We start from the raw sequence: 1127500 nt of genomic DNA, 5'->3' as shown, positions 1-1127500 counted from the left end.
GATATCATCCGTGGGGTGTATGGTCGTACCTCATAATTATCGTACTGTTTCCTCGCAATACAGATTCCCTAAATGTAGCCAACAGCGTTTCGCGGAAACTACATCCTCTTTCTTCCAAGGATCCCCACTGAAACTGCCTGATGCTCTCTGGCGTCCGAACTAGGTGGCGCAGCGGTTAGCACACTGGACTCACATTCGGGAGGACGACGGTTCAAACCCGCGTCCGGCCATCCTGATTTAGGTTTTCCGTGATTTGCCTAAATCCCTCCAGGCAAATGCCGGGATGGTTCCTTTGAAAGGCCACGGCCGATTTCCTTCCCTGTTCTCCCCTAATCCGACGGGACCTATGACCTCTCTGGTCTCCTCCTCCAAATCAAGCAACTAACACCTGTGTCACACTCTGGTACGTTCTATATCAACTTCGTAAGAAACCCTACCGGAGCGTCCCCAAATTAGTCTCATGCACGCCGTTGCTCGTACGTGATAAGGACTCCAAACACTGCAACATTACTCTAGAATTGATCGCGCTGGTGTCTTGTATACGATCTCCTTTGCAGTCCATCGCTTGTTACCAGAACCCTCCCAAGAAATCGATTGACCCTTCTCTAATACTGACTTTTCGCGATCGTCCCGTTACACGTCGCATTTTATTACGATTACGTAATATTTCACCGATTTCACATGCTGCTAGACATTCGGTACTCATCTTGAAATGGAAAACTGCTAAGTTCTTTCCATTTATCGTGGCCAATACCTTGCATTTACCAAATGGAAATAGTGACTAAGTCCGTTTGGTTTCTGTGCAATGACTGTACTTGCCTGAGGATAGCACGGTTGCAGGGATCCCGTTTCAGTTTTACTTCCGGCTGTTACTCTTAGATCGTAATGACTCAATGCACACTCATCTACTATCTCGGAGCCTGTTACGGTAATGAAAATTCTTAGGTCATTTCTCCTATTACAGCTCTACACTGTGCCAGCGTGCCAAACCTGTCACCTGAAGATTGCGATTCCGTGAAGTTTCCAAAGTCACTGGTTTACATTCGCACGTACAGCAGCGTGGTTCCAAAAGGGACACTACTCTGTCAAAAAATCTGTCTAGAACTACTGACCGACCATTTGTGTAAATGTCAAAAACAACCGCTGGTGTCGACGCAGGTCGTGGTGGTAGCCCATATTTCGCATCGTCGGCAGTGGAGCAGTTGGAGGTGCATGAGAACAGGAGTGCCAACTTGAAGACCAGTGAGTGTAGTGGGTGATCGCCGATGTGACGACTGCGTGCTGGTCTGAGGTTGGAGGCTGGGAGTCAGCGATGCTGCAGCACTGGTTCCACTCGCTGCAGAAGGCGCACTCGGAGGACCTGGACGTGGTGAGCCCCGTGGAAGAGGAGGGCGCCACCCACCACCACCACCACCATCACCATCCACTCTTCAGACACAGGAGGAAGGTACACTTGTGCAGACTTGGCCTGGATTGAGCTTTTAGTTGCTCGCTTCTCCGCACAGCTTGCTGTAGACCCAGACCAGTTACGACTAAACGTGGCACAGTGGGTGGTCGTGTTTGGATCTGGAAGCTTTCGTGACTTTTCTTTTTGCACTGCAGTTGTAGAGGCGTTCAATGCCTTCTTCACAATAAACGCTGTGACACATAGTGTGAGTGGGGGGTGGGAGAGGGGGGCTTTCAGTGCTGAGTGCTGTCAGCTATTTGTCGTGTGCAGAAACTTTATGGTCCAACTTGTGCAGACACTAATGATACTAAACTGACACCAGACCGTATATTGGAACAGTTTCGATGAGCGCAGTAATGAAGGCGCCGCGAGAATGTAACTTCTCCCAGTAGGTGAGTGGGCTCGCTTAGAACATTCAGAAATTAAAAACAAAGCAGTCTTCGCCAGCCGGGACCATCCGACCGCCGTGTCATCCTCAGTGGAGGATGCGGATAGGAGGGGTGTGGGGTCAGCACACCGCTCTCCCGGTCGTTACGATGGTATTCTCGACCGAAGCCGCTACTATTCGGTCGAGTAGCTCCTCAATTGGCATCACGAGGCTGAGTGCAGCCCGAAAAATGGCAACAGCGCATGGCGGTCAGGATGGTCACCCATCCAAGTTCCGACCACGTCCGATAGCGCTTAACTTCGGTGATCTCACGGGAACCGGTGTATCCACTGCGTTGCCATGACATTTAGAAATAAAGTTTTATTTCTGCTAATGACGCTGGTAGCCTATAAGTTTCACTAGATCGGTTGCAATTACGGCGTGTTTCAAAAAGAACGATCTCATTTGAAAACTTAAAATTTATTGATAAAAACCAGCTACAAAGATGGGAATGCATTGTAAAATGCAAAATCTTAAAAGTTTCAGCCAAGCTATTACACATTGGTCATTAAAATTGTTACACTAAGAAGAAATGCAGATGATAAACGGGTATTCATTGCACAAATATATTAAACTAGAACTGACATGTGATTACATTTTCACGCAATTAGGGTGCATAGATGCTGAGAAATGAGTACGCAGAACAACCACCTCTGGCCGTAATAACGGCCTTGATACGCCTGGGCATTGAGTCAGAACTTGGGTGACATGTACAGGTACAGCTGCCCATTCAGCTTCAACACGATACCACAGTTCATTACGAGTAGTGACTGGCGTATTGTGACGAGCCAGTTGCTCGGCCACCATTGACCAGACGTTTTCAGTTGGTGCGAGATCTGGAGAATGTGCTGGCCAGGGCAGAAGTCGAACATTTTCTGTACCCAGAAAGGCCCGTACAGGACCTGCAACATCCGGTCGTGCATTATCCTGCTGAAATGTAGGGTTTCGCAGGGATCGAATGAAGGGTAGAGCCACGGGTCGTAACACATCTGAAATGTAACGTCCACTGGTCAAAGTGCGGTAAATGCGAACAAGAGGTGACCGAGACGTGTAACCAATGGCACCCCACACCATCACGCCCGGTGATACGCCAGTATGGCGACGACAAATACACACTTCCAATGTGCGTTCACCGCGATGTCGCCAAAAGCGGATGCGACCATCGTGATTGTGTAAAATGACGTTTTGCCATTCGTGCACCAAGGTTCGTTGTTGAGTACACCATCGCAGGTGCTTCTGTCTGTGATGCAGCGTCAAGGGAACCGCAGCCACGGTCTCAAAGCCGATAGTCCGTGCTGCTGCAAACGCCGTCCAACTTTTCGTGCAGATGGTTGTCGTCTTGTAAACGTCCCCATCTGTTCACTCAGGGATCGAGACGTGGCTGCACGATCCGTTACAGCCATGCGGATAAGATGCCTGTCATCTCGACTGCTAGTGATACGAGGCCTTTGGGATGCAGCACGGTGTTCCGTATTACCCTCCTGAACCCACCGATTCCATATTCTGCCAACAGTCATTGGATCTCGACCGACGCGACGAGCAATGTCGCGATACGATAAACCGCAATCGCGATAGGCTACAATCCGACCTTTATCAAAGTCGGAAACGTGATGGTACGCGTTTCTCCTCGTTACACGAGGCATCACAACAACGTTTCACCAGGCAACGCCGGTCAACTGCTGTTTGTGTACGAGAAATCGGTTGGAAACTTTCCTCATGTCAGCACGTTGTAGGTGTCGCCACCGGCGCCAACCTTGTGCGAATGCTCTGAAAAGCTAATCATTTGCATATCGCACCATCTTCTTCCTGTCGGTTAAATTTCGCGTCTGTAGCACGTCATCTTCGTGGTGTAGCAATTTTAACGGCCAGTAGTGTACAAATGCTACGTGTGTCTACCGGCACAAACGTCATCTACACGTTAGCTAAATTCGTCATAAACTTTACACAGTGTGTCAGCTTCTACAGAACGTACGGCGGCTGGTATTCTATTCTTCACTCTTCTGTGTCACGAGGTGAAGGGGAGATGAACGTACTTTGCTTCAATTATCTACTGAACTACTCCCGAACAGGCCATGTAAGCCAAACGGTACCGACCGGCCGCCGTGTCATACCTAGCCCAGAGGCGTCACTGCATGCTGATACGGAGGGTCACGTGGTCAGCACACCGCTCTCCCGGCCGTATGTCAGTTTACGGGACCCCAGCCGCTACTTCTCAGTCAAGTAGCTCCTCAGTTTGCCTCACGAGGGCTGAGAGCACCCCGCTTGCCAACAGCGCTCGGCAGACCGGGCGGTCACCCCTCCCAGTGCTAGCCCAGCCCGACAGCGCTTAACTCCGGTGATCTGACGGGAACATGTGTTACCACTGCGGCAAGGCCGTCGGCTCTTTCAAATATCACCACAAGAAAAAAAACCACACGGGGTAATGTCTGGCGACCTTTGGACGCCAAGAATGCAGGGAATAACATAACTAGAACTTCAACATTTTATATTTTGCAGTTTGATGCTTTTAGTATGCGTTTATCAATAAAAATTGAGTTTCGAAATAGGGTGATCATTTTTCAAAAACGCTGTATTCTTGCTAACTGGGATGGTCACAAAGTCATCGTAAGGTCTGCAATTAGATGCGTCAGTTTGCATGTGCGTGGCTTCGAGATGCACTATATGGAATAATCTTTACTCTTCGACAAGAAATCTGGCTCGAAACAAGCGTTATTGTTATCGGAAGTGGAAATTTTTATCGCAAAGAAAAGAAAAACCACCGTGTGCATAGTTGCGTATGAACTTGGACAACCTTCATTTGATCCTTTTGCTACAAAATGTCTCTTTCTCTGCAAAATATCATTAATAAGCGAGAAAAAGTGTTCAGCAGTAACTGCTGATATCTCTACCTTTATATCTGTGTGCTTCTTCAGAAGACACATGTTCTTTCCTCCCATCGTGGTAACTCTTCAGACCGTCAGATGGACGTAGGTGTCAGCCTGGTATTCACTTAGTGGGATGTGGAAAACCGCCTAAAATCCACATCAAGGCTTGTCGGCAAACCCCTCGTAAGGGTTGTGGTTATGACTGAGTAATTTATTTTCTATAGGACAACTGTTGTCGCCGGGTGATACCTTGCTTATAAAAAAAAAAGGCTCACAGTTGCCTGGCGAACAGAGAAGTTCCTGTTAATGGAAAACAATGATGGACTCTGTTGCAGCCACACGTTTCGTCAGCTTAAGTGATTTTTAGTTCTTTGTTGGGTGAACATTTTTCCTTTGGTCACAGGGTTGTTAGTCCGGCGCGACAACATTTTGAGGAGACACTTGAGTGGCACACGCTACGAGGAAGGCGTTGTCCATCCCAGACAGCTTTACCGTTGACCTTCCGAGAAAGTAGACTCAGGTAAGAAGCAATGACGCATCGCGAGAGAATTATCCAAATGGGACGGTCGTCGGTAGATGTGATGTACACGTACAGACAAACGTAAGATTACAATTTCGGAAAAAAAACTGGATGATTTATTGAAGAGAGGTACAGCTTCACAGATTATCTCAGTAACACGTTGGTACACCTCTGGTCATTAGGCAACCAGTTTTCGTGTTTGGTGTTGATTAACTGTTGTTGGGTGTCCTCCTGAGAGAGAGCTGGCCAACCGGCGCGTAAGACGGTCAAAATCCCGTGCCGGTCTGAGGGCTCTGCCCATAATGCTCCAAACCTTCTCAATTGGGGAAGATCCGGCGACCTTGGTGGCCGAGGTAGGATTGGGCGAGCACGAAGGTGTAGAAACTCTGGCCATTTGAGGGCAGGCATTATCCTGCTGAAATGTACACCCAGGATGGGTTGCCATGAAGGGCGACAAAACGTGGCGTAGAATGTAGTCAGGTGACCATTGTGCTGTAAGAGTGAAGCGGGTGACAACCAAAGACATCCTGCTATGAGAATAAACGGCACCCCAGACCAGCCCTCCCGGTTGTCGGGCAGTGCGGCTGGCGAAAGCCGTGTTGGTTTCCCACAGCTGGGGCATCTCCAGCCACGCCTTGGATGGTCACTGGGTCTTCCAAAGTGAGACTCATCACCGGAGACAACTCTATTCCATTCAGTGAGAATCCAGTGATGGTCTCAGGTCTCACTTCTGTTCACAGGAGGACCGCTTCGGTTGTCATCCCACGGCACCCTAGGAGGACAGGACTACGTCGACAACGTTCTGTTGGCCTTATTGACGAGCTGTCCTGCGCTTAAAATTCAGCAAGATAACGCCCGCCTGCAAACGGCGAGAGTTTGCCAGCAAGGTCGCCAGATGTCTCCCCCAGTTGAGAATGTTTGGAGAATTGTGGGCAGTGCCTAGTAACCAGTACGGGATTTTGACTATTTGACGCGCCAACTGGACAGAATTGGGCACCGTATCCTGAGGACGACATCCGATAACCCTGCCAATCAATGCCAAGCCGAAGAATTCGTTGCGTGAGGGCCACAAGTGCACCAACGCGTTACTGACTTGCTCCGTTCGTGAAGCTCTCCTCCCGAATAAAAAAAATAATTTTTTTTTTTCTGAAATTGTAGGAATTCGTTCGTACATGTACATTACATCTACCATGTCATTCGAATACTTTCCCGAGCACGGGGTCCCGTGTTCGATTCCCGGCGGGGTCAGGGATTTGCGCCTGCTTCGGGATGACTGGGTGTTGCTGTTGTCCTCAGCATTTCATCATCATTCATGAAAGTGGCGAGATTGGCATCATCATCATCATCATCATCATCATCATCATCATCATCATCATCATCATCATCATCGAATAGTTTCTTCGTTGTGCAATTTCTTTACAGTGTATGTCTATGAGGAAATTATGAATCATTTGCGAATGGAACAAAGATGATGATTGATGATGAATATTGATGATGATGGGTAATATAGACGATGATGATGATGGGTAATATAGACGATGATGATGATGGGTAATATAGACGATGATGATGATGGGTAATATAGACGATGATGATGATGGGTAATATAGACGATGATGATGATGGGTAATATAGACGATGATGATGATGGGTAATATAGACGATGATGATGATGGGTAATATAGACGATGATGATGATGGGTAATATAGACGATGATGATGATGGGTAATATAGACGATGATGATGATGATGGGTAATAGTTCCTGAAGATCTCTCCGCCAGACACCTTAAAATGTCTTTCGTCATACAGATTTCGGTGGTGATGAAACAATCCAGGTGACCTATGCATAATTCTGAAATTAACGACCATGAAAAAAGAAAACCATGTAAACGCTAGAAAGATAGCCGTACCCGAAAGTTGGCTGTAACGTTTTCTGCCGTAAATTACGCCTAAACTAACTTGGTACGTAGTAGAATAGAGGATTAGATGTTACTTCACGAAACACTGACTACTGCCATGCGTGCGTACAGCTTTCCGCAGTATATACAATATTCTACTTGTAAAAGTTATGTTGTTACCGATCGCTAGTTTCATTTGAGACTGAATAGTTGGCATTTTTGCTAGCCAGCAGTTTCTGACTTTCTGCTTGGTATTTACTGTTTGGTGCTTTATGCTTGTTTTTCTGCACGTAGTTACTCTAAGTTACTTGGATACATATATTAAATCACTGTGGTGTTACGTGCACACGCGAGATAAAGATTCTTGTTGGAAGAAAAAAAATACCCGCATGCAGCTCGAATGTCGTTCGTGATTGGTGTTCATACTCACCCGTTCCCTCAGGTATTTGTTTTCCAGTGGTGTTACTCCTACAATACTATGCTATACTATATTACAAAAGAAACTAGAAACAGAATGTATTTGGCGATCTAGCGTCTCGTGGTCGTCTTTTTGTTTCCTCAATTTTTTCGGCCATTTCCGTGACGCTCCAGTGGGTGGGTCAGACACAGCAGTGACCATTCAGCTGCAATTCTCCGTATACCTTCAGCAACCCCTAATTGTACTGTGTGGCGTGACTACCACAAACCTCTTGTAGACAAGTATCGCAGCAACGAATGAAACTACACCGCTTGCTGTACCTACGACTAAACCTATGGGATCATCTCATTTCATATCCCTACAGAGTGCTAAACACAAGTATTTTTATGAGTTGGCGGGTTCAAAATGTCACTCGTCGGTACTGTAGACCTACAGCGCTAAGTTTTCCGGCTTGGAGAGACGTCTATTCCCTTGGCGATCGAACTTTCTTGTGTGGTGAAATACTGTCAGATAGGAGTCGGTGGTGTGTACGACACTAATAAAAATGAGCCCACTACGGATAGATGATGTCTGTAGGTCCCTTGTGGTCCACTATTTGCTTACGCCGTGACGTCGTCGTACAAATTTGCGTGATTGTTACATCTACATAAATGTGATTACTCCGCTATTCACGAAGTGCTTGGCAGAGGGTTCAATGAACCACCTTCAAGCTGTCTCTCTACCTTTCCACTCTCTAACGGCACGCGGGAAAAAAGAGCACTTCAATTTTTCTCTTACTTTGCAGTGATGATCATTTCTCCCTACATAGCTGGGTGCCAACAGAGTGTTTTCGCAATCGCAGCAGGAAACTGATGATGGAAATTTCGTGAGATGATCGTGTCGCTACGAAAAACGCCTTTATTTTAATGATTGCCACTCCAATTCACGTATCATGTCTGTGGCACTATCTCCCCTACTTCGTGATAATACAAAACGAGCTGCCCTTCTTTGTACTTTTTCGGTGTCATCCTGATGCGGATCCCACACGGCACAGCAGTACTCCAGAACAGGGCGGACAAGCGTGGTGTAAGCAGTCTCTTTAGTAGACCTGTTGCACCTTGTAAGTGTTCTGCCAGTGAATCGCAGTCTTCACTTTGCTCTACCCACAACTCTATCTATGTGAACGTTCCAATTTAGGTTATGTGTAACTGCAATCAATAGGTACTTAGTTTAATTTACAGCCTTCAGATTTGTGCGACTTACGGCGTAATCGAAATTTAGCTGCTTTCTTTTAGTACTCATGTGAATAACTTCACACTTCTCCTTATTCAGGGGCAGCTGTCACTTTTTGCACCATGCAGATACCTTATCTAGATCATTTTGCAAGTCGTTTTGATCATCTGATGACTTTACAAGACAGTAAATGACAGCATTAGCTCTTTATAGTCATGAAGTAATTAGTACTGTCGACACGGGATGTCAAATTGATTCCATATTTTTAGTTTCCCAGAATGCTTTCGACACCGTTCCTCACAAGCGTCTTGTAACCAAACTGCGCGCCTACGGAGTATCGCCTCAGTTGTGCGACTGGATTCGTGATTTCCTGTCAGAAAGGTCACAGTTCGTTGTAATAGACTGGAAAGTCATCGAGTAAAGCAGAAGTAATATCCGGCGTTCCCCCAGGGAAGTGTTATACGCCGTCTATTGTTCCTGGTCCATATTAACTACCTAGGAGACATTCTGAGTAGCCGTCTTAGATTGCTTGCAGACGATGCTGTCATTTACGGTCTTTTAAGTCATCATGTGACCAAAACAAATTGCAAAATGACTTACATAAGATACCTTTACGGTGCGAAAAGGGTAATAAAAAAATGTGTGAATTTATTCACATAAGAACTAAAAGAAATCTGCTAATTTCGATTACGCGATAAGTCACACAAATCCGAAGGCTGTAAATTCAACTAAATACTTACGGATTGCAATTACAAATAACCTAAATTGGAACGATCACATAGATAATATTGTGGGTAGAGCAAACCAAAGACTGCGATTCATTGGCAGAACACTTGCAAGGTGCAACAGGTCTACTAAAGAGACTGCTTACACCTCGCTTGTCCGCCCTGTTCTGGTGTACTGCTGTGCCGTGTGGGATCCGCATCAGGTGGAACTGACGGATGACATCGAAAAAGTACAAAGAAGGGCACCTCGTTTTGTACTATCGCGAAATAGGGGAGAGAGTGTCACAGACATGATACGTGAATTGAAGTGGCAATCATTAAAACAAAGGCGTTTTTCGTTGCGACGGGATCTTCTCACGAAATTTATATCACCAGTTTTCTTATCCGATTGCGGAATCTCTGTTGGCATCCCTCTATGTAGGGAGAAATGATCATCACGATAAAATAAGAGAGATCAGGGCCCGCACAGGAAAATTTAAGTGCTCGTTTTTCCCGCGCGCCGTACGAGAGTGGAGCGATAGAGAGAGACAGCATGAATGTGGTTCACTGAACCCTCTGCCAGGGGCTTCGTTGTGAGTAGCAGAGCAATCACGTAGATGTAGAGAAGTCTCGACGGCCTTCGATCGAAGCACGAGAAGCGTTGAGTAAGTAATGTAACACTGTTTCTTTTTTGAAAGTAGGTTGCTTTTATTAAGGTTCAAAATGGCTCTGAGGACTATGGGACTTAACATCTCTGGCCATCAGTCCCCTAGGACTTAGAACTACTTAAACCTAACTAACCTAAGGACATCACACACCTCCATGCTCGAGGCAGGTTTCGAACCCGCGACCGTAGCGGTCGGGCGGTTCCAGACTGCAGCGCCTAGAACCACTCGGCCACTCCGGCCGGCTTTTGTTCGAGATTCCAGTGCCCCATATTATTCACCACTCTTTTGGGTACAAAAGTCTATTTTTCAGTGTCATCTGCGTTCAATGCGGAGGCCCTACGTGTTAATGCGAGGGCTTGTCTGCCCGCTACTGGCCGAGGTCCGGAGCCAACCTCTTGTGCGTCAGTAAGCTTCCCACCATCCACGTACCAGTTCGCGTGCGAGTGCATCCTCCATTGCCCAGCATCGTAACACGCAAGCAACTCCTTCATTGCCTTTTACGGTCTTCTTCTAGGCGGCGAGAAACATTGCGGGCAGACACCTCCGACTATTCCAACTGGCAGACGAGTCCAACATGGACGCGTAGTCGAGCAGCGAGCATTGTGGTCCGTCGGTCACCTCCAATGAGTAGATTAGATTAATACTAGTTCCGTGGATCATGAATACGGTATTTCGTAATGATGTGGAACGAGTCGAATTTTCCAATACATGACATAATTAGGTTAATTTAACAACATAATTAAGTTAATATAACAACTTTATTTTTTTGTGTGTTTTTGTTTTTCTTTATTTTTTATTTTTATTTTTTATTTTTTTCAATATTTTTGTTTTGTTTTTTTTCTTTTTTTGTATCTAAAAATTCCTCTATGGAGTAGAAGGAGTTGTCATTCAGAAATTCTTTTAATTTCTTCTTAAATACTTGTTGGTTATCTGTCAGACTTTTGATACTATTTGGTAAGTGACCAAAGCCTTTAGTGCCAGTATAATTCACCCCTTTCTGTGCCAAAGTTAGATTTAATCTTGAATAGTGAAGATCATCCTTTCTCCTAGTATTGTAGTTATGCACACTGCTATTACTTTTGAATTGGGTTTGGTTGTTAATAACAAATTTCATAAGAGAGTATATATACTGAGAAGCTACTGTGAATATCCCTAGATCCTTAAATAAATGTCTGCAGGATGATCTTGGGTGGACTCCAGCTATTATTCTGATTACACGCTTCTGTGCAATAAATACTTTATTCCTCAGTGATGAATTACCCCAAAATATGATGCCATATGAAAGCAATGAGTGAAAATAGGCGTAGTAAGCTAATTTACTAAGATGTTTATCACCAAAATTTGCAATAACTCAAACGTTTCAGCAGATCATCAATGTGTTTCTTCCTATTTAATCTCTCATCAATGGACACACCTAAAAATTTGGAATATTCTACCTTAGCTATATGCTTCTGATTAAGGTCTATATTTATTAATGGCGTCATATCATTCACTGTACAGAACTGTATGTACTGTGTCTTATCAAAATTCAGTGAGAGTCCGTTTACAAGGAACCACTTAGTAATTTTCTGGAAGACAGTTTTGACAATTTCATCAGTTAATTCTTGTTTGTCAGGTGTGATTACTATACTTGTATCATCAGCAAAGAGAACTAACTTTGCCTCTTCATGAATACAGAATGGCAAGTCATTAATATATAATAAGAACAACAAAGGACCCAAGACTGATCCTTGTGGAACCCCATTCTTGATAGTTCCCCAGTTTGAGGAATGTGCTGATCTTTGCATGTTATGAGAACTACTTACTTCAACTTTCTGCACTCTTCCAGTTAGGTACGAATTAAACCATTTGTGCACTGTCCCACTCCTGCCACAATACTTGAGCTTGTCTAGCAGAATTTCATGATTTACACAATCAAAAGCCTTTGAGAGATCACAAAAAATCCCAATGGGTGGTGTTCGGTTATTCAGATCATTCAAAATTTGACTGGTGAAAGCATATATGGCATTTTCTGTTGAAAAACCTTTCTGGAAACCAAACTGACATTTCATTTTTACAGATATGTGAAGCTACTCTTGAATACATTACTTTCTCAAAAATTTTGGATAAAGCTGTTAGAAGGGAGATTGGACGGTAACTGTTGACATCAGATCTATCCCCCTTTTTATGCAACGGTATAACAATAGCATATTTCAGTATCAGGGAAAATGCCCTGTTCCAGAGAGCTATTACACAGGTGGCTGAGAATCTTACTTATCTGTTGAGAACAAGCTTTTAGTATTTTGCTGGAAATGCCGTCAATTCCATGTGAGTTTTTGCTTTTAAGCAAGTTTATTATTTTCCTAATTTCAGAGGGAGAAGTGGGTGAGATTTCAATTGTATCAAATTGCATAGGTATGGCCTCTTCCATTAACAGCCTAGCATCTTCTAATGAACACCTGGATCCTACTATATCCACAACATTTAGAAAATGATTATTAAAAATATTTTCAACTTCTGACTTTTTGTTCGTAAGGCTTTCATTCAATTTGATGGTAATACTGTCTTTCTCTGCTCTTGGTTGACCTGTTTCTCTTTTAATAATATTCCAAATTGTTTTAATTTTATTATCAGAGTTGCTGATTTCAGACATGATACACATACTCCTGGATTTTTTAATAACTTTTCTTAATATAACACAGTAGTTTTTATAATGTTTGATAGTTTCTGGGTCACTACTCTTTCTTGCTGTCAGATACATTTCCCTTTTCCGGTTACAAGATATTTTTATACCCTTAGTAAGCCATGGTTTGTTATAAGGTTTCTTACAAGTATATTTAACTATTTTCTTGGGGAAGCAGTTTTCAAATGCATTTACAAAAATGTCATGAAATAAATTATATTTTAAATTGGCATCAGGTTCACGGTACACCTCATCCCAGTCTATCTGCTGTAGGCTTTCCCTGAAATTTGCAATTGTTAAATCATTGACTGAACGTACTACTTTGGAGGACTGTTTAGTATTGCTGAATGGAGCTATGTCATATATTGTAACTAGCTGTGCACCATGATCAGAAAGACCATTCTCAACAGGCTGAGCATTTATCTGGTTAAACTTATCTTGGTCTATAAAGAAGTTATCTATCAGTGCGCTGCTATTCTTTACCACCCGAGTGGGAAAATCAATAACGGGTGTCAAATTGAAAGTAATACTTCAAGGTCATTTTTCCTATTACCCTCTTTCAGAGAATCTACATTGAAGTCCCCACAAATAATAATTTGCTTCCCCTTGTCTGACAGATAGCACAACAAGGAGTCCAAATTTTTCAGAAATAGATGAAAATTTCCTGATGGGGACCTGTATACAGTTACAATTATAAATGTGCCTTTATTTAATTTAAGCTCACAGACACATGCTTCTATATGTTTCTCTACACACAACTTTTTTGTTTCTATACTTTTTGCACAATGATAACTTTTGACATATATGGCAACTCCTCCTTTCTCCATATTTTCTCTCATTACATGTGCAGAGAGCTTATATCCACTTACATTTACCTTATCCATATCAGTAACAATGTGATGCTCAGACAGGCATAGTATATCTATTTCATTCTCAGCTTCTAAATCTTCTAAACAAACCAGAAGCTCATCTACTTTATTCTTTAAACTCCCAATATTTTGATGAAATATACTTACATTATTTTTAATTATACTTTTATGAGAACCTTTCCTTATTCTAACATTCGCAGTACTCTCCTGTCTGAGTGTCTCATTGTGCTTAGGCCTAGTTCCTATACCAGTGGTCACATGGTGTTCAGAGAGGCAAATTATGTCAACTGGGTTGGATGACTTTAATTCATCAATCACGTTCCAACACTGCACGAGTCAGTTACGTACAGCCGGCCGGCAGGTTTGCGCGACTTTGTTGCGATTATGGACAGACGCCTCGCCCAGCGACTCGCCGTGCTTTTGTTCATCTGCGAGCGCCTCTGAATGTCTGCGATGCTGTCGTTTTCTGCCAACAGGAACTCGACGACAGCGTTCTGCTTGGAACGCAGCTCCGTAATAAACGCAACTTAGAATGCTAAACATTGAGCTCCCACCTGTGGACACTTCACTCGCGTTTCAGTGTCTTGTTTGGCTGCGCGGTGTGCGGTATCGACGAAGACGTACGGGTGGCTTACGACGATAGAGGAGACAGCCATGTGGTTAGATGTTGAACACCATAGGCGACACCATTTTAGAGTTTTTTTATATTTTGACGACTGTGTGGAGATGCACCTTCCAAGACACGGCTGCAACAAGGGAAGTAGGCAGGATGTTTTAATTTTATTATCAATTTATTGTGCCTGGTGTGCACGTTGCATTCTAGCGAGTTTTAACAGGTTGGTTTACTTTTTATTATTCTGATCATGGAAGCCTGACTTCCGAAACGAGTCAATCTTAGTGTTTTACACTATAAACAAGTGGTTGAGCCGATATATTTTTTAATATTGACATATCGCGGTGTTGCGCAACAAATTCCACATTTGTCGAACCGAAATTGAGAGGGGGAGAGGGAGAGAGGGAGAGGGAGAGAGGGAGAGGGAGAGAGAGGGGGAGAGAGGGGGAGAGAGGGAGAGAGAGGGAGAGAGAGAAAAACAAAAGCGTTGGATTACTAAACTGAGCGCAACCTCGTACTTGTAAATTCTCCGCCCACCCAAACACGTTTTCTCGGAGAGCATCGGAGTGTGGCAGGTAGCAGACTTCAGCTGAGAGGTAAGACCTATTCTGCCGCACAGATAATTCCCGCCTTACGCCGCGCCGTGTATCTCTTCAGCGCGGAGGCAGACTCGCTGCGTGCTGTCGCATTGTTCTGCTGGGAATGCCGTCGGCGGGCTATTGTTCTACCTGCTGGCGGGCGGATTACGCGGCCGCTGCAGTAAATCCCTCACCGCTCAAGTGTGGGCAGCCAAGTCCGATTGCCGCCGCTGCCTACGGGAGGGCGGGTGTTCGATGCCGGGCAGGGGCGAGCTGACTTACGTTATCCGCTCTCTGTGTCGAGATAAGAAAGTGGAAAACGCAGGTGGAATGTCGCGTAGGAGCGGCCGAACGTAAACCGTATTTCCTGACCGTGTTGTAGAAGTTGTACGCAGTACGTGCTGACAAAGACGATGTGACGCATTTGTGTGTGTGTGTGTGTGTGTGTGTGTGTGTGTGTGTGTACGTGCAATAAGTTTTCACTTAGTTCCGCCGGCCGCCGTGGCCCAGCAGTTTTAGGCGCTTCAGTCTGCAACCGCGCTACTGCTACAGTAACAAGTTCGAACTCTGCGTCGGGCTTGGATGTGTGTGATGTCCTTAGGTTAGTTAGGTTTAAGTAGTTCTAAGTTCTAGGGCACTGATTAGTTAGGTTTAAGTAGTTCTAAGTTCTAGGGCACTGATGACCTCAGATGTTAAGTCCCATAGTGCTCAGAGCCATTTGAACCATTTGATCAAAAACTTAGTATAAGTTTGAAAACTTAATAAACCACGCAATAATGTAGATAGGGAGGTAAAAATTCAAACACATGCTTGGAATGACATGGGGTTTTATTAGAACCAAAAAAAGTATTGCTAGACGCGTGAAAGATCTCTTGCGCGCGTCGTTATGTGATGATCGTGTGCTCAGCCGCCACTTTCGTCATGCTCGGCCTCCCAGGTCCCCAGGCCTCAGTCCGTGCGATTATTGGCTTTGGGGTTACCTGAAGTCGCAAGTGTATCGTGATCGACCGACATCTCTAGGGATGCTGAAAGACGACATCCGACGCCAATGCCTCACCATAACTCCGGACATGCTTTACAGTGCTGTTCACAACATTATTCCTCGACTACAGCTATTGTTGACGAATGATGGTGGACATATTCGACATTTCCTGTAAAGAACATCATCTTTGCTTTCTCTTACTTCGTGATGCTAATTATTGCTATTCTGATCAGATGAAGCGCCACCTGTAGGACATTTTTTGAACGTTTGTATTTTTTTGGTTCTAATAAAACCCCATGTCATTCCGAGCATGTGTGTCAATCTGTACCTCTCTATATACATTATTCTGTGATTTATTCAGTTTTCAAATTTATACTGACTTCTTGATCACCCGGTATGTATATATATGGTCCAAAAAATTATATTCACTGTTTAAAAGTCCATAACTGGAAAACTAATTGACGGAGTTGCCTCATCTTTGGTAGCGTAATAGTTTGTAGTTCCGGCAATCGCCGCACAAGCGTGCTGGCGCAAGGCTTACATTCAATGAAAGGAAGTCGCTTTTGAACTGGTATGTTAAGTACGAGAACATTAACGAGGTTCAACGGCAATGGCGAAATGAGTATGCAACAGTGCCACCGACACGTTTAACGATTCGTCTCATTCGAGACAAATTTGAAGCCAAAGGCTGTGTTACAGATGTACACAAACAACGATCTGGACGACCTGTAACAGTAACAAGTCCAGCGAACTCCCCTCATGTGTTACAACAATTCACTCGCTCACCGCAGAGGTCTGTGGGACAGTGTGCCCGTGAAACCGGAGTGAGTCGCTCAAGTGTTGGGCGAATTTTGAAGACAGCGAAGTGGAAGTGCTACATCCCACGGTTGCTACACGCAGTGAACGAGGACGACCCAGATCGTAGAATGGAGTACTGCGAGTGGTTTAATAACATGGTGCGCAACGATGAAGAGTTTGCAGAGATGATTGTGTGGTCTGGTGAGGCACAGTTCAAACTCAATGGCACAGTAGATCGCCACAACTGCATCTGCTGGGCCGCCGAAAATCCGAACGTCCGTGTAGACAAAGCCGTGAATTTGCTCGGAGTAAATGTGTGGTGTGGGTTGTCTTACCTGGGCTCGATTGGGCCATTCTTCTTTGACGGCACAGTTACCGGTGAGGTGTACCTTCAGAAGCTTCAGACATCCATTTCACCTGCCATCCGAGACTTGTATGGAGACGGATGAGTTTACTTTCAACAAGATTGTGCCCCAGCCCACTACCAAAATCGTGTTGTGGCGTATCTCGACGAAAATCCAGCAGTAAGATGGTTAGGCCGTAGAGGTGCTGTGGAGTATGCACCACGTTTCCCAGACCTAACTCCTCTGGACTTTAACCTGTGGGGGAACACAGTTTGTGCTGTGCTTTGATACAAAGCAAACAAAAATAGCAGAAAACTTTTTGCAGCTTCGAAAAACCTGTCTCGGTGAAAAAGAAGAAAAATTGTAATTACACAAGGCAAAACCTGCCCAAAAAGAAATCGTGTGTAAGGAAACGGATGCGAGACTGAGCTTTGTTCCCGAAATGAATACCTCTGCGCTGAGTTCGGCACCCAGATTGCCCCGCAGTCACCAACATACTTAACCGTTAATTCTTCCTTCTGCAATCGCTCTCTGCCAAAGATGAATTCCCCCTGACGAAATTCCTCGCTTTATTCAGAGTGTTATTTGGCAATGTTAACTGGAATACTCTCTTTCGAATTCTGAAGGTGGCAGGGGTAAAATGCAGGAAGTGAAAGGCTATTTACAATTTGTACAGAAACCAGATGGCAGTTGTAAGAGTCGAGGTGCATGAAAGGGAAGGAGTGGTTGGGAAGGGAATGAGACAGGGCTGTAGCCTCTCCCCGATGTTCCTCAATCTGTATATTAAGGAAGCAGTAAAGGAAACAAAAGAAAAACTCGGAGTACGAATTAAAATCTGTGGAGAAGAAATAAAAACTTTGAGGTTCGCCGATGACATTGTAATTCTGTCAGAGACAGCAAAGGACTTGGAAGAGCAGTTGTATGGAATGGACAGTGTCTTGAAAGGAGGATATAAGATTAACATCAACAAAAGCAAAACGAGGATAATGGAATGTAGTCGAATTAAGTTGGGTGATGCTGAGGAAGTAGATTAGGAAATGAGACACTTAAAGTAGTAAAGGAGTTTCGCTATTTGGGGAGTAAAATAACTGATGATGGTCGAAGTAGAAAGGATATAAAAAGTAGACAGGCAACGGCAAGGAAAGCGTTTCTGAGGAAGAGAAATTTAACATCGAGTATAGGTTTAAGTGTCACGAAGCCATTCGGAGTGTAGCCATGTATAGATGTGGAACATGGACGATAAACCGTTTGGACAGGAAAAGAATAGAAGCTTTCGGAATGTGGTGCTACACAAGAATGCTGAAGATTAGATGGGTAGATCACATAACTAATGAGGAGGTATTGAATAGAATTGGGGAGAAGAGGAGTATGTGGCACAAATTGACTAGAAGAAGGGATCGGTTGGTAGGACATGTTCTGAGACATCAAGAGATCACAAATTTAGCATTGGAGGGCAGCGTGGAGGGTAAAAATCTTAGAGGGAGGTCGAGCGATGAATACACTAAGCAGATTCAGAAGGATGTACGTTGCAGTAGGTACTGGGAGATGAAGAAGCTTGCACAGGATAGAGTAGCATGGAGAGCTGCATCAAACCAGTCCCTGGACTGAAGACCACAACAGCATCATTCACTAGTAATGAAGTACCCCGTGTTGGTACTGTTTTCGTTTCCTATCTACGCCAGGCCCACATTCCGCTGAATCACCATCGCTGGCCTCTGTGTTGTGTGGTAGATGGAGCGAGCCGATACGCCACAGACACAATGTCCGGTTAATTGAGTGGTGTCGGCTGGAGGGGAAGGGACACGGGCCTTAATCTGTTAATTACGGGCCGGGCGTCAATTGGAAGCCGTAATCGACTTTAATTGCCTCTCTGCGGGTGACTAATGGAGGAACCGGCAGACTGCCGCTCAAGTCTCGGACGTCACCCTGGATCATCACGAGAAAGAGGCACGTGCGTGGCGGGAATTTTAAAAGTGTCTCCAAGTCTGTTGGGAATACAGGCGGGCAGGTAAAGTGCAAAATGGGGAACTGGCAAAACGAAGATGAAGAGCAAAGAAGTTCTGGCGCTGATGCTTCCCAGAAAAAGGGGCATTGACTGAGACATCTGCTACAGCGTCCAAGATAAGAGGTCTGTTCAAAAAATTCCGAAAGTCTGACCACAAAGTTTTTCCTACACTTGCCTTTTACTTATTGTGCATGGCCTCCTTCGAAATACTCTCCTCCAAACAGTTCCCAGCTCCGTTTCCACTTCGGCAAGCAGCCTAGGTACTCCTCTTGTAGTAAGAACCGCCACCCATGATTTTGTTAATACATTTTTTTTTATTATCTCATCTGTGGTTGCGAATCTTCGTCCTTTTAAGAGGGGTAAGACGTCAAACGGGCCGACTTGGAGCAGGAGAGGCATCACAGAACATTTCAATTTCCAGTGTCTATACTTTTATAAATACATTCATAAAACTTTACTTACGAATGGCTGCATTTGTTGCTATAGGTACACTTTTCTTCATAAGATAGAGATTCTTCGATGAATTTTGCACAGCATACATACCATACTTACAGGTGTATGAAACTCTACAATTTATTTAATTTATGAAAAAACGTATGAGCTGTTATATTTTAAACTTCATGATTAGAGAAAAACACAAATTTTATAGTTATGTACCTCAATTTTTACCACTGTTTTTAATACATATGGAAAATTCTAGAGTTTCATACACCTTGTAAGTATGATTTGTATGCTGTGCAAAATTCATCGAAGGATCTCTCTTACTTATGAAGAAAAGTGTACCTATAGGAACAAATGCTGCCATTAATAAGTAAAAAAATAATGGAATTTCACATGTAAAAAAAATTATTTCCTTATTATTTTCGAAGTTTCACTGCTAAGAGTGTGAATTCTGAATCCTTCCTGGTCATGCTGACAAAGTTTTATGAATTTATTTGTAAAAGTATTGACAGTGGAAATTAAAATGTCCTGTGGTGACTCTCCTGCTCCAAGTCGGCCCGTTTGACGTCCTACCCCCCCCCCCCTCCAACTCCATGGCGTTTTCCAATTTTGGAAATAAAATAAACGTCTGCAGGGGCCAGGTTTGGAGAGCACGGAGGCTGAGGCAGCAGTCATTTCGTTTTTTTGTGCAATACTGACGCACCAACAGGGATGAGTGTGCGGGTGCGTTATCGTGTTGGAAAAGCCACGATTTGTCTCGCCACATTTCAGGCCGCTCCCTTCTCACATTTTCTCGCAGGCGTCGCAAAGCGTCCCGGTAGTACCACGATTAACAGTTTGTCCCTGTGACACAAATTCAGTCCAAGAAACAATTATCATGAGTTCGACATTTGACCTGACGAGCTGTTTTCCGTTTTGGAGAACCTTCCACCACCCGTTTGGGAAGATGTAACCTCCGTCTCGACATCATAACCGTGGACCCACGTCTCATCAGCAGCTATCATTCTCTTGAGGATCATCTCGTTCTCGTTTGCACAATCCAAACACTTTCCACAAATTGTGAGTAGGAAGGTCTCTCTGGTGTCGACTCACGAGCTGTGGGACGAACTCGGCGACAAGAAGACCCATTCTCAGGTGCTGTGTTAGGATTTCATGGCATGACCCAACTGATATGTCACGTTCTACTGCAGTCTCTCGGATGGTCAGTCTTCGATTGGCAGGCACAATTTCGTTGGCGTTCCTGACACAATGGTCATCTTTAAGTGCCGTGCGGCCATTTTTAAAAAGCACTCCGTCTTCAGGCCACGAGTGGCCTACCGGGACCATCCGACCGCCGTGTCATCCTCAGGCAGGATGCGGATAGGAGGGGCGTGGGGTTAGCACACCGCTCTCCCGGTCGGTATGACGGTTTTCTGTGGCGGGATTCGCTACTATTCGGTCGAGTAGCTCCTCAATTGGCATGACGAGGCTGAGTGCACCCCCAAAAATGGCGACAGCGCATGGCGGCCCGAATGGTCACCCATCCAAGTGCCGACCACGCCCGACGGCGCTTAACTCCGGTGGTCGCACGGGAATGTATCCACTGCGGCAAAGCCGTTGCCTCCATTTTTAAACCGTGTAAACAATTCGTAACGGCTTAAGCACTGATCACCATAGGCTTCCTGCATCATTTGGTGTGTCTCTGTAAAGGTTTTCTCGAGTTCCACGCAAAATTTAATGCTGGCGCGTTGCTCCTCTAACTCTGCCATGTCGAAATTCGCAAACTGTGCGACACAACGTTTTCTATTCAGTACAGCGCAGAACAATAACTAACAGACATACGACAACGAAACTTGCGGCAGTTGCTCATTAAACACAGGTGTGTGCAGAGACGCCAATCGCATTTCGCTCCAACGCACAATTGGCGCAAAATCGCGAATGTTCCGGAATGTTTTCGAAGAGACCTTCTATAGTTACGTTCGCCCTGTAAAACAGGATTAGAAACAGCTGTGCTGGGATGGACAGAAGTATGGAAACACGAAACGCACAGCATATTACCACTCTTAATAGGGCCTAGGAAGAGCATTCGCGTTCAAAGCAGGTTGCAGTCGTTCGTGAATGGATAAATACAGGTCCTGTATGCTTTTACGAGAGTGTTGCGTCACTCTTCGTGCAAAACAGTGGCAAGTTCAGGGGTCAATGGTGGAGTTGGATAGCAATCGCGCACCGTCTCTGCAAAGTAGACAAAAAAGCGTCAGTAGTAAGGAGATGTGGTGACTGTAGTGGCGCCAAAAGGAGATGCGACAAGTAACCAACGTGTTCACAAAAACCATCCCTGGACGGTGCGAGCTGTGTAAACAGGGGCCTTGTCGTCTTGGAAAACGGAGCATCACCACTGGGGAAGAGACACTGTGCCATGGCATGGACAAGGCCAGCCACAATACCCAGTAGTCCGTAGCACCAATACGACCTTGCGAAGTAACCGTGGCGTCCAATGAATACGACGACGTGGCTGTGCGAAGCGTCACCGAATCCCCGCCGTGTTCCACTCTCAGGACGTAAACTCGGCCAGAAGTGGTAAACGGTATGAAACAAGTCTCATGCGACCAAATGGCTTTCTTCCATTGCTTTTGCAGCCCAGGTTTGACGTCTTCGCCAGTAATTTTTCCTGTTACGGACATTTGCATAACCGAAGAGAGGTTTTAAAATTCCTGTTCGCCCTTCTGTTCCCTGTTCCAGGAACTGCCTCCGTGTTGCCTTGGTGCTGACAGGATTCGCGAGTGCCATATTCTGCTCTGTAGTGACTTTTCCAACTCTTCCCTTTAGTTTTCGTCATAATCCCCTTCGATCACCGTCGGTCGCGTTCACTCCGGTTGTGACTTAGTACATAATGTTTTTCCTCCTTTCCCATAAGCGGTACAAATCTTAGATACGAAGTCTGTCGAAAATCCCCGAGATTGGCGATCTTTTACAGAAGATCGAAATTTGGCGCGCGGCCTTCAATGTCAGATGCTTATAATAGCTTCTACAACGAAATTTTCCCCCCAAACCTGGCAGAAAATCCAAAGAGATTCTGGTCGTATGTGAAGTGTGTTAGCGGCAAGAAACAATCAATGCCTTCTCTGCGCGATAGCAATGTAGTTACTATCGAAGACAGTGCTGCCAAAGCGGATTTACTGCACACAGCCTTCCGAAATTCATTGACCAAAGACGACGAAGTGAATATTCCAGAATTCGAATCAAGAACAGCTGCCAGCATGAGTAACGTAGAAGTAAATATCCTCGGAGTAGTGGAGCAACTTAAAGCACTCAATAAAAGCAAGTCTTCTGGTCCAGACTCTCTACCAATTAGGTCCCTTTCGGGGTATGCTGATGCATTAGCTCCATACTTAACAATCATATACAACCTCTCGCTCGACGAAAGATCCGTACCCAAACACTGGAAAGTTGGACAGGTCACACCAATATTCAACAAAGGTAGTAGAGGTAATCCACTAAATTACAGGCCCATATCGTTAACGTCGATATGCAGCAGGTTTTTGGAACAATCATTGTGTTCGAACATCTTGAAGTACCTAGAAGAAAACGGCATATTGACACACAGTCATCATGGATTTAGGAAACATTGTTCCTGTGAAACACAACTAGATCTTTATTCATATGAAGTGTTGAGTGCTATTGACAATGGATTACAGATTGATTTCGTATTTCTGGTTTTCCTGAAGGCTTTTGACACTGTACCACACAAGCGGCTTGTAGTGAAATTGCGTGCTTATGCAAAATCGTCTCAGTTATGTGACTGGATTCGTGATTCCCTATCAGAGGTCACAGTTCGTAGTAATTGACGGAACGTTATCGAGTAAAACAGAAGTGACTTCTGGCGTTCCGCAAGGTAGTATTGTAGCCCCTATATACTGTTCCTTACCTATAAAAGATGTGGGAGACAATTCGAGCAGCCATCTTAGAGGTTGTTCGTACATGACGCTATCGTTTATCGACTAGTAAGGTCAAAAAATTGCAAAATTTACGAAATATATCTGTATGGTGCGAAAAGTGGCAGTTGAACCTGAATAACGAAAACTGTGTGGTCATCCACACGAGTGCTAAAAGAAATCCGTTAAACTTCCGTTACACGATAAATAAGTCTAATCTAAAAGCACTAAATTCAACTAAATACCTAGGAACTACAATTAGGAAAAACTTAAACTGGAGGAACAGACAGAAAATGATGTAGGGGTGGCTAACCAAAGACTGCGTTTTATTGGCAGGACATTTAGAAAATGTAACAAACCTACTAAGGAGACTGCCTACACTACGCTTGTCCGTCCTGTTTTAGAATACTGCTGCGCGGTGTGCGATGCTTAGCAGATACAGATAGGATTGACGGAGTACATCGAAAAAGTTCAAAGAAAGGCAGCACGTTTTGTACTATCGCGAAATGGGTGGGGGGAGGGGGGGCGTTGTGTCACTGAAATGATACAGGGTTGGGGATGGAAATCATTAAAACAAAGGCGTTTTTCGTTGTGGCGACATCTTATAACGCAGTCCCAATCACCAACTTTGTCTTCCGAATGCGAAAATATTTTGTTTTGATGTCGACCTACATAGGGAGACCTATCACCATGATAAAACAACGAAAATCAGAGCTCGCACGGAAAGATACAGGTGTTCGTTCCGTGCGCTATACGAGATTGGAATAATAGAGAATTCAATGAACATTCTGCCAGGTACTTAAATGTGATTTGCGAAGTATGGATGTAGAAGTAGACCCAACATTTGGGTTCAAATGGTTATGCAAACATCCAGCGAAAGAGAGGCAACAGTTTGGTCACGTTGGAATTCGCTTAGCTCAGACATGATTCACTCGCATCTAAACAGAAGGCTATTCTTGGGTAGCATCCGCAGTTACGTTCAAGGGTCTATTTTTCGCATTGTTTGGATACTGCTATCCAACCTCTGCAGCTATTTGATGCATAGCGATACATTTTTAAAAGTAACAACCAGTGTCAAAACAGTGAAAGGTTTTTCGTTTTGTGCCATACGCATCCGTTTCATTTTCATGTAAATGAACCATTTTCACTGGACTCCACTGATACATTTTTGTTTCATGTATAAATGACTTTGTTTCATTATGATCCAACGTATGTTACTATATTACAGTTTCTTTTGTCATTCTCTTAGTGTTAGGTGAGGAAGACCTTGTCAAAGCGCTAGTTTGGTGAGGTTAAGTGACTGTTCGGTTCTGCTTAAGTTTTCGCAAACGTAGTGTTCCATGTTCCTCGAGCTATCCTGGTCGGCTTGCCACAGCTTGATGTCAGATTTTCGATGTTTTCGAACATTTTTCAGCTGAACAGTTCGCTGTCATTCTATGTTGCTTGCGGATGTTTATTCTGTTGGCGGGCTCCCGGACAACAATGCGTAATGATGATTGCATTTCATTGTTGCTAACTGGAACGGTCTGCTTTCCCTCGTTCGCCTCTGATTGTTTTGTGCTCTCTATGTGCAGTTTGCTGTTGGTTTGTTACGTGTACCCATGTAGTGTTGTGTGCACTGGAGCCTTCTGTGGCGGAAAGGAAATCACTAATACACCCCCCCCCCCCCATTTTTGTTTCTGTGGTGAGGAGACAAGTTCGTTATTTAGTCTCTTTGTGTGCTATACGTTTGCTTGTTACTGTTTAGTGGCTAACCTGATAAAATGAATGGTTAAAAACAGGGTGATTCACGAAGACAAGCAAATATTATAATGTTATTCCACAAATAATACTAAAAAAAAAAGTTCATGTAGACATAGATCCGCAAATGTTTAGTTACGGAGTTACGGCTAATGAAACATATTGCTTGAAATTTAGCAACTTAACGAACATGAAGCCATCGAAAAACTGCACTAGGTTAAAGTAACGTACGATTTTCATTTATTTTGTTGTTATTGATCTGGCGAATCTAATAAAACACGTCCCATACATATATCGGTTGTAGTTTTCCATAAAATTCAGAGAACCAAAGATCATTATGCAAGTAAATTTGTTTCCTTTCCATTAAGAATGTAGAAACGTTTCACTCGTTGGTGGCAACCGATAGTGAGTTGTTTCAGCCGTTTCCTAACCTTGAAACGAGTTCGTTTTCTGTATTGTTCAATGAAGGTACATAATAAGTCAATACACGTTAGGCATTACTTCCTCGCATTATGAATGCAATAGACTAAATTAAGAACAACACTGTGAGACTGAAACGAGCAACAAAATCTGTTCATACACGTGCAGCTAAATGCATTGAACTCGGTGGGGACATTTAGTACATTTATTGTGAATGTATTGTGAAATTGTACATACACTGTACAACTTTCGTAACACTGAGCTCTGTTTTTTTTCCGGTTTAACATGAATTCACGTGTGCTGTGGTATTAATAAAAGCAGATTATCTGACACATTCATACAGTTTAATGTTCCTACCATAATTTTTCCAAAATTGAATTCTCTAAAACTCCTCTTCAAAACTTCGTGCAATTGTCTGGATTTTAAAAGACGAATTGGGCCAAGTAGTTAATAAATTAAAGAATCTAAGAAATTACTTCTTTGCTTCTCTGGATGCTCTGGAAAACTACTGGAGCTACACCTCTGGGACATGTTTATTAGATTCGCCAGATCAGTAACAACAAAATAAACGGAAATCGTGCCTTACTTTCACCTCGTAACGTTTTGCTATGGCTTCATATTAGCTAAGTTCCTAAATTTCAAGCAAGATCTTTCCTTAGCCGTAACACCGCAACTAAGCATTTGCGGACCTAGGTTTATATGAACTTTTTTCTTTAGTTTTACTTGTAGTATAACATATTAAAATATTTGCATGTCTTCTTGACTCACCCAGTATATGCATTTCTTCATTTATTGCTTTTCTGTTCACTGCAAAGCCTCTTTGATGTTAGTTTTTTTTGTGGTCTTACCATTTTTGTGCTCTATTTAATGTAACAATTTATATATCCTTTAGCGTGTTACATGGTTCATCCCCATGGTGAATTATATGCTGAACAAAGGCAGAATGCCAATTTTGTACATGGAACTTCTTAAGTGTTCTTGAATCCCCACAACACAAACAAAAGACGAACGAAAGAACATACAGCGGCTGACGGAGGCAGCATTTACAGCGAACAGTGACAACCAACACAGGAATGCGAAATGTGTTGGAAGACGCTGAAAATCTGGCACTGTGGTGTATGCAGGCCAACTAAGAACAATTCTGGACGAGATATATGGGATAACAAGATGAAAGAATTGTAAGTAGTAATGTGACCTCCCGAAAATATCGTGCAAAGAGATGTTCCTTACGTCACAACGAGAGAAAAACGAAAACTTGTAATATTATATCTGGAATCACTGTCGAACGTAATTAGACCTTTAGATATAAGACAGACATATATTGCGGGCACTGAATGTGTTTCATAACGTTTAGTTGAATGCACGAATGACATCTTCGAATGTATAAATGTAGCTAAGGAAGGAGGGAAAAGATGAAAAGTGTTCAAATGGGTCCAGGCACTATGGGACATAACATTTGAGGTCATCAGTCCCGTACACTTAGAACTACATAAACCTAACTAATCTAAGGACATCACACACATCCATGCCCGAGGCAGGATTCGAACCTGCGACCGTAGCAGCTGTGCGGTTCCGGACTGAAGCGCCTAGAATTGCTCGGCCACAGCGGCCGGCTGAGCGGGCTACTAGCGGTGCGCACATTGGTCCATTGATAGTGACTGGGCGAAATATCTCACGAAATAAGCATCAAACGAAAAAACTGCAAAGAACGAAACTCGTCTAGCTTCAAGGGGGAAAACAGATGACGCTATGGTTGACCCGCTAGATGACGCTGCCATAGATCAAACGGATATCAACTGCGTTTTTTTAAAAATAGGAACCCCCATTTTTATTACATATTCGTGTAGTACGTAAAGAAGTATTTTAGTTGGACCACTTTTTTCGGTTTGTGATAGATGGCGCTGTAATAGTCACAAACGTATAAGTACGTGGTATCACGTAACATTCTGCCAGTGCGGACGGTATTTGCTTCGTGATGCATTACCCGTGTTAAAATGGGCCGTTTACCAATTGCTGAAAAGGTCGATATCGTGTTGATGTATGGCTATTGTGATCAAAATGCCCAACGGGTGTGTGCTATGTATGCTGCTCGGTATCCTGGACGACGACATCCAAGTGTCCGGACCGTTCGCCGGATAGTTACGTTTTTTAAGGAAACGAAGTGTTCAGCCACATGTGAAACGCCATCCACGACCTGCAACAAATGATGATGCCCAAGTAGGTGTTTTAGCTGCTGTCGCGGCTAATCCGCACATCAGTAGCAGACAAATTGCGCGAGAAGCGGGCATCTCAAAAGCGTCGGTGTTGAGAATGCTACAACAACATCGATTGCACCCGTACCATATTCGTATGCAACAGGATTTGCATGGCGACGACTTTGAACGTCGTGTAGATTTCTGCCACTGGGCACAAGACATATGTTTTGCACACGTTCTGTTTAGCGATGAAGCGTCATCCAGCAACAGCGGTAACGTAAACTGGCATAATATGCACTATTGGGCAACGGAAAATCCACGACGGCTGAAACAAGTGGAACATCAGCGACCTTGGCGGGTTAATGTATGGTGCGGCATTATGGGAGGAAGGATATTTGGCCCCCATTTTATGGATGGCAATCTAAATGGTGCAATGTATGCTGATTTCCTACGTAATGTTGTACCGATGTTACTAAAAGATGTTTCACTGCATGACAGAATGGCGATGTACTTCCAACATAATGGATGTGCGGCACATAGTTCGCGTGCGGTTGAAGCGGTATTGAATAGCATATTTCGTGACAGGTGGATTTGTCGTCGAAGCACCATACCGTGGCCCGCACGTTCACCGGGTCTGACGTCCCCGGATTTCTTTGTGTGGGGAAAGTTGAAGGATATTTGCCATCGTGATCCACCGACAACGCCTGACAACATGCGTCAGCGCATTGTCAATGCATGTGCGAACATTACGGAAGGCGAACTACTCGCTGTTGAGAGGAATGTCGTTACACGTATTGCCAAATATATTGAGGTTGACGGACATCATTTTGAGCATTTATTGCATTAATGTGGTATTTACAGGTAATCACGCTGTAACAGCATACGTTCTCAGAAATAAGTTCGCAAAGGTACATGTATCAAATTGGCACAACCGAAATAAAATGTTCGAACTTACCTACGTTCTGTATTTTAATTTTAAAAAACCTACCTTTTACCAACTGATCGTCCAAAATTGTGAGCCATATGTTTGTGACTATTACAGCGCCATGTATCACAAAGCGAAAAACGTGGTCCAACTAAAACATTGATATTTCTTTACGTACTACACGAATATGTAATAAGAAATGGGTGTTTCTCTTTTAAAAAGACGCAGTTTATATCCGTTTGACCTATGGCAGCGCGATCTGGCGGTCCAACCATAGCGCCATCTGGTTTCCCCCTTCAAGCTAGACGAGTTTTGGTCTTTGTAGTTTTTTCATTTGACGCTTATTTCGTGAGATATCTGGCCCGGTCACGATCAAAGGACCAGTGTATGTGCCGTTTTTTAATCAGAATGATTTCCAAGAAACTCATTCCTGAAATGGGGCACTCTTACACAGTCCTATTGGATTAAGAATAATGTCGCACTGTCTGCTAGAAACATGACCATGGAAAAATATTTCGGGGCAGAGCAGGACACGAACCTACTTCCATCAGCACCGCAACCCCATCGCTCTACTGCAGACGACGTCTGCAGATCCTGACACTATCTTTCATCTTGCTATGTCCTGAAGATTTTCGTCGCTGGAGTGTCATTAACCCATATGTTGTAACAACTGAAGAGTAGCCTGTTTCTAATAAATGCGGCATCGGCGTGCTGTCGTAACACGGAACTCATAGTATGGACAGAATGAAATACGGCGGATCCAGTATGGTGTGCGGTTGCTGTCGAGTTGCTCTACCATGCCGTAGAACGTTAGCAAGTCACCAAACACAGTGAGATGCAATTGATCAAGATGCGGTAGTGTTTCGCGAGAGCGATGTACAGTAGTGGCTGAGACTTTTTGCTCGTCGCCGCCGCCTTCTCTCTGCGTCAGCTGCTCAGCGATTATCGGAGACACGGGGCAAGTGTCTTAACCTGCCGGCGCGGTCAGAGTTTGTGACAGCGAGTGTAGGGGGCTTTGTAAGACGTGGCGTGGGCAAAGTACGGCGTCGCGGTTCGCAGAGTTGCGTGACCCCAGGAGAGAGCGCACGCGTGTTTCTCCCCGCTGTGGAGAACGCGTCGCTGCGATAGTAGACGACCATAAACACTGTGTGGTCAAAAGTATGCGGACACCTGGCTGAAAAGGAAAGTTCGTGGCGCCCTCCACCGGTAATGCTGGAATTCAGTGTGGTGTTGGCCCACCCTTAGCCTCGATGACAGCTTCCACTCTCGCAGGCATACGTTCAATCAGGCGCTGGCAAGTTTTCTTGGGGAATGGCAGCCCCATTCTTCACGGAGTGCTGCACCGAGGAGAGGTATCGATGCCGGTCGGTGAGGCCTGGCACGAAGTCGGCGTTCCAAAATATCCCAAAAGTGTTCTTTTGGATTTAGGGAAAGAATGATTGTCGTTCATCCTCCGTATGAGCTCCAACTTCTGATTTTCTCGTCGTGGTCATGTGGGGAGAGGTATATTGCTGTCCGTTTGTGGAAGTAGGCCTAACGCTGTAATTTCAACAGTGAAGTCGCGTTGCCTTGCATGTCCATTGCAAACAGTTCGAAGCGCCGGAAAAACGATGATTACGTAGAGGCGTCTCCTGCCTTCCTATTTTATACATACGCATCTGTAGTCTGCATGGGTTGTCAGGGTGTGTGGCGGGGCCCACTTTTGTCATTCCCATCGCTTCCATAACTAATCAGGAGGTATTGAATAGATTTGGGGAGAAGAGGAGTTCGTGGCACAACTTGACTAGAAGAAGGGATCGGTTGGTAGTACATCTTCTGACACGTCAAGGTATCACAAATTTAGTATTCGAGGGCAGTGTGGAGGATAAAAATCGTAGAGGAAGACCAAGAGATGAATACACTAAGCAGATTCAGAAGGATGTAGGTTGCAGTACGTACTGGGAGATGAAGCAGCTTGCACAGGATAGAGTAGCATGGAGAGCTGCATCAAGCCAGTCTCTGGACTGAAGAGCACAGCAACAACAACATCGCTTCCCTGTTCCATTCGCGACTTCCCGTTTTTTGATTTGAAACTGAGCTTTCACATCTCTTACGCTACAACTTTGTAGGGTGAGCATAAAGTCCCCCCCCCCCCTGATTACAACGATTTGTGTCTGAGGAAGTGTGCTACATATACATACATTTACGTGGTTTTTACCGAATGGCAGCCTAGGTCACGGAAGTTTATGGATGCCCTTTCGCGTGCGATCTGGAAATCTGAGAAATCGCGTACCATGATACAGCAGAAACAAAAAAGTGAGTTTGTATTGTGGCTTAATACGCAACATAATTATTGGACCGTTTCTTCTGCTAAGCCTACAACCACGAGGACAATTCGACATGTTGCAACTTCAGGTTCCACCTCAGTTAAAGGAATACCAACCGTCCGTTGTCCTTCGGCAAGACACTGTACATTAGCTCAATTAAGTTATGAGAGAATGCAGGCTTCCTCGGCGAATCTCGATGATAAAATCTTCTCGGATTGACAGCCGAGTGAATGTGTTTTTCTCCAGCAACGTTTCAGCGAGTTTCTTACTTGCCACCTTCAGGCGCCTAAAGATCGCAAGTAAGAATCATGCTGAAACGTTGCTGGAGAAAAAACACATTCACTCGGCTGTCAATCCAAGAAGATTTTATCACCTCAATTAAGTTGTTGAAAAGGTACCGTTTATAAAATACCAGTATTACTACGTTTCGTGAAGAATAAACACAGTTTTTGTTTTCGAGTATGATTTTGTAAGAAGTTGTGCTGTTCTCCTTGACCAAACCTCTCTCTTGTACGAAAGTAATACGCCCCCCCCCCCTCAACCCTCTAGGTCAGACCATGCACACAGTCTTGAACGGCGCTTAGGAATTCTGGTGAGATTTCATACAGCTATATTTTAATGCAAGATCGACCATAACAGTAAATTATTATAGCGGGAAGTATTCTTTCATCTCCCTCGTGAAGTGTCGGAGTGCTGATCCCAGATCAGGCATCGGAGAAAGCGACCAGTTAAAACCGATAACGGTATTTTAGTTCTGAGGAGCCGGTGTTCTTTGCTATTTGTTTCGTGTCAGTGGTAACAACTGTTTTTTTTTTTTTTAATTTTCTTCTTATGTTGATGTGGTCTTCAGTCCAGAGACTGGTTTGATGCAGCTCTCCATGCTACTCTATCCTGTGCAAGCTTCTTAATCTCCCAGTACCTACTGCAACCTACATCCTTCTGAATCTGCTTAGTGTATTCATCTCTTGGTCTCCCTCTACTATTTTTACCCTCCACGCTGCCCACCAATACTAAATTTGTGATCCCTTGATGCCTCAGAATATGCCCTACCAACCGATCCCTTCTTCTAGTCAAGTTATGCCACAAATTTCTCTTCTCTCCTATTCAATACCTCATTAGTTATGTGATCTACCCATCTAATCTTCAGCATTCTTCTGTTGCACCACATATCGAAAGCTTCTATTCTCTTCTTGTCCAAACTAGTTATCGTCCATGTTTCACTTCGATACATGGCTACACTCCATACAAATACTTTCAGAAAGACTTCCTGATACATATATACTCGATGTTAACAAATTTCTCTCCTTCAGAAACGCTTTCCTTGTAATTGACGGTCTGGATTTTATATCCTGTCTACTTCGACCATCATCAGTTATTTTCCTCCCCAAATAGCAAACCTCATCTGCTCCTTTAAGTGTCTCATTTCCTAAACTAACTCCCTCAGCATCACCCGACCTAATTCGACTACATTCCATTATCCTCTTTTTACTCTTGCTCATGTTCATCTTATATCCTCATTTCAAGACACTGTCCATTCCGTTCAACTGCTCTCCCAGGTCCTATGCTGTCTCTGACAGTATTACAATGTCATCGGCAAACGTCAAACTTGTTCTCCATGGATTATAATTCCTACTCCAAATTTTTCTTTCGTTTCCTTTACTGCTTGCTCAACATACAGATGCCAGTGTGCAGCACTTAAAAACGGACAAGTCAACACGGAAAAATAAGAGTTCTTGAATTTCAGTTCTCACTCTTAAGCACTTACTATAGGTAATATCCAATCAGTGGTTTGAGCCCGAATTACAACATGGTTTTTCACAGAATTTCAGGAAAGTAGTAGAATACTGTTGTGAGCTTTTTGTAGCATTCAACCACTTACCACGTTTCGAGAAAAGCAGCGGGCTGTGTACGGACAAAGTTGTCTTTCATTTTTCTACTTAATTTCATACTTTGATTCTGTGTATCTTGAAACTGAGCCAGTCACAATTTTTCGATCTTCGTTCGATTTTTACGTTTATTACAGGAAATTATGGGAATAAAAAACCGAAAATAGGTTATTTCAGATATCAGTTTTAACAATTAACTTAAACTGGTGTGAAAGAAAAAGATAAGAGCGAAAATCGGCGGTAATCGCCATTCCTATCGTAGACTGTGGTAAATTGGTTTGCATTTCTCCGCCACCGTTGCCTCCTGTATTGCAGGCTGCAGTTCGCTGAGGCAGACAGTGAGAAGTTCCTTCCTTCCCATGCCCGCTAGCCTAGCTCGAACCGCCTCTCCGCACACCTTCTGGATGTCTGAAGAGCTTGCAGCGGCGCCTTACCGATAAGGCAGCCTCTGTCGTGAAGTGGCTGCCTCAAGCTGTGAAGGACGAGATATTCTGGCGATTAGCGGACAGCCTGGCGAAGCAGTGCAGTTCGGGCAGGTGTTGGATGCAGTCTCGGAAACGGCGACCTGCTGAAACAGGGCTCCATGAAAGTACCGTGTGCTGGTTAAAGTTGGGTGGGTAGCGTGGGTACTGAAGCAGGGAATGCCTTTGTTGTGCGTGTTGCAAATACTCGTGTGACGGCAAAGTGAAATAGAGTGCAGTTCGTTGGCTGGAGAGTGTTTGTCACTCCAGCGTTGGCAGCCCTGCCGTGCTTCCCCCGCATGACCTGCCGCCGGGGAATTCCCGCTTTTCGCCATGTTGGACCCCTACCTGTACGAGCTGAGGCAGTCCACCAGGGTCGTGGCGGAGGGACGCCTGCTCAAGGTACTGTAGAAGTCTGTGTGCACGCTTTGGGCTCTGGTGGTGGTGGTGTGGTGGTGGTGTAATTCATATCCGAATGTGGCGCTATGCTTCACTGTCTTGACTTTGGCGCGAAGCATTGCCACGAGAAAAGACACCATTGCTCTTGGGATACACCTGCCGTTCACCAGCAAGTTTTCGAGCACAATGGAAGTAGAAGCACGAATCTGCTAAATCAGAACTGCCGTGGATAAAGTAATCTTCTTGGACCTTCTAACAGCCCTACCACAACAAAAGTCAAAAATTGTGATTTGTAGTGTTGCTCACGCTGCAAAATATCGCATTTTCCGGCAACAGCAAAGTTATATTATGTGGCAGGTGTCATGAGAGCACAGTTAATAAAGTCGTTTCATGAAATAATGGATAAAGTAGGCACTATCATCTTTTTCGTGTTTCCCACGCTGGTCTCGTTGTGAACTCGTGGCTCAATCGTCGAAAATCTAGGTAGTGATGATTCCGAGCTCGGATGCAAAGAGGCCTAGATGTTATTCTGCGATATTCAAAAGTTTTATAGATGTGTTTCAGAAACCATTCTTGAAGATTAAACTTTTGCAAGTTAGGACAATGGTGATGTAAAAAAGTAATCAGCATTCCGAATTTAAGTTACACTTCTTTTTTGTTACTTTTGTTGCAACATCACGTAACTCATTCCAAAACATGACTTCACAGTATAAAACGTATTTGAAAACATCTTCCTCACTGTTAAAGTTCACATTTCATAAACTGGCTACAATTTGCATCTTTTTAACACGACGAGCAAAGCTTGACTCTCTAATAACCGCTTACGCGCCCAAAAATCAGTTACAGGTATGTCAAAGATCATAGTGACAAAAGAAAGAATACACACAAGAATAAAATCATTGCAGTGTATACATATCGATGTATCGAAGTACCTCTACATTAATGAAATAAAATCTGAATGTTGTTACAGAAATATGTGAACTAATTTACAGAAACCCAGTAGAATATTGCTGGTATCGAGAGGTTGAGGTGAGGTGCCGCAGTGGTTACGTAATTAAAGTACCGTTACAACCTCTGAGCTCGTTGCTGCATGTAGGCATATGGGTGCAGACCTTTGTCAGGAGGTTTCGAAAATTGTAATTGTTAAATTAGCGATAAGTAAAAGGAGCTCCTAGAATTCAGATACCTATTCACTTTTCAATTATTTTTGCGTTGGAAGCTGTCAAAAGTTATCTGGGAGAGCTATAGACTTCATAATGCTATTTAACATATATTTATTGGTTACAAAAATTAATACGTAATCAAACGTCACTCTGTGGCGATTTTCGAAAAGGTTGGCTAAACCAAAAGGCAAGCAAAAAAGTAAACATACACAAAGTATTCAGTGAGAGGAGACTTCGGAATTTTCGATGTATACTATTGAAGGGACCATCTGTGGGATGTTGCATTAGGCTATCTTTCCCTACCTAGTGTGTGTCGACTTTTTAAACGTGGCAGTTCATGACTGTATTACAGTGTGAAGCGACCTGTACAGCGCATTGTCGATTAGACACTCAGTTAAAGTGACGTTTCAGATACGTCTTTAAATTTATCTGATCTGCAAAGTTCAGTGGTTTGTAATATAAATGGGAATCGCTTAAAAGAGTCCTTTAAACATATAAAACATTTTTAGAAACTGTTGATTGAAGCGGGTTCACATGAGGAGAGAAGTGCGAAAAATATTTAAAAAAATATATTATTAAAATTGTGGAACACGAAAGGCATCAAATTGGGAAACTGGAAAAGATAACGTCTATATGGATTGCACGGGATTTAAAGATAAAATTGGCTTTTTTGTTTTACAGACGCATCAGAAAACGCCAAAATCCAGACAAAAAAACAAATAATGAAAGCAGGGAGGATGGGTTCACAAATTTCTTCTGCAGAGGCAGAATTTTTAAGAAACGTTAAAAGTTGACCACACTAATTACGCATAAATCGAAACAAAGTCCAAGTGGTCAGCTGATAGAAGCACGGGTGAGTGGATAAGCGTAAACAATGACGAGGATAGTCCAGAGATAAGAGCGGGTGAGATAAACATTGCATTCCGAAACACCAGAAAAATACATAAGGCGGCAGCTTCATTTTGGGACAAGAAAATTAAACGTCATAACACGGTAGTGACGCCAGAGGCTGTGTGTGGCGGAAAAACACTAAAACTAGTGCAGCCGAGGTTGTATGAACAAAATTGTGAAAGTAGAGAGAAGGCTGGGGCATACTTACCTGAAGGACAGCTGAGGCAGAATACAGTAGCCCACGACCTAATACAGGAATTTCTGAATATGTGGAGAACGTCATACATAACGAGCGCAAAAAAAGAAAAGGCGTACATCGGACGTGGGGCTACAGTGGATGATGACACACTGATGAAGCACATCTTCAATAACATTATGCAGCATTATGCAGGACAAGCAGCATGCTGTACAAAGACACTAAGACCTCAAATAGGCAAACATCCACGTAGTGGATACCATTAAGACGAACTTAACTTGGGAAAGAGATTCAGAAAGTGGTCTTCCAGGGATGAACAAGAAAGAAAAAGAAAAGGGTCCCTACAGCATGAAATAGGTCTGGAAGGAGAAATCGGAGCATACAAACCGAATGTGGACGAAAAGGTAGCCGGCCGCTGTGGCCTAGCGGTTCTAGGCGCTCCAGTCCGGAACCGCGCTGCTGCTGCTGCTACGGTCGCAGGTTCGAATCCTGCCTCGGGCATGGATGTGTGTCATGTCCTTAGCTTAGTTAGGTTTAAGTAGTTCTAAGTTCTAGGGGACTGATGACCATAGATGTTAAGTCCCATAGTGCTCAGAGCCATTTGAACCATTTTTTGTTAAGTCCCATACTGATTAGACCCATTTGAACCATTTTTCCGAAAAGGGAGAATGCACGCATTAAGAATTTGAAGTATTGATTTAATGTGACCTGTAAAACGGTTGTTCGTATAAATAAACAGTAACAATTATCAAAATGAAAACTAAATGCAGTGATACACTACTCCATGCTAGTCGTTTGTAGGTCTGCTCGATTTTGTACAGCCAACTTGTTTCAAAAGCGGCTGAGATATTCTTATTCGTGTTTCAGTTAACCCGCATTTAAAGAAAATATCGTTCTGTCAGAAATTACGTAAAATTTCTACAAGATGGACAGGAACGTAGAAAATTGAGAGGGAGAGCTGACAGCAACCACAGCACACATTCAGCCAATCGCAGAAGGCGTGGCAGCAACCGCCTGTGGTTGTGGAACCTCCACAACTACACACGTGTTTAAATTATTAAAGACATTTTTTCCGAAACTTCACATTCATTACACATTTACATTCACATACAGATAATATTTGTATATTCAACACTTCATATGCATGTCTTTATTCTTAATCGACATTTTCACCTGTTTGGCATACTTTTTATTAACTTTTCACTTGACATTTTAATATCATTGTCACGGCACCAGATTTCCTGTAGTTTCTCCGTGAGTTCTTTTTGGTAGTTAATGTAAATTTCCTGATGCCTCTCTTTCTAAATAGCCCATAAATTTTCAATTGGGTTCATATCAGAGCTGTTCCCTGGCCAGGGCAACATTTTCAGTTGGTTTTCTTCCAAATACTTGGAAACGTTTTTACCTTTGTGCCAAGGTGCCCCATAGTGCCTCAAAATGGCAACTTTGTTAGGATACCACTCATTTATTTGGGGGTCAAGTTCCTTTTCAAGGATATCTTTATACTGTTTTTGCCTCATTCTCCCTTCAGCAGTGTGTGATCTGCCAGGACCTCTCACGCACATCACACTCCGGACCGTAACGGAAGTCGGATGCTTCACACATTGCTGCACACACACACTCAGCTCTGAACTGTTCTCCAGGTCTGTGACGAACATACTGGCTGCTTTCTTCCGTCACAGTGAATACAGATTCATTACTGAAGCGTACCTGAAACATGTGTACAAAATTGCAAGTTAAGTTGGGAATAGTAGCATAGGAGACCTTAACAGTCCCAAAATTGAAATGTGCGTTTCTCCAGTATCAATGGAACACCACAATTTCAAGCCAAAACTCCTGACTTCAGAGATCAGACCCAGTTTACCGTACCATTGCACATACCTTAGCCCGGTCGTCACTTGTCCACTCCCGAAGTTGTTTAGCCCACTGAAATCTTTTGGTTTTCATGTCAGTTGTGATTTTCTGTTTTTTCCTTGGTCGGCATATCGTTAAACCACATTCAAACAGCCTCTTCCTCAGTCACTGTCGAAACTTCAACACCCAAACCTCTTAGCTGACGGCTCATGTCTGTACAAGTAAGTTAACGGTTCATTGTTGTCGTGTTTGTGAGTCTTCTCATCGCTCTACGACTGATTTTTCATTTACTTCCACGTTTTCCTTTGCTGTTTGACTTGTATTCACTATCTTTCTGCACTGAAATGTAGATTGTGCTGACAGTTTTCTGTGATATTCTCATTCTGTCAGCAATTTCTCGCTGTGTGTAACGATTTTCAGCCAGAAGTGCTACCACAGCCGAAACTTTACGAGATGAAACATCTTTTGTCTTAACCATAACCTCTATCTCTTTGAAAACTACACGATTTATTCCTGTAGCTGAAACCATGCAAGTTCACAAGCTACGTAATGCCCTGTTAATGTAGCAAGAAGTTGATAGAATAAATAACAAGTTGAAGTAGACCACAGAAACATAAAACATTACTGCAAACACAGTTTCAAAGCGTGTACACAGACGACTAACGCAAACACGATTTGAAGGTAAAGATGGTAAATGTTACCAACTGTGAAAAATTCTGTGATAAGTAAGTTGTTCGGAAGCGAAATTTCGTGGCATCAATGGAGCCAGTTAAACAAATCAATTATTACACTTTTCTCTCGTACTTTTACACGAGAAAACTGAAGTCTATCAAAAATAATCGCGTAGTCTAATAATTTCAACACGTCTGCACATTATGTGCCGCTTCGTGTTTACTGTTCCGCGACTTTCTGCAGCCGTCGATCGATCGTTCTGTGGTGCAGGATACTGAACAGTGTCACAAACAAGGTCGTCAGTCGTTCACTCCAACAGTCAGACTGCGCTCTATTGGCCAGGTGAGTATCGTGTGATGATGCTCGTGGTTTGCTTTCTTCCAGACAGAAATACTCAGTCAAATGTTTCTTATTCCAGTCTTTGATCACAATATGAATTCCTTAGACGATGACCGGTTTCAGTCCGTAATGAGCATCCTCAGATCTTTTCTCTTACAGTATTGCATCACTTTTTTGTATACATGACCATGTCGCAGATGGTGAAGAAATACTTACTCGCAGCCCACGTCTCTCAATTATCAATTGACCCAAATAATAGCAAAACATTTTAATGCAAACAAAACTGCTGTTGTGAAGATGGGCAAGGAAATGTTAGTGCAAGAAGAAGTTGGAGGTGATGGAGGATTGGTGAGGCAGGGGGGGGGGGGTCGAAATATAATCAGCGGATTACGTCACGATTTTAAGAACACAGGTCTTCTCTGAGTCACTCGCTTACCGTTGTTTACATTATTGTCCGATCTGATAAACGGCTCCTTGAATGCTCTGTAGGGAAGGAGCATACACCCCTAGAAGCCTGGCTAATCAGAAAACGGAATGAAAGGTTAATTACAAAGCTGGCGCTTTGTTTCTCGCAGTTAATCCGAACGGACGACCGCTAAGCTTTCGATTCCCGATAGCAGGATTAAGTTTCACGTTAAAACCAAATTATCTCGTGTTGGAGGTAAATCTCATAGAACTGCGATTCGGAGCAGGCGCACATAAGACTGTTCATAATTCCGGCCGATAATATGTTCACCCATCGTCATCAATAACAAAACTTTCCCGCTCATAAAGTACGGTAGCATCACCGCAAAATTCGTGTTAATAAAATTTTGGAGCGTCGTCGTCTTATAGACGTGTTTGCGTTGACAAAGCTAAAATGGAACACGGCACGTGTCTTCATCCATATCGCACTGGTACTACACACATCAAAACAAAGTTCTGCATTACTCCGCTTCCGAGAGTTCCGGAGCCTGTACATAAAATTGAAACAGGAATCAACAGGAACAGGAAAAGAAATGACAAGTAGTGGTACAGGGTACCCTCCGCCACATACCGCATGGCGGCTCGCGGAGTATCTGTGCAGATGCAGACGTAAAAGACTGGTTTGAAACAGTTCCTCTATATACCACTGCATGTTTACTCCAACACGTATCGATTGGTACCTTGTGGCGGCTGCTTCAAGTTGCTTTTGGCTCTTCATGTTGCCGGGATGAAGTGGTTTGTCGATGCATTAGCGCGGAGGAATCTAGCCGCGCCCAGTAAGAGGTTACCACTGTAGGGAGACGCCGGACGTGTATGTGGCCTGCGTAAATGAACCCCGAAATATTTTACTATCTCCCGAGGATAATCCGGTCCTCAAATAATTATTTCCCTCATTGCTCAGAAATTTCCGAGAGCAAACTTGAATGTTAGCAGTATTTAGTGCAGTCACAATTTTCTAAGAGCAACTCACTTGCACAGCGCAGATAAACCGTCGTTTACAAAACGTACCGTCAGTGGTCCATACAAAGTTAACTCGACTCAATTCAGCCTTCTACATCTACATCCACGTGATTACTCTGCTATTCGCAATAAAGTGCCTGGCAGAGGGTTCAGTGAACCACCTTCAAGCTGTCTCTCTACCGTTCCATTCTCGAACGGCGTGCGGGAAGAAAGGGCACTTAAATTCCTCTCAATTTCTCAGTGCGAGCCTTGATTTCTCTTATTTTATCGTGATCATTTCTCCCAATGTAGGTGGGTGGCAACAGAAAGTCTTTGCAATCGAACTGGCATTAAATGAAACAACAAGTTCACTGTTACCAGTCACGGTTTTATTTATTTCCACGACGCGTTTCGAAGGTTTAAACCTCCATCTTCAGGTGGATTTACATTAGTAAGTATTACATTTGTGTGTGTGTTGTGTTACGATTTTTGGAGGAACTTGTGGCACTGCCTAGTGGAGAAACGAGACGCTATTTCAGAATATGGTTTAGGATTACTTTTGACGAAAAATTAAACTGATATCTAATGGTAAACATTAAATAAGTAAACTACAGTACCTTCAGTGATCACAGGTTCCTTTTGCTGTCGTAACACATCACATGTATACTGCCACATTTGTAAACAAATATGGCGTCTGGAATCAGCTGGGTGCAAGGTTCGTATAGCAGAAGTGAAGACATAATCGCAGAGTGCAAAGAATATACATCATAACAATATTATTACAGAATAATGGCTTTAAGCATTTAGCGGTGTTTGTTTTGAGGTGTCAAATATATGTGTGTGTACTTCAGGTGGTAAACAAATCCAATTCTGACAAGTTAAAACAGCAAACATTCGTACTCGTTTATACAATCGGGTGAAATGTTAAAATGGCTTAAACTTCATACTTATTGATAACAATTAAGTGAAATGTTACAGACTATAATTACAATGATCATATTGGCTACAACAGTAAAACCATACTTACATTACACTCTTTGATGGGGTTAATAAACAGATGTGAAGTGAGGGGCTGGAGGTAGAGAGAGAGAGAGGTAGAGAGAGAGAGGTAGAGAGAGAGAGGTAGAGAGAGAGAGGTAGAGAGAGAGAGGTAGAGAGAGAGAGGTAGAGAGAGAGAGGTAGAGAGAGAGAGGTAGAGAGAGAGAGAGAGAGAGAGAGAGAAAGTGTGTGTGTGTGTGTGTGTGTGTGTGTGTGTGTGTGTGTGTGTGTGTATTTTTATGAGTGTAGGCAGTTGCTGAAAATGGAGATGATACTATTGTAAATATTGTCATTTTTGTCATTTAAGATAGATTCTGGTTGTTTCATTTGATGTTTGTATATTTGGAGTGTTTCAAGGATGTCTAGTTTTCTGCCTTTTGGTTGGATGTGTAAGATGCTAATACTTGTGTTGTTAACATGGTGTTTTGTTTCATGCAGGTGGGTAGCTATTGCTGATGCGATATTTTCTGTTTTTTAGTGCTGCCATGTGTTCCTTGAACCTAATCTCAAATGATCTGCCTGTCTGGCCTATGTAGAAGCAGTCACAGTCCAAACATTCAATTTTGTACACACCTGTGTGATGAAGTGGGTGTCGTGTGCCGATGTTGTGGGGTAACTTCTGTCCAATCTTGTTGTCTGTTGTAAAGGATATGCTTATGCCTTTCCGTTTGAAGACATTGGCAATCTGGTATGAAATGTTACCCAGAAAGGGGATTGTATGGAAGATGTTATTTTCTTTTTGTTTCTTGTGTTGTGATTCCTTTGCCATTATTGAGTGTTTTAGGGTTCGCATTTAAAATCGAACTGGCGATTGAAATTTCTCGAGAAGATCCCGTCGCAACAAAAATCGCCTTTGTTTTAATGATAGCCACTCCAAATCACGTGTAATGTCTGTGGCACTATCTCCCCTATTTCGCGATAGTACAAAACGAGCTGCCCTTCTTTGTACTTTTTCGATGCCATCCGCCAGTCCCACCTGATGCGGATCCCACACCGCGCAGCAGTACTCCAGAACAGGGCGGACAAGCGCGGTGTAAGCAGTCTCTTTAGTAGACCTGTTGCACCTTCTAAGTGTTCTGCCAAAGAATCAACAGCCTTTGGTTGGCTCTACCCACAATATTATCTACGTGATCGTTCCAATTTAGGGTACTTGTAATTGTAATCCCTAAGTATTTAGTTGAATTTACAGCCTTCAGATTTATGCGATTTGTCGCGTCGTAATGGAAATTTGGCGGCTTTCTTTTAGTTCAAATCGCTCTGAGCACTATGGGACTCAACATCTGTGCTCCGCAGGCACGCAGAACTACTTAAACTTTACTAACCTAAGGACATCACACACATCCATGCCCGAGGCAAGATTCGAACCTACAACCGTAGGAGCAGCGCGGTTCCGGACTGAAGCGCCTAGAACCGCTCGGCCACTCCGGCCGGCCTTTCTTTTAGTGCTCATGCGAGTAACTTCACACTATTCTTTATTCAGGGTCAGCTGCCACTTTTCGCACCACACAGACATGTCATCTAAATCATTTTGCAATTCGTTTTGGTCATCCGATGACTGTACAAGACGGTAAATGACAGCATCATCTGCAAGCAATCTAAGACGGCTACTCAGATTGTCTCCTATGTGGTTAATGTAGATCAGGAACAATAGAGGGCCTGTAACACTTCCTTGGGGAACGCCGGATATTACTTCTGTTTTACCCGATGGCTTTCCGTCTCTTACTACGAACTGTGACCTTTCTGACAGGAAATCACGAATCCAGTCGCACAACTGGGGCGATACTCCGTAGGCACACAGTTCGGTTAGAAGACGCTTGTGAGGAACGGTGTCGAAAGACTTCTGCAAATCTAAAAATACGGAATCAATTTGATATCCACGTTCAAAACACTACTACTACGACTTCTGTGTTTCTGATCTTGGCAATTCTTGATTGGAATTGAGGAATATTTATTTCGTCTTAGGTGGTGAAGGAGTTTCGGACAACCGTGTTTAATAACTCTGTTTTCATGGCACAGTCATCAGCGAGTTCAATTTGCAATCAAGTTAGATAGTACTACTATAGTTCGGCAGAGAGAACCTGCGAGAGTCTAACTGCAGGAGCACTTCCAACGCTTTCCAAGTGTCTTTGGACTAGCTTTTACCTTTCTCAGCAATGCACGTCTAACCTCGTCTACGCTTTTTCTATCGATGGCCCTGTAAGGTTTTCTTTACTTTTGGTAATAGAACAGAGTCGCATGGAAGTCACACGCTATGAACTGGTGGCGGTCTCTGTCAGTCAACAGACGAGGTCGGCCTGTACGCTTTTGTGCTGTACGTGTCCCTTCACGTGTCCACTTCACTATCACGTCGGAAACAGTGGACCTAGGGATGTTTAGGAGTGTGGAAATCTCGCCTACAGGCGTATGACACAAGTGACAGCCAATCAGCTGACCACTTTCGAAGTCCGTGAGTTTCGTGGAGCGCCCCATTCTGCTCCCTGACGATGTCTGATGACTACTGAGGTCGCTGATATGGAGTACCTGGCAGTAGGTGGCAGCGCAATGCACCTAATATGGAAAAACGTATGTTTTTTGGGGTGTCCGGATATTTTTGATCACATACTGTATACTCCACAATGCATGATTTGGAGCGTTGGTGTAAGGTACGCTGTTCCACTCACAAATGGAGGGATGGGAAAAAGGCTATCTACATTCCTCCTTACGTCACCTTATTAGGTTCCTCGTTCTTAAGCTAAACATCTCTTGGTGGCCGTAAAATTGTTCCGTGGAGTCAGCTTCAAATGGCGGTTCCATAAATTTTTTTTTTAGTATTGTTCCTCGAGCCGCGCGGGATTAGCCGAGCGGTCTTAGGCGCTGCAGTCATGGACTGTGCGGCTGATCCTTAGCAGTCAAGTCCCATAAGATTTCACACACATTTGAACATTTTTTTTTTCCTCGATAAAAATGTAATTTGCGTAGAGCCTTTCCCATTCCAGCTCTCGAAGCAGCTTTTTAGTAATTCCGTGTTCGAACAAGTCTAGCAGCCCGCCTCTGAATTCTTCGATGACTTCCCTGAATCCGACCTGATACGGACCCCACACACTCAAGAAGTACTCGAGAACAGGTCACACCAGCTTCCTATATGGGGTCTCCTTTACAGGTGAACCACTCTTTCCTAAAACGAAAGTCGACCATAGGCCTTCCCTCCCCAGCTTCGTTCCACCCCTATCGCTTTACGCCCAGATACTTAGTGGGATTGAGTCTGTCAAGCAGGTCACTAATAATATAGTAACCGAACATTAAAGGTTGAAGCTTCCTACTCACCAGCATTAACTTACGCTTTTCCACATTTACGGCTAGCTGTCATTCATCTCACCAACTAGAAATTTTGTCTGTCGTGGTTTGTCTTCCTACAGTCACTAAACTTACACACTTTACCGTGCACCACGGCATCATCAGGAAACAACCGCACTTTGATGCCCGCACTCTCCGCCAAATCATTTACGTATACAGAGAACAGCAGCGGTCCTATCACATTTCTGAGGATTCCCTCGTGTGTGATGGACACCAGCCGTCGAGGTCAACATACTGGGTTACACCATTTGAGAAGTATTCGAGCCACTCGCATCCCTGTGAACTTACTCTGCATGCTCATACCTTCGTTAATAGCCTGCGATGGGGCACCGTGCCACACAATATATATAAATGACAATATATATATAAATGACCTAGTAGACAGTGTCGGAAGTTCCATGCGGCATTTCGCGGATGATGCTGCAGTATACAGAGAACTTGCAGCATAAGAAAATTGCAGCGAAATGCAGGAAGATCTGCAGCGGATAGGCACTTGGTGCAGGGAGTGGCAACTGACCCTTAACATAGGCAAATGTAATGTACTGCGAATACATTGAAAGAAGGATCCTTCATTGTATGATTATATGATAGCGGAACAAACACTGGTAGCAGTTACTTCTGTAAAATATCTGGGAGTATGCGTGTGGAACGATTTGAAGTGGAATGATCATATAAAATTAATTGTTGGCAAGGCGGGTACCAGGTTGAGATTCATTGGGAGAGTCCTTAGAAAACGTAGTCCATCAACAAAGGAGGTGGCTTACAAAACACTCGTTCGACGTATACTTGAGTATTGCTCATCAGTGTGGGATCCGTACCAGGTCGGGTTGTCGGAGGAGGTAGAGAAGATCCAAAGAAGAGCGGCGCGTTTCGTCACAGGGTTATTTGGTAAGCGTGGTAGCGTTACGGAGATGTTTAGCAAACTCGAGTGGCTGATTCTGCAAGAGAGGCGCTCTGCATCGCGGTGTAGCTTGCTCGCCAGGTTTCGAGAGGGTGCGTTTCTGGATGAGGTATCGAATATATTGCTTCCCCCTACTTATACCTCCAGAGGAGATCACGAATGTAAAATTAGAGAGATTAGAGCGCGCACGGAGGCTTTTCGGCAATCGTTCTTCCCGCGAACCGTACGCGACTGGAAGAGGAAAGGAAGGTAATGACAGTGACACGTTAAGGGCCCTCCGCGACACACCGTTGGGTAGCTTGCGGAGTATAAATGTAGATGCAGATGTTCACTTTGCGGAAATCTAGAAACATGGAATCTGCCTGTTGCCATTCATCCGTGGTCCGAGATGTATCATGTGACGAAAGGGCAAGCTGAGTTTCGCACGAGCGGTGTTTTCTAAAACCGTGCTGATTCGTGCACATTACCTTTCCCATCTCAAGGGAATGTACTGTATACTAGCTCAAAGCATGCAAACGGCCTTGCCGAAGAGGTAACATTGGCTCCCGTCAGATCACTGAAGTTAACCGCCGTCGAGCTGGGCTAGCACGTGGATGGGTGACCGCCCGGTCTGCCGAGCGCTGTCGGCAAGGGGGCTGCACTCAGCCCTTGTGAGGCAAACTGAGGAGCTACTCGACTGAGGAGTAGCGGCTCCGGTCTCGGAAACTGACGTACGACCGGGAGAGCGGTATCCAGTGACGCGGGTGTTCTGAGGATGACACGGCGGCCGGTCGGTGCCCTTTCGGCCTTCATGGCCTATTCTGGAGCAGTTAGCTCCAAGCGTGTTCAAGACTCCTGCAGGAAATTTGTGTTACGGATCGTAGTCGGTAATTTTCCGGGTCCGTTCTGTCAGATGTAGCAAATATTCTGTGTCCTACTGCAGCATTTCCTTTACACGAAAATCCGGCGCCACGGATCGAAATACTTGATTCGATTTCTCAAAACTAACTGCGGGAGAGGGGTGCACAAAGAGCGGTGCGTGGGTAGGTGTGACTAGCCGTGTGTTACTGCCGGGAAACCGTGCGCGGCAAACGATACGCCATTTCGCTATGCTTGCAAATGCAGAACTAGCGTGGAGAAGTAGACGGACCCTGCGGGGCTGTTTCTGGGGCTCCTGGCCGAACCTTCGCCACACCGGGGCCAGGTGTGAGCTTACAACACGGGGCGCCATCTGCCTCGCAGATGCCGACCCACCGGATGTGACGTCACCGCACCTGTCGTGCGAGACCTCGCTGTTCTACGCAGGTCGCAGGCACGTACTATGTAGGTCGCCGACGGCCGCCTCTGGGTTTGAAACCAGCACCCGAGTCTTGTAAACGGATGCCGAAAGCGAGAGTTCCCGTCATAACGCACTGTGTCAGCTGGAGCCGAGAGTTAAGTTTCACCTCACTTGTAGCTGAGATAAAGCACTGATCTGCATCTACACCCACACGATTAATCTACAGTTCACAAAGAAGTGCCTGGACGAGGGTTCATCGACCCACCTTAACAATTCTGTTATTCCAATCCCGTATTGCGCATGGAAAGAATGAAGACCTGTATCTTTCCGTACGATTTCGCTTATTGTATCGTGGTGATCGTTTCTCCCTAGACAGGTCGGCGTCAAGAGAATATTTTCGCATTCGTAGGAGAAAGTTGGCGATTGGAATTTCGTAAGAAGATTGCTCTTGCGACAAAAAACGCCTTTGTTTTAATGATGTCCATTCCAAATCCTGTATCATTTCACTGACTTTCTCGCCGCCGGCCGGTGTGGCCGAGCGGTTCTAGGCGCTACAGTCTGGAACCGCGCGACCGCTACAGTCGCAGGTTCGAATCTTGCCTCGGGCATGGATGTGTGTGACGTCCTTAGGTTAGTTAGGTTTAAGTAATTCTAAGTTCTAGGGGACTGATGACCTCAGATGTTGAGTCCCATAGTGCACAGAGCCATTTTTTTTAACTTTCTCGCCGCTATTTAGCGATAATACAAGACGTGCTGCATTTCTTTGAACTTTTTCGATGTACTCCGTCAGTCCTATCTGGTAAGGATCCCACACCGCGCAGCAGTATTCTAGAAGAGGACGGTCAAGCGTAGTGTAGGCAGTCTCCTTAGTAGGTCTGTTACAGTTCCCAAGTGTCCTGCCAATAAAACGTAGTCTTTGGTTAGCCTTCGCCACAACATTTTTGATTTATTGCTTCCAATTTAACTTGTTAGTAATTGTAATTCCTAGGTATGTAGAATTTATGGCATTTATTTTTGACTGATTTATCGTGTAACCTAAGTTTAATGGATTCCTTTCAGAACTCGTGTGGATGACGTCACACTTTCCGTTACTTAGGGTCAATTGCCAGTTTTCGCACCATTCAGATATCTTTTCTAAATTATTTTGCGATTTGTTTCGATCTTCTGATGACTTTACTAGACGATAAACGACAGCGGCATCTGCAAACAACCGAAGACGGCTGCTCAGACTGTCTCCCAAATCGCTTATATGGATAAGGAATAGGAAAGGGCCTATAACACTACCTTGGGGAACGCCAGAAATCACTTCAGATTTACTCGATGACTTTCCGTCATTTACTACGCACTTGGACCTCTCTGACAGGAAATCACGAATCCAGTCGCACAACAGACGGTATTCCATAAGCACGCAATTTCACTACGAGCCGCTTGTGCTTTCCGGAAATCCAGAAATCAAGAAATTCGGAATTAATCTCAAATCCCTTGTCAACAGCAGTCAACACACTTCGGGAGAGTCCAAAGAACTAGTTGTATTTTACAAGGACGATGTTCTCTAAATCAGTGTTGACGGTGTGTCAGTAGAAAGTTTCCTTAGAGATAATTGATAATGTTCCGACAACATATGTTCCAAAATCCTGCTGGATGTCGACGTTGATCATATGGGCGTGTCATATAGTGGATTACTCGTATCTACCTGTTGTATCTTCCCTTCCGCGGGAGGTTCGAGTCCTCCCTCGGGCATGGGTATGTGCGTGTGTTGTTCTTAGCATAGGTTAGTTGAAGTTAGTTTAAGTAGTGTGTAAACCTAGGGGACCGATGACCTCTGCAGTTTGGTCCCTTAAGAACTCACACAGATTTGAACATTTTTTTTGTTGCATCTTGCAGGTGTTCTGCCATTAAATCGCAGTCTTTGGTTTGTTTTTCCCACGACATACACATAACATACAGGGCTATTACAAATGATTGAAGCGATTTCATAAATTCACTGTAGCTCCATTCATTGGCATATGGTCACGACACACTACAGATACGTAGAAAAACTCATAAAGTTTTGTTCGGCTGAAGCCGCACTTCAGGTTTCTGCCACCAGAGCGCTCCAGGGCGCAGTGAGGCAAAATGGCGACAGGAGCCGAGAAAGCGTATGTCGTGCTTGGAATGCACTCACATCAGTCAGTCATAACAGTGCAACGACACTTCAGGACCAAGTTCAACAATGATCCACCAACTGCTAACTCCATTCGGCGATGGTATGCGCAGTTTAAAGCTTCTGGATGCCTCTGTAAGGGGAAATCGACGGGTCGGCCTGCAGTGAGCGGAGAAACGGTTGAACGCGTGCGGGCAAGTTTCACGCGTAGCCCGCGGAAGTCGACGAATAAAGCAAGCAGGGAGCTAAACGTACCACAGCCGACGGTTTGGAAAATCTTACGGAAAAGGCTAAAGCAGAAGCCTTACCGTTTACAATTGCTACAAGGCCTGACACCCGATGACAAAGTCAAACGCTTCGAATTTTCGGCGCGGTTGCAACAGCTCACGGAAGAGGATGCGTTCAGTGCGAAACTTGTTTTCAGTGATGAAGCAACATTTTTTCTTAATGGTGAAGTGAACAGACACAATGTGCCAATCTGGGCGGTAGAGAATCCTCACGCATTCGTGCAGCAAATTCGCAGTTCACCAAAAGTTAACGTGTTTTGTGCAATCTCACGGTTTAAAGTTTAGGGTCCCTTTTTCTTCTGCGAAAAAAACGTTACAGGACACGTGTATCTGGACATGCTGGAAAATTGGCTCGTGCCACAACTGGAGACCGACAGCGCCGACTTCATCTTTCAACAGGATGGTGCTCCACCGCACTTCCATCGGGATGTTCGGCATTTCTTAAACAGGAGATTGGAAAACCGATGGATCGGTCGTGGTGGAGATCATGATCAGCAATTCATGTCATGGCCTCCACGCTCTCCCGACTTAACCCCGTGCGATTTCTTTCTGTGGGGTCATGTGAAAGATTCAGTGTTTAAACCTGCTCTACCAAGAAACGTGCCAGAACTGCGAGCTGGTATCGACGATGCTTTCGAACTCATTGATGGGGACATGCTGCGCCGAGTGTGGGAGGAACTTGATTATCGGCTTGATGTCTGCCGAATCACTAAAGGGGCACATATCGAACATTTGTGAATGCCTAAAGAAACGTTTTGAGTTTTTGTATGTGTGTGCAAAGCATTGTGAAAATATCTCAAATAATAAAGTTATTGTAGAGCTGTGAAATCGCTTCAATCATTTGTAATAACCCTGTATTTTCTTTATTTGTGTGTGAGGAATGTTTCCTGAAAGTTTGGCCGTATCTTTTTGTAACACCATATATATATATATATATATATATATATATATATATATATATATATATTCGTTTTAAGTTAATTTATTCGTAATTGTAATCCCTAAATATTGAGTTACATAGCCTTCCAAATCGTTTATGTACGGATTAGAAACAGCAATGGGCCCGTAATAGTTTCTTGGGGAATGGCAGATATGACTTGGGTATTACTTCTTGATTTTTCGTCAATTGCTACAAAGTATGTCCTTTCTGTTAGGAAACTTATAGTTTCTTTTTGAAAGTTACAATTGATGGCAAGTATCTACATTCATTCATGTTGGAGATTCAGTCGGCTGAAATGTGACGAATATTTTCGAAGCGCCCTGTGTTTTGTAAATGGGAAGAGCTTAGTCGTTTTTTGATGGTAGGGTTGTGGAGAGGACTCGGCCTGATGGCAAGGTTTCCGGCGTGCTCAGATAAAAACCACTCCACATGTGTGTGTCGAGGGGCGTCGGCAGATAAGATAGCCAAGTTGTTGGAGAGTGTGCGGACGTCCGAAAGTAGGTCGCCGGCGCTCTCAGGGGCCCCGAATAGTCAGTGCAGGGGACATTCCGAATCCATGGTGCGAAACTCTCAGTCATTAGTCGCGTACTGAAATGGCACACGCACTATCCGTGACAGACAAGTGTGGGAAAAGTAGCTCCTGAGGTTTCTCGGATTCGGTAACGGGTGAGGTGGTTGTCTCATAAATGACAGCAACTATTGGTATAATCCTGTTCAGGTCTTCCAAAAAGTCATAATATGGTAAATTATTTCTAATTTATAAAAACAATAAAAATTAATGTGGAGGATAACGTCCGAAATATTACATTAACTGAACGCAGATTTAGGAAAAAGAGTTGAAGTTCAAGGAGAAAAAACGAAAAGTATTAGAGTGTTGGTTGCGTTGTAGTTCTGCCAGAGAAGCACAGATTTTAGAATTTCCTAATATGAGGTTGGGATGAGTATCGACTAATGTAAAACACGGTTTACGATCTATGCTGAGGGAATTTGAATACGAAGTGAGATGCTAAAAGCACACAGGGTTTGCAGTTTGCGCAGCACAATAGCCACTGATGGCCAAAATAGAGTGGATAGAAAATGCTGACTGCCAGTAGCAAAGAACAGCGGTTGGAAGGAAGATGAATTTGTTAGTATCTAATATAAATGTAATTGTTGCTGTATTTCATGAAGGTATTTGCGCAGGGTGTAGCCTTCTAAGGAAGTCAAATGTAGACTATAAACAGTTCGTGGTCGTGCGGTAGCGTTCTCGCTTCCCACGCCCGGGTTCCCGGGTTCGATTCCCGGCGGGGTCAGGGATTTTCTCTGCCTCGTGATGGCTGGGTGTAGTGTGCTGTCCTTAGGTTAGTTAGGTTTAAGTAGTTCTAAGTTCTAGGGGACTAATGACCATAGATGTTAAGTCCCATAGTGCTCGGAGCCATTTGAACCATTTGAACAGAAATCTGTACCACAACTTGACGAAACGAAAGGATCGGTTGATAGGACGCATTGTGAGGCATCAAGGGACCACCAATTTAGTACTGGAGGGCAACGTGGAGGGTAAAAATCGTAGAGGGAGACCAAGAGATGAATACGCTAAACAGATTCAGAAGGATGTAGGCTGCAGTAGGTACTGGGAGATGAAGAAGCTTGCGCAGGATAGAGTAGCATGGAGAGCTGCATCGAACCAGTCTCAGGACTGAAGACAACAACAACAACAACAACGTGTGCGTCTGGTATTTTCAGTGGTTGCGCAACTCACGGACTTGGAACGCCGTTAGGTGACTGGCTGTCACTTGCGTCATACGTCTGTACACGATATTTCCACACTCCTAAAATCCCTAGGTCCACTGTTTCACATGTGATAGTAAAGTGGAAACGCGAAGGGACACGTACAGCACAAAAGCTGGAAGAAAATTAGTTCCTGTTTTGGCCGCTTGGTGCATTCTGGCGCTTGTACGCAATCTCGTTGTCTCCTCTGCTCATATTCCTCAACTTGTGTAAACGGTCGTAAATAATGAAATCGACACTATCCCTTTCTCACTCGTTTCACCTTCAGCGCGCACGTCCCGCTCTTAGTCCATTGCAAATCGAAACATTTCTGTTTACTTTCCTTCCATTCAAAAATGCTTCAAATGGCTCTGAGCACTATGGGACTTAACACCTATGGTCATCAGTCCTCTAGAACTACTTAAACCTAACTAACCTAAGGACATCACACAACACCCAGTCATCACGAGGCAGAGTTGCATTCACAGCGCCAGATTTTCACCTGGTGGCCAAAATTGGAACTTTTTTTTTTCATATTGTAAATCGGTTCGACGTTAACTCATTAGCATATCTACCACGTTTCGCTGCCATATGATGACTGCAACCCACACTCGATGTCCGTGAGCAGCTTGACTTTAAACTGTGATTGGAATCCCGTGAAAAAGACTAGAAATTAAAAATACGTTCACCAATTAACTGTACGAACATAATCATCGAAATTATTTCGATTAAGATTTAAAAACAGAAGAAAACTTGAACACCTGAGAAGATTCGCAACCACCTACATATCACATACATACGTAGGGCTCTGTACCAAATTGCCCCTCCGTTAACCATTATTCGAAAACAGGGACCAACCGAGGTGCAGGGCTATACAGGTTACCATACCTGCGACCTTAGCCTACATGGCCGTGTAGATGGCTTCAATAAAAAAAAAAAAAAAAAAAAAAAAAAAAAAATAAATAAAAAAAAAAATGCGATCCCAGCCCTGGCGACTTCTCCTTGCAAGATAGAGCGAGAGAATCCAGGCGTGCCAACACAACACGGCGCGGACACCTCGCAGCAACCTGCCGCAGCCACTGGGAGGGGCGCGCGGCGCCGTTGGCAGCCCTGCCCCGCCTCTGACCTCACCGCTGTTTAATGAACGGCCTGTCTGCCCACGCAGAACACCTGACCCGCACATTTTTCTGCACTAGGCGTGTTCTCTCTCTCTCTCTCTCTGATCCTCCGGCGTGATATGCCGCGCTGCTCTCACACACAGGGACTAATTACAGGCCTGCCAATCCCATCCGCCACCCAGCGACAGTTTCACTTTCAGTCTGCGCGCGCGCGCCGAGAAACACAGTGCTACAGGGTGTACCACAAGTTGATGCCAAGTGTAGCAGTAAACGCCCGCACTTGTTGCATAACGACCCGTGGTGCGGGAACTACTGCAACTACTAACGCCCACGAAATCCTAGAATGATCTCCGTCTTGATGAGGAAAATTGTTCAGGAAAGATACAACGTTAGTATCTGACGTTCGGTCAACGACGATGCCGTTACAGAGCACGAGACCGCATTAGACGAGGATGGGAAGCAGTGAGGTAAACCACCGAGAGGTTGAATCTCGAAGGCCGGAAAGCGATCTGCACCCGAATGCCGGGATGGTTCCTTCGGAAGTCCACTACCGCTTTCTTTCTCGATGCTTCCCTAATCCTCCTCTCCGGATAGCAACGGAGACACTATCGAAGACAGTGCTGCCAAAGCAGAATTAGTGACCACAGCCTTCCGAAATGGCTTCACAAAAGAAGTAGTAAACATTCCAGAATTCGAATCGAGAACAGCTCCCAGCATGAGTAACATATAAGTAAATATCCTCGGAGTAGTGAAGCAACTTAAATCACTTAATAAAAGCAAGTCTTCTGGTCCAGACTGTATACCAGTTAGCTTCCTTTCAGAGTATGCTGATGCATTAGCTCCATACTTGATAATCATATACAACCGTTCGCTCGACGAAAGACCCGTACCCAAAAATTGGAAAGTTGCACAGGTCACACCAATATTCAAGAAATGTAGTGGGAGTAATCCACTAAATTACAGGCCCATATCGTTAACGTCGATGTCCAGCAATATTCTAGGAGATGTATTGTGTTCAAACATTATGAATTACCTCGAAGAAAACGGTCTATTGACAAACAGACAACATGGGTTCAGAAAAAATCGCTCTTGTGAAACACAACTAGCTCTTTACTCGCACAAAGTGCTGACTGCTGTTGACAAGGGATTTCAGATCGATTCCGTATTCCTGGACTTCCGGAAGGCTTTTTTGACACTGTACCACACAAGCGGCTCGTAGTGAAATTGCGTTCTTATGGAATATCGTCTCAGTTATATGACTAGATATGTGATTTCCTGTCAGAGAGGTCACAGTTCGTAGTAATTAGCGGAAAGTCATCGAGTACGACATAAGTGATTTCTGGCGTTCCCCAGAGTAGTGTTACAGGCCGTCTGCTGTTCCTTGTCTATATAAACGGTCTGTGAGACAATCTGAGCAGCCGTCTTCGGTTGTTTGCAGAAGACGCTGTCGTTCATAGAATAATAAAGTCATCAGAAGATCAAAACAAATTGTAAAACGAATTCTAAGAGATATCTGAATGGTGCGAAAATTGGCAGTTTGACCCCAAATAACGAAAAGTGTGAGGTCATCCACAAGAGCGGTAAAACTAGTTCGTTAAACTTCGGTTACACGATAAATCAGTCAAATCTAAACGCCGTAAATGCAAGTAAATACCTCGGAATTGGAATCACGAACAACTTAAGTTGGATGGAACACACACAGAATGCTGTGGGGAAGGCTAACCGAAGACTGCCTACTCTCTGCTTGTCCGTCCTCCTCTAGAATACTGCTGCGCGGTGTGGGATCCTTACCAGGTAGGACTGACGTAGTACGTCGAAAAAGTTCAAAGAAGGGCAGCACGTTTTGTATTATCGCGAAATATGGGAGAGAGTGTCACAGAAATGATAAAGGATTTGGTATGGACATCATTGAAACAAAAGCTTTTTCGTTGTGCAGGAATCGTCTCATGAAATTCCAAGGAGTAACTTTCTCCTCCGATGGGAAAATATTTTATTGCCGATCTACGTAGGGACAAACGATCACCACGATAAAATAATGGAAATAAGAGGTGTTTTTTGCGCGCTGTAGGAGAATCAGATAATGGAGAATTCTGAAGGTGGTTCGATGAACCCTCTGCCAGACACTGAGACGCGATTTGCAGGGTATCCATTTAGATGTAGATGCTACAAGGTAGGGATCAGATTTTCTACTTCCTAGCAATGCGTGCATAAACCGCTCCACCCTTACAAACTGTGTCCATCATCTAGAAGGCAAGCATAATTCTAGGAAATGTTCAATGTGAGTTCTTACGTTCCGTATTTGCAGACATCATAATAACTTACAGCTTTTTCACTCCTTTACACACCTCTGAAGGCTTTCCACAAGTCGACATTTTGCATTTTACTCATCTCATATTTTTTTCTATTTGAGCTACCTCCCGCAATTCACCATACCATTCACGTGTTTTACAACTGAATTTCTTGTTCGCAGTCTCCTGGACGGTTCCTCTTCACAGATGAAACTGTCATCTCGCACCGTTTCTTCTTTTTTTTCCTGTTATATTTGTTTTGATCGATACTTTTGCACGTCAGCCCACAGGCTTCTTGACCTGTCTTGGAAGTTTTTCTTGGAAATTCCAGCATTACCTTGGAATTCGGTGATATTTCTTGGATTGACACTTTCTGTATATTTTCTGCCTACCACCCTCCATTGTATATTCAAATTATAGGACAACTCGTTTCAAAGTCTCCCCTCCTCTCTCTCTCTCTCTCTCTCTCTCTCTCTCTCTCTCTCTCTCTCTCCCCCTCTCCCCTCCTCTCTCTCTCTCTCTCTCCCCCTCCCCCTCTCCCCTCCTCTCTCTCTCTCTCTCTCTCTCTCTCTCTCTCTCTCTCTCTCTCTCTCTCTCTCCCCCTCTCCCCCCCTCTCTGTCTCTCTCTTTCTTTTCGCAGCGATACACCATAGTGGCTTGCCTGCAATCATCATACTCCTTGTCTCAAAGACGTCAGAAGTTGTGATCATAAATGTCAAATGGTAACTGCTTTTAATTACACTGTTTCGGCGACTTCACAGAATGTGCTCAAAAACTGTGACGAGGCTGGCCTGTAGAGGAGACGCTTAGACCCGTGCCCGGTGACGGCGCTGTACCCCCCTACTCAGGCTCACGGCTGAGGCGGCGCTATCAGGAGAACTCGTGCACCGCTCGCTGCTCGAGCACTCGCCGCCATAACCGACCCGGCCGGTCGGCGCCTGTTATCGCGTCCCGCCCCGCCTTCCCTAATGGCGTGCCTCCATCCACGCGCTGTAGCACTGCAACCCGGTTTAGAATTCGCGCCGGCTCTCAGCTGCCTCTGTAGGAGAGTTGTCGCGACACTGTACAACCTCCTCCTGCCGCTGTTGCTGCTAAACACAGACTGACAGCGATGCCGGTTGTGGCGTCATGGCGGACGGTGAAGGTTCACGGCAAAGTATTTTCTTTTGTTACTTGTTTGATTTTTATTTTAGTCGTCATTGCAGTGACAAGTTTCACGAACCTCTGCCAACCTCATAATCCCAGAGCAACATCCGTACCACTCGGTGTGTCCAAAAAGTGTTCATCTACTTGTGTATTTTAAAAAAGAAGCAACCCGCGGCTCGCGAAAGGAAGCGAATACAAAATCATGCGGAGGGCACCACGAACAACTATTTTTATTGGAAAGCAACGAACAAAATACGTTCATAGCGATAACAAGCTTAACAAAGTACGAAGTTTCATACTGTACGTAGCATTTTTCCCTTACAATAAGCTCTTTTTAAAGCAGTTGGCAAGACAGCAGTGGCAAGATGACATAATGTGGTGTGAGTTACCGCGTAAATTGTGGTCCTTCTCCGCGATTGGCTGCTGTCTTCGCAAGTTGGCAGTTTTGATGTCAAGCTGATCACATCTCCGGATGATTTGATAAGATCTAATGGTTCAAAAGAGCGTAATTTCTGCAGCGAAAGTATGCAGATCTCAACTAGCAAGCTTTCCTTGGTAACGAGCAACTTCGCCAGCTCTCCCCGAAGTTTCCCACAATTGGCGTGTTCTGCTTATAGTGCACGAATGGGGTAATTACTGTGGCCACTTATTTTTGTTTGAAACCAGACAGTTATTATTTGTACACACTGACCAAAAAACATAGTAGCACGAAGGACGAGTTATGTGGCATAAAAGAGAGCTGGGAGGAGCATTTGTGCATCTGGAAGACGACGTCTTTTTCAGTTTCGCGCCAGTCGCTTAAGAATGGCGGTATCGGGATGACAATGTTTTCTATAAATACTCCCTGTAACGGTCGTGAGCCTTAGTTCCCTTCGAGACTGGACGTGGTGAGTTGTAATTACTCAAGAATGCCATTACATCTACATCCATACTCCGCAAGCCACCTGACAGTGTGTGGCGGAGGGTACCTTGAGTACCTCTATCGGTTCTCCGTTCTATTCCAGTCTCGTATTGTTCGTGGGAATAAAGATTGTCGGTATGCCTCTGTGTGGGCTCTAATCTCTCCGATTTTATCCTCACGGTCTCTTCGCGAGATACACGTAGGAGGCAGCAATATACTGCTTGACTCCTTGGTTGAAGGTATGTTCTCGAAACTTCAACAAAAGCCCGTACCGAGCTACTGAGCGTCTATCCTGCAGAGTCTTCCACTGGAGTTTGTCATCTCCGTAACGCTTTCGCGATTACTAAATGATCCTGTAACGAAGCGCGCTGCTCTCCGTTCGATCTTCTCTATCTCTTCTATCGACCCTATCTCGTACGAATCCCACACTGCTGAGCAGTATTCAAGCAGTGGGCGAACAAGCGTACTGTAACCTACTTCCTTTTGTTTTCGGATTGCATTTCCTTGAGATTCTTCCAATGAATCTGTCTGGCATCTGCTTTACTGACGATGAACTTTATATGATCATTCCATTTTAAATCACTCCTAATGCCTACTCCCACATAATTTATGGAATTAGCTGCTTCCAGTTGCTGACCTGCTATATTGTAGCTAAATGATAAGGTATGTATCTTTTTATGTATTCGCAGCACATTACACTTGTCTACATTGAGATTTCATTGCCATTCCCTGCACCATGCGTCTATTCGCTGCAGATCCTCCTGCATTTCAGTACAATTTTTCGGTGTTACAACCTCTCGATATACTACAGGATCATCCGCAAAAATCCTCAGTGAACTTCCGATGCCATCCACAAGGTCGTTTATGTATATTGTGAATAGCAACGGTCCTACGACACTCCCCTGCGGCACACCTGAAATCACTCTTACTTCGGAAGGCTTCTCTCCATTGAGAATGACACGCTGCGTTCTGTTATTTAGGAACTCTTCAATCCAATCACACAATTGGTCTGATAGTCCCTATGCTCTTACTTCGTTGATTGAACGACTGTGGGGAACTGTATCGAACGCCTTGCGGAAGTCTAGAAACACGACACCTACCTGGGAACCCGTGTCTATGGCCCTCTGAGTCTCGTGGACGAATAGCGCGAGCTGGGTTTCACACGATCGTCGTTTTGGAAACCCATGCTGATCCCTACACAGTAGGACAGAGGCGCCATTATTAAGTCACTGACTTTAAATGAGGTCGTGTAATAGGGCTACCAGAAGCTGGATATTCGTACTGCGATACTGCAGAACGACCTGGTACGATTGTAGCCCCTGTGCACGATTGCTGAGGCAGCGGTGGTCAGGAGAATGTACGGTCGCAAGAAGACCGGGTTCTGGACGGTCACGTGGCAGTACTGAGAGTGAAGGCTTATGTCTTCGGCACATCTTCCGCGTGTGCAGCAAAAATCTGAGCAGCAATTGGCACCACTGTGGCACAACCAACTGTTACAAATCGGTGACTTCGAGGACAACTCCGGTCTAGGCGCCATGTAGCGTGCGTTCCACTGACCCCAAACCACCGCCGTTTGCGACTTTAGTGGTGTCAAGCGAGAGCCCATTGGAGGGCACTGTGGAGGTGTGATGACGTGTTTTCTGGTAAAAGCTGGTTCTGCCTCGGCGCCAGTGATTGGCCGTGTGTTGGTTGCAAGAAGCGCCGGTTGAGGTCCTGCAACCAACCTGTGGGCGAGCTAGATACACTGCACGTACATCTGAAGTTGTAGTCTGGGGTTCGAGTTCGTAGAACAGCAGCAGCACTCCAATGGTTGTCCCACGCACCCTGACTGCAAATTTGAACGTGACTCTGGTGACTGGACCTGTTGTGATGCCATTCATGAACAGCATTCCGGCGGGCGTTTTCCAACAGGATAACGCTCGCTCACATACCGCTGTTGGAACCCAACATGGTCTACAGTGTGTCCACATGTTGTCTTGGCCTGCTCGATCGTGTGAAACGCAGCTCGCGCTATTCGTCCGCGAGACTCAGAGGGCCATAGACACGGGTTCCCAGGTAGATGCCGTGTTTCTCGACTTCCGCAAGGTGTTTGATACAGTTCCCCACAGTTCAATGAACAAAGTAAGAGCATATGGACTATCAGACCAGTTGTGTGATTGGATTGAAGAGTTCCTAGATAACAGAACGCAGCGTGTCATTCTCAATGGAGGGAAGTCTTCCGAAGTAAGAGTGATTTCAGGTGTGCCGCAGGGGAGTGTCGTAGGACCGTTGCTATTCACAATACACGTAAATGACCTCGTGGATAACACCGGAAGTTCACTGAGGCTTTTTGCGGATGGTGCTGTGGTATATCTAGAGGTCGTAACAATAGAAAATTTTACTGAAATGCAGGAGGATCTGCAGCGAATTGACGCACGGTGCAGGGAATGGCAGCTGAATCTCAATGTAGACAAGTCTAATGTGCTGCGAATACATAAAAAGATAGATCCCTTATCATTTAGCTACAATATAGCAGGTCAGCAACTGGAAACAGTTAATTCCATAAATTATCTGGGAGTAGGCATTAGGAGTGATTTAAAATAGAATGATCATATAAAGTCGATCGTCGGTAAAGCAGATGCCAGACTGAGATTCATTGGAAGAATCCTGAGGAAATGCGTTCCGAAAACAAAGGAAGTAGGTTACAGTACGCTTGTTCGCCCACTGCTCGAATACTGCTCAGCAGTGTGGGATCCGTACTATATAGGGTTTATATAAGAGATAGAGAAGATCCAACGGAGAGCAGCGCGCTTCGTTACAGGATCATTTAGTAATCGCGAAAGCGTTACGGAGATGACAGAAACTCCAGTGGAAGACTCTGCAGGAGAGACGCTCAGTAGCTCGGTACGGGCTTTTGTCGAAGTTTCGAGAACATACCTTCACCGAAGAGTCAAGCAGTATATTGCTTCCTCCTACGTATATCTCGCGAAGAGACCATGAGGATAAAATCGGAGAGATTAGAGCCCACACAGAGGCATACCGACAATCCTTCTTTCCACGAACAATACGAGACTGGAATAGACGGGAGAACCGATAGAGGTACTCAACGTACCCTCCGCCACACACCGTCAGGTGGCTTGCGGAGTATGGTTGTAGGTCTGTCTCCAGTGGAGTATTGACTGAGCAAGTGCAACAAGCGTTGAATTCCGTCCCACAAACTGACACACGCCACCTGTACAGCACAATCCATTCACCTTTGCGGGCTTCGGTTCAACATTCTGACGGCTACACCGATTATGAATGTACCAACGTTTCGTATGTGCAATGGCTTATCTCGCGGTCATATGAACCTATGATCTTGAAATGTGAAAGACGCAAATATATTACCTAGACAAATGTATTCCCGAAATTTCATTACTCCGCATTAATTAATGCGAATTTTTCCCATCACTGTAAATGTAGGAGGTGTAAAAGTTTGCTTCCGCCGTTTGCCGATAGGTGGCGACAACGGTCAATAGCTGTCGAAAGAAACAGACCGCAAACGTCAGGCAGTTAGCATGGACCTCGGTCAACATAACCTCATTCAAACAGTGGTCGATTTGTCTTTGCATCATAAAGTTGTTCATGATTGAAAATATCAGTTTACCAGCCTAATTCTCGTCATTTGCGGGAGAAGTTGCTGTTTCAATGTGAAGAAAACAGCGTGTGAGCCTCATCGAATGCTCTCAAGTACGTGCGGTAATGGTGGTATTAGTCAAAGAATGTGTCGTGAGTGTTTTCAACGCTTCAAGAACGGTGATTTTTAACGTCGTACACCGGCACAGTGGTGGAAGAGATAATGTTTTCGAAGATACAGAATTGGAGACATTGCTGAGTGAAGACTCTCGTCAAACAAGAGAAGAATTGGCGCGATTAGTGGGAGTGACACAGCAAGCCAGTTCAAAACGTCTCGAGGCTATGGGCATGATTTAGAAAGAAGGAACTTGGGTCCCGCGAGTGCTCAAACCAAGAGAAGTTGAACGGCGTTTGTGTGTTTGTGAACAGTTTCTTCAGAGGCAAAAACGGAACAGATTTCTGCATCGCATTGTGACCGGGGACGATAACTGGGTTCATTACGATAACCCCAAACGCAAAAAAATCATGGGGATATACCGGCCACGTCGACGGCCAAACCGAATATTCACGGCTCCAAGATCATGGTCTGCATTTGGTGGGACCAGCTCGGCGTCGTGTACTGTGAGGTGTCAAAACCGAGTGAAACAATCACAGGTGCTCGTTATGGAACACAATCAATGCGTTTGAACGGAGCATTAAAAGACAAACGGCCGCAATACAGAGAGAGAGGCAGACAGGATAAAGTCATTTTTCAGCACGACAACGCTCGACGCCACGTTGCAGAAGAGGTCAGAACGTACTTGGAAACGTTAAAATGTGAAGTCCTACCCCGCCCGCCGTATTCTCCAGACATTGCTCCCTCTGACTATCACCTGTTCAGATCAATGGCGCATGGCCTGGCTAAACAACATATCCGATCTCTCAAAGAAGCCACAAATTGGATCAATTCGTGGTTCGCTCCAAAAGATGAAAAATTTTTTCGACGCGGGATCCGTACACTGCCCGAAAGATGGGAGAAAGTAGTGGCCGACGATGGAAAATACTTTGGATGATACGTGTGTAACCAATTTGTTTCATTAAAGCCTCAAATGTCGGGGGGAAAACGGCGGGAGCAAAGTTGCACACGTTGTACTTTACCGTAGTGTACCAGGTGTTCATCTTGCCTCCCGTTTCCAAGGTATTTGTAAGAAAAGTAATTCTGTACTTTCATTTAGCTGACCAGGAGGCGATTTGCTGTTCTGGGTGTAATATGACTATCACTTCATGTCTTTCATAAGCTAATGTTACGTTCATTCGTATATGTACTAGCTGATTAAATTGTGAATATTTGCTGGTGAGAAAATAGATTAGAAACAGTGAAAATACGCTGTGAGCTACCGGTCACTTTGCTGCGCCAACAACTAACCTTGTTCTCCGCTTTTTCTGTTGCAGGTGAGTTTGGCCACCCTACTCTGCTGTCACATCAGTAAGGTCTCCACTGTGTCGTAAGTACCACTCAACCAGTGCTCTGCTAAAAACCTCACTATCGCTGGTACAAACTCCAGCAGAACAATGCCTCCTGTCCTAATAGCGTTTGCATCTCACTCTCGACTACTGCTGTGTCCGTTGGAGACGAAATTTTTTAATGAATACACTCTCATCCAAAGTATACGGAGACACCTTTGTAAGCCGATCTGACCACTAGATGACAGGAAAAACACACCCAACGGTATAAAAAGAGGAGAGGAGTGTTGTGTTCTCGGTAGAGAGGCAGTAACAGAATGCTGAATTCGGAAGTAAACTGGCCATCGCATGGCCGCCTCTGTATGGGACGAGTTGAACACGCCAAGTGCCATAACCCGATTTCCCAGGGAATTCGCACAGTGGAAGAAGAGTCAAAACAAGCGACCACGTGTCTCCGCTTATCGGTAGATACCCGCCCATTCCTGAGAAAACTAAGGTCAGAGTTTTCGAGGAACTGAATATGCTCGAGACACAGTAAATGGTGCGACTGAAGCGGTGACACAGTTGACACCGCAGCGGCTTCACACTGGTGGCGACCGGTGTTCGAAACCCGGTATTGTATTCGAACATTATGAGCTGCCGTGAAGAAAACTGTCTATTGACACACAGTCAACACGGATTTAGACAACATCGTTCCTGTCAAACACAACTAGCTCTTTATTCACACGAAGTGTTGAGTGTATTGACAAGGGATTTCAAATTGATTGCGTATATCTGAACTTCCACAAAGCTTCTGACACTGTACCACACAAGCGGCTTGTAGTGACATTGCGTTCGTGTGGAATATAATCTGGATTCGTGATTTCCTGTCAGAGAGGTCACAGTTCGTAGTAATTGACGGAAAGTCATGCAGTAAAACAGAAGTGATTTCTGGCGCTGCTCCCCAAGGTAGTGTTATAGGCCCTTTGCTTTCCTTATCTCCACTACTCGCCATTAAAATTGCTACACCAAGCAGAAATGCAGTGATAAACGGGTATTAATTGGACAAATATTTTATACTACAACTGACATGTGATTACATTTTCACGCAATTTGGGTGCATAGATCCTGAGAAATCAGTACCCAGCACAACCACCTCTGGCCGTAATAACGGCCTCGATACGCCTGGGCATTGAGTCAAACAGAGCTCGGATGGCGTGTACAGGTACAGCTGACCATGCAGCTTCAACACGATACCACAGTTCATCGAGAGTACTGACTGGCGTATTGTGACGAGCCAGTTGCTCGGCCACCATTGACCAGACGTTTTCAATTGGTGAGAGATGTGGAGAATGTGCTGGCCAGGGCAGCAGTCGAACATTTTCTGTATCCAGAAAGGCCCGTACAGGACCTGCAGCATGCGGTCGTGCATTATCCTGCTGAAATGTAGGGTTTCGCAGGGATCGAATGAAGGGTAGAGCCACGGGTCGAAACACATCTGAAATGTAATGTCCGCTGCTCAAAGTGCCGCCAATGCGAACAAGAGGTGACCGAGACGTGTAACCAATGGCACCCCATACCATCACGCCGGGTGATACGCCAGTATGGCGATGGCGAATATACGCTTCCAATGTGCGTTCACCGCGATGTCGCCAAACACGGATGCGACCATCATGATGCTGTAAACAGAACCTGGATTCATCCGAAAAACTTACGTTTTGCCATTCGTGCACCCGGGTTCGTCGTCGAGTACACCATCGCAGGCGCTCCTGTCTGTGATGCAGCGTCAAGGGTAACCGCAGCCGTGGTCTCCGAGCTGGTAGTCCGTGCTGCTGCAAACGTCGTCTCACTGTTCGTGCAGTTGGTTGTTGCCTTGCAAACGCCCCCATCTGTTGACTCAGGGATCGAGACGTGGCTGCACGATCCGTTACATCCGTGCGGATAAGATGCCTGTCATCTCGACTCCTAGTGATACGAGGCCGTTGGGATCCGGCAAGGCGTTCCGTATTACCCTCCCGAACCCACCGATTCCATATTCTGCCAACAGCCGTTGGATCTCGACCGACGCGAGCAGCAATGTCGCGATACGATAAACCACAATCGCGATAGGCTACGATCCGACCTTTATCAAAGTCGGAAACGTGATGGAACGCATTTCTCCTCCTTACACGAGACATCACAACAACGTCTCACCAGGCAACGCCGGTCAACTGCTGTTTGTGTGTGAGAAATCGGTTGGAAACTTTCCTCGCGTCAGCACGTTGTAGGTGTCGCCACCGGCGCCAACCTTGTATGAATGCTCTGAAAAGCTAATCGTTTGCATATCACAGCATCTTCTTCCTGTCTGTTAAATTTCGCGTCTGTAGCACGTCATCTTCGTGGTGTAGCAATTTTAATGGCCAGTAGTGTATATAAACGAGTTGAGAAACAACCTGACAGTAGTCTTAGCTTGTTTGAAGACGACGCTGTCGTTTATCGACTAGTAAAGCCATCGGAAGGTCAAAACAAATTGCATAACGATTTAGAAAAGATATTTGTAACGTGCGAAAAAATTGACAATAAATAACGAGAAGTGTGACGTCATTCACATGAGTGCTAAAAGGAATCCGTTAAACTTCGGTTACACGATAACTCAATCACATGTAAAAGCCGTAAATTCAACTAAATACCAAGGAACTACAATTGCGAACAACTTAAATTGGAAAGAACACACAGAAAACGTTTTCGGGAAGGCTAACCAAAGACTGCATTTTATTGACAGGACACTTAGAAAACGTAACAGATCTACTAAGGAGACTGCCTACACTAGACTTGTCCGTCCTCTTTTAGAATACTGCTGCGCGGTGTGGGATCCTTACCAGGTAGGATTGACGGTCTATATCGAAAAAGTTCAAAGAAGGGCGGCACGTTTTGTATTATCGCGATATAGGGGAGAGTGTGTGACTGACAATATAGAGGATTTGTGGTGGACATCATTACAACTAAGGCGTTCTTCGTTGCGCATTAATCTTTTGACGGATTTCCAACCACCGACTTTCTCCTCCGAATGGTAAGATATTTGGTTGACGCCGACCTGCCTAGGGAGAAACGATCACCATAAAATAATGGAATTCAGAGCGTGAATAGAAAGGCACGGGTGTTCGTTCTCTCCGGGCGCTACACGGGATTGAAACAATAGATAATTGTGAAGGTGGTTGGATGAACCCTCTGCCAGATAATTGTGATTTGCAGAGTATCCATGTAGACGTAAATCACTTCTATTTGTCGTTTATCAACCCGTGTCTGTAGACAATTACTACACAAATGTTTTCCAGTGTACATTGAAATAACGTTGTCCTTAATCGTATACGAATTGTATGTCTGCTGAACGAATAACAAAAAGAAAAAAAACATGAATGAATGTGAAAATTTATTAGAAATTCCTCTAGTGTATTTGGATTCATCATCAACTGCAGGCGTCTGTTTTCGGAAAAGTGATTTCTGCGAGGTTTACCGCGAAATTATTGCCAGCGCATGAAATCTTCAGCTGCGGCAACCACGTGTCTTTAGCCGAGTGAAATTCGTAGGAATAAATGTCCTGCATTCGCCCGATGCTCGCTGCGTTCCGATTTTCTCTGTCTCGAATGTTTCCGTACGATCGGTATATTGCCAGGGGACTCAAAAAATTTTCCAGAGGAATGAACATCAGAAAAATAACATAATTGTTATAAAATGAAATAGGAGAATATCAGAATGTAAAGAGATTGCAACCACTGAAAATACCATACACAGACGTTGTTGTTGTCTTCAGTCCAGAGACTGGTGCCCGGATCTCGTGGTCGTGCGGTAGCGTTCTCGCTTCCCACGCCCGGGTTCCCGGGTTCGATTCCCGGCGGGGTCGGGGATTTTCTCTGCCTCGTGATGGCTGGGTGTTGTGTGATGTCCTTAGGTTAGTTTGGTTTAAGTAGTTCTAAGTTCTAGGGGACTGATGACCACAGCAGTTGAGTCCCATAGTGCTCAGAGCCATTTGAACCAGAGACTGGTTTGATGCAGCTCTCCATGCTACTCTATCCTGTGCAAGCTTCATCTCCCAGTACCTACTGCAACCTACATGCTTCTGAATCTGCTTAGTGTATTCATCTCTTGGTCTCTCTCTACGATTTTTACCCTCCACGCTGCCCTCCAATGCTTAATTTGTGATCCCTCGATGCCTCAGAACAAGTTCTACCAACCGGTCCCTTCTTCTAGTAAAGTTGTGCCATAAACTCTTCTCCCCAATCCTATTCAATACGTTCTCATTAGTTATGTGATCAAGCCATATAATCTTCAGCATTCTTCTGTAGCACCACATTTCGAAAGCTTCTATTCTCTTCTTGTCCAAACTGGTTATCGTCCCTGTTTCACTTCCATACATGGCTGCACTCCACACAAATACTTCCAGAAAAAACTTCCTGACACTTAAACCGATGTTAACACATTTATATTCTTCAGGAACGCTTTTATTGCTGTAGCCAGTCTACACTTTATGCCTTCTCTACTTCGACCACCATCAGTTACGTTGCACGCAAAGTAGGAAAAGTCATTTACTACTTCACATATGTCATTTCCTAATCTAACTCCCTCAGCATCTCCTGATGGAATTAGACTACATTCCACTATCCTCGTTTTGATTTTCTTGCCTTTCTGGACGCTGCAGTCTGGAACTGCCAGACCGCTACGGTAGCAGGTTCGAATCCTGCCTCGGGCACGGCTGTGTGTGATGTCCTTAGCTTAGCTACGTTTAAGTAGTTATAACTGTAGGGGACTGATGACTTCAGATGTTAAGTCCCATAGTGCTCAGTGCTTTTTTTTTATTCGCGGATTACTGTCACGCAGAGGACCCGGCATCGATTCCCGATACTGCCAGGGATATTTTTCCACGTTGGGAGGACTGGTACGATGTGCACTCCAGCTCGTGCGGCTAACAGGGGAGGTATTCGAGCGAATAAGTAGCGGTTCGTAGGTCAAGAGAGCCAACAAAGACCGGCACACCGCCGTACTGACGACATGACCTGCCGTTGATAGAGGATGACACGGCGGTCGGTCGGGCCCCTTTGGCACGTACAGAGCCAGAATGCGGAACTTGTCTTTATAGCCATTGAATTCACATCTGTAACGAATCCATCGTCAACATATCAACTGTAGTAAAGTTGCCCACCTCACTATTCAGATCCATCGCCTTTACCTGAAGTTAACACCCTTTCGCGGGGACAATTGTGCAAGATACCCTTGAAACAGAAACCAGATGGCAGTTATAAGAGTCGAGGTGCATGAAAGGGAAGCAGTGGTTGGGAAGGGAGTGAGACAGGGTTGTAGCCTCTCCCCGATGTTATTCAATCTGTATATTGAGCAAGCAGTAAAGGAAACAACAGAAAAATGTGGAGTAGGTATTAAAACTCATGGAGAAGAAGTAAAAACTTTGAGGTTCGCCGATGACATTGTAATTCTGTCAGAGACAGCAAAGGACTTGGAAGAGCAGTTGAACGGAATGGACAGGGTCTTGAAAGGAGGGTATAAGATGAACATCAACAAAAACAAAACGAGGATAATGGAATGTAGTCGAATTAAGTAGGGTGATGCTGAGGGTATTAAATTACGAAATGAGACACTTTAAAGTAGTAAAGGAGTTTCGCTATTTGGGGAGCAAAATAACTGATTATGGTCGAAGTAGAGAGGATATAAAATGTAGACTGGCAATGGCAAGGAAAGCGTTTCTGAAGAAGAGAGATTTGTTAACATCGAGTATAGATTTAGGTGTCAGGAAGTCGTTTCTGAAAGTATTTGTATGGAGTGTAGCCATGTATGGAAGTGAAACATGGACAATGACCAGTTTGGACAAGAAGAGAATAGAAGCTTTGGAAATGTGGTGCTACAGAAGAATGCTGAAGATTAGATGGGTAGATCACGTAACTAATGAGGAGGTATTGAATAGGATTGGGGAGAAGAGGAGTTTATGGCACAACTTGACTAAAAGAACGGATCGGTTGGTAGGACATGTTCTGAGGCATAAAGGGATCACCAATTTAGTACTGGAGGGCAGCGTGGAGGGTAAAAATCGTAGAGGGAGACCAAGAGATGAATACGCTAAGCAAATTCAGAAGGATGTAGGTTGCAGTAGGTACTGGGAGATGAAGCTTGCAGAGGATAGAGTAGCATGGAGAGCTGCATCAAACCAGTCTCAGGACTGAAGACCACAACAACAACAACCCTTGAAGACCGTACAGGGCGCGTATTTATGCTTCCCGAGACAACTGGAAGCTGCTTGGAATGGCAGCGGGTTTCGTGTACCGTATTAGGTATGGCAACGTGTTCTGTGTTTGGTATTGGCATACTTCTGCCCACCTCTCTGTATACGCTACGTGAATTTTTTTTCTGGCCCATGGAATGAACTAAACATACCGTGCCTGATTTTAGTATTACACAGAGTGCTTCAGTGCGTCAACTGTTCTCGCTTCTCCATGTCCGCAGTAGGGGGAAGCAGTTCATCGCACTGTCACCATGCCTTCGAGAAATAAACCAATTTCCATTGGTTTCTAGTTACACTAAATTATATTTAGAATATGTTGTAATTGATTGGCGACTCCATGGAGTGCTGTGTGCACAGCGACCACATATGTTAAATTAAAAGGAAGGTCAGCGTTGGCTGTAATATTGATGTTTTTCTTGATAGCAGAATCGATTGATCATCTCCAGTGCTGATATGTACAAATTAAACTCAGACACTGGTATCTAGTTATCAATAGCCAAAACGGAGAAGCGATCACAATAACTCCAGTGGAGTGATAGAAAAAAAGAAAATCGATTCTGCTATCAATAGACATCAACGCTGACCGTCCTTTAATTTAATTTGCCGTAATATTGTAATATAAGCATTCATTAACAATAAAGCGTCGTATTTTTTTCAGTACATCACTCGGGCTACATTAGGCAACGCGCTATACTTCCACGTTACGGTGGCGTTGCTTTCATAACTTTTTGTGTGTTCGATACTAAATTTTCTGAACAAGGGACATATTTCAATTATATTGTAACGTAAATACTTCACTTGCACAATCTTCTACAGTTTTGGTGAATCACACAATTTTTTTTTTTATGTGATGGAATTCAATTTTCCTGGAGACATAAGAGCGTGAAACTGGTTTGATTAGAATAGAAACTCAAGTACTGAATTGACATCTGTGCCACAGCCGCCTAACGTGAAGTTGATGTAAGGCACGGCATTGGACAAGCTTAGTCCGTGCAGATGTGCTGGCCGCGTTGTTACTGTGCTGTAGTAGCTTTGTAAGCAGGACATACGGGTTGAAATCCCAACCGCGGTACAAATTTTACTTCACTGCTTTAGCCTCTCTCCTTCTTGAATATTAATTTAAGTTCATTATTTTTTTTTTCTTTCGTCGTTCGAAGAGTTTACATTGACCAAACATTTAGTTAATGAAATCTAAGTTCGGGACAGAAGTTACTGAAACACTTGCTATCGCTTTCTCCCGTTCCATACATGAGTGGGGGCACTGGAGGAAGGATGTTTAAGCCGGCCGCGGTGGTCTAGCGGTTCTAGGCGCGCAGTCCGGAACCGCGCGACTGCTACGGTTGCAGGTTCGAATCCTGCCTCGGGCATGGATGTGTGTGATGTCCTTAGGTTAGTTAGGTTTAAGTAGTTCTAAGTTCTAGGGGACTGATGACCACAGTAGTTAAGTCCCATAGTGCTCAGAGCCATTTGAAGGATGTTTAAATGCCTGTGAGTGCGCTGGTATTATTTTAGCGAGCGGTACATCGGGCGTGGTTATGTATTTTGTAAATACGGTTTCTCAGAATACTTCCCGTCTGTCTTACAAGGTGGCTCCCAGATCGGTTTTTTAAACGTCCCTGTGACAATCTTCTGCGGGTGAAAGAGACCTATCACCATTCGTTCTGCCCTTCTCTGTATACGTTCAATATCCCGTGTTAGTCTTACGTCGTACCGATCCCGGCGATATCAACAATATTCTGAGCTGCGTCGCACGGGTGATTTGCACACTCTCCCCTTCGTAGAATGATTGGATTTCCGTTGTATAATACACTACTGGCCATTAAAATTGCTACACCACGAAGATGACGTGCTACAGATGCGAAATTTAACCGACAGGAAGAACATGCTGTGATATGCAAATGATTAGCTTTTCAGAGCATTCACACAAGGTTGGCGCCGGTGGCGACACCTGCAACGTGCTGACATGAGGAAAGTTTCCAACCGATTTCTCATACACAAACAGCAGTTGACCGGCGTTGCCTGGTGAGACGTTGTTGTGATGTCTCGTGTAAGGAGGAGAAATGCGTACCATCACGTTTCCGACTTTGATAAAGGTCGGATTGTAGCCTACCGCGATTGCGGTTTATCGTATCGCGACATTGCTGCTCGCGTTGGTCGAGATCCAATGACTGTTAGCAGAATATGGAATCGGTGGGTTCAGGAGGGTAATACGGAACGCCGTGCTGGATCCCAACGGCCTCGTATCACTAGCAGTCGAGATGACAGGCATCTTATCCGCATGGCTGTAACGGATCGTGCAGCCACGTCTCGGTCACTTCTTGTTCTCATTGACGTCGCTTTGAATAGTGGACGTTACATTTCAGATGTGTTACGACCCGTGGCTCTACCCTTCATTCTATCCCTGCGAAACCCTACATTTCAGCAGGATAATACACGACCGCATGTTGCAGGTCCTGTACGGGCCTTTCTCGATACAGAAAATACTGCCCTGGCCAGCACATTCTCCAGATGTCTGAGCAATTGAAAACGTCTGGTCAATGGTGGCCGAGCAACTGGCTCGTCACAATACGCCAGTCACTACTCTTGATGAACTGTGGTATCGTGTTGAAGCTGCACGGGCAGCTGTACCTGTGCACGCCATCCGAGCTCTGTTTGACTCAATGCCCAGGCGTATCGAGGCCGTTTACGGCCAGAGGTGGTTGTTCTGGTTACTGATTCCTCAGGATCTATGCAACCAAATTGTGTGAAAATGTAATCACATGTCAGTTGTAGTATAGTATATTTGTCCAATGAATACCCGTTTATCATCTGCATTTCTTCTTGGTGTAGCTATTTTAATGGCCAGTAGTGTACCTATAAAGCGAAGTCTGCTGCCTGTGTTACCCAAAGCTTTTGTGGTGGTTGCAGGTCATATCCCTAGAAATTGTGTAAGCTGACAGATTCTAGCTGTGCCTTGCTGGTATGGGTTAAGCATTGGTATTACGACCGTTAATTAGGCCTATCAGTGTTACGGATTTTACGAAGTGCACAGACTTAAAATTTTGGACACCTGAAGCAAGTGTTCGTCGCTGTTACCCACATGCGTGACTTCGGTGTTGAGCAGCGAAGCCGCCATCCGCACGCCGTCTCGGAAACCGACTAAGAGCGGCGGGCGACAAAAAACGGCCGTGTTTGTTTCTACGCAGCTGCGTACGGGCCTGCCACGCACACGTGTGTGCGTGTCGCGGCAAAGGGGACGCACGTACACACCGCGCACGCACTCACAGAGCCGCACCAAACACACAAGAGGCCTTCTTGTGTGTTGTGTGGAGCTGGAACGCAAGTGTGTGTGTGTGTGTGTGTGTGTGTGTGTGTGTGTGTGTGTGTAGGGGAGGGAGGTGGCTGGGCTATGCAAAGTGGACCAAGGCAATTGAGCCACAAAGAAAGAGCTCAAACCGGCTTGCTCGCATCTCAGTTCAGCTCACTGTTTATTCGGTACTACGAAAATACGTAGAGTGTAGAATAAAAAATTCTCTAAATGCGTCTTACAAAAAATTTCTGACAACATTTCTGGCGGAGAAACAGCATTCTGTCTAAAAGTGCTTTAAAAATGGATTACCAACAGTTTAGATTGCAATACAACATTTACTTCATTGCTTACCGTTTCGGTCAGTACGTGACCATCATCAGGCACGTAAACCGCGATGGCAGGCGGTAGCGGTGAACGGAGAAGGTGTCGTAATTGCACTAACGTCAACTGCGGAAGCTGGCGTTGCTGCTTGCGCAGTTAGAACACCTTCTCCGTTCATAGCTACCGCCTGCTATCGTGGTTTAAGTGTCTGAGGATGGTCACGTACTGACCGAAACTGTAACCAACGAAGTAGATGTTTCAATGCGATCGAAACTGTTCGTAATCCATTTTTAAAGTACATCTTACAGAAGCACCATGATTTAAAGGACACTTAATGTACCTAGAGGACATAAGCTCGCCAGAGAAAATTTTGGCCATCTACATAAAAGATGACAGCCGTCTCTGTGGAACGCTGTAGAGGGTGAGAGGGTGTGAGAGGGTGTGAGAGGGTGTAGCCGGTACCAGGCGGTTATCTGGACCTCCACCAGTGAATTAATTCAGGACAGTGAAGTGGGCTGTACAGTATCGGATCAAAAGTATCCAGACACTGTCAGGAGATGCGGACCCGCCAGTGTTCTCTGTACGGAAGGCGAAACAGCTGAGTGGCTCTGTCAGCTGAGCAACAAGAATCGTCGTAGCCACTTTCAATTCTCGTGACGGTGTCCAAGTCGATTATTGGTGATCAGACTGCGAAACTGAAAAGCAGAGCGTGGCTATAAAAAAATAGCATGACGTCAGGAAGGGTCGTTAACAGTGCAGTCACCACAATGACGGTGCGTAGGGAGTTGTAAAGAGTGGCGATAAGTGGTCGAAGACCGCCTCATAAGCCACACCCGGCTGTACGAAAAGCTAAGCGACACTCGAAATGATGTACAGTGTTTTTCAAAAAGGACTATACAACTTCAAAATTTCGTATAAATTTATTGCAAGAAGGTATAGGCCTGGGTTTATTGCTTATTTTCCAAGGAAACACATCAATGTTTACTTGTTTTGCAAATAAAACTGCCTTTACCTGCTGCTAGTTACTTTATTTATCCCATACGCGTTTCGCCTTCTCCTGTCCAAAGGCATCATCAGTGGGACCTATAATGATAAAGTTTTGTTATATTTTAGGTTATTAAACAGTTCACTTCGCGACTTTCTGGTAAAAAACGCAGATCAGGAAATCGTAAGTAATTACTTTTTTACAAAAAAAAAAAATCGCGAAGTGAACTGTTCGATAATCTAAATCTGTATCGTTATAGATGCCACTGATGATGCCTTAGAAGAGTAGAAGGCGAAACGCTTGTGGGTTAAATAAAGTAACTAGCACCAGGAAAAGGCAGTTTTATTTACAAAACAAGTATTTATATGCTTGCTGCGGAGGATGGTCACACAAACAAACTTGTTACATCAAGGTTTTTTAACTTAAATATGTTGTAGGTGGCTTCCCTTGGTTACCCTGCACACATCCCACCAGAAGTCAATTTCTTCCCAAACAGACTGTAGCATTGCAGTCGTAACTTGCTCAGTGGCGGCGTAAATTTTTGCTCAGAGTTCAGGTAGAGGACTCGGCACAGGAGGTACAAACACGATATCCGTCATGAATTGCCATAAAAAAAAAGAATGGTGTCAGGTCTGGGGAACGCGGGGGACATGCAATTCGTGCATTATGGCCAATCCATTGACCTGGAAAGCCGTCACAGAGAAAATTCCGGACGTCAGCCAGGTAGTGGGTTGGTGCACCGTCTTGCATGAAGTAAACATTTCGTTCTCGGTCATCCTTAACGATGTGTGTTGGCTCAAATGGCTCTAAGCACTATGGGACTCAACATCGGAGATCATCAGTCCCATAGACTTAGAAAATACTTAAACCTTACTAACCTAATGACATCACACACATCCATGCCCGAGGCAAGATTCGAACCTGCGACCGTAGCAGGCGCGCGGTTCCGGACTGAAGCGCCTAGAACCGCTCCGCCACCGCGGCCGGCAACGATCTGTGTTGTCAAAAATTGTTGTAACATACCCAGGTACACTATAGCCTTAACGTTTCTGTAAAGGAGAAAAAAGGGCCGTACACTTTATTCTTGCTCAATGCACAAAAAACGTTCGGTTTAGTGCTGTCACGAACATGTTGCAATGTTTGATGCGGATTTTCACTGCCCCCAATCCCACAGTTGTGTGTGTTAACCTTGCCATAAGTGAAAAGTCGACTCGTCAGAAAAGATGATTTTGTGCAAGAGATGTCCGTCCTCGTGTAATCGATTTAACATATCCGCACAGAAATTTTTGGGAGCAATTTTTATCAGCGTCTTTTATTGCTTGTGCGACCGTCAGTCTGTACGGTTTCAAATGCGAACGGTTTCTCAACCGAGTCGCATGTGGGATTTTCAGTTAGCGAGATGCACGCCGAGTCAGTTTCGTAGGGCTGTTGGCAGAACGTTGTCTCAGTCGCTCAACGACCTCGTCAGATGTGCTTGGACGATCTGATGACTTCCCGTGTTTTACCGAGCGCCGTGTTTCTACAAAAAAATTCAACTACTCGTAAACTGTAGGCCTATGAAATCGACTCTGTGTATGAAACGCGCGATGGGCAGTATTCGTTTGGGGTGACTCCTATTATAGAACGCAAAAACGAAATTAAAAGTATGTGTCGAAACAACAGAGAGAACGCTTCTGACGGCTCTCAAGAGACGTAGCATATCGAAAAAATCGCATACTGCAAATCCCACATACGAGTGTTTGGCGTGTGTTGAGAAACCGTTTGCATTTGAAACTGTACAGATTGACGGTCGCACAAGCAATGAAAGACATTGATAAAATTGCTCACAAGGATTTCTGTGCGGATATGTTACATCGATTACACGAGGGTGGACATTCCTTAAACGTACTCGGTACGGACGCTCAAGTGTTGTCGCCGACTTCCGTTCTTCAAACCGAAACACACAGCTAGCGCGCTCGGGTCCAGCCAAGGCAGCCATCTTCAACGCAACTGCCGCTAGCGCTCCTTACGGTCCGATTCGGCACTAGCGAACGACGCGAGAGAAAACTCTACGTATTTCCCAACAAATTGACACTACAATCACTTCTGTAGCTACTACAAATTAATTTGTATGAATTTTCAAATTGGTTAGTCCGTTCTGAAACACACTGTGTAGACGCCATTGACCGGTGGATGACTGGAAAGGAGTGATTTGCAGTGATTAATCAAGCTGTACCCTGCGGTGGCAATCCGATGGAGGGGCTTGGGTTTCGCGAACGGCTCGAGAGCGATAACTTTTACCGTGTGTAGTGGCAATAGGGTAGTGGCAATAGGGTAGTGGCAATAGGGTAGTGGCAATAGGGTAGTGGCAATAGGGTAGTGGCAATAGGGTAGTGGCAATAGGGTAGTGGCAATAGGGTAGTGGCAATAGGGTAGTGGCAATAGGGTAGTGGCAATAGGGTAGTGGCAATAGGGTAGTGGCAATAGGGTAGTGGCAATAGGGTAGTGGCAATAGGGTAGTGGCAATAGGGTAGTACAGACGAGGTGATGTTACGGTGTACCGGAGTTTTGCGAATAGTGAGAGATCGCGTTGTTGTTGTTGTTGTTGTTGTTGTTGTCTTCAGTCCTCAGACTGGTTTGATGCAGCTCTCCATGCTACTCTATCCTGTGCAAGCTTCTTCATCTCCCAGTACCTACTGCAGCCTACATCCTTCTGAATCTGCTTAGTGTATTCATCTCTTGGTCTCCCTCTACGATTTTTGCCCTCCACGATGCCCTGTGATCCCTTGATGCCTCAGAACATGTCCTACCAACCGATCCCTTCTTCTAGTCAAGTTGTGCCACAAACTCCTCCCCAATTCGATTCAATACCTCCTCATTAGTTATGTGATCTACCCATCTAATCTTCAGCATTCTTCTGTAGCACCGCATTTCGAAAGCTTTTATTCTCTTCTTGTCCAAACTATTTATCGTCCATTTTCACTTCCATACATGGCTACACTCCATACATATACTTTCAGAAACGACTTCCTGACACTTAAATCTATACTCGATGTTAACAAATTTCTCTTCTTCAGAGACGCTTTCCTTGCCATTGCCAGTCCACATTTTATATCCTCTCTACTTCGACCATCGTCAGTTATTTTGCTCCCCAAATAGCAAAACTCTTTTACTACTTTAAGTGTCTCATTTCCTAATTTAATTCCCTCAGCATTACCCGACATAGTTCCACTACATTCCATTATCCTCGTTTTGCTTTTGTCGATGTTCATCTTATACCCTCCTTTCAAGACACTGTCCATTCCGTTCAACTGCTCTTCCAAGTCCTTTGCTGTCTCTGACAGACTTACAATGTCTTCGGCGAACCTCAAAGTTTTTATTTCTTCTCCATGGATTTTAATACCTACTCCAAATTTTTCTTCTGTTTCCCTTACTGCTTGCTCAATATACAGATTGAATAATATCGGGGAGAGACTACAACCCTGTCTCACTCCCTTCCCAACCACTGCTTCCCTTTTGTGCCCTTTTATAACTGCCATCTGGTTTCTGTACAAATTGCAAATAGCCTTTCGCTCCCTGTATTTTACCCCTCCCACCTTCAGAATTTGAAAGAGAGTATTCCAGTCAACATTGTCAAAAGCTTTCTCTAAGTCTACAAATGCTAGGAACGTAGGTTTGCCTTTTCTTAATCTATTTTCTAAGATAAGTCGAAGGGTGAGTTTTGCCTCACGTGTTCCAACATTTCTTCGCAATCCAAACTGATCTTCCCAGAGGTCAGCTTCCACCAGTTTTTTCTATTTGTTTGTACAGAATTCGTGTTAGTATTTTGCAGCCGTGGCTTATTAAACTGATAGTTCGGTAATTTTGACTTCTGTCAACACCTGCTTTCTTTGTGATTGGAATTATTATATTCTTCTTAAAGAGATCGCGTTATGGCACTTAATAAAAGGCAAAGTACAGATCGAGATGTACCCATTTCACGGCACTTTGTATTGCGTACAATAGAGGAACTGTTAGGAGACGAGGAGTGTATCACCATAACAACTGTAGTCCGTCATAAAGCAACATAAGTGAGGCAACTGTTCGTAGACAACACATTCCTAAAATGGATTTACCTGAAACACGTTTGGGATGGATTACAGCGTCTCGCCCAAGACCACAGCGTCCAAACATTGCTACTTCGTCTAGTTTGCAGCCATAAAGGCACCTGACATTTTGATGTCCACTACATATACATACATACTCGGCAAGCCATCGTAAGGCGCGTGGCGGAGAGTACCCTGTACCTCTACTACTCATTTCCTGTGCTGTTCCACTCGCAAATAGAGCGAAGGGAAAACAGCTGTTTGGTTCGCCTCCATATAAGCTCTAAATTTCATCTCACATTCGCGGTACATACGCTAGCCTCAAATGTCGGTTCTCGAAAATAACGCCGCCTTCCTTGCAGGGATATCTACTTGAGTTCCCGAAGCATATCTGTAACACTTGCGTGTTGTTCGAACTTAGCACCAACAAATCTAGTGCACCCCGCCTCTGAACCGCTTCGATGCTTTGCACTAATCCGACCTGTGTTGCGCATCCCAAACACTGGGGCAGCATTCGAGAACGGGTTGCGCCAGTACCCTATATGCGGTGTTCCGTACAGGTTCCCAAAATCCTGCCAATAAATCCGACTGCACCATTTGCCATTTCTACCACAATCTCAACACGGTCGTTCCGTTTCGTATCGCTACGCCACTTTACGCCAAACCGAACTGTATGTGTCGAGCAGCACACTATTAATGCCGTAACCGAACATTACCGGTTTGTTTTTCCTACTCGTCCACATTAACTTGCCCGGATCCGGCGTACTTCTACGAGATAGTGTAGGTAAGACACTGACCGCGAAGCACGTCCAGTCACCCTGATGGACGCCGCCTACTGTAGTAGACGATACGTCACGTGGTGATGCGGGCACGAAACCAAAAAAATTGACCCCGCTCGTAGGAGTTTTGCTATTTAGGGAGTAAAATAACTGATGATGATCGAAGTAGAGAGGATATAAAATGTAGACTGGCAATGGCAAGGAAATCGTTTCTGGAGAAGAGAAATTTGTTAACGTAGAGTATAGATTTAAGTGTCAGGAAGTCGTTTCTGAAAGTATTTGTATGGAGTGTAGCCATGTATGGAAGTGAAACATGGACGATAACTAGTTTGGACAAGAAGAGAATAGAAGCTTTCGAAATGTGGTGCTACAGAAGAATGCTGAAGATAAGGTGGGTAGATCACGTAACTAATGAGGAGGTATTGAATAGGATTGGGGAGAAGAGAAGTTTGTGGCACAACTTGACTAGAAGAAGGGATCGGTTGGTAGGACATGTTTTGAGGCATCAAGGGATCACAAATTTAGCATTGGAGGGCAGCGTGGAGGGTAAAAATCGTAGAGGGAGACCAAGAGATGAATACACTAAGCAGATTCAGAAGGATGTAGGCTGCAGTAGGTACTGGGAGATGAAGCAGCTTGCACAGGATAGAGTAGCATGGAGAGCTGCATCAAACCAGTCTCAGGACTGATGACCACAACAACAACAAGGTATTTATTCGAAGTAGCACCGCTGCCAACGAGAGCAACGTGCAAGTAGATGACCTCGAAGTACGGAGCAACTTGATTCACTCAGTATAAGAAAGTCTTCCCGTCCACACTGTGTACCGCATTAGCTGTATGCATTAGCTCCATACTTGACAATCAAATACAATGGCTCGCTCGACGAAAGATCCGTACCCAAAGACTGGAATGTTGCACAGGTCACACCGGTATTCAAGAAAGGTAGTAGGAGTAATGCGCTAAATTACAGGCCCATTGTCGATATGCAGCAGTATTTTGACACACATGCTGTATTCGAACATCAGGAGTCATGTCGAGAAGAGCTGTCTATTGACACACAGCCAACACGGATTTCGAAAGCATCGTTCTTCTGAAACACAACTAGCTCTTTAGTTGCACGAAGTCTTTACTGCTATCGAGAAGGGATCTCAAATTCGATGTATTTCTGGAATTCCGGAAGGTTTTTGACGCTGTACCACACAAGGGGCTTGTAGTGTAATGGCTTGCTTATGTTACGGGGTGTTCAGAAAGTCTCTGCGCAGTGCCGTATGATTGTTCGCCTGCCTGGGTTATTTCCCTTCAAGTGGACTCTCCCGACATTCCTCTGTTTCGTTTATCTCAGCCAGCGGCAGTAGTATCGTTGGTGTGTGTCGTGACGTCTCGATGTGAACGTTCAAGTTTAGTTCCTTTGTTCGTTTTTGTCACTGTTAAAATGCCAACCACTGAAAAACGTGTGTTTTTAGTCCAACAAGTGTTAAAAGCTGGCGGTGAATACTCACTACCGCTTAGTCTTCGTGCTGTACCGTCACTGTTGATGATAGACACCGATAAAACGAATACCGCACTACACTAATTCGGAAGCACTGTATTGAATGGGCGCGTAAGAGAATGCTTTGAAAATAGTTTCATTTTGTAATGCGAAACGTGTGTGTTGACAGTAGGCTCGTATGAAAGACGGGATCGGCAGTATTTGTTTGCGGTGACTCCTGTTACACAACACAGAAACGAAATTCAAAATACCGGGTGATCAAAAAGTCAGTATAAATTTGAAAACTTAATAAACCACGGAATAATGAAGATAGAGAGGTAAAAATCGACACACATGCTTGGAATGACATGGGGTTTTATTAGAACCACCCCGTATTGCTAGACGCGTGAAAGATCTCTTGCGCGCGTCGTTTGGTGGTGACCGTGTGCTCAGCCGCCACTTTCGTCACGCTTGGCCTCCCAGGTCCCCAGACCTCAGTCCGTGCGATTATTGGCTTTGGGGTTACCTGAAGTCGCAAGTGTATCGTGATCGACCGACATCTCTAGGGCTGCTGAAAGACAACATCCGACGCCAATGCCTCACCATAACTCCGGACATGCTTTACAGTGCTGTTCGCAGCATTATTCTTAGACTATAGCAATTGCTGAGGAATGATGGTGGACACATTGAGCATTTCCTGTAAAGAACATCATCTTTGCTTCGTCTTACTCTGTTACGCTAATTATCGCTATTGTGATCAGATGAAGCGCCATCTGTCTGACATTTTTTGGACTTTTGTAGTTTTTTGGACTTTGGTAGTTTTTTGGTTCTAATAAAACCCCATGTTATTCCAAGCATGTGTCTCAATTTGTGCCTCTCTATCTACATTATTCCGTGATTTATTCAGTTTTCAAATATATACTGACTTTTTGATCACCCTGTATGTATCGAAACAACAGAGAAAACGCAACTTACGACCCACAGAAGAGACACGCTGTACAGGTTGTATCAAAAAGAATCATCAGATTTGGGACGTGTGTATTTCTGAAATCAATAAATATATACAATTCTGTTTTTTTTTATGAAGCGAATTCGTTTATCTTTTTCATACCTTTACATAGGTGTTTGACAACCCGTGCGTATGTCAATGCTGCAATAAAGTTGTTCCCAGACAGTGGCTGTTATGCGATATATCACTTCATTCAGTGTTGTTGGTAGCGCACAAAAACAGAGTCCTTTTCATAAACCCACACAAGAAATAGTCACATAGAGTCAGGTCCGGTGACCTTGAAGGTCAGTAACATAAGGTTGAATCATTTGGTCCAGTGCGACTGATCCACCGTTCAGTAATCCTTTGATCTAAAGATTCCCACAGTTTGAGATGCCAGTGTGGCGGTGTCCCGTCCTGTTAGTAAATTAAGTTGTTCGAACCAGTCTCCAACTTTGTAGGCAAAGAAAGTTAACAAGCATATCCAGATATGTGCTACCTGTAGCAGTGTTCTCGGCAAAGAAAAGTGGACCGTACACCTATTCCCGTGAACCTGCAAAAAAAAAAAAAAAAAAAAAAGAAAAAAAAAATTAATTAAACTTCGGAGGGTCCGTCTCATTTTGCACAACTTAATGCTGCTGTTCTCTACACCATATTCTCACATTATGACAGTTCGCCTTCGAATTTAAACGGAATGCTACCTCGTCACTATACACTAACAAGGGGAGGCAGCCAATTGTGAAATTCAGATTCGATTCGTTCTGCGCATAATAAAAGCTCATGGCCAGAGGTGTAATGTGGCAAAGCACCGAGATGCACTTCTCAGCCGTTGTCGAGAAAATCGACAGTTAAAAGAAACCGCTGCGCTGAAATACTCTCTACGATTAATAGTTTTCTACAGCGTCGTGGCGCAGCGATAAGCGCTCGGGTTCGTAATCCGAAGGTCGCCGGATCGAATCTCGCGCCATGCAACATTTTTTATTGTTAGTTTTTTGTAATTCAAATATATATATATATATATATATATATAACTCTTAATGAATTGCTTATGCATGTTGAAGGCGGATCGCTCTCCAATTGTACCGCCTCCATTTTTCCGTATTTTTTTAACAGGGTGTACCAAAGCTCTCACGTCCGCACTGATTTTCGACGATGTTATAAGTTGCGCTAGGGACCGCATCTACCTTCTTTCGAAGTTAGCAGGCAACTACGCTGTTATGCGGCGGCTCGTTTCGGCCCATTCAACATCTGTCCTTCAAGTGTAACGAGCGAGTAACGGAGTTTATATTTCATACCTGCCACAGCGAATTTGTGTTCGTGGGGTCTCTATTTTAATTCGAACGTTTGACTTACGCTATACGTATGCGTTTCGGAATATCGTTTCTACGTCTTCCGTTAACTATACGTGGTTAACATTATATATATATATATATATATATATATATATATATATATATATACATTTGAATTACAAAAAACAAATACTAAAAAGAAAAATTGTATGGTGCGAGATTCGATCCGGCGACCTTCGGATTACGAACCCGAGCGCCTACCGCTGCGCCACGACGCTGTAGAAAACTATTAATCGTAGAGAGTATTTCACCGCAACTGTTTCTTTTAACTGTCGATTTTCTCGACAACGGCTGAGAAGTGCATCTTGGTGCTTTGCCACATTACGCCTCTGGCCATGAGCTTTTATTATGCGCAGTATGAATCGAATCTGAATTTCACAATTGGCGGCCTCCCCTTGTAAGCGTGGAAGAAAACGGCCGTCCTCCATTTTGCCAAGAGCGAAATTACAGAATTCCACGAGTTGTTGTTTGCCACCATAACGATGAGCTTGCAGCAGCTGAATTTTGCGTGCTTTCACGTGTAAACGTCGATGCAATACACGCCAGACATACATCGGGGCCATGTTGAGCTTTTGAGCTGCACGGCGAACGCATTTCTGCAGACTCCTTGTGAAACTACAAATGGCGGATGCGTCCGACGTCTGTGTCAGACACTCGGGGACGGCCCGGCGATTTGCCTTTACACAAACAACCTGTTTCTCGGAATTGTTCATGCCATCGTCTAATCCTCTGTGCTGTAGGAGGATCCACACCATACCTGGTACGAAAGTCTCGCTGAGCAGGTATTACTGACGCGCACTGCGCAAAACGTAGAACACAAAACATTTTCTGTTGTCCATACACCATTTTTACTAGAACTGAAGTCGACGCGCACTGCTGCTACCTAGCGGGAACCATGCAAAACTCGAGTGTTTGCTCTTTCCAACAGTACGTTGCTCACGCACATTACATCAAATAACATAACAGTTACGAATATTTTTTATATCGGATGAGCTATATAGATGCACCCTATAAATATTATTTCTCAAGTCGGTATCCATTTTTCTCATCACACGCTAATCGAACAATCACGAATAAGGTATTGTTACAAAGCCTTTTTAACAGACTTCTGACATTGCGTACCGTTTCTGTGCTAAAACTTAGTGTTTATGCAAAATTTTAGCAGAAAAGAGATTTTTAACTATCATACGCAAAAGGCCATCATCCGTGCTCTGCTTCATACCTATATTTTAGGAACGTATCTTACTATCTTACTGATCACCGATAAGATACTGTATTTTCATATTATCTCATTACACGTACCATTTTAATTGTCTTCAAGTACTTGTTAACTGTATAATTTTTATACAACATTCTCATAGTCGATTCTCAGCGCCCGTGGTGCAAGTTGACTTCACTATATAAATATAGTTTCCGAAACGACAGACATACTCGGTCATTGCCGCAGTGAATACTGACTTGGCTGTTGCTGCTGCGACCTACCGCGCGCAGTCTAATTGAACTTTGTACAAAATTGTGTGAATCGAAACCTACGTACAAAGATGTAAATACACGATTCTAGAATGAAATTTTCACTCTACAGCGGAGCGTGCGCTGATATGAAACTTCCTGTCAGATTAAAACTGTGTGCCCGACCGAGACTCGAACTCGGGTCCTTTGCCTTTCGCGGGCTCTACCGAGAGCACTTGCCCGCGAAAGGCAAAGGACCCGAGTTCGAGTCTCTGTCCGGCGCACAGTTTTAATCTGACAGAAAGTTTCAAATACACAATTATTTTTTCTTGTCGTTGGGTTCATTTTTAAAGACGTTTTCTCTTAAAACTACTAAAGTGTGAATGTTATCCCCGGGTCTCGTGGTTGTTGAGTATTACTTACGTCTATGGGACCTTACGAGGCGAAATAAATTGAAGAGACATAAGAAGAGAGATACAAAGAAGAGCGGCGCGTTACGTTACCGTTCGCCATCGTATTGCTTGCTGTTGACGTATATCTCACCCATAAAGGTAAAGTTAGATCCAAATATTGAATTTAATTGATGAAAGGAGAAAATATAAAAATGCAGTAAATGAAGCAGGCAAAAAGGAATACAAACGTCTCAAAAATGAGATCGACAGGAAGTGCAAAATGGCTAAGCAGGGATGGCTAGAGGACAAACGTAAGGATGTAGAGGCTTGTCTCACTAGGGGTAAGATAGATACTGCCTACAGGAAAATTAAAGAGACCTTTGGAGAGAAGAGAACCACTTGTATGAATATCAAGAGCTCAGATGGCAACCCAGTTCTAAGCAAAGAAGGGAAGGCAGAAAGGTGGAAGGAGTATATAGAGGGTTTATACAAGGACGATGTGCTTGAGGACAATATTATGGAAATGGAAGAGGATGTAGATGAAGACGAAATGGGAGATAAGATACTGCGTGAAGAGTTTGACAGAGCACTGAAAGACCTGAGTCGAAACAAGGCCCCGGGAGTAGACAACATTCCATTAGAACTACTGATGGCCTTGGGAGAGCCAGTCATGACAAAACTCTACCATCTGGTGAGCAAGATGTATGAGACAGGCGAAATACCCTCAGACTTCAAGAAGAATATAATAATTCCAATCCCAAAGAAAGCATGTGTTGACAGATGTGAAAATTACGGAACTATCAGTTTAATAAGTCACAGCTGCAAAGTGCTAACACGAATTCTTTACAGACGAATGGAGAAACTGATAGAAGCAGACCTCGGGGAAGATCAGTTTGGATTCCGTAGAAATGTTGGAACACGTGAGGCAATACTAACCTTACGACTTATCTTAGAAGAAAGATTAAGAAAAGTCAAACCTACGTTTCTAGCATTTGTAGACTTAGAGAAAGCTTTTAACAATGTTGACTGGAATACTCTCTTTCAAATTCTAAAGGTGGCAGGTGTAAAATACAGGGAGCGAAACGCTATTTACAATTTGTACAGAAACCAGATGGCAATTATAATAGTCGAGGGACATGAAAGGGAAGCAGCGGTTGGGAAGGGAGTGAGACAGGTTTGTAGCCTCTCCCCGATGTTATTCAATCTGTATATTGAGCAAGCAGTAAAGGAAACAAAAGGAAAATTTCGGAGTAGGTATTAAAATCCATGGAGAAGAAATAAAAACTTTGAGGTTCGCCGATGACATTGTAATTCTGTCAGAGACAGCAAAGAACTTGGAAGAGCAGTTGAACGGAATGGACAGTGTCTTGAAAGGAGGATATAAGATGAACATCAACAAAAGCAAAACGAGGATAATGGAATGTAGTCAAATTAAATCGGGTGATGCTGAGGGAATTAAATTAGGAAATGAGACACTTAAAGTAGTAAAGGAGTTTTGCTATTTAGGGAGTAAAATAACTGATGATGGTCGAAGTAGAGGGGATATAAAATGTAGACTGGCAAAGGCAAGGAAATCGTTTCTGAAGAAGAGAAATTTGTTAACATCGAGTATAGATTTAAGTGTCAGGAAGTCGTTGCTGAAAGTATTTGTATGGAGTGTAGCCATGTATGGAAGTGAAACATGGACGATAAATAGTTTGGACAAGAAGAGAATAGAAGCTTTCGAAATGTGGTGCTACAGAAGAATGCTGAAGATAAGGTGGGTAGATCACGTAACTAATGAGGAGGTTTCAAATAACTTCCGGGAATTCAGCCAGGTAACACTTTCAGCGACCGCCGATATTTCGGCGGGAGAACACCCCGCCATTTTCAAGGCAAACTGCAACGGACAGGCGACGTACATGCAAATTTAATACCTCGGCTCTCGGATAGAAGCAGGAAAGATAACACACATACACACACTGAACACTAGTGCCACCAAAGATGGCCAAAGTCAGAGCTATCGATAGTGAGACTATGAATTCGCAGGTGAGGTAGCATTGAGTCTGTCCCTCTGTTTCTTGACAAGGGACAGAGCCGGATTCCAAACAGAGTTTAAACAGAAACCTCCATCCCTGTTAAGAAGGTTGCTCGCTAATTTAATCTCAACTGCCTCCCGAATCACACTGTCTAAAATTAGAGCACTTTTGAGTTCCGTTGTGGGCAAAGTGCGGGTGGCTGTAGAAGCAAGCCATTTGCCCCATTCCAGATTAACACAAACACAGAAACGAATACATGTCACCATAAAACGCACGGATGCGTGGTGAAATCTCGAGGAAGCTTTCAGCCATTACGTGGTGGTGGTGGTGTTACAAGTTGTCGTCGTTGTTGACGTCAGTGTTGTTGCTGAAGTCGTCGTCGTTGTTGTTCACATCGTCATCGTCTTCCTCGTCAGTCCTGAGACTGGTTTGATGCAGCTCTCCATGCTACTCTATCCTGTGCAAGCTTCTTCATCTCCCAGTACCTACTGCAACCTACATCCTTCTGAATCTGCTTAGTGTATTCATCCCTTGGTCTCCCTCTACGATTTTTACCCTCCACACTGCCCTCCAATACTAAATCGGTGATCCCTTGATACCTCAGAACATCTCCTACCAACCGATCCCTTCTTCTGGTTAAGTTGTGCCACAAACTCGTCCCCAATTCTATTTAATACCACCTCATTAGTTATGTGATCTACCCATCTAATCTTAGTCATTGTTCTGTAGCACGACATCCGAAAGCTTCTATTCTCTTCTTCTGCAATTTGTTTATCGTCCATGTTCCTCTCCCGCACGTGGCTACACACCATACAAATACTTCCAGAGAAGACTTCCTAACACGCAAATCTGTGTGCGACGTTAACAAATTCCTGTTCTTAACAAACGTTTTCCTTACGCGTGCCAGTCTGCGTTTTATATCCGCACTACCTCGGCCAAATAGGTAAATGCAACCACTACTTAGTGTCTTGTTTCGTTACCTAATTCCCTCAGCATCATGCGATTTAATTGGACTCCATTCTATTATCCTTCTCCTTTTCTTAATGTTCATCTTATAACCTCCTTTCAAGACACTTATAATTCCGTTCAGCTGCTCTTCAGAGTCCTTCGCTGTCTCTGTTCTTACTTTCCTGTCCTCGCAAGTATTCAGTAAGGCGACATGAGCTGCAGCCCCAGTGACACCGCTCGCCAACGAAGATACAGATCGAATTTTTACGGGACGGGTATTAAGATAGTGTCACCTCTAGATCTCCTTTCCCAGAGGTTCAAGGAGCACAGCACCGTCTCCTCTTCATATGGTGGACGGAAGAGCGACAAAAGACTTTTTTCTGTGTATTATGGAGTATTGCACAGTATCAATAATATCATCGTGTCGTGTGTGACGAGAGCTGATTAAAATCTTAGCTTTTATTTAATGCTTGATAGCTTTGTCCCGACGTTGAATCCAGTACTGCAAATCGCTTATCAATCTCTGACACGGTTATAAGCCACATCTTGATTCCATCGAGACGTTGATAGATTGTCTCCCAACGCGACAAGTATTTCTTGAAATACAGCATAAGCAAGTATTGTGTGTAGCCGCGTGATTGAGGAAGTCTGTCCGACATCATCTTTCCCCGAAGCCCCGCCAAATATTATCAGGTGACGTGACTTTACCCACCCTAAGCCTTTTGAGGGTTTCATAGTGCGTGGGTCATTCAGTAACTAAAGAGACAAATTGGTCTGGAGAAAAACGCGTTTATTTTTACAAAACAATGATTTTCCTACTTTTCAACATAATCGGCTTGGCCGGCCGCTGTGGCCGAGCGGTCCTAGGCGCTTCAGTCCGGAACCACGCGGCTGCTACGGTCGCAGGTTCGAATCCTGCCTCGGGCATGGATGTCTGTGATGTCTTTAGGTTAGTTAGGTTAAGTAGTTCCAAGTCTAGGGAACTGATGACCACAGATGTTATGTCCCACAGTGCTCAGAGCATTGTGAACCATAATCGCCGTGGACATTCATGCACTTTGCAAAAACAGACATAATGTCTGATACGATAGCCGCAATCAGTGATTTTACAATGTTATAATCCGTCTTGATTGCGAAATGTTTATTCATATGACCGGTTTTGGTGCATCTAGAATCATCTTCAGATGTGATATTTCGGTTACACGTGTAACCCGTCCAGATACAGCAACTTTCACATGCTGCGTCACATCCAGACGGGTTACTCCTGTAACCGAAATACGAGATCTGAAGATGATTCTAGATGAACCGAAACCGGTCATGTGAATAAACATTTTGCAGTCAAGGCGGATTATAAGTAACATTTAAGCACTTGTTCCAACGGGCTGCAATCTTTTATACTCCGGTTGAAAAGATCTCTTTATATTGATGTGTGAACCAACTTTCCACTAACTTTTTCACGTCCTCGTTGTCCTGGAACCTCTTCCCACGTAATGCCTCCTTCAGTGCACCAAACAACCGGAAATCACTGGGTGCTAAATCAGGACTGTAAGGGGGATGAGGCATTACTTGCCAGCCCATTTTGTCGATCGTTGCACGGGTTACTTGACCAATATGAGGACGTGCGGTGCGTTGTCTTGCTGGAGAATCACACCTCTCCTCTGAGATCCACGACGTCTCTCTCTCTCTCGTGGCTGGCTTCACGTTGTTTAAAAGCAAATCCGAGTAGTACTGGCTGTTCATTCCACGCTGCTCTTCGAGATAATCACAAGAAAACTGGACCTTTAGCATACCTAAACACCGTGAAAATGACTTTTCCTGCTGATGCTTGGGTTTTGAATTTTGCTTCCACAGGTGAGTTGGTGTGCTTCCTTCCACTCCGTGCTTTGTCTTCTTGATTCTGGCTCATAATAGTCAACCAAAGTTGCATCAAAAGTTACAGTTTTCTTGGGGAAGTGCTCACCTTCTCTTTCATAACGTTCCTTTAGATCTGTGCACGCTCTCAACCTTGTTTCCTCGTGTAGCCGCGTCAACTCCTCTGGAACCCATCTTGCACATGTTTTGCGGTACTTCAAATTGTTACAGATAATGTTACCAACCGCACCAGTAATAACTTGAACCCTATCAGCTATCATTTCCACACTAATACGGCGGTCGGCACGAATAATGTCATCAGTTCGACTTTAAAGTGACGGAGTTGAAACTGCAACTGCAACGGTATTCGTCAGTCAGTGAGTAGCGACCATTTTAGAACTGCTCAAGCCACTTTCAAAAATTGGCACGATTCATACGACCTTCACCATAAACTTTAGACATTCTACAGTATATATTCACTGGTTTCTCTTGCCTTCAGCAAGTAACAAACGAATAACAGAACGTTGTTCGACTAATGTGGACGTTTCATGCGGAATCGCCATCTTGAAATGTACTTTTGAGGTTATAAACAAAACAATGTTGACACATCAGCTGATCAGAGCTCATCCCAGTGACGCCAACTTTAAGCCATGAACGTACCACACTTGCCGTACTAACAGGTTTTTTCCCCAGACCAATTTGTCTCCTTAATTTTTGAATGGCCCTCTTATTTAACCTTTTTTCTAGCTGAATAGGACCCACCTGTTGACTGAATATTTCATGTTTCATATTTAAAGCGCACAAATGTAAATTTTGTCAGTACCACTTTTCATTATATCTATGTATTGTTCTTAAGCTGTATACAGTTTGCGAGTGTATTTATGTTTCTCCCATTTTCGCTACAGATCTGAAGATGGTCATTGAAGACCGAAACCGGTAATCCGCTAACAAAAAGTTCGTGACCATAGACGTAAATTAAAGGAAACTTTGTGAACTTCGTTGATCTTCGAAGATCTTACTGTTACACATCATTGGATTCGTCTCGATAGCCGCTATCAGAAAATAAGCACCAATCTATACCATTTAACGAGACCGCTACGGTCGCAGGTTCGAATCCTGCCTCGGGCATGGATGTTTGTGATGTCCTTAGGTTAGTTAGGTTTAACTAGTTCTAAGTTCTAGGGGACTAATGACCTCAGCAGTTGAGTCCCATAGTGCTCAGAGCCATTTGAACCATATACCATTTAAAGAAAAGTTGACATTCATATCTCTGACGCGACCCCACCTATCAACAAAAAACCCCCGTTGACCCATGGAACATTTATCCAACAAACTTTACAGCTGCTATAATAATTTCGGAGTTATTCTTGGTGGAAATAGTGACTCAACCTGTATACAATTCCTAATACAAGTGAAGTAATACAGTTTTATTCAGGTCGCTAGTCGTGAAACTTCTGTAGAACTGGCCCGCGACAAGTCGGACGCGGCACTTACGTCCTCTTCGCATAGAGGCCGCACTGTCGCGTTGTCGTCCTGGAAAGTGGTCGGTCAGCGTGCGACAGCCGTCTGTGCTCTCTCGTTCCCGACTTGCGCGCCGGCCTTGACTTTCAGCCTTGTTTAGTGGAGTTGCAAAGAAGACCACGCTTCGAAAATGAATGGTTAGTTGAAATGGCTCTGAGCACTAACATCTTAGGCCATCAGTCCCCTAGAACTTAGAACTACTTAAACCTAACTAACCTAAGGACATCACACCCACCCATGCCCGAGGCAGGATTCGAACCTGCGATCGTAGCGGTCGCGCGGTTCCACACTGAAGCGCCTAGAACCGCTCGGCCACAGCGGCCGGCAGTGGTTAGTTCGGCTGGTATCATTGGTCTACGGGCTATGAGAGCAAAATATCCAGATACTGCTTCTGTGAGGACAGCGGCTTTAATCTGCAAACGGGTAGGATTACAGACTTTCGGATGATTGACATCCCGTAGCAGTATTGTAATCGTAGAGCCAGTGGGGCATAAATACAACTTCCCTGGCTTTTGTTAAAAACCGATTGTGAGGACTGAAACATCTCATTCTTGTGTACACAAATTTTGTTTAATGTTGTATATGAGCTGCCGGCAGGTGTGGCCGTGCGGTTAAAGGCGCTTCAGTCTGGAACCGCGTGACCGCTACGGTCGCAGGTTCGAATCCTGCCTCGGGCATGGATGTGTGTGATGTCTTTAGGTTAGTTAGGTTTAATTAGTTCTAAGTTCTAGGCGACTGATGACCTCAGAAGTTGAGTCGCATAGTGCTCAGAGCCATTTGAACCATTTGTATATGAGCTGAGGGCTAAATATGGGTGAATCACTTCGTGAGATGGTTTAAATTCCGTGGTATTGTAGTTAAAATAGACTGCGAAGAAGAAAACCAAACGTCACGTTTTCAAAGCATTTTCCTTGCTCTCAAACGGTTTTAAAGGAAAATCCGCACGGTGTTACTTAAAAAAAATTACAGTCCATGTCCCTCTGAATATAGATCAGGTATAGTGCAAGCGCGCTCACTTTATTCCAGTTTCGAATGAAACAGTCAAGAAAATTTAAAAAAATAATTTCGACTATTTTTGCTAACAGTTACCTTTCTACCTATATACAATATATATCTTGAAAAATATCATGCTTATCCCACCATTTAGTAGAGTATTGTGTAAAAATTTCAAGTAATTCGGTCAAGAAGTTTCCGAAATTTGTGGTAACAACTTTAAACTACGACTAGTCCGTATACAGTGATCAGCCGAAACATTACAACCACTGCGCAGTGCGACGTTGGATGCCGCCTGGTGACTTTCGGGGCACATTCATGACTTACAAAAAGGATTTAAGCGCACTGGGGATCACCGTAGCAAAGGTATGGGCTGCAAATGGGGAAATATATTGAGATAAGGCCGGTATTACACTATCAAATTTCTTTGTCCAATTTCTCTGTCCAATTTCTCTGTCCAATTTCTCTGTCCAATTTCTCTGTCCAATTTCTCTGTCCAAGATATTTGATAATGTAATAGGGACTTTGTCAAATGTCGTCCAATATTTGATCAAATCTAGGGCCTCGCTGTATATTTGATCAAAGAAACCGCTTGTCTTCTGTTCACTGCAGTGTGACATGTTACCACATGGAGCGGTAGCATCGCTGCAGCGTTCTGTCGTCTGTAGTGTTTTTATAACCATTGCCGGTAAATACAATTGATGTGTGCCGACAACTACAAAATTAATACAGGTGTATGAAGCTGGTGAGGCGCTTTACAGCGTGAGGCACCCTGAATACAAAAATAGATTAAGAAGATTGGAGACGTGACCTAACCCCACCCTCTCCTGTAGCAAGGAATCGGAGTGTTACAGTGAGCCTGCCTTCTGCAGATGTAGCAGTTCTTTATTGTGCTTTGTGATATGAGGATACACTTCATTGAGCACATACAGAAATGTATGCTCATCCATTCTTAAGTAATTGATGTACGACTTGACGTCTTCCACTGTAAGCTCACGTAACAAGTTTTGTTGAATGCTTTTATCGTGTCGTCGCAAAACCCACGGCTTCACCCAGATTAGATTAGTTTTTCGTTCCATAGATCCGTGCTGAGGAGATCCTCGTGGATGTGGAACATGTCGATTTTTTAAAGCTGAAATAACAATACTAATAGTATGAATAAATACAATACATCATTTGTTTCTATTAAAAATTTCGCCAATGGAGTAGGAGTTGGCCGCTAGTAAGTCTTCCAGGCTGCTTTTAAACTGATCTTTATTTGTAACTACATTTTTTTTTTGTTTGCTGGCAAATTATTGAAGATGAGTGCTCCTGAGTAGTGGACCCCTTTTTTAACTAAAGTAAGTGCTTTTAAGTCCTTGTGCAGATCATTTTTGTTCCTGGTATTGTATGTATGAACTGAGCTGTTTGTTGGAAAAAGATGTGTGTTCTTTAGGACAAATTTCATTAATGAGTAAATATACTGAGAGGCAGTAGTTTGTATACCCAGTTCTTTGAAGAGGTTTCTACAGGACGTCCGTGAATTTACTCCACAAATAATACGTATTACACGCTTTTGGACTCTGAAAACGTTTGTTTGACTTGAAGAGTTACCCCAAAATATTATACCATATGACATTATGGAATGAAAGTAGGCAAAGTGTGCAAGCTTTTTCATTTTTATGTCGCCTATGCCTGCTAACACTCGAATTGCAAAAACAGATTTGTTAAGGCCTTTCTGCAGTTCTGTGGTGTGCTCCTCCCAACTGAATTTATTATCAAGTTGTAATCCCAGGAGTTTTAAGACTGTCAACCTCGTATGTATGGTTCCATTCCCCCCCCCACTTCTTTTCCGCATATCCACACAATGCAATTGGAGTACGTAGAACTGCTGCGGTTAATAACAAGTTGTTGTCAGCCATCTTGAACTTTGACGAAAAATTTGATGACAGTGTAATACCCCTTCTAGCGCTACGTCAAAGATCTTCGTCAAATATATTGGACGGAATATTGGATCGCATCTTTGATCAAATCTTTGAAAAAGAAATTTGATAGTGTAATATCGGTCTAAGCAACTCTAACAAAGGGCATGATTATTATTGCACAGAGTATCTCGAAAACTGCGAAGGTGGTCGAATGTTGACGTGCTACTGTCTACGAAAAAGAGACGGGAGGACAGCGGAGCTACCACTAGGGAGCTAAACGGTTGAACGTCCACGACTCTTCACAGAACGTGGGGTTCGAAGGCTTGTCTGCTCTCTAAAGTAGGATGGATGGTGATCGGTGGCTTCTCTGCCGGAAGAGGTGTTTCGAAGCACACCGTTCATCTTACACTGTCGAAAGTGGAGCTCTACAGCAGACCACCCCTACGTGTTCACGTGTTGACCCAACGACATGGTCAGTTAAGATTGCTGTGGGCCCGGGACCGTGGCGATTCGACGGTCGATCAATGGAGACGTGTCGGCTCTTGGGGTGAATCACAATTTTTGCCACACTAGGTCGCTGGCCGTCTCCACAAACGCCGTCATCGATGTGCGAACAGCGGCAAGAAACGTGCAGCGCGCTACGGACGCAGGCTGGCTGGAGCAGTATTAGTACGCTATGCGGAGACATTCTCCTGCGCTTGCATGAGACCTGTGGCAGTAACCGAAGACAGATGCGCACCACCACCCTTCCATTCACGCTCGAGTCTTCTCCGATGGGGATGTCATCTATCAGTCTGCCCGTGTCTCGGGACCAGAACACTGGTTGGAGGAGCATTCTAGGTCGATGTCTCGGCGACCAACTTCGCCTGAGGCGAATCCTATGGAACCCGTCTGGGTCCATATCGGGCACCATTACCGCGTACGCAAATCAGCGGCCCGTTATTTACTTAAGTTATACGACCTGAGCGTAGACATCTAATGCCACATACCGCTACAAACCTACCAACAAACTGTCGTATCCGTGGTAAACAGAATCAGTGATGTATTTCCTTCCCAAGACGGAGAAGCAAGCTGTTTATGGAGGCGGTCCTAATGTTTCGGCTCGTCACTGGGCAGTATTAATGATTACTGTAAACAATGGGTTTCTTTGTAAAATTGGAAATTTTCCCGGCGAATCAACTGGTCAAAAAGATTTCGGGTTTGCAGCCGGTCGTCGTAAACTTAATTGCACGATATTTCGGCTGGACAACTGCCAGCCATCTTCAGGTGAGCCGAACAAGGACTGACTGGTCTAATTGGTCAACAGTTTGAGTCAGACATTACTGCTTTCTTCCGACATACTCTTTCCTCAACTTATTTTATGTTTAACCAGGAATATTTTGAACAGTCTTCACGGTGTCGCCGTGAGCAGCCCTCTGTCTTCTCCCGTGGCTGACCTCTTTATGGAGGATTTTGAGGAGAGAGCACTCGAATCAGCGGTCTGTAAACCAACTGTTTTTTGCAGATACGTCGATGACACTTTCATAGTGTGACCCCACGGAGAAGAAAAGTTAATGGAGTTTTTTCATCATCTTAACTCCATCCGTGAGAATATTCGATTTACTATGGAACTAGAGAAAGATGGCTGCCCTCCATTCAAAATGGCTCTGAGCACTATGCGACTCAACTGCTGAGGTCATCAGTCGCCTAGAACTTAGAACTAATTAAACCTAACTAACCTAAGGACAGCACACAACACCCAGCCATCTTGAGGCAGAGAAAATCCCTGACCCCGCCGGGAATCGAACCCGGGAACTGCCCTCCATTCCTGGATGTTTTGGTTAAACGGAAGAGTGACGGCACTGTGGCACATTCTGTCTATCGTAAGCCCACTCACACTGATTTGTACTTGCAATCTTCAAGTTGCCATCACCCATCCCAGACCGTTGTTGTTGTTGTTGTTGTTGTTGTTGTTGTTGTTTTCAGTCATGAGACTGGTTTCATGCAGCTCTCCATGCTACTGCATCCTGTGCAAGCTTCATCATCTCCCAGTACCTACTTCAACCTACATCCTTCTGAATCTGCTTAGTGTATTCATCTCTTGGTCTCCCTCAACGATTTTTACCCTCCACGCTGCCCTCCAATACTAAATTGGTGATCCCTTGATGCCTCAGAACATGTCCTACCAACCGGTCCCTTCTTCTAGTCAAGTTGTGCCACAAACTCCTCTTCTCCCCAATTCTATACAATACCTCCTCATTAGTTATGTGATCTACCCATCTAATCTTCAGCATTCTTCTGTAGCACCACATTTCGAAAGCTTCTATTCTCTTCTTGTCTAAACTATTTATCGTCCATGTTTCACTTCCATACATGGCTGCACTCCATACAAATACTTTCAGAAACGACTTCCTAACACTTAAATCAATACTGGATGTTAACAAATTTCTCTTCTTCAGAAAGGCTTTCCTTGCCATTTCCAGTCTACATTTTATATCCTCTCTACTTCGACCATCATCAGTTATTTTACTCCCCAAATAGCAAAACTCGTTTACTACATTAAGTGTCTCATTTCCTAAACTAATTCCCTCAGCATCACCCGACTCAATTAGACTACATTCCATTATCTTCGTTTCGCTTTTGTTGATGTTCATCTTATACCCTCCTTTCAAGACACTGTCAATTCCGTTCAACTGCTCTTCCAAGTCCAATAGATAAGAATTGAATATTTATAAATTACACGGCTTGTGGGTAAACAGTCTCCTGACTACCCGAACCGAAAACAAAGTTGGCTTCCATCAGCCTCCAGCCCGGCCTTGGAGGTGTCGTTTTGAAGGTTGCTTGCCTTATTTGGACGGAGACAGCTGGAGTCTTGTGGTGCAGAAGGCGGCGCGCTCTGCCCCGTACAAGGCCGGGATGTGTCGGCAGGCCTCATTTCTCCGCCCGGCGCCCCGAATACCGGACACGCATTCCCGTCCCGCGTCGGCGCGATGCGTGCGACCCGCGTACTGCGTAAGGCCAGGAACGCACTCTCTAGCGGCGGCCGGCCCCCGATATGGCTCCAGCCGGCGCCGTCGCGGCCGCTGCCACTGCCGCTTCTGTTGCGTTTCGTCCGACTCTGCTCATCCTCAGTTCCATAGAAGATCGCTGCTCTTCCTCGTGCCACTAGGGTGCGCGTGGTACTGCCAGGGCTATCATTCAGTGCCAGCCGGAAGCGAATTTATTAACGATGAGTGTTACAATGGAGATGGCATCAGAAGAGAAAAACCTAACTGTATACCATTACAACAACCGCTGTCCATCGGTGCCACCAACATCACTGACCCTTGTTACCACATGACCGCCACCAGCACTAACAGTCGTCATATCTTGCCTTTAGTACTGTCGCCGTACCGCCGTCGTACTGTCGCCGTACCGCATTGTTACTATTAGCGTCGCATTGTTACTATTAGCGTCGCATTGTTACTATTAGCGTCGCATTGTTACTATTAGCGTCGCATTGTTACTATTAGCGTCGCATTGTTACTATTAGCGTCGCATTGTTACTATTAGCGTCGCATTGTTACTATTAGCGTCGCATTGTTACTATTAGCGTCGCATTGTTACTATTAGCGTCGCATTGTTACTATTAGCGTCGCATTGTTACTATAAGCGTCGCATTGTTACTATAAGCGTCGCATTGTTACTATAAGCGTCGCATTGTTACTATAAGCGTCGCATTGTTACTATAAGCGTCGCATTGTTACTATAAGCGTCGCATTGTTACTATAAGCGTCGCATTGTTACTATAAGCGTCGCATTGTTACTATAAGCGTCGCATTGTTACTATAAGCGTCGCATTGTTACTATTAGCGTCGCATTGTTACTATTAGCGTCGCATTGTTACTATTAGCGTCGCATTGTTACTATTAGCGTCGCATTGTTACTATTAGCGTCGCATTGTTACTATTAGCGTCGCATTGTTACTACTAGCGTCGCATTGTTACTATTAGCACACTATCATCTCATAGTTTTCACTATTACATCCTCAGTACCATCCATTAAACACCACTTCAGAATTTCTGTTCACTATAAGTTTCAGCTACAAGCAAGCGTCCAATTTGCTTCTACTTCTTCTCTAAATCCACCTAAACACGTCCCATGAGATTCTCATGTCGTTCTTTCCTTTTTTTGTGCAATACAGCAGTGAGTTTCCTTGTTGAATCTCCCATCCATTCTCCTGACCACATTTTCAGCCCATGTCCATTTCATGTTCACTATATCTACACATATCAAAAAAAGTTTTGGAACACCGCCGTTCGCAGAATTCCTGAAGATAGACGTTCACTGTGGATATTATATCACAGACCCAGCCCCTCTGACTATTCAGACATGCCACAAGACCCGCCCAAAGATGTAAACAACAACGCAGCGCCTATTAGGCAGAGGGAGTTCTACAGCCGATCAGTTCCAGTCATTCCACCAGGAAGGAGGTACACGGCTCGTGTTGTCTGTAGTTCAACCGTGCCTAGACGGTCAATACCGAGTTAGGTCGCTTCCGCATTGTTACTTTGTGCCAGGAAGGGCTCTCAACAAGGGAGGTGAACCAAAGCGATGTTGTTCAGAGATAGAAGAGATGTAGAGAGAGGCAGGAACTGTCGATAACATGCCTCCCTCAGGCCGCCCGAGGGCTACTACTGCAGTGGATGACCGCTACCTACGGATTATGGCTCGGAGGAACCCTGACAGCAACGCCAACAAGTTGAATAATGCTTTTCGTGCAGCCACAGGACGTCGTGTTACGACTCAAACTGTGCGCAACAGGCTGCACGATGCGCAACTTCACTCCCGACGTCCGTGGCGGGGGTCCATCTTTGCAACCACGACACCGTGCACCGCGGTACAGATGGGCCCAACAACATGCCGAATGGACCGCTCAAAATTGGCATCACGTTCTCTTCACCGACGAGTGTCGCGTATGCCTTCAACCAGACAATCGTCGGAGACGTGTTTGCAGGCAATCCGGTCAGGCTGAATGCCTTAGACACACTGTCCAGAGAGTGCAGCAAGGTGGAGGTTCCCTGCTGTTTTGTGGTGGCATTATGTGGGGCCGACGTACGCCGCTGGTGGTCACGGAAGGCGCCGTAACGGCTGTACGATACGTGAAGGCCATCCTCCGACCGACAGTGCAACCTTATCGGCAGCATATGGGCGAGGCATTCGTCTTCGTGGGAGACAATTCCCTACCCCATCGTGCACATCTTGTGAGTGACTTCCTTCAGGATAACGACATTGCTCGACTAGAGTGGCCAGCATGTTTCCCACACATGAAACCTGTCGAACATGCCTGGGATGGATTGAAAAGGGCTGTCTGTGGACGACGTGACGCACCAACTACTGTGAGGGATCTACGCCGAATCGCCATTGAGGACAATTTGGAGCAACAGTGCCTCGATGAACTTGTGGATAGTACGCCATGACGAATACAGGCATGCATCAGTCCAAGAGGACGTGCTACTGGGTATTAGAGGTACCGGTGTGTACAGCAATCTGGACCACCACCTCTGAAGGTCTCGCTGTATGGTGGTACAGCACGCAATGTGTGGTTTTCGTGAGCAATAAAAAGGGCGGAAATGATGTTTATGGTGATGTCCATTCCAATTTTCTGTACATGTTCTGGAACTTTCGGAACCGAGGTGATGCAAAACCTTTTTGGATGTGTGCAGAGTGACTTGTTTCAGCCCTCCACGTCCGTATGCGTCGCATATCAGTGTAGAAAGCCGTTGTTGTTGTTGTGGTCTTCAGTCCTGAGACTGGTTTGATACAGCTCTCCATGCTACTCTATCCTGTGCAAGCTTCATCATCTCCCAGTACCTACTGCAGCCTACATCCTTCTGAATCTGCTTACTGTATTCATCTCTTGGTCTCCCTCTACGATTTGTACCCTCCACGTCTGCCCTCCATCACTAAATTGGTGATTCTTTGATGCCTCAGAATATGTAATACCAACCGATCCCTCGTTCTTGTCCAGTTGTGCCACAAATTTCTCTTCTCCCCAATCCTATTCAGTACCTCCTCATTAGTTACGTGATCTACCCACCTTATATTCAGCATTCTTCTGTACCACCACATTTCGAAAGCTTCTATTCTCTTCTTGTCCAAACTGGTTATCGTCCATGTTTCAATTCCATACATGGCTACACTCCATACAAATACTTTCAGAAACGACTTCCTGACACTTAAATCTATACTCGATGTTAACTAATTTCTCTTCTTCAGAAACACTTTCCTTGCCATTTCCAGTCTACATTTTATATCCTTTCTACTTCGACCATCGTCAGTTATTTTGGTCCCCAAATAGCAAAACTCCTTTACTACTTAAAGTTTCTCATTTGCTTATCTAATTTCCTCAGCATCACCCGACTTAATTGGACTACATTCCATTATCCTCGTTTTGCTTTTGTTGATGTTCATCTTATATCTTCCTTTCAAGACCCTGTCCATTCCGTTCAACTGCTCTTCCAAGTCCTTTGCTGTCTCTGACAGAATTACAATGTCACCGGCGAACCTCAAAGTTTTTATTTCTTCTCCATGGATTTTAATACCTACTCCGAACTTTTCTTTTGTTTCCTTTACTGCTCGCTCAATATACAGATTGAATAGCATTGGGTAGAGGCTACAACCCTGTCTCACTCCCTTCCCAACCACTGCTTCGCTTTCATGCCCCCCGACTCTTACAACTGGCATCTGCTTTCTGTACAAATTGTAAATAGCGTTTCGCTCCCTGTATTTTGCCTCTGCCACCTTTAGAATTTGAAAGAGAGTATTCCAGTCAACATTGTCAAAAGCTTTCTCAAAGTCTACAAATGCTAGAAATGTAGGTTTGCCTTTCCTTAATCTAGCTTCTAAGGTGAGTCGTGGGGTTAGTATTGCCTCAGGTGTTCCAACATTCCTATGAAATCCATATTGATCTCCCCCGAGGTCGGCTTCTACCAGTTTTTCCATTCGTCTGTAAAGAATCCGTGTTAGTATTTTGCAGCTTTGACTTATTCAACTGATAGTTCGGTAATTTTCGCATCTGTCAACACCTGCTTTGTTCGGGACTGAAACTACTATATTCTTCTTGAAGTCTGAGGGTATTCCGCCCGTCTCATATATCTTGCTCACCAGATGGTAGAGTTTTGTCATGGCTGGCTCTCCCAAGGCCATCAGTAGTTCTAATGGAATGTTGTCTACTCCCGGGGCCTTGTTTCGACTCAGGTCTTTCAGTGCTCTGTCAAACTCTTCACGCAGTATCATATCTCCCATTTCATCTTCATCTACATCCTCTTCCATTTCCATAATATTGTCCTCAAGTACATCGCCCTTGTATAGACCCTCTATATACTGCTTCCACCTTTCTGCTTTCCCTTCTTTGCTTAGAACTGGGTTTCCATCTTTGCTCTTGATATTCATACAAGTGGTTCTCATTTCTCCAAAGGTCTCTTTAATTTTCCTGTAGGCAGTGTCTATCTTACCCCTAGTGAGATAAGCCTCTACATGCTTACATTTGTCCTCTAGCCATCCCTGCTTAGCCATTTTGCACTTCCTGTCGATATCATTTTTGAGACGTTTGTATTCCCTTTTTCCTACTTTATTTACTGCATTTTTATATTTTTTCGTTTCATCAATTAAATTCAATATTGCATCTGTTGCCGAAGGGTTTCTACTAGCCCTCGTCTTTTTACCTATTTGACCCTCTGCTGCCTTCATTACTTCATCCTTCAGAGCTGCCCATTCTTTTTCTACTGTAGTTCTTTCCCCCATTCTTGTCAATTGTTCCCTTATGCTCTCCCTGAAACTCTACAACCTCTGGTTTAGTCAGCTTATCCAGGTCCCATCTCCTTTAATTCCCACCTTTTTGCAGTTTCTTTAGTTTTAATCTACAGTTTATAACCAATAGATTGTGGTCAGAGTCCACATCTGCCGCTGGAAATGTCTTAAAATTTAAAACCTGGTTCCTAAATCTCTGTCTTATCATAAAAGGGAGGTTGTATACATGGAAGAAGCCTGGAGATACTGACAGGTTTCAGGTAGATTTTGTAATAAGACAGATCCGTCGCATATCAGTGTAGAAAGTCGGTGCTGTTGTATCTCGCTTCTTGTGCTAGTTCTCCTACGTAGGGGATAGACTTCGTTACATTTTACGCCTTACCGGCGGTCGCCAACCACAGCACCGTCGCGTCGTTTCGCCCGTTCCCCGGCAGGTGTCAACGCTGCGGGCTGTCCAGACCGGCGCCCGGCGCCAGTGACGTCACGACTGCTTGGCCGCCTCCGCAGTGGGCGTTTGCGAAACTGCGCTGGTGGGCGGCGGGCGGCTAATGGCTTCTGTCGGGCGCGCCATGCGTCTTCCAGCTGGCCGCAGGGCACATCCGAGACGGCGGGTCAGGGCTGCCAACGGCGGCGCGTAATAGCCACTCCCGTGTCCGGGCAGCTCTGTTTATCGCTTTCCAATTTAATCGCAGTAAATTTCGAATGCAAGCGCCGCCAGCTGCAGGCAAGAAGTGCGGCAGTCTGGTCACAGTACATCTGCAAGTACGCTGATGGAACACCGACCGTGTGGGACCTCCTTTCGCTTGGCGCAGTGCCGCAACTTGATGTGGCTCGGACCCACCAAGTGTTCGCAAGTCCCCTGCAGAAGTATGCTGCAAATACAACGGAAAACTGTACTGAAATGCAGGAGGATCTGCAGCGAATTGACGCATGGTGCAGGGAATGGCAATTGAATCTCAATATAGACAAGTGTAATGTGCTGCGAGTACACAGAAAGAAAGATCCCGTATCATTTAGCTACAATATAGCAGGTCAGCAACTGGAAGCACTTAATTCCATAAATTATTTGGGAGTAGGCTTTAGGACTGATTTAAAATGGAATGATCATATAAAGTTGATCGTCGGTAAAGCAGATGCCAGACTGAGATTCATTGGAAGAATCCTAAGGAAATGCAATCCGAAAACAAAGGAAGTAGGTTACATTACGCTTGTTCGCCCACTGCTCGAATACTGCTGACTGGTGTGGGATCCGTACCAGATAGGGTTGATAGAAGAGATGGAGAAGATCCAACGGAGAGCAGCGCGCTTCGTTACAGGATCATTCAGTAATCGCGAAAGCGTTGCAGAGATGACAGATAAACTCCAGTGGAAGACTCTGCAGGAGAGACGCTCAGTAGCTCGGTACGGGCTTTTGTTGAAGTTTCGAGAACATACCTTCACCGAGGAGTCAAGCAGTATATTGCTTCCTCCTACGTATATGTCGCGAGGATAAAATCAGGGAGATTAGAGCCCACACAGAGGCACACCGACAATCCTCCTTTCCACGAACAATACGGGACTGGAATTGAAGGGAGAACCGATAGAGGTACTCGAGGTACCCTCCGCCACACACCGTGAGGTGGCGTCCGGAGTGTGGATGTAGATGTATATCAAAAGTATCCGGACACACCCAAAAATTCATATTAGGTGCATCGTGCTGCCACCTACTGCCAGGTACTCCATATCAGCGACCTCAGTAGTCATTAGACATAGTGAGAGAGCAGAATGGGGCGCTCTGCGGAACTCACGGACTTCGAACGTGGTCAGCTGATTGGCTGTCACTTGTGTCATACTCCTGTACGCGAGATTTCCACACTCCTAAGCATCCCTAGGTCCACTGTTTCCGATGTGATAGTGAAGTGGAAACGTGAAGGGACACGTACGGCACAAAAGCGTACAGGCCGACCTCGTCTGTTAATGACAGACGCTGTCGACAGCTGAAGAGCTTCGTAATATGTAATATCTACTATGCAGACATCTATACAGACCGTCACACAGGAATTCCAGACTACATCAGCATCCACTGCAAGTACTATGACAGTTAGGAGGGAGGCGAGAAAACTTTGACTTCAAGGTCGAGCGGCTGCTCATAAGCCACACATCACGCCGGTAAATGGCAAACGACGCCTCGCTCGGTGTAAGGAGCGTAAACATTGGACGATTGAACAGTGGAAAAACTGTTGTGTGGAGTGACGAATCACGGTACACAATGTGGCGATCCGACGGCAGGGTGTGGGTGTGGCGAATGCCCGGTGAACGTCATCTGCCAGCGTGTGTAATGAAAACAGTAAAATTCGATGGCGGTGGTGTTATGGTGTGGTCGTGTTCTTGATCGAGGGGACTTGCACCCTTTCTTGTTTTGCGTGGCGCTATCACAGCATAAGCCTAACGTCGACTTCGTGCCAGGACTGACCGACCGACATCGATACCTCTCCTCAGTGCAGCACTCCGTGAAGAATGGGCTGCCATTGCCCCAAGAAACCTTCCAGCACCTGACTGAACGTATGCCTGCGAGAGTGGAAGCTGTCATCGAGGCTAAGGGTGGACTAACACCATGCTGAATTCCAGCATTAACAATTGGGGGACGCCACGAACTTGAAAGTCATTTTGATCCAGGTGTCGGGATAGTTTTGATAACATAGTGTATTTGAGCCATGCTGTTTCTACAGTTGTACATAACGGCGTAAGTGTTCCGGGGCAGGAATTTGTGCACGAACTAACCTCTCGATCTGATCCCGTAATTATTGCATGGAATTCGTTTCGTGCTTGAATTGTCCAGAATGCTCTTCATAGCTACTGTGAACAATTGTTGCCTGATGACATGACATCGTTGTTTACCTGCACGAAGTCCATCAGTGGCTGCAGTGGACGCCAGATAGCCAAACACAACCATTTGCAGTCGATGATCGGTGCACGTGGACCGGAGCACTCGGTCCATTCCATGTAAACACAGCCGACCCCATTACACATCCACCACCAGCTTGCACAGTGCTTCGTTCACAGCCTGGGTCCTGAGCATCGTAAGCTGATTAAGTCGCGGTTTACCTGTCGTCTGCAAGCGATGTCGTGCAGTCAGCAAAGACATTCTCGTCAGTCGTCCGCTGCCGTAGCGCCATCAACGCCGAATTTCGCCAGACTGCCCTAACGGACACGTTCTCGGAAGTCCGAAATTGATTTCTACGGCTATTTCACACAGTGTTTGCTTGTCTGTGTCAGCACTGACAACTCTACGCAAACGGTGCTGCTCTCGGTCGTTAAGCAAAGGCCATCAGCCATTAGGGGGACAGGGAGGGGGGGGGGGGGGGGTGTTGCACTATCAAACGGCTCAGAAATTCCCCTTCAGTATAGTCTCCGAAATTTTGATCCTGGAATTCAGGTATTTTTTCATTCATTCCGTACAGATGATTGGGTTTTAACTTGCCTGTCGCCGCCACTATTCAACGCCCGAAGGGCCTCGCACGCTATCGACAAACTCACACTGACAAGGGGAGGCCGCCAATTGTGAAATTCAGATTCGAGTCATACTGCGCATAATAAAAGCTCATGGCCAGAGGTGTAATGTGGCAAAGCACCAAGATGCACTTCTCAGCCGTTGTCGAGAAAATCGACAGTTAAAAGAAACCGTTGCGGTGAAATACTCTCTACGATTAATAATTTTTTTTGCAGCGTCGTGGCGGAGCCGTAAGCGCTCGGGTTCGTAATCCGAAGGTCGCCGGATCGAATCTCGCGCCATGCAATTTCTTTTTATTATTAGTTTTTGTAATTCAAATATATATAAACTATTAATGAATTGCTTATGCATGTTGGTGAAGGCGGATCGCTCTCCAATTGTACCGCCTCCATTTTTCCGTTTGTTTAACAGGGTATACCAAAGCTCTCCCGTCCGCCCTGATTTTCGACGATGTTATAAGTTGCGCTAGGGACCGCATCTACCTTTTTTCGAAGTTAGCAGGCAACTACGCTGTTATGCGGCGGCTCGTTTCGGCCCATTCAACATCTGTCCTTCAAGTGTAACGAGCGAGTAACGGAGTTTATATTTCATACCTGCCACAGCGAATTTGTGTTCGTGGGGTCTCTATTCTAATTCGAACGTTTGACTTACGCTATACGTATTCGTTTCGGAATATCGTTTCTACGTCTTCCGTTAACTATACGTGGTTAACATTATCAAGACAATTAATAACATTTGTGAAATAGAACTTTGTTTGCGGAAAACATAATGATGTTCGAAGTCGCCAGTTTTTCCACGACAAACGACTTTCAACAACTTATTATATGCATAATTGTTGCAACTGATTCCCGGGAATTATATATATATATATATATATATATATATATATATATATAAATTACAAAAAACAAATACTAAAAAATAGGTTGCATGGCGCGAGATTCGATCCGGCGACCATTCGGATTACGAACCCGAGCGCTTACCGCTGCGCCACGACGCTGTAAAAAAATTATTAATCGTAGAGAGTATTTCACTGCAACAGTTTCTTATAACTGTCGATTTTGTCGACAACGGCTGAGAAGTGCATCTTGGTGCTTTGCCAAATTACACCTGTGGCCATGAGCTTTTATTATGCGCAGTATGAGTCGAATCTGAATTTGACAGTTGGCGGCCTCCGCCTTGTGAGCCGCCTTGTGTAACGCACGCGACCCGGCGCAGTTGGCAATCCTGTTAGGCGGCCAGTGGCCACGCACTTGGGGGCTTCCCCGCTGCCCAGTGTCAGCTGCGCGCCGCAGCAGTGTAGAGAGTGTAGCGTGCGGAGTGTAGACGAGTGTAGAGCACCCGGCAGCTGTGGCCGTGTCCAGGAGACTAGCTCGGCCCTCGCCGTGGCGGTCGTGTTTCCCCAGCGTCAACGTCGTGAGTCCAGCATTCTCTCCATGTGTGTTACACGACCAGTGTGTCAACAGTGGCTTTGCAGTTACTGGACCAGTTCAAAATCCACTTTGGCCACTACGTGATGTGTCAAAGTACCACGAATTCTCAGAATTCTCGTTACATACGTCAGAGTCGCGCGATTATTTTTCGTTGTTGTGTTTGTAAACATGTCTGAGAAGTATATTTGTCGACCACAGTATTAAGGCATCTGTGAGTGAGGGCGGTTCGCTTGGATTCTCGTGAGCTTTGACAGTGGTATTTCATGACGACTGGCAGAGACACTTGACAGTACGTGCAAAAATGCCTTAGAACCATTCTGTGATGTGTTTTCCTTGGTCACCTTCGTGTGTGTCTCCAATAACAGCAACGGTCAGGAGTAATGATACAGTGGTCGGGTAGTGCTCTGCTTAGCCACATCGGATTCTCTTCAGCCATATCAGACATTAACTCAGTTTTCAGCTCGGAAGAAAAGTAGTTGTCGTCGTCGTCGTCTTCAAAATCGTTCAAATGGCTCTGAGCACTAAGCGACTTCACTTCTGAGGTCACCAGTCGCCTAGAACTAATTAAATCTAACTAACCTAAGGACATCACACACATCCATGCCCGAGGCAGGATTCGAACCTGCGACCGGAGCGGTCGCTCGGTTCCAGACTGTAGTGTCCCCAGCTCGTGGTCGTACGGTAGCGTTCTCGCTTCCCGCGCCCGGTTTCCCGGTTTCGATTCTCGGCGGGGTCAGGGATTTTCCCTGCCTCGTGATGACTCGGTGTTGTGTGATGTCCTTAGGTTAGTTAGGTTTAACTACTTCTAAGTTCTAGGGGACTGATGACCATGGATGTTAAGTCCCACAGTGCTCAGAGCCATTTGAACCATTTTGAACCAGACTGTAGCGCCTAGAACCGCACAGCCATTCCGGCCGGACCTTGTCGTCTTCAGTCCAGAGACTGGTTTGATGCAGCTCTCCATGCTACTTTATCCCGTGCAAGCTTTTTCATCTCCCAGTACCTACTGCAACCTACATCCTTCTGAATCTGCTTAGTGTATTCATCTCTTGGTCTCCCTCTACGATTTTTACCATCCATGCTTTCATCCAGTCTCCCACCAACCGATCCCTTCTTCTAGTCAAGTTGTGCCACAAATTCCTCTTCTCCCCAATTCTATTCAGTACCTCATCATTACTTACCTGATCTACCCATCCAATGATCAGCGTTCTTCTGTACATCACATTTCGAAAGCTTCTATTCTCTTCTTGTCCAAAGCATTTATCGTCCATGATTCACTTCCATGTGGGGCTACACTCCATACAAATACTTTCAGAAACGACTTCCTGACACTTAAATCTATACTCGATGTTAACAAATTTTTCTTCTTCAGAAACGCTTTCCTTGCCATTGCCAGTCTACACTTTGTATCCTCTCTACTTCGACAATCATCAGTTAGAAAAGGTAGGGTGAGCCACCATCGCCCAACCCAAACCGCTAAGGACACAAACTTGAAATTTGAAGAGGGTGTGGATCTTACGCTACAGGTTTCGTTTAAGAACGGATTGAAGCTCCCATCGTAATGGGGGTGAAGTATGAGATGAAAGGCTTTTTCAAAGTATGTCGCTGTAAAGGGAATTTTGGAGCTAGAAGTACAATAACTGGTATTTGCTTTCTCAGTCAGAGATAAGAAGTACGTGTTTTAGAATTTTTGGAAACTCCACCACTAAGGGGGTAAAATAGTTGGGGAAAGTTTGATTGAAAATAAATGCTTACTAAAGAAGTACTGAAAGATTTTTAAGTGTACATATGGCAGTTGATATTGGGTTTGTTGGTTAGAAATAAACATGTTTTTTTTAAATAGAGCTACTAAGGGAGTCAAATAAGAAACTAATTTTTTAACGACCTAGTTTGTTATATAAAAAATTTTTAGCGCTAAATCTATGAGAACTGTTATTTCACTTCTCGCTTAGAGATAAAGATGTATTGTAGTCGATGAAAGTTGGTATGGAAATATCTCAACAGAACGCGAAATGCATGAGTAACGAAAACTTCGAATTCAGGCTACCAGAATCGCTTCTTGGCCAGAAGTACGTTCGGGAAAAGATGGTGGTTTCTTGGCCCTAATTAGCGTGAAAAGCTTAGGTGCTGCAGTTTCTGAAAATAAAAATTCGATTAAATATAACAAAAAAATCTCTGCTGGTCGTGTTGTCTATGTGGACGCTAAGAGCTAGCTTTGTATAAAAGTGTATCAGAGAATTTTTGTTAACTTTTGCTGAAAGACCGGAATGGAAGTACGTCAGAGTTATAAAAATAATAAATATCGCTTTTGGTGAGTCTGCTACGACTAACAGTGTTTGCGACAAGTGTAACCTTTTGGAGGAGGCCGTGGAGACGTTGTATATGGCGAGCGCCTCAGGACGTCGCCAACAGATGCAATCGCGGATAAAGATAAAGGAATCTTGGTCTGTGATTGTGAGCCGGGAGACAATCGGCAAACTTGCTGATGATGTTGCCGTGTCAGTTGGTTCACGAGACGGTTTTGTTTCGGGTTCGTCGGTTGTGAAATTTGTGACAGCACTTTTTGTTCCAAAATTATTTGATTCCGAACAACTAAAGAGCAAGTTGCTCAAGAATCAAATGGCTCTGAGCACTATGGGACTTAACATCTGAGGTCATCAGTCCCCTAGAACTTAGAAATACTTAAACCTAACCAACCTAAGGACGTCACACACGTCCATGCCCGAGGCAGTATTCGAACGTGCGACCGTAGCGGTCGCGCGGTTCCAGACTGAAGCGCCTAAAACCGCTCGGCCACGCAGGCCGGCGCTCACGAATCGCTACATGAATTAAACAGTGTTCTAAACGGTGGTCCGGCCGCTGTGGCCGAGCGGTTCTAAGCGCTTCAGTCCGGAACCGCGCTGCTGCTGCGGTCGCACGTTCGAATCCTGCCTCGGGCATGGACGTGTGTGATGTCTTTAAGGTAGTTTAACTAGTTCCAAGTCTAGGGGGCTGAGGATCTCAGATGTTAAGTCCCATAGTGCTCAGAGTCATTTGAAGCATAAACGGTAATAACACATCGATTTGGGGATTTATTTATTTATCGTATCCAAGACATCACCATTTTACAAAAAAAATTATATTGCAATGCAAGAGAAGCAGTTATAATACAATAATACATGGTTATAAGGTAAATTAACTACAATAGTATAGAAAAGTATGTAACATATAATGATAAGCGCTAAGGATGCGAAACAGAGCGATTTTCATATCCCACGTGAAGCCCAATACACTGCAGCTTGAATAGCCTTGTCATTTGCTTCAAATAGGTCTTGAGTCGAACACGGGTTGTTTAGTTTCCCGCAGGTGTTGTGGGTCTTGCTGTTCTCCACACTCGCACGGCTCCTCTGCACTGATGTAGCCCCATTTTTCCAAGTTTGCTCTGCATCTCGGTACGCCTGTTCGTAGTGTATTCAGGGCTTTCCAGGTCGTATATGGGAGTTCAGAGCCAGCTGTGGGTTCTTCCCTGGGGCTATTCCCTGGTCTTCCTGGGTCCACATTGTACCACAGCTCTTCTCGTCGTGCTCTAGGCGATAAGAGAGTTGCCTCAGTTGTTCGTAGGAAACTCTTCCTTGATTCAAGTCGGCGAGGTTGAAGATTGTATCCGAACATTGGATGCCTGGGATCTGTCTCCTGTTTGTTTCTCGACTTCTGCGGCAGTCCTCCTTCTGATGTCGGGCGGGGCTATGCCCGTGAGGTGGTACAGCTGCTTTGTGGGAGTTGGGCGGAGGCATCCTGTCACGATGCGTCCAGTCTCATTCAATGCTATATTTACTTGTTCAGCGTGGGTGGAATTTTGCCTAACGGGTGCCGAGTACTCCGCAGTGGAGAAACATAAAGCTAAAGCTGACGTGCGGAAAACTGTAGATTGCGCTCCCCACCTGCTATTTGTTAGCTTGCGGATGATGATGATGTTCCTGGCACTCACTTTCGTCTTTGTGGCCAAACAGTGTTCCTTGTAGGTGAGAGCACGGTCAAGTTTAATCCCAAGATATTTTGGTGTGTCGCAGTGAGATAGATGTTGTCCCTTCCAGCTTATGTTGAGTTTCCTCCTTGCTTCCTTATTACGTAGGTGAAAAGCACAGACCTGGGTTTTTGCTGGGTTTGGCTTGAGGTGGTTATTATCATAATAGTCACCCAGCTTTTCAATCGCTGAAGTTAATTTACTTTCTACCTCTTCAAAGGTTTTTCCCTGGGTGGCAACGACTGTATCGTCTGCATATATGAAGGAGCGAGCGTCCACGCTGATCGGTTGGTCATTGGTATAAATATTACACAGCAATGGGGCGAGGACGCTACCTTGAGGTAGGCCGTTTTTCTGGGTCCGCCATCGGCTCTTCTTCGACTGCAGCGTGACAAAATACTGTCTATTCTGCAACGGGCACTGGATGAATTGCGCCAGTCGGTAGTCTTTTGTCGTGTTATATATTTTTGATATTAACTTACTGTGGTTTATGGTGTCGTAAGATGCTGTAAGGTCGACAAAGGCTGCACCTGTAATTTGTTTCCGCTCGTATCCATCTTCTATGTACTGTGTAAGGTTGAGGATTTGTCCGCAGCATGACCTTCCTGGGCGGAATCCTGCTTGCTCTTTAATTATATTCTTGTCTACATGTTCTGAGATGCGGTTAAGGATCATTCTTTCTAAGACTTTATAAAGCTGACAAAGCAGGGAGATAGGCCGAAAATTTTTAGGGTCTGTGGGGTTTTTTCCAGGTTTTGGTATAGCTACTATATTTGCCTTCCGCCAAGTCTTGGGGATTTTCATTTCAAGAACACATTTGTTCATCGCATCTAGTAACCATCGTCTGGTAACAGGTCCGAACATTTTTATTTGTTCTGGGCGTAGATCATCTAGGCCAGCGGCTTTATTAATTTTCATTATGGAAATGAAATCTTCTAATTCTTTCAGAGTAAAGGGGGTGCCCAGGTGGTCTTTTTCTTGAGTGCCTCTCTGTAGTTTCTTTCTTGGGTGCTTCTTGTTGGTTTTACCATTAAGTAGAAGTTGATTTGCTATTTGATTTGGTGTGACCGTATACAAATTTTGTGTATTAGATGAGGGGTCATTATTGATGTTTTTAAGAAGTTGCCAGGCCTTTCGGCTATTCTGTTTCATGTCTAGGTTTAGATTATACCATTTCATTGTTCTTGAGGCTGATATGGCCTGGAGTAGTTCTTCTCCCGCCATAGTTGTTTCCTCTGAAAAAGGGTTTTCCTCGAAGAGCTGTTGGTAATGTTCCAGAAGAAACTTTGAGTTTCCGTCAAGTCCAGGGATATAACTAGTTCTGCAGTCTCGGGGGATATTTCCTTGGGACACAGTTTTAACTAATTCAATGAAAGTGTCATATTTTTCCGGGCTAGCATCAAGGTTCTGCACCTCTTTGTCAAGTTCTTCAGAGAATTTGTCCCATAGGGCACGTTTAAAATTAAAACGTCTTTGGAAATGTTGGAAATGGGTGGTTGCTGGTTTAACAACTGCTTCAACCAGACATAATATAGCTCGGTGCTGTGTGTGTGTGGGAGGGGTTGTCCCACATCCTTCCTGGTTTGATGTGCTACGTTTTCGCTGACAAAGATGTTATCTGGATTGTATCCACGGTTCCACCTGCTGCTGTTGAAGGAATATGGAAGTTTGGGGTCGTGTATTAGTTTAAGGCCAGTTGAGTCTGCCCAGGTTTCTAGGTCGTCCCCACTTTTGTCTGTGTGCCTGTACCCCCAGGCTGATCCATGACAGTTGAAGTCGCCCATTACTATTTTCGTTGGTTGTGAGTTGAAGTTGGTTGGCTCACTGAATCTGAACTCCCTGCTCGGTGGCTTATATGTAGACGTCACAGTGCAGGACTGTAACTCTACAGTCAAGATTTCGATGTCTTCTTGAGATGTCAGTTGTGCAGATATAATACCTAAGCCCATTTTGGCGAAGATTGCGCTGCCATGTTGCTCGTGTGGTCTTTCAGTTACTAATGTCATTCCGTGAATCTTTGGTCTTCTATTTGTGGGGCCAATGTGGGTCTCTTGGATTAGTAAGAGATCACGGTTGTGAGTTTTACATGCTACAGCAAGTAGCACTTCTTTGTCATGAGAGAGCCCCTCAATGTTTAAGGACATTATATTTAGCGCTGGTTTTGAGAAAAGCCTATTCGTGGTGTCTTGGTGTTGAAAGGATTGGCCGTTACAGGCCTAACGTTGCCCAGGGTATGCCCGATCGCTGTCATGATCTTCGGGGAGGCTCCTTTCGTGTACCCCGATTTGGGGATGTAACGTAGGAATCAAATTTACACGTACTTAGATACGTAACAAGCCACCGTATGGTGCATGGAGGAGGGTACCTTGCACTATTGCCTGCCATTTCGTTTCCTTTTCCACTTGGAAATGGAACGGCACGAGCCCTAAGGATCAGCCGTTGGAGTAGACGCGTTCTGGATCGCTAGGACAGAAGAAAGCTAGAGAAGTTTCCTGAAATGTGAAAATAAGGAAGGTAGGGGAGAAGAGTCAGCTGCTACGAGCAGTTCAGTGGTAGCATATCGTTATGAGAATCGACAGAAACACCAGTGCAGGAACACGTGCTCCGATCACACACACAGAAAACGGACAGGAGGAAATGAGTGTTGGGAGGCGTTGAGCGGGTAACTGAGTACGTAAAGGGACACAATAATTATCGTAGGGAATTTTAGCGGTGTGGTAGGGAAGGAATTGAAAACTCAATTACGCGAGAATATGGACCCGGCAGTAGTTTGAAATTCTCACACACGTTCATTTAATAATTTTGGGCGTATTCACCATTTCGAGTTGGCGTTTTGCCGAATCTGGCATTGTTTTAACGAAGGTGTCCCAGAAGGCACTTCTCATTTCCATGACTAAATGTGCGCAATTGTGATTCGATATTTTCGATTCTCAATGATAATCCATTTTTGTGTGACCTTACTATAGTTGAATTCTTTTATCTTGGCGATTCGCGCATGCCCGCCCAGACGCGGGAGATTGCTGCGTTGCCAGTTGTACGCTCCAAGAGAAGCAGCGCCATAGTATAGCATAGTATAGTATAGTATAGTATGCTAACTTACGTTTAGGGGGGAGCGCGCAGTTTATGAAGTAAAGCCACCACGGCCCCATTAACCCTTTCGCTGCTACAGAGACGTGCTCCCCGCATTTTGTCGTCACTGCACTGCTCGCCTGTGCAGACACACGGTGTTCCGACTGCTTTGACACACTTATCATTCGATTTCACAAAAACTATTTGGCCCAAAAATTTGATTTTTACACATCTTCTTGACTGATACCTTCCCCCCCATAAATGACTTAATTTTGTTTCGATGTTCGACGCAGTTATTGTGCAGCATTAGATGTAGTAAACCATTGCACGAAATTTTGAAGAGTTTGCAGAGGTAAAAGTCCATAGCGTATACTTTCCATATGGTTGATTTTAGTTGCCCGTAGAAATTTCAAAAAATTACATTCAAACGAATAAAATTCATCAAGTAAGACACTGAAGATATTGTTTTTAAATAAAAAAAAACAACTAAGCATCAAGCAAGACTTGAACTCTGAACCTTTCGCTTAGCAGCGCAATACTTCACCCATTACGCTAACGCAACTCGTCATTCGATAGAGCTCCCGCAGGACTTTAAAATATCACGCAAATTACCGACAAACACAGTTGATATGAATTACTCTCGTTTCGTCGAAGTGCAATAGGAAATAAACAATTACTGCTGTTCTTTATTCCGAAAAAGCGGTTCGTGAGAATGATACAAACACGTTTCATTGCTATCGCCTGAATTAGGAGGCTTATTGCTTGTTTGGTTTAATTAATTAATAGAATATGAAGCAATTGGTATAAAGAATGCTTTTTCCAAACTTTCTATAAAAGAAAGTCTGCTATCAAGACATTGCTTCTGTTCAGTTACTTTATTTATGACTGAACGTTTCTAAAGCTGAAGACACTCGTCCGTGCTCTGCACTGCAGTCGAGCTCTGGCAACGTCGTTCTCTGTTCATTGGCTGACTGTTTTGTGACGTCAGATGCGCAGAACGAACCTAAACACGGCCGCCATCGTAAACGACGCGCAGTTTAGTGCCGGCTGTTATTGTGGGGACGTGAGAATCAGGTACTGTTGAAAGGTCTCTGTTGGATTCCTTTCATGTTTGATTTCTGAAATCTGTTGTCGTTTACGGCATAAATTCCTCTTCTAAATTTACTGTGGTGTTTCTGACTATCTGGGAGGAGACTGAGTAGTGGAACGTGTTACTTTTACACATAAACAAGAACGATCTGTCACACTACTACACTTTAAAACACAGTTTACATGTAATTCATGTCTCACAGTCTCATACGGAACCTACATCCGCTTTCTTTTGTATACTGTATATGATAAGATACTGCATCCCTCTTCCCTTCTGTGTGTGAGGATAAATGAGCAAATGTATTTCTAGTTGCATGCTTGATGGTAGCAGACAAGCCTGTCTGCTAGAGAACAGTAGGACCAACGTCGGAACAGGTATCTACGCTTTCTAAAAGCAGAGAGGTTTCTATCCTTAGTATGGTCCTGTCCGTCCCTTGTCATGTTGGTATAGGAAGCTGCATCTCTGGTCACTTCCGTTTTGTATACGGAAGCACCCCCAGGAAGGGACCCACGGCAGTCTGTCCGCGGCGAGTGTCTCAAGTGGTAAGATCTCCGGCTAAGCGCGTGTCTGCTAAGTCCGTAGGACAATGGATTTTTTAAGTTCAGCCTAACTGAAAATTTAATCACCTTTATTTCAGGTTTAGCTGTAAAATATCTAATGTTATCTTAAATTGCAACGCAGTGTGATTCGAGTGTACAGTTCAGAATATCTTCCAGTAGTTGCTTTGTCACTACTTTGTGAGTAAAGTGGAACCACGTGTTGATCAGTAACTCTAACTAAGATCATCAATCTTAAATGCGAATGTGCGTGAGATCATAACGTCTCGTCTTGACAATTTTTTTCAATACAGCAACTTTTCTTTATGTTGAACCCACGTGGGGTGTACTTTGCGAGACCAGTACCACGTGCTTATATAACTGTTTGACCCATCAGGTTAATAGTAAGACGATAGTAACCAGTTCGAGGTTTTTCTTTTGTAAATTGCTTTTCGATCTAATTTATTTTAATTACCAAAATTATTGTGGAGTTATACGCTTTGTGCAAACCAAGTTGACCACGTGAAGCATGTGGTGTAATCATCGAAGTAGCCCTCAGCTATTCTTTTTGGGAAGATTTCACAGAGAGTTAGTATGAATTTAGTATACCAGTGTGTGGTAATTTGATGACGGACAGGATTGTGCTACGAACGTAACTTCTTTGGGTGAAAATTGAATCGGTTGGTTGTGGTTAATTTCCTCTTGCATATGTTTCAACGTTCTTCATGTGTTATTTTATGAATGCAGTGTTGTATGCAGTCTTCCAATCTTGGCTCCATATTTGATGTGTTCCGTAAGATCACAATCTCACATTTTCACAATCCTAAATAAGGCACCAGCTTAGTTACGACTCAAGTTTAATATGCTGAAATTTCAATGATTAATGTTAAAATAAATTTCCAAGTATAAACTGATTTATTTCTTTTTATTTAAATTCTCTTTTGTATATCACCGGTTGTCGTATGACTATTAAAAGATTATAATTGTTAGTCTGGTTGGGAATCTGGTAAGCTAGACAGGATACCTGGTGAAACAGTTGCGCAGTAATGCAAGTTTAACTTCCCCAGACAGCTCACAGCTTTTAACCCGCTTTTATTGTCTATCAGTACCGCTTTCATAGCAAATTAAAGCAATAACGTTACACTGTGTGGTGGTGGTACGTGATGTAGAGTAAGGTTTTGTGTATAAATAGCTACCGTATGTTGTGGGCAGAGGCTGTAGCAGTAAGTTCCCTTGTCCACTGTGTGGTCTCCTGCGGTTGCAGGTGCTGGAAGCTTCGGCGGGTTACCGCGTCTGCTGGAAGCGCTCGTGGGCCAGGTTTGCAAATTAGGCTCCCCCCCCCCCCCCCCCCTCTTACTCTCCAGTGCGTAGAAACGGAACGCGCACATCTTGCGAGTCTGGACCCACCCGATGCAATCCTGCGTCACTCTGCAAACCGGAACATTATTCGTTGCAGCCGGGCTGCATCACATTTGAAACGCAAATTCCTTCTGGGACGTATTAATCGTGACTCCCTAGCTACACACACACACACACACACACACACACACACACACAAAAAATAACAAAGGTGACTAAATCACAGGACCGAGCGAGGTGGCGCAGTGGTTAGACACTGGACTCGCTTTCGGGAGGACGACGGTTCAATCCCGCGTCCGGCCGTCCTGATTTAGGTTCTCCGTGATTTCCCTAAATCGCTCCAGGCAAATGCCGGGATGGTTCCTCTGAAAGGGCACGGCCGACTTCCTTCCCTGATCCGATGAGGGCGATGACCACGCTGTCTGGTCTCCTTCCCCAACCCAACCATCAACCAACCAACCAACTAAATCACAGGGAATGATAAAAGGGGAATGGTGTGTCTCGGACCGCTTATCACGGTACGTTGTACCACTGCCGATCATTGTGCTAGGTGTATACGCGTTACAGTTCCTGAATGTCGGAGAACTTTTCCGAGTAATACGTGCCGTGTGGACTAGGAGGAGGGTCGTTCGCGAAGTAACGGGTCCAAAGGAATGGTTCTCCATGATGTGTGGAATGGGCGAGGGACGAATTCTAGGGAACGGTCTTTCGTAGTTTATTTCGGTCGCGGGTTTCTGCTCACAGTTCCCGGGACCGTAAGTGACAAGCGAATGAAAATAAGCAAAGTAGACTAATTTTCGTGTCGAACGACCAGTTACTTCAGGTACCGTTCGAACAGTAAAAATGTCAGCATTAAATCTTTGCAGAAGATCCTGAACGTAGGCTTTCCACGGCAGTTTACTATGTACCTGAACATCTAGGATTTTGAACTCTTCAGTTTCACCGATGACATGGCCATTCTGTGAAATTAAAACGTCAGGTTTTGTTGGATTGTGTGTTGGAAACTGCAGAAACTGAATGCTACTGTGATGTGGCGTTTGTTTATTTTCTACAAGCCATAAATTTAGGTGAAGAACTGCACTATTTGAAACAGAGCCAATGTTGCACACAACACATCCTTTACTACCAAGCTAGTGTCATCAGGAAACAGAAATATTTTAGAATCCCCCGTAATACTAGACAGCATATCATTTATATAAATAAGGAACAGGAGGTGGCCCCAACACACTGATTCCTGGGGCACCGAATTGCCGGCTGCTGTGGCCGAGCGGTTCTAGGCGCTTCAGTACAGAACCGCGCTGCTGCTATGGTCGCAGATTCAAATACTGCGTCGGGCATGGAAGTGTGTGATGTCCTTCAGTTGGTTAGGTTTAAGTAGTTGTAAGTTCTAGGGGACTGATGACCTCAGGTGTCAAGTCCCACAGTGCTCAGAGCCATTTTGGCACCAAATTTTCAGCACTCCTTTGATATGCATGTCCTCTTCAAATCCAGATTGGTCTCAGTTGAAAATAAATTCTTTATTGGGCGATGGATTAAATTTGTTTAGCTCATCTACAAACTGTCGGCCCGATTCCGCAATTTGCTGTGCATCGTCAAGTTGACACTTCGTTTGAAATTTCGTTATGTTACGTCTTCCGATTTTGTAGCACTGTTTGAGGTTAATGCGACCATCCACTGCTTGCCTTCAAATCGCTGTATGTCGTGCCGAATTTAATGTGGATAACGTAGTTAGTCACTAACGTGCACATCTTATAAATTGTATCGAGCATCCTTGAAATACGGAAACAGTAGCTTTTATAACAAGTGCGTCTTGTCGTCCCTTGAATATCTGTAGAATGTCTTAACGCGCTACATGGCCGAATTGCTACGAACTTATTGGAAATCTTTTTTACTACCTTGCCACGGATGTTCTTCCAGGTACGTAATTATAGTTATACTTACTGTCCGCTCCTTGAACAACGATTGTCCGATTGTCCTTTACCACGTTTCACTGGAGACATAGTTTGTGGCTCCCTGTCCGACAAGGATGATGAACTACATGGATCAACGCCTGTTTCAACAACACTTTGACTTGTTAAGCACATATTGTCATCATTGTACTTCTCATGTGCATTGTCCGACCATTAGAGTGTATACGTCACAACACAGTCCACTGATTGATCCTCCGGAAACGCTAATATTGCACCTGCCACTTTTTTCTCACTCTGCGCTATTCCTTGGGTTCCTCGCTTACGAAACTTCAACTTCGGCAACTGTTGTTGTAGATATGTTGCACTGTTTGCTTTATTTATAATCGCCGTTGCTTTCTATCAACACAGCTGTTGTGAGTTACTCGCCGAGTAAGCAGTTCAACTACGCCCCATAGCCTCATATTGTGCTCACAATTGGATACCTCCAATTCAGCCACCTGTCGTTATTAGCAACCAATACTGTGGTTGGATGGTAGACATTACGTGGGGCGTCGAATGCCGTAAGCAAAATTTTGGTCGTACGTAACATCTATGAACGCTACAAATAATTCAATACCTTCTCTTGCTGATAGTACGGGTAATGTAACTGATGAATATAAACAGAAGGCCAAACTTCTAAACCTAGCTTTCAAAAACTCGTTTACGATAGAGGACTGCAGCACCATTCCCCCTTTCAATTATCGAACAAAGGAAAGGATGGCTGACATAGTGTTTAGTGTATCAGGGATTGTAAAACAGTTAAGATCCTTAGACGCCAGGAAGGCATCTGGCCCAGACGGTATCCCCTTCAGATTTTATGTTGACTATCCTACAAACATAGCACCATTCTTACCCGTCATCTATCAGAGGTCATTGGAACGGTGGGGACTGGAAGGAGGCGAAAGTCATAGCAATTTATAAAAAGGGTGTAAAATCGGATGACCATAATTACCGGCCAATTTCACCGACATCGATTTGTTGTAGAATCATGGAACATATTTTGTGTTCAGACACGATGACCTTTCTAGACTCTGAGAAGCTCATCTGCAGAAACCAGCACGGTTTCAGGAAACAGCGGTCATGCGAGACACAGCTGGTCCTCTTCGTGCATGATATACAACAGGCTGTAGATACCGGCTCACAGGTTGATGCCATATTCCTCGACTTTCGAAAGGCGTTCGACTCAGTTCCGCACTGTCGCTTGCTACAAAAAGTGCGCGCTTACGGTCTATCCGATGACATAAGCGGTTGGATAGAAAGTTTTCTAACAGACAGAGAACAGTATGTCGTCCTGAACGGGGTGACTTCAACAGAAACAAGCGTAACTTCAGGTGTGCCTCAGGGCAGCGTAATAGGTCCTCTGCTTTTTACGATGTACATAAACGATCTGATTGGGGTATCGACAGCGGCATTAGACTGTTTGCCGATGATCCTGTAGTCTACAGGAAAGTAGTATACCACGAAAGTTGTGAACAAATCAATGAGGATTCGCAGATGATAAAAGCGTGGTGTGATGACTGGCAGCTATTTCTCAATATTAGTAAGTGTAACCTACTGCGTATAACAAGGCGAAAATCCCCATTAATGTAAGAGTACAAAATAAATGTCCAGTCTTTGGAAGCGGTAACATCACTCAAGTATCTGCGTCTGACTATTCGAAATGATCTCAAATGGAACGGGTAAGGCGACCTCTAGATTCCGGTTTATTGGTAGAATCCTGAAGCGATGCAGTCCTTCAACAAAGCAAGTAGCTTAAAATAGGTTAGTTCGTCCAGTCTTAGAGTATTGTTCGTCTGTTTGGGACCCTTACCAGTTGGGTCTGATTCAAGAGATTGAGAAGGTCCAAAGAAGGGCGGCAAGATTCGTGACTGGTACGTTTAGCCATCGCGAGAACGTTACAAATGTCACAGAAAGTTTGAAGTGGGACACACTTGCAGATAGACGGCGCGCTAAACGGAAGGGGCTGCTCACTAAATTCCGAGGATGTGTTGTTGTTGTTGTTGTTGTTGTTGTGGTCTTCAGTCCTGAGACTGGTTTGATGCAGCTCTCCATGCTACTCTATACTGTGCAAGCTTCATCATCTCCCAGTACCTACTGCAGCCCACATCCTCCTGAATCTGCTTAGTGTATTCATCTCTTGGTCTCCCTCTACGATTTTTACCCTCCAGTACTAAATTGGTGATCCCTTGATGCCTCTGAACATGACCTACCAACCGGTCCCTTCTTCTTGTCAAGGTGTGCCACAAATTTCTCTTCTCCCCAATCCTATACAATACCTCCTCATTAGTTATGTGATCTACCCATCTAATCTTCTGCTTTCTTCTGTAGCACCACATTTCGAAAGCTTCTATTCTCTTCTTGTCCAAACTAGTTATCGTCCATGTTTCACTTCCATACATGGCTACACTCCATACAAATACTTTCAGAAACGACTTCCTGACACTTAAATCTATACTCGATGTTAACAAATTTCTCTTCTTCTGAAACGCTTTCCTTGCCATTTCCAGTCCACATTTTATATCCTCTCTACTTCGACCATCATCAGTTATTTTACTCCCCAAATAGCAAAACTCGTTTACTACATTAAGTGTCTCATTTCCTAATCTAATTCCCTCAGCATCACGCGACTTAGACTGTATTCCATTATCCTCGTTTTGCTTTTGTTGATGTTCATCTTATACCCTCCTTTCAAGACACTGTCCATTCCGTTCTACTGCTCTTCCAAGTCCTTTGCTGTCTCTGGCAGAATTACAATGTCATCGGCGAACCTCAAAGTTTTTATTTCTTCTCCATGGACTTTAGTACCTACTCCGAACTCTTCTTTTGTTTTCTTTACTGCTTGATCAATATACAGATTGAGTAGCATCGGGGAGAGGCTACAACCCTGTCTCACTCCCTTCCCAACCACAGCTTCCCTTTCATGCCCCTCGATTCTTATAAGTGCCATCTGGTTTCTGTACAAACTGTAAATAGCTTTGCGCTCCCTGTATTTTACCCCTGCCACCTTCAGAATTTGGAAGAGAGTATTCCAGTCCGCATTGTCAAAAGCTTTCTCTAAGTCTACAAATGCTAGAAATGTAGGTTTGCCTTTCCTTAATCTTTCTTCTAAGATAAGTCGTAGGGTCAATATTCCCTCAAGGGTGCCAACATTTCTACGGAATCCAAACTGATCTTCCCCGAGGTCGGCTTCTACCAGTTTTTCTATTCGTCTGTAAATAATTCGCGTTAGTATTTTGCAGCTGTGACTTATTAAACTGATAGTTCGGTAATTTTCACATCTGTCAACACCTGCTTTCTTTGGGATTGGAATTATTATATTCTTCTTGAAGTCTGAGGGTATTCCGCCTGTCTCATACATCTTGCTCACCAGATGGTAGAGTTTTGTCATGAATGGCTCTCCCAAGGCTGTCAGTAGCTCTAATGGAATGTTGTCTACTCCTGGGGCCTTGTTTCGACTCAGGTCTTTCAGTTTTCTGTCAAACTCTTAACGCAGTATCATATCTCCCATTTCATCTTCATCTATCTCGTCTTCCATTTCCATAATATTGTCCTCAAGAACGTCGCCCCTGTATAATAGGCCCTCTATATACTCCTTCCACCTTTACGCTTTCCCTTCTGTGTTTAGAACTGGGTTTCCATCTGAACTCTTGATATTCATGCAAGTGGTTCTCTTTTCTCCAAAGGTCTCTTTAATTTTTTTGTAGGCAGTATCTATCTTACCCCTCGTGAGATAAGCCTCTACATGCTCCGAGGATGTAGAGCATATTACCACCAACTTTTAAATCGCGCAATGATCGCCATTCAGAGATAAGGGAAATTGGGAGTGGAACAGATGGGGAGGGGGGGGGGGGGAGATATATGACTTTGGCGCGAATTGTGCCCTCCGCCACGCACCGCTTGGTGGCTAGCGGAGTATATATGTAGATGTAGAATGGCCTTCCGCGACCTCGTACTACAGGGGTCCCTTGGGAGAGACAGGGGTAGCAGATACATTCACTCGGGGCAAGTTTGCAAGGGTGGCAAGCAGACGGGGTTCGCAAAACAAGTCTGACGGCATCTCTCGGACGGAGGGGAGACGTCTGCGCTAAAGGCTTCATCGCAAACGGTAGTTCTCTAAAAGTACATGACCACCGAATCTCAACCAGTGCTAGTATACTAATGGCGTGTTTGCAGATCTGTTCTTCAGCTGAATCGTATTACCTGTAACAGGTTTCTTAGCTTGCTCCTGAATGAACGCTTCCTCTATACATATTGGTGAGGGCCTGTGGATGAGAAACAGTTACTGCGTGTAAAAAAAGCATGGTAAGTGGTGTGGTTCATTCGTATTAGTTGGTGGTTCCACGATAAACCCAGAGCTCCAGCCCTGATTTGCCATTTCTCCCCGATGGCAACTTTGTCATGATGTGTGCATGTAGACATTGGTTACTGCATGGAGCGTAGCGACCGTTACTAGTAATATGTTCGGGGATTGTACCACAATATTGCTTTCCAAGAACGATTTGCACGAATCTGAGGATGATGTGGACAACTTAATACTCTGGTAAAGATGCTCAGTGTGTTCCTGAACGTAAGTGCTTTGCCAGTCAGGTAAACGTAAATATTTATTCAAGTAGCTGAACAATGTTTGTGTCGTGCATCGGCGTTCCCGTAACAGTGTGATGGTAGAAATGTCAACAGGAATACTTGTTTGGCGGTAATCATTGTTTATTGCCGTAGTAAGGCGACAAGAAAATTAATTTCATGTTGTGGTCAATCGTAGATTATTTTTTGAAGTAGTTGTACATTATTCCGTGGAGGTGTGTACCGTCTGTGCAACTGATTGAAGGCAGTTTCTTTACTGCCATACGCGTTTCGCTTGTTTTATTTGGGAAACATCATTACTGGCCTATAATACTTGTTCCTTCGCATACATATAATAAACGTATCATGTGGTAGATACGACTTTTGTAGCACAAATTTGGTAATGTGAAATTACCGTTCGGTGTCACTTGAGATTTCTAGCGCTGTTAACTCGTGTGTCCTGCTGGAGATGTATTCGTTAGTTTCCATACTCCAGCTGCCCGAATTCTGGCGTTCTTTCAGTCACATTTGTCACATCGCATACATCACTTCCCATTTTGTGATGAACATTTGTGTGTTTTCTGTTTGCAGTGTTGCCAGTTGTTGTTGCATGTTTATCTACCTTGTCTTTGTGGTGCGTTGTGGTTTGATATTGTTGATTTGTTTGTGTGTGTGTGTGTGTGTGTGTGTGTGTGTGTGTGTGTGTGTGTGTGTTTTGCTTTGTGTAAGAGTTTGTATTTTTTGTGGATATTTGTGTGTATTCTGCTGTGTTAAAAAAATGGTTCAAGTGGCTCTGAGCACTGTGGGACTTAACTACTGAGGTCATCAGTCCCCTAGAACTTAGAACTACTTCAACCTGACTAACCTAAGGACATCACACACATCCATACCCGAGGCAGGATTCGAACCTGCGACCGTAGCGGTCGCTCGGTTCCAGAGTGTAGCGCCTAGAACCGCTCGGCCACTCCGGCCGGCTATTTTGCTGTGTGTATTATACATTATTACTGCAAAAAATTGAGAGTCCTGATACCAAAAACTGAAAAGGTTCGGACATTCCAAAGCCGTACTTTTGTCAGGTTTGGTAGTAATTTTTCTTTAACTCGTTCAACGAGTAAACAGTGGTAAATGGAGACTTTACTCATCTAAAGCGCACTCCCTTAGTAAGCAACCAATGTTTAGTGTCCATCGGCTAAGGTTTAACAATAAAATTTCGGGAAGAATTTGCCATTTAAAGAAAAGGTACACAGTCACTCAATAAATATATGAAAACGATGATTCAACTGAATAATATTTATCACAGTGGATTTGCTTGGAATATGTTTTCTCATGAAATTTTATTGAAACTTCTGTGCCCAATTTGTCAAAATGTTGAACGTGTGACCCTAACCATTGTTTACAAACTAGGTCTCAAAATGCACTGAAATATTATTATGTTAATGTTTTCGATGGAAGATACATATTTGAAACAATTTTGTAACTGCAGTCATTGCTAAGGCATAATCCAATCTTATGGTAAGTGGAGCAGTGAATATCTAACAAACTAATCCCTTAGATATTGCTGATGTGTACTCACTTTATGCAATTGTATTGTTCGTCATGTTTTTCTGGTCTCCAGCGCGATGTCGTTCTATCGGCCTTGTTTGTTCGCGGAGTGTCCTTAGCAGTGAATGAAAGTAAGTGCTGCTCATCGTGGTCCATACAGAAGTGTGTGCAGGTTGTCTGCAAGGACAAGCTTGCTATGAGGTGAGGTGTCACGGCAATGATGAGGGCGTTTAGTTTAATAATGTAATTACTATTATAAATTTACGCATGTATTCCAAATTGAAGAAAGAATGTTTCGTTCTTTAGAGACTGCTTTTTTAGTATCTCCGTAAATGAATACCATTTTGGCCTAACTGTAGTTGACACAGAACAGAGTTCAGTATAGTTACGCAAAATAATGTTACGTTATTGTGAACTGGTGACCGGTCGTTTTGCTTTGAGATGGCTAAATCCTTGAGTTTGCCTGTTCTTACCGCTTTAGATCTCTGTACTGGTCCACAGCGCTGATTCATCCTTACCCCAGGTGAAGTTGACGTTAGATGTGAACACGATTTTGGCCCTGTACTGAGGGATGGGTACAGTGTGTCCGTTGTTCCGGTAGGTTGACAAATGGTCACTAGGCCAGAGTCCATCCTAAACTCTCTCTGCGGTCAGTAGAACCCGAAATACGACCAAATGAAAAACCACGTTTTCGCCCGCGCCTTTTTTGGTAGATACGCGCATTGGCACCGCATACCACCTTTACCTGCTTTGGAGCTAATGTTTTTCCAAATTTGCGTGGTGCTGGTTCCATAATTTTTTGAAGCACTCCGCTTTTGGCAGTTACTTTCCAGGCTCATTAAGAGCAAGGTTTCTGGAGACAATTTTAATTCCATAATCTATACTACTCGTACTATATAAAGATAAGCCGTAGTTTAAGGCTGTTACCAAAAATTTGGAAACGTTCGTGGTCGATTTACCTCAGTTTCTTACCGGGCGTTCTAACAAATGTTCAGCCCGACGCAAGCTACATTTTATGATTTACTACAAATTTCTACTTCTGTATGATATCGTAGTGAGCTTCGGACAGACTTAAGCTACATATTTTTTAATACGTATGTAGTACAGGGTGACTGCCTCCCTATTGCCACCAAGAATAACTCCGAAGGTATGACGGTAGCTGAACAGTCCGTGGAACAAAAGCTGCATGGGACAAGTCGTAATGTGACGTTGGCTTCTTGTTACTAGGTGGAGTCGCGTTACAAATATGGTCAACTTTTTTTTTTATGAGATGCTATAGTTTGATGCTTAATTTCTGATAGCGGCTATCGAGACGAATCCAGTGATGTGTAACAGTAAGATCTTCGAAGGCCAACGAAGCTCACAGGGGTGGCGTCGACGTCCATTTACAGAAGGTGTTCGAAGTGACGTCCGTTGGTACCAATGCAGTGCTGAAATCTTCCTATCATGGATTGAGTGGCATTCCTTATCACATCGAGACACATCGAAGCACATGCTCTGACAATTCTCTCTCGCATACCTTCAGTTGGAACGACTTTATAGACACTGTCTTTTACGAATCCCCACAAGAAAAAAAAAATCCAGAGTCGTGAAGTGCGGCGAGCGAGCTAGCCACGACACATCTCTTCCGCATCCAATCCAACGATCTGGGAATGGTCTCTGCAACTCATTTCTAGCCATCAGCGAAAAACGTGCCGGGCACCCATCGTGTTGATACCACATTCTGTTCCTTTTTCCTGAAGGTATTTCTTCCAATAACAGACCTAATGTTTCTTGCAGTAATGTGGTGTACTTGCTATCATTAAGATTTCCTTCGATGAAATAGGAGCCTATAATTCTGTCTCCCAGAATCCGACACCATACATTCACCGACCACTGTTTTTTGTGTGTAACTTGCCGCAGCCAACATGGATTTTCAGTTGTCCAGTAATGCATGTTATGCAAGTTAACATTCCCATGGTTCGTGGATGTGGGCGCAAGCGTTACGTGTGAAGTTTGAAGCAGAATAATGGTTCACTGATATGCTTTTGCCTGTTCGTTCCGAGGTGAAAAGGGACAAAAACTGTACAGAATTGTTTCCGAAGGGGGAGATGCAACAAGGAGGAGAATATTAGTCGCAATGGGGAAAGGTTGCAGGAACTCGACTTAACCATTCAGATAATTTTATTCATTTCTGGCCTTTCGACTTAGTCTCCTTTTTACGTTTCTCTTACTTAGTTTCCAATCCATTCGATCAGCAAAACAAAGTCAGAAGAGCTAATAGGATGGTTTAATGCTAATTTACTTACAAAATAGAAATCTTAGAGATAAAAATTCCACTTTTAGTACGTAAAACGAAAAATAGTGCGTGGTGCTCTACAAAGTTATCACGACTGGTGAAAAATTTGACCTGGTTGACTGTACACCATGATTTAAACTTATGTTTAGGATGCTCAAAATAATAAATTGTTCTTTGTTCCACACAGTGTAATGTACAAAAAAGAAAAGAAAATTTTGCAGTTTGTAAGTACCGAACGCACGACCTTTCATGCAGTAACCAGGAGACTATTACTACTGTTGCAACCTGGCCGCTAATATACATTGTATTAATACGAATACATTCGTTACTGCCTCTTACAGCCTACTTTTGATGGTAGCCCTTCTTTTACTCGAGCACATTGTAAAAATATTGGTTCTCTTTTACTTTCGTAATCATTCTCCTAGTGTCAGAACAATTTGCGGACACAATTTTATGAGATAGGTCTGACAGAAATATAAAGCGTGCGTGATCATATAGCCACGTTTATCAGTTCTATTTACTAAGGTTCCGCTCCTATAGATTTGAATCCAGTGCTTTATTTCGTGTAACGAAAGAGACATTGGGCGAATTTTCGTAGTACCGTGTAGCAGGAAGAAGAAGGAAGTCGATATAGAGGTTTAAATTAGTGACTGATTTTTTCCTTCCACTTGCGAACTAATATTGGTTCCCTTTTGTCCTCCTGAGTATTGAAAGGACCGATTTGAAGCTAATTACGAGAACAGGTTTCAAACTCGATACCGCAACAACTACTGCGAATACCTTTTTCGCTGTTAATGAAGGATAACAGGGAAAACTGCGTTTCCTGGTCGCCACAACAAATGCCTTTAGACTCATTTACACTGAATTTGTTGAGATTTTTTTTCTTGCTAAATATGTGGCACGTTCCGTGTGAAGCCACTGATCAGTTTTGGCAGTGCATTAGACGGTTGAGCGCACTTGTTTAATGTTGTTGTTGTTGTTGTTGTTGTTGTGGTCTTCAGTCCTGAGACTGGTTTGATGCAGCTCTCCATGCTACTCTATCCTGTGCAAGCATCTTCGTCTCCCAGTACCTACTGCAGCCTACATCCTTCTGAATCTGCTTAGTGTATTCATTTCTTGGTCTCCCTCTACGATTTTTACCCTCCGCGCTGCCCTCCAATGCTAAATTTGTGATCCCTTGATGCCTCAAAACATGTCCTACCAACCGGTCACTTCTTCTAGTCAAGTTGTGCCACAAACTTCTCCCCAATCCTATTCAGTACCTCCTCATTAGTTATGTGATCTACCCATCTAATCTTCAGCATTCTTCTGTAGCACCACATTTCTAAAGCTTCTATTCTCTTCTTGTCTAAACTGGTTATCATCCATGTTTCACTTCCATACATGGCTACACTCCATACAAATACTTTCAGAAACGACTTCTTGCCATTTAAATCTATACTCGATGTCAACAAATTTCTCTTCTTCAGAAACGCTTTCCTTCCCATTGCCAGTGTACATTTTGTATCCTCTCTACTTCGCCCTTCTTCAGTTATTTTGCTCCCAAATAGCAAAACTCCTTTACTAGTTTGTGTCTGATTTCCTAATCTAATTCCCTCATCATCACCTGACTTAATTCGACTGCATTCCATTATCCTCGTTTTGCTTTTGTTGATGTTCATCTTATATCCTCCTTTCAAGACACTGTCCATTACCTTCAACTGCTCTTCCAAGTCCTTTGCTGTCTCTGACAGAATTACAATGTCATCGGCGAACCTCAAAGTTCTTATTTCTTCTCCATGGATTTTAATACCTACTCCGTACTTTTCTTTCGTTTCCTTTCTCAATATAGAGATTGAATAGCATTGGGGAGAGGCTACAACCCTGTCTTACTCCCTTCCCAACCACTGCTTCGGTTTAATGCTGCTCGACTCTTACAACTGCCATCTGGTTTCTGAACAAATTGTAAATAGCCTTTCGCTCCCTGTATTTTACCCCTGCCACCTTTAAAATTTGAGAGAGTATTCCAGTCAATACTGTCAAAAGCTTTCTCCAAGTCTACAAATGCTAGAAACGTAGGTTTGCCTTTCCTTGATCTTTCTTCTAACATAAGTCGTAAGTCCAGTATTGCCTCACGTGTTCTAATATTTCTACAGAATCCAAACTGATCGTCCCGGCGGCCGCCTTCTAACAGTTTTTTCCATTCGTCTGTAAAGAATTCGTGAATTGTTTAATATACACGGCTAAATGTGTTGCCGAAGTCAGTGTATCACCAGCGTCGCAGTGGGCCAAAAATGGCGGCCACTGTTCAGTCGGCCGTACTTTGGCTGTACAGAGCTTCAGTTTAGGGGGACTCGCCTGTACGGATATATCCGCAGTCATGGTACCCGCGTATCTGTACTTCTGGTGAGCGTGAAGATGCGGGAGACACTCACAGCCAGCCACCGTATTTTGTACCTGTCTGTTGCGCGCGCACGCTCTTTTCTCCATACAATAAGTTCGGCTGCGGTGGTCCATGCAAATGCTCGCCGGTTGTGGACACGTACGCAGACGGGCGTATTTTTCTGCGTGCCCCGTTCCAAACGGCGGGGTCCAGCCGTTCCCTCGCACCGTATGCTAATGCGCGTTCTTTTGTCTGCTCACCGGTCCCCCGCCCCCCCCCCCCCCCAAATGTGCGTTATTTGTTGTCCAGATAGCAGTGGTGGGGGGAGTGGTTTTGCTTTGCTTCTGTACTGCGCTATGCGCACTGCTGCCGGTCGTAAAAAATGATTAGCGCCGCTGTGACGTCAGCAGCGGCTCCGCCATCTGCCGCTACTACAGATCGCTACATCTGCTGCATCCCGCGAGCTGCTGTTCCGAAAGCCACATTGCGGCATGTGGTGGAGGGTGCTTGCCATATCACCAGACACCGAGTTCCTTTCTGCAGCGTGGAGGTGGGGTTTGCGGGATGGCGGCGCTGAGGAGTGGCGATGTCAAAAACTCATACCGATATTGGGGATGTTACAAAGTATTGTTTGGTATTTGACCTCGGTTATATCATGTTATTTTCGGTTATATCATGTCATTTTCGGTTTCGGTTACATCACGTCATTTTCGGTTTCGGTTACATCACGTCATTTTCGGTTTCGGTTACATCGCGTCATTTTCGGTTTCGGTTACATCGCGTCATTTTCGGTTTCGGTTACATCGCGTCATTTTCGGTTTCGGTTACATCGCGTCATTTTCGGTTTCGGTTACATCGCGTCATTTTCGGTTTCGGTTACATCGCGTCATTTTCGGTTTCGGTTACATCGCGTCATTTTCGGTTTCGGTTACATCGCGTCATTTTCGGTTTCGGTTACATCGCGTCATTTTCGGTTTCGGTTACATCGCGTCATTTTCGGTTTCGGTTACATCGCGTCATTTTCGGTTTCGGTTACATCGCGTCATTTTCGGTTTCGGTTACATCGCGTCATTTTCGGTTTCGGTTACATCGCGTCATTTTCGGTTTCGGTTACATCGCGTCATTTTCGGTTTTATCACGTTATCTTTTACTAATAACCAGGTACAAAAAGATACGCCAATTAGCCATAACAGTAGTGCTAAAATTTTTTTTATATAAGCCTTTTTTTTATAAAAACGAGTAATTTTTATTCGTAGAACATCCATTGCTTTTAAATATTGCATTATAATAGAGAATGGGAATAGAGACTAGTGTTATTTTAATAACGACACCCACTATTAGAATCCAGCAAGAAACAGATGGACTAAGAAATTGTGCATTATTTCTGTGACGATGATGTGCCTCAAGTTTCCTTTAAGGGGCTCCGGAACGCCCTAACTTGCGATGTTACAATAACGCTTATAAATTACATCTTTCCTCTCAAAGTATTTGTGGTAGGAAGTTGAACTTTTTACAGATTATTTATTGGAATATGGGCTACAACTTAACACAGGGATTTTACAAAATTTTAGTTCAGTTATTAAAGATGATTTTTTTTCAATTGTAATGAAAATTCACATTTTTTGCAATTTTTTATTTATATATTCAAAAATATACAGTTTTTTGGAAAAAGGCTGTGTTAAATTATGCAGAAGGTACTGTGTAACATTTACTGAAAGTTTGAAACAAATATGTTTGGAAGATCCTTAGAAAACATGTAATTAGTATGAGAAAATAAAAGTTTTGCGAATCGAGCGACAAAGATTGGATTAACTTTTTAGTGCATTCCAGGTCCATAGGATGGATTATCTTCATCCTCTGCAAACTCCTCCTCCAGCTTCCTCTTGTTCCTCCTCCTGTTTACTCTTGCTTGTATTTCTAGACTCTTTACAGCCCTGTCTGCAGCCCGAAGGCGTTCCTTGTCTAAAGCAAGCATCGCTCGTTGTTGTGTTCGTAGATTTTGCTACCATTTTCTTCAGTTGCAGTTACTGCAACACTGTTCCAAAAGGTGGTCATGTATGAACACTTATCACATTTCAGTTGTATTTCACTAGCAAGTCCTACGTGCTTTATTATGGAGAGTTCCAGACCAACTTCACTACAATGAATACATCTTACACAGTTTGAAAAAATTCCTTTGAGAACCGACATATCAGATATTTCATTCACATCCGATTCGCCCATAAAACATTCATAGTTTTCACTCATTGAACCAAGCTTCTTCTGTGAAGTATTTTCTTTCCCACTTTGACTGCTATGGGCAGGTGTACTTGAGAGGTTAGGTTCACCCACTTGGTTATCGTCTTTATTCTTTACAGTAATAACACATACCTTTGGCTTTCCAACATTTCTCCTTTTCTTAAAAGCCTTCAGAGGATTTCTAATAACTTTACTTTTACTCATTATTATACTTCAACAAAACAGAGACTCAAGAAACATGAAACAATCGACAATCACACCAGCGATATATATTGAACCATCACAGGTTAGCCACAACACATACTTCATCTCACATCACTAAAATGTACCTGATGAACACGGACGTTAATAATAACACCATTTGACGGTAGTTTAACAGCGCCACAGTGGGTCACGCTCATGTAGAACACATTTCAAAAAAAAATTAAAAATAGTTGTATTTTTCGGAATTGAATAAATTATATATCTATTAAAAGGTATTAGTCTGCAGATTCAGAAAACGCAAAAAAGTAAAAATTCAACTTTTCATGATTTTGAGCCTTTCCGGAGCCCCTTAATTTACGTCTATGGTCACAAACGTTTTGTTAACAGATTACCGGTTTCGGTTTATAATGACCGTCATCAGATCTGTTTTGTAAAAGCAAAGCCCTAACGTACTAAAGCCTAGTGGCATCGTCAAATGTTATGTGTGTGTGTGTGTGTGTGTGTGTGTGTGTGTGTGTGTGTGTGTGTGTGTGTGTGTGTGTGTGTGTGTGTGTGTGTCTGTGTCTGACGATGATGGTGCTGATTTTGCATTTGACGATGCCACTATGGCTTTACTACATTAGGACTTTGTTTAATAAAAACAGATCTGATGATGGTCAATATAGACCGAAACCGGTGATCTGTTAACAAAAAGTTTGTGCCCATAGACGTAAATTGAAGGAAACCTATTGTATATATGGGTCACTTTTATTTGCGACAACGTCGCAGCTTGCGGCCTGGCTGGCCTGCTAGATGGTACGTGTTTACATGCGGTGTGCAACAGTTGCCGCACCTGGTCTGTGTGGAATTATTTCACAGTGTGTGGTATCAGCGAAGTTCAATGCTTTATTTGCGTTAAAACACTAAAAAACGAGAGCAGCGACGACGAAATTGCTACGTCATTTGAGGAGAAACCTTAAAACTAAAGAATTCATTCGTAGTTCAGGATAAAAATAGAAAGCAACCCATCTGCTGCTTGCGTCTACACATAATACGTCTCTATCTGCTTCTGGGCGCTTCAAAACCGACGTATCAACACGAAAAACACAGTTCATCCTTTAGCACTGACAATTCGTAATGTTCAAATACTGGTATGAATCTCAGTTACAACACGATTTTTGAGCAGAGTTTCGAAAAATTGTAATCAGGAAGCATGCTGACCATTTTTTGTTGTTGTAATATTCAACCATTCATCACCTTTAGAGAAAAGCAGCGTACGAAGACGGACGATGTTCTCTTTTATTTGCGTATTTAATATTTTGATTCTCTATGTCTTCAAGCTCAGGTAGTCCAAATTTTTCCACCTTTCTTCGGTTTCTGCGTTTATTGCACGAAATAACAGGAATAAAAAAAAAACTGGAAATCGGTTGCTTGTAGAAAGCGGTTACTTTTGAGTGGTTTTAAGTAAGGTTATCCAGTGTTGCCGAAGCGTCTTATATCCCGCAGTAACTTACGCTTTTTTTTCCCCTGTCTCTTGGTTATTTTCAATCTAGACAGGTTTTGTGTTGAACGTTTTGTATCTGAAGCCCAGTTTTCGAAGAGCACGCTAAACAGTTGTTTCATCCTGATCGGAACAATCTACCCGCTCCAGTCTACAGATTTTCCAACTCGGCTGCTACTGCTGGAAACACCTGCTCCACATAGAACTCGCACATTTTCTTCTTGTGACTCTCTGTATAAACTTGTCTAATACAAACCCCGGTCGACTGCCAGAACTGGTTTTTGGTAATACAAGACACTAATTTTCTCTATATTCTCTCGAAATTCGCTTCACTGTACTTTCACTAATACTGACACAGAGGTCCTCTTTATTGGCTGTGATACGGAAGTTGCGGCACCCTATTCTTTTTCAGCCATCGAGCAAGCACGTTCTGTGATCAGCCGTAGATGTTTCACAAATCCGTGAAAGACGCGTGGTTTCAGACAAGTACAAAGCAACTAATAACGTTACGAACACCGTCTCGCACAAATACACAACATCATTGTTTCCAATCCGACGGTAAGCCGCGAGGTAGACACTGCGAAAATGAACAGTGAAGTGGAAATACTGTTCAGAGGTCTGACAACATAGCACAGGCGAGCGAGCGGCGCGCAGAGACGCAAAAGCAAATAAATTAAAGGTGTGATATTAGCGCTTCATGTAGATTTACGTGCATAAAAGTCTAACAGCCGTGAAAGGCCACAACAGAGCTTGCGTTTACGCTTGTCGTCTACATCTAGGTGACTAGTCTGCTATTCACAATAAAGTGCCTGGCAGAGGGTTAAATGAACGGCGCGCGGGAAAAAACGAGCACTTTAATTTCCCAGTGCGAGCCCTGATTTCTCTTATTTTATCGTGATGATCATTTCTCCCTGTGTAGGTGTGTGTCAGCAGAATTTTTTCGCAATCGGAGGAGAAAACTGAGGATTGAAATTTCGTGAGAAGATTCCGCTGCAACGAAAAATTCCTTTGTTTCGATGACTGCCACTGCAATTCACGTATCATGTCTGTGGCACTATCTCCCCTATTTCGCGATAATACAAAACGAGCTGCCCTTCTTTGTACTTTTTTGCGATGCCATACGTCAGTCCCACCTGATGCGGATCCCACACAGCACAGCAGTACTCCAGAATAGGGCGGACAAGCGTGGTGTAAGCAGTCTCTTTAGTAGACCTGTTGCACCTTCAAAGTGATCTGCCAATGAATCGCAGTCTTTGGTTTCCTCTACCCACAACATTACCTATGTGATCGTTGCATTTTAGGTTATTTGTAATTGTAATCCCTAAGTATTTAGTTGAATTTACAGCCTTCAGATTTGTATGACTTTCCGCGTAATCGAAATTTAGCCGATTTCTTTTAGTAATCATGTGAATAACTTCACACTTGTCATAATCCAGGGTCAATTGCCACTTTTCGCACCATACAGATACCGTATCTAAATCATTTTGCAGTTTCGGTTTGGTCATCTGATGACTGTACAAGACGGTAAATGACAGCATCATCTGCAAGCAATCTAACAAGGGAACCTCCCCATCGCACCCCCCTCAGATTTAGTTATAAGTTGGTTCAGTGGTTAGGCTTTGAAAAACTGAACACAGATCAATCGAGAAAACAAGAAGTTGTGTGGAACCGTGAAAAAAATTAGTAAAATATACAAACTGAGTAGTCCATGCGCAAGATAGGCAACATCAACGCAAATGTGAACTCAGGAGCGCCGTGGTCCCGTGGTTAGCGTGAGTAGCTGCAGAACGAGAGGTCCTTGGTTCAAGTCCTTCCTCAACTGAAAATTTTACTTTCTTTATTTTCGCAAAGTTATGATCTGTCCGTTCGTTCATTGACGTCTCTGTGCACTGCAACAAGTTTAGTGTCTGTGTTTTGCGACCGCACCGCAAAACCGTGCGATTAGTAGACGAAAGGACGTGCCTCTCCAATGGGAACCGAAAACATTTGATCGCAAGGTCATAGGTCAACCGATTCCTCCACGGGAAAACACGTCTGATATATTTTTTACGACACTGGTAACGGCATGTGCGTCACATGACAGGAATATGTTGTCGACCCACCTAACTTGTACACTTGGCGAATGGGTAAAAAGATTCTTCTACCTTGCCCGATTTAGGTTTTCCGGTGGATGTGATAATCACTCCCAAAAAAGTGATGAAAACATAAGAGTTTGTCACATAAACTGAAAATAAAAAATTAAAGTTTTCACTTGAGGGAAGACTTGAACCAAGGACCTCTCGTTCCACAGCTGATCACGCTAACCACGGGACTAGTGCGCTCCTGGGATCATATTGTCCTTAATGTTGCCTATCTTGCACATGGACTACTCAGTTTGTATATTTTGCTTATTTTTTCATAGTTCCACACAACTTCTTCCTGTTTTCTCGATTGATCTGTGTTCAGTTTTTCAAGGCCTATCCACTGTGCCAACGTATAACTAAATCTAAGGGGTTGCGATGGGGAGGTTCCCTTGTAAGACGGCTACTCAGATGGTCTCCTATGTCGTTAATATAGATCAGGAACAATAGAGGGCCTATAAGACGTCCTTGGGAAACGCCGGATATTACTTCTGTTTTACTCGATGACTTTCCGTCTATTACTACGAACTGCGACCTTCCTGACAGGAAATCACGAATCCAGTCGCACAACTGAGGCGATACTCCGTAGGCACGCAGTTTGGTTACAAGACGCTTGTGAGGAACGGTGTCGAAAGCCTTCTGGAAATCTAAAAATATGGAATCAATTTGACATCCCCTGTCGATAGGACTTATTACTTCATGAGTGTAAAGAGCTAGTTGTGTTTCACAAGAATGATATATTCTGAATCCGTGCTGACAACGTGTGAAATCGTTTTCTTCGAGGTACTTGATAATGTTCGATTACAGTATATGTTCCAAAACCCTACTGCAAACAGACGTTAGTGATATGGGCCTCCTACTTCCCCTTTGGTTATTTCTGTGACCTGAGCAATTTTCCAGCCTTTAGGTACGTATCCTTCTGTTAGCGAGTGGTTGTATATATTTGCTAAACATGGAGCTATTGTATCCGCGTACTCTAAGAGGAACTTGGTTGGTATACAATCTGGACCGGAGGCCTTGTTTTTATTAAGTGATCTAAGCTGCTTTGCTACACCGAGGATATCTACTTCTATGTTTCTCATCTTGGCAGTTGTTTCGTGATTTGAATTCAGGAATATTTATTTCGTCTTCTTTGGTGAAAGAGCTCAATAGCTCTGCTTTAGTGGCACTGTCATCAGTGACTTCACCGTTGTTATCGCGCTGTGAAGGCACTGATTGCGTCTTGTCACTGGTGTGCTTTATGTATGACCAGAATCTCTTCGGGTTTTCTACCAGATTTCGATACAAAATATCGTTTTGAAATTAATGTGTATCACCACTAGTCGAAATGCAGCAGTCTACGCCCACCATTATTAGGACAAAACGACTAATTGGAAAGCAACGACAATTCGTCTGGAAGCTGTGTACGGTCGTATCTCTAAACTGTGCAAAGCGAAAATTTTCTCCTAATCGCGGTCTGACTTCCATGATTCCTCAAATTTGACATTTACAAAAAATGGTCGAAAAGCCAAGGTATGATACAACGTCGTTCGTCATGCGATGTGACAACAGTATGAACTCGTAAGTCAGGGGTTCATCAATAGGAAGAAGCGAAGCGGTCATTGGGTGGGGCTAGCTGGTGATCGGGGTGGACAATGTTTCTGGTATTTGTTCCTGTTCAAGGGAAATACATTCACTCTGAAAGTTAGCGAGATGATTGAAACTGTGTGGTTCCGAGATATCAGTGACATATGTACAATAATTGTTCGAGGTGATTACAGATGTATAAAATGCATGTTTCATCATCAGCTGTTTTCATTTTAAACCCAAATGTTGACCGGTTTTGGTCACAGACCACCTTCACGGGTTGTTTCCAAAGATACAAAAAAGAATTACATGTAGTATACAGGAAATATTAAAAATTCTTTTCCGAGGAAGTGAAAAATACACAATACTTATAGGATTAAAACAGTTTGTCACATCGCCATATCCGTCACTACTTACGTGTAGAGCATGTCATGAATTCCAGTATACAACACCGGACTTCTACGCCGAAGCGCCTGAGATACTGATACAGGCATGCGTGTTCAAATTCAGAGATATGTAAACAGGTAGAATACGGAGCCGCGGTCGGTAACGCCTATATAAGGCAACAAGTGTCTGGCGCAGTTGTTGGATCGGTTACTGCTGCTACAATGGCAGGCTATCAAGATTTAAGTGAATCTGAACGGGCTGTTATAGTCGGTGCACGAGCGATTCGGCCACGGCATCTCCGAGGTGGTGATGAAGTGTGGATTTTCCAGTACGACCATTTCACGAGTGTACGGTGAATATCAGGAATCTGGTAAAACATCTCTCCGGCCGGAAAAAGATCCTGCAAGAACGGGACCGACGACGACTGAAGAGAACCGTTCAACGTGACAGAAGTGCAACCGTTCCACATATTGGTGCAGATTTCAATGCTGGCACTTCGACAAGTGTGAGCGTGCGAACCGTTCCACGAAGCACATAGACTGGACTTTCCGAGCCGAAGGCCCACTCGTGTACCGTCGCTGAGTGCACGACACAAAGCTTTACCCTTCGCCTGGGCCCGTCAACACCGGCAATGGACTGTTGGTGACTGGAAACATGTTGTCTGGTCGGGCGAGTGCCGTTTCCAACTTTATCCAGCAGCTGGACGTGTACTGGTATGGAGACAACTTCGTGAATCCGTGGACCCTGCATGTCAGCAGGGGACTGTTCGAGCTGTAATGGCGTGGGGCGTGTGGAGTCGGAGTGATATGGGACCCCTGATACGTCTAGATACAACTTTGACAGGTGAGACGAACGTAAGCATCCTGTCTGACCACCTCCCTCCATTCGTGTCTATTGTACTTTCTGAAGGACCGGGGCAATTCCAGTGGGACAATGTGACACCCCCACACGTCCAGAATTGCTCCAGAGTGGCTCCAGAGACACTCTTCTGAATTTAAGCGTTTCCGCTGCCCACCAAACTCCCCACACATCTCGCGTGCCTTGCAACGTGCTGTTTACAAGAGATCTCCACCCCCTCGTACTCTTACGGATTTACGGACAGCCCAGCAGGATTCGTGGTGTCAGTTCCCTCCAGCACTACTCCAGACATCAGTCGAATCCAAGCCATGTCGTGTTGCGGCACTTCTGCGTGGTCTCGAGGGCCCTACACGATATTACGCGGGTGTTCCATTTTCTTCGGCTCTTCAGTGTACAAGCAAACATACTATTAACAAGTGCAGACAGAGCAGTGTTGAAGGGAACATCAGAGTTATAAGTATTACAATGGTACACAATTTTGAGAAGTAGGTCAAAGATGTTTAGAAAGTATTTCTGTCACATGTTATAAAAATATCTCGATGACAAGTTTCTTGCTAAATGCAGAGGACTGGACTAGATACTTCAGACCTCTGCGTTTAGCAATGTGTGATGTTGTGGCTTAAGATGTTTTAACCCTATAAGTATTCATATATTTTGCACTTGTTCAGAAAAGAATTTGTAACATTTCCCTTATGTTAGAGTTTTTTTGCGTATCTCTTTGAATAGAATGCGTGAAGATGGTCTGTGGCTGAAACCGGTATATATTTGAGCTTAAAATAAAAGCAGCTGATGCTGAAACATGCATTTTATTGGTTAGTTGACGGCTGTTGATAGTTACAAGTATGTTTGAAATAAAGTCCGATTACGTCATTTGACATGTCGTAACACTACGCCTGCGATGTCGGCAACACGTCATTCATCGCAGCGTCGAGGGTTGCCCGCTTGCCAGGCAACCACTTCGCGCCGGAAAGCAATTTCCTGGTGATCCTATAGGGCCTCAGCGGCCATAGCAGCGCAATCACAAGTCGCGGATAACATGAAGCTCTTGCTTCCGCGATCCGCGTAACGCAAATTAAACGCCAAGATATCCTGCCGCTAGGTATTCAGGCCGGCGCACGCCCCTGCATTGGCAGTTTCATCCGAGTAGGACTCCTACAGTTCGAACGCCGTGATGGACCTGTTTAAAATCGTTCTTGTACAACGCTGACTGTAGACTGTTCCAAAGGGAACTTGACACGGAAAAAGTGTAGAATCCGAAGTTCATTGTTTTCGAAGAGGACATCTGCTGGTGATGAAATTAGCCCGCCACACCAGCCCCCTGGTGGTGGGGTGTGAGGCAACGTTAAAATTTCAAATGGGAACCCCCATTTTTTATTGCAGAATCAGTCTACATAAAAAAACTACGTACATTCTGTCTTAAGCATTTGTTTTGATTCTTGGTACTTGGCGCTGTAATTAAAGAAAATCCATGTTCTCAATTTTGCGTGGAAAACGGTTATGGGTGAATAAAAAATACTTATTTACTTCGTAAATTTTGATTCGCTAAAACTAAGACTTTCCCTCTCTCGCCATAGGGTGGGGTTTGAGAGAGAGGAATTAAGAGCTTCACAAAAGTTGACCCAAATACTGTATTAATTTTTTCCGCAGATTCGGATAAGTTTTGTTTCTTGGTCACGAGGCCACACAACTTCTAATTATCAAACAAATCATCAGACTAGCTAAGTAACCAACCAAATATCCTACTTACTAACGACTGAACTCATTAACTAAATAACTAACTGACCGAAATCTTTGCGTCAACATTTCTGAAACTCTTAATTCTTCTCTCTCAAACCACACCCTATGGGGAGAGGAGAAGTAAATAAGTATTTTTTTATTTATCCATAACCATTTTCCACGCAGAAATGAGAACTTGGATTTTCTTCAATTACAGAGCAAAGTACCAAGAATTAAAACAAATGTTTAAGACAAAATATACGTAGTTTTTTATGTAGACTTTGATTCTGCAACAAAAATGGGGATTACCATTTGAAATTTTAAAGTTGCCTCACACCCCACCACCAGGGGGCTGGGGTGGCGGACTTATTTTAGCACCTGCAGATGTCCCCCTCGGAAATAATCAACTTTGAATTCTACCTATTTTTTCGTGTCAAGCATATTTTTCGAGTTATTCTGGTTTGTCAACTTAAAATTTACACCCTGTATATGAAACGTAATGTTACAACCAGCCTGCATCATAACGGGACATTTACCGGTATTTTATTCGTGATCCAGGCTTGTATGATCACAAAACGTGTAAACATAGGATTCAATTCTAATTTTCGAAAATGTGAGACAGTCTCCCTGATGACTGTGTTACACTTACTAATTCCGTCTGCTATCACAGACAGCAACTTGTCGAAACAGACCATGTCCGTCCTCGAGAAGTTCCGAAATTCTTGCGGATCTTCGAGCCTCAGTTCTTTCATAAGCAGTGAACATAATCCCCCCCGCCTTCGTTCCCTATTTCAACAATGGTTCCAATGGCTCTAAGCACTATGGGACTTAACATCTCAGGTCATCAGTCCCCTAGAACTTAGAACTACTTAAACCTGAGAACATCACACACATCCATGCCCGAGGCGGGATTCGAACATGCGACCGTAGCAGCAGCACAAAGCCTAGAACCGCTCGGCCACACCGGCCGGCCCCTCTTTTCAGCCACAGTCGAACTCATCTTCATCTGTCTTTTCGTTTCCCGGCGGGGTCAGGGATTTTCTCTGCCTCGTGATGACTGGGTGTTGTGTGACGTCCTTAGGTTATTTAGGTTTAAGTAGTTCTAAGTTCTACGGGACTGATGACCATAGCTGTTAAGTCCCATAGTGCTTAGAGCCATTTGAACCATTTTTTTCGTTTCCGTGGTCGTTCTGCCCTAATCGTAGGATTCACTGCCACTGCCAGGGCAGTAGCTCCAAAAACAAGCGGGTCCTCCATGTATAAAACGCCGTATAAATGTACTTGTAGGTATACATTTACCTGTGTAACCAAGTGTCGTAATATACCGGGTGATCAAGAAGTCAGTATAAATCTGAAAACTGGATAAAGCACGGAATAATGTAGATAGAGAGTTACAAATTGACACACATGCTTGGAATGACATGGGGTTTTATTAGAACAAAAAAAATACAAAAGTTCAAAAAACGTGCGACAGATGGCGCTTTATGTGATCAGAATAGCAATAATTAGCATAACAAAGTAAGACAATGCAAAGATGATGTTCTTTACAGGAAGTGCTCAATATGTCCACCATCATTCCTCAACAATAGCTGTAGTCGAGGAATAATGTTGTGAACAGCACTGTAAAGCATGTCCGGAGTTACGGTGAGCCATTGCCGTCGGATGTTGTCTTTCAGCATCCCTAGAGATGTCGGTCGATCACGATACACTTGCGACTTCAGGTAACCCCAAAGCCAATAATCGCACGGACTGAGGTCTGGGAACCTGGGAGGCCGAGCATGACGAAAAGTGGCGGCTGAGCACACGATCATCGCCAAACGACGCGCGCAAGAGATCTTTCACGCGTCTAGCAATACTTTTTTTTATTCTAATAAAACCCCATGTCATTCCAAGCATGTGTCAATTTTTACCTCTCTATGTACATTATTCTGTGGTTTATTAAGTTTTCAAATTTATACTGACATTTTGATCACCCGGTAAAAGTAAACGTGGAGTCTGTACTTCAGAACACTAGTAACCTGCATAAGAGAATAACAATTACTTAATAAATAATGATAAAAACAATTTCTTATGAAACAGAAACCTTGAGCTGACATAAATAATTTGAAACAATGACGTTCCGGTACGTCACATGGCCCCCCTTGTGTTTCGCGTGATAAAACGAACGACTTTACAAGATATCAAGAGGTTTTTTTCCCGTTCCGCGCCTTATTACCGTCTACTGCGCATGTGCGCCGGGTATATATCACCCGTTAAGCAGCCTGTAGTCACAGGTACGCACGCTTGGGGCGCTGGTGCATAGGTGTACGGTGGAACATCCGTGTTTGACACCTGTGCCGGCCACAGTAGAAGGTCGGCAGTTCCGCAACATCTGCCAAACCTGTTGGTGGTCGGCGGCCGCAACAGCTGGTTTATTGAGCCGTCCCGGACGCCGGTATTTCTCCGCGGAGTATTAGGCGTGCCGATTGCCAGCCTGTCGCGGCCCGAGGGACAAATCATCCTCTGAAATACGGCGGTCCAGAACCCAGCTGTAATTAGAGGCCGCCGTATATCAAAAGTGTCCGCGAGAGGGCGTGTCCGCCAGGCTTAATTCCACCTCGCTGGCTCCGTGAACGTAGATTGGCACGAGTGTGTGTGTGTGTGTGTGTGTGTGTGTGTGTGTGTGTGTGTGTGTGTGTGTGAGGGGGGGGGGGGGGGGGGGAGGCGAGGCGAGGCGAACGAGAGAGAAAGGGGGCGGGAGTAATTCTGCTGAAAGCAGAGACGCTGCAGGAAACAATGTCTGAGGAGCAGTCAGTTAGACATATGGCCGAAAATTTGTTCGAAGGACGAGATAAATGATATTCCACAGTTAAGGTTTTGTGAGGCGGCAGGATTTTCCACAGTACATGTAATATTCTGTATAGTTACATTAGATAATTGTTTACATGCGGAATCGGAGTATTTATCATGTCATTGGCTGATACTGGCTAGCAGTACGCAGGAGCACCTGCTGTAGTGTTCTTGGGAGTTAAGTAGAGCTGACTAGAATTGTAAAACTACTCCAGGCTACAGTAAAACATCATACGAGTAAGTAACCGTAGACTGCAGAAGTTTGCCTACTAGCCTTGGTCCGTTTTCTTACCTGCATTACATGTGTGTGTTAAGTGGGTTGTATACCTGTCAGGCACTACACTCATTTCTATCACTTTGGTTGTGTCTGGCATCAATGTGTTACTAAAATCCTCTTGAAGCTGAAAGTCGTGTTCTGTCTGGAAACCGAATGAACCATATACAAGGCGTCACATAACCTGCACAACATTTTTGTTAGCTACATAACTATCCTCCTGTCTCTTACTTAAAAAAATGTAGTATTATAGGAACATTGAAACTGTCAGTGTTCAGTTCAGCTTTTATGCGAAAAATATTTATTTGTGTCACGGAATAGAGTGATGGTGTGCTAGAAATAGCAAAGTATATTGGTCTGGAAAACGCTGTTTCCTCAAAAAAAAATGCAAAATAAAAAAATATCAAATTGCTTCAGTACTTTGTCGAGGTGATAGAAAACATGTTTATGTTATTCATAAACAACTTCTGCACTTACTAATAACAACAGGAAACTCTTGTTTCATTGCAATAGTTGTTCTATTACGTAAAAATTCACAAGAATAATTATATAGACTTTTTTACGTTTCCCCACGTAAATAGTACTCGCATTAACAGTAGTAGCTTCGGTTGCATCATAGTGCAGAAGTTTTGCGATCATCTAATTTCTGTTCAGTATAAAACGAAATTTATGTTTTGTAAGGATGTAAGAACACTCAGTGGAAGACGACTGAACGATGTACTGTTCTACTTAGGTGCAGAATAAATAAATAAATAATCAATAGGAGAAATCGTTGCTTCCCAGTTTCTCTCACACACATTAATTTTTCTCCTCCAATTCTACCAATAGTAGGGGTTGTCATGCCATTTAGGACATTATTTAGATGTTTTACGAGAATTACTGAACCATACTTTCGAACAGAACAACTCTAGAGATGAGTACTCACAGAAAGGGCCACATGGGACACGAGTTTGTTAGAAGTCGCTGTTGGCTAAAGGGGGGCTGGGAAGAGAGTTGCGTCTTCAGCACGGGTGGGTATTTACTGCCTAGAGAGAGAGAGAGAGAGATGGGGGGGGGGGTGGGGGAGAGATGGCCGTTTACAATGCTGGTCGTAGCAGTACTCTCAGATAGCGCGGACGGGAGGTTGCACTCTGCTGGAACGAAAAACACAACAGAGCAGCATTCCTGGAGAAAGAGCGTCGGTGGCAGAACAGGGCGAACAGGCATCCTTTTAGTGCGAGGGAATGCCTGGGGTCTCGAACGGTAGTCACCAGTTGACCTCAGAGAGCTCTTCTCGTAGTAAGTGCCGGGGCAGGCTTCCGGCTGAAAAGCAGACACACGTATTTCATTGGCGGAGCGTTAAGGATGCACTTGTAAAAAAATGTGAGCTTCAGGTGATGGTCTGCCCTCGTGTAGTGGAAGGTGGTGGTCTTGTAACGGCAACTGGGATTCGTCGTCTGTGCGCAAAAGTAGGTGCCGTGTGTGCAGCAGCGACCGTTCCATTGGGTGGAGAGGTTCGACCTACAGACTTCGCTGGCAAGAGCCACAGCGAAGAATTTTCAGAAGTGTTCCTTGTGAACCGAGGAGCGCGTGAACTCGTTCATCTGTGGGCGGAGAAGTTGTTCTCTTCACTGGAGAGGGGTCTCTTTAGCTGCCTGTGGAGTTGTGACGTTTCCGTGCTTTATTTCCTCGTTGATTGTACTCTGTGTCTACGTACTGCGGTGGTACACTGGCTGAAAAAATGTAGCCGACAGGAGCACATTTGCGTTTCACAATACTTTACTTCCACTGTTCACCCCCCCCCACCCCCACCCCCAACCCCCCCCCCCCCCCCCCCCCCCCCCCCCGGCGCCAGTAATGCACAGTTAATATGGCCAGTGGTGGACTATCAACTTACGATAAGTCTCATTAACAGCTTGCAACCGAACATCAAAATACTGCTAAAATAGTTTACTGTCGAATAACTACGAACAGTAAAAGCCAAACCACACAGTTCTTGCCGCATAATACGGCACGTATCGAATACACACTCACGTAGTTTTTAGCACACGGCCTATTACACTTACTTCACAGTTACACTACCGGCCATTAAAATAGCTACACCACTAACATGACGTGCTACAGACGCGAAATTTAACCGACGGAAAGAAGGTGCTGTGATACGCAAATGATAAGCTTTTCAGAGCATACACACAAGGTTGGCGCCGGTGGCGACACCTACAACGTGCTGACACGAGGAAAGTTTTCAACCGATTTCTCGTACACAAACATCAGTTGACCGGCGATGCCTGGTGAAACGTTGTTGTGATGCCTCGTCTAAGGAAGAGAAATACGTACCATCACGTTTCCGACTTTGATAAAGGTCGGATTGTAGCCTATCGCGATTGCGGTTTATCGTATCGCGATCGAGATCCAATGACTGTTAGCAGAATATGGAATCGGTGGGTTCAGGAGGGTAATACGGAACGCCGTGCTGGATCCCAACGGCCTCGTATCACTAGCAGTCGAGATGACAGCCGTCTTATCCGCACGGCTGTAACGGATCGTGCAGCCACGTCTCGATCCCTGAGTCAACAGATGGGGACGTTTGCAAGACAACAACCATCTGCACGAACAGTTCGACGACGTTTGCAGCAGCACGGACTATCAGCTCGGAGGCCGTGGCTGCGGTTACCCTTGACTCTGCATCACAGACAGGAGCGCCTGCGATGGTGTACTCGACGACGAACCTGGGTGCACGAATGGCAAAACGTTATTTTTTCGGATGAATCCAGGTTCTGTTTACAGCATCGTGATGGTCGCATCCGTGTTTGGCGACATTGCGGTGAACGCACATTGGAAGCGTGTATTCGTCATCGCCATACTGGCGTAACACCCGGCGTGATGGTATGGGATGCCATTGGTTACACGTCCCGGTCACCTCTCGTTCGCATTGACGGCACTCTGAACAGTGGACGTTACATTTCAGATGTGTTACGACCTGTGGCTCTACCCTTGATTCGATCCCTGCGAAACCCTACATTTCAGCAGGATAATGCACGACCGCATGTTGCAGGTCCTGTACGGGCCTTTCTCGATACAGAAAATGTTCGACTTCTGCCCTGGCCAGCACATTCTCCAGATCTCTCACCAATTGAAAACGTCTGGTCAATGGTGGCCGAGCAACTGGCTCGTCACAATACGCCAGTCACTACTCTCGATGAACTGTGGTATCGTGTTGAAGCTGCATGGGCAGCTGTACCTGTACACGGCATCCAAGCTCTGTTTGACTCAATGCCCAGGCGTATCGAGGCCGTTATTACGGCCAGAGGTGGTTGTTCTGGGTACTGATTTCTCAGGATCTGTGCACCCAAATTGCGTGTAAATGTAATCACATGTCAATTCTAGTATAATATATTTGTCCAACGAATGTCTGCATTTCTTCTTGGTGTAGCAATTTTAATGGCCAGTAGTGTAAGTGGATGCATTGTTGGTCATCTAACCAATATAGGTTCCTTGTGTGAAACTCGGCCGTCGACTTAGTGTCTCGAGCCCAAAAGTTGAGCCTTTATATATCGTCACAATAATAGGTACTGAAACTGTACATTGTTCGAAGTTAAAGTTACAGAAATTACAATTAAAACACAACTCGTTCAAGTAATTGAATACATAGAGAAATTCGTTCGTTTTAACAGTTTCTTCTTCAACACAATTATTTGTTTAAATGATGAAATTAACAGATATCGTTACGCAAACAACACTTTTGACAAAACTGGTAATTACTTTGGTATTAAATAAGGCCTGGCTTTGCTAACATGTTTTCGAATAGAGCCAAATAAATACTTAAAGAATGCTGGCGTTTCGTGTTCCAAATGTTTGTAGTTAGTAGAGAATTTACATTTGTTTGTAAGTCAACAATACAATTTAAGTTACAAAAAAATTACTGATTTCACCCTGTAATGAAAATGTTCACTAGGAATAGTGAAAATAAATCAGAGAATCGATCACATGCGTAAGACTAGGCGCAAGATGAGATCTGGTGTTATTTCTTTACAACTGAGGGAGAACATTTCTCTTTTATAAAAATGCAGATTATATTCACATATGATGATGGTAATTAGTCAGACATGGAAAATATGAATTGCATATGGGAAAACAACAGGGGAAGTAAAACTGTCCCAGCTTGCTTCTTCTCAGAGTCTGACGCGCATTGAAGTGCTTCGTCACGGGAGACTACCCGAACCGAATTTCTGTTCCTGGCTGTTGTGCGCACAGAAATAGCGGCTCGCCTTCTGTCTTGTACTGAGGTTACGCATCGTCCGCCGTGTAGGCAGATAACTCCGTGTCGGTGTAGTAACAGAGGCGCGGTCTAAAGAAAGTCCATCTCGAAATTCGATCTACAGTAGACACCTACATTTTGTACTTCTTGTTCATACATTTCTCTGCAATCTACATATTTTTGAGGATAAATAATTTATTATATGAGGTAATAATTCATTCTAGTAGCACCCTGATACGAATCATTGGTTTGACGTGCTAAACTGAAGGAAAACCACGAGCTGAGACTACGTGTTATGAAAGTCCCTGGGTGTTAATTTTCAATGGCAGGGTCATGTTGATGAGTCGTAGGCGTGAAAATTCCATTGCGGAGACAATACTCGACACGCGCGCCCGGGGAAATAGTGTGTTGCGGTCGTGTGTGTGTGTGTGTGTGTGTGTGTGTGTGTGCGTGTGTGTGTGTGTGAGAGTGTGTGTGTGTGTGTTTAGAGGGGGGGCAGGGGAGCCGTTAGGATGTAGCCAGTTTTTGCACAGACATGCCCCCTTCCAAAATATAACCTTTTCCTCCTGTACTTCTTTGTTCTGCGGTGCGTGTTTTTGCAAATATTTAGTAGTTCCAAGGTGAAGAAAACACCCTAAGTATACGCACGCGTGCAAAAGTAGTACATGTACATTAATACTTAGCGAATCACATTTAAGTCCCTGGCAGAGGATTTATGGAAGCACGAAGTACAGCGCGCGGAAAGAACGAACAGCAACATTTTCGAGCTCTGATTTCCCTTATTTTATCGCGGTGACGGTGTCGACGTCAACAAAATACTTTCGCATTCAGAGGAAAGATGGAAATGAGCGTTTGGCGTCGTTGGTCGGAGGGCCCCTTACGATGCAGGTCCGGCCGCCTCGGTGCAGGTGTTACACTCGACGCCACACTGGGCGACCTGCGCGCCGGATGGGGATGAAATGATGACGAAGACAGCACAACACCCTGAGCGGAGAAAATCCCCGACCCAGCCGGGAATCGAACCCAGACCCCTAAGGACGGCAGTCCGTCACATTGAGTCACATTGACTTTTTTTTTTTTTTTTTTGATTCTCGTTTTAGTCGCTTTTGTTCGTCGCATCTGCTCGGGGCGGACGTCGTAAGACATCCGTTTAGGTTCGTTGTTGATCGATTAACTCAGTGTTTTTTTTTTTTTTTTTTTTTTTTTTTTTATTACAGAGGGCAGCTAACCCTCTGACCGAACACGCTGAGCTACCGTGCCGGCGTCTGGAACCCAACTCTTTGAACATGGCAAACCCACCACCATTAAGCTATCGGGACAGACGCATTCGGAGGAAAAATTTGGTAACTGGAATTTCGTGAGAAGATTTCCTCGCAACGAAAAACGCCTATGTTTTAACGATGTCCAGCCGAAATCCTGTATCATTTCTGTCACACACTCCCCCCTTATTTCGCGATGATACAAAACGTGCTGCCCTTCTTTGAACTTTCGATGCACTCAGTCAGTCCTATCTGGTAAGGATCCCACACCGCGCAACAGCATTCTAAAAGAGGACGGACAAGCGTAGTGTAGGCAGTCTCCTTAGTAGATCTGTTACATTTTCTAAGTGTCCTGCCAGTAAAACGCAGTCTTTCGTTAGCCTTCCCCACAACATTTCCTGTAAGCTCCTTCCAATTCAAGTTGTTCGTAATTATAATTTCTAGGTATTTAGTTGACTTTACGGCCTGTAGATTACACTGATTTATCGTGTAACCGAATTTAACGGATTCGTTTTATTACGTGTATGACCTCACATTTTTCGTTATTTAGGGTCAATTGCGAAGTTTCGCAGCCTACAGATATCTCTTCTAAATCGATTTGCAACTTTCGATCTTCTGATGACTTGACAAGGCGATAAACGACAGCGCATCTGCAAACAACCTAAGACGGCTGCTCAGATTGTCTCCCAAATAGTTCATATAGATAAGGAACAGCAGAGGGGCTATAACACGACCTTAGGGAACACCATAAATCAATTTTGTTTTCCTCGAGGACTTCCCGTCACCTTTTTCATGCTATGTTACGGCCAAGTAACATAGCTCGACGAAACTTTCAGACCACGTAGAAAGAACTGCTACAGTACTGTACAGAACTTGACTCGGAGAAGTACATAATGGCACTAACAGGAACAGCGTCGTCCAACTGCAGGAATTACTCAGAAGTTACGCTGATTCATGACGGTCCCTTGGACGTCCGAAAAGGCAGCACACGTCTGTACGTAGTTTAGGAAGTAGGTCGTCTCGAGGAGAAAAGTTCCATTGGTCCACCAGCTCCATTGAGAAGTGCTGTATGGTTATTAGTTGTTGGCCGGCCGTTGTGGCCGAGCGGTTCTAGTCGCTTCAGTCCGGAACCGCGCGACCGCTACGGTCGCAGGTTCGAATCCTGCCTCGGGCATGGATGTGTGTGGTGCCCTTAGGTTGGTTAGGTTTAAGTAGTTCTAAGTTCTAGGGGACTGAGGGGACTGATTACCTCAGATGTTAAGTCCCATAGTGCTCAGAGCCATTTTTTTGTCGGTTGTCGGTTGTTGGCATGTGCACGTGCTCGAGTACTTATCGCCAACCCATGCTCGATGGGATTTAAGTCGCGCGAAAGGGCGGGCTGGTCCGTTCGCCGAACATCGTCTCGTTCCAAGAGCTGAGGTTGGCTTTTCGAAGCGGTCGCGCATTGCCGCCAGGGCTGAATCTGATCCAGAAAAGACGTGCATTGGGGCGTAGTACAGTACCACAACAACATCGTCCGGTGGGTTTGCCGAGTTCAAAGATTTGTATGTCACTACGCCGATGCAACTAATCCGTCGCCACACGGTAGCACCTGGACCACCAAAGTGACGGGCCCAATAAGATTCTCACCTGTCATGAGGGTACGCCAAGCATTGCCAAACAAAAGTAAAGGCGAGTATTTTAAATGTCAAAAAAACTATACATATGGAACTGTAAATACATTACTTTCGTGGCTTATTCAAGGTTCGGTTGTTTCTTCTTAATCTCGGTGCACAGTATTAGGGTACGACCTCCGCTGACTGGGTCGTACTGTCGCGGTTCAGGAAACAACGACCGTAGCCTGGAGAGGTGCAGCGTGGAACCTGATGCGTTGCTGTCAGATTCATCTGTAAAAGCTGTGTTCACTTCGGAATGAGTAAGATTTGTTGAACATTAAAAATCTAAGAATAGTCAGTCTGATATGTATTCTGTTTCGCAGCAGCAGTAGCAAATGTTGGTGAACGAGTTTCCTAACGTTTTTCCCAAGTTCCGTAGACAGTACACACATATTAACAGAGATTTTACTCCTCAATAATATATTCTCCCTCACTATTTACAGTAGTCTGCCAATGTTGCGCTAACGTTATGGTTCCGCGACTGTAGAAATCACATGGTTTTCAGGCGAAGAAATCTTAGAGATGCACTATGTCTTCAAAAGTATCCGGACACCCCCAAAACATGTTTTTCACATTAGGTGCACTGTGCTGCCACCTACTGCCAGGTACTCCATATCAGAGACCTCAGTAGTCATCAGACATCGTGAGAGAGCAGAATGGGGCGTCCAGCGGAACTCACGGACTTCGAACGTGGTCAGGTGATTGGGTGTCACTTGTGTCGTACGTCTGTAAGGGAGATATCCACACTTCTAAACATCCCCAGGTCCACTGTTTCCGATGTGATAGTGAAGGGGAAACGTGAAGGGACACGTACAGCACAAAAGCGTACAGGCCGACCTCGTCTGTTGACTGACAGAGACCGCCGACAGTTGAAGAGGGTCGTAATGTGTAGTAGGCAGACATCTATCCAGACCATCACGCAGGAATCCCAAACTGCATCAGGATCCACTGCAAGAACTGTGACAGTTTAGGCGGGAGGTGAGAAAACTTGGATTTCACGGTCGAGCGGCTGCTCATAAGCCACACATCACGCCGGTGAATGCCAAACGACGCCTCGCTCGGTGTAAGGAGCGTAAACATTGGACGATTGAACAATGGAAAAACTGTTGTGTGGAGTGACGAATCACGGTACACAATGTGGCGATCCGACGGCAGGGTGTGGGTCTGGGCCGGCCGAAGTGGCCGTACGGTTAAAGGCGCTGCAGTCTGGAACCGCAAGACCGCTACGGTCGCAGGTTCGAATCCTGCCTCGGGCATGGATGTTTGTGATGTCCTTAGGTTAGTTAGGTTTAACTAGTTCTAAGTTCTAGGGGACAAATGACCTCAGCAGTTGAGTCCCATAGTGCTCAGAGCCATTTTTTTTGTGGGTTTGGTGAATGCCCGGTGAACGTCATCTGCCAGCGTGTGTAATGGAAACAGTAAAATTCGATGGCGATGGTGCTATGGTGTGGTCGTGTTCTTGATCGAGGGGCGCTTGCCCTCCTTATTTTGCGTGGCACTGTCACAGCACAGGCCTACACTGATGTTTTAAGCACCTTCTGGCTTCCCGTTGTTGAAGAGCAATTCGGAGATGGCGACTGCATCTTTCAACACGATCGAGCACCTGTTCATAACGCACAACCTGTTTCGGAATGGTTACACGACAATAACATCCCTGTAATGGACTGACCAGCACAGAGTCCTGACCTGAATCCTACAGGACACCTTTGGGATGTTTTGGAACGCCGACTCCGTGCCAGGCCTCACCGACCGACATCGATACCTCTCCTCAGTGCAGCACTCCGTGAAGAATGGGCTGCCATTCCCCGAGAAACCTTCCAGCACCTGACTGAACGTATGCCTGCGAGAGTGGAAGCTGTCATCTAGGCTCAGGGTGGGCCAATATTACCGATGGAGGACCCCACGTACTTGTCATTCTCTGCCAGGTGTCCGGATACTTTTGATCGCGTAGTGTATCTGCGGAACGCACTTATGATCCGGATGGAAAGTTCCTTCAAGGCTGTTCGATAGAGAGCGGAAAAGGTGAAAATGTCAGGGCGCAGGATCACGTGAGTAAGGTGGGTGCCGAGTGATTTCGCAACGCAGTTCGTGTACAGTGTTCTGTCAGTCGAACAGAATTTGGGCGAGTTTTATCATGGCGTAGCAGCACTTCGCGCAGTCTTAAAACAAAACAAAAAAAATGCTCAAATGTGTGTGAAATCTTATGGGACTTAACTGCTAAGGTCATCAGTCCCTAAGCTTACACACTACTTAACCCAAATTATCCTAAAGACACACACACACACACACACACACACACACACACACACACACACACACACACACACACACACACACGCAAGATGCTGAACTGACACTGTTTGCTGATGATACAAGCATAATTATTAATCCAGTAGAAGAAAGTCCGACAGAAAATGATACAAACAAGGTCTTTGGAAAAGTCATTAATTGGTTTTCTCCGAATGGGCTTGCTCTGAACTTTGAAAAAACACAGTACATCCAATTTTTTGCTACAAGAAGTACATAATTCCTTCAATAAACATAACACATCAAAGGAAGTCAGTAGCCAGGGTAGAGCATACTACGTTTTTGGGTGTACATATACATGAGACGCGTAATTGGAAAAGTCATGTTTTGGATCACCTAAACCGACTAGGTTCAGCAACTTTTGCAATCAGAATAATTGCCAATTTTGAGGATGTAGAAATTAGTAAGCTAACATACTTTGCATACTTCCACTCTCTGATACACGGAATAATATTCTGGGGCAACTCAACACTTACCCTAAAGGTATTCACTGCTCAAAAGAAAGTAGTTAGAATAATGTGTGGGGTTAATAGTCGCATGTCTTGTAGGCATCTGTCTAAAAGGTTAGGAATTCTTACAACTGCTTCACAGTACATTTACTCAGTAATGAAATTTTTTCTCAACAACATGGACCAGCTTAAAATCAGCAGCGACATTCATGAAACTTCCTGGCAGATTAAAACTGTGTGCCAGGCCGAGACTCGAACTCGGGACCTTTGCCTTTCGCGGGCAAGTGCTCTACCACCTGAGCTACCGAAGCACGATTCACGCCCGGTCCTCACAGCTTTACTTCTGCTAGTACCTCGTCTCCTACCTTCCAAACTTTAGAGAAGCTCTCCTGCGAACCTTGCAGAGTAGAGCACTTGCCCGCGAAAGGCAAAGGTCCCGAGTTCGAGTCTCGGTCCGGCACACAGTTTTAATCTGTCAGGAAGTTTCATATCAGCGCACACTCCACTGCAGAGTGAAAATCTCATTCTAGCGACATTCATGATTACAATACCAGAAAAGAGAAAGACCTACGCTATCCTTTACTTAACCTATCTTTGGCACAGAAAGGGGTAAAATACGCTGCCATAAAACTTCTTGATAAATTACCAGATGAAATAAAATGACTGACAGACAGCAGTAATGGTTCCAAAAGCAAATTGAAATCATACCTGCTTGACAACTCCACCTATACCATAGATGAATTCTTGAATATGAGTAAATAAATCTGGAGATATAATATATGCATTTTTTGCCATTTAAGGGAATTGGACAGATAATAGAAATATTTAGGTACAAGGCTATAATGCAAAAAGAACTTGTTTCCTGTGCGCATTTCTTGTGTTTTTGACACATTCCACACCATAACGGTTTTTCCGTGGTATTGATCAATGGAACTCGTAGCTAACTATCTTTTAACCTTGTCCATTGCATACAAATGTCGCACGATGGTGGAATGATCAGTGTTCATCACATTTACTAGTTCTCGAGTACACTGATACGTATCAGTCTGTGACAATGCGTTTAAACGATCTCCATTAAATCCTGAAGGTCTTTCCGAACATGGAGAGCCACTAATGTCGAAACGATCCTTCTTAAAACTACAAAGACACTTTATTTCCGCGCACTGTCCGTTGGCATTATCCCCATACAAGGCGCAAATGTTCCGTACGCTGGTTCACGCCTCTACTGGAGGCCGATTTCTCCACTTGCCACTGCACTTGCTAGTGTCCACATCTCCACTGGCCAACTAAACATGACAAAATGACAATAAAATTATAAAGAACGTAGAAACCAGTCGCGGAAACATAATTTGTCTTGTTGCAAAACGATTTCGACTGATATTAGTCATCCATCGGTGCATTTTTCTAACAGGTACATGGCATGAAATCTGTTTGCAACAAGATATGTTTCCACGATTGGTTTCTACATTCATTGTAATTGTATATTCTACGGTCGCTGCCCAGAAAGGGAACCGTATGGAGCCCAACATTCAAATATGACAATATGTAGACTGAAATTGGGAACAGTGAACTACAAATAAGAATGACAATCGATAAATAAACCCATACCAACATGCAGAACAAAAACGCAACGAACGTAAGGGGAGGATTACTATCTTTGGCCCGAAAGAAGCACCTTCTGTGAGAATGTTTTCCTCGTGGTATGTTACAGATGTGAATGTCAAATTTGGTCCAAGTCTTTATTGATATTTCCTCTACAAACTGGAATTTTTTCGACCGGAAATGTCGAAGAGCAAAGGCGGAAGTGCCGTCGGATCGAAACAAAATTTCGATGTAGACCTCCACGCGCGGTGTGTCACAGGTCAGCCGGCTCGTCTGAAATCAAAAATGAGCTGACGTTAGCGAAGTATATAAGATCCTTTAGGAGTTGTACCTCGCTTCCGGTATTTGGACCATAGGAAACAAAATGGCGGTTTCTTTCATCGATTTTTCGAATTCGTCGGCCAAGTAAAAATATTTATAGTTGATGGATCGGAATAAAAGTGGTACACCTTCTAGTCAATTTAGTTAGCTTCGTCGGAAACAAAGAATCATGTCAATCGGTTCAGTAGATTTGAAGTTACCATACCGCGCGATGCAAAAAAACGTCATTTCGAGAAAAACCCGTTTGAAATTTTGACTACATATAAATGCAATATTGTGCAACGTACGTTCAGCCTGCTACTCCGGGTCCATAAACTAGTCCCCCCTATTCATCACAGAGGGCGTTCTGCTCGGTCTGGGCCATCCTGCGCTGCTCCAGAGCCGCTCGTACGGCCGGTGACAAAGCGGTTCTCGGCAGCCAGAATCCGGTGGTCGTCCGAATGCGTCGAAAACAGTCCCAGGGTGACGTCCATCGTTGTTACGGTCTTCAGAATTGCTCAAAACCCTTCGTTGAAGCTGCTCACTGCCAGGAAAGTCGCAATCTCCACAGCCTTCGCGCCAGAATGCAAATGCTTGGGGGGCCAACTTCCAAACCACACGCGTTCAGTCGTTTGAATTTCGTGTTTCTTCCCAGGCACCGGTACCGTAACTCGTCCTCCGAAAGGAAAACAAAAAGCGATGCGTGAAAAAGGCCGATTTCAGGCAGGTGCATTTTTTGTTCGATCGCGAATAACAAACATTTCCGTTCCGTATTCGGAAAAACCGTTTCAGGGGTGGATTACAAATGCAATTTAAAATAAAATCGATTTTTTTAACCAAAAGATAGTAAACTTCCCCTTAAGCGCTTCTCTAATAGTCTTTATCCAAAGGAAGTCGTGAAGCAAAGCCTGCTCTTAGCAAACTATGATGAGGATTTTGACGTAGTAGTGTCGGAAGTTCCATGCGGCTTTTCGCGGATGATGCTGTAGTATACAGAGAAGTTGCAGCATTAGAAAACTGCAGTGAAATGCAGGAACATCTAAACCGGATAGGCACTTGGTGCAGGGAGTGGCAACTGACCCTTAACATAGACAAATGTAATGTATTGCGAATACATAGAAAGAAGGATCCTTTATTGTATCATTATATGACGGCGGAACAAACACTGGTAGCAGTTATGGCTCTGAGCACTATGGGACTTAACATCTATGGTCAGCAGTCCCCTAGAACTTAGAACTACTTAAACCTAACTAACCTAAGGACATCACACAACACCCAGCCATCACGAGGCAGAGAAAATCCCTGACCCCGCCGGGAATCGAACCCGGGAACCCGGGCATGGGAAGCGGGAACGCTACCGCACGACCACGAGATGCGGGCGGTAGCAGTTACTCCTGTAAAATATCTGGGAGTATGCGTGCGGGACGATTTGAAGTGGAATGATCATATAAAATAAATTGTTGCTAAGGCGGGTGCCAGGTTGAGATTGATTGGGAGAGTCCTTAGAAAATGTAGTCCATCAACAAAGGAGGTGGCTTACAAAACACTCGTTTGACCTATACTCGAGTATTGCTCATCAGTGTGGGATCCGTACCAGATCAGGTTGACGGAGGAGATAGAGAAGATCCAAAGAAGAGCGGCGCGTTTCGTCACAGGGTTATTTGGTAAGCGTGACAGCGTTACGCACATGTTTAGCAAACTCGAGTGGCTGATTCTGCAAGAGAGGCGCTCTGCATCGCGGTGTAGCTTGCTGTCCAGGTTTCGAGAGGGTGCGTTTCTGGATGAGGTATCGAATATATTGCTTCCCACTACTTATACCTCCCGAGGAGATCACGAATGTAAAATTAGAGAGATTAGAGCGCGCACGGAGGCTTTCAGACAGTCGTTCTTCCCGCGAACCATACGTGAGTCGAACAGGAAAGGGAGGTAATGACACTGGCACGTAAAGTGCCCTCCGCCACACACCGTAGATGTAGATGAGGCAGAGTTGGCCCACCGTCTACCCCGTACTTGTGACTGCCTTGCGAGCAGACGCATTTAAATGCACAGTGGTGCACCTGCGAAGAGAGAGTGTTTAGCGACGGGCTGCAACTGGGAACCCTTTCGCCGACTTTGCGTGATACTACCTGCCACTGAGGCAAGTGTGGAGCAGATGAAGGCAGCAGGCGCCGTGCGGAGCACGCGAGGTCGGCCGTCTGGCCAGCCGGAATGCCAAGGACGTAGACGCCGCCTCTGTCTGAGCCGACGCGACCCGAGCCGGCGCCCGCGATGTCGTGCGGAGGGAAGCCGGGGAAGAGTTGTGCAGGCCGTGTGCGAGTTGCGTCTGGAAAAGTCGGGTGGACGGTCACAGGAAATGCGCGGATTCGACGGAGTCCACGGGACTGGGATATGCCCACTTGCAGACGACCGTACTACCGCGTACACGAGATATAAGGTGATACTGCGTCGGCGGAGCATTCATTTGTACTCGGCTGGTCCATTTGGGAAGGTTCGCGAGGTGATTGTGGCAGCACGACACGAATTAACAAGACTTTGAACGCGGAATGGTGGTTGGAGGTAGTCGCACGGGACATTCCATTTCGGAAATCGTTGGGGAATCCATATTCAGAGTTCCACAATGGCGAGACTGTGCCGAGAATATCAGATTTCAGGTTTTACCTCTCACCGCGGGCAACGCAGTGGTCGACGGCCTCCACTTAACGACCGAGAACAGCGGCGTTTGCGTAGAGTTGTCGGTGCTAACAGACAAGCAACACTGCCGGAAATCTGGCGTTAATGGTCTGTGGCAGCAGTCGACTGACGCGATTGCCTTTGTCAACAGCAGCGCCAAATCGCCTCTCCTGTTCTCCTCACCATATCGGTTGGACTCCAGACCAGTGGAAAACCGTGGCCTCATCAGACGAGTCCCCACTTCAGTTGATAAGAGATGACTGTAGGGTTCGAGTATAGCGCAGACCCCAGGAGGTTGTCAACAAGGCACTGTGCAAGCTTGTGGCTCGACAATGCTGTGGGCTCTGTGTGTGTATACAGAATGACCTTGATCCTCAGGTCCAACTGAACCGATCACTGACGGAAAATGGCTACGCTCGGCTACTCGGAGAAGAACATAATTATTCCACTCCCAAAGAAAGCAGGTGTTGACAGATGCGGAAATTACCGAACTTTCATTTTAATAAGTCACGGCTGCAAACTACTACCGCGGATTCTTTACAGACGAATGGAGAAACTGGTAGAAGCCGACTTCGGGGAACATCAGTTTGGATTCCGTAGAAATGTTGGAACACGTGAGGCAATGCTGACCCTACGACTTATCTTAGAAGCCAGATTAAGGAAAGCCAAACCTAAGTTTCTAGCATTTGTAGAGAAAGCTTTTGACAATGTTGACTGGAATACTCTCTTTCAAATTCTGAAGGTGGCAGGGGTAGAATACAGGGAGAGAGAAGCTATTTACAATTTGTACAGAAACCATATGGCAATTATAAGATTCGAGATACACGAAAGGGAAGCAGTGGTTGGGAAGGGAGTGAGACAGGGTTGTAGCCTCTCCCCGAAGTTATTCAATCAAAAGGAAAATTCGGAGTAGCAATTAAAATCCGTGGAGAAGAAATAAAAACTTTTGAGGTTCGCCGATGGCATTGTAATTCTGTCACAGACAGCAAAGGACGTGGAAGAGCAGTTGAACGGAATGGGCAGTGTCTTGACGGAGGATATAAGATGAATATCAACAAAAGCAAAACGAGGGTAATGGAATGGAATCGAATTAAATCGGGTGATGCTGCGGGAATTAGATTAGGAAATGAGAGGCTTAAACTAGTAAAGGAGTTTTTCTATTTGGGGAGTAGAGAGGATGTAAAATGTAGACTGTCAATGGCAAGGAAAGCGTTTCTGAATAAGAAAAGTTTGTTAATATCGAGTATTGATTGAAGTATCAGGAAGTCGTTTCCGAAAGTATTTGTCTGGAGTGTAGCCAGTATGGAAGTGAAACATGGACAAGAAGAGAATAGAGGCTTTCCAAATGTGGTGCTACAGAAGAATGCTGTAGATTAGATGGGTAGATCACATAACTAATGAGGAGGTATTGAACAGAATTGGAGAGAAGAGGAGTTTGTGGCACAACTTGACTAGAAGAAGGGATCGGTTGGTAGGACATGTTCTGAGGCATCAAGGGATCACCAATTTAGTATTGGAGGACAGCGTGGAGGATAAAAATCGTAGAGGGAGACCAAGAGGTGAATACACTAAGCAGATTCAGAGGGATGTAGGTTGCAGTAGGTACTGGGAGATAAAGAAGCTTGCACAGGATAGAGTAGCATGGAGAGCTGCAGCAAACCAGTCTCAGGACTGAAGACCACAACAACAACAAACTCGGGGATGATTGGCAGCGATCAACAATGGAATCCATAACGTGGAGGCTTCCGCGGCCGGCGTCTTCCTTAGTTAAAACTTCCGGCCTGAGAGGCCGTGCTCGATGTGTAAAACTTCTTGTTCCTGACGTTTCGTTGCCAACTGCGGGCAACATCTTCACAGCCAACTACTGGCTGCCAGGCTGTGGAGGTCCCGCATAGAGGGCAACACCATACGTGATTTGAGGCCCACGTGGTAAATCGATCTCTGACCTAATTTTTATCGATTGTAAGTAATCGATTGTCCCATCGTTGGTGCAAAGTCGACCGCCCTATCTGGTCTAACTTCAAGCCTTCCCCTTTTCTATTGAAATTGTGGTCTTTGTGAATCTCTACAGTTTCCCCGATACATACGTGCATAATAATGCGATGTCTTGTCCAGCACGCTCGGCTCACTAAATTTGATTCCACGATTACCGTCTATAAAAACATGTTCCGCTACACCTGGTCGGTAAGTCCTGGTCGACAGTTCGTTTTTGTGTTTGGGTAAGCGGGTATTGACACTTCTTTTCGTTGTTCCAATATAAATCTTCCCACAGCTACACGGAATTTTATACGCCCCCAGGAGTTGGTAAGCGGTGTCGTGCGCGTTTCTCCGATCCTAATCACCTCGGTGGGTCTAAAGATTGTTTCAACTTCAAACATGCCCAGAACTTCCGCAGTCCGGTCCGTAATCTTTTCCAGCTGACATTTGTTGTTGCTGAATGTTTTGGGGTGAAGCGCTCGATTTATCTCGTTCTCAGCGTATCCATTTTTGTTAAAGCCCGTTCGCAAATGATTTAGTTCCTCTTACAAATAAACTGGCTCACAAATCTTATTAGCCCCGTCCACCAATGCTTTGACACCTCTCTTCTGCCAGGATTGGTGGTTCGAACCCTTAGGAGCTAACGGTCGGTGTGTGTATCTTTTCTATAGACGTTATGACCGTCTGCTCGTTTAATTGCTGATACATCCAAAAATTTTGTTGCCCATTGCTTTCTTTGTGCATAGTGATTTGTATCTTCGGTTTAATACTGTTCAGGTGCACCAAGAAACCATACCATTCCTCTTCACCGTGATGCCATAGCACAAAACTGTCATCCACATACCGATACCACTATAAAGGGCTTTTACTGGCAGACTGCAACGCCTGCTGTTCAGAAAATAATTTGAATACATTAGCTATAGCTGGAGTGGCCGTGGACACTCCTTCAGTTCGTTCGTAAAACTCCTCATACTGTGGTGGACTGTCAATGTCGTAACAGAGCTACTGTATCAGTGGGAGACATATCAGCTATGTCTGAAAGAGCCCTCTGTGCGCTCCACACAAACGGGACCTGCACGGTCTGGATGCCTGCCGTTGACCCACCTCTGAAGATGTTGTCCGCAGTTGGCAACGAAACGTCAGGAAACAGTATTTTACGTATCGACCACGGCCTCTCAGGCCGGAAGTTTTAACTAATGAACAATGGATTTTTTTAAATGCCACTATTTCATGTCACGAGACAACAATTGTTCGGGATTAGTCTGAAAAACATTTCGGACAATCGAGAGCTCAGTTTACGCACTAAATTTTTCCGACTTAGCAAGTCGGGATTAGCATGGAAGGTCAAGTCCCCTATAATGTCACTCCTTAAACACAACAACTAGTGGTTCAATAATTTATTCAGGACCATATTTATAAAAGAGCTAGACAATGCCCAAGAACAAATAAGAGAACTACAAAAACAAGCAGCCAAAGTAGGACTACAAATATCCTATGAAAAAAACAAAGTTTATGACAAACATCTGTGATGCTCCTCAAAATATTGCAGTTGACAACAACACAATACACAAAACAGATTCCTTTAAATACCTAGGAGAGTGGATTACATACAATGCCAAAGGAAAGATAGCTATAGAAACTAGAGTGCACAAAATGGAAAGAGTGTTTCATATGACCAAAAACGTTTATAATAAAAAATCCTTGTCCTGGAACACGAAATTAAGGCACTACCAAACAGTGGCCAGACCTGAATCTCTCTATGCGGCAGAAACTCTTAAACTAACAAGAAATGGAGATCTTGAGAAACTAGAGAAGGTCGAAAGAAGAATTTTAGGGAAAATACTGGTAGCTAAAAGAAACGATAATGCTGAATACAGGTTAAGACCATACAGAGAGCTATATCTGAAAACGGAGAAACTAACTGGTGTAATGAGGAAGAGGAGACTACAGTTTTTTGGACATATATTCAGAATGCATAACAACAGACTAACCAAGCGGATATTCACAGTACTCAATAGCTACAAATCCAAGCCAGCATGGTTCATAGAGACTGAAAAGGACATTGAAAATGCTGGAGTTACAATAGACACAATAGAAAACAGAACACATTTCAGAAAGGCAGTTCAAAAGGCAGAATTTCAGGAGAGAAAGAAAATAACTAGACGAAAGTGGACTCAAGAAGAAAGGGAACAACACTCTAAAAGGATGAAGGAAATTTGGAAACTGAAGAAATCTAATAGAATGAAGATTGGCCAAAGTTGATTCATCGTACCCTCCAAATGGGTTATTCGAAAGAAAAAAAAAGAACTAACAAACAGTCAATACGTGGCCGTCTTAAAAACAATCTCCAAAAGGACCAGTAGCTTCCTTCACAAGCAAGCAGCATATTAGAATTATTTAATGAACAACAAATGTGAAGTAATTTAAAAAAGTGGCTCTGATAAAAATTTTTGAGCAATAACACAACCAGCACAATACGTTACGCTTAATATAATTCATTGACAAGCAAATTTAAACTTTTTAAATAAATGAGATGTTGAATGTTCATCAAATGGGCAGTGACGCCAAGCTTCCCTGGGCAGAAGGTGATTCAATTTGAAATGCCGGAAGCAGAACGTGGCGCCGCTCCCACACAGCCTGTCAGAAAACGGGAACACAAACAGACCGCAGAAAACAACAAGCAAAGGTCAATAAATATAAGTTGAGAGATAAATAAACAATATAAGTTAAAAAACCGGTAAGTGCTTGCAATAGAAACTACTTAAACGGAGACTTGTACACAAAATGCTATTCTGTAAAATATCAGACCTTTACACTCCCATAGTTCACCCAACAATATTTACACATATGATCAAGGCAGACAGTTTGTACAAAGATGAAATGGAAATAATTTCAAGATAATATCACGTTATTCAAATGCACAACTTCACAACAAAACTATGTTTGTGCACTTTAATTTCGTTGCATATGTGTCCAATGCCACTGCCGGATTGTATAAGCTTGGTATGCAGAAAATCAGAACTAGACTCTGAGCTAATATCTTCAATACCTTACAGTTACTACATCTTCTGGGGACGCTGATTTCCTTAAAGGAAGTAGTGGAGTATAGCCATGTATGGAAGTGAAATGTGGACGATAAATAGTTTAGACAACAAGAGAATAGAAGCTTTCGAAATGTGGTACTGCAGAATAATGCTGAAGATTAGATGGGTAGATGGCGTAACTAATGAGGAGGTACTGAACAGAATTGGGGAGAAGAGGAGTTTGTGGCACAACTTGACTAGATGAAGGGATCGGTTGGTAGGACACGTTCTGAGACATCAAGGGATCACCAATTTAGTATTGGAGGGCAGCGTGGAGGGTAAAATTCGTAGAGGGAGACCAAGAGATGAATACACTAAGCAGATTCAGAAGGACGTAGGTTGCAGCAGGTACTGGGAGATTTAACCGCTCAATGTCATTCAATACGATCACGACGACACCCCTCGATCGACGTTAGCACTCGTGCTGTCACTCGCCTTCATACATGGCAGTGGACGTTTGAAAATTCGTGACGCTACCTCAGTGGTCGTCAATTGATTTAAATGTTATTCCCGGCTGACTTGTAACTCAGTTACTGCCACGGGGGCGAGGAGAAAGAACACATCCTGGTGGTAGCAGCATTATGCGTATTCAGATGTTAGATTAATCTGAATGGTTTGCAGTGTTCCAGCGATTCTATTCTATGCTGATATACCGACAAAGGACGATTTTCGCAGATAAACATGCACGTACGTAATGGATGTTCAGTTTCTCCATATAGTTCGTCGCACTCACACACTATACATCCGCTGTAAGAACAATTTCATGCATTTACATTTTTGGTGTCCGACAATATTGGTTGGCTAAATACAGGGTGATTCAAAAAGAATACCACAACTTTAAAAATGTGTATTTAATGAAAGAAACATAATATAACCTTCTGTTATACATCATTACAAAGAGTATTTAAAAAGGTTTTTTTTTTTTTCACTCAAAAACAAGTTCAGAGATGTTCAATATGGCCCCCTCCAGACACTCGAGCAATATCAACCCGATACTCCAACTCGTTCCACACTCTCTGTAGCATATCAGGCGTAACAGTTTGGATAGCTGCTGTTATTTGTCGTTTCAAATCATCAATGGTGGCTGGGAGAGGTGGCCGAAACACCATATCCTTAACATACCCCCATAAGAAAAAATCGCAGGGGGTAAGATGAGGGCTTCTTGGAGGCCAGTGATGAAGTGCTCTGTCACGGGCTGCCTGGCGGCCGATCCATCGCCTCGGGTAGTTGACGTTCAGGTAGTTACGGACAGATAAGTGCCAGCTCTCTGCTAGCTCTGCGAGTCGATTTTCCTGGGCTGCGAACAAATGCTTGCTGGATGCGTGCTACATTTTCATCACTCGTTCTCGGCCGTCCAGAACTTTTCCCTTTGCACAAACACCCATTCTCTGCAAACTGTTTATACCAACGTTCAATACACCACCTATCAAGAGGTTTAACACCATACTTCGTTCGAAATGCACGCTGATTCACTTCTGCCGTACTCAATAACACAAATAGCTCTCTGTTGAGCGGTCGCCATCTTAGCATCAACTGACGCTGACGCCTAGTCAACAGCGCCTCAAGCGAACAAATGTACAACTAAATGAAACTTTATAGCTCCCTTAATTCGCCGACAGATAGTGCTTAGCTCTGCCTTTTGTCGTTGCAGAGTTTTAAATTCCTAAAGTTGTGGTATTCTTTTTGAATCACCCTGTATTATGACGATACGTTGCATACAACTTCCACAGATACTGTTTATCATGTAGTGAAGACTTCGTAATGAAGCCAAAATCGTGGATAAAATTGAAATGTAGTCTGTTGATTAACACTTTTCTTTCCACTAACTAAATATGAAACATGAATCGGGATTGGAGGTGATGATCCTATTCTTCTTTTCATTATTAGAATGGTCGATATCGTGTTCTGAATAACGCGTGTAATATAATGTCCAAATATCGACACGACCCAGGCTATCAATTCGGCACTTAAATGTCTATTCTTCGCTCTCGAAATGTTCGATGTGATTGTCTTTCGCACGCAGGGTTCAATTTAACGGTGTATGCACTGTTTTTAGTATTTTAGGTCCCTGTTAATTAATATCTGGTAGTTAATAAGCGAACTATTTTCATGCTGGCGCGTTGTTTGTATCAGTTACCCCCGCAACCGTCCAAGGATAAAATTCTCTTCATGTTCCGCGCACAACCGTTTCACAATGTCATAAAATGCAGAATTACGTAAACTATAGCTTTCCGTTGCGCACAACTTTCGTGGGTTCCACAACCATATTAGTTTCCCAAGAGTATTTTTTCCAGCTAACACAAAGTTCGAATTATGTTGTCGGAATCATTTTCACTTCCACCGACGATTAACGTCTCTGATCCCTTCGTCACACGTATTTTAAACGTGCTTGAAGAGTCTTTAAAGAATCTCCTCAACGAATTTCGCAGTCGCGTAGCACTTTTTCATCGACTAGCCCGATCGCAATAAGTGAAGGTAGAGAGCTCAATAATGTGTTACATGTTCTTGTATATGTATTAAAAAACAAAAGCGCCCCTATATCTTGCTGTCCCGCTTGGTCTTCCCTACTTTGCTTTTTATTACTTTTCATTATATTGCTTCCTAGTTATACTGTGCAGTTATTAAAGTTTCGTATTACTTTCCCCTTCTGAATTCTTCCCCGATTTTAATTAATATGATGCTAATTGACACGCCAGCCGGCAAGGTACCGTTACAGAGATGAAGCTTGGACAGGAAGAGTAGCATGGAGAGGTGCATCAAACCAGTCTCTGAAGACCACAACAGCAACAACAAAATTCTGCGAATAATTCTATGAAATACGTTCTATACCTTTGAAAGCAGTTAGATAGGCAAGCTTAATTGTGCCTCTAAGTTGTTACCGGCAGAACCACACAGCCATTACTACTTCAGGGTGTAACGTTTGCCGGGCCCCGTATCTTTCATTTGCCGCTGCGGTGTCTCTGGGAAACCCGGCAGTTTGTTGCCGGAAGTGCCCACTCCCCCCTGTCCCATATCGACCCACGGGAGTCCTGGTTCCCCCCCAGCGGTGACGTCAGCCAGTTGCGTCACGGGAAGCCGCCTCAGCGTTGCCTCTGCGCCCCCCCCCCTTCCGCCCACCTTTCTAGCCGCACTGTTACACCGTCTGTGCTCACCTCTCGTCGTCTGTGTCACGTAACGCGATCTCGGTCGATGTGCGCACTTGGCGAGCCCCCGGCGCGGTCGGCCAATGGGCAGCGAGGACGTAGCGGCGTCCACCAATAGCGAGTCGCGACATTCGAAGGACGCCGACGGCCGTGCTCTGCCGAACAGCGGCGGATACGGCCGGAGCATCGGGAGCGAAGCGATCACCATTAACGTATTAAGCATTTATGTGGTGTGATCAAAAGAGACACGAGAATTTTTTTTTTCTAATTTCGCGGGCTTTATTCATAAGATTTCCAAAACTTCTCCATCGGTACACATCTTCCTGATATGTGTTTACATTTTCAGCTGTTTCGAATGTTGTTGTTGTTGTTGTTGTTGTTGTTGTGGTCTTCAGTCCTGAGACTGGTTTGATGCAGCTCTCCATGCTACTCTATCCTGTGCAAGCTTCTTCATCTGCCAGTAACTACTGCAGCCTACATCCTTCTGAATCTGCTTAGTGTATTCATCTCTTGGTCTCCCTCTACGATTTTTACCCTCCACGCTGCCCTCCAGTACTAAATTGGTGATCCCTTGATGCCTCAGAACATGTCCTACCAACCGATCCCTTCTTCTAGTCAAGTTGTGCCACAAATTTCTCTTCTCTCCAATTCTATTCAATACCTTCTCATTAGTTACGTGATCTACCCATCTAATCTTCAGCATTCTTCTGTAGCACCACATTTCGAAAGCTTCTATTCTCTTCTTGTCCAAACTATTTATCGTCCATGTTTCACTTCCATACATGCCTACACTCCATATATACTTACAGAAACGTCTTCCTGACACTTAAATCTATACTCGATGTTAACAAATTTCTCTTCTTCAGAAACGATTTCCTTGCCATTGCCAGTCTACATTTTTTATATCCTCTCTACTTCGACCATCATCAGTTATTTTGCTCCCCAAATAGCAAAACTCCTTCACTACTTTAAGTGTCCCATTTCCTAATCTAATTCCCTCAGCGTCACCCGACTTAATTCTGCTGCATTCCATTATCCTCGTTTTGCTTTTGTTGATGTTCATCTTATATCCTCCTTTCAAGACACTGTCCATTCCGTTCAACAGCTTTTCCAAGTCCTTTGCTGTCTCTGACAGAATTACAATGTCATCGGCGAACCTCAGTTTTTATTTCTTCTCCATGGATTATAATACCTACTCCGAATTACCCTTTTGTTTTCTTCACTGCTTGCTCAATATACAGATTGAATAACATCGGGGATAGGCTACAACCCTGTCTCACTCCCTTCCCAACCACTGCTTCCCTTTCGTGTATCTCGACTCTTATAATTGCCATATGGTTACTGTAGAAATTGTAAATAGCCTTTTCCTCCCTGTATTTTACCCCTGCCACCTTCAGGATTTGAAAGAGAGTATTCTAGTCCACATTGTCAAAAGCTTTCTCTAAGTCTACAAATGCTAGAAACGTAGGTTTGCCTTTCCTTAATCTTTCTTCTAAGATAAGTCGTAGGGTCAGTATTGCCTCACGTGTTCCAATATTTCTACGGAATCCAAACTGATCTTCCCCGAGGTCGGCTTCTACCAGTTTTTCGATTCGTCTGTAAAGAATTCCTGTTAGTATTTTGCAGCTGTGACTTATTAAACTGATAGTTCGGTAATTTTCACATCTGTCAACACCTGCTTTCTTTGGGATTGGAATTATTATATTCTTCTTGAAGTCTGAGGGTATTTCGCCTGTCTCCTACATCTTGCTCACCAGATGGTAGAGTTTTGTCAGGACTGGCTCTCCCAAGGCCGTCAGTAGTTCTAATGGAATGTTGTCTACTCCCGGGGCCCTGTTTCGACGCAGGTCGTTCAGTGCTCTGTCAAACTCTTCATGCAGTATCGTATCTCCCATTTCATCTTCATCTTCATCCTCTTCCATTTCCATAATATTGTCCTCAAGAACATCGCCCCTGTATAGACCCTCTATATACTCCTTCCACCTTTCTGCTTTCCCTTCTTTGCTTAGAACTGGGTTGCCATCTGAGCTCTTGATATTCATACAAGTGGTTCTCTTTTCTCCAAAGGTGTCTTTAATTTTCCTGTAGGCGGTATGTATCTTACCCCTAGTGACATAAGCCTCTACATCCTTGCATTTGTCCTCTGGCCATCCCTGCTTAGCCATTTTGCATCTCCTGTGGATCTCATTTTTGAGACGTTTCTGTTACTTAGTTTATTGTTGTCAGTCGACAAGGTTATGCGTGTTCTAGAGTAATCGGCGAATTGTTACATTCGAAAAAGATGGGCCAAATAACTTGCACAGAATCACAGAACAGGAAGTGATCCACTCTATTCAAAAGCTCAAAAACAACAATGCAGCAGGCATGGACCAGATATCAGCAGAGATGTTAAAAGAGGGCGGAAGCAAAGCACACAAAGAAATTTATAACCTCATCACAATGCTCTGGAAAACTGAAACGCTGCCTGAAGATGGAAAACTGCAATAATTTGCCCCATACACTAGAAAGGAAACAGAATGGATTTGGGAAATTATAGAGGAATCAGTTTGCTGAACATAACATACAAAACTCTGACAATGACCATTGTGGAAAAACTTAAACCTTAGGCGGAAGACATTATTCGAGATTATCAGGCTGGATTTCGAACAAACCGCTCCACAATTGATAAGTTGTTTATTATACGACAGATCTTCGAGAAATACTGGGAATTTAACGAAAACATCCACTGTCTCTTCACTGACTTCGAGCGAGCGTACGACAGCATCCACAGAAGCAGCCTCTACCACACATTACGAGAATTCAGTATACCCAGTAAAATCATTAGGATGATACAACTGTGCACGGATGGCTCCCAGGCAGCAGTGAAGTTCAGAGGATCCATATCCCCCGCCTTTCCAATTAAAACAGGATTACGACAGGGAGACACTCTTTCATGTGTCCTCTTCAACCTTGCCTTAGAGAAAGTGGTTCGGGAGAGTAATTTACATCTGATTCGAACACAATGAAGTAAAACTGCTGGCCAATGCAGATGATATAGTGTTGCTGAGTGAAACTGAAGAAGAAGTGAAAAACGTGTACAGATCTGTCAGGCACAGTGCCAGCAAAATCGGGCTCTTGATTAACCAAGGGAAACCGAATATATGGAAATAGATCGAGTCATAAACCCAAATCCTTACTTTGAAATTGACCAACATTGTAAATTCAGAAAAGTTCTCCAGTTTAAATATATTGGGTCACGTTTCAACAGTAAAAGTATCATAGCAATGGATATAAATGAATGAAAAGCCTCAGGGTCAAGGGGCAGACCGGATGTGAGGGCATCATCTGGAGTGCCCCAGGGGAGTGTGGCAGGTCCGCTGTTGTTTTCTGTCCACATAAATGATCTTTTGGATAGGGTGCTTAGCAATGTGCGGCTGTTTGCTGATGATGCTGTGGTGTACGGGAAGGTGTCGTCGTTGAGTGACTGTAGGAGGATACGAGATGACTTGGACAGTATTTGTGATCGGTGTAAAGAATGGCAGCTAACTCTAAATATAGGTAAATGTAAATTAATGCAAATAAAGAGGAAAAAGAATGCCGTAAAGTTTGAATACTCCATTAGTAGTGTAGCGCTTGACACAGTCGCGTTGATTAAATATTTGGGCGTAACATTGCAGAGCGATATGAAGTGGGACGAGCATGTAATGGCAGTTGTGGGGAAGGCGGATAGTCGTCTTCGGTTCATTGGTAGAATTGTGGGAAGATGTGGTTCATCTGTAAAGGAGAACGCTTACAAAACACTAATACGACCTTAGAAAAGAGGACAAACAGCTTCAAAAAGGAGGGCAAAATAAGAAAAATGAGGACACATCGAACGGGTCAACTGCAGATGTGGATACCACCAGTCATGAAACTTCCTGGCAGATTAAAACTGTGTGCCCGACCGAGACTCGAACTCGGGACCTTTGCCTGGCACGGGCAAGCGCTCTACCAACTGAGCTACCGAAGCTCTGTGTTGCTTGGGTAGCTCAGTTGGTAGAGCACTTGCCCGTGCCAGGCAAAGGTCCCGAGTTCGAGTCTCGGTCGGGCACACAGTTTTAATCTGCCAGGAAGTTTCATGACTGGTGGTATCCACATCTGCAGTTGACCCGTTCGATGTGTCCTCATTTTTCTTATTTTGCCCTCCTTTTTGAAGCTGTTTGTCCTATTTTCGAAACAATTGCATCTGGTCACCCTAACTATACGAAACTGAACAGTTGTACTGAATAAAGTACCATGGTAAGTGGTCTTACATAACATTAAGAAAAGTTATTTTTAAGCTTTACTCACACACTTCTGCCAATTTGCTTAGTTGTAATGACCAGCTTCTCAGCAGGAGAAGTGTGGCACGTCGAAGATCCAGTATCCCTCCTCTGTCAGAGAAACTGGTGCTAGTTGCTCCAAAATGTGGAAATCTGACCACTCATTCTGAAGAATTCGTACATTTTGTGTTTGTGTTGGGAGTGCTGTCGAGATACACAGCTGAGGGATGTTGGGTGTCTGTAGCATTGCGCGGGTGCACCCGGTACTTGCTTCTTATTTTGTCGGCTTTAACTAATTATAAGCCACAATACCATCCTCTCAGTAGAGCTGATTACAGCAACTGAAACTTGAAACGTAAGTGTGATTTGCGCTGTCTTCTTGTTCGTCGTATCGCCTGAGTGTGAACCGCAGTGTCGATAAGGGTGAAATATTTGCGATACAGATGCAAATTGCTATACTTTTCACAGGCAGTATGATATTGTAAATAGACGAGAAATAAAATATCCTACGGCTGAGAGAATGCTCATTCTCCAGATTTTCCAGCTCTGTGTTCGTCACGATGTGAAATTTGCAGCGACAGCAGCGCTCCAAGCGGCAAGAAAGCTGTCCTCCTCATAACGTCCAATTGCTCGTAAGATTAATGTTATATTTCGTATTCGCCTTCTACATCATTTATGCTGTGATTTTCTTTTTTTTCATAATTTTAAACCTTATGCGTTTGTAAAATGTCGTGAGAGACGAATTATACTAAAGTAAAGGAAAGCAGTCACAACAATCACAAAAGAAATATAATATGCAACATATTTACGAAGAAATATTTTCGTTTTTCCATCTGCGTTCATGTTTTCGGCACAGAGCCCTGATTTGGGTTAGGTGTGTCCATTTTTAATTAGCGGGATGCGTTGTTTCTTCACTTGTTTTCTGCGATATGTCTGTGGCTGTCTGTTCGTATTATGGTAGGCGTTTTCCTTGTTACATAATAATTTTGCGAATAATCTGTTGACATTATCATTCTTATACTTCACAGTTTCCAACAGATTAATAGTACTATTTGGTATGTCCATCTCGTCCAGAAAAAGATGTAGTGTTGAAGATTCGAACGTTCAGCGTGTCTGATGTTTCTCGTCTTAGGCAGCGAGAGTTAAGGAAGTGCTTTCTTGTCTGTGTTCAGTCGTATTGCTTTTGATGTTCTGTTATTACTGCTGTAGAGCAAATCTCTCTTCAGCGACATTCGCGTTCGTAAACTGATTTGGTTGCATGTAAGCTAACAATATCTCACATTACAAGCATTCTGCAAAAGCTAGTGTTCTACTATTCAGACGTTTCGAGCTCCTGAAGAAAAACTTGAATGTTCCGAAAATGTCTGTCTGTTACACGAGAATCGTAAAATTACAACGAAAGAGTGTCCAGTTATTTGATGTACGATAGATGTGGTGCGTGTGTTGCAATGTATACATTGTGTTTACCGGCAATGCCTCCAAATTGCTAAATGTGTAAGGGAATTGGAGACACTCCCTAATCTTTTTCCTTCTTTCGTCTGTCCATCTGCAATCCCTCCTCTCTTCGAGTCTGTATATAGCCAATCCAAACGAAACATTGTTTGGGAACTTGAGTTGCTTAAATGAATGGATACCAATGGTATCATTGTTATACGGAGTAGGAGAGAATCATCTCCAACTGGTGGATTCGTGAAGGTAACAGCTTCAGCGATAGGATTTCGCATAGTTCAAACCTGCGAACGGGTGAGGTTAGAAAGTTTGGCACGGTTCAGATTCAATAACAGTAGTCTAATCGTAAGCTGGTAAACTGTACATGAAGCTTGTATGTTTTCTGTTAAAACCAACTAAGAGGAAGAAAACAAAACAGCGTATTGTTGTGTGTACAATTTTTGTTTAAGAGGAGGAAGAATATGTATGGGAGAAACAGTTTATCTAAATATCCTCCTACCTTAGTTAAAACTCTCTGTGAGAAAGAAGAAAAGTGTGCATATTTTAACAGCAATGAACAGAGAAAAATATGTAGCCTTTGTCCGTCCGAATATTTGTTATTCTATTAGAGCATCGTGTAAAAACTCGAAATAAATCGGTTAAGAACTATTCGAGACTTTCGGAAACAACGTTCAACAACAGTTATCATTATGTGTAATTACAGCGATTGAACTCACATTCAACGGAATTCGTTTTCAACAATGTTGTTTAATGGCCGCTTGGTACGTTAACCAGAAGATTAATTGCGTTGGCTCTTAGTTGACGATCAGTATTACACTTTAGTAACTGTGAATCTTTGTCTAGACTAGGGCAGTTCACCTGTAAACCAACGTAATGCATTCTGACCAAAGCTTGTAAGCTAATGAATTACGTTGATTCCAAAATGGTAACGGTAATTTTTCAGTAAAATAATCCGAAACCAATTTGCGGCTGAAATGTTTGACACAACAATAGTGAAGCAGTAGTCACAGTACATACCTTTTTCTTTTAAAAAAGGGTACATAAGCGGTTTCAACGAACTAAGTCGTCATTTTGAAATGTAAAACATCAGTTGGAGAATACATAATGGGAATTATGACCATACATCTGACAACAGTTACGAGAAATAATGAGACCATGCAACCTAGGCAATTGTGGCACAACCAAGTCACTAAAAGTTTTGCCCTTGCTTGCCCAACCGTTCATGTCATGTCCCAAAAATGTAGAATAGATAAAAACTATACAAGGTTGAAAATTGCCAAGAATTCTTGCAATGTGTGACAGCAAAAATATGGCTGTTGAAAGAAAAATTTTATGTGCTGTGACTATGCCTTCACTATCATAATGTCAAATAAACATTTAAGTTATATTATAGTCACACTGCTTAAGACAATTGCGCCGGAATATAGAATTTGTGGCTGGTTTTGCTGCAACGTCATCAGCAGTTTGTCTCACATGACATCAAAGGTCTTATGTCTTTATTTGATAAAGTTGCGTTTTACTGATGGTCTGGTTTTTCCGTTTGTTCGCAGGAGCTGGGATCGCAGCCATTGCCGACAATCAGTGTAACAGACGATGCGTCGCACGTGGACGGTGCTGCCGCCAGCGGCCACCGGCCGAGAGCGGGTGAGTACGTAGTCCCTCTGGCTGCCGCTAGGTGGCAGTCGAGGACAAATCCGTGCAGCTTCTTAAAACAGGTGCGGATCGGTCCAGTTCTGTCGGCGCTATCTCATCATACAGGTGCGGATTTTTTGCTGTCGTATCAAAATATCTTAATTCTTACAGTAAAGTAATATCGGCAACCATCCACTGTTATTATTGGTATTTTTTTAAAAAAGAAATAGCGCAGTTAACGGTTTGGAACCGACAGCACGATCGTCAGATGTTCACAGTTATAGTCGTAGCTTCGCTGAACACGAGGCGTTGACTGATTTTCGTAATACAGCAACGTAAAACGATGCCCAGCATTCAAATGTGGACAAAAGTATTAGCGAGGAAGGAAATTGTTGTAATGAAATCCAAAATTTGTGTGACTAACGACGGTTTTCATTAAGTAGTTAGTGAGAAAGCTATTGAAGCAACATTTTATTGCGACATTGTTTGTGAACTCTGAAAGGCACTAAATAACCGGAAAATCACCCCCTGACGTTCACGGTGGCAGAACTATTGTAGATGGTTTTGACTGATGGTACATCGAAAAGTATCAGTTTGGATTCCGTAGAAATGTTCCAACACGTGAGGCAATACTAACACTACGACTTATCGTAGAAGCCAGATTAAGGAAAGGCAAACCTAAGTTTCTAGCATTTGTGGACTTACAGAAAGCTTTTGACAATGTTGACTGGAATATTCTCTTTCAAATTCTGAAGATGGCAGGGGTGAAATACAGGGAGCGAAAGGCTATTTACAATTTGTACAGAAACCAGATGGCAGTTACAAGAGTCGAGGGGCATGAAAGGGAAGCAGTGGTTCGGAAGGGAGTGAGACAGGGTTGTAGCCTCTCCCCGATGTTATTCAATCTGTATATTGAGCAAGCAGTAAAGGACACAAAAGAAAAATTCGGAGTAGGAATAAAAATCCATGGAGAACAAATAAAAACTTTGAGGTTCGCCGATGACATTGTAATTCTGTCAGAGACACCAAGGGACTTCGAAGAGCAGTTGAACGGAATGGACAGTGTCTTGAAATGAGGATGTAAGATGAACATCAACAAAAGGAAAACGAGGATAATGGAATGCAGTCGAATTAAGTCAGGTGATGGTGTAGGAATTAGATTAGGAAATGAGACACTTCAAGTAGTAAAGGAGTTTTGCTATTTGGGAAGCAAAATAACTCTTCTGAAGAAGAGAAATTTGTTGACACAGAGTATAGATTTGTCAGGAAGTCGCTTGTGAAAGTATTTGTATGGAGTGTAGCCATGTATGGAAGTGAAACATAGACGATAAATAGATTGGACAAGAAGAGAATAGAAGCTTTAGAAATGTGGTGCTACAGAAGAATGGTGAAGATTAGATGGGTAGATCACATAACTAATGAGGAGGTATTGAATAGAATTGGGTAGTAGAGGAGTTTGTGGCGCAAGTTGACTAGATGAAGGGATCTGTTGGTAGGATATGTTCTGAGGCATCAAGGGATCACCAATTTAGTAATGGAGGGCAGCATGGAGGGTGGAAATCGGAGAGGGAGACCAAGAGATGAATACACTAAGCAGATTCAGAAGGATGCAGGATGCAGTGGGTACTGGGAGATGAAGAAGCTTGCACAGGATAGAGTAGCATGGAGAGCCGCATCAAACCAGTCCCAAGCCTGAAGACAACAACAAGAACTGGCTTCAGCTATCCGGGGTTAAAATTTCGTGACACAATTTTTCTCCACCCTGTATAGTTATCTGTAAATGATAGAAAATTTGTGTATGGCTTAAGTGCAGGTCAAATGTAACTGTCTGGCTCCAGAGTCGTTTTTCAAATCTCAGATATCTATGATGTATTGCTCAGATGGAAGTGACGAATGAAAATTTTTTACTGAGGCCGGAGTCGAACTCGGGTCTCCTGCATCGTTAGGCGGATGGCTGACCACTGCGACACTCTGAGATAGTGGCTTTGTACAGCTACATGGGTGACCCACGCACGTCTCACTCCTCAGTACAAATTCCCATTCACAGTCAGCCCACTTCATATTGCCCATAAATACGAACAGCATTGCGGAAGCTCACGCTCTGTGTCGGAATGTGGTTCAAATGGCTCTGAGCACTATGGGACTTAAGATCTGAGGTCATCAGTCCCCTAGAACTTAGAACTACCTAAACCTAGCTAACCTAAGGACATCACACACATCCATGCCCGAGGCAGGATTCGAACCTGCGACTGTAGCGGTCGCGCGGTTCCAGACTGTGGCACCTAGAACCGCTCGGCCAGCCCGGCCGCCCCGTGTTGGTATAGTACCTCAGCCCTGCCTGAAATCCACTAGTAAGGGGGCTGAAGCGTGAGTAGGAATTTGGGTTGAGGAGGAAGGCGTGCAAAGTGCGATGCCCCTGCCGTTAAACTCGACTGTGTACCGCCAGACTTCAGGTCGGAGGCATACGCCTGTAACGACTTCCAGTATTAATAGTAACGCTCAGCTGCCATGTCGTAATTTTAAATGATGATAATTTAATGGAGTATAACGCTTACTGACGGTGAATTGAAGCTCCAGTAGTCATTTTGAGATGACAGAACAATCGGAGTAACATACGCAATTTATCCATACAAATAAATTTCGCAAGTCAACACTCATGATAACACCAAATCGTAAAACTTGTAATACATCTACAGATACTCCGCAAGCCACCATAAGGTGCATGGCGAAGGGTACCCTGTACCACTACTTCTTATTTACCCTCCTATTCCACTCGCAAATAGAGCGAGGGAAAAACTATTGGGTATATGCCTCCTCATGAGCCCTAATTTATCGTAAATTATCTTCTTGGTCCTTAAGCGCGATGTACACTGTTGGCTATTAAAATTGCTACACCACAAAGTTGACATGTTACAGACGCAAAATTTAACCGACAGGAAGAAGATGCTGTGATATGCAAATGATTAGCTTTTCAGAGCATTCACACAAGGTTGGCGCCGGTGGCGAAACCTACAACGTACTGACATGAGGAAAGTTTCCAACCGGTTTCTCATACACAAACAGCAGTTGACCGGCGTTCCCTGGTGGAACGTTGTTGTGATGCCTCGTGTAAGGAGGAGAAATGCGTACCATCACGTTTCCGACTTTGATAAAGGTCGGATTGTAGCCTATAGCCATTGCGGTTTATCGTATCGCGACATTGCTGCTCGCGTTGGTCGAGATCCAATGACTGTTGCGGAATATGGAATCGGTGAGTTAAGGGGGGTAATACGGATCGCCGTGCTCGATCCCAACGGCCTCGTATCACTAGCAGTCGAGATGACAGGCATCTTATCCGCACGGCTGTAACGGATCGTGCAGCCACGTCTCGATCCCTGAGTCAACAGATGGGGACGTTAGCAAGACGACAACCATCTGCACGAACAGTTCGACGACGTTTGCAGCAGCACGGACTATGAGCTCGGAGACCGTGGCTGCGGTTACCCTTGACGCTGCATCACAGACAGGAGTGCCTGCGATGGTGTACTCGACGACGAACCTGAGTGCACGAATGGCAAAACGTCATGTTTTCGGATGAATCCAGGTTCTGTTTACAGCATCACGATGGTCGCATACGTGTTTGGCGACATCGCGGTGAACGCACATTGGAAGCGTGTATTCGTCGTCGCCATACTGGCGTATCACCCGGCGTGATGGTATGGGGTGCCATCGGTTACACGTCTCGGTCACACGTCTCGGCACTTTGAACAGTGGACGTTACATTTCAGATGTGTGACGACCCGTGGCTCTACCCTTCATTCGATCCCTGCGAAACCCTACATTTCAGCAGGATAATGCACGACCGCACGTTGGAGGTCCTGTACGGGCCTTTCTGGATACAGAAAATGGTCGACTGCTGCCCTGGCCAGCACATTCTCCAGATCTGTCAGCAACTGAAAACGTCTGGTCAATGGTGGCCGAGCAACTGGCTCGTCACAATACGCCAGTCACTACTCTCGATGAACTGTGGTATCGTGTTGAAGCTGCACGGGCAGCTGTACCTGTACACGCCATCCGAGCTCTGTTTGACTCAATACCCAGGCGTATCGAGGCCGTTATTACGGCCAGAGGTGGTTGTTCTGGGTACTGATTTCTCACGATATATGCACCCAAATTGCGCGAAAATGTAATCAGATGTCAGTTCTAGTGTAATATATTAGTCCAATGAATACCCGTTCATCATCTGCATTTCTTCTTGGTGTAGCAATTTTAATGGCCAGTAGTGTACATCTACACACATACTCTGCAAGCCACCGCAAGGTTCATGGCGGAGGCTACGGTGTACCACTACTTGTTATTTCCCCTCCTGTTCCACTCGCAAATAGGACTGTCTATATGCCTCCTCTTCGGCCCTAATTTCTCGTAACTTAGTTTGATGGTCCTTAAGCGTGGTGTATGTTGGTGCCAGCGGAAGGGTTCGACAGTCAGCTTTAAATGCCGTGTCTCTAAATTTTTTCAGTAGTGTTTCCCGCAAAGAACCTCACCTACCCTTCAGGGATTCCCATTCCAGTTGCCGAATCATCTCCGTAACAATTACGTGTTTTTTTCTTTTTCGAACCTGTTCTTGTTGTTGCTGTTGTTGTTGAGGTCTTCAGTCCTGAGACTGGTTTCGTGTAGCTCTCCATGCTACTGTATCCTGTGCAAGCTTCTTCATCTCCCAGTACCTGCTGCAACCTACAGCCTTCTGAATCTGTTTAGTGTATTCGTCTCTTGGTCTCCTTCTACGATTTTTACCCTCCACGCTGCCCTCCAATACTAAATTGGTGATCCCTTGATGCCTCAACATATGTCCTACCAACCGATCCCTTCTTCTAGTCAAGTTGTGGCACAAACTCCTCTTCTCCCCAATCCTATTAAATACTTCCTCATTACTTATGTGATCTACCCATCTAATCTTCAGCATTCTTCTGTAGCACCACATTTCGAAAGCTTCTATTCTCTTCTTGTCCAAACTATTTATCGTCCATATTTCACTTCCATACATGGTACACTCCATACAAATACTTCCTTGAGCATCACCTGATTTTATTCGACTACATTCTATTATCCTCATTACGCTTTTGTTGATATTCATTTTACACCGTCCTTTCAAGACATTGTCGATTCCGTTTAACTGCTCTCCCAGATTCTTTGCTGTCTCTGACAGAATGACAGGGTCGTCGGAAAATCTGGAAGTTTTTATTTCTCCTCCATGGATTTTAATACCTACTCCGAATTTTTCTTTTGTTTCGTTTACTGCTTGCTCAATATCCAGATTGAATTACATCTGGGAGAGGCTACAACCCTGTCTCACTCTCCCAACCGCTGCTTCCCTTTCATGCCCCTCAACTCTTACAACTGCCGTCTGCTTTCTGTACAAATTGTAAATAGCCTTTCGCTCCCTGTATTTTACCCCTGCCACTTTCACAATTTGAAAGAGAGTATTCCAGTCAACATTGTCAAAAGCTTTCTCTAAGTCTACAAATGCTAGAAACGTAGTTTTGCCTTTGCTTAATCTAGCTTCTACCGGTAACTGGCTTCTACCGGTAACTACCTTCTACCGGTAAGTAGCTTCTACCGGTAACAAATGTAGCAGCCTTCCTCTGAATTGCTTCGATGTCTTCAATATACAGAATAACATTGCAGATGACACTGAAAAATACTGTAATCTCAAAGTTTGAAATATGTGGTTTGTAATTTGCTGAAGGCACAAGGAAATCTGTAGTTTCACAGACAGCACTTTTCCATGAACTAAGTGAATTGAGTGCTTTGAGCGGCACAGCAAAGCTGGGTGAAAAAGCGATCAGTTACCCTTCGTTGTGTTGAAGACAATGCTCACAGCTGTGGCTATAAATTATTCGTCTTGAATACATTTTGTTTTGCAGTCTGTTACCAATTACGAAAATGCAATCACTTACCATTATACTTCCTGTCACTGCACTGATGTCACACGCTGTTTAACTGTTTGTTGGATTAACTGGGAAGTCGCTGTGCCAATTATGAATGGCATAAGTAGTGCCCCAGTACCAGTAGTGTTCCATATGCAGCAATGGTGTCTGCTTGTGATGATACCATTGAAGGAGTTAGATTTGCTTGTCAGAATTTCTTGTGTCGACTTGTTTTACGTTTCATGCTCCTTCCATGGACATCACTAACACTGTAAATTGGGTATACGTTAGTATATACTATGACACAGGGACAATATACATTCACTTTGTACGGAATGATAAGACGACGTTAATTCATATTTCAGAGCCAAGTAATTATTCAAGAATGTAAATAACACGAAAACGGAAGAAAACTTCACTGCACATTTTTACATTGAAGAGCATGTCTAATATCGTGTAGGGTCGTCGCGAGCACGCAGAAGTGCCGCAAGACGATGTGGCGTGGACTCGCCTAATTTCTCAAATAGTGCTGGACGGCACTGACAAGACAAATCTGTCAGGGCTGTACATAAATCATTGAGAGTACGAAGGGGTGGAGATCTCTTCTGAGCAGCACGTTGCAGGGCATCCCAGATATGCTCAATAATATTCATGTCTGGGGACTTCGGTGGCCAGCGGAAGTGTTTGAACTCAGGAGAGTGTTCCTCGAGCCACTTGGTAGCAATTCTGGACGTGTGGGGTGTCGCATTGTCCTGCTGGAATTGCCCAAGTCCGTCTGAATACACAGTGGACACGAAAGGGTGCAGGCGGTCAGACAGGATGCTTACGTTCGTGTCACCTGTCAGAGTCGTATCTAAGAGTATGAGGGGTCCCATATCACTCCAGCTCCACACACCCCACACCATTACAGAGCCTCCACTGGTTTGAACAGTCCCATGCTGAGATGCAGGGTCCATGGATTCGTAAGGTTGTCTCCATATCCGTACACCTACATCCGCGTACTACAAACAGAAACGACAGCCGTCCGGCGAGGCAACATGTTTCCAGTCATCACTCCTGACGGGCTCAGGCGAGGCATAAAGCTTTGTGTAGTGCAGTCATAAAAGACACACCAGTGGGCTTTCAGCTCCGAAAGCCCAAATCGACTATGTTTCGTTGAATCGTTCGCACGCTGACACTTATTGATGGCCCAGCATTGAAGTCTGCAGCAATTTCCGAAAGAGTTGAACACACATCAATTCTGTTGCAATCGATGACTTTTCGTCAATTATTACGAACTGCGGCCTACGCTGTTTTGAATATGCTTACTGTGTTCATCCCTTGGTCCTCTCCTACAATTTCTAATCCACACACACATTCATCCATTACAAGCTCATAGTTGTTCGACGCCTGGTCGTGTCTTCTATCGACTGATGACCGTTTTCTAAATCCCACCGAAGGAGGTGGTCAACACACTGGACTCGCATGCGGGAGGACAACGGTTCAAATCAGCGTCCGGCGATCCTCATTAAGGTTTTCCGTCATTTCCCCCAAATGGCTTCAGGCAAATGCCGGGATGGTTCCTATGAAAGAGCACAGCCGACTTCGTTTCACATCCTTCCCTATTCCATGCTCGGTCTCTGATGACCTCGTTGCCGACAGGGCGTTAGACACTAAACTCTCCTTTCCTTCCCCCCCCCCCCCCCCCCCTCCTTTCTTGTAGTCGACTTACGCCATAAATTTCTCCCCCCCCCCCTCTCCCCCAATTCTATTCAGTACCTGCTCGTTAATAACGTGATCTTCCCATCTAACCTTCGCCATTCTTCCATGGCGCAACATTTCAAAAACCCTCTCTTCTATTCTGTTCGCAGGAATAGCGAAATTTTGGGTTCACCCTGTGTTCGTAAATAAGCGGACGTTGGCAGACGACGTAGCTGTTTTGGGGGAGCCGGCGTCGTGATGCAAACTTGTTACACGAAATACGGGCGCATCTGCATGTGGAAGTGCACTTTGTGCAAATATTGGCAGCTTGTTATCAGACGGAGATAAAAGTGTCACGAGCGTAAATCGGGAAATGATAAGATAGCGTCTGACAAGACTGCCGCCTGTGTGTCACTCCAGCCATTTAAGGTTAAAACTAAGACACAAATCTGGCTCAGGCTCTTAAGTTTGCTTCTCATTTACAAAATTTTCACGTCAGTGGTCGAAAGGTAATTTCGTAAAGCGGCACTGCATAAAACGAATCTCCAATAAAAATCTGCAAAAAAAAAAACTTCTCTGAACAGTAGATGATTTCCGAGCGCTGTTACGTAAAAAGTATTTGCAGTCGTTCGTAGCTAGGTGCGTAGAGTACGAATCTGTGCGATTCTGGAGTCGCTACACTGAATCTCGCAAATAGCATGTTTACTTTACGAATGTTTAAACATCACCTTTATCAACAAATAGAAATGCAGATTATAAATACGGAATAATAATTTCTTAAGAAAAATGACATCTACTTTGATTCTTAATCACCGGTCTAACGCAAATAAAATAAGATTCGGTACAGAAGTGCGAAATCACTTACTGTCAAATGGAAATAAATATTACGTACTGAGTAACAGTGCCCAATCTGCAGAGGTAAAATAGTACTATGTACTGGGTGGTCAAATAGTCAGTATAAATTTGAAAACTTAATAAACCACGGAATAATGTAGATAGTGAGGTAAAAATCGACACACATGCTTGGAATGACATGGGGTTTCATTAGAACCACCTCATACTGCTAGACGCGTGAAAGATCTCTTGCGCGCGTCGTTTGGTGATGATCGTGTGCTCAGCCGCCACTTTCGTCATGCTCGGCCTCCCAGGTCCCCAGACCTCAGTCCGTGCGATTATTGGCTTTGGGGTTACCTAAAGTCGCAAGTGTATCGTGATCGACCGACATCTCTAGGGATGCTGAAAGACAACATCCGACGCCAATGCCTCACCGTAACTCCGGACATGCTTTACAGTCCTGTTCACAACATTATTCCTCGACTGCAGCTATTGTTGAGGAATGATGGCGGACATATTGAGCATTTCGTGTAAAGAACATCATCTTTGCTTTGTCTTACTTTGTTATGCTAATTATTGCTATCTGTCGGACATTTTTTGAACTTTTGTATTTTTTTGTTTTTAATGAAACCCCATGTCATTCCAAGCATCTCTGTCAATTTGTACCTCCCTATCTACATTATTCCGTGATTTATTCAGTTTTCAAATTTATACTGATTTTTTTTTGATCACCCGGTATATCGCTGAATGACTAAAACGCTCTGCCCATTCCAGCTGTAGGTTATCTACCTGACGGCTTAGCGTGGCAGCCAAAATTTGATTTTCTGTATTTTTTCATCTAAATATCAAAGAAGTTTCAAAATAATAAAATGCTTTCATCATGTACTTATTAAGAGGTATAACATTACTTTAAAGATTTAACACAATAACAATAATAGAGTCAGCACAGTGTTAAGCATCGTTTAAAAGTAGGATAAGGTAGTACAATTTCGACAATTTCGGACGAATGCTATTGTAACTGGAAACGTATTGAGGATAGAAATAATTTAAATTATGGCACATGTTCTTTGATGATGATTACAGAATATTTAACACAAATATCACGCCATTACAAATGTTGGTTTGAACACTGGAAAAGGTTGCAGAATTGAGTAAAACATTTTCGAAAATGTACCGCAATAGGTTGAATTCTGATATTTGGCATCTTCCAAATAAAAAAAAGTGTGTTACCAGAAATTACAAATTTGACAGCGAATCCGATCACACTTTGCCAATGATTCCGCACTATAATAATTCAAGAAAGAAGTTCCACAACTATTCTCGGTTTTTACTGGCGATTTGAAGCTTTTGATACGTCTTTCATCATTACGCGTAGACCTACATTTGTTTATTGTTCTTTTTGGTTGTATTTCTTTCTTCGTTCTTGTTAAAAAGATTTCTCTTGTTGCGGAGGTTTTCCAGCTTTTCATCTGAATTGAGTCGAATTGGTGTGTGTCTTTTTCCTTTTTCCGAGACTATACTTTTTTTCTGTAGAGTTGGCAAAGTGTCGTTGACAGCATCGTGCTGGGGAGTGGTAGTGGATGCTGGTGTTACGGATTTCCCGCGCTCTTCAGTTCCAGCTCTTAAAGATAATCGTTTCTCTGGTGGCTGCTGAAGGAACAGGAGCTTCGAACAACTTCTCTTTTACCTTTGGGACCAAACTGTTTTCGGGGGTCTGTTGTTAAGAGCAGTGCCAAGTTCGCCTATTTAATAAATACACTCTGGTTTATCAAACAAATCATATTCCTTCAAAATTGTTTCGAAATTCTGGTAATATTTACTTACTTTTGCTCTCTTTAAGCCTCCAGTTCTGGCTCTTGAAAGATCCTCGGGTTGTCTCAGGCTGACGTTAGGGTGTCTTTTAATAAATACTCTAAACCAATCACTTCCAACAGCCTTTCTTTCCAAGCTCCGTGGATGTCTCAAATTATTTTTCTCAGCCAACCGAAATGCAGCTCCTCTTAACTGAAGAGGCGACAGGTCCAATTCTCACTGTACTAGAAACAAAGCTCTCTTTAACAAACCGTCTTCCATTTCAGAATTGGGTACCGTTGGATGACAAATTCTGTTTCCTATAGTTGGTGATAATCCAACTTTTTTCCTCTTTAGTTTTTGGTGTTGCTGAGCGACAGTCACACAGGAACTTGTAAATGAACAAACCGCCATTTGACTGTACTGTTGTTTATTTAATTACGACCCAGGTTTCGGCCATTTACGCCATTTTCAACTGATTTAGTTCATGTCGTTTACATACACTTCAGGACATCAAGCTCAAAACTGGCCATAAATTAAGAAAAATATTGGCTTCCCACGAAATCCCAGCTGAGTAGTCATCATCTTGTAAAATTATCAGTAAATAACAGTGGGAGCACGGCACTGTTTTTATTGAATATGACGTTCTCCCACTGTTATTTGCTGATAATTTTACAAGATGATGACTACTCAGCTGGGATTTCTTGGGAAGCCAATATTTTTCTTAATTTATGGCCAGTTTTGAGCTTGATGTCCTGAAGTGTATGTAAACGACATGAACTAAATCAGTTGAAAATGGCGTAAATGGCCGAAACCTGGGTCGTAATTAAGTAAACAACAGTACAGTCAAATGGCGGTTTGTTCATTTACAAGTTCCTGTGTGACTGTCGCTCAGCAACACCAAAAACTAAAGAGGAAAAAAGTTGGATTATCACCAACTATAGAAAACAGAATTTGTCATCCAACGGTACCCAATTCTGAAATGGAAGATGGTTTGTTAAAGAGAGCTTTGTTTCTAGTAAACATTCGTTGCTCTACCCATTCTAGTTCGGATAGTCGCCGCTTCGGCGACTTGTGCGCCGATGGCGATGAAATGATGATGATTTGGACAACACGACACCCAGTCCCTGAGCGGAGAAAATCTCCGACCCAGCTGGGAATAGAACCCGGGCCCTTAGGATCTACACTATTGGCCATTAAAATTGCTACACCAAGAAGAAATGCAGATGATAAACGGGTATTCATTGCGCAAATATATTATAACTAGAACTGACATGTGATTATATTTTCACGCAATTTGGGTGCATAGATCCTCAGAAATCAGTACCCACAACAACCACCTCTGGGCGTAATAACGGCCTCGATACGCCTGGGCATTGAGTCAGACAGAGCTTGGATGGCGTGTACAGGTACAGCTGCCCGTGCAGCTTCAACACGATACCACAGTTCATTAAGAGTAGTGACTGGTGTATTGTGACGAGCCAGTTGCTCGACCATCATGGGCCAGACGTTTTCAATTGGTGAGTGATCTGGAGAATGTGCTGGCCAAGGCAGCAATCGAACATTTCCTGTATCCAGAAAGCCCCGTACAGGACCTGCAACATGCGGTAGTGCATTATCCTGCTGAAATATAGGGTTTTGCAGGGATCAAATGAAGGGTAGAGCCACGGGTCGTAACACATCTGAAATGTAACGTCCACTTTACAAAGAGCCGCCAGTGCGAACAAGAGGTGACCGAGAGGTGTAACCAATGGCACCCCATACCATCACGCCGGGTGATACGCCAGTATGGCGATGACGAATACACGCTTCCAATGTGCGTTCACCGCGATGTCGCCAAACACGGATTCGACCATCATGATGCTTTAAACAGAACCTGGATTCATCCGAAAAGACGACGTTTTGTCATACTTGCACCCAGGTTCGTCGTTGACTACACAATCGCAGGCGCTCCTGTCTGTGACGCAGCGTCAAGGGTAACCGCAGCCACGGTCTCAGAGCTGACAGTCCGTGCTGCTGCAAACGTCGTCGAACTGTTCGTGCAGATGGTTGTCGTCTTGCAAACGTCCCCATCTGTTGACTCAGGGATCGAGACGTGGCTGCACGATCCGTTACGGCCGTGCGGATAAGATGCCTGTCATCTCGACTGCTAGTGATACTAGGCCGTTGGGATCCAGCACGGCGTTCCGTATTACCCTCCTGAACACACCCATTCCATATTCTGCTAACAGTCATTGGATATCGACTGACGCGAGCAGCAATGTCGCGATACGATACACCGCAATCGCGATAGGCTACAATCCGACCTTTATCAAAGTCGGAAACATGGCGGTACGCATTTCTCCTCCTTACACGAGGCATCACAACAACGTTTCACCAGGCAACGCCGGTCAACTGCTGTTTGTGTATGAGGAATCGGTTGAAAAGTTGCCTCATGTCAGCACGTTCTAGGTGTCGCCACCGGCGCCAACCTTGTGTCAATGCTCTGAAAAGTTAATAACTTGCATATCACAGCGTCTTCTTCCCGTCGGTTAAGTTTCGCGCCTGTAGCACGTCATCTTCGTGGTGTTGCCATGTTAATGGCCAGTAGTGTACCTTGTGTAACGCTGACCACTCAGCTACCGGGGCGGACAGTTCTGGACTACGTTCCGGGACTATTAATTGTCGCTGGAAGCACACCGTCCATTTCCGGACACACGTTCATACGTCCCTTTTTTCCCTCCATTTGCAGTCACGAATACGTCCGTGCAGTCTGTCGATTTTAGTGATATTCACCCAGCATAGATAAGGAACAACACAGGACCTATAACGCTTCCTTGGCGAACGCCAGAGATCATATCTGCTGCACCCGATGAATTCTCGTCTGTTACTGCGAACTGCGGCCTAAAGTATTATGAATGCGCTTATTGTATTCTGTAATGTTGTTGCTTTAATTTGTTCTGCAAGCGGTGCTGCTATTCAAGACCATAAAAGTGGGTCAAAAGCTGTGAGCTGTCTGAGGAAGTTAACACCTTGCATTACTGCGCAGCTGTTTCACCAGGTATCCTGTCTAGCTTACCAAATTCCCAACCAGACTAACATTAATTATAATCTTTTAATAGTCACACGACAACCGGTGATACATATACACTCCTGGAAATTGAAATAAGAACACCGTGAATTCATTGTCCCAGGAAGGGGAAACTTTATTGACACATTCCTGGGGTCAGATACATCACATGATCACACTGACAGAACCACAGGCACATAGACACAGGCAACAGAGCATGCACAATGTCGGCACTAGTACAGTGTATATCCACCTTTCGCAGCAATGCAGGCTGCTATTCTCCCATGGAGACGATCGTAGAGATGCTGGATGTAGTCCTGTGGAACGGCTTGCCATGCCATTTCCACCTGGCGCCTCAGTTGGACCAGCGTTCGTGCTGGACGTGCAGACCGCGTGAGACGACGCTTCATCCAGTCCCAAACATGTTCAATGGGGGACAGATCCGGAGATCTTGCTGGCCAGGGTAGTTGACTTACACCTTCTAGAGCACGTTGGGTGGCACGGGATACATGCGGACGTGCATTGTCCTGTTGGAACAGCAAGTTCCCTTGCCGGTCTAGGAATGGTAGAACGATGGGTTCGATGACGGTTTGGATGCACCGTGCACTATTCAGTGTCCCCTCGACGATCACCAGTGGTGTACGGCCAGTGTAGGAGATCGCTCCCCACACCATGATGCCGGGTGTTGGCCCTGTGTGCCTCGGTCGTATGCAGTCCTGATTGTGGCGCTCACCTGCACGGCGCCAAACACGCATACGACCATCATTGGCACCAAGGCAGAAGCGACTCTCATCGCTGAAGACGACACGTCTCCATTCGTCCCTCCATTCACGCCTGTCGCGACACCACTGGAGGCGGGCTGCACGATGTTGGGGCGTGAGCGGAAGACGGCCTAACGGTGTGCGGGACCGTAGCCCAGCTTCATGGAGACGGTTGCGAATGGTCCTCGCCGATACCCCAGGAGCAACAGTGTCCCTAATTTGCTGGGAAGTGGCGGTGCGGTCCCCTACGGCACTGCGTAGGATCCTACGGTCTTGCCGTGCATCCGTGCGTCGCTGCGGTCCGGTCCCAGGTCGACGGGCACGTGCACCTTCCGCCGACCACTGGCGACAACATCGATGTACTGTGGAGACCTCACGCCCCACGTGTTGAGCAATTCGGCGGTACGTCCACCCGGCCTCCCGCATGCCCACTATACGCCCTCGCTCAAAGTCCGTCAACTGCACATACGGCTCACGTCCACGCTGTCGCGGCATGCTACCAGTGTTAAAGACTGCGATGGAGCTCCGTATGCCACGGCAAACTGGCTGACACTGACGGCGGCGGTGCACAAATGCTGCGCAGCTAGCGCCATTCGACGGCCAACACCGCGGTTCCTGGTGTGTCCGCTGTGCCGTGCGTGTGATCATTGCTTGTACAGCCCTCTCGTAGTGTGCGGACCAAGTATGGTGGGTCTGACACACCGGTGTCAATGTGTTCTTTTTTCCATTTCCAGGAGTATTTGAGAATTTAAACAAAAAGAAATAAATCAGTTTATATTTGGAAATTTATTTTAACATTAAACATTGAAATTTCAGCATATTAAACTTGATTCATAACTAAACTGGTGCCTTATTTAGGATTGTGAAAATGTGAGATTGTAATCTTACGGAACACATCAAATATGGAGCCAAGATTGGGAGACTGCATACAACACTGCATTCATAAAATAACACACGAAGAACGTTGAAAGATATGCAAGAGGAAATTAACCACAACCAACCGATTCAATTTTCACCCAAAGAAGCTACGTTCGTAGCGCAATCCTGTCCGTCATGTAATTACCACACACTGGTATACTAAATTCATACTAACTCTCTGTGAAATATTCCCGAAAAGAATAGCTGAGGGCTACTTTGATGATTACACCACATGCTTCACGTGGTCAACTTGGTTTACACACAGTGTAATTCCACAATAATTTTGGTAATTAAAATAAATTAGATCGAAAATCAATTTACAAAAGAAAAATCTCGAACTGGTTACTAACGTCTTACTATTAACCTGATGGGTCAAACAATTGTATAAGCACATGGTACTGGTCTCACAAAGTACACCCCACGTGGGTTGAACATAAAGAAAAGTTGCTATATTGAAAAATATTGTCAAGACCAGACGTTATAATCTCGCGCACATTCACATTTAAGATTGATGATCTTAGTTAGAGTTACTGATCAACGCGTGGTTCCACTTTACTCACAAAGTAGTGACAAAGCAATTATCGGAATATATTCTGAACTTCACACTCGAATTACACTGCGTTGCAATTTAAGATAACATTAGATATTTTACAGCTAAACCTGAAATAAAGGTGATTAAATTTTCAGTTAGGCTGAACTTTAGAAATCCATTGTCCTACGGACCTAGCATAGAAAGCGTAGCTACCTGTTCCGACGTTGGTCCTACTGTTCCCTAGCAGACCGGCTTGTCTGCTACCATCGAACATGCAACTAGAAATACATTTGCTCATTCATACTTTCACACAGAAGGGAAGGGGGATGACAGTATCTTATCATATGCACTATATAAAAGAAAGCGGATGTAGGTTCCGTATGAGACTGTGTGACATGTCTTACATATAAACTGTGTCTTGAAGTGTAGTAGTGTGTCAGATCGTTCTTGTTTATTTGTAAAAGTAACACGTTTCACTGCTCAGTCTCCTCCCAGATAGTCAGAAACACCACAGTAAATTTAGAAGAGGAATTTATGCCGTAAATGACAACAGATTTAAGAAATTAACATGAAAGGAATCCAACAGAGACCTTTCAATTCTTTCCTCGGTTTTGTTGTTCAGTTTTTGTTGTTCAGTTTTTGTTGTTCAGTTTTTGTTGTTCAGTTTTTGTTGTTCAGTTTTTGTTGTTCAGTTTTTGTTGTTCAGTTTTTGTTGTTCAGTTTTTGTTGTTCAGTTTTTGTTGTTCAGTTTTTGTTGTTCAGTTTTTGTTGTTCAATTTTTGTTGTTCAATTTTTGTCGTTCAATTTTTGTCGTTCAATTTTTGTCGTTCAATTTTTGTCGTTCAATTTTTTGTCGTTCAATTTTTTGTCGTTCAATTTTTTGTCGTTCAATTTTTTGTCGTTCAATTTTTTGTCGTTCAATTTTTTGTCGTTCAATTTTTGGTCGTTCAATTTTTGGTCGTTCAATTTTTGGTCGTTCAATTTTTGTTTGCCCTTCATTACTAAGCTCGCACTTCTTCGGCTTATTAATTTATTTACATCTCTAGTTCCGTAGAAACAAATTGAGGAGCAAATCTCCAATGTCATGGAACGTGTCAGTACATGAAATTACAACATAATACTAATAACAGATAAAGTAAAATACTTATGAATTGAAAAGAAGTCACATCATAAGGTTAAGTAAAGGCAATCAACAATATAACGTAAGAATCAACGAAGTCCTCAGGAGAAAGGAGGAGTGACCCATGAGCAAACTCTTAAGTTTCGATTACTGCTAAGATTTTTGAATTCTTGTGGTAGCTTACTGAAAATGGATACAGCAGTGTACTGCACACCTTTCTGCACAGGAGTTAAGGAAGCGCGATCCACATTTCAGGTTCGATTTCTGCCGAGTATTAACTGAGTCAAAGGCGCTGATATTGTTAACAAGAAACGACAGTAAACAATACACACACACACACACATATATATATATATATATAATTTTTTTTTTTTTTTTTTTTTTTTTTTTTTTTTTTTTTAGAGGCCAATGTCAGAATACCCAGACTAGTGAACAGGGTTCGACAAGAGGTTCGTGAACTCACACCACTTATTGCCCGAACCGCTCGTTTCTGAGCCAAAAATATCCTTTTAGAATGGGAAGAGTTACCCCAAAATATAACACCATATGACATAAGCCAATGAAAATAAGCAAAGTACACTAATTTTCGTGTTGAGCGATCACTTACTTCAGATACCGTTCGAGTAGTGGAAAAGGCAGCATTAAGGTTTTGAATAAGGTCCTGAACGCGGGCTTTCCACGACCGTTCACTATCCACGTGAACACTTAGAAATTTGAGCTGTGCGGTTCCGCTAATCATATGCCCGTTCTGTGAAATTAAAACGTCGGATTTTGTTGAATTGTGCGCTAGAGACTGTAAAAACTAAGTCTTACTGTGATTTAGCATTAGCTTATTTTCTAAAAGCCATGAACTTTCGTCAGAAACTGCACTATTTGAAGCCGACCCTTGCCAATGATGTTCTATCAACTGATACCGTGTTGTAGTCCACTTACGCCATAAACTTCCTGAATTTTCTCATTTTGAAAATACTGGAGGTCGATCTGTTTTAACTGCAAAAAGAAAAGAGAAAAATCAACAGCCAAGAAGGCGAGAAATAGTTCTTCGAGACAACCGGATTCAAGAGACGTCTTCGTCTTCAGGTCTTAAAATCTTTCCTGTAGTGAAACATGTTCATTTTACACTAAATCTCACGTACAAGATGTCAAGTGGATAAAAAACAGCCCATTATAGGTTTGTCATCGCAAAAATATTTAAAAAAAACAAACGATAAAGCACCTTTTGGAAAAGGCCGTGTGTGTATATACACATGCTCACAGATTCTTGTTCCATCACAAAACCACGCTGCGCAATAGTACATCTGTTTACATATGCTGCACATATTCCCTTTTTAAATAGTTTAGGAATGACAAACTTTTTATAATGGGCTGATTTTTATCGACTTGACGTCTTGTGCGTGACATTCGGTGTGAAATGAACATGTTTCACAACAAAAACGATTTTAATACATGAAGATGACAGCGAAGTCTGTTTAAACCTGTTACCTTAAATAAAGAACAATTTCAAGCGATCTTGACTGTTGAATGGTTTTTTTTTTTACCTTAGGTTTCTGTTTCCCCCTATTCTATTCAGTACCTCCTCAGTAGTTACGTCATCTACCCATCTAATCTTACCCATTCCTCTTTGGCACCGAATTTCAAAAGCGTCTCCTTTCTGTTCGCGTGTGAAATCGCAGCAATACCGAAATTTTGGGTGTGGAGTGATGCGAACTCGTTGTACGGAATACGGACGCATCTGCATGTGGAAGTGCACTCTGGCAGCAGACAGAGATAAACGTGTCACGAGCGTAAATCGGGAAATGATAAGATACCGTCTGACAAGGCGTCGCTCGAATCACTCACATTCTCACATCTGGGAGCCATTTGAGGTTGAAACCGGGACAAATGTCTCGCATAGGCTCTGCGATTTCTTTCATATCTGCACAATTTGAGCGTCACTGACAATTTTTCATACAGCACTGCCGCAGAAAAAAAAAAACACAAAAAATGTCTCTCTTGAAGGTTAGACGATCTCTAGGCATTGCTGAGTAAAAAGCGTTTGCAGTCGTCGGCAGCTGAGTGGAGTAGTCGAGATGCTACAGCGAATTTCGCTAACTGCGTATTTCTTTTTAAGATTACTTAAACACCGTATTTATTAACAAACACGAATTCACGTAATTAATAAGAAAATATGTACTTGTATTTTTAGTTATTGGTTGAACGAAGATCTGGTAGGCAAGGGCGAAATGCCATACTCTTACATGAAAAAAATGTATTGAATAACACAGTTCAGTGATCAGAGGTAAAACAGTGCTGTCTATATTACTAAACGGCTAAAGCGGTCTTAATCCAGCTGCCGATTGCCTTCCTAAAGACTTCCGCGGGCAACAAAAACTCCACATTCAGTATTTTCTCAGCTAATTATCGACAGAATTGAAGAATACAAAATGCTTTCATGATCTGTTAAGAGGTTCAACCTAAGGTTGAAAATTCAACCCAGTTAAAAGTACTGCAGTTAGAAACACTGTAGAACTCTTAGTACAACTAGGTTATGTTCATCGAGCGTTTGAGAATGGTAACACCTAGCGACTTCCAACAAATTTCGCATACGAAACTTGGCTTCACTGACACCACACACAAAATAACCGGAGGGGAAAATTTTTTATCGCTTACTACATTTTCACTGTCGTGCAGAAAAACTACAGCATCGTAGATGCCGTTTTACTTCATTGCTTCTTCACGGCGAAACCTCTCTGCAACACACATTGCAAACAACATCCACATGTAGTTTCATCAACTGCGACATAATCGCGTGTACAAACAGTGACCCAATACTGTAAAATGCTTTTTTATTCCAGTCTCTGATCAGAAATGAATTCTTTAGACGATGACCGGTTTCAGTCTCTAACGACATTCTTCAGATCCTTTTTACACCAAGTCTTCAGATCCTTTTTACACCATGTCTGAAGATTATCATTAAGACTGAAACCGGTCATCGTCTAAAGAATTCATTTGTGATCAGAGACTGGAATAAAAAAGCATCCACATATAGTGCTGAATGCCCCTGCAAAATTATATTACTGTACGGCAGACAGGTCAAGAGATACGGCGTCATTAAGGTAGAGATGTCTGAAAGACTAGCTGCTCTCGAAAAAGAACGTGTTTGGGCATAAAGTTTTTAGACGCTTAGCGTCAGATATTTAAGACATTACGTTACGTGTAAAGTAATCAATTTTGAAGTTGTTCCATACATGGCAGTTCGATTACTTAATCATTCTTAGGAGGGGAACGGGGTGGTCTCTGACATTTTCTGTGTGACGTTTCGCATTTTTTCACCAACTTTTAATTTACTGTGAATTCTGACGCTTATACGGGACAGATAATTACAAATAAAGTGTTGACAAGAATAAAACTTAAGTTTCGCTATTTATTAATTAACAATTGTAATCGTTAACTAGTCGTACGGGAGCACGCTTTACTGTGGCTCGGTCTGCTCAAATGGAAAACAAAGAGAAGAGAAAGCACACGTTTCTAGCAAATATGAGAGTTGGAGATACATCTTAATATCCTTCTCTCCCCTGTGTGTCCATATACCCCTGTCCCTTTCTTTGTCTACCTCAAAATCCTTTTTTGTGCATCTTCCCCCCACTCCTTCGCCCTCTCCATCATCTTCTCCCCTCTTTCTCTAGCTCCCCCTCCCCCCCCCTCTCTCTCTCTCACTCTTTTTTTTCATTCCCTCATGTTTATTTCTCAACATGGTCACCCTGGCGACAGACACATTCCTCCCAAAGAGAGAGACCGGTTTGTTGATACCGTCTCACAGGAACAATAGTTACCAACCTGGGGCTAATTTCCCCTGAGGGGGAAAAACTAAATTTTCTGAGGCGTAAAAACCAAACGATTCGCTTCTGTTTCAGTCAGGAAACTAAATTATTTTCAAAAGATCAATACTCACTATTTTGTAACACTCTAATGTCGATAATACGCAGAGTGATTCACAAACATATGCAAATGTTTTAATACGTTATTGTAGAAGTAAAACTAACGAAAAAGTTCATATAAACAAAGGTCCGCAAATATTTAATTACGGAGTTCCGGCTAATAAGGTATTTTGCCCGAAATTTAGCAACTTCCCCAACCATCCTGATTTAGGTTTCCCGTGATTTCCCCACATCGCTCTAGGCAAAAGCCAGGATGGTTCCTTTGAAAGGGCACGGCCGACTCCCTTCCCTGTCCTTCCATAATCCGAAGAGACCGATGACCTCGCAGTTCGGTCTCTTCCCCCAAACAAACAAACAAACAAACAAACAACCAAACAACCATTTATTTTGTTCTTATTGATCTGGCGAATCTAATAAAGCATGTGTCCTAACAGCCGGGCTGTGTGGCCTCGCGGTTCTAGGCGCTGCAGTCTGGAACCGCGCGACCGCTACGGTCCCAGGTTCGAATCCTGCCTCGGGCATGGATGTGTGTGCTGTCCTTAGGTTAGTTAGGTTTAATTAGTTCTGAGTTCTAGGGGACTGATGACCTCAGATGTCAAGTCCCATAGTGCTCAGAGCCATTTGAACCATTTTTCGTGCCGTAACATAACCGTACACGGTAGTGCTCTCACTTCAGCTTTAAACATGTGGTAAAGTGAGCAGTGGTGACAAAAATACCCCGACCGACAGGGACCGGAGGTGGGTGTCACGCCGCGTCAGTGGGAATCCCTTCGAAACCCAATAGGAATTGCTGCCGTCACAGAATGCAAGTCCAGCTCAAACTGTTTCCGAGCAGACAGTGAGAAGGGGAGTTCGACATTCGACATTTCTAGTACGGTAGCGGAAGGCCGTCGCTTACAGAGGTCACACGAAGCTGTACGCCTCCAGTGGACCGAACTGCACAGAGACTGGACACTGGCTGACTGGGGGTCACGTGACCCGAGGTGTCGGCCGCAGTTGTTCAGTCCCAAGTGTGTGGAGGCTGTTGTTTTGCATGGATGTGGTACTGTCATGTTCTGTGGCTGTTCTTCATACCGTGAGTTTATAACCTTGACCATACTATTGTAATTTAGTATGCTTTTACCTAAATAACAGAAAACCCGGCCTCTATGTTGCCACGTATAACCCTCTTACTAATTCAGTTTCGTTTGCAAGTAAAGTAAGCTATGGGAGTATAGGCCTGTTAATAGGAAAAGCTAATCAATAGTGTTACCCATCTTACGGGATTTGACCGTATGTTGTGTCTATTCGATAAGTAAATCAGACGATTCAATTCTGTCCCTAAGATCGAAAGAAACGCAGTATGAATAGTACTATATTCTAGCTAGGACAACTCAGTTACAAGTTCATTTAGTGGTTTTAAACATGTACTAATGGTCGCCAGCCTATGCCGACAATGAAACATTGTTGTTGTTGTTGTTGTTGTGGTCTTCAGTCCTGAGACTGGTTTGATGCAGCTCTCCATGCTACTCTATCCTGTGCAAGCCTCTTCATCTCCCAGTACCTACTGCAACCTACATCCTTCTGAATCTGCTTCGTGTATTCATCTCTTGGTCTCCCTCTACGATTTTTACCCTCCACGCTGCCCTCCAATACTAAATTGGTGATCCCTTGATGCCTCAGAACATGTCCTACCAACCGATCCCTTCTTATTGTCAAGTTGTGACACAAACTCCTCTTCTCCCCAATTCAACTCAATACCTCCTCATTAGTTATGTGATCTACCCATCTAATCTTCAGCATTCTTCTGTAGCACCACATTTCGAAAGCTTCTGTTCTCTTCTAGTCTAAACTGTTTATTGTCCATGTTTCACTTCAATACATCACTACACTCCATACAAATACTTTCAGAAACGACTTCCTGACTCTGAAATCTATACTAGATGTTAACAAATTTCTCTTCTTCAGAAACGCTTTCCTTGCCATTGCCAGTCTACATTTTATATCGTTTCTACTTCGACCATCATTAGTTATTTTGCTCCCCAAATAGCAAAACTCCTTTACTACTGTGTCTCGTTACGTAATATAATTCTCTCAGCATCACCCGAGTTAACTCGACTACATTCCATTATCCTCGTTTTGCTTTTGTTGATGTTCATCTTATACCCTCCTTTCAAGACACTCTCCATTCAGCTGCTCTTCCAAGTCCTTTGCTGACAGAATTACAATGTCATCGGCAAACCTCAAACTTTTTATTTCTTCTCCCGGGACTTTAATACCTACTCCGAATTTTTCTTTCGTTTCCTTTACTGCTTGCTCAATATACAAACTGAATAACATCGGGGAGAGGCTACGACCCTCTCTCACTCCCTTCCCAACCACTGCTTCCCTTTCATGTCCCTCGACTCTTATGCCATCTTGTTTCATTAAAAATTCTAAATAGCCTTTCGCAGAAGTCTACAATTGCTAGAAACGTTGGTTTGCCTTTCCTTAATCTGGCTTCTAAGATAAGTCGTAGGGTCAGTATTGCCTCACGTGTTCCGATATTACTCCGGAATCCAAACTGATCTTCCCCGAGGTCGGCTTCTACCAGTTTTTCCATTCGTCTCTTAAGAATTCGTATTAGTATTTTGCAGCTGTGACTTACTAAACTGATAGTTCGGTAATTTTCACATCTGTCAACACTTGCTTTCTTTGGGATTGGAATTATTATATTCTTCTTGAAGTCTGAGTACATTTCGCCTGTCTCATACATCTTGCTCACCAGATGGTAGAGTTTTGTCTTGACTGGCTCTCCCAAGGCCATCAGTAGTTCTAATGGAATGTTGTCTACTCCCGGGGCCTTGTTTCGACTCAGGTCTTTCAGTGCTCTGTCAAACTCTTCACGCAGTATCCTATCTCCCATTTCATCTTCATCTACATCCTCCTCCATTTCCATAATATTGTCCTCAAGTACATCGCCCTTGTATAGACCCTCTATATACTCCTTCCACCTTTCTGCTTTCCCTTCTTTGCTTAGAACTGGGTTTCCATCTGAGCTCTTGATGTTCATACATGTGGTTCTCTTATCTCCAAAGGTCTCTTTAATTTCCCTGTAGGCAGTATCTATCTTACCCCTAGTGAGATAAGCCACTACATCCTTACATTTGTCCTCTAGCCATCCCTGCTTAGCCATTTTGCACTTCCTGTCGATCTCATTTTTTAGACGTTTGTATTCCTTTTTGTCTGCTTCATTTACTGCATTTTTATATTTTCTCCTTTCATCAATTAAATTCAATATTTCTTCTGTTACCCAAGGATTTCTACTAGCCCTCGTCTTTTTACCTACTTGATCCTCTGCTGCCTTCACTACTTCATCCCTCAGAGCTAGCCATTCTTCTTCTACTGTATTTCTTTCCCCCATTCCTATCAATTGTTCCCTTATGCTCTCCCTGAAACTCTCAACCACCTCTGATTTAGTCAGTCTATCCAGGTCCCATCTCCTTAAAAATTTCTACCTTTTTACAGTTTCTTCAGTTTTAATCTACAGGTCATAACCAATAGATTGTGGTCAGAGTCCACATCTGCCCCTGGAAACGTCTTACAATTTAAAACCTCGTTCCTAAATCTCTGTCTTACCATTATATATAATCTATCTGATACCTTTTAGTATCTCCAGGGTTCTTCCATGTACACAACCTTCTATCATGATTATTAACCCAAGTGTTAGCTATGATTAAGTTGTGCTCTGAGCAAAATTCTACCAGGCGGCTTCCTCTTTCATTTCGTAGCCCCAATCCATATTCACCTACTACGTTTCCTTCTCTCCCTTTTCCTACACTCTAATTCCAGTCACCCATGACTATTAAATTTTCGTCTCCCTTCACTATCTGAATAATTTCTTTTATTTCATCATACATTTCTTCAATTTCTTCGTCATCTGCAGAGCTAGTTGGCATATAAACTTTTACTACTGTAGTAGGCATGGGCTTCGTGTCTGTCTTGGCCACAATAATGCGTTCACTATGCTGTTTGTAGTAGCTTACCCGCACTTCTAGTTTTTTATTCATTATTAAATCTACTCCTGCATTACTCCTATTTGATTTTGTATTTATAACCCTGTATTCACCTGACCAGAAGTCTTGTTCCTCCTGCCACTGAACTTCACTAATTTCCACTATATCTAACTTTAACCTATCCATTTCCCTTTTTAAATTTTCTAACCTACCTGCCCGATTAAGGGATCTGACATTCCACGCTCCGATCTGTAGAACGCCAGTTTTCTTTCTCCTGACGACGTCCTCTTGAGTAGTCCCCGCCCGGAGATCCGAATGGGGGACTATTTTACCTCCAGAATATTTTACCCAAGAGGACGCCATCATCATTTAACCGTACAGTAAAGCTGCATGCCCTCGGGAAAAATTACGGCCGTAGCTTCCCCTTGCTTTCAGCCGTTCGCAGTATCAGTACAGCAAGGCCGTTTTGGTTGATGTTACAAGGCCAGATCAATCATCCAGACTGTTACCCCTGCGACAACCGAAAAGGCTGCTGCCCCTCTTCGGGAACCACACGTTTGTCTGGCCTCTCAACAGATACCCCTCCGTTGTGGTTGCACCTACGGTACGGCCACCATTTGTATCGCTGAGACACGCAAGCCTCCCCACCAACGGAAACGTCCATGGTTCATAGGGGGGGGGGGGGGGAGAGGTTACTTTACGTAAAGAAAATACAGCACCAAAATGTTGAAATTTTAAAGCAAAAAATTATAAAATTCAGATAAACCATAAACAAATAGTGTTGTAAGTTGAGCACACTCACCCGTGTTACCGTCAACATGGGCCAGGATGTTTATTCCAACAGTTTCGTTGAGCAAGTGTTCGCATTCTTTCTATATCTTGAGGATATTCCGGTGATTAATTCGGCGAGGAAACGATGTAACTGCGCTAAGTATTCTCCGCCACTCACTTCGTGGCGATGTGCGCATTACAGACATAGACGAATGCCGTCCGTGTGGCACGTTATATGATGATGTAGCAGTAGGTGTGGCTACGTTTCAGACCCGGCGTGATGCGATACAGTTGTAGCTCCTTGTGGGCCGTCTGTTTTCGTTTCGAGAGTCGCCCATCTGCTCCGGCCGTGATTGCAGACGGCGCGTGTAGACAGTTCCGAGGCGAGAGAGAAGCGATGTGCAGGTAGTAGCGTAGTTCATTGCATACGCCGGAGCCGCCACGAGCGTGTGCTGTGTTTTGGCAGCAGAATGGTGTGGCGCAGACATCGAGCTGGTAAGACTACTGTCACACAGCCATGGTTCCGAATAACGAAACGTTTTATGCACGCGCGAGTTGGAGAAGAGGAAGGCCACGCCCCACTGCGGAGTCGTCGTCGTCGTCGTCGTCATTATTATTATTGTCAGTGGTCGCCGTTATTATTGTCAGTGGTCGCCGTTATTATTGTCAGTGGTCGCCGTTATTATTGTCAGTGGTCGCCGTTATTATTGTCAGTGGTCGCCGTTATTATTGTCAGTGGTCGTCGTCGCAGTTGTTGTTATTGTCGCAGTTGTTGTTATTGTCGCAGTTGTTGTTATTGTCGAAGTTGTTGTTATTGTCGAAGTTGTTGTTATTGTCGAAGTTGTTGTTATTGTCGAAGTTGTTGTTATTGTCGAAGTTGTTGTTATTGTCGAAGTTGTTGTTATTGTCGAAGTTGTTGTTATTGTCGAAGTTGTTGTTATTGTCGAAGTTGTTGTTATTGTCGAAGTTGTTGTTATTGTCGAAGTTGTTGTTATTGTCGAAGTTGTTGTTATTGTCGAAGTTGTTGTTATTGTCGAAGTTGTTGTTATTGTCGAAGTTGTTGTTATTGTCGAAGTTGTTGTTATTGTCGAAGTTGTTGTTATTGTCGTCGTCGTTGTTATTGTCGTCGTCGTTGTTATTGTCGTCGTCGTTGTTATTGTCGTCGTCGTTGTTATTGTCGTCGTCGTTGTTATTGTCGTCGTCGTTGTTATTGTCGTCGTCGTTGTTATTGTCGTCGTCGTCACTATTTTCGTCGTCGTCACTATTTTCGTCGTCGTCACTATTTTCGTCGTCGTCACTATTTTCGTCGTCGTCACTATTTTCGTCGTCGTCACTATTTTCGTCGTCGTCACTATTTTCGTCGTCGTCACTATTTTCGTCGTCGTCACTATTTTCGTCGTCGTCACTATTTTCGTCGTCGTCACTATTTTCGTCGTCGTCACTATTTTCGTCGTCGTCACTATTTTCGTCGTCGTCACTATTTTCGTCGTCGTCACTATTTTCGTCGTCGTCACTATTTTCGTCGTCGTCACTATTTTCGTCGTCGTCACTATTTTCGTCGTCGTCACTATTTTCGTCGTCGTCACTATTTTCGTCGTCGTCACTATTTTCGTCGTCGTCACTATTTTCGTCGTCGTCACTATTTTCGTCGTCGTCACTATTTTCGTCGTCGTCGTCGGCGGCGTCGTCGTCGTCGGCGGCGTCGTCGTCGTCGGCGGCGTCGTCGTCGTCGTCGGCGGCGTCGTCGTCGTCGGCGGCGTCGTCGTCGTCGGCGGCGTCGTCGTCGTCGGCGGCGTCGTCGTCGGCGGCGGCGGCGTCGTCGTCGTCGTCGTCACTATTTTCGTCGTCGGCGGCGGCGTCGTCACTATTTTCGTCGTCGGCGGCGGCGTCGTCGTCGTCGTCATAAGATGTTCTGCTTGTTGGCAGGTTCCTCATACAACGGCTGTCACAATCTGACCCTATTCCAGGCCAAGTACTTCGTTGAATATCACCTCCTCTTTTCACTTCATCTAACATTTTCCCTCTTTTCCTTACAGTTCTCTCCTGTCCTTCAACTGTAGTTCAGTAGTAGTTCTGAGAATTCATTTTCCTGCCAATCCACAGGCGTACAGAAAAGCACTACATACAAAGTAGTTCTCAAAGCTTTTTTTAACTTAAGAGAGCAATTTGCTGCATTACAAACGTTCCTTTTTCTGGAAAGCTCGCTTGGCCATTACAATACTGGATGTTACTTCCTTTTCTCTCATCCAGTTACCAGTTCGCATGCTCCCCAAATGTCTGTACTGCATACCCAGTTTCGGTCATGCACCCTCACTACCGTAAGTTTTCTTTCTATTGCTTTTCATTCTGCACTCCTGCACTCCCCCACAAGTCTCCGTAATGTTATCCGAAGAGACGCTGTTTTTTCGTCAAAGGACAGACAATACATGAGCAAATCTGGTACACTTGGTCTTCTGGTCTCAGTATTTCCTTCCCAACTTCCCGCATTTTCGATGTGCGGGATCTAAAATAAACAACGTATATCGACGCTGGTGCTGTTCAGAGACTATGTTCTGTGTGATGAATACTGCTGCAAAGATGTTGCCCGCACCACCTACGGATTTCTTTTTGCACGTAGGAGACACCGATAGACACTCCAGAAGAGGTGGTTTCCCATTTGGCTAATGCTGCGGCCATTGTTGTAGAAACAGCTGGTTGTTTTGAACGTCTTAGACCATCATGAGCACGCAGGCATCAATTGTGGATTATTGTAAACGGATGTCATCTTCAGCAGCGTCTTCAAAAGAATATTCAAGGCTGTTTGAACACCCATCTCTGAACGTCACTACCTCCAAAACCTTGCTGGACCACTAGGAGCAAGGCTGTGCATCTGTGACCTTTGTGTCACATACAAAAGCTTTTTTTGCTACATAGTGTTTTCACACCTTGTGTGTGGTAAACAGACTCGGCGAAAAACAGCAATACTGCCTTCCTCCTCTTCAGACTTGAGGCTGTCATAGAATTTTCCAGGTTCGACGTCGCTTTTGTCCTTGTCAATAACGCTTAAGGGGACATTGTATATGCTATGCGGCTAATGTTAAATTATGGAATTTTGAGACTTACTATCTTGGCAGCTTTTTAAGACACCAACTTAAAATATTCCGTAATTATTGACTGCACATTTCTAGATACACTGAAGCAGAATTACTACTAAAATTGTTATGTGGGGCATATTATCTTTATTTTTTTCAAACACACAATTTTTTGACAGAATTCTGTAAATAAATGAACATAATACAACTCACGATATTTTAATTATTTTAGTTCCATATGTGTTGAATCTCTCACTTGGCATGGTGTGAAAATTTCATGTCTCTACCATCGGTACTTTTTTCGAAAACGGGTCATTTATTGCAAAAAATGTAGTTCAGAGATATTGAGCTTTAAAACTTTTTGTGCAAATTCTTATACAGACTTAAATTTCTGAGTCTTTTATGCACTAGCATTGCCCTGGCCCATAGTCTGTGTTCTCTTCTGTGCCACAACAGCCCAGCCCTTGCCAATTCCATTTCTTCCTTGCTTCTTTTGTCATTTGCTGAGCAGGTAACTCTACTTCACGTACACGAAGCTCATCCAGTTCCCGCAGTCTTTTAGCTGTGTCTTGGCCAAATCTTACCCCCTAACTTCTCCAGAACCTTAAGTCTTTCATAGTTCCCACCATTAAAAGTTATTACAGCATCAGACACTGCTAACTTTGAGTCACAAGACCAAGTACATTTTTATGCACACGGCACCACACAACATTACATTGAAGGACTGATTCACATTCTGGGTCTTCCCATGTAAACGAAAAGCAGCTGAGGGTTTGCCAAATATCTGTAAGCAGGTTTGATTGCCTACATTACTGCCAAAGGAAGAGAGTGTTTATGTCTAAATTCATGCAGGGTGCCACGAAATACAGCTTGCATTCAGAAACATTATCGTGGTCTCCTTCACTGCTAGCACACGTGTTTTCCAGTACTTCAGAAGAAAATGCAGGTCTCACATATATTACTCGGTAATTTGCGTTTCTTGAAGTTACTTTTAAGCTTCGTCATTTTATTTACGTATAAAAAGCAAGAGAAGTTAGCTTACTACAAAAATAGCCGATAATCACACAAGTTTCAACGGAAACTAGTATCAGAAACGACTGATTTGTTTATTCGTAATGCCAACTTCTGAGACGTAGCAGTAGGCAGAAAACAACGCAATTCATAGCCTTCTAGACTGAGTAGTTTCCAAGATATGACTGCTCAACTGCGCCAGTATAGGTTTTTCCGCAAAATTTGATAGTCACGCGTCGACATTCAAAATATTATTTGAAGGTCTCGCAATTGTCTGATTTTAATGTATTATATCCCAAAAATGTTCAGGAAAGTCCGAAGTACGTTATGGAGTAGAAAACAGAAAATGTCAAATTTCAACGAATTTCACGTGCAATGTCCCGTTAATTAGTCTCGTGTCGTTCCGGTGCACCTTTTCCACTTTCACAATTTCCATCACCTTATCAACTTCCCTCAAGGCCTTTTTTTACATAGTTCTCCGTAACTAATTTGCAGTGTGGGGTATTGCGTCAACTGCAGCGGTATAGGTAGCACTTAACATCATTTTCACTTTTTATCTAATCTGCTGAAAATACCACTGCTAGTTGTTAACTGCCGACTCTATTACGACTCCAGATAATGCGCTTACCCTCCTTCACAACTTCCAGACCGTCTATGTCGACAACCGCATATGCCTACACTGCAAGTGACCATACACTGCGTGGCGGAGGGTACGTGTCACTGATACACACGGACTGATAGAAGGAAGTTAAGCCACCAATAGCTGGGGCCGGATATTAATGTAATTACGTACACGCACACATCATCGGAGAGTACGTAAAGGATTAGAATTGCAATCCTCTGTGAATGATGCGATGGTCACCAGTTTGCATTAGAGTTACCGCTGTGTCTTGTAGTGTGTGTAAGTGGCGTTAGCAGCATCAGATGTTATCACCGTGAAGGATGCCCATATGCCGCGTAATCGGGCGAAACGCGACATATTGTGAAAGTTAGCTCATTGCGGGTCTACATTTGGCCAAATAGTTCCGTATCCACATTTATTGGGGCTATCAGATGCCACAGTATGCGATATGTCGATATTTTAAATATGTCTTTATCGTGTCTCGATACAAGTCCGAAAAGAGTAAAGATATATCGACAGGAAACGTATCGACATACATGTGCCTAAAAATATCGACTTTACATTGTAAATGTACTGCAGGTTTTAAAGGTAGATATTAAAGTATCGATTTATGATTAGATACTCTGTACATCAACAAGCTAGCAGCCTACTTTGTCAAGCGATTTAAGTAAGTTTGCCATCTCATCTAACTGGGGTGATAATACATTTGGTTTTCCACAGGGTTCAATCGTGGGTCCCCTTCTCTTCTTGATATATGTGGACGACCTCCTTTCCTACCTGAAACAGGAAGTTCAACTGACGCTGTTTGTTGATGATACAAGCATCATTATTAATCCAGTAAAAGAAAGTCCAATTGAAAATGATACAAATAACGTCTTTGGAAGAGTCATTAATAGGTTGAAACGTCCCCTTAGAATATTTGTACAAGACTGTGCTTAAACTGACACACAATATTTTTAGCGCAACGCAATCTGACTTTCAAAAAATCCCTACAAAAGAATGGCCCTGACTAACATTAACCTATACCTTTCACAAATCACTTACCTCACAAAGATCTTCGTTACTGGAACTACCGCAATACAGCGAGCGCCACTACTGCCAGCTAAATAAAAGATTCAAATTACGGAAGGCACTAACTACTGATCGGCATAGTTAGCAAACGAAAGATTTTAATAGAGAACAAACAATGTATTTACCTTAATAGGAAAAATCACAATATACATAGCAGTTCATGACATCCAGTCTTACAAATTTCAAAACTCCACCATCTCTCCCCCTACATCCACCACTGCTGGCGGCTCACCTCCAACTGCGCAACGCTACGCGCTGTTCACATCCAGCTGCCGCTGCCCAACACTACAATGGCAGACAACAATGCAAACTTGCCACAGACTGCACACAGTACAGCCAGTGATTTTCATACAGAGCGCTATGTGGCGTTGCCAATAAGAAAACATAAACAGCCTACTTACAAGGTTTTCTTCAATTGTGCTTGCTCTAAACTTTGGAAAAACAGTCCATCCAATTTTCTGCTGCAAAACGTACAGTTCCTTCAATAAATATAGCACATGAATATTAGTCAGTAGACAGGATAGATCATACTAAGTTTTCGGGTGTACGCGTACATGAGAATCTTAGTTGGAAAATTCATATTTTGGATCTTCTAAAGTGACTAGGGTCAGCAACTTTTGCAATCAGAATAATTGCCAATTTTGAGGATATAGAAATTAATAAGCTAACAGACTTTGCATGCTTTCACTCTCTGGTGTCATACGGAGTAATATTTTGGGGTAAATCAACATTTAGACAAAAAGTATTCACTGCTCAAAAGAAAGTGATTAGAATAATGTGTGGGGTTCATAGTCGCACATCTTGTAGGCATCTTTTTAAATAGTGCATTTACTCAATAATGAAATTTGTTCTCAACAACATGGACCAGTTTAAAAACAACAGTGACATTCATGATTATAATACCAGAAAAAAGAAAGACTTACACTACCCTTTACTGAACCTATCTTTGGCACAGAAAGGGGTAAAATATGCTGCTATAAAAATTATCGACAAGTTGCCAGATGAAATAAAATGTCTGACAGACAGAAGTAATAGCTTCAAAAATAAATTGAAATTATATCTCCTTGACAACTCCTTCTATACTATAGACGAATTCTTGAATAGGAATAAATAAATCTATAAATATAGTATATGCATTTTGTGCCATTTAAGGGAATGGGGGAAATAATAGACATATGAATCCTTAACTCGGCGCGCATGCAATTTTCTCTCATATGTGCATTTCTTGTGCACATGACACATTCCCCACCATAACGGCTACCGTACCGTGCGATTGATCGATGAACATGCAACTAACCAACCCCCTTAGAGCAAGAATCGAAAGGAAAAGGATGTACGTTCATGCTTGGCGATAACCTCTTTGCTATCGACGGTAACTGGACGTAAGTGGTACAATAAAAGTTCCTGGCGGGTCCATTGTTCGGTTTTGTCCATATATGGGATTTGTCCGGAACACTTCATGTCGACTTCCCTGTCTTTTCATTCTGCAAACGCCAGCGGCCTACCTGATGTAAACAAAGGCAAAGGCGATGATTGGTCAGAAGCCGCACTACGCATACATTGGTATTGTTACGCTCTTCGAAGTAGGTCCTACTTACGTTATACGTACATTCTTACTGACTTGCGTTAAATGAAACTTCAAGAATTGAAATGTATTAATATCTGTGAACGTTTTTCTTAATCACGCTTTCGCTGTGCAGTTTATATTTAAAAAATCGTGTACAGTCACAGTTTCTGCATTGTTGTGCTCTGAGTGTCGTGCTGTTCCGTAGTGAAATACGCGTGTGGAACACAGTTAAAAAGGGCCGAGAAATGTGTTGTTCTTAATGTTCGTCATAAATTTACAGAAATAATCGCCTTTGAAATTTTCAAACGCACTGTATTACATCAAGTTGACATGTAATTACACGTAAACACTCTAGCGGAATCGATAACTTAGTAAATTGTTAATAAATTGCAGGTCGTTGTTTGCTGGTTCAAATCTCGGCATAGTCATTTTTATTTTCTCGATCAATTTGAAATACCTACCTCTCGTAATTACAAAATTAATGGTCGTTTTTTTATGATTAATGCGTGGCTTCTTGTTTCTAATTACACATCGCACGCGAATTTCCTATTCTCATTTCAAATAGAAATTCTTAATTATCGATATTTTATGAAAAACTGTTAGTAAAGGTTGCTTAAATTAAGGAAACCTGATGTTGCCTTCAGTGCAGAGACTGGTTTGATGCAGCTCTCCATGCTACTCTGTCCTTTGCAAGCTTCTTCATCTGCGAATAACTGCTGGAAACTACATCCTTCTGAATGTGCTTCATGTGTTTATCTCTTGGTCTCATAACATAACAATGTAATTTTTTTCAGGCAAAAATGAAAAACCGACTACTCTTTATTTGGGCTGTGTCCATTGTTTTATACCGCAGATGTAGATAAGTGTCATAGAAACATGAAAAACAATCATTTTCACAGCATCGAGCACACCGTACAAATGACGCGTTTTTACATTTACCACTGTACCATTACAATACGAACCCAACAGAACTGATTGGGAGACAAGTTACAGGGTTTGGTCCGAGAATTAAAACTCTGTTAAGCTGCCAGACATTACGGAACTAACGCACACAGTTTTTTCACTAGTCACTGTCGAACACTGGCGGAATACACAACGGCTCGTCATAAATCAACAGTACGGTAAAATCCCTTCAGTATGTTTTTGCATTACACAACTCGCTCAGAAAAATTACCCTGTGTTCAGGTTAGGAATTTTCGTCACTCTTGTTTGTGGAATGAGATTTTCACTCTGCAGCGGAGTGTGCGCTGATATGAAACTTCCTGGCAGATTAAAACTGTGTGCCGGACCGAGACTCAAACTCGGGACCTTTGCCTTTCGCGGGCAAACGCTCTAGCATCTGAGGAATTATAGCTGTGAGGACGGGTCGTGACTCGTGCTTGGGTAGCTCAGATGGTAGAGCACTTGCCCGCGAAAGGCAAAGGTCCCGAGTTCGAGTCATGGTCTCGCACACAGTTTTAATCTGCCAGGAAGTTTCACTCTTGTTTGTAGTTAGAATACGATGTAACGTGACAACGAGGTAATTTTCTGCTTTCAGTCTGGTTACCTGAGAAGCGCGCTGTAGTGCTGGAGTTTTGCCGAATATTATTTCATTCTCTTTAAAAATTAAATGATATTCGAAGCTATGTTGTTTCTCTGCCCGTCTCTTTTTGCTTCTGAACTGCAACTGCCCACACCATTGCAGGTTAGTTGGACCGCTGGTTGGCCAGTGCTGTCCCAGTTTAATGCGCCGGTAAATGTGTTGTCCTGCCCATTATCGCTCAGTCTGTAACACAGCTGAAGACGTACCGTTGTGATGGTACATGCCTGTACTGGTCACAGTTTGGCTTCCGCTGCACGTGAAACGAAATTCAATGAGAGACCAGCGAACGCGGCAGAACACGTGGCGTAATGTTTACATCAGGTTTATGGGTTCAAATGGCTCTGAGCACTACGGAACTTAACATCTGAGGTAATCAGTCCCCTACAACTTAGAACTACTTAAACCTAGCCGGCCGGAGTGGCCGAGCGGTTCTAGGCGCTACAGTCTGGAACCGCGCGACCGTTGCGGTCGCAGGTTCGAACCCTGCCTCGGGCATGGGTGTGTGTGATGTCCTTAGTTTAGTTAGGTTTAAGTAGTTCTTAGTTCTAGAAGACCGATGACCTCACAAGTTAAGTCCCATACTGCTCAGACCCATTTGAAACCATTTTAAACCTAACTAACCTAAGGACATCACACACACCCATGCCCGAGGCAGGATTCGAACCTGCGACCGTAGCGGTCGCGCGGCTCCAGACTGTAGCGCCTAGAACCGCTCGGCCACTCCGGCCGGCAGGTTTATTCCTATGATGGACAGAGTATAGCAGTTGTGGTGTCAAAACAGCGCGGTGAAGCTAAAACATTGTGGTCTGGCCCACTGCGAAGACCAGCCTTGTCATTCAGATCCTCGTTCGTCATTTTCAGCAGTTGTTTTTGAAGAATGTGGACGTGAAGAAATAGCTCGCTAGTTGCATTAAACAGCAACTGGTGTGCTGTTTCTTGACATTGGTTATCTTGTTGTTCTATTCACACCGCCACATACCAGTTCTAACAAACCTACCACAACAAAGGTCAAAAAATTAATTATGATTGTAGTGTTGCTCACGCTGCTAACTACTGCATTTTCGGGCAACAGCAAAGTTATATTATGTGGCAGGTGTCATTAGAGCACAGTTATTAAAGTCATTTCATGTAATAATGAATAAACTACGCACTCATCTTTTCGTGTTTCCCACGCTGGTCTCGTTGTAAAATCTTGGCTCAATCGTCGAAAATCTAGGTGGTGATGATCCCCAAGCTCGTTCACAAACCATTCTTGGAGATTACACTTTTGCAGAACAATGGTGATGTAAAGAAGTAATCAGCACTCCGAATTTAAGTTACACTTCATTTTTATTACTTTACTTGCAACGTCACTTCACAATATAAAACATTGAAAAATCTTCCTCACTGTTAAAGTTCGCATTTCTTAAACTGACTACAACTTGCGTCTTTTCAACATGACGACCAAGACTTCTCCCTAATAACCGCTTACGCGCCCAAAAATCAGAGTTACAAGTACGTCAAAGATCATAGTGACAAAAGAAAGAATACACACAAGAATAATATCATTGCAGTGTAAACATATCGATGTATCAAAGTACCTCTACATTAATGAAATCAAATCTGGATGTTGTCTCAGAAATATGTTAGCTACTTTACGGAAACACAGTAGAATATTACTGGTATCGAGAGGTTCAGGTGAGCGGCCGTAATGGTTACGTAATTCAAGTACCATTACACAGGGTAATCGGACTGCTTCCACTTCGTGCCACACATACTTGATCCACACCGGAAAAGACAGAGGCTGGACGTGATGAAAGCCCAAAAGGCAGTAAGACTCCTTCACGCAGTGAAAGTAATATTATGTTCGGCCGCGATTTCAAATGAAAAATTCAAATACGCTCCGAAAATTATGAAAAAGACACAATATTTTTTTAAAAAAATATTGTTACTCGATTTTGCCGTTCTTATACCGATGTATCGGACCGACAGATACCGATATTTTGTGGCAAGATGCCGATAATTTATCAACAGCCTTGCCTCAACTGTCATGGATGGGGGCGCCACCACGTATGTCTTCAGGGCACGGCTGGAAACTCTTTTGACAGCACAACAACGCGCCACGGACATCCAGAATTCTCCGGAGTCACATGTCGCGTGACTACCGCTTGCCATTTTTCATCACGACAACGCTCGTTCACACACGCGGCACGCGCCTCTGGGGACTGTCACTGTAATGCTATAATTACGGAAAACTATTTTTAGTTTCAGTTTTCTGGTTTCATTTTATTTCCACGTTTTTGTCAGTCAAGTTGTAGTCGCCTTGCACAACAATGAAGTTATTTTAATCGGTTTGCAAAACAAATGTGGCTTTTATTATTGTTTCCCGCAGATGCTGTCAACTGACAAGAAACGAAGTATTCATTCCACGCTATTGGCTAGTTTCAACTGTGCACAGAGTTCAAAGTGCACATTTTCATCTCCTGGCACGTATGCCATTATGCCGTAATAAAGAATCAGACACGAGACAATATAGTACTGGTACATTCCGAAAAGCGCACAGGAAAGCTTGATATCAGGTTAGGACCTACTCCATTGTGAATCTGGACATATGAATGTGTCCTTTAAGCCTAATTATCGTTTTCGTATGGTTTACGAAATTCTTACGCTCTTCGAGTATCCCCTGACTTCGTCTATAGTCATGTGAGATCTGCCTTAAGGCTATACGTGTACGGTCGTACCGGCTTCATACGTCATCGTAGCTGCTCACTCGAGTTTTCTAGCGCTCAATGGCAGCCGCCGAAACAAACCCAAGTCTAAGAAGTCGCGAGAAAATTCTGCGAATGCGTCTTCGAAAAGTGTTATTTTCAAAAGAATTTCCTTTCGCATAAGATGAACTATGTTATATGTGAAATATGCTATTAATTTCGTAACTCAGAGAGCGTTTGACTTTCATTTAAAACTTAAAACATTCAAGACCATCCACTTGAAATAATTACCAGCCCAGAACACGACACATTGTCATTATTTAAAATTTTACTCACACATTTGTGTGATGTATCTCAAGGTGTGAGACAAGCTAAAAAGACCAATGTTATCTGTGAAAGCTTAACTTTTCTTGTAGCTTATTAATCTTCGGTATTATACAGGGTGGTTCACGAAGATATTCAACTATTTTCATATGTTATTCCACAAGTAACACTAAAAAAAGTAGTTCATGTTAACATAAGTCAGCAAATGTTTAGTTATGAAGTTAGGCTAGTAAAAGATTTTGTCTGAAATTTAGCAACTTGGCTAATATGAAGCCATCGCGAAACTGTAAGAGGTTAAAGTAAAGCTCGTTTTCCATTTATTCTGTTGTTATTGATCTGGTGAATCTAACAAAACATGTCCCAGACGTGTATCCAGAGCATCCGGAGAAGCAAAGATTGTTATCCAAGTAAATTTGTTTACTTTCCATTAAGAATGTAGAAACGTTAATGCCATTGTTGGTAACCGTTAGTGAGTTGTTTAGTCGTTTCGCAACCTTGAAACGAGTTAATTTTCTGTAGTGTTCAGTGAGAAAACACAACAACAATGTATTTAAGTGAAACCACACAATAACGGTTTTATTTTGTGTGTTATTTATGAAATAGGAATGGGACATATTTTATTACTCGTATATTCACCGGACCAGTAACAAAAAAATAAATGGATAAATGGAAATCGTGCTTTACTTAAACCGCGTACGGTTTTGCGGTTCATGTTAGCCAAGTTGCTGAATTTCAGGCAAAATCTATTATTAGTCGTAGCTCTGTAACTAAACATTTGCGGACCTATGTTTATATTAACTTTTTTCTTTAGTTTTACTTGTAGAACAACGTATTAAAATATTTGCGTATCTTCGTGAGTCACCCTTTGCGTGAAAGCTTAGCTTTTCATGTAGCTAGATTGTGTAAATTTGTATGCATCTCAATGGCTGTGATGTCATATCTCACGATCTCTCGTGTTGATACAATTTTGCTGGTACGGTCAGTGGTATATGTGGATTCTGTCGGCCAACCATGTTGCGAATAGTGTTAGTAGTAAAGAAACGGCGAATTAAACCGTCGTAAGCGATGTTGAAGTTCATCTGTGTGAAGAACTTAAAATGTAGTAAGCGATGAACTTTTTTTTTCTTTTTTTTTTTTTCTTTCATCGTTTTGCTGGGGATACTAATAAGAAAATGTTTTCGAAAAGTTTGAAATTGTGTGTTGTAAAGTATCATGGCAGTCGCTGAATGGTCTCATTGCCCAATATTGGATGAATACAGTTTGGGTAAATTGCGCACCATGAATTACGCTGTCTCGAGCCATAGACAGTAACTATTAATACCTGTCTTAGTGTGTTAAAACTCCAACATAAGATTATACTCTTAATGAGTGGCTTATGAGAGCATTTCAAATTTTTGAAGTCGGTCAGTAATTACATCAAATACTACTGTAGCACCCGCTGTTTCGATCACGTATAGATCTGTTCTTGTTTTTGTTTTCCTTTAGTAAGATTTTTATGTTAGCAAATTGCAACACTTTATCTTTCCACGCAGATGAAAGACATACAAGCGTGGTCTTTTCAGAATGTACTTTCGACCAAAAAGTGATTCTTGTACCGGAAGTACGAGGTGCTTGTTAATCGTGCCTTTTGCGTTGACGTGGAGATATTTCCATAGCAGCTTACATCTGCTAACAAATATTTCGTCATACCGAACCATAAATTGAAATACCAGTTTTGATAGATTCAGCTTAAATTTTTTTTAATATAACTGACGATTGTCTTAAAAATTCTCACCCCGTGTTACACTGTCATAGATAGTATTTCCGTTGCTATCGCCCAGGCGTCGGCTGTGTCTGTCCGCGAGCATGCTTTATCTACCACCAGAATCTCTCTGGATTTTCTGCCAAGTTTCGAGATAAATTTTCTTTGTAGAAGCTATTGCGAGGGCTGCTCAAAAACTAAGGTGACTTTCCAAATCACGGGGGCAACGTACATTCGATCATCGATCCTTTTTTTTGTTATGTTGGTACAGATGTCCCGAACATACGTTCAGAGTTTAGAGTATACAGCCTACTTGGTTTGTTTCTAGCAGATGGAAAGATTAGACGTGCTTTAGTGTCCTCGGAGATTTTCGATTATTATAAAAAATGGAGCAGTGAATCTGCATCAAATTTTGTGTGTAAAATGGAGTCAGGTGCTTTAAAACACTTGAAATGTCGACAGTGGCATACGGTGAATCTGCCGTAAGTAAAAAAAAAAAAAAAAAAAAAAAAAAGTTCGCTAGTGGTACAAGCTCTTCCAAGATGGCCGAGAAGTTGCCAATGATGAACGTCACTTTGGACGCCCCAGCGCATCAACAACAGATGATAACATCGAAGGTGTGAAGAAAACTGTTTTGGAAAATCGTAGAATTACCGTAAGAGAAGTTGCTGAGGATATTGGCATATCTGTCGTCATGTAACTTTTTCTGACGTTTCCGGCACGAGGTGTGCGTCGGCGAAGTTTGCTCCAAAACTACTCAATTTTGATCAGAAGATCAGTCGCACAATCATCGCTCGAGAGGATCCTGAATGACGTCAGTGGTGATCCTGATTTGCTCAAAAGGGTCATAACTGGTGTCGAGACATGGGTTTACGGCTGTGACGTCGGAACCACAGCCTAATCGTCCCAATGGAAGCATCCTGGAGAGCCGAGACCGAAAAAAGAACGCAAAGTTCGATCAAATGTCAAAAGTTTTGCTGACTGTTTCGTTTCTTTCAATTACCGTTGCGTAGTTCACCAAGAATTTTTGCCTCGAGGTCGTACGGTCAATAAGGGGTATTACCATGACGTTGTGGCCCGTCTACTAGAAGCAATACGCAAAATACGTCCGCCATTGTGGAGAAACAGTTCATGGCTTTTCAATTACGATATTGCACCTGCCCATTCATCTTTGCTTGTGAGAGCTTTTTGGCCAAAAACAACCAGACAATCATGCCTCAGTCACCATATTCACCGGATTTGTCCCGCTGCGAGTTTTTCCTGTTCCCAGAACTGAAGAGACCTACTGAAGGACAAAGAATTTCAACGGTTGAGGAAATAAAAGCTGCAACGCTGGAAGCACTCAACGCTGTACCAGGAAGTGCTTCGAGGATTGGAAGAATCATTGACACAAGTGTATTGTGTCTGAGGGGCATTAGGAGGGGCATTTGAAAAATCACTGCAAAAATAAAAACTACGTATGTGTTTGGGGTAAAACTTTATTTTTGGATGTAGTCTTCTTCTAGACTTACACACTTCGTCCAACGCTGTTCTAATTTGTTGATCCCTTCCGAGTAACATGAATTTTCCAAGTCTGCGAAATAGCTATTAGTTGCTGCAATCACCTCCACGTTTGAATAAAATCTTTGTCCCGCCAGCCATTTCTTCAAACTGGGGAACAAATAGTAGACCGAGGGAGCCAAGTCTGGAGAATAGGGGGGGGGGGGGGGGAGATGTGAAACGAGTTGGAATCCTATTCCGCCGGCCGTTGTGGCCAAGCGGTTAAAGGCGTTACAGTCTGGAACCGCGTGACCGCTACGGTCGCAGGTTCGAATCCTGCCTCGGGCATGGATGTGTGTGATGTCCTTAGGTTAGTTAGGTTTAAGTAGTTCTAAGTTCTAGGGGACTGATGACCTTAGAAGTTAAGTCCCATAGTGCTCAGAGCCATTTGAACCATTTTTTGAATCCTATTCCCATTAATTTTGCGACCATAACTGTTGAGATGTGTGCTGGTGCATTGTCGTGACGGAAAATGACTTTTTTGCGGTCCGATAGTTGGCGTTTTTCTTGCAGCTCGGTTTTCAAAAGGTTCAATAACGCTGAGTAATATGCACCTGTAATAGTTTTACCCTTTTCCAGATAGTCGATGAGGACTATCCCTTGCGATTCCTAAAAGACAGTCGCCATAACGTTTCCGACTGAAGGAATGGTCTTCGCCTTTTTTGGTGCAGATTCTCTCTTGGTAAACCATTGTTTAGATTGTTCTATGGTCTCAGGAGTATAGTAATGTATCCATGTTTCATCCACAGTGACGAAACGACGCTTAAAGTCCTAAGGATTCTTCCTGAACAGCTGCAAACTATCCTTCGGCCACTTCACACGATTCCGTTTTTGGTCAAGCGTGAGCAATCGCGGAACCCATCTTGCGGATAGCTTTCTCGTGTCCAAATGTTTGTGCAGAATATTATGTGCCGGTTCATTCGAGATGGCCACAGCACTAGCAATCTCACGCACCGGAACTTTTCCGTCGTCTGTCACCACATCATGGATTTTATCAACGATTTCTGGAGTCGTTACCTCCACAGGGCGTCCAGAACGTTCAGCGTCACTAGTGCCCATATGGCCACTCCGAAAATATTGAAACCACTTCAAAACTGTACTAATGGAAGGTGGAGAGTGACCGTAATGTTTTGCAAGCTTCTCTTTAGTCTCCAGAGGCGTTTTGCCTTTCGTAAAGTAATGTTTAATCAGCACACGAAATTCTTTTTCGTCCATTTTTTCGACAATCACTCGACTTCCTTGATTCACACGAATGCCAAAGAAATAGGCCAATATGGCTGAAACTTGGTGTTCGTTTTCGACCATAGATACTAGTAGACTGGCCTTGCTGTGCAGAAGCTGTAGGGCTGGTGTGGCTCCAACATAAACCACGAGACTGTTGGCAAAGCGTGGCGGGATTTCAAATCAGCGGTCTGCCATCCTATGTTTGTATCGTATTTTCCCCACATTTCTCAGTTGACTGCCAAACGCTTCCAACAAAAATTACTTTTTTATTTGCGAAAAGTTATGCCAGAACTACATTTGACCTGGATTTGTTCACAGTACCATTTATAAAATCTAACAAATACATCGAACGCCCCTATGGTGGGCACCGGGACGAAATTACTATAAACTGTCAATTAAAGTGAAATGTCGTTAAAATTCTTTTAAACAGTAAGAGTGGGCTCGTGTCAAAACTCTAAACATTGGATTCGCCGCGTTTTGAGCTCTAGTCACTTAAAAAGGAAAATGGGATATGGGAATTATGTCAACTATAGGTGCCAAAATAGTCGACTTTAGGAGCAGGTGAATTTTAGAGTATCAATTTTAGTTGCACTTCAAAGGTTCAGTTCCCACTATCTTTCCAAAAGTTTAAACAATCAGTTTAAAACAATATATTTTAGATGAAATGTGAGACTTTGAAATTTCAGAAAATAATTTTGGAGCCTATATTTATTTAATAGTATTAGAAGGTAGAAAAAAATTCTCTTCATGTGTCGACTATAGGTGCTCTTACCTTATAATCTCACTTGTATATACAGACCCTTCAGGGCCTGTATCCAAAGCTGCCTTCGGTTTTCATCCTTAGGGAACCTATGAGTAGGAACGAGAAACAGTTATACTTACTTCTGTAACCGAATTATCACAGATACTTTCCAAAATATGAGTCTGACTTTACAGGCATCACTTTCAACACTTTAATTTACGTGATACTCTATTTCAAGTGTAAAAAACATATAAAAGTCACTTCAGGAGATGTCAATAAACGGATCTGCACTATCATAGAAACACTTACACGTGAAATGTAATGCCATTTCCCCCGACAAAACGCTGAGTACAGCCACAAGCGCAACACGAAACAACCATGTTTTGCCAACATTCACGTGACTTCAGCCCAGAGATGTTGGAGCCACGAAAATGACGTCAGGCGCAGTCTATCATATTTATGGTCGAAGCAGGCCCCCACAACCGCACGAGGGGTCGACTGTGAAGAGCGGACAAATTGAACAGCTGGGCGGCGGCCGTTAGAGTGGTAAACTGACGCGCGGAGTTCGAATGTCTATACATCGCTTTTGGTTATAAAATGCCTTCCCTCGAGTTAGGTCGCAAACATAATGCCTCATTTAAATACGTTACTACAATATACTTCCTAATTTATGGACAAACAGCAACTAGTCACTGTTTATGAATTTATCTTACGTACTACATTGAATCTGCCGTAGCTAAAAGTTACGTACTGGACCCCTAGCATTTTTCGTAGTTCATTTACGATAGGTGTACGCAAAATGCATCAAAATACTCGAAGATTTGCCCGCTATATTAATAGATATTTTCTGACTCTACCTTGCTTTAGATTTTATGACGAGAAGTGCGTTATATACGGCATAGTGCGTTGGCAACTCACGACCAAATTATCAAGTTTCAACCTAAACTAGACCATGAAAACACTACAGATCGGCCAACTTTCTTCAAAATGATCAGAACACACAAAATGGTGTTCTGTCCCTGGGAAAAGTTGCCTCCTGACAGCGTGTAACCATTTTTGTAACAGCTATGGTTTTGAGAAAGGAAACCTGCAAATAGATGCACAGAAATTATGCTAATATAGTGTTACAAAAACATTTATTAAGCAAGTGCACCGACATAAAAAACAACTTAAAATATCCACATACCTGAGAAATGTAATAGTCGTTCCTTTCTCGAATTTATTTGTACAATTAATCGCTGCACAACTCTTCACCATTGTACTTCTTTTGAGTGGAACGTACAGACAGTAGAATTACGAGTAACAAATACCGTATGTACGTCCCAACAAATGTACAACGTTGAATAAGGGTCTTCATAAACAACAGTACTACACAACACATCAGACTACAACCACTATAATGGCGTCCAGCCGAAGGTTCAAATTATCCCGCGACTGCAGCGCCATCAGTGAGTCTAGTTATTTTTTACAAGGTCTTTGGGTCGAAGGCTGAAACTTGGTGTGTGTTCTTTCCAAAGATGCTACTAACTGAACATGGCCCTTCGACCATAGATACTAATAGACTGGGCAAGCAGTGCAGCGGCTATACATCTGGCGTGGCTGCAACATAGAATCACGTGACTGTTGGCAGAACGTCGGCGGGAGTTCAAGGCAGCATTCTGATTTCACTTCCAATATTTCTCAGTGGATTTCCCGTTAACTTCACCACATTAAATGTAGCTTATGTAAACACAGCTAGAAGTGATAAATTATTGCGTAACAACTGTACAAATTTAGTTTTACAGCCATTACTTCCCAATGAACTTTGTCAACTGCTGAAACACTTTCGATGTTCGGCAATATATTCGCCGTGAATTTTTCAGTGTTACCAGTTATGAGATGCATTCTCTACTAACAATACGCGTTATGCACTGCATAAAATGTAAATATTGCGTGTGTGTGTTTTAGTGCCTTAGTTGTAGAAAGTGTTATAGACGTCATAAATCGGCATAAAAAACGAAACCTGTAACGTAAACACACGTGTTCACATCGAATGTAACGAACTCAATTGTGTCGTTCACCCACAAAACGTAAAGCAATTTCATTTGAAAGCTCCTTTTTGGTTTAAACAGTTTGTTTCGTAGATGTATCAAACAAGATAGAATTTATATCTACAAAATCAGTACCTACTTACACGAATACTTGTTCCACAGATCATGAATACGATACTTCGCAATGATGTGTCAGTTTAATGAAAGGTAGACCTATCATTACATGACAGTTCTTCCAATCACTTATTTATATCTAAAAAATCGTCTACTGAGTAGGAGCAGTCATTCATAGATTCTTTTAGTTTGATTTTAAATGCTGGTTGGCTATCTGTCAGGCTTTTAATGCTTTTTGGTAAATGACCAAAGATTTTTGTAGCAGCATATTATTTATCCCATACATTACAGCTTACTATCTGGAAACTAACATAGGCCACACAACTACCTTTTTGCAAATGGTATTCAGTATATGTTTCTGATATTCGTATGTATTGTAACTGGGAAGTACAAAATAAAACTAAACCCCGATGAGAAAGGAAACCCCTAACTTGTTTTTGCAAATTATTCTTTATTATTTAAAATAATTATAGCATAATTCACCCCTTTTTGTACCAAAGTCAGATTTAATCCAGGATAGTAAAAAATCACCCTTTCTTCTTGTGTAGTAGCAATGCACATTGCCATTGCTTTTGGAGAGTGGGAAGGGTTATTGGTAATAAATAGATGTATATATATATATATATCTCACACACACACACACACACACACACACACACACAAAATTTATATATATATATATATATATATATATATATATATATAAACAGGCACAGCCCAAATAGCAAACAATTAAGTTATTCTTTCTCCTGCAAAGTATGTTAAGAGTTCTATTCTTAACTGTCTATGGCAATCTGTTACTAGACTAGGAATATCACATCTTGAATGACAAAGGTATGAGCATAATATAATTCACATAATTTTTTCAAAAACATTTATTTTGCAACACAATACAGTATTTACAACAAACTCAGCACTGAACAAATTTCTATTTGTTTTTTAAAGTAGACTAACACTACACACGAACCATTTAGTGTCCCTTAAATAATATTGTTTTTGTAAGCAAGCTCCTTACAAAATCCTTTCTGAAAGGTGTCCGTTACAGTCTTCCCCAAATGGTGATTTCTGATCTTGAAATACTCAAATAAAATGGATTTTATAAGAGTTGTACGATGGTTTTCTGTGGGGTCAATGCTCATTATATGTTCATTGATAGATGTAAATACATTGCTGTCAATTTCTGCCATAGCAGATGACAAGAGCACAAGCATTACATTTTTTTTTGTCAGCATACCCTTTGCCTGCTGCAAACGATAGGCTTGTTCTGCTACTTTACAGATTTGAACAACATCCCTGGAAGGTGTTACTAAACCTCCCATATTCTTTCTCGTCAGGAGTTCATTTTCGCTTTCTAATAAGCCATATAAAGAATTTGCACATTCAGTACAATATATGGTTTTCTTTAACTTACGTACTATAAATCCTGCAATGTACACAACAACATTTGTCACATACTTTGACAGTTGTTTGAAACAAATAGATGGGATACTGTAACAGTGATCATGAGACACGTTTTCAACATCAGGAATTTCAGCTCGGAAATTTATGCATGAATTTCAGCTCGGAAATTTATACATGAAACAAATGGGTTTGTTTGTACTTTACCCAGTGCTGAAGATACATTCAGAATAGAACACTCTTCAGTGTCTAAACAAGTTCCAAACTCTGAACCCCTTACTTGCTGATGTATAAGTAACCTTTTGTAAGCAGCTTTGAACTGAGTGGCTGTAGGGTTATTGTTATCACCACCATACCTCCTGATTGAACTAAAAAATGTCTCGATGTGATCTTGTAACAACTTGTGTGTCAGTATGAATTTAAGTTGTGGATTAGGACTGCTTATCAGAGAATTGTATAACCTTTTGAGACTTTGAATTGACACAATAAAACCAAGGAAACCAGTCTTTCTGTTTGTAAACAAAACAGAGGGGCCATTTGCATCCAGTCTTAAATTCTTTATATATTCTTCAGCTTCATCCAGAAAAGACAAAATGTGGCTAGCAGTCTGCAATGATAGAGGTGCTTTATAACCTTTCGCTAACAGATTTCTACTGTTGAAGCAATCAAAAACATTGTTCATAATCCTTATGAACCTAACTGTTGGATCACAGTCTTTAAAATCGTCTAGCTGCAAATCTTTGCCCAGAAATTCAAGGGCATTAGCTACACTATTACTCAATGTCTGTGCAGCAATTCTGACATTCATCTTATGGCGATACCACTCAACATGCTTCATTCTTACTTTTGTAGCAAGATGAAGTGTCTCCACACATTGCAAATCATGTAACTTGAGTACATAATCCCATTTAATAGGATTTCTATCGCCATCAAAAATTGTGCCCTTACCAGCTAAGGTATTACGTACTAACTTTAGCATGTGACATGGGTCAAGGAAAATACATATTTCATCATTACACAATGGGTGCTTAAAGAAAGATTTTATGTTAGGTAAAGAAAAAGAAGCACCTAGCTTTTCTATCATTGCAGTATTTACATGTGTTCCATCAAAAGTTACTGATATCACCTCAACACCAGCATCAAAAGTAAACTTTAGAGCCTCATTCAATAGGTTAGATTTTTCTAGTGCAGTTAGTCCATTGACCAGAAAGTAACCAATTGGCAGTTTCCAAGAACTGTTAACAGCAGTTACCATAAATGTTAGTGCCGCATTTGCAACAGGAAGGTTATCATCATCAAGCTCTGCCCCATAATCTACATATCCAACAAATTTATTTTGACAAAATTCAATGTGTTTCCTTATTGCAATTTCGTCAAATGACATAGCACACAGCAATTTCTTGCCCTTGTTCATAAGCTCTTGACTCTTTATTCTGAGAGCAACTGCTGCTTCTTTGCTGAAACCTGGATTTCCATCAATCACACTATACCACCTTCTCAGTGTCCGTGGATGTGGCAGAGATGTACTGAAATTTCTCCTTACGTAACTGTAAGCCTTGCTGCTGTAGAAATTAAGAGTTAAAGCAAAGGTCCGAAGAGCTGCTGGGTACTTTTCTCTTGTTTGACCTCTGCTGACACGCTTTAACAACTCTGAGGTACCTGGCGGCAGCATCTGAAAGCAATATGATACTCTCAGTAAAGAACTGCAAGAGCTAGGCTACAAACTGTCATTCACTCAACATGTTCTGAATATCAATCACATCATGCAGAAGACTCTACATTGATAAGGAATGAGAAAACAACACATAATCAGCAGTTACAAACTAAATTTGTGCATAGAAGGAACAAAATATCATAACTGTTTCTACTATTTGTGCTCATGTATGGTAGATCTAACATAGTTAAGTTTCCAAGAGTGTCTCCACTTTAATAAAAGTTACTGCTTTCTCATTTATATTAAATTATGGTACTTTCTCCTACTTTATTTTATCCATTGTGGTTATTGAACACCACAACTGTTTTTGTAAATGACACTGTAGGAAATAATGCCACCAGTCACAAGTTTCGTTTAGTAGTGATTTGTATTGTACCATTAGTAGTTTTGAGTCTGAGCCCATTGTCAGATGCTAGCATTGATTTCTTGCAAGTTTTATGTATGTGTCCCAAAATATAACAAAGTTCTAAGAGAGGAAATGTAAAAGAGAGAATTTCATGAAGTAAGTGCAATGTGTACAGTCTATATACAATCTCTTCTATATACCTTTCAAGAAATATGTAATTTCAGAATTTTAGGACACACACATAAAACTGCAAGGAATTAGTGGTATTGCATGGCAATGGGTTCCAGGCCGAAACTAGCAATGTTACAATAACAATCACTTCTAAGAAACTTGTGGCTAGTTGCAGTACTTTCCACAGTGTAATTTTATCCTATTATTTACATGAACATGTTGATATTTTTCAAAACAATGCCTACGTTTTTGTAAATAGAGACTTTCTTACAATCAACTATGCCACTTGTCATGTAACAATAAGACAGATACAATACTAGAATCTACACCACCTGATACTTATAATAAGAATGGCAATTTAGTATGTCTTTAATTTCATATGTCAAGAAATTATAAGTACTACTTGAAGTACATAGTTCTATCTTACCTTCAGCAAATTACCCATGGATTCACTTATAAGATTATTCTTTTGAAGGTCACTTATTAATGATTCCAAATTTAAAATTTTCTTCCTCATTCTGTGGGCTGATCGCTGCAAATTACTTAATTTTCTGGCTTTCTTCTTCAGCTGCTTTTTTGCAACACTTGCCATTTTGCTAGCAATGCCAGGAACAGCCAAATCATCTTCCTTAAAATCTCCTATGTATCTAAAACATTTGCTTGTCCCAGCTTTTACTTCAGAAGCTTGTACAGCGGCTGCAAACAAAATACCAGTCCACTGAACGAAAATGTACATGAAAGAATTTCCCCTCAGTCTGAAGCATAATACGACAATGGCACTTTAAAAAAAGCTGTTACATTTTTACAGCCACTGCTTATCACTCTCCTTCTTACGTTAACATATTAACACAAAGTAGATATCTAGACTTACGAGAATTATGGGAAGTTTCTGCACATGAAATTTCGTCTAATGAATCTCTCTTAGTCGGAGGTTTACGAAGCTTGGCTCTCTTTGCTTGCAGATGCTCAGGGAAATCGAATTTTGTTGGCACGGCGTCACTGTGAAGCCAATTCCCACCAGTCTTTTCTTTGTCGAAACAGTTTTCTTCAAAGTGCTTGGAACAGGTGCGTGTGTGCGCAGTAGGCTTGAAATCTTTTCATTTCACTGCCTGTATCCACATCTGCCTGCGCCCTTCATCCTTTGGAAACCTATACGAAAGAGAAAAAGCAGCTTTGTAGCTTACCATTTCAAGAAATATATACGATTGCAATGTGCACCTGGAAACACACACAGCACTTCAAACCGCCAATTTACGTAACTGTGGCGTTCGGGGTAAGGATATGATACACACAATAGTTTATCAGTATTCAAGAAATGCCGCTAAATTAAACTAATAATACTTACACGTGAAATTTAATGTTACTTCCCTTCACAAAACGCTCGGTACAACCATAAGCACAACAGGATACCACCATTGTTTTGCCAATAGTCACGTGATATAGCAGTAGAGATGTTGGTGCCACGAAATTTACGTCATGACCAGTCTACCAATATCTATGGTCGAAGACATGGCCTCGATACGCGCCGGTGGTGCCATCTCTCGGGCTTTGCACGGACTTTCCAAACGCTCCTCGACCGCACGGGATTGGCCGAACGGTCTCAGACGCTGCAGTCATGGACTCTGCGGCTGGTCCCGGCGGAGGTTCGAGTCCTCCCTCGGGCATGGGTGTGAGTGTGTGTGTGTGTGTGTTTGTCCTTAGGATAATTTAGGTTAAGTAGTGTGCAAGCTTAGGGACTGGTGACCTTAGCAGTTCCATAAGATTTCACACACAATTTTTGAACAAACGCCCCTCGTACTTTGCTTGGGAGAACATGAATACTGATGAATAAATAAATATACTAAGATGGTATCTGTTCTTTCGGACATGTCCGAAAGAACAGGTAGCGTCTTAGCATATTAAGGCTGAGCGACCACTTGACCATCTTCTTCTTCTGTGCGAATGCACGAACATTGCGCGAACTCTCACGGGAATCGGCAACGCGCCGCGAGTAATGAGTATAATGGGCGGGGGCACTACGAATGTAGTGCGGGACAACACGTTGAGAATGTGGGTTTCGCGGGAGGCGTGCCAGAGATAAATCCCTGCAGTCGCGCTATCCTCTGTGTCCTCGGTGGCTCAGATGGATAGAGCGCCTGCCATGTAAGCAGGAGATCCCGGATGCGAGTCCCGGTCGGGGCACACATTTTCATCTGTCCCCGTTGACGTATGTCAACGCCTGTAAGCAGCTAAGCGTGTTCATTTCATTGTAATTTCAAATAAATAAGTATTCGTTCATAAAATATACAGGGTGTTACAAAAAGGTACGGGCAAACTTGCAGGAAACATTCCTCACACACAAATAAACAAAATATGTTAAGTGGACATGTGTCCGGAAACGCTTAATTTCCATGTTAGAGCTCATTTTGGTTTCGTCAGCCTACGCTCAATGGAGCACGTTATCATGATTTCGTACGCGATACTCTACCTGTGCTGCTAGAACATGTGCCTTTACAAGTACGACACAACATGTGGTTCGTGCACGATGGAGCTCCTGCACATTTCAGTCAAAGTGTTGGTACGCTTCTCGACAACAGATTCTGTGACCGACGGATTGGTAGAGGCGGACCAATTCCGTGGCCTCCACGCTCTCCTGACCTCAACCCTCTCGACTTTCATTTACGGGGGCATTTGAAAGCTCTGGTCTACGCAACCCCGGTACCAAATGTAGAGACTCTTCGTGCTCGTATTGTGGACGGCTGTGATACAATACGCCATTCTCCAGGGCTGCATCAGCGCATCAGCGATTCCGTGCGACGGAGGGTGGATGCGTGTATTCTCGCTAACGGAGGACATTTTGAACATTTCCTGTAACAAAGTGTTTGAAGTCACGCTGGTACGTTCTGTTGCTGTGTGTTTCGATTCCACGATTAATGTGATTTGAAGAGAAGTAAGAAAATGAGCTCTGACATGGAAAGTAAGCGTTTCCACGACACATGTCCACATAACATATTTTCTTTGTTTGTGTGTGAGGAATGTTTCCTGGACGTTTGGCCGTACCTTTTTGTAACACACAGTACAGCGAGCTCCCTCGTGGAAGAGACCCTGTGCACTGAGCGCGGTGTCCTGGTGTTGCAGGCACGTGGAGCATGGCGCAGTCTCGCCACCGGCCGGGCGCCATCTCCCCCGGTCCCCAACAGCAGCAGCAGCCGCGGCGGCGGTCCGGCGATGACGTGGTGTCGGCGCCGCCCCCGCAGCACAGCCCCCAGCCGGCGCCGCCCCCGCCCCCGCAGCCGCAGCCGTCGCCCTCCCGCCAGCGCCACTCCACGCTGCTGGACGCCTTCCGCCCCCGCAGCAAGTCCGACGCCGGCGGCCACAAGACGCCGCGCCGCCCCGGCGCCAACATAATCTCACACATGAAGAGCGCCGTGCAGGTGAGCAAGGCCACTAAAACTGCTACACCTAGAAGAAATGCACATGATAAACGGGTATTCACTGGACAAAAATACTACACTACATCTGACATCTGATTACATTTTCACGCAACTTCGGTGCATAGATCCTGAGAAATAAGTACCCAGAACAACCACCTCTGGCCGTAATAACGGCCTCGATACGCCTGGGCATTGAGTCATACAGAGCTCGGATGGCGTGTACAGGTACAGCTGCCCGTGCAGCTTCAACACGATACCACAGTCCATCGAGAGTAGTGACTGGCGTATTGTGACGAGCCAGTTGCTCGGCCACCATTGACCAGACGTTTTCAGTTGCTGAGAGATCTGGAGAATGTGCTGGCCAGGGCAGCAGTCGAACATTTTCTGTATCCAGAAAGGCCCGTACAGGACCTGCAACATGCGGTCGTGCATTATCCTGCTGAAAAGTAGGGTTTCGCAGGGATCGAATGAAGGGTAGAGCCACGGGTCGTAATACATCTGAAATATAACGTCCACTGTTCAAAGTGCCGTCAGTGCGAACAAGAGGTGACCGAGACGTGTAACCAATGGCACCCCATACCATCACGCCGTGTGATATGCCAGTATGGCGATGACGAATACACGCTTCCAATGTGCGTCCACCGCGATGTCGGCGTACACGGATGCGACCATCGTGATGCTGTTAACAGAACCTGGATTCATCCGAAAAAATGACGTTTTCCCATTCGTGCACCCAGGTTCCTCTTCGATTACACCACCACAGGCGCTCCTGTCTGTGGTGCAGCGTCAAGAGTAACTGTAGCAACGGTCTCCGAGCTGATAGTCCGTGCTGCTGCAAACGTCGTCGAACTGTTCGTGCAGATGGTTGTTGCCTTGCAAACGTCCCCATCTGTGGACTCACGGATCGAGACGTGGCTGCACGATCCGTTACAGCCGTGCGGATAAGATGCCTGTCATCTCGACTGCTAGTGATACGAGACCGTTGGGATCCAGCACGGCGTTCCGCATTTCCCTCCCGAACCCACCGATTCCATATTCTGCCAACAGTCGTTGGATCTCGACCGACGCGAGCAGCAATGTCGCGATACGATAAACCGCAATCGCGATAGCCTACAATCCGACCTTCAGCAAAGGCGGAAACGTGATGGTACGCATTTCTCCTCCTTACACGAGGCATCACAACAACGTTTCACCAGGCAACGCCGGTCAACTGCTGTTTGTGTATGAGAAATCGGTTGGAAACTTTCCTCATGTCAGCACGTTGTGGGTGTCGCGACCGGCGCCAACCTCGTGTGAATGCTCTGAAAACCTAATCATTTGGATATCACAGCATCTTCTTCCTGTCGGTTAAATTTCTCGTCTGTAGCACATTATCTTCGTGGTGTAGCAATTTTAATGGCCAGTAGTGTACCTCGGTAATGTCCGACTGCTGCCACGAATGTTTCTGGTGCTGCGGTGCTCCCCATCTACGTATGTACTAGAGATCAGAAATGAGCGCTCTTTGAACTCTCCAGCGAGTGCTCTTGCCGGTATCTCAGAACTGGCCGTCTCCATGTGTGTCCGCCACTACGCACCCGTCACTCGACTCTGATGTCTGGTACAAGTGGACTCTGCTCCCTCAACAAGGAAAGTGCGTACAAGAGTTGAAGAGCAGTATGCGACCATTTCGAAACAAATTTCCGCTGTTAAAGTGTGACAAATTTGTGGGACTCAACTAAACAAGCGAGTTCTATACCAAAATAACAGCTTGCTAGTGAAAGATGGGTTTATATACAGGGTGAGTCACCTAACGTTACCGCTGGATATATTCCGTAAACCACATCAAATACTGACGAACCGATTCCACAGACAGAACGTGAGGAGAGGGGCTAGTGTAATTGTTTAATACAAACCATTAAAAAATGCACGGAAGTATTTTTTAACACAAACCTAGGTTTTTTTAAGTGGAACCCCTTTAGTTTTGTTAGCACATCTGAACATATAAACAAATACGTAATCAGTGCCGTTTGTTGCATTGTAAAATGTTAATTACATCCGGAGATATTGTAACCTAAAGTTGACGCTTGAGTACCACTCTTCCGCTGTTCGATCGTGTGTATCGGAGAGCACTGCAACATACATCGCGTTTCTACAGAATGATCTGCCAACGTTGCTCAAGAATGTCCCACTGGAAACGCGTCGACGTATGTGGTATCAGCATGATGGTGCACCTGCACATTCCGCAATTAACACTAGGCTGACCCTTGACAGGATGTTCGACGGGCGTTTCATAGGACGTGGAGGACGCATAAATTGGCCAGCCCGTTCTCCTGATCTTGCACCTCTGGACTTCTTTCTGTGGGGTACGCTAAAGGAGAATGTGTACCGTGATCTGCCTACAACTCCAGAGGATATGAAACAACGTATTGTGGCAGCCTGCGGCGACATTACACCAGATGTACAGCGGCGTGTACGACATTCATTACGCCAGAGATTGCAGTTGTGTGCAGCAAATGATGGCCACCACATTGAACATCTATTGGCCTGACATGTCGGGACACACTCTATTCCACTCCGTAATTGGAAACGGAAACCACGTGTGTACGTGTACCTCACCCCTCATGGTAATGTACATGTGCGTCAGTGAAAAAGACCAACAAAAAGGTGTTAGCATGTGGACGTAATGTGCTGCTCCAGTCTCTTCTGTACCTAAGGTCCATCACCGTTCCCTTTGGATCCCTACGTAATCCGGTGCTCTCCGATACACACGATCCAACAGCGGAGGAGTGGTACTCAAGCGTCAACTTTACGTTACAATATCTCCGGATGTAATTAACATTTTACAATGCAACAAACGTCACTGATTACGTATTAGTTTATATGTTCAGATGTGCTAACGAAACTAACGGGGTTCCATTTAAAAAAGGTAGGTTTGTGTTAAAAAAGATACTTCCGTGCATTTTTGTATGGTTTGTATTAACCAATTACACTAGCCCCTCTCCTCACGTTCGGTCTGTGGAATCGATTCGTCAGTATTTGATGTGGTTTACGGAATATATCCAGCGGTAATGTTGGGTGATTCACCCTGTATACATTTATATAGATAAAAGTTTCACTTAAATCTGTTGAGAGCACGTACTACAATTATGTCGACACAAACACACATGCAAGGTATTGCAGACTCTGTAACGATAGTACAATAAACATAAGTGGAGGAGGAACTGCAACATGTTAGTGGTGATTAATTACTAAAATTAATTACAAAGTAGAACAATGTGCCACAGATGCAAGAAATACAGGAATAGCACCCTGTTCTGTCGCAGTGATGTAATAGTTACTTTCCCCGGAGCCTAGTTTTCATTTGATGCACGACATACATTTCCTCATAGTGGAGGTGGAATAAACGAGAAAACAACCATGTTGTTTGCACTGGACGAAATTGGTATCCTGTTCGTCTGAAGCGTGGACTGTAGCGCGAAACTTAGTCCACATATCACAGCTCGTGCTCTAGTGGAACACACCTGTACTTGTGTAGTTCGTCGTATTACATATTCCACAGTCTCACGAAATGCAGCTTGTCCAAAAGCACATCCGATCGCGACAGTAGCTCATTTCGCCTTCACAGTGTTACTTCAAACCAGCAGGGTCGTGTGCCTATCTTCTGTACTAACAATAAGTACACCTCAGGGAGAGAGAACGGGTCAGTCAGTCTGAAGTGACCGTTCTCAATCTGGTCCTACTTGAGGAAGTACAGTGGGATCGGACAATGCCCATTAGCACTGATGTAACAGCGGCGCCTTGATTTGTGAAGCGTGTGAACTGCAACTTCTGACCCCTACTCGATCTGTTTCTGGTCTCTACTATATTGATGAGACAAAATATTATCACCATCTGTAGCGCGTTGGCCCAATTTCGGGATGCAATACAGCATCGATTTTCCATGCGACTGGTTCAACTACAGCTTCGTAGGTATCCGGAGGTATCAGGCACCAAATGCCTGCGAACAAGTCGCTAGTTTGTGTTTACAGTGCTGGCTGATTATAGTGTTCCATGTATAACCCTTCAGTTTCAGATTAGGGGAAGTCAGCGGTGATGATATCGCCTTTTCACTGTCACGGTCCTCAAACCACTCTTCCAAAATTTTGGTGTTCCGACTTGGAAACAAATCCTTCTAGGAGATGCCACCACTAATGCCTAAAACATAAAGCATGTAGGGATGCAGGTGGTGTGCAATAACGGATCATATAGTCCATAGGTGTCACCCTGCCTTTGATTACTATTTGGATGCCTAGATGAATGTTGTTGTTGTAGTTGTTGTTGTGTTGCTTGAGGCTTTCCCGACGGACATGTTGTATATATGGTTCTCGGGCGAGACGTCGGATGTCATAGTGAAAACTCCACAATATTTCGTCAGCGGAACTGGCCGACATCTTCAGGTGCGACCAACACACTGCTAAGGCAGGACCAGGGCTCCCCATTTATGCCAGTTTTAGGCAGGAAGTGCGCATGCGTGGAGGCGCCAAATTCGATGGCCAATAGCGACGATATCAACTGATAGCTGGTAGGACAGTAACGCCACCTACAGGATGAAGAACCAAATACTTCGGCGCACGCGCGGAGGCTGCCGCCGCTGCTCTGCGCTGCCATCGGCAGCCCCAGTGACCTCTGTCGGAAGCCGCAAGCAGCACTGCGCGTCCACGTAGGCATCTTGATTATCCTCCCGTTGTCAACAGAATATTTATGTTGCTGGCGAATCGTCGTCCGTCTTGTGACCAAAAGTATTCCTCTCTGCTTGCGGCTTCCGACAGAGGTCGCTGGGGCTGCCGATGGCAGCGCAGAGCAGCGGCGGCAGCCTCCGCGCGTGCGCCGAAGTATTTGGTTCTTCATCCTGTAGGTGGCGTTCCTGTCCTTCCAGCTATCAGTTGATATCGTCGCTATTGGCCATCGAATTTGGCGCCTCCACGCATGCGCACTTCCTACCTAAAACTGGCATAAATGGGGAGCCCTGGTCCTGCCTCAGCAGTGTGTTCGTCGCACCTGAAGATGTCGGCCAGTTGCGCTGACGAAATATTTTGTTGTTGTTGTTGTTGTTGTTGTTGTTGTGGTTCTCCCACTTATGACAGCATAATACTGCCCCTACTGGCCTTGAATATGGTGCAGCAAGTGATTGCGTATGTGGAGATGACCATTGACCTTTTATAACAATGAATTTGATTTACTCGACACATTTCCATTCAAATTTGGAAATTTGTGGTAATATCTTATTGGTCCAAACTGCTAGGGTCATCGGTCCCTAAGCTTACACACTACTTGAACGAACTTACACTAAGGACCCATGCTCGAGGGAGGACTCGAACCTCTGACAGGGGGAGACATCCTTTGAACACCGGTCCAGTCTCGATGATCCCATGCCCATTGGAATCATAAATGATGATATCATTGGATCAGCCTGGCAACACACATGGTTTACCTGCTGACGAGATCCACTTTACGCGATTTGTGCCGAGTGGTGTGCTCCAAAACAGTTGTGCCAGGACCCGCACAGTAGTGTGTCATCAGATCTCCCACGGATCACCATCTGTCTTGCTTTACATAGTGGACAAGCCTCTGACGTCCACATTCTATGTGCGACTGCGGATGCCCACATCTTGTCGCCTAGTCTGCTCACGATGGTACCGTGTCAACAGGCAACCGGCTTTGCAATTTGCCATTTCAAAGATGGTCGTTCCTAGTCGCCACGCCAAAAGATCCTGCTCTTTGACAAAGTCACTTCTATCACTGACTTTCCCAGTTTGTGGCCAGTGTCATCTCTACAGTGATTCACTATTGGTCTCTGCTCTGCTTATATACTTCCTTTACTGTGTTGCTTGCCCACAGCACCATAAACAATATTTGGACTCACCTTGCACAGTGGCCACGACCTCGACTCGTCTTGTATTCACTTTCAGTGCGCCACTCTGATGGATGACTTAGCTGAAATATTGGAGTAATTTCCGTTTTTTGCCATTGTGGAGACATTACACCTCCAAGATCACCTCGTCGTCACTCTGGAAATGGCCGTGACAGTGGTTTCTTCATTTGAGGAAAGAGAACATCATTGAATCCATGTCAGGAGAACAGTGAGGGGGGGGGGGGGGGGGTAGCGGGCTTTAGGAAACGTTTCGTAGCCCAAACAAGCGCTGTGATATGCATCATGTGTAGAATCAGGTGTGCTGTCGTTGTGGAGTGGAATCAGGTGTGCTGTTGTTGTGGAGTGAAAACAGCCCCAAGGACAGATTCCTGCAATAACCTGCATCACAGCCTGGCGTAATCTCATCTGGAATTTTCTGTGGTCTGCTGCTTTGACGGTTTGCCCCTTCCAACCATAACCAATTACCAACAGACCATGCTTGTCCTAAAAAACACAGCATCACCTTCCCTGACACAGTGAGCTGTTGACATTCTTTGGCCGTGGAGAATCTATGTCTCCACCACTTGTCTTGCGCCAATGTCTCAGTGTGGTATTGACACACCCAGCACTGCGCTGTGGGTATTGAACGGTTAAAGAAGTCACACGAATTTTCTTGACACATCTGTAACATTTCTACTGCTGCCTCAGTTCGGCGAGCCTTTTGAATGTGTTTCGAGCAATTGAGGATCTGGCCGTGCGGTTCCAGGCACTGCAGTCCGGAACCGCGGGACTGCTACGGACGCAGCTTCGAATCCTGCCTCGGGCATGGATGTGTGTGATGTCCTTAGGTTAGTTACGTTTAAGTAGTTCTAATTTCTAGGGGACTGATGACCTCAGATGTTAAGTCCCATTGTGCTAAGAGCCATTTGAATTCAGGATCCACACGATTGGTGATGTTGTTTCTTGTTCAAAATATCGCTTAGAAAATGTTGAAATTGCATTGTGTGAAAAAAATTGAAGTCCTTGAAAATAATAAAAACCAAAATCGAAATAAAAAGGAGTATTTCTCATTCATACTGTATACAATGTATTATTATTTCTAGTTCCATAGCAGACTTTCGTCTGGAAAATCACAGTGACGATCTAAAGTTTGCATCCTTTCAAAATTAGCAGGGTAACTGATATAAGGCGATACATAATATTATAAAATGCTGCGCGTGAAGAGAGTTGTCTCTCGGTATTATACGACACACGGATGTTATGATGTTGCAGCACTCGCTGATGTCGCCAAGCTCGAGTGGGGGCAGCAGCAAGACCTCGGACTCGTCATCGACATCAAAGTCCGAGGGCAGCAGTGGTGGGGGCGGTGACCACGGGCACAGCGGCAGCCACGGACACAGCAGTAGCAGCGGCAGCGGCAGGCCGCGCGCCGGCTCCGACAGCAACACCAGCCGCGGGCCCGTCTCCAAGGTCGGTCAGAACCCCTGCTGCTCCACTACTCACCTGCTTGCTTCAAAAGCTGGGAAAACTGCATGACCAATTTAAAGTTCCAGCTAAATCCACGCTCATACTTCACCGTATCCAAAGCTGACTCAGTGTTAACCCTAGCAATACCAACAAGGGGTGCAGGGGGGGTACTTTATGTGCACGCTTTAAACTTTCTAGTCTTGCCATGCACTGTGAGTTCCAAAATATAAAAAAAAGGCATGTACTGATTTTAATGAATGTTTCTATCACATTCCATAATTGGTTTAATTTTTTTCATTGTTGTTGTTCCCCCTTAGTAGCAGATGCATTTTTCCCAACATAAGTCTTATTTAGTATAAAAGAGAATTAAAACTTATTTTCAGTTTCTGGTCACTCTTTAACAGTTGCATACCAATGCTCTATGTTGCACTGGCCAACGCCAATGGAAGAGCTCAGCGACTGATCACACTGTATTGAAATTTTCCCTGTTCAGGATACACTATATAACTTTAGTACGAGGGTCACTCCAAATGAAATGCACACTATTTTTTTTTAAATCCATCTTTTATTCTACATGTTTGAAAGTTCTACAGTGTGTAGATACATCCTTTAGGAACAATATGTTCATTTCTCCACATAATTTCCATCCCTCTCTACTGCCTTATGCCATCTTGGAACCAGCGCCTGTATACCTGCAAGGTAAAATTCTGGACCAACCTGTTGGCGCCACTGTTTGGCAGCGTGCACAAAGGAGTCGTCATCTTCAAATCTTGTTCCACGAAAAGAGTCTTTCAGTTTCCCAAACAGATGATAGTCACATGGAGCCAAGTCAGGACTGTAAGGCGGGTGTTTCAGTGTTACACATCTGAGTTTTGCGATCGCTTCCACGGTTTTTTGACTCGCATGTGGCCGTGCCTTGACGTACAACAGCAAAACATCCTGCTTTTGCCGATGTGGTCGAACACGACTCAGTCGAGCTCGGAGTTTCTTCAGTGTCGTCACACATGCATTAGAATTTATGGTTGCTCCACTCGGCACGATGTCCACAAGCAAGAGTCCTTCGGAATCGAAAAACACCGTAGCCATAACTTTTCTAGCAGAAGGTGTGGTTTTGAATTTTTCTTTCTTGGGTGAATTTGCAGGTTGCCATTCCAACAATTGCCTTTTCGTCTCTGGTGAAAAATGATGGAGCCACGTTTCGTCACCTGTCACAATTTTTCCAAGAAATTCATCTCCACCATTCTCGTACTGTTCCAAAAGTTCGCTGCATACCGTTTTTCTTGTTTCTTAGTGAGCAAATGTCAACATCCTGGGAACCCACCTGGCACAAACCTTTAACGCCAACACTTTCAGTATTCTGCAGACACTTCCAACGTAGCGAGACAATTCGTTCACTGTGACGCGTTTGTCAGCAGTCACCAATTCGTTAACTCCCTGCACACTGTCTGGAGTGTGTGCAGTACGAAGCCTGCCGCTGCGAGGACAATCCCCAATATTGCCGTGCACGCTTTCGTCACGTAACCTGCTCGCCCACCGACTAACTCTACTGCGATCGACAGCAGCATCTCCGTACACCTTTTCCAACCTCTTGTGGATGTTTCCCACTGTCTCGTTTTTACAGCACAGGAATTCTACGACAGCACGTTGCTTCTGACGAACGTCAAGTGTAGCAGCCATCTTGGAGACATGCTGTGACGGCACCACTCACGGGAAGAGGTTGAACTAAGTTTGAAAACAAGCGGGAAGGATGAATCTACACGCTGTAAAACTTACACACGTGCAGAATGAAAACTGTATTTTTACGAAAATAGTGTGCATTTCTTTCAGAGTGACCCTCGTATTATGATAGAAATATTACTAGTACAGATTTTACATTTCAGTAAACATTGCTAGCATCATCAGCAAACAGCCGTAGATTTCTGCCCACCCTGTCCGCAAAACAGTAACGTATACAGAGAACATCAGCGCTCCCGTCACATTTCCCTGGGGCATTCCTGACGGTACCTTAGTCTGTGATAAACACCCGTTGTCGAGGACAACATGCTGGGATCTGTTATTCGAGAAGTCTTTGAACCACTCGCATATCTGTGAACGCATTCCATATGCTCGTACCTTCGTTATCAGCTTGCAATGGGGCACTGTGCTAAATGCTTCTCGAAAATCTGTTGTTGTCGTGGTCTTCAGTCCTGAGACTGGTTTGATGCAGCTCTCCATGCTACTCTATCCTGTGCAAGCTGCTTCATCTCCCAGTACCTACTGCAGCCTACATCCTTCTGAATCTGCTTAGTGTATTCATCTCTTGGTCTCCCTCTACGATTTTTACCCTCCACGCTGCCCTCCAATGCTAAATTTGTGATCCCTTGATGCCTCAAAACATGTCCTACCAACCGATCCCTTCTTCTTGTCAAGTTGTGCCACAAACTCCTCTTCTCCCCAGATCTATTCAATACCTCCTCATTAGTTACGTGATCTACCCACCTAATCTTCAGCATTCATCTGTAGCACCACATTTCGAAAGCTTCTATTCTCTTCTTGTCCAAACTATTTATCGTCCATGTTTCACTTCCATACATGGCTACACTCAATTCAAATACTTTCAGAAATGACTTCTTGACGCTTAAAGGCCGGTTCCCACTAGGGCTGCCGCGCGTCAAAACGGCGCGTCAGCGGCGTGGTTGCCATGGAAATGGCGTCAGCGGCAAGGCGCGGCGGGCTCTGCATCGCGGTTTGACCATGTCGAACCGCTTCCGCTGCCGCGTGCCGCGCTCCAGGTGCGCGCCGCCAATCACAGAACTCGCTGAGCGTGACGTCAGGCACGGACTCCCGGGCCACACGAACTTTCGCCGAACCGCTGGCGCGGACGCGGCGGCAGCTATGAAATATTTATCATCCGATTCCAAGGAAACTATTCGGTAGAAAAATTTGATTCTTGGGCATGTTACAGCCTGATATCTTCTCTCGATAAAGGACCGAATTTCTTTTCGTTATTCGTCGTGGTTACTTGCTGTATCGCATTTACGTAAACCTTTACACGAAATTTTAATGAGTGTGCAGAGGTAAAAACGCATTGCGTGGACTTTGCGTACAGTTCATTTTAGGTAATACATTATTGCGTATGAAATTTAGTCAACATATCGAAATTGTTTTTAAAGCTGAGAGCAGATCGATAGCTATCACCGTTCTCGAGATATTGTCTGATATGTCGGCGGACGGGCTATGCCGTGACCGCGCGCGGGTTGCTCGGCGACGCGACCAGTACTTCGTCCTGCTCGTCGTAAACCATGTGGTTGTATCAACCGCAAATTTCGTAAACGGTTCAAGAAATCGAAATGTGTTTTTTTTTTTTGCAAACGATAACTTGTGAAAAGTCATGTACTTCGTCGCATGATAAATATCCTAAATCTGTTTATCTACCAAGATATGAAAGTAACTACAGTTTTTCAGAAGGGATAGATGAATTTTTTTATATGGCATTAATAGCATGTCGAATGAGAAGTTAAACCGAAACTAATTTGCTGGTATGTCATAAGATGTAATTTACTAAATATGTAGAGCTATTGATAATTTCCTTTCTTTTTTCTTTATCCATTTGATTATTTCCTTTCTTTTTTCTTTATCCAGTGTACTTTATTGATTCAAGACGCGTTTCGCCTTTTACTTTAAGGCATCTTCGGTGGAATCTAGAATGACTCAGTTTTGTTTTGATCTGTGATACTTGGAGATTATAAAACAGTTCACATCTTTTTTTACGTGAATGACTGATTACTTACAGTGAATTGAGTTTTTGGCGGACATATACGTTTCCCCTCACCTGCTCACATGCTGGAGGTTGAACTAAAACTTAGATTATGGAACATAAGCACATTTTCATGTTCGCTCTTTTTTCTTCTGTCACTAGCAGTAGACCTTTTACCGAAAACTCTGATTTAAAGTCGTAACTACAGTGTGTTCACCTCATGTCCCTTCCTGTCTGGTTTGTTTATGTACATGTTGCCAACCTGCAGAATTATATGCTGAAAACTAATGTTTGTTTATTTTTGTTCTCCTTATATCTGTATGTGTGTGTGGCTAGCCAGTGATAGTTATAGAAAGTTGAAAGTGAATCCAGTAGTTGTCAGACAGTGGTTGAAAGATTTGGTGTTCAGCTGATTTCAGTTTTGGTTTAAATGTTTTAAGGAGTGCATGGAAGAGTAAATTCACTGCTTACATTAATAGATAAAATAGTAGAATAGTATTTCAACAGATGATTATTATCAGAATACTATCACCCAACCCCTTTGTCCTCACTCTTTGACGCCCCACAATACGCCCTGTCAACTAACCCCTATTGTCGTCAAAGTTGTACCGTAATTTCCTCTTCCTCCTCTATTTAATTCCGTACCTCTTCTTTAGTCACACGATCCTCGTATCTAAAGTTCAGCATTCTTATGAATCACCACGTTTTGAAAGCGTCCATTGTCTTCTTGACAGAAGTGTTCATCGTCCACGTTTCACTTACATACAAGGCTGCACTCCACACAAATACCTTTGTAAAATAGTATCCAACCATTAGCATTTATATTCGGTGTGAACAAATTTTCTTTTTCAGAACGCTTTTCTTGCTATTGACAGTCTTCAGTCAGGTTTGCGTCTGCACCAGGAAATGCCTTACAATTTAAAATCTGGTTTCAAAAACTGTTCCAAATATATATTATTCTTTCGTGATTCTTAAGCAAGGTGCTGGCGATGATTACATTATGCTCTGTGGGAAATTCTATCAGGTGGCTTCCACTTTCATCCCCTCCAGCTAGCCTTTGTGTTCTTACTGTTTTCGTGTACCTGCTACCGTACCACATTTAAAATTTTGTCTCGCTTAACTATCTGAATAATCTCTCTTGTTGTACATTGTTTCACTGTGTTAGGAGATAGTGAACAATCGTGAACGGTAGTCATGAAATCTGTTTATGGTGAAATGACAAAACATGAATAATGGAGTATGTGAAAGAGCACATTGTACAGAAAATGAAAAATTGGTATGTCTTCACCCAACTTCGTCTTTCCTTCATGTAGGTGTAAGATATAGTTAATCAAACGCACCGCGCGTTTCACTGGGTCCTGCCCCGTACCTCAGTGGCTGTCCGTCATTGGCTACCGCTAACGTCTGCCGCTTCCAGATGGGAACGCCAATTCCGCGAGCCGCCGCGTCAACGCGGAAAACGCTTGCCGCTGCCGTTTCCGCACGCCGCGCTGCCGCGCTCTAGTGGGAACCGGCCTTAAACCTATACTCGATGTTAACAAATTTCTCTTCTTCAGAAACGCTTTCCTTGCCATTGCCAGTCTACATTTTATATCCTCTCTACTTCGACCATCATCAGTTATTTTACTCCCTAAATAGCAAAACTCCTTTACTGCTTTAAGTGTCTCATTTCCTAATCTAATCCCCTCAGCATCACCAGACTTAATTCGACTACACTCCATTATCCTCCTTTTGCTTTTGTTAAAAATCTAGAAATATGGAATCTGCCTGTTGCCCTTCCCCTCTCTGGCACCAGCGTTTTTCTTAATGTTTCGATGATGTGGCTTGGTTTGCAGCAAGTGTTTGTGGTGTTTTAATGACAGTGTGGCGTGGTGTGTGTTTCAGGTGATGGACATGTTCAGACATCGATCGCATTCAGCCGTCTCGGCCGAGGACAAGAGGAAAGCGGTAAGTGTCCCACTTATTCTAACGTACTGACCTTATAAGTGTGTGTGTGTGTGTGTGTGTGTGTGTGTGTGTGTGTGTGTGTGTGTGTGTTCTTTTTTATGTAAATTATGGCAAAACTGCAGGTAATTTTGACGTGTGTCGAACATAAAAATAGAATAGGAAACAATATTTCGAAATCATTAATGAACTAGTTTTAAAAGCACAGGAGGTGAACGTTTAGAGAAGTTATTTTCACAGTTCCTTCAGTGTGCTTTGTACAGAAAGCTTCCAAGCAGCTTCTGGAGAGGCTGTCATGAAATATCTTCAGTCTGGTTCAAATCTCTTTTTTTTTTTGTTATTCTCTGATAAGTGGTCTACAGTTTGCTCCGATGGGCCACGTTCACATTCGGGCCTGTGGGATGTCATCACGCATTTGTAAAGAGGTGCTTGTATTCTTGACGCTCCCCAGTATCTTCTTGGCAGTTGCATGGCTGCCAGGTATGTGTGTTTGTGTCAGTTAGCTAACTGGACATTCCCTGTTCAGAAGTCTCTTAGACTGGCGTAGAGTGTTTTGGCGGAAGTTGTTGAGATAGCAGACTGGCTTTCACAGAACTGGTTGTGCTGCATTGACGGATAAGAAAACTGTGCTGGAAAATATCGTGCGTGTGGCGTGTTCGTGCCAACAGGCTTGCCGCAGTGGTAACATCGGTTCCCGTCATATCACCGAAGTTAAGCGCTGTCGGGCTGGGATAGCACTTGGATGGGTGACCATCCGGTCTGGCGAGCTCTGTTGACGAGCGGGGTGCACTCAGCCCTTGTGAGGCGAGCTGAGGACCTACTCGACTCAGAAGTAGCGGCTCCGGTCTCGGAAACTGACATACGGCCCCTCCATATCTGCATCCGGTGATCTGAGGATGACACGGCGACCGGTCGGTACCGTTGTAACTTCATGACCTGCACGGGCGGAGTTCAGTTTTGTTACTGGCATGTTCTTATGTGTGAGTGGCTGCTAAAGAATGTTTGCACGATTGGAGAGAGTTGTTCAATTCACGAATATGCGAATTGTAGAATACACGGTGTTCCACATTTCGTAATAGTGGCCTGTAGGGGTAGATGGAGATTTGATAAGGAACGCATATGGCGTAGTCTGACTATAAAGTAAGTTTCAGCACCACGTCAGCCTCAAACGCCTGCTTCACAGTGCGTACACAGTGGAGACTTCAAAGTAGAGAGTGCAAGGGTTCGGTTCTGAGCCGGCTCTCTAGCTCACTTGGCAGTGGTGCAAATTTTGATTGATTGCTTTATCCTGTATTCATTATCATACATATAGTTGTGACTCTATGTCTTTGGAACTTATATGGTGTAGATTCTTTTATATAAGAAAAGATTCCGCAAATGCTGTCTCATTTAGGAAAACATTACAATGCCGATTGTTTTTGAGAAAGTTTTGCTGTGCGTTGTGTGAGAGACAGAGATGCCCATTGCCATGTGTCAGAATCCAACAGCGAGAGGCATATTCAGACCACAGTTCGTGACTTGATTCGTTCAGAACACCACAAGTGCCACATAAATAGGTAATCGGGGCAGGCGGATTATGTGCGTAATGAAAACTTTAAAATATGCATGAAAAATGCTTAAAAATGCATGAAAGGTGTCGGAACAAGCAAGAGCAAATAATAAAAAGGCATGGATAGTAACTGCGTGCGTTTTATCTCAAAGTCAAGCCTGTGCGTATCAATTACGAGGAAGAGCGCCGGCCACGTGAAAAATCTGTGCATTTAGAACGTTGATATCATTTTCTGAACACTTTCTTGTAGAGGTTAGGAATGGGGCCTTTCTGGGATACTTTCCTAAAGATTTGCAAAATGGGGTGGCATACCGTGTTTCAAGAATTGTTCCGTCTTTGCTATTGTCGGAAATAAGCGGATGCGATCCGAGTGAGTCGCAGCGAAACAATCGATATGTACAGGACCAACTTTGCGATATATCGCACGCAGAGGGGCACACTCGAACTCCGTAACATTTTATTTAGAAAACATACAATCATGAATTTCGTTGAACAGCATTAACTTTTAATTAATGCCAGTCCAGAGTCTCGACTTGAAGGCAATCTAACACCTTTCGAATGAGAACGCTGACTACTCTCCCACATCACTGCCTTTGCATGTTTCCGGTTCCTGAGGAAGAGACATTCAGATGAAACTTCTTTATTGAAATTCTTTTCTGCTTGTATTGCTGAATGAAATGGGTAGTTGAAACTTCTAAGTTATTTGATTCTGAAACAGCTGAGTAAATCTGAACGTACAGAGCCTACTTTACCTTTTCTTATCGTGTCAACGCTGACCCACAATATTCTAGCGCAACGCAATCTGACTGCTTAAAAAAAAAAAAAAACCTGATTTCAAATAATTAATTCAAAAGAATGGGTCTGACTACAAAGAAATCCTAACAGTAACCTATACATTTCATCAAGCACTTACCTCGCAAAAATCTTCATTATGCGAAATACTGCAATACAGCGAGCGTCAATACTGCTACCTACCTAAAGAAAAGATTCTAACTACTAAAGCCGCTAACTACTAAAGCCGCTAACTACTAAAGCCGCTAACTACTAAAGCCGCTAACTACTAAAGCCGCTAACTACTAAAGCCGCTAACTACTAAAGCCGCTAACTACTAAAGCCGCTAACTACTAAAGCCGCTAACTACTAAAGCCGCTAACTACTAAAGCCGCTAACTACTAAAGCCGCTAACTACTAAAGCCGCTAACTACTAAAGCCGCTAACTACTAAAGCCGCTAACTACTAAAGCCGCTAACTACTAAAGCCGCTAACTACTAAAGCCGCTAACTACTAAAGCCGCTAACTACTAAAGCCGCTAACTACTAAAGCCACTAACTACTAAAGCCACTAACTACTAAAGCCACTAACTACTAATAGGCACGTGGTTAGCAAAGGAAAGATTTTGTTGCAAACCAAATCATGTATAACAAGTTTGTTTGTGTGGCCATCCTCCGCAGCAAGCATATAAATACTTATTTTGGAAACCAGACTGCCGTTTCCTGCTGCTAGTTATTTTATTTATCCCATACGCGTTTCGCCTTCTCCTGTTCTAAGGCATCATCAGTGGCATCTATAATGATACAGTTTTGTTAGTTATAGATTATCAAACGGTTCACTTAGCGATTTTTTGTAAAAATGTAATTACTTACGATCTGCTGATCTGCGTTTCTTCCCATCTGGTCTGGAACATATACTTCGTTACGTTGGCTACAAATAGGTAAACATACCGAAGACGATGAAACACGTAATGGAGTCGCAATATTTACTCTGTGAAAAGATGTGTACGACGAAATGGTTGTATAGAGTGACAGAAGAACGATAGTCCATCACAAAAAAGAGTGATAAACGTGGTGAACAGTGTGTGGATGGCGAAAATACAAAGATGTGAATATAGAACAGTGACAAAAGTGGTAGTGCGAACTCCAGACCAGATGGGAGGAAACGCAGATCAGCAAACCGTAAGTAATTACATTTTTACAAAAAAATCACTAAGTGAACTGTTTGATAATCTATAACTAACAAAGCTGTTATCATTATACATCCCACTGATGATGCCTTAGAACAGGAGAAGGCGAAACGCGTCTGGGATAAATAAAACAACTAGCAGCAGGTAAAGGCAATTTAACCTGCAAAACACGCAAATAATGGGTTTTTTACCTTAATAATGTGACATCCAGTTAAGACACAAGTATAAATCGTCACTGACATCTAGTACAAAGGTATATAATCGTGAATAACATTCAGTCTCCAAGTGGAACATGTACTGATCGTTAGCCTTCACTAACACTACAGACGTCTACCCTCCATCAATGCTAACTTCCCACATCTCACATCCACCACTGCTGGCTGTTAACCTCCAACTGCCCAACAGTACGAGGTGCATTCAAGTTCTAAGGCCTCCGATTTTTTTTCTCCGGACTGGAAAGAGATAGAAACATGCGCATTGTTTTAAAATGAGGCCGCGGTCATTGTCAATACGTCCCAGAGATGGCAGCACCGTACGGCAGACGTAATTTTAACGCCAGCGGCGAGAATGGGAACTGTTTTAAATACTTAAAATGGCGACGTTTTCCTTACTCGAACAGCATGCAAGCATTCGTTTTCTGAATTTGCGTGGTTGGAAACCAATTGAAATTCGTTGACAGTTGAAGGAGACATATGGTGACGGAGTTACGGATGTGTCGAAAGTGCGTTCGTGTGACGACAAACCGAAACAACCTCGGGCTCGCACAAGCCGGTCTGACGACACGATCGAGAAAGTGAAGAGAACTGTTTTGGGGGATCGCCGAATGACTGTCGAACAGATCGCCTCCACAGTTGGCATTTCCGTGGGTTCTGTGCACACAATCCTGCACGAGGACCTGAAAATGCGAAAAGTGTCATCCAGGTGGGTGCCACGAATGCTGACGGACGACCACACGGCTGCCCGTGTGGCACGTTGCCGAGCAATGTTGACGCGCAACGACAACACGAATGGGACTTTCTTTTCGTCGGTTGTGACAATGGATGAGACGTGGATGCCATTTTTCATTCTGGAAACAAAGCGCCAGTCAGCTCAATGGAAGCACACACACATTCACCGCCACCAAAAAAATTTCGGGTAGCCGCCAGTGCTAAAAAAATGATGGTGTCCATGTTCTGGGACAGCGAGGGCGTAATCCTTACCCATTGCGTTCCAAAGGGCACTACGGTAACAGGTGCATCCTACGAAAATGTTTCGAAGAACAAATTCCTTCCTGGACTGCAACAAAAACGTCCGGGAAGGGCTGCGCGTGTGCTGTTTCACCGAGACAACGCACCCGCACATCGAGCTAACGTTACGCAACAGTTTCTTCGTGATAACAACTTTGAAGTGATTCCTCGTGCTCCCTACTCACCTGACCTGGCTCCTAGTGACTTTTGGCTTTTTCCAACAATGAAAGACACTCTCCGTGGCCGCACATTCACCAGCCGTGCTGCTATTGCCTCAGCGATTTTCCAGTGGTCAAAACAGACTCCTAAAGAAGCCTTCGCCGCTGCCACGGAATCATGGCGTCAGCGTTGTGAGAAATGTGTACGTCTGCAGGGCGATTACGTCGAGAAGTAACGCCAGTTTCATCGATTTCGGGTGAGTAGTTAATTAGAAGAAAAATCGGAGGCCTTAGAACTTGAATGCACCTCGTACTTCCTTGGCTGCTGGCGACCAACTTCCAACTGCCCAACACTAGTGGCGATTAACTTCCAACAACGAGTCCGCCTAGCCACAGAGTCTCTTACGAAGTGTAGTCAGATCCAGAGCAAAGCGCTACACAGCGCTGCCAACACAGAAGCAGCCCACTTACCCAGACGCCTTACTCAGTTTGTCGCCGGCACAGTTCGACCCGTCATACAGGCAAAGGGTGGTCACAGGCCGTATTGTTGCCAACTAATGTGTGTCCGGGTACTTTTTATCATGTAATGTAGTCTTAATAGTATGCATACGTGCGATAAGTAAAATTTTATTACTTCCTGTCGCCCCTGCGCTGCAGTTTTTATGTCGAGCTGTGTAGTACGGCCTCTACGAGATGTGGTAAAAAAGTAACGGAAATTTTTTTTTCTTAAACCATCTTTATTCGTTAATCAACATAGTCTGTCCACTTCAAGGTAATCCCCTCAGATATAATACACTTGAGCCAACGCTTTTTCCGATCTCAGAAGCACTTGTGGAACTCACGTTTCGCTATTGTATTCAGCCGCTTCAGTGATTCTGCTTTCGTCAGTGGTGGCGAAACGACGCCCTGTCATGGTTTTCGGCCTCGGGAACTGAAAGAAGTCACAGGGGGGCGTGTCCGGTGGTTGGGGCAACACGACTGTTTCGAGTTTTGCCAAAAAAAATCACGAAGAAGCATTGAGGTGTGCGTGGAAGTACTGTCATGATGAAATTTCCACGAGTGGTATTGCCACAGTTCTGGTAATTTCCTTCGGATTGCTTCACGCGAGCCGCGCGGGATTAGCCGAGCGGTCTTAGGCGCTACAGTCATGGACTGTGCGGCTGGTCCCGGCGGAGGTTCGAGTCCTCCCTCGGGCATGTGTGTGTGTGTGTGTGTGTGTGTGTGTGTGTGTGTGTGTGTGTCCTTAGGATAATTTCGGTTAAGTAGTGTGTAAACTTTGGGACTGATTACCTTAGCAGTTAAGTCCCGTAAGATTTCACACACATTTGAAATTTTTTTTTTTTTTTTTTTTTTTTTTTTTTTTTTTTTTTTTTTTTTTTTTTTTTGCTTCAAGCGAATGACACATGGCGTCTAGGTAGTATTCCTTACGACCATAAGGCAGGAACTCGTGATGCACAATCCCATTGTAATCTAAGTAAACAGTGAGAAGAACATTCACATGCGATCGAACTTGTCGATTTTTTTTTTTTTTTTTTTTTTCCGACCTTGGCTCTTCAGGCAGTTTCAGTTGGGAAGATTGGCCTCTGTTTCGACGTCATACCCGTATACCCATGTTTAGTAATGCCATTTTCCCATACTGAAATGTAAAGTAAAGAATCGGCTTTTTCAAGGTACCAATCCGTTTTACATTGGACTTCAAATTGCTGGTGGTGAACCTGAGAATAGCGATGTTCAAAGTGAAGTTAAATATGTTACATTCGTTGTAAGGAATAGAGTCTGTATGACTTTTTGTAAGAGGAAAGGTAATGTTACTTTCTGAATAAAGGTATTTGTTTACAGCTAATGTTTGCGTTGGAATTTTTTTATGCCAACTGGGACCATATCCGAAATTACCCGGACGATCTACGCCTCGCCTTCCTTGTTGCTAACAACCAGCAGAGGGTTGATGAAATTGCTATAACATTTTATGGCAACAAGATTAATTATTCTGCAGTTGTTATTGTGTTGGAAGAATGGTGGTATTATAAGCCTAATTTGGATGATTTAGTGCGTCAGTTCAGGGACGCCTATAGAGAATATGTATTTATGCCCAACGGTATAAGGTGTGCAAATAGGTATTTTGACTTTAGGCAAGGACGTTATAGACCATTGTGGTACAATTATTAGAACCTCAATGTAAGAACCTCACAAGTCATACCTCAGACGCACAGCCGAAGGCCATCCTAGAAACTGGACTCCTGATCAGGGTAGAAACAATAGTTCAACCCCTCATCAATGCATACACCTAGAAATTTTGAATATTCTACCTTAGCTACCCATTTCTGATAGAAGTCTAAATTGTATGCATAAAACCCGCGAAATTAGAAAAATACCCGTTACTTTTTGATCACACATCGTACACACCATTAATTATTAGACATGCAGTCTAGGCAGAGGGATCGCCGCTTGTCGGCATTCGCGAGCCAGAGATAAGCTTATCAGCGGTCGCGCGACCGTAGCGCCTCTAGCGGCGGCCGGCGCAGCCTCTGGTGCCGTCAGCTGTTCGCGGCGCCGTGTTTTGTCTGCGGGCGCAGTTGCAATCGGCGCGCGATCGCGGCTGGGTCTCCACTGTTAGCGGCGCGTCATCTGTTCTGACTGCCAGCTAACTTCAGCGCGCCTTGATCGTCTCTTGTCGGCGTTATTTTGTTTTCTTCCGTGCCGGGGTGTTTCTCCGTGGCAGCGCCGCGCCGATCTGGCCTGGGGAGTGTGTGTGTGTTTTTGTCTGCGATTTGCGTACTGCGCAGAAGCGCAGGACGGCGTGCGACGAGTGTTGCGTGTGTTTACGGCGTCAGCGCGCCGTATTGGTGTTTTCCAGTGTTTCTGAGGCCACAGGAGAGGAAGAAACGCTCTTCGTCGCAGCGTCGCGGGTGTCAACACAGAGTTCGTACAGCGAATGCGTTTTGCTGCCCTTCTCCCGGTGATTTCTGTGCCGCAGCCAGCGAGTGATTCTTCTAATGTGCCAGAATGCCGTCGTGCAAATAAGACGGCGGAAAGAAAGCGGATTATTTTTTTATACGTTCACAAAACACGTATCCAGCTGCGACGTCAAATTCACAATCTTCAGAATCAGTACGTCTTTCACGCCATATGAGTTGTCATAGTGGCAGTGTGTGTGTCGTGAATGTTTTGTACGCCATACGGGGCCAAAGACGTACCTATCCAGCTGATGATCAATGCATTGTACGTCCACAAACAGCACAACTGAGTATCCAATTTTGTCATATGATATCATGGAGACCGTGGCTGCTGTTTGAAGACAAATGTTGATGGTGTTAGGACAGCAACCAGCCACAAATTTACTTTCGGTTTCGAATCGTTGCGATTCATCCTCAGACGGTTTACACGCTTTTTTTATGACGTGTGGTGAGTTTTTTTTTACAGATTAATTGTCGTGATACGTCGGTTTGAAGTGTTTGTTTTCATAGCATTCGTCCAACAGATGTAAATGCATTCCCACTGCATTCTTATTGTTGCACACGTAAATTGTTCTCACTGAACACTTAAGGTTTGTCACTGAGAATATTTCCAACACGCAACACGTTTTGATACATACAAAGAGCTTACAAACATATGATACTCATACATACAAAGAGCTTACAAACGTACGATACTCATATGTTTGTAAGATCTTTGTATGTATCAAAACATATGTTGCGTGTTAGAAATCTTCTCAGTGACAAATCTTGAGTGTCCAGTGACAAATCTTAAGTGTTCAGTGAGAACAATTTACGTGTGCAACAATTTACGTGTGCAACAATAAGAATGCAGTGGGAATGCATTTACATCTGTTGGACGAATGCTATGAAAATAAACACTCCAAACCGACGTTACACGACAATCTGTAAAAAAACACACCACATGTCATAAAGAAAGCGTGTAAACCGTCTGAGGATGAATCCCAACGATTCGAAACCGGTAACGGTACCCTTTGAATAAAGGAACTGAAAGTAAATTTGTGGCTGGTTGCTGTCCTAACACCATCAACAACTGAGTATGCCTATGTGACAACAACAAATATAAAAAAGCCTGTAACATGTCAGTCAACATTCTGCTTACCAAGAACGCCGCAAGTTTAGCTGCAGGTCCATGAATATGGGGGAGATTTCTCCGGATAGGGGATAGAAACATAGTTGCATTCCACGGGGTTAAGGGCTGAGGGCCATTATCGCGCGTATTCCATTTAATACATAGTAAATAAGGTTGATTTCGTGAAAATAGCTTGTACTCCAAAATGAGTCACTAACAGATAACTGAAAGGCAGCTTGTTAGTTTCTTTTCATATATACAATCTCTAGAGTTTAAGGTAGCGATCAGTTTCAACTAGAAAATTGGCCATTTTCGGAACCTGCCCATCTTGCGCAACACATGGAAAACACTAGGACAGCGATAGTTGTAATTCGAACAATGCGTATTTGGTGTATTTGTGTGTGTGTGTGTGTGTGTGTGTGTGTGTGTGTGTGTGTGACATATGTCGTCAAAGACCTAGTTTCTGAAGATACCCAACGTGTAGTCGGAAACGTCACAACAGAATATGTGTTCTGTGAATGTGTGTAAGAAAAATTGAAATAAAACTCTGTATAATATGTAAGTCACCGTTGTCTATAGTCATTCATTTTGTTTTTTCACTGATGCTCGAAGCTGTGCTAAATGATCTGAAACATAAATTGGTTGAAGTTCTTCCGCGTCGTTTCATGTAAGGTCCAGTCTCGTCTGTGATGTGTGTACATGGTCTTCCATAAGTAGAAAAATGTTACAGAAATTGTTTACGTGGTTCGCTGAAAGATGCCAGGAGGAACGTGGGAATTTTTTATTTCTTTATTTAGGCGCACCCACAGAAAACATTTCCTACTGTGATAGATTTCAACCACATAACACAATTCTCCATCTGGGCGTCTTAGAGCAAACAAGGTGACCACTAACAGTTCATATTGTCGATATTTTCTTTGATATACCTCACGTCATACGGATTCAGAACATACAAAAAGTCACAACTGAAAATCTGTTGTTTGAATATCACCAAAAAAATAATACATCACCCTTCTCCCTATAAAAACATGTTTTTTCTAGGATTACATAAAATTGTGCTACGTAATTTTGACCAGTGAATACGGGGAAAATTTTGTTGAATGGGGACAAATCTTTAGTGAAGTTCCATATCGTTGAGTCATAGGTTGATTACTGAAGTCAGTCTATGTAAATGATCTTCCAATTGAAAACACAATATGTAGGATTAAGTTTACCAAAATGTTTTTTCAGCTGACAGAAATCGCACTCTTGTTAGCAATTCCGATTATTACAGCAACCATTTTTCCAGATTACCTTAGTGCCATGGCAGGGTACAACAATTCTATTACCTTAGACAAAATGGGAGAAATGGGCTTTTTTTGATTTTTGGAAGTGATTTTTCAGTTAATTGTAGGTGCATTTAGAGCTCGGTCTCTGTCAATAAAATGTTTAAATTGCGACGCCGTATGCATTTAAACGTGCAAAATTTACACACAACGCTCTAGGGGCAGTAGAAGTATTCTTAACACAGTCCATTCATTCTGTCATCTTTGACGGATTAACATTAAAAAAAAAAAAATCTGGACACACTAGACTTTTCCGTTGGATTAAAATTATGTGCATTTCAAAGCGCAAGTGAGTACTGTAAACAATGCCGAAAGACCTACGGCAACAGAGCAAATAGTGAATAACTACACATTCGAGGAAGTTAACAATAATGTAAAATGCTTACCGATTAATCTGCGATCCCAGCACCGTATAGTAATCGTTCTTCTTCGTCACCGGCTTCGTTTTGAGGTCGCAGCAGTGCTTTCCGACCTTCCTTCGGTTCTAATGAACTACGTCGATTCTGACGGCGCAATTGAAGCTTTGCGTGCCTGCTGCAATTCCGGACTCGTTCCTGACCATCGCAAGGGAAGAATTTCCTTCATTGAATAAGCCCGCTACTAAGTAAGATGCCAATTCAACGACTGTTAGTCGGGAGTGCAAGTGTTAAGGAGCTAATCGCCTAATAGTGGAAATAAAATTTTCGTTCGCATTTTGTGTGTGGCCGCCTAAACATCTCTCTAGTAATTCATCCCTTGATAAATCTTCATATATTGGAAGAATTTCCTTCCGTTCTATGCTCATAAAATCTAAACGAATGCGAATTTCGGCTTGAAATTTTGACAGATAATTCTTGGATAGTTACGCTAACGGTTTATGCAATAAAAAAGGTATTTTTTTGAACCTCCTAATGTGGTCTTCCCCCTTAAGTCTGGAAAACAATGGTTTCTCTAATACGACGTATTACAACTGGGTATGGGTAAACACCTTAGAACAACGGGACCCTGGGGATCCAAAGTGAAGGAAGATACGCACTTCAGGTCAAACACGCTACAGGCGTTCCACGTGGCCCGCGTTCATGTAAAGGCAGACTTCGGCCGTCCGCAGGTCGTGGTCTAGTGGCTAGCGCTGCAGCCTCTGGTTTACGGGGACCCGGGTTCGATTCCCGACCGGGTTGGGGAATTTCTCTGCCGGGGGACTGTGTGTTTGTGTTATCAATATCACCATCATCATTCGTGCCAGTGGGTAGACTGGACTGTGTAAAAAAAAAATTGACTGTGTTAAAATTGGGCCTTTGCACGAACGCTAATGACCACGCAGTTGAGCGCCCCCCACTAACCAAACACCATCACGCTGTGAACCGTACACATGGCTTTGGTTCACTATAAGGAACATTGTCCAAAAATATAACTTTGGACACAGTGTTGCAGCATTGGAACGGCAGCATTTGTGCATATCTCATATAGGAGAAATCACTGGTTTGAGGATCTACGTTTATTAGAACTATTTACTTGTTCTACTGTCGTGTACTAGCCGCTTCAACATCTACATCCATACTCCGCAAGCCACCTGACGGTGTGTGGCGGAGGGTACGTTGAGTACCTCTTAACAGTTCTCCCTTCTATTCCAGTCTCGTATTGTTCGTGGAAAGAAAGATTGTCGGTATGCCTCTGTGTGGGCTCTAATCTCTCTGATTTAATCCTCACGGTCTCTTCGCGAGATATACGTAGGAGGGAGCAATCTACTGCTTGCCTCCACGCTGAATGTATGTTCTCGAAACTTCGACAAAAGCCCGTACCGAGCTACTGAGCGTCTCTCCTGCAGAGTCTTCCACTGGAGTTTATCTGTCATCTCCGTAACGCTTTCGCGATTACTAAATGATCCTGTAACGAAGCGCGCTGCTCTCCGTTGGATCTTCTCTATCTCTTATATAAACCCTATATAGTACGGATCCCACACTGCTGAGCAGTATTCGAGCGGTGGGCGAACAAGCGTACTGTAAGCTACTTCCTTTGTTTTCGGATTGCATTTCCTTAGGATTCTTCCGATGAATCTCAGCCCGGCATCTGCTTTACCGACTATCAACTTTATATGGTCATTCCATTTTGAATCACTCCTAATGCCTTCTCCCAAATAATTTATGGAATTAAGTGCTTCCAGTTGCTGACCTGCTATATTTTAGCTAAATGATAAAGGATCTTTCTTTCTATGTATTCGCAGCAGATTACACTTGTTTACATTTAGATTCAGTTGCCATTCCCTGCACCATGCGTCAATTTGTTGCAGATCCTCCTGCATTTCAGTACAACTTTCCATTGTTACAACCTCTCGATATACCACAGCATCATCCTCAAAAAGCCTCAGTGAACTTCCGATGTCATCCACAAGGTCATTTATGTATATTGTGAATAGCAACGGTCCTACGACACTCCCCTGAAATCACTCTTACTTCGGTAGACCTCTCCATTGAGAATGACATGCCGCGTTCTGTTATCTAGGAACTCTTCAATCCAATCACACAATTGGTCTGATAGTCCGTACGCTCTTACTTTGTTCATTAAACGACTGTGGGGGACTGTAGCAGACGCCTTGCGGAAGTCAAGAAACACGGCATCTACCTGGGAACCCGTGTCTGTGGCCCTCTGAGTCTCGTGGACGAATAGCGCGAGCTGGGTTTCACACGACCGTCTTTTTCGAAACGCATGCTGATTCCTACAGAGTAGATTTCTTGTCTCCAGAAAAGTCATTATACTCGAACATAATACGTGTTCCAAAATTCTACACCTGATAGACGTTAGAGATATAGGTCTATAGTTCTGCACATCTGTTCGACGTCCCTTCTTGAAAACGGGGATGACCGTGTGCCCTTTTCCAATCCTTTGGAACGCTACGCTCTTCTAGAGACCTACGGTACACCGCTGCAAGGAGGGGGGCAAGTTCCTTCGCGTACTCTGTGTGAAATCGAACTGGTATCCCATCAGGTCCAGCGGCATTTCCTCTTTTGAGCGATTTTAATTGTTTCTCTATCCCTCTGTCGTCTATTTCGACATCTACCATTTTGTCATCTGTGCGACAATCTAGAGAGGGAACTACAGTGCAGTCTTCCTCTGTGAAACAGCTTTGGAAAAAGACATTTAGTATTTCGTCCTTCAGTCTGTCTTCCTCTGTTTCAGTACCTTTTTGGTCACAGACTGTCTGGACATTTTGTTTCGATCCACCTACCGCTTTGACATAAGACCAAAATTTCTTACGATTTTCGTGTTTATCTATAATAGCGAAAGACCTTTAGAGGCTCGCAAGTCGCTCCCTCGCGGCTAGGGAGCTGCAGGGGTGGTGGGGAGGGGTGTACAGTGAGAGAGCCAAAGGAACTGCGCAGGGCAGTAGGTTGCTACAAGCGGGGGCGGCTCACACAACAGGGACAGCGAGGTGAAGGCGCCAGCCACCTACCTCGTTCACCTCTCACCAGCCGGAAGTCGTAAAATACTCCGCAGGCCTCTGAGGTCGGTCGGTCGGTCACTGCAAATATCGTCGCGGCGCAGTAAGACCGGCACGGGTTGGTATCGGCGTGCGCTCCAGTATACAGAACTCAGAGGCTGCTAGAAGCGTGCTGTCGTGGACACACCTCGTTGATCTGTATCTCCCCCCATTGTCTGGACAACAAAGTTACCATCACTCAGTTTTCACTTGTGACTGTCCATGTACCACAGTCTTCCCTCAGGACTGTATCCCTGTCTACTCCTTTTGTTGTTGTTTGGATATCCTCCTTCACCTGCTCCTGCCAGACCCGCAGGCGAGATGGGGAGGGGGGGGGGGAAGGTGGGCCGCCCGTCCACCCCCCCCCCCCCACCCCCCCACAAAATTTTTATGCTTATACTAGATAAAAAACTTCAAGGTTCGCCGATGACATAGTAATTCTCTCACAGACAGCGAAGGACTTGGAAGAGCAGTTGAACGGAATGGACGGCGTGTTTAAACGGAGGATATAAGATGAACATCAACAAAAGCAAAGCGAGGATAGTGGAATGTAGTCGAAATAAATAGGGTGATGCTGAGGGAGTTAGATTAGCAAATGAGACACTTGCGGTAGTAAAGGAGTTTTCCTATTTTGAGAGTAAAATAACGGATGATGGTCGAAGTAGAGAGGATATAAAATGTAGACTGGCAATGGGAAGGAAAGCGTTTCTAAACAAGAGAAATTTGTTAACATCGAGTATAGATTTAAGTGTCAGGAAGTTTTTTCTGAAAGTATTTGGTATTTGTATGGAGTGTAGCCATGTATGGAAGTGAAACACATACGATAAATAGTTTGGACAAGAAGAGAACAGAAGCTTGCGAAATGTGGTGCTACAGAAGAATGCTGAAGATTAGATGGGTAGATAACATAACTAATGAGGAGGTATTGAATAGGATTGGGGAGAAGAGAAGTTTGTGGCACAACTTGACTAGAAGAAGGTATCTGTTGGTAGTACATGTTCTGAGGCATCAAGGGATCACCAATTTAGCATTGGAGGGCAGCGTGGAGGGTAAAAATCGTAGAGGGAGACCAATAGATGAATACACTAAGCAGATTCAGAAGGATGTAGGTTGCAGTAAGTACTGGGAGATGAAGAAGCTTGCACAGGATAGAGTAGCATGGAGAGCTGCATCAAACCAGTCTCAGGACTGAAGACTACAACAACAACAACAACAACAACAGCAACAACTAGATACAAGCCGGCCGCGGTGGTCTAGCTGCTCTGGCGCTGCAGTCCGGAACCGCAGGACTCCTACGGTCGCAGGTTCGAATCCTGCCTCAGGCATGGGTGTGTGTGATGTCCTGAGGTTAGTTAGGTTTAAGTAGTTCTAAGTTCTAGGGGACTTACGACCTAAGATGTTGAGTCCCATAGTGCTCAGAGCCATTTGAACCATTTTGAACTAGATACAATGGAAATTTTCTAGTACTGAAATGTTTTCTTAAAGGGGGACGCCCTTGGTCTGGCTGCATTTTTAGCATTATCTTCACCCTCATAGTGCAACTGATCTATAAATGAGAGATAGCTCAAAATTCTTACACAAAATTACTGTCATTGGTCAAAGCATTGCCCAAAAAATCATTCAGAAATTTTTCATATGTTGGTCCTGACAACAATGTTTATAATAGTATAAAAAATGGAACACTATTTCGCTGGGGCACCATTTTCTTTGGAACCACTGACTGCACAACTTGGCAAAGGTCAGAGTACAGACAACATTGACATAAGTGTTGTATGCCTCCAATTTCCTACCCTGATGCTTATCTGATAAAAAGGCAAGTAATTTATTTTAGTACAACAAAAATATTTAAAAATGTAGCTTAGATATCACCGACCATCATCATCATGTTGTAAATTTTTCAGGAAATAGTAGGCAAGGGAGGTCATTCTAAGTATCTGTACCAATTTGAGTGTCATTCAGGAGAAAAATGTACCTGAATGATAAATATTCGAGTTTTCGAAAAATCGCAAAAGAAAATTTTCAGAGTTATTAACTTACCAATAGCCGACCGGTGTTGCCGAGCGGTTGCAGGCGCTTCATTCCGGAACCGCGCGACCGCTACGGTCGCAGGTTCGAATCCTGCTTTGGGCATGGATGTGTCGGGTGTCCTTAGGTTAGTTAGGTTTAAGTAGTTCAAAGTTCTAGATGACTGATGACCTCAGATGTTAAGTCCCATAGTGCTCAGAACCAAGCCAAACCATGTTGCCCAAACAGCTCGTCTCATGTTTTCCGTATCTGCTACATTTTTTCTTATCGCTAGTCCATAATATTTTCAAAGAAACAATTTCACTTCCTGTTAGACGACCTGGACCACCTATGTGTTTTCCGTCTGACAGTTCTTCTCCACTGAGTCTTCACATAATTTTCTCAGCCGAGCTCCCATTCTCCTTTTTTTTTTTTTTTTTTTTTTTTTTTTTTTTTTTTTTTTTTTTTTTTTGCATGCCCAACACATTCAAGATTTTCTATCCGAGTGTCGACATATGGTCGGTCGTTAACAACAGTAGTGTGTCCTTCACAGTATCCATCCCCAAGGTAGCCTACATACCTTACACCATGACTGACATCAGATCTTTTAAACATGTTTAGAACTCCTTTCTTTTCCATGTTTCCAGTTGGGCCATTAAATTTCTTTCCACAAACATGGGTGCCAATAAATTTACTTGAACAACCCTGGCCGTGCTTTGAGAGACATACGTAATCTAGTATCTTAGCAGTTTCAATAAACGTGGCAGTTACAACCCACATTCAGAGAAGTATACTACTGGCCATTAAAATTGCTACACCAAGCAGAAATGCAGATGATAAACGGTTATTCATTGGACAAATATATTATACTAGAACTGACATGTGATTACATTTTCACACAATTTGGGTGCATAAATCCTGAGAAATCGGTACCCAGAACAACCACCTCTGGCGTAATAACGGCCTCGATACGCCTGGGCATTGTCAAACAGAACTCGGATGGCGTGTACAGGTACAGCTGCCCGTGGAGCTTCAACACGATACCACAGTTCATCGAGAGTAGTGACTGGCGTATTGTGACGAGCCAGTTGCTCGGCCACCATTGACCAGACGTTTTCAGTTGGTGAGAGATCAGGAGAATGTGCTGGCCAAGGCAGCAGTCGAACATTTTCTGTATCCAGAAAGGCCCGTACAGGACCTGCAACATGCGGTCGTGCATTATCCTGCTGAAATGTAGGGTTTCGCAGGGATCGAATGAAGGGTAGAACCACAGGTCGTAACACATCTGAAATGTAACGTCCGCTGCGAACAAGAGGTGACAGAGACGTGTAACCGATGGCACCTCATACCATCACGCCGGGTGACACGCCAGTATGGCGATGACGAACACACGCTTCCAATGTGCGTTCACCGCGATGTCGCCAAACACGGATGCGACCATCATGATGCTATTAACGGAACCTTTATTCATCCGAAAAAATAACGTTTTGCCATTCGTGCACCCAGGTTCGTCGTCGACTACACCATCGCAGGCGCTCCTGTCTGTGATGCAGCGTCAAGGGTAACCGCAGCCACGGTCTCCGAGCTCATAGTCCGTGCTGCTGCAAACGTCGTCGAACTGTTCGTGCAGATGGTTGTCGTCTTGCAAACGTCCCCATCTGTTGACTCGGGGATCGAGACGTGGCTGCACGATCCGTTACAGCCGTGCGGATAAGATGCCTGTCATCTCGACTGCTAGTCATACGAGGCCGTTGGGATACAGCACGGCGTTCCGTATTACCCTCCTGAACCCACCGATTCCATATTGTGCTAACAGTCATTGGATCTCGACCGACGCGAGCAGCAATGTCGCGATACGATAAACCGCAATCGCGATAGTCTACAATCCGACCTTTATCAAAGTCGGAAACGTGACGGTACGCATTTCTCCTCCTTACACGAGGCATCACAACAACGTTTCACCAGGCAACGCCGGTCAACTGCTGTTTGTGTATGAGAAATCGATTGTAAACTTTCCTCATGTCAGCGCATTGTAGGTGTCGCCCCGGCGCCATCCTTGTGTGCATGCTCTGGAAAGCTAATCATTTGCGTATCGCAGCATCTTCTTCCTGTCTGTTTAATTTGGCGTCTGTAGCGTGTCATCTTCGTGGTGTAGCAATTTTAATGGCCAATAGTTTATTACCTCCCTTCTGCCGAAATCCGTCAGATGCTGCTACACTGCCTGTATTCTCAGACAAGGCTACTATTCATTCCTCTGCTGCTCTTTTCATTGGATGTTCACTTACGCCGCATAAAGCATTATGTGTTAATTTATTGTATCTGTGAAACTTCACTGGAAGTGGAGGCAAATCCATCACTGCAGAAAATGTCTGGGTATCTGTCCTTCCCCTTCCAATACACCGCATTCCATAAGCGAGCTGAATATTTACACTGTAATGTCGACTATCGGTTACTGGCGACGTCACAGTATCACTGTGCAACTTACACGAGTTACAGGCAATGTACAACGAACTTGAAAGACCCTTCCTTGCTCAAATGTCCTCAGAAACGACGATACTACCTTCACAAGTGCGGTACTTACATTTCGCAGCACTCTTCAAAAGTGTTGACGGCATATTTAGGTTCACAATAACATTTCCGTCGTTATTGCTGCTCACAATACTACTAGGCTTGTTCTTACTGCATTCAAAAAGCGAAAGTCTACGTCTAGAAGCCCTGGCTGTAGACACTGTTTCTGCGGGAGACTTTTGAAGCAACTGATGTTTATTGTTCGGTTGTGTTTGGAACTGGTTGCCGTGAAACTTTCGTTTGGGGCTAAATTTCTTTACTGTCGGTATTTGTAGCACTGCGCACGCGCACGTTCAGACAGAAACAAAACAACACACAATAACTACAAAACCACATACGTATGCAATTTCGAAATCATATATTCTCAGAACTTTGTTTACATTCGAACCATAGCCTTACAGATATGCGTGTAGTTTGGTTCCAGCAGTCAGTGTCTTCTAGAATACATCTGTGTTAACGATTCATATCTAACACTGGAAAAAAGGGAAGAACAAAATAATGCATCGCGTATTCTGACGCACTTCAAACTGACAGATGGGCGTGGCCCCTGTGTAACATTACCCTCAGTCTCAATTGTAGAACGAAAGGAAAATTACAATGCCCATAAACTATACATTTTTGAAATCAGCATGAAATTCTCTCTTCTATTAACCAAGAAATATTTTTTTTTCAAACTTTTGGTCATTTTCACGAGCATGTCCCCTTAATGTTGTTCGTTCTTGGTTATGACTGAAAATCAAGTGAAAGGAGTTTCAGGTGTAAAGAAGTTGATGGAAAAGCAGCAGAGGAAAAGACGTGTAACTGTGTGAGGTTTCAGCTCGTGTAGAGCAGAGCAGGTGGTGAACAGTTTCATAACATCGCCAAATCTGTGTTTGCCTGAAGATCTCCGAGCAGTTTAAAGCAGTCCACCCAAGGACACGTTTCAGCCAGATAGCTTCCTTTGTCTCCAATCTCGGTGCCACATTCAGCTATAACAGGAGAAATTTATCTGAAACGTGTCTGTCTGTATCTGCGCTATTTCGGAACAAAACGCGGACTTGATTTAAGGTTAGTACCATTGTTCGGAAAGTTGCGTAAAGTAAGTAGATGCCTTTCGCGTAGGAAAAAAATGGCGAGTGATTTTGACTTTATTTTGTAACTTGCAACCTACGTCCTCAATTATTTGCTTGACGTATTCCAATCTCTGTCTTCCTCTACAATTTTTGCCCTCTACAGCTCCCTCTAGTACCATGGAAGTCATTCCCTCATGTCTTAGCAGATGTCCTATCATCCTGTCCCTTCTCCTTATCAGTGTTTTCCACATATTCCTTTCCTCTCCGATTCTGCGTAGAACCTCCTCATTCCTTACCTTATCAGTCCACCTAATTTTCAACATTCGTCTATAGCACCACATCTCAAATGCTTCGATTATCTTCTGTTCCGGTTTTCCCACAGTCCATGTTTCACTACCATACAATACTGAACTCCAGACGTACATCCTCAGAAATTTCTTCCTCAAATTAAGGCCGGTATTTGATATTAGTAGACTTCTCTCGGCCAGGAATGCCTTTTTTGCCATAGCGAGTCTGCTTTTGATGTCCTCCTTGCTCCGTCCGTCATTGGTTATTTTACTGCCTAGGTAGCAGAATTCCTTAACTTCATTGACTTTGTGACCATCAATCCAGATGTTAAGTTTCTCGCTGTTCTCATTTCTACTACTTCTCATTACCTTCGTCTTTCTCCGATTTACTCTCAAACCATACTGTGTAGTCATTAGACTGTTCATTCCGTTCAGCAGATCATTTAATTCTTCTTCACTTTCACTCAGGATAGCAATGTCATCAGCGAATCGTATCATTGATATCCTTTCACCTTGTATTTTAATTCCACTCCTGAACCTTTCTTTTATTTCCATCATTGTTTCCTCGATGTACAGACTGAAGAGTAGGGGCGAAAGGCTACAGCCTTGTCTTACACCCTTCTTAATACGAGCACTTCGTTCTTGATCGTCCACTCTTATTATTCCCTCTTGGTTGTTGTACATATTGTATATGACCCGTCTCTCCCTATAGCTTACCCCTACTTTTTTCAGAATCTCGAACAGCTTGCACCATTTTATAGTGTCGAACGCTTTTTCCAGGTTACTGTTAGTTTGGTTCAAATGGCTCTGAGCACTATGGGACTTAACTTCTAAGTCCCCCTAGAACATAGAACTACTTAAAACTAACTAACCTAAGGACATCACCCACATCCATGCCCGGGGCAGGATTCGAAGAACCTGCGACCGCAGCGCCTAGAACCGCTCGGCCACTTCGGCCGGGGTACTGTTAGTTTGCTCGAATTTTTACAACTTTTCTACTGCTTATTATGTGATCCAGATACTTCAGTACACTGCTCTAAATTAGATAAATGTATACCTAAGAGTTTCGGGGAAAATTCAGCTGTTGACACTTTTCTGGATAATTTAAGGCGAATGGAAACACCAAATCATTTCTTGTCCGCCTGTCTGAATCAATAAAAGGTTTAATCGAGTCGGTATTTATATTGTAATATAAGCAGTCACAGTAGGTACAATTAACTTTCCGATTCCCGGCAACCCCCCCCCCCCTTAAAAACAAAAAAAAGTCCTGTGTGCGGGTCTGTGTCCAGCCGTCTTATTCTTGGCCATCGTAACTATCTCCGCAGCAGTCACATGTCTGTGTGTGAAGCTGTTGCTTTCCTTTCCTTGCCTTGTCCATTCGTTTGACATGGCCAGAACATCTGACAAACTGGCCTTACCTACGTTTCTTTTCAACTATGTGTACACTCCAGATTTTTCCCATCTACACCTACATCAACGTAATTACTCTGCTGTTCATAGCGAAGTGCCTGGCAGAGGGTTCAATGAACCACCTTCAAGCTGCCTCTCTACCGTTCCGCTCTCGAACGGCGCGCGGGAAAAACGAGCACTTAAATTTTTCTCTGCGAGCCCTGATTTCTCTTATTTTATCGTAATGATCATTTCTCCCTACGCAGTGGGGTGCCAACAGAATGTTTTCGCAATCGGATGAGAAAACTGGTGATTCAAATTTCGAGAGAAGATACTGTCGCAACGAAAAACGCCTTTGTTTTAATGATAGCCACTCCAATTCACATGTCTGTGGCTCTATCTCCCCTACTTCGCGATAATACAAAACGAGCTGCCCTTCTTTGTACTTTTTCGATGTCATTCGTCAGTCCCACCCGATGCGGATACCACACCGCACAGCAGTACTCCAGAATAGGGCGGACAAGCATGGTGTAAGCAGTCTCTGTAGTAGGCCTGTTGCACCTTCCAAGTGTTCTGCCAGTGAATCGCGCAATCTTTGGTCTGCTCTACCCACAACAGTATCTATGTGATGGTTCCAATTCAAGATATTTGTACTTGTAATCCCTAAGTATGTAGCTGAATTTACAGCCTTCAGATTTGTGTCACTTACTGCGTAATCGAAATGTAGCGGATTCCTTTTTGTACTCATGTGAATAATTTCGCACTTATTTTTTGCATTTCTTAAAATGTCGTTCCGAATTTGCTGCTCCATAATTCGTAAGAACTTTATTTCCGCGCCTTGTAGTTTGTTACGGACATTTTTGATTGCAACAGTCCAGGTCACAAATTTTTATTATATTTTCGATGACCGGATTGACAGAGTCTAGTGAAATTCGTTATTATTATTAAGCCTTAATATTACACTGTTTTGTTACTGTCGGTGAAATGCTAGTGGGAACCCTCCGAAGGACGTAGACCTCTTTCACGAGACGGCACTTTTTCCCGCGGGGGGGGGGGGGGGGGGGGGGGGAGGGGGGGGGGAGGGGGGGGGGGGGAGTGAGTGAAGAGATAGGCTCGACACAGACTTTAATCACGTAGACCTGTAGTATGGGGAAATCGCCTGTAATGTCATTTTTGAAGTCGAAATGTATTTTAACAACTTTTTTTATTTTCGAAAATTACGTTGCAAATTTTTCAGTTTTTGTCGTTTTTCACTCTTAGTTCGCTTAATATCTTCCAGTTTTTCTTGTTGATAGCTTTCATTATGATGAAAGTCCGTGGCCTTACAAAACCCATCAAAGCTCTACATTCTTTGAGATTTAAACCTTCAAAAACTTATGGGTTAGGATCAACGAAATTGGAGTGGAACTGTTAGGAAACTCCTTTGCCATTTTCAAAGCGAATTCGATAAAACTTTTAGTTGACTTCATTGAGGAGCCTCTTGCAATCGTCTCAATGGAGTTATTTCCCGAAACAATTACGTGCTCAATTAGTTTAACATACACGTGTTGTAATTCGGGGTGTTCACGCTTAAGTCTGTAAGCAACATGTCCTTCAATCACCTCTAACAGCTCAACATTTTCCTTCAAATCTGGAACATTTTCCCCTTTTTTTATCCGGTTCAGTTCTCAAAAATTACTCCCACGTCGGAAACAAGTTGAACTTCGTTGTTATCGCATTCACTGTCCTGTAGATAGACAAGAAGTGAACACTCCAAGGAAGATGGTGGTGCTACAGTGGTATTTCGAATTTCTGCACTAGGCTTTCTCATTCTTGCGTATAGTTGATAGGATTGCGCGCGCATTCCGGCCCAAAAGTGAAAGACCTAATTCTTTCGGAGACAGTGTTAGGCAAAGGGTGATCACAGAATCTCTTCACTCCTCTTCGGAAAATTAGCTTTCCAGAATACCGTGATTGCATCTGCTGTGGTTACTACAAGTGCTTATGGTGCAGCAAAGTATTGATTTTTCACTTGAAAAAACTTAACTCTAACAAATCCCCCAGTACTCTGATAATTATTATTCTATTAACTCCGCAACTCAGCCGCCACTCAGTAATAAAACTTGACGCTGCTGCAAAAAATCTTATTTTTGGCTCGTAAACTCAATTACAGCACAGTACATAATGGCAGCCACCCGCTGGTTCGGTTCACTGTGACGTCATCGGCGCGGCTTGCTGCTGCGTACACATCACGTGGTCCCTATCGTGTAAGCAAGTACTGGCGGCTGTATCAGCCCAAGGTTGTATACAGGAGCGGAAGAAATGTTGAACAGTGTTTTCGTTATGCACGCCTGAAAGTACTATAGCAGTGACAAGTCTAACACGTGGCGAGGAAGTAATAAACGAGATGTAAACTTCAAAATTCTTAGGTGCCGATATTCATGAGAATTCAGATTGGGTCCAGCGCATTACAACTTAGTTAAGCCACATTTTCTCTTGGTAGTAGATTTAGCTTTTGTTGATGTACATCTTATACCCTCCTTTCAAGACACTGTCCATTCCGTTCAACTGCTCTTCCAAGTCCTTTGCTGTCTCTGACAGAATTACAATGTCATCGGCGAACCTCAAAGTTTTTATTTCTTCTCCATGGATTTTAATACCTACTCCGAACTTTTCTTTTGTTTCCTTTACTGCTTGCTCAATATACAGATTGAATAACATCGGGGAGAGGCTATAACCCTGTCTCACTCCCTTCCCAACCACTGCTTCCCTTTCATGCCCCTCGACTCTTGTAACTGCCATCTGGTTTCAGCACAAATTGTAAATAGCCTTTCGCTGCCTGTATGGCAAGGAAAGCGTTTCTGAAGAAGAGGAATGTGTTAACATCGAGGATAGATTTAAGTGTCAGGAACTCGTTTCTGAAGGTATTTGTATGGAGTGTAGCCATGTATGGAAGTGAAACGTGGACGATAAATACTTTAGACAAGAAGAGAATAGAAGCTTTCGAAATGTGGTGCTAGAGAAGAATGCTGACGATTAGATAGGTAGATCACATAACTAATGAGGAGATATTGAATAGAATTGGGGAGAAGAGAAGTTCGTGGCACAACTTGACTAGAAGAAGGGATCAGTTGGTAGGACATGTTCTTAGGCATCAAGGGATCACAAATTTAGCATTGGAGGGCAGCGCGGAGGGTAAAAATCGTAGAGGGAGACCAAGAGGTGAATACACCAAGCAGATTCAGAAGGATGTAGTTTGCAGTAGGTACTGGGAGATGAAGAAGCTTGCACAGGATAGAGTAGCATGGAGAGCTGCATCAAACCAGTCTCTGGACTGAAGACAACAACAACAACAACAGTAGATTTAGCATATTTTCATTCAGTAATGTCGTATGGAAAAATGTTCTGCGGTTAGTCATCTTTAAAAAAGAAAGTCTTCGTTGGTCAGAACTGTGCTGTAAGGATAATGTGTGGTGGTCAGCGAAGATCATCTTGTAGACATCTTCTTGACGAGTTGAGCATTCTGATTACTGCTTCACAGTTTACGTATTCCCTCGTGAAGTTTGTTGTAAATAATCCACTACAATTCAAAAGGAACAATGATGGGTGTAGTTACAGTACGAGACGGAAAAAAGACATTCACTGCTCCACATTAAGACTATCTTTAGCAGAAAAAGGGGGACACATGATGTCGCAACAAAAATTTCTGATAACTTAGCGAGTAATGTAAAACGTCTGACAAATAGAAAAGTTCAAAGTGAAAACAAGCTGAAAAAGTTTGTCTTTGACACCTCCATCTATTCCACAGAATAATTCCTATTATTGCAGTGTGTGGAAAAGTAGTTGGTAGGAATTGCTAACACACATCTGTACACGTTTAAAAATCCTTATGGATGTTAACCATGTAATCATATTTACCAGGCGCTGCAGTCATGGACTGTGCGGCTGGTCCCGGCGGAGGTTCGAGTCCTCCCTCGGGCATGGGTGTGTGTGTTTGTCCTTAGGATAATTTAGGTTAAGTAGTGTGTAAGCTTAGGGACTGACGACCTTAGCAGTTACGTCTCATAAGATTTCACACACATTTGAACATTTGAACATATTTACAACTTCGTCTGTGACGTGAATCTAAATTACGTGTTCCACTTCAATAGGACTTTTTTTGGTCGTCAGTCTACTGACTGGTTTGATGCGGCCCGCCACGAATTCCTTTCCTGTGCTAACCTCTTCATCTCAGAGTAGCACTTGCAACCTACGTCCTCAATTATTTGCTTGACGTATTCCAATCTCTGTCTTCCTCTACAGTTTTTGCCCTCTACAGCTCCCTGTAGTACCATGGAAGTCATTCCCTCATGTCTTAGCAATCATTCTGTCCCTTCTCCTTATCAGTGTTTTCCACATATTCCTTTCCTCTCCGATTCTGCGTAGAACCTCCTCATTCCTTACCTTATCAGTCCACCTAATTTTCAACATTCGTCTATAGCACCACATCTCAAATGCTTCGATTCTCTTCTGTTCCGGTTTTCCCACAGTTCATGTTTCACTACCATACAATGCTGTACTCCAGACGTACATCCTCAGAAATTTCTTCCTCAAATTAAGGCCGGTATTTGATATTAGTAGACTTCTCTTGGCCAGGAATGCCGTTTTAGCCATAGCGAGTCTGCTTTTGATGTCCTCCTTGCTCCGTCCGTCATTGGTTATTCTACTGCGTAGGTAGCAGAATTCCTTAACTTCATTGACTTCGTGACCATCAATCCTGATGATACGTTTCTCGCTGTTCTCATTTCTACTACTTCTCATTACCTTCGTCTTCCTCCGATTTACTCTCAAACCATGCTGCGTACTCATTAGACAGTTCATTCCGTTCAGCAGATCATTTAATTCTTCTTCACTTTCACTCAGGATAGCAATGTCATCAGCGAATCGTATCATTGATATCCTTTCACCTTGTATTTTAATTCCACTCCTGAACCTTTCTTTTATTTCCATCATTGCTTCCTCGATGTACAGATTGAAGAGTAGGGGCGAAAGGCTACAGCCTTGTCTTACACCCTTCTTAATACGAGCACTTCGTTCTTGATCGTCCACTCTTATTATTCCCTCTTGGTTGTTGTACATATTGTATATGACCCGTCTCTCCCTATAGCTTACCCCTACTTTTTTCAGAATCTCGAACAGCTTGCACCATTTTATATTGACGAACGCTTTTTCCAGGTCGACAAATCCTACGAAAGTGTCTTGATTTTTCTTTAGCCTTGCTTCCATTATTAGCCGTAACGTCAGAATTGCCTCTGTCGTCCCTTTACTTTTCCTAATGCCAAACTGATCGTCACCTAGCGCATTCTCAATTTTCTTTTCCATTCTTCTGTATATTATTCTTGTAAGCAGCTTCGATGCATGAACTGTTAACCTGATTGTGCGATAATTCTCGCACTTGTCAGCTCTCGCCGTCTTCGGAATTGTGCAAAATGATGCACGGATCAAGAAACGAACTAACGAAAGCTGTCGGCGCACGGACTGTGGTTTGTCAACGTGGTACCGAAAGGTCAGAAACGAAGCGACTTGCTGGTACGGTAACTTGGGTGTGCCTAAGCGTGTTGTACGCGATTGCAGCAGTCTCCAGAGGCAGTTGTCGGCTGTGTGTGGCTAGCAAATCGCACTGTTTTGATAACGAGATGGACGGGCGTGAAATTCCTAGGGTAGCTCCGCTACATCGCACATTTCCTCCCTCGTCCATATGGTGGTCATGTTGCTCTGTCCGTACCATACATCAACAGAAACATGAGTACCTATGAACAGCTTAAAATGCAAAAAGGGAAGTCAGGTTACTCTGCATTCAGAGACTGTTGCACGCAACGACCATTATTTTTATTTGTAAATAATAGATTTCAGCTATCAGTCGTCCTTTGGAATTTTTATTGGCAGATCTAGATTTCAGCTAGCAACTAGCCATTTTCAATGCCCTATCCATTTTTTGGTCAATGCATGGAATGCCTGTTGGTCTGGCTTTGTACACAGTTCATATTCCCTCCGTAAGCACGCAATTTCACTACAAGCCGCTTGTGTGGTACAGTGTGAAAAGCCTTCCAGAGATACAGAATCGATCTGAAATCCCTTGTCAGTAGCACTCAGCACTTCATGTGAATAAAGAGCTAGTTGTGTTTCACAGGAACGATGTTTTCTAAACCCATGTTGACTGTGTGTCAATAGACAGTTTCCTTCGAGGTAATTCATAACGTTCGAACACAAAACATGTTCCAAAATCCTGCTGCATATCGAAGTTAACGATACGGGCCTGTAATTTAGTGGATTACTCCTACTACCTTTCTTCAATATTGGCGTGACCTGCGCAATTTTCCAGTCTTCGGTTACGGATCTTTCGTCGAGCGAACGGTTGTATATGATTGTCAAGCATGGAGCTAAAGCATCAGCAACTCCGAAAGGAACCTAACTGGTATACAATCTGGACCAGAAGAGTTGCTTTTATTAAGCGATTTAAGTTGCTTCACCACTCTGAGGATATTTACTTCTACGTTGCTCATGTTGGCACCTGTTCTCGATTCGAATTCTGGAATATTTACTTCGTCTTCTTTTGTGAAGGCATTTCGGAAGGCTTCAGTAACTCTGCTTTGGCAGCACTGTCTTAGATAGTATCTCCATTGTTGTTGCGCACTTAGTCCTGTGTGGTACGGGGCCCCCCACAGCCTTGAGCAGTATTCTTGAAACGGTCCCACGAACAATTTGTAAGCCTTGGACTCATTGCACTCCGTCAGTATTCCACCAATAAACCGAATTCTGCCACCTACGACGTAACTCAACAGAATATAAAACTGACCAAATACTGCGCCCCAAAGCGACCGGTGTGCCTTTTGAAGGTGATTGGTTTTTAGCCGTGTCTGGTTTTGCGGCTACATATGCCGGATGCCCTGCAGTTGAGCCTCAGAACGTCGCAAACAAACAAACAAACAAACAACTTGTCGCGCGTATTAGTGTGTATGTGACATGTGAGGGGTATCAGTGACAGCTTGGGGCCTAGCAGATACGGACCACGGATAAGCGCTGGAGATAAACCGGTCTGATGATAAACAGCTCGCGGATCCCCTCTTGAGAGATGCGGTGTGGCTGCGGCGAGTGGTAAACACCAGCTGCCGCTATCTGCCGCTGTTACCTCACCCACAGTCCGTCTGCCCCGCTCTAGCGGACATTTAATGCTTATCAGATCAAATGTGCCGTGCTGTTTAGCAATCGAACGTTTCGCTGTCCAACGTCCCGCTTGGTTAAGATCCTTATTATGATGATGATAATTTTCAAGTTAGGTTCGTCTGTGTGCAACTTTGAAAACAAAACATTTCGAGCAATAAGTGGTGTAAGTTCTTGTCCACTGCTGTCCACTAGTCTGGGTATTTTCACATTGGCTTCCCAATATATTATTTACTGTTTTTTTCTTGTTAACAGTATTAGCTTATTCCCAAGAATAAGCAACTTTCAGCCAGTTAATACTCGGCAGAAATCAAACCTGCATTTGGATCGCCTTTCCTTGACTCGTGCACAAATGTGTGCAGTGTACTGACGCATCCATTTTCAGTAAGCTCTCACAAGATCTCTCTAATTCACGCGCTTTCAGATAGAAACCGAAGAATGTCCTCGTGCGTCACTGCTTCTATTCTGTTGAGGAGTTCCTTGAAAATTGAGCTGATTCTTATGTTATACAGGGTGTTGCAGAAAGGTACGGCCAAACTTTCAGGAAACATTCCTCACACACACAGAAAGAAAATATGTTATGTGGATATGTGTCCGGAAACGCTTACTTTCCATGCTACAGCTCTTTTTATTACGTCTCTTCAAATCACATTAATCATGGCATGGAAACACACAGCAACAGAACGTACCAGCGTGACTTCAAACACTTTGTTCCAGGAAATGTTCAAAATGTCCTCCGTTAGCGAGGATACGTGCATCCACCCTCCGTCGCACGGAATCCCTGATGCGCTGATGCAGCCCTGGACAATGGCGTATTGTATCACAGCCGTCCACAATACGAGCACGAAGAGTCTCTACATTTGGTACCGGGGTTGCGTAGACAAGAGCTTTCAAATGCCCCCATAAATGAAAGTCGAGAGGGTTGAGGTCAGGAGAGCGTGGAGGCCATGGAATTGGTCCGCCTCTACCAATCCATCGGTCACCGAATCTGTTGTTGAGAAGCGTACGAACACTTCGACTGAAATGTGCAGGAGCTCCATCGTGCACGAACCACATGTTGTGTCGTACTTGGAAAGGCACATGTTCTAGCAGCACTTGTAGAATATCCCGTATGAAATCATGAAAACGTGCTCCATTTAGCGTAGCTGGACGAAACTAAAATGAGCTCTAACATGGAAATTAAGCGTTTCCGGACACATGTCCACATAACATATTTTCTTTGTGTGTGAGGAATGTTTCCTGAAAGTTTGGCCGTACCCTTTTGTAACACCCTGTATTTATTGTGTTTACATAAACTTATGGTTTGGCATTTTTTGGGTTCATGTATATTCTATTTTTATCTGTTATTACTCTTAAGTTGTAATTTAGTGTACTGACACGTTCCATGTCGTTGGAGATTTGCTCCTCAATTTGCTCCTACGCAACTGGACGCGTAAGTAAGTAAATAAATAAATAGCAGTTGTGAATCTCTGTACTCATTGCCAGTCACCTACACCGACATAAGAGCTTACGTTAGCACCACTAACAAAAATGTTCCGTAATATTACGAGTTGACTTCAGAGACCGTATGTTCCTGATCGATGTATGTTTAGATGTTCTCTACCTCGCGTGTTAATTTGTACGAATAGTTCCGGAACACCCCCTGTATTTCTAGCGCTGATACAGGTAGCATCGGAATTAAAGACTGAAATGCAGATCGTGGATTGAGGCGGTAGGTGGCTTACCTTACAGGGCGTTTGTGAAGGCAGAGAACGAGGAAAAGCCGCCCTTGACCGGTGCGCGCGCCCTCAAACTCTGATAACGGAGCTCTTGAGAGCGCCTGTCACACAGTGTTAACTCGCGGAATGCGTTACTACCTTTGTGACGCAAATCCCGTCCAGTGCTACACACACACACACAGGGTATCTGCTCGTACAGCAGAGTGCGTCAGCCGCACTCAGCTGAGGCGATAACCCCGCGCAGGACAGGGGGTCAGCCGCCAGACAGTTGCCAAACAGCTGAGCCAGTCTGCTATCTCTGCCGTTCCGCTCGCAGCGCCCGCAGCCGTGATCCTCCACACGCACCGTGTGTTGCCGAGTCAACTTGAGGCGTATGGCGGAGGGTACGTCTGGTACAACTACGAATGTGACCACCTGTCAGAAGCTTGACGGAGCACATTCTGCAGTATCGGCCGCTCCGAGACGGGCAGGGAGGGAGTCGGTGAAGTTCCGGAAAGCTCCGACTGGGATGTGGACCTGAGCCCTGATGAGCGCGAAAATCCCGATCGTGGTGGTCCCACAGATTGTCTACTGGGTTTAAATGCTGGTAGTTCGGTGGCAAGGGGAGTACGGAAATGTCATCCTGGTGGTCTTCGAACCACGCACGAACAATGTGAGCTTAATGGTTCAGATGCCTCTGAGCACTATTGGACTCGACTGCTGAGGTCATCAGTGCCCTAGAACTTAGAACTACTTAAACCTAACCTAACCTAAGGACATCACACACATCCATGCCCGAGGCAGGATTCGAACCTGCGACCGTAGCGGTCACGCGGTTCCAGACTGAAGCGCCTAGAACCGCACGGCCACACCGGCCGGCCACTATGAGCTGTGTGAGATGTTGCATTGTCCTGCTGGTAGATGCCATCAAGCTGGGGAAGAACGAACTCCTTGTAGGGATGGACACAGTCCCCAAGTGTAGACGCCCATTTATGTTGATACATAGTGCTCTCAGGAATAACGAGATCACGCAGGGAATTGCACAAAAACATTCTCCAGGCTGTAACGCCCCTCCCTCGGTATGGACTCTTCCGACGATTGTTGCCGGGTATTTGCTTTCAGACGTTTTAGCGCCGTTCACTCGAACAGCGTTCGTCCAATGGAGCAAAAATCGTGTATCATCCGAGAAGGCCACCTGTCCTCATTCGACGGACATCCTGTTCCGGTGCTGACCTGTGAATTCCAGCTTTTGTCGCCGATGAACGGCAGACAGCACGGATGCGTGAAGCAGGCGCTTGCTGCAGAGGCCCATACACAGAAGCGTTTGTCGAGCGTTCGCTGAGCGTTTGTCGAGCGTTCGCTGAGCGTTTGTCGAGCGTTCGCTGAGCGTTTGTCGAGCGTTCGCTGAGCGTTTGTCGAGCGTTCGCTGAGCGTTTGTCGAGCGTTCGCTGAGCGTTTGTCGAGCGTTCGCTGAGCGTTTGTCGAGCGTTCGCTGAGCGTTTGTCGAGCGTTCGCTGAGCGTTTGTCGAGCGTTCGCTGAGCGTTTGTCGAGCGTTCGCTGAGCGTTTGTCGAGCGTTCGCCGAGCGTTTGTCGAGCGTTTGCCGATCGTTTTGTCGAGCGTTCGCCGATCGTTTTGTCGAGCGTTCGCCGAGCGTTTTGTCGAGCGTTCGCCGAGCGTTTTGTCGAGCGTTTGCTGACTGTGCACTGACTGTATCCCCCTCGATCCATGTGGGCAGTCAGCTGCTTGGTAGTTGCATATCTATTCGTCCGTACACATCCCCGCAGTCATCGTTCAGCCCTGTCATCTATGGCCCAAAGTGGACCAGTAGGCTCGGTAATGGTGTCGGATGGCAATGTTTCGCCATTCGTGCTGTACTTCAACGAAAGCAGCACACAAACAGTCGACACTTGTAGCTGCTTCGGAAATGGTTCCAACCTTGGCCCAAAACCCAATCATCATGTCCTCCTGGATGTCAGATACATCGCTCTGTTTCGGCATTATAACGTCTGCACTCTTTTCCCCGTCTCCCTCGACACGTTTTATACACCCTCCGCTGCTAGTGCTGCCATTGGCGTCTTCGAGTGGTTATTGCATACCGACGTTGCACATAGCCGGTGCTCATACTAATCCGACTGGCCCGTGTATAATACTAAGACTGGTGGTTTTAGCTGTTAAAATCAGTGCTCGACTAGAGGTGTGAAGAGGAGAAACTGTAAATGTCGGCTCCTCTGCGCATAGTGCGTGCTGTAAAGGCAGACACTGGGCTTCCTGCCGTCATTGGCGCGAATTAAATGTTGGTTTCAGTCCTCGCAACACAGCAGATATTGCGGTGTGCATCGTCTGTACCTACGTGTCTGTGGGATGACATGCAGAATGTCGGCAACTAAAGTTGGGTCGCGACCGGGACACGGCAGTTACCGTATAACCTGACTTTCCATAAGCTCTTGGCAGTAAAAGAGGGGTCCAAATTAACGAGCACTTGTCTCGGCTTACTTGTAGACATTCGACCGTTCCTGAAAAAAGAAAACAAAAAAAAAGCGCGCGAAGTTTTCGAGGTTTTGGTACCTTTTAGCGCGTGATATCCTGGAGGGAAATGGTAGCTCAGTGGTTAGCGTAATACCTTGTTGATTTTGTGCCCCGTATTCGAAACCCGATTAATACTTTCCGTTTAGTTTTTTTTCCATATATATAGCCATATCTGTAGAGAATTACCACACGAATGTTTTCCGATGTACATTGATACAACCGTTGACCTTACTCGTCCACTAATTGAAAAAACTGTACTCCCAGCCTTTTAACGATGCAATCTCATAAATGTGTAAGGAGAACGTATTACTACTATGCGAAATTATTTGCTTTATTATCTTCTCCCGTTTTCAATTTCATAACTTCTTTTCAGAGGAATTAAAAATAGAAGAGAAAATGATTTGAAATTGTTTTCGGTGCAGTTCGTGTAGTGTATCTTCGTTCATAATCAACTGCCGCGAAATTATTGCCAACGCGTGAAGTCTTCATCGGTGTTGACGACGTTTGTTCCCAGAGTCAGATTCCTAACGAAGCAACGTCCAGTGGCGAACCTGTTCCGAGCGCGATTCTCGAGCGTTTGGAATATCTGCGTTTCGAATGTTTGTACGATCGGTACCATCCAAGAGAATGCATCAGATCTTCCTGAAGAATAAACATGCGAATAAAAAGAAATAGTTAAGAAAAATGGTTCTGAGCACCATGGGACTGAACTTCTGAGGTCATTAGTCCCCTATAACTTAGAACTAGTTAAGCCTAACTAACCTAAGGACATCACACACATCCATGCCCGAGGCAGGATTCCAACCTGCGACCGTAGCGGTCTCGCGGTTCCAGACTGCAGCGCCTAGAACCGCACGGCCACTTCGGCCGGCCAAAAAGAATTAGTATGGGAACTGAAATGAGAATTCGGAAGGTGGCAGGTGTAAAATACGGGGAGCGAAAGGTTATTTATAATTTGTACAGAAACCTGATGGCAGCTCAGAGTCCAGGGGCATGAAAGGGAAGCAGTAGTTGAGAAGGGAGTGAGACAGCGTTGTACCCTCTCCCCGATGTTATTCAGTGTATATATTGAGCAATCAGTAAAGGAAACAAAAGAATAATTTGGAGTACGAATTAAAATCTATGAAGAAGAAATAAATAGTTTGAGGTTCGCCGATGACATTGTCATTCTATCAGAGACAGCAAAGGACTTGGAAGAGCAGTTGAACGGAATGGACAGTCTCTTGAAAGGAGGATATAAGATGAACATCAACAAAAGCAAAACGAGGATAATGGAATGTAGTCGAATTAAATCAGGTGATGCTGAGGGAATTAGATAAGGAAATGAGACACTTAAAGTAGCAAAGGAGTTTTGCTATTTGGGGAGCAAAATAACTGATGATGGCAGAAGTAGAGAGGATACAAAATAGAGACTGGCAATGGCAAGAATAGTGTTCCTGAGGAAGAGAAATTTGTTAACATGGAGTATAGATTTAAGTATCAGGAAGTCATTCGGAGTGTATCCATGTGTAGAAGTGAAATATGGACGATAAACAGTTTGGACAGGAAGAAAGGAGAAGCTTTCGAAATGTGGTGTTACAGAAAGATGTTGAAGATTAGATTGGGAGATGAATTAACTAATGAGGAGGTACTGAATAGAATAGGGGAGAAGAGGAATTTGTAACACAACCTGACTAGAAGCAGGGATCGGTTGGTTGGACACGTTTTGAGGAATCGAGGGATCACCATCTTAGTATTGGAGCGAAGCGTGGAGGGTGAAAATCGTAGAGGGAGACCAAGAGAATTATGCACTAAGCAGATTCAGAAGGATGTAGGCTGTAGTAGGTACTGGGAGATGAAGAAGCTTGCACAGGATAGAGTAGCATGGAGAGCTGCATCAAACCAGTCTAAGGACTGAAGACCACCACCACCACAACAACAACAACAACAAGAGAATGAAATATCACGATACGAGAATTTAAAAAGATGGTAAGCCCTCAATGACCACAGACGCATTATATAATAAATGTGTGACACTTGTTGTGAAATGGAGTTGTTTTACAATTAATATGACGCCCTCGTAATCCACAGTTTGATATGAAACATTTGTGTATTAACCTTTTACGGACATGGGTAGATTAATGAAAACAAAGTAAAAAATTGAAACAATAATATAAGCATTAAAAATAATATAAATGGAAAAAACAAAAATACAGCTAGTATCGGATTTGGAGCACGGGGTGCTAAATTAGCAAGCTGCGACACCAGCTACTGTGCCACTATTTTGGCTGAATTGTGCTGAAAACTTGCGCCACCGTTTCCTCAGAAATAGTGGAGTATCTACGGATAAACCGTGACAAGTGCTCGCTTATTTTGGCTGCTCTTCGACTGAAGGAACTTGCTGGGAATGACACTTAAGGTGTTCTCGCGTCTACACTGTCCTGTACGATCGGATGATGGGTCGGTCGCCACCGGAAAAACCTCCGTCGAGGTGTGCGTCATTAGCGGCAGCGCCCTCTTAGTTAGCAGCGGAAATCGACGCCTGGTCGTGACAACAGAAGCAGCGAGGTCGGTTGCTGCCGTTTGTACTCGGCCACGAATAGCCGTTCACCGTTCAGAGAGAGAGAGAGAGAGAGAGAGAGAGAGAGTCCCAGTCCCAAGGCCGGATGACGTACAAGTGGTAAGTGGTCTCTGCCGTTTCGTCTTTAGCAGGCACCACTTACGACATACTGACATACGCTCTTAGGCCAGACCACTGCGTTACACTTCATTTTTCGCTCCAGCCGTCAGTTCCGCCAGTGTAAACAAACATTGCGTCCGTAGCAAATGCACTCGAAACCTCCGGAGGCATCATAATTCCTTCCTTTCTCTATTTTTTTCTGATATTTAATTTTCGTTTCGTATACATACGATTCATACACGATTTCGTTACGTTCTTGGGTACTTTGTACAACTGATTATTAAAACTTTGTGTAAAATCATGGTAGTAAAGGAAGAGGCCAACAAATGTATATTACTTAATGGCTGTTTCTTTATTTTTTAAGGCCAGCGAAGTAAATGGCTGAAGTTGTAGGCACTATCACATGCAGGTTGACTATATAACGGCTTTCAGGGGTAACAAAAACTTGATTCTTCACTGTTTGATGTAAGTAGTGGCAGACTTAAAAATTTAAAATGTTGACTCAGTTTTCTCATTAGGACATCTAATCATTCGTAAAAGTTTCAACAGAGGAAGAATGTTACTAATCATAAACTCTGTATATGTCTTCACGTAGCGTAATTCACTGTGCGGAAATAGCGATAGTAATATCACCCAGTATTTGAGAATGTGAGCACTTATGCCTTCCGAGAAAGCTTACACACAATTTCAGACCTTCCCAAACCTTCTTCAGGCTGCTTGCTCCAAGTGAAATATTCAAGCCATTAACTTATTTTTAAAGGAACGAGACGTTTGAAAGTCGTCTTATACGTAGATTTACATTCGTTCAAGAATGGGGTGTTTACTATTGCAAAATGGAATCTGTTTTTTAGGGGTCCACGATCATTGTGTTACTGTTTGCATTACCTGAGCGAGGAGCTGGTGAGACTAATCGAAGCTTACTCTGTTACCATCATATATATCCCCCCTGCCACTCCCCCCCCCCCCCCCTCTCTCTCTCTCTCTCTCTCTCTCTCTCTCTCTCTCTCTCTCTCTCTCTCTTCTCTCTCTTTTTCTTTTCTTTTTTCCCTTCCTGCCTCTCCCTCTCTCTCTCCCTCTCTCTTTCTCTTTTCTCTCCCTCTCTCTTTCTGCACAGCACTAGTGAGAGCCAAGGCTAGCGGCACTCCACTACAGAGTGCAGTCAGCGTTTTCGCTCCGCTGCCGCCGTGTTCCGCCAATAATAGTTGGCGCGCGCCAGTGACCTGGCAGCGAAAACAACAACAGCAGCAGCGTGTAGTTGGTTGCGGCTGTACCACACCGCGGTCCCTGCGACCTTGGGCTGGGCCAGGCAGGCGGGCGTGCGTCGTGGGACTGCCATACGTCCATCCCTTCACTCAGAAGCACTGGACGGGGCCAGAGAGAGATACAGCTGCTCTGCACTGTGCGTCTTCACAGCACGCCACACTGCAGGTCTTACGAGGGGGAGAACACGCCAAGTGCGAGCACTCGATTTCTCACGAACTTCGACCTCCTTTTAGATGCTTGTCAGCGCGCGATATCCTCAGATGAAATGTCTGCACAGTGGTTAGCATCGCGGCTTCTTAATTTTGAACCACGTGTTCGAAATCCAGTTATTGGTTTTTTTTTTTTTTTTTTTTCTTTTCATACCTGCACATGTCCCTAGAAAGTTACTACGCGAATGTTTCTTATCCAATTAGGGGACGCAAGGACGTTACATTAACTGGTTGGTACATTTGGGGGAGAAGGGACCAAACACCGAGGTCATGGGCGCCATCGGATTAGGGAAGGATGTCGGCCGTGTCCTTTCACAGGAACCATCCCGGCATTCGCCCATATACGAACGTTCCGACGATTCAGTTTGCCAGATACATGAAACGTTGCCTCATCGGGCAAACAAACCTTTCTCGAAAAGTCTTTCTTTGTGTCAGCCTTGCCTAGCATATCTACTGCAAACTGTTGTCTCTGAGGTTTGCCCGTAGGCTTTAATGCCTGAAGCAGGCGCTCCTTGTAGGGATACAGCTGAACTTCTTATGCAAGCCACTGTGCGCTGTCGATTGTCTCACTTTCAACTGTGTGGCCGTCGTACGCACCGATTTTGTCAGACTCCTTGTAAACGCCTGTCGTACCTTGAGCACGATGGCATCTGTAACCGAAACGCGACACGCCGCCCCCCCTCCCCCCCTCCCCCCTTTCTTTTACGCACAAACCGAGCGAGGTGGCGCAGTGGGTAGCACACTGGACTCGCATTCGGGAGGACGACGGTTCAATCCCGTCTCCGGCCATCCTGATTTAGGTTTTCCGTGATTTCCCTAAATCGCTTCAGGCAAATGCCGGGATGGTTCCTTTGAAAGGGCACGGCCGATTTCCTTCCCCGTCCTTCCCTAACCCGAGCTTGTGCTCCGCCTCTAATGACCTCGTTGTCGACGGGACGTTAAACAACACTAACCTTTTACGCACAACACTACCTGTTTTCGTAAATGACGTACGCCGAGTAGTTGGTCGGGACGCTAGTTACCTTCCATACCGTGTTCGAAAGTTTCCCTAATCGTGAGTATCGGATATCTTCAGCATGAACCAGGTCACACAATTTATCAGGTATTACAGTTCAGTTTTGCCTGAAAACTGCGTCAGTCGGAAGGTACCCAAAAGAAACGCGAGTTGTCACAGGTTGAAAACGATTTGCCACTATCCATTACAGTTATAAAGTTACCAAAATCTCAGGTAGCGAATATACGCACTCTGTGGATTAGTGATTTAATATTCCAGAACGCCGGTTTGAAGTTATTTAAGGAAGTGCCGGTGGTCACTTGTATGTCAGCGCCATAATGAAACAAGCGTTCATGCACGGGCTTACGATGCAGGTGCTGGAGATGGAAGTCGCATGGAATTCATGGAATAGGGGAGGAAAAGGGCAGGAGTGGGAGGTAAGGAGGGAGAGGCGTAGAGAGGAGAGACTGCGCTGGTATCATCAGGGTCTGCATGGACTTTGGCGAGATTGCAGGATCGATAGCTGGCAGCTGTGTCAATGTCCGAGGGGGTGGGACATCAGCGGTACGGAAAGGGGAGGGGAGGGGAGGGGAGAGGGAAAAAGGGGGGAGGGGAGCAAGGCCGCAGTGCGTCACGCATACGCAGTGTGAGTCGCTGCTCTGTTATATCCGATGTTAGTTGACGTCTGTGTTGTGGTATTACTGGCCGATTGGTTGCGATGTTTTTAAGATATTCGACGTTGCGTAGGGGACATTTAGAGATGATTGTAAGTTAGATAAGGGAATGCTAAAAAAGTAGCGGAGAAGTTCTGACGTTTGTGAAGCAAATAATTTATGACAGCCGAGCTAGAGTGACTATAGGAAGAACAGAGCAATGTTCTTGTGGTCTTCAGTCCTGAGACTGGTTTGATGAAGCTCTCCATGCTACTGTATCCTGTGCAAGCTTCTTCATCTCCCAGTACCTACTGCAGCCTACATCCTTCTGAATCTGCCTAGTGTATTCATCTCTTGGTCTCCCTCTACGATTTTTACCCTCCACACTGCCCTCCAGTACTAAACTGGTGATCCCTTGATGCCTCAGAACATGTCCTACCAACCGATCCCTTCTTCCACCTAGTTGTGCCACAAATTCCTCTTCTCCCCAATTTATTCATTACCTCCTCATTAACTACGCAAGCTCTCTATGTATCTCTAATACAGAGCATTCTCCTGTAGCACCACTTTTCAAAAGCTTATATTCCCTTCTTGGTTCAACGTCTCTATCGTCAAACAATACTATTTAACGTTTAAATTTATATTAATTGCGTATTATTAACTGCCTGTTTTTCGGAAAGCGATTGCCAGTATGCATTTTATGTCCCCTCTACTTCGGGCATCATTAGTTACTTTGCTGCCCAAATGTCGAAACTTGTCTACTGCTTTCAGTTGCTGGCTTCTTAATCTAGTTCCATGAGCATGGTCTCATTTAATTCGAGTACACCACATAATTCTTCTGCCTTAGTTGATCTTCGTTTTATAACCTCTTCTCAAGATACTGTCCAGTCCATTCGCTGATTTTCCAGCGCCTTTGCTGTCTCTGAGAATTACAGTGCCTTCGGCAAACGTCAGAGCTTTAGTGTGTCTTCTCCAAATCTTGCTTTGGATTCCTTTACTGCTTCCCACACGTGCATACAGGTGGAATGACATCGCGTATAGTGGAGAGGTCTTTCTGTCTCTCTTTATCAACGCGTAACAGAAATGTGTTAGGAAGTGTTTCCTGATGGCGTTCGTCTGGAATGTAGCCATGTATGGGCGGTAAATAGTTTGGACAAGAAGAGAATAGAAACTTTCGAAATGTGGTGCTACAGAAGGATGCTGAAGATTAGATGGGTAGATCACATAACTAATGAGGAGGTATTGAATAGCATTGGGGAGAAGAGGAGTTTGTGGCACAACTTGGTCAGAAGAAGGGATCGGTTGGTAGGACATGTTCTGAGGCATAAAAGGATCACCAATTTAGGGTGAAGCGTAAAAATAGTAGAGGGAGACAAGAGATGAATACATTAAACAGATTCAGAAGGATGTAGGTTGCGGTAGATACTGGGAGATGAAGAGGCTTGCATGGAGAGCTGCATCAAACCAGTCTTCGAACTGAAGGCGGCCGCCACCACCACCACCACCACCACCACAACAACAACAACAACAACAACAAGATCATCATCGTCCAGGCTCCTCCACGTCAGTTTACGCTGTTAAGACATGCTGCTAGCTGTGGATAATGCGAGAACTTCGGAGTCCCTTCCGCGCTCTGTGCGACACTTACTCTGAAGTAAAGGTGTGCAAGAGACAGAAACGTTCTCCCTCTCCCAAGTCTGTGCGGCTCGGCAGTGATGAGAGAACGCGGCAGAGGACGAAAGGACAGAGGCGGCACGCCCCGTCCCGCACCGCCTCTGACGTTTCGGCCGCTTGGCGCATCGTCAGCTTGCAAATACCGCGACGCCGGCGCCTGCAGCGGCCAGCCGGCCAGCCGGCTGTTTGTCAGCTCGCAGCAACGAGCATAACAACCACATCCTGCGATAGCTGCGCGACCCGCCTTCCACTACCTCCCCCCCCCCCCCCCTCACCGCTCCTCCCCCCCCCCCCCCCCCTCTTTTAAATACCAGGCGCCGTCTATTTCCGCCGACCGCGGCGCCTCTCGCCAGCTGTTTACGCTGGCCATTGTAGCCGCCTGCTTGCGAGTCACTGCACAAACCGTTTGCGACCACAACTGAGGTTCAGCTTCGCTTCCCTTCTCTTCGGATACTACACACTGTGGACAAACAGAATTTCTGAGCTCCTCTTTTTTCAGCCCGGGCACGATTCGCTGCAGTCGGTTTTGAACAAGGGCGTGCTGGAAAGTACACTACTGGCCATTGAAATTGCTACACCTAGAAGAAATGCAGATGATAAACGGGTATTCATTGGACACACATTATACTAGAACCGACATGTGATTACATTCTCACTCAATTTGGGTGCATATATCCTGAGAAATCAGTACCCAGAACAACCACCTGTAGCCGTAATAACGGCCTCGATACGCCTGGGCATTGAGTCAGACAGAGCTCGGATGGCGTGTACAGGTACAGCTGCCCATGCAGCTTCAACACGATACCACAGTTCATCAAGAGTAGTCACAGGCGTATTGTGACGAGCCAGTTGCTCGGCCACCATTAACCAAACGTTTTCAGATGGTGAGAGATCTGGACAATGTGCTGGCCAGGGCAGCAGTCGAACATTTTCTGTATCCAGAAAGGCCCGTACAGGACCTGCATTATCCTGCTGAAATGTAGGGTTTTGCAGGGTTCGAATGAAGGGTAGAGGCACAGGTCGTAACACATCTGAAATGTAACGTCCACTGTTCAAAGTCCCGTCAGTGCGAACAAGAGGTGACCGAGACGTGTAACCAATGGCACCCCATACCATCACGCCGGGTGATACGCCAGTATGGCGATGACGAATACGCTTCCAATAAGCGTTCACCGCGATTTCGCCAATCACGGATGCGACCATCATGACACTGTAAACAGAACCTGGATTCATCCGAAAAAATGACGTTTTGCCATTCGTGCACTCAGGTTCGTCGTCGAGTACACCATCGCAGGCGCTCCTGTCTGTGATGCAGCGTCAAGAGTAACCGCAGCCACGGTCTCCGAGCTGATACTCCGTGCTGCTGCAGACGTCGTCGAACTGTTCGTGCAGATGGTTGTTGCCTTGCAAACGTCCCCATCTGTTGACTCGGGGATCGAGACGTGGCTGCACGATCCGTTACAGCCGTGCGTATAAGATGCCTGTCATCTCGACTGCTAGTGATACGAGGCCGTTGGGATCCAGCACGGAGTTCCGTATTACCCTCCTGAACTCATCGATTCCATATTCTGCTAACAGTCATTGGATCTGGACCGACGCGAGCAGCAATGTCGCGATACGATAAACCGCAATCGCGATAGGCTACAATCCGACCTTTATGAAAGTCGGAAACGTGATGGTACGCATTTCTCCTCCTTACACGAGGCATCACAACAACGTTTCACCAGGCAACGCCGGTCGACTGCTGTTTGTGTATGAGAAATCGGTTGGAAACTTTCCTCATGTCAGCACGTTGTAGGTGTCGCCACCGGCGCCAACCTTGTGTGAATGCTCTGAAAAGCTAATCATTTGCACATCACAGCATCATCTTCCTGTCGGTTAAATTTCGCGTCTGTAGCACGTCATCTTCGGGGTGTAGCAATTTTAATGGTCGGTACTGTAGTATTGTTTCTGAATATTTTGTTCTCAGTATCTGTTTAGCCATTGGATGTCGTGCATATCACTCGGTTGACTTTTTCCGTTCGCTGACGCAAGTTGCAACCTTCTGCCGCTAGACGGCTCCGGATGGTTGGTTGTAAGCGTGTCTGTGTGCGAAAAGCAGCGTGCTGCAGCCGAGTTCACAGCTGCAGAAAACACGCCTCCAGTCGAAATCTGTAGAAGAATGAAAGCTGTGTGCAGTAGTGATTGTATCGACGTAAGTAGTATGCTACGTCGGGCCGTTTGTGTTCGTAATGAAGGAAACGGTTGTGGATGAGTGCCAACAGGCTTGCCGCAGTGGTAACACCGGTTCTCTTCGGATCACAGAAGTTAAGCGCTTTCGGACTGGGATAGCACTTGGATGGGTGACCGCCCGGTCTGCCGAGCGCTGTTGGCAAGCGGGCTGCACTCAGCCCTTGTGAGGAAAACTGAGGAGCTACTCGGCTGAGAAGTAGCGGCTCCGGTCTCGTAAACTGACGTACGGCCGGGAGAGCGGTGTGTTCACCACGTGCCCCTCCATATCCGTATACCATGACGCCTGTGGGCTGAGGATGACGCGGCGGCCGATCGGTAACGTTGGCCCTTCCAAGTCCTGTTCGGACGGAGTTCAGTTCAGTGGATCAGCAGACAAAATCGTGCTGACAGTATCCTCTGTGCGTGTTCAGATCGTGGTTAATTTCGATTTCAGGGCTTAAGGCACCACCATAAACACTGCAAGGTACTGCGAGGCGCTCATGAAACTGAAAGGTCGAATTCGAGGAGTTCGTTCGCACATGGAACACTCACTCTTTCAGCATTACGGGGGCAGACCACACCCAAGAGCAGCAATCAGATACCTTGGGTTCACTGTCATCGGCCGTCCTCCGATATGTCCAGACTCCACTCAGGACAGATTTCCATGTGTTCACAAAAGCTCGGAGCTAGCGGCTACGTGAGCAGACACACACATCCTACTGTGGCCTCTCGTTGGGAGAGATATGTTCGTCGCCAGGGTGACTATGTTGAGAGAAACAAACACACAAACGTGAAGAATAAACATGTAGAATCTTAGTAAAGTTCGTTTTACTCTAAATGCTTTCCGAGTTTTCGCTCCAAAAAATTCGTAGCCATTACTTTCCAGCACGTCCAAATATTGCTACTGAATGTTCTTGTTGTGGTCTTCACTCCAGAGACTGGTTTGATGCAGCTCTCCATGCTACTCTATCCTGTGCAAGCTTCTTGATCTCCGAGTACTTACTGCAACCTACATCCTTCTGAATCTGCTTAGTGTATTCATCTCTTGGTCTCCCTCTACGATTTTTACCCTCCACGCTGCCGTCCTATGCTAAATTTGTGATCCCTTGATGCCTCAGAACATATCCTACCAACTGATCCATTCTTCTCCCCAATTCTGTTCAATACCTCCTCATTAGTTATGTGATCTACCCCTCTAATCTTCAGAATTCTTCTGTAGCACCACATTTCGAAAGCTTCTATTCTCTTCTTGTCCAAACTATTTATCGTCAATCTCTCACTTCCATACATGGCTACAGTCCATACAAATACCTTCAGAAAAGACTACCAGACACTTCAAGCTATATTCGATATCAACAAATCTCTCTTCTTCAGATACGCTTTCCTTGCTATTGCCAGTCTACATTTTTTATATCCTCTTTACTTCGACCATCATCAGTTCTTTTGCTCCCCAAATAGCAAAACTTCTTTAGTACTTTAACTGCCCCATTTCCTAATCTAATTCCTACACCATCACCTGACTTAATTCGACTGCATTCCATTATCCTCGTTTTGCTTTTGTTGATGTTCATCTTATATCCTCCTTTCAAGATACTGTCCATTCCGTTCAACTGCTCTGCCAGGTCCTTTGCCGTCTCTGACAGAATTACAATTTCATCAGCGTACCTCAAAGTTTTTATTTCTTCTCCATGAATTTTAATACCTATTCCGAATTTTTCTTTCGTTTCCTTCACTGGTTGCTCAATATACAGATTGAATGACATCGGGTAGAGGCTACAATTCTGTCTCACTCCATTCCCAACCACTGCTTCCCTTTCATGCCCCTCGACTCTCATAACTGCCATCTGGTTTCTGTACAGATTGTAAATAGCCTTTCGCTCCCTGTATTTTATCCCTGCCACCTTCAGAATTTGAAAGAGAGTATTCCGGGCAACATTGTCAAAAGCTTTCTCTAATTCTACAAATGCTAGAAACGTAGGTTTGCCTTTCCTTAATCTTTCTTCTAAGATAAGTCGTAGGGTCAGTATTGCCTCACGTTTGCAACATTTCTACGGAATCCAGACTGATCTTCCCCGAGGTCTGCTTCTACCAGTTTTTCCATTCTTCTGTAAAGAATTCGCGTTAGTATTTTGCAGCTGTGACTTATTAAACTGATAGTTCGGTAATTTTCACATCTGTCAACACCTGCTTTCTTTGGGATTGGAATTATTATATTCTTCTTGAAGTCTGTGGGTATTTCGCTTGTCTCATACATCTTGCTCACCAGATGGTAGAGTTTTGTCAGGACTCTCTCTCCCAAGGCCGTCAGTAGTTCTAATGGAATGTTGTCTACTCCCGGGGCCTTGTTTCGACTCAGGTCTTTCAGCGCTCTGTCAAACTCTTCACGCAGTATCATATCTCCCATTTCATCTTCGTCTACATCCTCTTCCATTTCCATAATATTGTCCTCAAGTACATCGCCCTTGTATAGACCCTCTATATACTCCTTCCACCTTTCTGCTTTCCCTTCTTTGCTTAGAACTGGGTTTCCATCTGAGCTCTTGATATTCATACAAGTGGTTCTCTTTTTCTCCAAACGTCTCTTTAATTTTCCTATAGGCAGTATCTATCTTACCCCTAGTGAGATAAGCCTCTACATCCTTAGATTTGTCCTCTAGCCATCCCTGCTTAGCCGTTTTGCACTTCCTGTCGATCTATTCTACTGAATAGCAAGATAAATTGCTTTTTACCATCTGTACATGTAGAAATTTTTGAGAAAGCTTTTGGTAAGTTGTCTAGTTCCGTGGTCAGCGCAGCTGACTGCCATGCGGAAGATGTGGTTTCGACTCCCGGTGGCAGCAGAGATTTTTTTCTTCAAAGGCCTGGTACGGGGCGCACTTAGACTCGCAGAGCCAACTGATGAGCTACTGGAGCGAGTGGTAGCTGGTCCAGTGCGAACAAAGTCGGCGACGAACGGGATGCATGTATTCTCAACAGTGACACCATGGGCGCAGGACGACGTGGTGGTCGGTCGCTCCCCATCGGCCCGTGGCGAACCACAACTTTATTATGTTTCTTAACTCTGACGGAATTGACTAGAATACTGTCTGCGAAATTCTGAACGTAGCAGGGGTAAAACACGAGGGAGCGAAAGGGTATTAAGAACTTGTACGGATACTAGACGGCAGTTGTAAGAGTCGAGGGGCATGGAAGGTAAGGACCGTATATTGACCAAGCAGTGGAACAAACAAAAGAAAAATTTGGAGTAGGAATTAAAGTTCAGAGAGAAGTAGTAAAGACTTTGATGTTTGCCGATGGCATTGTAGTTCTGTCAGAGAGAGCGAAGGACTTGGAAGAGTAGTTGAATGGAATGGATAGCGTCTTGAAAGGAGGATAAAAATGAAAATCAACAAAAGGAAAACGAGCACAATCTAATGTAGTCGAATGAAATCAGGTCATGGTGAGTTAATTAGATTAGATTAGGATGGGACACACTCAAAGTAGGAGATGAATTTTGCTGTTTGCGCAGGAAGATAACTCAAGATTGGCGAAGTAGGGAGGATATAAAAAGTAAGCTGTTAACGGGAACAAAGGCATTTCTGAAGAAGAGAGATTTGCTAACATCGAATGTGGATTTAAAGTGTTAGAAAGTCTTTTTCTGAAAGTATTTGTCAGGAGTGTAGCCATGTATGGAAGTGAAACATGGACGATAGACGGTGTAGACGAGAAGAGAATTGAAGCTTTCGAAATGTGGTGCTACAGAAGAATGCTAAAAATTAGATGGGTAGATCACGTAACTAAAGCGGAGGTAGTGAACAGAATTGGGGAGAACAGGAATTTGTGGGACAACTTGACTAGAAGAAGGGATCGGTTGATAGGACACGTTTTGAGGCATCAAGGTGTCACAAACTCGGTACTGGAGGGAAGCATGGAGGTTAAAAATCGTAGAGGGAGGCCAAGAGGTGAATAGACGAAGCAGATTCTGAAGGATGTAGTTGCAGTAGTTCTTGCGCAGGATAGAGTAGCGTGGAGAGCTGCATGAAACCAGTCTTGCGAACGAAAATCACAAGGCCATCACCATACAGGAATTCAGCTTTTAGTATTCGCGAATCTGAAAACCGGAAGAAGAGTTACGTACCTTGTCAACACGTGTTGTGGTTTTTGCGGCTTCTGCACTTCCTGTTTTCCTTTCACAATGTGTCACCTATAACCAAGAGCCTTACGCGCTATAAGCCCTCTCTGCGAGCGTCTTCTGTTTCCTTCTGTTGAATGCACCGTTTCTCCGTTCGGTGTTGTTAACTGCAGATTTCTCGCCCCGTATGTGGTCTTGCCACATAATTCTGCGTCTTCCTCTTCCTCGTTACTTCTCCTGTGCTGGAGAATTGTGTCCGAGGTGGTTTTTCCTGTTCGCCATTATTCTTGCAATGTGGCCTGCCCAATTCAGCCTTCTCTCCTCTTTAGCACTTCCGTGATATTACGGTGTTACTACTGTTCTCTTACTGCTTCATTTCTGCTTATACTCCGTTCCATGTTATTTTCATCACACATTGGTCAAACAATTTTCGTTACTATTCTTCTTTCGAATACTAACAGTTTTTATTCATATTTGTTTCGGAATATTAATACTTCACACTGTTCTGTTTCACTGATATAACAGACGATTGACACAAGCGGATTTTGAAATTAGTGCTAACTGATCTTTTCTTTACAATTTTGATGGAACACACAACTTCATCGTCCGCCTAGGCAACTTTAGTAATGTTCACCCCTGCAGTTGCATCCCTTGTGGATTAGTTTCAAGAAATTCCTCTATCGAGCCGGCCGCTGTGGCCGAGCGGTTCTAAGCGCTACAGTCTGGAACCGCGCTGCTGCTACGGTCGCAGGTTTGAATCCTGCCTCGGGCCTGAATGTGTGTGATATCGTTAGGTTAGTTACGTTTAAGTCGTAAGTCTAGGGGACTGATGACCTCACATGTTAAGTCCCATAGTGCTTAGAACCATTTGAACCAATCCTCTATCGATCTACTCCAATACCACGTTAAATACAACAGGTGAAATGGCGTTCCATTGTCTTAGTCCAGCGTAGACTTGAAATTTTTCAGTTTCTCCTACAGGTGTTTTTATACGACATAAAGTTTCGTCTGTAGATTTTTAACTTAGTATAGAAAACATTCTTACATCGGAAATTTACAACTGGGATAGAAAAGACAAAAAGAAATGTTAGCTCAAGGCGAAACTTGCGCAAAAAATGTTTGTAACCTATCGCGGATCCAAAACGAGCTTCAAACTCAGGATGAGAAGCTCAACAAGTGAGTCGTGTTGCACCTGAGCTACGGGCACGACGTTCTATTGTAGAGAATGACGTCAGTTTTGTCACATTTTTCCTCTAACGAGCTTAGTATTTGCCCTGTATCTGTCTGCTACCGGTTTCGAAACTCTACGGCTTCGTTATTTGTTGGACGTACTCCAATCTGTAGGTTTTCCTCCCTTCACCTCCCTCTAGTACAGTGTTCACGAACCATTCTGAGGCCATTATCCCTGAGGGCAATCAGGTATTAGTTAGTCGCGCCACCTCCAACCTGCAACGTCATGAAAATTAGGACGTTTAGATCAAAAAGAATTTTGTCTGAACACTTCTGTGTTTATAATGACAAAGGACAGTTTCTGTAGATGTGTTATTGTACCATGAACTAATGGTTCTGCTTATTCCTAGCAACCCTTTTTTATGGAATGATGAAACACTTTGCAGTGCACCACGAGTGCAAAGTCCAACTCCTCTCTGGAGAACGAAACTAACTATCCACATTGAGGATAGACGCGTGTTGCAAAATATGGTTCCTCTGCACCACCCCTCTCCCTACAGACTCTTGCTCCACCCACACTCTGCACCCCCGTTAGAGAGCGAACGAAATAAAATATGTGGGCTACACTCACTGTTTGTGTAAGTTACTTCATTGGTGGACTCCTTGCTTCTAAACTGGTAAAAATTGAAATACCTTAGGGTGCCAAAGCTTTATGTCTGACAATTACAGCTAATAATAATAGTAATAATAATAATATATCTAAAACTACTGGCAGCAACAAATCAACAACTCAACCAATTACTAAAGATAACAGAAGTATTCAGCAGTGATATAAATATGGCTTTTGGAACAGACAAATGTAAGAAAAATAGCACAGTCAAGGGAAAACACGCTAAACAAGAAGATCACATAATGGATAAACACAGCGACTGCATAGAAGCGATGGAAAAAACAGATGCCTATAAATATCTAGGATACAGACAAAAAATAGGAATAGATAATACAAATATTACAGAAGAACTAAAAGAAAAATATAGACAAAGACTAACAAAAATACTGAAAACAGAATTGACAGCAAGAAACAAGACAAAAGCTATAAATACTTATGCTATACCAATATTGACCTACTCATTTGGAGTAGTGAAATGGAGTAACACAGACCTAGAAGCACTCAATACACTAACACGATCACAATGCCACAAATATAGAATACATCACATACATTAAGCAACTGAAAGATTCACATTAAGCAGAAAGGAAGGAGGAAGGGGATTTATCGACATAAAAAACCTACGTTATGGACAGGTAGACAATTTAAGAAAATTCTTTCTAGAACGAGCAGAAACTAGCAAAATACACAAAGCAATCACTCATATAAGTACATCGGCTACACCACTGCAATTTCATAACCACTTTTACAACCCTTTAGATCACATAACATCAACAGACATGAAGAAAGTAAATTGGAAAATGAAAACACTACATGGCAAGCACCCGTATCATCTAACACAGCCACACATCGATCAAGACGCATCCAACACATGGCTAAGAAAAGGCAATATATACAGTGAGAAGGAAGGATTCATGATTGCAATGCAGGATCAAACACCAGATATTACAGCAAGCATATTATTAAAGATCCCAATACCAAAACAGATAAATGCAGACTTTGCAAACAACAAATAGAAACAGTAGATCACATCACAAGCGGATGTACAATACTAGCAAATACAGAATACCCCAGAAGACATGACAATGTAGCAAAAATAATACATCAACAGCTTGCCTTACAACATAAACTAATAAAACAACACGTTCCCACATACAAGTATGCACCACAAAATGTACTGGAGAATGATGAATACAAATTATACTGGAACAGACCCATTATAACAGATAAAACAACGCCACATAACAAACCTGACATACTCACCAATAAAAAGAAGAAATTAACACAACTAATCGAAATATCCATACCCAATACAACAAATATACGAAAGAAAACAGGAGAAAAAATTGAAAAATACATCCAACTGGCTGAGGAAGTCAAGGACATGTGGCATCAGGATAAAGTTGACATCATACCAATTATACTATCAACTACAGGAGTCACACCACACAATATCCACCAGTACATCAATGCAATACAGCTACATCCAAACTTATATATACAGCTACAGAAATCCGTAATTATTGATACATGTTCAATTACCCGAAAGTTCCTAAATGCAATGTAACACATACGATACAGTTAAAAGGAAGTGACGCTTGATCAAGGTCCGCGTCACTTTCCATTTTTGACCGGGCATAACGTCTGAGAAAAGAAAGAAATAATAATAACCCTACGAAGGGCCTGGAGTAGTATTTGTGCCATACCGACTTGACGTTTTAGTTTCTCAGTCAATTTCATTTTACCATCGTCCTAGAGCATCACGTCTCAAATGTTCCGATTTATTCTTTTATGAATTGCCGACTGTCCAACATACACTTGAACATAGTTCTGCGTTCAAGGCATACATTCTGAACACTTTCTGCCTGAAAATATGCCTGCTACTAAATGCCACATTTTTTCCGTGTGCTGTTAAAGAAAATAAACATATACTATATAAAGCCGAGTAGCTTTAGTACACAAGCAGCTGACTGTGGGAGGACTGTGTTTCAGATTCAAAAGTCGGACACGAAAGCCAGATACAGTTAACATAAGTTCCTGAGCCAGGACAGGAGTCGCTTGCGGGAGAACCGTAAGTGTCGATTCTGTGCAGGTGTGCAGGGAGACAGGCGTGGTTAAAGTGGAGTCGAATGCTGGCGAAACTCGTTGACCGCTGCAAGTGAGTCCTCGAGTACCATCGGCACTGTAGGAATTCGAGATTGTAATACCCATTGCTTGGAGTAAGACGTAGCACATCTCTTGCGATTTTGAGAGAGATACATATAGATAGATACATAGAGAGAGAGAGAGAGAGAGAGAGAGAGAGAGAGAGAGAGAGAGAGAGAGATACACTACTAGCCATTAAAATTGCTACACCAACAAGAAATGCAGATGACACACGGGTATTCATTGGACAAGTATATTATACTGGAACTGACACGTGATTACATTTTCACGCAATTTGGGTACATACATCCTGAGAAATCAGTACCCAGGACAACCACCTCTGGCCGTAATAACGGCCTCGATACGCCTGGGCATTGAGTCAAACAGAGCTCGGATGGCGTGTACAGGTACAGCTGCCCGTGCAGCTTCAACACGATACCACAGTTCATCAAGAGTAGTCACAGGCGTATTGTGACGAGCCAGTTGTTCGGCCACCATTGACGAGACGTTTTCAGTTGGTGAGAGATCTGGAGAATGTGCTGGCCAGGGCAGCAGTCGAACATTTTCTGTGTTCAGAAAGGCACGTACAGGACCTGCAACATACGGTCGTGCATTATCCTGCTGAAACGTAGGGTTTCGCAGGGATCGAATGAAGAGTTAGCCACGGGTTGTAACACATCTGAAATGTAACGTCCACTGTTCAAAGTGCCGTCAATGCGAACAAGAGGTGACCGAAACGTGTAACCGATGGCATCCCATACCATCACGCCGGGTGATACCCCAGAATGGCGATTTCGAATACACGCTTCCAATGTGCGCTCACCGCGATGTCGCCAAACAAGGATGCGACCATCACGAGGCTGTAGACAGAACCTGGATTCATCCGATAAAGTGACGTTTTGCCATTCGTGCACTCAGGTTCGTCGTCGAGTACACCATCGCAGGCGCTCCTGTCTGTGATGCAGCGTCAAGGGTAACCGCAGCCACGGTCTCCGAGCTGATAGTTCGTGCTGCTGCAAACGTCGTCGAACTGTTCGTGCAGATGGTGGTTGTTTCGCAAACGTCCCCATCAGTTGACTCAGGGATCGAGGCGTGGCTGCACGATCCGTTACAGCCATGTGTGTAAGATGCCTGTCATCTCGTCTGCTAGTGATACGAGGCCGTCGGGATCCAGCACGGCGTTCCGTATTACCCTCCTGAACCCACCGATTCCATATTCTGCTAACAGTCATCGGATCTCGACCAACGCGAGCAGCAATGTCGCGATACGATAAACCGCAATCGCGATAGGCTACAATTCGACCTTTATCAAAGTCGGAAACGTGATGGTACGCATTTCTGCTCCTTACACGAGTCATCACAACAACGTTTCACCAGGCAACGCCGGTCAACTGCTGTTTGTGTATGAGAAATCGGCTGGAAGTTTTTCCTCACGTCAGCACCTTGTAGGTGTCGCCACCGGCGCAAACCTTGTGTGAATGCTCTGAAAAGCTAATCATTTGCATATGACAGCATCTTCTTCCTGTCGGTTTAATTTCGCGTCTGTAGCACGTCATCTTGATGGTGTAGCAGTTTTAATGGCCAGTAGTGTAGATAGAGAGAGACATAGATACATAGAGATGCAGGCATCGACACGTGTATTCCAAAATCTATTTCCGTTGCATTGTAGAGGGCTTTTCTAGTTGATGACATCCTGGTTGGCCAAGAATCAGGAAATGCTGCTGCTTTTTGTAAATAAAACGATATATAGAGCTGAATAAATAGCTTTATTGATTGCATCGTTTCGGCTACTGCCGTCGTCAGATGTCTGCTGTTTAAAATTAGAGGGGCATAAAGAGTGAAAGATGTCTGTTATACATCATTATGCTACAATAAACGTGTGTTACGATTCCACTGTGTATGTTAGCAATTTAAACAATGTCGATAATTTTATAAGTACGAAGTGGAAAGGAAGCGAAATAGAGTGACAAGAAAATAAAATTTTAGCGAAAAATCAGACACGGTTAGGAACAGAAGAGTTGCATTCCATGAACACCTAAAAAGGCTAGAAGAAAACAGGATTTTAAAAAGTTATAACTCCAAAACATTGTGGATAAAGGAAGTTAAAGGAGACCAGGCGGAAATGTAAATAATGGAGGAAGAAATAGGAGAAAGATCCAGCGCAACAGTAAAAGGTTTCAAGGGCTTGCAGGAGACAACAAAGAAAAAGGCAGGTCCAGTATGAAGAAAGAACAGGAAAACATAGGGAAAGAATGGAAAATTGCTGGAAAGAAAGGAAGGAGAAAAGAAAGAGTACGTCAGTTATTTGATGGGGTCCTCAGTAGGACAAACCGATTTAAAAAAAAGTGAAGAGAATGTCCTCTACACTAACGCCACTTGTGTACGCTATCTGTTTCATGTTTTTACCGGTTGCTAGTTGAGGCCGCGACGAAGCGTAGGTTTTAATACTGACACTGAATCTTGTTGCGTAAGTTTGAAGGTTTTTGGTGAACGAACGTTTTAAAAATGTTTTGTAATTCTGTAATTTTTTAGCTCGATTTTATATGGCAGACACCTGTCAAATTAATTTTATCCATGGTGGATGCTGTCGAACTCCGTGACTGTTCCTGTATGAGGTGTAGAAAATTATCTGCTACCAGTCACAATAAAAGGTTATTTATTTTCACACCACCGGTTTCGGGCTTGCGTCCATCTTCAGGTGTTTATACATTCGTGTATATGTTTGTCCTTTTGGAGATCACTGTATAAATACAAAAAAAAAAATTATTTGCTGGTGACTATACAGATGAAAGTGGGACAATTGTAAGTGCTAAGGCAGTATTTGACGAAAATATACCTGTACTTACATAAAGGTGAAGCACCATTATTACAGTTATGCTGTGGTGATAATTTTGCCACTTAGTTACAAACTTACGGTCATTTTCACGTCCATATTTCAGTTTTACCAAGTATGCCTTCATATTACACTATTATAATGCGCACTCGTGAAATACACTATGTTTACATACAAACATGTGGTCAAAGAACTTAGATGTACCAGGTGTAAAGATGTTGCTCATACAGAAACTTGTAGGTTATTGTCAAAGATCTTAGCCACAGTAAGTGCAAGGGTGTTACATCAATATAAATTTAAAAAGCTATTATAGACTGCAACATGTGTACCGAGAAATGTCGCAGTCTATAATAGCTTTTTAAATTTATTTTTATCCAACACCCTTGCACTTACTGTGGCTAAGATCTTTGACAATAACCTGAAAGTTTCTGTATGAGCAACATCTTTACTTCTGCTACATCTAAGTTCTTAGACACCTGTCACTCTCTGTGTTCCTTTAATCTTAATGGCAGATACCTGCGTTGGCAGTAGCAGAAACAGCGCATGGAAGTTAACAACTTCATTTAGCCCTCTAAACAGTTTTATTCAGAAATATCGCGGAGGAAGTTTCTGCGACTTATCAGCGAGTGCTGCTATAGCCGCTGTTTCACAAATCGCACACACTGAATCCTTCGGCGACCCTAAGCGCTTGGCGGTACGACAGGTGTTTCCCTTACATTATTCCGCCCCAGCCGCCTCTGAGCAAACGCGGACGTGCGGTGCGTATCTCCAGCTCCAGCTCGCTCCAGCTGGTGTTGGCTCCTGGCTGTGTCCTTGGCACAGTTCGCACCTCGCGCCTGCGTTTTCCGCGTCGTCACTTCCCTCCCACGCAAGCGTCGGGCCCATTCAACACCAGATTACCCCCCCCCCCCCCCTTCCCTGCCTTCGGCCGCATATAGCCGACGTGTGGCAACCGTATTCCTCTGCACGTTTACAGTTACATCAATCTACGTACGCGTCCATACTCTGCTGACCACTGCGAAGTGCATGGCAGAGCTACGATACACAGCCTTCCGAAATCCCTCCTCCAAAGACGACGAAGTAAACATTCCAGAATTCGAATCAAGGACAGTTGCCAAGATTAGATTAGATTAGATTTACTTTCATTCCAATTGATCCGTAGTGAGGAGGTCCTCCAGGATGTGGAACATGTCAGATAAACAATACATGACAAATATTTACAACTGAAACAAGTAAGCTAATGTACCATTCAAATGGCTCTGAGCACTATGGGACTTAACGTCTGAGGTCATCAGCCCCCTAGAACTCAGAACTACCTAAACCTAACCTGAGGACATCACACACATCCATGCCCGAGGCAGGATTCGAACCTGCGACCGTAGCGGTCGTGCGGTTCCAGACTGAAGCGCCTAGAACCGCTCGGCCACACCGGCCGACAATGTACCATTCCACAGGTCCCAAGTGACATGGTCGTCATTTTTTAATGAACGCTATATGAAAGAATCATTTTACAAATACTAATACAATGAATTTAAAAAATAATTACTATTAAAAACAGTCTTGATCACGATTTATTTTACAAGGTGACCGGTTTCGACCACTACTGTGGTCATCTTCAGACCATTGAGTAGGAACCCCTTTCTGTTGGAGAATCACAACTGATTCTCCAACAGAAAGGGGTTCCTACTCAATGGTCTGAAGATGACCACAGTAGTGGTCGAAACCGGTCACCTTGTAAAATAAATCGTGATCAAGACTGTTTTTAATAGTAATTATTTACAAGACATTGATCACTGCTGTTCCCATAATGCATTCAAAAGGAATTTAAAAAAGTTTGTTTATAAGGTAATAAACGTGTAATAGACTACTAAATACGAATAACTTAGAGGCAGATATCCTGGGAGTAGAGAAGCAACTCACATCACTTAATAAAAGCAAGTCTTCCGGTACAGACTGTATTCCGATTACGTTCCATTCAGAATACGCCCGTGCAATAGCTTCGTACTTGGCAATAATAATGCAACCGCTCGCTACACGAAAGATCAGTGCCCGAAGACTCGAACAGGTCACACCAATATTCATGAAATGTAGTAGGAGTAATCCACTAAGTTACAGGCCCATATCGTTGACGTCTATACGCAGCGGGATTTTAGAACATATATTGTGTTCGAACATTATGAATTACCTCGAAGAAAACGGTCTATTGACACACAGTCAACACGGATTAGAAAACATCGTTCCTGTGAAACACAACTAGCTCTTTATTCACATGAAGTGTTGAGTGCTATTGACAAGGGATCTCAAATTGATTCCGTATGTCTTGAGTTTCGGAAGGCTTTTGACACTGTACCAGAAAAGCGGCTCATAGTGAAATTGCGTGCTTACGGAATATCGCCTCAATCATGTGACTAAAGTAACGATTTCCTGTCGCAGAGTTCACAGTTGGTAGTGATTGTCGGAAAGTCCTCGAGTAGAACAGAAGCGATTTCTGGCGTTCCCCGAGGCAGTGTTACAGGCCCTTTGCTGTTCCTTATCTATATAAAAGATTTGGGAGACAATCTGAGCAGCCGCCTTCGGTTGTTTGCAGATGACGCTGTCGTTTTTCGACTAATAAAGTCATCAGAAGATCAAAACAAACTGCAAAACGATGTAGAAAAAAATTTCTGAATGGTGCGAAAAGTGCCAGTTGACACGAAATAACGAAAAGTGTGAGGTCATCCACATTAGTGTTAAAAGGAACTCGTTAAAATTCGGTTACACGATAAATCAGTCAACTCTAAAGGCTGTGAATTCAACTAAATACCTAAGAATTATGAACAGCTTAAATTGGAACAAAGAAACAGAAATTGTTGTGCCGAAGGCTAATCAAAGACTGTTGTATTGGCAGGACACTTAGAAAATGTAACAGACCTACTAAGGAGACTGCCTACACTCTTCTAGAATACTGCTGCGCCGTGTGGGATCCTTACCTGATGGGACTGACGGAGTACATCGAAAAAGTTCAAAGAAGGGCACCACGTTTCGTATTATCGCGAAATATGTGACGTAGTGTCACTGAAATGAGACAGGACATCATTAAAAGAAAGGCGTTTTTCGTTGCGACGGAATCTCTAACCGAATTTGTTACCATCTTCCTCGTGCGAATGCGAAAATACTTTGTTGACGCCAACCTACATAGGAAGAAACGCTCACCATAAAAAAGGGGAAATCGCAGCTCGCACGGAAACTATATACAGGGCTATTACAAATGATTGAAGCGATTTCATAAATTCACTGTAGCTCCATTCGTTGACATATGGTCACGACACACTACAGATACGTAGAAAAACTCGTAAAGTTTTGTTCGGCTGAAGCCGCACTTCAGGTTTCTGCCGCCAGAGCGCTCGAGAGCGCAGTGAGACAAAATGGCGACAGGAGCCGAGAAAGCGTATGTCGTGCTTGAAATGCACTCACATCAGTCAGTCGTAACAGTGCAACGACACTTCAGGACGAAGTTCAACAAAGATCCACCAACTGCCAACTCCATTCGGCGATGGTATGCGCAGTTTAAAGCTTCTGGATGCCTCTGTAAGGGGAAATCAAGGGGTCGGCCTGCAGTGAGCGAAGAAACGGTTGAACGCGTGCGGGCAAGTTTCACGCGTAGCCCGCGGAAGTCGACGAATAAAGCAAGCAGGGAGCTAAACGTACCACAGCCGACGGTTTGGAAAACCTTACGGAAAAGGCTAAAGCGGAAGCCTTACCGTTTACAATTGCTACAAGCCCTGACACCCGATGACAAAGTCAAACGCTTTGAATTTTCGGCGCGGTTGCAACAGCTCACGGAAGAGGATGCGTTCAGTGCGAAACTTGTTTTCAGTGATGAAGCAATATTTTTTCTTAATGGTGGAGTGAACAGACACAATGTGCCAATCTGGGCGGTAGAGAATCCTCACGCATTCGTGCAGCAAATTCGCAGTTCACCAAAAGTTAACGTGTTTTGTGCAATCTCACGGTTTAAAGTTTACGGCCCCTTTTTCTTCTGCGAAAAAAAACGTTACAGGACACGTGTATCTGGACATGCTGGAAAATTGGCTCGTGCCACAACTGGAGACCGACAGCGCCGACTTCATCTTTCAACAGGATGGCGCTCGACCGCACTTCCATCACGATGTTCGGCATTTCTTAAACAGGAGATTGGAAGACCGATGGATCGGTCGTGGTGGAGATCATGATCAGCAATTCGTGTCATGGCCTCCACGCTCTCCCGACTTAACCCCGTGCGATTTCTTTCTGTGGGGTTATGTGAAAGATTCAGTGTTTAAACCTCCTCTACCAAGAAACGTGCCAGAACTGCGAGCTCGCATCAACGATGCTTTCGAACTCATTGATGGGGACTTGCTGCGCCGAGTGTGGGAGGAACTTGATTATCGGCTTGATGTCTGCCGAATTACTAAAGGGGCACATATCGAACATTTGTGAATGCTTAAAAAAACTTCTTGAGATTTTGTATGTGTGTGCAAAGCTTTGTGAAAATATCTCAAATAATAAAGTTAATGTAGAGCTGTGAAATCACTTCAATCATTTGTAATATAGAGAGAGAGAGAGAGAAGAAAGGGGGGGGGGTGAAAATATGAGGACGCAATATGAGGTGAGTAAGGTGGGTGCGGAACGACTTCCGAGCCCAGGTCCTGTATACTATTTTTTGTCAGTCTAGCAGGCTGCGGGCGGCCGTTATCGTGTTGGAGCGTCACTTCATGCAGTCTCCCGGGTCATTGTTGTCGGACTGCGTCTGCAAGATGTCTCAGTTGTTGACAGTAAATGTCAGCAGTGGTGGTTATACCTCGGGGAAGCAATTTGTAGTACAACACACCGTCACTGTTCCACCAGGTGCGAAACGTCATCCTTCGTGGATGCACGCAGGTCTTCGTACGGGGAGTTTGCGCTCAGTAATTCTTTTCTTTTCCTGATGCTAGCGTAAAGGCGCCACTTCTGGCAACCAGTGCTGATTCAGGATAGAATCGGTTGGTGTTGTTCCCGAGCCAATCGATGACGAGGAAGGACAGATCGACTGATTTATTTGATTTTGGCTTAGGCCGTGCGGTACCCGTACATCCGAACTCTGAATCTTCCCCACTGCCTGCAAATGTCGTACAATGGGGGAATAAGAACAGTTAACCACATTTGCCAGTTCCCGAGTACACTGACTTCGATAACTTTGCATTGATGCGTTGAAACGATCTTCATCAAACCCCAAAGGTGTTCCTGAATCTGGAGACTAACTAGAGGGTAAACGACCCTCTTTACAACTAGAAAACCAGTTCCTTGCGGTGCTCTGTGCACTGGCATTATCCCCACACATGGCACAAATTTTTCTGGCTGCCTCCGTTCCTCTCACCCCTCTACCGAAATCGAAGACATACGTCGGACATGTTCCGATTCCTCCTCTCAGCACTCCATTTTCTAGCGCCCACAGCTTCACTGATTATCTCCAGATGACAGTCGATAAATAAACCCGTGGCAACAGGAATACCAACATGTAAAACTAAAACGCTGCGAACTTAAAACAGCAACCTAATAGAAAGGCGTGTGAATGAATCGCAGACAGGCAGAGGAAAGTCTGAACAGTGCCAATTAAGACACGCAAGTCGGAAGTCCTACGTTCTAGAACCATCGACTTCAGGAAGGAAGCAGATGACCAGAAAGATATTTGAGTGAAATTCAGGGATAAAAAATTGGGCTAATAGTGGCCAAGCGTTTCATGATTTGAGTACGATATTTCGAGGAATTACTAAGGAGGAACGAATACATTTGGTAAACATTGTGTTTCGTTGTATTTTGCCGGACGCAAAAAGCAGGATCGATTGCTGATGAATTAATCAAGCGCTGACCAAAGGGCCAATTGAAACTGACAGCTCGAGGTACACATACTGTGCCCTTGGAAAAAAGAACCTGTTGACAAATGGAATACGAGCAGTAATGAATCTGTGGAAAACGTTCGAAGCTGTTTTCCTACGGTGTGGTGAACCGTTAACGCAACCGACTGGCGGGGATTTTGTTGCCTGGAGTAAATTTCCCGTCCGCTGCGAGGCCGTTGTTTGCGGAGGTAGCACGTGTGTGCGAGGCGACACAATACGACGAGTGTTCAAAAAGTGAGGTGAGTTCATATTTTTGTGAAAAGTGTTCATTCATCAATATTCATGTTGCCACCTTCACAGTAACCCCTCTCAGACGCAGTACACTTGTGCCAATACTTCTTCCAGTCCTCGAAGCGCTTCTCATAAGCACTTTCTGGTACAACCTTGAGTACTTCCAGTGATGCAGTTTTTATTTCCTCAATCGTTGGAAATTTTCGTCCTTTCGTATGTCTCTTCAGTTTTGGGAACAGGAAAAAGTGGCAGGGGGCAAATCCGGAGAATATGGTGCGTAAGGCATGATTGTCCTTCTTGGCCAAAAGATCTCTCACAAGCAACGATGAATGAGCGGCTGCACTGTCGTGATGCAAACGCCACGAATTGTTTTTCCACAATTCCGGACGTTTTTTGCGTATTGCTTCTCGCAAACGGCGCGTAACGTGAAGGTAATACTCCTTATTGACCGTACCACCCTGATACAAAAATTCATGATACACTACGCCACGGCAATTGACACAAAAAAAACTAAGGAGAACTTTTGACATTTGTGTGCAAGAAAGTCTCGAATCGAATCGCAAGTGTGCCCCCCATACTCCGCGACCTGAGCTCCGCTGGCCACCGAGCTGTCGATCTCGTGGGGGAACAGAGCGGAGCTGACTTTCGCAGGGTCTCCGTTTTCGGAATCCATCTTGATTTTTAGACAGATTTTCCTGCTCCAAGAACGCTCTGATTCTTGAGCATAAAATATGGGCCATAATTCTACAGCAGGTTGCCATCAACGATATAGGTCTGTAATTGTGTGCATCTGTCGTACAGTCCTTTGTAAGAGAAGGAATTATCTGCACTTGCTTCCAGTCGCCAGGTACCCGTCATTGTTCAAGCGATCTACGAGAAATTACTGCTACAAGGGGAGTAAGTCCTTTCGGATAATGTTTGTAGAATGTTATGGGTACCTCATCTGGTCCTGCGCCTTTCCGGTGCTAAGGAAATTATATATATACATTCATGGCTTTTTAAAAAATGTGGGGCATTACGTAGTGAACCACTCTTGTAGTAGAGAGAGAGAGAGAGAGAGAGAGAGAGAGAGAGAGAGAGAGAGAGCTAGACAGTAAGAGGAGACAGTAGTAGTAGTAGTAGTAGTAGTAGTAGTACAGAACGAAGGGGCCTGTGCCTTTGAGGCAGGAGACAGTGCCCGACAGAGAAAGAGATTACGACAATCAGTTGGGCTGAATGAATGTGTGTGGAAGGACAAATGAGTGTGGATGGGTATGAGCGGCTTAGAACGACGAACCAGAGAGTGTGAGCGAGTTAGGGGAGAGTCTGGGAGTGACAGGTGGGTTTAGTGTTACAAGGATGCGCGAATATGTTAGCCAAAAATGTTCGGGACAATTTGCAAGGGTTCTCAGAAAGGTTGAAACGTCCCCTTTCAACAATTATACATGACTGTGCTTAAACTGACACACAATTTTTTTTTTTTTTTTTAGCGCAACGCAATCTGACTTTCAGAAATCCCTACAAAAGAATGGCCCTTACTAACAATAACCTACGCCTTTCACAAATCACTTACCTCACAAAAATCTTCGTTACTGGAACTACTGCAATACAGCGAGCGCCACTACTGCCAGCTAAATAAAAGATTCAAACTACTGAAGGCACTAACTACTGATAGGCATAGTTAGCAATTGAAAGATTTTGACAGAGAACACACAATGTATTTACCTTAATATTGTTGAAAAATCATAATATACATAACAGATCATGACATCCAGTGTTAGAAATTTCCAAACTCCGCCATCTCTCCCCCCACATCCACCACTGCTGGCGGCTCACCTCCAACTGCACAACGCTACGCGCTGTTAACATCCAGCTGCCCAACCCTACAATGGCAGACAACAATGCAAACTAGCCACAGACTGCACACAGCACAGCCAGTGATTTTTATACAGAGGTGGCGTTACCGATAAAAAAAACCTAAACAGCCTACTTACAAGGTACAATGACGCAGCCGGTACTCGACTTTTCGGTCAGAGCCTTTTAAGTAAATGGGAACATATTCTGTCTTCCTCTGCTCCCATAAGGGCATTTTTGGGCTGGTGAGTAATTTCTCCAAATAGTGTGACCTGTGTGTGTGTGTGTGTGTGTGTGTGTGTGTGTGTGTGTGTGTGTGTGTGTAAGATCTGCGTGGTCGCTGTATTCGTTAGGAACACACACACACACACACACACACACACACACACACACACACACCTGCCACAGATAAACAACGCGCCGCAGCTGAGGACTCGCTACTGTGTGTGTGAAACACTCTGTGGGCGCAGCTGCGCGCACGACTCCGCTGTCTCCTCGCGGAAGGGCATCCGCAGCTGGCCAGATAGCGCCTCCACCGCTTCGGCCACAGTGCCCAGAGCAGAGGATGGCCGGCGCAGTTAGTACATCACGCAGGTTCCCTCTGACCCACCCGAGCACCACCAGAACAGCGCAGACTAGAAATAAATTAGCTGTCTGCCGTGTCGCTAACTGGCAGACAAAAGTACTGCGTGAATACTGGTGGAGCAGTGAACCACACTAGACAAACCCACTACCTCTAGTCTAGGTGGTCTGTAGCTCATGGTCTAGTGGCTAGCGTCGCTGCCTCAGGATCACAGGCTCCCGGGTTCGATTCCTGGCTAGGTTGCGGATTTTCTCTGCCTGGGGTCTGGCTGTTTGTGTTGTCCTCATCCTTTCATCATCATCATCATCATCATTATCGACAGTTGCTAGACTGGACTGTGTGTGGGAGAGTTGGACTCTATGGGAGGGAGAGTTGGACTGTGTGTGGGAGAGTTGCACTGTGTAAAAGGCGCTGATGACACAAACCAAAACATCATTCTGCACGTATGCCATATACAGCAGAAAACATTCATGGATCATTAGATCCTGTAGAGCATTCGGCCCTAATGAAGCAATATTGCGGCCCGGGAAGTGAGCACCCATCACACGATCGTTAAAAAAAAAGAAAAAAATCCATAATATTCCGTTTATTTGAAGTTAGGATAAATTGAATATCAATGTTAAAAAATATATCGGCTCAACCACTTGTTTATAGTGTAAAACACTAAGATTGACGCGTTTCGGAAGTCAAGCATCCATCTTCAGAATAATGAAAAGTAAAAGAACCTGTTAAAACTCACTAAAATGCAACATGCACCGGGCACAATAAAACTGATAATAAAATTAAAACATCGTGGCTGCAACAAGGGAAGTAGCCACGATGTTTTAATTTTATCATCAGTTTTATTGTGCCCGGTGCATGTTCCATTTTAGTGAGTTTTAACAGGTTCTTTTACTTTTCATTATTCTGAAGATGGATGCTTCACTTCCGAAACGCGTCAATCTTAGTGTTTTACACTATAAACAGGTGGTTGAGCCGATACATTTTTTAACATTGACATTCACAACCACGACCTCTGATCCAGTATAGATAAAATCAAATTGAATATTTTCAATTATAAACTCCTGACACTAGAGGCTGTTCTCTGGTCCCTCCCATTCTTGACTTTGCCACCCGTGCTATGCGTGAACACCCAGTGTCCCATCGTCCTCATGTTGTTGTTGTTGTTGTTGTTGTTGTTGTTCTTGTTGTTGTTGTTGTGGTCTTCAGTCCTGAGACTGATTTGATGCAGCTCTCCATGCTACTCTATCCTGTGCAAGATTCATCATCTCCCAGTACCTACTGCAGCCTACATCCTTCTGAATCTGCGTAGTGTATTGATCTCTTGGTCTCCCTCTACGATTTTTACCCTCCACGCTGCCCTCCAATACTAAATTTGTTGTCCCTTGATGCCTCAGAACAAGCCTACGAACCGATCCCTTCTTCTGGTCAAGTTGTGCCACAAACTTTTCTTCTCCCCAATCCTATTCAATACTTCCTCATTAGTTATATGATCTACCCATCTAATCTTCAGCATTCTTCTGTAGCACCACATTTCGAAAGCTTCTATTCTGTTCTTGTCCAAACTACTTATCGTCCATGTTTCACTTCCATACATGGCTACACTCCATGCAAATACTTTCAGAAATGGCTTCCTGACACTTAAATCTATACTCGATGTTAACAAATTTCTCTTCTTCAGAAACGCTTTCCTTGCCATTGCCAGTCTACATTTTATATCCTCTCTACTTCGACCATCATCAGTTATTTTGCTCCCCAAATAGCAAAACTCCTTTACTACTTTAAGTGTCTCATTTCCTAATCTAATTCCCTCAGCATCACCCGACTTAATTCGACTACATTCCATTATCCTCGTTTTGCTTTTGTTGATGTTCATCTTATATCCTCCTTTCAAGACGCTATCCATTCCATTCAACTGCTCTTCCAAGTCCTTTGCTGTCTCTGACAGAATTACAATGTCATCGGCGAACCTCAAAGTTTTTATTTCTTCTCCATGGATTTTAATACCTACTCCGAATATTTCTTTTCTTTCCTTTACTGCTTGCTCAATATAAAGATTGAATAACATCGGGGATAGGCTACAACCCTGTCTTACTCCCTTCCCAACAACTGGTTCACTTTTATGTCCCTCGACTCTTAAAACTGCCATCTGGTTTCTGTACAAATTCTCAATAGCCTTTTGCTCCCTGTATTTTACCCCTGCCACCTTTAGAATTTGAAAGAGAGTCAACATTGTCAAAAGCTTTCTCTAAGTCTACAAATGCTAGAAACGTAGGTTTGCCTTTCCTTAATCTTTCTTCTAAGATAAGTCGTAAGGTCAGTATTGCCTCACGTGTTCCAGTATTTCTACGGAATCCAAACTGATCTTTCCCGAGATCGGTTTCTACCAGTTTTTCCATTCGTCTGTAAAGAATTCGCGTTAGTATTTTGCAGCCGTGACTGATAGTTCGGTAATATTCACATCTGTCAACACCCGCTTTCTTCGGGATTGGTATTATTATATTCTTCTGGAAGTCTGAGGGTATTTCGCCTGTTTCATACATCTTGCTCCTCATATAACTGAGCAATCCGGCTATTTCAGTTGCAACTCCGACACTAGAGATTTAGAGGCGTATAATGAAATTTAATTCATGGAAGTACAAGGAAATTCAGTGTTACTTCCGTAAAGCTGTAGCAAAGAACCTCTTCACCGTACTTGTGATCACTACAACTCGGTAGAAGTTACAAGTCTTCATGTGGATTGCAGTTACCACCGCGATGATAGCTGGCTGACAGTGACGTAAATCTCTTATAAAGGTTTAATTTTATATCATATCTACTGTTACAAGTAAGAACCGCATTTGAATATTAACGGCTCTAAAATGCGCTTTCGCGAAATCTTTTACTTCGGTGTGCTGTTTCTACCGTATTAGGTGACCGGTTTGGAGAGATGAGCTGTAATTCAATTCAGTTCCATGGACTAGCCTCCTATGGTACTGAATGGTCGTCAGTTCCCATATTTCCTGACAAGTTCTGGTGCTCAGTATGCTGTTACCGTGTATTTTCAGAAGTGACTTGGTTCCGTGTAGGCCAAATGTTAAAAAGATTTTATAGCGGGAATAATGAAATCAAATTCTGGGTGATACCAAAGCGTGACACCTGTGGCAGAACGATTCCAACTTGATAGATTTGAGTGGTCGGTGGTCTCGAACGTAGAAAATTACTTACCAGTAGAATGTTCATAAACCAAATGAAACTGAAATTACACAAATAAATGCAGGACTTTTTTTTTTGTTTGCAGTCGAAGATGTTGGCCAGACACCGTATGAAACACGCAGCCATACTTCACAAATTTATACAAGAATTTGTAAATCGATTTCAGGAGCTCCAAAAGAAATAATGACAATTTTTTGATTTGCGTGATACCGTTCACAAACAGTATAGATCCGTTGCCAGAAGATTTTTCAGTTGGAATGTATAGCATTGCAGTCTTGACATATAACTAAAAGGAAGAATTGTATCGTGTATGCTTCTTGGGGTTTTGTGAATCATAACTGCCTATACACGAAAAGCCCTTGCAGGACAGTCTTGAACAGTATAACAAAAAACAATGTTTCTTTCTAGGCACGTGCGCTTGTAGGTTTCTCAAAAGTTATTTTCAAGAACAAGGGGAACAAGAAGTAAAATGAGAACCAAAATCTCAACAAACCCATTTCGATCGAACCAAAATTAAGGTCAAATATCACATTAATTGTATGATTTATAATTACTTTTGTGTTAACTGTATGTCCCATTACCCAACTTTTTTTCCCCTCAGTAGTTGTTGTTAGCATTAAGTATATTATGTACGGCCCAAAAATAATCTTAGTCTCACAGCGTGGCCTAGGTAAGCGGAAAGGTTGAACACCCCGCTCTAGAGATTCCGAATTGCGGCCATGTTAATCGCACCGTTTGACTCGCTGTTCAAAATGCTCGCGCGCGTTTCCTCTGGGGTTAACACAACCTTGCAGGTAGAACTCAACACGCCGTGCTTAACGGAACGAAACCGGCAGAGGTAAAGGAGTACTCCACGGAAGCGTGATAGCTCCTTACTGTTTACACTATGTAGGGGTCGTTCAAAAAGCGTCCCCGCAGTGCCGTATGATCGTTAGCCGCGCGTGCCGTATGCCACAGTGAGTATACCGAAATTTGGGTGAAACATGAAATACCAGAGGAATGGAAGGTAGCTGTGATATGCCCCATATATAAAAAGAAAGACAAATCCGTATGTGACAACTACAGGGGCATAGCGCTACTCAACACCTGTTATAAGATCTTCTCCAACTGCCTATTAGACCTATAGCAACAGACATAATTGGAGAATACCAAGGAGGTTTCCAGGCAGGGCGACCAACCACGGACCAGATTTTTGTCCTAAAACAGGTCTGTGAAAAGATGTACGAATACGGACGAGAGACACATCTCCTGTTTGTAGACTTCAAGAAGGCTTACGACAGTATACATAGACCTAGCCCGATTAGAACTATGACAGAGTTTGGTATACCAAAGAAGTTGGTCAAACTGGTAGAGGTATGCGTAAATGACACAAAACTTAAGGTTGAGGTAGGCAATCAAATGACAGAAAGCTTCCAAGTTATAACAGGATTACGCCAAGGAGATGGGCTATCACCTATCCTCTTCAACCTGGCACTCGAGAAGGTAATGCGGGATTTCAACAAAGAAAACATCGAGGGCATTCAAATTGGTAATGAACACATTACATATCTGGCCTATACAGACGCCATTGCACTATTGGCATGCACACAAGAAGATCTGAAGAGAAGTATCCAGACCTTGGAGTTATCGGCAGCTAGGATCGGTCTACAAATTAGCTCTGAAAAGAGAGTACATGACCATAGGAAGAAAGATCCAGAACTCTCAAGATTTAATTGTGAAGAACACCAGGTGTAAACATGTGAAAGAGTTCAATTACCTCGGATCATTTTTTACAGAAGTAACATCAACTGAAGCAGAGATAAAAGCACGACTGTAGGCGGGAAACAGATGCTACCACTCTCTAGACCCTATATTAAAATGTAGAAGTGTCTCGCAACAACTAAAGCTACGGTTGTATAAGACATTAACAATGCCAGTAGTACTTTACGGTTCTCAAACCTGGAGCACTCGAAAACAAGACCTTAAGCGACTGCTAACATTTGAAAGGAAAGTCCTCAGGAAAATATTTGGACCAGTCAGAGATCAGACTACTGGAGAATGGAGAAGACGCCATAAAACTGAATTAGAAGAGCTGTACAAGGAGCCTAACATCTTGGGAGTGATGAGAAGCAAAAGACTGCAACGGGCTGGACATGTTGTTAGAATGGAGGCAACTAGATGGCCCAAAATCACAGTGGACTGGATCGCGTCAGGCAGCAGACCAGTGGGAAGACGTAGAAAGAGGTGGATCGATGGAGTGAGAGAAGAGCTGTTGCAGCTGGGAGTCACGGAAAACTGGAGACAGATAGCAGGAGACAGAGGCGGATGGAGAGCTCTAACTGTGGAGGCGCGCGGTCCTCTGGCCCTGATCGCGTGATGATGATCATGATGATGATGATGATACTCGGTGAAATACAAGTTATTAATTTATTAAATATTCATTTTCACTTACAAATGTGCACATTAAATGTTGAAAGTGTGCCCGCTGATGTTGAATACACAATTCAGTTCGTCTAATCATGCTTCCAAACACAAGCTGTAACACTTATTCTGTAACGGAAGCAGTTAAAGTGGATAATTGCAGTATCGAATTCATCGATGGATTTTGGACGGTTTTTATAGACAGTTGCTTTCGCTGCACTCCAGAAGAAAAAGGTTACGTGGTGTTAGGTGAGGTGATCGTGGAGGCCAAAGTCCCTGTGAAGTTATGCGACCGGCAAAAACATCAGCGAGCAGCGACATTGAAACGCGAGCTGTGTGCGCGGTTGCGCCATCTTGTTGAAAATAACCGTTGAGTATTTCACTCAACACGAGTTCTCCTACGAGTGGGTACAGAATATCACTGCAGTATCGTTGTGCGTCTATTGTTTCGTTGAAAAATATGGGACCCACAATGCGACGTCTTAGAAATTGCAATCCAAACTCCTATTTTCACAGAATGAAGTAGTTCGTCATCAATACACAACGGATTTGTAGTACTGCACATACGAGAATTTTGCGAGTTCGTGTACCCGGATAAATGAAACCACACCTCGTCAGTGAAAAACTTTTCATTAAGAATATCCCTTCCATTTTGTTGAAGGAAACTTTTGAACCATTGACAATAATGCAGTCTCTTGCCATGATCAGTATTTCTTCAGTCCTTGCGCGACTGTCACTTTGTATGGGAAAAGTTCTAATTAATTTTGTTACAGCTGTGTGGGCCGTTCCGACACTAACATCGATTTCCTGCGCGAGTGTTCTTACTGACTTGTTCGGACTCGTGGACATTTTATCGGAAATATCGAGCAGTTTGTGCCCAGACAAAACGCTAGTACGACCACTTGTCCGTGCATCTGTCGCTGAACCCGTTCTTCGAAAATTGTTATTCAAATCTCGCACAGTATCGCGATGTGGGCGTGCTGTCTCCGGGAAAACTGAATTAAATGTCTGACGGACTGGAACTGCGTATTTACCGCAAGCTTTGAACGCTTGTTCGACTAAAAACACACGTTCTTCAATGCTTAGCATTTTAACAGCGACAAAAACGAAACAAACGAACAGTGGAACTAAACTTGAACGTTTACGTCGACACGTAACGACACACACCAAAGATACTACTGACGCTGGCTGAGATAAAAGAAACAGTGGAATGTCGGCAGAGTCCACTTCAATCAAGGGAAGTGACCCAGGCAGGCGGAAAATCCTACGGCACTGCGCGGAGACTTTTTGAATAACGCCCTGCAGAGAATTGATGATGAACGTAGCACTTGATCCTGAACGTGAATAAACGACACATACTGCTAATCCACCGCAAAAGAAATGCACTACTGTATAGCTACACTATTGATAACAAACCGCTATAAACATTATCTGCCGTAAAATATCCAGAGCGACCTTAAGTGGAAGACCATGTGAATTATTTATTAAGTCTTAAAACTTGTATTCCGTTTCGCACGTTCTGGTTCGTATAAATCTAGCGTGTAAAAGTGTGCCGAGTGCGTTGGGACTGATGCAGTTCTCCGATTCGGACAGATTTTCGAACTGTACATGTTCCGCTTTGGCGCGTTTTAATGTAGTTCGAAAAGATGATGCCAAACACATTGGTAGACAGGAAGGTAGTTGCTTACAAGGCGGTTGTTCGATTTTTGACTACTGGCCATATATCTGGGATCCCTGCCAGATAGCTCTGACAGAAGAACAGAGAAGATCCAACGAAGAACGCCGCCTCTCGCCGCGCGATCGTTCAGTTGGTGCGAGAGCTGTACGGAGATGGTAAACAAACTTCACTGGCAGACGTTACAAGAGAGCGGCTGGGCATCACGTAGAGATTAAGTATTGACATTTCGAGAGAGCACTTTCGGGAAAGAATCGGACAACACATTAGTTCCGCCAAAATGCGTCTAGCGAAATGACGACGACCAGAAAATTTGACAAATTACTCTCAATGCAGATGCTTGCCGACAATCATTCTTCCCACGTGTCAATCTAGAGTCGACCAGGGAACGGGCATCAGAAGTACCCTCTGACACGCACCTTCTGGTGAGTTTTGCGGAGTCTTGATGTAGCAGACTGCCACCGTTATCTTACAAGATGGCAGTCTCCGTCGTATTCTGCTCTTGAAGACGTGCTACAGTGAATGATTGAGTTAGTTACATGTTCCACAGACAATTTGAACGATTTCTTTTTATCATCGAAATTATAAGGAACGAGACACTGTATATGTATACATGATAAGTTTTTAACGTGAGTGAAACACTAAGACAGACATTACTTTCCGTCCTACTCGTGCAAATGCATATAAAAATAAAGTTTTTCTTTGGGCTACCTCTTTTTACAATCGTATTTAGCAACCAGGATCACGTTAACAGCTTTATTTCCTCTCGTTCCTTTGTTTTTGTTTCCTGTTTTTCCAGTATTGGCCCTCATTTTCTCCCCATGAAGTCTCTTCCTTTCCTCTGTCCATGTTGTTCCCGATTTTTTATTTCTTCTGCTTTGAAAGCCTTCCAAATTTAGTATTGTATTTTTAATACGGTTTCATTCTGCTATTGCTCATTCTTTGATGTTGTTTCTTTCTAGATCCCTCCTTACTTCTGTAATCCACGCTATTACCGATTTCTTCTTCCAGAAATATAGGAGTATTTCATTTGTTAGTCTAGTTCCATCCATTCGGTAGCGGTATACGAAAAAGTTTAATCTTCTTTTGGCTTTGGCTATTATTTTCTCTATATTTTTGTAGATCTCATTATTTCTTATTTTCCAACCATCTGCAGTTGTTATTGCACCCATTATTTTTCTAATAATCCTTCTTTCCAGTACCTCTAGTCTGTCGATCTTGTAGATCGATATAAACATTCTGGTCGTACTACTGGGGTGTAGTGTTTAGGTCTTCTTTTCTAGATACACCTTTCTTGTTGTAAATATTTTTGGTTAAACCATATGCTCTTTCCATTTTGTTAATTCTTCCATCTATTGCAGATTTTTCTAGTCCATTATGTTGTATAGTTCCTCGAAGATATTTGAATTTATTTACTCGCTCTCCTTTTATTTTTATTTTTTATTTATTTATTTATTTATTTTTAATTCGTCAATGAAATGTAAGTGCTGTCGTGGTTAGATCGAATATTATCTTTGCTATCGACAGTGAAAAATGAGTGAGCTTTGCAATGTAACTTTTTTTTCTCGGCAAATTTCGGTTGGAATAATGCAACAACTCTTTTTGGTGCCTCGTGGAATATTCACTCTTCATCTCCTGTAGTTCCCTGAAGTTCCGCTAGGCGGCGTCGCTGTACGCAGTCTTCAAAATGTCTGCAGCGAACTGTGACAGAAGCCGCAACAACAGACGAATGACGTACTAGCACATCTATTGAAACTATGAAACAGTGCACTGATAATTCCTAGCCACTACCCGACACATACATTCGCTTTGGTGAAGCCTGAAACAAAAGGACGACTGATTGCTGTGCTCCATCATTTTGAAACGACCTTCTGACATGTGTCTTCCAAGAAGACACACTAACCCAGCACTGTTGCCGACTTCCTGCATACAAAATTTCCCCCGCGGTGGACAGGAAGCGACGGGTTTAAGACACGGCCACAGCCTCTCCGGACCTAACACCGTAAAGACGGGCTTACGTGAAGCAACGGGCATACTGTGAACGTATGAACGATATTAATCACTTAAAACAGAGAATCACAGGCTGTCTTCTCTGTAACGTGTTGCTTCGTAGGGCGGGCAACCACAACCAAACTTGAGACCTTTTTTGTTTTCAAAGAAAATTCCGCACTGGCTGTATGAATGGTTTTTATTAAATCTGCGACCGGTTTCGCACCACTTATCGGTGCATCCTCAGGCAATATACGATATTTATAACATAGTAACCGGTCGCAGGTTTAATAACAATCATTCATACAACCAGTACGCAATTTTCTTTGAGGAAAAAAAAAGTCTATGTTGACCAGATACCCCTACACGTCTGTGGAAAAACTAGAATATCGTTTCGATGTGTCTAGGACAAGCAGTGGAAACCACATCGAAATGAGCTGAATAGATATGCTCAATGCGAGAGCTTCTATTTAATATTCGTCTTGTTTCATGTTTCTGTCTCATTTCCCGTTTCTCTCTTGTTTCCCCGTTTCTCTCTTGTTTCCCCGTTTCCCTCTTGTTTCCCCGTTTCCCTCTTGTTTCCCCGTTTCCCTCTTGTTTCCCCGTTTCCCTCTTGTTTCCCCGTTTCCCTCTTGTTTCCCCGTTTCCCTCTTGTTTCCCCGTTTCCCTCTTGTTTCCCCGTTTCCCTCTTGTTTCCCCGTTTCCCTCTTGTTTCCCCGTTTCCCTCTTGTTTCCCCGTTTCCCTCTTGTTTCCCCGTTTCTCTCTTGTTTCCCCGTTTCTCTCTTGTTTCCCCGTTTCTCTCTTGTTTCCCCGTTTCTCTCTTGTTTCCCCGTTTCTCTCTCGTTTCATTGCCTTTCTGTGACCGATTAAAACGACACCATGAGTTTAGGGAAGCAATACATCCTTACAGTATTTCTCTTTCCTTCTTACACGTTCTCGATCGGCTTGGAGCGAGCGTTAGTTGTCCGATGTCTACTTTAGATATAAACCCGAACAAAAGCCGGAGAGGCCGCAGTTGTGTCTACGAGGTCTTTCCAAAAAAATTCCTCAACATTCGTAATTTCGCGACAGCTGTGTGTTGGGGCGAAATGCCGTTGACGTCCCTGCAGACGCCTGTGGTTAATTTGTAACTACGGGAAGTTCCGCTGTTTTATGTATGTCATTTATTGTTCTGTGCTGTACTGCGTAGAACTTGGTGTCGTAAAGTTGCGAATTTCGAGATGGCACAGTTAGAGGAACACCGCGCCTGCATTAAATTTTGCGTGAAACTCGAGAAAACCTTTACAGACACACATCGTATGATGCAGGAAGCCTACGGTCATGAGTGCTTAAGCCGTACTCGGTGTTACGGAATGATTCACACGATTTAAAAATGGACGGACGGAAGTCAAAGACGACCTTCGTCCAGCACGCCCTTCGGTGTCTACCGACGCCGCTCGTGTCAGGAACTTCGACGAAATGTTTGCGTGCCAGTCGAAGATCGACTGTCGGAGACATTGCAGAAGAATGGAACATTTCAGTTGGATCACGTCACGAAGTCTTGACACAGCATCTCGGAATGCGTCTTGTTGCTGCCATGTTCGTCCCACGGCTCATGAGTCACAACCAGAAAGACGTGCGCCTCGCAAATCTGTGAAGAGCTTTTGGATCGCGGAAATGGGAACGGGAAGTTCCTGAAGAGAACCATTACTGGTGATGAGACGTGGGTCTACGGTTATGATGTTGAGAGCGAGGTTCGGTCTTCACAGTGGGTCGGGAAAGGCTCTGCGAGACGAAAAAACGCTCGTCAAATGTCAAAACCGTGCTCATAGTTTTTGTTTTTACTCTGAAGGATTAGTTCATCAAGAATTCATGGCACAGGGACAAACAGTTAATCGATGGTACTATTGAGACGTGTTGTGACGCATGCTAGAAAATGTGAGAAGGAAATGGCCTGAAACGGGACAAGACAATTCGTGGGTTTTCCATCACGATTAGATAAGACTAGTTTTTCGTTCCATAGATCCGTGCTGAGGAGATCCTCGTGGATGTGGAACATGTGAACTTTTTTCTTTAGCTGAAATAACAATACTAAAAGTATGAGTATATTCAATACATCATTTGTTTCTATTAAAAAATTCGTCAATGGAGTAGGAGGAGTTGGCCACTAGTAAGTCTTTCAGGCTGCTTTTAAACTAATCTTTATTTGTAACTAAATTTTGTATGTTTGCTGGCAAATTATTGAAGATGAGCGTTCCTGAGTAGTGGACCCCTTTTTGAACTAAAGTAAGTGCTTTTAAGTCCTTGTGCAGATCAATTTTTGTTCCTGGTATTGTATGTATGAACTGAGCTGTTTGTTGGAAAAAGATGTGTGTTCTTTAGGACAAATTTCATTAATGAGTAAATATACTGAGAGGCAGTAGTTTGTATACCCAGTTCTTTGAAGAGGCTTCTACAGGACGTCCGTGAATTTACTCCACAAATAATACGTATTACACGCTTTTGGACTCTGAAAACTTTTGTTTTACTTGAAGAGTTACCCAAAAATATTATACCATATGACATTATGGAGTGAAAGTGGGCAAAGTATGCAAGATTTTTCATTTTTACCTCGCCTATGTCTGCTAACACTCGAATTGCAAATACAGATTTGTTAAGGCGTATCTGCGGTTCTGTGGTGTGCTCCTCCCAACTCAATTTATTATCAAGTTGTAATCCCAGGAATTAAAGACTGTCAACCTCTTCTATCTGTTCTTCTTCGTACTTCATGCATATGCTGGGTAGAAACCTCTTACAGGTTCTGAATTGCTTATAGTGAGTCTTCTCGAAGATTAATGTCAGTGAGTTGGCTTTAAACTATTTATTAATATCGATGAAAATATCATTAGCCGATCTTTCTAGAACTACACTCGACATACTATTTATTGCAATACTCGTGTCATCTGCAAACAAAACAAACTCTGCTTCTGGCAGTGTAACTGATGAGAGATCATTAATGTACAGTAGGGAAAGCAATGGCCCTAAGATGGATGCCTGTGGGACACCACATGTAATTTCTTCCCATTCTGATGACTTGATTCACTAGTCCCTTGCACTGACACCGCACATTCACGCCTGTTCGTGCCTCAGTATTGCACAAGAAAACGAAATCACTGTGCTGCCTCACACTCCGTACTCTCCAGATCTGACCCATGCGAAAACGCCGAAAGGGCGAAGATTTGCGACGATAGACGAGACGAAAGGAAATTCGCAGATGCTGCTTTTTTTTTTTTTTTTCGCGCGATTCAGCAAGAGGCGTAACGAGACTGCTACCGGAAGTGAAAATGGCATTGGGAGTGGTGAATCGATTGTGCAGGAGAGTATGTCGAAGGAGACCACTCACAGTAAGTAAAAAGTAAGAATAGAAAAAATGTTGCGGAAAAAGTTTGGGAGTTCTTTCAAGAGACCTCGTATTTGAGCGTGTGAAGTCGGCCGTATGGCAGCCCTTGATACGACCGCAGGGTAGCTTCCACAGCGGCCAATCGACACCAGTTTGATCTTTGAAGGAGGCAACTAACATATCGTCGAGTGTGCTAATTGACTGCAGTAAACATTATTGTTATTGTTGTGGTCTTCAGTCCTGAGACTGATTTGATGCAGCTCTCCGTGCTACCCTATCCTGTGCAAGCTTCATCATCTCCTAGTACCTACTGCAACCTACATCCTTCCGAATCTGCTTAGTGTATTCATCTCTTGGTCTCCTCCTACGATTTTTACCCTCCACGCTGCCCTCCAATGCTAAATTGGTGATCCCTTGATACCTCAGAACGTGTGCTACCAACCGATCCCTTCTTCTTGTCAAGTTGTGCCATAAACTCCTCTTCTCCCCAATTCTATTCAATACTTCATCATTAGTTATGTGATCTACCCATCTAATCCTCAGCATTCTTCTGTAGCACCACATTTCGAAAACTTCTATTCTCTTCTTGTCCAAACTAGTTATCGTCCATGTTTCACTTCCATACATGGCTACACTCCATACAAATAATTTCAGAAACGACTTCCTGACAGTAAAATCTATACTCGATGTTAAGAAATTTCTCTTCTTCACAAACGATTACCTTGCCATTGCCAGTCTACATTTTATATCCTCCCTACTTCGACCATCATCAGTTATTTTCCTCCCCAGATACGAAAACTCCTTTACTACTTTCTCATTTCCTAATCTAATTCCCTCAGCATCACCCGACTTAATTCGACTACATTCCATTATCCTCGTTTTGCTTTTGTTGATCATATTATATGCTCCTTTCAAGACACTGTCCATTCCGTTCAACTGCTCTTCCAAGTCCTTTGCTGTCTGTGATAGAATTACAATGTCATCGGCAAACCTCAAAGTTTTTGTTTGTTCTCCATGGGTTTTAATACCTACTCCGAACTTTTCTTTTGTTTCCTTTACTGCTTGCTCAAAATACAGATTTAATAGCATTGGGGAGAGGCTACAACCCTGTCCCACTCACTTCCCAACCACTGCTTCCCTTTCATGTCCCTCGACTATTATAACTGCCATCTGGTTTCTATATAAATTGTAAATAGCCTATCGCTCCCTGTATTTAACCCCTGCCACCTTTAGAATTTGAAAGAGAGTATTCCAGTGCTCTGCGTTACTTTTCAGCGTAACAGCGTAACCGTTTGACAGGTATGTTCCGCCACACACGTCACTGAACGTAATCTCTGCGGCGAGACCTACGGTCTGGCGTTTTGCTGGGGTGTGGGCTGCGTGCCTTATCTGTAGCCCCGACAGCCCCCCAGGTGGCGTGTGGAGTCGCTCGTAATGGACGACGCCAGCGGAATACCAAAGAGGTGTCCGCGAATAGCTGCGCGGTCTTGATTGCGCCTGTGGTCAATGGGGCCCCAGGGGAAGGGGCGGCTGAGTATCGACTCTGGCTGGTCGAAACCGCGGGAGGTCGACGGCCGCCAACTTCCTGTGTGTGGACCGAGAAAGAAACACAGTGAGTGAGTGTGAGAGAGTGTGGGGGTGGGGGTGGGTGTGGGTGTGGGGGTGCGTAGTAGGGGGGAGTGTAGTAACGGAAAGGTGTGTGATAACAGTAACTTCAGGGTCAAGATTTCGTCACAGCCCAAAATCCTAACTTGGTGACTATAAGAGGTTTTCCACCCTTTGGCAATCAAAATAATAGAGGTAGTCCATTACCCTAAGCTCTGAAATTTTTAAAGTGATTTACCTGACAGCTTCGATGCGACCAGCCATGATTGCTTCTCCTGTGCCGACGTCTCAATCTCAAAGCAGCTACCGAGCGAGGTGGTCAACAAACTGGACTCGCATTCGGGAGGACGACGGTTCAAACCCGCCTCTGGCCATCCTGTTTTAGGTTTTCCGTGATATCGCTAAATCGCTCCAGGCAAATACCGGAATGGTTCCTATGAAAATGGCACGGAAGATTTCCTTCCCCGTCCTCGATACCACCCGAGCATTTGCTCCTTGTCTAATGACCTCGATGTCGACGGGACGCTAAACCCAGTCTTCCTTCCTCCAGAGCAGCTCTTGCACTGTACCTCCTGAATTGTCTGTCTGTGTTTCAATTGCCTAACGATTTCCGAAATGGGATGTCCTGTGCGTCTAGCTCCAACTACCATTCTGCGTTCGAAGTCTGTTACACAACTGGCCGTTAAAATGGCTACACCACGAAGATGACGTGCTACGGACGCGAAATTTACCAGGGAAAAGATGCCGTGATATCCGAGTGATTAGCTTTTCAGAGCATTCACACAAGGTTGGCGCCGGTGGCGACACCTACAACGTGCTGACATGAGGAAAGTTTCCAACCGGTTTCTCATACACAAACAGCAGTTGACCGGCGTTGCCTGGTGAAACGTCGTAGTCATTCCTGGTGTAACGAAGACAAATGCGTACCATCACATTTCCAACTTTGATAAAGATCGGATTGTAGGCTATCGCGATTGCGGTTTACCGTATCGCGACATTGCTGCTTGCGTTGGTCGAGATCCAATGAGTGTTAGTAGAATATGGAATCGGTGGGTTCAGGAGCGTAACACGGAACGCCGTGCTGGATCCCAATGGCCTCCTATCACTAGCAGTCGAGATGACAGGCATCTTATCCGCACGGCTGTAACGGATCGTGCAGCCGCGTCTCGATCCCTGAGTCAACAGATGGGGACGTTTGCAAGACAACAACCATCTGCACGAACAGTTGGACGACGTTTGCAGCAGCACGGACTATCAGCTCGGATACCACGGCTGCGGTTACCCTTGACGCTGCATCACAGACAGGAGCGCCTGCGATGGTGTAGTCGACGACGAACCTGGGTGCACGAATGGCAAAACGTCATGTTTTCGGATGAATCCAGGTTCTGTTTACAGTATCACGATGGTCGCATACGTGTTTGGCGACGTCGCGGTGAACGCACAATGGAAGCGTGTATTCGTCATCACCATACTGGCGTATCACCCGGCGTGATGGTATGGGGTGCCATTGGTTACACGTCTCTGTCACCTCTTGTTCGCATTGACGGCACTTTGAACAGTGGACGTTACATTTCAGATGTTACGACCCGTGGCTGTACCCTTGATTCGATCCCTGCGAAACCCTACATTTCAGCAGGATAATGCACGACCGCACGCTGCAGGTCCTGTACGGGCCTTTCTGGAAACAGAAAATGTTCGACTGCTGCCCTGGCCAGCACGTTCTCCAGATCTCTCACCAACTGAAAACGTTTGGTTAATGGTGGCCGAGCAACTGGCTCGTCACAATACGCCAGTCACTACTCTCGATGAACTGTGGTATCGTGTTGAAGCTGCACGGGCAGCTGTACCTGTACACGCCATCCGAGCTCTGTTTGACTCAATGCGCAGGCGTGTCGCGGCCGTTATTACGGCCAGAGGTGGTTGTTCTGGGTACTGATTTCTCAGGATCTATGCACCCAAGCTGCGTGAAAATGTAATGTCAGTTGTAGTATAATATACTTGTCCAATGAGTACCCGTTTATCATCTGCATTTCTTCTTGGTGTAGCAATTTTGATGGCCGGTGGCTTAGTTGCCGTCGTGCGGCCATAATGACGCTGGTTTCCTCGGAAACTAACACGAAAATCTTCTTTATCGTCGCCTTGTCCCACGTCACGTAGGGTCTGCGTTGCTGTTATGGATCCTTTTCCTCCATAGTACTCTATCCATTGCCTCTTCCTTCTTCCATCCTTTCTTCCTTAGGTCCCCGTACATCTTAAACCGTCGGCACACGGACCGTGCTGTCGGACGTCAAAGTTGATCGTGCCGAGTTCAACGTGCTGCTGAACGCTCAGGAACGATGCGACTTGTGCACACGGTACGTGGGCCCCAACGTGGTGTACGCGATCACAACGCACTCCAGCGGCAGTTGAGGGATGTTTCTGGTTCGTAAATAGCACTGTTTACTCAACGGGCGCGCGTAAAATTCCCACGTTAGCTCTATTAAAACCCACATTTCCTTCATCGTCCACGAAAAGGAAAGTACCATGTCCAATCAATAAGGACACAGGCTTACAAAAGTTCCATTAGAATGCGATACAAATTCGCAATACTTCTCCACATAAGATAAACATTATTTCGTCATTCGCACATTCTAGTAAAACCCCCAAGGTCATTCTTACTTGATCACTGTTCCTACCCAGTAGCAGAATCTTAGCAACATGTGGAATTACGAAGCGTAAAAGAAGAGGGAGCAAAATATCTTTATCTAAGTAGCGCAAGCTGTCCTGCACATTAAGCCAATCGAACAGTCACCCTTCAAAACAGGTGAAATTATATTTACGTAACATCAAATATTATAGCATACACTTAGGTTAAACTAATAATAAAGTACAAGAACCTAATAAAAACGCAAATGTTTGGGGAAAAAAACTCATTGTAGGACAGTGACGCTATTCATTACGCTAAAGCAACATCATACATTTCGTATGTGATCATAGTATCTTACCGCTTGCTAAAAACCTTATTCGTATGTATGTTACTAACTGAAACTTAATTATAACAAAATGTACCAAGAACTACGCGTTTTGGGTGGATCTTCAGTTTGTCGCTGCCTTCAAATTGCCTACTCTCATAATACGCAAGTTACAATAATCCTTCTGCCACGAATGTGATGTTTCTCATTATTTTATTGGAACGAATCACACAGTTAAGAACGGGTTTTGCACCGATTTTCAATTTTCTGGTGCTGGGAACGGCGTACGAGGTGCGGCTAGAAAAAAACCGGACTGATGCTGGAAAAAACATTTATTTACAATTATTTACAATTTCATGTTGTCTCCTTCAATGTACTCTCCTCCTCGGTCTCTACACCGCTCCATACGAATTTTCCACTGTTCATAGCAATGCTGCAGATCATTTTCGGTAAGTCCATACATTACTTCCGTCGCTTTTTCTTTTACTGCTTCAACAGTCTCAAATCTAGTTCCTTTCAAAGCTGACTTGACTTTAGGGAAAGGAAAAAAGTCACAGGCGGCCAAATCAGGTGAGTAGAGTGGATGATCTAAGATGGGAATGTTGTGTTTTGCCAAAAACGTCTTCACTGACAACGCACTGTGAGCTGGGGCATTGTCTTGATGAAGGATCCATGACTCTTTTCTCCACAAATCGTTCCGTTTTCTCCGTACTCGATCACATAGGGTAGCCAGGACGCTAATGTAGTAATGCTGATTCACTGTTTGTCCCTCTGGTACCCAATCAATGTGCACAATCCCTTTGATGTCAAAAAAAAACAATAATCATTGCCTTGAATTTCGATTTTGACATTCGTGCTATTTTTTGTCGTGGAGAACCAGGAGTTTTCCAATGCATCGATTGGCGTTTAGTTTCGGGATCGTAAGTAAAAACCCACAATTCATCGCAAGTAATAACATTTTGTAAGAAGGTGGGATCGCTTTCAATGTTTTCCAGGATGTCAGAACAAATCATTCTTCGGCGTTCCTTCTGTTCAATTGTGAGACACTTTGGAACCATTTTTGAACACACTTTGTTCGTGTTGAAACTTTCATGAAGAATCTGCCCAACACTTTCCTTGTCAACTCCTGTTAACTCAGACACTGCTCTGATTGTTAAACGGCGATCTTGTCGAACAAGTTTACCGATTTTTTCAATGTTTGCATCAGTTTTTGCTGACAATGGTCTGCCAGTGCGAGTGTCATCACTGGTGTCTTCGCGGCCATCTTTAAATCGTTTAAACCACTCAGACACTTGTGTTCGCGATAAACAATCATCGCCGTACACTTGTTGTAACATTACAAACGTTTCACTTGCAGATTTTCCTAGTTTGAAACAAAATTTGATGTTAACACGCTGTTCTTTCTGTACACTCAACATTTTCCGACGCACAGACAAAACGTCAACTACTTAAAACAGACGCCACGGGCAGACTGAGTGCAGGAGGCAGATGAAACTCGAGCAGTAGGCGGAGCGAGAGTCACGTGACAGGCCACGCGACTTTCAGCCTTATTGCATTCGTTTTATTGTTTCACCAGTACTAGTCCGGTTTTTTCCTAGCCACACCTCGTATATACATATGGGCTTTATATGAATGCCAGTACGGCGCCTTACAACTCTGTACTGAAGGGAGACGGCGTGCGTGTGACGTAGGTGGCGTTGTGCCATCTCATTGGTCAACGCTCAGACGCACGCTCAGAATATCTGACATGCCAGATTTTGCTCTGCGCGTTAGGAAAGACGCGCAAGCGTGCTGTTCCACGCTGTGTCGTCAGAAACTCGGCCCACTCAGCGCTCAACGTTCGCATGCACGGTCCGTGTGCCGACGGCTTTATCCTTCCACCTAATCTTCGGTCTTCGTCTCCTTCTCGCTCCTTCAATCTTCAACTTTGTTTCCGACATACTCTTCCCCTTTTTCTCCGTGAGTGTCCGTACCACCTTAGTCACACAGAATATGATTTTCCTGCGAAACTGGTACGGAAATAACAGCAACAATTTTGCGGCGCGTTTGTTGTGGGAAGTGCTTCCTCTCACGCTGGCTAAGCTGTCCTCCGTAGCGGCGCGTTACTGAAATGCTCCATCGGTCCTCGTCAGCGAATGGTCCAGCTCTGCCCTGTGCGTACGGCCGATATTGGGCCACACCCACGCACGTCGAGCAAGCCGGCGAGGCCCAGTGTGGCCCCGAGCTGGCGTGGTGCGTGGCGGAGAGTGGAAGAGAACGGGAAGCGAGAATCTGCATCGCCACTTGAGGCAATCACGCGCCGGCGGCCATCCCGGCGTATGCGTGAGCGGCGGCGGACGCGTGCGTGCGTGGGCGGCGCTGGCTGCGTGGACGCCAGAGGGGCGTGGCGCACTGCGTCACAGCCGCGGCGCGCCGTGCTGTGCTCCGGTCCTCCAAACTATTTCTGCTTCTCCTGCACCAATTTCTGCTTTCCACTTCTACTCTCTTCCAGAGTAGACTTCGATCATTCGCTACCCTGTGTGATCTTGTCTTGAGGTACCAGTAGACTTCACCAGTTCTGTCTTCACTATCTGATACACAGTTTGTGTTAGGACATATAGATGTTGTTGTTGTCGTCTTCAGTCCTGAGACTGGTTTGATGCAGCTCTCCGTGCTACTCCATCCTGTGCAAGCTTCTTCATCTCCCAGTACCTACTGCAACCTACATCCTTCCGTATCTGCTTAGTGTATACCCCCATTCGTCTCCCTCTACGATTTTTACCCTCGACGCTGCCCTCCAGTACTAAATTGGTGATCCCTTGATGCCTCACAAAGTGTCCAACCAGTCGATCCCTTCTAGTCAACTTGTGCCACAAACTTCTCTTCTCCCCAATCCTCTTCAGCACTTCATCATTAGTTATCTGATCTACCCATCTAATCTTCAGCATTCTTCTGTAGCACCACATTTCGAAATCTTCTATTCTCTTCTTGTCCAAACTATTTATCGTCCACGTTTCACATCCATACATGGCTACACTCTATACGAACACTTTCAGAAACGACTTCGTGACGCTTAAATCAATACTCGATGTTAACAAATTTCTCTTCTTCACAAACGCTTTCTTTGCCATTGCAAGTCTACATTTTATATCGTCTCTACTTCGACCATCATCAGTTATTTTGCTCCCCAAATAGCAAAAGTCCTTTACTACTTAAAGTGTCTCATTTCCTAATCTAATTCCCTCAGCATCACCCGATTTAATTTGACTACATTCCATTATCCTCGTTTTGCTTTTGTTGATGATCATCTTATATCCTCCTTTCAAGACACTGTCCATTCCGTTCAACTGCTCTTTCAAGTCCTTTGCTGTCCCTGACAGGATTACAATGTCATCGGCGAACCTCAAAGCTTTTATTTCTTCTGCATGGATTTTAATACCTACTCCGAAATTTTCTTTTGTTTCCTTTACTGCTTGCTCAATCTACAGATTGAATAACATCGGGGAGAGGCTACAACCCTGTCTCACTCCCTGCCCAACCACTGCTTCCCTTTCCTGACCCTCCACTCTTACAACTCCCTTCTGGTTTGTGTACAAATTGTAAATAGCCGCCGACCTCGGTGGCCGAGCGGTTCTAGGCGCTTCAGTCGGAAACCGCGTGACCGCTACGGTCGCAGGTTCGAATCCTGCCTCGGGCACGGATGTGTGTGATGTCCTTAGGTTAGGTTAGGTTTAAGTAGTTCTAAGCTCTAGAGGAATGATGGCCTCAGATGTCCCATAGTGCTCAGAGCCATTTGAACCATTTTTGTAAATAGCCTTTCGCTCCCTGTATTTTACCCCTTGCCACCTTTAGAATTTGAGAGAAAGTATTCCGGTCAACATCGTCGAAACCTTTTATCTAAATCTTGCAGACTTTGATAAGGGAAGGGAGTGAGACAGGGTTGTAGCCTCTCCCCGATTCAAAGGTACGTTTAGCTTTCCTTAATCTATCCTGTAAGGTAATTCGTAAGGCCAGTATTGCCTCAAGTGTTTCAATATTTGTACAGAATCCAAACTGATATTCCCCAACGTTCGTTTCTAACAGTTTTTCCATTCATCTGTAAATAATTCGCGTTAGTATTTTGAAACTGTGAGTTATTAAAATGATAGTTCGGTAATTTCCACACCTGGTTTCTTTTGGATTGGAATTATCGTATTGTTGTTGAAGTCTGAGGGTATTTCACGTGTGTCGTCCAAGGACGTATACAAAAGGTAGGGAAAGTGAAACAGGCGTGGAAAAATAGTTAATGCCCTTTAGGATAGGGTACCTAACTTACTCTAGACTCGCATTCGGGAGGATGACGGTTCAATCCCGTCTCCGGCCATCCTGATTTAGGTTTTCCGTGATTTTCCTATATCGCTTCAGGCAAATGCCGGGATGGTTCCCTTGAAAGGACACGGCCGATTTCCTTCCCCATCCTTCCCTAACCCGAGCTTGCGCTCCGTCTCTAATGACCTCGTTGTCGACGGGACGTTATACACTAATCTCCTCCTCCAGTTCCCCGCCCCCCTCCCCTCCCCAGCAATAGTTGATTATGTAAGGTGCGTTAGTAATTGGCAACCAATGCTGTACAATCGCAGTAAAGTCATGAGATGTTAAATTGAGTCTTTTATTAGAACATTACGCGTTTTGGGATTACACCCATCTTCAGGTATCACGAACTCGAACTCCTTCCTGACCAAGGAGTTTAAGTTTGTATACGCTCTGCTTCAAGACTACTTGTCGCAGTTATAGTCATATGTAATTCGACAGTTTGTTTTGAATTGTCAAGGCTGTACGCCTGGTTGGTTGAGTTGAAAAAAAAAATGGCTGTGACCACTATGGGACTTAACTGCTGAGGTTATCAGTCCCCTATACCTTAGAACTACTTAAACCTAACTAACCTAAGGACAGCACACACACATCCATGCCCGAGGCAGGATTCGAACCTGCGACTGTAGCGGTCGCGCGATTCCCGACTGAAGCGCCTAGAACCGCTCGGTCACCCTGACCGGCGAAGGAGTAACGTTTGTGATGTATGAAGATGGGTGTAATCCCGAAACGCGTAATGTTCTAATAAGAGTCAATTGAACATTCTAACAACCCTACCAAAACAAAGGTCAAAAATTAATTATGATTGTAATGTTGCTCACGCCGCTAAATATTGCATTTTCGGGCAACAGCAAAGTTATATTATGTGGCAGGTGTCACGAGAGCACAGTTAATAAAGTCATTTCTTGAAATAATGGATAAAGTAGGCACTCATCTTTTCGTGTTTCCCACGCTGGTCTCGTTGTGAACTCGTGGCTCAATCGTCGAAAATCTAGGTAGTGATGATTTCAAGCTCGGATGCAAAGAGGCCTAGGTGTTACTCTGCGATATTCAAAAGTTTTATAGATGTGTTCCATAAACCATTCTTGAAGATTAAACTTTTGCAAGTAAGCACAAGGGTGATGTAAAAAAGTAATCAGCACTCCGAATTTAAGTTATACTTCTTTTTTATTACTTTTCTTGCAACGTCACTTCACAATATAAAACATTGAAAATATCTTCCTCACTGTTAAAAGTTCACATTTCTTAAACTGACTACAATTGGCGTCTTTTCAACATGACGACCAAGACTTGACTCCCTAAAACCGCTTACGCACCCAAAAATCAGAGTTACAAGTATGTCAAAGATCATAGTGAGAAAAGAAAGAATACACACAAGAATAATATCATTGCAATATAAATATATCGATGTATCGAAGTACCTTTATGTTAATGAAATCAAATCTGAATGTTGTCACAGAAATATGTTAGCTATTTTACAGAAACACAGTAGAATATTGCTGGTATCGAGAGGTTGAGGTGAGGTGCCGTCATGGATATGTAATTCAAGTACCATTAAAATATCTCATGACTGTATTGCGATTGTACGGCATTGGTTGCCAATTGTTAACACGAACGTGATAGCAGGCCCCTGACGGGATTTTATGTCCTGTACATCGTAAGGTGGGGTGCCTATCTTAAGAGGCAGGTTTATTTCGCGGTCCCCGACAAACGCATAACTTGACATACACTGGCAGGTGTTCAATTCCCCCCTCCCCCCCCCCCCCCCCCCCCTGCGGGCTGGCAGCAGCTTACTACGCTGCTCTACAGCCTACAGATTTTTTTTTAAATAAAGGAAGAAGAAAGAAACAAGGAAAAACAGGCGATAAAATGGTGATTTAAAGTGTAAAATGGCGGAAAGTTAAAATAGAGAGCAAAAGGGGTTGGCAATGTAGATAAAATACACAGGAATCAGACAAGTAACATAGTAGACAAACAATTAAAAAAACATGGCGACAGTCTGGTTTCTGTTCGCAAGATATAAAAGGCACACCCAGCGACAGTATGATGGCCGTTCATAACCAGTCCCAAAAAACACAACACTCACTGTAAAACACTCACTGTAAAACACTCACTGTAAAACACTCACTGTAAAACACTCACTGTAAAACACTCACTGTAAAACACTCACTGTAAAACACTCACTGTAAAACACTCACTGTAAAACACTGCACAAAAGTGGCAGCACAAAGACGACGCTCCCGAGCCAAAGGCAGATGGGGGGGGGGGACCTGCAGGAGGGGGAAAAACAAGGAGGGAGGAAAGGAAAAAACGAAAAGGGGGGGAACCAAGGAGGGAGAGGACTAATAAAGGGAGAGAAGGGCAGACGCGAGAGGGAATGAGAGGAGGCAGAGGAGGGAAATGGAAAATGTCGTGGGGGAGAGAAGGGGGCACAGAGAGGGGAGGTGGGGAAGAAAGAGGATGGAACGGGGGAGAGGGATCCCGGTAAGAGGAAAGGAGGGGGAGTGAGGATCAGAGTTGATAGGAGGGGTAAATGGAGGGAGAGAGGGCATCATCCGGCAATTGATGGAAGCCACCTTGGGAAAGGAGATGCAACCTGCGGATGTGAGGTGTGCTAACCGCTTTCAAGAGGGACGCCTGTGCACGTCTTATCTGCCTTTGATGCGCCCCCTGTGTGTGGAGGTGGCAGCCAACTGTGGGAGAGAAGGTGTGTGGCAGTGTGTTTATCACTGCTGAGGGAGTGAATGTGACGTGGGGCTGGACAGTGTGGCACACGCATCTAGTCCTCGCCGAGCAAGCAGAGGAGATAAACGTGTTAATGACGGCGCTTCTGTGAGCTTGGCACGGGTGGAGAAATGGGTTTTGTGGTGAACATTTCACTCGGTACAGTAGTCTGCCTGGTTTTTTTTCCTGCTGGCTAGGCGTGACAGACCCGAATTTTCCGGTTTCGTAGTATTATTTCATGCTCGTGTTCAACGTTTGTTTCTGAAAAATTATATATGAAGTGCAAAATGGCTAAGCAGGGATTGGCTAGAGGACAAATGTAAGGATGTAGAGGCATATATCACTTAAGGTTGGTAGATACTGCCTACAGGAAGACTAAAGAGACCTTTGGAGAAACTGAGAGAAGAGAACCACTTGTATGAATATCAAGAGCTCAGATGGATACCAAGTTCTAAGCAAAGAAGGGAAAGCAGAAAGGTGGAAGGAGTATATAGAGGGTCTATACAAGGGTGATGTACTTGACGACATGGGAGACACGATACTGCCTGATGAGTTTGACAGAGCACTGAAAGACCGGAGTCGAAACAAGGCCTCGGTAGTAGACAACATTCCATTAGAACTACTGACGGCCTTGGGAGAGCCAGTCCTGACAAAACTCTACCATCTGGTGAGCAAGATGTATGAGACAGGTGAAATACCCTCAGACTTCAAGAAGAATATAGTAGTTTCAATCCCGAAGAAAGCAGGTGTTGACAGATGTGAAAATTACCGTACTATCAGTGTAATAGGGTTGGGTTGTTTGGGGGGAAGAGACCAAACTGCGAGGTCATCGGAAGGAAGGGGAAGGATGTCGGCCGTGCCCTTTCAGAGGAACGATCCTGGCATTTCCCTGGAGCGATTTAGGGAAATCACGGAAAACCTAAATCAGGATGGCCGGACGCGTCAGTTTAATAAGCCACAGCTGCAAAATACTAACACGAATTCTTTACAGACGAATGGAAACACTGGTAGAAGCCGACCTCGGGGAAGATCAGTTACAATTCCATATAAATGTTCGAACACGATAGGTAATACTGACCTTACGACTTACCTTAGAAGATAGATTAAGGAAAGGCAAACCTACGTTTCTAGCATTTGTAGGCTTGGAGAAAGCTTTTGACAATGTTGACTGGAATACTCTCTTTCAAATTCTGAAGGTGGCAGGGGTAAAATAGAGGGAGCGAAAGGCTATTTACAATTTGTACAGAAACCAGATGGCAGTTGTAAGAGTCGAGGGACATGAAAGGGAAGCAGTGGTTGGGAAGTGAGTGAGACAGGGTTGTAGCCTCTCCCGGATGTTATTCAATCTGTATATTGAGCAAGCAGTAAAGGAAACAAAAGAAAAATTCGGAGTAGGAATTAAAATCCGTAGAGAAGAAATAAAAACTTTGAGGTTCGCCGATGACATTGTAATTCTGTCAGAGACAGCAAAGAACTTGGAAGAGCAGTTGAACGAAATGGACAGTGTCTTGAAAGGAGGATATAAGATGAACATCAGCAAAAGCAAACCGAGGATAATGGAATGTAGTCGAATTAAGTCTGGTGATGCTGAGGGAATTGGATTATGAAATGAGACGCTTAAAGTAGTAAAGGAGTTTTCGTATCTGGGGAGGAAAATAACTGATGATGGTCGAAGGAGAGAGGATATAAAATGTAGACTGGCAATGGGAAGGAAAGCGTGTCTGAAGAAGAGAAATTTGTTAACATCGAGTATAGATTTAAGTGTCAGGAAGTTCTTGTGTGGAGTGTAGCTATGTATGGATGTGAAATATGGACGATAAATAGTTTGGACAAGAAGAGAATAGAAGCTTTCGAAATGTGATGCTACAGAAGAATGCTGAAGATTAGATGGGTAAATCACATAACTAATGAGGTATTGAATAGAATTGGGGGGAGGGGGAGTCTGTGGCACAACTTCACAAGAAGAAGGGATCGGTTGGTAGGACACATTCTGAGGCATCAAGGGATCACAAATTTAGTATTGGAGGGCAGCGTGGAGGGTAAAAATCGTAGATCGTGACCAAGAGATGAATACACTAAGCAGATTCAGAAGGATGTAGGCTGCAGTAGGTACTGGGAGATGAAGCAGCTTGAACAGGATAGAGTAGCATGGAGAGCTGCATCAAACCAGTCTCAGGACTGAAGACCACAACAACAACAACAAAAAATACAACAGCGTCAATCTGTAGAAACGGGACAGTTCTAGTATGGCTTTGCTATCCGTTTGTCTGTCAGACTGTTGGAAAAAAACTTTCTTCACAATCAGACACACACATCTAGATCCGCAACTCACCTAATGGTGTATGGCGGAAGGTACTTTCGTTACTACTATCTGATCCCTCCAACCCTGTTCCACTCGTGAATAGTGCGTGGCAAGAATGGTTGTTGGTAAGCCTCTGTATTGGGTCTAATTTCTCGAGTTTTCTCCACGTGATCAATACGCGGGATGTATGTGGGGAGGGGGAGGGGGGGGGGAAGTAATATGTTGTCCGACTCCTCCTGAAAAGTGCTGTCCCGAAATTTCAACAGTAAATCTCTCCGTGATGCACAACGCTTCTCTTGTAACGTCTGCCAGTGGAGTTTCTTTATCATCTCCGTAACGCCTCTCTCCCCACCTAAAAGATCCCGTGACGAAACGCGCCGCTCTTCGTTGGATCTTCTCTATCTTGATCAGTCCTACCTGACAGGGATCCCTGGCAGATGAACAGTAGTCAATAATCGGGCGAACGAGCGCCTTATAAGCCACTTCTTTTGTGGATGAGTTAAATTTCCTCAAGATCCTTCCTATGAATCTGAGTCAGGTGTCTGCTTTTCCCACTGTCTGTTTTATGTGGTCACTCCACTTAAGGTCGCTCTGGACAGTTACTCCTAGACACTTCACGGCAGAAACTGTTTTCAGCGGTTTGTCATCAATAGTGTAGCCACACAATAGCGGGTTTCTTTTCGTATGTATGCGCAATATGTTCCGTATATTTACGTTCAGGGCCAAATTCCAGAGCCTGCACCAGTCACCAGTTCTCTGCAGGTCGTTCTGCAAATTCTTACTGTCTTCTGGCGTTGATACTTTGGTATAGACAAGAGCATCATCTGCGAATAGCCTTAAGGAGCATCCGACGCTTTCTACTAGATCATATACCGGTGTATATATATATATATTGTAAACAGCAACAATCCTGTCACTCTTCTCTGTGGTATTCCGGGTATTGACATTTTGAAGAATCTGCCTCAGTTACGCAAATTTTCTGCTCTTTACCTGGTTTCGGCTAAATTATTCTAGCTTTCTTCAGAAGCATAAAATTACTATAAGATGCGAGAGTAAGGCACAGTCAACATTTAAATTGAAAACTATAGTACCACGGTGCTATAGGTTCTAATTTTAATGTTGACTGTGCCTTACTCTCGCATCTTACAGTAATTTTATGCTTCTGAAGAAGGCGTCATTAATTTAGCCGAAACAAGGTAAAGAGCAGAAAATTTGCGTAACTGAGGCAGATTCTTCAAAATATTAGTGTATCACAGTTGCTGACGGGTCTGCAATACGCTAAAAAATTTTAGACTCCGGATATTCCTTGTACATCTGTCGATTTTGTTGTGTTAAGAGCGATGTGCTGAGTTCTGTCTGCAAGAAAGTCTCGAATCGAATCGTTAAGTGTGGTCTGATCCCCCTTAAGCACATATTTTCGCTAAACGGCAGTACGGGTCGGTGACAAATGCCTTACTGAATGAAACCAAGGAACACCGTAATCAGACTCAGCGCCATTGTCAATGGATCTGTGGATCTCATCGAGGAACATTCCGAGCCGTGTCTCGCAGGATCTCTGTTTGCGAAATCCATGTTGATTTTTTTTTTTATAAAGGTCGTTTTTCTTCTTCAAAAAAAAAAAAAAAAAAAAAGTCATAACTCTGGAGCATAAAACATGTTCCATAATTCTACATCAGATTCACGTCAACGTTACAGGTCTAAAATTGTGTGGATCTGTCCTACGGCCCTTCTTAAAAGCAGGAATTACTTTCGCTTTTTTTTCAGTCCTTAGGTACCTTACGTTGCTCCAGCGATCTACGATAAATTTCTGCTGGAAGATGGGTAAGTTCTTTCGCGTAATCTTTTTAGAAATTTCCAGATATTTCGTGTGGTCGTGACGCCTTTCCGCTACTGAGCGCCTTTAGCTGCTTTTTCAATTCCGCGATCGGTTACGTCAATATCTGCATTTCGGCGTTAGTACGACAGTATCAGGTGTTCCTGTTCACATATTTATATATGATCTTCGTCGGCCTCTATGTAATAGTAGTAGAAGAGTTTATCTTACATTTACTCTACATTGAATGACGTCCATAAATCATATTGGAACGGAAGTTCTTCCTAGGAGTGTTCTTTCTTTTTTTTTTTAACGTAGGTTATGTCTTTACTTTGGACTGACGTGAGACATCACTAATTAACACGAATGTCAAGATTATTGTTTGGTGGAAAGTAAATACGCGACATATAAAAAAATGGTTCAAATGGCTCTGAACAGTATGGGACTAGACTTCTGAGGTCATCAGTCCCCTAGAACTTAGAACTACTTATACCTAACTAACCTAAGGACATCACACACATCCATGCCCGAGGCAGGATTCGAACGTGCGCGACATACAGATCATGGAAAACCCTAGTCGTACTTGCATTGCATCCTGAAAAGCATGCATCGTAGCAGTGTGACGTATATACAGCATTTGGTGACGTCAGAAAAACAGGAGTCGTTACCACACTACGGTTTATTAGCAGAAGTATACATTTGCATGGCGTATCAAACAAAATTTGTGACTGGGTTGACGAATTTTCGGGTACTGAGGACGGAGAGCCATCGGCTCGTGCAGGACTAACTTCGGGTGTTTTTATTTATTTATTTACTTTATTTATTTATTTATTGTTCCGTGGGACCAAATTACGGAGAAGTCTCCGTGGTCATGGAACGAGCCAATACATGAAATTGTAACACGATAGTAAAAACAGATAAAATGAAATATAAGAAACGTATTCATCCGACAATTCGTAAGTTGAAATAAAGAAAATCAACAATGTAACACTGGAAGTTGCTTGATTTTTCAGCTCTTCCAGGAGCTCCTCGACAGAATAGAAGGGGTGAGCCATGAGGAAACTCTCCAGTTTAGACTTGCAAGCGTTTGGGCTACTGCTAAGATTTTTGAGTTCTTGTGGTAGGGTATTGAAAATGGATGCAGCAGAATACTGGACTCCTTTCTGCACAAGAGTCAAGGAAGTGCATTACACATGCAGATTTTATTTCTGCCTAGTATTAAGTGAGTGAAAGCTGCTAGCTCTTGGGAATAGGCTAATATTGCTAACAACAAACGACATTAAAGAAAATATATACTGTGAGGGCAATGTCAGAATTCCCAGACTATTGAATAGGGGTCGACAAGAGGTTCTCGAACTTACACCACACATAGCTCGAACAGCTCGTTTTTGAACCAAAAATACCCTTTTTGAATCAGAAGAATTACCCCAAAAAATAATACCATCCGACATAAGTGTATGAAAATATGCGAAGTAGACTACTTTGCGTATTGAACTGTCACTTATTTCAGATACTGTTCTAATGGTAAATAAAGCAGCATTTAGTTTCTGAACAAGATCCTGACATGGGCTTTCCACAACAGCTTACTATCTATCCGAACGCCTAGGAACTTGAACTGTTCCGTCTCGCTTATGATATGCCCATTCTGTCTGATCAAAATATCGGTTCTTGTTGAATTATGAGTTAGAAACTGTAAAAACTCAGTCTTACTGTGATTTAGCATCAAATTATTTTCCACAAGCCACGAACTTATTTCATGAACTACATTATCTGATACTGTTTCAATATTACACACAAGATCCTCCACTACCAAGCTGGTGTAATCAGCAAACAGAAATATTTTTGAATCACCTGTAATACTAGAAGGCATATCATTTATATAAATAAGAAACAGCAGTGGCCCCAGCACCGACCCTTGGGGAACGCCCTACTTAACAGTGCCCCATTGGGACTGAACATCACTACCACTCTCAATATTGCGGAGAATTACCTTCTGCTTTCTGTTCTTAAAGTAAGAGGCGAACCAATTGTATTCTACTCCCCTTACTCCATAATGGTCCAACTTGTGCAGTAATATTTTGTGGTCAACACAGTCAAAAACTGCGTCGACGAACTGTTTCTAGGACCGTTGCTGTTCCTGTCGTATATTAATGCTCTTGCAGACGTTAGTAACCGTAACCTCGGACTGTTTCGCAGGTGACGCTATATGAGGGCGTACTGAAAAGGGCTCCGGCTGCTTCTGCGTGACAATGCCGGAACAAAACGACGCGTTTGGTTCACTGTCGTGACTCATCCTTGTCACAGACTCAACTTCGTCCACGACCATTTTCATCGGTTTCCAAAACTTAAAGAACCCTTTCGAAGACCTCAGTTTGACAAGTCGCGAAGGAGCGGCAAGCAGAGGTGAGGTTGTGGCACTGACAACAAAGGCCAACATTCTACGGCGACGTCATCAACAAACCGGTCGCTCGTTCGGAGAAATGTCTTCGTCGCCAGGGTGACGATATTGCAGAAATAAATATGTAGATATGAAGGACAAAGATGTAGGGTGATAATAAGTTTATTTCATTTAAATGGCTGTAAGGCTTTTCGTACAAAAAAAAAAAAAAATTGTAGGCATTACTCTACAGCTCGCTCTCATAACTTGGGAACGACAGAGTGAAATTTACATTGAGGCAAAGGCAGAAGAGTAAGAGAACAGGAGTAGTGCAGCGATGTGAAGGGAGAAAGGAAAAACGCGAGGTGAAAGACAAATGTAAGGATGTTTTAGAGAAGAAGAAAAAAACTGCAAAAGAGTGAGGGAGAATTGAACTTGTCGCTTGGTCTGTTGTTGTACGGAGGGAAAGCGGCGTCGGGAGGGGGGAGCAGAATAATTATTTGGAAAAAGAAAAAAGAGTAACCTTTAGTCGGATAAAAGAAATTATTAATTTCGTTTAAAGGCCCACCCAGTTCGTAGCAGCTGTCGGCACTACTCTTCCGGTATTTGGCGAGATGTGCTGGCCCTGTATCGAATCTGCCCAGCAACCAGGGTGTGGCTTTTAGGCGGTTTTCCACATCCCACTAGGTGAATACCGGGCTGGTACCAAAGTCCCGTCTGTTACGCAATTCGCAAACATTTAGTGAACGTTCAGCCACTTTGACGTGAACAGGCACACAACGAAGGCCTCCCGGCAACCCTCCAATGTTGCAAATACGAACAAAATAACATGGCGACCCTGTGAGAACACCGGATTGACACCAGCAAAAACATGACCCGTTACTATAGCAGAAGCGAAAACGTGTGCTCTAGTCTCGTAGAGGGTGGTGTATATCTCTTGTGTCCACACAAGACGTGCTTACCAATTAATGCAACTAATTATCCTCGGAAATATACATAGTAGAGTTTTGCAGTACTGCTGAGAAGGTACAACTCTCTGTACGTCTACAGGTGTTACTCTTTTCTTTCCCTACGAGGAAAGGATGAGGCGCTGTTCGAGATGATGCGTCTTCTTGGAGGGCTAAGTTTGGACTGCTGTCTCGGCAGTAAAGAAACCAGACAAGAGTTACTAACGTTAACATGCGGAGCTCGTGCTGTGACGCGGACTACTGCAGTCTCTCTCTCTCTCTCTCTCTCTCTCTCTCTCTCTCTCTCTCTCTCTCTCTCCCCCCCCCCCCTCTCTCCCCCCCCCTCCCTTCTCCTACTCCCGTTCTTCGTTCCCCCTGACCGTCAGAGTCAATATTTGCGACTACAGCTCCCACGCCGACAGCAAGTGTGTTTGGGTACTGCGGCAGCTTTGCGATATATCCACCGACGCGCCGGTGTGTGCCAAAAAAAAAAGGACAAACCGTGAAAACGCGCCGCGTCTACTTTTACATAAACTCCCCACAAACCAACTGAGATGTCAGGTGGAGGGTACTTTTTGTACAACTATCTGAGCCCCCTCCAACACAGTTCCACTCGCGAATAGCGCGTGGGAAGAATGTCTGTCGGTAGGCCCCTGTATTGGCGGCCCCGATTCCTCGACTTTTGGCGCCGTGGTCATTGCGCGAGATGTGTGTGGGAGGTGATAATACGTTGTCCGACCCTTCCCGGAACACACGGAGTATCAGCAGTAAATCTCTCCGTGATGCACGACGCCTGTCTTGTAACGCCTGCCAGTGGAGTTTGTTTATCATCTCCGTAACGCCCTCTCGCCAGCTAAAAGATCCCGTGACGAAACGCGCCGCTCTTCTTTGAATCTTCTCTATCTCCTCTGTCAATCCCACCTGATAGGGGTCCCAGATGAATGAAAAATACTCAAGAATCGGGCGAACAAGCGCCTTATAAGCCACTTCTTTCGTGGATCAGTTACATTTCCTTAAGATACTTGCGATGAATCAGAGTCTGGTGTCTGCTTTCTGCCACTGTCTGTTGTATATGGTCACTCCACTTAAGTTCGCTGTGGATAGTTACTCCTAGATATTTTAGGGCAGACGCTGTCCCCAGCCGTATGTCATCATTAGTGTAGCTGTACAGTAGTGGATTTCTTTCGCCATGTATGCGCAATATGTTACATTTATTAACGTTCAGGGTGAATTGCCACAGACTGCACCATTCACCACTTTTCTGCAGGTCGTTCCGCAAATTCTTACCATCTTGTGGCGTTGCAACTTCGATATAGACAACTGCATTGTCTGCGAATAGCCTTAAAGAGCATCCGACGCTTTCTGCTATACGATTTATATACAGGGTTATTACAATTGATTGAAGCGATTTCGCAGCTCTACAATAACTTTATTATTTGAGATATTTTCACAATGCTTTGCACACACATACAAAATCTCAAGAAGTTTTTTTAGGCATCCACAAATGTTCGATATGTGCCCCTTTAGTGATTCGGCAGACATCAAGCCGATAATCAAGTTCCCCCCACACTCGGCGCAGCATGTCCCCATCAATGAGTTCGAAAGCATCGTTGATGCGAGCTCGCAGTTCTGGCACGTTTCTTGGTCGAGGAGGTTTCAACACTGAATCTTTCACATAACCCCACAGAAAGAAATCGCACGGGGTTAAGTCGGGAGAGCGTGGAGGCCATGACACGAATTGCTGATCATGATCTCCACCACGACCGATCCATCGGTTTTCCAATCTCCTGTTTAAAAAATGCCGAACATCATGAGGGAAGTGCGGTGGAGCACCATCCTGTTGAAAGATGAAGTCGGCGCTGTCGGTCTCCAGTTCTGGCATGAGCCAATTTTCCAGTATGTCCAGATACACGTGTCCTGTAACGTTTTTTTTCGCAGAAGAAAAAGGGGCCGTAAACTTTAAACCGTGAGATTGCAGAAAACACGTTAACTTTTGGCGAATTGCGAATTTGCTGCACGAATGCGTGAGGATTCTGTACCGCCCAGATTCGCACATTGTGTCTGTTCACTTCACCATGAAGAAAAAATGTTGCTTCGTCACTGAAAACGAGTTTCGCACTGAACGCATCCTCTTCCATGAGCTGTTGCAACCGCGCCGAAAATTCAAAGCGTTTGACTTTGTCATCGGGTGTCAGGGCTTGTAGCAATTGTAAACGGTAACGCTCCTGCTTTAGCCTTTTCCGTAAGATTATCCAAACCGTCGGCTGTGGTACGCTTAGCTCCCTGCTCGCTTTATTCGTCGACTTCCGCAGGCTACGCGTGAAACTTGCCCGCACGCGTTCAACCGTTTCTTCGCTCACTGCAGGCCGACCCGTCGATTTCCCCTTACAGAGGCATCCAGAGTGGAGTTGGCAGTTGGTGGATCTTTGTTGAACTTCGTCCTGAAGTGTCGTTGCACTGTTATGACTGACTGATGTGAGTGCATTTCAAGCACGACATACGCTTTCTCGGCTCCTGTCGCCATTTTGTCTCACTGCGCTCTCGAGCGCTCTGGCGGCAGAAACCTGAAGTGCGTCTTCAGCCGAGCAAAACTTTGTGATTCGTGACCATATGTCAATGAATGGAGCTACAGTGAATTTATGAAATCGCTTCAATCATTTGTAATAGCCCTGTACATGTTGTAAGCAGTAGTGGTCCTACCACACTTCCCTGTGCTACTCCGGATATTACGTCTACATCTGTTGATTTTGTTCCGTTAAGAGCGACGTGTTGCGTTCTGCCTGTAAGAAAGTCTTGAATCCAGTCGAAGCTCTGCTCCGCTACTCCGTAAACGGTGTCAAATGCCTCGCTGAAATCAAGGAAGACGCCGTTAACCTGAGCGCCGTTGGCTATGGATCTGTGGGTGTCATGGACGAACACAGTGAGCTGAGTTTCGCAGAATCTCTGTTTGGGGAATCCATGTTGAATTTTATTGAGGAGATTTTCCTTCTAAACAAAAAAAACTCATAATTCTTGAGCATAAAACATGTTTGATAATTCTACAACAGATTGACGTCAACAATGTAGGTCTATAATTTTGTGGATCTTACGGTCTTTCTTAAAAACGGGAATGACCTGCGCTTTTTTTTCCCAGTCATTAGGTAGTATTCGTTGCTCAAGCGATCTGAGATAAATTACTGGTAGAAGGGGAGCAAGTTATTTCATACAATCTCTGTAGAATCTTACTTGTTCCAGATGCCTTTCCACTACGAAGCGATTGTAGTTGCTTTTCTGTCCCTCGAGCGGTTCTCTCAATATCTACACTACTGGCCGTTAAAATTGCTACACCAAGAAGAAATGCAGATAATAAACGGGTATTCATTGGACAAATATACTAGAACTGACATGTGATTACACTTTCACGCAATTTGGGTGCATAGATCCTGAGAAATCAGTACCCAGAACAACCACCTCTGGCCGTAATAACGGCCTCGATACGCCTAGGCATTGAGTCAAACAGAGCTCGGATGGCGTGTACAGGTACAGCTGCCCATGCAGCTTCAACACGATACCACAGTTCATCGAGAGTAGTGACTGGCGTATTGTGTCGAGCCAGTTGCTCGGCCACCATTGACCAGACGTTTTCAATTGGTGAGAGATCTGGAGAATGTGCTGGCCAGGGCAGCAGCCGAACATTTTCTGTATCCAGAAAGGCCCGTACAGGACCTGCAACATGCGTTCGTGCATTATCCTGCTGAAACGTAGGGTTTCGCAGGGATCGAATGGAGGGTAGAGCCACGGGTCGTAACACATCTGAAATGTACCGTCCACTGTTCAAAGTGCCGTCAATGCGAACAAGAGGTGACTGAGACGTGTAACCAATGGCACCCCATACCATCACGCCGGGTGATACGCCAGTATGGCGATGACGAATACACGCTTCCAATGTGCGTTCACCGCGATGTCGCGAAACACGGATGCGACCATCGTGATGCTGTAAACAGAACCTGGATTCACCCGAATAACTGACGTTTTGCCATTCGTGCCCTCAGGTTTGTCATTGAGTACACCATCGCAGGCGCTCCCGTCTGTGATGCAGCGTCAAGGGTAACCGCAGCCACGGTCTCCGAGCTGATAGTCCGTGCTGCTGCAAACGTCGTCGAACTGTTCGTGCAGATGGTTGTTGTCTTGCAAACGTCCCCATCAGCTGACTCAGGGATCGAGACGTGGCTGCACGATCCGTTACAGCCGTGCGGATAAGATGCCTGTCATCTCGACTGCTAGTGATACGAGGCCGTTGGGATCCAGCACGGCGTTCCGTATTACCCTCCTGAACCCACCGATTCCATATTCTGCTAACAGTCATTGGACCTCGACCGACGCGAGCAGCAATGTCGCGATACGATAAACCGCAATCGCGATAGGCTACAATCTGACCATTATCAAAGTGGGAAACGTGATGGTACGCATTTCTCCTCCTTACACGTAGCATCACAACAACGTTTCACCACGCAACGCCGGTAAAAGTCTGTTTGCATATGGGAAATCGGTTGGAAGCTTTCCTCACGGGAGCACGTTGTAGGTGTCGCCACCGGCGCCAACCTTGTGTGAATGCTCTGAAATGCTAATCATTTGCGTATCACAGCATCTTCTTCCTGTCGGTTAAATTTCGCGTCTGTAGCACGTCATCTTCGTGGTGTAGCAATTTTAATGGCCAGTAGTGTAGTTCTTCAATACGTCGACTACACTGTTTCAAGCGCGGAATTGTTAACCGGCATAATTTCATTCTTAGTTGTACGACCCCGCGGACACAACGGGACCCCTTACACCAAAACACCGATAAAGTACCACTGGTCTAGAACTTCGTCCTTCGAGTTCGTCTTCACCACATGTACACTGAAGAGCCGAAGAAACTGGTACAGGTATGCGTATTGAAATACAGAGAGATGTAAACAGGCAGAATACGGCGCTGCGGTCGGCAAAGCCTGTATAAGACAACAAGTTTCTGGCGCAGTTGATAGATCGATTTACTGCTGCTACAATGGCAGGTTATCCAGATTTTAGTGAGTTTGAGAGTGGTGTTACAGTCGGCGCACGAGGGATAGGACACAGCATCTCCGAGGTAGCGATGAAGTGGGGATTTTCCCGTACGACCATTTCACGAGTGTAACGTGAATATCAGGAATGCGGCAAAACATCAAATCCCGGACATCCCTGCGGCCAGAAAGAGATCCAGCAACAACGGGACCGCAGGCGACTGAAGAGAATGGTTCAGTGTGAGAGAAGTGCAACCCTTCTCGCATATTGCTGCAGATTTCAATGCTGGGCGAACAAGTGTCAGCGTGAGAACCATTGAACGGAATATCGTCGATGTGGGCTTCCGGAGCCGAAGGCGCACTCGTGTGTTCTTTATGACTGCACCACACAAACGTTTACGCCTCGCCTGGACCCATCAACGCCGACATTGGACTGTTGATGACTGGAAACATGTTGCCTGGTCGGCAACAAATTGTATCGTGCGGATGGTCGTTTACGGGGATGGAGACAACCTCACGAATCCATGGACCCTGCATGTCAGCAGGGGAGTGTTTAAGCTGGTGGCTGCTCTGTAATGGTGTGGGGTGTGTGCAGTTGGAGTGATACGGGAGCCCTGATACGTCTAGATACGACTCTGACAGGTGACACGTACATAAGCATCGTGTCTGATCACCTGCATCCTTTAGTGTCCCTACTGCGTTCCAACGTACTTGGTCAATTCCAGCAGAACAATGCGGCACCCGACACGTCAAGAACTGTTAAAGCGTTAGCTAAAGGAACCCTTTCTCCGGCTACCAAACTTCCCAGAGACGAACATTATTGAGCATATCTGGGATGCCTTGCAGCGCGCTGTTGAGAAGAGATCTCCACCCCCTCGCACTCTTACGGATTTACGGACAGCCCTGCAGGATTCATGGTGTCAGTTGCCTCCAGCACTGCTTCAGACATCAGTCATGTCCATACCACGTCGTGTTGCGGCACTCGTGTGTGCTCGCGAGGGCCCTACACGATTATTAGGCAGGTGTAACAGTTTCTTCGGCTCTTCGGTGTAGATTTATGTATAGTTTTTGTCTCTCTTACTGTACGGAAGGCAGACAGGTGGTTTGCACGTGCCGCTGTATCACTTGTTTTCGTCCGGCTTACGACGTGATAAGCCGACGCAAGCTGCTAGCGAGAACGAAAACAAAAGGATTAAACTGGCTCTCTCTCTCTCTCTCTCTCTCTCTCTCTCTCTCTCTCTCTCTCTCTCTCTCTCTCTGTCCATAACTGTTATTTCTTCTTTTGAGGAACGCAGCAAAAGTTACGGCTGTGCTATTTCCGAACTTCTCGTCTGTTCGAAATGGCAGTCGTCTGTCCTATCACCTCATGGCAATGGATGACAAATTGCTTTGTAGGCAGTAGTTACTATCCGGTGTTACAGCGAGCCAGGCGCCAAGAGATGGCATTTTCATCCTACACTTGTACAGTGCGTAATACTTGGCATAAAACACCTATGACGTCACGGTTCTTTGTGTCGACAGTGCAAAATGGTTCAAATGGCTCTGAGCACTATGGGACTTAACACCTGAGGTCATAAGTGCCCTAGAACTTAGAACTACTTAAACCTAACTAACCTAAGGACATCACACACATCCACAACCGAGGCAGGATTCGAACCTGCGACAGTAGCGGTCGCGCGGTTCCAGACACTGTGCCTGCGAACTGTTTTCTTGTTACACCCTCCCCATCCCACCTGGCGCATGTTCAGTGTCCAGTACAGCGGCCAGAAGGTCTTCCTCTTTCCCTACACGAGTCTCGCAAATTAAACTTCGCACACACGCCGCCGCCCCCCCCCCCCCCCTCCCTCCAATAGGCAGGCCATAGGAGTTAAATCCGTAGGACGTGTTGTGCTGTCTGCCCTACTGCATACCATCTCAAACAACTCTCGTGCTTCCCTCTTTCCGTCAGCAGACGTGGATGCGTTACACATCCGAATTGAAACAGTCGTAGAATGGGAAAAATGTACGTTTTTCGGAGATAAGTTCATATTCAAAGTATAATGTAGTGACTCCCGTAAAAGTTTGTAACGAGAATTTCCGAATACGTCGTAGACTCTCTACTGCGGACAAATGAATATTTCTGCCCGACCGGGACTCGAACCCGCGTGAGAACGCCAGGTGACTACACAGCACTGTACCCGCCGCTGCCTTTCGGCTCGGCCCCGTAGCGCCTGGTCCTCTGCCCGCCGGCGATCTGGATTCTGCTGCTGGCCTACATTCCGGGCGGCCGCTTCGTGTTTACCGCACTCGTTCGCTCGCTCGCCTCCCAACTGCAGATAAGGCGGTGCGAAAAAACAGGCGCAGGGGCGCGCGCACACACCACAGACCGAGGTGTTTACAGTTGAAAAATGTTAAAATGTTATATTAGAACAAATAAGCCCTCGGTCACAAATAATAAGTCAAAATTGACCAGGTTTCCACGCTACTATGAGCGTCGTCGTCAGAATTAGACTAACTGTTCTAAAACATATTAGGCACATAATACATTAATAAAATTAAAGTTTGTACTGAGAGGAAAAAGATGCGGTACTTGAAAGTCACGTATTAAAAAAGATCTAAGCCGGAAAGGCGACGTCATGAATAGTTGTAAGAAAGATGGCGAGCCGCTAAGGGCTGCTCGTACTTGAGTGAACAAGGGTTGCAACAACGCACCGGTACACGCAAATAACAGTGAATCACAATTGCAATCAGAGTATTGCACAAAATTATTGGAGACAGTCTCTATCGATTTTAGAGACTTTTGAGATGTCGCGCGCGTTCTGCCTAAGACTGTTGACAAATTGTCGACATATCGACGTTACGATGTATAGACGTTACGATGTAACGGAAACGTTACGATGTATCGGAACCGTTACGATACGTCGAAACGTTTTCGATATACCTACTTAGGGACGTATCGATATGTCGATATATAAATTATACACGAAACATGTCATACACACAAGAGTTAATTTTTACGCCGGTGTAATTATCGGTATATAGATACCAAAATAGCAATATCGAGTGCTGACATTTTGTATTTTATATTAAATTTTTTCACAACTTAAGGCAAATATTCAAACTGTTCTTTTGAAATTGTAGACGTACATGATGTTACTTTTACTGTGTGATGGAGTCTTACAACTTTTTGAGCTGTCATCACGTCAAGACTTTCTCTTTGACCGCGTGAAGCAAGTATAGGTGGCACAAACGTAGCAGTCCGATTTCAACCGGGGGGGCGGGGGGGGGGGGGGGGGGGGGGGCGGGGGGCGGGGTGGACGCGCGCGCGCGCGTGCGTGTGTGTGTGTGTGTGTGTGTGTGTGTGTGTGTGTGTAAGGAATAACAAGATTCCCGATGCGAAGAAATAGCACACCAGTTGCGTTAAAAAATTCTACACCAATTTTGATACTATTATTCCTACGTTGCTGGAGTTGGCAGAAATCTGAACACGCAAGTCTACACGAAGTGTTTCGGACAGATCCGATATGTGACGAAACAGAACGAGGGACCCATCTGACACCTTCTATTGTTCCACTTACATGGAGTTACAATTGTTACCAAAGAGGTTATCGCCAAGCGTGAACGTGGGGCATCGTTTCAGTTTCAACCCTTGCCCAAAGGGGGTTAGGTACGCCGCTAGCTTGTTGATATGCAGAACTTGTGATAATAAATCAGTTCATAAATATACAGCTCTGAAACCGACAGCATATTTTCAATGCGCAACCGATATTTATGTAGGCAAATGTGACGATACTTCCTTTCGATATATCGGTACTTTCCGTCGATATATCGGCTCATCGTTTCCGTGAATTGACACCACCTTCCCATGTACCGAAGGGTCCTTCCAATGTAACGACATAAGCTGTTGGTTTATCGATATTTGCTTCCGATAAGTCGACACCATCTTTGCCTGTACCGATAACTTCTACTCGTGAGTAGGTGCATTCTTCCGATGCATAGATACACACTTTCGATGTAGAGAAAATATTTCGTTATTTCCATACAACTTCATATATAACTGTGGAGTCCGCATATACACTCCTGGAAATTGAAATAAGAACACCGTGAATTCATTGTCCCAGGAAGGGGAAACTTTATTGACACATTCCTGGGGTCAGATACATCACATGATCACACTGACAGAACCACAGGCACATAGACACAGGCAACAGAGCATGCACAATGTCGGCACTATTACAGTGTATATCCACCTTTCGCAGCAATGCAGGCTGCTATTCTCCCATGGAGATGCTGGATGTAGTCCTGTGGAACGGCTTGCCATGCCATTTCCACCTGGCGCCTCAGTTGGACCAGCGTTCGTGCTGGACGTGCAGACCGCGTGAGACGACGCTTCATCCAGTCCCAAACATGCTCAATGGGGGACAGATCCGGAGATCTTGCTGGCCAAGGTAGTTGACTTACACCTTCTAGAGCACGTTGGGTGGCACGGGATACATGCGGACGTGCATTGTCCTGTTGGAACAGCAAGTTCCCTTGCCAGTCTAGGAATGGTAGAACGATGGGTTCGATGACGGTTTGGATGTACCGTGCACTATTCAGTGTCCCCTCGACGATCACCAGTGGTGTACGGCCAGTGTAGGAGATCGCTCCCCACACCATGATGCCGGGTGTTGGCCCTGTGTGCCTCGGTCGTATGCAGTCCTGATTGTGGCGCTCACCTGCACGGCGCCAAACACGCATACGACCATCATTGGCACCAAGCCAGAAGCGACTCTCATCGCTGAAGACGACACGTCTCCATTCGTCCCTCCATTCACGCCTGTCGCGACACCACTGGAGGCGGGCTGCACGATGTTGGGGCGTGAGCGGAAGACGGCCTAACGGTGTGCGGGACCGTAGCCCAGCTTCATGGAGACGGTTGCGAATGGTCCTCGCCGATACCCCAGGAGCAACAGTGTCCCTAATTTGCTGGGAAGTGGCGGTGCGGTCCCCTACGGCACTGCGTAGGATCCTACGGTCTTGGCGTGCATCCGTGCGTCGCTGCGGTCCGGTCCCAGGTCGACGGGCACGTGCACCTTCCGCCGACCACTGGCGACAACATCGATGTACTGTGGAGACCTCACGCCCCACGTGTTGAGCAATTCGGCGGTACGTCCACCCGGCCTCCCGCATGCCCACTATACGCCCTCGCTCAAAGTCCGTCAACTGCACATACGGCTCACGTCCACGCTGTCGCGGCATGCTACCAGTGTTAAAGACTGCGATGGAGCTCCGTATGCCACGGCAAACTGGCTGACACTGACGGCGGCGGTGCACAAATGCTGCGCAGCTAGCGCCATTCGACGGCCAACACCGCGGTTCCTGGTGTGTCCGCTGTGCCGTGCGTGTGATCATTGCTTGTACAGCCCTCTAGCAGTGTCCGGAGCAAGTATGGTGGGTCTGACACACCGGTGTCAATGTGTTCTTTTTTCCATTTCCAGGAGTGTATGTCGATACATTCTCCCGATACATCGAGTCACTCTACAGTTGTGCCAATACGGGCTACATTTTATCGACACGTTAGTTAGACATATAGACGCATCCTTCAGATTTATAGATACATTCTTGCGAATTATCGACACGTTCTTCCTATGTAATGGTACGTTCTTCCTATGTAATGGTACGTTCTTCCGGCGTACCGGCACGTTCTTGCGGCGGTTCGATGCATACTTCCGATGTGTTGATAGATTCTTCCTATATATAGTCACATACTTTATATACGTAGGTACATTCTTTCGCCACACCGCTGCCTTTTTTCAATACATCGATACTTCGCGTCGATATATCGAGAGCCGGTAATGGTATCTTCTTACATACTGATGTATCGGATTCCTCACTGCTGTAGATGGGGTGGGGTGGGGCGGGAGAGGTTGCCCGAAGCCTTAGAGAGAGGCAGGTGAGTCCGTGACGCGGCATTTGCCTTCCTGCTCCCACGTGGGAACTGCGTCGGCGACCCGCCCTTCGACTGTCGGCAGTCACTGTGTGAGCGGGGCTGCCCATACAACCCGCGATGTAAGAGTCACGCCGGCACCAGTGCGCCCGCTCTTCGCAGTAGAGCAGAGTTGTCTCTTCCCTGGAAGCGCGCGTCACCACAGCGTGGAAGTGAACGCCACATTCCAGCCGAGCCGGCGTGCAGTTTACTGGACTGTCGTCGTGTGCTGTCGCAATCTCGTGATCGCCGCGGCAGGGAACGATGTGGCGATCCTACGTCTGAAATTTCCCACCTCGCTTCGCGGTGGGGCACGGAAAGCTATTTGGGAACCGAAACCGGGGTGTTCTTGCACAAACTGGATTTTATGGCGGGCACGCGTTGTGGTAATATCACTGGAAGCAACGGGTGATGTCTGTTTACTGGTAACTTTACGTGGCGCAAGTAGCGCCGGCTGGTTAAACAGCGAGAAATGAGTTTGTTAATGTGAATGCTTTCTGAAGGCGGAATTCTCTTTGTTCGTGTGAATTACCTTAAAACAAAAACACTTCGACATTCAGATGTCTTATTAAATACTTTTAGTGTTTTAAGCGAACTTTTACTGCTTGTGTGTGTGTTCATCTACAACAGTCAGTTCTCCCTTCTGGACTTAATTTTACTCCAGTGCTTTTATTATTTTAATAAACACTCGCCAGGTTTCTTTACCACCTTTCTATTAATTTTTGGGTCTGTTGGTAAAATAAGAGTCATAAAATTAGACCGCGCGTTAATCTCACTTAACTAATAGTTGTTATGTAAAATTTTTGTATAAGCCAAAGTATAACTGGCATCTTGTTTCTGCTTTAGGATTGTTCTAACGTTACCTGCCCCACGTCATGTTTACAGGGCTTATGGTACCCGCTTGCGATTGTCAACACCGATTTGAATTTTAGAATATTTTAATTATTTGTCGTAAGGATTTAATTATAATATGTCACTTCGTAAAACTTACGGCTTCCAGCGATCGCTTAGCTTCTGAACATCAACGCAAATTGCCCTTCCTACGCTGCTTGCATTATCTCACTGCTATCCTTTGTGCACGTCTGCGAATCGTTAAAATGGCTCCGACCTGAGGTCATCAGTCCCCTAGAACTTAGAACTACTTAAACCTAACTGACCTAAGGACAACACACACACACACACACACACACACACACACACACACATCCATGCCCGAGGCAGGATTCGAACCTGCGACCGTAGCAGTAGTGCAATTCCGGACTGAAGCGCCTAGAACCGCTCGGCCACACCGGCCGGCGCACGTTTGCGATACTTGGGTGATACTTGCTGCCTAACATTTACTTCCGACAGTTTAGGTTCTAAACTTTGCGTTAGAAGAGTCGGACTGTTCATCGATCATCAACGACCTAACCAATAGACGTGTTATTGCTTCAGTTAGCTAGAAAGCATCACAAACGAAAACAATTAACCGCAAGATTCGCCACTTGACACCAACATTGTTTGCCATCTACGTCAAAACGACCTCTGCTTTAATGAAGGCAGACATCTATCGAGACCGTCACACAGGAGTTCCGGATCCACTGCAGGTAATATGTCAGTTAGGCGCGAGGTGAGAAAACTCGGATTTCACGGTCGAGCGGCTGCTCATAAGCCACACATCACGCCGGTAAATGCCAAACGACGCCTCGCTCGGTGTAAGGAGCGTAAACACTGGACGACTGCACAGTGGAAAAACGTTGTGTGGAGTGACGAATCACGGTACACAATGTGGCGACCCGATGGCGGGGTGTGGGTATGGCGAATGCCCGGTGAACGTCATCTGCCAGCGTGTGTAGTGCCAACAGTAACATTCGGAGGCGGTGGTGTTATGGTGTGGTCGTGTTTTTCATGGAGGGGGCTTGCACCCCGTCGTTTTGCGTGGCACTATCACAGAACAGGCCTACATTCATGTTTTAAGCACCTTCTCGCTTTCCACTGTTGAAGAGCAATTCAGGGGTGGCGACTGCATCTTTCAACACGATCGAGCACCTGTTCATAATGCACGGCCTGTGTCGGAGTGCTTACACGGCAATAACATCCCTGGAATGGACTGGCCTGCACAGAGTCCTGACCTGAATCCTACAGAACACCTTTGGAATGTTTTGGGACGCCGACTTCGTGCCAGGCCTCACCGACCGACATCGATACCTCTCCTCAGTGCAGCACACTGTGAAGAATAGGCTACCATTGCCCAAGAAACCTCCCAGCACCTGACTGAACGTATCCCTGCGAGACTGGAAGCTGTCATCAAGGCTAAGGGTGGGCGAGCACCGTATCGACTTCCAGCATTACCAACTTTGAAACCATTTTCAGCCATCTGTCCGGATACTTTTGATCACGTCGTGTATCTCATTATCTGTAGGAAACAGATAACGCCCCTGTCACGTTGTTGTTGTGGTCTTCAGTCCTGAGACTGGTTTGATGCAGCTGTCCATGCTACTCTATCCTGTGCAAGCTTCTTCATCCCCCAGTACCTACTGCAACCTACATCCTTCTGAATCTGCTTAGTGTATTCATCTCTTGGTCTCCCTCTACGATTTTTACCCTCCACGCTGCCCTCCAATGCTAAATCTGTGATCCCTTGATGCCTCAGAACGTGTCCTACCAACCGATCCCTTCTTCTAGTCAAGTTGTGCCACAAACTTCTCTTCTTCCCAATTCTATCCAATACCTCCTCATTAGTTACGTGATCTACCCATCTAATCTTCAGCATTCTTCTGTAGCACCACATTTCGAAAGCTTCCATTATCTTCTTGTCCAAACTATTTATCGTCCACGTTTCACTTCCATACATGGCTACACTCCATACAAATACTTTCAGAAACGACTTCCTGACACTTAAATCTATACTCGATGTTAACAAATTTCTCTTCTTCAGAAAGTCTACATTTTATATCCTCTCTACTTCGACCATCATCAGTTATTTTACTCCCTAAATAGCAAAACTCCTTTACTACTTTAAGTGTCTCAATTCCTAATCCAATTCCCTCAGCAACACCCGACTTAATTCGACTACATTCCATTATCCTCGTTTTGCTTTTGTTGATGTTCATCTTATACCCTCCTTTCAACACACTGTACATTCCGTTCAACTGCTCTTCCAAGTCCTTTGCTGTCTCTGACAGAATTACAATGTCACAGGCGAACCTCAAAGTTTTCATTTCTTCTCCATGGATTTTAATACCTACTCCGAACTTTTGTTTTGTTTCTGTTACTGCTTGCCGTCACAACTTGAATTTTCATTCGCCGAAACTTTCTTGCCTGTGTCCACTTGTTACCCTCTGTAGCTTCTATAGTGCCAGGTGCCAGTTAGTGTGTGGAGAGGATCAACAGGTGCGCCGGCCGTCAGCTGTGATCTTCTTCGCCTATCACGCTACCGCACTCACGGCTGACGTAGGTCACTAACTGCTCCTGGGTCTGCAGACGGCTTTTCCGGTGCCCGCGAGCAGAAAATTCCCTCGGCAGCCGATGCGGTAGGCGGCGCTGCGCACTTGACGCTCGCCTGCAAGTGGCACTAATTGAACGCGCCCGCCACAGTATCAGCCGTCTACGTCAGCGCCGTCGCTGCCAGAGGAGGCCTGTCGAGATTAAATCGGATAGCAGAGGGCAGAGGCGGGATCCGGCATTGCCGCTGGGTCTGGGGATCATTCCCATTCCATAGAGATCAGAGTACACTGTCGGAAAAAACAAATTCACATCGCTGACGAGGGGTTCAGTAACGTAGAGGAAAGTTGGCAGGCGTGTTCCTACGTCTGAAAGACGGTTGTGAGCATGCGGGGTTGATCTGCTATTCTGTTATTCTGAGCAACGGATTAATCTGAGATATACCCTTTACCCTGTGGCTCCTGCAAGATGCAATTTCCACCCCCGCACTTCAACAGAAGTGAGACAGACGCTCCTAACGTTCTAAAGAGAAATGCCTGAAAAACTTTCAGCAGTAAATATCTTCCGGAGTTGTCCGCTGTAAGGAAATGACACAAAAATTCACAAAGTTTCTTACGTAACTATTGGGATACTTGGGTACTGGAGTAGTGCTAGTTAGTGTAAGAAAAACATGAAACTAACGAAAATTGGTATTTATTTTGCAAAAATTCTGAGAAATCACAATGGCACTTTTAGTTATGAACTGAACAAGTTACATCCTGCTTCTTTTCGGGATGTGAAGTTCCCTCTCAAGGGTAGGATTCGCTAATGAAATTTCTGTACAAAGTTCAAGATTGTTATTCTCTTGGCAGAGTGGCTGAGAGCCGCGCCTACTCAACTCGAATAATTATCCTTTGGAATGTTGCCAGGTACGGTCGAGGCTGTCACGTGTGAAATGCAGTGAAGTGTACTGTTGTGGAGGAAATATGGGACTCGGAATAACTGTAGCGCACAACACCGTAAGCCGCGATGACTGCTGCCTGCGCCGCTCGCTGCTGACAAATGAGATAACTCTCCTCCTATCTGGATTTACCTTCGGCAATCAAACTCTCCCTACGCCTCAGTGAATGACGCTTAATCGCAAGGACTCAATACAGAGTGTCGCAGTCCGATTCGCTCTCGACAGAGGTGCTCTCCCAGTGAAGTACTGAGGAGAGACTTGTTCCTCGCTCCGAGAGCGACAACGGAACGGCGCGTCTCCACGCCGGACGTGAAGGGGTATATCCTTCGGTCTCTTCCACTACTCCTTCAGCTCGAGGCGTCAGGAATATCGTCTGCCAATCAGCACTGCTCTTCTAAAACAGGAGAATGACGTTTCGTTTAAGGTGACCAATCCAAAAATCTGGATCATCGGCGTTTGCCGTTTGCTGTCTCCCTGTGAAAATCTCTGAAACTGCGTGCTATATATAAAGAATGCATAGGCTGGCTGCTTCCGCACAATGTAGCGGAATTTTGCTTTTAAGCCGAACACGGGGTCGTTCCCCCTTTCACTCGGGCACACGCTGTCTGCTCCATGGGCGGTCAAGGTTGACTCGTCCTCTGAAGGGACCGGCCTCCCGGTGTGCGGTCTGCCTCTCCCGAACTAAAAGCTCCTGTGACCGTCGTGTCTGGAATGTATGGGGGTACGCCAGCCTCGAGTATTTGAACCACAGTGTGCACTTGTTAATTGTATATCGTTCAGATGAATTCATACAATATTGACTTTATCTTATCGAGTTTAGGTTCGAATGAAGCGTCTTGATGTGTGGAATATGATTGTGAGGGCGGAATATGTAAGCAATGAAGGTCAGTAGACCACGACGTCTTACAAAGTGTCTATTCCAATTTCGTGGCGGTCGCGTGGGACTGACGCTAGCAGCGAGTGTCCAAACCAGGTTTCCTTTAAATACACACCGTAACGCTCGTCGACTTCAGCTACCTTTGAGACTGGACATGGTGGGGTGAGGTGATGCTGGTCAAGAATGCTATCAGATGTACAGTTCGGACTTAGAAGTCGTTTAACAACTGAAAATGCTATATTCTCTTTTCTCTGTGAGGTACTGGATTGGTTAAACAAAAGGTGTCGAACGCTGGGCGTATGTTTTGATTTAACTGAAGAATTTGATTGTGTTAATTGCAAAATATTTCTCCAGGAGCTGGACCATTACGGAATACGGGGAATAGCTCACAATTGGTTCACTTCTTACTTCAGCAACAGACAGCAAAAGGTCATTATTCACAGTGTAGAGAATGGCTGTAATGTGGGATCTGAGCGGGGTACTGTCAAATGTGGACTGCCCCCAGGGATCAGTGTTGAGGCCACTCCTGTTCCTTATTTATATAAATGATGTGCCCTGTAGTATTATGGGCAATTCTAAAATGTTTCAGTTTGCTGATCACACTAGCTTGGTAGTGTAGCTTGTCGTGTGCAACATTGGCTCGGTTTCAAATAGTGCAGTACATGACCTCAGTTCATGGCTTGTAGAAAATAAACTAACGCTAAATCACATTAAGACTCAGTTTTTACAGTTTAGGATACAATTCAACAAAACCCGACGTTTTAATTTCACAGAACGGCCATATGACTAGTGAAACTGAACAGTTCAAATTTCTAGGTGTTCAGATAGATAGTAAGCTGTCGTCGGAAGCCCACGTTCAGGATCTTGTTCAAAGACTTAACGCTGCCATATTTACTATTCGAACGTATCAGAAGTGAGTTATCGTTGGACATGAAAATTGGGCCACTTTGCTTATTTTCATTTGCTTATGTCGTATGGTATTATATTTAGGGGTAGCTCTTCCCATTATAAAAGGATATTTTTGGCTAAAAAACGCGAGGTTCTGGCAATAAGTGGTGTAGCTCCACGAACATCTTGTCGACCCCTGTTCACGAGTCTGGGTATTTTGACATTGGCCTCTCTCTCTCTCTCTCTCTCTCTCTCTCTCTCTCTCTCTCTCTCTCTCTCTCTCTAATATATATATATATATATATATATATATATATAAAATCTTACTGTCATTTCTTGTTAAGAATATTAGCTTTTTCCCAGGAATAACCAGCTTGCACTCGTTTAACACTCGGCAAAAATCAAACCTGCATGTGGATCGGACTTCCTTATTGGTTGTGCAAAAAGGTGTGCAGTGTACTGCCGCATCCATTTTCAATAAGCTGCCGCTCGAATTCAAAAATCTTAGCATTAATCCACGCCCTTTGAAATCGAAACAACAGTTTCCTCATGGATCAGTCCTTCTATTCTGAGTTCCTTGAAAAATTAAGGTGGTTCTTATTGTATTGTTGATTGGGTTTTCTTAACCTTATGAACTGACTTTTATCGGGTTCATGAACATTTATTTTTAATTTATTACACTACTGGCCATTAAAGTTGCTACACTACGAAGAGGACGTGCTACAGACGGGAAGAAGATGCTGTGACATGCAAATGATCAGCTTTTCGGAGCATTCACACAAGGTTGGCGCCGGTGGCGACACCTACAACGTGCTGACACGAGGAAAGTTTCCAACTGATTTCTCGTACACAAACAGCAGTTGACCGGCGTTGCCTGGTGAAACGTTGTTGTGATGCCTCGTGTAAGGATGAGAAATGCGTACCATCACGTTTCCGACTTTGATAAAGGTCGGATTGTAGCCTATGGCGATTGCGGTTTATCGTATCGCGACATTGCTGCTCGCGTCGGTCGAGATCCGATGACTGTTAGCAGAATATGGAATCGGTGGGTTCAGGAGGGTAATACTGAACCCCGTGCTGAATCCCAACGGCCTCGTATCGCTAGCAGTCGAGATGACAGGCATCTTATCCGCACGGCTGTAACGGATGTGGATCTCACGCCCTATTAACAGCCATGTCACATCTTAAGTGGTGTGCAGGGTGCCACAATTAATCAGGCTGGGCTCCACTGCAGCTATCGTTTACGAAGAAGCGTCATTTCTTGTTCGTGTCATTGTGTATATGTTAAAGTTACGGTCTGTACTGTGCTGTGACAATTACCTGTCGAACATGTCAGTTACGTCCTTGAGTTTCGCCCACCGGTGTACACGGAGGTGTGCGCGAAGACTGAACTGCGTCGCATTTCGCGCGGAGTGCGGCAGATCGCAGAACGTAACAAATGACGTCTGTCACAACTCAAGTAACAATTGATGTCAATTGATGGGCCGTGTTAGCGATGAGTTGTGTGGTCCGGTCGGGAAGAGAAGCACGCGTGAGTCACTTGTGCGGACCGCCGATGGGAACTCAACGTGCACAGGAGGCAGCCGTGTTAACGCAGCGCGCAGTTCAGGTAAAATTACGCGCTGCCGAAACGGATTTTCCACTTTTATAGTTGTGCAATGCGTAACGATAGCTTTAGCTCCCCCCCCCCCCCCCCCACCCCCCTTCTCTGAGAACGCAAATGTGGAGTATTAGCCGTGTTTGACGGTGGTAAGTCGTGTGTCAAGAGTAGCGTGATACTACAGGGAGCCGGACAAAGCAAAAACTTAGGAGAACACAGAAACTGAAATATATCCGACAAATATTTGACGATGTAGGGTGAAAGTGATCCTCTGAGGTAAAAAGGTTGCAAAAGGAGAGGAATTCGTGCCTGTTGACGTCGTCGTCTTCAGTCCTGAGACTGGTTTGATGCAGCTCTCCATGCTACTCTATCCTGTGCAAGCTTCTTCATCTCCCAGTACCTACTGCAGCCTACGTCCTTCTGAATCTGGTTAGTGTATTCATCTCTTGGTCTCCCTCTACGATTTTTACCCTCCACGCTGCCCTCCAATACTAAATTGGTGATCCCTTGATGCCTCAGAACGTGTCCTACCAACCGATCCCTTCTTCTAGTCAAGTTGTGCCACAAACTCCTCTTCTCCCCAATTCTATTCAGTACCTCACCATCATTTATGTCATCTACCCGTCTAATCTTCAGCATTCTTCTGTAGCATTACATTTCGAAAGCTTCTATTCTCTTCTTGTCCAAACTATTTATCGTCCATGTTTCACTTCCATACATGGCTACACCCCATACTAATACTTTCACAAAAGACTTCCTGACTCTTAAATCTATACTCTATGTTAACAGATTACTCTTCTTCAGAAACGCTTTCCTTGCCATTGCCAGTCTACATTTTATATCTTCTCTACTTCGACCATCATCAGTTATTTTGCTCCCCAAGTAGCAAAACTCCTCCACTACTTTAAGCCTCTCATTTCCTAATCTAATTCCTCGGCATCACCCGACTTAATTTGACTACATTCCATTATCCTCGTTTTTCTTTCGTTGATGTTCATCTTATATCCTTCTTTCAAAACACTGTCCATTCCGTTCAACTGCTCTTCCAAGTCCTTTGCTGTCTCTGACAGAATCACAATGTCATCGGCGAACCTCAAAATTTTTATTTCTTCTCCATGGATTTTAATACCTACTCCGAACTTTTCTTTTGTTTCCTTTACTGCTTGCTCAATATACAGATTCAATAACGTCGGGGAGAGGCTACAACCCTGTCTCACTCCCTTCCCAACCACTGCTTCCCTTTCATACCCCTCGACTCTTAAAACTGCCATCTGGTTTCTGTACAAATTGTAAATAGCCTTTCGCTCCCTGTATTTTACCCCTGCGACCTTCAAAATTTGAAAGAGAGTATTCCAGTCAACATTGTCAAAAGCTTTCTCTAAGTCTAAAAATGCTGGAAACGTAGGTTTGACTTTTCTTAATCTTTCTTCTAAGATAAGTCGTAAGGTTAGTATTGCCTCACGTGTTCCAACATTTCTACGGAATCCAAACTGATCTTCCCCGAGGTCTGCTTCTATCAGTTTCTCCATTCGTCTGTAAAGAATTCGTGTTAGCATTTTGCAGCTGTGACTTATTAAACTGATAGTACGGTAATTTTCACATCTGTCAACACCTGCTTTCTTTGGGATTGGAATTATTATATTCTTCTTGAAGTCTGAGGGTATTTCGCCTGTCTCATACATCTTGCTCACCAGATGGTAGAGTTTTCTCAGGACTGGCTCTCCCAAGGCCGTCAGTAGTTCCAATGGAATGTTGTCTGCTCCTGGGTCCTTGTTTCGACTCAGGTCTTTCAGTGCTCTGTCGAACTCTTCACGCAGTACCGTATCCCCCATTTCATCTTCATCTACATTCTCTTCTATTTCCATAATATCGTCCTCAAGTACATCGCCCTTGTATAGACCCTCTATATACTCCTTGCACCTTTCTGCTTTCCCTTCTTTGCGTAGTACTGGTTTTCCATCTGAGCTCTTGATATTCATACAAGTGGCTCTCTTTTCTCCAAAGGTCTCTTTAATTTTCCCAATAGGCAGTATTCGTGCGTGGTGGCTTGAGATCAGAAGAGTGACGATAGAAAAATAGTAATACAAAGCTTGTAGCTTATCGCATAGTAGAGTCAAGGCAATTAGGTTCGAGAGTAGAAAGTCGGTCAGGCAAAACGGACATCTGGAACGTCGTGTGCGTGTTACCGGAAACATCCCAGTTTTCGTACGAAGCTGTGTAGGACAACTACGGAAAATTTCACACGTGAACATCTGTAGAGTGCAGGAAGCGGCGTCTTTGTATATTTTATTTCCAAATCCGAGACCACTACTACATGGTCGAGCGGTGAGTATAGCATTGTCATCCCCCCCCCCCTCCTACTCTTTTCCGTTCCATTCGCGAATGGCTCGTCGGAATAATGGTAGTCCGTACTGCTCCACACTAGCTGTAATATCTCTGATTTTGTCGTTGTCATTTCACAACGCTTATGTGGGAGGAAGTGATACATTGCCCGAGTCTTCTAGCTCGTACAATCTCGAACAGTAGACATCTCCGTATGATGCACGAGGCCTGTCTTACAGCATGTGCTACTGGAGTTTGTTTGTTTGTTTGTTTGTTTGTTTGTGTGTGTGTGTGTGTGTGTGTGTGTGTGTGTGTGTGTGTGTGTGTGTGTGTGTCTGTGTGTGTGTGTGTGTATCTGTATCTGTAACGCTTTCTCTCCGTCTCCCCCTCCCCCTCCCCAACTATACAATCCTGTGACGAAACGCACCACCCTTCGTTGGAAGTCCTTTTCCTCTTACGCAGGGTCTTGGGAAATTCTCGTTACAAGTTTCTGGGACCTGGAGAGTGGAGTGATGAATACGTATATTCCGAATAAGAACCCATGTCCGGAGACGTACGGCGGTTTCAGTTCAGATGTTTAACTCGCCCACTTCTGCTTCAGTGCTTTAGGTACTGAATTAGGCGTGACGCGGTACAATTATTAGGTAACAATTCGAAAGAAACTGTAGGCAAACGTCCTTTTATTACTTAAGATAGGTAGGACATCAAACGGGCCGACTTGGAGCAGGAGAGGCACCAAAGGACGTTTTAATTTCCACTGTCTATACTTTCACAAATAAATTCATAAGACTTCGTCAGCATGACTAGGAAGGGTTCGGGATTCACTCTCTTAGCAGTAGAAGCTCAAAAATATAACAAAATAAATTGCTTTACGTGTGAAATTTCATCATTCACTTACTATTGGCTGCATTTGTTGCTATAAGTTCACTTTCCTTCATAAGTAAGAAAGATTCTTCAATGAATTTTCCACAGCGTACAAACCATACTTACAGGTGGTGTAAACTGTTACTGGCCACAGTTGTACAACTGAAACAGCAACAGTATCAGCATTCGCTAAGAAAGAATTACTCGGAAGCAATCCTGGTGCATGTTCTGATGATGGAGAAAGGTGGCCGATGCTGGCTACGAGTATAAAATATGTAAGTCAAATGTGTTTTATTCCAGTCTTTGATCACAATATGAATTCTTCAGACGATGACCAGTTTCAATCCGTAATGAGCATCCTCATATTTTTTTTACACCGTGTCCCAAAGTGTCCATGTCCATGGTGTAAAAAAGATCTGAGGATGGTAATTACGGACTGAAGCCGGTCATCTAAAGAATTCATATTGTGATCAAAGACTGGAATAAAAAACATTTGACAGTATTCTATCACTGTTTGTATACGCGACCATGTTGCAGTTGGTGAAAATATGTAAGTAATTGCGTCAATGAAAGTATTAAATGAACATGTAAATGGAACGGACACATCAAATTGGTTGGTACACAAGTTTCGACTTAGCTCTTTGCGCTGCTCAGAAGATTTCTCCACAGACTCTTGAAATTCGCTGATTTTTTGCCGATGCTTCTCATTGCGTAAGAACATAGTTAATGTTGGTGGGGAGAGAAAAAATATGTCGCACAATACCAAGGCATGACAAATAATTCCGTGGTAAGAAGAGTGCTGTCTCTATCTATCTATCGATCTCGATCTTCCTGACTGTCAATCAATCTATCGATCTTCCGAGCTACAGGTCTTCCGATATATCGGTCGAGATAGCGATTATCCGGTATGTCGGTCACTGTATCGATATTCCGAAATACTGGCGACCTATCGATCTTCCGACATGTGGGTTGACCCATCGATCTTCCGATCTATCGGTTAATCTCTCAATCTTCCGAACTAACGGCCGATATTACGATCAGTCCATCGATCGGAATTTCGATCAATCTATCGATCGATATTACGATCGGAGTACCTATCAATCTATATATCCATCAATCAATCGGTCTATATTCCTATCTATTGACCGATGTATCTATCTATTGACCGATGTATCTATCTATTGACCGATGTATCTATCTATTGACCGATGTATCTATCTATTGACCGATGTATCTATCTATTGACCGATGTATCTATCTATTGACCGATGTATCTATCTATTGACCGATGTATCTATCTATTGACCGATGTATCTATCTATTGACCGATGTATCTATCTATTGACCGATGTATCTATCTATTGACCGATGTATCTATCTATCGACCGATGTATCTATCTATCGACCGATGTATCTATCTATCGACCGATGTATCTATCTATCGACCGATGTATCTATCTATCGACCGATGTATCTATCTATCGACCGATGTATCTATCTATCGACCGATGTATCTATCTATCGATCAATCTACACATCGATAAGCCGATCGGTATATATGTATACGTCAATGGGTCGATTGATAGGCGGATACGTCGATCTATGGATGGATCTATTTATCGTTCGATCTATCGATCTGTACCTACCTCCCTCCCACCCCCCACCCCTCTCTCTCAGCTGCTACTTTTTGACTCGCTCAGTCAGTAGTTCATCTATTTCGTCCAATTTATTCATTCATTCACTCACTACCTCATCAGTTCGTTATTGACTCACTACTGCATCACTTCATTTATTCATACGTCATTGGTTCATTTACTCTTCGATTTACTCTATTTTACTATTATTGCGCTGTGTAAATACGTGGAAATTTGTATGACAGTGTTCTCTGAATCTGCCAAGAGACGCGTTCTTGTCTGCGGCACAGATGGCTCCGCGGGATGTATTTCACTGCTTTGAGATTACATCTTACTTGCGACAGGGTGTCAGCCGACTGAATGATGGTTTCTTCCTGTTGCAGCCTGTCTCGACTGCTGCTCGACTTTCTCTACATCCGTATAGCAAACATGAACTGAGAACAGCCTCTTCATCATTGTGCGTCCACCATCACTTCTTCTGTCTCGCCACGCTCCAGTCCTGAAACGCTGCAGTGGGGAAAACTTGCAGAATACAACCTGCGTTTGCCCTCACAGCGTCTGAGCGTTGCCGTAGTGTGCTCATCCGTGACACACTATGTTGGTGGAGCAGAGGAAATGTCGGTTGTAACCTCTTAAGTCTGGTGGATTTTGTACCTGACGTTGTGAATAAAAGTGCCATAGTAAAGACAAGGACCTGTAGTATTGACGACCGAGGCATATCGCAGTGATACTCCATCGAACCTCGAGACTGAGTCCAGAGCTTGCTGGGCTCATGGTCTGTGTAATTGTGTCCACGAGTATGTCTTTTTCACCAGTCTTACCCTCCAGGGCTCCGTATAATGACACCAAGCTCAGTGAGTGAGTAACAGGTTTGGTTGCGTTCTCGTCTGATTAAGTTCCAGTATGAGCTGGGACCACATCTCGTGGTGGCTTTCCTTCCTGGATCCAGCGTGTACTGTTGTTGTTCGGTATTGCCTTAATCCGAGTTGGTGCTCAAGAATGTAAACATAGACTAGTATATTATTTAGCTGCAGTCGTGAAGACTCTTGTTCCTTAACATTGGGTGATCGCTTATTAAATTGGCCGAGGCAGACTTCAATAAAGCCACACCCCAAACAAGGGTGGCCTTGCATTGCAGTGACTGAACCTGTTTTTGTCTACGTAGTTGTCAACTACACTCTGTTATCGTGCCGAGCTTCCTTGAACTTTGCAGCTGGCCAAATGTTCTAGGAACGATTTGCCTGGCCGTCTGCACTATTTTTCCATACCGGCTGCGGCGTAACGGTTTGATCCTCCTGGAACCGTGAAGGATGTTTCGCAGGAGTCTTACGGCATTGTGGTCGCGTCCGTTATAAACACACCAGACTGGTAGACGAGTTACTGAGTTCGTCCCGTTTCGTAGTTGAGGCATGAATTTTCTGGGGTGGAGTGCAATCCACTGTTGGTGAACATTTATCATTCTGGTGCGCCCCTTTCTTACCATTCAAGTGGTTGGCGAGTGAGTTGAGGTCAAAGATTTGAGGAGCACCCGCAGTCAAATTGCGGTGGTGTGGCCCGTGTTAGAGGAGGAGTGTAGTGAGAGAAAGAGTGTGTGTGCTCCTAGAAGTATGGCGAGCTACTTCCGCTGGATCAAGGGCGTCGGCTCCAGAGGCAAGGACGACGCTGGAAGCCCCTTCCACAAGCCGCGCAGCCGCTCGCTGGACTCCAGGTCGCTGGAACTGTCGGGAGTGCGCATGCTGCTGCATAATGTAAGCCACACAGAGAGGAAATGTGTGTGTCATGAAAGAGTGAGTGAGTGGCAAATAGTGCAGGAATGGGTGAATGCAAAGGAGAAAGAATTAATGAAATATTTATTTACTTTTAGTGCCCACACCGTTCATCATGACACTGTTTAAGTGCGTACGTGGTAGGCTATGCATCATGAAGAAATAAGTTGCTTCATTTTCGAAGGAAAATTCTGTTTGCTGATCCTTAGCTGATAAGGTATTTCTTTTGCAATATAGCTTCCACAGCTCCACCCTTTGTTGTATTTGTTTCTTCATATTTCGTCTGTTGCCATTAGCTTCTTGGTCACAGCTCCATTTGCAAGTGGCCATTATTGCATACTGCAAAACTGTCGATGTGGAACCTCGCATCGTTGTTGACAGAAGGCAGTAACAGGTCGAGAAACGTGGAATGTAAATCAGGAAAATAGAAACTACAAATGGCAACTGTGCAATGTCAGTATTAAAAGAAAACTAAAAAAAAATCTTGCATAAATACGGATACAGCACATACTAGCCTATAACAGATTATGTCATTTCTCCTTACTGGCAAAAATTACGATTTTTTGAGGTTATTGCAGGAAAAGGTGATGAATAGTACAAATACTGGTACATCAATAGTTTTTGAAACGATATTGCTGAACAATGTTCTGCTTGTATGATGGCGTCTATAATGTAAGGATTAAACAATATGTAGGTATGGCAGTATCGCCTGGTTTTACTGAAACTTCTTTTGAGGATACACACTCAGTTAAGTGTGCAGGTATCAGCCTTGTAAGAAGTCCATAGTGGTTCTGTAATGAATGAGATTGACTGAATAAAAGAAAAGTGTGGATGAGATTGGAATGAATCAATAATTGAGTACGAGTGTGGATTAGATATTCAGTAATTCAATGAACGGGGCAAAGAATTAGGGGATGAGGAAGAGTATCGGTAGATACAATGGATGGGAGGGTGGGTGAGGTAATGAATAATGGAATAGTGAAATAGCCAATGAAGAAATGATTGGATGGATTAGGTGGGTGGGTGGATGAGGCAATGAATGAGTGAATGGGCAAAGGACTTGGTGGGTGGGCGAAGGACTTGGTGGGTGGGCGAAGGACTTGGTGGGTGGGCGAAGGACTTGGTGGGTGGGCGAAGGACTTGGTGGGTGGGCGAAGGACTTGGTGGGTGGGCGAAGGACTTGGTGGGTGGGCGAAGGACTTGGTGGGTGGGCGAAGGACTTGGTGAGTGGGCGAAGGACTTGGTGAGTGGGCGAAGGACTTGGTGAGTGGGCGAAGGACTTGGTGAGTGGGCGAAGGACTTGGTGAGTGGGCGAAGGACTTGGTGAGTGGGCGAAGGACTTGGTGAGTGGGCGAAGGACTTGGTGAGTGGGCGAAGGACTTGGTGAATGAATGGTTGGAATGATGAAATTGGTCATTTGAGTAATGGGACAGTGAATGAAGACTAGGTGGATGGACGATAGTGATTTCCAGTGAATTGATAAAGTTGTCAGACACAGATTAATTGAATTTTATTGTGAAAGAAAGTGAGAGGGGAAGCTAAAAGAGGTAGATATGAAGTAATTTACAGTCTGGAAGTGTGATTGAAGAGGTCCGTAGCCTATATTGCTGTTGTCTGAGTTGTAGTGCCCAGTGAAAAATATATATGTAAAGTCAAGGCAACTTTGTTACAACAACTCGTTCTTTTGTTGCAGAGGGCGGCCGCTCACCACCACCACCAGGTCGCCGCGCAGAGTGAGTACAACTACAAACTACAATTACAAACCCTGCTAGCCTTAGCCTCTAGTATTGACTGCCCCGTGGCGTCATTGACCGGGGTGCGACCCGTGCGTCTCTCCCCCACTGCTCTGTCCTGTGAGACACCTGTCGCTGCTAAGCGACCAGGGTGCGCGTCGTCGACGTGCTCGTCACTACTGCCGTACGGATTTTCCTAATTGAATGCGTTTTATATTCCTCACTGGTGTGATCCTTGCAGAACTCAAGATACTAGTGGGGTACTCTATTTTCACTGTCCTTGATCCACATGTTAACTATGATTAACAGATGCGCCATCATGGTTTTATTCGTCATTTTATAATATTCGCTGCTGCTGCTGCTGCTGCTGCTGCGAGGAACAAGTTTATCATTTATTTTTTACCTGCGGAAAGCGTTTCGGGGAACAGTTGTAATTATCGAATGCGTGTTCCGCGTACCGTAACATTTCAGGCATGCTGTACGAGATGTGTGAGGTACCACTTTATTCTGGTGCATTTATTGTAATGTTAAGAGGTGCAATTCTTTAATGGAGTATGTATCTTTGGCCGTAGATAATGGCGAATTTTTTTCCTAGTGGTTAGGAAATTGATGTGATCTACATCATTTGTGCGAATGTCTACTTTCGAGGCTGAGTTAGGTTTCCAGCCTGAAAGTTATTTATGTTAGTACATGATACATGTATAAACTTCTGCTTAAATAAAATTGTCACTGTTCCCTGTAAGTGTGTCACACTATCTCATTATTTCTGGACTTGTACTTTTCTGACCAAAGAAGTTCAGAATGGGTTTGAAAGTCGGTTGTTACAGGCGTTAAACCGTGGTAAAAAATACCTCATTTTTCTGACTGACAAGGGAAGTACCCGTGCAGGAACAGCTAAAACCGAAATATTTCAGATAAGTGGTGAGGCTACTTTAACACCCACCGAGGTCACGTATCACTAAAAAATGTTTTTTGCGTACAATCGATATTTAACAGTTATGGATGTAGAGACAGAAGTACAAGTCTTCTGTAGATACGATTCCGTGTAGAAGACAGCTATGTTGAACAGATTCGTAAGTAATAAACACGAAGTACTGCGAAATAAGGTCGATTAGAACAAAGAGGATACTTGTGATCGAATAGTGGAAGCTGAGTGGTATCGGTTACCTTCTACTCTATTAAAATTGATTACCGGTTTCGAAGTTCCAGCCATCGTCCGATGTGGTTTACTTTTATCTGCCTTTGTTGTTGTTTGCGAATTACACAGCGAATCTCGATGGTAAAATCTTGACGGGTTATCAGCCGAGCCAAGGCGTCGTCCTGCGACATTGTTTCGGCACATTTCCTATTTGTCTTCACCTGAAGATGACATGTACAGACTTGTTGAAACGTTGCCGCAGAACGACGCCTTGATTTGACTTCGTTGTTCTCAGCAGCTGCCGTCTCTTCTCCAGGTCGTTTTAACAGTTTGAAAACTGTTTGGCACAGAAAGAAAATTCCAATAACATAGCCCACACATTAAATAATGTTGTATATTCTTCTTCTCCTTATTCTCCTTCTCCTTCTCCGTATCCTCCTCCTCCGTATCCTCCTCCTCCTTGCCCTCCTCCTCCTTGCCCTCCTCCTCCTTGCCCTCCTCCTCCTTGCCCTCCTCCTCCTTGCCCTCCTCCTCCTCCTTGCCCTCCTCCTCCTTGCCCTCCTCCTCCTCCTTGCCCTCCTCCTCCTCCTTGCCCTCCTCCTCCTCCTTGCCCTCCTCCTCCTCCTTGCCCTCCTCCTCCTTGCCCTCCTCCTCCTTGCCCTCCTCCTCCTTGCCCTCCTCCTCCTTGCCCTCCTCCTCCTTGCCCTCCTCCTCCTTGCCCTCCTCCTCCTTGCCCTCCTCCTCCTTGCCCTCCTCCTCCTTCTTCTTCGTCTTCTTGTCGCCCACAGGCCCTGTAGACCATGCGCTGTACCGACGACCTCTTTCCATGTTCTCTCTCACTCTCTCTCTCTCTCTCTCTCACTCTCTCTCTCTCTCTCACTCTCTCTCTCTCACTCTCTCTCTCTCACTCTCTCTCTCTCTCTTTTTTTGTTCCTCAATTGGCACATTCTCCTGTTAGACTCTCCATCTGTCTGTTTCAACTCTTTGTCTCGCCGTACTTCACCTCTGTGCCCCTTACGACTTTCACCGTCTTTTCTCTCACAATGCCCTTGTCTTTGTCTCATTCTCTTTCTCTTCTATTTCCACTTTCACTTTCTTCTTCACGTACAGTCTGCTGTCTTTCTCTTCAGCTACCACTTCCACCTTTTCACACACGTGCTTGGAGTAGTTTGAATTTTGACCCCTATACTGACTTGCTTGTAGAGGATGGGGGAAAGTGGGCAAATTTTCTGACGTTAACGTTTGCCGGTTACAAATTGTGCCCCTTCGGAAGTCAGATATGGAAGTTGGAGGGATCTGGAGAGATTGAATAAGAGTCTCTGACCGTTCTTTCCACCAACCTGTCTTCTTCGAAAGTTGTGTCGCCAGCGCAGAATACAGCACTACGCTGCCAATTTGAACCTTTGATTCTGCTTTTTGCGGGAAGTCACTTGTCCAGGTTAGTCTCTCTATCTACAGAGAGCAAGGTCTGTAGTACTGACAAAGATAGTAGACGACACTTCGCATTAAGGTATCCTGTTTGTTTATTATTCAAATATTTACACTGTCTTTTACAACACTCGACATAGCTTTCTTAATTATACGTGTGGTAACTTTTCCCTCCAACTTCCGAAACATGATACACATGTCCGGCTCTCCGATGCGGACTAGACAAAGTGAGTATTACATATTGACAACTAAGATTACACCCGATACATAGCACAACATGTCCGACCCTAAAGAACACCCGAGACAGAGTGAGTATTACATTTTCATATCCAAGTAACTCACGATAGTGAGGTACATGGCCGGCCCTCCAGAACACCCGAGACAGAGTGACTATTACATATTCATATCCAAGTAACACACAATAGTGAGGTACATGCCCGGCCCTTCAGAACACCCGAGACAGAGTGAGTATTACATATTCATATCCAAGTAACACACGATAGTGAGGTACATGCCCGGCCCTTCAGTACACCCGAGACAGAGTGACTGTTACATATTCATATCTAAGTAACACACGATAGTGAGGTACATGCCCGGCCCTTCAGTACACCCGAGACAGAGTGACTATTACATATTCATATCCAAGTAACTCACGATAGTGAGGCACATGGCCGGCCCTTCAGAACACCCGAGACAGAGTGACTATTACATATTCATATCTAAGTAACACACGATAGTGAGGTACATGCCCGGCCCTTCAGTACACCCGAGACAGAGTGACTATTACATATTCATATCCAAGTAACTCACGATAGTGAGGCACATGGCCGGCCCTTCAGAACACCCGAGACAGAGTGACTATTACATATTCATATCCAAGTAACACACAATAGTGAGGTACATGCCCGGCCCTTCAGAACACCCGAGACAGAGTGAGTATTACATATTCATATCCAAGTAACACACAATAGTGAGGTACATGCCCGGCCCTTCAGAACACCCGAGACAGAGTGACTATTACATATTCATATCCAAGTAACACACGATAGTGAGGTACATGCCCGGCCCTTCAGTACACCCGAGACAGAGTGACTATTACATATTCATATCCAAGTAACTCACGATAGTGAGGCACATGGCCGGCCCTTCAGAACACCCGAGACAGAGTGACTATTACATATTCATATCCAAGTAACACACAATAGTGAGGTACATGCCCGGCCCTTCAGAACACCCGAGACAGAGTGAGTATTACATATTCATATCCAAGTAACACACAATAGTGAGGTACATGCCCGGCCCTTCAGAACACCCGAGACAGAGTGACTATTACATATTCATATCCAAGTAACACACGATACTGAGGTACGTGCCCGGCCTTTCAGAACACCCGAGACAGAGTGACTATTACATATTCAAATCCAAGTAACTCACGATAGTGAGGCACATGGCCGGCCCTTCAGAACACCCGAGACAGAGTGACTATTACATATTCATATCCAAGTAACACACGATAGTGAGGTACATGCCCGGCCCTTCAGAACACCCGAGACAGAGTGACTATTACATATTCATATCTAAGTAACACACGATACTGAGGTACATGCACGGCCCTTCAGAACACCCGAGACAGAGTGACTATTACATATTCATATCCAAGTAACACACGATACTGAGGTACGTGCCCGGCCCTTCAGAACACCCGAGACAGAGTGACTATTACATATTCATATCCAAGTAACACACGATAGTGAGGTACATGCCCGGCCCTTCAGAACGCCCGAGACAGAGTGACTATTACATATTCATATCCAAGTAACACACGATACTGAGGTACGTGCCCGGCCTTTCAGAACACCCGAGACAGAGTGACTATTACATATTCATATCCAAGTAACACACGATACTGAGGTACGTGCCCGGCCCTTCAGAACACCCGAGACAGAGTGACTATTACATATTCATATCCAAGTAACACACGATACTGAGGTACATGCCCGGCCCTTCAGAACACCCGAGACAGAGTGACTATTACATATTCATATCCGAGTAACACACGATAGTGAGGTACATGGCCGGCCCTTCAGAACACCCGAGACAGAGTGACTATTACATATTCATATCCAAGTAACACACGATAGTGAGGTACGTGCCCGGCCTTTCAGAACACCCGAGACAGAGTGACTATTACATATTCAAATCCAAGTAACACACGATAGTGAGGTCCGGCCCTTCAGAACACCCGAGACAGAGTGACTCGCGCAGCCGAAGTACTTGGCCGCCCAGGTGACCCGGAGGTGTCCCAAGCACTTGGATTGCAATACCGTTACCCTTACGTTTCTCAAAACTCGTGAAATTTAATAAACAAGAACGATAGAATCGTAGGGTAACCATGAGAGACTGCCATTCTAAAAACCGCGTTAAATAAAATGAGAACCTTATAAATAATGAATAAGAGAAGTTAAACATTTTGATAGCTAGCATCCTAACGTGCCGACCAATCAGAAGCAAGTCCAATAAATTTGGGGGACTCTCCATTTGGGCTGGTACATACTGTACCTTCTGTCACTTGTACCTCACTCAACGTTTGTACCATATGCTACCTGACGGCGAGCTTCTGGCAAAATAAAATACTGGCGACCAGAGCCAGGAATATAAAACGGTTTAGGGGTGGATCCTGCCACCCATCCCCTCCTCCAAGCTTATGTAAAGTCGCCACCTACCTCCCTGTTTCATCTGCAATATCTCCTCTCTCTGTTAGGAGCCCACTGCTATCGTCTTCATCCATACATCTTTCTCTCTCACTTGCCACTTCCTCTCTTTTACCATCAGTGCCTCCTCTCTTCCACTGTCGTTTTTGATGCGGGGGGAGGGGGGGGGGGGCGGGCGGGAGCAAATTTGGGGGAGGCAACCAAACAGCGAGGTCATTGCTCCCATCCGGTTAGGGAGGGATGGGAAAGGAAGTCGGCCGTTTCCTTTCGAAGGAACCATCCCGGCATTTTTCTGAAGCAATCTAGGGAAACCACAGTAAACGTAAACCTGGATGGCCATGTGGGTTTGAACGGTGATCCTCCCGAATGCGAGACGAATGTGCTAGACACTGCGCCACCTCGCTCAGTGCCAACATCACTGTCTCTCTGCTACTCTCTTTCAGCCCAGAAAAGCGCGAATACGTTTGCATGCCAAAATTTTTGTGAGGAGGGGTCGCCACTTTTCTGTCAGTCTATTAAAGAGGAGCCTATTCGCCTTTTTTTTGTGCACCAGCAGTGGCCTTTCTCACTTGGTTCCCAATGATGCTGTCAGACATCTCCTCGCCCTCGCTGTACTCTTTCCACATACTCGCTCTTTCCTCTACGCCTAACACTGAAAGTTATTTCGACTGTTTCGTATGCAGGATTAGTCTCTCCTACAACAATTCCTTTTTCCGATTTTGTCACAGCGGTGCTAAACTGTGACAAGGAATGTACGGAGGGAGAGAGAGAGAGAGAGAGAGAGAGAGAGAGGCCTTTTCTCTGAAGCACGTGGCAGGGCGTTACGTACGTGCTGTAAACACGTCAAGCGTGAAGTAGCGCCCGCCCTTGTTTACGGCTGGCAGTAAATTCATCTGCGCCCTGCGTAATCCCCAGGTTACGCGAAAATTTTTGCCAGGGAACGGGCCGCAAGGAACTGCTTACTGACGAATCAGTCCAACTGAAAGTGGGCTTCGTCGCTAAACCAAACTATGCGTCTGCGTACTAATTCCCATTGCTGTTTTTCTGGGGGAACGCCGTGGGATGCGTACCCCTACACTTTTCCGTGGACAAAGTAATTTTTTAACGATGTTGAGAACTTGGAAGAGTGCCAGATATTTATTTATCGGACGTAAATTTTTTATTTCATTTTTTGGTGTTGGTAATTGCAATACGAACGACAGCAGTGCAGTTATTGGTGGGGAAAAGCGATGTCATTGAGTGTTTCGAGCATTTCGAGCTGCGGCAAGCGTTCTCGACAACCGACTCGCTGGCAGCCGGTTCGACAAGCGTGTAGTGCCCTTGCATGCTAATAGTAGGCGATGGTAGTGCTAAACGGATGTGCGTACGCTCAGACGCCGAGCTACCGATAGGTGTCTCTACGGTCTCGCCACTACCATACTTCGCGATTCATTGCCATCTTTGTTTTGTTGTTCTTTATTAGTTTGTGTTTGCTGTTCCATTGTTGTCGGTTGTGCGAAGTTTTACAGTGTCTCCTGTCTTTCGTTGCAACGTAAGTCAAGTTAGAGGTGAGAGATGAGCGGGAAACTAACAAACTGTTTTACTTGTTCTCCTGCATCTAAAAAAAACAAAAACTGTCAATAATTCGTGTGTCAGTGAAAAGCCAGGAAGTTCAACATCAGTGGATGACGAAAGTGAAACTGTAAACCTGAGCACTGAATCTACATGTGAAAATGCAGTGAACAAACGCATGCATGGTAGAAAATTAAATGATCGGCCAGAATGTTGGACTTCGGAACAAGAAATCACATTTTGTGAGAAAAATGACTGGTTGATCGCTTCAAGCAAAAAACTTGGCTGCAGAATTTGCAAAGAAGTAGGAAGTTTAGGCGTAGAAAGAAATAAACAAGGCACAAACACTGCACACCCTTGGGCTAGAGTATCTCTGTAATCTTCAGGTGGTTCCAGAAAATAAGAAATGGTTTCTGTGCGTAAAGTCAACTGAAGAGTCAGATACCATTTTTTTTTTTTTTTTTTTTTTTTTTTTTTTTGACATGTTGATGACGTTGTGGCTAAAAGCAGACGGGTGGTATCCCATGCTTCAGTTAAAAGTAGTTTTCGCTGCATTATATCCAATGTCGGAGTACCCTCAAACGCTTTTTTAGAAAAGAGTTACTGCTAATTCCCATCATGCCCCGCGGCCAACCGCACCGTTCGAACGTCAGAAGCTACGACGATTTTATTTCATGTAGTTGGCTAATTGTCACCCCGTACGTAATTAAGTTCGTAACAGAGCCCTCAGCGGGCAAGACGTAATGGCACCTGGCCAGATTTCTTCTGTCCGTTTCTGCCATCAGAAGCTACCGTTGGATATAGGGCTTCTCTCGATCGGAATACAGAAAAGAGAATTTTCGTTTGTTTTATTACCACGTTTATAAAAAATTACTCAGTGGAATATGTGTAGGGTACCTCGCGCTAAACAATCGTGAACAGCTCCCCATTCCGCGACCACAGCCGAAAAAAATAGGCAGAGAACCCGCTGGAAATGATGCGTTCTGCGCAAGTCTCCTCTACTGCGCATGCGCGGATGCACGGCAGAACAGAACGGTTCCTACACTACTGCCCATTAAAACTGCTACACCAAGAAGAAATGCTGGTGATAAACGGGTATTCATTGGACAAATATATTATACTAGAGCTGACATGTGACTACCTTTTCAGGCAATTTGCGTGCACAGATCCTGAGAAATCAGTACCCAGAACGACCACCTCTGGCCGTAATAACGGCCTCGATACGCCTGGGCATTGAGTCACACAGAGCTTGGATGGCGTGTACAGGTACAGCTGCCCATGCAGCTTCAACACGATACCACAGTTCATCAAGAGTAGTGACTGGCGTATTGTGACGAGCCAGTTGCTCGGCCATCAATGACCAGACGTTTTCAATTGGTGAGAGATCTGGAGAATGTGCTGGCCAGGGCAGCAGTCGAACATTTTCTGTATCCAGAAAGGCCCTTACAGGACCTGCAACATGCGGTCGTGCATTATCCGGCTGAAATGTAGGGTTTCGCAGGGATCCAATGGAGGGTAGAGCCACGGGTCGTAACACAGCTGAAATGTAACGTCCACTGTTCAAAGTGCCGTCAATGCGAACAAGAGGTGACTGAGACGTGGAACCAATGGCACCCCATACCATCATGCCGGCTGATACGCCAGTATGGCGATGACGAATACACGCTTCCAATGTGCGTTCACCGCGATGTCGCCAAACAAGGATGCGACCATCGTGATGCTGTAAACAGAACCTGGATTCATCCGAAAAAATGACGTTTTGCCATTCGTGGCCTCAGGTCGAGTACACCATCGCAGGCGCTCCTGTCTGTGATGCAGCGTCAAGGGTAACCGCAGCCACGGTCGCCGAGCTGGTAGTCCGTGCTGCTGCAAACGTCGTCGAACTGTTCGTGCAGATGGTTGTTGTCTTGCAAACGTCCCCATCTGTCGACTCAGGGATCGAGACGTGGCTGCACGATCCGTTACAGCCGTGCGGATAAGATGCCTGTCCTCTCGACTGCTAGTGATACGAGGCCGTTGGGATCCAGCACGGCGTTCCGTATTACCCTCCTGAACCCACCGATTCCATATTCTGCTAACAGTCATTGGATCTCGACCAACGCGAGCAGCAATGTCGCGATACGATAAACCGCAGTCGCGATAGGCTACCATCCGACTTTTATCAAAGTCGGAAACGTGATGGTACGCATTTCTCCTCCTTACAGGAGGCATCACAACAGCGTTTTACCAGGCAACACCGGTCAACTGCTGTTTGTGTATGAGAAATCGGTTGGAAACTTTCCTCGTGTCAGCACGTCGTAGGTGTCGCCACCGGTGCCAACCTTGCGTGAATGCTCTGAAAAGCTAATCATTTGCATATCACAGCGTCTTCTTCCTGTCGGTTAAATCTCGCGTCTGTAGCACGTCATGTTCGTGATGTAGGAATTTTAATGGCCAGTAGTGTATTTCTCCCCGGCGGATAAACCGTGTGTGTCACCCGTTCTGCCGTGTACTACACCTCACTCGTACACTTCACCGTGCTGTCTGTGATGAAGTTTATTCTGCTACTCCGGAAGGAAAATTATCGCAGGTTTATCGAACGTCATAGATGCTTTGACAAACGTCAGTACTGAAAACCATAATTGCCAATAAAAATGGAAAAATCGTAGCAAGGTAACAGAACGATGGCCCATTGTAAAAAAAAAAAAAATTTGATTTATAGGAATGCAGGTCTTCAGGTCTTACATTGCTCGTACACTAGCCTCTGGCTTAGAGTGTTAAGAGTGCATAACCGGGATATCCCGGGTTTAAGGTGACCCTAGAAATACGCTGTACGTCATGAGGAACAGTGATGCTATATCCCCAGTTCTATATCCGAACATAGGTTGGCACCGATTATTTCTCTCATTCCCGTTCGATGCCGCGCTGGCCTTTCCGTTTCCTCACGCAAGCAAACCCGAAGATAAGCGGGTGCTCATACGTAAGGATGACGGTTGTCGCGAAAACAACCGCTTTTCGGCCATATCTTTTTTTTTTTTCCTTCTTCGACGTCAGTTTAACCTGAGTGTTAAAACCCCTCGAAATAGCCGGTTTCTGAAATAACCGATAGCCGGTTTTTTATTTCGATTTCTTCCAGTAATAAACGTAGAAGTCGAATCAAAAAAAAAAAAAAAAAAATAGATTGTGACTCACTCACTTTCAAGATACATAGAATCAAAATATTAAATTAGGTAGGAACATAAAGGAGAAGTTAACCCGTTCAGTGTTCGATGTTCTCGAAAAGTGATAAAGTGGTTTGCTACTGCAAAATAAAAATCACAATTCCCATCGAGTCTAATTTTTTTTTGAAACTCTGCTCGTAAATGATGCTGCACTCGGGAATCACACCATTATATGGGCGTTACCAATAGTCAGTGCTACAGGGTGAAAAGTATTTCGTGTTGATTTGAGCGTTTAGAAGGGCTACAAGGAGGTAAAGGCATATTGTGTAGACAAAGGCTGCAAATTAGCTGCTTTCTATTTTATAGTATAAACTATGCATGAATTGTTAATTAAGTTCTACGTTTTTTTCTATTGTTGTTGTGGTCTTCAGTTCTGAGACTGGTTTGATGCAGCTCTCCATGCTACTCTATCCTGTGCAAGCTTCTTCATCTCCCAGTACCTACTGCAACCTACATCCTTCTGAATCTGCTTAGTGTATCCATCTCTTGGTCTCCCTCTACGATTTTTACCCTCCACGCTGCCCTCCAATACTAAATTGGTGATCCCTTGATGCCTCTGAACATGACCTACCAACTGATCCCTTCTTCTAGTCAAGTTGTGCCACAAACTCCTCTTCTCCCTAATCCTATTCAACACCTCCTCATTAGTTATCTGATCTACCCATGTAATCTTCAGCATTCTTCTGTAGCACCACATTTCGAAAGCTTCTATTCTCTTCTTGTCTAAACCATTTATCGCCCACGTTACACTTCCATACATGGCTACACTCCATACAAATACTTTCAGAAACGACTTCCTGACTACATCAATACTCGATGTTAACAAATTTCTCTTCTTCAGAAACGCTTTCCTTGCCTCTGCGTCTACATTTTATATCTACTTCGACCATCATCAGCCATTTTGCTCCCCAAATAGCAAAACTCCTTTACTACTTTAAGTGTGTCATTTCCTAATCTAATTCCCTCAGCATCACCCGACTTAATTCGACTACATTCCATCATCCTCGTTTTTCTTTTGTTGACGTTCATCTCATATCCTCCTTTCAAGACACTGTCCATTCCGTTCAACTGCTCTTCAAAGTCCTTTGCTGTCTCTGACAGAATTACAATGTCATCGGCGAACCTCAAAGTTTTTATTTCTTCTCCATGGATTTTAATTCCTTCTCCGAATTTTTCTTTTGTTTCCTTTTTTCCTGTTTTTTTTTCTGTTACGTATGTCAAAACTTGGTTGTGGCCCCTCCAGTTTTTGATCTTTTAAGACAACTGGAGCATTCTAGCCCATTGACGACGCACTTCGTAAAATACTTTCAGACTTTGGATGGTGCCATTTTATAATACAACTAGTGTCCGACCATAGCAGGAAGAAACTGCTATATAGTCAACAAGTTGCATGTTTTGCACGCTGCATATCCGCGCGCACCATCTAATCGGCGCACCACGTAGCAACAGGTACAGTATTGTCTCAGCATTGCTGTACAAATCCCTGTGCAATATCTTTCTTCTTTGTTTGTGTTGCACTGATCGATTTTGCTTTTTTTTGATAATAACACAATATTTCAAGTCAGTGGAAATTTTAGCAATAAAAATTATTTCAAAAAGATTTATTAGAAGCCATGAATTTTGGCACCGCTGCTGTTACTAATTGATATTTCCATTTTTTTATACCCGGCTATTAGTAAAATCTGAAGCTCTGTTATAACCGAGACAAAATACCGACATCTACCCGTTATTCAGAACTGAAGTGATGATATCGGTTTTAACCGATCTGTTTGTCTCGCTCCACTCATAGGTTGCAATATTGCATGACTTAAATAACACGCTGTTTGGGAAATACGGACACGAATCATGTATAGCGGAGTGTAAAAAGTGGTAGAAGTAACCTCAGCGAACATCTGTTTGTCACCGAAATGAAAGTAGGGACGCACAGTTAACGTAAGAGTTGTCTTGGAAGACACGTCAAACAAAGGCAAACAATGTGTATAGCATTTGTGTGTTTAGACATAGCTTGTGACAGTACACTCTTCGAAATAAATACTACACGGAGTGAAAGCTTATTAAAAGTTACTTGTCGTATGAAAGGGGAAAATGTTTGACAAGGGAGTGAGATAGGGTTGTAGCGTATCCTTTACGTAATTTAGTGTGTACAATGAGCAAGCAGTGAAAGAACTCGAGAAGGAATTTTGAGAGAGAATTAAAGCTCAACAAGAAGAAACAAAAATTTTGAGATAGTATAAGACTTCAAAGAAGAGTTGACCTGGGTGGCTAGTGTCTTGAAAAGTTTCAAGATGAGTAAAAAAAATAAAACGGTGGTAAGTTGATGTAGTCTAAATAAATCGGACGACGTTAGGGGAATTAGAGAATGAAATCAAATTAGGAAATTAGTCGATTAGTTTTACTGTTTGTTGAGAAAATAACTGAGGGAGGCTGAACGTGTTCCGAGTATGAGGTTAGTTGTAACATTGTAGATGTACGCAGCTCTAAAACTGCGCAAGGTCATTAGCTGTCTAAGGTGCTAAATTGTGTGTACGACTACTGTCTCGTTCTGCATCATTTAGACAGCACTAGTACCGGTGGAGCTATTTAGGCCAGATAGATTTAGCTACGAAGACTACGCGATTGTCGTCATTACGACTCGTTGTCTAGAGCTGTTTCGTGGCCAGTGCGCTCTCGCGGCCATTGTGGGAACTACGGTGTGCCGCGGCCGCTGTGCAGTGCTGCCATCTGGCGGAGAGCCGTCTCACTAGGAGTCCCAGTAAGAGCCGCGCCGGTGCTGCGCTCTGCATTCGAAGCGGTAACAGTGCGAACTAGAAGAGCGGCCGGCAGATGCCGCGAAGTCCCAGTTTACTGTGTGTGTGTGTGTGTGTGTGTGTGTGTGTGTGTGACATAAAAATGTTAATTATCTTGCGCGAAAAAATACCGTGCGGAGGTAAATGGTGAGTCACTGACGTGTTTACTTTCAACATAAGTTACGTATTTCATTGTATTAACATCATTAATACAACCAATGAATGTAGTTTACTAGTATAGGTGTCCGGAAAATAGGGACGGTTTTGGTTTCCTGGTTGTTTGCGGGAAACTGTATCATAGTTGGTAGCTTCGCAAACGCAACCACTGTTGTTAAGTTACAGTCTGTTTTACAGCCAGTTTGGGGATTGTTTTGGGAGGTTGGCCCCGGGCTAAACTTTATCCGAACAATCCAAAACGCTTTGTATAAATCATATTTCCGGCATTTGACTGAGCAAAGACCTTTATTTTACGTTTGTTCGTGTTGCCATCTTCCGCAGCAGCTGTTTACATCCGTAATTACAGGGTATATGTCTTGAGTTGACTGCAATGTAATTAAAAAGAATTACAACAGACGCGTTTCGCTTTTATTTACAAAGCACCTGTGGTATTCTGCAAATTGGATACACGCGTTTTTACATTTATTTTGTTTATTCTTTTGGGTTAGAAACAGCGCCTTCTCTATGAAGTTGGTCTGCAAGCTGCTCACGGTGTTTCTTTCCATGGTCCGTATCTTCCTCTGTTGGCAGTTACTGGTGTCGATAGGCTTCATTTCACATCTGCAGTTTTTGTTATTTTGCGTTATTTCTTGCGCTTCACTATTTATAACTGAGTTTCTAAACTGTTTTTCATTCATCACTGCCACTGTGTTTATGGGTCGACAGAAGCGTCCGATCCCACGCGTCGGCTTTGACCCGTGACGTAAGGGTGTTGTCGTGTGTGACGTCATGACGGCAGGGAGTTTGGTTTGAGTGTGGCTGTCTCCAGTTCTGTTTTATCTTATTTTATTTACTTTTCTGATCTGTTCGTTCTATCTCGTGAGATTTTTTTTTTGTTTAAAAACACTTATTACTTACTTTAATTATCTGTTTCCTCGAATTTCTGTTTTAGTTTATTATATTTATCTTTCCGATCTGTTCGTTCTGTCCCGTGAGATTTTTTTTTTTAAATACAAAAAACACTAATCAGCTACTGAAGCATCTTTATCTTCTATGGGTTGCAGGGGTTACGACCCCTGGGGAGGTTGGTGGGTATTCATGCATGGCTGTCTTCACTTACCCGTTGTAGCTACGCAAGGCGTCTAAATTTGTTTATATTTAGTTTGCCACCCACCCAAAACACCTCATTTCCCGCGCTTGTCCCGTTAGTGTCATTAGGCTTCTTGTGGAAAGTGTGTTTCTTTTTTTTTTTTTTTTTTTTTTTTTTTTTTTTTTTTTTTTTTTTCATATTTGTGACGTCATGGGTCAAAGCAGACGGGCGGGATCGAACGCTTCCGTATTTCCGTGTTTATTCCTATTCGTTTGTTTTTGTTCACGTTTTGAGTGTTGCCAACCTATGAAACGAATATATATATATATATATATATATATTAGAGAGAGAGGGGGGATGGGTAGATATTGAAATGGTCTTGCATGTAGGTAGAGACGTGAGAGGGGTGGTTTTTTCCGGGGGGGGGGGGGGGGGACAAAAGGGATGGCCTGGACGGTGATTATGGCACAGATTTGGGGGGAAATGGTAGTGGTAAATAGAGCCTGCGGTTATATTTGTACTTTTAATGTTGTTGTAAGTGGGCAATCAGTCTGTGGTTTGCCAAGTTGATCTGATCATTTAAGAGTTTTTTCTTTTCCGTTATGGTTTTTTGGATGTCGTAGTTCTCTTGTAAGTTGAGGTGTGTTTTGTTGTTGTTTATCCTGATGATGTCCATGTCTGCATCTCTGGTTGTCATTTTATGTTGGTTTTGGCGTAATTGTTGTCCAAAAGTTGAATGATTCGCCTTGTATTTCCATCCTCTTACATCTTCCTTCTATCTGGTGTCAAATGTCCTCCTGGTTTCCCCTATGTATCTTCCATCACATGTACTGCATTTCAGTTGGTATATTCCTGATTTCTGAGACAGGTCAGTTTTTACTATTGTTTTTGGGAAGTATTTCTAAACTGAGTTGTTGGTTTATTTTTTGAAAGTATTGGATATTCTTTGTGTGTGTATTTGTGGTTGTGTGTCATTGTGTACCATCTTTTACCTTCTGTTTCCTTCACACTTCGTGTTGTTCCTATTCTTGTATTTTGTGTATTTGTTTGTGTGTGATTTTGTACTTGTGTTGGTGACAGTTGGGTGTTTGTTCTTTTCTGTTTCTTGATTTTCTTGCTCAGCTTTGTTACTGAGTTTTCTTTGTATCCATTGTCTGTGGCTGTTTAAATGCGAACATTTTAAGTTAGGCTTCAGCGTGACTTATTGACATAAAATGAAACAACAAGTGAATCCATCCGATAATGGAGGTTTAAGCCTTTGAAACGCGTCGTGGAAATAAATAAAACTGGTGACTGGTAACAGTAAACTTGTTGTTTCATTTAGTATTCGTGTCTATTTGTGTTATAGTCTTCATTTCTTTTTTGTAATTGTCTGTATCTAATACTACTGTGCTTAGTCTGTGGAGCATGTATCTAAGTGCTGCCTGGTTTTGAGAATTGGTGTGTTGTGATGTCATGTATAATTCTGTCTGTCGTTGATGGTTTTCGGTGTATGTCAAATATGGTTTGATTGTTCTGCATCTTTATGGTCATGATCAAGAAATTTAACTGCCTATTTTGCTCTTTCTCTATTGTAAAACGTATTTTATTATGAGCAGAATTTGTCTGTGTGTAACTGGTCAATTTTAGTAGTAGGTATATTCATCTGTAGATCTCTATTTACAAGGATATGGGACATGTCAAAGTATTTACAAATTTAGATCAATTTAAAATAAGCTAATTCGTATACACACATTTTTACAGACTTCCAGTTAGAGACAATCAGTAGATTTACTCCTGGCATATCTATCAGGTACAAGGTGTCATCCATATCATCCATATATCTAATGCAGTATAGGATGTTGTACCTATTTGGCACTATTTTGTTAAATATAATCTATTCTACGTGGTTCATAACTATGTTTGCGGTGGTTCCAGACACTGGAGATCCCATTCGTAATCCTTAACTTCGTAAATAGAATTCATTATTGAACTGAAAATAATTCTGTCCTGTTATTAGCTCTAGAAGTCTTGACTGTTTTATGTATTCAAGTGGAAGTGTGCTGTGTGTCTTAAAGTTTTGTTCTATAATGTTCACTGTTTCACTTATTGGTATATTGGAAAACATATTCTCTATATCAAATTATTGGAGGGTGGCTGTCTCAGGAACTTGTATGTGTGATGTTCCCTATAGTCCTGCCTTCTTGTAATTTATAGTTTTCTTATAAGATTTTCAACATGTATCTTGCGAGTGGGTAAGTGGAAGCGTTTGTATAATTCACAATAGATGTGAGAGGGATATCTTTCTTCTATAAATTTGGATGGCATTGGAAGGAAAGTGCACAGGGATTTGTGTGTATCAGCCGGCCGCTGTGGCCGAGCAGTTCTAGGCGCTTCAGTCTGGAACCGCGCGACCGCTACGGTCGCAGGTTCGAATCCTGCCTCGGTCGTGGATGTGTGTGATGTCCTTAGGTTAGTTAGGTTTAAGTAGTTCTAAGTTCTAGGGGACTGATGACCTCAGAAGTCAAGTCCCATAGTGCTCAGAGCCATTTTGTTTATATCAGTTTTCCTTTTTCAATGTTTTCTATTGTATGTTCGATGTCTTTTAGAGTGTTTCTGAGCTTCGTTTGGAATCTGTTTGTTGGATCCGATTTAATTTTATATTTTTTGTGATGAACTCTTGCGTTTTACTGATGTATTGCTTTCTATCCATGAGAACCACCGTGTTTCCTTTATCTGCCTTTGTGATGATGGTGTTGTGTTCCTGTAGTTTCTTTCTATGTTTTTTCATTGTTCTAGAACCTGTATTGTTTCGCTTTCTTCTGTTTTCTTCGATCTGTGTTATGTTTTTGAATTCATTACTGACTAGCTCTCTCGTCAGACCAATGTTTACCTCACTTGTTTAGTTTCTGTTTTGCTGTGTCGGAATGCTTTTCGATACAACTATGAGATTTTTCTATATATTTTTTGTCTATATGTGTGCTGACATCGTGTTTCAGACATTTTTCACGTAGTTTTATTTCTTCTGTATGCAAAATAGTGTCTGTGAGGTTGACCAGTCTTGGGTAGAATTGTTTTTCGCTGGACGGGTGCCATTTGTGGCTGTGTTGGGTGTTTGTTTAGCTTCTAAATTTGTGGTCTTCCTTTTGTGAGTTTTTTCATTTTTTTATGACATTTATTTTATATTACTGCCGTGATTTCGGTAGTAAGTAATTATCAACTGCTAAAACTTTGGGTATAATATCGGTTCGACCGGGTGTCCCAGCGTATAAATAAGTGCAAATTCACAAAAGCTTTTTTATCAGTTGCCCAATACTGTAAAATGTCTGATAGGGATCAAAGGAGGTCTTAAATCGAACCCAAAATAATTTTACCTAGACAACTGCTTCTATTTCATGGACGTATTTTTATTTAAAAGTTGGTATGCCAAAAAAACTTGTTTTTTAGTGGCATGAGAACTAGTAAAAAGTGTATTAATTATTGTCAACACTGATAGTGTATTTGAGAAGAAAAACGTCATTGCCAAGGTCGTTGATAATAACTTTAGTTCTCGACATCTGGTTTCGGCAATCAGTGTTACAAACTTCAGATATCGACAGACACGTTATTGCATGATGTCTTCAAACAGCAGTAGGAGTAGTCTTTCGTATGAACTGACAGTTACGTTGCAAAAAGTAGACAGATGCACCGGCATGCCAAAATTAAAATATCTGTATTCACAGTTAAGTCTTGCGGTTCCCTGGTTGCAGTGATGTGCTGTGTTGTTGTTGTTGTTGTTGTTGTGAGTGGGATAAGGCAGAAGTACGTCGTAAATAAGTGTGAATACGGCTGTTTTTAATTTTGACATTCCTCAGTGCATCAGTCTTTTGGTCTGTTAAAAAAAGTTTCCTCCCAGTTGTTGAGAAAGACCACTCTTGCCAGCATTTTAAGAAATATCCAATAACCTGTCTGTCGAGCTCCCAAGATGGTAGCAGTGCTTACCGAAACCGATTACCCAGAATATAGGTTATTACTAGCGATCTGTACAAAGAAGTTTATTTTGTACGATCCATTCACAGATCGCCCCCTTGCGGCTCAAAATGAGTAAACCAATCAGTCCATATCCCCCTTTCCTCTCTCTTTACTCAGTCCATCTCCCTCCTCTTCGTTTCTCCCTCCTCTTCGTTTCTCCCTCCTCTTCGTTTCTCCCTCCTCTTCGTTTCTCCCTCCTCTTCGTTTCTCCCTCCTCTTCGTTTCTCCCTCCTCTTCGTTTCTCCCTCTTCTTCGTTTCTCCCTCCTCTTCGTTTCTCACTCCCTCCTCTTCGTTTCTCACTCCCTCCTCTTCGTTTCTCACTCCCTCCTGTTCGTTTCTCACTCCCTCCTGTTCGTTTCTCACTCCCTCCTGTTCGTTTCTCACTCCCTCCTGTTCGTTTCTCACTCCCTCCTCTTCGTTTCTCACTCCCTCCTGTTCGTTTCTCACTCCCTCCTGTTCGTTTCTCACTCCCTCCTGTTCGTTTCTCACTCCCTCCTGTTCGTTTCTCACTCCCTCCTGTTCGTTTCTCACTCCCTCCTGTTCGTTTCTCACTCCCTCCTGTTCGTTTCTCACTCCCTCCTGTTCGTTTCTCACTCCCTCCTCTTCGTTTCTCACCCCATCTCCCTCCTCTTCGTTTCTCACCCCATCTCCCTCCTCTTCGTTTCTCACCCCATCTCCCTCCTCTTCGTTTCTCACCCCATCTCCCTCCTCTTCGTTTCTCACCCCATCTCCCTCCTCTTCGTTTCTCACCCCATCTCCCTCCTCTTCGTTTCTCACCCCATCTCCCTCCTCTTCGTTTCTCACCCCATCTCCCTCCTCTTCGTTTCTCACCCCATCTCCCTCCTCTTCGTTTCTCACCCCATCTCCCTCCTCTTCGTTTCTCACCCCATCTCCCTCCTCTTCGTTTCTCACCCCATCTCCCTCCTCTTCGTTTCTCACCCCATCTCCCTCCTCTTCGTTTCTCACCCCATCTCCCTCCTCTTCGTTTCTCACTCCACCTCCTTGCTCTTCGTTTCTCAGTCCACCTCCTTCCTATCCCTTACCTCTGTCCTCCTCCTCTTCCTCTTTCCTTTGTCTGTCCATCTGCTCCCGCCGCATCTGCCTATCTGCTCTCCTTTCTCCTCTCTACATCTCCCTGTCCCCTCTAAGCCCATCTCCACGTCCCCCTCTATCTCCTGCTCCCCCATCTATATCCTCCCCTCTCTTTGTTCACCTCTTCCTCCTCGCTCTCTCTGTCCAGCTACCACTACCACTACATCTGTGCATCTCCTCTAGCCCCCTATTCATGTTTATCTACTCCTTGCCCTGTAGACTAAAGCATTCCACACTGCTTCGATAAAAGAATGGCTGAACAGATGTATGGAACTTGTAACTAACTGGACTAATCAAATGGAAGTTAGTATTTCCACTTAACTCTAAGCGGTCTTGGTAATTCTTGTACATGCAGATGAGCAACCAGGCTCGCATTCGGGATGTTAGCAGTTGGAATCCACCGCGCAGATTAGAGTAGCTCTCGCACAGTTTCCACTGAATCGAGTAATAGAAATTCCAGGGTGGTCCCTTTGAGAACTGAACTGCCAGAATTCCACCCCACCCGTTGTTTTTGTTTCCGATGGCAGCTAGCGTTTCGTGTCTAATGTCGCCGGGACACTGGATCCTTCAAATCCTCGACTCCACGTTCAGCGAACGCCACCGTGTTGATAGCGGGCCTGTAAAGGGCGTGGGATTGCATTCCGCGCGGTACCTCTACGCGGCGCGGTGGCCCTCAAGTTAATTCCCGCCGCATTGTTCGACCCTCGGTGGAAACGTTCAGGCGCTCCTGGAATTCTGCGGTGCGTGGGCGTAGCCGTCTGCAGGAGGGCTCAACTGCGGCGGCCGGCAGGGTGGGACCCAGAGTGCTTCTCACGCCGCGGCGCGTCTCACCGCTCTCGTCGCAGTTCGACGAAAATTGTCGTCTCGCAAGGATGGCGTAACGCTCTTGAGTAAGCCCCACAAAGACATTTTGGTCCGTCTACGTACGACAGTTACTGTGTAATTTTTATGTCGGACAGAAATCGTCCGATGTAAACACTGAAGAATTTGTAATATCTCTATACGGTAGTCGTCATACGTGCATAGCTCGTGGTTTCGTGGTAGCGTTCTCGCTTCCCGAGCACGAGGTCCCGGGTTCGATTCCCGGCGGGGTGACGGATTTTTCACCTGCCCCAGGATGACTGGGTGTTGTTCTGTCCATCATCATCATCATCATCATCATCGTCATCATCATGATCATCATCGCCGACCGGTGTGGCCGAGCGGTTCTAGGCGCTTTAGTCTGGGACCACGCGACCGCTACGGTCGCAGGTTCGAATTCTGCCTCGGGCATGGATGTGTTTGATGTGCTTAGGTTAGTTAGGTTTAAGTAGTTCTAACAAGGGAACCTCCCCATCGCACCCCCCTCAGATTTAGTTATAAGTTGGCACAGTGGATAGGCCTTGACAAACTGAACAGAGATCAATCGAGAAAACAGGAAGAAGTTGTGTGGAACTATGAAAAAATAAGCAAAATATACAAACTGAATAGTCCATACGCCAGATAGGCAACATCAAGGATAGTGTGAGCTCAGGAGCGCCGTGCTCCAGTCGTTAGCGTGAGCAGCTGCGAAACGAGAGGTCCTTGGTTCAAGTCTTCCCTCGAGTGAAAAGTTTAGTTTTTTTTTATTTTCAGACAATTATCAATGTTGAGGCATTCACACAGAATCAACTTCGCTCTCCAAAATTCCGGGACATGTTCAAGTTTGCTTGGACATATGCAGGATTTGACGGTCTACACACGGAAAAATTTGAAAACGTTAAAATCATATGTTTTGACAGAGCACAGAGAAAACTGTACCACTGTGAAACTGTTGCATTCATTTGTTGCAGTTTATGTGACAAACTCTCATGTTTTCGTCACTTTTTTGGGAGGGATTAGCTCATCCACAAGAAAACCTAAATCGGGCAAGGTAGAAGAATCTTTTTACCCATTCGCCAAGTGTACAAGTTAGGTGGGTCGACAAGATATTCCTGTCATGTGACGCACATGCCGTCACGAGTGTTGTATAGAACAGGTGTGACAGCCGAGGATGGTCTTACAGAACGCTGCGAATCGTCGAGATCCGCCCAACCGCCTTCTGGATGACTTCACCCTCCGTGCCCGGCGACTGTCTGTACTTTTGTGGACAGCAGATCCTCCACACACTTTGCACAAGCGTCTGTGAATATTCCGCACACTTACTTTCTCTGCAGTGAGACATTTCAATGACGGCACGCTGCTTGTAACGTTCATCGCCTACCAGTGACCTCTGTACTACGTGGATGTTGAACTTCAGCTGGCTGACCGTGCCTGCCGTAGATGCTCATATCTCGTTTCTTGCCAAACTACAAAATGGCTGCTTAGATGCGTCACTAGAATGCGAAAAGGAAATACTTTTAGATTCCGCCCCACATGAGCCTATTACATCACATGTTGACGTGCAGTTCAAGACAAGAAATAAAAGTCTCCAATTCTTCGTCACGTACAGCCCGATGCAAATTTGTTTGCCAGACTACAACATGGCGGACGATGCAGAGCACACGAATCTGCAGACGCGCTGCAGTTCTGTACTCAAAGAGACCAGACCTCTACATCCAGGTTGTATAGGGATCATTGTCGCCTACGGACGCCGTTTTGTAACTGCTCTGCAGCTACGCTATCTGTCTGAAGTGACGGGAAGTAGGCGCGCTCGCTCGGAGACTTCAAATAATACGTACGTAGCGTTTCGCATTCCTAGCATTGTCGTCGGCCGTGGAAAAAAAAAAAAATGCGGTGCGTTACTTTCTGGACAACCCTCATACTGGAATTGTCATCTGCTACGTTGATGAAGCGTCGATCAACAACAGAATCCACAAGGCCATCCGGACTCCTCATTTTCTCTTCTTTAATGACGTTCTGTTCTATATACCGCCAGCGTTCGGCAGTGATATGCGAAAAAGCTGCGTGCGTTAGTTCCTTTACGTCTGGCAGCTTGGATGGTCTCATTATTATGTAAGTCTGCAGGCTTTCGTGGCCGTTGTCACTGAAGTTAAAATCTCCTGGGTTATTAGGCTGCGTCATGTTCGTTCTAAAATGGTCGACGGTTCGGCCCCTCTGCTGGGATCTTCCTCAGGATATTTTAGTGTTAACTACTGCTGGAACACTCAGTGTTTCTTCTAAACTGTTTGGCGTCTCGACCTCTCTGCTGGGATCTTCCTCAGGTCCTGAGGAACACTGAGTGTTCTAGCAGTAGTGGAGACCAGACGATCCTGAGGAAGATCCCAGCAGAGGGGTCGAAACGTCGACCATTTTAGAACGAACATGACGCGGCCTAATAGCCCAGGAGATTTTAACTTCGGTCTCATTATTCCTCGCAACAAATCGCTGCATTTGACTGCAGACTGGTGATGGGGAGCTCGCGAATGAGTCGTTCAAATGAACGCTTCACTCCTGTGAAGTGTGAACTAACCACTCAATTTCAATGAACTGGTACTTCAAACTCTTCACAGATAGCACACTCCACACTTTTTTCTAGTTCACTCACACTCTTCCCCTCTCCCTCATCCCATTACATCGGCGCTACGTCACTCATTCTCCCCTCTACTGCCTGTCGACGAATCGCGTGGCGTTTGTGGGAAACGATAGGTTTGCGATGGGTTGAGGATGTGAGGGGCGAGGGGAAGGCAGCGTCAGCTGCTTCCTGCAGTGCTGACATCATTACCCGTGACTATTTGTGCAGTTCAGTTAAACTTCGCGTCTACCGGTAGCCTACCGTTGGCAGCGCTTGCGGACAAATGAATATTACAGATACAAATGAATAGACTGGCTGTGTGAGCACGCACAGCCAACATGAAAATAAAAGGTTTGTTAATAACACTCAAGGAGGGATTTTACCTGAAATCGTGCTAATGACTACAGGTGACAGTTTACGTTTTGAATCTGGAGGGTTATTATTGTCAACAAAAATAAAATCTACAGGAAAACTTCTGAATAACTACTTAACTTAGGTATATAGACTTTGTGACAGTGTTAAACATACTCATTCTATTTTGGATTAAATTTTAAAAGGAACATAAAATTGGACTGCGTTTCGTTGGTAGCCCTATTTTTCAGTTCATGAATACAACAAATAATGTTTCATTTGGCAGATAAAGACTTTTTTGGGCGCTTCATGAGAAAATGTCGAGCAAGATTAAATGTAGTACCTTCTTTATATGTGACAGGCTTCTCTGTTTATCTTTCCTTTGTCCCCCTTTTTTTTCTTTATTGTCATTTTGAAACCTGTATACAGGCAGGCCTGCAGCAACATACTACGCCGCTCTTTGGCCGCAGAGAAACACAAAAGATAGAAATGAAGACAATTAGAGAAAAAAGATGGTGGACGTATAAACGGAGCCAAACACTTTTTAAAATACAAGGTGCCGTTCACGGGCGTAAAGTGCAAGATAAAATTGTTCAGACACGTGGACACAGACAGAAACGCCCTTTGTCCCCTTCGACCATGCTGTATTTTAGATAACTCAGACGCTGTAAGAGCGTAAAACGTTGCGTGCACGTTACTGCATAGTTCGGCCATCTGTTGGTAAAATTATGAAGTATTACGAAGCTTTATTGTACGAGCGAGGCGAGGCGAGCGTAGCCGCAGCTGAGCGGCGAACTGGGCAACTTCGCCAGGCTTCCGTACTTCACGAATGAACTACTTCATTTGAACGCTTCACGGCAAAGAGTGAAATGAATGAAGTAGTTCACGGGAATGAAAGAGTTCGACCCACCTCTACTGCAGACAAGATCTGTTGCGTTCATGTTGGGAGGTATGGTGGTGGCAACCGTAAAAATTTAGCGTTTGTACTCTGTGCTCGATGCTGCGAAAATGATTGTTTTTCACGTACCCACGACGGTTATGACTCTGCTACGTCAGACAACACATTTGTTGTATAAAACAATGGATCTAGTGCAAATAGAAAGTATGTCTCTTCATTTTCGCCCTAAAAATTTAATTTCTTATGTTTTCTTAATTTAAATAACCTTTATTAACAAGCTTTTATATAATATCGACAGTTAAGAATTGAAAACAGGAATTTTTGCAAGCAGCATGTAATTTGAGACAAGAAGACGGACATTTTTTTTTTAACCAAAATGATGATTAGAAATGTGCTAGCAGATATTTGACGAATTTTACTTTTAAAAGATGTAGGTTTTCCGAATTAAACGTAACATTGTAACAACCACTGCGAGATTTGAACCCACGATCATTCTGTTACTACTGCATTAGCATTCTCCAACGCTGCCGATTCATTCATCTACTCATCACATATTTCAAAGTTCTCGACTTTAATAAATACTCTTCCTGGGTAAAGATTAAACCTGAACTTCCCGTAAACTTACAACCTACTTCTCGTCACTTTTTAGCCGTGTTCCAGCGCAGGTTTCACGACGGTGCAGGAAACAGCGTCAGCCACTTTGACACCGCGTATTAACAGCACGACAATGAGAGCGCAACAATACAGAAACAGCGAATGTGCAAAATTTTTGAAGTAAACGCAGCGTAGCTAAAGCGTGATCAAGAAAAACCTTGATGGGTCTTCTTGTTACGTTTCACCCTCTTTGGTGTATGGTGGATCAATCATTTCTTTGTGCGTTGTTCTTTTCTTAGGGCCCAGTATTTCATCATTCTTTGTGATCTAGTTTTCCTCTCTTCTTCGGAGATGAAGGGTTTGGACTTTTGTGTAGATTTGTCTTGGAACCTTATATCTTCATTTTCAGTAATTAATTTAGCTGTTCGATCAATAAGTGAATATTCTGAAGTCTTTAATTCTACTAGGTCTTCCTCAGTATCTTTAAAAAAAGTTGGGTTTCGTTTTGCGGTTACGGAAAAAGTCAAAGATTTGTTTAGTTAATCTGTTGGAATTCTTTCTGAGAAGACGACCATAAAAATGTATCCTCCTTTTTCGCATAGTATCAGAAAGTTTTTCAATTTTCTTGTAGAGAGTTTAATTTTTAATGTATGTAATCTTGTTGTTGTTGTGGTCTTCAGTCCTGAGACTGGTTTGATGCAGCTCTCCATGCTACTCTATCCTGTGCAAGCTTCTTCATCTCCCAGTACCTACTGCAACCTACATCCTTCTGAATCTGCTACGATTTTTACCCTCCACGCTGCCCTCCAATGCTAAATTTGTGATCCCTTGATGCCTCAAAACATGTCCTACCAACCGATCCCTTCTTCTAGTCAAGTTGTGCCACAAACTTCTCTTCTCCCCAATCCTATTCAATACCTCCTCATTAGTTACGTGATCTACCCACCTTATCTTCACCATTCTTCTGTAGCACCACATTTCGAAAGCTTCTATTCTCTTCCTGTCCAAACTGGTTATCGTCCATGTTTCACTTCCATACATGGTACACTCCATAGAAATACTTTCAGAAACGACTTCCTGACACTTAAATCTATACTCGATGTTAACAAATTTCTCTTCTTCAGAAACGCTTTCCTTGCCATTGCCAGTCTACATTTTATATCCTCTCTACTACGACCATCATCAGTAATCTTATGGTCTTGAAATTTTGATTATATGATTTTTCTTAAACATTTTTCTTTCCTTCAGCTCAAATTCCTCCATTCGGCCTTTGAAATTCATGTTAAGTGTTTCTGCTGCATACAGTGCTTCTGGCTTAATCACTTTCTTGTAACGTGTAATTTTGGGCCCCCATGAAAGGGATTTTATGTTGTATGTATTTTTTGTTAGCTGAAAGGCCAGTTCAACTTTATTTTTTCTGGGTTCCATTGCTTTGCCTTCTCTAGCATTCCAACTCATCCGTTCTCCGAGATATTTCAATTCTTTCACTATTTCAATCTTTTGTTCTTTAACTTTGAGGTATTTACAGGAGTGCTTGATATTTGTCAATATCTTAGTTTTTTCAAAGGAGTTGCGAAGGCCTATTTTAGCTGCCTGTTTCTTTAGTTCAAGGATTTGCTCCCGTGCTTTTCTTTCTTCCATTGTTTCAGCAAACAGGACCATATCATCTGGCGAAGCAATGCAGTTTACTTCAAGGTTCTTCTTTTTGCAACCCAGTCTTATACCACTATTAATATTTGTGTTCCATTCTCTGACTACTTTCTCAAGCGCACAATTGAACAGCATCGGCGAGACACCTTCCCCTGTCGCACTACCGTTTTTATTTCAAAGGCTTCCGATAATTCGCCCATAAATTTAACTTTCTACAGTGTATTTGTGAGGGTCGCTTTTATAATATTAGTTGTTTTCTTATCCAAACCCATTTCTTCCAGGACTGATAACAGAGATTCTCTATCAGACGAATCATATGCTTTTTTTGAAATCAATGAAGGAGATTACGTATGTCTTTGCTCTTGATTTTTGGTATGCCATGATGTTTTTGAGATTTAGTATTTGTTCCGAACATGATCTACCCTTTCTAAAACCTCCCTGGTATTCCCCGATTAGCGGCTCCAATTGCGGCTCTGCTCTGTTCAAAAGGACTTCAGAAAGATGCAGCAGTCACATTCCTCTGTAATTTTTGGGATCTGTCTTCAGACCTTCCTTGTGGATAGGGTGGATGAGAGCTGTTCTCCATTCTGTGGGGATCTCTTCCTCTTTCCAGATTTTATCGAAAACACACTGAAGGGATGTAATTGCATTTTTGTCAGCCTTTTTCCATAATTCGGCCACTATTTGGTTTTCACCGGACGCTTTGTTGTTTTTAAGTTCTGAAATGACCTTCTGTAGTTCTTCAGTCGTCGGTGGTTCTGAATCCGGCTTCTCGCGGTTATTTGGGATGGATTCAAATTTTTCAAGGATGGGTTCACAATTAGAGAGTTTCTCAACGTAGCCTGCACGTATTTTGCAATTTTCCGCGTTATTGTGAGCGATGGTCCCGTTTGCATATCTAAATTGGAAGGTGGATGCTTTGTATCTTGATAACCTCTGTTTGAATGTTCTGTGAAAGCTTCTTGTGTTGTTTTTAGTAAATTCGTCAATTTGGAGGAGAGTTTTGTTTTCACGTGTCTACTTAATCCTTTGTATATTTTTATCTGCCAGTTTTCTAACTGTAATGAAATTCAACCTGCTTTCTTCTTGATGGGCCTTCATACATCAGAATATCTTAACGTTTCATTTAACGTAAGTCGGTAATAAATATATCTAATTCATAAGTAGGGCCTACTTCCAAGAGCGTTACACCACCAGTGTAAGTGTCTTACGGCTTCTGACCAATCGTAGCGTTTGTGTCTGTTGCAATCAGCTTTACGCTTATGACCAACAAAGCATACTACCAGCGATACGTGTCGACACATCCAGATCAACAGATCCTAGTAGCACTTATTTCAAAGTTCAACTCGTCCGACAGGTACGGTTAGGGTTGAGGGCTTGTACTTTGCAGCCACTGAGCAAGTTTCGAGTTAATGTGGGCGTTTTCGGCCAACGTCTCGCAGTCAAAATGAGAAGTCTCTCTTCCGGACTTTGGTAAAAACGTGGAAAGAAAATTTTTGCAGGCCGTGCTACTGGTTAAGTCAAGAGGGTGAGCTATCCCCAGATCCTGCTTCTCATAGCTACAGTAATCTGGGCTAGGTTGCTTCGGATCGTGGATTTCTCGAATCGTCAAGTAATTCTGAACAATTTTTAAATCTACAACTGCCAGAAACCTTAGCACCTTACACACTGACTTACACTGCTTTTTCACCTAGAATGAAATTTTCACTCTGCAGCGGAGTGTGCGCTGGTATGAAACTTCCTGGCAGATTAAAACTGTGTGCCGGACCGAGACTCGAACTCGGGACCTTTGCCTCTCGCGGGCAAGTGCTCTACCTCTGAGCTACCCAAGCACGACTCACGCCCCGTCGTCACAGCTTTACTTTTGCCAGTACCTCGTCTCCTACCTTCCAAACTTTACAGAAGCTCTCCTGCGAAGCAGTTTTAATCTGCCAGGAAGTTTCATATCAGCGCACACACCGCTGCAGAGTGAAAATCTCATTCCGGAAACATCCCCCAGGCTGTGGCTAAGCCATGTCTCCGCAATATCCTTTCTTTCAGGAGTGCTAGTTCTGCAAGGTTCGCAGGAGAGCTTCTGCAAAGTTTGGAAGGTAGGAGACGAGGTACTGGCAAAAGTAAAGCTGTGAGTACCGGGTGTGAGTCGTGGTTGGGTAGCTCAGTCGCTAGAGCACTTGCCCGCGAGAGGCAAAGGTTCCGAGTTCGAGTCTCGGTCCGCCACACAGTTTTAATCTGCCAGGAAGTTTCTTGCTTTTTCACCTATTCACCAACAATTACCGTACTGTAATTTTCTCTTAATGCTTACATAATGTTCTGCGTACTTCGGGAATAATGAGGCATATTTCACATTTTGCTATTCTGAATAAACAATTTAAGCTTGCGTAAGAATGACAAGTGCACATATAACGTTGATTTTCAAACAGTACACTTTTATTAAACATTTCATGAAATGAACTACTGATTCATCAAATGGTATAGGTACTTCCTTATCCAATATATAATAAACTATCAGCCTCGACTGCGGAAGTGAAACCAACCTTTACCTAGGTTTCAGCCCAAGTAATTAAGCCTTCTTTAGAAGATAAACGTGATTTTATAATATGTCTACGAGGGCATGGTCTAGAATTAAAATTAAAACATGCTCTCGTAGACATAAAATCAGGTTTATCTTCTGAAGAAGGCTCAATTACTTGGGTTGAAACATAGGTAAAGGTTGGTTTCATTTCCGCAATCGAGGCTGATAGTTTCTTATATATTAGATGATCACGCTTGCTGACTGGGCTGCAATGTTGAAAGTACTAAAATTTGCTTATCCGATGCTAAACGTCGCAAAGTTAGGAGCATGTCTTTCTGTTACGCTAATAGCTTTTCTTAATTTTGTGTCTTGCTTCGATATAAGTGGACCAATTTTCCAAGCAAGATTTTAGAAATCAGGTGCTTCTTTCCTTAAAAAAAAAAAAATTCGAAAACTGTGCTGTATTCTCAATACGGAGCTCCGATATTAATCGACTGTACGCACTTGAATCTTCATCTCAAAATCAACCCTCGAAACCACACACAACGTATTTTGTTCTTTTCTGAGATCTAACACACAGGCCGCGATTTTGCGTTGGGATGTTTTCAACGTGGCTAGTAGAATGAAAAAAATATACGACACAGGACACATTTGCGTGTATTATGCACTAACTGTCGGATGTAAACATATCCATACGGGTCATACATTTGTTATAAACTACAGCATTTCGAGAACTGCCAGTACATACCCATAACATAAATGTCTACTCATTTCTGTCAATATGTAAATAGTCGAAACGAATTTCTGTTCGGCGCTTCAGATATATTTCCGCAGAAAAAAGCTAGATGTAAAGGTATCTTCAGGATGTATGAGTTGCTATCTGACTACCATCTGCAGTCGCGCACTACATTTGCTAATCTATCCTCATTTTTGTACTCCGTGCCGAAAATGGAGCAATTACAAAAAAGGTGGACATGATACCGAAGCACTTGTCGAGAAGGGAATGAGATGGGTTTGTAGCCTAGCCGCCATGTTGACCAAATTTAGCAAGAAGTAAAGGAAACGGAGGCGGTATTTTCAAAGGGAATTAACGTTCAGGAAGACGAAATAAACATTTGGAATTTGGCGATTACATCTTAACTCCATCAAGCAGAGCTAACGACTCGGAAGATCCGTTGAACTGAGTGCACAGTGTCTCGAAAAGGAGTTATAAGGTTGACAACAACAAAAGTAAAATCTAATGTAGTAGAATTATGTATGGTGATGCTCTGAGATTTGTGTTAGAAACTAAAAGTAGCTAATAACTTCTGGTAAAGAGAAGATGGTCGAAGTGGAGGATATAAAAAAATCAGACTGGCTGTAGCACGAAAATCACTTTTGAAAAAAGGCATTTGATAACATCGGATATAAATTCAAGTGCTGGGAAGTCTTTTATGCAGGTAATTCTGTAGAATGTAGCCTTGTTCAAAGAAGAAGAGAGTAGAACCTAACGAAACCTGGTGCTACAAAAAAAAAAGAGGATTAGCCTGGGTAATTAGTGGGGGGGGGAGGGGGGAGAAACGAATTGGAGGAGAAAAAAAAAATTATAGCAAAGTTTGACTAGAAGAAGCGATCAGTTGGTAGAACACGTTCTGAGACAGCAAGGAATCACAAGTTTAGTACTTGAGGAAAGTGTGGGGGGTGAAAATCGTAGAGGGAGACAAGGAGATGTATACAGGTAGCAGATTCAGAAGGACGTAGGTTGCAATAGTTGTTCGGAGATGAAGAGGCTTGCACAGGATAAAGCAGAAAAGGGGATGTTCAGGTACTTAATCATTGTTATATTCAGTCAGATGTTGATAAGATTTAGAAACAGAGCAAAGATTGGCAACTTATTTTTAATGTTCACAAATCGGCGATTGCGCAGTTGAGAAAGCGCGGTAAAGTAGTATGCTAAGACTGCAGTATGAGTCGGTCATAATTGGGATGGGCCAACTGATACAAATGCCTCGGTGTAACGCTTTGTAGGGATATGGAACGACCAAATACGCACAATGTGGGTGGAGCAGGAGCCAGACTGCGGTTTATTGCCAGCTTACGAGGGAAGAGGACAGCTCGCAAAACACTCCTAGGACCCACCGTAGAATGTTGCTCCAGCATGTAGGACCTGTACGAAATAGGAGCAAGACGGGATATCGAACGTATACAGAGAAGGGCAGCACGAATCCACACAGGTCTGTTTGACTCGCGCCAACTATCCCGTGAAAGGCTGCTGACAAAGTTTCAAGAACCAGTATTACGTGGGAATCTAGGAATACACTAAAACTTCCTATACATTGCTCTCTGAAGGGGCGAGTGGGCAGGGTTATGTTAATTGTAGCGCGTTTGTGTTACCGTGCTGAGTACCGTCTGCCATGCACTTCCCACTGGTTTGCATAATACACTTTTCGATGTAGATGTAAATATTCGTGTGTTTTTTCCGCTAGCCGTAGTTCACATTGTGAACAATTTCATATCGTGTGTTTACATCCATTTCAGAGTTCGATATTAGATTTGTCTCACTGGCGCAGCTGTGTCTCGTTGAGCTGAAGGCCGATCGCAGTCGGGAATCTTGTGGCGTTTTTTTTTTTCTGACCACGTGACCATCTCGCGCAGTTACAATACTTGTACGTCTTCTGGCGAGCATTGTTCGGTGGGCCGCCATTGAGCCCTTTGTCTGGGGAGCCCTCGACCTTGGCTGGCCGGCTCCCTGCGGCGTCAGCAGGGGACGCCGTCTGCCTCTGACGTCACGCGTCGGGGAGCAGGGGAAACCAGAAGGCAGCACCACCGAGCAGACACAGGAAGATGCAGTTCCGTAAACGGTGCGCCTATTGTGCGGGCAACCTGCCCAACGACGGTGTCATTTAGCTTGCATACACGGTAGGGGCACCCAATTCCGAATTGTACGTGATTCAGACGGGGTTTACATTGGAGAGAATAAAAGCAAACACAATGGAAAGAGCATTCACAGACATTTCGCCAGCGATCGTTACCATTCGATCACATGTGGGAACAACCGATTAGAGAACAAACGCTGCGGTATTGGTTTTTTTTGCTAGTAGTGAACACACAGGATACAACACTATACTGGGTGACGAATTTAAAACTGTTCTCGGAACAACTACAAATCGGATTAAAAAAAAGTTATAATAAAAAATTTTCCGCCTCGAAGGGTGCCAACCAACGAGATTAAACTCGATGCATTGCCCGAGATACGTGGGGGCGGGACTTAGTTAAACTCGATATCTTATGTAGGATTCCCCATTTTTTACTGCAGACCAGATTCTCCCGGAGGAAATACATAACTTCTGTGTTTAAAAATTTTTTCGTTCCGTGTCATGGTGCTGTAATCCAAAAAATCGAAAGTGATTAAAAGCCGTTGAAAAATCTCAAGAAATATACGTCAGGGTCCGAGGAGATTACAAAGGCAGTTACTCTTAAATCTTTCATAACAAACCACTTTTTGTATAGCAAACAAACTTGTTTCTCCAGATTATAGTACACCACTTTCTCCATACTGTTCGTGTAGTTTCTTTCACAAATGTTACTGGAATGCAACACAGTTGCAGCAGTTCTTTAGTTTTCTTTCGAGCGAATTAAAAATTAGTTTTGGCATTATCCGAGAACTCTGAAAGAAATTGCAGTAATAACGTGGAGACCTCGTTTTTTTTAATGAAATCCTGTACATCATTAGTTATATTAGAAGAACCGCCTTCCTTATCTCCTGCGATCCTAATGTGATGTGTGTGTTTCTTGAGATACTACCATTCTGAAACAGTTTTTAACCCATTTTGTTTTTTCATTTACGGTATCACGTATCAGGCAACGAAACATTGTTAAATACAAGAGTTATGTATTTTTCCCGGATCCGCAATACAAACTTAGGGTACCAATTTAAGATTTCAGTTGGCCAAATCCCTCCTCCTGCAATGAGGAAGATGGGTTGAGTTAGATGTGACCGAATTTCACGCTTCGCGACGAAGGCCATCCTGAGGCATGAAGGAATCGTCAGGTTGTTAATGGAGGGCAGGGGGGTAAAGAGCGCAGAGGGAGACCAAGAGATTGACTACAGTGATCAGGCCCGAGCGGATGGAGGCTGCAGTAGTCGTCGAGCAGATGATCAAAACTATAGGCCTATATCTCTGACAGCGATCTGTTGTAGAATTTTAGAACATGTTTTTTGCTCGCCTATCATGTCATTTCTGGAAACCCAGAATCTACTCTGTAGAAATCAACATCGATTCCGGAAACAGCGATCTTGTAAGTGGAATGCAGACACTTGTGTTTTTGAGGGGTTTTCCTTCAGGTAGTTGCCATCATAATACTGCATTAAGACCTGTTGTGTATTTTGCTTCCACCTCCTCAAACGCTCTACGTTCTGCGGCAAGTGCTGTGTCACCTGTGTAAATGAAGCACCTTGCCGCAGGACTAACTGGTTGGTCATTAGTCTAAACATTATACAACACTGGGGCGAGTACACCTCCTTGCGGGATACCGTTTCTCTGTCGTCCATCAGCTCATCATGTTTCAAAAAGTAAGAAAAAAATGTCTATTTTGTAGCAGTCTTTCGTGGTTGCAAGGTCTGGTGAATCCAGATACCTGCTTTGTTGTGCCAATGGGAAGGCATGAATCCGTCATCTTCCAAGAGAACAACTCCTCGACACCTGTACTGCGGGACAGAGACAAGATGGCGGCGGCTCCACTACGCCCTGGGCAACATTCACGAGGCCCTCTGTGGGTCCAGTGGAATTAGTGCACGACACCATAGGGCCAACAAGTTTTGTACACTGGTTGAAGACAACGTACACGCCTTTGAGACGATCGGGTTTCCCAACGACGGTGACAATACGGTCCGCCACGTCACAAGGCAGGGAGTGTGAGATCGATGTGCTGGCCCACAAACTCAACAGATCTCAACCCAATCGAACAGTCTGGGATGTGATTGAACGTAGCGTAAGAGCTCATCATCCCCTCCCCGGAATGTACGGGAAATGGGTGACTTGAGAGTGGACGTATGGTGTCAGCGACATACCAACACCTCACTGGTTCCATGCCACGAAGCGTCGCCGCTGTTACCCTTGCCAAAGGTGGACATACTGCTTACTACGTTGATGTTCTGGCCGATCAATGCGTAACCAGTCCTCTTCCTGTGGAATGCGGGCTGTTGGTGAAACCCGAGTACAGATGCTTGCATTCCCTTGAGACAGCTGGCCATTTTGGCGTTATGGGGGACTTGCTGTAGGTCGTGCCCAGCTGCTGCTTCTAAAGAAAACCTGGACATCCCAGCCGACGTCGCTGCCTGAAGACGCGAGGCTGGACGTTAGTGGTGGGCAGGAAATCGCGTATCTGTTAGAAATCACAGTGACTGAGAAGTCACAGATATCACAGTAGCAACTTTACAGAATCTAACTGCGATTTCAGTCACAGTTAGCAGTCGCAAGTAGTATTTCACATTGAAAGACGTGAGCCATCTATTGGTCGAATTTAGCACTGCTTTCTGCGATTTCAGTGACAAGTCGCAACTAAGAGTCGCAAGTAGCAACTAGAAAGCGCGGTTAACAGTGCCATCTGTGGGTCAAAGTTCGTACTACGTCCATCTCTGCGATACGCTATGGAGTCTAACTGCGATTTCCGTGACAAGTCGCAACTAAGTCACAAGTAGCAACTAAAAAGCGCAGTTAGCACTGCCATCTGTTGAGCAAAGTTCATACTACGCTATTCGCTACCGAGTCAAACTGCGATTTCTGTGACAAATCGCAACTAAGAGTCGCAAGTAGCAACTAAAAAGCGCAGTTAACATACTTCTCCTAGTGTCATCTGTTGACCGACGTATGTACGTTATGAGAGCCTTGTGCCTCACGAGATCGGTGTGCTGTGTGTGCATGTGAAGGGCTTATTTCAATAGTGGTACAAGTCCATTTTTGTTAATTTTGAGATATAGAGTCGTAAAGTTAAATGAGCGCTGAAAAATCTGCAGTTGAGATACCAGAAATATTCACCATATGGCTTCTTGCTAGAGATGAGCCTTTATTTATGTTTGTTTGGATCACTAATTTCAGAAGCATTATAGACAGAAAAGTGTAGGTAATGGACTTGTACCACTATTGAAATAAGCCCTTCATATTATATGACGACATGCACATTCAGCATCAGTTATGGTTGGTCAAATACTGCTGTGACTCTGAATGTATTATATTAATAAGAAGCGACATTGCCTTTTTCTCCTGAAAATATCGAGTAACGTAACAAATGTGTTTGATTCTGCTTCCAATATGACAGTTTTGGTTAATACTCCACATGCCTACAGGACTTTGCAATGTTAACACAGCAGAACTCAGACATCTGTATAAGTGTAGAGAAATGAAAACAGTCATATGAATGCCTCACTTTTGTTCCGACACAGTTCAAGACTCGGGAGAAAAGTTTTACACCTGGTGTTCTACATGGCAACTTCACACACAAGAACTTTTTGCCGACACTACTACCACCTACATAAGTAAGCTTTTCCTGTGTCACTTTCAAGTAATGCACTTAAGCTATTCCTGATTTAACTGGAAGATCTGTACTTCCCACTTTCATATCAACAGCCTCAAAATGCATATTGTAGACTTCGGGATATGTTACAGGTCAGTGTCACACCAAGATTGTGGAGAAAGGGGGGGGGGGGGGGGCGGCATGTCACTCTCCAACAAGTGTTTACCAATAAATAAGTGGCGGAAAATTTACGGGTATAGGACGGCTTAACATGTGGAAAATGAGATTTTTATTATTCACTCAATGTATTTAACATTTATTATTCCTTTAAAATCGCACAACAACTTCAATAAAACACTTTAATCAGTCATACACTTATTTCATAATTATTTCACTTTTAAACTGCAAATCCTCTAAGAGCTGTCTTGAATCTTCACGAGTCTCTCTCAACAGCCTTGATGTGGATAGATATGTACAGCAACCAGTAATCAGTCAGAACTGCGTCTGCAAAAACACAAGGATTATTAAACCATTTTTGCTGTCACTAATTACTAGCAATATAATTGACAGAGTAGATTGCTAATATTTGCTATATCACATTTGCTAATATTTGCTATATCACATTCGCAAGAACGATCTCACTGAAGTAATTAAGTCCATCAAAACGCTTAGAAACTAACCTGTCGTCTGACGAAAACGGTCTAAAGACTGGCAATTTCTTCAGATCTGTTGACAATGATATTTTGAATTATCACTTTACTGAGTGACTGAAATGTAGTTCAGGTACCTATGAACATAACAATATGTTAGAATTCATTTTCTAAACACGAACTATTACGGTACTGTGCGGCTACTTACATATTAATTACACTATTAATATTTTCACAGTTGTTTCTTTAATACAAAATTAAAGCCAACGGAAGAATAAACGTAAAACATACTTACCAATGACAGGTTTGTTGAGATGCAATTTTCTGTGTGGACAGATGTAACTTTTTCATACGGTGGTACGTCGCAGCAATCGCAGGAGTCACAGAAATCGCAGAAGTCGCGGAAGTCGCGGAAGTCGCGGAAGTCGCGGAAGTCGCGGAAGTCGCGGAAGTCGCGGAAGTCGCGGAAGTCGCGGAAGTCGCGGAAGTCGCGGAAGTCGCGGAAGTCGCGGAAGTCGCGGAAGTCGCGGAAGTCGCGGAAGTCGCGGAAGTCGCGGAAGTCGCGGAAGTCGCGGAAGTAGCAGTGGCGGAGGGATACGCGACTTAGGTTCCTTAACTGCGACTCTTAACTGCGACAAATCACAGTTAAGAATAACAGATACTGAAAAGTAGCATTCACAGAAATCACTGATATCGGAAAATCGCAGTTTAGCCCATCACTACTGGACGTAGAACCGGGCGGTGAAGCGAACGGTACTGACGCGGCGGGGCTGGGGGAATATGGCCGCCGCAAGTTGGCAACACTGCCCGCCCGTGGAGGTAGAATAAGGGGAGACGGCGCTACAGACTTTGGCTGTGCGTTGTTTTGAAGCCAGTCGGCGCAGCCTGCCGCCATCTTGGATCCCCCCAAAACATTAGCTGACGAGTGTCTACAGTTGCTTCTTGTTCGTTATTTCTGTCGTGTGCACGCGATATTTGTTTTATACAGTCAATGTCACACTGTTTTAGTGTACAACACGGCATTAGGAACGCAACTCTAAACGTTTTTCTGGTCTTAAATGCGTATTCGATACACTAATACGACACGAAAGTATGACTCCTCTGGCCTTAGTACTGTAATTCCTTTCGTGTTTATACACTTCGAATAACCGAAAAGAGAAGTATGTGCTATGAAAAGCGTGCTTTCGTAATCAATTTCTATTCACTTTCATTGTGTCTATGTCGATAACTCATAAAGCCAGAACTCCAATGATTCATAGTTTAGAGGCACCGAATTGTATTCGTTGCATTTTCTACATCTACATCCGTACTCCGCAAGCCACCTGACGGTGTGTGGCGGAGGGTACATTCAGTACCTCTATCGGTTCTCCCTTCTATTCCAGTCTCGTATTGTTCGTGGAAAGAAAGATTGTCGGTATGCCTCTGTGTGGGCTCTAATCTCTCTGATTTTATCCTCACGGTCTCTTCGCGAGATATACGTAGGAGGGAGCAATATACTGCTCGACTCCTTGGCGAAGGTATGTTCCCGAAACTTCAACAAAAGCCCGTACCGAGCTACTGAGCGTCTCTCCTGCAGAGTCTTCCACTGGAGTTTGTCATCTCCGTAACATTTTCGCGATTACTAAATGATCCTGTAACGAAGCGCGCTGCTCTCCGTTGGATCTTCTCTCTCTCTTCTATCAACCCTATCTGGTACGGATCCCACACCGGTGAGCAGTATTCGAGCATTGGGCGAACAAGCGTACTGTAACCTACGTCCTTTGTTTTCGGATTACATTTCCTTAGGATTCTTTCAATGAATCTCGGTCTGGCATCTGCTTTACCGACTATCAACTTTATTTGATCATTCCATTTTAAATCACTCCTAATGCCTACTCCCAGACAATTTATGAAATTAACTGCTTCCGGTTGCTGACCTGCTATATTGTAGCTAAATGATATGGGATCTTTCTTTCTATGTATTCGCAGCACATCACACTTGTCTACATTCAGATTCAGTTGCCATTCCCTGCACCATGCGTCAATTCCCTGCAGATCCTCCTGCATTTCAGTACAATTTTCCATTGTTACAACCTCTCGATATACCACAGCATCATCCGCAAAAATCCTCAGTGAACTTCCGATGTCATCCACAAGGTCATTTATGTATATTGTGAATAGCAACGGTCCTAAGACACTCCCCTGCGGCACACCCGAAATCACTCTTACTTCGGAAGACTTCTCTCCATTGAGAATGACATGCTGCGTTCTGTTATCTAGGAACTCTTCAATCCAATCACACAATTGGTCTGATAGTCCATATGCTGTTACTTTGTTCATTAAACGACTGTGGGGAACTGTATCGAACGCCTTGCGGAAGTCAAGAAACACGGCATCTACCTGCGAACCCGTTTCTATGGCCCTCTGAGTCTCGTGGACGAATAGCGCGAGCTGGGTTTCACACGATCGTCTTTTTCTAAATGCATGCTGATTCCTGCAGAGTAGATTTCTAGTCTCCAGAAAAGTCATTATACTCGAACATAATACGTGTTCCAAAATCTACAAATGATCAAGTGAAATGCAAATTTTAAATGTTTAAGTTTGCAAGAAACGTACGACATTTCCTTTGCTGTCCCATAGATGTATGCAGGGATGATATAAACAAGCCAGCTGTCATGTCAACAAAGTGAAAGATTCGTTAAATTACGAAAAAAAAGAACTGAATTTAAGATAGTCAAGCCCATTGCAGTTTACACACCTGCTTTGTTTTTAAATTGTACCTACCAAGTGACATTCAGGGTAGCAAATAACAGCAGTTTACAGAGTAACACGGCAACACAGTGATTAATGTAATGATGTAAATAGCCTGGACTTAGATACAGAACTTTGCTTTAACAAATATGTAACCCTTTAAGTACTTAAAATTTAACCACTGTCACAGGTGTTCCACACAATTTACTGAAGATTTAATTAACTAGATCTAGTTACATCACTTTTATATTAAATTGTATCCTTTTTAACACATTAGTCCCCATTTCCAGGATATTTCTTGCCAGGACTTTTCAATTACTTGGCAATAACCAAACAATGAGAAGCAAGTGCACTGCTCACCTCCAGGGAGCTCTTCGCGTTGGATTGATAGGAAATCTAAAGTCAAATCACAGAAATAAAACCATACTGTAAAAGTTTACAGTGCATCAGAAGTTCTTGTTGTTGAGGTCTTCAGTCCTGAGACTGGTTTGATGTAGCTCTCCATGCTACTCTATCCTGTGCAAGCTTCTTCATCTCCCTGTACCTACTGCAACCTACATCCTTCTGAATCTGCTTAATGTATTCATCTCTTGCTCTCCCTCTACGATTTTTACCCTCCACGCTGCCCTCCAATTCTAAATTGGTGATCCCTTGATGCCTCAGAACATGTCCTGCCAACCGATCCCTTCTTCTTGTCAAGTTGTGCCACAAATTTCTCTTCTCCCCAATCCTATTCAATACTTCCTCATTAGTTATGTGATCTACCCACTAAATCTTCGGCATTCTTCTGTAGCACCACATTTCGAAAGCTTCTATTCTCTTCCTGTCCAAACTATTTATCGTTCACGTTTCACTTTCATACTTGGCTACACTCCGTACAAATACTTTCAGAAACGACTTCCTGACACTTAATTCAATACTCGATGCTAACAAATTTCTCTTCTTCTGAAACGCTTTCCTTGCCATTGCCAGTCTACATTTTATATCCTCTCTACTTCGACTCCCTAAATAGCAAAACTCCTTTACCACTTTAAGTGTCTCATTTCCTAATCTAATTCGCTCAGCATCACCCGACTTAATTAGACTACATTCCATTATCCTCGTTTTGCTTTTGTTGATGTTCATCTTATATCCTCCTTTCAAGACACTGTCCATTCCGTTTAAAGCCCTTTGCTGTCTCGGACAGAATTACAATGTCATCGGCAAACCTTGAAGTTGGATTTTAATAGCTACTCCAAACTTTTATTTTGTTTCCTTTACTGCTTGCTCAATATACAGATTGAATAGCATCGGGGAGAGGCTACAACCCTGTCTCACTCCCTTCCCAACCACTGCTTCCCTTTCATGTCCCTCGAGTCTTACAACTGCCATCTGGTTTCCGTACAAATTGTAAATATCCTTTCGCTCCCTGTATTTTACCCCTGCCACCTTCAGAATTTGAAAGAGAGTATTCGTCAACATTGTCAAAAGCTTTCTCTTAGTCAACAAATGCTAGAAACGTAGGTTTGCCTATCCTTAATCTTTCTTCTAAGATAAGACGTAGGGTCAGAATTGCCTCACGTGTTAGAATTTGAAGTATATATATAAGAAAATAGCGCTTAAATAAGTCGACTTACGAATTAAATGTGGTTTGTTTAGACTTCAGACTACAATCAGAACGATTAGTGCACCCATAAGTGACGCAAGCCGGCATTTTTTTTTTTTTTTTATTTTTTTTTTTTTTTTTTTATCAAAACACTTCACGACTACACGGAATCAAACCACCAGAAGCGAATGTTTTGGGGGTAGCTAACATGGCGGATCTTCACTTGCGTCGCCTTCAAGTTAATGACGTCATGACAACTTCTCTTATTTTTACCTCCATGTGCCCGCCTCACTTCATTGCCCGGTTCCATTCGCCCCCACCTCAGACTGTCAAACTCCAGGCCCAAGTTCATGCGCTCGACTATACGTCTCGCAGAGTTCCGACATTTCACCGCGTCGTAAAGTCTGCTAAAACTACAACTTTCCCGTCCCGCAGTAGTGGTAGTGAAGGTGCGTCTGTGTGTTGGGCTGAGGGCCGCAGGGAGGGGGGGGGGGGGGAGGGAGAGAGAAAAATATGTTTCTCTTCTTTTTCTTCTCAGCAGCAGCTTTCGTTCGACCGACCAACATTACTTCACTCTTACACTGCACTGCGCCCGAGTGAAAGATACACTCTGGAAATGGAAAAAAGAACACATTGACACCGGTGTGTCAGACCCACCATACTTGCTCCGGACACTGCGAGAGGGCTGTACAAGCAATGATCACACGCACGGCACAGCGGACACACCAGGAACCGCGGTGTTGGCCGTCGAATGGCGCTACCTGCGCAGCATTTGTGCACCGCCGCCGTCAGTGTCAGCCAGTTTGCCGTGGCATACGGAGCTCCATCGCAGTCTTTAACACTGGTAGCATGCCGCGACAGCGTGGACGTGAACCGTATGTGCAGTTGACGGACTTTGAGCGAGGGCGTATAGTGGGCATGCGGGAGGCCGGGTGGACGTACCGCCGAATTGCTCAACACGTGGGGCGTGAGGTCTCCACAGTACATCGATGTTGTCGCCAGTGGTCGGCGGAAGGTGCACGTGCCCGTCGACCTGGGACCGGACCGCAGCGACGCACGGATGCACGCCAAGACCGTAGGATCCTACGCAGTGCCGTAGGGAACCGCACCGCCACTTCCCAGCAAATTAGGGACACTGTTGCTCCTGGGGTATCGGCGAGGACCATTCGCAACCGTCTCCATGAAGCTGGGCTACGGTCCCGCACACCGTTAGGCCGTCTTCCGCTCACGCCCCAACATCGTGCAGCCCGCCTCCAGTGGTGTCGCGACAGGCGTGAATGGAGGGACGAATGGAGACGTGTCGTCTTCAGCGATGAGAGTCGCTTCTGCCTTGGTGCCAATGATGGTCGTATGCGTGTTTGGCGCCGTGCAGGTGAGCGCCACAATCAGGACTGCATACGACCGAGGCACACAGGGCCAACACCCGGCATCATGGTGTGGGGAGCGATCTCCTACACTGGCCGTACACCACTGGTGATCGTCGAGGGGACACTGAATAGTGCACGGTACATCCAAACCGTCATCGAACCCATCGTTCTACCAGTCCTAGACCGGCAAGGGAACTTGCTGTTCCAACAGGACAATGCACGTCCGCATGTATCCCGTGCCACCCAACGTGCTCTAGAAGGTGTAAGTCAACTGCCCTGGCCAGCAAGATCTCCGGATCTGTCCCCCATTGAGCATGTTTGGGACTGGATGAAGCGTCGTCTCACGCGGTCTGCACGTCCAGCACGAACGCTGGTCCAACTGAGGCGCCAGGTGGAAATGGCATGGCAAGCCGTTCCACAGGACTACATCCAGCATCTCTACGATCGTCTCCATGGGAGAATAGCAGGCTGCATTGCTGCGAAAGGTGGATATACACTGTACTAGTGCCGACATTGTGCATGCTCTGTTGCCTGTGTCTATGTGCCTGTGGTTCTGTCAGTGTGATCATGTGATGTATCTGACCCCAGGAATGTGTCAATAAAGTTTCCCCTTCCTGGGACAATGAATTCACGGTGTTCTTATTTCAATTTCCAGGAGTGTAATTACGACCCCATAGCAGGCCAGCTGGTGATGTCTGAAATGCACTGTGACAAAAGTCACACATACAGGTGGCGATAGTCTGGCGTACACAAGGTGTAAAAGTTCGGTGCATTAGCGAATCTGTCATTTTGTACTCAGGTGAAGCATGTGAGAAGTTTTCCGACGTGATAATGGCCGCACGGACTTTGAACGCGGAACTGCAGTTGGAGCTAGACGCAAGGGACAGTCGATGAGGGAAATCAGTATTTCGAGATTCACAGTGTGAAGAGTGTCCTAAGAATACGTGATTTCAGGCATCACCTTCTGACAACCCTACCGCAGTAAAGGTCAAAAATTAATTATGATTGTAGTGTTGCTCACGCTGCTAAATATCGCATTTTCGGGCAACAACAAAGTTATATTATGTGGCAGGTGTCACTGGAGCACAGTTAATAAAGTCATTTCTTGAAATAATGGATAAAGTAGGCACTATCATCTTTTTCGTGTTTCCCACGCTGGTCTCGTTGTGAACTCGTGGCTCAATCGTCGAAAATCTAGGTAGTGATGGTTCCGAGCTCGGATGCAAGGAGGCCTAGGTGTTACTCTGCGATATTCAAAAGTTTCATAAACCATTCTTGAAGATTTAACTTCCGCAAGTTAGCACAAGGGTGGTGTAAAAAGGCAATCAGCACTCCGAATTTAAGTTACACTTCTTTTTTATTACTTTTGTTGCAGTATCACGTAAGACACAAAACATCACATTATAAAACATACTTGAAAATATCTTCCTCGCTGCTAAAGTTCACATTTCATAAACTGACTACAATTCGCGTCTTTTCAACATGACGATCAAGACTTGACACTCCAATAACTGCTTACGCGCCCAAAAATTAGAGTTAAAAGTTCGACAAAGAGCATAGTGACAAAAGAAAGAATTCCCATAAGAATAATATCATTGCAATATAAACATATCGATACATCAAAGTACCTGTACATTAATGAAATCAAATCTGAATGTTGTCTCCGAAATATGTTAAATACTTTAGAGAAACACAGTAGAATATTGCTTGCATCGAGAGGTTGAGGTGAGCTGCCGTAATGGTTACGTAATTCAAGTACCATTACGACCTCTTACCACCGGCAACGCAGTAGCCTATGACCTTCACTTAACGACCGAGAGCAGCGGCGTTTGCCTAGACTTGTCGGTGCTAACAGACAAGCAACACTGCGTGAAATAACCGCAGAAATCAGTGTGGGACGTACGGCGGGCGTAACCATTAGGATTGTGCGGCGATGTTTGGCGTTAATAGTCTGTGGCAGCAGACGACCGACGCGATTGCCTTGGCTAGACGAGTGGAAAACCGCGGTCTGGTCAGGTAAGTCCCGATTTCAGTCGGTAGGGGCAGGTGGTAGTGTTGGAGTGTGGCGCAGACCCTAGGAAGCCGTGGGCCGTAGTTGTCAACGAGGCACTCTTCAAGCTGGTCGTGGCTCCATAATGGCGTCGGCTGTTTTTATGTGGCATGGAATTGTTCGTCTGGTCCAATTGGACCAGTCGTTGACTGTGTATGTCGGGCTACTTGGAAAACATATGTTCCCCTTCGTGAACTTCCTGTTCCCAAACAACGATATAATTTCAGTGCATGACAGTGCGCCATTTCATCTGGCCAGTTGTTGGTGACTGGTTCGAAAGACACTCTGGACAATGCGATTTGCCAACCCAGATCGCCCGACATGAACCCTGTAGACCATTTATGGGACATAAGCGAGAGGCCATTTCGTGCACAAAATCCTTCACTGGCAATACTTCCGCCATTACGGATGGCCATCGAGGCAGCACGGTTTAGTATTTCTGCAAGGGCCTTCCAAGGACTTGTTCTGTCCATGTCGTGCCGAGTAGCTGCACTGCCCCGGGCAAAACGAGGTCCTACACAGTATTTGGAGGTATCGCCTGTCGTTTGCCACCTCAGTGTGCACTGGTGTGCAAAACTTAAGGATCGCGTTATGGCTCGGCTCACTGCCAAGTGACATACCTCGATGAAACTTGGGCAAAACACGGAAACAAGTGCTTCAGTATAGTACAGAAGGTAAGTGAAAGAAATACGGAATGAGATAAACGGAAATGATTCTGCTGTTCAAAGAAAGTAATTGCATTACAGCCTTAGCCATTTAGAAAAGCGAGACAAGGTTCTGAATAACGTGTGCGCCCTGTAATGTGCTGCCAAGTTGGGTTGGGTTGGGTTGTTTGGGGGAAGAGACCAAACAGCGAGGTCAACGCTCTCATCGGATTAGGGAAGGATGGGGAAGGAAGTCGGCCGTGCTCTGTCAAAGGAACCATCCCTGCATTTGCATGGAGCGATTTAGGGGAATCACGGAAAACCTAAATCGTGATGGTCGGACGCGGCATTGAACCGTAGTCCTTCCGAATGCGAGTCCAGTGTGCTAAATGTCTTTTTCAAAAGCTGTTTCACAGAGGAACACTGCACTGTAGTTCCTTCTCTAGATTGTCGCACAGATGACACAATGGTAGAAATCGAAATAGACGACAGAGGGATAGAGAAACAATTAAAATCGCTTAAGAGGCTAGGCCGCTGGACCTGATGGGATACCAGTTCGATTTTACACAGATTACGCGAAGGAACTTAACCCCCCTTCTTGCAACGGTCTACCGTAGCTCTCTAGAAGGGCGTAGCGTTCCAAGGGATTGGAAAAGGGCACAGGTCATCCCCGTTTTCAAGAAGGGACGCCGAACAGATGTGCAGAACTATAGACCTATATCTCTAACGTCGATCAGTTGCAGAATTGTGGAACACGTATTATGTTCGAGTATAATGACTTTTCTGGAGACTAGAAATCTACTCTGTAGGAATCAGCACGGGTTTCGAAAAAGACGATCGTGTGAAACCCAGCTCGCGCTATTCGTCCACGAGACTCAGAGGTCCATAGACACGGGTTCACAGGTAGATGCAGTGTTTCTTGATTTCGACAAGGCGTTTGATACAGTTCCCTACAGTCGTTTAATATACAAAGTAAGAGCAAATGGACTATCAGACCAATTGTGTGATTCGATTGAAGAGTTCCTAGATGACAGAACGCAGCATGTCATTCTCAATGGAGAGAAGTCTTCCGAAGTAAGAGTGATTTCAGGGGAGTGTCGTAGGACCGTTGCTGTTCACAATATACATAAATGACCTTGTGGAAGACATCGGAAGTTCACTGAGGCTTTTTGCAGATGCTGCTGTGGTATATCGAGAGGTTGTAACAGTGGAAAATTGTACTGAAATGCTGGACGATCTGCAGCGAATTGACGCGTGGTCCAGGGAATGGCAATTGAATCTGAATGTAGAGAAGTGTAATGTGCTGCGAATACATAGAAAGAAATGTCCCTTATCATTTAGCTACAAAATAGCAGGTCAGCAACTGAAAGCAGTTAATTCCATAAATTATCTGGAAGTACGCATTAGGAGTGATTTAAAATGGAATGATCGTATAAAGTTGATCGTCGGTAAAGCAAATTTCAGACTGAGATTCATTGGAAGAATCCTAAGGAAATTCAGTCCGAAAACAAAGGAAGTAGGTTACAGTACGCTTGTTCGCCCACTGCTCGAATGCTGCTCAGCAGTTTGGGATCCGTACCAGATAGGGTTGATAGAAGAGACAGAGAAGATCCAACGGAGAGCAGCGCGCTTCGTTACAGGATCATTTAGTAATCGCGAAAGTATTACGGAGATGACAGATAAACTCCAGTGGAAGAATCTGCAGGAGAGACGCTCAGTAGCTTGGTACGGGCTTTTGTTGAAGTTTCGAGAACATACCTTCACCGAGGAGTCGAGCAGCATATTGCTCCCTCCTACGTATATATCGGGAAGAGACCATTAGGATAAAATCAGAGAGATTAAAGTGCACACAGAGGCGTACCGACAATCCTCCTTTCCACGAACAATACGAGACTGGAATAAAAGGGAGAACCGATAGAGGTACTCAAGGTACCCTCCGCCACACACCGTCATGTGGCTTCCGGAGTATGGATGTAGATATAGAACCACTGCGCCACCTTGCTCGGTCCCAAGTTGGTCATGAGTTTGGTAAGGAAGAGCGGTTCATAGTTGCTGGATGGTCGTTGGTGTATGAAGACGAGCTGCAATACACAGCCCCAGTGCATCCGGAATGTGCTCTGTGGGACTTAGTTGGCGTAGCAGGCAGGTCAGTCCATTCGTCCCACCCTCCTCTGGAGGGGGGGGGGGGAGGGAAGGAGGAAGTGTCTGCTCGTCAAGCAGCGCCTTATTCGACACAAACACCCCTGGACTGCGCAGACTTGGCGTCAGCTGGAAGTTTTTTTTCCACCACACTCGCTACGTATGCCCCAAGCACATCCCACGATCTTTCTAGACAGAGGAAGGGGCTTCCCCTTTGCTTTCCATACGAGTTGTGCATACAGCTGCAGGGCGAACGCACCGTGTGTGCAGCCAGCGAGGAAAACGAACCATGTCACACTGCTCTAGTTAGCGCCATACTGGCCCGACACCTACGACGGTAGTCTGGATTGGCGTCGGCTACTAGCACAACTCAGTCACCTGTCGTTCATATAGTAGATGATTCGAGACGCGGGCATCTTTCCACAAGATAACGCAAGACCGCAGGTTGCCCGAGCTGTCCTGTCCCACCTCGATGCTGTAGGCCTCAGATTGTTGTCCTGGTCAGCACGTCCTCCAAACATCCAAATAAGACATTTGGCCATGTGTTGCCGACAGAATGTAATCATTACCGCAGGCCTACCAGTACGATTGACGATGTCTGGCGTAGTGTCGAACCAATAGGGACTGACGTACTATAAAGGCTCCTTCGAGAGAAAAAAAAATTGTTTACTACCACCACTACTACTACTACTACTACTACTACTACTACTACTACTGATAGGCAGGGGTAAAATACAGGGAGCGAAAGGCTATTTACAATTTGTACAGAAAGCAGATGGCAGTTACAAGAGTCGAGGGGCATGAAAGGGAAGCAGTGGTCGGGAAGAGAGTGAGACAGGGTTGTAGCCTCTCCCCTATGTTATTCAATCTGTATATTGAGAAAGCAGTCAAGGAAACAAAAGAAAAATTCGGATTAGGAATTGAAATCCATGGAGAAGAAAAGCAAAGGACTTGGAAGAGCTGTTGAACGGAATGGACAGTGTCTTGGAAGGAGGGTAAGGTGAACATCAACAAAAGCAAAACGAGGATAATGGAATGTAGTCGAATTAAATCGGGTGATGCTGAGGGAATTAGATTAGGAAATGAGACACTTAAAGTAGTAAAGGAGTTTTGCTATTTGGGGAGCAAAATAACTGATGATGGTCGAAGTAGAGAAGATATAAAATGTAGACTGGCAATGGCAAGGAAAGCGTTTCTGAACAAGAGAAATTTGTTAACATCGAGTATAGATTTAAGTGTCAGGAAGTTGTTTCTGAAAGTATTTGTATGGAGTGTAGCCATGTGTGGAAGTGAAACATGGACGATAAATAGTTTGGACAAGATTAGAAAAGAAGCTTTCGAAATGTGCTGCCACAGTAGGATGCTGGAGATCAGATGGATAGATAACATAATTAATGAGGAAGTATTTAATAGAATTGGGGAGGAGTTTGTGCCACAACTTGAGTAGAAGAAGGGATCAGTTGGTAGGGCATGTTCTGAGGCATCAAGCGATCACGAATTTAGTATTGGAGGGCAGCGTGGAGGGTAAAAATCGTAGAGGGAGACCAAGAGATGAATACACTAAGCAGATTCAGAAGGATGTAGGTTGCAGTAGGTACTGGGAGTTGAAGAAGCTTGCACAGGATAGAGTAGCATGGAGAGCTGCATCAAACCAGTCTCAGGACTGAAGACCACAACAACTACTACTAGGCTAATTACTGTTTAGATCTACAGGACCTTTATACTGAAATGTGTGTGTGTGTGTGTGTGTGTGTGTGTGTGTGTGTGTGTGTGTGTGTGTGTGAGTAACTGTATGTTCACTGCTGTGGGTAAATACATACAGCGTAGACAGGGTGCTCTTGTAGAAATCTGCTCCAGATAACCGTGTTGAGCTGAAAGTGGTAACCAAAGTACGGAGAAATATGCTTCGGGGCGCTGTTGCATAGCATTCAGATTGCTTTCAGTTCTGAGAAATGTCCGGGTACTATTACGGATTTAAATGATCCATGAAGTGACTTCTTTTCCGAAGAAAACATGGAACTATGTCACTACAACTGTGAAGGTTCACGTCGGAACTCATCTCAAGCTCCTATTTATTATTAAATCAGAGTAGAAGCATACGCTGGGTGTAGAGTATGACGTAGCTTCTTGAAATGAACAATATTTTATTGTTCTATTAAGTGATTTCCTTCCATATACACATATATTTTACAATGTGAATCAAAAACTCGCAATGGCGTCGGTTTTTTACATCACAAGAATGGCTCTCTTGTTGTAAAAATTACTCTTAACAAGAGCAAAAGTTCTATACTCTAACAAGGAAACCTCCGCATCGCACCCCCCTCAGATTTAGTTATAAGTTGGCACAGTGGATAGGTCTTGAAAACCTGAACACAAATCAATTGAGAAAACAGGAAGAAGTTGCGTGGAACTATGAAAAAATAAGCAAAATATACAAACTGAGTAGTTCATGGGAAGATAGGCAACAACAGGGACACTGGGAACGCAGGAGCGCCGTGGTCTGGTGGTAACGTGAGCAGCTGCAGAACGAAAGGTCCTTGGTTCTAATCTTCCATCGAGTGAAAAGTTTAATTTTTTATTTTCAGTTTATGTGACAAACTCATATGTTCTCATCACTTTTTTTGGGAGTGATTATCACATCCACAAGAAAACCTAAATCGGGCAAGGTAGAAGAATCTTTTCACCCATTCGCCAAGTGTACAAGTTATGTGGGTCGACAACATATTCCTGTCATGTGACGCACATGCCGTCACCAGTGTCGTATAAAATATATCAGATGTGTTTTCCTGTGGAGGAATCGGTTGACCTATGACCTTGCGATCAAATGTTTTCGGTTCCCATTGGAGAGGCACGTCCTTTCGTCTACTAATCGCACGGTTTTGCGGTGCGGTCGCAAAACACAGACACTAAACTTATTACAGTGAACAGAGACGTCAATGAATGAGCGGACAGATCATAACTTTGCAAAAATAAAGAAAGTAAACTTTTCACTCGAGGGAAGACTTGAACCGAGGACCTCTCGTTCCGCAGCTACTCACGCTACCACGGGACTACGACGCTCCTGAGCTCATATTGTCCATGATGTTGCGTATGTGTCCCATGGACTACTCAGTTTGTATATTTTGCTTATTTTTTTCATAGCTCACACAACTTCTTCCTGTTTTCTCGATTGATCTGTGTTCAGTTTATCAAGGCCTATCCACTGTGCCAACTTATAACTAAATCTGAGAGGGGTGCGATGGGGAGGTTCCCTTGTAAGAATAATTATGTGAGCTGCGACAGCCACAGAGTAATAAGCAATATATGTCTCTCTCTCTCTCTCTCTCTCTCTCTCTCTCTCTCTCTCTCTCTCTCTCTCTGTCTCTCTCTCGCACTGTCACAGCAAGTTACGCTGCATGGTACATCGTAGTACGAATGTGTGTCCTTCAGTTCAGTTCGTCTTGGTGCCTAGCTGTTTCAGATGTTGTTGTTAGGAGAGGTGGCAGCTCTAACAAGTAGATCTCGCCAGCAGTGGTCTCGACTTTTAGAAGCCATGTAGTTTAAGGTCACAGCTATCACACATTGCAGCTATTCACCGTGGTGGACACTCATTCGCGGGTACTCGATGAAGAACTGAAAGAAGAAATCGGAACTTCGCGTCATGCTTTATAGTTTAAAGCAATGTCACACGGACTGCTTTTGCAACGTAATGGATAGGGTACAGTCCTCACATGAAAGGATTGTGTGTTCTAATCTCATTTGGTGCTTTCATTTTTCTTTATTTTCGGATCTTTATCGAAACAGCTTTGGTCCCTATTTTTATTCATTTAATTGGTTTAAATGCATTTTTTTATTTGTGTCCCTTTGTCACGTCATTTTAATTATCGTACGAACTTTTCCATTTGCTCCAATTTTTTCTTCCTGTCGCTGTTTTCCTTGTCTGTCATAATATTGAAAAATTTGAAAATGCCGATAGGTCGGTTAAAAAAATCAGACGAAATAATCTCTTTATATTGACTGTGCAGTGCTGTCAAATGTTTTTTTTTTTTTTTTTTTTTTTTGATAAAACGAAAGAAATTAAATCGAATACCTGAAAAATCAGTCACATGAAAAAAGATTGCATGCGGAAAGTTTTGTACCCCGCCTGGAAGGCGGCGCGTGGGTCTGCTTCTGAAAACTGAAAAGTTGGCCGAATGACGAAAGCGGGTAGGACCAGGAAAAGGTGGAAATCTCTCGGTACTGCAGTGTGAGTTATAGATGTTTACTACTGGCAAAAACAAGTTAGTAAATGGTTACATAACTTTGCAATGATGAGCGAAGCCTTAGTCCCGTCGTAAGTAGTACATAGTCTCAATCGCAAGCCAACACACTCTGCGGTTAGAGCGATGTTTCCAGGCCGTCTGGCCTTGATGAAAATGGGCTGATTCCGAAGCGGAGCAGTGCCAACTTATGAACGTGCACCTACGCTGTGGCATCGTTGCTGTCAATACCACAGAAAGGAAATAACAAGAAAAAATGAGAGCGAATGAAAAACGTAATACGGTGATTAAAATGAATTGACAGAGGAATAGAAATTAAAAAGCGAATTTAATCTAAGTATCTGAATAAAAATAATGATCAAAGTAATCTCGGTGACGGTTTGAAAGTAATAAATTCCAAAGCACCAGACGAGATTCGAACCCCCTATCCTTTTACATGTTGACTCAGCTATAGAGCATCACACGAAATTCCGATTTTTTTATGTCTATTACTTGCAGGCGAGGGCCCATCAGGGTGCGGAGTGCGACAAATGGGGTCTTAGCCAATATATGTGGTTCCGGAAAGTCAACTCCATCGCTCAGGACCTCTCCTCGTGTAAGTCAAATGCGTCATTCTGTACACCCCAAAATCGAGTAGTCTTCGTACTCCTTTGTATGGTGTTATTATGTCGTTATTTGCTGTTCTTCCGACTGTTGGGATTTCAGTGCCCGGCAGCGTGCAGTACGTGCTTTTTGCCTCTCATTTTCCTGCGGTTCGCGAGTTACGGACGTGTACGCGGCGCGGCTGCCGTGCGCTCTCGCCGGCGATTGGATAACGACTGCCGGGCCGCGCAGCGACGCACTTCCCGCTGCGCCACGCGAACCGCGCTCCCCGCGCCTGATTGGCGGCTCGCTGACAGATGACAGTCGGCGCGTGTGATTGGCCGCCTGGCCGCCGGCCAGCGCTGACTCACGCGGCGAGCGGATAAGCTGCAGCGGTTGCGTAACTCCGCGGAGAGGCTACGGGCGTCGCGGTATGTGTGGCTGTCTTAGCGGGGAGCGGTTTCCGACTCTGTGGCCACCCGTTCCTATCGCTTCAGGTGTTCTTTTCCACAATTGTCATTTTACGCGTGGATGTTGATCTACATTAATTTGATTTAGGATCACTGGTCATTTGTTCAGTACGTCTTTTCTCCCATTACCTATTTATTCTGTTGCTGCTCCTGGTTCTCTATGCTTCCGCGATCATAATTTGGATTAAAAACTGTAGCCGGCCGCGGTGGTCTCGCGGTTCTAGGCGCTTCAGTCCGGAACTGCGCGAGTGCTACGGTCGCAGGTTCTAATCCTGCCTCGGGCATGGATGTGTGTGATGTCCTTAGGTCAGTTAGGTTTAAGTGGTTCTAAGTTCTAGGGGACTGATGACCGCAGCTGTTAAGTCCCATAGTGCTCAGAGCCATTTAAAAACTGTACACAACACTGACCTTCCACTGCATTCCTATAGCCGAACAGAACCTGCACTGCTACGTGTGGATTGTTTTCGTTTATTCCAATTTGAAACGCCCGCTTAATCCACTGGGCACAACAGGTAATTAGGATTGTGGAAGGGGCGAAATAAGGTTGGGGTCAGTTTCACCTTCTAATTGTAATTTATTGCAATTTAATAACACATTTGCAACCAAAGCGACACATAGCCGAACCTTTACCAAATGCAACTCTTTCACGGCTGAAAGCCTCCAAGCAAGAACTCTTAAAAAAATCAACAAGATAAAAATCCAATTAAAATAGCAATAAAGTAATTTAAAAAATCTGTAGCACCTAGGTGGAAAACATCAAAACATAGTAGATAGAACATACATATCCAAGGTCCAATACCAATGGCTGAAGGCCACTATTAAGTTTCAGAGTTTTAAATACACTACTGGCCATTAAAATTGCTACTCCACAAACATGACGTGCTACAGACGCGAAATTTAACCGACAGGAAGAAGACGCTGTGATATGCAAATGATTAGCTTTTCAGAGCATTCGCACAAGGTTAGCGCCGGTGGCGACACGTACAACGTGCTGACATGAGGGAAGTTTCCAACCGATTTCTCATACACAAACAGCAGTTGACCGGCGTTGCCTGGTGAAACGTTGTGATGCCTCGTGTGAGGAGGAGAAATGCGTACCATCACGTTTCCGACTTTGATAAAGGTCGGATTGTAGCCGATCGCGATCGCGGTTTATCCTATCGCGACATTGCTGCTCGCGTCGGTCGAGATCCGATGACTGTTAGCAGAATATGGAATCGTTAGGTTCAGGAGGGTAATACGGAACGCCGTGCTGGATCCCAACGGCCTCGTATCACTAGCAGTCGGGATGACAGGCATCTTATCCGCACGGCTGTAACGGATCGTGCAGCCACGTCTCGATCCCTGAGTCGACAGATGGGGACGTTTGCAAGACAACAACCATCTGCACGAACAGTTCGACGACGTTTGCAGCAGCACGGACTATCAGCTCGGAGACCGTGGCTGCGGTTACCCTTGACGCTGCATCACAGACAGGAGCGCCTTCGATGCTGTACTCGACGACAAACCTGGGTGCACAAATAGTAAAACGTCATGTTTTCGGATGAATCCAGTTTCTGTTTACAGCATCATAATGGTCGCATCCGTAGTTGACGACATCGCGGTGAACGCACATTGGAAGCGTGTATTCGTCATCGCCATACTGGCGTATCACCCGTCGTGATGGTATGGGGTGCCATCGGTTACACGTCTCGGTCACCTCTTATTCGCACTGACGGCACTTTGAACTGTGGACGTTACATTTCAGATGTGTTAGGACCCGTGGCTCTACCCTTCGTTCGATCCCTGCGAAACCCTATATTTCAGCAGGATAATGCGCGACCGCATGTTGCAGATCCTGTACGGGTCTTTCTGGATACAGATGATGTTCGACTGCTGCCTTGGCCAGCACATTCTCCAGATCTCTCACCAACTGAAAACGTCTGGTCAATGGTGGCTGAGCAACTGGCTCGTCACAATACGCCAGTCACTACTCTTGGTGAACTGTGGTATCGTGTTGAAGCTGCATGGGCAGCTGTACCTGTACACGCCATCCAAGCTCTGTGTGACTCAATGCCCAGGCGTATCAAGGCCGTTATTACGGCCAGAGGTGGTTTTGTGTGTACTGATTTCTCAGCATCTATGCACCCAAATCGCGTGAAAATGTAATCACATGTCAGTTCTAGTATAATATATTTGCCCAGTGAATACCCGTTTGTCATCTGCATTTCTTCTTAGTGTAGCAATTTTAATGGCCAGCAGTGTACTTTGTTTTCTGGTACTTCAAAGTACAAGTACATTCCTCATTGAGGATGTGTCCTGTTGCTTCTGATGGCTTATCTTCAGGGCCCAGAGGTACGCATCAAACGTGTTCGGAGCTTAAGCGCTGTGTTAACCCGACGTATTGGCGGCCACACACGGAAGCGATGCAGTATTCGGGATGAGTAGCCTGCCCCTACCGCTTTACTTCTATGCAACCCGCAGTGTTACACCAGTCCCCCATAAACGAAGCGCGAGACTTCCACATCATCTCTCTCGCTGTGCACAACCAATTAGTCATGCAGAAAAAACGAACAGGTTTCTTACAGCAACTTAACGTGGTTAAATTTTGTACTGGCACACTCTCTCTCATTGGAGAACGTGGTTTCCGAGTTGTTCAAGGAAAATGTGGAAAAGTGACCTCCATACGCACCACCACCACCACCACCACTCACGCCTCATCAGGCCGGATTTCTAATGTGTTGTTCGCGGGACTCTCGCCTACCACTGTACACTAATTTCAGATTACAGCAACTACTTCCGATGTTCTACCTGTTTTGGTCTCTGTAGATTGGGCTATTCCGCCACCAGCGTACTCCACTGTTTCATTAAGATTATTACCTTAATCGTGCCCGTTAGAGTAATGAAAGAAATGCGACTTTTTTTAGGCCGCTGCGCTAAAACTATTTACGTTGACAACTCGATCCAAACTTAACCTTCACAAGCACAGTAGCGTCGTATCAACAGGGTCTGACGGGTGCAGCGATGTAGTTGTTGAGTTTACACTCTTTAAAAGCACAAAATTGTCAGGTAGAGTTTACACAAATGTCAGGTTTACTTACTGTAAATGCTCGACTAAGCCGATGGCATAATAAGGCCAGTCATTGAAGACCAAAAAAAAAGGTCGAATGTGGGGAAAAAAATTCGTGCAGTCGCAAATATGTGTACAGCGCTAACAGGGAGTGCTATCAACGTCGTCCTAGAAATCCTGGCTGGTTGGAGTTGCGTATGGACTGCGGAATTTCAAGGTCACTTTCGTACTTTTCCCTGAATAACTCTAAAACCTCAACCTCCAGCGCCTATGTATCGCAGTACAATTTGTTGTTGCTGCTGTTGCTGTTGTTGTTGTTGTTGTTGTTGTTGTCGTCTTCAGTCCGAAGACTGGTTTGATACAGCTCACTATGCTACCTCTTCATCTCCCAGTACCTACCGCAGCCTACATTCTTCTCAATCTGCTTACTGTATTCATCTCTTGGTCTCCCTCTACGATTTTTACCCTCCACGCTGCCCTCCAAGACTAAATTGGTGATCCCTTGATGCCTCAGAACATGTCCTACCAACCGATCCCTTCTTCTAGTCAAGTTGTGCCACAAACTCCCCTTCTCCCCAATCCTATTCAGTACCTCCTCATTAGTTACGTGATCTACCCACCTAATCTTCAGCATTCTTCTGTAGAACCACATTTGGAAAGCTTCTATTCTCTTCTTGTCCAAACTGGTTATCGTCCATGTTTCACTTCCATTGATGGCTAGCCTCCGTACAAATTCTATCAGAAAAGACTTTCTGACACTTAAATCTGTATTCGATGTTACCAAAGTTCTCTTCTTCAGAAACGCTTTCCTTGCCATTACCAGTCTACATTTCATATCCTCTCTACTTCGACCATCATCAGTTATTTTGCTCCCCAAATAGCAAAACTCCTACTTTAAGTGCCTCATTTCCTAATCTAATTCCCTCAGCATCTCCCGACTTCATCCGACTACATTACATTTGCTTCTGTTGATGTTCATCTTATATCCTCCTTTCAAGACACTGTCCATTCGGGTCAACTGCTCTTCCAAGTCGTTTGCTGTCTCTGACAGAATTACAGTGTTGTCGGCAAACCTCAAAGTTTTTATTTCTTCTCCATTGATTTTAATTCCTACTCCAAATTTTTCTTTTCTTTCCTTTACTGCTTGCTCAGTGTACAGATTGAATAACATCGGGGAGAGGCTACAACTCTGTCTCACTCCCTTCCGAACCACTGCTTCGCTTTCATGCCCCTCGACTCATATAACTGACGTCTGGTTTCTGTGCAAATTGTAAACAGCATATCGCTGTCTGCATATTACACCACCCACTTTCAGAATTTGAAAGAGAGTATTCCAGACAACATTGTCAAAAGCTTTTTCTGACCTCCATTATTTAAGCAGATTAAATTTCCTATAGTAATGTCCTGTTCATGATTTCTGTAGGACTAGTATATTGCGATAGCGACCGAAGGAACCTGAAAATCTGGCGCACTTTTGTGATAGTCGGAATTTGTTTTTTTTTTTTCCGCGTATATTCGCCGTTTTGGGTCAAGGATGCCCATTGTAGTGAATAAGGCGAGCTTCTCTTCTCCTTTCTCTCATCGAAAGCTCGCGGGATTTCAGCACAGCCACCTGGATGAAAGCCCGACCAGATTTCGTCAGTGACTAACGGAAAATTGGGTTGACATTGGTCCGGACGTTTCAGAGTGACCGACCGTTCTTTGTCTTTACTTTTGACCTTTTGATCCACACCTCTGTGTTGGCGTTGTGGTTCTCAGCTCTAAAGTGCTTCCTTGGAGATAGTAGGTAACACGTGCAGCAAGATTGGCTGAAATTGATCCAGTGGTTTATGAGGAGATGTGGAAAGCGTGCGCGCACACGCAGTGATTTTTATAAACATACACATTAAGCCCTTCGACTGTTTAGTTGTGACCACAGAAGCTGTTCACGTAAACAGGACGATGTAGAGACATATCACATTGTTCTCCTGAGCCCCTTTTCATCCGCTAGCAGTTAGCGTACAGTTCCATTTACAACAGCAACAGGTGCCCGTGTACGTGCGTCGTATAGAGTAAGACCTATCACTTGGCATTGTAGGCCTGTGTTTTGGCTGTCTGTATACAGCGGCGGGACCTGCCATGAGAGAAACACGTCTTGATGTTTACGCCGCAATAAGCGGGCTGCGGCTGTTTGGCCTTCCAACTTCAGCAGATTTCCCGTATACTGAAGTGAGACGCTTTAACGCCGACGTGAAAAAGTGTTAGAACGCTCTGCTCGTCTTGTCAACAGTTACTGAACGTCGTCGGAAAAGAGCTACACTGTTTCATTAAAAAAAAAAAAATCTCACCTGCCAAAGGAATGGCAAGCGTTACTCGTACATCAGAGTGACATGCTCCGATACGTTATTATCTGTAGGAAATCTCATGCCGATATCTCGAACTGTCCGCCAAATAAAACTGGTGCAAGTTCTAGGTAGTTCTCCCCATATATCCACATAAATCCAGGTATAATTTTATGTTTCTTTATTTGCTGTTACTCTGTCTGTTGCTTCATCGGTGTATTTTGGACGTAAAATTTCCCCGATAACATACTGCGTTCTCCCTTTCGTCTTTCTTCAGTGCCTGGCTGGGTATTCCTGATGACAGTTTCAGTGATATTTAAACTCAATTATTTGATGACACTTTTAGATTTTCGTTTTTGTGCATGTCATGCGTTCTTTTGTGGCTAATTTTTTTTCTAGGCTATTTCCATATCGTGGCAATAATTTTCGCAACTAGTCTGTACTAAACAAGTTAGTCTTTATTGAATAGTAGTAATCAAAAACCACTCGTGCCCTCTGATAGTGCGATTGAGTCTGTGACAGTTTTACCTCCACGTGTGGGAAAACCCTCCAGCAAATCGATACGCGGCCACACGAATGTACCTCACAATTGGCGCAGAATCCGCCGAACCGCGAAATAGTGTCGCTACGGCATTAACTGCTGCCGTGTCGCCGCGGCTAACTGTGTTCGAAGCAGTCGGCCGATATATTAGGCGAATCATTACAGACGCGATCAGCGCTCCTGTAGTCTCGTAGATCCAGCATTTCGGATCGGGGAACCATGCGCAGATTATTCATAGCACAACAGACTGGTTTTTACTACAGATTGGTCAATCGAATGCTTTTTTCGTTGATCCTTTCCTTTTTATTTCCTATTTTTTTCCCCTCTTCGTTCCTATTTTTTTCCCTCTTCGTTCCTATTTTTTTTCCCTCTTTGTTCCTATTTTTTCCCCTCTTTGTTCCTATTTTTTCCCCTCTTTGTTCCTATTTTTTCCCCTCTTTGTTCCTATTTTTTCCCCTCTTTGTTCCTATTTTTTCCCCTCTTTGTTCCTATTTTTCCCCTCTTTGTTCCTATTTTTCCCCCTCTTTGTTCCTATTTTTTCCCCTCTTTGTTCCTATTTTTTCCCCTCTTTGTTCCTATTTTTTCCCCTCTTTGTTCCTATTTTTTCCCCTCTTTGTTCCTATTTTTTCCCCTCTTTGTTCCTATTTTTTCCCCTCTTTGTTCCTATTTTTTCCCCTCTTTGTTCCTATTTTTTCCCCTCTTCGTTCCTATTTTTTCCTCTCTTCGTTCCTATTTTTTCCCCTCTTCGTTCCTATTTTTTCCCCTCTTCGTTCCTATTTTTTCCCCTCTTCGTTCCTATTTTTTCCCCTCTTCGTTCCTATTTTTTCCCCTCTTCGTTCCTATTTTTTCCCCTCTTCGTTCCTATTTTTTCCCCTCCTCGTTCCTATTTTTTCCCCTCTTCGTTCCTATTTTTTCCCCTCTTCGTTCCTATTTTTTCCCCTCTTCGTACCTATTTTTTCCCCTCTTCGTTCCTATTTTTTCCCCTCTTCGTTCCTATCTTTTCCCCTCTTCGTTCCTATCTTTTCCCCTCTTCGTTCCTGTCTTTTCCCCTCTTCGTTCCTGTCTTTTCCCCTCTTCGTTCCTGTCTTTTCCCCTCTTCGTTCCTGTCTTTTCCCCTCTTCGTTCCTGTCTTTTCCCCTCTTCGTTCCTGTCTTTTCCCCTCTTCGTTCCTGTCTTTTCCCCTCTTCGTTCCTGTCTTTTCCCCTCTTCGTTCCTGTCTTTTCCCCTCTTCGTTCCTGTCTTTTCCCCTCTTCGTTCCTGTCTTTTCCCCTCTTCGTTCCTGTCTTTTCCCCTCTTCGTTCCTGTCTTTTCCCCTCTTCGTTCCTGTCTTTTCCCCTCTTCGTTCCTGTCTTTTCCCCTCTTCGTTCCTGTCTTTTCCCCTCTTCGTTCCTGTCTTTTCCCCTCTTCGTTCCTGTCTTTTCCCCTCTTCGTTCCTGTCTTTTCCCCTCTTCGTTCCTGTCTTTTCCCCTCTTCGTTCCTGTCTTTTCCCCTCTTCGTTCCTGTCTTTTCCCCTCTTCGTTCCTGTCTTTTCCCCTCTTCGTTCCTGTCTTTTCCCGCTCTTCGTTCCTGTCTTTTCCCGCTCTTCGTTCCTGTCTTTTCCCGCTCTTCGTTCCTGTCTTTTCCCGCTCTTCGTTCCTGTCTTTTCCCGCTCTTCGTTCCTGTCTTTTCCCGCTCTTCGTTCCTGTCTTTTCCCGCTCTTCGTTCCTGTCTTTTCCCGCTCTTCGTTCCTGTCTTTTCCCGCTCTTCGTTCCTGTCTTTTCCCGCTCTTCGTTCCTGTCTTTTCCCGCTCTTCGTTCCTGTCTTTTCCCGCTCTTCGTTCCTGTCTTTTCCCGCTCTTCGTTCCTGTCTTTTCCCGCTCTTCGTTCCTGTCTTTTCCCGCTCTTCGTTCCTGTCTTTTCCCGCTCTTCGTTCCTGTCTTTTCCCGCTCTTCGTTCCTGTCTTTTCCCGCTCTTCGTTCCTGTCTTTTCCCGCTCTTCGTTCCTGTCTTTTCCCGCTCTTCGTTCCTGTCTTTTCCCGCTCTTCGTTCCTGTCTTTTCCCGCTCTTCGTTCCTGTCTTTTCCCGCTCTTCGTTCCTGTCTTTTCCCGCTCTTCGTTCCTGTCTTTTCCCGCTCTTCGTTCCTGTCTTTTCCCGCTCTTCGTTCCTGTCTTTTCCCGCTCTTCGTTCCTGTCTTTTCCCGCTCTTCGTTCCTGTCTTTTCCCGCTCTTCGTTCCTGTCTTTTCCCGCTCTTCGTTCCTGTCTTTTCCCGCTCTTCGTTCCTGTCTTTTCCCGCTCTTCGTTCCTGTCTTTTCCCGCTCTTCGTTCCTGTCTTTTCCCGCTCTTCGTTCCTGTCTTTTCCCCTCTTCGTTCCTGTTTTTTCCCCTCTTCGTTCCTGTTTTTTCCCCTCTTCGTTCCTGTTTTTTCCCCTCTTCGTTCCTGTTTTTTCCCCTCTTCGTTCCTGTTTTTTCCCCTCTTCGTTCCTGTTTTTTCCCCTCTTCGTTCCTGTTTTTTCCCCTCTTCGTTCCTGTTTTTTCCCCTCTTCGTTCCTGTTTTTTCCCCTCTTCGTTCCTGTTTTTTCCCCTCTTCGTTCCTGTTTTTTCCCCTCTTCGTTCCCGTTTTTTCCCCTCTTCGTTCCCGTTTTTTCCCCTCTTCGTTCCCGTTTTTTCCCCTCTTCGTTCCCGTTTTTTCCCCTCTTCGTTCCCGTTTTTTCCCCTCTTCGTTCCTGTTTTTTCCCCTCTTCGTTCCTGTTTTTTCCCCTCTTCGTTCCTGTTTTTTCCCCTCTTCGTTCCTGTTTTTTCCCCTCTTCGTTCCTGTTTTTCCCCCTCTTCGTTCCTGTTTTTCCCCCTCTTCGTTCCTGTTTTTCCCCCTCTTCGTTCCTGTTTTTCCCCCTCTTCGTTCCTGTTTTTTCCCCTCTTCGTTCCTGTTTTTTCCCCTCTTCGTTCCTGTTTTTTCCCCTCTTCGTTCCTGTTTTTTCCCCTCTTCGTTCCTGTTTTTTCCCCTCTTCGTTCCTGTTTTTTCCCCTCTTCGTTCCTGTTTTTTCCCCTCTTCGTTCCTGTTTTTTCCCCTCTTCGTTCCTGTTTTTTCCCCTCTTCGTTCCTGTTTTTTCCCCTCTTCGTTCCTGTTTTTTCCCCTCTTCGTTCCTGTTTTTTCCCCTCTTCTTTCTTATTTTTTCCTTCTTTCTTTTCCTTTCCTTTCCTTTTTTTTCCCCTTCTTCCTTTTCCTTTCCTTTCCTTTTTTTTCCCCTTCTTTCTTTTCCTTTCCTTTTTTTTTCCCCTTCTTTTTTTCCTTTCCTTTCCTTTTTTTTCCCCTTCTTTCTTTTCCTTTCCTTTCCTTTCCTTTTTTTCCCCTTCTTTCTTTTCCTTTCCTTTCCTTTTTTTTCCCCCTTCTTTCTTTTCCTTTCCTTTCCTCTTTTTTTCCCCTTCTTTCCTTACCTTTCCTTTCCTCTTTTTTTCCCCTTCTTTCCTTACCTTTCCTTTCCTCTTTTTTTCCCCTTCTTTCCTTACCTTTCCTTTTCTCTCTTTTTTCCCCTTCTTTCCTTTTTTTCCCCTTCTTTCCTTTTTTTCCCCTTCTTTCCTTTTTTTCCCTTTTTTTTCTGAAGCGAATGTAACTACTCTCTACGGTGTCAGTAATAAGAACCTTCTTCATTCGGTCTCCCGTACTGGTTGGATTCACTCACACAATACTTCAAATTCTTTGTTTATTCATGAGTCAGAGACAACGGTTGGCAAGTTTTATAGCAGAACACAATTTTGTTTTCTGTCCCAGACATGTTTCACTGTAGCTGCAGCATCATCAGTGTTTTTTATGGCTTCTTACCACATGATGTGGTTTTCCTGCTGTATTGCGTTTTTACGGTGTCTGTTTTTCTTGATAGTTTGTCATGTTTTCTTCTTTCATCATCTCCTTCGCTGTCAAATTCTGTGTATTGAATTGTCACTGTCTAGCAGCTGTCATTTAATAAAAATATGAGTAGGAGGCCGTCTTCAGCTAATGCGCCATCCGGTTTGATAAATGCTGCTGCATTGTTAATTTATGTTTCAATACATGGATCCATTATTCGTGTCAGTTTCCACCCCCTCACTGACAGTTGGATTTCGGTAAATACTGAGGTCACATGAGTAGAAAGGTTGTTGGTTATAGACTTCTTACTTGTTTACTTCCTTTTGAAGCATATGGTGCCACTTTTCGGAATTGATGTCGGAAGTGCTTTTACATAATAAATGTTTATCCCAACACCTTAGCGTTCTTTGGATGATTAACCAGGCCAACATTCGTGTCGCGCGTGCGTGTGCGTGTGTGGTTTAACGTTCGCATGAAGCCCATAGAGCCTCGTCGCTCTGTGTCCAGTGTGAAAAAAAAACCTTACTCACACGTGCCGAAACTTAGTCAGTGGTGACCAAAGATACAAAGAAGTAGTATAAAGGTATTATAAGATACGGATTTATACATTCAGAGAGAGTCATATGTGATTAGCCTATTTTAGGGACTATAGGCGCATCTAAATTTTTAAACATATTTTTAAATTAATATTTTTGCAATTTTTATTATTAGATTGCAAAACCAGGCTTCTTAGTTCATAAAACCGAAGTGACCTTTGAAATCCCTGAAAATCGTCATTTGAAACTACTACTTCCTCTTCCTGGTTGTCCTCTTCATATATAACTACTGCCCCTGGATCACGGGGTCCCAGATTCGATTCCCGGCCGGGTTGCGGATTTTCTGTGCCCGGGGACTGGGTGTTAGTGTTGTCCGCATCATTTAATCATCATTTGTGACAGCGGCTAGATTGGACTGTGAAAAAAAACTGGACTGCGTAAAAATTGGGACTTTGTACAGATGCAGATGACCGCATAGTTGAGCGCCCCACGAACACATCATGATCATCATCATGATCATCATCATGATCATCATCATGATCATCATCATGATCATCATCATGATCATCATCATGATCATCATCATGATCATCATCATGATCATCATCATGATCATCATCATGATCATCATCATGATCATCATCATCATGATCATGTATAATATGACCTCCACTGCCTTCTCACTCTAGACCACAACTGTTTTATCCACTGACTGTCTTTTAAAGCTCCGGGGACGGAGTATGTGTACCGCTAACTGTCTTAAGAGTAGTATTATTCGTGTGAAAGTGGGCGAAAGTTTTCTAACTGCCTGCGAATCGTGTAAGTCAGCCAGGACGTGGGTACGATCCCGGTATTCACCTAGTGGGATGCTGGAAACCGCCTAAAAAAAACCCACACGCAGGCTGCCCGGCACACCGATTTGTGTCGTTAATCCTCCGAGCTGGCCCACCTCCCCGTCCCGCGAGCGAAACCTTAACGTGCACGGCTGTCCCTGCAGGTAACAGTAACAACTACATCAAACCGCTTCTGAAAATTTTGGGAAATTATTACTCATTACACTGTTTTGATATTTTTCCGCAAGTGTAAAACAATACTCTATAGTTCCGTAACAATCAAAAACAGTTTTTAGTGATTTCTGAACGATGTCTGTTTTGATTGATTTATTCATTTGAGTGTGTCGAGAAGTGCAGTATGCAGCGAAAAGGGGCCGGCCATTGACCAGTTCCATTACAAACTGTTTGCGGTGAACATAGTCCCACTCCAGTGATCAGGTCTCGAATCTTTGTGAAAGCAGTTGGATTGTTCCAGGAGCCTAAGAGTGCGTGGTTTCTGTCCGCGACTAACAGTGGCACAAAAAGGCGACGCAACGGAAGCTGCGGGGTGCACAAGAAAGGAGCGTTTCACTGCTGCCACAAGTACCCTCCGCTACACACTGTAAATGGTTCAAATGGCTCTGAGCACTATGGGACTTAGTATCTGAGGTCGTCAGTCCCCTAGAACTGAGAACTACTTAAACCTAAGGACATCACACACATCGATGCCCAAGGCAAGATTCGAACCTGCGACCGTAGCAGTCGCGCGGTCCCGGACTGGAGCGCCTAGAACCGCTCGGGCACACCGGCCGGCCTACACACTGTAAAGTCGCTTGCAGAGCATAGGTTTGCATGCAGGCCGTAGCAAAAGAAAAGTAGTGAGCTAGTGACAAAGTTGCGTTTCCTGTGTGGTATTACCTTGCGTGACTTAGGAGCGGAAGAAGAGGAAGCCTGTAACGGGGGCGAGGTTAGGCGCATGCTATGGGCCTGTGGGCCTGGCGACGGCTGCGCGTCGTTACACTTGGCGAGATTGAGGAGGGAGGGACAGAGCTCGCAAAGTAGTCGGCGCTAATTAGGCAAAGTGGTAGTTAGGTGGGTAGGTAGCCGTCCTTACGTAATAAGGGCCGGAAGCCGACCCCAGCCTGAGTGAGCCGCGGGAGAAGTGGGCAGTCAGTTCACGTCAGTATGGTACTCGCTAATGCAGGCACTCAGTTCCCCACTAATCCACACTTTTCCTGTTAGGTAACTTTTATCAATCATTTCAAGCCAAGTGATGCATTTAGAGTCTTCTCAATTTGTACCGGAAGTACTCAAAAAAATTAGTTAGAAATGTACCCAAGTGCTGAGATAAAAATGGTGCCAATTTTCAGTGAGAGAGCGACACAGAGAGAGAGAGAGAGAGAGAGAGAGAGAGAGAGAGAGAGAGAGAGAGAGAGAGAGAGAGAGCGCAATGGTTACCAGCTGCTCAGGTGAAAATGCTACGAGCTGATTAGTTGCTAACTACCCACACGAAGAAAAATTTTGCATCACCCCGATTCCCAGAACTCCTGAACATAGACGTTGACTCTGAGCAGCGCCTATTAGACGGAGGGGGTCCGACAGCCTTTCAGTTCCAGTCATTCCACCAGGAAGGAGGTACACGGCAAGTGTTGTGTCTGTAGTTCAACCACGCCTAGACGGTCAATACCGCGGTTACTTTGTGCCAGGAAGGGCTCTCAACAAGCGAAGTGTCCAGGCGTCTCGGAATGAACCAAAGCGATGTTGTTCGGACACAGAGGAGACACAGAGAGACAGGAACTGTGGATGACATGCCTCGCTCAGGCCGCCCGAGGGCTACTACTGCAGTGGGTGACCGCTGACTACGGATTATGGCTCGGAGGAACCCTGACAGCAACGCCACCATGTTGAATAATGCTTGAAAGGTGGCTACACTGAGCCACTGCGCCAGAGATTGCGCCAAAGAGTATTATTAAGCCGCCTCCACAGTGCTTGTTAAGAACTCGTAGCGGTCAGTGCTTGGAGAGAGCTCGTAGTAGTCAGTGCCTGTCGAGGTCTCGTGGTAGTCTGTGCTGAGATGTTGTAGCAGAGAGTGTTTGTTAAGATGTGCTATTAGGCAGTGCTTGCTGAGATGTGATATTGGAGAGTTCTGGTTGAGATGTGATAGTAGAGAGACGGTGTGAGATGTAATGTAAGGCTTAGAGTGATTTTCATCAATATAAATGAGGTAACTAACTCCGTTTCTTTTTATTTCAGTGTCCTAAATAATGCGTCATTACAGGTTCAGTCAACAAAGCATCTGGCGTGTGTTCTTGTATTAGAGTGTAATTCTGCTTTCCTTACGCAATTATCGTATTTCTAATTTTCTTTATCACGTCAGTATAATTGGTATTTAAAAATTCTAGTCTTGTTGAAGAAGAACCGTGCCAGATGTGTACGTTGAGTCACACTCCCACACACAGAACAATTACATTTGTGCTTTGGTTTTGTAGGTTATAGTTGCTGCGGACTTAATTAATTAATTGTGTTTACGAAAATTTTCATTTCATTCTTTTTGTTGTTCTTTGCAGTCAGATAGCGTAATAATACTACTCAGGGCCTACCGTTTACGAGACTGGCGTAATCGGACTAACAGCTACTAAAAATATTTTCAATCATATTTAATTAAGCCCCCATGCATGCTTTTCGTGCAGCCACTGGACGTCGTGTTACGACTCAAACTGTGCCCAATAGGCTGCACGATGCGCAACTTCACCCCCGACGTCTATGGCGAGGTCCATCTTTGCAACCACGACACCGTGCAGCGCGGTACAGATGGGCCCAACAACATGCCGAATGGACCGCTCAGGATTGGCATCACGTTCTCTTCACCAGTGAGTGTCGCACATGCCTTCAACCAGACAATCGTCGGAGACGTGTTTGGAGGCAGCCCGGTCAGGCTGAACGCTGTCGAGTGCAGCAAGGCGGAGGTTCGGTGCTGTTTTGGGGTGGCATTATGTGGGGCCGACGTACGCCGCTGGTGGTCACGCAAGGCGCCGTAACGGCTGTACGATACGTGAAGGCCATCCTCCGACCGACAGTGCAACCGTATCGGCAGCGTATTGGCGAGGCATTCATGTTCATGGACGACAATTCGTGCCCCCATCGTGCACACCTTGTGAATGACGTCCTTCAACGTAACGACATCGCTCAGCTAGTCCGTGCTGCTGCAAACGTCGTCCAACTGTTCGTGCAGATGGTTGTCGTCTTGCAAACGTCCCCATCTGTTGACTCAGGGATCGGGACGTGGCTGCACGATCCGTTACAGCCGTGCGGATAAGATGTCTGTCATCTCGACTGCTAGTGATACGAGGCCGTTGGGATCCAGCACGGCGTTCCGTATTACCCTCCTGAACCCACCGATTCCATATTCTGCTAACAGTCATTGGATCTGGACCGACGCGAGCAGCAATGTCGCGATACGATAAACCGCAATCGCGATAGACTACAATCCGACCTTTATCAAAGTCGGAAACGTGATGGTACGCATTTCTCCTCCTTACACGAGGCATCACAACAACGTTTCACCAGGCAACGCCGGTCAACTGTTGTTTGTGTATGAGAAATCGGTTGGCAACTTTTCTCGTGTCAGCACGTTGTAGGTGTCGCCACCGGCGCGAACCTTGTGTGAATGCTCTGAAAAGCTAATCATTTGCATATCACAGCATCTTCTTCCATTAGGCTAAATTTCGCGTCTGTAGCACGTCATCTTCGTGATGTAGCAATTTTGATGGCAATGCATGCTTGACAACGTTGTCAAGGAGTTCCTGTGTCAGGGGCTTCCATTCCTGCTCCTCTGCAGTTGACTTGTGCAAGATGGTATTCCGTGCATGACGTATGCCAAACGCATTCCACACGTGTGCAGTGGGATTTAACCCATTGTGTCCCAGAATTAATTTTTTTTTTTTAGATTTGTGATAAAATTTTAAATCCACTACCCACATGGGTTAATAATCACATTACGAATGTTAATTTATGATGGTGCCCTTAAATTCATAATTTTTTTACGTGTGTTACTTGACATTGACACATTATGCGAAAGTTCCTCTCGCCGTTAAGTTATGCACACCAGTGTATTTGGGATTGCGATACCAGTTGCAAAAGGTTTGGAAGAAACATGGCAATTGGAACTATTTGGAAGAAAAATGTTTGTTAGTAGCAACTGTTCGAAACAAAGAAAGTTGATTGCAATAGTTCGAAAATTAGTAACATGATAAATGTAAGTGAAAGACAAAAATACGTTGCGGAATAAACAAAACTGTTTTGCTCCCTCGTTGTTGTTGTTGTTGTTGTTGTTGTTGTTGTTGTTGTTGTTGTTGTGGTCTTCAGTCCTGAGACTGGTTTGATGCAGCTCTCCATGCTACTCTATCCTGTGCAAGCTTTTTCATCTCCCAGTACCTACTGCAACCTACATCCTTCTGAATCTGCTTAGTGTATTCATCTCTTGGTCTCCCTCTACGATTTTTACCCTCCACGCTGCCCTCCAATACTAAATTGGTGATCCCTAGATGCCTCAGAACATGTCCTACCAACCGATCCCTTCTTCTGGTCAAGTTGTGCCACAAACTTCTCTTCTCCCCAATTCTATTCAATACTTCCTCATTAGTTATGTGATCTACCCATCTAATCTTCGCCCTCCTTGTTACAGGTAATAAAACCAGCAAACCCCATTCACTCCGAACGCCAGCGGTATGCAGTGGATTCTAATTCAGTTACATTTAATAATTTTTTTCATAATGTGGGGCCACAGTCATAATATATTTCTGTGAAGTCAGTACCGCCATTAGACTGTTGTTTATTTGTAGTGTTACAATTGCAGCCGGCCGTTGTGACCCAGCGGTTCAAGGCGCTTTATTCTGGAACCGCGCGACCGCTACGGTCGCAGGTTCGAATACTGCCTCGGGCATGGATGTGTGTGATGTCCTTAGGTTGGTTAGGTTTAGGTAGTTCTAAGTTCTAGGTCACTGATGGCCACAGATGCTAAGTCCGATAGTGCTCAGAGCCATTTGTTACATTTTTACGATCATGATTTCGGCTTAAAATGCCATTATCAAATGTTTCAATTTTATAAAGTGCCTAAGATGGCATACTGTCGTAGTTAAACAATGTATCTAATAGTGTATTTTAAATACGACAGTATGCCACCTTAGGCACTGTACAACATTAAAACACTTGATAATGGCATTTTAAGAGGAAATCATGATCGTATAAATGTAACACTGTAAATAGAAAAGTCTAATGGCGGTATTGACTTTAAAGAAGGTCATTTACATTTGATGTTCGTAATGGTAAACGCTTAGAAGATTACAACTCTGGGACCTTTCTCGACAGACTATACGTCTAAATGAATGTTGTGCGTCGTATGAACACTGTTGTCACGTTACGTTTCACGAAATGTAAGTGGAGCAACGTGATGTGGGTTATAGATAAGTATTGCTGTCTTAGAAGCAAGAATTAATGAAGAGTGATTCTGTAAAGAAGGAAGTAATAGTAGGAGCGTGGAATGGAATGATCTGATAGGTTTAGTTGTGGGTAAAGAAGGTAGTGGACTTCGGTTTATTGGTTGGACAGTATGCCAACGCAGTCTACAAAAGAGATTGTTTACAAAACTCTCCTAGCACCCATTTTACCATATTGCCGAAGTGTGTCGGACCCGTACGAGGCATGACTAACAATGGATAATGAACGTGTATAGAGAATGGCGGCAGAAATATTGACTGGTATGTTTGACGCGTGGGAGTGTCAGAGGAAAGAAGCTGCTGAACTGGCACGATCTTGAAGATGACTTGAGCCATCGGGAGAAGCCTAATGTTAAGTGGTGAGTCTAAGAATTTACACAACAGCACGCGTACAGCACCCATTGCAACAACGAAGGCAAGATGACAGTAATCACGCGAATGGAACAGGAACACACCCTGCAGTGGCAAGCACCCTCCGCCATGCACCTCATCACGGTTTTTCTAGAATATACGGGGTGGTCCATTGATAGTGACCGGGCCAAATATCTCACGAAATAAGCATCAAACGAAAAAACTACATGAACGAAACTCGTCTAGCTTCAAGGGGGAAACCAGATGGCGCTATGGTTGGCCCGCTAGATGGCGCTGCCATAGGTCAAACGGGTATCAACTGCGTTTTTTAAATAAGAGCCCCCATTTTTTATTACATATTCGTGTAGTACGTAAAGAAATATGAATTTTTTGGTTGGAGCACTTTTTTTTGCTTTGTGATAGATGGCGCTGTAATAGTCACACGTAACATACCGCCAGCGCGGACGGTATTTGCTTCCTGATACATTACCCGTGCTAAAATGGACGGTTTACCAGTTGCGGAAAAGGTCGATATCGTGTTGATGTACGGCTATTGTGATCAAAATGCCCAACGGGCGTGTGCTATGTATGCTGCCCGGTATCCTGGACGACATCATCCAAGTGTCCGGACCGTTCGCCGGATAGTTACGTTATTTAAGGAAACAGGGAGTGTTCAGCCACATGTGAAACGTCAACCACGACCTGCAACAAATGATGATGCCTAAGTAGGTGTTTTAGCTGCTGTCGCGGCTAATCCGCACATCAGTAGCAGACAAATTGCGCGAGAATCGGGAATCTCAGAAAGGTCGGTGTTGAGAATGCTACATCAACATCGATTGCACCCGTACCATATTTCTGTGCACCAGGAATTGCATGCCGACGACTTTGAACGTCGTGTACAGTTCTGCCACTGGGCACAAGAGAAATTACGGGATGATGACAGATTTTTTGCACGCGTTCTATTCAGCGACGAAGCGTCATTCACCAACACCGGTAACGTAAACCGGCATAATATGCACTATTGGGCAACGGAAAGTCCACGATGGCTGCGACAAGTGAAAGATAAACGACCTTGACGGGTTAATGCATGGTGCGGCATTATGGAAGGAAGGATAATTGGCCCCCATTTTATCCATAGCAGTCTAAATGGTGCATTGTATGATGATGTCCTACGTAATGTTCTAACGATGTTACTACGAGGTGTTTCACTGCATGACAGAATGGCGATGTACTTCCAACTTGGTGGATGTCCGGCACATAGCTCGCGTGCGGTTGAAGCGGTATTGAATAGCATACTTCATGACAGGTGGATTCGTCGTCGAAGCACCATACAGTGGCCCGCACGTTCACCGGATCTGACGTCCCCGGATTTCTTTCTGTGGGGAAAGTTGAAGGATATTTGCTATGGTGATCCACCGACAACGCCTGACAACATGCGACAGCGCACTGTCAATGCATGTGCGAACATTACGGAAGGCGAACTACTCGCTGTTGAGAGGAATGTCGTTACACGTATTGCCAAATGCATTGAGGTTGACGGACATCATTTTGAGCATTTATTGCATGAATGTGGTATTTACAGGTAATCACGCTGTTAAACAGCACGCGTTCTCAGAAATGGTAAGTTGACAAAGGTACATGTATCACTTTGGAACAGCCGAAATAAAATGTTCAAACGTACCTACGTTTTGTATTTTAATTTTAAAAAAACCTACCTGTTGCCAACTGTTCGTCTAAAATTGTCAGCCACGTGTTTGTGACTGTTACAGCGCCATCTATGACAAAGCGAAAAAAGTGGTCCAACTAAAACATTCATATTTATTTACGTACTGCACGAATATGTAATAAGAAATGGGTGATACTATTTTTTAAAAAACGCAGTTGATATCCGTTCGACCTATGGCAGCGCCATCTAGCGGGCCAACCATAGCGCCATCTGGTTTCCCCCTTCAAGCTAGACAAGTTTCGTCCTTTGTAGTGTTTTCGTTTGACGCTTATTTCGTGAGATATTTGGCCCGGTCACGATCAATGGACCACCCTGTATATGTGTACACACAAAAGCCGCATTCTTCGGTCATTGCTATGCGCCTGCTCCGTGCCGCCAGAGTCATTCATTGCCTGTTAACTCATTTTTTTGTGTGGCCGCATAGTTTCCCGCGTCTTTCAGCTGTTCCGAGCACCCGTGCGCCCCCCTTCCGCCTTCCCCTCACCTCCTGATGCCCCCCCACCACTCGGATTCCCCCCCACCACTGCTACAGATCAGTGCACGCGCCTCCCGTTGCAGCTTGCACGTTCAGTTGTTGCTTCTCCTCCGAGGCGGTTGTATGGGGCGGTGTTGTTGACTTAAAGAGTTTTATAACGCGCGCGCGAAGCGTGTGGACGCAAAACTTATTAACACGTGTGTTTCCAGTACGCGTGTGCCGTGTCGTGTTATTTGTGCCGCGGCAACGGAAGCCGCTAGCGACTTTCTCTTGTCACGCCTGCGGCGAATAACGGTAGTGCAGCTGTTCGCTTGTTTCCCTCAGAGTTTTCTGTTCGCTGCAGGAGCTAAGTGCAACGTCTTCGTGACTAAGCTCTGGGAGCAATTCGTTCGTCTCTGATCTGTTTCCGCAATGCTAGAAAGCTTGTTCTCTTTGCGGCGTGGTGAAAGCTAGCCTACGTTTTTTCGTGCCTTTCTGGTTCGGTATAAACATTTGTCGCGATAGGAAATCGAAATCTCTGCGTATATGGTCTTACGCCATCGTCGAAGTGTGTTTCATCTTCGTAAATTCTTTTTACCAGCCAAGATTTCGTGAGAGTGAGAATTCAGGTGCTGTGTTGTTCACCAAATCTTCTGCAGAAGTCCAAAGTGATGTTTTCATTTTTTTCCTGAGGATACGAATACTGGCGTTGGCAGAGTGGAGTATGTAATTTGGTGCCATTGAGAGTTCCATAACACCGATAAAAGGTAAGGTAGCAAGTTTTTGTTTTTTGCTCTCGCACGATCAGTGGGTTTCCAAAACTAACAGGCGTTTGATGCTTTTGCCTAAGTGACAACAGAGACAGCATCGAGATTGTGAATGTTTCGGGGTTGTTTGTTACACGAGGCAAAGCCGATATGATAGGCAAATAACCATTCGCATGTTACACATTTCTTGTTCCCTTTCAATTTACATCTTACATGCGCTGTCGAATCAGGAAATTTTTCTTCGTTTAATAACATTTCTCGCTGGAATAGTCATACTTTTGTACAAAACCGTGAAAAAGAGTGTGCATTACTTACATGTCACCATCATGTCATCATCTTTTGAGGTGAACGTCTGAATTGTCTTCCCTGGTACTCGACTGTTGTTGCCGCTACATTTCAGTATTTTCGTGTCCGTCTCAAAGGTGTCTAATTACATTTGAACAGTTGGTGAGATTTTCTACATCGTGCTAACCACCGTTCGTCTATTTTCTGCTTTACCGATAAGTGATTAGCAGTTCCTGTGGTGTATCTTAAGCCGGTTTTTGTTAATTATTCTATCTGACACCATGCTGTCGGTAGTGTTATGTGTATCTCCACATTCTACAGCTTCAATTGCACGTGAGCTGACCACAGAAACCTTGTATTTTTTGTGACATGATAAATAAAATATGCTGATAACAGTTAGCGGCAGCGATAGCGTAGAAAACAAGTATTTTAACGTGTCTAGAACAGTACGAAACAAAACTGTAGTATCAAGAACCATGATAAGAAGTAGCGTGTATACTAGACACAACTGTTGACCGATAGCGTCGTATAAGACGCAACAAATTATAAACAAAAACACGGGAAAGCGCATAAAATGCTGAAACATGTTTAGGTAAAGGACGAAATAAACGAAAATTGTCTTGCGTATGGAGAAGTTTGTCTGTCGACATCTTCTCAGAGAGGGAGGGAGGGAGGGAGGGAGGGAGAGAGAGACAGAATGTACATCAAAAATTGGGTTTTTTCAGCCACATCCTTCGACATAAAGAGATCATTGGTGGTACGATGGAAAGTAAAAACGCGACGTTGGCAAAGAAAGATCATGTCGGGTGTAATCTACGGTAATATTGAAAAGTATAACACCGTAATGTTTCACAAGAATACCGTTAGAGCTAAAATTGTCATTAACTTCCATGTTACAGATATATGTACTCCTTATACTAAGTGGCAGATTGCGCCAAGAACATATTTTTAAACAAATTTCAAGTGATACAATTTAACCATCGTACAGTTAATTTATTCATTTTCATCCTGGCTTCCGTAGTGTGCGTAAAAAACATTTTAAAATAATTAAATCCATTCGTTTAATATCAAAGGAAAAGTGAACTACCACTGATTTCGTCGATAAATAACGAGTCGCACAAATGATTTCGAGCTGGGTGTCCGATTCAAATCCACCCAGGATGGCTAGACCGCTCACACGTGTAGCCGCTTTCGTGGCCTGAGAGGGTACCTCCGCTTTCTTTAATGCTCTAATAAACTCTGTCCCAATGAGCGCTACAGGACCCCAACATGACTGAGATAAGGGGCGACCATCATTACACTATTACCACTTCCGCTGGCCGATCCGTGTCTGCAAAAGAAAGGGTGTTGTTGCATTTAACTTTAACATGACCTGGTTTTTAGGCGTTCCGTGTAGACTTTCACGGCCGGTATTCACTTCACTTTAAAAACTTCCGGGCTCTGGATTGTACCTAAAACTTTCCCCTAACGTTTCGTCTCCAGCTGCGGGCGACATTCTCGGAGGTAAATCGGCGAACTGGCTGCCGAAAGTTTTACATATCGGCTACAGCCCATCGGCGCAGAAGTTTTAAGTGACGTGGTTTTAGGGCGGTTTGCCGCACCCACTTTAGGCAAATGTTGGGCTGATCCGAAAATTCCGCCTCAGAAAATGCAGTACCCGCAGAACAAATTCCGCTTTGTCGTATAGATACGGCAGAAAAACGTTCGTGAGAGTCACACGTAGATGGCAAACGTAACTTCTCTACCTTAGGCTATGATGAAGACTGGCGCGCCGGCCGCTGTGGCCGAGCGGTTCTAGGCGCTCCAGTCAGGAACCGCGCGACCACTACGGTCGAAGGTTCGAATCCTGCCTCGGGCGTGGATGTGTGTGATGTCTTCAAGTTAGTTAGGTTTAAGTAGTTCTAGGGGACTGATGACCTCCGATGTTAAGTCCCATATTGCTCAGAGCCATTTTCAAGACTGGCGTCAGGAAGGTGATAGGGCCAGAAAAATAAATAGTAAAACAAAAATTTGCAAATTCCTGAAAAAGCAGATGTGATGAAACGCAGTCGGGACAAGAAGACAGAATCAGGCAGAAACATAACATGATAACTTGATGATGATTATGATGATGTTCGGGGAGAACAAGCGAAGTGTTTGCGTCCAGGTGGACTCTCAAATCTCACATAATCCGCGTGAAATCACTGAAAGGAAAGGGCAGTCTTTTTATATTGCAGAGATACTCTTACTGTAACAACAGACAGCAAAAGATAATTATTCACAGTGTTGAGTGTGGTCTGAGTGGGGTAGTCAAATGGGGGGGGGGGGGGGGGGGAGGGGGAGGAGATGCCCCAGGGATCAGTGTTGGGACCACGCCTGTTCCTCATTTATATAAATGATATGCCCCCTAGCATTACGGGTAGCTCTAAAATATGTCTGTTCGCTGACGGCACTAGGTTGGTGGCAAAGGATTTCGTGTGCAACTTTGGCTGTGTTTCAAATAGCGCAGTTCATGACAAAAGTTCGTGGTTTGTAGAAAGTAAACTAACGCTGAATCACAGTAACACTCAGTTTTTACAGTTTCTAACACACAGTTCAACAAAACCTGACGTTTTAATTTCACAGAATGGGCATACGATTAGTGCAACTGAACAGTTCAAATTTCTAGGTGTTCAGATACTAAACTGTCCTGAAAGCCCACGATCTTGTTCACAGACTTAATGCAGCCATTTTTACTATTCGAACGGTATCTGAAGTGAGTGATCGTTTGACACGAAAATCAGCCTACTTTGTTCAATTTGTTTCGCTTTTATCTTACGGTATTACATTTTGGGGCAACTCCTCCCATTCTAAAAGGATACGGGCAATAAGTGTAAGTTCGCGAACGTCTTGTCGACCCCTGTTCACTAGTCTGGGTATTCTGCTCTCTCAATATTCATATTCTTTACTGTCACTTATGTCATACGTCTGTACGCGAGATTTCCGCACTCCTAAACATCCCTAGGTCCACTGTTTCCGACGTGATAATGAAGTGGAAGCGTGAAAGGACACGTGCAGCACAAAACAGTACAGGCAGACCTCGTCTGTTGACTGACAGACCGCCGACAGTTGAAGAGGGTCGTAATGTGTGATAGGCAGACATCTATCCAGACCGCCACACAGGAATTCCAAACTGCATCAGGATCCACTGCAAGTACTACGACAGTTAGGTGGGAGATGAGAAAACTCGTATTTCATGGTCGAGCGGCTGCTCATAAGCCACACATCACGCCGGTAAATGCCAAACGACGCCTCGCTCGGTGTAAGGAGCGTAAACATTGGACGACTGAACAGTGGAAAAACGTTGTGTGGTGTGACCAATCACGGCACACAATGTGGCGATCCGATGGCAGGGTGTGGGTATGGAGAATGCCCGGTGAACGTCATCTGCCAGCGTGTGTAGTGCCAACAGTAAAATTCGGAGGCGGTGTTGTTACGGTGTAGTCGTGTTTTTCATGGAGGGGGCTTGCACCCCTTGTTGTTTTGCGTGGCACTACCACAGCACAGGCCTACATTGATGTTTTAAGCACCTTCTCGCTTCCCACTGTTGAAGAGCAATTCGGGGATATCGACTGTATCTTTCAACACGATCGAGCACCTGTTCATAATGCACGGCCTGTGGCGGAGTGGTTACACGACAATAACATCCCTGTAATGGACTGGCCTGCACAGAGTCCTGACCCGAATCCTATAGAACACCTTTGGGATATTTTGGAACGCCGACTTCGTGCCAGGCCTCACCGACCGACATCGATACCTCTCCTCCGTGCAGCACTCCGTGAAGAATGGGCTGCCGTTCCCCGAGAAACCTTCCAGCACCTGACTGAACGTATGCCTGCGAAGGTGGAAGCTGTCATCAAGGCTAAGGGTGAGCCAACACCACACTGAATTCCAGAATTTGATTCAAACCACCCTCTAGAAGAACAGCGTACGGCATTCACTATGCGATCTGAAGTGTCTTCCCCATTTATTAACAACTGCTCCAGCATCACTTTTGTATAATGTTTTTGACGCGAAAATCCTTTCTTCTTTCACTAACATCGTAACAACAGCTGTAAGCTCGCCTCGCAGGTAGCGCTTTCAACAATTTGCTAGGTTGATTATTGCTTCTGTTTTGTTTTTTATTGCATTGCGTATCAACTTCACAAGGCGTAATTATCGCCATTTCGTAATAACAACATGACGGGTTAGAGCTTCCCGCTGTACTGCGTGTTGTTGGTGCTTTTTGTTTTGTTTTTAACCAACTGTGCGGTGACTTTTGCCCCCTCCTCTGATCGGTGAAAGTGGGCTGAGTTCGGGTCACTCCGACGTATTTACGCTCGCTGTCAACCTCGTTGTACATAACAGTATTGTGCGCCGTGGTAATACGTAGCCATTAAACGTTCGTTTATCTTGTAAGCAAGCTGGCTGTCCTGGGAGAGAAGGCGCCGGTCGTGTTTCGTTCCAGCAGCCAGTGTGCTAAGAGCCGACGGCGAACTTTCCGCTGCCAGCCTCCTCTGCCAAGGCTACAGCTTGTAGAGTATGGTTAACAGTACAGCACCGCGGTGTTAAGAAACAACCTTAGAATTTGTGACAGGGTTGCTTCCACACTAGTTTGTATACAGTGTGAGGCGCGTAGGACGTAATGCTTCTTAATGTTGGCGTTGAAGCTTGAAGCCAAAGTATCCGAGAAAGTACTGCAGTTGAAAGGCAAGGGGTCCGGAATCGACTATCAACGTATGTACAGCGCGAAGTGGTTCTCTCATGCCAAGCTTCCTCGTCGTATTGAGCCTTTGGACAGTTCACGTGTATTCTCAAAAGCTGCCTACTGGAGATTACGTAAGCACATGGCAGATAAGTTTCCCTAAGCCCTTGCTTTTACGCTACAAGTTACAAAGAGTGATTTCTGTTCTTTTTGGACATGCTGCAGGAAACGATCCATTAGAGAATAAGGCGCGAGAAAAGTCATATGGACACAGGGCCGGAATTGCGCTCCAACGGTGGTACACCCACTTTTACATCTACATGATTACTCTGCAATTCACATTTAAGTGCTTGGCAGAGGGTTCATCGAACCACAATCGTACTGTCTCTCTACCATTCCACTCCCGAACAGCGCGCGGGAAAAACGAACGCCTAAACCTTTCTCATCGAGCTCTGATTTCTCTTATTTTATTTTGATGATCATTCCTACCTATGTAGGTTGGGCTCAACAAAATATTTTCGCATTCGGAAGAGAAAGTTGGTGACTGAAATTTAGTAAATAGATCTCGCCGCGACGAAAAACGTCTTTGCTGTAATGACTTCCACCCCAACTTGCGTATCATATCTGCCACACTCTCTCCCCTATTGCGTGATAATACAAAACGAGCTGCCCTTTTCTGCACCCTTTCGATGTCCTCCGTCAATCCCACCTGGTAAGGATCCCACACCGCGCAGCAATATTCTAACAGAGGACGAACGAGTGTAGTGTAAGCTGTCTCTTTAGTGGACTTGTTGCATCTTTCAAGTGTCCTGCCAATGAAACGCAACCTTTGGCTCGCCTTCCCCACAATATTTCCTATGTGGTCTTTCCAACTGAAGTTGTTCGTAATTTTAACACCCAGGTACTTAGTTGAATTGACAGCCTCGAGAATTGTACTATTTATCGAGTAATCGAATTCCAACGGATTTCTTTTGGAACTCGTGTGGATCACCTCACACTTTTCGTTATTTAGCGTCAACTGCCACTTGCCACACCATGCAGCAATCTTTTCTAAATCGCTTTGCAACTGATACTGGTCTTCGGATGACCTTACTAGACGGTAAATTACAGCATCATCTGCGAACAACCTAAGAGAACTGCTCAGATTGTCACCCAGGTCATTTATATAGATCAGGAACAGCAGAGGCCCCAGGACGCTTCCCTGGGGAACACCCGATATCACTTCAGTTTTACTCGATGATTTGCCGTCTATTACTACGAACTGCGACCTTCCTGACAGGAAATCACGAATCCAGTCGCACAACTGAGACGATACCCCATAGGCCCGCAGCTTGATTAGAAGTCGCTTGTGAGGAACGGTGTCATACTCTGCAAGCCCCGTTAGGGTGTGTGGCGGACAGCAGTTTCAGTTCCACCAACTGATCAAAAATGGTTCAAGAGGCTCTGAGCACTATGGGACTTAACATCTGAGGTCATCAGTGCCCTAACTAACCTAAGGACAGCACACACATCCATGCCCGAGGCAGGATTCGAACGTGCGACCGTAGCAGCAGCGCGGTTCCGGACTGAAGTGCCTAGAACCGCTCGGCCACAGCGGCCGGCACCAACTGACCCTTCCAACCTTGTTCCACTCGCGGATAGCGCGTGATGTGACGTTCCCTCTCCGCCTTTTGTTGTCGCCGTTGATGTTGAGCCGCCACTGCTCGGTCGGTGGAATGGAGACGCGACGCGCAGTTGATGGTTGTCCCCGTTCGGGTCTGTTTGTTATCAGTAGGTCCAACATGTTATCTCCACGAGTCGGTTCTCTGTTTAATTGTTCGAGGTAATTTTCGGATAGTGCACTCAGTATAATGTCACTCGATGCTCTGTCCCTACCACCCGTCCTAAACATCTGAGTGTCCCAGTCTATATCTGGTAAATTGAAATCTCCACCTAAGACTATAACATGCTGAGAAAATTTATGTGAAATGTATTCCAAATTTTCTCTCAGTTGTTCTGCCACTAATGCTGCTGAGTCGGGAGGTCGGTAAAAGGAGCCAATTATTAACCTAGTTCGGTTGTTTAGTGTAACCTCCACCCATAATAATTCACAGGAACTATCCACTTCTACTTCACTACAGGATAAACTACTACTAACAGCGATGAACACTCCACCACCGGTTGCATGCAATCTATCCTTTCTAAACACCGTCTGTACCTTTGTAAAAATTTCGGCAGAATTTATCTCTGGCTTAAGCCAGCTTTCTGTACCTATAACGATTTCAGCTTCGGTGCTTTGTATCAGCGCTTGAAGTTCCGGTACTTTACCAACGCAGCTTCGACAGTTGACAATTACAATACCGATTGCTGCTTGGTCCCCGCATGTCCTGACTTTGCCCCGCACCCGTTGAGGCTGTTGCCCTTTCTGTACTTGCCCAAGGCCATCTAACCTAAAAAACCGCCCAGCCCACGCCACACAACCCCTGCTACCCGTGTAGCCGCTTGTTGCCGTCCTTCCTTAATCCGATACGACCGATGACCTCGCTGTCTGGTCTCCTTCCCCAAACAACCCAACCCAACTTAGTTTATAATCATCACATCACACGCACACCGATGAGTCAGATCGATTGCAATTCTTTTCAATTCGGTGATCTTGACAATTACGACAAGTTTTACAACCGGCGTGTTTGTATTATCTTCGTGTGGTCGTATTAATGTTTCCTACTCCAGGCTAATCAGGTATTGCAGTCTTCGATACTATGCCCTTTCTTCGTTGTAACTGTTCACTTTGATGAAGGTTGAGTCCAACAATAATATCTCCAATCATTAAAGTTCATTAACTCGTCGTACACATCAGTTCAAGTTCTCACGTCAGAATAACGGAGAACAAAGTCCGCGAATCTCTGTCATACAATATTACTTTTTTTTTAATTAACAATCTCGTAGCGTTCCGTTTCTCGTACTATAACAAACGGTGCTCTCTCTCTCGACTTGATAACATACAACTAACTGACTTTTCCATGATCGAGCGTTGTAGACTCATTGAATTTCCTTTTCGCCGCGTTTACAACTCGCTTTCACAATAAATGTTATCTCTGACTGACATACTACTTTGGACTTATCTTTCGTCGTACTGATTTGCACTTACTACTAAGATGTTTGATAGCTAATTAAAAATAACCTTACTTTCTTTCTAGCTTTATATCATGACATACTCAATAGTTATTGAAACTGGTGTTCATCAAAACTTTAAGGTGTTATATTATTGGCAAAGTTGTCATACGTGTGACGGTAACACTGTTCCCTGCTTTAAATTATCATGACATTCTTATCGGGGTTTTGGGTTTCTTGGGGTGTTACAGTGGGAAGAATGACTGTCGGCAAGGGTCTGTATTGGCTATAATTTCTCGAATTTTCTCGTCGTCGTGAATGTATCTTGGGGGGGAAGTAATACGTTGTCAGACTTCTCCTGAAAAGTGCTGTCCCGAAATTTCAGTAGTACATCTCTTCGTGATGCACAACGCTTCTCTTGTAACTTCTGCCAGTGGAGTTTGCTCATCATCTTCGTTAACGCTCTCTCGCCAGCTAAACGATCCCGTGACGAAATGCACCGGTCTTCTTTGGATCTTCTCTATCTCCTCTATCAGTCCTGCCTGATAGGGATACCAGATAGACGAAAAATACTCGAGAGTCGGGCGAACAAGCGCCTTATAAGCTACTTCTTGCGTGGATGAGTTACATTATCCTCAAGATTCTTCTTGTGTACTCTTTTCCAGCTGTCTGTTTTGTGTGGTCGTTCCACTTAAGTTGGTTCTGGATAGTTATGCCTAGATATTTTACGGCAGACGCTGTCTCCAGCTGTTTGTCATCAATAGTGTATCTGTACAGTAGTGGATTTCTTTTGCCATGTATGCGCAATACGTTACGTATATTTACGTTCAGAGTCTGCACCATTCATCAATTCTCTGCTGGTCGTTCTACAAATTCTTACCATCTTCTGGCGTTGCTACTTTGCTATAGACAACTGCATCGTCTGTGAATAGCCTTAAAGAACGTCCGACGCTTTCTACTGCATCACTTATATACAGGGTGGTCCATTGATCGTGACCGGGCCAAATATCTCACAAAATAAGCGTCAAACGGAAAAAAACCACAAAGAAAGAAACTCGTCTAGCTACAAGGGAGAAACCAGATGGCGCTATGGTTGGCCCGCTAGATGGCGCTGCCATAGGTAAGACGGATATAAATTGCGTTTTTTTTTTTTTTATGGTAACCCCTTTTTTATTGCATACTCGTGTAGTACGTAAAGTATCACAAGCAGAGGGAATAGATTGCAGGCACACTAGCAAATATATCATTCTGGAATCTGGCTCAATTACTCCTCTGGCTTGTGCGTAAGAAGTGATGGACTGTTCCCTTTATTTAAATGTATTCATTAGTTACTGCAAAATATGCGACCAAAAACACACGTCAAAACTAGAACTTTGTTTCAAACGTTCGCCATTTTATTATTTTCTCAAATATTAGAAACCTGTGCTCGGCGCGCAATATCCTGTATATTAAGAAGATTGACACATACACAGGGTGATTCACGGAGATATGCAAATATTTTAATACGTTGTTCTACAGGTAAAACTAAGAAAAAAGTTCATATATACATAGGTCCGCAAATGTTTACTGACGGAGTTACGGCTAATAACAGATTTTGCCTGAAATTTAGCAACTTCGCTATTATTAAGCCGACGCAGAACTGTAAGAGACTAAAGTAAAGCACGATTTCGATTTATTTTGTTTTTACTGGTCTCGTGAATGTAATAAAACATGTCCCAGACATGTATCCGCAGTAGTTTTCAATAACATTCCGAGAAGCAAAGATTACATAAGTAAATTTGTTTACTTCCCTGTAAGAATGTAGAAACATTTAGGTCATTGTTGGCAACCGTTAGTGAGTTGTTTCAGTTGCTTCCTAACCTTGAAACGAATTACTGTATAGTTCAGTGAAAGAACATGGAATTTAAGAAACAAATTGGGCCAAGTAGTTAATCGATTAAAAATTATACGAAATTACGTCTTTGGTTCTCTGGATGTTCTGGAAAACTACTGCAGATACACGTCTGGGACGTGTTTTATTTGAGTCACCAGATCAATGACAACAAAATAAATGGAAGTCGTGCTTTACTTTGACCTCGTACAGTTTTGCGATGGCTTCATATTAGCGAAGCTGCTAAATTTCAGGCAACATATGTTATTAGCCGTAACTCCGTAACTAAACATTTGCGAACCTATATTAATATTAACTTTTTTCTCTAGTTTTACTTGTAGAATAGCCTTCGTCAATTACCGTATAATATCATATTCCGGAGAGCAGGACTTCAGTCCTGGATACACCTCATTTTGGACAGAACACCTGTAACTTGTCGGGTGAGCACTTAATGATGACTGACTTCATTTTTTAAAAAAAATTAGGAAGTTGACCAAGAACCAATGAATTACGTGCAAAATAAATTGCGTTGTTTGCTTCGTTAGTCTTCAGATTGTAAAAATCGCTTAGTTCACAGGCTGATTGAGGAGAATAGACCATTAAAACTACCATCGTAACGTTTTTCTATTTCTTATTAATCCAGTCTCTCAACTTTTTGCACTGACTCGTCTTTACGTATAGCAAAAATTTATTTTGCTACTAAAGATTTCAAACCAATTGCGCCACTTTAAATCGTCCATGGCTTTTGCTAGATTGACAGTTGTAATTGATGTGTGTCGATTTTTGTTAAGCTGTGTGCCCATTACCAAGCTTAAGCAGTTACTTAACGGTAGTTAAAAACTCATCTGTTACGTTGCTTCCCCGACTAAAGGCTCAAACCTGTCAGCGTGATGGCCACCAGGATCGCCGCTTCCCAGCTCGGTGTGTTATCCGCGATCGTAAATCAGTCCAGAGGGCGGAAAGACCACTCTTATCAGATAAAACTGGCGAGTAACCTTTAAAGGAATCTCCACGACGCTATCGGCCGTTGAGCAATAAGTTGGTCGCTTTGATATCGCATCGTCACCGTGGGCTGCTGATAACTTCGGTATTGCGTTAGCCACTGTATAGCGCGTGGCGGAGAGTAGATTCTCCGCTATTGCATTCGCGTATGGCGCAAGGGAATCTATTAGCAGCTCAACATCTGTAACCGGTAGTTAAAGGGCTCGCCATTTGCACACCGGTTGGGATCTTCACAGAGGGGACTGCGGTACAGCGACAGTAAAGGCACCGTCTAGGCAGTAGCAAGACATTTCCCCTGTTATTTACATTTTGATTTGCTTTTAGATCGAAAAACAGTTCGTTAAGAGTATGTTGATTTGTACTTACGGTGATCTTTCGACTGATTTTTCGTTTACATCGGGAAATGCCGCCTGCTAGCACACCGTTGTTTTTCTGCGTTAGACACTGACAATTTTGGTCTAATATTTAGTTCTTCAGCAACACTATCCATTTCTAATGTTTTTCACAGCGCACTTTAGTGCGCACCACTGTACTCTGTTTTTGTACTTGTGAGTATTTTTTTTTCCCGATGTCATCCGTCAGTCCCACGTGATGCGGATCCCACGCCGCACAGCAATATTCGAGAATAGGGCGGATAAGCGTGGTGTAATCAATCAATCTCTTTAGTAGACCTGTTCCTCCTTCGAAGTGTTCTGCCAGTGAATGGTAGTCTTTGGTTTGCTCTACCCACAATGTTATCTGTGTGATAGTTCCAATTTAGGTTATTTGTAATTGTAATCCCTAAGTATTTAGTTGAATTTACAGCCTTCAGATTAGTGTGTCTGATAGCGAAATCGAAATCTAGCTGATTTCTTTTAGTACTCATGTGAATAACTTCACACTTTTCTTTATTCAGGGTCAATTGCCACTTTTCGCACCATACAGATATCTTACCTAAATCATTTTACAATTCGTGTTGGTCATCTGATGACTTTACAAGAAAGGTAAATGAGGGCGTCATCTGCAAACAATCTAAGACGGCTGCTGAGATGTTCTCCTATGTCTTTGATATAGATCAGGAACAATAGAGGGCCTATAACACTTCCTTGGGGAACTCCGGATATTATTTCTGTTCTACTCGATGACTTTCCGTCTATTACTACGAACTGAGAGGAAATCACGAATCCAGTCGCACAGCTGAGGCGATACTCCGTAGGCACGCAGTTTGGTTAGAAGACGCTTGTGAGGAACGGTGTCGAAAGCCTTCTGGAAAGCTAAAAATATGGAATCAGTTCGACATCTCCGTCGATAACACTCATTACTTCATGAGTATAAAGAGCTAGTTGTGTTTCGCAAGAACGTTTTCTGAATCTGTTCTGACTGTGTGTCACCAGTTGTACAATCAGAGTTTGCCTATTCTGAGTGTAATTTATCGAGTATTATGAAAGTTCACCAAAATATCTCCTCGCGTTTTCAATGACAGTACGAGGTGCATTCTAGTTCTAAGGCCTCCGATTTTTTTTCTCCGGACTGGAAAGAGATAGAAACATGTGCATTGTTTTAAAATGAGGCCACGTTCATTGTCAATACGTCCCAGAGATGGCAGCACCGTACGGCAGATGGAATTTTACCGCCAGAGGCGAGAATGAGAACTGTTTTAAATACTTAAAATGGCGACGTTTTCCTTACTTGAACAGCGTGCAATCATTCGTTTTCTGAATTTGCGTGGTGTGAAACCAATTGAAATTCATCGGCAGTTGAAGGAGACATGTGGTGATGGAGTTACGGATGTGTCGAAAGTGCGTTCGTGGGTGCGACAGTTTAATGAAGGCAGAACATCGTGTGACAACAAACCGAAACAACCTCCGGCTCGCACAAGCCGGTCTGACGACACGATCGAGAAAGTGGAGAGAATTGTTTTGGGGGATCGCCGAATGACTGTCGAACAGATCGTCTCCAGAGTTGGCATTTCTGTGGGTTCTGTGCACACAATCCTGCACGACGACCTGAAAATGCGAAAAGTGTCATCCAGGTGGGTGCCACGAATGCTGACGGACGACCACACGGCTGCCCGTGTGGCACGTTGCCGAGCAATGTTGACGCGCAACGACAGCATGAATGAGACTTTCTTTTCGTCGGTTGTGACAATGGATGAGACGTGGATGCCATTTTTCAATCCAGAAACAAAGCGCCAGTCAGCTCAATGGAAGCACACAGATTCACCGCCACCAAAAAAATTTCGGGTAACCGCCAGTGCTGAAAAAATGGCGTCCACGTTCTGGGACAGTGAGGGCGTAATCCTTACCATTGCGTTCCAAAGGGCTCTACGGTAACAGGTGCATCCTACGAAAATGTTTTGAAGAACAAATTCCTTCCTGCACTGCACAAAAACGTCCGGGAAGGGCTGCGCGTGTGCTGTTTCACCGAGACAACGCACCCGCACATCGAGCTAACGTTACGCAACAGTTTCTTCGTGATAACAACTTTGAAGTGATTCCTCGTGCTCCCTACTCACCTGACCTGGCTCCTAGTGACTTTTGGCTTTTTCCAACGATGAAAGACACTCTCCGTGGCCGCACATTCACCAGCCGTGCTGCTATTGCCTCAGCGATTTTCCAGTGGTCAAAACAGACTCCTAAAGAAGCCTTCGCCGCTGCCATGGAATCGTGGCGTCAGCGTTGTGAAAAATGTGTACGTCTGCAGGGCGATTGCGTCGAGAAGTAACGCCAGTTTCATCGATTTCAGGTGAGTAGTTAATTAAAAAAAAAAAAAAAAAAAAATCTGAGGCCTTAGAGCTTGAATGCACCTCGTAACATATTGTACACAAGCGCTTCCGGAGGCTATTTTTAACTTTCGCGACACTTTCTATAATACACAAACAGTCAAATGTAACAACACGTTGCCATCACGGATACGAATGCTGTAGTGAGTTTTCACGAACTCATTTTCGGAGACCGGTTTGAAATTAGCTTGAGTGAGAGAAAATATCCGCTCAGTGTTACGAACATGTCGCTGGTGTGAAAGATAGGTACGAACTGCCTGGTAGTTCGTTCTCGACCGAGTAGTGAGCTGTGTTAAGTGTTTCACGCCTGTCATCTGAAATCCGCCTGTGATCAGAGGATTCATTTCGCCAATGATCTACGACGTCACCTCAGATCTGTACTTGACCTTTGAATGTCATTAGTTGGAATTACGGTTAGGAAGTGGACAGTGTGGGGAAGGTCTTCAATATTCTTGGGATGCTGTACGCATATTCGTAGAGCGGACGTACATAATTAAAGGTACGCCCTTCGCGCCAAACCCAGTACGCCGGCTATTGTGGCCGACAGGTTCTAGGCGCTTCAGTCTGGAACCGCGCGACCTCTACGGGCGCAGGTTCGAATCCTGCCTCGGGCGTAGACGTGTGTGATGTCCTTGGGTTAGTTAGATTTAAGTAGTTCTAAGTTCTAGGGGACTGATGACCTCAGATGTTGAGTTCCATAGTGCTCAGAGCCAAACGCAGTACATTAAGAACCGCTCTGTCTGTACGCACGTATTCCTGACTGTCTGTCGCTTTGTGGGATGGTTAGCTCTACAGATTTTTAGTGCACCCTAACTTGAAGGGTCTTCACAAGGGCGATGTACTTGAGGACAGTATTATGGAAATGGAAGAGGATGTAGATGAAGATGAAATGGGAGATAAGATACTGCGTGAAGAATTTGACAGAGTACTGAAAGACCTGAGTCGAAACAAGGGCCCGGGAGTAGACAACATTCCATTGCAACTACTGACAACCTTGGGAGAGCCAGTCCTGACAAAACTCTACCATCTGGTGAGCAAGATGTATGAGACAGGCGAAATACCCTCAGACTTCAAGAAGAATATAATAATATCAATCCCAAAGAAAGCAGGTGTTGACAGATGTGAAAATTACTGAATTATCAGTTTAAAATGTCACGGCTGCAAAATACTAATTCGAATTCTTTGCAGACAAATGGAAAAACTGGTAGAAGCGGACCTCGCAGAAGATCAGTTTGGATTCCGTAGAAATGTGGAACCCGTGAGGCAATACTGACCTTATGACTTATCTTAGAAGAAAGATTAAGGAAAGGCAAACCTACGTTTCTAGCATTTGTAGACTTAGAGAAAGGTTTTGACAATGTTGATTGGAATACTATTTCAAATTCTGAAGGTGGCAGGGGTAAAATAGAGGGAGCGAAAGGCTATTTACAATTTGTACAGAAAGCAGATGGCAGTTACGGGAATCTAGGGACATGAAAGGGAACCAGTGGTTGGGAAACGAGTGAGACAGGGTTGTAGCCTCTCCCCGATGTTATTCAATCTGTATATTGAGCAAGCAGTGAAGGAAACAAAAGAAAAATTCGGAGTAGCAATTAAATTCCATGGAAAAGAAATAAAAACTTTGAGGTTCGCCGATGACATTGTAATTCTGTAAGAGACAGCAAACGAGTTGAAAGAGCAGTTGCACAGAGTGGACACTGTCTTGAAAGGGGAATATAAGATGAACATCAACAAAAGCAAAACGAGGATAATGGAATGTACTCGAGTTAAGTCGGGTGATGCTGAGGGGATTAGATTAGGAAATGAGACACTTACAGTAGTAAAGGAGTTTTGCTATTTGGGGAGCAAAATAACTGATGATGGTCGAAGTAGAGAGGATATAAAATGTAGACTGGCAATGGCAAGGAAAGCATTTCGGAAGAAGAGAAATTTGTTAACATCCAGTATAGATTTAAGTGTCAGGAAGTCGTTTCTGAAAGTATTTGTATGGAGTGTAGCCATGTATGGAGGTCAAACATGGACGATAAATAGTTTGGACAAGAAGAGAATAGAAGCTTTCGAAATGTGGTGCTACAGAAGAATGCTGAAGATAAGATGGATAGATCACATAACTAATTATGAAGTATTGAATAGAATTGGGGAGGAGAGGAGTTTGTGGCACAACTTGACAAAAAGACGGGACCGGTTAGTAGCACATGTTCTGAGGCATCAAGGGATCATCAATGTAGTACTGGAGGGCAGCGTTGAGGGCAAAAATCGTAGAGGGAGACCAAGAGATGAATACTCTGAGCAGATTCAGAAGGATGTAGGCTGCAGTAGGTACTGGTAGATGAAGAAGTTTGCACAGGATAGAGTAGCATGGAGAGCTGCATCAAAGCAGTCTCAGGACTGAAGACAAAAACAACAACAACAACAACAACTTGAAGCAACGTGAGCCGCCATATACTGTGTGATAAAACATGCGCTGAAATGAGGAATAAACGCCAGTGTTTCGTAAAAGGAGGACTAATTACATTGAGGATCGTTGTAGCAGCTATTTTGCCCGCGCTACACGATGACAGCAACAGAAAAAGGCCTAACGTGGGATGTCATGACGAGTTCCTCTGCCGTATACCTCAGACTGGTTTTGTTTGCAGGGTAATTAGATGTAGATCTCTTGGATACCAACAAAAAAAATTACGTTATGTTTGGACTCTGTACATACAGGGTGTTTCAAAATGGACTTTACAAATTTGAAAATTCATACAAATTAATTCGTAGTACCTTCAGAGGTGACGGTAGCGTCAGTTTATAGGGAAATACATCAAGTTGTGTGTCGCGTAGTTCGCTAGTGCCGAATCGCACCGTAAGGAGCGCTAGCGGCAGTTGCGTTATAAGATGGCTGCCTTCACTGGACGCTAGCGTGCCAGCTGTGTGTTTTGGTTAGAAGAATCGAAGTCGGACACAACAGTTCAGCGTAATGTGCGTACAGAGAAAACTAAAGATCGGCCTAGTAGGCATAACTTTTACGAGTGGCACGAATGTTTTGTAGAAACAGGGCGCTCGGTGTAAGACGTGGGGAAATAATCAGGTCGTACGAGCATATCTGGCGACGTCGTTGAGCGAGTGAGACAGCGGTTTGTCAACAGCCCTGCGAAATCGACCCGGCGTGCATCTCGCGAAGTGCTACTACCACATACGACTGTTCGGCGTGTGTTGACAAAACCGTTCGCATATAAAAGAGATTGTCGATCGTACAAACACACTGATAAAATTCACTCTAAAGAGCTTGTGTGTGGATATGTGAAACCGATTACACGAGAATGGACATTTCTCGGACAGAATCATCTTTCCTGACGAGTCGACTTTTCACTCAAGTGGCAAGGTTAACACACACGACTGTGCGATGTGGGGCAGTGAAAAGCCACGTCAAACATTGCAACATATTCCTCATACTACACTCCTGGAAATTGAAATAAGAACACCGTGAATTCATTGTCCCAGGAAGGGGAAACTTTATTGACACATTCCTGGGGTCAGATACATCACATGATCACACTGACAGAACCACAGGCACATAGACACAGGCAACAGAGCATGCACAATGTCGGCACTAGTACAGTGTGTATCCACCTTTCGCAGCAATGCAGGCTGCTATTCTCCCATGGAGACGATCGTAGAGATGCTGGATGTAGTCCTGTGGAACGGCTTGCCATGCCATTTCCACCTGGCGCCTCAGTTGGACCAGCGTTCGTGCTGGACGTGCAGACCGCGTGGGACGACGCTTCATCCAGTCCCAAACATGCTCAATGGGGGACAGATCCGGAGATCTTGCTGGCCAGGGTAGTTGACTTACACCTTCTAGAGCACGTTGGGTGGCACGGGATACATGCGGACGTGCATTGTCCTGTTGGAACAGCAAGTTCCCTTGCCGGTCTAGGAATGGTAGAACGATGGGTTCGATGACGGTTTGGATGTACCGTGCACTATTCAGTGTCCCCTCGACGATCACCAGTGGTGTACGGCCAGTGTAGGAGATCGCTCCCCACACCATGATGCCGGGTGTTGGCCCTGTGTGCCTCGGTCGTATGCAGTCCTGATTGTGGCGCTCACCTGCACGGCGCCAAACACGCATACGACCATCATTGGCACCAAGGCAGAAGCGACTCTCATCGCTGAAGACGACACGTCTCCATTCGTCCCTCCATTCACGCCTGTCGCGACACCACTGGAGGCGGGCTGCACGATGTTGGGGCGTGAGCGGAAGACGGCCTAACGGTGTGCGGGACCGTAGCCCAGCTTCATGGAGACGGTTGCGAATGGTCCTCGCCGATACCCCAGGAGCAACAGTGTCCCTAATTTGCTGGGAAGTGGCGGTGCGGTCCCCTACGGCACTGCGTAGGATCCTACGGTCTTGGCGTGCATCCGTGCGTCGCTACAGTCCGGTCCCAGGTCGACGGGCACGTGCACCTTCCGCCGACCACTGGCGACAACATCGATGTACTGTGGAGACCTCACGCCCCACGTGTTGAGCAATTCGGCGGTACGTCCTCCCGGCCTCCCGCATGCCCACTATACGCCCTCGCTCAAAGTCCGTCAACTGCACACACGGTTCACGTCCACGCTGTCGCGGCATGCTACCAGTGTTAAAGACTGCGATGGAGCTCCGTATGCCACGGCAAACTGGCTGACACTGACGGCGGCGGTGCACAAATGCTGCGCAGCTAGCGCCATTCGACGGCCAACACCGCGGTTCCTGGTGTGTCCGCTGTCCCGTGCGTGTGATCATTGCTTGTAGAGCCCTCTCGCAGTGTCCGGAGCAAGTATGGTGTATATTGCGTAGGCGTCCGCGGCCACAGTCAGTCGATATAAAAGTTTCCTGGATGTGGTACCGAGCCATAGTGCATAAAATTACGGCTACTGGTAGACCGCTGCAACCGTGGCCGAAAAAGCGTTTATGTCGATGTTCGTGATAGCCCTAAACAGAACGTTTATTGTGCATTCAGCAAGAACGAAGTGTACGGCCCTTTTTTTCCGTAACAGAAACATCAACGGGGTAGTGTACCTGGATATGTTACAACAATTTTTGGTACCGCAGATCTACATCTACATACATACTCCGCAATCCACCATACGGTGCGTGGCGGAGGGTACCTCGTACCACAACTAGCATCTTCTCTCCCTCTTCCACTCCCAAACAGAACGAGGGAAAACTGACAGCCTATATGCCTCTGTACGAGCCCTAATCTCTCTTATCTTTGTGGTCTTTCCCTGAAATGTAAGTTCGCGGCAGTAAAATTGTACTGCAGTCAGCCTCAAATGCTGGTTCTCTAAATTTCCTCAGTAGCGATTCACGAAAAGAACGCCTCTTTTCCTCCAGAGACTTCCACCCGACTTCCACCGGACTTCAACCCGAGTTCCTGAAGCATTTCCGTAACACTCGCGTGATGATCAAACCTACCAGTAACAAATCTAGCAGCCCGCCTCTGAATTGCTTCTATGTCCTCCCTCAATCCGATCTGATAGGGATCCCTAACGCTGGAGCAGTAGTCGAGAATAGGTCGTATTAGTGTTTTATAAGCGGTCTCGTTTACAGATGAACCACATCTTCCCAAAATTCTACCAATGAACCGAAGACGACTATCTGCCTTCCCCACAACTGCCATTACATGATTGTCCCACTTCATATCGCTCTGCAGTGTTACGCCCAAATATGTAATCGACGTGACTGTGTCACGCGCTACATTACTAATGGAGTATACAAACATTATAAGATTCTTTTTCCTATCCATCTGCATTAATTTACATTTATCTATATTTATAGTTAGCTGCCATTCTTTACGCCAATCACAAATCCTGTCCAAGTCATCTCGTATCCTCCTACAGTCACTCAACGACGACACCTTCCCGTACACCACAGCATCATCAGCAAACAGCCGCACATTGCTATCCACCCTATCCGAAAGATCATTTATGTAGATAGAAAACAACAGCGGACCTACCAAACTTCCCTGGGGCACTCCAGGTGATGCCCTCACCTCCGATGAACACTCACCGTCGAGGACAACGTACTGGGTTCTGTTACTTAAGAAGTCTTCGAGCCACTCACATACTTGGGAACCAATCCCATATGCTCGTGCCTTAGTTAGAATTCTGCAGTGGGGCACCGAGTCAAACGCTTTCCGGAAGTCGAGGAATATGGCATGCGTCTGATAGGGCGAGTTGCGTTTCGCAGGAGCGATGCTTTGTAAAGCCGTGCTGATGCATGGACAGCAACTTCTCTGTCTCAAGGAAATTCATTATATTCGAACTGAGAATATCTTCTAGAATCCTGCAACGGACCGATGTTAAAGATATCGGTCTGTAATTTTGAGGATCCGTCCTTCTACCCTTATTATATATATATATATATATACAGGCGTCACCTGCGCTTTTTTCCAGTCGCTCGGGACTTTACGTCGGGCAAGAGATTCTCGATAACTGCAAGCTAAGTAAGGAGCCAATGCAGTAGAGTACTCTCCGTAAAACCGAATTGGAATCCCATCAGGACCTGGCGATTTTTTTTTTATTTTCAACCCATTCAACTGCTTCACAACCCCAAGGGTGTCTATCACTATGTCCTCCATACGGGAATCTGTACGAGGCTCAGACGGCGGTATGTTTGTACGATCCTCCTGTGTAAAAGATTTCTCAAGTGCTAAATATTAAAATTCCAGCTTTCGTTTTGCTGTCTTCCGTTGCCTGGCCAGGCTGATCAGTGAGTGACTGGATCGGCGAGAATGACCAACAACGTATTTGTTTACTTCGTGCAAGATGGTGCACCACCCGAAAATCTGGCTGACGTACGGGATTTTCTCAGTGACTGCTTTTCACGTCAATGCGTTGGCCGTGTTTCGTCAATTGCATGTCCCCCATGTTCTCCAGTCCTGACACCACCCGATTTTTTTTTTTTTTTTAAAATGGGGATTCATCATGCATATCGTGTTTGTACCTCCTGTGCTGGCATCTCTACCTGAACTTAGAGCAAGAATTTACGCCGTCACTGGCCAAGCTACACCTGCAATGCTACAGAGAGTTTGCGAAGAAATTGACTCCCGATGGGATGTGTGCAGGATAACCAAAGGAAGGCACATACAAGATCTATAGTTTAAGGTAAAAAAAAATACTTAATGTGTTTCTCTACGAAAAACACTAAACCCTCGCACAAACGAAAAAATGGCTGACATGGAAATCAGTGTCCAAGGAATAGAAAAGCAACTGGAATCACTCAACAGAGGAAAGTCCACTGGACCTGACGGGATACCAATTCGATTCTACACAGAGTACGCGAAAGAACTTGCCCCCCTTCTAACAGCCGTGTACCGCAAGTCTCTAGAGGAACGGAGGGTTCCAAATGATTGGAAAAGAGCACAGATAGTCCCAGTCTTCAAGAAGGGTCGTCGAGCAGTTGCGCAAAATTATAGGCCTATATCTCTGACGTCGATCTGTTGTAGAATTTTAGAACATGTTTTTTGCTCGCGTATCATGTCGTTTCTGGAAACCCAGAATCTATTCTGTAGGAATCGATTCCGGAAACAGCCATCGTGTGAGACCCAACTTGCTTTATTTGTTCGTGAGACCCAGAAAACATTAGATACGGGCTCCCAGGTAGATGCCATTTTCCTTGACTTCCGGAAGGCTTTCGATACAGTTCCACACTGTCGCCTGATAAACAAAGTAAGAGCTTACGGAATATCAGACCAGCTGTGTGGCTGGATTGAAGAGTTTTTAGCAAACAGAACACAGCATGTTGTTGTCAATGGAGAGACGTCTACAGACGTTAAAGTAATCTCTGGCGTGCCACAGGGGAGTGTTATGGGACCCTTGCTTTTCACAATATATATAAATGACCTAGTAGATGGTGTCGGAAGTTCCATGCGGCTTTTCGCGGATGATGCTGTAGTATACAGAGAAGTTGCAGCATTAGAAAATAGTAGCGAAATGCAGCGGATAGGCACTTGGTGCAGGGAATGGCAACTGACCCTTAACATAGACAAATGTAATGTATTGCGAATACATAGAAAGAAGGATCCTTTATTGTATGATTATATGATAGCGGAACAAACACTGGTAGCAGTTACTTCTGTAAAATATCTGGGAGTATGCGTGCGGAACGATTTGAAGTGGAATGATCATATAAAATTAATTGTTGGTAAGGCGGGTGCCAGGTTGAGATACATTGGGAGAGTCCTTCGAAAATGTAGTCCATCAACAGAGGAGGTGGCTTACAAAACACTCGTTCGACCTATACTTGAGTATTGCTCATCAGTGTGGGATCCGTACCAGATCGGTTTGACGGAGGAGGTAGAGAAGATCCAAAGAAGAGCGGCGCGTTTCGTCACGGGATTATTTGGTAAGCGTGACAGCGTTACGGAGATGTTTAGCAAACTCGAGTGGCAGACTCTGCAAGAGAGGCGCTCTGCATCGCGGTGTAGCTTGCTGTCCAGGTTTCGAGAGGGTGCGTTTCTGGATAAGGTATCGAATATGTTGCTTCCCCTACTTATTCCTCCCGAGTAGATCACGAATGTAAAATTAGAGAGATTAGAGCGCGCACGGAGGCTTTCAGACAGTCGTTCTTCCCGCGAACAATACGCGACTGGAACAGGAAAGGGAGGTAATTAGTGGCACGTAAAGTTTACTCCGCCACACACCGCTGGGTGGCTTGCGGAGTATAAATGTAGATGTAAATCCATGTGTATATCTTCTTTCAGTAAATCTATAACGACTTTCAAAGTTATATATCCCTTTCTGTAACACCCTGTACTTTACTTGCAGAACAAACATTGTACCGGAGCTGAATTGAATTCCCTTTTTCCCCCCAGTGGCTGTGCGGCTCCCACTTCTCGTGTTGCACGTGGCGTCATTGGTATAGCGGCCCTTATCTGCGTCGGCGCGTGCCCTTTGCCCTTGACAACGTCCCTCAGCAGGCGGAAATAACGCCTAGCCGTTTCCGGCTACAGTAATGGAGGGGTCCTGCTTATACCGCCGGTACTGCACGAAACTACGAGCCTTGGGTGGGTTCGATCCTGTTACTCCGACAAGGCGCTTTTAAGCCAGTCTGATACAGCCACACAATGGTTATTTTCACCCTGTGCTCCGCCATGATAACTTACGTTGTCTTTTCTTTCCTCCTCCCCCCCCCCCTCCCCCCTCCAAAAACATACGCACACGCGTGCACGCGCACGCACACGCTAGCACCAAATCGACGATTCCTTCAGGTGCCCGATTGTTCCCCTCAAACGATCCCTTAATTTGCTAAAGTTGTGCCGTAAATACCGTTTTTCCCCTACTCGATTCGATACCACCGCAGTTGAAAAGCTACTATTCCTTTCTTGCCCTCAATAGTTATTGTCCACATCTTACTTCAGTACAAATGGTTCAAATGGCTCTGAGCACTATGGGACTTAACTGGTGTGGTCATTAGTTCCCTAGAACTTAGAACTAATTAAACCTAACTAACCTGAGGACATCGCACATATCCATGCCCGAGGCAGGATTCGAACCTGCGACCGTAGCGGTCGCGCGGTTCCAGACTGAAGCGCCTAGAAGCGCTCGGCCACAGCGGCCGGCTGCAATTTCGGCCTTAGGCCATTATCAAGTGCTGATATTACGGCTTTAAGCCATGTCAACGTAATGTAAGCTGACAGATTTACATTGCGTTGACATGGCTTAAAGCCGTAGTATCAGCACTTGATCGTGGCACAAAGCCGAAATTGCAATAGTGTTCAATAGAAACTTATAACAGTCACTGGCGTAAAGATGATGTTCTAAAAAAAATTTTTGTCACTGTGAATCGCAGCTACAACAAGTGTTCTAATTTCAGCTCTTCGTTCTTTGTTCTTTTCTTTTCTTCCAGTATCTTTCACCTGTTAAAAATGCCCCTTCTTTCTGTCTTTAGGCAATTTTGTGCCAGCCTTTTCAGCTACGCTGCCGTGGAATCCTTCCATTTTCAATACTTCTTCCCGAAAGACTTCTCTGCTTTTCATATCTTCTGGTTTTATATTGTGTCTTTCGAAATCTTTTTTTTTTTAACTTCGTTGATGCATGTTGTGGACTTCTTACCACACACATATTTAAAAATCTTACTAGTTAACCTACTCTCTTGCTTTGGAAATATATCTTTAAAAAAATGTCGTCTTTTTCTCGTAACGTTTGCGAGTGGAACAGGAGGGAAGCAAATGATAAGTAACGCTACAATGTACCCTCCGCCACGCACTGTATCTTGAGGAGTATGTAAGTAGATGTACAAACCCTTTTTAAACCATCACTCGTTGAGACGACATCAACAAAATGATGAAAAACGTTGATCACTTACTATATTTTCGCTGTGTATGCACTAAGACGTGTCAGCCACAATCTTCTAATTTATTACCTCTTTACTACAAGTTCTACTCCCAACACATTTTTCAGAGAAATGCCATTGAATGTACCTGCAAAGTTATGTCACTGTATGACACACAGCTTAGGAGATCATTGTTGTTGTGGTCTTCAGTCCAGAGACTGGTTTGATGCAGCTCTCCATGCTACTCTATCCTGTGCAAGCTTCTTCATCTCCCAGTACCTACTGCAACCTACATCCTTCTGAATCTGCTTAGTGTATTCATCTCTTGGTCTCCCTCTACGATTTTTACCCTCCACGCTGCCCTCCAATGCTAAATTTGTGATCCCTTGATGCCTCAGAACATGTCCTACCAACCAATCCCTTCTTCTTGTCAAGTTGTGCCACAAACTCCTCCCCAATCCTATTCAATACCTCCTCATTAGTTACGTGATGTACCCACCTAATCTTCAGCATTCTTCTGTAGCGCCACATTTCAAAAGCTTCTATTCTCTTCTTGTCTAAACTATTTTTCGTCTATCTTCCACTTCCATACATGGCTACACTCCATACAAATTCTTTCAGAAACGACCTCGTGACACATCTATACTCGATGTTAACAAATTTTTCTTCTTCAGAAACGCTTTCCTTGCCATTGCCAGTCTACATTTTATATCCTCTCTACTTCGACCATCATCAGTTATTTTGCTCCCCAAATAGCAAAACTCATTTACTACTTTAAGCGTCTCATTTCCTGATCTAATCCCTCAGCGTCACAGGATTCAATTCGACTACATTGCATTATCGTCGGTTTCCTTTTGTTGATATTCATCGTGTATCCTCCTCTGAAGACACTGTCGACACCGTTAAACTACTCTTCCAACTCCTTTCCTCTGTCTCAGAGAATTACAATGTCATCAGCAAACCTCAAAGTTTCTATTTCTTCTCCATGGATTTTAGTTGCTGCTCAAAATGTTTCCTTCACTGCTTGCTCAATATACGGATTGAATAACATCGGGAATAGGCTACAACCCTGTCTCACTCGCTTCCCATCCACTGCTTCCCTTTCATGTCCCTCGACTCTTATAACTGCCATCTGGTTTCTGTACAAATTGTAAACAGCCTTCAGCTCCCTGTATTTTACCCCTGCAACCTTCAGGAGATATGACATCGTAAAGACTAAGATCCGTGAAAGACTAGTTTTTCCTTAAAACAGAGCACAGATTATGCAAACTGTATTCACGTAGTGTCTCACAATGTTGACAGTTAGTGACTGCAAGCACCTCCAAACACCCGGAGTGGCTGAGCCGTTCTAGGCGCTACAGTCTCGAACTGTGCGACCGCTACAGTCGCAGGTTCGAATCCTGCCTCGGGCATGGATGTGTGTGATGTCCTTAGGTTGGTTAGGTGTAACTAGTTCAAAGTACTAGGGGACTGATGACCACAGCAGTTAAGTCCCATAGTGCTCAGAGCCATTTGAACCAACTCCAAACACACTTTGCAACCTTTCTCTTAACTTCCTCTCGCTTACATGATGAAATATATTGATACATTTACTCGTTTCTTCAGTAATCAGATATTTCTCACTTTCTTGTCCACGTTAGGACGATTCTGTAAAGAATGGGGTGGGGGGTTACTCATCAATACTAAGTAGAGGGTTAGCACGACTCACGAGCCGTCGTCACAATTTCACTTCCGTCAGTATCTCGTCTCCTAGCTTCCAAACTTTACAGAAGCTCTCCTGCGAACCTAGCAGAACTAGCACTCCTGAAAGAAAGGATACTGCGGAGGCATGGCTTAGCCACAGCCTGGGGGATGTTTCTACAATGAGATTTTCACTTTGCAGCGGCGTGTGCGCTGATTTGAAACTTCCTCACAGACTAAAACTGTGTGCCGGACCGCGAAAAGCAGAGGTCCGGAGTTTGTGTCGGTCAGGCACGTAGTTTTAGTCTGCCAGGAAGTTTCAAATCAGCGCACACTCCGCTGCAGAGTGAAAATTTCATTCTAGAAGATTAGCAGTTTCTCACGCCGATCCCTCGAGTTAATGAAATGGCGGACGCTGTCTGTTAATCGCGTAAACTTTGTTCTGCGTATGGTCGTACCTTAACTGTCTGTGTGGCGTCTTATCTGAGCCGAAAGATTGGAGAGAGACCCAGCGTTTGCCTGAACGAAGTGGAGAGCCACCTAAAAGACACGCTCGGACCAACGCTCGATTATTTGTCGTGTGGATTGCATACGGTTCCGGCCTAACTTCCCCGTCTTGCTAACTAAGTCAGTGCCGGATAAGTCATACCAACAGGTTGCATCCGGTCGTGGATATTCACGTGTACATTTCTCTGAGCGTCGAACGACGCAAAATTGAAGCGTGAAGACGCCACAGTGGTGGTACAGCAATGATCATAACTGGAATCTTAGTATCTTCGATCACAAGCGTATTTCGTTTCCGCTTGGATAGGGGGCAGCCTGACTGCTTTAGGCGGGCTTCCCACTCGATTCTATACGCAGAGCGACCTGCATCCGTGGATCGCGTAGAACCATAAGGGAAGCAAGCGACTCCACAGGTTCACACTGGGACGACAGCTATTTAACACCGATATGTATCTCTTTAGCATCGCCCTGGGTGACAGGTACAGTGTTGGTTGCTCCACACAGCTGTATCGTACGGTACAAATTTCCGGCCGTCAGATGTGCCTCGAAAAACACTGTTTCATGTGGGTGCTGAAATGCTGCATCCGCCTATGTAATTACTTCCTCAGTGGAACATACATTTTTCACGTCGAAAATTAAAAAAAAAGAGGACTGTTTTCGCATTTTCACGTGTTCTCCGCTACGCAGTCTTTCTCTTTCCACTCTGATTTTTCTGCGTATTATACCCCGCCCGACATCACAGCATCATGATGAACTGCTGTTTCTTTCGTCATAGCCCACAGTGGTAGCAATACTTCCAAACAAACTGAAACACAGCGGATGTTTTGAACGGTGTTTGCCATGAAGAATGTTGTTGCTGTTCAGTTGATGCTTGATGCATATTGTGGCGTCTATTTCTGCGAACGAAATGCAGATAATACACGGCGACAGTATTTGACGGTGGAAGCGGAGCGATAACCTGTTTCCATTCTCGAGAAAATACGTGAGATTTATTGGAGATTAACAATGTGAACACCTGCTTCTTGTCGTGCGAGTTCCGATTTCTGTTATTTTACACTGAAGAGCCATAGAAACTATTATACCTGGCTAATACCGTGTGGGGCCGCCGAAGTGACTCAGAACTGCCGCAACACGACGCGGCACGGACTCGACTAATGTCTGAAGTAATGCTGGACGGAACGCACGCCATGACTCCCGCAGGGCTGTCCATAGAAATCGTTCAAATGGCTCTCAAGACTATGCGACTTAACATCTGAGGTTATCAGTCCCCTACCCTAACGAAGGACGTCACACACATCCATGCCCGAGGCAGGATTCGAACCTGTGACCGTAGAGGTTGCGCGGTTCCAGACGGTAGCGCCTAGAACCGCTCGGCCACCCCGGCCGGCCGCTGTCCATAGACCGGCAGAGAACGAAGGGGTGGAGATCTCTTCTGAACAGTACGTTGGAAGACACCCCAGTTATCCTCAATAATAATCAAAATATCCACGGGTGTACTGCCGGCCTACAGTGTCCAACGGGCACAATATTTCGGCGATCATACATGTCGCCATCATCAGGTGAACTGACGGACTGAGCTCCTGTGGACGTGCCGGCACGGAGATCCGTACGCTATGGCTGCTCAGAGGGAACTGGGTTCGGTCGCGGCGGCGGCCGTTTTAAATACCCTCCGCCCGCGGCGCGCTCCCTCCGCCGTCCGCGAAGCGCCACGGTCGCGCGGTGGAACAGATTACGACGGCGTCTGAGATGACGTCGGAGTGATGGCTCTGTCCGCCGTGGTCGTCACAACTATACGTTTGCTCGATTTACTCTCGATTAACCCAATCGCCGGTTCCCGAGCCTCGCTAAGATTATAGCCACAGTCACGGTTTATGAGGTCGTCATTGGTGCGAATTTCGATGGCCTCTCTAACAACGCTGTCCCAGTATCTCGACGTCTGTACCAGAATCCTCGTGCGTTCATATTCCATGGCGTGATTTTCCGACAAACAATGTTCAGCGACCGCCGACTTGCTCGGATACGTCAGTCGAGTGTGCCTCTGGTGTTCACGGCATCGATCCTCGACGGTACGCATCGTCTGACCGATATACGACTCGCCACATTGACACGGAATCTGGTACACGCCGGCCTTCCTCAAACCGAGGCCATCTTTGGCGCTCCCCACCAGCGCACGAGTTTTATTCGGAGGACAAAACACAGTTCCGACCCGGTGCTTCTTCAGAATGCGGGCGATTTTCCCCGAGAGTGCGCCTGTATACGGAATAAACGCAGTGCCTACCTCCTCCCTCGTGATTTCATCCATCTCCTCAGGTTGTGCTGTGTCGCAGGTGCCACCCTAGGCAGGTATCCAGGGGACAGTGACGTCATGGCAGAGGGCGCCACCGGCATAGGGGGGGACATTCCACGTCGGATGAAGCGATGCGAGTGGCGAGATAGGACGGTACGCGGCCGCTAGATAACCGCGCTGCCTCCTTATAGGCGGTGGGCGTGTCCGCACACCGCTAATCCCCGCCAGGATGCAAATGCGTGCATAATGTACGCGGCGCAGTGCTATTGTTCGCCGTGGGAGCCGCCGTGTGCTGCTGTTGCGGATTAATCGTCCATCTTTGCTGTTACAGCATTTTTACTGTCTAACAGGTGATCCCGAAAGCGATCTCCAAAAATGGCTCTGACCACTATAGAACTTAACGTCTGAGGTCGTCAGTCCCCTAGAACTTAGAACTAATTAAACCTAACTAACCTAAGGACATCACACACATCCATGCCCGAGGCAGGATTCGAACCTGCGACCGTAGCGGTCATGCAGTTCCAGACTGAAGCGCCTAGAACAGCACGGCCACTCCGGCCGGCAAAGCGTTCTCCAAATAAAGGCTCAGCTCTAACTATGCCGCCAAAATTTCGGAGCTTGTCCGTGCATGTTATCAAGCAGTTTTTATTATTATTTTTTTATTTGTCCTTACGAGTAGCAATTCGATATAGCCATGAATAACACATAGTTACAATGTACACGGAATTCAATAAAAGAATACTCCGTCTTCAGGTCACGAGTGGCCTACCGGGACCATCCGACCGCCGTGTCATCCTCAGAGGAGGATGCGGATAGGAGGGGCGTGGGGTCAACACACCGCTCTCCCGGTCGTTACGATGGTTTTCTTTGACCGAAGCCGCTACTATTCGGTCGAGTAGCTCCTCAATTGGCACCACGAGGCTGAGTACACCCCGAAAAATGACAACAGCGCATGGCGGCCCGGATGGTCACCCATCCAAGTGCCGACCACGCCCGACAGCGCTTAACTTAGGTGATCTCACGGGAAACCAGTGTATCCACTGCGGCAAGGGCATAAAAGAATACAGAAATGTCAACTTATCAATCAAGCATCACAAAAAAAGATTAACACGAATGAGTACTTTTTTGAGCGGTGTTAGAAAGCTTTTCTGATATTTCATGCGTATATGTTGTTGAGTCACCCTTTACGATGCACTACATCCTTGTGGGCTATTTAGGGTCCTCGTGTCTGATTGCTTCGTGGCAGTACATGATATATAGGTGCATTCGCACATCATTGTTTGTCATCATAACCAACTTCTTGTGGGCGTTTTTCATACTTTTTACATATGTTGCGATATGAGGTGGGTCTTACATACGGTCTTCTAAAGCGTCTCGGACGTTCATTTTACGTATATAACATAATGCATGCTCCTCAGTTGTGTACGACTTAGCGTTTTATACTTTCACACGACACACAGCTCATGTTCCTTTTGTTTACTTCTGTATGAGGTATTATCTCCTTTATACATTTATCACCTTCTACAGTCACTTTGTGTTTTAGTAGGTTATTTCAGGGTTCTGTACTTAACCTATGTTCGACTCACCAATAAAAATGACTACTTATATAAAGAAGTGTTCAATAAATTATATAATTCGGATTAGCATTTAAAATCTATTAAGAAGAAATAAAAACTTTGAGGTTTCCCAATGACATTGTAATTATGTCAGAGACAAATGGGACGGAGTACTGTGGGACTTCACATCTGAGGTCATCAGTCCCCTAGAACTCAGAAGTACTTAAACCTAACTAACCTAAGGACATCACACACATCCGTGCCCGAGGCAGGATTCGAACCTGCGAATGTGGCAGTCCCGCGGTTCCGGACTGAAGCGCCTAGAACCGCTCGGTCACAGCGGCCGGCTATGTCAGAGACAACAAAGGACCTGGAAGAGCAGTTGAACGGAATGGAGTGTGTCTTGAAAGGAGGATATAAGAACAACACCAACAAAGCCAAAACGACGATAATGAAATGTATTCGAATTAAATCAGGTGATACTGAGGGAATTAGATTAGGAAATGAGACACTTAAAGTAGTAAATGAGTTTTGCTACTTGGGGAGCAAAATAACTGATGATGGTCCAAGTAGAGAGGATATAAAATGTTGACCAGCTATGCCAAGGAAAGCTTCTATCAGTAAGAGAAATATGTTAACATCGAGTATAGATTTAAGTGTCAGGAAGTCGTTTCTGAAAGTATTTGTATGGAGTGTACCCATGTATGGAAGTGAAACCTGGACGATAAATAGTTTAGACAAGAAGAGAATAGAAGCTGTCGAAATGTGGTGCTACAGAAGAATGCTGAAGATTAGATGGGTAGATCAGATAAGTAATGAGGAAGTATTGAATAGGATTGGGGAGAAGAGAAGTTTGTGGCACAGCTTGACCAGAAGAAGGGATCGGTTGGTAGGACATGTTCTGAGGCATCAAGGGATCACAAATTTAGTATTGGAGGGCAGCGTGGAGGGTAAAAATTGTAGAGGGAGACCAAGAGATGAATACACTAAACATATTCAGAAGGATGTAGGTTGCAGTAGGTACTGGGAGATGAAGAAGCTTGCACAGGATAGAGTAGCATGGAGAGCTGCATCAAACCAGTCTCTGGACTGAAGACCACAACAACAACATAATTGTACAACGTATTGAGTCGAAATTGGTTACGGTATATTTTAGATATGACATTGGATGCCTCTGTTCCTTCTATCAAGTTTTTGCTGTAAATTCACGTGTAGTGTGGTGTCCTTTCTTCTTATTCTGTTTTTTTATTACTTGATTGATAAGTTGATAATGCTATCGTTAGTGTTTTACGCATACAGGCCCGAAGATGTGGTGCATTTGTAGATCTAGCCATTTTTTCAGTACTCTTAGCAGGTGTATCATCAATTCTTGGTGCAGTAAACTTTAGTGCAACAGCAATTAATATAAGATCAGGAAATACAACTTTAGACCAAAAACCGGCACGTTGAAGCGCCATAAGTGGTTGCATCAAAATAAATAGAATCGTAAGGACGGCTGTAGGCGTTTTATCTCGTTACAATTTGTCGTTATGGACAAATTTTTCACAAGTTTGGCCTCTATTGTGTAAAGGGAGCGTTTGAAGGTGTAGGCCGTGTTGGTAACGAAGTAATCGGCTCCCTGAGCATATTCAGCTGGCTTGTGTAGTGACAGACCTGCGTGTTACACAGCCCGGTACTGCTGTGGTGGGTCCAGAATAGGGGGCCGAAGCCTGCTTTTAATCTCTCCACCGACTCGCAACGAGCGTTCCGGTCTCTGCGCTGTCTGGCGTTACGTGATGGGCAGGGGGGAAGGGGGGGGGCAGTAGCAGTACAGCCTCTGGAAAAGTCCACACAGCGGCGTGCTGGCACAAGAAAAAAGTATACGGTAACTTAAACAGGCTGAGCTGCAAAGACATGACACACACGTTCCACTGATACAGATCCGACGACGACAATTTCTACGTTTTGGCTGCGGATCCGAAACGTTTGAACAAAACTCGTGTACCAGATAGTTGCAGTCAAAGTGCATCTACTGAGAGATGTATTAAAAAACTAGAAACACCGCCTCGATTGCGAAAAAAAGCACCTAGTATTAACCTAGGTTTCGGCGTAGATAACTACACCTTCTTCAGAACAATAAAACCCACAAGTGCCTAAGAAGACCTTTGTCAATGATTAAAAGAACACCATAGCTATACATTTATAAACAAAAAAAAGGAAAACACAAACAGTACGTATGTAGAAAGTCTATACGGTGTGAGGTGGAGATTATACCATTAAGTTAAGTAACCGTTTAGACTTTCTACATTCGTACTGTTTGTGTTTTCCTTTTTTTTGTTTATAAATGTATAGCTATGGTGTTCTTTTAATCATTGACAAAGGTCTTCTTAGGCACTTGTGGGTTTTATTGTTCTGAAGAAGGTGTAGTTATCTACGCCGAAACCTAGGTTAACACTAGGTGCTTTTTTCGCAATCGAGGCGGGTTTCTAGTTTTTTAATATATTAACCAACGAATGCTGACGCACTACGGTGTTGAAGGTTCTTACACTCAGAAATGTCCAGTGCGGGCCATAATTATCAAATGGTTCAAATGGCTCTGAGCACTATGGGACCTAACTTGTGAGGTCATCAGGCCCCTATAACTTAGAACTACTTAAATCTAACTAACCTAAGGACATCACACACATCCATGCCCGAGGCAGGGTTCGAACCTGCGACCGTAGCGGCCGCGCGGTTCCAGACTTTAGCGCCTAGAACCGCTCGGTCACCCCGGCCGGCCCGTAATTATCGTCCAGCAGCAAAACTTCCTAGATACGCTAATGTGTTAAACCGGAATCCATTTACGCTGAAAAGAAAAGAAAATACCTCCCGTTTTGGCACCAGGAGCAAATGTGGCGCTGTGAAAGCAAGAAACACGGAAGTAAACTCTTAACGTTTGACATCCACAACTGGTGCTAAAATTTGTGATCATGAGTAAATCCTTTTCACTTCACAGATCCTTTATTTCGATAAAATCGTACACACTATCTCCCAGTATCTTTAGCCAACTATTCATTCAGAGGCACTTTCCTAGCTCCAATGCTGATGGCGCTGTGTAACTCATGTATGGTTCCACATCTACACGGATACTCTGCAAATCACATTTAAGTGAGTGGCAGAGGCTTCGTCGAACCACACTCACAATTCTCAATTATTCCAATCTCGTGTAGCGCACGGAAAGAACGACCACCTATGTGTGCCAGCTCTGATTTCCCTTATTTTATCATCGTCATAACGGCCTTGATACGGCTGGGCATTGAGTCAGACAGAGCTTGGATGGCGTGTACAGGTACAGCTGCCCGTGCAGCTTCAACACGATACCACAGTTCATCAAGAGTAGTGACTGGCGTATTGTGACGAGCCAGTTGCTCGGCCACCATTGACCAGACGTTTTCAGTTGGTGAGAGATCTGGAGAGTGTGCTGGCCAGGGCAGCAGTCGAACATTCTCTGTATCCACAAAGGCCCATACAGGACCTGCAACATGCAGATCGAATGAAGGGTAGAGCCACGGGTCGTAACACATCTGGAATGTAACGTCCACTGTTCAAAGTGCCGTCAATGCGAACAAGAGGTGACCGAGATGTGTAACCAATGGCGCCCCCATACCATCACGCCGGGTGATACGCCAGTATGGCGATGACGAATACACGCTTCCAATGTGTGTTCACCGCGGTGTCGCCAAACACGGATGCAACCATCATGACACTGTAAACAGAACCCGGATTCATCGGAAAAAAATGACGGTTTGTCATTCGTGCACCCAGGTTCGTCGTCGAGTACACCATCGCAGGCGCTCCTGTCTGTGATGCAGCGTCAAGGGTAACCGCAGCCACGGTCTCAGAGCTGATAGTCCGTGCTGCTGCAAACGTCGTCGAACTGTTCGTGCAGATGGTTGTCGTCTTGGAAACGTCCCCATCTGTTTGACTCGGGGATCGAGACGTGGCTGCAAGATCCGTTACAGCCGTGCGGATAAGATGCCTGTCATCTCGACTGCTAGTGATACGAGGCCGTTGGGATCCAGCACGGCGTTCCGTATTACCCTACTGAACCCACCGATTCCATATTCTGCTAACAGTCATTGGATCTCGACCGAGGCGAGCAGCAATGTCGCGATACGATAAACCGCAATCGCGATAGGCTACAATCCGACATTCAGCAAAATCGGAAACGTGATGGTACGCATTTCTCCTGCTTACACGAGGCATCACAACAACGCCGGTCAACTGCTGTTTGTGTATGAGAAATCGGTTGGAAACTTTCCTCATGTCAGCACGTTATAGGTGTCCCCACCGGCGCCAGCCTTGTGTGAATGTTGTGAAAAGCTAATAATTTGCATATCACAGCATCTTCTTCCTGTCGGTTAAATTTCACGTCTGTAGCACGTCATCTTCGTGGTGCAGCAATTTTAATGGCCGGTAGTGTAGTCCTATAGTGGTCAGAGCCATTTGGACCTTTTTTTTTTTTGTGGCGGACGCAGAGTTCCCTGTGTCGGCACCGTTATGGCGGCTGGTGGATGTCCCAGACTCACGTGGAGTGGTGCGCCTCCAGTTTTCTGCGGGATTCGGTAGCGCCACATCCGGCAGGCGGCACACACACACACACACACACACACACACACACACACAGTAGCTGCCGGGCAGGCAGCCAACACCGCCGGCCGCAACTTCCCGTCTCTGTTGCGACACGGCGGCTCAGCCCGTGGCGCACTGCAGCCGACCGCCAACCCGTCACGCCGTCACAAACACACTTGGCTGGTGGACAGGCGATGGCATACCTTGGAGTACCGTGTAGGGCGTCCTTCTAGCCAGCGTAGTTAAGCGACTCGACTCGACTTGACATTCGGCTCAACACGTAGTTGAAAGTCCCCCGCAGAATTACTAACTCGTGCTGTCTCTACAGCCGTCCATAATTTCAAAGTGTGTCCGATGCTGCAACTGACCTCTCGGTGATGTCCCCATAAACGTTCGATCGGATTCGTGTCGGGCCAACTGGGTGGCCAAGTCATTCGCTGGAATGTTGATGGTGCTGCGACAGCAACCAGTCACTAATTTACTTTCCGTTCCTTTATTCAAAGGCTGTCGTTACCGGTTTCGTATCGATATAATTCATCTTCAGACTGTTTACACGCTTTCCTTATAACATATGGTGCGTTTTTTTTACTGATTAGTCGTCGTGAAATGGCGGTTTGGAATGTTTATTTTCATAACATTCGTCCAACAGATGCGAATGCATTCCCACTGCATTCTTATTGTTTCGCACGTAAATTTTTCTCACTGAACGCTTCAGATTTGTCACTGAAAAGATTTCGAGAGAGAGAGAGAGAGAGAGAGAGAGAGAGAGAGAGAGAGAACACTGCAGCTAATGTATCTCATCCGTAAAGTGGGTGGGAAATTTTCTGCCCCTCACTCTCGTGACTGGTTTGGTGCGCTCCTCTGCGCATTCCTCTCCAATGCCAACTCCTTCATCTCGGAATAGCGCCGCCACTCTACGTCCCCCGTTATTTGCTGCATGCATTACAATCTCCGTCTTCCCTTGCACTTCCTACAGCCTGCAGCTCGCTCTGCTACCGTGCACCTAACTCCCTCATGTCTTAGCGTATGTCCAGTCTTACTGTCCATTCTCACTTTCAATCTTTCCCACATATTCGTCTGCTCGCCGATCCTATAGAGAACCAACCACCTGATTTCGTATCGTATTCTACACACATCAAAAAAAAGTTTTGCATCACCTTGGTTGCGACAGTTCCCGACCCTTTACAGAAAACTGGAATAGAGATCAACGTAAACATAATTTCCGCCCGTTTTATTGCTCTTGAAAACCATACTTTGCATGTTGTACCACCATGCACAGCTGGAGGTCCAGATTGCTGTACACACGGGTACCTCTAATACCCAGTAGCACGTCCTCTTGCCCGTATTCGTCGTGGCATACTATCCACAAGTTCATCGAGGCACTGTTGCTCCAGATTGTCCCACTCCTCAACGGCGTAGATCCCTCAGAGTGGTTGGTGGGTCACGTCGTCCATAAACAGCCCTTTTCAGTCCATCCCAGGCATGTTCCATAAGGTTCATGTCTGTATAACACGCTGGCCGCTCTAGTCGAGCAATGTAGTTATCCTGAAGGGAGCCATTCACAAGATGCGCACGATGGGGGCGCGAATGGTCGTCCATGAAGACGAATGCCTCGCCAGTATGCTGCCGATGAGGTTGCACTATCGGTCGGAGGATGGCCTTCACGTATCGTACAGCCGTTACGGCGCCTTGCGTGACCACCAGCGGCGTACGTCGGCCCCACATAATGCCACCCCAAAACAGCAGGGAACCTCCACCTTGCTGCACTCGCTGGACAGTGTGTCTAAGGCGTTCAGCCTGACCGGGCTGCCTCCAAACACAACAATTGTCTGGTTGAAGGCATATGCGACACTCGTCGGTGAAGAGAACGTGATGCAGATCCTGAGCGGTCCATTCGGCATGTTGTTGGGCCCATCTGTACCACGCTGCACGGTGTCGTGGTTGCAAAGATGGAGCTAGCCGTGGACGTCGGGAGTGAAGTCGCGCATCGTGCAGCCTGTTGCGCACAGTTTGAGTCGTAACACGACGTCCAGTGGCTGCACGAAAAGCATCATTCAACATGGTGGCGTTGCTGTCAGGGTTCCTCCGAGCCGTAATCCGTAGGTAGCGGTCATCCACTGCAGTAGTAGCCCTTCGGTGGCCTGAGCGAGGCATGTCATCGACAGTTCCTGTCTCTCTGTATCTTCTCCATATCGGAACAACATCGCTTTGCTTCACTCCGAGACGCCTGGACACTTCCCTTGTTGAGAGCCCTTCCTGGCACAAAGTAACCGCGGTATTGACCGTCTAGGCACGGTTGAACTACAGACAACACGAGCCGTGTACCTCCTTCCTGGTGGAACGACTGGAACTGATCGGCTGTCGGACCCCCTCCGTCTAATAGGCGCTGCTCGTACATGGTTGTTTTCATCTTTGTACGGGTTTAGTAGCATCTCTGAACAGTCAAAGGGACTCCGTCTGTGATACACTATCTACAGTCAACGTCTGTCTTCAGGACTTCCGGGAATCGGGGTGATGTAAAACTCCTTTTGATGTTTGTATTATTCTTGTAGAAATCCAGTCCAAAATTTGAAGGACACTTCACTAGTGATACACGGCTACCAACGGGTATGGATTTTCGTCACTTTTGACGTGGCCGGCCGACGTGGCCGTGCGGTTCTAGGCGCTGCAGTCTGGAACCGCGCGACCGCTACAGTCGCAGGTTAGGATCCTGCTTCGGGCATGGATGCGTGTGATGTCCTTAGGTAAGTTAGGTTTAAGTAGTTCTAAGTTCCAGGGGACTGATGACCTCTGAAGTTACGTCCCATAGTGCTCAGAGCCATTTTGAACTTTCGACGTTGCTGCTAAAGCAATTTGAAAACACCATGTCGTTTCAGAGAGGCCTTACGTGCCATAACTATAGCAATTAAGGTGTCATCCTACAGCTAGAGTAGACACAACTGAAGTGTGGGTTGTAAACCATTTGTCGACATTGCTTGGACGCGCTGTCAACGATACAGAGTTGTAATTGCTGATGCACCATTACTACCCACACTGTGTTCTGCCAAGTGGGCATCTCGGGAGCAGTTTGCCGTAGAGTCACCGGTAAATATTCTCTCACTCGTTCGAACGCCGTCTGCTCAAATTCTACAGCGCGGGCAGTTGTTTGACGGGAACCTCTGCCAGGTGCTTCGTGCTCCAAGGGCCCAGTTTGAGACGGGTTCCTAAACACAGCGTTAAGTGTCTCCTAAGTAGAGCGACGCCTGGTGCGAAATGTCTGCCAGTACTTACGTTCGACTTCGTGGGCACTAACATTCTCCTTCATTGTGGGCTACATTCAGTTTCCAATAGTCACGCAAAGTGTGGTGGGGGCGGAGTGGGATATCTTTCACGGTAATCCTCGACATAAATCCACTGTAGTGCGTAATTTCTTGTCATTGTTTTATGACAGTTCTGCTAATAGAATTTCTCACATTGGGGGCCAGAACAGAACACGGTTCCAGAGCGTAACTAAGAAAGCTTGATAGTTTGAATAAATTGAAGTCACCAACTTTAGCTGCTTTTACCCAACCACTCTCGAGTCTCTTAAGAATCGAATTCCCATGTATAAAACAGTGAGAATAGGCTTAGGAAAGCTTTGTAAAAAGGTTCATTGTTCAAACTTGTCCAGTTCAAATGGCTCTGAGCACTATGGGACTTAACATCTGACGTCATCAGTCTCCTAGAACTTAGAACTACTTAAACCTAACTAACCTAAGGACGTCACACACATCCATGCCCGAGGCAAGATTCGAACCTGCGACCGTAGCGGTCGCGCGCTTTCAGACTGTAGCGCCTAGAACCGCTCGGCCACTCCGGCCGGCAGTCGTTCAGTGCTCTCATGAAACATCAAATGAGTGTATTCTTCGTAACCTGCACTGCGTTTTACTCAAAAGCTGCTCTTTCACTCACCTCAATGTTTGTCATAACATCTTAACTACGTGCCGCGCCCAGTGTTAAAATTTTCCGGGTACATTCGCTGGTATATATGGATACTGTCGTCAAAGTGTGCTGTAAATCGAGTTAACACTAAATTTAAAGACGTCACGCCTGATGCCGGCGGTTCACTGCATAATCAGCGTAAATGTAGTGCGTGATGACGTTTTTTTCTGTCATCTATTGTGGGATAGAAAGTTAGCTAGAAAAACCGCTGAAAAGGTTTTGCAAGTATGTTTCAATTTTGTAGAAAGTCGCTAAGTGCTCTCGAATACTGCACGAATATACTCTGGGTAATTTACACGCCTTGAGTAACGATGCATCAAGGCCTATGCACAGATTCTAACTGCAGTATCTTGCGAACTGCAGTATCTTGCGAACTGCAGTATCTTGCGAACTGCAGTATCTTGCGAACTGCAGTATCTTGCGAACTGCAGTATCTTGCGAACTGCAGTATCTTGCGAACTGCAGTATCTTGCGAACTGCAGTATCTTGCGAACTGCAGTATCTTGCGAACTGCAGTATCTTGCGAACTGCAGTATCTTGCGAACTGCAGTATCTTGCGAACTGCAGTATCTTGCGAACTGCAGTATCTTGCGAACTGCAGTATCTTGCGAACTGCAGTATCTTGCGAACTGCAGTATCTTGCGAACTGCAGTATCTTGCGAACTGCAGTATCTTGCGAACTGTGAGAAACCTGTAACGAAAGAAAGGTTATATCGCTTAATGAGTAGATTACAATAGCATTTTAAAGCTTCAGTTCGGCGACTAATTTTACAAAATACAGGAAATCAGTTTTTTGTCGCGACTGTACGCCGCTGGTGGTCACGGAAGTCGCCGAAATGGCTGTACGATATGTGAATGGCATTCTCCGACTGATTGTGCAACAGTATTGGCAGAATATTGGCGAGGCGTTCGTCTTCGTGGACGACAATTCGCGCCCTGACCATGCACATCTTGTGAATGACGTCCTTCAGGATAATGATATCCCTCGACTAAAGGTCAGCGTGCTGTCCAGATACAAAACCTATCGAACATGCCTGTGATAGATTGAAAAGGGCTGTTTATGGACGATGTGATCCATCAGCCAGTCTGAGGGATCTACGGCGAATCGCCAATGGAGAGTTCTATAGTATTTCAACCAATGTCTTCACATCCACGCGCTCCGCAAACATAACCAGTTGACTGCCAGTTTTTCGCTGAATCTTAGAAACGACACGATTCACAGGCGCTAACGTAGCGCGCCAGACTGCACTAGGTTCGTATCGGCACCCTGGAGCTTTCCCGCCTCCCATCTGACGCGGTTACGCATATTCATGAGGCGCCACACGCGTCCATACATTAGCGTATCGCGTGTAGACCACTCGGCAGAAAATGTCGCAGCAACTGTAAAGGGCTGATTTGTGACTCTGGTAATGCTGTTATTACTCTGAGTTCCGTGGCTGCGAATTCTGTGACACTCCCCCCCCCCTCCCCCCCTTCGTTACTCTTGCGATGTACGATAAATTTTACTGCTAGAAGAGCAGGAAGTTGTATCACCAGACCCTTGTGTGGAATCTTACAGGTGTCTCGCCTATTCCTGATGTCATTTCACCACTGTGTTGGCTTGTGCTCTCGCGAGCAACCTGGTCGGCAAAGATGAAGCTAACATCGACAGTAGACGCTGGATCAACTGCGCCTATCCCGACAGAGGCCAAAGACACCCTGACAACCAACACGCCGCCAATGCCCTCTCGCCACTCCAGTTTGGCGTCTGTGAGTTACTCACAGACCTGGCCGGTTCACGCCCCACGCTATGACAGTATATAGCGACTACAGCGGCACCAGCAGTGAGACCAAAGTGTGTAACAGCAAGATTATGCCGATGTTGTCTGCAAGAGGACCATTACTAAGGAGCTTGTACCTCAGAACATGGACTGTATACTCAAGTTAAGTAAATGTTCATGTAAATAAACGAGTGTGTCAACCCACGTGTGCATTTCCGTTGTAGGAAAGAAGATACCGCCCACTTGTAAGAACGTTCTCTCCCTTGGTTCTTTGTGGTACAAGAGTCTACAACTACTAAGCGAGTGTAGCTACTGTAGGTTAATTCTTACAAAGACGAAAACAGCAACCAGCCACTATTAATAGTGGCTGGTTGCTGTTTTCTTCTCTGTAAGAATTAACGACGATCTCACCGTGTCAGTTTTAGACAAAAAGGTGTAGTTGCTCTTCGGTTCCGTGGCATATTACCAAAATATGTCATTTCGGGGATCGTACGATGGGTGAAGGCATGGACCGTGTTAGGATATTGCGCGGCGAAACAATTTTTGGAAGTTCGATTTCAGTATTACGGCCTTTTCTCTGTCACCTTTCATTTCGGTACCAATGTGGTCACTCAGTGAATTAATAGACGATTCAGAACTGCTTATTTTACGCGAAATTAAAGGACTGTGCTTTCGACGTGCCATGAAAATCGCGTCCTTGCCGTCTCCACAGGTGGTCGTGACGTGGTCGTGACGTGGTCGTGCGTCACGGCACGCGGTGCGCCGGCCGCCGATAGCTCATTTCGGTCGCCTCCAGCGGCGGCTTCGCGGCGTATTTACTCTGGAAATAGCGTCGCCGCCAACTGGAGAGCAGAAACCGTGCGAAGTGCGTCTTAAAATATGGCCCGTCTGCATGGCGCTTAAAATACGGAAGGCGGAACCGCCGGGACTTACTGCGCACAGTGAATCTCGGTATGGGTACTCACCAACTTTACGCTCATTCCAAGCGATCTTCGGACGGTCTGAAGTGGCGCACACACACACTGAAAAGCCAAAGAAACTGGTGCACCTGCCAGATTTCGTGTAGGGCGCCCGCACGTGAAAGCGGTATGGACTCGAGTATTGTCTAAAGTAGTGCTGGAGGGAACTGACACCGTGAATCCTGCAGGGCTGTCCATAAATACGTAAGAGAGGGTGGAGATCTCTTCTGAACAGCTCGTTGCAAGCCATCCCAGATATGCTCAATAATGCTCATGTCTGGGGAGTTTGGTGGCCAGCGGAAGTGTTTGTACTTACGAGAGTGTTCCCGGAGCAACTTCTGACAACCCTACCACAACAAAGGTCAAAATTTAGTAATGATTGTGGTGTTGCTGACGCTGCTAAATACTGCATTTTCGGGCAACAACAAAGTTATTATGTGCCAGGTGTCATTAGAGCACAGTTAATAAAGTCATTTCGTGTAATAATGAAAAAACGAGGCACTCATATTTTCGTGTTTCCCACGATGGTCTCGTCGTAAAATCATGGATCAGTCGTCGAAAATCTAGGTGGTGGTGATTCCAAGCTCGGATGCAAAGAGATCTAGGTTTTATTCTGCGATATTCAAAAGTTTTGTAGATGCGCTTCACAAACCATTCTTGAAGATTACACTTTTGCAGGACAATGGTGATGTAAAAAAGTACTCAGCAGTCCGAATTTAAGGTACACTTCCTTTTTATTGCTTTTGTTGCAATGGCACGTAAGACACAAAACATCACTTCACAATACAAAACATACTTGAAAACATCTTCCTCACTGTTAAAGTTCGCATTTTATAAGCTGACTACAATATGCGTCTTTCCCACGTGACGTCCAAGACTTGACTTTCTCGAGGTCCGACTCTCTAACTACTAACTAATAACCCCTTACGCGTCCAAAAATTTAGAGTTAAAAGTACGTCAGAGACCGTAGTGACAAAAGAAAGAATACACATAAGAGTAATATCATTGCAATATAAACATATCGATGTATCAACGTACCTCTACATTAATGAAATCAAATCTGAATGTTGTCTCAGAAATATGTTAAGTAGTTAACAGAAACACAGTAGAATATTGCTGGTAATGAGAAGTTCAGGTGAGCTGCCGTAATGGTCACGTAATTCAAGTACCATTACAAAGTCTGTAGCAATTCTGGGCGTGTGGCGTGTCGCATTGTTCTGCTGGAATTGCCCAAGTCCGTCGGAATGCACGATGGACGCTAAAGGATGCGGGTGATCAGACAGGATGTTTACGTACGTGTCACCTGTCGTAGCTAGAGGTACCAGGTGTCCCATCTCACTCCAACTGCACACGCCCCACACCATTACAGATCCTCCACCAGCTTGAACAGTCCCCTGCTGACATGCAGGGTCCATGGATTCATGAGGCTTATCTCCATACCCGTCCACTCCATCCGTTCGATAGGATTTCAAACGAGACTCTACACCGACCAGCCAACATGTTGCCAGTCAACGGTCCAATACCGGTGTTGGCGGACCCAGGTGAGGCGTAAAGCCTTGCGCCATGTACCTTCAACTGTGAAAGCCCACATCGATGATGTTTCGTTCAATGGTTCGCACGCTGACACTTGCCGATGGCCCAACGCTGAATTCTGCAGCAATTTGCGGGAGGTTTGCACTTGTCATGTTGAACGATTCCCGTCGTCGGTTCCGCATCGTTGTCGGAGAGGAGACCTGATACTCACGGTACACTCTCGAAATCGTCATACTGGAAAATCCCCACTTCATCGCTACCTCGGAGATGTCGTGTCCCATCGGTCGTGCGCTGACTATACCACCACATTCAGATTCACTCAGATCTTGATAACCTGCCATTGCAGCAGCAGTGACCGATCTAACAGCTGCACCAGACACCTGTTGTCTTATGCAGGCTTTGCCGACCTCAGCTGCCTGTGTACCTACCTCTGTGTATTTGAATACGCATTCCTATATCAGTTTCTTTTGGGCTTCAGTGTATATATAAAAGTAGCTAATTGGCCAAAACTTCGCAACCTCTCCCCCTCCCCACCTTCCACCTTTCTCTGTGCCTGTCCATCTCTTCATCCTTCTCTTCCTCCCCCCTCCCCCCCCCCTCTCTCTCTCTCTCCTCCTCTCTCCTCCTCTTCTCTCTCTCTCTCTCTCTCTCTCTCTCTCTCTCTCTCTCTCTCTCTCTCTCTCTCTCTCTCTCTCTCCCTCCCTCCCTCCCTCCCTCCCCCCCCCTGTCCGTCCCCAGCCACTTCGCCCATTTCTGCACTTGTTGTCTCTGGTCTTGAGCATCTTAATTATTACTGCAAGGAAGACCTTGATTGGGAATTTAATTCTCTCAACATGAATGGGTAAATCGGTAGAGTCGTCGTTCAGGAAACACATCTGTACAGCAGCTGGAAGTCATGATACTAGTTTCAATGACAGTACATCGCAAGATTACAAAGTTTCGGTGAATTCAGGTTCTGTAGTAGCATTGTAATCATGAGCCAGTAAGCCATAATTACTACTTCCCTGTTTCCTCTAAAGCCCGCGGCAAAGACGGAAACAATACAGCAGGTTGTGCATATTGATATTTTTGCGGCGCAACGATTATTCCATAAATTTTCGGGCGTGCAGCCGCATACATTTCACTTTTTGTTTTACGTTTCGGCTGTAGACCGTCCAGCCATCTTCAGAGTAAGTGAGGTGACTGACGCTCCAGCACACGATCCGCTACGAATTTACTTAAAGAGAGGTAGCGTCTTCAGCGTGGACAAATCATGGAACCCGGCAATCCGTTGTAACAGACTTGGAAAGACGGTGCAGTTCGTAGTGATAAATCGATACCACCGTGTGGATCGACCCTGCAGCCATAGAACTGATGTCGCGGAGGTGTTGTGCCTCTTTGCCGCCGATCAACGTCTCTGGCGCATTGTGTACGCGTGGTAGCACGCGCAATGTGCGTGGTCCGCGTTTTTAAATGAACGGAGCAAGCGCCGAAGCGTCAAGTCACCTGGCTCACTCTGAAGATGGCTGGACCGTATACAACCGGAACATCAAGAAGTTGTAAAGTTCATGTGTCCGCACTCCCGTAATTTTGTGGAACAAAACAGCAAATTGTTGTGTATACAATTCCTGTTTAATATTGTATACTTACGAAGACCGAATATAATGGGAGATACAATTTGTCGAATTATTTAAACGCCCTACACACCTACCATTTTGTCGGCCGTCCGATAATTTGGGCATGTCTAAGGACTGTTGTTCGGTCTGTCCGTTGTTCGGTCTGTCCGTTGTTCGGTCTGTCCGTTGTTCGGTCTGTCCGTTGTTCGGTCTGTCCGTTGTTCGGTCTGTCCGTTGTTCGGTCTGTCCGTTGTTCGGTCTGTCCGTTGTTCGGTCTGTCCGTTGTTCGGTCTGTCCGTTGTTCGGTCTGTCCGTTGTTCGGTCTGTCCGTTGTTCGGTCTGTCCGTTGTTCGGTCTGTCCGTTGTTCGGTCTGTCCGTTGTTCGGTCTGTCCGTTGTTCGGTCTGTCCGTTGTTCGGTCTGTCCGTTGTTCGGTCTGTCCGTTGTTCGGTCTGTCCGTTGTTCGGTCTGTCCGTTGTTCGGTCTGTCCGTTGTTCGGTCTGTCCGTTGTTCGGTCTGTCCGTTGTTCGGTCTGTCCGTTGTTCGGTCTGTCCGTTGTTCGGTCTGTCCGTTGTTCGGTCTGTCCGTTGTTCGGTCTGTCCGTTGTTCGGTCTGTCCGTTGTTCGGTCTGTCCGTTGTTCGGTCTGTCCGTTGTTCGGTCTGTCCGTTGTTCGGTCTGTCCGTTGTTCGGTCTGTCCGGAGCATTTGACGCAACAAATTGTGCCGTGTTTGCGCTGCGCGAGTGAAGTTCGTCTGCAGTTCTGCGCCCGAAAATATACGCTGTTTAAAATGGTGAACATGGCAGATAATACGTGTCATGAGAGATTCTAGAGAGGGCTCTTCCATTTCTTTCATTACTGTAATTTATTACGACTATTTGTATCACAGACGTACGATATTAAAATGTAGTCGAATATCATTTAATGCGTTCGGTTTCCTTTGCCTTGATATATATTCTCGGGCAGGTATAAATCATGTTGCAGGCTTCAGATATAATTTTGAACGATAATGGTTTCATGAAGATTAGCAGCTACAAAGAGCATCCATTGTTAATCGGGTATTACACGACGATACGCTTTGAACGGTACTGGTGTAGCGTGACAGCCATCTAGCGGTAGGAAACAACGAAAATTAGCAGACACGTTATCGGCGCGTCAGAACAGAGAACAGTTCTAAACTGCTGTCAATCCGCGCATGCGCACTACGCAGCAGTAACTCGCGCATGCGCAGAAGGGGGTACCTCAGTGATCTCTGCTTGTTATTTGCTTATTGTTCGTTGGCTAGTGGCTAATTTCAAATTTTCGTGTTTGGTTGTTTTCCATAGCTTTTTTCAGCAAGTACGTTCTCATAAAAGCAGCAAAACACTTTTTTTTGTGCCGGTAGACTATTACAATAGCTGTTTCCGAAAACATTTTTCCTATTGATTGCTTCGCATTCCAGAAATGAAACGGCGCAAAGAGGCGATAAGCGTCTTGATTCAGGCATACAGCGCGGAAAGGTCTGTATGACGCACTGTACTGTAAGGAGGTACGTCGGCAATCGTTTTTTTTTTTTTCTGTGGAATATGCATACATCGCCACACGGTGATTTTCGATTTGTATGCTAATGCCCTAGCTACGAAAGTTCATGTTTGATTTGATTGCATGTCTCGTGTATTTCAGGATGCCAGAAAAGAGAAACTGGCAGTGATGGGCGGCGAAGTCCGTACAGTTTCGCCCAGTGCGACAGACGATCACTGAAGAACTGAGATCCCAAATTTTGGAAAATTAACACAAGTACACCTTTGAGTATTGGTCCTTTCAAGTGCTGCAAAGTGCAGTGCATACACCCACGACAACATTTTGCGCATGGAGGACCCACTTGTTTTTTTTTTTTTTTCTTCGAATAATTTCAGCCAAAAATAAGTCACACTCTGGTGTCCGCTGGAGGTCGTGAGTGTGTTTCTCCAATTGCGTGCACTGTAGCCATTCCGATTTTCATCTGAAATCAAAAAGGTTTTGATTTTACATTAATAACTTATTTTCTGACAATATGAACCTCAACGCAGGTGAAAATAATGAAAATTGAAAATTTTGCGGGCTTTGGAACAATTTACTTAGAGTTTCACAATTATTTTTTTTTTTTTTTTTTGCCTAATTATGCAGAGAAAAATTACCCTTAAAATCGTGCTATCATCTCACACTTTGGTTCATATAATTCGTAATTTTATAAAGTATCATACTATCAATTTTCATAATGATCGGTCCTATGCTTTTCGAGTTTGACTGCATGCAAATGGGGAAAAAAGTCGTTTCGATGTATACGCGTTTCTCGGAAAGTAGAATAATGTGAAATGCTTACCGATTAATCTGCGACTGTAGCACCGTATAGTAATGCTTCTTTCTCATCACGGGCTTCGTTTTTCGCTCGCAGCTGGGCTTTCCGACTTTCCTTCAATTCCAGTGGGCTACGGCTATTCTGCCCTGGCTCACGCCCGGGCTATCCATTTGTCCGGCCCAGTTGAACCTTTGCGTGCCTGCTACAGTTCCTGTCTCGTTCATCACAACCAATGGGATGAATTTCCTTCACTTCAGTAAGCCTGCTGCTGAATGCGATGGCAATTCAACGACTTCCAGTGCGGACTGCAGGTGTTTAGGAGCTAATCGCCTAATAGTGGAATTAAAATTTTCGTTCGCATATTGTGTGTGGCCACCTGTACATCTGTCCGGTAGTTCATCCCTTGATAAATATTCATATACTGGAAGAATTAAGAACTTCCTTTTGCACGTCGGGGAACAATGGAGTAGGGTGCAGTTTGTGTTCCATTCCAAGGGGCTGTTCGTTTCTGCCACTCTCAACAGCAGTATTCTCCCTTTGGACAACACCCGTGTCGAGGAATTTCATCCGTGGAAATTATAAGATAGTTAGATATAGATAGATATAGATATAGAGATAGATATAGATATAGAGATAGAGATAGATAGATAGACAGATAGATAGAGAGAGATAGATATAGATAGATAGAGACAGATAGATAGAGAGAGATAGATATAGATATAGAGATAGAGACAGATAGATAGAGAGAGAGATAGATATAGATATAGAGATAGATAGATAGAGACAAATAGATAGAGAGAGATAGATATAGATAGATATAGATAGATATAGATATAGAGATATAGAGATAGAGAGATAGAGATAGAGAAAAGAGATAGAGATAGAGAAAAGAGATAGAGGATAGAGAAAAGAGATAGAGGATAGAGAAAAGAGATAGAGGATAGAGAAAAGAGATAGAGGATAGAGAAAAGAGATAGAGGATAGAGAAAAGAGATAGAGGATAGAGAAAAGAGATAGAGGATAGAGAAAAGAGATAGAGGATAGAGAAAAGAGATAGAGGATAGAGAAAAGAGATAGAGGATAGAGAAAAGAGATAGAGGATAGAGAAAAGAGATAGAGGATAGAGAAAAGAGATAGAGGATAGAGAAAAGAGATAGAGGATAGAGAAAAGAGATAGAGGATAGAGAAAAGAGATAGAGGATAGAGAAAAGAGATAGAGGATAGAGAAAAGAGATAGAGGATAGAGAAAAGAGATAGAGGATAGAGAAAAGAGATAGAGGATAGAGAAAAGAGATAGAGGATAGAGAAAAGAGATAGAGGATAGAGAAAAGAGATAGAGGATAGAGAAAAGAGATAGAGGATAGAGAAAAGAGATAGAGGATAGAGAAAAGAGATAGAGGATAGAGAAAAGAGATAGAGGATAGAGAAAAGAGATAGAGGATAGAGAAAAGAGATAGAGGATAGAGAAAAGAGATAGAGGATAGAGAAAAGAGATAGAGGATAGAGAAAAGAGATAGAGGATAGAGAAAAGAGATAGAGGATAGAGAAAAGAGATAGAGGATAGAGAAAAGAGATAGAGGATAGAGAAAAGAGACGGAAGATGAGACAAGTGACCAGCTGACAGGGAGAATGAGCAGAAAAGGGAACAGTTTATCAACATCAGAAGGGAGACAAAGCGAATCCTAAGATCAGAGAAGAGAATATATCTAACCAGTTTGCAAGAACAAGTTTAGGAAGAGAGCCAAAACGAGAACTCAAGGCAATTCTTCCAATACATAAAAAAAAAAATCGGAAACGTGGATTTCAGAGCCCAACTTTTTTCATTAGAGATAAGAACGGCAACTTGATAAATGACAAGGAAAGAATTGTAGAAAGATGGAAATAATACTTCTCAGAACTGTTGAATAGCCCAGACCAAGATGAGATATTACCTGCAGACACTACGGAGGAAAGGAAAGATGAAGAAGGGTGGGAAGTTGGTGAAGAAGACGTGGAAATCGCAATCAAACGACTCGGAAAGAACAAAGCCCCAGGGGAGGACGGAATAACATCAGAATTAATCAAGGAGGGAGGTGAGAGCTTACACTTAGAGATATATAAACTGGTCCAGTTGACACGGGAGATGATGATGATAGTACGTCGCCATAATTGCGTATGTCATGTCTTGCTATGCTCATAAAATCGAAACGTATGCATAAACTTTTTGTAGCTGGGATTCACGCTCATCAAAATTTTTTTGGACATTGTCTTTACGCCAGTGCCGGCCGGGGTGGCCGAGCGGTTCTAGGCGCTACAGTCTGGAACCGCGCGACCGCAGGTTCGAATCCTGTCTCGTGCATGGATATGTGTGACGTCCTTTGGTTAGGTAGGTTTAACTAGTTCTAAGTTCTACGGGCCTGATGACCTCAGAAGTTAAGTCCCATAGTGCTCAGAGCCATTTGAACCTTTTTTTTTTTTTTTTTTTTTTTTTTACGTCAGTGACTGTTAAAAGTTTTTATAACACTACTGCAATTTCGGCCTTAGGCCATTATCGAGTCACGACTGTATTTAACAGTACTGACAACGACATACAAATGTTTCAACTTACATTGCGTTGAAATGGCTTAAAACCATAGTATCAGCACTTCATAATGGCCTAAGGCCGAATTTGCAATAGTCTAATTAAAAACTTACAACAGTGACTGTCATAAGGATGATGTCCTTCAATAAACGAATGCGAATTTCGTTTTGAAATTTTGATAGCGTATTCTTGGATAGTTACAGCTAGAAAAAAAGACTCCGATTTTCTGAACCTCCTAATTTGGTTTCCCCGTTAACAGCAACGAACAGCAATCCATGCAGTTTGTGACACGGAAATAAATGACCTAGTAGATGGTGGCGAATGATGCTGTAGTATGCAGAGAAGTTGCAGCATTAGAAAATTGGAAGCGAAATGCAGGAAGATGTGCAGCGGATAGGCACTTGGTGCAGGGAGTGGCAACTGACCTTTAACATAGAAAAATATTCGCAAATACATAGAAAGAAGGATCCTTTATTGTATGATTATACGATAGCGGAACAAACACTGGTAGCAGTTACTTCTGTAAAATATCTGGGAGTATGCTTGCGGAACGATTTGAAGTGGAATGATCATAGAAAATTAGTTGTTGGTAAGGCGGGTGCCAGGTTGAGATTCATTGGGAGAGTCCTTAGAACATGTAGTCCATCAACAAAGCAGGTGGCTTACAAAACACTCATTCGACCTATACTCGAGTATTGCTCATCAGTGTGGGATCCGTACCAGGTCGGGTTGACGGAGGAGGTAGAGAAGACCCAAAGAAGAGCGGCGCGTTTCGTCACGGGGTTATTTGGTAAGCGTGATAGCGTTACGGAGGTGTTTAGCAAACTCGAGTGGCAGACTCTGCAAGGGAGGCGCTTTGCATCGCGGTGTAGCTCGCTGTCCAGGTTTCGAGAGGGTGCGTTTCTGGATGAGGTATCGAATATATTGCTTCCCCCTACTTATACCTCCCGAGGAGATCACGAATGTAAAATTACAGAGATTAGAGCGCGCACGGAGGCTTTCAGACAATCGTTCTTCCCGCGAACCGTACGCGACTGGAACAGGAAAGGGAGGTAATGACAGTGGCACGTAAAGTGCCCTCCGCCACACACCGTTGGGTGGCTTGCGGAGCATAAATGTAGATGTAGAACAACTCGGAATGTTGCGTCTACCTCGAACAGTACGATGTGTACCGGTATGAAATGAGCGTTTTTTTTGTGAAAATGAAACACTAATTATGAATTGAAAAGTAAAAATATTTTATTCAAAGTACTAACCAAATCAATCAGACACGCAATTTTCGACTTCTTCGTAGGAATCGGAAGTGTTCCTCAGCCAATATGTGTCCCATTGATGAAAACAAATGGTAGTGGGAAGGGGCCAAGTCTGGTGAATACGGCGGGTGGGATAGCAGTTCCCAGCCGAGTGTTTTGATTGTATCCTGAACCAGTTTTGCTTTGTGTGCGGGTGCACTGTTGTGTAAAAAAATTACTTTGCCATGTCTTCTGGCCCAGTCTGGTCTTTTTTCGATCAATGCATAGTTCAAGTTGATAATTTGTTGTCTGTAGCGATTAGTATTGACAGTTTCGCGATGCACCACACCTTTTTGACCCCACCAAACACAGAGCATTGCCCCAGTTTAACCCACGATTTTTCCCGTTTAGGATTTCTAAAATAAATCCATTTTTCATCGCCAGTAACAATTCGATGCAAAATAGATTTTTTTTCATGTCTTTGAAACAAAATTTGACAAACGGTTTTTCCGTTTTCCATCTGTATTTCTTTCAATTCATGTGGCACCCATTTTCCACACTTTTGGATCTTTCCCATAGCTTTCAAATGGCCAGAAATTGTTTGTTGTGCAACATTTAGCGTTGCTACCATTTGCTTCTGACTCAAAGTATCATCTTCGTGCAATATTGCTTGCAATTCGGCGTCTTCGAACTTTTTTTGGTGGTCTTCCACGTTCTTCATTTCTTACATCAAAACCATTATTTCTGAACCGTTGAAACCATCCTTTGCACGTTGCTTCTGACAGAGCACGATCACCACATGCCTCGACAAGCATTCGAAGCGACTCTGCAGCACTTTTTTTTTTTCAAATGAAAATAAAAAAATAGCTCAGTTGGTTGAGCACTTGCCCGCGAAAGGCAAAGGTCCCGAGTTCGAGTCTCGGTGCGGCGCACAGTTTTAATCTGCCAGGAAGTTTCAAAGAATTAATGCTTTCCCCAAATCATCACTTTCTGATACAAAATTCGAGATTGTTAACACGATGAAAACATACGATGTTGTTTGTTCCATGACTTGATGTATACTAAATATCTTTGACAGATGTCATACGAACCAAACAAAAGAGGAATTAAGGCTCGTTCACAACAAATGTTCCCTATCGACCCATTTGTATCTTAACGCTCATTTCATACCGGTACACATGGTATTATCCCTCTCTTACGACCTGCAGGGTCAGTATCTTTACCGCCGGTCTCCAAACACCTGCTGGACCCGTACCTCGCCAGCAGCCAGTAAACACACACACACACGATAGGAAGTGCGACTGCCCGTCACGCCCTATGACGGCAGACCGCGCGACGGGACATGGATTTTGCATCAGCTGCGAGGCGACTTCCCACCTGGGCCGCGTTTGATGTCTGGTGATTTGCATACGGGGCGGCCGCGCGCGCGCGCGCGCGCGCACACACACACACACACACGCACACGCACACATCACAGCCAGTACACAGTAGAGCGCGTCAGAATCGCAGAGCCGCCCCCAGGCAAACCCTGTTGCTGCCTCGTCTGTCGGATAATGATGGCGCGGCTACGCGAGTTTTACGCGCAGGTTTTACGGGCGAAGCGAAACGCTCTTCGGCTGCTTTATTTGCTCGCGGCAACTGGAGCGCGGTCTACACGGAGGAAGAGAGCTCTTCCGCGTTAGCTCTCCCCGACTATGGTTTCGAGGAGGCTACAAATGATGAAGAGGCTGAAATTGATGAAATGTATGATGAGATAAAAGAAATTATTCAGGTAGTGAAGGGAGACGAAGATTTAATAGTCATGGGTGACTGGAATTCGAGAGTAGGAAAAGGGAGAGAAGGAAACATAGTAGGAGAATATGGATTGGGGCTAAGAAATGGTAGAATTTTGCACAGAGCATAACTTAATCATAGCTAACACTTGGTTCAAGAATCATAAAAAAGGCTGTATACATGGAAGAATCCTGGAGATACTAGAAGGTATCAGATGGATTATATAATCGTAAGACAGAGATTTAGGAACCAGGTTTTAAATTGTAGGACATTTCCAGGTCAGAAGTGGACTCTGACCACAATCTATTGGTTATGAACTGTAGATTAAAACTGAAGAAATTACAAAAAGGTGGGAATTTAAGGAGATGGGACCTGGATAAACTGACAGAACCAGTGGTTGTATAGAGTTTCAGGGAGAGCATAAGGGAACAATTGACAAGAATGGGGGAAAGAAATACAGTAGAAGAAGAATGGGTCGCTCTGAGGGATGAAGTAGTGAAGGCAGCAAAGGGATGAACTAGGTAAAAAGACGAGGGTTAATAGAAATCGTTGGGTAACAGAAGAAATATTGAATTTAAATGACGAAAGGAGAAAATATAAAAATGCAGTAAATGAAGCAGGCAAAAAAGAAATACAAACGTCTCAAAAATGAGATCGACAGGAAGTGCAAAATGGCTAGGCAGGCATGGCTAGAGGACAAATGTAAGGATGTAGAGGCTTATCTCACTACGGGCAAGATAGATACTGCCTACAAGAAAATCAAAGAGACCTTTGGAGAAAAGCGAACCACTTGTATAAATATCAAGAACTCAGGTGGCAACCCAGTTCTAAGCAAAGAAGGGAAGGCAGAAACGTGGAAGGAGTATATAGAGGGTCTATACAAGTCACAGTTGCAAAATACTAACACGAACTCCTTACAGACGAATGGAAATACTGGTAGAAGCCGACCTCGTGGAAGATCAGTTTGGATTCCGTAGAAATATGGGAACACGTGAGGCAATACTGACCCTACAACTTATCTTAGAAAATAGATTACGGAAAGGCAAACCTACTTATCTAGCACTTGTAGACGTAGAGAAAGCTTTTGACAATGTTAACTGGAATACTCTCTTTCAAATTGTAATGGTGGCAGGGGTAAAATACAGGGACCGAAAGGCTATTTACAATTTGTACAGAAACCAGATGGCAATCATACGAGTCGAGGGACATGAAAGGGAAGCAGTGGTTGGGAAGGGAGTGAGTCAAGGTTGTAGCCTCTCCCCGATGTTATTCAATCTGTATATTGAGCAAGCAGTAAAGGAAACAAAAGAAAAATTCGGAGTAGGTATTAAAATCCATGGAGGAGAAATAAAAACGTTGAGGTTCGCCGATGACATTGTAATTCTGTCAGAGACTGCAAAGGACTTGGAAGAGCAGTTGGACGGAATGGACAGTGTCTTGAGGATATAAGATGAACATCAACAAAAGCAAAACGAGGATAATGGAATGTAGTCGAATTAAGTCGGGTGATGCTGACGGAATTAGATTAGGAAATGAGACACTTAAAGTAGTAAAGGAGTTTTGCTATTTGGGGAGCTAAATAACTGATGATGGCCGAAGTGGAGAGGATATAAAATGTAGACTGGCAATAGCAAGGAAAGCGTTTCTGAAGAACAGAAATTTGTTAACATAGAGTATAGATTTAAGTGTCAGGAAGTAGTTTCTGAAAGTATTTGTATGGAAAGTAGGCATGTATGGAAGTGAAACGTGGACGATAAATAGTTTACACAAGAAGAGAATAGAAGCTTTCGAAATGTGGTGCTACAGAAAAATGTTGAAGCTTAGGTGGGTAGATCACATAACTAATGAGGAGGTATTGAATAGAATTGGGGAGAAGAGGAATTTGTGGCACAACTTGAGTAGAAGAAGGGATCGGTTGGTAGGACATGTTTTGAGGCATCAAGGGATCACAAATTTAGCATTGGAGGGCAGCGTGGAGTGTAAAAATCGTAGAGGGAGACCAAGAGACGAATACACTAAGCAGATTCAGAAGGATGTAGGTTGCAGTAGGTACTGGGAGATGAAGAAGCTGGCACAGGATAGGTTAGCATGGAGAGCTGAGTCAAACCAGTATCTGGACTGAAGACAACAACAACAACTTGAAACGACTGTGTCTTTCTAACTTTTCTACAACTTGCTACTTAAGTTTCTCCTTCATCAGACTACTTGTACGTGATTACTGTGCTATTCACAATAAAGTGCTGCCAGGGGGTTCAATGAACCACCTTCAAGCTGTCTCTCTACCGTTCCACTCTCGAACGGTGCGCGGGAGAAACGAGCGCTTAAATCTCTCTGTGCGAGCCCTGGTTTCTCTTACTTTATCGTGATGGGCTAGCATTGAAATCTGCAGGAATTTGCGGAAGTGGTGCACTTCTGTCACGTAGAACGACTCTCTCCATTCCTCGCCGGTCCCGTTCATGGAGGACCTTTTCCCGGCCGCAGCGATGTCGGATTCCTGATAATCGCGGTGCGATCGTCAAACGGTCGTACGGCAAAATTGCCGCTTCATCGCTAGCTCGGAAATGCTGTGTGCCATACCTCGTGTGCCGACTACAACACCACATTCAAGCTCACTTAAATCTCGATGTTCTGCCATCGCAGCAGCAGTAGCGGATGCAACAACTGCGCCAGACACCTGTTGTCTTATACAGGCTTTGCCGACCGCAGCGCCGTATTCAGCCTGTTTACGTCTCTCTGTGTTTGAATACGCATGCCTATGCCAGTTCTTTGGGGCTTGAGTTTATATGTGGGTTGCTGACACGTCAGACTTATTCGATTACGCACCACACGGATAAAAGAAAAATATTGTGTATCTAAAAGCACGTCAATAAAGAAAATTGTAAAACCGAATTTTCTATTTCCGTGGCATTTCAGCGCGCGCCGGACCCAGCTAGTAAGAGCAAAAAAAATTAAAAAAAGGCACGAGACACCAAAAAATACACATGCAGTGTCCATACAGATCTCGCCTAGCCCGATAAACATGTTGTGTTTGTCAGAGAAACGAGACACTCGACGGAGTTCTGGTTTGTCGGCCACAGCCGTAACTCTCGCGACAGGTAGTTTGGCCGCAGTGGATCACGATATGTGGGGAAAGGCTTCGGCTGTGTCGTAGGACCGCGGCAGATTTACGTCGCGACGTGCTCTGCGTGAGACAGACACGCTGGGTTTCGCCTGTGTCGTAAGCCCCGTCGACGATTGCGTAGCTCAGGTCGCCTACACGAAAGGTTGGCGCGAAGCAGAAATCGGTACGTGAATAGTCTTCACGGGTTTGCCGCCGGATGACGTAGTGCAAATCCCACAATGTTTCCTCGGAGCAACTGTCTGACATCTTCAGGTGTTCAACCTTGCCGGTGGCTAGACTTTATCCGCACGTAGACGCCCCTGTATACAAAAATGGTTCAAATGGCTCTGAGCACTATGGGACTCAACTGCTGAGGTCATCAGTCCCCTAGAACTTAGAACTACTTAAACCTAACTAACCTAAGGACATCACACACATCCATGCCCGAGGCAGGATTCGAACCTGCGACCGTAGCGGCCGTGCAGTTCCGGACTGTAGCGCCTTTAACCGCTCGGCCACTCCGGCCGGCCCCTGTATACAGAACACGCAAACGAGGAAATCGCGCATGCGCAGTGATTTGCAGATAGATAGCGCCATACTCAAACGCTCTCTTCCGAAAATCAGAGAGCGGCCCTTCTGCGCATGCGCTGTACGTTACGTTTACTAACAGTGCAACCAGACGTCACTCGCTAAGAAACAGTTGTTGCTGTTGTTGTTGTTGCTGTTGCAATGGTCAAGAAGTCCAGAGACTGGTTTGATGCAGCTCTCCATGCTACTCTATCCTGAATGAGGTTTTCACTCTGCAGCGGAGTGTGCGCTGATATGAAACTTGCTGGCAGATTAAAACTGTGTGCCGGACCGAGACTCGAACTCGGGACCTCTGCCTTTCGCGGGCAAGTGCTCTACAACTGAGCTACTCAAGGACACACAGTTTTAATCTGCCAGGAAGTTTATCATCAGCGCAGACTGCGCTGCAGAGTGAAAATCTCATTCTGGAAATATCGCCGAGGCTGTGGCTAAGCCATGTCTCTGCAATATCCTTTCTTTCAGGAGTATTAGTTCTGCAAGGTTCTCAGGAGAGATTCTGTAAAGTTTGAAAGTTAGGAGACGAGGAACTTGCAGAAGTAAAGCTGTGAGGACGGGGCGTCAGTCGTGCTTGGGTAGCTCAGTTGGTAGAGCACTTGCCCGCGACAGGCAAAGGTCCCGAGTTCGAGTCTCGGTCGGGCACACAGTTTTATTCTCCGAGGAAGTTTTACTCTATCCCGTCAAAACCTCTTCTTCACGAAGTACCTACTGCAACCTACATCCTTGTGAATCTGCTTAGTGTATTCATCTCTTGGTCTCCCCCTATGATTTTTACCCTCCACGCATCCCTCCAGTGCTAAACTGGCCATCCCTTGATGCCCCAGAATATGTCCTACCAACTGATGCCTTCGTTTAGTCAAATTCTGTCACAAATTCCTTTTCTCCCCAATTCTATTCAGTACCTCCTCACTACTTACGTGATCTGTCCATCTTATCTTCAGCATTCTTCTGTAGCACCACATTTCGAAAGCTTCTATTATCTTCTTGTGTAAACTCTTCGCCGTCGACGTTTCACATGGATACATGGCTACACTCCATACAAATACTTCCAGATAAAGACTTACTGATACTTAAATCTATACGACATATCTTAACAAATTTATCTTCTTCGGAAACACTTTCCTTGCCACAGCCTGTCCACATTTTATATCCTCTCTACTTCGACCATCATCAGTTATCTTGCTGCCCATACAGCAAAACTCATGTGCTACTTTCAGTGTCCCCTTTCGGAATCCAATTTCCTCAGCATCACCTGATTTAATTCTACTACATTGCATTATCCTCGTTTTGCTTCTGTTGATGTTCATCTTAATCCTCCTGTCCATTGCGTTCAACTGCTCTTCGAGGTCCCTTGCTGTCTCTGACAGGACTGTACTAGATGAACGTTATGACGGGTCTGTTACCGAAAAAAATCTTGAATTTCTCTTCGTGATTTAATAGCAGCCAATGCAGGGTTCCAGACACTGCTCGGTTGGAATCGGCATCCCTGTTGATCGATTATCGGCTGTGCGGATATGTATTGGTTCGTTAGTGACGCAGTCCCAGAAAGATGATGCCGGGGATAAAACTTCCGTCTTTCTATAAATCATACGTTGTTCTCTGTTCAGTGTTCAGCTATTGCCGACTTCTCCGGTTGGCGTAGATGGGTAAGATGTCGGAGTTCAGCGCAGCGTTCTCGTACTGTGCGACATGGCTGGCCTATATATTCCGCCCCTCATTGTCGAGGAATCTTACACACATAAACGTTTGCCCAGGCCAAGATCATGCTTCACCGAAGCCAACGGACTCCTCAGCTTTGCATATGGTCGAAAAAAACACACTTAGTTTCATATCTTTCGAGGACTCTTTCGACAGGGCACAAAAATACGGCAAGAAGCCAAAGCGCATGGAACGTCTCAGTACATGAAATTACAACACAAAAGTAATAACAGATAAAAATAAAATGTTTTGAACCCAAAAAAGTGAAGCCACGAGCTTAAGTAAAAGCAATGAACAATACAACAAGAATCAGCTTAATTTTTCAAGGAACTCCTCGACAGAATAGGAGTATTGACCCATGAGGAAAGTCTTTAGTTTAGATTTGAAAGCGCGTGGATTACTGCTAAGATTTTTGAATTCGGGTGGAAGCTTACTGAAAATGGATGCAGCAGTATACTGCACAAAAGTTAAGGAAGTGTGATCCAAATGCAGGTCGGATTTCCACTAAGTGAAAGCTGGTAATTGTCAGGAGTAGGCTGATATTAAGAAGAAACGACATTAAACAATATATGTATTGAGAGGGCAATGACAAAACACCCACACTAGCGAACACGGGTCGGCAAGAGGTTCACGAACTTAAACCACTTATTGCTCGAACCGCCCGTTTCTAAACCAAAAATATCCTTTTAGAATGCGAAGAGTTACCCCAAAACAGTACCATATGACATAAACGAATGGAAATAAGCAAAGTAGTGTCGAACGAGCACTGACTTCAGATATCGTTCGAATAGTGAAAATGAGAGTATTAAGTCTTTGCCAAGATCCTGAATGTGGGCTTTCCACGACAGTTCATTATTATCTGAACGCCTGGAAGTATGAACTGTTTAGTTTCACTAATTATATGCCCTTTCTGTGAAATTAAAACGTCAGGTTTTGTTGAATTGTGTGCTAGAAACTGTAAAAATGTGAGTCTTACTGTTATTTAGCGTTAGTTTATTTTCTATGAATCACGAACTTACGTCGTGACCTGTGCTTGCAGTGTTGCACACAATATCATTTACTGCCAAGCTACTGTCATCAGCAAACAGAAATATTTTAGAATTACCCCTAATACTAGAGAGCGTATCATTTATTTAAATAAGGAACAAGAGTGGTTTAAATAAGGAACAAGAGTGGCCCCAACACTGATCCCTGGGGAACCCCCCACTTGACTGTACCCCACTAACAAGGAGACGGCACGACCGTGACGTCGGGAATTTGTCCGCAATTTTGTGTGGTGAAAGAGGACCCCTAACACCTCACGTGGGTAAAATATTAGGACGCACTACCCGGAAAATCCCGGGAAAAATCGATCCAAAGTTTCTTAGGTACCTTATAAACGTAAAATGTTAGTCTACTGCTGGGTCGTCGTCTGGCCTAGGTGTTTAGGGCTCGGGACTATTACGCCAGAGGTCTCGGGTTCGATTCCTGCTAGTGCACTTTAGTTCCTTCTGTTTCATTTTCTTCGGTTATGTCAACAATTATTCAGAAAGTTCCCCAAACCTACATTATATTGAACAAAGTAGTTGCAGTATTGAATAAAAATTATTTTCTTTTTGTCCTAGAACAAAATTCATGGCGGTGGGTTTTCCATTTTTCGTTCTAAAGTATATGAGGACAAACATTGCCTTTTTAATCAGAATAACACAGTCGTTTGGGAAACATTCAATTTTTATACATATAATAATTAAAAACAAGAACTGCAGTGGTAATTTTCGTAAAAACAAACGAACCAATAATTTTTGCGACATCTTGCGCAACATATAAAAGCGGATTTTTTACAATCACAGGGCGTTTGCAATAAATCTGTACAAAAACATGCCCCATTAACATTTACGAAAATGTTTCGAGTTTCTGGCAATTTTGAGGCAAACCAGGCATATTGAATCATGTCTCGGAATATTGATGGTGAATTATAGAATGAATTTTTATAAAATGTTCCCGGGAATTAATTTAACGATTCTCCTGTAACAATGCGCTGCAATTTTGCGAGCAACAGAAGAAAAGAAAAAGTGCCGGAGAAGGAAACGAACCCGAGACCTCTGGCGTAAACGTGCGAAGCGAAAGCTAACCATGTAGGCCGGACGGCGGTTCGGCAATGGGCTAACATTGTATACTCATAAGGCACCTAAGAAACTTTGGATCGATTTTTCTCGGGATTTTCCGAGTGGTGTGTCCTAATGTTTTAACCAGGTGAGGTGTTAGGGGTCCTCTTTCACCACACAAAATTTCGGACAAATCCGTGTCAGACCGCACATCGCAGCCATTCTCAACACTAATAGTAATAACCTTTTGCTGTCTGTTGTTAAAGTAACAGATGAACCAATTGTGAGCTACTCCCTGTATTCCCTAATGGCCCAACTTCGGGAGCAATATTTTGTGATCAACACAATGGAGCACCTTAGTTAAATCGAAAAACATGTCTAGCGTTCGAAACCTTTTGTTTAACCCATCCAGTAACTCACAGAGCTTTAATTGCCCTCCCACAGTTTCCTGTACATCTTGAACAGTATAAAAATTGAACAACATCGGTTATCTCCGACTGATGTCTTACTGTCGTGCCTTTCGACTCTCATATTTGCAGTGTGGGTAGAGGGGTAGTTCGTTTCAGGAAGAACGAAGAAGAGCATTCGAAACGCGAATGCCCGAGTGGGACAGATGCCGGATTTTTTTGCAGCGACTCGGGTGGCCGCAGGATTGAGACGGGGATGAAACTTTGCTCGCCGGCGCACCACATAGCGGACGGAGGCGGGACGAGGCCGCGGTGTGCTCGCGGGCCCAGTCTGCATTACGACACCCTGACCCCGTGTGTCTCTCTCGGACAGCTCGGTGGACTGGAGCGGCTTACCCTTTGCACTTTGGGTGACATTTATGTGCGCGCCGGCAGCTCCGCGGTACCACACACGCGGCCCCGGCGACACGAGTTTTATTGCCCCACTTACGAACCGCAATGTCGTTTCGGCCTATCTCGCCATCGTCAGGCAGTAGCGGGCTGTGCTCTGCTGATTTAATGAGCGCGGGCATCTGACGTATGCTAATGAGGCGGCCGGCGGCCGGACGGCGTTCTGTGTTACCTGCTGCCCGCGCTCGCCAAAGCCAGCCGGCGACCTGCTGGTCAACCAGCGGCGGCGGCTCTGCCCAGGAGCAGCCACGGGACGTACCAGGTAGCCGCTGCCCGCATTACCGAGGTAGGGTGTAAATAGCGAGGCGGGCCACGCCGTAATACACTGAGGAGGAGGAGGTCATCAAATAGCGATACGCATACACAGCGTGGTCCGTTGATAGTGACTGGGGCAAATATCTCACGACATAAGCATCAAACGAAAGAACTACAAAGAACGAAACTCGTCTAGCTTGAAGGGGGAAACCAGATGGCGCTGCCATAGGTCGAACGGATACCAACTGTGTTCTTTTAAATAGGAACCACCATTTTTATTACATATTCGTGTAGTACGTAAACAAATATGAGTGTTTCAGTTGGACCCCTTTTTTCGCTTTGTGGTAGATGCCTCTGTAATAGTCATAAATATATGGCTCACAATTGTACACGAATAGTTGCTAACAGGTACTTTTTTGAATTAAAATACAGAACGTAGGTACGTTTGAACATTTTATTTCGGTTGTTCTAATGTCATACATGTACCTTTGCGAACTTACCGTTTCTGAGAACGCATTCTCTTACAGCGTGATTACCTGTAAATACCACATTAATGCAATAAATGCTCAAAATGATGTCCGCCAACCTCAATGTATTTGGCAATACGTGTAACGCCATTCCTCTCAACAGCGAGTAGTTCGCCTTCCATAATGTTCGGACATGCATTGACAATGCGCTGACGCATGTTGTCAGTCGTTGTCGGTGGATCACGATAGCAAATATCCTTCAACTTTCCCCACAGAAAGAAATCCGGGGACGTCAGATCCGGTGAACGTGCGGGCCACGGTATGGTGCTTCGACGACCAATCCACCTGACATGAAATATGCTATTCAATACCGCTTCAACCGCACGCGAGATATGTGCCGGACATCCATCGTGTTGGAAGTACATAGCCATTCTGTCATGCAGTGAAACTTCTTGTAATAACATCGGTAGCACATTACGTAGGAAATCAGCATACATTGCACTATTTAGATTGCCATCGATGAAATGGGGGCCAATTATCCTTCCTCCCGTAATGCCGCACCATACATTAACCCGCCAAGGTCGCTGGTGTTCCACTTGTCGCAGCCATCGTGGATTTCTCCGTTGTCCAATACTGCATATATTATGCCGGTTTACGTTACCGCTGTTGGTGAATGACGCTTCGTCGCTAAATAGAACGCGTGCAAAAAATCTGTCATCGTCCCGTAATTTCTCTTGTGCCCAGTGGCAGAACTGTACACGACGTTCAAAGTCGTCGCCATGCAATTCCTGGTGCACAGAAATACGGTACGGGTGCAATCGATGTTGATGTAGCATTCTCAACACCGACCTTTCTGAGATTCCCGATTCTCGCGCAATTTGTCTGCTACTGATGTGCGGATTAGCCGCGACAGCAGCTAAAACACCTACTTGGGCATCATCATTTGTTGCAGGCCGTGGTTTGACGTTTCACATGTGGCTGAACACTTCCTGTTTCCTTAAATAACGTAACTATCCAGCGAACGGTCCGGACACTTGGATAATGTCGTCCAGGATACCGAGCAGCATACACAGCACACACCCGTTGGGCATTTTGATCGCAATAGCCATACACCAACACAATATCGTCCTTTTCCGCAATTGGTAAACGGTCCATTTTAACACGGGTAATGTATCACGAAGCAAATACCGTCCGCACTGGCGGAATGTTACGTGATTCCACGTACTTTTACGTTTGTGACTATTATAGCGGCACCTATCACAAAGCGAAAGAAGTGATCCAGTTAAAATTTTCATATTTACTTACGTACTACACGAATATGTAATTAAAAAAATGGGGGTTGCTATTTTTAAACAAACGCAGTTGATATCCGTTTGACCTAAGTGCCATCTAGTGGGCCAACCATAGCGCCATCTGATTTCCTCCATCAAGCTAGACGAGTTTCGTTCGTTGTAGTTTTTTCGTTTGACGCTTATTTCGTGAGATGTTTGGCCCGGTCACGATCAATGGAAAACCCTGTATACAATTGGCAGAAATCACGTACATACGGGATAAAAGCGCGAATATCAGGCATTACGTCTCGCCTCACTCACTTCACTACCAAGAGCAGAGCCGTTTGCGGATAGTTGTCAGTGCTTACAGACAAGCAACACTGCGTTTAATAACGGCAGAAATCAATGTGGGTTGTCCGACACGATATTAGGAGGTACCCCGTGGATATGTAGAGGGTGACAGTTACTGAACCATATCAAATGCAATTGCCATAAATGATAATTAATTGAAACGCTCAGCTGCCGACAGGTGTTGTTGATATACCTCAATGGGAACAGCTGAAAATGTGTGCCCCGGCCGGAACTCGAAGCCAGGATCTCCTGCTTACATGGCAGACGCTCTATGCATCTGAGCCACTGAGGGCACAGATGAATAGCGCGACTACAGGGACTTATCCCTTGCACGCTTCCCGTGAGACGCACATTCCCAACCATCCATATACGTAATGTTTTTGATAGATATTTTGCCCATCCATCCACTCACTCATTACTCGCGCGCAATAAGGTGACGATTCCCGTATGAACTCGGGCAACCTGTGCACATTCGCACAGACGAAGGTCAATGGCCGGTTAGCGATTTAACTATATATGAAGATAGTAATTGTTCTCGAAAGAATAGATACCATTGATGACCGTGCAGCTTCTCTAGAATAACTGATAATTCAAACCCTGAGCTTAGGAACATTACGTACATAGATTCTGCACAGTTGGGAATGTGGGTCTTACGGGAGGCGTAATAACTAATGATGGCCGAAGTAGAGATGATCTAAAAATACAATGGCTATTCCAAGGAAAGCGTTTTCTGAAGAAGAGAGATTTAACATCGAGTATAGGTTTAAGTGTGAGGAAGTCGTTTCTGAAAGTATTCGTATGGAGTGTAGCCGTGTGTGTGAAAGTATTTATATGGAGTGTAGCCATGTGTCGAAGTGAAACGTGGGCGATAAGTAGTTTAGACAAGAAGAGAATAGAAGTGTTCGAAATGTGGTGCTACAGAAGAATGCTAAGGATTAGATGGGTGGATCACATAACAAATTAGGAGGTGTTGAATAGGATTGGGGAGAAGAGAAGGTTGTGGCACAACTTGACCAGAAGAAGGGACCGGTTGGTAGGACATGTTCTGAGGCATCAGGGGATCACCAATTTAGTATTGGAGGGCAGCGTGGAGGGTAAAAATCGTAGAGGGAGACCAAGAGATGAATACACTAAGCAGATTCAGAAGGATGTAGGTTGCAGTAGGTACGGGGAGATGAAGAAGCTTGCACAGGATAGAGTAGCATGGAGAGCTGCATCAAACCAGTCTCAGGACTGAAGACCACAACTCTACTTCATATTTTTTTTTATTTCAAGGTAACTCGTCTATTTTACACGTGTGCATCTCTTACATGCATGCACCGCGTTGGAGAATATTTTAAAATTGCGTTTTAAGATTAAATATTTTATCTGTCTTCAACTTTTCTACTTGCTACCATTGTACTTTGTCCATAGCTAGTAGATATGCCCTCAAAGAACGGTGACCAATATTTTATACGGCGAGCTTATATTACGTAGTACAGAATCGAGAAACAAAAAAAAAAAAAAAAAAAAAAAAACACTATATAGCTGTTCTGTAATGGCTCAAGTTAATATCATACTAAATAAATTCGTGCCGTCAATAATAAGGCGCCGTTTCCTGTTAGCGGGGCCGATGCCAGCGTGTTGAGATGCTGACAGGAGAAAAATAGCGACGCTCTAATTAGGTTTTTTTTTTGCCTCTGTCACCGTAATTAAGCGACGTGTCGCAGAAACCGGGCCGTATCCACTTGCCGTCGCCCCATAGCGAGGCATAGCAGTGATTCATAGTCGACTGTAACCACAGGTGAAATAACGCCTACCCTAGCAGCAGTGTTCTGCGTGTTTTATGTCGCTGTATTGCATGATACGTGATGGATAACCTGTTTCGGAACGCGTTTCGTATCTCATTAGATGTTTGCATATGGACTGTCACAGTGACAGATGGACGCAATTTTGTAGACGGATGGCGAGCAACGCCGCCTGACAGAATACGAGAGAAATATTTGTATCGTGCCTTGCTAAGCGGGCAGCGTGGCCTGTGAAATAACTTTAGAGTGCGTGGCAGAGGGTGGTACACACGATACCGTTGCTAAGTCACGCGATCGTGTTCGGTCATACTTATCGGCTTACTACGAGGTGCATTCAAGTTCTAAGGCCTCCGATTTTTTTTCTCTGGACTGGAAAGAGATAGAAACATGCGCATTGTTTTAAAATGGGGCCGAGTTCATCGTCAGTACGTCCCAGAGATGGCAGCACCGTACGGCCGATGGAATTTTACCGTCAGCGGCGAGAATGAGAACTGTTTTAAATACTTATAATGACGACGTTTTCCTTACTTGAACAGCGTGCAATCATTCGTTTTCTGAATTTGCGTGGTGTGAAACCAATTGAAATTCATCGACAGTTGAAGGAGACATGTGGTGATGGAGGTATGGATGTGTCGAAAGTGCGTTCGTGGGTGCGCCAGTTTAATGAAGGCAGAACATCGTGTGACAACAAACCGAAACAACCTCGGGCTCCCACAAGCCGGGCTGACGACACGATCGAGAAAGTGGAGAGAATTGTTTTGGGGGATCGCCGAATGACTGTAGAACAGATCGCCTCCAGAGTTGGCATTTCTGTGGGTTCTGTGCACACAATCCTGCACGACGACCTGAAAATGCGAAAAGTGTCATCCAGGTGGGTGCCACGAATGCTGACGGACGACCACACGGCTGCCCGTGTGGCACGTTGCCGAGCAATGTTAACGCGCAACGACAGCACCAATGGGACTTTCTTTTCGTCGGTTGTGACATTGGATGAGACGTGGATGCCATTTTTCAATCCAGAAACAAAGCGCCAGTCAGCTCAATGGAAGCACACAGATTCACCGCCACCAAAAAAATTTCGGGTAACCGCCAGTGCTGAAAAAATGATGGTGTCCATGTTCTGGGACAGCGAGGGCGTAATCCTTACCCATCGCGTTCCAAAGGGCACTACGGTAACAGGTGCATCCTAAGAAAATGTTTTGAAGAACAAATTCCTTCCTGCACTGCAACAAAAACGTCCGGGAAGGGCTGCGCGTGTGCTGTTTCACCGAGACAACGCACCCGCACATCGAGCTAACGTTACGCAACAGTTTCTTCGTGGTAACAACTCTGAAGTGATTCCTCGTGCTCCCTACTCACCTGACCTGACTCCTAGTGACTTTTGGCTTTTTCCAACAATGAAAGACACTCCCCGCGGCCGCACATTCACCAGCCGTGCCGCTATTGCCTCAGCGATTTTCCAGTGGTCAAAACAGACTCCTAAAGAAGCCTTCGCAGCTGCCATGGAATCATGGCGTCAGCGTTGTGAAAAATGTGTACGTCTGCAGGGCGATTACGTCGAGAAGTAACGCCAGTTTCATCGATTTCGGGTGAGTAGTTAATTAGAGAAAAAAATCGGAGGCCTTAGTACTTGAATGCACCTCGTATATCAAGAGCCTTCGTCTTTTGGTTTGCGTTCTCAGTCTTTCGCAGGTGTCCAAGAGGAAAGTAGGAGAGGGGAAAATAACCGGAATAGATCTGTGTGGGCGGATCGAGAGTCGTGCCAAGCTAGATCTCTGGGTAGAGCACTTGTCGCGAAATGGAAAGGTTCCTGGTTCGTGTTCCCGTGTGACTCACAGTTTAAATGTGCGAGTGAGTTTCTCTTGCGTCTCCCTTATCCCCTTCGCTTCCTCTGGTATATTTTTTAGCGAATTGTCATCACGAAACCGAAAGTGGAGATCATATTAGCACTCCTTGGCTTCACACCGTTCGAACCCGAGTTCTACATTTGCATCTACATACATACGAGGGCTGTTCAAATAGCGAGGTGACTTTTCAGATTTCGCAGGCAACGTACATTCGACTATCGGCCCTTTTATTTTTTACGTTGGTACAGATGTCCCGAACACATGTTCACAGTTTCAAGAGTACAGCACACTTCGTTTGTTTTGGCAGATATAAAAGCTAGACGTGTTTTACTGTGTTTGGCGATTTTCGATTATTACAAAAAATGGAGCAGACAAATTGCATCATGTTTTGTGTGAGAACTGGAATCTACTGATCTAAAACACTTGAAATGTTAACAGTGGCATACGGTGAGTCTGCTCTAAGTGAAAAAAAAAGAGTTTAAAAGTGATACAAGCTCTTCCAAGATGGCTGAGTGAACTCCAATGACGAACATCGATCTGGACACCCCAGCACGACAGGTGATAACGTCGAAGCCGTGAAGAAAATCGTTGTGGAAAATCGTCCTACTATTGTAAGAGACGTTGCTGAGGATGTTGGCATGTCGGTCGGCTCGTGTCATGCAATTTTTTTTTTCGGATGTTTCGGGCACGAGACGTGTGTCAGCGAAGTTTGTTGCAAAACTTCTGAATTTTGATCGGAAGAACCGTCGCACCAGCATCGCCCAAGAGCTCTTGAATGTCGTCAACGATGATGCTGATTTGCCCAAAAGGGTCATAACTGGTGGCGGAACATGAGTTCACAGTTATGACGTCGAAACCAGAGCCCAGTCGTCCCAATGGGAGCATCCCGGATAGCCGAGATCGAAAAAAGCACCCAAAGTTCTATCAAATGCCAAGTATTGCTCCCCCCCTTTTTTTGAAAAAAAAAAAATTACCGTGGGATACTGAATCATGAATTTTTGCCTCGAGGCCGTACGTTCAATAAGGGGTATTACCTTGACTTTATGCGCCGTTTGCGAGAAGCAATACGCAAAAAAAGTCCGGAATTGTCGAAAACCAATTCGTGGCTTTCCATCAGGACTATACACCTGGTCATTCATCGTTGCTTGTGAGAGATTTCTTGCCGAAAACAAAGTTACAATCGTGTCTCAGCCACCATATTCACCGGATTTGACCCCCTGTGACTTTTTCCTGTTCCCAAAACTGAGATCTATGAAAGGATGAAGATCTTCGACAACTAAAAAAATAAAAACTGGAAGTCTACATCTACATGGTTACTCAGCAATTCACACTTAAGTGCCTGGCTGAGGGTTCATCGAACCGTTTTCATACTACTTTTCTACCATTGCACTCTCGAATGGCACGTGGGAAAAAGGAACAGCAAAATCTTTCCGTTCGAGCTCTGATTTCTCATATTTTATTATGATGATCATTTCTCCCTACATAGGTGGGTGTCAACAAAATGTTTTCGCATTCGGAAGAGAAAGTTTGTGATTGGAATTTCGTAAACAGATCTCGCCGCAAAGAAAACCGCCTTCGTTTCAGTGACTGCCACCCCAACTTGCTTATCATATCAGTGACACTGTGACCCGTATTGCGCGATAACACGAAACGGGCTGCCCTTCTTTGCACTTTTTCGATGTCCTCCGTCAATCCTACCTGGTAAGGATACCACACCGCGCACCAGTATTCCAGCAGAGGAGGATCAAGTGTAATGTGGGCTGTCTCTTTAGTGGGTTTGTCGAATCTTCATGGTGTTTTGCCGACAAAGAGCAGTCTTTGTTTCGCCTTACCACAATATTATCCATGTGCTGTTCCCAATTAAAATTGCTCGTAACTATACATCTACATCCATACTCTGCAAGCCACCTGACGGTGTGTGGCGGAGGGTACATTGAGTACCTCTATCGGTTCTCCCTTCTATTCCAGTCTCGTATTGTTCGTGGAAAGGATTGTCGGTATGCCTCTGTGTGGGCTCTAATCTCTGATTTTATCCTCACGGTCTCTTCGCGAGATATACGTAGGAGGGATCAATATACTGCTTGATACCTCGGTGAAGGTATGTTCTCGAAACTTCAACAAAAGCCCGTACCGAGCTACTGAGCGTCTCTCCTGCAGAGTCTTCCACTGGAGTTTACCTATCATCTCCGTAACGCTTTCGCGATTACTAAATGATCCTGTAACGAAGCGCGCTGCTCTCCGTTGGATCTTCTCTGTCTCTTCTATCGATCCTATCTGGTACGGATCCCACACTGCTGAGCAGTATTCAAGCAGTGGGCGAACAAGCGTACTGTAACCGACTTCCTTTGTTTTCGGATTGCATTTCCTTAGGATTCTTCCAATGAATCTCGGTCTGGCATCTGCTTTACCGATGATCAACTTTATATGATCATTCCATTTTAAATCACTCCTAATGCCTACTCCCAGAAAATTTATGGAATTAACTGCTTCCAGTTTCTGACCTGCTATTTTGTAGGCTGTACCAAAAAGTACGTAGGAGAATTGCTTCGAGGGTTGGAAGAAGTGTTGGCCCAAGTGTATTGTATTTGAAGGGTGGTGTGGCGATTGCACACTCTAACCTTGTATACCAGTAACACAACCAGTTTGTAGTTGCAACACTTCTTTATTGATTACACATACACATGGATTCATCAGCAGTAATAATCAATCAACAGCATTTGCATATCAAGGCCCCATCCACAATTAGTATTTACAATATTAGCCGTCACACTTGTGACAACGGCCCCTTTACGTGCCGGTAAGAACAACCAAAATAATCTACTCTCTATGCAAGCTTAACGCAAAATGTCAATCTCATGAACATGTGATGGACGCGAGCAAACGGTAATCTATTTCGATTTCACAAACACACGATCCAGAGGGTGAACTTACACTCAGCTTTGGGCAGTAGGAAATCTTCTGCCTAAAGCAAGCCTCTCGTTGAGTAGAATAGGGAAATCGCGTGTTAACGGGGTCCGGACGGCCCTGAGTTCAAATGCTGAGATTTCCCTCACAGTGCAAGCTAGCGGGGCGAGGTTTGCTCGCGTCGACCACTACACAGGAAAACGGGAGCGACAGACACAGTATATACAGGGTGTTAAAGGGTACGGCCAAACTTTCAGGAAACATTTCTCACGCACAAATAAAGAAAAGATGTTACGTGGACATGTGTCCGGAAACGCTCAATTTCCATGTTAGAGCTCATTTTACTTTCGTCAGTATGTACTGTACTTCCTCGATTCACCGCCATGATTTCATACGGCATACTCTACCCGTGCTGGTAGAACATGTGCCTTTACAAGTACGACACAACATGTGGTTCGTGCACGATGGAGCTCCTGCACATTTCAGTCGAAGTGTTCGTACGCTTCTCGACAACAGATTCGGTGACCGACGGATTGGTAGAGGCGGACCAATTCCGTGGCCTCCACGCTCTCCTGACCTCAACCCTCTTGACTTTCATTTATGGGGGCATTTGAAAGCTCTCGTCTACGCAACCCCGGCACCAAATGTAGAGACTCTTCGTGCTCGTATTGTGGACGGCTGTGATACAATACGTCATTCTCCAGGGCTGCATCAGCGCATCAGGGATTCCATGCGACGGAGGGTGGATGCACGTATCCTCGCTAACGGAGGACATTTTGAACATTTCCTGTAACAAAGTGTTTGAAGTCACGCTGGTACGTTCTGTTGCTGTGTGTGTTTCCATTCCGTGATTGTGATTTGAAGAGAAGTAATAAAATGAGCTCTAACATGGAAAGTAAGCGTTTCCGGACACATGTCCACATAAAATATTTTCTTTGTGTGTGAGGAATGTTTCCTGAAAGTTTGGTCGTACCTTTTTGTTGGTTGGTTGGTTTTGGGGAAGGAGACCAGACAGCGTGGTCATCGGTGTCATCGGATTAGGGAAGGATGGGGAAGGAAGTCGGCCGTGCCCTTTCAGAGGAACCATCCCGGCATTTGCCTGGAGTGATTTAGGGAAACCACGGAAAACCTAAATCAGGATGGCCGGACGCGGTACCTTTTTGTAACACCCTATATATATATATATATATATATATATATAGTGTGAGAGAGAGAGAGCACAAATGAAGCAACGGCAGGGCGAGAAATTAGTGCGGGTTTCGAAGGAAACTTCTCAGTTTCGTCACTGATCAATTTTCCCCCGCGTGCCAAGAAAATTTCGGTGCTAAGGGCACGGTTGGCGCGTGTTACTGCAGAGCTGTGCGCCGGGACTGCAGTCGAGAAGAGCGGGAAAAAGTTGGCCGTCTTTGGGAAGTCGTGGCGCCGCCGTCAAGTTTTATAGGAGCTGCGAAACTAAGGCAGTCTGTTACGTTAGGGGGCTCTGCGTAGTGTGAGGGAAAGAGGTTACGTAAGACGCCGCCTCTCTGCGACGGCGCTGTCATCGCAGACTACAGCTGCCCCCTGGGAAATCAGCCCTCGGCGGCTTCGGCCACACACACACACACACACACACACACACACGCGTCAGGAAGTCGTAGAAGAATCAGTTAGCCTCCGCAGTCATTACGCTAATAGCTCTGAAGACCACTCTAGCCTTGGTAATGGCCTCAGTTTCGGCGGCAAGAGAGTGTAAAAGTTTGTGGACGCAGAAGTAATCCACTAAATTACAGGCGCGTGTCATTAACGTCGATATGCAGCAGGATTTTGGAAGATGTATAGTTTTCGAACATTGTGAATTACCTCCAAGAGAACCGTCTATTGAGAAACAGTCTACACGGATTTAGAAAACATAGTTCCTGTGCAACTCATCTAGCTCTTCACTCGCACGAAGTGTTGACTTCTATCGACAACGGGTTTCAGATTGATTCCGTAATTCTGGATTTCCGGAAGGCTTTTGACACCGTACCACACAAGTGGCTCGTAGTGAAATTGCGTTCTTGTGGAATATTGTGTCAGTTATGTGACTGGATTCGTGGTTTCCTGTCAGAGGGGTCACAGTTGGTAGTAAGTGACGGAAAGTGATTTGTGGTGTTCCCCAAGGTAGTGTTATAGGCTTTTTGCTGTTCCTTATCTATACAAACGGTTTGGGAGACAATCTGAGCAGCCGTCTTTGGTTGTTTTTGCAGATGACGCTGTCGTTCATCGACTAATAAAGTCATCATAAGATCAAAACAAATTTCAAGACGATTTAGAAAAGATATCTATTCGGTCCGAACATTGGCAGATTTACGCTAAATAACGAAAAGTGCGAGGTCATCCACACGAGTGGTAAAAGGTATCCGTTAGGCTTAGGTTGCACGGTACATCAGCCAAAATTAAATGCTGTAAATTCAACTAAATACCTAGGAATTACAATGAGCAACCACGTGAATCGGAAGGAAGACATAGAAAATGTTGTGGGGAAGTCTAACCAAATTGGCAGAACACTTAGAAGGTGCAAGAGGTCTACTAAAAAGATCGCTTACACTACGCTTGTGGAGTACTGCTGTGTCATATGACGTCATAAACACGGAGATGCGTGAAAGAGTAGTTTTTGTTTAACACAGAGCACAGATTATGCAAACTGTATTTATCTACTGTTTCATAGTGTGAACATTTAGTGACAGCAAGCAACTGCAAACAGAGTTTGTAACGTTTTCTAAAGTCCCGTTCCCTTTCGCGATTGACGATAGATATTTAACATATTTACCCGTTTGTTCAGTAATCAAACATTTCCCACTATTTTTGTCGACGATAATACGGTTCTGTGAAAATAGTAAGTAGAGGGTTAGCAGTTTCTGACGCTGATGCATTGAGTTCACCTAAGGGCGGGAAGCTGGCCGGAGTGACCGGGCGGTTCTAGGCGCTACAGTCTGGAACCGCGCTACCGGTACGGTCGCAGGTTCGAATCCTGTCTCGGGCATGGATGTGTGTGGTGTCCTTAGTTAGGTTTAAGTAGTTCTAAGCTCTATGGGACTGATGACCATAGATGTTAAGTCGCATAGTGCTCAGAGCCCTTTGAACCATTTAAACCGTCACTGCTGACATTTACTGTCAACAACCGAGAGGTCTCGCAGACGCAGTTCGAGAACACCCACCAGGAAGACTGCGTCAAGTCACTCTTCAACACGATAACAACCGACCGCCTTCTGCTAGACTGCCAAAAAACACTGTACATCAGTTGCATCGGGAAGCCATATCGCACCCACAGTACTGACCTGATGTTTGCGACCTCAGACTTTCATCTGCTCCGCGCTCTATCGACCAACCTTCAGAGATTTTCCTTTCCGGATGAAAATGACCTCCGAACATGGTGGACTTCTTCGCCTGATTGATTGCCTAGTAATTTCTACAGTCGCGGAATCGAAAGCCTACGCCACGGCATTGGCAGACTGTTATAAATACTCAATAAGCATATACAGGGTGTCCGAAAAGCCTTTTCCTGATTACATAAATTGATAACTCGGGCTAGAAAGATACAAATATGAAACTGGTGTCTAATTGTTCACAAACTATCAAAGTGTTTTTCCACACATCAGTAAACTTCCACATGAGCACCCTCGGTAGCACGTAGCACATCTGGGCGATATTCAATTTCCGTCCACACATTAGCCAACATCACTGGAGGGATCGATTCAGCGACTGTGGTTATCCGTTGGCGCAGGGTTTCGAGACCTGGTACACGTGTTGGGTAGACCTCGTCCTTCACATAACCCCATAAAAAGAATTCTAATGGGGTTACGTCAGGAGAGCGTGGAGGCAAAGCCGTTGGCCCCTCACGACCAATCCTTCGCCCAGGAAAGGTCGTATCGAGATAGGCACGGACGTCCAAACCCCAATGAGGCGGTGCACCGTCTTGCTGATAAGAGACATCGGGGTGATACTGAAGCAGCCGAGGAACAGCATACAGCTGCAACATGTCCAGATACACAGCAGATGTGACGGCAGCCTCAGCGAAGAAGAATGGCCCGGTAATTCGCTCGTGCAGTAGCGCGCACCCAAACATTCACCTCTGGACTGCCTCTGGTGCACTCCGTGACCTCGCCAGGGGGTTGTGAACCCCAAATGCCCACATTCTGGCGATTCACTACTCCACTGACAAAAAAAGGTCGCTTCGTCGGAGAAGGCAATTCGTCTGAGATAACAATCATCGTCCTCAATACGTGATAGCACTTCGACCGCAAAATCGTATCGACGTGTACTGTCATTGGGCAACAAGGCCTGAACCATTTGCACTTTGTGTGCGCGAAACAATAAACGTTTGTGTAAAATGTCACGGAGAGAGCTTTCTGGCATCTGTAATTCACGTGAGGCCCTGCGCACCGATTTCTTCGGACTTGGCAGAAAAGACTGCCTTACAGCTTCCACCCTGTCTGCTGAGGTTCTCGGGCAACCAGACCTCGGAAGGTCAGCAACCGATCCTGTGTTCTTGAACCTCTCATACCAGGCTTTAATGCTCTTGACATCGGGTGGATTCCTTCCAAATGTTGTCTGGAAGTGTCTCTGCACTGTGGTTGGTGATCGTGTCTCATGGTGCCACTGTGCCTTCTCCTGATTGGTTAACATGGCTTCTTGGGCACTGCACCTCATCCACTACTTACGTACTGCGAAGCTAAAAGAGGAAAAAAAACTTTGATAGTTGTAAACAATTCGGCACAAGTTTTATATTTGTATGTTACTTCTAGCCTGAGTTATGATTTTATGTATTCAGGGAAAGACCTTTCGGACACAGTGTATTATTGACAGTTAAAATGCCTGTCGTGTGTATCTGTGGTGTTTATTAAGCTTACGGAGAAACGTGTGTAGTTTGGCCATTGTAGGAGCGGATGCGGTGCGCCCTACAGACGGGCAGACTGGTTCATCCTTGGGAACTAGTTCACTGCTGATCGTTCTTTTTTGGGAACCGTTCATTTTAACTCGTTCACCGTTCATTTGCGCTTGGTACATGGTTCTTATGAAAAAGTGAAAACTAGCAGTGTAGGTGACTGAAGGATGGAGGGCACCGAGAGGGGGCACTTGCCTCACCCCTGGAGTAAACAGTTTTTATTCATTACAGAATTCTTACACACTTTCAGAAGTAATTTCTGTGATTCTGCAGAACCTCTCGTTCATCCAGCCGTAGCCTTGTGTGGCTGATCGCAGGAAAATAATACAGGGTGGCGCACGGAAAACCGGCCCCGGGTACAGACTGCTCGCCATTTACGGACGATGTGTTGCCCGTTACGAGCAGATACAACGGACAGACAAACGTGTAATAATTAGGCAGTGAAGAAGTAACAAGCTAATGCAAGCAACAATTGTGAAACAATCGATGACGATGTGTAGAGAGCTGGGGAAGAGAACATGAAAATCTCACGCGACGCGCGTGGGCTATATAGCACATGTAGTCTTGTAAACCTGTTGGTGGCTGTTTCCCAACTTAATAGACCACAAGTGTCTCGTATAAAATTCTTCGTTTCGACTTCCACTACGTAGCTATGCTACGTTGTAAACAATAATCGTTTACACCCTATATATACTTCACGTTGTCTCTGAGTTCGTAAGCGAAGTAGAGACTTTAGGGAAGCATAAAATAAAATGTGGTTTTCTCGTACTTACGTCACACGCTTAGTAAAAATTAGGTTCTTATGTTGCATTGTTAAAGTTAATGCAGCAATAATAATAATAATTAAGTTAGCAGTAATAAAGTTTTTCGTTTCAAAGCTGCTTCTGAACTAATGTTTTTGAGATAAGTAAATACGATTCTATGGCAATCTATGCCTTTTCAAATGGAGAGGCACCGCTTTTCCTACTGACCCAAATTGACCCACAACCCAATACTTTTTTTTTCCAAAGAAACCAAGCTAGCAGGTAATGCAAATTGGAAACAACCAAACTTAAAAAAAATTAGAGCCTTCCTAAATGTAATGATTTGTATATGAAAGATACACGAAAATCGTTTTATATGAATTTTCTTACAATAAAAATTAAGCGAATTATTGAAAGTTAGTTGCAAAATCAAGTCGATGAAACCAAAAAATATATGAATAACAAAAAAAAAAAAACTTGCCTTGTTATAAGTATGCCATCTGCTGTTCATCGATATAACGAAGTGAGCTGATATGCCCTTCTGTTACCTGAAAAGACGAACCTATTACAAACGACGTAATTTTTGTGTAATTTACGTAAGTATAAAATAGTTCTCGATTACCGGTCGGGGACGATAAATAGCCAGAACCAAGTGCAAGAACAGTTTGGAACACATGTAAAATGGGCGAGCGCAGTCAACGAAACGAGCAACTGGATACTGGACTGACTAGGGGCAGTCGGCAGTGGAACTGAGACAGGCGGTCGTGCGAAGAACGACGGGGGAGGCCGAGGCTGAGACGAGCACGCGACCGAGGCTCGAACGAGAACTGCCCAAGTGAACTATGAACCGATCGTTCCTTGGAATTGGTTCCTCGGTCCTTTCGTTCACCTTGGTGAACCGTTCCTTTGCACCCGTTCGTTCGCGAACTACCCATCTCTACTACTTACGTACTGCGAACCTAAAACAGAAAAAATAACTTTGATAGTTGCAAACAATTCGGCACAAGTTTTATATTCGTATGTTACTTCTAGCCTGAGTTATCAATTTATGTAATCAAGGGAAGACTTTTCGGACACCCTGTATTATTGATGCTTAAAGTGTCTGTCGTGTGTGTCTTTGGTGTTTATTAAGCTTACGGAGAAACGCTGCGGGGTTACGCTCGAAGAATTCGATAAACAGGAGGGCGACGTGTGCAGTTTGGCCGCTGTAGGAGCGGATACGGTGGGCCGTTGTTGAGGCGGTGGGTGCCACGCTAGAGCGCGGCGGTCGGCAACAGATGTGTCGGGAATCTCCAGTCGGCCCCTGCTGCTCTCGCTGCCAGCTTACGCCGCCCGCCAGGGGGAGCCAAACATCGTTAAAGACGTCATTAGTCGCTCGTAGGAGGCACCCCGGATTCTGGAGGGGAAGGCGCTCCAGCACAGCCGCTCCAGGAGCGGGCGGCGTGTGTCCGTCTGCACTGCGCGTGGATCCTGGGTTCGATTCTGGGCAAGGGCAGGCGGGTCACACGTCCATATTGCAGTCCCCCCATAACCATCTTTCACGTTCCACAGGGCCACGGATGCCAAACATTTTAACAGTAGTGTCAGTAAAGTGGATACAGTGTACTCCGTCTTCAGGCCACGAGCGGTCTACCGGGACCATCCGACCGCCGTATCATCCTCATAGGAGGATGCGGATAGGAGGGTCGTGTGGTCAGCACACCGCTCTCGTGGTCGTTGTGATGGTTTTCTTCGACCGGAGCCGCTACTGTTCGGTCGAGTAGCTCCTCAATTGGCATCACGAGGCTGAGTGCAGCCCGAAAAAGGCAACAGCGCATGGCGGACTGGATGGTCACCCATCCGAGTGCCAACCACGCCCGACAGCGCTTAACTTCGGTTATCTCACGGGAACCGGTGTAGCCACTGCGGCAAGGCCGTTGCCATAGATAGTGTTCTAATAATAACTGCAATAATTTAACTAAAGATAGGGACTCTACTTTTCGAAGTGTGTAACCTCTCCGGAGAAATTAAGAATGAACTATTTTAAATGTGAATGGACATCGTGCTAAACGCAACCTCCCAGCAAATTTTTACAAGACAATACAAATGTTAATGTGACTAGGCGCAAGTGTAACTTCCCAGCAAAAATAAAAAGAAAACTCAATGATAATGAAAACGTGCCAAAATGTTAAGTCCCCACAAAATTAACGTTAAGGTGAACCTGATAAATTTTATAAGGGCAGCTGCGCTGACCTTAGGCCCTGTGCAATAATTAATCTGATAAATTGATTCTAGGAGGAAAAGCGTAGGAAATATTGTTTCAATTGGAATGATTCTTTTCTTAAAAACGATTGCTTTGAAAACAAAATTATTATTGGGGCATTTCTTGAACAAATTAATTACAATTAACATACATTACATTATCAGATGTGCGCAATGCTGCTTCATTGCCTTATTTAACAATATACCTCGTCCCGAACCGTGACGACAGACCCATGTCGACGCCCGCGGACTCCTCACACACTACTCCGACTGAGTACAACTCGCAACTGAGGCATTGACGTCTGCATGGGTACTCTGCAAATCACATCCAAGTGCGTGGCAGAGGGTGCATAGAACCACCTCCACACTTCTCTGTTATTCCAATCTCGTATAGCGCGCGGAAAAAACGAACATTTGTATCTTTCCGTACGAGCTCTGATTTCCCTTATTTTATCGTGATGATCGTTCCTCCCTATGTAGGTCGGTGTCAACGAAATATTTTCGCATTCGGAGGAGGAAGTTGGTGATGGGAATTTCGTGAGAAGATTCCGCCGCAACGAAAAACGCCTTTCTTTTAATGATGTCCAGCCCAAATCCTATATCATTTCAGTGACACTCTCTCCCATATTTCGCGATAATACAAAACTTGCAGCCCTTCTTTGAAGTTTTTCGATGTACTCCGTCAGTCCTGTCTGGTAAGGATCCCACACCGCGCAACAGTATTCTAAAAGAGGACGAACAAGCGTAGTGTAGGCAGTCTCCTTAGTAAGTCTGTCACATTTTCTAAGTGTCCTGGCAATAAAACGCAGCCTTTGGTTAGCATTCCCCCACAACATTTTCTGCGTTTTCCTTCCAATTTAACTTGCTCGTAATTGTAATTCCCCGCTATTTAGTTGAATTTGCGGCCTTTATTTTTTACTGATTTACTGTGTAGCCGAAGTTTAACGGATTCTTTTAGCACTCATGTGGATGACCTCACACTTTCCGTTATTTAGGGTCAACTGCCAGTTTTCGCACCATACATACATCTTTTCTAAGTCGTTTTGCTGCTTCTTTCGATCTTCTGATGACTTCACTAGTCGATAAACGACAGCGCCATCTGCAAATAACCGAAGACGGCTGCTCAGATTGTCTCCAAGTCGTTTATATACACTCCTGGAAATTGAAATAAGAACACCGTGAATTCATTGTCCCAGGAAGGGGAAACTTTATTGACACATTCCTGGGGTCAGATACATCACATGATCACACTGACAGAACCACAGGCACATAGACACAGGCAACAGAGCATGCACAATGTCGGCACTAGTACAGTGTATATCCACTTTTCGCAGCAATGCAGGCTGCTATTCTCCCATGGAGACGATCGTAGAGATGCTGGATGTAGTCCTGTGGAACGGCTTGCCATGCCATTTCCACCTGGCGCCTCAGTTGGACCAGCGATAGTGCTGGACGTGCAGACCGCGTGAGACGACGCTTCATCCAGTCCCAAACATGCTCAATGGGGGACAGATCCGGAGATCTTGCTGGCCAGGGTAGTTGACTTACACCTTCTAGAGCACGTTGGGTGGCACGGGATACATGCGGACGTGCATTGTCCTGTTGGAACAGCAAGTTCCCTTGCCGGTCTAGGAATGGTAGAACGATGGGTTCGATGACGGTTTGGATGTACCGTGCACTATTCAGTGTCCCCTCGACGATCACCAGTGGTGTACGGCCAGTGTAGGAGATCGCTCCCCACACCATGATGCCGGGTGTTGGCCCTGTGTGCCTCGGTCGTATGCAGTCCTGATTGTGGCGCTCACCTGCACGGCGCCAAACACGCATACGACCATCATTGGCACCAAGGCAGAAGCGACTCTCATCGCTGAAGACGACACGTCTCCATTCGTCCCTCCATTCACGCCTGTCGCGACACCACTGGAGGCGGGCTGCACGATGTTGGGGCGTGAGCGGAAGACGGCCTAACGGTGTGCGGGACCGTAGCCCATCTTCATGGAGACGGTTGCGAATGGTCCTCGCCGATACCCCAGGAGCAACAGTGTCCCTAATTTGCTGGGAAGTGGCGGTGCGGTCCCCTACGGCACTGCGTAGGATCCTACGGTCTTGGCGTGCATCCGTGCGTCGCTGCGGTCCGGTCCCAGGTCGACGGGCACGTGCACCTTCCGCCGACCACTGGCGACAACATCGATGTACTGTGGAGACCTCACGCCCCACGTGTTGAGCAATTCGGCGGTACGTCCACCCGGCCTCCCGCATGCCCACTATACGCCCTCGCTCAAAGTCCGTCAACTGCACATACGGTTCACGTCCACGCTGTCGCGGCATGCTACCAGTGTTAAAGACTGCGATGGAGCTCCGTATGCCACGGCAAACTGGCTGACACTGACGGCGGCGGTGCACAAATGCTGCGCAGCTAGCGCCATTCGACGGCCAACACCGCGGTTCCTGGTGTGTCCGCTGTGCCGTGCGTGTGATCATTGCTTGTACAGCCCTCTCGCAGTGTCCGGAGCAAGTATGGTGGGTCTGACACACCGGTGTCAATGTGTTCTTTTTTCCATTTCCAGGAGTGTAGTTGCATTTACGGCGTTTATTTTTTACTGATTTACTGTGTAACCAAAGTTTAACGGATTCTCTTAGCACTCATGTGGATGACCTCACACTTTCCGTTATTTAGGGTCAACTGCCAGTTTTCGCACCATACATACATCTTTTCTAAGTCGTTTTGCTGCTTGTTTTGATCTTCTGATGACTTCACTAGTCGATAAACGACAGCGCCATCTGGAAACAACCGAAGACGGCTGCTCACATTGCCTCCAAGTCGTTTATATAGATACGGACCAGCAAAGGGCCTATAACACTACCTTCGGGACAGCCAGAAACCACTTCTGTTTTACTCGATGACTTTCCGTCAATTACTGCGAAATGTGACCCCTCTGACAGGAAATCACGAATTGACCCCCATAAGTGACGAGATATATTCCATAAGCAAGCAATTGCACTACAGGCGGCTTGTGTGGTACAGCATCAGAAGCCCTCTCGCAATCCAGATATACGGAATCAGTTTGAAACCCCTGAATTTCTATCTCTATTGCAATCATTACTTTCTTCATTACAAGTATTTTAATAATGCATCTACTATATCCAAAGCCGGCCGAAGTGGCCATGCGGTTCTAGGCGCTGCAGTCTGGACCGCGAGTCCGCTACGGTCGCAGGTTCGAATCCTGCCTCGGGCATGGATGTGTGTGATGTCCTTAGGTTAGTTATGTTTAAGTAGTTCTAAGTTCTAGGGGACTAATGACCTGAGAAGTTGAGTCCCATAGTGCTCAGAGCCATTTGAACCTTTTTTTTTTTTTTTTTTTTTTACTATATCCAAAGAATTTTTACACTGGCGACCTTCAGTGATAGCGAAGTCCAGTCCAGTAGACCTGTGCACACCTATCCAGCACGTAAAACGCTTCATCAGAGTGGGGGGGGGGGCATCCAAAACAGAAGCAAAATTAGTCTCCCGCAGAAGGTTCAGAGAATCCCTTGCAACAATAAATCCGGTACGGCACGGCAGTAAACGTTTATTCTTCTGCAAAGAGCTCCAGGTTAACGGTGGACCATGCCTTAGACTGGACTGAACACAAAACTGCAATCTCTTAACAAGTATCACTGCACAAACATAAAGTATTTTCTCTCAAGCTTGAAAAGAAACCTGTTCAGCCAGTAATACACCCCATTCCAGATGAAGGGGCGTGGACGTTCGTATGAGAGTTCACACGAACTGGAAGCGACGTTGAATGATTGGGTGCGCCACATTTGTGACGTACACTCTTTCCACTATATCACGCTAGCCAAAGAACAGTTGTCGTGGCTATGTGGCGATAACTGTATCGTATTCTCAATCATTTCACTTTCGTCTTATTGATTATCAAGTCTTAGGCAACTATCTGAAAGCACGGCAGAAATAACTCATTCTTGACAAAGCAAAACCCTGTCTCTGCCGCTACATAACACTGCCGTGTTCGCTAATTCGCTCTCTGTATCACGAACCCCACTTTTCGAAAAGTATTCCTCAAAATGTCAGAAATATTAAGTCTTTGAAAGTTCAAATGACAGCTTCTGTCACTACGTCACAATTCTCACCTCTTCCATGTACTTCTCTGCATCACTCTCTCTCTCTCTCTCTCTCTCTCTCTCTCTCTCTCTCTCTCTCTGTCTCTTTTCAATCCCCCCATCCTCCTCCTCCTCCTCCACTGTTTCCTCCCCCTTTGTCTACAGGATTCGCTGTCGATATTCCGTTCGTTCATTACAGCCATTTGAACTATCTATTTTCTCCTTTTTAGTTTTCGGATGTATCAAATCTTGAATTCCAAAATATGGCTACGGATGAGCTAATAATGTTAGGAATAAGAAATTTTCGGTTTAGGATGCTTGCGTACATGTTTCAGACATGCGAGATAGTGCTTCAACATTTCCATTCACTCTTAGTGTTTCCAGAACTTGCGCTCATAATGAGAAAATTTTAAATGGCTCTGAGCACTATGGGACTTAACATCTATGGTCATCAGTCCCCTAGAACTTAGAACTACTTAAACCTAGACCACGCCGGGAATCGAACCCGGGCGCGGGAAGCGAGAACGCTACCGCACGACCACGAGCTGCGGACAGAAAATTTTAAATAAGTTTCCAGGACGTTACTATTGTGTAAACGTTTGAATGTTGCTCTAATGAAAATAAACACAACTTTATCTGTACTTACATTCGTAAAGGTATACATCCATTTTTGTGCTGAAGTATTAGATTGAACTGGGAAATCAGTAGTTCCTTCGGCAAGCAATTATCATGACTGCGACAAGCTGTTAAAATTTGCAGGTTAGAAGAAAGTTGATGGAAACAAGGAATTGTTTGTGATTGCGTTCGGTTATCCCCATATCAACGAAAAGCGGAAAAAAATATTCTTTTCACTGTATTTTGCGATACGTTCAGAGTTCACGTGAGAAATTATTTGGTGCTAGGGGTAATGGCGAATTCTTGTCAGGACTCTAAAACACCACCTACGTCGAGGTTATCGTGTTGGGAAAGTCGGGCGCCAGTAGTCTTCCAACACGACAACGCTCGTCCACAAAACTCAACTGAAGATGCTCTGCGAAACCTGATGTTAGAAACGATCCCCACACAGTCCTTACTCCCCCCATGTTGCGCCTTGAGATTTTTATTTTTTCCTCTACTCAGGAGAGAGGTCAAGGATGAAAATTACATTGAAGACTGAAGCCCTGGGTTCGATAAATTTAGACTTCTTCAGTGACGGAATGAAAAAGAACGTCCTGTATTTTTGGAGGAAAGTGTTAGTGTTAACGGTGACTTCATGGAAAATTAAATATACAAAAGCATATCATAATCTGTGAAAAACCTATATGTTATCTCTGTGGAGTGCCTGTAAGATGATCTTCGTAACTGTTTTGTTTATATAAGATATTTTCGATGTGTAAAGTGTACAACAAGTTGTGTGTGATGTTAAGTGTGTGTGACTCTCTGCACAAATGGACCATTAGAAAACTGTAAGTACAAATTCTTCTAAATTTTAGGCACTAACTTCACAAAAAGAATTCATACCCAGCTAAAAAATCGCGTGTTTCTTCTGTACTACAGTAAAAGTCACCTAAATGAAGCAGAGTCACACACACACACACACACACACACACACACACACACTGACAACATCAGAAGAAATGGCTAAATACACACAAAAAGCGCACTTGAATATGGGAATTATTCCTCGAAACGCGTCGCATGAAAAGTAAAATAAAGAAAAATCGTGACTGGTAGCAGAAGATTTATTTATTTATAAACAAACCTCTAACAAATATATGTTTTAAGAACGGTGCTTTAGTGTACGTTTTTTTTTTACCTGATCTTTCTAATTGTTCCGGAAGCACGTGTGCACTACATTTCAGCGTAGCCTCGTATCCAGAGATCAGTCTTGAACAGGAGAGAGAGCTTTATTAACCCAGTTTTCGAAGTTTGAATACCGCAATACCGACGCATCGGTTCTTCTTAACCTGTTTGTGTGTGAAATGCTAATTAGCATTTCGGTTCGGACACTCCAGCGGCTGGAAACAGATGCCTACGGCCGGTGTGGGGTGCAGAGAACGCGGCGGAGATTGGATTTTCGCCGCGCCGGTCGTAACCGAACATCACCCCGGCCGCTGCCGTGGGTAGGCCGTAAGCTGCTAGCTGGTTACACCGCAGGAATTTCTCTCTCTCTCTCTCTCTCTCTCTCTCTCTGTCTCTCTGCCCCACTCTCACAACACAAGCCAGCAGGTAGCCTGTGGGAAGGAAGGAGAGGGAGACAGGGCCCTTTGTTCGGTCCCAGGTTCAGGGCCACGGCTGCAGCTGTTTATACGACACGTGGCCACAGAATGTCCGGCCACTCGTCCTTCCGCGTAGCTGCCACTTCGAGGCAAGTCGATTCGTACATTGCTGCCCGCCAGAAATACTACGCAATTTCCTTTCGCTTCCGTCTAACCTTCTCACGCAGCGGCTGTAGGCCAGGCCTCCTTGCAGCTACTAATGTGGACACACTGTACGCAGGTTCGCTTCTTCGACTAGGCGAGACTAAGCGGCAACATTTTAGGGACGGAAAAGGGCGGAAAAAATTAATTTCAAAACCAGCAGCGAAACAATCGAGTAAATGAGGAGAAAACAAAGAATAATTAAAGCAGATGATTGTTTTCGAAAGCATACGGAACAGCTACATAAGAAGTGTTAACTTAGTTTGACGAAAGTAAACACACTGCTTCGTACCTACCCCAGAAATTAGGCGGCCGCTTCTGGGTAGCAAATGGAAACGAACATGACCTTGACTGACCTCTGTCGAGCGCTTGTGGTGAAATTGCGTGGTTATGGAATGTCGTCCCAGTTATGTCACTGGATTTGTGACTCCCTGTGAGAGAGGTCATCGTTCGTAGTAACTGACGGAAAGTCATCGAGTAAAACAGAAGTGATTTCTGGCGTTCCCCAAGGTAGTGTTATAGGCCCTTCGCTGTTCCTTACCTACATCAACGATTTGGGAGAGAATCTGAGCAGCCGACTTAGATTGTTTGCAGATGACGCTGTCGTGTATCGACTAATAAAGTTATCAGAAGATGAAAACAAATTTCAAAACGATTTAGAAAAGATATCTATTTGGTCCGAACATTGGCAGATTTACCCTAAATAACGAAAACTGTGACGTCATCCACATGAGTGCTAGAAGAAATCCGTTAAACTGCAGTTACACGATAAATCAGTCAAAATTAAATGCTGTAAATTCAAAAAAAAATGGTTCAAATGGCTCTGAGCACTATGGGACTTTACTTCTGAGGTCATCAGTCCCCTAGAACTTAGAACTACTTAAACCTAAGTAACCTAAGGACATCACACACATCCATGCCCGAGGCAGGATTCGAACCTGCGACCGCAGCGGCCGCGCGGTACCAAACTGTAGCGCTTAGAACCGCTCGACCACTGCGGCCGGCTACCGTAAATTCAACTAGATACGTACGAATTACAATAACTTGCGACTTGATACCGCACATTCATCATTCGTTGTTTCTCCTTTTGGCTTTACGGAGCACAATTTCGTGAGAAGATTCCACCGCAACGTTGTTTTAGAGATGTCCAGCCCAAATCCTGTATCATTTCAGTGACACTCTCTCTCCCATATTTCGCGACAATACAAAACGTGCTGCCCTTCTTTGAACTTTTTCGATTTACTCCGTCAATCATACCTGGTAAGGATCCCACACCGCGCAGCAGTATTCTAGAAGAGGACGGACAAGCGTAGTGTAGGCAGTCTCCTTAGTAGGTCTGTCACATTTTCTAAGTGTCCTGCCAATAAAACGCACTTTTGGTTAGCCTTCCCCACAACATTTACTGTGTGTTCCTTCAATTTTAAATTGTTTGAAATTGTAATACCTAGGTATTTAGTTGAATTTACGGCCTTTAGATTTGACTGATCTATCCTGTAACCGAAGTTTAACGGATTCCTTTTAGCACTCATGTGGATGACCTCACACTTTTCATTATTTACGGCCAATTTCCCATTTTCGCACCATACACATATCCTTTCTAAATTGTTTTGCAATTTGTTTTGATCTTCTGATGACTCTACTAGTCTATAAACGACAGCGTAATCTGCAAACAACCTAAGACGCCTGCTCTGATTGTCTCGTAAATCGTTGATATAGGTAAGGAACAGCATAGGTCCTATAATACTACCCTGGGGAACGGCACAAATCACTTTCTTTATTTCAGGACTTTCCATTGGTTACTACGGACTGTGATCTCTCTGACAGGAAACCCAGTGACGTAACTGAGACGGTATTCAGCAAGCAATTTCACTAGAAGACGCTTGTCTGGTACAGTGTCAAAAGTCTTCTGGAAACCTAGAAATAGGGAATCAGTTTAAAATCCCTTGTCAACAGCACACTTCCTGTGGGTGAAGAGCTAGATACGTTTCACAAGAACGATGTTTTCTAAACCCATGTTGACTGTGTGTCAGTAAGCCATTCTCTTGGAGGTAATCTATAATGTTTTAAAACAGTTCACCAGTTCGGCATATTGAGCTCCGTTGCCTCTCAGGGTATTGTAACTCAGGGTATTGTAACTCAGGGTATTGTAACTCAGGGTATTGTAACTCAGGGTATTGTAACTCAGGGTATTGTAACTCAGGGTATTGTAACTCAGGGTATTGTAACTCAGGGTATGACGTGAGCGTTCTGTCTCATTTTATTTTTGGCGTCTGCTATTTAGCGACAATTTATTGGTGATTAAGACTGGTTCATTCCGTTGTCGTTTCTTCCATCTCAACATGAATTGATTTTGTTTCACCTGATGATACAGCGAAGGATGCTGTGAAACCGGTCGTACGTATAAATAAAAAGGATTTACAGCTAAAGAGGTCTTATCTTTCCAAAATGTTATATCACGCTTCTTCAAATGGCTCTAAGCACTATGGGACTCAACATCTGACGTCATCAATCCCCTAGACGTACAGCTACTTAAACCTAACTAACTTAAGGACATCACACACATCCTTGCCCGAGGCAGGATTCGAACCTGCCACCGTAGCAGCAGCGCGGTTCCGGACTGAAGCGCCTAGTACCGCTCGGCCACAGCGGCCGGCCTATGCCGCTTGTGGCTGCGCAGATTTCAAAATCTGTTGTATTATCATCAGTTGCAGTTTTTGTGGGCACAAAAATATCAGTTACAGTACAGAAAATACGCGGAGTACGATTTTAACTGTATTAAATGAAGAGATCTATAATGCATATTTATGCTCGTAATGAACTTCGTGTAGGACGCCCAATAAATGCTGTTACTGATTACAGTATCGAAGAAATTGTTCAAGTAATACATGGAGGAGGTCGACGGACGTCATACGAATTCATTCTGGCGACAATGGGCCTTGGTAGTTTTTATGGTTGCGTGCACCAGTCTATGAACATTGGACCCTGATGGGATCGCTTTCTTTTCCGTATGTCTCTGTCGACGGTCCCTCAGAGGTGTCAAAATTGTTGGTTCCTAAATAATTTAAGTTAAAAGAGGCGGCCATTTACGTCGCATACTTCGGTACTCGAAAACTCTCTCATCAAAATGTGTAGTGTGCTCCCCGTTAAACTAGATTTGCGAAATTCGGCAAGAAGCAACGTCTCACAGTGGAAGTAAAGTAAAACATCTGAAACTTGTTAAACTCTATTCCCATTATAAAAAATGCCATTTGAACATGCATTGCATTCATAATCAGTCAGATGCATAAGCATGAACAATAGTGCATGCAAACAAAAAATGGAAGTTGTAGTCATGTTTCAGTAATTTAACAAGTCTGTCTCTATAAGTAAACTGAAGTGTCGTGCTCGCGTCCTTTTGTATCTTCGGGCTAGTCTGAAGAACTGCCGTAGATATTTTGACATGGTCGCGCAATTCCAACGACCAATATCTTGCCGGTATCGGTATAGATAACATGCAAAAATCGCTGAGATCCTCGATTTCTGGGATGAACGATCTGTACATAATTTTGTACCAAAACCTCAGTGCGCTGAGTCCTACTAAAACCTGGCCATTTTTTTTTCTTAATTTTGAAATAGCTCGTATTATTAATGTAGCTTTAGAATGCAGATGAACGCTTAGTGCCAGCTGATCTGTTTATCGCAAAATTTCGAAAACGTTCCCGGGAAAAAAAAAAAATTACTTTCCATCACGCCAACACATCATCACCTAAAGCAAAACCAACAACTGAATACATTGATGCCCTAAAGGTGAGCACTATGGGACCCTCTTACAATACAGCCCCGACCGAGCAGCTCGCGATTTATTTTTTGCTTCGAAAAATTGAAGGTGAAATGCGCGCAGTCAGTTTCGGTCGCGGCAGTGGATGAACATTATGGGGAGCTGGTTCCTGAAGTGCCTCAGGAGTGGCGGGGTCATTGGTCCGACTGGTTTTAATCGAATGCAGAAAACGATTCGATGTTAGACGGGAATATTTTGGAAGACAGTTAAGTGCTTTAAGTTTTTAAAAAAAATACTGATTCCTGTTTGATTTTCTAAAAACATTCAAAGCATCGTATCCAAAGCTGAGACTGCGCCTTCGCGGCCAGGCACAACTCTATCGAGCTGTGGAAGTGTAATGGCTTCGTGGTAGTAGTGTTAGTCGAAAGAGTGTCGCCAGCGGGGATATTTCAGTATTTCGGGATTCTTGCGGTGTGAGGGGAGTTTCGCACAGTAGGGGTCTCCTTAAAATGTATCGGGGTCGAGCCTGGCAGTAGCCGGTCGGTGCTTTTGAACCTCCCACTGCCCGAGACGTCGCCTCATGTGCTGCCTCACGCTGCACGCACTCTTGCGGTTCGCGTGCCGCCCTCGAAGCAGAACTCTGCCATTGTTCCGTACCTATTGTAGTCTGCAGTCTGTCGGGACGTGACGTGACCACTTGGAAATCGATTGCGGGCCAGCCAGAAACTACGGTCAGCCGGTGTGTCCCCCACGGCATCGTTTTGGGGCCTCTTCTGTTCACGTTTGCGTGTGTGTGCGTGTGTGTGTGTGTGTGTGTGTGTGTGTGGTCGTGGTTTCACTGTCTTCTGCGTCTGCATACGATGTACGGGTGTCTGGCTGTTGTAGATACAAATGAAAGGAAAGAGTGGAGGACAATGAAACATGCAAGTAATCCTGATAAATAAAGGTTGTAACGTATTACTATGTTTACGACGTTTCTGATCGAGCCATATACGTTATCTCGCATTTCTAGCTGCTTTTCTCACACAAATAATGATAAAAATTCAGAAATTCAGGGTCGCCACCATCCCAAGCCCTTCCTAACTATTTAGAAAAAAACGGAGCTGGAAAATTATTAGTTTAATTACTTTGTAATTTAATTAAAAGTACGCAAATTTCCTTAAGTAGCCAGATAAATAGCACTCCATGTCGTGCATGAAGCAACTTGATTATTTCAGGAATGGAAATCAGAGTAAGGGGGTAAGATCGACACCAAAGAATTCATCTTTCACGTAAATTATTTATTGGAACTAAATATTTGGTTGCACATCCTAACTGCACATAACTGGTGCCTGACTCGAAATATTTAAGTAAGAATTACGTGAGAATGTAACAGAGCACAATTTAACTACAGCAAGGAGAAACACAAAAAAAAAACGGGGCTGGGAGACAATGATGCTGTCAGCTCCTTTCCATTCATACCATAAAAATATCTCAGAGCGATTCGCATTACGATTCTACACATTCACTATTCTGGACAGAGGTTTAACCAATGCACGAGGTTGTGCGATAATTATTGCTGCGGCCGAACTAGAGCACGTGGTGCATTCCGAATCAAACTGTTGTGCTGCTTTGTAGAAAGCGCACGGAAGAACAGATATTCTTGCAGAAATCACAGTTCGTTAAACAAGCAAAATAAAGCCTATTGTGGTGCCGTGGTGGACCAGAAGGGTCATTGAGTACCAGACACGTGCCACAAAATCATCGACAAACAAAGACAAAAGCAATTTCCACAAAATATAAGATTAAAAATCATTTAAAAAAATACCTCGCTTCACACGCTTCAGATAAGCTGAAGTTCTTAGGTACTTCACCAGTTAAACATGACGAAGTTCTAACTCAACCAGCTTCCTATCACCTGAAACCCCACTTAAGAGCTATGGTCCGTACGCATTCGGGAGGACGACGGTTCAATCCCGCGTCCGGCCATCCTGATTTAGGTTTTCCGCGATTTCCCTAAATCGCTGCAGGCAAATGCCGGGATGGTTCCTTTGAAAGGGCACAGCCGACTTCCTTCCCCGTCCTTCCCTAATCCGATGACACCGATGACCTCGCTGTCTGGTCTCCTTCCCCTTCCCCAACCCAACCAACCAACCAACCGTACTCACCTAAGTGTCCCTTTCTCTTTCGAGATTACCTAGCTCCTCGTACAGCGGAAGCTACCCTCAGTCACCAATCTCACACACAAAAACAGCCTTCGACACAGCCTTCAACTAAGATGGGTAAACCTGTCTGTTCTGGTATTGGAAATCTAAGTTGGTCATCCTGTGCTCTCCTTTGAACGAGAAGCAACATCGTCTGCTCCCAGCATACGATGACCAACTCAGGGATTCCCACAAAGCAAAACCGAAACCGCACATTGAAACACACGTATAATAATCAACATGCCGTATTTGAGTGCTCAGTCTTTCTGGAAGTGTTCATCAATTGAGCTAAAATCAGGTAGTAAAGTGACTAGGTTGTACCGAATTGGACAAGTGTCTTATGAAACGACTTCACAGAGACGTTTCAAGGTCTGATGGGCAAATGCAGTCATGCCCAGGGGTGTTGGCGAGGTGGGTGGGTGGGGGGGGGGGCTATAGCCCACCCCCTCGGGTAGTGTGTCATATCATACTGGATAAAACTTCAGAAAGCAGCGAATATATTACTTCAACGGATTCAATCATTTTTTTTATAACTATGTAGCAATATAGGTTGCAATGTATTACATTTCAAACACATTTTAACAAAAGAATAAGAGCAGCAAATAGCTTAATATCGAAACCAATAAATATCATTTAACTTAAAATGGGTGTCTCATTATTTGTTAACATACATTGGATGTATATTAATGATAGGAGAGCTGGTTCAAATGGCTCTGAGCACTAAGGGACTTCACATCTGAGGTCATCAGTCCCCTAGAACTTAGAACTACTTAAACCTAACTAGCCTAAGGACATCACACACACATCCATGCCCGAGGCAGGATTCGAACCTGCGACCGTAGCAGTCGCGCGGTTCCGGACTGAGCGCCTAGAACCGCTACATGTCTGTGGCACTATCTCCCCTACTTCGCGATAATACAGAACGAGCTGCCCTTCTTTGTACTTTTTCGATTCGTCAGTCCCACCTGATGCGGATCCCACACCGCACAGCAGAACTCCAGAACAGGGCGGACAAGCGCGGTGTAAGCAGTCTCTTTAGTACACCTGTTGCACCTTCTAAGTGTTCTGCCAATGAATCACGGTCTGTGGTTTGCTATGCCCACAATATTATCTACGTTATCGTTCCAATTTAGTTTATTTGTAATTGTAATCGCTAAGTATTTAGCTGATTTAAGAGCCCCTGATTTGTGTGACTTATTGCGTAATCGAAATTTAGCTGATTCCTTTTAGTAGTCATGTGAATAACTTCACACTTTTTCCTTATTCAGGGGCAACTGCCACTTTTCGCATCATACAGGTGTGTTATGTAAATCATTTTGCAAATCGTTTTGATCATCTGATGACTTTACAAGACGGTAAATGACAGCGTCGTCTGCAAATAATGTAAGACGGCTACTCCGATTGTCTCCTATGTCGTTAACATAGATCAGAAACAATAGGGGGGGGCTATAACACTTCCTTAGGGAACGCCGGATATTACTTCTGTTTTACGGAACCCTGGCGCAGACACGACAGAACAGAAGGCGCTTCAGTCCGGAACCGCGCGACTGCTACGGTCGCAGGTTCGAATCCTGCACGGATGTGTGTGATGTCCTTACGTTAGTTAGGTTTAAGTAGTTCTAAGTGACTGATGACCTCAGTTTACTCCCTTAGTGCTCAGAGCCATTTGAACCAAAAGCTGTAGAGCGTGCGCCTCGATTGTGTCAACGCAGTGCCTTGCCGACCGGCCTAAAGGTGGCAAAGATCAGCACATTCCTCAAACTGGGGAACTTGATCAAGAATGGAGTTCCACAAGGGTCGGTCTTGGGTCCTTTGTTGTTCTTCATGTATATTAATGACTTGCCATTCTATATTCATGAAGAGGCAAAGTTAGTTCTCTTTGCTGATGATACAAGTATAGTAATCACACCTGACAAACAAGAATTAACCGATGAAATTGTCAATACTGTCTTCCAGAAAATTACTAAGTAGTTCCTTGTAAACGGACTCTCACTGAATTTTGATAAGACACAGTACATACAATAAGTCGTATAGACCTTAATCAGAAGCATATAGCTAAGGTAGAATATTCCAAATTTTTAGGTGTGTCCATTGATGAGCGATTAAATTGGAAGAAACACATTGATGATCTGCTGAAACGTTTGAGTTCAGCTACTTATGCAATAAGGGTCATTGCAAATTTTGGTGATAAACATCTTAGTAAATTAGCTTACTACGCCTATTTTCACTCATTGCTTTCATATGGCATCATATTTTGGGGTAATTCATCACTGAGGAATAAAGTATTCATTGCACAAAAGCGTGTAATCAGAATAATAGCTGGAGTCCACCCAAGATCATCCTGCAGACAGTTATTTAAGGATCTAGGGATATTCACAGTAGCTTCTCAGTATATATACTCTCTTATGAAATTTGTTATTAACAACCAAACCCAATTCAAAAGTAATAGCAGTGTGCATAACTACAATACTAGGAGAAAGGATAATCATCACTATTCAAGATTAAATCTAAGTTTGGGACAGGAAGGGGTGAATTATACTGCCACTAAAGTCTTTGGTCACTTACCAAATAGTATCAAAAGTCTGACAGATAACCAACAAGTATTTAAGAAGAAATTAAAAGAATTTCTGAATGACAACTCCTTCTACTCCATAGAGGAATTTTTAGATACAAATTAAGAAAAAAAGAAAAAACCAAACAAAAATTATAAAAGAAAATTAAAAAAAAAAAAAAAATTAAGTTGTTATATTAACTTAATTAGGTTAATTTAACAACATACTTAAGTTAATTTAACAACATACTTATGTCATGTATTGGAAAATTTGACTCGTTCCACATCATTACGAAATATCGTATTCATGATCCATGGAACTAGTATTAATCTAATGTAATCTTCCGAGCAAACGAATGGAGTCGCCCAGCGCTTTGGACCAAAACTGATCACTGCCCATCGGCGACCGTTTTCGGCCCCCGAGCATCTGTGTTATGCGCACACGGGACCTGTTAATTATCTCAGCAGCTCGTGTCTGAACTTCATGGACTTCTGCAGTAACTTCCCACTCCAATTGACACTGCAGGAGGCGTTCTCTGCGTCCACAAATGGTGCGGGTGGAGGCTTCGTGATATTTTTTTTGTTCGACAACCCGCTTTTCTCTCTCTCTCTCTCTCTCTCTCTCTCTCTCTCTCTCTCTCTCTCCTGTTGGCCGGGGAGCCTGTCTAAATCCCTCTAGCGCGTGGCCAGGCGGCGGTTTTATCTGCCGGCTTCCCGTAATGCGGCTCTTATCAGGAGGATAATGTGGCCCAGTTTTACGACCCGCTATCTGCGAGATCCGAGTCTCGATGCGGGGACACCTTCAGACCGGCCCTACAGCCTGCACAGAGCGCACACACACACACACACACACACACATATGTTCGTCATGGTGTCCTGCAGATGCGGCGTCGCGGCCTACGGTACGTATAGCGGCTGTTCGCTTAGCACTGTTGGTAGTTTCAAAATTATCCGAAATCCCATACATCGATATTGAACATATAACTATCGGACCCGCATATATCGAAGAAAAGTGTCGATATAAATGTATCGTCGAACAAAACATCGACGTACCGGCCTATAAAAACGTCGGCGACAAATTAAAACTGTATATACGAAGACAGTAACTTGTTCTCGAAAGAACAGTCACTGTTGATGACCGTCCAGCTTTTCCCTGGAATAAATGATGACTAACTGAAAACCTCAGCTGCCGACACGTGTTGTTGATATACCTCGATGTGGAGAGCTGAAAATGTGTGCCCCGACCGGGACTCGAACCCAGGATCTCCTGCTTACATGGCGTGCGCGAGTAATGAGTGGGTGGGCAAATGTCTGTAAGGTACAATACATATGTAGAATTGTGGACAGTTGGGAATGTGAGTCTCACGGGAAGCGTGCAAGGGGTGAAAATCTGATTCTGCAAACATAACCCCTTCAGTCACACAGAATATTAATTGTGTTAACGTCCGTGACTCCCTTTGAAATTCGTGCTGGAAATGTTTTGGTCAGCAGTTGGTGAATTCCTTTCCAACACACGACGCACTGGGTTCTCTCTTGAGATGTAGTGACTTGTGGTAGTTACTTGCCACCTGAAACAAAACAAAAGGGAATCATTTAGAAAAATGAATTACTTTTGAATGCATTACGGGAACAGCAGTGATCAATGTCTTATAAATAATTACTATTAAAAACAGTCTTGATCACGATTTATTTAACAAGGTGACCGGTTTCGACCATTACTGTGGTCATCTTCAGACCATTGAGTAGGAACCTCTTTCTGTTGGAGAATCACTGCAACAGAAAGAGGTTCTTACTCAATGGTCTGAAGGTGACCACAGTAGTGGTCGAAACCGGTCACCTTGTTAAATAAATCGTGATCAAGACTGTTTGTAATAGTTATTATTTAGAAAAATATCCAGACGCAACTTTACGATTTCGTTCACATGATTCCGCATATAGCAAGTATATGTGCCACATATTCGTTTTCAGGGAAATCGAGGAACTTTCCCGTTTATGCGCTGTATAACACGAAACCAAGCTGACACTTTTTTCGTTGATCATGAAGTCTTCTGTTGTTGTTGTTGCTACTTTGTAACGTGCGGGAGCGAGTTGAATTCATGAATATCTAATGTTCTGGTTGTTAACTCGGTGGATTCGCTGGCGTTGCTGCGGAACTCCGCTGCTCTCTCTCTCACCGTGTGTGTGTGTGTGTGTGTGTGTGTGTGTGTGTGTGAGTGTGAGTGCGCGCGCGCGCCGCGAGATTACTCCGGCTGGTGCAATTCCAGCTCCAGCGTGGCCTTTCCATTGTGGCGGCCCATTCGGCCTCGCAGTTCGCTCTAATGAACCATTCTTCGCGGAAGGCAGACTTTGAGAGACACGGTCAACCCTTCCACAGTAACGCCATTCTTATTCCAGACTATATGCTACGGTTTGTTTAGCGCGCGTCTTGCGCCTTTTCAGTGTCGTTGATTTTCTAACCGTTGTTCGGGTGACATGGTTATTTTACACGCGGGGTCCAAGTTTGCACTGTCTATGCTCGGGATTTTCCTTCTCAATTCTTCGCTTACACGTGTTCGACGCAAATTGCAAAAGAAAGTTACACAGTTACACATTATTCTGGCACGCCGAGTCACTTCTATCGTTTTTATTTTTTAATTCTTTTTATTTATAATTTTTTTCTTTTTTTACTATGGGACTTAACATCTGAGGTCATCAATCCCCTGGAACTTAGAACTACTTAAACCTAACTAACCTAAGGACATCACACGCATCATTGCCCGAGGCAGGATTCGAACCTGCGACCGTAGCGGTCGCGCGGTTCCAGACGGAAGCGCCTAGAACCGCTCGGCCAAAACAGGCCGACCGTGATGGCTTATCACCCGGCGTGATTGTATGGGGTGCCATTGGTTAGACGTCTCGGTCACCTCTTGTTCGCATTGACGGCACTTTGAACAGTGGACGTTACATTTCAGATGTGTTACGACCCGTGGCTCTACTCTTAGTTCGATGCCTGCGAAACCCTACATTTCAGCAGGATAATGCACGACCGCATGTTGCAGGTCCTGTACGGGCCTTTCTGGATACAGAAAATGTTCGACTGCTGCCCTGGCCAGCACATTCTCCAGATCTCTCACCAATTGAAAACTTCTGGTCAATGGTGGCCGAGCAACTGGCTCGTCACAATACGCCAGTCACTACTCTCGATGAACTGTGGTATCGTGTTGAAGCTGCACGGGCAGCTGTACCTGTACACGCCATCCGAGCTCTGTTTGACTCAATGCCCAGGCGTATCGAGGCCGTTATTACGGCCAGAGATGGTAGTTCTGGGTACAGATTTCTCAGGATCTAGCCATCCAAATTGCGTGAAAATGTAATCACATGTCAGTTGTAGTTTAATATACTTGTCCAATGAATACCCGTGTATCATCTGCATTTCTTCTTGGTGTAGCAATTTTAATGGCCAGTAGTGTACCTAGTAATTACAATTACGAGCAACGTAAATTGGAGAGACCACATAGGTAATACTGTGGAGAAGACGAAACAAAGACTGCGCTCTGTTGGCAAAACACTTAGATGTGACAAACCCTCTAAAGAGACAGCCTACATTAGACTTGTCCGTCCGTGTCCTGGAATATTGCTGCGCAGTATGGGATCCTTACCAGGTAGGATTGACGGAGGACATCGAAAAAGCGCGAAGAAGGGCAGCTCGTTTCGTGTTATCGCGGAATAGGGGTGAGAGTGTCACTGATACGATACGCGAGTTGAGCTGGCAGTCACTGAAACAGTCAGTTTTCTTTGCGGCGAGATTTCAATCACCAACTTTCCCTTCCGAACGCGTAAATATTTTGTTGGCGCCCACTTACGTAGGGAGAAACGATCGTAATAATAAAATAAGAGAAATCAGAGCTCTAACGGAAAGATTTAGGTGTTCCTTTTTCCCACACGCCATTCGAGACTGCAATGGTAGGGAAGTAGTACGAAAATGGTTCTATGAACCCTCTGCCAGGCACTCAAGTCTCAATTGCAGAGTAACCATGGAGATGTAGAAGCAACAGTATTTTGTACCTTTCAGCGTTCGGAAATCTTTCAATATTCGAAGGCAATGTTTCGATATTTTTCTTACAAATGCGTCGCACTGCTTTAAGAAATTTCATGTCCGTGTAATGAGCTTCAAATTCTATAGGTCTGAAACAAACCGAGGGCGCCATTCCTAAAAGCCTTCTTGTAAGAGAGACTGTCTCGGATCCTGGAACAGAACGAGTTTAGCTCAGCGATCATCTGGTACATATTATTGTTGTTGTTGTTGTTGTTGTTGTCGTTGTGGTCTTCAGTCCAGAGACTGGTTTGATGCAGCCCTCCATGCTACTCTGTCCTGTGCAAGCTTCTTCATCTCCCAGTGCCTGCTGCAACCTACATCCTTCTGAATATGTTTAGTGTATTCATCTCTTGGTCTCCCACTGCGATTTTTACCCTCCACGCTGCCCTCCAATGCTAAATTGGTGATCCCTTGATGCCTCAGAACATGTACTACCAACCGATCCCTTCTTCTATTCAAGTTGTGCCGCAAACTCCTCTTTTCCCCAATTCTATTCAATACCTCCTCATTAGTTATGTGATCTACCCATCTAATCGTCAGCATTCTTCTATTCTCTTCTTGTCCAAACTATTTATCGTCCATGTTTCACTTCCATAGAAAGACACGAAGCCCACGCCTACTACAGTAGTACAAGTTTATATGCCAACTAGCTCTGCAGATGATAAAGAAATCGATGAAATGTATGATGATATAAAAGAAATTATTCAGGTAGTGAAGGGAGATGAAAATTTAGTAGTCGTGGGTGACCAGAATTCAACAGTAGGAAAAGGAAGAGAAGGAAACATAGTAGGTGAATATGGATTGGGGGCTAAGAAATGAAAGAGGAAGCCGCCTGGTAGAATTTTGCACAGAGCATAACTTAATCATAGCTAACACTTGGTTCAAGAATCATGAAAGAAGGCTGTATACATGGAAGAACCCTGGAGATATTAGAAAGTTTCAGATAGATTATATAATGGAAAGACAGAGATTTAGGAACCAGGTACATAAACAACATGTAAATTTAATGTGCGGGTGGATCGTTGCGCAAAGTTGTCCATTTTGACGCGCGTTAAGTATTTTAGGAGTGAGGGTGTGCGTTTCGAACGTGGAACGCATCTTCAGGGACTGTGGGATGCAGGTGGAGGCAGCAGCTGCTACGTACGCGCAGGGAACCTGGTTTCTCCGGCACGCGCGCCGCCCGCCGTGTGATTGTGAAAGCCGCAGGCATTTCTTGTCCCGCTCTGTCCTGTCCTGTCTTGTCTTGTCTTGTCTTGCCGCGGACGCCGGCTGACAAATGGATGCTGGCCCGTGACTCTGCGTTCCGCCTGTCCCCATTCTGTCAGCTGCCGCCTGCGTTCCACTCGCACCTGCGTGCGTAACGCGAACCGGTTGTAACAGTCCCAGGCCAGGTAATCCGCAGTAATGTCTATTTTCGCTGACTGCACGCATTCGGCATTCGGGCCCGCTGCGCCTTTCCGTCGCCGTAACAGATAGGTCCTCTCCATCAACCCGGCAAAAATTCCAGGCAGTAATGTTACAGGAGGGGAGGAAAAAAAACGGCACCGCAGCAATGCTTCCCTGAAACCTCTACCTTCACAACGGTCCAGTCCAACTGACTAAAACACTGTTGTTGTTGTTGTGGTCTTCAGTCCTGGTTTGATGCAGTTCTCCATGCTACTCTATCCTGTGCAAGCTTCCTCATCTCCCAGTACCTACTGCAACCTACATCCTTCTGAATCTGCTTAGTGTATTCCTCTCTTGATCTCCCTCTACGACTTTTTACCGTCCACGCTGCCCTCCAATAATAAATTGGTGATCCCTCGATGCCTCAGAACATGTCCTACCAACCGATCCCTTCTTCTAGTTACGTTGTGCCACTAATTTCTCTTCTCCCCAATTCTGTTCAATACCTCCTCATTAGTTATGTGATTTACCCATCTAATTCTCAGCATTCTTTTGTAACAGCACATTCCGAAAGCTTCTATTCTCTTTTCTATTCTATTCTATTCTATTCTAAACTATTTATCGTCCATGTTTCACTTCCATACATGGCTACACTCCATACAAATACTTTCAGAAACGACTTCCTGACACTTAAATCTATACTCGATATTAACAAATTTCTCTTGTTCAGAAACGCTTTCCTTGTCATTGCCAGTCTACATTTTATATCCTTTCTACTTCGACCATCATCAGTCATTTTGTTCCCCAAACAGCAAAACTCCTTTACTACTTTAAGTGTCTCATTTCCTAATCTAATTCCCTCAGCATCACCCGAATTAGTTAGACTACATTCCATTATCCTCGTTTTGCTTTTGTCGATGTTCATCTTATACCCTCCTTTCAAGACACTGTCCATTCCGTTCAACTGCTCTTCAACATCCTTTGCTGTCTCTGACAGAATTACAATGTCATCGGCGAACCTCAAACTTTTTATTTCTTCTCCATGGATTTTAATACCTACTCCGAATTTTTCTTTTGTTTCCTTTACTGCTTGCCCAATATACCGATTGAATAGCGTTGGGGAGAGGCTACAACCCTGTCTCACTCCCTTCCCAACCACTGCTTCACTTTCATGTCCCTCGACTCTTATAACTGCCATCTGGTTTCTGTACAAATTGTAAATACCCTTTCGCTCCCTGTATTTTACCCCTGCCACCTTTAGAATTTGAAAGAGAGTATTCCTGTCAACATTGTCAAACAAAAATACCTTAAACTAACACATGATCAACAGTTCACGTGAAATATCCAATCTGCTAACCATTCGAAAACAAACCCCACAGTACGCCAAAGCTGGCACTCGACCGAGCGTGTCGACCAGATGCGGTGACTACTATGCGTACGATCAACACTCTTATTCACGGTATCTTCACTTAAGCCAGTGTTGTCTAGATATTTACCCCTCCCAAGTTTCAAGAATTCCTCGAAATCCTTGAGCCTCATGAACCCTGCTTTAGCGTTCATAGCCGCGCGGGGTAGCCCCGCGGTCTGGGGCGCCTTGCCACGGTTCGCGCGGCTCCCCCCGTCGTAGTTCGAGTCCTCCCTCGGGAATGGGTCTGTGTGTTGTCCTTAGCGTAAGTTAGTTCAAGTTAAAGTTAGATTAGTGTGTAAAACTACGGACTGATGACCTCGGCAGTTTTATTCCCATAGCAACTTCCACAAATTTCCATATTTTAACTTCCATAACGGCCATGCCATCTTCTTCTTCTTCTTCTTCTTCTTCTTCTTCTTCTCCTTCTGTTACGGTCACTGTAGAACCACCGGTACTCTCTTTAAGGATTACATTTTCCTCTTCTCCAAAACTTCGTTCTTTCTCTTCATCTATCCCATTTGTTTACCGACGTCTTGAATATTCTCTCCTCTTGTCTGCTCCACTGTTGACACTGCACCCTTTTCCTTTGTCTTTCTCTGACGCCCATCTCCTGCATGTTCGTCATAGTACGTACTTCCTTTTCCAATTTCCTTGTGCTCTTGCATCTCCAGTTTTTCTTTCCTACCTTCTCGATCCCCAAATCATACACTGGACTCGCATTCGGGAGGACGACGGTTCAATCCCGTCTCCAGCCATCCTGATTTAGGTTTTCCGTGATTTCCCTAAATCGTTTCAGGCAAATGCCAGGATGGTTCCTTTCAAAGGGCACGGCCGATTTCCTTCCCCATCCTTCCCTAACCCGAGCTTGCGCTCCGTCTCTAATGGCCTCGTTGTCGACGGGACGTTAAACAACCCTAACCTAACCTAACCCTAACCCAATTCATATTTCCCCTCATATATTCTAGCAACACTGTCACTCGTCCTATCCACATCCACAAAAATTCTTGGATCTGCGCTCCTGCAAACTTTTACTAGTTGCTCTACATCCTTGATCACTAAGCACTTTGCTTCGAGTCCCTCACCCCAACTCCAATCACACCTATCATCAAGACCCTGATCCATTCTTTCCTCACCTACGCTAATATTACTTGGACCTCACCTCAGCCACAAGTAACCTGTAAGACGTTAAAAATGTTCCCGAGTCTCAACGCCAAGTTCAAACACCCTGTACTCTCCTCGTTCCTTCAGCACTGAGGCTTCAGAACCGCAGATCTGCGGCCCTATCAGCACATCCACTATCCTTACAGCTCCACACTCTCAGTATTCTCTTCCATGGTAATTTCGACTGCCTCCCTGTCACAGACCACAAAATCAACCCTGAGATGTGCTCATCTCGCCAACTGCAACTTACTGTACCTCTTGCATCCCAACAACTGTCCACCTCCTGCATAAATGCAGTGGTACTCGCGTCCCACGAACCGAATCGTGTCTCTCGACTCTTCCCACCATTCGTTTCACACACTGTTTCTTAACACTTTCTTTGCAATCCGATCTGCACCCAAATCGTTCAATTGGGGAAGGTTACCATGGGCTAATTGAAACATCATCCATACAGTTTCAGCACAGTACGCGTTACCATATCATAACACTCGTTGCAGTTTGGTACGAAGTGGTGATTTTCTTGCTGTGGTTGTTGTTGTTGTTGTTGTTGTCTGAAGACTGATTTGATGCAGTCCTCTGTCCAGACTACTCTATCCTTTGCAGGTCCCTCCATCTCTTACAAGTACTGCAGCCTACACCCACGTGAACCAGCATCTGTAGACAAGTCGTGATCTCTGTTTAAAATTCTTAACCATACGCTCCCCTCCATTACCAAATTGAAGATGTCTCCAGACATGTCGTGCGAACCAATCCCTTCTTTTTGTCAAAATTTGCCAAAATTTGGGTTTCTCTCCAATTCGATTCAGTGCCAACTCGTTAGGTAGTAGATCTACGCATCTAATCTTCAGCATTCTTCTGTGGCTACACACTTCACAAGCTTGCATTCTCTTCACGTGTGAACTGTTCATCGTCCACTTCTTACTTCTATACGAGCCCACACTTCAGACATACATCCTCAGAAAAGAGTTCCTAACATTTTAAATTTATATTCGAAGTTAACAAATTTTCAGAAATGCTTTTCTCGATACAGTCATTCTCCCATATATCCTGTCTGCTTCTGTCATCGTTTCCAAATAGCAAACCGCAAATACTAGTTTTTGTAGCTCATTTCCTAATCTAATGCCTTCAGTATCGCTTGACTTAATTCGACTCCATTACACTACCCTTGTTTCAGTTTTGGTGACGTACACATTATGATCCCTTTTTCAGGATACTATCCATTCCGTCCAACTCCTGTTCCAAGTCTTTTGCTGTTTCTGAACTAAAATTCCTTCAGCAAACATCAGAGTTTTTACTTCTTTTCCTTCAACTTCAATACTTTCTCCAAATTTTTCTGTCGTTTCCTTCACTGCTTGGTCAGTGTGGAGATTCGAACACGTAGGGGTTAAGCTACAACTCCTTCTCACATCTTTCTCAACTACTGCTTCTTTTTCATCTGGTGCTACTCTTGGATAGTGATACTTAAAATATGTAATTTGGCGTGTAGAAATTTTTGATACTGTAATGTTTCTCGAAGATTGAAGTGAAGTGGCCTTCAAACAATTTAGTTCGTTACAAGCTGTCACTTGATAGTGACGCGGCAGCCGAAATCGCGATCGTAAGTAACTAAATGCAGAGTGAGGCAGTCAAACGGGAAAATTGAGTAGTTGAATAATAAGCCAGTCACCAGATACTGCCGTTTGACTGCATGTAATAATAGTGGACGCCAAAAAGTTATTTCTAAAAGTTCATGTGAAGAGTTGTTGAGGTGGCCTTCCATTACGCGGCTAATGGGGGGGTACAGAGGTCGCAGTACGTATGTATGGATGTTATGTTCTGTACTGTACTGTACTGTACTGTACTGGTCATGGAGACGAAGCGTGTGTACAGGCAGTCAGTGTGTCCGTGTTAGAAGCGCGCACAGCGGCACGCGCCGATAAGGCAAACAATAGCGCAGGCGGGACAGACGTAAACAAGGCCGTCCCAGCTGATACGGTACTCCTAACTGTAAACTCGGGGACGGCCGTTCGTGGTAGCATGGATTGCGGCACATCTCCCGGTTTAATCTGTCCAGGCCGCACAAGTATAGTCCGCTCACCTGCACAAAAGCGCTCGCCACTCTATAGCTCCAAATTCTACCTCCTTTCTGCGTAATTGTTGTGGTGGACAGTTCAGTTACTTCGTATAAATCAGGGCAGATTGCTACGTGTGGTTCGAAATGCGCAACCTACAGCAATGATAATGTAACGGAGCAGTTTAACTCTCAAAATTGTTTTTGGCCCGACACGTATATTTTGAGCGCGAATAAATAATGTCTTGAGGGAGGGGGATAGGACGTCCAACGGGCCGACTTTGAGCAGGAGAGGCACCACAGGACATTTAAATTTCCACTGTCTATACTTTTACAAATACATTCATAAAACTCCGGTAGCATGACCAGGAAGGTTCCAGCATTCATAGCAGTGGAAGTTCAAAAACATAACAAAATAAGTTTTTTTACATGTGATATTTCATCATTTTTTTCGCTTACTGTTGGCTGCATTTGTCGCTATAGGTACACGTTTCTTCATAAGTACGAGAGATTCTTCGATGAATTTTGCACAGCAACAAACCATACTTACAGATGTATCTAACTCTAGAATGTATTTTATTTATGAAAAAAATGAATGAGCTGTTACATTTTAAACTTCATGTTTAGAAACAAAAGTAAAAATTTTATAGCTTATTATCGCTATTTTTACCACATTTTTTAATACATTTGGAAATTTCTACAGTTTCATGCACCTGCGAGTATGATTTCTATGCTGTGCAAAATTCATCGAATAATCTTTTACTTGTGAAGAAAAGTGTACCTATTGCAACAAATGCATCCAATAGTAAGTGAAGAAACGATGCAGTTGCACATGTAAGAAAAAAATAATTTATGTTTTTTAACTTGCACTGCTATGAGTGTGAATGCTGAATCCTTCCTGCTCACGCTGACACAGTATAGACAGTGGGAATTAAAATGTCCTGTGATGCCTCTCCTGTTCTAAGTCGGCTCGTTCGACGTCCTACCCCCTTCAGTATACGTAAAGTAACGTAATCCCAATACGCAAGCGAAAAACTAATTATTGGTAATGGAAATCTTAAACTCTCTTTCAACCAATGACAACGTGACGTAACCTGCAGCTAACCCAGCGATAATATAGAGCATGAAATGATTTCTTTTCTCAGCAAATTAATCCAGTGTTACACAGAAACGAAGATTGGTACAGACTCCTGCGTATTACTGAAATAATTGCAAAGAATTTCTTTAACTTTCTTTCTTTAAGAATCAAGTTAACTTTTAATCCTTTGAATTAACTGAAAATATTTTAAACCAGAGGTGAAACCTCACATAAGCCTTGCTGTGTTAAATCTCTGAAAAAGTATCGTAATCAAAAATAACTGGCGGACCTTCCATCCTAAAATACAACCAACTTTAATTTTGAAAACTGACTGCAAAAATTCATAAAAGCCGTTAGGATTATTTTCGTTTTGCGAGTGAAGCTAGCAAACACTGAAATATTCTTTAGTACACGTAATGGCGGATTCAGCGCCACCGAAACAGTTGAAGCCAGATGGACAATCGACAGCAATATTATTATCTTTAAATCTCACGTGGAGGGAGAAGTGTATTTGAAAGGAAACCATAGAGTAGAAATATCTCTGGAGTGAGCATTCAGAAGCGCAGAATTGATTTTGTGTTGTCAACGTACGTTGCCACAATGGTCACGTGATTTCGGGACGCCGTAGATTTGTCAGACATTTGTCCTATAAATTTCGAATGTTGTCATATCGGTAGTAAAGACAGATTCCCTTCGTAAGTGCTGTGGATTTAGTACAGACGTTTTGCAGGCAGCCGGCCGCGGTGGTCTAGCGGAACCGCGCGACTGCTACGGTCGCAGGTTCGAATCCTGCCTCGGGCATGGATGTGTGTGATGTCCTTGGTTAGGTTTAAGTAGTTCTAAGTTCTAGGCGACTGATGACCACAGATGTTAAGTCCCATAGTGCTCAGAGCCATTTGAACCTTTTTTTTTGCAGGCACCATAGCAGTTTACGCCTGAAATTTGAAATAAATTGGGCTCTTAGCTTTGAAGAGCAAAATGAAAGAGCATGACGTCGCAGAAGCTTCACGTCAGTATGTATTTAGAATGTCTTTCATGTCACATCTCGTCAAGTTGCTTAACACAGTACTGAACGGCGAAATTGGGGTTTTGAGTCATCATCCCTAATATGCATAAAATGTTACAGTATAGTATCATAACTGAGGAGCAAACAACGACAAGTCAATGGCCGAAGCAAACTTTATAACCTATGTTCTTGATCAATTATGTTTGGTAAATTACTGAGAAGTGAGACAACGTTTCAAAACATCGACCGTTATTTGCTAGGGGAAAAAGTACATTCAAACACATCAAAGAAAGCTTCAAACGAATTAATGAAGCCTGTTAAACTTACCCATTATGTTTTTTTCTTACGTAATTGATTAACGTCATGAACAACTGTATTTTACTCTTCCATTAATGCTGACTTTTTTGCTTAAAATGTCATGTGGTGGAATTTGTTTCGTCTACTTATGTTCTTATACATATACATTGTGGGCGTCAGCGCTGTTGCGTTATCGTAAAACCTAAATAACTTTTCGCCTTCAGATATACGACCTCGGTTGTGTAAGAAAGTGGAAAAAAATATCCCAGTCGTCATGGAACATCTCCAATTTGTCACTAGAACAAAGCGCTATTATAAAACAAAGATTATGAAGATGCAACAGTACAAAATCCACTATTATAAGGAGAATAGGCGTGGCGAAAATAGGTTAACTGAAGCTGTTAACAGACTGGTACCGTCAAAATTTTCTTCCCCAGAAACCTTGACGTACCGTGAAATGACGTGACGTTCCGTTGACGCCCTTTGCCAATGCCTCTATTCGAAAGGTATTGTAGAATGTTTTGGTGTTATGTGACGAGACGTGACGTCACCTGATGGCGGACGCGAATTGGCGCTAAACAATCGACGTCGTCCCTAGATCACGTGACAATTCCAGTTTAATGTTGACAACATGCGCAGGACGCAATGCTCACTCCAGAGATATTTCCACTCTATGAAGGAAACACAAGATACTTCCAGTTAACAATACATTGTAATTTCAAAGCTCATACAACCGTACAGATAGCGAGTTATACATGCTTCGGCCCACAGGCGAGGGAGAACAAACAGGAGAAAAACAAACAGGGGCAAGCAACGTGGCTTTTGTGTGTATACAGGGTGGTCCATTGGTAGTGACCGGGCCAAATATCCCACGAAATAAGCATCAAATGAAAAAAACTACAAAGAACGAAACTCGTCTTGCTTGAAGGGGGAAACCAGATGGCACTATGGTTGGCCCGCTAGATGGCGCTGTCATACATCAAACGGATATCAACTGCGTTTTTTTAAAAATAGGAACCCCCATTTTTTATTACATATTCGTGTAGTACGTAAAGAAATATGAATGTTTTAGTTAGACCACTTTTTTCGCTTTGTGATAGTCCGAGAAATAACAAGATTAATTAAGCTGCCCGACGTACTGGGAGGAACGCACGCAACTTCTTCACGTGTCAATGCAGAACTTTGGCGTGATATAGAACGGTTCTGTTGTTGACAGGCTCGATATAGACGTAGCAGATGACACTTCCAGTACTGAGTTGTATTTCTCGGATTCGGATAAGGAAGGAGCTAAAATAATACCGGCCGACTGGCTGTAATTAATACCTTCCGTGGCTTCAGTATTAAACAGCACGGTGAAATCCCTGCACTGTGCTTTTGCATTAAAAACAGTTCGCTCAGAAAAAATTATCCTGTGTTCAAGTTAGGAATGTTCATCACTTTTCTTTGTAATTAGAACAGTATGTCAGGTGAGAACTATAGCATTCCGTCTGATTACCTAAGAATGGCGAGGTAGTGTTGGAGTTTTGCCGAATATTATTTCACTGTCTTTAAAAATTGACATTCGAAGCTATGTTGTATCTTTGCCCGTCTCTTTGTACGTCTGAACTGCAACTGCTCATACCTTCGCAGGTTAGTTGGACCAGCTGGTTGAAAAGTGTTGTCGAAACAGAAATGCGCCGTTAAAGCTTTCAGTATGTTCCGCATTATCGTTCTGTCTTTGTGCATGTAATACAGCATCAAACGTATCCTTTTGATTGCACTTCATTGTACTGGTGACAGCTTGGCTTCCTGCACGTGAAACGAAATCCAATGAGATTCAAGCACACGCGGGACAATACATGGCGTTATGTTTACATCAGGTCTGTTCTTATGATGAACAGAGTATAGAGGGCGCTGCACGTGGTATAAGTGTAGCGGAAAACAGATTGGGAAAGTGGACCGTCGGGTCGAATTATTACTCTGACGAGGGGACCCTCCATATTGTAAATTACGGATTTTGATGCGCTTCAAATATGTTGTAGAGGCACTTACCCTGAGTTCCTAGCTATCCGGTTTTTTAGTGACGGGCCTTGGTTTTTGAGAAAATCGATTTAGAAGTTCATTGCGACCATTGTATATCTGTAACATTACATATATTTCCAGTAAGTCAGCATAGCGCACCGGTAAAGTTTCACGGCTATCGCTCTGGATGAACTGTGTTCGAATCCTGTTCGTGTAGTGATTTTTTTTTTTTGTTTGTGTTTTCAAAATCGACCAAATTTGTCAATTTTATTTCAAAGAATACCAACAAACATTGTAAGGTGTGCGAAATTATACAGATATATTCGGTTATTAATTTTTTCAAATATTCAATACGTTTGTGGTTCGCAGTTGGTGTTCCAAATTTTCGTACAATAGTCACTTCTTGTGTTACCTGAAATCGATGACCACCCATTATTGTCGCCTCTCCCACGAATACCGTTAGCCGTAATGGGAACCGCAGCTCCTAGGCCAATGGGGATGAGAGTTGCAGTCCTTTACGTTCGCATCTAACTACAGCGTCAGTTGCTTGCAAAGCGTCTCTAGTGCTGTGTGTTAGAGAAATTCCGTGCAATGGAAGAACCAATTGTTTCTGCAGTAGCGCAGCCAGAACAAGATCCACAAGTAGAGGAGTTGGGCGGAGAATCAAAAGGCGAAATCACAAATGCCATAAAATACGCCGAAAATACAGGGTGTTACAAAAAGATACGGCCAAACATACAGGAAACATTCCTCATACACACATAAAGAAAAGATGTTATGTGGAAATGTGTCCGGAAACGCTTAATTTCCGTGTTAGAGCTCATTTTAGTTTCGTCAGTATGTACTGTACTTCCTCGATTCATCGCCATGATTTCATACGGGATAGTCTACCTGTGCTGCTAGAACATGTGCCTTTACAAGTACGACACAACATGTGGTTCATGCGCGATGGAGCTCCTGCACATTTCAGTCCAAGTGTTCGTACGCTTCTCAACGACAGATTCGGTGACCGACGGATTGGTAGAGGCGGACCAATTCCGTGGCCTCCACGCTCTCCTGACCTCAAACCTCGACGTTCATCTATGGGGGCGTTTGAAAGCTCTCGTCTACGGAACCCCGGTACCAAATGTAGAGACTCTTCGTGCTCGTATTGTGGACGGCTGTGATACAATACGCCATTCTCCAGGGCTGCATCAGCGCATCAGGGATTCCGTGCGACGGAAGGTGGATGCACGTATCCTCGCTAACGGAGGACATTTTGAACATTTCCTGTAACAAAGTGTTTGAAGTCACGCTGGTACGTTCTGTTGCTGTGTGTTTCCATTCCACGATTAATGTGGTTTGAAGAGAAGTAATAAAATGAGCTCTAACATGGAAAGTAAGCGTTTCCGGACACATGTTCACGTAACATATTTTCTTTCTTTCTTTGTGTGTGAGGTATGTTTCCTGAAAGTTTGGCCGTACCTTTTTGTAACACCCTGTATACTAAGCTATTTGAATCTCGTAGCGGATACACCGCCTAGTGTGATCTCTGCCAATTCCGTTGCAATTGCCGATGGGATATATATCGCAATACAGGATCCCTTGGCCGAAAGACAGATGATGAATTGATAGATTTCAACGAAGAAGATGAATTGGGACAATATGCTGCGAACCACAAACGGTGTGAATATTTGAGAAAAATTAATAACTGAATATATGTTTATAATTGCGCACGCCTTACAGTGTTTGCTGATATTCTTTCAAATGAAATTGAAATATTCGGTCGATTTTGGAAAAAAAATGTACGCTATTAGGATTGGAACACGATACCTCCACAGCGCTGTGCTGCCTTACTGGAAATACACGTCATGTTACAGGTATACACAGCACGTAATGAACTTAAAAACCGATGTTCTCAAAAACCGAGGCCTGTCACTAAAGAACCCGATAGCCAGGTACTGAGGGTAAGTGCTTCTACAACATATTTCAACGTCATCAAAATCTGTGATTTACCGTATGGAGGGTCCCCTTGTGAGATGAAGAGTAATTCGTAGTGAGCTGCGTCGAACCACACAGACGAAAGACGACGCCAAAAAAAAAAAGGAGAATACAAAAATGTCGACGACTGGAAACTTGGGTGTGGGACCAGTGGCAGATGGAAGATCGACTATACCTGTCGTACGGTAGACGTTAGGTGGAGAGCGCAGTCTGCTCGAACGAACATGGCGGTCGGTCACAGATGTTTTTCAGCAGGAGCGCAGTTGCTTCGGGTGCGCCTGAATGTTGTTACGGGGTCGTCCGCACTTTTAATCGTAGCGCTAAATTGCAGCGGCGCGTCCCCTGCAGAGTGGCGTTCGCTCAGGTAAACCTCCTGCGGACGAATTTTAATTACGGGCCAGACGCAGTTAAAAAACTCGTTAATTACGCGAAATGGTGTAGCCGCCGGAGCAGCAGCCGCTGGTGCAGACGTGGGTGGCTTCTGGGAAAATGGCGTGCGGGCGGGCGGGCGGACGTCCAAAGGAAGCGGTGAGCGGAATAAATTAAACTGGCGTCTGCGGCGTACGTAATCTGCCAGACTCGTGAGTGCAGGCACTGTTTTGTGTGTTGCAGCGATGTACGCTTCCTCTCATTTATTCAGTTCTGTCGTCTTTCGAGTAGTTCTCGGCGTGCCGTCGATATCGAAACCATATCGAAATAAAATATGTAAAAGTAAAAGCGGTGAATGAAATTTTATGGACGCGTTCGGGGACGAACAACTTCGAAAAAGCCCACATAGAAGTAGTACACAGGAAGCTGTTAGGCAAAAGTTGGGCTGTATAGCCAGAGAATGAGGTTCCGCAAAAAAAAAAAAAAAAAAAAAATATATATATATATATATATATATATATATATATATAGGGAGCAAGTGGGCTGAAGACAGAAAGATTGCAAGCGGAGACGGAATGAGTGTCATACGGGAGATGAGATCACGAAAGCGAATCTAAAAGCACTGCGTCATGCGAAACAAGCCATACAGCACCACCACCACTACTACTACTACTACTACTACTACTACATTATTATTATTATTATTATTATTATTATTACTCTTTACTTTCTCAGACATTAAGTCTGGTTAAAAATGGAAAGTGACGCGGACCTTGATCAAGCGTCACTTCCTTTTAACTGTATGGTATGTGTTATATTGCATTTAGGAACTTTCGGGTAATTATTATTATTATTATTATTATTATTATTATTTTCGATTATTCCCATTTAGAGAGCGTTTGAACTTGAATTCCTTTATGATGATTGTTTATGTTTTTTCTGAGCCCAAATTTTCTTCATGTGTTCACTGTGTTGTTTCTTTCGCTCCGCTGTCCATTTGCATCCTGATCTCTTCTGTGTTGTGGTGTCAAACTTATGTTTTCTGATGATGTTCCTGAATTCAGTTCTATTTTCTGCATCGTTTACTGTTATGTGTGCTTGTCTGAGGTCCTCTTCAACTTCTTTTATCCATTTCGTTTTTCCCCTGCCTGAGTTGATGACTTTAAGAATTCGCTTTGAAATTCTGTTTTCATTCATCCTGTGGATATGTCCGTAGAACTGCATTCTTCTTTTCCTTATTGTATCCGTAATCTTGTCTGTGTATTTATATAATTCTGATGTTGGTCTCTTCTTCCAGATTCCTTGCTCTTGTATCGGGCCAAAAATTTTCCTGAGAATTTTCCTTTCTTGTTTCTCTATTTCTTTGATTTTAGTTTGCCCACCTATTTGTGTTGTTTCAGATGCATACAGTGCCTCCGGAAGTACGACAGTGTTGTAGTGCCTCAATTTTGCGTTAATGGATATGGACTTTTTGTTATAATAGTTCCACGTGAGTTTATATGCTTTCTGTAGTTTTTTTATTCTTTCCTCATTGGCCTTCAGGTTGATCCCTGATGGGTGGATGATTTCTCCCAGATACTTAAAATGTGGTACTTGTACGATTTTCCCATGGGTTGTCACAATAGACAATTTGTCTTGTGGCACTCTTTCTATGTACTGGGTTTTCTCATACGAGATTTGCAGGCCAGTTCTTTGTGCAATTTCGTGTAACTTCTCTATGGTCTTAGTGGCTTCTTTTCTATTATTTGTGAGGATTGCAAGGTCATATGCAAAAGCTAAACACTTGACATTGAATCTATTATCTTTTCTAATGCCAATTTGGATTCCTTTGACTTCTTTTTCCCATGTCCTGATAATTTTTTCAAGAATGATATTAAAGAGTAATGGTGAAAGTCCGTCACCCTGTCGCACTCCAGTTTGGATTTCAAATGGTTCCGAGGTATCCCCCATAAATTTAACCTTGGAGACTTTGTCAGTTAATGTTTGCCGAATGATTGCTCTTGTCTTTCTGTCAATGCTGAATTCTTCCGGCGCCTTGCAGAGCGCTACTCTATGTCTATTGAGTCGTAGGCCTTTTTAAAATCTACAAAAGTGACCACTGTGTTTCGGGTGTTTCTCATCTGGAGAATCATTTTCAGGTTCCAGATCTGCTCCATGCATGATCGTCCCTTGCGAAAACCAGCCTGGTATTCTCCTATTTGTGGGTCAGATTGTTCTTCTAATCTATTCGTGAGAACTTTTGATAGGATTTTATATGTGAACGGCACGAGTGAGATACCCGTGTAATTATTTGGATCAGTTTTGTCCCCTTTTTTGTGGAGTGGATGGATGAGTGCGCATTTCCATTCAGAAGGGATCTGTTCTCTTTCCCAAATGTTTAATATGATTTTGTGAATTTTTCCTGTTAATCTTTCATCATTTAGTTTCCATAGTTCTGCAATAATTCCATCTTCTCCTGGGGCTCTATTGTTTTTCAGTGTCTTGATAATTTCTACTATTTCATTGTTGGTTGGCGGTTTATCGTCAGGATTTGGTGTAGACGTCTCGTAGTGCATATCCTCTGTAGGTCTTTCGCAGTTGAGAAGTTTGTTGAAATAGTCTGCGAGGATTTGGCAGCTATTCTTCGTCTTAGTTTCTAGTGAACCATCCGGTTTCTTGAAGCAAACACTCGGTGGCTGGTATCCTGCAACATGTTCTTTAAACGTCTTATAAAAATTCCTGGTGTTGTTCTTCTTAAAATCTTGTTCTATCTCATCTAGTCGCCGTTTGTCATAATTTCTTTTTTTCCCTCCGAATAGTTTTCGATGTTTGTTTTCGGATCACTAGAAATTGTTGCCATTTTTCTGATGTTTTGTGACTATTGAAGTTTTTCCAGCCATTGGTCCTTTCTTCTATTGCTTGGTCTCACATTATATTCCACCACCTGTGTTTTGTCCTTCTCGGGGGTTGACCCAATTTCATCGTGGATTTGAGGACGTCCACAAGTTCTGTCCAGTTTGTGGTGTTTGTCTGACCAATTTCCTGTAAGATGTTTTCCTTTTTGAGTTTTGTGTATTCGGAGTCTGGTCTCAGCACTTTGTTTAGTTTTGGCTTTTTTCTATTGGGTTGTAATCTGGTCTTTATCTGCAGGAGATGGTCATTATTATTATTATTATTATTATTATTATTATTATTCCAGAATGAGATTTTCCACTCTGCAGCGGAGTCTGCGCTGATATGAAACTTCCTGGCAGATTAAAACTGTGTGCCGGACCGAGACTCGAACTTGCCCGCGAAAGGCAAAGGTCCCGAGTTCGAGTCTCGGCCCGTCACACAGTTTTAATCTGCCAGGAAGTTTCACTCTTCTCCTTCTTCTTCTTCTTCTTCTTCTTTATTATTATTATTTTATTATTTTTATTGTGACGAGCGGCCCGTTTTACGCATTAAGGGACGCTTCTAACCTTTCCTTCTTAAATACCTTTCGACAGACGAACATAAGGTGTTTTCGCTTCGGCGAAAAAATGACCCTATTCTCAGAGTCTTGCTGACGACCAAACTAGAATCAATTCGAGTTTTGTGTTTTTATTTTCTCTTTGCACGGAGCTAAGCAGTTTGCCGACGACACCAGATTAACAATTCTCGATGAGACGAATTCATTGAGTTAAAGTGTAACGCTAAGTCCAAGAGGCAGGTGTGGAATGGGACTGTTGATATTTTTTAAAATATTAGGAATCCGATACATCGATATTCAAAAAATGCCCGTACCGGCCATCGACATATCGGAAAACACGTATCGATGCATCGAAGAAAAAATATCGCCGTAGCGGCCTATGAAAACATAGTAAATATACCGACGCCGTTGGAGCTGTATATTTAAGTATTTATTTATTTATTATATATCCTGTACATCAGCAAGCTAGCAGCCTCTTATCCGCCACCGGCCGCTGGTGGCCGAGCGGTTCTGGCGCTACAGTCTGGAAACCGCGCGACCGCTACGGTCGCAGGTTCGAATCCTGCCTCGGGCATGGATGTGTGTGTTGTCCTTAGGTTAGTTAGGTTTAAGTAGTTCTAAGTTCTAGGGGACTTATGACCTCAGCAGTTGAGTCCCATAGTGCTCAGAGCCATTTGAACCATTTTTTTCTTATCCGCCTTAGAACGACAACTGAAAGGGAAACGGTGCACTCTCACGCTTGGCAAAAACCACTTTGCTAACAATGGTAAGTGCATGTAAGTGGCACAATAGAAGATGTCTGCTCGGTCCGTCGTTCGGTCTCAGTCACGTATCGGATTTGTCCGGAATACTCTATGACGAATTCCCCGTTTTTTCATTTCTGCCAGCTCCAGCGACCTGGCAGTTGTAGTGCCACCCAAAACTGCGTGGCGAAGCTAAACGTTGCAGTTTCTGTCGGTACCGCCGAGCGCCGATTACCTCGTTTCCCCCTCACATGTCATCGCAAAGACCAATCTTGTGATGTAGGGTTTTGTTCATCATTTTCAGCATCTGTTTTTAAAGAATAAGAAGAAATAGCACACCGGTTGCGTTAAAATATAATATAAAATAAAAATATTCGCACTCGATACTGCCATTACGATATCGACAAACAGGGGCAATAAATACCGCATGTCTATATATCGCTAGTTTTCGGAAGAAATATAGATACATCGATGTATAGATATTTTGTCGTCGGTGCTAATAACTCTACATGTGTCGTGTTGTGGTCTTCAGAGCGAAGACGCAGTTCTCCAAGCTACTCCATCCTGTGCAAGCCTCTTCATCTTCGAGGAACTGCTGCATCCTACATCCCTCTGACTCTGCTTAGTGTAGTCATCTCTTGGTCTCCTCCTACGATTTTTACTCCTCCTCCTCCTCCTCCCCCCCCCCCCCCCCCCCCCACATTTCCCTCCAGTACTAAACTGGGGATCTCTTGATGTTCCAGAACGTGTCCTATCAACCGATACGTTCTTTTTCGTCAGGTTAACTGAATGGACAGTGTCTTGAAAGGAGGATATAATATGAACATCAACAAAAGCAAAACGAGGATAATGGAATGTAGTCGAATTAAGTCGGGTGATGCTGAGGGAATTAGATTAGGAAATGAGACACTTAAAGTAGTAAAGGAGTTTTGCTATTTGGGGAGCAAAATAACTGATGATGGTCGAAGTAGAGAGGATATAAAATGTAGAATGGCAATGGCAAGGAAAGCGTTTCTGAAGAAGAGGAATTTGTTAACATCGAGTATAGATTTAAGTGTCAAGAAGTCGTTTCTGAAAGTGTTTGTATGGAGTGTAGCCATGTACGGAAGTGAAACGTGGACGATAAATAGTTTAGACAAGAAGAGAATAGAAGCTTTCAAAATGTGGTCCTACAGAAGAATGCTGAACATTAGATGGGTAGATCGCATTAACTAATGAGGAGGTATTGAATAGAATTGGGGAGGAGTTTGTGGCACAACTTGACGAGAAGAAGGGATCGGTTGGTAGGACATGTTCTGAGACATCAAGGGATCACAAATTTAGTATTGGAGGGCAGCGTGGAGGGTAAAAATCGCAGAGGGAGACCAAGAGATGAATACACTAAGCAGATTCAGAAGGATGTAGGTTGCAGTAGGTACTGGGAGATGAAGAAACTTGCACAGGATAGAGTAGCATGGAGAGCTGCATCAAACCAGTCTCAGGACTGAAGACAACAACAAGAAGTCACAAATTTCTCTTCTCCTTAACTGTATTCATTACCTCCTCATTAGTTACATGATGCACCCATCTAATCTTCAGCATCCTTCTGTAGCACCACATTTCAAAAGCTTCACATTGAAAAAACGAAACTGCAAACATCTGCAGATACAGCAAAGAGAATGCGTCGACGACTGTCAGGAGCGAGACCGGGTATATGAACTGCTGAAAACGAAATTCTTGTTGTGCTTCGAAGCCATTAGATACGCAACCTGTAACTGGTAATTGTGCGACCGTTTTAGCCCTTCAGTAATACAGATCGTAAAAGTGACACGTGTGCGGGCGAATTACCACACTCGCCTACGCAAGCGTTCACACACGCAACAAGAGAAGTTGTAACGATCTCGCTGTTATGATCCCCCGTGGTCCGTAATGCGATAGAAATACTCCGTGAGTTGCAGACACGTACAGGGCGATGTTGCCAGAGGCAGTGTGTGACGTCAGCTCTCGCCTCTCGTCCGGTGGGAAGCGGACCTGTGTAGGTGGCGTTGCAGGTAAGCCGCTTAGTGTGAATGCAGCGGCTACCTGTCCACTGGCAGACGGCGGCGGCGTGTACCAGTGGGCTGCTGTTTCGCCGGAAGGGCGCGGTAAAGCTACCGATCTGCCCGTAGATAGCAAGCACACAATAGCGCCCACGTGGCATGTTCTTCCGCAGACTGTAGAGTCGGGTGTGAGAACACAGTGGATCGTGGGTGCCAATGACTAGGCTCTCTCCCTCTCTCTCTCTCTCTCTCTCTCTCTCTCTCTCTCTCTCTCTCTCTGTCGATCGCTCTTTCTCCCCTTACCCATCCGTTTTTCTCCCAGTACCCTCCTTTTCCCCCTTGTCCTCCTGTGTCGTCTTCAGCACCTCCCTTTCTCTGTCTCCACCTCTTCTTTTTCTTTGCATCTACCTGCCTGTTTAATTCTTTCTCCATCCCTTTAACCCGCATTCTTTCTTCACCTACAACTCCTACTTTACAGCTCCTACTTTACAGCTCCTACTTTACAGCTCCTACTTTACAGCTCAGCTCCTACTTTACAGCTCCTACTTTACAGCTCCTACTTTACAGCTCCTACTTTACAGCTCCTACTTTACAGCTCCTACTTTACAGCTCCTACTTTACAGCTCCTACTTTACAGCTCCTACTTTACAGCTCCTACTTTACAGCTACTAATTTACAGCTCCTACTTTACAGCTCCTACTTTACAGCTCCTACTTTACAGCTCCTATTTTACAGCTCCTACTTTACAGCTCCTACTTTACAGCTCCTACTTTACAGCTCCTACTTTACAGCTCCTACTTTACAGCTCCTACTTTACAGCTCCTACTTTACAGCTCCTACTTTACAACTCCTACTTTACAACTCCTACTTTACAACTCCTACTTTACAACTCCTACTTTACAGCTCCTACTTTACAGCTCCTACTTTACAGCTCCTACTTTACAGCTCCTACTTTACAGCTCCTACTTTACAGCTCCTACTTTACAGCTCCTACTTTACAGCTCCTACTTTACAGCTCCTACTTTACAGCTCCTACTTTACAGCTCCTACTTTACAGCTCCTACTTTACGGCTCCTACTTTACGGCTCCTACTTTACGACTCCTACTTTACGACTCCTACTTTACGACTCCTACTTTACGACTCCTACTTTACGACTCCTACTTTACGACTCCTACTTTACGACTCCTACTTTACGACTCCTACTTTACGACTCCTACTTTACGACTCCTACTTTACGACTCCTACTTTACGACTCCTACTTTACGACTCCTACTTTACGACTCCTACTTTACGACTCCTACTTTACGACTCCTACTTTACGACTCCTACTTTACGACTCCTACTTTACGACTCCTACTTTACGACTCCTACTTTACGACTCCTACTTTACGACTCCTACTTTACGACTCCTACTTTACGACTCCTACTTTACGACTCCTACTTTACGACTCCTACTTTACGACTCCTACTTTACGACTCCTACTTTACGACTCCTACTTTACGACTCCTACTTTACGACTCCTACTTTACGACTCCTACTTTACAACTCCTACTTCCTTCCACTTTACAGTATCTGTGAGTTGTGACGGTCCTGTATCCCTACACGTTGTATCTCTCCCCTTCTGAACAGGTCTCAGAAGGCGCAACGGTACCTACCGACCGCCGTGTCGCCCTCAACGATAGGATGCGGCTGTGTAAGAGCACGTGGTCGGCACACCACTGTCTCGGCCGTTGTCAGCTTTCGCGACCGGAGCCGCTACTTTTCGATCAAGTAGCTCCTCAATTTGCATCACAAAGGCTGGATGCACCCTGCTTGCCAACAGCCCTCGGCAGCCTGGGACGTTCACCCATCTGAGTGCTAGCCAAGCGTGGCAGCGCTTAACTTTGGTAATGTGACGGGAAATGGTGTTACCTCTGTGATGAGGCCGTTGGCACACATGTTATGGTTTGCTGTTCTGTTTTGGCGTTTTCCAATCTTACTGTTCGATTTTAGTGCATATTGAGTATCGATAGTCGTGCAGTAACAGCTGGTTAAGTGGCATATAGCAGTAATTACCAACTGTCCACAATCTAGATATGTAATGTTCATAACAGATATTTGCACACCCACTCATTACTCGCGCCCAATAAAGTGACAAATCCCGAAGGCTTCAGGCAACCTGTGTACATTCGCACAGACGAAGGTCAATGGCCACGTAGCCTTTTTAACTATATATGAAGATAGTAACTGCCTAATATCTATTAGGAACATTACGTATGTAGATAGAGACCATTTGGGAATGTGGGTCTCAGGCGAAGTGTGCAAGGGATAAGTCCCTGCAGTCCCTGTGTCCTTGGTGGCTCAGATGGATAGAGCGTCTGCTGTGTAAGCGAGAGATCCCGGGTTCGAGTCCCGGTCAGGGCACACATTTTCAGCTGTCCCAGTCGAGGTATATCAGCCACACCTGTCGGCAGCTCAGGGTTTCAATTAATTATCAGTTATTCTAGAGAAGCTGCACGGTCATCGATGGTTTCTGTTCTTTCGAGAACAGTTACTACCTCCATATGCTGTTGTTAATTGTTATTGTTGACGCCTCGCGTATACGCTGGGCATAATATTTCATTAGATCCAGCTTGGCAGCGTTCTTCAGATGCAGACGCTTTTAGACGTGTGTGTTTCTATAGAATCGGTATAAAATTGCATGACAGTTGAGAATATTAAGTCTAATTGAACTGACGTGTTGGAAATGGGGCCGTGTCCACTTGTATTTCACATTATGTTCACAACAGCTAACTGATTGTTGCATATCTGTACGCACAGACACGTCATTCCCTGCTTTGCTGCATTTTGCTCATGCTTGTATTTTGGGTACACTATGAACAACATAGGTTGCTCATGACACACACCTTTAGTGCTATAATGGATGTGAGTATTAGGAACTTGAGTAAACAACCTTTCCACTGCAAACAGAGCGCTAGTTCCCACATCAGTATCATAAGTTTGAATGTACTGGAGATAATTCCTTTTTCCAGACCACATTCCATCGCCGAAGTATCTTGTAATGCTGTATATTGTCTCTGTGTGCGTCCAACTGCTACATGGGAACTGCACGACACCATGCGTAAACCTGTTGTGTGGAAAAAACAGCTTTTCGTCTCTCCTGACAAATTTAGTTTCTGCGACGTGGCTCCGTTTCCAACTCGCCGACTCAGTTGTTTACGCCACATTTGCATTTTTTTGACACTTTACTGTGAAGCAGCTACGTACGGGGGGATACGCGAAACAACCAGTACAACATTGCCCTGGGCGCAGCTTGTGTAGTACCCATTTCTACCGCTAGGTGTGTACAGAACCACGCATTTCCTGTGCAGTTTTTTACGATGTCAAGTTCAATTGATCAAAATGCAGCTCTGAAATTTTGTTTTCCACTCAGTAACAATGCTGCTGAAACTGTTTTATTGTTGAAAGCGGCTTACGGAGATAACGCGATGGGAAAATGGGGGGTGTACGAGGGGTTTGCTCAATTTAAAAATGGCGCCAAACCTCGTTCAGGACAGATACCTCAACTTGGCTCCATAGGCCGGCCGCTGTCGCCGAGCGGTTCTAGGCGCCACAGTCTGGAACCGCGCGACCACTACGGTCGCAGGTTCGAATCCTGCCTCGGGCATGGATGTGTGTCATGTCGTTACATTAGTTAGGTTTAAGTAGTTCTAAGTTCTAGGGGACTGATGACCCCAGAAGTTTAGTCCCATAGTGCTCAGAGCCATTTTTTTGACTCGTACTGTGATTTAGCGTTAGTTTATCTTCTACAAGCCATGAACGTATGCCATGAACTGCACTATTTGAAACCTAGCCAATGGTGTGTGTGTGTGTGTGTGCAACACAACCAAGCTAGTGTCCTCTCCAAACAGAAATATTTTAGAACCACCTGTAATGCTAGAGGACATATCATTTATATAAATAAGGAACAGGAGTGGCCCCAACGCTGATCCCTGAGGCACTCCTGATTTGACTGTACGCCACTCAGACCGCACATCACAGCCATTCTCAACACTGTGAATAATGACCTTTTGCTGTCTGTTGCTAAAGTAAGAGGCGAACCAGTTGTGAGTTAATCCCCGTATTCCGTAATGGTAGCCATTCCGCTGTAATAAATTTTGAAATACGGTGCGTGTAACACAGTAACTAATGTGAGGACTAGTCGTACATGTGAAGCTCTCTTACAGACGTAAGCCCGATTTTCTAAGGAATCGCCGGTGTGCCTGTTTAGATGGAATTTTGCTACTTTGACCACTGGAACTGCCGGCGTGGCTGGTCCCTGTTTACTGTGCGCCCTGTTCACGGCGACTTGGCAGACTACAGCAGAGCGCAGACGAGTTTCCAAAAACCGGCGTGACGCGTGCCGGCTGCAGCCAGCTGACGTCACACACACGGAGACACCAGTCACCCACATCGCGTCAGCCGTCCACCTACACCGCACCCGCCAAGAGTCGGTGTCTCAGTCGAGAGCTGCCTTGCCTGGTCTCAGTCCACACTCGCACACTTCAAACCACTGTGAAGTGCGTGAAATTTAAAAGGTGGGAACAGACTGCTACCACAAACACACATACAGACGATCGAAAGTCTGCGTAGACACTCTTCCACGCATTTTGCGACGCGTCTTGTAACTGAACTGCTGTCGGCAGACAGTTTCTGAGCCCTCGCTTAATGTATTTACTGGCACAATGAGACGACGAGCAACGCTTACGCAATATATTTACCCAGCGACGTGTCACAGTATGTCAACTTCGTCTGAGCACACTGTTGGCTGCCTTGTGTGCCTTGGCATTTTTCTTAGTGTTGCGTACGAGAACATTACTAACAGAATCAGTTATAGTCGGTGTTCCTTCATCGCCCAAGCGGCCCGTCAACAAGATCAGTTGCGATTCTGTAGAAATGTTGGAACACGCGAAGCAATACTGACCTGACGACTTATCTTCGAGAAGAAAGATTAAGAAAAGGCAAACCTGCGTTTCTAGCATTTGTACACTTGGAGAAATCTTTTGATAATGTTCACTGGTATACTCTTTCAAATTGTCAAGGTGGGAGATATGAAATATTGGGAGCCAAAGGCTATTTACAATTTGTACAGAAAACAGATGCCAGTTACAAGAGTCGAGGGACATGAAAGGGAAGCAGTGACTGGCGAGTGAGACAGGGTTGTAGCCTGAACCGTGATTTATTTTCGAAGAATATTCTTAAGATTTATTTTATTTACTAGCGATTCATCGAGAACATTAACACGTTTAATCGCGCTATGTAAGCATGGTAGTAGTTGCCAGGGAGTAACTGATGAAATCATAACCAAATCCCTTTTAACAAATTGGAATTTTATTCCCTTTAATAGTGCCTAAAAACATTCTTTTTTAAAGAAACAGATTTAAAATTATAATCAGAAACCATCCTCTAAATATCAGAGTACAATTTATTCAGAGGCAGAAAGAAATAAGTTTCGACTGTATGAGCTTTCGGGAAGAGAACCTTGCCGCTCCTTTTTTGACACGGCCGTAGTTACGACCGCTCACAACAGCCTCTGAAAGACTGTTGTGAGGTGACTGAACAGGCAACCTTTCCCCTTTCCCACCAGAGGGAGACACCAAAGCTGCGATTGCCACAGCGGCGCCACCGCCAGAAACGCAGGCCGACTACTTCACACTACGCGCTGCGGCGCGCTCTTCAAAACACCAAACTACCACGGCTCATATAGCCTGTCCCCGATGTTGTTCAATCTGTATATCGAGCAAGCAGTAAAAGAAATAAGAGAAATTCGGAGTGAGAATTAAAATCCATGGAGCAGAAATAAAAACTTGGAGGTTCGCTGGTGACATTATGTCAGAGACAGCAAAGGACTTGGAGGAGCAGTTGAACGGAATGGACAGTGTCTTGAAAGGCAGATATCAGATTAACGCCAGCAAAAGGAAAACGAGGAAAGGGGAATTTAGTGGAATTAAATGAGACGATGCTGAGAGATTACATTACGAAACGAGAAACTTTAGTAGATGAGATTTGCTATTTGGGGAGCAAAATAGCTCACGATCGTCGTGGTAGAGAGGATATAAAATGTAGACTGGTAATGGCAAGGAAAGCGTTTGCGTTTAAGAGAAATTTGTTAACATCGTGTATAGCTTTTTTTGAAACTATTTGCATGGAGTGTAGCCATGTATCGAAGTGAAACATCGACGATGAATAGTGTGGACAAGAAGAGAATAGAAGCTTTCGGAATGTGGCACTACAGAAGAATGCTGAAGATTAGATGGGTAGATCACGTAACTAATGAGGTACTGAATAGGATTGGGTAGAAGAGAAATTTGTGGCACAACCTGACTAAAACAGGCATAGGTTGATAGGGCGTAATCTGAGGCATCAAGGGATCACCAATTTACTATTCGAGGTCAGCGTGTAGGGTAAAAATCGTGTAGGGAGATAAAGAGATGAATACACTTAGCAGATTCAGGATGATGTAGGCTGCAATAGGTACTGGGAGATGAAGAAGCTTGCACAGGATAGAGTAGCATGGAGAGCTGCAACAAACCAGTCTCAGGACTCAAAACGGCGACGACGATGACGACGACGACAACAACAACATCATCATCTACGTCTACATCCATACTCCGCAAGCGATCTGACGGTGTGTGGCGGAGGGTACCTTGAGTACCTCTATCGGTTTTATCTTCTATTCCAGTCTCGTATTGTTCGTGGAAAGAAGGATTGTCGCTATGCCTGTGTGTGGGCTCTAATCTCTCTGATTTTATCCTCACGATCTCTTTGACAGATATATGTATTCAACAAAAGCCCGTACCGAGCTACTGAGCGTCTCTCCTGCAGAGTCTTCCACGGGAGTTTATTTATCATCTCCGCAACGCTTTCTCCATTACTAAATGATACTGTAACGAAGCGCGCTGCTCTCCGTTGGATCTTCTCTATCTCCTCTATCAATCCTATCTGGTACGGATCCCACACCCGTGAGCAGTATTCGAGCAGTGGGCGAACAAGCGTACTGTGACCTACTTCCTTTTGTTTTCGGATTGCATTTCCTTAGGATTCTTCCAACAACAACAACAACAACAACAACAGTTCCATGAAGTTGTGATAGTTGGCGGAATTATACGCAGCACTCGAAATGGCATCTGTATCGGAGGAGAGCGCTCTCACGTATCTATGAAGACCTGTCAGTGAACAAAAGCAGGCTGAGTCGTTGGGCGAGGCGTGTGTCTGCATCGCGACAAGTCCGCGCTCTCACAGCTGTGACTGCCGCAGTGCTGGAATGTCCGGACACTCTCATTCCAGGTGATGGACGGATCGCAATCAAACTTCCGCTTCTCCGTCACAACTGAAGGCCTCACACAAGTCTGCCCACCCGAGAGTAGATCACAAAACCTCACTGGACTGTCCCTCCTCGTCCACCTGTTCAGCTAAATGGAAGGTGTGTTCTGCGGGAATCAGTACGTGGATGGTGGGGAGATTATTGGTGCAGAAGGATGTTGGCTCTGATGTCGACGAGTAGGTGTGGTACCGTGTGGACATTCAGTGTCCTACCACTGTGGAGTAGTAATGTTGTCGCACTGAAGAGAGATCGTTTTGAAAAATAGGGTTATGTAGCTGAAAGAGTGGGGAGTAATATATTGCACCGGAATCTCGAATAAAACCGTTCTGCTTTCAGAAAACGGCGTTGCATTACTTAGTGAATGCCCATTGTAGAACCTGTGCTCGGAAACCACTCGAAATGGGCTGGCATTCAACACTACCCCATTATATGCACTATTGTAAGCTCCTTAGAAACGTTATCTGCAAGGCAAGAAGTATGAAACCGTATGGTCAGTTGTGAAGGAAGTTTCTGGTCAGCAGCACAAGGTCGACGATATTGTGTTCGTGGTAAAAATATTTCTGTTGCTGATAAGTGACGCATATGACTGAGCACTGCTGGTGGATTAAATAAAATTTTACTTTCTACTCGTAATCGTATAACTCTCTTAGCAACAAATGGTTTTCCGAGACGTCTGAAATACTCCTGTGTGATACAGACAAGGGATCGAGTGAATAACTAAATCACTGAAGAATCTCATGGATATGATGGGGTGCCTAGCAGAATATTAAAGTACTGTACTGCTCATGTTAGCCCCGTATTAACCATATTTCTAATTTTTGCTTTAGGAATGGACAGTTTCCTGAACGATTAAAGTACTCAGTAGTAAAGCCGATCTATAAAAAGGGAGAAAGGGATAATGTAGACAATTTTAGACCTATTTCTATGCCATCAGTGTTTGCTAGAGTTATTCAAAAGGCTGTGCACGTGAGGATAATTGATCATTTTAAATAGCATAATTTGGCATCAAATGTGCAGTTCGGCTTTAGAAGGCGTTTAACAGCTGAAGATGCTGTATTCTCTTTTCTCTGAGAGGTACTGGATGGATTAAACGAAAGGCTTCGAACGGTAGGCGTACTTTTTTTTATTTAAGTAAAGCGTTTGATTGTGTTGATCGCAAAATATTGGTCTAGAAATTGGACTATTCTGGACTACGAGTAGCAGCCCACAATTGGTTGACCTCTTACTTCAGCAACAGACAGCAAAAGGTCGTTATTGGCAGTGTTCAGAATGGCTGTGATGTGGGGTCCGAGTGGAGTACGCTCAAGTGGGGGTGCCCCAGGGATGAGTGTTGGGGCCACTCCTGTTCCTTATTTATATAAATGGTATGCCCTCTAGTATTACGGGTAACTCTAAAATATTGGCTTTGCTCATGACACTAGCTTGATAGTGAAGGATGTCGTGTGCAACATTGGCTGGCTTTCAAATAGTGCAGTTCATGAGATACGTTCATGGCTTGAACAAAAAAAAAAAAAAAAAAAAAAAAAAAAAAACACAAAAAAAAAGCTAAATCACAGTAAGAGTCAGTTTTACAGGTTCTAACACACAATTCAACAAAAGATGATGTTTTGATGTTTTGATTTCAGAGAGTGAACATGTCATTACTGAAACTAAACAGTTCAAATTTGTAGATTTTCAGATAGATAGTAAGCTATCGTTGAAAGCCCACGTTCAGGATCTTGTTGAAAAACTTAATGCTACCATTTTTGCTATTCGAACGGTATCCGAAGTGAGTCATCGTTCGCCACGAAAATTAGTCTTCTTCGCGTATTTTGATTCGCTTATGTCGTATGATATCATGTTTTGGGTGCTAAACGGTCAGTCAGTCTATTCTGGCAGCAACAGTCCACTTAGTTGAGCAGTTCCAGCCATGCGCAAAACATCAGGTCCTAAAGTTTGTGACGTGTTGTGGGAACTCCGGTCGACGCAGAGAGAGGACAACCGACGCTTTGATGTGTGCACACATTAAGGTACCACATATAAAAATATCTGCATTTACACCGACTGGATGCACTCTGCGTTGTGTGTGGCGCGCGCGAAGGGGTAGAGGGGTGACTCCCATCGACTATAATCTGGACTTTTTAAAATATTTATATGACTATTTTTGTAATTTTCACTTGTAATACCCAACAAGGAACGCTTTACGACGCTGCAAGGGCTTGGCTCTTCTCTGTAGGACTAGTAAAACTCTGCGATAACTTTCTCCCTCTCCCTCTCCCTCTCCCTCCCATTCCTCGCGTTCCCCCTTCCCCACCCTCGGAACGCGCTGACGTGCGCCGGCCGGTCAGTTGACGGAAACTAGATTTCAGCCCGCCCTCCTGTACTCTAACAGTTGACCGGTTCAGAGGGTCGAGCAGGGGTGGGCAGTAACGCGTCGACGCCAGAGCAGCCAAATTGGCAGGAAATTGAGTTCCAGCTTTTGACGCGGCGCTAACGTCGTCACACAGCGGAGGTTGGCGCTACTGCCCGTGCGGCCACTCTGCCGAGCCGCTATTGGCCGCGGACTTGGAGCGTTACAGGGCGGCCAACATATCAGCAGTTCTCCCTCTCTAATGGTGCTTCCCCGTCTAACCTGGTGGTACTCTACATCTACATTTATACTCCGCAAGCCACCCAACGGTGTGTGGCGGAGGGCACTTTACATGCCACTGTCATTACCTCCCTTTCCTGTTCCAGTCGCGTATGGTGTGCGGGATGAACGACTGTCTGAAAGCCTCCGTGCGCGCTCTAATCTCTCTAATTTTATATTCGTGATCTCCTCGGGAGGTATAAGTAGGGGGAAGCAATATATTCGATACCTCATCCAGAAACGCACCCTCTCGAAACCTGAACAGCAAGCTACACCGCGATGCAGAGCACCTCTCTTGCAGAGTCTGCCACTCGAGTTTGCTAAACATTTCCGTAACGCTATCACGCTTACCAAATAACCGTGTGACGAAACGCGCCGCTCTTCTTTGGATCTTCCCTATCTCCTCCGTCAACCCGATCTGGTACGGATCCCACACTGATGAGCAATACTCGAGTACAGGTCGAACGAGTGTTTCGTAAGCCACCTCCTTTGTTGATGGACTACATTTTCTAAGGACTCTCCCAATGAATCTCAACCTGGTACCCGCCTTACCAACAATTAATTTTATATGATCATTCCACTTCAGACCGTTCCGCACGCATACTCCCAGATATTTTACAGAAGTAACTGCTACCAGTGTTTGTTCCGCTATCATATAATCGTACAATAAAGGATCCTTCTTTCTATGTATTCGCAATACATCACATTTGTCTATGTTAAGGGTCAGTTGCCACTCCCTGCACCAAGTGCCTATCCGCTGCAGATCTTCCTGCATTTCGCTACAATTTTCTAATGCTGCAACTTCTCTGTATACTACAGCATCATCTGCGAAAAGCCGCATGGGACTTCCGACACCATCTACTAGGTCATTTATATATATTGTGAAAAGCAATGGTCCCATAACACTCCCCTGTGGCACGCCAGAGATTACTTTAACGTCTGTAGACGTCTCACCATTGATAACAACATGCTGTGTTCTGTTTGCTAAAAACTCTTGAATCCAGCCACACAGCTGGTCTGATATTCCGTAGGCTCTTACTTTATCAGGCGACAGTGCGGAACTGTATCGAACGCCTTCCGGAAGTCAAGAAAAATAGCATCTACCTGGGAGGCTGTATCTAATATTTTCTGGGTCTCATGAACAAATAAAGCGAGTTGTGTCTCACACGACCGCTGTTTCCGGAATCCATGTTGATTCCTACAGAGTAGATTCTAGGTTTCCAAAAACGACATGATACTCGAGCAAAAAGCATGTTCTAAAATTCTACAACAGATCGACGTCAGAGATATAGGTCTATAGTTTTGCGCATCTGCTCGACGACCCTTCTTGAAGACTGGGACTACCTGTGCTCTTTACCAATCATTTGGAACCTTCCGTTCCTCTAGAGACTTGCGGAACACTCTCCACATTGTCTCCCGATGCCTGGCGTCACTTCTCTCGAACACCATCTGCCGTCTCTCCCTATACATCCACACTGCTCACGTGAGCCCTACACTGTTTGGTGGGAAAGTAGAATGCGGTGATTTTAGTGTACTACTGTCGTGACCGTAACTTGTGTCCTTTTGCACGATTCATAACCACCTATGGCCATCGGAATTTCACAAATCGCTTAAAGAAAACGTGGGATGTCTCCCTAAAAAAGAAAAGACCTGTATCCTACCTATCCTCTTTAGATTTATTGGACAATCTCCTTTTCACTTCTAAGCCGACCAGATTTTCATCATCCTCTGACCTGAAATGCTACGATTCTTTTCTTCCCCGGCTATCTCACAGTCCATGATTCACTATAATACGATCCTCTGCTCCAAAAGAACATTCTCAGAAAATTCTTCCTTTAATTGAGCCTTGTGGTCGATATTTCAGACTTCTCTAGGCCTTGAATACCCTCTTTGCCTGTGCAATTCCACCTTGCTTCGTCAAATGTCTCATTTTGCTTCCAAGGTAGCGATGTTGCTTTTTTTTCATTTCTTGGTTCTCAATCCTGATGTTCTTCCCTTTTCTCATTTCTGCTACTCATTATTTTCGTCCTTCTTCCGTTTACTCCCAATTCTTATTCTGTACTCATTAGGCGGTTCATTGCATTCAACACATCGCGTAATTCTTCATCAACGTCAACGTACGATAACAATGTCACAAGTGAATGTTCTCTTCGAAATCCTTTCGTCAGCGCACTCTTAAATTACTACATTCGTGTGCTTGATTTAGTTTCAGATTTATTCTATGTTCGTTTTTCGTCCCTGTCGCACCCTTGACTCCCCATCCCAGCTGTGTTTTCGTGTTTTCATGTTCGTACCCTAAGCTACTTTTTACACTTCAACGCCCCCACCCCACCCCCTGCCTTGTGTTAAGCCCCTATCACACGATGCGCGTAAATCGTACACCTATGCACCAGCGCCCCAAGCGTACGTATCTGTAACTACAGGCTGCTTCACGTACATCTGCTACACCGTCAACGCGTGATATACCAGGAGCACATGCGCAGTAGACGATAACGAGGCGCAGAACGCAAATAGAACCGTCTCATCTCTTCTAAAGTCGTTTCGTTCTACCGCGCGAAACACAAGGGGGGCCGTGCGACATATTGGAACGTCATTCGTTCAGATTTATGTGAGCTCAAGGTTCCTATTTCGTGAGAAATTGTTTATCATTTTTATTGAGTACTTGCTATTCTCTTGTGTAGTTTACTACTGAATTACAGATTCGACAGTTAATTTTATATTACGACATTTGGTTACACAGATACATGTATATCTAAATTCACATTTTGCACATGGAGGACCCACTTGCTTTTGGAGATGTTGCCCTGGTTGTGACAGTAAATTTTCGGATTAGGGCAGAACGACGACGAAAACGAAAAGTCAGACTTGATTGAGTTCGACCCTGACTGAAAGGAAACCGGTTCTTCCATGATTTCAATATCAACTTACGTGATTGCCGCCATGGCTTTTAAGTCTAACTAATGCGGCAAGCGCAGCCATTTTAAGGTATGTTTGTATTCGTGCGCCATTAGCTTACTCTGCCACTTCATGGTTTATATAGGTTCTCTAACCAGAACTTATATATCATAATGTGCCGTGTGTTGCAGTTAATCTGATAACGTGCTAAGAGTGCGAGACGCGTAATTAATCAGTAAACGTTGCCCTTTTATTTTGAACAACTCTCTTTATTTCCGTCATTGCTTCGATATATAGATTAAACAGTAGAGTCTGAAGTCTGCATTCCTGCCTTACATTCTCTCCAAGCTGAGAACTTAGTTCTCGTCCTACATTGTTGTTGTTATGTCTTTGTTCTTGTAGATACTGTGTATTACCTTTCTTTCACTACACCTTATGTCTAAAGAGTGATTCAGGAACATATGCAAATATTTTAATATGTTATTCTATAAGTAAAGGCAACGGCCCTGGTGCAGTGGATACACCGGTTCCCGTGAGATCACCGAAGTTAAGCGCTGTCGGGCGTGGTCGGCACTTGGATGGGTGACCATCCGGGCCGCCATGCGCTGTTGACATTTTTCGGGGTGCACTCAGCCTCGTGGAGCCAATTGAGGTAGAAGAAAACCATCATAACGGCCGGGAGAGCGGTCTGCTGACCACACGCCGCTCCTATCAGCATCCTCAACTGAGGACGACACGGCGGTCGGATGGTCGCGGTAGGCCACTCGTGGCCTGAAGACGGAAGTGTTATTCTACACGTAAAACTGAAGAAAAAAAAAGTTCGTATAAACATAGGTCCGCAAATGTTTAGTTACTGCTAGTAAAAGATTTTTCCTGAAACTTACGAACTTCGTTAATATGAAGCCATCGCAAAACTGTACGAGGTTAACGTAAGGCATATTTCAATGTATTTTGTTGTTATTGGTCTGACGAATTTAATGAAACGTCCCAGACGTGTATCTGCAGTAGTTTTCCCGAACATCCAGAGAAGCAAAGACGTAATGTCGTAAAATTTTTAGTTCATTAACTGCTTGGCCCAATCTGTGTTTTAAATTCGAGACCATTGCACAAAGTTTTTAACAGAAGTTGTAGAGAAATTAATTTTGGAAAAATGATGGTAGTAACGTTAACTGAAATTGTATGAATGTGTCAGATAATCGGCTTTTATTGACGTCATAGCACGCGTGTATCAATGTTAAACCGGAAAAACAAAGCTCAGTGTTAAGGAAGTTGTACATTGTACATACAGTTTCACAATACATTCACAATAAATGTTCAAGAATGCCTCCACCGAGTTCAATGCATTTAGCTGCACGTGTATGAACAGATTTTGTTGCTCGCATAAGTTTCACAGGGTTGTTCTTGATTTCGTCTATTGCACTCATAATGCGAGCAAGTAATGCCTCACGTGTATTGACTTTGTCCTCATAAACTGTGTCTTTAATCCATTTCCGTACACAAAAATCCATTTGTTTTAAATCGCGCGATCTGGGTGGCCACAGACGTGTAGCACGACCGCCACTCCATTTCTGGGTGGGAATGTTCATTTAAATGTATAGTAACGGCTCTGGTGAAATGTGGAGGCGCGCCTTCATGTTGAAAAGAAATTTTTCAATCGGGTAGGCAGTTGAACATTTTCGAGCAACCAGGGCACTACTTCTTGCAGGAATTGTAAGTACGTCTCGCCAGTTAGACGTCCTGGAAAAATGAATGGTCCAATAAAGTATGTGTTGATTATACCACACCATACATTTATGCCAAATCGCTACTGGAAATTGTGTTGCACTGTTGCACGTTGGTTTGCTTCAGAGCGTAAGTGCTCGTTATGTAAATTGTTTGTACCATTTCGAGTAAACTGTGTCTCATCAGTAAATAAAACGTATTTGTGTAGCTGCCGATTACTGTTTAACCAGTTGCACAACTCCAAGCGAAGGCGGGATGTCTTGGATGTAAACGATGCACTTTTTGTTTATGTTAAGGATACAGATTATTGCACTTCAGTATACGCCATACCTTAGACTGTGAAGTGCCTAATCGTTGAGAGATACGTCGCGTACTGGTACCCGGGATACGTTGAATGCCATCCATAATACCCTAAATATCGTCTTCAGTATTGAGCGCTAGTACTGATTCTGAACGCTACGTAGAGGACCTGTCTCCCGTAACAATCGAAATACTCAAATGTTTCGTGCATTCGGAATCCTGACTTGGATGACTTACGCGGTGTTCGTTAACTGCACCCGTAGCATTACCGTCACATTGGCCATAAATAAGGCCGGTATTACACTATCAAATATCTTTGTCCAATATCTTTGTCAAAGGTATTTGATGGTGTAATAGGGAACTTTGTCAAATGTCCTCCAATATTTGATCAAATCTAGGGCCTCGCTGTAGATATGATCAAAGAAGTCGCTTGCCTTCTGTTCACTGCAGTGTGACATGTTACCACATGGAGCGCTAGCATCGCTCTGTCGTCTGTAGTGTTTTTATGAACATTGCTGGTGAATACAATTGGTGTGTGCCGACAACTACAAAATTAACAGAGATGTATGAAGCTGATGAGGCGCTTTACAACGCGAGGCACGCTGAATACAAAAATAGATTAAGATTATTGTAAACCTAACCTAACTCTCTCCTGTAGCAAGGAATCGGAGTGTTACAGTGAGCCTGCCTTCTGCAGATGTAGCAGTTCTTAAGTGAATATTGTGCTTTGTCAAATGAGGATACACTTCACTGAGCACATACAGAAATGTATGATCATCCATTCTTAAGTAATTGATGTACGACTTGACGTCCTCCACTATAAGGTCACGTAACAAGTTTTGTCGAATGCTTTTATTGTGTCATCGTAAAACCCACGGCTTCACCCAGGTATGTTCCCTTTTTTTTCCCCCGCTTCTCTTCCGCTAGTGCACACAGTGCAATTGTGGTACATGCAAATGCTGCGGTTAATTACAAGTTGTTGTTGTCAGCCATTCTGAACTTTGACGAAAAATATGATGACAGTGTAATACCCCTTGTAGCGCTCCGTCAAAGATTTTTATCAAATATATTTGACGGAATATTTGATCACATCTTTGACAAAGAAATTTGATAGTATAATGCCGGCCTAAACACAATATCGGCGTATTCCTCTCTCGTAGATTTGAAAGGCATCGCTATTTCATAAATAATTTACAAAGTACAACAGTTACTACGTGGTTTCACTTACATACACTGCTGTTATATTCTTTCACTGGACAATACAGAAAACTAACTCGTTTCAAGGTTACGAAACGCCTGAAACAAGTCACTAACGGTTGTCAACAATGACTTAAACGTTTCTACATTGTTAATGGAAAGTAAACAAATTTACTTCTATAATCATCTTTGCTTTTCTGGATGTTATGGAAAACTTCTACAGATACACGTCTGGGACACACGTTTTATCAGATTCACCAGACCAATAACAACAAAATAAATGGAAATCGAGCTCAACTTTAACCTCGTACAGTTTTGCTATGGCCTCCTATTAGCGAAGTTGCTAAATTTGAAGCAAAATCTTTTATTAGGCGTAACTCCGTAAGTAAACATTTGCGGACCTATGTTTATACGAACCTTTATTTTTCTTTAGTTTTACTTGTACAATAACATGTTGAAATATTGTGAATCAGCCTGGATTTTTCAAACATCTTGCGGTGTCCTTAGTGCTACTGTGTAAAATGCTCGTTTGAATTCGTCGGTTTACCCACACTTTTAAATGCGAGTGTGGCTGTTAGTGTTGGACGTGGACGTACGGGCAAACGGTATTTCGCTGCGGCAGAATTAAGTCGCACGGCGTGTGGGACTAGACTGTGGCTCATACGAGTAGTATATTTGTGCGTGTCCGGCCCGGAATAGAGCGACGACGCACGCTACGCAGTCCCACGCATGTCATCTTCGGTGTGTGTGTGTGTGTGTGTGTGTGTGTGTGTGTGTGTGTGTGTGTGTTTTGGCAGACATCATGCGTTCAGATGGATTTGAGCTTGTGTTCCACGTTATGCCGACGTTGCATCTAATGCTCGGTGATCAAAGAATTAAAATTCTTACAAAAATATACATTATCACCGGCCACGGTGTCATTTATACTGCTGCTACGGACGAGCTTAGCTTCCATGAAAGTTTTGACAGTATGCGTTCGGGGAGAAAGCTATTACGGTTCTCAGTTGGAGCGGAAGTCACAGCCGATAAGACCCCGAGTGTTGACAGCGATAGGTGATACGCAGCTACGGTCTGTATTCGCTTCACCCGTTCTCCGAAGAACGCCCTTTCCTTCCTGCTTTGTGCTCTGGCGCGCACACACACACACACACACACACACACACACACACACACACTCCAATTCTTGTAGCCAGTGTTAGCACAAACGCCTGAAGCAACTGCACTAATCTACTGTACTGTTTCTTAATTTTTGTTTTTAAGCTTTCGTGTCACATGCATTTTGTTGCGAGAATCTAACGTAATTCTGGAGACAGAAGCTGCAGCAAAAACAAACCGTTTCTGAAAAATAGCAATGTCGTAGCGTCGAAAGTAAATTTGTTAGGGGGTCGTTTATGAAGTTATTTGAAGCGTAGCCACGTACTGAAGTGAAGCGTAGACGATTAACGGGTCAGACAAAAACAGAATGGAAATTTCTGAAATCGGGTGCTGCAGAAGAATGCCGAAGCGTAGATGGATAGAGGTGTTCATTCTGAAGAGGTTGTTTTTGTTGTTGTTGTTGTCTTCAGTCCAGAGACTGGTTTGATGCAGCTCTCCATGTTATTCTATCCTGTGCAAGCTTCTTCATCTCCCAGTACCTACTGCAACCTACATCCTTCTGAATCTGCTTAGTGTATTCATCTCTTGGTCTCCCTCTACGATTTTTACCCTCCTCGCTGCCGCCTAATACCAAACTGGTGATCCCTTGATGCCTCAGAACATGCCCTACCAACCGGTCCCTTCTTCCAGTGAAGTTGTGCCACAAATTCTTCTCCCCAATACTGTTCAGTACGTTATGTAATCCACCCATCTAATCTTTTCTTCCGTAGCACAACATTTCGAAAGCCTCTGTTCTCTTCCTCTCTAAACTACTTATCGTCCATGTTTCGCTTCCGTACATGGCTACACCCCATACAAAAACTTTCAGAAAGCACTTCCTGACACTTTAATCTATACTCCATATTAACATATTTTTCTTCAGAAACGCTTTCCTTGCCGTTGCCAGTCTACATTTTATCCTGTCCACTTCGACCGTGATCATCTATTTTGCTCCCCAAATAAGAAGACTCATTTACTAATTTGTTTCATTCAAATGGCTCAAATGGCTCTGAGCACTATGGGAGTTAACATCTTAGGTCATCAGTCCCCTAGACTTAGAACTACTTAAACCTAACTAAGAGCCGGCCGGTGTAGCCGTGCGGTTCTAGGCACTTCAGTCTCTAACCGCGCGCCTTCTGAAGTCGCAGGTTCGAATCCTGCGTCGGGCACGGATGTGTGTGATGTCCTTAGGTTAGTTAGGTTTAAGTAGTTCTAAGTTCTAGGGGACTGAGGACCACAGATGTTAAGTCCCATACTGCTTAGAGCCATTTGAACCATTTTGAACTTATCTAAGTTAAAGACATCACGGACATCCATGCCCAAAGCAGGATTCGAATCTGCGACCGTAGCAGCAGCGCGGTTCCAGTCTGAAGCGCCTAGAACCGCTCGGTCAAAGCGGCCGGCTCAAGTGTTTCATTCCTTAATCTAATTCCCTCAGCATCACCCGATTTAATTAGACTACATTCCATTATCCTCGTTTTGCTTTTGTTGTTGTTCATCTTATAACGTGCTCTTCTAGGTCCTTTGCTGTCTCTGACACAATTACAGTGTCATCGGCGAACCTCGAAGTTTTTATTTCTTCTCCATGGTTTTGAATTGCTACTCCAAATTTTTCTGTTGTTCCTTTTACTGCTTGCGCAATATACAGGTTGAATAACATCGGGGATAGGCTACAATTCTCTCTCACTCGCTTCTCAACGACTACTTCGCTTTTCTGCCCCTCGAATCTTATAGCTACCATCTCATTTCTGTACAAATTGTAAATAACCTTTCGCTCATTGTATTTGACCCCTGCCATCTTCAGAATTTGAAAGAGCATTCCAGTGAACATTGTCACAAAGCCGTCTGTAAGTCTACAAATCTACTGATTGGAATTGGGCTGGAGGTGAGGACAAAAATGTGGCCCAACTTGACTAAAAAAGGGATCGGTGCATTGCATGCACTCAGATACGTCGTCAGTTTGGTAATAGAGGGGGCGGGAGGGGGGGGGCAGAGAGAGAGAGAGAGAGAGAGAGAGAGAGAGAGAGAGAGAGAGAGAGAGAGAAGGAAAGAAATTGGCGTAACTGACACCCAAACGAAAAGAATAAGAAACGTAAGTGGGAGAAGTAGTGAGCATTTGTTTCGGTGTTTGAAAAACTGAAATGGCGGTATACAAGTACGGTAAGCGTGGCTCTGGCCAAAACTCGGGGTGGTTGTACGTGCGACAGTCATTTCCTAGGCGTGATTAGTGGACGAAAGTGGCTGCTACTGCAGTCTTGCTCCCGTCTACATCGATGTCATGAAGGTCAAGGTCAAGAACATCCCCTGGCTTATTGTGTCACACCCTTGCTCTCCCTCATCGACATCCACGCCAACCCATGCGCCTCCCCTCCAATCCAGGATGATTGCTCTTGCCGTGTCGCACTCGTCGGGAGGTTCTAAGTTCGATCCGCAGCATGTTAAATTTTCTTTAATCCCGCAAATTTCGAAATTCGGCGTGCCAGTCCGTCTATGACATCGTCACGGGCGCCTGTTAGTGGTGGGAATAGCCATAGTCTCGTGTGACATCGTACGGGAAGGGCTACGCCGTAACTCTCGTGTGACACCATACGGGAAGGGCTACGCGTTAACTCTCGTGACACTGACGTAGACTGCTCGAGCACTGTGCCTGTACACCCCCTTTCGTCCGGTACTGCTTTGTGTTGGTAACAGTGCTCGAACTGTGACCGCAAAATTTTTCACACGGTATTGGTTAAAAACAGTCTTGGTTGCAATTTTAGTTTTTTTATTTTTCAACTAAGAGTTTCGCCTTATTTAGACATCTTCAGGTTGATCTTAATTTGGTGTTTCTAAGACCGATCCTTTAGACAGTGTAGCCTTTAACGAAGGCGATGTTGGCCTGATGTATTCGACGATGCCATTCGGCTACACTGTCTAAAGGATCGGTCTAAGAAATACCAAATTAAGATAATCCTGAAGATGCCTAAACAAGGCGAAACGCGTAGTTGAAAAATAAAAAAAACTAAAATTTCAACCAAGACTGTTTTTTCAACCAAGACTGTTTTTTCAACCAAGACTGTTTTTTCAACCAAGACTGTTTTTTCAACCAAGACTGTTTTTTCAACCAAGACTGTTTTTTCAACCAAGACTGTTTTTTCAACCAAGACTGTTTTTTCAACCAAGACTGTTTTTTCAACCAAGACTGTTTTTTCAACCAAGACTGTTTTTTCAACCAAGACTGTTTTTTCAACCAAGACTGTTTTTTCAACCAAGACTGTTTTTTCAACCAAGACTGTTAAGCACGGGTTTGCTTGTATGCACATGTGGATTGGAAGAATTTTCACACGGTCTCTGAATCTGCCGCGTCGGCGTCGATGCCACACGGCGGTAATTCTCCTCCGCTTGCTCTGCCTGCTCGTACACACTTCTGCGGAGTAGATTTTTCCGGCGACATAGTGCCGCGATTAAAAGCTCGTCCGCGGATATTAATCTCGGAGCGTGCAGGTGACATCCGTACAATTCAGCGGCTTAATTGAAAACCTCTGCGGCCGCGTCTGTTTTCAGCTACCTGTGAAGCAGCCGAGGATCATCAAAAGCGGCGCAAAACACCCTAGCGATTATTTTCTAATACATTTATTTCCGTGCCGTCCCACTGTTACTCGGTATATAAGATGGCCATTCAGCTGGACGGCCGAGATAAATTAATACTTTAAAAATTATCAGCTGTTGGCGTTGTGGTCTTCAGTCGGAAGACAGGTTTGATGTAGCTCTTCATGCTAATCTATTCTGTGGAAGCCCCGTCATCTCCGAATAACTACCGCAAACCTACATTCTCCTGCACCTGCCTGCCGTGTTTATCTATTAGTCTCCCTCTAAAGTTTCCATCCGCCACATCTCCGTCCTGTTAGTAAGTTCGTGATCCCTTGATCTTTCAGAATGAGTCTCATCAAGTCACAGCTGCAAAATACTAACGCGAATTCTTTACAGACGAATGGAAAAACTGGTAGAAGTGGACCTCGGGGAAGATCAGTTTGGATTCCGTAGAAATGTTGGAACACGTGAGGCAATACTAACCTTACGACTTATCTTAGAAGAAAGATTAAGGAAAGGCAAACCTACGTTTCTAGCATTTGTAGACTTTGAGAAAGCTTTTGACAACGTGAACTGGAATACTTTTTCAAATTCTGAAGGTGACAGGGGTAAAATACAGGGAGCAAAAGGCTATTTACAATTTGTACAGAAAAAAGATGGCAGTTATAAGAGTCGAGGGACATGAAAGGGAAGCAGTGGTCGGGAAAGGAGTGAGACAGGGTTGTAGCCTCTCCCCGATGTTATTCAATCTGTATATTGAGCAAGCGGTAAAGGAAACGAAAGAAAAATTCGGGGTAGATATTAAAATTCATGGAGAAGAAATAAAAACTTTGAGGTTCGCCGATGACATTGTAATTCTGTCAGAGGCAGCAAAGGACTCGGAAGAACAGTTGAACGGAATGGACAGGGTCTTGAAAGGAGGATATAAGATGAACATCAACAAAAGCAAAACGAGGATAATGGAATGTAGTCGAACTAAGTCGGGTGATGCTGAAGGAATTAGATTAGGAAATGAGACACTTGACGTAGTAAAGGAGTTTTGCTATTTGGGGAGGAAAATAACTGATGATGGTCGAAGTAGAGAGGATATAAAATGTAGACTGGCAATGGCAAGGAAAGCGTTTCTGAACAAGAGAAATCTGTTAACATCGAGTATTGATTTAAATGTCAGGAAGTCATTTCTGAAAGTATTTGTATGGAGTGTAGCCATCTATGGACGTGAAACATGGACAATAAATAGTTTGGAAAGGAAGGGAATAGAAGCTTACGAAATGTGGTGCTACAGAAGAATGCTGAAGATTAGATGGGTAGATCACATAACTAATGAGGAAGTATTGAATAGGATTGGGGAGAAGAGAAGTTTGTGGCACAACTTGACCAGAAGAAGGGATCGGTTGGTAGGACATGTTCTGAGGCATCAAGGGATCACGAATTTAGTATTGGAGGGCAGCGTGGAGGGTAAAAATCGTAGGGGGAGACCAAGAGATGAATACACTAAGCAGATTCAGAAGGATGTAGGCTGCAGTAGGTACTGGGAGATGAAGAAGCTTGCACAGGATAGAGTAGCATGGAGAGCTGCATCAAACCAGTCTCAGGACTGGCTTCTTCTATCACCTACTTATCGTCCGTATTTCCAATAGAGTGCTACATTCGAGACAAATGCTTTCAGAAAAGACTTTGTAACACACAAAATTTGTATTCGATGTTAGCCAATTCCTCTTCTATAAGTAATGCTTTCGTTCGTATCGGCAGTCTGAAATTTGTAATTTTTGTGCGTCGGCCTTCATAAGATATTTTGCTGTTCAAATTGCAAAACGATGTGAACAGTGTCTTGTTTATATTGCGTTGGAGCCTATACTCGGATTCTACATCTGTACCCCGCAAGCAAGCGAGTGGCGAGATTGTCTTCCGTTAAAACTACACACATTTGCATGACCTCGGTTCCGAGAGTTCCGGAACCTGTACAGAAAACTGGAATAGAGATCAGCATAAACATCATTGCCAGCCTTTTTATTGCTCATGAAAACCACACATTGCATGTTGTACCACCATACAGCGAGACCTTCAGAGGTGGTGGTCCAGATTGCTATACACACCGGTACCTCTAATACCCAGTAGCACGTCCTCTTGCATTGATGCATGCCTGTATTCGTCGTGGCATACTATCCACAAGTTCATAGAGGCACTGTTGGTCCAGATTGTCCCACTCTTCAAGGGCGTAGATCCCTTAGAGTGTTTGGCGGCTCACGTCGTCCATAAACAGCCCTTTTCAATCTATCCCAGGCATGTTCGATAGGGTTCCTGTCTGGAGAACATGCTGGCCACTCTAGTCGAGCGATGTCGTTATCCTGAAGGAAGTCATTCACAAGATGTGCACGATGGGGGTGCGAATTGCCGTCCACGAAGACGAATGCCTCGTCGCCAATACGCTGTCGATATGGTTCTATTGTCGGTCGGAGGATGGCATTCACGTATCGTACATCCGTTACGCCGCCTTCCGTGACCACCAGTGGCTTACGTCGGCCCCACATAATGCCACCCCAAAACAGCAGGGAACCTCCACCTTGCTGTACTCGCTGGACAGTGTGTCTAAGGCGTTCAGCCTGACCGGGCTGCCTCCAAACACGTCTCCGACGATTGTCTGCTTGAAGGCATGTGCGACACTCATCCGTGGAGAGAACGTGATGCCAATCCTGAGCGGTCCATTCCGCATGTTGTTGGGACCATCTGTACCGAGCTGCACGGTGTCGTGGTTGCAAAGATGGACCTCGCCGTGGGCGTCGGGAGTGAAGTTGCGCATCGTGCAGCCTATTGTGCACAGTTTGAGTCGTAACACGACGTCCTGTGGCTGCACGAAAAGCATTATTCAACATGGTGGCGTGCTGTCAGGGTTCCTCCGAGCCATAATCCGTAGGCAGCGGTCACCCACTGCAGTAGTAGCCCTCGGGCGGCCTGAGCGAGGCATGTCATCGACAGTTCCTGTCTCTCTGTATCTCCCCCATGTCCGAACAACATCGCTTTGCTTCACTCCGAGACACCTGGACACTTCCCTTGCTGAGAGCCCTTCCTGGCACAAAGTAACCGCGGTATTGACCGTCTAGGCACGGCTGAACTACAGACACAACACTTGCCGTGTACCTCCTTCCTGGTGGAATGACTGGAACTGATCGGCTGTCGGACCCCCTCCGTCTAATAGGCGCTACTCATGCGTGGTTGTTTACATGTGCGGGCGTGTTTACTGGCATCTCTGAACAGTCTAAGGGACTGTGTCCGTGAAACAGTACCCAAAGTCATGGTCTGCCTTCAGGAGCTGTTGGAACTGGGGTGATCAAAAAAGTTTTGCATGTCTCTGTTTTTGTATGCTTGCTCTTACATTAGGGGAATGATTCTAGGCGAGAACGTGCCTGAATGTTGCTTCATCAATGGTATTAATGGCATTATTCGATAATTTGCAATTAGCCTATGTTAAATTTCAATATAATAGGCGGTCATGATGTAGTGGCTCATTACCATACCACCGAATGTACCTGCAGAATTATGTCATTGTAAGACACATATTCCGGGAGAGTTATTCATGAGAGTTGGAACCTTTGACAAATCGGCAGTAGGGGTTTACTGGTGTTGGCTATTCTTCCCGAATCACTCAGTACGAGGTGCATTCAAGTTCTAAGGCCTCCGATTTTTTTTCTCCGGACTGCAAAGAGATAGAAACATGCGCATTGTTTTACAATGAGGCCGCGTTCATTGTCAATACGTCCCAGAGATGGCAGCACCGTACGGCAGATGGAATTTTACCGCCAGCGGCGAGAATGACAACTGTTTTAAATACTTAAAATGGCGACGTTTTCCTTACTTGAACAGCATGCAATCATTCGTTTTCTGAATTTGCGTGGTGTGAAACCAATTGAAATTCATCGACAGTTGAAGGAGACATGTGGTGACGGAGTTACACATGTGTCGAAAGTGCATTCGTGGATGCGACAGTTTAATGGAGGCAGAACATCGTGTGGCAACAAACCGAAACAACCTCGGGCTCGCACAAGCCGGACTGACGACACGATCGAGAAAGTGGAGAGAATTGTTTTGGGGGATCGCCGAATGACTGTCGAACAGATCGCCTCCAGAGTTGGCATTTCTGTGGGTTCTGTGCACGCAATCCTGCACGACGACCTGAAAATGCGCGAAAAGTGTCGTCCAGGTGGGTGCCACGAATGCTGACGGGCGACCACACGGCTGCCCGTGTGGCACGTTGCCGAGCAATGTTGACGCGCAACGACAGCACGAATGGGACTTTCTTTTCGTCGGTTGTGACAATGGATGAGACGTGGATGCCATTTTTCAATCCAGAAACAAACCGCCAGTCAGCTCAATGGAAGCACACAGATTCACCGCCACCAAAAAAAATTTCGGGTAACCGCCAGTGCTGAAAAAATGATGGTGTCCATGTTGTGGGACAGCGAGGGCGTAATCCTTACCCATTGCGTTCCAAAGGGCACTACGGTAACAGGTGCATCCTACGAAAATGTTTTGAAGAACAAATTCCTTCCTGCACTGCAACAAAAACGTCCGGGAAGGGCTGCGCGTGTGCTGTTTCAGCGAGACAACGCACCCGCACATCGAGCTAACGTTACGCAACAGTTTCTTCGTGATAACAACTTCGAAGTGATTCCTCGTGCTCCCTACTCACCTGACCTGGCTCCTAGTGGCTTTTGGCTTTTTCCAACAATGAAAGACACTCTCCGTGGCCGCACATTCACCAGCCGTGCTGCTATTCCCTCAGCGATTTTCCAGTGGTCAAAACAGACTCCTAAAGAAGCCTTCGCCGCTGCCACGGAATCATGGCGTCAGCGTTGTGAAAAATGTGTACGTCTGCAGGGCGATTACGTCGAGAAGTAACGCCAGTTTCATCGATTTCGGGTGAGTAGTTAATTAGGAAAAAAATCTGAGGCACTAGAACTCGAATGCACCTCGTATATTGGGATTTCGCGACCTGTTTTCGCGGGACGGTGCAGTACAAGGTGGAGGAGACAGGTAACTGCTGCTGGTTTTTTCATGGCGCACGTGTTCACGCTACGCCGTGTTTGTTTGAAAAGCCGCCCCCTGGCAGTTTGTCGTGAGTATTCAGTGTTTTGCTCTGCCCCCTCTTGCTCTCTCTCTTTTTGCTGTCAGTAATTCACCTGAGCGCGTCTTACTTCTCTGGATATTTTCCAGTACTAAGCTCTCTCTCTCTCTCTCTCTCTCTCTCTCTCTCTCTCCCCCTCTCCCCCTCTCCCCCCTCTCTCCCCCTCTCCCCCTCTCCCCCCTCTCTCCCCCTCTCTCCCCCTCTCCCCCCTCTCTCCCCCTCTCTCCCCCTCTCTCCCCCTCTCTCTCTCTCTCTCTCTCTCTCTCTCTCTCTCTCTCTCTCTCTCTCTCCCTCCCTCTCCCTCCCCCTCCCCCTCCGAGCTCTTTCTCCCTCCCAGCTACCCACTACTCACCCAGTCGTTCCCTTCTGCTGCTTCTGCTCATAATGCTAGCAGCTCTTCACAATTTTTTTCGGATTCCCGTCCGCACCAGCAGCAGTAGCGGGCCGAGCTTGGCGGTCAGTGCGAGACGAATGCCACACACATTACGTCGCCAAGGAAAACTCGGCAGAATAACATTCTTACATTTCATGATAAACTCACAAAGGGAGGCCGCCAATTGTGAAATTCAGATTCGATTCATACTGCGCATAATAAAAGCTCATGGCCAGTGGTGTAATGTGGCAAAGCACCAAGATGCACTTCTCAGCCATTGTCGAGAAAATCGACAGTTTAAAGAAACCGCTGCGATGAAATGCTCTCAACGATTAATTATTTTCAACAGCGTCGTGGCGCAGCGGTAAGCGCTCAGGTTCGTAATATATATATATATATATATATATATATATATATATATATATATATATATATGTATTTGAAGTACAAAACACTAATAATAAAAAAATTGCATATATATATATATATTTGAATTACAAAAAACAAATACTAAAAAAAAGGTTGCATGGCGCGAGATTCGATCCGGCGACCTTCGGATTACGAACCTGAGCGCTTACTGCTGCGCCACGACGCTGTATAAAAATTATTAATCGTAGAGAGTATTTCACCGCAACGGTTTCTTCTAACTGTCGATTTTCTCGACAACGGCTGAGAAGTGCATCTTGGTGCTTTGCCACATTACACCTCTCGCCATGAGCTTTTATTATGCGCAGTATGACTCGAATCTGAATTTCACAATTGGTGGCCTCCCCTTGTTAGTTTAATTTCTTTGACGACGTGGTTTCCCCTCTCGTCCCGGATTGGAATCTGGAAACAAAAAAAAGAGGGAATGCATATCACAATCAAAACAGTTCGATATTTGGCACTCATTCACTTCCTATATTTTCTTCCCGCACCAGTCCACAACTATGCAATATCGAGTGAAAATTGGATTCGTATTGTCACCGAATAATCTGTCATACAGTCCCGATTCCGGTACCATTGCGCAAGCGATGTTCGCACCCGACTCACCGTCCGCCATACTAGGGCTGTTGCTAAAATATCGATATATTGGTATCCCCAAAAATATCGATCCGTGACGGCAATATTTCTTTCCACGATATATCAATATCGAAATGGCAATACCGAGCACCGATAGTTTTATTTTATTATGCTTATTCACCTCCCCCCATGAACCATGGACCTTGCCGTTGGTGGGGATGCTTGCGTGCCTCAGCGATACAGATGGCCGTACCGTAGGTCCAACCACAACGGAGGGGTATCTGTTGAGAGGCCAGACAAACGTGTGGTTCCTGAAGAGGGGCAGCAGCCTTTTCAGTAGTTGCAGGGGCAACAGTCTGGATGATTGACTGATCTGGCCTTGTAACATTAACCAAAACGGCCTTGCTGTGCTGGTACTGCGAACAGCTGAAAGCAAGGGGAAACTACAGCCGTAATTTTTTCCCGAGGACATGCAGCTTTACTGTATGATTAAATGATGATGGCGTCCTCTTGGGTAAAATATTCCGGAGGTAAAATAGTCCCCCATTCGGATCTCCGGGCGGGGACTACTCAAGAGGACGTCGTTATCAGGAGAAAGAAAACTGGCGTTCTACGGATCGAGGCGTGGAATGTCAGATCCCTTAATCGGGCAGGTAGGTTAGAAAATTTGAAAAGGGAAATGGATAGGTTAAAGTTAGATACAGCGGGAATTAGTGAAGTTCGGTGGCAGGAGGAACAAGACTTTTGGTCGGGTGATTACAGGGTTATAAATACAAAATCAAATAGGGGTAATGCAGGAGTAGGTTTAATAATGAATAAAAAAAATAGGAGTGCGGGTAAGCTACTACAAACAGCATAGTGAACGCATTATTGTGGCCAAGATAGATACGAAGCCCACACCTACTACAGTAGTACAAGTTTATATGCCAACTAGCTCTGCAGACGACGAAGAAATTGAAGAAATGTATGATGAAATAAAAGAAATTATTCAGATAGTGAAGGGAGGCGAAAATTTAATAGTCATGGGTGACTGGAATTCGTCAGTAGGAAAAGGGAGAGAAGGAAACATAGTAGGTGAATATGGATTGGGGGGAAGAAACGAAAGAGGAAGCCGCCTTGTAGAATTTTGCACAGAGCATAACTTAATCACAGTTAACACTTGGTTCAAGAATCATAAAAGAAGGTTGTATACCTGGAAGAATCCTGGAGATACTAAAAGGTATCAGATAGATTATATAATGGTAAGACAGAGATTTAGGAATCAGGTTTTAAATTGTAAGACATTTCCAGGGGAAGATATGGATTCTGACCACAATCTCTTGGTTATGAACTGCAGATTGAAACTGAAGAAACTGCAAAAAGGTGGGAATTTAAGGAGATGGGACCTGGATAAACTGAAAGAACGAGAGGTTCTAGAGAGTTTCAGGGAGAACATAAGGGAACAATTGACAAGAATGGGGCAAAGAAATACAGTAGAAGAAGAATGGGTAGCTCTGAGGGATGAAGTAGTGAAAGCAGCAGATGATCAAGTAGGTAAAAAGACGAGGGGTAATAGAAATCCTTGGGTAACAGAAGAAATATCGAATTTAATTGATGAAAGGAGAAAGTATAAAAATGCAGTAAATGAACCAGGCAAAAAGAAATACAAACGTCTCGAAAATGAGATCGACAGGAAGTGCAAAATGGCTAAGCAGGGATGGCTAGAGGACAAATGTAAGGATGTAGAGGCTTGTCTCACTAGGGGTAAGATAGATACTGCCTACAGGAAAATTAAAGAGACCTTTGGAGAGAAGAGAACCACTTGTATGAATATCAAGAGCTCAGATGGCAACCCAGTTCTAAGCAAAGAAGGGAAGGCAGAAAGGTGGAAGGAGTATATAGAGGGTTTATACAAGGGCAATGTACTTGAGGACAATATTATGGAAATGGAAGAGGATGTAGATGAAGATGAAATGAGAGATACGATACTGCGTGAAGAGTTTGACAGAGCACTGAAAGACCTGAGTCGAAACAAGGCCCCGGGAGTAGACAACATTCCATTAGAACTACTGACGGCCTTGGGGGAGCCAGTCCTGACAAAACTCTACCATCTGGTGAGCAAGATGTATGAGACAGGCGAAATACCCTCAGACTTCAAGAAGAATATAATAATTCCAATCCCAAAGAAAGCAGGTGTTGACAGATGTGAAAATTACCGAACTATCAGTTCAATAAGTCACAGCTGCAAAATACTAACGCGAATTCTTTACAGACGAATGGAAAAACTGGTAGAAGTGGACCTCGGGGAAGATCAGTTTGGATTCCGTGGAAATGTTGGAACACGTGAGGCAGCACTAACCTTACGACTTATCTTAGAAGAAAGATTAAGAAAAGGCAAACCTACGGTTCTAGCATTTGTAGACTTAGAGAAAGCTTTTGACAATGTTGACTGGAATACTCTCTTTCAAATTCTAAAGGTGGCAGGGGTAAAATACAGGGAGCGAAAGGCTATTTACAATTTGTACAGAAACCAGATGGCAGTTATAAGAGTCGAGGGGCATGAAAGGGAAGCAGTGGTTGGGAAAGGAGTGAGACAGGGTTGTAGCCTCTCCCCGATGTTATTCAATCTGTATATTGAGCAAGCAGTAAAGGAAACAACAGAAAAATTCGGAGTAGGTATTAAAATTCATGGAGAAGAAGTAAAAACTTTGAGGTTCGCCGATGACATTGTAATTCTGTCAGAGACAGCAAAGGACTTGGAAGAGCAGTTGAACGGAATGGACAGTGTCTTGAAAGGAGGATATAAGATGATCATCAACAAAAGCAAAACGAGAATAATGGAATGTAGTCAAATTAAATCGGGTGATGCTGAGGGAATTAGATTAGGAAATGAGACACTTAAAGTAGTAAAGGAGTTTTGCTATTTGGGGAGCAAAATAACTAATGATGGTCGAAGTAGAAACGATATAAAATGTAGACTGGCAATGGCAAGGAAAGCGTTTCTGAAGAAGAGAAATTTGTTAACATCGAGTATAGATTTATGTGTCAGGACGTCATTTCTGAAAGTATTTGTATGGAGTGTAGCCATGTATGGAAGTGAAACATGGACGATAACTATTATGGACAAGAAGAGAATAGAAGCTTTCGAAATGTGGTGCTACAGAAGAATGCTGAAGGTGAGGTGGGTAGATCACATAACTAATGAGGAGGTATTGAATAGGATTGGGGAGAAGAGGAATTAGTGGCACAACTTGACTAGAGGAAGGGATCGGTTGGTAGGACATGTTTTGAGGCATCAAGGGATCACAAATTTAGCATTGGAGGGCAGCGTGGAGGGTAAAAATCGTAGAGGGAGAGCAAGAGATGAATACACTAAGCAGATTCAGAAGGATGTAGGTTGCAGCAGGTACTGGGAGATGAAGAACCTTGCACAGGATAGAGTAGCATGGAGAGCTGCATCAAACCAGTCTCAGGACTGAAGACCAGAACAACAACAACAACATGCTTATTCAGTCGAAGAAGTGCATTTCGAGGCGCGTAGCTGAACAAGTACTCATTGCTCTTAAGGAAGACATTTCAGAGCTCATATTTACTGGACATTTTTCTTCTTCTTTTTCATCAATATTATCACTTCTGAGAATTGCCTTAGCCACTATCTTAGCAATAACAGTACCAGGGTATGTACTCTACATTCAGATGTACCAGTGCGGTTTCCACTTAAAAATTTTAGACTCTGTCTTTTTCGGACAAGGGAGGTTTACCTCAAGTTGATACATTCGTTCTTCTCTGCCATGCCCGGTACTTCATAACAGCAAGACGGAACCGAGCAACATAATGTTTCGAGCAAGCGTTAAGCTTCTTGTCACGTATTACGACACCAGTAATCCCCAACCCCTTAGTCTTTAAAAGAGTCGAATTCCCATGTGTAAAAGAGCTTCAAACGCCTCATTACTCTGCGAATTGAGGTAATGTGTTGAATATTTGACTTCACTAATGTAAGCGAGAAAAAGGTTAGAAAAGAAGAATGAGATTTTTCACTCTGCGGCGGTGCGCACGCTGATATGTAACTCGAAAACTGTGTGCCGCACCGAGGCTCGAACTCGGGACCTTTGCCTTTGGCGGGCAAGGTCTCTACGAACTTTCCTTTTTTATTCAGAAGTAGTTACAACTACTTTATGAAATTCTTTATTATAGTGCTATAGGTGACGATCAGTTTGGCTTTAGGAAAAGTAAAGGGACGAGAGAGGCAATTCTGTCGTTACGGCTAATAACGGAAGCAAGGCTAAAGAAAAATCAAGACACGTTCAAAGGATTTGTCGACCTGGAAAAAGCGTTCGACAGTATAAAATGGTGCAAGCTGTTAGAGATTCTGAAAAAAGTAGGGGTAAGCTATAGGGAGAGACGGATCATGTACAATATGTACAACAACCAAGAGGGAATAATAAGAGTGGACGATCAAGAACGAAGTGCTCGTATTAAGAAGGGTGTAAGACAAGGCTGTTGCCTTTCGCCCCTACTCTTCAATCTGTAGATCGAGGAAGCAATGATGGAAATAAAAGAAAGGTTCAGGAGTGGAATTAAAATACAAGGTGAAAGGATATCAATGATACAATTCGCTGATGACATTGCTATCCTGAGTGAAAGTGAAGAAGATCTGCTGAACGGAATGAACAGTGTAATGAGTACACAGTATGGTTTGAGAGTAAATCGGAGAAAGACGAAGGTAATGAGAAGAAGTAGAAATGAGAACAGCGAGAAACTTAACATCAGGATTGATGGTCACGAAGCCAAGGAAGTTAAGGAATTCTGCTACCTAGGCAGTAAAATAACCAATGACGGACGGAGCAAGGAGGACATCAAAAGCTGACTCGCTATGGCAAAAATGGCATTTCTGGCCAAGAGAAGTCTACTAATATCAAATACCGGCCTTAATTTGAGGAAGAAATTTCTGAGGATGTACGTCTGGAGTACAGCATTGTATGGTAGTGAAACATGGACTGTGGGAAAACGGTAACAGAAGAGAATCGAAGCGTTCGAGATATGGTGCTGTAGACGAATGTTGAAAATTAGGTGGACTGATAAGGTAAGGAATGAGGAGGTTCTGCGCAGAATCGGAGAGGAAAGGAATATGTGGGAAACACTGATAAGGAGAAGGGACAGGATGATAGGACGTCTGCTAAGACATGAGGGAATGACTTCCATGGTACTAGAGGGAGCTGTAGACGGTAAAAACTGTAGAAGAAGACGGAGATTGGAATACGTCAAGCAGATAATTGAGGACGTAGGTTGCAAGTGCTACTCTGAGATGAAGAGGTTGGCACAGGAAAGGAATTCGTGGCGGGCCGCATCAAACCAGTCAGTAGACTGATGACAAAAACAAAAAAAAGTGCTATAGGCCTAAAGATGATCTATATTACGTGAATCTTTTGCGAAAACACAGCATGTCTTGGAAGTGGTGTTCGTCGTTTGGTCGTACGTGTTTCTCGTACATCAGATTGTCTCTCGTTTTTCTATGTTCAGAATGGCATAATCGAAAACCGGAGTTCAAGGGACGGTTCTTCTGAGGAAGTTGGCGTATGTATCATAGTAATTGTCGATACTCAGTAGCTTGTGGTGCTGGTCGGAGATGTACGACCAAAAATCTCCTTCGCTCCTTCCTTTACTGGACAGCAGGCAAAATACCGCGTGTACCTTCAACCAGTTGACGGCATTGTTCTTTGAGGTGGGGTATAGTTCTTGTTTCGGTTATAAAAGGCACGTTGGCGGTTTTGTCTGCATAGTTGTTAATTTTTTCCTGATCGACAGCCATATGTTGTTTGCAGTTCCACAGACAAATTGATGTTCATCTGTGTCAATCAGGTTGTAAGTGCCACACGAAGCGGAATCAGCCAGATGAATGGAATGTAGTCTGGAGTTCGTTGGAAATTTCCTATTCACATAATACCACTATGGCCGCACTTTTGTTGGTAAATGCCGGTGGTGTTTGCTCCTCCAGATGATGTGCCGAGACTGACCGACGTATTTTTGTTCTATGATGTTCTCGGTCTGAAAGTTCATTAAGTTTTGGTAGATTTTCTTGACTTTGATGACTTCTTTCTCGGGTGTTCCCAGCCTAATGCACCTATGTTCTACGAAGAAATGTTTTAGATAGTAAAGTTCATGTGGGATGCGGTGAACTTTAATTTAGGGGAGGGGGGGGCTAGCCGGCGCTATTTCATTTAAGACGAATGCGCCAACAGTATTGACTGAGCAACTTAGCTACCCAAGGACGAGTCACATCTCCTCACAGCTTTACTAAGGCAAAGGTCCCGAGTTCGGGTCTCGGTCCGGCACACAGTTTTAATCTGTCAGGAAGTTTCAAGGTTAGAAAAGGTTTGAAATTGCGTTCAGTATGTTTTGGGATTCGTCAAGTGCTGTCATTATCGAACGCAGGGTGAGTATAGTCTGGGTAATGTGTGCTCGGTTTCAAACAAAAGCTGTTTTCTCACGCTTCTCAGTGTTTATGGCGCCCCAGTCTAGTTTAGTCTAGCAGATGCGTTCATAGGCATATGCGGGTACTGTGTTGTGCAGTCTGTGTTGCCGATACAGTCAGTAGTAAAGAAGTAATATATTAAAATGTTTTCGGGTTCCCGGGTTCGATTCCCGAGGGGGTCGGGGATTTTCTCTGCCTCGTGATGGCTGGGTGTTGTGTGATGTCCTTAGGTTAGTTAGGTTTAAGTAGTTCTAAGTTCTACGGGTATCATGACCTCAGATGTTAACTCCCATAGTGCTCAGAGCCATTTGAACCATTAAAATGTTTTGCCGGATACTGAAAGCTTTACTGCATGAACGGGAAAAATGTAATAAGCGATAACATATTTTTAGTTCCATTGTTTTTTTTTTTTTAAAGGGGCCGTCAAGAAAATTTTTCGAAAATGTTTGAATGTATCTGTAAAGTTTGTGTGCGTACTGTCATTCGTAAATACTGGATAATTGTAGACCGGTAAAGTTGCGCGCCGTTGAGTTACACTGCCCCTAGACATTAGTGAGCAGATTATGACAGAATTTCAATTTTTTTTTTTTTTTTGATTCGATCAATAACTGTACGACATTTTGAAAATGAGATTTCTGCAGCCGCTAGAAGCCTGCAACAGAGAATATGCCTCGAGTGAGCCGTCCTGTGGCAAGAGCCAGTGTGTTCGAAACACGTGAGCTGCCGGCGGTAGCTGTCTGTCATGGGGGTGACGGAATTTTCACGGCGACAGAGTTATTGGGGCTCAGCTGCTGAAAATATCTACTGCGCTCATCTTCCTCCCTTCATACATCTCAAACCGCGCGCTAGTAGGGCTCTCGTCTCTCTCTCTCTCTCTCTCTCTCTCTCTCCCCCTCCCTCCCTCTCTCTCCCTCCCTCCCTCCCCCTCTCTCTCTCACTCATATCGATTTCCTCCCAAAACACCTCCTCTCCCGCTCATGAGCCTTGTTAATCGATACAGCCAACTGTAATTCAGTGGCACTATGCTAGTCATAAGACAATAAACCATAAATACAGCTTTCCTGTTCCCTAACGACGTCCCGTAGTATATCAGTCCGTCAGAATGTTCATTAGAGTAATGTGTAAACATTTGAAGTAAATCTGTCGACAACGTTTCGAGATTTTGGGTAGAGACTTTTCCACTTCATAGAGTATGCTTCAAAATGAATAGCCAGGTTTTAAGGCTTTGTAGCATTTATTACTTTCGCCGGCCGGAGTGGCCGTGCAGTTCTAGGCGCTACCGTCTGGAGCCGCGCGACCGCTACGGTCGCAGGTTCGAATCCTGCCTCGGGCATGGATGTGTGTGATGTCCTCAGGTTAGTTAGGTTTAAGTATGCGACTGATGATGACCTCAGATGTTAAGTCCCATAGTGCTCAGAGTCATTTGAACCATTTATTACTTTAAAATTAAAATTAGAGCTGTAAACAATAAATCGAAAAAAAGATCAACTTTAACAGTTTTTCTTAGAAGCGTTCAGTGTGAGCACCATTCGTCACACGACTGTCATAATCTTCAGACGAGATCTTCCCATAACCTGATTGGTGTCTCAGTAACTGCTGAAACAATAGCTTCAGTGCCGTTTCTGAACTCGGGTGGATCAGCTGTTAGTGGAGGCACAAAGCTAAGACTCGCTCGGCGGGTGCAGGCCATACGAAAGATGGTGTACATTCGATTAAGGGAGTATAATTACAACTGCACCATATCGCGGCGACCTGCCGATACCCCCAAGCCAGATGCCCGCATCACGTATGTCCACATTTCCATTTAGGCGAGATGTCGATTTCTTACAGCAGACGACCCGATGCAGCCAATCTTCATGCCGTGACATTCAGTTAAGCGAATGTGACTTCGTTGCCATTCGTTACGTCATATGCAAAAGGAAATTACATATATATTTTATGTATTTTTTATTTTTAAATTATCAGCATGATTCTTTCTCTCAGGGATATTGTCTTTTCTTATCACTTTTACTTACGTGCATAAGTAAATGTGAAACGGGTTGTTGAAGGGCCCAGGTTATTCATGTACCAACTTTAGATTCTGAACGTGATGACTAAAATATAGTTGCCGTTAACTGAATTGAATGTAATTTTGTTAATTTCTGTTTATTGACTGCAAAGCAAGGCTCGAGAGAGTTTCGATTGTTGCCGTGGAGCGGCCAAGATAAAACCTACTGAACTCGTGGAATCTGTGTAGTTTAAAAACATGAACTTGAACGTAAATTAATTATCTGTTGCAATTTAGAAAGGTTCTTCTAACGAAATCTCTCGCATTTACAGTTATTGTTAACACTTTGAAAAATAAATTAATACTTGGGCGTGTAATGGCCGACCAGAGGCTGCATCGGAAGATGAGCTACTCGCAGCGCAAATTACTGAAAAAAATGCTTATTAAAAGTAGTTAGCCACTGCTAGCATTTGAGGTGACAACTATTAGAAAGAAATTCATTTAATAATAATAATAATAATAATAATAATAAGTTTATTTTAGCAATAAATACGAATAACTTACATAAAATATGTGTAGCCGCTCAATGGCTGCCTTCCGTATAGCGAAACAAAACAGTGCGTCTACCACAAAATACATCCTTCCTCCTCGGCCGTAAAATCGCGTCTCTTTCGATCCTTTTTTTTTTTTCATAGACATTAAATAAAGCTGCTATCGCTGCATATCAGTTGTTCGAAGTACATCACCTATGTCTGTTATACTAATTATATTCATAAAATACGTTTACAGCCGATAGAAATGTCAATATTTATGTGAGGTATCGTCACACAAAGTTGGTACGTATCGACGTGTGTCGTGTGGCGAATGGAACTCACATTCAACACCCCTAAGAAAAGCTGTTTCGGTCGATCTTCCACTCGATCTATTGTTCACAATTCTTGGTTTCATGTAATAAATGCTACACAGCCGGATATTCATTTTGAAACACTCCATGTATTACGTACTTGTATGTATTGGTACAGGTATGCAAAGACGCGTGTATTAGAATGCGACGTTGTGTCAAAATTTCGAAGCAATCGCTGCGGAACTTTCAAAAGTTACAAGATATCGTACAAACGATCTTTTACATTTTTATTTCTGTAGACTGAGATAATTTAGGAAATTAAAAAGCTTTCGTAACCTGGTCATTAAGAGGTATAATCTTACAGGAAAGCAAACGTTTAACAGAGTAACTGAAGCGAAGCATTCAAATTGTAAACTGTGTGTGTGTGTGTGTGTGTGTGTGTGTGTGTGTGTGTGTGTGTGTGTGTGTGTACTGGCAGAAACACATCTTTACCTGCACTACACGGATCCAATTGATAGAAAGTAATGAAAACTGATTTATACCAGAGAATTGGGATCTTCAAAGCATCGTGATGGAGGAGAATATTACTGCTCACACCCCCCCCCCCCCCTTCCCAAGATACATTCATATGCACACACGCCTGTCTTGCTAATAAATGACAGCTTATGCCCTGGATTATTTGTTGTACATATTCCAATCTGTGTATCCCTCTGCCGTGTTTACTCTCCACATCTCCCTCTACGACCTCGGCAGTTTATACCCTGTGTCTGTTAACACGAGTCCTATCATCCTTTTCTTTATTCCTCCCAGATTTTCCACGTTTCTCTCCTTGCCAGTTCTACGGACAAGCTGCTGATTCCGTATTTCATCTATCCAATTTCAACATCCTCCTTTGGCACCACACCTCAAAACGTTTCGATTCTCTTCTTTACCGGTTCTAAAACAAGCTGTCATTTTATTCCGTCCACTTAAGTACTGCGCTGTCGCGCTAGAGTCGCATCTAATCCGAAAGATGACTTACGGTGTGTGGCGGTGGGTGTGTCTACAACTCGCACATCCTTCCTTAAATCCGCAACTCTGTAATTTAACGTTCGTGGTCTTACCTCGAGGTGTACGTAGGACAGACAATATGTTATCTGCTACGAACGTGTGCTGTCGGAACTTTAACCGTAAACCTCACCGTGGTATACAATGCCTCCCTTGCAACGTCTGCCAGGAGTTCCGTAGTCATCGTGACTCTTTCGTGCTTACTCAACGAACCTATAACGAGATGCATTACTCTCTCTCTCTCTCCCTCCCTCCCTCCCTCCCTCCCAACATGTATTTATACTTGAACGTCGCGCATCTTCTGCAGTCATCCAATCGCTGGTTGGGAAACGCGTTGTTTATAAATACCAACAAGACGCGGCAGCCGCCTGCAGTTGGCGGACGGGAAGTTCAGAGCAGTTCAAAGAATACTTGGCGCGCGTACAGACGGCGGTCCCTGGGCGGGTGGAAACCAAAATACGGCGACTCCGCACTTCTCGCTCAGCTGCGGTGCTCGCGATCTGGACGCCCCAGCTTGTCGGAGAAAAAAAAAGAAGTAATTCAAACAAAAAACAAACTGTTTAACATGACGCGTTTATAAAACGGCCTGTTGTTGTTCTTAATGGTATTTTGGTCTTCAGCCAGAAGTCTGGTTCGATGCAGCTCTCCATGCTACTCTATCCTGTGCAAGCTTCTTCATCTCCCAGTACCTACTGCAACCTACATCCTTCTGAATCTCTTGATCTAAGATTTTTACCTCGCACGCACTTCTCTCCAATACATCTACATCTACATACATACTCCGCAATCCACCATCCGGTGCGTGGCGGAGGGTACCTCGTACCACAACTATCATCATCTCTCCCTGTTCCACTCCCAAACAGAACGAGGGAAAAATGACTGCCTATATGCCTCTGTACGAGCCTTGATCTCTCTTTATCTTTGTGGTCTTTCTGCGAAATGTAAGTTGGCGGCGGTTAAATTGTACTGCAGTCAGCCTCAAATGCTGGTTCTCTAAATTTCCTCAGTAGCGATTCACGGAAAGAACGCCTCGTTTCCTCCAGAGACTCCCACCCGAGTTCCTGAAGCATTTCCGTAACACTCGCGTGACGATCGAACCTACCAGTAACAAATCTAGCAGCCCGCCTCTGAATTGCTTCTATGTCCTCCCTCAATCCGACCTGATAGGGATCCCAAACGCTCTAGCAATACTCCAGAATAGGTCGTATTAGTGTTTTGTAAGCGGTCTCCTTTACAGATGAACCACATCTTCCCAAAATTCTACCAATGAACCGAAGACGACTACCCGCCTTCCCCACAACTGCCATTACATGCTTGTCCCACTTGATATCGCTCTGCAATGTTACGCCCAAATATTTAATCGACGTGACTGTGTCAAGCGCTACACTACTAATGAAGTATTCAAACATTACGGGATTCTTTCTCCTATTCATCTGCATTAATTTACATTTATCTTATTTAGAGTTAGCTGCCGTTCTTTACACCAATCGCAAATCCTGCCCCAGTCATCTCGTATCCTCCTACAGTCACTCAACGACGACACCTTCCCGTACACCACAGCATCATCAGCAAACAGCCGCACATTGCTATCCACCCTATCCAAAAGATCGTTTATGTAGACAGAAAACAACAGCGGACCTACCACACTTCCCTGGGGCACTCCAGATGATACCCTCACCTCCGATGAACAGTCACCATCGAGGACAACGTACTGGGTTCTATTACTTAAGAAGTTAAAGTGATGATGCCTTGATGCCTCAGAAGGTCTCCTATCGACCCATCCCTTCCTGCAGTCAGATTGTGGTACAAATTTGTTTTCTCCCCTCGTTATTTACGCGATGTACCCATCACGTGTAGAGCACTCTTCTGGAGCACCACATTCCAGAATCTTCCATTGTCTTCTTCTCTAAACTGTCCATCGCCCATATTTTACTTCCATACATCGCTACATTCCTGACAAACGGGCTAGCAAGTGTAAAATATAAAATAATTCATACCCTAGCCCTGTACAAGGCAAACGGCCTTGCCGCAGTGGATACACCGGTTCCCGTGAGGTCACCGAAGTTAAGCGCTGTCGGGCGTGGTCGGCACTTGGATGGGTGACCATCCGGGCCGCTATGCGCTGTTGCCATTTTTCGAGGTGCACTCAGCCTCGTGATTCCAATTGAGGAGCTACTCGACCGAATAGTAGCGGCTTCGGTGAAGAATACCATCATAACGGCCGGGAGAGCGGTGTGCTGTTCACACGCCTCTCCTATCCGCATCCTCCAGTGAGGATGACACGGCGGTCGGATGGTCCCGGTAGGCCACTTGTGGCCTGAAGACGGAGTGCTTTAGCGCTCCACAGATTCCTAAACCCCACACTGCTAATCTGGAAAAATCTCTCCCTGTGAGTTTCTAATACCTATCGCAATCTCGTAAAATCGAAAGCGAGAAGCATATGGCGCACGGAGGATATAATAGGTGAGTCAATAGTCACCTAAGTCACTAACATTCCTGTTGCATTGCAAATTACGAGAAATGTTGTGCGACTTTTCTCAATGACAGCTATTAGTCATTCCTATTACTTAGACATACCGGTACTGGAAGAAAAATGATCGTATGGCATTTATTGGCCGGGATATCGCCTTCCGGTTTCGGCCGCCTTATTGCAGGTCTTTTTAGTTGACACAACTTCGACGACTGGCGTGTCTATGATGATGAAAATGATGGACACACAACGCCCAGGGAATCGAACCCGAGGCCCCTTGCATGGTAAGCGGGCTTAGTAGGCAGTATTGGTTAAAAACAGTCTTGGTTGCAATTTTATTTTATTTTTTTATTTTTCAACGACCCGTTTCGCCTTATTTAGGCATCTTCAGGTTATCTTAATTTGGTATTTCTTAGAAGAATCGCCGGTCGGGGTGGCCGTGCGGTTCTAGGCGCTACAGTCTGGAGCCAAGCGACCGCTACGGTTGCAGGTTTGAATCTTGCCTCGGGCATGGATGTGTGTGATGTCCTTAGGTTAGTTAGGTTTAATTAGTGCTAAGTTCTAGGCGACTGATGACCTCAGAAGTTAAGTCGCATAGTGCTCAGAGCCATTTGAACCATTTTTTTCTTAGAAGAATCCTTCAGTCAGTATAGCCAAAGGGCACCGTCGAATATATCAGGCCAACATCGCCTTCGTTAAACTCAGTAAAAACTTTTCTAGATGGACGCGAGTGACACCAAGATCTGCATAACGCGTTCCCGTTCACAGGAGCGAGTAACAGAATGATATGTGGGCTCAGGTAGTAAGCATAATGCGGTGTTGGCCTGATATATTTTACGATGCCTTTTGGCTACACTGACTCAAGGATTCTTCTAAGAAATACCAAATTAAAATAACCTAAAGATGCTTAAATAAGGCGAAACGCGTCGTCGAAAAATAAAAAAAAATAAAATGAAATTGCAACCAAGACTGTTTTTAACCAATCCTGTTAAGCACTCGTTTGCTGTATGCCACATATGGATTGGAAGAATTACTTAGTAGGCATGCTGCTATAGGGAACATCGAGGATTTAGGTCACTTTAGACGTAAAAAACACCTGTAATTAATTCCATGTCTCTGGCAGCTGCAGTTGTTCATCTCCAGCTAGGAAGTCGTCATATGGAACGTCGCAAACCTTTAGTATGGTCCAGTCGCTGCAAAGGGACGTCTTACATTGATTTATGGATGTAATACTCGCCACTTAGTTTTCAAATACGCAACGTACATACTCCACTTAATTGTAGGGTATGAACAATAATTAATTGCTCATCATCATAAACTAAAGGCTATGCCTTCTCGATTTATCTACGTCCCTCTCTGCATTGTCATCCTCTTCAATTCTTCATACGATTTTATCCCCACATCTTCTTTGATGTTATTAAAATACGTTGCTCTTGACCTGCCCCTTGGGTTTTTCCCCTAAAACTTTTCCTTCAAATACATTCTCTAGGACCTGGTTGTGTCTCATTATGTGCGCTGTCATTTTTGATTTTCTCCTCCCTATATAATTTAGCAGCTTTCTGTTCTCATTCACTTATCTGAAGACCTGTTCATTACTTTTTCTATCTACCCAGCTTGTTTGTGTCATTCTTCTCCATTGCCACATTTCCATTGCTTCCAGTCTCTTCCTCTGCCTTTGCCACAGTCCACACTTCACATCCGTATCTTAAGACACCCCAGACAAATGTTTGGGCAAACTTTTTCTTACTTTCTAGGCCTACTTTCTAGGCTTACATGATTCTGTGTTAGGAAATTCCTTTTATTTTGGAAAGCTTGCTTTGCCAAGGCTATTCTTCTCTTTATACCTGTGATACATTCATTGTCGTCTGTCATTGTGCTCCCCAAATAACAAAAGTTCTCAACCTGCTCTAGAACATCATCTTCTAGTTTAATATTAACTTTACCATTTTCGTTTGCCTTCCCTACTACCATAGATTTTGTTTTCTTCTTATTTACTTTCAGATTAAATTGTCTTAGGATTTTGGCAAACTTTAGCAACATAAACTCCATTTCCTGTAATTGCTTGCGTTTTATTATTACTTATGACTGTCCAACATGAACTGCTGGAAGACCATAACAAGTCACTGCGCAGTTCGAAAACACGACGGAGAAGTGGAGTTTCCTCTTCGTGGATGACTAAAAAATCACACGAGGATACAGCTCGAGGCTAAGGTCGGTCGACAGCAGTTGGTTTTCCTGTGCTGCAGTGCACTCGCGCACCGCTCCACGTACGCGGAATTCCCACGTCTTGCAGTCACGTCCTTGGGTGTCGGTGCAGCCACCGGCAAACGCTGACGTCACGCTCTGCGAGTTCTGTGACGTCACGTCTGCTGTTTCACGTAGAGGAGCGACATCGACACACAATAGCTCTCGCTATATTTCGGTAACGTGCCGCGTGAAGCAGAACCAACAGAGACCCAGAATGCTCCGTACGTCGTAGGCAGGAAGCTCGAGGCACGCAGAAATCTGTAGTGTCTGTTCAATAGAAGCCCGGACCGAGCGACGTAGCGCAGCGGTTAGTTCACAGAATTCGCATTCGGGAGGACAAAGGTTCAAACCCACGTGCCACCAGCCTGATTTAGATTTCCCGTTTTTCCCCCTAAATCGCTTCAGGAAAAAGGCGGCATGGTGCCTTTTGATAGGGCACGCCCACTCAGACATATAGAGAGAAAAAAAAAATGACAAACGTGTTCCTTCCCCCCCCCCTTTCCCTCCCCTTCCCCCCTTCCCTCCCCCTCTCTCTCTCTTCCTCACAACCACCATCTCGTGGACACCTCGCTAAACCAAGTGTGGTACCAGCTCTCCCTAAACTCAGGAACTTAGAAGTGATTGAATTAACAACCCATAAAATTAACAAAAACCCAAACAAAACTGAAAAGAGTGACAATCTCAATGTCCCTCTGACTTACACACTTAAAGAACTAGAACTAAAATAAAGTCACGGCAACATTGTAAATCAATCTGCAAACGAACAATATATAACGAAACGGACAATTGCAACAAAATTACATAACAGAAAATGGATGTCAGCAAAAGAAAAGAAAATGACTCGGTAACTAACAGAAACAGAAATTGAAAGGTACCTTCTAACTCATAATTGTGTCTTATTTTGAAAATAAAAGTTTATTACGTTACAAAAGAAAACAAAAACAGTCAGTCTCCATCCTTCCATAATCTGAGCTTTTGCTGCGTCTCTGACGATGTCGCTGTCGACGGAACGTCTAAGACTAATCTCCACCTCTTCCTCCTCCATATTCGGAGGGTTTTATGTTATACCGTACACAACACGAATATACGAGGCTCGTTCAATAAGCAATGCCCCACCTTTTTTCTTTAAGCTATTAGTATACATTGTTGCTGCTTCACATTTGATGTTCGTTCTGTGCGCCGGTGCAGTTTTGAACCGTTCCGGCAGATGGCAGAGCCGTAGTACAGCGTCAAAATGGCGTCTACGTACGACCATAGAGTAAATATCTCTGGAGTGAGCATTGCATTCTGCACATGTTGTCAACACATTAAACCAGGATTGTCACGTGTTTTCGGGACTTGGCTGTGCGTGTGTGCTTTCTGAAGCGTTTGAAGTTTATAATATGAAGAGTTTTTGTTGTGTTTCACCGTTTGTTGATAGTGTAATAGCGAGGGTGAATTACTGTTGTTGCTATGGATGCAAAGAAAAATATGTGAAAGGAGGGATAGTAACTTTTTCATGGGTACATACAAAGTAGCTCTAATTATAGTTATCATATTAGTAACAGACACTGTATATGTTTAAAAATTTCGAGACGCATTATGATTAAGGCTTGATTCTGTAGACCTATTTTTCTACGATTTTGTGACTATATAATGGATATTACGGTTCGTACAAAAGCTTACAAACAATCGCTTCCTCTCGTAAATTTGCTGGTGGAACAGGAAAAGGAATGGTTAGTTGTTTGAGCAAATACTATCCTCCATGCATTTATCAGTAACTTGTCGATTATGTATATAGATTACTAAGTCTACTATTTATTTAATAAACTGGGAGCAAGTACGTAAAATGCGTTAAATAAATACTTCAAAGTGTCACCAGTAAGAAAAATTGTACTTTAGGTCGCAAAAAGGAGAAAATGAATACGCAGAAATAGCAGAAAAACGACCAATTTGCAGGGATATAATCGCTAATGTGTTACAAATTCGGTGTTTTTTCGGACACTTGCAAAAGTACTAGCGTACTGTCGTTTTGCAAGACTATCACTGCAAAAATGTACGTCAGGTCCTGTAATACTATAAAAGTGCCGTGTCATACCGAAAACTACCAAAAATCGAGTGCATCAGAACTATGACACCTATCGCAAAGAAGCAGGATGTAATATGACTTGCCCTTAACAGTTACGTAGCTGGTTCATTCCCTGTATCAAATGGATAGTGTTAAAATGTCTGCGCAACATATATAAAATAATCCACGACACGTACGAAAAGAATCCGTCTGTATTAGGGATATGGTGACATTCTAAATATACAGGGCGCTATACGGACACACACACGACGTCCCGGGATCACGTGACCAGGCCGGCAATGTATGTTGACAACACAAAATCTGTTCTGCGCATGTGAATGCTCACTCTAGAGATACAGGGCTATTACAAATGATTGAAGCGATTTCATAAATTCACTGTAGCTCCATTCATTGACATATGGTCACGACACCCTACAGATGTGTAGAAAAACTCATCAAGTTTTGTTCGGCTGAAGGCGCTCTTCAGGTTTCTGCCGCCAGAGCGCTCGAGAGCGCAGTGAGACAAAATGGCGACTGGAGCCGAGAAAGCGTATGTCGTGCTTGAAATGCACTCACATCAGTCAGTCATAACAGTGCAACGACACTTCAGGACGAAGTTCAACAAAGATCCACCAACTGCTAACTCCATTCGGCTATGGTATGCGCAGTTTAAAGCTTCTGGATGCCTCTGTAAGGGGAAATCAACGGGTCGGCCTGCAGTGAGCGAAGAAACGGTTGAACGCGTGCGGTCAAGTTTCACGCGTAGCCCGCGGAAGTCGACGAATAAAGCAAGCAGGGAGCTAAACGTACCACAGCCGACGGTTTGGAAAATCTTACGGAAATGGCTAAAGCAGAAGCCTTACCGTTTACAATTGCTACAAGCCCTGACACCCGATGACAAAGTCGAACGCTTTGAATTTTCGGCGCGGTTGCAACAGCTCATGGAAGAGGATGCGTTCAGTGCGAAACTTGTTTTCAATGATGAAGCAACATCTTTTCTTAATGGTGAAGTGAACAGATACAAAGTGCGAATCTGGGCGGTAGAGAATCCTCACGCATTCGTGCAGCAAATTCGCAATTCACCAAAAGTTAACGTGTTTTGTGCAATCTCACAGTTTAAAGTTTACGGCCCCTTTTTCTTCTGCGAAAAAAACGTTACAGGACACGTGTATCTGGACATGCTGGAAAATTGGCTCATGCCAGAACTGGAGACCGACAGCGCCGACTTCATCTTTCAACAGGATGGTGCTCCACCGCACTTCCATCATGGTGTTCGGCATTTCTTAAACAAGAGATTGGAAAACCGATGGATCGGTCGTGGTGGAGATCACGATCAGCAATTCATGTCACCGCCTCCACGCTCTCGCGACTTAACCCCGTGCGATTTCTTTCTGTGGAGTTATGTGAAAGATTGCCAAGAAACGTGCCAGAACTGCGAGCTCGCATCAACGATGCTTTTCGAACTCATTGATGGGGACATGCTGCGCCGAGTGTGGGGGGAACTTGATTATCGGCTTGATGTCTGCCGAATCACTAAAGGGGCACATATCGAACATTTGTGAATGCCTAAAAAAACTTCTTGAGTTTTTGTATGTGTGTGCAAAGCATTGTGAAAATATCTCAAATAATAAAGCTATTGTAGAGCTGTGAAATCGCTTCAATCATTTGTAATAACCCTGTATTTATTCTGTGCTTACGACTCGCGTTACAGGTATCGTGCTGTTATTGAATTCTTGCGTGCATAAATAGAAACCTTTGTAAACATCCGTAAACGTCTGTGTGCAGTGTATGGCGATGCTGCAGTTGATAGGAGTACAATCGGGCGATGGGTGAAGAAAGTTCCGGCCGCAGGAAATGCAGAAACAGAGCTTCAACGATTAGCCACTGCTCTTGACGTGCTGAATCGTGCGGACGCCATTATTCGTGCCGACCGGCGCATCACAACTCGACAATTAGCTCTACAGTTGTCGGTCAGCACTGGAAGTGCGTCTGCAGTGATCGAGACTCTCGGGTATTCGAAGAGGTGCTCACGGCCGGTTCCACGAATGCTCACAGCGGACCACAGGATTCGAAGATAGGCCATTTCATCTGAATTGTTGCAGCGTTTTGAGGCCGACGGAGAGGCATTTCTGTCACGGATCGTTATGTGGGACGAAAGATGGGTGCACCACTTAGCGCCGGAAACAAAGAGGCAGTCTACGGAGTGGCATCATTGTCGTTCACCACAAGAGAAGAAATTCGAGACAACCCCCTCTGCCGGAAAAGTGACGGTGACAGAGTCTTCTGGGATTGTGATGGCGTCATTCTCGTGAATGTGATACCGAGGGCGTGTACCACCAATTCAGAGGGGTTCGCGGAGACTGTGAATAAATGCAAGTGCCGTTTCCGACCAGTTCGATTGGGCAGGAATCCAGCCGAAATCTTGCTCCAACACGATAATGCACGCCCACACATCAGTCTGAGAACCCGGGAACACATCGCCAAATTGGGTTGGACGTCACCGCCTCATCCACCCTACAGTCCAGACCTGGCATCCTCGGACTTCCATCTCTTTGGGCCGCTTGAAGATTCTCTACGGGGAACACACTTTGAAGGTGACGAGAGTGTCAGTCGTGGAGTGAAAACAAGGCTACGCCTACAGGACGAGAGCTTTTACCAGCAGGGAATACACGATCTTCTACAACGTTGACGTACGGCTATAGAACGTGATGGACACTACGTAGAAAAACGGGACGTGTTTATGTATATTGTCACCAAATTCTGACGATAAATACGAGGGTAATCCCAAAAGTAAGGTCTATTTTTTTATAAGTACGTAGACCTGTTTATTCCTACAATGGTTTACATCAGTTTACAGCTTCAACATTTACTTATTTGTCGACATAATCATCATTTCTGTCGATGCATTTTTGTAGACGCTGTGGCAGTTTCTGTATGCCCATGTCGTACTAGCTCTCCGCCATGCTGTTCAGACAGTTATGAACCTCTTATTTCACCTCGTCGTCGGAGCTGAATCGCTTTCCGGCCAAATATTCATTAACCTAGGGAACAGGTGATAGTCACTGGGCGCCAAGTCAGGACTATAGGGGGTTGGTGGGTGATTATGTTCCACTGAAACTGTTGCAGGAGAGCAACGGTCTGCCGAGCGATGTGTGGGCGAGCGTTGTCACGGAGAATGTGTAACTCCCTTGCTCAACATTCCTCTTCTCCGGTTCTGAATTGCCCGTTTGAGTTTTTTCAGAATCTCACAGTACCTGTCAGCGTTAATTCTGGTCCCAGCGGTTCAGCTCCGACGACGAGGTGAAAGAAGAGGTTCGTAATTTTCTGAACAACATGGCGGCGAGCTGGTGTGACATGGGCATACAAAAACTGCCACAGCGTCTACAAAAATGCATCGACAGAAATGATGATTATGTCGACAAATAGCTAAATGTTGATGCTGTAAACTGATGTAAACCATTGTAGAAATAAACAGATCTATGTACTTACAAAAAAATTAGGAGACCTTACTTTTGGGATTACCCTGGTATGTTCTGAGGAAAAAGTGGGCATTAATTTTCGAACGATCCTCGTATACCCTTTCCTACGCACCAGCACGTTCAGTGTTAGCAGAACGAAGCGTTATTGGCACAATCTGCTGTAATAAAACGACGGAGAGCGTGGTACCGCTGGTTGATTAAATTTCGTATTTATTTATTACCGCGTTATAACTCGCGTGTTACCAGGGTAAGCTCTTGTAACACAACGGCGCACTTCCAACTTCACTAATGAAATGAAGTGAAATGCAAACAGAAGAATGCTGATAATCGATTATTGCATAAAATTGCCCATTGTTGTAGCTGTTTATTTCAGATGTCGAAATTTCGCATTCGCATTCAAAGGGGAGGGGGGCTACTTTAAAGTGCGTCAGCCTAGTGCGGGGTGTTCAAAAAGTCCCCCCGCAGTGCCGTATGATTGACAGCCACGCGTGCCGTATGATTGTTCGCCTGCCTGGATTACTTGGCTTCGAGTGGGGAGACTTTCAACATTTAATGTGAAAATTTGTAAGTAAAAATAAATATTCAATAAATTAATAACTCATTTCACCGAGTTTCATTTCTGTATAGTCACTGCGGCATATGTCACGCGCGGCTAACAGTCATACGACACTGCGGAGAGACTTTTTGAACACCCCGTATTACGGATCTAAGAAATAACGGGAAACGGGAAGTAATTGTATTTTTTTTTTACTAGGTAAGGGAAACACGTTTATTACAAAATAAAGCCCAGAAACAGGCGTGATACGTTTCACAGTACTTCAGCTGACTTTACTGCGTAAAAATAGGAAAAGTAACTTTCTCTATATTGCCGCTCGGTGCGGTTTCGTGCGCAGTCTGAATACAGCGTAGAGAAGCGTGTCGTGCTGCCATCTGTCAGCGACACAAGGCAACGCTGCGTTAGTTGCGTGGCCCGCCGCCCGGGTGCAGCACTGAGGTAACTCTCGTTATACCAACACCACCTGGACTACAGGCCTGCGCGCACACTTGTGACGTCACAAACTGATGGCCGGGTCTGTATGTGGAACGCTGCTGTTACGCACTCAGCACCTGTACGAACTTTACGAGTTTTAGAGCTGAAACTGCACAAGGATTCTCGTGCTTTCCTCTTCTACATGGCTTTGTAATGAAAGTACGAAAATTTATATCCTTGGGTAAAGTAACTAAAAAAACTGCCCTATGTTATTTCAATATATAAAATTATTTGGACGATTTGCCATAAATATGCGTTTCTATGCTTGAATACAAACTGTAATTTTAAATTCTGTCTTTTACGTCAGGAGCTACGTTTTCTTGCAGTAAAAAAATCGGCAGTAGGCAACAACAAGCAGCAGTTTCCGGTTTTAAATAAAGCAGCTGAAGAAAAGTTGACTTTATGTCCCCCTGTTAACTGAGATATATTCGAAATTTTTTTTTTTTTATTTTCGTATTGATCTGCAGACTTCACACTCTCACTTATCGCTTTCTGAAGTTGTGCTGCTTCGAGACGCATCCGCTTTTCATCTGGCGATTCCCGGAAAGCCAATTGCGATGACAAGTAGAAAGGACAACCAGGAAATATCGATGGAACACACCCATCTTTCAGCCTCGGTCGTTCAAGATTTACAGTTAAAATCCGTCTGCTGTCCATACAATACTTTCCGGTTGGAAATGTTTGTGACAGATCTGTAACAGCACAACTCTAATTAATATAACTAGTCTGCGTGACAATAGTTGGAATTGGCAAAGGTGGTGCAATCGAAACAAATAACACGCTATATATTTTTCGTGCTTTACTTGAATGATGCGTAGGCACAAATTCTGGTCTGGGAATAGCTGCAATCCAATGATTTCTAAGCTTCACACATTTGAGAAATCGAAACAAGTGAACTTTCATGCCTTTTTGGGATGTATAGTTTCCTGGCAAAAGGGAACGCAGGACTTGTATCCCATACTTCGAAGAGCTGCAGGCGATTGCTCTATTACACGCCAACAGGACTGCCGACTAAAGATAAGATGGCCAACAGTTTGTGACGTCACGTGCCAATATGGCCGCTGTGCGTAGGCCTTGTATCTAGAAGGTTTTGGTTATACCCGCTAGTTACATTCCGCGGAATCTGCGCGCATACCGATCTGGCGTAAATCGAGAGTAATTTTACATGTAAAAGGTGGGGTTAGATTCTCACGTACTGGCGCATTATGTTGAAAACAGCACACGTTCGTAATATTTTTACCAAAAATAACCATTATCGTCTTTCTGACGTGCATTTTAATGCAGAATTAGTTCGTGTAAAATTTCTTTTCATTAAGTCCATCTAAAGCGCAAATAGCCTCTGGATCATCTACATTGGAATAATTTTATGCTGCTGTTGTCGGTTAAGTTTCCGTAACGGATTTCCTTGCATGCAAGCTTACATACAACCGAAGTAGAAGAACGGATAGGTTGGTAGGACACATTCTGTTGTATTGGAGGGAAGTGTGAGGGGGTGAAAATCGTAGATGGAGAGCAAGAGATGAATACGATAACCAGATACAGAGGGATGAAGGTTGCAGTAGTTACTTGGAGATAGAGTTGCACAGGATAAAGTAGCGTGGAGAGCTGCATCAAACCAGTCTCAGGACTGAAGACAACAGCAACATAAGGTGTTATTTCAGTGATCACAAAATGGATGCAGTGCACAATGAAACTGGCAGTTTGAATCTGTTCCTTCTGGCCTCCGTGTATCCACTGATTCACTTTCCACAGCGTCGTGGCGCAGCGGTAAGCGCTCGGGTTTGTATTCCGCAGATCGCCGGATCGAATCTCTCACCATGCAACTTTTTTTTAGTATTTGTTTTTTGTAATTATATATATATATATATATATATATATATATATATATATTTGAATTACAAAAAACTAATAATAAAAAAAATTGTAAGGTGCGAGATTCGATCCGACGACCTTCGGATTACGAACCCGAGCGCTTACCGCTGCGCCACGACGCTGTGGAAAATTACTAATCGTAGAGAGTATTTCGCCGCAACGGTTTCTTTTAACTGTCGATTTTCTCGACAGCGGCTGAGAAGTGCATCTTGGTGCTTTGCCACATTACACCTCTGGCCATGAGCTTTTATTATGCGCAGTATGAATCGAATCTGAATTTCACAATTGGCGGCCTCCCCTTGTAAGTGGTGGTGTTTCTTTGTTGTTTTATTTATTTATTTATTTTACAAAGGGCAGCTAACCTTCTGACCGAACGCGCTGAATTCGATTCTACACAGAGTACGCGAAAGAACTTGCCCCCCTTCTAACAACCGTGTACCCCAAGTCTCTAGAGGAACGGAAGGTTCCAAATGATTGGATAAGAGCACAGGTAGTCCCAGTCTTCAAGAAGGGTCGTCGAGCAGATGCGCAAAACTATAGACCTATATCTCTGACGTCGACCTGTTGTAGAATTTTAGAGCATGGTTTTTGCTCGCGCATCATGTCGTTTCTGGAAACCCAGAATCTACTCTGTAGGAATCAACACGGATTCCGGAAACAGCGATCGTGTGAGACCCAACTCGCTTTATTTGTTCATGAGACGCAGAAAATATTAGATACAGCCTCCCAGGTAGATGCTATTTTTCTTGACTTCCGGAAGGCGTTCGATACAGTTCCGCAATGTCGCCTGATAAACAAAGTAAGAGCCTACGGAATATCAGACAAGCTGTGTGGCTGGATTGAAGAGTTTTTAGCAAACAGAACACAGCATGTTGTTCTCAATGGAGAGACGTCTACAGACGTTAAAGTAACCTCTGGCGCGGCACAGGGGAGTGTTATGGGACCATTGATTTCCGCCATACTTATAAATGATAGTGTCCGAAGTTCCATGCGGCTTTTCGCGGGTGATGCTGTAGTATACAGAGAAGTTGCAGCATTAGAAAACTGTAGCGAAGTGCAGGAAGATCTGCAGCGGATAGGCACTTGGTGCAGGGAGTGGCAACTGACCCTTAACATAGACAAATGTAATGTATTGCGAATACATAGAAAGAAGGATCCTGTATTGTATGGTTATATGATAGCGGAACAAACACTGGTAGCAGTTACTTCTGTAAAATATCTGGGAGTATGCGTACGGAACGATTTGTAGCTTTGCTGTCCAGGTTTCGAGAGGGTGCTTTTCTGGATGAGGTATCGAATATATTGCTTCCCCCTACTTATACCTCCCGAGGAGATCACGAATGTAAAATTAGAGAGATTCGAGCGCGCACGGAGGCTTTCAGACAGTCGTTCTTCCCGCGAAGCATACGCGACTGGAACAGGAAAGGGAGGTAATGACAGTGAGACGTAAAGTGCCCTCCGCCACACACCGCTGGGTGGTCTGCGGAGTATAAATGTAGATGCAGAATTACCGTATCGGCTTCCCTAGATGACTGCCCTAATTATTACGAGGCTAATACATGGTCAGCTGTGATTACTGTAAGTGAAGGAATACCCTGACTTTAGCATAACAGAATGTGCGGAGAAATATTTCAAGTGCGTGTATATAGCCGCTACTGATATTTAAGTGAACAAGCTTTTTGGAAACAAGTTAATAGTGTTGAAACTTGGCACAGAGATTTGCCAACAATTGTATTAACGAATGTCCTGAAAGATGGTTAGTGGGATAGAACGATTCTCGGTAATGTTGTCTGTTTTTAGGCGTATTGTGCATTTCTTATGTTGCTGAACCGAAGGTCGTACTTGTTTGAACACAGTAACGATGAATTTCGTCTTGGTGTTGGTGAGGTGTGTCGGCCATGTTTGGAAACCCACTGATCGCGCGGAGTGCCTTGTGTAATTTTTTACCTAGCTGTGGCTCATTTGCTGTGTCTTGCTACGCAGGAGGTCGCAGGTTCGCGTCACGGGACCAACAGTTACTCCGTTTGAACTGCCTGTTGACGAGGAAGGAGCAGCAGCCGAGGTGAACAACAGCTGCGCGCGTTGGTCGCGGGTCTAGCAGACTTCCACTGGGCGACATAGCCTGCAGTGGCTCTCGATCACACGCCATTGGATTGGATTTGGAAGTTTTGTCGTCTGGTACTGTGGGAATGAGCATGCAGTGCCCCACCCCACGTCCATCCACACCAGATCTTGATCCAGTCAAGGTGTGAAGTGAATTACTGGATTGCAGGGCAAAGGGAAGGTACAGAATGAATTCTCAACCTGCTGGTTGACTTCCGCTGGTTGACAACTGTTCTACATCGACAGGTGGACGGTGCGTTTTGGCCCATGTTGGGTGATTCATCTAATCAAGTGGTCTGTTTCCCTGGTGCCCCACAAAGACTATAGGAATGTATTGGATCTCCACTGTGAATAATGTTGGGACGGCCTTCGCTCGTGCTGGTTGAGATGAAGTGAATCTGGACAGGAGTAACTGGAGTGACAGCCACTGTTGGGGCTTCAGAAGTGAATCACTTTAGATTACTAGTCGATACACGTTGCAGTGGTTGCGAACCATCTCCGCCTTGGTGGCTGTTGCGGTATTTTCTTCTGGACGAGCAACGTATTATTGTTATGATCGTGATGGTGGCCGGTGACAGCTCTCTTCAGAGGACGCTGCAGCTTCGGGTTGCAGTCAGGACTGTCCCTCAGTGGAGGTTGTTGGTTGTGCGATAATTGCCAGAATGTGTACTGCATGTAAGTAGAGCAAGGAGTTGTTAGTTTGCATGTGGGACAACAATGGATATGAGACGTACTGGTGACCGATCTGGTTGTGATGTCCAACATACGTCTATGAATTCATTGGCTCAAGTTCATATCTGTCTGTACTGTGTTGGGCTGTGTTGTTCTGAGCAAAATACCCAGTTAACAGCGTACTTCATCCATCCTGGTGGTCTACAGTAAGTGGACTCTAAAGCATTTTAAATCTTCTCAAAGCTTAAATTCAGTGGTGTCACTGTGTGTTTCATATGTGGTCTTTCCAACCTTCATCATTTACACGTGTTGACTGCCTATCCTTTGTGCGAGACAATCATCTAAACAGTGTCCCCCCTGCATTTGTGGATAGTGTTGTAAACGTGAGGCATTTATTCAAGCCCCAAGATATGGGCGTGTAAATTCCGAGACTTTGCGAGGGACTTGTCGATCCTTTGGTTGCAGTATTAATATAACTAGCAGGAACAGCACTGATTGGGCTACATTCCATTTTGGACTGGAGAATAGATCGCCTGTACTAGTTTGCCATCTGAGATCGTTGCCCTGTATGTGCCAGTCTGGTGAGTCAAGACTGGTCAGTACTGTGTTTGGATATAATGATTACTTGCGAATCCTGCACTGCAATTGTTGACTGGCGATCTGTTCGCGATCGAGATTGGTCTTTGAAATGTTGAACAGAACTCCCGGCATTGTTTAGCGATAGGCTGTTGGCGTTTCTGTGGTGGTATTGGCAACACGGGAAGTGTCGATGTGTGCGTGGGATGTCTTGTGTGTAATCCAGTTGTGATCGTGTTGATACAAGGTGATCTGAGAGGAATCCTCTCTGTGGAAAAGTAGTTCCTCAGCTGTGGTGGTGCAGAGGGAGAGACGCACAGTTTTGGGCATAAGAGTTTGCTGTGTTGTTTAGTGGTGAGCCTCTGCCCCTTCATAGTGGATGTTGCCAATCTTAAAGTGTTCGCCATCATATGCGAAGACTCACTATCGATATGTCGTAGATTGACCGCAGAGAGTAGCGTTACAGTGTATCAAAGTGTGTGTCCCCAGTGGAGAGGTAGTTCCCCCAACTGTGCTGTAGGACAGGTGGTGTGCTGTGCAGGTTGGGAAACAAGTTGGCACTCGACAGTTCGGGCTCTGGAGGTCTCGATGTGCTGCGATGGGCATCAAGACTGAGCTCCATCCCTTGCCTTAGAGCAGGCTGTGACTCCGCACTGATTCTCGAGATTTGGGTGGCAGTGCTCTGAGGGGGGATTCCCCTGTGGAAAGGTAGTTCCCCCATCTCTGTGTGTTTTGGGACATAGTGATCTGAAGGGAATTCCCCTGTGGGAAGGTAGTTCCCCCGTCTCTGTAAGTGGATAGGGAGTGTGTTTTGGGAGACAGTGGTCTGAGGGGGATTCCCCTGTGGGAAGGTAGTTCCCCATCGCTGCCAGTGGACTGGGTGCTGTAGAGGTGGTGACTGGAGACCCAGGCCCCCGTGCACGCTAGACGGCCTCGGCCATGAGCTCCGCCACGCCGTCGACGTCTGCGTCGAGCGGTCTGTCCCGCGAGGGCTCCGACTGCGGCCGACCGCCGCACCACCACCTGGGCGCGCTGCTGAGGCAGCTGGGGCGGCGCGTGGTGCGCCCCCGGAGCCGCAGCCGCAGCCGCGACCCGTCCGCCGAGCGGCGCCACTCGTCGCCCGCGCGCTCGCCGCTCCCCTGGCGGCGGGGGTTCCCCGAGCAGGGCGCCGGCCGCCGCAACTCGTCGCCCGCCCCCGCCCCCGAGCTGCGCGTCGAGCCGCCGCCCCCGGACCGCTGGTCGCGCTCCCCCTCCCCCTCCCCCTCCCCCTCCAGGTCCCGGAGGCTCCATCCGGGCGGAGACCTGTGCTCGCTGCTGACGCCCCCGCACCCGGCCTCCTGCCGGCGCAACTCGTCCCCGGCCAGGGCGCCCGAGCTGCGCGTCGAGCCGCCGCCCCCGCGCCGCTCCCCCTCCCCTGCCGCCCCCCACGCCAGGCCCCGTCGCGACTCTGGCGGGGCCTTCCTACAGGTGCCCACCAACTTCCGCGCGCGCTCGCGCTCCCTCGACGACGGCCAGAAGCGGATAGTGGTGCTGGACAACTGCCTGCCCGGCGAGGACATCGCTAAGACGTACAGCATCTACGACCAGATCCTCAAGGAAGGTACAGACGAAATGCTCCCCTCAACTCTACCCCTCCCGAAGCGTGGCTCGCACCTCGGCAGACCCGGCCGTGCTCCACTGCCGTACTGACCTGTCATTCTTGTTCTTTCCGCCAGGTGCGCTGTTGCGGCGCAGCTCGCTGGACCCGGTGGAGCGGCGCCGATTGTCGCTGGGCCCGTCTACGTCCTCGTCGTCGGAGCGTCCGCCCAGCTCCCAGCAGCCGCACCGCGCGGCCGACGCGCATCTCGACCCTCACCACGCGGCCATACTCTTCAGGGACTCCAGGGGTGTGAGTACTTTTCCCTGGTTTACTGTAATACACCCTACACTGGACCCACGCAAAGTACTCTAGAACTGGACTATACCAGTCCACACAAATGTACTCTAAACTGGACTCGACTGGAGTAGTCAAGCCGAGTGCGTTGTAGACTGGACTGGGCAATTCGAGCCGAGTGCGTTGTAGACTGGACTGGGCTATTCGAGCTGAGTGCATTGTACACTGGACTGGGCTGGGCTATTCGAGCTGAGTGTGTTGTGGACTGGACTGGGGTAGGCTATTCGAGCCGAGTGCGTCATAGAGTGGAGTGGGCTGGGCTATTTCAACCGAGTGCATCGTAGACTGGACTGGGCCATTCGAGCAGAGTGCGTTGTGGACTGGATTGGGCTATTCGAGCCAAGTGCGTTGTAGACTAGACTGGACTGGGCTGGGCTGGGCTATTCGAGCCGAGTGTATTGTAGACTGGGCTGGGCTGGGCTTGGCTATTCGAGCCGAGTGCGTCGTGCACTGGACGGGACTAGACTATTCAAGCCGAGTGCGTCGTGCACTGGACCGGACTAGACTATTCGAGCCGAGTGCGTCGTGCACTGGACCGGACTAGACTATTCGAGCCGAGTGCATCATGCACTGGACTGGACTACTCCAGCCAACTGTGCTGTAGACTGGACTGGACTACTCCAGCCAACTGTGCTGTAGACTGGACTGGACTAGACTACTCCAGCCAACTGTGCTGTAGACTGGACTAGACTACTTCAACCAATTGTGCTGTAGACTGGACCGGACCGTACCGGACTGGACTAGTCGAGCCAAGTGCGTTGTGGACTGGACTGGACTGGACTGGACTGGACTATCAATCAATGAAGCAACAAAGACTGCATTCATCATTATTTAAAAAGGTGACTGATTTAGTCTTTTACTCTGCCCATTTTCGTATCCAACGCACTGAAAAGACACAATACATAGGGAATTGACAAACTAACATAGGGTGCAAGAAAAAAGGAAAAATCAAAAAGAGTGGAAAGACCTTAGCATATACCTGTACAACTGCGACCGACGGTATATGCAACAGCTGCATGAAATTAAGGTCATTTGATGCCAATGATGATGATGATGATGATGATGCCGATGATGATGATGATGATGATGATGATGCCGATGATGATGATGATGATGATGCCGATGATGATGCCGATGATGCCGATGATGCCGCACAGTTCGGCGTGGGTTAAACTCGGTGGAAAACGCACGCGTATGCTACACGACATCTGTCTCAGCCAATGGACAATTACATACACGCGATGCGTTCAGATGAACGAATAAATTTATGAGAGAAAGTATGAAAGTATTTTTATAACAATGAACAAAAATACCTTACAAACAACGTGTGAGGTCATTGATGACAATTGTGTAAGCTAAAAAGATTCCAAACTAAAAGAGTCGATGTATTAGGCTGTATCGCAGTCAGTTCGTGGTACTTCCAGGTACACTTGTTTGTCGTACGGACGTCGTCGTATCAAGTTGACTGCTGGTAGCCAAAGATGTACCAGCAGGACACAGTGTGTTGCTATGACGACGGCGTGTGGTCGACGTTACGCCGCAGCAGAGATGTAGCATTAAGGCCCCGTGGACTCTATTTGCGGTAGTGTGTTGATAAGTTGTCATAGAAGCGTCCAGAAAGTCAGTCATTACAGTCATGATATATAGGGTGAGAAACAAACAGCGGTGGACACAATGCCTAAAATTGTAATATCATAATGAGTAATTATATGAGTGGAAGCACCGAAGGAAGACAGAAACCGGGCATCATTTGTAACGAAATGATTATTGCGATATTAACTGCTAGGCAAACTAAGTCTGACACAGACTGTACTAAACTATTGAAGTGCGCTAGAGATTGCACTAGGCTGGATTAGACCCGTCGAGCCTAGTGTATCTTCGGCTAGGCAGGTCCATCCTAGTCGACCCTGGACCAGGCTAGTCTACACTCCGCTGCACTAGACTAGTCTAGGAGAAGCTAGACTGGACTAGACTAGTGTAAGTTTTTTAAATGTACGAGACATCGCGTACAGGAGTCCTGCAACTGTAATACGATCAATTGACCACTACAATTTTTTAAGTAGCAAAGGTCCACTTACTAAAAAAAATATATATATATATATAGAGAGAGAGATTCGTTTCTCTCGTTTATTCTGGAAATGTTAGAAACAAAATTGATAGAAAGTATAAAATAAAGTGCCATCTGTACTACAGCTTTGCATACCGAGTCTTAGACTGGAATAGGTTAATTTACGCTAGGCTAGTCAATCCCAGACGGGAGTATACTACTCCAGATTACCCTGCAAAATCATAAATTTTACAAAAGTGTCCTCGGCCTCGCCCAAAAATAGTGACACAGTATAAATTTGTGTACCAAATTCGAAAGACTTACCGAATTGTCAGTGTAATAGTGACGTGTGCAAAACAGTGAAACGAATTACAATCATGCTCATAAGTTAAGGATGATTTTGATACATGGTGAAACAACGCTCTGGTGAGCGGTTCGTGGGCTTAAATCACCTCGGGGTATGACCATGCGGTGCATCCGACCTGCGGTCGTCGCACGGTGGCGCTGGCAGCAGTCCACATACGCAGAGGTGTGTTGGTGCATGTCAGAGTACGGTGCAGCGAGTAAGTGTGCAGACGTTTTCAGAAGTGCTGATAGTGATTGTGTGTTGAAAATGGCTCAAAAAAACACGTACTGATGACGTTACGTGGGGTAGAATACTAGGGCGACTGGAGGCGGGTCAAACACAGCAGGTCGTAGCACGGGCCCTCCGTGTGCCACAAAGTGTGATCTCAAGATTACGGCAACGATTCCAGCAGACAGGAAACGTGTCCAGGCGCTACAGTCTGGGACGTCCACAGAGTACAACACCACAGGAAGACCGATATCTCACCGTCAGTGCCCGCAGACGGCCACGGAGTACTGCAGGTAGCCTCGCTCGGTACCTTAGCGCAGCCACTGGAACAGTTGTCTCCAGACACACAGTCTACAGACGACAGAACAGACACGGTTTATTCGCCCGGAGACCTGCAAGGTGCATTCCACTGACCCCAGGTCACAGGAGAGCCCGTAAAGCCTGGTGTCAAGAACACAGTACATGGTCATTGGAACAGTGGTCCCAGGTTATGGTCACAGACTAGTCCAGGTATAGTCTGAACAGTGATTCTCGCCGGGTTTTCATCTGGCGTGAACGAAAAACGAGATACCAACCCCTTAATGTCCTTGAAAGGCACCTGTATGGAGGCTGTGGTTTGATGGTGTGGGGTGGGATTATGATTGGTGCACCTACACCCCTGCCTGTCTTCGACGGAGGAACTGTAACAGGTCAGGTGTATCGGGACGTCATTTTGCACCAGAATGTCCAGTTTTTCAGGGGTGCAGTGGGCCCCACCTTCCTCCTCATGGACGATAACGCACGGCCTCACCGAGCTGCCATCGTGGAGGAGAACCTTGAAACAGAAGGTATCAGGCGAATGGAGCGGCCTGCTGTTTTCCAGACCTAAACCCCATCGAGCACGTCTGGGATGCTCTCGGTCGACGTATCGCTGCACGTCTTCAAACTCCTAGGACACTTCAGCAGCTCCGACAGGCACTGGTGCGAGAATGGGAGGCTGTACCCCAGCAGCTGCTCGACCACCTGATCCAGAGTACGACAACCCGTTGTGCGGCCTGTGTACGTGTGCATATTGATCATACCCCATACTGATGTCGGGATGGATGAGCAGGAAACAGTGGCGTTTTGTAGCACGTGTGCTTCGGGACAGTTATCTCAACTTACCACCAATACCGTGGACTTACAGAACTGCGTCGTGTGTGTTCCCTATGTGCCTATGCTATTAGCGCCAGTTTTGTTGTAGTCCCACGTTGTGTGGCACCACATTCTGTAATTATCCTTTACTTATTAGCATGAGTGTATTTACAGAAGATTGGGGTGCATTGGTACAAGGAAATACAGAAACAAGTGATGCAATACTCACCCTACGATTTTGCATAGATTCGTAGAAGATAGATTTTACAGCGTTTGTAGAGTTAGAGAAAGATTTTGACGATGTTGACTGCAATATCGTTTTGGAACATCTGGGTGTAGCGGTTGTGATTTAAAATGCGTGCGCATAGTTAGGGCAAATCCCCAGGCTAAATGCCGAGGCACGTGCCCAAAAATTCATAAATGCCCGTGCATTTATGCATTTTAAAGATTAATTGGTAAGTGGCGCTTATAAAAAAAATTTTAACTCATGTTTTGTATTGCAAAAAGTGTTTTGTCGCACTAGTTCTGTTGTGGTTGGGTAACCAAGTTGAAAAAGCTGCTTGACAATTAGGAGAGAGTTTTTAAGGGAAATAAACTGGAGTGTAAACATAACTATACGTTTCTAATGAGGTCAGTTCTTGGAAAGTACATAATAAAAAAAAGAAAACAAAAATAAAGTTCAAAAGTAATCCTTCAAATAAAGTATATTTTATATGAAGTAGGTATCCTGTAGGTAGTACTTTCGCTTAGGCTCTACTACTGCAAAATTTAGAGTAAAAAAGTTGATCCATAATGATTTCAGCAAGGGATGAGTCACGTGCCGATTCCGATTCCACAAGTCCAAGAATTCACAGATGCTCTGGGAATAGAATAATATCGGAATGTGATTCCAGCGGCTTGACCATCAATTCTTTTAGTTTTTTTATGTTTGTGTTTTCATTTTATACAATTCTAGTAAACATTTTTGGAACAGTGAATAAATTTTTTTAAGATTTTTCGTTTTTAAAATGTGATTAAGACTGAATTTTAAAAACAAAACAAAAATCATTTTATCCTGACACTAGCGCAGTCAAATGAAAGTAGATACAGAAAGGAGCAGAATAGAAAACCATAGTCATTTTAATTGAGTCAACTGTGGGTTCTTGGTGAAACAGTGTAAATTAACTAAACAAACACTGTTTTTTGCCTTGTTTCACAATCTCGTTATTAATGTTACTGCACAACGTAGGTTTCGGGTTATAAGCCCATTTTCAAGTACATTACTAATCCCCAAAGTTGATGATGAACAGATAAACATGACAAGGCAAAGATAATCATTTCAACTTCTTAAGGTATCGATCCATAGCTTAATGTACAATTAAGTCGATGTACATTAAGCTAGGGATCGATACCTTAAGAAGTTGAACTGAGCGTCGGCGAAGTGCATCCGTATACAGTTGCGCAAAATACTCATTAATGCACTATTGTCAAGCTTACAGTTGACCTGTCTGTTGATACCTGCGATGAGTACGCCGTGTCGGTCAAACGACAGACTTCGAGAAGAAAACCCTATGCCTAACAACCTGACCGCTATGAAACAGTGAAAACAACCGATCATTCGACGTAAGCTTTGACGGCTGGTACTGTCAGCATTTAAAACTAAAGGGCTGTTAGGCCGTGCTCGACGTATGAAACTTTCTCCCAGCGTTTCCTCACCGCCTGCGGGAGACATCTTCAGAGGTAAAATGGCGAACTGCAGCCGGAACTCGAGGGAACAACGAATAAATGGGGGGTGTAGAGGGCAGTTCACGCAACGCTGGCTTTGAGATTACCGCTGCTATTGCCAACACTATCGACTGAAAGTAATAGATCGTCGTTCTTATCTTGCAATGTTGACATCCAAATCATAACTAACTTAACCCTAGGACGCCTAGGGGAGGGGGGGGGGGGGGGGGGGGGGGGGTTTCGTTGAACCCACATTTTTTTAATGTCCCCTGCTTTTGCCCAAGTAACTTTCATACTGCTACATATTCCCTTTGAGTTATTGTTTGTTGTCTATTTTATGAAACGTTAGTGTCAATATATTTTATAGAAAATTTCTGCTTTGAAAGAAAAAATAAACTTATTCTGGGTCCAACAAACCCCCCCTTAGGCTTCCATGCTGTAGAAACTTTCCTTAGTAGGATTTCGTATTTCTCATCTCCACAGCAATGCAAGTTAGTTTCTTGTTGGTTGGTATTCTTGTTATTCGCAACAATCGATTCACATTCAGAGGACGTGATTGTTGATGTCAGTCAGCTGCAAACTTGGAGTGAGTGAGTTAGTGCAGTTCCCAACACGCAGACTTCCGGTAACTTTGGTGTCCTACACAGCAGAAACGAAACCAAGTAAAAACTTACTGATGTTGTCAACAATGCACCAAGGTAAAGGTACTGTCGGAGGAGAGAAGACTAAAACAGAGATAAATGCATATTATAATTCCACTAAACGTGGAATTGATACCATTGATCAAATGGCGCGTATGTACACCTGCAAGAGGGGAACAAAGAGATGGCCTCTATCTGTATTTTACTCTCTCATCGACATTTGTGCTATCAATGCAACCACCATATTCATCCAGCAACATCAAAAATGGAATGAAAATAAACACAACAAATGGAAACTTTATCTTCTGCAAGTTGGGATGGAAGTAGTGAAATTGCAGGTAGAAGAAACAAGTGCCAGCGCAAGAGGGTTATCTAACCAAATTGTTCAATCAATGGAGACTATTCTACAAAAGAAAATCAAAGAAGTGACAACAGAAGCACATCAGCCTCCTGCAGGGAAAGGTCGGTGCCATGTTCGTGTAAGAAAAGCTAAAACAAAGAAGCAGAAGTACAACAATCTAAGTGAACCAAAACAGTATTGTGGACAGCGTCATAAACATGTGTGTAACACAAGTTCAGAAAAAATTGTGAAGCGTGTCTCTTGCCTTGAAGTTGAGGACTCAGAGTAGTCTATTGTATATGAACACACCTGTATTTTGTATTGTAATATGCCAATTTTTTATTCACTCAATCCAATATTTATAACAGTTAACAACATTTATAAACCGATGCCTTAGTTAAAATACATAAACCATTTTGAAAGTTGTAATTTCTCGTCAGTAAACTTATTTAATACCTGTGGGCTCGCCGAACACCCCCCCCCTCCCCCCCCCCCCCCCCCCCCACCCTTCTGCATATCCAAGTTAGAAAAAAAGGCTTGGGCGTCCTAGGGTTAACACCTTCCTCTTTTCTGTTAAAATTATTACGGTGTTTTAAGGAACCATTTGCACTCGTGCACAGACGATATTTAATTTACTGAACTTAGATTACATGTATCGATTTTTTAAGAAGAGAGAAAGCAAAACAAAGGAATTAACACCGCTCTCTTGTCACAACCAGAATGCATGAGCACTCTTATGCCATTCGTTGGCCTAGAACGACGTAATATTTTGTGTGGCTCCACAGTTAGCCATATTGATACTTATTTGCAGAAAAGAGGCGCAGAATTAGTAAGTCGCTCTCCTTTGTGAATTATCTGCAATTATTTACCTAGAATTTTACGTGAGTGTCATTCATATCGTATTGTATATGTTGAAATGAATACACGTTTTATTTAATCGTATGCTTTTCCCTGTTTTAGTAGTTTTAGTCACTCCATTGTCATGATTGAAGCTGAGGTCAAATATCAGACTTTGTCTACAAAGAAAAATGTATATAATGAGCCCTGGCTACATTCCGTACATCTTCGGACGTACGAAGCTCAATAAATTCACGGCGCAAATTGCATTTACTCTATTGTGTGACCTCAATGAACAATGCTACGTAAGATTTTATGAAACGTTAAGAAATTCAATTCCAATATTAAAGGCGAAACAAACTTTAATCTCTCATTACTTATCCAAACTATTATTATTATTATTATTACTATATTATTATTTTATTTTTATTTGTTGGTGTAAAATATCAATAGCATCTCCATACATACTGGTACGAGAATGGAATGTATTCGATAGGACGCTGTTCTCACCGATTTTCATTTCATGATCACCCTCTCGGTAAAGATGTTCCGCTACGGTCGATTTATCCGTACGTCCCAGGCGGCAGTTTCTATTGGGTTCAAGCAGACTGGTGTTAATGCTACTTTTTTGGTAACGATATGAACCAGTACACAACTACAAGGTGTTCCACATACACCCGATGTCGTATATCTCTTGCCCATCTTGAACATTCTTCTATCTCCCTGTAGGGTCTGAAAGTAGTTTCCACACCTTACCTGCTCAACTCTTTCCCAGTGCGATGTGTAATCCTAGTGATGAACGGAAGGAAAACATTCCCTCTGGGCTGCCGTCGTCCCTAATCTGTCCTGATTCTCTCCCTACGGCGAAGTACTCTATCTCCTTTTTCGAATAACCATTCTTCTTGAACGTCGACCGTAGATGTTCTAGATCATCTTTTAAGTGTTTAGGTTCACAAATTTTGTGAACTCTATCTACCAAGGTTTTAATCATCCCTCTTTTTTGTCTGAGGCGGAGTGAAAACAATTGCTTTCTAGAGAAATAGTTCCACAAATACTAAGAGCCAAATCAGTAAGTTTTTTTAGGACGTAAATTGACATTGCGTATGGATAAGAGAAGACAATAAAACCAACAACTAAATTCTCTCCTCACCAGTAACTTTAAAGTGTTCAGCAGATTCCATAATTTTAATCAAGCAAGAATAAAAAGTACCTTATGCCTCAGGTCTCCAATTAAATGCTGATGAATATGTTTTCGAATCGACACTCAGCTGTTGTTTCTTGATTTGGCCCTGCAATGTAAACTGTAAGGTTCTAGGCGCTTCAGTCCGGAACTGCGCGGTCGCAGGTTCGAATCCTGCCTCGGGCATGGATGTGTGTGATGTCCTTAGGTTAGTTAGGTTTAAGTAGTTCTAAGTTCTAGGGGACTGATGACCTCAGCAGTTAAGTCCCATAGTGCTCAGAGCCATTTTTGTTACCTGTAATCAGCCCTAAGGTTGTTTAGAACTTACTTCTGATTGGCTAGCGCGGACTACAACAACTTCATCTGTTGCGCCAAACTTTTCTTCTCAAAGAAGCCCTTGCAACCTACGTCATCAGTTACTTGCTGGATATATCTGACTCTTCCTTCTCAGTTTCTACCCTGTCAAAGTCCCTCTAGTTACGCGCAATTTATCCGTTGACGGCTTAGCGTGTGTCCTATCTTGCTATCCCTTCATCATGTCAGTGTTTTGAACTTGTTCCTTTCTTAGTCGGTTCTGCAGAGAACGTCCTCATTTCAGATCGTGCCAGACTATATCTAATTCTCAACATTCTTCTGCAGCACCAAATCTCTCAAACGCCCTGACACACTCTTTCTGTGTATATATATATATATATATATATATATATATAGGGTGAGTCACCTAACGTTACCGCTGGATATATTTAGTAAACCACATTAAATACTGACGAATCGATTCCACAGACCGAACGTGAGAAGAGGGGCTAGTGTAATTGTTTAATACAAACCATACAAAAATGAACGGAAGTATGTTTTTTAACACAAACCTACGTTTTTTTAAATGGAACCACGTTAGTTTTGTTAGCACGTCTGAACATATAAACAAATACGTAATCAGTGCCGTTGGTTGCATTGTAAAATGTTAATTACATCCGGAGATATTGTAACCTAAAGTTGACTCTTGAGTACCACTCCTCCGCTGTTCGATCGTGTGTGTCGGAGAGCGAATTATGTAGAGATCCAAAGGGAACGGTGATGGAGCTTAGGTACAGAAGAGACTGGTACAGCACATTACGTCCACATGCTAACACCTTTTTGTTGGTCTTTTTCACTGACGCACATGTACATTACCATGAGGTGTGAGGTACACGTACACACGTGGTTTCCGTTTTCAATTACGGAGTGGAATAGAGTGTGTGCCGACATGTCAGGCCAATAGATGTTCAATGTGGTGGCCATCATTTGCTGCACACAGTTGCAATCTCTGGCGTAATGAATGTCGTACACGCCGCAGTACATCTGGTGTAATGTCGCCGCACGCTGCCACAATACGTTGTTTCATATCCTCTGGGGTTGCAGGCACATCACGATACACATTCTCCTTTAACGTACCCCACAGAAAGAAGTCCAGAGGTGTAAGATCAGGAGAACGGGCTGGCCAGTTTATGCGTCCTCCACGTCCTATGAAACGCCCGTCGAACATCCTGTCAAGGGTCAGCCTAGTGTTAATTGCGGAATGTGCAGGTGCACCATCATGCTGATACCACATACGTCGACGCGTTTCCAGTGGGACATTTTCGAGCAACGTTGGCAGATAATTCTGTAATTGAAAACGGAAACCACGTGTGTAGGTGTACATCACCCCTCATGGTAATGTACATGTGCGTCAGTGAAAAAGACCAATAAAAAGGTGTTAGCATGTGGACGTAATGTGCTGTTCCAGTCTCTTCTGTACATAAGGTCCAGCACCGTTCCCTTTGGATCCCTACGTAATTCGGTGCTCTCCGATACACACGGTCGAACAGCGGAGGAGTGGTACTCAAGCGTCAACTTTAGGTTACAATATCTCCGGATGTAATTAACATTTTACAATGCCACAAACGGCACTGATTATGTATTTGTTTATATGTTCAGATGTGCTAACAAAACTAACGTGGTTCCATTTAAAAAAACGTAGGTTTGTGTTAAAAAACATACTTCCGTGCATTTTTGTATGGTTTGTATTAAACAATTACACTAGCCCCTCTCTTTACGTTCGGTCTGTGGAACCGGTTCGTGAGTATTTGATGTGGTTTACGAAATACATCCAGCGGTAACGTTATGTGACTCACCCTATATATATATATATATATATATATATATATATATATATATATATATAACACACAGACGTGCGTGTCCCTATCTCTGCCGTGTTAACGCTTGAAACCAAGACTAAGTCACGTGACTCGGGGCAGAAACCAGAGTTCATATCATTATGCGCTGTGTGAAGTGGAGCTGACAGTTTTCTCATTTGTAGCCGAAATCGAGCATTGATTTAGGCAATTCAACGAACTGTAGTTCTACTCTTACACATGTAGTAGCGCAGTTAACCTAATTTCTCCGAAATTACTGATGATGATGCAGTGGTTATCGTTTTTACATGTGGTCATGTTGAAACGTATTGGCAGTTCTTTTAGCAAGCGACAGAATGACTGTTCATTAGTGAATACCTTTTTTTCGTATTTTGAGTTCTTATAGTTCGCCACTTCCGGAGCACTGGCAAACAAAATAACCATTTCGAACGCCACATCAATTTCCTAACGATTCCACAAGAGTGTGAATGCTTTAGTAAGCTTTCGTAAGAAGAAAATTCGTTTGTGTGCATGTCACGTATTTACACAAAATAAGCGCGTATATTTTATGACTTCGCTTAGTCTAGTACAGATACCGAAACATCAAGATAGGAAGCATAATATATTACAAAACGTTGATAGACTCGTGTAGTGAGCTAGATATCAACGATGCGTCGTCTCAGAATCTTAGTCATTCATCAAATTTTACATCAAAGCACCAACATCCATCCTAACTTTCAACTTACGGGAATACCTCTCCAGATACAAAACAAGGTATCGCGGTATACTGTATGTGTGTTTGTGTGTCCACTTATCACGGGACATTTATATAGTTTTCTTTTTATAATTATATTTTTATGATTTTGGTTGGGGTGTCTTTAAATATTGTGGGCTAGCATGAGACTTATACCGCAATAACTTTCCTACGGACATCGGCTGCCCCGAAGTGTGTACGATATAATATTTTTTTAAACACAACGCGTGACTCACCGCCTGCTAATAAATAGTTCGCGAGACCGCTGCTCTTTAGAAAAGAAAATACGCGTATTATTACGTAAGCTCTAATTATTAATATGGGTCTCAGAGGCTACTGGTTATTTATGTACCAAATGTTACAAAGATTAACTGCGGAGCTTATTGGGTGTAATGATTTTCAATATTTCTTGTTCATTATTTGCAAGACAAAACTGGAGAGAATCTCGTGTGCCATAATGAAACATACTGAACTCATTCAGTGTCATGGATTTTAGTAAATGAAATTTATTACTACGATTTTTTAACTTTGAAATTAATGAAACATCAAAATTGAGAAGTCTCTCGCATTTACATTTAATATTATGATATGAAATTTTAATTAAATAATACAGTCAGCCTAATGGCCGACTAAATCCTGCTAGGGGAGGTGAGCTCCCTGCACTACGAAGTTCTGTAAAATTTTTGTTAATTACAATTAATGGTTGCGATCATGAGATGTGACAACTAAGTAAATAATACACACTTTCTAATAACAATTACATTTTACTAAATTACAACCAAACTTACAAGGGGAGGCCGCCAATTGTGAAATTCAGATTCGATTCATACTGCGCATAATAAAAGCTCATGGCCAGAGGTGTAATGTGGCAAAGCACCAAGGTGCACTTCTCAGCCGTTGTCGAGAAAATCGACAGTTAAAAGAAACCGTTGCGCTGAAATACTCTCTACGCTTCATAGTTTTCTACAGCGTCGTGGCGCAGCGGTAAGCGCTCGGGTTCGTAATCCGAAGGTCGCCGGATCGAATCTCGCGCCATGCAATTTTAATTATTGTTAGTTTTCTGTAATTCAAATATATATATATATATATATATATATATATATATATATATATATATATATATATATAAACAAACTATTAATGAATTACTTATGCATGTTGGTGAAGGCGGCTCGCTCTCCAATTGTACCGCCTCCATTTTTCCGTTTTTTTAACAGGGTGTACCAAAACTCTCCCGTCCGCACTGATTTTCGACGATGTTATAAGTTGCGCTAGGGACCGCGTCTACCTTCTTTCGAAGTTAGCAGGCAACTACGCTGTTATGCAGTGGCTCGTTTCGGCCCATTCAACATCTGTCCTTCAAGTGTAACGAGCGAGTAACGGAGTTTATATTTCATACCTGCCACAGCGAATTTGTGTTCGTGGGGTCAACAACTTATTATATGCATAATTGTTGCATATTTAGGTGAAACAATCTCAGAGACTGGTCTAGAAAAAATTGGAAATGAAATTCGTTGTCAAAAGATGGAGACAGCTTTTAGACTTACAAAAGACACCTACAACAAAAAATGTCTCTCGAGGTACTCTAAATTGAGACATTACAACACGGTCATAAAACCAGAGTGCCTTTATGGGGCTGAAACGCTAATTTTAAACAGAAAAAGGGACATTCAAGAAATCCAAAAAAGAGAAAGAAAAGTAATCAGAAAAATTCTAGGTCCAAAATATACTGAAGAAGGAACATACAGGCTAAGAGCAAATAGTGAAATTCAACAATACACCAGCATATATTCGGATATGAAAAAACGCAGATTAAAATTTTATGGGCATATTAAAAGAATGGATGCTACCAGACTAACTAAACAAGTAGTGGAATTCTACGAAAATCGAAGTAAAGCTAAATTTGAGACAATAAAATGGATTGCTGCTATAAAAGAGGACATGAAAGAGGCAGATATAAAACAAGATGAAATTCAAGACAGAAAATTATTTAGGCAAAAAATTCATGACTGGGTAGTTGGTCAAGCTGAAAAACCAAAGAAAACTGGAACCACATGGTCTGATGAAAGGAAAAGAGCTCATTCCGAGAGAATGAAAACAATTTGGGCAGAGAGAAAGTCTAAAAGAAAATAACTGAATGCCCCGTGATTGTACTTCGCGTGGTCCAGTAGGGCCCAAACGTGAATAATAATAATTGTTGCAACTGATTGCCAGGAAAAAAATGTGATTTTATATATATATATATATATATATATATATATATATATATATATATATATATATATATATATATCTGAATTACAAAAAACAAATACTAAAAAAAAAAAGTTGCATGGTGAGAGATTCGATCCGGCAACCTTCGGATTACAAACCCGAGCGCTTACCGCTGTGCCACGACGCTGTGGAACATTATTAATCGTTGAGAGTATTTCACCGCAACGGTTTCTTTTAACCGTCGATTTTCTCGACAACGGTTGAGAAGTGCATCTTCGTGCTTTGCCACATTATACATCTGGCCATGAGCTTTTATTATGCGCAGTATGAATCGAATCTGAATTTCACAATTGGCGGCCTCCCCTTGTTAGATTAAATACCATCCAGCGCTACAATCGCGGCCTACTTCTAGACGAAACAAAAAATGAGAGTCCATTCAATCAAAGCATTGTCCCTGATCTTCCTGGCCTATGTTACACAGAGATTGTACCAAAAAACTGGGTTTTGTTTATTACATCGATATTTGTGTTTTTAAAATAACTTATGTTCTTTACTATTTGTTATACATCGTGCAGAGGTACTTAGTCTTTAGATAATTTATGTTTCACACGTCTCATAGCAAAAACTTCTTTTCCCTTTCTCCAAATGTGCATTTATGTGACGTACCGTCACAAAGGCTAATCTGAGCTTATGTGCAAGTTATTCCTTTTGCATGTTGTAAATAGCACAACATTTGATCCGTAACAAGAATGTCAAATTGTGCACTACATATACGTAATGACATGGTCTGCTCCGTGCCCCGAGTCACGTGACATGCATGTTAGTTTCAGTAAAACTACGTCGTTTGCTGTGTCTGTTACCTAAGGTCTATTAGGCTGTTCAATCCGTTCAGGAGAGTATGTGATTCGTTATCACTTTTGCTACGGATATCAAAACCTTCATCGCGTTCTCTACGCGACATGCTCTACTAGGCACGCCCCTTGTTGTTAACTGCTATACCTTCGCCTTTCTCCCACGTCTGGAATGTAGACGGTAGAAGGTGCGATGTGATTCGATTCGTGCGTATCATGTGGCATTTATCTCAAACGTTCCATGGCGGTACCCGCTTGTAAACTGTTTATCCCTCTCGCCTTATCCGTTAATCCGGCGTTAAGACGCTGCTCGTAATGTCTCTTGGCTCCTACGCTAATAGACGTGCACGTAAACACGCAGCTCACGCGATCGTATTTTGTTACATCACGCCTGCCGTCGGACACGGAGTTCGCCTTTTCGCCGCGAGGTGGCACCGCAGTGGAGCGCCTGTGTGACACTCTGCCATCTAGCGGGGCTGCGACGAACTACCGATCGATCTGGCTTTTAACTGCTCCCGCTGTTGGCAGCGTCTCCCCTCCCCCGCCCCCCCCGCCCTGCACCAATAGTCATTAGCTTAGCCAGATATAAGGCAGGCGACGCTTTAACCGGCTTTCATTACGTGCGGGGGTGGAGCGAGGCATATTAAAAAACCATCCGACGCGACGCTCGTTAGCTTCAGACCTCGGCTAGTCTCTGGGGTCGGGGAGACGGCCTTTTTATAAAGGGACTACCGTGTTGCCCTAGCAGACTGTGGGACGTAATTACCTTTCACTGCCTCGCGAAATAGCGTGCTTCTGTCAACGCCGTAAAAATGCGTTGCACTGAGGAAATAGATACTTCTCGCAACTTGTTGCTTACTACCTTCTACTTCAGTAGTTGGCGGGTGTCCCTCGTCCAACATAGACGCGCTGTCGTCATGAGTATGACCAAAGTCCTTTCTAAACCTTCTGCTGGATATAATCCGCCCGGAAGACGTGCATCAGTCTCCAGCTCTACGCATCCATGTCGGACTAACCGAAGCCTTAGATACAGCTTCGCCTGCTTACTGCATAGGGCCTCTGCAGATCCGTCTAGTACCATGGAAGTTGTTCCCTGATGTATTAACAGATGTCCTCTCATCCTGCCCCTTGTCCTTCTGTGTGTTTCCCACATATCTCTTTCATCTCCGATTTTATGCAGAACCACCTCAATCCTTACTTTATCAGTCCACCTAATAGTAGAAATCCTTGGGTAACAGAAGAAATATTGAATTTAATTGATGAAAGGAGAAAATATAAAAACGCAGTAAATGAAGCAGGCAAAAGGGAATACAAACGTCTCAAAAATGAGATCGACAGGAAGTGCAAAATGGCTAAGCAGGGATGGCTAGAGGACAAATGTAAGGATGTAGATGCTTATCTCACTAGGGTAAGATAGATACTGCCTACAGGAAAATTAAAGAGACCTTTGGAGAGAAGAGAACCACTTGTATGAACATCAAGACCTCAGATGGAAACCCAGTTCTAAGCAAAGAAGGGAAGGCAGAAAGGTGGAAGGAGTATATAGAGGGTCTATACGAGGGCGATGTACGTGAGGACAATATTATGGAAATTGAAGAGGATGTAGACGAAGACGAAATGGGAGATACGATACTGCGTGAAGAGTTTGACAGAGCACTGAAAGACCTGAGTCGAAACAAGGCCCCGGGAGTGGACAACATTCCATTATAACTACTGATGATGGGCTTGGGAGAGCCAGTCCTGACAAAACTCTACCATCTGGTGAGCAAGATGTATGAGACAGGCAAAATACCCTCAGACTTCAAGAAGAGTATAATAATTCCAATCCCAAAGAAAGCAGGTGTTCACAGTTGTGAAAATTACCGAACTATCAGTTAAATAAGCCACGGCTGCAAAATACTAACGCGAATTCTTTACAGACGAATGGAAAAACTGGTAGAAGCGGACCTCGCGGAAGATCAGTTTGGATTCCGTAGAAATGTGGAACCCGTGAGGCAATACTGACCTTACGACTTATCTTAGAAGAAAGATTAAGGAAAGGCAAAACTACGTTTCTAGCATTTGTAGACTTAGAGAAAGCTTTTGACAATGTTGACTGGAATACTCTCTTTCAAATTCTGAAGGTGGCAGGGGTAAAATACAGGGAGCGAAAGGCTATTTACAATTTGTACAGAAACCAGATGGCAGTTATAAGAGTCGAGGGACATGAAAGGGAAGCAGTGGTTGGGAAGGGAGTGAGACAGGGTTGTAGCCTCTCCCCGATGTTATTCAATCTGTATATTGAGCAAGCAGTAAAGGAAACAAAAGAAAAATTCGGAGTAGGTTTTAAAATTCATGGAGAAGAAGTAAAAACTTTGAGGTTCGCCGATGACATTGTAATTCTGTCAGAGACAGCAAAGGACTTGGAAGAGCAGTTGAACGGAATGGACAGTGTCCTGAAAGGAGGATATAAGATGACCATCAACAAAAGCAAAACGAGGATAATGGAATGTAGTCTAATTAAGTCGGGTAATGCTGAGGGAATTAGATTAGGAAATGAGACACTTACAGTAGTAAAGGAGTTTTGCTATTTGGGGAGCAAAATAACTGATGATGGTCGAAGTAGGGAGGATATAAAATGTAGACTGGCAATTGCAAGGAAAGCATTTCTGATGAAAAATTTGTTACCATCGAGTACAGATTTAAGTATGCGGATGTCTTGGAAAAGTATCTGTATGGAGTGTAGCCGTGTATGGAAGTGAGAGATTGACGATAAATAGTTTGGACAAAAAGAGAATAGAAGCTTTCGAAATGTGGTGCTACAGAAGAATGCTGAAGATTAGATGGGTAGATCACATAAGTAATAGGGAGCTACTGAATAGAATTGGGGAGAAGACGAATTAGTGGCACAACTTGACAAGAAGAAGGGATCGGTTGGTAGGACATGTTCTGAGGCATCAAGGGATCACCGATTTAGCATTGGAGGGCAGCGTGGAGAGTAAAAATCGTAGAAGGAGACCAAGAGATGAATACACTAAGCAGATTCAGAAGGATGTAGGCTGCAGTAGGTACTGGGAGATGAAGAAGCTTGCACAGGATAGAGTAGCATAGAGAGCTGCGTCGAACCAGTCTCTCGACTGAAAACAACAACAATTACCCTTCTGCATCATAGTAAGCAATCAATACAAGATGAAATTGGTGAAAAGTAAACAGTCAGTTGTTCTAAGCAGGTGGTTGCACTTTTTGAATATAAATGCGAGTTTTTTCACTAAATTAATCTTTATTACCAAAGTAAGCAACAAATATAAAATGAAATTGGCATAATGTAAACGAATCGTTGTTTTAATGTGGTGGTTTCGCTTTGCAGTCACTGGAATATACAGTTTTGATGACGCATCATTTCGTGTGATACATGGAGGGCGATTCAGCTTCCCGTACCGGTGTCATTTTAGACAGCCCGCAGTGTTATACCTGGGCTTCAAAATCCGCTCGTGAAATTTTGAATATTGTCTCGCTTGCTATGCTCAAACTGTTAGCCCTACAGAAAAAATGGACAGCGACTTTTTTACAGGAAATGTAATGTAGTTAAATTTTGTACTGCGTTACGTTTTCGCTAGAGGCCATAGTTTTAAAGTTGGTCAAGAAAACTGTTTAAATTTGACGTTCAGAAACGCACCCTACTGCCACATGTAACTCCACCGTTCACGAGTTCTAGTGTGTTGTTCGTGGTACTTCCCCATACTGCTGTATAAAAAATTTCCACTACACGATCTATTCCCAATATTTCATCTTCTTTCGGCTCTGTAGATTGGCCAGTTACGCCACGAGCCTACTCGGCTATTTCGTTAACATTACTACCTTAACGTACCTTTAAGGTAATTAAGGAAAAACGACATCTTGAACTTCATGCTAATAGTAATTACGGTGACAATTCGATCTAAACTTAAGCCTTAGAGGAACAGTAGTTTTGTATTCAGAATGGTCGACAAATGCTGTTAAAATTTACGAAATTGTTAGGTGAAATTTACACAAACCTCAGGCTGAAAGTTTTTGTGGTCCACTGAGTTGATGGCGTAGTAAGGCCAGTCAAAGACCAAGGAAGGTCGAACGTGGGAAATTGTTCGTGCAGGCGTAAATGTTTGCAGAATGGTGGGACGGAATTCGCCGAACGACATGCTGGTAATCCTGACTGATGACAGATGCAGCTGCAGGGTGTGTTTGAAGGTCACTCTAGTTCGTGTTTCGTGAAAAACCCAGAGAACTACGATATCTAGCGAGAGCCAGTCCCGTTACAAAATTTAACCGCGTTAAATTTGCAACAAAAATGTTACGTTCATTTTTTGTGGGACTAATAGTTGCGCGTAGCGAGCGAGAGAGTATGAAAAATATTGCACGTGTTTTTGGAGGCCAGATATAACATCGCGGGTTGCGTAAAACGATACGGTAGGGGCAGCTGAAGCATCGTTCGTGAAACAAAATTCGCGTTTTTCCTGGACAGAAATCCACCTCTTGAAACTTGCAGGATCACCTAACACCTAAATCCAAGTATAGCCCTAAATAATAAGCAAAAATGGGCCTAAAAGTTATTAAATTTTTATCACAACTAAATACTGTCGCACTGGCTTCATTTCGATAATACTGTTACGAGCAGTAGTGCAGACTCAAATTGTCGTTACAGTAACTTAGATATGCAGGGTGATTCACGAAGCTATGCTAATATTTCGATATGTTATATTCTACAAGTAAAACTAAAGGCTCAAAAATGGCTCTGAGAACTATGAGACTTAACATTTTAGGTCATCAGTCCTCTAGAACTTAGAACTACTTAAACCTAACTAACCTAAGGACATCACACACATCCATGCCCGAGGCAGGATTCGAACCTGCGACCGTAGCAGTCGCCCGGTTCCGGACTGAAGCGCCTAGAACCTCTCGGCCACCACGGCCGGCAAAACTAAAGGAAAAATGTTCATTTAAACTTAGGTCTGCAAATGTTTAGCTACGGGGTTTGGGCTAATAAAAGATTTTTCCTGAAATTTAGCAAACTTCACTAATGTGAAGGCATCGTAAAACTGTACGAGGTTAAAGTAAAGCACGATTTCCAATTATTTTGTTTTTATTGGTCTGGTGATTCTAATAAAACATGTCCCAGACGAGTATCTGTAGTAGTTTTCCAGAACATCCGGATAATAAGTAATTTCGTAAATTTAATTTATTAACTACTTTATTAAATTCGAGACAATCGCAAAAAGTTTTAAGAGAAGTGGTAGAAAATTTAATTTTGGGGAAACTGTATGAGAATCCCACAATACATTCACAATAAATGTTGAAAAATGTGTCCACCGAGTTCAGTGCATTTAGCTGCACGTGCATGAACAGATTTTGTTGCTCGCATAAGTTTCACAGGGTTGTTCTTGATTTCGTCTATTGCATTCATAATGCGAGTGAGTAATTACGAGAGTATTCCTCTGTCGTAAGTTTGAAAGGCATCCCTATTTCATAAATAATCTACAAACTGCAACAATTACTAAGAGGTTTCTCTTAAATATATTGTTGTTATTATGTTCTTTCACTTGTTTCAAGGTTAGGAAACGACTGAAACAACTCACTAACGGTTGTCAACAATGACATTCTTAATGGGACGTTTCTACATTGTTAATGGAAAGTAAAGAAATTTACTTGTATAGTAATCTTTGCTGCTCTGGATATTCCGGAAAACTATTGCAGATACACGTTTGGAGCATGTTCATTAGATTCGTCAGACCAACAACAGCGAAATAAGTGGAAGCCGTGCTTTACTTTAACCTCGTACAGTTTTGCGGTGGCTTCATATTATTGCTAAATTTCAGGCAAAATCTTTTATTAGCCGTAAATCCATAACTAAAGATTTGCGGTCCTATGTTTATATGAAGTTTTTCTTTAGTTTTTCTTGTAGAATAACATAGTAAAATATTTGAGTATCTTCGTGAAACACCTTGAATGTAGTTTCACTGTCCATGATCTCCTCGGTATTGAAAAGGCATTTAAAAAGGCATGGCAGAATGAGCCTCAATCGCATAAGAAAATCTTCGCGCAGACAGTTGCTTTGAGCGGTGTTAAGTGACTATTAAAATGCATTGCATTCGTTTGAGTACGTGAGTGTATCACTAGTAAGAAGTCTGTACTGAAGGCACTGAAACTTTAAAAAATAAATTAAAATTGTGGTTACAGGCTGAAACAACTGGGGCTCAAAGCCTTTCAGGTACAAATTCGTCGTTCACCTTGTCTTCTACGGTTTGCGGCGCTGTTAAGTTTTTAATTTGGATCCAGTTCCACACATGTCGGACATTATTCCCTTTGTCGCAAATAAAAGTGCTACAGTTGTATTAAAAAGAATAACAGGTTTTTTTGTCCCATAATTAGGCAGGTATAAACGTTAAAGAAAGTTGGGTTTCTCTGTTCGGCCGGCCGTGGTGGTCTCGCGGTTCTAGGCGCTACAGTCTGCAACCGCACGACCGCTCCGGTCGCAGGTTCGAATCCTGCCTCGGGCATGGATGTGTGTGATGTCCTTAGGTTAGTTAGGTTTAAGTAGTTCTAAGTTCTAGGGGACTTATGACCTAAGATGTTAAGTCCCATAGTGCTCAGAGCCATTTGAACCATTTCTCTGTTCGCTGTATGTTTTCCTGGATCGATGCATCCATAAATTCTACCGTTCTCGGTATAGTTTGTTGACCTACTCTAGCTGACCCTGCGATACCTCCTTCTCCCGACGTGCGTGCTGTCACGTAGAGAACAGAAAGCTACGTGTAGGCGGTCACACACAGGCATTGGGGTGACCTCGGCAGTGCGTTATACGTGCTACGTGACGCTCTGGCGCACCACATTTTTCTGGAGAAGCGCAACTGGGAAGAAAAAGTTGCCGCGGGTGACGTCAGCGGAACAGCTGACGTCCTCGCCGGAGACTGTAGTTGCCGGAGTCTGTCTACATCTGCTTCGGCATCCGCATCTACTTATTACGCAAGACGAAAAACGCTGTATGAAGGATGGTAGTATCCGTCGCCGCTGGTCATTACCTTTTGCTGTATCACTTTTACATTGGGAAATGGGGGAGGGAGGGGGGGAATCCACTTCTGCCTGTAAATTAGTCATCTCTCTTCTTTTCTCCTTTCCCGAGATGTATCATCTTTCCGCACCAGTAAGTGTTGTGACGAGAGAAAACTACACTACTGGCCATTTAATTGCTACACCACGAAGATGTGCTACAGACGCGAAATTTAGCCGACAAGAGGAAGATGCTGTGATACGCAAAATGATTAGCTTTTCAGGGCATTCACACAAGGTTGGCGCCGGTTGCGACACCTACAACGTGCTGACATGAGGAAAGTTTCCAACCGATTCGTCATACACAAACAGCAGTTGACCGGCGTTGCCTGGTGAAACGTTGTTGTGATGCCTCGTGTAGGGAGCGGAAATGCGTACCATCACGTTTCCGACGTCGATAAAGGTCGGATTGTAGCCTATCGCGATTGCGGTTAATCGTATCGCGACATTGCTGCTCGCGTCGGTCGAGATCCAATGGCTGTTAGTAGAATATGGAATCGGTGGGTTCAGGAGGGTAATACGGAACGCCGTGCTGGATCCCAACGGCCTCGTATCACTAGCAGTCGAGATGACAGGCATCTTATCCGCACGGCTGTAACGGATCGTGCAGCCACGTCTCGGTCACCTCCTTGTTCTCATTGACGTCGCTTTGAATAGTGGACGTTACATTTCAGATGTGTTACGACCCGTGGCTATACCCTTCATTCTATCCCTGCGAAACCCTACATTTCAGCAGGATAATACACGACCGCATGTTGCAGGTCCTGTACGGGCCTTTCTCGATACAGAAAATACTGCCCTGGCCAGCACATTCTCCAGATCACTCACCAATTGAAAACGTCTGGTCAATGGTGGCCGAGCAACTGGCTCGTCACAATACGCCAGTCACTACTCTCGATGAACTGTGGTATCGTGTTGAAGCTCCACGGGCAGCTGTACCTGTACACGCCATCCAAGCTCTGTGTGACTCAATGCCCAGGCGTATCGAGGCCGTTATTACGGCCAGAGGTGGTTGTTCTGGGTACTGATTTCTCAGGATCTGTGCACCCAAATTGCGTGAACATGTAATCACATGTCAGTTCTAGTATAATACATTTGTCCAATGAATACCCGTTTATTATCTGCATTTCTTCTTGGTGTGGCAACTTTAATGACCAGTAGTGTACATTCGTTCGGGCATAACTATGGGTTCTTTGAGTGGTCTGGGAGGCGGTTCTTTTTTGTCTACAACAGATGAAATATTGATTCACTTTATTACGTGCGTGAATAAAAAGATTTAACTCGAGACTGTTCTTTGCTCCTGGGTAGCGTAGAGTATTTCACATGTGTTATCGACTATGAAAGAGTCACTTGATGCATACAGTCAGAACCTGTTGTCTCGAAGTACAAAATGCAACGTTTACTTCGGTGCAACATATGATAGACAATACCCATCTTCGGTTTTCGGTCAACTCCAGTCATGCAGTGGCTGTAAAAGAATTTGCGAGTATCTGCTACACCACGATTTGCTGCAAGTTCCTCAGTTGTTCACTCCGTAGCTAAGCGCTTTGGTATTCCAAGAGAAATTATGAGCTATTCACAGTGTAAATAACCTTTTTTGTATGGCAAGAGAGATTTTAAGTATACAGATTGACACGAGGTTTCATAATTACATGTTTACTGCACAACATTGTTACAGTACGGTAGCACAACCAAGTCAAAAAAACTGTCACGCTGATCGCTATTTCGCCACTGCCTTTTACGTTGTTTTAACAATCGGTGGTTACGTAATCCATTTTTGCAAACGGAAATCTTGCTGGTGTATACAAACGTCGCGGAATTACGTATTGATTCGTTCTTTTCACATTTCCGTATAAAGTTTTACGCTGCTTTTATCTTTTAATATATATATATATATACATCGCTGACGAACAGATTTTACGAATTATATATATATATATATAAAGTTGCTTGTATGATGAAGGTTATTAGTTGCAAAATGTTCGTAACCTGTACATCTGTTCACTGCATTAATACTAACGAAAAGATAGTTTCGCTTCAGGTGCTCTGGAATCCCAATATGAGAATTGCTCAAGCATCGATTAGTAAGAGGCGAATCAGACCAGAGATGTAATGGAATTAGTGATACTGTAATAAATTGAGCTTTAAAATGATGACCTTACATGAAGTAAGAAGGTTACAAAATTTATGTAAGCCGGTAAATGTGGCAGCCTGACACATGAGGTCAAGATGCGACGTCATAATTATTGTAACGATCATCTACATCTACATGGATACTCTGCAAATCACATTTAAGTGCCTGGCAGTGGGTTCATCGAACTACCTTCACAATTCTCTATTATTCCAATCTCGTATTGCGCGCGGAAAGAACGAACACCTATATCTTTCCGTACGAGCTCTGATTTCCCTTATTTTATCGTGGTGATCGTCCCTCCCAATGTAGCTCGGTGTGAACAAAATATTTTCGCATTCGGAGGAGAAAGTTGGTGATTGGAATTTCGTGAGAATATTCAAATGGCTCTGAGCACTATGGGACTTAACATCTGAGGTCATCAGTCCCCTAGAACTTAGAACTACCTAAACCTAACTAACCTAAGGACATCACACACATCCATGCCCGAGGCAGGATTCGAACTTGCGACCGTAGTAGTCGCGCGGTTCCAGACTGAACCGCCTAGAACCGCTCGGCCACACGGGCCGGCGAGAATATTCCGTCGCAACGAAAAACGCCTTTCTTTGAACGATTTCCAGCCCAAATCCTGCATCCTTTCTGTGACACTCTTTCCCATATTTCGCGATAATACAAAACGTGCTCCCTTTCTTTGAACTTTTTCGATGTACTCCGTCAGTCCTATGTGGTAAGGATCCCACACCGCGCAGCAGTATTCTAAAAGAGGACGGACAAGCGTAGTGTAGGCAGTCTCCTTAGTAGGTCAGTTAAATTTTCTAAGTGTCCCGCCAATAAAACGCAGTCTTAGGTTAGCCTTCTCCGCAACAATTTCTATGTCTTCCTTGCGTGTATTGGCACGATTCGTACTGCTCTAAAAGTTCATCTGTAGCTTTGACTACCGCTGCGCCCTTGCATGCACGACTCTGCATTGACCTCTGGTACGAGGACGGTGTTGTTCTGGGAGTGGAGGCGTGGTCTTCGGGAGTCCCTCCCACACATCGCTGTGGACTGCAACGAGGCCTCACCGATGTCTGTGGTATCGATTCGCATTGCCTGTAACCTCCCCCTCACTTATCGACCTTAATGACAGTGAAAAATTAAACCGCGTGTACGTAATGAAAATTAGGGAAAAGAAATCGTCACCGTAGTTAATCTGTCGGTAAAGAGGGAGGAAGGGTTACATCTAAATGAAAGGAAAAGTGCAAATCAAATAGGTGGAAATTAATTTTGAAAAAGGGTAAAGTTAATAAAGAAAGTAAATGTGCGGTCGTTATGTTAACAATTAACTGGCGTTAATTGGATATTTGAGATCTGGGGAAAATTACGGTCGCCAGTCCTATGGACGACGACGACTACTACTGCTACAATAACTGAAAAAGAAGGGTTATTGCACGTATAATTAGCACTAAAAGCGTGGCAACTGAAGGTTGACACGTGTTGTGTGAAAACTGAATGTTCGTCAGAAGTAATAAATTTCGCTACACTCTGACTTAATTTAGCAAAATAATTAATAAAACCGGAGAATTGAAAGTTAATTTAGTGACTGAATTTAATAGTGAACTTTGTTTTCTGAAGCACTACGAAATAAAATAAGGTTAGTCTTTGGCTACTTCAACAATCATCTCAAAAGCAACTTAAATCTACGCAATGTAGAAATAAGAGATTTAACTTTGAAATTGAATTAAATGATTTTGAACAATTAACAATAGTAAAATTTAGTACGTAGCAAGCTGAGCTGCAGTCACAGGTAAGCTAAAATACGGTAACAAAACTCGCACTCTTAATTTGTGCTTCTGTAACCTAATATATAGTTCTGTTTGGTTATTGTAGCCAGCTATGAATACTTTAACTTAACTTTGAAATTAAAGCAGTGAAATGGAATGATGTTACTTAAATGCTGGCGTATGAATTTCAACGACACTCGGGCATTGGGACAATGAGCAACAAATGTTCGTACTAAGTTGCTGTAATTTAAAGAGGCAAATGGAACAGTTTGAAAAGCTGAGGTCTGCGATACAGTTCTGGAACTTAACGTGCTTCCAGTCTTCCTTGTTGGTTGATTGAAGGTTTGAAGTCGTCGATCCGGGAGGTCGCGACAGTCACTTTTATTGTCGGCCGTCGCTGTTGCAGAAGCTGGATGCTGGCGCGCCTTCTTCTCGACACGGTCACCAGGCGAAACGGGCTCTCGATGTGCGCCAGCTAATGCTTCCCGTCCGCGACACCGTGCCAGGAACTATCGTAGCAAGTCGAGCGCAATTACATGCTGCCAAACCCCGAAAGCGCGGCAACTCGCGGGAGCGTCACACAACACACCTGCTCCACCGCCCTACTCCAACCGGACTCTGCTCTGCCCGCACTCCACGCGGCAGAGTTAACACTACCAAAGATCCTAAACACTTTGGTTCTCCACACGACCTATCGATGTAACCGTTCCATAGCATAGCTTTCCCTAGGCCAGACCGAGCGTAAAAATACAAATAGTATTTACAAAACAAACCAATTATACATCGACATAAATGCATAAATATATGTATACAAATTGTAAAACAATTACAGTATATAAAGACACAGAAATGTCTATCTTCAGGTATCAAAATAAGAAAAAAATCTATAGTACAATAGATTTCCATATGCATTTCCGGCGTTACATGCCGACTTACCACTTCCTCTTGACAGTACCACAGTAAGGATAGCAAATGGCCAACTCCGTGTACAGTATAGTAGGAAGTATATATTGGCAGGTGATTTGGAGGTGCACACTGTGCGACATTCACTATACGGGGCTACCACCTGTGCTCCAGAGAACAGTTCTAACTCAGCTGGGCTTCTGGTCCAACTGAGTTGGGGCGACAGTCAGTGATCCGTCATTCCGTGCTGCTTCGATGTGCTACGCCGGATTCAGTCAGACGTTTCGTCTGGCGAGACAGACTGGGCAACCCGTGAACCAGGCGCGTCCAGTGGCTGTCAGGTCTGGAGAGGGCAGCAGTCCAGTACCCTGTGTATCGAGGTGGACCGGGACGGCACAGGCAGTGTGTGGTCCTGTGTTGTCTTGTTGGAAGATGTCTTTCGGCATACCTCGAAAATGGGCACATTTCATACGCGTGCCCTGGTCTACAACCCTCTGTCACTGTCGTATGTCTAAAAGTTTTTCGGCGGTTTTGTGTTTCATATACTCTCAGCTCGTTATGTCCGCTTCTGTCATTGTTTAAATTTGTGACCCGTGTATATGACGACACTTCCCTCCCAGAACCTGGTACCAGTTGCAGGTTGGCAACAAGAATTTGATTTTCTATATTTGAGGTAGTTATCAACATAGTTTAAATTATCAACTTAGTTTAGAAATATAAAATGCTCAGAAAATCGTCCCGTCAAGAGTAAATACGTATGTTAAACCTTCAACACAATAAGAAAAGCATCACAGTTACAATCTGTGCTTTTGTGGCGGGGCAGCGTAACTGATTACCCTGACATCATTCATCCAGTACTTCGAGATCGGAAAACTTAGTGACTTGCAACAAAATTTACACACAATTCGTAACCTTTACGAAACTTTGTCAGTGACACACCCACTCGCGAAGTTTTCGTCGTTCGTGCAGTCGAATTTCAGCATCAGGGATGACGTTTTAACTTACTACTTCTTTCTTATGAACTCTGTTCGCAACAAAATTTGCACGCACTGTCCACGTACACCACTGAATGCCAGATTATGTCGTTTTTCGACACACAGTTGAGGAGTTATTACGTCCTAAACATTGAACTGATTGGAAACTAATCTGCATAGCGAAATTCTCCAGAGATACAGGTAAAATATGCGTGAAATCTCTTAAATGTATGTGATATATGCGTATGCGGATAAAGCTGCAAGTGAAAAGCTTCTCCAAAACCCCCGGGTCAATTTCAGCCGAACTTCGTGCACACATTACTAACTATATGGAAAGAAATACGGTTGCAGTAAAAAAGCAGCTACGTCCTATTTGGGTGGGGGTGGTAACGTGGAAAGGGAAGTGGGTAGGAAGAGATTGATAGACAGAGAGAAAAGAGGAAGAGGAAGACAATGAGGTGGAGGAAGAAGTAAAGGACTGAGACAAGTGTGTGACAATCACCCACGCACGCTTCTTGACCTACGTACGTGAGAATCTGCAGAAAGTATTTTCCAATAAATCGACTTTGCTTCCAGCAAATGTTGTGAGTGCATAGCAATTTTAGCACCGTAGTAAGTCAGCGCTGCTATGCACTTCACGTTGGTTCACGTGCACGGTTGTAGATGCAGAAATACGTACGGCGTAACTTTACCTGCTGTTCGGCTAAAACAGTCAGCCGAGGTTTCGGAAGCGGTCAGGCAGTCCCTAGCGACAACACAGGACAAAGGGCGTTCGTGTTGGCGGCGGTGTCGTCAGTGCTGCCAACGGCTCGCCAGTGTGCCACCTTATCTCTGTGCCGCTGTTGTTGTGGTGGCACCACTGGACAGAGAGCGTGCTTAGTCCGGCTGGGAGCGCAACGGCCAGTCTGTGTACCAGATACAGGGAGACGGGCGATAGAAAGCGCTAAAACACACACCTCAGCGTATTGAGAGTTGCTATATGTTGCGGAAAATTGAAAGGCAAGTAGATAAACACAGGGACAGAAAAGAACTGATACGGTAGTAATCGTTTCCAAGACGTACGTAAGGAACCACCTGTTAACTACATCTAGGCCGGCGGGAGTGACCGACCGGTTCTAGGCGCTTCAGTCTGGAACCGTGCGACCGCTACAGTCGCAGGTTCGAATCCTGCCTCAGGCCATGGGTGTGTGCGATGTCCTTAGGTTAGTTAGGTTTAAGTAGCTCTTAAGTTCTAGGGGACTGGTGACCTCAGATGTTAAGTCCCATAGTGCTCAGAGCCATTTGAACCAACAACTGGTGTTTTCGAAAGCACAACATCTAACACGATCAGACTAATCGGTACTAAATTGAGTTTTTAACGCTGTATCCGGCAAACCTCTTACCTCTGAACTCGCAGCGACAGTAAAGGTAAAATGGATCCACCGACACCGACGGTGGCTTCGTCCATGCTTATGTGGCGTGCGACGACGTAGATCAGCAGACTGGAAGAAAACTGAGCTGAGAGATCTATTAGGTCTACATTATTTTTTGGAATGCCTGTTATGGTGGCAGACTGCTCTCTAGCATAAAAGCTGCAATCTTGGCGATATGTCTATGACTGTTTCATGCTGACATCATCTTCAGCAGATTCTACGTCATCCGTTCCTGCACCATCATACAGTTACTGTTTTATTCCTATTTCAGTTCGAGTTCGCAACATCATCAGAGCCCTTCACGCAATTTGGGTCTACCAGTGTCATCCATAACGTCATTAATAACGCAAATGGTTCAAATGGCTCTGAGCACTACGGGACTTAACTTCTGAGGTCGTCAGTCCCCTAGAGCTTAGAACTACTTAAACCTAACCAACCTAAGGACATCGCACACACCCATGCCCGAGGCAGGATTCGAACCTGCGACCGTTCTCCGATAGTTCTTGACGGATTTCCTTCAGATTTCTACACGATACTCTAATAAACGTACAAACAGACTTATGCTATATATCTTTCAATACATATCCTACATAAAATTATATAACATACGAAGACAAAAGTAATTGGCAAAAATCTCGAAGAGCTCATAACGGAATTACTTCACATTTTTAGACTACACTCAAATAAACGTCTGGAAAGACGTAGGCGCGGGATTAGCCGAGCGGTCTGAGGCGCTGCATTCATGGACTGTGTAGCTGCTGATCCCGGCGGAGGTTCGAGTCCTCCCTCGCGCGTGGGTGTGTGCGTTTGTCCTTAAGATAGTTTAGGTTAAGTAGAGTGTAAGCTTAGGGACTGATGACCTTAGCAGTAAAGTCCCATAAGATTTCAATTTTTTTTGACAGACGTAGGATGTTACGAAAAGGTACGGCCAGACTTTCAGGAAACATTCCTCACACATAAAAATAGAAAATATGTTATGTGGACATGTGTCCGGAAACGTTTACTTTCCATGTTAGAGCTCATTTTATTACTTCTCTTCAAATCACATTAATCATGGAATGGAAACACACAGCAACAGAACGTACCAGCGTGACTTCAAACACTTTGTTACAGGAAATGTTCAAAATGTCCTCCGTTAGCGAGGATACGTGCATCCGCCCTCCGTCGCCTGGAATCCCTGATGCGCTGATGCAGCCCTGGAGAATGGCGTATTGTATCACAGCCGTCCACAATACGAGCACGAAGAGTCTCTACATTTGGTACCGGGGTTGCGTAGACAAGAGCTTGCAAATGCCCCCATAAATGAAAGTCGAGAGGGTTGAGGTCAGGAGAGCGTGGAGGCCACGGAATTGGTCCGCCTCTACCAATCCGTCGGTCACTGAATCTGTTGTTGAGAAGCGTACGAACACTTGGACTGAAATGTGCAGGAGCTCCATCGTGCACGAACCACATGTTGTGTCGTACTTGTAAAGGCACATGTTCTAGCAGCACAGGTAGAGTATCCCGTATGAAATCATGGCGGTGAATCGAGGAAGTACAGTGCATACTGACGAAACTAAAATGAGCTCTAACACGGAAATTAAGCGTTTCCGGACACGTGTCCACGTAACTTCTTTTCTTTATTTGTGTGTGAGGAATGTTTCCGGAAAGTTTGGCCGTACCTTTTTGTAACATTATATATATATATATATATATATATATGGACGTGGGGGAGATGCAGATAAGCATCATTTTTGTTTGCTGTCACTCACAAAATACTTTTCAAATAGATCTGGTCTGTAAGGAAGGTCCTGAACCTGAAGATATTGAATAGCATTCGTTGTGGAAACTTATATCTGCTGCTCAGACTTACATTTTTGGGTTCAGTTTAACTGAAAAATTCAAAACATTCGTGGTATACGCTTGAATAAATAATGGAAAACAAACTCTTTTTGTAAAGTTTTAGGTGACTTCATTTTAATATTTTCAAAAGTTGGGCGTAAGTTCGCTCTCCACCCCCCCCCCCCCCCCCTCCCACCTCCCCACCCCGCCGACTCCATCCCCGGTATTGCGATGGGATTACTTTCGGAAACCTAATTGAAAAAAATAAATATACGGACGTAGCGAATTACGGGGATAAACATGACGGGCTGCCGGGGATTCCCCAGCGGCGAGGCTTTGCGTTGCGGGTTGCCTGCCCCTCCGGCGCCCGCGCCTGCGCGGAGCCTCCGTTCCAGCTCCAGAGCGCGCGGGCCGCCGCTTCCAGTGCCTGGCCGACTCCAGCGGCGCTCGCAGCGCTGGAGGATTTTTGTGCCCGCCGTAACGCCGCTACGGTCGTGCTACCGCGCCGGTGAACCTGCTTTCTTCCCCACACTGGATCACTACGGCGCCGGGGTGTCGTGTGCAGAAGTGCGCACCTAGGAGCGCGCGTCTACGCGCTGTGCGTGTGACATTGCGTGCGGCGTTTGAAGGTCGCGCGGATGCGTCCGTCGGAACGCAGTAGGAGTGCGTTTGTGTCTGTGTTTGTGTGTGGCTGCAGCCGTGTTTGCAAACAGCTGATCGCCAACTCTTGTCTAATCTAGATTCGGGCCGACTGATCCTGGAAAGGCGGCGTCTTCACAGCTTTTTAAAAGCCGCCTTCTATAACCTAGAGGCGTCGTTGTCGAGTGAGTGGAAATGTCTTGTTATGAAATACTGCTTACGGGAAGGTTCGTTACCACAATCACCTGGAAGTCTCCTTGCTGGGTTGGGAGCACCGGTTCACTGTTTCTTCAGTGTGTCGAAATAAATTCGTGTTGTCGCAGTTCCGCCTATTGCACAGCTGAATGTGATCCCCGTTTCAGCGTTTAGTTTCTCATTCGGTAAAAACGGAATTCTCACATAATCACTTCTTTGCTTGACTGCCTATCCGTCTGTCACGAATCCCTTTTCTGAGGAACGGTAAGAGGTGCCAAGATGGTGAAATATTGAGGTCTAAGATCCGTATCAGTGTTACAAATTTAAGCCTCTAAAGTCAGCGTGGTCAGTAAATTCGGCCGGTTATGTGACACATTTCAGTACTCGCAAACTCAGTCATCATAACCTGTAGGTAACTGTCTACACAAGTAGAAACGAGTCCTATTCACACTTCTGCTTTTTTAATTAATTGGTATTATTATTATTATTATTATCATTATTATTATTATTATTATTATTATTGGCGAGATATGTATATCATGCTCAGAGAGTCCTATAATCATTTCTATAAAATATTGCACAATACTTTTGTCATGTTTTCTATTTTACGCGTAAAAGTGTTCGGTTTTTTGATCAGTGGTCATCAGAAATTGCAGTGAGTTCACAGATGGAGTGCTACAGGCTGACTTGAGTTTTCTTTAAAATTAAAATTTAAAACAGTCTTGATCGCATTTTTTATTAATTTTTTTATTGGAGTGAGTGACCGGTTTTGTCTCTTTCATAGCGTCATCTTCAGACTCCAGAGTCGAAATCGCTCACTCACTCCAACAAAAGAAAAAAAAGAGATCAAGACTGTTTTAAATTTTAATTTTCACAAATTTTAAGATCGCTGACTATGTTTTCAAAAATTTGGAGACTTCTTTTGGAATTATTTTTGTAAAATTTTCGTTACTGTAGTAGCGGTGTGTGTTGTAGACTTGGGTTTGTCCCATTGCACGTCCTAGATGCTTTTCCTTGTGGTTTGTGGTAACACCCAATTTTTCTCAAGTTTCTTCACTTCACTCTCGCCTGATATCGTAAGAAGTTTCACTTGGTAAAACAAATGAATCCAGGAAAAAACCTATGTTAGTGTCGCCGCTCGCTCGCTCTCTCTCTCTCTCTCTCTCTCTCTCTGTGTGTGTGTGTGTGTGTGTGTGTGTGTGTGTGTGTGTGTGTGTAGGCAGAGTGAGTTGCGTAAGACGTAATATCCCATTTTACTTCTTGGACGGTTGAGGTGATCGATACTTCGTTTCCGATTAAACGCAAAAGGGTCGCAATTTTATTGCGCGTTTAAGCGGACTTACTGGAGTGAGCACTTCTCATAGACAACAGTGTAGTTTTCAGTGGCATTTGAAATCCCTTTAAAATACCAGTGCCCTGACGTAGGGTTCGTTAACGTCGGCGTTAAAATTTCTGGCAAAAACATCGACGAAATGTGCTGAAATTGAAAGGCCACGCGGCCGGATTCGGCTGTAGCGGCGTAAATATCGCCAAGTCTTAATTTAGCGTCACTCTCTGTCATCGTACCGAGGCAGGAGACTGGCGTACGCCACTGATTCTGACGTGATAGGTATTTCGTCTCCGTCTTAATTTACACGGTGTCTTAATTTACACGATACGGGTACACGGTCAGCTACAGTTGCTGAAAATGGAACGATATGCTGATTCTAGCGTATCGGAAGTGGCTCAGGAAAACTATTGCAAATCTGTGTACGTATACACGAGTTCAGTTGAAAGACTCAGGGGGAAACAGGTAGACAGCGAGAAAGCTGCATACGGTGAGGCAGCCTGGTGCGGGTGTTTACGCAGCGGCGGCCGATTCTCTCCAGCGTTTCTTGCGAAAAGTTTCGGCGTCAGCATTAGCAAGTCCACCGCTACCCGACCTCTAATGCCTGGAAGGGCGACGTTTTAACGCTGCGCCCTTTTCCGGGATTTTTCGGTGCAGTGGGTCAATGTTGGAATGACACATTGCTGCAGTATCGTAAAAATGGAACTTTTCTCGTATAAGGGTATATTGTAGCTGTTCGTGTCTGGTAATTTAAAAATTTCGTCAAACTTGCGTAACTTTCTCCTGATGTTGATAGCATTCTCGAGAGATTCAGAGACATGCAACACATTTTTTTTTTCTTCTGAAAGCATCATCATCATCGTCTTCATTTAAGACTGATTATGCCTTTCAGCGTTCACTCTGGAGCATAGCCCCCTTATAAAATTCCTCCATGTTTCCCTATTCAGTGCTAACATTGGTGCCTCTTCTGATGTTACGCCTATTACTTCAAAATCATTCTTAACCGAATCCAGGTACCTTCTCCTCGGTCTGCCCCGACTCCTCCTACCCTCTACTGTTGAACCCGTGAGTCTCTCGGGTAACCTTGATTCTCTCATGTGTGTAACATGACCCCACCATCTAAGCCTGTTCGCCCTGACTGCTACATCTATAGAGTTCATTCCCAGTTTTTCTTTGATTTCCTCATTGTGGACACCCTGCTGCCATGGTTCCCATCTACTAGTACCTGCAGCCATCCTAGCTACTTTCATATCCGTAACCTCAACCTTGTTGATAAGGTAACCTGAACCCACCCAGCTTTCGCTCCCATACAACAAAGTTGGTCGAAAGATTGGACGGTGCACAGATAACTTAGTCTCTGTACTGACTTCCTTCTTGCAGAAGAGAGTAGATCGTAGCTGAGCGCTCACTGCATTAGCTTTACTACACCTCGCTTCCAGTTCTTTCACTATGCTGCCATCCTGTGAGAATATGCATCCTAAGTACTTGAAACCGTCCACCTGTTCCAACTTTGTTCCTCCTATTTGGCACTCAATCCGTTTATATTTCTTTCCCACTGACATTACTCTCGTTTTGGAGATGCTAATCTTGATACCATAGTCCTTACATTTCTGATCTAGCTCTGAAATATTACTTTGCAAACTTTCAATCGAATCTGACATCACAACTAAGTCATCCGCATATGCGAGACTGCTCATTTTGTGTTCACATATCTTAAACTCACCCAGCCAGTCTATTGTTTTCAACATATGATCCATAAATAATACGAACAACAGTGGAGACAGGTTGCAGCCTTGTCTTACCCCTGAAACTACTCTGAACCATGAACTCAATTTACCGTCAACTCTAACTGCTGCCTGACTATCCATCTAAAGACCTTTAACTGCTTGCAAAAGTTTGCCTCCTATTCCATAATCTCGTAGAACAGACAATAACTTCCTCCTAGAATCCCGGTCATATGCCTTTTCTAGATCTATGAAGCATAGATACAATTCCCTGTTCCACTCGTAACACTTCTCCATTATTTGCCGTAAGCTAAAGATCTGGTCCTGACAACCTCTAAGAGGCCTAAACCCACACTGATTTTCATCCAATTGGTCCTCAACTAATACTCGCACTTTCCTTTCGACAATACCTGAGAAGATTTTACCCACAACGCTGATTAAAGAGATACCCCTGTAGTTGTTACAATCTTTTCTGTTTCCATGTTTAAAGATTGGTGTGATTACTGCTTTTGTCCAGTCTGATGGAACCTGTCCCGACTCCCACGCCATTTCAATTGTCCTGTGTAGCGATTTAAGACCTGTCATTCCACTGTATTTGGCGAGTTCCGACTTAATTTCATCCACCCCAGCCGCTTTATTGCACTGCAATCTATTGACCATTTTCTCCACTTCCTCAAATGTGATCCTATTTCCATCATCATTCCTATCCCATTGTACGTCGAAATCTGAAAGATTACTGATCGTATTTTCACCTACATTGAGCAACTCTTCAAAATATTCCCTCCATCTGCCCCAGGGATCCACAGGATTCACCAGCAGTTTTCATGACCTGTCCAAAATACTTGTCATTTCCTTCTTACCTCCCTTTCGAAGACTGCTAATTACACTCCAGAATGGTTTTCCAGCAGCTTGACCCATAGTCTCCAACCTGTTTCCAAAGTCTTCCCAAGATTTCTTCTTGGATGCTGCAATTATCTGTTTGGCTTTGTTTCTTTCTTCAACATAACTTTCTCTGTCTACCTGAGTCCCAGTATGTAGCCATTTTTTATACGCCTTCTTTTTCCTTTTACAGGCTGCCTTGACTGTGTCATTCCACCAAGCTGTTTACTTCATCCTACTTTTACACACTACTGTTCCAAGACATTCTTTAGCCACTTCTAGTACTGTGTCCCTGTACCTTGTCCATTCCATTTCCAATGACTGTAATTGACTACATTCAACTAACTGGTACCTTTCTTCTGAGATCGCTGTTATGTACTTGTGCCTGATTTCCTTATCCTGAAGTTTCTCCACTCTTATCCTCCTACATATGGACCTGACCTCCTGCATTTTCGGCCTCACAATCCCAATTTCACTGCAGATTAAATAATGATCAGTGTCATCAAAGAATCCCCTGAATACACGTGTGTCCCTCACAGCCTTCCTGAATTCCTGATCTGTTATTATATAGTCAATGACAGATCTGGTTCCCCTGCCTTCCCAAGTATACCGGTGAATGTTCTTATGTTTAAAAAAGGAGTTTGTGATTACTAAGCCCATACTGGCACAGAAATCCAAGAGTTGTTTCCCGTTCCTGTTGGCCTCCATATCCTCTCCAAATTTACCCATAACCTTTTCATACCCTTCTGTTCGATTTCCAATCCTGGCGTTAAAATCACCCATGAGCAGAACACTGTCCTTGTTCTTTACTCTAACAACTACATCACTGAGTGCCTCATAAAAACTATCCATCTTATCTTGATCTGTCCCTTCACAATGCGAATATACTAACACAATCCTAATTTTCTTGCTAGACACTGTCAAATCTATCCAGATCAGTCGTTCGTTTACATACCTTACTGCAACTACGCTGGGTTCCATTTCTTTCCTGATGTAAAGCCGTACACCCCATTGTGCTATTGCTGCTTTGACTCCTGACAGGTAGACCTTGTATTCTCCCACTTCCTCTTCTTTCTCACCCCTTACCCGAATGTCACTAACAGCTAAAACATCCAGCCCCATCTTACTTGCACCCTCTGCCAGCTCTACCTTCTTCCCAGAGTAGCCCCCATTGATATTAATAGCTCCCCATCTCATTACCATTTGTTTGCCGAGTCGTATCTTAGGAGTCCCTGGTTTGTCAGTTAGAGGTGGGACTCCGTCACCTCCAAAGGTCCGAGGCATTTTGCTCTGATTGTTGCCAGCATCATATTTAAAGTACCAGGGAAGCAGGTTGCTAGCCTTACTTACCTCAAGTCCCATTGAGTTTTCCCCCTAACGGCTGAGGGACTAACCGGTGGATTTGGTAGTCTTTGCCGTACGAGCACAAAGGTGACCACGACTCAGAATATGTCCGAGATGCCCAGCCTTATTCCAAAGTAGCTGGTATCCCGACTGTCGGGACCACTTACTTGGCCACTCATACGTCGCCCGTGGTTCATGAACTGGGACATGTCTACAGGAACCCACACCCTGAACCACTTCTGAAAGCAAATTGGATTTATTGAGGATTCCGATAAACTATATATTCTCCACTGCTTTCGCCACAAAACGCTATTTTGCAACATAATGCCCGTTCAGTGCGACGATCTAACGCCACCTTACTGGCAGGACGTACGCTTCCGAGGTACCACTCTGGTGGTTGACGCCAGAGCCGATGTCTTGCTGCACCAATGTCGTCGTCGTCGTCGTCGTCGTCACCGTCATCCATGGACTGCTTCCCACAGAGTGCACCCTTCATTGGGCCAAACGGATGGAAGTCGGAAGGTGTGAGATGCGGACTGTAGGGTGGGTGAGGAAGAAGATGCGGTGGAGTTTCACTAGCTGGGCCTCGCGTGCACAGACGTGTGTGAGCGCTTGCGTTGTCACGGAGAAGAAGAAATTGGTTTGTATTTCCGTGGCGAGCAATGCGCAGAAGTCGTTTCTTCAGCTTCCAGAGCGGATCACAGTACACAGTCCACCGCTGCAGCGTGAAGGAGGACGTAGGACATCAGGCAGAATAACCCCTTCAGAGTCTGAGAAAACCGTCGCCATCATTTCACCGACTGTGGGTGCGGCTTTTAAGATTTTCTTTGGAGGAGAGGTCGTTTGGCTGCACTTCACGGGTTGTCGTTTTGTTACCGGTTCGAGGTCATTAACCCATCGTTCATCGCCTGACAAGGTTCGACAAAATATATATATATATGGTCGCGACCGACCACGTAACGCGCAAGGCACTCCGCAACAGATGGTGATTTGTTACTCTAGCAGTGCTTTAACAGTGCGCGACTGCTCCCAGCGGCGCAGGTGGATTCGCCGTGGCATACAAGAGAAACTGTGACCTGGGTCGTAGCAGACAGATCACGCGCTCGCACTTGGGAACCGCCAAATGCGTTTCTCTGACTCTTTGGCTGTAGCAGAATCTAATAATTAGTACGTTAGGATCCACGCAGAGGCTATAGAAATTCACGAGCACAAAAACAATTACGACAGAGTAGGAAGAGGATTGAAACTAGGAAAGTTGTGGGTCTCAAGTGGTAAATAAAACAAAAACAGCACCAACTCTTTTCCCACTACAAGCGCCATAGCACACGCCGACGCATGTCTACGTCTACATTTATACTCCGCAAGCCACCAAACGGTGTGTGGCGGAGGGCACTTTACGCGCCACTGTCATTACCTACCTTTCCTGTTCCAGTCGCCTACGGTTCGCGGGAAGAACGACTGTCTGAAAGCCTCCGTCCGCGCTCCAATCTCTCTAATTTTACATTCGCGATCTCCTCGGGAAGTATAAGTAGGGGGAAGCAATATATTCGATGCCTCATCCAGAAACGCACCCTCTCGAAACCTGGAGAGCAAGCTACACCACGATGCAGAGCGCCTCTCTTGCAGAGTCTGCCACTCGAGTTTGCTAAACATCTCCGTAACTCTATCACGCTTACCAAATAACCCTGTGACGAAACGCGCCGCTCTTCTTTGGATCTTCTCTATCTCTTCTGTCAACCCGACCTGGTACGGATCCCACACTGATGAGCAATACTCAAGTATAGCTCGAACTAGTGTTTTTGTAAGCCACCTCCTTTGTTGATGGACTACATTTTCTAACAAGGGAACCTCCCCATCGCACCCCCCTCAGATTTAGTTATAAGTTGGCACAGTGGATAGGCCTTGAAAAACTGGACACAGATCAATCGAGAAAACAGGAAGAAGTTGTGTGGAACTATGAAAAAAATTAATAAAATATACAAACTGAGTAGTCCATGCGCAACATATGGAACATCAAGGACATTCTAGCATAAGGAGCGCCGTGGTCCCGTGCTTACCGTTAGTAGCTGCGGCACGAGAGGTCCTTGGTTCAAGTCTTCCCCCGAGTGAAAAGTTTACTTTCTTTATTTTCGCAAAGTTATGATCTGTATAAGTACTGAATAGGATTGGGGAGAAGAGAAGTTTGTGGCACAACTAGACCAGAAGACGGGATCGGTTGGTAGGACATGTTCTGAGGCATCAAGGGATCACCAATTTAGTATTGGAGGGCCGAGTGGAGGGTAAAAATCGTAGAGGGAGACCAAGAGATGAATACACTAAGCAGATTCAGAAGGATGTAGTTTGCAGTAGGTACTGGGAGATGAAGAAACTTACACAGGATAGAGTAGCATGGGGAGCTGCATCAAACCAGTCTCAGGACTGAAGACCACAACAACAACATGATCTGTCCGTTCGTTCATTGACGTCTCTGTTCACTGTAATAAGTTTAGTGTCTGTGTTTTGCGACCGCACCGCAAAACCGTGCGATTAGTAGACGGAAGGACGTGCCTCTCCAATGGGAACCGAAAACATTTCCTCGCAAGGTCATAGGTCAACCGATTCCTCCACAGGAAAACACGTCTGATATATTCTATACGACACTGGTGACGGCATGTGCGTCACATGACACGAATATGTTGTCGACCCACCTAACTTGTACACTTAGCGAATGGGTAAAAAGATTCTTCTACCTTGCCCGATTTAGGTTTTCTTGTGGATGTGATAATCACTCGGAAAAAAGTGATGAAAACATAAGAGTTAGTCACATAAACTGAAAATAAAAAATTTAAACTTTTCACTCGAGGGAAGACTTGAAACTAGTATCTTTCGTTCCGTAGCTGCTCTCGCTAACCACGGGACCACGGCGCTCCTTGACTCCCATTGTCCTTGATGTTGCCTATCTTCGCATGGACTACCCAGTTTGTATATTTTACTAATTTTTTTCATAGTTCTACACAACTTCTTCATGTTTTCTCGATTGATCTGTGTTCAGTTTATCAAGGCCTATCCACTGTGCCAACTCATAACTAAATCTGAGGGGGGTGCGATGGGGAGGTTCCCTTGTAAGGACTCTCCCAACGAATCTCAACCTGGCACCCGCCTTACCAACAGTTAATTTTATATGATCATTCCACTTCAAATCGTTGCCTACGCATACTCCCAGATGTTTTACAGAAGTAACTGCTACCACTGTTTGTTCCGCTATCATATAATCGTACAATAAAGGATCCTTCTTTCAATGTATTCGCAGTACATTACATTTGCCTATGTTAAGGGTCAGTTGCCACTCCCTGCACCAAGTGCCTATCCGCTGCAGATCTTCCTGCATTTCGCTGCAATTTTCTAATCCTGCAACTTCTGTGTATACTACAGCATCATCCGCGAAAAGCCGCATGGAACTTCCGACACTATTTACTAGGTCATTTATATATATATATTGTGAAAAGCAGTGGTCCCATAACACTCCCATGTGGCACGCTATACGCTACTTTAACGTCTGTAGACGTCTCTGCGATCTTCGACACCGATCTGATCACGTCACGAACCGATGGCTGCGTCTATACGCGCAAACAGTTGGTCATGCTGAGCTCGTTTGAGGCTGCAACAGCTTTCTGAGGTGCGGAAATCCGCGACGGTTGCCAGAGAATTATGTCTTGGACCACGGCCAAATGTCCGTAATAGCAGTACCAGCGAAGCGTCTCCCTTTGCCGCAACTGAATAGCGGGTGTCTTTCCACGGGTAGCGATCAACAAGTTGCTTCCGAACGTTCTCCAGACGTGAGCAGAGTCTTGGCGATGTCAACAGGGTTTAGCGATTCTCTCTCTCTCTCTCTCTCTCTCTCTCTCTCTTTCCCCCCCCCCCCCCTCTCCCCCCCTCTCTCCCTCACCGTTCCTCTCTCTCCAGTCTCGGCGACGCGCAGTTCGCTCAGAGTCCCCGTATCGATTCCCGACGCTGGGCAAGTGAGGCGTATAAATTTGATGACCAGCGACGTGGAACCTTTATGTAACGCAAGCGAAAATAGCTCGGGCGGCGATATTACGGACATGCGATCGGTGACGTAGTCTCTGGTGAGCAGGTAGATTCAGACTACGAAGATTTCCGATACTGTACCACTCCCTCTACCCATAGCCAAAATACCAGGGTCATTCAATAAGCAATGCCCCACATTGAAACTTCCTGGCAGATTAAAACTGTGCGCCGGACCGAGACTCGAACTCAGGGCCTTTGCCTTTCGCGGGCAAGTGCTCTACCAACGGGGCGACGGGGCGTGAGTCGTGCTTCGGTAGCTCAGATGGTAGAGCACTTGCCCGCAAAAGGCAAAGGTACCGAGTTCGAGTCTCGGTCCGGCACAGTGTTTTAATCTGCCAGGAAGTTTCATATCAGCGCACAGTCCGCTGTAGAGTGAAAATTTCATTCTAATGCCCCACATTCTTTTCTCAAATCATATTTATAGTAAAGAGTCAGAATTGGTGACAACCTACATCAACACAACTGGTTCAAAAATATTCGAATGTGTGTGAAATCTTGTGGGACGTAACTGCTAAGGTCATCAGTCCCTAAGCTTACACACTACGTAACCTAAATTATCCTAAGGACACACACACACACACACACACACACACACACACACACACACACACACACATGCCCGAGGGAGGACTCGAACCTCCGCCGGGACAAGCCGCATAGTCCGTGACTGCAGCGCCTGAGACCGCTCGGCTAATCCCGCGCGGCAACATGACTGGTCCATGTCCTATTTTTCTACGTAGTCTCCATGCCGTTCTATGGCCGTTCGCCAACGTTCTGGAAGAGCGTGTATTCCCTGCTGGTAAAAGCTCTCGTCCTGTAGGCGTAGCCTTGTTTTCACTGCACGGCTGACTCCCTCGTCACCTTCAAAGTGTGTTCCCCGTAGAGAATCTTTAAGCCGCCCAAAGAGATGGAAGTCCTACGTTGCCAAAAGTCTCGACTGTAGAGGGGCTGACGCAATGATGTCCAACCTAATTTGCTGATGTGTTCTCGGGTTCTCAGGCGTGTGTGTGTGTGTGTGTGTGTGTGTGTGTGTGTGTGTGTGTGTGTGTGTGGTCGTGCATTATCGTGTTGGAGCGAGATTTCTGCTGGATTCTTGTCCGATCGATCACGTCGGAAACGGTTGTTGAGTTTATTCAGAGTCTTTACGTATGTCTCTCAATTGGTGTCTTACCCTCTTGGCATCACACGCACGAGAATGACGCCGTCACAATCCCATGAAGACTGTCACCGTGACTTTTCCGGCAGAGGGGTTGTCTCGAATTTATTCTTTTGTGGTGAATCACCGTGGACTGCCTTCCCGTCCCCCGTAACTATCCGTGACAGGAAGGCCTCTCCGTCGGTCTCAGAACGCCTCAACAATTCATATGAAACGGCCTTCTTTGAATTTTGTGGTCCGCTGTGACCATTCGTGGAATCTATCGTGAACACCTCTCTAAATATCCGAGACTCTCGATCATTGCAGACGCACTTCCAATGTTGACCGACAACTGTAGAGCCAATTGTCGAGTTGTGATGCGCCGGATAATGGCGTCCGCACGTCTGGAGCAGTGGCTGTGACAGGACGTCCCGAGAGTGGCTGATCGTGGAGCTGTTTTTCTGCATTTCCTGAGGCCGTAACTTTGTTTACCCGTCGCCCCACTCTACTCCTATCAACTGCGGCATGGCCATAGACTGCACACAGACGTTTATGGATGTTCACAACGGTTTCTTTTTCTGCACACAAGAATTCAATAACAGCACGCTGCTTGTAACGTTAATCGTATGTAGACGCCATTTTTGACGCTGTACTACGGCTCTGCCATCTGCCGGAACGGTTCGAAACTACACCGGCGCACAGAACGAGTATCAAATGTGAAGCACGAACAGGGACGTTTGTCTATTTATACTAACGACATTTTGAAAAAATGTGGGGGCGTTACTTACTGAACGACCCTCGTAGATCATACGGAGCGTCTTCACAGACGCTCCGCTGGCTGGATGAATCTTTTACTACTGGCGCACAGTAAGTTATGGCGAGCGGTGAAAGCCAGCTAGCTATTTTTGCTTGGGTAGCCGCAGCAGCAGTGCTGAAATATTTCTTGTTTTAAACGAACGACTTTTGAATAGAGAGTAAGTTTTACCGCCATGTTCCTTCTTAATGTAGTATTATTGTATAATTCCGACTGCGAGTGGCAGCGATAGCGCGCTACCGTAATTGATACGACAACGCTCTTTGCTGTGAAAAAAGAGCATCTAGCCTTTTGGTAATTGTTGCAGATAAGTAATGCAGATCGGGCATTGTTTATTTTTGGTCAGGTAAGTTTGCATATAGACGCAATTTGAAGTGCAGAGGAGATACAACTTTTAATCGCTATTACCAAGAACAAAAAATTTGATTTGTGAAAAGGAAGGTAAAAATCGTCCACGAAATTTTATTCGATGTTGGATCCTGGGGCTTCATAAAAACGATTAGTGTCTTCAGCCATCTGGTGCATAGTGACTTCTTGGCAAATTTACGATACTGCTACTAGCACGGTCAGAACGACGCGAAATATTTCGCCGTCAGCTTGTGTGCTTCTCAATTACGGTAGCGCATCTTCGCTGGTACTCACAGCCAGAATATTACAATAATACTGCACTACGTGCAGTGTGGCAGACTTGTAAGCCCCATTAAGTCGGTAGTTCGTCGATGTCGTCTTCGGACATCAGTCGTAGCATAGTGACCCCGTGATTAATCTGGAAGTATTTTGCAAAGTGCGGTAATGCTCCATTTCCTTAAAAGGTTAAAAACCGGGAGAGGCCGCCACAACAAACTTCTGGCGTAATGTGAGGGGCTAAGCTGAATCTTAATAGTTCATTAATTAGTTGCAATAAAAATAGAAAGCAGCTGCCGGTGCCTACATAATATGCCTTTCTCTGCTTGTAGACCTTGAAAACGGACACATTAACACGAAAAACTGAGTTCTTCAACCTCAGCTTTTAGCCTTTAGCACAGACTGTTATGTCCAAATGGTCGCATGATCCCCGATTACAGCACTATTTTTGAGAAGAGTTTAAAAAAAATTGCTTTTACTAGGAGAATACAGTTGGCATTATGTATAGTCGACCACATACAACTTTTCGAGAAAAGCAGCGTATCGTGAGCGTTCTACGTTTTCTTTTATTCGCATACTTCATTTAATGTTTTGATTCTATGTACGAGCGTCATACCAAAAGAAATGCACACCATTTTTTTTTTAAATCCATCTTTTATTCTACATGTTTGAAAGTTTTACAGCGTGCAGATACATCCTTTAGGAACAATATTTTCATGTCTCCACATAATTTCCATCCCTCTCAGCTGCCTTGCGCCATCTCGGAACGATCGCCTATATACACGAACGGTAAAATTCTGGACCAACCTGTTGGAGCCACTGTTTGGGAGTCGTCGTCTTCAAATCTTGTTCCACGAAGAGAGTCTTTCAGTTTCCCGAAGAGATGATAGTCACACGGAGCCAGGTCAGGACTGTAAGGCGGGTGTTTCAGTGTTGTCCATCCGAGTTTTGTGATCGCTTCCACGGTTTTTCGACTGGCATGTGGCCGTGCATTGTCATGCAATAGCAAACCATTCTACTTTTGCCGATGTGGTCGAACACGACTCAGTCGAGCTCGAAGTTTCTTCGGTGTCGTCACATATGCATCAGGATTTATGGTGGTTCCACTTGGCACGATGTCCACAAGCAAGAGTCCTTCGGAATCGAAAAACACCGTAGCCATAACTTTTCCAGCAGAAGGTGTGGTTCTGAATTTTTTTTTCCTTCGGTGAATTTGCGTCATGCCACTCCATTGATAGCCTCTTCGTCTCTGGTGACAAATGATGGAGCCATGTTTTATCACCTGTCACAATACTTCCAAGAATTTCATCTCCACCATTCTCGTACTGTTCCAATAGTGAGCCAGTGTCAACATCCTGGGAACCCACCTGGCACAAACATTTCTTAACGCCAACGCTTTCAGTATTCTGCAAACATTTCCTTCCCCTGTGCCAACGTAGCGTGACAGTTCGTTCACTGTGATGCGTTTGTCAGCAGTCACCAATTCGTTAACTCCCTGCACAATGTCTGCAGTACGAGGCCTGCCGCTGCGAGGACAATCCTCAATATTGCCGTGCCCGCTTTCGTCACGTAACCTGCTCGCCCACCGACTAACTGTACTGCGGTCGACGGCAGCATCTCCGTACACCTTTTTCAACCTCTTGTGGATGTTTCCCACTGTCTCGTTTTCACAGCACAGGAATTCTACGACAGCACGTTGCTTCTGACGAACGTCAAGTGTAGCAGTCATCTTGGAGACATGCTGTGACGGCGCCTCTCACGGGAAGAGGTTGAACTAAGTTTGAAAACAAGCGGGAAGGCTGTATCTACACGCTGTAAAACTTTCACACATGCAGAATGAAAAACTGTATTTTTACAGAGATAGTGTGCATTTCTTTTGGAGTTATCCTCGCATCTTGAGACTGAGGGACCCAAAATTTTTGGACGGTTGTTCGATTTCTACGTTTATTATAAGAAATAGAGTAAAAAAAAAAAATCGAAAAACGCAGTTTCAGAAACCGGTTATTTTGAGCGGTTTTAACGCCTGGTTAAACTGGTGTTAAAAGAACCGATATAACGGAAAACCGGTTGTTTCAGCGATAACCGCCGTCGCTATAGGTCAGTCGGCGGAGCACATGCGTCTGAGATGCACAGGTTCCAAGTTCGAGTCGCAGTGCCAGGACATAACTCTAAAATATGTTACGAAGTTTTGTGCGGTAGAGTGTTTACAACAGGCTGTAAACATATTAATTAATTCATAAAGTGCAGACAACCTTGTAGGTAGGGTGACCACAGCTATGAGTATTCACCTTGGGTATTAATAAATCGCTTGAGCTGTTATTTTGGTCCTTCACTACTGTACCACTGCCGGTTTTGTGGTGTTAAAGCCACATCTGCAGGTGACATACCGTTGAAACATTAGAGCGGAAAAGCTCGGAATCTTCTTTGTCCGTCAAATACAAAACAGCGCTAAAAGACGGTATGTCATGGATTCAAAACTGCAAAATATTTCATAAACTGTTCATACTAGCGATGATCGTTGTCGCCAAAACAACAGGTTTCCGGTTATGCAGGTTGTTTTCATCTTCAGTTTATTCTGTCCACTGAAACCGGTTTCTGAAATTGCCGGTTTCTGAAATTGCCGGTTTCTGAAATTGCCGGTTTCTGAAATTGCCGGTTTCTGAAATTGCCCGTTTCTGAAATTGCCCGTTTCTGAAATTGCCCGTTTCTGAAATTGCCCGTTTCTGAAATTGCCGGTTTCTGAAATTGCCCGTTTCTGAAATTGCCCGTTTCTGAAATTGCCCGTTTCTGAAATTGCCCGTTTCTGAAATTGCCCGTTTCTGAAAGTGCCCGTTTCTGAAAGTGCCCGTTTCTGAAAGTGCCCGTTTCTGAAGTTACCGGTTTTCGGTTTTTTATTCCTATTATTTTGTGTTATAAACATAGAAATCGAACAAAGATTGAAAAATGATACTGCCTTAGTTCGAAGATGCATAAAATCTAAATGTTAAATAGGCAAATAGAAGAGAACTTAGTCCATGCGCTGTTCGCTGCTTCTCTCAAAAAGTAATGAGGGCTCGAACACATTTAAAAAAAAAAATTGGCAAGTATTTTCCTGCTGAGGCCAATGTTGTCATGAAGGGTCACATCATGAGTAGTCAGTCAGTGCTAAAGTGTGAAAACATAGGTTGGATAACTCTTTTATCTTTCGTGTTAAGTTGCCCGTTTCCAAAGGCTACAAGTTGATAAAGGCGTATTATGTAGACGCAGGCAACAGGTTCACATGGCTCTGAGCACTATGGGACTTAACATCTGAGGTCATCAGTCGCCTAGAACTTAGAACTACTTAAACCTAACTAACCTAAGGACATCACACACATCCATGCCCGACGCAGGATTCGAACCTGCCACCGTAGCGGTCCAGGCAACAGGCAAAGTTCAGCTACTTTAGATTTTTATTGTAAACCGTGAATGAATTACTGTCTCAACAACGACAGAATAGATCTCTGTGAGAGTCTAGGACGCTGCACGTGGAAGTGATTCTTCTACAAGGCCACGCCACACCGCAAAGCTAATGTATTGTGTGAGCAGGGCTGTACTGATACGTATGGCAAGTATTTGTTGCTCCTTTCGACCTGTCGGTGTTGCTATTTTCACCCATCATACGAATAAACATTACTCGTCTAAAGAAATTATTTAAATTGCTAGCTAACATCCCAGAGATGTTCGGGCTCACATGCGGTTCCGCTTCGTCGAAATGTCTCGGCTGAAACTCGTCTAGGGCTTGAACCGCACGTGTCGCATTACACGCCCCAAATTAGACACTTGTCACCCTTTGGTAAATCGTCCGGCTGATGGCAAGTTTGCGTAATACGAAGTTAACATAACCTATAATAACAGCAATAGTAATATCGGGAACAAAATTAACGACCCGTAAATGATGTAGGCCACACAATGGCCATTTGGTTAGAGTAATGTTTATTCAGAAAGTAAACTATTAGTGAAAGTGGTCGTATTTAGAGTTATTGTTACATTCGAGCGCATATCCATTTGACACAGTTCGATCATTCATAATCTCATCGCGAGTTACCAGTCCGATGCTCCACCTCGTTAACTATGCGAGAAGTTAGACTTCATACCAGGCTCGCGGCTGCTCACCGCTGAGACTTAAGTCCCGCGATACCTCACATAGCGGAATTTTTCTGAGTCGTTTCACTTCCTAGCTGCCTAAAGGCCAACTGTCAGCTTTCACGTCTGCACCAGAACTGCCCTCTGCCCGTCCCCTGGCGCGTTTCCCGCGCGCCGAACATCTTCGCTCAACTGACTAGCGCAGTTCCCTTTCCCGTCCATTTCATTGGTCACAGCTTATTCTACATTATCTCACATTTTAACATATTTAAATAATCAAAGCTTGACCACTTTCACGTTGTAAATAAAATAACAATAATATCCATTACATAATAAACGTAAAATTCTTTTTCATGAAACCAATACAATTTGAATAAAGTCGGGTGATGCTGAGGGAATGACATTAGGAAATCAGACACTTAAAGTAGTAAAGGAGCTTTGCTATTTGGGGAGCAAAATAACTGATGATGGTCGAAGTAGAGAGGATATAAAATGTAGACTGGCAATGGCAAGGAAAGCGTTTCTGAAGAAGAGAAGTTTGTTAACACCGAGTGTAGATTTAAGTGTCAGGGAGTCGTTTCTGAAAGTATTTGTATGGAGTGTAGCCATGTATGGATGTGAAACATGGACGATAAATAGTTGGGACAAGAAGAGAATAGAAGCTTTCGAAATGTGGTGCTACAGAAGAATGCTGAAGATTAGATGGGTAGATCACATAACTAATGAGGAGGTATTGAATAGGATTGGGAAGAAGAGTAATTTGTGGCACAACTTGACAAGAAGAAGGGATCAGTTGGTAGGACATGTTCTGTACATCGAGGGATCACCAATTTAGTACTGGAGGGCAGCGTGGAGGGTAAAAATCGTAGAGGGAGACCAAGAGATGAATACACTAATCAGATTCAGAAGGATGTAGGCTGCAGTAGGTACTGGGAGATGATGACTGTATAGGATAGAGCAGCATGGAGAGCTGCATCCAACCAGTCTTGGGACTGAACACCACAAGTACTTTGAATGTCACGGCCTTGCACCAATCTACTTTGTGGTAAATAAATACAGAACCAAAGTAACTATCATGCACTAAACTTTACAATAAATATTCTATTACATAATGATTCAGTAAGGTGTCATGCTATCATCGTTCGCCGGCCGGAGTGACCGAGCGGTTCTAGGGGCTTCAGTCCGGAACCGCGCTGCTCCTACGGTCGCAGGTTCGATTCCTGTCTCGGGCATGGATGTGTGTGGTGTCCTTATGTTAGTTAGGTTCAAGTAGTTCTAAGTTCTAGGGGACTGATGTTAAGTCCCATAGTGCTCAGAGCCATTTGAACCATTTTTTGCTGTCATTGTTCAATGTGTTTTGTGTGGAGGAAATGATGATCTGATGCTTAACTGAAAATACTGATAATTTAAATTTACTGTATCTTTTAAACAAATAAAGTTACAGAGGTCATATTAAGAACGTTTCTCGTTTTAATAATGCGCTTCTATATGAAATGTCGATCGTTTAGATCATCCAAAGCGTTCAGATCTTAGCATTCAGGTCTTTGTTACAAAACTTGTTAATTTCACGTTTACAGTAAATACTAAACTGTTATAGACATGATCAATATTCAAGTTTTGCTGAGATCACCATGAAAATGTATGGAGGATGGCAGATTAAAATTACTGTGGCTTCATCCCCTGCACTACTACAGAATTAAATAGTTTTCATAAATCTTTCCCCTTATGTCGGATCTTAGGCCTGCCATATTTGACACTGCTACGTCTCCTCGGCCACAAAAGTCGTCTTCTGGGTTTCCCTATGACGTACGTTCTCGTCTGTCTCACTCGCACACCACAGCACTTACGCCTCAACAGACAACAGACGCCAGTGAGTTTCCCCATCTCGTGGTGAATCTGCGCCCTTCGTGGCATCCGATCCTGGACGACGGGGTTCGTTTCACAATTCCCGAAGGCTGACTCTTTCGACCACATACTTCAGTGAGAGTGAAATGCTCGATAAGTCACAAAATCCAAAAACCTTAGCATCACTGTTTTGATATACCGGTTCTTTGTACAATTAGTAGAATAAAACAAGAAACCTGTTATAGCCGAGACCAGAGAAATACCTAAAAATATGGGTTTTCAGAACTAAAATACCTGTATAGGTTGTAAGTGGTCGGTTGTTTCCATCCCTAATTGACGCGCTGAAAATTGATCTAGTGTATTTGCGTATAGAGTGAACATAACTTTCTCAGTAGCTTCTGCATTGGAGTGGGGAGTTGCTGCCCCCGATGATTAACCCTGGAGTACTATACCAGGTTCGAACCTTCCATACCTATACCTTCGTCGGTTCGACTACCATACGATACCATACCATACCATACCATACCTTGGCTTGGCTAGGAAAATTACTAAAAGCGACGCAGCGGCAAAATTATAAACCGCTCCGTCCACAACAGTTAGAGCGGGTACTGCAGGGAAATGTGTTCGTCGAATGGGTTACGAGGGGTTCTAGGTTTGAACACTGCAGGGAATCGGTTGTCGCGCGATAGTGAAGGTAATTGTTGATATTGATACTTACCGTATTTAATGTCGTTTCGTCCCGAGTGACGCGTCCACAGCTTTATCTCCAGTCTGAGGTGGTTCTGAGATTTTAATAGAAAACAAAAACGTTGCGGAATATTTGTGTATTATCTGAATTCAGCGTCTGCAAATATGTGGAGGTCTACTGAGGGTGATGAAGCTACTTTCGCTCGGATCTTACTACAAAGTCACATCAGGAAACTCCATAGCCGGCCGTTGTGACCGAGCGGTTCTAGGCGCTTCAGTCCGGAATCGCGCGATCGTTATGGTCGCAGGTTCGAATCCTGCCTCGGGCATGGATGTGTGTGATGTCCTGAGGTTAGTTAGGTTTAAGTAGTTCTAAGTTCAAGGGGACTGATGACCTCAGATGTTAAGTCCCATAGAGCCACTTGAACCATTTGAAACTCGATACGACCTCGAGACTTGACACGTCAACAGATGAACGGCGTCGGAGACGCCGTAGTGAACTTTCGTTTTCCTTGTACAACTTGGGTGTTGTGACGGTATGCCTTTTCGAGGCAACGGAACACTGAAAACTTGTCGCGGAAGCTCTCGGTACGATTTTACTGAAATATCGGTCTTAAAGATGTCAGATAACGTCAGTTCTACGAGTTGACGTTAAGAGGGAAGTCTGTCGGCTCGAACAGGAATTCGGTGTTCCAGTTGAATTGAGAAACTTCACGTACCACTGTGATTAATTGGTGGTGGTGAAACCGTTCGATTGTGGCACTCTCGGTTTGCACACTGTGTTGTCACCGCCAGACACCACGCTTGCTAGGTGGTAGCTTAAATCGGCCGCGGTCCATTTAGTACATGTCGGACCCGCGTGTCGCCACTGTGTGATCGCAGACCGAGCGCCACCACAAGGCAGGTCTCGAGATACGATAGAGCACTCGCCCCAGTTGTACGGACGACATTGCTAGCGACAATACGGACGAAGCCTTCCTCTCAATTGCCGAGAGTTAGTTAGAATAGCCTTCTGCTAAGTCCATGGCTACGACCTAGCAAGGCGCCAATTGTAACAGTGCATGTATCTTACGAGTCTCATTTGTATAGTCAAGAGAGATGTATCACAAGGAGTCATTAAAGTTAAGTATAAAGCAGCTACGTACTTTCCTTGCTACCATTCAATAGTTATCCTGTTCCAGAATTCACGCCCGTCTGCGTTAGATAGCGTGCCTATCGGCCCCCTCAAAATAACACTGTGTCGGCACTTCTGTCGACACATCACACAGTATTAAACTTCAAAAACGTATGGGAGGTTTCTCAATGAAATCAACGAAACACAATGCGGAATCACGGTAGACACATTAGGCGGAAGCGATATCTGCAGAGCCGCCAGAATCACATTCCTGAGCTGCAGAATAAAACGCCATTTGACTGACATTCTTGAATTCATGGCCGGGAGTAGCAGGCCAGGAATACTAAAGGCATAGGCCGATACACTGCAGCAGAAATATGATTATGTATAACGGAATGTCTCTTCATTATGAAAAATCTGTTTCCTAATTTACTGGCGAAGTGAGTGCTGAGTGTGTTTATAGACTCTTGTAATGCTTCTTGCATACGTTTTATATTGCCGGAAGAAATGTACGTCCAATCACTGTACGTATTTCGTTGTTTTTTGGCGGAATGATCGTGCATTCAGTGCATAAGAAGTTCTCGTTTCAGAGTTTTGCTTTGCTTCTTTATCTTTCCTGCTTCTCCTTCAATTTTCAACCTCGTTGCCCTTTTTCCTATTGTTAAGTTTCTTCGGTCTTTTTACGAAGTCAACCATTGGAGGAGGCACTGAAAACTTTGATGACACAGGGAATGACGATGACGTACCAGAACCTCCAGCAGCCGCGACCAATCGCTCCAGAAACAGCTGCCAGTTCATCTTGCGTCTCTGGAATTCTTTCCGTTGTAGGTGACTGAGAAACTTCGTCTTGGAGAAAGTTGCGGTGGGGGCAGTCATCTTCGAATGTCTCAGCTGCTGATAGACCGGATTTTGATCCGCGCGGTGTACCCATAGCGCGAAATTGTACGAAACTAGGCATTGGCATGTTCATAATAACAGACATTTCAGTAGAGCCAGGAATATGCTTAACCGGGCGTTGTAGCCTCTCCCCGATGTTATTCAAACTGTATATAGAGCAAGCGGTAAGGGAAAGAAAAATTCGGAGTAGATATTAAAATCCATGGAGAAGAAATAAAAACTTTGAGGTGCGCCGATGACAGTGTAAATCTGTCAGAGACAGCAAAGGACTTGGAAGAGCAGTTGGACAGTGTCATGAAAGGAGGGTATAAGATGAACATCAACAAAAATAAAACGAGGATAATGAAATGTAGTCGAAGTAAGTCGGGTGATGCTGAGGGAATGAGATTAGGAAATGAGACACTTGCAGTAGTAGAGGAGTTTTGCTATTTGGGGAGAAAAATAACTGATGATGGTCGAAGTAGAGAGGATATAAAATGTAGACTGGCAGTGGCAAGGAAAGTGTTTCTGAAGAAGTGAAATTTGTTAACATCGAGTATAGATTCAAGTGTCAGGAAGACCTTTCTGGAAGTATTTGTATGGACCGTAGCCATGTATGGAAGCGAAACATGGACGATAAATAGTTTGGACAAGAAGAGAATAGAAGCTTTTGAAATGTGGTGCTACAGAAGAATGCTGAAGATTAGATGGGTAGATCACATATCTAATGAGAAGGTATTGAATAGAATTGGGGAGGAGTTTGTAGCACAACTTGACAACAAGAAGGGATCGGTTGGTAGGGCATGTTCTGAGGCGTCAAGGGATCACCAATTTAGTATTGGAGGGCAGCGTGGAGGGTAAAAATCGTAGAGGGAGACCAAGAGATGAATACACTAAGCAGATTCAGAAGGATGTAGGTTGCAGTAGGTACTGGGAGATGAAGTAGCTTGCACAGGATAGAGTAGCATGGAGAGCTGCATCAAACCAGTCTCTGGACTGAAGACCACAACAAGAACAACATGAAAAAAGTGTTGCAGGAAAAGGAAGATGCATCCGTTTAATGGCGATTGCCTACAAGTCCGTGGCATGTCGGCTGCTAGTGGTTCGAGAAGCAGAGGAATGCTAGCAGAGGTCTGCAGGTACCGAAATTGACACGCATATCCTGTTTGACTCGACTTCTTCCTGCCATCAAATCAGCCACAAATGTACTCCTGTACCCGCAAAAAGAAAAAGAAAAAAATCTTGTTTGCTGCACTTGCTGCCACTGCAAATTTTAATCGCCACCTCCGTATTTCCTTGTTTTCGCTTCAGGTAATTTTCGAAATTGGCCTCCTTATCGTGATACGAACCAACATCAGTGGTATCAGGAGTATTGTTACTTGCAGTCGATCTTTGAAACGCCGATGTTGACTTCGAAGACAGGATGGCTTGTTCGCCATCATATCTCGCACCGCTTGTGATGCGTGCTTCGGAGCATAGAACACCAGTCCAACACTTGCGCAACTTGGGCAACCCGGAGTAAACAATACTCGGTTGGGCATCTGCCAGGCGCGCAGAGTACGGCGCAATCCGAGCTCACACTTAGGAATCGCATTCTTCGTACGTGTGATCGGCGCCATTAGCTTTGTACGAGAGCCGTTCAGTAAGTAACGCTATGTAGTTGTTTTTTTTTTTTGGGGGGGGGGGGGGGCAATTTCACTTGAAAAAATGCGAAATTTGTTGTTGGACATCGTGGAAAAAAATCCCCCTTCAGAGCCTAGTTTCGAGTGGCGGCGCTGTACGCACCCTTTAAAATGGCGTCTGTAACTCAGGACCGTTCAAAGCAGAGAGCTGCAATTGAGTTTGTTGTGGCGGAAAACCAGAGCACCGCAGGTATTCGCAGGCGCTTGCGGAATCTCTGCGGAGGCCTGTCGGTGAACAAAAGCATGACGAGTAGTTGTGCGAGGCGGTCATGACAGATGCCTCGCCCAACGGCTCGTCGTGCTTTTGTTCACCCACAGGCCTCCGCAAACATTCCGCAAGCGCCCGCGAATAACTGCGGTGCTCTGGTTTTCCGCCACAACAAACTCAATTGCAGCTCTCTGCTCGAGGTCGCGGAGACCTGTCCGATCTCCGGCAACTGTGGCACCTAAAATGTTGGAACGTGTGGACACCCTCATTCGAAGTGATCGACCACAAACACCCACCCACCTCCCTCCAGAATTGGACGCCTCTGTAGCGGAACCATACTCGCACACCATTTGGGCTATTCAAAGGTGTGTGTGTGTGTGTGTGTGTGTGTCTGTGTGTGTGTCTGTCCGCTGCTTTTTCTCGCCGCGTAACAGAAGAGCATAAAGGGCGACGGATGATCGTATTTCCGGAATATCTTGCGCGTCATTCGAGAACGTTCGTCCTTCATGATTTCTTTACTACTGTCGAGTCTGCCTGCCATAATGCCGCTTTGATCATATCTGCTCGGCCACTTTTTTGTACATATGCTGTCGCCTGTACTGACACACTTAAGGTACTGACGGGTTGAAAATGGGCGCGGGTGTCGGAAACTCTTCACCGACAATAAATAAAGAAGACACTTCTCAGTGCAACTTACGACGGAGCTACAACCACGTACTTCAATTTCGAACTTATGCTTCGGAAAGAGGAACAGTTACACGGTTTCGCAAAAATGGCAACTATCTTATTTTTAGTTGTTGTTGTTGTTTCCGTCTTCAGTCCAGAGACTGGTTTGATGCAGCTCTCCATGCTACTCTATCCCGTGAAAGCTTCTTCATCTCCCAGTACCTACTGCAGCCTACATCCTTCTGAATCTGCTTAGTGTATTCATCTCTTGGTCTCCCTATACCATTTTTACCCTCCGCCCTGCCCTCCAATACTAAATTTGTGATCCCTTGATGTCCCAGAACATGTCCTACCAACCGGTCCCTTCTTCTAGTAAAGTTGTGCCACAAATTTCTCTTCTCCCCAGTTCTGTTCAACACCTCCTCATTAGTTATGTGATCTACCCATCTAATCTTCAGCATTCTTTTGAAGCACTGCGTTTCAAAAGCTTCTATTCTCTTCCTGTCTGTGGATCATGTGGTGCCGGGTTCAATTCCGGCCGGGTTGGGGATTTTCTCTTCACGGGGAGTGATGTTTATGTTGTCATCATCATTATCATCATCATTATCATCATCATAATCGTCATCGTGACAGTGGCTAGATTGGATTGAGTAAAAATTGGGCTGTGTAAAAATTTGGGCCTTGTACGGGCGCTGACGGCTGCGCGGTTGAGCGCCCCACAAACCAATCACATCATCATCATCATCATGTTCTTCTTCTTCTTCTTCTTCTTCTTCTTCTTCTTCTTCTTTAAACTGAATATTGTCCATGTTTCACTTGCATACATGTGTACACAGACACAGACACACAGAGAGAGAGAGAGAGAGAGAGAGAGAGAGTGAGAGAGAGAGAGAAAGAGATGGTGCGGGGGGAGGGGGGGGGGGGCTTCCTGAAACTTAAATCTGTACTCGTTGTAAACAAATTTTTCTTCTTCAGAAACGCTGTCCTTGCCGTTGCCACTCTAAATTTTGTATCCTCCCTACTTTTAGTATCATCAGTTATTTTGCTTCTCATATGGCAAAATTCATCTATCACTTCAAGTGTCTCATATCCTAAACTGATTTTCTCAGCATGACCTGATTTAATTGGGGTACATCCGATTATGCTCGTTTTGCTTTGGTTATGTTCAACTTATATCCTCCTTTCAAGACACTGTCCATTCCGTTCGCCTGCTCTTCCAGGTCCTTTGCTGTCTCTGACAGAATTACAATGTCGTCAGCAGACCTGAAAGTTTTTATTTCTTTCCCATGAATTTTAATTCCCATTCCAGACTTTCTTTTGTTTCCTTTAGTGCTTGCTCAATATACAGATTGAACAACATCGGGGAGAGGCTACACGCCTGTCTCACTCCCTTCCCAACCACTGCTTCCCTTTCATATCCCTCGACTCTTATAACTGCCATCTCGTTTCTGTACAAATTGTAAATAGCCTTTGGCTCCCTGTATTTTACCCCTGCCACCTTTAGAATTTGAAAGAGAGTATTCCAGTCAACATTGTCAAAAGCTTTCTCTAAGTCTACAAATGCTAGAAACGTAGGTTTGCGTTTCCTTAATCTAGCTTCTAAGATAAGTCGTAGGGTCACTACTGCCTCACGTGTTCCAATATTTCTACGGAATCCAAACTGATGTTTCCAAAGGTCGGCTTCTACTAGTTTTTCCATTCGTCTGTAAAGAATTCGCGTTAGTATTTTGCAGCTGTGGCTTATTAAACTGATTGTTCGGTAATTTTCACATCTGTCAACACCTGCTTCTTTGGAATTGGAATTATTATATTCTTCTTGTAACCTTGGGTAACAGAAGAAATATTGAATTTAATTGATGAAAGGAGAAAATATAAAAATGCAGTAAATGAAGCAGGCAAAAAGGAATACAAACGTCTCAAAAATGAGATCGACAGGAAGTGCAAAATGGCTAAGCAGGGATGGCTAGAGGACAAATGTAAGGATGTAGAGGCTTATCTCACTAGGGGTAAGATAGATACTGCCTACAGGAAAATTAAAGAGACCTTTGGAGAAAAGAAAACCACTTGTATGAATATAAAGAGCTCAGATGGAAACCCAGTTCTAAGCAAAGAAGGGAAAGCAGAAAGGTGGAAGGAGTGTATAGAGGGTCTATACAAGGGCGATGTACTTGAGGACAATATTATGGAAATGGAAGAGGATGTAGATGAAGATGAAATGGAAGATACGATACTGCGTGAAGAGTTTGACAGAGCACTGAAAGACCTGAGTCGAAACAAGGCCCCGGGAGTAGACAACATTCCATTAGAACTACTGACGGCCTTGGGGGAGCCAGTCCTGACAAAACTCTACCATCTGGTGAGCAAGATGTATGCGACAGGCGAAATACCCTCAGACTTCAAGAAGAGTATAATAATTCCAATCCCAAAGAAAGCAGGTGTTGACAGATGTGAAAATTACCGAACTATCAGTTTAATAAGTCACAGCTGCAAAATACTATCGCGAATTGTTTACAGACGAATGGAAAAACTGATAGAAGCCGACCTCGGGGAAGATCAGTTTGGATTCCGTAGAAGTGTTAGAACACGTGAGGCAATACTGACCCTACGACTCACCTGAGAAGAAAGGTTAAGGAAAGGCAAACCTACGTTTCTAGCATTTGTAGAGTTAGAGAAAGCTTTTGACAATGTTGACTGGAATACTCTCTTTCAAATTCTAAAGGTGGCAGGGGTAAAATAGAGGGAGCCAAAGGCTATTTACGATTTGTACAGAAACGAGATGGCAGTTATAAGAGTCCATGGAGAAGAAATAAAAACTTTGAGGTTCGCCGATGACGTGTAATTGTCAGAGACAGCAAAGGACTTGGAAGAGCAGTTGAACGGAATGGACAGTGTCTTGAAAGGAGGATATAAGATGAACATCAACAAAAGCAAAACGAGGATAATGGAATGTAGTCGAATTACGTTGGGTGATGCTGAGGAATTAGATTAGGAAATGAGACACTTAGAGTAGTAAAGGAATTTTGCTATATGGGGAGCAAAATAACTGACGATGGTCGAAGTAGAGAGGATATAAAATGTAGACTGGCAATGGCAAGGAAAGCGTTTCTGAAGAAGAAAAATTTGTTAACATCGAGTATAGATTTAAATGTCAGGAAGTAGTTTCTGAAAGTATTTGTATGAAGTGTAGCCATGTATGGAAGTGAAACGTGGACGATAAATAGTTTGGACGAGAAGAGAATAGAAGCTTTCGAAATATGGTGCTATAGAAGAATGCTGTAGATTAGGTGGGTAGATCACATAACTAATGAGGAGGTATTGAATAGAATTGGGGAGAAGAGGAGTTTGTAGCACAACTTGACAAAAAGGAGGGATCGGTTGGTAGGACATGTTCTGAGGCGTCAAGGGATCACCAATTTAGCACTGGAGGGCAGTCGTATTCACGTATCTGAAGGTGTGGGTTCGAGTCCCTGTTGGGGAGCAATGTCGGTGCGTGTCCAGCTGCTAGGCAGAGGGCGGGCTGTCGCTGGTGTGCAGGTGTGTCCGAGGCGGCTCTGACGTCACGGGTGACGCGCGCCGTCGGCTCCGAGCAAGGTCGCCACACGCCCAGATGTTCTTCGCTCGTTGCGACACCCGATGCGAGGCACTGTCCGGGATTCTCTCTCTCTCTCTCTCTCTCTCTCTCTCTCTCTCTCTGTCTCTCTCTCTCTCTGTTAAAAGCATCGTGTGCTGTCTAACCGCATTGTCACACACCTGCCACAACCAAGTGGAAAGTTTTAGCCCCAACTCTGTCTGGATTTCCTCACGCTCGTTTACGTCTACAGCTATAGACTGCAAAACCACCGTGCAGTGCGTGGCAGCGCGTATTTTTCACTGTGCCACGTATTAGCGTCACTCGCCGTAGTACTAACGTACCGAGCGCGGACCAGCGGTCTGGTTTAGCACACTGGACTCGCATTCGGGAGGACGACGGTTGAAACCCGCGTCCGGCCATCCTGATTCAGTGACAAGTTTCCTTTAATTTACGTCTATGGTCACAATCTTTTCTGTTTGACAGATTACCGTGCATGTGATGTGGTTTATACGTATTTGACGATGCTGGTGCTGATTCCGCATTTCACTATGCCACTATGGCTGCAGTGCATTAGGACAGTTTTTATGAGACACATCTGATGATGGTCATTAAAGACCGAAACCGGTAATCTGTTAAACAGAAAAGATTGTGACAATAGACGTAAATTAAAGGAAACTTATTACATCTACGGGTCACTGTGTTTTTTCGCGACGATGTCGCAGCTTGCGATCCTGATTCAGGTTTCCCGTGATTTCCCTACACCGCTCCAGGCAAATACTGGGACAGGTCCTTCGAAATGGGACGGCCGCTTTCCTTCGGCATCCTACCCTAACAAAAGCCTGTCCTCCGTTCCTAATGACCTCGATGTCGACGGAACGTGAAACCCAGTTTTCCTTCCTTATTGAGCGCAGCAAGAACGACTGCTTAAAGCGTCTCTTTGAACACTGTAATCTGTCAAGGGTCTATACGCCCCGGGACAACCGGGAAATGCGGGAAAAACTCGGAAATTTTTAAGAATCCCTCGAGTTTTTTTATCGTTTTACTTTTTAGACTTCAATTTTTGTTAATTTTCGCTAGTACATCTACATGGATGCTCTGCAAATCACATTTAAGTGCCTGGCAGAGGGTTCATTGAACCACCTTCACAATTCTCTATTATTCCAATCTGGTATAGCGCGCGGAAAGAATGAACACCTGTATCTTTCCGTACCAGCTCTGATTTCCCTCATTTTATCGTGTTGATCGCTTCTCCCTGTGTTGGTCGGTGTCAACAAAATATTTTCGCAATCGAAGGAGAAAGTTGGGCTGGCCGGTGTGCCCGAGCGGTTCTACGCGCTACAGTCTGGAACCGCGCAACCGCTACGGTCGCAGGTTCGAATCCTGCCTCAGGCATGGATGTGTGTGATGTCCTTAGCTTAGTTAGTTTTAAGTAGTTCTAAGTCTAGGGGACTGATGACCTCAGATGTTGTCTTTTCTTTTTCTTTTCCTTTTTTCTCTTTTTCTTTCTTTTTGTTTTTTTTCTTTTTCTTTTTTTTTTTTTTAGAAACTTGGTGATGGCAATTTCGTGAGAAGATTCGGCGCAACGAAAAACGCATTTCATTTAATGATGTCCAGCCCAAATCCTGTATCATTTCTGTGACAGTCTCTCCCATATTTCGCGGTAATGCGAAACGTGGAGTCCTTCTTTGAACTTTTTCGATGTACCCGTCAGTGCTATCTGGTAAGGATCCCACACCGCGCAGCAGTAGTCTGAAAGAGGGCAGACAAGCGTAGTGTAGGCAGTCTCCTTAGTAGGTCTGTTACATTTTCTGAGCCTTCCCCACAACATTTTCTATGTGTTCCTTCCAATTTAAGTTGTTCGTAGTTGTAATACCTAGGTATTTAGTTCAATTTACGGCGTTTAGATTAGACTGATTTATCGTGCAACCGAAGTTTGAGTTACTTTTAGCTCTCTCGTGTGGATGACCTCACACTTTTCGTTATTTAGGGTCAACTGCCAATTTTTGCACCATTCAGATACTTTTTCCTAAATCGTTTTGCAGTTTGTTTTGATCGTGTGATGACTTTATTAGTCAATAGCGTCATCTGAAAACAAGCGAAGACGGCTACTCAGATTTTCTCCCAAATCGGTTATATAGATAAGGAACAGCAAACGGCCTATAATAATACCTTGGGGAACGCCAGAAATCACTTCTGTTTTACTCGATGGCTTTCCGTCAATTACTACGAACTGTGACCTCTCTGACAGGAAATCACGAATCCAGTCACATAACTGAGACTATATTCTACAAGCACGCAATTACACTACGAGCCGCTTGTGTGGTACAGTGTCAAAAGCCTTCCGGAAATCCAGAAATACGGAATCGATCTGATATCCTTTGTCAATAGCACTCCACACTTCATGCGAATAAACAGCTGGTTGTGTTTCACAGGAACGATGTTTCATAAACCCGTGCTGACTGTGTTCAATCGACAGTTTTCTTCGAGATAATTCATACTGTTGGAACACAATATATGTTTTAACGTCCTGCTGAATATCGACGTTAACGATATGGGCCTGTAATTTAGTGGATTGCTCCTACTATCGTTCTTGAAAATTGGTGAGACCTGTGCAACTTTTCAGTCTTTGGGTACGGATCTTTCGTCGAGCGAACAGTTGTATATGATTGTTAAGTATGCAGCTAATGCACCAGCATATTCCGGAAGGAACCTAATTGGTATACAGTCCGGAGCAGAAGACCTGATAATCGAGCAAACAATTTTACTTTAGCCCTGCTACTCCAGATAAATGCAGCAGCAATGAAAACATACGGGAGAAAGTAACACCAGGATATAATTTAAATTGCAAATAAAATGCGCAGTTTTCGGCAACGAAAGACAGTGCCCGCACAAGCGTGTCCCGACAGCAAAATGTATCGAAGACTACGCAGTACTTCGTAACAACGGACTGCTTTCTATGTGCGTGGCGTCGCAACTATCCACACTTCTAACAGGCAGCGGGAAAATACTGCGAATGCTGGACTGACATGCTTTACTTTCAAAGTAAATGTCCTTTCACGCGAAATGAATTACGCTACGCATAAGAATGTGCGACGAATTTCTTGAATCACGGATCGCTTGACGCTCATTCAAAACTTAACAGTTTCAGGACCAGCCACAGAGAAACGTTTCGGGCGCAGGAGCACAGCCGTTATCCCATTACTTGAACTTTTACCGGCACATCTATCTCTGTTATGTGACATGCCGAAAAAAGACGAAGTTTCAAGCTTGGTTTTTAATATTCATTTTAGTTCTTTAATAGATTAGAAAGTAGGCAATATCGACGGCAGAAAGTGTTATTACTCTTTTTATTAAAAAAAAAAAAAAAAAAAGATAAGTTGTCGAGCATTTTGACCTGTAATAGGCTATCGTTCGGGAAAGTCTAAATGTTCGACGGAGCATTTATTGAGGCAGGTATTCCACGAAATGTTCTGTGCACTGCACTGCACTGAAATCTATAACCGTGCTTGTCACCAATATTTACGTGCTGCAGTTTAAGCTATGCTCTAAGGATCCTACGTCACCACACAGTGGACTAACATCATGCGCGAAAGCTCAGCTTTGTATATATTTGTGTGTTCCCACTGCAACGAAGTTGCTGTGTCCTATGCTGGGGATATTTGCTGTCATTGGCTGGCGAGATCACGTGACGTGAACTATGACTGGCCGACAAAAAGGCATCGCGGCCTGGATTTCAGTGCTTCGGGGGAAGCTATCGTGCTGCCTTTGGTGGAATCCGCGTTTATAGCTTCGTAATACGGAAATACGCAGCGTATTTGTTGCCGCGCACCATAGATCGTTCCACAACGCTTCTTTTCCTGGCTTTTGTTTCCTAAAGTGCTGGGAAGTTGTATGTCGGTTGTATAATACCTTCAGCATTCAAAGGATTCATACATTATGTGATCAAAAGTATCCGGACACTCCCAAAAACACACGTTTTTCATAATAGGTGCATCGTGCTGCCACCTACTGCCAGGTACTCCATATCAGAGCGACCTCAGTAGTCATCAGACATCGTGAGAGAGCTGAATGGGGCGCTACGCGCAACTCATGGACTTCCAACGTGGTCAGCTGATTTGGTGTCGCTTGTGTCATACGTCCGTACGGGAGATTTCCACACTCCTAAACATCCCTAGGTCCACTGTTTCCGACGTGATAGTGAAGTGGACACGTGAAGGGACACATACAGCACAAAAGCGTACAGGCCGACCTCGTCTGTTGACTTGACGCAGACCGCCGACAGTAGAAGAGGGTCGTAATGTGTAACAGGCAGACATCGACCCGCACCGAGCGAGGTGGCGCAGTGGTTAGACACTGGACTCGCATTTGGGGGGACGACGGTTCAATCCCGCGTCCGGCCATCCTGATTTATGTTTTCCGCGATTTCCCTAAATCGTTCCAGGCAAATGCCGGCATGGTTCCTTTCACAGGGCACGGCCGACTTCCTTCCCTAATCCGATGAGACCGATGACCTCGCTGTCTGGTCTCCTTCCCCAAAACAACACCACATCTATCCAGACCGTCACACAGGAATTCCTAACTGCATCGGGATCCGCTGCAGGTACTATGACAGTTTGGCGGGAGGTGAGAGAACTTGGATTCCATGGTCGAGCGGCTCACCCGTTGAGGGTGAAGAGACTTTTCGATCGCGAAATGCGGATTCTCAGTCCCAACAAACGCGCCAATTTTGCTTGTTGACGAACCCATCCGAATGAAACTGGGCTGCTTCGCTAAAGCAAACCATACCATACTATACCATACAATACAATACCGTACCATGCCCTGCGACCTATCGTGCAGTTTGAGCATCCTAACTCAAAGTTCAGAAGTTAGGACGATTTTATTTCATGTTGCTGTTGTTGTTGTGGTGGTGGTGGTGGTCTTCAGTCCAGAGATTGGTTTGATGCAGCTCTCCATGCTACTCTATCCTGTGCAAGCTTCTTCATCTCCCAGTACCTACTGCAACCTACATCCTTCTGAACCTGCTTACTGTATTCATCTCTTGGTCTCCCTCTACGATTTTAACCCTCCACGCTGCCCTCCAATACTAAACTGGTGATCCCTTGATACCTCAGAACATGTCCTACCAACCGATCCCTTCTTCTAGTCTAGTTGTGCCACATCTTCTCTCCTATTCAGTACCTCCTCATTAGTTACGTGATCTACCCACCTAATCTTCAGCATTCTCCTGTAGCACCCCATTTCGATCACTTGTATTCTCTCCTTGTCTAAACTATTTATCGCCCATGTTTCACTTCCATACGCGGCTACTCTCCACACAAACACTTTCAGGAAAGACTTACTTCATATAGTTCCATAATTGTCACACTGTACCATTCAAATTGACAGTTCGCGGATTTTACTCCGCAACATTTACTTCGATAAACACACGAACATTGATATTAACGAGCACAATCAAAGAACACTTTGCACAAATTGCGTGCCATTACACAATAACCGAATACGTTGGCGACTCCCAGCTCTGCCTGAACGCTACTGCCTCCAAGCTCGGTCGCTCCACGGCAATTACAGTTCTAGTCTCTGTAGCCTGCACATAATGGATCCAGAGATAGGATGGAAAGTGTGTTCACACAGCGTCTGCAAAGCTGTCCCAGTCCATCATATACCACGTCTGCCTTGTCTCGGTTTATCATTCGCTGCTCCTTCGCGTTTAGAGTTCACAATCACACCACCGACAGACACGCTGGACATCTGTAGAAGGGCTGAAATGTCCCTGATGGATTTCTTACTCGAGTGACGTAAAGTGAGTACCCCACTGAGCTGCCCTGAGCACGCATTCGTTCAAATGGCTCTGAGCACTAGGGACTTAACTTCTGAGGTCATCAGTTCCCTAGAACTTAGAACTGCTTAAACCTAACCAACTGACACACAACGAACCTAAGGACATGACACACCCATGCCCGAGACAGGATTCGAACCTGCGACCGTAGCGGTCGCGCGGTTCCATACTGTAGCTCCTAGAACCGCTCGGCCACTCCGGCCGGCTGACCACGCATTCTGCTGTTACTGTGCCTCTGGTCACAACTCAATTCTCCCCCCCCCCCCAGTTCAATACTCCCCCGCCTTCTTATATATTGGTGGGTCACCCTGTCGCGGTCAGTTCCACATTACATACAGCTCCCAGTATAGTTTTGATCACATAGTGTGTCATTGGGACCGATGGACTGCTTGCGAAAGTGTAAAAGCTGCAAGTAATACCTTCACCTTTGACCTTACGTGTTATTTTACGCGTTTGCCACACATGTGACATCAAAGGTTGGTGTGTGTGTGTGTGTGTGTGTGTGTGTGTGTGTGTGAGAGAGAGAGAGAGAGAGAGAGAGAGAGAGAGAGAGAGAGAGAGAGAGAGAGAGAGAGAGAGAGAGACCGACCGCGTCCGCTGCGTATCATTGGATTCACTCGTTCTCTCACGCCTAATTTTGTTCGTCTTATATTTTACTCCCATGCTATTTCGTACACGGTGGATTTTCGTGAAACTTTTGGGAGTTATTCGTAGTTCGTTCAGAGGGCCCGTAACTGGCCATTTGGCTATCTCCCTGAAACCGCACTCCTTCTTTGCTGTTCGTATTACACTGTCTTCAAGCTCATATGTCACTGGTATTTCAGTGATTTAGTTTTGCGGGTATTTAAAGTGAATAGGTGCAAGCTAATTGTACGTGGCACATAAAGCTTCGCGCGTTCCTCGTAACGAAGATAACGTTTTGCAAACTGGAAGTTCGGACCCAGTCGATGAAGACCCTACAGAATTCATCTGCAGAGCGGATGTTAACAACGGATAAAAGGGTGGCCCAGACGTAGTTGCAGATTGCGTGTGTAACGACTCTGTAGCGGGCAACAACAAAAAAAAAATCCATGTAATTCTAGTCATAGATACGTCAATAAAGACGCGCCATTGATGATGAGAGTCTTGTGGAACGGCGAAGATGCACACGCTCATCACAGCCAGACAAATGAGCTGGCGGCGAACATCGTATTGATACACTGCACTAAATACACTACAGTGCCGTCAATAGTCTAACATCCACCTCTTCCGTTTGGGATTCAGTCTCCGAGGAAGCTGTAGAGATTAGACTGGTTAATACTTTAATAAACAGAGATATTGGTTTTAATTTGGGCAAAGGATGGAATCCGACTGGTGGGATAATTAAACCGCGGAGAAGTAGTCATGCTGTGATCGCCGCTAAACATACATCGATAAGAGAATCGAATGTCTGTACGCCTTCGCCATAGGCGGTGTGTAAGCGAATCTGTTTGCTGTGACTCGCAGGCGTTACCGCCGCGGTCGATTATATAATGCCGCGCTTAGCGCCCTGTCGCGCCGTGAAGAGCCTCTGTCAACCTAGAATCGTACCGGCGAATTAACTCTGTTAAATTCCACTCATAATCATCAGCATCAATTATCCGCTATAATAGCAGGTCCTTTGGTTTTTCATTTTCTGCGAACCGTTGCTTCCCTCTTAAGGCTGCTGCATGTTGTACCGTTCATCATCATCCAGTATCTGGAATCTCTTCCTTCCTCACTTCCTTTTCCATTCTACATAACCTTATAAAACTGTTTTTATCAGTCCGTCATTCTTTCTTAATATATGCGCAATCCAATTTCTTTTTCTTCTCTTTATTACATCTAGTGACTGTCTTTTTTTCTCTCACTCTTCTCAATACCTCTTCATTTTTTACTCTGTCCTTCCAACTTATTCTTTCCATCCTCCGCCATGTCCAGATCTGAAAAGCCTCCAGCCTTTCTCTGTCTTTCTTCCTCACAGTCCATGTTTCAGCGCGATACAGAACAACACCCCATACAAGACATTTTATGAGTCTCTTTCTGAGTTCTCTGTCCAGACCGCTGCAGAAGATTCTCCTTTTCTTACAAAACGCTTCTTCTGCCGTTGCTACCCTTCTTTTAATTTCTGCGGTGCACTTCCAGTCGGTGTCTATCCTGCTTCGAAGATACTGAAAATTTTGCACCTGTTCCAGTATTTCACCATTCAGCATAATTTTTGTTTCCTTATTTCCACTTAGTGCCAATTTTATTTGTGTTAATTTTCATTCCTTATTTTTTCCGTCAGTTGCAATGGAGTCCACCAAATCGTGTAATTCTTTTTCCCCTGTGGCTAGAAGGACCATGTCATCAGCAAATCTCAAACACCCCACTCTTCTTCCTCCAATTTCTACTCCTTTGTCATCTAATGAGCATTGGTCAATCATATATAGACAGCATCCTTGTTTTACTCCTTCTCCTAGTCTGATCCCCTTTGTACGTTCTCCTCTCACTCTAACTGAAACTTTTTGATTAAAATATGAGTTTATAAGTCATCTGGTTTTCCACTCCACTGTCTTTTCCCTCATTATAGTCACCAGCTTGTCCCAAACCACATTCTCAAATGCCTTTTCTAGATCGATGAAGCACACACATAGGTCCCTTCCTTTTCCAATAAACCTTTCTCCGAAGATTCGTAGGAGCCCTATTGCATCTCTGGTGCCCGTATTCCGTCTAAAGCCAAACTGCTCCTCGCCGAGATTCTCCTCCATTACTTTTTAAAGTCTTTTATTAATTATTCTTAACATAACTTTGGCTGCATGTGACATGAGGCTGATTGTCCTGTGCTCCCTGCATTTCTTGGTTCCTTGTTTTTTCGGTAATGGAATCATTACTGTTTTCAGAAAGTCGTCAGGCCATTCACCACTAACTTTCTCTGTAACAGAGCAGCTGATACCTGAAACACAGGCTGGTTTCCGAAAGCACCATACCACGATCGACCCCATACCAAGAATCCGCAACGGGCCAGCAGAGGGAGCAAACCCGACCCACCACGCCGCTACCGCCCCCCCCCTCCCCCCCCCCCCCCCCCGACGTAGGAGGAGCACTTGACAGAGTGTGGGACAAAGGGCCCTACCACAAACCACATGAGCTAGTAATACCGAGCCAACTGACCACACCCCTGTCAAACATACTTGATAACAGACCATCCAGGGTCCACGTCAACGGCACACACATCCGACATCCCCCACCCTACAAGGTGGAACGAAGGGCCAACGACACGGCCTATTGGTGTCACGCGCATGATATTAACGAAATTAACAGGAAGACAAACACATACATCAACAAACTGGAGCTGTGGCTGCGAAAATGGAGAACTAAACCAAATGCGCAGAAAACCCAGCTGATCATCTGCAACCATAAGCGCTTCTCACAGACAACAAATAGGGCACTACCGCAAACGAACATACGACTGTGGGGAGAAGCAATAATACCAAAAAATATACGGCCACCTATCTAGGAATAATCGTAGACAAAACAATGACATGGACGCCTCACATACAAAAAACGATAAATAAAGCAAACAACAGATGTAACCTAATTAAACTAATAAGAGACGGGGCAAGTAACGAGACTAATTCACACCTACAAAGCGTTTGTAAGACCAGCGGTAGAAAACGCCACCCCAGTCTGGGTAGCTAGCAAAAATTGGCACTAGAGAGAAAAATCCTAAGAATACCAGGACGGCTCGATAGACGAACAAGAAACTGTATATCAAAACACCAAAGTCATCCCCATAAAACGCAGATGGATCACACTGACAGCGAGAATTGGCAACAACAGCACAACGAACAAAACCCTAACAACAGATCTCTTGAACAACACGCCCACACGCCGGCGGGAGTTGCCGAGCGGTTCTAGGCGCTACAGTCTGGAACTGCGCGACCGCTACCGTCGCAGGTTCGAATCCTGCCTCGGGAATGGATGTGTGTGATGTCCTTAGGTTAGTTAGGTTTAAGTAGTTCTAAGTTCTAGGGGACTGATGACCATAGATGTTATGTCCCATAGTGCTCAGAGCCATTTGAACCTCCCTATGTAGGTTGGTGTCAACAAAAGATTATCGCAATCGGACGGGAAAGTTGGTGATTGGAATTTCGTGAGAAGATTCCGTCGCAACGAAAAAACGCCTGTCTTCTAATGATGTCCACCCCCAAATACTGTATCATTTCTGTGATACTAAAAAGCCGGCCGAAGTGGCCGTGCGGTTAAAGGCGCTGCAGTCTGGAACCGCAAGACCGCTACGGTCGCAGGTTCGAATCCTGCCTCGGGCATGGATGTTTGTGATGTCCTTAGGTTAGTTAGGTTTAACTAGTTCTAAGTTCTAGGGGACTAATGACCTCAGCAGTTGAGTCCCATAGTGCTCAGAGCCATTTGAACCATTTTTGATACTAAAAATGGTTGGTTCAAATGGCTCTGAGCAGTATGGGACTTAACATCTGTGGTCATCAGTCCCCTAGAACTCAGACCTACTTAAACCTGACTAACCTAAGGAGATCACACACATCGATGCCCGAGGCAGGATTCGAACCTGCGACCGTAGCGGTCACGCGGTTCCTGACTGAAGCGCCTAGAACCGCACGGCTACACCGGCCGGCCTCAGTCATACTCTTTCCCATATTTCGCGATAACACAAAACGCGCTGCTGTTCTTTGAACTTTTACGATGTACTCAGTCAGTCCTATATGGTAAGGATCCTACACCACGCAGCGGGATCCTAAAAGAGGACGGACAAGCGTAGTGTAGGCAGTCTCCTTAGTAGGTCGGTCAACATTTTCTAAGTGTCCTGCGAATAAACCGCGGTCTTTGTTTAGCCTTCCCCAACAACATTTTCTATGCGTTCCTTCCAATGTAAGTTGTTCGTAATTGTATTTCCTAGGTATTTAGTTCAATTTACGGCCTTTAGATGAGACTGATTTATCGTGTAGCCGAAGTTCAACTATTTCGTTTTAGCACTCATGTGGATGACCTCACACTTCTCCTTATTTAGGGTCAACTGCCACTTTTCGCACCATTCGTTAAAGTTTCAGGGGCCGCTGAGGTCCTGTAGACAGGTGTGAGCAGTAGTTGCGTGTCGTGCGTGGGAGGAGTGCGTCGGCGCGTGCTCACTAGCGGCAGACGCGTGGCGTGACGTCAGCGTGCGTGCCCAGCCAGCCCGAGACCCCAGCGGCCTCGCCTGACGGTTCGCTGAACAACAGGTGGCCCATAAGAGGGGCAATGGATGTCGTACTCTCTAGATCGCTGTCCGCTTCTACGGCTCTATTACGTATCTATAAGGTCGCTTCGACACAAAGCCGCTACCTGGCACAGCCGTGGCCACTTTTGTCGCTGTTGATGTCGGAGCCCCACGGCAAAAGTATTGATGGCGGCGAGTTTTCGCCAGTTCTGAGGGTGTTCCTGCAAAACCTGTACACTGCCCAACGCGGATACTCAAGTCCCGTAAGTGTCGTTCGTGAACCAACCTGACGATCACGGTGTACTCATATTTATACGAAGACAGTAACTTGTTCTCGAAAGAACAGTTACTGTTGATGACCGTGCAGCTTTTCCCTGGAATAAATGATGACTAGCTGACAACCTCAGCTGCCGACAGGTGTTGTTGATATACCTCGATGTGGACAGCTGAAAGTGTGTGCCCCGACCGGGACTCGAACCCGGGATCTCCTGCTTACATGGCAGACGCCCTATCCATCTGCGCCACCGAGGGCACAGAGGAATAGCGCGACTGCAGGGACTTATTCCTTGCACGCTTCCCGTGAGACTCATATTATCTGTGTCCTCGGTGGCGCAGATGGATAGAGCGTCTGCCATGTAAGCAGGAGATCCCGGGTTCGAGTCCCGGTCGGGGCACACATTTTCACCTGTCCACATCGAGTTATATCAACAACACCTGTCGGCAGCTGAGGTTGTCAGTTAGTCATCATGTACTCATATTTATTTTATTTATTTATTTATGTAACCTGATCATATTACTGCCATCAGGCCCTCTCTTACATCGGACCAGTGTTCCACACATGCGGCATTTCACAGATCAGAGTTACATCATGACAATAGGTTAAATAAGAAAATTAGATTACTCTAGTGACTATATGAATAAAGAGAAATGACTAAAAGACTTAATAAAGTTAATGCTGGCAGTATTTTACAACAGGTGCTATACATACAAATTATGATAAAAGCAATAATAATAATAATAATAACAGTAAAAAAAAATCAAATAATAATGATAAACATGAGAAAAATTGGCAACAGTAATGAAGATTCGTGCAGATGTACACTAATATCTTGGTGTGTAAAGTAGATGTTTACTATTATAGAGTGTTTCGGGGAAGGGAGATTTAAGGAGATGTAAAGAGGGAGGTAATGAGGTGAAGTGCATTCATGTACAGAGGAAGGCATTACTGTTGCTTAAGTAGTTACGTCATTGACTGTTTCTTGAAGCCGGACATGTTTTTGAGTTTTCTAACATACCGAGGTTAATGGAATGTAGTCGAATTAAGTCGGGTGATGCTGACGGAATTAGATTAGGAAATGAGACACTTAAAGTAGTAAAGGAGTTTTGCTATTTGGGGAGCAAAATAACTGATTATGGTCGAAGTAGAGAGGATATAAAAAATGTAGACTGGCAATGGCAAGGAAAGAGTTTCTAAAGAAGAGAAATTTGTTTACATCGAGTATGTAGATTGAAGAGTCAGCAAGTCCTTTCTGAAAGTGTTTGTGTGGAGTGTAGCCCTGTATGGAAGTGAAACATGGACGATAAATAGTTTGGACAAGAAGAGAATAGAAGCTTTCGAAATGTGGTGCTACAGAAGAATGCTGAAGATTAGATGGGTAGATCACATAACTAATGAGGCGGTATTGAATAGCATTGGGGAGAAGAGAAGTTTGTGGCACAACTTGACCAGAAGATTGGATCGGTTGGTAGGACATGTTCTGAGGCATCAAGGGATCACCCATTTAGCATTGGAGGGCAGCGTGGAGGGTAAAAATCGTAGAGGGAGACCAAGAGATGAATACACTAAGCAGATTCAGAAGGATGTAGGTTGCAGTAGGTACTGGGAGATGAAGAAGCTTGCACAGGATAGGGTAGCATGGAGAGCTGCATCAAACCAGTCTCAGGACTGAAGACAACAACAACATAACGAGGGAGGTTATTCCAGAGTCGGGTTCCCGCTACTGTAAAGGACTTGGAGAAGGTGGCTGAGCGATGCAGTGGATCGGAGACGATTTTATTATGATGGGGACGTGTGTTTGTGTCATGTTGTTCCGGCATAAGCGTTAGGGACGAGGAGAGATATGAGGGACAGTGTACATTTATAAGGTAATAGATGAGACAGAGTGTACGGAAATCTCTGCGTTTGTCTGCACGCAGCCAGGACAATTTTGCATATGCTGGTGAAATGAGATCAAAAAGTCGAACGTCGCAGATATATAAGACACAGGCATTCGTGACCAGTTCCAGACGTCGCCAATTTTTCTGAGAGAGGCCTTGTAGAATAATATCGCTGTAGTCAATCATTGGGAGTATAAGCATTTGTACTAATTTCTTTTTCAGATCGAAAGGGAAGAGTTTTTTTTATATTTTTGTAGGACATGAAGGGATGCTGATGCTTTTTTGCACACTGCAGTTACGTGCTCTGTCCAATTTACATTTTCATCTATTATTACTCCCAAACTCTTTGGTGAGGGAGAGAAATTAATATTTGTTCCATTTAGGATAAGAGATGGTACGGATTCCCGATGTTTTGGGCTAATTAGGTTAGAGTGACCAACAAGTACCGCTTGGGTTATAGATGGGTTTAGTTTTAGTCCTGTATACAATATACAAAGACCAACCGATCAGAAGGATAGTGAAATCATCCAGGCTGAGGTGGGCGGGACATGTGGCTCGCATGAATGACACAGCAGGACCGAAAAGAATATTACGAGAAAAGCCAGGAGGGCAGAGGGGACGTGGTCGACCCAAGAGCCAGATGGGAAGATGGAGTAATCCCACCTGGCTCGAAGATCTTAGGAAGATGGGCTATAGAAACTTACTGGCAAAGGACCGACAGAGATGGAAGGAAATTGTAGAAGAGGCCAAGACTCATCATGAGCTGTAGACCCAAGAAAGAAGAAGAAGAAGAAGAAGAACAAAGCTATGTTCATACATCAGCTGATTATGGCTCATCCAAGTGATGCCAACTTAAAGCCGTGAAAGTACCAAACTTGCCCTACTAACAGTTTTTTTTTCCCCCAGACCAATTTGTGTCTTTAATTATTGGCTGGCGCTGGTATTTCTCTGTAGCCTGCGAGCTTTGAGGCAGAGCCTGCTATGTCGCGTGGTGGGCGTAACCTCCTGGGATTCCTGCCTCGTTCTCAGCTGCCGTCCTTAGAACGGGCAGACGCCACAAGGCAGCCATGCGGGCTGCGTCCGCACAGGAAGGAATTCCTGTGAAGTGGAGCCCAGCTGAGCTGGGGCGCGGGGGCGGCGGCTGATTGGACGCGCGACCACAAGGCCACGCCCCCCCCTGGCCCGGTATCGACCTGCCCCTCCCCCCCCCCCGCTCCCCTCCCCCCTGCCCCACTTGTCGACAACAGCTGAGCAGCCAGATAGCTGGTGGGTGGGTGGAAGGCTGATCGCACAGCCGCCAGCGGGCGATATCGACCCGCCGTAGACGCCGCGCGCGCCGATAATTTCTGGCGCCGCCGCCGCGGCTTTGTCCTTTTGTCCGACGCACGCAGGGCCTCGCACTCACGCACTACTTGCTCCGTGCCTTTCCTTAGAGAAAAAAAAATATTTCACTCTCTCCGTTCGCTGCGAGGTCTGCCAATATTGTGCTTCCTAATGTAATGCGACAGAAGATCAAATTAGGGCACCGTCTGGATGGATACTCTGCGTATCACATTTAAGTGCCTGACAGAGGGTTCATCGAACCACCTGCTCACCAAAATGATTCAAATGGTTCTGAGCACTATGGGAATTACCATCTGCGGTCATCAGTACCCTAAAACTTAGAACTACTCAAACCTAACCAAGCTAGGGACATCACACACATCCATGCCCGAGGCAGGATTCGAACCTGCGACCGTAGCGGTCGCGCGGTTCCAGACTGAAGCGCCTAGAACCGCGCGGCCAAACTTCACAGTAATTCTCCATAATTTGAATCTCGTATAGCGCGCGGAAATAGCGAACACCTATATCTTTCCGTACGAGCTGTCATTTCTCTATTTTATCACGGTGATCCTTTCTCCCTATGTAGGTCGGCGTCGATAAAATACAGGGTGTTACAAAAAGGTACGGCCAAACTTTCAGGAAACATTCCTCCTACACAACGAAAGAAAATATGTTATGGGGACATGTGTCCGGAAACGCTTAATTTCCATGCTAGAGCTCATTTTATTACTTCTCTTCAAATCACATAAATCATGGAATGGAAACACACAGTAACAGAACATTTGCACTGAATGAGGATTGACACATTGTCGGACGAACCATTCGCAGAAGTGTACCCGTGGAGGCCAGTCAGCTGCCGATAGTGCCTGCACACGCTGTACACGGTACGGAAACAACTGGTTCTCCCGTAGCACTCTCCGTACAGTGACGTGGTCAACGTTACCTTGTACAGCAGCAACTTCTCTGACGCTGACATTAGGGTTATCGTCAACTGCACGAAGAATTGCCTCGTCCGTTGCAGGTGTCCTCGTCGTTCTAGGTCTTCCCCAGTCGCGAGTCACGGGCTGGAATGTTCCGTGCTCCCTAAGACGCCGATCAATTGCTTCGAACGTCTTCCTGTCGGGACACCTTCGTTCAGGAAATCTGTCTCGATACAAACGTACCGCGCCACGGCTATTGCCCCGTGCTCATCCGTACATCAAATGGGCATCTGCCAACTCCGCATTTGTAAACATTGCGCTGAGTGCAAAACCACGTTCGTGATGAAGACTAACCTGTTGATGCTACGTACTGATGTGCTCGATGCTAGTACTGTAGAGCAATGAGTCGCATGTCAACACAGGCACCGAAGTCAGCATTACCTTCCTTCAACTGGGCCAACTGGCGGTGAATCGAGGAAGTACAGTACATACTGACGAAACTAAAATGAGCTCTAACATGGAAATTAAGGGTTTCCGGACACATGTCCACATAACATCTTTTCTTTATTTGTGTGTGAGGAATGTTTTCTGAAACTTTGGCCGTACCTTTGTGTAACACCCTGTATTTTTCCATTCGCAGGTGAAAGTTGGTGTTTGGAATTTCGTGTGAAGATTACACTGCAACGAAAGACGCATTTACTTTAATGATGTCCACCCCCTGCATCATTTCAGTGACACTCTTCCCCTATTTCGCGTTAATACAAAACGTGGTGTCCATCTTTGAACTTTCTCGACGTCGTCCGTCAATCCCGTATGGTAAGGATCCCACACCGCCCAGCAGTATTCTAAAACGTTACGGACAAGCGTAATGTACGCTGTCTCTTGAGTAGATCTGTCACATTTCCTATGTGTCCTGCCAAAATAACGCCGTCTTCGGCTTGATGTCCCCACAACATTTCCTATTAACTTGTTCGTAATTGTATTTAGTTTAATTTACGGCTTTTACACTCGACTGCTAGCCCATGTTTTCGAATTTCGTCGTCATCTAATGTGTACCATTTAATGACACGGCAGGTCTCTCCTCGCACCTACCAGTAGGTGACACTATCTCAATGCAGCACTCTAACTGCTGCCGTCCACATAAAATAGTTTCACTAACAGTCCACGGTTTCCCTTCTCGACAGCCATACTGTTCACTCACGTTATGGCTTGTCAGTTGACAGAGTGAGTGATTGGGCTGAGCCATTTCTAGCCTACTTTTGATGTCAAATTGATATCGGAGTATTTCTACAAATTAAGTAGTTGATCAATTAGTTACCCACAGCCCCTGATGAAAGTTTGAGTTCCTTTTAGCACTCATGTGGATGACCTCACACTTATCGCTATTTAGGGTCAGTTGCCAATTTTCGCACCATAGGGATATCTTTTCTAAATCGTTTTGTAATTTGTTTTGATCTTCTGATGATGACTTCCCTAGTGGCTAAACTACAGCGTGGTCTGCAAACAACCTAACCCGGCTAGCACAGAATGGATTCTTCGTCGGTCTCAATACGCTCGAACAATTCAGATGAAATGGCCATCTTCGAATCCTGTGGTCCGCTGTGAGGATTCGTGGAACCCACCGTGAGCACCTCTTGGAATACCCGAGAGTCTCAACCGCTGCAGACGCACTTCCAGCGCTGACTAGAGTTGCGGCGATTCGTGAGTGAGTCGTTCATTTGAACGACTCTAAATAAAGAATCGTAGGAATCGAATCGTGATACGGAAGAATCGTCGTTCAAAAGAGTCGTAAGAACGATTGCGTGTTTCCGAGTCGTGACGATTCCAAGTTCCAACGATTCGTCGATTCTTAGTACGCTATGCTTCGAAGGCAACTTCCGAATCGTGCCGAGTCGTGCCGGATGATTACGACCGCCAGATGGCAGTCAAGTGGAGGATGCGTGTGAACAAAGAAAGCTCGGAACGAACAAACGAAGTTCGTGGGCCGTAATATCACTCGTGAAAACCAAGCTGACATTTGGCGGCGGCTGACGGGAACTCGCGTAAAGGCATTTCCCATTTACTAACCCTACATAGTGCACATGCGCGGATTCGTATCATCCTACGTTTTTCTGTGCCCTTCCCAACAGCACCTTATATTTCACAATAAAGCAACTTCAGCCCTCACACACTGCAAACTTAGCTTAACTTTTATTTCGTCGAAATACAAAGCATAGGAATTTTGCTTTTAATTTGTCTGAGAACTTGCTTCTGCCACTACTATTTATGTGGAGAACACGACATACTTCTAAAGTGTAGGATACAATCGCATACAGCGACATTACTTCACTGCTGATTTGCTAATTCTTTTAGTTCCACCACTGCCGCCACGAAATGGCTGTCGCACTAGACCAGTATTACAGAGCCTATATAGAGAGGATGTAGGCTCTCTCTAACCAATACCTTTCTTGGCAGTGTAATACCAACAAAAGCTTTTTAATTAATTAATAATTTCAAGTTCGAGTTTTCGAATGTTATCGTGTTCAGATTTATATTAAATTTTAGTGAAGTAATGTCGCTGTATACGATTGAGTCCTACTGTTTAGAAGTATGTCGTCTTCTCACGTAAATAGTAGTGACAGCGTCAAGTTCTCAGACAAATTAAAAGCAAAATACCTGTGCTTTGTATTTAGAAGAAATGTGCTGTGTGGGAGGGCTGTCAGCTGCGTTATGAATTACAAGGGTGATGTGGACTTGGAAAGACATCTTAGCACAGAAAAGCTTAGGATGATGTGAGCCAAACCACCTCTGCCTCACTGCTAGATTTTGTTACTATAAAACAGACGTCTGTAGATATATACGCTCAAGCCACGCAACCAAACTGGCACAGCACGTAATTTTTCACCGCCTTTCGCACAAATCGACTCCTCTTTCCTGGCATACTGAAATAAAACAATAGATGCAATCAAATCAAACGTGACCTTTCAACAATTAAGGCATTACACGTATAAATCGAGAATCACACTTGTAACGTCATATGCGCCTCATAAATAAACTATTTCTGGCAGTTCGATTCTAACTCCATTGACAATGTGCTGCCATCTGTGAGTACGATGTAGAACTTTTTGCATTCCGTCAGAATCGTGCCATCGCAGACTAGAATGAATCGTGAACGAATCGTAGGAATTGATTCGCAATGTGAGATTGAATCGTAGGAATCGAATCGGGAAAAAAGAATCGTGTTGCCCAACTCTAGTGCTGACGGACGACGACTGCAGAGCCAGTTGTCGAGCTGTGATGCGCCGGTCGGCACGAACAATGGCGTCCGCACGACTCAGCACCTCTGGAGCAGTGGCTGTGACAGGGCGTCCAGAGCGTGGCTGGTTTCTGCATTTCCTGCGGCCGAAACTTTCTTTACGCGTCGCCCCACTCTACTCCTATCAACTGCGGCATGGCCATACACTGCACACAGACGTTTACGGATGTTCACCGCGGTTTCTGTTTCTGCACTCAAGAGTTCAATAACAGCACGCTGCTTATAACGTGGGTCGTATGTAGGCGCCATTTTGACACTGTAGTACGGCTCTGCCATCTGCCGGTACGGTTCGAAACTTCACCGGCGCACAGAACGCATATCAGATGTGGAGCACAACTGTCTGTTAATAGCATTAAAAGAAAAAAGAAAAAAGCGAGACGTTACTTATTGAATGTCCCTCGTAGTTTCTCGTGTTCCTTGACTGGGAAGAAGCCTTCGACAAGGTGTGGCACGACAACTTAATCTGGAAGATATACTACATCAAACAACTATCCCAGACGTCTACGCCAAGCTACTTGACAGCTACTTGAACGAGAGGCGTTTCGTGGTCGAAGTGGATGGCAAACGTTCCTCTCGTCGCCAGCTGAAAGCGGGCATCCCCCCAAGGGTCTGTCCTCTCACCAACTCTATTCAACATCTACGTCAACGACATTCCCTTGGAGGCAGGAGTCCACATCGCCCAATTCGCCGACGACACGGCGTTCTACACCAGTGAACATCGGCAGCACGTATCCATCGGCAGACTACAAAGACAGCTCAATAGCGTGGAAAACTGGTGTAGAGCAAACAAACTTCATCTAAACGCCGCTAAAACAACCGCCATCTACTTCACCCGAACGCGACCAGTCCTGCAAAACCATCTGCGGCTCAGCGCCCAGGTACTACCCTGGAGGGATGAAGTCAAGTACCTTGGCGTGACGCTGGACAGAAAACTGTTGTACCACCATCGCATCAAAGAAAAGAAAACAAAAGCCCTGAACCTAGCCAGGGCCCTTTACCCTCTCTTCAAGAGCAAGAACTTGAAAGCAGAAACAAAACGGACACTATACAAGACAACGGTGCTGCCCACGATGACATATGGCTGCTCATCATGGGCAGTGGCTTGCCCAACAAGGAAATACGAACTACAGAACAAGGTGCTCAGGTGGATCCTAGGAGCACCCTACTGGACTAGACTATCCCAATTATATGAACAGCTGGAGATGGATACACTTGATCAAACGATTAGGAAACAAAGTACAAAAATTTTCCAAAAGATAGACAACATCAGAAACACCTGCAGACACCTGACAGACGTAGGCACCCAAAGACCAAAAACCTGGCACGATCCATCACAGAGGACCCCACAGATTAAAGTCAGGAAATACTCCCCAACTCCCAGTCAGAAGCAAAATACAACCACACCAACCACCTTAAACCAGACCAAGTAGATCGTATTGCGAGAGACAATCTAGCGGCAAGCAGACGCCGAACCACCATGGACAAAGAAGAAAGCGGCAACCCAGCCGCAACAAACACCAAGGACCAAGAGGAGAGGAAAGGAGAAACAAACACCAAGCCTTCTTGCACGGCGCAGTACACCACCAAGGGCGGCGGATTGGTGAACTTTTAAGTTCAAAAATCACAATCCTGACCCCCAAAGTGAATAAATGGTGCCCCAACAGCACTACCTAAACACAACTACACCAATACACGGAAAATCGGCGAAGCCGATAAGCCTGTTCAACAAGACTGTGACACTGAAAAAATAACAAAAAAAACCGTTTCTGGGTAGCTCACTCGGTAAGAACATTTGTCGCGAAAAGCGAGAGAGTACAGCTTGGTATCTTGGACCGACACCGTCTTTTAATCAGGCAGGAGGATTCGGAACAGAGCGGGAGTTCATTCTACTAATGGTCTTCGTTTATTTACGTCTGGAGCACTCCCGGAATTGCTTCATTCGGCGTTATACGCGTATGCTGTGCTCTACCTAGCCCTGCCTACGTCAGCGCGTTTGCGATGCACTTGGATAGTTTGCTACATTACACGCATTAATTGGTGTATTACGTTACACCGCCACATGGAGAGAGAGAGAGAGAGAGAGAGAGAGAGAGAGAGAGAGAGAGAGAGAGAGAGAAGTTTGATGGGAGGGGGAGGCAGAAGCGCAACTGCTGGGGTCCAATTCGATGGGTCGATAGTGGCCGCAACAAGTAGGTCGGTGGAGGAGCGACGGTAAGTGTTGCCGGGTCGGGCCGTCCATTTGTGCGGCGGTGATCCCCGCGGCTTATGGCGGCTCACGACTCATCCCGCCATCCCTCGGCCCCGCCAAAGCCTTTCTCGTTCTTTCTGCGAAGAACCCCAGCCGCACCGACACCTTCCCCGTATTTCCAGTTATTCGTTTGGTGCCAAATATTGTCGCCCACCCGACACTGTGACGGTAGAAACTGCAAAGATTTCGTTCTTACGCGAATGCGGCTAGTGATCGACTAAAGACTTTAAAGATAGTCCAGAGTATATTACCATCATCGTCGTCAGTGTCGTCGTAGTCAGTATCAGTATCATAGTTTTCGTACTCCGTATCATCATCATCATCATCATCATCATCATCATCATCATCATCGCCGTCGTAGTAGTACCATTATGATCGTCGCCGCGGTATCGGCCCTCCATTTGACCCCTGCCACCTTCAGAATTCGAGAGAGAGTATTCCAGTCAACATTGTCAAAAGCTTTCTCCAAGTCTACAGATGCTAGAAACGTAGGTTTGCCTTTCCTTAATCTATTTTCTAACAGGGCAACCTCTCCATCGCACCCCCCCTCAGATTTATATATAACTTGGCACAGTGGATAGGCCTTGAAAAACTGAGCACACATCAATCGAGAAAACAGGAAGAAGTTGTGTGGAACTACGAAAAAAATAGGCAAAATAGACAAACTGAGTAGTCCAGGGGTAACATATGCAACATTAATGACAATGTGAGCACAGGAATGCCGTGGTCCCATGGTTAGCGTGAGCAGCTGCGGAACAAGAGGTCCTTGGTTCAAGTCCTTCTTCGAGTGAAAATTTTACTTTCTTTGTTTTCGCAAAGCTATGATCTGTCCGTTTGTTCATTGACGTCTCTGTTCACTGTAACAAGTTTAGTGTCTGTGTTTTGCGACCGCAAAGCAAAACCGTGCGATTAGTAGACGAAAGGACGTGCCTATCCAATGAGAACCAAAAACATTTGATCACGAGGTCATAGGTCAACCGATTGCTCCACAGGAAAACACGTCTGATATATTCTATACGACACTGGTGACGGCATGTGCGTCACATGACAGGAAAATGTTGTCGACCCACCTAACCTGTACACTTGCCGAATGGGTAAAAAGATTCTTCTAGCTTGCCCGATTTGGGTTTCCTTGTGGACGTGATAATCACTCCCAAAAAAGTGATGAAAACCTAAGAGTTTGTCACATAAACTGCAAAAAATGAATGTAACAGTTTCACAGTCGCACAGTTTTCCCTGTGCTCTGTCAAAACATATGTTTTTAACGTTTTTTCCGTGTGTAGACCGTCAAATCCTGCATATGTCCAAGCACATCTGAACATGTCCTGGAATTTTGGAGAGCGAAGTTGATTATGTGTGAGTGCCTGAACTTTGATAATTGTCTGAAAATAAAAAATTAAACTTTTCACTCGAGGGGAGACTCGAACCAAGGACCTCTCGTACCGCAGCTGCCCATGCTGACCACAGGACCACGGCGCTCCTGAGCTCACATTATCCTTGATGTTGCCTATCTTCTGCATGGACTACTCAGTTTGTATATTTTGCTTATTTTTTTCATAGTTCCACACAACTTCCTCCTGTTTTCTCGATTGATCTGTGTTCAGTTTTTCAAGGCTTATCCACTGTGTCAACTTATAACTAAATCTGAGGGGGGTGCGATGGGGAGGTTCCCTTGTAAGATAAGTCGTAGGGGCAATATTGCCTCACGTGTTCCAACATTTCTACAGAATCCAAACCGATCTTCCCGAGGTCCGCTTCTACCAGTTTTTCCATTCGTCTGTAAACAATTCGTGTTAGTACTTTGGTCAGAATTATGAACTTTCAAACCGGGCCACTTTTTTTTGCCATCAGTCTCCTGGCAGATTTGATGCGGCCCGCCACGAATTCCAATCTCGTGACAACCTCTTCATCTCAGAGTAGCACTTGCAACCTATGTCTTCAGTTATCTGCTGGGTGTATTCCAATCTCTGTCTTCCTCTACAGTTGGTGCCCTGTACAACTTTCTTCTACTACCGTGGGAGTCATCGCCTAATGTCTTAACAGATGTCCTATCATCCTGTCCCTTCTCCTTGCCAGTATTTTCTACCTATTCCTATCCTTTCCGGTTCTGTGCAGAACCTCTGCAACCCTTATGTCTTCACCTAATTTTCAACATTCATATTCTGTGTATTATTCAGTGTGAGGTGCAGTGTAACCGGTATGACGCCTTTACAGCTGCGCCTGTCATCAGCTCTTCTTGCGTGGGTGTGTGGAAAGCGTATGAGTGACTGGAAAACTGGCTTCAAAAATCTTCAGCTAGCGGCGAGCAAAAGTTGGCGACGGCTCACTACAGGGACATCTGTTTCGGTGACAGTGATTGGGTTGTCGGCGGGGGCGTTTTTTATTGGCCGCGCCGCGACGTTTCGGTGCGCTAGCGCTGCGCCATCCTCAGGCTAAAGTCGTGCCGACTTCGCGAGGCGCGCCGATGCCCCAGAGCGCGGACGCGATGCTGCTTCGGCGACTGTGGGAGGCGACGGCCGCTGCGTCCGCCTCCAGCGCTGGAACGACACCGACGCCGGCTGGAGGCTCCAGGAGCGGCGCGCCCTCCAGCTGGTACTGGAAGATACTGCCGCCCGCCGTCAAGCGCGGCCGCTTCACTCGCAAGAACCTGGTAATGGCTCACATCCCGCCGTCCCTCTCTCCCCCCGCAACAGTCACGGATCCATTCCTCAAAAGTCTCTCCCCAATTCAGAAGGGACCGCACCGCGCCTACTCTTTGTGACAGGGTTTGTCCAGATTTATGGTACGCGCAGGGCTGGACGTGAAATGAAAATAACAAAAGTGCGGTCCCCAGATGGCCAAGTGCTTGGAAAACATCTTTATCTACGATAATGATGGAATTACTATGAAATGAACACCCTTAGCTGCTTACAGGCGTTGACATATGTCAATGGGGACAGATGAAAATGTGTGCCCCGACCGGGACTCGAACCTGGGATCTCCTGCTTACATGGCAGACGCTCTATGATGGAAGCTGAGGAAATGAATTAAAACTTGTGCCACAGCCGGGACTCGAACGGGGGTCTCCTTGCTGACTAGGCAGGAATGGTAACCGTTACAGCACTGTAGCTAACGTCGCTGCATGCAAGTCCAATGTTTGTCTTAAAGGAGGGCATTGGACTCGTGTAGTCCTTCCAGCAATGTTAGCCATAGTGCTGCTGTGGTGTAATGGACAGCATTCGTGCCTACTAAGAAAGGGGACCCCGGTTCGAGTCCCGGCCTTGGCACAGTTTTTAATTCATTTCCACAGCTTCTATCATCATCGTAGATAAAGACGAGACTGAAATGTGTCGAGGAAAATTTAGAAAACAGTAGCATTTTTCCCTCAGTTCAGGCAAGGCATGACATATTTGTGTTAAAGTAGTTTCCAGGAGGTGCTTGGCGCAGTGGGAATGGCACAGAACCGTAATCTTAGGGCCATGGGGGGTCGAGTCACTATTCTCCTATTTTGAATTTCTATGTTAGTGCAAATAAACCGAAATATGGGTCAGTATATTGAGTTTAACATTGTCTACCTTGGCCAGGTTATAAATATGAAGGGAGACTAAGGCCAGAAATCTGTCGACGCATCAAGCTTGGCTGGCAAGCATTTGGGAAGAATTCAATATTCAGATCAAAAATGCCAGTAAATCTGAAGAAAGCAGTATTTGATCACTGCATTATTCATGTGATGACGTACGGCTGCGAGACGTGGACACTGAACTCATTTACAAAAGGGAAACTTAGGACAGCACAGAGAGCCGTGGAGAGATCAATGCTGGGCTATACAAGAAAGGACAGGAAAGGGGCAGATGACATCCGGACTGTGACGAAGGTTAACGACATCTTAGAGACGGTAGGTTCCTCGAAATGGCAGTGGGCTCGCCACGTCACGAGAAGAAAAGACGACAGATGGACGAAGCTGGTACTGGAGTGGAGAGCACCGGAGGCCTAGAGGAAGACCACCAGACAGGTGGGACAAAGACATCGAGGAGACCGCTGGAAACACCTGGCAGAGGACTGCCCAAGACCGTCCATCTTGGAGGAGACTGCTGAAAGCCTACCTGAATCCACGACTCGAAGAGGCCACATCATTTAATGACTGAATTGGATGATGGTGATATTGAGTACATTAATATTTTCATATACACCCTCAGACATCAAAAAGAATATAATTATTCTAATTTCAGAAAAAGCCAGTGTTGACAGATGTGAAAATTACCGAACTATCAGTTCAATAAGTCACGGTCGCAAATTACTAATACGAATTCTTTACAGACGAATGGAAAAACTGGTAGAAGCCGACCTCGGCGAAGACAGTGTGTATTCTGTAGAAATGTTGGAACACGTGAGGCAATACGGACTCTACGACAGAAGATAGGTTAAGCAAAGGCAAACCAACATTTCCATCGTTCGTAGAATCGCAGAAAGCTTTTGACAATCTTGACTGCAGTACTCTTTCAGATTCTGAAGGTGGCAGGGCGAAAATACAGGGAGCGAAATGCTATTATAATTTGTACAGAAACCAGACAGCAGTTACAAGAGGTGAGGGACATGAAAGGGAAGGAGTGGTTGGGAAGAGGGTGTGACAGGGTTGTAGCCTCTCGCCGATGTAATTCAATCTGTATATTGAGCAAGCAGTGAAGGAAACAAAAGAAAAATTCGGAGTAGGAATTAAAATCCAAGGAGAAGAAATAAAAACTTTGGCGTTCGCCGATGAAATTGTAATTCTGTCAGAGACAGCAAAGGACTTGGAAGAGCAGTGGACGGAATGGACAGTGTTTTGAAAGGAGGATATAAGATGAACATCAGCAAACGCGAAACGAGGATAATGGAATGTAGTCGAATTAAGTCGGGTGATGCTGAGGGAATTAGATTAGGAAATGAGACACTTAAAGTAGTAAAGGAGTTTTGCTATTTGGGGAGCAAAATAACTGATGATGGTAGAAGTAGAGGAGATATAAAAAAAGTAGACTGGCAATGGCAAGGAAAGAGTTTCTAAAGAAGAGAAATTTGTTTACATCGAGTATGTAGATTGAAGAGTCAGCAAGTCCTTTCTGAAAGTGTTTGTGTGGAGTGTAGCCATGTATGGAAGTGAAACATGGACGATAAATGGTTTAAACAGGAAGGGAATAGAAACTTTCGAAATGTGATGCTACAGAAGAATGCTGAAGAGTAGATGCGTAGATCATATAACTAATGTGGGCCGAAACCGGTTGGCGATAAATAATAAAAAATGTGAGGACGTGATCGAGATTGTTTTTATTCATTTTTAAATGTTTTCTATGTGTTCCCTTTTCTTATGACTTATGAAAATATTAATAAATACAGTATATTTAATATTATTACGGTTTTTTTCCGGCGTAAGGCCGGTAATACTCCATCATATTTCTTTGACAAAGAAATATGATCAAATATTTGTCAAATGTCTTTGAGAATGAGATTTGATATGGCGCTAAAGAAGGGTATTACACTGTTGTCATATTTTAATATGATCAAATATTCGTCAAATTTCTTTGAGATGGCGCTAAAAAAAGGATATTACCCTGTAGTCATATTTTTCGTCGCATTTCTTGATGCCGGATGACAGCTTGTTTTAATGCGCTGCATTTGCTAATACCACAATTGCATTGTGTGTGTATTTGGGAGAAAAGTGGCGAAAAAAAAGGAAACATACTTTGATGAAGGCCTAGGTATTGCGTCGAGATGATAAAAGCATTTAGGCCGGCCGGAGTGGCCGAGCGGTTAAAGGCGCTACAGTCTGGAACCGCACGACCGCTACGGTCGCAGGTTCGAATCCTGCCTCGGGCATGGATGTGTGTGATGTCGTTAGGTTTAAGTAGTTCTAAGTTCTAGGGGACTTATGACCACAGCAGTTGAGTTCCATAGTGCTCAGAGCCATTTTTAAAAGCATTTAGCAGAATTTGTTAAGAGAGCTGCAAGTGGAGGAACTCAAGTCTTAGTACATAAATTACTTACGAATGGATGAGAGTGTATTTCACTATTTGCTCAGTAAAGCGGCTGCTTATATTACAAAACAGAATACTATCTTGAGAAATGCTGTATGTGCAGAAGACAGGCAAACTGCGACACTGGGATTTCTTGATACAGGAAATAGTTACTCCAGTTTAGAATACAGCACTCGAATATCGCATCACACATTAACCAAAATACAGTAATTCCAGAAATGTGTAAAGCGATTTATGAAGCACTGAAGGGGGAATACGTGAAAGTAAATAAATGTTTAGTACGCTATATGGGCAGTAAGAACTATTTTTATTTTGGAATAATTTAATTAATGGAATTAGTGTTCCAACAAATACAACATTAATAAAAAGTAAGAAACAGATGAAACGCTTTTCAACTTGTGGCATCCAGAGTTCAAAATTACGGTCACCCGTACAGGTGGCGGTGAGTAACAATTAAAAATGAGCAAACTGTCGAACGCCGCTAACAAGTTTCAAATTAGCACCACGAAAAACTGAAGTTCGGAAATTAATTTTTTTATTGTGACTTTCCATTGTATTGGATCGTACGGAGGGAGCCGTCTCATGATTTGCAATTAGTTTTTAATCAATTAGTTTTTAATCAATAACCGATTTCCAGACCACGAGACCTACCTTCATACACATAGAAAATTTTTCCAAAAATACCTATCAGCATTACTCGTACGCTGTTCAGGATGATGCTGTCACGTTAGAAACTCCCAGGGACCATGGAAAAGGCTTAAGCCTCTGGACAGGGACCGCCAGTCCGGTGTGGGGGATGAACTCCCGTAGCAAACGCGGGGGAGGAGGGTTCGTCAAGGCCGACACAACTCCCCTACTTCATTCCGTTATTTACCATCGTATGTTCACTTCGGGCTTTCACCTTGATCTCTCTCTGCCTCAGCCGACGCAGAAAAAGGTCACAGTAGCAGTCCATTGTTTTCTTCTGTAGATATTTATGTTTCCGTTATTTAAGGACAAGAAAGGGACTCACCATCTCGATGTTCAGCCCGTTTCAACCTCCCCTGAAATCGATTCATTCCGAATGAATCGATATTTTTTTCTCTCGTCAGATTAGCAGTTAACTGCCTATGGATCAGTATTACGTGTGGCCTAGGAAAGTTTCCCTCGTCTCGCACCTTCCGGCCTGCCCGGTCATCCAGTTTTGGTTTCCAGGCTTTGTGCTTTGCCTGTAATAACCCCGTGGCCAATGGGAACTATGAAAACCCAGTATTCTTTTCCTCTAACTTGTACGGAAGGAGATTGCAAACTGTGGTAAAACCGTAGAGCATTGGTCTTCAAACTGCTGCCCGAATTAGATACTCGTGTCCCCCCCCCCCCCCCCCCCACTTCTCAGGTGTATTTTCTACAGTAATATGCTTCTAGCAGCAAACAGCAGAACGAAGAAACGTGTGTATTTTTCTTGTTCAGTAACGAATGGCTCTGAGCACTATGGGACTTAACATCTGTGGTCATGAGTCCCCTAGAACTTAGAACTACTTAAACCTAACTAACCTAAGGACATCACACACATCCATGCCCGAGGCAGGATTCGAACCTGGGACCGTAGCAGTCGCGCGGCTCCGGACTGAGCGCCTAGAACCGCGAGACCACCGCGGCCGGCTGTTCAGTAACGAAGAAGCGGGCTTACACAGACGGTAACACTTGATGGTGTGCTTAAATTCAATCGACGCTGGTTTATTTGCCCATCATCTTATCTCAGGGGACACCTACTTAGGCATCATCATTTGTTGCAGGTCGTGGTTGACGTTTCACACGTGGCTGAACACTTCCTGTTTCCTTAAATAACGTAACTATCCGGCGAACGGTCCGGACACTTGGACGATGTCGTCCAGGATACCGAGCAGCATACATAGCACACGCCCGTTGGGAATTTTGATCACAATAGCCTTACATCAACACGATATCGACCTTTCCTGCAATTGGTAAACGGTCCATTTTAACACGGGTAATGTATGACGAAGTAAATACCGTCCGGACTGGCGGAATGTTACGTGATACCACGTACTTACACGTTTGTGACTATTACAGCGCCATCTATCACAAAGCGAGAAAAGTGGTCCAACTAAAACATTCATTCTATTACATATTCGTGTAGTACGTAAAGAAGTATGAATGTTTTAGTTGGACCACTTTTTTCGCTTTGTGATGGATGGCGCTGTAATAGTTGCAAACATATGGCTCACAATTTTAGACCAACAGTTGGTAACGGGTAGGTTTTTTAAATTAAAATACAGAACGTAGGTACGTTTGGACATTTCGGTTGTTCCAATGTGATACATGTACGTTTGTGAACCTATTATTTCTGAGAACGCATGCTGTTACAGCGTGATTACCTGTAAATACCACATTAACGCAATAAATGCTCAAAATGATGTCCGCCAACCTCAATGCATTTGGCAATACGTGTAACCACATTCCTCTCAACAGCGAGTAGTTCGCCTTCCGTAATGTTCGCACCTGCATTGACAGTGCGCTGACGCATGTTGTCAGGTGTTGTCGGTGGATCACGATAGCAAATATCCTTCAAGTTTCCACCTGTCACGAAATATGCTATTCAGTACAGCTTCAACCGCACGCGAGCTATGTGCCGAACATCCATCATGTTGGAAGTACATCGCCATTCTGCCATGCAGTGAAACATCTTGTAGTAACATCGGTAGAACGTTATGTACGAAATCAGCATACATTGCACCATTTAGATTGCCATCGATAAAATGAGGGCCAATTATCCTTCCTCCCATATTGCCGCACCATTCATTAACCCGTCAAGGTCGCTGGTGTTCCACTTACATCAATAACCGTGATTTGGCGAAAATTGAAATTCTCTTTTTGTGGCTACTATACCCCCCCTCCCCCCAACCACCGCCTTTGTCACCGACCACTAACTCACAACCACTTTCTTAGTAGCACAAACCAGGAGCATTTGAAATCGTGGGTTGGCATCAGTAACTAAAAAAAGAAAAAAGCAATTGCACAACGTGAGTTTGCTGGTTTCGTGGAAATGGATACAAATGTGCGTCGTGTAAGTAAACATGGTTGTTTAAAGAAAGTGGACTGTGGTCCAGAGACAGTCTTGACTGGAGTACATGTGGACCTTGCCATCAAGATCAGCTGGCAAAGACGTTGCCCATACCGGTTACGGACATCCGGCAGTTTGCCGTATTGTAAAAACCAATACACTGTCAAAGATTTAAATATTCCATATGCACAGATTTTCTGATAGCATAAAAAAAATCGACGACACAAATACAATGTGGCTGACAGGAAATTCTGTTACAAAGTAAATTTTTTTTTTAAATTTTCGTTTTTTTTTTTTCAAACCTAATGTTTTTGCTGTGGTACCTGGGTGCCAGTTCAAATATCAACATAGCCCAGTGACCATTAATTTATTCTTCTCCATCTTTTTTTCCAGTTGCCGGTTGCCGATCCGTTCCTGGAGAAGGTCAACATCCAGGATCTTGGTAAGTAAAAACGCATCGCTTCATTATTGTGTGTGTGTGTGTGTGTGTGTGTGTGTGTGTGTGTTTGGGGGGGGGGGGGGTGCATGCGTGAGCAATAGATTGACATGATTCAAATATTTCATTAAATCTTTATATGCTGAATAAGTTTTTAAAGCTCGGCACACCGTATTTTGGCTGGAAACGTAGGCTCGGCCGTTGTAATGTGGAACAAGGTGTTCGAAATATGTTTGACAAACTCCCATGATGTGTATTATTGAAATAGTCCCGATAATCTTTTACTGTAACAAGCAGTTGATTTGGCGTATGGCGTAGTACGTCACTTGATGTTATTAGTATACAATATAAATATTAAGTATGCATATATAAAAACGTACAGGTCATACCAGAAAGAAGAAAATACAAGAAAATACATGTTGTTGTTGTTGTTGTCTTCAGTCCTGTGACTGGTTTGATGCAGCTCTCCATGCTACTCTATCCTGTGCAAGCTTCTTCATCTCCCAGTACCTACTGCAGCCTACATCCTTCTGAATCTGCTTAGTGTATTCATCTCTCGGTCTCCCTCTACGATTTTTACCCTCCACGCTGCCCTCCAGTACTAAATTGGTGATCCCTTGATGCCTCAGAACATGTCCTACCAACCGATCTCTTCTTCTTGTCAACTTGTGCCACAAACTCCTCTTCTCCCAAATTCTATTCAATACCGCCTCATTAGTTATGTGATCTACCCATCTAATCTTCAGCATTCTTATGTAGCACCACATTTCGAAACCTTCTACCCTCTTCGTGTCTAAACTATTTACCGTCCGTTTCACTTCCATACTTTGCTACACTCCATACAAATACTTTCAGAAACGACCTCCGGACACTTAAATCTATACTCGATGATAACAAATTTCTCTTCTTCAGAAACGCTTTCCTTGCCATTGCTAGCCTACATTTTATATCCTCTCTACTTCGACCATCATCAGTTATTTTGCTCCCCAAATAGCAAAACTCCTTTACTACTTTAAGTGCCTCATTTCCTAATCTAATTCCCTCAGCATCACCCGACTTAATTCGACTGCATTCCATTATCCTCGTTTTGATTTTGTTGTTTTTCATCTTATACCCTCCTTTCAAGATACTCTACATTCCGTTCAACTGCTCTTCCAAGTCCCTTGCTGTCTCTGACAGAATTACAATGTCATCGCGAACCTCAAAAGTTTTTATTTCTTCTCCATGGATTTTAATACAGAAAATATATAAATACGTAAAACCACGAAGTATATGGGAACACAGCTACAGCCCAATGTCTCTGCTGCTGATGAGTTCCGTTGTATTTTCGGTAGCAAACAGGAACTCAGCTTGGCAATGCTGAACTACACACTATACGGTTAGTCCGGTGGCGCTTGATAGACGCTTGCTATTCCCCATCTTACAACGCGCCAGCATATCTGCCACAGTTTGTTCTTCGATTTTGTGTAGACCACATGTTGCGAGGTTTGCCGAAACCAAACGGCGTGGTGAATTAACTGAGTACGAATCACAAGTTGAAGCAAGAAAAGTACTACTACTACTACTACTACTACTACTAAAGTTTGTTTCCGCCCTTGCCACAGGTTAGTAAGGAATGTGACTTCCCACGACTGGTGACCAATTAAATCCTGTAAGGGGTCTAAACTAGTTATCATGTGTGACTATTTGCAACTTCATCAGTTCCAATAAATATTTTTAAAAAATATGCAGTTGTCGCGTGTCTCATCCCAGTATATCGTCAATTATCAGTTTATTTGAGCAAGCAGTAAAGGGAACAAAAGAAAAGTTCGGAGTAGGCATTAAAATCCATGGAGAAGAAATAAAAACATTAAGGTTCGCCGATGACATTGTAATTCTGTCAGATGCAGCAAAGGACTTGGAAGAGCAGTTGAACGGAATGCAGAGTGTCTTGAAAGAGGGATATAAGATGATCAACAAAAGCAAAACGAGGATAATGGAATGTAGTCGAATTAAGTCGGGTGATGCTGAGGGAATTAGATTAGGAAATGAGACACTTAAAGTAGTAAAGGAGTTTTGCTATTTAGGGGGTCGAAGTAGAGAGGATATAAAATGTAGACTGGCAATGGCAAGGAAAGCGTTTCTGAAGAAGAGAAATTTGTTGACATCGAGAATAGATTTAAGTGTCAGGAAGTCGTTTCTGAAAGTATTTGTATGGAGTGTAGCCATGTATGGAAGTGAAACGTGGACGATAAATAGTTTGTACAAGAAGAGAATAGAAGCTTTCGAAATGTGGTGCTACAGAAGAATGCTGAAGATAAGGTGGGTAGATCACATAACTAATGAGGAGGTATTGAATAGAATTGGGGAGAAGAGAAGTTTGTGGCACAACTTGACTAGAAGAAGGGATCGGTTGGTAGGACATGTTCTGAGGCATCAAGGGATCACAAATTTAGTACTGGAGGGCAGCGTGGAGGGTAAAAGTCGTTGAGGGAGACCAAGAGATGAATACACTAAGCAGATTCAGAAGGATGTAGGTTGCAGTAGGTACTGGGAGATGAAGAAGCTTGCACAGGATAGGGTAACATGGAGAGCTGCATCAAACCAGTCTCAGGACTGAAGACCAAAACAACAACAATAACATCAAGTTATTGCGACTTGTAACTCTCATTGATGTGTACAAGCTACTTCGCAGCTGCCGGATGGTGTGGCGGAGCGGTTCTAGGCGCTTCAGTCCGAAACCGCACGACCGCTACGGTCGCAGGTTCGAATCCAGCCTCGGGCGTGGATGTGTGTGATGTCCTTAGGTTAGTTAGGTTTAAGTAGCTCTAAGTTCTAGGGGACTGACGACCTCAGATGATAAGCCCCATTGTGCTCAGAGCCATTTTTTTGAACCGGTTTTGGCTGTTAAAACATTATTTATTGCGATTGCAGTTTCGACACGTGTTCGTTTTCGAGCATTGTGGCATGTTTTGATTTTATCCATACTCGATGAGAGGTCGTGGTTGTGAATATCAATGTTAAAAAATATATCGGCGCAACCACTTGTTTATAGTGTAAAACACTAAGATTGACGCGTTTCGGAAGTCAAGCTTCCATCATCAGAATAATAAAAAGTAAAAGAACCTGTTAAGACTCGCTAAAATGGAACATGCACCAAGCATACCATCATTTCATGAGGTCCTTGGAACATGTATGCGTTATCCGTTTGTATAGACACCTCTGTGACTTCCTTGTTTACTTGCGCGTGAGCTCACTCGCGTTTCAGTGTCGTGATTGGCTACGTGGTCTGTGGTATCAACGAAGACGCACGGGCGGTTTACGACGATAGAGGAGAGAGCCATGTGGTTAAAGGTTAAACACCATAGGCGACACCATTTTAGAGTTCTTTATATTTTGACGACTGTGTGGAGATGCACCTTGGAATACACGGCTGCAACAAGGGAAGTAGCGACAATGTTTTAATTTTATTATCAATTTTATTGTGCTTGGTGCATGTTCCATTTTAGTGAGTTTTAACAGGTTCTTTTACTTTTTGTTAATCTGATGATGGGAGCTTGACTTCCGACACGCATCAATCTTAGTGTTTTACACTATAAACAAGTGGTTGAGCCGATATATTTTTTTAACATTGTGGCGTGCTGTAATCCACAGGAGACGCAGTGTAAGAGCAGTTGCATCAGGTGTAGTGAATTTATCTGCTGTCCCGTGTACTAAATACACTAATGGCCAGAATAAAACGAAATAGCTTGAGCAAATATAGGACGTTCATATTCACGAGGACATGTACATTAGTACGTTCTGCAGAGATGATTAGCATTTGTCACCTCGGTTCAGCATGTGTCCTGTTGCCTAGTAGGCGCAGGATCCGCCATTAGCTCCGATAACTTGCTCCATGCGTGATGGTATCGACGCATATAGGGTCGTTTCTGAGCGTGCGGCAACCGTGGCGGAAAACACGTGTGGCGTGTTTCGAGGTGAGAAATACGTCACGTGTGACAGCTGATTAAGGGGGTGGGGGGGAGAGAGGGTGTATGAGAAAATAGACGAATACACACACTGAAGCGCCAAAGAAGCTGGTATAGACATGCTTATTCAAACGCAGAGATACGTAAACAGGCTGAATACGGCTCTGCGGCCGGAAACGCCTATACAAGACAACAAGTGACTGGCGCAGTTGTTAGATCAGTTACTGCTGCTACAGTGGCGGGTTACCAACATTCAACTGAGTTTGAACTTCGTATTATAGTCGACGCAGGAGCAATGCGACACTGCAGCTCCGAGGTAGCGATGAAGTGCGGATTTTCCCGTGCGACCATTCCACGAATGTACCGTGAATATCAGGAATCCGGCAAAACTTCAAATCTCTTCGATTCCTGGTCTTCACGGTACACTCGTGAAGTGAAATGGTCGCACGGGGAAATCCCCACTTCATCGCCACCTCGGAGATGCAGTGTCGCATTGCTCCTGCGCCGACTGTAATACGAAGTTCAAACTCAGTTGAATCTTGATCACCTGCCGTTGTAGCAGCCAGTAACCGATCTAACAACTGCTCCCAGACGCTTGTTGTCTTATACAGGCGTTGCCGACCGCAGCTCCGTATGCTGCCTGGATTTTTTTATAATTTCAATAACAACAATAATCGTTACACAAATTAACCCACCACCTTAGTCATTAGTGGGTCCTAATGTTAATATAATATTGTGTGTTATCAGCAGCTATTACAGTTACTACAATGTTTTTTTTATTAATTTGTAAGCTACACACAGTGTGACACAGTACATGTTAATAGGCATATTAAGATTGTTAATCTATACACGACTACCTAGTTGTTAGTTTTTCTACCTACTTGTTAATTCGTAACTTACTGCAGCGTTACAGATGTGTCAGTATAGATATAAACCTACTACAAGGCCTTCCTCGTCGAGTTAATTCCGATGAGCGTGACCCTGACCCTGACACAGGCCAAGACTACTAGTCGCTGCAGGTTCCTAATTTAGTATCTACTTCTACTAACCTGCGTCAAATCCGGTGCTGTCATAAATCGTGAAGTCGGTGTACCCCAGTCCCCCTAGCCCTGCTCGTGGCGGATTCCAAGTTACGAGTCGACCTGTCCAAGCTCAGGCCGTACAGGATTAGGGTACTAGGACACATTCTGTAGTCGGTTCTAATCGCGAAAGTCCCTAAAAAAATCAAATGGCTCTGAGCACTATGGGACTTCACATCTGAGGTCATCAGTCCCCTAGAACTTAACAAGGGAACCTCCCCATCGCACCCCCCTCAGATTTAGTTATAAGTTGACACAGTGGATAAGCCTTGAAAAACTGAACACAGATCAATCGAGAAAACATGAAGAAGTTGTGTGGAACTATGAAAAAAACAAGCAAAATATACAAACTGAGTAGTCCATGCGAAAGCTAAGCAACATCAAGAATGTTCTGGGCTTAGTAGCGCCGTGGTCCCGCGGTTAGCGTGAGCAGATGCGGAACGAAAGGTCCTTGGTTCAAGTCTTCCCTTCAGCGAAAAGTTTTATTTTTTATTTTGAGACAATTATCAAAGTTCAGGTACTCACACATAATCAACTTCGCTGTCCAAAATTCCAGGACATGTTCAGATTTGCTTGGACATGTGCAGGATTTGACAGTCTACACACGGAAAAATTTGAAAACGTTAAACGTTTTGACAGAGCACAGGGAAAACTGTGCGACTGTGAAACTGTTGCATTCATTTTCTGCAGTTTATGTGACACACACTTATGTTTTCATCACTTTTTTGGGAGGGATTATCACATCCACAAGAAAACCTAAATCGGGCAAGTTAGAAGAATCTTTTTACCCATTCGCCAAGTGTACAAGTTAGGTGGGTCGACAACATATTCCTGTCATGTGACGCACATGCAGTCACCAGTGTCGTATAGAATCTATCAGACGTGTTTTCCTATGGAGGAATCGGTTCACCTATGACCTTCCGATCAAATGTTTTCGCTTCCCATTGGAGAGGCACGTCCTTTCGTCTACTAATCGCACGGTTTTGCGGTGCGGTCGCAAAACACAGACACTAAACTTATTACATTGAACAGAGACGTCAATGAACGAACGGACAGATCATAACTTTGCGAAAATAAAGAAATTAAACTTTTCACTCGAGGGAAGACTTGAACCAAGGACCTCTCGTTCCGCAACTGCCTACGCTAACCATGGCACCACGTTCCCTATCTTCCGCATGGACTACTCAGTTTGTATATTTTGCTTATATTTTTTCACAGTTCCACACAGCCTCTTCTTGTTTTCTCGGTTGATCTGTGTACAGTTTTTCAAGGCCTATCCACTGTGCCAACTTATAAGTATGCGATGGGGAGGTTCCCTTGTTAGAACTACTGAAACCTAACTAACCTAAGGACATCACACACATCCATGCCCGAGGCAGGATTCGAACCTGCAACCGTGGCGGTAGCGCGGCTCCAGTCTGAAGCGCCTAGAACCGCTCGGACACACCGGCCTGCAAAGTCCCTCAGATATGCAGTCAGAACTTTTCGTGATGCCTCATTTGCCAAGTTGTTGAGAGTTTCGAAAGTCTCCTCGTGTCTTAGTAGATCGTATGTGTTACTGTTTGGAAGTTGTTGTGTAAGTGTAACTGCTACATCATCGAAAAGGGGGCACTTATAAACCACATGGTCGGGAGTACCCTCCGAAGCGCCAAACCCAAACCGACATACGTATGTCGGGTAGGGCCCATGACCAGTGAGACAATGAATTAGACCCCGGGTTGGTTCGAAATACCTCGTGCCTAACCTTTCTGTAACATTTGGCAAGAATCAGGAGGTATTTCTGCCAGATTGCTCAATTTACCAATATCCCTGCCATAAGTCCTCAAGCCTTCTTCGTATTTCTGCTTTGTCCCTAGCCAAAACTCCCAGTATGTTCCCTATTTTCATGTCGTTCCCTTTCTTAGACCAGTACCATGCTGCTTGTTCCCGTATTTTAATATCTAGAGGACAGAGCCCCATTATCACTAATAGGGCACTTCCTGGAGGTGTTCTGTAAGCCCCTTCGGATCTTGACAGCATCTTCCTCAGTACTCTTCTCTCTGTCATGGCAGGCACCACCGTTGTGAGGCTGTGTGACACGACTCCCGATCCGTAGCCCACTGTTGAAGTTAGTATGCTGTTATGGTATAATTTTATTAGGTGGGGTCAGTGTGCGATTTGCAGGGGGGGATGGGGGGATTTCCCCCCCCCCCCCCCCCCCCCCCCCTCTGCATCAGACCATCCCCTCCTCTGCTTTTAGTTTATGCATCCCAACCTGGGATGTTTATTTCCCAAGCACTGGAGTAAAACTTTACATATAATTTAAATTTGTGGAGCCGAACACTGAAAGTTTACTAGTAATAGTGTTAATAGTTTGCTTATTAATTTTGAAAAAAGTGTTACGTAGTAGTTAAGCATTTCAAAACATTTAGAACCAAATGACAAGAAGACGCCCGCCACATTTCCGTAGCAAGCCACAATGTTGCAGGACGTCGCCCCAGTGTAAACGAGGCTTTAGAGCCAGGTCTGTATTGTATGGTGGACGTGATGTGTTGCGTACGAAACTGAAACCTGCAATCAGATCCAAACGACGTGGAAAACTGTGAAGAGGTGTCATCCTGCACCAAGATAACGCTCGCCCACATTCTGCCAAACGGACGGCCGACGCAATAAAGGAGTTGAGATTCCAGGTGCTGGAACGTCCACCATACGGTCCAGACCTGGCTCCAAGCGATTTTCAAATGTTTGGACCCTTAACGGAAGCACTACAGGGGAGGAGGTTTGAAAGTGATGAAGACGCCATTGCTGCGGTGCAAAATTGGTTACAGATGGAACCGATAAACGTATTTTCTGATGAAATAAAAAAAACTCCTAAAACGTCGGGAAAACTGCATTGAACTGCAGGGAGATTACGTAGAAAAATAACGCATGTTTCAGTTTTCTATCACCAGAATAAGTACAGCTTTTCACAAATGTGCCTTTACTTTTTCAATTCCCCTCGTATACCTGTATGTAGATGATTTTGTAAATAAGCTTTACCTATTATGTACTTTTAAAGGGATGGCTTTTCTGATAGTGCATACGCGTCAATAGTGAGTTTCGGCATTAACATCTATTTATAAATAGCTGTTTAACCATGTGTAAGGCCACGGTCCAAGCTAGTAACATATATAATTATACTAACCTCCTAAGACATCCCCCCACTGGTAAAAGCACAAATCGCACACTGGGTGGGGTGGAAGGTGAAATCTTTTGTGTCCTATGGAGATGAGGTTATTGAGTGCTTCTAGTGCTCTTTGGGTTACAGACTCAATGTGCCGTCCGAAGTTCCACCTTTCATCGACGATAAGATGAACATCAACAAAAGTAAAACGAGGATAATGGAATGTAGTCGAATTAAGTCGGGTGATGCTGAGGGAATTAGATTAGGAAATGAGACACTTACAGAAGTAAAGGAGTTCTGCTATTTGGGGAGCAAAATAACTGATGATGGTCGAAGTAGAGAGGATATAAAATGTAGACTGGCAATGGCAAGGAAAGCGTTTCTGAAGAAGAGAAATTTGTTAACATCGAGTATAGATTTAAATGTCAGGAAGTCGTTTCTGAAAGTATTTGTATGGAGTGTAGGCATGTATCGAAGTGAAACGTGGACGATAAATAGTTTGGACAAGAAGAGAATAGAATAGAAGCTTTCGAAATGTGGTGCTACAGAAGAATGCTGAAGATTAGATGGGTAGATCACATAACTAATGAGGAGGTACTGAATAGGATTGGGGAGAAGAGAAGTTTGTGGCACTACTTGATTAGAAGAAGGGATCGGTTGGTAGGACATGTTTTGAGGCATCAAGGGATCACCAATTCAGTATTGGAGGGCAGCGTGGAGGGTAAAAATCGTAGAGGGAGACCTAGAGATGAATACACTAAGCAGATTCAGAAGGATGTAGGTTGCAGTAAGTACTGGGAGTTGAAGAAGCCTGCACAGGTTAGGGTAGCATGGAGCATCAAACCAGTCTCAGGACTGAAGACGACAACAACAACAACAACAACTCCCAATTAGCGAGTCTCATGTCGACTGAGAACTGGCGAACCACCAATTCTCACTGTAGGGTTTCTTGCTACCCGTCCTTCCATCAGTAGGTATGTTGATTTGGTTGGCGAAACTGACATTTCAGTATTACTGCACCGTAGTTGCAATTTTGCCATAGCTCTTTCTATTTTTGGTTCTATGTCTTCGCGGCTCTGGCCGCCAGCCAGCGGAAGAGGTCATCTACGTAGGCTGTCACCTCTAGCACATCTTTGCTCTGTTGCAAACTGTCTAGAAGTGGTTCCATGATTCTGCCTGTTTACATATCTCCGTATTTGAATACGCGTGCCTATACCAGTTTCTTCTGCGATTTAGTGTATATACTCAATTGACGTCTTCGCTGATGGCGGACAATAATAAAATGCAGCAAAGAATCACAGCCCTGTAGGAAAGGAGGCGTAGCACTGCCAAGTGGTTGATGCGAGACGGTTTTTACATCACTTGTAGGACGAATTAGTTTGAAACATGCTGCAGAGTAAATCGGAGAAAGACGAAGGTAATGAGAAGTAGTAGAAATGAGAACAGCGAGAAACGTATCAGGATTGATGGTCACGAAGTCAATGAAGTTAAGGAATTCTGCTACCTAGGCAGTAAAATAACCAATGACGGACGGAGCAAGGAGGACATCAAAAGCAGACTCGCTATGGCAAAAAAGGCATTTCTGGCCAAGAGAAGTCTACTAATATCAAATACCGGCCTTAATTTGAGGAAGAAATGTCTGAGGATGTACGTCTGGAGTACAGCATTGTATGGTAGTGAAACATGGACTGTGGGAAAACCGGAAGAAAAGAGAATCGAAGCATTTGAGATGTGGTGCTATAGACGAATGTTGAAAATTAGGTGGACTGATAGGGTAAGGAATTGAGGAGGTTCTACGCACAATCGGAGAGGAAAGGAATATGTGGAAAACACTGATAAGGAGAAGGGACAGGATGATAGGACATCTGCTAAGACATGAGGGAATGACTTCCATGGTACTATAGGGAGATGTAGAGGGCAAAAACTGTAGAGGAAGACAGAGATTGGAATACGTCAAGCAAGTAATAGAGGACGTAGGTTGCAAGTGCTACTCTGAGATGAAGAGGTTAGCACAGGAAAGGAATTCGTGGCGGGCCGCATAAAACCAGTCAGTAGACTGATGACAAAAAAAAAAAAAATGCTGCAGATCTGATGGCAGAAGTAATTTCAACATTATTCACGAGTTGAGGGTGTCCACAATGAGGAAATCAAAGAAAAACTGTGAATGAACTCTATAGATGCAGCAGTCAGGGCGAACAGGCTTAGATGGTGGGGTCATGTTACACGCATGGGAGAAGCAAGGTTACCCAAGAGACTCGTGGGTTCAGCAGTAGAGGGTAGGAGGAGTCGAGGCAGACCGAGGAGAAGGTACCTGGATTCGGTTAAGAATGATTTTGAAGTAATAGGCTCAACATCAGAAGAGGCACCAATGTCAGCACTGAATAGGGGATCATGGAGGAATTTTATAAGGGGGACTATGCTCCAGACTGAACTCTGAAAGACATAATCAGTCTTATATGATGATTATGATTAATTACTCCTCCTTTTTAGGCTGACAGTGGAAACTAAACAGACGGCACAGTTTATCACTGGAGTTGTAGACAGTTGTGAGAAGCGACACTTGTGAGAAACTGGAATGTGGCGACACTTGTGAGAAACTGGAATGTGGCGACACTTGTGAGAAACTGGAATGTGGCGACACTTGTGAGAAATCTGGGATGCTGAGCGTTCGGCTTTGTGCCGGCCCGGGCAGCTGCCGAGGGACATTCTCACTCCCCCACTGCAGCCAGGCTACATTATTTCAGAATTTTTTTCGGCAAGGAAGAGTGGCCTTAGCCAAATTAGAAATCGGAGCTGATTTTGCCCCCACGATATCGTGTCAACCATTAGTTGCAGCACAGTTACGCGTAAGACCTTTTTCATTGGAATTTTTGTTCTCATTAATCTTACATGGGCATAATTTTCGCTCAATCCCATACTTAACGATGTATTTTACAGAAACTATAGAATCCGAAAATGTTTTCCCATCTTTCAACCCCTCACCCAAAGTCTGATATGATAGGAGTGGCAACCTTTTACCATACTTTAAGGGGAGCCAACTAGAGAATTTGGTTCTCGATAGAAACTTTTTGCTTCAATTCTTTCGAAATAAACCTGAATTTTCCCGTGCCACGCAGGGAAGTGTACTGAGGTCTAATGACAGTCCTGCTAGCAATTAGCATTAAGGAATGCAATTTATGTATTCAAACAAGATGTATTCATCGTACAGTCAAACAGATACTGTTTCTAAAATTCTCTACACAATACTGCTGATTGTGATTGTAAAAAAAAGCTATGACTTTTCAGACCTAATTAGTCAATCCTCTACAATTTGCAAGAGACATTTAGCCGACTTTGTCTCGTTTCCAGGGAACACCACGAGGAGGTGGTCTATCTTCGTCCCGCGTTATATTTATTTACAATATTTACAGGATGATTATTTATCTACAATTTTTACAATAGGGCGATCGGCGTGAACTCAACCCATTTTCAATATTTACAAGTGTTGCTGTAGCTTCAGCTATTTCCTTTCCATTGTAATTTCTGTGCATAGGCCAATTAAGTAAGAAATGATTTTATATTGCCGTCAACTTGGGAGTCTTGTAAGGGCCTTACAAACTATCTCATCTATCTTACTTGCAGACTTCTTTCTTCTTTTCCGACCTTTATTTAAAACTAGTCGGTCAAATTGGCGCCCATGATATTCTTCGTCCTCGCTGAGAATTTTTACCAAGGACTAAAAATTTGGATCAACCTTCGAAATTAATGTATTTATCCTCCGATTCCATCCTTCTGAAACATTGTCGGTGCGGTAATGCCTTCCTGGGCAGTTCCATATATCTCTTGGCACATCTTCGTCATCCAGCCATTGTTCAACAAATTAGTCGTAAAAATCTTGCAGTTTTTCATTATCTGGCGTGCTCTCCTGAATGCATAGCCACCCATCGTCTGACATGTCCAGGAGAATGTGAGCCAAAGGGGAAGACAATCGTATGTGAAAACGAATTTCTTCGTTTTCCTTCTAGGCAGCAACAAGGCTGCAATTCTGCACTTTCCTCCACAAGCACTGGTTCAAAATGGTTCAAATGGCTCTGAGCACTATGGGACTTTGCTTCTGAGGTCATCAGTCCCCTAGAACTTAGAACTACTTAAACCTAACGAACCTAAGGACACCACACAACACCAAGTCATCACGAGGCAGAGAAAATCCCTCTGACCCCGCCGGGAATCGAACCCGGACGCGGGAAGCGAGAACGCTACCGCACGACCACGAGCTGTGGACTCAAGCACTGGTTGAAATGGTAGTTGCAGCCATTAGTATTTGCATAAGGAAACAAACGTGTTACTGATTGGATGATTGAAGTTTCAAAATCCATCGTGATAGGTATAGGATTCCATCCAGGTATGTTGCTCTTAACAGCTGTGAAAAGGCGATCGTACGTTTCTCGCTTTTTATTGGGTAGCAAGGCGTACACGGTTGGAACTGTGTTTGTTACCTCCTCAGGAACTAGAAATATCGGCACGAACAGTAAATAACTGTCCAAACTGCTTGCTGGAGCTTTTGAACGTTCCATCGACTAAGGACGAATTGCAGTCCGTTAAACAGGATTTTCCCCTTTCGCTGACGAACACCAATATCCTATTTGTCGTCATCTGCAAGTAAAAATTTGCTCACATCATTCGTCAGCAAATGATGTTCTTGCAGAAATATCCCTGCAGCATCGCTCGGATCTCGTGTAGATAACACGCTTTTTTGCCTGATGCGTTGCAGCGATCGTTTTGCACTCCTGTGTGACGGCAGTGATGTGACTATGTCGTATCCGTGATTGAACAGCGGCCCTACTTCTTCGGCGTAAACAGAAGAAATTAAAGTGTCCGTTTCTTTTGCACGCCTTTTGGCGTTTGCCACGTGTTTACAACAGCAGTACTGAACTGCAGTGCGCCACCTGCTTGGTGTAGACCGTCCTGACAAGTGTCCCAACCCCTCATCACTGAAGGGGTGGTGCCGGCTGGATCACGGTAGGATCAGCCGATGTAGATGAAAACACACACGGCGCGGTGTCCTGGGTTTGTCTCTCTGGCGGGCAGGTTGTTGTCTGCCATCGGAAGGCGCGCTCGCGACCTCGGCCTTGCTTTGTTTGTTGCCTCAGCTCCGGCGCCGCTTCTAATCTTAGCAGTTGGCAGCCGTGTGGGAGGGGAGTTCCCGCAGTGACGGATGGACGCTGCTGGCGCCGAACCAACCATCTGGTGCGGCCGCACGCAAATAGCCCTCCCGACGGAACCGTGCACTTAGCACCTGGCCCAGCAGAGGGGTTGGCCAGCCTGTTCTGGAATGAAGGGGAATGTACGGGGGGGGGGGGGGGGAGGGGGAGGGGTAGCGTGCCGCCGAGCGAGCGGTTTCGCCACCGGGCAGTGTCCGGCGGGCCTGCGGTGTGGCCGCGACGACGCGAACGTCGACGCCGCGTGTCGCGCGTGAACCTACCAGCAGTACGTGGCGTCTCTTTCTCCGTGTGTGTGTGTGTGTGTGTGCGTGCCTTGTGTGTCCGCGGCAGTTCCAGTGCACCAGCTCCACTGGCGACGTATCTCCCTACTCTCGTAACTGAAGACGTGCTGATGTCCGAAACGCACCGTCTCCACTCCTAGTACAGGCCGGCCACAAACGATGCATCCGCTTTCAGAGCTGTGTATACTTTCCAAAGTGTTACGTGTACAAGTATGATTGACGTATGACTAGAACTGTAAACTCCACAAGTTTGCGTTGTGCCTTCCATAAATGTTCTAGGAGTGCCGCACGCCGCCCCCCCCCCCCCCCCCCCCCCCCCCCTCCGGCTCATACGTCCAAGCGACAATCGAGATCGTTCCATACCTTACGTAGCAACGTCCTGCCAATGCTCGTTGTTGTTGTTGTTGTTGTTGTTGTTGTTGTGGTCTTCAGTCCTGAGACTGGTTTGATGCAGCTCTCCATGCTACCCTATCCTGTGCAAGCTCCTTCATCTCCCAGTGCCTACTGCAACCTACATCCTTCTGAATCTGCTTAGTGCAGTCATCTCTTGGTCCCGCTATACGATTTTTGCCACCCACGCTTCCCTCCAGTACTAAATCGCTGATGCTTTGATCTCTCAGAATTTGTCATATCAACGGATCCCCTGTTTTGGTCAAGTTGTGCCACAATTTTTTTGTCACCCCAATTCTCTTCACTACCTCTTCATTATTTAACGTGATCTATCCACCTAATCTTCAGTATTCTTCTGTAGCACCACATTTCAAAAGCTTCTGGTCTATTATTGTCTAAACTCTTCATCGTCCACGTTTCACTTCCGTACACAGCTGCATTCCATACGAATGCTTTCGACGTGCTGAAGACGTAATTTAAAACTTTTTCGAAACTCTCTTTCGCTGACACTCACCACAAAATAATGAACAGAAAAAACTCGATGACTTAATACATATTCGCCGTTCATGTAGTGCATTTGCAGCATCGTGGATAACGTTTCAGTTATTACTTCTGTACCACCAACTCTATTCGCAAGACCTTTTGCAGGCATTATCTACGCATACCTCAGAACTTAGCTGCAGTGTACGTCATAGAGTTGAGTGATATAACGTCATAAACGTTGAGATATGAGAAAAACTAGCTTTTCCTTAAAAGGGAGTGCAGATTACCCGCACCATACTCATACTGTGAGTAATCCGAAACTTGTAATACTTAACACAATTAAGGTTTTGGGTCTTCTGCGATAGAGCTCTTACGTGCTTCAAGTGAAATTTTTGACACATTGACCCAGTTGTATACTTACAGATGTTTGAAGCTGTTTTTAAGGGGTGGTCCATTGGTCGTGACCGGGCCAAATATCTCACGACATAAGCATCAAACGAAAAAACTACAAAGAACGAAACTCGTCTAGCTTGAAGGGGGAAACCAGATGGCGCTATGGTTGTCCCGCTAGATGGCGCTCCCATAAGTCAAACAGATATCAACTGCGTTTTTTAAAATAGGAACCCCATTTTTTATTACATATTCGTGTAGTACGTAAAGAAATATGAATGTTTTAGTTGGACCACTTTTTTCGCTTTGTGATAAATGGCGCTGTAATAGTCACAGACGTATAAGTACGTGGTATCACGTAATATTCCGCCAGTGCGGACGGTATTTGCTTCGTCATACATTACCCGTGTTAAAATGGACCGTTTATCAATTGCAGGAAAGGTCGATATCGTGTTGATGTATGGCTATTGTGATCAAAATGCCATCGGGCTTCTGCTATGTATGCTGCTCGGTATCCTGGACGACAACATCCAAGTGTCCGGACCGTTCGCCGGATAGTTACGTTATTTAAGGAAACAGGGAGTGTTCAGCCACATGTGAAACGTCAACCACGACCTGCAACAAATGATGATGCCCAAGTAGGTGTTTTAGCTGCTGTCGCGGCTAATCCGCAAATCAGCAGCAGATAAACTGCGCTAGAATCGGGAATCTCGGAAACATCGCTGTTGAGAATGATACATCAACATCGATTGCACCCGTACCATATTTCTATGCACCAGGAATTGCATGGCAACGACTTTGAACGTCGTGTACAGTTCTGCCACTGGGCACAAGAGAAATTACGGGACGATGACAGATTTTTGGCACACGTTCTATTTAGCGACGAAGCGTCATTCACCAACAGCGGTAACGTAAACCGGCATAGTATGCACTATTGGGCAACGGAAAATCCACGATGGCTGCGACAAGTGGAACATAAGCGACCTTGGCGGGTTAATGTATGGTGCGGCATTATCGGAGGAAGGATAATTGGCCCCCATTTGATCGATGGCAATCTAAATGGTAAAATGTATGCTGATTTCGTATGTGATGTTCTACCGATGCTACTACAAGATGTTTGACTGCATGACAGAATAGCGATGTACTTCCAACTTGATGGATGTCCGGCACATAGCTCGCGTGCGGTTGAAGCGGTATTGAATAGCATATTTCGTGACAGGTGGATTGGTCGTCGAAGCACCATACCGTGGCCCGCACGTTCACCGGCTCTGACGTCCCCGGATTTCTTCCTGTGGGGAAAGTTGAAGGTTTTTTCTATCGTGATCCACCGACAACACCTGACAACATGCGTCAGCGCTTTGTCAAAGGATGTGCGAACATTGCGGAAGGCGAACTACTCGTTGTTGAGAGGAATGTCGTTACACGTATTGCCAAATACATTGAGGTTGACGGACATCATTTTAAGTATTTATTGCATTAATGTGGTATTTACAGGTAATCACGCTGTAACAGCATACGTTCTCAGAAATGATAAGTTCACAAATGTACATGTATCACATTGGAACAACCGAAATAAAATGTTCAAACGTACCTACGTTCTGTATTTTCATTCAAAAAATTACTAAATGAATGTGAACCGAAATATTGTAGCCAAGATGTAGACGTTAATGAGCTCCCGTCGCGACAGGAGAGGAAACAATACTTACCATCCCTTTGTACGGGCGCTGGTGACCGCGCAGATGAGCGCCTCCATAAAATCATCATAATCATCATCATCATCATCATCCGACTTGAAACAGTGGAGTGCTACCGTGCGGGAATGCAGACCAACGCAGTGTGGTGGAGTAAGGCCGCCACAGTAAACGGTCAGTGTGTTGCAGAATAGAGTTCCGTAGCCAAAGTGAGCGGGGCATGATACGGTGTATTGTCATTGTTGTCGTTGTGGTCTTCAGTCCTGAGACTGGTTTGATGCAGCTCTCCATGCTACTCTATCCTGTGCAAGCTTCTTCATCTCCCAGTACCTACGGCAGCCTACATCCTTCTGAATCTGCTTAGTGTATTCATCTCTTGCTCTCCCTCTACGATTTTTACCCTCCACGCTGCCCTCCGATACTAAATTGGTGATCCCTTGATGCCTCAGAACATGCCCTACCAACCGATCCCTTCTTCTTGTCAAGTTGTGCCACAAACTCCAATCCTATTCAGCACCTCCTCATTAGTTATGTGATCTACCCATGTAATCTTCAGCATTCTTCTGTAGCACCACATTTCGAAAGCTTCTATTCTATTCTCTTCTTGTCCAAACTATTTATCGTCCATGTTTGAACTCCATACATGGCTACACTCCATACAAATACTTTCAGAAGTGACTTCTTGACACTTATATCTATACTCTATGTTCACAATTTCTCTTCTTCAGAAACGCTTTCCTTGCCATTGCCAGTCTACATTTTATTTCCTCTCTACTTCGACCATCATCAGTTACTTTGCTCCCCAAACAGCAAAACTCCGTCACTACTTTAAGTGTCTCATTTCCTAATCTAATTCCCTCAGCATCACCCGACTTAATTCGACTACATTCTATTATCCTCGTTTTGCTTTTGTTGATGTTCATCTTGTATCCTCCTTTCAAGACACTGTCCATTCCATGCAGCTGCTCTTCCAAGTCCTTTGTTGTATCTGACAGAATTACAATGTCATCGGCGAACATCAAAGTTTTAATTTCTTCTCCGTGGATTTTAATGCCTACTGCGAACTTTTCTTTTGTTTCCTTTACTGCTTGCTCCATATACAGATCGAATAGCATCCGGGAGAGGCTACAACCCTGTCTCACTCCCTTCTTAAACATTGCTTCCCTTTCATGCCCCTCGACTCTTGTAGCTGCCATCTGCTTTCTGTACAAATTCTAAATAGCCTTTGGCAGTCTGTTTTTTACCACTGCCACCGTCAGAATTTGAAAGAGAGTATTCTAGTGGCCGGCCGAAGTGGCCGTGCGGTTCTAGGCGCTACAGTCTGGAGCCGAGCGACCGCTACGGTCGCAGGTTCGAATCCTGCCTCGGGCATGGATGTGTGTGGTGTCCTTAGGTTAGTTAGGTTTAATTAGTTCTAAGTTCTAGGCGACTGATGACCTCAGAAGTTAAGTCGCATAGTGCTCAGAGCCATTTGAACCATTCTTTTATTCCAGTCAACATTGTCAAAAACTTTCGCTAAGTCTACAAATGCTAGAAACGTAGGTTTACCTTTCCTTAACCTTTCTTCTAAGATAAGTGGTAGGGTCAGTATTGCCTCACGTGTTCCAACATTTCTACGGAATCCAAACTGATCTTCCCCGAGGTCGGTTTCTTCCAGTTTTTCCATTCGTCTGTAAAGAATTCGCGTTAGTATTTTGCAGCCGTGACTTATTAAACTGATAGTTCGGTAATTTTCACATCTGACGGTGTATTGTCATTGTGAGCAAAACCGCCCCGGTTTCGGGAAGAGAAACGCGTCGCCGCTAGCTCGCTGCGCTGCGCGCCTTACCCTCTTGCGGCGGATTGCCGCCTCTCGTTCTGACTGCTGACTGCTGACGGCTCTATTCGCGTCTGCTGTCGTTCGCGCGTCGTTCTGGCCGCTTTGCGCAACCCGCACCCCACCCGTCTCTGTCCACGGGAGCGGACGGCTATTTCTCGTCGCGCCAACGCGCATTTCTTTCAGTGGTCTGCTCGGTGTGCAGGTTCAAAAAATGGTTCAAGTGGCTCTGAGCGCTATGGGACTTAACATCTGAGGTCATCAGTCCCCTAGAACTCAGAACTAGTTAAACCTAACTAACCTAAGGACATCACCCACATCCGTGCCCGAGGGAGGATTCGAACCTGCAACCGTAGCGGTCGCTCGGCTCCAGACTGAAGCGCCTAGAACCGCTCGGCCACACAGGGCGGCTAGTGGACCCTTTCTCAAACGAATTTACAGAAACTACTTGCTACAAAAATTTCATTTTCGCATTACTTGTAGTTTCATATGTCCGGTTCACGACGAAGTTCCCCCGACGAAGTTCCCCCGACGAAGTTCCCCCGACGAAGTTCCCCCGACGAAGTTCCCCCGACGAAGTAAATATTCCTGAATTCCACTCAAGATCAATTGCCAAGATGAGAAACTTAGAGGTAGATATCTTCGTAGTAACAAAGCAGCTTAATTCGGTTAATAAAGGCAAGGCCTCCGGTCCAGATTGTGTACCAGTCAGGTTCCTCTCAGAGTGTGCTGATAAAATAGCTCCACATTTAGCCATTACCGGGTGATCAAAAAGTCAGTATAAATTTGAAAACTGAATAAATGACGGAATAATGTAGATAGAGAGGTAAAAATTGACACACATGCTTGGAATGACATGGGGTTTTATTATAACCAAAAAATACAAAAGTTCCAAAAATGTCCGCTCAAAAGTTCAAAAGATTTCCGACAGATGGCGCTTCGCCTAATAAGAATAGCAATAATTAGCATAACAAAGTAAGACAAAGCAAAGATGATGTTCTTTACAGGAGATGCTCAATATCTCCACAATCATTCCTCAACAATAGCTGTAGTCGAGGAATAATGTTGTGAACAGCACTGTAAAGCATGTCCGGAGTTATGGTGAGGCATTGGCGTCGGATGTTGTCTTTCAGCATCCCTAGAGATGTCGGTCGATCACGATACACTTGCCACTTCAGGTAACCCCAAAGCCAATAATCGCAGGGACTGAGGTCTGGGGACCTGGGAGGCCAAGCATGACGAAAGTGGCGGCTGAGCACACGATCATCACCAAACGACGCGCGCAAGAGATCTTTCACGCGTCTAGCAATACGGGATGGAGCGCCATACTGCATAAACGTCGTACGTTCCAGCAGGTGTTTATCAGCCAGGCTGGGGATGATGCGATTCTGTAACATATCGGCGTACCTCTCGCCCGTCACGTTAGCAGTTACGAAACCAGAATCACGCATTTCCTCGAAGAAAAAAGGCCCGATAACGGTAGATGTGGTAAATCCAAACCATACCGTGACTTTCTCGTCGCGCAATGGAGTTTCCACGACAGTTCTAGGATTTTCGGTATCCCAAATTCTGCAGTTGTGGGCGTTGACAGACCCCCGGAGCGTGAAATGAGCTTCGTCGGTCCACAACACGTTACTCAACCAATCGTCATCTTCCGCCATCTTTTGAAACGCCCACACCGCAAATGCCCTCCGCTTCACTAAATCGCCAGGTAACAGTTCACGATGCCGATGGATTTTGTACGCATAGCATCGGAGGGTACGCCTCAGTGCCAACCAAACAGTAGTGTATGGAATGCCGGTGCGACGTGCGACTGCACGAGCGCTGACTTCCCCGTGCATAGACGAACCCGCTACAGTCTGCATTTCTTGCTGAGCATTACGCCTCGTGCTCGGTCGGCCACTACGGGGTCTATCGTCTAAACAACCCGTGGCTTCGAACTTCGAAATCATTCTCGCCACAGCTGCATTTGTCAACGGACCTTTACCCGTCCGAATCCCCTTCCTATGGCGATAGGATCGTAACGCTGAACTAGCACATTCCCCATTCTGATAATACAGCTTCACTAAAAGCGCCTTTTCAGGTAACGTCCACATGCTGCGACTGCTGGCGCATCTGATTCTCTCTCTCATTACAGCTCCTTTTATACACGATTGTCATGCGCAGTCAGTGACGTTTTGCTCTCCAGCGCCATCTGTCGGACTTTTGTGAACTTTTTTTTTTCTTTTTGTTCCAATAAAACCCCGTGTCATTCCAAGAATATGTGTCAATTTTTACTCCTCTATCTACATCATTCCGTGGTTTATTAAGTTTTCAAATGTATACTGACTTTCTGATCACCCGGTATATTGCGACGGCGGAATTAAAACCTGTAACTCTCTCAAGTGGTGTCACAGTATGAAACCCACGAACGCTCGCTTTCGTGCAGTCAGTATTTTCTTGCTGAGCGGTGACTGAGAGCGCTTAGCGACCTCCAACAAACGTTAAGCATAATTTCAAACCTTTTCTTACTTTCTTACAAGGGTTGCCCAAAAGATAATGCAGCGATTTTTTTTCCTTCAACAATTCTTTATTGAACTTAATGCGAATTACCCACGCGAAAGAATGGTGCTTTGCCTGCCGGAGTGGCTTTGCGGTTCTAGGCGCGACGGTCGCAGATTCGAATCCTGCCTCTGGCACGGATGTGTGTGATGTCCTGAGGTTAGTTAAGGTTTAAGTAGTTCTAAGTTCTAGGCGACTGATGACCTCAGATGTTAAGTCGTATAGTGCTCAGAGCCATTTTTTTTATTATTTATTTATTTATTTTCGTTTGACATCGTCACTGGAAATGTGAACTAATTTACATGTGCAAATGTCCAACTGTTGCCATTCATTAGATTACAGTCGTTTTCAACGAAATGAATTCTAAACAGGAAACGAAATAGCTTCGTACATCGAAAATACTGCTGAGCTTAAACTTTTTTAAACATGCACATTAGAAAAGATAAATATTCCCCTCTTGCAACCGAAAGGAGAAACTTTGTAAGATAAAAAAATTTTATTTGATAAAACAAGTATCTCTCTTTTGCCTCTTCTTCTGTCCCCCACCCCATCCCCCAACGCGTACAATCGCAAGATATTTCATTAACATGCAGTGCTCCTCACCCCATAGTCAACCACGATATCTAAAGAGCAGCACCAATATGTTCACAGTTTCTTGTGAAAGCAACCCAGTACGAACGTAACTTCACAGAGTTGCAAATAAATTAAGGAAGCACGAATTCTGTTGCTGCTGGACCATGAAGTTGTTTTCGTATGTCAATCCTTAAAACAGGCGGAAATTTAGGTTCAGGAGTACACTATTTGTTAAGAAGTGTAATGAATTGCGCAATTAATTGATTGCAAAAATCTCCCAGAACAATGTGTGTTGGTCAACTACCGCCAATAGTTTCACATAATCCTGTGTCAGAGAGGGAGACACCACCATTATGAGTATGCATGTAACAGACCTGGCATTCGCCGTGCCTAGCTGACGTGACGTCACCAACAAGCACCGGTCTTGTCCAGAGTGAAGCGCCTATAACCGCTCGGCCACACCGGCAGGCCAAAATGTCTTCCACGCATAGCATCTTCTAATGCCGCAAGCGAATGGAAGTCCGAGGTGGGGCTAGGTCGGTACTCCAGGGTGTGTGGGGCAACACTGTCAGACCGTTTCGCCGTGCGCTCAGCGATCATCAGATTTTAGTGGGGCCGAGCGTTATCGTGTTGGAGCAAAACCTCTCCCGGGTTGCTGTGGCGCCCAAGTCGCCGGAAGCGGGTCTTGAGTTTTGTTAATGTGTTGATAATGGTCACTGGATTAATAGCACCGTCTCTTGGCGTCACATCAGTGAGAATCACACCTTCGCAGTCCCCGGAACACGGTGATGGTGAAATGCTGCCATTCCATCGACTGTCGGTTTGCTCCGAGCTGAAAACGGTGCATCCATGCTTCGTCAGCTGTCACAATCCGGACAAGAAGGCCTCCCACTCAGCTTTAAAGTGTTGCAACAAATCGAGACAGTTGTTTACTTTTTTTTTTCCTGTGCGGCTTGTGATCCACCGTTAGACACTGCGGGACCCGTCTTGCGCACACTCTTGAATACCCGAGAGTGCGGATGATTGCGTCCACACTTACTGTGCTTACTGACGGATGCAGCGCCAAGTGCCAACGTCAGCTCGCTGCAAGGTGTCACGTGTGACAGACGGGGATGGTCTCCACGACCGCCGCAATTCGTGGAGCTCCGCCGAACCGTCTTCTCATGACGTCACCCCATCGTGCCCAGCGGCTATCTGTACTTCTGCGGACAGAGCATGCTCCACACACTTTGCACCAGCGTTTGTGAATATTCCGCACAGTTACTTTCTCTGCAGTCAGAAATTCAACGACGGCACGTTGCTCGTTACGTAAATAGCCTACGGACGCCATTTTGAAACTGTCCTGCAGCTGCGCTATCTGTCGGAAGTGACGGAAACTTGTCGCGCTCACTCACGAGACTTCAAATAATACACTACTGGCCATTAAACTTGCAACACCAAGAAGAAATGCAGATGATAAACGGGTATTCATTGGACGGGTATACTATACTAGAACTGACATGAGAATATATTTTCACGCAGTTTGGGTGCATAGATCCAGAGTACCCAGAACAACCACCCCCTGGCCGTAGTAACGGCCTTGATACGCCTGGGCATTGAGTCAAACAGAGCATGGATGGCGTGTACAGGTACAGCTGCCCGTGCAGCTTCAACACGATACCACAGTTCATCAAGAGTAGTGACTGGCGTATTGTGACGAGCCAGTTGCTCGGCCACCATTCACCAGACGTTTTCAGTTGGTGAGAGATCTGGAGAATGTGCTGGCCAGGGCAGCAGTCGAACATTCTCTGTATCCAGAAAGGCCCGTACAGGACCTGCAACATGCGGTCGCGCATTATCCTCCTGAAATGTAGGGTTTCGCAGGGATCGAATGAAGCGTAGAGCCACGGGTCGTAACACATCTGAAATGTAACGTCCACTGTCCAAAGTGCCGCCAATGCGAACAAGAGGTGACAGAGACGTGCAGTCGATGGCACCCCATACCATCACGCCAGGTGATACTCCAGTATGGCGACGACTAATACACGCTTCCAATGTGCGATCACCACGATGTCGCCAAACACGGATGCGACCATCGTGATCCTGTAAATATGGATTCATCCGAAAAATGACGTTTTGCCATTCGTGCACCCAGGTTCGTCGTCGAGTACACCATCGCAGGCGCTCCTGTCTGTGATGCAGCGTCAGGGGTAACCGCAGCCACGGTCTCCGAGCTGATAGTCCGTGCTGCTGCAAACGTCGTCGAACTGTTCGTACAGATGGTTCTCGTCTTACAAACGTCCCCGTCTGTTGACTCGCGGATCGAGACGTGACTGCACGATCCGTTACAGCCGTGCGGATAAGATGCCTGTCATCTCGACTGCTAGTGATACGAGGCCGTCGGGATCCAGCACGGCGTTCTGTATTACCCTCCTGAACCCACCAATTCCATATTCTGCTAACAGTCATTGGATCTCGACCAACGCGAGCAGAAATGTCGCGATACGATAAACCGCAATCGCGATAGGCTACAATCCGACCTTTATCAAAGTCGGAAACGTGATGGTACGCATTTCTCCTCCTTACACGTGCCATCACAACAACGTTTCACCAGGCAACGCCGGTCAACTGCTGTTTGTGTATGAGAAATCGGTTGGAAACTTTCCTCACGTCAGCACGTTGTAGGTGTCGCCACCGGCGCCAACCTTGTGTGAATGCTGTCAAGAGCTGATCATTTGCATATCCCAGCATCTTCTTCCTGTCGGTTAAATTTCGCGTCTGCAGCACGTCATCTTCGTGGTGCAGCAATTCTAATGGCCAGTAAAAATACGGTGCATTACCTTCTGGGCAATTCTCGTACTTACATGCCTGGCGTCAAATAGCTGAGAGATAAACGCATTTGTAAAGGAATCAGACGTCTGAAGTTGTTGTATACATGGGATTTCGAATCTTCAGAAAATAGAGGGTTTCCTTGTATGATGTGACGGGGTAGTGTGATAAGCGTTGCGTACTCCCCAAACTTTAGACACACGTGAGAGAGAGAGAGAGAGAGAGAGAGAGAGATTGATTGATTGATTCTAAGGTAGAATTCCAAGAGCGTAAGTTTCTACAAGAATCGGGCAAGATATTCGCACAAATCTCCCGAAACAAGTATGACCGGAAAATGTGAGAATAAATTCAGGTGAAAGTGAGGTTTCTCAACTGTCGTTTTCTACCATACATTTGTCGCGAGTAGAACACTGACCGGAAGTGAAATGACAGTGCTGACAGAAACACACACTGATCTCTTAAAGGTTTTGTACGGAGTACACAGGGCCCTGCCGAATTCCAACGTCAAAATCTCGGACACTGTTCAGTGTCTCTTTAGCATAAGGGACTCTCGGTATGTGGTGGCTCCTAGCAGAGTAATGATGGATTTTTTTTTTTTTTCAATTTCTTGCTATTTTTAATTTAATCGTATGGCCCCCAGTCAGGCAGACCGTTCGCAGGGTGGCAGTCTTTCAATATGTCGCTTTGGCGACCTGCAGTCGATGAGGGTGAGATGATGATGATGATGATGATGATGATGATGATGATGATAGCACAACATCCAGTCCCTGGGCGGAGAAAATTCCACGACCCAACCGGGAATCGAACCCGGGTCCAGAGCATTGACAATCCGTCACGCTTACCATTCAGCTACCGGGGGCGGACAATTTCTCGCTGTGCTTAACATTTGTGTGGAAATGACTTCACAATAGTGAAATAGCCTGTAACATACCGTCACCGAAGCGTAAACACAAAACACAGTTGCAAAAACAAGTGTGAAGTAAAACATCTCACGACTGGAACACGGCAAGTGGCATAACAGGATTTCCGAGAAAATTCTCTCACTGGAAGAGGAGCCAAAAGTAAGCTAATATGTGTGTACATGTGTGTCGAGAAAAAAATGTTTCTCGTGTGAAAGTTGATATGTAATTAACGTTATTGAAACCTGTGCTATCAACTTTCGTAATAATTTGAAATTTTGGGAAATACTGAAGATTAGATGGGTAGATCACATAACTAATGAGGAAGTATTGAATAGGATTGGGGAGAAGAGAAGTTTGTGGCACAACTTGACAAGAAGAAGGGATCGGTTGGTAGGACATGTTCTGAGGCATCAAGGGATCACCAATTTAGTATTTGAGGGCAGCGTGGAGGGTAAAAATCATAGGGGGAGACCAAGAGATGAATACACTAAGCAGATTCAGAAGGATGTAGGCTGCAGTAGGTACTGGGAGATGAAGAAGCTTGCACAGGATAGAGTAGCATGGAGAGCTGCATCAAACCAGTCTCAGGACTGAAGACCACAACGACAACAACCCCGTCGCAGTTGATTTATTTTGAGAAATGAGAACTTCTGTAACAAAAATTAATTAAAGAAGCTTTCAAGTCACGTACATCCCGGTCTAATAAAGGTAGTTTGTGAAATACTATTTTTGGAAAACAAGCTCTATTTTTTGGAAAACAAGCTCTATTTTTTGGAAAACAAGCTCTATTTTTTGGAAAACAAGCTCTATTTTTTGGAAAACAAGCTCTATTTTTGGAAAACAAGCTCTATTTTTGGAAAACAAGCTCTATTTTTGGAAAACAAGCTCTATTTTTGGAAAACAAGCTCTATTTTTGGAAAACTGGCTGTACATAGTGTTCTGTCAGACTATTTTCAGCATATGTAATTAAAATACTTACACTTTCGTTACTAGTCAAGTTACTTATTTCGTTGATATTGGTTTGTGTTTTAAATTGTTAATTTACTTATTACATTCATGTTTTTTTTGTCCATCACTTCACATACGTGTATTTTGTTAATTGAAAGTAATAAGTAAGTGATTATTATGATAGGTAATAAGTACAATAATGATAATCTGAAAAGAAACGCTTAAAACACATCGTTTTTCGGCATGCACATGAAATTAACGGAATACCTTCACGTAATACACGAAAAGGAGGAGGCAATACAATTGTGCTGATTTTTACCATGCATATTTCGGTTTATTGGTAAGCCTTGACGAGGAGAATTGCTAACTGCAGCTTGATTACGTTGTTTTTCAAGCGGAAATTGACATCATAATCTTTCAACAGACCTAGATGTGAAAATCTTCCCAGAAAGTTCTAACAACATCGGAAGCTCTATACATGCCGTCGAGCGCTTTGGGATCACCAAATGAAGTGTCCTTGTCCTTAGGCGCGATATGGTTCTTTCACATTGACAGCCTTAAGAGTGTAGTGATGATAACAGATTTTTCTCCCTCACTGGGAAAGAAAAAAATCCTTCAAACGTCTTTTGACCTGATCACATGTTCGTTTACCAAGCTTCGATGCTGTCATAAGGACATTTGGGACTTTCTTCTTTCTTTTTTTTTTTTTAAAAAAAAGCTTCGAATTATAAGTCAGTCTAAACTGACCATTAGTTTATTGTAAAACCATGAAAAGGCGGGTGGTGAGTGAAAAGAAAAAAAACATTTTTTATCATCACACCCGAGGACAAGATGTTTCTTCATTTGGTGACCCGAAAGGATTCGTCGGCACAGGTACAGACATGCGATGCATACAGGTTTCCGTGTTGGAAGAAATTTTGCGGGAAGATTCTCAGCTCTAGTTCTGTTGAATGATCATGATACCAGTCTCCACTTCAGAAAGAATATACTGAAGCTGCAATCACTGAAACGTAGTTAGTTTCAAATCCTGCTGCATTTTGTTTATATTTGCTTCTCCGTCGTGCATATTACGTGAAGAAATTTCGTTATTTTATGTGCTCGGCGTAAAAAAACAGGTTGTGTTCCAAACATTTCTTTACAGATTTTCGTTATTGTAATTACTTTCCATCGTAGTAATGAGTTGCTTATTTTTTTCAAGCAACAAAATACACTTGCGCGAACTGGTAAAGTAAAAACAAAAGAAGCGTGAATGTAAGACGTAAATAATAATTTAAAACACGAAACAAATACAAGCAAAATGTATGACTAGACTAATAATGTATGTTTAGGTATTTTAATTATTAATGTTGAAAATACTCTGACAGCGCATTGTGTACAGCTTATTTTCTAAAAATGGTGCTTCAGAAACCAGCTTTATTAGAAACGGGCATATGTCACTGGAAAGCCTCGTTAATTAATGCTGTGACAAAAGTTTGCATTTTTCAAAAGTAATTAATCGTGGTCTCGTCTTTGTGCAAAACTTCAAATTATAACAAAAGTTCATGATACAGTTGTCAAGATCGGTAATTACATATCACCTTTCACATACGAAACATTTTTTGATCGTGTCGAAGAAAATGATGTTGTTGTTGTTGTGGTCTTCAGTCCAGAGACTGGTTTGATGCAGCTCTCCATGCTACTCTATCCTGTGCAAGCTTCTTCATCTCCCAGTACCTACTGCAGCCTACGTCCTTCTGAATCTGCTTAGTGTATTCATCTCTTGGTCTACCTCTACGGTTTTTACCCTCCACGCTGCCCTCCAATGCTAAATTTGTGATTCCCTGATGTCTCAGAACATGTCCTACCAACCGATCCCTTCTTCTAGTCAAGTTGTGCCACAAACTCCCCTTCTCCCTAATTGTATTCAGTACTTCCTCATTAGTTGCGTGATCTACCCATCTAATCTTCAGCATTCTTCTGTAGCACCACTTTTCGAAGGCTCCTACTCTTTTCCTGTCTAAACTATTTGTCGTCCATGTTTCACTTCCATATATGGCTACACTCCATACGAACACTTTCAGAAAAGACTTCCTGACGCTTAAATATATACTGGATGTCAACAAATTTCTCTTTATCAGAAACTCTTTCCTTTCCATTGCCAGTCTACGTTTTATATCTTTTCTACTTCGACCATAATCAGTTATTTTGCTCCCCAAATAGCAAAACTCCTTTACTACTTTAAGTGTCTCATTTCCTAATCTAATTCCCTGAGCATCACCTGATTTAATTCGACTACATTCCATTATCCCCGTTTTGCTTTTGTTGACGTTCATTTATATCCTCCTTTCAAGACACTGTCCATTCCATTCAACTGCTCTTCCAGGTCATTTGCTACCTCGTTCAGAATTACAATGTCATCGGCGAACCTCAAAGTTTTTATTTCTTCTGCTACTCCGAATTTTTTCTTTTGTTTCCTTCACTGCTTGCTCAATATACAGATTGAATAGCAACGTGGAGGCTACAACCCTGTCTCACTCCCTTCCCAACCACTGCTTCCCTTTCACGTTTGGCAGATATTCCCTCCAAATCTAAAATTCCGAATAACCCTCGGGATGTGTTTTACCCCTTAAAACTCAAACTGGGCCGAAGAAAAAAGACTTATTCCATTGTTTTGCCCCTTTGTACACAACCGACGAGTTTCAACAATATCGTTCATTGGCAGCTGGGAGTGATCCGTTGCCAGTAGACCAACAGACTTGGTGCGTATCGGATAACTCTGCACCACCAAAACCTGTCCATAGTTCTGCCGTGCATCATTGTTAACGCACAGCGAACACTGGTGTAAGACAGCAGTTCCAAGATACAGAGCCGGACAATACTGAACGCACGGTTGAGCGAGGGCGAAGTGTATACAAGTGGCCGTTGCTGTCGGAAGCAGCGTTGAGTCAGTCGGTGAGTGGAAGAAGTTTGCTTCCAGTCAAGGCGCTGTCAGTCCATACTGTGGACGTCTGACTTGTTTTGCAGGTTTTTGTCAAAATGGCTCTGAGCACTATGCGACTTAACTTCTGAGGTCATCAGTCGCCTAGAACTTAGAACTACTTAAACCTAACCAACCTAAGGACATCACACTCATCCATGCCCGAGGCAGGATTCGAACCTGCGACCGTAGCGGTCACACGGTTCCAGACTGAAGCGCCTTTAACCGCACGGCCACACCGGCCGGCCCAGGTATTTGTCAGTGCAGTAGAGGTTCGTATATCTGCATCTACATACGTATTCCGGAAGCCACCTTACGGCGCATGGCGGAGTGTACCTAGTACGACCAAAGGTCACTGCCTTCCGTGTTATTGTTGAAATCGCTGTCCGACCGACCTTCCGGATTTTTTTTTCGGTAATTTCTCTAAATCGCTCCGGGCAAATATCGCGGAGGTCGTCCTCTTGACTGAACCCATTGTCGTCTACGTTCCACTTCTGAACAAGGCTTAAGTCAGATGTTAACATTTTGTCCTTCCCTAGAAAGGTTTTACTTTTTTTACTATTATTTTCGTATTTTTTTTCTACTGACACTTGCATTTTTCCTCCCTGCATCGGTTGTCGTAAGTTATTTTTCTGCCCACACAGCAAAGACCATTCTCTAATTTTACTGTCTCGTTTCCAAATGTAATTCTCTCAGAATCGCATGGTTTAATTTGGTGCCCACTATTGTTTCGCTATTTTCGATTTTCTCATTACCTTTGTTTCACTACGGTCGATATTGTTCTTTCACCTTTTCGAAACACTATGTTCTGTCGATGTACTCCGCCAAGCATTTAGCTGTCTCTGACAATTAAATATCATCATAACTCGAGGATGTGATTTCTTCTCCCTCATCTTTAAATAATATTATCTCTTCAGTCTCTCTTACTGCTTGTTCAGTAGCGATGTTATTAGATTGTGAAGAGACTGGTCCTACATTCGGCACACATGCACTGCTACTTTTGAGTTTGGTGCTGTGTGAAATACATAGGTGACTCTCTGTACATATGTTGCCTTCAGGGTCCTTACGCGAAATGTACGTCGGTGGGAGTACAATAGACTACTGGCCATTAAAATTGCTACACCACGAAGATGACGTGCTACAGACGCGAAATTTAACCGACAGGAAGAAGATGCTGTGATATGCAAATGATTAGCTTTTCAGAGCATTCACACAAGGTCGGCGCCGGTGGCGACACCTACAACGTGCTGACACGAGGAAAGTTTCCAACCGATTTCTCATACACAAACAGCAGTTGACGGGCGTTGCCTGGTGAAACGTTGTTGTGATGCCTCGTGTAAGGAGGAGAAATGCGTACCATCACGTTTCCGACTTTGATAAAGGTCGGATTGTAGCCTATCGCGATTTGCGCGACATTGCTGCTCGCGTTGGTCGAGATCCGATCACTGTTAGCAGAATATGGAATCGGTGGGTTCAGGAGGGTAATACGGAACGCCGTGCTGGATCCCGACGGCCTCGTATCACTAGCAGTCGGGACGACAGGCATCTTATCCGCATGGCTGTAATGGATCGTGCAGCCACGTCTCGATCCCCGAGTCAACAGATGGGGACGTTTGCAAGACAATAACCATCTGCACGAACAGTTCGACGACGTTTGCAGCAGCACGGACGGTCAGCTCGGAGACCGTGGCTGCGGTTACCCTTGACGCTGGATCACAGACAGGAGCGCCTGCGAAGCTGTACTCAACGACGAACCTGGGTGCACGAATGGCAAAACGTAATTTTTTTCGGACGAATCCAGGTTTTGTTTACAGCATCACGATGGTCGCATCCGTGTTTGGCGACTTCGCGGAGAACGCACACTGGAAGCGTGTATTCGTCATCGCCATACTGGCGTAACACCCGGCTTGATGGTATGGGGCGCCATTGGTTACACGTCTCGGTCACCTCTTGTTCGCATTGACGGCACTTTGAACAGTGGACGTTACATTTCAGATGCGTTACGACCCGTGGCTCTACCCTTCATTCGATCCCTGCTAAACCGTACATTTCAGCAGGATAATGCACGACCGCATGTTGCAGTTTCTGGACAGGCCTTTCTGGATGCAGAAAATGTTCGACTGCTGCCCTGGCCAGCGCATTCTCCAGACTTCTCACCAATTGAAAACGTCTGGTCAATGGTGGCCGAGCAACTGGCTCGTCACAATGCGCCAGTCACTACTCTCGATGAACTGTGGTATCGTGTTGAAGCTGCACGGGCAGCTGTACCTGTACACGCCACCCGAGCTCTGTTTGACTCAATGCCCAGGCGTATCGAGGCCGTTATTACCGCCAGAGGTGGTTGTGCTGGGTACTGATTTCTCAGGATCTGTGCACCCAAATTGCGTGAAAATGTAATCACATGTCAGTTGTAGTATAAAATATTTGTCCAATGAATACCCGTTTATCATCTGCATCTCTTCTTGGTGTAGCAATTTTAATGGCCAGTAGTGTATATTGTACTGCATGTATTGCTCCGGTTTAGGTTGGAAGTTCTTTGAAGAGGCGCTGCGGGGATAACAGGGGTTACGAAATATATTAAATGTATTCACATTTGCGTGTATGGAAAACCATGAGGTGTCGAATGGAATGGAAGACGGATCCCCCGCTTACTGCGAACGGCCCCCTTGCCTTCAGGCTCTCCAGACACGACTGACGGACAGTCCCGAATTTCCATATGTCGTCATCCACGTGTGTATGCATGCTCAGAGAAACACTGCGTTGTAATTGGGAATGAAACAGGCACTGCACCGTCGTATTTATCCTCCGACACCGGGCAAGCGAATATTACCTGTATGGGAATACACATAATGGATGTGCGAATGGATGTTGGAGACACTCGGTTGACGACATCTGGAAATCGGGGTTCGAATCCGGTACGGCACAAATTTTCACTGTCGTCAATCCATTCTACAGCTGACGATTGCTCATATTCGCAATCGCGAATACATTTAATGTGTATCTCAGCTGTGGTCTACTCTTCCCTCCAGGGATTCCCGTTTGATTTTTGTGGAGCATTTCCGTAATACGCGAGTGTTGATAGAACCTAGCGGCGACAAATCTGCCAACACGCCTCTTCCTTTAATCCGATCTGGTGCGCATCCCAAACACTCGAACAGCAGTCAAGAATGGGTCGCACTAGTGTTCCATAGGCGGTCTCCTTTACTGGTGACCTACACTTTCCTATAATTCTCGCTGTAAACCGAATTGGACCATTCGCTTTGTCTACCACACTCCTTAAATGCTCGTTCCGTTCAGCGTCTGAAGCGTTATTCCTAGATACGTAATCGAGGTGACCACGTCAAACACAGCGCGAATAAAACAGTATTCGAACGTTGCAAGAGTCTTTTACCGACTCATTTTCATTAAGTTTTCCGATGGTGGGACCAAGCTGCTGGTAATTACACCAAATATAAATTGCTTCCAACACGTGCTGTATCACGCTAGAGACACTCGGCGTAGTAGGGAATCAGACATAGATTGTTGCTCACCCTGTCCAACAGACCATTTATGTACGAGGCGTGTTTTTTTAAGTAAGTACCGTTTTGAAATTAAAAAAAAAACACGTGTTAAGACCCCCCTAATAATTTCGTTTTTACACGAAAGCCTGGACATTAATCTACTTTTCTACATAATTTCCGTCAATACTGAGGCACTTGTCATAATGTTGCACCAGTTATTGAATACCCTCCTCATAGAATTCTGCCGCCTGACTTGTTGACCACTGCATCACCACTGTTTTGACTTCGTCCTCGTCTCGAAGACGCTGACCGCCCAGGTGTTCCTTCAAGAGCAGGAACAGATGGCAGTCACTGGGCGCAAGATGGCGGCTGTACGGAGGATGATCTAGAGTTTCCCATCGAAAAGACGTGATGAGATCTTTGGTCTGATTCGCCACATGCGGACAGGCATTGTCTTGCAGCAAAACGGTGCCCTTGCTCAACTTCCATGGACTGTTGCTTTGATTCTGGTGTGACGTAGGCCACCCATGTTTCGTCGCCCGTGACAGTTTGGCTTAAGAAATCGTCACCGTCGTTGTAGTACCGCTCAAGGAAAGTCAACGCATTGTCTAAACGTTTGGTTTTTGTGCTCGTCCGTCAACATTTTCGCTAGCCAACGTGTGCACAATTTTTGGTAATTCATGTCCTCGGTCACTATGCTATACAAAACACTACGCGCGACCGCTACGGTCGCAGGTTCGAATCCTGCCTGGGGCATGGATGTGTGTGATGTCCTTATGTTAGTTAGGTTTAAGTAGTTCTGAGTTCTAGGGGACTGATGACCTCACGTTAAGTCCCATAGTGCTCAGAGCCATTTGAACCAAAACGGTACGAGAAACATTATGAAAGTCATCCCGCAAGGAGGAAATCGTAAACCCACTGTTTTCTCTCACCTTGCTGTCCACTTCCTGCATCAAATTTTCATAAATGACCGAAGGACGCCCACTCCGTTGTTCATCATGCACATTTGTGCGGCCATCTTTAAATGCTCTCACCCATCTTCTTACCATTCCGTCACTCGTAATGTTTTCTCCGTAAACTGCACAGATGTCACTATAAATGTCGATCGCTTTTAGGCCTTTAGCACTAAGAAATCTTATAACAGCCCGTACTTCACAGTCGGCGGGACTAACGACTATCGGAGTCATCTTAAACACTCAGTACACAACGTAAACAAGGAAGAGTCAGACTGTAATGGCGTCAGTACGTAGATTAAAGTACGGGCTTTCATGTAAAAATGAAATTGTTGAGATATCTTAGCACGTCTGTTTTTAATTTCAAAGCGGTACTTACTTTAAAAACACGTCTCGTATATAGACAAAATGAGCGGTCCTATCACATTTTCCCGGGGCATTCCTGATGATATCCTTGTCTCTGATGACCAATGGCGCTACAGGACAACTCACAGAGCTGTCTTACTCAACAGGTGTCAAGCTCTTCCCGGATATTTAGGAATAAATGGGAATAAGAAATCAAAACCAATGCAATTACTCTGTATCGCGCCCGTATTATACCGAGATATCTCTGAATAACCTCCGAAATTTGGTCGCTGGCCTTCCGGTTGTATGTTTTTGTTGATAGCCAAGTCACCGGAGGGCCGTTAAATCCTAGTATTACTCTGTTTACGCGTTCTCGATCCATTGGTTAATTCTTTCTACGCATTCTTCACACCTCCAGAACCGTCCAAAGATGAGGTTTGTCCTGAGAGTGCGTGTCCGCGTGTCTGGAGAGAACTCCAGGAGAGGCTTCGCCTGCGTCGTCGATGTGCAGGCGATCGTCATCCTGTGACGTCACTGGCAGGCTACATCGAGGAATGCCGATCCTGTGGCTGCAGTTTGTAGCGCAAATGCTTCAGGGCAGGGGTCACAACAAGTGCGTATGGTGTCTGGTCAGCTCCCGCCGAGTGAGTGAAGCCGGTACTTTCCCGGAACTCGAGTGATTCCCCGAGACGGGAATCGGGGGTTCCCCGAGCGCAGGTGCTGCTGTCCCGTCGTCGCGTGGAGACAGCGTCTAAAATAACCAGACTACAGGTACGGCCTGTGTTCACGTCCGTCTCACGTAGTCATCTTCATTTCTAGTCTAGATTTTATGACCAAAACTACCCAATATCGCGACGTGTACATCTTGATCCACACTGCACATGCCGCGTTACGGTGAGTGGCGGAGGATACTTCCCGCCACGACCCTTACTCCCTCGCACCACTACCACTACCACCACCACCACCACCACCACCACCTCTGTGTCCTTTTCCAGTCGTGAATGGTGTGTGCGTAGAACAGATGTTGGTAGGTGCCCGTGTCAACTCGAACCTCTGTGGTTTTGCCTTCATGGCATGTTCCACGAGACACGTGGTGTTTAAAAAAAGATTTAAATTTTTCTTATTCCAGTCTTTGATCACAATATCAATTCCTTTGACGATGACCAGTTTCAGTAAATAATGACCATCTTCACATCTGCTGTACACCATGTCCTAATCTGATATGGTGTAGAACAGAAGATGGTCACGACTGGAACCGGTCACTGGTTGTGTGATCAAAGACTGGAGTAAAAAACATTTGACAGTATTGGACCATTGTCGATCAGTTGTAGAATTTTAGAACACGTATTATGTTCGAGTATAGTGACTTTTCTGGAGATTATAAATCTACTGTGTAGGAATCAGCATGGGTTTCGAAAGAGACGATCGTGTGAAACCCAGCTCGCGCTATTCGTCCACGAGACTCAGAGGTCCATAGACACGGGTTCCCAGGTAGATGCCGTGTTTCTTGACTTCCGCAAGGCGTTTGATACAGTTCCCCTCAGTCGTTTAATGAACAAAGTAAGAGCTTATGGATTATCAGACCAATTGTGTGATTGGATTGAAGAGTTCCTAGGTAACAGAACGCAGCATGTCATTCTCAATGGAGAGAAGTCTTCCGAAGTAAGAGTGATTTCAGGTGTGCCGCAGGGGAGTGTCGTAGGACCGTTGCTATTCACAATATACATAAATGACGTTGTGGATAACACCGGAAGTTCACTGAGGCTTTTTGCGGATGATGCTGTGGTGTATCGAGAGGTGGTAACAATGGAAAATGGTACTGAAATGCAGGAGGATCTGCAGCGAATTGACGCATGGTGCAGGGAATGGCAATTGAATCTCAGTGTAGACAAGTGTAATGTGCTGCGAATACATAGAAAGAAAGATCCCTTATCATTTAGTTACAGTATAGCAGGTCAGCAACTGGAAGCACGTAATTCCATAAATTATCTGGGAGTAGGCATTAGGAGTGATTTAAAATGGAATAATCATATAAAGTCGATCGTCGGTAAAGCAGATGCCAGACAGATTCATTGGAAGAATCCTAAGGAAATGCAATCCGAAAACAAAGGAAGTAGTTTACAGTACACTTGTTCGCCCACTGCTTGAATATTGCTCAGCAGTGTGGGATCCGTACCGGATAGGGTCGATAGAAGAGATAGAGAAGATCCAACGGAGAGCAGCGCGCTTCGTTACAGGATCATTTAGTAATCGCGAAAGCGTTACGGAGATGATACATAAACTCCAGTGAAAGACTCAGCAGGAGAGACGCTCAGTAGCTCGGTACGGGCTTTTGTTGAAGTTTCGAGAACATACCTTCACCGAGGAGTCAAGCAGTATATTGCTCCCTCCTACGTATATCTCGCGAAGAGAGAGACCACGAGGATAAAATCAGAGAGATTAGAGCCCACACAGAGGCATACCGACAATCCTTCTTTCCACAAACAATACGAGACTGGAATAGAAGGGAGAGCCGATAGAGGTACTCAAGGTACCCTCCGCCACACACCGTCGGGTGGCTTGCGGAGTATGGATGTAGATGTAGATGTAGATTGTTTATATTCGCGACTATGTCGCAGTTGGTGAAAAAACATTTACAGATTTGTGCAGGTGGGTAGTATTGGTCAAAATCAGAAGAAAAGTTCCTACAGTGTATGACCGGAAACCAATACCTGCTGAGACATGGACCAATGTGTGGATCATTGCACACGCCTGTAGTGTAGAAGTAGACACTGTTAGCAGTGGTGCATGTGGTTACCTAGGATCCTGACGCATCCCTTAGCTGATATTAGAACAAATAAGCCCTCGGTCACAAATATTAAGTCATAATTGACCATGTTTCGACGCTACTATGAGAGTCGTCTTCAGAATTAAACTAACTTTTCTAAAACATAATAGGTATATAAGACATTAATAAATTAAGTTAAGATGGCGAGCCGTTAAGGCTGCTCGTACCTGAGTGAACTAGGGTTGCAACAATCCTTAGCTCTTCTTTACATTGAACATGCTTGACTATGTTCCATATGCTCCTATAACGTATGTACATTATTGGTGGGTCGGTCATACACCAATGCCTTCAAATGCCCCCATGGACAGAAATCCAACACATTGAGTGAGATGGTGCAGTGGTTAGCGCACTCGAATCGCATTCAGGACGTCGACGGTGCAAACCCGTGTCTTGCCATCCTGATTTAGGCTTTCCGTGATTTCCGTAAATCTCTTCGGGCAAATGCCGGGATGGTTCCTTTGAAAGGGCAGTGCCAATTTCCTTCCCCATACTTCCTTAATCCGACTGGACGGATGACATCGCCGTTTGGTCCCCTCCCCCAGCCAACCAACGCATTGCGGTCCGGTGAATGGGGAGACTCTGCTACCTGATTTCAACAACCAGTCCATCACACACCAAACATTGCGGTTCGAGATATTGTCTCACGATTTGTAGAAAACGGAGCGATTCCCCATCGTGCATAAGCGACAGTCGTTGTACAAGGTGCAGTCACATTAATGTATCAACCTGTTAGAAGCCTGTATAACCACCTATTGTGCTGCAGACAAGTGGGAAGTGTCAAATGGAGAACTGTTCTGGAAGATACTGACAAGGTCTGCATTGTTGGGGCCAGCTGTGCTGGATTTCAAAGTTGATGTTGAATAGTGCAAACAGTCCAATGAAAGTGGTCCCATAGATTCTCGATTGGGTTTTGATCCCAGGAACGGGGAGGGGTCGTTCGTGGCCAGGGGAGTATGGTAAACTCATCCTGGTGCTCTTTGAACCACACATGCACATTGCGAGGTGTGTAGCATGTTGCGTTGCTCTGCTGGTAGCTGCCATCTCGCTAAGCAACAGCAAATTGCATGTATGGGTGGACGTGGTCCCCAAGGATAGACATGTGTGTGTTGACACATTGTAGCTTCCAGAATGATGAAATGACCCAGGGAATGCCACGAAGACATTCCCCAGACCGTAATGCTCCTTCCTGGTTGCAGCTTATTTGCTTTCAGACGTTTCACGCATCTGTCCAGTGGAGCATAAAACGTGATTCATGTGGAAACACCACCTCTCCGCACTCAATGCGGTAGTGGCTTGCAAATTCAGTCTTCGTCACCAATGATCAGCAGTCAATACGGGTGCGTGCTACAGAGGCCTACATGCACCTACATTTGCTGAACAGTCGTTGAGGAGACAGTGTTGGTAGTCCCTTGGTTCGTCTCGATGGTGAGGTGCCCAGCTTTCACATCAGTTTGCCCATACTCATCTCCACAACTGTCGGTCACCTTTTATTGGTTGGGCGTGACACGAGATACCGAACAAACTGAATGATGTGCTGTTAGGTATATCGCATACCAAAGTGTAACACAGGTGCTTTGGCATTTTGCGAGGGCTATTCGGAAAGTAAGGAACGGTAGGTCGCGAAATGGAAACCGAATTTAAAATCAAAACTGTTTTATTTGCAACAGTTAGGTACAACTTCCAACTGGCTGTGTGCACCGCCATATTGGCGGGTGACCTTGAAGGAGTTCCGCTCGGCCGCCGCTAGGGCTGGAAAAATAGACTTCCGGGCCGCCATTGCTGTTTCTCAGTGGGCTACTTCCTGCCGCGCCCACCTTATCAGTGACGTACATCCGCTATGCAGGCAGCAGCACGCTCATTCCACTCGAGGCAGCCGCACGAAGCATCCAGCCGTGCCTTACAGGAGGAGAGTATATCGAAGAAGAACCGGGATGCCTGTTTACAAGACTGTTGATACTTTTTCTTCAACGCCGAATAATGTACAGTCCATAGTCGCTGATCCGACTTAGAGTTTGTCGTAGCGTTGTACCGACTTCCCAATACCCTCGTTATAGGAGGCAGCCCCCAGTGCTTTCCGCCAATTCTCTACACTGGCCTACAGCTCGTTGTCTGTGCCAAAATGTTGTCTTCATAGCCAGCGGTTCGTGTGAGCAGAGATGAAACTCAGAGGGAGACATACGGGCTGTATTGTGGGTAATCAAACATTTCGAATTGGAAACGATGCAGGAGGATCTTCATTGCCCCTGCAGAATCCGGCTCAGTGGTTAGACACTGGAACTGGACTCGCATTCGGGAAGACGACGGTTCAATCCCGCGTCCGGCCATCCTGATTTAGGTTTTCCGTGATTTCCCTAAATCGCTTCAGGCAAATGCCGGGATGGTTCCTGTGAAAGGGCACAACCGACTTCCTTCCCCGTCCCTCCCTAATCCGACGAGACCGATGACCTCGCAGTCTGGTCTCCTTCCCCAAACCAACCAACCCAACCAAATTGTCTTGAAGAAGAAAACGCACAACAGTTATGTAATGTTGGCTGCGTAGCTTCAGGCGAAATTTCTCACCAGGCCCTCGTACTTGGCGGGAGACACTGTTGCTCTAGGTACCTTTACGTGCTCCATGTGTGCTCAGAACTAAAAAGAATGACGTAACGCGATCGACGGAAATGCTAGAGACACTACCCAACACAGGTGTGTAAAACTCCATCAGATTTTCTCTGTGGTTTCCATTTCGCCACCGATCGTTCCATACTTTCCGAATAGCCCTTGTAAATTGGACACTTTGGAAATTCACCTTCCTCGATGAACCACATTGGGTAAGTTTCGAAAACATGTATTCTTAGTAGATGGCTATGAATCTGCTGCCTCTAGAGACCATGAGAATGAGATCGAGGTACTTACTTAAGTGTATGGGATGAAGTACGACATTTCTTTCTTTCCTTCATTGTTCATTAACCATGTGGAATGGGACACAAAATCACTAATACCGCTCGCTAGGCACTGTATTGCCGGTTGCATCTTATTTTCAGGCTGATCATTAAGTCTTTCACAGATTACAAGAAGTTATTTCTAAGGCAGTGTGCTGGACACAACTTTGTGGTTTGTTGCAAATGTTAGCTTGACTTGTAAAGCTTTTTGTGGATAAAGTTGACGTGTTCACAGTTTGTTACATGTAGAACGTCTAGGCAATGCTCAGTTCGCCAGCATCCCTTCCGTTGTCACCACTGCAGCATCTCGTACTCGTGATGTAAGAGTTGGCACATCGGGAACTGGTGAACTCAACCCTTCATCCTTTTTCTCCCCACAAAAAAAAAGTCAGGCTGGTGAAGGTGGTGGCCACGCTGTTGGACCGTCTGTACCAATCTGTACTTGTGGACAGGTTTCATGCGACGGCTACTGTCAATGCCCGACCACCCGTTTTACCGTTCCTTTTTTGACGACTCTCTCGACCGACAATACGGGTTGTATGTCTCTGCCCTGCTACCCCCTGGAGTTCGCTTTCGTCGCCTCCTTCAACACCTTTATTTTTCACTCCCTGCAACCTTTCGAGTGGGCGAGAGCCACACCCCACCTTGGCTCCAGGCTCAGGTCCGCGTCCACCTTGACCTCAGCTCGCTCCCAAAGGAGGTTACCCCCGGTTCAGTCTACCACTCCCGTTTTGTCGAACTTCGTTCGAAGTTCATTAATATGACCTTCATTTATACAGATGGCTCAAAGACCAATGACGGGGTCGGGTGTTCTTTTATTGTCGGGGCACAAAGTTTCAAATACCGGCTCCATGGCCATTGTTCGGTCTTCACAGCTGAGCTCTTTGCCCTCTACCAGGCTGTTCTTTACATCTGCCGCCACCGACATTCTGCTTATGTCATCTGCTCCGATTCCCTGAGCGCCATCCAGAGCCTCGGTGATCCGTACCCGGTTCACCCTTTCGTGCACCGGATCCAACGCTCTCTTCGGCAGCTGGTGGACGTCGGTTCTCCGGTTAGCTTTATGTGGGTCCCTGGCCATGTCGGTATCCCTGAGAACGAAGCTGCAGATGCCGCGGCCAAGGCTGCGGTCCTCCAGCCTCGGACAGCTTCTCGTTGTGTCCCTTCGTCGGATTGTAGCAGGGTAATTTGTCGGCGCATTTTATCGCTGTGGCGTGCCGATTGGGCTGCACTTACGGACAACAAGCTTCGGGCCTTGAAACCTCTTCCCGCGGCTTGGACGTCCTCCTCACGCCGTTCTCGGCGGGAGGAGGTCGTTTTGGCCCGGTTACGCATTGGACACTGCCGGTTCGGCCATCGCCATCTGCTGACGGCTGCGCCGGCGCCGTTCTGCCCATGTGGGCAATTGGTGACGGTCCGCCACATTTTAACGTCCTGTCCGGATTTTAACACACTGCGTCTTGATCTTGACTTGCCTTGTACTCTAGATGCCATTTTAGCGGATGACCCAGGAGCAGCTGCTCGCGTTCTTCATTTTATCAATTTGACAAACCTCTCTAAGGACATTTGATTATGCTGTTTTTTAATCCTATGCCTGTCTGTCTGTCTTTTATCGTGTTTTCCCTTTTAGTTGTTGTTTTAAACTTGTGCCTCGCGGTGCATTCTTAACGTAGTCTGGGCGCTAATGACCATTGAAGTTGTGCGCCCTAAAACCACAAAAAAAAAGGTTTCATGCGAGAACTGGCGAAAAAAATAATTACCTGGGTGGTGATGCGCAATCTTCTTGAAACACTATCCATGATTGAAATTCCTGTAATCCAGGTGCAACGTAAGACTCTTACCGTGTCCATGTAAACTGTTGTCTTAATGGTAGGTTCAGTGAAAATGAATTATCAGTAATTCCGTTTTTCATTGAGCCACACCACACATTCGCTTTTTGCCCTTAATCAAATGAAACTATGTGGTTTCCGAGACATTTTCAAGTCTCAAACGGTTGTGGCATATATATGGAAATGTATGTGAGAAATGAAAATTTGTACTGAGGCCGGGAATCGAACCGCAGTCTTGTGCTCGCTGGGCAGATGCACTGACCCACTATGCCACCCTGGCACTGTGGCATTGTATGGCTGCACAAACTACCCTGCCACACCTCCCTCCCAAGTCCAGATTCCCATCTCACCTCCCTGTCTGCCAGTCTGTCCACTCTTTCCATACCGTCCTTGAAGCTCTTCATGTATGACTGATCGCGACCATAAGCACATTACAACTGTTGCTGAACAGAAACCAGAAACGACACATGAACTTTCTCGTGCATAAACTGCACTGTGACAGCAGAATTCCTCAATTAAGCCACCTGTCAGAAGATAGGGTTGGGGGGGGGGGAGGGGGGGGGGAGGAAATCGGATACTATCGGAGCATATGTAGAAATGTATCCATAAAATGTTGGTGACTCAAATAACCTTTTGCAACAAGCCACTTATCTGTATGTAGCGTAGTTCCCTAGAAATAATTTTTATTTGAACATGGAAAGACTTGATGTTCCAATTTAGAAGTGTACTGTCTTGTAGAACCGTATTCTTTTTATAAACTTTCCATGTCAGCTTCTTGCTTTGAGCTGCGGAAAACAAAATAGCGCGGTATTAACGGCTGGCCAGAATTTGTTTGATGTGACGCTCAATTAGGCCGCGAGGTTTACCGCCCGGCGTAAACTGGTGCGCCGTCAAAGCGGCTGACTCCTCGGTTGAATTGTTGCCAGGCAGCAGTAAACTTTCTGCACTGGGTTTTTAGAGCTGCCGCCTCTGATGTGACAAGTAGCGACACGCGGCTCTGTGCAGCCGAGCTGCCCGGCACACAAAATGGCGGCCAGCTGCCGCGTCCTGGCACGGTCGCCACTTAGTGCTGCGTACTCAGGACTCAGAAAGCCGCTTACTGCATGATGTGGAGGGTACTATTCTGGTACTGCAATCATTCCCTTTCGTCCCCTTGCGTATATCGCGTGAGAACAAAGACTGTCTCAAACCCTCACTTGCAGCTTTTAATTTCTCCGATTTTTCGTGTCGTCGCAAATTTGCAAAACGTATGTGGGAGGAAGTAATACGAGGGCAGTTCAATAAATAACACAACCGTTTTTTTTTAAATGTAAACACGGTGGTTTCATTCACGATTCCAGTATGTCATACTATTCCCCCCCTCTTTTTGCTACAGAAATGTAATTTTCAACTTCGTTCAGTCCAACGGCCTGACTAAAACGACCGTGTATGCTAGCATTGTACTCCTCTACTGGTAGACATCGAAAGCAACGTCTTGCTGCTTTCCCCTCCCCCACCCCCCCACCCCCCCCCCCCCCAATAATCAAGGAACTGCTTCCTGCAGAGTGCATCTTTCCTCGGGCCGAACAGATGGAAGTCGGAAGCTGCATTATATGGGCTGTACCAGGTGTAGAAACATGAAACCCGGATTTGGTTACAAAAACTTACATGTCTCTTGTTTGAAACTGATGAACAGTATTTTATTCAAAATAATCACCAGTTCTATTTATACGTTGGTCCACCTCTCTGGCAGGCTATGAATGCCATGCCAAAAACACAGTTCTTCTTATCAAGGAATCAGCCAACGAGCCACTTTCGTACATTTTCATACGAATCGAGGCGTTGTCCAAAGAGAGTGTGTCGCAGTGATGCAAATAGATGATAATCAGAAGGAGCCAAGGCTGGAGAACAAGCCGCATGCCCTGGTATTTCCCAACTGAATGCTTCGATCGTTTCCCTGACCCGTTTTGCTGTGTGTGGTGGGGCGTAATCATGGAGCAATATGATGTTGTGTTGCCTTTGTCCATACTCCTGTCGTTTTTCACGTAATGCTCGATTTAAGTCGATCATTTGCTGTCGGTAGCGATCAGTCTTAACGGTTTCACCAGGTTTCAGCAGCTCATAATAGACGACACCCTTCCCATTCTACCAAATACAGAGCATTGTCTTCTTTCGAAAGCAATTTCATCTTACAGTGGATGTCGATGGTTTGCTTGGATTCGCCCATGATTTACCACCCTTAGGATTCTGAAAATTCATAAATTTTTCATCGTCTGTCACTATCCGATGGAGAAACGACTTTCGTTTGTATCTGGCGGGCAGCATTTCACAAGTGGCCTTTAGATTTGCTACCTACCTTTCATTCAGCCCACTCGGAACCCATTTTCCCCATTTTCGGCAGCTTTCCCGTAGCTCGAAGAAACCATTCCGAGGTATTCACCGTCAGTCACATTCGGTGATGGTACTAACAAATCTCTCATCTATCATTCGGTGATGGTACTAACGAATCTCTCATCTATTCTATCTTCCTTTTATATTCTTCTTAAAAAACAACAAAATTTTATTTATATTTCAACCTTAAATTATTGTTATTTTGAAAAGTACTATTCTTTGTAAATGTTGTAGATAAAACAAAAGCAAAGAAAACTGTAAAAGATGAAAAACGAAAATTTTAAGATGTACGACCTGTTTTAAACATCAGGTAACAGGTCTATAATTTGGCAATAAATAAGTAAATAAATAAATAGATTTCAACCGAAGAGAAACGGCTTTCTGCGTCACATTCAGTTGTCCCGCGAGTTCCTGTTGAGCTTGAGCGTCAGCTTCATCCAGTGAGGCCTGCAATTCGCTGTCTTCGAACTTTTTCGGTGGTTTCTCGGTGCTCGTCGTTTCTCACGTCAAAATCACCGCTTTTGAATTTTTTTACCCACTCCGAACACTGTGTTTTCCCAACAGCACGTTTGGCGGAAGCTTCGACAAGCTTTCGATGCGATTCTGCAGCAGTTTTCTTCAAATGATAACGGAAAACCGATGCTGTCCACTAATTGCAGTTCGTAGGCGCATAACTGGATATCTTTACCGGTTTGAAACGATGTATGTATCTTGGGTTACTGTGTGTTAACATTCGGCTTCAGACTTCTACACCTGTTAGGGTGGATGAGAAAAAAAAAGTCCAATGTGGTTTTATGAAGTCCTCTGGGATGCGGAGCTTCTGTTAGGCCTTGTCTTGTGACGGAGAAGGAGACAATCGTTTGCATTTTCGGGCCAGCGAAAACAGTGAAGTCGTTTCTTCAATTTCCTGAGGGTAGCACAATACACGGCAGAGTTGATGGTTGCCCCCTGACAGAGGACATCAGACACCGTCCAGAAGACAGTCGCCAGGTTAGCGTGCCGCTTTGAACTTTGTCTTCAGAGACGTGGTCGTGTGGCGTGGATTCCAGTTTTGTTTACAGGTTGTGACGATGTCGGATACGAGGTTGTCACCATCAACATCAATAACGCGCGAATACTTCCGCACGACCAGTGCTCGGTCGCTCTTTATTGTTTTGTATTGGGCGGCTGGGAACCCAATGACCACCCACCATTTGAGTACCCCAACTGGTGGACGAGTTTGTCAGCTCTGCATCTACATCTACATGATTACTCTGCAATTCACATTTAAGTGCTTGGCAGAGGGTTCATCGAACCACAATCATACAATCTCTCTACCATTCCACTCCCGAACAGCGCGTGGGAAAAACGAACACCTAAACCTTTCTGTTCGAGCTCTGATTTCTCTTATTTTATTTTGATGATCATTCCTCAACAAAATATTTTCGCATTCGGAAGAGAAAGTTGGTGACTGAAATTTCGTAAATAGATCTCGCCGCGACGAAAAACGTCTTTGCTTTAATGACTTCCATCCCAACACGCGTATCATATCTGCCACACTCTCTCCACTATTGCGTGATAATACAAAACGAGCTGCCCTTTTTTGCACCCTTTCGATGTCCTCCGTCAATCCCACCTGGTAGGGATCCCACACCGCGCAGCAGTATTCTCACAGAGGACGTACGAGTGTAGTGTAAGCTGTCTGTTTAGTGGACTTGTTGCATCTTCCAAGTGTCCTGCCAATGAAACGCAACCTTTGGCTCGCCTTCCCCACAATATTATCTGTGTGGTCTTTCCAACTGAAGTTGTTCGTAATTTTAACACCCAGGTACTTAGTTGAATTGACAGCCTCGAGAATTGTACTATTTATCGAGCAGTCGAATTGCAACGGATTTCTTTTGGAACTCGTGTGTATCACCTCACACTTTTCGTTATTTAGCGCCGACTGCCACCTGCCACACCGTACAGCAATCTTTTCTAAATCGCTTTGCAACTGATACTGGTCTTCGGATGACCTTACTAGACGGTAAAATTACAGCATCATCTGCAAACAACCTGAGAGAACTGCTCAGATTGTCACCCAGGTCATTTACATAGATCAGGAACAGCAGAGGTCCCAGGACGCTTCCCTGGGGAACACCTCATATCACTTCAGTTTTACTCGACGATTTGCCGTCTATTACTACGAACTGCGACCTTCCTGACAGGAAATCACGAATCCAGTCGCACAACTGAGACGATACCCCGTAGGCCCGCAGCTTGATTAGAAGTCGCTTGTGAGGATCGGTGTCAAAAGCTTTCCGGAAATCTAGAAATACGGAATCGACTTGAGATCCCCTGTCTGCAGAGAGAGACGTCCAGTTGTGCAGCGGGGTTTTTGACTATTGGTCCGTCGATCAGCTCGAACAAGACTGTCCGCACGTTCCAACACTGCCGGCCGGCGGGCACAAGGGAGATGCGACAGCTTCGTGCCACCTGTTGCACTGACGACAGGGGCCTCGCCCAACGAATCGCCGAGCTTTTGTTCGGTGCCAGGTCTCCGTACACACTCTCTAAGCGCCTACGAATATCTGCGATGCTCCGGTTTTCCGCCAAAAGAGACTCGATGACAGCTGTCTGCTTGGAACACACCTGCATTACAGACGCCATTTTGAAGGCTGCGTATAGTGCCTCTCTACCAATCGGAACTACTGCGGCTGGAGCGGGAATATTCTGGATGTCTGAAAGAAGACGCCACATACAATACGAGATTGCGCATTTCTTCAACCGAAATTGACGGAGAAAAAAAGATGTTGCATTAGTTACTGACCGCTCCTCATGTACAGGTTGGTCCATTGATCGTGACCGCGCCAAATATCTCACGAAATAAGCGTCAAACGAAAAAACTACAAAAATCTAAACTTGTCTAGCTTGAAAGGGGAAACAAGATGGCGCTATGGTTGGCCCGCTAGATTACGCTGCCATATGTCAAACGGATATCAACTGCGTTTTTTTAAAAATAGGAACCCCCATTTTTTATTACATATTCGGGTAGTACGTAAAGAAATATGAATGTTTTAGTTGGTCCACTTTTTTCGCTTTGTGATAGATGGCGCTGTAATACAAACGTATAACTACGTGGTATCACGTAACATTCCGCCAGTGCGGACGGTATTTGCTTCGTGATGCATTACCCGTGTTAAAATGGACCGTTTACCAATTGCATAAAAGGTCGATATCGTGTTGATGTACGGCTATTGTGATCAAAATGCCCGACGGGCGTGTGCTGTGTATGCTGCTCGGTATCCTGGACGACGACATCCAAGTGTCCGGACCGTTCGCCGTATAGCTACGTTATGTAAGGAAACAGGAAGTGTTCAGCCACATGTGATGCGTCAACCACGACCTGCAACAAATGACGATGGCCAAGTAGGTGTTTTAGCTGCAGAACATCGATACACGATAAATCAGTCAAATCTAAAAGCAGTAAATTCAACTAAATACCTAGGAATTACAATTACGAATGACTTAAATGGGAACGATCGCGTAGGTAATTTTCTGCGCAAAGAAAACCGAAGATTGCGATTTATTGACGTTACACGTAGAAGATGCAACAGATGTATTAAAGAGACTGCCTACACTACGTTTGCCCGACCTCTTATATAATACTGCTGCGCGGTGTGTTATCCTTACCAGATAGGACTGACGGAGTACGCCGAAAAAGTTCAAAGAAGGGCAGCACTTTTCGTATTATCGCGAAATATGGGAGAGAGTGTCACAGAAATGATACAGGATTTGGGGTGGACATCATTAAAACAAAGGCGTTTTTTCGTTGCGACGGAATCTTATCACGAAATTCGAATCACCAATTTTCTCCTCCGAATGCGAAAATATTTTGTTCGCACCGACCTACATAGGGAGAAACGACCAGCACCATAAAATAAGGGAAATCAGAGCTGGTTCGGAAAGACATAGGTGTTCGTTCTTTCCGCGCGCTGTACGAGATCGGAATAATAGAGAATTATTGTGCACGTCGTTGGCTGAATCCTCTGGCACTTGAATGTGTAGTAGATGTTGATGAATAAGTCTGTAGCTGGTAATCAAACGTGTTCCAAAAGTGCAGTCGGCGGCTGTCTCAGCAGACAGAGGAATGTCCCCCGTGCCGTCTGAGAGGTTAGTTTTTATTGCCACCTGCGTCATTGTCTCGTGTGCAACTTGGAAGTTGTCCCGAGACTTTCAGGGTGGAGGTGCTGGTGGGGTGGAGAGAGAGAGAGAGAGAGAGAGAGAGAGAGAGAGAGAGAGAGAGAGAGAGGGGGGGGTGGGGAGGGGGGGGGCCGGAACGGTCCAGACTGTAAGAGCCGACGCCATTGTTCTGACTGGTGGGGCGGTTGTGAAATTGCATTCCTCGGAATTAATCGCGTTGCGAAGACTCGTCTAAAATTAGGTGGCCAGCCTTTGTTCACACGCAGGTAATGGGCGGGATGGGACGCTGTGTGCTACACAGCTGGGGACGAAGAGCCATAGCGTGTTCAGAACAGAACACAACGGGGGCGACAACTGTACACCGTTGCCGGCGGAGTCCTTGTACTCTGGATCGAAAGAGGAGAGGAAGGTTGTTACCGATGGGCTAACTGCAGGAAATATGTAATAACATCCTCAGATATTGCCCCCCACCCCCCGCCAAAAAAAAAAAAAAAAAAAAAAAAAAAAATTCGGTGTAACTTGATCATTACCTTCCGCATTTCGCTACGGTAGACAGATATGTTGCAAATATTCACTGTTAATGATACATTTGAAAAATAAAATGCGTCATGCGGCGCTCTGAAAGGGACTGGCTTTCTTCACTGGCCACTTCAGTTCGCGTGGGTTGATAGCTGTTAAATACTGCACATATCTACCAGGCGTAGAAGTATGAAACCGAAACATGGTTGCAATAGTTACACGTCTGTTGTTTCAAACTGATAAGCATTATTTTATTCACTGTAATCTCCAGTGGTATTTTTGCATTTCTACATCTATTTCCGTACTCCGCAAGCCACCTAGCGGTGTGTGGCGGAGGGTACTTTGAGTACCTCTATCGGTTCTCCCTTCTGTTCCAGTCTCGTATTGTTTGTGGAAAGAAAGATTGTCGGTATGCCTCTGTGTGGGCTCTAATCTCTCTGATTTTATCCTCACGGTCTCTTCGCGAGACACACGTAGGAGGGAGCAATATACTGCGTGACTCCTCGGTGAAGGTATGTTCTCGAAACTTCGACAAAAGCCAGTACCGAGCTACTGAGCGTCTCTCTCCCAGAGTCTTCCACTGGAGTTTATCATCTCCGTAACGCTTTCGCGATTACTAAATGATCCTGTAACGAAGCGCGCTGCTCTCCGTTAGATCTTCTCTATCTCTTCTATCAACCCTATCTGGTACGGATCCCACACTGCTGAGCAGTATTCGAGCAGTGGGCGAACAAGCGTACTGTAACCTACTCCCTTTGTTTTCGGGTTGCATTTCCTTAGGATTCTTCCAATGAATCTCAGTCTGGCATCTGCTTTACCGACGAGCAACTTTATACGATTATTCCATTTTAAATCACTCCTAATGCGTACTCCCAGATAATTTATGGAATTAACTTCTTCCAGGTGCTGGCCTGCTGTATTGTAGCTAAATGATAAGGGAACTATCTTTCTGTGTATTAGCAGCACATTACACTTGTCTACATTGAGATTCGGGTTGCCATTCCCTGCACCATGCGTCAATTCACTGCAGATCCTCCTGCATTTCAGTACAATTTTCCATTGTTACAACCTCTCGATATACCTCAGCATCATCCGCAGAAAGCCTCAGTGAACTTCCGATGTCATCCACAAGGTCATTTATGTATGTTGTGAGTAGCAACGGTCCTACGACACTCCCCTGAAATCACTCTTACTTCGGTAGACCTCTCCATTGAGAATGACATGCTGCGTTCTGTTACCTAGGAACTCTTCAGTCCCATCATACAATTGGTCTGATAGTCCATATGCTCTTACTTTGTTCATTAAACGACTGTGGGGAACTGTATCGAACGCCTTGCGGAAGTCGAGAAACACGGCGTCTACTTGGGACCTCTCCGTAACGCTATGAATGCCAAACCAAAAAAAAAGTCCTTCTTTCGAGGCGAACCAATCATCGAGCCATTTTCGTACATTTTCGTACATTTTCGTACGTTCTGAAGCTTCGTTCAGCGAGAGCGTGTCAGAGTGACGAAAACAGATGATAATCGGACAGAGCCAAGTCCGGAGAATAAGCCGCATGCGCAACTGAACGCCTCGATCGTTTCCCTGAGTCGTTTTACTGTGTGTTAAGGTTCGAATGGCTCTGGGCACTATGGGACTCAACTGCTGTGGTCATCAGTCCCCTAGAACTTAGAACTACTTAAACCTAACTAGCCTAAGGACATCGCACACATCCGTGCCCGAGGCAGGATTCGAACCTGCGACCGTAGCGGTCTCTCGGTTCCAGAGTGAACCGCCTAGAACCGCACGGCCACCGCGGCCGGCGTGTGTTAAGGGACGTTATCTTGTAGGAATACAAGGTTGTGTTGCCTTTCTCAATCTTCCTGTCGTTTTTCACGTAATGCCCGATTTAAATCGATCATTTGCTGTCGCTAGCGATCAGTGTTAACGACGTCAGCAGCTCATAGTAGATGTCGCCCTTCTGATCCTACCAAACACAGAGCATTGTCTTCTTTCCAAAGCGATTTGGTCTTGCAGTGGATGTCGAAGGTTTGCCTGGGTTCACCCATTATTTACAACGCTTACGATTCATTTTTGCCGGCCGGGGTGGCCGAGCGGTTCTAAACTCTTCAGTCCGGAACCGCGACGCTGCTACGGTCGCAGGTTCGAATCCTGCCACGGGCATGGGTGTGTGTGATGTCCTGAGGTTAGTTAGGTTTAAGTACTTGTAGTTCTGGGGGACTGATGACCTCAGAAGTTCAATCCCATAGTGCTCAGAGCCATTTGAACTATTTTTGAACCCAATTCTGTTCAATACCTCGTCATTAGTTATGTGATCTACCCATCTAATCTTCAGCATCCTTATTTAGCACGACATTTCAAAAGCTTCTATTGTCTTTTTGTGTAAACTATTTATGGTCCACGTTTCACTTCCATACATGGCTACACTCCATGCAAATACTTTCAGAAGGGATTTCTAACACTTAAATCTATACTGGATGTTAACAGATTTCTCTTCTTCAGAAACACTTTCCTTGCCATTGCCAGTCTACATTTTATATCCTCTCTACTTCGACCATCATCAGTTATTTTGTTCCCCAAACTGGTATTGGCTACTTTCATAAAAAAAAGTTAGAAAAGTGTGTCCCATTACAGTGTGGAGTAACATACCTGGCAGCCACACAATGTAGAGACTACCACGCCATTCCGTTGTGTTGCAGGGTTCAGTAATTGTCTGGGTGTGGCTGGTGGTACACGAGGAAATGAGCTGTTGGTGTGATAATGGGTTGGCCCTCGGACAGTTCCTGTAGGAGTGACGTTGACTGTGTCCGTGGTGCTTCGATGCGCTACTGTTGGGTAACTGTTTAGGTGTGGCTCTGAATGGTGAACAAACGTAGCTGTTGATGCGACACTGGACGCCCTGCATTGGACCCTACTCCCCTGGAGGGAAGGTGTACGTAGCACCGTGTTACAGCTAGTGGAGATGTAACCGAGTTGACCCTGTGACGCCGTCTGTTGGACTATTGGACTGTCCCATCACCGCTTGACTATCTGGCCGTTCCTGGTGCCATCCAAACAGTGTGGGGCTAGTCCTCTGGCACCGTCTATTGGACTCGTGTCCCCTGGTATGATGTTTCGTGTGGGTGCGGTGCTGTCCAGCCCCAGCGTTCTGTCATTGTCTGTGTGTGGCTGGTGGTGCTGATCCAGGAGGAGCGCGCAGGTGGCGACGAGGTAACCGGACCGACCCACGCGCCCACTCCGCCGGACCGTTCTCAGTCCCTCGGACCGTTCTCCGCCGGTACAGTGTCACGTGTGGTGGTCCCGTCGTGTGGATGAATGATACGGCTGCACTTCTACTCGAGCGCCGTCCGCCACCCTCGCCTGCAGTCCATCGAAGAGGAGGGCGAGGAGGAGGTCTACCGCCTGGACCAGATCCACGAGTTCGAGCAGGTCAACCCACTCTGGAGGGACGAGCTCACCCGCCTGCTGCTCGCAGGTACCGACGGCGGGCGCGCCGTAGAAACGGCACAGCTGTCTGATGCACTGCTGCACGCATTCAGGCTTGACTGACATGTCTCCCCCCATCCCGAACCCACCAGTTCTTCCGTGGACAGTATCTTCAGTGACTGAGCTACTGACGTACTGCTCCCAAAATCGCTGCCAATACTGCTCTCCTACTTTCCAAACTTCACACAAGCACTGCTGCATACTTGGAAGGAGAAATCCATCATCTGCAGTCTGGAGGCCCCTGGGACCGCAGTCTGGAGGTCCCTGGGACCGCAGTCTGGAGGTCCCTGGGACCGCAGTCTGGAGGTCCCTGGGACCGCAGTCTGGAGGCCCCTGGGACCGCAGTCTGGAGGCCCCTGGGACCGCAGTCTGGAGGCCCCTGGGACCGCAGTCTGGAGGCCCCTGGGACCGCAGTCTGGAGGCCCCTGGGACCGCAGTCTGGAGGCCCCTGGGACCGCAGTCTGGAGGCCCCTGGGACCGCAGTCTGGAGGCCCCTGGGACCGCAGTCTGGAGGCCCCTGGGACCGCAGTCTGGAGGCCCCTGGGACCGCAGTCTGGAGGCCCCTGGGACCGCAGTCTGGAGGCCCCTGGGACCGCAGTCTGGAGGCCCCTGGGACCGCAGTCTGGAGGCCCCTGGGACCGCAGTCTGGAGGCCCCTGGGACCGCAGTCTGGAGGCCCCTGGGACCGCAGTCTGGAGGCCCCTGGGACCGCAGTCTGGAGGCCCCTGGGACCGCAGTCTGGAGGCCCCTGGGACCGCAGTCTGGAGGCCCCTGGGACCGCAGTCTGGAGGCCCCTGGGACCGCAGTCTGGAGGCCCCTGGGACCGCAGTCTGGAGGCCCCTGGGACCGCAGTCTGGAGGCCCCTGGGACCGCAGTCTGGAGGCCCCTGGGACCGCAGTCTGGAGGCCCCTGGGACCGCAGTCTGGAGGCCCCTGGGACCGCAGTCTGGAGGCCCCTGGGACCGCAGTCTGGAGGCCCCTGGGACCGCAGTCTGGAGGCCCCTGGGACCGCAGTCTGGAGGCCCCTGGGACCGCAGTCTGGAGGCCCCTGGGACCGCAGTCTGGAGGCCCCTGGGACCGCAGTCTGGAGGCCCCTGGGACCGCAGTCTGGAGGCCCCTGGGACCGCAGTCTGGAGGCCCCTGGGACCGCAGTCTGGAGGCCCCTGGGACCGCAGTCTGGAGGCCCCTGGGACCGCAGTCTGGAGGCCCCTGGGACCGCAGTCTGGAGGCCCCTGGGACCGCAGTCTGGAGGCCCCTGGGACCGCAGTCTGGAGGCCCCTGGGACCGCAGTCTGGAGGCCCCTGGGACCGCAGTCTGGAGGCCCCTGGGACCGCAGTCTGGAGGCCCCTGGGACCGCAGTCTGGACATTCTTATTCCGCCTGCTTAGCCGAGTGGCGCCGGCACAGTAGCTAAGCGTGTGCCCGTCAGAGGGTTAACTGCCGTCCGTAATAATAAAAAATAATCTGCGTCAGTGAACCAACGATAAACCTGAACAAGCGTCCTAGGACGTGCGCCCGGCACAAATACGACGACCCATAACGAACACAATGAGATAAAAAAATGTAGTTACATGCTAACCTCCGATGCAGCCGGCCCGGGTTCGCTTCCCAGCCGGGTTGGAGACTGGATGTTGTGTTGTCCTCATGGCCATTTCATGCTCATCACCCAGCGCGAGTCGCCCAATGTGGCGGCGACCGCAGTGGACTTGCACTTGGCGGCCAAACTTACCCAGATGGGGCCTCCCGGCTGGAAATGCCACACGCTCATTTCATTCTTCGCAGCTTCTAAGCCACCTCCAGTTTTCTTCATCAGTTAACCGGTGCGATTCGCACCAGCCTCTTCATCTCGGAGCAACACTTTTGCAACCGACGTCCTCAATTATTTGTCAGATATAGCCCACAGCTTGTGGTATAGGGATTAGTGGCAGTGGCGCTAGGTGCCGGGGTCGCGAGTTCGATTCGCGGCCGACTCGGAGAGTTTCTTCACTGAGGAACTGAGAGCGTTTCTGTAGTCTGATGACGAGATCGAAGAACGAAACAGGAGTGGACAGGGAAGAGGTAGGGGTGCGGTGTTAGAATCGGAATTTCAAGATTTTTAAACACGGCTGAAACAGTAACTGTCGAAAATCATCACGGTAAATGATAACAGCCAAGCAGTTGTAGGATAATGATTTATTGAAATCCTTGACCACGGTTTCGGTATACCTAAATATACCTTCATCAGAAGCAAAAATACACTAAAATCACATCGTGCAGTGGAGGTACATGAAACAATCGTGCCAAAGGCGTCGTCATTAATTAAAACGTCATCTCCATTTATGCAACATAATTATGAAGAGAAGGTCGATGCGAACATGGCATAGCAACAGTACTTCGCCTGTGAACTGTGAATTCTACAAACAGAATCCCCTTCGCATCCCGGAACACTAGTGCTGCGACCTTTCCCGCCGAAGGAGTTGTCTTTGCTTTCTGTGGTGGTGGAGAATCAGCATGTTTCCTCTGCTTTGACTGTTGTTTTGTCTCCGGGTGTACCAGTGCACCTTAGTTTCATCTGTGGTCACAGACCGGCGCAAAAAATGTTGTTAGTTTCTCCTAAAACGGGCCAAACATTGTTCCTGTATGTCCATATTCGCGCGTTTTTGATCCAGCCAGCGTCAAGAGTCGCGGCACCCACCTCGCAGACAATTCTTACATTTCTAATTCTTCAGTTAAAATCTGACGTACCCTTTCAGATGGCGTCTGGGAAGCGGGAGCAATTTCGCGCTCTTTCAATCGGCGGTCCTTCGTCACCATTTTCTGCACTTTTGCAGCGATTTCTGGGTTAGTGACTCATCTTGGCCGACCACTGCGCGGATCATGATCTCACTGCCCCTGTTGACTCTCCTGACACTCGATATATCTGAAACGTGTCAATTTTTCCCTAGCAATTAGCTTGCGCCTGACAAGGGGAAAGAGACGAAAAAAGAAAACACTGTCTCACATTCAGAGGCTAGATAGGCTGCAGTTAAACGATCGTCGCATAATCATCTAAATTCTCCCGACCAAATTTAAATTCATTTGTCCACTTGGCAACAGTTTAATATGAAGGAGCAGAGTCCCCCAGTGTATTCTGGAAATGGGCACGAATGCCCTTTGCTTTCATACCTTTCTTTACGAAGTACTTAATCACTGCTCGAATCTCGATTTTTTTTTTTTTTTTTCCATCTTCGCAAATCAGTACGCGGGAACAACAGAGCCACGTCACCGCCATAGCTCTATTGCAAAGAGCACTTTTAATATTTTTTGTGGGATCTGAAATTTAAAAACCTCTCTCACACCGGCCTGATTTAGCTTCAGTGATCAGGATAGTAAAAAACATGCGTATATCAAGGGAATTTTCATTCACAAAGCAGGCTCATCACATTGACACAGTTCAATACTGTTCTATCGTGGTTAAATTGAGCTTAATTGAAATTCCAAAGGCAGTGAAGCAATTTCGAAGTCTCGGTGCGACGAAAATTGTCAGTCGATCTCCTGCAAACATTTGTAATAATTATTAACTTTCGATGATCACATGGGGAAGACCGGAGATCTGCTGGTAAGACCGTGTTAGCCCATTTCTTGAAAGTAATAAACTGGATACCTTGAGCGTACAAAACGGCAGGTTCGTCCAGTGTAAATCAGGCGTTCTCCACTGATCCCGTGCAACACAGCGTAGTAAGCAGACACTGTCAATAATAATCAGTTAAACAATACGCGAACACACTTACTTTAGTTTAGTTCATGTATTAAAATCCTTCTCATACAGAATCTCATACCGAGCGAGGTGGCGCAGTGGCTAGCACACTGGACTCGCATTCGGGAGGACGACGGTTCAATCCCGTCTCCAGCCATCCTGATTTAGGTTTTCCGTGATTTCCCTAAATCGTTTCAGGCAAATGCCGGGATGGTTCCTTTGAAAGGGCACGGCCGATTTCCTTCCCCATCCTTCCCTAACCCGAGCTTGCGCTCCGTCTCTAATGACCTCGTTGTCGACGGGACCTTAAACACTAACCACTACCACCGCCAGAATCTCATCAAGATGGCGACTAGCTCAACAATACATACGTATACATCTTCGTTCTTTCACGCCTAATCCGCAAGATCTGAATCATTCTTTTCATAAGAGAAAACATAGATAGCAGAGGAGCTATTCCATGGAGTAAATGCACGCTCCAAGGAATAATAGGGCTTGAAACTACTTCGCATTGATAATAATCGTATATTGAAGTTTAGGAATCGGTAAGATAAGAAGAGATATTTCGAGATATGTACTGAGTTATACAGGGTGATTCAAAAAGAATACCACAACTTTAGGAATTTAAAACTCTGCAACGACAAAAGGCAGAGCTAAGCACTATCTGTCGGCGAATTAAGGGAGCTATAAAGTTTCATTTAGTTGTACATTTGTTCGCTTGAGGCGCTGTTGACTAGGCGTCAGCGTCAGTTGATGCTAAGATGGCGACCGCTCAACAGAAAGCTTTTTGTGTTATTGAGTACGGCAGAAGTGAATCGACGACAGTTGTTCAGCGTGCATTTCGAACGAAGTATGGTGTTAAACCTCCTGATGGGTGGTGTATTAAACGTTGGTATAAACAGTTTACAGAGAATGGGTGTTTGTGCAAAGGGAAAAGTTCTGGACGGCCGAGAACGAGCGATGAAAATGTAGCACGCATACAGCAAGCATTTGTTCGCAGCCCAGGAAAATCGACTCGCAGAGCTAGCAGAGAGCTGCAAATTCCACAGTCAACTGTATGGAGAGTCCTACGAAAAAGGTTAGTTATGAAACCTGAACGTCAACTACCCGAGGCGATGGATCGGCCGCCAGGCAGCCCGTGACAGAGCACTTCATCACTGGCCTCCAAGAAGCCCTGATCTTACCCCCTGCGATTTTTTCTTATGGGGGTATGTTAAGGATATGGTGTTTCGGCCACCTCTCCCAGCCACCATTGATGATTTGAAACAACAGCAGCTATCCAAACTGTTACGCCTGATATGCTACAGAGAGTGTGGAACGAGTTGGAGTATCGGGTTGATATTGCTCGAGTGTCTGGAGGGTGCCATATTGAACATCTCTGAACTTGTTTTTGAGTGAAAAAAAAATCTTTTTAAATACTCTTTGTAATGATGTATAACAGAAGGTTATATTATGTTTCTTTCATTAAATACACATTTTTAAAGTTGTGGTATTCTTTTTGAATCACCCTGTATAATTTATAAAATAAATTCTGAAAATATCGCGGAGAGACCGCTGCAATAGACATTACACACTGACGTGGCACGTGTTTACAGGCAACGGTCCAGTGAATATCACGTGAACAACTCGTTGCGCTAGCGCTGACGCTCGTGGTGATTCCGAGAACTTCTCAAACCACCCTCGCATTTACCCTACGTCGTCCAGGTTGTAATGCCAACTTACGGCACACTCAAGGTTGGTACAAAGAAGTGATTGTGTATTGGACTGCACTGCAGTGTACGGTCCAGAGGCTTCGGTGGTTACGGTCGGCACCTGTGTAAGCAGCGGCTGCGGCTGCCCTGGAGGCCAGCCAGGCCTGGAAGACAAAGCGGCGCTGCAGAGGGCTGGAGTCTGTTTGCTGTGCGCCCTTCAGCCGTCGCTGCGCCGGTCCCTTTGTTCGGACTCTCCAGTCCAGCACGCCTCAGGCACCCGACATTGCTCTGTACGCAGCTGTGTTGGAAAGTCGCAGCGGACGCTGAAACAGTGCCTGGCGAAGGGTACTTGCCACTCCTCACCATATTCGATTTGCGTTCGGAGTTACTTGGGTCCACACTGCACGTGGTGTTACCAAACTTACGGGCGGGACAGTTAAACATACACAAGAAGTTAGTTGAAGATTCTCCACTGACAGGCTTAACTGCTGAGCGGTCCGGATTCATGAATGCCAGTGAAAAGGCGGTGGAATAGAGCAGCAGTGTGGCCGTTCGGTTGTGGTTGTGTTTCCGTGTACAACGCTGATTTGATAAGCCCGGTAAAACAAAAAAAAAAGTTCTGTGAACAACTCACCTTACTTCTCAGAAGGATAAACACGTGGTCCAGCGATCTACCAGCTTTTTCATCTCATCGAAAAAACAGGTTCTCTCAAACTCTGCAAAATACTTCTTCACTGAAACTATTACTTTCTCACTCGATCGAAAAAGTTCTTCCCAGCAAGCAGAGGTTTAAGTTGGGGAACAGGAAGAAGTCACTCGTGAATAGGGTTGATGAGGAAGCAGTTCGAAGACAAATTCGTGCACTTTGGCCATTGTTGTCGCTGATTTGTGGGGTGGTACATTATCCTGTGGAAAGAGCACTATTTTGCGTGCCAACCCTTTCAGCGAACCCATGTCTGAAAAGATTCAGCGATGAAGTATAATAGAGTCCAGTTGCGGTTTTGCCTTTTTCCAAGTAGTCTATGAGGATAGTTCTTTGGGAATTCGCCCCCCCCCCCCCCAAAAAAAAATGGACGCCGTCACCTTACCAGTTGACAAAGTGATCTCTGCCTTCTTCGGTTCACTTTCACCAGAGTTTGTTCATGGTGTCGGCTGCTGTTTTGACTCTGGTGTTTAATAATGGATCCAGGTTTTTTCAGTAGTCACAAATCGGCGTAAAAAGTCTTGCGGACTGCAGTTAAGCATCGCCAGACTTCGCATTGAAACAGGATGTCAAATTTAAACACCTTTCAGCCGTCGAGTTTCCAAATTTATGTTATTTGGCTACCAGTTTCGGCGATTTATTACGCCATCTTCAGGCACCCGCCGACGTGTAGGAAGTTTCCAATTCGGTTCTGGTCAAAAGAGGGGCCAGCAGTTCTAAGTTCTAGGGGACTGACGACGTCAGCAGTTAAGTCCCATAGTGCTCACAGCCATTTGAACCATTTTTTCGAACCTGCGATCGTAGCAGTCGCGCGGTTCCAGACTGAAGCGCCTAGAACCTCTCGGTCACCGCGGCCGACTTAGTAGTAATTTCTCCTTGCTTCAGCGAACACTTCAACCACCATCTGATGGGCAGATGATGGTTGAAGTGATCGCTGAAGCAAGGAGAAATCTACTAATACAGCACCAGTATTGAATGAGATTTTCATTCTGCAGCGGAGTGTGCGCTGATATGAAATTTTCCTGACAGATTAAAACTGTGTGCCGGACGGAGACCCGAACTCGGGACCTTTGCCTTTCGCCGGCAAGTGCTCTACCAACTGAGCTACCCAAGCACGACTCACACCCCGTCCTCACAGCTTTACTTCCGCCAGTACCTCGTCTCCTACCTTCCAAACTTTACAGAAGCTCTCCTTTCTTTCAGGAGTGCTAGTTCTGCAAGTTTCGCAGACGAGCTCCTGTAAAGTTTGGAAGGTAGGAGACGAGGTACTGGCGGAAGTAAAGCTGTGAGGACGGGGCGGTAGCTCAGATGGTAGAGCACTTGCCCGCGAAAGGCAAAGGTCCCGAGTTCGAGTCTTGGTCCGGCACAGAGTTTTAATCTGCCAGGAAGTTTCAACACCAGTATTCCTGGCCCCTCTTCTGGTCAGAACCGAGTTGGAATATTCCTACACGACGGTCAGGGGCGTGAAGACAGCCTAGTAAATCGCCGAAACTGGAAGCCAGATAAAGTAAGTTTGGAAATTAGACGGCTGGGAGGTGTTCGATTTGACATGCTGTATCGAACAGCCAAGTTCCGCAACTATCTTTGAAAAAGATGGACATGCAGAGATTGCGTTGAAATCTTGTGCCGGATGCGGTTTCGGTAGACTCTGAGCAATCGCGGCACCCATATAGCGCCCATCTTCTTCGTAGCCAACTCTCCGAGCGCGATATTGTCCACTTGCTCAGTTGAGATGTCTACAGTCTCAGCAATCTCAAGTGTTTTTTTTTTTATTTTTTATTTCGTCGATGGTTTCCTCTATAGCGACCTCAACTGGATGGCCGGAACGGTCTTCGGTAGTTGGTCGACCACGTTTTAATTCTTTAATCCAAAAAATAAATGATCTTCAATGACGGTGCAGAGTCCGCGTGAACTTCAGGCAGTTCTGTTTTGATTTGTGCGGCACTCAAATACTGCAAATCGAAATGTTTATTAACAGCACGAAACTCTGTTTTCTCCTTTGTCAGTCGCAGTCGGTGGACTGATCAATTCAGGCGGCTGTCAACAGTCAACTGTACGCTATTGAAACTTTTTATGCAAACCCCGGCACACTCAAGCTTACCAACAATGAAGGCGCAAAAAAGAATGTTTCATTCTCTCATGGAAATTCACCAGACTTGTCAAACCACCTCGTACTTTGTGGTCCTATATATTTTGTGTCTTTATTTGTATCGATTCTTTCTTTTTCTTTTATATGAGCTGTAGGTTTTGCATGCATACTTAATGTTTGTATTGTATATTGTTTATATTTGATTCATGTGATCTACTACGCCAAACGCTAAGAAATGAATTGTTAAAAAAATTTAACGCCTGTCTGTGGAAGGAGGCGTGGAGATGCACGAGTCAGAAAACTGAATGCCGGAGGTGTTTTCCAATAAAGCGATGAGCATCTAGTCCAGGTAAGACTGTATACACAGTCGCAAACTATGTCCTAACTCTCCCATATCGGAACTTCCAGGTGGATTTAAAATGTGTAACTGGGACTCGAAGCAGGTACCTTCGCCTTTACCGACTGAGCAACGCGAGCTGTCAGATCTTTACTTCCGCCAGTACCCCGCCTGAGGGACTTGCCTGCCAGTGGTGAAGGTCCCGGCTTCGAGTCCGAGTCAGATACACACACTTGTAATCTGCCAGAACACTTCAAATCCGCAGCAGAGTGAAAATTCGTTCTGGAAACTGCCATATTACTCGGAATAACTCCCACACGACGTTTTCTTTTTACATAGTTGTGTGGTGACTGTACGTGTAAGTTGTCTGACGCCGCCGCCCGCTGTTGTTTCAGAGGAGGACGAGGCGCAGATCTTCGTCAAGTTCTTCCGCTTCCACAAGTGCTACGACCTGATCCCCACCAGCGCCAAGCTGGTCGTCTTTGACACGCAGCTGCTCGTCAAGAAGGCATTCTTCGCGCTCGTCTACAACGGTGAGTCCACAAGACATACTTGTACCTGTACCTGTACTACAGGCCGGCCGACGGAATACCTACTGCGCACGCCTAAGGTAGGCAACCCGAGTCACATCGTCTTTCCCTGACGCGCGAGATGTAAGTTGGGTTGCCTATCGTAGGCGTGGGCAGTCATATATACCAGGGCCAGTATTACGTATTTTGCCCACTCCGTTTAAGGGGACATTGTACGTAAAATTCGTTGAAATTTTACTTGTTTTCTTCTCCGTAATGCACTTTGGACTTTGCTGAACATTTTCGTATGTAATACATTATGTATGTTGTTGTGGTCTTCAGTCCAGAGACTGGTTTGATGCAGCTCTCCATGCTACTCTATCCTGTGCAAGCTTCTTCATCTCCCAGTACCTACTGCAACCTACATCCTTCTGAATCTGCTTAGTGTATTCATCTCTTGGTCTCCCTCTACCATTTTTACCATCCGTCCTGCCCTCCAGTACTAAATTGGTGATCGTTTGATGCCTCAGAATGTGTCCTACCAACCGATCCCTTCTTCTAGTCAAGTTGTGCCACAAACTCCTCTTCTCCCCAATTCTATTCAGTACCTCCTCATTAGTTACGTGATCTACCTATCTAATCTTCACCATTCTTCTGTAGCACCACATTACGAAAGCTTCTATTCTCTTCTTGTCCAATCTATTTATCGTCCACGTATCACTTCCATACATGCCTACACTCCATACAGATACTTTCAGAAAAGACTTTCTCACACTTAAACCTATACTCGATGTTAACAAATTTCTCTTCTTCAGGAACGCTTTCCTTGCCATTGCCAGTCCACATTTTATATCCTATCTACTTCGACCATCATCAGTTATTTTGCTCCTCAAATAGCAAAACCCATTTATTGCTTTAAGCCTCTCATTTCCTAATCTAATTCCCGCAGCATCACCCGATTTAATTCGACTACATTCCATTATCCTCATTTTGCTTTCGTTGATGTTCATCTTATATCCTCCTTTCAAGACGCTGTCCATTCCATTCAACTGCTCTCCCAAGTCCTTTGCTGTCTCTGACAGAATTACAATGTCATCGACGAACCTCAAAGTTTTGTTTCTTTTCCACAGATTTTCATACCTACTCCGAACTTTTCTTTTGTTTCCTTTACTGCTTGCTCAATATACAGATTGAATTAGATCTGGGATAAGCTCCAACCCTATCCCACTCCCTTCCCAACCGCTACTTCCCTTTCATGCCCCTCAACTCTTATAACTGCCATCTGGTTTCTGTACAAATTGTAAATAGCCTTTCGCTCCCTGTATTTTACCCCTGCCACCTTCAGAATTTAAAAGAGAGTATTCCAGTTAACATTGTCAAAAGCTTTCTCTAAGTCTACAAATGCTAGAAACGTAGGTTTGCCTTTCTTTAATCTTTCTTCTAAGATAAGTCGTAAGGTCAGTATTGCCTCAAGTGCTCCGATATTTCTACGGAATCCAAACTAATCTTCCCCGAGGTCGGCTTCTACCAGTTTTTCCATTCGTCTGTAAAGAATTCGTGGTAGTAATTTGCAGCTGTGACGTATTAAACCAATAGTTCCGTAATTTTCACATCTGTCAACACCTGCTTTCTTTGGGATTAGAATTATTACATTCTTGTTGAAGTCTGCAGGTATTTCGCCTGTCTCATATATCTTGCTCACCAGATGGTAGAGTTTTGTCAGGGCTGGCTCTCCCAAGGCCATCAGTAGTTCTAATGGAATGTTGTCTACTCCGGGAGCCTTGTTTCGACTCAGGTCTTTCAGTGCTCTGACAAACTCTTCACGCAGTATCATATCTCCCATTTCATCTTCATCTACATCCTCTTCCATTTCCATAATATTGTCCTCAAGAACGTCACCCTAATATATAATACATTAAAATCGGACAATTGTGAGACGTTCAAAGAATGTTTTGAATGTTGAGGTGAACGTCTACAGTCCAGAAGGCTGCGATTTGCTTTGTTTCGTGCCTACTGCTACGTCTCGGAAGTTGGCATTACGATGAAACAATTCAGTCATTTGTTTCTAATACTAGTTTTCGTTGAAAGTAGTGTGATTATCATGAGTAAGAGTGGAAGTAGCTTGAAGAAACGCAAATTTGCTGGTAACAGATTTGTGAGACCTGCATTTTCTTCTGAAGTACTTGAAAACACCTGTCCTAGCCATGTCATGATTTGTGTCCACCTCCAGCAAACACTTGGTGTAAATACAGGCAAGCTGAATTTTCTGAATTTACATACAAACATTCTCTTGTTTGGCAGTAATAGAGGCAATCAAAGCTATTTACGGAGAGCTGGCAAATCCTGAGCTCGTAAAAAAGTGTTTACATGGGAAGACGCAGAATGCGAATGAGTCCTTCAATAATGATGTGGAGTCCCGTGTGCCTAAAAATGTACTTTTTAGTCTTACGATGTTAGCAGTGTCTCACGCTATAATAACTTTTAATGGTGGGAATTATGAAAGGCTTAAGGTTCTGGAGAATTAGGGGTAAGATTTGGCCAAGACACAGCTAAAAGACTGCGGGAACTGGATGAGCTTCGTGTACGTGAAGCAGAGTTAGCTGCTCAGCAAATGACAAAAGGAGCAAGAAAGAAATGGAATTGGCAAGGGCTGGGCTGTTGTGGCACTGAAGAAGACACAGACTATGGGCCAGGGCAATTCTAGTGCATGAAAGACGCAGAAATGTAAGTCTGTGTAAGAATTTGTAATAAAGAAGGTTTAAGCCTCAATATGTCTGAACTACATATTTTGCAATAAATGAATCGTTTTCTAAAAAAGTACTGATGGTAGAGACATGAAATTTTCACAGCATATCAAGTGTGAGATTCAACATATATATGGAACTAGAATAATTAAAACATCCTGAGTTGTTCTGTTTTTATGTTCATTTGTTTACAGAATTCTGTCACAAAATTGAGTGCTTGGAAGAAAGAAGATAACATGCCCAACAATACAATTTTAATAATAATTCTTGATCAGTGTATCTAGAAAGGTGCATTCAATAATTATAGAAAGTTGTAAGTTGGCGTCTTAAAAAGTATTTAAGGTAATGGGTCTCAAAATTCGATAATTTAACATTGGCGGTATATGACATACAGCGTCCCCTTAAATCAGTGGATTGAATGCGCTGGTTGTGCTAATGAGGCAAGGAGAAGCGCTAGGAGCAGAGTGGTGTGTGTGTGTGTGTGTGTGTGTGTGTGTGTGTGTGTGTGTGTGTGTGTGTGTGTGTGTAAAAGGGGGGGGGGGCATGCGGGAGGAAGTTAATAGGTTTCCAGCAACTGCTGCTACGCTGGTGATATTAATCCACGCAGGACCAGAATGATTCTAATAGCAATCCGTTATAAAATACTGAAATGGCAGTATCGAGTGCCGATATTTTCTTTTTATTTTACTTTTTTCGCAATTTTCGGTGAATATTTGAAATTTTTCTTTTGGAACTATAGTAGAACATAATTTTGCTTTCACGGTGTGAGGGAGTCTTGCTATTTTTGGAGCCTTCGCGCGCAGTCTTTCTCTTTGACTTTGCGGAACAAGTATAGGTCGCACTACGTACTACTCCGGTTGCAGTGGAGGGAAGGGGAGGGGAGGGGAGGGGGAGGGTGAAAATCCGATTTGTGACGAAACCAAACGATGGACACATCGGCCGGCCGCGGTGGTCTAGAGGTTCTAGGCGCTGAGTCAGGAACCGCGCGGCTGCTACGGTCGCAGGTTCGAATCCTGCCTCGGGCATGGATGTGTGTGATGTCCTTAGGTTAGTTAGGTTTAAGTAGTTCTAAGTTCTAGGGGACTGATGACCTCAGATGTTGAGTCCCATAGTGCTCAGAGCCATTTGAACCATTTGACGGACACATCGGACACCTTGTATTGCGCCATTTACTGTACGTGCAATTAGTATTGTTAGCAATTTGGTTGTCGCCAAGCTCTAAGTGCGATAGACACACTGCTAGGCTGTTTATTTACAAAATATCTAATAATAAATCAGTAGCTATATATATACAGTTGCAAAATCTGCTGTGTATTTACAGTGTGCAACCGATATTTTTGAGGGCCGGTGCGTCGATATCTTTTATTGCGGTTGATATATCGATACTTTCCGTCCATACATCGAGGGTCGTTATCGATCATATTTTCAGTATCGATGTATCGGATACCCTGTATTTTAAAAAATATACCAGCAGTCCTAATTTGCATGATTGTTTTGTGTCCTGTACTTCAGATGAGAACGGCTTTCCTATTGGCCATGGCATTCCAAGGGAAGGGTATGTCCATGATGCGGCAGTTAATGAATGCAGAAAGAGACAGAGGGAACGCTTTTATTACGGATGTCACAGTTACTGATGACTCTCCCGGGTCTGCGAATCTTGTGTGTCACCTGACGTTTCGGCCAGAACTGTGGTGGACATCCTCAGAGGTGCCCCTGTTTCCGCTGAGTCGTGCTGACTGACGGGTAACGCGCGGAAACGGGCAGGCTAGTTTATACGTGATCGGCAGAGATAATACTTCTCGGAGATAAAACTATCGAACTGCCGTACGTCAAAGATAAAAATTTATCTACTGATTGTGTAGAGATATTACCCATATATCGTAAAGTTTCATGGCTTCGTCATTTCTGTTAAAATAATCCACATGTACGAGTTGTGTTCAAAAAGTGACTTCATATTTTTATTAGAAAAATATTAATTTATTCATCAATATTCATGTTGTCCCCTTCAAAGTAATCCCCCTCAGATACAATACACTTTTGCCAACGCTTCTTCCAATCCCTGTAGCACTTCCCGTAAGTACTTTTTGGTACAGCCTTGACTACTTCAAGCGATGCCGTTTTTATTTCCTTAATCGTTGAAAATCTTCGTTTTTTCATAGCTATCTTCAGTTTTTGGAACAGGAAAAAGTCGCACGGGGCCAAATCCGGCGAATACGGTGGCTGAAGCGTAATGGTCGTGTTGTTTTCGGCCAGAAAATCTCTCTCAAGCATCGATGAATGAGCAGGTGCGTTGTTGTGATGCAAAAGCCTTTGCACAATTCCAGATGTTTTTTGCGTATCGCGTCTCGCAAACCGCGCATAGCGTGAAGGTAATACTGCTTAATGACTGTACGACCTTGAGGCAAAAATCCATCATGCACTACGACATGGTAATTGAGAAAAAAAAAGTGATTGAACTCTGCGTGGTTTTTTTTCTTTTTTTTTGTTATGCTCCCATTGGGACGTTGGGTTCTGGTTTCGACGTAATAATCGTAAAGTAATGCTTCGTCATCAGTTATGACCCTTTCGAGCAAACATCACTGACATCATTCAAGAAATCCTGAGCGATGCTCTGCGACAGTTCTTCTGATCAGAATCGAGAAGTTTCGGAACAAACTTCGCCGACACACGTCTGTGCTCAAAACATCCGGAAAAATTGCATGACACGAGCCGACCGATACGCCAACATCCTCAGCCACTTTTCTTACGGTAATTTGACGATTGTCCAAAACAATTTTCTTCATAGCTTCGACGTTATCATCTGTTGTTGTTGTTGTGCTGGGGCGTCCAGAGCGATTCTCTGCCATCTCGGAAGAGCTTGTACCACTTATATATATATATACAGGGTTATTAGAAATGATTGAAGCGATTTCACAGCTCTACAATAACTTTATTATTTGAGATATTTTCACAATGCTATGCACACACATACAAAAACTCAAAAAGTTTTTTTTAGGCATTCACAAATGTTCGATATGTGCCCCTTTAGTGATTCGGCAGACATCAAGCTGATAATCAAGATCCTCCCACACTCGGCGCAGCATGTCCCCATCAATGAGTTCGAAAGCATCGTTGATGCGAGCTTGCAGTTCTGGCACGTTTCTTGGTAGAGGAGGTTTAAACACTGAATCTTTCACATAACCCCACAGAAAGAAATCGCATGGGGCTAAGTCGGGAGAGAGTGGAGGCCATGACACGAATTGCTGATCATGATCTCCACCACGACCGATCCATCGGTTTTCCAATCTCCTGTTTAAGAAATGCCGGACATCACGATGGAAGTGCGGTGGAGCACCATCCTGTTGAAAGATGAAGTCGGCGCTGTCGGTCTCCAGTTGTGGCATGAGCCAATTTTCCAGCATGTCCAGATACACGTGTCCTGTAACGTTTTTATCGCAGAAGAAAAAGGGGCCGTAAACTTTAAACCGTGAGATTGCACAAAACGCGTTAACTTTTGGTGAATTGCGAATTTGCTGCACGAATGCGTGAGGATTCTCTACCGCCCAGATTCGCACATTGTGTCTGTTCACTTCACCATTAAGAAAAAATGTTGCTTCATCACTGAAAACAAGTTTTGTACTGAACGCATACTCTTCCATGAGCTGTTGCAACCGCGCCGAAAATTCAAAGCGTTTGACTTTGTCATCGTGTGTCAGGGCTTGTAGCAATTGTAAACGGTAAGGCTTCCGCTTTAGCCTTTTCCGTAAGATTTTCCAAACCGTCGGCTGTGGTACGTTTAGCTCCCTGCTTGCTTTATTCGTCGACTTCCGCGGGCTGCGCGTGAAACTTGCCCGCACGCGTTCAACCGTTTCTTCGCTCACTGCAGGCCGACCCGTTGATTTCCCCTTACAGAGGCATCCAGAAGCTTTAAACTGCGCATACCATCGCCGAATGGAGTTGGCAGTTGGTGGATATTTGTTGAACTTTGTCCTGAAGTGAAGTGTCGTTGGACTGTTATGACTGACTGATGTGAGTGCATTTCAAGCACGACATACGCTTTCTCGGCTCCTGTCGCCATTTTGTCTCACTGCGCTCTCGAGCGCTCTGGCGGCAGAAACCTGAAGTGCGGCTTCAGCCGAACAAAACTTTATGAGTTTTTCTACGTATCTGTAGTGTGTCGTGACCATATGTGAATGAATGGAGCTACAGTGAATTTATGAAATCGCTTCAATCATTTGTAATAGCCCTGTGTGTGAGAGAGAGAGAGAGAGAGAGAGAGAGAGAGAGAGAGAGAGAGAGGCTCACCGTATGCCACTGTCAACATTTCAAGTGTTTTTGAGCACTTGATTCCATTTTTCACACAAAATTTGATGCAAGTTCTTTGCTCCATTTTTTATAATAATCCATTTTTTATAATAATCGAGAATCGCCGAACACACTAAAACACGTCCAACGTGTGTCAGAAACAAACTAAGTATGTTGTACACGCGGTGCTCTGAACATATGCTCGGGACGTGTGTACCAACGTAACAAAAAAAAAAAAAAAAAAACAAAAAAAACGATAATCGAATGTACGTTGGTCGCGCAATTTTGAAAAGTGGCCTTACTTTTTGAAAGCCCTCTTACGTATATTTTGATGACTTCTCTGTACAGCTTCGCCATTGCAGATAAAATTTTGGTTTCGGAAAACTGCAGTTGACAATATCCTGACTAAATAGCATGCCCTGCTGCAGCTGATTTTTCTAGGCGACAAAGGCTTTATTGTTTCTTTAGCCGTATATTCACTGCCGTCTTTCTGGTTGCAGTGTAGGCCACACCACACGAATACTGAATTTCATGTACCCCGCTTGCCGACAGAGGAGCGGGTTCTGCCTTACGTCGCTCACGAGAACACAAGTGCCATAATCCGATTTCTCAGAAACTTAGCTCAGTGGAAGACTGGTCAAAATAAGGGAACATGCGTCTCAGCTTATAGGTAGGTACTGGACCGTTTGTGGGAAGACGGTGGTCAAAGTTTTTGAGCTACAACGACTGTATGTGTCTTTTGGAGGTTGAATCGTCTCCGTCAGAAGCGCTAGCGTCACGAATTCAGACTTTCGCGCCCCCTGTTCGAAACCACCTTATTGTTTCCATTTTAGTTTTCCATTTATCTTCCCACGTTTATTTCAAATTGCTTTCGACGAAATTCGTCTAGTGTGTTTTGAGTCGTAACCAGTAGCTTCCACAGTTTTGGGTTAAGTAATCCGTTTTGTACTGTTTGCTGCCAAAATATTACCAACGCGTGAAAGTTTCAGTAATGTTAAAAACGGTTTTTTTCCCCCGAGTGAGGTTCATAAGAAGGAACTTTCCTGTGGCAAACGTGTCTTGGCGCTATGTTTCGAATACTTCTACGATCGGTATAGGCCAAAGGAATGCACCAAATCTTCCTGAAGGATAAAGGTAAGAATTAATATGAGAACTGGTATAAGAATGAAATACAGGAAGTGAGTCGCAGATCTACATCTACATCAACATCCATACTCCGCAAGCCACCTGACGGTGTATGGCGGAGGGTATATTGAGTACCTCTGTCGGTTCTCCCTTCTATTCCAGTCTCGTATTGTTCGTGGAAAGAAGGATTGTCGCTATGCCTGTGTGTGGGCTCTAATCTCTCTGATTTTATCCTCACGGTCTCTTCGCGAGATATACGTAGGACGGAGCAATACACTGCTTGACTCTTCGGTGAAGGTATGTTCTCGAAACTTTGACAAAAGCCCGTACCGAGCTACTGAGCGTCTCTCCTGCAGAGTCTTCCACTGGAGTTTATCTGTCATCTCCGTAACGCTTTCGCGATTATTAAATGATCCTGTAACGAAGCGCGCTGCTCTCCGTTGGATCTTCTCTATCTCCTCCATCGACACTATCTGGTACGGATCCCACACCGCTGAGCAGTATTCCAGCAGTGGGCGAACAAGCGTAATGTAACCTACTTCCTTTGTTTTCGGATTGCATTTCCTTAGGATTCTTCCAATGAATCTCGGTCTGGCATCTGCTTTATTGACGATCAACTTTATATGATCATTCCATTTTAAATCACTCCTAAAGCGTACTCCCAGATAATTTATGGCACTAACTGGTTCCAGTTGCTGACCTGCTATATTGTAGCTAAATGATAAGGGATCTTTCTTTCTATGTATTCGCTGCAGATTACACTTGTGTACATTGAGATTCAATTGCCATTCCCTGCACCATGCGTCAATTCGCTGCAGATCCTCCTGCATTTCAGTACAATTGTCCATTGTTACAACCTCTCGATATACTACAGTATCATCCGCAAATTGCCTCAGTAAACTTCCGATGTCATCCACAAGGTCATTTATGTATATTGTGAATAGCAACGGTCCTACGACGCTCCCCTGCGGCACACCTGAAATCACTCTCACTTCGGAAGACTTCTCTCCATTCAGAATGACATGCCGCGTTCTGTTATCTAGGAACTCTTCAATCCAATCACACAATTGGTCTGATAGTCCATATGCTCTTACTTTGTTCATTAAACGACTGTGGGGAACTGTATCGAACGCCTTGCGGAAGTCAAGAAACACGGCACTACAAAATGACTGTTACAAATAAAGCTTTCGCCCAGTAAGGATTTCTTCAAAAATAGACGACACACACACACACACACACACACACACACACACACACACACACACACAGCGCGCGCAAACGGAACTGACACACACCACTGCAGTGTCAGGCAACTGAAACCACACCTGTATATTTCTTTAAAGTCAGTACCGCCATTACACTGTTTTTTTTTTTATTTGCAGTGTTACTTTTACGCGATCATGATATTTTTCGGCTTCAAAGTGCCATTATCAGGTGTTTTAAGTGGTATACAGTGCCTGAGATGGCTTACTGTGCCATCTTAGGCACTGTATAACACTTAAAACATGTGATAATGGCACTTTGAAACCGAAAAAATCATGGTCGTGTAAATGTAACACTGCAAATTAGAAAGTCTAATGGCGGTACTGACTTTAAAGAAATATGACTGTGGCCCGACATTACGAAAAAAAAGATTATATACACCTGTATATTTCTGACGAAGGTTTTTTTTTTTTTTTTTTTTTTTTTTTTTTTTTTTTTTTTTTTTTTTTTTTGCGGAAAGCTGATATCGTGAAAGTCTTTTTGTTGTGCGTGTCTGCGACTCGGCATCTCCGCTACATGGTGAGTAGAAACGTTCCTTTTCACAATATTGATACATTTCATCACGGATTTTCCATTGTTTGAAGTATAAGAATTGAGAATTTAAGGGGGGGGGGGGGGGGGGTAGGACATCAAACGGGCCGACTTGGAGCAGTAAAGGCACCACAAGACATTTTAATTTCCACTGTCTCTACTTTTACAAAATTGACAGAACTTTGTCAGCACGACCAGGAAGGATTCAGGATTTACACTCACAGGAGAGGAAGTTCAAAAACATGACAGAATAATTTTATTTACAAGTGAAATTTAATCATTTTTTTTCACGTCCTATTGCCTGCATTTGTTGCTATACGTACACTTTTCTTCATAAGTAGGAGAGATTCAGTGAAGAGCTCTGCACAGCTTACAAACCATACTTTCAGGTTATAAAACTCTAGAATTTATTTAATTTGTGAAAAACTGAATGAACAGTTACATTTTAAACTTTATGTTAAGAAAAAGCTCAAATTTTATAGTTAATAATCAAAATTTTTAGCACCGTTTTTAATAGATTTGCGAAATTCTAGAGTTTTGCGTTAAGGGAATTGTGTTTAATTAGCAGTGAAAATGTCGTCGAAGAATAGCTCTTAGTTATGAAGAAAAGTGTACCTGTAGCAACAAATGCAGCCAGTAGTAAGTGAAAAAACTATGAAATTACACATGTAAAAAAAATTGTTTTATATTTTTGAACTTCCACAGCTATGAGTGTGAATCCTGAATCCTTCCTGGTCATGCTGACGAAGTTTTTCGAATTTATTTGAAATAGTATAGACAGAAGAAATTAAAATGTCATGTGGTGCCTCTCCTGTTCCAAGTCGGCCTATTTGACGTCCTACCCCCCTCAAAAGTTTTGTTAACACCTGAAAATACCATACACGGGTGTATTATGTAATAAACGTGAGAGACTTGTTGTGAAACCCGGATGTAATTTTACAATTTCGTAAGAAATATTCGTGTAGTAACCTTCTACGGAGATGCACAGGTAAATGGAAAAAAGTAAATAGAAGCAATAACTGGGCTTCGAACACGGGCACGCAAAAGCGACGCTAACCAGTATGCGACCATATCGATTGAGATTCTCGCGCGCTACAAGGCATCTCAAGTTTCGTCAGAATCTTTGACCGTCGCCTTCCGAGAAACTGTCGATCGTGTGCGGATGAGCTAGACACGCGTTCGCTTATTTGGCCCCACTTCCAGTGAGCGAAGTTCCTGGGAAATTGGGTTACTGAGCTTGGCGTCTTCTCTTAGACGGCGCAAGGAGGTGCACCTCTGGAAGTCCAACGCAGTTCTGGATGAAACGTCGCGAATGAAGAAATTTACGGTATCGCGACCATACGTCCCGCAAGATTCGCCAGCAGCAAAAAAGAAAAAGACACGTCAGATAAAAAAGCGAAAGGAGATTACAGTGGAAATTCGCCTACTACAACAGTGTTCGTTATGCTAGAGGTAGCATCTAGCTGCGGGGGCGAAAATTTTTGCCTACAAATTTGAACAAAGTAATTTGTGAGAACACACACACACACACACACACACACACACACACACACACACACTGTTTAAAGAAAATTGTGGTGGAGCGTATACAGTAATGTTGCTGTTTGTCTTTGTAATCTTTGTAAACAAACAGCCTCGTAAGTGTGAGACTGTTAAACTACTGCCACACCATAAGTAACGGTTTATTTTCAATATATGAAGGTGGTTCGAAAAGTTCTCGGAACGGAATAGAAAAAAATACTTAGATGACTGAATTTTTTTATTTGTCAATGTGGTCTCCTTGTAGATTAGTGCACTTCGTCCTACGATGTTCCAATGCCTTGGTCCCATCTCCAAAATGAGTTTCCTACAGGCCTGCAAAATAGTTGCCAACTCAGAGTATCAGTTCTTCGTTTGAAGTGAATCTTCGCCCACCGAGAAAAATTTTGAGTTTTGTGAAGAGAGGGAAGTCTGATGGAGCCGTATCAGGTGAATAAGGCGGGTGTGGCAACAATTCATACCTTAGTTCGTGTAATTCTGCCATGGCGACGGCACATTGATTGATAGATTGATAGATTTTTTTTATTGGTCCAGTTTTATCATATAGCACAAATTGTACAATTGATATTGGACAGGTCAAAGATAAGTTACAATAATACATAGTATTAGAAAAATAGTAGGCAAATTAAAATTAGGTGCCTATTACAATTAATTTTGTTACTTATTCAGAAATTCTCTGACAGAATAGAAACAGTGCTTTATTAGAAATGACTTTAGTTTAAGTTTAAATATTGGATGAGTAGTAATTTTTACTTCCTCTGGTATCTGATTGTGTAGTATTACAACAATGTTAGTTATGCTCCTCTGATAGGTGGTTGTTCTGTGATATTTTTGATGTATATTTGATTCCCTTCTGGTACTACAGTTGTGTACATTTTTGTTGTGTAACAGTTTGCCTGTTTTCAGGAGGTAGTCCCTAGTGAACAAGATAGTTTCATAAATCAATAAACTTGGAACATTTAGAACACCAAGCTCAGTAAAATTGGATTTACAGGAATCCATCTTTTTAAGACCACAAATTATTCCTAAGGCTCTTTTTTGCATTCTAAAAACCTTTACACTGTGAGTTGAGTATCCCCAGAAAATGATCCCATATCGGATTAGTGAGTCGAACTGTGCATAGTATGCGTGCAGTACTGTTGTTTTGCTTGTTGTAGCCTTTAAAATTCTTACACCATAGCACACAGATGATAGTTTTCTACACAAGTTATGTTTGTGTGTCCCACTTTAAGTCTTGCTGAACCCAAAGACCCAAGAATTTTGTGACAGTAACATTTTCTAGGGGACTGGGCTTGAATAGACATTTGGTTAGTTGGAGGAATTAAATGAAATTCGTCACACACGCAGTTTTTTCAGTATTTGTAATGAGTTAGTTTTTGTGATCCACTCAGAAAGTCTTTCCATAGAACTTTCTGGTGTGCACAGCAAAGTTCCTGGACTGGATCCAGTGAGCGATATGCTGGTATCATCGGCAAACGGGATAGTTTTTGTGGGACTCATATATTCAACTAAGTCGTCCACATAAATCAAGAAGAGTAGTGGACCTAAGATTGAGCCCTGTGGTACACCATATTTTATTGGTAATTCCCTAGAAAGAAAGGAGTTGTTCCTTGTTTAATTCATTTTGTTGAATTAATACTGAAGTGATACTTTCTGCCTGCGGTTTTTTTAGGTATGTGTGCCGCTGGACAAAGCAGGGCAAGAAAATGGTTTCCTCGTTTTGAGGAGGACGTTTTTCACATTTGTGACTGCAAGTTCAGGAATATCTTCGGTGATTGATGAATACAGTTTAAACCCATTACTCCACAGTGATCGGTGCCGGTGCACTCCAGAACTGCCAACTGTGGTGAACTGTGATCATTGCACCGTCATGAGGCATTTTGAGTGCTGTGGGGAAGATTCAGTGTGTGGGTACCGCAGGCTCTGAGCCAGAATTACGCAAATCAGTGGGCGGTCGCTAAGTGCATCTCTGCTTGCGTGTCATCAATTTGTTTGTGAACAACACGGACCATTCCTATCTCGTGTCGTTCCTGCTGACGAGAAATGGCGTCTTTATGCTAAGGAATGGTTGAGCTGAAACAAAGACCAGCGCTCATTCACAAAAGATAATTTATTCATCCGGTGGTAAAGCGACGGTATGGGGTAATGCGAATTGCTTCTCCGAGGTGTAACCATTGAAAAGTCTACTGGGGTACACTTGTATGAGGTACCAGAATATGATACGTAACGCGTTTCGCGGCCTCTGCACGAGCGCAGAGCCAAAGATATTGCTTGTGGTCTGAGATTGTACTGTTGGAGCACAACAATGGGTTAGCAAAAGATGATGGAGTAGGCAGTTTTTGTGCTGAGCTCTATGAAGTCACCAAGTGCTATAGTTTAAGGTAGGAAGTACGAGAACATGTAAGCAGAAGTCTTCATGCAAGCAAGGTAAAGATGTTAAATAATTAGGATTTTTGTTTTGCCAGCGCGTTAGTATCGATGAATTGGCTGATAATTTGTACTTGCTGAGTAACCCCAGAATAAACGTAAACTGATTTGATAATAAGGCTAGTTAGCTATTTCACTTCCGTAATGCTTCTAAGATTTGTTAACAGAGCTATATGTAATTTGATGATATGCATTTATGCTGGATTAGTGAGGTTAGATACCACTTGCTGCAAAAATCTCATGGTTTCTGGGTCAGTTAGTAAATACACTACTGGCCATTAAAATTGCTACACCACGAATATGACGTGCTACACAAGCGAAATTTAACCGACAGGAAGAAGTTGCTGTGATCTGCAAATGATTAGCTTTTCAGAGCATTCACACAAGGTTGGCGCCGGTGGCGACACCTACAACGTGCTGACATGAGGCAACTTTTCAACCGATTTCTCACACACAAACAGCAGTTGACCTGCGTTGCCTCGTGGAACGTTGTTGTGATGCCTCGTGTAAGAAGGAGAAATGCGTACCATCACGCTTCCGACTTTGGTAAAGGTCGGATTGTAGCCTATCGCGATCGCTGTTTATCGTATCGCGACATTGCTGCTCGCGTCGGTCGAGATCCGATGACTGTTAGCAGAATATGGAATCGGTGGCTTCAGGAAGGTAATATGGAACGCCGTGCTGGATCTCAACGGCCTCGCATCACTAGCATTCGGAATGACAGGAATCTTATCCGCACGGCTCTAACGGATCGTGCAGCCACGTCTCGATCCCCGAGTCAACAGATGGGGACGTTTGCAAGACAACAACCATCTGCACGAACAGTTCGACGACGTTTGCAGCAGCACGGACTATCAGCTCTGAGACCGTGGCTGCGGTTACCCTTGACGCTGCATCACAGACAGGAGCGCCTGCGATGGTGTACTCGACGACGAACCTGGGGGAACGAATGGCAAAACGTCAGGTTCTGTTTACAGCATCACGATAGTCGCATCCGTGTTTGGCAACATCGCGGTGAACACACATTGGAAGCGTGTATTCGTCATCGCCATACTGGCGTATCACCCGGCGTGGTGGTATGGGGTGCCATTGGTTACACGTCTCGGTCACCTCTTGATCGCATTGACGGCACTTTGAACAGTGGACGTTACCTTTCAGATGTGTTACGACCCGTGGCTCTACCTTTCATTCGATCCCTGCGAAACCCTACATCTCAGCAGGATAATGCACGACCGCATGTTGCAGGTCCTGTACGGGCCTTTCTGGATACAGAAAATGTTCGACTGCTGCCCTGGCCAGCACATTCTCCAGATCTCTCACCAATTGAAAACGTCTGGTCAATGGTGGCCGAGCAACAAGAATACGCCAGTCACTACTCTCGATGAACTGTGTGTTATCGTGTTGAAGCTGCATGGGCAGCTGTACCTGTACACGCCATCCGAGCTCTGTTTGACTCAATGCCTGGGCGTATCGAGGCCGTTATTACGGCCAGAGGGGGTTGTTCTGGGTACTGATACCTCAGGATCTATGCACCCAAATTGCGTGAAAATGTTATCACACGCAGTTCTAGTATACTATTTTTGTCCAATGAATACCCGTTTAGCATCTGCATTTCTTCTTGGTGTAGCAATTTTAATGGCCACTGGTGTCTGATTTATTCTTTTTTTGACCAAAGTAACTTCAGTTGTCTAATGTTTTTGAAATGACAGACTTGCACTTGCAATATAATTCCACAAAAAAAAAATCATCGTTAGTAATTCACCACAATCAGTACCGCCTCCCAGTCCAGGTCATACGTTTTTTAAAGAAGCTGGTTTTTTTTAAAGAATCTGGGTTTTTCTTAAATGTTCTCGTTTATTAGCCAAAATAATTTTATGTACATTTCAAGTATTATGCCCAGCATTGCACACCGCTGAGCCTGTAGCTACCATTATTTTTTTTTTATGAGACCAGAATATATCGTGTTGCTTCGTTGCTGCTCTTGAGATAAGAGAATTTAATGTATTTGCTTTGTGCATAAGGACGAAGGTTATCAGTTTTGAACAGGGCCAGTGGATTCAGTGCCGCCTAAGGGGCTGAATGTGATTTTGCAATGAGTGTAATTCTCTATGGCCAACGGCCTTCCCACAGGTGTTAACACCGGTTCCCGTCGGAGCACCGAAGTTAAGCGTTGCCGGGCTGGGCTAGCACTCGGATGGGTGACCAACCGGTCTGCCGAGCGCCGTTGGCAACTGGGGTGCACTCAGCCCTTGTGAGGCAAACTGAGGAGCTACTTGTCTGAGAAGTAGCGGCTCCGGTCTCGTAAACTGGAGAGCGGTGTGCTGACCACGTGGCCTTCCACATCCGCATCCGACGACGCCAGTGGGCTGAGGATGACACGGCGGCCGGTCGGTACCGTTGGGCCTTCACGGCCTGTGCCGGAGGAGTTTAGTTTAGGAATTCTTCATTGGTATTGGGAGTTGCACTGCGCAATCAATGCGTATAAAGTTCTGCCAACAACACACAGAGGATCACTAGCAGTTACAACACGCTACACCGTAATTCGATTTACGTATTCCTTCTGCAGTTCAGACATTCATTCTGCAACCTTCAAGTAACTTCATTTCAAGATGAAAATGTGTCCCCCCAACATCGCTCGGTGACTTCTTCGCCTCATAACCACATTTATTATCGGTTAATACATTCAGGGTGTATACGACCCGGGACAACTGGGAAAAACCCGGGAATTTTTTCATCCGGGAGGAAACCGGGAAGAACCAAGGAATTTTTCGAAATTCCAAAAATTCCGGGAATTTTTTCGAAATTTTGGGATTTTTCGAAATTTCGGGATTTTTTCGAAATTTCGGGATTTTTTTCGAAAGTCCGGGATTTTTTCGACATTCCGGGAACTTTTTCGACATTCCGGGAACTTTTTTCTGAATTTCGGGAACTTTTTTCGGAATTTCGGGAATTTTTCATTGTTTTAGCTTTCAGTTAAATTTTTCTAATGTTGACTGGTAAGAATTGATTCTCCTGCTACTGTAGAACGATACAGGATAATAAAATATAAACGAGAGAGAAAGAAATAAAACTGTAGTGGCAAAGGAAATGCGCAATTTACAACAACAAAACACCAAGCACGCACTAGCGTCTGCAAATAGCAAAACTATGTCAAAGGCCGTTGGGTGAAGACTGTGTAATTCTTCGTAACAATAAACTGCTCGCTGCATGACGTCACAACTGTTCACATTAGGTTGGATAGAAACAAGCAAGCTGCCAGATCCAAACGAGAAACATTTTTATCACGCGCCCTAGCTGCCAGATTCGCGCATGCGCAGAATTGTCTGAGTTGTAGTGGGGAGGGCGTTAGTTAACGCCTCCACGTGACCCGTGTTTGCGTTGAGTGATTTCGCTGCTTCTCTGCGTTTACAGCTCCCACGTCAAATGAACACGCAAATGGTTTCTGTGGCCGGGAGCTATCAAGTGAATTAAAGTACATTCACAAAATTACGGAGGGCAAAAATATATTATTACTGTCAGTTTTCTGATTTTATTTTATTTCCAAGTTATTAGCAGTCATGCATCAATTGCCTTGCAGAACAATGAAGTTATTTTTGCAAGTTTGCTAAAGAAATTTGGCTTTATTAATCTTTCCGCTGAGGCAATCATTTTATTTGAAACGAAGTGTTTCATTCCACAGTATTACCTAGTTTCCAACTGTTCGCTGAATTTCAAGTGGACGTTATCATTATCTGCCATGTATGGCATTGTTGTTGGTGTTGTTGTTGTTGTTGTGGTCTTCAGTCCTGAGACTGGTTTGATGCAGCTCTCCATGCTACTCTATCCTGTGCAAGCTTCTTCATCTCCCAGTACCTACTGCAGCCTACATCCTTCTGAATCTGCTTAGTGTATTCATCTCTTGGTCTCCCTCTACGATTTTTACCCTCCGCGCTGCCCTCCAATACTAAATTTGTGATCTCTTGATGTTTCAGAACATGTCCTACCAACCGATCCCTTCTTCTAGTCAAGTCGTGCTACAAACTCCTCTTCTCTCCAATTCTATTCAATACCTCCTCATTAGTTATGTGATCTACCCACCTAATCTTCAGCATTCTTCTGTAGCACCACATTTCGAACGCTTCTATTCTCTTCTTGTCCAAACTAGCTATCGTCCATGTTTCACTTCCATACATGGCGACCGTAGCAGTCGCGAGGTTCCGGACTGTAGCGCCTAGAACCGCTCGGCCACTCCGGCCGGCACGTGCAACAATGCCTCTTTTGTGGCGCTATCTGGCAACTGCTAAATCGAACCTATTTCTAACAGTCTCTCGGTAGCATTGCGAACGGTGGCTCGAAAAGCGTTACTTTCAAAGTAAATTTCTTTTTACGCAAGATGAATTATGTTACGTGTGAGAAAGTGGGGTGGATTTCTTGAATCACAGAGCGTTTAAAACTGAACACTTTGAGGACCGGACTCTCACAAGAATTCCGAGCCCAGAAGACCAGACATTTACGTCATTATTTTAAATTTACTGGCACATTTGTGCGATGTATCTTAAAGTATAACACATGCAAAAAAGATCAGTATTACATGTGAAACCTTAGCTTCTGTTGTAGCTTGTTAATCTTAGAGACCAATGTTGTTGTTGTTGTGGTCTTCAGTCCAGAGACTGGTTTGATGCGGCTCTCCATGCTACTCTATCCTGTGCAAGCTTCATCATCTCCCAGTACCTACTGCAACCCACATCCTTCTGAATCTGCTTAGTGTATTCATCTCTTGGTCTCCCAATACGATTTTTACCCTCCACGCTGCCCTCCAGTACTAAATTGGTGATCTCTTGATGCCTCAGAACATGTCCTACCAACCGATCCCTTCTTCTAGTCCAGTTGTGCCACAAATTTCTCTTCTCCCTTATTCTATTCAGTACCTCCTCATTAGTTATGTGATCTACCCATGTAATCTTCAGCATTCTTCTGTAGCACCACATTTCGAAAGCTTCTATTCTATTCTCTTCTTGTCCAAACTATTTATCGTCCGCGTTTCACTTCCATACATGGCTACACTCCATACAAATACTTTCAGAAACGACTTCCTAACACTTAAATCAATACTGGATGTTAACAAATTTCTCTTCTTCAGAAAGGCTTTCCTTGCCATTGCCAGTCTAAATTTTATATCCTCTCTACTTCGACTATAATCAGTTATTTTGCTACCCAAATAGCAGAACTCCTTTGCTACTTTAAGTGTCTCATTTCCTAATCTAATTCCCTCAGCATCACCCGACTTCATTCGACTACATTACATTATCCTCGTTTTGCTTCTGTTGATGTTCATCTTATACCCTCCTTTCAAGACACTGTCCATTCCGTTCAACTGCTCTTCCAAGTCCTTTGCTGTCTCTGACAGAATTACAATGTCATCGGCGAACCTCGAATTTTTTATTTCTTCTCCATGGATTGTAATACCTACACCGAATTTTTCTTGGGTTTCTTTTACTGCTTGGTCAATATACGGATTGAACAAGATCGGGGAGAGGCTACAACCCTGTCTCACTCCCTTCCGAACCACTGCTTCCGTTTCATGCCCCTCGACTCTTATAACTGTATTATATGTGAAAGCTTAGGTTTTCTTGTAGCTGTGCTATGTATATCAATGTAAATCGTTAACTTTTCCTCTTTGTGTGTTCACGCTACGTAACCAGTGATCTTGGTATTGGCTGACTATAATACGTGTCCTATGCTCTGAATATCTGCTGTCATCGGCTGGCGAGACCACGTGGCATGTGATATGATTGGCCTACAAAAGGACATCGCAACGTCGGTTTCAACGCTCCGGAAACTAACGCTCAGAGTTTGGTGCAATTCGAATTTATACTTCCGTAATAGGAAAATATGCAGCGTATGTGTTCCTGCAAATCAAAGGTCTTTCCAAAACTCCTCTCCCCCGTCTTTACTTTTTTTTCCGGGAAGTTCTACGAGAGTGTATAAAACGTTAACCATTAAAAGGATTGATAAATTTTACAGTTGCGGGGGAAAAATCTGTCGAAACCTACTGTCACTTAGCACGGAAAGAGTGTATTTTCGCCCGAGAAAAAGCATATTTTTTGAACGGGATATTTGGGAATAATCCCGGAGTTTTTTTTTCCCTTGTCCCCGTATACACCCTGAAATTAGAAGCCATGTATTGCATAGCCAGCACGAGATCCAAGGGTGGTACATTACAGTCACAACACCTGACTGTATTGAATACGGAGTCTGGAATGGCACGCAGCCGCCCGTAAACTGGAGCAAACCGGCGCATCGGGGCATTATCGCAGAGACCACTGTGTTCTCGTCCCCAGCTACGTAATTGGGCTGCTGCGCAACAGACGCTAATGACGCCACCGTCGACACGCGACACCGCTTCTTCTCTTCCCCCCCCCCCCCCTCTTAATTAAGTCCCCCGGCTCACCGCTGCAGGCGTGCAGAAATGTCTAATTGTCTCTCTCTCTCTCTCTCCCTCTCTCTCTCCCTCCCTCTCCCTCTCTCCCTCTCTCCCCCCCCCCTCTCCCTCCCTATTCTCCGCCACCACACCCGCTTCAAATTAATTCTGAGCAAGTAAGCTTTTAGTGTGTGTCGGAGCGTACGAATGACCGTACTATAATTTTGCCCCATCCCTGTTCAATTCGGGAATTGGTGCGTATGAAAATGAGCTCTAACTACTATAATTTTCTTCCCCCGCCTTGCGTATTTCACGAAAAGCATGTGGGGGAGAAGGAGTAATATGTTGCCAGGGTCGTTTACGTGATTCAAACTGTCTTTCCGTGATGCACAACGCCTCCCTTGTAGCGCCTGCCAATGTAGTTTGCCGAGCGGGCCCGGGGAGGTCTTGCGCCCTGTAAACAATCCCATGGCGAAGATGATGATGATGATGATGATGATGATGATGATGATGATGATATGATGATATGATGATTGGTTTGTGGGGCGGTCATCAGCGCCCGTACAAAGTACCAATTTTTACACAGTCAAATTTTTTTTACACAGTCCAATCTAGCCACTGTCAGGATTGGTGGTGGTGGTGGTGATATAACGATGAGATAATATGATGATGATGATGATGATGATGATGATAACACAAACACCCAGTCCGCGGGCAGAGAAAATCTCCAACCCGGCCGGGAATCGAGCCCGGGACCCCGTGAATCCCCATGGCGAAACGCGCCCCTGTTCTCCGCATCTTCTCTGTCTCTTCTGTTAATTTCCCAAGCTGAGACATTGTCACGCGTTAAAACAGTGATCCAGGAAATGTGGAATAAATTTGTTTGTTTCTGTCGGTGATCACATAACAATCTCGACTCCTTCGAAATAAACAATGTAACTGTAGACCAGATGTGGCTTGCATAAAGAGAAATAGTATCGGCAACAGTTCACAGATTCATACCAAATAAATTGACAAATGGCGGAGCTGACCCTCCATGGTACACTAAACGTGTCAGAACGCTGTTGCAGAAACAATGGAGAAAACATGCCAAATATAAGCAGACGCAAAATGCCCAAGATGGGTGATTTTTACAGAAGCTCGAAATTTAGCGTGGACTTCAATGCGAGATGCTTATAATAGTTTCCACAACGAAATTCGTCTCGTTACCGGGCAGAAAATCGAGAGAGATTCTGGTCGTATGTGAAGTATGCTAGCGGCAACATACTATCAAAGCCCTCTCTCCGCCATAGCAATCGAGATACTATCGAAGACAGTGCTGCCAAAGCAGAGTTACTAAACCCAGCCTTCCGAAATGTGTTCACAAAGGAAGACGAAGTAAATATTCCAGAACTGGAATCGACAACAGTTGCCAGCATAAGATAAAGTCGATGTCCTCGGTTAGACAAGCACATTAAATTACTTAAGGGGAGTCGTTCCGCCCTATCTCAACAATGTGAAATAGGCTATATAAATGCCCCGTTTCTTCAGCAACTGTTGAGTACATAAATGTGGTGTTTTTATAACACGTTCTCCCATGTTTTATGACTGTATTGCTCTACAACCACTTTAAAATAACAACTTGAAAAAAAGCTATGATTTTTTTCCCCTAAACATATAATTTTTTGGTGTAAAATTTCACAATTTTAATTTCTTGAATTTTAACTATTACAGTAAATACTTCTAAAGTAGAGCTACATCATCATTGTACTATCTATGTTATGTGGTAAATAATTCATTGGTGTAGATTCAGAAGTTTCTGAGAAAATGGGGCTTTCATACTGAAAAATGTCACGTTGAGAAAATTGCGTTTAAAGAAGAAATTTTAATATACAGCCAACTGATACATAAAAAAATGTTAGAATCGTCCTGGGTAGTAGTCCTCATCTCCTCCTTAATGTTCCTCATCCAGTGCTGCCCTCCTCCTCTTGGATCTGGCTTCTTTTGACGTATTGTTTGTTGCTATCTCTGCCTTCATGATTCGCAGTTGGTCCAAGTCCATCACACTTTTTGTGGTGTTGTAACCTACATGAATGCCAAGATATTCCAAAACCAGTAGTCTTCCAGAATAGCCATCATTAAAACTAAGAACAGCATACAAAACACCAAGTTCAAAGACTGACCTTCCAACAAACACATTTTTTGGTATCCTTGTCCATACAACATTGTTAAATGATTCATTCGCATTTTGTGTTTTGCCCTTCAGACATTTCTTCAACAGCTCTGGTTGGGCAAGATCCTGAAACACAGGTCTCATGTCAAGCATAACAGCATTTGGTATACTAATTTTGTGTGAGGAAGTGCCTACTTTACCCTCCTGTTTTGGTTCAAATGGTTCAAATGGCCCTGAGCACTATGGGACTCAACTGCTGTGGTCATAAGTCCCCTAGAACTTAGAACCACTTAAACCTAACTAACCTAAGGACAGCACACAACACCCAGCCATCACGAGGCAGAGAAAATCCCTGACCCCGCCGGGAATCGAACCCGGGAACCCGGGCGTGGGAAGAGAGAACGCTACCGCACGACCACGAGATGCGGGCCCTCCTGTTTTGCCTTCAAGTATTTACACCATTCAGTGGAACACAGATGGTGTATTGGTTCAGCATCTGTAGGCAGCTTGCGAAAATAAATTGCCCCAACAGCTCTCTTCATACCATCTAAATTATGTTACTTCTAATAGCCATACCATAATATTGTGTCATGTGATCAATTTGTTTACCAGTCAGTCGACGTCTTATACTTGGGCCATTAGATACCTTGGTACTTCCCAACTGCTGTTTGCGTCTACTTCGTCTCGTGCCCATCCTCTTTTTGCACATGATTAATGCACTGTAGTTTTGTAATTGACAAATCAGGGTTCACTCTCCACCTCTGCCTTATACGATCGTGAGTCTCCATCCCCAAGAAAACTCGTGTAGCAAACAGCATGGTCATGCTGGGAACTTTGGAACATTTTCACTGCAGAAGCAACCTCCATCCCTCCACTAGTTCCTTCATAGTTTCTCTGACAATTCATTAGTTTGCTTTTCAGTACTCTTGCCTGCTCGCCTACAACCCTGACAGTACGTGGTCAACACAGCAACATCCAACACTTTCCCATTGCCGATGCTGATAATAGATGCACATGAATTCTTTGACTGGAAACCTCTGTTTTGTCAGGATCCGTCGAATGATATTGCTATGTAAGAACTACCATTTTCTGCTACAGCCTCCTCTGCTGCTGTAGTCACTGACTCCATAGCACACACCTTGACACTAGCTTTTACTATGGAGTTGTATTTGATAGGTTTTGTAGGGGGACTAGGAAGGTTCAGCAAGCCACAAAGAACCTGACCCGCGTAATGTCCTTTTCCTATGCATCTACGTCCGTAGAAGCAGATTATTGTCAAAAAGTCCATTCTTTACACATTCTTCTGAAGTCTAGAAATTCTTTTCGCTTTTACGGTTCAGCACATTATTTGTAAAGTGCACACCGGACCATTGCGTTGAGATAGCTTTTCAGAAATTTCAGTTTCGCCTCCACGTATACGACAACACACTGTTTCACACAAAGCTGAAATAAGTATATGGAGATTAATAATGATTTTGCAGTTTGGGCACTTATGCAGTTTAGCAGGTACGGAAAAAATTTATCAATTTTTTTCAAAATTTGATCGATTATAGTCAAATTTGATACGCTGATTACGAATACGATATTTATTTTCGCCCCAGTCAATTATTTACATCAAAAAAATTGTTTTAAATTTTTTTAAATTTTTTTATTTTTCAATATTTTGTCGATATAGTGAATTCTGATGCGCTGATTTCGAATATAACATCCATTTTCATTTTCCCTTGACCGTCGGCGATATCTTCTGCCCGATAAGCGCGGCGCTGCCGATGACGCAACATTGCGTAATACACTAACTAATCAGTATTTTCAAATCATAGGCGGCCGCTGCCGCGGCCGCATTCCAAAAAAAAAAACTCTCAACCTAACCTCAAGTGGGCTACGCTACAGATCAATTTATGCAGTTTAGCAGGTACGGAAAAAATTTTTCATTCCAAATGTATCTGGCTTGGAGAGCTTTGTGGGTGAATATGTAAAGTTTGTTGGTGATTGTACTTTGTATTTTCATAAATAAAGTGATCTGTAGCGTAGCCCACTTGAGGTTAGGTTGGGAGTTTTTTTTTTTGGAATGCGGCCGCGGCAGCGGCCGCCTATGATTTGAAAATACTCATTAGTTAGTGTATTACGCAATGTTGCGTCATCGGCAGCGCCGCGCTTATCGGGCAGAAGATAATTCACTATATCGACAAAATATTGAAAAATAAAAAATTTTTAAAAAAATTTAAAATAATTTTTTTGATGTAAATAATTGACTGGGGCGAAAATAAATATCGTATTCGTAATCAGCGTATCAAATTTGACTATAATCGATCAAATTTTGAAAAAAAATGAAAAATTTTTCCGTACCTGCTAAACTGCATAAGTGCCGCAGTTTGTTTCACTGTCTGAAGCTGTGTTGTATTTTACATCACTACCCAGCAGTTTTTTCTTGGAAGCACTCGGAGGAGTAGGTCTGTCACTATTTACAACCAAATTATCACGCACTTCGGCGCTAACCACTCATTCTACTGCTGCTATATTTGTTCTGTAGTATCTGTTTCCTTTTTTCGTATTTTTAAACACTCCTTTCGGTTTAGTCATGGCGAAAACTATCACGGGAAACACAGAAACTAAAACGCGGCTTGTGGATAACTGTTGTTGCCAAACACAAACAAATGTACAGTTCAAAGAGTTTACTGCGAAGTACCGCCAGTGTAGGCAACTTATGAAACTGACAGTTCTCTACAAAACAAAAGAAACCACAGTCTTCTAGCAGAGACTAAATATCTCTGGAGTGAGCATTGCGTTCTGCGCATGTTGTCAACATTAAACCAGGATTGTCACGTTTTTTCGGGACTTCGCTGTCCGTGTGTGCTTTCTGCAGCGTTTGAAGTTTATAATATCAAGAGTTTTTGTTGTGTTTTCACCGTTTGTTGATAGTGTAATAGCGATGGTGAATTACTGTTGTTGCTACGGATGCAAAGAAAAATATGTGAAAGGAGGGATAGTAACTTTTCATGGATGCATACCATGTAACTCTAATTATAGTTATCATATTAGTAAGAGATACTGTGTGTGTTTAAAAATTTCGAGACGCATTATAATTAACGCTTCATTCTGTAGACCTATTTTTCTACGATTTTATGACTATATAACAGATATTACGGCTCGTACAAAAGCTTACTAACAATTGCTTCCTCTCGCAAGTTTGCTAGTGGAACACAAAGGGAATGGTTAGTTGTTTCAGCAAATACTATCCTCCATGCATTTATCAATGACTTGTCGATTATGTACATAGATTACTCAGTCTACTATTTATTTAATAAACTGGGAGCAAGTACTTAAAATGCGTTTATAAATACTTCAAAGTGCCACCAATAAGAAAAATTGTGCTTTAGGTCGCAAAAACGAGGAAATAAATACGCAGAAATACAAGAAAAAAGGACGAATTAGCAGGGATATAATCGCTAATGTGTAGCAAATTCGGTGCTTTTCGGACACTTGCATAAGTACTAACGTACTGTCAAGTCGTTTTGCAAGACTATCATTGCAAAAATGTACGTCAGGCCATGTAATACTATAAAAGTGCCGTATCGTACCGGAAACTACCAAAAATCGAGTGCATCTGAACTGTGACACCTATCGCAAAGATGCAGAAGGCAGTATCACTTGCCCTTAAAAGTTACGTAGCTGGTTTATTCCCGGTATCAAATGGATACTGTTAAAATGTCTGTGCAACATATATAAATAATCCACGACACGTACGAAAGGAATCCGTCTGTACTAGGGATGTAGTGACATTCCAAATCTACAGGGCGCTATACGGGCAAACACACGACGTCCCGAGATCACGTGACCAGGCCGGCAATGTATGTTGACAACACAAAATCTGTTCTGCGCATGTGAATGCTCACTCCAGAGATTCTTACTCTATGTCTTCTAGACTATACAGTTCCACAGAAAAATGCCCATATGCGAAATGATGGAAAACAAATTCTCGGAAATATCATTGCATGATTATTTTCAAATATTTATTTAAAATAGTAAATAGTCGAATATTTCAATAAAACCAACACCAAATTAAGCATAAACATCCATATTTTCATAATTTGCATAAAGGTAAAAAGTCAAATTTTGTCATTTTGGGCAGTACGACTCCCCTTAACAAAAGCAAGTCTTCCGGTCCGGACTCTATACCAATTCGGTTCCTTTCACGCGACGAAAGATCCGTACCGAAAGACTGGAAAGTTGCACAGATCACACGAAAATTCAAGAACGGTAATAGTAATCCACTAAATTACAGGCCCACATCATTAACGTCGATATGCAGCAGGATTTTGGAACGTATATTGCGTTTGAACACTATGAATTACCTCGAAGAAAACGGTCTATTAACTCAGTCAACACGGATTTAGAAAACATCGTTCTTGTGAAACACGACTAGCTCTTTATTCGCATGAAGTGTCAAAGGATATGAGATTGAGTCTGGATTTCCGGAAGGCTTCTGACACTGTACCACAAAAGCGGCTTGTAGTGAAATTGCGAGCGTGTGGAATATTATCTCAGTTACTTGACTAGATTCGTGATTTCCTGTCAGAGAGGTCACAGTTCGTAGTCATCGAGTAAAACAGAAGTGATATATGGTGTTGTGACTTGGCAAGACAGCCAAGCCACAATGACCGGTAGCCGAAAGGCACGCGTTAAGCTCACGCAGGCTGGCGTGAGGTCTGGAACAGTTAAAAGGAGTTGAGTCTAGTAAAAAAAGTACGTAGCTGCTGGAATACTTAACTTTAATCCATAATTGATGAACATCGGTCTGACGGTACATGCATCACAAGATAAATAGCAAATGATAATGGCGCCTTGCTAGCTCGTAGCAAATGACGTAGCTGAGGCTATGCTAAACTGTCGTCTCTGCAAATGAGAGCGTATGTAGGCAGTGAACCATCGCTAGCAAAGTCGGCTGTACAACTGGGGCGAATGCTAGGAAGTCTCTCTGGACCTGCCGTGTGGCGGCGCTCGGTCTGCAATCACTGACAGTGGCGACACGCGGGTCCGACGCATACTAACGGACCGCGGCCGATTTAAAGGCTACCACCTAGCAAGTGTGGCGTCTGGCGGTGACACCACATATGGTTCCAGAATGAGATTTTCACTCTGCAGCGGAGTGTGCGCTGATATGAAGCTTCCTGGCAGATTAAAACTGTGTGCCCGACCGAGACTCGAACTCGGGACCTTTACCTTTCGCGGGCAAGTGCTCTACCAAGTTTGGAAGGTAGGAGACGAGATACGGGCAGAAGTAAGGCTGTGAGGACCGGGCGTGAGTCGTGCTTCGGTAGCTCAGATGGTAGAGCAGTTGCCCGCGAAAGGCAAAGGTCCCGAGTTCGAGTCTCGGTCGGGCACACAGTTTTAATCTGCCAGGAAGTTTCACCACATATGGTGTTCTCCAAGGTAGTGTTATAGGCCCTATGCCGACTATATAAATGGTTTGGGAGACAATCTGAGCAGCTGTCTTCGGTTGTTTGCGGATGACACTGTCGTTTATCGACTAGTAAAGTCATCAGAAGATCAAAACAAATTGAAAAACGATTTAGAAAAGATATCTGAATGGTGCGAAAATTGGCAGTTGACCGTAAATAACGAAAAGTGTGGCGTCATCCACATGAGTGAGTGGTAAAAGGAATCCGTTGAACTTCGGTTACACAAAAAATCAGTCAAATCTGAAGGCCGTAAATTTGACTAAATACCAAGGAATTACAATAACGAACAGCTTAAATTGGAAGGAACGCACAGCAAATGTTGCGTGGAAGGCTTTCCAAAGACTGCGTTTTAGTGGCAGGACACTTAGGAAATGTAACAGACCTACTAAGGAGACTGTCTACATTACGCTTATTCGTCCTCTTTTAGAATACTGCTGCGCGGTGTGCGATCCTTACCAGATACGACTGATGGAGTACATCGAAAAAGTTTAGAGAAAAGCAGCACACACACACACACACACACACACACACACACACACACACACACAAATGAAAAATATCAAAACACAACACAAACAAAAGACGGGTAAACACACAACAATAGTTGGCAACACTACACGCCGAAAACACACACATGTTGATTACAAAATGGAAAGTGAAAGTGATATATGCGATGTGACAAATTTGGCTGAAAGAACGCAAGAAAGTGGCCAGCTGGAGCATGGAAACTTAACGAACACATCTCCAGGACCACACGCATTAGTTAACAGCGCTGGAAATGGTAAGTAACGCCGAACGATAAGTTCACATTACGAAATTTGTGCTACAAAAGGCTGATTCTAACCTAAACAACGTCCGTCCCCGGCAGCTGAGTGATCACCGCGACAGAATGTCAATCCTAAGGGCCCGGGTTCGATTCCCGCCTGGGTCGGAGATTTTCTCCGCTCGCGACTGGGTGTTGTGTTGTGTTGTCTTGCCCTAATCATCATCATTTCGTCCCCATCGACGCGCAAGTCGCCGAAGTGGCGTCAAATAGAAAGACTTGTACCCGGCGAACCGTCTACCCGCCGGGGTACCCTAGCCACACGACATTTATTTATTTACCTAAAAAAAGTGAAAAACACAACAAAATGTAATGTAGCAGCATTATATGCACATAATACGTTTATTGTATGTATAAAAAGAAGCATGTAAGAGTATTCTAGGCCAGTAATGATGCTTCCCAAATAAAAGAAGCGAAACGCGGATGGCAGTAAACAAACTGCCTTCCATTAGTTGCCTAGACGGTACATACCTCCACGTCCACAACAAGAGTTAAATATACACAGGGTGAGTCACCTAACATTACCGCTGGATATATTTCGTAAACCACATCAAATACTGACGAACCGATTCCACAGACCGAACGTGAGGAGAGGGGCTAGTGTAATTGGTTAATACAAACCATAAAAAAAATGCACGGAAGTACGTTTTTTAACACAAACCTACGTTTTTTAAATGGAACCCCGTTAGTTTTGTTAGCACATCTAAACATATAAACAAATAGGTAATCAGTGCCGTTTGTTGCATTGTAAAATGTTTATTACACCCGGAGATATTGTAACCTAAAGTTGACGCTTGAGTACCACTCCTCTGCTGTTCGATCGTGTGTATCGGAGAGCATTGCAACATACATCGCGTTTCTACAGAATGATCTGCCAACGTTGCTCGAAAATGTCCCACTGGAAACGCGTCGACGTATGTGGTATCAGCATGATGGTGCACCTGCACATTCCGCAATTAACACTAGGCTGACCCTTGACAGGATGTTCGACGGGCGTTTCATAGGACGTGGAGGACGCATAAATTGGCCAGCCCTTTCTCCTGATCTTACACCTCTGGACTTCTTTCTGTGGGGTACGTTAAAGGAGAATGTGTACCGTGATGTGCCTACAACCCCAGAGGATGTGAAACAACGTATTGTGGCAGCCTGCGGCGACATTACACCAGATGTACTGCGGCGTGTACGATATTCATTACGCCAGAGATTGCAACTGTGTGCAGCAAATGATGGCCACCACATTGAACATCTATTGGCCTGACATGTCGGCACACACTCTATTCCACTCCGTAATTGAAAACGGAAACAGCGTGTGTACGTGTACCTCACCCCTCATGGTAATGTACATGTGCGTCAGTGAAAAGACCAATACAAAGGTGTTAGCATGTGGACGTAATGTGCTGTTTCAGTCTCTTCTGTACCTAAGGTCCATCAACGTTCCCTTTGGATCCCTACGTAATTCGGTGCTCTCCGATACACACGATCGAACAGCGGAGGAGTGGTACTCAAGCGTCAACTTTAGGTTACAATATCTCCGGATGTAATTAACATTTTACAATGCAACAAACGGCACTCATTACGTATTTGTTTATATGTTCAGATGTGCTAACAAAACTAACGGAGTTTCATTTAAAAAAACGTAGATTTGTGTTAAAAACATACTTCCGTGCATTTTTTTATGGTTTGTATTAACCAGTTACACTAGCCCCTCTCCTCACGTTCGGTCTGTGGAATCGATTCGTCAGTATTTGATGTGGTTTACGAAATATATCCAGCGGTAATGTTAGGTGACTCACCCTGTATATATAATCTAAGGAACTTAACAGTGAGAGTGTTAATTTCTTGTGAAGGGCGGTACAAAATTTCCATGCCGTATTTTTAAAACTGTGGATTTGGTGCAACTCATAGGTTGTGTGTGTGTGTGTGTGTGTGTGTGTGTGTGTGTGTGTGTGTGTGTGTGTGTGTGTTTTCATGAACGTCGCATCTTAAACTGTAACTCAAAAGTTAAACAGGTTAGACCAATACAACAACACCACAAAGTACAGTCTTTCAAAAGTTTCTGTCGCGAACGGAAGGGGACGAGGGGATAAATGAACTACCGTTTCCTCAGAGAAGCCCCTGCAACACGCGCCGCACACTCGCTTGCAGAGTTATTAATGGGGTTGCAGGAGAAGAGTGGCCAAGCAGAGGCAGGTAGCGGAATACTTGGCAAGCGACCGCCGTGAGTGAGTGTTCCGGACATTACTGGCTGTCCACGTCTCCACCCACGCAGCGGCTGCCTGCTCTATTTAAACACAACTGCCGCGGTTAGGCGCTTGTGCTTTAGGCTCACGGTATCGAACCGATAGCATAGAAAGAAAACGAGCGACATCTTTGGGTAATGCCCTAAAAAAAAGTTCAAATGGCTCTAAGCACTCTATGGGACTTAACATCTGCGGTCATCAGTCCCCTAGACTTAGAACTACTTAAAACTAACTAATCTAAGGACAGCACACAATTCCATGCCCGAGGCAGGATTCGAACCTGCGACTGTAGCAGCAGCGCGGTGCCGGACTTGAAGCCTAGAACCGCTCGGCCACAGCGGCCGGCCGTAATGCTCTGATCCTTTTATCAAACACTAGGGAAGACGAGAAATTACCCCTACCACACGCCGCCGCTGTCCTCTTCCCCCCCCCCCCCCTCCCCAATGATTCTCTACAGCATCGAACTCAAGTACGTGTTATAGATAAATTCTAAGACAAAGAATAGACGTACTACGAACGAATTACCTCAGTGCGACGGAAATCGGTAGATGCTATGCAGGGTGATTCACGAAGATATGCAAACATTTTAACTTTTTATTCTACAAGTAAAAATTAAGAAAAAAGTTCGTTTAAACCGAGGTCAGCAGATGTATAGTTATGGAGTCCACGGCTAATAAAAGATTTTGCCTGAAATTTAGCAACTTCGCTAATACGAAGCCATCGCAAAACTGTAAGAGGGTAAAGTAAAGCGCGGTATCCCTTTACTTTGTTGTTACTGCTCTGGTGAATATAATAAAATATGTCCCAGACGTGTGTCTGCAGTTGTTTTCGAGAACATCGAGAGAACCAAAGATTATTATACAAGTAAATTTGTTTACTTCTCATTAAGAATGTGGAAACGTTTATGTCATTATTGGTAACCGTTAGTGAGTTGTTTCCTCCGTTTCCTAACCTCGAAACTAGCTAGTTTTTTGTATTGTTCAGTGAAAAAACCTAACAGTGTATTTAAGTGAAACCACGTAGTAACTGTTGTAGTTCGTAGATTAATTAAGAAATAGGGATGCCTTTCTAATTTACGACAGAGGACTACGCCGGCATGGTGTTTATCTATGGCAAATTTGATAGTAATACGACGGCTGCAGTTAACGTGTGTCGCGTACGTTATCGAATCGTATTCCAAATGCACGAACAATTAGCCCTGTATTCCGAATGTTGTGGGAGACAGTTTCTCTACCTAGCGTTTCGTCCTATAAACAATTATACAGCCGATATTGAGAATTATTTTAATTTTTCTGACAAGCTAATTTTTCTCTTGAGCCATATGCCGTAAAGCGGTGTAATTGTATAGGTATCTTGAGTGGTACATGTGGATACTTTATGCAAAATGTGTAGCGATTTGAATTAATAGTAAGGAAACAATAAATTGAAACGCCGTGTCAGATGTTAAAGTTTTACATCATTAATAGAGAAACTGTAGTGAGCGACAAACTTTCTTCATTTCATTATTTTGTGGGGGGTATCAGCCAGAGAAAATATCGGCTAGGTTTGAAATTATTTCTAATGTTCGTTGGCAGTTCTAAAATTCTCAAATAAAAAACGAATATAGCATGGGTAATCTGCGCCCCGCGAATTACAGTGCGTCAACGCGTGCTACAGTATACGGGGGTACCACAGAAGGAGTACTCAGTACTCATGGATGTTATGGTAACGAACATTTAAAGCAAGAAACATTGTATGGGCATATGCCCTGCCCTACCCACAATCGTTTCCGAGATAGAAAAAAAAAAAAATTTAATGTGCATTGTTATTTCCTGTGTTGTCAGGTTTAGATTTGTACAACAGTTGCTAAACATTTGTTGTGTTGTGGTCTTCAGTCCTGAGACTGGTTTGATGCAGCTGTCCATGCTACTCCATCCTGTGCAAGCTTCTTCATCTCCCAGTACCTACTGCAGCCTACATCCTTCTGAATCTGCTTAGTGTATTCATCTCTTGGTCTCCCTCTACGATTTTTACCCTCCAATCCCAAATTGGTCATCCCTTGATGCCTCAGAACATGTCCTACCAACCGATCCCTTCTTCTAGTCAAGTTATGCCACAAACTTCTCCCCAATCCTATTCAATACCTCCTCATTAGTTACGTGATCTACCCACCTTATCTTCAGCATTCTTCTGTAGCACCACCTTTCGAAAGCTTCTATTCTCTTCTTGTTCAAACTAGTTATCGTCCATGTTTCACTTTCATACATGGCTACACTCCATACAAATACTTTCAGAAACGACTTCCTGACACTTAAATCTATACTCGATGTTAACAAATTTCTCTTCTTCAGAAACGCTTTCCTTCCCATTGCCAGTCCACATTTTATATCCTCTCTACTTCGACCATCATCAGTTATTTTACTCCCTAAATAGCAAAACTCCTTTACTACTTTAAGTGTCTCATTTCCTAATCTAATTCCCTCAGCATCACCCGATTTAATTTGACTACATTCCATTATCCTCGTTTTGCTTTTGTTGATGTTCATCTTATATCCTCCTATCAAGACACTGCCCATTCCGTTCAACTGCTCTTCCAAGTCCTTTGCTATCTCTGACAGAATTACAATGTCATCGGCGAACCTCAAAGTTTTTACTTCTTCTCTATGAATTTTAATACCTACTCCGAATTTTTCTTTTGTTTCCTTTACTGCTGGTTCAATATACAGATTGAATAACATCAGGGAGGGGCTACAACCCTGTCTCACTCCTTTCCCAACCACTGCTTCCCTTTCATGCCCCTCGACTCTTATAACTGCCATCTGGTTATTGTACAAATTGTAAATAGCCTTTCGCTCCCTGTATTTGAAAGAATTTGAAAGAGAGTATTCCAGTTAACATTGTCAAAAGCTTTCTCTAAGTCTACAAATGCTAGAAACGTAGGGTTGCCTTTTCTTAATCTTTCTTCTAAGATAAGTCGTAAGGTTAGTATTGCCTCACGTGTTCCAACATTTCTACGGGATCCAAACTGATCTTCCCCGAGGTCCGCTTCTACCAGTTTTTCCATTCGTCTGTAAAGAATTCGCGTTAGTATTTTGCAGCTGTGACTTATTAAACTGATAGTTCGGTAATTTTCACATCTGTCAACACCTGCTTTCTTTGGGATTGGAATTATTATATTCTTCCTGAAGTCTGAGGGTATTTCGCCTGTCTCATACATCTTGCTCACAAGATGGTAGAGTTTTGTCAGGACTGGCTCTCCCAAGGCCATCAGTAGTTCTAATGGAATGTTGTCTACTCCCGGGCCCTTGTTTCGACTCAGGTCTTTCAGTGCTCTGTTAAACTCTTCACGCAGTATCATATCTCCCATTTCATCTTCGTCTACATCCTCTTCCATTTCCATAATATTGTCCTCAAGTACATCGCCCTTGTATAAACCCTCTATATCTACATCTACATCTATACTCCGCGAGCCACCTTACGGTGTGTGGCGGAGGGTACTTATTGTACCACTATCTGATCCCCCCTTCCCTGTTCCATTCACGAATTGTGCGTGGAAAGAACGACTGCTTGTAAGTCTCCGTATTTGCTCTAATTTCTCGGATCTTTTCGTTGTGATCATTACGCGAGATATATGTGGGCGGTAGTAATATGTTGCCCATCTCTTCCCGGAATGTGCTCTCTCGTAATTTCGATAATAAACCTCTCCGTATTGCGTAACGCCTTTCTTGAAGTGTCCGCCACTGGAGCTTGTTCAGCATCTCCGTAACGCTCTCGCGCTGACTAAATGTCCCCATGACGAATCGCGCTGCTTTTCGCTGGATCATGTCTATCTCTTCTATTAATCCAACCTGGTAAGGGTCCCATACTGATGAGCAATACTCAAGAATCGGACGAACAAGCGTTTTGTAAGCTACTTCTTTCGTCGATGAGTCACATTTTCTTAGAATTCTTCCTATGAATCTCAACCTGGCGCCTGCTTTTCCCACTATTTGTTTTATGTGATCATTCCACTTCAGATCGCTCCGGATAGTAACTCCTAAGTATTTTACGGTCGTTACCGCTTCCAATGATTTACCACCTATGGCATAATCGTACTGGAATGGATTTCTGCCCCTATGTATGCGCATTATATTACATTTATCTACGTTTAGGGAAAGCTGCCAGCTGTCGCCCCATGCATTAATCCTCTGCAGGTCCTCCTGGAGTACGTACGAGTCTTCTGATGTTGCTACTTTCTTGTAGACAACCGTGTCATCTGCAAATAGCCTCACGGAGCTACCGATGTCGTCAACTAAGTCATTTATGTATATTGTAAACAATAAAGGTCCTATCACGCTTCCCTGCGGTACTCCCGAAATTACCTCTACATCTGCAGATTTTGAACCGTTAAGAATGACATGTTGTGTTCTTTCTTCTAGGAAATCCTGAATCCAATCACAAACCTGGTCCGATATTCCGTAAGCTCGTATTTTTTTCACTAAACGCAAGTGCGGAACCGTATCAAATGCCTTCCTGAAGTCCAGGAATACGGCATCAATCTGCTCGCCAGTGTCTACGGCACTGTGAATTTCTTGGGCAAATAGGGCGAGCTGAGTTTCACATGATCTCTGTTTGCGGAATCCATGTTGGTTATGATGAAGGAGATTTGTATTATCTAAGAACGTCATAATACGAGAACACAAAACATGTTCCATTATTCTACAACAGATTGACGTAAGCGAAATAGGCCTATAATTATTCGCATCTGATTTATGACCCTTCTTGAAAATGGGAACGACCTGCGCTTTCTTCCAGTCGCTAGGTACTTTACGTTCTTCCAGCGATCTACGATAAATTGCTGATAGAAAGGGGGCAAGTTCTTTAGCATAATCACTGTAGAATCTTAAGGGTATCTCGTCTGGTCCGGATGCTTTTCCGCTACTAAGTGATAGCAGTTGTTTTTCAATTCCGATATCGTTTATTTCAATATTTTCCATTTTGGCGTCCGTGCGACGGCTGAAGTCAGGGACCGTGTTACGATTTTCCGCAGTGAAACAGTTTCGGAACACTGAATTCAGTATTTCTGCCTTTCTTCGGTCGTCCTCTGTTTCGGTTCCATCGTGGTCAACGAGTGACTGAATAGGGGATTTAGATCCGCTTACCGATTTTACATATGACCAAAACTTTTTAGGGTTCTTGTTTAGATTGTTTGCCAATGTTTTATGTTCGAATTCGTTGAATGCTTCTCTCATTGCTCTCTTTACGCTCTTTTTCGCTTCGTTCAGCTTTTCCTTATCAGCTATGATTCGACTACTCTTAAACCTATGATGAAGCTTTCTTTGTTTCCGTAGTACCTTTCGTACATGATTGTTATACCACGGTGGATCTTTCCCCTCGCTTTGGACCTTAGTCGGTACGAACTTACCTAAGGCGTACTGGACGATGTTTCTGAATTTTTTCCATTTTTGTTCCACATCCTCTTCCTCAGAAATGAACGTTTGATGGTGGTCACTCAGATATTCTGCGATTTGTGCCCTATCACTCTTGTTAAGCAAATATATTTTCCTTCCTTTCTTGGCATTTCTTATTACACTTGTAGTCATTGATGCAACCACTGACTTATGATCACTGATACCCTCTTCTACATTCACGGAGTCGAAAAGTTCCGGTCTATTTGTTGCTATGAGGTCTAAAACGTTAGCTTCACGAGTTGGTTCTCTAACTATCTGCTCGAAGTAATTCTCGGACAAGGCAGTCAGGCTAATGTCACAAGAGTCTCTGTCCCTGGCTCCAGTTCTGATTGTGTGACTATCCCATTCTATACCTGGTAGATTGAAGTCTCCCCCTATTACAATAGTATGATCACGAAACTTCTTCACGACGTTCTGCAGGTTCTCTCTGAGGCGCTCAACTACTACGGTTGCTGATGCAGGTGGTCTATAGAAGCATCCGACTATCATATCTGACCCACCTTTGATACTTAACTTAACCCAGATTATTTCACATTCGCATTCGCTAATAACTTCACTGGATATTATTGAATTCTTTACTGCTATAAATACTCCTCCACCATTGGCGTTTATCCTATCCTTGCGGTATATATTCCATTGTAGCCATCCCTGCTTAGCCATTTTGCACTTCCTGTCGATCTCATTTTTGAGACGTTTGTATTCCTTTTTGCCTGCTTCATGCACTGTATTTTTATATTTTCTCCTTTCATCAATTAAATTCAATATTTTTTCTGTTACCCAAGGATTTCTATAAGCCCTCGCCGTTTTGCCTACTTGATCGTCTGCTGCCTTCACTACTTCATCCCTCAGAGCTATCCATTCTTCTTCTACTGTATTTCTTTCCCCCAGTCCTGTCAATTGTTCCCTTATGCTCTCCCTTATGCAAAACATATACTCCTTCCACCTTTCTGCCTTCCCTTCTTTGCTTAGAACTGGGTTGCCATCTGAGCTCTTGATATTTATACAAGTGGTTGTCTTCTCTCCAAAGGTCTCTCTAATATTCCTGTAGGCAGTATCTATCTTACCCCTAGTGAGACAAGCCTCTACATCCTTACATTTGTCCTCTAGCCATCCCTGCTTAGCCATTTTGCACTTCCTGTCGATCTCATTTTTGAGACGTTTGTATTCCTTTTTGCCTGCTTCATGCACTGTATTTTTATATTTTCTCCTTTCATCAATTAAATTCAATATTTTTTCTGTTACCCAAGGATTTCTATAAGCCCTCGCCGTTTTACCTACTTGATCGTCTGCTGCCTTCACTACTTCATCCCTCAGAGCTATCCATTCTTCTTCTACTGTATTTCTTTCCCCCAGTCCTGTCAGTTGTTCCCTTATGCTCTCCCTTATGCAAAACATTACTAAATTCATTTTACAAAGAACTGTATCAATAGAAAAATAGGTATTTTTAGCATATTCACCTGTGAGTATTATCGTGCACGTCACATTATAGCTATTGTACAATTCGCGGTAAATGTTCGAAGAAAAAGCTGAAAGGCGGAGGGAGTATGTAGCGGGACTATACGACGGAAATGGACTTCAAGACAATCACACAAAAGGGAAGAGAACGTAGATAGCGATAAGAGATATGGGCCCTGGGAGCACACGACATTCCGGCAGAAGTTCTGGCAGCCTTTGGAAAGCCAGCCATGAGAAAAATATCCCTCTGGTGGGCAAGATGTATGAGACAACGAAACAAACATGTCAAATTTAAACAGACGCAAAGTCCCCAAAATTGGTCATCTTTTACAGAAGCTCGAAATTTAGCGCGGACGTAAATGCGAGATGGTTATAACAGTTTCCACAATGAAACTTTGTCTCGAAACCTGGCAGAAAATCCAGAGAGATTCTGGTCGTATGTGAAGTATGTTAGCGGCAAGAAACAATCAATGCCTTCTCTGCGCGGTAGCAATGGAGATACTATCGAAGACAGTGCTGCCAAAGCAGAGTTACTGAACACAGCCACAGCCTTCCGAAATACTTTCACTAAAGACGAAGAAGTAAATATTCCAGAATTGGAATCGAGAACAGCTGCCAACATGAGTAACGTAGAAGTAAATATCCTCGGAGTAGTGAAGCAACTTAAATAACTTAATAAAAGCATGTCTTCTGGTCCAGACTGTATACCAATTAGGTTGCTTTCGGAGTTTGCTGATGCATTAGCTCCATACTTAACAATCATACACAACCGTTCGCTCGACGAAAGATCCGTACGCAAAGCCTGGAAAGTTGCACAGGTCACACCAATATTCAAGAAAGGTAGCAGGAGTGACCCACTAAATTACAGGCCCACATCATTAACGTCGATATGCAGCAGCATTTTAGAGCATACATTGTTTTCTAACATTATGAATTACCTCGAAGGAAACGGTCTATTGACGCACAGCCAACATGGGTTTAGAAAACATCGTCCCTGTGAAACACAAATAGCTCTTTACTGACATGAAGTGTTGTACGAATTTAAGTACAGGGAGAACAAAAGCGTTGCAAGGATATTGGAATGTAGTCGGATTAAATCAGGTCATGCTGGGGGACTTGGGTTAGGAAACGTGACACTTTGAGTAGTAGTTGAGTTTTGCTATTTAGGCAACAAAAATAACTGTTGATGGCTTAAGTAGAGGGGATAGAAATAGCAGAATGGTAATGGAAAGAGAAGTGTTTCGGAAGAGGAAAAATTAACATAAGATATATATATATCCGCATATAGGACGCTAGTGCGACCTATTCTTGAGTACTTGTAGTGTGTTTGGGATATGCACCAGGTGGGATTGATGGAAGACACCGAAGCACTTACGACGCGAGCGTCTAGATTTGTTACCGTTAGGTTAGATCAGCATGCAAGTGTTACGAAGATGCTTCGGTGGGTCAAATTGGTATCCCTGGAGGGAAGAAGACAATTTCGAAGAGCATTATTGAGAAAGTTCAGAGACCCGGCATTTGAAGCTGACTGCAGAACGATTCTACTGCCTGCAACATACATTTCGCGTAAGGACCACGAATATAAGATACGAGAAATTAGCGCTCATAAGGAGGTACATAACTTTTTCCCTCGCCTTACCATAATGGAGCAGGAAAGTAAAAGAATAGTTGTGTTACAGGGTACCCTCCGCCACGCGCCGTACGGAGGTTTGTGGAACGTGTAGATGTAGATATTTTAGTGTCGGGAAGTCTTTTCTAAAGGTATTTGTATGGAGTGTTGCCATATGTGGAAATGAAGTATGAATGATAGATAAACTGGAAGAGAAGAGAATAGAAGCTTTTGAAATGTGGTGGTATAGGAAAATGCTAGATATGAGATTAGTAGATCACGAAATTAATGAGGTAGTACTATATAGAATTGGGAGACAAGAAATTCGTGGCATAGCTTGGCTAGAACAAGGGATTGGTTGATAGAACACAGTTTGAGACATCAAGGGCTTACCCATTTATACTACTGGCCATTTAAATTGCCACACCAAGAAGAAATGCAGGTGATAAACAGGTATTCATTGGACACATATATTATACTAAAACTGACACGTGATTACATTTTCACGCAATTTGGGTGCATGGATCGTGAGAAATCAGTACCCAGAACAACCACCTCTGGGTATTAAGTCAAACAGAGCTCGGATGGCGTGTACAGGTACAGCTGCCCATGCTGCTTCAACACGATACTACAGTTCATTGAGAGTAGTGACTGGCGCATTGTGACGAGCCAGTTGCACGGCCACCATTGACCCGACGTTTTAAATTGGTGAGAGAATTGGAGAATGTGCTGGCCAGGGCAGCAGTCGAACATTTTCTGTATGCTGAAAGGCCCGTACAGGACCTGCAACATGCGGTCGTGCATTATCCTGGTGAAGTGTAGAGTTTCGCAGGGATCGAATGAAGGGTAGAGCCACGGATCGTAACATATCGGAAATGTAACGACTACTGTTCAAAGTGCCGTCAATGCGAACAAGAGGTGACCGAGACGTGTAAGCAATGGCACCCCATACCATCACGAAGGGTGATACGCCAGTATGGCGATGACGAATACACGCTTCGAATGTGCGTTCACCGCGATGTCGCCAAACATGGATTCGACCATCGTGATTCTGTAAACAGAACCTGGATTCATTCGAAAAAATGGCGTTTTGCCATTCGTGCACTCAGGTTCGTCGCAGAGTACACCATCGCAGGCGCTCCTGTCTGTGATGCAGCGTCAAGGGTAACCGCAGCCACGGTCTCCGAGCTGATAGTCCGTGCTGCTGCAAACATCGTCGAACTGTTCGTGCAGATGGTTGTCGTCTTGCAAACGTCCCCGTCTGTTGACTCAGGGATCGAGACGTGGCTGTACGATCCGTTACAGCCGTGCGGATATGACGCCTGTCATCTCGACTGCTAGTGATACGAGGCCGTTTGGATCCAGCACGGCGTTCCGTATTACCCTCCCGAACCCACCGATTCCATATTCTGCTGTCATTGGATCTCGACCAACGCGAGCAGCAATGTCGCGATACGATAAACCGCAGTCGCGATGGGCTACAACCCGACCTTTATCAAAGTCGGAAACGTGATGGTACGCATTTCTGCTCCTTACACGAGGCATCACAACAACGTTTCACCAGGCAACGCCGGTCAACTGCTGTTTGTGTATGAGAAACCGGTTGGAAACTTTGCTCACGTCAGCAAGTTGTAGGTGTCGCCACCGGCGCCAACCTTGTGTGAATGTTCTTAAAAGCTAATCATTTACATATCACAGCATCTTCTTCCTGTCGGTTAAATTTCGCGTCTGTAGCACGTCATCTTCGTGGTGTAGCAATTTTAACGGCCAGTAGTGTAGTATTGGAAGGAATGTGTGGAGGATAAAAATCGTAGAGGGAGACTAAACAGATTGCGAAGGATGTAGGATGCAGTAGTTACTCAGAGATCAAGTGGCTTACACAGGATAGAGTAGCATGGAGAGCTGCATCAAACCAGTCTTTGGATTCAAGACGACGACGACAACAACAATAATAATAATATTAAATATTATTATTATTATAAATTTCGCGGTACCTCGCATACATCAACAACTGATCAATATCACATAGTCGTCTGTTTCTCGGAAATGAGGCGGATACATAAATAAAATATCCCTGTTTTCGGGTATTGAAACGATTCCACCTGGTTCGTAACGTATCCTCTGTTATGATTCTTTCTTTTTTTTTTTTAATCAAAGCGGTAACACAGTGACTTAAATCTTTCTTTCGTCAGGAACTGCTTTAGAGAGGTTCTCCTCCCGCCCCCGACTAGCATGGCGAAGTTCTTCGAAATGTGCGTGTCTGAGGTTGCGGCTACTGCGTGTGGCTGTGTACACTGACTTAGTTCGTGGTTTAAAATTAAGACCCACGGATTTGTTTTTGCCTGCCGCTGCTTTCGCAGTTTTGTAGAAACCTGCGCCGTTAGCCAACTGCCAGCTAGGCCTCTGGGAACCGCTGCCCACAGTTCTCTTCGCGGACGGCCATTAGTCTGAGCGAAGAAGCGGCGCACTCGTGTTTGTTTTCTCTGGGCAGGGCTGCCAATCTCCCGGCAGAGGCCGCGAACAAGGTCACACACACACACACACACACACACACACAGTCTCGCTGCCCGTGTTGACTCTTCTGACACTCGATATATCTGAACGTGTCAACTTTTTCCCTGGCCATTAGCGTCGCACTTGACAAGAGGAAAGAGACGAAAAAAGAAAACACTGTCTCAACTTAAGAGGCTACGTAGGCTGCAGTCGGATCATCATCTAAATTCTCCCGACCAAATTTAAATTTATCTGTTCACTTGGCAACAGTTGAATATGAAGGATCAGAGTCCCACAGTGTATTCTGGAAATCCGCACGAACGTTCTTCGCTTTCATACCTTTCTTCACGAAGTACGAAGTATCACTGCTCGAATCTCGATTTTCTTTTCCATCTTTGCAAATCACTGCGCGGGAACAACAACACAACCACGTCACCACCACATCTCGCTTCCAAGAGCACCGACGTGGTACGTGTTTACAGGCAACAGTCCAATGAATATCACTAGCGCTAACCTCTCGTTGTTATTCTGACAAGGGAACCTCCCCATCGCACCCCCCTCACATTTAGTTATAAGTTGGCACAGTGGATAGGCCTTGAAAAACTAAACACAGATCAATTGAGAAAACACGAAGAAGTTGTGTGGAACTGTGAAAAAATAAGCAAAATATACAAACTGAGTAGTCCATGGGCAAGATATGCAACATCTAGGACATTGTTAACTCAGAAGCGCCGTGGTCTCGTGGTAGCGTGAGCAGCTGCGGAACGAAAGGTCCTTGGTTCAAATCTCCCATCGAGTGAAACCTTTAATTTTTTATTTTCAGTTTATGTGACAAACTCTTATGTTTTCATCACTTTTTTGGAGGTGATTATCACATCCACAAGAAATCCTAAATCGGGCAATGTAGAAGAATCGTTTTACCCATTCGCCAAGTGTACAAGTTAGGTGGGTCGACAACATATTCCTGTCATGTGACGCACATGCCGTCACCAGTGTCGTATAGAATACATCAGACGTGTTTTCCTGTGGAGGAATCGGTTGACCTATGACCTTGCGATCAAATGTTTTCGGTTCCCATTGGAGAGGCACGTCCTTTCGTCTACTAATCGCACGGTTTTGCGGTGCGGTCGCAAAACACAGACACTAAACTTATTACAGTGAACAGAGACGTCAGTGAACGAACGGACAGATCATAACTTTGCGAAAATAAAAAACTAAACTTTTCACTCGAGGGAAGACTTGAACCAAGGACCTCGCCTTCTGCAGCTGCTCACGCTTCCACCGGACCACGGCCCTTCTGAGCTCACGTTTTCCATGATGTTGCGTATCTTGCCCCATGGACTACTCAGTTTGTATATTTTGCTTATTTTTTTCACAGTTCCACACAACTTCTTCCTGTTTTATCGATTGATCTGTGTTCAGTTTTTCAAGGCCTATCCACTGTGCCAACTTATAGCTAAATCTGAGGGGGGTGCGATGGGGAGGTTCCCTTGTGAGAACTTTTCAAACTACTCTCGTACTTCGGACAGAAGGGCGCGTAGTTGCATCTACCTTGATTATCGTAGTCTGAACTTGCCACTGTTTTTCAGGAAGAATGGTACACGATTCCCTTGAAAACAGCACAGGGTCCGTATTTATCAATTCCGAGACGATTGGAAGCTGTTTTGAAGAACGTTAGTGACGAAATACACAAGACGTCTTTACACCTAAGTATAGTATTTCAAGGTACGTATCGGAAAACTATCGTCGATATTCATGCTCGTAGAATCGTACAGGGTGTATCAAAAAGAATCATCCGATTTGGCACGTCTATATATCTGAAACTAATAATCGTATGTAATGAATTTCGTCAGAATATTTAGCACTGAAGGATGTGCAGATGAAGTCTTGAAAGATCCAGGATGATGAGCTGATATTGGTGTGCAAATTTAAATACCTGGGGTCGTACGTACAGAGGGAGAGAGGACTGGAAAGGGAGATACAACACCTAATAAATTGCGGTTGGAACAACTGAGGGGGAGTGAGTGGAGTATTGTGTGACAAGAAGGTGAGCATTGGGTTGAAAGGGAAAGTGTACAAGTCGGTGGTAAGGCCTGCTATGATATACGGGGCAGAGACGTGGACAATCACAGTAGCCCAGGAAAGGAAGTGGCGGAAATGAGGATACTGTGGGGTAACAAGGAAGGACAGGATTAGAAATGAATTTGTTAGAGGAGCTGTGAAAGTGGGACCCATGGGGAGAAAGATACAAGAGAGCAGACTAAGGTGGTACGGAAAGCGGAAGAGTATATCGGAAACAGAGTTGAAGATGAGGTGGAAGGATAAGATATCCGGGGACCTAAAGGAGAAAGGATGGAAGAAGGAAGAGGCAATGGATAGAGTACTGTGGAGGAGAAGGATGCAGAAGAGTAACGCCTACGTGACGTGCGACAAGGCGACGATAAAGGAGAAGAAAGAAGAATGGATTCCTTTTTTTTTATGAACGGGAATCTCAAAAAGTTTCTTTCATACCGTCTCATTGGTGTTCAGTATGCCCCCCTAGAGATGCACGTGAGTGCGGTACTGAGATTGTTCCCAGACTGCACCGAGCGTGTCCTGAATTACAGCTTCCACAGCTGCTGTTATGCGATGTCTCAGGTCATTCTTTGTTGTTGGTAACGAAGGCACACAAACAGTCTTTTATAAACCCCCCACAACAAATAATCACATAGCCAGGTCCGATGACCTTGGAGGCCAGTAATGTAAGGCTGAATCATTTGGTCCATTGCGACCGATCTACTGTTCAGTAATCCTTCGATTTAAAAATTCCCTCCCTTGCAATTGGCAGTGTGGCGGTGCCCCATGTGAAACTCCAGAGTTTGGTTTTTCCAATAGTACGTTGTTCACGCACATTGTAAGTAGGCTGTTTAGGTTTTTATGTTGGTAACGCCACGTAGCACTCTGTATGAAAGTCACTGCCTGTGCTGTGTGCAGTCTCTGGCTGGTTTACATTGTTGGAAAATTCGCTATTGTAGTGTTGGGCAGTTGGATGTGAACAGCGCGTAGTGTTGCACAGTGTTGCCAATTTAGCGACTTTGTCGCTAGAAATGGCGACTTTTGCCTTCGTCTTAGCGACAAAAAAAACTTTTTAGCGACAAAAATTATTTAGCGAGTTATCTGGCGACTTTTGGAGTACTGACGACTTTTGAAGTACAAATCAAAACTATTTTGGGCCAGTATTTTCATTAACAAAACTAAGATTTTAACTATAGAATGGGTACTACACTGACTTTGTTTTAGATTTACTAAGTTAAATTAAGTTTTTAGCAGATCATGTAGCCTTGTTCAGCATTTAGTAAACCTGAATGTGGGAATTGCCTACACAGTAAGACAACCTTGGCTATAGAACAATTAATTATTCATTACCCACTAGTCTGTTGTCGTCGATAGCGTATCCATCTATAATTCTTCAACTATTGAACTCCTTTTATTTTTCGAATTGACAAAAAACTTACGTAATATTAAGTATAATAAAATACATTTCTGTCCAGCAACCTCTAATTTTTCGAAATGTTAACCCGCAGTCAAATTATTAACACATGCACAGTGGTAACGCAAGAACAATTCGGTGGGGGTATCTCAGACATTATTACGCTTTAAACAATGAACAATAGGACTGATATCGAGTTACCGAGTGAGTAGATTGTTTCATGACCTCTAGTTCGCCTGAGTTTTAATCTATTTTCAGTGACTTATGTTGTGGTGGCTTACATAATGGATTTACCGCAGAAGAAGAAGCAGTACGCTAAAAAATATCGGGATGCGTGGGAAGCAGAACCTGAATTCAATGGGTGGTTGAAACCAGTCGTTGGAGATTTATCCAAGGCAAGATGTCAAGTATGTGCAACAGAGTTTGATGCTAAATTGTGTGATATTAGAAAGCATTCGAAAACTATTAAGCATAAACAAAAAATTGATTAAAAAAACACAAACCACCTTACGTGTGAAAATTGTTCCGAAAACTACAGTTAGAATAGCAAGCAGAGAGGAAGGCGCCCTTTCTTTATTTTCCGGTGATGAGGGCGCTAAAAACATGCAATTACATCGTACAAAGTGCACTAACATTATAAATGAAGTTTTGGCTCAATATTTTACACAATAATTGGTTGAAGATATAGGTAACCAAAAATACAGTGTACTAATAGATGAATCCACAGATGTATCAATATCTAAAATGCTAGGTATCGTTATACGGTACTATGGTGTAAACAACCAACCCATTAGATCAGCATTTCTCAAACTCGCTGTAGTAGAAACTGCAGATGCAAGAAATCTGACTGCTGTTCTTGTGACTTCTTTGAAAGATCTCAAACTTCCAGTCGCTAATATGGTAGGAATTGGCACAGATAATGCTTCTGCAATAGTTGGAATAAACAATGGGCTTTTCGAACAACTCAAGAGAGAATATGTTTTGAAGCATTCGGTAGCGATCCGTTGCATTTGTCAATCTCATCAGCTTGCAGTTTCGCACGCCTCATTGAATACCAACTACAGTTCTGTCAAAGCATGAAACAGAAGAGTTATTCGATCTTCTGAGTGAGTACGATGAATAGCTCACATTCCGGTATGTATATATTTTATAACCTAATTTGAGTTCTTGCTTTCTTTTGTTACAAATATAGTTGTATATTTTTAGTATATTTGACTACTGTGATTGAAACAACAATCTATGTGTTGCGTCAATTATGATAAACCATTCACAGCACGAAATTTTCAGTACACCCCTAGTAAAATCAGTTTCAGCGACTTTCTATCGACTTTTGATATTGAATCTAGCGACTTGGGTTTTTTAGAGTTGGCAACACTGGTGTTGCGCAGTTGGAGGTGAGCCGCCAGCAGTGCTGGATGTGGGAAGAGAGATGGCGGAGTTTTGAGAGCGGACGATGTGGACGTGAGTCCATCAGAGACAGTCAATTTGTAAAAGTGGATGTCATGAACTGATATATATATTATGACTTTGAACACTATTAAGGTATATACAGTCCGCCCTCGTGGTCTCGCGGTAGCGTTCTCGCTTCCCGAGCACGGGGTCCCGGCTTCGATTCCCGGCGGGGTCAGGGATTTTTCCTGCCTCAAGATGACTGGGTGTTGTTGTGTCGTCTTCATCATCATCATTCATCCCCATTACGGTCGGAGGAAGGCAACGGCAAACCACCTGCATTAGGACCTTGCCTAGTAAGGCGGTGCGGGTCTCCCGCATCGTTCCCCTATGCTCTGTAAAGAAGTATGGGACTTCATTTCCATTTTTCAAGGTAAATACAATGATTGTTCGCTATCAAAATCTTTCATTTGCTAACTATGCCTATCAGTAGTTAGTGCCTTCAGTAGTTTGAATCTTTTATTTAGCTGGCAGTGTTGGCGCTCGCTGTATTGCAGTAGTTCCAGTAACGAAGATTTTTGTGAGGTAAGTGATTCATGAAAGGGTTAGGTAATTGTTAGTCAGGGCCATTCTTTTGTAGGGATTATTCAAGGTCAGATTGCGTTGCACTTAAAATATTGTGTCAGTTTAGTGTTGATCAGAATAAGTAAAGAAAGAAATGTCTGAGTACGTTCAGTTCTGCTCAGCTGTTTGAAAATCAAATATCGTAAGAGGTTTCATATATGTGAAACGTCACCTTTGGACAATTATGAATTACTGTGCTGGTAAACCTCTTACGATATTTGATTTTCAAGCAGATGAGCAAAACTGAACGTACTCGGACATTTCTCTCTTTACTTATTCTGATCATCACTAAACTGACGCACAATATTTTTAGCGCAACGCAACCTGACTTTCAATAATCCCTACAAAAGAATGGCCCTGAGTAACATTAACCTATACCTTTCACAAATCACTTACCTCACAAAAATCTTAGTTACTCGAACTACTGCAATACAGCGAGCGCCAATACTGCCAGCTAAATAAAAGATTCAAACTACTGAAGTCACTAACTACTGATAGGCATAGTTAGCAAATGAAAGATTTTGATACCAGTTGATGACATCCAGTCATACAAATTTACTCTTTCTGATGGACACACGTCCAGATCGTCCGCTCTCAAGATTCTGCCATCTCTCTCCCCACACCGCTCACCTCCAACTGCGCAACGCTACGCGCTGTTCGCATCCAGCTGCCCATTTGTTGTGGGTACCTTCCCACTCTGGTATCCTCTATAATGATGAAGTTGATGCATTAGCCAGACAAGCGGCAACCTTAGACACCGTCTTGGATCTGCACCTTCCTTCTACAGACTACATACGTGAAGTCAAGGGTCATGCAAGAAGACAATGGCAGGAAATGTGGAACGTTTCTCAACAGACAAGAGGCGGTTATTACGCTGTGCTACAACCTCGGATTCCTTCACAGCCGTGGTTCATGAGGACACATCTGGACCGATCCACGATTTCTACCATCGTAAGACTCCGCTTCAATCGTGCCTCTTTCCCGCAACATCTACATCGGATCAACGTTTACAGTTCACCAGCGTGTGAGTGTGATCCTGAGTCGGAAGCTGATGTCAACCTCATCTTATAAATGTGCCCCAAATTTGACCGTGAACGGTTGGTCTTTCTGAAGACATTGCTGACAAGGGAACCTCCCCATCGCACCCCCCTCAGATTTAGTTATAAGTTGGCACAGTGGATAGGCCTTGAAAAACTGAACACAGATCAATCGAGAAAACAGGAGGAAGTAGTGTGGAACTATGAAAAAAATAAGCAAAATATACAAACTGAGTAGTCCATGCGCAAGATATGCAACATCAAGGAGAATGTGAGTTGAGAAGCGGCGTGGTCCCGTGGTTAACGTGGGCAGCTGTGGAACGAGAGGTCCTTAGTTCAAGCCTTCCCTCGATTGAAAAGTTGATTTTTTTTTTTATTTTCAGATAATTATTATCTGTCCGTCCGTCCGTCCGATGCGAGGTAACTGCGCCGTAGTATGCGGACGTTGTATGAAAACGTTAAAAACGTATGTTTTGACAGAGCACAGGGAAAACTGTGCGACTGTGAAACTGTTGCATTGATTTGTTGCAGTTTATGTGGCAAACTATTATGTTTTCATCACATTTTTGGGAGTGATTATCACATCCACAAGAAAACCCAAATCGGGCCAGGTAGAAGAATCTTTTTACCCATTCGCCAAGTGTACAAGTTAGGTGGGTCGACAACATATTCCTGTCATGTGACGCACATGCCGTCACCAGTGTCGTATAGGATGTATCAGACGTGTTTTCCTGTGGAGGAATCGGTTGACCTATGACCTCGCGATCAAATGTTTTCGGTTCCCATTGGAGAGGCACGTCCTTTCGTCTACTAATCGCACGGTTTTGCGGTGCGGTCGCAAAACACAGACACTAAACTTATTACACTGAACGAACGGACACATCATAACTTTGCAAAAATAAAGAAGGTAAATTTTTCACTCGAGGGAAGACTTGAACCAAGGACCTCTCGTTCCGCAGCTGCTCACGCTAACCACAGGACCACGACGCTCCTGAGCTCACATTATCCTTGATGTTCCCTATCTTGCGCTTGGACTACCCAGTTTGTATATTTTGCTAATTTTTTTCATAGTTCCACACAATTTCTTCCTGTTTTCTCACTTGACCTATGTTCAGTTTTTCAAGGCCTATCCACTGTGCCAACTTATAACTAAATGTGGGGGGGGGGGGTGCGATGGGGAGGTTCCCTTGTTAGAGCCACGTGATGCCGATGTTGCAACACGGTTAATTGTACAGTCTTATTTCCTATATGGGGAAAGGATGTGTGTGTGATGCACGCATGCGGAACAAATGTATCGGCTGTGGTTCGCAAACAGCCCCAAATCACACGACTAGAACCTGCGGGATTTTTAATTTTTTTGTGTGTGTTTGGGGGTGTGGGAAGCATATTTAAGTGCTTTGGTGTATTCCGGCTCGGGCGAGTGTTTATAAACTCACGGAAGGCATTGTGAATGACCGTCAGTGCATCCGGAACATGCCTGTGAATTTTGGACGCACGGAGTCTTCCATGAGCGGACATATTGACGCCTGCTTTCACATCTGCGATGATGTGCAACACCTGTAAAGTGTTTCTCCTCGGATGCGTATCTGCAGTTTGGATCACCGGCAGTTCTGTTAGTAGATAGATGTTCATGTAGTGACTCGTAACACTTCATTTCGGGGAGATCATCGGCTCCCATTATTGCTGTTATTGACTTATTTCATTGTCATGTACTCGGCTCTTTTGTTGGTAACTGTACCAGTTAGTCGTCGTATATAGTTCAATAGTCGGGTCTTGCACACCTTCAGGTTTGTGGCTAAGGCGCGATATACTCTGATAATGACCACATGATGTGTGAGAAATCGAAAAGTAAAACCACTTCCATGGGAAATACAAATAAATGCATTATTTTCCGAAACTTGTACTTAAATTTTTCGTGTTTGTAAAAATTTTAAATTTTAGTAATTTATATATTGGTGAAAGCTTGGAATGCAGAGCATACGTAATGAATCATAGACTCAGTTTTAAAACTGTTGACCTAGGATAAAACCCAAGTCTTAAAATTCGGAACTTGCCTTCACTTTTCAATTTTGCAGCACCAAAATAATCGTATAAAACTCAAAACATTTGTTTTCAAAGAACAATAACATTAAATTATAATACTGATTTAAATGATTCCAGTAATAACCAGTGTAATCTAGTTACGTATACAACTGGAAAACTGGTTTTGTTTGTCGATTAGAGTTGAATTTTTGAAATTACGTCGTGTTTGCCATCGGCTGTGCTATTTGTTACGAGGCTCTTCAGTAAGTAATGCCACACATTTCTTTTTCTCAGAACATATTTATTGTTAAGAATCAGAATTTGGAGACAATATATGTGAACATGTCTCGTCCATGTCCTATTTTTCTGCGTGGTCTCCATCACGTTATATGTCCGTATGCCAACTTTGTGGAAGAGCATGTATTCCCTACTGGTGAAAGCTCTTCTCCAAAAGTGTGTTCCCCGTAGAGAATTTTCAAGCGGTCCAAAGAGATGGAAGTCCTAGGGGGCCAGGTCTGAACCATAGGGTGGATGAGCCAATGATGTCCAACCCAATTTGGCTATATGTTATCGGCTTCTGAGACGTGCGTGGGCGTGCATTATCGTGTTGGAGCAAGATATCTGCTGGATTCCTGTGCTATCGAACACGTCGGAAACGGCACTAGAGTTTATTCATTCACATGTTGTTGTTGTTGTTGTTGTTGTTGTTGTTGTGGCCTTCAGTCCTGAGACTGGTTTGATACAGCTCTCCATGCTACTCTATCCTGTGCAAGCTTCTTCATCTCCCAGTACCTACTGCAGCCTACATCCTTCTGAATCTGCTTAGTGTATTCATCTCTTGGTCTCCCTCTACGATTTTTACCCTCCGCGCTGCCCTCAGTACTAAATTGGTGATCCTTGATGCTTCAGAACATGTCCTACCAACCGATGCCTTCTTCTAGTCAACTGTGTGCACAAACTCCTCTTCTCCCCAATTCTATTCAATACCTGCTCATTAGTTATGTGATCTACCCATCTAATCTTCAGCATTCTTCTGTAGCACCACATTTCGAAGGTCTCTATTCTCTTCTTGTCCAAACTATTTATCGTCCATGTTTCACTTTCATACATGGCTACAGTCTATACAAATACTTTCAAAAACGACTTCCTGACACTTAAATCAATACTGGATGTTAGCAAATTTCTCTTCTTCAGAAACGCTTTCCTTGCCATTAGCAATCTACATTTTATATCCTCCCTACCTCGACCATCATCAGTTATTTTGCTCCCCAAATAGCAAAACTCCTTTACTACTTTTCATGTCTCATTTCCTAATCTAATTCCCTCGGCATCACCCGACTTAATTCGACTACATTCCATTATCCTCGTTTTGCTTTTGTTGATGTTCATCTTATATCCTCCTTTCAAGACACTGTCCATTCCGTTCAACTGCTCTTCCAAGTCCTTTGCTGTCTCTGACAGAATTACAATGTAATCGGCGATCCTCAAAGTTTTTATTTCTTCTCCATGGATTTTAATTCCTACACCGAATTTTTCTTTTGTTTCCTTTACTGCCTGCTCCATATTCAGATTGAATAACATCGGGGAGAGGCTACATCCCTGTCTCACTCCCTTCCCAACCACTGCTTCCCTCTCATATGCACATATGCTTCTTAATTGATGGTTGACCCTCTTAGCTTCACATCCCAGAAGACTGTCACCTTGTCGGCCGGAGTGGCCGAGCGGTTAAAGGCGCTACAGTCTGGAACCGCACGACCGCTACGGTCGCAGGTTCGAATCCTGCCTCGGGCATGGATGTGTGTGATGTCCTTAGGTTAGTTAGGTTTAAGTAGTTCTAAGTTCTAGGGGACTTATGACCACAGCAGTTGAGCCCCATAGTGCTCAGAGCCATTCAGACTGTCACCTTGAAATTTTCCGTCACGGGGGGGGGGGGGGGGGGGGGGTTGTCTCGAATTTCTTCTTTTATGGTGAATGAGGATGATGCTACTCCAGGAAATGCCTTTTTGTTTCCGGCGCAAAGTTGGTGCACCCAGCTTTCTTTCCCCGTAACGATCCGTGACAGAAAGGCCTCTCTGTTGGTCTCAAAACGCTCCAACAAATAAAAATGGTTCAAATGGCTCCGAGCACTATGGGAGTTAACAGCTGCGGTCATCAGTCCCCCAGAACTTAGAACTACTTAAACCTAACCAACCTAAGAACATCACACACATCCATGCCCGAGGCAGGATTCGAACCTGCGATGGAACGCTCCAACACTTCAGATGGAATGGCCTTTCTTTGAATCTTGTGGTCCGCTGTGAGCATTCGTGGAGCCCATCGTGAGCACCCCTTTTTGTATCGGAGAATCTCGATCATTGCAGGCGCACTTCCAATGCTGACGGACGACTGCAGAGCCAGTTGTCGAGTTGTGATGCGCCGGTCGGCACGAATAATGGCGTCCGCACGACTCAACACGTGTGGAGCAGTGGCTGTGACAGGGCGTCCAACTGTACTAATATCAACCACAGCATCGCCACACACTGCACACAGATATTTATGGATTTTCACCATCGTTTCTATTCTACACGCGAGAATTCAGTAACAGCATGCTGCTTGCAACGTGAGTCGTATGTAGACGCCATTTTGACTCTGTAGTAGAGTTGTGGCGATTCGTGAATGAGTCGTTCATTTGAACGACTCTAAATAAAGAATCGAAAGAATCGAATCATGCTACGGACGTATCGTCGTTCAAAAGAATCGTAAGAACGATTGCGTGTTTCCGAGTCGTGACGATTTCAAGTTCCAACGATTCATCGATTCTTTGTACGCTATTCTTCGAAGGCAACTTTCGAATCATGGCGAGTCGTGCCGAATGATTACGACTGCCAGATGGCAGTGAAGTGGAGGATGCGTCGTGAACAAAGGAAGCTTGGAACGAACAAACGAAGTTCGTGGGCCGTAATATTACTCGTGAAAAGTGAAAACCGAGCTGACACTTGGCGGTGGCTGACGGGAACGGGCGTAAAGGCATTTCCCATTTGCAGTCGCTACCATCAGCCACCGCGCCGACGTCAGCTTAGTTTGCGCGAGTAATGCACGAACTAGTGATGGCAGAAACGATATACAGCGAGTACACAGCTCCCAATACAGACGATTAAAATCAAGAAATCCAAGTACGATGAATAAATACGTACCTCTTATTTGTTGCAAATGCAATGCAAAACACACACACCTTCTTTACACACGGGCAATAGCACTTGATTTATGTATTATATTTAGCGTATCTCGAAAACGGCCGCAACGATTTAGATGAAATTTTGTGTTTAAACTGGTTTTTGCTTTTTGAGTTCGCCTACATAGTTCGATCCTTCCGTAAAAAGTCAGTTTTATAATATATATATATATATATATATATATATATATATATATATATATATATATATATATATTTCATAGTTCCATTCGTAAAAACGCAATTTTATATTATAAAAACGCTATTTCACATTTTTTATAACGCCATCTCGTAAAACTATTTCTGGCATATCTTATCATGACACAGTTCGATTCTAACCCCATTGACAATTTCAGACATGTCCTGCCATCTGTAAGTAAGATGTAGAACTTTTTGCATTACATAAGAATCGTGCCATCGCAGACTAGAATGAATCGTGAAAGAATCGTGAACGAATCGTAGGAATCGATTCGCAATGTGAGATTGAATCGTAGTAATCGAATCGGGAAAAAGAATCGAGTTGCCCAACTCTACTCTGTAGTACGGCTCTGCCATCTGCCGGAACGGTTCGAAACTTCACCGGCGCACAAAACGAACATCAAACGTGAAGCACCAACGATGTTGTTTGTCTGTGTATATTAATAGCTTTTTAGAAAAAAAATGTGTGGCATTACTCATTTGAACGACCCTTGTATAATGGTGACAAGCTTGGAAAGCAGAGCATACGTAATGCATTATAGACTCTGTTACAACTGTTGACCTAGGATAAAATCGAAGTGTTAGATTTTGAAACCTCATCTTACATGAAACTTTAGTAACACGCTGAACTCGCACAAATAGTGATATTGCCTTCGCTTTTGAATTTTGCAGCACCAAAATCGCCGTGTAAAACTTAAAACATTTGTTTTCAAAGAACTATAACATTAAATCATAATACTGATTTAAATGGTTCCAGTAATAACCAGTGCAATCGAATTACGCATATAACTGGAAAACTGTGTTTGTTAGTGGATTACGTCTCGTTGAAATTTTTTTTAAAAATTACGTCGTTTTTGCCATCGCCTGTGCTAATTATTACGATTTCAACTATGGTAGTTTCGACCTTAGATCATTTTCAGTCAAGTCATTTAAATACTGAGTGATCAAAAAGTCAGTATAAATTTGGAAACTTAAGAAACCACGGAATAATGTAGATAGAGAGGTAAAAATTGACACACAAGCTTGGAATTACATTGGGTTTTATTAGAACAAAAAAAAAACCAAAGTTCACAAAATGTCCGACAGATGGCGCAACTGCTACCGTGACGGGTTACAGTTACGCCGATATGTTACAGAATCGCATCATCCATAGCCTGATAAACACCTGCTGGAACGTACGATATTTATGCAGGATTGTGCCTGTATTGCTTGACGCCTGAAAAATCTCTTGCGCGCGTCGTTTGGTGATGATCGTGTGCTCAGCCGCCACTTTCGTCACGCTTGGCCTCCCAGGTCCCCAGACCTCAGTCCGTGCGATTATTGGCTTTGGGGTTACCTGAAGTCGCAAGTGTATCGTGACCGACCGACATCTCTAGGGATGCTGAAAGACAACATCCGACGCCAATGCCTCACCGTAACTCCGGACATGCTTTACAGTGCTGTTCACAACATTATTCCTCGGCTATAGCTATTGTTGAGGAATGATGGCGGACACATTGAGCAATTCCTGTAAAGAACAGCATCTTTGCTTTGTCTTACTTTGTTATGCTAATTATTGCTATTCTGATCAGATGAAGCGGCATCTGTCGGACATTTTTTGAACTTTTGTATTTTTTTGTTCTAATGAAACCCCATGTCATTCCAAGCATGTGCGTCAATTTGTACCTCTCTATCTACATTATTCCTTGCTTTATTCAGTTTTCAAACTAATACTGACTTTTTGATTACCCGGTACACCAAACTTAGTTCGACAGATGAACACCCTACGTATTTCGCGAGACATGTAACAAAAATCTGGGCTGAGAATTACCAAAAATTAATAAATCGCTGAAATATGCAGCCCCGGTGTGTGAGGTTTTCTGGTTTCTTTCTCGGTTGCCGCCGCGCGGGGTAGACGCTCGGTCTGGGGCACCTTGCCACGGTTCGCGCGGCTGCCCCCGTCGGAGGTTCGAGTCCTCCCTCGGGCATGGGTGTGTTCGTCTTGTCCTTAGCATAAGTTAGTTTAAGTTAGATTACGTAGTGTGTAACCTTGGAGACCGATGTTCTCAGCAGTTTGGTCCCACAGGAACCTCCACCACCAAAAACTGTCTCTGTTGCAGGCGTGCGCGCAGCCCCCCTGTGGGACAGCAAGCGGCAAGAGTTCGTGGGCATGCTGACCATCACCGACTTCATCAAGATCCTGCAGATGTACTACACCTCGCCCTCCGCCGCCATCGGCGAGCTCGAGGAGCATAAGCTGGACACCTGGAGAGGTGAGTTGGACAGTCCTACGCCCTGGGCGTTTATTCTTTATCTCCAAGTACCCGGTTAGCACACTGGACTCGCATTCGGGAGGACGACGGTTCAAACCCACGTCCGGCCACCCTGACTTGGGTTTTGCGTGATTTCCCTGAATCACTTCAGGCAAATGCCGGGATGGTCCCTTTGAAGGGGTATTTCCTTCCCCACACTTCCCTAATCCGAAGAAACGGATGACTTCGCTGTTTGGTCCAATCCCCCAAACCAACCAACCAGCCAAAACCGAGTGGCTATAATTGAAGTACAGCTACTCACAGAGATCCAGTGCGGGCTTCGATTATCGTTCGGCAGCGTAACTCGGTAGATACTCTATTGCGTCTACATCTACATCCATACTCCGCAAGCCACCCAACGGTGTGTGGCGGAGGGCACTTTACGTGCCACTGTCATTACCTCCCTTTCCTGTTCCACTCGCGTATAGTTCGCGGAAAGAACGACTGCCGGAAAGTCTCCGTGCGCGCTGTAATCTCTCTAATTTTACATTCGTGATCTCCTCGGGAGGTATAAGTAGGGGGAAGCAATATATTCGATACCTCATCCAGAAACGTACCCTCTCGAAACCTGGACAGCAAGCTACACCGCGATGCAGAGCGCCTCTCTTGCAGAGTCTGCCACTCGAGTTTGCTAAACATCTCCGTAACGCTGTCACGCTTACCAAATAACCCTGTGACGAAACGCGCCGCTCTTCTTTGGATCTTCTCTACCTCCTCCGTCAACCCGACCTGGTACGGATCCCACACTGTTGAGCAATACTCAAGTATAGGTCGACCGAGTGTTTTGTAAGCCACCTCCTTTGTTGATGGACTGCATTTTCTAAGGACTCTCCCAATGAATCTCAACCTGACACCCGCCTTACCAACAATTAATTTTATATGATCATTCCAGTTCAAATCGTTCCGTACGCATACTCCCAGATATTTTACAGAAGTAACTGCTACCAGTGTTTGTTCCGCTGTCATATCATCACACAATGAAGGATCCTTCTTTCTATGTATTCGCAATACATTACATTTGTCTGTGTTAAGGGTCAGTTGCCAGTCCCTGCACCAAGTGCCTATGCGCTGCAGATTCCTGCATTTCGCTGCAATTTTCTAATGCTGCAACTTCTCTGTATACTACAGCATCATCCGCGAAAAGCCGCATGGAACTTCCGACAGTCTCTACTAGGTTATAAATATAATCTTCAATTGTTTGACTTTTTCTGCTGACGTCCCAGTCCTAAATGGGAACATTGCTGTACGTCTTTCTCGCGTTTACAGTGCCAGATTTGCACCTGGTGGCCGAAATTGGAAGCATTTTTTTCCCCAGTGTAAACAAACCAGTTTACACTGGGGGAAAAATATTTCCAATTTCGGCCACCAGGTACAAATCTGGCGCTGTGAATGCGAGAAAGAGGTACAGCAATGTTCCCATATGTATGAATTAGGACTGGGACGTGAGCAGAAAAAGTACATCAATTGAGGAAGACATAATGTTGATTTTATTACTAACTGTCGCTTTTACAATTTGCTCAGTATGACCACCGGAGACTTCGACGGTATGCCCTGTCTGTAAAGTGATATGACCTATAGTTGCTAGGAGCAGTTCTGGTGGGATCTGAGCAATGTGTTACTGTGTACTTGCCTTCAGATCAGGCAGAGACCGAACGCGTGCCTGGCAAGAAAATCTTTTCAGATATTGGCAGGGCCAAAAGTCACATGTATTCAGATCAGGTGGTCTTGCAGTCGATGCATCTGGAAAACCTCTGGAGGTAATTTTGTCGTGACTCGTTGTCACTGCAGCAGATGGTGCAGCAGATGATCTGTTACTGGTAGGTTTGATCACCACGCGAGTGTTACGGAAATGCTTCAGGAACTCGGGTGGGACTCTCTGGAGGAAAGGAGGCGTTCTTTTCGTGAATCGCTACTGAGGAAATTTAGAGAACCAGCATTTGAGACTGACTACAGTACAATTTTACTGCCACCAACTTACATTTCGCGGAAAGACCAGAAAGATAAGATAAGAGAGATTAGGGCTCGTACAGAGGCATATAGGCAGTCATTTTTCCCTCGTTCTGTTTTGGGAGTGGGAAGCAAGGAGAGGATGTTGGTAGAATGCCAGTATCCGCCGGTGTGGCCGAGCGGTTCTAGGCGCGTCAGTCTGGAACCGCGAGACCGCTACGGTCGCAGGTTCGAATCCTGCCTCGGGCATGGATGTGTGTGATGTTCTTAGGTTAGTCAAATGGTTCAAATGGCTCTGAGCACTATGGGACTTAACAGCTATGGTCATCAGTCCCCTAGAACTACTTAAACCTAACTAACCTAAGGACATCACACAACACCCAGTCATCACGAGGCAGAGAAAATGCCTGACCCCGCCGGGAATCGAACCCGGGAACCCGGGCGTGGGAAGCGAGAACGCTACCGCACGACCGCGAGCTGCGGACTAGGTTGGTCAGGTTTAAGTAGGTCTAAGTTCTAGGGGACTGATGACGTAAGATGTTAAGTCCCATAGTGCTTAGAGCCATTTGAACAAAGAGCAAATTTAAATGTTGCTACAGATGATGTTTCAGTTCTACATCTACATACATACTCCGCAAACCACCATACAGTGCGTGGCGGAGGGTACCTCGTACCACAACAAGCATCTTCTCTCCCTGTTCCACTCCCAAAACAGAACGAGGGAAAAATGACTGCCTATATGCCTCTGTACGAGCCCTAATCTCTCTTATCTTATCTTTCTGGTCTTTCCGCGAAATGTAAGTTGGTGGCAGTAAAATTGTACTGTAGTCAGTCTCAAATGCTGGTTCTCTAAATTTCCTCAGTAGCGATTCACGAAAAGAACGCCTCCTTTCCTCCAGAGAGTCCCACCCGAGTTCCTGAAGCATTTCCGTAACACTCGCGTGGTGATCAAACCTACCAGTAACAGACCATCTGCTGCACCATCTGGATCTTGTACACGTACCAGTGTAAAATAGACTGCAAAACTATCCGTACTGATGGACGTGGGATGGACAGTTTTCATGACACTGTGTGAGCGCTAGCACTATCCCAGGCACGTGCTGTGTGGACATCTACAGCAACAACAAACTCGTCAAGAACTTCCACTGGGATAGCACACCTTCCTCTTCCAGGTGCCACACCAAGCTCATTCGTAATATCGAATTTCGTCATCATTTCTTTAAACAATTTAATTATGTCAGTCCTCTCCTCGCAGCTTTTTCAGTTGGCGATACTCTGTAATTGCTGCCATTCGCGTAAAACACAGTCTCCTTCTCGATAGCCAATACCGGTCACCCACATTATGGCTTGTCAAATGATAGTATGGATTTCATACCGTCATGCAGTTTGCAGCGTCAGATTTGCACCTGGTGGCCAAAGTTGGAACTAATTTTTTTTCCAGCATGAATTAGTTCTGCATTAATGCATTAACAGATCTACAAAGTTTTGCTGTCATACCATACTTACAGCCCAGAGTGGACCTACGTGATCAGCTGCACTTTAGTTATAACCACCTGGTTGATGAAAACCGATAAATCCGTTACTTTCTTACAGAGGCCAGGACATAGTACCTTACGGAAACACAGTGTCCATCCCGTGTATATAATATGCAGGATGTCTCTTTGTCCAGAAGCAAAATGAGTAAAAGGCGTGTGAAACACATATTGTTGACCAGCCGGGAGGACATTAATCAACATGATTGCCTTTGTTGTAACACCGTTCATAACGACGATATGAACAGCAGTATTCCTTTTTTATTTTTTATTTACTAATTCACTTCCTCTCATAAAGACATGTTGAAAAACTTACCACTGTCAACTATTGATGTAAACATTGCGTTATTAAAAACGTAATACGAAATTGTGTTTACGTCTCTTGTACGAGCACATAGTGCAGTTTCCAAGGGCAACGTAACTTGTCCACTTGTTGGAATTGACAGTAAACACACAGAAACACGAGGAAAATGCATACATCTGGTATCCAACAGCATTAAGTTTGAAGGTTTCTGTGAGTATAATGTACACCAACTATTTGAAACAGTTAACGCAGAAGAGGAATCAGCGATCATAAAGCGGCTACTGCATCGATGATTTCAGCCGTAAATGGAAATATTAAAAAAGGTAGGAAGATTTTTCTGTTTAGCAAAAGTGACAAAAAGCAGATTTCAAAGTACTTGATGGCTCAACACAAAAGTTTTGTCTCAAGTACAGATAGTGTTGAGGATCAGTGGACAAAGTTCAAAACCATCGTACAATATGCGTTAGATGAGTATGTGCCAAGCAAGATCGTAAGAGATGGAAAAGAGCCACCGTGGTACAACAACAGAGTTAGAAAACTGGTGCGGAAGCAAAGGGAACTTCACACCAAACATAAACATAGCCAAAGCCTTGCAGACAAACAAAAATTACGCGAAGCGAAATGTAGTGTGAGGAGAGCTATGCGAGAGGCGTTCAATGAATTCGAAAGTAAAGTTCTACATACTGACTTGGCAGAAAATCCTAAGAAATTTTGGTCTTATGTCAAAGCGGTAGGTGGATCAAAACAAAATGTCCAGACACTCTGTGACCAAAATGGTACTGAAACAGAGAATGACAGACTAAAGGCCGAAATACTAAGTGTCTTTTTCCAAAGCTGTTTCACAGAGGAAGACTGCACTGTAGTTCCTTCTCTAGATTGTCGCACAGATGACAAAATGGTAGATGTCGAAATAGACGACAGAGGGATAGAGAAACAATTAAAATCGCTCAAAAGAGGAAAGGCCGCTGGACCTGATGGGATACCAATTCGATTTTACACAGAGTACGCGAAGGAACTTGCCCACCTTCTTGCAGCGGTGTACCGTACGTCTCTAGAAGAGCGTAGCGTTCCAAAGGATTGGAAAAGGGCGCAGGTCATCCCCGTTTTCAAGAAGGGACGTCGAACAGATGTGCAAAACTATAGACCTATATATCTATCGTCGATCAGTTCTAGAATTTTGGAACACGTATTATGTTAGAGTATAATGACTTTTCTGGAGACTAGAAATCTACTCTGTAGGAATCAGCATGGGTTTCGAAAAAGACGATCGTGTGAAACCCAGCTCGCGCTATTCGTCCACGAGACTCAGAGAGCCATAGACACGGGTTCCCAGGTAGATGCCGTGTTTCTTGACTTCCGCAAGCCGTTCGATATAGTTCCCCATAGTCGTTTAATGAACAAAGTAAGAGCATGTGGACTATCAGACCAATTGTGTGATTGGATTGAAGAGTTCCTAGATAACACAACGCAGCATGTCATTCTCAATGGAGAGAAGTCTTCCGAAGTAAGTGATTTCAGGTGTGCCGCAGGGGAGTGTCGTAGGACCGTTGCTATTCACAATATACATAAATGACCTTGTGGATGACATCGGAAGTTCACTGAGGCTTTTTGCGGATGATGCTGTGGTATATCGAGAGGTTGTAACAATAGAAAATTGTACTGAAATGCGGGAGGATCTGCTGCGAATTGACGCATGGTGCAGGGAATGGCAACTGAATCTCAATGTAGGCAAGTGTAATGTGCTGCGAATACATGCCGGCCGAAGTGGCCGTGCGGTTAAAGGCGCTGCAGTCTGGAACCGCAAGACCGCTACGGTCGCAGGTTCGAATCCTGCCTCGGGCATGGATGTTTGTGATGTCCTTAGGTTAGTTAGGTTTAACTAGTTCTAAGTTCTAGGGGACTAATGACCTCAGCAGTTGAGTCCCATAGTGCTCAGAGCCATTTGAACCATTTTTTTGCGAATACATAGAAAGAAAGGTCCCTTATCATTTAGCTGCAGTATAGCAGGTCAGCAACTGGAAGCAGTTAATTCCATAAATTATCTGGGAGTAGGCATTAGGAGTGATTTAAAATGGAATGATCATATAAAGTTGATCGTCGGTAAAGCAGATGCCAGACTGAGATTCATTGGAAGAATCCTAAGGAAATGCAATCCGAAAACAAAGGAAGTAGGTTACAGTACGCTTGTTCGCCCACTGCTTGAATACTGCTCAGCAGTGTGGGATCCGTACCAGATAGGGTTGATAAAGAAGATCCAACGGAGAGCAGCGCGCTTCGTTACAGGATCATTTAGTAATCTCGAGAGCGTTACGGAGATGACAGATAAACTCCAATGGAAGACTCTGCAGGAGAGACGCTCAGTAGCTCGGTACGGGCTTTTGTTGAAGTTTCGAGAACATACGTTCGAACAGATCTTGAGAGGAAGTGGGTTAGCAAATAAAAAACATGCAGGGAGCTCTGTATATTTAGAATGTCACTACATCCCTAGTACAGACGGATTCTTTTCGAACGTGTCGTGGATTGTTTATATATGTTGCGCAGACATTCCCGTTTGATACCGGGAATAAAGCAGCTACGTAACTTTTAAGGGCAAGTGATATTACATCCTGCTTCTTTACGATAGGTGTCATAGTTCAGATGCACTCGATTTTTGGTAGTTTTCGGTATGATACGGCACTTTATAATATTACAGAGCCTGACGTACATTTTTGCAACTTTCCGAAAAAATCCGAATTTACCACACATTAGCGATTATATCCCTGCTAATTCCTCTTTTTTTCTGCTATTTCTGCGTATTTATTTTCTCGTTTTTGCGACCTAAAGCACAATTTTTCTTACTGGTGACACTTTGTATTTATTTAACGCATTTTACGTACTTGCTCCCAGTTTATTAAATAAATAGTAGATCGAGTAATCTATATACATAATCGACAAGTCACTGAGAAATGCATGGAGGATAGTATTTGTTGAAACAACTAAGCATTCCCTTTCCTGTTCGAGGAGCAAATTTACGAGAGGAAGCGATTGTTTGTAAGCTTTTTTATGAGCCGTAATATCTATTATATAGTCATAAAATTGTAGAAAACTAGGTCTACAGAATCAAGCCTTAATTATAATGGGTCTCGAAATTTTTAAACATATACAGTGTCTCTTACTAATATGATAACTAGAGCAACATGGTATGTATCCATGAAAAGTTACTATCCCCCCTTTCACATATTTTTCTTTGCATCCGTAGCAACAATAGTAATTCACCATCGCTATTACACCATCAACAAACGGTGAAACACAACAAAAACTCTCGATATTATAAACTTCAAACTCTGCAGAAAGCACACACTCACAGCGAAGTCCCGAAAACACGCTACAATCCTGGTTTAATGTTGACAAGATGCGCAGAACGCAGTGGTCACTCCAGAGATTTTTACTCTATGGAAAAATGACTTAATACTCTTCTGTAATTTTTGAAGAGCGTGGAGTAAAAAGGACAAAGATTAAAGAAGACAATGTACGATTCAGTAATTTTCATTTGTTCGAGAAGAGAAGACGTACATTATCGAGTGGCACCTCTGGCCTAGCAAGACGCACTCCTATTTTCATATTAAGAGGTCTGTAATAAGTGCAATAATTTTTAATTTATGTAAATTTTTTAGATTACAAAATGTTGTTTTTTACTATTGAAACTACATTTTATTTATAGAAGTAGTGTGTCCATTCCTGCAGTTTTTGAAATTTTTGTTAGTTGCGATCTTACCTAATTGTCAGCCATTACGGTCGGTAAAACTATTTTTGGTAATTACGGCCCATCCAGCCGAGAAATTATCAAGATAACTTGTTCAATTACGTAGACTTGTTCATTTTATGCACTTACAGAAGTATTAAAGTATCTCCGTCACTACTTTGATTTTCTGGTGTAAATTTTGCCGTATTGGGCAAAAATGTCTAGTATGCAATGTTTTTCACGTAGGCTCCATTACAGAGAAAGCTGTAACTAAACGTACTTCATGCAACGAAAATTAACAATCCAATGTGCTGCTAATAACTACACCAACATTCGAACCCTAAGGTTTCAACCCCATAACAAAAAGATTATGATCACATATTGATTTTGGTTTGGTATGCGACAACGCATAAAAGGAAATAATTATAATTAATTATTTGACGCACCGAAGTGTTGGGTGTAATAAGTCTGCGTTAACATTATTACAGTTTAAAAGATTGAAAGAAGAACTGTGATAAAAATAATCATTATCTGATTCATACAACACGTCACAATCACACGTTACACCGTACATCGTCCAAATTCAGTGTTTTGTACCAAATTCATTGCTTTTGCCAAATTTGGTGCTCCTTGCCAAATCCAGGGCAGTTACGTACGAAATTCTGTGTTACTTTTTGACAAAGTCGGTGCTATTTTTAGCCAAATTTAGTGTTTTTCGACGAATTCAGTTTACTTTTTCGCTAAATTCCGTTTGAGTTTTTTTCGCCAAATTCGGTGTTATTTTCCTCACATTCGCGGTTTCCTTTCGCCAATATTTTTTGTCAGTTCGGTATCATTTATTTGCAAAATTCGATGTTACTTTTTTGTCAGATTAAGAGTAATTTTTTGCCAAACTCAGCGGTTTTTGCCAAATACGTTTTTTTAACGAAATTCAGTACTATTTCTTACCAAATTCGGTGTTGTTTTTTTTAGCCAAATTCCGCGGTATTTATGCCACATGACATTATATACGAAGACAGCAACTAGTTCTCGAAAGAACAGTTAACTGTTGATGACCGTCCAAGGGATAAGTCCCTGCAGTCGCGCTATTCATCTGTGTCCTCGGTGGCTGAGACGGATAGAGCGTCTGCCATGTGAGCAGGAGATCCCGGGTTCGAGTCCCGGTCGGGGCACACATTTTCAGCTGTCCACATCGAGGTATAACAACACCACCTGTCGGCAGCTGAGGTTGTCAGTCATCCTTTATTCCACATGACATTGCCAGATGTGGTGGCATTTGGGCAGTGTCGGTGCTGTTTCCACCCTCACATCAAAGTTAGTTACGTAAGAAATGGACTGCCATTTTAATGTTAATCATAAATCTTAGCCTTGAGCAAGTTAAACTATCAGTTAAGAATATTAGTATTCTGCCGTCCTCAAGTTTATAACATTTTTAGACGACAAAATTACAAATTTCGCAGTACCTCGTGAAATCGGAAGTTTTTACGTTACTGCCCTAAAACAAACGCAGTTTCACTTTATTTTTCGCGCTTTGTTGTTTTCGCAAAGTCTTCCTGTCACTACAAGTGACCAACCCATAGCACCCTAATACGCTGATGACCTCGCCTTAGCCACCCAGAGCACAGTTTTCCAATCATTCTAGAACAACCTCACGAATGCTCGCAAACCACTTTCCAAATACTACAGTACAAACCAGTGTGCGTACTCTTCATTTGAGTAACAGGGAAGCTAGTCGGAAATTAAAGATGTACAGTCTGGTGTAACTAAAACACTGAGATGCCCCAAAATTCCTAGGAGTGCTACTTGATAGACTTGCAGGAACTGCAAGTTAAGTTTGCACCAGGGACAACCTTCAGTGGCAAACTGGCCAGACCACAAATGGTTAGTCAATCTGAAATTAATTGTACTTCAGCAATGGCAGTAAGCCATTTTGCAGCAGAGTATACATGTCATGTTTGACATAATTCCACACGTACCAAGCTGCTGGATATGGCTCTCGGTGACAGCTGCAGACTCATAACAGGTTTCTCGAAATCCACTCTAGTCCACTGACTTTACCACATTTTTTTTACGTGTTTGAGATTATGCTGTGGTGCCACATTTTATTGATTACTTTCAGGATTTTGGAGTTTGTAGCTGTTGGGCTCAAATCGGAGGTCACCAACTCTCTTTCTGCCGATGTTCGTACTTATTCTAGATGTGTTTCTGTGGTCTGATTGTGATATGAGAACAAAAATGTTGTAACTGTGGCTGGAAGCACGTGACTCCTTCGCTCCTGGCATATGCCTTGCAGGTAAGGGCAGTATCTCTGGGGAAAACCTTGGCCAGGAGTGGTTTCTTGTGTATTTTACATAACTGAGACAATAACTAACTGCAAGTTACTTACGCTATAGATGTGCACACTTAGTTTTCTGACTGGCAAACGTGTTAATTACTTTATTGTTAAACGTTGGAATTTCACTGATTTCCTTCTTGTGAATGGAACAAACTGTGAGTGAGTTCACCATCTTTTGACCCACGCTGCTGTTGAGGAAGGTATTAGTTCTTTTTTAAGGTACTGGAACTGTGTAGCGCTTGCCCACAAAAGTCGAAGCGCCCAGGAAATTTCATATCAGTGCACACTCCAATGCAAAATGAAAAATCCATTCTAGGAACAGTACATGTACATATTTTAAATACTTCTTGCAAGACGTTTTATCCATGCTATATTGATATGTTGTTTCATCTGCATTTAGATGTAAAATAGAGAAATTAAACAGCAGAATTGCAATGATTGCCACAGATTGTGTGTTTTCCCTGAAATAGGAATTTCACATATTACAAGAAAGTGAGCATGTGATCTCCCTACTGATAATATGAATCAATGATTTGTTCTTCTCTCTCTCTCTCTCTCTCTCTCTCTCTCTCTCTCATGCACATGCACACGCAAATTACCACTACTGACTGTAGTACTGTAGTAATGCAAGCAAAAATATTTTGAGTTCACACATTGGTGTTACCACCTTACCATCTGGTAAACAAGTTCATTTTTCATTACATGTTTCAGCTTGTGCTTACAGAAACGGTATCATAAACAGTTTTGACTTCTTAGCAAGTCATTCACTGATGACCTGGCTATGTTTAAATAGTACCTTGTTGAAGTATAAGTGAACAGGCCAGGAGAGATGGTTGGAATGTTGGGGGATTAGCCCATTCAGGGGAAAGATGGCAAATTCAACTCTGGATCATATGACAGGAATTGGAGTTCCTGTCCACCGAATGTATCCAGCGTCCTAGACTGCTGGTTAGTTTGTACCAGAGTAAGGGTGCTAGACGAGGTTAGTTTTCACCTGAGGTGTTGCTCGGTGTCTTTAATCAGATATACACTAAATGACATTCTGAGCACACCACCTAGACTGTTCAGTTGTACTCGGACGAGTTGCTGTGTAGTGTGTTCAAATCGTCTCGTGACGAGACTGAATTGCAGTTTCTAAAAAAAAAAAAAAAATGACTTCTTCTGTACGACTTCTTCTGTACGACTTCTTCTGTACGACTTCTTCTGTACGACTTCTTCTGTATGACTTCTTCTGTATGACTTCTTCTGTACGACTTCTTCTGTACGACTTCTTCTGTACGACTTCTTCTGTACGACTTCTTCTCTACGACTTCTTCTCTACGACTTCTTCTCTACGACTTCTTCTCTACGACTTCTTCTCTACGACTTCTTCTCTACGACTTCTTCTCTACGACTTCTTCTCTACGACTTCTTCTCTACGACTTCTTCTCTACGACTTCTTCTCTACGACTTCTTCTCTACGACTTCTTCTCTACGACTTCTTCTCTACGACTTCTTCTCTACGACTTCTTCTCTACGACTTCTTCTCTACGACTTCTTCTCTACGACTTCTTCTCTACGACTTCTTCTCTACGACTTCTTCTCTACGACTTCTTCTCTACGACTTCTTCTCTACGACTTCTTCTCTACGACTTCTTCTCTACGACTTCTTCTCTACGACTTCTTCTCTACGACTTCTTCTCTACGACTTCTTCTCTACGACTTCTTCTCTACGACTTCTTCTCTACGACTTCTTCTCTACGACTTCTTCTCTACGACTTCTTCTCTACGACTTCTTCTCTACGACTTCTTCTCTACGACTTCTTCTCTACGACTTCTTCTCTACGACTTCTTCTCTACGACTTCTTCTCTACGACTTCTTCTCTACGACTTCTTCTCTACGACTTCTTCTCTACGACTTCTTCTCTACGACTTCTTCTCTACGACTTCTTCTCTACGACTTCTTCTCTACGACTTCTTCTCTACGACTTCTTCTCTACGACTTCTTCTCTACGACTTCTTCTCTACGACTTCTTCTGTACGACTTCTTCTGTACGACTTCTTCTGTACGACTTCTTCTGTACGACTTCTTCTGTACGACTTCTTCTGTACGACTTCTTCTGTACGACTTCTTCTGTACGACTTCTTCTGTACGACTTCTTCTGTACGACTTCTTCTGTACGACTTCTTCTGTACGACAAATCGTTAAAACAGTCGTAACCTGACACGCCCCTCCTTCAGTGCTGAAACTCGTACCTGAGCTTAGCTCTCTCGCATTAGCAGCCTGCGCACAGCTCTGCTGGTATACCACAAGTGAAACGGGCAGTCACTGACAGCTGTTGGCGTTCTGTTTTTTCTGCAGAGGTGCTGAAGGACCAGGTGAAGCCGCTGGTGCACATCGGCCCGGACGAGTCCCTGTACGACGCCATCGCGACGCTCATCCGCAACCGCATCCACAGGCTGCCCGTCATCGACCCGGCCACCGGCGACGTCCTCTACATACTCACCCACAAGCGCATTCTGCGCTTCCTCTACCTCTACGTGAGTAATGTCGAAACTAGAGTCGTACGGAGTGGTCGGTTGGTGTAGCTTTCACTACTGTCAAATCGGACAGCTTTCTGTTCGCGGTGCCCGTGTCTCTCGCAAAGTATAATTGTTACGGCTTACACACACGTGTCGAGTGCAAGGATTTGTACCGAGTCGCACACTTGTGAGTCGGCGTGTGTTTTTCTGTGTAACTAACCTGTTTCTACGGGTTATTACGTCAAGATTATTGGGAATGGAAATACTTATTGCTTGTGGAATTAATGTGAGAAGATTAGGGTTGCCACTGTCTCTAACCATACAACTAATCAAAGGTTTGGCCGAGTCGGAAAATAAATTAATTTGATCACAGACCAAAAACTCATAAAAATGCATATGTTGTGATGTCGCTCATAGCGGATACGATGTAATTAATAGTATTGCCCGCGCACTGTTCACGACAATCAAAGATTTAAAATAAAATAGAAAATGCATGAACACTGCATAAGATCGGCTCCCAGCAACACACCTGAAAATAAGACTTAATCTAAAGCACTTGTTTTAAAATAAAAAAGGAAACTAATCACTGGACCTGTGCGTAAGGAAACACGTTGGATGTGCTAACGGGAAATCTATGAGGTGAGTGGCTTAGGTGCAAAAACGTAACCTCGGAACACAAGAGAAAATTGTGGATAAAATCATTTATTCCTAAGACATTAAGGAAAAGCATCGATACATTACCCGTTATAATCTACTCCTAAAATCATTGGTGTGAATAATTCGTACCACTGCTGTTGCCTGATCGCAATAACTCGTAAAGCGGTACACGTTTCGCTGTACGCATGCGTGCCCACGTGATTTGTGGAGACGCACTTCGTAGGTATCGTGTCCAAGTTGCAACAATATCACATCACACAATCATGAGCGGTTAAAGTTCTTTAAAACAAGCACGAGACCGGACAGTCAGTGATGACGGTAGCCCAGCAAAACTTTAATGTTCAACCACATGGTCGGCTCCCCACGGACGAAAGGTACATTAAGCAAGGAAAATTTACGAGAAGGCAAAGCTATTAATATTTAGAAAAATGAAAGCTTATACACGCACAGCTGAAGGCAGACAGACATTCATACAGAAGCGAGTGCTCACTTCTTGTCGACACCTTTGTGTGGCGCTCTTCCGGTGGATCCAAGTCTGCTATAGAAATTTACTAACTGAAACATCTGCCAAAGTTTTGCATTCCTTGCTGCGACAAGGCGAAGCAATCTTTCAGAGTTGAAAAGCGAGACCAAAAGCTAACAGCTCTCGCCTCGCCAAGTTACAACGCGCCACGCGGTCAGTCCAACTCACCCTTCTTCGACTGGAGCACAGCTGTGGACGCTTCCCGTACCGGCGGCAGACTGCCTCCCTTTTTCTTCTCCAGCCTCTTCCATGCTCCACGTGGCCTGGAAAACCCAAAGATGCCATTTCCGCCACCAACCTAACGCAGGTGGATTTCTCACAAGTAGCGCAAACCCCCTTTGCCCTTGACCACTACGAGAGTTGGCTATTCTGTACAACTGCTCCTGAATCTGTGCGACTATCACAGAGTTTCTGCAGCAGACTACGCCAGCGTCTAGCAACGTGACACACGACCACATTCATTCAATCACACCACTACGAGAGATACGAGAAAAGAGAAACGAGGAAAAGAAAGAGAAATGCTAGTGAAAATGGGCTACCGGACTAATGAAAGGTGGCCACAGGACCCTTTCATCTGGCTTTGTCTTACGTGATACGAGGAGGACACGACATATCCGATTGTGCACGTCGAGAGGCACTACATCGGTGATAAGTGTAAGACGGGAGGAAATAATAATTGGGTGGTGAGGTGTTGTTCTTGTTGGTTTTGGGTTTTATGTAGCTGCTGGCTCACTCCTTGTAGTTGAACCTGAGTCAGAACACTTTATGAGAGCTGGCATAACATCTGATGTATTTACCTCTGTCTTTTAATCTGGTTGCTAGAGTTTATTGTCTTGTCAGTGCCTCTGAAATCCTGTATGTTGCCTAGGAAAGTTTGACTACTTCGCGTTCTGCAGCTGTTATTGGAACACCTTCTACTCGTATCACAATAAAGCACGTCCACTACTTTCCTTTTACAAACACACTTTTCCTTACACGGGTGAACAGATCATTAAAGTGACTCGTGAATGAAAGTAGAACACAACTTTACATACCAGATACACCTCAAATGCTAGACATGTCAATCGAGATTGAAATATATTTCATTTGTCACAAAACCGTCATGTCCTTTGTTTTCATTCTTGAAGTGTGAGGTTACCCTTCGACAGTCGAGCCATTGACAAGCCACAACGCCAGAATGTAAAAGGCTCATTTCACAACAGATGAAGCCATTTATTTGTTGCCACCTCTTGCCATTTTCTTGTATTCCTCACCTTCCGTTTAATGTCTGCTCATACTAAAACAAACACCAGTGTATGGTATATGTTACGTGACCTACTCCCTACTTAGCATTATCCTGTCACTACACAAGGAGTGTGTAATCTCATTTTCCTAAACAGCATGTAACACTTTGGTGGGAAACTTCAAAATTTTTTGATCTCCATATTGACCAGAATTTAAACTGGGAAAACCACATTTTCAAAATCACAAAAAAAAAATTGTTCATTCATATTTGCACTTTGAGTACTATCAGGCAGAGGTAAATCAGGAAGTTACTGTAATTTGCTTATTTTCTTTGAATAATATCATATGGAATAACTTTCTGGGGCAGTTCATCTTTATGGAAGAAAATATTCATGAATCCTCAGGAACCTGTAATAATGCTGTAAGGATGAAATGTGGTCCTCACACACAATCGGTTTGTAGACATTTATATAAGGAGCTGGACATTTTGATTGCTGATTCACAATATGTTTATTCCCTCACGAAGTTTGTTATTAAGTAAAGCATTACAGTTCTAAAGGAATAATGATGTTCATTATTCCATAGTAAGAGATGAATAGTGCTGCCACCAAAACTATTTGGTCACATTTCCAGAGGTAAATGTCAGACAGACAACAAAGTTAAATGTGAAAACAAACTGAAAAATGCTTCTCTTTGTGTGTAGGAATGACTAACTCACATCTGTGGAGGAGGGGGGGACTTGGAGACTGGAAGTGGAACACATTCTAAGTACCAAGCCTAACATTTGTCAGAAGATTGAAAACAGATGTATCTTTGTATGTATGTAATTGATTTGTATCCAAAAACTTGAGAATGCATTCAGATACCACACAATTATGCAGCTCACCACATCACCACAAAAAATAATGAGACAAATTAGAAAATAAATACTGTATTAATCATTTTCTATGTACTATACCAGGAAACTGAATAATTGTAAGTACCAATAAGAAAGTTTTTACAAGTTCATTTGTGCAAAGAAGAAAACAGCAACCAGCCACTTTTAATAATGCTATTGATTTACAAAAGTAGTGCAGTTAAAGGTTTAGAACCAACAGGTTGATCTTCAGATGACTGTTCGCATTTATATTACATTTGTTGTTGATTACATCAGTTCTTGGGTTCCTGTAACACACACATGAACAGCAGCCTGTTGTTGCTTATGTTAGTTGGTGGGTTCCACCAACTAATGTAAGTAACAAATGCAATATAAACATAAACAGCCCACTGGAGATGAACCTGTTAATATTAAACTGGTAACGGCACTATTTGTGTAAATAAATAGTATTATTAACAGTGGCTGGTTCCAGTTTTCTACTGTGCATGAATCAACTTGTATTTTGTACACAGCAACATTCTCAAAAGTGTCACTTTCCAAAAAACTAACAGTAACAAAATATTTTTTCCAAGTGCTATCAGTACTGAGGCGCTATGTCTTATTTGTATTATCACAAGATTAGAAATACAGCATTACAATTTTAACTTGTAGAACTGTAGTCAACGAAAATCACTTCACATATCTCTCATAAATTTTGGACTTCCAGAGGGAACTAAGCTTGGCACATAGGCCACGTGTCATCTTCTAACACGTGTGGAAAGACTTTCTCTCCACGTCTTTGCACCTGGATCAAGTCTAGGGATATTCAACAGAGTACTGAGAATTCACTGGCACTGAAAATGTGTTTTGCCAAAAAAATTTCCACTCTTCATTTGTAAATGATTAGTGTGTACACATCAAATTGAAATTTATGATTAGTTGTACAAATGATCTAAGGAACATAAAACTAATTGGCTAACTAGCAATCACAAGTTGTCAAGTTAGTGTAAATTGCAGTCATGAAAATAGTGAGCATGTTGCCATGTTTTTCTTCATAAGCTGTTATGTTTCACACCAGAGCAAGATATTGCAAATATAATACACGGAGTAAGGAAACAGTTAATTAAATGATGTTGTTCTCGGAACCTAGAAGGTGATACCTAACTCTGTTCGTACAGTGTCTTCTGTTGCCTTTCTCTACTAGTCTGTGCATTTCAGTGTCTGTGACACGTACGTCGTGTTGCAGATCAACGACCTGCCGAAGCCGAGCTACATGAACAAGACGCTGCGCGAACTGCAGATCGGCACCTACGCGGACATCGAGATGGCGCGCGAGGATACGTCCATCATCGAAGCACTTCACAAGTTCGTGGGGCGGCGCGTCTCCGCCCTGCCCATTGTTGACGAGCAGGGCCGACTCACCGACATCTACGCCAAGTTTGACGTCATCGTGAGTGTCCCGCTGCCCGGAATGCTTGTATCTATTACGACATTACTCACTTCACTGTTTTATACCACCATTGTCATTATGTACAAATATCATTCAGTAATAAGCTATGGAAAACCCAGGATGGAATGTAGCAATATTACGAAAAGAAAAGTTGCCACTCACCATATAGTGGAGACGCTGAGTCGCAGATAGGCACAACAAAAAGACTGCCTACCTGTGACTCAGTAATAATTAAATAGACAAATAGCTGTACAGAGAAAGTGATTCATGAAATCAATTCAGTTTCAATTCTTCATCTATTTTTCCAATAATCCGCATTATCTTCTTAAGAATCTTCATATCCCCTCTGTGAAGAACGACACGCATTCATATCGAAGCCAATTTTTGCTTTTCTTTACCTCTTCATTCTTGCTTTAACGTGATCGCTAGAGCTTCTTTTGCCGGGCCAAATACGAGGGGGGAGGGGCAGAGAGCTGGAAAGTAACAGACCATTTTGAAATAAAAAAAATTAACAGTGGGGGAAAATGAAATTTTATTATACCGGGTGATCAAAAAGTCAGTATAAATTTGAAAACTGAATAAATCACGGAGTAATGTAGATAGAGAGGTACAAATTGACACAAATTCTTGGAATGACATGGAGTTTTATTAGAACCAAAAAAATACAGGTAACCCCAAAGCCAATAATCACACGGACTGAGGTCTGGGGACCTGGGAGGCCAAGCATGACGAAAGTGGCGGCTGAGCACACGATGATCACCAAACGACGCGCGCAAGAGATCTTTCACGCGTGTAGTAATATGGGGTGGAGCGCCATACTGCATAAACGTCGTACGTTCCAGCAGGTGCTTATCAGCGAGGCTGGGATGCTGTGATTCTGTAACATATCGGCGTACTTCTCACCCATCACGGTAGCAGTTACTGACGTTTTGCTGTCCAGCGCCATCTGTCTGACATTTTGTGAACCCTTTTTTTTTTTTCTTTTTCATTTTTTTTTCTTCCTAAATAAACCCCATGTCATTCCAACCATGTGTGTCAATTTTTACCTCTCTATCTACATTTTTCCGTGGTTTATTAAGTTTTGATCACCCGGTATATCTTTTAAAGGTACACTCTGAAGCAATTTTCCTACCTGATCACTGTTCAAAATGAACTGCTTATACTGTCGCAAAAGTTTTTCAATTCCATCTCTCTAGAAATCTGCCACCTGCAATTGCAACCACCGGCTTATACCAGCACGCAGTTCGGCAACAGCGTCGTAGTGTCGTGTGGCGAGCATTGTCTACGTTGCCGGGAAGAGGTGGTAGTTGTACGGTGTCAAATCTGGACTGTACAGTGGGTGGTCAAACAGCTGCCATCCGGAACTCTGTGGGAACTCTCGGGTACAACTGACTGTGGGTGCATGTGCGTTGTTGTCAAATTGTTGTAGGAGGGGCACAAACCACATTCTACCACCACCGAATGTGGGAACGATACGGCACCGAGGCGGCAGCTGTAGCCCCGTCCACCCCCGCGATAGACTAAAACGTGTTACCTTCTGAATATCTCTAGTAGATGAAAATTCAAAGACCCAGGGTTGGAGAAGTAAGTGGGTGAAGTAGGAACTTACAATTCATCCTGCCATTATTTCTCAGTGTCACAAGTGTCGTATGGAATCGAGCGACCGTGTCAAAGAATCGGCGAGCTATCCCACACTTACTCTCTTAAGCACAGGCTCAACTTCGTTCTCAGTTGTGGCTGAGTAGTATGGGCTGTTGACAGCGTGTTGCTCCTCTAATACTCACAGAAAATTTGACCACGGGCTTTCTGGAAGATGGTTAGCGTGACGTTAGTGGCCAATGCTTGCACTTTGAATTTCTTATGAATCGGTTATGAATATTTATATATGTGTTTGGAGAGAGAGAGAGAGAGAGAGAGAGAGAGAGAGAGAGAGAGAGAGAGAGAGATTTTTGATTGAGATTTTTACTTTAAGTCATAACTGGTACCTGAATTTTGGTTGCTGCCTCCTTGAATGATTAGCTTCTGCACCAGTTGGTGACGTATTACAATTTGGAGGGAGTTATTCTTCTTTAAGGGGGTGTAGGACGTCAGACGGGCCGACTTGGAGCAGGAGAGGCACCACATGACATTTTAATTTCCACTGTCTATACTTTTACAGAAGGATGCTGAAGATTAGATGGGTAGATCACATAACTAATGAGGAAGTATTGAATAGGATTGCGGAGAAGAGAAGTTTCTGGCACAACTTGACCGGGAGGAGGGATCGGTTGGTAGGACATGTTCTGAAGCATCAAGGGATCACCAATTTAGTATTGGAGGGCAGCGTGGAGGGTAAAAATCGTAGGGGGAGGCCGAGAGATGAATACACTAAGCAGATTCAGAAGGATGTAGGTTGCAGTAGGTACTGGGAGATGAAGAAGCTTGCACAGGATAGAGTAGCATGGAGAGCTGCATCAAACCAGTCTTGAGGACTGAAGACCACAACAACAACAACAACAACATACTTTTACAAGTAAATTCATAAAACTTTCTCAACATGACCAGGAAAGATTCAGGATTCAAACTCATAGCAATGTAAGTTCAAAAGTATAACAAAATAATTATTTTTTTTTTACGTGTGAAATTTCATCATTTTTTCACTTACTGTTGGCTGCATTTGTTGCTATAGGTACACTTTTCTTCACAAGTAAGAGAGATTATTTGATGAATTTTGCACAGCATACAAACCATACTTACAGGTCTATGAAACTCCAGAATTTTCCAGATCTATTAAAAAATGTGCTAAAAACATGTAATAAATATATATATATATATATATATATATATATATATATATATATATATATATATATATATGTCTAAAAAGAAAGATGATGAAACTTACCAAACAAAAGCGCTGGCAGGTCGATAGACACACAAACAAACACAAACATACACACAAAATTCTAGCTTTCGCAACCAATGGTTGCCTCGTCAGGAAAGAGGGAAGGAGAAGGAAAGACAAAAGGATATGGGTTTTAAGGGAGAGGGTAAGGAGTCATTCCAATCCCGGGAGCGGAAAGACTTACCTTAGGGGGAAAAAAGGACAGGTATACACTCGCACACACACACATATCCATCCACACATACACAGACAAATGTCTGCTTGTGTCTGTGTATGTGTGGATGGATATGTGTGTGTGTGCGAGTGTATACCTGTCCTTTTTTCCCCCTAAGGTAAGTCTTTCCACTCCCGGGATTGGAATGACTCCTTACCCTCTCCCTTAAAACCCATATCCTTTTGTCTTTCCTTCTCCTTCCCTCTTTCCTGACGAGGCAACCATTGGTTGCGAAAGCTAGAATTTTGTGTGTATGTTTGTGTTTGTTTGTGTGTCTATCGACCTGCCAGCGCTTTTGTTTGGTAAGTTTCATCATCTTTCTTTTTAGACATATTTTTCCCACGTGGAATGTTTCCCTCTATTATATATATATATATATATATATATATATATATATATATATATATATATATATATATATAGTTATATTTTTGAACTTCCACTGCTATGAGCGTGAATCCTGAACCCTTCCTGGTCATGCTGACAAAGTTTTATGAATTTATTTGTAAAAGTATAGACAGTGGAAATTAAAATGTCATGTGGTGCCTCTCCTGCTCCAAGTCGGCCAGTTTGACGTCCTACCCCCGTTAAGGTTTAAAATACACTCTGTTTGTTACTTGGCTGTATTGTGGATAGCTTTGAGCCCAAGTTTTTGTAGCTTTTCATACCTAAGGGACCACTGTTGTTATTAAATGGGATCAAACAGCAATCTGATTTTCGTGAGAAAAGGTGATTGCTCGGCACACAAACTTCCTTCAAACTACACGTCCTGCTACATCAAAATTGGCCAGTGGAGTTCAGCACCATACTATTGTACAAGAACATAATCCAATTACTGTAATTAAGAAATTATGAGAGGTTGTTACTTATTGAATGAAAACTATAGATATTGCGTTTCTTTTTCTGTATTTTAGTGAATTTTGTACAGTAACCATTCTGTCGATTGATAGATGGTGTCGACAGTGAAGTTCACCTTCTTTTCCAAAAACAAGATATTTCTATTCTTCATTTCCAGAAAATTTGTATACATAAATGTTTGGCAACTCTTACACATACTTTACTCTGTTTTATCACTAAAATATCAATTTTCATTAAATGTAACAATACGTTCTGAGTGACGGCCTAGCAACACGCCCTCTTTCTGCAAGATACAGATTAACAGTTCTCTCTCTCTCTCTCTCTCTCTCTCTCTCTCTCTCTATCTATCTATCTATCTATCTCTGTTTCTTTTTAGTAATCAATTGTCTTTTTTTAGAGTCCATACTCAAAGATTCACAACGACTATCATTGTGGGGATTGCGCGCTAAAAAGTCTGTTGCTGTCCAGCTGCGCTTCACTTCACTTAAGGACTTTTTGAATCAAATTTACATTTACAGTATTTACACACACTACTGAGCTGCTCAGAATAAAATCAGACACAAATTAGTTACAAAAAAAAAAGGGGGGGGGGCAGTGAGGCTCACGTAACATTACTCGGTGAGCCAAGGTGTTTCCACTGCCCGTTGTGTGACTTGTATCTGGTGTAAAATGATGTACGCAAGTTTCATCACAGGATAAAATCTGTAAATGCATCGTCACCTTTTGCCGATTCTCTAGTTCAGAATTCCTAACGGACAGGTGATTCGGGGTGTTTCCACTGCATGTGTGACGCTCAGACTCCGGCATAAAATGATGTCTGCAAGTTGTACTATAGGATAAAATCAATAAATGCATCACCTTTACCTTTGTGACTGAAATGAGTTCCAAGGTTGGTGCAGAGTCTTTGTTCTGTGGTAAGCTCTCTGGGAATACACCTCGCGCAAGTCTTTCAGTATTCCAGTTTGTTTTGAATGTCGGAATAAGTTGTGTCGACACGAAGTGAATATTCGTCAGCAGTTCATTCGGTTGTTAAGGTGTCTGTCTTACCGGATAAATGAAGTGATACCAGTTCACCGTGTGAGCTCGTTACTGCTACTGAACGTTTTTGTGTCTGTTTTAAACTTCTAATATCCACACGTGAAATCTCACGCTCTTTGTGAGACTGCTACTATATTGTTTGTTCATCTCGGAGAGTTTTTCTGACAGCTGTACGCTTTGGGGGGGGGGGGGGGGGGGGGGGGAGGGAAAGTCTGGATAAGTGTGAGTAAGACTTGGACACAAAGGGTTGTGGGAACTGGAAATTTTTGGCAGTTTTTTTGCTCGTTATTGGTACCTGTACTAGTAAGATGTGAAATGCGTGACATAAATGACTGCTGTCTTTTGTTTCCATTGATGTAGAAGCTTCAATTTTCTTCACCACCAACAGCCCACAGACATTATATTGACAAAAATTTCAACTGGATGTATCTACCCATTTCTGAGAAAAAGGGTGTTTGGCAGTCGGACAGACAGAAACACAGAGACAGACAGAAACAGTGATCCTACAAAGGTTCCGCATCTGCCATTTAAGCTATGGAACCCTAAAAACCAGTTCAGCGAATGCTGTTCTTCACAAGTACTTCCTTCAAGGGGAAACACCATTGTAACTAAGACCTTAAGACGCTACATTTACGTAGATATTAATCGAGCAAATGACTAACATTCTTTGGAAGGTTGCTGACTGAGACTTAACAAATGCTTAAGTTCCCTGCGTTAGGTGTTACATTCTGTGTATGTTTGTCTGTCTAGTTACTGAGTGACCCTTGTACATAATGAAGCTGATGGTGTGAACCACCAAAATGTGTAGTGACGTAATAAATAACTGACACACAAGACTCTTTCATTTGTATCTACTAGTTGCAGAACTTGTGATGCATTCCTTTATGAACAAAATAATTATTTGTCTTTCATTCACTTGTTTATTAGCGTATGTGTTTTTCAAAGCATAAACTCCATCTTCTGCATTCACAAATTTCATTCAGAGGTTTTCATTGCGGACTGGTGCAATCGTCACACCTGAGTGATGTAACAATGCACCTGATTGTTAGTCGCTGGTGAAATTTCTATAATATGTTGCAGCAACCGTGTATGTATTACCAAGTTCAAACAACACGGAGGAATTTCACCATTTACAAACAGTGTTTGCCGAATTCTGCGACATTCTTGTGTGTCCTGTTCTCCAGACTGCAGGAAACTTGTAAATGCTGGATATGTAACTTTCTCTTAAACTACATTCAAGCAAATAAAAATACAAAATGCAGGAAGTTAACATACTTCTTAGCCATAAACTAGGTGTATTTCACAACCTGTAGTTATCGTGTGAAAAGTGCTTCATTTCCATTATAGGTGCATTCTGACTGTAGCCTGCAGTCTGAAGGCTGGTTTCACGTGTCTCTCCACGCTAGTGTAGCCCATGCAGTTCTCTATTTTTCTCTGTGTAGCTACTGGAATCAACATCCATTTCAATCTGCAATCTGCTTACTTTATTTGTCCTTTGCCCCCCCCCCCCCCCCCCCACACACACACAAAACTTTTCTCCCCATTTCAGTTGAGTACATCCTCATCAATTACTCATCCACCCATTTATCCCTACTCTTTTCTTCTCTAAACTGTTTATGGCTACCAGGTGTCGTGGTATGAAATGAGAATTTTTTCATGAAAATGAAACCCTTATTTTTAATTGAAAAGTAAAAACATTGTGTTCAAAGTACTGACCATTGCTTTCTTTACATTTTGACCACCTTTCTGGCAATTTGTGGACACCACGCCAATAGAAATGTTCGTCTTTTGAAGCAAACCAATCGGACACCCAATTTTCGACTTCTTCGTAGACATCGAAGTGTTCTTCAGCAAATGTGTGTCCCATTGATGAAAATAAATGGTAGTTGGATGGGGCCAAGTCTGGTGAATACGGCGGGTGGGGTAGTGGCTCCCAGCCAATTGTTCTGATTGTATCCTGAACCAGTTTTGCTTTGTGTGCAGGTGCACTGTCGTGTAAAAAAATTACTTTTCCATGTCTTCTGGCCCAGTCTGGTCTTTTTTTCAATCAATGCATAGTTCAAATTGATCATTTGTTGTCTGTAGCGATTAGTATTCACAGTTTCACCGGGTTTTAGAAACTCATGATACACTACACCTTTCTGATCCCACCAAACACAGCATTGTCTTCTTGCCAAATTGATCTGGTTTTGCAGTCAATGTTGATGGTTGTCCTGTTCATGATTCTTAAAATAAATCCATTTTTCATCACCAGTAACAATTCGATGCAAAATTGATTTTCTTTCATGTCTCTGAAGCAAAATTTAACAAATGGTTTTTTCGGTTTTCCATCTGTCTTTCTTGCAATTCTTGTGGCACCCATTTTCCACACTTTTGGATCTTTCCCATAGCTTTCAAACAGCCAGAAATTGTTTGTTGTGCAACATTTAGCATTGCTGCCATTTGCTTCTGACTCAAAGTATCATCTTCATCCAATATTACTTGCAATTCGACGTCTTCAAACTTTTTTTGGTGGTCTTCCACGTTCTTCATTTCTTACATCAAAATCATTATTTCTGAACCATTGAAACCATCCTTTGCACGTTGCTTCTGATAGAGCACGAGCCCCACATGTCTCGACAAGCATTCGATGCGACTCTGCAAATGAAAACAAAAAATTAATGCTTTCTGCAAATCATCACTTTCTGGTACAAAATTCGACATTGTTAACACAGTGAAAACACATGATGATGATTGTTCCATGACTTGATGTATACTAAGTATCTTTGACAGATGTCATACCAAAAAAAAAAAAAATTAAGGCTCATTCACAACAAACGTTCCCTATTGACACATTTGTACCTTAATGCTCATTTCATACTGGTACACCTGGTATACTGAATACATCAACACACGTACCTTAAATTTATGTTAGACATTAACAAATTCTTCTTAGAATAACTTTTCTTGCAGTAGCTAGCCTGCGTTGTACAGATTCTCTACTTCAGTTGCCACCAGTCATTTTACTTTGCAAATAACAAACAAGATCTGCTATTTTTGGAGCCTCATTTTCTAATCTACTTCCCTCGGCATTGTCCGATTTATTTGAATAGACAGTGGATTGGCCCATGATTTGTCCAAAACTATTACGATGTATTGCACGAGTCGCTCGTGAAATGTGCAAGTGCGAGTAACTAACTAACTGACAAATGTATTTCTGTCCACCCAGAACCTGGCAGCAGAAAAGACGTACAACAACCTGGACGTGTCACTGCGCGAGGCAAACGAGCACCGCAACGAGTGGTTCGAGGGCGTCCACAAGTGTCGACTGGACGAGACGTTGGCCACCGTCATGGAAAGGATAGTGCGTGCCGAGGTGAGTCGGTGAGGGAGGGAAGGAGACGATCGAGTTGTGCCGATGGAGTAACGTTTTACGGCCCATTCGGATGTTGTCGTTCGTCCGTGTGGCACGTATTACACATGTTAAACGTCAAGTGGTTTATCTGAGAAAAATTAAAAGATGGCTTTTTCGACTGTCTCAGTTGCACTTTTATTTTTACGACTATTAGTTTCAGCCGGTAGTATGATTCTGGTTATGATGGTTATGTTATATTATGTGGGACATTGTGATGTCTAGTAGTGTATAGATACGACGACTATGTGTAACTGAAGGTTATCAAATATCAATTTAAATTAGACATCGAAAAAATAAGTGTGGAACTAGGATGGTGAATTATAGGAAAGATGAAAACATAATTCATGGTTAGGATTATGTGCACACTTTTGAGCAGCACTAGAAATAATTAATAATTGACACAATAGATTACTGCTACCTTGTATTGGCATATTGAAGAGTGAAGTCATTGTAATTATTCTTTGTTGAACCACATGTTACATGTTGCAAGTTGGCATTACAGCTCCATTTACATATTCTGTTCCTGTTTAATCTGCAGCCTCTCGCGACACGATGCTGTCGGCAGATACTGTTTGGTTTACATTGTTAACAAAACTAGGAATTGTAGGCATTACATGCAGGGGTACAGTAACTGTTAACAATAAATGTACAGATGTTGTTCGCTTTATTAATAGTTTCTCATCAGGCGGAGAACATTCGAGGCCCTAATACCGACATATATGGTATAAAAATTTAAAGCATCTTGCCTTTACGATGGTGCCGAATGTAGCACCTTGGGGTTACCGTCAGGACAATGAACATCTGATGGTGCTCGCATCTGATGAAAGGGAAACAACTAATAAATCAAGTAGTATGGGATTTGCATTGGTTTATCTGCACGTTGTCCATTAACAAAGCTCCCCTGTAAATCGTTTGTTTGTCTACCTTGACACGAAACTGCATAGGCTCCTAAGCAAAACACTAAGTCAGAATTTGTTTGAATGGAGGTTAGTTAAAACCTGAATTACTTAGCACTGTTTATGCAACACTGTTTCACGTTCATTTAACTGATTTTTAAGTTTAGCCATTGTTTGTCTATAGAAGATTCGTGCTTTAATCTTTTACAAATTCAGATATTCTGGTGTGCTCATTCTCTTCCACCAAGTGTCCCACTGTTAGATTTCCATCTTCGACCGTTGTAGTGTTCCCTTATCATCGGGGCTCTGCCGTGAAAAATATAAAATAGAAAATCTGATTGATGTCTTGAATTTTGATGGAATAAGTTACTGATAAGGCGGACTTCGTATTACTGATTGAGATAGTGCTGTAATTTGACCGTATATGGCAGACTGGGTCGGCAACACTACAAAAAGCGACTGTACGGAAATAGCATCAGAAACTAATTGAAATTTACCTTATAATCTTGTTAGAAACGCAGTACTAATTACAATATAGTCTTCATGGCTGTCCTCCTAATTTCTCTTGTAGGACGACCCGTCTTTCACTTTTCTCTGTCTGTTGAAAACTTCTTCAAGTTGTCACTGTCATGATCAATTTACAAATTTGGCGATAACCACCTTGAATCACTATTGAAACAACCTCGCTTTGTAATGTAATTTTAATTTCCACCCAAAAGCACATTCAACACATCGCCGAAAAATACACGTCTTTCGTATGAAGACAAGAGAGAGAGTGTCTAATCAATTAGTTGTTAAAAAACCTACGCAAGAGTAAAAAGACGAACAAAATTATTTATAAAAATAGGTCGCTGGCGCAGCGCTCTTCCACGTGCGCGATTGTAAATTATATCTTTGTATTGGCGGAGGCGCGGAAGTCAAAGTACCATTACACCGTGAAGCAGATTTTAAATGGTAAAAAACGAACTTTCTAAAGCCGAGTTCATCCGTATCCTTTTCTATCTCCTTGGTTATTGTTTTCACGAGTTACTCTGTTATTTGATGTATCACTCTCCCATGGTCCTTATTAAGGATGTTTCCAAAGAACATGTCCCTTCTTTTCCTGATTCTGTCATTCTGTCTCTCTATAATCCATTCATCATAAGAATAAACCTGACGTAAACATTGCGCTATGTATTCTGCCATGGTTGCAGGAACCTCATTGGATTTGTGTTTCACGTGGGACTGCAGTCTAGCTGTCTCGAGTACTGTCAAGTACCATAATAAGGGTCCGTTTTGCGCTGTGCATTATGCGCACGTCAATTTAGCCATAATACGGGACAACAGCTTTACCGGTGGATTTAACTCGGACAGCACTTGCCGGTCAGCTGGTGCAGCTAGCCTGCAGTGACATGACCAGCTGCAGTTCACGCATAAAAAGAGACAAGCAGAGAAGGAATATAGCTTCGAATGTCATTTAATTTTTAATCAGAATCAAATAATACACTGCAAATCTCCCACAATATGCTCCTTAGACAGCTAGACGAAAACTGCAACGTGTTATCAATTTTATATAGTGTACTATTGTAATTAAAAACAAGAATGATGAAAATTCCTAATTTAACCACAGGATAATTTTTCTGCATAAGCTGTGTGTAACGTGAGAGAGTATTGAAGGATTTCACTGTATAGTTAAATATTGAAGCCACTGAAGGTATTGGTTCCAGTCAGTTGTCTGATAATCGCTTAGCTCCCTCCTTATCCAAATTCGATAAATACATTTCAATTCTGAAAGTGTCACCTGCTACGTTGATAATGAGCGTATCAACAACAGAATCCAGGAAGCCAACCAGACACAGCATTTTCTCTTCTTCTTTTATGACAAACCGTTCTATATTCTACCAGCGTTCGGCAGAGACGTGTGAAAAAGCTGCATACCTTTAGTTCCAGTATGTCTGGCAGCTTAACAGTCTTGTTACTTCTCAGCCCAAATCCTGCAGCTTGGCTCCACATCAGTTCTGTTGGGTTCAGATTGTCACGGTACTGTAGCAAATGTAAAAATGCGGCATTTGTTTGATGTGCTCGGTGTGGTATAAAATGATGGACGTAGTCCAAAAAGAGACTTAGCCATTTTTAGAAGTAAAAAAGTGCTCTGTTTCTTTACCTTCAACATTAAATCATTCCTAAAAGCTAGAAAACCTTACAGATACATTATCTAAACAGGAAATCATTCATACAGTATTAAAAGAGCTGAGATGCACAAACCAAGCAGGTATTTAAATTTGTATTTTTTATGAAATTGAAATACTAACCGTCGTGTATTAAGTTCGCCAAACACAAATAACGTTGACTTGTACCATTCTATACACGATTACCTTGGTAACGTAAGAACAGCTATTCTTTACATGTGTACAAAGTGTGCTGCACACCATAAAAAATGCCATTCCTGCTCGGGACTTAATTCTCAAATACTGGCATCATTATTTTTTTTTTTTTTTTTGCAGATGTAAATAACATTTTTTATTTAAAAATACCCTTCCAGTCTGACTTAGCAGCTACTATTTTGACAGTATGTTAGATTAGGTATATTCTGCCAATGTAAAAAAAGAAAAAAAAAGAAAAATTAATGGCAGGTTCGCTACGTTGAATTAGTCCACTCCCTTGTTAGTGCTGCCATGTAGCACACTGTCCAAGATCTGAAATTTCTTCCTCTCTCCCTCCCCCGCCCCCTTCCCTTTCACAGGCCCTCCTGAGCCCCTCCTTATTTTTTAATATGCATCTTATCTCATTCTTTTTCTTCTCTTTATTACACTAAGTAATTGTATCTACTCTCACACTATTCTCAGTATCTCCTCATTTCTTAGTCTCTGCATCCGTGAGCCACATCTCAAAAGCCTCCATCCTTGCTCTGCCTTTCTCCCTCACTGTCGATGTTTCAGCCCTGTACTTGAATTATTGGACTTAGCATTGATGACCTGGAAAGTAGCACCTGTTCCAGAGACAGATCTTGTACATCTCACTGTACGGCCACATAGCACTGTTTTTTATTTAGCTGCTCGTGTGAGCCTGCGAGCCGCAGCAGAGTGACGTGTTTTGCGTGTTGTGGCAGGTGCACAGGCTGGTGGTGGTGGACGAGGAGGACAAGGTCATTGGCATCATCTCTCTGTCCGACCTGCTGCTCTTCCTGGTGCTGCGGCCCTGCGGTGAGTGCTGCAAGCTCACAGCAGACAGTAATAGTACAGTCACAAACTGTATACTCAATTGCTCACATTGGCCAATAATTAGGGACAGGAAAAAATCGACTCATTTTGTGGCCATAATGGTTTTTTTGCCAGATTTGTTATTATTTATTTGCCAAATTCGATTTATTTTTTGCCACGTTTGGTATCATTTTCTGCCAAATACAGTGTAATTTTTTTGGCAAATTCAGTGTTTATTTGGCTACATTTAGTGTAACTTTTTGTGAACTTTGTGCTACTCTTTTGCCAAATTTGAGTGTTTATTTTCTCAAACTTGCTGCGCTCTCTCTCTCTCTCTCTCTCACCCTCTCTCTCCTTTTTTTTTCTTTTCCTTTTTTTTTTCCAGATTCGATGTTGTTTGTCAAGTTTAGTGTTTTTGTCTAATTATCTTTTATTCTAAATTCATTTTTTTGTCAAATTAGATAATAGTTTTCCCAAATTCGTTTATTTCTCAAATGGGATAATTTTTTTCCAAATTTGATGTGTTTTTTTTTTTTTTGAACACATTCCTCCTTGTTTAGGTCGATTTTGGGGCAATATTTGTCATCACATCGAAGTTTATAATGTAGGAAATGAAGTGTCAGTTTAAGATTATACACAAACCTAAATCTTGACGGGATTAGACATTAAAATAAAGTTTTAACATTTAACAACTATCAGTTATGAATATTAGTGAACTGCCATCCTCAAATTTATAATTACAAAATTTTGTTGTATCTCATAAAAACTGCCAATTTTGCATTATTTTGCTAAAAAGCATTAATTTTGCATTATTTTTCATGTAATCATTTTTGGGAAATTTTCTGGTCCCTACCAATAATCCTCCTCCTCCTGTTGAGATCTGAGAAGTGCATTTTTATCTGTGCCATTCCACTAGAAACTAGTTCCTGCTCTCCCACTTCCAAACTGGCACCAGCTTGATCCAGAGTAGTGTGTCAGTCAGTACATGTGGGTCTGACGTCAGTCACTCGGACAATTATGGTCAGCGTATGGTTGTTTACATGTGTGGAGTCATTCTCTTTGCCGTACTCGACATCCATCGTATACAGTGTTGGCCTGGGAAACCCAAATTCTTGTGTGGTCTCTGATATACTGTCACCTATGCTGTGGCCACCTCCAGTAGCTGAGTGCTCAGCATGACAGAATGTCAATCCTAAGGGCCCAGGTTCGATTCCCGGCTGGGTGAGAGATCTTCTCCGCAAAGGGACTGGGTGACGCGTTGTCCTAATCCTCATTATTTCATCCCCACCGATGCGCAAGTCGCCGAACTGGCGTCAAATTGAAAGACTTGCACCCGGCGAACAGTCTAGCAGATGGGAGGCCCTGGTCACATGACATTTTATTTTTACCTGTGCTGTGGCGATGCCCCTCTGTCAGTGAGATTAACTAATTGCCTACAGTTCACCAATTACTTTGATTGAAAGCAACAACTGCTGCAGGGGTAAGAACAATTCACCTGTCAAAGGGATGAAGGTGGGGCTGGAGAAGAGCATAGCCTGTGATGCAGGAATTCACAGACTTCACTGATCTATTATTTGAAAATGAGAGCACTTAGTGACTTGCAACAAACTTTACACATAATTTCAAATCCTTATGAAAATTTTTTTCTCACTGAGAAGCCTAACAAAATGATGAAAAATATTTATCAAACACTACTTCCTGCTATTTATGCAGTAAAAGTACCATGTGAGATACGGGATTGTAAGTTATTAATACTTCACTACCAACTGTGTTTGCAACAAATTTTAGTCAGCTTGTATATATACCACTGACTGTAAGTGCAAAATTAAATCATTGTAGGAGATAAGATGTCATGAACACTATCCACATAGGCCACTGAATGTACTTGCAGAATTATATAATTGTACAGTACACAGTTCAGAGTTATCACTGAATGAAAATGGTTATCTTCGGTGACTTGAAGACCATTTGTAGCTGTTCGTGCACTTCATTTTCCCAAACGACAGTGGAGGATGACAATGCACAAGGCTACAGTTGTTCATGATTGGTTTGAAGAATGTTCTGGACAATTTGACGGAACTATTTGACCGTACGGAACACTCGACCTGAATACTGTTGAACATTTGTGAGGTATAATTGAGAGGTCAGTCTGTGCACAACATTCTGCACGGACAACACTTTCCGGAATAATGGATGGCTAGAGAGGCAGTAGGGGGCTCAGTATTTCTGCAGGAGACTTAAGACGGCTTGCCGAGTATGTGCCATGTTGAGTTGATGCACTATGTCGGTGGAAAGGAGGTCTGACGTATTAGGCAGTATCCCATGACGTTTGTGACCCCATTATATTATGAAATATAGATGGCACATAGCAACAGAAATAACGATAAAAAAGTGCAAATGGATTCAGTAGTAATGCCAATTACATACTATTAACCATTACCAGTCATTCTCAATTCGTTAGTTTGTTATTTGCGCTTTGAGTTTCTAGATTAAATTCTGGATTCGATTATACCACAGTGGCACAATACTTGTACGAGGGTCACTCCAAAAGAAATGAACACTATTTTTGTAAAAATACAGTTTTCATTCTGCACGTGTGAAAGTTTTACAGTGTGTAGATACATCCCTCCCGCTTGTTTTCAAACCTGTTCCCATGAGTGGCGCCGTCACAGCATATCTTCGAGATGGCTGCTACACTTGACGTTCATCAGAAGCAACGTGCTGTCATAAAATTCCTGTGCTGTGAAAACGAGACACTGGGAAACATCCACAAGAGGTCGAAAAACGTGTACGGAGATGCTGCTGTCGATCGCAGTACAGTTAGTCGGTGGGCAAGCAGGTTACATGATGAAAGCGGGCACAGCAGTATTGAGAATTTTCCTCACAGCGGCAGAGAGTTAACGAATTGGTGACTGCTGACAGATGCATCACAGTACACAAACTGTCACGCTACGTTGGGACAGGGGAAGGAAGTGTTTGCAGAATAATGATAATGTTGGCATTAAAAAAAGGTTTGTGCCAGGTGGGTTCCCAGGACGTTTACAGTAGCTCACAGAGAAACAAGAAAAACGGTATGCAGTGAACTTTTCGAACAGTACGAGAATGGTGGAGATGAATTTCTTGGAAGAATTGTGACAGGTGGTGAAACATGGCTCCATCATTTTTCACCAGAGACGAAGACGCAACCGATGGAGTGGCACTGTGCAAATTCACCCAAGAAAAAAAAATTCAGAACCACACCTTCTGCTGGAAACGTTACGGCTACGGTGTTTTTCCATTCCGAAGAACTCTTGCTTCTGGACATTGTGCCAAGTGGAACCACCATAAAATCTGATGCATATCTGACAACACTGAGGAAACTTGGAGCTCGACTGAGTCGTGTTCGACCACATCGGCAAAAGCAGGTTGTTTTTCTGTTGCACGACAATTCACGGCCATATGTCAGTCAAAATACCGTGGGAGCAATCACAAAACTCGGATGGACAACACTGAAACACCCGCCTTATGGTGCTGACCTGGCTCCGTGTGACTATTATCTCTTTGGGAAACCGAAAGAGTCTCTTCCTGGAACAAGGTTTGAAGATGATGACTCCCTTGTGCACGCTGCCAAACAGTGGCTCCAACACTTTGATCCAGAATTACCGTGTGGGTATACAGGTGCTGGTTCCAAGATGGTGTAAGGCAGTTGAGAGGGATGGAAATTATGTGGAGAAATGAAAATATTGTTCCTAAAGGATGTATTTACACACTGTAAAACTTTCAAACATGTAGAATAAAAGATGGATTTAAAAACAAATAGTGTGCATTTGTTTTGGAGTGACCTTCGTATTTCTTTAAGAGAAAATTATGAGTGACTCATTCAGATAACTTGTATAAATAAGAGAAAATATAAATGTCTGGTATTTATATATGTTTTGATCCTCTAACCTGCTTCCTGTACTACTTTTCTGTAATGAGTGTTTAGAAATGCCATTTTATTTTTAAAACCTCACGAGGGATTGTGAATTGTTCACAGATCTAAATCGTAGTTAAAATAAATGAGATGTGTTGTTACATATCTAGTGTTAGTTGTCCATTAGTATTCATTGTCATTGTTGGCACATTTTCTGTAGCAGGCAGATGCTACTTACAAAAAAAAAAAAATGCCAGAGTTCACTATAGACCATAAACATTATTAAATAGAATGTCGCAGGCTGTCGCATTAACCCTTCCACATATTTGTTTGGTGTCTCCACATTACATTTCTCTTTAGTCACATCCAAATGACATCAGGTCAGACTTACAACACACTCCTCATAAAACCTGGTCATACTAAAATTCCTGCCGAAACTTTACCTCAAAGAGTTAATGATAAAAACTGTTCAAAATATTTATTGTAAACAAATTAATTTACATTACAGGTTTGTTGTGATTGTGTGTTACAAATGTTTGCAAAATAATACTAATAATGACAAGCGCCGTCATGGTCGGGGACGACGCTTGAACCCTATGCCCGCCCACAATGGTAACGACACTGCTAGCCAACTGGAAAATGATTCAAATCCAAATAGAGGTGTTTTGCAGGACATGCTTCCTGCAACCACCCTAGAAGGAAAACAAAGACAGAGGATGAGATGGTCATAGGAAGTTAATCGACACCTCATGTTCTGTTATTACCAAGCAACAAACCTAGGCACCAACACAGCTGGATACAGATCACAAGTATACACAACATTTATTACCAGATACCCAGAATTAAAATTTCTAACAGAACGACGACTAGCTGATCAGATCTGTGTAATAATAAAAAATAACAGGATACCCCAGTCAGGAATAGAAAACATCAAACAACAAGTACAACAAATACTGGAACAAAATAATGTGTAATCAGAAGAAGAAGAAAATACGGTAATGAATTCAAACATCCCAGAGCAAACAAACAAAGAACAACACACATCAATTAAACAATCAGAGGAAAACGAAATCTTAAGACAGCCACCAGAACAAGCACAAATAGAACACGAAGTGACACACATGTTAGATATAGAAGAAAAATTTCAGCTGACATATATAGAATACAAAGACACAAATACAGACATTAGACCATTCTTGCATAGACCGCCAAATAACCCACAAGTCAAAACAACAACAAAATAAATGAAAACACAACTATGGAAGAGTTACGACTACTGGTTTATATAAGAGCACTCACTACACTAAATATACACACTAGGCAGAGATCAGAACCAACCAACACACAGAAGAAACCCACAAAACCAGCATGGCAACACAGGCTACGGATCAGAATAGAAAAACTGAGATAAGACATCAGACAGCTAACACAATTTATAAGAAATTAAATGTCAGAAAAAAACGAAAAAGGTTAGGTAAAATCTCACAACAAGAATCGACAGAGCAATTAGATGAAAAGAAGCAGAAATTACAAGCATTGGCCAAACGACTTAGAAGATACAATAAAAGTGAAAATAGAAGGAAACAAAACCAAACATTCAACACAAACCAAAAGAAATTTTACCAGACAATAGATAACACACACATTAAAATAGACAATCCACCAAACATAACAGACATGGAACACTTCTGGAGCAACATATGGTCAAACCCGGTACAACATAACAGGCATGCACGGTGGGTACAAGCAGAAACAGACACATACAAGATGATACCACAAATGCCTGAAGTGATAATTTTGCAACATGAAGTCACCCGAGCAATTAATTCTACTCATAATTGGAAAGCCCCTGGAAAAGATAAAATAGCAAATTTCTGGCTAAAGAAGTTCACCTCAACACATTCACATCTAACTAAATTATTTAACAGTTACATTGCAGACCCATACACATTCCCTGATACACTTACACATGGAATAACTTATCTGAAACCTAAAGATCAAGCAGACACAGCAAACCCAGCTAAATATCGCCCCATAACATGCCTACCAACAATATACAAAACATTAACTTCAGTCATTACACAGAATTTAGTGACACATATAACACAGAACAAAATTATAAATGAAGAACAAAAAAGCTGTTGCAAAGGAGCACGAGGATGTAAAGAGCAACTGATAATAGATGCAGAGGTGACATGTCAAGCTAAAACTAAACAAAGGTCGCTACACTACGCATACATTGATTACCAAAAAGCTTTTGACAGTGTACCCCACTCATGGTTACTAGAGATATTGGAAATATACAAAGTAGATCCTAAATTGATACAGTTCCTAAACATAGTAATGAAAAATTGGAAAACCACACTTAATATCCAAACAAATTCAAATAATATCACAACACAGCCAATACAGATTAAGCGTGGAATATACCAAGGAGATTCATTAAGTCCTTTCTGGTTCTGCCTTGCTCTGAACCCACTATCCAACATGCTAAATAATACAAATTATGGATACAATATTACTGGAACATACCCACACAAAATCACACATTTGCTATACATGGATGATCTAAAACTACTGGCAGCAACAAATCAACAACTCAACCAATTACTAAAGATAACAGAAGTATTTAGCAGTGATTATAAATATGGCTTTTGGAACAGACAAATGTAAGAAAAATAGCATAGTCAAGGGAAAACACACTAAACAAGAAGATTACATATTGGATAACCACAGCGACTACATAGAAGCGATGGAAAAAACAGATGCCTATAAATATCTAGGATACAGACAAAAAATAGGAATAGATAATACAAATATTAAAGAAGAACTAAAAGAAAAATATAGGCAAAGACTAACAAAAATACTGAAAACAGAATTGACAGCAAGAAACAAGACAAAAGCTATAAATACTTATGCTATACCAATATTGACCTACTCATTTGGAGTAGTGAAATGGAGTAACACAGACCTAGAAGCACCCAATACACTTACACGATCACAATGCCACAAATATAGAATACATCACATACATTCAGCGACTGAAAGATTCACATTAAGCAGAAAGGAAGGAAGGAAGGAAGAAGGGGATTTATCGACATAAAAAACCTACATTATGGACAGGTAGACAATTTAAGAAAATTCTTTATAGAACGAGCAGAAACTAGCAAAATACACAAAGCAATCACTCATTTAAATACATCGGCTACACCACTGCGATTTCATAACCACCTCTACAACCCTTTAGATCACATAACATCAACAGATACGAAGAAACTAAATTGGAAAAAGAAAACACTACATGGCAAGCACCTGTATCATCTAACACAGCCACACATCGATCAAGATGCATCCGACACGTGGCTAAGAAAAGGCAATATATACAGTGAGACGGAAGGATTCGTGATTGCAATACAGGATCAAACAATAAACACCAGATATTACAGCAAGCATATTATTAAAGATCCCAATACCACAACAGATAAATGCAAACTTTGCAAACAACAGATAGAAACAGTAGATCACATCAGAAGCGGATGTACAATACTAGCAAATACAGAATACCCCAGAAGACACGACAATGTAGCAAAAATAATACATCAACAGCTTGCCTTACGATATAAACTTATAAAACAACACGTTCCCACATACAAGTATGCACCACAAAATGTACTGGAGAATGATGAATACAAATTATACTGGAACAGAACCATTATAACAGACAAAACAACACCACATAACAAACCTGACATCGTACTCACCAATAAAAAGAAGAAATGAACACAACTAATCGAAATATCCATACCCAATACGACAAGCATACAGAAGAAAACAGGAGAAAAAATTGAAAAAATACATCCAACTGGCTGAGGACGTCAAGGACATGTGGCATCAGGATAAAGTTGACATTATACCAATTATACTATCAACTACAGGAGTCATACCACACAATGTCCACCAGTACATCAACGCAATACAGCTACATCCAAACTTATATATACAACTACAGAAATCCATAATTATTGATACATGTTCAGTCACCTGAAAGTTCCTAAATGCAATGTAACATATACCGTACAGTTAAAAGGAAGTCACGATTGATCAAGGTTCACGTCACTTTCCATTTTTTACCATACATAACGTCTGAGAAAAGAAAGAATTAATAATAAAAATAATAATAATAATAATAATAATTGCAGTGATGTAGCCGATGTATTTATACGAGTGATTGCTTTGTGTATTTTGCTAGTTTCAGCTCGTTCTATAAAGAATTTTCTTAAATTGTCTACCTGTCCATAATGTAGGTTTTTTATGTCGATAAATCCCCTTCCTCCTTCCTTTCTGCTTAATGTGAATCTTTCTGTTGCTGAATGTATGTGATGTATTCTATATTTGTGGCATTGTGATCGTGTAAGTGTATTGAGTGCTTCTAGGTCTGTGTTACTCCATTTCACTACTCCAAATGAGTAGGTCAATATTGGTATAGCATAAGTATTTATAGCTTTTGTCTTGTTTCTTGCTGTCAGTTCTGTTTTCAGTATTTTTGTTAGTCTTTGCCTATATTTTTCTTCTTTAATATTTGTGTTATCTATTTCTATTTTTTGTCTGTATCCTAGATATTTATAGGTATCTGTTTTTTCCATCGCTTGTATGTAGTCACTGTGGTTATCCAATATATAATCTTCTTGTTTAGTGTGTTTTCCCTTGACTATGCTATTTTTCTTACATTTGTCTGTTCCAAAAGCCATATTTATATCACTGCTAAATACTTCTGTTATCTTTAGTAATTGGTTGAGTTGTTGATTTGTTGCTGCCAGTAGTTTTAGATCATCCATGTATAGCAAAAGTGTGATTTTGTGTGGGTATGTTCCAGTAATATTGTATCCATAATTTGTATTATTTAGCATCATCCATGTATAGCAAATGTGTGATTTTGTGTGGGTATGTTCCAGTAATATTGTATCCATAATTTGTATTATTTAGCATGTTGGATAGTGGGTTCAGAGCAAGGCAGAACCAGAAAGGACTTAATGAGTCTCCTTGGTATATTCCACGCTTAATCTGTATTGGCTGTGTTGTGATATTATTTGAATTTGTTTGGATATTAAGTGTGGTTTTCCAATTTTTCATTACTATGTTTAGGAACTGTATCAATTTAGGATCTACTTTGTATATTTCCAATATCTCTAGTAACCATGAGTGGAGTACACTGTCAAAAGCTTTTTGGTAATCAATGTATGCGTAGTGTAGCGACCTTTGTTTAGTTTTAGCTTGACATGTCACCTCTGCATCTATTATCAGTTGCTCTTTACATCCTCGTGCTCCTTTGCAACAGCCATTTTGTTCTTCATTTATAATTTTGTTCCGTGTTGTATGTGTCATTAATTTCTGTGTAATGACTGAAGTTAATATTTTGTATATTGTTGGTAGGCATATTATGGGGCGATATTTGGCTGGGTTTGCTGTGTCTGCTTGATCTTTAGGTTTCAGATAAGTTATTCCATGTGTAAGTGTATCAGGGAATGTGTATGGGTCTGCAATGTAACTGTTAAATAATTTAGTTAGTTGTGAATGTGTTGAGATGAAGTTCTTTAGTGAGAAATTTGCTATTTTATCTTTTCCAGGGGCTTTCCAATTGTGAGTAGAATTAATTGCTCGGGTGACTTCATGTTGCAAAATTATCACTTCAGGCATTTGTGGTATCATCTTGTATGTGTCTGTTTCTGCTTGTACCCACCGTGCATGCCTGTTATGTTGTACCGGGTTTGACCATATGTTGCTCCAGAAGTGTTCCATGTCTGTTATGTTTGGTGGATTGTCTATTTTAATGTGTGTGTTATCTATTGTCTGGTAAAATTTCTTTTGGTTTGTGTTGAATGTTTGGTTTTGTTTCCTTCTATTTTCACTTTTTTTGTATCTACTAAGTCGTTTGGCGAATGCTTGTAATTTCTGCTTCTTTTGATCTAATTGCTCTGTCGCTTCTTGTTGTGAGATTTTACCTAACCTTTTCGTTTTTTTCTGACATTTAATTTCTTATAAATTGTGTTAGCTGTCTGATGTCTTATCTCAGTTTTTCTATTCTGATCTGTAGCCTGTGTTGCCATGCTGGTTTTGTGGGTTTCTTCTGTGTGTTGGTTGGTTCTGATCTCTGCCTAGTGTGTATATTTAGTGTAGTGAGTGCTCCTATATAAACCAGTAGTTGTAACTCTTCCATAGTTGTGTTTTCATTTATTTTGTTGTGTATGATTGTGTTGATAGTTTTTATTGTTGTTTCGACTTGTGGGTTATTTGGCGGTCTATGCAAGAATGGTCTAATGTCTGTATTTGTGTCTTTGTATTCTATATATGTCAGCTGAAATTTTTCTTCTATATCTAACATGTGTGTCACTTCGTGTTCTATTTGTGCTTGTTCTGGTGGCTGTCTTAAGATTTCGTTTTCCTCTGATTGTTTAATTGATGTGTGTTCTTCTTTGTTTGTTTGCTCTGGGATGTTTGAGTCCATTACTGTATTTTCTTCTTCTTCTTCTTCTTTTTCTTCTGATTACACATTATTTTGTTTCAGTATTTGTTGTACTTGTTGTTTGATGTTTTCTAATTCTGACTGGGGTATCCTGTTATTTTTGATTATTACACAGATCTGATCAGCTAGTCGTCGTTCTGTTAGAAATTTTAATTCTGGGTATCTGGTAATAAATGTTGTGTATACTTGTGATCTGTATCCAGTTGTGTTGGTTCCTAGGTTTGTTGCTTGGTAATAACAGAACATGAGGTGTCGATTAACTTCATCTGACCATCTCATCCTCTGTCTTTGTTTTCCTTCTAGAGTGGTTGCAGGAAGCATATCCTGCAAAACACCTCTATTTGGATTTGAATCATTTTCCGTGTAGCTAGCAGTGTCGTTACCATTGTGGACGGGTATAGGGTTAAAGCGTCGTCCCCGAACACGACAGCGCTTGTCCGAGGCTTCATTAGTTCTGTCCTGAACCAAGTAATCACACTAAAAGGGGGGTTAGCCCTATTAGTGGTTTGTTCTTTTCCTCGCCTTTTACGACTGGCAGAACATACCGGAGGCCTATTCTTTTCTCAGGCCTCCATGGGTTTTATTATTAATATTATTATTATTATTATTATTATTATAAGTGTAAAAAATTTTGTGCATGAAATACAAATGTATTGTGTTGCTTATTAGAATAGTGTACTGTTGATTAAAAACTGACCAGTTTGATTACAACTCATGCAGGAGAGGAGATTGCGGCGGGCATGAGCGGCACGTCGCTGCGGCAGCACCAACACCAACTCCAGCAGTCGTCGTCGGCCGCGTCGACGTCAGAGGCCTCCATACCGGAGGAAGACGACTGCAGCGGTACGTCTGGTGCCCGGTCACCTAAGAGGGGACTGTGGCAGATGGCCATAGTGTTGTCAGGGGGAGGGCATTAGTAGTGATTTCAGTTGTTCACACACTCTCCGGGGTGTCGTGCGTTACCCACAAAAAGCGAGGTAGTGGGTTTCGGTCTCGGCCTGACACAGGTGCAGTCTGAAATATGCATTGTTTGTATTGAATTTTAAAATCTGTGTAGTTGTAGAAGACCTTCTGTGGTTTTGAGTGTGTCACTAGGCTTCTGTGTAGGACACCTGAGCCAATGACGAATGTTTACATCTCTAGCTACACCCGCACTCTGCGAAGTGGTGTCGGTTGTACGGCACTGAGTACATCCCGTCGCTCCACTTATTACAGCTTCTTCCTGTAATAATGATTTTGTGTGGGTTAACGGCCGGTTGCAAATCTTTCAGTCGGACACCACTTTGCCGACTTGCGTGTCCGTAACATGTACCACAGTTAAACTGGTGAAACGAGACGTACAGTCTGACACAGAATTTGAGCTACATCTCGTTTCTGGCGAATCCCCACATCGTTGAGAGGTGAATGCTAAGTTGAAAGGCAAATCGATAAATCCGTGGTCTGTTCAGAATTTGTTCCTGTGACTTTGGAAAGCTTGTACTTTTCTGCTAGACAGCTGTGTCCAACAGCTTCTTTCCGTTGCATTTGCTTAGGAAATGCAGGAAGAATGATTGGTTTGGTTTCTCTGTACAGGATGTAAGAAAGTGAATCTTGAAACTTCCTGGCAGATTAAATTTGTGTGCCAGACTGAGACTCGAACTCTGGACCTTTTGCCTTTCGCAGGCAAGTGCTCTACCAACTGAGCTACCGAAGCACGACTCACGCCCAGTCCTCACATCTTTACTTCTGCCAGTACCTCGTCTCCGACCTTCCAAACTTTACAGAAGCACTCCTGCGAACCTTGCAGAACTAGCACTCCTGGAAGAAAGGATATTGCGGGGACATGGCTTAGCCACAGCCTTGGGGATGTTTCCAGAATGAGATTTTCACTCTGCAGCAAAGTGTACACTGATATGAAACGTCCTGGTGGATTAAAACTGTGTGCCGGACCGAGACTTGAACTCGGGACCTTTGCCTTTCATTCTCGAAACATCCCCCGGGCAGTGGCTAAGCCATATCTCCACGATATCCTCTCTTTCAGGAGTGCTAGTTCTGCAAGGTTCGCAGGAGAGCTTCTGTAAAGTTTGGAAGGTAGGAGACGAGATACTGGCAGAAGAAAAGCTGTGAGGACAGGGCGTGAGTCATGCTTGGGTAGCTCAGATGGTAGAGCACTTGCCCGCGAAAGGCAAAGGTCCAGAGTTTGATTTTCAGTCCGGCACACAGTTTTAATCTGCTGGGAAGTTTCATATCAGCGCACACTCCGCTGCAGGGTGAGAATCTCATTCTGAAAGTGAATCTTGTCTTCTCAATCTGTCTGGGACCGAAATGTTGTGGGTTCTGTTATATTCCTACATTCAATTGCAAGAGATGGTCAGTACCTATTTTCAAATGTTTGTCAAGAGTCTTCAGAATCTCTGTGATGCTTTCCTGGGATTCAAATAAACCTGTGGCCATTTGTGTTGCCTTCTTTCTGTACTTTGAACGTCTGTCTGTACTCACATTTGGTATGGGTCCCACACACTTGAGCAATATGCTAAAATCGGACGCAGAAGTGAGTTGTAAGCTGTCTCCTCTGCAAACTGCCTGTATTTTCCCAGTGCCCTCACAACAAATTGCCTTACATACGACTGAGCCCCTGTGTGATTGCTCCATCTACTCTACTAATTGGTACATCCCAGTATTTATGCGAGTCGATTGTTTACAGATCTGCATTTTGTGAGCGCAGTTTTACACTTCTGAATATTTGCAGCAAGCTGCCACTATTTCCACCACAGATCAGTGGCTCAGATTCATGTGATGCAAGATGTAATGTTTGAGGGTGGTTATCACATTACTTCATGCTTTATGAAAGTTGGTAAGGAAAGAACAAAATTGAAGCTAAGCCAAATCCTTCAGTTTATTTCCATCTTTACTGTACTTGAGCACCACTCCCGGTGGGAACATGATGAGCAATGTGGTATGTCTATTTGCTGCCATATCTGACATTACAGTCTGTTTTTTTTTTTTTTTTTTTTTAAAGGAAAAAAAGGAAAAAAAAGTGTGTGGCTGGGAGCCTCTACCTACGGGGTCACAAATCTGCTTGGGGTAGATGTCATTATCAGTGTCTTCATTTTTTATCGCAATTGCATTCACACTCAAATTTATTTGATACTACTTCCAAACACACTGTTCATCTCGAATCATTGCCCAACTTGTAGCAATGGGTATCGTAATGAAGTAATTAAATAATTATTAACATTAATACGTTTCATATGTCTGTCTGTGAAAAGGAAAGTTGCTACTCACCATATAGCAGATAGGCACAAATATAGCTTTTGGCCAGTAAGACCTTCATCAAAATTATACGACAAATACGCACTCGCGCAAACACAACTCACAAAAATTACTCGGGCAACTGAGTGGATTTTCCATTGTTTAATTCTTATGCCTATGTTTATGAGCTCTGTAATCACAGAGCGCTTGACTCTCGATTAAAAATCAATCCTTTGAGGACGACCGCCTAGAAGAATTTTGAGCCCAGAAGATCAGACATTTACGTCATTATTTAAAAATTTTACTGGCACATTTGTGTGATATATCTTAAAATGTAACACGTGCAAAAAATCTATATTATATGTGCAAACTTAGCTTCGCTTGCAGCTTATTAATCTTCGAGATCACGATTATATTTGAAAGCTTTCTTTCTCTTGTAGCAACACTATGTATATTAATTTAAATCATTAACTTTTCTTTTTTGGGTGTTCGCGCTACTTAAGAGTGATCTTCCAATCGGCTGACTACATCACGTGTCCTATGCTGTCATCAGCTGGCGAGATCACGTGACTTGAGCTATGACTGGCTTACAAAAGCGCATCGCAATCTCGATTTCAATGCTTTGGAAAGTAAGATGCGGTGTTTGATGATATTCGAATTTATACCTTCATAAAACGAAAGTATGCAGTGTACATGTTGCTTTACATCAAGGATCTTTCCAGAACATTTGATTTTCCTTTTTCCTCCTCTCATCTATTACACCATGTATCTTTCAATCCTTTCTTTAGACTACACCAAACACATTTTCATACTCTTCTGCTATGGATTCCTTGTGATTTTAACACATTTCGTGTAAAATCATTTCTTTCTCGTGCTACTGCTTCTTCATTTATGAACTGAGTTGAAATGTGTTTTTTAACTTCATGGGTCCAGCCTGATGTCAAGGGCATGTGCAAACATCTGTTTTTTTTTTTAAATTTTTTTTGTTATTATTATTTTATTTTATTTTTTTTGCATAACCATTCTGCACAAATGTTGAAAACACAACAATCTTCTTTTTCTCAGTTTCTGCTATTTTTTCTTTGTTTTGATATATTTCATACTTGATTTTTAATTTCCGGGCTTCTGTGCTGCATATTCAGCCTCAAACTTAACTCGTTATTCTTCTATCCGATATGTCTTATTTGTCAAATTTATAATTCGGTGCTAGGCATTTGCTCATGGAGTTCCACTACTGTGTCCTAGACACTTGAACTTCCTAACCATTTCTATTTTATCAGTGTCGGTTACTAACATTTTGGGTGCATTTTTTAAGTTGGGGAAAAAATTGACTTTTCTCTGTGGAGTGTCTCATAATCACTCAACTTAAGTATCTACTCAAACTGTAACTCCTTATTGTTATTATATATGTCTCTTGTACTGTGCACAATGCAGTGTTAAATCTCTGAGGAAATCTGGTCGGATCTCTCAAAAAGTGTGAAGATCCGTACTGTGCACCATCAAATAACTGCAGTGTCAGGACTGTTCTGCATACCAGCAGTTCTGGTACGGAACTTGCCCACCCACTGCCTCCTGCTTTTCTCTTTAGCTCTGTTTAGAACTCACTTTTCTCCTGGACCTGTCCGTTAGTTGATACCTTCCACATCCTTTTTCTGTATCCCTTCAGCTCCTTGCTGGAGTAGACACTGTCTTTTCAATATATGATCTAGCCAAGTTTCCTGTCTCTTTCCTATCTCGAAAAGGTTCCTGTACTCTCCAACTCTTTTCAACTCCACCTCATTCCTCACCCTGTTTTCGCAACTCTCATCTTCCAGTTTCCTCAATTCACACATTTTCATTGGCTTCAGTCTTGTTTAATCATCATTTGGTAATATCTCTGCCACACGTAAAGCTATCCTCCATATACAAGGTGAGCCCAAACTCGACCTGCAAAATTTTGGGGATTGGAGAGAGATTTTCTGAGAGTCGCCGTATAAAGGATTGTGTTTTGCTTTGTTTCTTGTCCTCGTGTATCATTGTTTCTTTTATTGCACTGAAAATAAATGCACAACAGTGCAAATGTTGGTGGCACGAAATGTGTGCCTCATTTGGAAACAAACTTGTTCCATATAAATCTGCATACGTACTCTGCAAGCCACGGTACAGCGCACGGCAAAAGGTACTTCGTACCTAGTGTATCCTGTTTCACTCACAAATAGAGTTAGGGAATTAAGAGAGTCTATATACAGGGTGGAGCAAATAAAGGTGGTCCGGAGAATAGGTCCACTCAGAGTATTCGTCACCACGATTGACGTGATACGCCGGTATCTTTGCTACAGGCGTCAGGTCGATTTGGTGGAACTCTGAAACATTTTCTGGTGAAATGCAGCCACACGTTTGGTGTGCGGCACATTTCGGTATATTTTTGACTCGTTGAAACTTATCCCATCTGACGCCATTTTCAAACTGAGTGTTGCACGGCACTCTTCGCTGGCACTTTGACACTATTAAACTTGTCACCAAACAGCTGACCGCACTGAATCCGCAACTCTGTCGTGTAACTTGCCACAGTGAACACTGGGAGTACCCCTGTCCCCTTTGTACCGCTCCAATCACACTGAAGCCCACACTACACTCTGAACGTGTGAGGATCGTGTGTTGGGCATAATGTGGTGCGCACATTCACATCCAGTCGTATACACTGGCCCGGGCCACTTTTATTTGCCCCGCCGTATTTTTCCGTTTGAGCCCTAATTTTTATGTGTTATCTTCACGGTCCTTACGTGTAGCAGTAGAATTGTTTTTCAGTCTGTATCAAACACTAGTTCCTTAAAATTTCTCAATAGTGTTTCACGAAAAGAATGTTGTCAAAGTTCCGAGGATTCCGATGAGTTCGTGAAGTGTCTCGGCAATATGTGTGTGTTGGTCGAACCAGTCAGTTAACAAATCTTGCAGCCCACCTCTGAATTGCTTCAATATCTACCTTTAATCCGATTTGGCGGGGAACCCAAACACTCCAGCATTACACTCAAGAATGGGTTGCACAAATGTTCTAACAATTGTTCTAAAATTTTCCCAATATGCCAAAATCGACTATTCTATTTCGGTACTGCTGTCCTTAAATGTTCATTCCATTTCGTACCACTTTACAAGGTTACATCGAGATGTTTAATCGATCTGAATGTGGTGAACAGTGCAGCACGACACTGTATTCAGACATCACGGGATGTGTTTTCCTACTGATATGCATTAAATTGAATTTTTCTACATCACAAGCTACCTCTCATTCATCACACCAATTAGAACGTTTTCTGTAAACTGATAGAGCGTCGATACAAGCATTGTAAAACCGACATCTGGTCCAACAAAATACAATATATATAGAGTAGATGATACAAAATCTTTTTTGCAAGCTCTTATAAATGACAGCATTCAGAATATTATGGTGGAAATATTTATATCAGGGTGACAGCTGGGAAGAATTAGATCAGATTACACAATGATTATTTTTTTTTTAACTGGCTGGGGTGTATAGATGATATGGGGAATCAATGATATGGGGAATCAACAAGCAATCTGTCTGATGCAGAAACAGGCAAGCTGTATTTCCTGCCATAGTGCCACAGGAGGAATTTTGTTGCATCTCATGTGTTTCGCTTAGAATCACAGAACGTAACAGTGTGCAGAAAACTTTTAATCTTCAGAGATAGTCTCTCTCTCTCTCTCTCTCTCTCTCTCTCTCTCTCTCTCTCTCTGGAGAAAGTCAAAGGGAACTAGCACATTAGGTTGTCTTGCAAGTAAAACATTGGTGCCATACGGCATCTGGTTTAAACTCCTGCGTTCATCACATTTTCTTGTGTTGGTTTCTCATTTTACGAGCTACTAGCTGCATTTATTAGAAGTGAATTGGCTATTGTCTCATTGAGTGTATTTTCCAACATGTTATTTTTTAATTTTTCACGTAAGGGTTGTAGTATTTCTGTTTGTAGTGCATCAATGCCTGTGGTATTTCTGTTTTTCATCTCCTAAATAGTTGGCTACACTTCACTCTTCAGAATTTTGTAGGCTTCTCTCTTGTTTATTTATTACACTTTCTAATTTTAGTTCAGATTGTTCTATCTCCTATTCCTCCTAACTACTTGTGCATTCATTCAACTTCTCCTTTACTTCTTGAGGCTTATTAACCATCTTACGTTGTCAGCCTCTGTCTCCAAGACATCTTTCGACATCTTTCATCCGTCCTTGTCACTCATCAACTTTATTGCTTCTTATACATGGTCATACCTTCTCTCTCTCTCTCTCTCTCTCTCTCTCTCTCTCTCTCTCTCTCTCTCTCTCTCTCTCTCTCTCTCTCTGCCCCTCTCCTTTTCTGAGTCTCCCCCTCACCCTCCTTCTCTCCCTCTCCGTCACCCCCTCCTTCTCTCCCTCTCCCTCATTGTTTTATTGTATCACATTTTTACTTGTTCCACTTCTTTCTGGCTCAGTCTGCCTACGTAATCCATTATTTACATTCACTTACTTTCTTTCCATGTATCAATGAACAATTAAATAAACTGAAATTGTACTCTTTGCAGGTGGCCTCGGTTCGGACGATGCTACTCCGGCAACCACGTCTGGTGCAGAAGAGGAGGGTGGCGGTGGGGGCAGCGAGGTCTCCGACACCCCTCCTCCGGCACCCACGCCTGCGGCAGTGACGGCCTCTGCCGGCTGGAGGGAGGTCACCGTCTCCGGTGGGGAGTGAAGGGGAGCTCCGTAGCCCACCTGCCGCACGTCTCGCCGGTCGGTCCGTGGCGAGTCATTCGCGTGCCGGGCACTCCGCCGGTGGCTGACACCTCGTTCGGATTCTCCGCATCCGAATCGGGACGCAGTGCCGGGCCGACTCGCAGCCCTGGAAAATTTCTCGTCGAACTGAGTGTGTTTTGTCAGAACTGGGTCTACACTGACGGACAGCGGGAGTGGAGACTCGGGTTCTCAGCCACGGGTGACAGGCGAGAACTGTGGCACGGACTGAACACCTCCGAAGATTTGTAGGTTGCGCATTAAGTTTCCCATTCTTAGCGGGTAGCTGACTGTGCATTCACTCGTAGCGAGTGCCAGCGATGCCCCTACTGCAGTGGAGAACAGTGCGGCCTCTTTGTGTACACCAGTCGCTGCCCTGGGGTGTCGTCGGAGCTGAGGAGCAGCTACAGTCGGAGTAGAGGTCAAACCCCAAAAATTGCCACACGGACTCGGTGACACTAAAACCGCCACGTGATACCGGGTGAGGGGGCGGACGTGTACAACTGGAATTTCACCGGTACCTCAGGATCTCTTGTACAAACACTAGCTTAATTCTGTACCTTAGCTCTGCACGTCTTTTTTGCCCACTGTACCGAATTGGCAAGAGACGTGTAATACGTCACTTTTCTCCACGAGGCTTCGCATCTGTGGCTGGAGTGTGTCGGACGTACGCTGCGCCCGCGGAAGTCGCCGACCCCGGCCGAGCGATTCTGACACGAGACTGATCCTCGTCCTCTTTCGGAGCCAGCCGAATTGTGCAGGGAGCTGCTCTCTCCCCACAATAAAAACATCTGCTCGAGTATCGGACAGATCTGTTGTCCTCTTTGGAAAATGACGCTTATCTACCCGGTCTGACATTGCAATTTTTCGAAATCGATTTACCGGTAGCAACTACAAAGTTCACCACGGTGTAAGACAAACTGCGTATTGGCATCACTGTCACATTCTGCACAGGTTCGTCTTTTGCGGTCATCGACTATTTTTTGGTCCGTTCGTATTGGCGTGAGGCGAAAAATATTGTTGCAGTGCGCTGTACTTTATAATTCTCCCTTTAATCGCAAACAATTCTCTTTGTTACTATATTCCGTTCTAGACTTTATTGTGTGGGGAGCAGTTCCCTTAAAAATGTGATTAAAAATAAATTAAAAGTGGGAAATTAATTTTCCTGGTAGTTTTTTTAGGCTGGCCTCACATGTTGCATTATTATGGTAGTTTAATTTTTCTGTCAAAAAAAGAGTTTATTTTTCAAGCAGTTGTTTCCGTAAGAGCAAGCGTAATGTGTTTTTGATGTAGTCCGTGCTCTGGTTTGCAGAATATAAGTACCTGTGTGTGTGTGTGTGTGTGTGTGTGTGTGTGTGTGTGTGTGTGTGTGCTCTAATATTGAAGTCTGTATAGAAAAAATTAAATTTTGTAGTTTGTAGCTCCAGGCAGTGTTTATCAACATACCTGGCGGCAATACACTTGTGTACGCTAAAAAACAAATCTGTATATAGTCTCACTCGATTGTTAGAAGTAGTTAGTGTGTAAGGTTAGGCAGGGGGCCCAGGGTTCTCACAAAGCAGAACTTTGCGCTTATCGCTTGCTGCCGTCTGTCGGGGCGTGACAGGTCTTTCGCTGTCCGTATTATTTTGGAAAGTTTTTCAGTGTTCCAGCTGCACTTGATACCTGGCCCGTGCTCAGGGAAGTTTAACGAGGAATGTGGGTGTGTAACACGGAAGGTAGTTAGTCTCTCATTTTTCCGTAATCCACCGTATACTGTGGTGGCGCCTTTGCCGTCTAGGCAGAGATTTTAGCATTGTATGTTAATTTTAAGGCAAAATTGTCACCTCGAGTCTTATTGTGTTCACACATTTTCAGTGTGTTTCTTAATGATTTCTTTTAAAAGTGCTGCTCTATCTACCACTGCTCGATACCAGCAATGGCAGTTACGTGCATATGTTACAAAAGGCTATCTTGTAAGTTTATTGTATGTGGAGTCCTGTGTTATTGTACAATTCTCATATATTGCTTTGAGCAGGGAATAACAAAAAATCTAAATTCCTGTTACATTTGTGACTGCACAATAGTGAGGGGGAAAATGTGATGCGGAAGGGAAAAAAGTGCTTAATTCGGTGTACATTTGTGATTAGATTGTGGAGGAAAAGCGTGTGATGGGGCACAAGAGTCCTTTTGCAATGTATGTTGCTGTTGATTTGAAAGGAAGTCATTTGTCATTAACAGCGCAGTTGGTGCAGAGAGACAGAATATGTAATGTATTGTGCATATATAGTGTGTGTGTGTGTGTGTGTGTGTGTGTGTGTGTGTGTGTGTGTGTGTGTTTTTGTGCCATCGGCATTATCGTTGATAATTATTTATTTTATTATGAAATATCGAGCAGTGAGGCTGTTTTCCCATGTTGATGGTAGTGAAGATGAGTCTTGACAAAATGTAAGCTGGCATTAATAAGATTATTGTAGCTGTAGTGAACCACGCATGTGATAGTTGAATAATTATTTTTAAGGACACCGATTGCAATAAGGTACTGTACATTAACACGTGGACACATTCGAGGCAGTGCGTGCTGTCGTAAGCTCGTGTGTGTCAAACTGAACTCCGAAGCTGGCACTTTTTGCACCGCTTCAGTTCTTGCGCTGTTTGCATTGCCACAGTGGTACTTTGTGACGTGGAGTGGGGGGAGGAGGACGAAGAGCAGCCCACGCCGAGTCACGTGCGCGTCTGGATCTCCGTACGCCACGGATGAGACTGCGAGCAGCCCGGGAGCACTTTATGGAAATGCAGTGTGTCGCCTCTCAGGGCCTTTTCTTAATTTTATTTTTAGTGTTTGCCTCCTACGTTTGCGCAGAGTCGGGCACTGCTGAGCCACTAGTAACTAAAGTTGCCACAGCCCACTGCTGTTGTTTTCTGTATTACTGAGGCCGAGGTGTATACTGCCCGGTCAGAGATATGTGTAATAATAAACACTGCAGAATTTTGAACTTGTCGTTGTCAGTTCACTTTATCCTGTCACCACCTCTCGCGTCTTTCATTCCCGAGAAGAATACGGCACATAAACAGGTGAGACAATATTGATGATAATAATAATAATAATAATAATAATGGTTTATTTGTCCATAATAACTTTTACAATCGTGGACATAGTCAGTCAGTACATACATGAACAGTAATGGAAATGAGCGTTTGGCGTCATTGGCCGGGAGGCCCCTCGCGGGGCAGGTCCGGCCGCCATATCGCAGGTCTTATTTCATTCGGCGCCACATTGGGCGACCCGCACGCCGGATGGGGATGAAATGATGATGAACACAACACAACACCCAGTCCCTGAGCGGAGAAAATCTCCGACCCAGCCGGGAATCGAACCCGGGCCCAGAGGACGGCAATCCGTCACGCTGACCACTCAGCTACTGGGGCGGACGTGAACAGTAATAATAGTTTAGTAGTAGAAATAAAGTACATACAACATTAAAAATCCTTGATGGAGTACAAACATTTAGCAATTAAGAACTGCTTTAATTTTATTTTAAATATGTTTCCTTTTAACATTTTTATGGTATTTGGCAGTCTGCTGTAAAAAAATCTTCCACCAGAAAATGGATTATGATCGGTTGCTTTTTTATTTGAATTTTATGTGGTAATCCTCTTTCTTCCTTGTATTATAACTATGGATATCACTATTTATTATACTGTGCTGCATATTTTCTTTTACAAACATATAATGAATACACTGTTAGTATATTATACTTAATGAAGTATTCTCTACAGGATTGATGTTTACTAATATTTACTATTATCCTAATTCTCTCTTCTGGGCTCTAAAAGCCCTATCCACTTATACCGTGGGTGCCCCGCCCCAAATCTCAGTACCTTATTGTGGGTGGGAGTGTATAATACCAAAATAGATTTGTCTTTAAGACTGGTGCACTATTATGCCAGAAAGGCATTTTAGCAGGTAGGTATTACATGAAATTTTTTTACACATGTAGCTGATGTGCTCCTTCCATGTAAGATGTTCATCAACAATAATATCCAGGAATTTATGTTTATCAGTTGTTTCAATTGATAGCTCTGGCTCAGTGTCCACTTGTCTTGATTTGTAATTTAGCATAAACTCCATTAGAATTGTCTTTTCCTTATTTAATGCCAAGTATCCTCTGTTATACAAAATATGGGTAACTCCTACAGTTATAAGGAAACGCAGCTGTATACAAATGTTGTGTGTAGCTGACGGGGGAGGTAGATAATTTAGATAATCATCTTGAGGTCGAAGCTGTCTGTGTTGCTTTAACAATACATATGTTTAGGGGTGGGTGCGCCTTCAGCAAAACACAATTTTGTTTTCTTTCCCGAATGTGTTTCGCTGCAGTTGCATCATCATCAGTATTTTTTATTTGAAGGCTGTTAGGCATAAAGAATGTTCTTTACTGTTTATATACATGTAAATATTAGTTTTTAAATAGTAATTACAGATTTTTAAGAGCACATAATTTTATGTATTCGTACCTTTTTACCATATGGTATGAATACGTAACTTAATGTGCTCTTCAAAATCTGTAATTACGATTTAAAAACTAATATTTACATGTATATGAACAGTAAAGAACATTCTTTATGTCTAACAGTCATAAAAAAAGACCACTGATGATGCTGCAACTGCAGTGAAACGTGTCTGGGATAGAAAACAAAATTGTGTTTTGCTCAGGCGGACCCATCCGAAAACATAATTTATATATGTTGAAATATGAACAGGCATCGTAAACAAGGTTGAAAACTTCTCTCTCACACCAAACCCTGTTAGATCTAGAACACACACCTGTGTACCTACATTACCAGTGACCATCTCAATACCTTTACTCGTAAATTATTCACATTCAACCAAGACTTCGCATTACCGTGTATATAGCGTGTTCACAATGTATTGATAATTTCAAATACAAATAATGCATGCTAAGATGTAGTCTGTCTGTAAACTCGAGAGCGAGCAGTGCTTTTGGTGGGAGAAGTGGCCTTTCAGGGAAGAAAACTGCCACCGGCCTACAGGGGCACCCAGAATCTATTGCCCGTTACCTGTCTAGCAGCGTAGATCGGTGTGCAATGATATACATCGTTTCTGTTCGTGGGATCCTAGTTGTCAGTGTCAGTGAGTTAACTTTGTGTACTTACTGATATACTTCGATATCCGAAAGTGATAGATAATAGTATAGCATTGCAAGAAAATGTGCAGAATACTAAGATGAGGAGGTATTTGCGGAGTAACGAGCGTTTGATCATCCCTAATGTTATTACATCGTGTATTAATGAGGCGATCCAAAAAGAACTGTTGGCTAATATTACCAGTCCCAGTCAAAGGGCTGCAATTCATGCAAACGTCAGCCTCTCCCAATAGGACGCATAATGAAGGAACACGAAAATAAGCCACGTGGTTTACTGGAATCGCCACAAAGGAAAGCTAATAAGTTTGGGAGGAAACCCATTATTACAGACAGTTTCAAAATCATGTAAAACCTTTGATGCTTATGGAACACTAAATCTCTATCTTGGTCACTATTCATCTGATTCTAAGACATAGTGCTTAAAACATGTGCGCAATAGCTATTCTTAGACACTGGTGAAATTTCCTTCGAAACTTACACTGATTCTGAACTTCTAAGAAAAAAGCTTGACATAAGAGTTACGTTCGTATATTAATTTTTATTTTTTGGTAAGAACTTTATTCTTAATCTACAGCAATGTTACCTTCAAAATATTCCTCATTACATACTATACACTTATGCCAGTGCTTTTTCCAATTTCCAAAACACTTTTAGGAACTGTTTCTTCAGGATAGTTTATAGCCTCTTAACTGTGCTTTTTTAATCTCGTTCATGCTTGTAAAACCGCTGTCCTTAAAGGCCAGTTTTGAAACGTTTGTAGGCCCTACCACTTGTCTTCCCACAGTTTACCGTAACAGGCTCACCAAAAGGAATATTTAACATTTCTAAAAATTTCATACACTTTATTCCATTCTTATAACAAAATTTAATACAGTTTCTCTAATTTATTTTTATACAAAACAAATACGAGTTGATGCTACCAAAACACATGTAACCTTTCTGGCAGCTCACAACAGAGTAAATACCCAATACGGATAACGTTGTACACATGTTTTTGAGGCATGTTTATGAAGATAGCGACAAAAAAGTAGTGCAAATCGGACTAATACAACACACAAAATTATAAATTTCTGCTTACCTTTTAAACACTCTTAATGTTGCAAGAAATTAAGTTTCAATGCAGTCCTTCAAAGAAAACTACTACATTTTAGTAGGGACATAAAGTAAGAACAACCCTTAAATTCTACAAACTGATTACATTATATGGGGTTCGTTTTACCAATAGCAATAGAGGAACACACATTCACATGAACAGACATTTTGTTCTGTGTTTGTAGTAGAATCCTGACTTCCATTCTTATGTTAATATTATTTAGTCTATAATGTTGTGTTTCGGAAGAAGCTATAGTTTTTTTGTATTCCTTATCGTCTTAATGCATTTGTATAAAAATAAATGCAGCTGAGATGTATCTATCTGTACACGGCGTCGCCCCAGATTTGAAGTGCGTGCCACGGCGGGTCCGGTACTACGTTGTGAAACACCCTGTAGAAGTGGCTCGTGACGTAGCTGGGTAGGCAGAGCTCTGTCTTCAGTTTACCGACCGACTATACAGCAGCTGCAGAGTGTCAAGTTCCCTCACATATACAGGTCAGTAATGATGTGGTGGTATTGGTCAAACCAACATCGTGCTGTGGGGGTGGAGTATTGTATTCGCTAAGGCAAACCTGGTGTGTGTGTGTGTGTGTGTGTGTGTGTGTGTGTGTGTGTGTGTCTTTTGTAAGCATTTCGAGATTCAGCCATGGTATCCAGTTCCTGCTCGTGGAACAATATTGAATTGAGTAAGAAACTTCTGGTCAGCTTTCGTTGCAGCAAATTGGAAGTCTACTAGCCCTCGGAAAACTCTCTGAACCCTGAGATCGTCAGAGGTTTGTGTAGCAATTTACAGGGGAGCCTGCATCATTTGTTACAGAAACATTCCGACAATACGACATGACGTGCCACACATCCGACGAGGCCTCACGAGTTCTCCATGAAGAATTTGGTAACCGCATAATTTCCCAGTGTGCTTGTGTCGGATGGCTGGCCTGCTCAGCTGATCTAACTGTGCTAGATGTTTGCCTGTGCAGATATTAGAAGGTGATAGTGCACTCCGACTGGCCGAGAAGCTGGCAACGGTTAAAAGATGAAATTCGCAATGAAATTTCCAGAACTCTTCTGGCAGTTACTAAAGATGTGTTCAAAAACAGGGTGAAACTCCTCGACTGTTTTGTAGCTACAGATGGTCGTCTTTTGTCCGAAGTAGCATTTCGTAAGTAAACGTAAATAAATGTTGCATCTGTGTAAAATGTTCAAATTTGTTTCGCAGTTCGTGTGTTATCCAGTTTCAAAATTGTCAAAGCATTGCAAAGCACCGTGTACAATGAAGGCTTTCACAGCCAATGCTTATTTCTCTTAAAAGCTTGCTCATATAGCTCAATGCCTTTTGCCCCAGCTTGCGAGGCAGAGAGCTATGCCTGTGGCCCGGGTTGAATCTGTCCCGTGGATTAATGACAGGTGGTACAGTACACGGGCCAGCCTGAGAGAGTGTTTTTCAGGGGTTTTCTTCACCTTTTTAGACAAACGATGCACTGGTCCCCAACCTCTGGCTCGATACATAAACAGTTGGAGTACAGTCTGTATATCGTGTGTGCTGTCACAAGCCCTGAGGTACACACGACAAAATCTGATTTTGCCAGATGGCTGGGTGGCTATAAGTAAGGTTTTTACTTAGCCTTTTTCATCATCATCATCATCATCATCATCATCATCATCATCTGCAGTTTGCTTTGTGTTTTTCTCCCAGGTTCAACAGTTCTGAAAAGTGTTCTTCCGGTAATTGTTTCTGTTTTCATTTAATTCAGTGACAAAATTGTGAAAAGGAAAGTTGCTACTCACCATATATTGTGGATGCTGAGTCGCACAACAAAAAGACCGTCACAAATATAGCTTTTGGCCAGTAAGGCCTTTGTCAAAATTAGACGACAAACACACATACACATGCATTTGTGTGTGTGTGTGTGTGTGTGTGTGTGTGTGTGTGTGTGTGCTGTCTAATTTTGATGAAGGCCTTACTGGCCAAAAGCTATATTTGTGACAGACATTTTGTTGTGCCTATCTACGACCCAGCATCCACAATATATGGTGAGTAGCAACTTTCTTTTTCACAATATTGCTACATGCCATCCTGGATTTTCCATTTTTTAATTGAGTGACTAAAGTATTTTATGACGGTAGACACGAAGCTTTAGTAGCTACCCAGCTTATACATTGCATCACTCCAGTTAATGTTGAGTAGCAGTATTTTTCCAGAGCTAAGTAAATGGACCTGTTTTCTAGTAAATGTACAATTCAGGCGTCTTTTTCCCTCCAAAATGGTTTGAGGTCTTTGGAGCATGTCTAATGTCAGCTGATTGTTCGCAGTATTAATTACAGATATAAGTGTTACCTACAAATCAATACAGCTCTAAAAATTAGTATATATATATTGATGTGTTATGCACATAAATCAGTTGTTACAGTGCTTAAACATGGAGTATGATTTTGCAAGTACTTTTTGTAAGTAGTACATGTACGAGGGTATTTCGGAAAGTAAAGATACACCGTACGCCAGAGGAACAGAAGAGTTTTGGTGAGCAAGTTGGCAACACTGGTGTTAACCTTGAACCATTAGCTTTCTCCTCGCGGTCGTTCAGCAGTTGAACGTTGCTTCTGGTTGGAGAAGGTCGTGTCTAAAATGGCAGCGCCCATTCAGAATCCCACCAAATGCGAAGTGCGCTCCATCATACGTTTTCTTCATTCAAAAGGTCAGTGACCAGCGGATATTCACAAAGAACTGTTTCTGTTTATGGGAAAATTATGAATCGACAAAATGTAACGAAATGGTGTCATTTCTCTGAAGGTACAAAGAACAGGTCAGTGATCTGTGATCTCTGATGCCCTTCTTCGGAGAATGGAGGAAGCAGTTCGTGTGAATAGACGTCTCACATTGAAAGAATTGCATCATATAATACCGGACGTGTCAATGACAACTCTTTATGATGTTGTGACTGTCAAGTTAGTGTACAGGAAACTGTGCGTGCGCGCTGGGTTCCAAAACTGTTAACGGAAGAACACAAAAAGAAAAGGATGGGCTTTTCACTCGACTTCCTCACAAGCTATGCTGAAGCAGGTGATGAGTTCCTGGATCGCATTGTGACAGGTGACGAGGCGTGGGTTTATCACCATACACCTGAATCCCGAGCAACAATCAATGCAATAACACCATTCGAAAAAAGCCAAGAAATGCAAAACGTCAATTGCAGCGAAGAAAATCGTGGCTTCTGTTTTTTGGGACAGACAAGGCATTCTTCTGTTGGAATTTATGCCTCCTTGAACGACAATTAATGCTGCTGCATATTGTCAGACTTTGAAACATCTTCGAAGGGAAATTCAAAACAAACTCAGGGGAATGCGGAAGTGGAGTCCGCTTGCTTCGTGACAACGCTCGGACCCACACAGCACTCGTAACCAAAGCACTACTCGACAGTTCAAATGGGACGTATTGGACCATCCGCCATAAAGCCCGGACCTTGCGCCCACCAAGTTCCGTGTCTTCTGTTACCTGAAGTCACACCTTGGTGGAAAATCATTCCACGACAATGAAGAGATCGAAGATGAAGTTGAAATGTGGTTCCAACAACAGGTGGCGACCTTCTACGACTACGGGATACAAAAGCTTGTGCACCGACTTAACAAATGTTTGGATGACGGGGGTGATAATGTTGAAAAATAACAAATAATCCAGTTAATAAGATGTAACTGACATTTTCTAAATAAATGTTATATTTAAGGACTGCGAGCCATTGTATCTTTACTTTTCGAAATGCCCTTGTAATTTGACTTGGGCATTGCACTTAAAGTGATCTCAGCATAATAACTTTATTATGTGTTTTTGAAAACCTCTGGTGTTTCTTGTGTAATTTAATTAATTTGACAGTGTAAAATTATACACAGGTTTTGAACACGACAACGAAATTAATCGGTTGCATTTCGTATGCGTCATTTATGATGCAGTTAAATTCTTACCTGTGTCGAATAATCCCCAATGTAGTGAGTTTGATGAAAAGCTGAAGTTCTACCAGATTCACCGTCACCGGTGTTTTCTAGTGAGAGATAAACTTCTGGAAAGGTGAGTAACTTTTGGTAAATGTTGTGTTACTTCTGATTCAAAGTTGCTTCCATGTTTTGGTGACTTGGGTGATTGTTTACTATTTGGGGTTTATCAGAGACTGGTTTGAGTATCATTAAGCTATGCTGTCCATCGGTATTTGTTTTGCTACATTGTTTTAATTATGTTAGGAATTTTAGCTTGTCATTAAATGCCAGTAAATGGAAAAGAGTAATTTGTCTATCATGACAGTAACTACATTAAATCATCCCATACAGTGTTAACCTTCACTCCATAGTGAGAATTTGTCAATCAAACCGAATGATACTACACGTGACAGGATTTGTTGTTCAGCCTGATTGTAAAGTACAGAGATCGGAAACATGCAAAAAGTGTTAAACACGGCATCCTACACCACCTGATCCCGTATCCACCACTCCTCTGACTGGTCTGATGCGATACCGTGTAAGTTCCACTATTGTGGCAACTTCATCTCAAAGTATCACTTGCACCTACCATCCCCACAGTTACTTGTTGAATGCATTCCAGTCCCTGCCTTCCCCTACAGTTTTTACCATCCATCTGCAGGTTCGTCTAGTAATTCAGAAGTTGTTACCCGATGTCTCGACACACGTCCTATTGTCCTATCCATGCGCACGTGCATTTGTGTACGTGTGTGTGCGTGTGGTTTCAGAGTTAATGCTATGTTGATCATTATTAGGTAACAAGGATGTAGAATGGATGGCCAGGAAGTGTAATTCCAGCTCTGCTGATAGAGGCATTTAAAAGTAGGAAAGATCCTACTCCTTCACACCATTGCAAGCAATACACATCAGACAAGTAGTATGTCTTAGAAGTTCTGGCCACAAACCCGTTGAACACAGTTACTGTTTAAATGTTTTAAGTTCCAAGTATGGTATATGTAGTTTAACTTTGGTGTTAGAGTAAAAACTGTCGAACATCTAATCTAGGGTGCGATAATGACAATATTATGAAGAGGAGAGAGCGCTACTTGCCACATAGCGCAGATGCTGAGTCACAGATAGGCACAATGAAAAGACAGTCAAATGAGTAAGCTTTTGACCAAAAAGGCTTGCATCGGAAGTAGACAAAACACACACACACTCAGTCTGGTGTGTGTGTGTGTGTGTGTGTGTGTGTGTGTGTGTGTGTGTGTGTGTGTGTGTGTGTGATTTCTGAAGAAGGCCTATTTGATCGAAAGCTTACTTTGGCACTCATTTTTTGTGCCTATATGCGAGGCAGCATTTCTGCTATATCGCGAGTAGCGCTCTCTCCTCTTCATAATATTGAGATGAATAAGAATTGCACATTCAGTATATTAAGTGCTATCTTTTGTTTGAAGTGTTCATTCTTTTGGCTTGCAAAAGGTGGCAACTGTAATTATGCCATGGTCTTCTGTGGCACTGCCACTAAGGTGAAAAAAATTGTTAATCATACAGAAATGAGCAATGACAATACTGTGCGAAGTTTTCTACCGGTCATCTTGTGTGACCCCTCTGTAATTCCCTAGGGATTATTCTATATACATATGAAAACTTATCCTCCCAAGTGGTAGTTTTCGTTGATAAAAAAAGTGGCAAGAATGACAGTGTAAAATGGTGCAAAATTTTCAAAATTCTCAGGAAAACATGAGAATCCACAAGGGGCAATGAAATAAAAATGAGACATGGGGAGAGACGTAAGAAAATTGCTTATTATTTCGAAAATAATCGCCGTAACTGTCCATACACTATCCCACTGTGAGACAAGACGGTCAGTGTCGTTATAGAAAAATGTCTGAATTTGTCTATGGAACCATAGCTGTTCCCAGGTGCTCACATCTTTGTCCAAAGCAAATTGACAGACATGAATGACTTTCTTCAGGGTTCCAAAAATACGGAAATTGCATGGGGGGGATTGGGAATATACAGGGTGTTGGAAAAGTCTGTCCCTGATTACGTAAATTGATAACTCAGCCTAGAAGTAAGATACAAATATGAAACTGGTGTCTATTGTTTACAAACTAACTAAAGTTTTTTTCACACATCAGTAAACTTCCACATGAGCACCCTTGGTGGCAGGTAGCACATCTAGGCGATATTCAATTTCCGTCCACACATTAGCCAACATCACTGGAGGGATCGATTCGACGACTGTGGTTATCCGTTGCAGCAGGGTTTCAGGATCTGGTACACGTGTTAGGTAGACCTCGTCCTTGACATAACCCCATAAAAAGAAGTCTAATGGGAGAGCGTGGAGGCCAAACCGTTGGCCCATCACGACCAATCTGCCGCCCAGGAAAGGTCATATCGACGTGTACTGTCATTGGGCAACAAGGCTGAACGATTTGCACTTTGTGTGCTCGAAACAATAAACGTTTGTGTGAAATGTCACGGAGAGAGCTTTTTGGCATCTGTAATTCACGTGAGGCCCTCCGCACCGATTTCTTCTAACTTGGCAGAAAAGACTGCCTTACAGCTTCCACCCTGTCGGCTGAGGTTGTCGGTCGACCAGACCTCGGAAGGTCAGCAACCGATCCTGTGTTCTTGAACCTCTCATACCGGGCTTTAATGCTCTTGACATCAGGTGGATTCCTTCCAAATGTTGTCTGGAAGTGTGTCTGCCCTGTGGTCGGTGATCGTGTCTCATGGTACCACAGGACACAACTGTGCCTTCTCCCAATTGGTTAACATGGCTTCTTGGGCACTGCACCTCATCCACTACTTACGTACTGCGAACCTAAAACAGGAAAAAAAACTTTGATAGTTGTAAACGATTCGACACAAGTTTCATATTTGTATCTTACTTCTAGCCTGAGTTATCAATTTATGTAATGAGGGAAAGTGTTTTCGGACACCCTGTATGTTAGGGCTTTCCAACGAAACTTCTTCACTGTAGTTGAAACGACCTTGGCAACAAGTAGCTCAACATTATTCTGCAACAGAATGATGCAATCCATCAACAAGGGTGTAAGGAATTCAAGGTGCACCTCAATTTTTGCAGTGTGTCTTAAGTACTGCTGTGCTTTAGTTGACCATCAAGTCCAAATGCCCGGGAATGTCAATGTATGGCATAATTCTATTTCGTGATAATGCCTGCCTACATGTTGTCAAGGCTGTTTAGAGTTTAGTGCATAAATTTTGCTGGGAAGCCCATATCCATACAGTCCTGGTCTCTACTCGTGTGATTTCCATATTTTTGGACCCCTGAAAAAAGGCGTTTGTGACTGTCGATTTGCTTCAGATGGCGAGGTGCACGCATGTGTATGACCGTGGTTCTGAGGGCAACTGCAAACACTTTTCTGTGAAGGCACTGTCAATTTTGTCTTACACTGGAATAAATATATTAATAGTTACAGTGATTACTGCCATTTATTTGGCCCTCGTACTAGACTGAACAAACAGCTGACTCGAACACATTTTGCGTGCCAGGTCTGAAACGAACTCCTGTCCACGCACTACAAAGTGTCTGTGCAGACACCATTTTTTGCTCACAGACTTGAGTAACTTTGCTTAAACGTACAACTCTGACTTCCAGGTTTGCGCACATCACATCTGTGAAGATGTCCAGTCCGTACCCTACTGTCTGTCTGTGCAGATGCGATGTGTGCAGACAAATTGCTATGTGTGTGTGTGCGGGTCAGTTAACAATACAACAATGGTAAATAACAGCCGTCGTCTCAAGTCAGAAATCTCCACTGAGAACTGATATGAAATCATTTGAATCTACAAATGTGTTCAACAAAATGCAATGACACATTTTAACCACAACTGCAACCAGTTAGGTTATCGAGGTCTCGGTGGGCAGTCGAAACTGTCAACTGACCATTCTTAAACTATGTAAAATTTAACTAACATTTATTTTCAGTTTAGTGTGAAAATTACTGTTTTAAGCACTATAATGATTTTCTTTGTTTAATAACTGGTTATGGAAAATTATGAAAAATGTTCTCAAACATAGTTTTGAACTTCAGTGGTGAAGTATTTTCTTCTTCTTGAGGTGCTCCACTGTGTCCTATCCAGAGCTTCTTCCTTCTCCTCTCATTCCTTCAATTTTCCCCTCTGTAATTCTTTGCTGCAGAAAATTCCTGCAGATTATACGCCCCAGCCTAGATTTTTTCCTTTTTCTGATCACTTCCAATAATTTTCTTTCTTCCCTTATTTTCCTTCTTAATTCTTATTTCTACCAGTCCACTTCAGCTTGAGCATTCCTCTCCATAGCCAAATTTCAGAACACTCTATCAATCTTTCTTCTTTCTTATTAACAGGCTGTGATTCGCTGCTGTATAATACTACACTTCAGACATAAGATTTAGCAAATCCTTCCCTCTGCTCCGTAGGAACATTTGTACATGTTCGTAAGTAAATGCTTCACCTTTTAAAATGCTTTCTTTCCCATAGATATCCTCCTCCTTACCTTATCTGTGCAGCTTCCAGAAAGGATTTCGCTTTTTCTATCATTTTTCCATTTACCAATATGTTTACACCAGGAATACCTTGTGGGTCATATTTGACCCAGAAGGATTTGTCGAAGGCCCCCCTCCGACGTCCATAATCATTGCAGGACCAAACGCTTCTGTTACTTTTGATCATTAATGGGGTTGTACAAGTCAGCAAAAGTTCATTCAACTAGCCCACCTGGAAGTGTAAAAAAACTTACCTCTTACACCTGAAGTACCACGTGGGTCATTTTTGACCCATGACCCACACACATTTAACGCAATTTGATACCAGTCTCAAAACTGTTTGTGTGATGCTGACAAGCCCTATATCCAGGACGGTTTCTTTTACCAAGGCAGACATGAAACTCTTGATCAGAGCTATTGTCTCGGTCACCATCTCGGTACTGAAATTGATGCAGCCAACTTCTTCAGTAGATAAACTAAAACAAAGCTAACAGTCCAGAGGGCAGTCCTCGGAGATCACTAAAAGATGTCCCTCTTGGTGTGTGGAGTGGAGACAATGTGTCTTATTCTGAGTGACACGCGTGCTGGATGTCAGGTCGATGAGAATCCTGAGAAGAAACTGTGAAGTGTTACAATGAAAATAAGGGCAGAGTCGATATAGACTAGATTCTGTAGTGTTAGAGGTGGCATCCACCGATGGCCTGTGCATGTCTTTTATAGTTTTGTTGACCTTGCCATGATCAATTCTTACATAATTTTTAAGTTGCTTATCTCTAAGATGATTTCATGGCGAGACTTTGTCCTCAGAGCAACAGATCGGCTTGCTACCCTCTACAAACTGCAGAGAGAAGTCGATCGGCCCTTGCGGGCAATTGGTAACAGTGCTGGTCAACCTAGAAGTAGAAAGCATCGTAAAATTCAGGTTTCTGCAAACGATCACACATATGTTTAGAGTGCAGAAAGTATGTGTCCAAAAGCTGCCATGCCAAAAGTCTTGTCCAATGTCTGGACTGCAGCCCTATCCCAGATCAGATGATTCTGTCCACTCCTTCATTCCTAAATATTTCCAAATATTGGAACTGTTGAGCGAAATTGTGTGTTCTCATGTCTTTGTTCCTTGACTGCAAAAAAAAAAAAAAAAAAAAAAATGCAGATTATTTTAGTCACAGGCTGCATTTTAGAATGTTTTACAAATGCTCGGTACTCACATTGTTTACTGTAAAAGTAAAAATACTGTTAGTGCTTGCATAAACTGTATTTTCTGTCTCGGTTTCAAACTTTTGGGGAGAAAAACTGTGTAACATTGTTTTACTTACTTTTTATTATAATGTTTGATGAAAGACTGAGGAATTTCTTCTCTAAAATGTAACAAAAAACATATATTTCTGAAAAATTATTTTTGGCAGTGTACTGTTCATTTTAGAAAAGATATTATCCTTTGCTTACGCTTCAGAGTCTTCTTGAAAGTACTGTTAACGTGGGGCACCCAAAATGCCACCCAAATGCCAATAAAACAGTGGTTTTCTACTGTGGCTAAAAAATGACCCATATGGTACTTCAAGGGGTGTGGCAGAGCTTGGTACTTCTAGTGTTAACTGGAGTTTCCTTCTTGATTTTGCTCAAAATTGTTGTCTTCCCTATATTTATCTTCGTTCCACTCTCGTTGCCCCTTCTTGCTATACTCTTTTTGACATCTGCTGTAGCTCCTGTTATGATGCTGCCAGCACTGCTAAGTCATTGACGTGTTCTGTAGTCTTCAACCCTTCTCCTCCAGTTACAATGGCTCTCGCATCCTCTATACCATTATCTATGAATCCTCCTCCATATATACGGAGTAGCTTCGGCAACAGTCAGCGTCCTCGCCATACACTCCTTCCAGTGTTCGCCTCTTCTGTCGCCTCATTCTCTACTCTTTCAATTATTGCTTTGATAAATCTACTTCAGTAAGCAGTCTATCCCCACATCTCAGCATTGTACTCCAGTTGACTCCACCAACAGCCTTCTCCTAGAGTATATGTACGTATATAACTCCGTCCAAACCAACCTCGGAAGGACCCGTGGTGCTGATCGACTGCCATTCACCCTCTGCCTAAAGGTGCAGCGAGATGCTGATATGAGGTCACACACCACTCTTCCGGCCACTGTCAGTTTTCATGGCCTGGAGATGCTCCTCAATTCACGCGACAAGTGTTGAATGCGCCCTGCTTGCCCACACCTGGGCCGTCACCCATCCCAATGCTAGCCGTGCCTCACGGTGCTTAACTTCGGTCATCTGACGGCAACAAATAGGGTAAGTCTTGGGAGAGTTGGACCGCTTTTTTTCTGTAGCATAAAATTTGTGTGTGTTTCAACTTTTTTTGTGAATTCTGGCAACACGTCTGTGGCTAGTGTCATATAAACATCTCACCCATAGGTCCATGGGTGAGATGGATCAGTGTGGAAGAGATGGACCATATAAAACACATGAAAAAAGGAGTCGATTGAAATTGCGTATTTTTATTTGGAATATGTTGTAATGAATACAGAATTGTACTAATAAATATTTTAGTCCAAAACAATATTATCAATTTATCATAAATCTTGATCAAACATTGGCTATTCTAATGAGTTACTGGTTATGATCAAGCAGCAGATATTTTCTGTGATTTGTCAAAGGCATTCGATTGTGTGAACCACAACATCCTTTTAAATAAATTAGAATTCTATGGTGTCATGGGCAGTGCTGCAAAATGGTTCAACTCATACCTCGCTAACAGGAAACAGAGGGTGTCAGTGCATGGGACTAGTCAATCAAGTCGTCATCAGAATGGGAAGAAATGACATGTGGTGTCCCACAAGGATCCATCTTAGGGCCATTGCTTTTTCTTGTGTACATTAATGATCTCTCATCAGTTACACTGCCAGAAGCAGAGTTTTTTTTTGTTTGCAGATGACACAAGTATTGCAATAAATAGTATGCCTTGTGTTGTTCTTGAAAGATCTGCTAATGATATTCTCATGGATATTAATAAATGGTTTAAAGCCAACTCACTGACATTAAACTTCGAAAAGACTCACTATATGCAATTCATAACCTGTAAGAGGTTTCCACCCAGCATGTGTCTAAAGTACGAAGAAGAGCAGATAGAAGAGGTTGACAGTCTTAAATTCCTGGGCTTACAACTTGATAATAAATTCAGCTGGGAGGAACACACCACAGAACTGCAGAAACGCCTCAACAAATCTGTATTTGCAATTCGAGTGTTAGCAGACATAGGCGACATAAAAATGAAAAAGCTTGCATACTTTCCCTACTTTCATTCCATAATGTCATAAGGTATAATATTTTGGGGTAACACTTCAAGTCAAACAAACGTTTTCAGAGTCCAAAAGCGTGTAATACGTATTATTTGTGGAGTAAATTCATGGACATCCTGTAGAAACCTCTTCAAAGAACTGGGTATACTAACTACTGCCTCTCAGTATATTTACTCCTTAATGAAATTTGTCCTAAAGAACACATATCTTTTTCCAGCAAACAGCTCAGTTCGTACATACAATACCAGGAACAAAAATGATCTGCACAAGGACTTAAAAGCACTCACTTTAGTTAAAAAAGGGGTCCACTACTCAGGAACACTCATCTTCAATAATTTGCCAGCAAACATAAAAAATTTAGTTACAAATAAAGATCAGTTTAAAAGAAGCCTGAAAGACTTACTAGTGGCCAACTCATACTCCATTGACGAATTTTTTAATAGAAACAAATGTCTTGTATATATTCATACTATTAGTATTGTTATTTCAGCTTAAAAAAAATAAAAAATTGACATGTTCCTCATCCACGAGGATCTCCTCAGCACGGATCTATGGAACGAAAAACTAATCTAATCCAATCTATTAGCCCGTCTTTCTGTCACCACAGCAGTTTCACTTTTTACCAACTACTCAGAACGTTTGTGTGTCCATTGTGAATGGGAAACATGGTGAATCCAGTCATTTTTGTTAGTTTTGTAATAGATTTCAAAGCACCCGACACAGCCATATTCACATGATTCATCAAAGTTACTGTCGTAATCTTCTACAGTGTCTGCATCTGACGAACTCGGTGAGCTATTTGTGGTATTTTTCTTTTTTACCTTCTCCAGTTCATTTTTCTCTTCAGTAATATTTTTGCCTTTGGTTATTTTTTGTGCCTTTTTTCTGTTTCCTTTCATTTATTGTCCCCCTTTTCTTTACAGTTTCAGTATTTTCAGTAGATATTAGCCTTCCGGTGCCAGTTGCTGCCTTCCTCTTAAAATCCATGGTTTTATCAATCAGGTGACATTTCTTCCAAAGTTTTGTCTATGTTGTCTTTTAGGAGTAGTCAGTCTGAAGGTGGTTATCTTGGAAATTTTATTTGTAGTACGAGTCCAAAGTTGTATCAGTGAAGGAATTTGATTTGTACAGGTAACTCTGTTCTTCAATAGATCTGTTGACAAGCTTTGAAGTGGTCGGTAGGCTTGCTCTTCCATTTATTAGCAAAGACGTATCGTCCGACAAATAAGCATGGTCTTGGAATGCAGCCATCTTAACTGGGATTAATTCACATGCCTCGAAGCTAAATTTGATTGCGCTCCATGTTTCCCACATTAAAACAAATAGTCCATCTCTCCAAAAACAACTCCGGTCCATCTCTCCCGATTGTCTAGGATAGACGGACCACCACGACTTCTATGTGAAGGTAGCAAAGTCTGTGCCCATTTAGGTTTGTTTCGTGTCTACATTTTTGTCAAGCTTGCAGCTATAAAACTGCATCACTGTTCTAAATAAGCCCTAATACTAAAATTACGTAACTACATAATAAAACATTTCGGTTTACCAAAGCAGAGAATTTTCTTTTTCTCCGTAAGGTACATAAAAATAATAGCATGACAACAATGACACGAACCTGAGTATCGAAAAGTTTGGTTAGCGTACGTAGTTCTCTTCAAATTTCGCTGACCACGTACTTCTACGATGCATGATAGCGAAAGGATACTGACAGTGTTCTGGGAACTGTCATAAATGTCACAGTGTCATTTCATTCTCATTGACATCGACGTTTTGTTTTGGATTTTACGTTTCGGAATATGAGTTTGGAATGGAGTGTAGTACCGCATTGTACAAATACATCTGTAGAAACATCCGAAAAATCATTTCTGTTTTCCGTCATTCCCTAGTTGCTTCGAAATTATTACGTCTATGCAACTAATTGGGGGCAGTTTCTTTATTGCCATACGCGTTTCGCGTGCGTAGAATGTGGTTGTAACTCGCTCCTAGAGATCGGAACGATGAAACAGCCTACTTCCCCATACGAGACAGCAACGATTGGTTCATAAAAACAAAATTTAAAAAACGCCTTTTCGAGAGTGTGTGGCGAGTGCAGCTGCTGAATTTCGTTGCAGTTTATAACATGCATCTGATGAATCAAAATATGTTATGGCAGGGATCTTTCATCTTTGACTAGTATTGTTAGGGATTCGATTGCAGATAAATATTTGTGACAAAAGTATAAAGACGAATGCTGCTAGTTTCATTCGCAGTAATTTAAATTGTGCTCTTGAATTTCCTGTCCGAGCACACACCCTCGGAAATCGCTACGTATTCAGAAAAAAAAAAAAATTGTGAATTATTTGAGACAAGAAAAAGTATAAATGTCGCTGTCAGTTGTTTCATGTTCAACACTTTCATCTTTCATTTCTTAAACGTATGGAAGCCACAAAATCTAAGATACTATGCATTTCATTAAAATGAGCGTTTACTGTTAAGTATTAAACGTGAAATGTAAGTGTGGTAGCATTGCTTTATTTTCTGTAGAAGAAACGTTTTTGTCATAAAAATAATTCGGTAGTGTGCTTTAGAGACCAAAAAATAAAGATTTAACATAACAGTTAATCTAATCGATTGTTATGATACAAGTACACTATAGAACTAGCTGACTAATTTAAATAATCGAAAAGATCAATTAATTGATTGTTACTCGTAATCACTCACCCTTACTGCTCAGATCATACATACGAGGCGACAGAAAGAGCAGCAGACAAAGTTCTTATCTCGGGGTCGGATTCAGAAAAAGAAGCCACTACAAGCCAGGCGAGACTACAAAGAATGAATTATGGTACGGGTTGTGACAAATTTACGGGATGGTTGTGACAATGCCAGGTTGTAGTTATTCTGGATGACAGTTACTATGGAAAGGGAAAGCACAATGAATTTTAACACAGAGTGGACATGTATTGTTACTATTTTGACAGTACTGTGATTACGATTTCTATTAGTGTATGTGCAGTGTAAGGCGCGGTCACACTGAGGCGATATAAAATGCGATTTGACACGGTGCAATTTTCAGATGTGATCATTTTGTATCTTCCTCGTCTTTGACCATATTGTTGTTTGGCTACCCAAATAACAACGTTTATCTGTTGGTTTCAGTGTCTTACTTTGAATTTAATTAATTCAGTAACACATTATTTAGTTTGACACATTTATTCAAACACACCCAATATTTTTTATTACCACTATTGGAGAATGTATATAAAAACTGTACGTGGTTTATATTGTACAGTGTTAGTAATGTGTGAAAGTAAGTAACAAATAAGTAATAAAGGGAAGGAAGGTTGAAGAAGACACGACAACCGTCTTTTGAAGACGCTGCCCATTGTGCTTTGTTATAATTTTCTCTTTGTGTGTCAGGTTTGAAAATAGCAATATGTGACTACCCACCTATACAAATGCCATTGCATAATCGAAAATTGTATTATTGATTGGTATTTTTAGTTGTGCAAGCGTTTTTCTAATTATTTCTACTGCCTTTGTTGTAGTTTCCGAAATTTTAATTCTTAGTTTCTGCATTTGTTTTCAAGCTTCTACAGAGATCTTTGAAAATATTTTTATTTTTTGGGAGTTACAGTGTGGTTGTCTACAGTTAATAATGGTCGCAACATTGTGTTTCTGTCAATTTTTATAGCGAATAGATTTGTATTTCTCCAGAGAGTGTATGGTAAATATTAAGTACCTACCTCCCACAACTCATGCGCCTTGATGGGGGTGGTTGTTCGTAACAGCTGTGTGATAGATGCAACCACAACGGATGGGTATCTGTCGAGAGGCCAGACAAATGTATGGTTCGTGACAAGGTTTCAGCAGTTGGACTGTCAACAGGCTGGATAATTGACTAATCTGGCCTTTCTAACGTCATTTAACATGGCATGTTGTGCTGGTACTGCAAACAGCTGAAAGCAAGGGGAAACTACAGCTGGGGATACTTTATGCATACGTTTTGTGAATACTGTAAATTAGTCATGTACTTTATATGTTTAAATCTTGAAAGAAATACTTAATTTTTTTTAATGAATTATTACCAGTTTCTGTAACTGTTTCAAAATTTTTTCAGTTTAATTTTACGAAAAATTAAATTCTAATTATAGGGTGGTCATGAAGTCTTCCCTCCTTCCCCGCCCCCCAATAAAAGATATTTCAAGTTCAGTATCACTTACATATCAGTATCTCTCTAAACAGGATATTGCAACTTAAAGTCAACACCGGTCAGCAAGGAATTGGTAGTCTGTATGCTGTGTGATGTTTTATTTTGGCTTTGTTACCTTCATCAGTGCATGTCCTGAAGTTGTAGATCGATGTATGCCAACTTCGAGTAAACTGTTATTGCTGTCTGCAATGCAATATTTTTTTTCAGAGATGCCTGAAAGTTGTTCGACAATTTGCTGTGAAAGATGTTACAATATGTTTTTTAATCATTTGATGGTCACAGAAATTAAAATTTGACAGCTAGTTGTTTACTTCAAGGAAAGTATCTTTGAGTAAACAACTATCTGTGAAACTTTAATTTTTATGAGTGTCAAATAATTAAAAATGTGTTATACATTTCATAGCAAGTAATCAAACGACTTTAAAACATTGCTGGAAATGATACTACAACCAACAACTAGAGACAGAATAATGGTTTACTCAGCGTTGACATGTGTCCATCTACAATGTCAGGATATGTACTGATGAAGGCAACAAAGCGGAAAAATCTTATACACTAAAATAAAGTATCAAGTAGCATACCGTCTACCAATTTTCTGTATAATGCCGTATAGTTATGTAGTGCTGCAGGTCCAACAATAAACAATCGGAAAAATTTGTGTTTCTTTTGTGGTGGTCATAAAGTGGTAAGTGCCACCTCCCCCCATTGGTATATTTTAATAGCAATACCAGAGTCTTTTCAATAATATACAGGGTGATTCAAAAAGAATACCACAACTTTAAAAATGTGTATTTAATGAAAGAAACATAATATAACCTTCTGTTATACATCATTACAAAGAGTATTTAAAAAGGTTTTTTTTTTTCACTCGAAAATAAGTTCAGAGATGTTCAATATGGCCCCCTCCAGACACTCGAGCGATATCAACCCGATACTCCAACCCGTTCCACACTCTCTGTAGCATATCAGGCGTAACAGTTTGGATAGCTGCTGTTATTTCTCGTTTCAAATCATCAATGGTGGCTGGGAGAGGTGGCCGAAACACCATATCCTTAACATACCCACATAAGAAAAAATCGCAGGGGGTAAGATCAGGACTTCTTGGAGGCCAGTGATGAAGTGCTCTGTCACGGGCTGCCTGGCGGCCGATCCATCGCCTCGGGTAGTTGACGTTCAGGTAGTTATGGACAGATAAGTGCCAATGTGCCTCTCCATACAGTTGATTGTGGAATTTGCAGCTCTCTGCTAGCTCTGCGAGTCGATTTTCCTGGGCTGCGAACAAATGCTTGCTGGATGCGTGCTACATTTTCATCACTCGTTCTCGGCCGTCCAGAACTTTTCCCTTTGCACAAACACCCATTCTCTGCAAACTGTTTATACCAACGTTTAATACACCACCTATCAGGAGATTTAACACCATACTTCGTTCGAAATGCACGCTGAACAACTGTCGTCGATTCACTTCTGCCATACTCAATAACACAAAAAGCTTTCTGTTGAGCGGTCGCCATCTTAGCATCAACTGACGCTGACGCCTAGTCAACAGCGCCTCAAGCGAACAAATGTACAACTAAATGAAACTTTATAGCTCCCTTAATTCGCCGACAGATAGTGCTTAGCTCTGCCTTTTGTCGTTGCAGAGTTTTAAATTCCTAAAGTTGTGGTATTCTTTTTGAATCACCCTGTATAATGATGATGATCATCATTCACCATTTATTGTCCATAAACAGGACATTGCGGCCTATGACAGATGACAAAAATTCACAAATACATAAAGACAAAAATAATGAAGTCTACAAATCATGAGTGAATAGAACTATAACTCCACAAGAACTGGTTCTGCAAGTTTAGCCCCCTTTCCTTCTGTCTCAGGCATCCTCAGTGCTGGTTCTTGGATCTATTCTTCCAGGGTCACGAACGTTTTGGCTTTTGACCTCGTTTGTGGATGACTTGTTGGACGTCTACCTTCTGGATGATGTACGAGCATGTGGCCAGAGAGAGTAATATATATTTCCCAAAGGAGAGGTGAAACATCACTCCCTGTACACTTGATGACTGGTGGTCTGAATGAGAAAGAATGGACGTTCTGAAAACTATCACTGATAATGGAAGAGAGGGAGAATCATCAGACTTGAAAAAGACACATGACACAACAGTTAATTGGACTATAAACAAAAGAATGAAGATGGTAAAATAATGAATACACAGATTAGGAACATACTCATTTTAAAGCTTTACATTACTATGGACCTTGCAAAATAGCTGCACTTCAAAGTTTTATCACCGAGCCTGGGCCTCTTGGGTGAAAGAACTTCTTTGCGCTTTTCACTAGCAATGGCGGGTATCCCTGCATTTAATTTTGAAAATAATAACTTCAGTGAAATATGCTGCATGAGAAGCTTCACTTCAGTTGAACTTCTGGAGGGGTATGAAGCAGCCTCATCCAACACTCCAGGGTATGCTGCTGAAGAAACAGTGTTGGAAAAATAGAGCTTCTTCATCGCTCCCTTCAGAGGTTTTTTTCATTTTTTCAGAGACAAAGTTTCGCCATACTCCGTCCTGCAGGTCGTAAGTAGGTCTTCCTTTAACAAAGAAACAGCTTCCTCCTCCTTGTGTTCTTCCAACACAGAAAATTTTAGTGCTTTAATCAAACCTGCTGCTATGGTTAGCTTATCATCTGGCATGATGGGGTCGAACCGTTTTTTTGTACTCTTTGCATTGTGAAGCTTTTGACAGAAGGGTTGTAAAACAATAAGGAAGCTTTTGTGTGTGTGTGTGTGTGTGTGTGTGTGTGTGTGTGTGTGTGTGTGTTTTTATGAAGGTGTGTTGCGAGATTGTTGCAACAAATATTGATAGTAGAAAACAAGCACCTTGTGTACGTATGCTTTTCAGCCTGCAAAATATTCAGTGGCACTGCAATTGGTTTCATGACCTGATACAAAATTTATTACTTTAAAACTCATTAAATCCTTAATACACTAATGCGTAAATTGTGTATGTTTTATGTTACAATATGGGGGAGAAACTCTCCCCTTCCCCCGCTCCCAAAAAAAGACGACTAAGAGGGTGCTCCCATTCGTAGACGTAGTACAGTCCTGCTAGATGTGGTTAGTAGAGACCTTCATGAAACTTCTGTGCAGTCGGCGTCAGTGTGTAGGTGAATGCGAAAGTGTGGTGTTGTGTTCCTCTAACTGATGGCGCGTTCTGCTTGAGAAATCGTTATGGTATCTTTAAAAGAACGAAGTGTGAGTGTAGAATTTTGTTTTCTGCTTTTGAAAAAAATCTGCAGCGGAGACTCACCAAATGCTTCAACAGGATTTTCAGTAGGATGCTACGGGCTGCACACAAATTTTCGACTGGATTGGGTGCTATCACTGTGGTGGAATGAATGTTGAAGACCAACCTTCTGCAGCATCGCGAAACGAGGAAAATGTGGAAAAAAATCCGCCAGAATATCAACGAGGATCGTTGTATCACGATCGACCAATTCTCAACAGATAGAGGCGTGAGTTGGAGCTCGTGCCAACGGATTTTGAGTGAGGATCTGCACACGACACGTGTTGCCACTAAATTTGTTCCGCACCTTCTCACACAGGAGCGAAAAGCTGTGCGCATGAACATGTGCCAAGACTTGAAAACAGACTGATAGTGAGCCAAGCTTTTTGAGCACAGTCACTACAGGCGATGAGAATTGCAGGTACGACCCAGAAACCAAATAAGCGCCAACCCAGTGGACTACTCCCATCTCTCCCAGACCAAAATATGCAAGACAGCCGAGGCCGAGTGTGGAGACGATGATCATTGTTTTTTTATGTTCGTGGGGAAATGTGCATCGAGAAATATTAGCCGTTTGGCCAGACAGTTAATCAGCAGTCTTATATGGAAGTAGTAAGACGCCTGCGAGAGGATGTGTGGAGGAAACGCCCAGTACTGTGGTGACCCGGTGACTTGGTCGTTCATCACAAGGGCCCCGCACACACGGCCTTACAAGTGACCCACTGTTTGGCATCCCAGGGATAGTATTTCGTTCCCCACTCGCCGTAGTCGCCAGATCTAACCCCGTGGAACTTCTTCCTATTCCCGCGAATACAGAAAACTCTCAAGGGAAGTGTTATGACGATATAGAGGCAGCAAAAACAGCTTCATAAAGAGCACTCGACAATATGAAAGTTGATAAGTTGCAGATGTGCTTCAGATATTGGGAAAAAGGCTCGAAAAGTGGATCGCATCTAATAGAGACTACTTTAAAGGTGACTGAAGAAGTTTTGTAGAAATGTTCATGAATAAATTTTTTATAATCAAAACCGGCTTTTTCGGTCTCCCCTCGTAAATTTAAAAGATGCTGCAATATATATTCATTCAGACCAGCCAGAAACGTACTAGCTGTCCAAAAGGCTGCACTTTGCTTCTGCGAACAACAGACATTAAGAACTGTCGTATGTATTGTTCCAGTCTTGTTGCAACAGGATTCGGAATTAAGATATGAATCGTAACATGAATGGAATTAGCAACCACAGTACTTCTTTATTCCATTAGGCTTGTCAACATGCAACTGTCGCTCTTGCTATCTTTTTGAAATGAGAATCGTCTTCTGCTTTTTCACTATTCTGCAGTGAAAGCAGATGCAAGCATGTAACATGCAGATAGTCTGTTGGCAAGAAACAATGTATTTATAAAGAAGAGAAATCCTGTTCATCTGCATAGCTGTCAGATGAAGTGTGTGCTGTGTATAGTCAGAAAACAATTGATAAGGCGGCAAGTTATGCTGGAATTCAGTCACACCCTCACCAAAATAGGTGCTACTAAAAGAATTCCAGATCTTCTAGTTCATCAGATGACTCAGCTTCAGGTTTCAAGACAAATAGTCACACATTTATAAATTTTCTGGCGTAAGGAGCATATTTTTTTGAAAATTCTCAGATTTAAAAACAATATTTTAGTTGTGTCATTTACCCGATTTAAAAATTCAACTAAATATGCAAACAAAATGTTCATTTAAAGAAAAATAGAAATTTATTCGATTAAAATTTAATATTACAAAACTAAATTCTGAAATTTATGCAAATTCAATAACATGAATCAAACGACTTTTATTCTGTTATTTACCTCAATAAATTTTAATCCATAAATTTTTTCTAATTTATCACTGTTTACTGAAAAGATTTTTGTGTAGCGATCTGGAAGAGGGCTCTTACATTTATCATCTAAAGATAATAAAACTTTTGACCATATTTAGTCATCAAAGTTTCATCTTTTGAAATATTGTAAGATTTATTACATTTCAGCTCTGATAACTTAGTCAACACTTCTGAGTAACCGTTACTAATTCTAAACAAAGTGATTCATGCTCATTTTGTTTTGCTGTTATTTATACAGAACGAAACTATATTTCCAAATTTTTAAAATAAATTTTGAAATTAAAAATTTTGGTTTTAAAAAATAAAATCTATCAAACTTTCGATTTTGGAAATCGAAACGTTTTCAGTTTTATCTTCTCTATCTTCCTGAAAATATTTCAAAATGAAATGCAAAAATGGAGTTCTTACTTTTATAACTTTTAAATTTTTTTATTCATTTATGTAATTAAAAATTTTCAGTTAATTCTGTGTTGTGAATCAGGAATTAAATTCTTGATTCCATACATAACTACACACAATTTTTATCATTAGGTGTATTTTCATTAAAAATGCGCATAATTTTATACTTGTTTATTGAACAGTTAAAACATTCATTATTCTAGTAGTATTTATGAGATAGATAACATAATTTTAATATATAATTGAATGAATGTATATTTAGATCGTTATTAGTGTTAGTCTTTTAAAATTTCTAAAACTTTTCTAAGCTTTTAAAAATTATTCAAGGATCAAGATTCTGTAACTCATGATGACAAACTACATTCTTCCATTTTTTACATAAATATTTTGTAATTTAACATGATCGAATAAAAAATAATAATTTAACTGATTATTTTTTTCGATTATGTTGGAAATAAATGAAAATAATGTAAGGCATATTAAATTCCACAGAAATATAATTAGTAATATTTGGTTCAAAATTGCTTTTTTCATTTATCCTGCAAAGTCAGTTGTTTTTAGTTCAAAGAAAGAAATTGAAATTTTTGGATTTTTCAATCTTTCTTGTTCTAGTTCAAGTGAATATTCTGATTCATGTTTAACAACTGGAACACGAATTTCCACACATTTTACAACAATTTTCCCTCATTTACTATTAACATATAGGTAAGAAAATCATTTCACATTTATTTTCAACTACCCAGTTCCAACTACTTAACTTCTAACTGCTTTCACACAGATCTAATGTTTTTTCCTCTGCAAATGGAGGTTGAAAATAAAATGTCTGTTACTCATAAACACAAATATTGTGTAAGAGAACTATTTGGAAATAAAGTAAAAGCAACAAACGAAAATTTTGGCTTATGATTAATTACAGAAAATACAAATAATACTAATCTTATCACAAAAATTGGGGAAATAATTTACACAAGTAGAGATAAAAAATTACAAGAATTTAAACCGGTTACAGAATCATTTTATGATAATATTATGGTTGTTAAAATAGCAGATTTTCTAAATTGAGAAGTAGAAATGAAAAATGGAAACGTCCTTGTGAAAAAGGAGGAATGTGTTAGTTTTGATTGTATTTTGAGATCTAGATTTTCTAATTTTAATTTGGCAAGACTTGGAGTTACAGCAAAAATTCCGTATTTATTAAATTCTAATGTACAAACAATTAAAGGTACTAAACAATTTACTAATAAAGAAATAAAAATCATTAAACAAAAATACAAAACCCCGCAGTGTTCCTTATAAAATAGAACTTGCAGATATTAAATTAGATACACTTTTAAGAGAATCAGTAGTTTTGGCCTCAATTAAAAGCGAACTTTATTATTTACTGGATTTAGACGCAACACAAGATTTTGTAGGAATTTTTAGTAAAGAAGAAATGATCGAATACTTGAGAAATAACTTTAATTTTCGAAAACAAGGAGAATATAATGGAAATTGTAATGTTGCAGTAAACAACAATAGTTCTCTTGGAAAAGATTGTTTAAGTTCGGTGAATTCTAATTCTAGAGTAAAAATATACAATATATTTAGTTTTCAAATAACAAATCCATGGGTAAATAAAAATATAGTTTTTATTTGTCCACATAAAAGATTAAAGGTAACATTTGGTTCTAATTTAGCTAAAGAAAATGGAATTAAAAGGTTAGAAGCAACAATTCATAATTGTATTAATCCAGGTATTCAAAAAGAACAAGAATTTCATCCGTTAGCATATTGTTTAGAAATAGTAACTTATAACAGCAAATATTGCGAAAAAGCTCCTTTTTATTCTGTTCCACCTGCTAAAGTATAGCAAAAATTAAAACACTCCACAAAAGTAGTAGTTTTCTTGTTTACAACAGTCTTGCAATACGTCTCTTGGGGTAATAAAAATTCTGAAAAAATTAGCTGGAATGCAAATAAAAATTGAAACAGACAACAAAGAAGAAACAGAAAAATTAAATTAGTTTTATCTGCTTTTAGTTTTTACTCATTACCTATTAACCAAATAGAAAACTTTGAAGAGAGAGAGAATATAATTTCTGTAAACCGAACATGTTTCATAATATCTGGAGGAACATATTTTTCTAAATACAAGAGAATGGTTTCTACAAAACCGAAATAAATAAATATTGAAGAAATGGAACTAATAAACACACAGAATTTTCTTCTATTTGTGTGTAGAAAAAGAATAAACTTTCTCCTTGTATTATTCGAGAAATAAAACGATATAATAAAAATAGAATCTACTAAAAAGAGAGGGCAAGTTGTAGAAAATTTAAATATACCAGAAAGAAAACTAGAATATTTGAATAATACACATCTTTGAAGGAAGGACACAAAAATAAAATGGAAAAGGTAAATAATTCAATCAGAAGAAGAAATAAATTATTTTAAACAACAATGGATAAATTTTTATACAAGTGATGTTTACAAAATTTATGCATTTGTGGTAAACGATAGTTTGCAAATGTTGGTGTATTGTGTGAAGAAAATGTTAAAAAAATCTGTACATATTGTTAAAGGCCCCAATAAAAGTAAATTTTTAGAAATTAAAAATAATAGCAATATCCCTAAAAAGGATTTATTTGCATTCCATACAGTAGTCTTTGACAAGAATTAGAAATTTTTACTATCTGATGTAAGAACCATATTTGAGAATAAAAACAGATGGGTTTTCTTCTTACACACATTAAAAAAATTTCTGCGTCACCCCAGTTCCCTAAATCCTTGAAGATGTTGACTGTGGGTATTGTGTCACAGACACAATCCCTTTGACTGTTGAGAGATACCACTAAACAGATCGGATACGTCTAGCATCTTAGCTGTACCTTTACATAACACAAAATCTTTCTCCGTGTCATTCTCCATCTCAGCCACACGACTATGGAACGCGCTCCCCTGTGATCTGCGTCTTATCCAAAACCACTCAACATTCAAGAGGGAACTTAAGACTTTCATATTAGTGACGGTATAGCCACCATTGTTGTGCCCCCCTCATCTTTTTCTTTCTCCTCTCCATCATAGCTTCGAATTTTACCATTCTATTTCTCTTCCTCTAACCTATCTACCTCTTCTATATCTCTTTCACCCCATTCCATCGTCTTATGTCTCTGCTTGATGAGAATAACTCACAAGCTGCAAGAATATAACAAGAAAATTCCCAACTACCAATAGGACTGACACTCATAAAAGAAAAATATGTTTACTTTCATATACATAGTCATTATTATTATTATTATTATTATTATTATTATTATCATTATTATTATCATTTTTATTATTCTTGATTGTTATAATTATTTTTTGATTGTTATAATTATCATTGTACTACTTTTATAATCTCTATTTTTTTTCTTTAACATTAATACTGTATAACATGTTATATGTCCTAATTTTCTGTACACACTGAAATTTGTTGAATCTGAGTATGCCTGGTTAGGTGTAAGAGAGGGCCTGAAGGCCCTGATCTTGCCAGGTAAAATAAATGCATAAATAAATAAAATAAAATAAATAAACCTGTCCATAGATGAAAACAACCATGCATGAGCAGTGCCTATTAGACGAAGGGGTCAGACAACCGATCAGTTCCTGTCATTCCATCAGGAAGGTGTTATGTAGCTCATATTGTCTGTAGTTCAATGGTCAATACTGTTGTTCGATCACCTCCGCTTTGTTACTTTGTTACTTTGTGCCACGAAGGGTTCTCAACAAGAGAAATGTCCTGACGTCTCAGGGTGAACCAAAGCAATGTTGTTAGGGTCATGGAGAAGATACAGAGAGACAGGAATTGTCGATGACATGCCTCGCTCAGGCCTCCTAAGAGCTACTACTGCAGTGGAAGACTACTTGCTACCTATGTATTATGGCTCGGAGGAACCCTGACAGCAACGCCACCATGCCAAATAATGCTTTTCATGCAGCCACAGGACGTTGTGTTACGGCTCAAACTGTGTGCAATAGGCTGCACGATGTGCAACTTCACTCCTGATGTTTGTGGTGAGGTCCATCTTTGCGACCATGACTCCGTGCAGCACGTTACAGATGGAGCCCAACAACATGCTGAATGGATCGCTCAGGACTGGCATCACATTCTCTTCACTGATGAGTGTCGTATATAGCTTCAACCAGACAATCGTTGGAGACATGTCTGGAGGCAAACTGGTCAGGCTGAACTCCTTAGACATACTGTCCAGTGAGTGCAGCAAGGGGGAGGTTCCCTAATGTTTTCGGGTGTTCTTATGTGGGGCCGACATACACCGCAAGTGGTCATGGAAGGTGCCGTTATGGTTGTATGATACGTGAATGCCGTCCCCTGACTGGTAGTACAACCATATCGGCAGCATATTGGCGAGGAATTCGTCTTCATTTACGACAATTCGCGCCCCCATGTGCACATCTTGTGTATAACTTCCTTCAGGATAACGACATCGCTCGACTTATTGCACATGTGTGGGATAGATTGAAAAGGGCTGTTTATGAATGACGTCACTCATCAACCACTGTCAGGAATCTATGCCGAATTGCTGTTGAGCAGAAGGACAACTGGGACAAACAGTGCATTGATGATCTTGTGGATAGTATGCAATGATGAGAACAAGCATGCATCAATGCAAGAGGACATGCTACTGGCTGTTAGATGTATTGGTGTGCACAGCAGATGGGCCACCACCTCTAAAGGTCTCGCTGTATGATGGTACAACACGAAATGTGTGGTTTTCATGATCAATAAGAAGAGCAGAAATGATGTTTATGTTGATCTCTATTTCAATTTTCTGTACAGGTTCCGGAACTCTCGGAATCGAGGCGATGCAAAACTTGTTTTCATGTGTGTGTGTGTAATGTTAATTCTTTCTCAGAATACCTCACTTAAAAATACATCCACTTATCGGAAACAAAAATATGTTGTATAAAGAAAAAGATAAAGAAAGAACACAAAATATAAAAATTCGTCAACGATTAGGAATAATAAAATGTAAATAAAGAGAAAATCTAGAAGAAAGTTTAGAATCAATTATTTCCAATATTACAAACAAAAATTTTCATGGAAATTTTCAAATTTGAAAATATAGTAGTGTTATTGTTCTAATTATTGGCTTGAGAAATTAGGAATAACAAGATAGGTATGAATTACAAGATTAAAGTTAAAATAGACGAAATGAAACCAACGTCAAATATGAATAAAGAAAGATTAGTGTTTGTTATTTAATTTTTTATCTGCATATGTTTGCATTTGATTCTTTTTTAAGTCTCGAATTTCTCTGGAATAACTATATTATTATGTTTAAAAAATCTAACATCCTGGCAGATATTCTAAATTATGTCCAACTAAACTTACTATATATTTACTAATATAATAATCTCCAAAAATATAAGAAGGACAAATTGAATTTCTATCTTCTGCAGAATAAATACGGTAAACATTATATCCTAAATTACTCAATAGTAACAGAAACCATTTTTTTCCTATAATTTCCATACTCATTAAACAAACAGATCCTTTTTCTAATTCTATTATGTTTAGTAATAATAGGTTTTTCCATGGTTAAATTAAATTATATATACTAAAAATTTGTAGAAATCAATGGAGGAAGACAGAAACGCTAACATGTTAGAGATATTATACAATAATAAAATACATTTCCAAGGTATGAGAGAGAAATTAAAGATTTTTTAAACAAATTGGATTTAATATTACTTAAAGATGGTTGTATAAAAATTACAGTTCATGATAAAGAAAAAGATACTTTTGTAGAATTAAGTGATTTAAATAACTAGTGAAAATAAACATATAAAAAGGATTCTTAAAGCAATTAACAAATGTTATTGGGAAGAAAACGATTGGGATTATAGCACAGAAGGCGAAACATACCGATAAATAATATAAAGATGAATTTGCTATTTAATTTGTTTTTGGGTAAAATATAAATTTAAAAATTTTTATTGAGTTCAGGAAAAGAGACAGCTAAAAATAAACTCGAAATGGAGATAAAGTGATTAACCATAAGTTCCTCTTATTGGAATGGAGACAAAATTAGTGAACCATAAAAATGGAGGTAAGTTTACTAAATACCAAACAAAGATAAAATTAAAAATTTTGTTCTGTTGAACGAAGATCGATTAAATTCGAAATGGTGATAGAACAATAAAACAAGCAAATATATGTTAAACGAATGTTAGAGGTTAAACAACCGAATTTTGTATGTTAAAAGTTATGTTAATTATTTTTGTAGTTATTTTTATGGTTAGGTCAACGCATAAGGTTTGTTTGTTTAACCACTAACGTTCATGTAATGTTTGGTTGTTTGTTTTATTGTTCTATCGACATTTCGGATTTTATCGCTGCTCATTCGATAGAAATTTTTTAAAATTTAGCTTACTTTCGATGTTAATTAAATTATCTTTGATTCAAGTTCTATTAATTTACCTCCGTTTTTAAAGTTTATTAATTTTGTCTCTAATCCAATAAAAGAAATTTATGATTAACCACTTTATCTCCCTTCCGAGTCTATTTTTTGCAACTTTATTCCCAACCACTACAAAAAAGTTTGTAGAATTATGTGTAAGCAATAAACAACAGTTAAACTGCAAAATCATGTTTATAATATTTATTCCCTAGAATCCGAATCGTCCTCTTCCACACAAAATTTGTTAATTGCTTTAAGGATCTTTTTTATATGTTTATTTTTACTGTAATTATTTAAATCTTTTAATTCTACAAAACTTCTTTTTCTTTATCATGAACTGTAATTTTTATACAAACATATTTAAGTGCAATTAAATCCAAACATTCTACTTGTTTTCCTTTGTGTAACAATCTGCTTAATTTTTCTCTCATATCTTGGTTATAATTTTATTCTTGTCAAATAGATCTAAAATTTTAGCATTTGTCTTCCTCCATTGATTACTACAAATTTTTAATATAAATAACTTTAATTAAAAAATTGAAAAACATATTATTCCTAAACATAATGCACCTTGGAAAATGAATTTATTTGTTTATATAAGTATGGAAATTATAGAAAAGTAACTGTTTCTGTTATTATTTAGTTATTTAACATATACAATGTTTGCCATATATTTTCATTTAATTCGTCCTTTCGTATTTTTTGGAGGTTATAATATTCCTAAATATATAGTAAGTTTAGTTGAACTAATGCTAGATATTTTTAACACATTGATATAGTTATTCCAGAGAATTTCGAGACAGTTAAAAAAATTCAACTGGAAAAATGCAGAAAAAAAAGAAACCAATTTTCTTTATTCTTATTGGAACTTGGGTTTAATTTTATCTAATTTAACTTTAATCTTGTAAATCATATCGATATTAATATTTTTTATTTCTTCCTCAAGCGAATAATTAGAATAATAACTGTCTAGGATACTTCCAAATTTCAAAACTTCTATCACAATTTTCGATTGTAATATTAGGAATAATTTATTCTAATCCTTGCTCTTGATCTCTTCATTTACATTCTAATATTTTTATTTTTCCTACTCATTGACCCATTTTTATATTTTCTATAATTTCTATTATCTTTTCCCTTACACAACAAATCTTTGTTTTCGAAAATTGGATGTATTTTTAAGTAAGCTATTCTGGGGAAAGAATTTCCATTGCAAACTTATCTGTTTCTGTTATCAAAAATGCTTCTTCTGTGGGGTTTGTAAAAATTTCCAATTTTTGTCAAAGAAATACAAATAAATCATTCCTTTTTAAGAATACTGTTATTGCTCCTCGTTTCTATAAATTAATTATTATTGGGTCCTTTAAACAAACACACACACACACACACACACACACACACACACACACACACACACATGTGTATGTGTAAATATACAGGGTGTTACAAAAAGATATGGCCAAACTTTCAGGAAACATTCCTCACACACAAATAAGGAAAAATGTTATGTGGACATGTGTCCGGGAACACTTAATTTTCATGTTAGTGCTCATTTTATTTTCGTCAGTATGTACTTCCACCTACGCTCAGTGGAGCATGTTATCATAATTTCATATGGGATACTCTACCTGTGCTGCTAGAACATGTGTCTTTACAAGTACGACACAACATGTGGTTCGTACACAATGGAGCTCCTGCACATTTCAGTCGAAGTGTTTGTACGCCTCTCAATAACAGATTCGGTGACCGATGGATTGGTAGAGGTGGATCAATTCCACGGCCTCCACGCTCTCCTGGCCTCAACCCTCTCGGCTTTCATTTATGGGGGCATTTGAAAGCTCTTGTCTATGCAACCCCGGTACCAAATGTAGAGACTCTTCGTGCTCGTATTGTGGACGGCTGTGATACAATACGGCATTCTCCAGGGCTGCATCAGCGCATCAGGGATTCCATGCGACAGGGTGGATGCACGTATCTTCGCTAACGGAGGACATTTTGAACATTTCCTGTAACAAAGTGTTTGAAGTCACGCTGGTATGTTCTGTTGCTGTGTGTTTCCATTCCATGATTAATGTGATTTGAAGAGAAGTAATAAAATGAGCTCTAACATGGAAAGTAAGCATTTCTGGACACATGTCCACATAACATATTTTCTTTCTTTGTGTGTGAGGAATGTTTCTTGATAGATTGGCCGTACCTTTTTGTAACACCCTGTATATACACACACATGATTTTTTACCATTACGTTCACCCAATACAGAGACAAATGGAAACTTCTTTTTTTTTTTGTTTTCCACAAAACATAAATCTTATAAACTCCACTTGCAGGAAATTTTTTTTTGTTTCTTTTGAAAAATATTTTTATGTTTTTACCCAAATATTCTAGTTTTTCTGGTGTATTTAAATTTTGTAGTGCGTGCTCTCTCTTTTCAGTAGATTGTAAATGAAGTTTATTATTTGCTATTATTTCTCAAGTAGTAGATGGAGAAAGATTATTGGTTACATTTATTATCTTTCTATACACAAATGGTGCAATAATATTTCCTTTATTAGTGTCAATTCATCGATATATATTTATTTATTTCGGTATTGTAAAAAACACACTCTTGGATTTAGGAAAATATTTCCCTAGAATGTGAATAACATGTTTGTTGTACAGAAATTATACTCGCTGTCTCTTCAGAGATTTCTGTTTGGTTAATAGGTAATAAGTTAAAACTAAAAGCAGATAAAACAAATGTAACTAATTTGTCTCTTTCCTCTAATTTGTATTTCAGTTAATTTTTCAGATTTTTTGTTGCCCCAATAGATAGACTGCAAGAGAATGTTGTAAACAAAGAAACAACTATTTTTGAGAGCATCTGTTAATTTTTGCCATATTTAAGAAGTGGAAGAGAATAAAAAGGAGCTTTTTCGAAATATTTGGTGTTATTAGTTATTAAATCTAAACAATATGCTAATGCAATTCTTGTGTTTCTTCTGACGTATTTCTTGCTCGAATAGTCCGTGGGTGTACTGCCAGTCCACAATGTCCAATGGGCGCAATATTTCGACGATCAGACGTGTCGCCATCGTCAGGTGTGCTGACGAACTGAGCTCTTGCCTCTTCCGCCCTAGTCGCCCATTCGTTTCCTTTGCTGAGTGTCTTTTTAATTAGACTCAATGCTGGTTCCGATGCCCTGCTGAGGTTGTAGCCGCAGTCCCGTTTGATGAGTCCGTCCCTGGTACGAATTTCGATTGAGTCTCTAACGTCACTGTCCCAGTATTTAGATGTATTCCGGAAAAAACGGGTACTCCAAATGGCAGATCAGACGCGTTCTCTGCCCGACCTCTCCATTAGAGCGTGTGGAGACGGAAGATGTTACAGAGAAAAATATAGCCACTGCCCATATGCCATATACTGGCGCAAAATACGACGACAGCATTATTGGGGAGTGTCGAAGACGGTCTCAGTTTGCGGGAGGCGGGTATATACGAGATTCAGTGTCAGTGTGGGAAGACTCACATTGGACAGACAGTGCGCAACATCAAAGATAGTTGCCAAGAACATCAGAGGCACACTCGACTTGGGTACCCCAACAAGTCGGCGGTCGCAGAGCACTGTTTGTCTGAAAATCACGAAATGGACTACCAACATACCAGCGTGTTGGCACAGACATCTAAATACTGGGGGAGCATCGTTAGAGAGGCTATCGAAATTCGTACCAGGGACAGACTCATCAACCGAGATTGTGGCTACAGCCTCAGCAGGGCATGGGAACCAGTACTGAGTATAATTAAAAAGACGCTCAGCGATGGAAACGAATGGGAGACTATGCTGGACGAGGCAATTACATCGACACCACCAGAGATGCGGACGACAGCGTCTCACCAACTGCTTACTAGTGGGCACAGACCACGGAGAGAACACCTCGCAAGGGGAAGGGATTTCAGTCTGCCCTCAGGAACTCAGTTCGTCAGCGCACCTGACGATGGCGACATGTCTGATCGCCGAAATATTGTGCCCGTTGGACATTATGGACCAGCAGTACACCCGTGGACCGATCAGAAATATGCTAATGGACGAAATTCTTGTTTGTTTTTAATATCAGGATTATTATAATTATAAATTATTGCTTCTAAACTTTTGAACTCCATTTTCTTTAGCTAAATTAGAACCAAATGTTTTTTTTACTCTTAAAAATCTATAATATATTTTTATCTACCCATGGACTTGTTATTTGAGAACTGAATATATTGTATATTTTTACTCTAGAAATAGAATTCATTGAACTTAAACTATCTTTTCCAACAGAATTGTTGTTGTTTGCTATTACATTACAATTTCGCTATATTTTTCTGTACTAAAACTTCCTCCAAAATCTTATGTTATGTCTAAATCCAATAAATAACAAAGTTCCTTTTTGCATTCATCCACAACTTCTGATGCTCTTAAAAGTGTATCTAATTTAACATCTACAAATTCTATTTTATAAGGAATGACAGGATTTGTATATTTTTGTTTTATGATTTTTATATCTTTATAAATAATTTGTTTACTGTCTTTAATTGTTTGTACATTAGATTTTAATAAATATGGAATTTTTACTTTAACTCCACGTCTTGCTAAATTAAAGTTAGAAAATCTAGATCTTAAAATACGACTAAAAGAACCACGTTCCTCCTTTTTTACAAGAATTTTTGCATTTTTCATTTCTGCTTAACAAATTTAGAAAAACTGTTATTGTAACAACTGTAATATTATCGCAAATTGATTCTGTAACCGTTTTAAATTCTTGTAATTTTTGATCTTGATTTATGTAAAAAAACTTCCCCAATTCTTGTGATAATATTAGTATTGTTCGTATTTTGTGTAAGTAATCATAAGTCAAAATTCTCATTTGTTGGTTTATTTCCATAAAGTTTCTTAAAGAATACTTGCATTTATGAGTAACTGACAGTTTATTTTCAACCTCCATTTGTAGATGAAAGAAACATTAGATTTGTATGAAAGTGGTTTGAATTTAAAATTTAAAAAGTAGTTGAAACTGGGTAGTTGAAAATAAAGTGAAGTGATTTTCTTATCTATATGATAAAAGTAAACTTCTGAAAGAAGGGAAATTTTTTGTAAAATGTGTGGAAATTCGTGTTCCTGTTGTTAAACATGAGCCAGATTATTCGCCTGAACTAGAACAAGAAAGACTGAAAAATCCGAACATTCAAATTTATTTCTTTGAACTACAAACAATTGAATTTGCAGGGTTAAATGAAAAAAGGAATTTGAAACTAAATATTAGTATTTATAATTCTGTGGAATCAAATATAACTTACATTATTTCCATTTATTTCCAACCTAATCGAAAAAAATAATCAGTTAAATTATTTTTTATTGGATCATGTTAAATTAAAAAATATTTATATATAAAGTGGGAGATATGTATTTTTTCCTCATGAGTTACGGAGTCTTGATCCTTGAATAATTTTTAAATGCTTACTAAAGTTTTAGCGTTTTTAAAAGAATAACACGATCAAATAACGATCTAAATGTACATCCATTCAATTTCATTTTAGAATTATGTTATCTATGTCATAAGTACAACTAGAAGAATGAATATTGTAACTGTTCACAAATCAACTATAAAATTATGTACATTTTTAATGAAAATATACCTAATGATACAATTGTGTGTATAATTATGAATGGAAAAGAGTGTGACCTATGATTCACAGCACAGGGATAGCAACTAAAACTTTTTAGTTGTATAAACGAATAAAAAATTTAGGAAGTTATAAAAGTGTGATCTCAAAAATAATTCTAGAAATTTTTACCAAACCTTTAAACACAAACTTAAAGGATATCAGGCACCGAGTATTTGTTTCAAAGATGAAAACGGCAAAATAGAATTAAATAATAAAGAAAATTGTGAAATTTTTCGCAAATTTTTTTGAAAAGTTGTTAAACTGTCCAGTTGCAACAGATAAATTAGAATTTACAGTGACACCCCAAAATCTAGAGGAAGATTTCCCGCCAACAGAGCTAGAAATTCATGAAGCCATCAAAGCACTCAGAAACCATAAAGCAAGTGGTGAAGACTCCATTACAACAGAATTATTGAAGTGGTCAGAACCAAAAATCATAAAGGATCTACAGCTGCTTTTTGAGAACATTTGGAAAACTGAAAAGATTCGAGCTGAATGGAAAACAACATTAATCCACTTGCTACATAAAAAGGGAGACAAACAAAATGTCAATAATTACAGAGGAGTGTCACTTCTGCCACTGGCATACAAAATATTATCAAAAACTCTCCTCAACAGAGTGGTAGATACTTTAGACAAACAACTAGGAGAATATCAGGGTGGTTCTCGAAAGGGAAGATCCTGTGCAGAACAAATTTTTAACATAAAGTCAATAATTCGCCATAGAATGTTAACCAGCAAACCAATACTAGTGTCGTTTATAGATTTCAAGAAAGCATTTGATTGTATAGACAGAGAAACAATAGATAAGGTTATTAGAGAATTTGGTGTTAAATGAAAACTAGCAAACATAATTCGTGAAACACTAACAGGTACAGTATCTAAAGTCAAATTTATGGGAGAAGTATCTCAGCCTTTTGAAATAAAAACTGGTGTTAGACAAGGTGACAGTTTATCACCTTTACTGTTTAACTGTGTTCTAGAAAAAATTGTAAGGATATGGAATTTGGAGCTAAAAAATCACAAAATTGAACTAATAACTCTGGGAAGGAAGACAAATGGAATTAAGGTAAACTGCTTGGCTTTTGCGGATGATTTTGTAATACTTTCAGAAAACCTGACAGAAGGTGTTACTCAAATAAAAATTCTGGAAAAATTAGCAAACAGAACTTCTCAAAATTTCAGCTGAAAAAACAAAATTCATGACAAATATAAAAAATGCACCAAAATACATAGAAACACAAATAGGTAAAATAGAGCGAGTAAATAAATTTAAGTATCTTGGAGAAACTATACAACAGAATGGCCTAGACAAATCTGCAATAGATGTAAGAATTAACAAAATGGAAAGAGCATATGGTTTGACCAAAAATATTTACAACAAGAAATGTATATCTAGAAAAACAAAACTAAAACACTACACCACAGTGGTACAACCAGAATGTTTATATGGATCTGAATGCTTAACGATGAGCTATAAGATGGACAAACAATAGGTACTGGAAAGAAGGATTATTAGAAAAATAATAATAGGTGCAATGAAACCTGCAGATGCTTGGAAAATAAGAAGTAATGAGAAGATCTACAAAAATATACAGAAAATATCTGAAATAATGGCCAAACAAAGATTAACCTGTTTTGGACATCTCTACCAAATGAATGGAAATAGACTAACAAAAGAAATACTCCTATATTTGTGGAAGCAGAAATCGACAATAGCGTGGATTACAGAAGTAAGAAAAGATCTTGAAAGAAACAACATCCCAGAATCAGAAATAGCAGAAAGAAACCATTTTAAAAACAAAATAATAAATTTGGAAGGCTTTCAAAGCAGAAGAAATAAAAAATTGGGAACAAAATGGACAGAAGAAAGGAAGAAACTTCATGTGGAGAAAATGAGGGAATACTGGAAAAATAGGAAACAACAACAAAGGAAGAAGAGGAACGGACGTTGTTAACATGATCCTAGTTGGTCAATAAGATTCCAAAGAAAAGAAGTGTGATCTTCATTTTTACATTTCCTTTTCAGGTATTTTGAGGAAGGCAGATAACATAAAAATCGAAAAAATTTCGATTTTCAAAAATAAAAATGTTTGCTAAAATTTTCTGTTTTTTAATTTTCCAGTTTCAAAATCTTGAAATTTTTAATTTAAAATATTATAAAAATTTAAATGTTTCTATATACAATTAAAATCAAAACAAGATGTACATGAAGGACTTTGTTAAAAATCTGGTAAATCACCATAACAGTTAGGTTATGCAGAAGTGTTTACTAAATTATCAGAGCTGAGAGAAATAAATCTTACAAAAATTTCAGCTTTTGTAATATTGTAACCACATATGGCCAAAAAGTTTTATTGCTTTTAGATGATAAACATGAAATCCCTCTTCCAGATCATTACACTAAAATCTTTTCAGGAGACTATGATAAATTAGAGAAAATCTTTGGTTTAAATTTTATTTATGATGATGAATAACAGAAGAAAGGTCATTCGATTCGTGTTATTGAATTTGCATAAATTTTAGAACTTTTAATTGAGTTTGTTGAGTATAAAATATTGTAATGGAATAATTTTTTTAATTAAATGAAAATTTGTTCACAGACATAAATTTTTTAATGGCAGGAAACGACAAAACTAAAATCTTGTTTATAAACCTGAGAATTCTGATAAAAAAATATACTGTTTGTGCCCCAATTGTCATTAATATACTACTCTAGGTATCCTTAAAAAGAGGAATTGGTAAGCCATTAGTTGTAAAAGTGTGACAGACTTCTTATGTTTGAAAAATCTGTCAGAAAGAGAAGTAAATTAACTTACATTAGAACTATGACAAAATTGTTGCCATTGTCTGCTTCACAATGCTCAGAGGTGGTTGGTGTCCCTAAAGCCTCTCAATGGTAAACATAACAGATTTTCTTTCTACCTAGTGTTCCATGTTTGACACAGTGCACTGTGACCACAAGGAAAGTCCTACTAAAACGTCTCTGGCGTTCTGCAGCTGTATCTGCATAACTCTTGACACCTTTTCTATGAATTTCATCTGTGTGTTTTATACTGTACCTTTCCTTCACTCGTGCAGCAACAGTCCTGAACATCACTGTCCAGTTTGGTGTACACCCTTTATTAAATTTACGAACCACTTTTCTGTGACTACTAAAAAGGGCTGTACATAATGGCAAAGAAAATCTAAACTGGCTTGTTGGCAGCGTTTTGATTGGTAGTGTAGAGTTATTTGTGAAGGAATGTGTAGATTTTATTGTATTTGCACCTGGACTTTGTTTGAAGAACAGACTTCCTATGTTTTTCTCTAATTACATGGTATGTTCTATTTCAGATAGCCTTGATGGATGACATCATTGCAGTGAAGACAGAGAATGTGCAACGTAAAAGGCAGTGACGTGGCTGGCTAACTTTTCACCACCCAGCCCAAACTGTATAGGACAGTCTTGATATTTGGAGATGATGTGAATCTTATACTGCAGACTTCATTTAACAAGGGAGATTTCGAAATTCCAACCTTAAGAGGTTCAAATACGACATGGTTTTTTCCAAAATGTCGCTGTGAAGGCAATTTTGAAGCCAGGCCTACGAAAATATGTATTTGGTTTCTCAGACAGTAATAAAGAAATTCATGTTTCAGCATATTTGGAATTTAACCCGATGGGAGTGAAATAGCGGGTGAAAGCTTCTTCTGAAAAATACATCACTATTACATAACTACTGAAGTATTTTTAAAGTTACATCTATAAATAGTCACATTTGACTTCTCAGTTATAAGTTTAAAAAAAATGTATTTCGTTGTTTCCGGAAATTCATCACCTGTGGGAGTGAAATAGGTGATGAAAATTTGTAAGAAAATACTTCATTACATTGAAAAAATTTTAAAGCTAAATTTATGAAAACTGGTATTGCACTTCTTGGTTACATATAAAGAAATATTTGTTAGTGGATGGACGTTGCTATAGAAATATTCCCACAAGGACACAAAACGCATGATTATCCAAAACTTTACCAGAATCACTTTTTGGTCAAAATTTCATTTGGAAAAGACCATGCTTCTGTCTCTTTAATTAGTTTGAAAACGCTGTAAGGTGTTGCAGTTCGTGAACATCTTCAAAATTGGATTGCATACAAACAAAATCTCTGCTGGCCATGGAATTTATATGGCAAAGGTAGTTATTCATAAAATTGTTAAATTTTTCCATTTGTTATAGCTGTACTGCGATAAATTGATAACTCAACTGTAAATCAACAAACAAGCCTTGAGAAGCCAGACTAGAAATCAATGTATTAATAATCATTCAATAACATTTGCAATTATTTATTTCCTTGGATGGCAACAGATTTGTTGGAAGATGGTGGAGCTCTTAGCAACCAAGTGTACATGTGCTTTAATTTATAACTTCGTTAAATTATACATTTTGAAATTGTAAGTGACTACATGAATATGTTCCCTCAAATCAGACTTCCAAAAATTATTTCCGAGATGGAGCTTATATTCAATGGTAATTTTTCCTTTACTTTGTGCACCACTTAACTTAAAATAATTTTTTCAAGTAAGAAAATGTAAATACCCTGTAATATCAGTCTCACTGCTATCAATTTTGCTAACTATGCTGTACATCAAAGAAACAAACAACCTTAGAGTTCACTCGAAGTGCTCATCTTTGACAAAAAATTAATGAAGATTGTGCAAAAGAATATGTAGGTAACACGTCTTTCATTGCTTGTGTTATTTGTTCAAGAGAGTTTGGCTTTTAACTATTACAAAGTAACGATTCTAATGTTTTGATGGTCATTATTTTATTCGAATAATTGAATTACAAGTGCAAATTACATTTTGTAAATCTTAATATTTGATGCCAGGAATGGAATCACAGTTACGATGATGGCTATTAAAGATCCTCAAACCTATTTAAGTGGAGTATTAGAGGTGAGGATGTAATTAGTAACTTGTTTCATAGCAGACATAATGGTAAAACCCATTACTCCACAATTTCACGCATGTACCAAATGCAACTCTGTTCGTCTGATTTCCACTGTGACATGGCAAATGTGGTATACATGTGACTCTAGAGCTCACATTTGTGTACTTTTTTTGTTAAATCGAAGCTGCACCATCTTTTTACAGCCATAAGCTGTGAGAATACTTGTATAATGGCTTCTTTGTAAACTTAATTTCTGTTTGGCACTATTAAGTATTTTGTCCAATATCTGTTACTGATTATTGTGGTACCTACAAATATTTCCTTTTCATCTTTTTAATGCATTAATTTGAATTTTTTAAATTACTGTTGATAAGCAATATGAATTAAATTTGTTTTGGCTAACTATTTGAGGTCCATGAATAAGAAATGTTACTTTATTCCCTTTTGCACGTAATGTTATACACCACATTGCACTAGTGTGGTTTTAATGAAAACTTTGGTCACCTTTCATGTATAAATGAGGTAAAAAATAATGTCTCTTAATAATCTATTTTGCAGTTGCAATGTTAAGTGTTCTTGTACGAATGGTTTAAAACTGAATGGCCTTATTTGTAGTAACTCATTTGTTGTGCCTGTTGCTTGTTGTTCACACATGTAACTTTATTTAAGAGTAATTTTTCAGTAAGAGGCACATGATTTTCAACCTACAGTGCGTGTATTAGCATACAAATCCTGTGTATTAGACAAGTCTGATGTCTAAATTTCTTTAGCACTGTAAAAGTTCATTGGAGAGCATGATTCATCAATAGTATTCCTTTTATTTTCATCGCAATTCAGACATGTCTTATAACTAAAACTTCTAAATGCTTTGAGAGTTTCTACATCTGTGAAATTTCATATGTTTAAACTGCATTTTTTAATTGGAACTATTTGTGATAATCCCTTTCTTCATACATGTAGTTACTTGTGAAACACACTGTACAGCTATTAAGATAATATTTGTAATCATTGTGCAGATGTTACATTTGAGAGGACAATGTTCACCATGAATATGAGGCACTGAATATCTAACCAGCAGAACTCAGCTATTCTATTGAGTCATTGAGAAAGAGTGGTTATGAAATGGATCATGTGTTGGGTAACATTATCCTTAGGTTAACACATTTGAATATCCCCATTCAGTCATTGTATAATGTGAAATATTTTTTTGGGAAGCATATGACTTGGCAACATAAAATTGAGAGCTTATCTCTTCTCTTAACATAAACTCTTTAAAAGGTTTGCTATATAAATGAAATTACAGAATTATATGGTCCAGAAAATAAAATAATATTGAACAAATATTCTTGAGAAATAAATATGTTTCATTATCATAATTGAAACATGGTTAAGTATCGTGAAGCCAAATAAAATCAAACCAGAATACTGCTTTGTCCCTTAAAAAAGAAGTAATGTAGTTTTGTCTACAACTCATTTTGTACTGATTAAATTTATATAATAAGCAGTGATCTGGAGTTGCAGAATTACATTAATAATAATATATATTCTCATGTACTTTTCCTTTAGATGTGACAAAGGCCTTAGGAAAGATATACCTGTTCAACAAAACTCTTTCATTTCCTTCTATCGAATGTGTTGCTTGTCCATTTGGTGTTGATTTTCATCGTAGGTATGTCCTCCTCCATCTTACCGTGCCACCCAGTTCTGGGTCTTCTTCTTCTTCCTCTAGTTACATCTGTTGTCCTGTAGAATACTGTTCTAGGTAGTCTGTTCTCAATCATTCTCACTATATAGCATACCTGTTTCTACTTTCCCTTCTTTAACACTTTGATGATGTTATGGTGTATGTACAGCTCTCATAACACTCTATTTTTTAATAGCCTTTGTTCTACATTATATTCATCATATATAGAAGCAAAAATTTTCTATACTACTTTTCTTTCAAATATTGACACCTTTTCTTCATCTTTGTTCCCACATGTTAGTGCTTTACATACATATTATATTGCAGTATAATAGATGATTGGTACAAGTGGATTTTGAAGTTAGAACTAAGCGATCTTTTCTTTGGAATTTTGACGAATCTGCTGCTAGGCTGGCATCTATTTATGTAACAGTTTCTGCTATTTTCATATTTTGCAACCAAAATAAGTAACATTGTAAACATTCGATGATTAAATTTTTAAGATGAAGTTAGGAGGGAGAGGGAAATATTTAATGCAGCATGTGTGTTTCATTGTCAGACAGTAACAGAATCACTTATTCTTAAAAAGAAAAGACATGACACATTATGATTCATATGAAAATATGGAACAATACATTTGTGTAACATATAACACAACTTTATTATCATTGTCATTTGTCATGAGGACATATGTTGCAAACATAATGGTTCAATTTTTTATATACATTTTCCATATAATAAAGAACCTTTCCATCCTAAGTATAGTAATACTTGCAAGCTACTATCCTGATACAATTTTACTTATCTTACTAAATACACTAGCACATAATAATTTGTCTTCTGACAGTAGTGTTATGTAACTACAATGTGCAGTACTTAAAACCAGGCAAACAAACTGTCTGCAGCAACATTTGTCAAGAAAATTGTTGAGAAACTATTACAATAACCTCCAAAAAACTGGGTCAATTCTGTTTACAACTAGGCACAATTTTGTTCACAGTAAACATGTTAATGCAGCCTTTCATCCAATTCTGATCTTACAAAAAGAAAAAACAAATGGCAATCAACACCTACATTTAAGACACTTTTCCTAACCATTATAAAACTTCTGCGTGTTATACTGTCAATGGCAAAAGTGCTTCAAATAAATATCTGTTCCTAGTTGTAATAGAAGAGGAAAGTTTGTGAACAAAAATTTATGTTCGTGGGGAAACATGATATTCTCGTAAGGAGTAATGAATATTGTTATGTAGAGGCATGAGGTAATATGTAATAGAATGCAAGATTAAAGCATTGCTTATATGAACTACTGAAGAACATATAAATCTACATACACATTTGAGTGCATTTAGTGACAATTTAAAAATTTTTGGAGATTAATAAGGTTAACTAAAATGGAATTTTTATGTCAGCTGACTGTGACATGTTTTCACTCGTAACAAATATAAAGTGATTTACAGAAGTATTACAGGAAATTTATAGCTGTTAGTGACACTTAAATAGCTCTTTCAGATATAAACGTTTGTCTTGTATCCTTGAAGTTATCCTTGTAACACCACAAGCCAGACTGGACATTGTTGTTATGAAATACTTTTTTGTGCACTTTTGTGTTGTTTTATGGGTGGTAGGTCTAAGTACTAAAATATCCTATACAGAAATCATTTAGAATGCAGTGCCATCAAGGAGCACAAAATTTAAGAAAATTGTTTATTCAGTGTTCCATTGATACACTTCATTAACATTTTCCACTAACTGCAGTTTAGTATGTTCACAGTCAATCACATTTGTTTTATTATTTTAAATAAATGAATGTAGTTGAGTAAATGAAATTTCTGTAACTTGTATATTCTCAGAACTAATTTCCATAGTGGCATCAACTGATCATTATCAATACTATCCCAAGTTCTGTTCTGCATATTACAGTTAAATATCAGCAACATGTAAAAATTATTTCTGTGACTGTTCAGCTAATTTGCCAGTAAATTAATACAGCACATTTAAGCTATAACTACTTTGTAATTTTTGGAACAACAAGAAAAACAACTTACATAGATACTATGTTCAGAGGAACACCTCACGAGGACAACAATCCTATTGAAACATCCTGAACCTGTGGTAACTTTTTTAGCACTTGACTTTATTTAGGCCTATCTTCTTACCACCAAGTATCAGGATGTTTCTTCATTTTGAAAATTTTTAAACTATATTCATTTGTTCTACTATGGTGGAATTCTGTACTTATATATAGTTGTCAATCAAAGACAAGTTTTTACTAAGCCTCCATAAGCAGTTCATTACCTTTGTAGTATTTCACTCAAAAAATTCAAATAAAAAAATTATCCCATTAACGTGGATCGTTAAAAATTCAGGCATAAAATATCCTTCCAAAAAAAAATTATTTTTTTTACCTCATTCAACTATAGCTGTTTCTTGTACTCATACCTAACTGCAGATTTGATTTGTACTTGCAGATAAATTGTGTCTCAAATGTGAAGTATTACATTTGAAACACAAAAAAAGGAACAAAATTTGGAAATGTGGTAATCAGATCGTTTTGGCATACATTTGATTCAGTTTGAACTATTTGTTTTCAAACAAATTAATGTGGGGAGGGGGGTGAATTTATCAAAAAAGAGGGGAAAAATGTTGCATGGAGACAGTTATTTGCATCTGGAAACTTCCTGGTTTTTAATGGGCAAAGGAGGAAACTTGCTTTGGTTATAGTCTTATACACACAAATATATTATATCTTATGTTTTACATATATATATAATCAGCACTGTACATCATATATTTGGCACTGTTAATAACATTTACATCAGAAAACATTCAACATTGTCTAAAATACTGAGATTTAGTTTGGAAAAAAAGCCTTTTCGACACTACTTCCAATTTTAAAACTAGTTTCTTTTGAGTTTCCATTTTTAAAAATATGAAAATAAGTTCATTTCAGAAAAAAACGAGTCTAGTAACACTTTACTGAAGGACTGAGTATCTTATTTTTCATCAAATTCAATTTTAAACCACATTCTACAATGAGGCCTATTTCTACTACAAAGACCAGGGACACTGTTTTATGAAAGTTTGTTCCCCTCCAGTATTGTATAATATCAATATAAAAATGGGGGAACACTAACATTAGTTAAAATTTGTGCAGTTTGTTAATAAGGTAATATTTTATATTCCTTGTGTAAGTCATTCTCAAGTTGAAAAAACTGGTATTACCAAACACAAAATGTAGAAAACAACATTTTAATTAAATTCAAAATGTGGCTCTACCATTTCATGTATTATTGAAGCGACAAATGTTTTGGAGTGATACTGTAACCAAGCTCAGATATGCTCACTATCGGAAGTGACCAACAAGTGTTTCAGATCTCATTGTGTGTTTAACTGTGGCACCTTGTGAGCTCAGTAACAAAACATGTGTAGCTCACATTGTTTCATCATACCCTGTTTCAAAAAACTAAGTATAGAAAGATTGAGAGGACACTATACACACTTAGCAGGCCGCATAGCTTACAAGATTTTTTCGTTGACTGGTGATACTTTTTTTCTGACAATTTTTGAAATTAGTAACAAAAACCAAGCTGTTATTGAAGCTGAAATCATCTTTTTTTCTTGTTGGAAAGAATCAGTTAATTCTATTAAGTTACTGGATATCAAACGTTCTGATGACATAAATACTGTGTGATATAACTTTAAAAAATGTATTAGCTTCTGACCAGTAACTGCAAATAACTCATCAAAATTATAATTTAAAAGCTGAATTACCAATACTTTGTATGTTGTGAGTACTTACTGACTTTTCTTAAAACACACAATGACATATTGACATGTGTAGCATGGTGTGGCTATTGGTAATTGTGACGACAATGAGAAAACAAGGGTAGACGGTTTCCCTCTCAAAATAGTGAGCATATATGATTGTCGGCAGAGCCACAATGAATCAAAAAATCTTCCTGAGTTTCCCCTCATGTGCTGTGACACCAGCACACAGACCATTCAAAAGTATGTATGTCTGCTTGCAAGAAATGCAGTTTCACAAGTAACAGCAACATGTATTAAGTACAGTTTATTATATATATATAAATATACTTAAAGCTAACTTCTTTCTCTATAAGTCAAGGTTACCTTTGCAAGGAATGTATCAGCATATTCCTCCACATACTTAGAAAATTCTCAGATTTAACTGTTATTACACATGTAAATATACATATACATAGGCAATTGCAGTGCAACATATACATTATTTTATCTATATACATATATATTAAAACAATCTGTCAGAGATGTGTATAATTTAACTTTGGTAACATCACATAAAAAAGGCAAAGCACATAATTAAGAAATCATGGAATGTCAAAAATGCACAACTACCTTCTTGGACCTATAGTACAGTTCAAAAACATGAAGAGTTGGCAAGAGATGACGGTCAGAGAGAGATTATGACAACAGAATTTCATCAAATGTGAAATCCAGAACAGCCACTTACATCTGGAATTCTGTGGGGAAAGTAAATTGGTAAAATAAACAATGATAATTACTGATGTAATGCACAAAATTCCTGGCCCTAAAACAAGTAGCTTCATTCACCAGTATTTTGGAATCTGAATGGCAATATTTATTTTCTGAATCAACTTCTTTTCTGACAAACACAGAACATTTCTGTTATGATGGTGGACTACATTTTTACAGCAAGCATTCTTGACCAGTTTTTACAGTTGTTAAATAAAAGAAAAGACAAAATAAAAGGTAATACAATTATGTTTCACAGTCTTCCAAAAGCAAGATTAACCTTGGTTGACATATTATAGTTCTTTACAAACGTTCATGTTTTAGGAAAGCACTTAATTTTTAATTTATACTCTAAATCTCAAAGTACTTCATAACCTGAGCATTACATTTCAGTTCATACAATAGTTTCCTGCATAAAATGAAACATTAAATTTTATGTTTATACTGGAGCTTCATACTCTGTTATTCAGTTTGGTTTTCTGTTATCTCAAATATTTTAACTATCAAGACATTTTCCCAAGAATTTATATGTTAAAATCAGAAAAATTTTCTGAACAGTGTGGGCACTTTCAAAATAATTTGATAGGTTAATCGTGCTCCAAACAGAGAAGGGTATATTACTTATTTTATGTATGTTTCACAAGAAACTTAACTAAAAGTATGGGGTGAATTTTTGTCCACATCATCACATAAACCAGTGTAACTTTTTTCGTCTTTGCATAATGCTTTGACAGCGAAAACCAACAAAGTTGTCTGACACCTAAATTGCATTCTAATTTGGGAGATGCCACGTGAAGTACATACATTCCTCAGAGAAGTAAGCTCTGCTGTAAAGTCTCTGCACAAAAACAACCTGTTGGAGCAACAGGTGGTTTCAAATCCTTTTTGATAGCACAATTACAAAACAGAAGGTGAAACACAAAACAATATCACTGCAATATCTTTGGCAGATACATACAAATCACATAAATAAAAAAAGGCACCTTTATAACTTCCATGATTAGCAACAACTGCCCATCCTTCACATTATCCAACAACCATTCATCACCAACAACAAATACGGTACCATTCAACATTCATTATTATGTGCTATATATAAAAATATTTCAGTTGTAGTAATAATAATACTTGGAAAGACAATTTTCGCACAAATCTCCAATTGCTTGGAGCCTGTCTATTTAAAAAAGTTCATGCCTTATGTAGAAATCCATCACAGTTCCATTTTTTTAAGAAAAAACCAGATTCAACTTCAAAGACAACACAGTCGTACAACTACAATCTGATGCTGCAATTACAAACACTTGTGCAAAGAACATGGAGACCATAGTCTATCTAAATAATACTTTACAGACGTAAACTGGATGTAATCAGTAAGGGGTTCTACTGCATTAAATTATCTTTTCGCTTCATAACAACCTTGGTACAAATCTTTGGGCTGGTTACAATTTGTCCACTTCTAACACATAACTAATAATACAATAAATTACAGATATGTCTCCAACATATGGAGGCAAACTTATCAAACACAGGAAAGGCTATTTGTCTATCACTAACACAACACCTAATCCAACTGCATCATTTTGATAACCTAGTAGTTTTTTTAAGTACATTGAGAGCATCATGTTAGGCTTTCACTGAGTATATAAACCTCTGTGGCTACCATATTCCTGTTAAAACATACAAGAAGTTAAATAACCATAAACTAGACAAGGAAGCTACACATTTTCGTTGTGTACATTGTTTTTTGTAATGCTAATATGGAAATATCTTCCCCCTCATCTTTTTTTTTGCACACTTGCCTTTGATCACGCAATACTGTCGTATAACAAACTACTCATCACAGCACTATGCTTCACACTTAAATTTTTCTGAAAGTCAGAATGACAAAGGCAAATAATACCTACTATATTATTTGTTGTTACTTTTACTAATCACGACATTAATTCTAAAACAGCATTTATATAGTACATATATTATACATATGGAAGCATTGCTTCCTTAAATTTGTTTTCAAATCCTCCTGTTTTTATTTAACTGGGTAACCTAGAACTTCCACTTAAATATCTCATCAACTGGAACCACACAAAGCAAACTACTACATCGTAACAACAAATAATAATACATTCTAGGGTTTTTACATTTGTTGCTTACACTAAGCCTTATTTACCTATATATCAAAGACATTCACTTAATTTCTAAAGTACAACAGTGAATTAACGTAGCTACGTAGCTGTTCTGCAGAGTTTGTAGATACCACTTTTCTTTCTTTGATTTCTGTCCATGACAAAGCACTGGTAATATGTACAGTTTTCATTTTATTTCATTTTCATATCTGTGAAGCTAGGATCGACATGGATCTTTCACCTGCTCATCAGTTAACTTCTGTATGAATGAAGAAATTAACCTGTTGTCCTTTTTTTCTAATTAACTACTATTCAACAAACTCTGAAACTATTTACGTAACAGTTATGCAATAATTTGCTAACTTTTGATACATTTTTGTGTCAGGAGATCGGAATTTAAAATGTTACGCAATCTCTGATGATATCGATTTATCTGAGTTCATCACCTCCATTTCTGCATACATTTCAGGAGTGTACCACTATTTGTTATTCACAAAAGAAAGCTCTGAGGCCACAAAGTGGCTTTTGAAATGAGCTCTTTCTCTGTTTGAAATAAACATTTCTGCTCCTAATAACCACTCTATATTAGCTGGAGCCAAAATAATGGCAGACTGTATGTCAGACGTACATGTAGAACAATTGCCATTTATAAAGGGAAGTTAGGAGAATATCAGTGCCCTATGTCACAGGACTTTCAACGTGATACCTGTCATTCTTCCCTGTACATGTTGTAGAATAGACAATAGTGTACTCAGAGAGGAAAAGATATTACACCCTGATTAAAACAAGACACAGCAGAAAAGGTGCACCTCGAAGGATAGCGTTTCAAGTGCAGTATCTATTTTCAGGGGAAGACGCAGGGGTGGGACTCTCTGGGGATGTAAAATGTTAGATTCGACATTTTCATTTATTTCACTAGTTCCTTCTGGTGTACAGTGTTGATCTCGCTATCAGACCAACACTTCATTCTGTCCAGTTGTACATGGTTTTCTCTTCTGGTCCACATTGTTTCCTCTTCTGAAACAGCATGAGTGGTAGTGAGTTACGAGCTATCCTGTATTTCAGGGCTGTCTGGGACTTGCCCAAGGGTGAGCATTTGATTCTTGGTCTCACAATAGGCCTTTGCACTACAGTATGAAGCAAATTTAATAGTCTCTAGCAGGGCTGGTAATATCAGGACACGTATATTCATCACTGGAGTTTGATAGGTCAGGTGAGCCATTGGTTATGTTCTCCTGCTCAGTTTCACGAAGTGATGGAGAGCAGTGACATAGCTTAGTGTAGGATGAAGTTTGTACGGTTTTCATGTGAGTCCAGATTTACAATAATGGATGTTGTGAGCCAGGCTACTAAAAAAACTGATTCAGAGAAATCACTAGTTTCATCACACTCCCTCTTCCAGTGGCAATCGGGTACGAGGACTCTCACTGCTCGAGTCGTCGACTGAGTTTCGATTGGTCAAATGAGGTCATCAGGTGGCTATCCCCTTAAATAAACAAAGCGTGAAGGCGAAAGAGCCAGACAGCGTATGTGATCTTTTGTCGTTTTATCTGAGGTCTGAGCTCCATTACAGAGGTATGAGGAAGGGAAAATGCGAAGCAACCACAGAAAAGTAATAAAATGCAAATTGGGAGGGGGGAGGGGGTGTAAATGTGACGTCTGAAAGTAGCTGGGACAGTATTTCAAGGAACAGTCAGGTCCTTCACTCAGCTTGCCATATCTGGGCATAATGGTAAAAACAAGGAAGCAAAAAGCAGTTTTGAAAGTGGAATGTGAGAGCATAGGAAGTTTGGAGAGGCCACAGGTCAGATCGACCCACTGTTCAGACAGACAGTTCAGAGTTCAGCATAGACATCTGAGGCTCAGGTCCAGGTTGGATGCAGAGTGTGAAGACCTCAGAAACTAAATGGTGCTGAGGAGACAGCAGTTTCTTTGAGACCTCTAATGAAGATTTTTAGGGAAGCACACACAATTTTTTCGGCAGGAAATGAAGCGGGTTTCAGCAGTACAGGCCAGCTTTATGTGTATTGAACTTGTGGTGTCACACGTGCAATTTGACATTTGGAGTAGAAGGGCACATAAATCCAGACCTCCCTGTAAATGAATGAAGAATTATCGCTAGTCTCAGTCCACACCTCCATCTGTTACGTAATGAGAAGTGAGAGATACGATATTGCTGCAGTGGTCGACTGAATCCCACAGACCCACCAAACTCTGAGGTGAAAGGATTTCTCTGCAATTAGATTCAGTTTGTTAATGTCTCTCTGAATGTTACTACATTTGCTGGTCATTGTCCTCTGTTAGAACTGTGATATACTAATTGCTCGATAATGGTTGTTTCCTACAGTTTTATAGCAGACTGGCAATATTTTAGTACGTTTGTTTTAAGTCTTATTTTTCTCTGCTGTGCATGTCACATTTTCTACAGTTTTGCCATACATTAAATAAAGCGAGGGGAGTAAGTGGTGACAAACGGATAGGAGGTCAACGAGTCTGTAAGGTAGCGAGGAACAGCCACCAGTTCTCGGCAGATCCGTCCCTCAGACATTCATCGCGTAGTACACTGCAGTCTGCGGTGCGGCCGTGATAGGCTGTGGTTGCAGAGGCTGCTGCTGCTGTTGTTGTTCCGGTTGTTGCTGTTGTTGTTGCTGCTGTTGCTGTGGCGGCAGGGCATCCTGCGGGAGCTGGGCGGCGCATCCCTCGGGAACCCCCCTCTCCTGCTTGGCCGGCGGCCGCGTGGGTGACGATGCACACGACGAAGACGAGGAGCCCGCGACACAGGCACGGACTGCCGCCGGTTGTTGCGGCTGCGGCTGCTGCGTGGCTGGTGGTGGCGGTTGTTGTTGCTGCTGCTGCTGTTGATGTTGCTGTTGTTGTTGTTGTTGTTGTTGTTGCTGCTGCTGCTGCGGCGGCATCGGCGGTTTCTGCACATTCGGCACTGAAGCCGGTGTGGTGTGCACCGGTGGAGGGGGCGTGAACCTGCAGACAAGAGTGACACACTGCAGCAAGTGTGGTAATGAAAGACAGTTGACGCTTTTCACTGTTCACGATGACAAACTGACAGATAAAACAGTCCCTTTTCATTCATTGGCTTTCGGAATATGCCCAAACACCCATCTCAACAGTGTAAGGGCAGTTACAACGATACGAATGTAAAGAGAACAGAATACCCAGTCCCCAAATGAATAAAATCTCCAACCCAGTCAGGAATCGAACCCAGGCCCCTTCGCTTAGCTGTCTGCTGTGCTGACTGTGCAGATACGGAGGCAGACGAATAAAACAATCACAAAATTAGCCAGGGGGCAGAATGAGGAGGAGAAATGATAAAGACACGTAAGTATCCAATGCTGGCAAAGTCAACAGAGAGCTACAGGTTTTCAGTCTGGAAAGCAAAATTGAAAACCAAAAATATTACGTCAACTGGTATGATCATTTAGAAATAATACAGACAATTTGTCTAAAATTGCCACAAAGTGCAAGCTCGCTAGACAGGGAAGCATAGGACGTCAAAGGACAAGACAGTTTCTGCTGTGCAGCCTACTCTGTGAAGTGATAAAGATTATCATTTTAAGTTTATCTCAAGATTAAACAAACGCACAAACCAAAAACATGGGCAATGCTCCTTTGCAACAGTGAATCTAAAAATTGGTGATAAAGTTCTGGAGAGGAAACACTACTGCACCCAGATTATATACACAGTGCTACAAAAAGGCACGGCCAAACTTTCAGGAAACATTCCTCACACACAAAGAAAGAAAATATGTTATGTAGACGTGTCCGGAAACGCTTACTTTCCATGTTAGAGCTCATTTTATTACTTCTCTTCAAATCACATTAATCATGGAATGGAAACACACAGCAACAGAACGTACCAGCGTGACTTCAAACACTTTGTTACAGGAAATGTTCAAAATGTCCTCCGTTAGCGAGGATACGTGCATCCACCCTCCGTCGCACGGAATCCCTGATGCGCTGATGCAGCCCTGGAGAATGGCGTATTGTATCACAGCCGTCCACAATACGAGCACGAAGTGTCTCTACATTTGGTACCGGGGTTGATATATATATATATATATATATATATATATATATATATATGTATTAGCCAGATTAAAGCAAACTGTGAAAAAAAGGTGCTTCTGGTATGATGAAGTTTCAAGTGCAGTATTCCTTCTCAGGAGATCTGCAACACAATTTGGAAGTTAGATGATGTGAAATTGAAATTGCATGGAGGAAATCAAATAGAATATCTATGGAAAAAGATGTTTGATGGGGTGATAGAGATGTTGCAGGTATGTTACCTATACTGCTACGGTGCTGTAATGGCTAACACAACTGCGTTTAAGTCCCGGCCATGGCACAAATTGTAATTCATATCTTCAGCTTCTATCATTGTCATAGAATGTAAAAGTGTGTGTGCACTATGCTTATACACTAGACTCTTGGTGATCCAGCCATTACTTGCACATACGGGTGCTGGATTAGTGGAAGTGTGAGGCAACTGAGAGTGTTAAATTTAGTGTAAACAAATAGTGATTATACTTTATTAAATGCAAAGATACATTCATTGTCACTGAAAACTTCCGCCTACAAAGTGTACATGCAGTAGTATCGCTCTCTGTGAAACGGCATTATACTTTATCACACAATGGCTTTACAAGCATTACACCAGCACTGCACATTTCTGGTTCTTGCATAATGTACTCAAGGAAGATGTCTGTAGCTTCAGCATCAGCAGTGAGAGACATCTTTATGTTCTCTCCTCCTATTTCCTCATCTTCACTTTCATCATGATTTTCCTGTATGCTTTCGATTCTCTCTTCATCTGATACAGTTTGGTAGTGAATAATTGCTCGTCCATCAGCAATGACTTTGTACTAAGAACCTTTGTTTGACTTGCATGTAATTTTGAGTTTGTGCTCAAGGTCTAGCATAACGTGTTTTCTTTCAGAAGCTGCGATACTGAACCGTACAGGAAGCCACAATTTAAACCACATATAGCATTCTTTGACATCGTAATTAACTAGCAACATTGTTGCACAAGTGATTTCATTACTGTACGTGTCATTTTTGCTGGAGTGACATTTTTGCTGGAGTGACATTTTTGCTGGCGTGACATTTTTGCTGGCGAGACATTTTTGCTGGAGTGACATTTTTGCTGGAGTGACATTTTTGCTGGAGTGACATTTTTGCTGGAGTGACATTTTTGCTGGAGTGACATTTTTGCTGGAGTGACATTTTTGCTGGAGTGACATTTTTGCTGGAGTGACTAGAGGCTGGATGTGGGCCACATTATTGACAGGCCACACTACTGAGGGTCATGTAAGTAACAGTCCAGTGTATATGCATACAAGGAGCTACAACTAACATATAAAAGAAAGGGCACTTAACTGTTAATGTAACTTAAATACACCACTTGAGGAATGCAGTAGCTAAACGAATGCTAAATAAACACAGGATAGAATATACAGTTTACTGTTTCAAATAAATATATTACCAAATAAAATGTTTTAATTGAAGAAAGGGGAAAGAAAATAGAAAGCAAAGACTAGAACGTTTTCGCGATAAGAGAAACCTGAGGTCCACATATGTGCAGCTCCATTCGTGCCTCAGTGAATCATCAAAGATATACTTGATTTTCACTTGTGTAATGCTCAGTTATTAAAGTGCTGCAAGACATAAAAAGAAAAATTTCCTCTTAATTTCTTTATCTGATGAGTGTAGACGATAATAGACCTGTTTTCTAGATAATTGCAAAAGTATTATTGCAAGCTGACACTGACTTTAGTACGGAGTATCGCCTTAATTGTATGTGAAATCTTATGGGACCTAACTGCTAAGGTCATCAGTCCCTAAGCTTACGCACTACTTAACCTAAATTATCCTAAGGACAAACACACAAACCCATGCCCGAGGGAGGACTCGAACCTCCGCCGGGAGCAGCCGCACAGTCCATGACTGCAGTGCCTTAGACCGGTATCGCCTTAATTAGTAGAACTGTACTTGACGTGTAAACTTTTTGATCGAGTTTCGGCATACAACACAGGTGACCCACAGTGTAGGGTTACTGTAACCAAACTGTGCGTTAAGCTAAAAGGTAAACAACAGGTGAGGCTTGGTCCCTAAGAGATGCTCCCAATATTCACACTTTAAAAGTATTTTTGTGTTTTATATTATAGTTTAGTAGGACAGGTATGTTGGCATATTCACACTTTTAGTTGCGTATGTCTACATATACATCTACATCCACTCTCCGCAAGCCACCTGACGGTGTGTGGCGGGGGGTACCTTGAGTACCTCTATCAGTTCTCCCTTCTATTCCAGTCTCGTATTGTTCGTGGAAAGAAAGATTGTCGGTATGCCTCTGTGTGGGCTCTAATCTCTGTGATTTTATCCTCATGGTCTCTTCGCGAGATATACGTAGGAGGGAGCAATATACTGCTCCACTCCTCGGTGAAGGATGTTCTCGAAACTTCGACAAAAGCCCGTACCGAGCTACTGAGCGTCTCTCCTGCAGAGTCTTCCACTGGAGTTTATCTATCATCTCCGTAACGCTTTCGCGATTACTAAATGATCCTGTAACGAAGCGCGCTGCTCTCCGTTGCATCTTCTCTGTCTCTTCTATCGACCCTATCTGGTACGGATCCCACAGTGCTGAGCAGTATTCGAGCAGTGGGCGAGCAAGCGTACTGTAACCTACTTCCTTTGTTTTCGGATTGCATTTCCTTAGGATTCTTCCAATGAATCTCAGTCTGGCATCTGCTTTACTGACGATCAACTTTATATGATCATTCCATTTTAAATCACTCCTAATGCCTACTCCCAGATAATTTATGGAATTAACTGCTTCCAGTTGCTGACCCGCTATATTGTAGCTGAATGATAAGGGATCTTTCTTTCTATGTATTCGCAGCACATTACACTTGTCTACATTGAGATTCAACTGCCATTCCTTGTACCATGCGTCAATTCGCTGCAGATCCTTCTGCATTTCAGTACAATTTTCCATTGTTACAACCTCTCGATACACCACAGCATCATCCGCAAAAAGCCTCAGTGAACTTCTGATGTCATCCACAAGGTCATTTATGTATATTGTGAATAGCAACGGTCCTGCGACACTCCCCTGCGGCACACCTGAAATCACTCTTACTTCGGAAGACTTCTCTGCATTGAGAATGACATGCTGCGTTCTGTTATCTACAAACTCTTCAATCCAATCACACAATTGGTCTGATAGTCCATATGCTCTTAGTTTGTTCATTAAACGACTGTGGGGAACTGTATCAAACGCCTTGCGGAAGTCAAGAAACACGGCATCTACCTGGGAACCCGTGTCTATGGCCCTCTGAGTCTCGTGGACGAATAGCGCCAGCTGGGTTTCACACGATCGTCTTTTTCGAAACCCATGCTGATTCCTACAGAGTAGATTTCTAGACTCCAGAAAAGTCATCATACTCGAACATAATACGTGTTCCAAAATTCTACAACTGATCGACGTTAGAGATATAGGTCTATAGTTCTGCACAACTGTTCGACGTCCCTTCTTGAAGACGGGGTTGACCTGTGCCCTTTTCCAATCCTTTGGAACGCTACGCTCTTCTAGAGGCCTACGGTACATCGCTGCAAGAAGGGGGGCAAATTCCTTCGCGTACTCTGTGTGAAATCGAACTGGTAGCCCGTCAGGTCCAGCGGCCTTTCCCCTTTTGAGCGATTTTAATTGTTTCTCTATCCCTCTGTCGTCTATTTCGATATCTACCATTTTGTCATCTGTGCGACAATCTAGAGAAGGAACTACAGTGCAATCTTCCTCTGTGAAACAACTTTGGAAAAAGACATTTAGTATTTCGGCCTTTAGTCTGTCATCTTCTGTTTCAGTACCATTTTGGTCACAGAGTGTCTGGACATTCTGTTTTGATCCACCTACCGCTTTGACATAAGACCAAAATTTCTTAGGATTTTAGGATGTCATTTAGGCCTACATAACTGTTACTTCTACTTCTGTTGCATATTAATGTGATCCTCCCATTGAGAACTATGCACACACTTATTTCTCTTTTCCAGACATCTATGCTATTTATCATACAGATAAAAAACCGGTTATTCCGACACGAAGAAAATTTTGTAGCGATTAAATACGATGTCAGGGTGGAGAGAGAGAGTGAGAGACAGAGAGAGAGAGAGAGAGAGAGAGAGACAGAGACGGACCTGGGAGGCGGCAGCGTCTGCGTGCCCCTGGTGGCCACCATGTAGGGCGGCGGCGCGACGCCGACCCCCAGCCCGACGCCGACGCCGAGCTGCGCGCCGGTGGGGCTGGCCCTCTGCACGTGCAGCTGCGGGGAGTCGCTGCGGCCCGCCCCCGCCGCCCCCGCGCCGGCCCGGCCCGCCGTCAGGTGCACCTGCAACACCAGCGGCTGCGCGCCCTGCAACCCACTGTCGGCAGCACTCGGCATCTCTAACGGGGGCAGCGTGCGCGATAGTGGTGTTGGAAAGAGAGTTACAGAGCCGAGACAAAAGGAAAGTAGAGGAGGAGGAGGAGGAGGGGAGAAAGAGAATGCAAGGAGGGGAAGAAGACGTTGAGGCAGTCGAAATGGAAAGTGGAGACAATGGAAGGCGAATGTAGAGAGTAGGAAGAGAAGGTGGGGAGTGACAGAAGAGAATTTGACAGAAGAGTAAGTGGACAGTGAAAAAAAGGGTAAGTGCTGGACAGTGAAAAAAAGAGTAAGTGCTGGACAGTGAAAAAAAGGGTAAGTGCTGGACAGTGAAAAAAAGAGTAAGTGGACAGTGAAAAAAAGAGTAAGTGCTGGACAGTGAAAAAAAGAGTAAGTGGACAGTGAAAAAAAGAGTAAGTGGACAGTGAAAAAAAGGGTAAGTGCTGGACAGTGAAAAAAAGGGTAAGTGCTGGACAGTGAAAAAAAGAGTAAGTGGACAGTGAAAAAAAGAGTAAGTGGACAGTGAAAAAAAGGGTAAGTGCTGGACAGTGAAAAAAAGAGTAAGTGGACAGTGAAAAAAAGAGTAAGTGGACAGTGAAAAAAAGGGTAAGTGCTGGACAGTGAAAAAAAGAGTAAGTGGACAGTGAAAAAAAGAGTAAGTGCTGGACAGTGAAAAAAAGAGTAAGTGGACAGTGAAAAAAAGGGTAAGTGCTGGACAGTGAAAAAAAGAGTAAGTGGACAGTGAAAAAAAGAGTAAGTGGACAGTGAAAAAAAGGGTAAGTGCTGGACAGTGAAAAAAAGAGTAAGTGGACAGTGAAAAAAAGAGTAAGCGGACAGTGAAAAAAAGGGTAAGTGCTGGACAGTGAAAAAAAGGGTAAGTGCTGGACAGTGAAAAAAAGAGTAAGTGGACAGTGAAAAAAAGAGTAAGTGCTGGACAGTGAAAAAAAGAGTAAGTGGACAGTGAAAAAAAGAGTAAGTGGACAGTGAAAAAAAGGGTAAGTGCTGGACAGTGAAAAAAAGGGTAAGTGCTGGACAGTGAAAAAAAGAGTAAGTGGACAGTGAAAAAAAGAGTAAGTGGACAGTGAAAAAAAGGGTAAGTGCTGGACAGTGAAAAAAAGAGTAAGTGGACAGTGAAAAAAAGGGTAAGTGGACAGTGAAAAAAAGGGTAAGTGCTGGACAGTGAAAAAAAGAGTAAGTGGACAGTGAAAAAAAGAGTAAGTGGACAGTGAAAAAAAGGGTAAGTGCTGGACAGTGAAAAAAAGAGTAAGTGGACAGTGAAAAAAAGAGTAAGTGCTGGACAGTGAAAAAAAGAGTAAGTGGACAGTGAAAAAAAGAGTAAGTGGACAGTGAAAAAAAGGGTAAGTGCTGGACAGTGAAAAGAAGAGTAAGTGGACAGTGAAAAAAAGAGTAAGTGGACAGTGAAAAAAAGGGTAAGTGCTGGACAGTGAAAAAAAGAGTAAGTGGACAGTGAAAAAAAGAGTAAGTGGACAGTGAAAAAAAGGGTAAGTGCTGGACAGTGAAAAAAAGAGTAAGTGGACAGTGAAAAAAAGAGTAAGTGGACAGTGAAAAAAAGGGTAAGTGCTGGACAGTGAAAAAAAGAGTAAGTGGACAGTGAAAAAAAGAGTAAGTGGACAGTGAAAAAAAGAGTAAGTGGACAGTGAAAAAAAGAGTAAGTGGACAGTGAAAAAAAGAGTAAGTGGACAGTGAAAAAAAGGGTAAGTGCTGGACAGTGAAAAAAAGAGTAAGTGGACAGTGAAAAAAAGAGTAAGTGGACAGTGAAAAAAAGGGTAAGTGCTGGACAGTGAAAAAAAGAGTAAGTGGTGGACAGTGAAAAAAAGAGTAAGTGTTCGACAGTGAAAAAAAGAGTAAGTGGTGGCCAGTGAAAAAAAAAGAGTAAGTGGACAGGGAAAAAAAAAAGAGTAAGTGGACAGGGAAAAAAAAGAGTAAGTGGACAGTGAAAAAAAGTGGACAGTGAAAAAAAGAGTAAGTGGACAGTGAGAAAAGAAAAAGTGTTTAAAAATGGTAAGGGAATGTGCACAGTGTAAGACGACGACTTGAAGAATGTGATGAAGAAGTCCAAGACAGAGAGGATTAAGTTGGGAGCTATAAAAAAAGAGTGTTGAGAAAAACACACAAAGATTATGTTTTAAATTTGTGTCCATAATTACGTCATTAAAGGTGGATCACCATCTCAAAATGATGAAGGAAATACTCTGTCACATTTAAAAGGAACCACCGTGAAATTTAACTTACGTAATTTAGGAAAATCGCGGAAAACATAAATGTAGATTGTAGGATATGTATCTGAACCACTACTGTGCCAAATAAGAAGAGAGAAAAGGTGGAGGAAAGAAAAGGAGATTGTGTTTCAACGTCCTGTTGATGGTGAGGGTTTCAGATTTGTTTTACAAACTTTGTTTATGTGAACAATGGGGAATGGCAAAGGAAATGGCTGTGCCCATAACCATAACAATACCAAGGCATGTTCCATAGCACACATTACCAAGGAGGGGGGGGGGGGGGGAACGCTTTATGTCCAGCCTAAAAAGTTAAAAACAAACTTTGTTAATTGTTGTTGAATTATTTTAACAATTTACTTTTCCAAAAGCTACTGATGTTTAAGGGTCCAGAAACTTAAAATACCATATAGCACACTCTCAGCAGTATCAATGTACTTTCAATAACATGTACCACCTTCATTACAACCACTAACAAAAATTTAAAAAATGCAAATTTAGTTCATTGTTGTTGACGTTTACTGCCAACATACTGTTCAAAGAGATACGTGTATATAAGGTCTTGAAGCTGTAAATACTGAATAAAATATTCACTGGGGAAAATGACATCCGCTAGTAAGATGTACATTTTTTGGTGTAAGTTTAACTGAAAAACTTAAAATGTATATGGAATCTGGTAGAAGAATTTGTTAAGAACAATAAATGATTTTTCTGAATTTTAAAACTCCAGGTAACTGACAAGATAACGATATTTTCAAGATGTGGAAATTAACTACACTCCTCTCTACATTGTGACTGTTAAGCAATTTCAAAAAGTCGCAGAAAACCTAAATCTAAATATCTGGCCATGTATTAGATCTGCTGCATTCCTGATGAGGGTGGAATGTGAGAGAACAGAATTCGGACAGAGGGAGAAGAGAAAGTGGTTACTAGGAGAGGAGGAAGTGGGATGAGAGGTGTAAGAAGAGAAAGTGGAAAGTGTGCCACATGACAGTGGTGTGGAGCTTTAGTAACAGATGATGAAATGGAGAGTGAAGGGAATTATGAAGTGTGAGGAGAGGGAGAGTGAAGGGAATTAGGAAATGTGAGGAGAGGGAGAGAAGAAAGTAAAGACTGAAAGAAAAAGTCGTTTAGTTTGAGAAGGGATAGTGGTTAGTAGGAAAGGAGAGTGTGGATTACACAAGTTGTGAGAGCAGGTGGAGAGTGTGGGAAGTGAAAGTGGGGAGTGTAAGACGAGAAAGTAGTGAAGAAAAGAAGAGAAACTGAAGACCAAAAGAAGCGAAAGTGGAAAAAAGGTGGTGAAGAGACATAGAAGGGTAAATGTAGAGGAGACGAAGAGAATATAAATAAAGTAAGGAGAGAAAGTATTGAGAGAAGAAGACAAAGTGCAGGAGGAAAGAAGAGAATGTGAGCTGATGAGCTGGAGTTGGGCCTACCTGCAGCTGCGGCGAGTAGGGCAGCCGGACGGTCCTGACGAGCCGCTGCTGCTGCTGCCCGGGGGCGGCGTAGTAGTCCGGGGGCGGCGGCTGGTCGTAGGCCGGGGGCAGCATCGGCTGCTGCGGGGGCGGCGTGCCGGCGCCGGACCCCGGCGACAGCAGACGCATCTGCACCAGTGGCGGGGGCGGCGGTGCCGGGGGCGGGCCGCCGGCGGGCGAGCGGTGGGGGCGGAAGACGGCGCCCGGCTGCTGCACCAGCATGTGGTGCGGGTGCGGGGGCGGCACCGCGTGCGGGTGGTGGTGGTGGTGCGGCTGGTGGTGGTGGTGGTGCGGGTGGTGGTAGGCGGCGTAGGCGTGGTGCGGGTCCGCCACCATCCGGCCGTGAGGGTGGGGGTGGGGGTGGGGGTGGCCGTGGGGCGCCACGGTCAGCGGCGGCGAACCGCTGGGCGGCGTGAACACCTGCCACGCAGAAATGGGGGGTAAAAGCGTTTGTACTCCACAAGTGAATAACGGAAATGCTAATAAAAGAATTTGGCCATGTGCGAGTAGCACTAGCGCATTGAGGGTCCCAAGCAAACTTGACTATCAAAGTTAAAATCTTCTGAGTGGTTAGGGCGCGTCATACTTCCTTCCAAAATAATCTAGGTTTCAACTCCTCTGCTGGGATCTTCTTCAGGATGTTAAGGTGTCCACTGCTGTTAGAACACCGTCATACACCAATGTCGCGTTCTCTTATAAAGGGGAGTTTTGCCGCGTTTGTGCTGGAGAAGTGGGAGTATCGGTTAAAATTATCGTGGCTACTATTGGTGGGCCATCATTACAGGCTAATATTCCCGCACTGATGCGGATGAAGGTGACTTAATGGCTGAACTCTTATGGATGCTATTCGTGGCCCATCGTAATTGGATGGAAAGCCACTGTTCCACACTTACACTGGAGAACATTTTTGGTCGAAATTCCTCCTACTGCTCTTGGTTGGCCATTTTCACTGGCTAGATGCGAGGAGGCCAGAGCAAGACAGGGAATATTTACCCAAACGAATACTGTCCGCCGAGGTGATTTTCAGCGCGTTGTTTGTATTACCCGCACACCGTGATCGCATAATTAAAGAGACAAATTCGTCTGGAGAAAAAAGTGTTTATTTTTCAAAACGATACTTTTTGTACTTTTCAACACAATCCCCTTGAGCATTTATGCACTTGTTCCAACGGGCAAGAAGCTTTTTTTATTCCGGCTGCAAAGAAATCTTCATCTTGATGTTTAAACCAATTTCCCACAAATTTTTCCATGTCCTCGTTGTCCTGGAACCTCTCCCCATGTAATGCCTCCTTCAGTGCACCAAACAAATGTAAATCAGCAGGTGCTAAATCAGAAGGGTAAGGGGGATGAGACAGTACTTCCCAGCCCATTTCGTCGACGGTTTCACGGGTTATTTGAGCAAAACGAGAACGTGCGTTGTCTTGCTGGAGTATCACACCTCTCCTCTGAGACCCACGATGCCTCTGTCTCGTGGCTGGCTTCACCTTGTTTAAAAGCAAATCCGACTGGCTGTTCACTGTACACTGCTCTTCCACATCACCACAAAAACTGGACCTCCAGCATCCCAAAACAACGTCAACATGACTTTTTTTCCTGCTGTTTGAGTTTTGAATTTTTTCTTGACAGGTGAATTGGTGTGCTTCCTTTGCATGGATTGCCTTTTCGATTCCGGTTCGTAATAGTGAACTCAAATTTCATGACAAGTTAAAAATTTTGTTGAGGAAGTGCTCACCTTCTCTCTCGTAATGATCCTTTAGCTGTGTGCACACTCTCAACCTTGTTTCCTTGTGTAGCCGCGTCAACTCCTTTAGAACCCATTTTGCACATATTTCGCGGTACTTCAGCTTGTTACAGATAATGTTACGAACTGTACCAGTACTAACTTGAACCTTATCAATTATCAATTCCACAGTCACACGGCGGTCGGCACGAATGATGTCATCAATTCGAATTTCAAGTGAGGGAGTTGAAACTGCAGCTGGTCGGCCAGAACGGTGTTCGTCAGTCACTGAGTCGCGACCACTCTTGAACGTCTCTACCCATTTGTAAAAATTTGCACGATTCGTACAACCTTCACCACAAACTTTAGACATTCTACACTATATATTCACTGGTTTCTCGCCTTCGGCAAGTAAAAAACGAACAACAGAACGTTGTTCAACCGGCCGGCAGTGTGGTACACTGGCAGCAGTTCGATTGGCAAAACGCCGCTGTTTCCACGCCTTGCATAAACAGTAGAAGGTGGCGTCCCTGCATTGCATGTACCTACAGTCATTAGCTCTCGTTGTGAAGTGGTATTTTCTGGCGTTGAAGAGTTCTGCAGTAACCAGGTATTGTGAACAAGTGTTTTTGCGTCGGCTTTGCATTAATAACAACATTGCAGCACGTCTGAATACGAAGTTCCATAAAAAGTTGTCGCCCAAGAAGACAACTAATTTGTCCTACTGCAAAATATTATTCGAAATTCGACAATAGTTATGGACAAGCCGCGTACCACTCTATTGTGATAGATGAAGCTCCAACAGCGCAGTGGAGGAAAGCAGGTATTATACTCTAGGCAGGAAGAAATGACCCACTGGATAAAACTAAACGTAGCATGCACCAGGCAGACTTAATGGAACTCTTAGTTCTCTAAAAGCCAAATACACCACGCCACCAGGTCGACGAACTGGCTAACGCTTTAATGGCACAGTTTTATTAGGCTTTCTCCGTAACATGCTCATTTAAATGCGAATGAGAGTATATGGTCCTAGATGAAACGTAATGTGGAAAAAAACAACGAGAAATTTACGCTCAGTGAGGTTGAAATGCTGACAAAAGAAGCCATTGCTAATGGTACACCACAAGACTGCTGTTGAGGTGCCAGTCATACCGAGAAGGTAGTTGAGGAGATATCGATTGACAAGGGACTGTGATGAGTTTTGAGGAGTACGTCACTTGTCTTGTGCCATGTTCAAATCTGCTTCTTCAGCCTAAACACAACACAGTTCGCAAATACAAGGTGATTCACGAAGATATGCAAGTATTTTGTTATTCTACAAGTAAAATTAAGAAAGTAGCTCATATAAACATAGATCCGCAAATGTTTAATTATGGAGTTATGGCTAACAAAAGATTTTGCCTGAAATTTAGCAACTTCGCTAATATGAAGCCATAGCAAAACTTTACGAAGTTAAAGTAAAGCACGATTTCTATTTATTTTGTTGTTAATGGTCTGGAGAATCTAAAAAAACATATGCAGGACGTCTATCTGCATTACTTTTCCAGAACATCCAGAGAAGAAGTAATTCCGTAACATTTTAATTTACTAACTACTTTGGCCCATTTGTTTCTTAAATTCCGGACAATTGCACAAAGCTTTGAACAGAAGTTGCAAAGAATTTAATTTTGGAAAAAATAATGGTAATAACATTAACTGAGACTGTATAAAAGTGTCTGATAATCTGCTTTTATTAATACCATGTTGTTGTTGTTGTTGTGGTCTTCAGTCCTGAGACTGGTTTGATGTAGCTCTCCATGCTACTCTATCCTGTGCAAGCTTCTTCATCTCCCAGTACCTACTGCAACCTACATCCTTCTGAATCTGCTTACTGTATTCATCTCTTGGTCTCCCTCTAAGATTTTTACCCTCCACGGTGCCCTCCAATGCTAAATTTGTGATCCCTCGATGCCTCAAAACATGTCCTACCCACCGATCCCTTCTTCTAGTCAAGTTGTGCCACAAACTTCTCTTCTCCCCCACCCTATTCAATACCTCCTCATTAGTTACGTGATCTACCCACCTTATCTTCAGCATTCTTCTGTAGCACCACATTTCGAAAGCTTCTATTCTCTTCTTGTCCAAACTAGTTATCCTCCATGTTTCACTTCCATACATGGCTACACTCCATACAAATACTTTCAGAAACGATTTCCTGACACTTAAATCTATACTCGATGTTAACAAATTTCTCTTCTTCAGAAACGCTTTCCTTGCCATTGCCAGTCTACATTTTATATCCTCTCTACTTCGACCATCATCGGTTATTTTACTCCCTAAATAGCAAAACTCCTTTACTACTTTAAGTGTCTCATTTACTAATCTAATTCCCTCAGCATCACCCGACTTAATTTGACTACATTCCATTATCCTCGTTTTGCTTTTGTTGATGTTCATCTTATATCCTCCTTTCAAGACATTGTCCATTCCGTTCAACTGCTCTTCCAAGTCCTTTGCTGTCTCTGACAGAATTACAATGTCATCGGCGAACCTCAAAGTTTTTACTTCTTCTCCTGAATTTTAATACCTACTTCGAATTTTTCTTTTGTATCCTTTACTGCTTGCTCAATATACAGATTGAATAACATCGGGGAAAGGCTACAACCCTGTCTCACTCCTTTCCCAACCACTGCTTCCCTTTCATGCCCCCCGACTCTTATAACTGCCATCTGGTTTCTGTACAAATTGTAAATAGCCTTTCGCTCCCTGTATTTTACCCCTGCCACCTTCAGAATTTGAAAGAGAGTATTCCAGTTAACATTGTCAAAAGCTTTCTCTAAGTCTACAAATGCTAGAAACGTAGGTTTGCCTTTTCTTAATCTTTCTTCTAAGATAAGTCGTAAGGTCAGTATTGCCTCACGTGTTCCAACATTTCTACGGAATTCAAACTGATCTTCCCCGAGGTCGGCTTCTACCAATTTTTCCATTCGTCTGTAAAGAATTCGCGTTAGTATTTTGCAGCTATGACTTATTAAACTGATAGTTCGGTAATTTTCACATCTGTCAACACCTGCTTTCTTTGGGATTGGAATTATTATATTCTTCTTGAAGTCTGAGGGTATTTCGCCTGTCTCATACATCTTGCTCACCAGATGGTAGAGTTTTGTCATGACTGGCTCTCCCGAGGCCATCAGTAGTTCTAATGGAATGTTGTCTACTCCCGGGGCCTTATTTCGACTCAGGTCTTTCAGTGCTCTGTCAAACTCTTCACGCGGTATCTTATCTCCCATTTCGTCTTCATCTACATCCTCTTCCATTTCCATAATATTGTCCTCAAGTACATCGCCCTTGTATAAACCCTCTATATATTATATATATATAATACCATAGCACGCGTGAAATCATGTTAAACCGGAAAAAAACAAAGCTCAAAGTTCAGAAAGTTGTACAGTGTACATACACATTTCACAATATATTCACAACAGGAAACGACTGAAACAACTCATTAATGGTTGCCAACAATAAGTAAACAAATTTACTTGTATAATAATCTTTGCTTCTGTGTATGTTCTGGAAAACTAATGCAGATACACGTCTGGAACATGTTTTATTAGATTCACCAGACCAATAACAACAAAATGAATGGAAATCGTGCTTTAGTTTAACCTTGTACAGTTTTGCGATGGCTTCATATAAGTTGTTAAATTTCAGGCAAAATCTTTTATTAGCCGTATCAGCGTAACTAAAGATGTACGGACCTGTGTTTATATGAACTTTTTTATGTAGTTTTACTTGTAGAGTAACGTATTAAAATATTTGTTTATCTTCGTGAATCACTCTGTATTCATCTCACGAACATTCTAATGCAGTAAAATTGTAGCAGAATCCTAAAATAGTGTGTTATTAAACTAGTAACTGATCGCAAGTCAGGTCAACAGTTATGAGAAAGTCCAATCTCAGAATAAAAATAAACGTCTAACTTCTTCACTTGTACTGTTGCAAATCCACGGCAGTTCTCGTTTCACCAGCTACTTATGGATCTTAAAACTTACTTTATTTCATCTAAAAAACTGTAGTTGCTTGAACATAACGGTAGGTATGGGACTTCCGCGTATCATTGATACGGCAGAATACTCTCCTCTTTGCGTGCTATCATTTGCCGAAATCTTGTTTTGATATCCGAGATCGTTTATGAGGTACAAGGAATTTATGAATATTTCATTCTGGCCTGCGTTCGTGATGGAGCCCTTTACATAGATTCCATTTTTTCGACACTGGAGACAGCGATATACTTCAACGTTTAAAGACTACTTCAATATATTGTCTAAATGTCATACGCCACTCACCAAACGCAAATTCACAACGAACCATGTTTTTTACTGCATACTTTGCGAATGTCGTGCAGTAATTTACCTAATGTCTAAGTATCGCAATAACTATGACCGTTAACGAAATGATACGCAGTTCATCACGAAGCTGACGAATGAAGCTATAAGATGTGCGAGAATCGGAGTTCATTATCGAATAGTTTCTTTAAAATCGTTTGAGAGAGATTGCAGATAGATCGCCTTGCTGTGCAGGCAGGCAAGCGATCTTCCGTGTTAGAACATGCTGGCAACTCGCTCCGTGCTGAACTGGTAAACGTCGCAACTAATTTTAAACGCACTATAGAAGGGAATGAAGAAAGGAATAGTTACTGGTAAGGAACCCCTTTAGCGCGATCTCGCAGAAGGTCGATGATGTTACGGCACTCGACGCCCCCACATATAGTGTGATTCACGAAGATATGCAAATATTTTAATATGTACTTCTACAACTGAAACTAAAGAAAAAAAGGTCATATAACATAGGTCCGCAAATGTTTAGTTACGGAGTTACGGCCAACAGAAGGTTTTGCGTGAAATTTAGCAACTTCGCTAATATGAAGCCATAGCAAAACTGTACGAGGTTAAAGCAAAGCACGATTTCCATTTATTTTGTTGTTACTGGTCTGGTGAATCTAATAAAACATGTCCCAGACGTCTATCTGCAGTAGCTTTCCAGGAAGCAAAGATAATTATACAAGTAAATTTATGTTAACAATATAGAAACGTTTATATCATTGTTGGCAAGCGTTAGTGCGTTGTTTCAGTCGTTTGCTAACCTTGAAACGAGTTAGTTTTCTATATTGTTTAGTGAAAGAACATAACAACAAAGTATTTAAGTGAAACGACATTTTCCAGTTTATCATGAATTCTCAGGTGTGCTATGGTATTAATAAAAGCAGATTATCTGACACATTCATAGAGTTTGCAGTTAACGTTATTACCATCAGTTTTCCAAAATTAAATTCGCCACAACTTCTGTTGAAAACTGTGCAGTTGTCTGGAATCAAAAAAAAAAAGTTGGGCCAAGTAATTAATAAATCAAAAATTTTACGAAATTACTTCTTTGCTCCTCTGGATGTTCTGGAAAACTATTGCAGATACACCTCTGGGACAGGTTTTCATAGATTCACCAGACCAATAACAACAAAATAAACTGAACTCGTGCTTTACTTTAACCTCTTACAGTTTTGCGATGCCTTCATATTAACCTAGATGCTAAATTTCAGGCAAAATCTTTTGTTGGCCGTAACTCCGTAACCAAACATTTGCGGACCTAGGTTTATATTAACTTTTTTCTTTAGTTTTACTTGTAGAACGACATATGAAAATATTAGCATATCTTCGTGAATCACCCTGTACTGTCTAGCATCCAGCCACAATATTGGCTGCTAACGGCAGTTGACCTGCTTACTGGACAAGTAACTCAAGAGTTGTGGCGATTCGTGAATTAGTCGTTCATTTGAACAACTCTAAATAAAGAATCGTAAGAATCGAATCGTGATACAGACGAATCGTCGTTCAAAAGAATCGTGAGAATAATGGCGTGTTTCCGAGTCGTGACGATTCCAAGTTCCAACGATTCTTCGATACTTAGTACGCTACGCTTCGCAGGCAACTTGCGAATTATGCCGAGTCCTACCGAATGATTACGACCGCCAGATGGCAGTCAAGTGGAGGATGCGTGTGAACAAAGGAAGCTCGGAACGAACAAACGAAGTTCGTGGGCCGTAATATTACTCGTGAAAACCAAGCTGACACATGGCGGCGGCTGACGGGAACGGGCCTAAAGGCATTTCCCATTTACCATCGCTACCATCAGCCACCGCGCCGACGTCAGCTTAGTTTGCGCGAGTAATACACGAACTAGTGATGACAAACGATATACAGCGAGTACACAGCTCCCAATACACACGATTAAAATCTAGAAATCCAAGTATGATGAATAAATACGTACCTCTTATGTGTTGCAGATGCAATGCAAAACACACACACACACCTTCTTTACACACGAGCAACAGCAGTTGGATTATGTATTATATTTCGCGTACCTCGAAAACGGCCCTAACGATTTGGATGAAATTTTGTATTTAGACTGGTTTTTGCTTTTTGAGTTCACCTACATAGTTTCATTCTTTCGTACAAAGTCAATTTTACAATATATATATCCTACATAGTTCCATTCGTAAAAAAGCAATTTTATGTTATAAAAACGCTATTTCACATGTTTTTATAACGCCATCTCGTAAAACTTTATTAGTATGTGTTGAATGTAGTTAAGGTTTGGTTTTCATGTTTATCTGTATATAGGTGTCTTTCCTTAGAGCACGCGATTTTACACGAAAGAATTTTTTAAATAAAAACGCGAATTTCGGGTTTCTTGGGAACGGCTTTAACAATTTGGACAAAATTTTATATTTAGATACGCATTTTGATTTTTTAAGTATATCTATGTTGGTGCTTTCTGAAGAAACTCGATTTTACACAATAAGTATTTTATATCGCAATTTCGTAAATCTTTGTTACTATTGGATGTTACAGTACAGGTGTATCAAAGTTTGGTGAGATGGCGGTATAACATTATCCGAATACGAACACGTTGGACTTACCGCACATCCAATAGTAACAATCATCCTAGATATGTTTTAGGTTAGACATGCTTTCCTCTGATCGCTGGTATCTCGGAAATGAAAATTTATATTTAGTTAACTGTTTGCTTTCAACTTTATTTGAAAAAGTAGTTTCTCCCAGAAAATACGGTTTTACAAAAAGAAACGTAATTTTGCACCACCTTTCGCACAAATCGACTCCTCTTTCCTGGCATACTGAAATAAAACAATAGATGCAATCAAATCAAACGTGACGTTTCATAAATTAAGGCATTACACGTATAAATCGAGAATCACACTTGTAACGTCATATGTATGTTATAAATAAACTATTTCTGGCATATATTATCATGACGCAGTTCGACTCTAACACCCATTGACAATTTCAGACATGTCCTGCCATCTGTGAGTAAGATGTAGAACTTTTTGCATTCCGTAAGAATCGTGCCATCGCAGAGTAGAATGAATCGTGAACGAATCGTAGGAATCGATTCGCAATGTGAGATTGAATCGTAGGAATCGAATTGGGAAAAAGAATCGTGTTGCCCAACTCTGTTATCCAGTGGTGAGCACAGCATGAGGGTACGGGGCGCAGTTGACCTGCTTACTGGACTCAAATGTTCAAATGTGTGTGAAATCTTATGGGACTTAACTGCCAAGGTCATCAGTCCCAAAGCCTACACACTAGTTAACCTAAATTATCGTAAGGACAAACACACACACACACACACACACACACACACACACACCCATGCCCGAGGGAGGACTCGAACCTCCGCCGGGACCAGCCGCACAGTCCATGACTGCAGCGCGGCAGACCGCTCGGCTAATCCCGCGCGGTGGACAAGTAACTCAACGCCAGTGCCACAGCGCTCCTTTAGAGCTATTGTAATGTATTGTATTGTATTGTACGGAACTGGGGACCTAGTAACGACGGAGAGGCTTCGTCCCCGTCATAGCCCTCAGTGGATCACAACCCAACAACAGGCTACAGCAGCCCACCCACCCCACCGCCGCCCCACTCCGAACCCAGGGTTATTGTGCGGTTCGGCCCCCAGTGAACCCCTCGAGAACGTCTCACACCAGACGAGTGTAGCCCCCAATGTTTGCGTGGTAGAGTAATTATTGTGGACGCGTAGGTGGAGAAAGTGTGTGCGCAGCGATCGCCGACATAGTATAACTGAAACGGAATAAGGGGAACCAGCCCACTTTCGCCGAGGCAGATGGAAAACCGCCTAAAAGGCCCATCCACAGGTTGGCCGGCTCACCGGACCTCGACACTAATCTGTCGGGCGGATTCGTGCTGGGGACCGGCACGCCTACCCCCCCCCCCTTCCCACCCCCCAACCCCCGCCAATATGCAGTGCGTTAGACCGCATGGCTAAATGGGTGGGCTCCTTTAGAGTTAACTATCCCTCCTGTAAAGAGTGAGACGTTGCAATTCTGTCGCCTGGACGCACTGGGCAAATTCAGCCTCTGGGTATTCGTTTTTCCGATTTTCCCCCCCTTACTTGTACTGTGAAACCTTGCTTCTTGTCAAATTTGATGACTAGTACAAGGTGAAATACCGTGTAGGTACTGATGAGTGAACATGGATCAAAATATGTCATAAACGGTGCTATCGTTTGACTGCATTGACTTAGAGGCGTGAATTTGTTACATCGCCGAGGGACCATTGACGTTAGTTACGTGACATACGTGCGACAGTCGCACCGACAAAGTGGTCCTATAAGGCTTACGTGCTCGTCTCATTGCGGTACGGAAGCATAAAAACATTCGGTAGGTTTATTACACCACAACTGAGTTGGGTTGGGTTGTTTGGGGAAGGAGACCAGACAGCGAGGTCATCGGTCTCATCGGATTAGGGAAGGAAGTCGGCCGTGCCCTTTCAGAGGAACCATCCCGACATTTGCCTGGAGTGATTTAGGGAAATCACGGAAAACCTAAATCAGGATGGCCGGCCGCGGGATTGAACCGTCATCCTCCCGAATGCGAGTCCAGTGTCTAACCACACACCACAACTGGTTTCGCTCTAAATGACCACCTTCAGGTTGTAAGCATTCTGTAACATAGACCGCGATTCCGCAGCCATATCGATAGTCACCTCTCTAGAGAGCGCAGGGTGTTGTTATTGGGAGTTATGGTTCAGGTAAGGCAAACACGTTACTAGCATTTGTAGATATAGAGAAGGCTTTTGACAATGTTGATAGGAATACTCTTTCAAATTCTGAAGGTGGCAGGGGTAAAATACAGGGAGCGAAAGACCATTTACATTTTGTACAGAAATCAGACGGCAGGTGTAAAGGTCAAGGGGTACGAGAGTGAGACAGGGTTGTAGCCTATCCCCGATGTTATTCGATCTGTGTATTGAGCAAGCAGTAAAGGAAACAAAAGAAAAATTTGGAGTAGGAATTAAAATCCAAGGAGAAGAGATAAAAACGAAGTTTGTCAACGAGATTGTAATTCTGTCTGACGCAGCAAAGGACCTGGAAGAGCACTTGAACGGAATGGACAGTGTCTTGAAAGGAGCGTATAAGATGGACATCAACAAAAGCTAAATGAGGATGGAATGTAGTCGAATTAAATCAGAAGATGCTGAGGGAATTAGATTAGGATACGAGACAAAGTAGTATATTAGTTTTGCTATTTGGGAAACAAAATAACTGATGATCGTCGAAGTCGAGAAGACATAAAATGTAGACTAGCTATGGCAAAGAAAGCGTTTCTGAAGAAGAGAAAATTGTTAACATGGAGTACAGATTTAAGTGTCAGGAACTCGTTTCTGGAAGTATTCGTATGGAGTGTAGCCATGTATGGAAGTGAAACATGGACCATAAATAGTTTGGACAAGAAGAGAATAGAAGCTTTCGAAATGTGGTGCTACAGAAGAATGCTGAAGATTAGGTGAGTAGATCACATAACTAATGAGGAAGTACTGAACAGGATTGGGGAGAAGAGAAGTTTGTGGCACAAATTGACTAGAAGAACGGATCGGTTGGTAGGACATGTTCTGAGACATCGAGGGATCACGAATTTAGATTGGAGGAAAGCATGGAAGGATAAAACTCGTAGAGGGAGACCAAGAGATGAATACACTAAGCAGATTCAGAAGGATGCAGGCTGCAGTAGGTACTGGGAGATGAAGCAGCTTGCACAGGATAGAGTAGCATGGAGAGATGCATCAAACCAGTCTCTGGACTGAAGACCACAACAACATCGTACTCACCACCCAAGCTGCGCGCTTTACATCGGTGTTGACGGCTCGGCATTAGAATGCTGTTTCAGCGCTGAAATTCCGAACTCGTGTGTCGTGGCTAGCGGTGCCAATGCCAATATTCCAAACTCTCCAATAATTTAGGAGAAATTCCCCAAATTCGTGGAGATAAAAATTTCCCGATTTCCGGATTCCCCGCGAAGTCCCCACATAATAGGGCACTTGTGTTTTTTCTGGTACTCGTCTTGAATAAATTATTGATTACATTATTTAATGCTCATAATACACTTTTATTCACAAATTTAAGTATTTACAACAACAAAAAAACAGAAGTTCAAGTAATTCGAAAAGCCACAAAAACGTTGTTTATGTGGTACGATGATTTGCTTTACATAAGCACTCGACAGATTTGTCTCGCATGCACTCAGCCACTTAAGTAATACTTGTATATAAAACAGTATTTAACTAAGATATTTATATGGTATTCCTTGAAATAATCTGTACGAAAGTCATTCTGAGCTTGAGGTCTTGAAAATCATTAGAATCAACACCAGCAAAAAAAAGAAATCATCAACTATGAAATTATCAATTTAACAGCTACGATATACAGGGTGAAAAGTATTTAAACCGACAAACTCCGAGTGGTTGCGGGGGACATCAAAACAAATATTTTTCCCTAGAGTCATTTTTTCCTATGAGGATTATTTAAACCGATGGAGGCCGTATTACGCTCTTCAGTTGTAGGCAACTTCTGTCCACCAGTGTAGTAGTGCATTGCCTCTGCTTACTAATGGAGCGATACACCTGGAGTGAGTACACTGATATGGTTGGTGCGTACTACGTAGCGCACCACAACGGACGAGCTGCACAGCGGGTTTAACAATAACAATATCCTAATCGCCGTATCCCGCATCATACGACCTTTGCTTCTCTGTACCAACGTCTGCTTGAGACCGGGTCATTTAGCAGATTACCTGGACAGGGACGCCGTCGCACAGTAAGAACGCTGCAATTTGAGGAAGCTGTCTTGCAGCACGTGGAGCGGGATCTTTCAGTCAGCACTTGTGCAATTGCACTTAACATGGGGACGAATCAGACGAATGTAAGAACAGTCCTTCCAAAGCAATTGTTGCTTCCATTTCACCTACAGTGTGTCCACAACCTGGAACCAGTTGATTGTCCACCCAGAGCCCAGTTCCTCTACCGGTTAAATACTCCTCATAGGAAAAAAAGACATTAGGGAAAAATATTTGTTTTGATGTCCCCTACAACCTCCCAGAGTTTGTCGGTTTAAATACTTTTCAAGCTGTATTAATACAGACTGAAACGTTAAAACCCCCGCATATTCCGCACATAATGCCAGTTCTCAAAAAATCCCCAGTCGAATTGAAATTTCCCACAGTTTGATTTATTCCCCACGAATTGCCACGCTGGTCAACAATCACCAGCGCCAAGACGGCTACGATACAAACAATCGCCTTCGAGCGATGTTTCTAAGTGAAAGAGGGGCAAAAACTCGGTCTAGCTAACAGACAGATATATAAATAAAACGCAGTTGCCGCATGCTTGAAAGATCGTCACTTGAGAACGACTCGACTGTGTTGGCTTACACTCTCTGTTGCTTCGTAATTGTCAGGATAAGGCCTGCAAAAAAAGAAAATTTTTGGAAACTGCACTAGAAAAGTCGAAAATTTGGACGATATTTTGTATGAAAATCTCAAGAAAGAAATGTGGCGTTCAGTTTGAAAGTCCAGCTGTTTCAAGTTTTTATACTATGCGGACACTACATCGTGGAAGTTTTGGGTGAGGAGTGTTTTGAAGTGTAGTTGCGAAACAGGTCAGGCCTGAACTACCAATGATGCTAACCGCAGCAAACAATTGCGCTGAAGCCACTACCAAATGTTTTGCGTGCTCCAATTTGCTTTCTGTTGTGGATTGCCGTTTTTTCTTATTCTGAAATTAGAGAAGAGACTAATCTTGGCGCAGAAAGGGATTCGAGCGCGACTCTCACCCTAACAAATAGAATCGGTGATCCCCTATGAGCGTTATGTCAGTTCTGCTGTCGCGGAAGCACAGAACGCAGACGCAAAATGGCGGCCCTTCGAGAGGGAGGCGAAGCTTATTCCTCCACACTGTTCCTTTCCCCACGGACAGTCCAAGTTCTCGTTTGTTTATGGTCGCGACCGACTGCCAAGATACAGTGTCGGCATAATAATAACAACAATAACAAATTCCGCACTGAATACTGATATTTTCCGAAAAAAAGTACAACTGAAAAGTGTGTTATCGGTGGTGATCATATCTTTGGTGTGTTGCATAGAGTAAATATCTCTGGAGTGAGCATTCACATGCGCAAAACAGATTTTGTGTTGTCAACATACATTGCCGGCCTGGTCACGTGATCTCGGGACGTCGTGTGTTTGCCCGTATAGCGCCCTGTATATTTAGAATGTCACTGCATCCCTAGTACGGACGGATTCTTTTCGTACGTGTCGTGGATTATTTATATATGTTGCGCAGACGTTTCAACAGCATCCATTTGATACCGGGAATAAACCAGCTACGTAACTTTTAAGGGCAAGTGATACTGCCTTCTGCATCTTTGCGATAGGTGTCACAGTTCAGATGCACTCGATTTTTGGTAGTTTTCGGTATGATACGGCACTTTATAGTATTACAGAGCGTGACGTACATTTTTGCAGTGATAGTCTTGCAAAACGACTTGACAGTACGCTAGTACTTTTGCAAGTGTCCGAAAAACACCGAATTTGCCACACATTAGCGATTATATCCCTGCTAATTCGACCTTTTTCAGCTATTTCTGCGTATTTATTTTCTCTTTTTTGCGACCTAAAGCACAATTTTTCTTACTGGTGACACTTTGAAGTATTTATGTAACGCATTTTACGTACTTGCTCCCAGTTTATTAAATAAATAGTAGACTGAGTAAGAAGGGGGGGGGGGGGGAGGCGATCGGAGACTAAATGTACTGTAAAGCAAATACAGTTGGTCATATAACAGTCAACCCATATAACACCATTAACGGAAGTGGAAAGTGACATAAATGAAAGAGTTTCGGGACATGTTTACTAATATTTTACGCTTCTTAATCAAATGATGATGAAAATAAATTGAAGGTAAAATACGCTAAAGAAGATGAATGTGCACTTTGATTAGCTACCTTCAGCCACATACGTCCAAATTTTTCTCTGTCTAAACATTCCTCTTCAAAGTGTTTTGAACATACTTTGGAATATTTTGTAGGGACAAAATAACTCTTCCTCATTTTGTGGAGCCACATCTTTACTCGTTGTTCATCCTTCGGGAAACTAAAATATAAATCACACAATCATTCTCCATGCCCTAGACACACTTAACATGGTCTCCTACGGTAACTTCATTGTAAACAAAAAGGTTTGGACACACGTATTATACGAAGACAATTACAGACTCCCACACTATTGAATTTATCTGTCTCCCGTCTTTCAAATCTATATACATAATCGATAGGTCATTGATATATGCATGGAGGGTAGTATTTGCTGCAACAACTAACCATTCCCTTTCCTGTTCCACTAGAAAATTTACGAGAGGAAGCGATTGTTTGTAAGCTTTTGTACGAGCCGTAATATCTATTATATAGTCATAAAATCGTAGAAAAATAGGTCTACAGAATGAAGCGTTAATTATAATGCGTCTCGAAATTTTTAAACACACACAGTATCTCTTACTAATATGATAACTATAATTAGAGTTACATGGTATGCACCCATGAAAAGTTACTATCCCTCCTTTCACATATTTTTCTTTGCATCCGTAGCAACAACAGTAATTCACCATCGCTATTACACTATCAACAAACGGTGAAACACAACAAAAACTCTTGATATTATAAACTTCAAACTCTGCGGAAAGCACACACGCACAGCGAAGTCGCGAAAACACGTGACAATCCTGGTTTAATGTTGACAACATGCGCAGAACGCAATGCTCACTCCAGAGATACTTACTCTATGGTGTGTTGCAAAGATTGTATTGCTGAGAGTTCGTGGTAATTTTCTGTAATGCGAACATTCAGTTGATATCAGGTCGTTGTCTACTCCTTAGGAAACAATGCCACCAATGAGGCGTCGAAATATCGGTCGGCGTACGCGAAACACACGCCAACTGCATGGTTATCTACTCAGTTATATGTGCGCATGTTGGCGAAATGCCCATCATCTCGCTAATGGTCATACTTATTGTGGTGTACACATTTTAGTAAGTCGCTACGCAAATTTCGAAAAGTTTGCAATGAAAAATAGGGGTCGCTATGATTTTCCGTTTGGTGCGTATGTCACTACTGTGTATGAAATGCTGCTAACATATCGAATTTTTGTTTAGACTTGGGAGGAGGTCGCTATCTGTCTCCGATCTCGAGGTAATGGATCGTATGTAGCGCGTACACTCCAGATCTCGCGGCCGCGGGAATGAAATATTTACAACATACCTCATATCTCTTAAACCGCTCTAGATACCGAAACGAGATTCTGGCGAGATTCTGGCCAGTTCGTAAACACACTGAACTTTCTTATCTATGGCGATATATCAGAAGTTGTACTTTTCTATTTTATTTTTTAAATTCCAGTGACTAATTCTTTAAGAATTATCGAAAGCTAGTGAAACAAGAGCCTGCACACACACACACACACACACACACACACACACACACACACACACACACACACACACACACAAAAACGCGCGAGCGCGGAATCGTAGCCAAACTGCTCGAAGGTGGTTCGAAGGACCCTCTGCCAGGCACTTAACTGTTTTTGCAGAGTAATTGTGTAGATTTACACGAAGAATTCTGTAATGAATAAAAACTTTGTACTGAAAATTACAAGGGAGAAGTGGTCGCGTGTGCAAGTGACTACCGTATGGGGACGCCTATGTATGTTGATAAACCATTCCTAGTGAAGTATTAGATGCTGGGCGATACTTGTTTTTTTTTTTTTTTTTTCGTTCAACATCAATTCTCTCTCAAGAAGTTTCCGAGAGTGATCTTCGACACTCTTTGACCCATTTTTTGATCCACCAATGATGTTGTTGTTGTGGTCTTCAGCCCAGAGACTGGTTTGATACAGCTCTCCATGCTACTCTATCCTGTGCAAGCTGCTTCATCTCCCAGTACCTACTGCAGCCTACATCCTTCTGAATCTGCTTAGTGTACTCATCTCTTGGTCTCCCTCTACGATGTTTACCCTCCACGCTGCCCTCCAATACTAACTTGGCAATCCCTTGATGCCTCAGAACATGTCCTACCAACCGATCCCTTCTTCTAGTCAAATTGTGCCACAAATTACTCTTCTTCCCAATTCTATTCAATACCTCCTCATTAGTTACGTGATGTAGCCATCTAATCTTCACTATTCTTCTGTAGCACCACATTTCGAAAGCTTCTATTCTCTTCTTGTCTAAACTATTTACCGTCCATGTTTCACTTCCGTACGTAGCTACACTCCATACAAATACTTTCAGAAAAGACTTCCTGACAAATTTATACTCGATATTAACAAATTTCTCTTATTCACAAACGCTTTCCTTGCCATAGCCAATCTACATTTTATATCCTCTCTACTTCGACTATAATCAGTTATTTTGCTTCCAAAATAGCAAAACTTATTTACTACTTTAAGAGTCTTATTTGCTAATCTAATTCTCACAGCATTACCTGATAATTCGACTACATTCCATTATCCGTCTTTTGCATTTATTGATGTTAATCTCATATCCTCCTTTCAAGACACTACTAATTTCGCTCAACTGTTCTTCCGAGTCCTTTGCTATACCTGACAATTACAATATCATCGGAAAATGTGGAAGTTCTTATTTATTCTCCCTGAACTTCAACTCTTAGTCCATTTTTTTTTGTTTCCTTTAGTGCCTGCTCAATATACAGGATGTTACAAAAAAGTACGGCTAAACTTTCAGGAAACATTCCTCACACACAAATAAAGAAATGGTGTTATGTGGACATGTGTCCGGAAACGCTTAATTTCCATGTTAGAACTCATTTTAGTTTCGTCCACCTACGCTCAATGGAGCACGTTATCATGATTTCATACGGGATACTCTACCTGTGCTGCTAGAACATGTGCCTTTACAACTACGACACAACATGTGGTTCGTGCACGATGGAGCTCCTGCACATTTCAGTCGAAGTGTTCGTACGCTTCTCGACAACAGATTCGGTGACCGACGAATTGGTAGAGGCGGACCAATTCCGTGGTCTCCACGCTCTCCTGACCTCAACCCTCTCGACTTTCATTTATGGGGGATTTGAAAGCTCTTGTCTACGCAACCCCGGTACCAAATGTAGAGACTCTTCGTGCTCGTATTGTGGACGGCTGTGATACAATACGCCATTCTCCAGGGCTGCATCAGCGCATCAGGGATTCCGTGCGACGGAGGGTGGATGCACGTATCCTCGCTAACAGAGGACATTTTGAACATTTCCTGTAACAAAGTGTTTGACGTCACGCTGGTACGTTCTGTTGCTGTGTGTTTCCATTCCATGATTAATGTGATTTGAAGAGAAGTAATAAAATGAGCTCCAACATGGAAAGTAAGCGTTTCCGGACACATGTCCACAAACACGTTTTCTTTCTTTGTGTGTGAGGAATGTTTCCTGAAAGTGTGGCCGTACCTTTTTGTAACACCCTGTATAGACTGAATAACATTGGGGATAGGCTACAACCTTCTCTCACTCCCTTCTCAACCGCTACTTCCCTTCCGTGCCCCCGGACTCTTAGGTTACTGTAGAAATTGTAAACAGGCTTTCGCTCCCTGTATTTTACCCCTGCCACCTTCAGAATTTGAAAGAGACTATTCCAGTCAACATTGTCAAAAGCTATTTCTAGGTCTACTAATGCTAGAAACATAGGTTTGCCTTTCGTTAATCTATCTTCTAAGACAAGTCGTAGGGTCAGTACCGCCTCACGTGTCCCAATATTTCTACGGAATCGAAACTGATCTTCCCCGGGGTCGGTTTCTACCTATTATTGCATTTGTTTGTAAGTAATCCATTATTATTGACCACGTGTTTCCTATTTAATACGCGTCGCGTTCCTTCGAGTAGTGACGGAAAATTCAGTTAACGTTAGAAACGGAAGACTGTCGCAGGTTTTAGATTTTAACCACTCCCCCTTAACCCCCCCCCCTTTCCCTGCTCCTGCCCCTCCCCACCTACTGACCGACGCCTACTGCGCAATCTCCCCTTACTCCTCTCCCCCAACCAGCGCACGTCACACCCCTAATGACACGGGCCCTGCATCACGCCTGTTACGGTCGGTAATCACTTTACCGTCGACGCCTCGCACCCGCTAATTCCGACACGGGCGGTGTGAGGGCTGCATTTCCGCTCCCCTCCACCCTCCCCCCCCCCCCCCCCCCGCAATGTGACCTACCCCCGATGCCCACCTCCCCTCCCGCCAATTAAACAATTCCGCCACCGGCAACCTGACGCTGCTTCCCTACCCTAGCATTAGCACTCTCGTATTCATTACCGGGGTTGCCACGTGGTATTTTTAGAACGGCAGCTCTCCGCAATTACCTTCCCGCTGGCTAATTCCGCTAATAAACACCGTATCCAGACGGGCACGAATAGTTTCCGCTCTGCGCTATCTTCAACGGGAAGCGATACCTAAAGGCGACAACCCACAGCCAACAGCTCGTCTTCTCTCGTGAAACACTGCAACACAACTCCGACAACCAAGGTGCGGATGTATGTACGAGGTCTGTTCAAAAAGTAAGCTGTCGTTATACTTTTACGAAAAAAGTATTTATTAAAATGAGATTTTCAGTCTGCAGCAGAGTGTGTGCTGGTATGAAACTTCCTGGCAGATTAAAACTGTGTGCGGGACCGACACTCGAACTCAGGACCTTTGCCTTTCGCGGGCAAGTACTCTACCATTCATTTATTTACACTCCTGGAAATTGAAATAAGAACACCGTGAATTCATTGTCCCAGGAAGGGGAAACTTTATTGACACATTCCTGTGGTCAGATACATCACATGATCACACTGACAGAACCACAAGCACATAGACATAGGCAACAGAGCATGCACAATGTCGGCACTAGTACAGTGTATATCCACCTTTCGCAGCAATGCAGGCTGCTATTCTCCCATGGAGACGATCGTAGAGATGCTGGATGTAGTCCTGTGGAACGGCTTGCCATGGCATTTCCACCTGGCGCCTCAGTTGAACCAGCGTTCGTGCTGGACGTGCAGACCGCGTGAGACGACGCTTCATCCAGTCCCAAACATGCTCAATGGGGGACAGATCCGGAGATCTTGCTGGCCAGGGTAGTTGACTTACACCTTCTAGAGCACGTTGGGTGGCACGGGATACATGCGGACGTGCATTGTCCTGTTGGAACAGGAAGTTCCCTTGCCGGTCTAGGAATGGTAGAACGATGGGTTCGATGACGGTTTGGATGTACCGTGCACTATTCAGTGTCCCCTCGACGATCACCAGTGGTGTACGGCCAGTGTAGGAGATCGCTCCCCACACCATGATGCCGGGTGTTGGCCCTGTGTGCCTCGGTCGTATGCAGTCCTGATTGTGGCGCTCACCTGCACGGCGCCAAACACGCATACGACCATCATTGGCACCAAGGCAGAAGCGACTCTCATCGCTGAAGACGACACGTCTCCATTCGTCCCTCCATTCACGCCTGTCGCGACACCACTGGAGGCGGGCTGCACGATGTTGGGGCGTGAGCGGAAGACGGCCTAACGGTGTGCGGGACCGTAGCCCAGCTTCATGGAGACGGTTGCGAATGGTCCTCGCCGATACCCCAGGAGCAACAGTGTCCCTAATTTGCTGGGAAGTGGCGGTGCGGTCCCCTACGGCACTGTGTAGGGTCCTACGGTCTTGGCGTGCATCCGTGCGTCGCTGCGGTCCGGTCCCAGGTCGACGGGCACGTGCACCTTCCGCCGACCACTGGCAACAACATCGATGTACTGTGGAGACCTCACGCCCCACATGTTGAGCAATTCGGCGGTATGTCCACCCGGCCTCCCGCATGCCCACTATACGCCCTCGCTCAAAGTCCGTCAACTGCACATATGGTTCACGTCCACGCTGTCGCGGCATGCTACCAGTGTTAAAGACTGCGATGGAGCTCCGTATGCCACGGCAAACTGGCTGACACTGACGGCGGCGGTGCGCAAATGCTGCGCGGCCAACACCGCGGTTCCTGGTGTGTCCGCTGTGCCGTGCGTGTGATCATTGCTTGTACAGCCCTCTCGCAGTGTCCGGAGCAAGTATGGTGGGTCTGACACACCGGTGTCAATGTGTTCTTTTTTCCATTTCCAGGAGTGTATTTATTAATTTTTTTTCATCTGCTCGGGGCGGACGTCGTAAGACACCCGTTTAAGTTCGCTGTTGATCGATTAACTCAGTTTTTTTTATTACAGAGGGCAGCTAACCCTATGACCGAACACGCTGAGCTACCGTGCCGGCTAAGTTGTGAGGGGGAAGGGATTGGGCGGGAATGTTGGCCGTGACCATCGAAAGGGTACAGTCCCGGCATTTGCCTGGAGGGACTAAGGAAACCACGGAAACCTCAGCCAAGACTGCCGGACTGGGAATTGAACCCAGGTCCTCCCGAATGCCAGGCCCGAGCGTTACCGCTCACCCACCAGACTTGGTCCTCGCAGCTTTATTTCTGCCAGTACCTCGCCTCCTTAGTTTCCTAACTTTACAGCTTTCCTGCGAACCTTGCAGAAGTAGCACTCCTGAAAGAAAGGATATTGCGGAGACATGGCTTAGCCACAGCCTGGCGGATGTTTCCAGAATGAGAGCTGTGAGGACGGGGCGTGAGTCGTGCTTGGGTAGCTCAGTTGGTAGAGCACTTGCCCGCGAAAGGCAAAGGTCACGAGTTCGAGTCTCGCTCCGGTACACAGTTTTAATCTGCCGGGAAGTTTGAAAATATTTATTAATTCATCAATCATCACTCATCAATTCATCAATCCCCCTCAGATACAACTGTGCCAACGCTTCTTCCAATCCTCGAAGCACTTCTCATAACCACTTTTTGGTACAGCCTGGAGTACGTCGAGCTATGCAGTTTTTATTTCCTCAGTCGCTGAAAATCTTCGTCCTATCATAGGTCTCTTCAGTTTTGGGAGCAGGAGAAAGTCGCACGGGTCCAAGTCCGGCGAATACGGTGGCTGAGGCACGATTGTCGTGTTGGTTTTGGCCAAAAACTCTCTCGCAAGCAACGATGAATGAGCAGGTGCATTGTCGTGATGGAAAAGCCACGAATTGTTTTTCCACAATTCCGGACGTTTTTGGTGTATTGCTTCTCGCAAATGGCGCATAACGTCAAGGTAATACCCCTTAGTGACCGTACGACCTTGAAGCAAAAACTCACGATGCTCTATGCCACAGAAATTGAAAAAAAAAGTGAGCAACACTTTCACATTTGAGCGAACTTGACGTGCTTATCTCGGTCTTGGTTCTCCGGGGTGCTTCCGTTGGGGCGATTGGGCTTTTGTTTCTGCGTCATAACCGCAGAACCATGTTTCGTCACCAGTTATGACGCTTTTGAGCAAATCAAGATCATCGTTGACGTCATTCAACAGCTCCTGAGCGATGCTCGTGCGACGGTTCCTCTGATCAAAATTGAGAAGTTTTGGAACAAACTTCGCCCACACACGTCTCGTGACCAAAACGTCGGAAAAAATTACATGACACGAGCCGACCGATATGCCAACATCCTCAGCAACGTCTCTACGATAATCCGACGATTATCAAAACAAGTTTCTTCACGGCTTCCACGTTATCATCTGTTGATGTGCTGGGGCGTCCAGTGCGAGGGTTCATCATTGGCATCTTCTCGGCCATCCTGGAAGAGCTCGTACCACTTGTAAAGAGTTTTTTTTGTTTTTTTACTTAGAGCAGACTCACCGTATGCCACTGTCAACGTTTCAAGTGTTTTAGAGCACTCGATTCCATTTTTCACACAAAATTTGATGCAAATCCTGTGCTCCATTTTTATAATAATCTAAAATCGCCGAGCACACTAAAACACGTCTAACATTTCTGTCTGTCAAAAACAAACGAAGTATTATGAAGGCTTTCACGACCGGATGACATATCTTCTGGTAAACCTTCCGGGATGTAAGGTCACTACGGAAAACAAATAATCTGATAAAATCGGCCACTTCTATTCAAAAAGAAGAAAAAAGAGCTTTATTGAAGACTGAAGCTATGTGTCCTAGACTTTATGACTTACCCAAGGTACATAAGAGGGACCTTCCTCTGAGACCGATTGTTAGTGCTATCAATTCTCCTACGTACGAAATAGCAAGATATCTAGCAACTCGTTTACAACCATATATTGGAAAAACTGACTCATATATAAAGGACTCACGTCATTTTATAGAAAAATTTGAAGGTTTAATTCTGACTCCTGAAGATATTTTAGTAAGTTTTGATATAGTATCTTTATTTACTATGATTCCAGTTAACGAAGTTATGGATTTTATAACGGATATTTTTCCAGAAGATCTGACTGCTCTTTTCAGACATTGTCTTATTTCCAGTCACTTCCAGTGGAATAATGAATTTTATGAGCAACTTAATGGCGTAGCAATGGGTAACCCATTGGGTCCTGCAGTAGCTAATTTCTACATGGAGAAATTCGAACAGTCAGCCTTGGAAAAAGCAGATAAGAAACCATCTCGCTGGTATCGGTATGTAGACGATACATTTGTGGTCTGGCCACATGGTAGAGAAGCCTTAGATGAATTTTTTGATTACCTTAATAATATAAATGCAAGAATCCAGTTTACCATGGAGAGAGAAAATGATAACAAAATACCGTTTTTGGATGTTTTAGTTATGAGACAGACAGATGGAAGATTGAAACAACAGATTTTTAGAAAAATAACGCACACAGACAGATACTTACATAAAAACTCTAACCATCATCCACAACAAAAGAGAAGTGTGATTAAAAGTCTCGTTGACAGAGCCAGACGGATTTGCACGCCAGAATATCTAGATGTCGAATTAAAACATCTGAAGCACGCTTTTGAGAAAAATGGCTACTCAAAGAAAGAAGTAAGCAGAATTCTGCACCCAAACAACAAAAAGCCTAAGGACAAGCCCGAAAAACGATGGAAGAATACAGTCTCTCTCCCTTTTATAAGGAAAGTAACGGATCAGATTGGAAAGATTTTAAGTAAACATGATATTAGACCTGTTTTTAGACCAACGAAGAAAATTTGTCATGTTCTCCGGTCTGTAAAAGATAAACGTGCTCCTCTATCAGCCAGTGGCGTATATAAAATTCCGTGTACATGTGGTAAAGTTTATATAGGAACAACAAAAAGAAGCGTAAATACACGGTTAAAAGAACACAGAAGTCTTTGCCGCTTAGGAAAAACAGATAAATCGGCTGTAGCAGAACACGCTTTTCAGTCAGGAAATCATCAAGTGAAGTTTTCCAAAACAAAAATTTTATCTACGACGACGAACTATTACCCACGGCTTTGTAGAGAAGCAATTGAAATATATAAACATAGGGATAATTTTAATCGAAAAGAAGAGACCATGAAACTTAGTGATATTTGGACAGTAGCACTACAGAATTGCTAGACAGTTTTATCCGTGACGAGATTACGATCGATAGTTAAGTTTTATCTCTGACAATGATTATCTCTGCATATCACGTGCAACTCTGGTCACGCCCACTTTCTACGATATATAAGTCGCTCTCAGACGTCCGACCCGTCAGTCGGCAAGACTCACCGGAGGAGAAACACACCTCTGAAGATGTCCAGCGCAGCTCTGGACGAAACGTTAGGAGCTGAAGAGTTTCATGGACCACGACCTTACATCCCGGAAGGTTTACCAGAAGATACAAACGAAGTATGCTGTACACTTGAAACTGGGAACGTATGTTTGGGTCATGTGTACCAACATAACAAAAAAAATTCATAAGCGAATGCACGTTCCGCGTGCAATTTGGAAAGTCACTTTTCGAGCAGCCCTCGTATGTGGCGGAGGGTACTTAACTCTACAAGCACTACCCTTTCGCTGTCCCTTTTCTGTTCCATCCGCGGGTGGTACGCGTAAACAACCGCAGACCACGCTATCCAACCTTTCAATGGACCTGAAGGCGACCCGGACTCCTGTCGTGTGATAACAATGCATGTCTCAATACTAACGAGAAGGGAGTGTCATCCAGTTGCAGACATGAATGTGTTTTTGTACATAACGACCATGTCAGCCCTCGCCGCTTCGCTCGCTTAGACTGTACTGTCAGACTAAGTCTTGTTTTCCTTTAATCAGATTTTGGTGTTAGGCACAAACTGCGGTCCTTTCTATCCTTTTCACGCTAATTATGTCATGAACTCCTCCGAATGTACTTCTGACCGAAAAGCGCTTCTGTCAGCTCGAGTCCACGGTTTCTGTTGTATCATACCTTTTGCGTTCTCGTGATGATATTTCCGTACGAACTTTCATCGCCTCACACGTATTTCTTTATATTTAACCGAGAATCACTTCTCGATGATACCAGTTTTCATAGATTCATCTCTAAAAATTAGATAATATAACGAAATATTTTCTTAAAAAGTTTCACCCCCTATTTGAGCACCTACGGGATTGAATTTCCAAAAACAGCGAAGTACCTACTTTTTAAATTTCTACCAGAGAAGCCAAATTAAAATTGTAAGTAGGCTGTTTAGGTTTTTATCTTGGTAACGCCACGTAGCGCTCTGTATGTAAATCACTGACTGTGCTGTGTGCAGTCTGCGTGTGGTTGGCATTGTTGGAATATTCGCTTGTGTAGTGTTGGTCAGTTGGATGTGAACAGCGCGTAGCGTTGCGCAGTTGGAGGTGAGCCGCCAGCAGTGGTGGATATGGGGAGAGAGATGGCGGAGTTACGAGAGCGGATGGTCTGGACTTGTGTCCGTCAGAAAAAGGAAATTTGTAATACTGGATATCATGAACTGATAGATATATTATGACTTTTGAACACTATTAAGATAAATACATTGTTTCTTCTCTACCAAAATCTTTCATTTGCTAACTACGCCTATCAGTAGTTAGTGCCTTCAGTAGTTAGAATCTTTTATTTAGCTGGCAGTAGTGGCGCTCGCTGTATTGCAGTAGTTCGAGTAACGAAGATTTTTGTGAGGTAAGTGATTCATGAAAGGTATAGGTTATTGTTAGTCAGGGCCATTCTTTTGTAGGGATTTTTGAAAGTCAGATTGCGTTGCGCTAAAAATATTGTGTCAGTTTAGTGTTGATCAGAATAAGTAAAGAGAGAAATGTCTGAGTACGTTCAGTTTTGCTCAGCTGTTTCAAAATCAAATAACGTAGGGGTTTATCAGCACAGTAATTCATTAATTTTTCAAAAGCGACGTTTCAAAAGTTTCATAGACTTTGACTTCAAAACTGTTTTCATAATGAAATAGTTTCATAAAACTTTGCATTCCTTATTTCACTACTTTTGGAGGCTGAATTCCCAAAAAACGCTGAAACACGACCTCTTTTATTTCTAACCGAAAAGTAAAATACCAATTTTCATAGATGTAGACTTAAGAATACTAATTTTTTAATATTGATTTATTTCCACCTACTATTTTACCCTCTTAATGGCTGAATTTCCAAAAATGCTGAAACATATACATTTTTCATTTCAAACCAAGAAAACAAATACCAATTTTCGCAACTTATCTTCAAGATTGCCTTAATAGCTTCATATTTTCAGAAGGCCTTTAATCCCGTGTTTTATCTCCTCAGCAGTGGAATTTAGAACAATCACCTGATCGAACGTATGCTTACGAGAGTGGAAGCCGTCATTAAGGCTAAGGGTGGGCCAACACCATACCGAATTCCAGTATTACCGATGGATGGCGTCACGAACTTGTAAGTCATTTCCAGCCAGGTGTCCGGATACTTTTGATCACGTAGCCTATTTCAGTCGGCCAGCGGCACAAACTACGGTCAGCCGCTAGGTGGATCTGAGCACGAGGAATGACTGTTTCCCCAACCCACACATCACCCATTCCAGGAAGAAATGAAATGGTTGCAATGGCTCTGAGCACTATGGGACTTAACTTCTGAGGTCATCAGTCCCGTAGAACTTAGAACTACTTAAACCTAACTAACCTGAGGACATCACACACACATCCATGCCCGAGGCAGGATTCGAACCTGCGACCGTAGCGGTCGCGCGGTTCCATACTTTAGCGCCTAGAACCGCTCGGCCACCCCGGCCGGCATTCCAGGAAGAGGAAAGGTGCCTAATATGAGACACTCTTTTGTAAACCCATTTGAAAGACCTAAAAGTAAGTGCAACTGTATTTTTTATGACGGTAATAATATCTTGCATTATTTAATTTTATCATACAATTATCGTATTTGCAATAATAAACAATATTTGAGAGTAGTTATTAAATCTTCACAAACAAGGCATTTCGTAGAAATGAGATCAAGATTTCCTAATGGGAGACAGTAGTAATATTTTGCTTTAATTATTTTATTACAGAATAATGACATATGAATATACAATTTTTACATGTTCATTCATTTCTGTTCTCCTTGACTCATTTCACACTACTCAGGTTTATATTTACGACATGCGGCGCAAACAAAATTGTCTTCTGTGACACCGCAATCGTCATGAGCCCAGCGATAACATTTCGTGCACTGTGCCCATTTCTCCCCGTGTTCGTCTTCAGAAAAGCGCCCAGCACAGAACAGACACACTACGTCATCGTCATCACTGCTGTCTGAATCCCCGCTGTCATCAAGATGTGGACATCGGGTGCCGAGTCACCAGACGATTCTTCCGCTTTAGGTCTACGATTTGCAGATTTTCCACTCTTCTCCCCAAATAACTTTCTGGCTACTTTCTTAGCTTCGGCCTCTGATTTCTTTTGCTTAGATTCTTGCAATTGCTTCACATAAGAAGTTAGTAACGCAGGAGAACACGAACGCGATGTTTGACCTATTTGACTACCTCCAGGTGGTTCTGCGATAGGTATCGTAATATGCGACACTGTTGCGTATTTGGATCCCCATACTATCGCATATTAGGAATCTTACACAAAGAATCATGCACTTGCTGACAACGTTCGTTGGAAAATGAACCTAATTGTCAATAATTATAGGTAAAACCGTCAGAAATAAGAAAGATAAAAGAGTGCAGTAATATCCACTCACCTTTAAGCTGAAATATTGTCTTAACACCGATGTCGCAAAAACTCCAAACACAAGAAATTTTGTATCAACCTCTACGTACTGTGTCCGGCTCAACTATGGCGTCCTACTAAAGTGCGCGTCATTTACGACGGCGGCCGAGTTTAGGTTCGTTCTGCGCATCTGACGTCACAAAACACAGTCAGCCAATGAACAGAGGACGACGTTGCCACATCTCGACTGCAGTGTAGAGCACGGACGAGTGTCTTCAGTTTTAGAAACGTTCAGCCATAAGTATAGTAATTAAACAGAAACAATGTCTCGATAGCAGGCTTTCTTTTATAAGAAGTTTGGAAAAAGCATTCTTTATACCAATTGCTTCATATTCTATTAATTAATTAAACCAAACAAGCAATAAGCCTCCTAATTCAGGCGATAGCAAGGAAAGGTGTTTGTATCATTCTCACGAACCGCTTTTTCGCAATAAAGAACAGTGGTGATTGTTTATTTCCAATTGTACTTCGACGAAACGTGAGTAATTCATAGTCATACCAACAGTGTTTGTCGGTATTTTGCGTGGTAGTTTAGGGTCCTTCTAGACATCCGTTAAATGGTGAGCTGCGTTAGCGTAATGGTTAAGGTATTAGGCGGCACGGTAGCTGAGCGTGTTCGGTCAGAGGGTTAGCTACCTTGTGTAATTTTAAAAAAAACTGTGTTGATGGATCAACAACGAACTTACACGGATGTCTACCGGCGTCCACCCCGAGCAGACGCAACGAACAAAAGCGAAAAATATGAGATTTTTTTTAAAAAAAGGTGTTTGGGTGTTATGCCAAAGACTGTGCGTTCAAACCTTGTGCGGTGCTTAATATTTTCTTTATTTAAAAACTATTTCGAAGTGTCGTACTTCATGAATTTCATTCGTTTGAATGTAACTTTCTGAAATTTCTAGTGCTTTGTCTCTTCATTATAATCATAATAAGTTTTCGGTTTTTCTAATTTTGTCCTCCAATATTTCTTTTCACAGCAATTAAAAACAATGAAAAGGCACACATACAATATTCAAGTTGTGTGTTCTGTTTGTATATCTTCTCTTCCGCAGTCGCTGTTTTATTATTCATATTGAGATATATTCTTTTGCGACAGTATTAAAAATATTATTTAGAGCAAAATTTCGGCTCGTACGTTACCAAGCTACTTGATTGTCTGACGCAATTCTTTGCTTCGCTGCTTTGGCAACATCATATTCAATGTTTTCGTCGACTGGTCTATGTTTTGGCAAGTATCTGCTGTCCGTTGTGACAAACACAAATTGTTTGCGCACTGCGTCTCACAGACAATATATTTTAGTTTCTATGCTTCATTACGTCCACAATTCAGTTTTGTGTACTTCGCCAACTTTGTTTTAATCAGAACGTTTTAGAAAAAAAGCGAAATGACTCTGGTATAAATAAAACTTTTATTACAGTCGCAAAAGATGGAATGTTTATCAATATTACATACGACACCTATATGGTACTTAAATTAAATGAGGTATTGTTATACAGTAAATTTTATATGAAATTTAGGTATCTTGTCCACATTCCATTCTCAACATTGTCGCAACTAAAATCGACCATACGGAAAGTATACGCAATGGACTTCTACCCCCGCAAACTCTTCAAAATTTCGTGCAGTGGTTTACTACATTTAATGCTGCACAATAACTGGGTTAAACATCGAAACAAAAGTAAGTCATTTATGGGGCAAAGGCATCACTCAAGAAGATGTGTAAAAATCAAATTTTTGGGCCAAATACTTTTTGTGAAATCGAATGATAAAGTGTGTCAAAGCAGTCGGAACACGATGTTTCTGCACAGGCGAGCAGTGCAGTGATGACAAAATGCGGGGAGCACGTCTCTGTAGCAGCGAAAGGGTTAATGCGGCCGTGGTGGCTTTATTTCACAGACTGCGCGCTCCCCCCTAAACGTGAATGCCAGTTGTTGTAATAGTTCAAAGTTTGCCACATGAGATGGCAGTTTGTGCAGTGGTGTTACGGAGATCTCCTCGTGTGAGCAACAGGGGTGTCTTATTTTGGTTCTGAAAGAGTGGATTTCAATAAATTGGCAGTAATCTTAGTAGATTTTCTTCAAGAAATACCCAGAGGTGAGTTTACAGCAGAAATATTTCAATCTAATATTGTTTTGAATTACGTAAATAGTATAAAACTTTTATGTTGCCTGTGAGCAAGACTGGCCATAGTTGGCACATGTGCCATTAGTATATTACATATGCTTACGTCGGATATTCAAAACAATAAAATCTGACACTTGCAAGATCATTTTGTGGTGTCCAACCACTCTTAACAGTAAAATGATGGACAGCAATGAAAAAAGAAGAATTGATGTGCCCTGTCCCAGTATTGTACGTCAGTACAACAAGCATATGGGAGGAGTTGATCTTGCTGGTATGCTGATAGAGCTCTACAGAGTACCGAAAACTAGGTGTTGGTACATCAGATTTATTGGATTTATGCTACATCTGAGTGTTGCAAATGCGTGGCTGGTATTTCAAAGAGAATCTCTGGACAAGAAGACCTCACTGAAGTCATTCAGGGCAGATATTGCAAATGGTTTGATATTTTCAGGGAAAAGAAAGTAGGAAGGCATAACACCACCACAAAAGAAGAGGAGGAAGCCAAAAGCTCCGACTGTTACACAAGATGTCCGATTAGATAATATGGGGCATTGGCCTGTATACGGTCCCAAAGGTCGTTATTGTCCATCTGGATTTTTTAGTCATGTGTTCAAAATGCAATCTAGTATTGTGCTTCGTTCCAAAGAGGAACTGTTTCCAAAAATTCCATTGCAAGAAGAACTAGAAGGGAAAATGAAACAGTTCTATTACACAGCAGGAATGCATAAATGTGTTTATAAATTAAATTATTCACTTACAGGAAACCTTTTGCTTGAGGTTATTGAAAATACTTTTTTTCTACAATACGTGTAAATGTGGTCTACTGCTGGCAATGTTGCTTGTAAGCAACGTTTCATAATTTTCATAATTTTTGTCAAAAACTTCTAAAACTGACTGAATTGTATATCATTAAGCATAATAAATAAATACAAGCAGTGAAAAAAGTTTGTTTTTATTTTCACCATTTGCCAAATAAAGCGTTAAGAAACTCTCCACCAGAGTGCAACCCCTAACATGACCACATTTGGGGTGTCTCATATTAGGGAACTATTGTATAATAGGCACCCTTCCTCTACTGTATTGTTCTCAGTCACCTACTGTAGAGATAAAAGACAAATTAGTGGTAAGAGAGAGACAATTAGGAAGTATGAGGAAGGTAGAGAGAAAAATGAGAGAAGACAGATGAAAATGAGTAAAAATGAGATAGTCAGTGGAATGATGAACAATCTACAGATGAGTAGAAGAGGAAAAGGAAATAGGAAGAATAGACTTATGAGGTGGACAGTGAAAGCAAAGGAACGATAAGAGGAGGAGGAGGAGGAGGTGGGCCAAACTTTACAAGTCGATTTCTGGAAGTGGTCAGCACATGTGATGGTATCTGGTGGTGATCCTGACCTGGTGGTGGACGACGGGTGTCCGGTAGATGTCGTGGGGCAGCGCGCCGGGGGCGGCAGCGGCGCTGGGGGCCACCCTCACCACGGCGGCGGGGGCGGCGCTGGAGACGGCGGGGGCGGCGCCGGAGGCGGCCGGGGGCGGAAGCGCCTGGTAGAGGTCGCCCGTGCTGGCGTACAGCAGCTGCGAGCCCCCGCGGGGGCGGTAGCAGCACGCCAGCTCCTCCTCTCGCAGCACCGGCATCGCGGGCTGCCCACACACACTTCGTTTCAATACCCTGCTGGGCACTAAAATTGCAACACGAGACATGACAGCGAATACAATTGCTCACTGCACTCATTAAACTGCGTCAGGGAATTTTAAATATACAGAGGTGCCATCTCCATCAAAGAACGTCGTCTGCTATAGGATCCTGCACCAGCGAAGAAACTATACATCTGTCCTCTCGGGCGCTAGTCGCGTGGGGAGGCTCAGATCGTGCATATACGAGGGTCGTTCAGTAAGTAATGCCCCATACTTTTTTTAAAAAAAAAAAGCCATTAATATACACAGACCTGGTTGGTGCATTACATTTGATGTCTGTTCTGTGCGCCGGTAAAGTATCTACATCTACATTTATACTCAGCAAGCCACCCAACGGTGTGTGGCGGAGGGCACTTTACGTGCCACTCATTACCTCGCTTTCCTGTTCCAGTCGTGTATGGTTTGCGGGGAAAACAGACTGCCGGAAAGCTTCCGTGCACGCTCGAATCTCTCTAATTTTACATTCGTGATCTCCTCGGGAGGTATAAACAGGGGGAAGCGATATATTCGATACCTCATCCAGAAACGCACCCTCTCGAAACCTGGACTGCAAGCTACACCGCGATGCAGAGCGCCTCTCTTGCAGAGTCTGCCACTCGAGTTTGCTAAACATCTCCGCTTACCAAATAACCCTGTGACGAAACGCGCCGCTCTTCTTTGGATCTTCTCCATCTCCTCCGTCAACTCGATCTGGTACGGATCCCACACTGATGAGCAATACTCGAGTATAGGTCGAACGAGTGTTTTGTAATCTAGCTCCTTTGTTGATGGACAACATTTTCTAAGGACTCTCCCAATGAATCTCAACAAGGCACCCACCTTACAAACAATTAATTTTATGTGATCATTCCACTTCACATCGTTCCGCACGCATACTCCCAGATATTTTACAGAAGTAACTGCTACCAGTGTTTATCCCGCTACCATATAATCATACAATAAAGGATCCTTCTTCCTATGTATTCGTAATACATTACATTTGTCTATGTTAAGTGTCATTGCCACTCCCTGCACCAAGTGCCTATCCGCTGCAGATCCTCCTGCATTTCGCTACAATTTTCTAATGCTGCAAGTTCTCTGTATACTACAGCATCATCCGCGAAAAGCCGCATGGAACTTTCGACAATATCTACTAGGTCATTTATATACCGGGTGATCAAAAAGTCAGTACAAATTTGAAAACTGAATAAATCACGAAATAATGCAGACAGAGAAGTACAAATTGACACACATGCATGGAATGTCATGGGGGTTTTATTAGAACAAAAAAAATACAAAAGTTCAAAAATGTCCGACAGATGAAGCTTCATGCGATCAGAATAGCAATAATTAGCATAACAAAGTAAGACAAAGCAAAGATGATGTTCTTTGCAGGAAATCCTGAATATCTCGACCATCATTCCTCAACAATAGCTGTAGTCGAGGAATAATGTTGTGAACAGCACTGTAAAGCATGTCCGGAGTTATGGTGAGGCATTGGCGTCGGATGTTGTCTTTCAGCATCCGTAGAGATGTCGGTCGATCACGATACACTTGCGACTTCAGGTAACCCCAAAGCCAATAATCGCACGGACGGAGGTCTGGGGACCTGGGAGGCCAAGCGTGACGAAAGTGGCGGCTGAGCACACGATCATCACCAAACGAAGCGCGCGGGGGATCTTTCACGAATCTAGCAATACTTTTTTTTGTTCTAATAAAACCCCATGTCATTCCAAACATGTGTGTCAATTTTTACCTCTCTATGTACATTATTCCGTGGTTTATTCAGTTTTCAAATTTATACTGACTTTTTGATCACCCGGTGTATTGTGAAAAGCAATGGTCCCATAACACTCCCCTGTGGCACGCCAGAGGTTACTTCGACGTCTGTAGACGTCTCTCCATTGAGAACAACATGCTGTGTTCTGTTTGCTAGAAACTCTTCAATCCAGCCACACAGCTGGTCTGATATTCCGTAGGCTCTTACTTTGTTTATCAGGCGACAGTGCGGAACTGTATCGAACGCCTTACGGAAGTCAAGGAAAATGGCATCTACGTGGGAGCCTGTATCTAATATTTTCTGGGTCTCATGAACGAATAAAGTGAGTTGGGTCTCTCACGATCGCTGTTTCCGGAATCCATGTTGATTCAAACCGTTCTGGCATATGGCAGCCCGACTCACGTTACGAGCAGCAACCTGTTATTGGATTTTTGTGTGCAGAAAAAGAAACCGTGGTGAACATCCATAAACGTCTGTGTGCAGTGTATGGCGATGCTGCGGTCGATAGGAGTACAGTTGGTTGACGCGTAAAGAAAGTTACAGCCTCGGGAAATGCAGGAACAGAGCTTCAACGATTAGCCACTGCTCCAGACGTACTGAATCGTGCGGACGCCATTATTCGTGTCCAACGGCGCATCACAGCTCTATAGTTGTCGGTCAGCCCTGGAAGTACGTCTGCAATGTAGGAGACTCTCGGATATTCAGAGGTGCTCACGATGGGTTCCAGGAACGCACACAGTGGAGCACAAGATTCAAAGAAAGGCCCTTTCGTCAGCGTTTTGAGACCGACAGAGAGGCCTTTCAGTCACGGATCGTTATGGGCAACGAAAACTGGGTGCACCATTTTGCACCGGAAACAAAAAGTCAGTCCACGGAATGGCACCATCCTCATTCACCAAATTGGAAGAAATTCGAGACAACCCCCTCCGCTGGAAAACTCACGATGACAGTCTTCTGGGATTGTGATAGCGTCAATCTAGTGGATGTGATGCCAAGAGGGTCGACCATCAATTCAGAGGGATACATGAAGACTCTGAATAAACTCAAGAACAGTTTGTGATGTGTTCGATAGGACAAGAATCCAGTAGGAATCTCGTTCCAGAACGACAATGCACGCCCACACGTCAGTCTGAGAACCCGGGAACACGTCGCCAAATTGTCTTGGGCACCACTGCCTCATACGCCCTGCAGCCCAGACCTGCCACCGTCAGACTTCCATCTCTTAGGGCAGCTTTAAAGATTCTCTACGAGGAACACACTCTGAAGATGACGAGAACCATTCGTGCAGCGAAAAAATGGCTACGCCTACAAGACAAGAGCTTTTACCAGCAGCGGATACATGCTCTCCACAACGTTGCCAAACGTCCACAGAACGTGATGGAGACTACGTAGAAAAACAGGACATGGTCAAGACATGTTCATGTATTTTGTCACCAAATTCTGACTCAACAATAAATATGTTCCGAGAAAAAAAGTGGGGCATTACTTATTGAATGACCCTCGTACTACTCGTACTAGCGGCCTGGAGTGCTGTGCGCCAACCTCTATCCCTCCGTAATCCATCCGAATCACAACACTGACATAGGGTGACATGGCGGTCGGTCGCTCCCTACTGTTCCGCCTATGACGACGACGGTGCTTATATCTACAGAATACTGACACAGCTACAACGTTTCACGGTCGCAGCTCTATTTTTCCGAAGGGATCAAGGTGACATGGCGGTCAGTCGCTCTCTACTGTTCCTCCTGTGACCGTGACGACGGTGCTTATATCTAGAGAATACTGACACAGCGACAACGTTTCAAGGTCGCAGCTCTATTTTTCCGAAGGGATCAGGGTGACATGGCGGTCGGTCGCTCCCTACTGTTCCGCCTATGACGACGACGGTGCTTATATCTAGAGAATACTGACACAGCTACAACGTGTCACGGTCGCAGTTCTATTTTTCCGAAGGGAGCAGGGTGACATGGCGGCCGGTCGCTCCTAACTGTTCCGCCTATGACGACGACGGGGCGTATATCTAGAGAATACTGACACAGCTACAACGTTTCACGGTCGCAGCTCTGTTTTCCGAAGGGATCAGGGTGATACGGCGGTCGGTCGCTCCCTACTGTTCTGTCTATGACGACGACGGTGGTTCTATCTAGAGAATACTGACACAGCTACAACGTTTCACGGTCGCAGCTCTATTTTTCTGAAGGGATCAGGGTGACATGGCGGTCGGTCGCTCCCTACTGTTCCGCCTATGACGACGACGGTGCTTATATCTAGAGAATACTGACACAGCTACAACGTTTCACGGTCGCATCTCTATTTTTCTGAAGGGATCAGGGTGACATGGCGGTCGGTCGCTCCCTACTGTTCCGCCTATGACGACGACGGTGCTTATATCTAGAGAATACTGACACAGCTACAACGTTTCACGGTGGCAGCTCTATTTTTCCGAAGGGATCAGGGTGACATGGCGGTCGGTCGCTCCCTACTGTTCCGCCTATGACGACGACGGTGCTTATATCTAGAGAATACTGACACAGCTACAACGTTTCACGGTGGCAGCTCTATTTTTCCGAAGGGATCAGGGTGACATGGCGGTCGGTCGCTCCCTACTGTTCCGCCTGTGACGACGACGGGGCGTATATCTAGAGAATACTGACACAGCGACAACGTTTCACGGTCGCAGCTCTATTTTTCCGAAGTGACCACTGTAGCTTCGTGCTTGCCCTCGGCTGACTCACCTGGTAGGCGTGGGCGGGGTGCTGCAGCGGCCTGCTCGTCCCCGGCAGAAGCACCCCCGTCCTCCTGCCGGGCTGCGGCAGCGGCGCGGGGGCGGCCGCGGGGGCGGCGTCGTGCGGGGAGGCGGCGCCGCTGGGGGCAGCCGTGGAGGCGGCGGGGGCGGCCGCGGGCGGCCAGCCGGCGCGCGACATCTGCGGGGGCGGCGCGCCGGGGCCGGGGCACACCTGCTGGCGAGAGGGGCGCACCCCGATGACGTAGACACGACGAGAAACCCTACCGGCCCTGTCGCTTCCACTACGCTGGGCAATACGGACACGAGCTAAACATTATAAGAGGGATGGCGCTAATCGCTGAAACAACCAGTTTTCGGTTTTATCGGATTTTCTAACACCGGTTTAACCCGAGTGTTACAACCGCCACGTGCTAACAGGGACATAATTGTCTCAGCAATGCAGTACCAATTCTTCTGAAATGCTTTTGTTGCCCGTTTCTGTCGGTACTGATATTAAAGCAGCACTGATCGTCTTTCCCATTTTCTGTAATAACGCAATATTTCAAAGTAATGGAAACTTTACAAATTAAAATTAACCTTTTCTTAAAAAATGTTTCTATAAAAACCAAAAATTTTAGCACTGCTTCTATGGCTGATATTTCGACTTGTTTATCCTTTTATTTGTAAAAAATAGGAAAAACACCTGTTGCAAATCAGATCAAACAAATACAGAAAAATAGTACTTATTCAGAACTAAATCGGCTTTTACTGATCTTTTTTTCGTTCCTATGTTGTAATGTTCCTTAGTTTTTTCCTTGCGCAGGAGTTTGCTGCTTTGTATTTCTTTAAATATACTTCCTTACAACTTCCAGGTAAAGCATTCCAAGGCATATACTTCTGTTTTGGTCGGTTCTTAATATCTTTTAGTTTAGAGCAAAATAGGACAATTTTTTTTTATAACTGCTCATGCGGCTGTTAAGGGGGTGAAACATCCCCTAGAAAAATACCGAGTTTCATATTTCTGAACGAACAGCTGAAATGGTAACAGGTACAAAAGACACTTCAAACAAAAATTCCCATGTTTTTAATGTACGTTACAGCGGAGCACCCAAATTTTTCGAAAAAGTAATTTTCTTCGGAAAACTCCAGTGCTTGGTGCGCAAAATCAAAGTGCATCTGGCATTTCTTTTTTGTTGGCCCAAACAATTCTGTACTTGAAACGTTCTGGCAGATTAAAACTGTGTCCCGGACGGAGACTTTAACTCGGGACCTTTGCCTTTCGCGGGCAAGTGCTCTACCAACTGAGCGACCCAAGCACGACTCATGCCCCGTCCTCACAGATTTACCTCCGGCTGTACCTCGTCTCCTACCTTCCATACTTTACAGAGTGAGAATCTCATTCTGGAAACATCACCCAGGCTGTGGCTAAGCCATGTCTCCGCAATATCCTTTCTTCCAGGAATGCTAGTCTTGCAAGGTTCGCAGGAGAGCTTCTGTAAAGTTTGGAAGGTGGGAGACGAGGTACTGGCAGAAGTAAAGCTGTGAGACCGGGCGTGAGTCGTGCTTGGGTAGCTCAGTTGGTAGAGCACTTGCCCGCGAAAGGCAAAGGTCCCGAGTTCGAGTCTCGGTCCGGCACACAGTTTTAATCTGCTAGGAAGTTTCATATCAGCGCACACTCCGCTGCAGAGTGAAAATCTCATTCTGGAATTCTATACTTCCTCATTATTCTACAGATTTATAATAACGTTACAACAATAATGTACAAACAATACCAAATATAAAATAATTAAATCTGAAAATTTGAAAACAAAGAAATACGGCAAAAGTAAAAAAGAAAACGCAAATACAACACAAGGTAAAAAAAAAAATTAAATAATGTAGAATATACGTTTGGAATAAATATACTTGGGAAATACTTATTAAACAACGCAACATCATAACTAGCATTCAAGCGGAAACATCCCGACCGCATGTATAGCGATAGAGGTATATTTCCGGCTAATTTCTGCCAAATGCCTCTTCGTCGTGCATGACTGCATTTGGTACTAACGACGCTATACGTTTTGCTATTCGTCAAATGTCGAAACAAAAAATAAAATAGTGACGGGAGGGGATATCGAAAATAAATGGCTTTTTCGACAAAGGTGGATGCATCGCTGTAACGTCCATTACAAACGATAGAACTTTTATTTGAAGTTTGTATTAAATATTTGTTACCGTTTCAACGGTATTCATTCATAAATATTAAACTCAATTTTTTTAATGGGCTGTTTCACCCCCTTGACGAACGTCTGGGCAAGTAAAAAAAAAAAAAAAAAAAAAAGGATATTTGTCTCTTACCTTGCTCTACACTACAAGCCGATCGAAATCGAAGTGTACCCTTTGGATAAGCTTACTTGTTAGTCGTATTGATCACTATAAAACCAGCGAGAAAATACTCCTGTCGCAGCACAGAATAGGCAAATATGTTTCTCTTCGTAAGACTCAAAAGTGGAGAACAGGTTGAGCCAAATTCTCATTATTCCTTCCTTGCCAAAAATTCTGGCATGCGAAGATATTCATACAGCTTTCACACGGAACATTCTAAGTCCTTTTACCCAGTCTCTCTTTGTAGTTAACCATCTTCCTCTCACTGCCCCCATCTGCATATGTATCTGTCTCACTATCCCCCTTATCAACCACAGAATTACCATATAACCCACTGCCTCTGTCTGTCTGTCTTTGTCTCTCTTTGCCACTACCACAGTGTCCACCATCAAAATTTCGGGGGGGGGGGGGGGTCCTACTCATTTATTTCCTGTACCCATGTGTTTAAAATTTCGGTCCAAAACGCGCCCTCACCTACGTGTTCACCGATATATTTGGGTCCAGATCCCCACCAAGCTTTTGTGTATAGCCCTCACTCATCTGTGTTTTTCACTTCCACTGCCTTCTCTATCTTCTGCTCCTACTGTATCTCCGTCCATGTCTCTCTATACTTTACTGCAACCACGTCTTATCAACCATCAATATCTCACCTCTCTTTGGCTCACACTGCTTTTAATGTCTTCACCAACACACACACACACACACACACACACACACACACACACACACACACACACACACACACACACTCACAACTCTCTGCTACTGTCTTATCAGCACAGGAAAGCACAAATATGCTCACAAGCCAACAATATATGGTAAGGAAGGTAGAATGAGGGTTGAGGCAGCTGGGTAGCCACTTCTCTTTCAGAGTCTTTTGAAGAGGAACATATACGCCATTTTTTGTGCTCTGGCAGGAGCACTTCAGCGCATATTCCCTTCTTTTCCCTGCTAAAGCAAGGGCTTATATAAAACGATTTCTATAGGTCAGTACAGGTATGACAGTTTATTCATGTACCTTGGCACACTTATATGCTCAGACACATACAATCAATTAGTAAGTACACGTAATATAAAGTTAGTTTGCTTACGACTGCTCGTGTAGAAACGGCTTAACATATCTCATTACTACAAAGATGACTTGATGTTTTAAATATCTGATGTTAAGAATGTAAGCTAGGGATCGTTTAGAAAATATTTGACATTACATTTGAAGTTAGTTGGACGTCACTAAGTGCCCTTGTTATCAAAAGCTAGAATGAACAATTGAATGAACAGTCGGATGAGTACAGAATATGGAATGAGAAAGAAGTAAGACAAAAGCAGTGAAAAGTAGCAGAAATGAGAAGTGCGAGACAGTAAGCATCACGATTGATGGTCAAGAAGTAGATGAAATTACGGCATTCTGCTACGTAGGCAGTAAAGTAACGTGGGTGGACAGTGCAAGGACATGAGATTAGCACTGGCTAAAAGGGCATTCCTGGCCAAGAGAAGTATACTAGTATCAAAGATAGGCCTTAATCTGAGGGAAAATGTACGTTTGGAGCACAGCATTGTACAACAGTGAAATACGGACTGTGGGAAAAGCGGAACAGAAGAGAATCAAAGAGTTTGAGAAGTGAAGTTACAGATGAATGTCGAAAAGTGGGTGGACTGACAAGGTGAGGAACGAGGAGGTTCTGTGCAGAATTGGAGAGGAAAGGAACATACAGTAAACACTAACAAGGGGAGGGTCAGAATGATAGGACACGTGTTGGCACATCATGAAGTAACTTACATGGAACTATAGAGCTTTAGGGGGTAAAAACTGTACAGGAAGACAGAGATTGAAGTACAGTCATTGAACAATATAGGACGTATGCTGCAAGTGCGACTCTGAGATGAAGAGGTTGGCACAGGAGAGTAATTCATTCCAGGTAGCATCAAACAATCCAGAGGATTGAGGGCTAAGGAAAAAGTGCATGAAAACAGTGTAGATACACCAAATAGCTGCTTATAGTAAGCAATCTCTATTTACGGCAGTCTGTTTCAGCTTAATCGCCATTTTCGAGTACCTGCAATTACAATTTCAGTTTATTTATTTATTTACACATCAAGTTCCGTAGGACCAAATTGAGGAGCAAATTTCTGAGGCCATGGAACGTGTCAGTACAAGAAATTACAACATAAAAGTAGTAACAGATAAAAAAAAAAGTTTATGAACCCGAAAAAAGTCAGTCCATAAGTTTAAGTACACGCTATCAGCAATACAATGAGAATCAACTTAATTTTTCAAGGAACTCCTCAATAGAATAGAAGGAGTGACCCATGAGGAAACTCTTCAGTTTCGATTTGAAAGTGCGTGGATTACTGCTAAGATTTTTTAATTCGAGCGGCAGCTTATTGAAAATGGATACAGCAGTATACTGCACACCTTTTCGCACAGGAGTTAAGGAAGTCCGATCCAAATGGAGGTTTGATTTCTGCCGAGTATTAACCGAGTGAAAGCTGTTTATTCGTGGGTATAACCTAATACTGTTAGCAAGAAATGACAGTACGGAATATAGAGGATCAGTCACCTAACGTTACCGCTGGATATATTTCGTAAACCACATCAAATACTGACGAGTCGATTCCACAGACCGAACGTGAGGAGAGGGGCTAGTGTAACTGGTTAATATAAACCATACAAAAATGCACGGAAGTATGTTTTTTAACACAAACCTACGTTTTTTTAAATGGAACCACGTTAGTTTTGCTAGCACATCTGAACATATAAACAAATACGTAATCAGTGCCGTTTGTTGCATTGTAAAATGTTAATTACATCCGGAGATATTGTAACCTAAAGTTGACGCTTGAGTACCACTCAACAGCTGCAACATACATCGCGTTTCTACAGAACGATCTGCCAGCGTTGCTCGAAAATGTCCCACTGGAAACGCGCCGACGTATGTGGTATCAGCATGATGGTGCACCTGCACATTCCGCAATTAACACTAGGCTGACCCTTGACAGGATGTTCGACGGGCGTTTCATAGGACGTGGAGGACGCATAAATTGGCCAGCCCGTTCTCCTGATCTTACACCTCTGGACTTCTTTCTGTGGGGTACGTTAAAGGAGAATGTGTACCGTGATGTGCCTACAACCCCAGAAGATATGAAACAACGTATTGTGGCAGCCTGCGGCGACGTTACACCAGATGTACTGCGGCGTGTACGATATTCATTACGCCAGAGATTGCAATTGTGTGCAGCAAATGATGGCCACCACATTGAACATCTATTGGCCTGACATGTCGGCACACACTCTGTTCCACTCCGTAATTGAAAACGGAAACCACGTGTGTACGTGTACCTCACCCCTCATGGTAATGTACATGTGCGTCAGTGAAAAAGACCAATAAAAAGGTGTTAGCATGTGGACGCAATGTGCTGTTCCAGTCTCTTCTGTACCTAAGGTCCATCACCGTTCCCTTTGGATCCCTACGTAATTCGGTGCTCTCCGATACACACGATCGAAGAGCGGAGGAGTGGTACTCAAGCGTCAACTTTAGGTTACAATATCTCCGGATGTAACTAACATTTTACAATGCAACAAACGGCACTGATTACGTATTTGTTTATATTTTCAGATGTGCTAACAAAACTAACGGAGTTACATTTAAAAAAACGTAGGTTTGTGTTAAAAAACATACTTCCGTGCATTTTGTTATGGTTTGTATTAACCAATTACAGTAGCCCCTCTCCTCACGTTCGGTCTGTGGAATCGATTCGTCAGTATTTGATGTGGTTTACGAAATATATCCAGCGGTAATGTTAGGTGACTCACCCTGTATATACTGAGAGACCAATGTAAAAATACCCAGACTTGTGAACAGAGGTCGACAAGAGGTTTGTGCTTATTGCCCGAACCGCCAGTTTCTGAGTAAAAAATATCCTTTTAGAATGGGAAGAGTTACTCCAAAATATAATACCATATGACATAAGCAAATGAAAATAAGCAAAGTAGACTAAGTTTCATGTTGAACGATCACTCACTTCAGATACTGTTCAAATAGTAAAAGTGGCAGCAGTCTTTGAACAAGATCCTGAACGTGGGCTTTAGACTAAGTTAACTATCTATCTGAACACCTAGAAATTTGAACTGTTCAGTTTCACTAATCATATGACCATTCTGTGAAATAAAAACATCATGTTTTGTTGAATTGTGTGTTGTTGTTGTTGTTGTTGTTGTTGTTGTTGTGGTCTTCAGCCCTGAGACTGGTTTGATGCAGCTCTCCATGCTACTCTATCCTGTGCAAGCTTCTTCATCTCCCAGTACCTACTGCAACCTACATCCTTCTGAATCTGCTTAGTGTATCCATCTCTTGGTCTCCCTCTACGATTTTTACCCTCCACGCTGCCCTCCAATGCTAAATTTGTGATCCCTTGATGCCTCAAAACATGTCCTACCAACCGATCCCTTCTTCTAGTCAAGTTGTGCCACAAACTTCTCTTCTCCCCAATCCTATTCAATACCTCCTCATTAGTTACGTGATCTACCCACCTTATCTTCAGCATTCTTCTGTAGCACCACATTTGGAAAGCTTCTATTCTCTTCTTGTCCAAACTGGTTATCGTCCATGTTTCACTTTCATATATGGCTACACTCCATACAAATACTTTCAGAAACGACTTCCTGACACTTAAATCTATACTCGATGTTAACAAATTTCTCTTCTTCAGAAACGATTTCCTTGCCATTGCCAGTCTACATTTTATATCCTCTCTACTTCGACCATCATCAGTTATTTTACTCCCTAAATAGCAAAACTCCTTTACTACTTTAAGTGTCTGATTTCCTAATCTAATCCCCTCAGCATCACCCGATTTAATTTGACTACATACCATTATCCTCGTTTTGCTTTTGTTGATGTTCATCTTATATCCTCCTTTCAAGACACTGTCCATTCCGTTCAACTGCTCTTCCAAGTCCTTTGCTGTCTCTGACAGAATTACAATGTCATCGGCAAACCTCAACGTTTTTACTTCTTCTCCATGAATTTTAATACCTACTCCGAATTTTTCTTTTGTTTCCTTTACTGCTTGCTCAATATACAGATTAAATAACATCGGGGAGAGGCTACAACCCTGTGTCACTCCTTTCCCAACCACTGCTTCCTTTTCATGCCCCTCGACTCTTATAACTGTCATCTGGTTTCTGTACAAATTGTAAATAGCCTTTCGCTCCCTGTATTTTACCCCTGCCACCTTCAGAATTTGAAAGAGAGGATTCCAGTTAACGTTGTCAAAAGCTTTCTCTAAGTCTACAAATGCTAGAAACGTAGGTTTGCCTTTTCTTAATCTTTCTTCTAAGATAAGTCGTACGGTTAGTATTGCCTCACGTGTTCCAACATTTCTACGGAATCCAAACCGATCCTCCCCGAGGTCCGCTTCTACCAGTTTTTCCATTGTTTATTGTGTGTTAGAAAGTGTAAAAACTTAGTCCTACTGTGATTTAGCATCAGTTTATTTTCTACGAAACATGAACCTAGGTCATGAACTGCAGTATTCAAAAGCGAGCCAGGGTTGCACACTAAACCCTTTACTACCAAGTTAGTGTCATCAGCAAACAGAAATATTTTAGAGTTACCCGTAATAGTAGAGGGCATATCATTTATATAAATAAGGAACAGGAGTGGCCCCAACACTAATCCCTGGGGGACCACCCACTAGACTGTACCCCACATCACAGCTATTAGCAGCACTGTGAGTAATAGCTTTTAGGTGTCTGTTGTCAAAGTAAAAGGTGAACCAATTGTGGGCTACTCCTCATATTCCAGAATGGTCCAACTTCTAGGGAAATATTTTGTGCTCAGCACAATCAACCACCTTAGATAAATCAAAAAATATGCATAGCATTCAAAGTCTTTTGTTTAATCCATCCAGTACTTCACAGAGTAAAGAGAATATAGCATTTTCAGTTGTTAAACGACTTCTAAAGCCGAACTGTACATTTGATATCAAATTATGCGATTTAAAAGGATCACTTACCATTTTCAATAACTTTAGCAAACACTGATGTCATAGAAATAGATCTAAAATTATCTACATTATCCCTTTCTCCCTTTTTATAAGGCGACTTTGCTACTGAGTATTTAAATCATTCAGGATACTGTCCATTCCTAAAGGAAAAATTACAAATATGGCTAAATACAGGGCTAACATTTGCAGCCACAGTACTTAAATATTCTGCTAGGCACTCCATCATAACCATGAGTTTCCTTAGTCTTCAGTGATTCAATTGCCGACTCCATCTCCCCCATCTTAATCACACAGGAGCATTTCAGACATCCATCTCAAAAATGCTTTTAACAAGAAAGTTATATGATTCATTGGAGAACCTAAATTTTTAATTAATTCACCAGCAATACTCAGAGAATGATTGTTAAATACTGTACATATATCCGATTTACCAGTATCAGAAATATTTTTACTACAAAACGACTTTATATTGTCGACCTTGTGCTGATGACCAGACACTTCCTTCAGAACTGACCGCACGGTTTTAATTTTATCCTGCGAATTAGCTATTCTATTTGCATACCACATACCCTTTGCCTTCCTAATAACATTTTTAAGCATCTTACAATACTGTTTTTAATGGGCTACTGTAGCTTAATTGTGACTACTTCTAACATTTTGCTATAGTTCCCATTTTGTTCTACAAGATAGCCTTATCAGATTAGTCAGCCACCTGGGCTGTCTATTACTGCTAGTACCCACTTTAGAACATTCTAATGGAAAGCAACTCCCAAAGAGCATGAGAAATGTGTTAAGGAAAGCATTGTATTTATCATCTATGTTAACAGCACAATAAACATCCTGCCACTCTCGCTCCTTGAGAAGGTTTAAAAAACTCTCTATTGCTATTGGATTATCTTTCCTACATAGTTCGTAATTATATGCGACATTTGTTTGAGTACAAAAGCCTTTTAGTGTTAAAATTTGTTCATCATGGTCTGAAATGCCATTCTCCCTTTTACTAACAGAATGCCCATCTAGTAATGAAGAATGAATAAAAAAATTGTCTATGGCTGTGTTCCCCTGCACCCTAGTTGGAAAAACACAGTCTGCTACAGATCATATGAATTTAAGATATCTACCAACATCCTTTTTCATGTTCGACCACACAAAGTGAATCAAGAACCCTCTCTAGCTTGAGCGGAAATGCTCTGAAGTCAGAGTTAGTGGACCTATAAAGAACAGCAATTAAAACTTCAGTTACACTAAATTCAACTGCCCCTGAACAACATTCAAAAATCTGTTCAGTGCAGTGCCGTGATACGTCTATGGACTCAAATTGAATACTGTTTTTTATGTACATAGCCACTCCACCACACAAGGAACTCCTTGAGAAAGAGCCAGCTAATCGGTATCCTGGTAAAGGAAGCCTCTGAATTGCCAAATTATTTAAGTGGCGCTCCAACGTACCAATAATAGGAAATACGGAAGCGTCCGATCCCGCCCGTCTGCTTTGACCCATGACGTCACAAATATGGCGGAAACGAGCGTACACCACGATTCCAATATGGCGCATATAAAGTCTGTACGTACACATTATGAGGATGAAAATACATCGAAAAACAAACACACACACTTTCCACAAAAAGCCTAATGACACTAACGGGAAATGAGGTGTTTTTTTTGGGGGGGGGGCAATCTAAATATAAGCAAATTTAGACACCCACCCCCATACAAAACCACGAAAAAAAAACCGACATCACAAAACTCCCCAAATACCACTAAACACAATTATCATCTGGAATCGGACACTTCCCTTGACATATATAGCTCAACAGCAGCTCCCGATCCCATAAATTCTGGCCTGGCCTTGGCCTATATAGCACAAAACATCTCCCGATACCAATACCAACATACACAGCCACACATTGGGATCGAACACTTCCATTGACCTGCACACTGTTAATTTTATCCGTCATATCCAGTCCTGAACAAAAACAACAACCGATTAATTTTACTAAAATCACCACCCGATCTGCAGCGAACAACACTAAATTAACCTTCACGTAAAATCGTTAACTCACTGAAACGAATTCCACCACAAACACAACCGACACTCGAACAATTCTGGATAATGAGCAAAAGCGAACTGAGCCCATTACACCACACAAACGAAAACCCTCAACATACCACCAGAGAGCACAACAAACCACAACACGACGACATCTCCAAGCACGCCACACTCACAAACCAAACTCCACGCCGTCATGACTTCACACACGACAACACCGTTACGTCACGGGTCAAAGCCGACGCGTGGGATCGGACGCCTCTGTCGACCCCAATAATTTCAGAGTCAACATCTATAAGCAGTTCACTATCTTTAACGCCTCTTATATTTTGATGAAATATGCTAATTCATCCTCTACTTGGAAACATGATGTACACTGAAGGTGGGCCCTTAGTTAGAGAGACTTCCTCTAAACAGGTATACCTATCAGATGACTTCAGTCTAAAAACCGAGCATCTCTCTAACACCAACTACTACAGGAATTTTTCCACGAGTGGTCCCACCACCACCCACTACAATGTCACCTATAAGCTTAGCCAGCCTCCCCTTCCCATAGCTATTGAGGTGCAGGCCATGCCTAGTGAAACCCCATCTACTGACAGACTCCACCGACACCACTGAGATGTGACCCAAGCCCTCCGCCATCAGCGCCCTCCCAAGACCCACGTTAACATGCCTAACAGCCGCATCAAGATGAGGTCGATCATGACCATGTAACAGCTGCACGAATTGCACATTAGTGCCCTCAGTTTGAGTAACTGTCTTTACCATGTCATGATCTACATCATATTCCCCGTCGCTATCGAGACTGTTCCCTGCTCCACCATCTCTACCTAATCCTCCTCCGTAAAATTCCTACGTAACTTCCCTACGCTGTCAGTCACTTGAGCCAACACTGCACTAGGTTTCACAACTCCAACACTTCCTGCAACTGCTAGCCCATATCTCTACCGTGCGAACTGCCTAGCAGCAGAACCTTCCTATTTCTGTTAGACTTTGCAACTGACCTAGGCCACCTAACTGCTGAGAACTGCTGCACATCCCCAACACCTACAGCTAAACGAGGCTCCTCTCCACTCAACTCTGACAGTTGGTCAAATCTATTGCATACATGCAAAGTATAAACCGTCTGAATACCTCCTCCTCCTCCTCCTAGGCCTTCTTTCCAACTCCCAGTTCTCATTCCCGACCGCCCTTCACTCTCCTCAACCTATCTAGTTCTTCCTTTGCACATTGTAACTGCGCCTCAAGGGCACAGATCTTATGCTTGTACTGCTCCTTGATCAACTTATTTCTACTACAGATTCTGCATTCGCATAAGAGGATCTTGCTAGAATGCCCACTGGCTTCCCCACTGCATCCCCCCCCCCTGCCAATGAAAATACTTCGAACAAATCCCACACTGTAACCCATTACTTAGAAACCTATGACAGAGCCCACACTTCTCACTCATGGTAAAATTTTACTGAAAAAACCTACATCTACCTTACCTAAGTTCAGTTACACCAGTAGAACTAACAATAGTGGTATCAAAATTCTCTGTCTACTAAGAAAGCAACTACTTGTATTAATTCTACTGCACCACAGCTAAGACCAATACTAACAAAACTTCACAAAATTCTAAAACCAAAAATTCAAGTGGCCACTGTAAAACTCAAGTAAGGTAAAACACAATGAAAATTTTACTGAAATATTTCACTAGAGACAATAAAAAACGTCAGCTGGAAACTAAACCATGAATTTTACTAAACGACTTCAACGCACAAAAAACTCTAAAAAAAACAGCGAGCGAACGGTTCCAAAAGTTTATTGAGTCGTTATTTCGCCACAAACAGACGGAAACTGTTATATCCTAGCCAGTAATGCCACCCGAGCCCGCTGCCAAAAGGTTGGCAGCATCAAAGTCCGGACGCCGTCCGCATAAGCAGCGCCAGCGAGACAGGAAATCGCCGCAAGTCTGCGCGCGCCACCGCTGGCTTCTGGCTTCTTAAGCGCTGGAGTCGCGAGCGCTAGGACAGTTCTGTATTCGCCGCTCAGTTGTATACTCGCCACCGAATTGTGTACGTGCTAGTCAGTTGTGTGTTCATCGCAGCAGAGTTGTTGTTTGTCGTCAGCCGACGCTGACCTAGCCGCTCCGACTCGAACTAGACAGATCTCTGTAGACACGGAGTTCACTACTGTGTTTCTGTATCTTCGTTAATAAAGATAAGTATCGACTTTTATTTAATCAGAGTGTTTGGGTTTTCATCTTTCTGTTCACTGTTCCAGCGGACCGGTCGGCCCGCTATTAAAAGTGTGGCGGTGACTTCGTAAGCCGTTTCTACAGCGAATTGTTTGCCCCTACGAACGCCGCCACAAAAGAAACACCGGTGAAAACTATTAAATTTAATAACTGTATAACAGTGCACCAATTAACTTTGTCAGTATTTAGCTTTATAACCGCCACAACTGCAATTGGACGTCGCGAAATGTAAACAAACTACTGACAAGGTAACCTCCCCATCGCACCCCCCTCAGATTTAGTTATAAGTTGGCACAGTGGATAGGCCTTGAAAAACTGAACACAGATCAATTGAGAAAACAGGAAGAAGTTGTGTGGAACTGTGAAAAAATAAGCAAAATATACAAACTGAGGAGTTCATGGGAACATATCCAACATCAAGGACACAAGGATCGCAGCAGCTCCATGGTCTCGTGGTAACGTGAGCAGCTGCGGAACGAAAGGTCCTTGGTTCAAATCTTCCATTGATTGAAAATTTTTATTTTTTATTTTCTGTTTATGTGACAAACTCTTATGTTTTCATCACTTTTTTGGGAGTGATTATCACATCCACAAGAAAACCTAAATCGGGCAAGGTAGAAGAATCGCCAAGTGTTCAAGTTAGGTGGGTCGACAACATATTCCTGTCATGTGGTGCACATGCCGTCACCAGTGTCGTATAGAATATATCAGACGCGTTTTCCTGTGGAGGAATCGGTTGACCTATGACCTTGCGATCAAATGTTTTCGGTTCCCATTGGAGAGTCACGTGCTTTCGTCTACTAATCGCACGGTTTTGCGATGCGGTCGCAAAACACACACACTAAACTTATTACAGTGAACAGAGACGTCAATGAACGAACGGACAGATAATAACTATGCAAAAATAAAGTAAAATTTTCACTCCAGGGAAGACTTGAACCAGGGACCTCTCGTTCTGCAGCTGCTCACGCTACCACGGGACCACGGCGCTCCTGAGCTCACATTGTGCATGATGTTGCCTATGTGGCCCATGGACTACTCAGTTTGTATATTTTGCTTATTTTTTTCATAGTTCCACACAACTTCTTCCTGTTTTCTCGATTGATCTGTGTTCAGTTTTTCAAGGCCTATCCACTGTGCCAACTTATAACTAAGTCTGAGGGGGGTGCGATGGGGAGGTTCCCTTGTGAGGAGCGAGGCTTTGACAATTAATGAAAATCCACTCATAAGTTACTTTTACAGCAAATATTAACACAAATCAACTTTAAAAAGAAGTAACCGAAGACTAAAACTTTATAAAATATTGACGAGCAATTTTAACAGCAGTCCAGGACACGTGACGTCACACGAAAGATCATGTGAGAACAGGTACGGATGCCAATGTCATTCATATTAAAGTAGCTGTCTTGTACTCACGTCTAGTACTGACGTCCATATTGCGTCACTGCTTTAATAAGACCGTAATTGATGTCAAGATGTTGAAATTAACTGTTAATTACGACGTGACAGCAGTTTGACAGCTGCACTCTTATAACGCTACATGTTTACAAAGCGTGTACAGATGAACAGCGATATTATTTTTATTAATTAAAATTTGTTACGATTATCTTCGGTTGTTGCATATGTTACTTCTATTTTACCCATTTTCGTGTTCTAACTGAGAAAGACAGTACCATTAACTACCTAGATCTCACAATTGGCAAAAATAATAATCGCTACACAATTTATGTATATAGATAAAATACCGCTTCTGGGAATATTATAAATGGCTCATAAACCAGCATTTTTCCATTCAATTATTAATAAATTAAATAACCGCCGATTAGAAAAACCAGCAATTCAAAAAGAACTTAATATACTTCGTTATATAGCCTATGCAACTGACTTTGACAGCCTATGCAACTGATTTTGATCCAAAAATAATCATAAAATTATACTACAAATGTAAAACACGAAAGCAGAAGACAATACATAGCGAGAGATGCCTAACTCGAGAAACATCACCGACACAGAAAATAAGATTCATACCAGCACTCTAGCTCGGAAGAATCTCCAACAGAACTAATACACCTTTTTATAGTCATAAATATCCAAGTAGCCTTCCGAACCAATAAGAATATTTCAATAAAATAGCGTTCCACCACCAGTAGTACATCGAAATAAGATAACCTAGACGTATATAACATCACACGTGGCAGTTGTAATAGCTTTTACATTGGCCAAACAGGAAGAAATTTCAACGTGAGATATGAAGAACACACCAGAGAGAGCAAATATAATCGGTCGAGCTGCTTCCTGCACCTGAAAAATCAAAATCACGCACCTGATGCCATCGAAAATGCACTACAGATTCCACAAAGAATACCAAAAGGTTTTACAAACGAACATTCTTGAGGAATTAGAAATTTGCACGTACACCAGAAAACTCCCACAAAGGTATTAAACGAACATACAGAATTTAGACGCAAGTATCTTAAAAAATTTATTGAATTTTTAGAACATGACAATGGATAAATCGGAAGCAACATATGCAACAATGAAAGATAATCGTAACAAATTTTAGTTAGTAAAATAATATGACTGTTCATCTGCACAACTTTGTAAACGCAGAGCTTGGTAAGAGTGGAGCTGTCAAATTGCTGGTTAGATTAGATTAGATTAGATTAGTACTTGTTCCACAGATCATGAATACGACACTTCGTAATGATGTGGAACGTGTCAGGTTAATAAAAGGTGTTTATACAAGCTATTACATTAGACAAAATTTTACATGACACTCAATTTTCTTTTATTTTTTTTTTTTTTTTTTGAGGTTGCGAAATTACCCACTTACTATATCCAAAAATTCATCTAATGAGTAGAAGGAGTTGCCATTAATAAATTCTTTTAATTTCCTTTCAAATGCTATATGGCTATCTGTCAGACTTTTCATGCTATTAGGTAAGTGACCAAAGACTTTTGTGGCAGCATAATCTACCCCCTTCTGAGCCAAAGTTAGATTTAACCTTGAGTAGTGAAGATCATCCTTTCTCCTAGTGTTGTAGCCACGTACACTGCTATTACTTTTGAATTCGTTGGGATTGTTAATAACAAATTTCGTAAGTGAATATATATGTTGTGAGGCTACAGTGAAGATCTCTAGCACTTTAAATAAGTGTCTGCAGGATGATCTCGGATGAGCTCCAGCAATTATTCTGATTACACGCTTTTGTGCAATGAACACCCTTTTACTCAATGATGAGTTACCCCAGAATATGATGCCATACGAAAGCAGAGAATGAAAATAGGTGTGGTAAGCTAATTTACTGAGAAGTATACCGCCAAAATTTGCAATGACCCTAATAGCATAAGTAGATGAACTCAAACGTTTCAGCAGATCCTCAGTCTGTTTTTTCCAGTTCAACCCCTCATCAATGCATACACCTAGAAATTTTGAGTATTCTACCTTAGCTACCGATTTCTGATCGAAGTTTATATTTATTAATGGGGTCATTCCATTTACTGTGTGGAACTGCATATACTGTGTTTTGTCAAAGAGCCCATTTGCAGAGAACCAGTTAATGATTTTCTGAAAAACATCGTTTAAAATTTCACCAGTTAATTCTTGTCTGTCGGGTGTGATAGCTATACTTGTATTAACATTTAATTTCAACATCTTGACACCATTTATGATCTTATTAAAGCAGTGGCAGTTACAAAAGGGTCCACTAAAGACGCAGTATGGACGTCACATCAATCTAGACGTGAGTACAATACAGCTACTTTAATATGAATGACACTGGCATCCATACCAGTTCACACCATAATTGTAATTGCAGGTACGCATTTAAAGGTAATTGCAGGTACTGGAAAATGGCGATTAAGCCGAAACAGTGTCATAAATAAAGATTACTTGTTATAAGTGCCTATTTGGTGTATTTTTTCTGACAATCATGTCGTTATCAGACATGTATTACGCTGCTGGGCCTAAAGAAGAAAAAGTGTAAGAAAACACCACGGGGCATTGCAACGTACCTGGCTCACGATTTCCGAAGTGGATCCAAAGCGCGGCTTGATGCCCCGCACGGACGGCCGCCGTTGGAAGCCGTAGTCGTCGTCGCGGTCCTCGTCGCCCACGCCCCCGGCGCCGCCCCCGGGACTCGGCGTCGCGGGGGCGGACCCACCACCGCCGCTGCCCCCGGGGCCGCCTCCGCCGTAGCGCCGCCGCAGCCGCTCTATGCGGCCGGCGTCCTGCTGCACGAACAGCGCCAGCTCGTCCACTGCCCCCGGGGGTGGCACGCCGCCCCCTGTCGACATCAGAGATGGAGGCGGTCCAGCAGCTGATGATCATGATGATCGGTTTGTGAGACACTCAACTGCGCGGTCATCAGTGCCCATACTAAATTGCAATCTTTACGCAGACCGGTTCTTGCGCAGACCGGTTCCTGCGCAGACCGGTTCCTGCGCAGACCGGTTCCTGCGCAGACCGGTTCCTGCGCAGACCGGTTCCTGCGCAGACCGGTTCCTGCGCAGACCGGTTCCTGCGCAGACCGGTTCCTGCGCAGACCGGTTCTTACGCAGCCCGGTTCTTACGCAGCCCGATTCTTACGTAGCCCGATTCTTACGCAGCCCGATTCTTACGCAGCCCGATTCTTACGCAGCCCGATTCTTACACAGCCCGATTCTTACACAATCCGATTCTTACACAGCCCTACTAGTCACTGTCACTAATTATGATGCTGATGATGAAATTATGAGGACAACACAAATACCCTGTCCCTGGACAAAGAAAATGTCCACCCTGGCCGGGAATCGAACCTGGGACCCTATGATCCAGAGGCAGCATCACTACCCACTAGACCACGAGCTGTGGACCAAGTCGTTGACGCATGCTGCTTTCTCAGACAGATGCCTGCATCCGCAGATTGTCCATCGAGTGTCCTTACCAACTACAACTGTCTTCCGTGTCACCCGTACTCACAGTGTTTGAAGCTTGATGCCTGGACATCAGTCACCTAAAGCATTAGGCCTAATTTCTCAAAACCCAAAAAATCGCGTTTGAAGGAAATCCGCTACTGTACAGCCACACTATTTATGACAAACAGCTCGAGACAGCGTCTGCTGTAAAATATCTAAGCGTAACTATGCAGAGTGAACTTATGTGGAATGACCACAAAGTGGGAAAGGCAGCTGCCAGACTCTGATTCATGGGAACAACCTTCAGGAAATGTAACTCATCCACGAAAGAAGTGGCTTATAAGGCGCTTGGTCGCCCGATTCTTGAGTAGTGCTTATCTACCTGGGATCCCTATCAGGTAGAACTAATGGAGGAGATAGAAAAGATCCAACGAAGAGCAGCGCGTTTCCTCACGGGATCGTTTAGCTGGGGGAGAGAGTGTTACGGAGATGCTAAACAAACTCCACTGGCAGACGTTACAAGAGAGGCGTTGGGCATCACGGAGAGATTTACTGCTGAAATTCTGGGACAGCACTGTTCAGGAGGAGTCGGACAACATATTACTTCCCGCCCACATACATATCGCATATTGACCATGAGGAGAAAATTCGAGAAATTAGAACCAATGCAGAGAGCTACTGACAATCATTCTTCCCACGCACTATTCGCGAGTGGAACAGGGTTGGAGGCATGAGATAGTGACACCGAAAGTACCCTCCGCTACACGCCATTAGGTGGCTTGTGGAGTAAACATGGAGATGCGATGTAGATGAAAATTAGAAGATTTCCGAACACTGTTCAAAAATCTTCTAATTTTCATCTACATCGCATCTCCATGTTTACTCCACAAGCCACCTAATGGCGTGTGGCGGAGGGTACTTTCGGTGTGGACTCCGGGATGGACAGCAATACTGTGACAGTGCACAGAAATTAGTGACACACAAATACAGGGTGTTTGAAAAAGAACTCCCTGGGTTTAATGTGTCCTAGGATATGTACAAAGTGACATACACTATTCTAGTTTGTGGTGTTTGATTCATCAGCTCTCCAAGTTTGGTTCCCCTGCAGTTATCAGGTCTGCTTGACATTGAGACAGCACTAGTGCTGTTTTTTTCCTCTGTTCCCTCAGTTCAAGTCCAGGCATGCATGCAATGCACGGCAGAGCAACTCTGCAACATATGGGGATGTTTACCCTGACATGTTGACAGAGTACGACTGTCCCCAAATGGACGATATTGAGGCGGAAAAACAGGCTTGTGCTTTTCCAACAAGATGGCGCCCCACCAAATTACAACAACCATGTGCATGTGGCTCTTGACACTTGCCTTCCAGGAAGGTGGATAGGCAGGGCTGGCCCAATACCTTAGACACCACGAAGCCCAGACTTAACTGCACTAGACTTTTTCTTTTGGGGCCACATAAAAATGTTCTGTACAGTGAGAAGATCAGAGGCATAAGTCATTTATGGGCGGTTGGGACAGTTACACCTGAAATGCTGCTGAATACATGGCGAGAAATGGGATAGTGTGCAGGGCAACAAATGGATCTCACATTGTAGTCTACTAACATTAAACAAAACTTAAAACTCTTTGATGATATGTACTAATTAATGTAATTTTTCATTCCTCATTAAATTTATACTTAAAATTAGGGAGTTCCTTTTCAAACACCACATATACAGTGTGTTACAAAAAGGTACGGCCAAACTTTCAGGAAACATTCCTCACACACAAATAAAGAAAAGATGTTATGTGGACACGTGTCCGGAAATGCTTAATTTCCATGTTAGAGCTCATTTTAGTTTCGTCAGTATGTACTGTACTTCCTCGATTCACCGCCATGATTTCATACGGGATACTCTACCTGTGCTGCTAGAACATGTGCCTTTACAAGTACGACACAACATGTGGTTCGTGCATGATGGAGCTCCTGCACATTTCAGTCGAAGTGTTCGTACGCTTCTCAACAACAGATTCGGTGACCGACGGATTGGTAGAGGCGGACCAATTCCATGGCCTCCACGCTCTCCTGACCTCAACCCTATTGACTTTCATTTATGGGGGCATTTGAAAGCTCTCGTCTACGCAACCCCGGTACCAAATGTAGAGGCTCTTCGTGCTCGTATTGTGGACGGCTGTGATACAATACGCCATTCTCCAGGGCTGCATCAGCGCATCAGGGATTCCGTGCGACGGAGGGTGGATGCACATATCCTCGCTAACGGAGGACATTTTGAACATTTCCTCTAACAAAGTGTTTGAAGTCACGCTGGTACGTTCTGTTGCTGTGTGTTTCCATTCCGTGATTAATGTGATCTGAAGAGAAGTAATAAAAATGAGCTCTAACATGGAAAGTAAGCGTTTCCAGACACATGTCCACATAACATATTTTCTTTCTTTGTGTGTGAGGAATGTTTCCTGAAAGTTTGGCCGTGCCTTTTTATAGCACCCTGTATACTTTATTGTGCAGTGATAGTTAAGTTGTACAGCAGCTTGTCGGATCTGCTTGAAGACAGATGCAACTAAGCAACGGCCTGTCAAGGTGTGCACAACTGAATACAATGTCAACAAGACTGCGTCTGTCCCATATGCCACACTGTCGATCACTGTAGTAAACGTGTGTGGCTAAGAGAAGGCTACCACTTGTAGACTAGGTCTCACTGGCTGATCCCCACTAATTAGTGTAGCTATGAACAGCAAGTCTGGAACTCTGTACTACAACTGTCATGTCGAACATGAACCACCTGTTGCTGCTTGTGGCTGCTGCTTACCACAATGTGGAAGTCCACCTCACTGGTGGCAGTGCTTAGGTTGCTGACTTGACCACAATTGAGGTTGGCCGCCTGTGGCGCCAGTTAGAAACTTTCAGCATGCCACCTCTGGTTGTGCCCATTGGTGGGGATACAACACCACTTTGTGCTTGCCAAAATCTACCTCGGCCAGCAAGGTCCCTGGACCACTCCCCAAGTGAGAATGTTTGGAGCATTATGGGCAGTGACCACCAACGAGCTCTGGATTTTGAGCGTCTAGCATGCCAATTGGACAGAATTTGGCATGATATCCCTCAAGTGGAGATCCAACCACTCTTTCAGTCAATAGCATGCCCAAGAACTACTTTCATAAGGGCCAAAAGTGGAAAAACACATTGCTGCCTTGCCCTATTTGTGAAGCTCTTTCTCTTGAGTAAACAATTGATTTTTCTGAAAGCTCAGTGATTCGTTTGCCTGTACTTGTACATCATATTTACCGATTTCCATCCCCTTCAGATAATTGCTTTGTGGTGCATCCTTTTTTTTGTCTGAAGAGTTTGCAGTCTGAAGACAATGTGTTCTTCATTTGTATAGCACAGCACAAAATTTCCTCCATTGAAAAAAAGCTTTCACTCAAGGCAGTTTACAAGAGAAAATACTGTAGCTGGACCTCTGGTGCTCACCCTCTGTAGTGGTGGTGGCAGTGGTGGTGGTGCCAGCGACCAGGTCTGGCTGTGGTTGGGTGCCGTCGAGTGCCTCGTCGATGTCGCCCAGGCTGTAGGCGGTGGCGCAACTGCTCGCCACAGAGCTGCGGTCCCCGGGCTGACCTCTGTACACCTGTTGGCCAGAAAATGCAACAAATAGATACTCAGTGTACAACTGTATGGACGTACAACACATACCCATTGTACAGCTGCCAGGAAAATACAACACATATCTACTGTACACCTACCAGAAAATGCAACACATACCCATTCTACACCTGCAAGAAAAAACAACACATACTAATTGTACATTTAACATAAAAAACGCCATATACCCACTGTATGCCTACCATAAAATACCACACATACCCACTGTATGCCTACCAGAAAATACAACACATACCCACTGTATGCCTACCAGAAAATACAACACATACCCACTGTATGCCTACCTGAAAATACAACACATACCCACTGTATGCCTACCAGAAAATACAACACATACCCACTGTATGCCTACCAGCAAATACAACACATACCCACTGTATGCCTACCAGAAAATACAACACATACTCACTGTATGCCTACCAGAAAATACAACACATACCCACTGTATGCCTACCATAAAATACAACACATACCCACTGTATGCCTACCAGAAAATACAGAACATACCCACCGTATGCCTACCAGAAAATACAGAACATACCCACCGTATGCCTACCAGAAAATACAACGCGTACCCACCGTATGCCTACCAGAAAATACAACGCATACGCACCGTATGCCCACCAGAAAATACAACGCATACGCACCGTATGCCCACCAGAAAATACAACACATACGCACTGTATGCCTACCAGAAAATACAACACATACGCACTGTATGCCTACCAGAAAATACAACACATACCCACTGTATGCCTACCAGAAATTGCAACACATACCCACTGTATGCCTACCAGAAAATACAACACATACGCACTGTATGCCTACCAGAAAATACAACACATACGCACTGTATGCCTACCAGAAAATACAACACATACGCACTGTATGCCTACCAGAAAATACAACACATACGCACTGTATGCCTACCAGAAAATACAACACATACCCACTGTATGCCAACCAGAAAATACAACACATACCCTCTGTACACTTGCCAGAAAAATACAACGCACACCCACTGCACACCTGCCAGTGAATACAGTAAACACATCGCTTAACTGTCTCTAGTCAAACAGCTTGTAAAGTGGCAGCACTGTCTCTAAAGTTGGCTCCATTGCATTTTATCGGAAAGGTTGAGTGCAGCTGTATGTTTGTGTATCATTTTTTGTGGGAATCTCACATTGTTGAGTTGTCATACAAATGGTGCACTTTGCATTAGACCAGCGAATTGATACTGTGGAGTGTTAAATAAAAACATGCTCCATCAAGGACCGTAAAGAAATGTTTGAAGCAAAGTATCACCAAGCAAGGTGGCGCAGTGGCTAGCACACTGGACTCGCATTCGGGAGGACGACGGTTCAATCCCGCGTCCGGCCATCCTGATTCAGGTTTTCCGTGATTTCCCTAAATCGCTCCAGGCAAATACTAGAATGGTTCCTTTGAAAGGGCACGGCCGACTTCCTTCCCCGTACTTCCCCAATCCGATGAGACCGATGACCTCGCTGTCTGGTCTCCTTCCCCAAACAACTCAACTAAGCAAAGTATCCTAGTAGGAGACTCCCTACGAGCAGCACTATTCGAGATCAGTACAGGAAATGGGGCGCTGCAGCATCCAATCAGAATGTGCAGAGGAATCTGCGGCAGACAGTTAGGACTCACGTAGCAAGTCCAACAAATTATTTAACCATTAGGGAACATTTTACAATAAAATTTTTTACTGTAGTGAGGGACAATAAATTAAAATGTTCTGCAAATATTCGTGCATGGCTTAGCATTATCATTAGCGCCGTTTAGGTAACAGACCTGTTTTCAACACTAGTCAGTCATAAGAAATTCTGAAATTCTTTTTTAACATTCCATAAAATTTCAGATGAACTGCCAGGTGTCTGCTACTTTCTGCCACTATATTTCGGAACCATGTCTTCTGGTAACATTTGGGTGAATACCAAAGAAAATGCACTGGACTCACATATTTAAGACACCACCAGGACAACATGCACAGTGTATCCAGTTGGCGATGTGCATGTGCTGCCAGAGCGCATGCTCTCCCAGAGCGCATGTGCTTCTGCTACAAGTCTGTGTGCTGTGCCACTCGTCCTTTGTGGTGATAGCTCGCCTCATCGATATCAAACTGACTGCCTATGTACGGTAAAATCGCAGAACAACGTCGGCTACGTACAAAGTTTTTCTAAGGCAGGATTCCATGTAGAACGTAACTGGACGCCACTGTCCTGTTTAACACAAGACTCAGGCAGTCTTATTTCCACTGATTCATTTATGATGAAGCTCCAACAGTTTGCCATATGGGGCACAATCTTTATTTCACTGTATTTCATCAAATGACCAGTGGAAATAGCATGTTCTGCGATAGCTGACATACTGGCATTGGGGGGGGAGGGGGGGGTGGGAGGGGGCGAGTATGCCGCTGATGTTCTATTAGGTTGTTGTATAAATTTGTAACATTTTTGTTTTTCGTTTTGGTATTCTGATCGCTATGGGATTATTTATCAACTGTCATTTTTTATTTGTAGTTCACTGTTGCTATTCGATTTTACATATTGTCATTTCATCATTTGGAGATACGTAGTCAGGATGTGGTCGCTGGAAAATGGAGTGCCAGATGGCGAAAACGGAACATTTCCGCCATACTCTACTCTGAGTCCAACAGCGGGGTGACAGCAACTGAAGCAACCGGAAACATATGCGCCATGTGTGGGGATAATGCGGTTGGACAGAGCACCAGAAGAAAACGGTTTTCTCAACTCTCTACGTTCAGGGAGACTTTCGGGGTTTGAGGAATATCGTTCAAACGCATAAACCCACTACGATCAACGTCAGTGTACTCGAGAATGCATAAATGTGTTGTTGTTGTTGTTGTCTTCAGTCCTGAGACTGGTTTGATGCAGCTCTCCATGCTACTCTATCCAGTGCAAGCTTCTTCATCTCCCAGTACCTACTGCAACCTACATCCTTCTGAATCTGCTTAGTGTATTCATCTCTTGGCCTCCCTCTATGATTTTTACCCTCCACCTTGCCCTCCAGTACTCAACTGGTGATCCCTTGATGCCTCATAACATGTCCTACCAACCGGTCCCTTCTTCTAGTCAAGTTGTGCCACAAACTCCTCTTCTCCCCAATTCTATTCAATACTTCCTCATTAGTTATGTGATCTACCCATCTAATCTTCAGCATTCTTCTGTAGCACCACATTTCGAAAGCTTCTATTCTCTTCTTGTCCAAACTATTTATAGTTCATGTTTCACTTCCATACATGGCTACACTCCATACAAATACTTTCAGAAACGACTTCCTGACACTTAAATCTATACTTGATGTTAACAAATTTCTCTTGTTCAGAAACGCTTTCCTTGGCATTGCTAGTCTACATTTTATATCTCCTCTACCTCGACCATCATCAGTTATTTTACTCCCCAAATAGCAAAACTCCTTTACTACTTTAAGTGTCTCATTTCCTAATCTAATTCGCTCAGCATCACCCAATGTGATGGACTCTGATAATTCCACATCATGCAACATTTGCATGCAATGCAGAATGTTCAAAATTTGAGTGTAGGGGGACTGTATGCCGTTAGCCAAAATCACAAAAATCAGAGTGCGGCCGTATATGCATCTCTTGCTACTTGTCATCAATTGGCTCACGAACAACATCGACCATTCCTACCTTGTATCGTTACTGACGACGAGAAACAGTCTCTTTATAGTGACATAAGGAAGAGAAAGGAATGGTCGAGCCCAAACAAAGCAGCTCCCCGTACAAAGACCTGAGTGCATCTGTAAAAGATAATGTTACGCATCTGGTGGAACAGCAGCGGTGCGGTCTACTACGATTTGCCTCCCCGAGGTGTATCCATGACTGCTGACATTTATTGACAGCAATTGAGGCATCTTGAGCAAAAAAATGTTCAAATGTGTGTGAAATCTCATGGGAGTTAACTGCTATGGTCATCAGTCCCTAAGCTAAGACACTATTTAACCTAAATTATCCTAAGGACAAACACACACATCCATGCCCGTGGCAGGATTCGAACATCCGCTGGGATCAGCCGCACAGTCCATGACTGCAGCGCCTTAGACTGTTCTGCTAATCCTGTGCGGCTATCTTGAGCAGTTCGAGACCAATGACCAGGAAGACTGTGGCCCAATGGCATAACCCACTGTCATCCATTCAAATTTCATTGTTGTTTGCAAACGTGAGAACCAGAAATGACTGCAAATGGTCTTCGAGTAGCTGAATGCAGCTATTCACAGTCAATGATCAATTAAGCTCGACCTGAGGACCCAGTCCATTCGATGCATACACAGCCCACACCATTATGAAGTTACTACTAGATTGTATACTGCCTTGTTGACAATTTAGGTCCATGGCTTCATGCGATCTGCACAACACTCGACCTGTATCATCAGATCTTACCAACTGAAATTGGGACTCATCTGACTAGGTCACAGTTTTCCAATCGTCTAGGGTCCGACTGTCACAGTCACGAGCCTGGGCAAGTCGCTGCAGGTGATGCCGTGCTGTTAGCAAAGGAATTCTCATCAATCATCTGCTACCGTAGCCCATTAGCACCACATTTCGCCTCACTGTCCTAAGGGATACATTTGTCGTGTGTCCCACATTGATTCCTCAGTGTTGCTTGTCTGTTAGCACCGACAAGACTGTGCAAACGCCGCTGCTCTCGGTCGTTAAGTGAAGGATGTCAGCCATTGTGTTGTCTGTGGTGAGAGGTAATGCCTCAAATTTGATATTCTTGGCCCACTCTACACACTGTGGATCTACGAGTATTGATGTCGCTGAAGATATCCCAAATGGAATGTCCCATGTATCTAGCTCCAATTACCACACCATGTTTAATGTCTTAATCCCCACCAAGCAACCATAATTAGGTTGGAAATATTTTGACATGAATGAACTAAACACAAATGACAGCTCCAACAATGCACTGCCCTTTTTATACGGCCTGTATGCGATACTACTGCCTACTGTATATTGTATATGTGCATATTGCTATTCCATAGCTTGTCAGCTCAGTGCATGCATGTGGTATTTTTCCTTTTGGACATGTCCAAAGAACAGCTGCGATGCAATGCGCGCGCGCGCACACACACACACACACACACACACACACACACACACACACACACACACACACATTATATAACTTACTGTAATCACTATGCCTGCCATGAATTAAAGGGAACTTTGTTGACAGAGACAGCAGCAGCGACCTATCTTTGCAACAGGGTGCAGTGGAGGCGGCTGTGGAGGAGCACTCACCCCATGCAGAGAGTGCAGGTCCGGCTGCTGGTGGGTGGCGGAGGGTGCGTAGAGCTCGGCGTCAGCAGCTCCGGCAGACACGCACGCCGCCAGCGGCGCTAGCGTCGACAGGAACTGCTTGCGGCCTTCAGAGGTCGACGACGACGCGGTTGTCGACGCCGCGCTCGCCCTCACCGCCACTCCGGCCGGCGCCGCCGCCATAGCGCGCCCATTGCCCAGGTCCGGGTACTGCTGGCCATGCCATTCTGCAACGGATGCAACTGCACTCACATGACCGTCTGTCTAGTGCTAGTCACACTAGAGGTAATTGTAGACTTTTAACCTTGTCGCTGCTGTGGGTGTGTATACATGTCTTGCAACACTGCTCCCCAGCTGCTGTGGGTGTGTATACACATCACACTATGCCATTCCCTAGGTGCTGTGGATGTGTATACATGTCATGCTACCCCATTCCCCAGGTGCTGTGGATGTGTATACATGTCATAGTATGCCGTTCCCTAGGTGCTGTGGATGTGTATACATGTCCAGGCATGCGACTCCCCAGGTGCTGTGGGCATTTATACACGTCATGCTCTGCCATTCTGCAGCAGGTGCTGTGGGCATGTATACACATCATGCTACCCCATTCCCCAGGTGCTGTGGGCATGTATACACGTCATGCTACCCCATTCCCCAGGTGCTGTGGGTGTGTATACATGTCATACTATGCCATTCCCTAGGTGCTGTGGATGTGTATACATGTCCAGGCATCTGACTCCCCAGGTGCTGTGGGCATTTATACACGTCATGCTCTGCCATTCCGCAGCAGGTGCTGTGGGCATGTATACACATCATGCTACCCCATTCCCCAGGTGCTGTGGGTGTGTATACATGTGATACTATGCCATTCCCCAAGTGCTGTGGATGTGTATACACGACCTGCTACCCTGTTCCCCTTGTGTGTGGATGTGTATACACGTCCTGCTATGCAGTTTCCCAGGTGCTGTGGGTGTGTATACACATCATGCTATGCCATTCCCTAGGTGCTGTGGATGTGTATACATGTACAGGCATGCGACTCCCCAGGTGCTGTGGGCATTTATACACGTCATGCTCTGCCATTCCGCAGCAGGTGCTGTGGGCATGTATACACGTCATGCTACCCCATTCCCCAGGTGCTGTGGGTGTGTATACATGTTATACTATGCCGTTCCCCAAGTGCTGTGGATGTGTATACACGTCCTGGTACCCTGTTCTCCATGTGTGTGGATGTGTATACACGTCCTGGTACCCTGTTCTCCATGTGTGTGGATGTGTATACACGTCCTGCTATGCTGTTTCCCAGGTGCTGTGGGTGTGTATACACATCATGCTATGCCATTCCCTAGGTGCTGTGGATGTGTATACATGTACAGGCATGCCACTCCCCAGGTGCTGTGGGTGTGTATACACGTCCAGCCATGCCACTCACCAGGTGCTGTGGGCGTTTATACACGTCATGCTCTGCCATTCCCCAGGTGCTGTGGGCATGTCTACATGTCACGCTATCCCATTCCCCAGGCGCTGTGGATGTGTATACACATTATACTACGCCCTCCCCAGGTGCTGTCGGCGTTTATACATGTCATACTATGCCGTTCCCCAGGTGCTGTCGGCATGTGTACATGTCATGCTACCCCATTCCCCAGGTGCTGTTGATGTGTGTACACATTATACTATGCCATCCCCAGGTGCTGTGGGTGTGTATACATGTCATATGCAGTTCCCCAAGTGCTGTGGATGTGTATACACGTCCTGGTACTCTGTTCCCAATGTGTGTGGATGTGTATACACATCCTGCTACCCTGTTCCCATGTGTGTGGATGTGTGTACACATCCTGCTACCCTGTTCCCCATGTGTGTGGATGTGTGTACACATCCTGCTACCCTGATCCCCATGTGTGGGGATGTGTGTACACATCCTGCTACCCTGTTTCCCATGTGTTGTGGGCGTATATGCACGTCGTGCTACACAGTTCCCCAGGTGCTGTGAGCATGTATACACACGCTACTTGGAACTTATTACAGTGCTATGGACACTTGAATGCGACCTGGGCTGCCGATGTCTCAATGCAGTGGTCGAGTTACGTCGATATTTCGGCGAATAAAAACAGTTTCGAGTATTTATCGTACAACATGCATGTCCCACTGTGTGCTATCATTTGCAGCAACCTCGTTTCGATATCTTGAACCGTTTATGAGATACGGCGATTGTTATGACCACACGATTCACAATGCGCAAGGCTGTTAATTGGTGCATCGTGCATGACTCTCCTTCGAATATAAAACCGAATAACTCTGGAACGAAACAAATCATCATTCTGCTCTCAATTATAAATAAAATTTCGATATATTATCTACATTTCATTCCTTGCAATGTAGGAGCTAAAATCTATCATACACGAAGTTAACGCTATATATTTTCACCTCTGCAAAGTCTTTAAAATTTCGTGTAATGTATTACTTAATTTGATCGTGTGAAGATATCAGACTGTAAGACATGTAAAAATCAAACTTTTTCAGATTTTTGTCACCTAATAGTTTACGAAAAATTAGACGATAAGTATATCAGCTGGAACGCCATCTCTCAGTACAGGCAATAATATTTGGTGAGCAGCACAGCCATAACAAAAACAACCTCAGTACACATGTAGCAGCGGATGGTTTGTGTAAGGAGACGGTGAAATACTTTGCATGACATAGCAAGACTTTACAGATCAATTTGACTTGTGTTGTAGAAGGATTTTAGGGAATCACATTTCCTGCAACGTATATTCTGAAAAAAAAATTATTTATAAAATTAAATTGTTGGTTATATTTGTACTGTATTTGTATTTGCTCCCCAAATAGCAAAACTCATTTACTACTTTAAGTGTCTCATTTCCTAATCTAATTCCCTCAGCATGACCGGATTTAATTCGACTACATTCCATTATCCTCGTTTCGTTTTTCTTGATGTTCGTCTTATATCCTCCTTTCAAGACACTGTCCATTCCGTTCAACTGCTCTTCCAGGTCCTTTGTACACATAAAAATCTGTTAATAGAAATGTTAAACTCAGAACCTGATGAATATATCAGCTTTCTACGGATGGACAGCGAAACGTTTGATAACTTTTTTTGAGTTGCTTCGCCCACACTCTGGAAAAGAAGACGTAAGTATGCGAAAATTTATTTTCTTCTTCTTGGTCCTATAACACCGGCTCAGTAAAATACCACAGTGTGGGGACATATGGCCCACATCGTCCATAGAAGAAGCGGAGAACTTGGATTTTTTTTTTCATTTCATTGCACTTACGCTTGTTGTCATGCGTATTATGTCGATTTTGTTCATAACCTGTTCCTGCGTAGGAATGTGGCTGGGAAACACGTGGTACGTGTACCATTTTGGTAACTGTCAGTGCTGTTTTCTTTTTATGCTTGATCGTAGATTCCGTAATTGTGGAAGCTCGCCATATATTGAGATACACGGTAATGCAACAATTTTTCACTAAACACATGCGGCGAATCATCGACACAAACAAGGTCTGTCATTTTGTCAACCTTTTTCTCAGTCAAAATTTCTCGCATAACGTCAATTACGCTCTATGCTTGACAAGCACGTCAAGCAGCACCGCGCGCGGTCAAATATTTGACATGCACAGTTAAGTTTGACAAAATGTTTGATTGTTTACGGCGGCTTTAACGTTACTGACCTGCTGCGGCGGCAGGCAGGTGTTCGGCGGAGGGTGATTTCGACGCTGTGGCAGACGCGATACCGGAACCAGTGTCATGTTGCTGTTGTTGTTGTTGTTGTTGTTGCTGCTGCTGCTGCTGCTGCTGTTGTTGTTGCTGTTGCTGCTGTTGCGAACGACGAGCAAACAGGTCCGTCAGCTTGCGGTAGGTAGAAGTCGATGATGACGAAGACGTCGACCCGCTTGAGGGCGATGAGGCAGCTTTGGTGACGACAGCTACACACGAAAACAAAGGCATTGTGCGACCTCCAACAAGGTTCACGACCGCTGGCAGTATTTCATTAACTAAGAGACCGGGAAAGGAATAACGTGTGACGGATTATGCACTACGCTCATTTCCCGCGTAATGAAAGCTGCTCTAGAATGATTTACTTCTGATATTCGTTCGAGAAATCGAGGCTAAAGGTTTTGCGAGCCTGTCGCATTGGATACGAATGCGCCAGCCAGTAGCTGTATGCCATTTTGTTTTCTCTAATCTTTCTCCATACACTTGCATCGTTACAACAGACCAAACTTCTTTAGAAGGATATAATAATAATAATAATAATAATAAGAATAATACATCAAACTGGCTGAGGAAGTCAAGGATATGTGGAATCAGGATAAAATTGACATTATATCAATTACACTATCAACTACAGGAGTCATACCACACAATATCCACCAGTACATTAACGCAATACAGCTACATCCAAACATATATATACAACTACAGAAGTCTGTAATAATTGATAGATGTTCAATTACCCAAAAGTTCCTAAATGTAATGTAACATATACCGTACAGTTAAAAGGAAGTCACGCTTGATCAAGGTCTGCGTCAATTTCCATTTTTAAGCAGACATGACGTCTGAGAAAAGAAAGAAATAATAATAATAACAACAATAACAATATTAATTTGTTGGTACATCTTGGTGGTGTATACACACACTCATGCTCATAAATTAAGGATAATTGCAGAATGTGGTGCCACACAACGTGGCACTACAACAAAACTGGCGCTAATAGCATAGGCACACAGGGAACACACACGACACAGATCTGTAAGTCCACGGTATTTGGTGGTAAGTTGAGAAAACCGTCCAGAAACACATGTGCTACAAAACGCCACTGTTTCCTTCGCATGTACCCCGATATCAATATGGGATACGATCAGCGTGCACACGTACACAGGCCGCACAATGGGTTGGCATACTCTGGATCAGGTGGTCGAGCAGCTCGCACCAGTGCCTGTCGGAGCTCCCGAAGTGTCGTACGGGTTTGAAGACGTGCAGCGATACGTCGACCGAGAGCATCCCAGACGTGATCGATGGTGCTTAGGTCTGGAGAACAGGCAGGCCGCTCCATTCGCCTGATACCTTCTGTTGCAAGGTACTCCTCCACGATGGCAGCTCGGTGGGGCCGTGTGTTATCATCCGTCAGGAGGAAGGTGGGACCCACTGTACCCCTGAAAAGGCGGACATACTGGAGCAAAATGACGTCCCGATACACCTGACCTGCTACAGTTCCTCTGTCAAACACATGCAGGGGTGTACGTTCACCAATCATAATCCCACCCCACACCATCCATCCACGAGATCCATACTGGTCCCTTTCAAGGACATTAAGGGGTTGCTATCTGGTTCCTGGTTCATGCCACATGAAAACCTGGCGAGAATCACTGTTCAGATGATACCTGGACTCGTCCATGAACGTAACCTGGGACACTGTTCCAATGACCGTGTCCTGTGTTCTTGACACCAGGCTGTACGGGCTCTCCTGTGACCAGGGGTGAGTGGAATGCACCTTGCAGGTCTCCGGGCGAATAAACCGTGTCTGTTCAGTCGTCTGTAGACTGTGTGTCTGGAGACAACTGTTCCAGTGGCTGCGGTAAGGTCCCGAGCGAGGCTACCTGCAGTACTCCGTGGCCGTCTGCGGGTACTGATGGTGAGATATCGTTCTACTTGAGGTGTTGTACACTGCGGACGTCCCATACTGTAGCGCCTGGACACGTTTCCCGCCTGCTGGAATCGTTGCCATAATCTCGAGATCACACTTTGTGGCACACGGAGGGCCCATGCTACGACCTGCTGTGTTTGACCAGCCTCCAGTCACCCTGTATTCTACCCCTCATAACGTCATCGATAAGTGTTCTTTGAGCCATTTTCAACACCCAGTCACCGTTAGCACGTCTGAAAACGTCTGCACACTTACTCGCTGCACCGTACTCCGACACGCACCAACACACCTCTGCGTATGTGGACTGCTGCCAGCGCCACCGTGCGACGACCGCAGGTCATATGCACCGCACGGTCATACCCCAAGGTGATTTAAACCCGCAAACCGCCCACCAGAGCGTTGTTTCACCACGTATCAGCATTATCCTCAATTTATGAGCATGAGTGTATATACAGGAAGCAGAATAAGGAATCATGATGAAATGATCCATCCAGAAAGCAGAGACACTGCCAGACATAAAAGTAGGTTTATGGGCGCACTGTAAGGAAATGTTTTAGGAACATTATGCTTCACAATACTCCATCACAAAAGGCATGGGGTGGAAATTGGATGGCGGTAGTACTGCGTACGCACGGAATAAAAGGGCAGAGGACTGGCGCAGCTACCATTTGTTCTCAGGTGATTCATGTGGAAAGGTTTCAGGCGTGATTATGGTCGGGTGACGGGAGTTAACTAACTACGAAGGTGGAATAGTTGTTGGGGCTAGAAGCATGAGACATTCCAGTTTGGAAATTTATTTATTTATTTATTTATTTACACGTCAAGTTCCGTTGGACCAAATTGAGGAGCAAATCTCCAAGGTCATGCAACATGTCAGTATACTATCGTCAGGGAATCCAAAATTACGAGATCCATAAGTGTCAAGAGTGTGCGAAGAATAAGAGATTTCAGGTATTACCTCTCACCACGGACAACACAGTGACCGACCGGCCTCCACTTAACGACCGAGAACAGCGGCGTTTGCGTACAGTTGTAAATGCTGACAGACAAGCAACGCCGTGTGAAATAACCGCAGAAATCAGTGCGGGACATACGACGAACCTATTCAGTAGGACAGTGCTGCATAATATGGCGTTAATGGTCTGTGGCAGCATTGCCTGCCGCCGCTCTCCTGGGCTCGCGACCGTATCGGTTGGACACCGGACTACTGGAAAACCGTGGCACAGTCAGACGAGTCCCGACCTCAGCTAGTAGGAGCTGCCGATAGGGTTAGAGTGTACCGCAGACCCTACGAAGCCCAATTTGTCAACAAGGTAATGTGCAAGCTGATGGTGTTTGCATAATGGTGAGATGGTGATTGGTTGGTGGGGCACCCAACTGCGCGGTCATCAGCGCCCGTACGAAATACCAATTTTCACACAGTCCATTTTTTTTACAATCCAATCTTAGCCACTGTCATGAGTGATGATGATGACCATGATGATGATGACCATGACGAGCATGATGATGGCGACGACGGCCATGACGATGACCACGACGGCCATGACGATGACCACGACGGCCATGACGATGACCACGACGGCCATGACGATGACCACGACGGCCATGACGATGACCACGACGGCCATGACGATGACCACGACGGCCATGACGATGACCACGACGGCCATGCCGATGACCACGACGGCCATGCCGATGACCACGACGGCCATGCCGATGACCACGACAGCCATGCCGATGACCACGACAGCCATGCCGATGACCACGACAGCCATGCCGATGACCACGACAGCCATGCCAATGACCACGACAGCCATGCCGATGACCACGACAGCCATGCCGATGACCACGACAGCCATGATGATGACAACCACTATGATGATGACAACCACCATGATGATGACGACGACCATGATGATGACGAAGACCACCACGTTAAGCGTCTGGAGAACCCTCGCGTGGTCAGACGAGTCCCAGTTGCAGTTGGTAAGACTGATGATAGGGTTCGACTGTGGCGCAGAGCCCATGAAGACATGGATCCAGGTTGTCTACGAGGCACCGTGCAAGCTGTGGTGGGTCCATAATGGTGTGGGCTGTGTTTACATGGAACGGGCTGGTTCGTCCGCTCCAACTGAACGGGTCAGTGACTGGAGATGGTTATGTTTGGCTACTTGGTGACCGTTTACAGCAGTTCGTGGGCTTTATCTTAGTGAACAACGGTGGAATTTTAATGGATGACAATGCAGCATGTCACGAGGCCACATCTGACCACAACTGGATCAAGAACATTCCGGAGAATTATATCGAATAATCTGGCCACCCAGATCGGCCATCACAAATCCCATCCAACATTTATGGGAAATAATCGATAGGTTTGTTCGTGCCCATTGCCCCCATCACTTTTGCAATTTATGGACGACCATAGAGGCAAAATGGCTGAGTATGCAGAGGACTTCCAACAACTTGTTGACTCCGTACCACGTCGAGTCGCTGGACTACGGTGGCAAAGGAAGGTCCGACGCGGTATTAGGACGTATCCCGTGACTCCTGCCACCTCAGTAAGTACTGAGAGTTTCAAAATGAATATCGGGGTCTTAAGGCTTTTTAGCATTTATTAGACTAAAACGACAATTATAAATAATGCATCGAATAAAAGAGCAACTCAGTTTTGTTTGCACACTGTGTCATCAAAAGTATCTGGACACCTGGCTGGAAATGACTTCCAAGTTCGTGGTGCCCTCCATCGGTAATGCTGGAATTCAGTATGGTGTTGCCTCACCCTTAGCCTCGATGACAGCTTCCAGTCTCGCAGGCACACGTTCAGTCAGGTGCTGGAAGGTTTCTCGGGGAATTGCAGCCCATTCTTCACAGAGTGCTGCACTGAGGAGAGGTATCGATGTCGGTCGGTGAGGTCTGGCACGAAGTCGGCGTTCCAAAACATCCCCAACTTGTTCTATAGGATTCAGGTCAGGACTCTGTGCAGGCCAGTCCATTACAGGAATGTTATTGTCGGGTAACCACTCCACCACAGGCCGTGCGTTATGAACAGGTACTTGCTTGTGTTGAAAGATGCAGTCACCATCCCCAAACTGGTCTTCAACAGTGGGAACCAAGAATGTGCTTAAAACATAAATGTAGGCCTGTGCTGTGAGAGTCCACGCAAAACAACAATGGGTGCAAGCCCCATCCATGAAAAACACGACCACACCGTAACACCACCGCCTCATAATTTTACTGTTGGCACTACACACGCTGACAGATGACGTTCACCGGACTTTCCCCATACCCACACCCTGCCATCGGGTCGCCACATTGTGTTCCGTGATCCGTCACTCCACACAATGTTTTTCCACTGTTCAGTCGTCCAATGTTTACTGTCCTTACACTGAGCGAAGCGTCGTTTGCCATTATGCCGAACAATTCCGCCTTGGCATTGTGATTTCTTTTCTGTCAGTGCACACCTCGCAAAGAGACTGTCAAGACAAAATTAGAGAGATTTTAGTCCACTTGCAGGCTTACCAGCATTCGGTCTTCCCGCACACCATTTGCAACTGGAACAGAGAGGTTGGTGGGGAGGGGAAGGTGGGAAATGACAGTGGCACAGAAAGTACCCTCCGCCACACAGCATGAAGTAGCTGGCCGAGTACGGTGGTAGTTGCAGTTGGGGGTTTGTGTGGAGGGGAGAGAATTTGGGTGCACGGTTGGCACTTGTGCCAATTCCAGTCCACGGGGGCCAGCGGTGAAGGTAACTTGGACAGGCAGTACAAAGGGCAGTACTCACCATTGGTGATGGGGTGAGGTGGTACTGCTTTGGTGCTGGGGGCGGCTGGGGCGGCGGGGACTGCGGGGGCGTCTGGTGGGGGCGGCGTGTGGCGGGCCTCTGCCCCCGGGGGGCTCGCCCTTGGTGGCATCACCCTCCCTGCAGACACCTCCTCCAGCTCGTCCAGTTCGTCCATCTCCGCCGTGTCCGTCGCTGCGTCCTTGCTGTGGGATGGGAACAGTGTTAACTGGTTTGGATACTTCATTAAATGATATCAACACCTAGTGGATCATAGAAGTTATTAAAGAGTGATCACGACCAAGCTCCTGCATCTAGTCCATATCGATCCTGTTCTTTGGCATATCCTTTGTAGGGGTGATGATGATGATGATTGATTTCTGTTGAGCTCAACTGTGCGGTCATTAGCGCCTGTACACAGTCCGACAGTCGCACAGTCCGACAGTCGCACAGTCCGACAGTCGCACAGTCCGACAGTCGCACAGTCCGACAGTCGCACAGTCCGACAGTCGCACAGTCCGACAGTCGCACAGTCCGACAGTCGCACAGTCCGACAGTCGCACAGTCCGACAGTCGCACAGTCCGACAGTCGCACAGTCCGACAGTCGCACAGTCCGACAGTCGCACAGTCCGACAGTCGCACAGTCCGACAGTCGCACAGTCCGACAGTCGCACAGTCCGACAGTCGCACAGTCCGACAGTCGCACAGTCCGACAGTCGCACAGTCCGACAGTCGCACAGTCCGACAGTCGCACAGTCCAATCCAGCCAGTCACAAATGATGATGAAATGGTGAGGACAACACAAACACCCAGTCCCCAGGCATAGAAAATCCCTAACCCAGCTGGGAATCGAACTTGCTCCAGAGGCAGAAATGCTAGCCACTAGACCATGATACTTGTTAGGGATCGTGTGCTTCACTAAAGAATGCCGAGGCAGTGGATCGCATCGGGCACTAAAAAGTGCCGATGTTCCGACAACAGGTACCTCACACTACCTGTCCGTCTGCGCTGTATCCATCGACGTATCCTTACTGTGATGTGTAATATTGAAGAATTAAGGAGTCAAACAACCGTAGAATTTTCAAAAAATTAATTTTTTATTGGCTTTAGGGGGATAGGACGACACCACAGGACATTTTAATTTCCAATGTCTATACTTTTACAAATAATTTCATAAAACTTTGTCAGCATGATCAGGAAGGATTCAGAATTCACACACATAGCAGTGGAAGTTCGAAAACACAACGAAATGATGTTTTTTACATGTGAAATTTCACATTTTTTTTCACTTACTAATGTCAGTATTTGTTGCTATAGGTACACTTTTCTTCATAAGTAAGAGAGATTCTTCGATGAATTGTGCACAGCATACAAACCATACTTAAAGGTATATGAAACTCTACAATTTTCGAATTATATTGAAAACTGTAGCAAAAATTGAGGTAATTAACTATAAATTTTGTGTTTTCCCTGAACATGAAGTTTAAAATATAACAGTTCATTCGTTTTTTCATAAATTAAATAAATTCTAGAGTTTTATACACCTGTGAAATTCATTGAAGAATCTCTCTACCTTATGAAGGAAAGTGTACCTATAGCAACAAATGCAGCCATTAGTAAGTGAAGAAATGACGAAATTACGCACTAAAAAAAATTTATTTTGATATGTTTTCGAACTTCTACTGCAATGAGTGTGACTCCTGAATCCTTCCTGGTCATCCTGACAAAGTTTTATGAATTTATTCGTAAAACTATAGACAGTAGAAATTAAAATGTCCTGTGGTGCCTCTGCTGCTCCAAGTCGGCCCGTTTGACGCCCTACCCCCCTGAAGAGTTTTCGAACCTTCCACAATGTTATATAGCTAGGGAAGGCCGAAATGCACGCTATAAGCTCACGCAGGATGGCGTGGGGTCTGAAACAGGATACGTAATGAATGCTATAAAGAAAAGTACGTAGCTGCTGTAATACTTAACTTTAATCCATCATTTGTATACATCGTCTTTGATGAGACATGCTTCATACGATAACTATCAATTGCTATGGCGCCTTGCTAGGTCGTAGCCATTGACTTAGCTGAAGGCTATTCTAACTATCTTCTCTGCAAATAAACGAGGCTTCGTCAGTGTTGCATCGCTAGCAAAGTCGGCTGTACAACTGGGGCGAGTGCTAGTCAGTCTCTCTAGACCTGCCGTGTGGTGGCGCTCGGTCTGCAATCACTGACAGTGGCGACACGCGGGTCCGACAAGTACTAATGGACCGCGGCCGATTTAAAGCTACCACCTAGCAAGTGTGGTGTCTGGCGGTGACACCACACACAACACGTGACAAAAATCTAGAACTTTTTCCACTTCATAACAGGGTTGCTGCAGCAACCAGTATGTATTATATTAAGAAACAAGCAGTGTTAGTTGCAGTGATAAGATTTTTTATTAGCTACCAGTGATGCGTTTCGCCATTATTTACGCACCTTTGAATTGGTCTACAGAAAAATACAAAATGTCATAATAGTAGTATTTAGTGAGACTGGATTGGTTTTTTTTGTTGTGGGCTTCAGTCCAAGGACTGATTTGACGCAGCTCTCCATGGTACCCTGTTCTCTGCAAGCCTCTTCATCTCCAAATAACTACCGCAATCTACATCCCTATGAATCTACTTACTGTATTCATCCCTTGGCCTCCTCCTACGATTTTTACCTGCCTCTCCCCCCCCCCCCCCCCCCCCCACTTCCCACCAATACTAAATTGGTGATGCCGTAATGATCCAGTCATGATCTACTTCGACCATCATCAGTTATTTTGCTCTCCAAATAGCAAAACTCACCTACTACTTTAAGTGTCTCATTTCCACATCTAATTCCCTCAGTATCACCTGATTTAATTCGACTACATTCCATCATCCTCGTTTTGCTTTTGTTGATGTTCATCTTACATCTCCCTTTCAAGACACTGTCCACTCCGTTCCGTGTCCTGTGCTGTCTCTGACAGAATTACAATGTCACTGGCAAAGTCCGTGGTTTTTATTTCTTCTCCCTGAAATTTAATTCCTTCTCCACACTTTTCTTTAATTTTCTTTAGTGCTTGTTCAGTACACAGACTGAGTAACATCGGGGATAGGCTACAACCCTGTCTCACTCCCTTCCCAACCACTGCTTCCCTTTCATGTCCCTCGACTCTTGTAACTGCCATCTGCTTTCTGTACAAATTGTAAATAGCCATTCGCTCCCTGTATTTTAACCCTGTCTCTTTCAGAATTTCGAGGAGAGTGTTCCATTGTCAAAAGCTTTCTCCAAGTCTACAAATGCTACAACGTAGTTTTGCCTCTCCTCAACCTAAGATAAGTCATAGGGTCAGTAATGCCTCGCGCGTTCCTACATTTCTGCGGAATCCAAACTGATCTTCCCCGACGTCGGCTTCTACCAGTTTTTCCATTTGTCTGTAAATAATTCGCGTTAGCGTTTTGCAACCGTGACTTATTAAAATGATAGCTTGGTAATCCTTATACCTACTGGAGAGTAATTACCCAGTTATGAATGGCGTCCCGCGACACTACAAGGGCTTCGTCGTCATCTCTGCTCAAGACTTGTCGAGATGGTCTGAAGATAAGTTTCGATCGAAAAGAAACCAGTTGGCATCTGACGTGTACTTCTAAGTTTCTAATAAGTCCTTGCGATAAAGACTGACTAGTATGTCAATTATCCACCGGATCGCCGTCGATTTCCGACAATATTGTCAATAAACCCTCAGCTGCCAGCAGGTGTTGTTGATATACCTAGATGGGGACAGCTGAAAACGTGTGCCCCGACCGGGACTCGAACCCGGGATCTCCAGCTTACATGGCAGAAGCTGTATCCATCTGAGCCACCGAGGACACAGATGAATAGCGCGACTGCAGGGACTTATCCCTTGCACTCCTCCCGTGAGACCCACATTCCCAACTGTCTACAATCTACATACGTAATGTACCTAATTGCTGTCCACAGCTGAGGGTTTGGATTAATTATCATTTATTCTAGATAAGCTGCACGGTCATCAATGGTATCTGTTCTTTCGGGAACAGTCACTATCTTCATATATAATATTTTCAATAGTTATTAATAATACGTTAGCTTGGCGTTAGCAAAAGTAGGAAAAAGACAAGGTACGACGCTTGATTTTTGTGTGCAGTATTGACTTTCGATAGCTTATCTTACAGTATATACTTACGAACGAGTGGTAAGAAAGTGTACTCGGGCAGAAACATTACGAAAACGTAGAATCGAACGCAGCTCCGAAACACTGGGTCATCAAAGGGTCCAATGAAGGAATATTAGGCCGAGAGCAGTTCGGAAGGACTCGGTGATTCTGCTAAGAACTTTAAAAGACAGTGGCCAGGATTCTGATGTGAATTACGGATTCAGCTATAGGATTATAAATTTTCTTCCCGTTTTCTCTATTAGTTCTCAACACGTGACACGTAAAACGTGCAAGGCAGACATCTCGTTGCTGGTACAAAGTTCTCGAGGCTTACGCTTCGCAATAATTATTGCTATTCCAAACAGCCCAGGAGATGTTCCACGAAGTTTATACGGAACGCATATGAAATCAGTTGTCAAATCGTTCTAGCAATGCGCCTGTTTGTAGTAGCACTAAACCCGAATTGTGAAGTTTAGTGCGTTCTTGGAATTGCAACAACTGCTACACTACTGGCCATTAAAATTGCTACACCACGAATATGACGTGTTACAGACGGAAAATTTAACCGACAGGAAGAACATGATTAGCTTCTCGGAGCATTCACACAAGGTTGGTGCCGGTGGCGACACCTACAACGTGCTGAGATGAGGAAAGTTTCCAACCGATTTCTCATACACAAACAGCAGTTGACCGGCGTTGCCTGGTGAAACGTTGTTGTGATGCCTCGTGTAAGGAGGAGAAATGCGTACCATCACGTTTCCGACTTTGATAAAGGTCGGATTGCAGCCTATCGCGTTTGCGGTTTATCGTATCGCGACATTGCTGCTCGCGTCGGTCGAGATCCAATGACTATTAGCAGAATATGGAATCGGTGGGTTCAGGAGGGTAATACGGAAAGCCGTGCTGGATCCCAACGGCCTCGTATCACTAGCAGTCGAGATGACAGGCATCTTATCCGCACGGCTGTAGCGGATCGTGTAGCCACGTCTCGATCCCCGAGTCAACAGATGGGGACGTTTGCAACACAATAACCATCTGCACGAACAGTTCGACGACGTTTGCAGCAGCACGGACTATCAGCTCGGAGATCGTGGCTGCGGTTACCCTCGACGCTGCATCACAGACAGGAGCGCCTGCGATGGTGTACTCCACGGCGAACCTGGGTGCACGAATGGCAAAACGTCATTTTTTTGGATGTACCTAGGTTCTGTTTACAGCATCACGATGGTCGCATCCGTGTTTGGCGACATCGCGGTGAGCGCACATCGGAAGCGTGTATTCGTCATTTGCCATACTGGTGTATCACCCAGGGTGATGGTATGTGGTGCCATGGGTTACACGTCTCGGTCACCTCTTGTTCGCATTGACGGCACTTTGAACAGTGGACGTTACATTTCAGACGTGTTACGACCCGTGGCTCTACCCTCCATTCGATCCCTGCGAAACCCTACATTTCAGCAGGATAATGCACGACCGCATGTTGCAGATCCTGTACGGGCCTTTCTGGATACAGAGAATGTTCGACTGCTGCCCTGGCCAGCACATTCTCCAGATCTCTCACCAATTGAAAACGTCTGGTCAATGGTGGCCGAGGAACTGGCTCGTCACAATACGCCAGTCAGTACTCTTGATGAACTGTGGTATCGTGTTGAAGCTGCACGGGCAGCTGTACCTGTACACGCCATCAGAGCTGTGTTTGACTCAATTCCCAGGCGTATCGAGGCCGTTATTACGGCCAGAGGTGGTTGTTCTGGCTACTGATTTTTCAGGATCCATGCACCCAAATTGCGTGAAAATGTAATCACATGTCAGTTCTAGCATAATATATTTGTCCAGCGAAAATGGCTCTGAGCACTATGGGACTTAACGTCTATGGTCATCAGTCCCCTAGAACTTAGAACTACTTAAACCTGACTAACCTAAGGACATCACACAACACCCAGTCATTACGAGGCAGAGAAAATCCCTGACGCCGCCGGGAATTGAACCCGGGAACCCGGGCGTGGGAAGCGAGAACGCAACCGCACGACCACGAGCTGCGGACTATTTGTCCAACGAATACCCGTTTATCATCTGCATTTCTTCTTGGTGTAGCAATTTTAGCGACTAGTAGTGTATTTCAATCGGCCTACGAGAAAATAGTGGATACGATATCAGTCGCAACGGCTACTGTACGACAGGTCGGTCCTGCGATAGCAGATTAATGCGAGAGTTTCCGAAAAGTAGAATTTTTTCATTTGTTCATGTCCGTAAGACATTTCAGAACTTGAAACGCGTTGTCCTCGAAATACGATTTCTGAAATCGGCATGCAGTAAAACTCCAACCATTTTCAGTCTTTGTATTTGAAAATGTAACCACAACTTTGAAATAACACCACGAAGGGGATTTTAGATTACTCAAACAATATTTACTAACAAATGTTCTCGTTTTTTCGCGAAAATTGAGCGACTTTATTCAAACACTCGCCAACTACACAAAAATCCATTGCTTCTAAAATTCGCTGTGTGGTTCGCTATCACACTCATGTAGATTACACAGACTTCTCCTTCCCCCCCCCCCCTCCCCCTTTTTCCAGATTCAGACTGGAGCCATTTATAGTGCGTGTGACAGATCGCCTCAAATTCAACATTTCTCGGGAGAATTTATGCATTCTCGCCATTTTCTTATACTTTCCGACAAAACTTTTTTGTAACATACTTAAATATAAGCTCAATAACTACCCGACGTATTGCGTCTCTACCACCTTTCCTTCTGCCCAAAAAATTATCGAAAAAAAGCTTTTTTTAAAGAGCTTTACAGCGACGATACCCCTTAAATGGATCAGGAAGTTTCCTAATGGATGTGGAGAACTAGTGGATCGTGTCAGTAGTAAATAGACGTTCTGATGAGATTCATCTACACCTACGTTTATACTCCGCAAGCCACCCAACGGAGTGTGGCGGAGGACACTTTACGTGCCACTGTCATTACCTCCCTTTCCTGTTCCAGTCGCGTACGGTTCGCGGGAAGAACGACTGCCGGAAAGCCTCCGTGCGCCCTCGAATCTCTCTAATTTCACATTCGTGATCTCCTCGGAGGAGGTATAAGTAGGGGGAAGCAATATATTCGATACCTCATCCAGAAACGCACCCTCTCGAAACCTGGACAGCAAGCTACACCGCGATGCAGAGCGCCTCTCTTGCAGAGTCTGCCACTCGAGTTTGCTAAACATCTCCGTAACGCTCTCACGCTTACCAAATAACCCTGTGACGAAATGCGCCGCTCTTCTTTGGATCTTCTCTATCTCCTCTGTCAACCCGACCTGGTACGGATCCCACACTGATGAGCAATATTCAAGTGTAGGTCGGACGAGTGTTTTGTAAGCCACCTCCTTTGTTGATGGACTACATTTTCTAAGGACTCGCCCAATGAATCTCAACCTGGCACCCGCCTTACCAACAATTAATTTTATATGACCATTCCACTTCAAATCGTTCCGCACGCATACTCCCAGATATTTTACAGAAGTAACTGCTACCAGTGTTTGTTCCGCTATCATGTAATCATACAATAAAAGATCCTTGTTTCTACGTATTCGCAATACATTGCATTTGTCTATGTTCCATGTTCGTACATATCCACCGTCCCCATCGCAGAGTCCTTGCTTTGGGATGCAATACAATGCGATCGAAAAAAAAGTCGTACACATGCAAAAGGCTGTCTGTGTCTGTGTCCAGGAGTTGCATTACATCCGTTCTGTCAACCACATCAGAATAGCATTGTTGTTGCTATCGACAACAAATGGAGAAGTTGCTGTAACGGGCAGAACTCACACGACGTCGACAGCATTGCGCAGTTCAGTGCTTGGTACGAATGTCGCTTTCCTAAGAGCAACGACTTTTCGTTATTGTACAGTATTTTGACAGTGGCTGGCGTCCACGTGCCGCAGACACATAGAGTTCACTGACGTCGACTTTGCGTCATCCGATTTTCAACGGTGTGCATACGTTAAAAGAACAGCTTCGAGGACTTCCCTTCGATAGTGATGAATCGGCGCAAGCAGATGCGAGGCGATGGCTGCGTCAACAAACATCCTACCGCGACGGCATGAAGAATCTGGTCTCTCTCCCTGGGAGAAATGTGTCCGCTTTCAGGATTACTAGGTTAACAAATAAACACGTAAACACTAACAATAAAGTTGTGTAACGTTAATAAAGTTCGAAACACGTGTGGACTAAAAATCTTAGGCCAAAATCGAAAATTTTCTGTACTGATTAGCGGTTTCGGCTCATTACTGAGCCATCCTCTGATCTAAAATGGTAGAAAACTGCGCGTAAAATGTGAACAAAGTGAATTACATTCGATACTTGAATTTCTATTACACAATGCATACCAATAGAAGAGTAGTTTACTGCGTTACATTGGTATGTATTCCATAACGGAAATTGTAGACTTAGAGAAAGCTTTTGACATTGTTGAGTGGAATACTCTCTTTCAAATTCTGAAGGTGGCAGGGGTAAAATACAGGGAGCGAAAGGCTATTTACAATTTGTACAGAAACCAGATGGCAGTTATAAGAGTCGAAGGGCATCAAAGGGAAGCAGTGGTTGGGAAGGGAGTGAGACAGGGTTGTAGCCTCTCCCCGATATTATTCGATCTGTATATTGAGTAAGCAGTAAAGAAAAGAAAAGTTCGGAGTAGGTATTAAAATCCATGGAGAAGAAATAAAAACTTTGAAGTTTGCCGATGACATTGTAATTCTGTGAGAGACAGCAAAGGACTTGGAAGAGCAGCTGAACGGAATGGACAGTGTCTTGAAAGGAGCATATAAGATGAACATCAACAAAAGCAAAACGAGGATAATGGAATGTAGTCGAATTAAGTCGGGTGACGCTGAGGGAATTAGATTAGGAAATGAGACACTTAAAATAATAAAGGAGTTTTGCTATTTTGGGAGCAAAATAACTGATGAGAGTCGAGGTAGAGAGGATATAAAATGCAGACTGGCAACAGCAAGGGAAGCGTCTCTGAAGAAGAGAAACTTGTTAACATTGAGTATAGATTTAAGTGTCAGGAAGTCGTTTCTGAAAGTATTTGTATGGAGTGTAGCCATGTATGGAAGTGAAACATGGACGATAACTAGCGTGGACAAGAAGAGAATAGCAGCTTTCGAAATGTGGTGCTACATAAGAATGCTGAAGGTTAGATGGGTAGATCACATAAATAACGAGGAGGTATTGAATAGGATTGGGGAGAAGAGGAGTTTGTGGCACAACTTGACAACGAGGAGGGACCGGTTGGTACTTCGCGTAAGTCGTAGAATCATAAAACATGACAAGAAGCAAGGTATCACAGGACAAGCGAAGGAAAAATCCGTAAAATACTAAATTGCAATTCTATCACACTAAAAAAAATATTTTTTTGTCCATTTGTTGCCCGCGTATCTGTCTGTGAAGACTGCATTTTCTCAGGAATGGGTAGAGATCTCAAGTTGAAATTAATGTCAAATACTAAGGTCTTCAGTCCCTCGGCGGTGTAAATAATTTAAGCTTCTAAGTCAGTGAAATAAAAAGATGCTAATCAAAGTCTACTGAGGAACTATTTACAAGGGGCATTCAATAAGTAATGCTGTACTTTTTTCCTCGACCAACTTCGGTTGAGGGAAAAAAAAAAAAATTTGTTGTGGCGCATCGAGGAATATTCCCTCTCACTCCCTATAGTTTCAAGAAGTTCCAGTAGATGGCCATGCTATACGTAACCCTGAAAATGGCGTCTGTGACGGCGGTGCGTTCAAAGCAGAGAGCTGTCACGGAGTTTCTTTTGGCGGAAAACCTGAGCATCGCAGATGTCCATGGGCGCCTGCAGAATGTCTACGAAGAAGTGCGAGTGAACAAAAGCACGGTGAGTCGTTGGGCGAGGCGCTGTCACCATGGCAGGAAGCCCGGACAAAATCTGTCCGATCTGCCGCTATGACTCCTGTAATGTTCGAACGTGCGCACACTCTCATTTGAGCTGATCGCTCGGATCACAATTTAACTTCGTCGGGAGCGGTATGTGGATGATTGGGAGGTTATTGATACAGCAAGTCGTTGGCTCCTAGGTCCACCAGTAGAGTTGTGCCCTGCAGGGATACAGGCCCCCACGCCTCCCCCCCCCCCCCTCCCCATCACCCTCCACCAATCCCAGTAAGACGGCGTGGGGCCATCACCTTCAACTCCGAAACTATGCACTGTAGTTCCCTCTCTAGATTGTCGCACAGATGAGAAAATGGTAGATATCGAAATAGACGACAGAGGGATAGACAAACAATTAAAATCGCTCTAAAGAGGAAAGGCCGCTGGACCTGATGGGATACCAGATCGATTTCACACGGAGTACGCAAAGGAACTTGCCCCCCTTCTTGCAGCGGTGTACCGTAGGTCTCTAGAGGAGCGTAGCGTTCCAAAGGATTGGAAAAGGGCACAGGTCATCCCCGTTTCCAAGAAGAGACGTCGGACGGATGTGCAGAACTATAGACCTACATCTCTAACGTCGATCAGTTGCAGAATTTTGGAACACGTATTATGTTCGAGTATAATGACTTTTCTGGAGACTAGAAATCTACTCTGTAGGAATCAGCACGGGTTTCGAAAAAGACGATCGTGTGAAACCCAGTTCGCGGCATTCGTCCACGAGACTCAGAGGGCCAAAGACACGGGTTCCCAGGTAGATGCCGTGGTTCTTGACTTGCGCAAGGCGTTCGATACAGTTCCCCACAGTCGTTTAATGAACAGAGTAAGAGCATATGGACTATCAGACCAATTGTGTCATTGGATTGAAGAGTTCCTAGATAATAGAACGCAGCGTGTCATTGTCAATGGAGAGAAGTCTTCCGAAGTAAGAGTGATTTCAGGTGTGCCGCAGGGGAGTGTCGTAGGACCGTTGCTATTCACAATATACATAAATGACCTTGTGGATGACATCGGAAGTTCACTGAGGCTTTTTGCGGATGATGCTGTGGTGTATCGAGAGGTTGTAACAATGGAAAATTGTACTGAAATGTAGGATGATCTGCAACGAATTGACGCATGGTGCAGGGAATGGCAATTGAATCTCAATGTAGACAAGAGTAATGTGCTGCGAATACATAGAAAGAAAGATCCTCTATCATTTAGCTACAATATAGCAGGTCAGCGACTGGAAGCAGTTAATTCCGTAAATTATCTGGGAGTAAGCATTAGGTGTGATTTAAAATGGAATGATCATATAAAGTTGATCGTCGGTAAAGCAGATGCCAGACTGAGATTCTTTGGAAGAATCCTAAGGAAATGCAGTGCGAAAACAAAGGAAGTAGGGTACAGCACACTTGTTCGCCCACTGCTCGAATACTGCTCAGCAGTATGGGATCCGTACCAGATAGGGTTGATAGAAGAGAGAGAGAAGATCCAACGGAGAGCAGCGCGCTTCGTTACAGGATCATTTAGTAATCGCGAAAGCGTTACGGAGATGATAGATAAACTCCAGTGGAAGAGTCTGCAAGAGAGACGCTCAGTAGCTCGGTACGGGACTTCGTTGAAGTTTCGAGAACAAACCGTCACCGAGGAGTCGAGCAATATATTGCTCCCTCCTACGTATATCTCGCGAAGAGACCGCGAGCATAAAATCAGAGAGATTAGAGCCCACACAGAGGCATACCGACAATCTTTCTTTCCACGAACAGTACGAGACTGGAATAGAAGAGAGAACCGATAGAGGCACTCAAAGTACCCTCCTCCACACACCGTCAGTTGGCTTGCGGAGTATGGAGGTAGATGTAGATATGCTGGAAAATAAGGTTTTGTAGCCAAAACAGTGGGGAATGATATGGTGTACCGGAATACTCAATAAAATCAATTTGCTTTCGTAAAAAAACGTCCCTTTTATATACCTGTTCGTCTAGCAGTAGAGCAAATGTGCCTGAAAAGGCAGAGGTCACGGAATCGACTCCAGTTTGGAACACAGGTTTTTCAGTCTTCGTTTTAACCTCGTCTTCACCTCTCAACATGTGAGAAGGCGCCAGAAATGACACGTATTTTGGATTCCAAATTCAACTGTAGCTCCTTTTCTCCTGGCCAGGTAACTGAGGAAGTTTAGGGACATGCAAGTCGCCAAAGTGACGTCAAAACAAAGACTTCCATCCAATCCGCTGGCCCACACGACATTATCATTATTACTACCTAAAACTAAAACCCCTCCCCAACAGTCCATGAAGGCCGAACGGCACCGACCGGCCGCCGTGTCATCCTCAGCCCATAGGCGTCATGGTATACGGATATGGAGGGGCACGTGGTCAGCACACAGCTCTCCCGGCCGTATGTCAGTTTACGTGACCCGAGCCGCTACTCCTCAGTCGAGTAGCTCCTCAGTTTGCCTCACAAGGGCTGAGTGAATCCCGCTCGCCAACAACGCTCGGCAGACCGGACGGTCACCCATCCGAGTGCTAGCCCAGCCCGACAGCGCTTAACTACGGTGATCTGACGGGAACCGGTGTTACCACTGCGGCAAGGCCGTTGGCATTATTACTACCTACATATACAATCAAGTCTAAAGATTTTTTACACATGGCTGGGATTAATAACCGGACCATATTTAGCTGTGTACAAATTTAAAATCAAGAAAATGGCAAAAAGTAATAAGTTACCATTCTGGTAATAAATATAATTGAGTGAACTGTCAGATAGCGGAAATAGAAAACAATAGCAAAAAGACTGGGAGGGGGGAGGATAGAAGGGAGAAATGGGGATTCTATCTTCCTGATGACTACTGTCTCGTCTGTACATACTAATGGTACATACATTTCTTCTGCATTGTGATGTAGATGTATTTCCAGAGGTTTGGGTGTTCACAGTATATGTTACATTTGTTGTTTATATACATTTTTGTCACCTTCCCCTCCCTTCCTTCTCCACCCCCTCTACTCCCACATTTTCACAGTCCCCCCTTCTCCACCTTGCCCCCCGTGTCTTTCCCAGTCTTTTTACTATTGTCTTCTATTTATACTCTCTCATAGTTTACGTAATTTGTTGTTGCCAGAATGACTTTTCTACACACCAGCTTAATTCCTGTTGCCGTTTTCTTAATTTTAAATATGTACACAGCTCAATTTGATCCGGTTTTTAACGCCATACTTCTAATTTTAACGTTTTGAGCAGGTTAATAACGATAAAGTTTCATTCACCACTGGACACCCTCTTTGCGAAAACAACCAGTGTCCTCTCTTGCTGAAATCTTTCCTTAGCTTACGTAACGCTAGCGCAGTAGCCGTATATTGGTGGGGAAATACTAAATAGCAACTGCCATATTCTGGATGGTTTTTTATGGAGGTGAAATTTTATATTTCACTGACACTTTTGGGATATATTTTTACGTACCTCCGTCACGTAACATGTAACCCTGTAAGTATGAATAACTCTTGTGTTCGTAACTACATATTATTCACTATTAACCTGACAAGGTTATCACTATTTCCTTCCGAAGACGGCCTTTTTATAACCGCTGATATCATGGTCAATAAACTCTCCGTATTGCAACTGACTGGTTGTTTATTATTTCTCCAAGAAGACTTTGTCTCTAAACCTGGCAGAAAATCCAAGGAGTTTCTGGTCGTATGTGAAGTATGTTAGCGGCAAGAAACAATCAATGCCTTCTCAGCAGGTTAACAATGGAGATACTATCGAAGATGGTGCTGCCACAGCAGAGTTACTAAACAGAGCCTTCCGAAACGCCCTCACGAAAAAATACGAAGTAAATATTCCAGAATTAGAATCAAGAACAGCTGCCAACATGAGTAATGTAGAAGTAGCAACTTAAATCATTTAATAAAAGCAAGTCTTCTGGTCCAGACTGTATACCAATTGGGTTCCTTTCAGAGTATGCCGATGCAATAGCTCCATACTTAACAATCACACACAACCGTTCGCTCGACATACCCAAAGACTGGAAAGTTGCACAGATCACATTGATATTCAAGAAAGTTAGCAGTAGTAATCCACTGAATTACAGGCCCATATCATTAACGTCAATATGGAGCAGGATTGTGGATCATACCTTGCGTTCGATCATTATGAATTACCTCTAAGAAAACGGTATATTGACACACAGTCACACGGATTTAGAAAAATTCGTTCTTGTGAAACACTACTAGCTCTTTACTCGCATGAAGTGTTGAGTGCTCTTGACATGGGATCTCAAACTGATTCCATATTTTTCGTTTTCCAGAAGGCTTTTGACACTGTACCACACAAGGGGCTTGTAGCGAAATTGCTTGCTTATAGAATATCGTCTCAGTTGTGTGACTGGATTTGTCATTTCCAGTCAGAGACGTTCGTAGTAATTGATGGAAAGTCACGGAGTAAAACAGAAGTGATTTTTGGTGTTCCCCAAGGTAGTGTTATAGGCCCTTTGCTGTTCCTTATCTATATAAACTATTTGTGAGACAATCTGAGCAGCCGTCTTCGGTTGTTTGTAGATGACGCTGTTGCTTGTCGACTAGTAAAGTCATCAGAAGATCAAAACAAATTGCAAAACGATTTGTAAAAGATATCTCTATGGTGCGAAAATTGGCAGTTGACCCTAAATAACAAAGTGTGAGGTCATCCACATGATTATTAAAAGGAATCCGTTAAACATCAGTTACACGATAAATGAGTCAAATCTAAAGGCCGTAAATTTAACAGTATTTAGGAATTACAATTGCGAATAACATAAATTGGAAGGAACACAAAGAAATTGTTGTGGGGAAGGCTAACCAAAGACTGCGTTTTATTGGCAGGACGCTTAGAAAATGTAACAGACCTACCAAGGAGACTGCCTACACTATATGCTTGTCCGCCCTCTTTTAGGATACTGCTGCGCGGTGTGGGATCATTGCCAGATAGGATCGACGGAGTACATCGAGAAAGTTCAAAGCAAGGCAGCACATTTTGTATTATCGCGAAATGATAGAAGATTTGGGTTTTAAACAAAGGCGTTTTTCGTTGCGGAGGAATCTTGTCACGAAATTCCAGTCATCAACTTTCTCCTCGGAATGCGAAAATATTTTGTTGACGCCGACCTACATAGGGAGAAACCATCACCATGATAAAATAAGGGAAATCAGAGCGCATACGGAAAGGTATAGGTTTTCGTTCTGTCCGCGCGCCATAGGAGATTGGAATATCACAGAATTGTGAAGCTGGTTCAACGAACCCTCTGCACGGTACTTGAATGTAATTTGCGGAGTATCGATGTAGATGTAGATATCAATTACGTTCGTACAGAAACTCTTGGAGGGCGAGTCAGGTTTTTTTAGTGTAGATTCCTACTGGTAACCTACGTAATGAACAATTACGGATGACTGTGTATTTCGGTAAGATTCCGATTACACACCCCATCGGTGAAAGGTCATTAGAAATGGAGGAAGACTGGGCGGCACTTTTGTGTTTCACCACATACGCTACCCTCTTCCTTTTTTTAACATACTGCAGTTTCGGCAGCTCGAAACTCGTCATCATCAGGGGTACGAACCTGGCAGGCGGCGCGGACTCCTCGCCGTCCAGGTCGCAGGTCAGGCGACGAATGCGCTCCACCAGAGACTCCTCGGAGGCGCCGTGGCTGGATCCGTGCGCCCGCCGGCTGGGGTGCACGCCGCGCGACCCGGGCTCGTACCTGAAGATGAACCGCAACACACGTTAGAAACGTCACAGGCAACTTTCCAATTTTGAACAGGACGTCTATTCGCCATTCCCAATATGAATCAGCGTCGACTATGTGTTAAAATGACGACAATGAAAACTGCGACGGACCGGGGCACGAACGCTGACATCCCAACTTACACGAGTGGTGGCGGTCACCTGAACCGCTTCGGCTAGCCGTGCACGAATCACAGCCGGACGCAAACTCCCGTAAGTCGTGGTCTGTGTGCCACACCCTGCACTCCTACGTTACGTATATTCCCATACAGGAAGGCCACATTTATTGAGAGTCTAAAGTCTGGTATTGGCGAATAAATACGAAATAGCCGCAAAAAGGTGGGAATTTAAGGAGATGGGACCTGGATAAACTGACTAAACCAGAGGTTGTACATAGTTTCAGGGAGAGCATAAAGGAACAATTGACAGGAATGGGGGAAAGAAATACAGTAGAAGAAGAATGGGTAGCTTTGAGGGATGAAATAGTGAAGGCAGCAGAGGATCAAATAGGTAAAAAGACGAGGGATAGTAGAAATCCTTGGGTAACAGAAGAAATATTGAATTTAACTGATGAAAGGAGAAAATATGAAAACGGGGTAAATGAAGCAGGCGAAAAGGAATAAAACGTCCAAAAAAGTCATCGACAGGAAGGGCAAGATGGCTAAGCAGGGATGGCTAGAGGACAGATGGAAGGATGTAGAGGCTTATCTCACTAGGGGTAAGACAGATACTGCCTGCAGGAATGTTAATGAGACCTTTGGAGAAAAGAGAACCACCTGTATGAATATCAAGAGCTCAGATGGAAAACCAGTCCTAAGCGCAGAACGGAAAGTGGAAAGGTGGAAGGAGTATATAGAGGGTCTATACAAGGGCGATTTACTTGAAGGCAATATTATGAAAAAGGAAGAGGAAGCAGATGAAGATGAAATGGATACTGCGTCAAGAATATGACAGAGCACGGAAAGACCAAAGTCGAAACAAGGGCCCAGGAGTGGACAACATTCCATTAGAACAACTCGTAGCCTTGGAAGAGCCAGTCATGACGAAACTTTACCGTCTGGTGAGCAAGATGTATGAGACAGGCGAAATGCCCTCAGACTTCAAGAAGAATGTAATAATAACGAGCCCAAAGGAAGCAGGTGCAGACAGATGTGAAAATTACCGGATTATCAGTTTAATAAATCACGGCTGCAAAATACTAACGCGAATTCTGTACAGACGAATGGAAAAACTCGTACAAGCCGACCTCGGGGAAGATCATTTTGGATTCTGTAGAAATGTTGGAACACACGACGCAGTACTGACCCTACGATTAATCTAAGAAGATAAGTCAGTGAAGGCAAACTTACGTGTATAGCATTTGTAGACTTGGAGAAAGTTTTCACTATGTCGACTAGAATACTCTCTCTGAAATTCTGAAGGTGGCAGGGGTAAAATAAAGTGTCGAGGGACATGAAAGGGAAGCAGTGGTTGGGAAGGGAGTGAGACAGGGTTGTAGCCTCTCCCCGATGTTATTCAATCTGTATATTGAGCAAGCAGCGAACGAAAGAAAAGAAAAATTCGGTGTAGGAATTAAAATCCATGGAGAAGAAATAAAAACTTTAAGGTTCACGATGACATTGCAATTCTATCACAGACAGCAAAGGACCTGGAAGAGCAGTTGAACAGAATGGGCAGTGTCGTGAAAGGAAGTTATAAGAAGAACATAAAAAAAAGCAAAACGAGGGTAGTGCAATGTAGTCGAATTAAGTTGGGTGATGCTGAGGGAATTACATTAGGAAATGAGACAATTAAAGTAGGAGATGAGCTTTGCTGTTTGGGTAGCAAAATAACTGATGATGGTCGAAGTAGAGAGGATATAAAATGTAGACTGGCAATGGCAAGGAAAACGTTTCTGAAGAAGAGAAATTTGTTAACATCGAGTCTAGATTTAAGTGTTAGGGAGTCTTTTCTGAAAGTGTTTGTATGGAGTGTAGCCATGTATGGAAGTGAAACATGGACGACAAATAGTTTGGACAAGAAGAGAATAGAAGCTTTCGAAATGTGGTGCTACAGAAGAATTCTGAAGATTAAATGAGTAGATCACGTAACTAATGTGTAGGTGTTGAATAGGATTGGGTAGAAGAGGAGGTTGTGGCACAACTTGACAAAAAGAAGGGATCGGTTGGTAGGACATGTTATGAGGTATCAAGTGATCACAAATTTAGTATTGGAGGGCAGCGTTGAGGGTAAAAATCGTAGAGGGAGACCAAGAGATGAATACACTAAGCAGATTCAGAAGGATGTAGGCTGCAGTAGGTACAGGGAGATGAAGAAGCTTGCACAGGATAGAGTAGCATGGAGAGCTGCATCAAACCAGTCTCTGGACTGAAGACAACAACAACAACAACAACAAATTTACACCCAGTGATCCATAAGAACGTAATGGTCTCATGAACATGACGACGTCTGAAAGTCGACATAGGATGTGAAGGTTTGCGTCCCAAATTTATTGTAAGGTTAGAGTGCCTAATATCACCCTTGCTACTAATTTTGTACCTTTAGGAATTTCCGGGTTCCACAGTTGGTAACTACTCTGAGGTGACGAAAGTTGGTTCAAATGGCTCTGAGCACTATGGGACTCAACTTCTGAGGCCATCAGTCCCCTAGAACTTAGAACTACTTAAACCTAACTAAGGACATCACACACATCCATGCCCCAGTCAGGATTCGAACGTGCGACCGTAGCGGTCGCGCGGTTCCAGGCTGTAGCGCCTAGAACCGCTTGGCCACTCCGGCCGGCGTGACGAAAGTCATTGGATAGCGATACTGACATATAGAGATGGCGTAGTATCGCATACACAAAGTATAAATGGACAGTGGTGAATGGCTGAACTGTTGCTTGTACTCGTGTGATTCACGTATGAAGGTTTCCGACGTGGCCGCATGACAACTGAACCAGTAATTGCGGGATGGAAATCAATTGGAATTAAGGCAAACTTTCCGCCTTTTGTGCCTTACTTTGCAGTACTTCCATAAAATATGGCAGAAGCAGTTACTCAAATAAATCTTCTGGGAAAAATAGAATTGGAGACACAATGGAAGCTAAAAGGACAGAATTCGAAAGAAAAAAATGCAACAAAATACATAGAAGCAAATAAGTAAATAGAGCAGCTTCGTAAATTTAAAAATCTTGGAGAAAATACGCAGCAGGAGGGACTAGAAAAATTTGCATTGTAGAGAGCAGCTGGTTTCAGTAAACATTATCTACAACATAAACTAAAACAGCGCAGCACAGTGGCAAGACCAGGGTGTTTACATGTATGTGAACAATAAGCTGAACAAATAGATAGTAAAAAGACGCATTACTACAAAAAACGAAGGTGTAATACGCATTACAGACAACTGGGAAAAGAGATGTTAAGAGAAGAGCTACCGAAATATACAGAAAATACCTGAAGCAATAACAAAGTGAAGATTAATCCTCTTTCGGTGGTGCCACTAAATTGAAGAATTATTACTCTTTTTATCACTTTAGACAAAAAGCCTCTAAGGATATCTGCGATCACAATCGCACTAAATGATGAAATATTTGCGTTGATCGCCAAAATAAATTCACTATCATCTCACGATGCGTTCCAGGAGGACCCATGATCAATTCTATTAAAATGAATGCGGAGTTTTTTGGTCACATCCTACGACATTCCGTATTATCGTATGTGCCAATATATTTTTATACACTACTGGCCATCAAAATTGCTACACCACGAAGATGACGTGCTACAGACGCAAAATTTAACCGACAGGAAGAAGATGCTGTGATATGCAAATGATTAGCTTTTCAGAGCATTCACAGAAGGTTGGCGCCGGTGGCGACACCTACAACGTGCTGACACGAGGAAAGTTTCCAACGCATTTCTCATGCACAAACAGCAGTTGACCGGCGTTGCCTGGTGAAACGTGATGCCTCGTGTAAGGAGGAGAAATGCGAACCATCACGTTTCCGACTTTGATAAAGGTCGCATTGTAGCCGCATGGCTGTAACGGATCGTGCAGCCACGTCTCCATCCCTGAGTCAACAGATGGGGACGTTTGCAAGACAACAACCATCTGCACGACCAGTTCGACGACGTTTGCACCTGCACAGACCGTGGCTGTGGTTACCCTTGACGCTGCATCACAGACAGGAGCGCCTGCGATGGTGAACTCAACGACGAACCTGGGTGCACGAATGGCAAAACGTCATTTCTCGGATGAATCCAGGTTCTGTTTACAGCATCACGATGGCCGCATCCGCGTTTGGCAACATCGCGGTGAACGCACATTGGAAGCGCGTATTCGTCATCGCCATACTGGCGTATCAGCTGGCGTGATGGTATGGTGTGCCATTGGTTACCCGTCTTGGTCACCTCTTGTTCGCATTGACGGCATTTTGAACAGTGGACGTTACATTTCAGATGTGTTACGACCCGTGGCTCTACCCTTCATTCGATCCCTGCGAAACCCTACATTTCAGCAGGATAATGCACGATCGCATGTTGCAGGTCCTGTACGGGCGTTTCTGAATACAGAAAATGTTTGACGCCCTGGCCAGCACATTCTCCAGCTCTCTCGCCAACTGAAAACGTCTGGTCGATGGTGGCGGAGCAACTGGCTCGTCACAATACGCCGATCACTACTCTCGATGAATTGTGGTATCGTGTTGAAGCTGCATGGGCAGCTGTACCTGTACACGCCATCTAAGCTCTGTTTGACTCAACGCCGAGGCGTATCAAGGCTGTTATTACGGCCAGAGGTGGTTGTTCTGGGTACTTCTTTCTCAGGATCTATGCATCCTAATTGCGTGAAAATGTAATCACATGTCAGTTCTAGTATAATATATTGGTCCAATGAATACCCGTTTATGATCTGCATTCTTCTTGGTGTAGCAATTTTAATGGCCAGTAGCATATTTATTGATACACTTTTTACTGTGCCATGTAACCTTGCTGTTAAACACTTTGGCTGAAATTTTTATTTTCATCTCTTTCGACATGTGTCACTTCCTATGTTCAAATTCCAGTAGCTATGAAATTTTTGAGCTAGGGTCTTTTTAGTAAAGCATGATTTGTTTGGTAAGAACTTCCCTGACTTATAATGGGGCAATCACAAAAATCAGTACGCCAATCAGGCAAAATGGCCGCGAGTATTGTGGCTCTCACACCACCGACACCCCAGTTTGATGATACCCGTTTGGTGACACACCGTGTCGTGTTGCGTGAAGATGTCCAGAACTGCCTGTGGCACATCGATCAGGAATCGTCGACGTCGAGGCCCATCTTTAAGGGACTGAAGGCTTGATAATCGCCTGGGAAGAGGTCAGGACTATGGACTGGGTGCTCAAGCATAGACCAGTTGAGTTGTCAGTAACGGATGGGGCTGGCCTGCCTCCCAGATCAAGCGGTGCCCCGGGTCGTATCGCGAGCGGCGTGGAACTTGGCGCACCATTCCACAACGGTGCTTTCTGACAGACTTCCTATCCCATACACTTTCTTCAGTCTTCGGTGGATGTGTATCTGTTCTTCGGCAGCCGAGACAGCAATAACAGCAGGCTGGGCCTGCTTAGACGCATTCCATAATTACGTTGCTATAGCTCATGTTTCTGCGCTTACCGCAAGCACACTGGAAAGACAAGAATGTCACTCTGAGCCATTCCTACATGTCGGTGCTTATATACCCGCACTGGAGTAGCGCTACGTTGTATTACGCTGCAGTAACACCCTGAATTGGAAACTTTTTGAGCGTCCTTTATAAATAACACGAGCGGCGTTCGATAAGGGAAGTAACACTTTGTTTTCCCTGGCCAATTTCGGCTGAAAAAAAAATGCGAAATGTGTTGTGAGACATCTCCGAATATTTCCACCTCAGCCCCTACAGTTTCATGAAGTTCCAATAGCTGCCGGTGCTATACGCAGCCTCCAAAATGGCATCTGTAACAGAGTGGCACCCAAGTGTTTTTTTTTTTTTGGCTTAAGGGCGCTCAACTACTGAGGTCATTAACGCCCAGTCACAATTGTTAGGGCACATAGAATCTAGTAAAACTCAAGGGGGGGGGGACACCAGAAAGTTCTTACAAAGGTGCAGATAAAATAAGTGAAAGAGTTAGATGTCTTTGGATAAGCCAGTCAAAGTAATAAAACGAAGAACACGAGCAGCTGCTCGAGCGTCATCAGCTAAAATATCCGGTAAAGTAGATGGCAGGGACAGGACAACACGAGACTGACTAAAGCGGGGACACGACAATAAAACATGGCGCACTGTTAATGCCTGACCACAAGGGCACTGCGGGGCGGGGTCACCGGAGAGCAGGTAGCGGTGGCTAAACCGGCAATGCCCAATCCGCAACCTGGTCAGAAGGACCTCCTCTCGCCGAGACGGTCGGGAGGAGGTTGTCCAAGCAGTTGGGAGCGGTTTTACTGCCCGGAGCTTGTTTCCTTGGAGGGATGACCAAGCATCCCACCACAACGGCACAAGCCTCTTACAAACAACCCCAAGAACATCAGATGATGGGACACAATGGGAGGCTGGCCGAGGCAGGAGGACTGCAGCCTTGGCTGCAGCATCAGCAGCCTCATTCCCAGGCACTCCTACATGGCCGGGAACCCACAGAAAGCTGACAGGAGAGCCATCAGCAGCAGAAGAATGGAGGGACTGCTGGCTCCGTTGCACCAAGGGATGGACCGGATGTGGAGCTCCATGGCTCTGAAGAGCACTGAGTGAATCAGAGCAGAGTACATACGATGAATGGCGGTGGCGGCGGGCATACTGAACGGCCTGATGGAGAGCAAAAAGCTCGGCCGTAAAGCTGGAACACTGGTTGAGGAGCCGTTATGGCACCCAAGTAGACACCTGTCAATGAGTTTCTTTTGGCAGAAAAGTAGAGCATCGCAGATATTCTTAGGAGCTCGAGGAATGTCCACAGGGAACTGGCAGTGAACAAAAGCACGGTGAGTCGATGGGCGAAGTGTCCATCACAACAAGGTCGCGTAAACCTGTCCCATCTCCCCCAGCCGGCCAGCCGTACGGTGGTGACTCCCGGCACGTGCGGACACTCTCGTCCGATGTTATCGGTGGATCACAATGAAACACCTCGATGCATGACTCGACCTCTCGGTTGGAAGTGCTGACACACTCGTCCACCAATTGGGGTACCCAAAGGTATGCGTGCCCATCGCCACCGAACAGAACACCACAAGAGCAAAGAAGGACCATCTGGGCAGAGCTGCTCGTGCATCACACAAGGCTGCACAACTGAGAGGAGCTCACAAAAGTTGGTCGGACTGTTCTTCCTCATCCACCCACCACAACGTAGACCTCGTACCTTCTGGTTTCCATCTGTTCAGCCCAATGAAGGATACACTCTGTGAGAAGCATTTCATGGGTGATGGGGAGGTTACTGATGGAGCACGACATTGACTCTGACATCATCCAGTGGAGTGGTGCCGTATTGTTATACATGCTCTCCCAGTAAGGTGGTGTAAGGCCATCGCAATGAACGGAGTTACATTGAAAAATAGGGTTTTGTAGCCAAAAGAATTGGCAATGGTGTATTGGAATCCTGACTAAAACCAACCTGCTTTCCGAAAAAAAAAAAATTATGCTGGAATACTTATTGAACCTCCTGTTATACAAATTTGTTTCCCACTTAACAATAATTATGCCCAGTGTTAGTGGCGTTACTATCACTAACACCACTTCTAACATTCTGCGTGGTGTCTGTTTGTTCTAAGTCGTGTCTCCCTACCACTTTCGCGCAACGACGCTCTGAGCGTGTTTTTTAGGGAATTGACTAGTTTGAACCTGGGACCTGTTGCTGGTAAGGAGACGCCAGACCACACACGACATGTAGAGTTCAGAAGAGTTCAGTGAGACTAGCGATGATACAACCAAATACTTAATGATTTCAGCGTCAGCTCCACTGCACTCCCTGTAAAAGAATCTTAATACTAACTAAATTTAGTGGAAGGGGTTCAAGGCTTTCCTATTTTTAGTTAGCTGGTAAAATAACGTCGAAAAAGCAGTTAAGTTTACAATTGGAAATTTTATTCTATTCACAAAACATCGTTTATAAATTGCACTATTGATAAAAGGAAATGTTTTAATACAAGAAGGTAAAAACCAACTGCGTTCAACAAAAATGTGAACGAATATTCCCTGAATGGGTTTCCAAGTTCTACAATGGATCGAAGGATGACCTATGCCATATCACATCTATAATCTAGGTTTAAATTAAGTTTCACAAAAGAGAAAACTATCAAAAATGGTCTACAGTGACTCTCAATTATCTTTAATTACTTATCTAACTTGTCGCAAATCACAGTGGCTGATGTGGCTTCTCAATAACTATATAACAGAAAAATCATCGCGTTTCAGATTTTTACTTCAAGTGGCAAATGTGAACACCATGAGCTTTAATTGACGATCGACACTAGTATTACGTAAAAAGGGGATGGAACAGATGAGACTTCTGCAGTTCTGAGTGAGCCTTACGCGCTGTTATGCTGCATCGCGTGCGTTCATTACCTTGTCGGTGTTCGTCAGGGGTCGGCGGGCAGCACAGCTCCGCTCACCTCGCCGTCTCGGAAGCCACTCCCTCCTAACTTCTCCTTACTACAATTTACCGAAGTTGGCTGTGTTTTCATCTGACCAATCAGGGTCTCAATGTTAACCTTAAGATCCGCCTACAAAAATTCTGTCTATCCAATGAGAAACGTTATACTTTTTGTGGTGGGGCAATGTTTTTAAAGTTTGCAACTTGCCGCTGGTGTGGTTCTTTTTGTGTTATCGTAAGATCTATACTGTTCTTCTGGAGGGCTCTAGCTTTTAACATGGGCTGGGGGGTGGTCCTGACATAACAGAGACACGAAAAAGTCTCACGCTAAAACTTGCAGCTGGGGGGTGGTCCTAGTGGTTAGCTGGCGACGTGGGTGTCCAGTCCGTCCCTTATCATAGGGCCTTCTAGCTTAACACGGTTCTGCTCTCGGCTTCTGTTCTCGTTTCTCCCCTCGGAACTGCGTCTGTCTCACGGTGGGAAGGTATGACATGCATTTAGGCATTCTTGTGTTAGTCTGTGGTATTCCATTTGCTCACTCGTTACTCGTATTACTTTGGTTAATTTAATGTCACGATTTATTCGGAGCTATATGACATACTACTGGATTTTCTTATCATGTCAGGGTTTTCATGGAAGGTGTTGGATTTGCCTGACACCTTACACACTTACTGGCATAATTGTTTACCTTGTACGGTGCCAACTTGTGTATGTCAGTTTGGCATTGATAGTGTTACACAACGGAGTAGAAAGACTCCCTGTACTTATTTTGGTAGACCTGATGATGGGATTTTTCCCGAAACGCATCATGGGATGATAAGTAACATCATTTTGGAGATCAAGATACGTGTGCACCATTTACATATTCCTGTATTTCCGGAGAAATAAGTGGAGCACAGAATGGATTACAGAAATAAGGAAAGGACTAGAAAGAAACAACATCTACGAATATGAAGTAACAGAGAAAAACTTTTTACGAATCAAATACTCAATTTACAAGACTTTAGGGACAGGTGAACTGAGAAGTCGAGAACAACATGGACAGAAGGAAGGAAATAACAGAATGGTGAGAAGTTGAAGGAATACTGGAAAAACATGGAGAAAAAAACAATGGGTGAGGTATACCTGAGCAGACAACATGGACAGAAGGAAGGGAAAAACAGGATGATGAGAATATGAAGGAATACTGGAAAAACATGAAGATTAAAAAAATAGTGGATGAGGTATACCTGAGCACACAACATGGAGAGAAGGAAGGAAGAAAACTGAATGGTGAGAAGGTTAAGAAGTACTGCAGAAACTCTGAGATTAAACTAACTGTATTTCTGGAAAAAGAAGTGGAGCACAGAATGGATAACAGAAATAAGAAAAGGACTAGAACGAAACAACACCTACAAATACGAAGTAGCAGAGAAAAACTTTTTACGAATCAAATACTCAATTTACAAGACTTTAGGGACAGGTGAGCTGAGAAGTCGAGAACAACATGGACGGAAGGAAGGAAAAAAGCGGAATGGTGAGAAGTTGAAGGAATACTGGAAAAACGTGAAGAATAAAGCAATAGGTGAGGTATACCTGAGAGGACAACATGGACAGGAGGAAGGGAGAAACAGGATGATGAGAATATGAAAGAATACTGGAAAAACATCAAGGTTAAAAAAAATAGTGGGTGAGGTATACCTGTGCACACAACATGGAGAGAAGGAAGGAAGAAAACTGAGTGGTGAGAAGGTGAAGAAGTACTGCAGAAACACTGAGATTAAACTAACTGTATTTCTGGAAAAAGAAGTGGAGCACAGAATGGATTACAGAAATAAGAAAAGGACTAGAAAGAAACAACATCTACGAATATGAAGTAACAGAGAAAAACTTTTTTACGAATCAAATACTCAATTTACAAGACTTTAGGGACAGGTGAGCTGAGAAGTCGAGAACAACATGGACGGAAGGAAGGAAAAAAGCGGAATGGTGAGAAGTTGAAGGAATACTGGAAAAACGTGAAGAATAAAGCAATAGGTGAGGTATACCTGAGCAGACAACATGGACAGAAGGAAGGGAGAAACAGGATGATGAGAACATGAAGGAATACTGGAAAAACATGAAGATTAAAAAAGAAATAGTGGGTGAGGTATACCTGTGCACACAACATGGAGAGAAGGAAGGAAGAAAACTGAATGGTGAGAAGGTGAAGCAGTACTGCAGAAACACTGAGATTAAACTAAACTGTCGAGGCGTACCTGAGCAGACTCCTCCTTAGCGCATTCCTCTCGATGGTCCTGCGAATGCTGGCCGTGCTGCTGATGCTCGCCTCATCATCGTCATCCGTCTCGCTCTGGACACAGCACAGTTCGCCCTCCGACCTGGAAGAGGACAACAACGTCCAACTGTTGATGATGATGATGATGATGATGATGATCAGGTTTGGTTCGTGGGGCACTGAACTGCGCGGTCGTCAGCGCCCGTGCAAAGTCCCAGTCTTCACACAGTCCAATCTAGCCACTTTCTCAAATGAAATGATGAGGACAACACAAACACCCAGTCGCCGGGCACAGAAAATCCCCGGCCCGGCCCGGAATCGAACGCCGGACCCCGTGATCCAGAGGCAGCAACTCTACCCCTCCAGAATGAAATTTTCACTCTGCAGCGGAGTGTGCGCTGATTTTGAAACTTCTTGGCAGATTAAAACTGTGTGCCGGACTGAGACTCGAACTCGGGACATTTGCCTTTCGCGGGCAAGTGATCTATCGACTGAGCTACCCAATCACGACTCACGACCTGTCCTCACAATTTTACTTCCGCCAGTACCTCGTCTCAGTTGGTAGAGCACTTGCTCGCGAAAGGCAAAGGTCCCGACTTCGAGTCTCGGCCCGGCACACAGTTTGAATCTGCCAGGAAGTGTCAACTCTACCCCCTGGAAAAAGAAGTGGAGCACAGAATGGATAACAGAATTAAGAAAAGGACTAGAACGAAACATCATCTACGAGCACGAAGTAACAGAGAAAAACTTTTTTAAGAATCAAATACCCAATTTACAAGACTTCAGGGACAGGAGAGCTGAGAAGTCGAGAACATGATGGACGGAAGGAAGGAAAAAAGCGGAATGGTGAGAAGTTGAAGGAATACTGGAAAAACATGAAGAATAAAACAATGGGTGAAGTATACCTGCGCAGACAACATGGACAGAAGGAAGGGAAAAACAGGATGATGAGAATATGAAGGAATACTGGAAAAACATGAAGATTTAAAAAAATAGTGGGTGAGGTATAACAGCACACAACATGGAGAGAAGGCAGTACCAAAAGCCAATAAAAAACCTTCCATCGCAGCGAGAATCCGATACTAGGTACTCAAATTTTTTGGATCTCAGTTTAACTGTGGTTGACAACAGCATTGAATTTAATATTTTTCGGAAAAACACGTTTTCCGACAATATTATACCTGCAGACTCGGCCCATCCGTACGCCCATATGATGGCCTCTTTTCGTTCTAATATTCATCGAGTTACAGCTATCCCTCTTGCACCAGATGCGGCGGAAACTGAACTGGTCACACTTGAGAATATTGCTATGCATAATGGCTATAGGCCACAGTTAATAAGACAGATGTATAACAAGAAAATAAATAAAAATAATATTACGTCTTCCACCCTAGGGGATGCGTTAGGCTAGGCGCAAATTGAGACCCGTATAGCGCGTGTGGCGCGACGCAGCGCAACGCGCGTTTTTGTAGCATCACAGGGTCAAATGGGACCGCGGCGCAAACTGCGACGCGACGCGACTCGGACGCGACTGGAACGCGCCTGCGCCAGGTCGCGCGGCGTTGTGGTTGAGGCACAGTTTCTGGCGCCGCGCGTCGCGCTTGCCTCGCTAGCACCGTGGGAAATCTGAGGCGGGGAGCGGAAAAGTAGCCCGGCCATGTGCTCACATCGGAACGGCGCATATCAGCAGTGGTAGTATTGCCAATACGATAAATATTGCATTACTGTGTACTGAATTTTATTGCCTTTGGATACTGTTTCGTTTTTCGCCATTTAAACGCTCCAGCTTTCTTCGTTAGCACGTTATACTTTCCTGTTATTTATATCTGCATAGTTTTGTTCTGTTTTTCTTCTGTCAAGAAAAATGTATACTTCAGTAACTGATGAGCCATTGGCCGCTGGAATTTGCACCATATGCCTCCGTGATGTTTTCAGATCTCAAGAAGGGACAGAGGGTAGTGAATAAGGAAGCAAGGAATATTATAAAATCATGTGCTTAAGAATCAAGGCAGGAAAGTAGAGCAAGGTTATATTCTCGCTGCCCAGTAAGCTAGCATATCTGTACGACCTGTTACAAAAATTTAGAAAGGGATAATCTCCACAGGTGTGATCCCTTTGTTCTTCTGGTAAAAAGCGTCCAAGGTCTGAAGTACACAAGTCTGACTGTGGTTACTTGGATATGGATGTAATAATGTAGTGGATGCAAGCTAGAAACAGTCGAAAAGCAGTCACAAATAACAATGTTTTAATTGGTTCGCCGTGATGAGAAAAAACATTTCAATTGTTGCATGGACATTATCAGCATTAATAAACTAATTATACAACAGGCTACACAAATGAAGAAAATGGTCGGTATTATTACGAAAGTAGGAATATCCTAAAAGAGTTTTATGATTAGATATATTTAATTTCTTGAAATGTGCTGCTGACAAAGGCAGATCTACTTTCATGACAATGTTTTTCGAACTCCAACTCACAAGGCACACGTGGCTTGTACATTCCTGTCACGCGCATTATCCTCCGCTGCTGACAATACACTGACCATTGTGTTGTGCGACAGATCAATTGTTTATTTTTCTCAACAACAACTATTTCATTCGCGATCACGCATTGTCAGTTTGGCAAGAGCTAGATGAGTAAACAGTATCTGGCATGTGCGTATCATTCCGCCTGAAGGGACGCTCGTCATTATATTAATACTGCTCAGATCAAGAGAAGGAATAAAATCCTTTGGTAAGTTTCCATTCCGGTCGCTCAGTGTTAAAAATACGATGGGTTACGGGGATTCCACCAAAATTCCAACAGAATTGCCAATCTGTTTTTGTGTGAGATGTTAACCTTTTCGCATTCGAAGAAGCATCACCATTTATGAGTAAAGGCCACATTTCTCTTGGTGACTGGTTTAATTGTACTTCCTTTGTCACAGTGTAATTTGCCAAACTCATCTCACAGCAGCTATTCAGACAGAATTCCGAAACGTAGGGCCTCATTAAACAAGTAATTGACAATTACAGAGCTCAATAGCTTACGAAAAACCTCATAGTATCGGTTTGCAGTAACATAAAAGAAGAAATTTCATATTTATTTTCGTACTAGGAAGCTCTTGTTTCGCTAGCTGTCGATAACTCTTAAAAAATTAGTCACTGGAGTGAAATAAATAAAAAAAGAAGTATAAGTAGTGATATATCGCCACAGATAAGAAAGTTCCGTGTGTTTAATAATTGGCAAAACACTCTCCTCCTTGTGTGCTATCATTCGCCAAACTTTCGTTTCGATGTCTCGAGCGGTTTAGGAAACATGAGAGATGGCGCGAGTATTTCATTCTCGCTGGCGTGATATCGGAAGTGAGCGCGCTACATGGGATCCATTTTCTCGAGATCGGAGGCAGATAGAGAGCTCCTCCCAAGTCTAAACAAAAATTCAGCATGTTAGCTAAAGTTCATACGCAGCAACGTATGGTGTAATACGCACCAAACGCAAGATCTTAGCGACCCCTAATTTTCGTTGCAAACTTTTTGAATTTTGCGTAGTGTCTTATTAAAATATGTACATCACAATAAGAATGGTCATTAGCGAGGTGATGGGCACGAAGCTGACATATAACGCTACAAGTAAGGCAAAAATCATTTATTTTCAGAGAGTAGTTTCTGTAAAATCGTTTGAGAAAGATAAGAGGTTTCGCGCGCTTCGGTTCAGTCAGCGCAGAGCGTCTCCATTCGGCGCGTGCGAAGTACGGTGTACGCGTCGCAATATGCGCTGGAACCGCGCGACCCGTGCGGCGCGTGCGTGTCGCGCTGTAGTCTCGTGTCACGTCACACGTCCTATACGCTTCTCAATTTGCGCCTAGCCTTAGATGACAAGTGGCAACGATATCTACGCAATACAAGTTACATGCGCAATATAAGTCACAAATTGGCGTGTTTACTCAGAGCCCATAATTTCAGAGTCGCCTATACTAATAATAGTTTACACAGGAATTTAATTCACTTCTTGTAGAGTAAGAGCGATAAACTTTCCGAATCAGGAGTATACAAAATTACATGCGGGGATTGTTCAAAATTTTACATCGGGCAAACGGGGCGAGCTCTGGGTCTCAGGTATAAACAGCATATTCCTACTAGAAGCGGTGACGTTACTAAGGACTCTACTTATGCGGAACACCTTGTGCAAAAGGCTCATTCGCCGGGCTCCCCAGATAATATCGAGTTACTTGATGCCGAGGTTAAGGGCTTAAAACTGGATGTTTTCGAGGAAATGCAGATTTTTTAAGCATCTGCAACATGTTAAAGACAGTATCCTTAACGACCAACTCCTACTAACAAATACAAAATTTTTTGAAGCTTTCGCGCCTTTACTTTGTTCTTCACACCTGCAAATCTGATGATCTGGGGTTTATCACATGCGTGCGCTGATTGGCGAGCGCGGTTTGTCAAGCTGTTCATCTTCTTTCTTTTTATCCTCATTTTCCTTTTACGATGAAGGTGATTTTAGCTCATTGAACACCTCACGTTTTATCCCTACATCTTTATTACCACGACGTCTTTAGATTACTTCCCCCCTGTACCGCCCCCCCCCCCCAGGCTAACTATTGGCTTTAGGTATAGTTATTAAGAGTTTCTCCTGTTGTCATAGGTTGTCGTTGTTGTGGTCTTCAGTCCTGAGACTGGTTTGATGCAGCTCCCCATGCTACTCTATCCTGTGCGAGCTTCTTCATCTCCCAGTACCTACTGCAGCCTACATCCTTCTGAATCTGCTTAGTGTATTCATCTCTTGGTCTCCCACTACGATTTTTACCCTCCACGCTGCCCTCCAATACTAAATGGGGCCTCAGAACATGTCCTGCTAACCGGTCCCTTCTTCTAGTCGAGTTGTGCCACAAACTCCTCTTCTCCCCAATCCTATTCAGTACCTCCTCATTAGTTATGTGATCTACCCATCTAACCTTCAGCATTCTTCTGTAGCACCCCATTTCGAAAGCCTCTATTCTCTTCTTGTCGTATTTATCGTCCATGTTTCACATCCATACATGGCTACACTCCATACAAATACTTTCAGAAACGACTTCCTGACACTTAAATCAATACTCGATGTTAACAAATTTCTCTTCTTCGGAAACGCTTTCCTTGCCATTGCCAGTCTACATTTTATATCCTCTCTACTTCGACCATCATCAGTTATTTTGCTCCCCAAATAGCAAAACTCCTTTACTACTGTGAGTGTCTCATTTCCTAATCTAATTCCCTCAGCATCACCCGACTTAATTCGGCTGCATTCCATTATCCTCGTTTTGCTTTTGTTGATGTTCATCTTATATCCTCCCTTCAAGACACTGTCCATACCGTTCAACTGCTCTTCCAAGTCCTTTGCTGTCTCTGACAGAATTACAATGTCATCGGCAAACCTCAAAGTTTTTATTTCTTCTCAATGGATTTTAATACCTACTCCGCATTTTTCTTTTGTTTCCTTCACTGCTTGCTCAATATACAGATTGAATAAAATCGGGGAAAGGCTACAACCCCGTCTCATTCCCTTCCCAACCACTGCTTCCCTTTCATGCCCCTCGACTCTTATAACTGCTATCTGGTTCCTGTACAAATTTTAAATAGCCTTTCGCTCCCTAAATTTTACCCCTGCCACTTTCAGAATTTGAAAGAGAATATTCCAGTCAACAGTGTCAAACGCTTTCTCTAAGTCTACAAATGCTAGAAACATAGGTTTGCCTTTCCTTAATCTAGCTTCTAAGATACGTTGTAGGGTCAGTATTGCCTCACGTGTTCCAATATTTCTACGGAATCCGAACTGATCTTCCTCGAGGTCGGCTTCTACTAGTTTTTCCATTCGTCTGTAAAGAATTCGCGTTAGTATTTTGCAGCTGTGGCTTATTAAACTGATTGTTCGGTAATTTTCACATCTGTCGACACCTGCTTTCTTTGGGATTGGAATTATTATATTCTTCTTGAAGTCTGAGGGTATTTCGCCTGTCTCATACACCTTCCTCACCAGATGGTAGAGTTTTGTCAGGACTGGCTCTCCCACGGCCGTCAGTAGTTCTAATGGAATGTTGTCTACTCCCGGGGCCTTGTTTCGACTCAGGTCTTTCAGTGCTCTGTCAAACTCTTCACGCAGTATCATATCTCCCATTTCATCTTCATCTACATCGTCATAGGTAGCTTTATATATAAGTTTTTTTACAAGCATAAGCAACAGTGTGCGGTTATTTTTAGGTTTCATCTCCTATTTAGCTCGTCTCTTGTTCTATCCATTGCATTTTTTTTATATACGTTGATCCACAGTTAGGAATATAAGGGCTATTTAGCCACGACCCATGTATAAACTTTCTCGTATTCGTATGCGCATGCGCATTCAAGTAACTTCCCTTGTCTTGCGCATGTGCACAGATAGCGGGTCGGGGTTTTAAGTGAGCGACCGTTTGTAGCTGCAGTTTATGGCGGGTCATGGCCCATCGAACATAGGCCGGTGTGAGGTGGAGCGTACACTATTAAGTTGAGATTAGATTAGATTAATACTTGTTCCATAGATCACGAATACGACACTTCGTAGTGATGTGTCAGGTTAATAAAAGATGTCTGTACAAGATATTACATTACACAAAATATTGCATGACACTAATGTTTAAGTTGTTTTTTTTCCCTTAATTTACATCTAAAAATTCAGCCAATGAGTAGAAGGAATGGTCATCTAGAAATTCTTTCAATTTATTTTTAAATGTTTGTTGGCTATCTATCAGGCTTTTGATGCTGTTTGGTAGGTGACCAAAGACTTTTGTGGCAAGCATAATTTACTCCTTTCTCTGCCAAAGTCAGATTTAACACTGCATAGTGAAGATCATCCTTTCTCCTGGTGTTATAGCTATGCACACTGCTATTACTTTTGAACTGGGTTGGATTATTAACAACAAATTTCATAAGTGAATATATAAACTGTGTGGTTACTGTGAGGATCCCTAGATCCTTAAATAGATGTCTGCAGGATGACCGTGGGTGGGCTCCAGCAATTATTCTGATTACACGTTCTTGAGTAATGAATACTTTTCTACTCAACGCTGAATTACCCCAGAATATGATGCCATACGAAAGCAGTGAATGAAAGTAGGCATAGTAAGCTAAGTTACTGAGATTCTTATCAGTAAAATTTGCAATAACCCTAATAGCATACGTAGCTGAACTCAGACGTTTCAGCAGACCATCGATGTGTTGCTTCCAGTTTAACCTCTCATCAATGGACACACCTAAAAATTTTGAAAATTCTACCATTGCTACAGACTTCTGTTCAAAGTCTATATTTATTACTGGAGTTGTGCCATTTACTGTACGGAACTGTATATACTGTGTTTTATGCAAATTTAAAGAGGGTCCGTTTGCTGAGAACCACTTAATAATTTTGTGAAAAACATCATTTACATCACTTAGTTCTTGGTTTTTGGATGTTATTACTATACTTGCATCATCAGCAAAAAGAACTAACTTTGCATCTTCATCAATGTGGAATGGTAAGTCATTAATGTATATCAAGGACAGTAAAGGACCTAAGACTGATCCCTGTGGGACCCCGTACTAGATAGCCAGCACCCCCCCCCCCCCCCAGTTTGAGGAATCAGCTGTTGTTTTAACATTACATGAACAACTTATTTCAACTTTCTGCAATCTTCCACTTAAGTATGAATTAAACCATTTGTGAACTGCCCCCCTCAAACCATAGTGATTTCGCTTATCTAAAAGAAGTGGTTTTGACTTTGTACATATGCACTGTTTGTGTTTTCCTTTTATTTTTCGTTTACAAATGTACAGCTATGGTGTTCTTTTAATCATTGACAAAGGTCTTCTTAGGCACTTGTGGGTTTTATTGTTGTTCTGAAGAAGGTGTAGTTATCTACGCCGAAACCTGGGTTAACACTTGACACTAGGTGCTTTTTTCGCAATCTACGTGGGTTTTTAGTTTTTTAATATATGAGGTGCATTTAAGTTCTAAGGCCTCCGATTTATTTTCTAATTAACTACTAACCCGAAATCGATGAAACCGGCGCTACTTCTCGACGTAATCGCCCTGCAGACGTACACATTTTTCACAACGCTGACGCCACGATTCCGTGGCAGCGGCGAAGGCTTCTTTACGAGTCTGTTTTGACCACTGGAAAATCGCTGACGCAATAGCAGCATGGCTGGTGAATGTGCGGCCACGGAGAGTGTCTTTCATTGTTGGAAAAAGCCAAAAGTCGCTAGGAGCCAGGTCAGGTGAGTAGGGAGCATGAGGAATCACTTCAAAGTTGTTATCACGAAGAAACTGTTGCGTAACGTTAGCTCGATGTGCGGGTGCGTTGTCTCGGTGAAACAGCACACTCGCAGCCCTTCCCGGACGTTTTTGTTGCAGTGCAGGAAGGAATTTGTTCTTCAAAACATTTTCGTAGGATGCACCTGTTACCGTAGTGCCCTTTGGAACGCAATGGGTAAGGATTACGCCCTCGCTGTCCCAGAACATGGACGCCATCATTTTTTCAGCACTGGCTGTTACCCGAAATTTTTTTGGTGGCGGTGAATCTGTGTGCTTCCATGGAGCTGACTGGCGCTCTGTTTCTGGATTGAAAAATGGCATCCACGTCTCATCCATTGTCACAACCGACGAAAACAAAGTCCCATTCGTGCTGTCATTGCGCGTCAACATTGCTTGGCAACGTGCCACACAGGCAGCCGTGTGGTCGTCCGTCAGCATTCGTGGCACCCACCTGGATGACACTTTTCGCATTTTCAGGTCGTCGTGCAGGATTGTGTGCACAGAACCCACAGAAATGCCAACTCTGGAGGCGATCTGTTCAACAGTCATTCGGCGATCCCCCAACACAATTCTCCCCACTTTCTCGATCGTGTCATCAGACCGGCTTTTGCGAGCCCGAGGTTGTTTCGGTTTGTCGTCACACGATGTTCTGCCTTCATTAAACTGTCGCACCCACGAACGAACTTTCGACACATCCATAACTCCGTCACCACGTGTCTCCTTCAACTGTCGATGAATTTCAATTGGTTTCACACCACGCAAATTAAGAAAACGAATGATTGCACGCTGTTCAAGTAAGGAAAACGTCGCCATTTTAAGTCTTCAGAACAGTTCTCATTCTCGCCGCTGGCGGTAAAATTCCATCTGCCGCACGGTGCTGCCATCTCTGGGACGTATTGACAATGAACGCGGCCTCATTTTAAAACAATGCGCATGTTCCTATCTCTTTCCAGTCCGGAGAAAAAAAGTCGGAGGCCTTAGAACTCGAATGCACCTCGTAAAAAGCCAATAAATTACAATAAAAAAGGAAAGAGAGAGGTCGGCCAGTGAGGCGGCAGTACCTGGCGGCCGAGATGAGCCTGTTGTCCCGGCGGAGCGCCGTCGACGCCGCGTCATCGTCGTCGTCCGAGTGCCTGCCGTCGCCGGCGCTGTGGTGGTTGTGGTTGTGGTTGTGGAAGCGCTGCTGTTGTTGCTGCAGCTCGCTGTAGTACTGCGACAGCTTGGCGCGCTTCGCCTCCTCGAACTGGCGCAGCACTGTCGTTGCCGGCAGTTCGCCATTCCTGAAGATGGCGCGAGCATCGGTCAGCCGAAACGCATCGCGCACCTCCGTACTTAAAAAACTACATCTGTATTCTACGACTACGATATCGACGGACGTGACTGGCTCACATGCGCGAGTACCACATTTCAAATTAAAAATTTCTTTCGAAAAAATTTTGTTCCACCATGATTGAAGGATTTCTTAATTTTCCTCTTCATCTTCAACTTGTTGACTTTCTACAGGGTGTTACAAAAAGGTCCGGCCAAACGTTCAGGAAACACTCCTCACACACAAAGAAAGATAATATGTTATGTGGACATGTGTCCGGAAACGCTTACTTTCCATGTTGGAGCTCATTTTATTACTTCTCTTTAAATCACATTAATCATGGAATGGAAACACGCAGCAACAGAATGTACCAGCGTGACTTCAAACACTTTGTTACAGGAAATGTTCAAAACGTCCTCCGTTAGCGAGGATACGTGCATCCACCCTCCGTCGCACGGAATCCCTGATGCGCTGATGCAGCCCTGGAGAATGGCGTATTGTATCACAGCCGTCCACAATACGAGCACGAAGAGTCTCTACATTTGGTACCGGGGTTGCGTAGACGAGAGCTTCCAAATGCCCCCATAAATGAAAGTCGAGAGGGTTGAGGTCAGGAGAGCGTGGAGGCCACGGAATTGGTCCGCCTCTACCAATCCGTCGGTCACCGAATCTGTCGTCGAGAAGCGTACGAACACTTCGACTGAAATGTGCAGGAACTCCATCGTGCACGAACCACATGTTGTGTCGTACTTGTAAAGGCACATGTTCTAGCAGCACAGGTAGAGTATCCCGTATGAAATCGTGATAACGTGCTCCATTGAGCGTAGGTGGAAGAACGTGTTGCCCAATCGAGACATCACCGACAATGCCTGCCCCAAAGTTCACAGAAAATCTGTGTCGATGACGTGATTGCACAATTGCGTGCGGATTCTCGTCAGCCCACACATGTCGATTGTGAAAATTTACAATTTGATCACGTCGGAATGAAGCCTCATCCGTAAAGAGAACATTTGCACTGAAATGAGGATTGACACATTGTCGGATGAACCATTCACAGAAGTGTACCCGTGGAGGCCAATCAGCTGCTGATAGTGCCTGCACACGCTGTACACGGTACGGAAACAACTGGTTCTCCCGTAGCACTCTCCATACAGTGACGTGGTCAACGTTACCTTGTACAGCAGCAACTTCTCTGACGCTGACATTAGGGTTATCGTCAACTGCACGAAGAATTGCCTCATCCGTAGCAGGTGTCCTCGTCGTGCTAGGTCTTCCCCAGTCGCGAGTCATAGGCTGGAATGTTCCGTGCTCCCTAAGACGCCGATCAATTGCTTTGAACGTCTTCCTGTCGGGACACCTTCGATCTGGAAATCTGTCTCGATACAAACGTACCGCGCCACGGCTATTGCCCCGTGCTAATCCGTACATCAAATGGGCATCTGCCAACTCCGCATTTGTAAACATTGCACTGACTGCAAAACGAGGTTCGTGACGAACACTAACCTGTTGATGCTACGTACTGATGTGCTCGATGCTAGTACTGTAGAGCAATGAGTCGCATGTCAACACGAGCATCGAAGTCAACATTACCTTCCTTCAATTGGGCCAACTGGCGGTGAATCGGGGAAGTACAGTACATACTGACGAAACTAAAATGAGCTCTAACATGGAAATTAAGCGTTTCCGGACACATGTCCACATAACATCTTTTCTTTATTTGTGTGTATATTTCCCAGTCATTTTACGTTACATCCTTTTTTGTATTTTTAGTTCCGATGAAAACTCATGAGGGACGAAATTGCAAAACAACTGAGGGTGTATTGCAAGATTACTGTTCTACACACACACACACACACACACACACACACACACACACACGTGTGCGTGCGCCAGATTTTGTTCCACTGTTTCATCTTAATCTCATGCAAAGTAGTAATCATACCTGGAAAAGAGGGACGTGAAAGGTCGTGTATAATGATTCAACTTAATTGCTTGACAAAATGGATCTAACACTTCTTGTATTTGTAATATGGTAAGCATTCCACCTCATTCCTTCACATTCACCCACATTCCTTGTTTCTTTCAAAGTTTAGTTTGTCCCACGAACCTCTCATCTCTTCTCATCTAAGAACCCCCGTGCGGTAATACGTAGGTTTACCTATTTTTATAGTTAGACCAGGTACCCCAATTCCGCAATACTAGAGGTCATAGATTTTTTTTTCTGCATCAGTCTTTTGACTGGTTTTATGTGGCCCGTCACGAATTTCTCTCCTGTGCCAACCTCTTGATCTCAAAATAGCACTAGCAACCCACATCCTCAGTTATTTGCTGGATGTATTCTAATCTCTACAGCTCCCTCTACTAGCAAGGAAGTTATTCCCTGATGTCTTAACAGATGTCCTAACTTCTTCTTTCCAGTTGTGTCCTTATATTCCTTTCCTAGCCGATTGTGCGCAGAATCTCCTTATTCCTTTCCTCATCTTCAACATTCTTTATAGCATCGCATCTCAAATGCTTTAGTTACAGTTTTCCCACAGTCCATGTATACTACCATACAACGCTGTACTTCAAATGTACATCCTCAGAAAATTATTCCTCAAATTATGCCCTATGTCCGACACTAGTAGCCTTCTGATGACGAGGAATGCCCTTTTTATCAGTGCTAGTCTGCTCTCGATGTCCTCGTTGCTCCGTCTGTCATTGGTTATTTTGCTGCCCCGGTAGCAGAATTCCTTAACTTCATTCACTTCATCATCCCCAATTCCGATGTTAAGTTTCTCACTGACCACATTTCTGCTACTTCTCATTACTTTTGTCTTTCTTAGATTTACTCTCAGTCCTGTACTCAATTAGACTGAACATTCGATTCAGCAGATCCGGTAATTCTTCTTTACTTGCACTGAAGACAGCGAATCTTACTACTGACATGCTTTCATGTTAAATCTTAATCCCACTCTTGAACCTTTCTTTTCTCCTATGTACAGATTGAACAACAGGCTACATACATCCCTGTCTTACAAACTTTTTAAAACGACCATTTCGTTCTTGGCCTACCAGTCCTTCTCGGTTCTTCTACATATTGTACGTTTCTCATTATTACCTACTGCTCACCCAAACTTTCCTCATGATATCGAACATTTTGCAGTATTTTATCAATGCTTTTTCCAGGCCGATAAATCGTATGAGTGACTCTTAATTTTTCTTCCGTCTTACTGCTACATGGTGAGTCAAATGTGGCGGTACATTCTGTTATCTCAAAAACCCACCAGGAATGGGGAAATCTGAATATTCCAGTAAAGTACAGGTGAGGTGGTCTATCTTTTACAACATGTACTGAACATGGGCGCCATCTTGAAAGCGGCCATCTTGAATTTAAGTCAATTTTTTAAAATGGAAAGTGGGCGTTGCGATATATCAGATAACATCAGCAGAGGAAATAGGAAACAGACAGCACCTCGAGCGATGCACTGAAGAAGCATGTACCCGCGTCTGCTGAAATCCTCCAGTGAGTGCACGATGACTGGATTCGGCGCCTTCTAATGTGCATTGACTGGAGGCGATCAGGATTGCCGTGTTGAACACATTAAACGACTGTCCCTTATGAAGAACAGTCCAGACTGTAATTCCATCCAAAATGTGTTGTTGTGTTTGAACTGTAACTGGTATTTCGCATTTGATTACAGTAATGAACCTGTACAAATGCTGATGTTATCTAATGATAGCACACGACCCCCTTCCCACTTAGATTCAAGATGGACAATTTCTTGGCCCATTTCTCCAAGACGGCCCATTTCTCCAAGACGGCCCATTTCCTCAAGATGGCCGATTTGAAGATGACCGATTTCAAGATGGCGCCCATGTTCAGTACATATCATACCTCACACATACTGTACTGGAATATTCCACGTTCCTACAGGGTTTCTGATATGGTATCGTGTACTGCGAGTTTTTGAATTACCCTGCATTGTCAACAGCAGCGTCAAAACTGCCTCTCTACTGCCTTTATCTTTTCTGAAGCGAAACCGATCGTCATCTAACAGATCCTCAGCCTTCTTTCCCATTCTTCTGTGTATTGTTCTCATCTCGGATACGCACCTGTAGTTATCCCCGAAGAGCTGCCTGGCCGCAGACGGTTTCGCCCCCAGCCTGCCCGCATCGGGGGCGGCGCCGAAAGCGTGCTCGTCCGCCTCCGCCTCCAGCTGCGCGTCACGCGCCGCCTCCACCGCCTCCACGGCCAGTTCCTCCTCTGGGGGCGGCGGGATGGTCACTGGGACTGGGGGCGGCGACGACGGGAAGAACTTCGTGACGCCGCCCCCGGCGCCGCCGCCGTCGTCGCTGGTGGCCGAGTCCGGCGTCGGGATGGGGGGCGGCGTGATCATCTCCGGGGGCGGAGGCAGCAGCGGCGAGTCCGGGGGCAGCACTGTGCTCTCGGAGAAGCGCACCGTGCGCCGCACCTCGCTGCAACACGCAGGCCGTAGTGCCCTGATGATGCGCTCCGACAAGGGGCCGAAACGTCACACACACCGCAAATGAGGTGTGTTCAGGAAGTGACGGCAATTTCGTAGTCCCGCGTGATGCATCGGTCACCTTACGGTGTTACGGAGGGACGGACACAGCAAGGAACGAAAATTATCTACGACGGGGTACCCATACGAAACCGAACTAATTTTTTGTTTCGCAGAGCGCTTGTAGTAACACGTTTGGCCGCTAGAAGCCAAGTGCTGTCGTTGAAGGTCAGGAGTGGTTTCAGCAGACTTTAAAATGACAACTGTTTTTCTCGTTTTTGCAATGGCAGATTTTCGTGAACAGTGTGCTGCGGTGAATTCCACTTTCTTGCTCGGAAAAAGTGGAACAGAAATTCTTGAAATGTTGCGAACGGCGTACAAGGACGGTGGTATGGGGAAAGCGGAAGTGTTTCAGTGGTTTTTTCCGTTTCAAAAATTGCGAAATGCCAGCTGACGACAAACCTGGTTCTGGTCGTCCTTCCACAGTCCGAACACATGAAAATCCTGAAAACTTTCGTATAATCAACGACCAATGAAGAAATTGTGGAGCTGTATGGAGAGACTATGAGTACAGCACAGCAAATTTTTGAAGCAGTTTTGGGAATGAAAAGGGTGGCTGACAAGTTAGTAACACGACCGCTGACCGCTGAACAAAAAAAAAAAAAAAAAAGGTTGTTTGGAGGCGTGCTGTGGTTTGAAAGAAGAGTCCCAAAATCATTCAAACTTTTTTTTTACAAAAATCATCACAGGTGACAAAACACAGTCATCTGGGCCGCATGGACATCCAGAACCTCATCTATGGGTGTGGGAATGTTCACGAGACCACTGATACCAGAATTATATGTAAATTGAAGGTAAGATCACTGCTGCCAGATGCACAGAATCGATGGCAATGACTGAAAATGTGTACCACACCAGGATTCGAACCCAGGAGATCCTCCTTAGCAAGCCGGTGTGGCAATCCCTGTGCCATTGGCAGGGTAGCCGGCTTTCTTCACACGTCTGCACCTCACTGAACCTTTGCTGTGAGGATTCCCTATTGCCGGCCGGGTGGCCGAGCGGTTCTAGGCGCTACAGTCTGGAGCCGCATGACCGCTACAGTCGCAGGTTCGAATCCTGCCTCGGGCATGGATGTGTGTGATGTCATTAGGTTAGTCAAGTTCAAGTAGTTCTAAGTTGTAGGGGACTGAGGACCTCAGCAGTTAAGTCCCATAGTGCTGAGAGCCATTTGAACCATTTTTGAATCCCTATTAAATGGTAGACACATATGGCCCTCTGGTAGCAATGCAACTACGCTACCTGTTGGCGGACGACATTGAAACCATCGTCGACATATCTGCTATCTCCCAGTTGACACATGCCATCATCAGGTCAACGTCAATGTTGTGTTTCCAGGTGTACTAATTTTTTTCCGGCAGTGTAATACTAAATACTGAGCCAATATGGGGTTCAGGATCTACTGGCAGAGCATTTTCTCTATCTAATTATCTATTTTCTACATGTTTAACTTTTCTTCTGATTGGTTTTATGTGCCTCGCCACAACATCCTCTCTTGTGCCAACTTCCTCATGTCAGGGAAGTACTTTCACAATCTATGTCGCAAATTACTTGCTGGACATATTCCAATCTCTGCCTTGCCCTCCAAATTTAACCATCAACAGCTACTCCTACAATCATGAATGTTACCTCCAGGTATTTTACCACATATCCTGTTGTCGTGACTATTAACTGGTGTTTTTCGCATATTCCTCTCTTAGCTGGTGGTGGCGATCCTCAAAATATCTTATCGATCCAATTGATTTGCGCAGTGGAGTGTGTGCTATTTTGAAACTTTCTAACAAAATTAAAACTGTGTACCATGCTGGGTCTTGAACCCAGGACCTCTGCCATTCATGCTCTTACCAGCTGAGCTATCCAGGCACCACTCACGACCCAACCTCGCAACTTTACTTGCGGCTTTATCTCAGAAACTTCACTGTAAGAGCATTTCTAGCAAGAAGCTTTGGAGCATTCTCTCTCTTCTACCTTCCAGCACAGTTTAAGTGAGAGAAACTTTCAATCAATATCAGGTCTCTCATAGAGGAGATTGTGGTATACTTTATAACACTGACATCCTGGCTGAAAGACTCGAAAGACACATCCGAACTAAAAAATAAAAAAAAAAATTCCTCAGTCATCACTTGATGAGTGTATCTTGGTGGTACTTTGAAAATTACCGGGTGATCAAAAAGTCAGTATAAATTTGAAAACTTAATAACCTACGGAATAATTTAGATGGAGAGGTAAAAATTGACACACATGCTTGGAATGACAAGGGGTTTTATTAGTAAAAAAAAAAAAATTCACAAAAGTCCGACAGATGGCGCTGGACACCGAACGTCAGTGACTGCGCATGACAGTCGTGTATAAAAGGAGCTGTAATGAGAGAGAGAATCAGATGCGCCAGCAGTCGCAGCATGTTGACGTTACCTGAAAAGGCGCTTTTAGTGAAGCTGTATTGTCAGAATGGGGAATGTGCTAGTTCAGCGTTACGATCCTATCGCCATAGGAAGGGGATCCGAACGGGTAAAGGTCCGTTGACAAATACAGCTGTGGCGAGAATGATTTCGAAGTTCGAAGCCACGGGTTGTTTACACGATAGACCCCGTAGTGGCCAACCGAGCACAAGGCGTAATGCTGCTGAGACAGTTCAGGAAGAAATGGAGACTGTGGCGGGTTCGTCTATGCACGGGGAAGTCAGCGCTCGTGCAGTCGCACGTCGCACCGGCATTCCATACACTACTGTTTGCTTGGCACCCTCCGATGCTATCCATACAAAATCCATCGGCATCGTGAACTGTTACCTGGCGATTTAGTGAAGCGGAGGGCATTTGCGGTGTGGGCGTTTAAAAAGATTGCGGAAGATGACGATTGGTTGAGTAACATGTTGTGGATCGTCGAAGCTCATTTCACGCTTCCAGGGTCTGTCAACGCCCACAACTGCAGAATTTGGGCTACCGAAAATCTTAGAACTGTCGTGGAAACTCCATTCCACGACGAGAAAGTCACGGTATGTGTTGGATTTGCCACATCTACGGTTACCGGGCCTGTTTTCTTCGAGGAAATGCGTGATTCTGGTTTTGTAACTGCTACCGTGACGGGTGAGAGGTACGCCGATATGTTACAGAATCGCATCATCCCCAGCCTGGCTGACAAACACCTGCTGGAACGTACGACGTTTAATGCAGGATGGCGCTCCACCCCATATTGCTGGACACGTGAAAGACCTCTTTCGCGCGTCGTTTGGTGATGATCGTGTGCTCGGCCGCCACTTTCGTCACGCTTGGCCTCCCAGGTCCCCAGACCTCAGTCCGTGCGATTATTGGCTTTGGGGTTACCTGAAGTCGCAAGTGTATTGTGATCGACCAACATCTCTAGGGATGCTGAAAGACAACATCCGACGCCAATGCCTCACCGTAACTCTGGACATGCTTTACAGTGCTGTTCACAACATTATTCCTCGACTACAGCTATTGTTGAGGAATGATGGTGGACATATTGAGCATTTCCTGTAAAGAACATCATCTTTGCTTTGTCTTACTTTGTTATGCTAATTATTGCTATTCTGATCAGATGAAGCGCTATCTGTCGGACATTTTTTGAACTTTTGTATTTTTTTTTGTTCTAATAAAACCCCATGTCATTCCAAGCATGTGTCTCAATTTGTACCTCTCTATCTACATTATTCCGTGATTTATTCAGTTTTCAAATTTATACTGACTTTTTGATCACCCAGTATATCTGACATGAACACTACTGTATTATCTAGTACCTAGATATGCACAGGAGATGCGCCCTGTTTATGCAGGCACTATTCCCAAATGCTCAGCAAGATCATGTCTTCAGTGTGATAATTATGGATCTTAACTATGCAGGTAAGCAGCAGGCAGCATTCGCACATAAGCCTCTAGCTAGATTGGCACTATACAGGGAACACACTACAGGTCAGTGTGGTTTCGATAGGACTGGAACGTCAGTCTTTGGCATAAGCATATATGGGCACTGCTATCAAGTAGCAATGACAAAGTCACTCACCAGACAGATTTCTACGGGATTCCAATGTCAGCCATCATCGAGAGTGGACCCAGAGCTGGACGTGAGTTTACAGATATGATCAACTACTGGGCATTGAACTTCCTACGGTAGGGCTTATCAACAAGTCTTTTCCCACAGGTAACAGTGGTAAAGTCACTCATCAGCCAGGTTTTTGCGCGATTACAAAGTCAGATGCTATCAAAGTGGGCCAGGGTCTACCGATGCGACAACTGGCACCAAACTCTCCGCAGATGGAACTGTATTGCCTACAGGTCTACGCAGACACACATCTGGGTACAGATAATATGCAGCAAGAGTAAAGCAACTCAACGTGGCATTTACGGGATTCCGAAGTCGGCACTCCGAAGTCTATAGGCCTCAGACCGGGTGGGGAACTACGGACATCAGTTGTTACTGGGCACTGCTCTCTCTGTGGACCCAGCCTATGTTCAGATCCAAGTAATCTGGGCAAACCTAGCAGGTAGGAATGGTAAATTAATTATTAGGGGAGGTTACCACGTGACACCAACGTTAGCCCTCGTTAGATTGGGCCTGGGACAAGAAAGGAGTATGCAGTGGCTCATCAAGGGGTTTCCACATACCATGAGACTAGGCCAGACATCAGATGACAGTCTACAAACTTGACCAGCTGCTGGGCATGGCATTGTCTACAAATAACGCTTTGCCAACCTGTCTGTGTATCTGGGTACGAATAGGGATCCAGCAGGATTCAGGTGTTGACTTCATCAGAGCTTGCCTGGGTCCAAATGACAGTCTACAGTCATCGGTGGCTAGTAGGCATTACACTGTGGAAGCTGTCTACTCACGTGATTGGAGCAGACACACATCTGGCCATACCTAAACTGTAGCATGGTATAGTGATTGATCAGTGAGGTATCCATGCGAATTCCAGTGTCAGCCTCATGGTAACAGGTCCAGGACCTGATATGAGTCTACACATAAGTAGCCTACCTATTGGTCTTTGCACACACACATTTGGGCACAAGTGACAGGCAGCAGTGGTGTGAGGAACTTGGAGGTTGGTCTGAGCACCAAAGCACAGCCCCACTTGAGGTGGTTGCTTTAAGTTTACTTTACATGGGGAACTGCGTTTATACATGGGCTCTGAAACATTTTTCACATTAACAAACATTGCTGGAGGTGAAGGAAGTGATAAATGACACCTCAAAAAACCTAGGCTGAGTTTAGATCCAACCTAAGAACTTGACCTGCAGTCTGACACTTACCCACCACACCATGAAGTAACTCATCAGTGGAGTTCCTGTGGGATTCTAGGGTCAGCTCTCATCAGTGGGCTAGAAGAAAGTGTATATATATGTTAACAACAAGCTGCCATCTCATTCTTTAGAAGAAATGCCTGCCTTTGGTTTGTGCAGATGCACATATGGGTCCACACAACAGGTGAGTATCCAATCAGTGAGTTCTCCATGGCATTCTAACATCAGCTCTCATCAGAGTATGATGCAGCAGTGCGTGTGTTATTTCAATTTACAATGCGAAGTTCCTTTGGACATGCATGCATTAAATACATGGAATGCATTCACAGTTGTAAATATGGACAACCATCAGTTGTACACACGTCCAAAGGAACATTTCATTGTAATTGGAGTAACACAGACACTGTATTATTATATTTACCTGCCAAAAGTAAAATCTCTCTCCTACACAGGAATATACACAGTAGATGTACGAGTCCAGATGCTAGACGCACAGTCAACGACATACAGAAATTTGGGTTTGGCCATCAGTTGTGTGTGGATAGCCAAATGGTAAGGTGACTGCTCGGAAGAAGCAGAAAATCTGTGTTCCAGTCCCAGTCTGACACAAATTTTCATTGTCACTATTCCATTCTACAGCTGATGGTTTCCATACAATTGTGAATACATTCATGTACTCACAAGAGTTGGTCAGCGAGCAGATGCGAATCTATATAACTGTTCTGCGATGGGGCATCAAAGTGTCCACAAAAACGGCCAGCCTAGAGGTCTGCACATAAACACATCTGGGAACAGCTGACACGTAGCAATGGAAATTGCAACGCCAGTGAGGTTTCCACAGCCTTCCGATATCGGGCCCCCTAAGAGTAGCGCCCGGGACCAGACAGGAGTCTACAGCGGTGAGCAGCTGGCTACTGGCTATCGCAGTCTCTACAGAGGTTTCCACAGCCTTCTGATATCGGGCCCCGTAAGAGCGGGGTCTGGGACCAGACGGGAGCCTACAGCGGTGAGCAGCTGGCTACTGGCTATCGCAGTCTCTACAGAAGCGGCCGGTCTACCGGGCACACACCTGGGCCTGGTGGAGGGCCTCAGGCGGCGGGGCACCAGGGCCACGCCCTCCGAGGGCAGCCGGCTGCCGCACAGCTCCCTCACCCACGCACCGAACACGTCCGACAGGCGAGCCCCTCTCCGAGACGCCCTGAAAAGCACAAGCACACTCCTGCCGAGGACTGCGCCAGCGCTGTAGGCCGGAGCGACGTGCCGACACAGTTCGCGAGTTCTTCACCACTGTAGTGCAGGAAGGTACCACGTTATGGCATGGGGTGATCCCAGTCAGTAGGGATTGTAGCTTTCCCCAAGGGCAGAATCCAATGATTTATGGTCAACCACATTATGGCGTGGGGTCAACTCAGTCAGTAGGGATCAAGAGGAGTACCTTCCCCAAGGGCAGAATCCAATGATTTATGGTCAACCACATTATGGCATGGGGTCAACTCAGTCAGTAGGGATCATGAGGAGTAGCTTTCCCCAAGGGCAGAATCCAATGATTTATGGTCAACCACGTTATGGCAGGGGGGGAACTCAGTCAGTAGGGATCGTGAGGAGTAGCTTTCCCCAAAGGCAGAATCCAATGATTTATGGTCAACCACATTATGGTGTGGGGTCAACTCAGTCAGTAGGGATCATGAGGAGTAGCTTTCCCCAAGAGCAGAATCCAATGATTTATGGTCAACCACGTTATGGCATGGGGCGAACTCAGTCAGTAGGGATCATGAGGAGTAGCTTTCCCCAAAGGCAGAATCCAATGATTTATGGTCAACCACGTTATGGTGTGGGGTCAACTCAGTCAGTAGGGATCATGAGGAGTAGCTTTCCCCAAGAGCAGAATCCAATGATTTATGGTCAACCACATTATGGTGTGGGGTCAACTCAGTCAGTAGGGATCGCGAGGAGTAGCTTTCCCCAAGAGCAGAGTCCAATGACTTATGGTCAACCACGTTATGGCAGGGGGGGAACTCAGTCAGTAGGGATCATGAGGAGTAGCTTTCTCCAAGGGCACAATCCAATGATGTATGGTCAACCACGTGATGGTTCATCATGTGGAACAATAAATGAATTCTCCTCCACCACCATGCTGGAGGCTGCCTTGTTATGATAAGCTGTCAAATCGCTCAATAGGGGACACCAATTTTGATTGCACCCATTATACAATGAGCTGTGATCAACATTCTGAAGATGACGCAAGCACTGGGATATGAAACGGTAATACTGGCATCATTCACAGGCCCTGCTCCACCATTTTGACACGAGACTTGGTTTCCAACTGGTCAACTGCAAACATTAACACTAATTTTTATTTGATGGAGAGAAGGGTGAGTGGTGATCGACATCCCAGAGATGCTACCACAACAAAAGGGTGAAACACCACACCAGCATCATCACTGAGCTATCAGTCACCATCGTGATTTAAGACTCATGTTCATGATACTGGGGCAAATATTGGTTCAAATGGCTCTGAGCACTATGGGACTTAACATCTATGGTCATCAGTCCCCTAGAACTTAGAACTACTTAAACCTAACTAACCTAAGGACATCACACAACACCCAGTCATCACGATGCAGAGAAAATCCCTGACCCCGCCGGGAATCGAACCCGGGAATCCGGGCGTGGGAAGCGAGAACGCTACCTCAGGCAAATATTCAATGGGGGATATCAATATTAATTTTCCTCACGTTTAGGATATGATAAATGTGATCCACATCCTGAAGATGATGGCAACACTATAGTGCCAAAATGTGATACCAACACCGTTAATTGGCTCTCCTCCACCGGCACACAGAAAGGTGCCATGCTGTCATGAGCTGCCAAATTGGTCGGTAGGGGATATATAGACGAGCAGAACACCATGACCTGTGATCGACTGACTAAAGACAATGCCAACATAAGAGGCCTTAAATATGCATTGCTATCATTCCCTGAATCTCCTCCAACACCATGAAGGAAGATGATGTGTGCCGGCCGCGGTGGCCGAGCGGTTCTAGTCGCTTCAGTCCGGAACCGTGAGACTGCTACGGTCGCAGGTTCGAATCCTGCCTCTGGCATGAATGTGTGTGATGTCTTAGTTTAGTTGGGTTTAAGTAGTTGTAAGTTCTAGGGGACTGATGACCTCCAATGTTTAAGTCCCATAGTACTCAGAGCCATTTGAAGATGATGTGTTACGAATGGAGTCAAACCAGTCAGTAAGAAACAACAATAACTTTCCTAGCATGTAGAATCTAATGAGCTGTGTTCGACATACAGAAGTTACCACCGACAGCTGCGTGACTGGAAGGGGGGAAAGGGGGCGGGAGGGGGGGGGGGACGAGACTAAAACGTCACTCTGCGATCCCAACTAATAATACGCAGTGAGACGTCACACTATCATACAGAGGGAAACAGGCAGCTAGTCACATAAAAGGGCTCTCGTTTGGCATCATCCGTGGAGACATGAAGCTACGGTATAAAGCCAAACCAGTCAACAAGGAACATCAAAACTGGTTTTCTTTTCTCTTGCACAGCACATAAAAATCCATGAACTGCATTTTGATGATGATGATGGCAGTGATGTGAAGGGCTCTCTGACCACGTAGTGAAAATGGCTCTGAGCAGTATGCGACTTAACTTCTGAGGTCATCAGTCGCCTAGAACGTAGAACTAATTAAACCTAACTAACCTAAGGACATCACACACATCCATGCCCGAGGCAGGATTCGAACCTGCGACCATAGCGGTCGCTCGGCACCAGACTGTAGCGCCTAGAACCGCACGGCCACTCCGGCCGGCCTGACCACGTAGTGAAAGATGGCTTACGACGTGTGGTCAAAATTACGCAGTCACCAGGAATATACACACCTAAAAAAAGTTTTGCATCACCCCGGTTCCCAGAACTCCAGAAGATAAGACGTTGACTGTGGATATTGTATCATGAGGCAGTCCCTTTGACTTTTCAGGGAAGTCACTAAACGCGCCCGAAGGTGTAAACAACGATGCACGAGCAGCGCCTATTAGACGGAGGGGGTCCGACAGCCGATCAGTTCCAGTCATTCCACCAGGAAGGAGGTACACGGCTCGTGTTGCGTGTAGTTCAACCGTGCCTAGACGGTCAATACCGGGGTTCGATTGCGTCCGCATTGTTACTTTGTGGCAGGAAGGGCTCTCAACAAGGGAAGTGTCCAGGCGACTCGGAGTGAACCAAAGCGATGTTGTTCGGACGTGGAGAAGATACAGAGAGACAAGACATGCCTCGATCAGGCCGCCCAAGGGCTACTACTGCAGTGGATGACCGCTACCTACGCAATATGGCTCGGAGGAACCCTGACAGCAACGCCACCATGTTGAGTAATGCTTTTCGCACGGCCACAGGACGTCGTGTTACGACTCAAACTGTGCGCAATAGGCTGCATGATGCGCCAACTTCACTCCCGACGTCCGTGGCGGGGGTCCATCTTTACATCTTTGCAAACGCAACTGCTCCCCAACAGTTGCAAGGAAACTATTGGTTAAAAATATTTGACTATTTCAGACTGTAAGTCTTACATCACTGCCTGACTGTAAGGTAGTTATATTTTCGTTATTGTCATACTATAATACTTGACTAACTCACTGTCCATTGCTCGAAGAACTTGCAGTGGATTAAGACCGCCAATTGCGACGCAGAAATTGTCAGTCTGAAATTGTCGTCATGTATCTGCGCATCCACACTACCCCCCCCCCCCTCCTTTTTTTTTACGCTTGCTGCATTCTCAAGAAACTGCTACCTCCTCGAGTAATGGAGCCTGTTCGGTAGTTGGCAATGGCATTGTTACACAGCATAACTTTAATAAATTATAGTTCAGACGATTTGCACGAAATACCTACAAATTACGCTACTGGCCATTAAATACACCAAGAAGAAATGCAGATGATAAACGGGTATTCATTGGACAAATCTGTTATACTAGAACTGACATATGATTACATTTTCACGCAATTTGGGTTCATAGATCCTGAGAAATCAGTACCCAGAACAACCACCTCTGGCCGTAATAACGGCCTCGATACGCCTGGGCATTGAGTCAAACAGAGCTCGGATGGCGTGTCCAGGTACAGCTGCCCATGCAGCTTCAACACGATACCACAGTTCATCAAGAGTAGTGACTGGCGTACTGTGACGAGCCAGTTGCTCGGCCACCATTGACCAGACGTTTTCAATTGGTGAGAGATCTGGAGAATGTGCTGGCCAGGGCAGCAGTCGAACATTTTCTGTATCCAGAAAGACCCGTACAGGATCTACAGCATGCGGTCGTGCATTATCTTGCTGAAATGTACGGTTTCGCAGGGATGGAATGAAGGGTAGAGCCACGGGTCGTAACACATCTGAAATGTAACGTCCACTGTTCAAAGTGTCGTCACTGCGAACAAGAGGTGACCGAGACGTGTAACCAATGGCACCCAATACCATCACGCGAGGTGATACGCCAGTATGGCGATGACGAATACACGCTTCCAATGTGCGTTCACCGCGATGTCGCCAAACGCGGATGCGACCATCGTGATGCTGTAAACAGAACCTGGATTCACCCGAAGAAATGACGTTTCGCCATTCATGCACCCAGGTTCGTCGTCGAGTACACCATCGCAGGCGCTCCCGTCTGTGATGCAGCGTCAAGGGTAACCGCAGCCACGGTCTCCGCGCTGATAGTCCGTGCTGCTGCAAACGCCGTCGAACTGTTCGTGCAGATGGTTGTTGTCTTGCAAACGTCCCCTTCTCTTGACTCACGGATCGAGACGTGGCTGCACGATCCATTACAGCCGTGCGGATAAGATGCCTGTCATCTCGACTGCTAGTGATACGAGGCCGTTGGGATCCAGCACGGCGTTCCGTATTACCCTCCTGAACCCACCGATTCCATATTCTGCCAACAATCATTGGATCTCGACCAACGTGAGCAGCAATGTCGCGATACGATAAACCGCAATGGCTATAGGGTACAATCCGACCTTTATAAAAGTCGGAAACGTGACGGTACGCATTTCTCCTCCTTACACGAGGCATCGCAACAACGTTTCATCAGGCAACGCCGGTCAACTGCTGTTTGTGCCTGAGAAATCGGTTGGAAACTCTCCTCGTGTCAGCACGTTGTAGGTGTCGCCACCGGCGCCAACCTTGTGTGAATGCTCTGAAAAGCTAATCATTTGCATATCACAGCATCTTCTTCCTGTCCGTTAAATTTCGCGTCTTTAGCACGTTATCTTCGTGGTGTAGCAATTTTAATGGCCAGTATTGTATATTGAAATCATCAAATGTTCTACTACGCTTCGTTGGAGTACACTGGATATTGATATCGTTTCTGTGAAATATTCGCCGTCCAGTGTAGCCTACCGGATTCTATTAGTTCAATGTTCCATCAGCCGATCTCCGGATCTCCGGAGATTCTCCATATGATTGTTTCTTGATCTATAACCGACGAAGTTATTCAGTGTCGACGACCTTTCGCAAATCTAGGAAGATGGAGTCTAACTTTTCTGTTACATCAGATCGTCGTTTAATTTTGGCAATGGACGTTATTAGTTTCTCATCTGAAAGTATGTACCCCATCAAAGGGTTTCTCTTCCGACTATATGATTTTGACCCAACAGGCCTCTGGAAATGTGCTGCAGACAGGGCACAAAATTAACTGGACGAGACTCGTGTGCACTGTACCCGACATAGGTGAACACGCCAATGTCAGTGAAATGCTAGTTAATTCAGTCATAGAAGGCAAAGACCACAAGGAGATAGCCAATGATGAGTGCGAAGCCACGAAGAGAATAGATGTGAAATGAGCAAAGGGAAGTAGCTGGTAAGAGGGGAGTACACATGAACGAAGAAGTCAACAGACAGAGTTAGATCCAAGCAGGTAGCGTACACTCAGAGAGAGAGAGAGAGAGAGAGAGAGAGAGAGAGAGAGAGAGAGAGATACTGGATACAACAAAGGTAGACAAAACACACCAAAAGAGCAACAGAAAGACATTACAAAAGAGGCAGTAGACAAAGTTAAAAGCTAGTTCTACATTCGCTATGAATTTGTTAAAGGTTCAAAACCATAAATAGTTGCACTGCACATGTAAAGTTTCGCCCGAAATTAAAATTTACGTACCCATCAGGACTGGCTAATTCCTGCTGCTTTCAAGTGGTACTTGTACACTCAAGAATATGTCTGCGTCAGTAGAGTTCTCTACATCTTTAATTTCTGCAGATAGTTTGATTTATGTATACATTGATGCACCATAATTGTACGCAACCTGGCGTGCATGTTACACCAAGTTGGGGGACATACGTTTAGTATTTTCAACATTTCGCGGCCCTGCCAGCAACTGTATAAATATTAATATTAAACTAACAACAGCCTCAGCTGCAGTGTTTACCTACACTCCTGGAAATTGAAATAAGAACACCGTGAATTCATTGTCCCAGGAAGGGGAAACTTTATTGACACATTCCTGGGGTCAGATACATCACATGATCACACTTACAGAACCACAGGCACATAGACACAGGCAACAGAGCATGCACAATGTCGGCACTAGTACAGTGTATATCCACCTTTCGCAGCAATGCAGGCTGCTAGTCTCCCATGGAGACGATCGTAGAGATGCTGGATGTAGTCCTGTGGAACGGCTTGCCATGCCATTTCCATCTGGCGCCTCAGTTGGACCAGCGTTCGTGCTGGACGTGCAGACCGCGTGAGACGACGCTTCATCCAGTCCCAAACATGCTCAATGGGGGACAGATCCGGAGATCTTGCTGGCCAGGGTAGTTGACTTACACCTTCTAGAGCACGTTGGGTGGCACGGGATACATGCGGACGTGCATTGTCCTGTTGGAACAGCAAGTTCTCTTGCCGGTCTAGGAATGGTAGAACGATGGGTTCGATGACGGTTTGGATGTACCGTGCACTATTCAGTGTCCCCTCGACGATCACCAGTGGTGTACGGCCAGTGTAGGAGATCGCTCCCCACACCATGATGCCGGGTGTTGGCCCTGTGTGCCTCGGTCGTATGCAGTCCTGATTGTGGCGCTCACCTGCACGGCGCCAAACACGCATACGAGCATCATTGGCACCAAGGCAGAAGCGACTCTCATCGCTGAAGACGACACGTCTCCATTCGTCCCTCCATTCACGCCTGTCGCGACACCACTGGAGGCGGGGTGCACGATGTTGGGGCGTGAGCGGAAGACGGCCTAACGGTGTGCGGGACCGTAGCCCAGCTTCATGGAGACGGTTGCGAATGGTCGTCGCCGATACCCCAGGAGCAACAGTGTCCCTAATTTGCTGGGAAGTGGCGGTGCGGTCCCCTACGGCACTGCGTAGGATCCTACGGTCTTGGCGTGCATCCGTGCGTCGCTGCGGTCCGGTCCCAGGTCGACGGTCACGTGCACCTTCCGCCGACCACTGGCGACAACATCGATGTACTGTGGAGACCTCACGCCCCACGTGTTGAGCAATTCGGCGGTACGTCCACCCGGCCTCCCGCATGCCCACTATACGCCCTCGCTCAAAGTCCGTCAACTGCACATATGGTTCACGTCCACGCTGTCGCGGCATGCTACCAGTGTTAAAGACTGCGATGGAGCTCCGTATGCCACGGCAAACTGGCTGACACTGACGGCGGCGGTGCACAAATGCTGCGCAGCTAGCGCCATTCCACGGCCAACACCGCGGTTCCTGGTGTGTCCGCTGTGCCGTGCGTGTGATCATTGCTTGTACAGCCCTCTCGCAGTGTCCGGAGCAAGTATGGTGGGTCTGACACACCCGTGTCAATGTGTTCTTTTTTCCATTTCCAGGAGTGTGGATTTACCTAAGTTTCATTTGGGATAACCCAACCTTCATGAGAATAAAATGAACTACGATTTGTCCATAATGGACAACGTCAAAAACTAAAAACTATAATATAGTAACACTTCGTCATATTGCAATAACTTAAGCCGGCCGGCGTGGCCTTGCGGTTCTAGGCGCTTCAGTCTGCAACCGCGTGACCGCTACGGTCGCAGTTTCGAATCCTGCCTCGGGCATGGATGTGTGTGATGTCCTTAGGTTAGTTAGGTTTAAGTAGTTGTCTTTAGTCCTACTCTACAAAAATTATTGTGCATCGACTCCTTGAAAACTGGACAAATCTAAGAAATTCGAAGACAGGTCATGTACAGAAGTCCAGAATTATTAATGATCTATATACTCTTAACAACGGAAGATCTACTACAAATTGCCATTATGGGCGAAACTGGACAGTCACCACTTGTCACAGTGAATCTTAACTGCTGCCGAAAGCGTCTGTGTAAGTATAGCTTGAACCTTTAACTTAAAGACTGATAGCATAGAGGAGAAGTAAGTAGGAGGGTGGAGAGAGCGAGAGCAAGCGTGGAGAGAGAGAGAGAGAGAGAGAGAGAGAGAGAGAGAGAGAGAGAGAGAGAGAGAGAGAGAGGGAGGGTGGGTGGGTGGGTGGGTGGGTGGGTGGGTAGTGTCGGAAGAGGCGGAGTGGATAAGAATGAGAAGAAGAGACAGAAAGAACGTAAAACAGAGCGAGCGAGCGATAGAAGGAATTGGAGAAACAAATACGAAATAGGAAAGTTGGTGTGACAGGGATCAGAATTTAAAGAAGGAAAGAAAGATAGTTCAAGGAGAAAGGAAGCAAGAAACAGGGAAGACAAAATCCCTCAGCTGAGGAGACATTTTCGATCCAGAACCGATAATGTCACTCACCTGCTGTCGCCATTTTCTCCTGCGGGTCCTTCCAGCATCGAACCCTGGCCCCCTGCCGCCATGGCCGCATCGCAGCCCTCGCACCTGGAAACAATGCAACGCTTGAGGCCAACAGCCAGGATCAAGTATATTCTGCTGGAGCATCCGCGAAGGCCTTATATGGTGGAAAAACCCAGTAATTGGCACTGCTATTATATATAAGCTGCAGCTGTTACACTGAAATGTCATATAATTAAAGTACACGCCAGACATATGGTGTGTGTCCAGAATGAGATTTTCACTCTGCAGTGGAGTGTGCACTGATATGAAACTTCCTCGCAGATTAAAACTGTGTGCCAGGCCGAGGCTCGAACTCGGGACCTTTGCCTTTCGCGGGCAAGTGCTCTACCAACTGAGCTACCCAAGCACGACTCACGACCCGTCTTCAGAGCTTTACTTCTCCTACCTTCCAAAAAGTTTCATATCAGCGCACAATCCGCTGCAGATTGAAAATCTCATTCTGGAAACATCCCCCAGGCTGTGGCTAAGCCATGTCTCCGCAGTATCCTTTCTTTCAGGAGTGCTAGTTCTGCAAGGTTCGCAGGAGAGCTTCTGTAAAGTTTGGAAGGTAGGAGACGAGTTATTGGCGGAAGTAAAGCTGTGAGGACGGGGCGTGAGTCGTGCTTGGGTAGCTCAGTTGGTAGAGCATTTGCCCACGAAAGGCAAAGGTCCCGAGTTCGAGTCTCGGCCTGGCACACAGTTTTAATCTGCCAGGAAGTTTCATATGGTGTGTACTTTACAGGTGAAGTTTGCTAACCGGTCCTGTTAACTGGGATCTGGAGAAGTAGAAAATGTATAATGGTTCAACATGGTCAAAATTTTAAGAAAAATAGTTACATGCTAGTGGTGAAAGGTGAGTGGTTTACAATACAGACAAGAACCGAGAGGGAGAAATAAGAATGAGACACGATGAGGGAAAGACCGCGGATTAAGTAGAGTGTAAGGGAGGGACGCAGTCTTGTTCCCCTTCTGATGAAGTTGCGCTTTTTTTTTTTGGTCATCAGTCTACTGACTGGTTTGATGCGGCCCGCCACGAATTCCTTTCCTGTGCTAACCTCTTCATCTCAGAGTAGCACTTGCAGCCTACGTCCTCAATTATTTGCTTGACGTATTCCAATCTCTGTCTTCCTCTACAGTTTTTGCCCTCTACAGCTCCCTCTAGTACCATGGAAGTCATTCCCTCATGTCTTAGCAGATGTCCTATCATCCTGTCCCTTCTCCTTGTCAGTGTTTTCCACATATTCCTTTCCTCTCCGATTCTGCGTAGAACCTCCTCATTCCTTACCTTATCAGTCCACCTAATTTTCAACATTCGTCTATAGCACCACATCTCAAATGCTTCGATTCTCTCCTGTTCCGGTTTTCCCACAGTCCATGTTTCACTACCATACAATGCTGTACTCCAGACGTACATTCTCAGAAATTTCTTCCTCAAATTAAGGCCGGTATTTGACTTCTCTTGGCCAGAAATGCCTTTTTTGCCATAGCGAGTCTGCTTTTGATGTCCTCCTTGCTCCGTCCGTCATTGGTTATTTTACTGCCTACGTAGCAGAATTCCTTAACTTCATTGACTTCGTGACCATCAATCCTGATGTTAAGTTTCTCGCTGTTCTCATTTCTACTACTTCTCGTTACCTTCGTCTTTCTCCGATTTACTCTCAAACCATACTGTGTACTCATTAGACTGTTCATTCCGTTCAGCAGATCATTTAATTCTTCTTCACTTTCACTCAGGATAGCAATGTCATCAGCGAATCGTATCATTGATATCCTTTCACCTTGTATTTTAATTCCACTCCTGAACCTTTCTTTTATTTCCATCATTTCTTCCTCGATGTACAGATTGAAGAGTAGGGGCGAAAGGCTACAGCCTTGTCTTACACCCTTCTTAATACGAGCACTTCGTTCTTGATCGTCCACTGTTATTATTCCCTCTTGGTTGTTGTACATATTGTATATGACCCGTCTCTCCCTATAGCTTACCCCTACTTTTTTCAGAATCTCGAACAGCTTGCACCATTTTATATTGTCGAACGCTTTTTCCAGGTCGACAAATCCTATGAAAGTGTCTTGATTTTTCTTTAGCCTTGCTTGCATTATTAGCCGTAACGTCAGAATTGCCTCTCTCGTCCCTTTACTTTTCCTAAAGCCAAACTGATCGTCACCTAGCGCATTCTCAATTTTCTTTTCCATTCTTCTGTATATTATTCTCGTAAGTAGCTTCGATGCATGAGCTGTTAAGGTGATTGTGCGATAATTCTCGCACTTGTCAGCTCTTGCCGTCTTCGGAATTGTGTGGATGATGCTTTTCCGAAAGTCAGATGGTATATCGCCAGACTCATATATTCTACACACCAACGTGAATAGTCGTTTTGTTGCCACTTCCCACAATGATTTTAGAAATTCTGATGGAATGTTATCTATCCCTTCTGCCTTATTTGACCGCAAGTCCTCCAAAGCTCTTTTAAATTCCGATTCTAATACTGGATCCCCTATCGCTTCTAAATCGACTCCTATTTCTTCTTCCATCACATCAGACAAATCTTCACCCTCATAGAGGCTTTCGAAGTATTCTTTCCACCTATCTGCTCTCTCCTCTGCATTTAACAGTGGAATTCCCGTTGCTTTTAATGTCACCAAAGGTTGTTTTGACTTTTCTGTATGCTGAGTCTGTCCTTCCGACAATCATATCTTTTTCGATGTCTTCACATTTTTCCTGCAGCCATTTCGTCTTAGCTTCCCTGCACTTCCTATTTATTTCATTCCTCAGTGACTTGTATTTCTGTATTCCTGATTTTCCCGGAACATGTTTGTACTTCCTCCTTTCATCAATCAACTGAAGTATTTCTTCTGTTACCCATGGTTTCTTCGCAGCTACCTTCTTTGTACCTATGTTTTCCTTCCCAACTTCTGTGATGGCCCTTTTTAGAGATGTCCATTCCTCTTCAACTGTACTGCCTACTGCGCTATTCCTTATTGCTGTATCTATAGCGTTAGAGAACTTCAAACTTATCTCGTCATTCCTTAGTACTTCCGTATCCCACTTCTTTGCGTATTGATTCTTCCTGACTAATGTCTTGAACTTCAGCCTACTCTTCATCACTACTATATTGTGATCTGAGTCTATATCTGCTCCTGGTTACGCCTTACAATCCAGTACCTCATTTCGGAATCTCTGTCTGACCACGATGTAATCTAATTGAAATCTTCCCGTATCTCGCAGCCTTTTCAAGTATACCTCCTCCTCTTGTGATTCTTGAACAGGGTATACACTATTACTAGCTGAAACTTGTTACAGAACTCAATTAGTTTTTCTCCTCTTTCATTCCTCGTCCCATAGTCTCCTGTAACCTTTTCTTCTACTCCTTCCCCTACAACTGCATTCTAGTCGCCCATGACTATTAGATTTTCGTCCCCCTTTACATACTGCATTACGCTTTCAATATCCTCATACACTTTATCTATCTGTTCATCTTCAGCTTGCGACGTCGGCATGTATACCTGAACTATCGTTGTCAGTGTTGGTCTGCTGTCGATTCTGATTAGAACAACCCACTCACTGAACTGTTCAAAGTAACACACCCTCTGCCCTACCTTCCTATTCATAACGAATCCTACACCTGTTATACCATTTTCTGCTGCTGTTGATATTACCCGATACTCATCTGACCAGAAATCCTTGTCTTCCTTCCACTTCACTTCACTGACCCCTACTATATCTAGATTGAGCCTTTGCATTTCCCTTTTCAGATTTTCTAGTTTCCCTACCACGTTCAAGCTTCTGACATTCCACGCCCCGACTCGTAGAACGTTATCCCTTCGTTGATTATTCAATCTTTTTCTCATGGTAACTTCCCCCTTGGCAGTCCCCTCCCGGAGATCCGAATGGGGGACTATTCCGGAATCTTTTGCCAGTGGAGAGATCATCATGACACTTCTTCAACTACAGGCCACATGTCCTGTGGACACACGTTACATGTCTTTCATGCAGTGGTTTCCATTGCCTTCTGCATCCTCATTTCTTCTACGTGGATTTTAATTTCTACTCCAAATTTTTCTTTTGTTTCCTTTACGGCTTGCTGAATATACAGATTGAATAACATCGGGATAGGCTGCAACCCTGTCACATTCCCTTTTCAACCACTACTTCCGTTTCGTGCCCTCGACTTTAACAGCCATCTGGTTTCTGTATAAATTGTAAATAGCCCTTCGATCCCTGTATTTGACCTCTGCCACCTTTAGAATTTGAAAGAGGTCAATATTGTCAGAAACCTCCTCTAAGTCTACAAATGCTAGAAATGCAGATTTCTCTTTCCTTAATTTATCTTCTAATATAAGTGGTAGGGTCGTTATTATTCCTTAGGAAGTCCAAAAAGCAGTTGCCATCACCTTACCAGCTGACAAAATGCTTACTGCCGTCTCTTCGGTGTCCTGTCACCAGCCTTACTCCATTTTTTGCCCGCTGTTCTGATTCTGGCGCGTAATAATGGACCCAGATCCCATCCACAGTAACAAAGCGGCGCAAAAGTATTGCGGATTGCGATTAAACACCGCTATACATAGTGTTGAAATGTTGGGCCGGATTCGCTACTGGTCGACTGAGCAATCGCAGCATCCATCTCGCACATACCTTCCTCACAGCCAGCTCCCCATGCACGGTATTGTCTAGTCGCTCACTCGAGATGCTAACAGTCTCGGCAATCTCACGAATTTGTATGCGGCTGTCTTCCGTTACCGTACCGTGCACTTTGTCGATTGTTTCCTATGTGGTGACCTCATTTGGATGGACGGAATGCGCTTACATTCATTAATCCAAAAATAAACGATAATTAGTGATAGTGCACAGTCCGCCTGAACATTCAAATCACGATTTGTGCGGCAGTCCAACCCTTCAAATAAAAATGCTTAATAACAGCACGAAACTCTGTTTTCTCCATTTCCAATCGCAGTCCGCACGCAGACCAATGGTTCAAATAGCTCTGAGCAGTATGGGACTTAACATCTGTGGTCATCAGTCCCCTAGAACTTAGAACTACTTAAACCTAACTAACCTAAGGACATCACACACATCCATGCCCGAGGCAGGATTCGAACCTGCGACCGTAGCAGTCGCGCGGTTCCGGAGTGAGCGCCTAGAACCGCTCGGCCACCGCGGCCGGCGCACGCAGACCAATCCAGACGGCTCTGTCAACAGTGAACTGAACAACTGTACGTTGTTGAAATTCTTTATATGATCCTTGGAATAATCACTCTTACCAACCAAGATGGTGCAGCATTCTTTCACGAAAATTTACCAGACTTACCAAACCATCCTTCTACATTTCATATATCATTTCACCGACTTTCTTAAGAAAAAATATTTATGTGACGTCACAGTCATTGTCGTTAATTCTCAGTGCACAAGAATGAGATTTTCACTCTGCGGTGGAGTGTGCGCTGATGTGAAAATCCTGGGCGGATTAAAACTGTGTGCTGGACCGAGACTCGAACTCGGGACCTTTGCCTTTCGCCGGCAAGTGCTGTACCATCTGAGCAACCCGAGTACGGCACACGCCCCGTCCTCACAGCTTCACGTCTACATCTACATCCACATCCATACTCCGCAAGCCACCTGACGGTGTCTGGCGGAGGGTACCTTGAGTACCTCTATCGGTTCTCCCTTCTATTCCAGTCTCGTATTGTTCGTGGAAAGGAGGATTGTCGCTATGCCTGTGTGTGGGCTCTAATCTCTCTGATTTTATCCTCACGGTCTCTTCGCGAGATATACGTAGGAGGGAGCAATATACTGCTTGACTCCTCGGTGAAGGTATGTTCTCGAAACGAAAGCCCGTACCGAGCTACTCTCCTGCAGAGTCTTCCACTGGAGTTTATCTATCGTCTCCGTAACGCTTTCGCGATTACTAAATGATCCTGTAACGAAGCGCGCTGCTCTCCGTCGGATCTTCTCTATCTCTCCTATCAACGCTATCTGGTACGGATCCCACACTGCTGAGCAATATTCAAGAAGTGGGCGAACAAGCGTACTGTAACCTACTTCCTTTGTTTTCGGATTGCATTTCCTTAGGATTCTTCCAATGAATCTCAGTCTGGCATCTGCTTTACCGACGATTTATTTTGTGTGGTCATTCCATTTTAAATCACTCCTAATGCCTACTCCCAGATAATTTATGGAATTAACTGCTTCCAGTTGCTGACCTGCTACATTGTAGGTAAATGATATGGAATATTTCTTTCTATTTATTCGCAGCACATCACACTTGTCTACATTGAGATTCAATTGCCATTCCCTGCACCATGCGTCAATTCGCTCCAGATCCTCCTGCATTTCAGTACAATTTTCCATTGTTGCAACCTCTCGCTATACCACAGCATCATCCGCAAAAAGCCTCAGTGAACTTCCGATGTCATCCACAAGGTCATTTATGTATATTCTGAATAGCAACGGTCCTACGACACTCCCCTGCGGCACACCTGAATTCGCTCTTACTTCGGAAGACTTCTCTCCATTGAGAATGACATGCTGCGTTCTGTTATCTAGGAACTCTTCAATCCAATCACACAATTGGTCTGATAGTCCATATGCTCTTACTCTGTTCATTAAACGACTGTGGGGAACTGTATCGAACGCCTTGCACAAGTCAAGAACCACGGCATCTACCTGGGAACCCGTGTCTGTGGCCCTCTGAGTCTCGTGGACGAATAGCGTCTCCTACCTTCCAAACTTCACAGAAGCTCTCCCGCGAAAGGGCAAAGGTCCCGAGTTCGAGTCTCGGTCCGGCACACAGTCTGCCAGGACGACTCATTGCGCAAGTTTGCAATATCTGAAATTGGGTTCCCTGATGAACCCGGAAACTGAGAACCACACGTGTAAGGTAATAGCTCACCTGATCTTGCTGCCCTTCAGGATGCCCGGAGGTTGTGCGGGGGCGGCGTCGGCGTCGGCGGCGGCGGCGGAGCCGGAGGCGGTGGCCTCCCGCACGATGCGGCGCTCCGTCACTGTCGTCATCGTTATGGTCTCCACAATGTAGCGGGGGTGGGGCTGCGGCTGTTGTGACGTCACGGCTCCATCTGCCGGCAAGAGAGGAAACTGCTCGAGGGACAGATTCTCCCACAACGGATCTGTCTAACGTCTACGTCTGCATACGGGGGCCGTTTGTACGCTGAAGCGCCAAAGAAACCGGTATAGGCAAGCGTATTCTAGTACTCAGAGGTGTAAACAGGGAGAACGCGGCGCTGCGGTCGGCAACGCCTGTGTAAGGCAACAAGTGTCTGGCGCAGTTGATAGATCGTTTACTGGCTGCTACAACGGCAGCTTATGAAGATTTAAGCGAGTCTGAACGTAGTGTTATAGTCGGCGCACGAGGAATAGGACACAGCATCTCCGAGGTAGTGATGGAGGGGGGAATTTCCCGTACGGGAGCGTTTCACTAAAGTGCGCGTCATTTACGACGGCGGCCGAGTTTAGGTTCGTTCTGCGCATCCGACGTCACAAACCACAGTCAGCCAATGAACAGAGGACGACGTTGCCAGAGCTCAACTGCAGGGCGGAGCACGGACGAGAGTCTTCAGTTTTAGAAACGTTGTAAGAGGTCCGAGCAGATGTAATTCTATGTAAGAGGTCCGAGCAGATGTAGTTTCGATGTATTGCTCACGCGCTGCCTGCGATATGCAACGTATAAGAGAATCTCTGACCAGAGAGCAGTGTTGACTGCAGTAGGAACTGTGTAGCTGTAGCAGTAAGTTGTTGCTAGTCTGGAGTCTGCAGTCTGCTCTGGTGTGGTGTACCGTGTTGGCTGGGCCGGTCGCAGTGCAGCGATGCTGGAGCCTGAGTACTATTGTATTAGGTAAAAAGCAGCCTCGCGCATATGTAGTAATGTCATCTCAAGTCCCATGTAAATGTTTTAAAACTCTCGTAATAATAATCTTCCTCATAAAAAGTAACTTTTAACAAGCATTCATTTCAATTTAAAGAATTTACTAATTTCTCCCATCCATGATCATCCCTATTATTGCAATAGAAAAATCAGTTGCTTCCTTTCATAAATGACAGATAGGTCGGCCAGCATTGCACAGAGCTGTGCCGGAAAAATTTATTGTAAGAGCAGATATACAGGGTGTTACAAAAAGGTACGGCCAAACTTTCAGGAAACATTCCTCACACACAAAGAAAGAAAATATGTTATGTGGACATGTGTCCGGAAACGCATACTTTCCATGTTAGAGCTCATTTTATTACTTCTCTTCAAATCACATTAATCATGGAATGGAAACACACAGCAACAGAACGTACCTGCGTGACTTCACTTTGTTACAGCAAATGTTCAAAATGTCCTCCGTTAGCGAGGATACACGCATCCACCCTCCGTCGCATGGAATCCCAGATGCGCCGATGCAGCCCTGGAGAATGGCGTATTGTATTACAGCCGCCCACAATACGAGCACGAAGAATCTCTACATTTGGTACCGGGGTTGCGTAGACAAGAGCTTTCAAATGCCCCCATAAATGAAAGTCAAGAGGGTTGAGGTCAGGAGAGCGTGGAGGCCACGGAATTGGTCCGCCTCTACCAATCCGTCGGTCACCGAATCTGTTGTCGAGAAGCGTACGAACACTGCGACTGAAATGTGCAGGAGCTCCATCGTGCGTGAACCACATGTTGTGTCGTACTTGTAAAGGCTCATGTTCTAGCAGCACAGGTAGAGTACCCCATATGAAATCATGATAACGTGCTCCATTGGGCGTAGGTGGACGAAACTAAAATGAGCTCTAACATGGAAAGTAAGCGTTTCCGGACACATGTCCACATAACATATATTCTTTCTTTGTGTGTGAGGAATGTTTCCTGAAAGTTTGGCCGTACCTTTTTGTAACACCCTGTATATGCGTTATCCGGCGACTTCATTGAGGTAACTATTTTTCTCTTTTTTATTCCGAATGATCTTTCAGTGCCATGGCGCAGTACTGCTGACGTCCAAAATTTACCACGATAAATTCACAGTCAGTTATTGAAAAGTTATAAGTGAGCGACAATTTAATTGAGGGGTTAGTTACATTGTATTATTACCAGGTTACTGAATTTATTTTTTTTGTTGGGACGTTACACATGAATGTGAACGACATAATTATAATTTTTACTATTGAGAGGTTTAGGAATTTTTCTGTTTTGAGGTTACGCTAAATGTGAATGAATCATTGTGTGGAGGTTAAATGGGAAAGAAATTTTGTTCTGAGGTTACACTACATTAGAATCATATTCATATTATTTACATAAATTTTGTGGGGAGGTTACAACGTTCAGTCATAAATAAAGTAATTGAACAAAAGCCATGTCTCGATAGCAGACTTTCTTTGATAGAAAGTTTGGAAAAAGCATTCTTTGTACCAATTGCTTCATATTCTATTAATTAATTAAACCAAACAAGCAATAAGCCTCCTAATTCAGGCGATAGCAAGGGAAGGTGTTTGTATCATTCCCACGAGCCGCTTTTTTGCAATAAAGAACAGCGGTAATTGTTTATTTCCAATTGTACTTCGACGAAACGTAATTTATAGTCATACCAACAGTGTTTGTCGGTATTTTGCGTGATAGTTTAAACTCCTCCAGGGGATACGTTGAATGACGAGCTGCGTTAGTGTAACGGTTAAAGTGTATGGCTGCTAAGCGAAAGGTTCTGAGATTAAACCTTGTTCGGTGCTTAATATTTTCTTTATTTAAAAACAATATCGAAGTGTCTTACTACATGAATTTTATTCGTTTCAATGTAATTTTTTGAAATTTCTAGTGGCAACTAAAATCGTCCATACGCAAAGTATACGCTATGGACTTTTACCTCTGCAAACTCTTCAAAATTTCGTGCAACGGTTTACTGCATCTAATGCTGCACAATCACAGCGTTGAACATCGAAACAAAATTAAGTCATTTATGGGGGGAAGGTATCAGTCAAGAAGTGTAAAAATCAAATTTTTGGGCCAAATAGTTTTTGTCAAAGCAGTGGGAACACCATGTGTCTGCACAGGCGAGCAGTGCAGTGATGACAAAACCGCGCACACCGCGGAATGCGGGGAGCTCGTCTCTGTAGCAGCGAAAGGGTTAATGCGGCCGTGGTGGCTTTACTTCATAAACTGCGCGCTCCCCCCTAAACGTAAGTTTGCGAACTATACTATACTATGGCGCTGCTTCTCTTGGCGCGTACAACTGGCAACGCAGCAATCTCCCGCGTCTGGGCGGGCATGCGCGAACCGCCAAGATAAAAGAATTGAACTATAGAGTACCGTGAATATCAGGAATCCGATAAAAGTACCAAATCTCCGACATCGCTGCGGCCGGAAAAAGGTCCTTCAAGAACGGGACCAACGACGACTGAAGAGAATCGTTCAACGTGACGGAAGTCCAACCATACCACGAACTGCTGCAGATTTCGATGGTGGCCCATCAACAAATGTCGGCGCGCGAACCGTTCAACGAAACATCAGCTATGTGCGCTTTTGGAGCCGAAGGCCCACTCGTGTATCCTCGATAACTGCACGACACAAAGCTTTACGCCTCACCTGGGCCCGTCAACCTCGACGCTGGAGTGAAACATGTTGCCTGGTCGGACGAGTCTCGTTTAAAATTGAATCGAGCGGATGGACGAGTACGGGTTTGGAGACAACCTCATGAATCTAGGGACCCTGCATGTCAGCAGGGGACCGCTCAAGCTGGTGGAGGTTCTGTAATGGTGTGGGGGCGTGTGGAGTTGGAGTGATATGGGACCCCTGATACGTCTACATACGACTCTGACAGGTGACACGTGCGTATGCATCCTGTCTGATCACCTGCATCCATTCGTGTCCAGTGTGCACTTTAACGGACTTGGGCAATTCCAACAGGACAATGCGACATCCCACACGTCCACAATTGCTACAGAGTGGCTCCAGGAACACTCTTCTGAGTTTAAACCCTTCCGCTGGCCACGAATCTCCCTAGACATCAGCATCATTGAGCGTATCTGGGATGCCTTGCAGCGTGCTGTTCAGAAGATGTCTGCACCTCCTCGTACTCTTAGCCATTTATGGGGAGCGCTGCAGGATTTATTGTGTCACTTTCCGTCAGCACTGCTTCAGACATTAGTCGAGTCCATGCCACGGCGCTTATGGGTGCTCACGGGGGCCCTACAGAATATTAGGCATGTGTACCAGTTTCTTCGGCTCTTCACTGTACATCGAGATATATGCTTCCTGTAACAGAGTTCCGGCAAAGAAAAGCGCACCGCACACCTTTCCCCGCGAAACTGCACAAAACACGCAAAATTTTGGAGAGCACCTCTCATGTTGTTGTACAACATTAGGTGGCAGTTCTGTATCCCATGTTCTTACAATATGACGGTTCACCTTTGCATTTAAACGGAATGTTGCTTCGTCACTAAACACTAAGCATGGAAGAAAACTGCCATCCTCCATCTTGCCAAGAACGAAATTACAGAACCGCACACGCTGTTGTCTGACACCTTCATAAAGAAAATGTGGTAGATGACTTTGGAAGATGCAATCGCCATCCCCGAATTGCTCTTCAACAGGCTGAAGCGAGAAGGTGCTTAAAACATCAATGTAGGTCTGTCCTGTGATAGTGCCACGCAAAACAACAAGGGGTGTGAGCCCCCCTCCATGAAAAACACGACCGCCCCATAACACCACCGCCTCCGAATTTTACTGTCGGCACTACACACGCTGGCAGATGACGTTCACCGGGTATTCGCCATACCCACACCCTGCCATAGGATCGCCACATTGTGTACCGTGATTCGTCACTCCACAGAACATTTTTCCACTGTTCAATCGTCTAATATTTACGCTCCTTACACCAAGAAAGGTATCGTTTGGCATTTACCGGCGGTGAAGTGTAGCTTATCAGCAGCCGCTCGACCGTGAAATCCAAGTTTTCTCACCTAACTGCCGCAGTACTTGCAGTGGATCCTGATGCAGTCTGGAATTCCTGTGTGACGGTCTGGATAGATGTCTGGCTATTACACATTACGACCCTCTTCACCTGTCGGCGGTCTCTGTCAGTCAACAGACGAGGTCGGCCTGTACGCTTTTGTGCTGTACGTCTCCCTTCACGCTTCCACTTCACTATCACAACGGAAACAGTGGACCTAGGTATGTTTGGGAGTGTGGAAATCTTCTTGAACAACATTATTAGGAACAAAACCGAAAGTGTCCACGGTTTTGTATACTGGCATCCTTTGCCTCCTGTAGTATCTTCTGCGACGGTAAGGCATGGCTGTGTGACAAGTGACACCCAATCACCTGCCCACTTCGAAGTCCGTGAGTTCCACGGAACGCCCCATTGGTTCGAATGGCTCTGAGCACTATGGGACTTAACTTCTGAGGTCATCAGTCCCCTAGAACTTAGAACTACTTAAACCTAACCAAACTAAGGACATCACACACATCCATGCCCGAGGCAGGATTCGAACCTGCGACCGTAGCGGTCACGCGGTTCCCGACTGAAGCGCCTAGAACCGCACGGCCACGAACGCCCCATTCTGCTCTCTCACGATGTCTGATGACTACTGAGGTGGACGATATGGAGTACCTGGCAGCTCAATGCACCCAATATGAGAAACGTATGTTTTTTTTGGGGGGGGGGGTGTCCGAATACTTCTGATCGCATAGTGTACGTATAGTCTCGACACCTATCAGAACTTCATGAAACTGTAGGGGCTGTGCAAAGTCGCACAAGAAATGCCACAATTTTTTCATCCCAAATGGCCGAGAAAAATACCTATTGCATTACTTGTGGAACGCCTCTAGTAGACTCAGATAATCTGAGAGCACGTAATCAGGTAAAAGCTCGTTGGGTAGTGGCGTATAATTGAGAGCAGCACATGTGGACTACGGCTCACACGACGTCGGGTGGAAGAGATGCGTTGAGGAGATGGGGGACTGACCGGTAGCATTCATCTCACGCTAGGTGAGGAGAGCCCTACGTCGAAGTGACGTAGGTACGCGTCAACATGAGTTTCACGAGTTATCCTAACGTCTGTTGTGTGCGTCTTGAATCTGCATTGTTATTTGTTTATGTGCTTTCATTGTCCTGTTGTCCGGTATTGCTTGCGTGTACGTCGTCGTTCTGAACATGGGCTGTGACGGAGATGAGAGAACTTTCGATCAGATCCACGAAGATAGTCTGAAAGAAAGATTTCACTATCTTTCTTAGTTGATTTACAGCACGAAGGCAAAATTAAATGGAACTAAATGGTTTAATGTTTCTAGCAACAATCGGAATTATCTTCAGAACCACTTCAGTTTCTCAGTTTAACGTTTCTGCCCACATGAATTGTCTACAATTCATTGGACTTTATAAATATACGAAACACTTTGATTTCTTCCTGTTGTTGTTGTTGTGGTCTTCAGTCCTAAGACTGGTTTGATGCAGCTCTCCATGCTACTCTATCCTGTGCAAGCTTCATCTCCCAGTACTTACTGCAACCTACATCCTTCTGAATCTGCTTAGTGTATTCATCTCTTGGTCTCCCTCTACGATTTTTACCCTCCACGCTGCCCTCCAACACTAAATTGGTGATCCCTCGATGCCTCAACACATGTCCTACCAACCCATCCCTTCTTTCAGTCAAGCTGTGCCACAAACTTCTCTTCTCCCCAATCCTATTCAATACTTCCTCATTACTTATGTGATCTACCCATCTAATCTTCAGCATTCTTCTGTAGCACCACATTTCAAAAGCTTCTATTCTCTTCTTGTCCAAACTATTTATCATCCATATTTCACTTTCATACATGGCTACACACCATACAAATACTTTCAGAAATGACTTCCTAACACTTAAATCTATACTCGATTTAAACAAAATTTTCCTCTTCAGAAACGCTTTCCTTGCCATTGCCAGCCTGCATTTTATACCCTCTCTACTTCGACCATCATCAGTTATTTTGCTCCCCAAATAGCAAAATTGATATACTACTTTAAGTGTCTCATTTCCTAATCTAATTCCTTCAGCATCACCCTATTTAATTCGACGACATTCCATAATCCTCGTTTTGCTTTTGTTGATGTTCATCTTATACCCTCCTTTCAAGACACTATCCTTTCCATTCAACTTCTCTTCCAAGTCCTTTGCTGTCTCTGACAGAATTACAATGTCATCGGCGAACCTCAAAGTTTTTATTTCTTCTCCATGGATTTTAATACCTACTCCGAATTTTTCATCCTATTTCACGTTTTTATCCACACGATTTATTCAATATTAATCGGATTGAAAACATGACTGGACACTTCTTTAACTTTCGTTATGGTTATGATTCCTTCATTCAGATATTCGTTACGTTCACGAAACACACAATAACATCCCACATTTTTTGGATTGCAGCTTAATAACTAATTACTTCACATTTCTCTCCACACGATTCATCGGATTTAAATAGAATTACAAGCCTTTTTTTTTATTTCGTTATGGCTCCTTCGCTCAGACCTTAATTATGTTCATGAAATACACAACAACATCGCAAATTGTTGGGATTACATTTAACAATTCATTCAGCTGGGACAAAGCATAAACACAACTCCTTCCACTTCGTTTGTACACAAGTATTTACATTTAGCTCTGACGTTATCGGTACCACTGCAAAGATCGATATACGTACTCATTTAGTCGATTCAGGTTATTTACTTCACGATGACGTAGCGTTGCGTCATTATGACGTAGGGTTCTCCTCACCTGGCGTGAGATGAATACTACCCGCCACAGACCGGAAGACTTCATCGATTGCTCGCGCGCCTATTTCGATATTCAGCAGTGACAGCCGCTGCACTCTGTTCCACCCCCTCCTCCATCCCTTCCCCCCCCCCCCCCCCCCCGTTCTTCTCTTCAATACAGCTGCCAGCGTCGCGTGTGCTCTTCGCGTCTTCCCTTCTTACGTCTTTCGTCTCTCCCAGCTTCTTTCCTGGTGACCCAGCTTTGCATCGGCGAACCGCTGGGACCAATCGCCTCCCTGGAGCACAGACGTCGGCCAATCGCGGCGGCCCGTCCCGAGAGTCCACAGGGAAGGTGGCAGGGGGAATCCCCGACCAATTCTTTCTGTTAAGAAGTACAGCCTAACTCTCACATAACGATAGGGACTTGTGGAAACTAACTGTACTTACGTACACAGGTATATTCCGCAGGACGACGTGCTGTGCTTGACAAAAGGTGCTACTTGTACATTTTCATACGTACGCTGGAAGCTAAATTGTGGTGCGTGGTGTAATGGTACTTAATTTACGCAACCATTACGGCACCTCACCTGAACATCTCGATTCCAGCAATATTCTACTCTGTCTCTGTAAAGTAGTTATCCCTAGGACGCCCAAGCCTTTTTTTTTTTTTGTAGCTTGGATGCCTAAGGAGGGTGGGGTGGGGGGGGGGGGGTTTGGCGAGCCCACAGGTATTAAATAAGTTTACTGACGAAAAATTACAACTTTCAAAATTGAATTATGTATTTTAACTAAGGCATCGGTTTATACATGTTGTTAATTGTTATAAATATTGGATTGAGTGAATAAAAAATTGACATATTCCAATACAAAATACAGATGTGTTCATATACAACAGACTACTCTGAGTCCTCAACTTCAAGGCAAGAAACACACTTCACAATTTTTTCTGAATGTGTGTTACACACATGTTTATGACACTGTCCACAATACTGCTTTGGTTTACTTAGATTGTTGCACTTCTGCTTCTTTGTTTTAGCTTTTCTTACACAAATATGGCACCGACCTTTCCCTGCAGGAGGTTGACGTGCTTCTGTTGTCACTTCTTTGAGTTTCTTTTGTAGAATAGTCTCCATTGATTGAACAGTTTGGTTAGATAACCCTCTTGCATTGGCACTTCTTTCTTCTACGTGAAATTTCACTAGTTCCATCCCAGCTTGGAGAAGATAAAGCTTCCGTTTGTTGTGTTTCTCTTCATTCCATCTTGGATGTTGCTGGATGAATATGGTGGTTGCATTGACAGCACAAATGTCGATGAGAGAGTAAAATGCAGATAGAGGCCATCTCTTTGTTCCCCTCTTGCAGGTGTACATGCGCGCCATTTGATCAATGGTATCAATTCCATCTTTAGTGGAATTATAATATGCATTTATCTCGGTTTTATTCTTCTCTCCTCCAACAGTGCCTTTATCTTGGTGCATTGTTGACAACATCAGTAAGTTCTTACTTGGTTTCGTTTTTGCTGTGTGGGACACCAAAGTTAACCGGAGGCCTACGTGTTGGGATCTGCACTAACTCACTGCAGGTTTACAAGATAAATAACAGCTGACATCAACAATCACTTCCTCTGAAAGTAAACCGATTTTTGTGAATATCAAGAATACCAACTAACAAACTAACTTGCATTGTTGTGGAGATGAGAAACACGAAATCCTACTAAGGGAAATTTTGTATAGCGTGGAAGCCTAAGGGGGGGGGGGGGGGGGGTTGCCGGACCCATAGTAAGTTATTTTTTTTTTTCAAAGCAGAAATTTTCTGTAAAATATATTGACACTAACGTTTCATAAAACAGACAACAAACAATAACTCAAAGGGAATATGTAGTATGAAAGTTACTTGAGCAAAAGCAGGTGACAAAAAAAAATTGTGGGTTCCACGAACCCCCCCGCCCCCCCCCCCCCCCCTTAGGTCCTAGGGTTAACTTATTTCTGAGACAACATTCAGATTTTATTTCATTTTTGATACATGGATATGTTTATATTGCAATGATATTATTCTTATGTGTATTCATTCTTTTGTCACTATGATCTTTGACGTACTTGTAACTCTGATTTTTGGGCGCCTAAGCGATTAGTTAGTTAGAGAGTCGGATCTTGAAAAAGTCAAATGTTGGACGTCATGTTGGAAAGATGCATATTGTAGTCAGCTTATAAAATGTGAACTTTAACAGTGAGGAAGATGTTTTCAAGTATGTTTTGTATTGTGAAATGATGATGTGTGTGTTACGTGATATTGCAGGAAAAGTAATAAAAAAGAAGTGTATCTTAAATTCGGAGTGCTGATTACTTTTTTACGTCACCATTGTCCTGCAAAAGTGTATGGTTTGTGAAAGACATCTATAAAACTTTTGAATATCGTATAATAAAACCTAGGCCTCTTTGCATCCGAGCCATGAGTTCACAACGAGACCAGCGTGGGAAACACGAAAAGATGAGTGCCTAGTTTATTCATTATTACATGAAATGACTTTATTAGCTGTGCTCTAATGACACCTGCCACATAATATAACTTTGTTGTTGTTGCCCAAAAATGCAGTATTTAGCAGCGTGAGCAACACCAGAATCATTACTAAATTTTGACCTTTGTTGTGGTAGGGTTGTTAGAGTGGCAAAAGGGCACTTGTGGTGCGTCGTTTCACACTCTCTTCCTTGTTCCACTCGCAGAACGTTTCCATACTTGGCTGATACCTAAAACGCTTTGTAAGGTCTAAAACAATTCATCTTTCTTGAAATCAGAATACGAAACTTCGTTACTTTGTTACACAACTTTTTTTAAAAAAGAATACATTCCTCAGGATTACAGTAGCGCAGGGGTGTCCAACCACGCCCCACAGACCGCATGCGGCCCAAAGCAAATACACGGTGATTCACGAAGATATGCAAATAATTTAATATGTTAATCTACAGGTAAAAGTAAAGAAAAAAGTTCATATAAATGTAGGTCCGCAAATGTTGAGTTACGGAGTTACGGCTAATAAAAGATTTTGCCTGAAATTGAGCAACTTCGCTAATATGAAGCCATTGCAAAATTGTACGAGATTAAAGTAAAGCACGATTTCCATTTATTTTGTTGTTAGTGGTCTGGCGAATCTAATAAAACATGTCCCAGACGTGTATCGGCAATAGTTTTCCAGAACATCCAGAGACGCAAAGAAGAAACTTGCCACCCTTCTTGCAGCAGTGTACCGTAGGTCTCTAGAAAAGCGTAGTGTTCCAAAAGATTGGAAAAGGGCACACACAGGTCACTCCTCGTTTTCAAGAAGGGACGTCGAACAGATATGCAGAACCTATATCTCTAACGTCCATCAGTTGTAGAATTTTGGAACACGTATCATCTTCGAGTATAATGACTTTTCTGGAGACTAGAAATCTACTCTGTAGGAATCAGCATGGGTTTCGAAAAAGACGGTCGTGTGAAACCCAGCTCGCGCCATTCGTCCACGAGACTCAGAGGGCCATAGACACGGGTTCCCAGGTAGATGCCGTGTTTCTTGACTTCCGCAAGGCGTTCGATTCAGTTCCCCACAGTCCTTATGCTCTTACTTTGTTCATTAAACGACTATCAGACCAATTGTGTGATTCGATTGAAGAGTTCCTAGATAACAGAACGCAGCATGTCATTCTCAATGGAGAGATGTCTTCCGAAGTAAGAGTGATTTCAGGTGTGCCGCAGGGGAGTGTCGTAGGACCTTTGCTGTTCACAATATACGTAAATGACCTTGTGGATGACATCGGAAGTTCACTGAGGCTTTTTGCGGATGATGCTGTGGTATATGGAGAGGTTGTAACAAATGAAAATTGTACTGAAATGCAGGAGGATCTGCAACGAATTGACGCATGGTGCAGGGAATGGCAATTGAATCTCAGTGTAGACAAGTGTAATGTGCTGCGAATACATAGAAAGGAAGATCTTTTATCATTTAGCTGCAATATAGCAGGTCAGCAACTGGAAGCAGTTAGTGCCATAAATTATCTGGGAGTACGCATTAGGAGTGATTTAAAATGGAATGGCCACATAAAATTAATCGTCGGTAAAGCAGATGCCAGACAGGTTCATTGGAAGAATCCTAAGGAAATACAGTCCGAAAACAAAGGAAGTAGGTTACAGTACACTTGTTCGCCCACTGCTCGAATACTGCTCAGCAGTGTGGGATCCGTACCAGATAGGGTTGATAGAGAAGATCCAACGGAGAGCAGCGCGCTTCGTTACAGGATCATTTAGTAATCGCGAAAGCGTTACGGAGATGACATATAAACTCCAGTGGAAGACTGCAGGAGAGACGCTCAGTAGCTCGGTACGGGCTTTTGTTGAAGTTTCGAGAACATACCTTCACCGAGGAGTCAAGCAGTATATTGCTCCCTCCTACGTGTATCTCGCGAAGAGACCGTGAGGATAAAATCAGAGAGATTAGAGCCCACAGAGAGGCATACCGACAGTCTTTCTATCCACGAACAATACGAGACTGGAATAGAAGGGAGAACCGATAGAAGTACTAAAGGTACCCTCCGCCACACACCGTCAGGTGGCTTGCCGAGTATGGATGTACATGTAGATGTAGATTTAGAAGTAACTTCGTAAAAATTTTTATTTATTAATTACTTGGCCCAATTGGTTTTTTAAATTCCAGACAATTGCATAAAGTTTTCAACAGAAGTTGTAGAGAATTTAATTTAGGAAAAATGATGGTAATGGCGTCCACTGAAGCTGTATGAATGTGTCAGATAATTTGCTTTTATTAGCACACGTGAATTCATGTTAAACCGGAAAAAACAGAGCTGAGTGTTAAAGAAGTTGTACAGTGTACACACAATTTCACATACATTCATAACAAATGTTCAAAAATGTATCCACCGAGTTCAATGTATTTAAGTGGACGTGTATGAACAGATTTTGTTGCTCGTTTCGGTTTCACAGGGTTGTTCTTAATTTGGTTCGTGCATTCGGAATACTCTGAGTTGGATAACGTACGCGATATTCGTTAACTGCAGCCGTAGCATTACCATCACATGTCCCGTAAATAAACACCATATCGGCGTATTCCTCTGTCGTAAATTTGAAAGGCATCACTATTTCATAAATAATCTACTCACTACAACGGTTACTTTGTGATTTCAGTTAAATGCGCTGTTTTTATTCTGTTCTTTCACTGAACAATACAGAAAACTAACTCGTTTCACAGTTAGGAAATGACAAACAACTCACTAGCGGTTTCCAACAATGGCATAAACGTTTCTACATTCTTAGTGGCGTTTACTGGTATAATAATCTTTGCTTCTCCGGGTGTTCTGGAAAACTACTGCAGATACGCGGCTGGGACACGTTTTATTAGATTCACCAGACCAGTAACGACAAAATAAATAGCAATCGTGCTTTACTTCAACCTCGTATAAGGTTTTGCGATGGTTTCATATTAGCGAAGTTGCTGAATTTCACGCAAAATCCTTTATTAGCCGTAACTCCCTAACTAAACATCTGCGGATCGATGTTTATAAGACCTTTTTTCTTTAATTTTATTTGTAGAATAACATATTAAAATATTTGCATATCTTCGTGGGTCACCCTATATACTGCGGCCTAAACAGCGAGCATCTAATCAGACGATGGGAACAAAAATAAATAAATAAATAAAAATAAAAACGTTTGTGTATTTTTTTCCTCAGTGCTAACTCGTCTGCCTCTAAAGTTGCTCAGGTGATAAGCTAAAAGGTTGGATGCCCCTGCATTAGGATGTATAACAGTCTTAGATTAACGGTGCTTTTTAGAAATGTTTGGGTATATTCTAAAAGTTTGGCAAAATTTAGTGAAACACGAGTAATATGACCTTCAGTGAAGAAGCTATCAGGATTATACCAGTTTGTACAACAGGAATTCTACAGCAGGAAGGAGTTTAGCGACAAACTTAACATCGAAAATGGGAACCACGGAGTAGAAGTAGTGAAGAAATTCTGCCGCCTTGGATGAAGCAAAGAGCAGATGAAGAAACAGGTAAGCATAGGCATTTCTGGGAAAGACAAGTCTGCTGGCATAAAAAACATCGGCCTTCATCTAATTTCAGAGATGTGTACGTTTGGGGCGCAATATTGTATTGATAGTGAAACACGGACTGTGGGGAAAATCGGAACAGAAGAGAAACGGGGATGTCCGAATCGTTATGGTACAGAAAATTAAATGGACTAGTAAAATAAGGGATGAAGACATTCTCCGCAGAATCTGCGAAGAGAGGAGGATGTGGAAGACACAACAACAACTGAACATCTGACAGAGCATACGTTGTGAGACTTCAGGATATACACCACTGGTCATTAAAATTGCTACACCACGAAGAAGACGTGCTACAGACGCGAAATTTAGAAGATGCTGTGATATGCAAATGATTAGCTTTTCAGAGCATCCACACAAGGTTGGCGCCGGTGGCGACACCTACAACGTGCTGACATGAGGAAAGTTTCCAACCGATTTCTCATACACAAACAGCAGTTGACCGGCGTTGCCTGGTGAAACGTTGTTGTGATGACTCGTGTAAGGAGGAGAAATGCGTACCATCACGTTTCCGACTTTGATAAAGGTCGGATTGTAGCCTATCGCGACACTGCTGCTCGCGTCGGTCGAGATCCAATGATTGTTAGCGGCATATGGAATCGGTGGGTTCAGGAGGGTAATACGGAACGCCGTGCTGGATCCCAACGGCTTCGTATCACTAGCAGTCGAGATGACAGGCATCTTATCCGCACGGCTGTAACGGATCGTGCAGCCACGTCTCGATCTCTGAGTCAGCAGATGGGGACGTTTGCAAGACAACAACCATCTGCACAAACAGTTCGACGACGTTTGCAGCAGCATGGACTATCAGCTCGGAGACCGTGGCTGCGGTTACCCTTGACGCTGCATCACAGACAGGAGCGTCTGCGATGGTGTACTCTACGACGAACCTGGGTGCACGAATGGCGAAACGTCATTTTTTTCGGACGAATCCAGGTTCTGTTTACAGCATCACGATGGTCGCATCCGTGTTTGGCGACATCACCGTGGACGCACATTGGAAGCGTGTATTCGTTTATCGCCATACTGGCGTATCACCCGGCGTGATGGTATTGGGTGCCATCGGTTACACGTCTCGGTCACCTCTTGTTCGCATTGACGGCACTATGAGCAGTGGACGTTACATTTCATTTCAGATGTGTTACGACCCGTGGCTCTACCCTTCATTCGATCCCTGCGAAACCCTACATTTCAGCAGGATAATGCACGACCGCATGTTGCAGGTCCTGTACGGGCCTTTCTGGATACAGAAAATGTTCGACTGCTGCCCTGGCCAGCACATTCTCCAGATCTCTCACCAACTGAAAACGTCTGGGCAATGGCGGCCGAGCAACTGGCTCGTCACAATACGCCAGTCACTACCCTTGATGAACTGTGGTATCGTGTTGAAGCTGCACGGGCAGCTGTACCTGTACACGCCATCCGAGCTCTGTTTCACTCAATGCCCAGGCGTATCGAGGCCGTTATTACGGCCAGAGGTTGTTGTTCTGGGTACTGATTTCTCAGGATCTCTGACCCAAATTGCGTGAAAATGTAATCACATGTCAGTTCTAGTATAATATATTTGTCCAATGAGTATCCATTTATCATCTGCATTTCTTCTTGGTGTAGCAATTTTAATGGCCAGTAGTGTAGCTTTCACGGTATTGGAGGGAGCTGTAGAGGGCAAAAGCTATAGAGGAAGACAGAGATGGGAAGGCTTTCGGTTTACTATCACTGCATACTCTGTACTCAGTCGACCGTTTATTTCATTCAGCGCTTCCTGTAACTCCGCTTTCATTGAGGATACCAACATCACGAACGAATCCTGTTATTGTTATTTTTCCACTCTGAGTTTTAATTCCGCTGTTGAACCGTTCTCTTATTTCTGTCGCTACTTCTTCGATGTCATAGAGACTGAACAGCCGGAGCGAAAGAGTGCATCCCCACCTCAATATCATTTTTAGTCCGGGCAGTTCGTTCCGGTCCTTCAATTGCTCCCTCTCGGTTGTTGTACGTATTGTACAGAACCAGCAAAAAAATGTACTTTTCAGAGTACGAAATAAATGTGGAATATGTTCCTGTTCGAAAGATTTTGACAAAAAAAAAAAAGAGAGAAATGAGCTACCTCAGTCCTCGTTAGACCCTATCCACACCAAAAATTTTGGCGTGCGAACAGGTGCGCGTTCTTTAAAAACAGAACATTGTGAATCCTTTTACCTAGTCTCTCATTGTATTCAAGTCTTCGTATTCGGCATCTCCCTCTCGCTGCCAGTTTCTATGCACACTGATGGGCCAGAACATTGCGACCAATGCCCAACGGAACGTCGGTTTCCGGGCACGTGACGCAGTAGAAAAAGGACGTTAGCGGAGAAGACACTCACGAGGGATTACCCTAGTGAAGATATGAGCTCCAAACGGGGAAATAACACTGCCAAAAGTGCTGCTGCGAAATACGAGCTGCATTCAAGTTCTAAGGCCTCCGATTTTTTTTCTAATTAACTACTCACCCGAAATCGATGAAACTGGCGTTACTTCTCGTCGTAATCGCCCTGCAAACGTACACATTTTTCACAACACTGACGCCATGATTCCATGGCAGCGGCGAAGGCTTCTTTAGGAGTCTGTTTTGACCACTGGAAAATCGCTGAGGCAATAGCAGCACGGCTGGTGAATGTGCGGCCACGGAGAGTGTCTTTCATTGTTGGAAAAACCCAAAAGTCACTAGGAGCCATGTCAGGTGAGTAGGGAGCACGAGGAATCACTTCAAACTTGTTATCACTGTTGCGTAACGTTAGCTGGATGTGCGGGTGCGTTGTCTCGGTGAAACAGCACACGCGCAGCCCTTCCCGGACGTTTTCGTTGCAGTGCAGGAAGGAATTTGTTCTTCAAAACATTTTCGTCGGCTGCACCTGTTACTGTCGTGCCCTTTGGAACGCAATGGGTAAGGATTACGCCCTCGCTGTCCCAGAACATGGACACCATCATTTTTTCAGCACTGGCGGTTACCCGAAATTTTTTTGGTGGCGGTGAATCTGTGTGCTTCCATTGAGCTGACTGGCGCTTTGTTTCTGGATTCAAAAATGGCATCCACGACTCATCCATTGTCACAACCGACGAAAAGAAAGTCCCATTCGTGCTGTCGTTGCATGTCAACATTGCTCGGTAACATGCCACACGGGCAGCCGTGTGGTCGTCCGTCAGCATTCGTGGCACCCACCTGGATGACACTTTTCGCATTTTCAGGTCGTCATGTAGGGTTGTGTGCACAGAACCCACAGAAATGCCAACTCTGGAGGCGACCTGTCCGACAGTCATTCGGCGATGCCCCAAAACAATTCTCTCCACTTTCTCGATCGTGTCGTCAGACCGGCTTGTGCGAGCTGGAGGTTGTTTCGGTTTGTTGTCACACGATGTTCTGCCTTCATTAAAGTGTCGAACCCACGAACGCACTTTTCACACATCCGTAACTCGGTCACCACATGTCCCCTTCAACTGTCGATGAATTTCCATTGGTTTCACACCACGCAAATTCAGAAAACGAATGATTGCACGCTGTTCAAGTAAGGAAAACGTTGCCATTTTAAGTATTTAAAACAGTTCTCATTCTCGCCGCTGGCGGTAAAATTCCATCTGCCGTATGGTGCTGCCATCTCTGGGACGTACTGACAATCAACGCGGCCTCATTTTAGAACAATGCGCATGTGTCTATCTCTTTCCAGTCCGGAGAAAAAAATCAGAGGCCTTAGAACTTGAATGCACCTCGCACAAACGCGAATTCTTTACAGACGAATGGAAGAACTGGTAGAGGCCGACCTCGGGGACGTTGGAACACACGAGGCAATACTGAATCTACGATTTATCATAGAAGGGCAGGATAGGGAAACCTACTTTCCTAGCAATTGTAGAGTTAGAGAAAGCTTTCGACAGCGGTGACTGGAATACTCCCTTTGAAATTCTGAAGGTGGCAGGGGTCAAATTCAGGGAGCGAAAGACTATTTACAATTTGTATAGAAACCAAAACACACGTACAGGAACCAAATCATAACTTGCACGGAAAGATTTAACTGTGTTCGTTTTCGCCACGCGCTGTTACAGAGAGTGGAACTGTAGAGTGATAGCTCGAAGACGGTTTGATGAACGCTCTGCCAGGCACTTAATTGTGAATTGCAGAGTGATCATTTCGATGTACGAGGTGTGTTCAAAACGTAAGGTGACTTTTATGAAAAAATATTTCTCTTTTCATCAATATTCATGTTGTCCCCTTCAAACGGATCCCCCTCAGATACAATACATTTGTGCCAACGCTTGTTCCAGTCCTCGAAGCACAGCCTTGAGTACTTCCATCGATGCAGTTTTTATTTCCTCAATAGTTGAACATCTTGGACTCTCCAGTTTTGGGAACAGGAAAAAGTGGCAGGGGGTGGAGGAAGGGGGAGGGGGGCAAATCCAGTGAATATGTTGCCTGAGGCATGACTGAAGTGTTGTTTTTGCCAAAAAATCTCTCGCAAGCAACGATGAATGAGCAGGTGCATTGTCGTCACGGAAAAGCCATGAATTGTTTTTCCACAATTCCGGACGTTTTTTGCTTATTGCTCCTCGCAAACGGCGCATAACGTCAAGGTAATAGCCCTTACTGACCGTACGACCTTGAGGCAAAAGTTCACGATAACTGAAAAAAAAAAAAAAAAAACAGTGAGCAAAACTTTGACGTGTGATCGAACTTGGCGTGCTTTTGAGGGTCTTGGTTTTCTGGGATGCTTCCAATGGGATGATTCGCCTTTCGTTTCGACGTCATAACCGTAAACTCATGTTTCGTCAGCAGTTATGACCCTTTTGACGTAATCAGGTTCATCACTGACGTCATTCGAGAGCTCCTTAGCGATGCTCGTGCGACCGTTCTTCTGATCAAAACTGAGAAGTTTTGGAACAAACTTCGCTGACACACATCTCGTGCCCAAAACATCCGAAAAAAATTGCATTACGTAAGCCGACCGATAGGCCAACATCCTCAGAACCTTCTCTTACGGTAACTGGACGATTTTCCGAAACAATTTTCTTCACAGCTTCGACGTTATCGTCTGTTGTTGATGTGCTGGGGCGTCCAAAGCGAGGTTCGTCATTGGCATCTCATCGGCCTTCTTAGAAGAGCTTGTACCACTTGTAAACTATTTTATATTTTTATTTATTTATTTTTTCCTTAGAGCGGACTCTCCGTATGCCACTGTCAACATTTCAAGTGTTTTCGAGCACTTGAGTCCACTTTTCACACAAAATTTGACACAATTTCTTTGCTCCATTTGTTTTATAATAATCGAAAATCGTCGAGCACACTAAACCACGTCTAACCTATTTGCCTGTCAAAAACAAACAAAGTAAACTGTACGCTTGAAAGTGTGTACGTATGTTCGGGATACGTGTACCAACATAACAAAAAAAAAAGATTGATAATCGAATGTACATTGCGCGCGCAGTTTGAAAAGTCACCGCCTGCCGGAGTAGCCGTGCGTTTCTAGGCGCTACAGTCTGGAACCGAGCGACCGCTACAGTCGCAGGTTCGAATCCTGCCTCGGACATGGATGTGTCTGATGTCCTTAGGTTAGTTACGTTTAAGTAGTTCTAAGTTCTAGGCGATGATGACCTCAGAAGTTAAGTCGCATAGTGCTCAGAGCCATTTGAACCAACTTTCGTCACCTCAGAGTAGTTACCAACAGTGGAAACCGGAAATTCCTAAAGGTACAAAATTAGTAGCAAGGGTGATATTAGGCACTCTAACCTTAAAATAAATTTGGGACGCAAACCTTCACATGCTATGTCGACCTTACATTTTGAACAGCCCTCGTATGTGGCGGAGGGTACTTACTCTACAAGCACTACCCTTTCGCCCTCCTACGGAAAATTATTGGGAGGTTTTTCGTGAGCAGTCGGCCAGGGTCTTATGCAGAAAATTCCGCCTCCGGTCACCCACTTTCGGCGTGCCATGCAAGAGTGACGGGCTGTGGTATGGGAGGGGGGGGGGCGGGTGAGGGCGACGGACGGGTGCAGGGGAAAGAATCTGCCGCTGGAGTGATTAAAAAATTCCTGCCCCGCTCTTTATACGAGGCTTGCGTGGAGAGAGTTGACCTCGGTTCGCGCTGCGAATGTATAAAAGCGGCAGGGGGAAGGGGCGGCGCGTATAAGGGTGGAATGAAGATGGAAGGGGTGGTGGGGAAGATGGTGAAGGGAAGCCAGCCTGGGGATTGTTACGTCGTGAGAAATCACCAACACACCCGCGCGGCGACTGCTGGGCCATGAATACACCACACCATACTGCGTTCTACGTAAGGATAAACCTGCAAAAACATTACACCGTGTATTCTTCCGTGCTCGCTGCAACCCCATTGGGTTTCGTTTCACGTGGAGCGGAAGTTACAGTCAACTGCGATAATACGGACGCGTTCTAGGAACACCGACTCAAAGGAAGGCCTCGGCGCTTGTTGGTGACGTCACGTCAGCTAGGCACGGCGAATGCCACGTCTGTTGCAGGCAGAAACGCCTGGGCGTGCTTATCACTATGAATCTCTTACTTTTGGACAAAATGTTTGGTATTGTTTTGGATCCTGCAGTTTTATTTTAGATGAAAAATTTTCTTACTATTGTAAAGCTAGAAATGAAGATCATAGTTCTGTATTACCGAATCCTGTCAAAACAAACGTAGATCAATATGAGAAGATGCTTTGCCCCATCGCAAGCTTCGGAAATTTTACATTGAAGTAACTATATTTACTTGATCCATTTTGTTATCGAAACTTACCCCAACCCCCTTACAATGAACTCTTTTCTTTTATTTATTTTCGTTTGACATCGTCACTGGAAATGTGAACTAATTTACATGTGTAAATGTCCAACTGTTGCCAGTCATTAAATTACAGTCGTTTTCAACGAAAGGAATTCTAAACAGGAAACAAAATGGCTTCATACATCGAAAATACTGCTGAGCTTAATCTTTTTTAAACATGCACATTAGAAAAGATAGCCCGCATCTCGTGGTCGTGCAGTAGCGTTCTCGCTTCCCACGCCCGGGTTCCCGGGTTCGATTCCCGGCGGGGTCAGGGATTTTCTCTACCTCGTGATGGCTGGGTGTTGTGTGCTGTCCTTAGGTTAGTTAGGTTTAAGTAGTTCTAAGTTCTAGGGGACTGATGACCATAGATGTTAAGTCCCATAGTGCTCAGAGCCATTTGAACCATTTTTTTTAGAAAAGATAAATATTCCCCTCTTGCAACCGAAAGGAGAAACTTTATAAGATAAAAAAAAATTTTATTTGATAAAACAAATATCTCTCTTTTGCCTCTTCTTCTGTCCCCCACCCCCTCCCCCAACGTGTACAATCGCGAGATATTTCATTAACATTCAGTGCTCCTCACCCTATAGTCAACCGAGATATCTAAAGAGCAGCACCAATATGTTCACAGTTTCTTGTGAAAGCAACCCAGTACGAACGTAACTTCCTCAGATTTACAAATAAATTAAGGAAGCACGAATTCTGTTGCTGCTGGACCATGAAGTTGTTTTTGTATGTCAACCCTTAAAACAGGCGGAAATTTAAGTTCAGGAGTACACTATTTGTTAAGAAGTGTAATGAACTGCGCAATTAATTGCTTGCAAAAATCTCTCAGAACAATGTGTGTCGTTCAACTACCGCCAATAGTTTCACAGTTTCCTGTGTCAGGGAGGGAGACACCACCATTATGAATTAGTATGCCTGCAACAGACCTGGCGTTCGCCGTGCCTAGCTGACGTGACGTCACCAACCAGCGGCGAGGCCTTCCTTTGAATCGGTGTTGGTTCTAGGCAGCGTCGGCACACGGACGTGCTGTCGAACGTGAACGTCGAGCGTGCCAAGTTCAACGTGCTGCTGAACGTTCAGGAACGATGCGACTCGTGCACACGGTACGTGGGCCCCAACGTGGTGTCGCGATCGCAACGCACTGCAGCAGCAGTTGAGGGATGTTTCTAGTTCGTAAATCACACTGTCTACTCAACGGGCGAGCGTAAAATTCACACGACAGCCCTATTAAAACGCACATCTTCCTGCATCGTCCACGAAAAGGGAAGTACCATGTCCAATCAATAAGGACACAGGCTTATAAAAGTTCCATTACAAACAGTGCGTTACAAATTTGCAATACTTCTCCACATACGATAAACATTATTTCATCATTCCCACATTTTAGTAAAAACCCCAAGGTCAGTCAGTCTTACTTGATCACTGTTCCTACCCAGTAGCAGTATCTTTGCAACATTTGAATTACGAAGCGTAAAAGAAAAAGGAGCAAAATAACTTTATTCAAGTAGCGCAAGCTGTCCTGTAGATTAAGCCAATCGAACAAAGTCACCCCTCAAAAAAAGGTGAACTTATATTTACATAACATCAAATATTATAGCATATACTTATATTAAACTAATAATAAAGTATCAGAACCTAATAAAAGCGTGAATGTTAGGGAAAAAAAATTGGAAGTGTTGAGACACGAACCAACGCCCCAAGGAAAACTCAATACTGCGCAGAGACGCTACTCATTATGCTAAACCAACAACGCGCACACTTTTGTTAATCACATTACTTTACCCCTTGATAAAAACGTTAATCGTAGATAATTATGTTACTAATTGAAATTATAACAAATTTTTCCAAGAACAATGCGTTTTGGGTGGATCTTCAGTGTCTTGCTGCCTTCAAATAGCCTACTCTGATAATAGGCAAGTTACAATAATTCTTTTGCCACGAATGTGATGATTCTCATTATTTTACTGGAATTGATCACACAACTAACAACGGGTTTTCTATGATTCTCAATTTGCTGGTGCTCAGAAACGGCATATATACGAGGTGCATTCAACTTCTAAGGCCTCTAATTTTTTTTCTTCGGACTGGAAAGAGATAGAAACATGCACATTGTTTTAAAATGAGGCCGCATTCATTGTCAATACATCCCAGAGATGGCAGCACCATACGGCAGATGGAATTTTACCGCCAGCGGCGAGAATGAGAACTGTTTTAAATATTTAAAATGGCGACGTTTTCCTCACTTGAACAGCGTGCAATCATTCGTTTCCTGAATTTGCGTGGTGTGAAACCAATTGAAATTCATCGACAGTTGAAGGAGACATGTGGTGACGGAGTTACGGATGTGTCGAAAGTGCGTTCGTGGGTGCGACAGTTTAATGAAGGCAGAACATCGTGTGACAACAAACCGAAACAACCTCGGGCTCGCACAAGCCGGTCTGACGACACGATCGAGAAAGTGGAGAGAATTGTTTTGGGGGATCGCCGAATGACTGTCGAACAGATCGCCTCCAGAGTTGGCATTTCTGTGGGTTCTGTGCACACAACCCTACACGACGACCTGAAAATGCGAAAAGTGTCATCCAGGTGGGTGCCACGAATGCTGATGGACGACCACACGGCTGCCCGTGTGGCACGTTGCCGAGCAATGTTGACGTGCAACGACAGCACGAATGGGACTTTCTTTTCGTCGGTTGTGACAATGGATGAGACGTGGATGCCATTTTTCAATCCAGAAACAAAGCGCCAGTCAGCTCAATGGAAGCACACAGATTCACCGCCACGAAAAAAATTTCGGGTAACCGCCTGTGCTGAAAAAATGATGGTGTCCATGTTCTGGGACAGCGAGGGCGTAATCCTTACCCATTGCGTTCCAAAGGGCACTACGGTAACAGGTGCATCCTACGAAAAAGTTTTGAAGAACAAATTCCTTCCTGCACTGCAACAAAAACGTCCGGGAAGGGCTGCACGTGTGCTGTTTCACCGAGACAACGCACCAGCACATCGAGCTAATGTTACGCAACAGTTTCTTCGTGATAACAACTTTGAAGTGATTCCTCGTGCTCCCTACTCACCTGACCTGGCTCCTAGTGACTTTTGGCTTTTTCCAACAGTGAAAGACACTCTCCGTGGCCGCACATTCACCAGCCGTGCTGCTGTTGCCTCAGCGATTTTCCAGTGGCCAAAACAGACTCCTAAAGAAGCCTTCGCCGCTGCCATGGAATCGTGGCGTCAGCGTTGTGAAAAATGTGTACGTCTGCAGGGCGATTACGTCGAGAAGTAACGCCGGTTTGATCGATTTCGGGTGAGTAGTTAATTAGAAAAAAAATCGGAGGCCTTAGAACTTGAATACACCTCGTACGTGTAGGCTTGAAATGAATGCCAATATGGCGCCTCGCAACTCTGTACTGAAGGGAGACGGCGTGCGTGTGACGTCGGGGTAGGGTGACCATACGTCCGGATTAATCGGGATTGTCCCGTTTCTTGAGCCTCAAAAATTTGTCCCGGCTTTTTTTTTAAAAACAAGCAATTTGTCCCGATTTTCAAGGATGATTTTCAGACATTTACAAAGTGGTTAAAATATTTTCTGAGAGTCGATTTTATAAACTATCAATTGAAACTGACATTCCCTACTTTGGTACCCCCTGATAATGTACAGCTGAAGCACTGTAATTGTTGCGTACTCTTATTTTCTTTGCTTTTGCTTGCCATTGTTGTCAGCACTCAGTTTCGTGAAGTGCTAGCACGCCGTGGCGACGCCGAAAGAGCTTCAGAGGAAATTTCCTTGCTTCACTGCTACAGACAATGGCTGTTCAGCAAAATGTAACTGTGCTGTATCCGTGTCTCGTGGTGGTGCTGCAGATCTCAAGCATCATATGGAATCAAGAGAAACACGGGAAGAATCTTCGATCGGCAGGTTCCTCGCAAAAAATGACGAGATATTTTGTTACTTGAAGTACGCAGGAACAGAAAAACGTAGATGCAGCAGAAGGAACCCTGTCATTCCATGTTGTTAAACACCACCAAAGCTATCGTTCTAATGACTGCAGTGTTCAACTAAACAAAAACATTTCCTGATTCTAAGATTGCAGAAAATGTTTCGTGTGGAAGAACAAAGTGTGCAGCAATTGTTGTTGCTGTTGTGGTCTTCAGTCCTGAGACTGGTTTGATGCAGCTCTCCATGCTACTCTATCCTGTGGAAGCTGCTTCATCTCCCAGTATCTACTTCAACCTTCATCCTTCTGAATCTGCTTAGTGTATTCATCTCTTGGTCTCCCTCTACGATTTTTACCCTCCACGCTGCCCTCCAATGCTAAATTTGTGATCCCTTGATGCCTCAAAACATGTCCTACCAACCGATCCCTTCTTCTAGTCAAGTTGTGCCACAAACTTCTCTTCCCCCCAATACTATTCAATACATCCTCATTAGTTACGTGATCTACCCACCTTATCTTCAGCATTCTTCTGTAGCACCACATTTCGAAAGCTTCTATTCTCTTCTTGTCCAAACTGGTTACCGTCCATGTTTCACTTCCATACATGGCTACACTCCACACAAATACTTTCAGAAACGACTTCCTGACACTTAAATCTATACTCGATGTTAACAAATTTCTCTTCTTCAGAAACGATTTCCTTGCCATTGCCAGTCTACATTTTATATCCTCTCTACTTCGACCATCATCAGTGATTTTACTCCCTAAATAGCAGAACTCCTTTACTACTTTAAGTGTCTCATTTCCTAATCCAATCCCCTCAGCATCACCGGATTTAATTTGACTACATTCCATTATCCTCGTTTTGCTTTTGTTGATGTTCATCTTATATCCTCCTATCAAGACACTGCCCATTCCGTTCAACTGCTCTTCCAAGTCCTTTGCTGTCTCTGACAGAATTACAATGTCATCGGCGAACCGCAAAGTTTTTACTTCTTCTCTATGAATTTTAATACCTACTCCGAATTTTTCTTTTGTTTCCTTTACTGCTTGCTCAATATACAGATTCAATAACATCGGGGACAGGCTACAACCCTGTCTCACTCCTTTCCCAACCACTGCTTCCCTTTCATGCCCCTCGACTCTTATAACTGCCATCTGGTTTCTGTACAAATTGTAAATAGCCTTTCGTTCCCTGTATTTTATACCTGCCACCTTCGTCGTCAAAAGCTTTCTCTAAGTCTACAAATGCTAGAAACGTAGGTTTGCCTTTTCTTAATCTTTCTTCTAAGATAAGTCGTAAGGTCAGTATTGCATCACGTGTCCCAACATTTCTACGGAATCCAAACTGATCTTCCCCGAGGTCCGCTTCTACCAGTTTTTCCATTCGTCTGTAAAGAATTCGCGTTAGTATTTTGCAGCTGTGACTTATTAAACTGATAGTTCGGTAATTTCCACATCTGTCAACACCTGCTTTCTTTGGGATTGGAATTATTATATTCTTCTTGAAGTCTGAGGGAATTTCGCCTGTCTCATACATCTTGCTCACCAGATGGTAGAGTTTTGTCAGGACTGGCTCTCCCAAAGCTATCAGCAGTTCTAATGGAATGTTGTCTACTCCTGGGGCCTTGTTTCGACTCAGGTCTTTCAGTGCTCTGTCAATTATATTATCAAGAATTTTATAGCTCTGCATTCCCAGAAACAGGTAATACCTGCTGTAAACAGTGCAAAATGCTGTTCAATATCTACTGATGCTAGCAACCATGGGCATCAAAAAAATTTTTTTCTGTGACAGTTCAGTATTTTTCTGTAAGTGAGGGTGGACTGCAGACGAAATTGCTTGATCTTGATGAACTGCAGAACGAAAAGTCCGAAATAATTTCCAATTATCTTTCTCAAGTTATACAGTCATTCAGTATCATCTCATAGTGTGTTGCGTTTGGTGCAGACAATACTGACTGTAATTTTGTGGGGTTAATGAAGAAAGAGGGTAATAATGTTTACACCCATCTGAAAGAAAAATTAAAAGACTCTAACATTGCTGGAATAGGTTGTCCATCATATGTTGTTGATAACACACTTCAAAGTGCCTGTGATGTTTTACCTGTTGACATCGACTGCATTGTCATAAAGTTGTACAACCACTTTCATATTTTTTCTATTCGTGTTGCAGAACTCACTGAATTCTGTGAATTTGTTGGTGTCACTTACAAAAATTTACTTTCCTTTTCCAAAACAAGGTGGCTTTCATTGTTGCCAGCCATAGAAAGGATCTTGAAAATGTATGAACCTTTGAAATCTTACTTTTTGTCACAATCTAACTCAAAGTGCCCTGCACTCTTAAAGAGTTTTCTCAGTGATCCTATAAATGAATGTTATTTACTTTTTGTACATTCACAGATGCGTGTTTTCCAACAATCCATTCTGAGCATTGAGAAACAGAATAATTCCATATGTGAAGTATTAGCAGTCCTAAATAAAGCTTTGACAAGACTAAATTCAAGGAAACATGAACATTTTGTACCACTAAATGTAAACAAACTGCTGAATGATTGCGATGACCAGTCTGTTAAGAAATTTGACATAGCAGTATCAACGTTTTATGATGCTTCAGTAGACTATTTATCCTAATGGTTACAGGGAATAGCTGAGTTTTCTGTATTCTCATGGATGATGCTCACAGAACCACCACAATGGTCAGTAGTTGAAAATACTTTAATGTGGCTAAATGAAAAGGGCATTCTGGTAAATGACAGCCTCTTATTTGATGAAATAGTTCATATACAGTCATTTGTAAAACAACAAGTGGAAACAGACAGTGAACAATGGACTCAGTTGATGGCACATGAAAAATGTGTGTAGGTTTTTCAGATCTTGCCAATGTAATGAACAGTTCAGAGAATCGCTTAATATGGCACAGTACTTCTTTTCACTCCCTGCCCACAATGCAAATGTTGAAAGAGTTTTCAGCTTACTATCGTCACAGTGGACAGATGAGAGGAATAGATCTTACGGTGAGGAGTGTTAAGTGTATTTTACTGAGCTGTTTAAACTTCAGTAAATACAGTTGCACTGGGTTCTATTCATACCTATTAGGCAAACCTGAGTTGATGAATGAAATTTCATCTTCGAAGAAATATGACAAGTGTGGAACCCACAAAACCATGAATTCCTTGTGTTCACTAAGAACTTTTTTTTAGTGATTGTTACTGTATGTCTTTCTACATTCTGTGTTATAAATGTTACATTTCTTAGTAAGTAAATTTCTGAAAACTTGAAATGTACTTCTTTCCAGTCTTTCCATTCTTTGTTTGGTTTTACACACACACACACACACACACACACACACACACACACTCTCTCTCTCTCTCTCTCTCTCTCTCTCTCTCTCACACACACACACACACACACACACACACACACACACACACACACACACACACACACACACACACTCTCTCTCTCTCTCTCTCTCTCTCTCTCTCTCTCTCTCTCTCTCTCTCTCTCTCTCTCTCTCTCTCTCTCTCACACACTCTCTCTCTCACTCACACACTCTCTCTCACACACACTCTCTCTCACAGACTCTCTCTCTCACACACACACACTCTCTCTCTCACACACACACACTCTCTCTCTCTCACACAGACTCTCTCTCACACAGACTCTCTCTCACACAGACTCTCTCTCACACAGACTCTCTCTCACACAGACTCTCTCTCACACAGACTCTCTCTCACACACTCTCTCTCTCTCTTTCACACACACACACACACACACACACACACACACACACACACACACACACACACACACACACACACAAATATCAGTGCAGGCTATATTTGCAGAGGAAGAAGAAATGTTAGCATTAAAAGTGATATTTAACGAGAAATAAAAATTGTCCCACTTTTTGGCCAAGAAAATGTATGTAAGTCGCACTTTTGTCCGAAGAAAATATGGTCACCCTATTTAGGTGGAGTTGTGCCATCTCATTGGTCAACGCTGAGACGCAAGCTCAGAATATCTGACATGCCAGATATTGCCCTGCACGTTCGGAAAGACTCCCGAAAGTGATATTCCACGCTATGACGTCAGAAGAGGCACCAAATAATGCAGGAAGCCTACGGTGGTGAGTGCTTCAGCCTTAGTCTGTGTTACGAATGGTTCACAAGATTTAAAAATGGCCGGACGGAAGTTGAAGATGACCCACGTTCAGGACGCCCTCCGACGAAAGCTAATGTCGAGAGTGTCAACGAAATCGTGCGTGAGAATCGAAGTCTGACTGACCGATAAATTGCAGAAGAATGTAACATTTCAGCTGGATCGGGTCACGAAATCCCAACACAGCATGTTGGAAATGCAACATGTTGCCGCCAAGTTCGTCTCACGACTCGAGGTCAGAAATATCTTCTCCACCAGTCTGTGAAGAGCTTATGTATCGCGCAAACGAGAACGCGATGTTCCTCAAGAGAATCGTGATGAGACGTGGGTTTACTGTTGTGATGTTGAGGCCAAGGTCCTGTCATCGAAATTAGCTGGGAAAGGTTCTCCAAGGGCAAAGAAACGATCGTCAGGTCAGGTCGAATGTCGAAACCATGCTGATCCTTTTTTGACTTTGAAGAATTAGTTCATCACGAATTCGTGCCACAGAAACAAAACTGTTAATCGATTGTACTACCGGAAATTGTTGCGACGAGAGCGAGATAATGTGAGAAGAAAACGGCCTGAAATGTGGCGAGTAAATTCGTGGCTTTTCCAACACGACAACGCAGCCGCACATTCCTCGCTGTTGGTGCGCGACTACTGCCTCATCCTCTGTAGTCTCCAGACCTGGCCCCTGCGGGCTTTTTTTTTTAATTCCGAAGTCGAAAACCCGTCAAAAGGAAGATTTGCAACGATAAGCGGTGCATCAGTTGTCGAGGAGAGTATTTCGAAAGAGACCTTGCAGAATAAGTACGAGGTGCATTCAAGTTCTAAGGCCTCCGATTTTCTTTCTAATTAACTACTCACCCGAAATCGATGAAACTGGCGTTACATCTCGACGTAATCGCCCTGCAGACGTGCACATTTTTCACAACGCTGACGCCATGATTCCATGGCAGCGGCGAAGGCTTCTTTAGGAGTCTGTTTTGACCACTGAGGCAATAGCAGCACGGCTGGTGAATGTGTGGCCACGGAGAGTGTCTTTCATTGTTGGAAAAAGCCAAAAGTCACTAGGAGCCAGGTCAGGTGAGTAGGGAGCATGAGGAATCACTTCAAAGTTGTTATCACGAAGAAACTGTTGCGTAACGTTAGCTCGATGTGCGGGTGTGTTGTCTCGGTGAAACAGCACACGCGCATCCCTTCCTGGACGTTTTTGTTGCAGTGCAGGAAGGAATTTGTTATTCAAAACATTTTCGTAGGATGCACCTGTTACCGTAGTGCCCTTTGGAATGCAATGGGTAAGGATTACGCCCTCGCTGTCCCAGAACATGGACACCATCATTTTTTCAGCACTGGCGGTTACCCGAAATGTTTTTGGTGGCGGTGAATCTGTGCGCTTCCATTGAGCTGACTGGCGCTCTGTTTCTGGATCGAAAAATGGCATCCACGCCTCATCCATTGTCACAACCGACGAAAAGAAAGTCCCATTCGTGCTGTCATTGCGCGTCAACATTGCTCGGCAGCCGTGTGGTTGTCCATCAGCATTCGTGGCACCCACCTGGATGACACTTTTCGCATTTTCAGGTCGTCGTGCAGGATTGTGTGCACAGAACCCACAGAAATGCCAACTCTGGAGGCGATCTGTTCAACAGTCATTCGGCGATCCCCCAAAACAATTCTCTCCACTTTCTCGATCTTGTCGTCAGACCGGCTTGTGCGAGCCCGAGGTTGTTTCGGTTTGTTGTCACACGATGTTCTGCCTTCATTAAACTGTCGCACCCACGAACGCACTTTTCACACATCCATAACTCCGTCACCACATGTCTCCTTCAATTGGTTTCACACCACGCAAATTCAGAAAACGAATGATTGCACGCTGTTCAAGTAAGGAAAACGTCGCCATTTTAAGTATTTAAAACAGTTCTCATTCTCGTTGCTGGCGGTAAAATTCCATCTGCCGTATGGTGCTGCCATGTCTGGGACGTATTGACAATGAACGCAGCCTCATTTTAAAACAATGTGCCTTTTCCTCTCTCTTTCCAGTCCGGAGAAAAAAAATCTGAGGCCTTAGAACTTGAATGCACCTCGTAAAAGCTTAGCGCTGAGAAAAAATGTTGTGCACAAAGTTCCGGAATTTTCGGAGCACACATCGTATTGCAACTAAAAACAACAGTGATGAAAATTCCTAATTTAAAGACGGCCCATACGGCAATTTTTCTAAGCGAGATATGTGTGAGGTTAAGTGTATTGCAGGGATTATACTGTATAGTTAAATATGGAGGCAACTGAAGGTCTTAATTACAATTAATCGTCTGACAGTGTCTTAGCTCTTTCCATATCCGAATCCGAGAAATACATTTCAATTCTGGAAATGTCATCTGCTACGTTCATAACGAGTCGAGCAGCAACAAAATAGACGAAGCCATCCAAGCGCGACATTTTCTGCTCTCCCTTTTTTTTTACTTTCTGCTCCGCATTGTACGTCTGGCAGCTTAAATGTCTCGTTATTTATCGCGACAAATACCTCAACTTAGTTCCAGATCACTTCTGTTCCGTTCGTATCGCAGTGGTACTGTAAGAATGCAGTATTTGTGTCCTATGCTCGATGCTGTGAAAATTATTGTTCTTCCTCATTCTACAGCGTTTACCACTATGGCTCATATGAGACCACGCGTGTGGCACAAAAGAATGGATGTAGTCCAAATAAAAAAATATCTGAATTTTCACTGTTGTTCTAAACATTTTATTTGTTAAAGTCTGCTTAATTTCAATAATCTTCGATTATCAAGAATTTAAATTTGCAACAGAAACAAATTTTCCGTGATACATCTAACTAAAAACAATAACACGTACGTTCTTCATAAGAATGATGATTACATGCGTGTTAATCGACATATTTGACGAATGTTATATTTAAAAGTTGTACGTATTCCAAAATGAACGAAAAAAGAAAACCCAATCGAGATTCGAACCAACGATCTACGAAATTTCTGAGACTATCAGTCACCAACGCTACCGATTCAGCTATGCATCCCATAAATCAAATCGCCAAAAAAATTTTGTAAATAAAAACTTTTAACGACAATAACTTTCTCGCCAGTTTCTAGCGCTGTTCTATGCGTGTGCTTCTCTACAGAGCTTCTATATGCGTCCGATCAGATTTCGGACTTTGTTCCGAACTGTTTATAATTTTTCATTAGCGCCGGGTGATTGGCTCGCCAGAATTCGGAATAACATTCCGATGAAATTCATAAACCTATCAGCGATTTTATAACGAGCGAGCGCGACTATGCCAAATGCACTGTTTTTTCTCTCTGTATTCATCGGTGGGAATAGCGCTGCATCTGCGGAATGTCATTATCGGTCAATCGTTTCGCCAATCTGCGTAGCACAATTGAACCCTATCACTATTCAATACTCGGTGGATCAACGATAGCGAACAGTGGTTAGTATTAAACTACGCCTGTATATAAATACGAGCGGCGTTTGAAGAGTCCGTGCAAAGTCCGAGAGATGGCACCACCGTTGCGTATCGAGGTCATGTTTAGTTAGTAGCATCTTTGGAAAGAACCAAAGACCTTGTAAAAAATAACTAGACTCAGTGATGGCGCTGCAGTCGCGGGATAATTTGAACCTTCGGCTGGACGCCATTATAGTGGTTGTAGTCTGATGTGTTGTGTAGTATTGTTGTTTATGAAGACCCTAATTCAACGTTGTATATTTGTTGGGGCGTACATACAGTATTTGTTACTCTTAATTCTTTTGTCTGTACGTTCCAATGAAAAGAAGTACAATGGTGAAGAGTTGTGCAGCGATTAATTGTACAAATAAATTCTAGAAAGGAACGAATATTACATTTCACAGGTATGTGGATATTTTAAGTTGTTTTTTACGTCGGTGCACTTGCTTAATAAATGTTTTTGTAACACGGTATTAGCATAATGTCTGTGCATCTATTTGCAGGTTTCCTTTCTCAAAACCACCGCTGTTACAAAAATGGTTACACGCAGTCAGGAGGCAAGATTTCCGACCGACAGAATACCATTTTATATGTTCTGATCATCTTGAAGATAGTTCGCTGATCGGTCGTGTTTTCGTGGTATAGGTTAGGTTGAAACTTGATAATTTGGTCGTGAGTTGCCAAAGCACTATGCCGTATATAACGCACTTCTCGTCATAAAATCTAATGCAAGGTAGAGTCAGAAAATATCTATTAATATAGTGGGCAAATCTTCGAGTAATTTGATGCATTTTGTGTACATCTATCGTGAATGAACTACGAAAAATGCTAGGGGTCCAGTCCATAACTTTTAGCTACGGCAGATTCCATGTAGTACGTAAGATAAATTCATAAACAGTGACTAGTTGCTGTTTGTTCATAAATTAAAAAGTGTATTGTAGTAACGCATTTAAATGAGGCATTAAGTTTGTGACCTAAGTCAAGGGAAGGCATTTTATAACCAAAAGCGATGTATAAACATTCGAACTCCGCGTGTCAGTTTACCACTCTAATGGCCGCCAGCCAGCTATTAAATTTGTCTGCTCTTCACAGTCGACCACTCGTGCGGTTGTGGGGCCCTGGAAAGAACGCACACTGAGTTTCAGCCATATTGGTCTATTTCTTTGTGTTTGGCATTCGTGTAAATCAAGGAAGTCGAGGGGTTGTCAAGAAATGGACGAAAAAGAATTTCGTGTGGTGATTAAACATTACTTTATGAAAGGCAAAACGCCTCAGGAAACTAAAGCTTGATAAACATTACGGTGACTCTGCACCTTCGATTAGAATAATATATAAGTGGTTTCAACATTTTCGGAGTGGCCATATAGGTCCGACTCCAGAAATCATTGATAAAATCCATGATATGGTGATGGATGACAGAAGCGTTAAGGTGCGTGAGCAAAAAGGTTATCGCGAATGTTTTTAGGGATTCGCAAGGGATAATCCTCATCGACTATCTGGAAAAGGGTAAAACTACTACAGGTGCACATTATTCATCGTTATTCGACCGTTTGAAAACCGAGCTGCAAAAAAAGTCTATGATTGTCCACGACGACAATGCACCAGCACACAACTCAGGAGTTGTGGTCACAAAATTAATGCAAATAGGATTCCAACTCGTTTCACATCCCCCCCCCCCCCTATTCTCCAGACTTGGCTCCCTCGGACTACTATTTGTTGCCCAATTTAAAGAGATGGGACAAAGATTTTATTCAAACGAGGAGGTGATTGCAGCAACTAATAGCTATTTTGCAGACTTGAACAATTCCTATTATTCGGAATGGATGAACAAATTAGAACAGCGTTGGACAAAGTGTATAAGTCTAAAAGGAGACTATGTCGAAAAATAAAGTTTTACCCCAAATACGTAAGTAGTTTTTATTTTTGCACGGACGTTTCAAACGCTCCTTGTACAAACACACACACACACACACACACACACACACACACACACACACACACTAAAGCACCAAAAAACTGGTATAACAGGCATCCGTATTCAAATACAGAGATATGTAAACAGGCTGTATAAGACAACAAGTGTCTGGCGCAGTTGTCAGAACGGTTGCTGCTGCTAAATTGGTGATTATCAAGATTTAAGTGAGTTGAACGTGATGTTACAGTCGGCGCACGAGCGAAGGAACGCAGCATCTCCGAAGTAGCGATGAAGTGGGGATTTTCCTGAACGACCATTTCACGAGCGTACAGCAAATGTCAGGAATCCGGTAAAACACCAAATCTCCGACATCGCTGCGGCCGGAAAAAGATCCTGCAAGAGCGGGACCGACGACGACTGAAGAGGATCGTTCGACGTGAAAGAAGGGCAACCCTTCCGCAAATTGCTGCAGACTTCAATGCTGGGCCATCATCAACAAGTGTCAGCGTGCGAACCATTCGACGAAATGTCATCGATATGGGCTTTCGGTGGCGAAGGCCCACTAGTGTAGCCTTGACAACGGCGCTACGAAAGCTTCGTGCCTCGCCTGGGCCCGTCAGCACCGATATTGGACTGTTGGTGACTGGAAACATGTTGCCTGGTCGGACGAGTCTCGCTTCATATTGTATCGAGCGGACGGACGTGTACGGGTTTGGAGACAACCTCATGAATCCATGGACCCTGGATGCCAGCGAGGGACTATTCAAGCTGGTGGAAGCTCAGTAATGGCGTGGGGCGTGTGCAGTTGGAGTGATATGGGACGCCTGATACGTCTAGATACGACTCTGACAGGTGACACGTACGTAACCATTCTGTCTGATCACCTGCATCCATTCCTGTCCACTGGACTTGGGACAGTTTCAGCAGGACAATGCGACACCCCCGAATTGCTACTGAGTGGTTCTACATCTACATCTACATACTCCGCAATCCACCATGCGATGCGTGGCGGAGGGTACCTCGTACCACAACTAGCATCTTCTCTCCCTGTTCCACTCCCAAACAGATCGAGGGAAAAATGACTGCCTATATGCCTCTGTACGAGCCCCATACTCCGCAATCCACCATGCGAAGCGTGGCGGAGGGTACCTCGTACCACAACTAGCATCTTCTCTCCCTGTTCCACTCCCAAACAGAACGAGGGAAAAATGACTGCCTATATGCCTCTGTACGAGCCCTAATCTCTCTTTATCTTTGTGGTCTTTCCGCGAAATGTAAGTTGGCGGCAGTAAAATTGTGCTGCAGTCAGCCTCAAATACTGGTTCTCTAAATTTCCTCAGTAGCGACTCACGGAAAGAACGCCTCCTTTCCTCTAGAGACTCCCACCCGAGTTCCTGAAGCATTTCCGTAACACTCACGTGATGATCAAACCTACCAGTAACAAATCTAGCAGCCCCCCTCTGAATTGCTTCTATGTCCTCCCTCAATCCGACCCAATAGGGATCCCAAGCGCTCGAACAGTACTCGAGAATAGGTCGTATTAGTGTTTTATAAGCGGTCTCCTTTACAGATGAACAAAATCTTCCCAAAATTCTACCAATGAACCGAAGACGACTATCCGCGTTCCCCACAACATGCTTGTCCCACTTCATATCGCTCTGCAATGTTACGCCCAAATATTTAATCTGCGTGACTGTGTCAAGCGCTACACTACTAATGGAGTATTCAAACGTTACAGGATTCTTTTTCCTATTCATCTGCAGTAATTTGCATTTAACTATATTTAGAGTTAGCTGCCATTCTTTACACCAATCACAAATCCTGTCCAAGTCATCTCGTATTCTCCTACAGTCACTCGACGACGACACCTTCCCGTACACCACAGCAAACAGCCGCACATTGCTATCCACCCTATCAAAAAGATCATTTATGTAGATAGAAAACAACAGCGGACCTACCACACTTGCCTGGGGCACTCCAGATGATACCCTCACCTCCGATGAACACTCACCATCGACGACCACGTACTGGGTTCGAAGAAAACTGGTCAGAATTTAAACACTTCCGCTGGCCTCCAGACTCCCCAGGCATGAACATTACTGAGCGTCTGGGATTCCTTGCAGCGTGCTGTTCAGAGGAGATCTCCAGCCCCTCGTACTCTGACGTCATTGACGAGTCCCGCTGCGAACTAAACCCCCGTGAGAAGCAAAGACGTATCTGGATACACCCCAAACTGTGGTCAGACACCAACCCGACTGTCGCCTCTGTAAGATTCGACAGTGAGTGATGGTGTGGGGTGGTATTTCACTTCACAATGGGACGGCTTTGGTCGTCATCCCCGGCAGCCTTACGTCACAGAGGTACGTCGACGACATTCTACGCCCCGTTTCGTTGCCCCATGACAAGCCATCCCTGGCTTACACTTCAGCACGATAACGCCCGTCCGCGCGCCGCCCGAGTTTCTACTGCCTTGTCTTCGCGCTTGCCAAACCCTGCCTTGGCCAGCTAGATCGCCGGCTTTCTCCCCAATTGAGAACGTTTGGACCATTATGGACAGGGCAGTCAGACCGTCTCGGGACTTACACGATCTAACGCGCCATTTGGACAGAATTTGGCACGATATCCTTCAAGAGTATATCCAAAACTCTTAAGTAGTGCCTAGCCGAATAACTGCTTGCATAAGGGCCAGAGAAGTAATAACCTGTTATTGACTTACTGACTGTCTGAAGCTCTTTCTCTTGACTAAATCACCCAGTTTTTTTCAAACTGTAATCATCTGTTTGTCTGTACACGCACGTCACATCTATCGGTTACCGTCACATTCGGATAATTCCATCGCGGGGTGTCGACTTCTTTTCGTCTGCCTTAGAGTGTATGTTTAGCACTCCGTCTTCAGGCCACAAGTGGCCCATCGGGACTATCCGACCGCCGTGTCATCCTCAGGTTGAGGATGCGAATAGGAAGGGGCGTGGGGTCAGCACACCGCTCTCCCGGTCGTTATGATGGTTTTCTTTGACCGGAGCCGCTACTGTTCGGTCGAGTAGCTCCTCAATTGGCATCACGAGGCTGAGTGCAGCCCGAAAAATGGCAACAGCGCGTGGCAGCTGGATGGTCACCCATCCAAGTGCCGGCCACGCCCGACAGCGCTTAACTTCGGGGATCTCACGCGAACCGGTGTACCCGCTGCGGCAAGGCCGTTGTCAGAGTGTATATTTGCTGATTGTAAATGCGATTGGTAGTCTTGTTCACCTCTAGGCGTTTGAAGTATCACGTATTTTGCTTTCTGATCGCGTCCTTTTAGGCCAAGCTCGCATGCTGTCAGTACGAGCTCTCCACTGAACTGTCTAATTTCTGTTTCACTTTTTCCGACGAACACTACGTCAATGCATAAGCTTACACCTTAAGTACACTTTTTTATTTTGAAGGATTCCAGAAGGGGTTAGTTCACTTTCGTCTCAACTCTTTCCAAGGCTACATTAAAGAGGAGAGAAGGCAAACATCTCCCCATCTTCCCCCAGTTTCATTCTTAAAGCGGTCGGATTTTTTATTTTCATATACAAAACCAATGCTAATATTATCATCCCTGCGCATTTTAGGAAGATCTGTTATTTGGAAATCTCGAGTAGACCATTACATCGTACACTCTTCGCTTGCAAAAGGAATCATAAGCTTTCATAATTTCGATGACAATTTCTGTATTTTTGTTTGTTTCCATTCCCATACTTTTACATTTATTGTTTTGACTGGAAATACACTACTGGCCCTTAAAATTGCTACACCACGAAGATGACGTGCTACAGACGCGAAATATAACCGACAGGAAGAAGATGCTGTGAAATGCAAATGATTAGCTTTTCAGAGCATTCACACAAGGCTGGCGCCGGTGGCGACACCTACAACGTGCCGACACGAGGAAAGTTTCCGACCGATTTCTCATACACAAACAGCAGTTCACCGGCGTTACCTGGTGAAAAGTTGTTGTGATGCCTCGTGTAAGGAGGAGAAATGCGTACCATCACGTTTCCGACTTTGATAAAGGTCGGATTGTAGCCTATCGCGATTGCGGTTTATCGTATCGCGACATTGCTGCTAGAGTTGGTCGAGATCCGATGACTGTCAGCAGAATATGGAATCGGTGGGTTCAGGAGGGTAATACGGAACGCCGTGCTGGATCCGAACGGCCTCGTATCACTAGCAGTCGAGATGACAGGCATCTTATCCGCACGGCTGTAACGGATCGTGCAGCCACGTCTCGATCCCTGCGTAAACAGATGGGGACGTTTGCAAGACGACAACCATCTGCACGAACAGTTCGACGACGTTTGCAGCAGCACGGACTATCAGCTCGGAGACCGTGCCTGCGGTTACCCTTGACGCTGCATCACAGACAGGGGCGTCTGCGATGGTGTACTCGACGACGAACCTGGGTGCACGAATGGCAGAACGTCATTTTTTCGGATGAATCCGGGTTCTGTTTACAGCATCACGATGGTCGCATCCGTGTTTGGCGACATCGCGGTGAACGCACATTGGAAGCGTGTATTCGTCATCGCCATACTGGCTTATCACTGGGCGTGATGCTATGGGGTGCCATTGGTTACACGTCTCGGTCACCTCTTGTTCGCATTGACGGCACTTTGAACAGTGGACGTTACATTTCAGATGTGTTACGACCCGTGGCTCTACCCTTCATTCGATCCCTGCGAAACTCTACATTTCAGCAGGATAATGCACGACCACATGTTGCAGGTCCTGTACGGGCCTTTCTGGATACAGAAAATGTTCGACTGCTGCCCTGGCCAGCACATTCTCCAGATCTCTCACCAATTGAAAACGTCTGGTCAATGGTGGTCGAGAAACTGGGTCGTCACAATACGCCAGTCACTACTCTCGATGAACTGTGGTATCGTGTTGAAGCTGCACGGGCAGCTGTACCTGTGCACGCCATCCGAGCTCTGTTTGACTCAATGCCCAGGCGTATCGAGGCCGTTATTACGGCCAGAGGTGGTTGTTCTGGGTACTGATTTCTCAGGATCTATGCACCCAAATTGCGTGAAAATGTTATCACATGTCAGCTGTAGTATAATATATTTGTCCAATGAATACCCGTTTATCATCTGCATTTCTTCTTGGTGTGGCAATTTTAATGGCCAGTAGTGTACATTGTCAGTAGCGGCTCTATTTCGGCGAAAGCGAATTTGATAGTCGGCGATTGTATTTTCTCCGTATGGTTTCAAGCGGTTTAGGACCAATCAGGATAAAATATTAAAGGCTATGTTTACTGAAGACGTTCCATTGCAGTTTCTAAAGTCTTCGTTGTCTCATTTTTAGCATTCTGACGCTCAATCAGTGAGAACGGAACCTTTGTAGGATCAGTTCGTTGTCCGTCTGTCGAACTTCCCAAAACCCCTTTTCTCATGTCGGGTAGACGTATTACGTTGATATTATTGTCACTTATTAGGGTCTACGGTCCCTTTGCGATGTAAAAAAAGTGAAGCTTCTAAATCAATGCAATCAAATGATACGGCCATTTATGTCAAATATTTCGATACTCCACAACTCAGTCATTAAAAACTTGTGGGTACGTACCACTGACTTGGAACCCTGAAATTTGGCAAGAAAACAGGCTTGACAGTACGAGTAAAGGGAAAAAAAAATCAGAAAATTGTTAATTCGTAACTATATCAAACGTAAAACCTATTTCTTTTGTCACTTGTTATCCGGTTTCAAACTCGATACCAAAACATTCCGACAGTGTTGGAATCCCTGCAACCGATATCTTGCCAGTATCGATATCGATAACTGGCAAAATGGTGGAGATCATCGTGTCCCGGAATGGATGGACAATACGTAATTAAATTTTGTACGGAACCCCCAGTGCACGAGACTAACTCGAACCTTGCTGGTCTCTTTCTCATGTCTCGGGACTCTTAATGATGCTCTCCAGTCTGTTGGGACAGTACGGTTCAAATGGCTCTGACCCCTATGGGACTTAACATCTGTGGTCATCAGGACCCTAGAACTTAGAACCACTTAAACCTAACTAAGGACATCACACACATGCATGCTCGAGACGGGATTCGAACCTGCGACTGTAGCGGTCGCGGGGTTCCAGACTGTAGCGCCTAGAACCGCACGGCCATGCTGGCCGGCCTGGTACAGTACGGTCTCAGTTTTCCAGCTTCCCTATACCAGGTGACAGAAACACCTAGGCAGTGCTTGTCCTACTCATTTTAGTATTTCAGCTGGAATGTTGTCATTCCCAGTTGTTTTGTCATTTTTTTTAGTTTTTTTTATACTTCCCATCATCTGTTCGTACGCTGGCTATGGAATCTGGTAGTTATTGAGGCTGTAATAGATGATTCTCTATCAGATTTGTATTGTGGTGATAGTCGAGAATAGATGCAGTGTGTCGTTTTTGGTATTGTTGCTCTTGAATGATATAAAAGAGCAAAAGAGGAAAAGAAAAGTATGGCAGAAGAGAAAAGAAGTAAACAGGAGAAAGACTGAAGGAAGTAAGCAAATAGTAACAATGATAAGGAAATGAGAGAGGCAAAACAAGTGACAAGGAAAATACAAAAGAGCTAAAGGAAATAATGCAGGAAAATAGGTGATGTAAAAGACTACAAAAAGAGAGAGAGTGAGTGAGAGAGTGAGAAAGAGGGAGTATAAGTGATGTAAAAGTCTAGGGAGAAATGAGAGAAAGAGAGAGAGAGAATGCAGGAGAATAGGTGATGGAAAAGGCTAGGAAAAAATGTGTGTGTGTGTGTGTGTGTGTGTGTGTGTGTGTGTGACAGAGAGAGAGAAAGCAGAGAAGGGTGACGTAAAAGGCTAGGGAAAATGAGAAAAATGAGAGACCGAGAGAGAGAGAGAGAGAGAGAGAGAGAGAGAGAGAGAGAGGATGGTGGGGGTTGGGAGGAATGCAGTTTTTCGGCATACCCCCACCAGTGATGACCGATAGCGTCACACACACACAGCAGGGCAACATCCCTTCCGCCCGCCCACATATCGGATCACCGTGGACGGGCGCAATATAGGCAGGCCTAACCGATGCTTCCGGCACATTTCATACCGCCAAGCGCCTGCGTCGGACAGCTGCTATCTGTCGGCCACCGAACATTCCACGTGAATTTTCTGTGTGTCTGTGTCTGTGTGTGTGTGTGTGTGTGTGTGTGTGTGTGTGTGTGTGTGTGTGTGTGTATCACAATCGTCCGGAAATTCACAGGGGTGTCTACCGGCGGAAATTCCTACACGGTGTTCCTCAAGGCTTTATGCTAGGACCGCTACTGTTCTCTGTAGTCACGATCTACTTTGTTGAAAACCACTTTACTCTGTCCACATTATTTTTGCATAGTCATATGTTTTTTTACTTTCAGCGTATCTGTTACAAGTTGGCTTAGGCACATTTTATATTCGTGCACATTCATTTAATCCACGATCAGAATTTAAGACAGCCGTTAGCGCTAAATACTATTCATTTGTGCACGACTTCCCATAAAGCCTTTCTGTTGCCATATTGTAGTAAGAAACAAGTATTGAATAACTTACAACAAAGAACGAATTCACCAAATCCTTTCTAAAAATTGTACTGCAGTAAAAACGCTAAACCTATTTTTTGAAGCTGACTATACCAGCAATTTTCCTAAATTCTGCCAGTACATTATCGGAAACTTACAGTGGTTCAGTAAAGGCACCGTCGCCACTTTCTGTTTTTCGGTTTCCTACATACGAATCAAAACGAAAACAGGATATATGACTGACTTGAAACTAGGGTTTATTTCATCTATACAGGGTGGCCCATTGATCGTGACCGGGCCAAATATATCACGAGATAAGCGTCAAACGAAAAAACTACAAAGAACGAAACTCGTCTAGCTAGAAGGGGGAAACCAGATGGCGCTATGGTTGGCCCGCTAGATGGCGCTGGCACAGGCCAAAAGGATATCCACTGCGTTTTTTTTTACACAGGAACCCGCATTTTTTATTACATATTCGTGTAGTACGTAAAGAAATGTGAATGTTTTAGTTGGACCACTTTTTTCGCTTTGTGATAAATGGCGCTGTAATAGTCACAAACATATGCCCCACAATTTTAGACGAACAGTTGGCAACAGGTAGGTTTTTTAAATTAAAATACAGAACGTAAGTACGTTTGAACATTTTATTTCAGTTGTTCCAATGTGATACATGTACCTTTGTGAATATCATTTCTGAGAAAGCATTCTGTTACAGCGCGATTACCTGTAAATACCACAGTAATACAATAAATGCTCAAAATTATGTCCGTCAATCTCAATGCATTTGGCAATACGTGTAACGCCATTCCTCTCAACAGCGAGTAGTTCGCCTTCCGTGATGTTCGCACATGCATTTGACAATGCGCTGACGCATGTTGTCAGGCGTTGTCGGTGGATCACGATAGCAAATATCCTTCAACTTTCCCCACAGAACGAAATCCGCGGACGTCAGATCCGGTGAACGTGCGGGCCACGGTATGGTGCTTCGACGACCAATCCACCTGTCACGAAATATGCTATTTGATACCGCTTCAATCGCACGCGAGCTATGTGCCGGACATCCATCGTGTTGGAAGTACGTACATCACCATTCTGTCATGCAGTGAAACACCTTGTAGTAACATCGCTACAACATTACGTAGCGAATCAGCATACATTGCACCATTTAGATTGCTATCGATAAAACTGGGACCAATTATCCTTCCTCCCATAATGCCGCACCTTACATTAACCCGCCAAGGCCTCTGATGTTCCACTTGTCGCAGCCATCGTGGATTTCTCCGTTGTCCAATACTGCATATATTATGCCGGTTTACGTTACCGCTGTTGGTGAATGACGCTTCGTCGCTAAATAGAACGCGTGCAAAAAATCTGTCATCGTTCCGTAATTTCTCTTGTGCCCAGTGGCAGAACTGTACACGACGTTCAAAGTCTTCGCCATGCAATTCCTGGTGAATATAAATATGGTACAGGAGCAATCGATGTTGATGTAGCATTCTCAACACCGGCGTTTCTGAGATTCCCGATTCTCGCGCAATTTGTCTGCTACTGATGTGCGGATTAGCCGCGACATCAGCTAAAACACCTACTTGGGCATCATTTGTTGCAGGTCGTGGTTGACGTTTCACATGTAGCTGAACACTTCCTGTTTCCTTAAATAACGTAAATATCCAGCGAACGGTCCGGACACTTGGAATGATGTCGTCCAGGATACCGAGCAGCATACATAGCACACGCCCGTTGAGCATTTTGATCACGATAGCCATACATCAACACGATATCGACCTTTTCCGCAATTGGTCAACTGTCTATTTTAACACGGGTAATGTATTTACGAAGCAAATACCGTCCGCACTGGCGGAATATTACGTGGTACTACGTACTTTGTGACTATTACAGAGCCATCTATCACAAAGCGAAAAAAGTGGTCTAACTAAAAGATTCATATTTGTTTACGTACTACACGAATATGTAATAAAAAACTAGGGGTCCCTATTTAAAAGAAAACGCAGTTGATATCCTACCTATGGCAGCGCCATCTAGCGGGCCAACCATAGCGCCACCTGGTTTCCGTCTTCAAGCTAGACAAGTTTCCTTCTTTGTAGTTTTTTCGTTTGACGCTTATTTCGTGAGGTATTTGGCCCGGTCATGATCAATGGACCACCCCGTATACATAAATACATAAATAAATAAAACATTCTGCCGTCTTTTACCTTACAACAGTAATTCTCTTCGTCACGTACACAGAACGTTAGACGAAAACTAAAAATGGTTCAAATGCCTCGGAGCACTATGGGACTTAACATCTGAGGTCATCAGTCCCCTAGAACTTAGAACTACTTCAACCTAACTGACCTAAGGACATCACACACATCCATGCCCTAGGCAGGATTCGAACCTGCGACCGTAGCAGTCGCGCGGTTCCGGACTGAGCGCCTAGAACCGCTCGGCCACCGCGGCCGGCACACGGAAACTACAAGGCAATCAGAACCACTAGTTGACGCTAAACTCACTAAATATCGCGTAGTAGAACAAGTACGAATTTTTTACTAGTGGTACGAATTAGAAACCTGTACAATGTAGGCGATTGTCCGCTACTTGTCTAAGAAAAGGCGCTACTAAATACTATGGTTGAAAGTCGGAGTGTGTCGCCTTCGTCCTCCGCATTAACCCTCAACGCTAGAACCGTCAGGCAGTTTTCGACCTGTCTGTTCGCCACTAAAGAGGCAGATCGTACATCTCCTGTAGAGAAAGCAGTCAAAACTTTGAAGTTCTCCAGTCCTCTCCCGTTAATGGACAGCCGGCACGGAGCTTGGGTCATTGTATCTCCAAGTCGCAACTTAGCGCTGGTTCGCACAATACCCCTCTGTCTAATTGTGGCCCACCTCGGCGCAAGGAGAAACTGTCTCGGTTTCGCTGAGCCGCTTCCCTTCGGTCGAGGTGGTGTATATCCTAAGCTTCACTGCAATTAAGAGATACAAAGAGATCTTAAATTCGACTGCTTCCAGAAAATTACGTTTTACTCGTACTTTCTGAAGGCAGCAGGTACAAAATACGGGCAGCGAAAGGTTGTACACTGCTTTTGCAGAAACCAGTCTCGAGTTACTGGGAGTGTAAGGACACGAAGAAAGCAGGTGTTGACAGATGTGAAAATTACCGAACTATCAGTTTAATAAAACACAGCTGCAAAATACTAACGCGAATTCTTTACAGACGAATGGAAAAACTGGTAGAAGCCAACCTTGCGGAAGATCAGTTTGGATTCCGTAGAAATGTTGGAACACGTGAGGCAATACTGACCCTAAGACTTATCTTAGAAAATAGATTAACGGAAGGCAAGCCTACGTTTCTAGCATTTGTAGACTTAGAGAAAGCTTTTGACACTCTTGACTGGAATATTCTCTTTCAAATTCTAAAGGTGGCAGGGGTAAAATATAGAGAGCTATTTACAATTTGTACAGAAACCAGATGGCAATTATAAGAGTCGAGGGACATGAAAGGGAAGCAGTGGTTGGGAAGGGAGTGAGACAGTGTTATAGCCTCTCCCCGATGTTATTCAATCTGTATATTGAGCAAGCAATAAAGGAAACAAAAACAAAGTTCGGAGTAGGTGTTAAAATCCATGGAGAAAAAATGAAAACTATGAGGTTCGCCGATGACATTGTAATTCTGTCAGAGACAGAAAAGGACTTGGACGAGCAGTTGAACGGAATGGACAATGTCTTCAAAGGAGGGTATAAGAGGAACATCAACAAAAGCAAAACGACGATAATGGAATGTAGTCGATTTAAGTGGGGTGATGCTGAGGGAATTAGATTAGGAAATGAGACACTTAAAGTAGTAAAGGAGCAAAATAACTGATGATGGTCGAAGTAGAGAGGACATAAAAATGTAGATTGGCAATGGCAAGGAAAGCGTTCCTGAAGAAGAGAAATTTGTTAACATCGAGTATAGATTTAAGTGGCAAGAAGTCGTTTCTGAGAGCATTTGTATGGAGTGTAGCCATGTATGGAAGTGAAACATGGACGATAAATAGTTTGAACAAGAAAAGAATAGGAGAATTCGAAATGTGGTGCTACAGAAGTATGCTGAAGATTAGATAGGTAGATCACGTAACTAATGAGGAGGCATTGAATAGAATTGGGGAGAAGAGGAGTTTGTGGCACAACTTGACTAGAAGAAGGGATCGGTTGGTAGGGTATATTCTGAGGCATCAAGGGATCACAAATTTAGCATTGGAGGGCAGCGTAGAAGGTAAAAATGATAGAGGGAGACCAAGAGATGATTACACTAAGCAGATTCAAAAGGATGTAGGTTGCAGTAGGTACTGGGAGATGAAGAAGCTTGCACAGGATAGAGTAGCAGGGAGAGCTGCATCGAACTAGTCTAAGGACTGAAGACCACAACAACAACAACAACAACAACAACAACAACAACGACGACGACGACGACGACGACGACACGAAAGGGAAGCAGTGGTTGACAATGGAGTGAGACAGGGCTGTAGCCACATTTCCTATGTTATTCAGTCTGTACGCTGAGCAAGCATTAAGGGAGAGGAAAGAAAATTTTGGAGAAGGAAGTGGAAGAAATAAAAACTCTGGGGTTTGCTGATGACATTCTAATTATGTCACAGACATCAAAGGACATGGAGAGAAGTTAAAGAGAATGGATAGTGTGCTGAAAACAGATTATAAGATGAGCATCAACGAAAGTAAAACAAGGCTAACAGAATGAAGGCGAATTAGGCGGCGCTGAGGGAACTAGATTAGGAAATGAGACAGTCAAAGTAGTGGATGAGTTCTGCTATTTGAGCAATAACATAACCGGTAATGTCGGAAGTGGAGAGCGTATAAAACGCAGACTGGCTATAATAAGGAAGCTATTTTTTAAAAAAACAGAAGTCTATGAACAAAAAACTATAAATTTAAGATGGTTCAAATGGCTCTGAGCACTATGGAACTTAACATCTGTGGTCATCAGTCCCCTAGAACTTAGAACTACTTAAACCTAACTAACCTAAGGATATCGCACATATCCATGCCCGAGGCAGGATTCGAACCTGCGATCGTAACGGTCGCGCGGTTCCGGATTGAAGCGCCTAGAACCGCTCGGTCACAATGGTCGGCTAAATTTAAGATATAGGTAGGATGTTCTTTGTCGAGGTTTTTGCATGGACTACAGCTTTGTATGCAAGTGAAACGTGGACGCTAAACAGTTCAGAGACGAAGAGATTAGAAGTTTGTGAAATGCTGCAGATTGGGTGGGTATACCGCGTAAGTAATGAAGTGGCACTGAGAATGAATCGAATCAGGGATGGCATCGATGTACACGAATAAATAAACTGTTTAAAGAAATTTCCCTCTATTTTCTGAATAGACCTCGTATGTGTAAGTATACACAACTCTTATTTCACATCTTATCAAATGCACGCGTATTAGCACGTTTATACCACCCACGTAACATAGAAACTGCCCATAAATACTCAATCTTACGCTGTGCGAAAGTAGGCGTCATACTGTAGACAAATACCTTACTGCGTACCGATCTGAAGATAGGCACGATGCCCGAAACCACATTGGCAGTAAAATAAGGTTTTTAAGTTTTTTTTTAAAAAAAAGGAATTTATGGCTGGTTACGTTCATCGCTAACAGCTGTTACGATCAACTATTATTGTTTTCGTTTCTTCTTCAGTTTACTCAGACGTACGAGCGTTTCTTAGCAGAAGCGTTTCACGTATACTTACAAAAGCATCTTCAGCGGTCACTGAAGATTTTGCTACATTTTCTTTGTTATAAAAAAAATAATAATAAAAAATTAAAAAAAAACACTGTTTTATCCCTCCTTGCTGGCGGAGGCTGAAGTTGAAAAAACTTTTATTTTCCATCTTTCACTATTTTTTCGGCTTTTACGAACTCGGTTTTTCTGCACTTGCATTTTTCCACTTACACTTTTGTAAAATTTTCCTATAAACTTGTCGGTATAGCGAAAAATCATTGTATTCTGACCTCTTCCGCACTCATTAGTATTTCTGCGTTCACAGCACACTAATGCAGGATCAGCGTGAAATATTTCCCTGAATACAAAAATTTATTTCCAAGGAACTATGCGGTCTCTTGCAGATGTTAAGTCATAACGTATTTTATGGAAACACTTCCACATGCTTAAGTGCTTTTTTTTTTTTTTGCAGATGGTAGGTAAGCTCTTGAAGCTTTTCTCGATACACTTCTACAAGTAGTGTGATGCCTGCCGGCCGAGGTGCAGAGCGGATCTAGGCGCTACAGTCTGGAACCGCGCCACCGCTACGGTCGCAGGTTCGAATCCTGCCTCGGACATGGATGTGTGTGGTGTCCTTAGGTTACTTAGGTTTAAGTAGCTCAGAGTCTAGAGGACTGATGACCACAGATGTTAAGTCCCATAGTGCTCAGAGCCATTTCAACCATTTTCTGATGCCTCACGCACGCGCAACCTTTTCCCAACATGCGTAGTGTTTCAACAAGATCATGCACCGCCACACTGGGGTCATTTGTACGCCAGTTCTTGGACGAAACCTTCTGTGGACAGATGGATCGGCATAGACGTTCCGACACCATGGCCAACAAGTTTACAAGGCGTAATTACTCATTGTTTTTAAATGGATAAAGTACGCCCGGGGTTTCTGGTGAGCAGATTCTTACGGTACAAATACTAGATGTTGCGTAGGGGGTGACTGAATGGATGTAGCGAAGACATGGAGAGGAACAGAGTATAGCATAGATGCTCTATGGGCAACGAATGGAGTACGTGTAGAAGTTTATTTTAAAAAAAGACTATGATTGAAGCTACCACTTGCAACAAATCATATAACTGTGCCTAGCACAGATGCTACGAAATAAATTTCTGTAACCACGGAAAGACTTTACGCTCACCTTGTATGTCTATGACGACAAGTTTGGTGCAGTGTTGCAAACGCGAGACGCAAAAAAACACCGCAGAAGCAGAGACGACTAGTTAGTGAAAGCCATAAAATTGTGAAAAATGGAAGTAAAAATCAAGAATTTTTTTTTTCAACTTCAAACTCTGCCAACAATGAGAGGAAAGCAGTGGGCTCCAGAACATGTTAAAAAAAATGAAATAAAAGATGCTGAATGCCTTTTCTAATTAAACGGACATTAAATAGCAATAAGCCTACGACGCAAAAACAAGAATAACAGTTAACATATCACAGCTGTTGCAATATATCGCGATGCACAAAAAGATGTCAATCATAGAGGTGTAATCAGTTTTCGCACCTAAATGAAAGACAGTTTCGGTCCCTTTTTTGTGAAGCATCTTCAGTGGCGATTTCTATTGTTGTGAATCCACGTGTGTCGTGGTGGAGACGTATGTAGTCAGTCTGAATACCCCAGACGGTCGATTTTCGGCGTTTTTTTTTGGACCACATATACACCGTAATACAAAAAAAAAAAATCAACGTGCCATGAAGGAATTATCAGAATGGGACGGAAATCAGCCAATGTGATGCACATGGGCAGACATACCGTACAAATGATTACAAATTCAACAAGTCAATAAAGCGATGGTCCGCCTCTGACCCCTATGCAAGCAACTTTTCGACTTGTTATTGACTGATGGTGTTCTGGGACGCCCCTCTGAGGAATATCGTGCCAAATTCTGTCCAACTGGCGAGTTAGATCGTCAAATTTCCGAGCTGGTTTGAGAGCAATGCCCTTAATCCTCCAAGAGCTCCCAGTTGGGGAGAGATCCATCGAGCTTATTGGCCAAGGAAGGATTTGCCAAGTACGATGACAGCCAGCAGAAACTCTCGCACTGTGCGGTCGGGCATTATCTTGCTGAAATGTAAGCGCAGGATGGTTTGTCTTCAAGGGCAAGACAACGGGGTGTGGAATATCGTCGACGTACCGCTATGAGGACGGAATTCCACCGCTGTCCGGGATGTCTCTATATCCACTATGTGATCGAAAGTATCCGGACACCTGGCTGAAAACGAATTACAAGTTAGTGGCAGCATACATCGGTAATGCTGGAATTCAGTGTGGTGTTGGCCCACCCTTAGCTTGATGACAGCTTCCACTCTCGCAGGCATACGTTCAGTCAGGTGCTGGAAGGTTTCTTGGGGCAATGGCAGCCCATTCTTCACAGAGTGTTGCACTGAGGAGAGGTGTCGATGTCCGTCGGTGAGGCCTGGTACGAAGTCGGCGTCCCAAAACATCCCAAAGGTGTTCTGCAGGATTCAGGTCAGGGCTTTGTGAAGGTCAGTCCATTACAGGACTGTTATTGTCGTATAACCAACTCCTTCCCAGGACGTGCATTATGAACAGGTGCTCCATCGTGTTGAAAGATGCAGTCGCCATCTCTAAATTGTTTCACTTCAATACACTCCATACAAATAATTTCCGAAAAGACTTCTTAACACGTAAATCTATACTCGATGTTAACAAATTTAGAAACACTTTCCTTGCCATAGCCAGTCCACATTTTAAATCCTCCCTACTTCGACCATAATCAGTTATTTTCCTCCCCAAATAGCAAAAGTCATCTACAACTTTAAGTGTCTCATTTCCTAATCAAATTCCCCCAGTATCACTTGATGTAATTCAACTACAATCCATTATCGTTTTGTTCATTCTATATCCTCTTTTCACGACACTGTCCATTCCGTTCAGCTGCTCTTCCAGGTCCTTTGTTGTCTGACAGAATTACAAAGCCATCGACAAACCTCGAAATTGTTATATCTTCTACGTGGATTTTAATTCCTACTCCAAATTTTTCTTTCGTTACCTTTGCTGCTTGCTCAAGATACAGATTTGAAAAACATCGGGGATAGGCTACAACCCTGTCTTCTTCTCTTCCCAACCACAGCATCCCTTTCTTGCCCCCTTTATATCTCTCCATATTCGATGAATTATTCTGATACAATTCTACCCTTGAATGACGTTTACTAATTTTCTATCTTCATACTCGCAGAATCCATGCGCAAAGTAGTTGTTGTTCTTGTTGTTGTGCTCTTCAGTCCTGAGACTGGTTTGATGCAGCTCTCCATGCTACTCTATCCTGTGCAAGCGGCTTCATCTCCCAGTGACAACTTCATCTCTTGGTCTCCCTCTACGATTTTTACCCTCCACACTGCCCTCCAATATTAAACTGGTGATTCCTTGATGCCTCAGAACATGTCCTACCAACCGATCCCTTCTTCTAGTCAAGTTGTGCCACAAATTTCTCTTCTCCCCTATCCTATTCAATACCCCCTCATTAGTTATGTGATCTACCCACCTTATCTTCAGCATTCTTCTGTAGCACCACATTTCGAAAGCTTCTATTCTCTTCTTGTCCAAACTAGTTATCGTCCATGTTTCACTTCCATACATGGCTACACTCCATGCAAATACTTTCAGAAACGACTTCCTGTCTATTAAATCTATACTCGATGTTAACAAATTTCTCTTCTTCAGAAACGCTTTCCTTCCCATTGCCGGCCTACATTTTATATCCTCTCTACTTCGACCATCATCAGTTATTTTGCTCCCCAAATAGCAAAACTCCTTGACTACTTTAAGTGTCTCATTTCCTAATTTAATTCCCTCAGCATCACCCGACTTAATTCGACTACATTCCATTATTATTATAGTTTCATACAATAGCTATGCCATGATCGCATAACTATTCTTTGCAGTACTCTCCCTGGTGATTGTTAGAAAAAAAGCTTCCGGGATTGTCTTCGTGCCGATTAGCCTGAGAATTGATTGAAGAGTTGTAATCTGAATATTGAGATTTATGACAAAAGATAACTGATACGAAATTGTACGATTAAAAGGGATATATATATTATTGCTCCTTCATACAAAAGGTGTGTAACAATTTACATTATTTGACATTTGAGAATTAATGATATTCATCGATATATTGCGTAGTTGTTAATCAGAAGGGAACTTCCGAAAGACTGGATACGAACCTGCATTTAATAATCCAAGAGCTCCCTTACTTCTTCGGAAGGTTAAACTTCATCAAAGCCAAATATCCGCTTGAAGTGAGGTTTCCCGACTGATTATACAACGCTCCCAAAAATACGAGGCATTTTATTTGTACAGATTAGCAGACTGTCGCAAAGCTCGGAGAAGAAGAATCATCGCCTGATTTCATGCTAACAAGTAAAATTTTGAGTGACTCAGTTATGACTGTGTTTGCTATTATGAATGATTGATTGCTCGAATGAACTGAGAACTATGTAACTACGAGGTGCATTCAAGTTCTAAGGCCGCCGATTTTTTTTCTAATTAACTACAACACCCGAAATCGATGAAACTGGCGTTATTTCTCGACGTAATCGCCCTGCAGACGTACACATTTTTCACAACGCTGACGCCACGATTCCATGGCAGCGGCGAAGGCTTCTTTAGGAGTCTGTTTTGACCACTGGAAAATCGCTGAGGCAATAGCAGCACGGCTGGTGAATGTGCGGCCACGGAGAGTGTCTTTCATTGTTGGAAAAAGCCAAAAGTCACTAGGAGCTAGGTCAGGTGAGTAGGGAGCACGAGGAATCACTTCAAAGTTGTTACCACGAAGAAACTGTTGCGTAACGTTAGCTCAATGTGCGGGTGCGTTGTCTCGGTGAAACAGCACACGCGCAGCCCTTCCCGGACGTTTTTGTTGCAGTGCAGGAAGGAATTTGTTCTTCAAAATATTTTCGTAGGATGCACCTGTTACTGTAGTGCCCTTTGGAGCGCAATGGGTAAGGATTACGCCCTCGCTGTCCCAGAACATGAAAACAATTTTTTCGGCACTGGTGATTACCCGAAATTTTTTTGGTGGCGGTGAATCTGTGCGCTTCCATTGAGCTGACTGGCGCTTTGTTTCTGGATTGAAAAATGGCATCCACGTCTCATCCATTGTCACAACCGATGAAAAGAAAGTCCCATTCGTGCTGTTGTTGCGCGTCAACATTGCTCGGCAACGTGCCACACGTTGTGGTCGTCCATCAGCATTCATGGCACCCACTTGGATGACACTTTTCGCATTTTCAGGTCGTCATGCACGATTGTGTGCACAGAACGCACAGAAATGCCAACTCTGGAGGCGATCTGTTCAACAGTCATTCGGCAATCCCCCAAAACAATTCTCTCCACTTTCTCGATCGTGTCGTCAGACCGGCTCGTGCAAGCCCGAGGTTGTTTCGGTTTGTTGTCACATGATGTTCTGCCTTCATTAAACTGTCGCACCCACGAACGCACTTTCGACACATCCATAACTCCATCACCAAATGTCTCCTTTGACTGTCGATGAATTTCAATTGGTTTCACACCACGCAAATTCAGAAAACGAATGATTGCGCGCTGTCCAAGTAAGGAAAACGTCGCCATTATAAGTATTTAAAACCGTTCTCATTCTCGCCGGTGGCGGTAAAATTCCATCTGCCGTACGGTGCTGCCATCTCTGGGATGTATTGACAATGAACGCGGCCTCAATTTAAAACAATGCGCATGTTTCTATCTCTTTCCAGACCGGAGAAAAAAAAAATCGGAGGCCTTAGAACTTGAATGCACCTCGTACATAATTACATAGATAGGAGGAAAAATTACATAGTCATTTAAAATTTTCCCATTTGTCTGCGCTGCCCTGTACAGGCAGTGTCTCCAGCTGGCAGGCCAGAGACGTTCCACCTTGCTCGCCGTTAAACTCCGATACACGCCGCAGCAGGCTACGTTCGACGTTCTGTCACGATAGCCGACAGGAAAATCTTTTTTCATGCGCAATTTTCCCCTTTTATTGGAAGTCAGGGGCCATCGACTAGCATTTTTTCCCCCTTTCTGTCTCTTTCTTCTTCAAGTCGACCAGGCGGTCGAGAGGACTGCAGTATCGATAATCGATGTCGTCTGCCTCTTGCCCGGTGGCCCCATTCACGGGCCACTTAACTGCGAGTGCCTCTACACTGAAAGGGGGGAGGGGGAGGGCTAAAAGTGTGTGTGTGTGTGTGTGTGTGTGTGTGTGTGTGTGTGTGTGTGTGTGTGTGTGTGTGTCGACCTGCCACTCAAATGCCAACCTCGCATAAAGCGCGTCTCCACACACAGGAAACAGGTCATTCTGATCGACGGAAATAAAACAAGTTCGCTCCACTGATGCCTGTGATACGGTCAATGAACAACCCGTCCAGATTATACGTGGTGGCCAGGATAAAAATTAGCTAGCGTGGAAAAATGATTTCATTCGCCACATGGTAGGCAACCCGGCTTACACCACTGACAAGTAAGACGGGTTGCCTGCCTTAAGGTGCACGAAATACAAAAGGGGGCGATCAAAATGATTGTCGGACGGGCTGTCACTCAGGCAAAACCGACTTGAGCTGTACGGTGATGTTCGTGCTGATGCACCAGGCTGAACATACCTGTTTGGCAAAGCTCGTGTCTTGCTGCATGAAGAAGTCCATAGCAGCCTGCTTCACATCTCTGTCTCACAGGAGTCATCGACCATTCGAGGCTTTTTTTAAAGGACCAAAAGTGTGCATGGAGAGAGGTCGGGACTATAAGCCAGGTGCTCAAGTTCCTCCCACTTGGGGCTGACTTCCCAAATCGACTGGCATCCCATTTTGAATCGCTGCCAGCAGGGAATTTGCCACACCATTCCACAACCGGGGTTCTCGACAGAGATGCTGCCTCATTCTCCGACGAACGTACACTATGTCATCAAAAGTATCCGGACAACAGGCTGAAAATGACTTACAAGTTCGTGGCGCACTCCATCAGTGATGCTGGAATTCAGTGTGGTGTTGGCCCACCCTTAGCCTTCATGACAGATTCCACTTTCTCGGGCATACGTTCAGTCAGGTGCTGGAAGGTTTCTTGCCGGAATGGCAGCCCATTCTTCACGGAGTGCTGCATTGAGGAGAGGTATCGATGTCGGTCGGTGAGGCCTGGCACGAAGTCGGCGTACCAAAACATCCCAAAGGTGATCTGTAGAATTCAGTTGAGGACTCTGTGGAAACCAGTCCATTACAGGAATGTTACTGTCGTGTAACCACTCCGCCACAGGCCGTGCATTATGCTCGATAGTGTTGAAAGATGCAATCGCCATCCCTGAATTGCTCTTCAACAGTGAGAAGCAAGAAGGTGCTTAAGACATCAATATAGGCCTGTGCTGTGATAGCGCCACGCAAAACAACAAGGGGTGCAAGCCCCCTCCATGAAAAACACGACCACGTCATAACACCACCGCCTCCGAATTTTACTGTCGGCACTACACACGCTGGCAGATGACGTTCACCGGGTATTCGCCGTACCCACACCCTGCCATCGGACCGCCACATTGTGTACCGTGATTCGTCGCTCCACACAACGTTTTTCCACTGTTCAGTCGTCCAATGTTTACGCTCCTTACACGGAGCGAGGCGTCGTTTGGCATTTACCGGCGTGATGTGTGGCTTATGAGCAACCGCTCGAATATGAAATTCAATTATCTCCTCCCCCACTTGCAGTGGATCTTGATGCAGTTTGGAATTCCTGTGTGACGATCTGGATAGATGTCTGCCTATTACACATTACGACCCTCTTCAACTGTCGGCGGTCTGTGTCAGTCAACAGACGAGGTCGGCCTGTACGCTTTTGTGCTGTACGTGTCCCTTCACGTTTCCACTTCACTGTCACGTCGGAAACAGTGGAGCTAGGGATGTTTAGGAGTGTGGATATCTCCCTTACAGACGTATGACACAAGTGACACCCAATCACTTGACCACGTTCGAAGTCCGTGAGTTCCGTGGAGCGCCCCATTCTGCTCTCTCACGATGTCCAATGACTACTGAGGTCTCTGATACGGAGTACCTGGCTGTAGGTGGCAGCACAATGCACCCAATGTGAGAAACGTGTTTTTTTGGAGGTGTCCGGATACTTTTGATCACACAGTGTATACAGTGCACTGGTCCAGTTTCGACACGTACGTTAATAATATCGCTACAGATTACATTAACGCATTTACTGCACGCACGTCGGAAAGACACAAATGTCACACTGACCTCTTGCCGTCCTGATGCTTACACACCAGCATCATCAGAGTGGTCTATCCTGTGTGTACGCCGCAGCAAAGTCCTCAAACAAAATCTTTTTTATCACCCCTTGTATTTTATGGCATAGCTTTATTTCCCTCACCCTGCAGGTTTTCTGCAGCTCCTGTGTCGAATAACAGGAATGACCGGATGGTTCGCTTGAAGAAATGGTCGCCGCCCACCAGTTTGTTCACCCCTGTCTGTCCGGTGTCAGATTAGGCCGAGTCTGCAGCAGGCAAGGCGACTGGAAACCCCCCTCTGGAGCGTAAACACCGCCAAGCGATTCTCTCTTGTCAGACTGCGCCATTCCACGCAGTTTGTACAAAAATAGTGAAAGAACGAAACTTTTTGTGGAACTAATCGTTTTCTTCTCCTCCTTGCACTGAGACTTCCTATCGAAGCGTTTCTACTCTGGTTTCTAATTCTTTGTCGCCGTTTCCATTTCCTCCATTATTTTTTCATTTTTTCACTGTGTTACTTTTTCCCTCATTCATTTCTTCTGCCACCTCGCTTGGAATCTTTCGAATTTTAAAATTTTTTTACTAAAAAACTCCCTTTTCCAATGTCACTTTTTCTCTTACGTTATTCCTTTCCAAAATATTTTCTAAACCGTTGATTCCATGTTGTTGCTAATTTCTTTTCACTGAGATATCTGAAGATCATCTTGGTGAGTCTTGTCGCCCATCCTGTAAATACACTCCTGGAAATGGAAGAAAGAAGACATTGACACCGGTGTGTCAGACCCACAATACTTGCTCCGGACACTGCGAGAGGGCTGTACAAGCAATGATCACACGCACGGCACAGCGGACACACCAGGAACCGCGGTGTTGGCCGTCGAATGGCGCTAGCTGCGCAGCATTTGTGCACCGCCGCCGTCAGTGTCAGCCAGTTTGCCGTGGCATACGGAGCTCCATCGCAGTCTTTAACACTGGTAGCATGCCGCGACAGCGTGGACGTGAACCGTATGTGCAGTTGACGGACTTTGAGCGAGGGCGTATAGTGGGCATGCGGGAGGCCGGGTGGACGTACCGCCGAATTGCTCAACACGTGGGGGCGTGAGGTCTCCACAGTACATCGATGTTGTCGCCAGTGGTCGGCGGAAGGTGCACGTGCCCGTCGACCTGGGACCGGACCGCAGCGACGCACGGATGCACGCCAAGACCGTAGGATCCTACGCAGTGCCGTAGGGGACCGCACCGCCACTTCCCAGCAAATTAGGGACACTGTTGCTCCTGGGGTATCGGCGAGGACCATTCGCAACCGTCTCCATGAAGCTGGGCTACGGTCCTGCACACCGTTAGGCCGTCTTCCGCTCACGCCCCAACATCGTGCAGCCCGCCTCCAGTGGTGTCGCAACAGGCGTGAATGGAGGGACGAATGGAGACGTGTCGTCTTCAGCGATGAGAGTTGCTTCTGCCTTGGTGCCAATGATGGTCGTATGCGTGTTTGGCGCCGTGCAGGTGAGCGCCACAATCAGGACTGCATACGACCGAGGCACACAGGGCCAACACCCAGCATCATGGTGTGGGGAGCGATCTCCTACACTGGCCGTACACCACTGGTGATCGTCGAGGGGACACTGAATAGTGCACGGTACATCCAAACCGTCATCGAACCCATCGTTCTACCATTCCTAGACCGGCAAGGGAACTTGCTGTTCCAACAGGACAATGCACGTCCGCATGTATCCCGTGCCACCCAACGTGCTCTAGAAGGTGTAAGTCAACTACCCTGGCCAGCAAGATCTCCGGATCTGTCCCCCATTGAGCATGTTTGGAACTGGATGAAGCGTCGTCTCACGCGGTCTGCACGTCCAGCACGAACGCTGGTCCAACTGAGGCGCCAGGTGGAAATGGCATGGCAAGCCGTTCCACAGGACTACATCCAGCATCTCTACGATCGTCTCCATGGGAGAATAGCAGCCTGCATTGCTGCGAAAGGTGGATATACACTGTACTAGTGCCGACATTGTGCATGCTCTGTTGCCTGTGTCTATGTGCCTGTGGTTCTGTCAGTGTGATCAAGTGATGTATCTGACCCCAGGAATGTGTCAATAAAGTTTCCCCTTCCTGGGACAATGAATTCACGGTGTTCTTATTTCAATTTCCAGGAGTGTATTCCCAATATTCGTAGTAACCATGAGTGGGGTACACTATCAAAAGCTTTCTGGTAATCAATGTATGCGTAGTGTAGTGACCTTTGTTTAGTTTTAGCTTGATATGTCACCTCTGCATCTATTATCAGTTGCTCTTTACATCCTCGTGCTCCTTTGCAACAGCCTTTTTGTTCTTCATTTATAATTTTGTTCTGTGTTGTATGTGTCATTAATTTCTGTTTAATGACTGAAGTTAATATTTTGTATATTGTTGGTAGGCATGTTATGGGGTGATATTTAGCTGGGTTCGCTGTGTCTGCTTGATCTTTAGGTTTCAGATATGTTATTCAGTGTGTAAGTGTATGAGGGAATGTGTATGGGTCTGCAATGTAACTGTTAAATAATTTAGTTAGATGTGAATGTGTTGAGGTGAACTTCTTTAACCAGAAATTTGCTATTTTATCAATTCCAGGGGCTTTCCAATTGTGAGTAGAATTAATTGCTTGGGTGACTTCATGTTGCAAAATTATCACTTCACTTGAGGCATTTGTGGTATCATCTTGTATGTGTCTGTTTCTGCTTGTATCCACCGTGCATGCCTGTTATGTTGTACCGGGTTTGACCATATGTTGCTCCAGAAGTGTTCCATGTCTGTTATGTTTGGTGGATTGTTTATTTTAATGTGTGTGTTATCTATTGTCTGGTAAAATTTCTTTTGGTTTGTGTTGAATGTTTACTTTTGTTTCCTTCTATTTTCACTTTTTTTGTATCTTCTGAGTCGTTTGGCTAATGCTTGTAATTTCTGCTTCTTTTCGTCTAATTGCTCTGTCGCTTCTTGTTGTGAGATTTTACCTAACCTTTTTCGTTTTTTTTCCGAGATTTCATTTCTTATAAATTGTGTTAGCTGTGTGATGTCTTTTCTCAGTTTTTCTATTCTGATCTGTAGCCTGTGTTGCCACGCTGGTTATGTGGGTTTCTTCTGTGTGTTGGTTGGTTCTGATCTCTGCCTAGTGTGTATATTTAGTGTAGTGAGTGCTCCTATATACACCAGTAGTTGTAACTCTTCCATAATTGTGTTTTCATTTATTTTGTTGTGTATGATTCTCTTGATAGTTTTTATTGTTGTTTCGACTTGTGGGTTATTTGGCGGTCTATGCAAGAATGGTCTAATGTCTGTATTTGTGTCTTTGTATTCTATATATGTTAGCTGAAATTTTTCTTCTATATCTAACATGTGTCACTTCGTGTTCTATTTGTGCTTGTTCTGGTGGCTGTCTTAAGATTTCGTTTTCCTCTGATTGTTTAATTGATGTGTGTTGTTCTTTGTTTGTTTGCTCTGGGATGTTTGAGTCCATTACTGTATTTTCTTCTTCTTCTGATTACACATTATTTTGTTCCAGTATTTGTTGGACTTGTTGTTTGATGTTTTCTAATTCTGACTGGGGTATCCTGTTATTTTTTATTATTACACGGATCTGATCAGTTCGTCGTTGTTCTGTTAAAAATTTTAATTCTGGGTATCTGGTAATAAATGTTGTGTATACTAGTGATCTGTATCCAGTTGTGTTGGTTCCTAGGTTTGTTGCTCGGTAATAACAGAACATGAGGTGTCGATTAACTTCATCTGACCATCTCATCCGCTGTCTTTGTTTTCCTTCTAGGGTGGTTGCAGGAAGCATATCCTGCAAAACACCTCTATTTGGATTTAAATCATTTTCCAGTTGGCTAGCAGTGTCGTTACCATTGTGGGCGGGCATAGGGTTCAAGCGTCGTCCCCGACCATGACGGCGCTTGTCCGAGGCTTCTTTAGTTCTGTCCTGAACCAACTAATCACACTAAAAGGGGGGTTAGCCCTATCAGTGGTTTGTTCTTTTCGTCGCCTTTTACGACTGACAGAACATACCGGAGGCCTATTCTTTTCCCGGACCTCCACGGGGATTATTATTATTATTATTATTATTATTATTATTATTATTATTATTATTATTATTATTATTATTATTATTATTACGAAAGGAATACTATAACTGCGCACTGAATGAGATGGATTTGCTACGAAGGATCGATTTTTTTTTTTTTTTTTTTTTTGGAAATGACTGGGATTTAAGGTAAGGAATGAAATTATATTACTTTATTACGACAGCATTTAGTTAGGCATACCTGGTTCGAGACAGTCATTGAAATCACAAATTTATTGGTATTTTTACAAATTTTCGTCAGAGTCAATGTTAATGGATTTGAAAAGATGAAAAGAATTGTCATTATTACGAGAACTTCTGTGTCGCAAAAAAGTTTCATGTTGTCTTACATTTTTGAATTTCTCCAGCGTTGATCTTACGTAATTGTAATCTGTAATGAAACATTTTCTTACTGCTTGCCAAGCTATCAATGGTAAAATTTTGTAAATGAAACAGTGTCAAGAATTTTTTTTTTTAGTGTTCTATATAATAACTCCCGCTGCACATCAGCGATTTTCGTGAGACAAGCTTTTTCTACTGTTTTTACGAGAGCAGTTGTACGGCGTTTTCCATTGCGACACAGCTGAGTAAAATACATGGGATACGAATTTTCAGTTTCACAGGGTGAATTAACGGTGTTGTGTTTCGTTATCCTCATTAAAGTTCAGAATTTGTTTTTAACGGACAGTTTTGGTTCAGAGAGGGCATATATCATTTACTTTCTCGCAGTCAGATTTGCTCCTCATTCTCGCGGACAGATTTAGTTCTTAAATGAAAACTTGACGTTAGCTTACGGAGATATTTCTTTTCCACGAGTTTTTTTGGTATGCATATATTCGTAAAGACACTGTACGTTCAGAAAATGGCCGTCCAGAAGTAAAGCAAACGTGCACATTCATCTACATCTACATGTGCGTGGTTACGCTGCAAATCACACTTAGGTGCCTGGCAGAGAGTTCATTGAACCTCCTTCACATTAACTCTCAATTATGAAATTATGATCAAATCCAGACGATTAGCTGCTTACAGGCGTTGATAAATATCAACGGAGACAGTTGAAAATACGTCCCCCGACCGGGGATCGAACCGGGATCTCCTGCTTACATTGCAGACGCTCTATCCGACAGAGCCACCGAGGACACAGAGAATAGTGCGACTGCAGGGACTTATCCCTTGCACGCTCCCTGTGTGACCCGCAGTTCGAGCTTACTGCCTCCTACACACTACATTTGTAGCGCCCCTGCCCACTACACTCATTAATTACGGCACTCAATCTTCCGATTCGCGTAAGAGTTTGAGCAATGTGAGTGCATCCGCTCTGAAGAAGAAAGAATAGATACCATCTTCATATAATTCTCAATTATTCTAGAACATTGCGAGGAAGAAAAACCAACTCCTTTATCTTTTCGTGCGATCTCTGTTTTTCCATATTTTATCATGATGACCGTTCCTCCCTATGTAGGTCGGTGATTGAAATTTAGTGAGAAGATCCTGCCTGCCTCTGTTTTAATGATGTCCATCCCAAATCCTGTATCATGTCCGTGACACACTCTCCCCTTTGTTTCGATAACACAAACAGTTCTGTCCTTCTTTGAACTTTCTCGATGTGCTCCGTTAATTCTAACTGGTAAGGAAACCAGACCGCGCACTATTATCTCCAAAGAGGATGGACAAGCGTATTGTACGCACTCTTTAGTAGATTTGTTGCCTCTTCTAAATGCTCTGCCAATAAAATGCAATCTTTGGTTTGCCTTGACCACAACATTTTCTGTGTTCTTTGCAATTAAAGCTGTTCGTAACTGTAATTACTGGGTATTTAGTTGAATTTACGGCCTTTAAATTTTATTGATTTATCGTGTAACCGAAGTTTAACGGATTCCTTTTAGCACTCATGTGATGGCCTCACACTTTTCGTTATTCGGCATCAATTGCCAATTTTCGCATCGTGCACAAATACTACCGGCCATTAAAATTGCTACACCACGAAGATCAAGTGCTACAGACGCGAAATTTAACCGACAGCAAGAAGATGCTGTGATATGCAAATGATTAGCTTTTCAGAGCAACACCTACAATGTGCTGACACGAGGAAAGTTTCCAACCGATTCCTCATACACCAACAGCAGTTGACCGGCGTTGCCTGGTGAAACGTCGTTGTGATGCCTCGTGTAAGGAGCAGAAATGCGTACAATCACGTTTCCAATTTTGATAAAGGCCGGATTGTAGCCTATCGCCATTGCGGTTTATCGTGTCGCGACATTGCTGGTCGCGTCGGTCGAGATCCAATGACTGTTGGCAGAATATGGAATCGGTGGGTTCAGGAGGGTAATACGGGACGCCGTGCTGGATCCCAACGGCCTCGTATCACTAGCAGTCGAGATGACAGGCATCTTATCCGCATGGCTGTAACGGATCGTGCAGCCACGTCTCGATCCCTGAGTCAACGGATGGGGACGTTTGCGAGACGACAACCATCTGCACGAATAGTTCGACGACGTTTGCGGCAGCAAACGGAGACCATGGCTACGGTTACCCTTGACGCTGCATCACAGACAGGAGCGCCTGCGATGGTGTACTCGACGACGAACCTGGGTGCACGAATGGCTAAACGTCATTTTTACCGACTAATCCAGGTTCCGTTTACAACATCATGATGGTCGTATCCGTGTTTGGCGACATCGCGGTGAACGCACATTGGAAGCGTGTATTCGTCATCGTCATACTGGCGTATCACCCGGCGTGATGGTATGGGGTGTAATTGGTTACACGTGTCGGTCACATTGACAGGAGTTTGAACAGTGGACGTTAAATTTCAGCTGTGTTACGATCCGCCGGCCGGTTTTGGCCGAACGGTTCTAGGCGTTGCAGTCTGGAACCGCGCGACCGCTACGGTCGCAGGTTCGAATTCTGCCTCGGCCATGGATGTGTGTGATGTCCTTTTTTTGTTATTTAGGTTTAAGTAGTTCTAAGTTCTGGGGGACTGATGACCTCAGAAGTTTAGAACTCGGAGCCATTTGTTACGACCCATGGCTCTACCCGTAATTCGATCCCTGCGGAACCGTACATTTCAGCAGGATAATGCACGACCGCACGTTGCAGGTCCTGTACGGGCCTTTCTGGATACAGAAAATGTTCGACTGCTGCCCTGGCCAGCACATTCTCCAGATCACCAACTGAAAACGTCTGGTCAATGGTGGCCGAGCAACTGGCTCGTCACAATACGCCAGTCACTACTCTCGATGAACTGTGGTATCGTGTTGAAGCTGCACGGCCAGCTGTACCTGTACACGCCATCCGAGCTCTGTTTGACTGAATGCCCAGGATCTATGCAGCCAAATTGCGTGAAAATGTAATCACATGTCAGTTCTAGTATAATATATTTGTCCAATGAATACCCGTTTATCATCTGCATTTCTTCTTGGTGCAGCAATTTTAATGGCCAGTAGTGTAGTTTAATTTACAGCCTTTAAATTTGACTGATTTATCGTGTAACCAAAGTTTAACTGATTCCTTTTAGCACTCATGTGGATGACTTCACACTTTTCATTATGTAGGGTCAATTGCCAATTTTCGCACCATACAGATACCTTATCTAATTTTACAAATTGGTTTTGATCTTCTGATGGCTTTACTTGATAACAGCATCATCTGCAACTACACCAATAGAGCTGCTCAGATTGTGTCCAAAATCGTTTTTTATAGATAACGAACAGCAGAATGCCTGTAACACTAGCTTGCTGAACGCCAGAAATCACTTCAGTTTTACTCTATGACTTTCCGTCAATTTCATTTACTGAGATACCACTCAACCTTCTACAGGTATTCAGCAAGTAGTCTCTCTGCAGATAAGCCGACTTCTGCTGCCCGTCTCTGAATAGGGCAGTCCGGTACGGCAGGCTACCTGCGAGTCGGTTCCCCCCCCCCCCCCCCCCACCCACCAACCCGCCAAACCCTCTGACCACCAATCCCCGCAGCGACAACTTCCCGTCTCCACCCTGCGTTCTCCCGCAGACTTCGGGGTCAGCTCGGAGGTCTGAAGCTCTCCCCTTCCCCAGCTATTCACCGCTCCACGGCGCCCACAGACTGAAGTGCCCTCCGCCCCTCACCGCCCAACTGCCGCAAACGCATCTCGACAGCGACGCTACTTTCTGTAATTGGCTGCTCTCCGTGAATGTAGCTACAACGTCAACAATCCCCTAAGTCACGCCCACCCCCACTCTTCAAACAATCGAACTGCTATATGTAATACGAAACAGCTCCAGTCATCTCACTACTTCGCTTATGAAACTTTCATCCATTACCGTGATGGGTAAGGATTTCCAGAAATAACTGCAACTGGTCGCCTTTTACCACATGGTACAAAGAGTAATTGGAAAACATGATTTATACTCTCCAGAGTAACGTCTGCACCAGTAATATGGCGATGGATGCTAGTAACCCCACACTACAATGCTGCAAACACTCATTAAAATTTTGTACCATCTCGTGCGAATCGCAAGCCCATTCCAAACTGATTGTCTATACAGGGTGGTCCATTGATAGCGACCGGGCCAAATATCTCACGAAATAAGCATCAAACCAAAAAACTACAAAGAACGAAACTCTTCTAGCTTGAAGGGGGAAACCAGATGGCGCTATGGTTGGCTCGCTAGATGGCGCTGCCATACGTCAACCGGATATCGACTTTTTTTTAAATAGGAACCCCCATTTTTTATTACATATTCGTGTAGTACGTAAAGAAATATGAATGTTTCAGTTGGACCACTTTCTTCGCTTTGTGATGGATGCTGCTGTAATAGTCAGAAACATATGGCTCACAACTTTAGACGAACAGTTGGTAAGAGGTAGGTTTTTTTAAATTAAAGTACAGAACGTAGGTACGTTTGAACATTTTATTTCTGTTGTTCCAGTGTGATACATGTACCTTTGTGAACTTATCATTTCTGAGAACGCATGCTCTTACAGCGTGATTACCTGTAAATACCCCATTAGTGCGATAAATTCTCAAAATGATGTTCGTGAACCTCAATGCATTTGGCAATACGTGTAACGCCATTCCTCTCAACAGCGAGTAGTTGGTCTTCCGTAATGTTCGCACATCCATTGACAACGCGCTGACGCATGTTGTCAGGCGTTGTCGGTCGATCACGATAGCAAATATCCTCCAACTTTTTCCACAGGAAGAAATCCGGGGACGTCAGATCCGGTGAACGTGCGGGCCACGGTATGGTGCTTCGACGACCAATCCACCTGTCACGAAATATGCTATTCAGTACAGCTTCAACCGCACGCGTGCTGTGTGCCGGACATCCATCAAGTTGGAAGTACATCGCCATTCTCTCATGCAGTGAAACATCTTGTAGTAACATCGGTAGAACATTACGTAGGGAATCAGCATACACTGCAGCATTTAGATTGCAATCGATGAAATGGGGGCCAATTACCCTTCCTCCCATAATGCCGCACCATACTTTAACCCGCTGATGTTCCACTTGTCGCAGGCATCGTGGATTTTCCGTTGCCCAATAGTGCATATTATGCCGGTTTACGTTACCGCTGTTTGTGAATGACGCTTCGTCGCTAAATAGAACGCGTGCAAAAAATCTGTCTTCGTCCCGTAATTTCTCTTGTGCCCAGTGGCAGAACTGTATACGACATTCAAAGTCGTCGTCACGCAATTCCTGGTGCGTAAAAATATGGTACAGGTGCAATCGATGTTGATGTAGCATTCTCAACAGCGACTTTTTGAGATACCCGATTCTCGCGCAATTTGTCTGCTACTGATGTGCGGATTAGCCGCGACAGCAGCTAAAACACCTACTTGGGCATCATCATTTGTTGCACGTCGTGGTTGACGTTTCACACGTAGCTCAACACTTCCTGTTTCCTTAAATAACGTAACTGTCCGGCGAACGGTCCGGACACTTGGAATGATGTCGTCCAGGATACCGAGCAGCATACATAGCACACGCCCATTGGGCACTTTGATCACAATAGCCATACATCAACACGATATCGACCTTTTCCGCAATTGGTAAACGGTCCATTTTAACACGTATCACGAAGCAAATACCATCCGCACTGGCGAAATGTTACGTGGTACCACGTACTTATACGTTTGTGACTATTACAGCGCCATCTATCACAAAGCGAAAAATGTGGTCCAACTAAAAGATTTATATTTCTATACATACTACACGAATATGTAATAAAAACTGGGGGTTCCTGTGTAAAAAAAAAACGCAGCTGATATCCGTTTGACCTATGGCAGCGCCATCTAGCGGGTCAACCATAGAGCCATCTGGTTTCCCCCTTCAAGCTAGACAGGTTTCGTTCGTTGTAGTTTTTTCGTGCGACGCTAATTTCGTTTAGATATTTGCCCCAGTCACTATCAATGGACCACCTGTATACATAAAAATGTATTCGTAAATGTTCATTTTTTTCAAAATCGTGTACCTCGGAAAATTCTTTACCAACTGCTTCGAAATTTTGACACAACACTGAATACTAATACGGGGTGTTTTTAGGTACCTATTTGTAGCTTTTTGACATTTTTCTCTCAACAACGTTTCCCTGTTACGAAATGTACCAAAAATGATACAGAGTGTTCATTTTAACTGCAGACATTGAAATATCTCGAAAAGTACACAACGAATCAAAAAAAGGTTGTTGCCGTTGTTGTGGTCTTCAGTCCAGAGACTGGTTTGATGCAGCTCTCCATGCTACTCTATCCTGTGCAAGCTTCTTCATCTCCCAGTACTTACTGCAACCTACATCCTTCTGAATCTGCTTAGTGTATTCATATCTTGGTCTCCCTGAACGAGTTTTACCCTCCACGCTGCCCTCCAATACTAAATTGGTGATCCCTCGATGTCTCAGAACATGTCCTACCAACCGATCCCTTCTTCTAGTCAAGTTGTGCCACAAACTTGTTGGTTCAAATGGTTCAAATGGCTCTGAGCACTATGGGACTCAACTGCTGTGGTCATCAGTCCCCTAGGACTTAGAACTACTTAAACGTAACTAACCTAGGGACATCACACACATCCATGCCCGAGGCAGGATTCGAACCTGCGACCGTAGCAGTCGCACGGTTCCGGACTGCGCGCCTAGAACCGCGAGACCACCGCGGCCGGCTCACAAACTTCTTTTCTCCCCAATCCTATTCAATACCCCCTCATTAGTTACGTGATCTACCCACCCAAAAAAAGGTATAGGTCTAATTTGTTTGTCTCGACTCGGAGGGGGACATCCAATGACACCACACCCGACCAGCCATCCCACCCTGTGCGTGGATTTGGGGGGGGGGGGGGGGGGGAGGAACTCTGAAATCTTCAACGATGTTTATACTGGTCGGTGGATCGGCAGAGATGACCCTATTAATTGGCCTGCTGGTTCGTCGGATGTAATGTTGCCACATTTCTTTCTGTGGGGATATTTAAAAGGTAGATTCTACCAGCAGCGCCGTCTGTGGCGAAACGAAATAAATGTTTCACACAAAACGTATGTAGATTTAGCAGTAGAGTCGCAATCTTAAATTTAAAAAAAAAAGACGGTGGCTCCCACTGACGATTTCAAAGTTGCCCTGGACGTCCACTTGCAAGACAAACGAATTGGAGTTATAACTTTTTTCGATCTCATGTATATTCTGCGACATATTTCAATGTCTTCAGTTAAAATTCACACCACGTATATTACATATATTAGAAAACAGGAATACAAAAACACATATTCCAATGAATACTGTGTCCAAATTTTAAAAAAGCATTCGGTCAGGAACTTTCGGAGATTTGCAATTAGGAACATCTACAGTTTCTATGTAAGTACAGATGTAGATGTTCGTCTCTTCAAAACGTCAAATCTTCTGAAGTTCTTCATCGACTGCTTTAAAATGTTGACACGACGTTGAATTCTAATATATGGAAGTTTTTAGGTACCTAATTATCTAATACAATAAAAGTAAAGACCGCAATACCCCGGCAGAAGACAAAACAACATGGCAGAGTGCACTAGCGAGGAGATGATGGGATCCGCCGTGTTCTTTTGTCTTCTCCGGCGGTGTACTACGGTACTGTGGTAGGAGGATTTGAATGTATACCACGACTATAGACGTGTGCCTGAAAAGAAAAAAAAATTAACTCCGTAGTTCATTTTCTATAGAGTTAATGATTAAAATTTTATAAGTAATCCACGCAGATGCCGAGTGATTTTTCACTCTCAGACATTAGGTCTCTTTTGTTTATTTTATTTATTTATTTATTTATTGTTCTGTGGGACCAAATTAAGGAGAAGTCTCCATGGTCATGGAACGACTCAATACATGAAATTATAACACGATATTAGAAACAGATAAAATGAAATACAAAAAAAAAAAAGAAGGTTCAGGTGACAAGTCTTTAGTTTAAGTAAAGAATATCAACAATGTAACACTGGAATTTGCTTAATTTTTCAGCTCTTCCAGGTGCTCCTCGATAGAATAGAAGGAGTGAGCCATGGGGAGACTCTCCAGTTTAGACTTAAAAGTGTTTGGGCTACTGCTAAGATTTTTGAGTTCTTGTGGTGGCTTACTGAAAATGGATGCAGCAGAATACTGCACTCCTTTCTGCACAAGAGTCAAGGAAGTGCATTCCACACGCAGATTTGATTTCTGCCTAGTATTAACTGAGTGAAAGCTGCTAACTCTTGGGAATAAGCTAATATTGCTAACAACAAACGACATTAAACAAAATATATACTGTGAGGGCAATGTCAGAATTCCCAGACTATTGAATAGGGGTCGACAAGAGGTTCTCGAACTTACACCACACACAGCTCGAACAGCCCGTTTTTTAGCCAAAAATACCCTTTTTGAATCAGAACAATTACCCCAAAAAATAATACCATACGACATAGGCGTATGAAAATACGCGAAGTAGACTACTTTTCGTGTTGAACTGTCAGTTATTTCGGAGACTGTTCTAATGGTAAATAAAGCAGCATTTAGTTTCTGAACAAGATCCTGAACATGGGCTTTCCACAACAGCTTACTATCTATCCGAACACTTAGGAACTTGAACTGTTCCGTCTCACTTATAATATGCCCATTCTGTCTGACAAAATATCGGTTCTTGTCGAATTGTGAGTTAGAAACTGAGTGTTACTGTGATTTAGCATCGAATTATTTTCCACAAGCCACTAACTTATTTCATGAACTACATTATTTGATACTGTTTCAATATTACACACAAGATCCTTCACTACCAATCTGGTGTCATCAGCAAACAGAAATATTTTTGTATCACCTGTAATACTAGAAGGCATATCATTTATATAAATAAGAAACAGCAGTGGCCCCAGCACCGACCCTTGGGGAACGCCCCACTTAACAGTGCCCCATTGGGACTGAACATCACTACCACTCTCAGTATTGCGGAGAATTACCTTCTGCTTTCTGTTCTTAAAGCAAGAGGCGAACCAATTGTAAACTACTCCCCTTACCCGATAATGGTCCAACTTCTGCAGTAATATTTTGTGGTCAACACAATCAAAAGCCTTCGTTAAATCAAAGAAAACACCTCGCGTTGTTCGAGAACACTCGAAAGCAAAATAAACTCGAAGTTCTCCTGCGAAGTTCGCAATATACTTCGGAAACGAGACAACAAAACAACAGATTACGAAGGCAAAAGCGCTCGAAACTCAATAGCACATCATGAATGTGGCGCGAAGAGACTGGCTCTGAATGCAACTACAGTCAAAAGTCTCTGTTATGATGAAATAGCACCCAATGAAGGGAAAGAATCCGCAAACCCCTCCCCCCCCCCAACCACTCTCGCTTCCAATCCCCACAAAATGAGAACAGCATCATTCCAAACTCCTCTCCCCCCCCCCTCCCCCTCTCCTATCCGGCCTTCTGTACCCCCTCCACAAAGCGAACTAGGGATGAATAATTCGTAGCCATATATCATCTCTCTCTCCCGAGCCGTATAAAGATTCTCCAGCATACGACCGTATACTGTTTTCATTGCCTATGAAGTAAACCGACTAACCTGTTACGTATACAGAGCTTACGAAACTCACTCTTTCGCTCCGAGAGATCAAAAGGAAGCACAAATATCGACTCCCGGGTTGACACAATGCTCAGTCTATTTCTACCCCTCTGGAGCCAGCTGTACGGAGCTTGCCGGTAGCAATCTGTTGCCAATATATTGACTCTTCTACCACATTCCCCTCGCATATTGGGTGAGGTAAACTAACCTTCCTCGCTTTACCTTGATGCTCCCTACACGAGACACGCGCTGTTGCCTGGACGATGGTCTATTCGTCGAACACAGGTCACCTAAATTTCCCCATCGGCACTTCGCGACAACTATGCCGTCTATCCTACAAAGATAGACAGGTCTTCGGCCTGGAGTCTCATTTCACTGGAGTACTGTAGTTTCAATGACGAGTCCCACTTCGCCGGCCGGTGTGGCCGTGCGGTTAAAGGCGCTTCAGTCTGGAACCGCGTGACCGCTACGGTCGCAGGTTCGAATCCCGCCTCGGGCATGGATGTGTGTGATGTCCTTAGGTTAGTTAGGTTTAAGTAGTTCTAAGTTCTAGGGGACTTATGACCACAGATGTTGAGTCCCATAGTGCTCAGAGCCATTTGAACCATTTTGAACGAGTCCCACTTCGGAATGTGCGTGGCAACAAAAGGGCTATTCACGTTGGTGTGTAGAATGTACGAGTCTGGCCACATACCATCTGACTTTCGGAAAAATATCATCCACACAAAAGAAAAATTCGGAGTAGGTATTAAAATCCATGGAGAAGAAATAAAAACTTTGAGCTTTGCCGATGACATTGTAATTCTGTGAGAGACAGCAAAGGACTTCGAAGAGCAGTTGAACGGAATTGACAGTCCTGAAAGGAGGATATAAGAGGAACATCAACACAAGCAAAACGAGGGTAATGGAATGTAGTCGAATTAAGTCGGGTGTTGGTGGGAATTAGATTAGGAAATGAGACACTTAATGTAGTAAAGGAGTTTTGCTATTTGGGGAGAAAAATAACTGATGATGGTCGAAGTAGAGAGGCTGTAAAATGTAGACTGGCAATGGCAAGGAAAGCGTTTCTGAAGAAGAGAAATTTGTTAACATCGAGTATAGATTCAAGTGTCAGGAAGTCGTTTCTGAAAGTATATGTATCGAGAGTAGCCATGTATGGAAGTGAAACATGGACGATAAATAGTTTGGACAAGAAGAGAATAGAAGCTTCCGAAATGTGGTGCTACAGAAGAATGCTGAAGATTAGATAGGTAGCTCACATAACTAATGAGGAGGTAATGAATAGGATTGGGGAGAAGAGGAGTTTGTGGCACAACTTGACTAGAAGAAGAGATCGGTTAGTAGGACATGATTTGAGGAATCAAGGAATCACCAATTTAGTATTGGAGGACAGCGTGGAGGGTAAAAATCGTAGAGGGAGACCAAGAGATGAATACACTAAGCAGATTCAGAACGATGTAGGTTGCAGTAGGTACTGGGAGAAGAAGAAGCTTGCACAGGATAGAGTAGCATGGAGAGCTGCATCAAACCAGTCTCAGGACTGAAGACCACAACAACAACAACAACAACAACAACAACACATCATCCACACAATTCCGAAGACTGCGAGAGCTGACAAGTGGGATAATTCTCGCACAATCAGCTTAACAGCTCATGCATCCAAGTTTCTGACAAGAATAATAAGCAGAAGAATGCAAAAGAAAATTGAGGATATGCTAGATGACGATCAGTTTGGCTTTAGAAAACTTAAGACACGTTGACATGATTTGTAGAGCTGGAAAAAGCGTCCGATGGTTCAAAACTGGCTCTGAGCACTATAGGACTTAACTGCTGAGGTCATCAGTCCCCTAGACTTAGAACTACTTAAACCTAACTAACCTAAGGACATCACAAACATCCATTCCCGAGGCAGGATTCGAACTTGCGACCGTAGCGGTCGCGCGGTTCCAGACTGAAGCGCCTAGAACCGCTCGGCCACACCGGCCGGCCGTCCGATGGTGCAAGATGCTCGAAATTCTGAGAAAAATAGGACTAAGATGTAGGGGAGACGGGTAATATACAATATGTACAAGTGCCAAGAGGGAATAATAAGGGTGGACGACCAAGGACCAAGTGCTCGGTTTATAAAGGGTGTGAGACAGGGATGAAGTATTTCGCCCCAAGTGTTCAATCTGCACATCGAAGAAGCAACGATGGAAATAAAAGATTAAGTTTAGGAGTGGAAGTAAAATTCAAGGTGGAAGGACATCAATGATAGCCGAGTGAAAGTGAAGAAGAATTACATGATGCGCTGAATGTGAAACATCCCCTTAAAAAACCTCTTAAGTTCTTTGAGTTTCAAACAGCTGAGCAGAACTGAGCGTACTCCGACATTTCTCTCTTTACTTATTCTGATCATCACTAAACTGATGCACAATATTTTTAGCGTAACGCAGTCTGACTTTCAATAATCCCTACAAAAGAATGGCCCTGACTAACAATAACCTATACCTTTCATGAAACTCTTACCTCACAAAAATCTTCGTTACTCGAACTACTGCAATACAGCGAGCGCCACTACTGCCAGCTAAATAAAATATTCTGACTACTGAAGGCACTAACTACTGATAGGCATAGTTAGCAAATGAAAGATTTTGATAGACAACAAACAATGTATTTACCTTAATAATATTCAAGTGTCACCATATATATATATATATATATATATATATATATATATATATATATATATATATATATATATATCAGTTCATGACATCTAGTATTACAAATTTACTCTTTCTGATGGACACACGTCCAGATCGTCCGCTCTCAAAACTCCGCCATCTCTCTCCGCACATCCACCACTGCTGGCGGCTCACCTCCAACTGCCCAACACTAAAATAGCGAACATTCCAACAATGCCAACCAGCCACAGACTGCACACAGCACAGTCAGTCATTTTCATACAGTGCGCTACGTGATGTTACCAACAAAATAACCTAAACAGCCTACCTAGAAATGAAGTGAACAATCGGCTGCGTACAGAATATGGACAGAGTAGATCGAAGAAAGAGGGAAGTAATAGGCACTAGCAGAAATGAGAACAGCGAGAAGTAGATGAAGTTAAGGAATTCTGCTACGTAGGCAGTAAAATATCCGATGACAGACAGAGTAAAGGGCATATCAAAAGCAGACTGCCAATGGCAAAGAGGGCATCTCTGGCCCAGAGAAATCTACTACCACCAAACATAGGCCTTAATTTGAGGAAGAAATTTATGCGAACGTACGCCTGGAGTACAGCGTTGTATGGTAGTGAAAGATGGACTGCGGGAAAACCGGAACAGAAGAGAATCGAAGCATTTGAGATGTGGTGCTACCGACGAAAGTTGAAAATTAGGTGAACTGATAAAAGTAGGAAATGAGGAAGTTCTATGCAGAATCGGAGAGGAAAGGAATATGTGGAAAACACTGATAAGGAGAAGGGACAGGTTGAAATGATATCTCTTACGACATGAGGGAATGACATCCATGGTACATTACTGCCCATTAAAATTGCTACACCAAGAAGAAATGCAGATGATAAACGGGTATTCATTGGACAAATGTATTATACTAGAACTGACATGTGATTACATTTTCACGCAATTTGGGTGCATAGATCCTGAGAAATCAGTACCCAGAACAACCAGCTCTGACCATAATAACGGCCTCGATACGCCTGGGCATTGAGTCAAACAGAGCTCGGATGGCGTGTCCAGGTACAGCTGCCCGTGCAGCTTCAACACGATACCACAGTTCATCGAGAGTAGTGACTGGCGTATTGTGACG

The 1127500-nt window shown here is 43.8% G+C and overlaps 3 protein-coding genes, 1 long non-coding RNA gene, 2 other non-coding genes and 1 pseudogene across 6 annotated transcripts; 2 read left to right on the top strand and 5 right to left on the bottom strand.

Annotated features, from left to right (window-relative positions):
• Positions 1–198057: 198057 nt before the first annotated feature.
• On the bottom strand, positions 198058–199229 carry LOC126426601 (uncharacterized protein DDB_G0287625-like). Its single transcript, XM_050088494.1, has 2 exons — positions 199135–199229; positions 198058–198946 (listed from the first exon to the last, which is right to left on the bottom strand). The coding sequence occupies exons 1-2, from the start codon at positions 199227–199229 to the stop codon at positions 198058–198060; spliced, it is 984 nt and encodes a 327-aa protein (XP_049944451.1).
• Positions 199230–223543: 24314 nt separating this feature from the next.
• LOC126427370 (5'-AMP-activated protein kinase subunit gamma-1-like) lies at positions 223544–856449 on the top strand. Its single transcript, XM_050089719.1, has 14 exons — positions 223544–223692; positions 230834–231031; positions 236649–236711; positions 356918–356957; positions 599580–599752; positions 688203–688251; positions 749232–749369; positions 805368–805520; positions 817740–817918; positions 822407–822610; positions 830813–830959; positions 834983–835076; positions 846206–846328; positions 853270–856449. Exons 1-14 carry the CDS (start codon positions 223675–223677, stop codon positions 853434–853436), a joined length of 1746 nt encoding a protein of 581 aa, XP_049945676.1. The 5' UTR covers positions 223544–223674; the 3' UTR covers positions 853437–856449.
• LOC126427371 (uncharacterized) lies at positions 392473–393093 on the bottom strand. Its single transcript, XR_007576656.1, has 3 exons — positions 392994–393093; positions 392729–392835; positions 392473–392552 (listed from the first exon to the last, which is right to left on the bottom strand). It is a non-coding gene; the product is annotated as an uncharacterized LOC126427371 (long non-coding RNA).
• A 147253-nt stretch (positions 856450–1003702) lies between the features above and the next one.
• Positions 1003703–1003820, bottom strand: LOC126427472 (5S ribosomal RNA; annotated as a pseudogene).
• A 25514-nt stretch (positions 1003821–1029334) lies between these two features.
• LOC126426600 (wiskott-Aldrich syndrome protein homolog) lies at positions 1029335–1054027 on the bottom strand. The gene is made up of 4 exons (XM_050088493.1): positions 1053900–1054027; positions 1046977–1047060; positions 1031613–1031856; positions 1029335–1029340 (listed from the first exon to the last, which is right to left on the bottom strand). The coding sequence occupies exons 1-4, from the start codon at positions 1054019–1054021 to the stop codon at positions 1029335–1029337; spliced, it is 456 nt and encodes a 151-aa protein (XP_049944450.1). The 5' UTR covers positions 1054022–1054027.
• Positions 1047309–1047383, bottom strand: Trnas-cga (transfer RNA serine (anticodon CGA)). The gene has a single exon. It is a non-coding gene; the product is annotated as a tRNA-Ser (tRNA).
• Positions 1047637–1047711, top strand: Trnas-cga (transfer RNA serine (anticodon CGA)). The gene has a single exon. It is a non-coding gene; the product is annotated as a tRNA-Ser (tRNA).
• Positions 1054028–1127500: the final 73473 nt, after the last annotated feature.

This window comes from Schistocerca serialis, chromosome 11, assembly GCF_023864345.2.
Source record: "Schistocerca serialis cubense isolate TAMUIC-IGC-003099 chromosome 11, iqSchSeri2.2, whole genome shotgun sequence".
NCBI classification, from domain to species: Eukaryota; Metazoa; Arthropoda; class Insecta; order Orthoptera; family Acrididae; genus Schistocerca; species Schistocerca serialis.
This window is presented reverse-complemented; position numbering and strand designations above follow the sequence as displayed.

Bases quoted from the DNA above. Each gene is read 5' to 3' on its own strand.
- LOC126427370 (XM_050089719.1), top strand. The intron at 688,252-749,231 runs GTAAGTAAAAAC...CTGTTGTTTCAG, and splicing joins GGTCAACATCCAGGATCTTG to AGGAGGACGAGGCGCAGATC. The intron at 835,077-846,205 runs GTGAGTGCTGCA...CAACTCATGCAG, and splicing joins CCTGGTGCTGCGGCCCTGCG to GAGAGGAGATTGCGGCGGGC.
- LOC126426600 (XM_050088493.1), bottom strand. From the start codon at position 1,054,021: ATGACGACAGTGACGGAGCGCCGCATCGTGCGGGAGGCCACCGCCTCC. The intron at 1,047,061-1,053,899 runs GTGAGCTATTAC...CATTGTTTCCAG, and splicing joins CTGAAGGGCAGCAAGATCAG to GTGCGAGGGCTGCGATGCGG. The intron at 1,031,857-1,046,976 runs GTGAGTGACATT...TGCGTGTTGCAG, and splicing joins GGAGAAAATGGCGACAGCAG to CGAGGTGCGGCGCACGGTGC.
- LOC126426601 (XM_050088494.1), bottom strand. From the start codon at position 199,229: ATGACGACGACGACGACGCCGCCGCCGACGACGAAAATAGTGACGACG. The intron at 198,947-199,134 runs GCCGCCGACGAC...CGACGAAAATAG, and splicing joins ACGACGACGACGACGCCGCC to TGACGACGACGAAAATAGTG.